This window comes from Monodelphis domestica, chromosome 2, assembly GCF_027887165.1.
Source record: "Monodelphis domestica isolate mMonDom1 chromosome 2, mMonDom1.pri, whole genome shotgun sequence".
NCBI classification, from domain to species: domain Eukaryota; kingdom Metazoa; phylum Chordata; class Mammalia; order Didelphimorphia; family Didelphidae; genus Monodelphis; species Monodelphis domestica.
Genome location: NC_077228.1, coordinates 78,050,629 through 79,052,929, shown reverse-complemented (window position 1 = coordinate 79,052,929; position 1,002,301 = coordinate 78,050,629). Strand labels below are relative to the sequence as shown.

General features: G+C 38.0%; 3 protein-coding genes, 1 long non-coding RNA gene and 1 other non-coding gene across 5 annotated transcripts; 1 reads left to right on the top strand and 4 right to left on the bottom strand.

Annotated features, from left to right (window-relative positions):
• Window positions 1-6: 6 nt before the first annotated feature.
• On the bottom strand, window positions 7-21,392 carry LOC103106606 (uncharacterized). The gene is made up of 3 exons (XR_001627721.2): window positions 21,234-21,392; window positions 8,259-8,352; window positions 7-169 (listed from the first exon to the last, which is right to left on the bottom strand). It is a non-coding gene; the product is annotated as an uncharacterized LOC103106606 (long non-coding RNA).
• A 122,228-nt stretch (window positions 21,393-143,620) lies between these two features.
• On the bottom strand, window positions 143,621-810,939 carry CACNA1E (calcium voltage-gated channel subunit alpha1 E). Its single transcript, XM_056815619.1, has 50 exons — window positions 810,459-810,939; window positions 681,897-682,377; window positions 573,739-574,005; window positions 537,860-537,965; window positions 536,612-536,751; window positions 437,122-437,225; window positions 435,357-435,509; window positions 434,041-434,222; window positions 366,948-367,051; window positions 286,759-286,874; window positions 277,559-277,612; window positions 276,717-276,806; window positions 272,217-272,426; window positions 271,002-271,114; window positions 266,660-266,772; window positions 266,168-266,299; window positions 265,123-265,195; window positions 261,492-261,609; window positions 259,970-260,037; window positions 253,158-253,255; window positions 248,916-248,972; window positions 246,711-247,334; window positions 241,876-242,186; window positions 240,448-240,607; window positions 239,724-239,853; window positions 233,886-233,945; window positions 232,373-232,479; window positions 216,851-216,862; window positions 213,526-213,622; window positions 209,468-209,628; window positions 207,997-208,134; window positions 206,693-206,894; window positions 205,220-205,384; window positions 204,526-204,636; window positions 197,228-197,311; window positions 193,919-194,044; window positions 191,326-191,391; window positions 182,900-182,991; window positions 181,845-182,010; window positions 177,479-177,606; window positions 171,728-171,824; window positions 169,086-169,191; window positions 167,155-167,262; window positions 165,986-166,086; window positions 165,404-165,510; window positions 161,943-162,051; window positions 158,980-159,108; window positions 157,613-157,793; window positions 155,186-155,376; window positions 143,621-153,351 (listed from the first exon to the last, which is right to left on the bottom strand). Exons 2-50 carry the CDS (start codon window positions 682,361-682,363, stop codon window positions 152,809-152,811), a joined length of 7,377 nt encoding a protein of 2,458 aa, XP_056671597.1. The 5' UTR covers window positions 682,364-682,377; window positions 810,459-810,939; the 3' UTR covers window positions 143,621-152,808.
• On the bottom strand, window positions 224,588-224,647 carry MIR7263 (microRNA mir-7263). The gene has a single exon (NR_127453.1). It is a non-coding gene; the product is annotated as a microRNA mir-7263 (primary transcript).
• LOC103106423 (phosphatidylinositol 4-kinase type 2-beta-like) lies at window positions 460,140-461,759 on the top strand. The gene has a single exon (XM_056815618.1). The coding sequence runs from the start codon at window positions 460,218-460,220 to the stop codon at window positions 461,679-461,681; it is 1,464 nt and encodes a 487-aa protein (XP_056671596.1). The 5' UTR covers window positions 460,140-460,217; the 3' UTR covers window positions 461,682-461,759.
• Window positions 810,940-828,407: 17,468 nt separating the features above from the next.
• Window positions 828,408-994,999, bottom strand: LOC130456892 (protein mab-21-like 3). Its single transcript, XM_056814612.1, has 2 exons — window positions 994,798-994,999; window positions 828,408-828,982 (listed from the first exon to the last, which is right to left on the bottom strand). The coding sequence occupies exons 1-2, from the start codon at window positions 994,997-994,999 to the stop codon at window positions 828,408-828,410; spliced, it is 777 nt and encodes a 258-aa protein (XP_056670590.1).
• Window positions 995,000-1,002,301: the final 7,302 nt, after the last annotated feature.

Here is a 1,002,301-nt window from a genome sequence, read left to right as displayed (position 1 = left end):
TTCTATGTTTATAATCCACTGTTGCCTATTCACATCTGCCATTAACTTTCTGTTGCCTTTTGCAAAATTCTTAGTTTCAGTTCTTTGGAGATGGATATCCTATGACTTCTGTCCATCAGATGCCATAGAATACAATCAGGATGTGTTGGTAAATGTTTAAGAATCAGATCTGCAAAAAAAAAAAAAGTATGACATGAATTTTTAAGTTCAACATGCATAATTAACACTTTCTACATTCACTTTTTAAAGTCTTGACAATCAAAACAGTAAATCAGGTCCTGATTTGTAGCATTTACCCTTTTCTGAGGTGTAAATATTCACACAGAACATTTAACAATTGGCTCACTAGAGCCGCTCCAACATGCCCCTGAAACAATAGCCAGGTAGCTATATATTTGCTATTTGCTATTTACTAATTGCTAAACTAATAGACTACAGCAGTACCACTCTTGTTCTCTATCTTTAGCATGTTTCATTGCTGTTTAATATGGTCTCTGTAGGTTGTCCTGCATTCTACTGTCTTGCTTATATAAGCTTCTCATTTATTTGAATATATCATATTGTTTCTCTTTATGCTAAAGTATATTCCATTGCATTAATATACCATAATTTGTTCAGCCAGCTTCCAATATATGGACACACAGTTAGTTTACAGTGATTTTTTTCTATAATAAATAGTTGTTGGTAAGAATATTTCTGCATAGAGAAGTATCTTTGCTTTAATGTTACTAATATTCTTGGTGTACAGAACTCATAGTGGGGAATAATTTGATCAAAGGATATGATCCTTTTTTGTAAATTTTATTTTCAAATCTCAGTTTACTCTCCTAAAAAGTGTAAATAATTCCCAGCAGTGATTATCTTGACCTAAAAAATCCTGCTTTATTGATGCCTTTTTAAAAATTTGACATTTCCTTTCTCAAGAATTTACCTCTATACCAATTATTCTTGTAATGATAGAGCATAGTTGAGTAAAACAAAACAACTCATTGGTTATATCTGACAATGTATGCTTCATGCTGTATAGCCAACCATCTCTCTGCAAAAAGGAGAAGAAAGCTATATTTCACCATAAGTCACCCTGAGGTCCCGATTTGTCACTACATTGCTCAGAGTTCTAATGTCTTTCAGCTTCTTTTCCTTTATGTGATTGTAGTTACTTTGTGCATTATTCCCTTGGGTCTGCTTATTTCTCTCTGCATTAAGAATTCTTCATAGTCAGCAATTTTTAGTGCCATATTTTCCCAATTACCTTTATATATAACACCACATTCTGTTCAGGCTATTAATGGGTTTTTTCCCCTCCCTTCCTCCCTCCCTCCCTCCCTCTCTCTCTCTCTTTCTACCTCCCTCCCTCCCTCCCTCCTTCCTTTCCTTCCTTCCTTTCCTTCCTTCCTTCCTTTCCTTCCTTCCTTCCTTCCTTCCTTCCTTCCTTCCCTTCTTCTTCCTTCCTTCCTTCCTTCCTTCCTTCCTTCCTTCCTTCCTTCCTTCCTTCCTTCCTTCCTCTCAGAAAATACTGCTGTGAATATTTTTATTTATAGATTTTTTTTACTTCTTTTGGGCACATTCTCAAAGTAGTATAGTTGAATCAAAAAAAAAACATGTACAGTTTACTGATTTTCCTTATATCCAAATTATTTTCTAGAATGGTGGGGCTAATTTATAGTTCCACCAACTAGACATTAGACTATCTAGTCTTTCAAAATGGCTCCTACATCAAAATTTTTGTCACCCATATCAAGTGCCCAGATTGGCTCACTGACTTGGACCCCTTCTTGACTTTTGATAAGTTCTCTTTTGCCATAAATAGATTTCAAGTAATGCTTTCCTCATGGTTATTTTTTTCCAGTCATCAATAGAATCCTCCTCCAGTGGCTCATTACAACATGGAGTTGACCCTACATTTTCAAAAGCTATACCAGTGAAACCCAAGCTCTGTCAGGTTCTCTTCAAACTGAAAAAGATTTTGTGCACAGATATAGGGGAGGTCCATATATCTGTTGTCTAAGAACCATTGTATCTCAGTGCAGAAAGATTCATTAGGGGAAGGCTGGTCACTAGGTAGTGAAGGGTTCTTTTTGATTTAAGGTTTGGTTTAAGGAGGTAGTGGGTTCTCCTCATTGAGGTGTTTAAATGAAGACTAGATGACCACTGGTCCTCAGGGATAGTGTAGACTGGGATAGTTGTAGTTCAGGCTTTGGCTGGATTGGATGGCCTTGGATGTTCCTTCAGTCTCAGTGTTTCTGCTATTCTGAGATTTTTACAGTATTTTGGATTAGCTATGTGGGTGTGTGGAATAGATGGAGACTATAACTTGCTAATTAAACTAACATAACATTTCTATTAGTACTTAATATGTGAGCTTTTAAAATAATGCTGCCAATTTTACACGTTTAGTTAATGGTTTTGTAATGACATTCTAAATAGTGTTTGCCTCATTTAAAATGGTTTGAAATTAATTTCCTGTTAAAGATCCAGGACTCCATGATCAGTCAGGCCCCCGACAAGATCTAAAAGTAGCAGAAAAGATGGTATCTTGATAGTTGCATAAATTAGCTCAACTTCTTATTAAAAACCAAGAAATCAAACTTTGCTGTAACTTGTAAGTGAAAGTACCCAATTCAAAACTTTATTTGACAAATGTTGATCATGTACCTACTATGTGTAATTACGCTGCTAGATACTATGGGAAATATAAAAGAATATATTACATGCTCCATCTCATTAGGGGTTTACAATCCAGTCAGCAGAATATACACACACATTATAAAATGTATCTATGTATATATATGAACATAAATGTGTATGCATGTATGTATGAGTATGCACACATATATTCACACTCATTCAAGGCTGTATCTATTAAGTGTGGTATGAAAGAAATAAAGTATGAAGAGTCAAAAGAGAGGAGGGCTCATTTCTGCCCCAAGATGACCATAGAAATTCTTCATGGAGGAGGTGAAATTTGAGCTTGGCCTTAAAGGATTAGGCAATATTCCGATGGACAAAGATGGAAGGAGGGACTGTCTAGAGAGAGGGGAAAAACAGTGTAATTATGACAAAGGAATAAAAGTGGGGAAATGTGACTAAGTAGTCCATTTAGACTAGAGAATGGGGTTTTCTTCTGTTTCTTCCTTCCCTGTTACTCCTCCAAATCCTTAAGGGGAACTCTAGTCTTTTAATTTCTCATGTTTTCTTAGGCAATCAATGCTTCTTTCATTTTCTCTGTAACAAAAATGTGCACTTTCATAATTATCCATTTCAATGAACTTTTTGTTAAGTGGCCTTACATTTCTCTGTCTTTGCCTTATTTTTCCATTTTGCAAAGAAAAAAAGTCCAATCCTGTATTGTCTAATTCATTTTCTTTGTTTCTTTTTTTCCTTTGTTCATTCCTTTGTTTCTTTCTTCGTTTCTGTTTGTTTCTTTTTCCTTCCTTCCTTCCTTCCTTCCTTCCTTCCTTCCTTCCTTCCTTCCTTCCTTCCTTCCTTCCTTCCTTCCTTCCTTTCTTCCTTCCTTCCTTCCTTCCTTCCTTCCTTCCTTCCTTCCTTCCTTCCTTCCTTCCTTCCTTCCTTCCTTCCTTCCTTTCTTCCTTCCTTTCTTCCTTCCTTTTCCCTTCCTTCCTCCCTCTCTCTCTCTCTCTCTTCTCTCTCTCTCTCTCTCTCTCTTCTCTCTCTCTCTCTTCTCTCTCTCTCTCTCTCTCTCTCTCTCTCTCTCTCTTTCTTTCTTTCTTTCCCCTTACCATTTGCCTTAGAATCAATATTATGTATTGGTTCCAAGGCAGAAGAGTGTTAAGGGCTAGGCAATGAAGGTTAAGTGTTTTGCCCATGATCACATAACTAGGAAGTGTCTGAGGTCAGATTCAAACCCAGGACCTCCCTTCTCTAGGCCTGGCTCAATCCACTGAGCTATCCAGCCATCCTCACTCTAACATATTTTCTGTGTGTCCTGTCCAGTACATCACCCAAATACCTCTACATCCCTTAACACCAACTATTTGTTAGATATTTCAAACCAAGATAAGTCAAATGATTTTATTATAAAATCATGTAGCAGGCATGGCTAAGATGAGGAATAGAGAGAGGAGAGCCTGTGAGTCAATAAACATTTATTAAGCACCTAATATATGCCAATCATTGTACTGTGATAGAGATATTAAAAAAAGGTGCTTTCAAGGGATTTACAATCTAAAGTTGGAGACGATATGCAAAAGCAACTATGTCCAAACAAGATGGATATAGACAGGATAGATAAATTGGAGATAATCCGTAGAAGGAAAGTACAAGCATTAAAAGGACTGGGAAAGTTGATCTGCAGAAGATGGGATTTTAGCTGTGACAAATATTAAGCCTGGGTCCAGAAAGAAATTTCTAGATGGGAGATCTTTCCCTGTATTTTGATTTTCTAGGAGGCTGCATTCTTATGATATAAGGTAACTATATTAGAAGGTATGGTCTAAAGCCAAAAGGAGGGCAAAGAGAAGGGAAAGGCTCCCTCAGTTGGGAATAAGGCTGGGAGGGAAGTGATATGGAAATGTTTTTGGCAGTTGAAAAGCAATAGTCAGAGCTCATTTCTGGGGGTGGTGCCAAGATGGCAAGTAATTTAGAGCAGCTCTGTGCCACCATGAGAAATCTCTCTGACCAAGATTAAAATATCTCCACAAAATGAATACAGAAGTTAAAGAACCAACATGCAGAGTGAAACAACTTTCAAAAAAATAAAAACACAAAAGGTAGACAAAACATCAGGGGCATGGGAGTGAGAGTAGAGTAGAGCCAGCAAGAATCTAGAAAGAAGGGAAAAGCAAGCCACACACCACATTCACTGACCAATGTTTGGGAACCTATGCCCAAGTCCTGATCCTGAAGTCCTATATCCAGATCCTGAAATCCTACCTGGGCAAATAGTGGTTCAAGCCAACCTATACACTTTGAAATTTCAAAGCTGTGGAAAAGTCTGAACCCCCCCTTCCTCAGTCTATGGAATTCTAGTCTGGGCTAGAGATAAGGACTTAATTCACACTTTGGTGTGTTTGATAAGTACTAAGTACTAAGACCCAAGTACTAAGTGCTGATCTTTTTGCCTAAAGTTCACACTGAGAGCTCTAAGACAGGGCAATCAAGAGTATGCCTGATTGGATCAAGTACATAGCCCCTGACCTGATCAAGATCAGAGTGATATTAAAAGCTTACACTTAAGCCTGAGACAAGTCTGTAAGCTATCAGCATCTCAAGGGTCAATTGAATCAGCAGGGAGGAGAGGGCTTTTAGAGCTCACAGCCCTCAGAACATTACATCATCCCTCAAGGCTACCTATAATTAGATAGGAAAAACAGAACAGAAAAAAACACCTAACTCTAAAGAATTTTTATGGAGACAAAGAGCAAGGTACAGACACAGAAGGGGACTGTGAAATCAAAGGAAACATATGCGAAGTCCACAAGAAAAATATGGATTGGACATAGATTCTGGAAGAACTCAAAAAAAGACTTCAAAAACCAATTAAGAGAGGCAGAGGAAATGTGAGAAAGAGAAATGAAAGTGAAGCAAGAAGAAATGGGCCAGTTAAAAAAGGGAATGAATCTGGAGCCTAAGGAAATGAGACAGAAATCCTGGGACACTGAAATGAGAATGGAGTGGAGGGGCTGCCCCCTAAAGATCATCTGGAGGATCCAAATTCAATTTATGAGCATCATAATTCAATAATAACAGCTAATGTTTACTTTGGCTCTTTAAGATTTGTGAACCACTATTGTAAATTTTAGATTTTCTCCATTTTGCTTAGTCTTAGAAATTCTAGCAACCAGGAATGTATACACCCCACTTAAGGATTAACTGTGAAGAGGATGGCCTATGACCAACATGTGCTAGCAAGTGACAAATAAGAAACAACTGACAGACCTCCTGGGCTGTCCTAAATCAAGCTTAAGCTACCATTGGTACATGTGAAATGCAGGAAGTGATGTAAAGAACAGTTTATATATTTTGCGTCACTTCCTCTCTCTGGCCTCTCTCATGGAGATGTAGCTCTTGCTCACAGAGATGTTGGTCTCTGTCAGCAGCATGGGGAGTGCTGGGCAGCATTTGGCGTGCTTGCAGTTCTTGTTGTGTTTTTGGCGTTTTATGGTTTTCTGGTGAAGTGACTGGGAGAAGTTCTTTGCGTGCTTGGTGAGTGGTTTAGGCTGATTCTTTTTTCCTTTACCTCCTAAAACACTTTCCTTCTAGGAGGCCCCTCATCTTGGAGGAGGCCTTGTGGCTGGAAATCAAACTAGATTGAGAAAGCCCCTTGGCCTAGGCCTCTGAACTCCTATCTGGCTTTCCAGAGCAGTCCAATTTAATTTTCTCTCTTCTTAATTTCTTCCCTCTATTGTAATTAAACCACCATAGAAATCCCAAACTGACTTGAGTATTTTATTTGGATTGAATTAATCCCTGGTGACCACTAGTACAATATAGTCAGTCAATAACTCCTAATTTTACCCCTTACACTATCCATATACTATCTCGTCTGATTCTGAAAAACTCTATAAAGTTGGTGCTTTTATTATCTCCATTTTATAGACAAAGAAAATGAGGTTGAAAGAGGTTAAATATCATGCAGCTACTAAGTATTTGAGACCAGTTTAAAGCCTAATTTTCTCTGACTCCAAACCCAGTGTCCTGTCCAGTATATCATCCAATACCTCTAAATCTCTATCACCAACTGTTTTTTAGATATTTCAGACTAGATGTGCCAAACATCTTAAACTCAACATGTCCAAAATTTTGTTCCTTTCCTCCCACCCCCCCCCTTTTTTTTATTAACTTACATATTTCTATCAAGGACGTTGCCATTTTTCCACAATCCCAAATTTATAACCTTGGAATTATCTTCAACTTCTTCTCCCTCTTCCAAAATACCCAATACATTGCCAAATCCTGTCATTTCCACCTTAACAAAATCTATCACATAAAACCCCTTTCTCATCACTCACGTGGATATCATCTTTCTACAGGCCCTCATCACCTATCACTGGAACTATTACCATAGTCTTCCAATTCATCTTCCTGCCTCTCGTCCTTATCTTTTCCAGTTCACTCTTCTACTCAGTAAACTCTAATGGCTCCCTATTGCTTTAGGTTAAAGCATAAAGTCTTCTCTTTCACATCTGAAACACTTCAGAAACTAGCTTCATCCTGCCTTTGTAGCTACTATATATTATTCCCTTTTGCATACTTTACCCTCCAATCATTATTAGTACCCCCATTTCTTTTCTCCTTCAAGCTCTGAATCAATTCTTTATATTTTCTTGTGATTCCAGGTCAGTAGGGTTCTGACCATGGTGGCTTCCAAACTAACTATAACTATAACTATAACTATAACTATAACTATAACTATAACTATAACTATAACTATAACTATAACTATAACTATAACTATATATATATATCATCTAGAATAGTCAGTCCCCATTGAAACATTTTCTTCTAAGGGGCAACTAGGTGACTAGAGTCAGGTCTGGAGACGGGAGGTCCTAAGTTCAAATCTGGCCTCAGAAACTACCTAACTGGGTGGTCCGGGCAAGTCATTTAATCCCCATTGCCTAGTCCTTAGCTCTTTTTGTCTTGGAACTGATACCTTGTATAGATTCTAAGACAGAAGGTAAGGGTTAAAAAAAAAACACCATCTTCCAACAGACATTCTCCACATATGTACTTTGCTACTACAAAGTAATGCTCAAATAGAAGCTACTATTCTTTATCTTACTATCTTTTTTAGAGATACAATTTTCTCCTTTTCCTATACCTATCTGGAAAGAAAATCTTATAATTTTTTCTTAGCTATATATACAGGGTGTTCTCTTTTATATAATTATCCCATTAATTGGTCTCCATTCTTTTTTTTTAAACTTATGTTTCAGAATCCGTAGCTTCAGTTCTGCCTTTCTCACCTCCCTGCCCCACCTCTTAGCCTCTTTCCCTTTTTGTCACTGTTATACCCTTTGTATTTTATGTCTCACTGCACTTCAATTAAATGCCAGCCCTGTTACCACCACAGAGGAAAAGGGCAAGGGGGCCACCATTGTTTTACCTTCTTTCTAAATGCTTCTTTATTTTTCTTCTTGCAGATGTTCTAAATGCCATCCAAACTTAATGCGACCCCCCCCCAAAGCTGTGTTTTTTCCCTTTAGTATATTATACTACAGAGGATTCATTTAATTTCTTCCCTAATCTATATTTCTAATGGCATAATAACATGCTACATCATCCCTGGGATCGACCTTAAGTTCTGGTAAATCTTGTTAGACAAATGGAGAGCTGGTAGGTGTCGTACATTAGTTATAAAGTCTGAAGTCACTTTTAGGACATCTTTCCCTGAAGAGAAAAATTCAAAGATGGAGAATATGTTAATAAAACACATTGGAGCTTCTTGAATGTGACTGTATGCTAATGTTATCCCATAATAAAACAAGGATGTTCCTCCTCTTTGCTAAAATTAATTTTTCCCAAATTATTTGTAGGCCTACTCTTCATGACCAGCAGTTTCCTATATCCATATATACCCTTTGTTTCTAGTCTAAGTCTGATATTCTCACTTTATAGATGAGGAAGCGGAGGCCCCCAAAATACAAATGATTTGCCCACGATTTTTATCTTCCCGTACATTTAGTTAAGAACTGAGGTGGTATGAATGTGATATGTATTCTCCAAACAAGTGGGCAAAACCAAAAGTATGGTAGAAAAATCCTCTGTGCAGGTTGAGTTTTTATCCACTAATGCTCAGTAACTGTCAGAATTGTCACCATCCTAAGCTTCTCTACAGAAAGAATACATTGTCATTCATGAGCTTTACAATTCTCCAATTCCATGTTCATTTGAAGAGCTGTGAACCACATCCTGCTTTGATGTCTTCCTATATTTTTTGTGTTGGTGCAAATCCTTATTACACTTCGAAAAAAAGGGAAAAAATCACTTTACCACATTGGGGATCAAGGCAGAGCCCTCCACTTGTTCTAGTAAAAATAGCCAAGAAGAACACTTAAATGTGATAGAGAAAATTAGACCCAGCAGCATGCATGTGGCTGGGTGGGGGTGTCTTCTGAATCATTCTCCCAAATTTAGCAATGTATTTTTTAAAAAATCAGCCTTGCAGATCTGTTTCCCAGATATTCTGTTATAGCTCTGTAGATCTCTTACATAATTCTGTGCCACAGGCTTGCTGAATAGATGGTGGAGAAGAGGACAACACTATCCACAGGGACCTACAGACCACAAAATGATTCTTCATTAAAAACAATCAGAGTCTCAAGAGAACCCAGGCAACTCAACATTTAATAGTGACACTAGCTGTGTGACCCTCGGCAAGTCGCTTAATCTTGTTTGCCTCAGTTTCCTCATCTGTCAATTGAACTGGAGAAGGAAATGGCAAACCACTCCAGTATCTTTGCCAAGAAAACCCTAAATGGAGTCATGAGGAGTCAGACATGACTCAAAAACAACTTAATAACAAAAACAGTTTATGTGTAAAACTCTGTGAAGTCTCCAGGGATTTAAGGACAAAAACGAAACAAATCTATCCTTAAGGATCTTACCTTCTTTGAGGGGTGTAATACCTTGTTTGCTGTAAATAAAGACAATTGAGAGGGGAGATAGTACTAACAAATTTGGAAAAGGGGATCTGGGAAGGCTTCATGGAGGCAATGGTATTTGGGCTGAACCTTGAGGATTCTGAGAGATGGAGGTAAAGAAGAAACATATTGTAAGCCTGGGGAATGACATGAACAATGCAGAGCTAGGAGATGGATTTCAAAAAGATTAGTTTGGCAGGAATGGAAAGTATGTGTGTAGAGGAGTACTATAAAATAAGACTGGAAGAGTAAAGTAGATCAGTTTTGGAGGGCATTGAATGCCAGGCTGAAGGGTTTGTGTTTCCATTTGCTTCTCTAGTCTTTAGATACCACTAAGCTCCAAATGTCTTTGAGCATTGCTAGACTCCCCTCTCCTTTCTTATGATTAAACTTGGAATTACTGGGTAGCCCAGTGGAGAAAGGCGTATGAAGGGTCAAGACAAGAAGGAATGTCCAATAATGCAACTTTTGACTTTTTTTCCTAGAGGTTAAAGCTTTATTAGAATTAAGAATACTGGAGGAAAAAACCCTATCTTATTTATCTTTGTATATCTTTAGAGCCCAGTACATAGCTTGGGGGCTTAACATGTGCCAATAAGTTTAGGTACTTAGTAAATATTTTTCTCCAAAGGGAGCCAGATGAAGAGTTGATTGAAAAACCATGTAAGAGCAGGAACTAGAGATAAATATCTGTAGCCTGTAGGTGAGATGATTTAAGTCATGACAATTATCTTTAAGTATTCCCCCCATGAACTTCTTTATTTTAAAAATAGTTTGAAGCCTTTCTATATCATCTGTCTCTTTACCCTCTCAGAGAAAAATATTTAATAATAAACAATTTAAGAAAAGAAAAAATGATCAAAAGTAGAGAACAAACTGAAAAAGTTCGACACTATATGTAATATCCCACTCTCATGGTCCTCCACCTTTGTATTTAAAAGACTATCAGAAAGAAGAGGGAATAGGCTTGTTTTCCTTCGGTTCTAGAGTTACAGAAGATTGAGAACAATTGGCTGAATCTGCAGAGAGGAAAATTTTGGCTCAATATATAGAAACAAACACTAGGGGATAGTCATTCAAGTTTCTAGACCCCATAAAGCTGTCCTACATTGCCACTAAATTTTCAGAAGAAAATAGAATAGCTAAACTATATTCTATGAGTATTTGTGTTTCACATGTATGTATGTGTGAGAGAAAGAGACAGAGAGAGACAGAGAAACAGAAAGTGACAAAGGCAGAAGCAGAGAGACAGACATCACACACAATAGAGAGCAAAAGCCATACAAATAATGAAACTTAAAACCATAGAGAATAGGATCTGTTATTTGTTTCGGTAGTAGAGAAGGAAGAATAAAAAATATCTGGTTTTAGGAAATGAAAGTTTTATCTGGAACATCTATGAACTTGTGCCTACAATTAAAATGTTCTTTTGCAAAGTTAGCAGGTATTATTTTCATCCATGGTCTTTAAAATCAGCAGCGAGATAGCTCCCAAGCTAACAGTAGGGTGAAAACTACACCCTGGGCACCAGCTGCTCATCTAGTGCGAGTGAGTCTTGGTGCCTGTTCAGAAAACTGCTAATTTGATAATTACCTGTCCAGAGTATTGACTGGTGACTTGGCAGTTCATTAAAGTCCAGTAGTTTTATTCCCAAGGTAGCTTGTTAATCTTCCTTTAATACCCCAATCTGCTTGCACTGCGAACAATTGGACTCGATGAGCCCCAAGACCTCTCCTATGCTAAGATTTCACAACTCTCTCCCCTCCTCTTCTTTTATCTGCTTGAGATCTTGCTTCATTGTGCCACTCCTTCACTGCCATTGCCTGTCATTTATATGTATGCCACTGACTGGTAATGTTTCCATCCTTTGACATTAAATTGCATGCACCAATGAAGTTTTTCAAGGATAAGGATTAAAAAAGGGAACTAAATAGCCAGTTACTATAGATGATCCCTCTGATTAATCATAGCCCTAAGACAGTGTCTGCTGTTCATTCTAGACTGCTCTCATATACACACATTTCCTGCCCCAGAACTTTCTAAGAGCCCAGAAAATTAGTGGTTTAGAATACTGTCTATTAAGTAGAGACTGGCTAAGGTATCTTCAATGGGTTTTTTATGGCAAGAGAAAGGGCTGAAGCTGATGGGGGAGGGGGCTATTCTTGTGACTGATTAAAGTATTGGACTTAGATCTGGCTTCTTCTCCAGACCCTTCTCCCTTTCTAAATGGAAAAAAGGTCTTTCCCTCTCCTGCTCCATGCAAAATTCAGAAGATAAGGAAGTATATCTTTTTTCTAAAAATCCATTAAAAAGTATATAACAATTAAACATTAAAAACCCCTTTAACAATCATAATTTGAGCCTGATGGTCATTCATTCATTCATTCATTCATTCAATCATTCATTCATTTGTTCAATTAGCAAACATTTGCTAGGTACAAGGCATTGTGGGAGATCCAAAGCCTAAAAAATATATATACCTTGCCCTGAAGGGACTTATATATTTCAGTTCTCTATATTCATTGATATAATTATATGATTTCTGTTAGTTTTGTTATTGATGTGGTCAATTATGCTGATAGTATATAACAATGTGGAAAATACCAATAATACAAATGATAACAATAAAAAATCCCCAATAAGAATATATCAACAATAAAAAATTCCCAATAAGAACATATCAAAGCAGAACATGGAAATAAAACAGATATTTTTGGTCCTTTAAAAAATGAATAGTAAAAAAATGAAAATGATTTGGAGTCTATTTAATGATCACTATTTGATTCTTATCTTTGCTCATGGCTACTAAGTTTAGAATGAAATCTATTAAAAAAGAAAACTAAAAAAATCCAATGTGCATGCTAGTAGCTCTATGAGATTGTGATAGAAAATATTCAATGTCTCAAAAAAGCCTCTTACCAAAGTAGTATTTATCCTTTATTTCTCATCTCCTATCTGCCATGGTATCTTCACAGAGCTCCAAACCTCCTGGGTGACTGAAAATCTCACATTTTCGGCAGAGAACAGCTATAGCTCTCAACTCTTCTCTATAACTGGAATTTGGTCAGTGTAGAAAATTTAATGGAAGTAGTTAAATGACCTTTTAAATGAGGTCAAACTAGTGTGTGCATTGGCTTAGTCTGTTTCCTAGCCTGATATAGCACCCCTCACTTGATAAAATGGAGGAAGGCTCAGAAGGTGTTATAGAAGATGATGCTTACATGTGATACAACATCTTCCTGCCTAGTCCTTTAGTTTGCTGAACATGAAACTTCAGTTTATAGCAGAGCCTGATGATTTTCCCCTGGGATGCATACAACAGACATCAAAGATTGAAACTGAGCACACAGTCACCCAAGCCCATATTCTGATCTCAGCTGTTCTGTAGCCAGCAGCTTATTGAAGATACAGGCTCAGGTTATGGCTACCAACAACCCAGGAGTCCAGCTTCCACATGTTGGCTGGGAGGGAGACTTAGCCCAATTACAGTAGTTCTCTCCCCTTTGGAACCGTAAAATTGCCCCATCTGAAGTATCTCCCAAGGACAAAGGACCAAGAGGAATTGCAGACCTAGAGAGATGTCTCATGATTTCTCAGCATCTCACAAATTTGTTTTCTCCTCTGATAAATTTGTCTGAACTTCTGGGAATCACTTTACTCTTTATAGAGAGAAATCCATTAGTCAAATATCTACCATGTAACAGTTTGACACTGTAGATAATATCACAGCAGTCTTGCCCTCAAGGAGTTTGCTATCAGGATATGACAACAATGTTATAGGACTATAACACAACGATAGAATACACGATTACTTTTTAGTTCTCTACAGCTGCTAGAATATTAAATGGAAATCACACCTGTGGTTTTAGAAAATGGAAGCAAATTTTAAAAAGGAGTCACTGAAGCTATTAGAGATAATAGTGTACTTTCTATTTCTAGCTCCATCTTCCTCCTTAGTTATGGCCACACATGGCATGAGGAATTTGGAAATAGGGGCATCTATTGCTCAGACTGTGTAAAACCCTATCATTTTCTTATTTCCTCTGTTCTGGGCTTATCATATGCCAGGCTAGTCACTGTGATTAATTACAGTAATGTACCATACCAACTAATTTGTACATGGTTCTAAATACATCTTTAATTTGTAACCAATTACTTTGAAGAAAGTCATTCTATCAAATCCCTTGGGACTTTTAGGACTACCTGTCTGCTTCTTGAAAGAGGCAGCCCAGTTCATTCTAAAATTATTTATTTCCCTTTAGCCAGTGAAAGACTGGAGAGAGTCTCCAAATATCATGTAGAGAAAGGATGAGAGGTTATCGAAACCCTCTTTTAATTAGCCAAGAACCACGTGTCCTGGACTTGTTGGCTCTGAAGCTGCTGCTTGCAAAAACATAAATTTCACTTTAGATATTCAACTCAACAAACATGTACTGAGTGCCTGTTACATGCCAGGATCTGGGCTAGGCATATGAGGGAGGAAATCTGAGATCAGACAGGGCAACCAGTATGGGCTGGTAGAAAGGGTCTAGTGTAGTGAGGGGATTCAAGTTTAACAAGAGCAACAAAAGTTACGACAATGGCAGCAATGATGATGACAATAATAAGTGTCATGAATAAAAAAAGAACTAGATTTGTAATCATTACGACCTGGACTGAGTCCTTCTGATATATTCCCTGTCTCTCTCTCTCCTCTCCTATCTGTCTCTGTCTGTCTCAGAGAGAGAGAGAGAGAGAGAAAGAGGGAGGGGGAGGGAGAGAGGGACGGAGAGAGGGGGGAAGAGAGAGAGAGAGAGAGAGAGAGAGAGAGAGAGAGAGAGAGAGAGAGAGAGAGAGAGAGAGAGAGAGAGAGAGAGAGAAGAAGAAGAAGGGAGAGAGGGAGAGAGAGAGAGAGAGAGGGAGGGTGTTGGGAGTAGTTTGGGAGGAGACAGAGATAAAGAAAAAGGCAAACAGGAACAGAAAGAATCACATAGGCACAGAGACAACCAGCCAGAGACATAGAGTCAGAGAAAAAAAAGAAATTATGATCAGACCCTAAAAAGATCAGTAGAGTGCATTGAAACAGGAGCAACTTCACGAAATCTCACTGATTTAACATTGGGCAATATGGAATGTGCTTTTCTTACCATGAACTTGGGAAGCTTAGGTGAAATTAGTGTCTCTTAAATATAATTGAAATAGGTGGCAGCTAGGTAGCTCAGTGGATTGAGAGATAGGCCCAGAGACAGGAGGCCCTGAGTTCAAATTTGACCTCATATACTTCCTAGCTATGTGGCCCTGGACAAGTCACTTGACCCCCATTGCCTAGCCCTTACCACTCTTTTTTTTTTTTTAATATTTTATTTGATCATTTCCAAGCATTATTCGTTAAAGACATAGATCATTTTCTTTTCCTCCCCCCCCCATCCCCCATAGCCGACGCGTAAGTCCACTGGGCATTAGATGTTTTCTTGATTTGAACCCATTGCTTTGTTGATAGTATTTGCATTAGAGTGTTCATTTAGAGTCTATCCTCTGTCATGTCCCCTCAACCTCTGTATTCAGGCAGTTGCTTTTTCTCGGTGTTTCCACTCCCATAGTTTATCCTTTGCTTATGAATGGTGTTTTTTTCTCCTGGATCCCTGCAAGTTGTTCAGGGACATTACACCGCCACTAATGGAGAAGTCCATTACGTTCGATGATACCACAGTGTGTTTGTCTCTGTGTACAATGTTCTCCTGGTTCTGCTCCTCTCGCTCTGCATCACTTCCTGGAGGTTGTTCCAGTCTCCATGGAACTTCTCCACTTTATTATTCCTTTTAGCACAATAGTATTCCATCACCAACATATACCACAGTTTGTTCAGCCATTCCCCAATTGATGGGCATCCCCTCATTTTCCAGTTTTGGGCCACCACAAAGAGCGCAGCTATGAATATTTTTGTACAAGTCTTTTTGTCCATTATCTCTTTGGGGGTACAGACCCAGCAGTGCTATGGCTGGGTCAAAGGGTAGATATTCTTTTAGCACCCTTTGGGCATAGTTCCAAATTGCCCTCCAGAATGGTTGGATCAGTTCACAGCTCCACCAGCAATGAATTAATGTCCCTATTTTGCCACATCCCCTCCAGCATTCATTACTTTCCTTTGCTGTTATGTTAGCCAATCTGCTAGGTGTGAGGTGATACCTCAGAGTTGTTTTGATTTGCATCTCTCTGATTATAAGAGATGTAGAACACTTCTTCATGTGCTTGTTAATAGTTTTGATTTCTTTATCTGAGAACTGCCTATCCATTTCCCTTGCCCATTTATCAATTGGAGAATGGCTTGATTTTTTGTACAATTGATTTAGCTCTTTATAAATATGAGTAATTAAACCTTTGTCAGAGGTTTCTATGAAGATTTTTTCCCAATTTGTTGTTTCCCTTCTGATTTTAGTTACATTGGTTTTGTTTGTACAAAAGCTTTTTAGTTTGATGTAGTCAAAATTATTTATTTTACATTTTGTGATTCTTTCTATATCTTGCTTGGTTTTAAAGCCTTTCCCCTCCCAAAGGTCTGACATGTATACTATTCTGTGTTTACCCAATTTACTTATGGTTTCCTTCTTTATGTTTAAGTCACTCACCCATTTTGAATTTATCTTGGTGTAGGGTGTGAGGTGTTGATCTATTCCTAGTCTCTCCCACACTGTCTTCCAATTTTCCCAGCAGTTTTTATCGAATAGTAGATTTTTGTCCCAAAAGCTGGGATCTTTGGGTTTATCGTATACTGTCTTGCTGAGGTCGCTTTCCCCCAGTCTATTCCACTGATCTTCCTTTCTGTTTCTTAGCCAGTACCAAATTGTTTTGATGACTGCTGCTTTGTAATATAGTTTTAGGTCAGGGACTGCAAGGCCCCCATCATATGTGTTTTTTTTCATTATTTCCCTGGATATCCTTGATCTTTTGTTCTTCCAAATGAACTTTGTTATGGTTTTTTCTAAATCAGTGAAGAAGTATTTTGGTAGTTCAATGGGTATGGCACTAAATAGATAAATAAGTTTGGGTAGGATGGTCATTTTTATTATATTGGCTGCCCTTACCACTCTTATGCCAATACACAGTATTGAAATATTGATTCTAAGATGGAAGGTAAGGGTTTAAAAAATTAAGGTAATCAGAATAATAATGTAAGAGGAGAGCCAGAAGAGGATAAAATAGATACTGAAAGGTCTTTTTGTCATTCTATGAAGCTGACCAAAAACATATTCTAGAAATGCAGGATTTCTTTCTTTTGTTCATTTGCTTAATGGAACAGTTGGTTTTCCAAGTGCTGAATTCCAGCTGTTTCACTTTAAGGGATGACTATGGAGCATAGGAGAAATTTTTCAAAGAATAAGTAAACTACTTGTGCATAACCTTTACTCTGAAGATTCATGGATCCTGTTAGATTATTGCTTGTGGGTTTTCCTCACTAGCTCTGGAGTATGTGAAACTAATAGGCCATTAACCTAAGGGAGCATCAAAGGAGGATGATAATTACAGGAAAACTAATAAAATTGTTAATGTCATCTTGGATTTGTGCAAGTTGAATTGGAAAGTTCATAGTGTTTCTTATCTATTACTACATAAAATATCATATTACATCAAAGCAGTTAATTCAGTTAAGTTTGATGAACATTTATTAAAAGCCTACAGCAGAACAATTCTTGTATTTATCTAGGCAGAAATGGGGAAATGGAGGCATATTGCAGTCAACTGATTTGCCTAACAATAGAAGGTCTGTGGCTAAGACAAAACAGTCACCCCCACCCTGCCCCCTTCCACTACTGAAGACTCTTTCTAATTAAATAAATCTGTCCTTTCTAATTTTTGCTTGTTTAATATTTTATAGAAAACATTCTCTACTGACCTATCTTCCAAGGTTGTTGTGAAGATAAAGTGAAATAATATTTGTAAAGCACTTAGCACAGTGCCTAATACAAAGTAAGTACTACAGAAATGATAGTCATTGGGTGCAGCTGGGTGGCTCAGTGGATTGAGAGCCAGGCCCAGAGATGAGAGGTCCTGGGTTCAAATATTACCCCAGACACTTTCTAGCTGTGTGGCTCTGGGCAAATAAATCACGTAACTCCCATTGTCTAGCCCTTACCACTCTTCTGCCTTGGAACCAATACAGGTATGGATTCTAAGATGGAAGGTAAAGGTTTTTTAAAAAAAGAAATGTTAGTAGTTATTATTAAATAGCACTTGTGTTTGCCTACCAATCGATTAAGGAAAATCTCTCCTGACAAAGAATTAGGGGAACACAGCAGATCCTCCTATGCCTCTTCCGTTGAGGAACTTGGGATTTTTTAGGTGATGATAAATAGAAACCAAATCCCTCTGAAAATTTTGCTTGAAAGAGAGAAGGAAAGGATATTTATTGACAACTAGAAAGTATTTGATATTTTGAGGAAATTCCTATCAAATATCTAATGAAAATTATATCTATAAATTAATAATGTAATTCTTAACAGTAACTTTAAAGATGCAAGATCCACAGTCATGTCTAATAGGGGGCAAAAATGAATTATGTGGGTTAGCTAGGTGGCTCAATGGAAAGAGAGTCAGACCTGGAGCAAGAGGTCCTGAGTTCAAGTTCAAACATTTCTTTTTTTGTTGTTGTTAATTTACTTTTTAATACCATACCAAACCATTCAAGCATTATTTTATAAAGCTAGAAAAATAATAAAATTCATTTAGAAGAACAAAAAGGTCTAAAGTACCAATGTAATAAATTGAAAAATGGCCAGAGTAATCTAATGTTTGATAAACCCAAAGATCCAAGCTTTGAGGGTAAGAACTCTCCATTTGACAGAAATTTCTGGGAAAACTGGCAGGATGGTTTCAGAAAATCCTGGATGGACTTACATTAACTGTTACAGTGTGACACCGTTAGAACCAGAACACTGAATATAATAATAGAAATATTGTAATGCTGATCAAGTGTGAAAGACTTAGCTACTCTGATCCAGACAATGATCTTAGACAATTCTAAAGGACCCATAATGAAAAATGCCACCCACCTTCAGCAAAGGAAGTGATGGACTAAATGCAGATTAAAGCAAACATTTTAAAAAAACTTTATTTTGTCTTCTTAAAATTTTGGGAGTCTATATTTTCCTTTGTAACACCACTACTATGGAAACATGTTTTGAATGACTTTATATATATCTCAGACATTTCTTAATTGTGTGACCATGGGCTAGTCACTTGACACCAGTTGCCTAGACTTTACCATTCTTCTGCCTTGGGATGAATACTTTGTTTCAATTCTAAGACAAAAAGTAAGGATTTAAAAAAATTAATTACTAATAGATAATCTAAATCCAGCCATCTAATCATCAGAGCACCAATTCATGTGTGGTTTATTAAAAGACCATTTGCATTGGTGAATGGATCTCAGATGGATAAAGGATACAAGGAATATGAAAACTTCCAGGGTTTTCTCAAGACCTATATAGTTCCAAATCCTCTGCCAGTCACCAAATACCAAAATAACATTTATGTGAGCAGTTTAGGAGGCTGGGACTGTTCTTGTTATTAAAATAAAAGCTCCACCCCTTGCATCATTAAAAAGTCTCACTTTATACTTTGCCTTGATGATTTGATAATGCTAATTGACTGAACCAATTGGACATTATTTTGTGAATTCATGATTGATATTTGGGGTGGCTTGGCATTGACTCATATTTGGGACCCTCACTAACCTGGAATATAGGTGATTATTATCTGGTGTGTGTGTGTGTGTAGGGGATGGCAAGGTGAGGAAGTCCTCTAATTAATAATTTTTCATAATTTGCCTAGGATTACATATTCATTGCTCATTGAGTTGGTTCTTCCACCTTGGGAGGTAGATATTATTACAGGATGGTCAGCCTGCAAGTTAAGTTACTTAAAATGATACTGAAAATAACATTGGAAGAAGCTACTCTTACCTTTGCCAGGGGCAAAAGGCAGTCAACTTCTTGCAAAAATTACAAAGGAAAAAATGTTTAAACTTTTATCATGCAAACTATGTGTTATAAGCGACTACTAAAATTCCTAACTTTTTGACATGCAAGCAAGAAGTATTTCATGAACCTATACTTAATAATATAAATATTCCTTCTATTTAGGAGACTCCCCAAATGAGAGTTGAACTTGCAGTTTCAGTATAATGAATGCAGAGGCTTGGTCCATTGCTTAACCTTACTCCAAATAGGCAGAAATGTAGTACCTTAAATGCTAAGTTGGATCATATTAGTCAAATATACTGATACACAATAAAAAGCCCACCCTGGATACCAATTCAATGAAATATTTGTTGCTGTTTAGTCATTTTCAGTCATGTCCAATTCTTCATGATTCCATTTGGGGTTTTCTTGGCACAGATACTTGAATGGTTTGCCATTTCCTTCTCCAGTTCATTTTACAGATGAGGAAACTGAGGCAAACAGGGAGTAACTAACTTAAGTGACTTGCCCGAGGTCACATAGCTAGTAAATATCTGGGGTCAGATTTGAACTCAAGAAGACGGGTCTTCCTGACTCCAGGACTGGCACCCTATCCATTGCTCCACCTAGGTGCCCTCGGTGAAATATTAGTAAACACCTACTATGTGCAATGCCTCTCTAATTGGAAGGCACAGAGAAGACTTCAGGGGGACATGACTGCTGTTTTAAAGTTTGGAGGGGTTGTCATATGGAAAAGGGACATAACTTGCCCTGTCTGATTCCCAAAGGCAGAACTAGGACCAATAGAGAGAAGATACAGGGAGTCAGATGTCAGTTCAAGATGAGAAGAGACTTGTTAAAAATTAGGGCTCTACAAAAAGGAATCGATTGCCTTAGGAAACAATGATTTCCCTGTCACTAAAGGTAGAAAGCTAGGACCAACAGGAAGAAACCACAAGGAGCCACATTTCAGTTCAAGTTAAGTGAAAACTTGCCAACAATCGCTGCTGAAGAAAAGAGGAATGATTGGCCTTAGAAGGAGATGCTTCAAATAGGTCTTCATGCAGAGGGTTGGATTATAACTCTTTGGAGAAATCAGATAGGAATCACTATTCAGGTGTGGGTTAAACTGGATGACCTCGGAGATTGTTGCCATCTCTGAAATGCTGTGATTCTGGAATGAGGAACTATGGGAATTCAGAGGACAGAAAGATTATTTCCAGTAACAGAAGTCAGAAGAGGTATCATTGAGAAGGTAATATTTGAACTTGACCTTGAAGCTCTAAAGGGAATAAAATTCAATTAAAATGGTTTGAATACAGGGTAGTACACTTTGGAAGGAGAGAAAAAAATCCTCAGGTCAATTTCTGTTGTGGTGAAAGGTACAACATTGCCAGTAATAGAGAAAAAAGAAAAAGAACAACCTGCTCACAGGTATTCTTCACAGCAGCAGCTAATTTCCTAACATCTCTGATGTGACCCCCTTTTCAATTAAAAACTTATTAACTTTGAATTGTCACCCAGAAACCACTTCCTAGGGCCATGTTAAAAACAGAACCTTTTAGAGAATCAATTAAAACAAAATAATTTTTCTCTTATATCTATATTGAATGGCACAATAGAAAGAAACCAACATGGGGAATCAAAAAACCTGAGTTCTGGTCTCAGTTCTGAAAATAATTTAATATTTTACCTTAAGTGAGTCACATAGAGCCTCTCTGCTTCCTGGTTTCTTTGAGAATAGGTTGAGGAGATTTCTAGAATGATTTCTAAGTTCTCTTCCAGCTCTGACATCATAACTCTGTGAGTTCTCTGCCAATTTGCAATCTCTCACATGAATAATATGAATTGCCATGTTCCTTCTTAATGCAATGTATAAAGTATAATAATACTGATAGCTAATATTTATAAAGCACTTAAAAGATTGGCAAAATACTTTACAAATATCATCTAATTTTATCCTCATGCCAGCCTTAGAAGGAAGAGTTATTATCTTTTTTTTATAGATGAGGAAACTGAGGCAGACAGAGGTAAAGCAACTTGCCCACTGTCTTAAGCAAGATCTTAATTCAGGCCTTCTTGACCTGAGGCCCAGTGCTCTATTGACCATGCCACTTAGCTACCTAATACTTGTATAACATTCATTATTCAGTAATATCTCTCATGGGAAAACATGGTCTAGGAGTGGCTATGTGACTAAGTGGATAGAAAACCAGGCCTGGAGATGGGAGGTCCTGGGTGCAAATCTGGCCTCAGACATTTCCTAGCTGTATGACTTTGGACAAGTCATTTGACCCTAATTGTCTATCTCTTCTACCTTGGAAATGATACTTAGTATTGACTCTAAGACAGAAGGTAAGGGCTTAAAAAAAAGAAAAGAAAAATATGAGCTAGATATTCTTGGAGTAACCTTATGGTATTAGCTGATTTTCAGAATCAGCAGGGAAAAAAGTAGGTTCAAGGGAAATTTTGAAGAGACAGTTTAAACCTTGGTGGCCATTGGATGTCACTGGCATTCTTCTTGAAGGAAACTTAAACTTGTTTTGGGATTCTAGGCCAAACTTGAGGAAGCCCATATTCCCTAGATACCTCTAGGAAAGGTGGACTCATTTTTATAAAATTGTAATAAAATCATCCCTGAGGGCAATATGAGGTCTAGTTTCTTGTCAGATTGATAACTTTTTTTTAATTAACTAAAACCTTAAAAATTATTAGGAAGCTAAAAGCTTCTGAAGCAATTAATGCTCTACAGAAGCTGTGTGGGTTGCCTCAAGAGGTAATGGATTCATTGGAGGTATTCACGCAGGCTGAATGACCACTTGTTGGAGAGGTTGTGAGAGGATGCTTGTTCTGTTCCTGCTGGGGCTAAATGGCCTGTGGGATCTTTTACAACTTCAAGAATCTCTTATTCTGTCAAGCCTTAATAAGAAATATTAACATTTTGATAGACCTTAAGTCTTGGAAAGTAATTTCTTTGTAATAATCCTATGAGATATTGTTAACTTTGCTAGTTTCATTTTATGGAAACTGAGGCACAGAGATTTGGCTTGCCCATGTCATTGTGGTATGTTTCAGTATTGTAGATTTGGAGTTGGTAGGTCTAGGTTTGAATTCTTACTCAGCCACTGACGTTCTTTGGACCTAAACAAATCACTTACCCTTTCTCAGCCTTTTTTTTAGATTCCTCATCTGTAAAATGGGAGAATTGGACTAGATAACTTTGAAAGTCCTTTCTAGCTCTAAATCTAAGTTGGTAACAATGATAATAATATGCTATAGTTTGCAAAATGCTATACATGTCATTTCATTTGATCCTCACAACAACCTTGTGATGTAGATGTTATTATTATCCCATTTTACAGCTGAGAAAGGTGAAACAAGTGACTAGCCCAGAGTCGCACAGCTAGTAATTGATTGAGGTTGGGTTTGGACTAAAATATTCCTGTTTCCAAGACCAACATTCTTACCAATTGTACCCACCTTGATGCCTAGCAAATGACATTAATGCATCTATCCTAGCTATGGTCCCAACCCTCATGGTCTTCCTCAGACCATGAAGCAACCCCACATGGCTTCATAGTCCAATCCCAGAAGCACAGTTGATTTCTGATCATTACTACTGAGATCTCAGCAGGAGCCTTTTCACTCATAGAATAAAAATAACTCTCCAAATGGGCAAGAATCTCATTAGCTGAGGTAACTTAGGAACTCAGAGAACTTCTGTTGGTCTCTCTTGAGCTAGGCAAAACAGATCCAGCACCACTCATGTCAGGTTTGTGCAGCTACCTTCACTCCTTGATCCCCAAATCTCTTCTGGTGCCCTCACCTAAGTTTCGTTTTTTCCCCTTTCAGGTTAGGTAAATGAGAGGGAGAAATTTCCCTCTACAAGACAAAAAGGAGCCTGACTTTGAGCCCCACTCCCTGGAAACCAAAGAGCAGACAGATAGCAGGGCTAGTCTCTTCTCTCCTACATCTTCAGAAGTCTTCATAATTATCCAAAGGCATATTATCTTTGAATTCCTAGCCCCCTTCCCACCTCAGTTGAATACATCCTCATCCACTTCCAGCTCAGAACCTAGTTCAAAGTCTTTACCAGAGACAGTACACCACTAAGAAAAGCATCAGCCACCAAGAGCTTCAGTTCACATTGGATACATTCCCATTTGCATTCATTACAGAAGTAAGTAAAAGCAGAGCTTGATTTTATTTTTCTCAGAGAAAGGACCACTAAGCTTTCTGGTCCTCCTCCAGCCTGAATGGTATTTAGCTGAATCAGATTCTATGGACAGTCAGATATTGTTATGTCCATTCCTAAGCAGAAACCTTACGACTCTCCTAGAGTTAAAATAATGGTGCTTCTTGGTGGCTAACAGGGAACTCACTCTCCTCATTCTTCTCTGTCCTGTCAAGCAGGGAATATTCAACTAGACCACTTTCCTTTTTCTAGAGGGAATTCAATTATTTTCTATAATTTTGTGTTTGTACGTGCATCTGTGTTTGTGAGAAAAACAGAGAGAAAGAGGAGAGGGAGGGCAAGCAAGCAAGAGAGAGAGAGAGAGGGAGGGAGAGGGTGGGGGGAGATATGTTTAGAAAGTGGATGGCATGCTATGTTGTTACCTCGCTGGGTTAATGTTTAAATTTTTTTTCTAAGACCTTTACCTTCCATCTTAGGATGAATACTGTGTATTGGTTCTAAGGCAAAAGAGTGGTAAAGGCTAGGCAATGGGGGTCAAGTGACTTGCCCAGGGTCACACAGCTAGGAAGTAGCTGAGACCAGATTTGAATCAAGGACCTCCTGTCTCTAGGTCTGGCTCTCAATCCACTGGAGTAATGTAAATATTCTTTGTTCTGAGGTATTGGGTTGTGGGTGGGTGGGTGGGGAAGCACATGGAGTTTTCCAATTCCTGGCTCAGAACACCTGGTACTTTGGTATCAAATCAAGAGATTAGTCTTCCTTTTTTGGTATCCTGTTTCTCATCGGGTATGGGTAGACCTTCATAAATTGAAAGGTGGTCAGAGTTGGCCTTGAGCATCTGTTACTCACTACTATTTTCCTTTACACCATCATCCAGGTGCTCAGTTCCTTAATTAATGCACTTATAGTTACTGTATACCACTCTGCAACATGCAATGTACTACTATATGTTTAGCTCCCTTCTAGCATGTTCTGCTTCTGTCCCTGCTCTACAGAGCTTTGTGGCCTTAGCTGCCAGAGCAAGTAGCTTGAGAAGTTGAGAGTAGGGCCTTTTGGAGGAGACAGAGCCATGAGGAAAAAGAGATTCCTGGATGGTAGTGCTGAGAAATGCAGCCAGCAGTAGTGCAGAGTGGCAGAGGTTTCTGAACAAGAGACAAGAAGTTACCAAACTGAACTGGGAATAGTAGGAGTCAAGCTGATCTGGTGGTAAGAACTATTTGGAAAGAAGATGGCAATGATGATTAGGTAGTAGCAGTAAGGAGCCAAGCTAATGGGAGTAGAGCACAAATTCCAGAGGGAAGGAAGTGGATAAATGAAACTGGGCAAGACCCTCAGGCCCTGATAGTAGCGTGCAAGTCAGGCTCTTGATTCAAAGGTGTTGCCAGTTTTGGGAAGTCCCTGCAACTTGGAGTGTGTGTGTGTGTGTGTGTGTGTGTGTGTGTGTGAGTGTGTGTGTGTGTGAATGCCACTCACCAAAGGGTGTACCATAGTTATTCACTTGCTAACCAGACCAAAATATATATTCCTCCTCTGTTCTTTTCATGCCTTTTAATAAAATCTGATCTATATTTTATGCTTTATTTTATTCACTTGATACTTGCAAGAGAGTTGAACTTTTCCCTAAGGGAATTAAATTCTGATGTTTCCAGGGATACTTCTGGATGAAGACAGCACAAGTCCTTGAATCATTATTTAGAAGCCATCAATATTGAACTTTGTCCCCATGAACTCAGAGCTTAGGACTGGGGATTACACTTTCTGCTTTTAGGAACACAACAAAATCAATTTGTCCAACCTTTATTTGCCTCTCCAGGGAGAATCTTCCAATTAGCTGGACCTTCTTTGTTCTGGATTCATTTATAGTGAATGTTAATATTGATGTGGTTCAGTCCCTTTAGTGATACATCATTTGGCATTGGACAGAAATCTCAAATTTAGAGTACTAATAGTTAAATTAATGTTTAAAGATGATCTAAAAACTGCATGGCTCAGTACACTCTGCTCCCTGTCTGCCATTTTGCCACCATCATTGCAGAAGCATAAGGAGGCCATACAAAATCAAGGATCATTTTGTATTATTCTTTTTCTCAAGAACTGCCATCAGCAAAGAATTCATTTCTTACTTCCTAGATTACTAGTGATAAACTAATCATCCTTAGCCCAGCTAGTTCTCTTAGGGTAGGAACAGTCTCTCCATCAGATCTAATTCAAGGTTTTTCTAGCTTGGAATTATCTGACAGAGTTTATGCTTTAATGGCAAAGTCTTTAAAAACTGGAGGTCACCTCAATGTCATGATGAGTGCTTTCATTTTCGGATTTGTATGGGGCCAGTTATGGTGGAGTTTGTATGAGTATAGTAGAAAGGAGTAAAGGATCACATATGGACAATCCCGCTACTACACTGGCATCCACTAAATATTAAGAGGTCTAAAAGAAGCCACCTAGAACATTAGGCTAATCCTCTCTACTGACCCACAGATTGTCATTGATAAGAATCACACATACAAGAAGACCCAGGTCTTAGGGCAGTAAAGAGAGTGTTGAATTTTGCATCAGATAACCTAAGACTGAGCCCTGGCTCTAGTCTTTATGACTTGAAGGGCTTTGGGCAATTTATTTTACCCCCATGGACCTGTTCCCTCATTTGTAAAATGGAGTTGAACTGGATAAGATTCCTTTGTGATATAGGTTAGTAATAATCAATAAATGTTCATTAATTCCTTACTATTGCCAGGAACTGTGCCAAGTATTGGATTTAGATCTCTGATGTGATTCAAAAATCAGGAGAATATGATCTCCCCTTTTGATGGGAGTATCACAGCAGTCAGATCACAGACTCATTGAATAGCCAGGTCATATAGATTTAGAATAGGAAGAGACATTCCAAGTCATTGAGTCCAACTTTACAGATTAGTAAACTGAGGCCAATAAATGTTAAATGACTCTCTTAGGATCACATGGTTAATGTCTGAGTTAGTATTCAAACCCAGATATTACTGATTGTAGGTTTGACACTCTTACCCCAATAATGCTTTGCATATCCTGGGGAAAGTAAGTCAGGAGTAGAAGTATTACTTTTATCTTCCTTCCAGGTGCCATTCAACTGGCATCAATCAGATGAGCATTATAGTGAGTGAAGGACTACAGACCATGGGCACAAATAAAAGTGTCAGGAAGGAGGTTGCTTCATGAGGTAAGGGGAGGATGGAAGACAGAGCAGATTGCTGACAGCAAAATAATCCATTCTTCTGACAGCTAAGTATCAGATCTTGACTTGGACCCAAATTTTATGATACAAAGTTAAGAATAACTCTAATATTTCCTCTAGATGACAGTCTTTCATACATTCAAATATGTTATTATAAAGGGTGAGTTAGATGGACCCTCTGTCTACCCTCATGTCTACCCTCATGGAGTTTGAAATTTAATATCAACTTCTGCTATCTACACAGAAGCAATAACCCCTCCCCAGGGTGATGCAGTGTGAAAAACATTAGATTTGGAGTAAAAAAGATGTGGTTGAAAATCTTGGCTCTGACACATATTAACTGTGTGACATAGGGCAAGTGACATTACATCTTTGATCTTTAGTTTCCTCATCTATAAAATAGACATAAAAATATTTGTACATTCTACCTCATAGTATTGTTGTTTTTTTAAAACCCTTACCTTCCGTCTTGGAGTCAATACTATGCATTGGCTCCAAGGCAGAAGAGTGGTAAGGACTAGGCAATGGGGGTCAAGTGACTTGCCCAGGGTCACACAGCTAGGAAGTGGCTGATTTTAGATTTGAACTCAGGACCCCCTGTCTCTAGGTCTGGCTCTCAATCCACTGAACCACCCAGCTGCCCCTGTCATAGTGTTTTGTGAAAAAGGCATTTTATAAAATTGAATGGGCTTTGGGGAAATAGTTTGCACACACTAGGTGTGTTTCATGATTTTAATTGTGCCTTAAAGAAATCAAGGCTTAGATAGAAAAAGTGACTTGTCTATGGAGTAAGTCCATGTCCATGAGACTCAAAATGGAGTTTAATTTCAAGGCCAGTGCTCTTTCCACTATACCCCAGAAGCACAGAAGAGATGGAAAGGACTTTTTAATATATCCTTATCATTTTATAGAGTGCCATAAGGTTGAGTATTAAATAAAGGATAGACATAGTTATAGGTATCCAATTCAAATATTTCTCTAATTAGATACAGCCTCCAAGTATCAAAATAAATAAAATCATCAGTTTTAACATGTTTTAATATGTTTACATATTGCTGTTTCTCAACTACATGCAAGGGATCTATTGTGGAATTATTAGTTTTTCCAGATTGGAAACACCATAGTTGAATGGAAAAAAAAAGGTTAACTTTGGGTTCAGGTAACTTGGGTTAGATCCTGGCTTTGCCACTTATTTTGTGGGACCTTGGCCAACTGACTTGATCTTACTGTAGAATGAATTTCTCATTAATTAAAATTAGAAGGTTAAAAGATGATCCCCAGAGTCCCTTCTACCTTTAAATTTGTGATCTTATTTCAATGGAGATGACTGGTCACCAAGGGCCCAGTCCTTAAAGCATGTGGAGTCTCCTTTGCTTGCTGCCAATAGATATGGAAGTTAGGAATCCTGCTTCTGGAAATGCATGATAGAAGGAGCCTTTTCCTCCTTTGATTCAGAGTACACACAAGTATTTTCTGATTATTCTCTTTTGCCCTACTGCATGGTAATGAAAAGCCTTTTGCATAACTGCTGAGATAGTAATGAGTATACATACAAAATGCTAGGAGAAATGATCCTTCATTCTTTCTTCTTTGAGAGCAAGTGAGGCAAGAACTGCTGGGAGCTTCTGGGTGAGGGAACTCTCTCTCACATCATCATGTAGCCAGGAACACCTCTAGTTCTTTGTCTTTGTGCTCATTCTTTCCTGATCTGAAGTGAATGAATATATGAGACCAAATAGCCTAGATTACAATATTCTGAGCTTCAGAATGTCAGAAGAGCCATCAGAGATCCAATTTCTGAAATCTCCAGCAGAGTCATCAGCAGGTAGCAGCAGTTGCTATTGGGTCACATCTGACCCCATTTGGAGTTTTCTTGGCAAAGATACTGGAGTGATATGCCATTTCAATCCGAGGAATGGCTTTCTTGACCTAGCATAGCAGTGAATGGACTTAGCTGCTTTGACACTGGGAGTGATTGTCTACCAAATATCCTACACCCAGAAATGAAATTTATGGAGAAATATTTGGTAGCAACCACTTTAATTTTGAGTCCATTGTTCCTACGCTTCAAGGTGATAGAGGAGAACCTGCTCCCATTCTAAGACTGCTGCACTTTGGCTCTTGCTATGCCTTCTCAGTATATTTCCTTATATAAAAGCTAATTGGCATTCATTGGCTAAACGATATTGGGGAGATATCAGCTGGTGACTGATATGGGGGGGAGCATACCAGATGGGGGCTCATAAATAATGGTACTAGAAAAGCACCACTTTCACAGTCACTTATAATTATCTCTAGGATCCTGAGGAGGGATTTTTCTTTGGGGATCCAATCTACCAGACTGAGTTGAAGTTGAAAGAGTGAGCCCAGAGACGATGCTACATGACAAAACATAACTCTTCCCCCTCTTCTATCAAGTGCACCTCTGGGTATGGCTCAGCTGATGGATGAGTCACGATCTTGCTGGTACGATAGCATGTCTCAGCTTCTGTATTGATTCACTTTTGGGCTAAGTCAAGGAGGTTGCTCTCAAGTAGGTAGCTCCTTATCAGACTTGGCTACTGGTGCTACTGACTTTAACTGTTGAGGGAACCTTTGATGGTTCTTCCAGCCTTTTGAGGTTCATAGAATCATAACCTGATCAATTCTAGCCCTGATATTCATTCACCTAAGATGAGGAAAGAAACACATAGAGACCAAAGGAATAATGGTGACCTGTGCTCATTGCCACATGGAGGACAAGTGAGGAGATAAGGCAGCCTGTGGCAGCTGCTATCTCTCTACCCAGAAGCTTAGAGAAATTCTTATTTCTTTTACCACAAGGGATGATGGAGAGAATTCATATTTTCAGACTTTTCTTTATGCAGTCAGTTCCAGCTCAGCAGTAAAGTAAAAAAAAAAACTTTTCATTGATATATAGTAAGTCAATGGGTACCATGTATTTTTTGAATTGGGAATAGAAAAGGATCTTCCATTATAAATTTCTTGAAACAGGTCACCAAAGCTTTATACTCTAAGGACAGGGCTTTCATTGTCCATTTCTCTAATTATTCTGGGCATCTAGGTGGTACAGTAGATAGAGCATAGAATCAGGAAGACCTGAGTTCAAATCTCCCTCAGATATGTACTCGCTGTGTGACCCTAGTCAAGTCACTTAACCCTGCTTGTCTAAGTTTTCTCATCTGTAAAATAAGCTGGAGAAGGAAATGTCAAACCACTCTAGTATCTTGCCAAGAAAACCTCAAATAGGATCACAAAGAGTTGGACAAAGCTGAAATATTTGAACAACAAAGCAGCTAATTCTCCTGGTCTAAAACTATTTCAAGCCTTAGAAATAGTATGTATCATAAAGAACTTGCTTAAATCCACATAAGTCAAATCACTTAACCCCGTTTGCCTCAATATCCTCATCTGTTAGCGAGCTAGAGAAGAAATGACAAAGCACTCTAGTCTCTTTACCAAGAAAACCTCAAATGGGGTCACAAAGATACAGATACGATTGAAATGACTGAACAACTAATTACACTGTGACTACAGCATCTACCCTTCTGAGTTCCTTGGCTCTTTCCATGACAGTTGAGTGAGATCATTTGTAAATGGAATATGAATTGGTTAGAAAGTTTTCAAAGCATTAGTCTTGACTGCTTCAGCAAAGGAGACCTCTGACACATTGCTTCCCCTCTGGATATAAGTCCTCTAGATAAAGAGCTTCTGTTATGTCCTAATAGCATTTCCAAGAAGTGCCAGTAATAGCAGGGATATTTCTTGCCTCTCTTGGCTCCCACTACCAGCTTTCCAGCAAAATCCCTCATGGTGTGACATGTCATTGATTCCTTATCCCTCACTTAGTACAGAGATTATGTTTTGTAGAGGGCTGTCCTGAGAAGCTTAGAGAACAGTAAGGAAAGAATGAAGGAACAAGTGACTATTCCAGTGGTGGCTGAGGAAGGGACATATAGAGAGGGAATCAACCAGCCAGAAATCTATTGTGATATGAAGATCACCAAGAATTCTTAACCATGCAGTTCTTCTCCCTCCTCTTCTCAGTCTCAATCTCTTGTGATTATCAAGGATTCCACTACTGTTTTTGTTCCAAGCCCTCCATTTCCCCCTTCCATGTATTTTCTCTCTCCCTAATTCTTCTCTGATAATGGTTGGTTTATGTGGGAGGGAGGAGGGAAGGGGACATGAGAAGTGAGGGAAACAGAGACCAGAGAGTAAGGATCAAGGTAATAGATACTGTGAGGAAAAAAGGTTCTAGGCAAACCCCCCTGACCCACCCTGGATTATCATCTCAGCCATGTTTCCAGTTTAAAAGGAGGTACCTCAAGAGAAAAAATAGGGTCAGGCAATCCCCTAGAAGTTACAGAGAATAGCAGCTAGGACACAGAGTACAAACAGGAAATGGAATGGGATGTTTTATAATGTAAGGCCATCATAAGTAACCTTTAGGAAGGCAACTATTTCTCTAGGTCTCAAAGAGTATTTGTTTAATGGTATACAATGTAGTGCAAAGAGCCATGGTATAGAAATCAGAAGACTGGTTATAATTCTAACTGTGCTATGAATTAACTGTGTGTTGCTGGACAAGTACCTCTACCTTTCTGAGTCTCAGCTTCTTCATATGAAGGATTTGGACTAGTTGATTTCAGGACTCCTTCCAGGGTTACTTTTCTGTGGTTCTGTGATTCTATCACCCCAAACTGAGACCTGAAGATAAGACCCAAGTTGTTTTTTCACAACTCCAATATCATTATAGATATGTAAGTGTCTGAAGGAATTGGAGACATCAGAAAAACTCTACTTTGTGCATTAAAATCTGGCCTCAGACACTTACTAGTCATGTGAACCTGGACAAGTCACTTAACTCTATTTGCCTCAGTTGCCTCATCTGTAAAATAGGTGGAGAAGGATATGGCAAACCAATATTTTTGCCAAGAAAACACCAATGGAGTCAAAAAGAATCAGACATGACTGAAAAACGATTTAACCAAGATTTATATAATTATAGATTCAGAACTAAAAGGCATCTTTCAAACAATCTTTTATTTTATAAATGAGGAAACTCAAGCTCAGGTAGTTTAAGTGACTTGTTCAATGTTCCAGAGGTACTAAGTATCACATCTGGGATTTGAGTCCATGATCTTCTACTCCAAACCAGTCCCATGTCTACTGACCCCCACACTCTTTTTTGGACCCCATGATTCTTGTTAGAAACTCACTACAGCTTCAAGAGGATCTACTCAGCTTGTTTAAACTGTACATGGTTTCTGTCTGTGAGGAAAGTGGTCAGACTGTTCATCTATAATGATTTGGCATTCAGACCCAACACCATCAAAGGGCATGGTTTCTACCATCCTTACCCATCCACATTTCTCAACAGTGGACAAGATGCTCACAGATTGCCTCTTCTTAGTAGTACCTTCTTATCTGAGGCCGTGTAGGTTTCAGCCTAGCAGGAAGCCAATCAATACAGGTCTGTTATGTGGGCAACTGTGAGCTTCCTCACAGCAGTGCCCAAGTTGCCCAGAGTGCTAATTGCTGCCTTTGCCCTAACACCACCGAAATCATTATTTCTAAGGATGTCCTTCCTTTGGGGTCCTCAAAGGCTTTGTAGTGTTGGCTCCTTCATAGTAGAGCTGCAGAAATGTTGTAGGGACCACCAAAAGGGCTCTATCAATGCCCACCAGGGGACTTTATCCAGGCAAGATTCCTCATTGAAGAACCCTACTTAATCCTGGGCTAAAACAAGCAGTCTTTGGCTTGCACTCTTTCTTGTTTCATTTAATGGCTAGAAGAGGTTCTTCCTCAGAGCAGGGAGAGATCTTAAAGAACTGGCAGACCCCTCCTCAAAGGAGGAAACTGAGACAGGAAGCAACTCCCTCAAGATTTTAGGGCTAAGACTTTAGCAAATCCTGCTTATAGGTTGCAGTGATCCAATTCCTCACCTAGAATCCTGGGAGCCTCCCCTCTCACCCACTGTGCCTTCCCAACACTTTCTGGACAGAGTAGTGAGCTAGAATTAATTAGGCTATGTCAGGCGGGGGTGAGTCATTGCAGCCCTAAGGTATTTTTGTCGGATTACAAATGGGAGCCATGGCAGAAGCACAGTCAGCCGCCTCCATCATCAGTTTATTTAAGATCAGTGGAGGGTGTGTGTTCATTGACCCTCTGTCTTACAGTCACACTAGGGCCAATCACGGGGGTGGGAAAGGGGGATGTATTTCCATTACTCACTGGGGTATAACCCACTGAATGGGTCCTTGGTCTTGTCGAAATTCAGGCTGAGTATGAATGCCAAATAAACAAATGAGCTAAAATAGCTGGTTTGTGTAGGATAGAAATAGAAGTACTCACTGACAAGAGAGAGGGTACCCCTGAAGGGAAAATCTTCAGAGGAATTAATCTGGGAATAGCTCCCCCTGCCCCACCCCACCTTCAATTGGCCAACAAAAAAATTTTAAAAAGGTTTTTTTTTTCCCCCCTGTATTAATTCATCCCTAACAGTCTTGATTCTTACCTTGATACTCACTATATGATGAAAAGAACGCTGGCTTTGAGATCAAAGGACTTGAGTTCACATTTACTATGAGTACAAGGACTAACTCGTGTTCAGATGCATCTTAACTCAAACCCTACAAGAGCCATTTGCTCATTATTATTTTTAATCCCACATATACTTAATTTTGTACACCGAGGCAGATTGGCATAGTTGATTTGAGACCCAGGCTGACAGTCAGGAAGACTGCTTTAGCCACATACTGGTGGGCAAGTCACAGTAAGTACTTCTGGGTAACTCACAGTTGCAGGGAAGGGGCCCATCAGTATCACCAGAAGGAAAGGAACCTCTAAAATCAGAGGTACAGTGTCTTCTTCCTCCCTCCTCACCAAAGTTCCCCACCACAAACAGAATGTAAGTGCTTGAAGAGACAATATAATTTATGTTTGACTTTGTAACTCCCTGGCCTAGCACAGTGCTAGGCACAGAGTAGGTGCTTAATAAATGCTCATTGATTGATTATTTCCTTATGCCTCTGAGCCCTACACCAAGTCTCAAGTACGAGCTAGCCTTAAGAACAGCCTAAGGACATGTGTGGAATGCCATAACACATAGATACCTTGAATAGATAGATCTCTAGAAAGAGTTGTTCCCTATGAGTTCCTAGAGCCTTATTGGAGAAGATTTGGCACACCTGGAGAGCCAGCCCTTGGGCAGCTGCTCTGTTCCTCCTCTTCCCAGCACCCGAGGATATTTTTTGCATGCCTTACCCCTCTGCCCAGTCCCCCAAAGCAAGCACTTCCTCCCTCTGCTCTCTCAGGGAATAAGGGGGGCTCACAGACAGCTTGAATTTGCCCTCTGGACACTCAGACTTGCTAAAGGTTCACCAACACTGCCCTAGAAGACCTGCCTCCTAATCTATTACACAAGAGGATCACGAGCAGGAGTCTGGAAAAGACTTTCCTCACAATGAACCAAGGTAGTGTGGATGAATCAAGGTAGGAAGTCAGAGACTAGGTCTGAGTAGAGTTCTTATAATCGAGGGTCATTGAAACCGGTGTTGAGTTTTCCATAGGATGTTCTGACATGGATCGGATTCTACTGTTATAAAGAGTGGGGCAGCTAGGTGGCTCAATGGATAGATAGCCAAGCCAGGCTTGGAGATGAGAGGTCCTGTGTTCAAATCTATCTTTAGACACTTCCTAGAGGTGTGACCCTGGGAAAGTTACTTCAACCCAATTACCTACCCTTACTGCACTTCTGCCTTGGAATAGATACTTAGCATTGATTCTAAAACAGAAGGTAAGGATGATGATGATAATAATAATAATAATAAATAATGGTAATAATAAAAGTTCACTAGGTAGCTTGAATTACTAATGAAAATTGCCATCATCATTGTCATCATCCCATCACTTGCCCTCCAGGGTAGATACAGAGCTAGAGTACAGAGTGATAGCTCACCAGAATAGCTTTGAAAGTCTAAAAAAGTTCCTTGGTGCCACTTTTGGAAGAATAGCTCCTGGCACCTGCCATCCTTCCTGTTCTGGCTGTTCAGATGAATATTAAAAAATAGTATCATACTTTTGTACAGTGACTGCTTTCTTTTACATTGTCACATCTATTCCTCACAAAAACTCATCGAGGGAGGAAATATGGGTGTTACTGTCCCCACTTTACAGATAGGAAAGCAGAATCCAGAAGAAATTTTGCTGTGGGTTCATAGATCTAGAGCTGACAGGGACTCAGAGGCCACCTAGTCCAAACGCTTCATTTTACAGCTGAGGAAACTGAGGTCCATGGAGATGCAGTGACTTGCCTAATAAGTATTAGAGGTAGGATTAAATGAACCCCACATAGCCATACAGTTTGTTAGTGGTAGAACCCAGTTGTAACAATATTTTGTTGAAAATATTTTTGAGAGTTTTCTAATTTAACATATACATATATACATACATATATGTATATGTACATATATATGTATACATACATATATATACATATGTATATGTACATATATATGTATACATACATATATATGTACATATATATATATATATAATTTCACCTTCATGGTAAAGCAAGATTCTTCTTATTTTTCAGTCTGGTAGGTGGTACTGAGAGGGGATAAGTGGGGCTAGTAAGGGCTCCAGTTAGAATCTGAACCGTTTTCTTTTGATTCCAGGTCCATTTGTCATTATACTAGCAATACAATTTTGGTAAATTACCTAATTTCTCTGACCCACAGTTTCATAATTTATAAAAGAGTCAAAGTCTTTTTGATCTGATTTTTTGGAGGGACCTGGCTGCCTTGGAATCTATTTCTGATTTCAATGTCATTATCATTTAGTATCATCAAGGTTAATTTTCATCCATTGCATCCCATACATGATCATAATAAAGAGTATAATTTTGCTCTAGTCTAGGTCTCTTGCTTATCTGTTACTGAAACTGAGGGACAAACAGATATGAACAATATGTGATGCAAAAACATAACTACCATGCTTATTTGCTTTTATCTAGACAGGCCACGAAGGCCATTTTCTTTTGGCAATGGAATGATCCAGGGGATAGAATGCTGGGCCAGAAGTCAGAAGGATCTGGGATTGCTTGGAGATGGTTAAGTCCTGGGTTCAAATCTCAGATACTTCCTAGTTGTATAAATCTGAGAAAGCCACTTAACTCCTATTGTCTAGCCCTTACCACTTTTCTGCCTTGGAACTGACATTTAGTATTGGTTCTAAGATGGAAAGTAAGGGTTTGAACCTGAGATAAAATATGACCTTAGGCACTAGATGTGGGACCCTGGGAAAATCACTTAACTGCTATGTGCCTCAGTTTCCTCAGATGTAAAAAGGAGTAATAACAGTTCCTATTTTGTAGAGTTAATGTGAAGATCAAATGAGATGATATAGTTGCTGTATACTTATTTACCCTTCCCTTCCTTTTGAAAATCTAAGAAGGAATAGAAGAATGGGTACAATCAACCCCCAACCTATAAAGGCACTGTTTTTTGCTGGAGCCTCTGTCTGATTCAGAGTTGAAAATTTACTGTGCATCTCTTCTCCTATAGGGATGCTGAAGATAGTCAATTTGAGATCTTGGGAAATTCCTCCATAGTTTAAGCCCCCGAAATTCCCTTTCCCATACATTACTCTCCTCCTCTATTGTACCCCAAAGCAGTACCATTTCAACTGACTTCATATGGAACAGAGGAAAGTCAGAGCAGGCAGAAGAATTTTGCCTCTAAAAATCTGTGAAGGTTCAGTTAGATCAAGGACACACACTCTCTGTTATATGAAGCCAGAAGGCTCAGAAGGGAATAACATCTTCTTTCACATTACCATTCATCAAGGAACCTGGGCTTCAAAGAGAACTCTCAGGGCTTGTGGTCCAAAGATACTCTTCCTAAGATTTACACACCAGCTCTGGGGCTCCATTTGGTGGCATCTGTTTCTGTTCCCAGTAGCTTGAAAATAAAGGGAGAGAGGAGAAGAGTACGGCAGGAAGCCTGGGGCCAGTTTGGGTGAGTATACTGCTTATCTCAAGAATCCCAGCCTTTAGAGCTTGTCCAGGAATTTGGAAGGCTCATAGAGAACTGACTTTTTGGCAGAGTCAGGCATATCTACTTCTGGCATTGGCCTAAAATAGCACCAGAAGCAGCAATACCTTCCCTGCCAGGCGAGTGGAACAGCACTCCTCTGACTCCCAGTCGGGCCTGGAACTTGAAGTGAAAGCAAATTTCTTAGAATTTGTCAGAGCCTTCACAAATGACTTGATTTCACAGGAACTTGAGAGGGGACAGGAAGGTTCCTGCAAGGCAACATCAGGGAAGGTAGGGCCAAATAATTTGGATCTTGTTAGAATCATAAATCTTATGGAAGGGACTTTGGAGAGTGTCTAGTCTAGGCCTCACATTTCCCACATGAGGAAACTAATGTCTGGGAAAGGTAGAAAGACTCAAGAAATAACCCCGGGTAGTAGAAAATTCCTGTTTCTGGAACCAAGAGACCTAAGATTAAATCCTATCTCTGACACATCACCTGTATCACTTTGGGAGGAGTGAATGGGTGTTCGGGGAGGACTTGTCCTTTTGGTGTGAGTTTGTCCACCCCTTTTCAGGGCTGCTCATTCATCTTTGGTGCCCACCGTTCACCCAATTGTCCTTGTAACCAAGGACTGGTAGCATGTACAGTGGCAACACCCTAATAAAATGCCTCAGTTGATGGATTAAACCAAGGCTGAGGGTAACCAATGGCCCACAAACCCATCAGTGAGTGGGAGGGATGTCTAACCCAAGGACTTGAAGACTTCCCCCAATGGAATGGGCAGAGGAGAACAATTTGTTCTAATGGCCATGAAGGCGGCTGAAGCAGGTGCGGTGGCATGACAGAGTGTGGTTAGACTTAGAAGACTCCAAGGTTATCCATTGCATCCAAGGACATCAACAGTCATCCTGATTTTTTTCTTGCTATTGGCCTGGAAGAGAGGGTGAGACTGATGAATCTGTGCATCTCTGACTCACTTAAATCACACAAAAGTCAAGATATCAACTCTCTGATGCCATTGGTCTTCTTCGGAAACAAAGGACAAACCATATTACCTTGGGAAAGTCACTCACTTCTTTGGGTCTCAACTTCCTCATTTATAAAATGGGGGGGGCAGCAGGGTAGCTCAGTGGATTGAGAGCCAGGCCTAGAGACAGGAGGTCCTAGGTTCAAATCTGGACTCAGATACTTCCCAGCTGTGTGACCCTGGGCAGGTCACTTGACCCCCATTGCCTAGCCTTTACCACTCTTTTGCCTTGGATCCAATACACAGTATTGACTCCAAGACAGAAGGTAAGGGTTTTAAAAAATAAAATAAAATAAAATAAAATAAAATAAAATAAAATAAAATAAAATAAAAGAGGGGGGTGGGACTAGAGTGGGAGTTCTTGTGTATGAACTTAAAAAAATTCCAATAGCTATATTTCAATATAATTGGTTTTCTTTGTAATCTCACTTGTTTTATTTTATTCATTTAAAAACATGATCCTGAGACTGAGTTCATGGGTTTTACAAGCCTGCCAAAGGGGCCTATCACTCCCATAATGTTAAGAATTGATGGTTTCAGGTCTCTTCTGGCTCTAAATTTATAAGCTCATGGAATGGACATCAGAGATCTACTATTGAGCCCGTCAAAGCAGAGATTCTACAGAGGTCTGACTTGGTAAGTTTCCTTCAAGACAGATTCAAGCTAATGATGGAGAATCACAAAATGTCCAAATGGGAAGAGACATTACTACTTCAGCCTATACCTAGAAATAACACCATGACACACCTGAGGAAGGCTGAGGAGGAACCCATGAGCTCCTGAAGACGCCCACCCCACCTTTGCCTTGCTCTAGTTTTTAAACAATTTTTTTTCTTACTTTAAGCATAAATCTGCCTCTTTGACATTTCCACTATTTATTTCCAGTTTTTCCTCTGGGGCCATGCCATTTGTAAACTAAGAGGTTTGGACTAGATCAGAAATTGTTAACCTGGAGTCCCAGGATATGTTTTTAATAGCTGAGTGATAATAGTTGGGGGCCCATTGCATAGGGTGCCAGACCTGAAATTGGGAAGACTCATCTTCCCAAGTTCAAATCTAGCCTCAGATACTTGCTAGCTGTGTGACCCTGGGCAAGTCACTTTTTACCCTCTTTGCCTCAATTTCCCTAATTGTAAAGTGAGACAGAGAAGGAAATGGCAAGCCATTCCAGTATCTCTGCCAAAACATCTCCAAATGGGTTTACAAAAAAGTTGGACATGAATGAAAAACAATTGAAGAACAAAAAACAATAGCTGAGTCCTCCTCCTAATTTCCCAGTTTCTGTTGAATATTTCACCATTCATCTAGTTTCTCAGGTTCACAACCTAGGAAACAATGATGACTCTTCCCTCTTGATCAGCCCTCATGTCTAATCAGTGGCCAAGTCAAAAGCTCCAAAGTTGTTTTCTCTAGACTCACAATACAACCACCTTTAGCCAGGGCTGGGTAACTTCTTATCTGGAGTACTGCAATAACATCTCCTTGCATCTAATTTCTCCTCCTCTCTAACCAGTCCTCCATATGGATGGCAAAGTGCTATTCCTAAAGCACAGCTTGTGAATAGAGTACCAGGCTTGGAGTCAGGATGACTCAACTTACTAAGTTCAAATTTGGCCTCAGACACTTGATAGTTATGTGACCCTGGACAAGTCACTTAATTTACCCTGTTTGCCTCATTTTCTTCATCTGTAAAATGAGCTAAAGAAGGAAATGGTAAACTGCTCCAGTATCTTTGCCAAGAAAACTCCAAGTGGGGGTCTCAAAGAGTCAGGCATGACTGAAAATGACTGAATCAACAAAAATTTTAAAAAACGTATTCAAAGGCTCCACAGTTGACTGAGAAGAGGTCCATTTAACCCCTCATATAATCTTGGTCTGAGGATTCAGGACATCTGTTTTCAGCATGAAGAGAGACTCTTCCTTCTTAGAAAGAGAAAGTTATGTTTAATTAAGAGCAGATCAACCTCACACACAGAGGTGTGAGTTCCAAACCCATTGCTAAGTTTGGATGTTTTAATTCTCAGGCTCAAATCAGTGATAATGGAAAACTCCAGGGATGAGTCAGAACACCTCAGCCTGTTAAAAGCCACTTAAAGACCTTGCCAAGAGGCATACTCCTTCAGGAAAGATCAACTCAACAGCACTTTTTCTGAGCAATAGTGATGCTGGAGAACTAACAGAGAAGTAAACAAAGAGAGTCTGGTCAGGAACAAGGGAGCATCACTCATGGGGCAATAAGATGAGGCTAGGAATACCTCAGCAGTAATTAATAACAATAAACACGAATTTACATAGAATTTTAAGGTTTGCAAAGTATTTTGTAGGTATTATCTCATTTTCATCCTCACATTTTATCCTCTTTTATGCATTTATTTAAAAATTCTTACCTTCCTTCTTAGAATCAGTACTGTGTATTGGTTCCAAGGTGGAAGTGGTAAGGGTAGGCAATGGGGGCTAAGTGACTTGCCCAGAGTCTCACAGCTAGGAAGTGACCAGATTTGAACCCAAGATCTTCTGGGTCCAGACTTGGCTCTCTATCCACTGAGTCATCTAGTTAACTCCTTCTCTTTATTTTTTTTAACCCTAGAAGATAGATGCTATTATTATCATCTTTATTTTATAAATGAGGAAACTGAGGCAGATGGAAGTGAAGACATCTAGCGTCACATACTTAGAGTCTGAGGGCTTCTTGAGTAAAGATTTGGAGTTTATCTACTGAGGTACTTAGCTGCCTCTTACACCCTGAAGTTCTGGCTTCTTCAGAAAAAAAAATAGGTGTTATTGGTAATAAAAGGCCCAGCCATTTCTCTAACTTTGTAGTTTTTTATCCTACTTACTCCCCAGGTATTTAATAATTTAGCCAAGGTTGATTAATTCCCATCCTTCCCAGAAGTCCAGTATTTGGCCGTTTTTGAGCCTTTGTTTATTATATTGTTTCCTATCCTCCAAATCTGCTCATCTTATTGAATTCTTAATCTTTTGTTGGGCCCAACTAAATTGCCATCTTATTATGTTATTCTTGAAAATGATCTTTCTGAACTTTCATGGCATTCTCTCTCAATATATAAAATCCTAGAAAAGCTACTTGAGGTTTGACCATTCTGTGGGTTAGCATATACACCAAAATCATAGCTGTGTGTCTCCCCAGGCTCCTATGTTTACTTTTTATCAGTCATTCAGATGACACATTAATTCAAAACAACAGACATTTAAATCAATAGCCTAGGGGGTAGCTAGATGGATTCAGTGGATTGAAAACCAGGCCTAGGGACTGGAGGTCCTGGGTTAAAATTGGACCTCAGACACTTCCTAACTGTGTTACTCTGGGCAAGTCACTTAAACCCCATTGCCCAGCCCTTACCACTCTTCTGCCTTAGAACCAATACAGAGTATTGACTCTAAGAAGGAAGGTAAGAGTTTTAACAAAATAAATAAATAGATTGATAGCCTAGGAAATAGAGAAAAATGAAAGCTCCTCTTGTTTAAACACATGCAGTATATTATCTTGCACTTTACCTACCATACCACACTTGTAACTATGGAACAGTCTTGGAGAACAGATATCATGAACCCATGCGGCCATTCTTCCATGTGTACAGAAGGAGCACATATGTGTGGTCAGAATGATGTTGACTCTTCAGAACCATCTGCAAGTCTCAAATCTCATAGCTAACATTTGGTGACTAGAAAATTTCTCCTTGACAAGGACAGGATAGCAGCTATTTAAACCACAACTGACACTATGAGTCACCTCATCTCTCTAAAGGCAACTAACAGAAGCTAGTCAGAGTGTCCTCGACAAAGAATAAATCTATTCTTTTTGGCTTTCTATGTCCAGTACAAATTAGAAGCCCATAGTTCCAGAAAACCATCTCACAGGGTTAGACAGTCTTCATAACTCCTGTGTAACTCTTTTGATATCCTCTTCTTTAACCTTTTGGTTCTGGGGGCTTTACTCCTGTATTCTCCTATCTATTCAATCCATGGTAGCTTATATGGAGGTTGGTGTTATGGAGCCCATATTACTTTCAGATCCTTCATTATTGGTAAGCAAATAAAAATATAAGCCATTGCTTTCTTCCATATTGATCCATGTCTGACTTTTTAATATTTATCTGTCAGTGACAACAACAAAACATTTTGTCTGATATTCTGGCCAGCCAAATATTTTTATTGTCTTCTTATATTTCTTTCTTGTTTTTCACATGGTACTTTCTACCTCTTATGTCTTTGTTCTGCATTATATTTTTAATAAAATGTTTTATATTGTATATGTATCATGCTTCCTTACTCCTAGATTAGGGAATTATCATGCCTTAGCTGTTTTTATATCTCTCCAAATTTAGCATGATGCTTTTTATACACTTTAAGTTTAAGGATTTGTTTTAATGAATCTAATATCAATGCAAGAAATCCCTTTACCAATTCAGATAACAACTCAGCTATGTCTTCTCATAATATACAGTTCTTCTCCATATCTTTCCATAGATCATAGAAAAGGTGTTTCTGATTTACTAGAGATCTTCCTCTGATTCTTTTAATATTTCTCAAAATTCAACAAAAGACTTAAGCCCTCCACATTTTTGCCCAAACATGCTTTACTTTCTTGAAATTTACCTTTTCTGGTCATCTATGTCCTTGATAATTTCTTTAACATTTCTTGTAGTCAAGCCATAACTGGTAATATGCTATAGGCAACTTAAAACCACATCTATAATCTATTTTCCCTTTTCCTTTTAAATCACCTATGATTGAGAGTCTTCTGAGATTCAATGTTCCCTGATTTGTAGTCATATGGCATCAGATTACTGGAAGCACTTCTCCATTTCTCAGACGATATCTAGTCTGATCTCTTCTTCTTATTCAATATCTATCTATCTATCTTTTGTGTTTAGGCAATGAGTTGCTTATTGCTATTGCCATAACTAATCAATATGTATTCTTTATCTACTCTTTTCCAGTGTGATCTCTTTTGAGTGTTTGTGAATGTCACTGACATGACTCTAAGGTGACTCAGAGTTTTATTTGGCTTTTAAGGCCCTTTTAAACTTAGCCCCTTCCTACCTTTCTATTTTTCTTATACCTTGATCCCCTTCACTTGCAATCCAGGGCCTCATTATTGCTCTGGCACAGGATATTCCATCTTCCAACTCCAGAACTTTCATTGGCTTTTCCCCATGCCTAAACTTTTCTCCCTCTGTTTCTACCTTCTGGTTTCCATCATGTCTTAGCTAAGTTCCCACCTTCTGTAAGAAGGGCTTTCCAATCCTCCTTAATGCTTATTCTATCCCTCTGAGATTACCTCTAATTGATCTTGTATATACATCATATATATGTATATTTGGCTATAGACATAAATATTTTTTTGTTATTTGTATGTTTTCTCCTCCAATAGATTGTGAGCTCCTTGAGGGCAGGGGCTGTTTTTGTCTTTCTTTATATTCTCAGTGCTGAGTAGTGTGTGACATATAGTACATATTTAATAAATTGCTTTCGATTTGACTTGACTCAATGCAATGAGCACAGTATTATCTGTGACAGGAATATCTATAAAAAACATCTTTGAATAGGGAATTTCTCTTCAACTTGGACTATCACAAGAATTAATATTTTCTGTAAATGGTGCTCAGGGAACAAATAAGCAAATAAGATGATCCGTAAGAGTCAACCTAGTTACATCTACTTCCTTCATCAATGAGGATTGCTAAATATATGGTCAGAGTCATGTAATTTCCAGATGGGAAAAATGAGACTCAGAAAATTTCAGTGATTTGTTCACGTATAGACTACTGGTTAGTGACAGAATTGAGGACTCACTCTAAAATGTGTTTAGTTGAAGGAATGATACTTTGTTCACCTTCAACTTTGTCCAAAGAGCAAGGCATCAATAACAGTAGATGTAGTTCTACTACATAAAAATTATTTTTATCCATTTAAATAATTTTAATATTAAATATTAATAATTTTATTACTATTTTAATTTAAGATATTTTAATCATTTTTATACACTCTGAATGGGATGTTATTCTCTTCCTTGGAAGTAAAAAATGCATAAGCAATAGCAAGACAGTCCCTAAACGACCATGGGTCCTAAGTGTTTTTAGAGAGATGGAATCTGATTTGAATGAATGGAGCATAAAAGAATTAATCAACAAATATTTATTAAATGCATACTATATGCTAGGCACTGGATTAAGTACTGGGGATGCAAACAAAACAACCCAACACAAAATAGTCCCTGGTCTCAACATTAAATTCTAATTAGAGAGAAGTCATGTAAATACAAAGACACATACAAGGTATATACAAATTAGGTGAAAGGTAGCATTAGAGAAGAAGAGTTGTTGACCAAAGGACAACATGAAGAGTGTGAGCTGTATGAAAATGGAAGGGAAGCAGCCTAAAGTTTGCTTGATGAAGGGAAGTAGTCAGCAGTTAAGTATGTACTGATAAAATATACCAAGTATTAGAAATAAAAAAAAAATTTTTTTTGAAGTGCCAGGAGGACATTGGTACATCATTCTTCCTTACCACTGCTTCCACTTTCCCAATTCCTTAAATGTCTCCAAGTCTGTATTTCCAGGGGCAATTGCTTTGATTTGTTATGCCCTAGGGATATTTCCATCCCAAGTATCTATATACCTTATGCTTCCTGATCTTTACCATCATTATCATCATATCCCCATAGTCATCATCATAGCTGATGATTACATAGAACCATGCCTCATGCTTATTACCACATTATCTCCTTTGATCCCTACAATCATCATGTGAGGGTATTACTCTAGGCATTAATATCCCATTACCTATATGAGGAAACTGAGCCCTATGGGTGTAAAGTGACTTCTCCAGTGCCATATAGCTGTTTGAAGACACAATATATGAAACAAGTTTCAAACCAAAGCCTTCTGTACTCCAAGTCCAAACCTCTGTCCACTATTTCCATACAGTCTCTCCTCCTCAATGCCATCACTGATATAGGCTCATTGATTCAGAGAGGGGAGGGATTTTGGAGGTCATATAGTCCAAACCCTTTATTTTATAGATAAAGAAACTGAGGGTGTTAACGGTAAAGTGATTTGACAAAGGTCACATGGGTAGTAAGTAGAAGATCCTGAATTTTAACTCCAAATCCTCAGACTCTACATTCAGAATTAAAATCTCTTCTAACTTTAAGCTATTGGGAACTAAGATTCCCAGAACTGGATCCTAGGTAAATGGATCTTTCTCAGTTACAAAAGACAAGTGTAGTGATGATCTTAAACAATGTGGAAAGAAAAAAGATGCTTCTAGTAATAAGCCAAAGTCTGGTCACTATAGCATTCATATTTGGGAAGAAACTAGGACAATGATTTAGACACGCATTTTATATTATACACACATATGCACATATTTTGTGCAGAGAACATGATGCCACAGTAATGGAGCCATCCTTCTAGGACAATGTGACAGGCTGGGTAGGCAAGGGGGAAATGACAGATGTCAAGTGATTGATTTCAGTGAAGTTTTGATTCTTTCTTATATGACATTTCCTTTGACTAAAAAGTTACAATGTACTAGGTATGAGCAAATAGTTCAACGGTCATATTCAGAGTGACTATAATTCTCTTGAAAGCAAGGGTTATTTTTTGGCTTTGTTTGTATGTCCAGTGCCTTGTATTTAGTATTGATTTAGTAAACACTTGTTCAATTGAATTGAGCTTTGGGTTAAAGGAGAGAGGTGGAATATTGAGATTCCAATTCCTTTTTTATTTTAAAGACAACAAATAATTTTGTATCTTGAATCTAATTTTATTTAAAATTACTTATCACCTACTCTGTGTCTCATAGTAGAGATAGTGTTTGATTTGGAACCAGTGTCAAAATTCCGGCCCAGGAATTTATTGTCTCTGTGATCTTGGACAAGTGATTTAATCTCACTGATTCTTATCTGTAAAAAGGGGAGACCCCTTCTAGCTTTAAATATATTGTCCTTTTGGGTAGGATCCTGTGCTAGCAATACAAAGTAAAAAAGAAACATTTTCTGCCTTCAAGGAGTTTGAATTCCCCTGGAGGAATGATGGAGATAGCCACCTGCCTGAAAGCAAAAGGCTAGAATAGATAATCTGAAAAGTCTATTTGATCACTGATTATAAATTTATAAACCTTATGACTAATGTTTTAGAGCTCAGTCTGCCCTCAAGAAACTTCCTTCTGGTTAAATATAAGGAGAGGAGTCTTACCATTAACATTTATAAGCCTTCTTTAAGGGACACATTACATGGTCTATAGCAGAGGTTGTTAAGCTTTTTATGTCATGGACCACTTTGGCAGTCTGGTGAAAGCTATAGCTCTCTCTTAGAATAATGTTTTTTAAGTGCATCAAAAAATATAATGATAAAATTCCAATTATGTGAAAATAATTATCCACACTACCCCCAGCCCAAGTTGATTGACTCTCAGGCTAAGAACTTCATTCTATAGTTTTGTGTCTTGAGATCTGCTTTCAACACTTCTCAGACTTCTGGAGGCAGTTGTATATGAGATAACACAAAGAGTACTATATTTAGAGTCAGAAAAGAGACATTATGTTACTGAGAGAAGAAATTTGGCTTTAGAATTAGAGGACCTAGGATCTTTTCTCTTTCCTTATTTCTTTGCCAATTACTTCCTAAGGGATTTTGGGAAAGGCATTTAATTTTTCTGCTCCTTGGTTTTCTCTATAGAATGGGGTGGCACTCTAGGTCTCTTCCAGTACTAGGTCTATAATCTAGGATAATACTGTTGGTTTGAATTCTGCTTTTGTCATCCATCAGCTATGTGAACTTGGGCAGTTTGTTCTCTCAGGGACTCAGTTTCCTCACCTTTAAAAAGAAGGAATTGGAATACATGATCCATAATGAGTTTCAATAATCCTCCCTTTCCCCAAATCCTTTTCCAAATCTTATCATCTGTGATGACTGGTTGCCTTTTTCCTCAGTACCTGTCAGACTTCTGTTGACAGACTGTTCTGTCCCTCCTTAAGTCTAATTAAGTTTCTTGGCCCAGACCCTGAATTCCTGGAGAAAGTCAATGAGAAATAGCACCAGGGACAGCTCCTGCCTCATCATGCTCTAAATCCAAATTGTATTTCTGGTCAGGGAAAAAAAAATGTATTTTTCTGCTTTTACAGGAGGACTCTCAACTATAGTGTTCCTGTTTTGATTTGCTAAATAAGTGGGGAGTGATTTTTGGTCATCTCTTCCTGTTTTCTGTCAAATCAAATCTAATAGATTTCATATTCAGCCTAGAAATTTGTGATTCCATATGACAAAAAAGGCTATCCCCTGTGGTCAGTGGGTAAGGAGTCTAGATAAAATGTAAGTTCTTCTGCTCAAGAAGAAAAATAGGATTGTGTAACAATCATCTGGAAGAAAAAAAAACTTACTGAAACAGCCCCAGGGGCATTTCCAGGCCATCAAACCCATTGCAGGTAACCCCAAAAGAGTAGACTGTGGCATCTTCATGACATTCTATAGTGCACTGTTCTTGGCACGCTAGGGCTTTGCAATAGGGCTGGGGAAAGGACCCTGAGAATTGTGCTGGCTGGTTTCCCTTGCAGGATGTTACAGAAGCCCAGCAGATGGCGATGCCGATTTGTAGCAGCAACCCCCTGCAAGACAGCCAACTTCTGTTGCGAGGCAGGTTATCCCAATTCATTGAGGTTTACTTCAGGGACTGAGAAGTGGAAGAGATTGATTGATTGCAGCACACATGGCAAAGCATCCCATAGCCCAGTGCCAGAAGTGGGAGTACAGTATCGATGGATGGATTACACCCCAGTGGATGATGCTACATGCTAGTTATTTTTGCTGGCCTGTGGTTCCCACAGACAATTATGCTGGTTTTGATACAGTGAAAAGATACAGCTCACATCTTCTTGCTACACTTCCTTGGCTATTACAATGCTCCCAAGAGGAACAATTGATTGAGATCAACCTCTTGGCCATTAATTACGTAAAAGCAATAGTGTTCATTTGGAAACAGATTTCAAACTGGTTTAGAGCTTTTACAGACAAACCACCTATACTTGGAAAACACAGGTAGTTGGCCTGCAGTGACCTCTTGGGTATTTATAACAGGAAATCTAAATGAACAAACTAAAGGGACATGGACTTGACAGTACAATAGAGAAATGATTCTGGGAAGCATTTACACCTTTTAGGGAAAGGCAGCATGACATCTACATGCTTGGTCCTCTGCAGAATTAAATTACTGTAACTCTTCCAGGAAAATGTTTGCAAAGGCAAGAAGCAGAGAAGTAGAAGGAGAGTTAAAAAGTCTGAGTTCAGAGACAGATCAGCTCATTCATGGACTGCCTGTATAACTTGGGGTCAGTTGCTTTTGCCTCAATGAGCCTGACTTGAAAAATTAGTCTTTATTTCATCTGTGAAATGCAGGGCGTAGACAAGATTGTCTCAAAGGTCCTTTGCCGTTCCAGCCCCTGCTGATTTTAAGCTATAGTCAAATTTTTGCTTGAATTTTTTTTCATATTTAGTAGTCCTCCCCCACCTTTCATTTGTCAATTGTACAAACCCTTATGAATTTCCTACTATAGGTCAAGCCTAGTGCTAGACACTAGGGATAAGGAAATAAGAATGAAATAGCAGCTAGATGGCCCAGTGGATAGAGCCCAGAGTGAGGAAGACCTGAGTTCAAATCATGCTTTGGATATTTATTAGCTTTGTGACCCTAGGCAAGTCATCTAATCTCTGTCTGTCTCGGTTTCCTCAAATGTAAAATGGGAATGATAATAGTTCTTACCTCCAAGAGATGTTATGGAGATAAAATTAGATAAAATTTTAAAGTGTTTATCACAATCTCTGGCACATAATATATGCTTTATAAATGTTTATTCCCTATCCACAAGAGCTTACATTTTTCATCCATATCCACATTCTATCTCTCCACCTCCTTAGTTTTCTTCTTAAGGCACAAACCCAGACTTTCTATAGCACAAAGAAAAGCTTTGTGAGTGGCAGCTTTTGTATTACATCAATGGATAATAATTATGATTAAAACTAACAAAAATTTGGAATGCAGTAAATAGGTTTTTGCCACATGCTATGTCTGTAGCAGAACTCTTCTGGGGGTTTTCTAGGGTGGTTTTATAACTCCAGGTGTGGCTGGTTCTTGTATTTAAAAAACAATCTATGTGATATATAGTCCTCAACTGCTCAGGTCAGACATGTATATAGTTATGTTTATTGGTAGAACAAGGTTGAAATCATTGCTAGCTAGCTAGATAATAGATAGTTAGGAAAGTAAGAAGATGAAGTATTTATTAGGTCCTCACTATGTGTGAAGCCCTGATAATGAAAATATAGACCTGGCCTCAGGGAGCTCATATTCTAATAGGAGAAAGAACACATAAAAGGAAACTGAAGGAGGCTGATAAAATGAGAGAAGTTAAAATCTGGTCTAGGGAGTCTTGGTCTGGATCTAGTTTGAAGAGAGAATAACAGCTGTGGAAGATGCTTTAGAGAAGAGTTCATTAACTGGAGGAAGTCATAAGGGGGAAGGTATTGCTAGCTAAGAAGGCAACTAGGGCAGAGACAGAGAGATGGTTCAGGGTGTCATATGTCTTTGCCCCTCTGAAGCTTGCACTGTGATTAAATCTTGAAAAGGGAATTTGTATTTGCCAGGCATAGGGCTAGCATATACATTGACTACACTGGGGAAAATTTTAGTTCAGAACCAAATTGCTCATCTACAAATATGACTCCTTTGGTTGGGGAATTTCAGTACTAAATAAGAAGTTCTAAAAATCCTTTCACATGACAACATTCAACAAAGATGAAATTGGACTGTACCTTCCCTGAATCCTGATGTTTGAAATCCATGGTCAGAGGTTTAGGAGCTCTAAGCCACAATTTTTTGATGTCTGCTAAAGCCTGATTGCCTCTAGTTTCAACACACATCTCATGTAGAGCTAGGAAGAAGAGAGGGGGAAATACGACTGTCTTTGTAGTCTTCTTTGTTGTGTGGTCATGATCATGATTAATTGCCATTTTCTTTACTGAATCCCAAACATAGCCAGTTGCCCTCCCATGCAAAACTTCTAAAAATTATTCTACCCTTTAAGGTCAACTGCTCTGGAATTTGGACTCCCGAAATTTTTAGAGATGAGATTGGACTTCCTAATACAATGCACTCCATGACCGATCCTTTTCAAAGTGTATTATAAGAGGACAAAAGGGAAATGAAAGAGTCCAGGAGCCTACTCAGAAAGTCATCTTTCCATTGCAAATATGATATCCACCCTCCTTTTAACAATTCTATTTTCACACTGGCCAACTTTCACAAAGAACTTACCAAGATTCTGGAAATGATCCGTCATTGATTCCCTAAATATCTTGAAGGGAGAGTGCCAAATGAAGTTAGATGGAGTGGGTTTTATGGGAATTATGAGCTGTATATAGAGGGTGAGGTTGTAGTGGGACATCCAGGTGGAGATGTTTAGTAGGTAATCAGAAATGAAGGCCTGGAGCTCAGGAGAGAGTTCAGGGCTAGAAAGATAGATATGAGAGTCTTTCATGTAGAAATTGTTAGCTGAAGTTGTAAGAATGAGTGAAAATATCAAAGGAAATATTATAGAGAAAAAAGAGGAGAGGGTTAAGGACAGAACCCTGGAGAGGAAAGAAGTCATCAAATGAGACAGAAGAGAAATCAGAGAAGTAATAATTGCCCACATTTATAGAGTGAATTAAAGTTTATGGAATGGTTATAAACAACCCCATCACATGGATAGCACAAATATTCAACCCATTGTATAGATGCAGGATCTGAGAAGTTAAGTGATTTGTCACAACCAGTTAGGCAGGAAGGAAACAAAGCATTTATTAAGCACTTATGATGTGCTGGGACCTTGCTAAATAATTTACAAATATCTCATTTGATACTCATAACAATCCTAGGATATATATGATAATATTATCTTTATCTTTAAGATAAGAAAACTGAGGTAGATAAAGGTTAGCTGACTTGTCCAGGATAATGTATCTCATAAGTGTCTAAGTCCAATTTTGAATTTGTCTTTTAACTTCTTGACCCAATATAATCTATTTATGCTTCTCCTAGGTGGTGATACAAAGGGCCAGAACATGAATCATGCTTTCTTGGCTCCAAATTCAGTCCTTTATTTATTACTATATTATGGTTTCTGAGACGTTGAACCAGAAAAATAAACTATCACAGAAACAAAAGAAAATCGAGAGAAGAGAGTGGTAAAGATTGTCCAATGTTATATACAAGTTAAAGGGATAAAGTATGAGAAAAGGCTATTAGATATGAGGTTATGGGTGGCCTTTGAGAAAAGAGTTTCAGTAATGTTCTAGGGACAGAAACCACAAAATATTGTAAAGAGTTGTGTAGTGAGTAGTGAATACATGAAATTAACTATGCCATTAAATACTTTTGAAGTTTAGTATGGAAAAGGAGGAGAGCTTAAGATAGTAATTTGAATGAGGAAATATCACAAAAAAGCATTTAAAAATAGAATGCTTGAAGGTAGAATAAAATGAGGAGAATGAGAGAGAGAGAAAGAGAGAGAGAAAGAGAGGGAAAGAGAGAGAGAGAGAGAGAGAGAGAGAGAGAGAGAGAGAGAGAGAGAGAGAGAGAGAGAGAGAGAGAGAGAGAGAGAGAGATACTAAACATACAAAAGAAAGGAATGAGGGATGATTCCTGGAAGAAGTGAAATTTGGCATAAAAACTAAAGGTTTAGCTTTGGCAAGAGGAAAATTTCTTTTGAGTAGCTATAGAGAAGGTTAAAAGGACCGTTGAACATAGGGGATTCTGAGAAGGGACAAAAAGGAGTTTAAGACTAAATAGCTTTGATCTCCAGAAAATAAGAGGTGGAGGTAATCTTTTGAGTAAGAGAGAACTGTGGATAAATTTGGAGGTGTGAGGAGATTAGAAGTGCTTTAAATGACTGCTATGAGATTTATAATCGGAAGAAATGAATTAAAATTCCACTTCTGTTACTTACCAACTGTGTAGCCTTGGGCAGGATATAATATCATTGAACTTCAGTTTTAAAATGAGGAGTTGGGCTCAGTGACATCTAAGGTTCCTTCTATTTTTAGTCTTATGATTTCCAAGCAGTGGAATCCTTCCTCGCTCTAGGTATAGTATCCACTATAATATGCTGCCTCTCATTAATATTCTTTTTTTAAAAAGCCCTTATCTTCTGTCTTAGAATCAATTCTAAGATTGAACTACCAAAAAACTATTTTGCTGAATTAGAGAAAATGATAACAAAGTTCATTTGGAAGAATAAAGGATTAAGGATATCCAGGGAAATAATGAAAAAAAAAATACAAAGGAAGGTGGCCTTGCAGTCCCAGATCTCAAACTATATTACAAAGCAGCGGTCATCAAAACAATTTGGTACTGGCTAAGAGACAGAAAGGAGGATCAGTGGAATAGACTTGGGGTAAATGACCTCAGCAAGACAGTCTTTGACAAACCCAAAGACCCCAGCTTTGGGGACAAAAATCCAGTATTTGATAAAAACTGATGGGAAAATTGGAAGACAGTGTGGGAGAAATTAGGTTTGGATCAACACCTCACACCCTACACCAAGATAAACTCAGAATGGGCGAATGACTTGAATATAAAGAAGGAAACTATAAGTAAATTAGGTTAACACAGAATAGTATACATGTCAGACTTTTGGGAAGGGAAAGATTTTAAAACCAAGCAAGACTTAGAAAGAGTCACAAAATGCAAAATAAATAATTTTGACTACATCAAATTAAAAATTTTTGTTCAAACAAAACCAATGTAACTAAAATTAGAAGGAAAACAACAAATTGGGAAACGATTTTCATAACAAAAACCTCTGACAAAGGTCTAATTACTCAAATCTATAAAGAGCTAAACCAGTTGTACAAAAAATCAAGCCATTCTCCAATTGAAAAATGGGCAAGGGACATGAATAGACAGTTTTCAGTTAAAGAAATCAAGACTATTAATAAGCACATGAAAAAGTGTTCTAGATCGCTTATAATCAGAGAGATGCAAATCAAAACAACTCTGAGGTATCACCTCACACCTAGCAGATTGGCTAACATAACAGCAAAAGAAAGTAATGAATGCTGGAGGGGATGTGGCAAAGTAGGGACATTAATGCATTGCTGGTGGAGTTGTGAATTGATCCAACCATTCTGGAGGGCAATTTGGAACTATGCCCAAAGGGTGATAAAAGACTGTCTGCCCTTTGATCCAGCCATAGCACTGCTGGTATAGGAATAGACTTGTACAAGAATATTCATAGCTGCGCTCTTTGTGGTGGCCAAAAATTGGAAAATGAGGGGATTCCCATCAATTGGAGAATGGCTGAACAAATTGTGGTATCTGTTGGTGATGGAATACTATTGTGCTCAAAGGAATAATAAAGTGGAGGAATTCCATGGTGACTAGAACGACCTCCAGGAAGTGATGCAGAGTGAGAGGAGCAGAACCAGGAGAACATTGTACACAGAGACTGACACATTGTGGTACAAGAGAACATAATGGACTTCTCCAGTAATGGCTTTACAATGTCCCTGAACAACCTGTAGCGATCTAAGAGAAAAAAAAAACAAAAACAAAGACTATCCTCAAGCAGAGGACAAACTGAGGGAGTTAAAACACCGAGGAAAAGCAACTGCCTGACTACAGAGGGTGAGGGGACATGATGAAGGAGAGCCCTAATGAGCGCCCAGACAAATTGCGCCTCGGCTAGGGAAGGGGTGGCGGGGGTTGGGGGGGGGGGAAGAAAAGAAAATGATCTGTTTCCAATGAACAATGTATGAAAATGACCAAATAAAATAATGTTTTAAAAACTAAAAAAAAAAAAGAATCAATTCTAAGTATTGATTTCAAGACAAAAATCTGGTAAAGGCTAGGTAAATGGGATTAAATTACTTTCTTAGGATCCCACAGCTAGTAAGTATCTGAGGCCAGATATGAACCTAGGACCAATATCTAGATTTTGGCTCTCTATACACTAAGCCACCTACTTGCACCCACTCTTGAAAGGCACTGAGGAGACATTGTCCTCTCCACTAGGGCTTATGAGCTAGAATAGTTGGGGAAGGCTAAGCCTCCACTGGAGAGCTTAGACTCTCCACTGTTTTCTTGAGGGAAAACTAAATTTTAGTTAATATAAGAAGTTAGAAAGAGTGCTTAAGAAGAATTTTAGGACATGGTGGGGCGATTTTTCACTCCTAAATGAAGGGGATATTTAAAAGTCACAGTGAAAAGGCAATAGAATTGTTGAAGATAAGGTAGAGTGTTCCTGGGGAGATGTTGACCAGAGAGGGATATACATGTGATTATGGCATCAAATAATAGAAGAAGATGGCCTGGTCTAGGGTGGTAATAGTGGATGGAATTTGTAGCACATGCTCTTGTGCAAATATCTACCCCCACCCACCCCCCACATTCAGTGTCAGATTGGACCTCTAAAGATCAGCTATATTTTTTTCTCTTAGGGTTCCAATGGTAGTTCTATGGTGTGAAAGAGTAAATTGAAGAAAACCTGCAAACAGAGGCAATGGATAGAGGTTTGCAGAGCTGTCCATCAAGGAGCATTCCAAAGGAGAATGTGACCAGGAGGAGGCAGTTGAGAGAAATACCCAAACTGCTAAAAACTCTCTTTCTTCTGGAACCTGAAGGAGGAAGGACTGAGAAGATCCTTTCCTTGTTGGTTCTCTCTACCTTATCAAGAAGTGACTCAAAGATCCTCAAACCTGTTAGCCCACATACCTCATCCAAGATTCTATAATTTTATTCCTCAATTTTGGATTATTTAAGATCAGGGAAACCCTAAACCCTCTCTCCTATCCAATTTTCCTCTTCCTTCCCCTTCCTTAAATAAACTCCTTGTTACAACAGCTTAAAGAGTGAATTATCTATTAGATATATCAGGCAACTTACTTAGAACTGAATCCCAATTTGTCACCAACTGAAGAGATTAACTGAAGTGGGAGGGAGAAGAGAAGAGGGAGAAAAAAGGAGGAGGGAGGCAGATCTGATTCTTCATTACCTCATTGGTCTGTAGGTTTGCCCAGCGCTCTTACAGTACCATAACACATCTAAATATACAACCACCTGATACAATGGAATTAGGGGGGGTATCATTTGTATTACTATTGCTTATGAGTTCCCACCAAAGTGTTTCCCCCAAATCAGTGAACTAGACATAATTAGATTTTATAAAATCATATTTACTAAGTGGTATAGTAAGAATACTTGGTATAAAAATTTCTCTAGAAGTCTGTGATAGGATTTGGAATGACAATGCCAGAATAAATGAAGGGACTCAACTGAGTTTTTACAAATTCCCTTCCAAAAACTAAAATAATGCCTCAATTTGAATTTCGGAATGGCAAAACCAGCAAAAGGATGTAGTGAACAATTTTCCAGTCCAAGACAACTTAGGTTGATAGGAAATGTCTGTCTCACCAGAGTTGTGGTTGGGCCTGGAATATAGTGCATCTCAGACCATATATCGTGGTGATACAGGAATAAGCCTTAGATATGGCTGCTTTAATGGTAGCAGCAGCTTCAGGAACTCTCAGCCCATAGACAATAGAGGGTATTGGACAATTGGTCAGAAGGAGATTACAGGGGACCTTTTGCTGGCTCTGAGTATGCTATTGTATTGTCCATATGTAATTCTGGGTCACAGTTCAGGATAAGGAAGAACAGTAACACACTAGTGCTTGCCACTACATGGAATCGGGGGTCCTGGTTAAAATTGTATGGTAGACAAAACTATTTGAAGAGAAGAATTTTCTTAAAAAGCAAAAAACTAAGTGGAAAAAGAGGTACAAAAACTCACTGAAGAAAACAATGTCTTAGAAATTCAAATTGGTCAATTAGAAGTTAATGATTCCATGAGATACCAAGAAACAATCAAACAAAATCAAAAGAATGAAAAAAATGGAAGATTTGAAATATCTCATTGGAAGCACAACTTTGAAAACAAATTGGAAAATAGATCCAGGGTGGAGAATTTAGGAATCATTGGTCTCCCTAAAAGCCATGATGAAAAAAAGAGCCTAGATATCATCTTTTAAGAAATTATCAAGGAGAATTTCCCTGTTATTCTTGAACCAGAAGGTAAAATAGAAATGGAGAAAATCTACCAAACACCTGCTTAAAAAGACCTCAAATAAAAACTCACAAGAATATTATAGCCAAGTTCCAGAACTCCATGGTCTAAGACAAAATATTGCAAGCAGCCAAAAAGAAACAAATCAAATACCAGCTAGCCATAGTCAAGATAAAAAAAAATTAGCAGTTTCTACATTAAAATATGATATTCTGGAAGGCAAAGGAGCTAGAATTACAACTAAGAATCACCCACAGAGTAAAATTGAATATAATTATTCCAGGGAAAATGGTAATTTAATGAAATAGAGGGCTTTCAAACATTCCTGATGAAAAGACCAGAGCTGAATTTAAAAATATTAATTCAAATACAAGACTTAAGAGAAGAATAAAAAAAGAAAACATGAAAAAATCATAAAGAATTAATATGGTTAAACGGTTTACATTTCTATGTGGGAAGATGATATTGTTATTCCTAAGAATTTTGTCATTAGTAGGGCAGTTAGAAGGAGTATATATGAACAGAGGGCAATGGGATGATGTAAAAATATTTTAAAAAAAGTGTTGAGAAAGAGGGATGCACTGGGGGAAAGGGAGAGGGGGGGATATAATGAGGTAATCCCACATAAAAGAAGTGTGGAAAGAAGAACTTTTGCAGTAGATGGGAAGATGAGGTGGTAGTGGGCATCACTTGAGCCTTATTAGAATTGGTTCAAAGAGGGAATAATGTGCTCACTCAGTTAGGTATAGAAATATATCTTTTCCTATGGGGAAGTTGGAGAGGAGGGCAATAAGAGAAAGTATTATGGTTGATAACAGGGAGGACAGTTTGAGGGAAGTGATGGTCAGAAACAGAACAGGCTTTTGAGGAGGGAGAAAGTAAAGGACAGAAAGAGGAAAGGGGGAAAATAGGATAGAGGGAAATACATGGTTAATAATAATAACAATGTGAATAGGATGAACTCATCAATAAAATGAAAGCATACCACAGTGTTATGTGACAATGTGTTTACAAAAATCACAATTGAAGCAGAGAAAAACACATAGAGTAAAGCTAAGGGATTAAAACAGAATTTACTTTGCTTCAGCTGAATTTAAAAAATACATGAGATAGCAATCCTGATCTTGGAAGAAGCAAAAGAAAAAATAGTTTAGATTTAAAAAGTAAACAGGGAAGCTATATTTTGATAAAAAGGTACCCCAGACAATGAAATAATATCAATACTAAATATATGTGCTCCAAATGGTATACCATACCAATACTTAAAGAAAAATTTAAATGAGTTACAGGAGAAGATAGAAAGTAAAACTTTACTAATGTGGTATCTCAACTTATTATCCTCAGAACTAAATAAATATAACAAAACAAACAAACAAGAAAGAGTTAAGCTGAAGAAAATTTTAGAAAAGTTATATATGTTAGATGTCTGTAAAAAATTAAATAAGTATAGAAAGGAAATACCTTTTCTCTCAGCAGTTCATGGAACCTACACAAAAATTTACCATATATTAGGGCATAAAAACTTCGCCACCAGATACAGAAATGCTGAAATACTAAATACATCTTTTTTATACTATAATGCAGTAAAAAAATACATTCAATAAAGGGCTGTGGAGACATAGATTAAAATTAACTAGAAACTAAATAATCTGATCTTAAATATCTAAAGAATCTAAAGAATGAGGGGTTCAAAGGACAAATTACAAAGTGGTAATCATCAAAGCAATCTGGTACTGGCTAAGAAATAGAGTTGTGGAGCAATGGAATAAATTAATTACACAATTCACATTATTAAATGAACATAATAATATAGTATTTTGTAAACACAAATATCTAAGCTTTTGAAACAAGAACTTACTACATAAAAAAATTCCTAGGAAAACTGAAAAGCAATTTGACAGAAACTAGATATAGATCATATCTCGCACCATATATCAAGATAAAGTCAAAACAGATCATTATTTGACGTAAAGAATGATATCATAAGCAAATCAGGGGAGTATAGAATATTTTACCTTCTAGATGTATGGACCAGGGAACAGTTTATGACCCAATAAGAGATAGAAAGGATCATAGTACGTAAAAGAGGACAATTTTGATTATATTAAATTAAAAAGGTTTTGCACAAACAAATCAATGTTGCCAAAATTAGAAGGAAAGCAAAAAAAATGGAAAGAAAATTTTACAGCAAGTTTTTCTGATAAAGGCCTCACTTCTCAAATAGTGAAGTGAAATATAGTGAATTGATCCAAATCTATAAGAATAAGTCACTCCCCAACTAGCAAATGATCAAAGGATGTGAAGAAGCAGTTTTCCAAAGAAGAAAAAAATCAAAGGTATTAATAGCCATACAAAAATGCTTTAAAATGACTATTGCTTAGAGAAATTCAAATTAATGTAACTCTTGAAGTAGCACCTTATACCTATCAGATTGGCTAATATGACAGGAAAAGGAAATGACAAATATTGGAGCATATGTGGGAAAATTGGGATACTAATGCACTTTTGGTAGAGTTGTGAACTGATACAATTATTCTGGGGAGCAATTTGGAAATAGGTCCAAAGAGCTATAAAACTGTGATCCCTTTGATCCAGCAATACTACTACTAGGTTCTTTATTCCAATAAAATCAGAAAAAAGGAAAAGAACTTACATCTACAAAAATATGTATTGCGGGGTTTTTTTTTGTGGTGGTAAATAACTGGAAATTGAGGGGATATCCATCAATTGGGGAATGACTGAACAAGTTGTGGCATGTTATTGTGATGGAATACCATTTTCCTATAAGAAATGATGAGGAGGATGCTTTCGGAAAAACTTAGGAAAACTTATATGAACTGATGTACAGTAAAGTAAGCAGAACCACAAGAACATTGTACACAATAACAGCAATACTGTACAATGATCGACTGTGAATTACTTATTCTCAGAAATACAATGATCCAAGACAATTCCAAAGGTCTCATGATGAAAAAGGAATGACATGGAAAAGATGTAACTTAGAGGTTAAGGTCAGCTAGGTGGAACAGTGGAGATAAATGCTGGCCCTGGAGTTAGGAGGACCTGAGTCTAAATCCAGCTTTAGGCACTCCTTACCATCTGTGTAACCCTGGGCAAGTCTCCTATTTTTCTCTGTTCCTCATCTGTAGAATCAGCTAGAAAAAGAAATGGCAAGCCACTTCAGGATCTCTTTCAAGAAAATGGGGTCACAAAGTTAGATATGACTGAAATGATTGAATAAAATCAACAACCTAGAGGCTACAGAGAGCTGATGTAGTGTCAAGTGTGAAAAATGAGCAGGCCAGTATGACAGGCTGGTCAAAGTGAATGGAGAGTGGTAATATGTAAGAAAATTAGAAAGGCATAAAGGAAGCTATCAGGTTGTAAAGAGCTTTAAATACAAAACAAGGTAGTTTATATTTGGCTCTAGAGGTTTCAGTGAGCCACTGGGGATTACTGAGTGGGATGTGACATAGTCAGACCTACACTTCAGGTAAATTAGTTTGGCAGTTGTGTGGAGGATAGGTTGGACTGGAATAAGACTTGAAGCAGGAAGGACAATTAGAAGGCTATTGCAGTAGTCCAGGATAGAGAATACGAGGTCCTGAAGTCAGTTGAGTAATTAAATTGGAAGTCAAACTGCAAGAGGGTTTAGCAGAGAATGAGAGAAGTGGATACTCCTTTCTGAAGGAAATCTGTGATGACTTTATAAGGTGAATAATTTCTTGGACTTAAAAAAACCCTACAGTTAATCTTTTGGTAAAGTGAATTATCTATGTATTTCTGTTAACCTTAATTTCTATTTAATATAAACATAGCTTTTCACATATTGATTTTGATTCAACTGAGTTTCCTCTGTCTATGTGTAATATAGGAGAAGAGAATGGGACAGAGAGGAGTGCCCAAATTAATGGAATAGGGAAAGGAATGGTAGCCAAAAAATAAATGTGTCTTTTTGTCTATGGGGTAGCATCTCTTTATGTCCTTGAGTCATTAATGACTAAGAGAGCTCTGTGACTTCTTTTACTTGAAATAGCTAAAGCTTCCTCTTCCTTAAATTCCTTAAGAAGAAGACTCATTAGCTAAGTTCTCATCTAGGAGTCTTCCTAAATGGTATTGCTATGCAAATCAAAGTAAATACAGATCTAAGGGGGTTTGAAGTGCTAGCAATTAGCAACCTCTTTTGTTGACTTGGCCCAAAGCAAAGAGGATAGGGACCATAAGAAAGGGAAGAAGAAAAAAGAAATCTTGTCACTTTCACAGTTACTGAATTTTGGTTTCAAATAAAGTAACTGAATGAATGTAACAATTATTTTTTAAGTTTATTCTAGGGAACTGTTAGTGGGCTAGCCATTAGGGATACAAAGACAAAAATGAAATGACCACTGGCCCTCAAGGGAGAGAGTAGGAAGGATGGAAATTTGTACTAAATCCTCCTGTAGGAAATGATGAAGGTTGGTATTAGTGTGAAGCAGCAAAAAGAAGTCGCTGCAGTAGTCCAGAGGAGTAGTTACAGCTAACACACTTAAGTAGACTAACAAGTCTCCCATGCCAACAGAGTTCTAGGTCCCTAAACTGGGTCAAAAATGGAGGCTTCCATCAGGAGTAAAGATGGAACATGAGTACTTCTTTCATTCAACAGAGATCTGGTTTCTTAGATTGTTTAGGAATAAAGATGCTGGGTACTTTATGATTCTTTTTTGTTTGTTTGTTTTACTCCTCTTTAATTTCCTCCCTTCAGAGTAATAGACCATATGCAAAAAGCTCAGAGAAGCATTGGAAACTGTCTCTTGGGAGATTTCCTTCTAATCTTTTCTTTAGAACTTCTTTAACCAGAACCTCACTGATGTCAGGGTTCTGGACCTGATTTATACAAGACTCCACCATTAGTTGAGCTGGGATATTTTAGGTCTGAGCTATAACCAGTGTGGACCAAAGGGGCTTTTTCCCACTGTGCCAGATGTGGAGGTCATACTTCCTCTTCTTGGTGACTTGCTGTTCTGTGTCTTGCCTTATTTATGGTGGACTTGTGTGAAATTTAGATTACTCCACCCTACTTAGTCTAACAAAATCAGGAATGTCTACACACATACTTAAGGATTAAGTATCTAGGAGGATGGCCTATGATAGACATGTGCTAGCAAATGACAAATCAGAAACAGCTGACAGACCCCTGGGCTGTCCTAAGTCAAGCTTAAGCTACCATTGGTACAGGTGAGATGCAGGAAAGTGATGTAAAACCATCTATATATTTCGTGTCACTTCCTCTCTTGGGCCTCTTTTGCGGCGGAGAGGTGGCTGGCGGTAGCTTGCTGAGCATCTTGGCATCTTGGCATGGCTTCAGCTATTGTCTGGTTTAGCGGTGAGTTTCCCTTGATATCATACTGGAGGAAGCCTAGTAACCTAGTTCAGGTGAGGCATCTTCTCTGAGCTCTCTCAGAGTTTAGGCTGATTTTTCCTCCTTTACTTTCCAAACACTATTCACTTAGAAGCCTCTAATCTTTGGGAACCTTGTGGCGAAGGACTTTGAACTCCCCCTGGCACAGGCCAGGCAGGTGAAATCCTATACACTTTCCCTTTCTCTTCTCCTTGATCTCTTCCCTCTATATTGATTAAACCACCATAGATTTCCAAACTGTCTTAGGTATTTTATTTGGGATATCCCCTGGTGACCAAAAATCAAACTTAGATTAGGTCACAACCCTAAATTATCCTTACACTTGGCAGTGCTGTGCAGCCATACTTGGTCTGTCACTACCAGTCTCTTGTCACTGTCCTATTCCTTTCCTGTGTTCTCTTTCTCATTTTCCCATACCAGGAGATGGAAGAAGAGTGCTTCTTTGTCTTTTAGGCTGATTGTCCTTGGTGTTGCAGGAAGGAAGAAAGAAAGGAAGGAAAGAAGGGAAGAATGAAAGAAAGGAAGAGAGGAAGAAAGGAAGAGAGGAAGGAGGGGAGAAGGTAAGGAAGAGAGGAAGGAAGGAAGAGAGGAAGGAAGGAAGGAAGGAAGGAAGGAAGGAAGGAAGGAAGGAAGGAAGGAAGAAAGAAGGAAGGAACACTATACTAAGTGTTCTAATTTGATACTCCCAACCCTGGGAGATATGCACTATTTCCCCCATGTTATAGTTAAGAAAACTGAGATAATAAGGGTTATGTGATTTGTCCAAGGTGACATAGCTCATAAGTGTCAGAAGTCAAATTTGTAATTAAGTCTTCCAACTCTAGGCCCAATGCTTTATCTCCCTATCCTCATCACCCCTACACCTACTCCCTCTAGCTGAGTCTACCTTAGGCACAGTTAGTCTTTCTTTGAAGTTTCATCTCTTTCCTTCTTGAATTCTCTCCTTGAACTGTACAATTATTAAGGCATATTATATGTATCAAATATTATGACCACCTTGTGGATCATTTCTGGGCACCTATGTTACCTTTATACATTATTCACAATTTTGTGGGGAATTTTGTCACTGTAGCCATTTGTCACATGCAACCTTTTAAGGTGCATTGAGAAAGGGTACTTGTTATGCCCAGCACATTGAAACTTTCAGACTAAATGCTCTTTAAAATATTTATTCAGGGGGCATCTGGGTAGCTCAGTGGATTGAGAGGCAGGCCTAGAGATGGGAGGTCCTAGGTTCAAATCTGGCCTCAGACATTTCCCAGCTGTGTGACCCTGGGCAATTCACTTAATCCCCATTTCCTAGCCCTTACCACTCTTCTGCCTTGGAGCCAACAAACAGTATTGACTCCAAGACAGAAGGTAAGGGTTTAAAAATACATATTTGGTCAGTCAATCAATTAATCATTCCAGGATTCTACCCCAACTCCACAACCCTGTTAGTGGTCTCTGGGTCCCTCAGTTATATTTCCTAGAGCATGTAGATTTTCTCACTTTATAAATGGCACTGAAGATTCCTACATTGTGTCTTTATGGACAGTAGAAGTGATGGATGGATCACCATGAGAGTGACTACACCCACTGTCATGAGACCTTGGTTCCCCAGACTAAACTGAATATCTACAAAGCACAGATCTTGCCTCAACTGCTATATTGACTAAAGCCCCAATTCTACCCCCAATTTAGAAACTTGCTGTGTGACCTTGAGAAAGTTGTATAATCTCTCTTTGCCTCAGTTTTCCAGGGTTCATCTATCACATGAGGGGATTAGACCAGATGGTCTCTCACATTTAATATGCTGTGTCGATACTAATGCCATCATTCTGCATTCATGGCATTAGCCACTGATAACTATTTTTATTTTTTAAATATTTTATTTTTTCCCAATTACATGTAAAAATAATTTAACATGTTTTTTGAAATTTTGAATTCCAGATTCCTTCCTTTCCTTGCTCCTCTCCCCCCTCCCAGAAAGAGCAAGCAATTTGACCTAGGACCATAGCTGGAAGAACTAGAACTAGAACTAGAACTAGAACTCACTCAGCTAGAGATATGCTGGTTGTAAGTCTTCATATCCTTTCCATTTTCTGAGACTTCATAGCACAAAGAATTAATAAGTATTTATTTCATTTTAATTTTTAGAAACCTTACTTTCTGATTTTAAATCAGTTCAGTGTATTGGTTCCAAGGCAGAAGAGTGGTAAGGGTTAGGTAATGAGGGCAAATGATTTGCCCAGGGCCACACAGCTAGGAAGTGTCTGAGGCAAGATTTGAACCCTGGAAGTCCTGTCCCTAGATCTGGCTCTCAATCCATTGAGCCACCAAGCTGCCCTCAATAATCATTTATTAAGCTTATGTCAAACACTGTGCTAGGCTCTGCTGACCAAAAGACAAAAACAAAAACTCCAGTTCCTCCCTTCAAGGGGCTTATGTTCTGAACCAATAAATGACCACAGCTCTCTGATACACACCATCTTCCATATCATTGTAATGGGCAAGGCACTCTTTGAAAATGCCATTGATTGGGGGAAGCTAGGTGGCTCAGTGGTTTGAGAGCCAGGCCTAAAAACAGGAGGTCCTGGGTTCAAATTTTGCCTCAGACACTACCTAGCTGTGTGACCCTGGGCAAGTCACTAAACTCCCATTGCCTAACTCTTACCACTCTTCTACCTTGGAACCAAATACACAGTATTGATTATAAAAGAGAAGGTAAGAGTTAAAAGAAAAAAAAACTAAATTAAATACCATTGATGAACAATTCTTTCATTTTGTTCCTAATATTTTTCATCTAAGCTTCTGTGACTTTGCTCTTGCAGGAATTCTTAGTCTATTGTCATGAATTTAAAAAAAAATCTGATAGCTGTATTTCAGCATACTTGATTTCCTTTGTGATTCTATAACTTTTTTTTGTTAGTTTAAGTGTTGGTTATTTAAAAAATGATTATTTTAAATTTTTATTTGTTTGTTACATTTAAAATTTTCAGATACTCACTTTTGTCCCTCCCTTCCTCTCCTTCCCTTGTTAGAGAAGGCATCATTTGACGAAATATATATGCATATATAAAACAATGTAATTCTATGAATTTTTAATATATTCAAATATTCTGAAAAGAGGTCTATAGGATTCATTAGAGTGCCAAAGGTCTGTATGAAACCAACAGAAGAGAGGTAAGGGCTACGCAATGGGGGGTTAAGTGACCTGCCCAGGGTCACATAGGTAGGTAATGTCTGAGGCTAGATTTGAACCTAGGACCTCTCATCTCTAGGCTTGGCTCTCAAACCACTGAGCCCCCCAGTCCCCCAACTGTCTGTGACATTTCCAGCATGTATCCCTAAGTTTCTTCCTGATGATCCATCCATTCCCTCAGGCACCAGAGAACCACTAAAGGCAAGTTTCTTTGGATCCACTCAAGGTGCAAAATCCAATGGTTATTTTATGTTCCCTGTTACTCTAGCTCCCTGGCTGCTATTTCCTTGGAATATCAGAGTATAGAGATAATGACTCCCAGAGCTCCCTGAGCTCTACTTGCAATATTCTACTAGTACCTGGAATAGGCTTGAGTTTGTTCTAGTCAATGCCAACACAGTTGGGATCTTCAAGAGCTCAGAATCAATACCGTCCACCCTCTTGCTGACACCCATAACTTCTCTAGGGAACTCCAAGTACATATTTTGAAAGTCATTTCTTTAGGGAAATTCAAGCTAACGCGGATGTAGTTCAAAAATGACACTCAGGTGGCCAAAAATATCCTGGGTTTCTTCTGTTTGAAAATTCTTTCCCTATTAGTCTGATGAATTGTGGTGTGTGCGTGTGTGTGTGTGTGTGTGTGTGTGTGTGTGTGTGTGTGTGTGTGTATTGGTTTGTTCAGATTTCATTTTGTTTTTCTCTTGGTAGAAGTTCGTATTCATGGGATTCTGGAGCTGTGGTTAGAAGAAACCATTTAGACTAACCCTCTTATTTTACAGAGGAGGAAACTGAAGTCCAAGGATGTCCAAGGCAAGATGACTACATAATAAGTATCAAAGGTAAGATTTGGAAATATATAGAAATGTTGATGATTTATATGGATTTATTTTGTATCCTACAACTTTGCTAAAGTTGTTGATTATTTCCACTAGCTTTTTGGGGGGATTTTTTAAGTGGACCATCATATCATCTGTAAAGAATGATAGCTTGGTCTCCTCATTGCTTATTTTAACACCTTTAGTTTCTTTTTCTCCTCTAATTGCTACTGCTAGTGTTTCTAGTACAACGTTAAATAATAGAGGGGATAATGGGCACGCTTGCTTCACTCCTTATCTCAAAGGTGAGATTTGAACTCAGGTCCTCTGGCTCCAGAGTCAACATACTTCTCACTGGGTCAGCCTATCTTCTATCATTTTTTTTTCTTTTTTCAGGTTGATTTGAGAGGAATGAATGAAAATTAAAATAACAACAAACAAACCAATTTATTAAGCACTTTATTATGTCCCAGGCCCTATGCTAAGCTCTGCTGGGAATTCATATGTCAGAGAACACAACAGTTTCAGCTCTCAAGGAACTTATATTTCAGTGGGGGAAAGACAAGACAGAAAGGAAAGTTGGAATGTGGGGGTGGAGGAAGACATGTGAAAGGATCCAAAGTACTGAAACTGAGAACTACATGAGAGAAATGAGCCATTGGTCAGGTATGACTGTAAAGTAATGAGACCAATTTTCACATGTGGCTGGCAGAAGTCTCATTACTCATTTATCACTTTCATACATACGTAGTTACCAGAACAATGAGGTAGTCTTAGGGGTAGCTGGTGAGGTGAAGTGAATAGACCATCAGGATAAGAGTCAGGCAGATTCATCTTCCTGAGCTCAAATCCAGCCTCAAACACTTACTAACTGTGTGACCCTGGGCCAGTCATTTAACCTGTTTGCTCAGTTTCCTCATCTGTCAAATGAACTGGAGAAGGAAATGGCAAACCATTCCAGTATCTTTGCCAAGAAAACCCCAAATGAGTTCACAAGAAAGTCAGATATGACTGAAAAATGACTAAAATAGGTAGGCTTGGGAATCAAAGACATAGAATAAACCCTGACTGTGACACATGCTAGCAGTGTGATCAAGGGCAAGTCCTTCCACTTCTGAATACTCAAAGTAATTTTCTAAAGCTACAGTTCAGCGACTTGCCAATCTGCCTCAATGAAGGGAGTTTCCACACTGGGAATTCTCTCCACTGATGAAATCATAGGCCTTGATAAAAGCAAAACAAAACGACCTCCCCTTCCAAGACAATAAAAGCCCTTTTTACTTGATGACAAGCATTGAATGAATGATGTGGAGAACAATAAATGCCAGAGGAAATGAGAGAAAGGAGAGATCACTGTGGGCTGCTGTTAGAACACACTTCAAGGAGAGGGCGAATTGTAAAGAATTGTTTAGATGTTGTTGGGCAGAAAGTAGGAGGGCATTCTATTCATCAGAGGTTGGAAGTAGGCAAACAATGGGAGGGAAGGCTTGTAGGTGGAAAGAAGTTTGGGGGAACAGTCGAAAAGAGAAACCTGCATGGTGTGGTGGACTCCTAAGGAATTGGGAAAGGAGGATCATGGTACAGAAGTTTAGAGAGGTTGGCTGGAGCTGGACCTTGGATGTGGGGTAGGGACCTTATTCTTTAGGAAGTGAGGAACCATTGAAGGCTTGGAGAGAGGTCTCTTCAAATTCAAATTTAGAACTCTGTGAATTAGGTATGTTATTGCTGGGTCCATTCAACTCACCACCACTCCTACCAATTCCTAAAAAATCTGCTCTTCCTCTCAGGAAAAGAATTCTTTTTTTTTTTTGTCTTGGGTATCCCATTCCATCTTCTGCATTCTCAATCCAGTATCCTTCTCCCTTGCTTCTACAACTGGAGCTTCCTTCTGCAGCTGTCCACCCCTTCATCTGGATATCTGAGCAGCTTCCCCCACTTCCTACTGGCTTGTTGTCTCTTCTCTTAATTCCTCATAATCATCTACTAAGAAGAGACAGGTGATAATTCCACTTGACCAAGCAGCAGAAAACCCAGGTGGCTAATGACTGACTCAGGGTCACACCACCAGTGAGTGACAGGTTTAGGTGTACAGTACTGAGAATTCCCTGAATCTGTCTTGGCTGAGGAGCTTCCAACTTTTCTGGATGCACACTATGTCTATGTAGGGAAGGGGGCAAGGAGAGGCTTTCCTGATGCTGTCAGCTTACAGTCTGAAGACTGTAGATTGATGTCCCTTATAATTTCAGGGGAATGAATGTGACTGATGTTACTATTCTTGTTCTCCCAACTAATCTGAGATAGAAAAACAGCAGCCCTTCCAACCGATGGTAATACTTGCTGGCAGGTTGCCATCTGGAATCCCTGTCATAAAATAACTTTTTTTCACCTTTTTTTGAGTTCTGAAGTGGGGGGGGGACCTCAAGAATTCATTGTTTAACTCTTTTCCCACTGATCCGCTCATTTCCCCAGCCTCCCAGAGAGATTTACAGGTTTGGCATCTCGCTTAACTGGCATTCCTGAGAGCATGCCTGGAACCCAAGAGTAAAAGCAGGGGGTGATGGGAGAATGGGGCAACAGATCATTTGCTTTGGCCCTATCTATAGTTTACAAAAAAAAAAAACCCCAAACTTAATGTTTTTAACTTGTTAGAGAAGGCAAGATTAGCCAGCACATTGAAGGCCACAATGGAACTTGTCTTCTTTTTCCTTTTTTAAACTCTTATGTTTTTTAGAATTGATAGTAAGCATCGGCTCCAAAGCAGCAGAGTGGTAAGGCCTGGGCAACTGAAGTTAAGTGACTTGCCTAGTCCACCTAGCTGCCCTAGAGCCTGTCTTCTTAAAGGCTTTTAGAGAATTAATCCTAAACTAGACTAGTCACAATGTAGCCCAATGGGAAGTGTATTTATTGGGGGAGGGAGGGAATAGGGGAGCAAGAGTTCCATAAAAGGACCCTTCAGAATATTACTTTTCTCTTGGTCAAGTGAGGCTTTGATTTGTTGACTTTTTATCAAGACTCTGAATATTCAGAGTTGTCCTAAGATCCTTGCCCTGCATGATATGATATCAGGGAAGACTTTCTATCTGCCAACAATTCTCTCCCAGGGACAGTTTGAAGTATTGCTTTAACCCTTTGGAAAAGGTACTAAATCTTATTAAAATATGAACACTCTTGGCATATATGTGTCTTTAATACTTTAAGATGCTATCAGTCATTTATGCCCATAGAATAAACCATGGATTTGAGAGCAGCTTCTGATTGAAGTGTGTGTAGGAGTCAAGTAGGTGGATAAAAGGGGGAGTGATACTGCAGATCATTGGGTAGCTGGGAGAAAGACAAGAAAGACAAAATGGCAAGTAGATATGAAAATATTCCCACTTTCCATCTGCAGCTCTGCCTAGTTTGAACTCCCTGAAACAAGGTACTCATCCCAGGACAAGTTGATCTTCTAAAAAGTCCGCAGTTTTCTGTCTAACTCAGCTTTGGATATATAATACCTTCCCAATTCCCTTGGTCCCACTCCCTTCTGATTGGAAGGCTGGAGGATGGAGCACTTATATCCTCCCAATGCTTTCTTTCAGAAAGGACAGGATCTGAACTTTGCAGCCCACTCATCTAGAGCAACACTTGGTTTGAGTTCCAGTGGGTATCCCTTAATGTTTCTTCCCCACCCTTTTCAAACTTCTTTTTGCTTATTATCTTCCCATCCTATTAGACTACAAATTCCTTGAGGGCAGAATTTTTTTTATCTCTGTTTCTTATTTGTGTCCTCAGGGTTTAGCAGTGTCTGGCAAATGGTGAGCACTTAATAAATATTTATTGAACTGAATTGAGTTGATTTGCAAAAATCAATTAAGAAAATGAATCTGACAATTGAAAAGCAAGCTGGATCAGGAGCCAGGAGATATGGCTTCAAATCCTGACTATCAATAACACTTTGCGATCTTGGATGATGATGACTACTACTAGTACAACAATAACAATTTCTACTACTACTATCATTACTACTACTACTATAACAACAACAACAACAACAACAACTACTACTACTACTACTACTACTACTACTACTACTACTACTACTACTACTACTACTGTTACTTCTACCACTACCACTACCATCACCACCACCTCAACTACTACTACTACTGCTGCTACTATTACTACTAATGGAAGAGAAGAGAATAAGCATTTAAGTAAGAGCTACTATCCACCAGGCACTCTTTTTTATAATTTTAAAAATTTAATTAATTGATCTATAATATTATTCTATGGTTCCATGATTCATATTCTTTTCCTCCCTTCCTCCCTCCCCAGTCCTGGAGCCAATGAGCAATTCCACTGGGTTTTATATGTGTCATTGTTCAGAACCTATTTCCATATCATTAATATTTGCAATAGAGTGATCATTTAGAGTCTACATCCTCAATCATGTACCCATTGAACCATGTGATCAATCATATATTTCTCCCACAGTTCTTTTTCTGGATGTGGATAGCATTCTTTCTCATAAGTCACCAGGCACTATTCTAAGTATGAGCTCATTTTATCCTCATAACAAACTTGTGAAGTAGATGCTATTATTACCACTATTTTATAGTTGAGACAACTGAGGCAAACAGAAGTTAAGTGACTGGTCCAGGATCACACAGATAGTAGAGATCTGTGCCTGGATTTGAACTCAGGTCTTTCTGACTCCAGATCCACTGTGTATATCCATTGTTCCACCTAGCTGCCTAATAATAATAATAAATGGCATTTATATTACCACATATAAATCATAAAATTTGCAAAGTTTTCTAAAATGAGCATTTGCAAATGCGATTTCATTTTATTCCCATAAGAATCCTGTAAGATAGATGCTATTAGAATCCTCATTTTAGAAACTGAGGCTGAGAAAATTTAACAGAATTTCCCTGGAACAAGCTACCTTTCCCTTCTTGTCATTAGTTTTTTTCATTTGTAAGGCAAAAGATTGGACAGTGGATCTACGAATTCACTTCCAGTTTGGGAATTTGACCAATCCTGATGCTCCAAATTCTTAAGCACCTCTCCCCCCACCTAAGACTTTGTATTTATCTATTATAATATTTTATTATCTGTGTCCATGCTGTATCCAGCACACTTCTCCCTCTGCAAAATAATCTCTTTGAGGTTAGAGCCCATTTGATTTTTGTCTTTGTATCTTTGTATCTTTGTCCTAACTTGTTATACCTTAGGCACTTAATGGTGCTTCTTAAATTAGATGGAATTCTGTGAGCTAGTCTTCTAGCTTCAACATTCTGTGATTCACTATACTTGCATTGATCCAGCACATGCTTCAGATCCTTAATACTAGTTAAATAATGATAGATCACTTCACTGAACACGTTCCCAACTGGCTATATATAACTCTCTACATTATATATCACAGCAGCTACGTGGGCTTCATAACTCAGGGTTTCTAATGAAGTCCTTTAAGAAGAGACCCTTAAGAGCTGATATTCTGATTCTTGCATGTGTCTATGTGTAAAGAACATTCTGTCCTGGACAGTGTTGGTAGCTGGGACCTCATCCTCTTGGCAGGTGGCAATGATAGAGCCCACGCTGCATGCAGTGATTCTGGGACCTGCAATCTGGCTCTTCCTGTAGTGTGTAGGTACTTCTCTTTTGTGGATTCTGATCTCTCCTTTGGGGATGATTGGGCTTAATTTGAACACATCCTCTCACCTAGTTAAATATGTATAACATTGTTAGCTTGGATAGTTATATTTTTTGAGCCTGATTAAATTTCTCACATTCATATATCCTCATTATAGCCAAATTGGTTTATTTGCAATTCCCTGGACACAGCATATTCCATCTCCTTCCTCCATGAATTTGTATAGACTAGTCTCATATCTTGTGTATGTTCCTTCCTTCTCTCTATCTCCTGAGACATCAAGCTTCCTTAAAGGTTCAGTTCAAGTACTACCTCCAAATGAAGCCTACCTTGATTGCCTCAGCTGCTAATTCCCTGCCTCCTAAATTATTCTGTATAGATTTTGCATTTCCTTGTACAGATTGTTTCTTCTAATAGAATGGGAGCTTCCAAAGAAAGGCATTATTTAGTTTTTCCTCTTTGAATTCCCAGCTCCTAGAAGAAAATAAAGCCTGGCTTCAATGAATGAGTGAATGAATGAATGAATGACTAGATGCCCTCTTACTTCCTTCTGTAATCTGCACAGGCACCTAAATATGAATATTATTGGTAAACATTTAAGTACCTTTGGCAGAAGAAGTGTGGCTTTTAGTGAATAGTGACACGATATCTTCATCCTGGAACTTTATAATATTTTTTGTACCAAGTGATTCAACTATTTCTGAATTATTTCGAATTCAAAGAATGGGAGATAAATGATAGGCTGAATACAACTCTGAGACAGAGGAATCTCATACAGTACCTGTTTCTATTTTAGCCTTAAAGAAGACTACAATTAGATGGAGATCTATCTTGTAGTATATAAGAAAGATTGTCAGATTTGGACCAACAAGATTCCAATTCTTGGCTCTATAATTTACTATCCATGTTATTTCGTGGGAAAGTTACTTAATGTCTCTGGGACTTTATTTCTTCAAAATTTAGAAAATTTGTATATTTGTACTACCTACATCAAGAGGCTGTCGGGAGGATCACATGATATAACATGTGAAATGGGCATTTGGTCAATGAAAGCCCAGGTCTTAGGGCTATGTTCACTCCATTTTACTTGATTCAATTCCTATGTGGATGTTGGGTGAGTCTGCTTCCTGGTACTCATGATAGAGGGCCTACTTATCTACTTCTGAACATGCACAGATATTTTCTATGACTTTTCCATTTACCCACTGTGTGGTGAAGAAGGGCCTTTTGATTGGCTGCTGATCTGGAACAGGATATGCATATGCATAAAGGTACTAATTGGTCAAATCAACATATATCTTGCTGGCAAATGTTCTAGTGAAGGTGATTAAATACTGCAAACTCCCAGGTGAGGAAAGAGGTCTTAAGCTTCTTTTATCATCTGGTACACCAGGAAGCCATGAACATATGGTCCTGCCATTGTTTTTGTCTCCACTGTTTCCATTCTGACCTCTCTTAGGTGAAATACTGGAGATAGCCATGAGCTCCAAAATGTCAGAAGAGTGAGCCAATGGAGGATTAGGATCTAGAATCCAGATCAGATGATTCCAGTCCTTGACCTTGACCTAATATGGTTTCGAGATGCTGACAACAAAGAGACCATATCCTGCAGCAAGGGATAAGTAAGGATCCTTTTATTAACTCTTCACAAATGCACCCCCAAACCTACTGCCCACTCTTTGCAGTTACCAAAATGGTAAAGAGTAGAATGTGCTCCTAATTGGGTGGTAATTTGTAAACATGTAACAAGAGGAAGCCATCTCCCCAAAGAGCCACTCTTAAAGCAAGATCAGAGAGCAGATTCAGAAAGAGTACAGACTAAGGGTGTGATATTCTTTATATGCCAGACAGGGTCCAAAGTGCTATTGAATACAAATGCATGCAGAAAGATAGTCCTTGACCTCAAGGAGTTTACTTCCTAATGGTGGGGGATAACACATAAAAAGGAAATGGAAAAGCAGTGGGTGGGAATGTTGAGGAGGGGCAGAGAGTAGATTCTCAGACAGTACTAACTGGGGTAGTGAAGTTCATCAAGTTCAAGACTCATGGAACAGAAAAACATGGAAATGAACACAAATCTGAGCTATTATCCCCCAACCAACAGGGTTTTAATGACAAAAAATATATATTATCTCCTGATTAATCTGAACTTTTAATGTCAGGTTTGGAGCTAAAAAACTGTACAGGTCTCTTGAGTGGAAGGAGAACTCAAAGGAATGTCAGAGTGTCACCTAAGTACCAACTCCAAGTCCACTTCTGTGCTAAGGACAGTCCAAAGAAGAGATGTCATTATGACTGTGTGGGATGATAGAGGGTGCTGGAAGGAAGGTTGGACTTCCTGGAGAGGGAAGAGAATTGCATCAATTATTTAGGATCCCTGCTACTTAGCTATGTTGTTTTTGCATTTTCTGTGAAGGTGAACCAATAAAAGTTGTTCTGTATTATATACCTATTGGTATCTTGTAGGCTAGTAAGGAGGACTCCCTTTATTCATTTCTTTGACTCAAGTCCTCACCAATAGATTTGTATTTACACAACCAATCCATTACATTAATGACACTTAACACAGCCATTTACTTAGTAAGGCAAAATAAATAAAAATATCACAGGAATATGTACATTTAAGTGAATAAATAATAAATATATCACAATGTACTCCTAAATGTGCCTATAGTCTACAACTAATGAACTCAGTATCAGTGGGAAAGAATGGAAGACAACACATAAAAGGAAGATGAAGAGGTAGAGATAATACAAAGATATCAGTTTCAGGGCCATGATTGAAAAAATTCCTGAGTCTAGCCTGGAAAGGAATGACATATAGCTAGCCTGGGTACTGTACTTAACGGAGGTTCTTGGAAGAGTCATTCAATCAGAGGGAAAGTCCTTAGGGATGGTTGCATTAAATGCCTTACATATAGGAAGCATTTAATAAAAGTTTGCTGAATTAAGCTGTGATAGAAACCAGAAGTCCTTATCGATTCATACTCTTATATTTCTTTAGAGCTGTGATCTCATTTATATGAGTACTCTAGTCAATGAAATTATAGAGATCACAAGTTGTCTTTGTCATGTCTTTTGCGACTTTTGACCATATCTTTCCATGGGCAATTTGTTCAACATGCTAGTAGTAGTATTCCAAGTCTGTCTGGCAAAAATAGCATTATACATACAGGCCTTTGTTTCAGGAAGAAGCTTGGAGTCATTAAAAGCATCATATAGTTTCCTAAATGCAATCCAATTCATTCTCATTCTCATGTTCAATTTGTTAAAAAAAAAATCCAGGTTCAGATGTTACTTTTATTACCTAATACTTATGTGATCTTGAGCTAGCACCAATTCTGGGTCTCAGTTTCCTCATCTGGAAAATGAGTGAGTTAGACTCTCTGACCATAAGGATACATTCCAAGTCTTCATTTATTATCCTACATATCATTCACATCTGCCCAACATATACATGCTAATAGACCAGTGCTTTGGGCTGTCCATTTACTTGTGTGTTCCAGTGGAAAGATTCCAGACTTGGAGTCAGAAGGTCCAAGTTAATTTCTGGCTCTATAATTTATCCCCTACCAAACTTAGGGCAAGTCACATCACTGTTTTTGACCTGAGTTGTTCATCTGTAACTCTGTGGTAGAAGAGGTTGGATTGGTATGCCTTTAAAATAATAAATCATAAATTCATGATACTATGCTGACATATGCCTTAATATGCCTTCACAATAGAAAGGCATTCACTTAGTTTTTCCTATTGTGGATACGTAGTATATATAATTCTTTTAATCTTTTAAAATAGAGATTTATTAGTAAGTCCTACAGTCAGGAAGCAAAATGGAAGTTGCCTCACCAAAAGTAACAAAAGATTAGGCTTATTTGTGTTCCACAGGAGAGCTGACTCAGTAACATGTGGCAGAAGACTGGGAGGAGGGGGCCAGAGGTGACATCTGATATACAAGTGTTGTGGGGTTCAGAGGCGAACCCCTGGGGTTTGGCAAGGGTTTAGTATAATTTTTTTGAATGATTATTGATCTCATTTGGGAGGCTCTGCAATGTTCCAGACCTTGATGTAATTGGCACACAGCCACCTGAAAAGAAGACCGTCTAGAGGACCCTATAATCTATCAGACTTTCTCTTCCATTTGGACTCTGTCATGGCCATTGTATATGAAATAGCAAAAATAACTTTGGAGAATATAAAGCCTCTTGTTCTGTGCTTAAACATATTCATAATGAGAGAGATCATTAAACAAAGTTAGCTTTGTTCTATATTTCAAGGACTCATATTATTTCAGTATATTCATAGGAGACATCTTATTGGGAGGCATTTGAGATGATGGTATGCTCTTTAGAATGCATCTTTTGAATAGTTCACAAACAATAAACACAGGAGGATCTTGTCTTTTCTTCCTCTTTCAGTCACTTGTATAACTGTAAAGAGGTGACCTAGACACATAGGGTTGTTGTTTGTTAGGGCTAGAAGGCATCTTACAGGTTATCTAGTTCAATTCTTTCATTTTACAGATGATGAAAGTAAAGCTAAGAGATAGACTTTTATTTTCCCAGTCACATTTAGTGCTAGGATGCTAAGCACATTTAGTGATTAGATCTTCTAATTCTGGGACCAATTTTTTTCCATTATGCTATTATGATCTTTTTTTCACCAAATTCAGGACTTTGTATTTACCTCTGTCAGATTTCATCCTGTTAATATTACTCCCAGAAATCCAGCCTTCTCCTGTCTTTCAAAATCTTGTTTCCAGCATTAATTATAATCTCTTAGCTTTTTTTAATCTGTTAAAAATAAGTGACCACAACTTTCATTTAGGGGGATTAGAACCCTTTGCAGATAGAAATGTCTTAATGTCTCCAAGAAATACTCTATTCAAAAAAGGCCCATGACTGGTTCACATGAAAGGAGATGAAGTAGCAGTACAGGAATCAAACTAGGCTGGGCAATCAGTTTAACAGTAGAGCTAGGAGCAGGATATAAGACTTTTGACTCTCAGAATAGGGCACAAACTTAATCATCAGAGTACTAAGCATGGCTCTTTAGCATCATCTTACTTAGTTTCCATAATAACCCTCAGGGATGTCCCAGAAAATACACAGTGAAAAATGATTTGAGACATGAAGATGAGATTCGACATAAGGTTCCTTCAGACTCCAAAATTCTATGATCCCTTGGTAATCCATATCTCTTTCCCACCTCCACAGGTGACAACAATATTCAGGATCTCTGAGTATAAAAAGAATAATTGGATGTGACTGATCAAGAGAGGTCACAATACAAAAGACCAGTTATTATTCCCCACAGAGAATCAAAAAAAAAAAACCCAGAAGATATGATTAAAAAAATCTTAGTCCTCTCTAAGATATTCTATTATCCAGAAGAAAATTACTTCGTTGGAAATTATTTACAGTAATAAGTAACATTTATTCCTTAATTCCCCTCTTGGCTCTGCTCCTGACTCTTCTGAATTTTTTCTATTTAGTCCAATATAGACCTCTTACCCTGGAAGATCCTTTTGTCCCTGTAGCCTTCTCATGCTAGAAGATCCCTTTACTCTTGTGTCCCCTCTCTCTGATTCATCAGTTATTAGAGAAGCGATCAAGTCAGCTGTGTTTACTCCTTCATTCCTCTCTGGGCCCTATACTTGATTCTCTAGATTTATTTCTCCATCCTCACTTCTACTTTTCCTGCTTCTCTTTATATATTGTCCTCCTCTATTAGCATGTAACTTTTTTGAGGGCAGAGACTGTCTTTATTTGATTCAATTTGTATTTCCCACTGCTTAGCACAATTCCTGGCACAAAGGAAGCTCTTAAAAAATGCTTGTTAAGGGGAAGAACAAATATGGCAGAGTAGAAGCTTATGACCCAGAGGAACTCTCCCAACATCCTGTAAGGGGTAAAAATTATGGTTGGACTGAATATTGAGAGTTAGTCTCCAGGGATTTAATTACTAAATCCCAATGAATTACTCAAGTCAGAATGGCTTTTTGGTAGTTTATTTACAAATAGAGAGAAGGAATTAAGGAAATGAGAGAGAGAGAGAGAGAGAGAAGAGAGAGAGAGAGAGAGAGAGAGAGAGAGAGAGAGAGAGAGAGAGAGAGAGAGAGAGAGAGAGAGAGAGAGAGAGAGGGAGAGAGAGAGAGAATTGCTCTGGACTGGTCTGAACCAGGAAGGAATTCAGAGGCCCCAGCAAAAGGGGGGGGGCAGGATTAAATTTAACATGGCTTCTAACCATAAGGCCTCCTCCAAGATGAGGGACCTCTCCAGAGGCTAGTGCCTCCAGAAAAGCCAAGGAAAGAGAGTCAGCCTTTTCATTCACCACATGAAAAAAACAAGTCCAAAGGGAAGCAGTCTGAGATTTCAAGTCCAAGTTCCTCCACCATCAAGTTCCAAGGCAAAGACCCCCTCACAGGAAGTGATCATGAAATTTAAAGGCAGTTCTTTGTGTCACTTCCTGTGCCTTATGTGTACCAATGGTGGCTTAAACTTGGCTTTGGTCTGCCCAGGGGGCAGTCAGTTATTTCTGATTTGTCACTTGCTAGCACACCTGGGTCATAGAATTTCCTCCCTCACACTTAATCCTTCATTGGGGATGTAGGCCTTCCTGGTGGCTAAAATTCTAAAGAATAAGTAGGGTGGAGTTAATCTCAATTTCACATTCCCCCTCCAAACAACTTTAAAATGGTGCCTCAAATAAAATTTTGGAGAGTCACAGCCAACAAAAGGGCAGAGGGAGACATTTTTCCAATCTAAAACAATTTAGGGAGTCTTCAGAGAGGTCTATAATACAAGAGTGGGAGTAGGCCCAAAGGGAGGTGGAAGCATAAGTGGTGGACCGTGGAAATGGTCACAATAGCAACAGCTTTGGGAGTTCTCAGCCCAGACACAGTAAGGAAGGTTGGATAATTGGTGCAAAAGAGATTCAGGGGGCCCTTTGCTGGCCCTGATTGGTGACTCTATTGACTGCAAGCAGTTCTATTGTTGGATAAAAAAGAGTACTTATCATAAGGGAGTAGGAGCTCTGGTCACAGTTCAAGATCAAGATGAGTGCTAGTACTTATGGCTAGAAGGTCACAGGGGCCCTTCTTGGTTAATGACTAGAGCTCAGATCAGGATAGCAGTGACCACATCTCTGTACATTACACCACCTTGGAAGCATCAAAATCTTGCAGATCCTCCAGAACTATCTCTAAAAACAGTAGACAAAAAAGCCCAAAATTTGGGACAGTGCCTCTATACCCTCAGGCAAATGGAGCCCAATTTTAACTTAATTCAAAGTTAATAAGTAGTCTGGAAAAAATGGGAAAACAATAACAACAAAAGAATTTGGCCATAAAATGCTATTAGAGTGGGAAGGAAGACCAAGACCCACATTCAGAAAAAAACAATGTAAAATTAAGTACAAAATAACCTAAAAGAAAAGTGCTAGTTGGACCCAAGGCCAGCATGAATTCTTGGAAGAGTTAAAGAAAGTAATGAGTATGAGGACAGGTAGGTGGATCAGTGGATTGAGAGCCAGGCCCAGAGACAGGAGGTCCTAAGTTCAAATCTAGCTGTGTGACCGTGGGCAAGTCACTTAACTTCCATTTTCGAGACCTTATCATTCTTTAGCTTTGGAATCAATACGCAGTATTGATTTTAAGATGGAAGGTATGGGTTTGTTTGTTTTTTTTAAAGTGATGAGTGTTAAAGGAAAAGTTGGAAAAGAAATGAGAGTAATGCAAAAAGAAATATGAAAAGAGAATTAACAACTTAGTAAAAGAAGCTCAAAAATGCTGAAAAAAAATAACATCTTAAAAGACAGATTTGGTTAAGGGAAGTTAGGTGGCACACTGCATAGAGTGTCAGGTCTGGAGTCAAAAAGACCTGGGTTCAAATCTGGCCTCAGATACTTCCTAGTTGTGTGGATAAATCACTTAATCCCATTTGCCTAGCCCTTGCCTGTCTTCTGTTTTGGAACTGACACTAAGACAGAAGGTAAGGGTTTAAAAAGATAAAAACAAAATAAAAATCAAATTGATCTAATGGCAAAAGAAGCATAAAAATTCACCGAGGAAAAGAACTGTTTTAAAAGCAAAAAAAAAAATGCTTGTTGATTTGTTTTGACTTGCCTCCCATGGTGATAAATTAGAAAGAACACAATATTTGGAGTAAGGAGATTTGGGTTCAAGTTTTTATTCTACTCTTTATTAACTGTGTGACCACTGGCAAGCTACTTAACCTCTTTGGCTTATTTCTTTATCTGTGAAATGTTGGCTATGCCATATAAGGATCATGCAAAGGAATTTTATATGTTCATCCTTTAGAAAAGAAGATGTGGGAAGATTGTCATACCATGCAAGTCATAGAATCAGATAGATAGTACAGTGGATAAGAACACTGAGCCTGGAGTTAGGAAGATCTGGGTTCAAATTTAGCCTCAGGCCATTAATTGTTATTGGATAATGTTACTTAACTTCTACATGCTTCAGTTTCCTCAACTGTAAAATAGGGATAATAATAGCATCTACCTTCTAGTGTTATTGTGAGCATTAAATGATACAATATTTGTAAATCACATAGGGAAATTCCTAGCATATAGTAGGTGCTATATAAATGCCAGCTATTATTATTACTAGAAACATAGATCTGGGGTTGAAAGAGGATCTTTACTTGTTCTGCCTCATCCCTAAGAACAGAACTAAGAACAATTGGTAGAAGTAGCAAAAAATGCGAATTTTACCTCAATTTAAGAGGAAAAAATGGACAAAGTCATCCCAAAGTAGAATGCACTATACCTCAAATAGTAGGACCCTTATTCCTGAGACGGTTAAGTAGAGCATAGATGATCATTTGTCAGAGATTTTGTATATGGGACAGTTTTGTTCAGTATAAGTCAGAATAGATGGGCTTTGAACCTTCTGACTGAGAGACTATAATATTGAAAGTATCTATGTCATGAGAGTCAGCTTGTCATAGTGGAGCAGAGGGTGAGCCTCCAAGTCAGGAAGCCTTGGGTTTGAGTCTCCCTGTTGATACCTATTGGCTATGTGACCTTGGACAAGTTTCTCAAGTTCTTAATTTCCCCATTCTCCACTTCAAGCTTCTAGCTAAGGATACAAATGGAAGAATAGTCACTGATTTGCATTAGTAGAAGGAGTTTCTTCACCAAGAGGTTTCTGCCCAGTCAGTTCCAGAGGGCTATATGAAATCTTCTCACCTCCTCCACCCTTACTCCCTCCAAAAAGGAAAATCTCAACTGTCTTCACAGGGATTTAAAGAAAGCAAATGTTCTGTCAACTTTGAAGCTTTACTTGAATGTAGTTTAAAAAACATTCATTAGTCATGATAGGAAATAGCATAATCCAGTGGAAAGTGTCCAATTTAGACTCAGAAGACTTGGATTCAAGTACCTACTTTGCTACTTACTTAGCTCCATTTTGTTGTTGTTCAGTTGTTTCAGTAGTGTCCAACTCTTTGCGAGCCCATTTGGGATTTTTTTTTTTGGCAAAGATACTAGAGTTGTTTGTTATTTCCATCCCCAGCTCATTTTACAGATGAGGAAACTGAGGAAAACAAGGTTAAGTCACTTTCCCAGGGTCACATGGCTAGTAAGTGTCGGTGACTAGATTTGAATTCAACAAGATGATTTTTCCGAATTCAGGTTTAGCACTCTATCCACTATACCACCTAGGTATTCTTGATTTAGTTCCATAACCTTGACTAACATTTCACCTCCATGAGCCTCAGTTTCTTCATTTGTAAAATAGGCATTATAATCCTTCTGGCATTAATTACCTCATGAGTTCCTATGAAGATCAGTTGAAATAATATTACAGAGGATTAAATTTAAAGGGGAAAGAACAAAATAAATATGAACTGTGAGTAATCCATTAAATACTTCACTTCATTTTATTTTATTTTTTAAAAATTCTTACTTTCCACCTTGGAATAAATACTATTTATTGTTTCTAAGGAGAAGTGTTGTAAGGGCTAGGCAATGGGGGTTAAGTGGCTTGCCCAGGGTTACACAGCTAGGCAGTATCTGAGACCAGATTTGAAACTAGGATCTTCCATCTCTAGGCCGGGCTCTCAATCCACTAAGTTACCCAGAGGCCCCCAATTCACCTCATTATAGAAGACTATGGCAGCCCAGGACACAGCAATGCCAGTGGCACAATTTTCACTTTCTCTTTTCCTTCCTTCCTTCCTTCCTTCCTTCCTTCCTTCCTTCCTTCCTTCCTTCCTTCCTTCCTTCCTTCCTTCCTTCTTTCCTTCCTTCCTTCCTTCCTTCCTTCCTTCCTTCCTTCCTTCCTTCCTTCCTTCCTTCCTTCCTTCCTTCCTTCCTTCCTTCCTTCCTTCCTTCCTTCCTTCCTTCCTTCCTTCCTTCCTTCCTTCCTTCCTTCCTTCCTTCCTTCCTTCCTTCCTCTCTTTCTTTCTTTTTTCCTTCCTTTCCTTTCTCTTTCTTTTATTTTTTTCAATTCTATGTAGAAACAATTTTTTAAAACTATTGTTTTCTGGTCTATTGCAATTCAAATTCTCACCCTCTCTCCTTTCCCTGCCCCTTCCCCAGATGGTAAACAATTTGATATAGGTTATCCCAGAGCTGTCATGCAATACAAGCTTCCATTTTTCTCATGTCATGAAAGAAGATATATCACAGATGTAAGAAAAAAAAAACTGACGGAACTAAGACAAAAAAATAGTATGGTAGATATGCTTTCATCTTCTGACAGTTCCTTTTATGGCTGTGGATAGCATTTTTCATCATGAATTCCTTGGGGTTGTCTTGGTCCTTTGCAGTTGTCATCATATAGCATTTCGGTTATTGTATACAACGTTCCCCTGGTTCTGTTTGCTTTACTTTGCATCAGTTTATACAAGTCTTTCCAAGTTTTTATAAAATCATCGTATTCATCATTTCTTATGTCACAATAATTTTTCATTATGACCATGTGCCAAAACAACTTGTTCGGCCATTCTCTGATTGATGGACATCCTTTAGTTTCTGATTTTTTTGTTTGCCACAAAGAGAATGGCTATAAACATTTTGTTCATAAAGGTCCTATCCCTTAATCTGCAATCTCTTTAGAATAAGGACCTAAGTGATATTGCTGGATTAAAGGGTATACATAGTTTTATGGCCCTTCAGGTATGGTTCTAAATTGCTCTCTAGAATGATTGTATCAGTTCACAACTCTACCAACAGTGTATCAGGGTTCCAATTTTCCTACCTCCCCTCTAGAATTTATCATTTTCCTTCTTTTTTTGTCACATTTAGCCAGTCTAATAGGTGTGAAATGGTACCTCGCAGTTGTACTTCTATAATATATAGTGATTTGGAGCATTTTTCCATATAACTATTGATATTTTTTTATTTCTTCATTTGGGAACTGCCCATTCATATCCTTTGACCATTTATCAATTAGGGAATTTACCCTGTATTCTAATAAATGATATAGCCTGACAATGGGTAGTAAGGATAGTGATAGAAATGGGACCCTCATACTCTGAAATCTTGCATTTCTTACCAGTAAGCATTGGTTAAACATCAACTGCAAAACCTATAGTTTCAGCATTAGTCAAGCATGAATTGCAGATTATTCAATTACCCACTCTGTGTACTAGATCCATAATATTCTATACTGGGCATCAGTTTTGTGCTTAATGTTTTATTAATTATTCATGTTGTTCATAGAAATATTAATTACCTATAGTGATCTTCCATTATACCACATCTTCCCCCTGCCTCCTTGTTCTCATTCTAGAAGGGCAGCAAGAAATGGGAAAACATGAAATGTGTGCTCTGGGGACTCTGGCATTCCAGAAGAATCTACCAATCTTGTGCAGGTTCCTTATTCTCTATGGCAACAAATCTCAAAATGTACCTCCACCTGAGTTTTGAATAGGAGATGCCAAGCCACCAGACCCCAGTAAATATGCCAATCCCAATCCACGGGGTGTGGAAGCTGCCACTCTATAGTGCAGCTATTACTTGATACTATCAGTTCCAAAAAGTCCACTTTACTAGCCCCTGGACTTGTCCATCAGCCCTAAGGCTACCTGATTAGTCCCCAGACTATTCTACCAGCTTTTAGGCTATTATACCACCAAAAACCCACTTTTTCTTCAAATAAAGTTCTTTTCTTACTTCTGGATTGAACAGAGCTTGAGTCTCCCATTTTTGGGGAGAGACCCTGCTACAAACTTGGGTGTGTTTCTCTCACATCATAAATTTGCCTCATGTTTCTCCCTTTTTAGTCCCTCCCTTTTTGTTCCCTCCCCCTCCCCCCTCTCTTTCCCTCCCTTTTTGTTCTCCCTCTCCCCCTCCCCCCCTTGGTTTTCCCTTCTCCTTACCCTTGTTGGGTAAGATAGAATTCAAGATCCCAATGGATCTGGATGTTTTTCCCTCTCAGAGTTGATTTCCCTGAGATTGAGGTTTAAGTAAACCCCCCCCCCCTCTTCCTCTCCTTCTTATAGGAGTTTTCTTCCCCTCCCCTTCCCCTGTGAATCTTTGTGTGAGAACCATTATTCTATTTGGTCTTTCTTTACCCCCTATTTATACATTACATTTTCCCCACATATTAGTATACATAGGTTGATATAAATGTAGTCCTTATAGAAGAGAGTTTGAGTAAAAGAAGATAACATTTTTCCCCTTTCCTTAATATTTACCTTTTCAGGTATTCCTTGCTCTTTGATTTTCGGTATCAAACTTTCCACAGAGCTCTGGTCTTTTCTTTGCAAAAAGTTGGAAGTCTTCTATTTTGTTGAATGCCCATACTTTCCCTTGGAAGTATATAGTCAGTTTTGCTGGGTAGCTGATTCTTGGTTGGAGACCCAGCTCTCTTGCCTTTCTGAAGATCATGTTCCATGCCTTACGATCATTCAGCGTAGAACTTGCAAGGTCTTGTGTGACCCTGATTGGCATTCCTTTATATCTAAATTGTCTTTTTCTGGCTTCCTGTAGGATTTTTTCTTTTGTTTGATAGCTTTGGAATTTGGCAATTACATTCCTGGGAGTTGTCTTTTGGGGGTTTAGTGTAGAAGGTGTTCTGTGAGCTCTGTCAGTGGATGTATTGCCCCCTTGTTCTAGAATCTCTGGGCAATTTTCTTTGATTATATCTTGTATCACCATGTCCAGTTTGGTGTTTATTTCTGGCTTTTCTGGGAGTCCAATTATTCTTAAATTTTCTCTTCTCCCCCTGTTTTCCAGATCTATCACCTTGTCGGTGAGATATTTTATGTTCTCTTCTAATTTCTTGGTGTTTTGGCTTTGCTTTATTAGTTCTTGCTTTAAAGCCTGGTTTTCTTTTACAGTTTGGTCAAACTGGTTTTGTAGATGCGTGAATTTCTTTTGCATCATTTCCCACTTTTCCTCCCAGAGGGCTTCCATCTTTTTGGTCCTTTCTGATTCAAATTCTTCATGGGTTTGTGGAGAGTTTCTATTTCCTTTGGAAGATTTTGGAGAATTTTCTTGTATATCTTCTTCTATCTGCTCTGTATTTTGTATTTTGGCTCCATAGAATGTGTCCAGAGTCGCCCCTTTCTTCTTATTTTTCTTGGTATTTTGGGGCTTCTGTGCTTCTGTGGAGTTTGTCATCTCTGAACGTGGAGGATTGGCTTTTCTTGTCTTTGTCTGGTGATCAGAGGCTTTAGTCCTGGGCAGATGTTGGTTCTATGAGCGTTCCCTGGGTTAAACTGAATATGCCTCACTGGAACTGGAATGGAAGGGTCGGACCACGAGGCCAGACTCTCCCCCTGGCTCGATTTCCGGAAGTTGCCTTCAGAATCCCTGGCCGTGAGGCTGTTTCGTCGGCCTGCGGGGGGATGGGCTGCCGCTTCCCCAAGCTCCGAGAGCACAGACTTTCACTGAGACTTGGATAGCAGGATCCAGCCTGTGAGGCTGTCTTGCCCGCCCTGAGGGTTGCTGTTGTTTTGACCAGCTCTCTGCAGCGGAGGCCCCAGGCAGTAACTTTCACCCGGACCAACCGGCTCTTTGCAGCGGAGGCCCCAGGCAGTAACTTTCACCCGGACTGGGACTTGGGTAGAAGACCCTGAGGGTTGTTGTTCCTCAGACCCTGCTCTCTGAGCCCGGCGCGGCTGCCGCTTCCGGGAGCCTTGGACTCTGCGCTCCTACCCCTGAGGTCCGAGGGATCTCGGGTTCTGGCTTTTAAGGGGAGCCGTACCTTTTGAACCGGGTCCAGGTCCAGGAGGAGGGTTCCCAGGGTCTGTGCTGTTGATCGTTTTGAATTTCGGCGCCTTAGGAGCTTCTAGTTTGAGATCGGTCGGGAAGGGTTTTCCGGAGATCTGAACTTCAGCTTTCTCTAAGCCGCCATCTTAACCGGAAGTCTCATGTTTCTCTATATATTTGAGAAAGGAGGTCTTTGTCAGAGACACTTGCCATAAATTCCCCCCTCCCCCCCCCACACTTATTTGTTTCCCTTCCTGCTTTGGTTGCATTGGTTTTGTTTGTATAAACCTTTTTAATTTACTGTAATCAAAATTATCCATTTTATTTCTTGTGATATTCTCTATGCCTTGTTTGGTCTTAAATTTTCCTTTCTCCAAAGGTCTGACAGGTAAACTATTCCATGTTCTCTTAACTTATTTAAGGTATCACCTTTATTTCAAGATCATGAATCCATTTTGATTTCATCTTGGTATGTGGTGTGAATGTTGGTCTATACCTAGTTTCTGCCATACTGTTTTCTAGTTTTCCAAGCAGTTTTTGTCAGATAGTGAGTTCTCCTCCCCAAAGCTTGGAAATAGGGGTTTATCAAATATTAGGTTTCTGTGGTCATTTATAACTGTGTTGTTTACATAATATATAGAGTCCACTACTCTATTTCTTAGCCAGTGCCAGATTGTTTTGATGATTATTACTTTATGTTACAGTTTGAGATCTGCTATGAGTAGGCCTCTTTATTTTTTCCATGAAATCATTTGATATTCTTGAACTTTTGTTCTTCCAGATGAATTTTGTTATTATTATTTTGGGGTTTTATGAAATAATTTTGGGGTAGTTGTATTGCTATGGCACTAAATCATAATTTTCAAAAAATATGTAAATATGTAAAAAAAGTAATAGCAAAAAATGCTTTTCAGTATTCCTTCATGTTTCTATCTAAGAAACTGCCTACTGTGCCTATTCTTTAGCCCAGCTCTGTTCCTCCCTCCTTGAATACCTTTTATCAATCCAGTTTTTCCTTTTTTTGCTCTTGTCTTATATTAACTTGCCTTATTCTTATTTGGGTGTGTCTCATTGCTTAAAAGACTACAATTTTCTGGAAAGAAGAGTTTTTGTCATTTTTTTAGCTTTGTATCTCCAGTTTTTAAGATAGTTTCCATGCTCATGGTATACACCCTTAGGAAATATTTGTCATGTAAAACTTAACTGAAATGGAATAGACTGAGCTAAAATGAATGAAATTAAACCTCTTGAAAAATCCCCTTTTTCTAAATTCCAAAGTATAATGACTAGTGGGATAATGGTGTTTCTGGGTGCTTTCAGTATGAAAAGAGATATTCAGAAGTTTAAATGAAGCAGCCTATCATGTTTGTTATAGGTGAATAAATCACTTAACCAGTCATCATTGAGTATTTACTAAGTTCCTATGGCTATTCTAGGAATGACTGGGGAGGGTTATAAAGAAAAATTTCCTCTTGGAGGTTTATTCCTAGATTTATAAACATTTATTAGTGAGGAAAGAGAAAGAGAGAAAAAAAAAACATTTCAGCCTTTCTAACTTTAGGTAAAAATCCAACTCATCATTGTAGCCAATGGCTTGCTGGAGATCAAGAGCTCAGATAAGGGGGTTCCAGGAGAGAGAGCCAGACCAGACAGAGTTATTTCAAGTCCAGGTTAGGGAAAAAAGGAGATCCTCAGCTTCCTCTGCTGACTAAAAGGAGATCCTCAGCTTCCTCTGCTGACTAAAGGGAGATCCTCAGCTTCCCCTGCTGACTTTTCAAACCTATGCTCCTCCCAGCCATTCTCCTTCCCCTTCTTGCCCCCCTGACATCTTTCTATAGGCCAATAGCTCTCAACGTCATATCTCCTTCCTCCCTTCATAGTGGCATTACACTGGGAGGTGTGGAAAGGAAACAAGACTGACTGTTTGTGGGGGAAGGGGCAACTGGGAGTGGCAGTTGGGTCTTGTGACTAGCACTTCCTTCCTGCGGAGTGGGACTTGCTTCTTTCCTGGTGTTGGAGGAGAGAGGAGTTTATTCAGCCCAGTCTGGAGTGGCATGCACTTCTTGGTTCAGCCCGAAGATACAGGCTTCTGAAGGTTAGAACTGTTCTTGTTTGCTTTCTGTCTACTGCTAAGATTCTGAATTAGACAAGGGAATGGGAGAACCCTCTGCCAACCTCTGGGGCCTGGCCTCAACTCTGAAGCTGAGGATAAAACTCCAATCCCAACTGGTTATTAAATTTTATATTATTTGAATTCGCAGTCAGATAAGTGGACTATCTTTTCTGGTCATAGAGGGAGCTGAACTTCAGTTCAGTCATTCAACGACAAACAGTCCTTATTGGACCCCTGCTGCTTCCTCTCAGCAGGGGGCATCTCTCTCCTTTGCCTCACCGAGCAATATTCCCTCTCTTCCCTCAACTCCTCCATACACCATACGAACCTCCCATTATCTCCCATTTTTCCAACCCCATTTCCTTTCTCAGTAAATATAACAGAGGCAGGCACACTTGCTGGGATGCCCAGAAAAGCCTCTGTGACTCCCATGTTGAATCTTTCCGAGATGGACTGAGTTGGAGGTCCCCCCAGATATTTTACTTTACACAGAAGGAAAAAATCCTTTAAGAGATTGTCCTTGCCCCTAAAATAGGTTTTGTGATGGAAGCACTTACAGAGAACAATCAATTATATATTCCAGAAATCTGTTGCATGGTTGACAAGTACAGACAAATCAAAGTGAGAGACAAGTGATTACTTAAGAATGGGAATTGGTGGGAGCAGCTGGGTGACTCAGTAGATTGGGAGTCAAGTCTATAGACTGGGAGGTCCTGGGTTCAGATTTGACATCTGACACTTTTTAGTTGTGTGACCCTGGGTAAGTCACTTAACCGCCATTGCCTAGCCTTTACCACTCTTCAGCCTTGGAACCAATACTCTATTGATTCTAAGATGGAAGATAAGGTTTGTTTGTTTGTTTTAAGAATTGGATTTGGATATGTGAACCAGAGATTTTGGACAGGGATTTGATAAGGGCTAAGAAAATATATATTTACTTAGAGGCTTGTGCCTTTCAGAGAATCTTTTAGAATTGGAAGAGACCTTATAGATCATCTGGACTAACCTGTAACTCAACCAGAATCCCCTCTTAATGAGATAGAATTAAGTGTGTAATTTTCAAAGTAAAGTACTCAATTTATACCTCCAAATTCTTAAGTCAAAGCATCCAGTTTACCTCCCCCCTCCCCCCACCGGCCCAGAAATAATACGTGCAAATAAGTTTGTTTTCAGCTTCAGGAATGTTTAATTATTTTAGGACTGGACTTTTTATCTCACTTCAAGGGTATCATCAGAGCTCAAGAAAATAAGGGACAGCCCAGCTACAGCTGCCTCCCTTATATCATATCTTGCCCTTGAGAAGTTAGGGTGATTCTCTTACCCCATCCTATGTGATGAGCTCATGTATCTTGCTATTTGGGGGATAGACTTGGAGCCTAGATTGTGAGTCCTGGTCTCCAGCAAGGTTGGGGACAGATAGAGGAGGGAGAAGGGTTCTCTCCTTAGGAACCTATATAACTCTGCATTTGTACCTAGAGGCAATTTGCAATTTGCTACTAGGGCATTTTGTCTTCCTCATGAGGAAAAGAAATAAACAACTGTTTTTCTTTATTCTCATTTTCTAACTCCAGGTTTTTGCATTCTTGTCCCTTTTTTATCTCACATACCTCTTCAACTGTGCCAACAAATGGTCATTCACTCTCTGCCCAATGACCTTCCTTGATGGGAAATTTGCTTTTATTTAAGGCAGCTCCTTCCACTTTTGCACAGCTTTAATTGCTAGAAAATGTGTTCTATTTATCCCAAATTTATCCTTCTTTGTAAGAGCTAATTATGGCTCTTCTTCCCTTAACTAGTGTAAAGCAAAGATTCCAAAGCGGAGGGCAAAGGACCCTCTAAATCACTTCAGCCAGAAAGCACTTGATAACTTTGCCAATTATAAGCCTTGGCAGTCAAAGAAAACTATTTTAAATGAAAAACAATTAAAAAAAACTAAACAGAAGATGGATATGATCCAGTGGCCTTAGGCTAGTCTCCAGAAGAGCAGACAAGGGGTTGGTGATTCTGGTCTTGTTCAAGACTGGGCAAGGAGCATCCAACTTTCAGAGAAAGCTTTTAAAGAAGGTGTTAGTTTTGGCAATGTTATTCTTTTTATTAATTAATTTATTAATTCAGGATATTTTTCCATGGTTACATGATTCATGTTTTTTCCCTTCCCTCTTCCGTCCCCACTCCTGGAGCTCATGAGCAATTCCACTGGGTTATACATGTATCATTGTTCAAAACTTATTTCTATATTATTAATATTTGCAATAGAGTGATCATTTAAAGTAAACATCCCCAATCATATACCCATCAAACTATGTGATCACTCCTATGTTCTTCTTCTGCATTTCTACTCCCACAGTTCTTTCTCTGGATGTGGATGGCGTTCTTTCTCATAAGTCACTCAGGATTGTCCTGGATCATTACATTGCTCCTAGTAAAGAAGTTCATTAATGGCAATGTTGTTCTAAAGGTCACCTAATTGCTCTCCCAAGTCTCTCCTTGCACTAGCCTATTTTCTACAGAGTTGCCAAAATTATTCTCCTCACTTTCCTCATGATTTAGGGGTAGCCAGGTGGTACAAGTGAAAAAAAGAGTTCGACTTGGAGTCAGGAAGACCTGAGTTCAAATGTGACTTCAGACACTAGCTATGTGACCCCTGGCAAGTCTCTTAACTTTGCTTGCCTCAATTTTCCCAAGTGTAAAAAGAAGATAAAAATAGCACCTATCTCCCAGGGTTGTTGAAAGGATAAAATGAGGTAATAATTGAAAAGTGCTTAGCACCGTGCCTGGCACATTATAAATGCTAGGTGTCATCATTAATAAACTCCTTTGCCTCTTTATTACTTCTAAAATAAAATATAAATTCCGCTGGAATTCAAAACCTTTCACAACTTGGTTTCAAACTCCCTTTCCAGATTTATTATGCATTGTTTCTTCATCTACTCTATAGTCTAGTCAGACTGGCTTCCTTATTGTTCTTTCAATCAGTAAGTATTTACTTAGAACCACCTATGTGTTAAACACTGAGCTAGGTACTAAGGATACAAGTACAAAGAATGATATATTTCCCACTCATAGGAAGTTTAAATTCCATTGTGTGAGAATACAAGTATGTGTATGCATATATATGTTAACATGTATATAATCACATAGATACACATAGATATATTTTATCTATACACATGTATGCATATATCCTGGAAGTTTACTTCAGTCCTAGAATTCACATCTTCTCAGTACCCTCTTTCCCTGGACCACTTCCACCTATGTGCAAACCTCTGGATTTCTTCATTATGGCCCTGTACAGGAGACTTTCATTCTTTCCCCAAACCAATCCCAACTCAATTTTCTGCCTTTTGTTGTAAGCTGTCTTATTCCACCATAACATATATATATATGTGTATGTATATAGGTATATATATAGGTATTCCTTGAGGGCATGGATAGTTTTTCCTTCTGCCTTTCTTTTATTTTCAGTGTTTGGTTCTGTGTCTGGCACATAGTCGGTGCTTAATAAATGTGTCTATATGTGTATTTTTATGTATTAAAATGTAAGGGTTAAAATTAATGGTTTGACTAAAATATTAATTCAAATAATAAAATTCAAAGTATTATTGCTCAAAGTCAAAGTGACCTTTAATAGCTATTTACAAAAGAGGTGGAAAGTATGAAAGTAGAGAAATACAAAAGGGTAGAGAAGACCTACTCAGCCAAGACTTGTTGACCTTCAACTGGAATTAAACTCTCTCCAGAAGACAGGAAGGGAAAGCCGCTATCCACTCACCCAAATTCCCTTCAAGAGGCAGGTCAAGATTATGAATCGAGCTGAAGGTGACTCCTGAGATGGACTTTCTTCCTTGAGCCAACCTTCTTCCTTAAGCTGTCTTCCTTCTTGAAATCCAACTCCTCCTTAAAGTCCACTTCCTTCTTGGAGTCAACTTCCCTAGCCCCAGAAATTCAGGGCCTTTTATAGATTCTCCTCATCCCTTCCCCCTTTCACAAGGGCCAATCACAGTTTCCAAATTGTCTAGCACTGCTCAGAGTAATGTCTGTGGGATTCACACCTCTCATCCTCTGAAGGTGTCAACTCTTATCAAAGACCTCTGAAGGTCAATTTCTCATCAAAAGGTTCACAGTTTCCTGACTGATTGAATTTCCAAGGGTGTGAATTCTCCAAGTGGTTTTCAAGCTCCTCCACCTAGTTCAAGCTTTTATTGCTTCAATAAAAAGGTGTGTTAACTCAAAATAGGCAAAGGGAATAAAAGATTCCCTTTCACAAGTGTGAACTCAAAATAGGCAAAGGGAACAAAGAATTCCCTTTTCACAGTATATATTATGTATATAAATATTATATGTATGTTTATGCACATGTGTATGTATATACACACATATGTGTATATATAATTAGAGTAAATGAATACAAAATTGTCTGGGAGGAAGAACATTAACTGTTGAGAGGGAATAAGAAGTTTTCATTCATAATATGGTGCTTGAGGAAAGGATAGAAAGCGCTCCAGATATATAAGACAGTCAATGTATTGAGATAGGAGATAGAGTAAGGCATGTTGTGGAAAGGAAACAAGACTGACAGTTGGTGGGGGAAGTGGCAACTGGGAGTGGCAGTTGGGTCTTGTAACTAGCACCTCCTTCCTGTCGGGCGGTAGTGGCTTCCTGGTGTTGGAGGAGGGGGGAGCTTGTTTAGCCCAGTCTGGTGTGGTGTTCCTCTTCTTGGTTCAGCCCAAAGATTCAGGTCCAATCACTTCTTAAGGTTAGAACTATTCTTGTTTGTTTTCTGTCTACTGCTAAGATGATGAATTAGACAAAGTGAGGACTGATATAGAGTAGACGGGAGTGGGAGAACCCTCTGCCAGTCTCTGGGGCCTGGCCTCAACTCTGAAGCTGAGGAAAAACTCCAATCCCAACTGGTTATTAAACTCATATTATTTGAATTCGCAGTTAGATAAGTGTACTATCTTTTCTGTGCATAGAGGGAGCTGAACATCAGTTCAGTCATTCAATGACAAACAGTCCTCATCAGACCCCTGCTACTTCGTCTCGGCAGGGGGCCTCTCCCTCCTTTGCCTCACCAAGCAATATTCCCCCTCTCACTTCAACTCCTCTATACCCTGCTATAAACCTCACATTATCCCCTGGTTTTTCATATCCTCCCCATCCTTTCCCAATAAATATAACAGTGTGAACAGCAAAGAGAAGGCCAGTTTGTTTAGTTTGACTATGGAAAGGAGAATCAATGTCCAAGGAGGCTGGAAAGAGAGAATGGAGATAGCATATGGAGGGTCTTAAAAGTTAAATAGAGGAGTGTATAGATCCAAGCTAATCCAGTAAAAACTTCTTGATTAAGTACCTTCTCTATTGCTAGGCTCTGAGTTCAATTCTGGAGAAACAATTAATTAAAAGAGTGTCCCTGTCTTCAGATTATAATCTAATGGGGGCAGAAAACATACAAAAGGTGTCTGAAAAGTAGGAAGCAGAGGGGGTCAGCAGTACATATCTTGTTCCATGGAACTGAAACCAGGCAGAGCAACAGAGCTGAGGGTCAAATTTCTGCCTTATAGAAAAGAAGACATTGGGAGGGGTTTGGTACTCTGTACTACCTCTCCCATTCCCTAACCCCCTCCAGCCTAGCTCCCCAATCAGAGGGGAGAGGAGGAAGAAAGATATGTTGTAAATCAATACTGGAGTTAGCAACATGGTGGGAGTTTAAAAATGATGAACTTCTCTTGGGAGAGGCATCTTCTCTATGTAACAGTGGAGGCAATAGGAAGCTGCTATAGTTCATTGAATAAGGGAGCCTCATAGTTGGAATTTGACTTAAGGAAAATTATTTTGGCAACACTGTAGACTAGATTGAAGTGGTAAAGAGACCTAACTGGGCAGTGAGACTAATTAGAAAGCTGTTAGAATAATCTAGAGATAATAGTAGTCTTTTTTTGAAACCCTTACATTCTGTCTTAGAATCAATACTGTGTACTGGTTCCAAGGCAGAAGAGTAGTAAGGGCTAGGCAATAAGGGTCAAGTGACTTGCCCATGGTCACACAGCTGGGAAGTATCTGAGGTCACATTTGAACCTAGGACTTCCCGTCTCTAGGCTTGGCTCTCAATTCACTGAGCTACCCAGCTGCCCCTGATAATAGTAGTCTTGAGGTGATGAGGACCTAAAGTGGTAGTCATATGAGTGGCAAGAAGAGTTCACATGTGAGATGTTGTGGAGATAAAAATAGCAAGATGTGGTGATTGGTTGGATAGATAAGATGAGAATGAGTGAAGAATTCAGGGAAATGCTAAGTTTATGAACCTGAGAGTCTGGAAGGATGGAAATACCTTTGACAAGCACAGCGATATTTGAAACAGAAAAGGATTTGGGAGGAAAGATTATGAATTCTGTTTTGTAGGTAGTGATTTTGAGATGTCTCCAAGACATCTACTTTGAATGTCTAATAGGCAACTGATGATGAGGAAATGAAGTTCAGGGAAGGGATGGATTAGATACACACAAAGGTATGTATATATGTTATGTGTATATATACATACATAACTACCTGGGAGTCATCTACTTAAGCAATAATGGCTAACGTCTTAATTGCTGATGAGCTTGCCAAGACAGTGTAGAGGTTTAAGAAAAAAGGGCCTAAAACAGAACCTTGGGGAACAGTCATAGGTGACAAGATATGTATGGATGATGAGTGAAGAAAGGAGACTTAGAGAAAGAAGTCATATAGGTTAAGAGGTAAATCAGGAGAGTAGTGACATGAAAATTCAATAGGAGAGAATTTCTAGGAGGAGATAGTGACTAACATGGCTGTGAATCTTGAAATTTCTCAGACTTGTAAACTTTCAAGGAGCAAAGAGAAAAAAAAAACTTACATGGGACTATTCCCCATTTTAAACAGTGAAGCTACTTAGATCTTAAATGTGAGAACTCTACTTAGATCAGAAATGGAAAGACCTCTACTCCACCCATACTTAAGACTGCTTTAGGGGAGAAAACTCCTTGCTAAACAATGAAAGTACTTAAACCCATACTTATAATGAGGCAAAAAGTTCTTTAAGCCATGCCTATTTTTAGAATTGATACAATGGGGTGCTAAGTACCTATTAAAGGTCAGGCAACTTGTAAACTTGCCAGGACAAAAAGGCGAAAAACTTACTAAAGGGATTAGTCGACTCAGCTGTGAATTCAGAATGGGCTGTCCTTTGGAAAATGTCTACTGTGATTGGTAGATGGAAGAACTTAGGGGAGGTGACCTAGTAGAAAACCCCCTATATAAGAAAAAGGAATCTCTTGAGAAAAGGATCTGTTGAGAAAAAGGCTCTAGAGAGACAGACTCTAAGGAGGGTCTCTTGAGAAAGAATCTCTTTTGAGGACAATCTCTTGGAGAGAGAGCACTTGAGGTCAATCTCTTGAAGGTGATCTCTTGAGAAGAAGTCCCTTGGGACTGACTCTGGCTGGAACTCCCTCTGGGGAGACTCTGTCTTGAACAGATCTTATGGTGAGTGATAACTGACTGACTGATCTTTTCTTTTAGGACTTAGGCCTGGGTTGGCCAGGGCTACCCTGGGTCGGTCTATCCTTTTCTCATTATTTTCTTTTTCTCTCTTTCTCTCTTTCTTTAATTCCTCATTGTATTATTAATTAAAATCTCTATAAAACCCAGTTGACTTGGGTATATTCATAATTGGAAATATTTCCTGGCGACCACCTTGTATTTGATTTAAAACAAAACACTGTGGTGAAAACATATTTTCTGCGGTCAAAATTTACTCACCCACTCTTATATCTATCACAATTTATATCTTCCACTATTTAACTCACTACAATTTATAACCTCAACCATTTTAACTCTTACAGTTTAAGGCATCCACTCTTTTAAATGCCACCGTTTATGGCAGACAACTATTTTAAATATAACACGGCCAAATGCAGAATATAGAATATATGGCTCAGGCATGGCACCACATGGCCAGAATATCTCTCATGTGGAAAAAGCTTAGATTATAGATTATAGATTAAAAGGATCTATATTAAAAGATCTATATTAAAAAAAGGATCTATATTAAAAGATATATATTAAAAGATCATAGATTAAAAGGAACTTAGAGGCCATCTAGTTAAAATTCCTTATTTTCCAACTGAGGAAAGTAAGGTACAGAAAATCTAGGCAACTTGTCCAAGATCATAGAAGGAGCAAGTGGAAAAGGCTAAAGTTTGATCCAGATTCCTCTGATTCCAAATACCACATCCTTTCCATCATATGGAGGAATAAGCATCATTGTGATGCTTTCTTAAGTTTCTGTCAAGGAATAAAGCAAGGAGATTTCTGCTAAAGAATCTTGGTATGCAGGCAAAACATGTGATAGTAGAATGGAAGAAAGCCAGTGCAGGCCCAAAGACTGGGCAATCTTTCAGTCTACAAAATAACCCCAGAAAATAGTTAAGACCTTGTAAAGATAATGCCACAAACAGCTATTTGTAAAGGTTAAAAATAATGGATGGACGATGATTATAAAAAATTATGTGGTCACCAATATTTATTATATCTTGAGTCAGAAATTTATTTACAAATATTTACAAATAGAGAGGAAACAATAAAGAAGAGAAATGTGAGGGGGATAGAGAAGTTATCTATCCGATCAACCTAAATGTTTTTCTCTGGGTCTGTTTAATCCAGGTAGAGATTAATTAGTTATCAACCAGGAAGACTAATAGTGAGTAATCACACAGCCTCCTCCAAGATGGAAGCTAGTCTCTCCAGAAGCTAGGAAAGGGGTCAGCCTTTTACTCACCTAACGAAGTAATCCAAGAGTCAGAGTCCAAGTAGAAGCCAAGTTCTGAGCCTACAATCCAAGCTAGTCTCCAGCAAAGCTCCCTCGAAGACTAGCTAAGACTATCTCCAGAAGACAATCTCTTCAGACTATCTTCTCAAAGACAATATGCTCTGAAGGAGATTGTGTGTGCATGTCTGTTTTACCTGAGTATCAACTTGATAGATTGTGGAGAGAGACTATTAAAAGAGTTAGCTTTGAAAGAAGCTAAAGAAATGTTTCTTATCTTTGCTGAAGAGGTGAAGAGATGGAAAAAAGAGATGAAAGATCTAATTTTCTGAGGAAGTTATTGGCTTTTTTCTTGTAAAGAAGATTTGAGACAAGGAATTTTTTCTTAATATTTGAGGAATACTGAATGGAGCAATTCTTGCCTGATAAATATAGAAGAATCAATTACTGATACTTCAAAGATTTGAGGTGTCTTTGGTGGTCACATTGGTTATAGTCAAAATATTGCATTATTAAGAGCTATATGCATAAATATATTTATTACAATTATTTGTTAATAAATTGTATATTTAGCAATTCTGGTTTTTTAAACTATAAATAATTAAGAGTAACTACTGACTTCCGGTTAAGATGGCGGCTTAGAGAAAGCTAAAGTTCAGATCTCCGGAAAGCCCTTCCCGACCGATCTCAAACTATAAGCTCCTAAGGCGCCAAAATTCAAAACGATCAACAGCACAGACCCTGGGAACCCTCCTCCTGGACCTGGACCCGGTTCAAAAGGTATGGCTCCCCTCAAAAGCCAGAACCCGAGATCACTCGGACCTCAGGGGTAGGAGCGCAGGGTCCAAGGCTCCTGGAAGCCGCAGCCCGGCCCGGCTCAGAGAGCAGGGTCCTCGGAACAACAACCCTCAGGGCCTTCTACCCAGTTCCAGTGAAAGTTACTGCCTGGGGCTTCCTCTGCAGAGAGCGGGTCGAAACAACAGCAACCCTCAGGGCGGGCAAGACAGCCTCACGGGCTGGATCCTGCTATCCAAGTCTCAGTGAAAGTCCTTGCCCTCGGAGCTTGGGGAAGCTGCAGCCCATCCCCCTGCAGGCTGACAAAACAGCCTCACGGCCAGCGATTTTGAAGGCAACTTCCGGAAAGCGAACCGGGGGGAGAGTGTGGCCTCGTGGTCCGACCCTTCCATTCCAGTTCCAGTGAGGCATATTCAGTTTAACCCAGGGAAAGCTCATAGAACCTACAATCTGCCCAGGACTAAAGCCTCTGATCACCAGACAGAGATAAGAAAAGCTAATCCTCCACATTCAGAGATGGCAAACTCCACAGAAGCACAGAAGCCCCAAAATACCAAGAAAAATAAGAAGAAAGGGGCGACTTTGGACACATTCTATGGAGCCAAAATACAAAATACAGAGCAGATAGAAGAAGATATACAAGAAAATGCTCCAAAATCTTCCAAAGGAAATAGAAACTCTCCACAAACCCATGAAGAATTTGAATCAGAAATGACCAAAAAGATGGAAGCCCTCTGGGAGGAAAAGTGGGAAATAATGCAAAAGAAATTCACGCATCTACAAAACCAGTTTGACCAAACTGTAAAAGAAAACCAGGCTTTAAAGCAAGAACTAATAAAGCAAAGCCAAAACACCAAGAAATTAGAAGAGAACATAAAATATCTCACCGACAAGGTGATAGATCTGGAAAATAGAGGGAGAAGAGAGAATTTAAGAATAATTGGACTCCCAGAAAAGCCAGAAATAAACACCAAACTGGACATGGTGATACAAGATATAATCAAAGAAAATTGCCCAGAGATTCTAGAACAAGGGGGCAATACAGCCACTGACAGAGCTCACAGAACACCTTCTACACTAAACCCCCAAAAGACAACTCCCAGGAATGTAATTGCCAAATTCCAAAGCTATCAAACAAAAGAAAAAATCCTACAGGAAGCCAGAAAAAGACAATTTAGATATAAAGGAATGCCAATCAGGGTCACACAAGACCTTGCAAGTTCTACTCTGAATGATCGTAAGGCATGGAACATGATCTTCAGAAAGGCAAGAGAGCTGGGTCTCCAACCAAGAATCAGCTACCCAGCAAAACTGACTATATACTTCCAAGGGAAAGTATGGGCATTCAACAAAATAGAAGACTTCCAACTTTTTGCAAAGAAAAGACCAGAGCTCTGTGGAAAGTTTGATACCGAAAATCAAAGAGCAAGGAATACCTGAAAAGGTAAATATTAAGGAAAGGGGAAAAATGTTATCTTCTTCTTTTACTCAAACTCTCTTCTATAAGGACTACATTTATATCAATCTATGTATACTAACATGTGGGGAAAATGTAATGTATAAATAGGGGGTAAAGAAAGACCAAATAGAATAATGGTTCTCACACAAAGATTCACATGGGAAGGGGAGGGGAAGAAAACTCCTATAAGAAGGAGAGGAAGGGGGGGGTTTACTTAAACCTCAATCTCAGGGAAATCAACTCTGAGAGGGAAAAACATCCAGATCCATTGGGATCTTGAATTCTATCTTACCCAACAAGGGTAAGGAGAAGGTAAAACCAAGGGGGGGAGGGGGAGAGGGAGAACAAAAAGGGAGGGAAAGAGAGGGGGTAGGGAGAGGGAACAAAAAGGGAGGGACTAAAAAGGGAAACTTCAAGGGAGGGGACAAGGGGGACTGATTCAAAGTAAATCACTGGACTAAATGGTAGAGCCGAAGAAGAAAAGGTTAGAATTAGGGAAGGCTATCAAAATGCCAGGGAATCCACAAATGACAATCATAACTTTGAACGTGAATGGGATGAACTCACCCATAAAACGTAGACGAATAGCAGAATGGATTAGAATCCAAAACCCTACCATATGTTGTCTTCAAGAAACACACATGAGGCGGGTTGACACCCACAAGGTCAGAATTAAAGGATGGAGTAAGACCTTCTGGGCCTCAACTGATAGAAAGAAGGCAGGAGTGGTAATCATGATATCTGATAAAGCCAATGCAAAAATAGACCTGATCAAAAGGGATAGGGAAGGTAATTATATTTTGTTAAAAGGGACTCTAGACAACGAGGAAATATCATTAATCAACATGTATGCACCAAATAATATAGCACCCAAATTTCTAATGGAGAAACTAGGAGAATTGAAGGAAGAAATAGACAATAAAACCATACTAGTGGGAGACTTAAACCAACCATTATCAAATTTAGATAAATCAAATCAAAAAATAAATAAGAAAGAGGTAAAAGAAGTGAATGAAATCTTAGAAAAATTAGAATTAATAGACATATGGAGAAAAATAAATAGGGATAAAAAGGAATACACCTTCTTCTCAGCACCACATGGCACATTCACAAAAATTGACCATACATTAGGTCACAGAAACATAGCACACAAATGCAAAAAAGCAGAAATAATGAATGCAGCCTTCTCAGATCACAAGGCAATAAAAATAATGATTAGTAATGGTACATGGAAAACCAAATCTAAAACCAATTGGAAATTAAACAATATGATACTCCAAAACCATTTAGTTAAAGAAGAAATCATAGAAACAATTAATAATTTCATCAAGGAAAATGACAATGGCGAAACATCCTTTCAAACCTTTTGGGATGCAGCCAAAGCGGTAATCAGAGGCAAATTCATATCCCTGAATGCTTATATTAACAAACAAGGGAGAGCAGAGATCAATCAATTGGAAATGCAATTGAAAAAACTCGAAAGCGATCAAATTAAAAACCCCCAGCAGAAAACCAAATTAGAAATCCTAAAAATTAAGGGAGAAATTAATAAAATCGAAAGTGATAGAACTATTGATTTAATAAATAAGACAAGAAGCTGGTACTTTGAAAAAACAAACAAAATAGACAAAGTACTGGTCAATCTAATTAAAAAAAGGAAGGAAGAAAAGCAAATTCACAGCATTAAAGATGAAAAGGGGGACAGCACCTCCAATGAGGAGGAAATTAAGGCAATCATTAGAAATTACTTTGCCCAATTATATGGCAATAAATACACCAATTTAGGTGATATGGATGAATATATACAAAAATACAAACTGCCTAGACTAACAGAAGAGGAAATAGAATTCTTAAATAATCCCATATCAGAAATTGAAATCCATCAAGCCATCAAAGAACTTCCTAAGAAAAAATCCCCAGGGCCTGATGGATTCACCTGTGAATTCTATCAAACATTCAGAGAACAGTAAATCCCAATACTATACAAACTATTTGACATAATAAGCAAAGAGGGAGTTCTACCAAACTCCTTTTACGACACAAACATGGTACTGATTCCAAAACCAGGCAGGTCAAAAACAGAGAAAGAAAACTATAGGCCAATCTCCCTAATGAATATAGATGCAAAAATCTTAAATAGGATACTAGCAAAAAGACTCCAGCAAGTGATCAGAAGGATCATTCACCATGATCAAGTAGGATTCATACCAGGGATGCAGGGCTGGTTCAACATTAGGAAAACCATCCACATAATTGACCACATCAACAAGCAAACTAGCAAGAACCACATGATTATCTCAATAGATGCAGAAAAAGCCTTAGATAAAATACAACACCCATTCCTATTAAAAACCCTAGAAAGCATAGGAATAGAAGGGTCATTCCTAAAAATAATAAACAGTATATATCTAAAACCAACAGCTAATATCATCTGCAATGGGGATAAACTAGATGCATTCCCAATAAGATCAGGAGTGAAACAAGGATGCCCATTATCACCTCTACTATTTGACATTGTACTAGAAACACTAGCAGTAGCAATTAGAGAAGATAAAGGAATTGAAGGCATCAAAATAGGCAAGGAGGAGACCAAGTTATCACTCTTTGCAGATGACATGATGGTCTACTTAAAGAATCCTAGAGATTCAACCAAAAAGCTAATTGAAATAATCAACAACTTTAGCAAAGTTGCAGGATACAAAATAAACCCACATAAATCATCAGCTTTTCTATATATCTCCAACACAGCTCAGCAGCAAGAACTAGAAAGAGAAATCCCATTCAAAATCACCTTAGACAAAATAAAATACCTAGGAATCTACCTCCCAAGACAAACACAGGAACTATATGAACACAACTACAAAACACTCGCCACACAACTAAAACTAGACTTGAACAAATGGAAAAACATTAACTGCTCATGGATAGGACGAGCCAATATAATAAAAATGACCATCCTACCCAAACTTATTTATCTATTTAGTGCCATACCCATTGAACTACCAAAATACTTCTTCACTGATTTAGAAAAAACCATAACAAAGTTCATTTGGAAGAACAAAAGATCAAGGATATCCAGGGAAATAATGAAAAAAAAACACATATGATGGGGGCCTTGCAGTCCCTGACCTAAAACTATATTACAAAGCAGCAGTCATCAAAACAATTCGGTACTGGCTAAGAAACAGAAAGGAAGATCAGTGGAATAGACTGGGGGAAAGCGACCTCAGCAAGACAGTATACGATAAACCCAAAGATCCCAGCTTTTGGGACAAAAATCCACTATTCGATAAAAACTGCTGGGAAAATTGGAAGACAGTGTGGGAGAGACTAGGAATAGATCAACACCTCACACCCTACACCAAGATAAACTCAGAATGGGCGAATGACTTGAATATAAAGAAGGAAACTATAAGTAAATTAGGTTAACACAGAATAGTATACATGTCAGACCTTTGGGAGGGGAAAGGCTTTAAAACCAAGCAAGATATAGAAAGAATCACAAAATGTAAAATAAATAATTTTGACTACATCAAACTAAAAAGCTTTTGTACAAACAAAACCAATATAACTAAAATCAGAAGGGAAACAACAAATTGGGAAAAAATCTTCATAGAAACCTCTGACAAAGGTTTAATTACTCATATTTATAATGAGCTAAATCAATTGTACAAAAAATCAAGCCATTCTCCAATTGATAAATGGGCAAGGGAAATGGATAGGCAGTTCTCAGATAAAGAAATCAGAACTATTAACAAGCACATGAAGAAGTGTTCTACATCTCTTATAATTAGAGAGATGCAAATCAAAACAACTCTGAGGTATCACCTCACACCTAGCAGATTGGCTAACATAACAGCAAAGGAAAGTAATGAATGCTGGAGGGGATGTGGCAAAGCAGGGACATTAATTCATTGCTGGTGGAGTTGTGAACTGATCCAACCATTCTGGAGGGCAATTTGGAACTATGCCCAAAGGGCGACAAAAGAATATCTACCCTTTGACCCAGCCATAGCACTGCTGGGTCTGTACCCCAAAGAGATAATGGACACAAAGACTTGTACAAAAATATTCATAGCTGCGCTCTTTGTGGTGGCCCAAAACTGGAAAACGAGGGGATGCCCATCAATTGGGGAATGGCTGAACAAACTGTGGTATATGTTGGTGATGGAGTACTATTGTGCTAAAAGGAATAATAAAGTGGAGAAGTTCCATGGAGACTGGAACAACCTCCAGGAAGTGATGCAGAGCGAGAGGAGCAGAACCAGGAGAACATTGTACACAGAGACTAATACACTGTGGTATAATCGAACATAATGGACTTCTCCATTAGTAGTGGTGTAATGTCCCTGAACAACTTGCAGGGAACCAGGAGAAAAAAACACCATTCATAAGCAAAGGATAAACTATGGGAGTGGAAACACCGAGAAAAAGCAACTGCCTGAATACAGCGGTTGAGGGGACATGACAGAGGATAGACTCTAAATGAACACTCTAATGCAAATACTATCAACAAAGCAATGGGTTCAAATCAAGAAAACATCTAATGCCCAGTGGACTTATGCGTCGGCTATGGGGGGTGGGGGGCGGAAAAGAAAATGATCTATGTCTTTAACGAATAATGCTTTGAAATGATCAAATAAAATATATTAAAAAAAAAAAGAGTAACTACTAAAGGGAAAAACAATGGTGAGGATTCAGTGTTAGTAGGAATGTACTCCCAATACCCAGTCATGCCTAGAATTCTAAGACTAGATGTAGCAGCAGTTCCTCTGAAGATCCAACCTCTTAGCATGAGAGCAAGTTTAGGGAGGTCCCTACACATTAAAATACTACCATTTGCTCAACTATTAAACAAACTCCTATTTTGTTTCGAAGTTTGTTTGCTACCATAAAAATGCTATTATGAATACTTTGGTATTTGAGACTTCTTTCTTTTTCTTTTTCTTTCTTGGAGGCATATACCCTTCAGTGAAATTGAATCAAAGGACATAGTTTAGTAGGGTTTTTTCCTTGCATAATTACAAATTGCTTCCCAGAACAATTGAACCAATTAATAACTTGACTAACAGTGTATAAATGTCTGTTTTCTCACAGCCACAATAATAAAAAATATTGATTATTTTTCATCTTTTTCTCATCTTTGCAACTTTAAGGGGTAGGAGGGAAAGCATCAATCATAGCCCTACCAATAACAATGAATCATCATCAATTATTTAAATTTAGGTTTTTTATGTACAAAGTGTTTTATAATTTTATTTATATTATATATTAATGTAAATCATATGTTACACAAATATATGATATATTAATAGAAAGTTACATTTTACATATTTATATAAGTTCTGCATGTATCCTGGTGAATGCATTCTCATATATATTACAATTCTATAATTTTGGGGGGCATAATTTATCTTTATGCTCTTTCCTCCTTTATTTGTTAATGGAATAAGGTGATAACTGTTTGGTTTTTTTGGGGTGTGTGAATTTGTTGTCTCTTAACTTATTGATTTTATTAATCATCTTAGTGATTTTTTATGGATTCTAAATAAATATTTATTTAAATTAAATTGAAATAAATTATAAATAAAATATCATGTCATGTGAAAATAGGTTTAGTTGTATTTCCCCTCTGCCAATGCTAATCCTATTACTTTCTTTACATTGCTTTATCATGATTGTGGTTAGCATTTATAGAGCTATATCAAATAATAGTGGCATGTGAAGGAGTACTTACTTTACCCCTTTCCTTACTGGGAAAGCTTCTAGTATTTCTATGTCACAAATAACAATAATGACATCTTTCAAAAAGTATAAGAAGAAGGACTTCTGGGTAAACATGGTGGCAGTCTAGACACAGGACTCTTCCTCTCTTCAGCACCTACCAATATAGACTACCTCAAAAGAACAAAAATCTGAAATTCATATGAACAAAGGGACTCTACAATAGGGTGCAACATTGAAGGTTCATGGGATCTGGGCATTTCCACACTATAAGGGGATAAAAAAGCTCCCACCAAAACACAAGCTGATCTAGCCTCCCCCACCCCACCTATGGAGCCAGAGTCAGAGCCAGCATGCACCAGAATCAGTGAGGGAGCAAGTGGCATCTCTAGAGTGAGTGAGGGGCACCTCTAGGTCCTTAGCAGCTGACTAAGACCACCAAAGACCTACCCGTCAGAGCAGCTAGACCTGAAACCCCAGCAGGCTGAAGAGTGCAGACCATGCGCACTCGTGGGAAGATAGCACAGAGAAGGGCAGCAAATAGCAGAAGCTGCAGAGATTCGAGAGCTTACCTCAGGCAAAATCCTCGCTCCTTAACTCCATACACAGAAAGCCTGTCCATCTCACTCAGATTTCTGACAAAAAGGGAAGGAAAAACCTTCACAGTGATGGCAAATAGTTCCTAGGAACAACAAACTCCCTCCACCAAGAAAAACAAGAAGGGGTTGACCCTGGAAAATTTTTATGAATGAAAAACTCAGGCTACAGAGGAAATAGAAGAGGAAATTCAAATAAATGCAGCAAAACCTTCCAAAAAATGGAAATTGTACACAAGCTACACAAGTGACAATCATAACTTTGAATGTGAATGGGATGTACTCACCCATAAAATGAAAACAAATAGATTGGATTAGAATCCAAAATCCTACCATATGTTGTCTACAAGAAACACACCTGAGGCGGGTAGACACTCACATGGTTAGAATTAAAGGTTGGAGCAGAACCTATTGAACCTCAACTGATAGAAAGAAGGCAGGAGTTGCAATCATATCTGACAAAGCCAAAGTAAAAATAGATCTGACTAAAAGGGATAGGGAAGGTAAATACATCCTGATAAAAGGGAGTATAGACAATGAGGAAATATCAGTAATAAACAGGTATGCACCAAATGGTATAGCATCCAAAGTTCTAAAGGAGAAACTAGTGGAAGTGAAGGAGGAAATAGATAGTAAAACTATAGTAGTGGGAGACCTGAACCTACCACTATCAAATTTAGATAAATCAAATAAAAAAATAAATAAGAAAGAGGTAAGAGATGTGAATGAAATCTTAGGAAAATTAGAGTTAGTGGACATGTGGAGAAAAATAAATAGGGACAAAAAGGAATACACTTTCTTTTCGGCAGCACATGGTACATTCACAAAAATTGACCATGTACTAGATCATAAAAACATGGCAAACAAATGCAGAAAAGCAGAAATAATAAATGTAAACTTTTCAGATAACACAATAAAAATAATAATTAGTAAGGGCACATGGAGAGCCATATCAAAAATTAATTGGAAATTAAATCATATGATTCTCCAAAATAGGTTAGTTAGAGAACAAATCATAGAAATAATTAATAATTTCATTGAAGAAAATGACAATGATGAGGCATCCTTTCAAAATCTATGGGATGCAGCTAAAGCAGTACTCAGGGGAAAATTTATATCCTTAAGTTCATATATTAACAAATTAGGGAGGGCAGAGTTCAATGAATTGGACATGCAAATCAAAAAACTTAAAAGTGAACAAATTAAAAATAACCAGAAAACTAAATTAGAGATCCTAAAAATTAAGGGAGAATTTAATAAAATCGAAAGTGAAAGAACTATTGAACTAATAAATAAGACTAGAAACTGATATTTTGAAAAAACCAAACAAAATAGACAAAGTACTGGTCAATCTAATATAAAAAAGGAAAGAAAAAAACAAATTAATAGTATCATAGATGAAATGGGAGACCTCACCTCCAATGAAGAGGAAATTAAGGCAATCATTAAAAACTATTTTGCCCAATTATATGGCAATAAATATGCCAATCTAGGTGATATGGTTGAATATTTTCAAAAATATAAATTGCCTAGATTAACCAAAGAAGAAATAGAATTCTTAAATAATCCCAAATCAGAAAAAGAAATTGAACAAACCATCAAAGAACTCCCTAAGAAAAAATCCCCAGGGCCTGATGGATTCACAAGTGAATTCTATCAAACATTCAAAGAACAGCTAATCCCAATACTATACAAACTATTTGATATAATAAACAAAGAGGGAGTTCTACCAAATTCCTTTTATGACACAAATATGGTACTGATGCCAAATCCAGGCAGGTAAAAAACAGAGAAAGAAAACTATAGACCAATCTCCTTAATGAACATAGATGCAAAAATCTTAAATAGGATACCAGCAAAAAGACTCCAGCAAGTCATCATGAGGGTTATTCACTATGATCAGGTGGGATTTATGCCAGGAATATAAGGATGGTTCAATATTAGGAAAACCATCCACATAATTGACCATATCAATAAGCAAATCAACAAAAATCACATGATTATCTCAATAGACGCAGAAAAAGTCTTTGACAAAATACAATACCCATTCCTATTGAAAACACTAGAAAGTATAAGAATAGAAGAGCCTTTCCTAAAAACAATAAACAGTATATATCTAAAACCATCAGCAAACATCATCTGCAATGGGGATAAACCAGAAGTCTTCCAAATAAGATCAGGAGTGAAGCAAGGATTCCCTTTATCACCTCTATTATTTAACATTGTACTGGAAATACTAGCAGTAGCAATAAGAGAAGAAAAAGAAATTGAAGGTATTAAAATTGGCAATGAGGAGACCAAGCTATCACTCTTAGCAGATGATATGATGGTATACTTAAAGAATCCTAGAGAATCCACTAAAAAGCTAGTGGAAATAATCAACAACTTTAGCAAAGTTGCAGGATACAAAATAAACTCACATAAGTCATCAGCATTTGTATATATCTCCAACACATCTAGTAGTCAGAATTAGGAAGAGAAATTCCATTTAAAATCACCCTAGACAATATAAAATACTTAGGAATCTATCTGCCAAGACAAACACAGGAACTATATGAACACAACTACAAAACACTTTCCACACAATTAAAAGTAGATCTAAACAATTGGAAAAACATTACCTGATCATGGGTAGGATGAGCTAACATAACATAACATAACTGTCCTACCAAAATTAATTTACTTATTTAGTGCCATACCCATCAAACTAACAAAAAACGTTTTTTACTGAATTAGAAAAAAAATCACAAAGTTCATTTGGAAGAACAAAAGATCAAGGATATCCAGGGAAATCATGAAAAAAAAAATGCGAAGGAAGGTGGCCTTGCAATTCCAGATCTCAAACTATACTATGAAGCATTGGTCATCGAACAATATGGTACTTGGCTAAGAGACAGAAAGGAGGATCAGTGGAATAGACTTGGGGTAAGTGACCTCATCAAGACAGTCTATGATTAGCCCAAAGATCCCAGCTTTTGGGACAAAAATCCATTGTATGATAAAAACTGCTGGGAAAATTGGAAGACACTATGGGAGAGATTAGGTTTGGATCAACATCTCACACCTTGCACCAAGATAAACTCAGAATGGGTGAATGATTTGAACATAAGGAAGGAAACTATAAGTAAATTAGGTGAACACAGAATAGTATACATGTCAGATCTTTGGGAAAGGAAAGACTTTAAAACCAAGCAAGAGCTAGAAAAAAAATCACAAAATGTAAAATAAATAATTTTGATTACATCAAATTAAAAAGTTTTTTGTACAAACAAAACCAATGTAACCAAAATTAGAAGGGAAGTAACAAATTGGGAAACGATTTTCATAACAAAAACTTCTGACAAAGGTTCAATTACTCAAATTTATAAAGAGCTAAATCAATTGTACAAAAAATCAAGCCATTTTGCAAGTGATAAATGGGCAAGGGACATGAATAGGCAGTTTTCAGTCAAGGAAATCAAAACTAATTAATAAACACATGAAAAAGTGTTCTAAATCTCTTATAATCAGAGAGATGCAAATCAATACAATTCGGAGGTATCACCTCACACCTAGCAGATTGACTAACATGACAGCAAAGGAAAGTAATGAATGCTGGAGGGAATGTGGCAAAGTAGGGACATTAATGCATTGCTGGTGGAGTTGTGAATTGATCCAACCATTTTGGAGAGTAATTTGGAACTATGCCCAAAGGGCGCTAAAAGACTGTTTGCCTTTGATCCAGCCATAGCATTGCTGGGTTTGTACCCCAAAGAGATAATAAGGAAAAAGACATGTACAAGAATATTCTTAGCTGTGCTCTTTGTGGTGGCAAAAATTGGAAAATGAGGGGATGCCCTTCAATTGGGGAATGGCTGAACAAATTGTGGTGTATGTTGGTGATAGAATAGTATTATGCTCAAAGATGTAATAAACTGGAGGAAATCCATGGGAACTCAAACAACCTCCAAGAAATGATGCAGAGAGAAAGGAGCAGAACCATGAGAACATTGTACACAGAGACTGACACACTGTGGTACAATCGAATGTAATAGACTTCTCCATTAGTGGAAGTGCAATGATCCAGAACAATTCTGAGGGATTTATGAGAAAGAACGCTATCCACATTCAGACGAAAAACTGTGGGAGTAAAAAACACCAAAGAAAAACAAATGTTTGATTACATGGGTTGAGGGGGATATGATTGGAGATGTAGACTCTAAATGAACATCCTGGCGCAAACATCAACAACATGGAGATAGGTTCTGGTCATGGTCACATGTAATACCCAGTGGAATTGTGTATCGGCTATGGGAGGGGGAAGGGAGGAAGGAATGGAGAATGATTTTTGTAACCAAGGAACAGTGTTTGAAATTGATCAAATTAAAAATAAAACAAAATAAAATAATAAAAAAAGTATAATAAGAGACATTAAATGATTTGTCCATGTCACATAGCTAGCTAGTAAATGTGAAGATGCAGGATTTGATGTCAAGTCTTCTTGACTCCAGATGCAATGCTCTTATTCACTAGACAGCTGGCTTATTAAAAATGTAACTAATTGGAGAGAAGCACATGATGTATGATCAAGGGTGAACAGTCAGTTAAGGACTGAAGGCTAATATATTAGGGAGGTGCAATTGAGAAAGTGGGTTTTTAGTCTGAATAAGACTTTATAAATAATTAATAACTGCCTTCTAACACATAGACATAATGCAAGTGCTAAAGCCCATTGTAATGACATTCTTTTCTTCTTGGTGGAGATCAGTTCTCCCATGCCTATGAGAGGGGGAAGGTAGAGTTAGTGAGAGTAAGAGAGAAGAGAGTCTTCAATTCTCTTTAAATTTTGAGTTGTTTTGGGCTCTGAAGTCATTCTGTCTCACTTCCATCTTTGAGAGAGAAAATGGATGACACCAAACGCACTTCAGGTTGCTGAAGGAAAAATTCTGGAAAGAAGTCAACATGAGAGAAGCTGGCAGTGTCCATGGTTTCTCTGTCTCGAGCTGGCTGTTCTAGTGACTTTAGAGAATTTCTCTTCTGGGGAGATCTAGGACTTTCTTATTTGTGCTGAATTATCTTGTTCCCACTGGGAGAGTTCCTTCACTGTATTGATCGATATGCACTCTTCTATGAATATACCCTCTCTGATTTCTGTTTTGCTGTTGATTTGGATGAATAGATTTCTTTTCTTTTTATTTTGTGTGTTCATTGTGGAACTGGTATTTGATGAAAAAGGGATAAGTCTTGGATAGAAAGCTTGGGACCCTCTTCCCCCAATAATGAACCAGTAATCAGAATTTAGAATGGCCCTGAAAATCACATTCTTTTGACTAACAACTTTTTAAGCGAACAGGTAGTTATAATTCTAGCCCATCTCTGAGAAGACCAGAATGGCAGACTTTGATTCCAAATTCCTACTTTCCCTCTTGTTAGGAATTAGAGTATCCTTTTGTAAAAATGGACTTGAATCTAGGACTTCAATCCCCAGAAGTCCTTGCTCCAGTTCCCCAGAATGCCCTCTAATCTCACTGAATTCTCAACTGGCAGAGAGCAAGATGGCATATTTAATCTGGTTGTGAATAGGCTCTGCCTTCTTTTTACTTCAGCTTCAGAGCACACGCTGCTCTCCACCTAGCAGGCAAGATGTGAGTGGTCGTGAATAGGCTCTCTGGCCTAGACACATGCTTTTCTTACTTGTGTTTTCTTTATATTTTAATCTTCAATAAACCTCTAAAAATAATACTCCTTGCAGAGAGAAACTAATTTCTTCCTGCCTCAGTTTCCCACTAAATTTTAATCTTAATAGTTTGGCGACCTAACGGAAAAAGGAAATACTCTCAATATTCTGATTCTTTTCTTTACTGATCTTTAGTTTGGCCTTTAATAGCTACTGCCTAGAATTTTTTTTTAAGCATGTTTCTCTGGCCGAGATTTTTTACCCTTGCAAAGCTGCTGCTCGTTCCAGCCATTAGATAGCTCGCTCCCAGCCCTGCCTGCCTGCTTGCTTGCTTGCTTGCCTGCCTGCCTACCTGCCTGTCGCTGCCATCTGCTTAGAATGGCCGCTTTTCCCTGCCTGCATGCATTCTTGTCTGCAGCCCCCACTCCAGACCTGTTTGCAAAGTGCAGCTCACCTGCCCACCCTGGATGCCCGCTCCGGCTCCTGGCCCTGCTTGCCTGCATTCCTGTTATTCCTGGCCTACGCAGGGGTGATCTCTCTAGTTCACCCAGTCCCTGTTCAACCCAGATCCTTGGAGGAAATCGCTCAGGACTCATTTCTACTAGCTGGTAACAAACAGGGGTATTGACCATGTGGGTGGATGGTAGGAGGGGAGAGAGAAAAGGGATAGGAGAAGAAACAGACTTTTCCAAACAGGAACTTAAAAGCAATGGGCTACTTAAAAGGATACCTTTTGACTGTTCTGATAATTTCATTGATTTCACCTGTGTGCCAGAAGAAAGATTCAGCTCAAACATTCAACTTTAACTTTGAAGGGGCAATTGGGTGACTCAGTGAACTGAGAGCCAGGCCTAAAGACAGGCAGCCCTAGGTTAAAATCTGGCCTCAGATACTCCCCAGCTGTGGGGCCCTGGATGGGTCCCTTAACCCCCATTGCCTAGCCCTTACCACTTTGCCTTCCGACAATAGACATTTAAATGGCTAAGAACCCAAGGAACTTAAGGACTAGAGGTCATATATTCTAAGGCATTTCATACTCCAATGGTTTATACAAATCTATGTGTTCTATTGCATTTTACTGTTTGCTTTGTTTAAGATATAACTTTGTGATTTTAAGTTCATATATTACTGGATTCAATATTATTCTGTTACATTAAATCATTGTAATGTACTGAGTTTTGACTACTGTTAAATTCTCTTGCTTTCCCCTATTGAACAAATATCATTGTAATTAAGCCCATATATGAAAAAAACAGCTTTACTATTTTTGACTTTGTAGATGGACTTCGTCAGAACTGGTTACAATTGCTATAACAACCTTTGGAAAATTTAATGAGCTACACATCTCAACTAATTTTAAGGGTTTTTTAAAATATGATTTTTGGAATTTTTTAAAAAAAATCTCTGGTTATTTTTGCCTGCCCCTACCACAAGGTAAGGCCCAAAGCTGATGTGAAATACAATTATAACACCAAACCTTCCTGCATTTCTAAATATGTGAATGGAAGTGGGGGAAGTAAATCTCAGGGCGTTTGTACCCCTAAAAAGCCTCCAAAAAAGGAGCACCTCTCATTTATACTTTTCAGCTCACTACTTCCACCAGAATGATATTTCTTGATTATGTTCTTAACCCAAGATGAGTTTTACTTTGTTTAAAAATATGTTTATTACCAAGGTTGAAAGATTTCCTATGTTTGTAAAAACTTGTGACAAATATCCATGCATTCATAGGTTTTTTTAAAAAATGCCATACAGCAACTTATGTGAAATATGATAGTGTGTTTGTTTGCTATTGTAATTAATTGGGCTATTGAGAATTTTGGGGATATTGATATCTACATATTTGTACTAATGTTACCTTGTTCAATTCATTTGCCTTCTACTCACAGTGGATCATTGCCAGACATGAAGAGGAAATGGATTTCATTTTTGGTGAGAAAGCCTTGCATGCTATATTTACTTAGCTGACACAGAGTGTCAATGATTATAAGCTACATTTTTGAATTTTTAAAGCTCTTTTATTATCATATTTTCTTGCATGTGCAATATACTATTTCAGTTTTTTTAATTTTCTCTCCTTTTTTATATTTGAAGCACGCCACCAGTATTACGATTTTCTTTAACTTTTTGATTTTTCAGTACTATAAGTTTAAGATACATTTGCTAATGCATGCCCTAAAAAGCTAGAGACTATAAAAATGATGCCACTAATTATTTTTAAAATTATGGGACTTTGCTTAATGATTCTGTCTGGACTTCCGGGTAATCATGGCTGCAATCTAGACGCCACACGCTTCCTCTCCCCGGCACCGAACGAAATAGACTACATCAAAGGAGCATAAAATCACCTTTGGAGGAACAGAAGGACTCCCCAGTACCCCACAGAGGCAAAGGTACGTGGGGCTTGAACATTTCCACACTAAAATAAGAAGGAAAAGCTTGCACAGAAAAGTGAACTGAGCCGCCCTTCCCCCACCCCACCTCCCCCACTAAACCAGAGTGAGCTACCTGAGCGCTCACCGGGACAGCGAGTGAGTGGGGAGCGTCTCTGTCTGGGGGGGCACTCCAGGGTCCTTGGGTTCTGGGGACTGCCAGGAAAAAACATCTCAGGGCGCTTTCACTGGAGAATCCAGTGGAACTGTACTTGGGGCGGGCTGCGCTGAACAACGCGGACCACGCGCTGATTATCTGGGCGGAGCTGAATACCTGGGCTCGGAGGCTGGGAAGAACTAGTCTGAGGCAACCTAAATTCACAGAAAAATCGCCCATATCACCCAGACCCCAGACCAAAAAGGAAAGGGGAATAAAACCACCAAAGGGATGGCTCACATGGCCCAAAATCAAGCCTCCAGGAAGAAAGGGAAAAAAGTGACTATTGAAAACTTTTATGGTGGAAGTACCCAAGGAAAAGAGGAGAATGAGGAGGAAATCCAAAAAAATTCAGAACACGCCTCCCAAAATGGAAACTATCAACAAGCTCTGGAAGATCTCAAACTGGAACTTATCCAAAAGATGGAAACCTGGAAAGAAAAATGGGAGAAAGAGATCAGCTGTCTGACAGATAAGAATGCTCAATTGGAAAAAGAACTCGAAGCATCCAATAGAAGGGCAGACGAGGCTGAAAAGCAAAACCAGTCCCTAATGACCAGAATTAAGCACCTCGAAAAAAGTGAGATGATAAAACAGCAAGAATCAATAAAGCAAACCCAAATAATTAATGAATTGGAAGAAAACATAAAATATCTCACTGAGAAGGTCACAGACCTGGAGAACAGAGGAAGACGAGAAAATCTCCGTATTATCGGTCTCCCAGAAAAACCAGAGGTAAACAACAAATTGGATATTATTCTACAGGAGATTATAAAAGAAAATTGCCCCCACGTTCTGGAGCAAGGGGGCAAAATAGAAATAGAAAGGATTCATAGAACACCTTCTATACTAAATCCCCAAAAGACAACGCCTAGGAATGTAATTGCCAAATTCAAGAGCTTCCAAGTAAAGGAGAAAATCCTACAAGAAGCCAAGAAGAAGAGCTTCAGATATAAGGGGGCTCCCATAAGGATCACACACGACTTAGCGGCTAACACACTAAGAGACCGCAAAGCATGGAACACGATATTTAGAAAGGCAAGAGAGCTGGGTCTCCAACCAAGAATCAACTACCCAGCAAAACTGACTATATACTTCCAGGGGAAAGTATGGGCATTTAACAAAATAGAAGATTTCCAAGCATTTGCTAAGAAAAGACCAGAGCTCTGTGGAAAGTTCGATATCCAAGCACAGAAAGCAAGAGAAACATGAAAAGGTAAATATGAAAGAAAGGGAAAAGGAGATAAATCTTATCTTTTTCTTTAAGTCAAACTCTCTTCTATAAGGACTACATTTACATCAAATTATATATATTAATATGTGGGGAAAATGTTTTGTGTAACTCTCATAAATTGTATCATCATAAGAGTAGTTAGAAGAAACATGCATAGGGAAAGATTGGGGCATTAAGAAGATTTGGGGAAAGTGGGGGCAAAGAAAGGAAAAGGGAGGGGGGAACCGCGATAATACTAAGATTAACTTCAAGAAATAGGGGGGGGGAATCAATAGAATAAACTTTCCCATATAAAGATACACATGGGAAGGGGAGGGGAAGAACTCTCATATGAGAAGGAGAGGAAGAGAGCGTGAAGTGGAATTACTTAAACCTTACTCTCAGTGAAATCAAATCTGAGAGGGAAGAACATCTAGATCCAGTGGGATCCTGAATTCTATCTTATCCATTAGGGCAAGAAAGAAAGGAAAATCAAGGAGGGGCAGGGGGGAGGGAGTACAAAAAGGGAGGGAAGGAGAGGGGGGAGGGGAAGGGAGCATAAAAAGGGAGGGGCTAGAAAGGGAAGCATCTCAAGGGAGGGGATTAGGGGGACTGACACTTTCTCACTGGTTCAAAAGAAGAAAGCTAAAGAAGAAAGGTCAGAACTAGGGGAAGATATCAAAATGCTAGCGAATCCACAAATAACAATCATAACTTTGAACGTGAATGGGATGAACTCACCCATAAAACGCAGACAAATAGCAGATTGGATTAGAACCCAAAACCCTACCATATGTTGTCTTCAAGAAACACATATGAGACGGGTTGACACTCACAAGGTTAGAATTAAAGGTTGGAGTAAGACCTTTTGGGCCTCAACCGATAGAAAGAAGGCAGGAGTTGCAATCATGATATCTGACAAAGCCAAAGTACAAATAGACCTGATCAAAAGGGATAGGGAAGGTAAATATATTCTGCTAAAAGGAAGTATAGACAATGAGGAAATATCACTAATCAACATGTATGCACCAAATGGTATAGCATCCAAATTTTTAATAGAGAAACTAGGAGAATTGAAGGAGGAAACAGACAGTAAAACCATATTAGTGGGAGACTTGAACCAACCACTATCAAATTTAGATAAATCAAACCAAAAAATAAATAAGAAAGAGGTAAGAGAGGTGAATGAAATCTTAGAAAAATTAGAATTAATAGACATATGGAGAAAAATAAATAGGGACAAAAAGGAATACACCTTCTTTTCAGCACCACATGGCACATTCACAAAAATAGATCATACACTAGGTAACTGAAACATGGCACTCAAATGCAGAAAAGCAGAAATATTAACTGCAGCCTTTTCTGATCACAAGGCAATTAAAATATTGATCGGCAAGGGTACATGGAGACCCAAATCTAAAATTAATTGGAAATTAAATAACATGATACTCCAAAATCGGATAGTTAGAGAAGAAATCATAGAAACAATTAACAATTTTGTTGAAGAAAATGACAACGGCGAAACATCCTTTCAAACCTTATGGGATGCAGCCAAGGCAGTACTTAGAGGAAAATTCATATCCCTGAGTGCATATATTAACAAATTAGGGAGGACAGAGACCAAGGAATTGGAAATGCAAATCAAAAAACTTGAGAATGAACAAATTAAAAACCCCCAGAAGAAAACCATACTAGAGATCCTAAAAATTAAGGGAGAAATTAATAAAATAGAAAGTGACAGAACTATTGAGCTAATAAACAAGACTAGAAGCTGGTACTTTGAAAAAACAGACAAAATGATTCTGTCTGATTCCAGGACAATATATACACATGAGGCATTTCACAGAGCCAAAGTAAAGCCAATCCAGGATGGATTGATGCACTTCTAGGCCAATACAAAAGTCTTGAACCTAGTGTGAAGACTCAAGGTTACCGTGTTTAACATTGTTAGACATAGGCTTTCCTTGTGTCCACACTCACTCTGAAAATACTCACAGACGAATATCCCCGAAACCTTGACTCCTATAATCTGGTCCCCATTTCTGCTTTTCATAGTGTGGTACTTTTCTGTAGTTCTGGCTACTGACTGGGTAAATGCATCATTGCTTCGATCATTTTGATTGGGCCCTGATTCAAGGACTATTTGGAATTTTTACACATAAGACTTTGATAGTCCATATTTTCATACAGAAATTTTTCTTTTTTATTTGGATTTTTCTGATGTCTTTTTAATTTCTCTTACCAATTGATTCATATACCTCATACCTCAGCCATGCATCCCTAAGTGATCCTGTATTTTTCAATAACCCTCTTAATGTGGGAATGTAAAAAATATTATTATTTAAATTACAAGTTTAAATTCCTTTTAGAAGAATTTTAGGTAAAGAGAGATGCTACCTCTCTGAATCCAGAAACTGAACTGTTGGAGAAGATACCATGAAGAAGCCTCCAGACCACAAGCTGCACAAAAATGAACGTTGGGTGTAGTTGATTGAACATTTATTTGTATGTATACTTTCATGCCAAAGGGGACTGCCCCCTAACTGGATTTTTGTCAATGAGTCTAGCAATTATTGGTTTTGTTTTGTTTTTTTCCCCTCTTGTCCTCAAATTGTTGTAATGTTTAAGCTGATTATGTTTTCATGATCCTTTTTGGGGAAACTTCTTTCCCCAATAACAATAAAATGGAGGAATGTAAAAATGGACTCGAATCCAGGACTTCAATCCCCAGAAGTCCTTGCTCCAGTTCCCCAGAATGGCCTCTAATCTCACTGAATTCTCAACTGGGCCAAGAGCGAGATGGGGTATTTAACCTGGTTGTGAATAAACTCTGCCTTCTTTTTACTTCCGCTTCGGAACACACGCTGATCTCCACCTAGCAGGCAAGATGTGAGTGGTCGTGAATAGGCTCTCTGGCCTAAACATGTGCTTTTCTTGCTTGTGTTTTCTTTATATTTTAATCTTCAATAAACTTCTAAAAATAATACTCCTTGCAGAGAGAAACTAATTTCTTCCTGCCTCAGTTTCCTGCTAAATTTTAATCTTTACACTTTGGAGAAGGGTAGGAGGAGAAAAAACTAGAGATGTCTCTCCTTTCCCTCTTTGAGCCACACAATCACACACTTATGTTGCATGTTGGAAGCATACATTTTGTCATTGAAATGGGGGTTATTCTTCTTCTTATAGGAACCTGAGTACAAAACTAGGAACAATTGGTAGAATTTGTAAGGAGGCAGATTTCAGTTTTATTTAAGATCAACCAATCACCAAGCTTTTATTAAATGCTTACTATGGGCCCAAAACTGTGTTAAGCAATGGGATTACAGGACAGTCCCTACCCTCAAGAAACTTGATATTCTGATGAGAAAAGATAGGGAATGGGGTAAGGTAGGCATTCAACTCTGGGGAATGTTAGACAAAGTCCTGTGGAGAAGAGTATACAGTGCATCCTATAGAGTAATGAAGACATCTTTGGCATAGGCCTTCTCTAATGGGGATTATAAATAGCTAGCATTTATATAGCACCTATTTTGTGAAAGGTGCTGTGATAATCACTTTAAAAATATTATCTTATTTGATCCTCACAATAATCCTGGGAGATGCTGTTATTATCCCCATTTTACAGTTGAGGAAACTGAGGCAAACAAAGGTTAAGTGGCTTTCTCTGGGTCTGAGGTCAAATCTTAACTCATGTCTTTTTGATTCCAGGCTCAGAGCTCTATCTACTGCACCAAATTGGAGATTCTGGAAGGAACTAGCCAATCAAAACCCAAGAGTGAAAGGGCAGAGAGTACTTTAATTGTGAGAAGTAATCCAATACTGTGGTGAACTTCCAAAGTAAAGAAATTTCTAAGACATAAGGGAGAAAGCCCTGTGGAGATGAGTCAGCAGTGAGGTCAGGAGAAAAATCTTCCATACAATTAGACTTACATCACAGTAGAATGAATCACCTGATTAGGAGAAAATGGATCACTACTAGACCATGATCTCATTTAGAGAATTTCTGCTCACATAGAAGTTGGACTAGATGGTCCATGAGGTTCCTTTAACTTCAAAGTTCCATGTTTTTATGATCTATTACACATCCGTTTCAATTACAGCATTTTCCTATGTATGTCAAAAAAAATGTTAGCAACCACTGTCCATTTAGACATTAGACTCTTTCTTTATACCAATAAGAAAATTCTCATGGCTACATTTTGCCCCTGGATTACATAGGAACCCAGACTAGGATAGCCCATCTGTTACTATGTGGTAGTGTGACTATTTTGGAGCAAATCTTTTTTTGGTGTGTGTTTGCCTATGGGGAGCCAAGATATGGCCTAATATTGACAGCTTGAGTGATGCCAGTACAATATCTCATTAGAAAACAACATATTTGTTGCCCTAACAAGACTGTTAGGAAACATCCCTTTCTTAAAGGATCAGACTAGAGGTAGACAGGCGTTCCTGAGATAGCCATCAGCCAAGAGATAGGAACATATCTTGGCTAAACACTTACTGATTCACTGACTATGGGAATTATGAGCAGAAGATTCTTCTGAACTATATTACACCCAAAACAGTTTGTATATATTTACATAAATTTTGCTTTAAAACACATATACATTGTGTTTATGCCCGTGGACATCTTTTCTTTGTATCTAGCACAATACACACAAGTAGATGCTTAACAAAGACTTGTGGAATGAATATAGACATATACCATATTTACTTCCATATCATCCAATCAACACATTTTCTAAATCAGAATACTCTTGGGGAGGAAAATGTTTATTTTCCTTGAAATCTTTTTTTCCTGGTAGATATCCTATAGATGTCAGAAGTAATAGCAAGGAATATAATAATAACAATGATAATGATTATAATAATGAAGATGATAGCTAGCATTTATATAGTATTTGAGGGTCCACAAAGCACTTTAAAATATGTTATAAAGATAGCAGAGTAACAGGGGGAAAAAAAAGGAAGTCTACTTCTAATTGTTCTCCATTTCCCCCCAAAACTACTAAATGGACCTAGAAAATGCAGACCAAATGCTAATCAGGAAATTTAAAAAATTTCCTGTGTATCATTTCTCCAACCCAGTTCATAGGAAGAAAAATTAAAAAAAATTAAGAACTTGAAAGGGAATTAACAACCTAACTCAGAAAGTACAAAACCATGTCCAAACAACAAACTCTCTGAAAATTATAATGACCAAATAAATGTTAAAAGCTTCATACAACAAAAATAAATATTAAAAGAAAGTCCAAAAGCTAAGAAAAATAGAAGAAAAAAGAAGAAAAATTAATGAAAATAAGAAGAAAATAACAGAAACAAGTCACCTGGTCACACATGATTTAGCAACCAACACTACAAAGGAGTGGAGATCTTGGAATACCATATTCCAGAAGGCAAAGGATATAAGCTTGCAAGCATGAATAATTTGCCCAGCAAAACAGTATATCTTACAAAAATAGACCTTTAATCAAAAAGAGGACTTCCAATTATTTCTGATTTAAAACAAAACAAGAATCCTGGGCTAAGTAGAAACTTTAAAATGCAAGCACCAGACTTAAAAGAAACATTAAAAAGATAAATGTGAAGAAACAATCACAAGGGACTTGGACAAGGGTAAACTGTTTACATTCTTTTTTTTAAACCCTTGCCTTTTGTCTTAGAATTGATTCTAAGGCCTAAAAGTGGTAAGGTGTAGGCAACTGGGATTAAGTAATTTACCCATGGTCACAGAGTTGAGTGTATGAGGCAAAATTTGAACCCAGGTCCTTATGACTTTGTCTGGCTTTCTATTCACAGAGCCACCTCACTGCTTTCATTTACATTCTTATATACAGAGATGATACATATATCTCCTTGTTAGGTGAGCCTCATCTTCATCAAGGATCATAAAGGGAGATATTAGAGAGAAGACCTTGAATTGGTTTTGTTATAATTTGATCTTAAAAGAAAACTATAAACAAAAGATGAGGGAAATACACTAGGGGAAAAGGGAAAGGAAGGTTAGAGAATATTATTTCATATAATTAGGTTTTGCAAGTTGAAATCTATTTTTAAAAAAGGGGGAAGGGATGAGAAGAAGTAGTCGACACTTTAACCTCATTCATCTAAACTGGTCACAGGAAGGAAGAACACACACATAGGACAGTGTAAAAGTACATTTCACTCAACAGGGAAATAGGAGAAAAATGGAGAGAAGGTAGATGTGAGAATTAGAGGGAGGGCAAAGGCGAGATAAATGCTTAAAGGTAAAATAAAACTTAAGAATGTACAAAAATATTTATAGCTGTCTTAGAGGTAGCAAAAGATTAGAAGCTGAGGAAGTGCATATTAATTGGGGAAAGGTTGAATAGACATTATACCTATACATAGAATGATGGGTCAAAAAAAGGTTTGTTTGGATTACGGAAATTTTAAGAACACAATTGGGTTATTTCTAGTAATTCTCTCTAAGCTGTAATAAGTGAGACTTATGTGAGGCAAAAAGGCAGAGTAATTCCAAGATTTGTCACATAAGGCAAAAAACTTTCAAAATCTCAACTTGAGGCTAGTGTAAGCCTGAAATCCAACTATGGCTATATAAGGTGCTCAGTGGAAAAGTCCTTGGAAAAGGTCAGGAGAGATGATCCCAGTCTAAAACAGATAGGATCTTCCTGATTTATGTAAGGCTGATGGTCCCTGAATAAAAGTTTTGAAATAAACCAGTAACAATTTCAGCTCCTAAACTGAAACCACAGAGACACGAAAACATCTTTTCTTTGCCTTCTAAGAACTTCTAAGAAGATTAAAAGTTCTAACTTCCATTTCCCAAACAAACAAGGTAGATTAATAATTAAAGGTTAGAATCTAGTGACCCCCACCAAGTGCTGGAAATAACATCTTAATTCTTAATCGTGCTAAATTTGAAATTTTCTGAATAGGACATCAGAATTCAATATATGCTGTGTGCATTGTTACTATCTATCCAGCTCCTTTTTGCAAACTGTGACATTCTGAGGTTTGCAACTCAAAAATCTCCTAGGTAGTTAAAAGCCATAAATCTAGCACTAAGCAAGCTATATGGTAAACCAAAAGTGAAAAGTTTGGTCACTATAGAAACAACTTGGAGCTCAACCCATCATTAATTAAAGTGATGTTACTGAAAATTTAACTTTTTAGTTAAATAGTTAGTGAATTAATTTAACCAGCAAAATTATTAACCCCTTTTCTCACTCAATAAAAAATTAGAGAATATGAATACATTAGGAAGACTTGCCAGATAATTTAAGCATTGTCAGTGAGTAGGGAAACTCAGAAAGGACTAGAAAAATAATTGGAAAGAAAAAATGGTTATTATTATCTGGAAAACCAACAAACAAAAAAACCTTGCACATGTTCCTTTAGCTATAACTTTTATGGATTTTCTAAACAATGCAATTAGATTACTGAGAGTGCACAAATCTGTTTATAATATGGCAATAATTTCCAACTGAGATCTTTTAGATATCACCAATACCAAAATCCCTATAGGTAGATAGAGACTGGATCATAAGAAAATCACCAATGACCACATTGTCTCTTCTCAGCAGGAAGCAGTCTGATGAGCCAAGAACATCAACCATATCCCCTCAGACTCATAGCTTTCTCTCCAAAAATTCAACTCGACAGTCCATTGTAGTATAAATAACTTAACCATTACCACACAAATTTTAGAACAAAAAAAGGGGAATAACAAACTATTGGTATATTGAAAGGAATATCACCCTACCCAAATCTATCAATCTTTAACAAAAATTATAAAATGAGGGTTGATATTTTACTTTTGGGTCGAGTTTTTGCTTTTATCTACAAGGGAAATGAACAAGCCTGGATACAGACCCAGCTCATCAAGCCAGAACAGCAGATACATGCAGCAGAGGACTCTTGGGAACAATGGAGTATGGAGAACACACATTCTTTAGACCCAAGCCATGAAACCCATGACTTGGGGACAAGCCAAAATAATAGTTTAAATGGATTCTCATTCAGCTACTTTGAAAAATCTAACCTATAATGTATAACTATTCCTGTCAGCATTTACAAGGTTTACAACATTATGAAACCATTAAGTTTTAATTTCTCCAGATGTTGCAATACAATTTAAAAACTTAATACCACATCCATCTGTCATTTTATCCTTAATAGTAAATGGTTTACTTACTCATTCCTTTTCTTTTCTTTTTAGTCAGCATCAATTGTTTCTACCACAGAGAGCAAAAATTGAACTCCAGCATTTATTTACTCCATCTTCTCATTGAAATTAAATAAAAAGGATGGAAATGTGGCAGGTTGAGACCCTCGGGTCCAAAGACCCCCAGCAAAGCTCAGGCCCATAGAGTAGAAAGTCCCTAGCCACATTTCCTCTTCTTTCTCTCCTGCATCTAGATTATGTTTGTGTTCTCTACCCCTAGAAACCCAGGCAAACTCTTGTGTATGTATTATGCAACTTAGGCAAATCCTTGTGTTGTATATACCTGTTGTATCAGGTAACCTATGGATACCCCCTGGTCCTCCAATCCCTGCATGAGATATACCTTAGAAAATCACATATATGGCATTGCATTGTGTTGCTAAGGTCTCTCTGTAAAACATTACTTGTTACCATGTAAACATTGCCCGTTACCATGTGTATGGAAAGTTTGGATAGAAACTCCAGCCTATATTTCTCTCTCTATAGATGAGGATATAACTTTCAATAAATTGCCTTGTTTGCAAATCCACAAGCCTGGCCCTCCTGATCCCAGCTGTGCTTTCTTTTGTTTTCCCCTCATTCTTCTTACAAGCCTTGGAGGACCCTACTGTTGTGGAGGCAGCTCCTGACAGTTATCCAATACAATCTCCTTATTTTACAGATAAGGAAATGGAGCTCCAGAGAAGTTTGTGATTTCTTCAAGGTCACACACACACATACACACACACACACACACACACACACACACACACACACACACACACACAGAAGTAGAGATGAGTTTTGAACTCATGCTTTCTGATTCCAAATACAATGCCATTTCCATTACAACATTCTGCCTCTCTCATATGTAACCTGTTTGCCCCTCATTACTTTCATCTCAGGCCAACCTGTAACTAATGAGCCTTTTTAAAGAAAATCTTCACAAGAGGTTATTTTCAGTTTTATTTAGCTTGCTATTGACTTCTTCATTTAGCTAGTTTATAAATGTTACTAGGACTGGGAATTGACTCAGAGTTGCCTTCTTTATCTTCTTATTCTCCATGGTATACTGAGATCTGAAATGGATCAATGGGTCTTTGTTAAAATAATCTCTTAGGCTCAAAGGAAAAGCTGATCAGTCACCAAGATGAAAGGACTTCAGGGAAAACCAGGATAGGTTTATTGCTTGAAGTTAATTCCTAATATATAGAGTTACAGAACTATAACTAACTTCTTTCTAGAAACCAGCCTCAGGGCAGGAAGCTTTTTAGTTAACTCAGATAGTATTATTATTAGGCAGATCAAAGGTAAGATTATTCTTCAACCTAACAAATTTTTCTGTATTCTGAAGGGGGCCAAAAGTACATTATTCTAAAAATTTGCTACCCTGTCCCGATTTCTCTTTTGAAAAGCTAATGGCTCACAAACTATATACTTAACCTCTTCCAGATACTTAATTATGGGACTCTGGGCAAGTTATATAAATTCTCCTAACTTCAAGATCCCCATCAATAAAATGGGCTATTATAATATAACCTTAATAATATAACCCTGTGTTTGGGAAGATAAAAGGAGTTAGCATAGGTAAAGTCCTTTGTTCATTGTTATTGACTGGGAGCTCCTTGTGAACATGGGCTTTTTGTTTTTCTTTGTATCCCTAGGTTTAGCACAGTGCATGGCACATAGCGAGCACTAAATAAATGTTTATTAAATATTATAATTTTCTTAAAACTTAATGGCCAACCTTCTTCGTGAACAGTCAGGTTGACAATTTTAGTATTAATTAGATCACTTATTATTTCCACAGAAGGATAGGTCTCAAAGTCCAGTGTTTTTCATGAGCTAAGGAATTTGAATCCTACATGAGCAAGTTTGCTGATAGTTATTTACTAGTAGAAATTCTGTGAAAGTCTGAATCTCTAACAGAGAAATCAGGGTTTTACTTTCAGATCTAGAGATCATGGATCTTGTTGCCCAGAACAAGACAGAAGAACCAGATGGCTCCTGAAACTTATACTAGAGATCCTATCTTCTAATCTACCTGAGTGTAAAAGGGTTATATGTTTAGATGATAAAGTCCTAGGAAACTATAATTTAGAAAGGATATAAGCACAATGAAATATAAACTCTTTGAGAGCAGCATCTATTTTTGTTATATTTTCAGTGACCAGCAATTTAGCCATAGTTACTGAATATATGTTTAATCATTAATTGAATTGGGAATGCCCAAAAGATGGAACTAGGATGATGAAGAACCTCAAGATATCCTTCAGTGAGGATTAGTTGAAGGAATTTAGAGTTATTTAAGGAATGAAGAGGGGTGAATAAGCATTTATATGGAATCTTCTATTTGCCAGGCACTGAGCTAAGTCCTTTATAAATATCTCATTTGATCCTCAAAACAACACTGCAAGGTAAGAGCTATTCTTATTCTCATTTTACCCTTGAGGAAACAGAGAGCTTAAGTGACTTTAGGTAGGACCACACATAAGATAAAATCTGAACTCAGAACTTCCTGACTCTAGGCCCAGTGCTCTATACAGTGCACCATAGTTACTTGCCTCTAATGTTTAGCCTAGAGGCGAGAAAAGAGAATGGTCATTATAGCTGTTATCAAATATTTGAAATCCCATTATGTGAAAGAAGAATTAGACCTTTTTGGGGGGAGTCCAGAGGCAGAACTGGGAGCCATAATTGGAAAATGTAGAAATTGGAAAAACTTTTTCATGATGAAGACCATTCCAAAAAGCAGAATCTGGTCATGGATGCTAATGATAATCATAATTAACACTAACAGAACCTTTAAGTTTTACAAGGTGTTCTCTTTGTCATCATGTAAGGGGGGGGGGATTACATGTATGTTTGCCCCTATAGAATGTCAGCTCTATGAGTGCAAGGATTGTTGGTCTTTTTTTTTTAATCTTTCTATCTTTCGCCCCTAGTCCAGTGCTTGGAAAAGAGTAAATCTTTAATTAATGTTTATTATTAAATTTAATTATAGCATCCTGGGAATAGGTATTACTCGTACTAACCCTATATTATAGAAGCAGCAATTGTGACTTCAGGGAAATGAATTGACTTGTCTTAATCAGAGTTACAAGGTGTCAGAGCTGAAAACCGTCCATTTTTCCTAATCCAGAGTTTAGAGCTCTTACTAACCTAAATAGCAAATCGATAGCATGAAAGAAGAGGACTTTCTTCACTCCAGTCCTGTTTCTTTTGCACTTAGTAAAGGAAGATTGGGAGCTACATGGTAGGTTGTGAGTAGTCTGGAAAATAATACCAATGAAGTATTGTACAAGAGAAGCCATGTAAAGAATGTCATATAACTGAAAAAAAAAAAGAGGTGGGCCAGCTCTGAAGCAAAAACAACTGATGATCTCTTCTTAGGTCATGTGCTCCATGGGCTTCCATAAATAACAATAATAATTAATAATAGCTAGCATTTCTTAGTACTTTAACATTTGCAAAACACTTTACAAATATCTCATTTGATCCTCACAATAACCCTGGCAGATAGTCTCTGTTATTACTTCTAATTTATAGATGAAGAAACTGAGGCAGAAGGAGGTTAAGTGACTTACCTACGGTCACATAGCTAGTAAATGTTTGAGACCAAATTGAAACTTGAGTCTTCCTGAATCAAATATTGCCCTCCATATCCTGCTCAACCTAGCCTGCCACAAAATGCTGAGATATATGGAAGAAGCCTCCAGACATGTTCAGTGGATCGCTTGTGGAAGGGAGGCATATGAATATGAGGCATATGAGGAATATGAGGCATAACGGATAAGAGCTGTAGAAGAATTGCACTTGGTATCATCGGAGCACTGAAAGCACAGACCATTGAGGTCTCATATCCACCAAAGCATAGAAATTACAGGTACAGGAGCTCTTTCTGATCCAGGGGCTTGGAGACTCAAGATGGAAACTTATGCCATTGATGCCAATCACTCTGGTTATCTCTGTGGGACAGATATGGTTAAGATCTTCATTTTGGTCACTCTTTTATAGTCATTGTTTTATAGGAGATAGCAGCAGGGGGGGGGGGCAGAAAATGGAAGCCTCCATTTAACAACATGAAGGACCCATAAGCATGACTCATCTTTATTGCAGTAAGCCCACAGGGAATCCAAACTCCCACTCCTAATTCCAGAGAGACATTTAACAAAGACTGACCCAATTAGAATAAAATTAAGTCTTAATTAGTATACTACTGATCAACTTGTTATAGATAAAAAGTCTTTCTTTTTTGACCCCCGGGGACCAGAATGTGATACTTCTTACTTTTATATCATGCCTTACATTTTGCATTTTCCTTTCTTTAAAACAAAACAACAATCCTAAAGGGAATTTAGGACAAGGTGACAGACCAATTTAACAATGCTAAAGTCTAGAGAGTATTTGATATGGTAGGATGAGCACTAACTGTGGAATCCAAGGACCTGTATTCAAATCTCACCTTTCATGCTTATTTTATGTGTGACTTTGGACAAGTCACTTAACTTTCCTGGGCCTCAGTTTTCTCATTCATAAAATAAGTGGTTTGAACTAGATGTCCTCTGATATCCCTTTCTGTGCTAAATTTGTTATCCTAGGAGTGGCCACAAACCAGATATTTTACCTAATGTTCTTTGCCACCTTATCAGTGAAGCAATGAATAAGACCCCACTCCTTGGATATATCTTGGACAAATTCCTTAATCTCTCCATCTGTAAAATTGTCATAAACTGCCTATATCATCTGGTTTTTGTGAGGATCAAATTAGTGAATGCATGTAAAGTGTTTTGTCAAAACAACAACAACAAAAAATGAAAAGCCAAAATAGGTATCCACCATCTCCTGTCTATTGTTGGGGAGAGAGGTGGCAGATAGAGAAGAGATTTTCCTGCACTGGTCACTCACCCTTTGATTTTCTACTTGGATGACCAGTGAATCTGCCAGCTTAGTGCCAGTCACTGCCACCTTAGTTCTTACACATCAGGCACCATATGGATAAGATTGCCCATTTCCACAAGCAGCTCATATCCCCCTTCCAGGCAAATGACTTTATTTTGATTCTTGACAGCAAAGGGTTGTTTTCAACTTAACTTGGGAACTGTGCTCGGTAAATAGTCCACCTGTGATGGCCCTCCATTCCCTCCCATCCCTGGTGAATATCCCATTATTTTAGAGCTTTGAAGGAGCTTATAAAGCAAGAGGAAAATGTTTGAGAGAGGAAAAAAGCAGAGTCTGAAGCACTGAGTCAGAGCAAGAACTAGATTTTTGTTGTTATTGAATCCTTTTCAGTTGTGTCTGACTCTTTGTGACCCCATTTTGAAGTTTTATTGACAAAGATACTAGAGTGGTTTTCTATTTCCTTTTCTAGCTTATTTTACAGATGAAGAAGCTGAGGCAAACAAGGTTAAGTGACTTGCCCAGGGTCACAGAGCTAGTATGTATGTGAGGCCAGATTTGGACTCGGGAAGATAATTCTTCCTGACTCCAGACCTGTCACTTTATCCTCTGGGTCACCTGAAATACTTTGGGTAGTTCAACTTAGTTAAACTGTCCCTAAAACTTGAAAACTCCAGCACCAGGACTCATTTGCAGACGATTTACTCATTAATTGATCTCTAGGATTTAGTGCTAGAAGGGATCATAGAAATTCCATTTCAAACCCCCATTTTACTGAAAAGAAAACATCCTGAGAAGAGAAGAGACTGGCCCAAGATCAGAAAGGTCAGAAATTGTTTGAAACCAGGTTGTTTACCTCCAGATACAAAGTCTTTTCCATTGTACTGTGCTGCCTTATTTCCAATGTGATTAATATTGGAGGTGCTATAAGATATAGGTTAGATTATACAGTTCTCTATTTAAAGTTGTAAGGGACCTTGAAAAGCATCTAGTCTAACATCCTTTTTAATATATTTTATTTAAGTTCCTGAGTTCTAGTCAAGGTACATGGTCAGAGAGATATCAAATATAGAAATGGCAGAATAGAGGGTCTCAGAATTCACCAGTTTGGTACTCTCTTGAACTTGGCATTGACAGAAGGATTTCATATCAGAAGATTTCATATCAGTCATTCTCAAACTTGGTTATATCTTTGTTCCTTGGCTATCACATATAGTTTTTATATCTTCCTTTGTTATTACAAAACTTTAGTATCATTCCACTGTTGGTACAAAACATCTGTTTCCTGATTAGGTTTCCCCTTTCTGGCACAATGAAATTCATAGCTGGTTGGTTCTATGAGTTATCTGTCTCTGGCATGTAACATTTAACTTGGCATTGGTCAAAATAGGTTAGCAAATTATTGTCAGTCTACACTAAGATTTTAGATCCATATTGGTAACCTTTGTATGTTTCAGTGAAAGAATTCTAGATTCTGGATATGATATTGGATCTTACAATTAGTTAATCTTCTGGCGAATGAAGAAGGCGAATAAATTGGTAATAAATGCAGTTGGTTTCTTATAACCATTACACTCTTCCTATAGAACAGTTCTCAAATTCTGGATGCTGGCGTCTGTATACAGGACAAATGACTTGCTTCAATTTGCATGGTTAAGAAATAAGGAATAGGAAGGGAAGGAAAGGGAAGAAGAATTTAGTAAGCATCTACTATGTGCCAGGCACTGTGCCAAGTACTTTACAAATAGTTAATTTGATAATATTTGGCACAAGCCAATACTGACACACTTGTGAGACAGTTGACCAATTCTTTGAAAGCTCACTCACAATTATTCATCCCATCTGTCTTGGCTTTGTAAGTTGAAAAGGAATAATTTGTCATTTTTACCCTCGTACTTATCAATATCTTCAATAATGAATAAACAAGTGAAGTCATTCAGTGGTTTAACAATGTCAGCATGGTTCTTTTTTAAAAATTTTATTTAATTAGATGATTTAAAATAATTTTCCATGGTTACAAAACTCATGTTCCTTACCTCCCTACCCCAACCCCCTCCCATATCTGTCAGCATGGTTCTTGACAAACTAATTTGAAGTATAACTGTCAAATCCTAGAAAAGTCATTCAACAAGCATTGATTAACTCTATATGTGTCAGACACTGTGTTAAATACTGGGGATACAAAGAAGGAGTGAAGCTAGTTGGTGCAATGGATAGAGTGCTGAGCCTAGAGTCAGAAAGACTCATCTTCCTGAGTTCAAATCTGACCTCAGACATTAGTTATGGGACCCTTGTCAAGTCACTTACTGTTTGCCTCAGTTTCCTCAATTATAAAATAAACTGGAGAAGGAAATGGCAAACCATTCCATTACTTTTGCCAAGAAAATCCCAAATGGGGTCACAAAGACATGGCTGAAGCTACTGAGTAAATAAAAAAAAAGACAGAAACTCTGCTTATCTTCTTGAGACTCTCATATCTCAGTGGGGGAAAATATATAAAAACAATCATAAGATGTATAATACATATATAGAGAGAATGAAAGATAATCTCAGGGGAAAGGCACTAGTAATAAGAAAATAGGAGGGAAGGAAAGGCCTCTTGTAGAAGAGATATGAGTTGAGTCTTTAAAGAGGCCATGGGAGGGAATAATAGAGAACAATGAGAAAGAGGGAGAAGAAGAAATGCTGTGAAGGCAGAAATGACAAAACTTGACAATAGATTGACTGAATGGACTAAATGAGAGCAAGGTGCTGAGAATGACCCTAAAGTTGTGGACTGGGGAGAATGGTAGTATCCTTAACAAAATATAGATTTGGGATCTGAGAGATAATGAAATATGCTTTAAAAATGTTGACTTTGAGATACAGGACATTTGATTAGTGGAAGTTCAAAAGCAGTTGGAGATAGAGGACTGGATATATAAATATGGAAATCATCTGCATAAAAATGACAACTGAATCATAGGAGCTGATGAAATCACCAACTGAGATAGTATAGAGAAGAGAAGAAGGTATAGGATAGACCTGTGTGGGACAACCACAGTTATGGGATATGAGCTGGGTGGGTAAAATCATCAGTGCCAGAACAAACCAGAACTAAACCCAATCCTAAACCCAAGCCCAAACCCAAACCAAAAATTTGGAATCAGTTAGGGTTTATTGAGTTCACCAGCAAGGGAGCCCTACCCACACTGGCAGAGACTGCTCAAATGAACAAAAGGACAAAGCTTATCTAGATTTTTATTTAGGCAGCAGGTGATTTGTGTATGGGGTGCCTCAGAATTGGACAGCGCCTGTTGCTGGGGTTTGCAGGGTAGGGATTAGGGAAAGTAGTATCCTTTGACTAAATAAGACCTATTGCTGGACCTGTTGACAGGAAAAACTTCAGATTTGCTATCTTTTATAATCCTACCCCAATTAATAGGAATGTTCTTATTGTTTCAGCAGTAAGGAAATTCAAAGAGAGGGTAGGGGCTACAATACAGCCAGGGGTAAAATAGAGGAGCTGCAGACAAAATGGAGTTCCTTTAGTTCCCTTGGCTACCCACAACTGGATAAAAATCAAGCAAAGGAAAGTGAGAAATAGGAGTTAGACACATAGGAAAAGAACCAGGAAAGAGCAATGCCTTGACAACCTAGAGAGATTATAAGGCAGAGCAAGTAAGGGGCAGAGTCAAAGGCTGTGCAGATATCAAGAAGGATGAAGATTGAGAAAAGATCATTAGATTCAGCAATTAGAGAGACTACTGGTAACTTTGGAGAGGACAGTTTCAGTTGAATAATTAAATTGGAAAGCATATTTAATAGGATTTCAAAGAGAATGAGAAGAAAACATGGAAGAAGCTAGAGTAAAAGTGCTTTCTCAAGGTGGTAAGGTGAGGTGAGGAAGAGAGAAATAGCTAGTGGGAACAGATGGATCAATTGAGAGATTTTTTTAAGGATGGAAGAGAAGTGAGTATTTTCATATGCAACAGGGAAGGAGACGGAGGAACTGAAGATTGGAGAGAAAATGGGGCTGCTGGAGGGGAAATCTTCTAGAGAAGTCAGGATGGAATGGGATCAAGGGTACATTAGATAGGCTGATCTTGGTTATAGAAAAGGCAACTTCACATGATTTAGGAAAGAAGTAAGAGATAATAGGGGAAAGTTTTTGATGGATGTGAAATGAGGATAAGGGAAGAAGGAGCTCTAAATAAATGACCTCAATTTTTTTTCCCCAGTCAAGTAAGAGGCAAGGGTAAAAAAAAAAATATATATATATATATATAATTTTTGTTGTCCTTAGCTTTCCTAACACAGTTCATGTAAGATGGTGCCATACATTTATATTTACCTTACATTATCTGTAACTACTTTCATCTTTTGTTCATGTCTTTTAAAAATCTAAGTCTGCAATCGAGTTCCCTATGCCTTCGAATCAGTCCTTTCAGACCACTAAACCTTTTCATTCTCATAGAAATTGTTTCTCTTTGTGTCCTCAGAATTTCATTCTCCAGTGCTTCTCATCTCTTTTAGGCTTCTTTCTCCTGTAGACCAAGGTCCATGAAATTCTATCTATCCTTTCTTTGAACTGTTAAGATCTGCTTTTCTCAAATAAAGGCTCCAAATCAGACCATTCCACCATTTCCTCTCCTTGTCTAACACAAATTCTAATATGAAGTGGTCTCTTTTACCCAAGATTCCCATTATTTCCAGCCTAGCAATCAATTCTTCTCTATTGGTAAGCATCAGATCCAGAAAAGAATATCCTTTTGTTTCTTCCTTTTCCTTTTTGAAGGACTAAATTATCATTTAATCAAGATAACAAATTATTCACTACTCTATTTCTGGCAGGTTTCAGAATATACCTAGATGATTGAAGTTCCCCATCAGTGGAACATAACATGATGCCATAGCAGATTTATCTTTTTTTCTAACTTAACTTAAAAAAAAATTACATGTAGAAACAATTTTCAATAAATGTTATCCAATATTTTGCCATTCAGAGTCTTTCCCTTCCTCCTCCCTCCAGGTGGTAAATAGTCTGATATATGCCAGTGCTTCATGCAATACATATTTCCATATTCCTCATGCCATGGAAGAAGCTACATATCACATATATAATAAAAATTCATGTAGGAAATAAAATTAAAGATAGAGTGTTTTGATGTACTATCAAACTCCAACAGTTCCTTCTTCAGCTGTGGATAGTATTTTTCATCATGAGTCCCTTGGGTTTATCTTAGAACTTTGTTTTGCTGATAATAGTATAGTCCTTCACAGTTGATCACCACACAATATTTCTGTTACTACACTGTTCTACTGGTTCTGCTCACTCTCCTTTGCATCTGTTTATATATATATATATATATATATATATATATATATATATATATATATATATATATATATATATATATATCTTTAAAGGTTTTTCTGGACTTATCCTATTCATCATTTCTTAAGGCATAATAGTATTATATTACAAACATATACCATAACTTATTCAGTCATTCCCCCAATTGATGTATATCTCTGTTTCCAGTTCTTTGCAACCACATAAAGAGCTGTTAAAAATATTTTTGTGCATAGACTTGTTATCTTTTTACCAAAATTCTCATCTATTTTTTTCTATCTAGGTAGTCTGAAGTATGCCATAGTATATAGTCTGATGACAATATACTTTTTATTTGGTCTCCATTGATTTTTTCTCAAATGCTCTCCATCATGTTTTCTACATTTTTTTTTTCACTTGAATAGCCATTGCCTTATTCAGGCTTTCATTATCTGTTGCTTAGATTATTATAATTTCTTCTTAATTGACATCCCTGCTTTAAGTCTCTCCCTACTCCAATCCTTCCTCTACACAGCTGGCATACTGACTTTCCCATAGTGCAAATCTGACCATAGCATCTCCTTACTCAATGAACTCTAGAGATTTCCAATTATCTCCAGGATCAAACAAAATATCCTTTACTATTTACAGCTTTTCACAACCTAGCTCTTTCTAATTTTTCCAGGTTTCTTAAAGATTATTCCTCTCTATCGGTCTTTGATCCTGTCATACTACAAGGTATAACTATTCCTCACATACGACGTTTCACCTCCTGTGTCTTTGCATTTGCCGTCCCCTACGCCTCAACTGTCCCCATCTTACCTCTGCCTCTTAGCATTTCTGGCTTCCTTTAAGACTCAGCTCAAGGATCCCCTTCTAAAGTAGGTTTTTCCTCTTTCGCCTTGCTGCTGTTGCCTTCCCCTTGAATAAACAAATTCTTTCTCTGATCTAACTAAAACGTTATTAAAAAAAAAAAATAACAGGAGCTCCAACTGCCTTAAATTTACTAAACCCGCTAAATCCTCAATCTTCTAGGATTCAAAGTTCCCTCCTTGGCGCAGGATTTGCACCGGGAAGTAGGGGGACCGCGGTCCTTTCCCTAGCACAGGATTGGTCCATTCAGGACCAATCTCACGTCGGGAAGTAGGGAGGCGGGACCCTTGGGGCACGTTGGGGGATGCAGTTCTCCTGGCTACAATATTTTATAACACACCCTATAAGATTAGCTTGTATCAACTTCATATGTATTTTGTACATACCTATTTATGCGCCTATTTCCTTCATTAAAATGTAATCTTGAGAGTTCTTTGTTGTTTTTTTTACTTCTATTTGCTTTTTAATTTGTATCACTATCAGCCCCTTATCTGAATATCTTTAAAGCCTATTAAATGCTTATTAATCAGTAAAATAACTCTGACTTAGAATATAACATTTTTCAAACACTACAGAGGAAGATGGCAAAATCACATGTAGTATCACCTCATAAAGAAGTGAGAATCAATGTTCCTGGAGACCAGTCTATAGAAAGCTTGACATAAAATCTATTTAAGCTTCACTGTCCCAAGAGCATTCAAAGACGAAACAAACTAGCTTTTTGGCATTCCTCCTTATCATTCTCCTTCCCACCCACTTATGTTAGTGCTCCCTCTCTGTCTCTGACTGTCTCTATCTCTGTCATGGCTCTCTGTCTTTTAAACTTACTTTTGTCCTAATAACAACTCTATGGCAAGGGCTAGACAAAGAATATTAAGCAGCTTGCCCAGGGTCACATAGCTAGGAAGTGTCTGAGGTCAGATTTGAACTCATGTTCTCCCAGTTCCAGTCCTGGCTCTCTATCCACTGAACCACTTAGATGCCCTTCACCCTCTTTTTAAATTTAGTCTGATTTTGTGTAGACTTTGTATTTACTTATTTCTGAATCTCTGGTATCTTGTAGAATATAAGCTCTTTGAAGGTGTAATGAAGGGATTTGGAGAAGGCATAGTGATGATGGAGAGAGAGAGGGAATGGTGTTGAGAGAGTGAAGAGATCCTTCTTCTCCACCCTTCCTTCTGGGGAGAGATAGCCAAATCCTATCTCTTTGAAAGGGAAGTATGTCTCCCCAGAGAATGTTTTCTGGGAGATGGAGGACAAGAAACTAGAGAGGGAATGTGAGAGGAAAGAACTCAATCTTACAAAGTCACTGTCTGTTTATATTTTTGTTGATGTATCCAAGATGGGGAGTGCAGTACTATTTCATAAAGTAAGCACTCAATCAGTGGTTGTTGAATTGAACATTTGTTGAATGGATCATTATTTTGAACCAATTTGTGTCTTGGTTTACCATCCCATAATTATTATTTATTCTACCAATTATGTTCATTGTATTGGATTCATGTGAGGTTTTCCATAACCTTTCTTCTCCCAAAGACTTCCTCACCTCTCTTGTCTTCCCTCCTCATGTCCCCATCCCCAGTAACATTCACATCCTCACCAAATCAAGATTTCAGCGTTGCACAGAAAGAGAAATAATGTTGCTGATGTGGCTAGGAAACATTCATGGCATGAAAGCAGAAAAAAGTGAAAATGGTTTATTGAATGTTTAGAATAAGGGAACAGATCATCTTGTCAGGGGGAGTCAGGTGGGAGGAGAATGGGGTTTAAGGGAGACTTTTCTGGCCTGCCCTACAGTAAGTGCTCAGGCCCACATATCAACAAAGCTGTTGGATGCCAGGGCCATCTGTTTCTTTTGCATTGGAGCAGCTGGGAATCATTCAGAATGGATATATTGCTTTCCATTGACAATAATCTAAGGAGGCACATCCATTTTACCACAGAAGTTTTGTAAGAGCTGCTATGATCCAATACCAGGGTCAACTGTGGGCTGCACCATTTTTCCATTAGTCAAAGTGATTCCTTTCTTTACACTCTACAATGACTATCTGACTTCTTGATCTTCCATCTCTCTGGTCCCTATATCTGGATCACTTCCCCTTCAACCTACAGACTCAGGCTTGCTTCAGTGGCTGGAACCAAACTGCATTTCCAGGCAGAGAAAATACAAAAGTTCCTCTGGTTTAGGAGTCTCAGCAGCCTCAAGCTTGTTCCTGGGACTCTTCTGACCTAGTACATTCCTCCAGTAACTGAAATTCTGTTCTTTCTTGCATCCAATACACCCTAATTCCAATAATAGGAATCCCATCTTAACCCCCATTTGTGACCCCCTCCCATGGCGCCTTGGTCACTGTATTAGTTTCTTTTGTCTTAAAGTCTTGTCTTATTTCCCCATTCTTCCTAGGAATAGGAGAGCCCAGCCTCTGAAACCTAGGATCTCTGAATCCTGACTATACTTCCCCTGGCTCTCTATCTATCTGGATTGGTAGTTTTGCTTCCCATTTGATTCTCCAATTGCTGTGTATGTGCTGAAGTGTTAGAATACCTACTTGCTGTTAGACCTACCTTACCCCATCGTCCTTACTTTGGCCTTTACTTCTTTTCTGATAACATGAATCCCAATGTTCTGTTTTGCTACAGTTGAATTAATTCCCACAATTGAATTAAATGCCCATTACCGGGGTGGGGGGGTGGGGGTAATTTATTTGTCCCTCTCCAGAGCTCCAAGATGAGAGCTGCCTGCCTCTCATCTGCTACTAAACTTTTCACACACCTATTTAGACTTAGAATTATATATCACTACTGCTACTATCACTACCTCTACTCTTACTACTGCTGCTGCTACCACCATTCCCACTATAACCATTACCTAACATTTAAATAATACTTTGTTTTGCAAAGCATTTTGTAACTATTATCTCACTTTATTCTCACAAACCTAGGAAGTAGGTGCTATTATTATCTCCATTTTATAGATGAGGAAACAGAAAGATAAAGAGGTTAAGTGCTACTCAGCTACTGAATGTCTAAGGCTTGATTTAAATTCAGGTCTTCTTGACCTGAATGGCCAGCATTATATCCATGGTGCCACCTAGAGTTCTCTTGTTTCCTTCAAAACCCTGTTCTTAGAACACCACTTTTGACATGAAGCCTGTCCTGGTTCTTCCTAGCTTTGCCCCACCCACAATATTTTAGTGCCCTCTCTCCAAAAATTTTACTTTGTGGTTTTTTTTGCATATACTATTCCATCTTCTGTGTTTATTTTTCAAAAACTCTACCAAGATCTGATCTTGATCAGAACTTATGGAAGTAACATTTTATTAAAGGTTATTTCCTTATTTAAAATTATTCTTTTTTTATGATGCTATTCTTCATAGTAGATCATTTTCCTTTGCCTTTTCATATATTATATTGTTTTCTTCCTTCTTTCCTTCCTCCCTTCCTCCCTTCCTTCCCCTCCTTCCTTCCTTCCTTCCTTCCTTCCTTCCTTCCTTCCTTCCTTCCTTCCTTCCTTCCTTCCTTCCTTCCTTCCTTCCTTCCTTCCTTCCTTCCTTTCTTTTTAATGGTTAGCTCTGATAGCTATTTCATATGTGATTCCCCAATCTTTCTTCACTTAGAGTATTTTTGTTCCTTTTGACCTAGAAACTCTGAAGATTTATCAAATTCTTGAGTATTTGGGGTTTTTCTCATGGTAACCTGTGGACTTTTTGATATATATTTTGCTATCTAGTCCTAATCAATACATCTGAGAAATTTTCTTTCATTATTTCTTGAAATCTTGAAATATGATATCTAGGGTTTTGTTCATTCATTTATTTATCTATCTATCTATCTATCTATCTATCTATCTATCTATCTATCTATTTATTTATTTTGCTTCATTGTGGTTTTCTAGGAAACCAATGATTTAAAAATTATTTTTCAATGCCCTGTTTCTCAGGTTACTTTTTTTTTATAGTAGATGCCTTATACATATTTCCAATTCTGTCTTTTTTAACTTTGCTTTAATATTTCTTGTTATTTCATTGAATTTTAAGCTCTGTTTCTCTTATCCTTTTCTAAAGATGTACATAGCTTTGTTAAAATGTTCCAAGTATCTGTTCTGTTTTTTAAAAAATCTCATACTTATATTCCTGGTGCTTACTGTAGTGCCTGGTATATAGTCAGTGCTTAATAACAGTCTTTTGACTTTCTTGATATGATTGTTCATTCTCCTTATGTGTGTCCCCCCCCCCCCCCCCGGAGAGTTCTAATTTCAGATTTCATCTCCTTCAATTCCTGATTAGGCCTTTCAATCACTTTTAGAGACCAATCCATTGTCTTTTTTGGGTTTCTATTTGTAGATATTGCATAATTATTTTTTGGAATTTTATCTTTTAACTGACAGTTTCTGTGTGTGTGTATGTGTGTACACACATAAATATTCACATATATGTATTTGTATGTACCATATATATGTGTATACATTTTTTATTAGTTTTCCTTTGCTGGCAATTTGCTCATTCTCTTTAATATATTTTTCCCCACCCTGTAGAGTTCTTAACTTCTAAACTTCTTGTTGTGGGTTGGAGGGCACTGATTCAATCACAGAAAAGGGATAATTCTGTTAAGGAAAGTTGATGCAATTGAATCCCCTTTGCTCTTACTCTCAGACTTCTTTCTGTTCTGTAAGTCTTCAAGCCACTGTCATGCAGAGTCTCTAGTGTGCAGACCTAGAATTGGGGCAGCAATGAGAGAGCATGCATTCAGAGCCTTCAGTCTTCAGTGGAAAGTCCTCAGCTCTCTTCTCACTTTTATTTGTGAATAATAGATATCTTCAAAATTTTGGTAGAGTTTGTTTCAGTTACCATCTTCTCCCAGCTCCTCTAAGTTATGAGTACTTTCTTTATCTTCAAATCACTTTATACTCATTTATTGGTAACATTTATACCCTTGAAATTAGGCACTGTTTTATTTTTATCTTGATATGTAGAGATGTTAGCTCAGTGAGTTTCATGTAGTAGGTAGGTAATTCGTAAATGCTTGTTAAATGCTCTCTGACTCTCTTTAGCCTCATCACATTCTTTCTTGTAGCAAAATTATTTATTCTCTATCTCATCTTTTCCCTCCAACCTCCATCTTAGACTGTAAGTTCCTTAAGGGTAGGATGGTGACATAGTCAGAACTGTACTTTTAAATCATATTAGTAATGAAAGGATATGGATGATTCAAGTAAAGAAAGACTTGAATCAGGAGGACTTATAGATAGGCTATTCATGCAATTAATTAGTCCCTTGCTAAATGGAGTAGGGCATGAGTGCCTAACATCTTTTTTACATTTTATTGTTGTTGTTTAGTCATTTTAGTTACCCCATTTGGGGATTTCTGGACAAAGAAATTAGAATGGTTTGCCATTTCCTTCTTCAGCTCATTTTCCAGATGAGGGAACAGAGGCAAACAGGGTTAAGTGACTTGCCCAGGGACATACATCTAGTAAATGTCTGAGGTCAGATCTGACCTCATGAAGATGAGTCTTCTTATCTCCAAGGCTCAGCCTCTATCTACTGCATCACCTAGCTGCCCTTAGATTGTTATCTATCAGGCACTATTCATTGGTGAGTTGGTGATTTTTTTTAACCAGAGGGCAAGAAGTGACCTATGTCTCTGTTGTTTCCTTTAAATTATGTCCTGTGAATAAATGAACAAACACATGAAAGCTAAAGTAGTTATTCAACATTTATTATGTGCCAACTATAATGTTAAGGTAATGGGTTACAAATACCAATGTAAAGCATCACCTGGTCTGGGTCTGAGAGGGATAGCTGAGGCAGAGAGGTGCTATTGCCATAGTCCAAGTGAGAGATCACAAGCAATCAATGCCAGTGGGAAGACACAAAAGGTGGGACAGGTGAAAATTTTAGAGGCAGGATTGACAGAACTTAGTTGGAAAGTGAAGGTTGGGGAAGAGGAGGAAGAATTAAAAGTGATTCTAAGCTTTGAGTCATAGGTGACTAAGGAGATTGTGATGGTATAAAGAGAACTAGAAAGTCAACAAATAGACAATTGCATTTGGAAAAGAAAGGTTTGTTGATGAAGATTGAATAAGTTTAGTCACAAGGGAAAGATGGAGGTCATATTTCCAGGGTGGGGAGGATGATGAGGAAGCAAAGGCCACACGTGTTGACTAAAATCATGAACTCATAGTAAGAAGGGGTCTTATAAGTCATCTAGACCAGACCCTTTTCCACTACATAAATTGTTTCAATAGGGTCCCTGACAAGCCGTTATCTAGTCTCCAATGGCTCCAGTAGACCTCCAGTGGCAGAGAATAATTCTCTCTCGAATCCATCTATTTCACGTTTGTACAGTTCCTGTTGTCAGAATGCAGAATTACAGAGCTGGATATTAGAGGTTATTGAGTCTAACTTGTCTCTGGCCAAGAATCTTTTAGAGAATCTGACTGGTTGTAACCTTCTACTCTTGATTATCTAGCTTCTGCACAAGAGCCTCCAGGATTGTTTGAACACAGGGTCCTTGTTGCGTCATTCTTCCTTTTTGCATCCTCATCACCTAGCAGGTACCTGGCACTTAGTAGGTACTTAATCAATATTTGTTGGTTGGTTTATCAATGGAACGCCACTTACCTTCCAAGGTAACCCATTCCATTTTGTGACAATTTTAATTGTTAGTATTTTTTTTTTCAATTGAGTCAAAATTTTCTTCTCTCCAACTTGTATCTGTTGCCTATAGCATCAGTCTCTGGGGCCAAGAATAACAAGTCTAATTCTATTTAACAAAATATTTGAGGACAGCTCTCCTGTTTCCCATACTAGTTTCATAATTTCTCTAGGTCAAACATCCCTTTCAACTTTCCTTCAACCAGTCTGATATCCCCTCCTCTGAGTTTGTCAAGTATCTTATCTGAAATTTAGTGTTCAGAACTGACCCCAGGAGGGCAAAGGGAGTGTGAAAGAGGACACAGCACAATGATCTTTTCTCTTCTGGAAGGGTTTTGTTGGAAGGGACCTTCAACATTATTTACTTAAATTCCAACATGAAACATGAATCTTATCTACAACTTTTTTGAAAATCCATTCTCTTCTTGAATACCAACCAGTAATAGGGAACTCATTTCTCCTTAAGATTCCCTATGTGGGGCAGCTAGGGGGCTCAGGATAATGAGAGTCAGGCTTAGAGATTGAAGCTGCTGGGTCCAAATCTGGCCTCAGACATTTCCTACTGTGTGACCATGGGCCAGTCATTTAACCTTATTTGGTTTACCTTTACTGTCCTTCATCTTGGGACCAATACTTAGTATTGATTCTAAGACAGAAAGTAAAGGTCTAAAAAAAAAAGATAGCTTATGACATTTTGGGGCTTCTTGCAATTTGCAGAAGCTTTTCTTTGTGTTAAGTTGAAATCTGTTTTCCTGTAACTTCCTTCTGTTGCTTTGATTTTTGCTCTCTATAAAGAGAACAAATCAAATCCCTCTTCAACATGTCAAGCCTTCAGAATTTATAGATAGCTATCATGATTTCATGATTTCCCAAGTCTTCTCATGACCCAAAATAATATTTATGATGATAATGATGTAGATGATGATAAGTATTTATATAAAAGTTTAAGATTTACAAAGCACTTTACAAATATTATCATATTTTATTATGACAACCATGGGAGGTTTGTGCTCTCACCCCCATTTTATAGATGAGGAAACCAAGGCAGAACAAGGTTAAATTATTTCCTCATTGGGGACAGCTGAGTGGCTCAGTGCATTGAGAGCCAGGCCTATATATGGGAAGTCCTAGGCTCAAATCTGGCCTCAGACACTACAAAGCTGTGTGACCCTGAGCAAGTGACTTAACCCCCATTGCCTACCTCTTATTATTCTTCTGCCTTCTAACCAATACATAGTATTGATTCTAAGATGGAAGGTAAGGGTTAAAAAACCCCACAACTAAAGCAATTGGATAGATATACAAGTTATTAAAGCCTAAAAGTTCCCTAAAACTTTTGGGGCACTAACTCTGTACTTTTTCTTGTCTTATGAGCTGAGAATTTCATTCTCTTTGCAGAGAGGGACTCTAATTCCTTTATAAGGTATTTAAGGAAGGGTATTTCCCCCCCTTGATTTGGGGCTTTCCCACTCTAACAACCCTAAACAAAGAAAATGTTGGATGGCCACAAAACCTTTTGGGATTTGTAGTTCTCTCCAGTTTGAGAAGAGAAAACTACCAAGAGATTGGCCTTTGGAGAGATGGGGGGTGACAGAGATTTTTCATTATGATGGGTTCTGAGGGGAACAAGGACGAAGAAAGGAGAGGTGATGGTCAGGAAGAGACTGGAGCAGCAGCTAATGTCAACCACATCTACAAATCCCTTCTGGGAAACCATGGGAGATGACCTCCATCTGAATATATTATCTGGGAGGTTCATGTGACTCTTTGGGTTTGTTTAGGGGTCCTCACTAGCCTAGGATCATGAGCTCAGAGAGAAACAAGGCAGTGGTGAGAGGAGTGGTGGGTAGGTGGATCTTGACCTATTCCAATCTTATTTCCATTTGTTTTTTCCCCAGATTTATTACATTAAAGAATACATTTCCTAAAGTGTTATTTCTCATCAATATCTAGTTAAAAACACCATTATTTTTGCAGGGATCTTTGCTTGAGGCATGAGGATACAGGGGCAGCTACACAGGAGAAGAGAACTTTCCCTGGTACAGAGCACAGAGCGGAACCTCCAGCCCATTGTTACAAAATGTTGTTCTCTAAGTGGGGGCATAAGCACAAGCCATTGCATTACTTATAAACATAAACCCTTATAAGTGCTGAATCAAGGTGAACTCAGGCATACATCTACCTCATAGATGGGGCTCAAGTTATGCTAGCTCATATGCTAAGGATTGTAAATAGGTAAGACATGTTTATAATGAACCAGGAGGACAAAATTAAGATTCTCGGATACCTTGCATAAGGGTAATGAGTTCCTGAGCCATCATAAAAACCTAGAGCTGTATCTGTGCTTCCCTCTTTCAATTGGCCTATGACTCACCATGGCAACAGTTACACTCTAGAAGAACAAGGAAACTTGCTCAATCCATCTATTTTCCACATGACCTCCATCAAAAATACAGAGGTTGGACACCTCATGGTGGGGTAAAATTGGGGGGAAATAATTTCCTGAATACTGTAGTTATCAGTCTTGGTGGAAATCAGTCCTTCCTTTTGTTGGTGGTTGGAAACCACTGTTACTAAGTTATTACAAATGAAGCTGTCAGACTGGTATAATATGGAGAGGTAGGAATAAAATTGAGGGCCATCCTTAAGCCTGGGAAGGAAGCACCCCACTGACTGTTAGCTTTTTTTTTCCTTTGTTATTGGAAATAAAATGGGCTAATGGATGTGGGAAGAGTGTAGGAATAAAAAAGAAGGAGGAATGAAGAAATCTACTGGAGAGGGGTGACTTTTTCTGAGTCATACCTTAGAATGTGCCAAATGTGTCTTGGACTTGGCAGTTAAGCCTTAGAATTGTCCCCATTCTTCCTTCTTTGGGATAAAGCAATGTCTATTTCAGCCAAATTATTATACTTCTAGTTATCAAGCCCTGCTCTCTGTGTCAGCAAATGGGTTCTTAATCTTGTAAATTCAAGTATCTGTTTCCTTTACTTTTCATTTTTGCTTCCTGTCCTCAGGGGTTTGAAAGAGATATGGTCTCTCCATTCAGTGATTTCACTTGAAAATAGCATTTTCTTGATCTTATTCTGGGGTCCAGGCCATCTAGAAATACCTTTCCTACTCCAAGGTAAAGAATGCTTTTATTAAGAGGAAAATCTCCAAATCTGGAAAATAAAGACATAATACTTTAAAGGAATGGGGAGATCATTGCCCACTATTGACTAGCTGCCAGTCCTTCTGACTAGCCAATAATGTAAAATAATCCATCTGAGCCTCACTTCCTAGAGGTTATATTAGGGGTTGGAAAGACTGGAATTTGACGTTGTGGTTGCTACAGCATTGCTATATGTGATTCATTACTTAAATTCCTAAATAGAAATACAAAGATAAGTGGGATCAAGCTAGTTAATTCTTTACAAGAAGATTTTATTTATTTATTCTTTTCTTTGACCAAAAAAAAACATTAAAGTTGTACATCATTTTTTAAATGGTTTTCTTTTTGGATCCAAACGAGCATTTATGTTACAATATATCCACCTTGTCAACATGCAGTGCTGAACTCCCACTTTAGAAGAGATGCACCGATACTCTGAGGGACCTATGTTGGCTCCCAGTAAAACACAGTTACTGGAACTGGTGTTGGATTAGAGTACCCCATAGAAGGATGCGGGTAAGAAAATATCTTGTGGGGTTTTGCTGTGGTATAGTTTTTCATGGAAGCTGCTTTTTAACAGCCGTATGTAGTACACCAACTTCCTTTAGTACTCTGTCTCTCCCCCTCATGCACTAAGAGTGAATCAAGGTGAACATGCCACAATCTTAGGTCCAGGACAGAGGTCATTGGCCTGGATGAATTGCAGACCATGTCTTTGAAAAGGGCTATCCCCTGAGGATAGAATTGGTGCCCTGTATCCAATGGGATTGTATCAAACTTGGACTTTTGGTTTACCTTCCAACATATATGCATATGCAGAATTTGATATCTGTCCCTGATAAAATCCTTTCCCTCCCCACCCCCTCCCCAAGTTCCACTGCCCCCTCCCTCCCCTTATAGCCTGTATCCTGCATGGAAGATCAGTGTAAGCTCTCCAGGATCACAGCTTCTCTACTGAAGGGTTGCTGAAGTTGATTGTCTTTTGGCTGAGTTTATAAAAGAACCCTTTTCTCCTATCTTGCTGATGTGGAAAAGCCATACAGCACTGCTCTTGGTCTTTAGGAATCCACTGTCTCAGTTTAAAGGGAAAGATCCTGGGGGAATACTATGCCCATATTAACTCAATTTAAGTCATGATCTGAGAGAAGAAGATTCAAACTCTATAGAAATATTTCCTGTTCCTACAATTTACCCCATGTTTTCCCTTAACCTTGCTTTTTTTTTTTAACTTGGTACTTGGCTTCATGGCCTTAGATTTCTTTATCGCTATGTCTTCTGTATACCTTGTACAAAAGATTTCTCCCTTCCCTCCTCCCTCCACACCCCCATTAATATTCATTACAGGGTTGCAAATCCTGGCCTTAGTGAGTGGACTTGGACTCTTCTCTAATACCACTAAGGGAGAGGTTGGTTCTTTCATGATTTCAGCACTTAGGTTAACTTTGTATAAATTTTGTCAGGTTCACAAATCACTAGTATATAAAAAGTGCTCTACGAAAGGTTCAACATTCAGGTTTTAAGTCTATTCCCCAGTAGGTAAACCTTAAAAGTCAATTATGTGGTTTTGCTAAATCTCTTAGTATCTGCTTAATGTTTTACCATTCCATATCAAGTATGGAGTCACAATAGCTAGCAAAGCTATTATATAATTTAACTGGCAATTAGTAACATTTAGCCCTCATTTCACATCATGTTTATTTTTTAAAATTAATTAATGGCACTTTGAACTTTGGAAGTGTGTTCCTCCTACTTATCCCTGTTTCTAGTCAGATCAGTTTGAACCTCACAAAGGTTTCTAGAAGACTTGTCTTGGTCTTGGTCCTAGGGACAAAGATGTAGGACAAATGTAGAACATCGTTGGTATCTTGGCTCTTTAGAAGTAGAACTTTAGAAAAAGAATCTAAGTCATCAAATGTTTAAATCTTTTCTTCCAGTCTCCTGGAAGGTTTCATTCTAAACCGAGCTGTAAACTTAGTGTCTGGAAAGAACACCCTGCCTTTAGTTGAGTCTGTAATCTAGATAGCAGTAAGGAAAATAAAATTCGTTTTGAATGCCAAACAAACTTGTAGGTCCAGCATCATCAGGCATAACATTAATTCTGATTTTCAAGGCCAACTGTAGCCAGGATAGGAGAAAAGTGGCCAGATCTAGATTCAAATGCCATTTATTATCTGGGCAAAGATGAGAAAATCATTTTGCTTCTCTCATTTAAAATTGTTTTTCTCACTTTTAAAATGAAGGGGTAGCACTAGATTAGAAAAATCTTGTGATCTAATCAAGAAAGCTCTCTTAACTCCTATGAGGCTCTCTCTAGAATGGAGACCTTTAGGTCAGGGTGACAAAGGTTAAAATGTGGATAACTGTCTGAGCTCTGACCTACCTAGGTATCTGGACATCTGAGGATGACAACCTAAGGCTTTTGAACTGATGAAATGATTTTGGTTCCTAAAGAGAAGTTGCCATTAAAAGGGAGAGAGAAAGAAAGAATAAGAAAGAGCAAGTATACCAGATTCTGGATGCAAATACCCACAAATCTAAAATCATATTTGCTTAAAAGGGTGAAATAAAAATAACACAAAATGAATAGGATCTTGGTGAGATAGGATGAGGAAATATAATTCAAAATTGATTTGTGGAGACTAAATGACAACAACAAGATTTCTTATAAGCATTTGCTTCACCCTTTGAAGTGCTAAGCATTATGTCTGACTAACAAGAGAGCTCTAAATTTGCCCATTAAAGGTATATCTTAGTAGAAGAATTTGGAATACCTACCAGGTAAGTAGCAATGATTTTTTTTCCCTGAATGGGTATTTTAGATTTAGCTAGACATCAATCACATTGTTGTTGATTTTTTAAAAAATTTGTTTTGAACAATACTACATTATAATCCTCGGTGGTAGTCTTAAAATTATCAACCAAAGGTCGCTGACTTATTCTCTTATTCTTTCTGTTCTGTCATGTTCTTCTGATGGGGTCTGAAGACTGTATTTCTATTTCTGGAAATCCAGGCTTGATTTTTAATTTTTTGAGAAGAGTGCCAAAGAGTGCATATGAGACTGTACCCAAAATTCTCGATTCAAGTATCATTATTCTTGAAATAAGGGTTCTAAATGAAAGTTGGCTCAAAACTATTTTGGAACATTTTCATGGCTGCTTTTAGCAGCCCTTTGTTACACTACTCACCTATCTGCTAAATAACCAATCACTTCATTTTTAATTCCCTGCTCAATCCAATTCTTACCAACCCCCTAAAGAAAACTCCAAGTTGTAATAATGTATTTACAAAAAGCATGGCTTATTGTCAGAAATCTTCTTGCATTAAAAGGCCAAGATGCTAATTCTTTTATTTACAGCATTGGATTGGGGTGAGAAGATGATGGAGGGGTCAGGGGCTTTCATCCCAACTTTTTATTTACCTACCTCCATCTACCCTAGATGTTTATGTCCACGGGAGACATCCCTTTGAAAGAGAAATGCCGACTCTCTTAGATATAGAAGTACCTACTACTCACTCACCAACAAATCAGTCAGCTATGGGAAATGGTGTCCTTCTAGCCCTACAGAGCAATCAGTCTATGATACTTAAAAGGCTTTGTTTGCCAAAGAATGTTTCACAGTGTGGCAGAGAATTCTGGAGTCCATTGGGGAATGATGCTGTGTATCTTTTTGCCTCATGATGAACTGTGAAGACTAAAGCTTGAAATGGTTCATAGGTGCTAAGAAGCAAGAGTTGATTTAAGGGAAAGAGAGGTCCTTCAGAACCTCAAAGAGATCCAATTCCATTTCCTACTAATGGACCCTGTGAAGTGCCCGCATCTATGCACCACTGTTATATGTGTTATAACATAAAGTATCAACTGAAGATATTTAGCCATCCAGCAGGCAGGAACTTAATTTCTATTGGCCAGCTGACAGAGACCATGACTGCTTTTGCTGGGTCCAATGGCAAACCTGGATGACGTGTTGTGTTCAATGTTAAAGCTAATTCATTGGGGATGGCCAGGGTATACTCACTCTGTCAAACAACAGCACCTGCTAAACTTTTATTTGTTTGTAATATGATAAGATTAATTCACAAAGCCCCTGAGTTTAGGTTTTTCTTTTGCTAGAATGGTCTTCAAAAATGTGTGCCTGTATATATGTATACACACACTTTTCTAGGGTTTTGCTTCATACATATTTTGTATTTTGATTCCTCATAGGATCTGGATTCTGCCTTTTTTACTTATGATAGGTTTAAGTAAGAACTTTCCTGCCCTGGTGGGATATATCATAGAGTATTTCAATAAATGAATTGGGAAAGACCAAATACTATAAATCTGGAAGAGAGCAAGTGAGGGTCAGATAGGAAGGGATACCCCCAAAAGGATACTTCAACAAATAGAAACTGTGCCTTACTAGGATTCTTTGAGTTACATTAGCACCTGTTTTGTGAGGATCTCAAAACACTTAACAGACAGACTGATAAATGACAACAGTATTAACAACTATCTTTTTATGTTTCTGCTTTAAGCCTCACAATATCTCTGTGAGGTAGGTAAATAGCATTCTGACCCCATTTTTCCCCTCCCCCCAACACATACACCCACTCCCACCATTCTTCTGGCAAGAGGTGGAATGGATTACATAATGCTATACACAGTGAATTCACAATTGAGCTGGGGAACAAATAGGAGAGTCCAAACTCCTAGTCCTCAACTCTTAATCACACAGGAAATGCTTTCTCCTGGATACCCATAGGCAGGACAGGCCTTAGAAAGAGTTTATAAAGCACAAGTGAGGGATATTTTTTGTTTTGTTTTTTAAAAAAAATTCAAATTTCCTTTAAAAAAGCTTAGTTGCTTTATACCAGATGGCACTTGATTTGGCAATATGACCCTGGTCCAATATTTAATTGATTTTTAATATATGTGTGTACATGTAGATATATACAAATGATTTATGCATGTATGGATACAAAGTCACTCTACCCTACACCTGTTTCAGATTATCTCACGGACTTTGTTGTCCGTGCCTAAAGATCATTGTGTTCCATTTATGTTTAGGAAATCCAACAAGTGAATTCGATGAGTAGGCTAAATATCGCTGCAGAGGCAATAGGGCATGCAACTAAGCTTATGCCTGGCGTATTTAACAATCTCAAGAGCTGAATCAATGTTAAGCTGCAAAATATTGACTGGGATGGTGAGAATAGAAGATAAGGGAGACTTATTCTCAACCCAAAGGCTGTGTTTGTGCCAAGGGAAGAGAAAGAATTGGCTTTGACCTTCCATATAATACACTAAGTTAGGAGAAGGCAGAATCCAGAGAAATACCAAGGGAACCATGTCAGGAAAATATTCTCTGCAACCTCTCTGCCACTGCATGAAGACATAGATCTAACTAGGATGGATTTCCTTTCCAGTCTGTCAAAAGTGTCAGCATCTGGTCACAACCTTTATGATGTGTTAATCTTTCACTGTGAAGAATAGGGCTTGGCCAAAATGATCTCAAAGGTTCCTTCTAGTTCCAAAATGCTATGATCCTATGATTGTATACAGACCCCCAAACTAATGCTTTAAGCATCTCATGGCAAGCCAGTGATGGTGCCCTTGAATGCATATTCCTCTTCTTTAGCATTGCATCTCTGCCCATTTTTGTTTTAATTTGTATCCTCAGCATGTAGCCAATTGTAAATGCTTACTAAATGCTTCTTGAATGGGATTACCATCTTCCATTTTGTTCTGGCCTATGCCAGTCCTCCCTCTCTGTTAGATCTCTAGCCCTATCTTCTCCTTCTATCTACTTACCAATCCAGCCAATGCCTCAGGACAATTACCCTTGCTCTCAGTGTCTTCCTCTTGGAAGAATTACATGACTACTAAGGGGTTACAACAGATGGGCTATGTGGCCTAGGCCATAATAGCAATAAATATTTCTAAAAGCACCAAAACTTATCTTCATAGGCCATCTTGGTTCAAGCTGGCTTTTCCCATTTTGGTTTTAAGTGAATTCTAACAGGTAAAATTGGTAAGGAAAATTTATAGTAATGTTAAAAGATCTGTAACCTCCAACCCTGGTGTCTTCTGATGTTCAGGATTTGTCTTTAAAATGTTAGTTATGGGTTGGTTTATTTACCTTCCAAAGAAATGAATAAGGACAGGATTTGGTACATAAAGCAATAGATATTTTGGGCAGATTGCTAGTTAGACAAAATATTTGAGTAAAAACCTTGATCGGCAGTGAGGAAGATAGAGTAGAAGGAGGATAATTTGTGTCTCATGACCTGATGAGACAGCCTAGGCTTCATTTTTAGTATAAAGGTCTTTTAATCAAGAGAAGCAGAGAAAAGGCAGTTAGGTCTTATTCTGGGGGATTATAAAATGGGTTGGCAGTTGGTCAGCAATAAAGCTTTCCATTTTTCACTCCTCGTACTATGATGCTACACTGTTTAGAATATGAACACTCTTAACTTCAAGGAGCTGTGGTGTCTAGGAAGGAGTCTTGGAATTTTAGACCTCTTAAAGTCACATTTGCAGCAAAATTCTAATTCAGGCCGTTGCTTTCCCAGTCTTGACTTTCCCCTATGGTCTAAATGGCTTAAGTTACCACTTCAGTTCTCTTCTTAAAACACCAAGCAGTCATGCTGCTGACTCAGAATTGCTGTCTTGCTCAAGTCTTTCCCTTGAAATAACCATTTAAGACAAAGAAGAAAATAGGGTTGTGCACACAGAGTAGACTTTTAGTAGTGCTTTGCCTGAAATGGTGCTTTACAACAGTGTCATTAAGAACAATGTGACACCCAGAGGACAGCCCTTATGTTATAAGCCTCCCTGTGTACATCGATGGTTTGTACATCAATGCTTACACTCTAAACTACCTTGGGAGGGGGTGTGTATGGTAGATGACGGGCTACAGGGAGGGAGGAGATGATGCTGCAGTAGCTGAGAAATGACCTTTCGGAAAAGTATTACCTCTTTTCCACTGACCTTCCATTCCATAGATTTTTAATTTGGTTTTGTGATGAGCCACACGGGACAGGATGGCTGGGGCTTGTGTACTCTGACATGCATGAATGTCTGTTAATATCTGCAAGGTTTGTGTAGAATGGTGCCTCCAAGCCACTGGGAGGTATTCTGTATGCAAAGCTAGTCCTAGTACATTTTCTTTTACATCCAGACTATAAAGTTAAAGGAAAAAAAAATCTCAGAAATGAGTCTAAGAAAAACTCTGTCATCCATTTGTTGACTAAGAGGGGTATTATACTTGGCCATTGGCAGAATCAACAATGGTTCCCCTCTGCTGAATTTTCATTTTTAAGGCTAATCCTGTGAAATGGAACAAGGGAAGTCTCTAATGGGTGCTGGGACAGGAATAAGGTCTTAGTAACAGGTTTATTTATTTATGTTCCTGATTCTGATCCTGGCTCTGGCATGTGGACCACTGGTACCTGATTGGGCTCATTTCTCAATGATCCCTTCTGCTCATAATAGAATTCTTCTGGCAATGCTGCTGTCTAAGGATGGAGGTAGCTGTATTAAGGGTGGGTCCAGATAAAGGCAATGCCTTTTTTTTTCTTATAAAGGGCAATCTGTATTCTTTGTATTAGGTTTTAGAGGAGCTCCCTGACCTGCCATTAAATCATCTCTTTGAATAATATCTTGAGGATACTGGATTTTGAGGATCATTGCTTTTCCCTTCTCTTCATTGCTTAGCTAAGGAAGGGGGCTTGGCTGCTTTCTATCTCTCTGTTAGACATCTGGGTTTAGGCAATTATTAGAGTCCCGTTGGAGAATTGGTGGATATAAGGAGTGACATTAAGCAGCTCTGGAGTCAGGTGGTGGAGGTAGGACAGGGCATTTTAAAATGCTTTGGAGTAAGTCCTTCATTTATATCTCTTTCTGATTTGCCAAAGTGCAAATAAAGCATTAAAGGAGGAGGACCTGGGGTTTATTGAGTGCAGAACCTTTCTGAGATGACAAAATGGACTGCCACTCTGCACTGTGTTAGGGGAGAGGGAAAGTAGGATCCTGGCAAAAGGAAATATTCTTTATTACATGATATTTTGTTCCAGTGTAGAAACTGCTTTCCTGTAAGCAGCATCCTAAGACTAAGCTGAGGTATATTAACTAATTACCTTAAATAGAATCCCGTAGGACTAGAGAAGCTGGTCCTTAATCACAAGAAGATCCAACCATCCAGCTGTAGTGTCTGCACATTGAGACCCTCACATATTGCCTCACTGATAAAGGAATGTTTTTATTTAACCCCAACTTCTTCATCTTTTGGAGAGCTCTAATATACATGATCCCTCTTAAGTATGATTCCCACCCCTTCAGGGGAAATGAAAGGGTGATCAGGACATTCTTAGTTGGTTTCACTAATAGAACATTTATAAGACCCAGGATCTTGGTCTTGTAGGAAGCCCAAATTGCTGCCTACTGGACTATTGACCTAAGAAGGGAAGAAGACCCTGGGTGTTCCTTAATTTATCACCAACACATGGATACATAGTACCTGTGTACAGTCATAGAACTGTGTGTGTCAGTATCTCTTGGTATATAAGAATGTCTGTATAGGTATGTGGGTCTTATCTGGTAGCACTTCTAGAGTCAGAAGAATTGGGTATAATTCCAATTTTTACCACTTACTATCTTTGTGACCTTGGGCAAGTCACTTAACCAATTTTTGAGTCTATGTTTTCTCATCTGTAACATGAGGGGGTTGGAGTAGATGACCTTTATGATCCCTTCTGGCTCTGAATCTATGATCCTCCATGATACAAACTGTGGGACTTTTATTATTCCTGCTCAGGACACCACATTCTCCCATGCCAGAGCACCATGGACCACTTCTCCCACTGGCCATCTCCTGCCTGTTTTTTTTCTCCTTCCCTGCCTCCCTTCCACACAGGTTATCTAGCACTCCTGACCTTGACATAAAACTCTTGTGTGGAGAGCAAGCCACAGGATAGCACAAGATGCTATTGAGATTGCCCTGGTGACACTGGTGATGACTGGAGAGCATGAGAGGGAGAGGAAGGGAGGCATTTGCTGTACTGTTGGCCATTTCCTATGGACCCCAGCTTCTAGCCAGGAGGTCTTGCTTCTCAGAGCAATACTGGCCTCCAGAAAGCCATTGCCTTTGCCAACTGGGATGAGGGGGAAGTAGAGTCATTATATCTATGTCCCATCTCCCTTGAAGATGACCATTCACACTCCCACATTTCTTTACCTCTCCCTTAGCAAGGAGGCAGAACCTTGGTTGTGCCCATCTTGCAAAGGGAAATCAAATCATTTTGTTGGGTTTCATTGTTTTTCTAGTTTCCTTTCCTTTCTCTTCTCTGGTTCTGCATAATGTCCTTTCTTCTTCCTCCTCCCCCCAGGCTTCACTGGCTTCTTGGGTCTATCCTTTTTCCCCCATATTGGAGAAGAGCATGCATCGGAGGGGGGGCATGGCCTCTAGCATTTGTCATCCTCTTCCGTGTCACTCAGAAGATCACTAACAGCCCCACACATCATCCCTGGCCCTGGTCCTCCACGCCTACGCCTCTGGTAGTGCCCATTGGGCATTTGCCAGCTGTGCCTCAGGGGAGGGGCTGAGCCAATGGTGTTGGAGCGGCCCAGGCTGGTAGCCACAGCAGCCTCAAAGGTGAGTGTTTCCTCCTCGCCACAGTCCGAGGCATGGGAGTCTTCATGCAAAGCCAGGTAGGGCTCTGAGATATAGCGCTGGGGAGTGGAGGGCTGACTCTGCTTTGCTTGTGGTGAGCTGGAAGACTCAGTCAGGCAGGCATCGTTGCTCTCAAGGCCCTTGGAGGGCAGTGGGGAACCAATTTCACTCCCATCATAGGGTGGAGAGATACTACCAGGATGTCGCATCAAGGAACTGTAGGAGAGGAGTGGCCGGGGTTTAGGGGGAACAGGTGGAAGCTGCCGACGACCTCGACGTGGGGTGCTGGTGTCAGAGATAGAAGGAATGGAGCTTTCACTAAGGGAGCCTGTACCCTGTAGAGCAGGAGAGAGCCACAGATTAAAGAAAGCTTGGAGTCATGCTCTCTTAGGATCATGTTCAGAGATCTTGTCTGCTCTTAGGGTGAACCACCTCAGTTTGAACTTTAGGGAATGGATGAGATCGAAACCATCTTACTAAAAACTAAACTCTTAACCCTAGTCTTATTCCAAGGATCTATCAGTGATACTAATTGAATATATTTGGTAGTAGACAAAGCTCAGCCAGGAGTCTATACTTTCCTTTTAATGATGATAAATTTCTTAAGATTATGCTATACTAGGAATGGTTGAAAAGCCTGAGGAAAAGACAATCTAGGGAGGACATGATAGCTGTTTTCAAGGATTTGAAGGGCTATACTATGGATTTGCTTTTCTTGGACCTCAAAGGCAGAATTAGGAGTGAGGAGAATTTGAAGAGTGATATATTGGGCTTGATGCAAGGAAAGCTTTCCTAAAGTCAGAACCATCATCACAGTGCTGTTTTGGGAAATAGTGGACTCCCTCTTAAGGCTGCTAGGTGGCACAGTGAATAGAGTGTTGACTCTAGAATCTGGAGGACTTGAGTTCAAATCTAAACTCAGATACTTATCAGCTGCATAATCTTGGGCAAATCACTTAATTCTATTTACCTCAGTTTTCTCATTTGTAAAATGAGCTGGAAAAGGAAATGGTAAACCAGTCCAGTATCTTTCCCAAGAAAGCCCCAAATAGGATCATGAAGAGTCATACATTACTGAAAATCAACTGAACAATAACAATAAATGGCTCCCCCTCACTTGAGTCTTAAAGTGAAGATTGGATGGCTGCTAGTTGGGGATGTTGTAGAGAGGATTCTTTGTCAGCTAATGGTTAGGCTAGGTGTCCCTTTCCAATTTTAAGTTTCTGGGATTCTGTGAGCAGTAAAGGTACCTTCTTGAATAAAAGATATCCTATTGGTTGAGACTTACATAGACACACTGAAGTCACATTGCTGGGACTCTGTCCCTATAAACTTTAATAGTAGTGTTGGGATTGCCTATATGCCATTTTATTCATGCTTTGGGGGTATTTTGCTTTTCTGTCAGGTATATTTAACTTTTAAATATACTAGTTTTGAGTGATCTATACCCATGAGTATAGAGTTGTGGTTTCCCACAAGAGTAGAAAGATATAAACCTCAATAGCCAAAATCAGTTCAACAAAGATGATTAAGTATTTATTAATAGTGTTCAGTCGTTTTAGTTGAGTCTGACCCCTTCTGACCCCTTGTAGGGAACTGGAGGGGTTTGCCATTTCCTTCTCCACCTTGTTTTATGGATGCTGAAACTGAGGTAAAAAGGGTTGAATGACTTGCCCAGGATCACATAGATGGAAAGTGTCTGAGGTCTGATTTGAACTCAGGTTCTCCTGACTCTAGGATCAATACGTTATCCATTGTGCCAACTAGCAGCCCTAAGGGGAAGTCTGCTATTTCCCAAAAATAGCACATTGATGATAGTTCTGACTTTAGGAAATCTTTCCTCGCATCAAACCCAATATCTCTCTGCAACATTTCCTTGTTCCCAATTCCACCCTTGAAGTGCACATTACAGTCCATTGAATCCTTGAAGACAGTTATTGTGTCCCCCCCTAAATTTTCTTTTCTTTAAGTTTTTTAATCATTCATAGAAACATCATTATCCTTGTCATCCTGTAATAGATGCTAAAACACAGCGACTAAGTACCTGACTCTAGGTTGGGCACTCTGTGTTGCCCGCCGCCATGTATTACTACATAGGCACCTCTCTAAAATGAACACAACCCTTCTGTCCTTCCTGCTGAAGGGTCATCTTAATATTTTCCTACTCACCTGTCTGTTGGGTGTCTGAGACCTGCCCTCACTGGGCGATCTAGACTGGTGCCGCTCGGGAGACTCCCAGTCCCCTTGGGCACCTCGTTCTTCAGAGTTGCAGCGGGACACGTCGGGAGACAGCAGGTGCTTACGTTCTTTTGATCGGCCACGTTCTCTGCCTCCTGAGCGATGGGTATCAGATTTGTGGCCTGTTTAAGAGGACAGATATAACTAGATATGAAGAAATTCATAACAAGAGAAGACAAACCCTAACGGGGTCTCTTAGGGGGATTTCAGTCCTTGTCAACATAGGATCTGTAACTGAGAGCAAAGAAGGACTAAGAAAGGAAATACCTTTGGGGGTAATCAGGAGAGTTTGAAAGTTTCCAACTTGTGATATTTCCACTTTCCAACATGCAATCTGTTCTTACTTCCCCCTTTTACACTAGCCATATTCTCCTAGGGTACAAGATGTGTTTTTTGTTTGCCAGAAATGCTATTCAGGAATTTTCAATGTCTTATGCAAACATACATCTTTTATGGGTAAGATGGTAACAGCAGCAGGAAGCAAGTTTCTTTGAACTAATTATGCTGGGTGACACAGTAGAAAAAGCCCTGAAGGGGGAATCTAGAAGCTAGGCTTCTAGTTCTAGCCCTGCCATTAACTAGTTGTGTGATTTGGGGTAAGGCACAATCTCTCAAATGAAGGGTTGGACTTGATTTCCAAAGTTCATGCCCAGTTCTTTCATTCTAGGGTTTCTATAACCAATAAACAGACAAATGGAGTCTTTGATAAGGTTCAGTAGCTTGGTGGTGCAGTGCCAAACTTGGAGTCAGGAAAACTCATCTTCCTGAGTTCAAATCTGACCTCAGACACTTACTAGTTGTGTGAACTTGGGCAAGTCACTTAACCCCATTGGCCTTGATTTTCTCATCTATAAAATGAGCCAGAGAAGGAAATGGCAGAGCACTCCAAGATCTTTGCCAAGAAAATCCCAAATGGGATCATGAAGCATCAGACAAGATTAAAAGGACTCAACAACAAAGATTTAAGAAATCTCCTTTTTTTTAAGGGAGAATCTTACTAAGGACATGGTTTTAATATCTGATCCTTCTGCTTCCTCTCTCTAATCTGTCCTTCAAACAGCTACCAAAATCATCTTTTTAATATAAGCAAGTCTGCTTGTGTTACTGTACTGTTTGAGAAGCTTAAAAAAATTCCTGATCATAAAGGTATCTAGATAGCTCAGTGGATATAGAGCCAGGCCAGGAGACTGAAAGTACTGGGTTTAAATCTAGCCTCAGGCACTTCCTAGCTGTGTGACCTTGGGTAAATCATTTAACTTCAATTGCTTAACCCTTATAGCTCTTCTGCCTTGGAACCAATTCTTAGTATCAATTCTGAGATGGAAGGTAAAGATTAAAAAAAAAATCCTGACTGCCATAAATCCATCCTCAGTCTGGTTCCAATTTACCTTTTCAGTCTTTTTTTTTTATATTCTTTCCTTTCATATACTCTACTTCCAACAAATTCATTTAACATTTATTAAGTACCTACTCTATGCAAAAATATTGTTTTAGGTGCTAGAAATTCAAAGACAAAATTGGAACAGTCCTTGATCTCAAGCAGCTCATATTTTCAACTGACCTTTGGGTATTCAGGAAGACTCTCTTCATGGCTGGAAATGATTTCCTTCTCATTTTCACCTGCTAAAATTCAGGGCCCTGGCTTCCTTTAAGTCTCCATTTCATGTCAGATCCCTCAAGAAGCTTCTCTGAAACTCTTTTCCCTCAGTTTTCCTAGAACACTATGCCCTTATCCTATTCTATCTTGTATGATACTTATCTAAGGAACTGTCATCATAGCCTTTAGATTTTAAATTCCTGAGACACTTATTAGCTGTGTGATCCTAGGCAAAATCCACTGCTTAGCACAGTGCACAACATATATTAGGTGCTTAATAAATGTTTACTCAAGGGAGCAATTTAAACTCTTTGGCCTTCGGCTTCCTTATCTGCAAAATGAAGAGATCAGATTAGATGGCCTCAAGTATTCTTCCAATTCTAGATTTGCAAGCCTATGCTCCTTTGGTCTGGACATTGGTCATTTTTCATTTTTGTATCTCCAGTATTTATTAACCCAGTCCCTTGCTCACAGGAGGCATCTAATAAATGTTAATTGATTTAAATTTCAGATCTATTTTAGAGGAGAAGTAATGAGAAGGAAAAAAAAATTTGGATTTTTTTTTCTTCCACCACTACCCACATTCCTGACACCATCATTTTGTCTTTGGTCATAGTTCTTAGTTTCTGAAAGAATTCAGTTCTAGTAACAATGGGCCCCAAACCAGAGCTGGTTCTCCAAGGAAGAGATTGATTGATGAATGAAATGGCTAAACATATTTTGGTTGGAGAATTGACCAGAGCCCAGAAAACATTCTTCACCTGAGTCAGCATTTAGACGGTGAGCTGACAGGCGCAAAGAAGAATGATAACTGCGTCGGCGGGACTTGTAGGTGTTTTCACTGCTTCGCTCCATTGAAAATTCCTCTAACCAAGAGGAGTTTGTGCGTTTGTCTCTGATAGTGGAAAAGGAACGTCTCATGGAACTTGGGTCGGTCACCACCTAAAAGCATGACCCCAAAGAGAGTACAAGGCTTGAATTAATTACTGGAGGGCAGTATGGGTAAGAGAAGAGAGAGAGAGAGAGAGAGAGAAAAATAAGCAAATAGATTCAAAGTTTGTAACCTCAGAAAGAGATTCCATTGAGACCTCTTCAGCTCACAACTGAGCTGAGTAAGCAGGAAGTTCCAGATGATATATTTGGGGCCAGTGGAACTAGTCCAGGAGCTACCTTGATGCTCAGGAAAATGAGAAGCTGAGTAAACTGAGGAAAAACTAAACAGAATACATAGGCACTATGCAGGCTTCCTACCTAATGATCCCCCAGAACAGCTAAACCGGGACACGGAACCTCATTTATGACACATGAGGACAAGAGTTTTTAAAAATCTGGTTCATGAGGCATAGCACAATTTTGAAGCATCCATTTTCCCTTTCTGAGAATCTGCCGTTCAGCCAGCTAAGTTCTTCACAGTAAGCAAGCCTATCATAAAAAGGAAATGAGGTCTATATCCTTCTGTTGGCCTGGTAAAACCACCTTCTCTATTCTGCCTCCTGAAATCATGGTTCTCTTCCTTGCAACAAATGTGAAAACAAATCCACCCTCCCTCAAAAAACAGAAAAAAAAAAACCAAGAACTCAAACAACAGCAGGAGAACACTTCTCATCTCTGTTTGTCAAAACTTGATGTAAGACAGACAGACAGAAGAAAAGAGCTGGTAGACAGACAAAGAGATGAGACGTGGCTGCACCCTTTTTAGGACAGACAATCTCAGTGCAGTTCGGTGTGTATGTGTGTCTATGTGTGTGTAGACTGAAGGTGGGAAAGAAAAAAAAAAGGATCCAAAAAAGAAGTGGGGAAAATTCCTAAAAAGCATTTTCCATTGCCTTGGTTTCATTTTGAGAATCTTTAACAAGTTTTAAACTGTTGATGGTCAATAGTTGATCAAGAAGATGGTTGGTCTTTCTCAGTGTAAGTTACTTTATTTGGCTAGATTGACACTGGAAACACAACCTCTGATAAACAGGCTCAAGTAAAGAAGACTCCCGGGAAGGATCTTGCTGATAGCAAGGAAGATAGATAGCAGCAGTTAATATCTCACCTGAAAAATGCCAAATGTCATTTCAAAGTCTACCGACTTATCAGCCTGTCTTGCTATTGCACAGGGTGAGTGGTGGTTGCATTTTACCTGGGGATCCATAGTCAGGCGTGGCATAGATGATGCCCTCCCAGATACTGCATGCTCCTGGGTGTCCGAAGGGAGGTAGCTGCCATGCTTAGAGGGCTGCACGATTTTTAACTCACTAACCTCTGGCTCCTGGAAATAAACACACAGCCAAGCTTGTGGGACTTGGTTCAATCCTATTGCGTCTCCCCTTTCGGCTGATGATTCTGCCTCTACCATACCAGGAATGGCTTTAAAGGAAGGAATCAATACATTTAAGAATTTCTCTGTGTGCGTGCATGTGTGCATGCAAAGTGGTTCAGTGGAATAAATTATCTGTGTTTATACTCCATTATAGTCCAACTCAAGAGCCTCATTATGGCAAAGAGGTAATCAATCATGCCTTCTTTTGGTAGATTATGTACAATATCTGATCATGTTCCACCAAAATGGAATGGTTTTTATAATGGTCCTGGCACCATATCATGTTTTCTCTACAAGGACCAGCTAAATTATATAGAAATTTATCACTAGAAGGTTGGCTATTAGTTGAAAAAGAAATATATCAGTGTCAACCCAGTAAGTCAAACATCAGCATTCTTTCAGTATGTAATGGTACCTGTCATTTTAAAAAAATATATACTTTTTAATAAGTATTTTAAATAATACTTGCAAGATATGTTAAAAGTTAATTATCTATTTGGCTGTGGTGTTTGGCTTTTTAAAGATTTAAATCTGAAGAATTCCCTTATCATTCAAAAGGTGACTAGATGCCACTATTTCTTAAATTCAATCAGAGACATAAATTATCTGATTATAGTGTTTCAATCCTGGTGAAAAGAAGGGGAAAAATTCTATAACTTCCATTTGTTTCTATCAGTGAGTGACACGGGATAGACTCAGAGATGTATACTGCTATTAACAGAGGATACCAGAGGACAGTGTATATTGTTTTATTCCCAGAAAAGGGATGTTTTTTCATTAGGAAGTGACATCCTATAAAACAGTGATGTATGGGAACAAGGTGTGCCAATTTGGATGGATCTCCTTCTATGTAGAACTGAAACCTCAAGGAAGAGGTTAACTTCAGAGAACTATTGATGCCCTCTGCTTTATTCAAGGTAGTCTCTGGGACCACTTGGGTGTATAGCCTCAGTTATTTGTGGGAAGGTTATTTTTAGTGGAATTTCAATGTGTATTCATAATAGGAATTTAGAGAGAGGTTGTTAGACATTTTTAAACAACACATACATCTGACTCCAAATATACAGTGATTCTACACCTGAGCTCTATAATGGGAGCAAAGGTGGTGCAGAGACACATGTATATGTACACATGTCATACATACATACACACATATGGATATTAGGGCCATGTCTCAGAAGGGGACATAAGTTGGAGGAGGGGGTAGGCTGTGAGGTGATAGGCTATGATGGGCAGATTGCACATTGGTGTTTGTGGGGCACAGGCTGACATCTGAATCTGAATCACAGACACCAGCACTAACAATGAAATGGACACAAATCCAAAGTCTCCTGCCACCATGGCTCAGCCCAAGGGAGCCAGCCAGCTGAAATGAGGTTGTAGAATAAAGGAAGTCATCCTGCGAAAGAAAGGACACATTACTGAATTATCATTAACAGATAATAGATACATTGCCAATAAGGCAGGTCAATTTGAGAGCTGTAGAATTTAACCTCAAAAAATATTTCCCAGGGTCTTGGTTCAAAGCTCTCAAGAGGGAAGGATAGGAAGAAGCTATGGAGGCTATTTTTCCTCCTTGAGCATCTTCAGTCACTTTGGAAGATGCAATTGACCAATCACTAAGAGTGATTGGCATGGCTACCTTGTTCTCCCCAACACAGTCATGGATCTTTCAGGATCTCATATAGCTGTCACAGGAAAAGAGTTGCCATCTGCCTGAGCCTTAAGGGACAAGATCAGATCTCTTCCATTTCTAAGGTATACAGTTCTATTAGGCATATATTCCACACACGTGCCTTATTAGGTATAACCTCCCCCTCCATCCTGACACAATCACTATGTGTCATCCATAAAGGCCAACCTTAAATGGCAGACAGGCCAGAAACTGAGGTGGGGTATGGAGGGAAGAAAGGAAATAGTCCAGTTAAAATGATCATAATTTAAGGATGAGTTGGAGCTCACCTGGAAAGACTTATTTATATAGAATCTTGCAAAGAGAATAGTTCTTATTCCTATAGACCAAAGTACCCTGCTGTTTATCCATGAAGGAATCTTTGCTCCCCTAGGCTGAGTGTGAATAAGAAGCCTCACCCTCCTTACCTTTGATCTCACTCCCCTAAATCTGAATAGCTCTAGTCCAATATTCAGTGCTATTCTTTTGGAATAATATTCTGGTTTACAAAAACTCATTCAGGTTCAAATTTCTCACTTAAGTCTGATCCAAATAATCAAGTGGCTTTAATCCCTGCAAAAGAGATTCTCAATGTACTTTATAGTGCAGAAAAAAATCACTGTTTGCACATTATACATTACTGAAAATGAGCAAAGAAATGCTTTGCTAATAGGATGCTGTCATAAGTTCTTACCTTTCTTTTAAGGAGCATTTAGTTATTGTAAGTTGCATCTTAATGCCACTTATTTTACAGTGACTTGCCTCAAGACCTCTATAACACGAGAAGTTTTATTTTTCTTAATTTTATTTCCATTGTTAAAGTCCAGTGGCCCAAATCAAGACAGCTTGAACTGAAGTAATGTACCATTTTGTGTCAGGGAAAGGGGTTCCAGGCTTTTAAGGCCTGGTGAGATGAGCATTTGGTCAGAGAATAGGCCAAAAATCCAGCTGGGATAAGATGGGGGTCGTCATAAGGGTAATGGGGAAATCTCAGTTGGATACCCCAAATGGTGCTTCCAACAGATCATAGTTCTGAAAACAAAATCTGAAAGTGAGAGTAGAAACTAGGAAACCATGAGTATTTTCAAGATAGTGCAAATCATTCATTCACCAGAGATTGCTGCTCTTGGAACTCCCCATGGTTTGGGTCCATGCAAGCCAACTGGAATATTTCCTGGGGGGAGAGTGGACTCATAGATGGGTACCCACTCCGACTGCTCCTGGAAAAAAAAAGCCACATTCAGAGCGAGAATGACAAAAATCTTTGTGCTGAAGCTCTGACAGTACCTGTTCCTGTGATGACTTCCCTTTAAGCAAAGGTTGCCTTGGGCATTGTGGGCACTTTGGTGTCTTGTAGGAGTCTTGGAGGGATGATGGGAAACACATTGAAAAGGAGAAAAGTCCTTTTTTCAACTTACATTTGGCACCAAGCAGTCTTCTGCTGGCAGCTAACATATCTGTGACAAATGACATCATTTATAACACCCAGCCATATGGGAGGCCAGTGTTAGATTGCAAACCAATTTCTATTCGGTTTTCACACTCAGCAGAAGAACTTCACTGTTTAAACACTGAACAGTTTGTTTAAATATTAAGCAATCATGGTCTTTATCATTATTTTTCAATTTCAGGAAGGGTGATATACAATTATTATTCTGTTAACATTCTTGACTCTGACTATATGACACAGAATAGGCAGCAGGAATCTCAGAGTTCAACTTATTGAGGTGAGGCACTTGACAGAGGTTTTTAGAAAGAGCAAGAAAAGGGAATAAGCCATGTGAACTGAATGAATGAATGAATGAATGAATGAATGAATGAATGAATGCCTTTAGTGGCTTTTGAATCAACAGCAAGAAGTCCCAAGTCCTGTAGTATTGTTGTTACTATTAGACCCATTGTTTGAAGTCTCATGTCACTCTTGATCAGTAAGGATAAATAATTATGAGCTACTTAGCAAAGATGATTGGATCCAGCCAACTTTCCACAAGCATATGTCTTTCATTGGCAGCTACTGCCACCACTTACTATTGTAGCCACCATTTCAACCTGTTCAGAAAATGGAAGCCAATTTCCATATCATATGAGGAGGTGGCAGTGGGATTATCTATCCACAAGAAGTAACAGTGGGACATAGGGCATCACAATTCTCATCTGCCACCATATGCACCAGAGAATTTAACTGCTTATTTTTGTACTTGTGATTTGCCTGAAGAAAATGTCAGATCATGGCCATCATCTGCCAAATAGCATTTTTAAAGATCCAGATAGGTCAACTATCAATGGAATCACAGGAAGAAAAGGACCAAATAAAAATCAATGACCTAATTTATCTCTCTGTCTCCAAAGTGGACATTGATCGGAATTGACCATAGATCCTAAATAAGAAAAAAAAAGTTATTTTTAAAGTCCAAGATCAACCTAAGCTAGAAGGAGTATCAGAGGTTAGAAGATGGCCTTGGAGATCATCTTATTCAACTTCCTCATTTTACAGATGAAGAAACTGCTAGATAGATGTTTAGGATATAATCTGATGATATATTCCTTATCTTCTTTCCAATATTACCAGGGAAGAGTTTGGATCAAAGGAAAGTAGAAGAAACCACCAGGGCCTCATCTGCCCTCTGGGAAAATATTATATCACTGAAGAATTATCATTTGGTAAGAGATCCCTTGGACATATTGTGCTGTGATACAACCTTATCTCTCTGAATCACTGGGACTTTGAATGAGCCAGCATCTGTAATTTTCCCTTGCTCTTAAACTCAAAAAGGAAATTATTGTCTATAGTGTGACATATTTTAAAATGCTTTTCCATGGAGTATAATATCTAAATATATGTAAGGTGATATAGAAAATTCTCCCCTTTATTCTCATGTCTATAGGACAAGTAAATCATTGGGAAATAGGCTGAAGAGACCCATCAGAGTGATGAGATAATTCCAGAATTCCAGACATTGGTAAATGTCCAAAACTGATTTTTCCATGAACTCTAGAGGAGAAGTGGTGCCCACATTGCTCTGATTACATGACTGCTTCTGCACTTAGGTAGGATAACCTGTTACCTTTTATACTTTAGCAGAAATTTTCATATAGTGATTTCATATAGTGATTATCAGAGTATAGATTAATGCTTTATTCTGTCTCCAATAATTGATTATGTGAGTTTATTTGTCATGGGGCTTTTTCTCTCTTTCCCTTTTAAAGGGGGAATTATCTTAGGAGACAGCAAAATCAAAACCAAAAACAATTGAGGAGTTGGGCCACATTAATGGAAGTGCAATGTTCCTAACAATGGCCGACTGCCAGGTGACTGCTATGATTGTCCTTTCTAGGATTGTCTTTGTCAAATTTTTCCGGGTTTATAAAATTTTGACTCTGAATCCTATTTCTTCTTCCCTCTCTTCTTTTCCCTTGTATTTATAAATATAATTATAAATAAATGTAAAAATTATATAATGAGTTATATGTTTGAGCTACAGTCCTCTTACAGGGCTCACTGGATTCGTTAAAGCTTGTCAATTACAGAACCTGAATTTCCTAGCTTGGTACTAGAGCCATAAAAAAGAACACTTTTATAATGCTGACTATGTGCCAGGCACTGTGCTAAGCACTTTACAATTTTTACCTCAGTTGATCCTTACAACCCTGAGAAGTAGGTGCTAGGATTATTGCCACTTTACAAATGAGGAAACTGAGTCAAACAAAGTTTAAGCAACTTGTCCAGAATTACACAAAACTGGCAAATCTTTGAGGTTAATTTGAATTTAGATTGTTCTGATTCCAAGTCTAGTCCTCTATCTAATGAGTCACTTTACTGTCCCATAGATTTCTACAGCTATTAAGAGGCCTTAAGGAACTTCTAGTCCAGTGATAGCAAACCTTTTAGAGACTGAGCACCTAAACTGCATCCTTACACCACATGTGAATCACCCTCTTACCCCAGACAGAGGAGGGAGGGAACACTCTCATTGGGCTTCTGGACAGAGGGCCAGGTGATGTTCTCAGGCATGGTGGAGAGAGGGAAGGGAGCAGCCCCTCTGGCACTCATACCATTGGCTTGCCAATATGGCGTCTAGATGAAAACTGTCCAGATAAAAAGTTTATTTTCTAAACTGAGCCCTAACAGGCTAAGTAATTGCTCAAGATTTCATATATAATTTGTGACAAAACTGGATAAAGATCTCAGGTATCCTGACTTCCAGGACTAATGCTTTTTCTACCTTGCTGCTTCACTGATTTTTTTTAATATGATGGTTATAATAAAAGTGTAGTCTTACACTACAAAAGTATTACAGAATGATGGTCAGGGCTCCAATTAGCAAATTAGGGTGCCAATTCTTTCCACTCCCAGGGAATTGGCAACAGTACTAAATCTACTCGGTAATTTCCTCTATCACACTAATAATCATTTGAAGAGCTTGAAGTTTGCTTTATAAGCCTATAGAAAAAGAATTCATTCTTCTCTGATTCTGTGTGACTTCTTTGGCATCTTTAATACAATAGATTCAGGGATCTTCACAATGGAATGAGTGGCAAAAAAATGAAATGTACCAGAGCTACTTTACTTACAGGCCTGAAAGGGTGTCCTGCTGGAGGTAAGGCAGGGCTTTGGCATTAGAAATGATCTCCTGAGGCAAAGATGAGGGTTCCATTCGCTGGAACATGGGAGCATTTTTCTGTGCAAAAAAAAGAAAAGGAATAAGAAAGAAACGCCTTTAAATTCTCTCTCGATCAAGTCTAGGGTATTTGGAAACTGTCCTAAGACAGAATTAAAAAAAAAAAAAGAGTATGCTCCCTCCTCCTCTTGATCTCTTTTTCATAACTCAATCACTCATGGATTAATCTAATTAATTAATCATTATGATCAAAGAAGTGGGATTCATTGTTACTGGTTTCATAGTACTGGGCATGTGGACATCCCTCATGCATCCTCTTTCTTTTGATTTTGCCTCTGCACTTTCCAATTTCTACTAATTTCCAGGGCTTTATGCCCTTGTGTTCCAGTGACTTAATCACTGTCATGTTCAGCTTCACACACCAGACAATTTTGTGTGGATTTACTTTGTGTTCCTATGGAGAAAGTTAAGTGACTTCTCCTCACCCTCCAGTCCTTGCCCTCTCCCTGTGCTCAGATGTCTCCATTTGACTCACCTGTTCTTCCAGCTGCTGCCTCTGCTTCTTTATTTTACTCTGCTTATAGTAGTCCATGATCATCATGGCTGCATATATTTTCCCAATGGTTAAGTCTGAGGCTGGAAGTAAAAAGGTGACTTGGGTATTAATAGCAAGAAAAATAACAGTGGGATAGTGGTAGGAAAGAAAAAAATTTCACAAGCCTCATAAATTGCTACACAGTGCTGGATTTCTGTAGAGTTCTACCCTATAAATGGGATCATGACACCTAATTTGTTATGAAAATGTTAACACTATCACAATGTTTATTTGATATACTTGTTACTAGAGTTGGACCTCCAGAACTACCATGGAGAAGTTGAAACCACTCAGCTTTTAAAGTCCTGCCCAAGGGCCATGCTATCTTGTTTGGTGGAAGCCCACTCTAACCAGTCTCCAACCCCAACCAGTCTTCAATCCTAGTCATCCTCTTAAAAACTTCTTGCTCTGGAATAGTAACCAAGTCAATGGTGCCATTGTTTCTGAAAAGGACTGGTCAACTGACTGTGCTATGCAACCAATATCCAATTCTATGACTTCTCAGATCAAAGCATTTCCTTTACTATCATTCCCCTACATGTGCCATTTCCCATTAAAATGGAAGCTCCTTGACCTCATGGACAGAAGAACCTAATAAATGCTATGCATTAATTTCCACATCAAAACTCCAAGATCTTTTTGTCAGTTATATGAGATTGCTGAAATAATGCTATGCTAATTCTGACATAGGACTCACTCCTGCCCCCCCCCCCATCTGCTTTATACAAATATGGAGCATAGTCTATAATTGGGGTTATTTTCTTCGTGCATATCTCTATATTAGTTTTCTTTCAAAGCATTGTTGTCTTATGAATGTGCCCAATATTTGCACTGATACATCTTCATATGTGTTAAATGATAAAAAGCTTTTATAAATAGGGAGTTTCCTCCTGTAATTTCATTTCTATCCATAGTTCCCTTCCTTAAGAAGGGGATGTTAACTTAATGGACTAAAAGAATAGAATATTTTTATTGCCTATTAAGTGAAAAAAATCTTCTCAATATGTTTATCTCCAACTAAAATAATAAGATTTTTTTCTTCCTTAAGAGTGCTTTGTTTGAATGACAGAAACACAATGAAAAGGGTACCCCAGGAGAAGATCCCACACCTTTTGGCATGGGTACAAGCAGATCCAGCATCTTCTGGGAAAGGTGAGGCCAGATAGCCAGGGTCTCCTTTTGTAGTTCTGAATCTAGCTGCTGCCTGTCTGCACCACCTACAATAAAACAAATGAACTATGAATAATAACAATATGAAGTGAAAATGAGGACTAACTCATGGCTAACCTGGGTGCTTCACTGGTATCTATGCAATGACAAGAAATAAAGAGTAAGGTCCCCAGCAGATGGTATAGACTACTTATAGAGAACATATGGGAAGGCAGAGACAAGAACTGTCCAGGATGAGAAGTCATAGATAGGTTGGAGGGTTTCCTCATAGATCCATTGATGCATTCCCATAAAATAGAATAGATATAGTCTAAGAAGTAATAAGGACTCCAGAGTGAGTAGATTAGGGTAGGAGCTGAAACATATGGCACTTTATATCATAAGAATAATTCTTGACATTGAGTGACACCAAATGCCAATATGGCAGAATAAATGTTTGATCTCATTTTTAATGATTCAGAGGCCTGAAAGATTTGGATCTTCTGTTGTCTTCTTAACTTCTCAATATACTGGGAAAGGAAAAAGAAGCAAAAGAGACAGGATAGATTCAAATTCCCCTGAAAAATATTAAGTCATCCCTTTTTACCTATAATCTCATTATGGGTACACTAGAAACTCATATGCTATTATTATCTCATATGATGTGGGTCCTTTTTAACAAAGTAGATTTGTATCTAGCAAAATCAGGAAGACTGAAAGTTCAAACCAAGATAAAAACCAGCATTCTTCTCAATCTCCAATATTTGAACATAGGGTGAAGGTATTTAGCACCACTCACATCATGTGTCTCTTGAACCAAGGCAAATTTATTCAAACCATATCTTCAGCATAGAACAAGAGATTTTATCTGTTCCTCAAAGATTGTATATATTCATCTTAGAACTCTAGCAACCATTGTTCTGGGGTTTAAGTGGCTAAACAAAGGCAAATAAGGGATGACAAGGGATCTAGAATAAGAAGAGATATTAGAGATGATCTTGTTCAACTGTTTTATTTTATATAACAAAGTGAGGTTCATAGAGCTGAATTGAGATGCCAAATATTTTTAAGGTAATAAATAGCAAAACCAAGTTCTCATCCTAGTTTCTTTAATTTTGCTTTCACCAGCATCCTTTCTAGTATCTTCATCATCCTGTTTGTTTATACCTTTGCATCACCAATATTCTTTTCAGTAGACTGTATTGTACCTCTTGTTTATATTCTCAAAGGACATCATTCCTAGTCTCCATCTCTATAGATGACATACAGCCTAGTTTAGGAATCCATTCCCATTTGCTTGAATAGCCTCTTAATTAGTTTGTCTTCCTCCAAGTATCTTTCCTTTCAATTCACTCTTCATATCCCTATCCAGTGAATATTCTATATACTGAATGATAAGGTCTAACAGATTATATGAAGGATTAAATTTCAGGAAAATATCCCTTTGTCTCAGATTCACAACTGATTCAATGACCTTCCATAGGATGAATCCTTTAAATGTATTTGTGCTTCAGTTTCAACATGGACAAAATGGAGATAATGATACCTACTACCAGTTAGTACTTCCAAAGCTTTCTGAAACTTTTGGAACAAAAGCACTAAATAAAATATTGATGTTATTAGAATCCCAGAATATTAGAACTTAGAGGAATCATACATTATGTAGTACATAAAGTTCATAAACATGAAATTTTGGAAAAAATGAAAAAGTGATTTGCCCAAACTAATACTGCTAGTTAGCTGGAAAGCCCCCATCAGATGATACCCAGCCCAGTACTGCCTGTTGTTATGATGATATCATCTTGGTGGAGAACATCATTAACTCTCATTCAGTGTTAGTCTGCATAAATAATACCGAAATTCTTCACTTCATTTCTCTTCTCTTCTTTACCTTTTGCAATCTTGATGTCCAGAGCTGTCCGAATTAGGGCCATTAATGTGGAAGTGAAGTGGACAGTCATGTCCTCTGCTACTGGCATGTTCATCAGTACCAATCTCTGTATAAAAGAGATAGGAAAAAGACAGCAGGCGAAAAAAATAGCGAAAGATACGTTGGTGAGGTGAGAGGAAGAGTACAGAGAAGGGTGGCACAGACAAAAAAGAAGGGCAAGGATTGCCCACCCCACCCCCTCCAAGCCTCTCTCTTCCCTTCCCTTACCTGCTCATATCCTGAGGGTTTTTTCCCCCTCCTCACTCTTCAGCAGGGAATGAAGCCACATCCCAAGGGAAGTTCCCTGGCAAGGGGGTTCCCTAGTCTTTCTGCAAGAATCCCTCAAAGTCCCAAGAATATCTGTTAGGGATGGGAATTCATTTCTGATGGGAGTGGCTGGGAGAGATTAGGATGGGAGGGAGGGGAGAGAGGAGCCAACTCAGTGAATTGACTCCATTTTCTATTTCCCAGCTTCCCACTTGCCCATACAAATACCCCTGAACTCTGTGGGGAGCAGGAAAGGGTGGGAGGGAGACTTTGTTTTGCTCATCTGTCTGGAATGATAAATCCTGGCGCCTCCTTTTTGAGTCTTTGAGATGAAATTTGCCAGCACATGATCATACATGCAGAAGTCCAACTTATTCAAAGGATGGGGTAGAATCAGAAGGAAGAATAGGGAGGAGGAGATGGAAGAAAGTTTGCAAACAGGGTCTAGGGAACAGGATAATAAGGATGGAGGAAGAGCTAGAGGCAGGGAGAGAGAGAGAGAAAGAGAAAGAAAGAGAAGGGTGACAAAGGCAGGAGTAGGAGTGGGAAGGCCTTGTTCCCTTTGCCCAAAGCAAGGGATCAAACTGAAATGGCCAAATCCACTTTCCAGAGAGTATCTTCTTTTTCATGTTCTCCTAGCTTTTCCACCAGAGCCCACACCCTCTGGTCCTTCATTTCTTCCTGCAACTCAGAGCATTATGCTGAGCACTCCATACTGAAACCCTGGGGCACCATGCTTTATGTGAAGAGGCTACCCATCATGAGATATGTGTGAATAGCCAGGGATTTGGGCTATAAGCAGGTGCCTAGATGGTTCCTGGAAGCAATATAGAACTTGAAAAATGAAATCTAGATCCTCAATTCTAGTTAGCTTATTGAAGGAGCTGTGGAACTTAGCTACTAAGATAAGGAATGAGGGCTTTGATAAAAGCACTAACAAAGCAGGGGAGGAAGGTGTGTGGTTCCAACAGTTCAACAGAACATCCAAACCCCAAATCACTCCATTAGCCATGGTGCTTTTTGCAGCACAGATCATATATCTTATTTTGACTTTAAAACTTGATAATTCTAGTGCACCTTCAGCATTCATAGCAAGGAAAACATAACCTTGGTGTGTTTCCAAGTTAATATAAAAGTTCCAACTTCTGAGCCAATATAATGTGATGTATTATGTAGGGTAGTAGAAAGAACCCCAAATATAAAGTCAGAAAGAATATCTGAGTTTAATCTCTGGTTCATGATTTCTGGTTCATATCATTAAAAGGCTTTTAGAAGATATTTGACCAAAAGCTCTTATTTAAAGATGAAGGGATTGAGACCAAGAAACATTAAATGATTTAGCACATAAGGAGAGGGAGAAGGACTGGTATTCAAAGTCAGGCCCCTCTGATTGCAAATTTAGCACTTTCTACTGAACTAAGAATGACTATAGAAAGTCATGTAATGTCTTTTCATCCTTAGCTTCTTCTACTCTAATGGTCTGAGAAATGCATATGTAGTGCTGCAAACTCCTCACTTTCTAAAAGGAAGTTAACTTCATGTGGTAGTAAAAAAACTCAGTGTCAAGGACCTAGGGCAGTCTGATGTTAAATCAATTCCAATTTACCTCAGCCGCCCATGAGGAATTTCATGATTCTTTTAGACATAATTTCATCTGTATGGAATGATATTTTAGGATGATAATGACCATTCACCTCATAAACTAGCCCTTTGAACTCTAGAAATTTATTCTTATAGGAAACACAGCATTTTCCCATCATTCCTTCCTTTCCAAGAAATTTGATAAGTTGCATTCTTGATGCTATGATGAAGCATAAGATACTTTCCTTTTGGGAAGGAGGAAGAAATAGTTTCTTCCCACTTCTTAGCAAAGAGGAGTGAAATATCTCCCTGACCTGTTTCAAGGAACTGACTTGTTTCCTTTGATAATTTAAGATAATCTCTCTTGCTTTCAGTTCTAAGGGATATATTGCTCTAGATTTTCATCTTGTCATTTTTTACTATCCCATTAGTCTTCTGGGTTCTTCTTGCTTGAAATGGTAATATGCCACATCCTCAATCTTGCCTCTCTAGCCATTCACTAAAAGGACATCTCACACACATGTATACACAGATATATGAAGAACTGTAAATAAAAGGTCCATACCCTTCCTGTAATGGCTAGAGAAATCATTTCTCCATGAGCCTTTCTATGTCTTCAGTCTTCTCATCTCTCTATCCTTTAGTTTCCACGTCCACCTCCCCATCCCAAGAGCCTCCCCATTTTCAGACCTCCCCACCACTGGGTCCCATTTCCTGTTCATCTCTATCCCAGAAGGAAGGAAGGGTTGATCTACCTTATACGCCACTTTGGAGGGACATCTCTTGCCGAGGCCTAGCGGTGGTGACATGAGAGTCAGCATTTCATACATCTCAGTGTAATGGATGCGGCCACTGCTCATGGAGGGGTGGGAAATTGAGATGGGGGATTGGAAGGGGTTGAGGGAAAGAAAAGGAAATGGGGAGAAGGATGCAGAGAGAGAGGAGAGGAAAAGAGGCATTCCCAGAGAGCAACAAACAAACAAAATAATAATACAGGAAACAAGAGAAGAAAAAGACAAAATAAAAAAAAATGGACAAACAGGAAAAGAACAGGAAACCTGTTAATCAAGGCAAATCATACACGTGAGTCCATCCTGGTGTGGATTTATATCACGCCCCACACAGACCCGGGAACAGCAGTGTGAGCCTTCTGTCCCCCATCCCCCCATCTTAGCAGGAATCGGCTTCTCTTCTTGTTTCAGCATCACTCCATGTCAGCCCGATCAACTCCCTCAAAAAGAACGTTGGGTTTTTTTGTTTGTTTGTTTGTTTTTTCACTTCCCAGGGCTGTGTGCGAGTGGTATAAACCGGATAGACGGTGCTCAAGCCATGGGTGATGAAGAATGTAGAAGCCAGGATTCCTCTGGGAATCGCTGGCCCCATTAAGATCAGGGACCTCCATGGTGTCCACCAGCCTGGATACCGGATATACCTTTGCCCCTTTATTCCATAGCCAGAACATCGTGTATCTCTCCCTCTATGGTGTCTATGCAACAGAAGAGAGCATCTTGCATAGAAGGTGGTGGGCTGTGGTTGCTTGTCAAAGGAGTTGGCCCAGTTGCTTCCACCTGGCTCGGTGTATGGAGTGCTTTTCCCCAGCATGCACCAGTGCAATGGCATGCTGGAGATGGAAGAAACAAAACCGGGAGGGGGGAGGAAGAGCATCTCACATGCCATGCTTCCCTCCCCAGCTCTCCCCCACATGCGATCGCAGGTTCCACCAGGTTGGAGTTTAAAGAGTCTCAGCAGAGGCAGCTGTTTGGCCTTCTGAGTGTGGGAATCACTGCGTCCCCATCCCATGACATCTCCTCCCCATCACCCAAGTCGGTGTCCTTCCTGGCTCCTTCCTCCTGCGTCCTTCTTCTGGCTGCCTCTACAAGTGCTGGGCTATGCCTCAGGGAGCCCCATCCCCTCCTTCCTGCAGCACTCTGGAGAACTTTCCTTACCAGGCAGGCGGAAGTGATTGGGTTATTGGGAACTGGTGAGGATGAGCAGGATTGCAAGGAGAAGGCCTCATACCCCAGCAATGCTCTCATTTTGGTCTCCCAGACAGTGACTCGGCAGACCAGACAGAATGCTCAGGCCCACATTCCCAGATCCCACAGCCATTTCACAACGTAATGTGTCAGGAATCTCAGGCAAGGAACCTCTTAAAGAACCATTTGGTAGAACCTTTAGCTAGAACAACGCCATCCGCTATGACCTTCTCAGATAAATTGAGCAATTAAAAAGGACATTCCAATCACCATTGTCACCACCATTTCTGCTTGGCTGAACTCTGGGGTCTATGTCCTTCCCTGACCACCTGCTTTCATTGTCCCTCACCGATAATCATTTAGGTTTATTTTATAACCCTGGTGATCCCAGTGAGGCATATCTAGTGTCGTAGATGGACTACTATATCTTAAGTAACGAGATTTTTGCCCACTTCTCCTTTAGAGGTCTCCTCAGGCCAAAAGGTTATGTGCTCAGTTATTCAGGGATTGCTAGGTAGAGTGAAAAAAAGTCATCTGGAATGGGCTTTAATTTTTGGCAGGATGCTAATCTGATGAACATAGGGGATTTGTCTGTGCCCTGTTCAGGAAATACAAATGTCCTGTGCTGAGATGTAGTGAATTCTATAAGCTATAGATGAGGGAAGAGTTCTTTTGGCCATATCTAACACTATGTGGAGCAGTGTTTGTATGTGGGAGAAAGAGGTAAGAGAAGAGATAGAAACATAGATAGAGACAGAGACAGAAAGAAAGAGGAGGGGGGAGAGAAAGACAGAGGGGAGAGACAGAGACAGACAGAGAGGGAGGGAGAGAGGGAGGAAGTAAGAGAAGGAGTGAGGGAGGGAGAGAGAGAATGAAAGAGAGAGAAGGAGGAAGAGAGAGAGAGATTGGGAGAAAGAGAGAAGTTTAAAATGTTTTCAGCATTTACCCCTTACTATTCTCCCCAAATATTCTCCTTGTGCCCCTCTTTCAAAGATAACAGCTGCTGGTTCTGGGAGGGTTTGGACCTCTTTAAACTCAAAGGAAAGCAACATGAGGGTCACTTGTGTGGCGCCGTGGTGGTGGAGCAGAGGAGGAGAAGAAGGGGTTAAATGTTGTGTCCCGTCACCGGGTCATGGCTAGGGACTGGGAGGCAAACCTTGCAGGCCACCCTGTAGGGGCAGTTCTCTCCCAGGCCCAGAGGAGGCGAGATCACCCGTACTAATTTGTACATATCCTTATACAGGATCCTGCCGCTGTAAAGAAAGCACAGGGGGGTTAATAGGACACTCAGAGAATGGAGGTGAGGCAATGATCATTTATTTATGAAGGAGATATATGATCAGCGCCCATTCCAGAATGTACCCCACAGGTCACTGTCTCCTCTCTTTGGACTCCAGAAGCCCTATGCCCTATAGAAATTATTCTAATCACCCTCAAAACATGAGTAGAACCACTTGCTTGTCAAACTAGAGGAATCTCAAACTCCTAGGCAGATCAAAACCCATCTAGTATCAACAAGAGTCATCCTACTGACCGAGGCATTGCAAAATACCAAACCTGGGCAGATGCATAAACTCAACTCTGATTTGTGACAGATCTCTAAGAACTTCAGCTCATTGTTAACAATTGCCTTTGACAGCTGCCAAGAACATATGTCAAGCTGATATGAAGATGGGATGCTCTTCTGTTTGTTTTTATTAGGCATCATTTTATATTCAGTTACTCAGATATGCTTGTCAAGGGCTGGATGCAGCCAGGAGAGAATCAGTATCTTTCTAAAGACTTATGGGAGACAAATTTCCCATTAGGTTAATTAGGAGGGAACACAACTGGCATGAAGCATCTTGTAGACAGACAGTCTTTGTTATCTGTGTGAAAGGTTTTTCCCCCTTATTTCTGATTGAACAATCTCCTCTCTGAATAAATATAAAGAGTTCCCTTACTTCATGCTTCACAAGCCATCTCAGTGGGAATAATGTTCAGATATTCATAAATTCTATTGTCTTTCAGATAGTCAACAAGAACACTCTAGAGTCCCAAGAAGATCTTGACCTTTCTTGGCTACCTTCACCTGGACCTACTAGAGAATCTTAGTTCCCTGTGGAAAGGACAGAACAATATACAAATTGTGTATTTTTAGTGGCTACAAATATCTGTCTTAATACCGGTCATGCCAACTGACAGCCAGAAAAACTTTCCAGTCTGGGTGGAATCCAATTTACATCAGAAGTTTTCTCTGGAAATTATAAACCCAATAAAACAGCTGTTATATAATGGGAAAAGGACAAGATCTGGAACCATAAACCCAGTCTTTCCATTTACTAGTTGTGTGATCTTGGGCAAATCCCTTCATCTCCCTATGGCTCAATTTCTTTATCTGAAAAATGGAAATAATAGTAATATCATATTTACATAATTTTTAAAAAATTTGTAGAACATTTTCCCAAATTGAACCTAAGGTAGGTTGTATTAAGTATTATTATCCCCACTTTACAGATAAGGAGACTGAGGCTGAAAGGTTTCACCCAATTGCCAAACAGTTAAGTATCAAAACCAAGAATTGAACCATTCTTTTTACTCTCTAACAAGTACTCCTACCACCACATCACACGGTCTCCATTCTACTACCTCCTTACCTCAAGGAGGATTAAATAAGAATGTAGAGAGCTTTGTAGGTCATAGAGCATTCTGGGGGTCACCTATTGTATGGTTTTAGCTTTTCCATATTCTCCAGGGATACTTGTCATTTTTCCTCATTCCACATTCAGAAAAGAATCTTGATGGTAGATTCTTCCTTTCAATTTTCTCTTCTTTTTCAGATGATTCCTCCTATCCTTTCAGACAGTTGCTTCAGAATTCACCTCAGCAGGATTTCTGTCTATGAAGTTTGGGGAAATAGTGTTTCCTTTGGGCTTAGATTTCCAAGATGACTTTGAGATTGTCTTCATTCTGACCAATTCCAGTTGCATCACTTCTCTACCATCTCTTCAGAATGAAGACTCTATGATGATAACAGGAATATTTAAAGTTATATCCTGGATTTTAGGATAGACATAGAGAGGTCCTTCTTCCTGATCTTTCCAAAAACACCTGCAGGTTCATCTCAATTTGTTTCCATGGTTTCTTCTTTTCCCGGTGGTTGGAGTGAGGAGGAAAGAACATTCAAACTGCATGTAGCCTTTGAATCCAAAGATGATTTTTAAAAAGAACCAGAGGATGAGATTTCCAAACCTGGAAGACAACTGGAACAAATTTGATATTTACATGGTCCTTCTTCATGTAAAGAATGGGGAAAGATTAAATTGTGGTACTGAGATCCTTTATCCTCTTCTCTCTAGCATGATAGGTGACATTCCCTTCTTTTCACTCCTTGAGCTTCCCTCCTTTCTTCCATTTTCTTTACTTTATAATCATGATGGGTTCACCATCCAATCAAGGAAAGACAACCTAAGGGACCGTTCCAGGTATGCTTCAGGCTTAATGAATGTCCTTAGTCCCTGAGAAAGTCATTCATCTATCATAGAGTAACCCCAGAGAGAAAGGAAGATTTCACCATTGTGATAGGCATGACATTAGAGGATTCTGTAGCCCAAATCATTAATGATTAGAATCTAAGGAGGAAGAATTCTGCTGAGTTGAAATAAACTCCAAAGGAGAGTCCTAGGTGGAAGCAACGTGGCCCTTTCCTATGATATATAGCAATGCTTTGTAGCACTACTAGTATCAAAGAACAGGGATCAAGATAGATAAAGATTTGGACAGTGACATCAAATGTAAACAACTGTAAGCTTAAAAACCCGTGAGAACACTATTATCATCCCTAACACTAAGGATAACAACACTGTCCTGTTGCATCCCATTCTGTAGTGTAAGACATTGGTCTACTGGCAATTAAAGGTTAAGGGAAAATATCCCTATGAAGGTTCTGCCAGGAGACAAAACAAAAAGCAGTTAGCTTTTGTCCCTGGGAAAGAGGAAGTAGTTGATGAGGGTAAATCCCTCAGATCCATTCTTATCAATTAATATTTCTGGGAATAACTAGAAAACAAATTTGCCTATTCTCTGCATAATTCATGAGTTATCTCAAAGCCAAAAGCTTTGGGAAGTTGTGGGGCAGGAGACAACTCCCTACAGCCCCTGATCATAGTAATCAGGTGTCTGATTCTTCTCGAAAGCTCATATCAGTATCTCGGATCATTCAGAACATGTTAACTAATGACTCATTGGAGGAGAGGAGGGAGGGAGAATGCTTGAGTCATTTGCTAGAAGGTTCAACTGACAAAGACCTGTCACAGAGGGAAAGAAGAGGCAAAGCAGAAACATTTTGAAACTGGCCTGATCTAGGTTTCCAAGGTAGCTGTTGACCTTCAGAAGTTCAAAATGAATGCCTTCTTTCCTCTTGTGACAGGCACACATTTGAGAAAAGCTTTAATTCCATCCTCTTTCCTGAGTATTTCTGGGCTGACCAAACAGTGGGCTCCAACCTGGGCCCCATTGGAAGCCAAGGAGGTAAAGGCAAGGTGTACGTACCACGCAGCTCGATCATACTCTGCCCAGACTCGGACAAATTCATCCAAATGATGAGGCCCAAGGATAGATGAGTCCCGTGTCAGGTACTCAAAGTTGTCCATGATAACAGCCACAAACAAATTAAGCATCTGGAGGGCAAGAAGGAAATAGGGAGTAAGAGAAGGGAGAAGAAAAAAGATGGAAAGACAAAAGGTCCAAATAATTCTCAATGCCATAATTTCCATTGCTAATATGTGGAATTTTAAGTGTCTTCATTATTTGTACCATGACTATCATCATATGGACATTATTATTTTCACATTTCATTGACACTTTGTTATTGAAAAAGGTTCTACAATCACATCTATTTAATTAATTGCCATAGTAGTGGAGGACAGAAAAACAGCAGCTGGGAGTGCATGAGGGGAGGTGAATGGCAAACCACACCAGTATCTTTGCCAAGAAAAACCCAAAATGGGGCCATAAAGAGTCAGACACAACAAAGTGACAACTGGAAGCTAGGCAAGCCAATCTAGCCAAAGTAACAAGCTACCTGGAGGGAGAGACAGAAGGCACCTGGTTTTCCTGGCCTTAAGTCCAACACCATCTATTGTATGACCCACCTTCACATCATTTCCAGTGGTAATATCATATATTCTCCTTATATATAACAATGTCAAGGTCTTTGGAGATGAGAACTTTCTTTTTCTGGGCTTCAGAAGCCATGGCTATTGAGAAGACAGGAGCTGCAGCACCTGAGGATGTTCTTATTTAGGCAAGTTTCCCCAGGATTGCCTTCCTTGATGAAGAGGCTAGACTAGAAGCAGGTCAGCTGAACTTTGGGGTGCTATTATTACTGGGATTTATGGGTATTGGGACTTATACTGTCTCCACTTGTGTAGGGCATAGAGGGGATAGTCAAAGTGGTAGCAATGGTCTGCCTGGAACATGGTGCCTTCAGCCCCCCCACCCCTCCGCCCTTCAGGTACCTTGTTACTTTGGTTCAGTTTGCTTGTCTAGTTTCCAGTTAAGGTCACCTTGTTGTATCTGAATCCATATGGCCCCAATTAGGGTTTTTCTTGGCAAAGATACTAGAGTGGTTTTCCATTTCCCTCTCCAGCTCAATATATAGATGAGGAAACTGAAGCAAATAAGGTGAAATGATTTGCCTAGAGTCAACTAGTTAATAAGTGTCTGGGGTTGGATTTGAACTCATGAAGATGAGTCTTCAAAATTCCAAGCCCAGAGCTCTATCAACTCCATCACTGAGCTGCCCCAAGATCACCACCTAAATTAAAGTTTTGTCTTTTTTTCCCTCATGCACAGATTTCTTTCATGGTCACTTTATTCCTGAAACCAAAAATAAAAACATGGAGTAATAACAGTTTTATATATAGTCAATTTTAAAAATGCTGCTAGTACTAACTCACAGTACAGGCTGCTTTAAGATTTACAAATATATTTCTTCTCAATTATCTTGTGAAGTAGGCATTACAAAATAGCCTCATTTTTGGAAATATTTTTAATATTCATCAAGTCGACAAACATGAGTAAATACAATCAGTAAATACAAACATATATTATTATCTTTGTTTTATAGAATAGGAAGTCAGGACTGAGAGAGATTAAGTAATCTGCATATCTCTTTAAATCTGGTAAATGTTGGAGCACAGAATTGAGATTTCCAGTCCTTTTTCTAGTATGTTTCCTTATAGCTTTAACAGAGATTTTGCAGTATTGCTCTGACAAAAAAAAAAAATCAAATCATCTTCATACTTTTTCCATTTTATTTTCTCCATATTTTCTCAGTGAAGTATAGAGTAGCAGGCATCCTGTCCTCCCCCTATTTCATAACTCCATGGAAAGAGCAAAATAACACAGGAAACCTCACCCAGCCTGGACACAGAAAGGATTGACAGATTGATAGCTCTTTCTCAAATCTGTGGGTGGTGGTACATGGCCGTTCTTAGTTGGTGGAGTGATTTGTCTGGTTAATTCCAATAATGACTGAGACTTTGGCATGCTAACTAGTTACGTGACCCCTGAATGGTCAGTTCCCCAACTTCTTACAGGGATAAGTGGTGTTCAGACACCAGAGATTAAGCAATAATAGGTCTGTGATGCCCTTAGATGTCCGGGGCTGCATGGGTGCTACACTAACTGGTTCAGCATTTGCCTACCCTACACCGGCAGGCATGGGTAACCCATTGAACCCCATTTGTGATGGGGATTGGGGACTGCAATTATTCCCCATGAACGAGGAATTCCCAGTAAGTGTGGGCCATAAGCTTGGGTTGATTAAGTCCCATCTGGGGTGCCAAATTGTAATAGTGAGGAGGATTTTGAAAAAGGAAGGAATCAATGTACAGCTGTTGGAATACTACATGACATTTCCTCCCTCTTTCTCTAAGCTGAGCTGTTATCAGTGGAGTCAGTTAGTCTAGAAAAAAGGGTAAGTTTGTTTCCTTTTCAGCCTCTTTCTTAACTGATGGATTTGAAGTTCCCCTCCTAACACATAGACTCTGATTCAAGTTTTAGTATAAATCAAGATATCTAATTTATTTGGGTATAAAGTTGTTGAAAGAATAAGGAAAGGGGCAGAGGGAAGAGGAAGTCCCTATGATTTCTTTCCTATATAGCTTTTGAGGTTTTGACCAAGGAAATCTTTCCAGGAATAAGCTCTGGGTTCCCCTAAGGGAAAAAGAGAGTCTTTATCCCAAAGATTGGCTCCAGTTGAGAACTGAGATCTTCTGTTCAAGCAAAGGATTTGGAGATTTATAGTTCTCCTACCCAGCTCCAAAGAATCCCAGATAAGAAGAACCTTGGATCTTTTCCTCCAACTGCTTTTGTGCCTGGATGGAATTCCATCCCATCCCCCTAGGTCTTGTGTGGTTCCATTTGCTCCTCTTCTGATGCATTTCTTCAAAGTTCAAATTTCCTTGTTTCTGGTCTCCCCTTGTTCACAATTACCAAACTTTCCATTTTATAATGGGCAAACTGGGTGATATGGTTAAAGTGACAGGCCTGAAGTCAAGAAAACTCAATTTCCTGAATTTATATCTGGCCTTTGACACTTACTAGCTGTATAGCCCTGGGCAAGTCATGTTACCCTGTTTGCTTCACTTTCTGCATCTGTAAAATGAGCTAGAGAAGGGTCAAAACAATAGTTTCAGGTTAGTGTGCTTTCTACTGTACTTTGTTTCCTCCATGTACACAATGTATAAAAAAGGTGGGATATTTTAGTTCTTGTGAGTTGTTGCTTTCTTTTTTTATTTTATTTTTTGAGGGGGTTTTACCTGTATTATCACGAAAAACATATTTCTTTATCATTCATTGTGAATAATCTTATAAAAATGAAACCCCAAATCATATACCCAAATAAGCAAGTGATAAATCATATGTTTTCATCTGCATTTCTATCCCAACAGTTCTTTCTCTGGATATGGATAGCATTCTTTTTTCATAAGTCCCTCAGGATTGTCCTAGAACATTGCATTGCTTAGTAGAAGCCTATTACATTTGATCATTCCACAATATTCCAGTTACTGTGTACGATGTTCTCCTGGTTCTGCTTATTTTGCTCTGCATCAGTTCACATAGGTCTTTCCAGCTTTTTCTGAAATCAACCTGTTCATCATTCCTTATAGCACCATAGTATTTCATCATTAATATACCATGATTTGTTCAGTCATTCCCCAATTGAGGGACATCCCTTTAGTTTCCAATTCTTTGCCATCACAGAAAGTGCAGTTTTATAAATATTTTTGTATAAATAGCACCTTTCTCATTAATTGCTTTCTTTTATCATCTGGGGCACTATCAATAATACAATGAATAAAGCTGAAGTTTATGATACACAAATAACATAGGGGTCAACCATCTTCCAAGACAGTCTTTTTTTTTTTTTCAAACAATCTTATTTCTGTAAAGCCAGTCCCATAAGCTGTCTTATCTTATTGACAAAATGGTCAGGATCATCCAATTGTTTAATTTTCTAGGATTCTTAAAATATTCTATTCTTGAAATAGTCTATCACTCAAAGAAACAAATGAGCACCTATTGCTTGGGATAACACTATATATAACATTTCTCACCAAACATTTTATGTTTTTTACTACATAAACTATTAACTTCCATTCACCAAGACGGCCCTTTATTCTGGATAACATAAACCACAGGAAAGCCATATCTGTTTATGTGTACCACTCTATAATTTCTTCAAGGTACCACCATCTTGGATTTAAAGAGCACCATTTTCCAAAGAAATCAACTCTTCAGAAGAGAGAGAACAAGTATTCTGAGACTTACTTACCAATTGAGACACCTGAAGGAGGAAGAGGAGAGGGTTGGGAATAACAACAGATTAAAAAGGATGAAAGATGCTCACCAAAAAGGAGCAGAAGAAGATGAAAGAAACAAAGTAAAAGTAGGCCAGATCAGTGCCACATCGTTCATTCTCATTCTGCCCTGAGGGTGCAGTGGTGTCCGGCTCACAGCCTTTCTCTCCCAGACATGATAACATAATTTCCTGCCACGCCTCACCTGTGGCACTCCTGGGATCAAAAGACATACTTGTTAACAATAATCAGTGCATCTTATCCCATTCCTTTTCCTCCTCACTGTCCCTTTCCCTCATACTTCCCAGATAGAGATCTCCATGCTTAGAATTCCTCTAGTGCTTTCCATAAGAAGAAAGTCAGGATTGGGGAAATCTATCTGGGACACTCACAGTAATCCTTATATTTTCCTTTTTGCCCTACCCCCTCCTAACTCTGCTTCTGTCTTTCTTTGGGTTATATCTATTTGGTATGGCTCCCCCTGACTGATGATAGGGTTTTGAAAGACCCCCCCCCTTCTATAGGTTGGACTCTGATCAGCAATCTGGCCATGCAAAGGTTCAGTAAATACACAGATCTGGATTTTGGAGTATTGGCTTCCCTTTAACTTTTCTTTCTCTCCTCAAGAGATGCTAGCACACCTTTATCCTTACTTTTAAGAAAAGACTACTGAATATTGTGTCCATACGTATATCCTTGACATTCTAAGACATTCCCAATCTTAAGAAGAAAGGTATATTTTAAATAAATTTTGCAAAAGGATTTCCTTTTTAAGAGAATATCTCAACTTGTGTTTCACATATGAAATATCTGAAAAATATGGTTATCATATTACTGAGCTTAAGTGGCTTGTTTGGCTGCTTACTAAAGCAGCTGCTCCCTTTCTCCCTCCCAATTTCCCCTGTATTGAAGGTGAGAGAAACTCTTCTCTTATTCTGAAATAGGACCTCTAAACAAAAGACAGGCCAACAGGAAGAAGCAAGGGTTAGGGAAAAATTAGAAGGGAACAAAAGAAAACAAAAGAAAGATGGAAGCATCAGACAGACTTGAATCTACCTACCTCCATCATGGATACCATTTATTAATAAGTGAATGGATCTGGTACCTGAAGAGCAGCATCAGGGACCCAAAAAAACTGCGGAAGTTGTTGTGTCGATTAATGTGACTCTCTTCATCTAATTTTATATTTCCAAAGACCTGAGGAATTCAAGACAGGGAAAGAAGTAACAGAAAACATTAAGAATCATTATAATTTGTGATATACCCAACAGATCAGCCTAGAAATTGCCACATGAAGAGAATGTGGGGGAGACCAACAATCCTCCTCTTATCTTCAGTCCTGGTGGGGAACATTCAGGTGTTTATATATAGCAATTAAACTTAATGGAGGCATGCTATATGTCTCATGTGAGTCCTTATTCTAGAATTTTTGGGAAACTTGACTGGTGAGGCATATCGGATATCTTTTCTGATTACTGCTATGCTTGGAGTGAGTTAAATCTTTGGGATCTAGGTAATTCTTGACCTATAGCCCTCATGAAAAATATATAGATATCAATATCTATATGTATCCATATCTATCTATCTATCTATCTATCTATCTATCTATCTATCTATCTATCCATCCATCCATCCATCCATCCATCTATCTATCTATCTATCTATCCATCCATCCATCTATCTATCTATCTATCTATCTATCTATCTATCTATCTATCTATCTATCTATCTATCTATCTATCTATCTATCTATCTGTATAGACTAAATAGCTGGCAGTCTTTGAGAAAGTCACTTAATTTAGCTGAGCCTCGATTTTCTCATCTGTACAATGTCCCCTCCTACACCAAATTCCCTAAGGGTTAAGCACTAGAGCTCAAAAGATAGAAAAAGATGACACATATAGGTAACTCTGGCAAAAAAGGGAAAACAATGGATTTTTTCTTATTCTTTGTATTTCACTCCATGTGGACCCAAATAATAATAAAATTGACCATTACCTATTTTATTATACATTACTACCTGCCTTTGTGGGGAGTTGTTGGAGTGTGAGAGAGACAAAAATAAAGAATGAGACAGATTTATAGACATAATTAATGTGAGAATTTGTTTCTCTTGGATAAGCCTAATTATTATAATTTATAATAAATCCTATGTATTCTGTTATGGTATGTATGTATGTATCTATCTATCTATCTATATGGTAACTAATAATACCCCTTAAAAATAAAATAAATTAGAAGCTTTTCCAGGGCATTTGAATTACAGGTTGTTAGCAATCTTTAATGTCAATGGAGACTTTCACTCTCCTCACTGATAATTCCATTTGTATTGTCCCAGCTCAACTGTAAAATTTCACTGGCAGATTTTGTTGTTGGGATGGGGATGATAAGGAAGGGCGACTATGACCACTCTGTAGAGATGGAGAATAGGAAAGTGATAGAAGAGAGGAAATAATCTGACATGTGGAACATGTGGCAAAGGGTTCTCACATACTAGGTTCAAAGGATCCCATGCTCTGATGTCAAACAGGGCAGTTCAATCTAGAGAGATAGAAGGCTCCCAAGAATAAAATTTTGGATACAATGAAAACCAATTCATAGGGGGAAGAAGAGTTGAGAAATGATGTAAAGCGACCATGTAACCACATAGAAAAGTCACCAAACATTTTAAGTTTAAAGGGCATGTAACAATAAATAAAAAACGTGTCATAATCATGTCAAAATAGTCAGGAGGGGTATAGCTTGCAATGAATTTAGGCCGGTGAGGAAAGCATGAGTAATGAAACCATAACTTTTGCATTTTATATTTTTAAGCTGTACGGGAGAAAAGAGAATCATTAAAGAGGGGATAGTGCTATAGCTAAGGTTGGGTGGCACAATGATGTACATTAGAGAGAAGACAGAGACATACAACTGACATTTTGCTTCTGTTTTATATGTGAAGGAGAATGATCTTTGAATTGAAAACAGAGCAAAAATGGTAAATAGCAAGTCAATTTCCCAAGACAAGTAAACAGATTGTTACAGTGTCAAACTGACCTTGACAAGTTCAAGTTATTTGACCCTGATAAAATTCTGTTCAGTCATTTTTCAGTTATGTCCAACTCTTTGTTACCCCATTTGGGGTTTTCTTGTAAAGGTATGGGAGTAGTTTGCTCTTTCTTTCTCCAGCTCATTTTATAGACAAGGAACTGAGTTAAAGGTTAAGTGACTTCTCCAGGGTCATACAGGTAGCAAGTGACTGAAGCCAGATTTGAGCTCACAAAGATGAGTCTTCCTGACTCCAGGTTTGGCACTCTATCCACTGTGCCACATAGCTGACCTCAATAAATTAGATGCTAAGGTACTAAGAGAACTGGTACATATGGGTACTGACCCCTGTCTTTGAAAAGATCATGGCAAACTAAAAGTGCCCTGTAGGTCTAGAGAGATATGTGACAGGGATGTTCAGAAAAATGGACAGATTCTGAAAACTGTGAGCCAGTAAGATTGATGTTGATTCATTCTACAACATATTACCAAAATGATGGTTATTGAACATTTAGGTTGAAAAAGAGCTGAACAGAGAGATCCAGCCTGACTTTAACAAGAATGGATCATATGATGTTAAAGTAATTTTTTTTTAAACACCATTACTAGTGTAATGGGTCAGAGGAATGATAGCAATATAATATGTAGATTCTTGGTGAAGAATATGAGAAAAGCTCTCCTACTTTCCCCATGGACAAATTGGAGAGAGATGGACTAAAAGCTAGTATAGATAGAGGGATTTGGAATTTACTAACTAACCGTATGAAGCTGCTGGGGGCTCATTGTAGTGCTGGGTCTAGAGTCAGGAAGAACTTGGTTCAAACCTAGCTCAGTGACTAGCTGTAGGACCCTGGGCAAGTCACTTAACCTCTGCCTTATTCCAAGGGAGAAGAAAATGGCATAGAATTGACATAATATGGTCCATGGGGGTGACGAAGAATTGAATGTGACTAAACAACTGAATTACACCAAAATGATGATGTAGACATTCAAGGCTCTATGCTAACTTGGTCAGCAGTATCTAGTGGATGGGCATCTGAATCTCAAGTAGATTATGAACTTTTTTAATATTCTGGTCTTTGACTTGGATAAAAGCATACATAGGATACTCATCAGACTGACAAATAATGCAATACTGAGAGGAGTAGCTTATTGACTAGATGACAGGGTCCAAATTCAAAAATATTTTGACAGGCTAGAACACTGAGTTCTCTCATACAGAGATTGTCAGGGGAGAAGTCAATATGTTTAGAAGTTGATGCTTAGGATAAGTAAGTACAACAGTGTCTCATTTTGAAAGGGGGCCTGTAGAAGCCCCTGGACTGTTTGATTTTTCCAAATTATATCTCCAGGTTCAACAAAGGTCCATGTCTGCACAGAAAGAAACTTTCTTGTTCTCTGCCTTAGTTTCCCACTTAATGAAGACCATTCTGTTGCCAATGTGACATACATTAAGTATGCTTTCAGTTTTTCTGAAGTCTGCTAAATGAAGCATGTTTTCACCCTAACACTTTTTAGAATGTGTAATTGAAGAACAATTTCTGCCCCCAGCTATTTTGCTCAAATGACTCCCACTGACAACTGCTTTAAGAATTTGTTCTGAACCTTATTTTGCAAAAAAAAAAAAAATCAAAACAAAACTACTACTTGGCCCACAAGGGGCTTGGAGGTGGTAAGCTAGACAATACTGGGGGAAGGAATAAGAATGGCTAACAAGGGAATAGAGGAAGGTGAGAATGGGGAAGGGGCATCAAAAGAGACAAACGGTAAACAAAAATTGAAATGCTCTGACCAAACTGCTAAATCTAATTAGCCAGGAGAGAGTATTGTCTATAATGTCACGGGCATATGTCTACGGCTTAGAATTTCTTATTCTGTTTCTTACTCCTTTGACTCACTATCATCTATGCTGTATTGACTCTCCTCCAATCCATCTTTGTAATTTTCTTTTCATATCTCCTCAAACCTAGATCACTGATTTCCACTTGGACTTTACCAAATGTCACATCCAGATGGTTAAAACATTGGACATGAATAAGCATACAATTTGCATGTGATTTTCTTAATAATACTTGTTTGTAGTTATACATTGACAAAAGTTACAAAGTGTTTTCTTCATAATAAACCTACGAGGTACTTAGTGCAAATGTTATTATTACCCCTTTACAAAAGAGAGAACAAAGGGTCATGGAGTGTTCAAGTTAGGACTTGAATTCAGGTTTTGAGTCTTCTGTATAGGACTTCTTTGTCCTATGCCAAGCTACTTTGGGCCTATTTCAGGTGATTTATAAAGAAAACATTAATTCTTACTATCATTAAGGCTCTTTTCCTAATTTTCTTTTCATTTATTGCTTCTGTCTGCATCTCATGTTTTTTGTTAACAAGATCAATATTCCAAAAGTTTGTGGAAGGAAAAAGAAACTTTGTTAATGGAAAGATGACAAAGAGATGGCAACAACCCTCAGAAATATTAGACAAAAGACTTCTAATCTCTGAGCATTTTTTTCTTGTAAAATTTCTCAAATTATAGTAATTACTTGTGAATTAATTTGTTTTAACTCTTGGTTTATATCTCTATCCCCTGTATTCCAGGTCAATTGTTTTTGACATCAGTAATTCACATATTCATCTAATATCTTTTGACTTGCTCCACTATTTTTGTTGTATCACTGAATAGTTCAGTGCTATTGCCTTTATTTTTCTCAGAATATTTAGTACTTTGCTAGATTTTCCAGTTTATGTGCTAGGTTATCTACTCAGCTCCTTATTTCTTCCTTTGATTCCTTTTTTTAGGCCTTTCACCTAGTCTTTGTGGCCATTTCATCTTTTTTTTTCTGAAGTTATTGCAAAATTATAATCATTTACTGGAGTTTTATCTTGGGATTCTTTTCTCCATATTATTTCTTGATTATATTAAGGCTTTCATTGGCTTGCTCATATCCTTAATTAGTATACTCTTCCTGTATTCCCACCCTGAATGCCTTTAATAGTCATGTTAGGTCCCTGAACTTTCCTTATTAGAGGTGGAGGAGTATGAGTAAATAATTGTTGAGAAGATTTGCCACCAGTAGTTGCTGTTGAAGACTCATTGTAATTGATTGCCCACTTTAGCACAGCAGTTACTGAAGTCACTTCTCCTAGTTAAGATTCCAAAATGAGAAGCCACAGGTCTTGGGATTAGGGCTTTAACCAAGGAATAGATAACTGTACTGGATCCTGATTTATCAGGTAAGAATCCCTGGACTTTTCATCAAAATTGAATTTTTTTTTAAATTCACTGCTTTCCAGAAGCATGTCTTAGTCCAGAATACTGGCATCCTTGAAGACTGCAACTTGCTATGATTTTTATTTCCCAAAGCATGTCTTTTTTCTCTCTTTAATTCGTATCATGAGGACTCTTTGTCTTTTTCATTCATATGGTTTCTATAGTGCCAGACTTGGGTGTCTAGGTGACAGAAAATGCTATCATATATAGGTCCAAGCAACCAAATTTTGTCATAGGTTGAGAGGTCAATGGTCAACTAAATACAAAGAAATACCAATGATGTCTTTCAAGTTCTGAGGAAAAGTCTCTATGGAGGATGAAATTGGTGTTATTGTCTGATAGAATCAAGTAGGATAGAGTAGAAAGGAGTTTGGAAAATGCAAGACCAAACATTCCATTTGTAACACCAAGGACCTGGGAATGGACAGGAAGAGAGAATAACTAAAAAAAAGCAGTAACAGTTGGTACTGGACTCCTGAGGAGACAGAAGCTGTGTCCTGCTTTCTGCTCTCAAGATACTGAGAGGGTAGCTGTTTTTGGTATTCCTTGGGTGGACCAAGGAAAAACCTTTCAGTTCCCTCTCTGTGGCTGTCTTGAGGTACCTGCCTGCTTCCTGCTGTTCACACTACAAAGAGAAACTGGATTTATTCTGGAGGTGCTGACATCTTTCTCTGGACCAAAGGAGGACTCTTATGAGAATCCCTCGGGTCCTGGATTGGCCTTCATTTACCAAATCCCTCTCTATTTTAACTATGCCTTTTAGTAGTCAGATTAAGTTAGATTAGAAATCTTAGTAAATTAATATCTGGGTGGGTAAAAGTAAGTTGGTCCCTCATCCCCTGTCATTCCCTTGCCTTTTTGTTAATAAAACTGTTTAATAACTGTGTGATCCCTTCCTTAAAACCTTTCCTTCCTCCAAATCCCCTTATTTCAATAGGAAGTATTAGAAATTGATCTGATAGTAATTAACATTTATAAAGGCTGAGGAAGGAAGAGAGAATGAAAGAGAAAAGAAGAGAGAGGGAAAAGAAAGGAAGAGAATAACACAAAACTTGAGAAAGGAAGGGAGGGAGGAAGAGAAAGAAACAAAGAGAAGGGAGGAAGGAAATGAAAAAAGGAAAGAAGAAAAACAAACAAAACATCTTTTATAATAGTTCTGAATTTTAGATAATATAGCATTTATTCACAGAAAGGACAAAAAATATACAAAAGCTTGCATCTTTTCATTCCAGCCAATAAGTCCTGATGTAATCAGTTCCATATTTAATAGTTTAAGAGAATTCTAATTCTATAATCAGAATAATATACTTGAAAAGGATCTTTGAGGTCATTTAGCCCAACCTCCCAAACAGTGGGAAACCCCTTTTCCAGTTTCCTTGACAGATGGCCATCCACATTCTTTTTAAATGCTCCTAATGAATGGGAGCTCACTACTGAGGCAGCCTATTCCGTTGTTGGACAGCTCTATTTGTTTGACTGAATTTTGGAAAACAAAACCACAGTGATCAGTTAGAGGGAGAAAGAGATTAAGGGGTACAGACACCATTCTCAGAGCTTTGGACAAGACTGAAGATTCCATAGGGCTGGCTTCTCCAGATGGATAGCATTATTGAGAAGACAGCTCTTGGTTCAACTTCAGCCAGACTGCTTGACTACAGGAGGTTGTTACTTGGCTGAGGTTCTCTTCTGGGTAATCAGTCACAATATCTCTAAGTCAGAGGGGTTTTGCTTCTAAGAGTCACCCCAATTGGAACAATTCTACTGCTCTTGTAATCTAACAAGCTGGGCCTAATCAGAGGTCATCTGGAGTCTAAGGGTCTAGACCACAAGATGTTCATCAACAGCAAAATCTCTAGTGCTAGAAAAAAAATTCATTTTGATCCCTTAATCAGCACTCCAGATACCAACTCATCTAAGTTAACATTTTGACTGAAGCAGTTTTCTATACTTGGAAATGAGAGGGTATGTGGAAATTTAAGGAATTGTCCAACATACCATAGTCCTGAATGTGAATTAACCAGGAATATGACATTTGTTTCTCCCCCAGAAATTTACTGACAGAAAACCAAAGTCCTAAATTGGGGAGGCTTTCATGGTGTAGTGAAATGCATGGTGGATTAAAGAATATATGCTCATATTCTATTCACTCATTTATGACCTGAGCAAGGTACTTTTCCATTCTGATTTCAGTGTTCTTGTATATAAAATGAGAGGGTTTGATTAGATGGCTTCTGAAATTCTACATCTCTGACCCTTTAAAGTCTACGAGGTTTAATTCACCTCAATATGACCTGACTATACTATCAGATTCAGCTTCAGTTTGTCCACACATTCTGAGTCCTTCATCAAACACAGAGAAGCACCTTAGCATCTCCTAATTGCTGTTATTGCTACAGCGTTGTTCTTGACCTCTTTGTCCCTTTCTTAAATATGGTCATATCCTCAGAAATCATTAGTGGTGATCTATTTACTCTAGGATAAAATTGGTGTTTGAAGACTTTTACAACCTACATCCCACCTACTTTTCCAATTTTATTTCATGTTACTCTCTCTCAAGTCTTTGCCATTTCAGTTGACTTGACAACTGTTTCTAGTGTGCATACCTTCTACTTTTGTGCCTTTGTAAAGATGGTTTCTTTTCACTTTTCCTACTCTTAGGATATGTCTTCTTTTATATAAAGGCTCAGTGCCTTTTATGCAATGCCTTTTCCATCTTCCTAGCTGTTCGTGTTCCCTCCTTGAAATTGCTTTGCATTATTTTGTTCACGCTTTTGGGTATATATTGTATCTAGGAGAATCTAAGCTCTTTGAAGGCAGAGCCTGTTCGATTTTTGCCTTAGTATCCCCAATGCTTGCACAGTACATTGTATTTAGTAATTATTTAATAAGAACTTGTCAAATTAAATTGATTATTTAGGAGTTTCTATGGGCTAAAAGAAAACACATTTTTGTCTTTCTGCTTTATCCCAGGTTAATGTTAAATTGATTTTGCACTAAGGAAAATGGCAAGTGTGGATGGATTATCCAAGTATGAAGTGTTGGGATATATAGCTTCTTGTGACTGGGCAGTGAAGTTGCATAATTAGGAAATTCCTAAAGATGATAGGCAACTGGGCACTTTCAGAGCATTCACAAGAACCAGGGCTCTTTGACTTTATTCACTAGCTGTTCCATTAAGGGGAGCAGCTCCCTATTGTCCTTCCCTGCACAAATGGCCCAAAGAAATGCTTTCTTACCTGCATCCCAATGATGGCATAAATGAAGAAAAGCATAGCAATCAACAGACAGACATAGGGGAGAGCCTGCAATAAAGAGAGAGATAAATCGTCATTAATTAATGAAGTGGTACTTTTCACCCTCATTCCTGAAGCAGCTGATCGTACCTTATTTTTTGCTGTCAAAGACTGACTTCATTGAAAAGTCAAAGACCCTGTTTTCCCTGAATCTTCTTGGGTGTGTGGCTTCATACGTGTTTTAAACCAGACCACCACATAGATGGAAAGGCTGTAAGTATGCTAATCTGCCCATAATTCTAATTGGCCACCTAATATGAAAGACCTCCATTGTCTATACTTCAATAAGCAATGAGTGACAATGAGAACTCATTGTGTACTGACATTTACACCCTATTTTCTATCTCCACACTCCAAGTATATACAAATCTTACTTCAATCATCTGACCTTGGCTATCAAATCCCTTCCCCACCCCCACCTATCTCCTGACCCAATCTTTCTCCAAAAAGTAACTTTTTGTGAGAATTGGAAGCAAAATCAAGCAGTGATTGTATGCATTTGCAATTCAGATTCCATAATGCTCTCTCATCCAACAACTTCAGGCCTGCACTGCTTTTGCACTATGTTCTGGTCTGACATTCCTTAAGATCATTTTTGTCTTTATTTCCAATCTATTTCCTAAAAAATATATTTACTATCAGCCACCATGAAGCCTTGTAATAAATTCCATGGCACAGGATTCTATGTGGTGCAAAACAATATTTCTTTCTTTTAAAAATAATATTTTATTTCCCCCAATTACATATAAAAACAATTTTTACATATTCATTTTTAAAAATTTTGAGCTCCAAATTCTCCCCCTCCCTCACACAATTCCTCCCTCTTTCTCTGTATTATTTTCAATTCACTGAGCTGCATCCAAGTTAAAGCCCTCATTCTTTCCTGGGATAATGAAATCCATTCTTAACTGGTCTCCCTGTCTATACTCAGTCTCTCTTCTTTTTTTTTTTAATTAAGAAACTTTGTTGTCTTGTCCTTGGACAATATAATTAAATATGTACACTTCCTCATGTAGGTGTAATAACTTCTAGAAAGACTTTGGCTGGACCCAAAGACCGTGTGAGCTGTAATTGTTCCTAGTTTTCTACATCTTCTTTATCTTTCTGGCTTGTTTTTGATTTTAAAAATTCTATTAAAGAATACATTTGGGAGCAACTAGGTGGCTCAGTGAATTGAGAATCAGGCTTAGAGAGAGGAGGTCCTGGGTTCAAATTTGACCTGGAATACTTACTAGTTAGGTAACCCTACCCAAGTCACTTAACCCATATTCCCTATCCCTTACTGCTTTTCTGCCTTGGAACCAAAAACACAGGATTGATTCTAAGATGGAAGGTAAGTTGTTTTTTCTAGATGCATTTGATATATTTAATATTATTTCTCACAAACCCTTTTGGTTGAGTATCTTTAAATTGATTGGTACCCCCTTGTTCAAGGCATGAAGACACAGGACAGCTTTGAGAACCACGAGAGAGAGAGTAACTTTTCTCAGTGCAAGGCAATAGCCTAGCATTATTGGGAAATTTTACTTTTTAGGGACGGAGACATGAACCATTCCATAACTCCTCTTCCAAATGCAGAATTACAATGGACATGGAGTCAAAGTTTTATAAATCTGTCCCAGAGACAGGAGACTAATAATGAACAAAAGTAATACAAGAAGAAGAGAAAGTGGCACGTGAAACCCCATATTTGTTATGTGCAGTTTGCACTTTTTAACAAATGAATATGACATTCAATAGGTTAATTTCAAAGTTATATTACTTGTGTGAATGTCCTTTTGTTCTTATCTGCTTTTTATCACCATCACTAATCTTGTTGCCTTGCCCAATTAACACTCACCAAAATAAAAAGAACAAAAACCTTCCTTATAACAGAAATGAATAGTCAAAGAAAACAAATCTAGATATTAGCCATGTAAAAAAAGTATATTCGAATTTCTCCACAAGTCCCTCACCTTTCTGTCAAGGAGAGGGTAATATGCTTCATGGTTGAGCTTTTGGAGTCACTACATTAATAAGAATCTTAAGTCTTTTTAAGTTGTTTTTCTTACAATGTCATAGTTACGGTAGAAATTTTTCTCCTTGTTCTCCTCAATCAATTTTGCATCAATTCATATAAATCTTTCATTTTTCTGACATCATCCTTGTCATTGTGCCTTTCAATGCAATAACATTCCATTTCATTCACATCATGATTTGTTCAGTCATTCACCAATTGTTTGACACTCTCATATTCTTGTTCCTTGCTATACGAAATTATATATTATATATGTGTGTGTGTACATATATATTATTTACATATAGATATTTTCCTTTTTTTTAATTGTTTAGATATAAGCATCATTGGGTCAATGGGAATGCAAAGGTTAGTAACATACTAACGTATTAGTATGCTTGTCATTCCATGATCTCTTGAACAATTGATATTTTGCTTTTTTTATCTCTCTTTGCCAAATGGCACCATTGTTTTTGGTCATGCTGCCTTGGTGGCATGGACCACTCTAATTTGAAGAGAGAGAAAGTCAGTGTTTCTTACCTTAAAGGACTGAACAAAAGTCCACAGCAAAATGCGGATGGTATATCCCTGTCGAAGGAGCTTGATGAGACGGGCAGCTCGGAAGAGCTTTAGAAAACTCATGTTGAAGCCACTGGTGTTCACCAGCTGATGGACAAAGATAAACACAATTAGTGATGTGGTGATCATTTAGAAATGACTAAATATCAGCATTTACAGTACTGGACTAATCCTAGAGTCAGATATCATTTCTATGTCTTCTTAATACCCCGCCTCTAGCTGCCACAGGGACAAAGTAGAATGACTCCAATCTTCCCCATGCCAGATCCCTATCTCTGACAACCAAGTAATTTAATCTCTCCAAGTCTCACTTTTATTATCTGTAAACAAAGAAAATAATACTCATTTTACTTACTATAGGAGGTTGGTGAGAGGTTTAAATGAGATAACATCTATCCAAAATGGTTCCTAAACTTGAAGTCATCGTGGAAATATTTATTAATTAATCATTACTCTTACTCTCAGTTTATATTTTATGAAGCTGAGGGAGAAATAGTTCTAGAACATCACTATCCTACTGTTGTTCTTTTTCTATTTCACAAATGGTGTACTATTGTGTAGGTGAATGAAATGATTGTTTTTTTTATAACTGAAGGAAGTGTTGGGATGTATATTCATCTTCTGTAGGCTCACTGAAAGCAAATATGGAACTTGAGTTGTTGTAAAACAAGGATCATAATTCAATCTCTTCCAACGTAGATCTAATTTCTTCTGTAGTATCTATATCTTGAAAGTTTTTTGTACCATATAGATAATAATGCTTATTCCATATGACATCTATTAAAACAATATTTTAAAATTTCTATTGGTCAGTGCTACTGTAGGAAGTTTTGCCTGAAAGTTCTCCAGTTTGAATATAGATTATTTGCTGATTTATGAGTTTTTATTTACATGGGATTTATTATGTTAGTTTATGAAGGATAATTAGCTTTTGTTATATAATTCTTGACACTTGATTGTATGTCTTAGGTATTTGAAATACACCAAATTTTAGTAGGTGATGCAGTGGATAAAATACTGGGCTGGGAATCAGGAAGATCTGGGTTCAAATCTGTTCTCTGATACCCTGAGTAAGTCACTTAGTCCCGTTTATCTCAGTTTCTTTATATTGTCAAGACTAAAATTCTATGGATATTGTATCTTAATTTGTATTTATTTATTAAATAATAAAAGTTGATCAGAGAAAGAAAAGGCACCAGCCACCTGAGGCTGGCTGTTCCCTTCACACACAGCCTCCCCCCTGGCTGTGGCAGCTTTTTAGCTGTTCTCAGGTGTTCTGGGGTACTCTCTTGGGCAGCCCTGAGTCTGACAGTGTGTACTAGGACTCCCCTATCCAGTACTAGCCTGCACTGGCACTTTCCTAGGTGCCTCCCCAGAGCCAGCTGCACAGCCACACTACAAGTGCACCACCATTCTCCTAGCCACTTCCTCTCAGAGTTTCCAAGGCAAAAGGGACCTATTTCCTTTGCCTAGTCCAATTTTATAGTACTTATTTCATCACTTTTCTAAGTTCCACTCACTTAGCAGACTTCATTTTCAGTCTGGATCGGAGAAGGGTCTTCCAGATGCTGGGGAACCATGAGAACTCTGGTGCCCACCTGACCCCCAGAGTAAGCACAAATTTCTGTCTTAAGAAATTCATTGCAGATAATTTGTTTATAATGCAATCAAAGGTTGGTGGTGAATTGAAACTTAATTTAATCAGAATGAACGATTTCAAACTTGATATGAAACTCTCCCTCTTCAAAATTTAAAGTCAATCTTAGGGTGCAAGTAAAAAGGGTGAAGACGAGTGTGAAATTCTCACAATATGTAAAATGTGCTGGAGAAGGAATGGCAAACTACTTTGGTATCTTTGCCAAGAAAACCCCAAAAAGGGTCATGAAGAGTCAGACATGCCTGAAAACAACTACAGGATAACAAAATTTTTGCAATCTGAAATAATATGCAATTTCTATCACTTTCTTCCATGATCAATATTGACCAATAATGGTCCTTAGGAATGATCTTTTGTTATCTCTGGTAGCAATGAGCTACTCTTGCATTGCCCTCATAAATCAGTTTCCTTTTTTTTTAATCTGTATGACCCCTTCATTTCATTGGTGCTTCTTATCATACATGTTATTTGTTGTGTTCATGTGGATGCTATCCACTCAGGGTCTTTTTATTTCATTCTTGATATTTGCCATTTCATAGGTTCTATTTGGGAGGTGACACATGTGGGCTATACTTGATAAGTTCAGTTGTGTGTCTTCTTTTTTTAAACTGGTACCTTCCATCTTGGAGTCAATATTGTGTATTGGTTCCAAGACAGAAGAGTGATAAAGGCTAGGCAATGGGGGTTAAGTGACTTTCCCAGGGTCACACATTCTCTATTTTTCCCTTGGCATATATTAAGAATTATATACATATTGAATATGAATGACATTTTGGTGTCATTAGAAGAAATCACCAAGAGAAGAAGCTTTTAAATAAAATTTTCAACAGAGTCACCCAATTTGATGTCATTTGTGTACATTATTATTACTTTAACAGAATGTTGTAGTGAAATAAACATACTTTGTATTACTCTCTAGTTGTCATCTCTTTAATTAAATTATATAGTTCTTGAGGTCATTGCCCATATAGCTTGCCTCCTTTGAGTCTTCTCCTAGGACTAAATAGTATGCTGGCCCCAGTGTAGGGGTTTTGTAAATACTTATATGATTTAGTGCTCTGTAACCTGCCATACTGCTTATACCACATCATGCTTCTGCTGATAGGAAGTGGCCTAACTCTCTCAGTGATATGAAGAAGTGACAACTCATAAAAGAGGACAATGGCACTCAAGTATGACTATAATAATAATAACAAACATTGGTTTAGTATTTTCTATGTGTTGGGCATTGTGCTCAGCACTTCACATCTTGCAAAAGGTCTTACATGTTCTTATTTGATCCTCAAAATAATCCTGGGAAGTTGGCATTATTATTATTCCTATCATATAGATGAGTAAACCCAGGTAACAGACATTAAGTGACTTTTCTAGATCTCCCAAGTAGTATCTGAAGATGAATTTGAACTCTGGTCTTTCTTTCTCCAGATTCAGTGCTCTATCCATTGTGCCACCTATCTGCCATATATATGCCCCCATCTGCCTTAAATATTAGGGGAGACCTAACCTATGGATTTTGGAAGTGGAGTCATCACGTTGTATGATCTAAATAAAAATAATGCCACCAAGTTTGATTAGATAAATGGGGGTACAAGATTTTCATTCAGGTTATTTACCTTGCTGTCTGTTAGGATAATTTCTGTGATGCTGCCGATGACTGTGATGAAATCAAAGATGTTCCAGGTGTCTCGGAAATAATTCTGCCAAATGACCAAGATGAGGAAATAGATCAACGAAGGGGGGGGAAAGACCTTTGGTTACCTTGCTTCATATTTACCATCTAGCAGTAATTAATGTCAACTGATAAACAAAGTCTCTCTAATTTTTACTTATATTTTATCATTTTTAACCCCAACCCGCTACTTCTCCTTTACTGGCAATAAAATTTGCCATCTTGGCAAGGAAGCTACTTTTTTTTTTTTTTTGGTGTTACAGAATGTTTTCTGTTGAGTTTATATCAGAAAGGGAATTGACGACATGACCATAATATCCAATGAAAAATCAGAATCTGAGTTGAAAGAAACTCCTTTGTAGTTCATCTAGTCTGATCTGAATCTAAATAGGAATCCCCTTTAGAAAAAAAATGTAATAAGTGATCATAGAGACTATTTATGTCTTGATTCTAAAGCATAAGAGCAGTAAGTCCAGGCAATGGGGGTTAAGTGACTTGCCCAGGGTCTAACAGCTAAGAAGTGTCTGAGGACAGATGTGAACCCAGGACATCCTGTCTCTAGGTCTGGCTCTCAATCCACTGAGCCAACCAGCTGTCCCCATAGATCCTCTTCTTAAAGATGTCCAATAATGAGAAGCACTACCTCTGGAAGCAGTCCATTTTGCTTTTAGAAAGCCCTTTGTTAACGTCTTCCTTATGTCAAATTGAAATTTAGTTTTCTGTATCTTCCGCTCATTCTTCCTATATGTGCTCTCTTAAGCAAAAATATATCTAATGCCTATTTTTTTTAACCCTTACCTTCCGTCTTGGAGTCAATACTGTGTATTGGCTCCAAGGCAGAAGAGTGGTAAGGGCTAGGCAATGGGGGTCAAGTGACTTGCCCAGGGTCACACAGCTGGGAAGTGTCTGAGGCCAGATTTGAACCTAGGACCTCCCATCTCTAGGTCTGGCTCTCAATCCACTGAGCTACCCAGCTGCCCCCTCTAATGCCTATTTTAACATGGTGAGGTTAACAGGACAGGTCCATTCCTTCCATGATGAGGTACCAAGTATAAATAGGGAAATAGGGGTTGATGAGGCTTAGAGCTTACGTAGGATTTTGTTTTTTATTAATTGAAAGATGATGCTGATGTCAGATCCTATATCAACTTCCACCAAGTCTCTCAGGTTTTTCTTCATTCAAAGGGATGCCCATTTATTTGGTTTTCAATTTTCAAGTAATCTAGCTTGTACTGTGAAACCTTGGAAAAATATATTCATATTTCTCCATTCTCTAGAGCAAGGGGACTCAACCTTTTCTTTCTTTCTTTCTTTCTTTCTTTCTTTCTTTCTTTCTTTCTTTCTTTCTTTCTTTCTTTCTTTCTTTCTTTCTTTCTTTCTTTCTTTCTTTCTTTCTTTCTTTCTTTCTTTTTCTTTCTTTCTTTCTTTTTCTTTCTTTCTCTCTCTCTCTCTTTCTCTCTTTCTTTCTCTCTTTCTTTCTTTCTTTCTTTCTTTCTTTCTTTCTTTCTTTCTTTCTTTCTTTCTTTCTTTCTTTCTTTCTTTCTTTCTTTCTTTCTTTCTTTCTTTCTTTCTTTCTTTCTTTCTTTCTTTCTTTCTTTCTTTCTTTCTTTCTTTCTTTCTTTCTTTCTTTCTTTCTTTCCAACATGAATTCCTTTGGTAATCTGGTGAACATGGGTCCCTTCTCAGAATCATGTTTTCAAATGTATAAAATAAAATCCATAGGATAGGAAAGAGAATAAAAGGTCATTAAAAATAAAGATGAGATTCCCCCTATCCCAGGTTCATGAGCTCTCTGAAATCTATCCATAGAACCCTTGGGTAAAAATAGCATTCAAATTGCTTTTTCGTGAATGCTTCTATATTTGCAATTTATTTATAAATTGTATCATATACTATTGAATCAATATTCATTATTCTCTATAAAATCCAAAAAAGATATTTAAAAAGTTAAGATAAATATATAATCAAATACTTTAAACAACTTTTATTTATTTAAAGTATAGAACTTTTGCTCTTACTAGAAATATTAATGATATTTCTAAAGAAAGTAATGTTATCAAATCTATTTCATTATTTTTATTATATTTTAATTTTCAGTTTCAAATCCTTTCTTTCCCTCAAACCTTTCACCCATAACCTTACACCATACACCTTATAAATAATTGAGAAGGCAAGCAATATGATCCCCATTATAAATGTGAAGTGATGTAAAACATTTTCATGTCATCCATGTTTATGCTTCATATTTTTTCTTAAAATCTTGGTATGACACTGGTACAGCAATTCAAAAGTAAGGTTCTCAGTTCAGTTTACTTTGATATCTAGTTTTAAAGATTATAATAGCTTAAAAAAATCACAAAAATAGAGCCGAATGGAAGAAGTATATAATTGGCTCCTCTTTGTAATTCATGATATTCTTTTTCAGTCCCATCTACCAATCATACAAAAGTTTTGGTTAAAATTCAAGTAGTGAATTTCTATTTTTCCTTATGTCAAACACTTGTTATTACAAACTAATCAGAAAATATTGCATTTCTACTTTGACAACAAAACTCAATTGGAAGATTTAAAAATAGATTAGAAAATTCTGTTTCCAAGTTTTTAAAGTATGCATAGAAAAGTTTTTATGAGGAACACAAGTATGGGCAACATAATTACATCTGTTTTGAAAATGCTCTCTCCACTAAAAAAAGTTTCCCTTAAAAAGCAGTTATCTTTTTTTTTTACTTATAATGAAAAAATAGGCAAATGTATAAAATGATATACTTAGTTTGCTTACACTGATTGATTATACACTAGAATGAATATTTGACTTAAAAATTCCTGTGTATGTTCTAGATGATAGGGCAAGCTTAAATATAATTATTATTTGATAATACAAATTATTCAGTTAGTTTGATCCATGTAATTACTCAAGTAGTAGGTGAATTTCAATGCTGAAAAAAAACATGCCCTACTATCAAAAAATGAAAGCTGTTGAGTGAGGTTTTTATTCACTAGATTCAAACTACTGTCTTTCATTTCTCTTCCAATTTCCAGTCAAACTACATTTTTCCTCCTTTTTTTGATAACGAGAATTTATTTTCCCTTCTCAAGCCACTCAGTTAAAAAGAGGAAAAGCAAAAGCCTTAGAAGATATATGAATAGTTGAACAAAACAAATTCCCAAAAATGTATGTCTCACTCTGTAACTTGCTATCTACCTGGTATGCTTCTATTTTCTTTTCTCTTGCTCACTTTCTAACCCATTGTAATTTGGTTTCTGCCATCATTACTAAACTGAAACAGCTTTCTCAGTGCTTAGCACAGAGTAAGTACCTAATAAATATTTCTGTCTTGCCAAGCACTTCTTAAATAATCAAATCTTTCCAGGGTTTATTCTTTTTTACTTTTCTGCGGCATTTGACACCTTCCATCACATTTCCTCACCTTTCTGGATGTTTATAACACTATTCTTTCTCTTGATTCCCCTTCTCTTCATCGGGCAATTCTTCTTCTCCTTTGCTGGATTCATGTCACAATCACTAATTGTCATTGTCTTCAGCCATTTTATCTTTCCTCTTCCTATTTTTTTAATTTAGTGACCTCATCAGGGTCCATGGATTTAATTATCACCATTCTGCAAATGACTCCCAGATTTATATACCTAACCTTAGACTCTCTCCTGAGGTTCACTGGCACATCTCCTAATCCCTACTATTTTGAGTTGGATGTCCTGTATCTATCTGAAACTCATCACATGGTGAGAAATTTCCCCAATGGAACCTGCACAGCTGCTAAGGGTACCCACATGGCAGTTATAGCTACCTCCAAGTTCAAACTTGGTGGAAAAGGTGGGAAGTTGGGAACAGTTTGGTAGCAGGAAATGAAGGAGGAATGGAGTGCTACATGGTGAAGTTGTGTTTGATAACACTCCTTATGATTGGCTATCATGCCAAAGGTGGGATTTATCCCATGGGAGGCTGCTTGGCAGTGCTGGTTCTGGAGGTTGAAGATTTGGTTTAGAATTCTGTCTCTGACACTTACACACAGTTATCTCTCCTCTGCAATCATTCTTCCCCACAGGTGCCAAAATGATTTTCCTACAGCACAAATATGACCTTTATCACTCACTTCCTTACATAATAATCTCTAATGACTCCCTGTTGACTCTAAGATCTTATATTAGCTCCTACATTTTCAGTCTTATTATACAATCCTCTCCTTCCCACCCTTGGCCACATTCAATAAAACTCATTTTCTTGGGTGGAGCCAAGAAGGTGGCATAATCCTCAGCAGCTCTGTGCCACCATGAGAATCCTCCCCAACCAAAACTAAAATATCACCACAAAATGAATACAGGAGTGAAATAACCAGCAAGGAGACAGAATGAAACAACTTTTAAGAAAAGAAAAATCCAAAAGGTAGGCAATGAACATCTGGGGCAATGGAGTGAGAGGAGAGCAGAGCCAGCAAGAAGCTGTAACAAAGAGGGAAGAGCAAACTCATTTTCTTGGTGCTCCTTACAATGATGTTCTAGCTTCCATCTTTTGTGTCTTTGATTGACTATCCATCATGACTGGAACACATGCCCATTTTACCTCTGTCTCTAAAAGCCCTTCATTTCCTTCAAAATTCTTCTCAGGATACATCTTGGATATGAAACCTTTCTTGATGACTCTAGCCCAGTCTGATTCCCAGAAGCTTGCATTCTCTCTATTTTTCATATGCTTATTTATGTACATGTTTTCACTATGATAGAAATGAGAGGGTTGAAGTGCCCCTTGTCTCTGTGTTCTTAGAACCTAGGACTATTTAGAACAAGGATTGACACAGATTAAACACATAATTAAGGCTTATCAATTGGCCAGGAAGTCTCAAATAGTAGGAAGACTTCAGCTGAGACCTGAATAGAGCTGTAGACTCCAGAAGGCAGAGGTGATGAGGGAAAGCATTTCAGGAATAGGAGGTGGCCTGTAGGAAGGCAAAGGAGGTGGGAAATGGAATATCATGCTTATGGCTGGTACATAATGAGTAAGAGGGAATGATGTGAAATCACTCGGGAAAGATAGGTTGAAGTCATGCAATAAAACATTTTAATTACAAAATTGGATCGTTTATATTTTATTCTAGAATTAATAGGGAACAACTGGAGTTTTAAGTTCTGGGACATTTTGTCTAACCTTCATCTTGGGCCTAAATGTTCCCATTTGGGATAGAGACGAGCACAGGAGCATAGATTTATTGTTGAAAGAGAAGTCATCCAGTCTAAATTGCTCATTTTACAGATGAGTAAATTGAGGCTTGGGCTAGAGTTGGCTCAAAGTCAAACAGGAGGTAAGTAACAGACCTGGGATGTGAATTAAGGTTCTCTGATGACAAACCCACAGAATCTTTTTATTGTACCTCACTAATCAGGAAAGAGTTTAATAACTATGCTAATAATTAGCTATGTGGCCTTGGGCAAATTATTTCACTGCTTGGGGCCTCTGTTTGCTCATTTGTAAAATGAGGGAGCTGAACTCCTAGAAATGACTGCTAAGGTTCCAGTTTATGAAGTTTATAAATATGGAAATGCTTCCAGATCTGGAATAAGAGACTTAGGGGATGGAGGCAACGATAGAGAGAAAAGGCAGGTTGGGGGGAGATCAAGGTCTAGAAGTATAGATTCAACATAATTCAGTAAGTAATTAAGGGCTAAAACTACAGATAATGTCATTACCATGTGTGTAATTATGATGAATTAGAAAACCTTCCTCATTGTGGTTCTGGGTTCTCTATCTCTTTCAGCTCAGCAGGGTTAATCTGAACTGTAAACATATCTTTGTTTTTGGCTTCTCCTGATCCCCTTTTTTATTTTCCTGGTTTCAAAACATTCACAGCATTATAAGGGAGTCCAATGAACAACATTACAACCAGCTGCGTGGGCAACACTCAATTCCCCACCCTAAATTATCAAATTAATGATTTTTAAACAAAGAACCATTTAGGAAACCCAAGGAAATCATGACAATCATTCTTCAAAACAATCACCAAAACACGGTCTGGAGCCAAGTTGGAGGTACTACCAGCCAAACACATATTCAGATAATGAATAAGACATACACACATGTAATTTGAAATTGTCGTTCACACCCCCCAAATAAGAGAGAAACAGCTGCCAAATGGGCTTATCTGCATCCTAATGATCTCTCTCCAATGTGCTGGTCTTGCTGTATGGTGCTTACAGGACACTGAAGCTAAAGCCTAAGCCTTCCTATAGCTTTGAAGAACAAGAGTTACAGAACTGCGTTTTTAAAAATTAAAATTAATAGTAGAAAAAGATGGAAAAGTAGAGTTGGTACGAAAAACATTTCACTTTCCTAACTTCCACCCTCTCCTACCCATGAGAAGCACTGTACATAACTCAAGGGGAAAGAGGAGACTTCCATCCTGGTGTCTTTGGTGACCAAGTTAAAATATTGATGGCCCTTGACTGCCTTATATATGAAACAAGAAGGCTAAATTAGAACTTTAGAAAACTTTAGAAAAAGAACTTTAATGTTCTTTTCAGCTCTGAAATATCATTATTATTTATCTTTTAAAGATGATCAGATGTGAAGTTCTTAAATAATAGCACAGTATTTTCTTCCAAGATTTTTAAAAATTTGGTTGAAAAGAATCTGCCAAAAATTTTACAATTTGAAAATGGAATTATAGATCTAATGCATAGATAAGAGGTCTAAATTCTGTTCATTTAATTCCCATTTCTCTCTGTCTCCTCCTTATAAGTCAATGGTTAAGAGAAAAGCAATGGGGACAGTTAAGTAGCTCAGTGAATAGAGAGCCAGATATAGAGATGGGAGGTCCTGGGTTCAAATATGGCTTCAGACACTTCCTAGCTATGTGACTTTGGGCAAGTCATTTAATTCCAACTGCCTAACCCTTACTGCTCTTCTGGCTTAGAATCAATACTTAATATTGGTTCTAAAGCAGAAGGTAAGAGAGATTTAAAAAAAGAGAGAAAAGCAGTGAAAATGATCAGTATGTACTGAAAATATGGCTGGTTGGAGAAGAGACTGAGGACTAGACTTTTTATGTCCTTACTATCTTAAGCCTTAATACTAACTAATGCATTTCAGTGCATTAAACAAGTCTATATTAAGGGATGCACAATTATAACTCTTTCTGAAATAGCACTAATACCAAAATCAAATGTCAGTGATCTCCCCAAGAAAACTTAAAAGCTAGACCTAATCTGGGACACAAAATCCTTAAGACATACCAAGAAGCCAAAAGCGATGATCTTCAAGATGCATTCCAGGGAGAACACAATGGTGAATGCAATGTTCAGATACTTTAGTGCCAGTTCGTAGGTACAGGGAGCAGAATAATACTGTAAGAAGTGAGAGAGGCAGGAAGGAGAAACAAGGGCAAGTGAGAATCAGGGCAATGTGGAGAGAATAATACCTATCAGTCAAGTCTGACTATGTCCCATCTCCAAGGTGGACACCTTTTAGCTTCTGTTGAAGAATAGGACAAAAGTTCCTCGACTAGGATACTCCATCTCCCCACACTGGGCATTTTTATCAAGTGTTTCCCATGCCTGGAATTCTCTACCACCACCTCTCCACCTTAAAGCTTCCTTAATTTCTTTCCAGTCTCAACTAAAATCCCATCTTCTAACAGAAGTCTCTTTTCCATCCCCCTTCAAGTTAGTCCCTTCCCAACAGTCTTGAGAAGCTTGTGTCCATTATTATACTGCCATCTATTTTCTTGAAGTTTGACTTAATGGATTCTAAAAGACCATTGGGTTGGGCATAAGAGGCATCCTATGGTAAGAAACTAATTAGAGGACAGTAACTTTGCACTAAGGAAGCACATTTTCCCAGTGTTTTAGATGATAAAAAATAATTTAAAGTGACTATGAAATCTGAGTCCTAGAGCTTCATTTCCTTTAGGTTCTATGGTCCTCTTACCTTCATCATGAGCACCACGGTGTTCAAGGCAATCATGGCCATGATGGTGTATTCGAAGGATGGGGATACCACAAAGTGCCAGACACGGTACTGAAAGGTATGACGGTTCTGGGGCATGTAGCGGGTCAGCGGTTTGGCACTGATGGCAAAGTCAATGCATGCCCTCTGGAGGAAAGCCAAGTCTATTAGTATGAACTTAAATTCCCTAAACTAGACTCTTAGATTTATTTTCATGATGTTAGAGTTGAGAACAATTTTAATAGTCAAGTATCTCTTCCAAATCATGGGGGTTAGGGGTACGGTATCCCTGCGATCTGGAAGAAAAAACTTTGGCCCTCCTGCATATAGATTTCTCTATAATCTATCTATCTATCTATCTATCTATCTATCTATCTATCTATCTATCTATCTATCTATCTAATTATCCTGTATTCTTCTTTGATCTTCACAATAATTCTGGGAGGAGAAGTCTGAATTTTTTCTTTTTCTTTTATGGGGTATTTACAGTACCTTATATGCATTTATGGATTACTAAACTTTTAAAGATAATTCTACATTTCCAGCCCTGGTGTGTTATCTGCTGACTTTCATGTTCTTTTCCAAAAACTTTAACTTTTTACTTATTGTAATTTTAATAAAAGAAATTGTATATAGTTACATCATAAAAAGATAAAACATGCTGAAATTATATAATACTATATGCATATTTTACACATTTCTGAGTTTCTAAACTTTTTCTGTACTGTCTGCTAGCCTGAATGTGTCATCTGCAAAAGCAAAAAAATTCCATTTAAGTTCTTTAGCCAAACTGCAATAATGTGAAATCATGATGGGGAAAGTTGAGATGTAGAAGGGATAGCTGCATTTGTGGAAAAAAGGAAAATCACTGGGAGCAATTTGACAGAACTGTAAGAAAGATGTCTGAATATGAAGGCATCTTACCTCTCTGTATAAAACTTGGTAAAGTACTTTCATATCACACATATGAAGTGCTTAGGTATTGAATAATTCATGAAACTAACATGGGTAAGCTATGCGACCCTGAGAAAGTAACATCTATGAACCTCAGTTTCCTCATCTGTAACATGGAGACTATAATACTACTTACCTTCCAGGATCATTGTAAGAATCAAAGATTAGATAGATAGATAGATAGATACATAGAAAAATATAGACATACTGATGTATATATGTATGTATATGTCTGTATAAAGTACCTTACCTTACATCATTGCATAATATCAAGTATTAACAGCAGTAGTATAATTATTTCCTGAACAATCCACACTATCTTTAAGCCTTTTAAACTCTTACAAAATGTGCACCATATCTACTGTTCCTACAATTACTACTATTATTATCTTCTGAATGCAATCTATCATGGGACCATGGACAGATGATTCAGCTTTTTGCCTCAACAATTTTGATTAGCAAATTCCTCCCAAGGTTTCCTCACCACCTGGCTTATGTTACCTCATTTTTTTCCAGGCTGCACTCCTCCATCATCTTGTCCCCTTGCTCCTGGAAGGTAATGATGATGAGGGCAACAAAGATGTTGACAAAGAAGAAGGGGAAGACTACGAAATATACCACGTAAAAAATGGACATTTCCATGCGGTTGCTACGGCTTGGGCCCCGGTCTTCCTCAGTCACATCCACAGAATGCTGTAAAACTCTAGGAGACACAGGGAATAGCAAGGAAAAGAATAAAAATAAAAATAAATGTTCTTTTAAGGCTTACAAAATGCTTTCCTCAGTAATCACCCTTTGCAAGTATTATTGGCCCCTTCTGTTAAATAAAGAAACTGAGGCATATAGAAAGATCCTATGGCTAGTAAATGGTGGAGTTAAGATCTGAAACCAAGTCTTCTGATTTCAGATGCACCACTTTTTTCCATTGGTTCCATGCTGCCCAGTCCAAATCACAGGTTGAATGATAGAAGTTTTGGCATGGAATTGGGTTCTATGATCCAAGAACATATCTCCTCTTCTCTGCTTTACTTCTTTAAATTTATGCATATTCCATCAGTTTCTGATGCCCATAAACAGGCTGGATCAATATAAATGGCAAATTGTTCTTAGCACCTTTTCCATCAATTCTAGAGCAAAAGTACAATGCTATTTTTTTTTAGCTCCATAGTTTAGGTATGTAAATAGAGTTGTCAAGATATTGGTGATTTCTTTGTAAATGAGCAGGATTTGTTGTCACCTGATTAACAAGAGTAGTTTGAGGGATGTCTACATGGTCAGTTATAGGTGTTGTTAACTGGAAATAAGGAAATAGGCATTACTCATAAAAATCAATGAGAGAGTAGGTTTCTCTGACTTCAATTTTTTTTTTTGTCCCTGTAATGTTGCTCTTATTTCCAGCCTTCAAGTCACCTTGGTCCATAGTTCTGATGCTATCAGGCAGAACCCCAGTCCAGAGTGGAGCTGTTTTGAGAAACTCAGTGGTCCTTATCCTTCTAAAAAGTGTCTATATATGTGTGTGTGAGAATATTCAAAAGTTCTTTGTTCTTTAAGTGCCTCTCAAACCCTACATTAATTGCCCACAGAATCCTTTCTCAAATACCTTTCTTAATTTATCATCCTCCTCTCAATTTTTGCCTGAAGGGATTAAGTGCTAACACTTTTCTGTCTACCTTGCTCAATAAGGACCACTTATTTTCACTTGAATAATGGCAGAGTCAATTTTGTTCAACTTGAATCATCTTTTCAAATCAACCACGTACTCTCACTCTGGGTTCATTAAGAGAGAGGCAAGTTCCATTACTTACTGTGGCCAGCCCTCCCCTGTGGACACAGTGAAAAGGGTCAACAGAGCCCAAATGATGTTGTCATAGTGGAACTCATGGCGTTTCCATTCCCGGCCCTTTACCTCCATCTTGTTTTTCTCATGATCTACATAGTTGCCTCTGCAAAATAGAGAAAAAGCAAAAGCAGGACCTCTTCATCATAGTTTACAATGTAGAGAGGAAAAATCTATAGTTTTTCTGGGCAAAGACATGCTGATGCTGGTGTGGGGAAGAGGGTGAGAAGAAACATAAATAGGCAATTTATAGAAAGACTTTCCTTTCTTGACATATTTCCACCCGTTTTCCCCCATAGCTATAGAAATAAGGGTAGATGGAAAAGTGGAAAAAAATCAGATGTATTATGGGAATTTGAGAGAGAAATAGGACAAAGGGTGAACCCAAGTACTCAAATGCATTTAGCTAGTTTGCAAAAGGTCTGGTGGAGAGGAGGATGAAACAATGGTTCTCTACCCTCATTTCCTTCTCTTGGAATCTCAACTTCCATTTTAGGCAAGGCTCAACTCAAGTGCCACCTTCTCCTTGAAGCATTTCTTTGTCTACTCAATTATTAATACTTTCTTCCAAATTAGTTTGTAATTACTCTGGGAATATTTTGTATTTAATTATCTGCATATAGAAAATTTTCTCCTAGTAGGAAGTAAGGTATTTATTTTTGATCTTTGTACAGCCAGAAGCTGGCACAATGCCTGCCACATGAAGGAGGTACTTAATAAATACTTAATGAATTAAATTCAATTGAAGTGAGCTAGTGACCAACCTTAAGTGTGAAAATAATTGATGCATTTCTGTCATCCTGACAAAAAAAAAAATGGACTACGTCCCTACTTATTTCCAAATAATCCAAAGTAGACTACTTTAGATAGCCTGATCTTATGTATTGATAGAAGTGACTTCTGAATGATAAGTTAGGATGATCATCCTAAGTTAAGACTATTCTATTGTTTGAATCATTAAGTGAGAATTTCTAAGCCTAACAAGAGGAGGGGAGAAAGAGAATGCAACCATGGACCTTGATTTGAGCTACTTATTTAGCTTGAAGAAGAAACAATCCTCTGTACACACACACCCCAGGACTTTTCCAGTGGGGAAAAATGGACTTTTATGCTGAATGCAATATCCACGGGTTTTTTAAATTATTGCTTTTTCTAAAAAAAAAAAAGAGCTTCCTTTTTTTTTTTTGGACTCTCATCTACCTGTACCTGAGCAATACAAAAAGAATTCGACTCATGTTTAGCTAGATAACTCTGCATAGTTGGGTTAATTTGAATCCTGTTGGGTGGGAATTATACATGTAGGTGACTATTGGAATTAAAGTTGCAGGTAATAACTAAATAACTAATCCCTTCAGGCATTGATTCCATCATCCCAGGACTCAAGTGGACATATTTTCTCAGTTTGAAGGTAGGCTTTCATACCCATCTAAAGCACTTACATGCATTCCTTTTCTGTATCTTTGGAGCTGTCTGTGCAATAAAAGAATTTCCCCTTAAAGAGTTGGACTGCAATGACAGCAAAGATGAACATGAAGAGCTTGTAGACAATGAGTATGTTGAATACATTCTTCAGGGAGGTCACTACACAGTCAAAGACAGCCTATGGAGAAGAACAAATGTCAGCTGGTAGATTTGAGAGGCACAGGACAATTCAGATTTGCACCAAAACCTGACTTTTTTTTTTCACATAACCACCAATAGCTATGGAAGGAGCTAATGTGCATTGTAAAGCCATTGGGATTTCATTTCCAGTTTTTAGTCTTCCAAAATCAACCCGAAGATTTGACTGGAGCCAAGGAAAAATAAACCCCTCATCACATAACTACAACTCAGAGTGACCCTTTGAGGAGAACTCCTTTTCCTAATCAAAAGGCACCAGAGGGGACAAAAGAAACCTTTGCTGGGCAGAAATGAAAAGACCACTTGTCAGGAAAAAGAGAAATATTCTCTTCCATGTGGAAAGTAGAGCAAAGCAATAAGATTAAAAGATATATAAGAGAGCCAAGAAGTTCAAAACTATTCCATCCATGCATGTTCCTTTGTGAAGGACTCCACAAAGCTGTCTTTTTTGGAGAATTCTATTTTGCTAAGAAGCACAGAAATCCAATTGTAGAATGCTGGAATTGAAAAAACCTCAGAAACCATGTAGGCCAATTCCTCTCATTTTTACAGATGGCAAAAATGAGGTCCAGAGTTGTGAAATGAACCTATAGCAAATATATCATTTTCAAGTTGAAAGATTGTTTTCTTCTGGTAGACTATTACTATAATCAGTTGTTTTCCTTCTTTCTCTCTTACCAACATCTATCTCCTGCTTCCTTCTCTGCTATCTACAAACATGTCCCGGTCTTGCCTCTCCTCAATAATAATAGTATTTTAAAGTTTATAAAGTGCTTTACATACTAAATTAATTCATTTTATACTCACAATGACCCTTTGAGGAAGGTGTTATTATTATTCCCACTTTATAGATGAGAAAATAGAGGCTAGGAGAGGTTAAGTGACTTAACCTAGAATTAACTAGCTAGTTTGAATACAAGGAAGGATTTGAACTTTGGTCTTCCTGACTCCAAATCCTTTCTATTCCTTGTAGCTACACTCCCTCCCCACAAATAACCTTGTATTAACTGTAAATATATTTTGTTTATACTTGTAAGTCTACATTTTTTTCATGAACTGTACTGTCCTATTTTTGTCTTTGATGTGCTTAAGAGAGACACATAATGAGTGTTTGACAAATTTTGCAATTGGTAAACCTTTTAGAGATTTCATATATAAACTGTACCTTCAAGTCACTTATGAACCCCTTTCATTAGCCCAGAAAGGGGAGTGAGGAAGAGCTCCCATTGATCTGCTGGACAGAGACAGGGCATGCAAAAAATGTCCTCAGGCTTGGTGAAGAGAGGGAAAGGAACAGCCCCCTCTGGCACACCAGGGCATGCATGCCACGTCTTTGCCAACATGGCTCTCCTTCAACCCTTTAAGCATGTAGGTGGAGAAACTCTGGCCCAAACCTCTATTGTGAACACTCATTGAATAACAAATGTTAGAGGTAAAAGATCATTTAGAGAAATTATAGTTCAATCTTTTCATTTTACAAATGAAGAAACTGAGGCCAGGAGAGACTTGTCCAGGGTCACAAAGATAATAGTGATATTCTTAGATTTGAACACTGAAAATGGTTTCTTTTTTAGCTTTTTGCCCGAGAGAGTAATAGCTGATCATCAATACTTCTTAGTTAAATATTATTTAGTATTAAAGTCATACTTTTCCTTAAATTGCTCAAAGCACATCATTCACAGTGTGTCAAAGATTCTTGAAATCCATTGGAGACCTGATTTCCCTTTTGTGTTCTCTGTACTGTGGTCAGAGCTAAAAATTACCCCCAGTGGATATCAATGGGCAGTCATGCTCTTAACTTCATTTGGGAAAGATAAAATAAACAGATTATGCAAACAAAAGCTTTTACTTCTCTCAAATGGTGAATTGGGGAGATTGGAACTAGAAACTTTCCCTCCAGAGACTCCTGTTTGAGTGCTCTTTCCATAAATTATGAACTATTACGTGGGAATTCATTGCATTTTAGGCCAATTTTAGGGATTTTTTTCTAGGTTTTTAGGTTTAGAGCACTGGTGAGTCTAACCCTGCGGTGACTTATATATCCTGTGGAGTTGTTTCTCCAGTGCTCTAGGTGAAGCATTGCTAGATTAATTAGCTCAACACTGTGGGGAATGGGAGTGACACTTGTAGACTCATACAATCATTAAAGCCACCTACATTATACTATAAGATCATACCAGAGAGAGAGGATATGACTCAATCTGGTTTGATGGTTTAGACCCCAGACCAAGATAAAAGGTGGCCTTCCTAAGTCACCTACACTACTCCTTCCTCATTCCTCTCAGAAGAGAATCTCTTCTTATTTCATTGAAAAAAAAAGACAATTTTTGTAAGCTCTCTCTTTTCTGTTTTCATACTTCAAATTCACTCAACTTGTCCTCCTTTCTTTCCTTCTTCAGAGGATAAAGTGGCCCTTTTTGCCAGTGTCATCCCTTCTACTTGCAGCTTATATCCTATGACTTCCTGTCTCCCCTAGGAACTTTCCTCCTTTATTATTCCCTCCTTCCTAAATTTCAAATTCTCTTTATCTTGCTTCTCCATTTGCAACTTTCCTATTGGTTACTAAGATGCCCAGATCTTCTGCATCCTTAACTTTCCTTTGACCTTACCCATCCATTATCATGTCTTTCTTTCACAGACAACCTCATATATATTCATCATATTTATTTTCTCACCTCCCATTTATTCCTTAATCCCTTGCTATCTGACTTCTCTTCCCACCTTTCACTTCCCAATCTTTCCTCTCGGTCAAGTCCCAAATGATCTCTTAATTGTCAAATTAAGTCATCTTTTCTCAGGTGGGTGAAGTTGGGAAAAAAGCCAACCTTCTTTTCACCATGTGACCTCTTGCCCAGAGTGCCAACAACTCTCTTCAATATCTCCCTTTTCTTCCACAGTTCAATTCTCTCTGCCCCATGTTTCCTCTAACTTCTTACACCTAGAATTTCAGAGTCTCGTCTCCTCCAATTCTGAGATATCTTCTCTCTCTTATCAAAAGTACTTAGGGCATGAATCAGTCTCACATACTGGCTTTGCTTGCTTTTAAGAGTAATACAGGTCCTGTTTATACTCAGTTCCTCAAACTATATGCAATTTATTGTCCTTTTTTAACTTAGATATTCTCCACCCCCTGTTATATTGAGTTTAGAAGAAGAAGGGTTTCTGCGAATTTGATGGTTAGGGTTTATCCCTTCCACTGAGGACACTGCTTCTCACTCCCAGGAAGTGAGATATAGACTCAATTTCCACTTGCTTTCTGGGTACCTACATTTAGTCGAAAACATAGGGCTAGAATTTTGTTACTCTGATGATGCCTTCACCTTCACAAATACTGATAGCATCTCCCTAAGCATGATAGGAGTCAGCAAGAGCATCAGAAACTTGACAAGTTTGACCTGGTTGGTCACTCAGCCTTGAAAAGATTCAGATAAAGCCCCACCTGAGGTTGTTGCAAGAAAAAGAAGAAATATCCTAGCTTATTGAGGCCAATGGATATCTTTCTTCTGGTAGGAAAATGTCCAAACAAAGCCCAGGCATTTCCCACTCCCTATTTTGAGGGTCCAGTCTTTGACTTATACCAGTAGTACAGGACTCATTAGTGAAATACCCATCAGATTTAATCACTCGTCACCTACCTAAGTAAGACAAATGATCTCACAGGATAAAAAAGTGTTGTCTCAAACTATAATCAGGAGGCAAAAGACCTCTTTCTAGATTTCTCAGACTGTGTTCCGTTAGCTTGGGTAGAGTAGAAAGATCTAGGGTGCCACATGAGAAAAGGGAGCTACCCAGTAAAATAGACACCAAAACAGGTCAGTGGCTCAGGAAATAAGGTGGTGATAGGGAACATGGAGATGGGAAACATGGGAAATTATACCTTAAGCTTGGGTAAGCGCTTGATGGTTTTCAGTGGCCTCAGAACTCGGAGCACACGCAGAGACTTAATAGTTTTAATATCCCGGCCTTTGTTGGTTCTGTGGCAAAAGCATCCAAAGCATATCATTAGTATGTAAAGGAACAGACACTAAAAATTACTTTATCCACGGACACACTGGAGTAAGGAGGAAAAGAAGAGAGATCCAGAGATGTAGGGAAAGCACAGAATCCAACGTCACATCCCTTCAAGGGACTTAGCCCTGGGCACTCTTCAACTAAAGGTTTGTCACCTCTGTAGAGCTCATTAGGGTGGGAAAGAATGAGGTGAGCAGGGGACAACAAGAGATATGACACTCTCGCTGCACTAGGCCATCTGTTCCAGAGTCAGCACCTCACGCAGACTTCCCAGCAGGTCCTTGGATCATGCCACCAATTAAATCTGTGTAGCTAAGTTTTCATGCAGAGACAGCTCTCAGTTCAGACACTGTTCTTACCAGTCTCACAGATCCAAATAGTTAAATTTGCACAGAGTCCTATTCACCTTTATCTTTATTCTACAACTAATACCCTTGCATATCCAACTCTAGGGAAATGATTTTGCTTCTACTGGAGGAAATAGAGTACCATTTCTTTTAATAAGCATAAAACTAATAAAGCAAACTGCATTTCTTTCCATTAGTTTTCCACAAAGGAAAAGCAAGCAGGATATTATCTTCAAACCACTATACACAAAGCAAGATATTTTTTAAAAAAGTAAAGCTCCATAGAAATTGGAATCTATTCTATGTTATCCATTTTCATCAGGTTGGGTCAAAAAGAAATTACAATAGGAGGCAGCTGGGTAGCTCAGTGGATTGAGAGCCAAGCCTAGAGATGGGAAGTCCTGGATTAAAATCTGGCCTCAGACACTTCCCAGCTCTGTGACCCTGGGCAAGTTATTTGATACCCATTGCCTAGCCCTTACCGTTCTTCTGCCCTGGAATAAATACCCAGTATTGATTCCAAGATGGAAGGTAAGAGTTTAAAAATAAAAGAAATTATAATCAACTACCTAGCTAGGGCCACCAAAAAAATAACAAAATATTAACTATTGTATGTAGTGCATAGTAAATAAAGTAATGAATACAATTCAAAGTTCTGCTTTCTTTGGCTACTAAAACTTAGAAGAGATCTAAAAAGGGAAGCCAGTTACAACCACTGGAAATATGACAGATCTTATTCCTCTTCCCTTTTCTATTCTTCTCCCTCCAAATAATTTAAAAAGACAAGCTTCCAGAAACTTGGTCAGGAAAATAAAATCTTTAAAATATTGCTATGAATAGTTGTACTCCTGGTTCTTTTCATGTTATTCAGTATCAGTTTATATGTCTTCCCATATTTCTCTAAATCATTCATTTCATCGTGTCATGTGGGAATTTGCTTTGCTTGACTATGCATATTCGTTACAAGGATTTTTTTCTTCTAAATCGGGGAAGGAGAAATTAAATGTTTGATTGAAAAAAGTAAAATAAAATGAAAGATTAAGAACAGAAATAAAATTCAAATACTTTCATTCAAGGTTTGAAGTGAAAGAAAGTTTGAGTAATCATGAGATGTTGATTTTAACAGGTGTTTCAACTCTAAGATTTGCTCAAGGGTTATAATCACTGTTTCATCAGATACTGCTATAGTTCCTATTTAATAAACTCCAGTGGTCTCCTATTACCTCCAGAATGAAATATAAAATTCTCTTCTTTCTAAAGTCCTTTATAACCTATACCTTTCCTGTCTTTTTAATCATTTTATAGTTTATTCCTTTTCTAAAATTCCAGTCATACTAGCCTTTTTTGCTATTTCTCATACAACATATTGTTTCAAATGTTCTTCAGTCATGGCTGACTCTTCATCATCCCATTTGGGTTGTTTTTTTTTTTTTTTGGCAGAGATCCTGGAGTGATTTGCCATTTCTTCTCTAGCTCATTTTACATATGAGGAAATTGAGGCAAACAGGATTAAGTGACTTTCCCAGGGTCATATAGTTAGTGTCTGAAGTCAGATATGAATTCAGGAAGATGACCTTCCTGACTCTGAGCCCAGCACTCATTGTGCCACCTGGATGCCTTCATACAGGGCATTATATCTCCCAAATCCCCATGTCTGGAATTCTCTACCTCCTTGCTTTCATCTCCCGAGTTCTTTCAGGACTCCGCTTAAACTTATTTTTGTTTTTCAAAAAAGCTTTTTCTATTACCCCAACCTCACTTACCACTGGTGCCTTCTCATCAGAATTACCACCCATTTACATTGTATATATCTTGTTTCATTGCATTTCTCCTCCCCCAACAGAGTGTGAGCTTCTTGAGGGAAGAGACTCTGTTTTTGCTTTTCTTCATATTCCTACTTGGTACGATTCTTGGTATATGGTATGTGCTTAATAAATGCCTATTGATTGCTAGCACAGAAAATAAGATTATGCAGAGCCCACTTGACATTTATAATTTGTATCCCAGGTCCTCAATATATTTCCAAAATAGCTTTCTCTTGGAAGATGTTGTTATACATATTAAAAACATACCACCACTACCAACAAAAATGGAGTCACTGGGGAGGCTCTAAGACGCTGTTCAGAAAAATGAAGATTGACTTGAATTTTAAAATTCAGATCCCCAGATGGCTGCCCAGTCTTCAGTTCTCAAACTTCTCCTCTTAGAGCCATACTAAGTTAAATCTCCAGTGCAGAGTTAATTTAGTGAAAAATAGATAGATACTCTGAAAATGGCAATATGCAATCCAATCCAATTTTTTGCTTCAGTACATTATTATTACTTAAGAGAAAAAAATTTTAAATGTCATCTCCTATAGGGATTCTTCTCTGACTCCCCTCCCATCATTAGTAATATCCCTTTCCCCTTAGACACCATTGAAGCTTTTGTTTGGTATCTCTCTAGTCCACTGAAGCTAGAGTATTTTATTTTATAGTTATTTGTACTTGTCTTCACCACCACCACCTCCATTAGACTGTGAGATCCACATAGGCTATGAGACTTTTTACATCTAAATTTTGGATATCCTTTGTTGCCTAGAATACATAGTAGGTATTTAATGAATGCTTGTTGAACCGAACTATTTATCATTTTCAACTTTCATGTAAAATAAAGATTCTGTGATTTCAATGGTAACCACAAAAATAAATAAAAGAAACGAACAAAATATTCAATTACGTCAACTCACCAACTTTTTTTCCCCACTTAAACCACTTCCAAATCTCACCCAACCTTATCTCTTCTTGCCTCCTCATTATTCCCCCATATGCCTTTACCCTAAGGAAAATCAAAGAAGATATTTACCCCAGAGCGTTCCTGTGGTGGATCCAGTTAGAAAGTAGCCCCGAAAAGAGTGGAGAGAAAAAAAGATAGGTAATTAGAGAAATCTAAGGAGAAAATAAAACAAGACAATAAGAGATAAAAATAACATGAAGCCCATGGGACCCCCCCTCCATTCTCCACAATATACCCCACCCTCACCCCCATGATCTCTGCCTCACAGCCTTGGCACTCTGGGAGTCAACACATTTTCTGAAAGGGGAAGAATTATCTCCATCTCATTTATACATTCCCAGTTCCCCAATGTAAATTTGGAAGCCATTTTGCCATTACTACTGTGCCTTTAGGTGGTTGCCTCTAGTCAGTAGTCACTATCCTAGACATTATGCGTTATTCCTTGATTAAGTGAAGGTACTTAAGACTTTACTGCAGCCTCTTTTTATAGAAGCCGTTCATCACAGCTCTCCAAGGCATAGATTTAAAACCATGCTAGATTGGGCCAGAAATGGACATGCTTAGGGAAAAATAAAAATCCCAAGCTGCTATGAGACAGGTATACCTGTGTAAGAATTTTAGAAATGCAAATGAGAAAAGAGAATTTGATTGCCTTTCTGGAAGCCTTTTCAGCGCATTTGTCATAATCATGGTAAGGCAAAGAGGGCATTTAACTAACCCAATTTTGGTACTGTTAAGTTATAACTTTTAATATAGAATTCATGAAGTCCCAGTAAGAGGATGAGACATATATATAAACACAAATATATATCCATGGCCGGATGGTTCTTATCATCTAAAAGACTTAGAACAAAGGTATCTGAGAAAGAATATACAAACAATAACGTGTTTTTTTTTTTTCTAAGAGCTTTATAAGCCAACTTTCTATTTCTCATGATGGGGAGTGGAAAGGGTGTAAAGAAGGTCATTTATGGCAATATGTGTCTGTGTGTTTTCTCTAAGGGCTATTCTCTTCTTCCCCACCATACTTTTTCAGCACAGAATGGAATGAAGATACCTAAATGAAGGGAGGTAGTCTGGGGTTTTGCCCCATGCTTAGCAATGTGGCCATAACCTGTATAAATCTACCCCTTCCAGTAGCCCCCAGGAGGATTCTTAAAACCTGGGATCTTATAGGGTCAAGAGAGAAAGAGCAAGCATTGCTTGCTTCTGCTCATAAGCTTGAAGAGACAGTCAACAAAGATCCTTTCAATGTCCTAACAAAACACTGTAATAGAAGAGAGGGAAAATTTCTTGAAAAGAGGATGTCTCTGGATGCATGGTACCCTCTGGTCCTCATTTTCTTAACTGTAACAGGAGTGATCAAGATCTGCTAGATTAGGAACTTCCAAAGGAGTTAGGCAGGTGCTTTGGTCTCTTTCTAGGGAATATGTGCTCTGGCTCCTTATTGAAAGACATGTATACCTTGATGGCATGATGTAGCAATTGGTCACCAATGTCTGGGGTTGTGTTGAAAATGATTGGCCATCAAAGTCAGGAGGAGCTGCCCATTCAGTGAACTTTATGGGGAACTGAGGAAAAAATCTTGTTCTCTTTTGAGATTATTCCAGAGCTTTTTCTCCCTTGAATTTCTAACAAGGGGGAGGGGAACTGAAAGAACCCCACCACTACACCCCAGCATCAGGACAGTAAGAACATGCGCTTGCTTATATGAGCTTGAATAGTCACCATCTTCTTTGTGTTTCTTCCTTGAAGACCAGCAATCTTGAGAAATGAAAGTACAGTCTTGAAATCTGGAACTCTTATAACTTTTAGGTTTTCTGAGTTAGTTACTAGGTACTCATTGGGAGGTGATTTTCACAACAAAGAAGAAGCACCCTCACCACAAGGATGCTGGAGTTGAAAGAAATAAGAAAACCTAAGCCATGCCCTGGAGATCTGGGCTTTCTGAGTGGCCAGACAGAACAAGTGTGAAAGGAAAGATAAATATAATTTCATCAGTGCCACAAAGATATCTTTGCCTTTTTGTAGAGTATAATGTGTCATCAATGATTCCTTTATGTTTCTGTATTTGTTAGAGTCTTTTGGGTTTTAAGCATTTTCTTTGGAAACAGATTCTTTATGTAATCCTTACATTGTACACTGAGTACTTTTTCTAGAAGGGAAGGAATTACCCACTTTTAGGAGAGCCCCTTAGAAGTGAGCCAAATTACTTTTTCTGGAAGGAAAGAAATTATCTTCTTTTGGGGGGCCCCCCTAGACCTGAGCCAAATATTTGTAAGTTTTATTACAGAGATTATTTTGGAGTTATCCTAGGTTAGAAGCTTGCTCTTCTTTCTACTATCCAATCCTGATTCCTGCATCTCGGAATTGGCATCATTCAGGGATGTGAAAAATGAGATGCTAAGTCCAGAGGTCACTCTTGTGCCTCTTTCAAAGAGACCACAGGTTGCAGGGCTTCCACTGAAAAGTGAAAGCTCTGAATAGTCCTAAAAGAAAGCACCTTCAACTTCATAGGCATAAGAATCACAACTGTTTTCTCTGCCAGCACTATTTGAAATGAGAAATGGACATTTGTACTACAGGGACAGTAAAACATCAACCATTTGGGCCATGCTTTTATGAAATTGGTAATAAAGATATAGGTCAAAAAGTTGATTTTGTGTTTTCTATCAGCACAAAGAGTTTACTGAGTAACTAATCTGATTAAATAGAGATTACAAGGGGGAATGTTACCTACTTGAGAGGACACATTTTAGTGGTATCTTTTTTCATTTAAACAATTAATGTGCTAGTTACAAAATATTCTAATACAGATATTTTAGAACTTGACTAGACAATGCTTTGTTAGGTTAAGAGTGATATATTTTAAATTAACAAACTATTTTTTAAGATATGTATTTACCAATTCATACTTAACTGTCATCCTAATTAGTAGTTTTGTTAATAAATGACCTTGATATTTACAAAAGAATTTACCTACATTATTTCATTAGATTGTCATAACAATTCTGGAAGACAGGTGTGCTATTATCTACATTTGATAAAGAAGGAACCAGCTTCATAGACTTCAGCTGAATTAACTGTGGTCACATAACTTCCATTTAACTCTTAGAGACAGGATTTGAACCTAGGTCTTCCTGATTCCAAGTATAGTCACCTTTCTACTATGTGATATTGCCTATCTTTTGGAAAAGTGACAGCAATTAAAAATAATCAAAAGCAGAAGAATAAATTTAGTGGACTATAGTACACTGCTTCCTTTTAAGTAAGACTTAACTGAGTAGCTTATTTTCTATTCATTAACCATCTACCTGACTGTTCTCTAAAAAGAGGGGTGTATAACTCATATCTTATCAGTAAAAAATGAGAAATTTTAAATTCTGTTGTCAAGTTGCCTCCAGATCTTTTATGTGTAATCACTTATCCTTTTCTGTAGTTCCTTTCCAGTTCCCAGGTTCCCTTCATCAAATGACTTTCAATTTGATTTCTCTTGTGATTTACCTCTGTTTCTCACTGGAGCAAGAGCAGCAAGTTCTCAAACTCCCCTGCCCTTAAAGTTTCTACATCAAACTGCTTCATCAAGGCCCTCTATTTTCCCCTGCTGAACTGCTCCCCAACCCTGTTTCCAAGTCATAAAACCACTGCCTGCTCCCTACATCCCTTTTCTCTTCCCATAATAGAGGAGTCTCAAAGAGTATCTGTGGGAACTGACCTTCTTTGATCATTCAAATGATGATCATGAAAATGATTCCTTCTTCCACCATATTTATGTAACAATTAGTTTGGATCACTCATTACTTACCTAATACTCCTTTACATTATAGATTTTTAAAATTTATATTATCTTTCCAGCTGGAAGAATGTAAACTCCTTGAAGGCAAAGACTGGCTTATACATCAATATATTCTTTGTAGCACTTAGAATTGAGCCTTACTCACAAGAGAAATTTATTAAATTAGATTTAGCCTCATAGGATCATCGATTAAAAAATAAAATCAAAATTAAAAGTTAAAAAGATGGTCTCAGAGGTCATATAGTCCAACCCTTCATTTTAGAGATGAGAAAATTGAGGCACAGAGAAGTTTGAGGACTCATTCACGATCTCAGTGAATCTTTAAGTGGAAGATTTGGGATTCAAACCCAAGCCACTAGACTTCGGCTTTGGTTTCTACTTCCCCACTTCTTTAGTGCCTACCATGTGCAGAGCACAGTAAATGAACTCATGACCAAAATTCAAGTTCCTTTGAAATTCTCCTTCTGAGACCAGAAACTCTTAAACTCTTTATTCTAGTACTTTTTGGTCCATTTCACATCATAAAATCATAGAACTAGAATTGGAAAGGACTTCAGAGTTCATCAAGTCCAACGCTGCATTTTATATATGATGAGACCAAGGCCAAAGAAATGTAAGTGATTTGCATAAGGACACATAGGTAGTAAATATCAGGATTGTGATATCAATCCAAATACTCTGGCTCCTGAATCAGTAGTTTTTCTACTGTTCGCATGAGTCAGTCTAGAAAACAAAGGCATAAGAATGAAGAACTATGTGCTTAAGCTCTCTTGACACTTCACATTTTGGACATAAATTTGGATGACCTCTACATAGCAGTCAAGGCAAGTCCTACCACACTGGTAATTTTCAGATGGTAAATCATTTAAATCTATATAATCATAGATATTTTAGAGCTAGAAGGAAGCTTAGAGACAATGTAACCTGATTTCTTCCTTTTGCAAATGAAGAAATTGAAGAATGGAGAGGTCAAGTAAACACAATTGCTAAGAGAGAGCTAAGGCTAGGTCCCCGTCTCCTCATTCAATCCATTGTTGTTGTTGCTTTTTCTTTTGCTCTCTTCCCTCCAAACCTTTTCTTTCATACTTCTCAGGAGGAAAAGATCCCAGAATACATATGTGCATAGTGGGATAAATCACAACATTTTGTGTTGGAGATAGGAAATAGGAAAGTTGTCAGTTGGGTCACTAGATGTAGGGAATGATTCTGCCTCTCATGTACAACCTTCTCCTGACCAATCTCCATGCAGATAATTCAGTGTAGACCAATTCTGGACAGTTCATCTCCTACGAATAGTCACCTAGTGAAAGTGTTCATTTTTTTAAAGCTTGTGTGGTTCAATTCACTGTCTTTAGAATTTCTTCCAGAAAATTGGTTGCCTTCTTTTCATCTCTGTTGAAATTTAGTCCCCAAATAGAGAGGCAACATAATTTGAACCCCCATGCTACTGAATGGATCTTGAGGAGAACCAATTATCTGTTATGTCCTCCTTTATAATCACATTTCCTTTACATCCACAGAATGAGTTTGAAAAAATATGATGAATCATAAAGCCCATAAAGAAGTCAGATTCTCCTTCACTGATTTTATTAGGGATCTAAATTAGGCAGGTTAAACATAAACAAATGGTCAAAAGATCAAAGAATATATGTGCCAGAGAAACAAAGTGATATGGTTAAGAAAGAGCTGAACTTAGAACCAAGCAGACCTGGATTCAATTTACATCTCTGAGACATCCTGGTTTGGTTGTATCTCTGAGATAACCCATTTTGGCCCTAAGCAAGGACACCAAACCTCTCTGTGTTCTAGGCAAGACTAGACTAGAAGCTACAAGTTTCAGGAAGGTGTTGACCTGCATTTGTAGTGGAATATTCCTCATCTAGGGGCTCTCCATATCAATGAAATCATAGATTTAGTCTTTGTTCTTTCATTCCCCTCCAGAATTCTGAGTCTCTTTGGTGGTGTTTCACTCTTCCTTGAGATTTATTTATTTGGTTAGACATGTCAACACTTCAGATTGTTTTTCTACTGTACTATGTAAGGCACTACAAAAAGGAGGAAAATGCTCCAGAGCTGGAATCCTTACAACAACAAGGTAAGGAAAATAATACAGGTATCCTCATTGTACTTATAAGAAGTCATGCATGCTAATGAGAAGTTGCAGTCAGGGTTCACATTTCAGTCTTTTAACTATATAGAACTATGGAATTCCAAGGTTAGAAGAGACATCCAAGGCCAACACATAGGAGAATAAGAATCCCTACATATGCATATATTTAGTAATTGATTTATTTCAGTCATTTCCAATACTTTGTGACCTTATATGGAATTTTTTTTTTTTTGGCAAAGATACTTAAGTGGTTTGCCATTTCTCCAGCCAATTTTATGGATAAGGGAAGTCAGATGAATAATTGTGTGTGTGTGTGTGTGTGTGTGTGTGTGTGCTCAGAAAAAGAAATATCTAGTCTCCCTTTTACTTTAAAGGTTTAAAAATCTCCAAGGAAGAGAAAACTATTATCTGCCAAGGGAGTTTTCCATATTTGATTAATTAATTTGTGCTTTCCCACTACACTACAAACTAAGCTCGTTTCCTCATTTGTAAGAAATAGTATTTTTAATACAGGGCTATAGAATTGAATTAGAATGGACCCTAGAAGTCATAAAAGCCAATTCATAAACCAAAGGAATCTTTATCTGACAGGTAGTCATCTAGCCTTTTTGAAGACATCAAGGAGGAGGAATCTACCACCTTTCAAGGTAGCCCCTTCTGCTTTTAGACAGCTTGAATTGTTAAGGTTTTCCTGAAATCAAATCTAAATTTGTGTTTTTGCAAATTCTACCTACTTGTTGCTCTCATTTCTGCCCTTTTGGGCTAAACATAAAAAGTTAATTCCTATTCTAGATAATAGTTCCTTATACAGTTGGAGGCACCTGTCATGTTTCCTCTAAGTCTGCTCTTCTCTGGCTAAACATTTCCAGTTGCTTTAATCATCTTATGATACAAACATAAGGTTCTTTGACGTCCTGGTTGTCTATCTCTAGATGGTCTTCTATGTATCACTAAATTTCTCAAAAGATTGTTCTGGGGAAAGAATTCAGTAAATTGTAGAGTATTATATTAATAAAATTATTTTAATAATATATTCCTTTAAAAAGCTTCCTCACAACCACAATCTCATATTCCATTTGACCCTCACAAAAGTCAGATTATCCCTATTTTATAGATGAGGAAATTGAGATTCACAGAGGTTAAGTGACTTGTCTATAGTCATAGGGATAGTAGGTGACAGGACCAAGAATATGATTTAGGTTTCATGACTTCTGGGCAAATGTTCTTTCTTTTAAGCTGTGCTACCTCTAATTACCAGAGCTATTGGTCTCTGTGTTTAAAAAGTGATGCTTAGTTCCAGGAGCCTCTCCTTCACCTGCTGGATTTGCTGAGTTCTGGATATGAAGAGGACAATTATTATTTTTTTAAGTTTATTGAACTCTAATGTAACCAGGGATCATTTTAATCCTCGAACAAAACAAAGTTTCTTATTACTTCCTGTAGGTTTATTCAGGAGGTTTCAGTGTGCTGACCTGATTTTTTTCGCTCCTTTTTGGTCTTGGCAATTGAAGAGATACACATAGATACTTTCAGATCCCCATCATATTCACATCTTTCTAGGAAGGTCATGTCATCAATTTTAATTCAGTCAATATGCCACCCAGCTGGAAACATTCTCTAATGCCAGGCTGTCCCTCTGTTCTCTTGTGGTAAACTGACTATTTAGAACAATCTGAGTTAGTGATTGCTCTGTAGGCCCCTTAGATTAGTCATTCACTTTCTTCATATTGAACTTTAACGCTCTAGATTTTGAACAGAATGTAGCGGGACTTTACTGTTCTTAATGGATTCAGGCTTGGATTCAGTGCTTTTACCACCATGGTCTGAACTGAGTTCCTGGTTTTCCCAATTAAAGAGATCTTCTTGCAACTATCTGGCTAGAGTGTTTGATAAGGGCATGACAAGGCATTCTGTAAAGTCCATGAGATAATTTTTTATGCATAGGCTTGAGGAATGCCTCTCTCATGAACCCCTCCAAGTGACTTCCATTCTATTTCCTTTTTCCTCAACACTGATCCTTCAATAATTTCACTTCCAAGGCAGTTGAGATGATGCAATAGGGTGTCCTGAGAGCTTACTCTCCTTTCTGTCTTCTCTCACCACAAAGTCAGTGGAAGACATTCACAAGGTGGCTCTAAAATGAAGCTGAAGTCTTGAAAAATATCATTTTTCTTCTTCCCTCACCCCTAGAAGTTTCCAATCCATTCTCAGCCAGCATCCTACAGCCTGAGTTAATGGGGTATTTCACCATTAATTCAATCTTAATTCTTCAGTCTCTTCAACAGTGCTGAAGAACTAGATGATATGTCTGGCTTTAGGGCAAATAGAGTGCTTTGCATGACACAGGACTTTATTCCTTCATTTTCCCCATGTGGTGAAACGAATTCATTCTTTAAAGTAGAGATTACTAGGAAAGTCATTGAGTGGGACAGTTTGAAACTTGCTACATGGAAATACCAAAGAACAGCTCTATTTAATGGTACTCTTAGCTATAGGGTACTTGGTAAGGGCTTATGCTAACACTTCAGTCACGAATACTCCCTTCTTTCACATGCCCACACCTGCATACTCAGACATCATGAAATAAAAGTGAGAAAGTCGCACACGTTACTCAACCTTTAAGATTCCTTTAGTGCTTATTTCTTTGTATCCTGTTGAATGCATTAAGAACTCTGATGAGCTACCATGACTCCTTAATGCATTCAATAGGTCTTATCAATTTCAGAGGCATGGACAGTGAAAACTGCCAGAAAAAATGGCATATTTCAATGAAAAGAATGAAATAAAAGCTCATGTGGGGATTCTAGTTTCTCCTGGCATCGAGAGACAGATTGACTCATGCCTTCCATTCTTGGCTGAGGATTGAATGATGAAAGGCCAAATGGAGTCCCGATCCAAAGATTTTCTTATGTGCTAGGGAACCCTACATTCCAATGGTAGGTGACAACGGGAATTTCTAGCACTGTCTGCGGGATGTCGCATGCTGCTACAGCTGATGTGCATACCGCGGCAAGATTTCAAAGGGGCTTTTCATGGCAAAGATTTCAAGATTTTTTTTTGGTTGACAAGCAGTTATATGCCTTCTGGCCTTTCTTTTATGCTGCCAGTCCATGACTATTCACCTTGAATTTACTTAGTCAATACCTACTGATGCTACCGGAGATGAAGAAGTCCAAAGCAATCAGCAAAAAGAGGCAAGTGGGCAATACCAAGACAAGGTTAAGAATTGGTTCGGACATACTGTGACTCAAAGTTTGTCATTCTAGTCCTTGCCCCACACTAATCTTTGAGATCTCATTTCTTTCCCTTCTGTTTGCACAAATGCATGTTTATTATTTATACAGTACCTTATCCACAGAAAGCCTTAGGACAACTGAGGTCTGAGGTCAGAAACAGTGTCATCTTTATTGCATGTGAGATCACAGGCTCATGAAATGCAATGACATCACAGTCAAGTGATTCACTCAACGTTCAGTAAATTATGAATGTGGCAGGTCAGGGTGTGTGGGGGGGTGATGGAATATTTCAGATGTGCAGATACCCAGATATACCAAGGCTGTAGCCATCACTTTCTTCCCACCTTATAAGCTAGAGAGTAGAATGGATGGCAATGGGATTCAAAGAAGGAAGAGAAAGCACTTTTATCACCTTGGCCTAAAATCATTTGACAATAGAAGTCATTCACTTTTAAAAAAGAAAAGAAGAGAAAACTTTTCAAGAACCAGTCATTAGACTTTTCTCTTAAAACCACAACAGAACAAAAGACCCAGCTAGGGACATTTATAGTCTCGGAACACTCTGTATCTCCATGAAGCTCAGGGGATGGCCATGCTGGTTAGGGCACCTAACGTGTGGGGAAATGGTGCCCAGGCAGGGCAAAATCTCTACCCACTCCAGGAAAGAGACATTAGCTCTGGTGGGAGGAGACACAAGTGTTCTTATAAATGCTTTATAATGTAAAAAGTGGACTGGGAAGAAACACAAATCTTGTAGCATGAGTAGACCTTCCACTTTCTGATCCCTCAACAAACCCACACTTAGAAAATATTGCCTTTTCCCCAACCCTGTCCCCAGCCATGGGGTTAATATAGTTCCATGTATAGGGAAATTAGCAAGTTTACATTATAAAGAGCTCTCTGTGATATAAGCAGTTAGAAATACAGAGAAAGGTTTCTCTACAACCACTACATTGAACATATATGTTTGTAGAAAACATACATGAAGACATGTGGGCCCCTTCTGATGTCAGCTTCTGAAATTTTCTGAATTGATGGATAGAGCAGCTCCCATTGAGAATTCAGCTGTAATTCAAACATTCCTGATGAGGAATAATGGCCTTTCTGGAAACTTTATGAGAGGCAGCCTTTTGGAAGACTGGTTAGAATGGATTATAGGTAGTTAGGGTAGCAGTGATGCTAAGTCTTCTGATGTTGTGCCTCTGCTCATATAAACACTATGAAGACTGATTCAAACAAAACTTACTAAGCTACAGCCTTCCCAGGAGTATGAGAAGGACAAAGTTTGATATTAGAAGGATATTTCTAGGATGGAGACAGACTTATGAACAAGGCTATCAGAATGATAAATGCAATCAGGAGAGTAATGGGACTGCCTTGAGTTAGAATACAGGAAAGGGGAGTTGTATCCCTAGAGAGAGACACATTTGAAAAACTATCCAAAAAATTTCCAGCTGGCCCAAACCTCTTATATTCAGTCCCTGAAAAGGGATGCAAATTCAATGATTTTCTTTAACATTTTTTTCTTTCTTTCTTAACACAGAGGTAGAAATGGCCCCTCAACCAAGATTCCAAGAGAGCTGAATTCTCTGGTGCTCTTAATGAGGCAAATAAAGAAGGAGGTAGAAGATGAAGGGAAGGAAGAGGAGAAAGGAGAGGAGAGCACAGCATAAATTCAAAGCACCAGAGCATGAGTATGAGCAAGAAAAGTAAGCAATTTGTGTGGAAGAGAGAGAGTTACCTGGGCACTATTGATGGAGAAAGAGGGAAGAGGAAAGAGCAGTATGAAGCAGTTCAATGAGCAGGTGAAAGGGAGAAAGGAACAAGGGAGCTTGATAGTGTGGGTTGGTAGTGAAAAGGAAGGGGTGGATAGAAGAGAATGGGCAAGTATCATTCATATCTCAATGAAAGAAAGAGAAGGACGAATGTTCAGAAGGTGGCACACTAAAGGCAAGTGATGGATTATAACTCATAATCCATCAAGTGAGCTTGAGCCCCGGACCCTAGTGGATCCCTGTGGCCCCCTGCACTGTACCTGAACTGAGGACCAATAGAGAGGACTTCAGGCTCCAGGGCTGTTATTCCCTCCCCTGCCACCAACTCTAAAGCCATCACCGCCATGTTTCAAAGGGCACAAAGAAAGAACAAGACACATAACAAACCTACAGCATATTGTGGGCTCTGGTATCAGCTCTCCTGAGAAGAGACAGTGTGATATGAACACTGGTCATGCAGAGGATTCCCTTTGAAACTGACCCTCCTACCCCACAGTTCCCTTTGACCCACTCTAGGTTGATACTTCTCAATTTACAAATAGGGCATATTATATTTCCAAGCAGTAGAAAAAATTCACACTGTCAAATATGAGAGATAAGACTATGTTAATGCTAAGTGACTTGCTTAGAACTGCATACTTTATGTGTCAATATAGACTTTTTTCTTTATCTGGACTCCATGTAATAATGTAAAATTGCTCTTAAAGGTAGGCATAGGCTTCTTTAATTTTTTGTCCATTTTTATGTTTGTTAAATTGAATTTCCCTGTGTCCCCTATTTCTTTACAGACTGACAAAATATTCTGCCAAGCCAGAATCTGAGAGAATAGTATGTACCAATGAATAATATAAGCAAATGATTTGCATGTTTGATGGAGACAGGGTGTGGGAGGTCCTACTCCTATGTCTCATTCTACAAGTACATGAATAGGCTTTAATTCAGAATTATAGCAGAAGGATATTAAAAAACAATCTTTAAGACAGAGGTTCTTAACCTCTTTTGTGTAATATACTTTTCAGCTATCTGGTGAAGCCTATGGTCCTTTTTTAGAATAATGTTTTAAAATGCACAAAATACCCAAGATTACAAAGGAAAACAATCACATTGATATAGTTATTAAACAAGCAAACAAGTTCAGGATAAGGACCCCAGTTAAGGACTATTGCTTCAAGGGAATATACATCTTTTATAAAAAAAAAAAGAAAAGGTTAGTAGCACCAGAAGGCAGATATTGTACTTCTTCAGGGGAAAAGTAAAAGGAACTAAAAGAGACTTAGTGTACAGTATCGGTATTGGATTTTGGATTCAGAAGACCTTGGTGTAAGACCCAGTTCTGTCATTAAGTACCTGGATAACCTTGATCAAGTAATTTCTTCTCACTGGGTTCTCTTGGGATTCAATGAGAGGCTTGGACAATATGACATCAAAGGTCATTTCCAACTCTAACTAGCTACAATTCCAAGTCTTATGCCAGAGATTACCATGCTACAAGGAAGAGCACAGATGTTTAAAGAAAAAAATGGCACTTTAGTGGAACCTTAGGAAAAACTCATCTTCATGTTGCCGGAGAATTTATGTGGGGGTGACAATTAATTTGGAATTACTTTGGCAGTTTCCTCATGGAAATATTGGAAAAATTAAATTATTGTAAGCTGACATTAACATCTGCCTTTAGTAGGTTTGAGGGGATGCTCTGGATCTTGAGTTACATTTCTAAAATTCTAGATATTCATTTTCCCTTCAGTTAGGCTTGTTAGTCTTAGACTTTCTCTACCAAAGAGAAACATGTGTGTGTTTACTGTCAAAAAAACACTGTACTGTACAAAAACACTGAATGGAGAGGGGCAGCTAGGTGGCTAAGTATATAGAAAGCCAGGTCTAGAGATGGGAGATGCTGGATTCAAATCTAGCCTTAGACACTTCTAGCTGTGTGACCTCTAGACAAGTTACTCAACTCCCATTGCCTGTCCCTTACTGCTCTTCTGACTTCACCAATAGTATCAATTTTTAAGACAGAAGGTTAAGGTTTAAAAAAAATACTCGATGGAGAGACAGATTTGTGCTGAAGTGTGGGCTATGCGTGGGCAGCTTTGTGGTACAGTAGATAGAATGCCAAGCTTGGAGTCAGGAAGATTTATTTTCCTGAGTTCAAATCTGGTCTCAGCTACTAGCTATGTGGCTCTGCACAATTCATTCAACCCTATTTGCCTCAGTTTCTTGATCTGTTAAATGAGCTGGAGAAGGATGTGGCAGACTACTCCAGTATCTTTCCCAAGAAAACTACAAATGTATTCACAAAGAGTTAGACATGACTCAAAAACAACTAAACTGTGGTCTCTGATACTTATTGGCTTCGAATTCATGCCTTCTGACTTTAGGTCCAATGCTTTTTTTAGTGAACCACAGCACTTGTATTATGTTTTTCTTCCTATCCTGGACTCATTTTAGAAATATTTTAAAGAACTCCTTTGTCTTGAGGTTCCTAAACTAGTAATTAAATGGCTTTTCCCTTTGACTAGTAAACCATGAGGTGGTGATGGGAAAAGGGTAGTTGAGAAGTGAAATGTGGATATGTGATTTAAAAATATGGAACTTGGGGTAGGGGAATGTTGTTGTTGAATGGTAGATAATAAAGGGAGAAACACAAACATTGTCTGGAATTGACCATGACGGTAAACACCAATAAGCAGACAGGTTCTTTGTTTCCTAGTTCTGAAAATCATCCTCCAAATGACAATGGAGGCAGAGTCTAGATAGCACCTAAGGCTACCTCAGCCTGACATCACGACAATCCCATGATGGTTCTGAGATTCAGAACTATCATCTATAGACTGGTTAGGTAGGTAGTACAAATATTATTACCTCCATTTTATAGATGGTGGTTCTGAGTCTCAGGATGACACAATGACAAAAGTAGTGGAGTTGAGGCTCAGAGCCACCATATATAGACTGGTTCTAAGCTGGAAGTGAGGCATCTGCTTCATTAATAGAGATTTCTAAGGCTAAATGAGGGATAGAAGAGATCATCAGCATGAACTTCAGAGGCAGAAAGTTGAATGGAAGAATCAATCTTTCTGTCACCTTGAGGAAGGAAAACCTAAGGAACTATCATCAAGAAATCTAAGTTAGAATGAACTTTCTAGTAAAATCTTCACTCTGACAATATAATATCTTCCCATAATGCCCCCATCAGGTAACGGTTAATGAGCTACTGGTTGACACTCCCTAGTGAAAGGGAGTTTATAGGGTGCTGAGGAAGTATATTCTACTTTGTGATGCCTCTAATTATTTTAAAGCTTTCATATATTCATAGAATTCAAAGATGAAAGAGCCCTTATGTCCAACTCTCTCATTTTATGGACATTATCTCATACTGAGGCCAAAATTTTTCTTTCTTCTATTTCACATGATAACTCATCAAATATCCAAAGACAACTATCATGTTCCTCCCTCCTTTCATGAAGGAAGATTATGGAATTCTTGCAATGCTCCACTAGGAAAGCTCTATCTTGATAGTGTCCTACCTACAGTGTGATATCTATGACTAAAGATGATATTCCAAATGTGATTTAATTGGAGCAGATTACTGAGGGACTATCACCTTTTTAGTCCTGGACACTGTGCTTCCATCACAGACTATAGCCAAAACAGTGATCCTAAGTGTCATCTACGCTTTCTACTTGGTGGTCATCTCTGGACATAGAAGTAGAGAGGAGTCATCAACATCCCTGGTTCCCAGCTAAAGGCTGGTATTTTATAGGATCATAGAGTGATAGTTGGAAGGGATTTTAGAGGTCATCCAGTCCAATGCTCATTTTAGAAGTGAACAAACTGAAGGCTAGGAAGGTCAAAACTTGCACAAAATTATAAATGTAGTATAAAGCCAGGAATTGATCACAGGTCTTCTGACTCCAAATCCACCCTCACTCCTAACTAGTTTCAAATAGGGAGAGTTCAGTGTTAGAACTCTGTATCAATGGGTTAAAGAAATCATTCTTTACTAAAACTGAACAGTTTTGGGGGGAAACTACTTTAGTACTTTGATTAACGATGTTCAGTCCTTCATAATCCTACTCCACTTCCCTAAATTAATTGCCAAGGTAAGTTGCAGAACCCCTTCTTTTCAAGATTAAAAAAAAACCCAATACCATTTCTCATTTTGTGACTGAGAGTAGGTAACTGAATCTGGGAACTGTCTAAGATCCCTTCCACTGAGAATCATAACCTTATAGAGTTGAATGGGACCTCAACGGAGAAATTTAGTCTTGAAGAGAAATCTTTCTCTAATACTCAAAACAAATTATCTAGTTTTTGATTGAAGGTTTCCTTTAGTAAAGCCAAACCAATTATCTCAGTCCATTTCACTTCTGGATAACTCAACTTTCTTTACATCTAGCTTAAATTCGTCTCTTCATGTATCATCTATCATCCCTTCAAATTCTTACAACTTCTACTTCTAAGGATTATTGGGTTTAAAAGGACCATGAAAGGTTTTCAAGTCTTCTAGAAATTGTGCAAAGGCTCATTCAGGAGCAGAGTAATAAGGTGACATACAAGAGTCATTTTATGAACAGAGCCTTTCTTGGGTTGAGGCCAGAAGGTTCTTCATCTCAGTTCATCTTTCCCCAGACAGGAAGGCAGGAAACAGACTCTAAAAAGGAGAGAGCTACTTACGCCAAAGCAAAGGCCACTAGTGCCCCGACTACCACCACAAAGTCCAGGATATTCCACAGGTCCCTGAAGTAGGATCCATCCTGCAGAATCAAGCCCTGGTCTATCATCTGCAAGGGAAGATTGTGAAAGTCATTGAATAAATTCAAGCTCATCCTGAAGCAAATAAAGGAAAAGGGGTGATACTGGTGAGTCTTGAGCTATTGGTTCATGTACTCAATACATGTAGAATCTCCTCTGGTTTATTTCAGTGACTAGCAGGAGATCTGTGAGCATATTGAAGACAAGGAAAGAAAATAACAGAATAGGAAGGGATTATAAACTTGAGTCTAGATTGGCCTAGAAAGAGAAAATAACCAGAATCTTTCCTTGTTCCTCAATTTATTAATGTCCTGAGAGCTACTGATTCCTAGACTTGGAAAAACCTGGACAGTCAGCAGCCTAGATATTAAGTAACATGGGAGCAAGTTGGGGGGGGGGGAGAAATATATGCAGTGATAAAAACTCCCTCTGATCTGCCCCGCCTCCAAACCCTTAGTGGAGGGATGACTTAGGGAGACAATGATAATTGTCTTTTGCTACCTTTTCCCTCTTTTTGTAGCCCCATTGCTTAGTGTCCTGCCTGGCACATAGTAGGTACTTACTAAATAAATATTGACTGATTGATTGAGAGTTGGGATTGAATAAAGATTTGGGTAAAATAGATTTTGTTCATTTTGTTATTTTTTTTTGGACTAGACCTGCAAGACTTCTTTCTAGCACCAATACCTATGATTTAATGTTTAGGGTAGAAAAGACTATGTATCTACCTAAGCTCGATGCACAAGTCTTGCCAAAAGAGGCTACCTGCCTTACAGATTTTAGACTTGGCTCCATATAGAGTGCAGGTAAATAAGGAGGTACTCTACTTGTCCATGACGCAACTAATGAGAACCCTTTAAATGACTGCCTAGAATCTTTTTCAGTCATTTGTTTTCTATCTTTCCCTGTGAAATGACACTAATATTCAGGCCAAAGATGACTTCTTGGTACATGCCACAGACTCCAGGCATTGCCAAGGGAAAAAGATACTCATTCTTATTTTGCTGTTGTTGTTGGGATTTTTTTGCCTATAAACTTTATAACTACATCATCTCACATAAATTACTCTGCTATTTTTGATTACTTATAAGAAAATAAAATTTTATTGCCCTTCATTTCCTCTTTAGAAGTCCCCCCAGGCCCTTTCTTCTATCTTTTTGGAAAGAATGAATGAGCAAAAAGAATTCACTTCTATGTCAAGAAGGTTCTCTGGAATTCCACACAATGTTTCTTATATCTAGAAGGAACAGACTGTTGCTAGAGATTATGAGTATCACTATGTCAGTTCCTTCAATGGCCAGCATAACTGGGGAGGGTTCAGCATTAGAAGAACAAACATGGGGCATAAGATCAAGCCTAGAACTTGACTTTCTGCTTTACCCACCCACCAGCACCTAATCCCTAGGAATCTTCTTCTTTCTTTCAAGATTCTTACCTTTATGACCATCTCAAAGGTGAACACACCAGTGAAAACATAGTCAAAATATCTTAGGACCTGCAAAAAAATTAAAATTTAACAGCAGGGATGAAGTTTGACCACCAACATTAAAAGGTTCACCATACCTATTAACACATTCCCACATGCACACCCACACGCATTTTCAAACACTGCCCCATGCAACAATGGTTCAGAACTATTGTCTTACAGAAAAAAAGATTCCAAATAAAATGTCACAATCTTCTCTGGGTCATGCAAACCTATGTCTTGTTCTTGGTTATAATTATCCTCTCTCCTTATCCAGAATTTCAGAATTGGAAGTGACCTCAGAAACCATTTAATCCTATCCATAACTCAGCAGGAATGTTCTTTGCCACATGTCTGACAAGTGACCATTCAACATTTACTTGAAGACCTCCAAGGAGGGAAAACCCATTATACCTCCCTAGTCAGCCTCTTCCATTTATAGATAGCTATAATGGTCAAAAGATTTCTCTTTCATTAAGCTTAAATTTGCCTCCTTGAAACTGAAACACTTGTTCCTAGTTCTGCCCTTGGAGGCCAAGTAGAACAAATCTAATTCCTTTAAAAATACCATGACCACTATTATTTTAGGAACTTCAATGTAAAGCCCTTTATACACTTCAAATATGATAGCCTTTTAAATACTTGAATACAATTATCATATGTCAAGTCTTTTCTTCTAGCCAAAACATTTCTGGGTTCTTCAACTGATCTTCATCTGTCATGAACTTACAACCCTTTATCATCTTGATTGCCCTCTTCTGAAGGCAGTATCCAGAGATAAATCTAATACCCTAAATGTGGTCTGATCAAAGCAGTGCACATCAGAGCTATCACCTCTCTAATCCTGGGCATGATGCTCCTCTTAATGTAGCCTAAGGCTGAGAGCCTTCCCTTTTATTGGCTCCTTTATCACACTTTTGATTCATATTGGGATTTAGCCTGCTAAAACTCTCCTGTATTTTCCAGATTGATCTATATCTCTCATTTTGTATTTGTGAAACTGATTTTTTTGGACCTAAGTGTAAGACTTTACATTTATCTCTGTCAAATATAGTATTTTTAGTTTTTATTTTTAATTCAGTTTCTCCTTCATTTCCCCACACCACAGAAGGAATCATCTAACAAAATATATAGATTATGTATTTCATGTTACCACCTCTTAGTTCATTCTCTAGAGATGAACATTCATAAATTATTCTTCAGATATTAAGTCTATAGTTGTATATACTGTTCTCTTGGTTCTATTTGTTTCACTCTTCATTTTCTTATATAGTTCTTTCCAATTTAAAAAAAAATAATTTGCTCACCATTTCTTATGGTAAAATAGTATTCCATTACATCCATATATACCACAATTTGTTTAGCCATTCCCCAACTGATGGACATCCCCTTGATTTCCAGCTCTTTGTCATCACAAAGAGAACTGACATAAATATTTTGGAACACTCAGGTTCTTTTCCTTTTCCTTTAGGAAATAGAGCTGACAGTGGCATTTCTGGGTCTAAGGGCATACACAGTTTTATAACTTTCTGGGTATAATTACAAATTGCTATTTAAAATGGTTGGATCAGTTCACAGCTCCACCAATATACCATCTTTACCTTATGTCTTAGAATCAATACTAAGTACTAGCTACAAGGCAGAAGAATGGCAAGGATTAGGCAATTGGAGTTAAGGGACATGTCCAGGTCACACAGCTAAGAAGTGTCTTCTATCTCTAGGCCTGGCTCTCCATCCCCTGAACTTCTTAGCGGCCCCCAATTATAGATTTGGCACAATGCTCTATCTAGCCTGACAAGATCTTTTTTGGATCCTGAATGTAATGGGTTAACTATCCCTCCTGGATTGATGTCATCTGCAAATTTAATAAGTATATTATCTATTTCTTTATCCAAGGCATTAATAAAAATGTTACATAGCACAGGTCCAAGAATGGATTAGTAGGACACTTCATTGGAAATACATCCTGTTGACATTGAATCATTAATCATTTTTTAGGTAAAAATCACAAAAATGAGTTCAACCTAACCATACTGAGTCCATCTCTCTTTTCCAAAAGAGTAGCAAAGACATTTTTTTCAAATGCATTGTTTAAATCTGTGTAAACTATAACATCCTCCTTCTCTACCTAATAATACTATTATTAAAGGAAATTGAATTAGATTGGAAGGATAAATTTTTGATGAAGTAATGATGCATCTTTGTGACCACCACTTCTTTTTCTAAATGTTGTCATTCATTTTCAGATGTGTTTGATTCTTCATGATCCCATTTGGAATTTTCTTGGCAAAGATACTGGAATAGTTTGCCATGTCCTTCTCCATTCATTTTACAGATGAAAAACTGAGGCAAATAGGATTAAGTTTTTTGCCCAAGGTGACACAGCTAATAAGTGTATGAGGCCAGATCTGAACTCGTGAAGACGGATCTTCTTGACTCCCAGCCCAGCACTCCATCTATTTCCCACCTACCTGCCCTGAATGTTCATTTACCGTTTCTTTAATAATATATTCTACGATTCTATATTTCTGACTTTTTTCTATTTATAAACCCTTTTGATAATCTGATGAAGCCTATGGACTCTTCATAATGTTACCTGTTTAATAAGAAATAAAATGAAATTAAATACATAGGGCTACAAAGGAAAGCAATTACATTGGAATATAATCGAATTATATTTATATATTTAAAATTTATGGAACTTTGGTTAAGAAACCCTGTTCTAGAATTTTCCTAGGAATCCAGGTCAAGCCTAGTATCATATAATTTGCAAACATTGTTCTCTACTTGAACAATGTGTGATCTGCAATACAACTTCAGTACTTCTGCTCTTCTGACGATCTGTCACAGGTTATTATTATTGGCTCTTCAATCATAGGTGTTATTTTTTTTAGTACTCTGTCATCTTCCTCTGTGACTTGAATTTATTGAAGATAGTCAGGTGATCTGTGACTCAAAACAAAACTTTCCTTTTTGTTGCTTTTGGCATTCATTTCCAGGTTCAACAGATTCTGGGTGCAGCATTCCTGACATTTTTGTTCTATAACTATGTCGACATGAAGCAGATTACCTCTATTAGCTGTCCGTGCTTCCATCTTTTGTACATATCTTTTCAAAAGTTAGGTTAGTCAAGGAGTACTCAGTGTATCAACATTGATTTCTTTTGAAAGTTTCCTCCTTTTCTCCTCACTGAAATTGTTTCACTTTCTATCTTCGGAATGTCATTTTAAGGACTCTTTATCCTCTTTTAAGCTATCATGCAGTATAGAATTTCTTTCATTTCTCTTCAGGCTTCAAAGTCTGTTCTTCCAATATCTAGGATGTATATAAGATATGTCCAAGTTTCCTTCTTTCTTTGCCAGATAATTCTAAACTTCAGTGGTTATTTCTTCCCAAGAATTGCATTATTTCTATTCTAAGCAACCAGTTTCTCCTTGTTGGCAAAAAAATTAGATTCAGAAATTTCCCTTTAACCCTTAAAATTTTGAAGCATAAAGTTATAATTAAGGCAAGTTTAAAAATGCTAATATAAAATTTTTTAATACAAAGGGTTTTTTTTTAAATCAATGACTTCTTTAGGGTATTTGCTTAATAAAGAATATCTGGGGCAAAGAAAAGGCAGGGAAATTTTAGTCAATTCATTTGCTTAATTCAACATTGCCTTCCAAAATGGTCATACTGATTCACAGTTTTTTCAATGCACTAGTGTGCTTATCTTTGAAGAGTGCCTTTCCCATCTTGGGTCAATATTGTCAGTTTTCTCAGTATATTATAACAATTTTTTTATTTTCATTTCTCTTGGTATTAATGATTTAAGAAACTTTTTCAAGTGTTATTAATAGTTTGCAATTTCATTCAACCTCTTCCCTTCTTAATTTAGATGCATTAATTTTGTTTATGTAGAAGCTTTTCAGTTTCATGGATTTGAAAGGATCTATTTTAAATTTGGTAGTTGCCTTTATATGTTCTTTGGTTAAGAATATATCTACCCACAGTTATGAAAGGAATATGAGCTATTTCTCTTTTAATTTTTTAAATTGTATGATCTTGATTATTTAGGTTATCTGTCCATTTTGAAATGTGGTCTATGGCATAAAATGTTGATCTAAGACTAATTTCTCCCAGACAGATTTCCAATTTTCTCAGCAGTTTTTTTCAACTAAAGAGTTCATTCTCAAGTATGTATTTTCTGTTTTATCAAACACTAAGTTATTGAGTTCTGTTCCTTTTAAAATAAATTATCATTTCAGGGCCATAGTCCAATTGTAGATCTCATTAAGTCTCTACCAATAAACCTGCCTCCTTACGTTAGAATATATGTAGTTCATCTTGCTCAATACTCTTACTTTGTGTACTTATGAATATATATCCTGCTTTTATTATTGGTTACTTTCTTGTACTTTGTGTCTTGTGAATTTCTGGTTGCCTTTACTATTTTCTTCCTATAGTACAGCTATCCTCTGTTGTATCTAACTTTGGTGCATGTGTTTGGAGAAGTTTCCTCCTTTTTTTCTTTAAAAAAACCTCTGTGATTAAATCTGACATACTCTAACCAAATACATTCTTAGCAGCCCTCTCAAGGATCTACTCTGCATATACCAGAAAACTAGCATTCCCGTATTTTACTCTGTGATCAAAAAACTTAATTTCTCTTCTCCCATATCATTTTTAAAAGCAGTCCCTTCACTTCCAGTATCTGCCTTGGTCTTCCAGGGGTCTTGATTTAGAACAGAAGTGGTGACCAAAGCACTGCCTTTGTCTTCAATTTTTTTGTTCAACACTAATATCTAATAATGCTTTCTTAACTTCTTTCAGAAACATGTTTGCCACCATGAATCACTGTAAGAGGCAGTAGATATCGACTTTGATAAGTGTAGGACAGTTAACTGTCTGTCATAGTCTAGATACATTCCCTGGGAAGACAGTAGATCTTTCTACTGTTGTTATATCAACACACACACACACAGACACACACACACACACACACACATATATTAATGGCTCTCAGCAGAGAGTAACCAATCACCACTACTAGTTTCTCCATCCTCTGACCCTTACTAGATGGCTCTCCCTTGACAGAACCTTCAAACCTACATCAACCTTCTTTGAGAATGAGCAGTTACTTTCTGCTCAGAGTAGACATACCTGTCTTTTAGCTTCGAATATTCAGTTTAATTTCTTCCTCCCTTTTCCCTCATTGTGACAATTTTTAACTTTCCAACCTCCTCAAACATTTGGCCACAAGTCATTTTTTCCCTGTAGTCTTTTTCTTCATCACTTGCATATTGAAGTCCATTTCTTTTAAAGAACATTTTACTCTCCAAGATTTTGACTTCTTGGGCATGAAATGACTCACCATTTCCCCTTTTCCATTCCTGTGTAGCTAAAGTTCCAGGAGTCTATATCATTTTTAACCCCTGATCTGTTTTTTCTACACACAGATTTGGGGACATAACCATGCATTTCTATGCTGGATTTATGTCTTGCCTCACTGATAATCACTTGCTTCCTCCAAGCACCTGAAAATTCTTTATGAGAAACCCTAAGCCCTAGTGTTCTGCACACCCAGCTGTGATTAATGGCTATGACAAAAGCTCGGGATAGAAGCAGATCTCCATGCCTTATTCCCACTGATTAATCTCCTAAATTAGAAAGCCTTTTTCCCTCTAACTATCCCCCAAGGATTCTGGAAATGGGTATGGGAATGGGGAGGAAGGAAAAGGGAGAGAGGAAAGAAGAAAGGAGTGAGCATTAAGGGCGAATGCCCAGGTCAGGGAGAGGGTTGGCAAGCAGTTCATATTCACCCACTTTGTTCCTCTCAGAGTTGGTTAGGACAGGATCCTCTGCAGCCAAGGCAATGCTGCTGGCTGCAATAACCAAAAGGATGCACATCTCAAAGTAGCGAAGATTCACAATGTAGTGGCATGCCCTTCGGATCCTGTGGGACAATGAAATTATCAATGAACTGGCACCTCACTCTAGCCCTCCCCTGAGGTTCCCCAGACTCTAGGCTCCTTCTTCAGGCTGGATTTTTGCCAGCAAAAAGCACAAGGGAGCACAATTTAATTTCCCAGGCACCACCCTCAATTTAATGCCCCAGTAGGGAGAGGTAATCAGATTGGTTAGAGGCTACAGTACACAAGCCAAGACACAAATTATATGTAAGAGAGTCTGGGCTTTTTTTAATATCTGAAACCAATGAGAGTAAGCTCAAAGCATCTAGATGTGCTGACCCTCACTTATTCTTGATATTCAGCCTTCAATGCCTTCTTCATTCTTTCCTGTCCCTAGGCACTACTTAAGCTGGTCCTTGGTTTGGATATTCTTTAATTCTATATTCTACAAATCAACTAATAGGCAATGCATCATTTTCTCATTGTATCAGAAGGCTGCAGATGAAGGATCACACTCTATTTGGAAAGTCTGGAAAAGTCTAAATCTTCCCCTCTCCTCAAATTCTCCCTCCCCACACTATTTCCATGGAGCAGTTCTTGAGCACAATAAAGAAGGAAAGCAAAGCAGGGTGTCTTACGGATTAGTGGTGCTGAAGATGAACATGGAGCTATGGGGCACCATTGCTTTGCCTGTGCTTGAGCTCTTTTCCTTCTTTCTCTTCTTCTCAATTTCTTCTCCATCCTCTTTAATCTCTGCCTCTTTCAGGGGGCTGGCTTCTCCATCTGTCTTGTTACTAACTGTAAGAGAAACCAACAGGGACATTTGCAAACTATGCTACCTACAAAGACAATACTGGGACTTTGGAGAAGCTCTTTGGCATTTGGGCAAAAGCAGGGGAGGGAAATGGTTATCCTTCATAAGCCACTGAACAAGAATCAGGCTGAGATGGCAAATACTGAAAGTCTTATTCTATCTACCTCATGCTTTGTCACTTGTCATCGGTAACCTGTACCACACCGAAGAATTGTAGGAAACAAGTAGCTTGCTAAGTAAAATAGCCAACAAGAGGTTAATGGGATTGGTGTCTGATCACCTATGTTATAGACAATGCTGCAATTGACTCGTTATAAAATAAGCTATTTAATCCTGTCAAATGGGTGTTAAGAATTATCAAAAGAGGTTTGTGATAACGTGGCCTGACATATATCCTCATCTCCTCAAAGTCCTACCCACCTAGCAAGGTATTAAGAATCAAGTTCTAATTTCCTTAAGCAGTATAACATAGTAAGATCAGCATTGGACTAGGAGTCAAGAAATCTGGATTGGATTTCCAGACCTGTGGCTAACTAAATTTGTACTCTTGTATAATGTCTTGGGTCCTAGGTTCCCTTATGTGTAAAATGAGAGGGTTGATCGAGATCATTTCTTAGGTCCATTCCAACTCTATATTTCTTTTTTCTAGTCTGTCATGGTCATATCAGCCTCCTAATCTGGAGGATTTGGAAGAGTGAATAAGAGATTGCAAGACTATATCGGGACTCTATGAGGTTTCCAAGGATGGTTATTTAAATCTAATTATAGAAATAGATTTCCTATATGCTTCATATTTCTAAGGAAAGGTCTTTAGAACTCACTTTCACTTTTAATTTTATAGATGAAGAACTTGAGGGATAAAGAGTTTTAAGATGCTGTCCAAAAATAGACCTTAATGGCAGCATTGGGACTCTAGAGTCTTCTGGCCTCCATTACAGTGTATCATCTACCATATTTGGTGGATATGATTTAGTAAAAAAAAAAATGAACTGAATTGATAGGAAACCTAGGTTTAGGGACTGGCAGCCTTTGCTTACCTATGCAACCTTGGTGAAACTAGCTCATCTCTCTGACTTCATTTTCTGATTAGTCTAAATGAGGAATTTGGAGTAGAGGATCTTTAAGGGTCCATTGCTTTCATTCCTACCATCCTCCCCCTCCCAGGGCTTAGATGACCAGGAAAAAAGAGCAACTAGGTGAAATAGTAAAGGGGGAAGGAGAATGCCCTCATGGGGAAGGAGAATGCCCTCACTGTGCACCACAGTGGAGTCCACCAAGGTGCCAACTTCAGGAATGGCGACGGTGACGCTGGTGCTCTCAGTGCCCTTCTCCACATTAGCTGTTATGGAGGAAAGGTCAGGCTCGCTTCGACTAATGGCCCGGCCCATATCCAGCTGCACATCATCCAGCAAGGCTTGTTCACTGGTACCCTCCTGCTCCTGCTCAGTGAGGGCGGTATCCTTTCCTGTTTCTAAGTCTGGAGGAGAGAGGACCAGAGGGGCCCTTATTTCATCAGCAACTGTTGACAATCCGCAGCCTCCAGGAACCATAAGGCTATTGGTTCTGAGGGGAAAAAAAGAAATTAAAGAATGAAAAAGAGCAAAAGGTGTGATTTCACTTCTGGAATCAGGGAATTGTCAGAAGAATCACAGAATCTCAATTTGACCATCTAGTCCAACCATGCCTAAATAGGAATCCCCTCTACATCTCAGACAATTGGTCATCCACTAGCTTCAAGGAACCCCATTCATTTTTAGGACAGTTTAGGTGGTACAACATTCTTCCTTATGATAAGTGCCATTTTCTGCTACTTCCATCCAATATCTCTGGTTCTTCTTTCTGAAGTTAAGCCCAATAAATTTAATCCTTCTAATAGGGTAGACTTTCAGGCATTTGGGCAGAGGTAAGTGAGGGAAATCTTCTAAAGGACTATTCTTGAAACATGGAAATACATCAATCAAAATGGCTCATCACAATCATTCTCTTCTTTATGCTTAATATTCACATTTTCTTCAGCCAATTTTTATATACTGTGACCTTCAATCCTCTCATCGTTCTGATCTCTCTCCTCTAGACATGTCTGGATTTGTTAATGTCCTTAAAACTCAGGCCTCTGAATGGAATCTGATACTCCAAATGTGGTCTGACCAGTATAGAATCCAGTGGAAACATCACACACATTTTCTGAGGTACTCTGACTCTCTTTCCTATTTTCTGTGGACATGATGATGATTCTAATAGAGTATACAGACTGTCTACCTGCCAGACCTCTTTTTCACCATAAGACTACCCCTCTTCCTTTTTTGAGTTTGAGCAAAAATAGTTTATGTATAATTTATGATTGCTATCACTGGATGTAATTTAGGACTATAGGATCAAAGATTGGAAGGAGGTTGGACTTCATCTGTCTAATCCCCTCATTGAACAGATAAAGAAAAGGAAGTTTAGTGAAATTAAGTGACTTGCACAAGGTCACACAGATGGGAGATAGAAGAACCAAGATTCACAATGATGAGAACACAAAGCTGTTTTAAGTATTTACATCGTTCTTAATTCATTCTAAAATTATGTGACATTTGTTTGAATCCCCCATCAATGGATTTATAAGACTGTGAGCTGGTTGCAGGGAGGAGGTAGTAGAAGAAGCTGACATTTGAGAAGAAAGCAAATATAGATTTAAAAAAAGAAGAGAATCATAGACTGTGAGGAAAAACATTTGCTAAAGGGGTTTGGTTGGATAAAAAGTCAGATAAGAACTGGAAGATTTTGGTTAGATGGCAATCCTCACTCCTTCATTTTCCATACAAAGGTCACTTCAGCTACTTATGAGGCTGAGGCATTGAAATAGTGCACATTCATTCTCTGATTCAGTTCTCTATACGACTTAGCTATGAGCTCCCCATCTCTGCTTTGGGGATACCATAGGAGATTTGAGTACTGTTGTTTGGGTCAAGCAATCCTGGGCTAAGTTCCTAGCTCCCCCTATTCCTAGCCATGTGACTTTGAGCAAGTCTTTTAACTCCCTGAATCCAATTTTCTTTATCTGTAAAATGAGAGGGGAAAAAAATCTATTAATACATATAATGCACGTATAAAATACTGATAATACAAGACCTTGTCCACGAAGGCAGCATGGAATTTGAACACAGAATGCTGAATTAGGGTTCTCTTCCTGGTTCTGTTAACAATTTACTTTTGTATCTTAGACATTCCCCCCAGTCATAATAAGTTAAATCACATATATGTCAATTTTAGGTTTGTGAAGTACTTTAAAAATATTATCTCCTCCTATCTTCATAACAACCCTGAGAGAGAGGGGTTATTACTATCACTATTTTACAGATGAAGAAACTGAGACAGATAGCTGTTAAGTGATTTGCCTGGGGCCAGATAGCTGCTAAGTATACTAATTAGAATTTGAACTCCTATCTTCCTAAATTCAAATCCAACCTACAAAGGCAGGATGTGGACCCAAAGGGAAATATAGCATTTTCAGTTTTTGTTGTTTGATTGTTTGATTTCATTGGTGAATCAGGGAATTGAGTACTCAGTTCACAGCCTTCTTTTTCATCTCAACCCTAACCATTAAGTAGAGGCCTTCAATATATATACTATTGTTCCCCAAATACTATTCACTTCTCAGTTAATCAATTCTCATCACCTTCTTCTTCACTTGATCTCATCTTCACCCTGTGGAAGTATTCCACTCCGACAATCAAAAAGTCTGACATTCTTCTCTCTCCAGAATTTTCCATCATTCCATACCTACCTGTGCCTCACTCTTCCTAATCCCATTTTCCATCTTCATAGTGACCACCAGTCTCTCCTATCTGATCTTCTAGGCTATCATTCTTGCTCTGAATTCATTTTCCTCTTTTCCAAATCCTGACCCTTGTCAACCAATTCAACTTGAGACTGTCCCTACTCCTACATCTCTTCCTCTCCTGTCCTTTTTATTCACAGCTTGACAAACTCCAAGCATGAATTACTCCCACCACTACCCTCTTCTTCTACACTGGAACAATGGCACAGTACAGAAGGAAGTTATACAATCTTGTAGGCAGGGTCCACTACAGATTTGTGTTATTCAACCTCAACTGACCCTTGTTTCTTTATGGCAGTCTTTTTACTATTCCCTAAATGACTATCACACTACCCACAGAGGATGTTTAAACAATTCCCTTCTCTCCTCAAGCCTCCCACACCTCCCTTTCCTTTTTCAGCAGATGACTTCATCTAATACTTTGCTGAGAAAAAGAAGATATTTGCTATCATCTTCTTCTTCTCTTTTACTCTGTATCTCAAAACAACTTCACATCATCTCTTATTCTTTCTTGTCTTACTCCAGTTTCTGATAAAGAGGTAACCTTTGTTATCATCCCTATTTTTTATCTCATTCTTTCCCATCTCCTCCAGCAGTTTATCCCTGTAAAAATCTCCCACTTGAATCTTCCATCTCTCCCTATCTACTGGTTCTTTACATGTTGCCTCAAAACATTTCCATGTTTCTTATATCTTTAAAAAACCTCTAACTTGGCCCTAGCATACCCTAAGGCCTCGTTGATGAAGTCATGGCAGGCATGTAGAGCTGGCACTTGGGTAGCTGCTCAGTTCTCCTCTCCCCAGAATTTGAGGATGTTTTTTTGCATGCCCCATCTCACTGTCCAGCCATCCAAAGCAAGTACTTCCTCTCTCAAATCTTTCTGGTAACTGGGGGTTTGGGGCATATTAAGACATCTTGAATTTGCCCTCTGGGCACTCTAACTGGGAAAAGGTTTGCCAACCCTGCCTTAAAACTATCATTCATTCTATATCTTTCCCTCCTTTCATAGCCAAACTCTTAGAAAAATCTGTCTTTATTTCTACTCATTTTTCAGACTCTGGAAATCTAGCTTACCACCTTGTCATTCAATTGAAATTCCTTGCTCCAAAATTACATTTAATTGCTAAATAGAATGACTTTTTCTCCATCCTCATTCCTCTTGACCTCTCTGTAGTTTTTAACACTGGCTACTCCTTTTACCCTCTCCTTACTTCTTCTCAGTTTGCTTTACTAGGTCATCATCCATGTAGGTATACCTCAAAATTCTCTCTTGAGCCATCTTCTCTGATACATCCTTTCTCTCAGTGAGCTCATCAGCTACCATGAGGTCATTTCTATGCAAATCAGTACATGCAGACCTATATATCCAGCCCTAGTTTCTCTTGAAACTCTAATCCTCTATCACCAACTAGATATTCCTAACTATGTTCTATCCATCTTGAAAACTCACCTTGTCCAAAATAGAGGTCATTAGCTCTTCCTCCCAACTCATTCCACCTTAACTTTCCTATTTCTGTAAAAAGCATGATGGTTCTACTAATTAATGAGGTTTCTGGGCTAAGTCAGTAGGGGAGTTCTTTGCTCTCTCCCCCAACTTCCCCCCCCCCAACTGTACATTGTCAAGTCTACCTTCCCAACAGTTCTCATAGAGGTCCTTTTCTCTCCAGTCCCACAACAATCATCCTAGCTCAGTTCTTCATGAGCTCATTGTAAGAGCTGTAATCACTTCCTCTCCCATACTGATGCCTTGGCACAAGCTATCCTTCACTTATAGAATGCACTCCCTCTCCTTGGTTTCTAGTTGCCTTCAGTGCTCAGTTTCTACCCCCACCCCTTGGTTAGTAGAGCCCTTTAGGTTGCTTGGTATTTATATGTAAAACTCTTGATGATTGGACCTTTTTTTGCCTTTGAATCCTCAGCCTCTAGCATTTATTAGATACTTAACCAATGCTGGAGGCAGAGATTCATGTCTCCTTAGAACTAGGGATAGCAGGCTCTGGGAAACAGCACTAAGAAAGCATCAGAGTTGTCTTCAAAGTGCTTTTCCTTCTCTTATCTCATTTTATTCCCACAACAACTTGGTGATGAAGAAAGGAAGGAAGAAGGCATTTTATCCTTATTTTGTGAGTGGGGGATTTAGATTACAGAAGGGTTTAGTGACTGCTTCATGTCACATGGTAAGTCAGGAATGGAACAAAGGTGAAAACGAGGCCATCTTGGTCAGTCAATGAGAATTGGTCATTCCCAGAATTATTTCAGCTTACCTCTTTAACTCCTTGCTTCTCTCTTCTTCATGACTAGAAGCCTCCTTCCCATCCTGACTCCCTTTAGAGTCCCTGTTCTTCTCGCCCTCAGCTGTTGTTCCTTCTTCCAGACCTCTGTCCTGGCTCCCAGACCTGCTTCCAGCAGCTGTGGCTGATTCCTTGAACTCAGTCCTGACTCGCCGGTGCCGACTGCGGCGCTGACTCTGTCGGTGTCGAGCCCGCTCTTCAAAGCCCACCACTGGCTCTCCAGCTCCCGATTCCTGCTCTGCTGGGTCACAGTTTCCATGGCATGGCTTCGACAGCCATTGCTGCTCCCTCTTGGATCTGGACAGGGGACTCTTCGGGTCTTCCGATTGTTCACCCTTATGCAAGTCCCCATGATTTCCATGTTCCTCCTCAAACTTCTCCAATCCCAAACCCTCCAAAGGCTTTGGCCTCCTGTAGAGACTAGGATGCGCATTGAGGGGATTGAGAGGGCTGAGGGGATTGAGGGGGTTGAGGGGATTCATGGGAGGGGGCTCTTCCTTGTTGATGCCCTCCTGGCTGGACATCTGCATATGTCTCCTCAGCTGACTGGTCCGCTGTTCCCACACGGACATGTGGTGACGTCTCCTCCTCTCCCTCCTGACAAAGGAGAACAAGCCAGAGGGACCGATTAGGACTTAGAGGACGTAGGGCAGGGCAGACAGCAAGCATGGGACCCTGAGTCAGCCCTCAAAGGGCAGGTACAGGGTGGGGTGCGGGGTGACTGACAAATGTGAGAGAGTCCAGCACCTGTAAACGTGAAGCACATTAAGACATGAGCCCATGGAGCATGAAACCTGTGTGTGTGTGTGTGTGTGTGTGTGTGTGTGTGTGCGTGTGTGTAAATGTTGGATGCTTCCACATTCAGCCCATGGAGCATTAAACCTGTGTGTGTGTGTGTGTGTGTAAACGTTGGATGCTTCCACATTCAGCCAATGGAGCATTAAACCTCTGTGTGTGTAAGTGTGTGTGTGTGTGTGTGTGTGTGTAAACGTTGGATGCTTCCACATTCAGCCCATGGAGCATTAAACCTGTGTGTGTGTAAGTGTGTGTGTGTGTGTGTGTGTGTGTGTGTGTGTGTGTGTGTGTGAATAAATGTTGGATGCTTCCACATTCACGCTCCAGAGACAGGTTTTCAGCCTGATATCTACTGGGTAGTCACAAAGGAGTGAGACTGGGAAGCTATGGTGGGTGGTAGGGAGTCCCGGGATAGAGCCACAGTCCTCGGAGCCTAGGAATTCCTCCTGCCTGCCGTCTGTCATCTTCCTTGCATCGGCTCCTGGTCACTCCCTTCTTTCTCTTCTCTCCCCCACTCGCTGTTTTTATCCCCATTTCTCATGCATTTCAGTCACACCCCGTCCAATCCAGCCTCGGATGCCAGTCCAAAGCCATCGCTTCCTCCCTTCTCCCCTGCCCCTTCCCCTGGCGCTGCTTCAGGATTACTAATGCAGACGCGGGAAGGAAGGACAAGCACGTTAGAGGGCGTAAAGACGTGGCCATCGGGGTCTGCTAGAGCGTGTCCCGGGAGAGGATGCGTCCCTGTCCGGCTGTCAGGAGGAGGGCTGGGGTGTCGCCCGATGCAGAGGACGGTCGTCTCGAGAGCCGGCCGCTAGTCTGCTGGGGTCCATCAGTGCCTACTGCTGTGAAATGGACTACATGTGGGCACTGGAGCGGGGGCAGGGGCTTCTAGAGGCACTTCAGTGGTCAAAGAGCACACGCACAAGAACACATACGGAAGAACACAGGAGAGGCTCGCACAGGCACACGTATGGCCGCATACACCTGGCCCCCCATGCACAGAAACAGCACATGGACCCATACATACATACATACAGGCGGCGATGATCACCCCTACTCACACACATCTGTATCCATACCAACATAGGGAGCACACGCAAATGCATATCCCGAGGAGGCGGAGACCCACCTCCATGTATGTACCAACACAGGCTCACTCATAAGCCGAAAGGAATGGAGAACAACACACGAGCCTCTATGCCTTCGATGCACACACTGAAAGGTACGCAGCGGTGCACACGCACACACAACACCGAGGCACAACACATTCCCGCCGGTGCACACATACACGTTGATTCACTTTGTCCATGGCAAGGACAAAGGTGACAATGTCCCTGGGACCACACATAACCACTCACAACACACAAACATGTACACACATACAGGTGGCTGCTGCGTGGCTCCCACATCGACATGTGGTGTCTCCTCCTTCTGTCTCTTCTGGGAAAGAAAAATGGACAGGTTCAGTTCACCCTGGCTTTAAAACCCCAACAGAGACCAACATATTTCCAAAGAGGGGGACAGACTCCTCCTCATGTACACACATACTTTAGATGCTTACTTTGGGCCCTCAGCAGTACCCCGATTCTCCCACCTCCCCAGTTCCTCAAAGGGTAAACTTTAGATCCTAGACCTATCTGCAAATACATGGTTCCTCTTATAATATACATGCACAGGCAAAAGGCATATAGCATTCTATCCACATTTGGATTCAGATGCTGAAAAGTCATGCCATACTGGCACGATTCCTTCCACTCAAATGCATATGCATGGAAACTCTTTTTGGATACCTCATCACCTTTATAAATATTTTCATAGTCACATCTGGGGAAACAAAGCATATTTATACATCTAGATCCCCCCAAAACATGTCATTCTCAATTCATACTCTGTTGCAATCTCTCGAAGCACTCAGTTGAACAATTCAGGTGTAGCCATGCACATGACATAGGAATAAGGAAAGGTAAGGGCTCTCCTACAAATGGACCCTGAACAGCTCCTCGGCTTGGCTGGCCAGAGCATGGTGCTGATGGGGCCATTGGCATTGGGACTGATCAATCCAAATTGGATCCTTCTGGGGGCAGTTAACCTTTCAGAGTCATACATTGCATTACCACCTCTTACCCTGGTAAGCACAATTCATTATGTCACAAACAGGAAAAAAAAAATTCAGAGAACATCTCCTACTGATGGGTCAGTAGCATCATATTCCCGGAAAAAGGATTGCTCATTATAATCCTTCTCAAAGAGTGCCATTGTAAAATTATTATTGTAGTATATTCCGGGGTGTGATAGTTGGGCATTTAGAGGGGTTTGTGGATGTCATTCCCTTCCTAGAAGCCCTGTCACCCAACAGTAAAGAATGTTCTGAGAAAACATCATGCTCTATCTCTCCTTCAAGAATGCAGAAAGAGAAAGAGAGAAAAAAGAGAGAGAGATGGAGAGAGACAGAAGGAGAGAGAGTGAAGGCAAGACAGAAATAGAGAGGAGAGAATGAAAGAGAGAGAGAGAAGGAGAGAGACAGAAGAAGAGAGAGCAAGAGCGAGACAGAAATAGAAAGAGGAGAGAATGAGACAGAGAGAGATGGAGAGAGACAGAAGAAGAGAGAGCAAGACAGAAATAGAGAGAGAAGGAGAGAATGAAAGAGAGAGAGAGAGAGGGAGACGGAGAGAGACAAAAGGAGAGAGAACGAGAGTGAGATAGAAAGAGAGGAGAGAATGAGAGAGACAGAGTGAGGGAGAGAGGAGAGGAGAGAAGAGAGACACAGAGAGAGAGACAGAGAGAGAGACAGAGAGAGAGACAGAGAGAGAGAGAAACGGTTTGAAGAGATAGAAATAAACGGAGTTTTGAAAGTTCCAGAGAGTACAAAGTACAGGTTTCTGCACAACTGAGAACTCAAATTCGAATTTATCTGCAAACAACATGCATGTCTTCCTAATTTACAAACTAATTACTATGAGCATGTTTACATATCAAAATGAATGAGTAGTTTCTCACCCTCACAAGCAAAGAAGATAGTAACAAGGTATGACTAGAAAAAGATGTACTATTTGTTGGATAGAAATAAAAACATAACTTGAAGTCAGCCAGCATGCATATTCACTCAGAAAAGCACTAGTCCATCCATCTATTTGCAAATTTTCAGAAATCCTAGAGCCCAGGCACACAAAGATATGTGTGTAAGAATAAAGATACATGTAAGCAGATTCACACTCACTCCAAGAGAATGACCAGGCAAGGAGCACATACAACCTTAGAATCAAATACAAACACATGTATATTCACACACTTCTCCATTTCCACATCCATTTGTCCTCATATACTTTCACATCAAGGATGCTCAAACTCTGTCTATGGAACTTCAGAGAAACATCCACATACTCTCCACACCATTAACACATTAACTGCACTAATGCATAAGCTTGTTTAAACCAACAAACAACCCTATGAAATAGGCAGGAGAGTGATTATCATCCCCACTGAGGCCCAGAGATGACTCATGATTTGCCCAGTCATAGAGGTGACAAAGCTGGGATATGACCACAGGCTGCCTGAAGACAGAGCCAACTCTCTTTCCACTGTACCACATCATGGCCCTGTGAGTCTATAATCCTGAAGGAACATAGAAAGGTAGATGTAAAACCAAGGGAAATCAATTTTCTGGACTAAGTCCAGGGTTTCTTCAATTGTTCCATCCCTATATGCACCCAATGTACCATGAGGTACACACCAACCTATGTATATCTAAACAGTATACTCAAAGAGCAGATATGTTTTAATTTATATGAGGAACAGCCACTGATGCACACAGCACAAATATCACAATAAAAGGTCAAGGACCTTTTCAACTATCAGTCTCATCAAAGCCTTCATCCTTATCACCCATTCCCTAATACAACTCTGTCCAGCTCACATTTGTCTGTTATCATCTTCCCTCTGTGTTTTTAATGGCAACTACCAAAATGGAATGTCATTCAGTCATTCTGTCTGACTACATTCTGCAAACCCAAGTCTCTGTAGATCAAGATTGAGATAAGTTCTTTCCCTTGGCATAAAGAGAAGACTTCAGATGGGGAAAGTCCTCTTCCTTAAGGCTGAGAGACTCATGACAAAGAACCAATCACCCACACCTCTGTTTCTCTCTCTCTCTCTCTCTCTCTCTCTCTCTCTCTCTCTCTCTCTCTCTCTCTCTCTCTCTCTCTCTCTCTCTCTCTCTCTCTCTCTCACCTTCCATATTGGAACCAATACTATGCATTGGTTCCAAGGCAGAAGAGTGGTAAGGGCTAGGCAATGGGGGTTAAGTGATTTGCCCAGGGTCATACAGCTGGGAAGTGTCTGAGGTCAGATTTGAGCACAGGACCTCCCATCTCTAGGCCTGGGTCTCAATCCACTGAGCTACCCAGCTGCCCCTGGCCCATTCTCTTAATGAACTAAATTCCAAATAATAGTCTTGCCTTCATCCATTAGCTGAATGCTTCTCACTTGGTAAAGACAAATGGATGAGTGGATGGGGATGAAGATATGATGACTGTTTTGACTTGGGAGCAGGTCCTAAGGACTATTGGTCTGAATGACAGAAGTAAATTTCTTAGCTCTGCCAAAAATTCCTGTTTTGGAAAGAGTCCCAGTTCTTGTCTCTTGGATGCTAGAGTTTATCACATACTCTCTCTCTCTCTCTCTCTCTCTCTCTCTCTCTCTCTCTCTCTCTCTCTCTCACTCTCTCTCTCTCACTCTCTCTCTCTCTCTCACTCTCTCTCTCTCTCTCTCTCTCTCTCTCTCTCTCTCTCTCTCTCTCTCTCTCTCTCTCTCTCCCTCCCTCTCTCTCTCTCTCTCTCTCTCTCTCTCTCTCTCTCTCTCTCTCTCTCTCTCTCTCTCTCTCTGTTTGGGGCTTCTCTGCTGTTCTGGTCTCCTAAGCTCTTTTCCCAGAAATTTCAGTGAGAGAGAGCACAAGGATATTGTTGTCCCCCTTCTGATGAAAATATCTCTGAGAATCCTTTTCACTTATAGAGAACTGGTAAGATCCTTCCCCATCTTCAGTGATAAGCTTACTTATCACTGAGAGTCTGTAAGGAACCCTAGATTCAGAAGACAATGGGGGAATAAGAACTTTTTAAACTAGGGAAGGTGTCCTCATATAGACCCTTAAGAACACCACAACCACCCCTACTAAGCATAAGTTATCAGTATTATTTCTGCTTTGGTCTAGCATCACCTCACAGGGATCTGCCCAGAAATCACTAAAGCTCTATTTAACAAGGTTCCCATGTGATTTCCCTCTCTCAGGCTATAAGCTTCAGGTTATGCTTCTCTAGGCAAAGGGAGGGGGGAGGTCTAGTGTTTGGCAAGAGCTCCCACCAACTCCCTTGGTCACAGACCCCTTTCCCATTGTTCTTCACATAGATCTTGATGTACAATCCACAGTACAGCTAGCATTGTGGTAGGAACTGCAATTCCACAATCAGTTATGGGCTCCCTCTCCTTCTCCACCACATTTCCCTCCCATTCTGGAGACTCAGTCATCTGGCCCCTGGGACCATTGTCAACTGAAGTCCCTGGCTGATACCTAGGAGCCCTGAAGTCATGGAGGGGAGCCACCAGTCAATGAGGCAATGATAGTCCACTTACTCAATAGAAGGCATGTTAGGTGCAGACATTGGGCTGACTTCCTTGGCTTTTTGTAATGCATGCTTCTGATTGAAGGCTTCTTCTTCCTCCTGCTCATCCTACACAGAAAAACAAAGTTTTCCTTGGCCATGGAACACAAAGCAAGGTATTTCTTTCCTGGAGAACTGCCTCATCTTGCCAGCTTCCAGAAGGGACTTTGTTGCCCATTGGAAGTATATAAGCAACAGAAAAGGGAGAAGCAGTGGGCAAGGCATTCAAATTCTAGGATGATGAGCTAAAAGAAAAGTCCTCAATGATCCTGTAGGCCATCACCCTCATTTTGCACAAAAGGAAACTGAGGCATAAAATTGTTAAATGGCTTGCCAAAGTCAATGCTGAAAAATGATGGAACTTTTGACTCTAAGTCCATCATTCTTTCCACCATACTGCTTCAAAAGTTTAGATTTGCTCTGAAACAGATTGTCAAGAACCAGAGAGTGAAGTATCCATCTCACTTGAAGGATGAGTGAGAACCCACAGGTCATAAAGACAGTAAAGAGCAGAGCAGGGCCTGGAAGACCAGTAGAGATCATTTTACTCAATTCCTTTATTAAAAAAAATAAAATATTTTATCTATGCACTTTGCTTTTAAATGTCAATCACTTCCCAACAAACTACTAAGAGTAACATTGTTCACAAAAAAAATTAAGCAAAACTACCCAATATAGTTATTATAACTGACAGGGATATAATATGTGAAGATTAGACTTGACATTTCTTAGCAGAGAAGGAAATATTTTTAATATTTGTTATCTCAAATCAACATTGATCACTATATTTGGTCTAAATTCTGTTAACTTTTGGCATTGTCTTCATTCAAATTATTGTAATCATCATTTGTACAGCTTTCTTGATTCTGTCTACTTGACTCTTAATCAATTTGTATAGATCTCATATTTCTCTGAATTACTTATATTAATCATGTAATAGTATATCATTATGTTTATAAACTACAATTTATTCACCCATTCTCCAATTAAAGGAAACGATTTTGTTCACAAGTTTTTTTTTTTTTTTGCTATTACAAAAAAAAAAAAGCAATTCTACTTATATTTTGGTCTACATGGACCTTTCTTACTCCTTTCTTTGATTTCTTTGGGGAATATAATGTGCCCAATAGTTAGATAAGTGAGTCAAAGTATATGAATCATTTAGTAATTTTTCACACATAATTTCAAACTTGTTTTCAAAATGTTTAGATTAGAACAGTTCACACCTTTAAAATTATATTAGTAAAACTGTCTTCCTATAGTCTTTCCAACATTTATAATTTCTGTCCTTCACAATCTTTGTCAATTTTATTAGTCTAATATATCTCAGAATTATTTCAATTTGCATTTCATTTGAAAAAAACATTTTCCTGTGTTTGTTGATAATTTATATTTCTTATATTGAAAATTATTCCTTCTCCAGCAACACATCTATTAGAGATTAGCTCTTCCTTTTATATGTTTGCATTATGTTTGCTAATCTTATATGCTTTTTGTTAATTCTCTATAGATTTTGAATGTCAGAATTTTATTAGATTCTTGATGTTAATACTTAGTTTTCATCTCTTGCTCCCTTATCCTCACTTCATTGGCTTTGAGTAATTTAAATTTCATATAAATATGATTATTTACTCTTTCTTTTAAAATCTCCTCTATCTACTGTCTGGTTTTAAGTTCTATCCCTAATAATAAGTATGAGAGGTACAACTTTCCATTTTTTCCTAATTTTTTAGAGGTGTGAGCTTTATATTTATATCATTGCTACAAATGTATCTTCATATATAGTATATGCTGCTTTAAACTGTCTTTCTGCCAAATTGCTCTTCTGCTTTTCTAGGAGTTATTATCACATATAAAGTAATCACTTATGTAATTTGTATTCATGTTTCTATCAAACATCCAACTGCTATTTTCATGTTGCTTCCAGATTTTGCTTGTCAGATAGCCTATTTTTCCTATTTATTAACCAAATATTTTTCATAATTACTGCTTCATAATACAAATTGAGATCTGGTAAGAAATACTAGGCATCCTTCATTCACACTTTCATTATTTTATTTAAATTCTTCATCTATTGTCCCTCCAAAATAGCTGTATTATTATTTTGTATAATACTATAAAATAATTCCTTGGTAGAGTGATTGATATGGCACTAAATGTGCTGATTAACTTGGGTTGCAATATATTGATGTGAACAAGAGTACTGAATAGATTTCCAATCATGTAGGTCTTTTTATATTTTTATAAAGTGTTTTGTGTTGGCATTTACATAAGTCTTGTTTGGGTTGTCAGTTTACTCTCAAATGCTTGAAGTATTTCATTGTTGTTTTAATTGAAATTTGTCTTTTTATTATAATTTCTTCCTGGCTTTTGTTAAAAACATAGAAAGATGCTAAAGATATTTCTGGATTCATTTTATATTCTGTTATTTTTTTGAAGCTATTAGTTTTTTTCACTGATTATTTAGGGACCTTATTTTCCTTTAAGCTAGGACACATCTCCATCCACTCTACTCTTTATTTGTCATTTAAGTCAAATGATTACATTATCTGCAGATAGGAATAATTTTGTTCCTTCTTTGCTAATCTTTCTTTCCTCTTAATACTATATCAAAAGAATAGAGAAAGGTGGGGTGGATTACCTCTTTTGCTAATAGGAAGAAATCCAGCATTTCTACATTGAAACTAATGCTAGTTTTGGGTTACAGATATATGCTTTGATCATATTAAAGAAGGGACCTTTTATGCCTATGCTTATGGCTTTTAAAGTAAAAGAGTGGTGTATTTTGTAAAATTTTTTTTTGTATTTTCTCAGTTTATTGTGATTTCATCTCTATCCTCTTGGAATTTTTTCTTCTTCAATCAATTGAGCTAATGTTTTATGAGTTTTGTTAGTCTCTTTTAAAACCCAACTCTGTTTTATAATTTTAAAAACATTTTCCATTTTATGTATATATGTACATATATTTAATAATTATTGATCTGGTGCTTTAAGAACAATGTAGTTTCCCTACTTAGTTCTCTTTACAATAGGGATTTCTACTGTTGTCTTATTAGAAATCATGTTTGTAGCTCCTGCTTTTTCTGACTCATAATAAATTTTGTTCCAAATCTTGTTTTCACCCTGTATCTGTAGGAGAGTTCAAAGACATAAATCCAAATACCAGTTCTTCTATTTACTACCTGTAGGACCTTACACAAATCACTTTATTTCTCTGGATCTCATTTTTAAAATGGGGGAGTTGGATCACATAAACTCATATTCTTTTGTGCTCAAAATATGTAATAAATTTTAAATGTTTCTAGCATATACTAAGTTGTTGAGATTTTTAAAAATTCCATTGTTATCTTTCATTTTGTTGTCAAATTTAACCCAGTCAAATTCAGTTATTGATTCTTAAGTTTTTGTTTTTCAATGTTTTGCATGATTTTACCTGTAAAATCTATTTCAGTTTGCTTACTGTTTCAGGGAGAGGGTAGGGTAGGGAAAGAACAAGGAAGGGAGAGAATTCAGAACTCAACACTTTAAGAAACAAATGTTAAAAATTGCTTTTACCTGTAATGTGGAGAGAAATAAAATATTATTTAAAGGATATTAACTTTTGCTTTCTTCCATTAAATTTCTGCAATTTCTCTTTTAAAAAAATAGGACTAAGTTCCCACTCTCTTCTTTGCTTTCAATAATCTGAAACCATTATCTTCCTAAAGATGGTCTTCCTGATTATCTCATTGACTTACTCAAACCCAAATGTCTTTAACCTACTTTCAATTTTATTTTTCCATCTTTCCTTTTCCAAGAAGTTTTCCCTTACAATCCCAGAAGAGTTCAGAATAGAATTCTTAATATCTCCCCATACTATCATCCAGTCTCCTAGTTTGAATAATACTCATGTGAATGGGTCACTTTCTCTGGAGAAATGTTAATTTAATCTTTTCCCTTTTCAGTAAATTTTGGGATCAAATCTCTTATTCTGACCTTTTGTGCCTACACACTTTTTAAAAAATTCTAATCACTTTTATTCAAGACTTATTCCTTCCTCCTATTAATGTGGTGGCAGATCTCCCTCACAATTACCTTCCATCACTCTTTATTTTGAGGCTCCTTCTTCTGAGAAGCCTAGTTTTCATAAATATTAATATGTAATGCTGACAGTGTAACAAGGTGGAATTGATCAATCAATCAATGAGTATTTGTCATTTGCTTATCCTGTGCTACTCTCTATTCCAGGAACAAGATACAAAGACAAAAATGAAAGTAATCTTGTCTTCAAGGAGAAAGGGGGAAAAAAAAAACATGTCCACACATAATAAGGAGCTCCATATTTGGATTCAGGGGACTCTAGCCACATATAAGAACCTTCACTTATCACCTACACAATCTAGGGTTAACTCCATCAACCTTCCAGACTCACGTACCCCACCCCATTCCACTTGTTGTGGGGTATGGGTTTTTTCCATGGCCTGGATTTTCCTCCCTTTGGGTTAAAACATGTTTTCAAGAAGTCCATCCCCTCGTTAAAGCAGAATATCCCCTGAGATACCCACTCTTTCCTTCAACACATCCTTTTAAAATGTGTTCTGAGGCTATCCCTCTATTTCCATTCCATGGAAACAACTTGATTCCTACCATCACCAGCACATTTGTATTTCACCTCTCTTTGTTCTCTCCTTGCTTTCCCAATGCCCTTCAGACGGGGTAAGAGATGGAAACGACCAGAATGTCATTTCATTTCTTGCAGGTCAGACAGGAATAAATCTCTGCATCCCTGTTATAGATCCCTTTGGATGATGCATCTCTGGACATCATACCCACTAAAATGTCAATTCACAAAGGGTAAATATGAAATTTATGCTAAGAAAAATTAATTCATTCATATGCCTGTATGGTATTTGGTTTCTTGACCAAGTCAATATTTTTAGGTTTCTTTTGGCTATGGTATTTGTGCAAAGCTTTTGATAAAGGATTCCATGCTGTTCTTGTGGAGAAAATATAGAAATGTTAGATTAAATGATAGTACAATTAGATGAATTAAAAACTTATTTGATGGTCAGACTCAAAGAACAGTTCTTAAAGGGTCAGTGTCAGTGTGGCAAAAGGTCTCCAGTGGAACGTCACCGGAATCTTTCTATGGCCCCGTGCTATGAACAGTTTAATCCATAATGTGGATAAAAGGCTCACTCACTGAATTTGCAGAGAACACAAAGCTGAATGGGACAGCTAACATAATGGGTGACAAATACAGGATCCAAAAGGATTCTGAGAAGCCAGAATGTTGGGGTAAATCTAATAGGATGAAAATCAAATTCAATAGTGAGAAATATAAAGTTTTACACTTGGATAAAAAATAACTTCAGCAGCACAAGATGGGAGAGATATGGTCACACAACAGATGTTTTGAAAAAAAGATCTAGAGGATATAGTTATCTGCAAGCTTAATATAAGCAAGTAGAGTTATATAAAGGCCAAAGAAGCTAGTATTCTTGTCTTAAGAGGTAAAGCTTTTGGGAATAGGGAGGTGGGAGTCCTACAATATGTCCATTATCAAACCTCATTTGGAGTATTGTGTTTAGTTCTGGGTAAAACAGGTTATGAGTAGCATTGATAAGCTAGGAAGTGTCTAGAGGGAAACAAATGGTCTTTAGTTCAAGTTATATGAGGAAAAAATGGGGAAGGGCAGCCCGGTGACACATATACAGATATGGATAGAGAGCCAAGCCTGGGGATGGGAAATCCCTCTTCAAATCTGGTTTCCAGAAACTTACTAGTTGTGTGACCCTGGACAAGTCACCTCACCCCAATTGCCTATCTTTTATCTCTCTTCTGCCTTGGAAGTAATGCTTAGTTTCAATTCTAAGACAAAAGGTAAAGTTTTAAAGAAAGAAATGGGCAAATCTAGTCCAGGTTATATGACCTCTGAATTTTATTTCAGTTCTTATTGTTGATTCTGTGAATGGGAAACTGGGTATTTTCCCCTGTGAAAGAAAGCAAAGAAATCAAAATGAGCTAAAACCCCATATTGTAGCAGAATACGAATGAAGGCAGATATGTGATTGGGCAAGCCAGAGGGAATGGACTGGCATGGAACTGCATGACCGCAAACCAAAAGCTAGAGAAGCTGGTAAGACTGCAGGAACCTAATCCACAGCACCCATCTAACCCTGGTTACATCGAACACTGAACAACCAAAACCTCAGCTCTGCTTTATATATTTGGTCGTTTCATTCTCCATTTCTCTTCTGACTGGTGTGAGGGTTGGATAAGGGAAAAAAAGTTTAGTCTTTTCGCCATCATAGCCTTTCCCCTTAAATGCTCATTTATATCCCAGTACTTTTGGAAATTGTTGGCAAAAGGTGTAGCTATTTACTGTGATTTCCATCCAACTCTAACAAATGGTTTAGGATTGAGAGAGGAGAAGCCAACTCAAAGTAGAGAAGAAGTTTTCCTCAGCTCAGATTGATGTGATGAATGAATCAACTGGAGAGGATTTCTGCAATAATTCCCTATATTCTCCATATTTCTCTATAATTCTATATATTCTCTATATAATTCACTATAATAATAATAGTAAATCTCCAACATATCCATACCCTACGCTTCTTTGAATCAGGACAGAAAGAAACTCACAACAGGGAGAAGTAGAAGTTGGTGTGCTGGGTCAGGCAACCACCTTGTACATTGTACTTAACCAATACCCTCCTGGCTACCATAGGATCACAAGCTCTAGACTGTTGGTACAGTTGGCACTGTGGGACAGTAGAGTCCTTGAAGACAGACAATCCTTACCTTTGTCAGCTCCTGAGCATTGGCCAAATTGTCAACAGCGATGGCCAAAAACACATTCAGTAGGGTGTCTGGAAGATGTTAAGGATGAATAACTTTTTTAAGAGGAGAATTTGATGGGGCTGAGATGAAACTTCCCTAGGCTTTCTAAATTAGGAAAGTAGCAGGATTACCGAGAGTCCAATACCAGACTTTAACAGGAGGCTGGCTAATTGCTTCCTCCAAATAACTTTCTCTTCAATTCTCAGCCATCATAAAGAACTATGACACCAGAGGGAATGGGGAGGATGCCAAGACTCTCTTCTATGGCAAAAAAAAATCATCATCTTCATCTCCATTTTTTTTAAACCCTTACCTTCCGTCTTGGAGTCAATACTGTGTATTGGCTCCAAGGCAGAAGAGTGGTAAGGGCTAGGCAATGGGGGTCAAGTGACTTGCCCAGGGTCACACAGCTGGGAAGTGTCTGAGGCCAGATTTGAACCCAGGACCTCCCGTCTCTAGGCCTGGCTCTCAATCCACTGAGCCACCCAGCTGCCCCCTTCATCTCCATTTTTAAAGGTTAGCCATTGCAGCAGAAATAACAACAACATGAAGCTCACCCCACCCAGACAATTCAAGAGATACTGAGATTGCTATGGACTCATCACAAGATCAGATTCAGAATGATAACCATAGAAAATGAGTGGATAAGTATAATGGGACATCCCATCTTTATTTTAAAGATGGGAAATAAGTAATATCACCCTGAATTGGTGATGCTAGAGTAATATGAAATAGATAACCACCAGTAAAGGAGTTCAAACAGCCTCCTCAGTAACTAAAACATTTCATTGCTGATCAACTTTAACCACTGTTAAGGATAGCTTCTTTTTTCTTTTCTGTTCTCAACCAGTCAGCATCTCTCCCAGCCCCCCCAAAAAACCCCATCAAGTTTTTTAAAAGCTACTATCTAGCACTTGAGCAGTAGATAGAGTACTGGGCTTGGAATTAGGAAAATTCATCTTAGTGAGTTCAAATCTGGTCTTTGACACTAGCTGTGTGACCCTGGGCAAGTCATTTAACCCTGATTGTCTTCATTTCCTTATCTAGGAAATAAGCCAGAGAAGGAAATATCAAACCATTCCACTATCTTTGCCAAGAAAACTCCAAATGAGATCATAAAGATCTAGACAGGATTGAAATGACTGAATAATAAGAGATTAGTCACAGTGACTACTATGGAATAGGTAATGCATTTTTGGTGAACTAAATTTCTGAATACTAAGTGACAATATTTCTAAAATGCTTGGTATGATGTTTGGCAGAGAGTAGGTGTTACATAAAAATGCTTATTCTTTTATTTTCCCTTTTTGAATAGATTCCTCTTGAATTCCATGCTCAGCCCAGTTCTGGGCATAGAGAAGATTGCAATAAAAACAGATTATGACTTGAGTAGATAGTAGTAAAGTCTTCATATCACCTCTACAAGTTCTTACTCATCACAGTGCAAACTAGTAAAATGCCTCAAACTCAGAAGAAAGGATACAGTTTCCAAAAAGAGTGAGTACGATGAAGTAGATAGCGGACCACATACCAGAGCTAACTCCACCCTGGGAGCGGATCCCATTGTACATGACTTCATTCCAGTCCTCACCTGTCAAAATCTGTGCAAAGCCAAGTGTCAAGGTTAAACACATAGGGTGGCTGATGGGAAAGATCCAATGAAAACAACTAAGACAAACTTTGACATCCACTATCCTTTCATTTAGTCTCCTTCTAAAGCAGGGTTCTTAACTTGGAGTTTAGGAACCCATGGATAGACTTCAGGGTCAATTGTAAACTTGGATGAGAAAAGAAATTACATCTATATTTTCATGAATCTCTAACTGAAATCAAGCATTTCTTTCAATTATGAATGTAGGCAACATAGTACAATAGGATCAGTATTACCCATGAGTAGAAATCACAAATATTTTAATATCACATTATAGTTGTTTTAGATATGTGAAAATATTATTTATTTATCATTATTTTAAAATGACTACAGTTATTAGAATGGCCACTAGATATATTGCCATATCATAAATTTGTTTTTTAAATATTTTGATAATTATTTCAACAGGTGATAATTGTGTGGTACAGTGGATAGAGAGCTAGATTTTGGTTGGGAAGACTTGAGTTCAAATTTAGTGTTAGATACTTATTAGCTGTGTGACCCTGGTCAAGTCACTTAATCTCTCTCTGTCTCAGTTTTCTCATCAAACCAACTGGCACACAGAAAAGTCAGGACAGCCTGGCTGAAGCAGCAGAGGGAGAGACAAAAGGCAGTATGCGCCAGGATAGTCAAACCACCACTATGACCTTGACTACTATCCTTATACCTTTCCAATCCTGATGGGGACAGCCCTGAACCAATGGGCACTGGAAATACTAACATTAAATGATGAATTTGAAGAATAGACATTAATATCTACTTTGCAATTGTACCCTAAAGACAATGGGACTCTTTAATCTAAATTGTAGCTGAAACCTTCCAAAGGTGTTGAATCTCATTTTTGAATGTGAGCTCTTTGAGACCAGGGGTTGTCTTGCTTTTCTATTTGTATCACCAGTGCTCAGCACAGTGCTTTGCATGCAATAAGGTTTGATAAATTTATCCATTTGTTCATCTGTAAAAGAGGGATCATGGCAACAACTATTCCCCCAAAACTGTCGAAATGATCAAATGAGATAATATATGTTATTATGTAAAAAACAACTAAAAATTTTCATATTTAAAGCAATATAATTTCTTTGTAATGCTATGATTTTTATTTTATGCATTTAAAAACCTTATTCTAAGAAAGTCCATATGCTCTACCAAACTGCCAAAGGGATGTGAACAAGACTGAGGATTCATCCATCCTTGATGGGGCTATTGGGGAGGATGAGGCAGGAGGACTACTTCAGCTCAGGAATAAGCTGCAGTAGGCTAAACTAAATGGGAGTCCACACTATGTCTGACATTACTATGGGAGCAGGGGACTACAAACTTGCCTAAGGAGAGACAAAACAGCCTAGATGAGAAATAGAACAAACCAACGATCTTCTGCCTATCAGAAATGAAATCATGTTCTTTACTGGTCACTTTCAAGCCTGGACTATATAGGGAGAATTAGATTAAAAAAATAACTTATCTAAAAGAGGGTCACCAGTATGATAAGGACTTTTGAAGCCTATATCACATAAAATTGATTAAAGGAATTATGGGTGTTTACTTGGTAAAGAGAAGGGAGCAGTAGACATGATAGCTGAATTCAAGAAACTATTTCAAGAAAGAGAAATTAGACTTGATCAATTTGGCTCCAAGGGGCAGAACTAGGAGCAATGGATGAAAGCTGTGAAGAGACAAATTTAGCCTTAATGTCAGGAAAATATTTCTATAGATTAGAATTCTCCATAGCTGGAATGGGTGGCCTCTGGAGATAGTAAGTTATCCATCATTAGAAGTCTTTAAGTAGAGGCTACATAATTATTTGTTAGATACATTGTAGAGGGGATTCTTTTTCAGCTGTGGGGTAGACCAGATGGACATTAAGGTCCCTTCCAAGGGTAAGATTCTATTGCTCTACAATAGGGTTCCATTTGCACATTAATCCTTCACACAGATTGATTACCCCTTCCCCCATCCTCAAAATTCTCCTTTGTCATGACAGAGACTAGAAGGCTCAAATATAGAGCAGTTGTCTGAAAACAGAGACTAATACTAAGCCCCAGATATCCTTACTTTCCCAACTTTACCATGGTGTTCTAAAAATCCCACACTTAAATATATAGAGTTGATTATTATTCTAATTTTTCTCATGAATGAAGTTGATAAACCTGTAGATCCTGAGGCAGTTTTTTCTAAGAAAAAAATGTACTTGGCTAAATCTCAAGAGATCTCGATGTTAGTCTTGTCACCATGACTGGTCAACTATAATACTAGTGTTTATTGTTATTTTAAGATATTCAACTCTTCATGACCCTATTTGGGGCTTTCTTGGTAAAGATCCTGGAGTAGTTCACCATTTACTTCTTCAGTTCATTTTAGAGATGAGGAAACTGAGGCAAACAGGGCTAAGTGACTTACTCAGAGTCACATAACTAGTGAGTGCTGAGGTCAGATTTGAACTCAGGAAGATAAATCTTCCTGACTCCAGACCTGGCACTTCATCCAATGTCCCATCTAGCTGCCCCTTGGGCAAATTACTTAATATAGTGGTACTTTAGTTTTCCTATTGGTGAAATTGTGATAAAATGTGTCCTTTCCATTGTGGATGAGGATATCTGTGGAACTGAGAAGACTTGAGTTAACCTCCCCTCTTCCACACCACCAACCAGAAATGTTATGAGCCAAGAAGCAATGACATTAATATTGAATTCAAGTTAACTTTGCGCCTGGGTAGATTGATCTAGGATCTAGCTATGGAACCTTTGGGTAAAGAGGATATAAAAATAATTTTAGGATTTTGACAGAAAGGTCTCAAAATGCCAGGGAACTTTCTTGCCAACCACTATTAATATCCTCACTGGAGACTTTTACCTTCTTAGAATGCCTTTTTTTTTTTCTATCTTAGGGATTGCTTTGACCTAAGAAGATGTTGGATGTTTTATAATGATTTATCTGAGCCCTTGGAATGATACATTGGACTATAACTAAGACACCTTCATACCTCACAGTAAAACTGAGAAGATAAAAGTGGTAACTCATAAGAAGTGGATTCCAGAGCTGGAAAGCACTTTAAGGATCGTGTATCCTAATTTTCTTATTTTACAGATGAGGAAACTGAGAATCAAAGAGTCAATGCAATTTCTTTCAAGGTTTTATAGATAGTGACAAAGCTAAGGCTGAAACTAAGAACTCCCGAGTCCTAGTCCAGCATCCTTTCCACCATACCACAAATCCCTGGGGGAAAAGTTTGGTTGAAATTTAAAATATGTTTATAATGATTATGACTAGCTAAGGAAGTATGGTCAATGCCCTCCCTAAAAGAGGAAGCCAGTGTTTTGAAAAAGGAATGCAGCCTTTCTGAAGGTTTAAAAGAAATGTAATTCCTTAAGAGTATGATTCAAGAGAACCTTGTTTTTATTCCCTCTTCCTCCCCCCACCTTGATTCAAACTGCTTATTTTCTGTAGTCTTCCCTTGGTTTCATACCTGGAATACTGTCATAATGGCTGCAGGGAAGGTGTCAAAGTTTGCTGAAGGAGTTCCATCATTAAAATTAAATCTGAAAAGAGAAATCAGGGAAGCAGAATGACATGAAACCTCTTGAACCAAGCCAAACCTCATTATTTATATTCAAAGTTCTACCCTCTTCCCCATTTCCTATGTCTTCTTCAATATGTTCCTTCTTTCTACTTTCTAAATATTCTGTCATTTTTTTCCTATCAAGACCTAATGATAATCTATTTTCAGCTGAATTGCAAAGATGGCACTACTGCCTCTTATCATTATAAGCATTTACAATGTTTCCAGCAGTGATAATGACTTTGTACTGATCCATCAATACTTTCTCATCTGGTATCCTATAATTTAATAGATTTGTGATATGGACAAGGTGAGAGTAAATGGGGAGTAAAGTAGGAATAAATCCTTTGGTTATAATAAGACCATAAGACATTCCTCCCTCTCCACATATGGCTATCTATCTATCTATCTATCTATCTATCTATCTATCTATCTATCTATCTATCTATCCATCTATCTATCCATCTATCTATATCTATATCTATATGGATATATGTGTATGCATAAGAGGTTCATGTATATATAGACATATATAAACATACCTATATATATGCATACATATATTTCTGTATATTATGTTACATTATATTACATTATATTTTACTATCAGCTGAAGTCACAGGTTATAGATCCATTGGAATTTTGTCTCAGACACTATACTGTGTGACTCTAGGCAAGTCCCTTATCCACTTTTTTCCTTAGTTTTCTTATAGGTAAAATGGGGATAATAATAGTACTTATCTCCCAGGATTATGAGAATAAAGCTATATTCAAACAAACGCAAATAATGTATAGTACATGTAAAATATGTGATAACAAAGTAAAGTGCTTTGTGAACTTTAAAGCACTGTATAAAATTAATTATTATAATAATTATTATCAATATGTAAAGGGATAATTGTGACATAGAATTGTGAGATTCTTTTTATCTAGGAAGCTTGTAGGAGCTTACCTGCCTCCAAAGAGCTGCATTCCCAACAGAGCAAAGACGACAATGAAAAGGAAGAGAAGGAAGAGTAAGCTGATAATGGATTTCATGGAGCTCATCAGTGAGACCACTAAATTCCGTAGGGATGCCCAGTACCTGAAAGATAACAGACAACATTACTACCCACAACACTCTACCCTTCCCCCAATCATAGACTGGAGTTTGTGAAATGAACTAGACTTTGCAAACTTTTCCATAGTGGAGAAAAGAACAAAATTTAGGCACTCTTGGGAACTCTGACTAGGGATTTGGCCTGGGAATTTTCTCCAATCTTTTGTGAGGTCATTCTTTTCCCCGATTCTTTTGTGATGCCATTCATCCCTAACTGAGTCTCCGAAGGGCTGGAAATTTGTCAAATTAGTATACACAGAGAAACACAAACAATATGAATCAGCAGGAAGGAATAAGGAATTCCAATGTCAAAGGCAGGTAAGTTTCAAAATTCTGGCCACTTACTTAGTAACCTTAAATATTCTTAGAAGTCGAAGAGCCCTCAAGACACTGATTCCGAAAGAGGTGCCAGGTCTAAAGATGGCCCAAACCACTTCAAAGATACTTCCCACAGTGACCTGATAGGAAAAGAAAAACAAAAATAAAACTTCACTGAGAGAAGTAGGGAGGAGGATGCAGTGAATACAGGTATCCAGAGGAAGCTACAGATGCCTCAACATTCGTAAGGGAAGCAATACATTCTAGCATTACCACATCGCTAGAACTGGACAGATTTATCCTATTTGTAAAGATCATATAGGGGAAAAACAAAAAAGAAATTTTAAGCACTTTTATTAGGAAATCAGTTGTGACATCAAACTCTCTTTTCTGCTGGAAAAGTCTTCCTAACACCTATCTTTTATGCCTGCAGTATAAAATTAATTTCCTCTTGACTAATGTAAAAATGAAGATTTTGAACCCTAGACTTCAATCCCCAGAAGTCCTCGGTATTTCCCAGAATTTCCTATAATCTCACCTGAGTCCCTACGTTGGCAAGATCACAATTGGTATTTAACTGGCAGTAATGCCTCCTACGCGCTCTTCTCTTCTCTTCCATTGCAATGATGTAGCAAGTATAGTGGTAAGCTAAGCGCGGGGATTTTGAATGGGCTAATCAGCCATGGGCACGTGGTTTTTATTTTGTATCCTTGATTTCTATAATCCTTAATAAACCTCATAAAATATAATATTTTTATTAGTAGAAATATAATTTAATTTTTCCAGTTAATGGCAACCACTGGTTGACTAGAACTTCTCATTTTTTTTAAGATAACTTAGATAATATTTTTTAAGCCACATTTCTCCTGCCAAGGCTTTTCACCCACCCTCACAAGCAAAGCTGCTTCTCTTGATTCAGCTCGCTCCTGCTGCTCCTGCCTCCAGCAATCCATTCGACCTTCTTGACCCAGATTGCTCACCTGGTCCCAGCCCAGCCTGGCCCCGGCCTCAGGGTAGCTGGAAAAATTAAGGGCCGAGATTGAGATGATATTTAACCTGATTGGAAGGCCCTTTTGGTCTCTTTTGGACTTCCGTGTTGGAGCAGATGCGTCTCTTCCATGATGTGAGATTATCTTGTCTAGGCCTCTCTTGCCTAGGCATGTGTTTTCTTATCCTGTATTTTCTTTAATCCTTAATATTTAATAAACCTCATAAAAATATAATACTCCTTGCAGAGAGAAACTAATTTCTACCTGCCTCAGTCTCCCCTAAATTTTAATCTTTACAATGTGGAGACTCAGGTGAGATTATAGGGAATTCTGGGAAATAGCAAGGATTTCTGGGGAATGAAGTCTAGGGTTCAAAATCTCCATTTGTACATTAGTTAGTAAAAAAAAAAAAAATATATATATATATATATATATATATATATATATAGCGACTGACCTATCACCTCCTTTATCTCCTCAGCTTTCTCTTCTCTAGATTAAATGATCCTATTTCTTTTCTTCAAAAAGCTCATTTACACCAGGCAAGGTGATACATGCTTTTAATCATGATTGAGACTTGGATTTCTGGAACTCAGGAATTCCAAGTTGCAATGGGCTATCCCAATCTGATGTTTAGTGCTAAGTTTAATGATAATGGGGTGAAAGAAAAGCAGAGAACAGTCCTTGCCTCTGTTTCCATTCTAGTGATGGAGACAAGAGATAAGTAACTGGATACGTGCAAGATATAGACAAAGTAGATGGAAACTAATCTTAGAGAAGGAGGCACTAGCAGCTAGTAGGATCAGGAAAGATTTTCTGAAGAAAGTGGGATTTAAGTTTTGTATGTAAGGAAGCTAGAGAAGCTAAGAGGCAGAGATTGGGGCAGGACATTCTAAGCATGGGAGACAGACAATGCAAAGGCATAAAAGAGGATTATCATTTCCGAAAAATAGTCCATTGGCCAGTGTAAATGGATCACAGAATATGTAGAGTTGAGTAAAGTGTATGAAGGCTGGAAAGATAGAAAGGTGTCACGTTAGGAAGAGCTTTATATTCTAAACAGAGTAGTTTCTATTTCATCCTGGAAGTAACAGAGAATCTTGGGAGTTCTTTGAGCAGGGTTAGAACTTCATTTAGAATAATTACTCAGGTGTTTGAGTGGAAAACATATTAGAATGAGGAGAAACTCAAGGCAGTAATATCAGGAGCCTGTGTGAGAGGAGTGAGGAAAAGGTATGGGAAAACCATTGAGAAGGTAGAAATGACAATATTTGTCAACTTGTTGGATATTTGGGCTAAGTGAAACTAAGGAACTGAGGTTTATACCAAGGTTGTGGGCCTGAGTGACCAAGAGCATGGCTGTGTGTGCAATATTAATCAGGAAGCTCAAAAGAGGGGAATGTTTAAGTGAAAAGATGATGTTTTGAATGTTAAGCTTGAGATGCTTAAGGGACATTTGATATGTCCAAGGGGTAGTTAGTGATGTAGGACATGGACTTAGGAGAGAGACGGATAGACAAATAGATAGATGTGTTTATATTTTTTGGTATACAATCATTTTTAATCCTGTGTGACTCTGTGTAACCCCATTTGGGGTGTTTTGGGCAAAGAACCTGCAGTGGTTTGCCATATCCTTTTCCAGTTTATTTTATAGGTGAAGAAACTGAGGCAAACAGAGCTAAATCACTTGCCCAAGATCATATACCTAGTAAATGTTGTGACAGAGGCTGTCACTAAAGAAAGTTGCCAGGCTGAAGAGTGTGTGGAATTGATCACTTCAACAGGGGAGGGGTCCGAGGAGTTTGGAATCCTGAGGAGGAGAAGATTCGGGCTGGAGGGGAGAGCAGTGAGGCTCTCAGTTGGGAGAGGTGGATAAAGACTTTCTCTTGAGGGTTACCTACTTTTCCTGCTGGTGACTGGAAATCTTTCCCCCCACCACATTCCAATTGAAGGGACTTTCTGAAGAGAAACCTGAGCAGACTTTACCTCATCTCCTGTTACCCAGGGGTGCATCACCCTGACTTTCTCTCAGGGGGCTCAGGCTGCCAAAGCCCAGGTTCCCCTGAAACTCGAGGAGGGAGGAAAAGGGTTTTAGATAGAGACAGGGATCCCCCTTTCCCCACTTCCCTTTCCCATCTTTCTTATTTTGGCCCTGTTCATAGAAATGTTTCATCGGGCAATTTCTTACTATGTGTCCTTGATGAGAACACAAAAAGCAAGCCCTGAAAATCTAGAAAGGAAAGAGTGTTCAGGAGGAAAATGTTATGAACAGTTTCAAATGATGCAAAGATGTAAAAAAAGATAAGAATTGAGAAAAAGGTTATTAGTTTTGGGAATTAAGAGAACATTGATAACTTTGGAAAGGGCAGTGATACCACACTACCAAATATCTATTGTATGTTTTGAACTAGATGTCCTAGAGACATCTCAAACTCAGCATATCCAAAGTAGAACTCATTATCTTTTCTCCAAAATGCATTCCTCTTCCAAAACTTTCCTATTTCTGTAGAAGCTACATCACTCTTCCAGTCTTCTTGGATTATGAGTTCCACATTATCCTCAACTCCTTACTTTCTCTCACCATTCTCATCCTGCCAATATCCAAAAAAAAAAATTGCTAATTCTTGTTTTTTCTACCTCTTCATTTCCCACATCCAATTTCCCTCTACTCACATAGACTATCCTGATTTCAGGCTCTTATCACCTGTCACCCACTCAGACCATAGCAAAAGCTTTTCTGCCTCAAATCTCTTCCCATTCCAGTCTATCATCCACACTGTTGTCAAAGTGATTTTCCTTAAGTGCTGATCTATTCATGCCATTCCCCTATTCATAAAACTCCAAAGGCTCCCTATTGCCCTAATAACATGCCAGAAAAAATGATAGAGATTTAATAAATACTTATTGATTGATTGACTGAATAATTGCTTAAAATTAAAAGTTAACAGAGGATACTTCCTCTATCCTTTTCCCTCAGCCAATGACTTCATAGTATCTTGTGGCCTCCATCTATAATAGTCAATATCATTGAGTTTCTCTTTTCCCCAATGGACAGCTCCTAAGGTCCCTCTCCTCATTCTATTTATAAACTGAATTTGCCCCAGAAGCTAATTTGGTAAATTTTGTATCCTTTTACTCAAGCATAAAAACACTATTCATGGTTCCCTCTACAATATTTCACTCTCTTCTCACTCCTAGTTCCAAAATTTAATGGTTAATGGTTCAAAAAAAATAGTTGGTCTATCAGTTCTAATTCAAGCCCCCATTAGCAATTAACTGTTAATTCTCATTTCATGAATTCAGTTGTACATGCTCCACTCCACTCATCCATGATACTAACATTTATGCAAAAAAAAAAGAGATGTTTCAAAGGCACTTACCCCAAAATCAAAGCAATTGAAGGAGGAATGAAAATAAAGGCGTGGCCCCATGCCATACATCTTCAGGGCCATTTCTAAGAGGAAGAGTCCCAAAAACAAAAACTCTGCATAGTCTGAAATTATTAAAATAAGTGTCATTACGCACACAGGTAATATCTCGTCCTTTATCCACAAATTTAAATATTGCTTCAATGGCCACAAATTAGCAATATTCCCACCCAATAAATGAATCTTCAACACAAATAGGACTTATCTTAGGTTCCTGCCAAACCAGTGGCTCTATTTGTGTCTGAGGAATTTTTGGTAAGAGTTGAGCTCGAGGGACAATGAATAACTTAGTTTTCTCTTATCCAACAAGTAGATTGATCATTAGACTCTTAACTTTTAGAACAGAAGTAGGGAAGGTTGTCTAGCAGTTTGGCCTAAAGAAGTTATTCTAATACTTATCACTGCATTCAGACTGACCTTAGTAATAGGTTTCATAAGTAGTCGCCTATATTATAATGTAGGAGTATAATGTATAATGTGTACTATTTGAGGATGCATCTTTTCCCTCACATATTTCCCCTGCTACTTTTTGGTGTCTACTACTTCCAGCATTAGTATAATATTAAGATGATTCCTGTGATGAAGTACATACATGGGCATCATACAGTGATGGCAGAGATTCTAGGTGCTTCAAAGGCTATGCAAGTAGAATACAACCTCTACTAGTCCCTACCAAGCTGTTAAAGATTCAACTGTGAACCCTTAAATCCACAGAAATTTATGTCTGTTGCTAAAGAGTAAGTTAATTATGGAAATGTTCATCATCAAAGAGTTGATAATCAAGTGATAAATTTTGTGTCATTGAGTTGTCTGCCTAGGCATGGAAAGATCTTGATTTGAATCATGGATGAAATCACAGATATTTGGAATATTGAGTTGTTCAAGAAAGGCACTCTGCTATTTGGAAGAGGCAGCATCAATTAGCAAACACAAATGAAGTAGTTTTGCTGATTAATTGATAGACAGAGTTGGCAACATTCGGGATAAAGCTGTGCCCCTTACAGACAACATCATAAGGGTAAATATCTTCTCCAGTCCCACAATGCTCTTTGGTGTCACTGATAGAGAGAGAATTCTGGACTGAGTAGATTTTGGTCCATATTGAGTTCTTATGTTAATACATCCCAAAGCTCAGTACTGTGCAGAATTCAGACATGTTAAACTTACAGAGGAGGTGAGTGAGCCACAGAGGCTGGTCATGATGGACAATAGCCACACATGCAGTGTTGAGAGCCACGACACTCAAGACCATCCAGTAAAAAACCTGGGATTTGACCATATGACGAATGGAAATTCGCAGAAGTCGCTCCTTGTGCCGGAAATAGGAGGCTCCATCTACTTTAGTACTTTTTATACTGGCACGAGCAAGAGGAGTGCCTGAAAGATGAATAAATGAGAATAAAAGAGTCAGAATTGAGAAGAATGATGACTGACATTTATATGTCATTTAAGTCTGTAACATATATTAAGAGCATTAGCTCCTTTGAACCTTATAACAATAAGGTTATTGATCTAGAAACTGAGATGCAGTGACCTGCCCACAGATCTACTAAGTTTCAGAGTGAGGACTGAAGTCAGTCTTCCTGACTCTAATCTAGTACTCTCTACCTATTATGCCATAATGTCTCTAAGAGGAAGAAAAAATGATGATGTAAGAAGATGGTTAACTTGGGGCTCCTCTATTGCCTGAGAACTGAAATGGAAACATCAATTAGTTTTGAGAAAGTAAGAACATTGTGGATATCATCTAAGATTACTAGCTGGCAAATCATGTAACCTAGTTTGCCTCAGTTTCCTCATCTGTAAAATGAGCTGGAGAAGGAAATGGCAAACCATTCCATTATCTCTGCTAATACAAACCACTCCAGTATCTCTGCAAATAAACCTCAAATGGGCTCATGAAGAGTCAGGTGTGACTAAAGAATGACTGATATGAAGATAGTAATACCTGGATTATCTACATCACAAGCTTGTTATGATTCTCAAATAAATCTCTTTCCTCACTGTTTAATCCAAGATTATTTCCTCAGTCTTCATTCTCTCTTGATCTCTTTGAAGCATTTAACATGGTTGACAATCTCTTGTTGAGAGGTGTTCTCGCCTCTAACTCCAAGTCCCTGAACATTTCTCTCCTTTCCATGGGCCATTCTCTTCTACTTTTTGATTGCTCCATGGTTTTCTTTGCTGACTTTTCTTCCTCTTCTTTTAAAGAATTACCTTGAAGTAATGCATTCTCCAAATCTCTGCCCTTAGCTTCTCCTTCCTATATATATTCTCAGCAATTCTCACCATTCCTATAACTTTGAGTTTTCTTTTTGGCTTAAAAGGGATGAGGGGTAGCCACTCAATAATGTCACTTCTATGGGCATCCAGAAACACTCTGTGGGAGGCTGAAAGCCTCTAAGCAAGACTTCCAAAATCTCTCCTTCTTTTTTGAGGGAAGGGAGGGGATTCTAGTTCTAAATTTACAACTACATGTCTCCACTCAGATGAAACTTCATATTCAAGCTGAAAAGGAATCATCATATTCCCCATACAACCTTCTTTTCACTTTCATATTTAGGTTAATGGCACCATTCACAGAATCTTGAAATTAGAAGGGACCTCAGAGCCCAAAGGGTTCTTTTTTTGTTTTCAAATTTTACATCTTTATTCATCTGTTAAACCCAACATGATTTCATGGAACATGAGGGAAAACTCTAACATTTTCTAATTATGTGTAGAATCGGGCAGATGGCTTTTGTAAGACCTTCATTCTCTGCATTTGAAAAAAGATAATTTTCATTTAGAATTCTGGGCCTTCTTTTTTCTGTTCTCTATAATCCACATTAACTGAGTAGCTTGTACTGATCAGTGAGATTCAGTTTGTTCCAAGGCTCTAGATTATTCTATCTGTCCCAACTGACATCAAGATTAAAGATTGACAGATGCAAGACATATAAAGCTGCTCCACTAACTCCTAGCTCCAATAAACACAAATAGGGGATCAAGTTTTGAGGTTTTGTGATTTAGTTGAATATCTGGCAGATCCTGTCCCTCAGAGTTCAGGGACTCAACAGCTTCACTGGTTCACTTCTAGCTTGGCACAGCACCCAGCATCACCAGAGAAGCAAAGGAGAAAAAGGGGCATGGTCCCAGAAAGACGATGCTTCATCTAAGGACCAAATGTATAGTCTCTAAAATAAATCTCTTTTATAATAGTTCCAAGAGGTACTTATCCAGCTTTTGCTTTAATGACAGGAGGAACGTAAGAGGACAACTAATGCAAACACTCTTTTTACAGATGGAGGAACTGAGACTCAGAGGGATTCAGTGATTTGCCAAAGGCCACAGAGATACCAGTTGGCAGAGTCAGGATTTGAGACCAGATTTTTCTGACTCCAGATCCAGAGCTATTTTAAATATTTCATGCTTCTTCCTTGCTTGAAGAATTCTAGAAAAATGAAACTTATTACCTCTTATTGTAGCCTGTTCCATTTTAAGACAGCTCTTTGTTAGTCAAGTTTCTTTGCACTATGCCTAAATATTCCTCTACGATCACTAGCTAATTCCTAGCTCTGCCCTGTGGAGTCAAACAGAATTAGTTAAACCTTTCTTTCACATAATACAATTAACCTTAAATAATTCCCTGTCCCTGGAGTTCTTCAAATAGAGCCTGTATTATTATTTACATTTATATTCTGGGCTGAGCTTGGCTCAGGCAAGTCCCCTAGTAGTCTAGGTTTGATACTAGAACAAAATAAGGCACTCTTAGGTCCTTAATAATTAACCCCAACACCAACAAAAAGATTTACTCAGACAACTTGGGAGAAAGATATTCAACAAGGACAGGCACTGGGAACCCTTGGAGTTGATTCAGCCAAATGAAATTCCCTTGCAGAAGTTACCCATTGTGATCCACCAACCATGGAACTCATTATGGCTGCTTTTTTTTGTACCCACAAAATGAAGTATTGTCTAAAGTCAGCCAATCAAGTCCCAAGGAAGCTCTCCAAACCTTTTAAGAAAAAAACAAACAAACTAAACTAACTTGTAGGGGAGGAGAGGTCAGGGTATTGTTCCTACCACAAATGTAATGTATTATCAAAGGGATTCCTGTTTGTTAATAATATTTGATGATCTATAAAGCCCACTCTAACTCTGAGAGATGTTAATTTGATGATTCTTCTTATCAGCCATGCTTGAAATCATCTATGACTCCTTCATCAACACTCTCGCTATAAACCAGTCAGGCACATTTTTATCCAGTGTCCTGTTGATTTAGCTTTTTGACTTTCTAATGCATTTAGATTATGTTAGTGAGTACATCTCCTCTCCCACTGGTTGCAAGTAATTTGAAGCCAAGAACCAAGACTTCCCATTTCATTATTCTCTCCAGTGTTTTTCACAATGTAACTACCAAAAAATGATGAACAAATGAATGGATGGCTAGATAAAGGGATGGATAGATGAATGGATAAGTACTTATCATGGTTCCCATTATATATTAGCTACCTAATAAATGTTTATTGATGATTGATAAATGAATATATGCTTCCCCTCTATCTTCTAATGCCCAATGGTTTTCTCTCTGCCTGTCTCTCTCATCTATGGAGTAATAGCTTTTCCTAATTTAATGAGGTAGAAAAACTTGTCCATCAGACAGATTTTCTAGTATGAACTGGGAAAGAACTCCAGGAAAATCAGTTAGAACAGTTTTAATATTATCTCATAGTGTTACTTTACTGTTATTGTTGTTGTTCAGCCATGTTCAAATCTTCAAGATCCCATGTTGGACTTTCTTAGCAAAGATACTGCTTTATGTGTTTTGTCATTTCCTTTACCATCTCACTTTACAGATGAAGAAACTGAGGTCAACGGTATTAAGTGACTTGCCCAGAGTCACACAGCTACTAAATGTCTAAAGCTGAATTATTTGAACTCAGATCTTCCTAACTCCAGGCCTGGTGCTCTATTCACTGTGCCACCTTGCTACCCCACTTGGTTGTTTTCTCTGGCCAAAAAAAATTGACTTCAGGACCTCATCAACCTAGAGTGAACATCGTTTTAGGATCTTCTTGTAGAACGTTCTCCATAGCATGGCTTTTGTAAACATATCAATATGGGAGAGCACATACCTTTAAAGGAGAATATATGTTAGGGTCTAATTTGTAGGTAGAATTCAGACTGCATTATTAATCCTGATATATTTCTCTAGGGCAGGTAGGTGGTACAGTGAATAGAGTGCCTGGCCTGGAGTTAGGATGACCTATGTTTAAATTCAGCCTCAAATACTTACTGGCTTTGTGACCCTGGGAAAGTGTCACTTAACCTTATTTGCCTCAGATTCCTCATCTGTAAAATAAGCTGCTGAAGGAAATGGTAAACACTCCAATATCTTTGGCAAGAAAACCCTAAATGGAGTCATGAAAAGTCAGACATGCCCGAAAAATTACCAGATAACAACAGAAATTCTATTTCTCAATGATGGTGTCCTGTACACATTTTTATTATCTTTAAATCATTTTCACTTAGTAGATACAAAAAACCCTATAGTGTTCCCCACCTGATCCCTACATGGTTTGGTTTCCCTTTAAAGGCTTTTCTCTCAATGCTTCTCTCAAAGATAAGATCTTTCTTTTCACTGAATTTAGGGAGGATAATAAAGCACAATGTGATTCAACTCACCCACAGAGGAGATGTCAACACAGTGTTCATCACTTGAGTCACGAGTCATGGCTTCAGTGCGACTCCTTTTAATGGTTGCCCTTCGGAGCACTACATTCAAAGGAGAAAGAAATCTATGAAATGACCATGTAGTATAGTCAAAGTACCCTGTCCAAATTCAGAGCATTGTATCATCAAACAATCTCTAATTGACATGTTCAGTTCTTTCTATCCTTATGCTTAGTTCTCTCTAACATGAGATTTTGTCAGTTTCCATTCCTATGGTAGGCTATCATCCACCATCTTTCTTGAAGCAACTATGAGTATAAGGCAAGGGTTTCAGAATTAGAATCTCTACAGCAAAAAGGAATCCTGTATTCCTTGTCCAGCACTCTAGAATCTCACTTCTATAAAGTTTAATTTATATAAAACTAGCACAGCAGTATCACCAATCTATGCATTCATCTTCAGGATTTCATGATCAATACCATTCACTCCATCTGAAATGATTAAAAGCCAAGTCATGCTGTTAAAAGACAGCTTCAACCTATGCGGTATCACCATGGCCTGTGCATTTTGCATGCTCATTGCATAGTCTGGGCTTTAATCCTAGTACTTCTGATACATCATGCCCTCTAGAATACAACATCTCTTGGCTTCAATTTTCAATATTTTATGTGGCATTCAGATTTTCCTATGAATTGATTCCCTTTATTCTAGAGTACCAGTAACTGTATGACAGATGAACTTTCTGAAGTCCTAGGATATATCTTTCTTTCTTTGGTTCCTTCTTTTCTTTATAATCAAGAGAATATGCCATGGAAGGGAATAAATGCAATGAGCCAATTTGAGCATTTCCTTACCTTCCAAAGCTGATGTTCCAGAATTTTTGTTTTCTTCAGCCAGCATCACTTCCTCTATGTGAAAACAAATGGTTTAGCAAATTATCTCTAAATACAGTCATTTTGCAAAATGAAAACCCCTTAGGGACATCTTCTCAATAGAGAAAGAGAACAATGAACTCCATAGACAGTCATCAAAAAGGAAGAGAGAGAGTAAAAAAGAAAATGGGCCTAAAAGGTGAAAGTAGGAAAAGAAAATAAAATAGTTATAAATGGGGATATGCTAAGAAAACAAAATTATGTACATGGTGTCTCCTTCAAGGTGTATATAAACAAAGAAAGAATTAATCTTAATAAAAATGAAAAACTTCCCCACAATTTAATTTCTAAATTTCCTATATTTTCTACTTTTTTGAAATTAACTGTTTGTCAGGTATTTGCTTCCCTAACTCAACAAGTCCCTTGATCCACATATATAGTTATAATTTTCTCACATGTTTCTAGGTACTACTATGTTCTGTGTTTCCAGGCATCATTCCATTCTTTCCATAGCTTTCCCACATCTCTTTGGAGAGAGAGAATGAGACATTGATCCCAGGGGTTAGCTGAGGCATCCCATAGGGAAGAGGAGGGCTCAAACCTCCTCCAAGTTTTTCCAAAATAGTGACCATCTCCCCACCAGACAAACACAATTAACAGGGAAGTCTGGAATTTAGAATTAAGTTTAACAAATAATATACATGGGGAATTTTGATCCAAAGATTTAACCCCTTGGTGTCCCCTAAGAATAATCCTGGACATCATGGTGTATCTACCCTTGATCTACTTGAAAATATTTAAATGGAATTCATTTACATTCAATTTAAATAGTCATTCAAATTATATCTGAAAAAAATCACTAGGTCTTTCCACTATTCTCTTCATCTATCATACTGTATCTTTCCTTTATTTCTCAGCCAGATTCTTAGAGGGGAAAAACGCTATCTACAGCTATTATCTCCATTTCTTTTCTTCTCATCACTTCTCAACCTTTTACAATCTGGCTCCTGGTCTCTCTCATCACTGAGATGAAACCATCTTATTAATGATCAAAGCTGATGGCTTTTGATATCTCTGTCTCATTTGGCATTATTCACCTGATCTTTCTTGGACCTCTTCCTATCTATTGGACCCTTTCTCCCTGTTTTAATGTTCATCCATATCATGCCCCTAACTGTGAGTAGATCCTGGGACCTTTATCCCAGGTCCTCTCCTTGTAACTTCTTTCTCTTGATGATCTCATTAGCTTCCGTGGGTTTAATTAGCATCTCTATTTCAACTGGCTCTTAGATCTAATTATCAAGCCTTAGTGTCTCCCCTGACCTTGCATTGACTCTTTAACTACCTTTTGAACATTACACACTGGATGCTCTGTAGATATCTCAAATTCAACATGTCCCAAACTGAAATTATTAACTTATCTCAAACCCCAACCCTCTTCTGAAATACTCTATTTCTGTCAAGCACACCTAAAACTTCCATGTACAAATTTACAACCTCAATTTCATCCATGACTTCTATGGCACTCACTCATCCTTTGTATTGACTTAATCACCACATTTTGTCACCTCTAAAACATTTCCCAGGTTCATCCTCTTCTTCCCACCAATACAACCACTGCCTCATTTAAGTGCTCATTATCTCTCACCCTGACTACTGCAATAGTTTCCTAACTGGTCTCCCTGCCTTAATTCTCTTCCCACTCTAATACATCCTCCACACAGCTGCCAAAGTGATTATTCACAGACCTCAGGTCTATGTCCCCCTCCCCCTTACTCAATAAACTTCAATGGCTCCCTGTAATCACTAGATTAAAATGCAAACTCTTCTCCTGAGCACTTAGAGTCCCTCACAACCTGATTCCAAATTTCCTTTCTAGCTTCCTTACATGTTATTCTACTTTATATACAATGCTGTCCAGGCAAGGTAGATTTCTTGCTGTTTCCCACCATTGCCTTCCTGACTCCATGCTTTTTGTACTCCCTCCTCACTTCTATCTCTCAAGATTCATAATTTACTCTATGGCAGCTCCAGTGCTACCTTCTACACAACGCCTTTGTGATTCTCCTCCGAGTGGCTAATGCCTCCCTCCACATAGGTCTTTTATTTGTTTTGTATGAATCTGTATGTATACACATTGTCTCTTACAAGGAGAGTGCAAGCTCTTCAGGGCAGATATGGCTTCACTCTTGTCTTTGTATTGTAAACCTCAAAATTTCTCAGACTTATGAATGTTAGAGGTTTCCTCCATTGGGGAATCTTCTACTTAAAAAAATTCCCTAGCAGATGGTGAGAACTCTACTTGAGTGTGGGGGCTCCTAACTATGGGAGTGTCCCTGCTCCACCCTACTTAAGACTGCTTTAGGACAGAAACGGCTTGCTAAACAATGAAAAGTACTTTGATCCATGCTTATGGAAGGGACAGGAAGTTCTTTGAGTCATGACTGTTTTAGAATTGATACAATGGGATACTAAGTACCTATAAAGGTGGGGCAACTTGTAAACTACTTAAACCTAAAAGGGTGATAACTTATTCAGAGGTTTTTTCTTAATGAAATTTGTCGACACAGCAGCATTTTTTTCTGACTTACTAAAGAGATTAAAACTACTCAGCTGTGAATTCAAAATGGGCGGTCCTTTAGAAACATCTACAGTGATTGGTAGATATAAGGACTTAGGGGAGGTGATATAGGAGATTTTGCCCTTAAAAAAAAGAGCTCAGAGAAGAGCTGGAGCAGATTCTGAGGGAACTCATTTTGAGAAGACTCATTCTGAGATTCTCGATTTCTGACTCTCATTCTGAAGGAGAGTTCCTTGAGGAGCTCCTCTGAGGGACTCTGTCCCTCTGGGGTAGGAGCTCTGGAGGCTCTTGAGAGAGGCCCTTTGAAGCAATCTCTGGCTGGAAGACTCTTTGAGGAAGGACGCTGGCCTGGTGTCACTAAAATCCTTGTTTAGTCAGACCTTGTGGTGAGTGTTAAAAAACTGACTGATTTCTCTCTTAAGGCTCAGGTTTAGGCCATATTGGCTTGAGGCCCTTCATACTTATTCCTTTCTTACTCTCTCTCTCTCTTTCTTTGATTACTCATTGTATTGTTAATTAAAATCTCTATAAAACCCAATTGACTTGGGTATTTGAATAATTGGGAATATTTCCCTGGCGACCACCTTATATTTGATTTTAAAACCCAAGACACTGTAGTGAAACATATTTCTGTGGTCAAATTTACTCACCCTCTCTTATATCTATCACAATTTATATCTTCCACTATTTTAATCACTACAGTTTAAGACCTCAACCATTTTAAATCTCACAGTATCTCTAATGATTAGGATAACATATGACAAAACACAATAAATTCTTCTCTCTATTCCTCATGTATGACTTCCATCTCTTGTGCTTTGTGTCTTTTTTCCCTGGCCATGGAATATGTTGCTCCCTCACCACTGGCTCAAAGAATCCTTCTCATCCTCGAAAGTGGAGCTCACAAATGACATAGTTCAAGAACCCTTTTCTGATGCAACTCCAATGGCTGTCATGTCTTCCTTCTCTAACCACCTTGGATTTAACCATAAGGTATTGGCTTTGTTATCATTATATGTACAAATACACAGAGAGAGAGAGTATAAATGCATATATCTATATACCTACTGTCTACACCAATAAAATGTAACCTTCTTTAAAGTAGGGTCTTTTTCTTTACTCTTTTATATATTCCTCAGTGACTAGTACAAAGTCCCTAGTACCTAGAACAAAACCAAGAATATAGTTGACATTTAATAAATGCTCTTGAATATACTGATTAAGAATGATTATTTTCAGAGGAAGAACTGTGGGAGTAGAAACACAGAAGAAAAACAATTACTTGATCACATGGGTGGATGGAGATATGATTGGGAATGTAGACTCTAAGAGATCACCCTAGTACAATTATCAATAATATGGAAATAGGTCTTGATCAATGATACATGTAAAACCCAGTGTAATTTCACATTGGCTGGGATGGGGGAGTAGAGGGGAGGGAAAGAACATGAATCGTGTAACTATGGAAAAATATTCTTAATTAATTAAGTAAAATTTCTTAATTAAAAAAGAAATGAGGGAAAAAAGAATGATGATTGACTAATTGATAGTCTTGCTATGAAAGATGTCAACAGAAATCTGGTGAGTTCCCAAATCTAGGGGGATACTATGATTATAGATCTAGAAGTTGGAAGAGACCTAAAAGGTCATTTTTATCTAGCCCCCTCATTTAATGGATGAAGAAACGTAGGCTCAGTAATGCCATTGAATGACTTGCCTAAGGTCATATAAGTAATAAGCATCAGAAGTGGGATTTGAATTCATAATCTCTACTCCAGAGCCCTGGCTCTTTCTTACTTTACTCACTGACTAGCTAGTGGTACAGTTCTGACCTATGCTCATCCCAGAGGTCATGGTGCTAGAAAACATATTAATCTAGCATTTGCAACTGCCAGAAATATATATTAAAGAACTTACTAAATAGATTAGTTAAAACATTGATAAACTGTAGAAATATGAAAGAAAATCACAACTATATTTCCATCCTGCTTATATGCATGTATATTCTATATTATCCAGGAAGCAAAACGTGTTATGGCTTTGATGCTTACACAAAGTACGCCTTTTATACTTAGTCATAAGATTGATAGGCTTTCTTTTAAAAAGTAGACCCTCTAGTTAAACTCTTAAGTCAACTCAAAGGTCAAGAATGAGTGGTAGGATATCCATTTAAGAGAGATTTTAGAGTCAGATAATATATTTAGAGAACATGCTACTGTTATTACATTATGGTACTTTAAATATTTTTTGCAAGCCAATTCATTGTACTGTTTTCTGAAATTCTCTTTACAGTACTCAGTAAATAGGTGAAAGCTATGTGGAGGAGGGGGGAGGCTTTGAGGCAAATAGACAAGCATATATGCTAGTTGTCCATTATCTCAGAATTGTGCTCAAGTGTTCTATGTCTAAGGAAAATCCTCTCCAGTTTAAACTGCCAAGTATTCCTTTTCTGTTCATTTTCAACCATGTATAAATTTCCAGGGAAATGCAACCCATATGTCTCTGATTCACTTATGTTCACTCATGATGGGAAGGGTGAGAAAGAGTAGTTTGATATCAGCTTTGTGTTTTTCTTAGAAAGAGGAGAAAGTCAGCTTTTGCCAACCAGAAGGAGACTTGAACCATCAAGCAGTAAGAGCCAGAGAAAAGCATGCTACTTTGATTTATTCATCCTAGGGCCATTATGGAATTGAGGGTTGTGATTCTAACCTTAGTCCTCTCCTTGAACTCAATACCTGTGACCTGTGTGTTTGTCAGATGGGATCCAAACAGAAGGGAATCAAGACACTTGGAGCATGTAAAGCAACTGTCTGGCTTTACAGGGAAACAGACTCAATCTTAGCAAAGGACCAGTCTTCCATTTGAGAAATATGTAAGGAGATTCATTTTTACATCCCACCCTCATAATAGTAGATGAAGGGAAAAGGATGGAATGAAAGTACAGCCAATTTTCAATTCCTCATACTAATGGAACTAGAGATGAGATACAGGTGATTTCAAATAGGAGATAATATTAAAGTAATTTATGCCTGGCTTTAGAATGAAATATTCAATCATTCATGTACTGATGCATATAAAAATATACTCAATGCTGAAAGGTGGCATGAGATAGTAGATAGAGGATTGGAATCAGAGTCAGAGTTCATATCTGCCTCTGACACTCTATGACTATAGATGAGACATTTCACATCACTGAGGCTCAGTTTTCTCAACTTAGAAATGATATTTCTTTCTGTGTTCATTAGATATACATGATACTCGTCTTACAGAGTTGTCATGAAGTTCATCCAAGATCATGATGATAAAATGCTTTGGATGCTTAAAGTATGATAACCTTAGTATTATTGTTATAATTATTAAATATCGCCCTTAATCCAAATCCTTCCATGGCTTAGCTTAATGGAATTCTAGAGACTCAAAGTTAGAAGAAACTTAAGAATCCATTTAATCTAGTTTATACCTGAAAAATAAACCTGGCTACTTCCTCAACAGGCAACCATCCAATCTCTGATTGAAGACTTCTAATAAGGGTGCCCCTACTTCCTGTCTGGCCCATTGGACTTCTGTATAGTTGTAATCAATATTAAGTTTTTCTTTCTATCAATCATAAATCTGTCCCTCTGTAACATCCATTATTCCTTGTTCTGCCCTCTTTATTTGGTTGTTTAGTCATCTGACTTATCATGACCCCTTTCTGTGCTTTTCTTGGCAAAGATACTGGAGTGGTTTGCCAGCTCCTTCTCCAGCTCATTTTACAGATGAGGAGACTGAAGCAGGCAGGTGCCTAAAATCACATAGCTAGTGTCTGAGGCCAAATTTGAACTCAGGTCTTCCTGACTCCAGGTCTAGTGCTCTACCCACTACCCACCTAGCTGTCCTTATTGCTTTAGAAGTGTGGCAGTCCTGTGTTCTGTTCTGTATGGACAAGCAAAACAAGGCTCTTCTGGGACCTAGCTGGTTGCAAGGAAGGGAAGAGGCTATAAGATCTTTACTACTTTCAGCCTTTACTACTTGGCTTAAATATCCTTTTCCTCAATAGACTCAAAAAGCCAAACATCAACAAATACTCATTTGAAACTGCTTGCTCTAATGTCACCCATGACATCTGATCATTAACTGAAAAGCCTATTCTAAAAATTCTCTTCTTCATTGACTAGTAAATAGCATTTTATTTATTTATTTTTAGTGTAGTTTAGTTTATTATCTCCATATTATTCACTCTTATAAGTGAACCATACCATAAAACCAAAACCCCAAAACATATACCCAAATAAACAAGTGAGAAATCAAATGTTTTCATCTGCATTCCTACTCCAATAGTTCTTTCTCTAGCTGTGGATAGCATTCTTTTTCATAAGTCCCTCAGAATTGTCCTGAATCCTTTTATTGCTGTTAGTAGCAAAGTTTATCACACTTGATTGTTCCACAATATTGCAGTTACTGTGTATTATGTTCTCTTGGTTCTGCTTATTTCACTCTGCATCAGTTCATGGAGATCCTTCCAGCTTTTACTGAAATCATCCTGCTCATCATTACTTATAGCACAATAGTATTTCATCGCCATCATATACCACAATAGCATTTTAAATAATTGACTTGTCCCTTCTTCCAGAATTCGCTCCCTTGATTGTCTTCACTATCACCCAACACTGTTCCTCCTCTTTCTTTTTCTCATCTGGGGACCTAAATGTTATTATTCTCCCAGGTTTTATGCTTGATTATCTTTTCTCACTACACCCTCATCTTTAGTGATTTCACCCATTCCTTCAGCTTTACTTCCTCATCTCTAGCTAAATAACTTCCAAATCTAAATATCTGGACCCATCTTTTCACTTGTGTTTCAAAACTACATTTTTAGTTATTAATTTAACTGATAGGTAAGCAAAATCTTCCAGCTTTGGTTATGTGGTCCCCCTGTTTAAAAACCTTTAGCAGCTTCCCATCACCTACAAAATAAGGACCAAACTCCTTTGTCTTTCTTTCTAGCTGCTAGACCTCTCTGCTACCTCCTTCAGGAAGCCTTTTATAATATTCTCAGCCAGAAACAAATCCCCTTTACTCAATACTCTAATAGGATTTAATTTGGACCTCTCTTACCCTTCTTTCTGCCTTAGGTTATAGTTATTTGCACCAATCTTCCCTATTAAGTATAAGCTTCTTGAAGGCAAGGATTGTCTTATTCATCTTTGTGTGCTAAACAGAACTAAATATAGTGATTTTCAAATAGTTGGAAATAAACAAATGTCTAATGACTGAAAATAAGTTACTGAGGGAAAACAACAAGTCTGTATTACCTCTGTTCTCTAGGAGCAGAGAAGTTGATACTTGGTTGTCATGAAGAAACCTAACATTTGCTCAGGAAGATGACAACCCAAAGTTGAAAATCAAAGGGGTATAAAGTTTATACTGACATAAATAAAAATGGCTCTACTCATAAAGTTCAGTGTCATTTCAGTCAGACATTGGTAGCTTAGTGTTAATACAGACATGCTGATGCACAACCACTTTCCCAAACCTGGACAATTTTTCTGCTACTAGACCACTCACTAAGCAGAGCAAAACATGGATAAAATTTCTATAGTGTCTTCTTGAAAACCCCACTCCTGGCAATGTGGAACTATGCCCAAAGGGCTATAAAACTGTACATACTCATTGATCTGATAATATCACTACTGTGTCTGTATCCCAAAGAAATAATTTAAAAAGGGAAAGGACTACTTATACAAAAACATTTGTGGCAGCCCTTTTTGTGGTGTTAAAGAATTAGAAATTGGGGGAATGTCCATCCATTGGGAAATGGCTGATCAGATTGTGACACATGTTGGTGATGGAAACTATTGTGCTATAAGAAATGATAAGCAGGATGGTTTCAGACAAAAAGCTGGAAAGATCTGCAGGAACTGGTGCAGAGTGAAATAAGCAGAATTAGGTGAACATTGAACACAATACCAGCAATAGTGTATGATGATTATCTGTGAAAACTTGGCTACTCCCAGCAATGGAATGATCTGGGACAATCCTGAAAGACTTATGACAGGGAATGCTATCTACCTCCAGAGAAAGAACTGTTGGAGTCATCTTTCACATCAGTGCTGGCGTTCTGGCTATGTATGATTATGCTCTTACAACAATGACCAATATGGAAGTGTATTTTGCATGACAATAAAAATAAAATAAAAATCTCACTTCTATCCACTCACTTAGCTTCTGGGTCTCCGCCAGAACTAAGTTTCTTATTCCCTGGGAAGTTTGATGTAGCAAATATGGAGATAGAGCCATCAACTTGATCGGATAGGAGCCATAATGGTACCAGGGAGTCTGAAGACACAATATCCAGTATTTTATAACTTCCTGCAGTTTAAGAATGTGTTGACTTTGTAAAATAAAACAGCATGGGTCTCTCTGATATGACTATGACCCATCAAATGCTGAACTCCTTTTATGTAATTATTTATATCCCCTTAGACTATGAGCTCTTTGAGGGCAGGGAATTTATTACTCTTCCTTTCTCTTTAGAGTGTAATGCTATAATCTATGAATAGCAAGGAAGCAAAAATGATTTGGTAAAACATCCAAATTTCTGCTTCTTGTTGGTTCTTACCTGCTTTATCTATCCAGGCTCGATACCCATTCAATTCCCGTTCAATTTGTTGCTGTCTCCGCAGTTTCATAAAGGCTCTACGGTTCTCCACTCTCTCTCTTTCTTTGGCAAATTCCCTGTTAACAAGGAAGTAAAGATAGGTTTTTACTGATGTTTATAGTCCAGGGAAGATTATTCCTGAGAGGAATGGTTGAAGTAGTGGAGGGAGGAAGAAAATGCTAAGCAGATACATTAGAACAAGTCTTTCGCCCATCTGAAATGCTTTCTTCTCCTCTTCCCAAACCCCTCCACCTTAAAATATGCAAACTCAATTCCACTAAGGTTACACTCAACTGAAAGGTGAATGTAATCTTCCTGACATACAACTTTGGTCATGTCATTCCCCTGTTTAAAAACATCCACTACAACTACTTGATTAATCCCATTTCACTTTGGTCACTCATTCCTCTTTTGTCCTCTGAGCACTAATATATTCTATTTACACTCCAGCAATCAGCACTTTCTTATTTGGGGTGTGTGTGTGTGTGTGTGTGTGTGTGTGTGTGTGAATTCAATGCATGGAACACAATACTTAATAAATATTTGTAGAACAATAATTTTTCTTGTTTACAGACTGTATTTTCCTAGATAGATTTTTAGCTCTTTTAAGGCAAGCACTACATCTTTGTACAGTTAAAAAATCTCTATAGACAATGGACATTCAAAATGTACTGGCTTGGGGACATGACAGGAAGAAAAGGTATAGAACTGACCAACCAACAAAGGATGAATCACATTCTATCCTGTCCCAAATATCCCAAATGTATGGAGGAGTGAGAGAAAGTGAAGAATTCAAGTATGTCACCAAATGGGTCATCTAGCCCAAGTTTATTCATCTTCTTACCCTCTATATATTTCCCTTAGTCCCTTCCCACCAAGGGATATGCTTAAGGATATGCTTAAGGGCATGAAGGTGAGGCTAAATTATTTAGAAGAAATTTGCTCCATTGCAGCTTGACTTAATATTGGAAGGAGTCTACTAAAGGTACAGGAAAGGGGGAAGAGTAAAGAAGAAGGTGGGAATGAGCAGTGATATGTTGCCAAATATTTAACAACTGTCTCTCCAGAGCAGGAAAAAATGTATCCATGATGCACTTTTGAGTTAAAATTTCATTATTAACATCTTCTCTATCATTTTATTGAGCCTACATAATCAATAAAATCATTAATCTAGTCCTGATTTGTAGCATTTACTAATTTCCAAGGTGTTAATGATATTACTTAACAATGACTGATTGGTAGGAGGACCTGAATTCAAATTTTACTTCAAACACTTCCTAACGGTGTGATCTGGGGCAAGTCACTTAACCTCATTTGCCTAACCCTTGTCCTTTTGTCTTAGAGTTGTTAATAAAAGAGAAAGTAAGAGCAAAACAAAACACAAAATCTATGGTTGGTTGGTTTTAGCTGATGTCAACAAACTTAAAGGAAATAATGGATATGGTGATAGAATGGGAATGTGATAGAGATATGAAAAAGATAAGAGATTCTTCAGGAAAAAGGAAAAGTCAACCTTCCCATAAGATAATAGAGACCAAGATAGAGGTATAGGTGTGAAGGGAAGCCATGACAAGATGCAAGCTATAGAAAATCTTTTTTTCCCACTTTATGGATCTTACAATTACATAATTGACACACTGGTATAACAAGGAATATAGTGACAAATACCTAAGGTGATCCCAAAATACACTATAAGCCAGGTGGCCTTGGGACTGTATCCATCCCACTGGACCATCACTGCATAGCTCCAAAGAGAAATATCTAAAAATATTTGTTTCTACATATAACCCTTAGCCACTGCTGTAAGAATTTCTTTTTTGATTCCATTAAATCTCTCAGCCAGGTCTCTCCAAGGCATTTTACACAAAGAAGAGATAATTAATGATGGGGGTTAGATTTTTTTCTCTAAAAAACGTCTCAATTTTTTAATGCATTCCTAATAAGAAATTGTTTCTCCCAGTGCAAAATGGTTCCCTTCTTTGCAACTTGGTCTTATGAAGTTGCTTTAGACACAGAGGCTAAGTCACCTGCTCAGGTCAGACAGCTAGTATATATTGGAAGCAGGATTTGAAGGAAGATCATTCCTGACTCTGAGGTCAAATGTTTCCTCCTCAACATATTGCCTCTATGATAAAGATTTATTACATTTGAGCTAGTGGAGTCCTTGACACTAGAAGTCTTGAACCTCCTTATATTCACCTTACACAATGATGAGCCCAGAGACCAGAGAGGAAAAGAGACAAGAACTATTTCTTCATCAACTGGGAAATGGCTGAACAAGTTGTGGTATATGATTGTGATGGAATACTATTGTGTTGGGTTCAGAAAAATCTGAGAAGTGATATGAATTGATAAAAAGTAAAGTGAGCAGAAGATGACAACAGTGTATACAGTAACAGAAATATCATACATTGATCAGATGTGAATTTGATTTATCTACTATGATTAAACAATGATCTAAGGCAATTCCAAAGGTCTCATGATGAAAAATGCTATGCACCTTCAGACAGGGAACTAATGGAATCTAAGTGAAAATTAAAACATGCTTTTCCCCACTTTTTTTATTTTTTGAAACCCTTAGCTTCTGCCTTAGAATTGATAACTAGGTATTAGTTCCAAAGCAGAAAAGTGGTAAGGGCTAGGCAATTGGGGTCAAGTGACTTCCCCAGGGTCGTACAGCTAGGAAGTTTATGAGGTCAAATTTGAACTCTAGACCTTCCATCTCCAGGTTTGGTTCTCCATCTACTGAGCCATCTAGCTGCCCCACTTTCTTTCACTTTCTTTACTTTTTCTCATTGTCTTTGAATGTTTTCTTTTGTAACATGGTTAATATGGAAATACATTTTGCATCCATATCACATTGTATACCTTCTCAAGCAGTAAAGGAGGGGTTAGAGGGAGGGAGAGAATTTGGAACTCAAAAATTTAAAAAGTGAATGTTAAAATTATTTAATGTAATTAGGAAATATTTAATGAAAGAAAAATATATTAAAAAAAGAAATGGGACATATACTTAATAAACAAACTCACTACTCAGCAATAAAAACTAGCCAAAAGCAAAAGAAAAGAGTGCAGCATGATGGGATGAAAACAGAAATGGGTGGTTTGAAGTTTAAAAAAATAAAGACTAAAAACATCCTCCTGGTTCTGCCATTTTAACTATATGTGCCGCCTAAGACAAGTCAATTTATCTCTTTTGGCCTCAGATTCCTCATATGTAAAATGAGGAGATTGATTTAGAGATATTTCAATCCAATCAATCATCAACCAATATGCATTTATTTAAAAGTTTCTATATTCCAGATACTGAGATAAATCCTGAGATTACAATGGCAAAAACCCAACAGCCCCTATTCTTTTTTTAACCTTGATTTTTTTTTTGCTGTTACATTTTAAGTTCCAAGATATTGCCCTCCCTTCCTTCCTTCCTTCTCATCCTACACTAGAGAAGGTCTAAATAAAACAGGGAGAGAGGGTATGAGTGGTTTGGGGATCAGAAAAGGCTTCTAAAGAAGATAAAAGGTAATGTTTGAGTTGTGCCTTGAAGGAAGAGAAGGATATTAGGAGGCAGAGATGAGGAGCGAGCACATGTGGCATGGGAGACAGATAAGAGAAAGGCACGCCACGTGTGAAGAACAGAGAGGTGGCCAGTTTGGTTAGATTTTGGAACACAGAAAAAAAAATAATACAACACAGCTGGACAGATAGGTTGGGGAAACATTGTAAAAGTTTTAAAATAGAAACAAAAGCATGTATACATGATCCTAGGTCTCACAAGGAGCCAGTGTCATTTACTGAGGAGGGGAGTAATGTGACAAGATTGGCATTTAATGAAATCATTTTGGTAGACTTAGAGAATGGATTAGAGAGGGGAAAGTATTGATAGAGTCTGAATTGGGCTGGTGGCTATGTATGTAAAGGGAAGGGTTGGATGTTTAAAGAGAAAAAAATGGCAAGATTTGGCAACTGAATGGATATGGGGGGTGAGGAGGAGAAGATAATACTGAGGATATGAATCTGGAATAATAGAAGAATGGAGACCCCCTTACAACAAAGAAGTTTGGGAAAGACAATAAATTCTGCTTGGGGAATATTGTGTTTTAGAGGTCTCAGAGGCATCTAATTTAAAAGACCAATTGGTAGTTGTTATAGAACTAAATTTCATGAGAGCCTTGAGCTGGATCTATAGATTTGTCAGTTATTTATATAGAATGGGAAGCTAAATTCAGGGGATCTCATGGAGGGGAGAGACAGACAGACAGACAGACAGACAGACAGAGACAGAGAGACAGAGACAGAGACAGAGACAGAGACAGAAGGGCGAAGAAGAGGAGGAGAGAACTTGGGAATTCTGTGATTAGGGAACATGATAGGGAGGTCAGACATGAAGGAAAAGACTAAATAAGAAGAGTAGTCTTATGAAAACCCAGAGAGAAGAGAAAATTCAGGAGGGGGTAGTTAACATTGTTAAATTCAGTAGAAAGATCAAGAAAGGTAAGGACTGAGAAAAGACCATCATATTTGGCAATTAAGATCATGGAAGAGAGCAGTTTCTGTTGAGTAGTAAAGTGAAAAACAATGATATGCCAAGTAGGCAGAATGGGAAGGATATATATTATGAACCCTGTTATATTCCCATCAAACATTTTCTTGAGCTACCCACCACATCTCATAATAAGGACTTGTCCTATGACATGGATATGAGAGACTAGATTAGATCACCAATCCTGAACCACAGCTGTGGCTGCCCTTTTGGGGTTGCCAGCTTGAAGCAGAGGAGGGATCTGACACCTAATTAGGGTTCTTTAACTTTTGTTTCCTAATATATTAACTTTGTTAACATGTACAAAGAACTAGAGGAATGTGGCTATTATCTGTTGTAGATTTCTCTTTCTCAGATGTATCAATATTGCCCAATCTGAGGGTTCCACATTATCATGAAGAACAGGAACATCATGGGCCCAGGCAAAAGTAAGGATAAGCTATAAAAAGATAAGTTTCTCCTAATTTGGGCAATCAGATAGTGCAATGGATAGAGCACAGACCCTGGGGTCAGGAAGGTATATCTTCATGAGTTCATATCTGACCTCAAACACGTACTAGCTGTGTGACCCTGGGCAAGTCCCTTTACCCTGTTTTTTTCAATTCCTATTTGATAAAAATGTGCTGGAGAAGGAAATAGCAAGCCATTGTAGTGTCTTTCCCAAGAAAACCTGAAGTGGGATCACAGAGGACTGAAAATTTCAAGTTGACAATGATATCAACAGTTTCCCCTAATTTGGGCTCTTTACATTGAATTAGTAAAGAGAATATAAGATTAATTTAATAGGTATAAGCAGAGAATTCTACTTTGTGGTTTATAAAACTAATTGTTCAAGTTACAGCTGTGGGAAGAACAAGTCATAATTCTAATCTTGCCAGACAACAAGGAGACCACTTGTCCAGAGTTCATTGCACAGTGGTGTGGAGGAGAGGAAGGAAAGAGCTGCTGGAAAGCAAAGAAGGAACCAGTTTGAATTAGTGATGAACACCCTTGCAAATCTAATCCCATGAGCCCTTGTGAGGTCCCAAATCTCACAGGTAAAATATGAGGAAGCAGGTATTAGAAGCATCAGGTCTAAGTCCAAGCATTTTTTTAAATCCTTACTTTCCATCTTGGAATTAAAACTAAGTATTGGTTCCAAGACAGAAGAGTAATAAGGGCTAGGCTATGTGGGTTAAGTGACTTGCCCAGGACCACCTAACTAGAAAGTATCTGAAGTCAAATTTGAACCCAGGACCTCTAGACTCTAAGTCTGGATCTCTATCTACTGAGCCATCTAACTGCCCCCCCCCAGCTTTTCCTTAACAAAGACTGCCAAGAAGGGCTTACAACTCAAAGAAACCCTAATAGAAGAGCCCACAAAAATATGTGGACATGCAAAAATATCTTTCCATCTTTTCTGTAGCAAACATGAGGAAAAGTAAATTGAAGGATACCACTTGTACCTGGAAAGCTTAACTAGATTTTCTTTGGCAGAACAAGGTGATGATGATGGCTGCTTCCATCTGAAGAGTATACAGACAATCTGCACCAGTCTGATAAGAAACTGGGAGGTGAGGCTAATCTTTCCTTCCCCAAAAGAACTAAGAATCAAGTGAACTAGGAAGGAATGGCTCAGAACATATACAGAAATGGATGACATCCTGGATGGCAACAAAGCAACTACATTCACTACTGGCCTATATGCAGGGCTCTTGGAGCATTTTCCCCCCTATATGGAACCTCTTTTCTTGAGGAGCATCAAGAAATGTAGTGATGCATGTAAAACCCCGTGGAACTGCTAATTGGCTTAGGGAGGGGGGTGGGAGGAGGGGAGGGAAAGAACATGAATCATGTAACCATGGAAAAATATTCTAAATTAATTAATTAAATAAACTTTAAAAATGCAGTGATGCTGATTTCTGACAACCAGGTGTGTAAGGAGATCAATGTTCTGCCCCCCCCCCCCCAATAAATGCTAAGTCTTACAATTGTTTGAAAGTGATATGGCAAAATTCAAAGTCAACATCTAATACTGGTGGCAGGAAGAGTTAGGGAAGTTTAAGTACCTGGGAGAGTACTTAGACAATGAGGAGAGCGCCTAAGAGGAGTAAAAAGAAGCTGAAGAGGATGATTAATGACTGGAAAACAAGCAGCCCTTAGAGCATTCAAAGAAAGGCACAGGGTTTCTCTCTCCAGGCAAGACCATTCAGTACTTGCCTCCACTCTGTCAGGGAAAGGGTTAAGTATTTTTGCAAGTCTCTGGGAAGGGAGAGAGTTACAGAATCTATAAAAGTCTATTTGCATATGGAATACAACGTTTTGAGTGGGTGTACTTAGGCTCTCACTGTGGGCACCAGGAAGAACTTTTCTGTTTCCTGAAAGGGCTGATGGGGACTCCGAACTTCTACCCACTTTATTCTGCTTTTCAGTCCATGCTTCAAGCCCTGGGACTAGAGAACTGGAGGGAATAGGAGAGAGAATAAATGCTTGGGGGAAGATCTTGAGCTATAGGATATGTCTTCTCTTCAAGTCCTCTCCCTGCCTCGCCTGCCTCCAAACAGCTATGTTTAAAAAATATTGAAGTTGGGATTGTGGAAGAAAACTACCTCCAAAAAAAGCAATCCCTGGTACTACTGGGGTGAAATTGCCATAGGGAGGACGATCTTGGGGTTGGAGAAATGGGGAGACACTTGGGATTCTAAGAGAAGCTACAGAGTAAAAAGACCAGGGTGGTCTTTCAGTGTATTCAGACATTTGTCCTAAATGCCAATAATATAAATAAGGATCATTCAGACTGAACCATGAACACATAAGGTAGAGATAAGTATTAAGACTAATGCTTAGGAAAGAAGAGTTTGATATACAAGTCCTAAACAGTAAGCTCTGGGAGGGAGAAGCAGGGATCATACCTTAATCTTTAGTCCCTACAATAATAACTCATTTACTTATTTACAGAGCAAAAAAGAAGACAAGAAATCACAGAGAACGAATGGCTGAGAGTCAACAATGATATAGCAACTGGAAGAGCTAATGCAACCTTAGACTTCATTAAGAAAGGCAAGATTATCTAGAACAAGATAGATGATTGTTTAGTGATTAGCACATTTTCTGGCACACAGTAGGCACTTAATAAATGCTGATTGATTGATAATTCCAATGTATCTTGTCCTGGTAGATTCACTTTTGGAAAAGAAAGACATTAATAGAATGAAATACATTCATTCTATCTATTCTAATGAAATACATTCAGAGGAGAATAACCAGGATGGTGATAGGATTGAAGACCATGGGAGACCTGGAAAAAGCTGGAAGAATGGCAATTTTTAGTCTGAAGAAGAAAAGACTTGGGACATGATAAGGTTATTTTAAATGAAATTTCTTCTTCTTGGTCTTCTTCCTAGTTGATGGTGGCATATAGGAATCTGATTATTTATGTATAATTATTTTATATGCTATAACTTTACTGATTTTATTAATTTGTTTAATGAACTTTTCCCTTTATTCTTTAGGATTTCCTAAGCAAATAATCATATCTGAAAAAGTGATCATTTTGTTCCCTTTTTCCCTGTTCTCTTTCCACCCTTGGGATTTCCCTTAGGGCTCATTTGGTTTCTTTTTCTGATATTGTGTTACTGAAATAGTCTGTTTCTTATATCAATCTGAGTATTTTATATTTTTGTAAGTATTCTCTCACTTCCTAAGTTATCAGTTTTGGAGGCATATACCTGTCCAAAGTATTATTATTCCTTTATTTCCTATTCCTTTGAAATGAGTTTTCCTTTTTAAACTTTTTACATAATTTTAGTTTTTTCTTCCTTTTAAAAAAATCAGATTAGTTATTTATATATTATAATAGCTTTTTAAAATGAACAACTAGTTTTATTTATTAATTCAGTGGTCTAAATGATATAGTTAGTAGTTCTGCTTTTCCACATTTTTAGAAAAGTCTTTATTGCCTAATAAATGGTTTTTTTTTCAAGTTCCCTGCATAAATCTGTATATAAATTCCTTTTGATTCTCATTCAGTAATCACCAGAGTATTATCATCTCTAATTTTTCTAAGTTATATTCAGGTCCTTAATTTTTTTTTACTTTCTGATTATATTAATCTAGATATAAAAGTGGTACAGTTAGATTCCCCCACTATTAAAGTTCTAATACCTATTTCTTCTTCCAATTCAATTTTTCTCTTTAAATATTTTGATGCAATTCCAGTAGATACTATAAAGATTAAATTTAACTCTTCCCTGATTGTGAAAATGAAATTAATTAACTCTCCCCTGATTGTGAAGATTAAATGAACTCCCCTGCTCATTTTTACATTTAATTACCAAAAGTGTAAATAGCCCATTCACACTTAAGTGGGGGAGGTCTGTGACCTATGTGTGCAATAGTGAGTGATGATTCAGAATCAAAATGACTGCCCCCTGGGCAGTCCTAAGCAAAGCTTCAACTGTAATTGGTACACATAAAAATGGAGGAAGGCACAGTAAGTGATGCAAAAGAAAGTGTCTTTAAAAGGGAGTGACAACTTCCTGTGGGAAATTTGACTTCTGGAGTTCTGAGTTCAAGTTGGAGGCTGGTGTAGAATCTGCTGACTGGACCTGAGACCTTTCCTGTCCTTAAATCTCTCCCTTTGGACTGACATGTGGTGAGTGAAAAAGCTGACTCCTTTCCTGGATTTTCTGAAAAGACTCACCTCAAGAGAGACCTACCTCTTGAGAGAGGCTCCCTGCATCCCCAGGTCCTTGGCTCAAAAGCTGAGGCCTCTCCAGCTAGGGACTAAACTCCCCTGCCTGGCTTGAGCCAGGGGTCAGAGCAAAATATTTAGAGCTTAGGCTAGATATCTTACCCTATACTCTCTCTGATTTCCTACTTCACTCTTTCTATATTTTTAAAATAAATTGTAAATAAAATCTCTTTGGAATTTCATAAAATTCCTGCTGACCCTATTCTTAAATAACCTTTCATAAAAACCCTTTCCCCCCTTACAATATATATATTATCTATGTTGCCTTATAAGTATAATGTGAATTCCCTGATATTTTTATCACAACTATATTTACTATAGCCTTGTCTGAAATCATAATTTTTTTCTGCTTTTTTGAGTTCAGCTAAAGCATAATATATTAAGTTCTAGTCCCTCATTTTAACTCAATGTGAATTTAGATTTCAAGAGTTTTTCTTGTACACAACATATTGTTGGATTATATTTTCTAATCCATTCTGCTATCCTTTTTTGTTTTATGAATTTATACAATTCACATTCATGGATATGAGTGTCAAACATACTTCTGTCTACCCTATCTTCTTGTATTTTTTCCTTCTTTTTCTCTCTCCACTTTTTTTACAAGAGAAGGAAGTGAAAAAAAGGGAGATTGGCTGACACTTCTGATCTATAAATGAAATGGCATGTTTCCTCACTGTTGTAGTACTTCTCTTTCGATTACTCCTGATCTCAGGTTTTAACTCTTTCTCCTGTCCTTTTAATTTCTTTTTCATTTTCCTTTCCAACTTCTGAGTCTATTTTGTTTATGATTATTCCTTTACCTTCCCTCCCTTGTCCCTGTCCCTGCTCTTTCCATTTTGAGTTTAATGTATTTCTATACTGAAAAATCTATGTGTGGGTGTGTGTAATTTGCTTAAATTTCCTGTATTTAGTTCAGATGAAAATGAAGTTTAGAGAAGAAAATTTTGGTGTAGACTAGGGGATCCTAAATTTTTGTGCCATGGACTCTCTTTGATGGTCTGGTGAAGTCTATGAACCCTGATTGTTATTATTTCCTTTATTCAAAAATGGAAGGAAATATTAAATTTCAAATGAGAGATTAATGAAATGAAAGGAGTAATGTCTTCCCCATCCAATGGCTTTCCTCAATTCTATTCATAAACCTTTGGGGTCTATTGACCCCAGGTTATGAATCTTTGAATTAAGTTATAATAAGGATTAGGGATGGAACCAAAGACCAGTAGATTTGAATTCTCTTCTATTCTTTGTGTAAATTCCTAATTCCTGATTTCTAGAAGTCCTTTCTTAAGTGCCATACATAGATAGCATTCTTCTCTGCTTTATCCCTTAGGTGGCTATCTTTCCACTTGTATTTGTCCTCACTGTATTTCTCTCTGCACTTACTTGGATGTGTTGTTTTCTGGAGATCCAGTGTCTCTGATAACGTGGTCATTTGGGAGAGAGAATGAGGAAAGAAGGAGAAAAAGAAGCTCTCTTCACTCCCTATTCTATTCTACAAGTGTTTCCTTCTCAGTGGCTTGACTCCAACTTTTAAACTAGAATCCTCGGACCTGGACATTTTTTTTTTTACTCCTAGAGAGCAAACCCTTGACTCTTGAGGATGACCAAGTCTCCAGTCTTGACCTACCTTGTTACTTGTGGATATCTGCCTTAGCAATAGACTATTGATCGTCTCCTCCTATAGATATCATTGCTGCACTTGGGCTCTAGTCCTTATTGAACTTGGTATATACTTTCCCTCACAGACTCGCTTATTATAAATAAATCTCAAAACCTGAGGCTCCTCCTAACCGCTACCCAAGCTAGACCCACAACTCCATATGTTGTGAGACTGGAGCCAGTACCATAGAAGATTTTCTGCTTCCCAAACTCCTGGACACAGGGCATGCTTAAATAGGGCAGATAGGAATTTGGGTACTGGATATGCACATTCCTGAATATGGGCAAGGCAAAGCCTCTTAGGATTTGTTTCCACTCCTAGAGGGTGGGGGAAGAGGAAAAAGAGAGGATAACATTGTATATTAGGAAGATATATTAGGGGCAGTTAGGTGGTTCTGTGGATAGAGAGCCAGGCCTGAAGATAGGAGGTCTTGGGTTCAAATCTTGCCTCAGACAATTGTTTGACTCTAGGTAAGTCATTTAACCCCAATTGTTTAGCCCTTACTGGTCTTCTGCTTTGGAACTCATAGTATCAATTCTAAGACAGAAGGTAAAGGTTTAAAAAAAATAAAAATTTAATTTAGAATTTTATTTTAATAAAAATTTAAAAGATATAAAAATAATACAAAATTTAAAAATAAAGATATTAAAAAATAAGTTATATTCATGTAAGAAAACCAAGAACCCAGAGGAAGAGAAAACCATCTGAGTGAAAATACAAGGAGAAACAGGTGATTCTGTCATCAATGTATAAATATAAGCCACCTGGATGGAAAAAAGGGCTCAATCTGTCAACAAACATCTCTTCAGGGCCTTATGTCATAGACACCATGATAGCTCCTGGGCAAACAAAGAAAAAAAAAGAAATGTGACAATTTATACCCTCAAAATGTTTCTCTGCAAGGAGACAGGTTTTAATAGTTAAATTATTAATTTAGTTATGAATAGTTAAATCTGATTTAAAGAGAGGCAAGTCTGAAGATGGGAGGTCCTGAGTTCAAATTTGACCTCAGACACTTCCCAGCTGTGTAACCCTGGGCAAGTCACTTCACCTCAATTGCCGAGCCATTATCTCCACCTTGGAAGAGAAATACAGATACTAAGACCAAAGGGGAGGGCTTTAAAAATACATTTTAATTTAATTAAGACTTTTGTAAAACCCTGTATAGACATAATAAATATAAGGTAATTTTTGGAGAAAGACAGCAGCTGATAGCAGGAAAAGCATCCTGTACAATGTACTTCTTGACAAGTTCTGAAGAAAACTAGGAATTCTGAAAGTCAGAGATGAGGAGCAGATGCGTTCCATGAATGGGCTTCCCCACAAAGGCACAGAAATGGGAGGCAGTGTCAGGTAGGAGGAACTTTAAGAAAATCCCACTGCGTAGTATGAGGTTAGGATGGCTAAAGAGATTAGGACCGGATACAGAGGCCAGGGAATGATCAGTGTAGAGATGATAGCGGAACCTCATTCAATAAGAAGAAGCAGCTGCAGAAAATGAATGGAGCAAAGTTTAAACTGAAAAAAAAAACACTCTGAAGTGATGAAAATTGGAAAGCATTGAAACTCAATTTTCAAGACATTTTGAAGAAGGGGAAAGAAGAGAGTAAAGAGTGAAAAAAAAAGGGTCCCCCCCAACCATTTTTTTAAACGCTCTTATGTTCTGACAATCAATTCTGAAAGAATAGAAAACCTTCCCCATTTGGGAAAAGAATTTTTGGTAGCCATTTCAATTCTATGTATTTGAAAAGATCCCACCATATTCTACTGCCTTCCTTTAGGTGGAGTTTTTTTTTTTAATCCTTTGCCTTCTGTCTTAGAATCAATACTGTCTTTTGGAGTAGTAAGGGCAAGTAAATTGGGATTAAGTGACTTGCCCAGGGTCACACAGCTGGGAAGTATATCAGACTAGAATTGAACCTTCCTCTCCAATTGATTGAACAGGTCCTCTCTAATCATTTTTGATTGTATTTACTATGAAAAAGGAAAATAAAGCCAATAAGATGACTTCACCAACTGCTGACCTGGATGACTATTTTCTTATCTACATAAAGTTTTTATGAGACTGATCTGCCCAGAATTGCACCCAGGCAATTACTGATAAAAATATTAAAAAAAATAAAATGGCTTGTACATATTTTTAGAGTATATAATCACACAGATAACTATTATAGATGACATAGAAAATAACAAAAATGCAGTGGTTTTTGTTGCTTGCTGATTATAAGAATGCATTTAACTAAGTAAAGGAAAATGCAGCCTTTTGAAAGAATGTCCTCCAACAAGAAGACTCTTCCAAATATCTAATGCTCATACGTGATTCCTTGATAGATACAGTCATAAAGAACTTTACTCAATAAATCTGATCATCAATAACAAACAAGGCATAAAATGAGAGGCAAAAATCTTGCTGGAGATTTTCCACAGTATTATGTAGACTATCTTGCAGTGAGTATAAGTGGAATTGGGATTCCCCAGAGATGGAAGTCCTGCAGATATTGCTGTTTGCAAAGCATAAGGATCAGAGATTTAGAGTTGGAAGGGACCTAAGAGGCCATCTGCTCCAGCCCTTTCATTTTAAAATGGAAAAAGATGAGATTCAGCTAGATTGCATGATTTATTTACTCAAGGTCATGCAGTGGGCCAAGTTGGGATATGAACTAGCTTCTTTGACACCCCAGCCAGTGATGGTTCTATTCTCTGATGCCAGCTCCCACATGAAATTATATTAATTATATCAAGTTCCTCACCACCACCATCAAAAAGAAAGAAAGGAGGGAAGGAAGGAAGGAAAGAAGAAAAGAAGGAAGGAAAGAAAGAAGGAAGAAAGGAAGGAAGGAAGAAAGGAAGGAAGGAAGGAGGGAGGGAGGGAGGAGAAGAAAGATGAAAATACCTAATGCCCAGATTATCACATGCAATTGGATAGGTAGCCTATTAAATTAATTCATTAATATTAATACATTAGAATCTTGGATAGCACTGCAAGTGCCAGCAAGTACAAGCATAATATGATAGGCTCAAAATTTAATAGGAGTAAGAGAGTAGGATGGATTCTGTTGTAGGGAAAGGGGCATAACAGTTCTTTTCATTTCCCTCCTTGCTCAGTTCATGCCTTTCTGGATTTCAAAACTATGTCCTTCAAGCAGGATGCCTTCATTTCCTTTCTTATCCCCTCTTTTTCTGCTCACTTTGGTGTATGATCTTCCCCTATTAAAATGTAACTTTCTTGAGGATAGGGATTGTTCTTTCTTTCTTTCTTTTTGGCTCCTATTTCCCCCCAAATGTCCCCGGAATGAAAACACATCTGGTTAATAGAATATCCTCTTGCTGCTAAATGTTTGTATATCATAGAATAGTGCAATTTCCAAATAATCAAAATTAGAGGTGACCCAAAGGGCAAGTAGACTGATGCATATTATTGTCAATGATGATAAAGCCACAAATATACCATGAACAGACTGAATAAGTGTGATATAAAGGATATATAATCTGAGTAATGTAAAAGAAAATAACTTGCTCATGTAGTGAGAGCAAATGTTAAGATGAAGATGTAAAAGACCTAGGGAGAAGGGAAAGAAAGGAGAAATTGGTAATAAGCATTTATTAAGCACTTAACAAATATCTCATTTGATCTTCATGCCAACCCTGGGAGGTAGGCGCTATTGTTGTCCCCATTCTACAGTTCAGGAAATTGAGACAGACAGAGGTTAAATGACTTGCCCAGTGTGACACAACTAGTCTTTATCTAAAGTTATATTTGAACTCAGGTCTTCCTGTCTTCAGACCCAGAACTCCATCCACTCTGCCACCTTGCTACCTCTATCACATTAAGTGGGCAATTAATCCAACCATCATGGTATTTATTGACTTACTAGCCACCAAGTACTATGCCAGGCACTAGGAATATAAGGGGAAAAAAGAAACAATCTATCCTCTTAAGAAGCTTATACACTAAGGGGGAGACAAGTGCATATAAAATGTATCTACAGTTTAAATATTAATTTAATAAACACAAATAGATACAAAGGAGCTAAATATAATGTAGTTTTAGTAGGACAACACTAGAGGAAGATTTATGGGAAAACATGGTGAAGAATTGTCCAGAATGAGGTGGTATGAACTGGTTCAGGTCTTTTCCCACCCCAACTCCAGGACAGGGAGGTTTCTTTAAAATTTTTTTGTTTCATGGACCCCTTTGACAAACCAAATACCTCAGGATAATATTTTAAAATTTATAAAATCAAAACATAGGATTATAAGGGAAACCGATTATTTTCAAATAAATTATATTCTCATCCAAGTTCTTAGAACCCTTGAAATTTATCCAAAGGTTCTTCCAGGGATCAAAGCTCCCAGATTAAAAATCCTTACCCTAGGGGGCAGCTAGGTGGCTCAGTGGGTAGAACTAGGATGGAGATGGGGGGGGGGTGTTCTGAGTTAAAAAATGGCCCCAGACAATTCCCAGCTGTGTGACCCTGGGTAAATCACTTAACACCCCCCCCCCCATTGCCAAATCCTTACCACTCTTCTGCCTTGGAACCAATACACTATATTGATTCTAAGATGGAAGGTAAAAATGAAAACAAACAAAGAAAAACCCAAACAAATCCTTAATCTAAGTGAAGGCAGTAGGACATGGTGGGATCTTTTCAAATCATAGAATTGAAATGGCTACAAAAAGTCCTTTTCACAGATTGGGAAGGTTTTCCGCACCTCTCTACAAATTATCACACAAATGTGTGGGACGCTTGCTGACACCTATTTTCGACAACATGTTTCTCAGGTCCCTAAGCACCAGGAAAGGCATCACTGAAGCTGTGTGTCAGCAAAATGCAAAGCTCAGCTAACTCCTCCTGAGATGATAGGGTAGCCCAGAGAGTATCTCAGGGAAAGAGGAGATTCATATATCCCTTTGGGTTTCAGTTCTCCAAGGGAGACCAATAGTGAGCCTCACACATCACAGAAGTATGACAGCCACTTTTATGAATGGCTCAGGCATTTTTCCATGAATGAAACCTGCAGAGGCTTAATTTACATTCCAATGCAGTAAATGTCTGGACTTTGGAACTGATTCTGCTATCCAGGTGGGTTAAGTACCTTCATCTCTCCAGAATAAATAAGTCATAAAGGAAAAGAATTTTTCATAGGATTCTCTCCTTGGAAGCTCCTAATTCTCAACAGCTCAAAAAAAAAAAAACCAACAAATTGTGCTTTTGTAATTATATCATTGTTCAGCTTGAGGGGTGTGGAGTCGGATGGAGACTAGACTCGAGGTGAATTCAAAGCCCCCAGTAATGCAAAAACCTACATTTAAAGAATGAGTAGATGTCTTACACATGAACTAATTGGAAGCCTGGGAATTCAGAGGTGAAGGCAAGTATCTATCCTGTTCACTCAGAGAATTATAGAATTGGCCTTCCAAAGGACCTTAAAGATCACTTCATGCAATATCCCCCTCGCCCAATATTCAGAGGTTCAGGGATGCTTGCCTGTGGGCAAACTCCCCTAATGAGTGGAGATACCAAAGTTAATAGTGATGGAGAAATAGAAATGATTTACTCTGGACCCTCAGATCCAACAGTATGACCTTTTATAAAAGTTACATGACGAGCGAGAGAATTGTGAGGCCCCAGAAGAGGTTCCCTTAGTCATCCTTCTCCTGTCTCTCTGGTGCACTGCTTCTACCCCAACCCCTACACGTCCACTCCTTTTACCACCTAAAAATTCTAGTTTCTTTGGGCTTGGAGCTAATTTGCCCTTGTGCTAAAGAGAAAATACACCAGGATGTGGCTTTCCCTTGTTTTAGACTCTCACTTGTAGGACCATTTGCTTTTTCCTATAGAGATAGCAATGAGAAGGCTGTTTTTTATTTTTAAAAATTCAATGTGGGGGCATCTGGGTAGCTCAGTGGATTGAGAACCAGGCCTAGAGACTGGAGGTCCTAGGTTCAAATCTGGCCTCAGCCACTTCCTAGCTGTGTGACCCTGAGCAAGTCACTTGACCCCCATTGCCTAGCCCTTACCACTCTTCTGCCTTGGAGCCAATACACAGTATTGACTCCAAGACAGAAGGTAAGGGTTTAAAAAAAATTCAATGTGTTTTCCTACTGCTTTGTGTTTGCTGCTGCTGTTTTTTAACCTTTACATGAATTATTTAATTATTTGTATTTTGCACCACCTATATCTTATGGCAATTTATACTAGGGGCAAAGGAGCTATTGTCAACTCTTCTTACTTAACTCTCTTCAACTTAAAATTGTTCCTTAGTGAGCACCCTCCAACCCCTACCATGTACCTCCCTGCTATGTTTAGAGTAGCTTTGGTCCCCACTAATAAAGAGGAGTAATTCTTTTGGTTATCCACCTCAAGAGATAACATTGTTGTTGCTATTTAGTCATTTCAGTTCTGTCTGGCTCTTCATGATACCATTTGGAGTTTTCTTGGCAAAGGAACTGGAAAGGGTTTGCCATTTCCTTCTCCTGATCATTTTACAGATGAGGAAACTGAGGCAATATGGGTCACATAGCTAGTAAGTGTCTGAAGGCCATATTTGAAATCATGAAGATGAGTCTTCCTGATTCCAAGCCCAGTGTTCTATACACTGCTCCACCCATAATTCTTTGCAAGAGGCATGTTATATTTTTAATTTATGTTTTGTTTTGTTTTTTTTTTATTTGTTATTATTTTTATTGTATTATTGTAATTGTAATAATTGTATATTTGTATAATTGTATATAAATGTATATAAATGTATAATTGTAATTGTAATAATAATTATTGTAATTATTTGTTATCAGAATTTATTTATTTGAACCATTAAATTATCTTAACTTGCTTCAACTGTGCTGAGAGGGGAAAACCAGTCCTTGAAAGACATTTGTGACAGGCAATCCATGAAACAATTAATTAACAGTCCAATTACTAAAAGCTAGCTTGAGCTGCATAAATCATAAACATATGTAGGCACTATTCCAATGTGCCGAATATTTTACATTTATTTTATGCAATTGCAGAGGTGGCAAAGTATAGACCTATACTGCTATAGATTATCTAGATTTAGAAATCAAAGGAAAATTCTGTCATTGCACTAATATTTTACCAGGCTCTTATGAGGAACAAATGAGATAATGACTCCAAAGTGTTTTTATGTGCCACAAACTGTAAAGTACAACATTAATAGAAGCTATCATCATCACCATCCTCATTATCATTATCTTTTGTATGAGTTGTCCCCCCCAAAATGAACTGCCTGGTGGCCAGAAGCCAGTTCTGTTACATAGCCTTAGGCTCTTGTCTTTGCCATGAAATCCCAGGGATGCAATGCACAAGGGAGAGCATCCCTGGGTCCCATATTTTCTACAGCAAGAATACCTCCTGAAGGGCTGGTCATCCTGCCTGCCACATCTGTTGACTCTTGCTCTGAACCACACACATGCTGATGAGCTTCTCTGCTCTGTTTAGACTCGGGGGCTCTCCTTGCTGTCATGGTAACTGAGTCAGACACAAAGCCCTCCAGGATGGGTCGGGTTATGTGATTCAAAGATTTGTTCTGTTCACCCAGGAACACGCTCTCTCTCTTTCTCTCTCTCTTTCTCTCTCTCTCTCTCTCTCTCTCTCTCTCTCTCTCTCTCTCTCTCTCTCTCTCTCTCTCTCTCTCTCTCTCTCTCTCTCTCTCTCTCTCTCTCTCCCTCCCTCCCTCTCATAATAACAGTAACACAAACATGTTTACAGTGGAATACAGTGACATACAAAGAGAAGTCAACAGGTTACCAGGCATACAGATGGTCAAATAGATTCCCTATTGCCATTATTTTTCAAGGGTTCATAATTCCAGAGACTGATTCATAATTTTGAGCAATTTTATTTCTTTTGGTAGACACAGGAGGTGACTGCTTTGCAGTCAAAAGGTTCTGGGTTAGACATCAGGTAGAACTCTTCACTCTTATAGGAATATCAAAATGTGTAATTCAGGGATAAAGAAAAAAAGTTTCTTTTCTTAAGAGTTTTCTTTTTTTAAAATAAAGAAGGCTCTATCTTGCACAGTGTGAGTTGATGCTCCCAGAAGGTGGAATAAAGGGAGGAGATGACTTGTCGAGATTACTATCTTGACCAAAGATAACCCATGAAACAATCAGCATACCAGTGACTAAAAGCTAGCTTAAAGATGGATAAATCCTAAACACATTTAGGCATTATTTCAACTTTCTAAACATTTTCATTTATACAAGAAAATCACAAAACAGCAAAGTATAAATATATATAGCCTATGATATCCTATATGTAGTATAATATCCTATACTTAGTATATAATATATGGTATGTATATTATAGGACATATAGGGTATATGCTATATGCTAGCTAGGTGGTGCAATGGGAGGAGAAGCAGGACTGAAGTGAGGAAGATTCATCTTTACAGACACAAATCTGGGCTCAGATATTTATTATCTGTGTGACCTTTAGCAATTCATTTAACCTTGTTGGTCTCAGTTTCTTCATCTGTAAAATGAGCCATAGAAGGAAATGGTAAATCACTCAAGTATCTCTGTCAAGAAATGACCCAAATGGGGGCACAAAGAGTCAGACATGACTGGAAACTACTGAACAACAGTCTAGTATATAGTAATATAAAATATTTCTAGTGAGAAATGAATGATATTAAATAATTATTAATAAAAAACATAAAATAAATTAAAAATAAAGCTTTAATGTTTATAAAGCACTTAACAAATAATATCTCATATTATCCTCATTACAATCCTAGCAGATAGATGCTGTTATTATCCCTATTTTACGGATGAAGAAACTAAGCATGCAGATGTTAAGTGATTTGCCAAAGCCATACATCTGTGTCTGAGATTGGATTTGAACTCAGGTTTTTCTGATTCCAAGTTCAGTACTCTATCTACTGAACCACTTGGTTGTCCCTATCTTGGACAAAGTAGCTTATAAAAACAGTCAGTGAAGGAAAAGAGAAAAGGGAAGTAGTGAGTAGGAGATGTTCTTGCCAATAATTCTCTTGTTCCTTCAATTCAAAGACTTTTAAGAAGACATGCTATATGTTGGTCATAGATTCACATATTCTAGTTATAAGATTTGTACTATTGGTTCCCCAGGCAGTGCTCTCTCCTTCTCTCCTAAATGACCTTCCTTCATTGTGGTTATTGTCATGCCTCTATCATTAAGGTGGAGGGACACAGACATTGTTCTTTTGCATTTACTTGCCTTTTCTTCTTCAACTCTCAAGGACTTTGGACTATTTTAATGAATGACTAGTAATAATGCACAAATCCTCCATAAGTAGCTGGGTGATAACTCATCTGTTCAGCAACACTAATGGCAATGCTGTAGCATTTTTCCTGTCTACTCTCTCAGGTCTGTAGTGTTATTATGACAAATACTTCAATGATGTGGGATTATTTTTTTTGGCAGGTCACTAGTAGAGTGCTATATTTTTTCCTTCTCTATTCTGATGTTATTGTTGTAGGGATAGTGGCAGATAGGATATAGGGATAGGGGAATCTGCCAAAGGAATAATAATAGTAATAACATGTTTATACCTTTAGGCTATATAACATATTTTAAATACATTTTGCATTATCTCCTCACAATAATTGTGGAATATTAAAACATTATTATAATTTTACAGATTAGGAAGCTGAGTATTAGAAAAATAAAGTGATATATCCATAATTACATGACCATTAAGTATCAGAGATGAGATTTGGATTCATTTCTATCCTAGTACTAAGACTAGGACTATTTCTTCTATAGGTAATTCCTTTGGAAAGAGATCAAGAATTTACCCTCAGAATAAGTTAAATAGATATTTCCAGTTCCAGAGCCAAGATGGTGGAGTAGAAGCAGGGAAACTCTAAACCACCATGAGAATCCCTTCCAAAAAATCTTAAAATAACACTATAAATTGAATATAGGCATGAAAGAACCAACAAGGAGAGAGAATGAAGCAACTTTCAAGAAGAGAAAATCCTGAAAAGTAGGCAGAGATTATATCTGGGGCTCTGGGGTACGAGGGGAGCTACAGCCAGCAGGAGACTACAGTAAAGAGTAAGGAGCAAGGCAGAAACAAACTGTGTCCCCTCCTCCCCCAACATCTATTGTGCCAGGTTTTAAACCTGAGCCCAAGCCAACATCCAGATCCTGAGACCCTTCCTGAGTCAATAGCAGTCCAACACAAAGCATATCTCATAAAGTTCTGAGCAAACTTTCAGTGAGGTCCAGAATTCCAAGCCAGGTTAGTCTGTGCTATGAAACCCAGAGCTGGACCAGGTGTCCTAGTCTGGGCCTGTGGTGAGGACATAGATCCTAGTTGGTGGACCTGAAACTGGATCCCCTGATCCTCTTGCAAAAAAGCTCAAGGTCGAGATCTAGGGCAGGGCAGTCTGCTGTGCACTGTGTATCTAACCTGATCAAGCCCAGAGCAAGACCAAAAACATACATCCAAGCCTGAGGCTAGAATTTTAGCCATCAGCAGTGGAAGGTGTTTCTTAGAGCTCCCAGTCCACAGGCTACCACACCATCTTGGAAGAACTGAAACTTGCAGAAACCCAGAAATAAGGCTAAGGAGAGGATCAAGAAAGGACTGAAGTTTAAGAGGGCCCTCTAGTTTCCCAGAGAACAGAGCCTACCTTTAAAAAAGGTTGGAAAATGAGTAAACATAAAAAACCACCCCCAACTATAGAGAATTTTTGTGGCAACAAAAAGCAAGTCATAGATACAGAAGGCGACAGTGAAACCAAATCAAACACATGCAAAGTCCAAAAGAAAAATATTAATTTGCACAGATTCTGGAAGAGCTCAGAAAGGATTTCAAAAATCAATTAAGAGAGGCAGAGGAAAAATAGGGAAGAGAAATTAAAGCAATGCAAGAAGAAATGGTCCAAATTAAAAAAAAAAAGAGGTTCAAAAGCTGACAAGAAAAGTATTCCTTATAAATTAGAATTGAGCAGCTATAACTCTAATGACTTTGTGAGAGATCAAGAAATGATAAAACAAAATCAAAAGAATGAGAAAATAGAAGAAAATGTGAAATATTTCATTGAAAAAAACAACAGATCTGGAAAATAGATCCAAGAGAGACAATTTAAGAATTATTGGATTACCTGAAAGCCATGATTTAAAAAAAAGCCTAGACATCATAATACAAGAAATTATCTGCCCAGATATTCTTGAACAAATAAATAAAATAGAAATTGAAGAATCCACGATCATTACTAAAAAGAAATCCTCAAATGACAACTTCTAGAATATAATAGCTAAATTCAAGAACCCCCGAAACCAGAAGAAAATACTGAAAACAGTCAAAAAGAAACAATCCAAATACCATGGAGCTACAATAAGCATCCATAAGACTTAGCAACTTTCACATCAGGATCAGGAAGGCTTAAAAGATCTAGGTTTACAACCCAGAGTCACCTATCCAGTAAAACTGAATATATTCCTTCAGGGGAAAATGGTCATTCAATAAGATAGAAGATTTCCAAGCATTCCTGAGGAAAAGACCAGGTCTAAACAGGAAATTTGAAGTCCTAACACTAGACTACAGGGAAATCTAATAAGGAAAACGAGAAAGGGAAATTTAAAGGACTCAGTAAGTTCAAACTGTATGTATTCCTATGTGAAAAGAGGATATTTGTAATTCTTTAAAATTCTTATTAGTAGTAGAGCAGTTAGAAGGAGTATATTTAGACAAAGAATGGGGAAATAAACTGATTAGGACAATATGATAAAGAAAAAAAAATCAAGGGATGAAAAAGAGGATTGCACTGAGAGTAAAAGGAAGGGAGAGATGGAATGAGGTAAATTGTATAACATAAAGAGGCATGAAAAACAATTATAGTGGAGGAGAGGATGAGGGTGGTGACAGGCAATGCTTAAACTTTACTCTCATCATAAAACTGGCACAGAGAGGGAATAACAGCCATACTTATTGGGTTAATAGAATCCTATCTTACCCCATAGAGAACTATGAGGGGAAGAAGATAAGGGATTGGGGTGTCAATAGGAGAGAGGGGAAAGTGGTGGGGTGATAAAAAGCATAACATTGGTGAGGAGGAACAGAGTAAAATGAAAAAAAGCATGATCAAAAAGGGAAAATAAGATGGGAGGGGAATACAGAGTTGGTAATCATAACTGTGAATGTGAGTGGAATGAATTCACCCATAAAATGGAAGTGGATAGCAGAGTGAATTAAAAGCTAGAATTCTACTATATGTTATTTATAAGAAACACATGTGAGGCAAGGTGACACACACAGAGTAAAAGCAAAGGGCTGGAGCTAAAGCAAAATAGATCTTATTAAAAGAGATGGGGAAGGAAATTACATCTTGCTAAAGAGTATTATAAACAATGAGGTAATATCAATACTAAACATATATGTGCCAAATGGCATAGCCTCTGTATTTGTACAGGAAAAATTTAATGAACTTCAGGAAAAAATAGACAGTAAAACTACACTAGTGGGGGACTTCAACTTCCCCCTTTCAGATCTAGATAAATCAATCAAAATGAGCAAGAAAGAAGTAAAGGAAGTGAATTAAATCTTAGAAAAGTTAGAGCTAATAGATCTCTGCAGAGAATTGAATGGCATTAGAAAGGACTATACCTTCTTTTCAGCATGGCTAAATACATGGTTCCTACATAAAAATTGACCATGTATTAGAGCATATAAACTTCACAATCAAATACAGAAAAGAAGAAATATTAAATTTATCCTTTTCAGACCATAATACAATAAAATTATAATCAATAAAACTCCATGGAAAGATGAATGAAAAATTAATAGATAATATAATCTAGTGCTAAAAAAAGGTGGGTCAAAGAACAAATTATAGAAACAGTAATTTTAGTAATGAGAATGACAATGAGGAGACAAGACATCAAAATTTATGTGAAACAGCCAAACCAGTACCTAGTGGAAATTTTATATCTCTAAACACTTACATCAATAAAATAGAGAAAAGACAGATCAATGAATTGAGCATGCAACTAAAAAAACTGGAAAAAGAAAAAAATTTAAAAATCCTCATTTAAAGACTAAGTTGGAAATCCTAACACTAGGAGTTGTTTTTATGAAAAAATGAAGAAAACAGGCAGAACATTGGTTAATTTGAATTTAAAAAGGGAAGAAACAAATCAAATAATCAATATCAAAAAAGAAAAGTTTGACCTCACCACTAATGAAGAGGAAATTAAAGCCATCATTAGGAGCTATTTTGTCCAATTATATGCTAATAAATCTAGCAATCTAAGTGAAATGAATGAAAATTTACAGAAACACAAATTGCCCAGATTAGCAAAAGAGGAAATAGAATCCTTAAATAATCTCATGTCAGAAAAAGACATTGAATAAGTCATCAATGAACTTCCTAAGAAAAAACCCCTAGGGCCAGATGGATTCGCAAGGGAATTCTATCAAACATTTAAAGAACAATTAATCCCATTACTACAAAAACTATTTGGGAAAATAGGCAGAGAAGGAATCCTTCCAAATTCTTTTTATGAAATTAATATGGCACTCTTACCTAAGTCAGAAGGAACAAAAACAGAGAAAGGAAATTATAAGCCAATTTTATTAATGAATATTAATGTGAAAATTTTAAATAAGATACTAGCAAGGAGAATACAGCAAAGTATGACAAAAATCATTCACTATGACCAGGTGGGATTTACCAGGAATGCAGGGCTATTTGGAAAACTATCAGAATAATTGACTGTATCAATAATCAAACTAACAGAAATCACATAATTATCTCAATAGATGCAGAAAAAAAGCCTTCAACAAAATACAACAACCACTCCTATTAAAAACATTAGAAAGCAAAGGAATACATCAGTCATTCCTTAAAATAATAAGTAGTATATACCTAAAACCTTCAGCATGTATCATTGGGAATGGGGATAAGATAGAAGCTTTCCCAATAAGCTCAGGGCAAAGCAAGAATGCCCATTATCACCACTATTATTTAATTAGCAATACAATAAGCTTTAACAATAAGGAAAGAAATTGAAGGAATTAAAGTAGGCAGTGATGAAATTAAACTTTTACTCTTCACAGATGATATTGTGGTATACTTAGAGAACCTGAGAGAGTAAACTAAAAAACTAGATGAAATAATAATGTTAGTAAAGTTGCAGGATACAAAATGAATTCATATAAATCATCAGCATTTCTATATATTAACAATAAAGTCCAGCAGCAAGAGTTAGAAAGAGAAATTCCATTTAAAATTACTCTAAATAATATAAAATACCTCAGAATCTACTTGCCAAGGCAAACATAGGAATTCTATGAACACAGTTACAAAATAGTTTTCACACAAAGTCAGATCTAAACAATAGGAAAAATATTCACTGCTCATGGATAGGCTGAGATAATATAATAAAAATGACAATTCTACCCAAGTTAATTTATTTATTCAGTGCCATACCAATCAACTACCAAAGAATTATTTTATAGAACTAGAATGAATGATAACAAAATTCATCTGGAAAAAAAAAGGCCAAGAATGTCAAGGGAACTAATGAAAAAAAAATTGTGAAGGAAGGTGGCCCAGTAGTACTAAATTTCAAACTATACTAAAAAGCAGAAATTATCAAAATAATCAGGTACTGGCTAAGGAATGGAAGGGTGGATCAATGGAGCAGATTAGATATACAATATACAGAGGTAAATGACTGTAGCAACCTAGTTTTGATAAACCCAAAGATTCCAGTTTTTGGAATAAGAACTCACTAACAAAAACTGATGGGAAAATTGGAAAACAGTATGGCAGAGGCTAAGTATAGACCAATATTTCACATCCTATACTAAGATAAGGTCAAAATAGATATATTATTTAGATATAAAGAGTGATAATATAACTTAATAGTTTGCCTGGCAGATCTTTGGAGAATAGAAGAATTTATGTCCAAATAGGAGATAGAAAGTTTTCTAAGATGTAAAATGAATTTTGTACAAAGAAAATTAGTCTAACCAAGATTAGAAGGGAAACAACAAATTGAGGGAAACAAATTTATAACATGTCTCTGATAAAGGTCTAATTTCTCAAATTTGTAAAAAAAAAAAAAAACTACATCAAATTTATAAGAATACAAGTCATTCCCAAATTGACAAATGGTCAAAGGATATAAACAAGCAATTTTCAGATGAAGAAATCAAGGCCACCAATAATCATATGAAAAAATGTTCTAAACACTCTTGAATAGATAAATACAAATTAAAACAACACCAAGGTACCACCTCATAGCTATCAGATTGGCCAATATGGCAGTAAAAGAAAGTAAAGGAAAGTGGTAAATGTTGGAGGGGATGTGGCAAAATTGGGACACTAATGCATTGTTGGTGGAGTTGTTAACTGATCCAACCATTCTGAAGGGCAATTTGGAACCATACCCAAAGGGCTATAAAACTGTATACCCTTTGATCCAGTAATGCCACTGCTGGATCTGCATCACAAAGAGATAATTAAAAAGAAGAAAGGACCTCCTTGTACAAAAATATTTACAGCTGCAATTTTGGCGGTGGCAAAGAATTGAAAATTGAGGGGATGTCCATCAATTGGGGAATGGTTGAACAAATTGTGGTATATGTCGGTAATGGAATACTATTGTGTTATAAGAAATGATAAATAATATGATTTCAGAAAAAAACTGGAAAGATCTGTAGCAATTGACGCAGAATGAAATAAGCAGAACTGGAAGAACATTATACACAATAACAACAATATTGGACAATGATTATCTGTGAAAACTTAGCTACTCTCTGCAATGCTCTGATCTGGGACAATCCTGAAAGATTTAGGACAGGGAATGCTCTTCACCTCCAGAGAAAGAACTTATGAAATTGTCTTTCACATTGGTTTATCTGGTTTTATTTTGGGGTTTTGGTTTTGTATGACTTTTTTCTTACAATGACCAATATGGAAGTGTGTTTTGCATGACAATAAAAAAGAAAAAAATAGGTTAAATAAAGTCATAGTATTGTCAGATTTGGAAAAGGGTGAAAAAAAATCTAAACCCCTCATTTTACCATAACTCATTGATCATATGAAGAAACTGAGGTCCATGTAATTTGACTTGATGCTTATTTATAATGAAATTACAGGGCCAGACTAGCTTCTCCAACAACTCCAGCATTTTCCTAGTTTTCCCTCTACTCTGTCTCTTCTCCCAGCTGGTTTGTGCTTAGGAAATTTTAACTTCTTTTAATTAGAAGGTATTATCTGCCAAGGGATGGTGGGTGGGGAGGACCTCACAAGAGATCACAAAGTACAATATAATTTATTGTTTGATTAGCCACAAATTCATATGATCTCCATTGGAGTCCCTTCCATTAGCATACATATTCAAGAGTCACCTATAAAACAAAAGCACTGCGGCCAGAACTTAGCTCTTGTATATTTTCTGAAACAAAAACCCTTGAAGTGAATTTGATATAAATATTTGACCCCTCATTTTGGAGACAGGAAAAATAAAGGATAAGTCAGAGTAAGTTACCAAAGATCTAAAATCTTATAAGGTGGAATCCGGATTTCTTTTTTCTATTTATTTACTAGCCTATCTCACAATTGAATAAAATTATTCTATCTTTTTATTTATATTGTCTCAAAACTCTTAGTGCAGTATTAGACTATTAAAAGTTTAAAAACTATCAAAACTAAAAACTGCAATGAAGCTTTGGGGATATCCTATATACATACATGTATACATAAATGTGCATGTGTATTAGGATTCAGTCAAAATACTTGTTTGCTCAAAGTCCAAGGTGTACAAAAAATAAGCCATAGGGAGATACATACATTTCATATTATTTCCTTCACTCTCACCCATCCTCAATAGCATTCCTAATTACAGTATGAAAAAAAAAATCATGACAGAGAACAAATGGTCGTGTTCTTTTTAGAGGCTCATTTCTTTCCTTTCTGAGATCCCAGAAGCAATCAGCCCCCTCTCCCAAATGATTCAAATGAGCCTAAAGAATGGGTGAGTCTGTGTTCAAGTGAATGATTGAGAATTTATTAGTCAAGTTGAACCATTACATACTTAGCATTGCGTGGGCAATTTTTTTTTTTTGTAAAAAGCTTTTAATGTTCCCAGAATCCTTTGCTCCACCGCCCCACAGGATTCAAACATTGAAAATTCCTCCCAGGAAAGTGAAATCTCCTGTGGTTCTACATCAACCAACTCTTCCCCCTCTTGCATCAGACATCAGGCTAAAATAAATCCTTCCTAACTTCTTAAGCTTGACAAAAAGTAAAGAGGAAATGATTTCAAAAAAGAGCTAGAAGAGAATTAAAAAATGGAGAAATGTGGCTGAGAATGAGAGGGTAAGGGGAGAGCTAGGTGGGCTCAGTGGATTGAGAGTTAGACTTGGGTACCCTAAGCAAGTCTTTAACTGGCATTGCCTAGCCATTGCCATTCTTCTGCCTTGGAACTAATACAGAGTATTAATTACAAGATGGAAAGTAAAGGGTTTAAAAGACAGACAGACAGAGAGAGAGAGAGAGAGAAGAGAATAAGAGTAAGTAATGAGTTGGTAACTCTAAGGCCAGTAAGCAATATGGGTTAATTACCTGCAAGGAAAATCATAAGCCAGAAACATTGAAGACCTTTTAAGATCATAACTGAGGATTATTATATATTATATCATGAGAGTTTTTTAATGTACTATTTTGGCCTTATCCTGTTAGATTCCTTGATGAGATACTCTAATTTTTCATTTGCCTCTTCATAGTCTCAGCAACATTTAAGAAAGCACCAACACTTTGCTTTAGAAGTTACCATGACATCTTAGGATTTGTGAATTTCAAAGAAGGTAATAATAGAGGTAGCTATATACATGGATCCAAGGACTTAGGAGGATGGATTTTTAAAAGTTCTGAGAAATAAAAGGAATGATACATGGTATGAGACTTTAAAAGGGGAAATGGTTAAGGAATCAAAGTCTTTCAAAATGAAATTCTGAAGGCAAATGATTCTGATGGGAAAGAAATGGAGATAACATCTAAAAAAATCAATGTGGCTACATTGGGAATTCTCTGATGAGCTGGAATCTTATAGAGATAATATACCAGAATGTATATATTTTTAAGGACAAATTCAAAAGAACAATGTGAATCATAAGTATAATGTCAGGAAAGTTGAAGTCAAGAATGTGCTATGACTTGCAAAAATATTAGATTTAACAACAACCATCCTTTAAGTTATATTTGAAGCAAGAAGAAATTGGAAAGGATAGGCTTTATGCTTTGGGCAAAGTACTGGTACAATGTCCATAGGTTATAAAGAGAATGAAGAAATATTTAAGTATAAATTTTGCTTCATTCCTTTTTAAAAAGAGAATGATCTTCAGATTGGAAAGGGTAAAATGAATATGGTAAAATGAATAAGAGGAGATGTAAGAAGACAAGAAAAGAGTATTCTCTTTAAATGAGTTCAAAACACCTGGCTCAGCTGAATTGTAGTCCAAGCTACAAATGGTTTCTACTCTGCTTTAAAAATAGATTTTTATTAATATCTTTTGCTTTTTTTATAACACTAAAATTTTCCACAGTATCTCTTCCTTTTCCTCCTCCCAGAGAGATATCATGTATAAGAAATAATCTTTTTTAAATTTAAAAAATCAGGAAAGCTAATTTCAAAGTACCTTAGAAAAGTCTGAAAATATGTGCTATGTACCACACCTATGAACTTCCTACCCAAAAAGGTGATGGTTCCTTCTTATAGCTCTTCTTTGGAGATTATTCTTCCTAAATCTGAAGCACTGACTTTTGATTGTTTTGAGATGATTCCAATTGCATTGTATTGTTTAGTCATTGTGTGTATTATTTCCTTGATTGTGCATACTTTGAATGTAAATCTTTCCATGCTTCTTTGCATATTTTATATTCATCATTTCTAATGCTTTAGTAATATTCCATTACATGCTTGTACTACAGTTTGTTTAGTCATTCCCCAATCAATGAGCATGAACTTTCCTTCCAATCTTTTAATATCACACAAAAATTCTGGACTACTGTTCATGATCTTTACGAGATCATGGCAAATGGGAAAGGTGCTAGAATACTAGCGATGGGTAAATGTTGTTCTAATTTTCATAAAGGGAAAAGAAAGTGGTTTCTAGAGGTGAAAGACAAGTAAGTTTGATAACTATCCCCAGCAAATTTCTGGAATGGGTTGTTAAATAGATGGCTTTTTAGCACTTGGACATGTAAGCTATGTGGAACTCCTCTATTTGATCATACACTCCTTGAAGACAGGAATTATCTTTGGTCTATCTTTGAATCCTTAGTCCTTAGCACATTACCTGGTACATTAATAAATTAACTTATTAATAAATACTTACTGACTGATTGATGTAGAACCAGTAGGGACATGGTTTTCACTATAGTAAGTGGTTACAAAGTAATCATTTCTTTTCTGACTAGAGCTACTAAACTGATATATGATGGGTTATGATATAAATAGTATGCCTAAAGGTAATGGTTGTTGGTGGGTTTGCAGAAGACTCTTCTTTAGTGGTATCTGGCAATTACTAGAGGTAAAAAGCATCATGGTGTAATGGAAAGAAAGGTCAATTTGGAGTCAGTGGACCTAGGTTAAAATTCCAGCTTTGCCATTCTGGGTCTCAGTTTACTTAGCTATAAAATAAAATTGCTGGCAAAAATAGCCTCTAAAGTCCTACCCAGCTCTAAATCTATGACCTCTAGAGAATTTGGTCACTTAAAATTCCTTAAACAACATCTAACACTAGTCTAACTACTATGACAGTTGGATTACAATATCATATGAAGAAGTTGGCAATTATTTTTCATTACATAAAGAGATTCTCATATTCAACAGTGTTAAGAATTATTGACCCTAATGAATTCATAGTCAAGTATTGCCTTCTACTCACTCACCCTTTCCCTAGGTATTAAAAACCATTCATTTGGGGGTAGCTAAGTGACTCAGTAGATAGACAGCCAAGCCTGAAGATGAGAGGTCCTGGGTTCAGACACTTCCTAGCTATTCCCTTAGTGCTTTCTGCTTTGGAACTGATTCTTAGTGTTGATTATAAGACAGAACATAAAGGTTTTAATATGAAAAAAAAGAAAGAAAATAATTGGGAATGGAGAAGCATATTCATAAACAGTGAATAGTTTGACCTCCAAAGAAAACAACTTTATTAGTCCCTGAATCATTCCACTTGTTTTGGGTTCCTTTTCCTGTAATCTGCCCACCCTGTGCTGGGCACTAGCTCAACTTTTCTGATTCTGGTTTTCTTTTAGTCATCTCTAACAATCAGGGGCCTCTACATAACTCTCTTCTCAGTTCCAGTCTTATACACATCAGCTCTGACTTTTTCTCAGTTAAATCTCAGTGAACTGAATACTTTAATATATGTTTGTTGGCTAAATCACTGAATTTGACTCCTTCAAAGTTTGGAGTCCCACAAAACTCTTCAGAACTCTCCCATGGTGGGTCCACCCTGTGCCTGAAATAGAGTAATAATAGATTGTGAACTAGAAGAGACCTAATTGTCTTCTATTATTCCTATTTTACAGATGAGAAAACTGAGGCTAAGAGAGGATAAGTGATGTACTTATGATGACATAGCCATTCCCAGACACACAAGAGTAATTTGATGTAGTAGTAATGGTACTCTAGAGTAATGTGCTTTATATGAAATCTTTTAAATACTAGACCAGTAGCAAAACTGGATTATTGTATTGAAATGACTACTGAGGGAGCAGCCCATTCATGCAACTTGAAGTATTTATGGATACCAGAAATTTAAACATTCCCCATGTGAAGATTAAATTGTAATCCCCTGATTGTAAAAATGAAGGTATTTAGCTCTTCCTTGATTGTAAAGATAAAATTGTAATCCCCCATCTATTTTTAGATTTTATGGTCACCATGGTGAATGAAAGACTGACTTAGTTTCCTGGCCCAAATATATTTGGAGTCCAACCAGAAATAAATTTAATAGCCATCACTTGCATATTTTTTTCTCAAATGCAGAAGCTTCCATTAAGTACCTACTGCAAGGCTCCAGGGATTCAAACACAAATAGTATCTACCCTCCAGAAGCTTATATGTATTAAGATCCAACATATTCATAGAAGACTAAATATAAGTTAGTTTGAAGACATTAAAATAGACAGAGAAAAAAAACATAAAGAAGGAGAGAGAGAAGAGTGAGGAATAAAAAGAGAGATAGTGGAAGAGAGAGTGAGTGAATGAGAGAGAGGCAAACAGACAGACAGACAGAGACAGAGACTAACTACTAGAGAAATCAGACTAGGAAAATCTTCTTTAAAAAAAAAAAAGATATGGCATCTAAATTAAGCCTTGAGCAAAGATAAAGATATTGGCAAGTGGAGATGAGGATAAAGTACCTTCTAACCATGGAGGATGGCTTGTATAAATACATTGTGGAAGAAAATGGAATCTTGGTTTAGCTAACAGCAAGTAGATTAGTTTAGCTGGAATACAGAGTACATAAGCGGAAGGGATACTTTAGAAGGCTAGAGAGGTAAATGTAGCAAGATTGTAGAGGGCATTAAATGCTAAACCTAGGAGTTTTTTTCTATCTTTGAATCAATGGAGAGCCACTGAAGTTATATGAACAAAAGAATGACAGTCTTTCTCCCTCCCCTTCTACTCTTTTTCTTCCTCCTTTTTTCTCTTTCTCTCTTTTCCCCCCACTCCTGCCTGTACATTAGACAAAGGCACTCACGAAGCTTAATGATGGCTCTTACTGCTAAGAAGTTGTTACCTCCTCTGTAAGGAGCCTAGCTCATTCTATTTGGTGAAATTAAGTAGTAGGGTCTTAGTGGGTCAATTGGCCCCTTTCCTATCGTTTAGTCTATTTCTTTGCCTCATTCACTGCTTTTATGATTAAGTACTTAGATGCTATAAAAGGTAAGGAGCTCAAACCACACCTGTAACATTTGCCTCCCTTCCTCCTTTCCCTACAAAAATGGGATTTCCACTAACAATTATAACCAGAAACAATTAAATAGCCTTACTCTATTCTAAGTAACCATTCTCTACTAAAAAGAAATGGGCAGCTTTCAGTAATCTCTTACCTGAGTCCCATGGAGAGGCCAGAGATGAAGTTAAAGTACTACCTTGCTATACACTACAATTATTTCCATAACAGCAGATATATTTTGCTCTAATACTGTACATACACGTGTGCTTACACCACCCACAATCACACATCCACCGAGCATACTCAAAGCACCTGTCTGCTGGCTGACAGGCTCCTGAAAAACTACACTGCTATGACTTTTGCAGAGGCTTACACACTCCCACCTTCATTGTAATGCCTTCTACTTTGAAAGGATAAGTGAAGTCCCTGCTTGGGAAGGAATACCTGAGTAGAACTGAACTGAATAAGTACAAATAGATGTGAACTAGAAGCAGAGATGGTACCATATTGTTTTTACCTCCCCAGTGGAGTTGTTTTGATTTCATGTTTACATAGAATCTGAAAAGTCAATGAACCATGCATGAGCCATAAGGACTTGTATTTAGCTCTGTGAAAGAAAGACAAAACAAAGAAAAAACCCAGTAAATGGGAAACAAATTATACTTTGCTTTAAAAACATTTCTATTTCAAATACCCATTTAAGATTTTCCCAAAGAACTTTTCTAGGGTCGAAGCAGCAAAGATGACCCAGACTTTCCCCCAATATCCAGCACAGTTTTCTCACATGAGTAGGCTATAGGTAGTATTTTCCATCCCTCTCAATCAACAACTATTTATTAAGTTCCTAATAAGTGTCATATACTGTGCTCAGTGATGAGGATACACTTACAAAGAATGAAATTACTCCCACTAGAAATTAACAGGAGACATAAGAACATGCAAAATCTATGCATCATAAAGTTAATACATAATTTAAATATATGGTTAACATTTAATATATGTTTAAATGTATATATTGACATATACACAAAGTAGTTCATTACAAGATATTATTAGAGGAAGGACACTAGCAGTTGAGAGTATTTCACTACACACACAAAAAATGGGATATTCATTTCCTTTGAATCCACATAAACAACTATCTTCCCCAAATTCTCAGCTTCTGCTAAGACAGTTAATATAGGCAAGGGAGCCTAGCATGCCTGCCAAACCAATCATATGGATTCTTCTCTTGGGTTCTTAGACATTTGGAGTCAGTTCAATGTTGCCTCTCTCTCTCTCTCTCTCTCTCTCTCTCTCTCTCTCTCTCTCTCTCTCTCTCTCTCTCTCTCTCTCTCTCTTTATTGATAACTATCTTATATAACTATCTCCCCTCTCACACACACACACACACACTAACAGAACTATCTCTTGTGACAAAGAATAGTTAAGTAAAATATATCAATATATTGGTCAAGTCTGAAATTACATGCCTCATTCTGCCCTATAATCTACCACTTCTGCTTAATCACTGAACTGATTAAACTTTTTTTAAATTTAAAAAATTTTTTAAATAGTTTTCCTTTAGTCACTTTTGGTCACTGATTAAATCGTTCTCCTGGTTCTGCTTACTTCACTCTACTTCAGTTCATACTAAGTTTCTCTAAAGTCTCCATATTCACCATTTCTTATAACACAAAAACATTCCATTATCTCCATATCCTCCAGCTTCAGTTATCATGACATTACCCTCCACCAGGGGAATGTGGATCTTGTTCTAAATACTCTAAAACAACAGAAGGAAATCCCAGATCCTAGACTATGTGAAAGGAACATTACAGTTCAGGTCAGAACACAGGAAAATCCCAATAAAAGACAGAGGGCTGGCAGGAAAATGCCATCTGTTCTCCTAACCACTAAGGCAATACCATAGTGCAGCCATTTTTGCATGCCCTATTCCTGTCTGTGCTTTGGAAGACAGATGGCATGTTCCTTCTTCTCCCTTCTCTGAGAAACCTCCCAATCCCTCCCCCCACCACAATTTCTCCTATGATGAAAAAGGAATTTTATCGATTTACTCCATGGCTTCAGTGATCACACTTCTGCCAGTCACAGTTCTCTTTCCAAGCAGAAGACTCCAGACATTTCCAAAGGATTAATCACCACAAATTAGGATAGTGAATCATTAAGGTATGGAAGAGGAGAATTAAAGGTATACCTCTTCATCCTTCATTCTGCTTGGCTAATTCAGCCAAGATGAACATATGAGAGGGGTTCTCCACATGAGAATTCTATAGGCATCTCAAAAGTGACTGTCCTCTTTAACATACTCTATCCATAACTAATTGCTAACTCAAAACTTATATCCTTTGGTGATAAGCCAGCCAAATGATTCATACATATTTGTTTGAGGTTGATCATGGGAGTTTCCTAATCAATTTAATGAGATTATAGACTTTGGAATTTACTGATTGTATTTTTCCTTTGGAGGCAAAGGGTATGCCCCTTATGTCTTCTCTTCTTATAATCACTTCTCAGTGATTATAAATGAAAAGCATTGGCTTGAATACTTGTAGGACCACCTCCACTTTGCTGGTCTAGAAAAGAGATAGTTTTAAACCCCTCTAGGTGACTTTGTAAATAGAATGCTGAATTCTGAGTCAGGAAAAGTTTAGTTCAAATCTTATCTTAGGTATTTACTAGCTTTGTGATCCCAAACAAATCATTTGACATTTCTCAGCCTACTATGGGAATAATAATAGCATTTGATAGAATTCTTGTAGAGATCAAATGAAATAACATATGTAAAGCGTTTTGAAGACCTTAAAGTGCTATAGAAATGTTAGCTATTATTTTGCCTTTTGTCAAAGCGAGGAACAGAATAAGTATTGGTAATTTTGAGATAGAAGAGGAGAGGGTGGTATAGGAACTGTTCATGATTGCCTTGAAACAAGACACCTGGAAATCATGTACTCAACAACATGGCAGCCATGCAAAGGAAAACTATGGGACCAAATGTCCCAAGAGGTGACAGCGACTGGAGAAATGGTATTGGAGCAAGAATACCTTAATTCAGGACTGGAGAGATGATGAAAAAGTATGAATGTTTTAAACTAAAGGGCAGTCATGAAGCAGGAATCCACCTGGTTTGAGAGGTGAGTGTCTCTGAAACCAAGCTTCTGGATGGATAAGTATTGAGAGACTGTCTTAGTATCCCAAGAAGATATGTGTGTGTGCACACATACATATTTGTACATATAGGATTCTATCAAGGAGAAGATGTATATACAGATATACATGTATGTGTAACAATTAAGTGGTTTGGCAACCCCCACAATGTAACTAACCAACTATTGTCCCATTCATATGGGACATGTAGAATTCCATTCACTTGCTAGGTTGACTTACTCATTCCAATACCCTCTCACACTTGCAAGTCTAGGTTTCTTGGAATAGATCACCATTATAAGGTGATGCTCAAATTCTCTCACAGTCTTAGGGGTAACTGGTAAGACGAAATACACTCGCCCTACTCAAAAGGCTCTTAAGTCCTCACCAATATTTTTCAATTTCTATCATCAGTCACTCACAATTTAGATAATAAAAAATCATCATTTATTTAGCAAGAAAATAAATGAAATGACATCATAGATATGTATATATTAATGCAAATGCATAGATAATAAAATATATCAAAATCTATATGTAAAAATCTAGGTCATCCTCTTCCACTAGCCAACTCAGTATCTGTGGAAAAACAGCGGAGAAACACAGTGAGCCACATGAAAGAGGAAAATCCATGTGTTGAGGTACTTCATGCCTCCGGACCGCAAATTCTGATGTCATTAGTTCATGTAGGAACATATGAAACACTTGAAATTGTTTCTCCTTTAATTGATGATCTAAATACTCTCCTCTTCTATGCCTGCAGTTATAGGATCTTTCAACTTTTAATTACTTTTAAAAAAGTATTTAAGTACTTAAAAAACAAACAAACAAACCTTAACTTCCATCTTAGAATCCCTACTATGTATCAGTTCCAAGGCAGAAGAGTGGTAAAGGCTAGACAATAAAGGTTAAGTGACTTTCCCAGGGTCTAGGAAATGTCTAGGTTCTGATTTGAACCTAGAACCTGTCACCTCCAAGCCTGGCTCTCAATCTACAGAGTCACCTAGCTGCCCCTGAATGTGTTATTTCTTAATAGGAATAGTAGTTCCCTTTGAGCCAAAGAACTGCAATACTTTCTCTTGGCTATACAGATCATTAAGGCAAATATTCACTAACCGGAATATTGCACTGGCCAGTCAGTACAGTTATTGTTTTTCGGTTGTTTCAGACATGTCCTACTCTTTGTGACCCATTTGGGGTTTTCTTGGATTTCCTTCAGCTCATTTTATAGATTGGGAAAATTGAGTTAAACAGTGTTAAATGACTTGCCCAGGGTAACACAACTAGGAAGTATATGAGGCCAGATTTGAACTCAGGAAGATGAGTCTTTCCTAACTCCAGATTCTGCTCTCTACCCAGTGAGCCACCTAGCTGCCCTAATTGGAACAGAGCCCATAATGAACAGTTCAGGTTGACTCTCTGGACCACATAAACCAGTTTAGCCAGCTCTTCATATACAGCAAGGAAGCAGTGGCACCCATATTTCCCCTTTCTGCTTTTCTTCCTTCTCAAAGAGGAGTTGTTGAATGCCTAAAATACTGTATTTTACTTCTGCAAAGCTTTACCAGTAGATGGTGATGAAGAACAATAGTAGAAATGACAGCAATCTCCATCCAATCAGGAATAAGAAGTCAAAGTCTTGCCAGCTGATTGTTTTTGTGGTCAAATCTATTCAAAAAGCTCAGACTTTTAAAAAAAGTTAGATAAATTCATTTTGATATAATTTTTAAAGTCATATGTATTTATTTTGTGTATTTAAAGACATTATTCTGAGAAGTCTGAACACCTTAGGCTTCATAAGATTGTAAGGAGTCCATTGTACAAAAAAAGACAAGACTCCTGACTGTTAAGTGACTTACTTTTCACTTATAAGGAACAGATCCCCAAATTTTCTATGTGGAAATAATAGTCCATTTTCAATAAAGCAGCTGTCTTCAAAGACTTATGTGATTTCTCTCTGTCTCTGTCTCTCTTAGTTTTATCCTCCATAATTGTAAAATAGTTATATAGCAATGAATGGAGGGATCATAATGCCTTGCAGCAATTAAGTCCTCAACGAGAGCCTATATTACATTTTTTGTCCTTGCCCTGATTTTCTTCATGCTCAGTTTCTTCCTAATTTTTAATGAAATTCTTTCTCCGTCCCTCTAAATCATCAAAATGTTCACAGAAAAATAAGAAATCATTGTACAAATTTTCAAGGTTAATTTAGTCTTTAGATTTATGCCATAGTTTATTGTTCTTCCTCAAATGATTAAAATACCATTAGAAAGTTATTTTCTACATATATTTTAACAGTTTTTATTAACACAATGTTCTTTTTATACTCTTTTTCATCTATAACAGTGGCAATAGTACACATCTATTACAGATTGATATCATTTTTGCTTTATGCAAAAATACTTTTTCTGTCCCTTTTAGCACTTAACTTTTCCACACAAAGAGAGGAATTTTAAAGGGATGGAACATTACATATGAATGCGTTTATATGAAAAGAGATAAATACACACAGGTATATACATATTTGTAACTAGCCCAGAAATAAAGGGGCTTTGTGTTTGGGGGATGCTATTCTTCTTCCCCAAGGTGATCACTGTTCTGCCTAACCTTGCACTATCCATCTCTCTTTATAGTCATATGTCATCATGGCAACTCCACTGTTGGCACAATGATGGCATCTCCATCATGGCAACTCCACTGGCATTTCCAAGTGGCTTTGCTGTGGTACCCCTTTCCTTAGGTCTGTCCCTCTCTTCCCATGCAACAACATACACCTATTAATGTCAGATATTGGGAAGACTTATGGTTTAAGACTTCCACTGTGGAAATTCCCTCCATGCAGACAATCTATTTCTCTAGTCTTAGAATTGCCTAAAGCACTGAGAGATTGTGCCTGTCCATCATTACAGATGAAGGTGGGGAGAAAGAAGAGGGCAGAGAGAAATTGAAGTAAAGAATTTGAGGCATTGAAAAAGAACAGTTATTTTACGCCATGATAGTCGAAGAAGTACATTGTCCTTTTGATAGGAAGATGGCAGAATTGATGCCTAGTCAGTAGGGGAATTACCTTTAGGAAATTGCAAATCTCCTTTAATAATTCCAAGCTTCCTATGAAAAAAAAATTAATGTTTTAATACCAACATTTTTTACTGATGTTTCTATATATGGTAAGAGATGGAATCCAACAGTAGCTGAAGAATCAAAAATTAGTATAGACAAGCAGAGGACAAAGGAGAGGCATATGGTGAATATAAGCAAACTATGACTTGTAACCAATGAACTTTGAAGAGCATGAGCAAAAGATATCAAGGAAATGTAGGAAAAAAGGACAGTAAAGGATAGAAAAATAAGATGGGCAGATTATGTACTAAGAAATACCAATTGGATAGATCAAAGATCCATTTTTGGTATTTATTTCTTCACAAAAATCTCAATGAAGTAAATAATATAAGTATTCTCCCCATGAGGAAAAAAAAAAGGAAATGAATGCCCTTTAAGACTAGGTGACTTGCCCAGGATTATAGTGAGTATCAGAGGCAGGATTTAAGCCTAAATCTCCTGACTTCAAGTCCAGTGCTCTACCCAATATATAATGATATTTCTCAGTACGTTGCCCAGTCCTGTGAACAACAGCATCTTGCATTTGCAACATGGCTGTCCTGGGTTAGGGGTTCAAACTGTCTCTAAGACAGAAGATTATTATAAGAGTAAAAGAGATAAATAATGTGAAAATAGGAATTAAAATATTATTATCAGGATCATTTCCAGATTTTTCCTTCCCTCTGTGATGCTAAATGGTTAATCAGAGAGAATTGGATCCATGACTTATCTATACAGGCAAAGGAACTTATAACCCTTGAAACCAAGATCAGAGAAAAATGATTCTGTTGGCAATAATACTAAGCCAAAAAGGCTGATAAACACCTTGTTTCAAAGGCTTGAAAGCCGCAACTTGAACCAACTAGTTAATTTTCCAGGCTATGAATTTTTTTTTAAGTATTTGATTTTTCAGAGAATAAGCATAATCCTGTCTGCAAGCCATCAGGCTCCTCAGAGCATGTGAGTGTATCTAACATTAACAGGGTTATGAAGCTTTTTATTCTGGAATCCTGTCTTTGCATGAAACAAGCAAAAAAAAAAAAGACCTTTCTGATCTAGGTTCCTCATTCAGAGAAATCATTCCCAAGCGCCAGGGCATGGGGAGGTTAGAAAGGCTGATTCAGGTTCACAAATGAAGAGTTTATATAGACCATACATGGAATTAGGAGAATGTACAGTTTTTGCAGAAGTTTTTTTGGCCCAGAAAGCTTTCAATTAAAGACCTTAAAGTGAGAACACTCTTGTTGCTACTGCTGTTTCAGGTATAACAGTTGTGTCTGACTCTTTTTAATCCTATTTGGGGTTTTCTTTTTTTTTTTAATTGATTAAGAAAAATTTTTCCATGGTTACATGATTCCTGTTCTTTCTCTCCCATCCCGTAGCTAACGCACAATTCCACTGGGTTTTACACGTGTCATTAATCAAGACCTATTTCCATATTATTGATATTTGCACTAGGGTGATCGTTTAGAATCTACATCCCCATTTGGGGTTTTCTTGGCAAATATAAAGGAGTGGTTTGCCATTTTCTTCTCCAGCTCATTTTATAAATGAGGAAATTGAGGTAAATAAGCTTAAAAGACTTGGCTAGGTTCACATAGCTTGTAAGTGTCTCAAGTCAGATTTGAACTCAGAAAGATGATTTTGTTCCAGGACTAATGCTCTATCCACTGTGCCATCTAAAGAACACCCCTGAAGAACTCTAATTGTTAAGGAATGTTTTCTCTCATCGAGCTAAAATTCACCTCGCTGCAGCTTTCTATTCATGTTTCAAATTTTGCCCTCTATGACTAAGAATAAATATAATTCTTCTTTCACATGGCAGCATATACTTTTGTCACTAGAGTACTTGGTACTCTGCCTCATTTGGATAATGTTCTGTTGGTTTATGACTTCTATACAGCTCATGCTTATCTCCCAGGAAGCTGAACCCTCACCTGGAAAATGACTTGGGACTTGATAACTCAACCCCTAAGTAGCTACTGGGATTTGAAGAAAGAGCCTCTTATCATTGCTTTGGTAAAGCAGATATGATTGTTTCCCAGGTACCATGTTTTTTTGTTTGTTTTTTTTTTTGGAGGGTCATTTGGTAGAGAGTTCAGAGACAAAAAGCTATTGCTGCTTCTCCTCTTCTTCCTCCTCCTCCTCTTATAACTTTTACCTTCAATCATAGAATAAATACAAATATATCAGGTGGTAAGGGCTAGGCAATAGGCATAAATAGGGGTTAAGTGACTTGCCCAGGGTCACAAAGTTGAGAAATGTCTGAGGCCACATTTGAACTGGGATTCACACCTGGTTTTTTCTCCACTGAGCCACCTTACTGCCCCAGCCTACATAAGCTTCTTGAGAGGAAAAGATTGTTTTATTTTTGTTTCTGTATCTCTAGCACAGTGCTGGCATATAGCAGGCACTTAGTAAATGTTTGCTGACTAACTGATGATCTCAGAGGTATCTTTAAACTCTGAGATTCCATGAGTCATTGATTTAAAGACCATTCTTCATTTTTATTCTATTCAAAGAGCCACACTAGGTGTTAGAGGAAGGGAATAGAGAGCACAAGGTGTCAAGGACAAGCTCTGAGGGGGAGAAAGGAAAGGTGAACAATAGATTCTGCGACAGCCATGTCTAAGCTTAGATTTCTGCATGAACAGCTATCCCTTACTCAGTAAAATCAATTCTTCCATTATCTTCCTAAACACTCCTTTCAAGATTCATTCACATTCTTCTGGCCAAACCCCACAATAATCTTCCACTGTCAACCAAAAAAAAAGGGGGGGAAATGCTTGCATGCCTTTTAATACCCTCCATTATTTGGCCACACAATTAGCTTGGCTATAGCCAAACTTATTTTTCACTCTTCCCCAATGCCTATTTCAGACTCCTTACCAACTTCTAGTATATTCCATGCACATCCTTTCTCTGTTGTTGAGACATTTCAGACACGTCTGACTCTTCATGACCCCATTTGGGGTTTCCTGGGCACAGACCCTGGAGTGGTTTGTCATTTCCTTCTCCAGGCTATTTACAGATGAGGAAACTGAGGCAAACAGGATTAACTGGCTTGTAGGATCACACAGTAATTATTTGAGGTTGTAATTGAACTCATGAAAATGAGTCTTCCTAACTCTGGACCTGGCACTCTATCCACTGCACCGCCTAGCTGCCCTCCTTCCTCCGCACCATTATGCATTTATGTTTTCTCTGCTAGGTGTGTCCCCATCCTCTCCTCTCCTTATTGAAGTCCTTCCTATTCATTCTTCAGAACCCAACTCAAACCTTACTTTCTTCAGGAAACCTCAGGAAGAATATTGTGTCTTTTGTCAAAGGTATTCACTGGGTCAGTTGTGTCTGCTTTATTGCTTTTCTTTATTACAAAAAAGTGATCAAAGGACTAGAGTAAGAGCATTCCCTGAATATGACTGATAGAAAAGGAAAAGGCTTCAATAAAACTTTTCTTAAAAATTTAGTAGGTTGGGGAAAGTGGAAAGGGCAAAAGGACTGGGAGAAGAATAATTTATTAAGCACCTACTATGTGTGAGGCAATTTTACAAATTTAGTAATTGAATTAAATTAAATTAATTTAATGATTTAGTAATCATTTTGAATTTTACAGCAATCCTGTGAGATAGGTGCTATTATTATCTCTATTTAATAGATGTGGAGAATTAGGAAGACTGAAGTTGAGTGACTTGTCTAGGATTATACAGTTAATAAATATCCTGGGCTGGATTTGAACCCAGATAGTTCTGACTCCAAGGCCAGTGCTTTGTCCATTGTTCCACATAGATGATTAGAAATCACAAGATATGTTCCAGCTTGTCCAGCTGTGAGAGACCAGACAAGTGAGTTGACCTCAATTGATCTCAGTTTTCACATCTACAAAATGGGGGTGTTAAATACAATTATTTATTAGAATTGATGTATACATGGTAATACTTCTAAACTCTAAAGACCTGTTCAAATGTAAGGTATGAATTATTATTATTGAAATATTATTAATAGCAAGAAGATAACAATTGTTAATTGCAGCTGTTAGTTTGGGACAGCAAAGATACAATTTTCTAATTATCCTTTTTGTGATTACCAATTATAATTTATAATGGCAATTATTATTAGAGATTATTATAATACTGATTAAATTAGTGGTTTTCATATTGCTGTTCCAAACTCCCAAAGAAGTAGCTTATGCAACTAGTGGCTGATAGTCTCATCAGGTGCCATTAACTCAACAAACGCTGCTTTGTTTGGCAAATGCAGATTATTGTCAGATATTACATCACTTCCCATGGTAGGGAGGTATTATATCAACTGCTAAAGTTTGGTCACTGCACAGAGTAGGGAGAGTCAAGCATCTCCTAGTTCCAACAGCAGAGCAAAGTTGGCAACTTTATGGTCCTATGATCTTGAATAGAAATGACCTTTAAGATCATCAAGTCCAATTGCCTCCTCTGACAGAGAGAGATGTGAAGAGAGTTGCTGCACAGGCAGCAGAACCAGGATTCAAACCCAGATCCTTTGGCACAAAATTGTAGTGCTCTCTCATTCTACCAGGTTGCTGCTATAAGTAACAAGATGTTATGTAGGCAAAGTACCCCTGTGAGATGTTCCTTAACATACATATATAATTCATGAATTAGTTCAGAATTTTGTTTTTGAACCTTAATGAAGGGAGGAATACTTATACAACCTATATAATCCATGGTGATCCAAAGAAAATGAGGAGGGTTTGATTTTTCATGGTACTTTTAATAAAAGGGTAAGTGGTTCTGGGATTATTTAGATGTGATTTTATCTAAAAGCAGGAAGAAGGGAGGCAGAGTCAAGATGACAGCTTAGAGGCAGCAAAAGTTCCGACCTCCATGAACCCTTCCTCACCAATCAAAAACACAATGCTTCGAGGTGACTGAAAGCCAAATCTAACAACAGGACAGAGCTAGGGAACCCTCCTCCTGGACCCAACTTAAAAGGCACACCCCCCAAAATGTCTGAACTCTAAAACATGCAGGTTTAAGGGGAAGGAAGAAGGAAGGTCCCAAGATAACTCCCCCACCTACAGTGCTGAGCCTCCAGTGGTGGCTGGAATTTCTGGGCAGGCAAGAAACACACATGAGGAAGGTAGACACACATAGGGTGAAGGTAAGTGGATGGAGCAAAATCTATTGGGCATCAACTGAGAAAAAGAAGGCAGGAGTCACAATCATGATATTTGACAAAGTCAAAGTAAAAAGAGATCTGACCAAAAGAGATAGGAAAACCATCCACATAATTGACCATATTAACAAACAAACCAACAAAAATCATATGATTACCTCAATAGATTCAGAAAAAGCCTTTGATAAAATAAAACACTCATTCCTTTTGAAAACACTAGAAAGTATAGGAATAGAAGGGCCTTTCCTAAAAATAATAAACAGTATATATCTGAAACCATCAGCTAATATCATCTGCAATGGGGATAAACTAGAAGCCTTCTCAATAAGATCAGGAGTGAAACAAGGATGCCCATTATCACCTCTATTATTTAACATTGTACTAGAAACACTGGCAGTAGCAATTAGAGAGGAAAAAGAAATTGAAGATTTTAAAATAGGCAATGAGGAGACCAAGCTATCACTTTTTTGCAGATGATATTATGGTCTACTTAAAGAATCCTATAGAATCAACTAAAAAGCTAGTCGAAATAATCAACAACTTTAGCAAAGTTGCAGGATACAAAATAAACCCAAATAAGTTATCAGCATTTCTATATATTTCCAACACATCTCAGAAGCAATAATTAAAAAGAGAAATTCCATTTAAAATCACTCTAGACAATAGACAATACTTAGGAATCTATCTGCCGAGACAAACACAGGAACTATATAAATACAACTACAAAACACTCTCCACATAATTAAAACTAGACCTGTTATACAAATGAAAAAACATTAATTGCTCATGGGTAGGACGAGTTAGCACAATAAAAATGAAAATCCTACCCAAGCTAATTTACTTATTTAGTGCCATACCCATCGAAATAACAAAAAACTTTTTTTTACTGCATTAGGAAAAACCATAACAAATTTCATTTGAAAGAACAAAAGATCAAGGATATCCAGAGAAATAATGAAAAAAAAAATGGAGGAAGGTGGCTTTGCAGTACCAGATATCAAACTATACTATAAAGCAGTGGTCATCAAAACAATATAGTACTAGCTAAGAGATAGAGGATCAGTGGAATAGACTTGGAGTAAGTGACCTCAGCAAAACAGTCTATGGTAATCCCAAAGATCCTAGATTTTGGGACAAAAATCCACTATTTGATAAAAACTGCTAGGAAAATTGGAAGACAGTATGGGGAGGCTGGGTTTATATCAACATCTCACACACTATACCAAGATAAACTCAGAATGGGTGAATAACTTGAATATAAAGAAGGAAACAATAAGTATATTAGGTGAACATAGAATAGTATACATGTCAGATCTCTGGGAAAGGAAAGATTTTAAGACCAAGTAAGTGTTAGAAAAATCACAAAATGTAAAATAAATAATTTTGATTACATTAATTTAAAACATTTTTGAACAAAACCAATGCAACCAAAATTAGAAGGGAAGCAACAAATTGGGAAACAATCTTCATAACAAAAACCTCTGACAAAGGTCTAATTACTCAAATTTATAAAGAGCTAAATCAATTGTACCAAAAATCAAGCCATTCCTCGATAAATGGGCAAGCGACATGAATAGGCAATTTTCAGATAAAGAAATCAGAACTATTAATAAGCACATGAAAAAGTGTTCTAAATCTCTTATAATCAGAGAGATGCAAATCAAAATAATTCTGAGGTACCACCTCACATGTAGCAGATTGGCTAACATGACAGAAAAGGAAAGTAATGAATGTTGGAGGGGATGTGGCAAAGTTGGCACATTAATTCATTGCTGGTGGAGTTGTGAATTGATCCAACCATTCTGGAGGGCAATTTGGAACTATGTCCAAAGGGAGCTAAAAGACTTTCTGCCCTTTGATCCAGACATAGCACTGCTGGGTTTGTACCCCAAAGAGATAATAAGGAAAAAGACTTGTACAAGAATATTCATAGCCATGCTGTTTGTGGCGGCAAAAAATTGGAAAATGAGGGGATGCCCTCCAATTGGGGAATGGCTGAACACATTGTGGTATATGGTGGTGATGGAATACTATTGTGTTCAAAGGAATAATGAACTGGAGGAATTCCATGGGAACTGGAATGATCTCCAGGAATTGATTGTAAACCTTAAAATTTCTTAGACGTATGAATGTTGGAAATTTCACCATTGGGAAATTTCATACTTGGAAAAAATTTCCTACTGATAGTAAGAACTCTATTGGAATGTGAAACCCCTTGGCATGGGAGGATCCTTCTCCTCCCTACTTAAGACTACTTTAGGACAGAAACCTTTTGCTAAACAATGGAAAGGGCTTTGACCTATGCTTAAGCATAGAACAGGAAATTCTTTGAGTCATGATTGATTTTAGAATTGATACAGTAGAGATACTTGGAATGACAGAACCAGGTCTTGGAACTTACAATCTCCACCCTACTCAGTCTAACAGGATTTAGGAAGGGCTGCAGCATAGATCAAGATTTAATTATTTGAGAATATGACCTACAACAGACATGTGCAAAGGAAACAGACCTCTGGGCAGTCCTGGGTTAAGCTAGAGCCACCATTGGCACAGGGGAGACATCAACAGTGATTGGTAGATGTGAGAACTGAGGGGAGGGGACTTAGATGGTTTCCTTAAAGATAGCGGGGTCTAAGGGAGAAGGGGCAGGTTTTGCTCTGAGCGAGGTGGCTCTGAAGGAGGACTGAGGAGGTTGCTCTGTGGGAGGACCAGGAGAGAAGGCTGGCTCTGAAGGAGGAGAATTCTCTGGAAACATTTCTTGAAAGGAGGCTCTCTTGAAGGTGGAGCCTGAGGTTGGCATGAGAAACCTTACCTAGAGAGATCTTGGGTGAGTGATAAAACCAGCTGACTGATTTATTCATTCTTATTCCTTTCTTACTTTCTCTCTTTTTCTATTGATTAATCAGTATATTATAAATTAAATTTCTCTATAAAACCCAGTTGGCTTGGGCATATTCATAAATTGGGAATATATTCCCTGGCGACCATCTTATATTTATATAAAACCAAGACACAGTAGAAAACATATTTCAGTGGTCATAATTGATATATATATTTCCCTTGCTCCCAAACATTTTAATTATCACATGATGCAGAGTGAGAGGAGCAGAACCAGGAGAACATTATACACAGAGACTGATACACTGTGGTACAATTGAATGTAATGGACTTCTCCATTTGTGGCAATGCAGTTATCCTGAACAACTTGGATGGATTTATGAAAAAGAACACTATCCACATTCAGAGGAAAAAATGTGGGAGTAGAAACACCAAAGAAAAACAACTGCTTGATTACATGGGTCAAGGGGAATCTGACTGGGGATGTAGACTTTAAATGATCATCCTAGAGAATACATCAACAACATGGAAATAGGTTTTGATCAAGGACACATATAAAACCCAGTGGAATTGTGAATCGGCTATGGGAAGGGGTGGGGGAGGGGAGGGAAAGAATATGATTCTTGTAACCAAGGAATAATGTTCAAAATTGACTAATTAAATAAAAATTAAAAAAAATAATAAAGGCAGGAAGGACTAAAAGACTCCTTTGGACCCTTTTTGAGTCACACATCCTTGTGATTCTAAGCCCTCCTTCCATTTATTTAATACTCCAGACAATTCAGGAACACATCTCTGCATGGAAGCCTGTGGGCACAAGGAAGTGTGGTACCTAACTATGTGGAAAGTGGAGACTTCGGTCTTGTGGAGAGTGGAGACATAATGTAAACTATCATACAAGTGGCATTAAATCTGAGGTAAAATTGGGTTATGGGAGAAAGTAGGTTTTAGTAGCTGGGGGGAAAAAATACCGGAACAAGACGACAGCTTGGTTTTCCGAACCTTCCTCACCATGCTATGTTTCAAACACAAGATAATAGTTCTCCTTTGACTTCTTTGTTGGAATCCCTTAGTTGTATATTATCCCTACCTCACAAGCCTAGAAAAGCATTGAATCTCTAAATCAAAGTCCCACAGTCTCTGCCAAAGCCAACCGGGAACAACAACTACCCACATCCACAACTCCAGGAAAATCACAGGAATCAGCAACAGCCTCCTTCACTCTGGGGTTTTTACATCATGATGACTGCATTATAATTTTTATTATTTTAATTCTCTGTTTATAGTGTTTCCCCCATTTCTGTATTCAAAATGGGTTCAGAGACCACTTTCAGAGCTCATTAAGTTGTCATGGCAACTAGAATTTTCAAAGTTTATTTCCCCTCTATTTCTCCTTTCTACGAACCCTTCCTGTACATGGGTGCATACGTTTCACACAAAGCTGTCACCACAAAAAATAAATTAAATGTTGAAGTCAACAAGACAAACCCCACTAACTGAATTTGGTTTCCAACTCCCTTTATGCATTTAACTTTCATTCCCACCAGAAGCCCCTGTCATGCCTCAGTAACCCCTCTTGGCCACATTTTCCTCTAAATGGCCTCCCTCTTCAAAGAATCTCCCTGAATTGGAAGTAAAACCCTAGATATAGTGCATAAGCTACAACTTCCATTTCTTTGTAAAAGTCTTTTCTCCTTCTCCTCCCTCCAGAAATGCAGGCATATCCCTGCCCACTTCTATCACTAATCATGAAATGCTTTGTCTTATTCATCATTTGTTATGCCTTGAAAATTGCATAAAAATGGAAATGAACAAAGTGGGAAAAAAATCTTCAAGATTCTTCAGAAACCTTTGGAAATGGTTTGAAAATATTCTCTGGAGACCAAGAGAACTACAGAAGCCCAAGCTAAGAGAAAGAAGATATTAAGACAAAGAAATGTTTCCAAATTGATCATTTAATTATAACATTAATCTTTGCTTTCAAAGGCTGGGAGGAGAGAGAGGGTGGAGGAGAAACACTTAATGGGGAGCAGAGAGCTACCGCCTTTATGTCAGGGGAAAAAGAAAAAAAAAAACAAGAGGAAGAAAGAACTGCATATGGGTCCTGGTGTTAATAATTGGGCTACCTTCATCATTTCACACAACCATGTGGGAGAAGCCTTTGTGCTCTGCAACATGAAGGGAATATTTGCAGACATGAAAGTTCCTCATATTCACAATATTAGCCGAACCAAGCGCTTGTTCCTGCTTTTCAACAATGAAATACAACCAGCATGAATTTGGAGACTCAGGACCTAGAATTCTCAGAATCACCAATCAGCTGGAAATATCACTTAATTCCCAATTGTGCCATGGTCCCTGTTATCTGGCACTCCTCAGTCTTCCTGCTCCATTGCTCTCTAGTAAGGTGCATAGGTGAAGAGACAACTGATGGAAGCCTTGTGGCATCAAAGCAAAGAAAAATCTAATTGAATGTTAGGCTGCAATAGTAGAAATGTAGAATCTAAAACAAGGGAGTTACAGGATCAATTCTGGTCTGACTTTATTAGGAAGTGCCCTGGTAATCATCTTCATTAAAGGGCAACCGGGATGGTGAAAGGACTCAAAATCCTAAGAGAATAACATGAAAGAAATGGGGCTTTAAACCCAGAGAGGATGTCTTAGTGGGAAGATGTTATTCCTATTATAGTATTTGAAGGGCTGCCACAGAAAAGGGATTAACATGATTTTATTTGGCTAACGAAACCAGAGAGAGAAGAAATGGATAAAAGTTACAAAGAGATATATTTCAGGTTTTTATAGGTAACAAACTTCCTAACAAGAAGAGTTGTCCCAAAGTGTAATGGACTTCCTCGGGGGCTCAGTTGTTGTTATTTAGTTGTTTTCAGAGTTGTACAACTTTGTATGATTCCTTTCAGGTTTTTCTTGGGAAAAATACTGGAGTTGTTTGCCATTTCCTTTTGCAGCTCATTTTAGAGATGAAGAAACTGAGGCAAACAGGGTTTAATGACTTGCCTAGAGTCATACAGCTGGTAAAGTGTCTTTGGTCAGATTTGAACTCACGAAGATGACTTGTTGACTTCAGAGCTAATACTCTATCCACTGCACCACTTAGCTTCCTTTGTCTCAAGGGAACACTTACCAGTAATTTCTATCACTGGAAGTAGATGGAGTTTGGATAAACTCTTGTTAGGGATATTATAGCAGAAATTCTGACTCAGATAACCCCAGATGTTTCTTCCAAATGTAAGGGTTTGAGTGACACTCTGATAAAACTTGGAACAAGCAAGGTCCAGAACAGTAGAATGCTAGATCCAGTCATGTAGAGGGGAATATCAGACAAGCATAGAAAAAACTGAGAAATTATCTAAAGAGGAGATTTAGGGGCTTATAAGAGTTATAAAACAAGCAGCTCTCCCTGGCTTCCATATTTTAATTTATTAACCTAGACAACTTCAGTCTTAACATTCAAGATCTTCCATAATCTAATTATAAACTATCTCTCCAGCCTCATTTCAGTTCAATTTAAACATTTCAGTTTCTATTATGTATGAGTCCAGGAAATCAGAGATGAAAAAAGAGCACTTGCCTTCAAAAAGCTTACAGTTTACTGGAGGGATACAAAATGTACAGAAACAAATAAATATAAAATATTTTCAGGAGAGAAATAACAATAATCTGAAGGATAAGAAAGAGCTTAGAATAGGAAGTGGCATGTGCACTGAGCTTTGGAATAAGCTAAAGACTAACGTGAAGGATAGACTAGAACTCTTCTAATTGGCTATAGGAGGCAGAACAATGGGTGGGGGGAAAAAAGGGGGACAGATAGAGGCCCGTTGTCAAGAAAAGCTTCCTGACAATTAGTTATCCAAAAGTAGAATGGTTTGCCTTGGCAGGTAGTGAGTTCCCCATCTTCAAATATCTTCAAGTAAGACAAGATGACCAATTGGTGGATAGGTTAGATTCAATGACCTCTGAAATCCTACCCAATTTTCAAATCCCACAAATCTGTTTTGCGATAAAATCATAATTATTCATGTATGTATTTCAAAGAAATTCCTAGTAGAAAGGAGAAATGCACTCATAGTTGAAGCCAAGACCATTCTCTGAGAGAGTGTCTTTATGATATGAGATCCTCCCTCTGAGATCTACTGTGGAAGCTACTTCTATTGTTGAATTGTTTTAGTCATGTTTGACTCTTTGACCTCATTTGGGGTTTTCTTGGCAAAGAAATTGGAGTGGTTTGCCATTTCCCTCTCTAGATCATTTTATAGAAAGAGGACACTGAGGCAAACAAAGTCAAGTGACTTATCTAGGGTCACATAGCTAACATGTGTCCAAGGGTGTATTTGAACTCAAGAAGATGGATCTTCCTGATTCCATTCACCAAGCCACTTAGCTGCCTTATTAGCTACTGCTAGGACCAGAATATCCAGATTTCCATCAGGTTCCTTGGCATTGTGAGGCATGAAAAAAAAATCCCTTTTAATTCTGAAACCAAATATTTATTAGGTTAATTAAGGCAATAAGTGAGACTAAGTGAAAAATAATATAAGTTTAAATGATTTAAAGTACAGTAATACTTAGCAAAAACCCTGGTCTGACCCTATGATTTTATGCCAGAAAAGACAAACCTCCATCTGAAATGGAGTATCAAGCCTATAGCTGGTCACCTCATATTTCTCAGCAAAGAACAAAGAATGATTGTATATAGATCCTAATAGGTCCTTGTATAATAGTTATTATTTTAATATTATTTTATTTATTTTAATTAGGGAAAGCTAAACTTAATACTATTCACCTAAATTTCATTTGAGAGATAATGAGACCAGCCAGGTGATTAGAGGAATGCCCATCCAATATAGAAGCAGAGAATCAATTCTTTACAAGTAATATCCACCATTAAAGGGTGGAGAACTGGAAGAGGTCTTAGAGATCATCTGATCCAAATCAGGGAGCTAGATGGCACAGTGGATAAAGTGCCTGGCCTGGAGTCAAGAAGATTCATCTTCCCAAGTTCAAATCTGGCCTCAAATACCTACTAGCTATCTGATCCTGGGCTTTATCCTGTTTTCCTCAGTTTCTTCATCTGTAAAATGAACTGGAGAAGGAAATGGCAAACCCCTCTAGTATCCTTGCCAAGGAAACCCCAAATGGGATCACAGAGTCAGACATGACTTAAAATGACTTAACAACAACAAAATCCAAATATTGAATTTTACTAGTGAGGAAGCTAGAGTCCAAAGGAGTCAAGTTCCTACCCCAAAGTATCCAAGTAGTACATGGCATACAGGATTTGAACCCAGATCTTAGGGTCCAAATCCAATGCACTTCCTCTTATAATATATATATATATATATATATATACATATCAAAGAGAGATTACAGTTTATTTTTCTCTGTTATCTCCCACTGCAATTAATGTAGCATCTCATACAAAGGAGGTGTCAATTGATATGTGTGGAATGAACAAATGAAAATGCTGAGAAGAGGGGATTTCAGCATGTGGATTTGCCAGTAGGGTATCCAAAGTTTCAATAAGGTTAATTTAGGGTAGGTAATGGCTGTTGTTCTAATAAGCCATGATTCACCCCCAGAGACTTGCCCATAAATGTCCTCAATCCCAAATCATTTCCTTGGTTCACTGGCAAATGGCAGCAGTATCTGGATTCACAGGATATATTAAGATTCATCTCTCCAACAGAAAAGAATATTTCAATGTTTTTGCTATATGAAGAATATTTTGGGACAATAATGATAATTAACTGTTGAGAACGCAGTGATGCACTTGACACCAAGGGAAAAATAAAGAACTTTTAATCCAAATAGAACTCCAAAAGAATATGAACACGACAGTTAGAAATACTGAGCACCCACCGTACCAGTGGGTTATACAAACTGTGATTATCAGCCAGAGAAATTGAAAGGTATTATTTCAGCCACCTCAGAGTGCATGTGCCTAAGTGCACAGAAAACATCACTAATTATAGGGGCGTGACTATGGGTTGTAAGTTCAGAATGAAGTAAGATTCTGAGAATATTACAAATTTCAGTGCAGTAAAGACAATTACTATAGGGTTCAACAAAACACCAAAAGAAAGAAATTCAAGAAAAGAGATATGTTTCTAACCTAGATGAGCATATATATTTGAATATGAAGACTACAAGAATGGGATGTAGGGGAGAGTGGTGGAGGATTAGCAAATTAGAAATCTCATTGAAAAGTACCTTACTACAACAGAGATTTCCTTATTCTCAAGGTTATGTCTCCCATAACCACCAGTCTCTCTTCTCTGATAATGCCAAAAGTAATTACACATATTTATCTTCATATGCCAGCATTATAGCAGGGTTTCCCCACTATAAATTCTCTTTGTTCACCATACCATTGCCTGCATTTTCCCACCTCCTTATAGTTGCTTTTATTATTGTATATCTGAAATATCTCAATTCCCCCACCTCTCTTCCTGTCAAAATCGCATCTATCATATAAACTCTAGTTGAAATACTACCACCTACGTGAGTCCTTCCCTAATTCCCCCCAGTTGGTATTTTTTTTCCTATTTGGTACCATGAGATGTTCATTTTCGTATAGCTATGCTCTTTTGACCTGGACTCCATCACAGCTCCTGAAAACCTAATCATCTGGAAATTCATCATCCTATAAGATTTCATCAATCTTGATACTAGCATCTTATCAGCTCCCTCTCTTCCTATTATTGGAGGGCTGGACAGCTAGAGAACCTCCTGATATGAGTGTTACTAAAACCTAAGACATTAATTCTTTATACACTCTCTCCTTTGAGAATCTTTCATCCACATAACTTTACCTATCATGTTTATACTCATGATTTTGAAATCTGGATCTCCAGTCCTGACCTCTGTTTTAAAATTCAGGACAGCATTTTCAGCTACTTATAAGACATCTTTACATAGATATTCTGCTCATAATCCAAATTTATTATCTGAAATTAATATCATTTTCACAAAAACTGCAATACCACCTAACTTACACTATTTTTTTTTTTGTATTCAAGTGTAAAACTTTAAATTTATCCATACTGAATTTCTAGATCTGGTCTAGCCTGACAATATGACTTTTTGAATTCTGTTTTTGTCCTCCAGAGTATTTTCACTATATCGATGTTATTATTGTTATAATAATACTTTTCCTTATGTTTCTTTTGAACAAAGTATAACCAACATATATCCAGAGCCAAGTTCCAGGCATGGGCTTCATCCTGCCAATTTTTGGAGACCTATCAGTTCAGATTTGCCTCCTTGCATTAGTATTTTATCATGAATTCATTAGATCACAAGTTCTTGTTTGGTGCCTAAACTTTGGCCAATTATATATAGCCATTTGAGGACATGGATTTCACTCCTGTCATCTTTAACTTTCTGGGTAACTATTCTTCTTCTTTCTACCTTGTAATGATGTCTTACTTGTAGAGAGAGGAGGGGAAAAGATATATAATATATATATGTATATATATAATATCACATCACTATATATATGTATACATATAGAAGCAGACTTCTCCTTCTCCCATCCTTTTAGTAGAAAGACCTTTGACTGAATATGTAATAAATCTGGGGAATTATCATATTTTAAAAAGTTAATTAAGAATATTTTTCCACGGTTACATGATTCATGTTCTTTCCCTCCCCTTTTCCCTCCCCCTTTCCTGAGCTGACAAGCAATTTCACTGGGTTATACATGTGTCATTGTTCAAAACCTATTTCCATATTATTCATACTTGCAATAGAGTGATCATTCAAAGTCAAAACCCCATCATATCCTTATCGAACCATGTGATCAATCATATGTTTTCCTTCTGCATTTCTACTCCCACAGTTCTCTCTGGATATAGATAGAGTTCTTTCTCATAAGTTCTTCTGGTTTGTCCTAGATCATTGCTTTGATGTTAGTAAAGAAGCCCATTACATTCAATTGTGCCACAGTGTATCAGACTCTGTGTATATTGTTCTGGTTCTGCTCCTTTCACTCTGCATCAATTTCTGGAGGTTGTTCCAGTTCCTCCACTTAATTATTCCTTTGAGCACAATAGAATTCCATCACCAACATACATTCCCCAATTGAGGGACAACCCCTTATTTTCCAATTTTTTTGCCACCACAAGGAGTGTGGCTGTAAGTATTTTTGTACAAGTTTTTTTTTCCCCTATTGTCTCTTTGGGGTACAAACCCAATAGTGGTATTGCTGTATCAAAGGGCAGACAGGGAAGTTATAGTCTTATTAACTTTTCTTAGGTTTATTTTACCTCTAGCCAGGAATGCCATGCTTCTATTTTTAAACAATGGTCCAAAAGTCCAAATTCCATTACATCCTTTGTATCACAAGTGGAATAATTTTTCTTAATCAAATATCTGATCACATTATTCCTCTGTTCTAAATTCTTCAGGAGATTCCTAATACTTTTGAACTAAAATTTAATTCCCCCCCCCGAACATTGAAAATATTCTATGGTCTTTCCAAACATATTTCATGTTTGCATCTCCATGTACTCTATGCCCTAGATAAATGGCACAGCTAAATGCCCCCAGAATGCTGCCTTTTGTCTTTACCTTTTAAATTCCTACTTATTTGTGAAATCCCAACTCAAATATTACCTTTTTCATCACACTTTACCCTGATTACTAATAGAGTAATGACTCTCCCTTTCCACTCTTTCCTCAAACCTCACAGAATAACTTATTTTTAGAGCTCTAGTGAACTGATCACACAATACTGCATATTATAGCTATCTCTGTGTGTTGGTGTATTATCTCTCCCTACTAGAATGTATTCTTCTTGAAGGCAGGAACTACATTTAACTTTTCCTTCTGACTATTCAGCACCTTGCACAGCTCTTTTTACACATGTGCTTAATAAATCCTTGATCTATTGGGTAGAGATTGAGGACATGGTGAGGAGCTTGAGTGGATTAGGACAAGTGGTTAATTTTAGGAAATGAGTGAACCAAATTGATTCAGAACGCTCTACACTCACATGCTTCAACAAGATTGTACTAATTAATGCTTTAAAAATGACAATCAAGGAAGGTGTAAAAAACAAGGTCAGTTAAGATATGAAAGATTAAACGATTAAAACTGTTTTTGCAAACAAAGATGTATGACCAACTATGAATGCTAATAAAGAATTCTAAGATGGAGAATGTAGGTTTCTAATGTTTGGTTGACTCCTCTGTGAAAAGGGCACATAATGAGATCCCAAATGGTAGGCTTTTAAATTTTCCCTTAAAAGGAATGGCATCTTTTCAAAATAGCAAAGAAGCAAGTTCTAAATTTTAAATAGCCTTAATTTGTTCATACTGCATTATTGTTTTTATATCTGAAGAGGAAAAAAGATTTTCATGATATAAAGAAGATCTTTCCCTATAGTAACTGAAGGAAAATTTCCCAGTAGACTTTACTCTTAATGCTCACTTTATCATCATTATTATCATCATCATCCTCATTACCATCAAGCTCTTATTAAGTGTTGGTATGCTCCAGGCACTGAGGATACAAAAAGACAGAAAAATTATGAAAGTTACTATTCTGAGATCCCATAAGACTATAGTTAACACATATATTATGTGAAGTATGTGCTGCCCATGTTACATATATAATGGCATAGGAGGCATAGACAGGCAACACTGAAAACCCAGGATGTACACAGTGTGATGTCAAGCTCAATTGGCTTTACAACTCTGCAAACACTCCCTTGCCCTAAGAGCATGAACTGGTCTCTCCTTAGGGATACAAATCCCAGGTTCAGGAGTGAGTCAGAGAATGCTTATCCAAACAAAAAAGAAACAACTCATTTGACATCACATTATATTGTTTTGTTTGGACTTGCTATGAATTTGTTCTTTAATGATTCCGAGAGTCAGACAATATTGATGTCACAATAAAAATGGGCTCCATTCAATAAATGCATCCTTTCCTTCCTTGTATGGAGACGTGCTTAGTTACTAGTTTAGATTCCCTTCTGTCTTTCTTCCTATTATTGCATCCCTAGTGTTTAGCACGGTGCCTGGCACTTAGAAGACACTTAATAAATGTTTATTAGTTTAGATTGGACTGGTTGTTATAATAGGATACAGGCTATGTAAGTACATATAGTTTGTCTTAGGAAAGAATAGCTAAATACATAGCAGGGAAGAGTCAAAATAAGTCTCAGGCTATCTCAACTATTTTTAATTTAATTTTTTCCAGATTACAGATCAATACAATTTTTATAATCACTTTCTGAAATTGTCCTCAACTTTTGGTCTGGAAAATATTATCACTGGAGAGAAAATACAGACAGAAATCCAACAAGACTGGAGTTCAAATCTTGCCTCTAACACATATTTACTGTGAGGCTCTAGAAAAGTTATACTTAATTTCTCATTTTCCCAAGCAACTTTCTAATATTTTAAGTTATAGAAAGTAAGCATCAATGTAAGCCAGTGGAAGGAGTTTTGTCACCAATAGTTATCTATATGAATAAAATCATAGACCTCATTCAAAATAAAATCTAGAAAGTGGGGTTCCCAGCTTGACAGAGGGCTGCTTCACAAGCCATCTACACTGTAAGAGCCATAATTATAATTAGGATGAACTCAACTCATAACTGGAAAGTTGGGGAAGTTTGTTCTTGGTATTTTTCTGTGGCACTCAAAAACATAGCAAGAAATTCTTTTACTTAGAGCAAAAACAATTGATGGCAGGGAGGGACAGAGGTTCAGGACACCACTGCACTCCTAGTCCAAATATGGGCAGAGTTCAATAGATATTAAAGGGAATGTTGTTGGTTGTCCTTCATTTCAAAGAGAACTAGTGACAGCAAAGGGCCATGTCTTGATTTGAGCGTGAATTGCATTTAAGTGAGGCACAGTGGCACAGTTTTCAGCCTTATTTTCTTTTCATCAAAGTCCAGTGGCAAGGCAAAATTTAGGATGATAGCCTGGGATGCAGTGGATAACTCTGGTGTCCTTAGAATTTGACCAAGCTCTGACAGAGGAGTGCCATAGCCACAGGAGCCAGCGATGGTGGCTAGAGCTAATAAAAACAAAGAGTTAAATAGCTATATTACAGATCTAGGAATAGGATCATACCATGTGGTAGAGGCAGGCAGAGGATTGCCCAGTGCCACGATGGTAGTACCTGGATTTTCAGGAAAGGAACAGCTCACAATATCAATACCTTGAAGCAAAGCTCTGGCTGCTCTACTAAATTATCGCTCTGAAAGCTTCCTTTCATACCTTGCCCTCTGCCCCTCAAAATCCTGATCTTGGGGAAAGAGTTAACAAAGTCAATCACGCCCATGCCAAGAACCTGAGATCTCCGACTTGTGAAAATTCCCTCAATCAAGCAGAGTACATCCCATCTATAACTTGGAGCATTCCCTAAGGCACCGACAAATTAAATCACTTGCCCATGATCACTCCTCTAGCAAGTGTCTGAGGCAAGACTTAAATTTAGCTCTTTTAACTCTAAAACTAACACTCTAACAATATCCTGCCTTTCTAAGCTATTCTATACAAAGAGCTAAGAGACTTATATGCCTTAATATTGTCACAAGGTATTATAAAAGAGCCCTGTACCAGGAGCCAGGATACCTGGGCTCTAATATTGCTTAGGTCACTAGCTTAGCTGTAGGACTTTGGTCAAGCCATTTCTCTTTCCTGAGCCCCAATTTCCTCATCAGAGAATCTAAGCTGAGAGCCAATCCCGCTCCTTTCAACTCTAAAAATCGTCCTGTTTGCGGGAACCAAAGCTACAGAAATCCTTGATTCAGGAGGAGCATGTCACACTGTATCATATAGAGAAGCCTCAGGGGAGGGCCAGAAGGGAACCTCTTAGAACCCCTGAAGCCATCTCAAACCTGATCCTCTTAGATAGAACGGAGCTCTGCTTGCAAAGCTGAACCTTCTACTCCAGCCATGAATGCACAACAAGAATGATCATGGAAGCATTTAAAACCTGGGAGAAATAAAAGAATACCCCATAGTTGTGGCTCCATGGATGGCAGATATGCATCCCTGCTCCCTTTATGCCTCAACCACTCTGTTTTAGCAGCACGCAGGGTCATGATGCCCTCTGGTGGGAAAAAGAGAGACCATCTGAAGTCTTCCAGAGAGTCAGGACAAGGGTAGCTGCTTTAATACACATCCTTTCTCAGGAAAAGGCAGATGGGTAGGAGTCCTCCTCTCCTACACATAGAACCAGCCAGTCTTAAGCAGGGCAGAGTAGGCTGTTGTCTTTGTAGTGTGATTTGGGGGGCACCAAAAGGCCCCCTTGCCCAAAAATATCTCCCCATCTGCCTTGCCACCTGCCTAAAATTCCAGCCATCAGTCACTCTGTAGGTTTAAGGCTTTCAAAGACCCTTTGAAAAACAGATGTAGGAGGCAGCATCGTACAAGGAAGAATATTAGATTTGGTGTCCAAAGTACTGAGTTCAAATTCTGATTCTGCTATTTACTGCTGTGCCCTTGGAAAAGTCTTTTCAATTGTCTAAACTTCAGCTCCCCAGCCTTTCATTTGATTAGATGGAATGGATGTTATTTAAAGTTCCCCTGTCCAATCCTAAATCTACAGTCCCATAATCTGATAGACTAGGAAGTCTTCAGTCTCCTGAATTCCTTTAAGTTTCTTTCCATTTTAATTCCTACTCACAGAATCATAGAATTTTCAAACTGGGAGGGACTTTAGTCACATAATTAAACCTATAACTGGAAAAAAAAATCCCTACTATAACCTGTTTGGCACGTGGTCATCTAACTTCTACTTTAAGACCACCAAAGAAGGGGAGCCAGGACCTCCCTAAACAGGACATTCTCTTTCATACAGCTCTAATCACTTAGCAAATTCTTGCTGATATCAAACCTCAATTTGCCTCTCTTCAGTTTTCACCCATTACTCCTGGTTTTGCCCTCCAGAGCCAAACAGAGCCAAGCTGGTCCTTTACCCAGATAGCCCTTAAAGTTAGCTATGACAGCCTCCTTGAATCTTGTCTCTCTCTAGGTTAACAATCCCTTGTTGCTTCAATTGTTCCTATTTAGTGCAATTGGATGAGATTTTGTTTATTTTTATTGAGAACTTAACAAATATCAAATAAGTATTTCCATATACAATGAAGAACACAAAAAGGTTTGCCCCCTCTTTGTTGGCTTCTTTCTGGCTTTCTTCCCATTCTATTATGACCTGAACACAAAGCTATGAATCTCCTTAGGCTTTGGCTTGCTTTTACCTCTAAGTATGTAGTAAGGACTCTTCCTTGTCTGTTTCCTTCTGGCTTTCTTCCCAATCTATTACAACATGGACTTAAGACCCTTCCCCATCCACTTTGTCCTTCTCTGGACACTCTCCAGCTTATCAGTGCTCTTTTTAAGTCCCCGAATATAGAACTGAAGATAAGATACCAGCTCCACCTTTATCACTGTTTCTCAACAAAGTCTTTGAACACCTTCCTATTGCTTTGAACCAAGAACAATGTGAAGCCAGAGGAAATTGTGCTCTTAGTATCATTTGACTCTACCCTGCTAGGAGGCTGGTTAAAGCAATGAAGTAACCCCAGAAAAGTGCTGACTGCAGATTTCTCCTGTGTTCTTGTGTTAAGAGATCAGTGGCTTTCATTGTGTGGCCACTGCAGAAGTGTCAGACCAAAGATCGCCCAAGTGCACTCAGACCAGCTTTTCCTGAACCACAGAATTATATAAGCACACTCTCCCCAAACCTCTGACCCTTCTTGCTTCAGGATAGAGGTAGAATACATTCAGTGTTCATCTTTACCCTCTAATCTAAGGAGGGAAGAAGAATAACTTTAAAAGTCATGTGCAATGTTACAATTGCTACTTTTGTTCAGTTGTTTCAGTTGTGTCTGACTCTTCTCGACCCCATTTGGGGATTTTCTTGGCAGAGATACTGGAGTGGTTGGCCATTTCCTTCTCCAGCTCATTTTACAGATGAGGAAACTAAGGCAAAGAGATTTACGTGACTTGCCTAGGGTCCCACAGCTAGTAAGTGTCTGAGACTAGATTTGAACTCAGGAAGATGAGTCTTTTCCTAACTCCAGCCCAGCACTCTATCAACTATACCTTCTTATAAACTCTCAAAGATAATGGGGCCATGTTTTATTTACTTATTTGTATCTCATACAAGAATGGGGAGAAGGAGCACAGTGGAGAACTGACCTTGGAGTCAGAAAGACTTGAGTTCAAGTTTTGTCATTGCTACATACTAGCTCATCTATTTTGGGAAAGGCACTTTCACTCCAAAGTTCTGTGCAATCTTTGAAGGCTCTAAATTAAAAAGTTTATTGAAGAAAAGTGTCTTTGCAGCAGACAGTTCTTACACCACTGAAACAACAAATCTGGACCTATTCCCCACTCTAAAAAAAATCTCCCACCATACTTAATATCCCCATAGTAGAGAACTTAATGCTTATTATGTACTCAATAGACATTTGATAAATAAATAATTGAATTTAAAACAATGATCTTGAGGTTGGCATCAAAGGATAGTATGATGGCCAAAAGAGAAAAGATGGTCAAACATGGCAAGCAAAGAATGATAGGGAGGTGAAAATGAGTGAGATTCATTCCTGAGAAATCTAAATATAAACTCTTTTAACTTACTGTATATGTTTATTAAGCTTTTACCAAGGAACTTCTCCCTCCCACAGTCCTCCAGGGTTTCTTATCTGGTCCATGGGCAGCCACCCTACATGTCCATGGAAGGCTAAAGGTCACAGGGCCATCATCCCAGCATAATTCTGTGCTTCTCTCTGTTCCTCAAGACCTAGGACAACAGAGTAACACTGGACACAAGTCACTACCTGCCCACTCTCTAGACCCAATTCAAGTGAAATTTCTTTAATTCTCCTCAAGGAGATGGGGAATTAAGAGGAGAAACCATTCATCATTCTCTGCTTTGCTCCTGCCACTCCTAGGCATGCTTAGCAACTCTTTTCTGAATTGGGCTGCCCGTGCTTCTGGCTGTCTGGAGAAGGTAAAGTGGACCAGGGAACATCTGAATGCAGACCACTGAATGAGTCTTGCTGAAAGCAGGAATCTAAAGGGGGAAATGCCATTCTTTGCAGATTACCTTGCAATATGCACTTATGAGTACACAGGTCAAATTTACACTCGTGTCCTCAAGGTCAGGATACTGCTGCCTTCTATGAGTATCCTTTGTGATACTGTGAGACCTTTGATCTTATGTCTGTCACTCATAGCATATGTGACTGTGGGCAAACTATCTCATTTCTCTTGGCTTCATTTCCCACATGGGTAAAATAAGGGAGTGGGACTATATAACCTCTCAAGGACTTTACAAACTCTGGATTTTCTCTAAGGTCTTGAAAAAAAAAGGCAGAGTGGCCCAGAGAAACCAGCACAGGACAGGAAGTCAAAAGACTTCAATTTTACTAAAGATGTGACCTTACAAAAGAAGAACGCTGGCTTTGAAATCACAGGTCTTGAGATCAAAGCTCAGCTCTGTTATCCACATGGCCTTGGACAGGTCACTTGTTTTTTCCAGGCTCAATTTCTTTGCCTGTAAAATGAGGAATTCTATGATGGTCTTGTGGAAAGTTAACTTCTTTGAGCCTCATTTCCTGAAGGCAACAAGCAGAGGGGATAGAGAGCCAGCCTCAGCATGGGAAAGCCATGGATTCAAGTCCTAATAGGCTGACTGAGGGACTCTGAACAAGTCACATTTCTCAGTGCCTGTAGGCAGCCCTCTAAGATGATTACTTGAAAAGCAGTTGCTGGTTTATATTGGTAGAATTTTCTAACCAGAAGGTTCCTCATGCCAATGAAATTACAGGTTCCTTTAAAAAAAAAAGAATAATTATGTGGAAATTTGTTATTACATGTAATAGATAAAAATAAAATATCTTCATAAAATAAAAAGTACAAAAAGAAGCTTTATCTAACAGCAATAAAAATTAATAATAATAGCAAAATATGCCTTTATCTACTTGAGTGTTGTAGATTTCAAATGAGGAACTGTATGTGATAGTATTTTTTTTTAAACCCTTACCTTCCGTCTTGGAGTCAATACTGTGTATTGGCTCCAAGGCAGAAGACTGGTAAGGGCTAGGCAATGGGGGTCAAGTGACTTGCCCAGGGTCACACAACTGGGAAGTGTCTGAGGCCAGATTTGAACCTAGGACCTCCCATCTCTAGGCCTAGCTCTCAATCCACTGAGCTACCCAGCTGCCCCCTATGCGATAATATTTTGCCTAGTACGATGTACTAGAAAAGCACCCTGGTATATATATAGGAGCACCATTGCCTTATTTTCCTCATTCCTTTCCCAGGTTCCTAATGCATTCCTTTTAGAGCTCTTCTGGAGCAGGAGGAGGCACTGCTGTGTGGCTCAGGGTCATCATTGTTTGTGTGATTCTCCTATTCTGAAGCCCCTGACAATACTTTGGGACATGCTTATGCAGCAGTGGTCTGTTTCCATGGAGACAGGAAGCTCTGCTTCTCTTCAAACCCAAGCTAATGGTTTTCATCAAAATCCCATTTCCTTTGAGACAAGTAAAAAGGTTACAATGCTGTTCTGCACACTTCCTTTGCAAATACAGTACACTCCACCCAACAAACGCACATGCCCGACAATCTCACCATGTTCCTTACAGCATCATATGCAGGTTCCCCCTTACAAACATTTTCACACTCTTTTATCTTCTATAAGCACCAACATTTATCTTAGCCTGCTCCCTTTTCTACCTCTCTTCATTATATTTCCTCACCACCAATCAATTCCCAGTTGGAAGAGACCTTGGGGATAATCTAGTCTAGCTCATGTCTCAAGAGGAATCTTCTTGATATCTCCAAAACGTGCTCATCTATCTATTTTATTCAAGTATCTGCTTGAAGATTGACAATAAAGAGCACACCAATTTCAAGGCAGCACGTCTTCTACTTTGAGACTGCATTTTAAGGGAGTTCTTGCTTACAGCTAGTCTAAATCCATCTCTGCAACTTCTGCCTATCAATTCTAGTTCTTCCAGGGAAAGCCTCATTCCTATTTTATTATGATGACCCTCCAAACCTAAGAAAATACTTACTGGGCTCCAAACAACTGTTCTCTTTTCTAGGAACTTTAACTGTCCATCACTTGGCAGAGATCGAGTCCCTTTACTACCTTGGCCATCCTCTTTAGAATCTACTTCAGTTTGCTAATGTCCTCCCTAAAAAACTCTGGACATATCCTAGCTTGGTCCATTGGTCACTAGCCCACAGTGAGAAGGAACATCCAGAGCTAGTTCATCAGTTGCTTCTCAATAAAAATTCTAATGGGTTCCTGCAAATGAAGTGGGGCAAATTGTATTTATATTTTGAAGGGTAGGGCAGGGTGCTGGGGATTAGGAAACTGTATTAATCTCAGTGTAATGTTCTGTGGTGCACTCTCTCCAGGATGACGGAAATGGCTAATAACACAGGCAAAGAGGTGGCCACTAGTAACATGGAAATTTGGGAATTTGTGAGCAATGTCAAGACTCAGGAAGGTATCAGTGACCCTTACCAATTGCCTGGGGATGGAAATGGGCCAATAAATTAAAGTTCAGGAAGCTAAGTGCTGGACAGAATCCAAGCAGTACAGAAGGTCCTAGAGAAAAGCTCCATTCTCTCTCAGGGAGAACTAGGTGAAAAAGGACATTGTGTATAATGGCTTCAGGGCTCTGAGGTTCAGGACTAAACCCCTACAAAGGTTCAGAGCTACTTTAAAAAGGAGCTTGGATTCACTAAGGCTTAGGATCAGCCAGTAGCCAAATGAATCTGATCAGTACTTTTCTGAACTGAGATTCATTGTTTACTGTGTATCACTAATGAATTAGGTTTTTCCTTGGGTCTAAGGCCCTAAGGATGGTGATAACACTTGAATATTCAGGGAGTTAAAAAACAAGATTTTATAGTACAGTGAGAGAATTTGGAAGAGGATAACAGTGAAGTATAGAAGGCAGTAAAGGAGTGAAGATCAGATCACTGAGCTTCACAGTGATGAAGGTATGTGACCTGTGAGTGAGGGTCCAGAATAGGAGAAAATCAGCTGGAGAAAGGTTTATGGATGAGATATTCAAATCTGTGGGCACCAGACATCCACACTATAGCAGCATCTGAAGTCCCATTAAGGCCTGTGTCCTTACAAATATTAACCACAGAGAGAAAACTGTCTCACATCCACTATCTGGCTCAGACCAGAGAGAAAACAGGCTTTAAATCCCAGTGTTTGCATCGGGACAACCCTTCTATAGGGACAGAAGACTGGGAATAAGTTTAGATGATAAAATTTAGATGCAGCTTTCAGATAGATCTGAATCAGGAGTTCATCACCATTTACCTTCCCCATGTCTAGTTTGGCTGTCAGTCAATAAGCATTAATTAAGTGCTTGTCATATGATAGGTAGGCAGTTAGATGATGCAGTGAAAAAAGTGCTAAACCTGAATTTAAATCCAGCCTCAGATACTTACTAACTGTTGACCCTGGCCATTTTATTTGCTTCAGTTTCCTCATTTGTAAAATGAGCTAGAAAAGGAAATGGAAAACCCCTGTAGTATCTTTGCCAAGAAAACTCCAAATGGGGTCACAAAGAGATGGAAGGGCTGAGAAACTTAACAACAAAATCTGATAGGCATGGTGCTCAGTGTTAGGCATACGAAGAAATGAGAAACAGTTCCTAACTTCAAGGAGCTAACAATGTAATAGTGGAGATAAAATTTAAGTCACCAGGTACCTCTAAGATATATTTAAAAAGTCACAGTCATGGAGTTGGGGGAAAGAGTGTTGGGTGTGAAGGATAGCAAGGAAGTCAGTGTGCTTGGATCATAGACTTTATGAAGGTGAATAAAATGTAAGAAGACTGGAAAGATAGGTAGGGGTTAGGTTATGATGAATTTTAAATGTCAAACAAATAGCTTTAAAGGTAAGATGAAGCCACTGGAACAGGAAGGTGGGGGGGGGGAGAGAAGAGGTGACATGGTCAGATCTACATTTTAGAAAAATAAACATTTTGGCAGCTAAATGGGAGATGGAATGGATTGGAATGGGAGAATCGAGTCCAGGAGGACAATTAGAAAGCTATTGTGAGAATACAGGTGAGAAGTGATAAGGGCCTGAACTATGGTGGTGCCTGTGCTATGAAAGAGGAGGAAACATAAGGAAAGATGCTGTGAAGGAAGAAATGACAACATTTAACAACTGATGCAGTGGGTGGGGGGTGAGAATGACAAATCAAGGATAACACTGTGGTTGGCCACCTGGCAGACTGGGAGGAAGGTGGTTCCCTTGGCAGCAATAGGCAAATTCAGAAGAAGGAATGCTTTAGGAGGAAAGGTAATGAGTTCTGCTTTGAACATGTTGAATTTGAGATGCTTTTGAAGCATTCAAATTGAGATGCCCAAAAAGCAGTTGATGATACAGTTGTTTACACCAGCTATTCCTAACTGCTGCTGCTGTTGACTCCCCCAGGAAGGCTAAGGAGGCATCTGTTCCTCTAGAATCCTGTTACCTTCCTCCCCTAACAAGAGCCATTTCCAATTGAAAGCAAGGAAAGGGGATTCACAATTAGCTCAAGACAATTTCTCTTGTAGATCAAAAGAGAGGTGAGGGCTGGATAAATAGATTTGAAAATCATCTGCATAGAATTAACAATTGAACTCATGGGAGTTTATGAAATTACCAAGTCAGATAGAGTAGAGTGAGAGAAGAGAGTCCAGGACACTGTTGGGTGACTTCCGCTGTTAGTGGTTACAACATGGTTACAACAACCAGCAAAGGAAACTGAGAAGAAGCACTTAGATAGGAGAATATCTAGGGAAGAGCAAGGTCAAGAAAATCTAAATAAGAGCATCATCCATTAGCACTTACAATTAAGATATAGCTCCCAATACTATAGTTGCTATAACCATAGGTTCAACTACCCTATAACTTCCTAGCCTCAATTGCTCTCTATCTACACTCATGTTGCTGTCTTAACACATACACACACATATATGTATATATGATGCTTCCTGCTACATATATAGGTTGCTCTGATCAATAATTTTATTGGTCAGTCATATTAGTCATGTCTACTTCTTCATGACCCGACTTGGGAATTTTCTTGGCAAAGATACTGGAGTAGTTTGCCATTTTCTTCTCCATCTTAGTTTATAAGTGAGGAAACTGAGGCAAACAAGGTTAAGTGACTTGCCCAGTGTCTGAAACCAGATTTGAATTCAGGAAGATGAGTCTTCCTGACCCCATGCCCAGCACTCTATCCATGGGGCCATATGACTGCCCCTGATCAATAATATACTAGCATCATTCCCACTAAATTACTCCCTAAGTACTGCAGTAGAAGTGTTAAGGTAATAAGCTAGCAACTCCATTCAACTATTCCCTATAGAGACAGTCCATTGGGAGGATCCCAGGAGAATCTCTCACATGCTATATCAGGTACCATCTGTATCCTCTTCTGCCTGTATACTCTATAGAACCCAATTCTCCCTCCTGTTTTCACACAGAGCTACTTCAGATCAGGTTCTGTCAATGTCCCTCCCCCTATACTTTACCACCACCACCAAATCCTATCTGGCCCCTGAATGAAACTATCTCCAAAATAAGCTATGCGTCAGCAAGAAAAAGAGAAGAAGAAAAACAACAGAGAAAGCATAAAACAAGAGGAAGAAATATTCTAATCCTGGTCTGCAGGGTCCCTAGTGCAAACACTCTTCTAAATGTCAGAATTTGTTCACACCAGCTATTCCCCACTTCTGCTGCTGTTGATTCTTCCAGAAAGGCTCAAGAGACATCTGTTCCTCTGGAATCCTGTTACCTCCATCCCCTAACATAAGTCTCTTACAACTGAAATCAAGCAAAGGGGGAGTTAACAGCTGGCTCAGGACAATTTCTGTTCAATTCAATAACCATCATTGATAAATTATTAATTATTATGAAGTGCTGGATTCTAGGGATACAAAGGCAAAAATGAACAAGTCTTACTCTCAAGAAGCTTCAGTTTTACTGGGGCATACTACATATGAAGTTAAATGAATTCAAAATAATTTGAAAAGAGAGAAAACACAAACAATTGTAGGTATTGGGAAGGCTTCTCTCAAGAGGAGATATTTGAACTGTCTTGAAAGGGAGCAGTGAGTTCATTCCAAGAGCTAGGCAGTACAGTGGATAGAGCACTAGGCTTGGAATCAGAAAGACTTGTTCTCATAAGTTTAAATCCTGCCTACTAGTTTTGTGACCCTGGGCAAGTCATTTAACCCTCTTTGCCTCAGTTTCCTCATCTCAAAAATGAGCTGGAGAAGGAAATGGCAAACCACTCCAGTGTCTTTGCCAAGAAATCCTCAATTAGGGTCACAAAGAGTCAGACATAACAAATGATTCTCCAACAACAGTATTCTAAGGGAAGGGGGATAGGAAAGGGTGCTATCCTGTACAAAGGAACAGAGTTAGAGATGGAAAGCATGCCAAGTTCAAAGAAAAGCTAAAAGACTAGTTTGGCTAGAACATAAAGAGGAGAAAGAAGAAATAAGTCTGGAAAGGTAGAAGGAAGCTGGAGTTGAAAGGACTTTGAATGCCAAAGAGGACTTTGATTATTATCCTCAAGGCAATAGGGAAGGAGTCCAAGAAAAATCTGAGGGCAAGATATCAACATGGTTAGACCTCTACTTTTTAGAAAGATTAATTTGGAAGCTGTGTGAAGAAAGGATTGGCAAGGCTTATAGGGTAATATGTTTTGTGCTAGAAGATATCTTAGAGAAAATCTAGTCCAACACCTTCAACTTACAGATAAGGAAAATAAGGTCCAAAGAAGTAATATGATTTGTCCAAGGCCACAAAGATAGCAAGTAGAAAAACTGGGATTCAAACTCAGGGATAAATCTTCAAATCCAACACATTTTTCCTAACATATGATGCTGCTCTCAAAAAGAAAGGATGACTCCAAAATTGTGATGATCTTTTAATGTTTCAGTAAGATGTAGGTTTAAGAGGGTAACTAATGAGTTCCACTTTAAATGTGTCAAGTTTGAGATACCTTTGGTACACTCAGAAATAGCCAGGTGTCAATTGTTGATATGGGACATATCAACTCAGGAAAGAAAATTAGGACTGAATAAATTGACTTGGGAGTCATCTATCTAGGTAGAAGTGATCATTAAACTCATCTGAGCTAATGAAATCATTGAGAGAGAATGTAAAGATGAAAATAAGGTCCAGCATGGGGCTTTGTGGGCTACCCCACAGGCGATAGGATATGGATGATGATGTAGCAAAGGAGACTAAGGAGAAAAAAAAATAGACTGAACAGAGAAATACCATGAGAAGATACTTTTACAACTGAGGGAGGGAATGAGACTCCAGAAGCAAGGAATGCTAAATTGAGTCAAAAACTGCAAGAAAGTCAAGACAGATCCTAAAAATGCTGAGTAAAAAAGTCTTTAGATTTAATGATTTAAAAATCATTGTTAACCTTGAAGATCAGACTTAGTTTTAATTGATAAATACAGTCCAAAGTCAGATTGCCCAAGACTGAAAAGTGAGTGAGAGTTGAAAAACTGGAAGAGACTGTGGATAACCCTTTCTAGGTGTTTAGCTCTGAAAAGAAGCAAGATGAATCAAGCAGAGTGATTTTTTAATAATAGGGGAAACTCAAGCAGGTTTGTAGGCAGCAAGTGAGGAGCAGGTAGAGGAGAAATTGAAAATGACAGAAAAAGTGGGGGTGATCCAAGGAATAAGCTCATGGAAGGAGGCAGGGACGGGATCTAAGGCATAGGGAGAAGGGTTAACCTTGTCAATGACAAAAAAAAACAAAACAAAACCCACCTCTTCATCAAAGATTAGAGCAAAGAAGATGGTAGGTAACTTTGAGAAGATTTCATGTGTAGCAGAGGTGAAAAGAGGGTGCTAAGGAGGGATAGCCTCTTTTTTTCTTATTTAAGATTTTCTTATTAATGAGTGAGGGATATTCTGCTGAAAGGGAGGGGATGTTAGAGGCTACCTAAGGTGAGAAGATTTTTAGAGCAATCAGTGAAAAGAGGGTGACATCAACTCAAACACTGAAAAGTTAAAAAAAATCTATAAGGGTCTGATCAAAATGAGATTGTATAAAATGTTGTATGACCTCTGTCGGCACAGTTGTGTGACTTTCTCCAGTATATTCAGCAGCAATTGACAAGAAAGGCAAATGAGGATGACACATGATTGGTAGTTTGGCAAGGCACAAGCAGTGATAAGAGGAGGGAGCTAGGGATTCCAGGGGAGAGGACAGAGACAAGTTAAAACTAGTTAACTAAAAGGATTGAATTTCAAAGGCAGCAAAGTCTAACTAAAGCAGTGGTGAGGGACTGGGAAAGGTGGTTGGGGAAGAGAGACCAAAGGTGGAGTTAAAGATAAATAACTGATTGAATGGGAAAGTGGGAGGATAGGATTTTGTAATCAAGGAAAGGAATTTCAAAGTTCTGGATCATGGAGACAGAATAGGTATGACTAATGTTAAGATCCAGAGAATGAGCAGAGAAAATCATCAAAAATATTTTCAAATATGTGGTTAATATAATGAGCAATGGGTTTATGGACTTACAGCTTGGCTTTGGCACTATGTATAGGCAAGTCATTTAACCTCTCTAAACCTCAGTTTCCCAATCTCTAAAATGGGGATAGTCATACTCATCTGGTTCACAAGGTTGTAATGCAAGACACTGTACCACTTAAAGCAGAATATAAATGCAAGCTTTGATCATTAGGACACCCTTATACATCAATGCCCTGCCTCATTTTGAACTTTGTTAATTAAGACAGGTTAAAGTCTCATATTTGAGATTGATCGCATATTTTTTTATTTGTTAGGACATAATTTCTATCTGCTATGTCTACTATTCCTTGCCCCTGAATCTATATTAAATTCTCCAAACTAAACACCAGACTCTTTATTCAAACCACCTGAGAAAGTAAATGTGAATATGGAACATTTGATAGTTGCAAAGACTAAAGACTTTTGTGGGGTGATGGAAGGAAAGGAGAGAAGTGAAGGGTTCTACAAATTCGGACTCTCCTGAATTTATTTTACTTCCTCAAACATTTAGCAAGAACTTTGAGTGTGCAGAGTATTGTATGAAAGGCATGGGATTTTCTTTTTTTCCTTTTTAAGTCCCTGCCTTCATGCAGCTTCCTGTCTGGAAGGAGATAAGACCTAAACACAGACAAATATGATAAATAAGTGCTTTGTTATAAGAAATGACAAAGATAAATCTAGAATGATACATAAAGATTAATCTAGAATGGTATATAAAGTAATGATGACTGAGGGTACATGTGAAGAGGAGAAAGTAAGACATTCCTGGGCACAGAGAAAAAGAGTATTAGAAAAGGCACAGATACCACAGGAGTGTCCCATGGCCAGAGCATGGTACAGGTTGGTAAAAGTGTCTATTGAATGTGAAATAAAGGCTGAGAAAAATGAGATGATCTCAATTTGTGAAAGGCCTTGATTGCCACCCAAAGGTTTTGAACTTTACTTGAAACCAGAGGGAATCACTGTGAATTTTAGGATGGAGAAATGGCATGACCATATTGGTGAGTCAGACAGAATATCCTGCCAAGAATATGAAACAGATTGAAGGATGGTGGGGGTGGAGGCTATTGCAGTAATGCAGGTGGGTGGTAATAAGGACCTGTACTAGTACTAGTGTCAGCGAGAGTAGAGAATCCAGATAGATGCAAGAGAGGTCCTGGAGATGGGATTGATGGACTTAGTAAGTGATTGAATCTGAGAGGTAAAGGAGAGATTTATCAAGAACAAACTTAGGATTTTGCATGTAGGAGAACAACATGGCAGGTAATACCATAAACAGAAGTGGTCAAGTTAGAAAAAGGTGGTGGGAGGTGGAGATAATATATTACGTTGAGTTTGCAATCCCATTATGGAATATCCAGTTGGAGATGTTTTATAGGAAGTAGAATTGTGGGACTAGGATTCAGAGGAGAGATGAAGCCTGGAGATCTAGATTTAAGAACCATGTACATAGAAGAAACAGAGAATAAGATGGAGAGAGAGATAAGGGACCTCAGATAGACCCTTGGGGAATGCATACATTACAGGGTTGGGACAAAGTCTTAAAGGGAAACAAATGCAAATTCGTAGCAGTCATTGGAGAGAGAAGTGAATGGTGAGCTTTCCATTTAAGATTTAAGGTCATCTGCCTCAGATAAACATAATTCAGTAAATAAATATATGGCTTTCAAGTGGCTGCTGGCTTCACATAGGTGGTGCTTGAATTAGGTCTTGAAGGAAACTAGGGATTCCCAGAAACAGAGACAAAGAATGCATTCAGGAAAATCAGTTTGACAGCTGGGTGAAGTCTGGATTAGAAAAGGGAAAGGTTTGAGGCAGAAAAACCAGCTGGAAGGCTCCTAAAATAACACAGAAAAAAAGAAGGTGAGGGGTAGGGGAGGAAACCTGAAAGGTCTCCTGAAGAAAGTGGGAATTGAGCTGAGTCTTAAAGACTTCAAGAATATGAGAAAATAAGAAGCAGAGACAAGGAAGAACATTCCAGGCATAGAATAATGGTGGATCTAGGACTCAGAGGAAAGATGAGGGATGGAGATGAATATATAGATCCATTTATGTGGGGAACAGTTAGATAATTACATAGATAGATAGATACAAACATACATACATAGTTGTTCAATGTCAAACTCTTCATGACCCTGTGGACCATACTGTTCATGGGGTTTTCTTGGCAAAGATATTGACAAAATGGTCTGCCGTTCAAAGAACTGGAAACTAAAGGCATGTCCCCCAATTGGGGAATGGCTTAACAAACTGTGGTATATAATGGTGAAGGAATACTATTGTGTTATAAGGAATGATGAACAGGATGATTTCAGAAAGAGCTGGAAAGACCTACATGAACTCATGCAGAGTGAAATACGCAGAACTAGGAAACATTATACACTATTAACTGAAATACTGTGGAATGATCAAATGTGATAGACTTTGCTACCAATAGCAATACATTGATCCAGGACAATTCTGAGGGTCTTAATAAAAAGGATGCTATCTACCTTTAGAGAAAGAACTGTTGGAGTAGGAATGCAGATGAAAATATATGATTTATCACTTGTTTACTTGGGTATGATTTGGGGTTTTGGTTTTATAACACAAAAATGAATAATATGGAAATAAGTTTTGCATGATAATATATATATATATGTATATATATATATATAACCTAGATTGTCAATTCTGGGATAGGGGAGGGAAGAAGGAAGAGAGACAATATGAATCATATAATTTTGGAAAACTTATTTGGAATTTTAAAATAAAATAAATATAAAACATTAAAAAATAAATAAACAAATACAAAAAATGGTTTGCCATTTCCTCCTCCAGAGAGCTAGATTTATGTTTGTGTGACTGTATTTGTGGATAATACCTCACAGGATTGGTGTGAGAATCCAATGGCTTAATATTTATAAAAAAAGTTATCTAAATCTTAAAGTGCTATATAAGCAAGGGTGATTTTTATTAATTAATACTTTTTAGTCACTATAAAGTGATCACTTCTATTATTTACAGTGTTATTTGGTGCTAACCATGTCATGTCCAATACCTCCTGGCATGACAAAAGGAAATCATTTATAAAAAATTTGTGAGGTTTCTGGATAGTCTACATGCCTTTAACCTCTGTCATTTCCTCCTCCTGAAACATGTTTTCTGATGTATTTTTTCACTATCATCTGCTAAGCTCCCCTTTGCATAGAAGTCAGTGAAGACTAATGTATATGTTGATTTAATTTGGAGGACCTTGAACCAAGTTCTTCATAGGATTTTTCTGTCTCTTCTTCCTCTGCAATATCTATTGACTGATAAGGGTAAAGTGTGTTCATGGTGGCATTTGACAAATACTGTTATTTGTCATTGGGTACAATGAGATGATTAGATTGGATTGGATAAGATGAGATAAAAAATATCCTAGGAAATGTTTTTTGATGTCTTTGGCTAATGTCAATCTTGCTTACTCTTCTATTTGATCTTAAAAACCCTGTAAACCATCTTCCCACACAAGGGTTACTGCTGCCTTCAAAATGGAGTCTATGCCATTCAAGGTTCTCCAGAATCCAACCCCACTCAACTTTATTTCCCTTAACTCCATCATATAAACCTTCTGCTTTAATAACAGAATCACAATTGGTATGTCTCAGAGGCTATCTAATTATACCTATACCTGAACAAGAATCCCCTCTATGACATAGCTAAAAAGCACTTATTTGTGTTTATTTAAAGACCTTAAGTGAGGGAAAATTTATTAACACCTAATGCTGTTTATAACACCTTTTTTAAACCTTTACTTTCTCTCTTAGAAGCTATTCTATGTATTGGTTCCAAGGCAGAAGAGGGGGTTAAGTGACTTGCCCAAGGTCACACAGCTAGGAAGTGCCTGAGGCCAGATTTAAATCTAGGACCTCCTGTGTATGGGCTACCAAGCTGCTCCTGCCCATTACTCTTTTCCACTGCTCTCAAACTATTGCATCTTTGCAATTTCTGCCTTTTCTTCTTAGTTCTTTCCTTTGGCTACAAGTCAGATTTCTCTTCTGCATGAAAACCTTTCAGATACCTGAAGACAACAGTTGTATTCCCAAAAACCTTCTCTCCCTTGGGGCTAAATATACTAGGGTCTTATAGCTGAGTTTTATATGGCATGATCTTCATCAATCTGGCCACCCTCTTATAAGCACTCCTCATTTTATCAATTTCCTGTCTAGGCATCCAAAACTGGCCACAATATTCCAGATATGGTTTAGTTAGGGAAAATTACGGTGGGATCATTACTTCTTAGTCCTGGAAACTTTATAATGCAATCTAATTTTATGCTAGCTTTCTTGACTTCCATGTCCCATGACACACAGAACCATAGATTGAAAGTTAGTTAGAAAGAACCTTAGAGACCTTCTAGTTTGTCCCTTTCATTTTACAGATGGGAAAACCTAGGCTCAGAGAAATCAAATGACTTGTCCAAAGTCACAAAGGTAAGGTTTGAACTCAAGCCTTCTTTTTAAAAATTGTTTAATTAATTAAGAACATTTTTCCATGGTTATATGATTCATGTTCTTTCCTTTCCCTCCTTCCACCCCCCTCCCATTGCCAATGTGCAATTCCATTGGATTTTACATGTGTCATTGATTAAGACCTATTTATATATTATTAATATTTGCACTAGGGTGATGCCAAAGCAGAACTCATGTATATATGTAACATGTATATATACATGTATCATATGTAATGATTGTACAGTAAACATGCATGTACATAATGTAAATTTTAGAGCACTAACATACTAACATAGGGTAGGAATCAACTAATGATCTTAACGTAACTTAGATCAGGGAAAGAGAATAGTCAGGGTCAAAAAGGGAAGTTCAATGCTTAGAGAGCCAGTGACAGGGAAAGAACAGAGCACATAATATAGGCCCCAATATAGGCTTAAAATATTAAAGAATTTGTAATAGCTAGAGAAGTTAAGGAAACATAAGATAACAGGGAGTTATAAAAATGTTACCATAGTTCAGAGCTCATTAAGATATGGTTGCCCAGTAGCTTCAAATCAATATCGTTGCATATTGTTCTGGGACACTGTTAGTCCAAAATGTGTTATTCAATTGTATCAACCTCGTGTAACAAAACCACACTTACCCCAGATACTTTCCCAGAACCTTATCTTAGTACAGGCTTAGGTAGCTAAGGCAAGATAAGAGTAAGATATAGTTGAGGGAAAAGAGATTTTTTTCTTTTTTGGGGGGGTTGGGGGGATAGAAAAATAGATAGTGAAAACTAGGGTTAAGAACCAAAATATTGAGTTACTTGTTAAACCCTTGTCTGGTTAACAATGCACAAGACAAAAAGGGAGATTTGTAATGTAAGAAAGAGAGATCCAGGGGGTTGCAGTGAGAAGCCAGGCTGAAGGAGAGATCAGCTGAAGAGCAGTGGAAGAGGGGCAGAGAGAGAAGCCTGGGAGTTCTAAAGGGCTTAGAACTCTGAAGCCAAAGGTCAATGGTCTTCCAGCCTGGGAGGTGAAGGAGGAAGGTGGTTTTCCTGAAACCTGAGAAAGAGCCCATCTGTTTGGGACCTGCCATTCCTTCTGGGACCCAAAAACACGTCTACTAACACTCTTCAAGAACAGCTATGGGAATTCTCAAGGGGGTTTTGGATTTGGACTCACTTTGGCCATAGCCATCCAGATCTCTCCCTTAGATTTCTCCTCTTCCTGACCTGTTCCTGGACTCCTGAATTAAAAGTGAGTTAACTGAGGAATAGGGATCAACAAGCATCTGGCTGGAAGAGGGTTCAAGGCTTGAACCCTGAGAACTTGGGGGGGGGGAAGTCTACCAGACAGGACAAGTGTTAGGGCTTCCTGCTTCCCTACTTTCCTTGCCTGACACCCTTACCTCTCCTTCCCTACATGAACCCAAATAAGTTGTTTACTACTTTAGAATTAGGTCTGGCTGGTTTCTGATACTAGGAAAGAAGGCAGAAGATTTAAGGAGAATCACATCTCTCCCCTAAAAGGGAAGGTTAGCTCAAGATCCTAGTGATCCAAACTGCATAACCTAAGGAACAATATCTTTCCTTGACAGTGGAGTGACCCCAGGTTTCTAAAGGGAAGTGACAGTGAGTGTCCCTAGGGAGATCAGAGGCAGAAGAATCCATCCTGTCTCTCAACAATAGTTGGAACCAAAGGGGAGGCAGTGGGTCATCTTACCAAAGCTAATCTCGCCAGTTCTTGTCTTCCATCTCCCAGAACTATCCTCTGAGGAGACATTCCCTCTGTCAGGGGGACAAGACTTGGCTACCTCTCTCCCAGAAAAAGAGAGGGGAAAAAAGAATCTTCTCTCCCCATTTCCCTCTCCCCTTCCATTTCCCCTGTTTTCCTCCCAATCCTTCTATTATTGAGGAGAAGAATCTTTTCACTCATTCTCCCCATTTCCCTCTCCCCTTCCATTTCCCCTGTTTTCCTCCCAATCCTTCTATTATTGAGAAGAATCTCTTCACTCATTCTCCCCATTTCCCTCTCTCCTTTCATTCCCCTTGCTCCCCTCTCAATTCTTCTATTACAGTGATCATTTAGTCTACATCCCCCATCATATTCCCATCAAACCATGTGAGCAAGCAATTATTTTTCTTCTGTGTTTCTACTCTCACAGTTCTTTATCTGGATGTGGATAGTATTGAACTCAAGCCTTCTGACTAAAGTAAAAAAAATCTTCTCAAGTGAATCATAATGCCATAATTTCATTGATTGCCAAAGTAAAAAATAAAGAATTCCAAGACACTGGGCAGACCATTTAAGATCACAGATCATTTAAATATTCTAACATATTGTTGACTCATATTAGGCTTAAATGCCATTAAAATCTCTAGAACTCCCTCAGAGAGCTGTTAATCCCTCCCCTATCTGAATATGGGAATTTCTTGAAGTTGGTGAAAAATGCTATTTGTTCCTCCTTAATTCCATTTTATTCAATTTAGCCTCACATTTTAGACTGCCCAGCTTTTAAAAAATTCCTACTCCAGCATTTAGTGCCTCTTACCTATGTATTGCTCATAGATTTGGAAAGTATATAAGTTATATCATTTATCCAAGCCATGGATGACATTGTTAAGAGCACATGGTCAAGGAAAGTTTCCTTTGGATAATCCATGAGAGATCTCCTTCCAAATGGATACAATTGTACATTTGATCTGGCTCTTCATCCAATTTTGAATACAACTAACTGTGCTATCATGTAGTCCATATTTCCATTTTATCCACAATAATTGCAGGAGAAATTTTGTCTAATAGTCTAACAAAATCTAAGGAACCATGTCTAAAGCATTTCTTTCCACTATTCAGTTAAACCTGTCAAAACAACAACAAAAAAGGAATCTTATTAGTTTGACCTTGCTGACTCTTTGGGATCACTGTTTCTATTGGCAAATGTTCAGTAGCCAGCCCTTGAATAACATGTCCTAGAAATCTACCAAGTACCAAAGTCAAGTTCACTGACCTATGGTTTATAGATTCAACTCTTTTCCCCACTTTTTTTTTTGAAAATCAGGAACTATTTTCTAGTGCTTCCCTAGTCCTATGGTACCTTTCTTATTTTCTATGATCTTTAAAAAATCATTGATGATGGCTCAGCAATCATAAGTGTCAGTTCCTTCAGTGCCCTGGGCTATCGTTTATCTAGGCCAGATGACTTGAACTAATCACAGGAAGGTAAATTTCCACAGTTTTCTTAGATATTACATGAGAATGTTTTATTAAAGGGACAACTAGTAAATATCTAGGAAAGGAAGCTGCTACAAGACCATGCCACACTTTTGTATTCATCCTCCATTGCCTGCCCTTTATTCTATCCTTTGTACAAATAATTTTCAAACCTGATTTGATGGATGAGTTCCTTATGAAGCCAGTTTCTTTAGACACCTCCCTCTCATTAAATGAATTTCTCTTTATGTCTTTAAAATCTTATTCTTGAGAGTTTTCTATCCCTCGAGGAATGACTTGCCCTGTAGAATTTTAGGTAATGTCATCCTTCTTATTCTTTCTATTAACCTTTAAGATCTGCTGTCCTAAAAATCATACATGCATATCAGGCTATGCCTGTCTTTTCCCCCCTTTCTCCATCACAAACTCTAAGATGGAATAGTGTCTTTCCATCAGGTTCCCATCATTTCTACCCCTGCAAATCAGATGGTTCATTCATGTTGATGACAAATAATTCGAAAAGAGAAGTTCCTGTTTGGTCAGTTCTGGTACCTTTTGACATATAAAATTATCATTAAGAAAATTGTAAAAATTATTAGCATCTCTGATGTTCTTAAGGTCAAGTTAATCACTTTGCTATTAAATACATACCGTGTTAATTCCTGTCTCTGCCTCTTTATTCATTTTGCACCTTTGTGCTATTTTCCCTTTCTGAAATGCCTGTGACCTTCCTTCAGAAAGCAGCATTGTAGAGTAGAAAGATCCCTGGAGTCAAAGAAGAGAGTTTGAATCCTGTCTCCATTACTTATGACTTTGGGCAATTCATTTAACCTCCCCTGGCCTCAGCTTCATCCTCAGTAAAATGAATGAATTTGACAAAACAGTCTCTGAGGTCCTGTACAGACGTTTTGTTGCTGTTGTTCAGTTGTTGTTCAATCATGTTTCTCTCTTCATGACCCAATTTGGTGTTTTCTTAGTAAAGATCCTGGAATGGTGGAATGGTTTGTCATTTCCTTTTCCAGCTCATATTACAGTTGAGGAAACTGAGGAAAATAGGATTAAGTGACTTGCCCAGGGTCATGCAGCTAGTAAATATCTGAGGCTAAATTTGAACTCAGGAAGATGAGTTTTCCTAACTTCAGGCTACCACTATATCCACTGAGTCACCCAGCTGCCATGCCTAGATCTAGATATATAATATCCTCTATGATCTTTGATCCTGCCTCAAACCAATCTTTCCTTCATGAAGCCTCCCTCCATGAAGACTCTTCTCAAAGATTTCTCCTGAAACTAAGCTTGCATCATGCTTCTTATCTGTACCACACACTTTTTACCCTTAATTACTTACTATGTTGTTCTCTAACTTTTCAGTTTGTGTCTTATCTCCCTTTCAAGTTTATAAGCTTCTCAAGGATCAACACCAAGTCTAAATTTTCTCTTGTATTCCCCAAGAAGCAGCAGAGTCGGAGACATAGTCTGGGCATTGAATAAAGGCTGACTAATTCAAGTTGCCCCAATCACACACCTCAGCATTCATTTCCACATCTCAGCTGAGGCTTTGAGAAACAATCTGGCATTATTAGTCAATGGAGACCTTTGTTTAGATCCTGTGTCAATATCCCTATACTAGAATCCCTAGGTAGGGAAGCCTAGAGGAGTTTCTTACCATGAGGAAGCTTTGGGATATCTGCATTCCCAGACCAAAACATCTAAGCCTTACAATGAGAAAAAGAAGCAGGTTTGAACTGAGTAACACATCTGAGAGTGACCAGAAGAACTCTGCTTACCCAGAAAGCACTCCCAGGACAAGGTTGAGAACAAAGAAGGATCCGATGATGATGAGGGGGATGAAGTACAGCCAATTCCAGGTGGCTCCTAAGGCATCATTGGTCTGAAAGATAGAAAAATAGGCACACTGTCATTCCAGTGGTATCCCAGAGGGAAAGTGGGGTAGGGTGAAAAGAGCCTTGAACCTGGAGCCAAAAGATCTAGAAATGACTCCTAGCTTAACTCCAATTGCACAACCTTGAAAAATCGACAGAATCTCTTTGAGACGTTTTTATCTGTCAAATGGGAATAATATTCTTTTATATTATTCTTTTGTAAACTGGTAAATGTGACATCATTTTTCCCCCAGTATAATCAGATCTCTGGAAGCTTAATAAATATAGCTACATCCTATTATTATGTGCCTCTCTTGACTTTGGATTTGGATTTCTGAGGTCAAGTCACATTCTCACAGGAGGGCCAAAGGGTGAGTGAACACATCCTAATTAGTTTTAATTATGGTGTATAAGCTACCTCTTCTTCTCTGCCTCAGCACATGTGAGTCTGCCATTATACACTCCCCACAAGCAGGAATAAAGACTCTGATCCCTATCATCAATCACCCAAAAGACAAACTATAGAAGGATCCATAATTTCACCAGTGTGTAGAACTCCTTCCATCAATGGCTCTCAACCTCTCTATGACTTATCGAGATCTTATGTACACACACACACACACACACACACACACACACACACATATACAAGAATGTATATATATACATATATATACACACACATGTGTGTGTATATAGCATATATAAAGTATTTTCACAAAACCTTTAAGCATAATATGAAAGCTAATGATTTTGTTGTCATCATTGTTGTTGCTGTTATATTATCTGAGGCCCAAAATTTATAAGGTCATATACAGGGATAGAATTTGGATTTGTATCCAGATATCTCTGAAGCCAGTATTATCTTTACTAATCATGTTATTTCTAAGAGACAAATAGCAGGAAGTAAATTTAGGTTTAAACAATTTTCTCCTTGCCTTCTGCTTACATAGAATAAACTAAAAAATAAATGTGAATTCTGACAATGATGCAGGTAGGTCAAGAAAAATATATTTTCCTCATCTCCTATCTTTTTCCAGAGCAGTTTCTTTGGGGGTACATATTATATCATATCTATTCAAAGAGACGGTTGGGCAAAGAGTCGGGATAAGAATTCAGAGCTCTTGACTGCCAATCCAATACTCTTTCATTAAACTGCTTCTGATGTCAATGATAGATTGGGTTTTTTTTTTCTTTTCCAGCAAAGGGATTTACGTTCATTTTTGTTCACTATATCTCTTCTTTTAGCTTAAAAAAATCCCTTACTTTCTGTCTTAGGATCAAGACAGTGTATCTTTTCCCACACAGAAGAGTAGTAAGGGCTAGGAAAATGAGGGTTTACCCAGGGTCACACAGCTAGGAAGTACCTGCAGCTGGATTTGAACCCAGAACCTCCCCTCTATAAGCCTAGTTATTTCTCCATTGAGCCACCCAAATGTCTCCTCCTTGGCTTTTAAAGCTTTTTCTTAGTCCCTTTTGAACTTTCCAGTCTTCTTACACTTTACTTCTTTCCACCTACTCAACAATCCAATGACATTGACCTTCTCAAAATATGACTCTCCATCTCTCAACTCCAAGTGTTTTCATTGTCTTCCCCCCAAGTCTAGAATTCTCCCTTTCTCGTCTCTGCCTTCTTTGTAGCTTTCCTGACTTCCTTAAAGCCTGAATTAATGCCCTACCTTTTTCAAGAAGCCTTTTCCACATTCCCTCAATGCTAATGCTTTTTCTCTGATATTACTTCTAATTTGAGAGACAGACAGACAGACAGACAGACAGAGAGATCATAGTTGTTTGCATGTTGTCTCTCCATTAGAATGGAAGCTCCTTGAGAGAGGAGAATTAAATTTTTTTCTTTTTTTGCTTATCTTTGTAACCCTGGTTCTTCTTTTTTAGTTGGTCTCTTTAGAATTAAAAATAGGAAATCATAAATTAAAAATCATCTAGTCTAACTCATTCATGTTACAGACGAGGAAATTGAGCCCCCAAAAGATAGTCACCCAGATCACAAATAGCAGAATGAGGATTTGAACTCCAAATTTGGGCCTTCCATTCTCCCATATTCTCCCCTCCCTTTCATTCCACAATTTCTCTCCAAATCATATTTTCTGTAATGAGAGACAGAGTATGGCGGGAGTAAAAAAAAAAAAAACAACTAGAAATCAGTATGTCTGGGTTCTAGTATATAATTGTATGAACTTTAAACCTAGCAAACTTGGTCTGAAACACCTTGAATGTTCAGAGTATCATGCTGGGTGATCTAAGTTACTTTTCTCCACCTCAAATTCTTCTCTGTAAAAAATGTCTGCAGGGCTAACATGTTATGATCTATGAAGTCTATCATCCAAGGCTTCAACTAGCCATTCATCACCTTTTGAAGCTGCAGAAATTTCTCATAATAATTTTAGAGACAACCTTTCTCTTCACACCTATCCCCAACCCTGTATCTTTGTTCTTTCTCTAACATAGCTTAGGAATGTGATTTTGAGGTAGTTTCAGGGAGAAAATGCCTTTCTACTAAGCAGTTTGAGCATAGCCCAAGACCTTCCTATTGAACAAATATAGCCTATACCTTTGGCCCTATTGGAATAGAATAATTTTAAACCAGAGTAGAAGGGACTTAGGTCAGGCATCAAAAAAAATTATTCCAACTGCCAGTATTTACAGGCAGGCGATGTGGTTGGGTAACATGTTGTATTTGGAGTCCATTAGTCAATAAATATTTACTAAATAACAACTATGTGTCAGGCACTGTGCTAAGTGCTGGGGATACAAAAAGAAGCAAAATACAATCTTTCCCTTTAAAGAGCTTACAATCTGGGGAAGACCCAGATTTACATCCCATTTCTGAACCTTAATAACTATGACCACCAGACAACTTCTATGAACCTCAGTTTCCTCATTTATACTTATCTTTTAGGGTAGCAATAACAATTAGACAAAATAACACAAAATACTTGCAAATCTTAAACGACTATGTAAACACCAATTATTACTACTAACAAACTATGGAGAAGACATTTAGGGCTTTTCTCAGAAGAATTTTAATAAAGGTGTGAAGTTGTTCTTCTGGAAGAGTTGAGGGGGCAGCCCTACTGGAAGACTGCAAGATGAATTAAATGATCTAGGAACAGCCTTGTTTATGTACAATCCTGTGCAGGAAGGGCAAGATGTCTGGTTAGTTCCAATGATTGATTGACTACTGCTTTTTGGAGCAAATTTATTCCTCTAGGAATACTGCCCAGACCCACTTTTCTCTTTTCCTCAAGGACAAGGACCCTTTCTTACACCTCTGTTTAGGTAAGACCCACTCTGAGTGGCACCTCTCACAACACTGGATGACCACACTGACTGATTGGCATTACTGAATGACAACAATGACGATGATGGGGATGAACTGCTGCAAGTGAGTGGTAGCTACAGCCACTGCCCTGGGGAATGATTAAATATGATTGACAGCTTAAAAGGTTTTTCTGGAGAAAACTGTTTGACATCCTTCCTAGATTATTCACAAACCTTTTAATAGAATTGCTGCCCCCTCTCAGCCTTTCCCCTCCCCATACTTTCTCCTAGAACCTTCCTTTACCAGGGAGTCTCCCCCCACCTAATTCAGTGGTTGATGAATCAGTCACAAAGGGTCAGTGGGATAGAGGGACAAGTCCAGGCAATGGTGGGCAGGCAATGGACACCAGTCTTTCTTTCCCCTAGGATAGAAAGCATTTTTTTTTTCTTTCTTACTTTCTCTCCAGGGCTAATTAAGCCTTCAATCTGCATCTGATTCATCATTATTAAAAATCTTAAAATTGTCCAGTGTAGGAGAGACGACTGTTGAAGTGTCTTTTGAGAGAGGGAAAAAATAACATTTTTTAAAAGTCATCAACAACTCTGGAGGCAGCAACTGCCTTAGCACTAAGCAGGAGGGGAGAAACGTGAAAAGCAAACGGTGAAAGTTAAAACCCTGAGTTGTGACTATTGTCTCTCTCATGGTGTGCATGTGTCTGTCTCATAGCGGGAGGTAGAAGAGAGAAGAGTGTGAGTGTGTGAGTGTGTGTGTGTGTTTCTTTCATTCTCTATCCACTCACTCCTTCCTCCCACCCCCCAACAAGTGACAGGCTCTATTCTCACAAGCTGCTTTCATGGATTATTATTATAGGTTTTCATCCACTCTTGCTTCAGAGACACCAGGAAGCCATTGCAAACTACTCTAAACAAGATCCACTCCAGGGAAAAAAAAAATGCCCACATTACCCAGAATCCTTTGTTGAGTTCAGGACACACCCATTTATCTGACTCTTCTATTCATCCCTCCCCAGGTTATCAGGATTAGGCAAAAAAACAGGAAGGAAACTTCAGTAAAACCTTAATCTGAGAGGATTCTCAGAGGTCCTCCCTGGCAAAAGAAAGCTTAACCTAAAGAAGAGTGCCCTTCCTAGGATCAGCTACTAGACCTGAATGCTGGCTAATGGCGATGGGCTTCAGGCTTCCCTCTTCCTCCAGTTCTCACCTCCCTTTCTCACCTGCAGACTTGAATCTCCTGGGAGTGACACACACACCCGTGCACACACTATATGGGGATGATGACAGACGGTGAAAAAGGTCCGGGGGTGGCAGTACACCTGCGCAGGGAAAACGCTCAGTGGGTACCAGCACCCAGGCAGGGAGAATGTTTTCCTTTGGGAACCTGCCCAGTTGGGGGTGGCAGACCCACCCCCTCCCTGAGTAAACAGGAGCACATGGCAATTATCACATTAGTCTTCAGGAGGAGTGGGGGAAGAAGAGATGATGGGTAGGACAAATGAAGTGGAGATGAGAAACTAGTTGGAGAGAAGAAAAGAAATGGATTTTTTACTTCACTCTTCCCTGACCCTCTCCTAATCTTAGTCTTATCCTAAAATTCCTAAACCCTCTTAGTCTGTAAACTGCAGAGAAACTAAGGTTTCTAATATAAAAATCATTGCAAAAAGCATATTCTTCAAGCACCTTGATGAATGCCTTAGACTAACTCCTCCAAACAGAAGCTTTCCTTGTTTAGGGATTGGGCTAGTGGGGGGGGGGGGCAAGAAGAAGATGATGATGACCACTGATATTTATGTAGCCCTTTACAACTTAGAAAAGAACACTACAGGGGCAAAGAAGTCATTTCTGCTGAGTTTTACACCAGTCATGTGAAACAGGTACCACACATTTTAGTTTCCCTATTTTACTGTCAGTCAACAAACATCTATTAAATATTCACTATGTACCAGGCACTGTGCTAAACCCTGGTGACACAAAAAGAAGCAGACAATAGTGCCTGCTCTCAAGCTGCTCACAGGCTAATTGGGGAAAGCACCACGCAAACAACTGCATACAGGATTAGTTAGGAGCTGTCTCAGAGGGAAGATTAAGATGGAAGACTCAAAACTTTAGTGGAGCTGTAAAGAAATCAAGTAAGCCAGGGAAATGAGGAGGGGGAAATAAGAAGGAAAAGGACTCCAGGTATAAGAAACCACCAGTGAAAATGTTGGGAGATGTTCAAGGAGCAAGGCGGTCAATGTGTCACTGGACCCAAGAGAACATGGGGGAAAATAAGATGGCACAGGAATGGAAAGATGGATGGGAAAGGACAGGTGAGGGGGCACGCAGAGGGTTTTATGTTTGATCTTAAAGGCAATAGAGAGTCACTGGAGTTTACTGAATGGGAACAAAGGGGTTAGACGTATTTTTAAAGATTAGAAAACTGAGGTTGAAAGAATAAAATGACTCATCCAGATCACACAGCTACTATCAGAAAAGGCATTTGAGCCTAGGTCTTCCTGACTTCAACTCTGGCTATATCATTATAACACATTAACTATCACAACTGTGTCCCAGGATGACACAGTTGTCTATTTCAAGATTCTGTCTATTTCAAGATTCTTTGATTCCGGTTCTTTGGTCAAACTCTCCTCTAGAAAACCAAAGCTGGAGATAAAGGATCCAAAGATATAGAACCAAGAGTAGCCATCCTAAAGGTTAGGTGGTACAGTGAATAGAAATAGCATCAGGGGAGAGTTGGGAAGACTCATGTTCCTGAGTTCAAATCTGGCCTCAGTGTGACCCTGGGCAAGACTCTTAACCTTGTTTACCTCCGCTCCTCATCTGTAAAATGAGCTGGAGAAAGAAATGGAAAAACCATTTCTGTATCTTTGCTAAGAAAACTCCAAATGGGGTCATGAAGAAACAGACGTGACTAAACAATGAAAGCCATTCTAAGGAGAGAATAAGATATTTTTGTAAACTGAAAGCTAGAATCCCACAAAGAAACCAGGGGACACTGTACACCCCAGTTTTCCTGGAAGAACTGTCCAAAAGTCTTGGTGAAATATGCCTCACGTAGCCAAAAGAACTGCTGGTCCCATGATCATTCTCAGGAAAAGAAAAATCAGTGGAGAGTAAGAATGATCAGTATAGAAAAAAGGGAAACCCTAAGGAAATTTTTAGGATGGTTCAAGCACATTTTTATTTCTCCTTTATTATGTGATTTGACCAATCTACTTCAAGAAACTTCTTTCTAAATTATACTGAACCAAATAATGCATCATAGATGTTTTACAAACTTTGAGCTGATTTAAAGATAGAATGAGACAATACTTCACCAATGTGAGATATTGTACTATTAATATTCATGTTTGAATAACTCTCTGATGATGCCGTTACAATGATATAGTCATCTAATGCCTAGCTGAAGATAGGACTAATTCCTGATCTGGGAAGAAGTCAAGATAAAACCACTAGGATACTCTAATAGTCCTATAGGAATATAACAACTTAAAGACAGTGATCTCTAAAAAAAAAAAAAAAACTTTTTCCTTTTAACTGTATGAGATGACCCACATGCTCCCTAAACTGTTCTACAAGCATTCAACTATGCAGACATAAGAGTCGATAGATTCTGATCAGTATCTCTCTGCCTCCTCTTCATCTCCTCTTAAATTGTGTTTGCTTCTATGGTCAAGATTAGATTACCTTCACAAAACAGCCAAACTACTAGGCTACTAGAATAATGTTTCTACAGAGTATATATCATCATTCTAGGAGCTGATGATAAAGATAATGATAGAGGATTATATTTTTACAAAATTTTAGTATTTACAAAGCCTTTCACATTCATTATCTCAATTGATTCTGACAACAACACTTTAAGTAAATTGTTATCATTGAGTTGTTTTAGTTGTGTCCAACTCTTCATGACCCCATTTGGAGTTTTCTTTGCAAAGAGAGTGGAGTGATTTGCCATTTTTCTTATCCAACTCATTTTATAGATGAGGAAACTGAGGCAAACAGGGTTAAGTGACTTGTCCAGGATCATAGTTAGTAAATGCCTGAGACCATATTTGAACTAAGAAAGATGAATCTTCCTGATTTCAGACCAGCATTCTAATCACTGTGCCATGCAGTTGCCCTTTGAGGTAAATACTATAAGTACTATCATCCCCATTTTTAAAACCCTTACCTTCTGTCTTGGAATCAATATTGTGTATTGGTTCCAAGTCAGAAGAGTGGTAAGGGCAAGGCAATGAGAGTCAAGTGACTTGCCCAGGGTCACACAGCTGGGAAGTGACTGAGGCCAGAATTGAAACTAGCACCTCCCATCTCTAGGCCAAGCTCTCAGTCCACTGAGACACCCAACTGTCCCCTAGCATGCCAGGTTTTATGCATATTTTAATTGATCAGTAACTCTCTTTAATGCCAGGAATTCTCAAGCAAAAAGACATGTTTTCTTATCTTGAGGTAGAGGCAATCAGCAAAATTGAGTTGCCTTTTAAAGCAAAAAGAAGTAACAACAAAAGCCAAAGGAGAATGTTCCTGGATCTGCCAGTAGGTCAAAAAGGTAGCTGAAGCCCTTGCCCACAGAGTAGAACAAAGGAGAAGATGGCTATTCAAAGGAGCAAAGGATAGGAAAGACAATGGTGAAAGGTGTATAACACTGAACTATCTGCTGCTCTGCACCATGATGTTTAAACCTGTTCATCCCTGAAGACAAAGCATATTATTACATTTTACATCTTTAGACATCTTTAATAAACACACTAAGTCTCAGGGTTAGGAGAAAGAGCAAACAGGCTCTAGAGATGGCATCTGGCTTAGCTAGGGGTCTTCAAACAAGTAATTAAAACTCCCTACGCAATCATATCCTATCATGCATCAAAGGGTAGATTATTTAAGGGTACTCCCCACCCCCTCCCACCTGGATACCATAGTGATCAAGCTCCAGAGGCAGAGGGAACAGCAGTGCCCCAGGCAGAAGGAAAAAGGATTTTGGTATTGGCAATAGGGAGCACTCCCTGAGTATAGACAACCATATTAGCAAAACAATCCACACACCTAAGAGAATCCACACATTGTCCTCCCTGGGATGGAGAAGAGTTTGTTTTTGTTGTTGTTGTTGTTGTTGTTTTGTTTTTAAAGCAAGGGGAGAGTGATCAGAAGAAAGAAATCTCAAAAGGCTGGAAAACTGAAAGAGAATCTGGTGCTAATGAGCCTCAGGTCATGGGGTCCATCTTTTTGCAGAATTGTTAGTCACTAGGAGTTCACTTCATGGAGGAACCATTATTTACTATGCATTTTACAAAACAAAACTTCCTAAACTCAAGTGCCCTATGTATAACTATTTCTTCTGTTGTTTTTCTATTCAGGCTTATCTGAAGCATTTGGTGAACATAGCTGGAAGAGAACATGCAAGCCAGGTCATAGACCCAAAACAGTGAATAGAGGCAAGAAGAGAACCCCAACTTGGAATCAAGAGAGAGCTGGGAGGGTATATATACACAAGTCCTCACAAAGTTATGAAAAGTCTTTAAAATCTCACAATAGACATTGCCCCATTATTTGGATTTAATGTCAATTCCCTGAGAGTATGAATTATTTCTTTTATTTAATTGTGCCCCTAGCCTAATACCTCTTAGGGGAATAGGGCCTGAACCTGGGATTTCTTAGTAAGGAGAATTCCCTAATGAAGAAACTAGTAGGTGTGAAATTTAGATTACTCCATCCTACTTAGATCTTACTTTATGGAGAAGATGAAATTGTAATCTCCTGATTGAACAATGAAGGTACTTAGTTCTTACTTTATAGTGAAGCTAGAACTTTAAGCTAAGTCTATTTTAAGATCTTCATACAAAAAGGTGTTAAGTAACTATAAAGGGTAAATTAATCACAAAAAGGTTAAGTAACTGACAAAAAGGTGAACTTAACAAAGAAGTGTTAAGTAACTCAAAAGATATAATCTAATCAAAGAAGATGAGAACTAAAGAAAGGGCAGTCCTGGAGAAAAGCCTCTGATGTGATTGGTAGATGTGAAAATTTAGAGGAGGGGACACAAGAGTAAAAGGTCTATATATTTTGCATCACTTTCTCTCTCTGGGACCTTTGGGGATGGAGAGGTAGCTGGTGGCAGCGTGCTGGGTCTTTCGGCATCTTGGCGTGGCTATAGCTATTGTCCAGTTAGGAGGTAAGTTTCTGGCTGAGTTTTTTCCTCCTTTACTCTCCAAGCTTTATTTTCTTAGAAGCCTCTAATCTCCTTCAGAGACCTAGTGGCAGAAATCTTGAACTCCCCCTGGCACAGGCTAGGCAGGAGAAATCCTATACCCTCTTCCCTTTTTCTCTTTAAAATCCTTCCCTCTATATTAATTAAAATTACCACAAATTTCCAGACTGACCAGTATTTTATTTGGGATTTTTCCCTGGCAACCAATTAACTTAGATTTTAAGTCACAACCCTAAAATTATCCATACATAGGTCAGTCAGTCATTTAATATTTATTAAGTATCTACTACATGCGAGGCACTATGCTAAGTGGTAGATATATAAAAAAGAATCAAGAGAGCCCTTGAGGAGATCATAGCCTAATGGGGGGGGGGGGAAGAGAGACAATATACAAATAAGCATGTATAAACAATAAGCAATAATCAATCAAAGGAAAACTCTAGAATTAAAAAAGACAGGGAAAGAGTGCCTGGTACCTTATTTACAATTTATAGTCTTAGAGATTTGACAAGAACATTGAGAGCTTAAATGACTTATTCAAAGTCATGCAACCAGGTTCTCCTGGTTTCAAGATTAGCCCTCAGTTCACTACAACTCACTTCCTCTTTGACATTGAATAAATGCCTATTGATCGATCAACTGATATTTGCTGTTAATTAGAACACAAATGGTGCTAGATAGTTTTATAATTTCATTTTTTAGTTTTTGTCTTAGGAGAGGACAAGTCTTAACCAAACCTCTTTGCTCTTATTTTTAGTCCTGGGTCTCCTGCCACCTTAAGTAAAGACATCACCTTATCTTCTTGGTTATAGCCAAAGGTAATTCCAACTATAAATCCCCATTGGCTGGTAGAGACAGAGACTAGTTTAGAATACTGAAAAATGATACCCAAGTAGTCTTACTAATAGTTCACACTTACAGAGGGCTTGAAGTTAATAAATTACTTGAACTACTCAATGAGGTAGATTTTGCAATTATTGTCTCCATTTTACAAATAAAGGTCCAAAGATTAAATGACTTGTCCAAGCAACAGAAGTAAGATCTGAACCCAAGTCTCTGCCAACTTTAAGTCCAGCCTTCTTTCCACTATACTATGCTACTTCCTACATTTATTGCTTTCCAAGAGGTGGGAACCATTAGTGGCCACTGTCATCCCTCCTCCATTGTTCTTTGGTATACAGTGATGATATGATACATCTTGTTAGAAAGTGGATATGAAAGCCCATGGAGCCTGCACTTCAGAGCTCAATGTAGGCAAATCCATCCCAGGGCCAAGTCAGTAAGGGTTACTAAAGGATATACCAGAAGAACATTTTTAGAACTAATGATGCTTTCACCATTAACACTGCCCCATGGCTACTAAGACCATTGCTATAGTGAGACTAGAGTGAAAGTGAGAAAAGGAAATTTAAAATGAGGAACTTATGGAATGGAGATAATATTTTAACTTACAAATTAAGAGACCTGGTCAGCTCATAAAGGCAGATGAATATCCCCACGACATTTTTTAACCTTTTATCTTTCATCTTAGAATCAATACTGTGTTTTAGTTTCCAAAGCAGAAGAGCCATACTGGCTAGGCAATGGGGGTTAAGTGACTTGCTCAGGGTTACACAGCTAGGAAGTGGCTGCGGCTAAATTTGAACCCAAGACCTCCTGTGTCTAGGCCAATGAGTCACCTAGCTCCCCTATACCCATGACTTTCCAAACTGTGTTGAGGGATGGGGATAGAGCATAAAAACCACCAGGTTTTAACTCTTTGTACCACTTTACCTTTTTAATTCAGATGAACTACCCTCAGGGGGCTGTCTGTCAGGGAATTGCCTTTGAAGAATTTCTATGTCCCTAGGTAATCAACAATAAACAATAATCTTGCTGTGCCAGGCATTGAATAAGGTGCCAGAAATACAATGACAAAAATTAAACAGTCCTTTCCATCAGATTGGATTCTACTGGAGTAGACAATGCTTTATGTGTGTTCTTATCTAGGTAGAGGGTTTTTTGGTTTTTGGTTTTTGGTTGTTTTTTTGTTTTTTATTTTTTAACCCTTATCTTCTGTCTTAGCATAAGTTTTAAGACAGAAGAACATCAAGGGCTAGGCAATGGAGTGTTAAGTGACTTGCCCAACATCACACAGCTGGAAAGTATCTAAAGTCAAATTTGAATCCAGGTTCTCCTGACTCCAGGTCTGGCACTGTATCCAATGAGCTACCTAGATGCCCCATGGGTAGAGGTCCTAGGAACATCACTGAAGGTGTGTGGGTGTGTGTTTCTGAATGGAGGATCGTGGTGAAAAGGAGTTTTGAGGGAGAGGGAGACAGAGACAGAGACAGAGAGAGAAAGAGAGAGACAGAGACACACACACACACAGAATTGAGATTTATATGGATTTCTTAAGGAGTTAATTAAATACCTTGATATTTTCTCCTCTCCAAGTAAGCAGTTAGTGACTGATTACTGGAGGTTTATCTGGGATTATCTCAATAAACCCTGCTTTAGTGGCTGTAGCTTTCTCCTATCCTGCCACAAAGGACCTCATCTTCTAATTCCCTCAGGAAGTAAAAAAAAAGCTCCACCACCCTAATCTCTAGTGAACTCAAGAAAAGATTAAATGGGAAGTAAGTGGGACTCTACTTTTCCCTTCAATTCTTTTGGAAAGATTAAACCCTCTCTATTATATAGTTGGAGCAGGAAGACAAAGGGACAGAAAATATCAGTATGCAAGAATTTGCACACACCTACTTTTACTCCTGCCATTTTTTTTATCATCCGTTCAACAGTTAACTCCCTAAGATGAGCAAATATGGGCTGAATCCAGAAATGCAGGTAGACCTGGATTGAGAGACCATGAAAGCTCTTTGTCTCCTGTTGCTCTATTTTGAAAAAAAAATGTTGGTAGAATAAAAGTTCACTAAGGGAAACTACTGTTTCATTTTTGCCTTTTAATGTCCAGTACCTACCTCGGTGCAATACTAGCACCAGTATATAGTAGAGGAAGGGAAAAGAACAAGCATTTACTAGGGACCTATTATGTCTTAGGTGTCTTGCTAAGCCCTTTACAGATTTTGTCTGGTTTGATTCTTAGTAGAAGTCAATAGATGCCTGAACACATTTTTGCACTGAATCTTTGGATGAGAATCTTTTCTGATTTAGAATGGACCTCAGAAGCAATCTAGTCCAACCCATACCTGGGGGAAAAATTCCTCAGACACAGTACTTGAAGATAAGCTTTATCTGGAAAAGGTTCTTAAAAACTATATCTCAGGTGGCTCAGTAGATAGAGAGCCTGACCTGGACATGGGGTGTCCTGGGTTCAAATATGGTTTCAGACACTTCTTAGCTATGTGTCTCTGGGGCAAGTCAATTAAACCATAATTGCCTAGCCCTTACCATTCTTCTAACTTGGAACCAATACTTGGTATAGATTTTAAGACAAAAAGGTAAAGATTTAAAAAAGAGACTATCACTGTATCTCATGAACATCTCAGTGACAAATAAAGTGACAAAATTATTATTGAGTCAAAGTACTTTGCCAGGACTATCAAGGATACAAATCGGTGATTGACCCATTTCTTCTCCCAAAAAACTTACATTTATTTTATGACTTTGACAAAATCATACATACATAGAAAACTGATAGTATAAACGCCATGTGTTATATATAAATGATACATAAATGATAGAAACCACTAGCTAGGGCTATGGAACATGGGATTTCAGAAAGTGGTACCCTTGGACTGGGGTGGCCTAAGAAGGTCTCATGAAAAGGATCACTCTCCCTGGGTCCTGAACAATTAGCAGTCTCCCTGGTGTGCTCATATCCTTAAGCAACTAGCCTTCATTCCCTGGAGGTCCCCTGCCCAAATCTAGACATATTAGCATCCTGCCAGACCTATGTAATCACATAATTATCTAGGTATCATGCACCTGGCTGGCAGCTGTGCTGCGATGGGCACTGATCCCATGAAATCTCCTACATTTTGCAGCATCAGGACAAAGCTTGTTCTTAGATAGTAGGCCTCCAAGGAGTCCCAGGACTCAGCAATATGGCAGCCAACACATTTGGACAGTCCTTTGCCCTTCCCCCCTCCACTGTTCAAGGGCAACAGAACTGGGTCCTCCTGGAAAATAAGGTTTAACTCCTATATCTAGTGCTAAGGAGGAATGACATCAGACCTAAAGAAGAAATGACTTGGTAGGCAAAAACAAATTTCAATAAAAACAGGAAGTACTACCCACAATCCTGGTACTATAAATAGGAAAGCTACTGTTGTCCCAGGTCACCAGATGCATCATCACTGTGACCTGGTTAAAATTGGAAATGAGTTTAAATAATTTATATGAAGGTTGTAGGCTAACAGACTGATCTTAAAAAAAAAAAATCTCTACCATAAGTGGAAAAATGTGGGGTGTCAGAGGAAGATCAGTAGAAGTCTTTAATTGAAGAATAAGAAGTTGTATGAGAGAATTAGAGGGTTTGGGAATTATAAAGTCAAAGAATTTAGAGAAAGAAAGAAGAGAGTGGAGGAAAGAAATTGATTTTAGGAAAAGGTGTAGAAATTGGATCTAAAAGAATTTTGGCATCTTCTAAATAGGACTAAAGAAAAATATCCACATGTCTTAGCACCACATGAAACCTTAACAAAAATTGACCATATATAGAGGCATTGCAAAGAAATGTTTGGGATTTTCTTGGTAAAGATACCATTTCCTTTTCAGGCTCATTTTAAAGATAAGGAAATGGAGGCAAATAGGTTTAAGTGACTTTCCCAGGGTCACACAGCTAATGAATATCTGAGGCAGGATTTGATCTCAAGACTTTGAGACCCTAAGTCCACCTATTCACTGAACCACCTAGATGCTCTAGCTGCAAATAAATTTAAAAAGACAAAAGTACTACACAGACAATAAAGTGATAAAATAATCATCAATTTAGGGAGCACAAACAAAAGGCAGATCCAAATGGATACTTAACAATGAAATCTTTAATAATGAATTGGTCAAAGAAAAAAATCATAGAAACAATAATTACATGATAGAAAACCATAATGATGAAACAACATATCAAAATTTCTGGGATACAGCTAAAGAAGGTCTCACAGGGAAAATCAAATCTGTATAAATATTCACTAACAAACTAGAAACAACAAGAGTGATGACCTGACTAGGCATTCTTAAAAACCCAAAAGCCAATAAGTAAGTAATTCTTCTAAAAGGACAAAAGAAGAGATATTAAGAAATTAGAGGAGGAAAAAATAAGCTAGAAACAAAAGGGGAACAAAGCTAAAGATATGGTCAATAAAACTAAAACTGATTATTTGAAAGAACTAGTAAAATTGATAAGTCTTTAGCCAATCTGATTAAAACAAAAGCAGAAAACAAAATAATAAAATAGTAAATGAATTAGATGAAATAACAATAAAATCAGAAGAAATAAAAAAGAATTAACAGAATCCTCTCTCTCTCTCTCTCTCTCTCTCTCTCTCTCTCTCTCTCTCTCTGTCTCTCTCTCTGTCTCTCTCTCTCTCTCTCTCTCTCTCTCTCTCTCTCTCTATATATATATATATATATATATATATATATAGTTATATACTAACAAATGTAAGAACACAAAAGAAATAAAATACTTTCAAAAATATAAAATACCCAAACTTAGAGAAGAGCAAATTGATATCATAAACACTATCTCATCATATTATTTTACTTGCTATAAAGGAACTACAAAGGGTGGGGGGAAACAACCTCATCCTGATGGATTCACAGGAGAATTCTATTGAACTTTTGTTGAAGCACCAATACTGCATGAAATATTCTCAAAAATCAGGAAGGAAAGCACCAAACCAAATTTCCTTTATGGGGCAAATATAGTCCTAATACCTAAACCATGGAAGGGTAAAACATAGAACAATGACAGAGAAATATCAAGAATGAATACTGATTTTAAAACTTTAAATAACATCCTGTCAAAATATAGTGGTTAGTTAAGAATTCATTAATTATGATCAAGTTGTATTTTTATTAGGGGTGGCAAGGATGGTTCAACATTAGGAAAACAATCAACATAATCATTATTAAACAAAAATATCCCAAATCATATGATTATCTCAATTGAATCTAGTAAAAATAATATTTTAGAAAGTTTAGCATTCATTTATGCTGAAAATTCTAATAAATATAGGCCTAGAGGGAATCTTTTTTTTAATTTGATAAAATGTTACTATCTAAAACAAAAACAAGTATGATATACAATAAGGATATTCTATAATCTTTTCCCATAAATATGACTTAAATAAGAGTGCCCACTTTCCACATTATTATTTCATATAGTTTTGGACATGTTATTAATTGTGACAAGAGATAGAATTAAGTGTAAGGATAGGTAAGGAGGATATAAAACAATTCCCATTGGCTGATGATATGATGGTTTACTTAGAAAATCTTTGGGGATCAGCAAAGATACTCATTAAGACAATAATTTTAGCAAAATTTCAGGCTACCAAATAAATCCTCAAAAAACAACACTATTTTTATATCAGAATAATAAAATCCAAAAGTCAATAATAAAAAGGGAAATCCTATTCCAAATAACTACAAAATGCATAAGATGTATGAGGATTCACCTATCAAAGAACTCAAATATTTGCATAGATTCAATTACAAAATGCAAAGAAATAAAGAATCATTTATATAGCAAGAGGAATATTTAGTGTTCATGGCTAGGTCATGCAAATATAATAAAAATTACAATATTACCAAAGTTAATAAGCAGTTTTAATACTGTGCTTATCAATTATCAAAGGGATACTCAAAAGAATTCATTAAATAATAACAAAATGCATTTGGAAAAATAAAAGAGTAAGAATATTCAGGGAAATTATGAAAAGAGGTAAGGGAGAGGGGAGAATACCACTTTCAGGCCTTATACTGTATTATATGAACTGTATTATAAAGCAGTAGTCATCAAAACTACCTCGTATTTTTTTTTTTTTAGAGGGGTAGGAACACCTAGGAGACACAATGGATGGAGAGCCACTTGGAGTCTTGGAGTCAATAGGATATAACCTCAGGCACTTTCTAGTTATGTGAACCTGAGTAAGTCACTTAACCCCATTTCCCTAGCCCTTACCCTTCTGTCTTAGAGTTGTTACAAAGATGAAATGTAAGGGTTCTAAAAAATAATAAAGAAGTAGATCAATGGAACAGAATAAACAAGGAAGATATGAAAATAATGAAAAAACAAATGCATTTTGAATAAATTGAAAAATATGAATTATGAAGGAATTTCCTACTTCACAAAAAAACAAACCTACCAGGAAAACTATAAAGCAAACTGATAGAAATTAGGCTTAGACCAAGACCTTACATAAATGTATATTAACATTACTTAATATTAAAGATCATTATATAAAAAATGAGAATGAAAGCAAAAGCTATATCTCTCATAGCCAAAAGTAAGAAATGTCTTCTCAACCAAACAAGAGAGACAATTATGGGAAATGAAATTGATAACTTTGATCACATGCAACTGAAACAGGATTTAATAAACCTACAATAAGAAGAAAAGTAGTCAAATAGAATTCAAATTGAATCATATTTCTCCAATAGTAGTAGTAGTGATAGTCTCTCAGTGACCGAGAATGACAATCCAATAAAGGTTTGGTATCTAATAAATAATTAACTCATACTTCATACACAAAAATTTCACTCAACTAAATAAGCAATCAAAGGATATGAACAAATAATTCTCAAAATAAGAATTACAATTTATTAAGTCACATGAAGAAATGTTCCAAATTACTAATAAGAAGAAAAACTACAAATCAAAACAACTCTGAGCTTTCACTTCACATGCTATAAATAAAGAATGCCAAAGGATGGGCATATTTAATGTTAAAGGGGTTGTGGAAAGAGAGACACACTAGTGCATTGTTGGTAGAGCTGTGAATCAGTATAACCATTTTGGAAAACAATGCAAATAAGTTGTCTAGAATGTGTATAAACTTTTACCCAGAGATTGCATTACTAGACATAAATCCCAAAATGACCTTTGACAAGAACATATAAACCAAAATATAATTATATAAACCAAAATATAAACATATAAACCAAAAAATGATAAGAACATATAAACCAGTAGCACTTTTTACAATAGTAACATTGGAAACTTATAAAAGCATTTTTTTTTGTGATAGTAACAATGGAAACAATGTAGATCTCTTGTATTAGAGAATTGTGGTACATCACGTAATGGAATATTTTATGCTATGAGCAATGACGAATATGATCATTAAAGGGAAGCATTAGAAAGATCTATATGAACCAATGCAGAGTGAAGTAAGCAATCAAGAAAGAGATGTACACAATGACCACAATAATGAAAATGGAAAGAACAACTACAAAATAATTCAAAGCAACTGCAAAAAATTAGAAAAATAAGTATGATTCCAAAGAAAAGATATGATAAGAAGTCCATTGTATATTATACTGATTTTCTGACTTTTTCCAATTTATTGGTTATTTTTACTGATTTTTTTCTCTTTTTTTTCTTGTGTTTTGATCTTTTAAAAAAGCATTATTTATTTTATGCAAGAGCAAGGAAGAGAGATAGTAAGGGAAATTATGATGATGTTAAAAAAATCAATAAAAATGATTTTTAAAAGAATATATTTGTCTGACATCTTCCAAATCTAATAAAAAGATCTTTAAGCTGAAAAAGCAGGAAAAGGGAGATCTGCCCATGTAAATCCATCAAACTACATAGAAAGTAGCACAGTGTAGGAAGAACAGCAGTAGACAAAATTTGAAATTCTCATGCAAAAAAAAAATCCAATAAAGGAGTCAACAACAAAACCCACAGATTCTTTACAAAAATGCACAAAGCAGAGATAACAAGCAAAGTGAGCTAGCTACAGAAGCTAACAAAAGCCATATTTTTCTTCCCTTATGAATAATGCTAACTTTGGTGGAGTGTTATCAGTCTATTTTGGAATTTCTGATGAGAGAATAAGAAATATCAAGTATACTCTGACATGAACTCGAGATTTTAGGAGAATATTTTAAAGTGGTCAAAGAAAGAATATAGATTCCCATGATCTAAAATCTATAAGAGAATTCAGTCCAGATAGGGTGGAAATGAGTGTGCTTGAGTTGGCTTTATAAAGATTTGACCAAATCCTAAATTTTCAGTATGCAAATGCTACAAAATGTTTGTTGATTGCCTAGAAAAAAAGTGATTGAGAAAATGTTACCAATGAAGTTTAAATCAAAACATGTGTACTGCATACATTTGTTTTTGGAGAGCTAGTTGTTAAACATTTGCTGGACACTTGTGGGTGGAAAACTCTCAAGAATAAAATTCTGAAAACATAAAGGCAACAATTTAAATAGGGGCAGGGGGTGGCAAGAGGGAAGTTCTCTAAAGAAAACATTTTGAACATACAGAGAATTCATCAGCTAAATTAGAGGACATATACAAAATATGGACTCCAGAGCAAGTAATAGAATATCTATTTTTTAAAAGTGAGAGTCATATTTTTCTATTGTGTAAAGGCACACCGTTTTGTTGTTTTGGATTTGGTCTTTTTAGTTCCATTGGGAAAAGAAGAGATGATAATAATGGATAATAGGCAGGGTGGGCAACTGCTTTACTCTTAATTTTTATATATTTTTAGAACCTTTACCTTCTGTAAGTATACATTCTAAGAAGAGTGGGAAGGGCTAGGCAATGGGGGTTAAATGAGTTGCCCAGAGTCACAAAGCTAGGAAGTATCTGGAGTCAGACTTGAACCTAGGTCCTCCTGACTCCAGTCTTAGCACTCTGTCCACTGTGCCATCTAGATGACTCTTTACTCTTAATTTAAAAGATAGGAAAAACTGTGTCTAGATGGCAGTTTGTCTGAAAAATGTCTGGAAATATAAGTGAGCTACAAGCTCAGTGTGAGTTGAGTGTGACATTGTAGTCCAAAAAGGAAATGGAAGCTTGGGCTCCATAAAAGAAAGGCATATATTCATGACTAGGAGGTCTCCAGTCCTCTGCTCTGACTAATCCACATCTGGACAGTTGTGTTCTTTTCTATATTTGAGGAAGGACTTTGATGAAGTAAAGAGTGTATTGAAGACCCAGGTTAGGCAGGTAAGTATGTAAGATCATGCTATTTGAGAAACTGAGGTTTAATCAAGCGATAGAGAAGGAAACGTGATAGCTTTCGTCTGTGTTTTAAGAGCTGTCCCCTGCAGGAGATGTTGAATGTGTTCTGGTTCATCTCAGAAGGCAAAATGCCCAACAATGAGTGAACATTATGGCAAAGTTACCTTTACAGTCACACCTTTCAGCTAGAGGTAAGAAAAATGTCCTCACAATCTTTTTCAAGTGGAATAGAAAGCCACGGGCATTAGTGAGCTCTTCAAGTAAAGGCTGGTTAACCACATTTCAGATGTGTTACAAAGAGAAATTCTTGGTCAGGTATTGATTGTATCGTATAGCCAATAAGGTTCATCTCCCACATTGAGAGATGTTTGTGTGTGTGTGAGAGACAGAGGCAGGCAGACAGACAGACAGACAGACAGAAGACTTATTAAGCACTTACTCTGTGCCGGATGTACAAACAAAAATATTCTATACACCTGACCCTCAAACAGGTTATACTCTAATGGGAAAAGACACAACAGGAAACTGGAAGAGAAAGGGGAGGCTTCCATGCATGGAAAAATGGCTGGAGACTAGAGATGTCCTGAAGTGCTGAGGAGGTCCAGTTTTCTGCTAAAAAGAGAATAGAGATCATGGCCACAAGGGATGTTTGCGATATTCAAACTATATGATACTGGAGTAGTATATTTGAAAGTGCTGCTTTCTCCCCAAGATTGTGAGCTAACTAGTTGAAACAGAAATGCTTCAGATGGTATGTAAGCAGGTATAGGTTAATCATTCAAGCCAGGAATCTAGTAATATCATCACTTATTATGTTGGTATATCGGTATCCTAGGTGACACAACTTTGCTGCCATGGTGGATGTACCCACAGAATTCCATGAAGTTATGTTTACTTCCATCCTTAACACAACCCTGGAGTGAAAACTCCTAAGAAAATGGCCCTTATGTCTCAAGATTGGAGTTTGTTTGTTTTTAATACTATCTACTTAATCTGTATGGTAGGAGATTACTTGGAGGTTCTTCACCCTCTGAGGAAAAAGAGAATTGGTTCTGGACTGCTGTTCTGGAATTGTTTTTGATCAATAAAGAACTGGTGGAAAAAATAGAAATAATGAGAACCTTGAGAGTAGGATAAATAAGGAGGGGAATTCTGGGGAAAAGTCCAAGATGACTTTAGGACAACAGATTTCAGAGTTCAGAAGGATATTTAGGAGGACACCATGCAAAAGGGAAGGAAATTGAGTAAAAAAAAATTGAAGACTATAAAGGACCAAATTCTAGGAACAGAAAAACTTTCCATTCTGATAAGGAGGGGGGGAGAACTAGTAATGTAGGTGAATAAGAATCTCATCAACTAACTCAATATTTTAAAAGGACATATAAAAAGGAGACAGAGTCAATCAATCAGCAAACATTTACTAAGCTCTTGTTGCATTAGTCATTGCATTAGGTGCAGGGTACAAAGACAAAAATGAAATAATACATGCTCTTAAGAAGTTTGGAACCTATCAAGGGAAACAATATGTAAGTACAAAGTAGATAAAAGATAAATGCAAAGTAATTTGTGAGGAGCAGTAGGAGGAGACATCACATAGAAGGTAGTACCTGAGCTAACCCTTGAAGATTTTAAGGGATTCTAAGAGATAGAGATGAGGAGGTAGAGTGGATTCCAGGCACAGAGCCAGAGACAGAATGTGATATTTGAGAAATATTTAGGGAGGGATGATGATCTAAAAAAGGAGACTAAAAACAAGTGGTCAGGCAGATAAGAGGAGACAATAAAGAGGGAGCAGTGCCACAAAAACTCAGAAAAATGGGAAAGAGTGAGTGGTCTAGAGTGATCAATGCTATAGAGAGATTTCAAAAGATGAGGATTGAAAAGGAACAAGTGGATCTACTAATTAAGAGATCCCTGGTAATTTTGAAATGAGATGTTTCAGTTAAATGATAAGGTTGGAAACTAGATTTTAAAAGGTTGAGTAATGAATAAAAAAAGGGGAAATAGAGGCAAAAAGTATAAGCAGCCCTTTTTAGTAGTTTGCCTATACCCAAGAAGAGAGAAATACAGTAAGGTAAGGGTTAGGAACTTAGAATGAATAAAAAGAGTAGTCTTTTTCTAAATACAGCATCAAGAAAACTGAAGCCTGAGTTTGTAAGTACAAATGTTTGAGAGAAATTTTTGACAATAACACAGAGTTTTCAAAGACTATGCTGTGCACAAGAAGAAGATGGAGGAAGGGATAGGAACCCTTCTTGGTTTGGAGGGGAATGACCTCATGTGGAAGGTAGCACTTGAGTTCAACCTTGAAGAAATCTAAAGATTCTAAAAGGAAAAGTTGGGGAGAAAGTACATTCCATGTAGAGAACTCAGACTGGAAAAGGGCATAGAGATAGGCTGTGGAATATTCTGTAAGGAAGAGCAAGTGATAAGTAATTACTCAATAGGTGTTTATTAAATTTTTACTGTACTGATGTGCCCAGTTGCTCATGTCCTTTCCTGCCTCAATTCTAAGGAAGTTGTTTTAGATTTATTTTTACATATTATGCATTCATTTATGTGTGTGGCAACTCCACTCAAAAGAATGTGAGGTCCTTGAGGTCATTTTTGTCTTGGTATCCTCTGGAACAGCTAGTCAGTGCAGTAGATAGAATGCTAGGTGTAGTCAGGAAGACTCCTTCAAATCTGGTCTAAGATGTGTACTGTACTAGCTGTGTGACCCTGGTCAAGTACCTTAATCTTGTTTACTTCAGTTTCCTCATCTGTTGGTTTTTGTCTTTCATTTTTGATGAAGATCAATGATATAATGGAGAGATAACTTCACTCATCATGAACTGATGAATTCAATCATGAATTGGATTTAAGTGAATAGAGCTGCACAAAGTCATCAGCCAGACATCAACAGATGGCTACGGAGTTATCAAAATCAATTGGCAAGACAAAAGCTAAAGCTAAGATGACTGGTGACAGACTGGGATGCAGTGGATGAGTTTGGCACTTTTGATATCTGACCAATCTTTCAAAGATTCCTCAGTGCCTGCTTTAGCCACTTACATGTCTATGAGAACAAATTATTTTCATCTGCCCATTCTTCTGGAAGTCTTCATGTACTTGGGCTACACTTTAACTCACCAGTGAATTTTTGGCCCAACAATTACCCTCACCTTGGTTTAGTCCATCTGCCAAGATGGTTTACCAAGGTGTGGCCACCACACATGCTACAGTTTCTTGGAGCTATAGGTGAGAGTTGAGGCCCCAGATGGCCACCAAAAGTGCAGAGCTGTCCTGAAATAAGCTCAGCAATCCCTGACCCTAGAAGTGTTAGTCTTCCTTATCTGTAAAATGAGCAAGAGAAAGAAATGGCAAAACTCCAGGATCTTTGCTAAGAAAACCCAAATGGGGCCACAAAGAGTTGGACAGACTGAACCACAACAAAGTGTAAACTTCACTCCTATTCGCCACCCATCAGCCCATTCAAATACTTACAGACTTAAGAGGAAGCAAAGGAACAAAAATTTGGCATGCCATTTTGGAAATTTCCCTGGGATGATGTCAGTGGGATGAACGGAAGTGTTGCCAAACACATTTTAGAAAAAGTTCCCTCTCTCAACTTAAGTAGCTCATAATAAACACTCTAATTTATTCCATTCCTCTTTGTATCACCATACCCCAAGACCAGTTGGAGATTCTCTCTTCTCCACCACTGGCTAAAATCACCACTAATTGGGTTTCACCTCAGTTGGAGTTAGGGGAGTGACTACCACCCCAGGACCATTATGATATCAGATTAGATTTTACAAAGGATTATTTACTTCAATGGCTGGAATTTCTGGCAACCAATAAGTATCCCAGTTACAGTACCTGATCTAAAAATTAAATTAATCAGGTTCTGAATTAGTTTCATAAGGAAACATAAATTACCTTCATGGCAGGAGGGCTAGTTGAAAAGCTTGGATGGGCTTCATGCCACCTATGAAAATCTCTTTTCTAAGCAGCAACTCCCTTATCCCACCAAGGGTAGCTTGCCAGGGGCCACTTAGAAATTTATCAACGAAGGTAGATAGACAAAACTGTGTGATCTCAATCAGGCGATTTAAATTTTATAGGATCTCATTTTCCCACTTATAAATGAAGGCATGTATAAATTTCTAGGATAGTTAGATAGTGCTAATGCAATTGATAACTACTCATTTGACCTTAGACAAATCACTTCAAGTCTCTGGGCCTTAGATTCCTTATCTGTGAGATTCAATTTCATTCAAGAAGCATATTAAGTATTTTCTAACTAAATGGCACAGTGGACGGAGTGCAGGGTCTGGAATTAGGAACATTCATCTTTGTGTGTTCCAGTCTAGCCTCAGATATTTAATAGCTGTGTGACCCTAGGCAAGTCACTTAACTCTCTTTCAATTTCTTCATCTGTAAAATGAGCTGGACAAGGAAATGACAAAACATTCCAATATTTTTGCCAAGAAAATCCTAAATGGGGTCACAAAGAGTCAGGCACAACTGAACAACAACGAAACTGCAAGCTACAATGCTAGGCACTGAGAATGAAAAGAAAATTAAAATAGCTTCTGCCTTCAAGAAGCTTATATACAACTAGGGGTTTAAAAGAGATTACAACAGTTGATCTTGGCAATCATTTCTAGGTCTTCAATGTAAAGAACACTGGATTTGGAGCCAGAGGACATGAGTTCAAATTCTCTCTTTGCCACTTAATATGTTACTGGCTTGGGCAAACTCATTTAGCCTTTGGAAGCCTCAGATCCTTTGTCTGGAAATGAAGAACTGAGACTAGATGACCCATTCTAGCTTAAATGTATAATCCTCAGACTCTATGCCTCTATTATACAGTGATGCTCAATTATAAATATGCATTCACAATAACAATAATAAACATAAGAGCTACGGGAAAATGTGTCAAGTGTTTCCTTTAGATGAATAGACTAAATGTTAAGCCTGAACCATGGTCTGCAGTTCAGTGACACAGAACAGCCCAATCAGCTGCAGTTTCAGGTAGATTTGTATATTTCTCCCCAAAGATCCATCCACTCTTAACCTTGCCAACTCTGAAAACATTTGCTGAGCTTGCAAGCAAAAGTGACAGTTCCCTGGAAATTGAGAAGGGGACAGGGTCCCTTGAGTCAACATTTCCCAAATTCTTTCTATTCACGAGTCCTTTTCCAATACATTCCTTGACGCTGCCCTTCCAGAGCACTGGCTCCCCAGAAGTGAATGTCTAAGAAGAAATTGTAGAAAATCTGCAATGCTCAACCCTAGCAATGTGATACCCCAGGGTGCTTCCTGTCTTTTCAAATAGTACCATGAACCTGTTAAAAAAATGTATCAATATTCAATTCATGAGAGGGAGATAGGGAAGGAGTGAGAGACGGTGATATATATATATTGCCCATACTTCCTTTCCAGTTTTCTTACTCCAAAGAGAGAGAGAGAGAGAGAGAGAGAGAGAGAGAGAGAGAGAGAGAGAGAGAGAGAGAGAGAGAGAGAAAGAGAGAGAGAGAGAGAGAGAGAGAGAGAGAGAGAGAGGAGCACTTTGGGTTGTTCAAAAATAATAGCAATAACAATAACATTTATGTAGCCCTTCAAAGTTGTTAATCAATAAATAAGAATGAGTTAAGTGCTTATTATGTGCCAATCACTAGGCTAAGTACTAGAACTAGAAAGGAAAACTAAAACCCACAACCTTTATCCTCAAGAAACTATATGCCCACAACTATGTGTATACAAAATATAGTCATTCGTTCAAGAAGCATTTATTAAGCATCTACTATGTGCCAGGGCACTGGACTTAGAAAAAGGAATATCTGAGTTCAAATCTGGTCTCAGACACCTAATAGTTGTGTGATTCTGGATACGTCACTACACACTGTTTGCCTCAGTTTTCTCAGCTGTAAAAGTAGGGACACACTGGAGAAGGAAATGGCAAACCACTCCAGTATCCTTGCCAAGAAAACTTCACAGAAAAATAATGTGCCAGGTGCTATGCTAAGCTCTCAAAATAGGAAGAAAGGCAAAAACTAAATCCTGTTCTCAAGGAGTTTACAGTCCAGTTGGGGTTAGGAAAGAGAAAATAAGCAAATTACCATATACAAGCAAAATATATACAGGATAAATTGAAAATAATCTCAGATTCCTTCCACTGAAGTTAAGAAGGTCTGGGAAAGGAATTTTAACTGAGACTTGAAAGAATACAAGGAAGTCAAGAAGTAGAGATGAGAGGAGAGAGTTCAAGTATGAGAGACAAATGAAAATACCTAGAGTGGGGAGGTAAAGTATCTCATGGAAGGAACATCAAGGAGTACAGTGTCACTACATTTCAGAGTATGTGTGTGGGGAGGGGGTACATAAGGAGTAAGAAAACTGGAAAGGTAGTAAGGGATGAAGGCATGGAAGGCTTTAAAAGCTATGCAGTAATGGGGTGGTAATATCAGGGAAAAGGAGCAGCTAGGTGGAGCATTAAATAGAACCCTGGACTTGGAATTGGCAAGACTCATCTTCCTGAGTTCAAATCTAGCTTTGGATACTTACTATATGTGTGACTATGAACAATGAGCTGGAGAAGGAAATGGCAAACCACTCTAGTATCTTTGCCAAGAAAAAAAACCCAAATGGGGGTCACAAAAAGTCAGACATGACTGAAACAACTGAACAACAATCAGAGTATTAGTAGTGGGGGAGCGTGGAAAGTCCTCTTGCAAAAAGTAAGATTTAAGTTGATTTCTGAAGGAATCCATGAAAAAGAGGTGAGGAAGGAAAACATTCTAAGCATGGGTGACATCTAGTGAAAATGTATGGAATAAGAAAAGGGGTGTCTCTTGGAAGGAATAGTAAGAAGTCCAGTGCTGATGACTTGTGGAATAAATAGAGGGCAGACAAAGCAGAAAGAGGTGAGGTTGTTAAGGATTTCAGAAGCTAGAGAGAGGATCTTATTTTGATCCTGGAGGTAGTAGAGAAATAACCTGGTCAAATCTATACTTTAGGAAGATTACCTTGATAACTGAGTGAAAGATGGACCAGAGTAGGGAGAGATGGGATAGGAAGACCAACTAGAAGACTCTTGTAATCATAGATCTACTCTACTACTTTGGGTCAATCACTTCAATAGGTCTCTGAGCCTCAGTTTTCTAATTTATATGACTCAGTTAAAATTAAAAGAGCATTTTAAGAATCTTCTCCATGTAAACTCTGTATTGGGCACTAGGAATACAAACATAATGTGAAGGAAACGTCCCTGTCTTCAAGAAACTTTCACTCTACTAAAAGCATACAAAGGATTGAGGCTATATGATCTGAGCAATCTCTTGTCAGTCAGTCAATAAATACTTTTGAAACTCCAGTTAAGTGCCAGGCACTACACTAAGCACTGTGGATACAAAAAGAGGTCAAAGATAGTCTTGCACTAGAGAAACTCACAATATAATGGGGGATACAACAAGCAAACAAATAAATATATTCAAACAAGCTATATGTAGGATAAATAGGAAACAAACATAGAGAAAGCACTAGAATTAAGAAGCAATAGAAAAGGTTTCCTACTGAAGATGAGTATTTAGATGGAACTTAAAGGAAGCAAGGAAAGGCAGTAAACAGAGACAAGGAGGAAGGACACCACTGGCATGGGGAAGCATTTAGGGAAAGTGGCTAGAGCCAAGAGATGGAATTTCTTGTTTGTGGAACAGTTAGGAGTTCAGCAAAATACATTGGCAGGGAACAAAGCGTAAAAAGACTGGAAAGGTGGGAGATGGATACAGTGTGAATGGGGTTAAACATCAAACAAGGGATTTTGTTTTGATCCTGGAGGTTATTGGGCATCACTGAAATTTACAGAGTAGGGAAGAGATGTGGTCAGGAAATGTGCTTTAGGAAAATCACTCTGGTGGCTGAATGGAGTAGAGAATGGACTAGAGTGGGGTAGGCAGATCCTATGATACTCAAAACAAAACAGTTTTGCATCAGGAAAAGGAAGTGTTATTCAGGACTTCAAGGTTCTACAGTTGTGAATCTTTCAGGGCAAAGGTTCAGGAGAAGAGCTGGGAGTTTCGTTGCTATGTAGCTCCAAGTCTTTTTTCTTCCCACACTGAAAATAAACTCTGACAGCCTTGGGGCTCACCTAGCTAAATGTGGACAAAGCAGCAGTCACCAGAGTAACATAAAAAGCACTAATGGCACCTCCAATGGAGTCATTGTGCAAATCCCACATCACTCAGTTATTGTCACAACGTTTTGCCCCTTAAAATACCCAAAGTCATTTGGGCTTTTTTGAAATGGAGAGAGGTGTGGGAGGATATCTTCCCCTGGAAGAAAGCTAAGAAGGAGGAACCTATCAGGCTTGTTGGGAAAGAATGTTATATTATTGAGCTGTGGCACTTACATTGAGCCTTACCAGATAATTTCTTTTGGGGAAAATAAATTGGTTGAGGATGGGGGTGGCTAGAACAAACAGAAATGGAAAAGGACTGGATATGGATTTAACAATGAATGGCATCTGCTTTGGAGATTATTTAACACAACCACTTCATTCTACAAAGGAGAAAACTGAAGCTCCAAGATACTAAAGACTTGTCAAAGTGGAATAGGTTAATATATGCCAAAGCCAAGAATAGTACCCAGATCCTCAGACTACAAATCTACTGAGATTTCTGCTATACAAGATCTTTGAGAAGAGGCAAATAGACTCAAAAGAACTAAGAAAAATGATTTCCTGATGCTCTATTTTCCCCAAAATATTCTGAGCATTGTTCAAATTCTGAATTTTTCTGTCTCTGTCTCCTCCTACCACCAACCATCATAGATTAATAAATAAGGGTATAGTATATAATTTAAGAAGCACCAGGGGGTATGTGGGTGGGAGGAAGCTTTCCCTAAGAACATCAAAGTCCCCTAAAGGCTAAAGAACACCAAAACACTTGAGATTGCCCCAAACTCTCCATTATCTAGATATCCATAAGAACTAGAGTACAGATAATTTTAAAAATTTAAAGGCTATTATATAATACATTTGGAAGGAGAAATAAATCACAGAATGGTAAAATCACTGATTCACAGTATAATAGAATTAGAATGGACATCACTGACCATTAGTCCCAAACCTAGATGCAATAACTGGAAAAAATGTCCTTTATGACACATTGACCTTTACATGGAGACTTTTCATGAGGGGGTACCTACTATCTATGGAGTCAACCCATTCAATTTTTATAAACTGTTGTCCCTCCCCCACCCTCTACTTTTAGCTTAGATTGACTTCTTTGCCACTTTCTCCCACTGCTTCTAGCTCTAATTTCTAGGGTCCAGAAGAAATCTAATTCTTCTTCCATGAGGTAAAGCTAAAAGAAATTTTGAATGATCATATATTTCAATCTCATGATCTTATGGATGAGGAAAATCAAATTCAGGGAAGTTAGTTAATTTTCTCAAGGTCACATAGCTTGTACAGAGAAGAGGTGAAACTAGAATTCAAGTCTATTGACTCAGTTCACTGCTTTCTTGTACTACAGTATAGTTCTTCTACCTGTACAGCGTCATAAGTTCTAAAATGTTTAAATTCCAGAGTTATAACTTTGTTCAGAGTTTAACACGTACAAGGGAGTTACTTCACACCATAGATACTATGCGTCCTTCTCTGGGCTCTCATTTTGAGAAAGCATAGTATTGGGGCAAATAGGTCGCCAAGAGGCAGGAGGTCCTGGGTTCAAATATAGCCCCAGATAGATACTTTTTAGCTGTGTGACACCAGGTCAAATCACAACCCCAATTGCCTAGCCCTTATGGCTCTTCTGTCTTGGAACCAATACTTAGTATCATTTCTAACAGAAGATAAGGATTTGTATTTTTTATGAAAGAGAGAATAGTGTTTGTTTTCCCCTTGGAACGACTGAAATTCTAAACATGATATGAATTTAACTTGACATGTTTTCTTCATGGCTCAGTGTGTAAATAAATTTTGCTACTCCTACCGTTATGAGATGATAATAAATATACTGGATGTATCAATCATAGAGGTGTCTTGGCAATTCTGTTTTATTTCAGTGATTATTTAGGATAGTCTGAATTCTCTGAGCACCCCATCTACCCTCTCACACATCCTAATGACTGGGGAATGCAATCTAGAATTGCCCTCAGTTGCCAATCACTCACTCAATGAAGCAACTAGCATTTAAGTATTTACAAAGTGCCAGTCTACATACTGTATAAAGGGAGCTGATCAAGGGACTTTCTGATCAATTTCATGAATTCCCCAATCAACTTGATGAGATTACAAGTTCAAAACCTTTTTTTGGAGACTTCAGAGGGCTAGCTGCCAATGACGCATGTGGATTTTTCTACAGACACTTTGGTGAGAACTCCTGATTGGGTTCCAATGATTGAACCTTCCTCCAAGATGACTGACTGCCTGGAACTCAGGAAGACAGACTCTTCAAAGGAGTACACCCTCTCCAGGATTTATAAAAGTGAACTGGCAGATAAGCTTGGTCTATTTGGATTTTCTTCTCACTTTTCCCATGTTCAGGAAACAAACCAGAGTGAAAGCAGAGAGGTCCTGGGCACAAGGGTTGAAGACATCGAGAAATCTATATACAGACAAGGTCTTTCTTCCCAGGAAATGGAAATATCTGTCTTGGTGCAAATATGGGAGTTATGGGAGTTACATATGTTTACAAGGGGAGAGACCCTAAGACATGACTCTCAACCAAAGAGATGGCAGCAACCAGAGCAATGGCAGTTTTCCTTCAGAATTACATGGCAAAAGTAGTCGTGTGTACTAACATGGCCCTAAAGTGTAATTTGCAGATAGTGTTTGTGAACTGCAAACTCCTGTGAAGAAGACGAAGGATTTTAAATTCCCTGAGTAGCATAAGGCTAGACTCTACTCTTCTAACAAAAGAAGGGAATTTTCTAGATGGCACCAACTCTGAGAATTTCCTTTTAGTCTTCTTAAGTTCTAGAGTTTCCACATTTAAGAGTCCAGGGATCATATCTGCTACTGAGAGATTTCTTATAAAAGAACATTCCTTGGAGAAAAACAGTCCACATTGTTTCTGAGCAGTCTTCTACTTGGAGAGGAAAGCCAGTGAGTTATTCAGACTGCCCAAGCCATATGTGAAGGGTATGGCTTCTTCAACAGTCTAAGTGTGTTTGACTTCTGAGAGGAATTCAAATGGCTGGTTGGGACCACAAGTCTTATAGGGGAGAAGACCATATTGGATCTTGAGGGAAGGTTTCAGATCCACCGGAATTGCCCTAATGAAAATCCCCACTTCAATTCCATTCCAAGGGGACTTTGAGATCAATTTAAATTCATAGGAATAGAGCTAGGAGGGACTTCAAAGGCTAATTTAAGTCCCTCGTTTTAGGTGAGGAAACAAAGGCCAAGGAAGATGCTTATTTCCAAGGTCACACAGATGGTAGGCAACAGAAGAAGGACTAATAAATTGGTCCTCTAATTCAAAAGTCAGCCTTGTTTCCACTACTCCCTGCTAGAGCCAACTGATGGACTAGCTGAGTATTATATTCTCTTTGTTTATGAGTTCCTATGAGTCTTTCCAGTCTTCTCCATTTTCTATGGAGTAAAATAAAAGCTGACCTATCCCATATTCATTGCCACCCTTTATGACCTTTAAGGAAACTTATCAATGAGCCTAACATAAAACTATATTCAGAGATTTTTCCTTTAGTAAAAGCTTCTATGTCAGAATCAACACTAAGTATTAGTTCAAGACATAAGAGCATTAAGGACTAGGCAGTTGGAATTAAGTGACTTGCCCAGGATCACACAGCTAGAAAGTATCTGATGTTAGAATTGAACCCAGAACCTCCTGTCTCCAGATCTGGATCTCTAACCACAGTGCCACCTAACTGCCCCAATAATGGTGCTCCAAAGAAGCCTGCTGAGTTTATCTATTCTCAGGCTGGAATGTGTGTCAGAAGTCCCCATTCACACCCCAAAATGGTCCCCTGGACTGGTGTGTATCATTGCAAATGAGATCAGATTTTCAAATGCATGTTGATTTACTAGCATGGGAGGGCTGTTTTCAAGATCTTTACTCCTGTAAGCATGGAAAATGAAATTTTACTTTGGCCTCTTTTCCCTTTTCTGTCTTATAATTCATAGGAAAGATACTTGACACTTTTTTATTTCAGAAGTGAAAAAATATGGATATTATCATTAATAGCACATACTTATGAATATTAACATTGATAACAGCACACATTTATATGATACATTAGAGTGTAACTTTCACTAAAGTTCTACTCTAACGTTTCTTTGTAGTGTGGAAATGCTCCTGGATCCTCTGAGGCTACGACACAGAATCCAAACTCTACAGGTTTGATGATAGATGAACCAACCGAGCCAAGTTCAGAGTTCTAGCAGAACATTAGCTACCAAGTGCTTTTTATTGGTTTGGTTGTTTGCACTTTTTTGCCACAGCAACTCAAGATGACTATCTGCCAATGGACATAGTGGGTTATGAACCTTTTCATTAAAAAAGTAACCACAGAATGAAATACATGTAGGTATTATAATAGACAATGTTAGAAGGAAAATATGAGGTCAAATCTAGCCTTGCTTACTACCTGTATGATCTTGGGCAAGTCACTTAATCTCTTTCAGCAAATTTATTCACTTGTAAAATAAGGATAAAAATAGGACCTCCTTCCCAGAGTTATTAGAGGCTGCTGATGGAACAATAAATAGGACATTGAACTGGGAATCAGGAAGACTCCTTTTTGTGAGTTCAAATCTGGTCTAAGACACTTCCTAACTGTGTGACTATGGGCAAGTCACGTAACCCTGTTTGCCTCAGGTGCTCATCTGTAAAATGATCTGGAAAAGGAAATGGCAAACCACTCTAGTATATATTTGCTAGGAAAACCTCCAATAAAGTTACAAAGAGTCAGACCAACTGAAAAATTACAACCCAGGATTATTGTGAAGATCAAATGAGATATTTATGAAGCACTAAGCAAACTTAAAGTGCTATATAAATATTAGTTATCATCATTATCATTATGGAGCACTGAAGTATTTTATACCTTACAAAATACTTTATTTACAATAACCATGAGAAATAGGTCATATTAATATTAATAATTCTATATAACAGGTGAGAAAACTGAGCTTCAGATTTGCTTTATCCAGGGTCAAACTGCTAGGAAGTGATAGATTCAGGACCCAAACCTCGATTTTCTGATTCTAAGTTCAATGTTCCATCTATAACACCAGGCTGAGAGAAATCCCCAAAAGTGCAGATCTCAGCACTTTAGGGATCAAATCAAGACTAGAATATAGAAGAACTGAGACCTTTCTCCCAATGTATTTACCAATCCCATCCCCACCAAATCAATGTTCCAGCCCCTGAGCAAAGGTATTTTCTGTAGGAGATATTTAACCTTGGATTTCTCAAGATGCAAAAAGAAGAGCAAGGGGAACAAAAGACTCTGTGTAAAGAAGGATGAGATGACCTTCTTAGATTAAGTTAGATAAGATTAGATTAGATAAAATTACCTTATTAATCATCCTTCTCCCTCACCTTCAGAAGTCCACCAGGTCCCATTTGAGGTCTGGAGAGTTGAAATGGTTCAAGATCATACTGGCACTAAATAGCAGGGGGCATATTTGACCCTGGTTCCTATGTCTGTTAAAGATCCTATAAGATTTTGCATTAAAATTCACTATCCTACCAGCAAGGAAAAACAAAACAAAACAAAACAAAACAAAAGCTTTCTTCCCCAGCACTATATTCAGAGCTATTTCAGAGCTCTTATCTGTTTTTACTACCTCAGATCATTCTCCTGGCTCTTCTGAATGACTTCTGTCCTCTGACCATTTTCTTTGTTATTTTTCTGGATTATGATCACATAGGACATCCCACCCCTAGTCCATGCTTCCCATTCTAGCACCCCTAGACACTTATAACTCTTTAAAATCTCTCTGGAAATTCCTTCCCTGAGGCCTTGGTTCTATTTTTCTACCACTCATAAAGAGGCCAATAACAACTTTCTCCTCAGACCTCGCATAGCACTTTATTTTGTATCTTTCTCATGTACTTGCCTCAAGAAATTGTGTAGTATTTGTAATTATTTGATTTTATGCTATAATATTTAGAGCTAGGAGAAAAGTTAAGAGAGGAACTTGTTCTTCCAAAAGGATTTAAACTCTGTAGCAGTAGAGATCTTATTTTATATGAACATTATCTCTTCTCCAGAGCCTAGCACTTAATAAATATTTGCTGAAGGAATGGATGGATGGATGGATGGATGGATGGATGGATGGATAGATGGATGAATAAATGGATGAATGGATGGACCATGCCTCTGGAAGGAAAAAAAAAGCTTTTATACAAGATAAAGAGAAAGAAAGGTAAGCAAAGGAAAAGAGAATGAGGAAAGAAACAAGACCCATTGCTATTCTTTCTAACTAGTTGTCCTCATCCCCTGTAATGATTTTTATTATCTCCCTCCTTTATTTCAAGTGTAAATCCAAGGGATACTTCCAGCATCTCCCTTTGTTTCCTATACTGCACCAGATGCTCTGTGTATGCTCTATAAATTTTAAATAATAACTGGAGAGAGAATAAAAGAATGGCAGATGATGAAGAAGCAGCAGGAGGGACCTCTGGGCAGAGAATACATTCAGGTTTCAGGTGAAAAGTCAAGAAAAGAAAAGTCTATTCCTCGAACCACTCAAAATCATTACTGCACTCAATAGAACCTTCATCCCCTCCATCCCCTTACCCTACTCATTCTGGGTGTCTCTGTTTGCCTCTATACAGATGTCAATTTAATCTGTTTCAGTGCATGGGCCAGACTCGGTCAATCAATTATTAAGCTATCTCATTTCTTCAAGACACAAACACTATCTTCCTAGAAAAGTAGTTGGAGAAAACAATTAGGTCTCCCAACTTGGGAAAGATGTAAAGTTGAGAGTAGAATTAGCAGAACACCCATAGGAAGGTGCTTGTTGTCACATAATGTAGCAAGAATCTAAGAGAAGAACTTTGGCTTATGAATATACTAGAGTCCAAGTAAAGGGTATTAACCAAAGCAATCCTAACCCAGAGAGACAGAAACACCTGACCTGAGGAATGTTTTGTTCTAGGTCTTACTTTACTAATATGATCTTGACTTTTCTGTACTTCCTTTTTAGCATCACCCAAGAAAAAAAGGATGAATCAGGCACGTACCTATTCCCCCCCACCTCTTTAGTCATCAAGTCACGTCCACTGTTTTTGCACAATACATCTCTCTTTATCTCTATATTTTTCCATTCTCATTTAGTGCCAGTAACTTAGTTCAGACCCTCATCAATTTCTACCTATATGACCTCTGATATGGTCTACTTGATTTCTCCTCCAGTTCATCCTGCATATCCCTACCAAACCAATCCCATTATACCTTTATGCGTATGCCATATCCTTACTCCAAAACCTTCAATAGATCCCCGTGGATTGCAAGATGAAATGAAAAATCCTTAGTTTCCAGTTCAAAGCTATCCTTACTTGGGTCTACAATCTGCTTTTTTGTTCTTATTTCTGATAACTCCTCTACAGCAAATCATCTTTAGACTGTTTTATTCACTCTCTGCCAAACATTTCCTTGCCTCTGAACTTCTGCTCATCCCATTTTCCCTTCATAGGGGAGGGTAGAATCAAGATGGCGGCTTAAAGGCAGCGAAAGTTCAGACCTCTGAAAACCCTTCCTCACAGATTAAAAACCAAATGCCCTTAGGGGACTGAAAACCAAATCTAACAACAGGACAGAACTAAGGAACCCTCCTGCTGGACTCAACTTAAAAGGTATGCCCCCCCCAAAAGCCTGAATTCAAGAACACTTGGGTTTAAGGGGAAGGAAGAAGGAAGGTCCCAGGACCCCTCCCCCATCTACAACACTGAGCCTCCAGCAGTGGCTGGAATCTCTGGGTGGACAAGGGCACTAGTCTGGAGGAAGTACCTTGTGGTCAAAGCTGTGCCAGACTCAGGGCCTCAATCACAGGCTGCAGGGGGGCACCTGGAGGAGAACCTCAAAAAGGGCAGCCCAATCTCAGCTGAGACACTCCATATTCCATACCCTTCCCAAGGTTTTGGCCTCAGGGCACATCCAGCTCTGTAAGTTCATCTCCACAGGGCTTAATCCTATTAAGCCTCAGAGGGTAAGGAAGCTCAAGTTCCAACACCCCTTCACCTTAGACTGAACCCTGCTAAGCTCCAAGAGTGAAGATTGACAGAAAAGCCTAAAAACCCACAGATCCAGCACACAATGAGAGGAGCAAGACTACAGGCAACTATAGGGAGAATATAAGGGGGCAAATATGAGCAAATAACAGAAAAAGAAAAAAGAGATTACAATTGACAGCTTCTATCTAGGCAATAAACAAAGAGCAAATGAAAGAGAGGAGGATCAAGGAACACTAAGCAAAAATACAGACACTCCAGTGAATTGAACACAGGCTTTGGAAGAACACAAAATACAATTTAAAACATAATTAAGAGAGACTGAAGACAACTGGGAAAAGAACTTAAAAAGGAAGATGTCATCTGGAAACAGAAAATAGTGCCTTGAAAGCCTTAATTAATCAGCTTGAAAATGAGGCAAAGGAGATGAAAGATGACCTACAAAGAAAATCAGACCAGAAGGAGAAGGATGACCAAAAATCCAGGGATGAAATTCAGTCTTTAAAATCCAGAATACAACAATTAGAAGCAAGTGACTTCACAAGGCAGCAGGAAACTACAAAACAAAATCAAAAGAATGAAAAAATTGAGGAAAATATGAAATATCTTATTCAAAAAACAGAAGATTTAGAAAATCATTCCAGGTGAGACAACTTAAGAATCATTGGTCTATCAGAAGACCATGACAAAAGAAAAAGCCTGGACATAATTCTACAGGAAATTATCAAAGAAAATTTCTCCAACATTCTAGAACAAGAGGGAAAATTAGAGATTGAAAGAATCCACAGATCACCTCCTGTACTTAATCCCCAATTGACAACACCCAGGAATGTTATAGCCAAATTCAGGAATTACCAGACCAAGGAGAAAATATTACAAGCTGCTAAGAAAAAGGCATTCAGATACCATGGAACTACAGCGAGGATAACACAGGATCTGGCCACATCTACAGTGAATGACCGAAAGGCATGGAATATATTCTGGAAAGCAAGGGAACTAGGCCTACAACCAAGAATCAACTACCCAGAAAAACTGACTATATTCTTACAGGGAAAAGTATTTCATTTAATAAAATAGAAGAATCCCAAGCATTTGTAAAGAAAAGACCAGACCTGAACAGAAAATTTGAAGCCCAAACATAGAACTCAAGAGAATCATCAAAAGGTAATTATGAAAGGGGGAAAAAACAAAAACAAAAAATAAACAAAAAAAACTTTTTAAGGGAACCAATAAGTTAAAATAATATGTATCCCTACAAGAAAAGAAGATATTTGTAACTCTTAAAATTGTTATTATCACCTAGGTAGCTAGAAGAATTTTACTTAGAGGGAACAGTGACAAAGTGTATAAGATGAAATGCCAAGACATCAATATTTTTTAAATATATGTATGTATAAATATATATAACTAGAATTTTTTTAAAAAGAGGTTAATACTAAGAGAAATGGGAAAAGAAATAAAATGGGGTAAATTTATGTCACAAAGAAGCACATGGCAGGAGGAGGGAGAACATCAATATACTGGAAGAGTAAAGAGTCTGGAGATAGGTAATACTCAAGTTTTGCATGCACTGAAATTGACTTGAAGAGGGAAGAACAATCATATATATTGGGGCAGAGGATTGATGTGCACCCTATAGGGAAGTAGAAGGGTAACAAATGGACCAGTAGGGAGGGAAGCAATAGAAGGAAGGGAAAAGGTGGGAGGGGTAGTTTTAAAAGATTGTAAAGCAAATAAGAGGAGACTAAGAAGGGTGGGAGGGTAGAAGGGGAAGTAAAATAAGGGTGGGAACTAGGGGGACTGATTAAAAACAAAACACTGGTGTAGAAGGAAATAGTGAAAGAGGAAAGAGCAGGACTAGGAGTGGAAATCAAAATGCTGGGAAATACACAGCTAGTAATCATAACTGAATGTGAATGAAATGAACTCACCCATAAAATTCAAGTGAATAGCAGAGGGAATTAGAAACCAAAACCCTACCATATGCTACCTACAAGAAACACACAAGAGGAAGGTAGGCACACATAGGGTAAAAGTAAGAGGATGGAGCCAAATCTATTGTGCATCAATGGAGAAAAAGAAGGCAGGAGTCGCAATCATGATATCTGACAAAGCCAAAGTAAAAATAGATTTAGTCAAAAGAGATAGGGAAGGTAATTACATCCTGATAAAAGGCGGTATAGACAATGATGAAATATCAGTACTCAACATGTATGCATCAAATGACACAGCATCCAAATTTCTAAAGGAGAAACTAGGGGAACTCAAGGATGAAATAGATAAAAAAAACTATACTAGTGGGAGACCTGAACCTTCCTCTATCAGAACTAGATAAATCAAACCAAAAAATAAATAAGAAAGAGGTAAGAGAATTGAATAAAATCTTAGAAAAATTAGAGGTAGTAGATATGTGGAGAAAAATAAATAGGGACAAAAAAGAATACACCTTCTTTTCAGCAGCACATGGTACATTCACAAAGATTGACTATGTATTAGTGCATAAAAACATTGCAAACAGGTTCAAAAGAGCAGAAATAATAAATGCAACCTTCTCAGATCACAATGGAATGAAAATAATAATTAGTAAGGATACATGGAGAGGCAAATCAAAAATTAATTAGAAATTAAACAATATGATTCTCCAGAATTGGTTAAAGAACAAATCATAGAAACAATAACTTCATTGAAGAAAATAACAATGATGAGACATCCTTTCAAAATCTATGGGATGCAGCCAGAGCAGTATTCAGGAGGAAATTTATATCTTGAATTCATATATTAACAAATTAGGGAGAGCAGGGGTCAATTAATTGGGCTTGCAAATTTAAAAAAACTAGAAAGTGAACAAATTAAAAATCCTCAGATGAAGACTAAATTAGAGATCCTAAAAATCAAAGGAGAAATTAATAAAATTGAAAGTCAAAGAACTATTGATTTATTAAACAAGACTAGAAGCTAGCACTTTGAAAAAAAAAAACAAATAAAATAAACAAAGTACTGGTCAATCTAATTAAAAAAAGGAAAGAAGAAAACCAAATTGACAGTATTCAAGATGAAAAGGGAGACTTCACCTCTAATGAAGAGGAAATTAAGGCAATCAATAAAAACTATTATGCCCAACTATATGGCAACAAATATGCCAATCTAGGTGATATGGATGAATATTCACAAAAATATAAATTGCCTAGATTAACAAAAGAAGAAATAGAATACCTAAATAACCCCATATCAGAAAAATAAATTGAACAAGTCATCAAAAACTCCCTAAGAAAAAATCGTCAGCACCAGATGGATTCACAAATGAATTCTATCAAACATTCAAAGAACAACTAATTCTAATATAATACAAACTATTTGACATAATAAGCAAAGAAGGAGTTCTACCAAATTCTTTTTATGATACAAATATGGTACTGATTCCAAAGCCAGGCAGATCAAAAACAGAGAAAGAAACCTTTTTCCCTTCATAATACCTTTCCCACTCATTTTATCTCATCTAAATTCCTTCAAGTGTCAATTAAAATCCCACTTCCTCCATGAAGCCTTACAAGTTCCTCTGGTCCACAGTAATCTCTCCTTCCAACGAATTCCTATAATATCTATTTTCTAACCACTTTTTGTGGGACTCATCATATTCTTTGTTTGAGAACCTCCTCAGAAGCTTAATTTTGGTAGTGAGGTGAACCTGGATTTTTGAAGACTGGCAGATTCCAAAAATCATATTTTTAAATCCATAAAATAAAATTCATAGAGATATAAAGAAGACCAATCATGCTAAAATATAGTTTTAAAACTAATTAATATTAAATAAATTAATGGGCCCAAGGTTAAGAACCTCTGAACTACATTGCCTTCTTTGAGGACCAACCTAGCCAAATATCAAGTCTCATCACAAGTAGTATGGCTACCTGGTGCATAAATTCTGTAACAACAACAATAATAATCTTAACATTTACATTGCTTATTATATACCAGATACTGTGCTAAACACTTCATAATCATTAGATTACTTGAACCTTATATTGTGATAAGGGCTTTTATTATTCAATTATTTCAGTCATGACTTCAAGGGATTTTCTTAGCAAAGATACAGGCATGGTTTGGCATTTCCTCTTTCCATATCACTTTATAAATGAGGAAACTAAGGCAGAGTTAAGTGACTTGCCCAGGATCAAACAGTTAGAAAGTGATGGAGGCATATTTATACTTAGGAAGATGAATCTTCTTGACTGCAGGACTGATGCTCTATCTACTGTACCACCCAGATGCCCAGGTGCTATTATTATTATCCCTATTATACAGATGAGAAAACTGAAGTACACAGAGGTTAAATTACTTACCTTGGATCACATGGCTAGTAAATAACTAAGAACAAATTTGAACTCAAATATTCTAGACTCCAAGCCCAGCATGCTATCCATGGGACCACTTGGCTGCTTGTGTCACATCGTCTTCATGACAACATGAAAACCAAGAAAAAAATATTAAATGTTCCTCTTCTACTTCAATAGTGATAGCAGCAGTTAAAGAAAAGAGGTCAGCAATTTCTAAGAATCCTATACTTTTCAGGTTGTCTATTAATATGAATTTAAGTGTAGTTTGTTTAAATGTGAGATATTCAATGATAAAGTAGATATACTACTGGAGAAATGTAATCATATCTGTACTGACATTCTTACTATAAATGAAATCAGAAGGAAAAAAGGAAGGATAGAGTTAAGTGGAAGGGTGAACATTGTCTCCTCCTTGGAGAATGAATAAAGGAATTGACAGAGTTGGTTTTATTCTTTGGCCAAAGGCAACAGGAAATATCATTTCATGGGAATACTGCTCATCATGTATTAGAGTACACAAAATGAGCTTTTGAGTTGGATTTTTTCCCCCTTAATATCCCCATAAAAAAGACTGCATCTTATGTACCAATATTCATCACAGAATAAAAGAGAAAAACAAGGATAGGGACTAAACCTGTGATTTTATTAGAATTGGAAACTTCTAGATGAAGAAACTCCTTCCAGCAGTACAAGTTGACACTTTCTTTGCAACTTAAAGTCTTAGAGAGTTGACTAGAACATTGATAGTGTTTTGACTCTGGATGATTTGCTCAGGGTCACATACCCAGTAAATCATCATGGGCAGGACTTGAACTCAGGTTTTTAAGGTTTCAAGGCTTCAACTCTTTCCATTATGCCAAATAAATCCTACAAAGAAATCAGTAGTGCTCTCCAAATTAAATTTTCATACTTATTCATAAAGTGGCTTCAATACAAATATAGGAAACTGATTAAATTTTTGGAAAACGTGGCTTAAGAATGAGACGCAAATGAAGCCAAAAGATTATATATTACAAAGCATCCTCACAATTTATCATGCAAACTTTCTTCAAGAAGAGTGTCAAGAGGCACTGGATGTGACGAGCACAAAATAGCATCCCAGAAATGAAATTGCAGGTAAAGATAGACTCCATGTGGAAATCATTTCTGAGTCAGCTGTCTCTGTATAGTTTTATATGATTGATTTATTAGACAAAAGACAAAATCACTGAGTGCCAAATTAAAAGAAAGACTAAATACAAAGAAACAATATGGTATGTGGTTAAGGCAACCCTAGCCTGAGCTATTAAAATGAACTATTAATACTGAAAAATGGGAAATAGATAAAAGAGCAGGCATCAACATAGACTCTCACCATTTCCTGAGGATGTTTAACTGATCTCCTTGGCAAGCAGAGAAATATGGCTGGTTTAGAATACAAGGGTAAGGGCAACACTGGTTTAGAATACAAACACATTTGTTCAGTCTCATAGAGAAGGACTACTATGAATAGTTTCATCTCATAAAACAACAGAAGCCGTAAAGGGGGAAATGGATTTGAGGATTGAGTTGAAAGACCAAATTAAGCCAGATTATTCAAAAACATTTTTAAGGTTGAAGCTAGAAGGAGGGCAACACAGAGATTTTTTTTTTTTGTAAAAGGAAAATAGTTGTCAATATTATTATGACAAATGATTCTCTCCATTAGTGAAAATGGAGCCACCAGCTTTAGACTTTTAATATCAGAGCCTCTGATGTGCTACATGAGAAAAGAAAAATGGCACAAGAGAAAAAATAAGAATAGTAACTGGACTAGACATGAAGGAGGTCTGTGTAGGAATATACATAATTTTTAAGGGCATTGAAGGATTCTTATGATATCTGAATCAAGGAAGTACATCAAAGCCTTAGGAAAAAATCATGAATGTTATTACTACCAAAAAATCCATCAATAACCACCATCCTATATACTGAATTTCCCACAATTTCTACAGTATCTCTGTGAGGAAAATCTGCACACATTTTGAGGGCATCCTTGATGAAAGTATAGAAAGGAAACAGGCAGGTTTTTGAAAATAAACTACAATATGAAATATCTTTAGAGTCATAAAATGACTGAAAGGTATTGAGAAAAGAAAATCTCAGTGTCCTTACTTTGTTAACTATAAAAGTATTTGATTCAGTGGGGCAAAATGCCACTTTTAAATTAATATGTGATTGATTTTTTAAATATTCACATGACAATCATTTCTAAAATTTATTGCCCCTCCAAACACCTGAGTCTTCCCTTATAACAAGAAGTAGTTAAACAAAACCAATTAACATGGTGACCATATCAGAAAGTGAGTACATTGTTGTGCACTCATCATCCTCTTTAGGTAAGGAAGAGAAAATGAAATGGCATTTTAAAAGGTTCTCCTCCAGCAAGATGACTCCTAGTACTTGTCAAAAATCATGCAAAGTTCCCTGAAGGATGATTTTCCAATACTACCTGTGTGAGCGTGGACAAATCATGTAATCTGCCTAGTCTTCCATGATATCCTTTGTAAATTGAGGAGGTAGGACTTCCTTTCAGCTTTAAATCTATGATCTTGGATCCTGTGTTGATCTTCTGATAAGTATCAACAGAGGCATAAAATGAGAAGACATTTGCCAAAAGGCAATTGCCATTGTCATGTATTATGTCCAGTATAAATTCAAAATGAAAGAAGAATTTCCTGAACAAGATAAAATCCTCCAGGTGTTCCTACTTGCCAATGAAAATGTACCAATTACATTGAGCCCCTGAACACTTCAAACCCCCTAAATAAGTCTCATAATCACTCAAGAGTTCTTTGTAACTACCACAAGAAAAAAGTCAGAATGCTCAATTTTTCAGAGTATGATATCTAGTTGGTAAAATGGGCTTATCAATGAGTTGATCCATCAGTACACAGATCTTAGACCAAGCAAGTGAGCTGAGCCCAGGACTAAAAAGAAAAAAATAGAATGCATCTCATATTTGAGAAAGTGTGCAGCGTTTTTAATGATCACAAGTTCCTCCCTAAAATGAAGACCCATCTTTTAAATTCCATTATTCTTCCACTGATGATATATGTTTAAGAAGCATAGGAAACCAACAGTATCCAAAGAACTAAGGTTACAGGTTACCTAAAGAACAACGTAAAAGGGGTATGACCAAGAGTTAGCATATAAACTTGTCAATAGTCATTTATTAAAGCCCTGTACCTAGAGTCTGGCATTGCTAAGAACTGAGAATTCAAATATGAGTAAAAAGAAGAATAGTTCCTGGCTTCAAAGAAATTCTATTTTAATGCAGGAATATAACATTACCCCCCCCCCAAAAAAAAGAAAGCTGAAAAGCAAGAGGAGAGTTGGAAGAAAGGTACCTGTGGGGGACATAGTGAAGAAAGTCTGGGGAATCAGAAAGGGAAGTTGGAGAAGAAGACATAGCTGATATGGACACTTTCCTTAAAATGGAGGTCCTGATAAAAGGGGGTTGCAGGGGCCGAATGATGAAGGGTGAGAAGGCTAAGGGAAAGCTGAACTCTATGGGTATGAAGACTGTTGTGGAATGATGAGAAAGGTAGAGTCAGGAGTGGGACCTAGGGAGGAAAGAAGAATCACTAATGATGAATATGCCTAGGAGAAGTGGCTTAAATGATGTTATCAAAGAAACATGACAGGACAGGGAAATAGTGGGCCAACTGAAAAATGGAGAATGAGGGACAAGAGAATAATGATGGATAGTTCATGTGCTAATGACACATAATAGATCATCCATCTCTCTTGACACGTGAACTCAAACAAGACATCCTTCCACCCCCCAGAAGACTGGGTGAATACTCCATGGAGGATTTACAGGATACCATGGATGAGAAGTACACAAGAGGGAAGGCATGGGTGGTTATGATCTGAATTATCCAAGAAAGCATCCACAATGGAAAAGTTACAGATACCTAAAAGTATTAGAGTAATAATGGTTATCCTTTTGTGCATATTTATCTTGACTCCTCAACTTAACAATAAACTTTTAAGGAAAAAAATCTAGGTCTGACACTTTTTAATATTCTCTGTAGTACCTATAGCATTGCTTTACAAGTAGAAGATATTTGATATGTATTTTGATTAATTTCTGTATTCACCAAAATTAATATAGGTGGGAAATCTCATCCTCAAAGGTATGCCATTGTTTCAAACCAAAACCTTAAAAAAAACCCTAACTCTCAAGCTAGAAAAAAATCTACCTGAAATTGACCCCTACCTACCTACTATATTCTTTCTTTTACTGTTTTCCTTTCTCAGCTCCTATCCTTTGCCCACTGGGCTTTTTTTCTCTACTGCTGTGGCTACAACAATGGAGTCAGCATGCTGTCTCTCCCATTCTGGACAACGACGACAGCAGGCATTGCTCTCAGGGCTTCTGGGAGCTGACAGAAATAGCTGCATAGGTAATAAGATTTGTGCTTGCTCCAGAGCTGCTAAGAGCTCTGGGTGTTGATTAAATTTTCATACCTCCATGACAGTTTTTTTTTCCTTCTCTCTCCTCCATTTTTTCTGTTTCTTTTTTTCTTTTTGTTGTTTTGCTTTTTTAAATACAAAGAAAAAACCAGACACATGCAGAATGGGTTTTCTTTTTCCTTGATATTCTGGCTTGAGGTTTGAGTGCTAACTTCAGGGCATTGCTCTGGCTCAGACTGACAAACAAGAGCATCTGCAAAATGAAGATTGTATGTACACATAGCCTCCCATTCCTGATACTGCTTTCTGTTCTTCACTTCTTAGCCCTCCTTAATATTTCTCTTTTCTCAAGACTTCCTCTCCTGTCTTTCCCTTTTTTCTCAAGTTATGTCTCCTTCTTATCTTTTCAAATGTCTTCTCCTCTCACCCATTCCTTCTTTTTTCTACCTCTTCTGCCATATTCTCCTTCCCAACCAATGTTAAATTTGCTTGCCTGAGCACACACACATACAGTTTCCTTTCTAGCATCTTTTCTTTGCTCTTCTTCTGCAGTTTCTCTCTGTTTCTACATAATACCTCATTTTCATTACTAGATAATAGTATATCAGAATGGCTTGGCACTCTGAAAGTCCAGAAAGAATTATCCATTCCTCCTTCCTTGATCAAAATTACAAATATGACTCTTCCATCTTGCCAACATTGCCAGAATTTTAGGGTCCAGGTATTCACCTTGTTCTAATTGGATGTAGAAAATGATGGAATGCTGCATTTTTCTCCCTTCATAAAATCATGGCTTGTAGTAATAGAAGGGCCATCACTTACCTGTGAGCCAGGGCCTCTCTGGTCCTCAATCTTAAACTGAGAAGACTGATTCAGCCAGTCTCCTCTTCCCTCTCCATCTGGATAGGATTGCATCAATCTGAAGTTAAAGTTCAGCAAGGTATATAGATCTATATAATATAGACCATAGGGCTCACCTCATTCCCATAGAAATAAACAAATATTTGCTTCAATCAATTTGTTATAAATTACCATTATTGTAATGAGACCATGTTACAATGGAAAAGCCTAACTCTGACCACTATTGAGAGCTACTTAGATTCTGATCCTACCACAACAAAGTCCCAGGTTGGTGATCCTCATGATCCTTATCGCCCAAACCAAAGTATCACCAATTGCAACTTCTTCTTTCCTTCTGCTCCCAGCAAATTCTGATCTAGCCTCTCTTCCCCTTTCATTGAAAGCATGATTCTGATTCCACCAGAAGAAAGAATGTAATTCATATATAAAGTAGTAAACTCAGATATTTGATAAAAAAATAAAAAAAAAAACAGATGATCCCCAATAGAATATAATCTCCTAGAGATCAGGGATAGTGTCAGTTTATACACACATATACACAGATACATATAGGCATATACATAGATAAATGTGTATATATAGATAGATGTGTATATGTATATACAGAGATCTTTATATGTGCATAGATATAGTTATATAGATAAGTGTATATACACATAGATATGCATTAGATACATTTTATATATGTATTAGATATATAAGATATGTATTATATAGATAGATGATAGACAGACAGAGACAGACAGACACAGATACACAGATAGGCAAGCAGGCAGGCAGACAGACAGACAGATTTAGATAGATAGATAGACAGGCAGACAGACAGACAGATAGATAGATAGATAGATAGATAGACAGACAGACAGAGACAGATACACAGATAGGCAAGCAGGCAGGCAGACAGACAGACAGATTTAGATAGACATACAGACAGACAGACAGACAGATAGATAGATAGATAGATAGATAGATAGATAGACAGACAGACAGACAGAGACAGACAGACAAACTAGATAGACAGACAAACAGAGACAGACAGGCAGACAGACACATAGATACACAGATAGAGAGGCAAGCAGGCAGACAGACTAGATAGATAGACAGACACAGAGAGACAGAGATAGACAGATACATAGATACACAAAGACACAGATGAGCATTTTGCATAGTATAAGTGCTGAATAATTGTTGGTTGATACAAATTGCTAAGAAGGAGCCCAGAATTTCTCAGACTTTTACTAAATGTTTGCTGAATTTGAAATTTTGGTATGATAGTTCCTTTAAAAATATTTTGTAAGGATATCCTTTGTTTTTACCTCACTTTTATTTCTGAATATCTCACTTTTCCTTTCCCTTGCCTTGCTTTGCTTTGTCTTCTTTTCTCTTTTACTCCACTCTTCTCCCCTCCCCAGATAGGTTACATCCCTTATAACAAAGAAGAAAAATACAAGGAAAAATGAAACAGCAAAACTAACCAGCACTTCATTAGTATAAATGCTCTTTAATGTTGAAGGTGGGCTTTTTCCTCTTTTACCACTTATACAATACGCACTCAAAGGGAGGATACCAGTCTCTGAAAGCCTCAGTCACAATTAGAAGTTAGAAGGACAGAACAGGGAAGACATGGCATCACAGACTCCGAAATAACCTCAGAGATGCTCTTGTTCCAACCAGCCTGAAAAGGAATGTCTCCTGTAGCATCCAGAAGTCATCCAAGCCTCAGCTTAACAAGAGAGTTACTATCTCTGCAGGTAACCCAATCTACTACTGAACAATTTCACATGTAGAGTAGGAATGTCTGCCCACTCAGTGAAAATCAGCAGCTCCACATTCCACATGGAAAAAATAAGATTTGTATCTGGGGGCAAGAAGAAAAATATTCTCTATCCTGGGGAGGGAGGAGAATTGGAAAATGGGACATTTGAACACCATGCTTCCTTCGAAGGGAATAAGACTGTTCTTCTCAAAGCTAGATAGATGGTACCAGTCATAATATTTCTGGTGTTTCTATGCACAGAATAATAGAATCTCCGAGTTCTGAGGACTCTTTCTTTCCAATCTCCTTTTGAGTAACTATCTTTCCTATAACATCTTGAGTCTTTTATCATGTGTTTTTTACCTAAAGCTATTGGACAGGGAGTTCCAATTCTGAATTTCTCTAAGCCCCTTACATAGCTAAGTAGTTCACTGGATAGAGCACTGGACCCTGAGTCCAGAAGACTCATCTTGATTTCAAATCCAGCCTTAGACATTTACTACTTGTGTAATCCTGGGTAAGTCACTTAGCCCTGTCTACCTCAGTTTCCTCATATATAAAATGATGTGGAGAAGGAAATGACAAACCACTCCAGTATCTTTGCCAAGAAAACCCCAAGTGGGGTCAGAAAGAGTCAGATACAACTCAAAAAAGACACAATAACAAAAATATTTCTTGTAAGCAGGAATGATTTCATTTTTATCTTTGTGTCCTCAACTTAGCCCAGTGCCTTGCTCTAAGCTGCCATGATAAATGTGTGCCGAATTGAATTAAATTAAGAAAGTTTTCCCTTGTTTGGAGCCAAATTCTCCCTCTGAAACTTCCATCCATTGTGTCTAATTCTGCCCTCTGGGGCCAAGCAAACAAGTATAATCCTTTCCCCACATGACAGCCTTTCAAATACTTGAAGACAGCTATCATGCCCTTCCTCTGTTATTTCTTCTCCAGGCTAAACATCTCCAATTCCTTCGATCAATCCTCATATGGCATGGTCTCTCCTTCTGTCACCTACTTACCACATCACAGTATTTCAGAGTTGGACAGGAAAACAGAAGCCAACTCATATCTTGAACAAGGATTCCCTTGACAACATCTCAAGTAGTCATTCTGATTTTGCTTCAAGACCACCAGTAAAGGGGAAGATAATTTCTCTTGAATCAGTCAATTCTCCTTTTGGATAGCAATGATTACTCGGACATTCTTCCTGATAGCAAGCCTACATTTGCTTTTTTGCCTCTTTGACCTATTATTCCTGGTTTTGCTCTCTGGGACCAACAAGAATAAGCCTAATCCCTCTTTCATATGAATTCTTTCCTCAGGATCTTCTCCACTTTGTCAGCATCCTTTCTAAAATGGGGCAGCCAAAACCACCTTAGTAATATAGCCATGGTCTGATTAGCAGAAAGTATAGTGAGATTCTGACCTCCTTGATTCTGAAGATATTAAGACACCTTTGACTATAACTACCAAATCTTTTTTTTTTAACATTATTTTATTTGCTCATTTTCAGACATTATTCATTGGAAACAAAGATCAACTATCCAACTCTTAACCAGCTCTGGGAAAAGCAACAGAAAGGATTCAGAACCAACACAAATCACCAAGTCTCACTTTAACCTCTTGCTTCAGTCTCCATCCACCCCCACATGTTTTACCTGAGCTGGTAACAAACACCTGCAAATTGGACTGACTTGAACCCTATCTCTTATTTTCCTTGCCTACTGTTAAAGACAGGCAGTCATGTGCTAGAACTGGAAAAAAATAAGTGCCTGCCTGGTTAATCAATGCACCAGAGATTTAGTCCCTTAATAATCAGGACTTCTTCCATGTTGTAGATTAACAGTACATAAATCTTAGAATCATCCACTTTTTTAAATGCTGCAGGACAAAACCAGAATCGCCTCATAGGAAAATTATTCCTTGTAATTTTTCTTTATAAGGTTTCAGAATTATGTTATGATTAACACAGCTAGCCAGGTAGAGTGAAAAAACAAAATGCTGCTTTTTTCCCCTCTCTCATTACCATCTATGTCTGTATGCCTCACGGTAGACCTTGAATGAATTATGCCAGTTTCCACACACATTACCTCTCACAGGGACATTCACCAAATAAGCTGAAAACAGTTGAACACAGAGCAAATTTGCTTTTCTCTCACTGCTCTGTCCCTATAATTAACTGGACTTCTTTCTTTTCCTCTGCAAGGTCAAGCTTTTGCAACTTACCCATCTAACTTGGAATTACACCCAATAAGAAGACCACTTTGCATTGCTTTGGTTCTCATACATTTTCCTTCCTCATTTCAAAATTATCTGACTCTGATTCATTAAGAATAATCCTGTTAATCATTATAATCATGAATGTACATTTATAAAGCACTTTAGTTGTGCAAAATATTTAAATAAATCATTTTATTATTTAGCTATTATTTAGTACCTCCTGCATATCTATCTATCCATCTATATATATATGTATATATATATATATACATATATATCTATATCATACCTGGATCAAATCCACCATTACCGTAGGCTCATGGCTCTGGAATTCTGACCTCAGCCTACTCATCTCCAAGCCAGACACCCTTGTGAATAATTTAAAAACTTAATGTAGTGTTATCAATCCTGTAGGCACTTAATAATTGCCTATTATTCTTATTCACTGGGCCCCAGTGGGCCCCTTAATATATTCATCTTACCCTAAATCTGGGATTGCTTGGTTGGCTTATAATGCTAGAGAGACCTAGATTAATTGTATAACACAGAATTAGTTGCTCTATAGTTTGAAAGGGACCTTAAAGGCCATCTAGTCCAACTCATACTTGGATATAAATGCCTTCTACAAAATAGTGACTATGTGGTCCAAGTAGCTTTTGTTTGAAGACCTCTAATGAAGGGAAACCCATGATATCACAAAGCAGTCTATTCCCCTTCTGTTAGCTACTGCCTATGTGACATTGGGCAAATCACCAAATTTCTTATTATTCAACTGTTTTAGCCATATTTAACTTTTCCTGACCCTATTTGGGATTTGCTTGGCAGAAATACTGAGTGGTTTGCCATGCCTATTCCAGGTTATTTTACCAATGAAGAAACTGAGGCAAACAAGGTTAAGTGACTTGCCCATAGTCATACAAATAGGAACTATTTATGACCAGACTTGAATTCACAAAAATGATTCTTTCTGATGCCTCACATGGCACTCTATCCACTGTACCACTTATCTGCCTTAATACTGGGCTTTAATTTACTCATCTGTAAAATGAGAGGTTTGAAGTAGATATTCTCTAAAGTCCCTTCCAGCTCTAAATCTATGGTCCTATGATTCTGAATACTTAAGCTAATGACATAGCAGATAACTCATACAGATAATAAATAGGGAATGACTCTTTCTCTCAGAAAAAAATAGATAACTGAATACAGAAAACAAAAGGACAAAGAGGTGTCAGGCATCAGAGGAAAATAAGGTCAACTATAGAGGGAAAAAAGGAGCTTCAAGTTCAAAGGACTTGGAAGAAAATGGCAAATTGAAATAAAATGCAAGTTTCATGGGGAAAAGGGGATAGGCAAGAAGATCAAGCAAAGACTGACATTGGGAAATTGGGAAGACTTGTGCAGATCTAGCAAGAACTATCTCCAAAGATATAACTTGTGATTTTCATTCTCATAAACATTTTGTGCCCATATCTTACCTCATTTCCTCTAGTAGCTTCTGTTACTCTCAAGAAATTAGCCTGAGTGTCTGTTGCTGTCCTGACTATTTACAAGCATGGTAGACAAAGGAGCACAGGGCCACCATGTTCCTGGGAATAGGACTCTAAGAATACCCAAACTTGCGTGCTACTAGATTACCCTGACGAGCCATCACTAGAAAAGCTCTTGTGACTAGGAGTCAGCAGTGGAGATTTCTGTGCTCAAGTCTTTAAAGGGCTATCCTATGGAAAAGGGATTACACTTGCTCTGTTTAACCTCAGAAGGCAGAAACAGGTTCAATGAGTCTAAGAGCAAATTTAGCCTTAAAGCCAAGGTGGGGAAATCTTCCCAATAATTGTTGTGGTTATTGTTCGGTCATGTCTAACTCTTCATGACTCCATCTTGGCAAAGATACTGGAGTGGTTTGCCATTCTCTTCTCATTCATTTTACAGATAAGGAAACTGAGGCAAACAGGTTTAAGTGACTTGCCCAGGGGCACACAGTCAGTAAATATCTGAGGCCAGATTTGAATTTAGGAAGCTGAGGCTTCCTAACTCTAGGCGCAATGCTCTATCCACTGTTCTATCTAACTCCCCCAATTAGAGCTCTAGAAAAGTGGAAACGATTACCCTGGCAAGTGAGTTTCCCCTTACTGTAAGTCTTCTAGCAAAGATTAGAGTAGGCAATGACTTGTTGAATCTATTAGAGTTTGGAGTAGATGGACATTGAAGTACCTTCCAACTTAAAAATCCTGTAATTCAGAGGGCAGCCAGGTGGCTCAGTGAATTGAAAGCCAAATCTGGAGATGGGAAGTCCTCAGACACTTCTTAGCTTTGAGACCTGGGGCAAATCATTTAACCTTTATTGCCTAGCCCTTACTGCTCTTCTGCCTTGGAAGAACAGTATTGATTCTAAAACAGAAAGTGTTTTAAAAGAAAATCTGGCATTCTATAAAAATATCTCTCAGCATTCAGATTCCAACACCCCCTTTAGTATATAAACTTGTACCTTCTGTAAATCATCTTTGTTCTGTTCTCATTTCTGGCTTTTAAGGCTTGCTTACCCAATCCATATTCTAGAACAAGAACATGAGTTGGAATTTCTAAGAGGATCTTACAAGCAAATAAGAAGTATCATTATACACTTCTGAGTGCACATATTCAGATTTCTTATAGATTAAGCTCACAGTGAATTCCAAGTTTTAAGGGACTTAGAATTGGTTGTGGAGAGAAGAGGTGGGAAGACATAGACAAAAAATGGTTAGTGCATTCCCAGCACCTGCAAATAGACCTAGAAGCAGGGGGCATGCTGGAGTCAATTTGTACTAGTCTGAGAAAGTCAATTATTAAATTTTCAGTGTGAGCATTTATATCTTGGGAATCATCAAACACTACAAAACAAGGCTTGTGTTTTTTATCTAAACTTAATAAAGTGATGGAGAAAATGTAACTAATGCAAATTCAACCTAAAAGTGTGCTATGGGCACATTATTAATTTTTTTTCCTGGAAAACCAGTGGTGAAATATTTACCAATGCATCCATGTGTAGAAGGGATCATGGGAGAGTAAGGGCAAGGGAAATTTGACAGTGACTCAGAAGACATTTCTGCTTTCAACAGCTGACTCTCCAAACCAGAACATGTTTGAAGTTTTTCACATATTCAAGAAACAAGCAGGTACTATTCTTTGCTTGACTAGAGAAGCATCTTCTAGTGAATAATAATAATATATACATATTGTTATATGAAATATGTATTTTACATATGTATATGTATATGAAAGAAAATTGCAGAGCAAATTTCTTGAGGGGCATTTATATGTGTATACATTTTAAGCATGTTATTTATATATATATACATATATATATGTAGTTATTCATCCTTCATCTTTTTGAATGCCAACAAAATCACAGGGAATGTTCTGACTTTGTCTATGATTGGGATTTAAGTGAGGCAGAGTTGCACAATATCATCAGCCTCATTCTTTCTTCCAGAGTCATCAAAGTCTGGTGGCAAGACAAAAGTCAAGATGATTAATGATGACCCAGAATGCAATGGATGACCCTGACATCTTTGATGTCTGACCAAGCTCTAAGTACTCCACATCACTTGCTTCAGCCATCTTCATGACTATTGGAACAAATTGTTCTCATCCACCCATTCCCCTGAAGGAAACCTTCACATGCTTGGGGTAGACATCATCTAACTCACTGGTGCATCTGAAGCCTGTCAGTTAACCTCAATCTACTTTGATCCATGGGTTGAGATGGTTTTTCCAGGATGTAGTCACTCTGCATGATACTTTTATATGTGTGTGTGTGTTTGTATGTAATATATATACAATATACATATATGTGTATGTGTATATTTATATATATGATACATAATATTTATATATCCACATATTTATTTGTTTCTTAATAGGAAAAATAGATATCAGCTGGTGAATTTTCAGTAGGATAACCAGGCCTTTGGGTACAAACTATCCTAGGAGAAGTCAGGCATTAGGGTTAAGAGGCTAGCTTTGGACTTTTCCTCTACTCTTCTCTAAGCTACTTTTGCCCAGGAAAAGAATCAAGGGAATAGAGGGTGAAACAAAAAGAAAAAGAAAAAGGCAGCTCTGATATTCACAGAGGAAGAGTGGGAGAAGCTTCCCTCCTAAGGGGTGGGGAGTGTGGGGGCGAGATTGTAGAGTGAAGAGAGAAGGAAAAGCATTGTAGCACAGTGAAAAGAGCTCTGCATCGAGTGTCAGAGGTTCTGGGTCCACATCTCGGCTCCACTACTTACTACCTGGTTAGCTTCAGGCAAGACATGACCTCAGTTTCTTCATCTGTAAAATAAGGGCATTGGACTGGGCAATGACAAAGGTCCTTTCTGGCCTAAGATCAGAGGGACTCTGCAATATCTATCAACAAGAGAGATTTAACCAATTTATGCTGTCAAAGTACCTTCTCAAGGGTAAGATAAAAAAATGATAAAAAACGATCACTTTCACTGAAAAAGGGGTGGAGGCTCAAGCTAAAGACAAGAAGGGCACAAGGATATTCCTCAGGAGACAATGTGGTCAGAAGCAAAGGTCACTGAAACGCTGGGTGAGCCTCCTGTAATAAGGGTTTTGTTTTCACAGAAGACCAGGATTTTTCATATACTTCCAAATTAGAAAAAGAGATTTAGCTAAGCCAAGAAAAAAAGTTGTGAGGGGTTCTGAATACAAAGCAGGTCTCTGAGTTCAGGAGACAAGGGTTCAAGTCCAAATACTAATACAAACTGGCTTTGTGTCCCTAAGCAAGTCAATTAAACAGCTCTAGGCAATTCTGGAAGACTCTAAGTTATAAAGAAGGTGATAGATATCCTCTATTGGTAAAGGGAGTTTCTTCTAGGACTTCCCTGCATCAATGAATATCAAGTCTAAGTCCTAGTCTATCCTGAGAGAGAAATCAGAGATAGGGTAGACTGAGTAAAGCCCCAGAAAAAGTCCTTTTCTCTTGGCTAGGGGTGAGATTTGGCAGGGCAGAGCAGAGCAAGGCTAAGCAGCCACTCTCAGGGGACCCTCTCCCCTCTACTTTCCTACCCTGGTTCTTCTGGCAGTCCCCCACCCCCATTTCTGACTCTTCTCAAATACCTCCCTTCTCATCCCTTCCTTGTTTTTTTTTTAAGCTGCCCAAGCCCCTGCCTTCCATCCTGCCTTGGAAGAATGCTCTCCCTCAAGACATATGGGCTGCTGACTCATTCTCCCAGCTTATACTAAAGCTTAAAACTTTTAATTCCCTCATTATTATCTTTTCTCTCTCTTTTTAATTTGTTCCATCTTGTTTCAGTTTATGAATTATGCACGGTACTTCTGGTACTCAAGAAAGACCCTTTATCAAATCTGCACCTAAAGAGAATTCGTGAGTCATTTGGACCAAAATGACGCCAACCAAATCTATTCAAGTCTGCAGAGGGGACTGACCTATTGCTCCTGGCTCCCTCTCTCTCTGTCTCTGACGGGCCCCTTTTTCTGCCCTTCTTACACACCCTCGACTTTGGGGATACAGTGCCTAAATGGTGATGGCCACGGGACTCCCAAGAAGGAAGGCGGATTTCAGTGGGGTATGACTCCCTGGACCCCCAAACTCTATTGCTGGAGGTGGACAGGACAAGAGTGGCTGACAGACTGAGCCAGGCAGCTGCCCGGGGCTTTAAACCAGTTTACTATTCTAGGGCATGACCAGCTTTCCCATTTCTAACAAGGTCTTAGAATCCCACCCAGTCTCTTGAAGGTTTCTTCCGCAGACTGGACTATTCCCTAGAAGCCTCAGCCTTCCGCCAATGCTTCACAATGGAAGCTGGGTGAGGGAGAGAAGGAGTGTTCTGTTTTCTTTTGTCCCTTCTCTGAATCTTCCTAATCTGATCTCCCGTTAGCTCTTCCTCCTCACCACCCACTTCCAAGCCTGCTTAAAGGCACCCCAAATCCTGTTTAAATAACCTAGTTTGCAGTTTATTTTGCTCAAAATGGAAGTCGTAAGACAAATGCAATAAATAACTCGGGTATAAAAGAAAGGCACGCGCTCTGCCACACAGATGCACACACACCAAGCCTAAACACCGGTAATTATTCTCGGCGGTAACCTTTCCCAGGCAGGGAGGGCCCGTATTTACAGCTGTTTACAGTAGTATAGGCTGGCAAGCATTGGGAAGGGTGGGGGAGTGCGGGGGGGGGGGGGTTGTTTCGGGACCGAAACGGGGCTGGCTCCTGGGGGAACAAACAGCCAGAGAACGGAGTTCAGGGCATGTTCCCCAAGGAGGAAACTGAAGACTCTAGTGAGTCCCGGGGGATCTGGAGCCCCCGAGGTCCCCCCTCTTCCAAGAGCACGATCTCCCCGCTAACCTGCCTTGGCCCGTGGGTGTCTTGCTCACTGTTTCTTTTTATCTAGGTCACGTGACAGCACTCCCGGAGGGGTTGTGTCATACCCATCTAATGCAATTAGCCAACCAAGATGAACCTGTCATTAGGGGAGGGGGAGGGAGGGAGAAGGGCTGCCTGGGAATATGGAAAGGAAAGGACAAGTGGGAGGGAGGGAAAAGCTGATGACAGAAATTATGGGTCTGATTAGCTAACCACCAACTCTGCCTATGTTTGGTGGACAGATACTGCCAGAAACTAAGAATCTGTGTTGGGGAACAGAAAGCAAGGACTGGAAGAAAGGGTGACTGGGCTTCTCTCTGTATACTCATGTTCACATGTACTTCCCTGCCCTCCCCACCATAACTCCTAGGCCCCCTCCAAATAGTCTGATGTAGCTTACCTGGATTGATTAATAAAGGAGAAGCACATGCCACTGTATTTATCAGTGGGAGAAACTCCCCTCTAGCAGATCCCCCAATCATACAGTGGCAGGTGGGGAGGGAGAGTCTCCTCTAGGATGAGATCGAGTCTCTTGAGAGAATGCTTCAAGCTCCCCAATCTACTTTATATTCTGTTCAGCCTAGAAACTTGCCTTCTTTTTTCCAAACCACTGAGTTGCTATTCAAATCCTTCTTTACAGAAGAAAAAGAGGATATTGAGAAAGGGCAAAGGTTTGTTAGGTCTTAACCACAAGTGCTGAGAAAATAAGCCCTAATTGATGCTTTATTCCCCAGCACTCTTAAGAACCTCTCAGACAGTTGTATTTCCATTTTCACACAACTAACTACACTTAAAATGATTTATATAGAAGCACAGAATGTCAGGGCTAGAAGAGACCATCTAAGGAATCTTATTTAAAAGATTAGTCAAGAGACCAGAGAGATGAAGGGCTTTACACAGTCAGTTGTTAGCAGATATGGGACTAGAACCCAAGGCTCTTTCTAAGCTGGTCAGTTTCATAAAAACCTATTCTTAGTAAAGGTTGGCCATATCTTAATCAACCTATTCAATAGGCCTATACTAAGTGTCCTCTATATGCAAAGCACCATGCCAGCAATAGCAAAACAAAACAAAGTAAGAAATGGTCAATGTCCCAAAGGAAGTTATATTCCACTGGGGTGGAGAAATATACCCTAGGATTGAGGAGAGGGAGAGTACTAATTAGGAAGATTCAGGATCATTCTGTCTTCCAGTAGAATGTAAACTCTTTAAGGATTTTTGCTGTTATTGAGTTGTTTTAGTCATGTCCTACTCTTTGCAACACCATTTGGGTTTTTTGTTGGCAAAGATACTGAAGTGGTTTGTCACTTCCTTCTCCAGATCATTTTATAGATGAGGAACTAAGGTAAACAGGGTTAAGTAACTTGGCCAGGGTCACACAGCTAGTAAGTGTCTGAAACTGGATTTGAACTCATGAAGATGAGTCTTCCTGATCCCAAACCTAGCTGTCCCTCCTTGAGGATAAGGATTATCTAACATTGGTATTTATACCTTCAGCACCTCGAACAGTGCCCAACATTTAGGCAAGTAGGCACTTAAGTGAATGATTCCCATAGACGGGTGGCACATGAGTTGAACCTTGAAGAAAGCTATGAATTCTAAAAGGTAGAGCCAAAGGTGAGGAGGAACTATGTTCTAGGTACTGGGGAATGAAAAAATAACATGATAGCAGGAGATGGAATGCATGAATCAGGGAATGGCAAGAGGACAAGTTTATCAGGAATAAGAATGAATGAATAGAAATGTAAGTGAGATAAACCTGGAAAGGCAGGAGAAAGCTACTTTGTGAAGGACTTAAAATACAAAGCTACATATTGTGTGTATTATCCTAGAGGCAAAGGGTAGCCCTGAAGATTCTTGAGCAATAAGTAGAGAACCAGGTTGAGACTTACACTTTAGAGAGGTGATTTTGGCACCTCAATAAAAATTTTGACCCAGATTTAAAGAGATGATTTGAGATTGAACCAGAAAGAAATTAAAGAGAAACACAGTTTTCATGTGGAAGTAAAAATAAGGGTAAATTAGGAAGTAAAACTGGATGTATGAAACCCATCATGATAAAACAACTAGAGACTGGATCTAAAGTTAGGAAAACCTGAATTTAAATACACCCTCAGACACTAGCTTTGTAACCTGGACAAGCCATGAAATTTCTGCCTCGGTTTCTCCAACTGTAAAATAAGGTTAATAATAGCCCCTAATTCACGGAATTGTGAGGATCAAAGGAGATAATAGCTATAAAGTGCCTAGCACAAAGTAGGTGCTTAATAAATGCTTATTCCTTTCTTTTTTCCTCTCATAATTATCTACCTGCTCATAGATTTGGCCCTGAGATTTCCACATGTGACACAATGGTTTCTTTAGGTCTCTACATGATTGATTGGGAAGGAACAACATGGAGCTGAGTGTACTGCCAGAAATATACAGGGAAAAACCATTATCCCTGGGACACAGTCTCTAGAGATGCAGTTTAGATGATCACATCATGAAGATACCCAAAGATACAGAAAATGACCGGGGAACCTTCAATTCTGAGGCTATCCTTATCAAGTTTCACTTAGGAGGGGTTATACTATTTTTCTTCCTCATTCTTCATCAAAAGCCTAGACACCTTTCAAATGTGCCTAGGGTATGTATCCCTTTAAGGAAGTATACCAAATAGAGACAAATCCTTAATCTCCTACCAATGGTCAATAAACACTCAAAGAAAATATTGTTCTTCAAATAAAGAGTTATAATTGTTTACAGTTAATTAGTTCCATCCCATCCCACCCCCTCCAAAAATATAGCATTAGGCAAAATAACAACATGAGGGGCAGTGATTTCACAGGAACAATGTTACAAATGGGGCAATAAGTACACAAATGCTAACACACAGGGGAGTGAATACTCAAGTGCTAGGAACTTCCACCCACCATCTGATTTATTTTTCTAGCAACTGGTTAAAACAGTGCTACAGCAGGGCTCAGTGGATATCATGGAGAATTTTGGTTCTAACACATTCCTGACCTTAGTGCAAAGCAACATTAGTTGAGCCAATATTTTTTCCTTCTGTCTGTCAAAACTGGGAAGACCAGGGCACTGGGTTGGAAAGAGGGTAGAAAACTTCAGCTGCTGATTAACAGTGGTGACACACAATTTTCAAGTGATTAGCAATGTCCTAATCCTTAGCAGAGAGCCTACTCTTCTGAAAGGATGACAACAGCATCTCACATTTATGTAAATGTTTCAAGCTTTATATTAACACTTCCTGCCTAAAAATCCAAGGAGGACAAGTAGTATTTTCCCTGGGGCAGCTAGATGTTACAATGAATAGAGCGCTGGTCCTAGACTCAGGAAGACTCAATCTTCCTGAGTTCAAATCTGGCCTCAGACACTTGTGAACCTGGGTAAGTCACTTAACCCTGCCTCAGTTTTCTCATCTGTAAAATAAGCTAGAGGAGGAAATGCCAAACCACACCAGTATCTTTGCCAAGAAAACCCCAAACTGAACAATGTTATTATCCTTACTTTACAGGTAAAATAAAATTTAAAGATCCAATTGATTTATCCAAGGTCATAGAAATAATAAATGTAGGACCCAGAGTTCAAACCCTAGTCTGCTTCGCTTTTCACCTAAAATCTAAGTCAAGTGTTTTTCCCATTATATCACATTGCCTCCAACAACTTATGTGCTAATAATCCAGGCTGGTGTGGAATCTGATTCCTCTGGCTGGTGAATAGAAAACCATGATGAAATAAATCACCAATATTTAACAAACACAAACTATATGCAAGAGGACATGGAAGATGTTGGCAATATAGAGCTTAAGAAGACTCCCATCCCTACCCAGAAAGACTTTACTTTCCACCTGGATAGAGAAGACACAGGCCTAAACTGTAGCCAAACATCTAATGCCACATAGGGTAAGTGCCCAAGAAGTGAGCAAGGCAATAAATTCAGAGGAAGGAGAGTTTCCTATGGTTTGGGGCAGGCAGAGAAGGTTTCAAAGCAGAGCTTGATCTTGGCGTTGGGTCGACCAGTCTCAGAAAAGGATACAGAATAGGGGGAAGGAGGGAGGATGATGTAAACAAAGATAAAGAGGCAAGAATGAGCAGGGTTTAACTCTATGGACAGTGAGTAAGCCAGACTACCTGTGGCAGAGGATTAAGGTTGGGCAGCAATAACAGAAATCCGATAGGTAGCTTGGTAGATAGGTTAAATAGCTTTCTCTGTCAGTTTTCTGTCTAAGATCAGGATTCTTCCTTCTCTTCCCCAAACCCACTACAATGGCATCATTAGATTCAGAGCTAAAAGGGATCCCAGAGGCCATCAAGTACAAGTCTTCATTTTTCCTATGGTTAGTTGTGTTGTTAATGGTTAATAATTATTTAACAAAAAATTTAACAAACACTTGTTCATCATGAACATCAGGAAAAACAGAGGCTCTTGGCATCTGTAGGTATGGTTAGAGCACAGGAATTTTGGTGAATTTCTAGAGGCTATCAGAGAACCCCATTAACCTTCATCTTGGCCTTGTTTTTGGAGGTGGAAGGGTGGAGGAACCTGGTTTTTTTCAAGGTTTTTTATAAAATGGATTTTAAATTCCCTTTCCCTATAATTATCAAAAATTCAAATAATGTAAAAAAGAAGTAAAGTTCTTCCTAGAAAACCTAGTATATTAGGCTTCAGAATGCTTTCTTGATGTACAAAATCTCTTTGTAGAGGCAATAATTACATTGTATATCAGTAAATATTAATTATTAAAGTAAAAAAAGAAGGTGACTGAAGGTGATTGGCTGAAATTTAGGCTAGGACATGGATACCAAGGGGCAGCTAGGTGGCACAATGGGTAGAGTGACAAGACTGGAATCAAGAAGATTCAATCTTCCTGTGTCAGATCAGATCTTACCACAGACACATTGTCACAAGCCATTTAACCCTGTTTGCCTTAGTTTCCTCATCTGTTAAATGAGCTGGAGAAGGAAATGACAAATCATTCCAGTATCTCTGCCAAAAAAAACCAAAAAAAAACTCAAATGGGGTTATGAAGAGTCATATACAACTGATATGATGGAACAACAAAAATGGAGACCAAAGCACATACCTAAGAATGCTGCAATGCATACTGGAGAAATTCCCCAAATAACTAGAGGCAATACCTCTCAATTTATAAAGTATTCTGAAAACATCACTTCCTCCAAAACCCTTTCCCTGAACCCTAGTTGTGGCATTAGGACACTAAACCAGGGTTAGTCCAAGAGAAGGCACACCATGCCTGCCTAGAGCCCAAGTCCTCCTATCTCCATCTTCCCTTCAGTTCCATGGTCTGTGATTCAGTTGGCATCATTCAGTTTGCCTGAAAGATCATAGCCTAAGGCAGCATGGCTTAAGGCACCTCTGGCAGAATTTGGCAAAAGGCAGAAAATGAAATTGAACATTAGGGTAGATAAACAAAGCAAAGGTAAGGAAATCCAAAGTGAGCTAAGTGGTGGACAAAAGGTCTGGAAACTGGTCCAGTATGACTGAATTACAATTCAGGTGCCAGATCAACAGGTGAACCCAACTCACTTGGATTAATTTTCAAACCTGGCATTTCTGAGAGATTATGGAGAGACCTGAAAAAGATCCTTACATGAAAGGGTTGGGGTGGAGGAGAGGAGAGGAACATTGGTCCTTCTGTCAGTCCCTTATCCTAAGAGTTGTATCAGGAAGACCTTCAATGAAGAACTCAAGCCAAGGTTTCCAACCCAGCAGGGAAGAGAACTGAAGGAAGGTATTATTTAAAGAGAGGGCAAGTAATTAACTTGGCAAACCGACTGCCAAAGGCAGCAGTAAAAACCAAAAGCAAATGTGTTTAAAAAAAGAGTTGGGCAGACATTGGAAGAAAAACAAGATTATAGAGTACAAGTGCTACAAAGGAAGGTGGGTGGCCTGGATGAGTTTGTATCCTGAAATGTTCCTAAGTCCAACATCCTAAATGGAATCATAGTTTGACTAATGGTCAATCATGTACCTGGAGAAAGGGGAGGAGTAGCCATGGAGTTAGGGGATACATGAGACACAAAGTACCTCACATCATCATATTGTTTGTTGCTCACTATATTTATATATGCTTGCATAGACGAGATCACATTTCCCAGAGGTCTAAATCATAAGATTTAGAGCTGGAAGGAGCCTCAGAGATCATCTAGTCAAACAGACTCCAGAGTTGGGATGCTGAGCATAGGGTCAATAAATTTGTTTTTACAATATTTTGATAACTATATTTCAACATAGTAGGTTTCCTTTGTAATCCTATGCACTTTATTTTATGTATTTAAAAATATTCTAAAGGATCAATCAACAGGCTTTGACCAGACTGCTAGAACAATCCATGGCAAAAACTCCAATCTTGCTCTAGAGTAAGAGGACATGGGTTCAATTCCTCTACACTCGGTCATGCTTACTGACTGTGTGAACTTGAGCACCTAGTTTTAACTTCAACATTCCTCAACTTCCTTCATTTCCTAAAAAAAACACTGATACAGCCCAAGGAGATTAAAACAAGATTCAGAATCAGTCAGATGATGGTTCAAAATGCTACCTCAAATATTAAACGTGTGGCTCTAGACAATTTACTTAATCTCTTTTTCCTCAGCTTCCACAACTCTAGAAAGAAGTCTTTGTCATCATGACTCCACAGTCCTTTTTATTTTTATGTCTATCTCTTCTCTTTATCTCTTCTAATTGGGGAAAAGGTATGGCAGGACTGAATGTAACAGTCTTAGGAGCCTCTGAAATGTGTCTATCTTAGCATCCATCTTACCTATATCTCCAAGAAAAAACCTCAACTCCTCTAATATTTAAGCCTCAAGGATGAACCAACCTGGTTCGTAAAGTCTAAGAGCTAAGAGAGAATTAAGAAGGACCCCAGAAAGGACTGACAGCTTCAAGAGAAGCACAGAAATCTAGGGAGAAAGGGAAGAACAATTCTGCATCTCTCTTCTAAGGGCTTCAAACCTCTCCCCAAGGTCTCTGAGGTATCCAAAAAGAAAAGGGAGAAGAGAAGAATATAATGTTCCAAAGGCTTGAACACTAATTCTAGTCAAAGTGGGGACCAGCTTGCTACCATCAAAGCTCCAGTAAGAAGGGGCAATATGGAGATACCTATTTATTTGTCCTGCTGTCTCTTCTAGTTCCAGATCATAGGACCACAGAGTTTTAACAGTGAGAAGTATTTCGGTAACCATCTAGTAAAATCAATTCATATAAAAGAATTATTGCCTCATCAGTGAATATATAGCCTCCACTTGAAAATCAAATATGATAATATTTGTAAAGTCCTTAGCACAGTGTCTAGCACATAGTAGATGCTATATAAATTCTTACTATTATTATTATTAAAAATCTCCCATGAGGAACAGGAAATAGAATCTACTATTTCCTGAGGAAGTCTATTTCATTTTTGGACAGCTCTAATTGGGCAGCTAGGTGACTGTGGACATATTGCTGGGTCTGGAATCAGGAAGATTCATCTATATGAGTTCAAATCTGGCCTCAGACATTTACTAGTTGTGTGGCTCAGTTAAGTCACTTAACATTATATCTCAGTTTCTTCATCTGTCAAATGGACTGGAGAAGGAAATAGCAAACCGCTTTAGAATCTTTATATCACAGACAATCAGACACAATTGAACATCAAAAATTGCTAAGTGTTTTCTTAGAAAAAGCTTAAGTATGTTGCAAATTCCATCTACTATTCCTGGTTCTGCCTACTGGAGCCAAATAGAACACATCTAATCTTTCTTCTACATTAGAGCCTTTAAGGACCTGAACATAACTAACACATTCCTCCTGAGTCTTCTCTTCTCCAAGATAGATATCCTTAGTTTCTTCAATTGGTCCTCATACATCATAGACCCAAGGGCTTTCATCATATTGGTTCTACTCCTCAGTATATTCCTGTCTTAATCAGTGCCCTAAATTGTATCACCTAGAACTGAACACAGTATTTGAGAGTTAGTCTGAGCAACACAGAACACCTCTTCATTCCTGGAAGCTATATCTGCCTTGATATGGGTCAAATTTACATTAGCCCAGATATCAACTATGATGGAGCAGGAATGTGAAAGGGGTCAGAGATTTCTGTCTCCCTATCAGCCCACTCTATCACTGCCACTGAAGAGAAGTAAGAAGGCATCCATAGACAGACAGATAATGGAAGAAGTTAAGTCAGGGAGAGTGGAGCTTGGGGATTCTCAAAAGGAAGGGTAATACCTCAGAAGCATCCCCAGAACTACCTGGGATAAATCTTGAAGGCTCTATAGCATCAAAAGATACTACTAACGTCCCAAAAGTAATACTTTCTGTCTGTCAAGCTGACCATCTAACACATTTATCACATTATTTGGATGGACCTTTATTCTCAGAGCATGATAAACCACACCAACCACCAAAGGTCCTGTACTTTAATTCTCAGAAGCATGTGGTCAATAGGGCTTGTTGAAGCATCACTGACCTATAACAATACAAATCTTCACCCTTGTCTTCCTGTCCTCCCTCCTCACAAAACCTCCTCATACGTCTGCATAGTTTTCTTGGATGTACCAAGGAAGACATTCACTTGGTATTCCTTTACCCATCTTTCAAAAATGTTTGCTTTTGTGGGGATCTGTGGCTCCTCCCAGAAGGTCAATATGTTCAGACTTAAGCATCAATGACAAAGCAGGTATCATTATCAACAGTATTTATTCATTAGCTATTTCACATAGGACATTAGGGATACACATTTGGCCAAAACAGTTCCTGCCTTCAAGTGGTCTCCAGTTCCTGCCTTCAAGTAGTCTCCACTTTAGGCTTAACATCTTTGGACTTGGCTTTCCTTATGTGGAAAATGAGGAGGCTGGATTAAAATGATTGTTACAAGCCCTTTCAGCTCTTAATCTATGATCCAATTACTTTAATGAGTATAAGTAATGGCAAAGTGGTGAGAGACTCCATCTTGGAAATAGGAAGAAAGTGGCTAGAGTGCCATCCCAGCACATGTTTGCTATTTGATCCTGAATAAGTCAATTAACTTCTAAGACCATAATAACTGTCTAAGATTTTAAATTGCGGAGCTGATATTTAACTAAGATGATAGAGGGGAGTTTTGTTTACCTTGAGTTCCCAATGAAATCGAAGTTTCATTTCAAAATTTTTTAGTTGGGACCAGTTGTGTGCTGATAAATGTTTAACAACTGACCCTCAAAATAAGCATTGAAGACACACTTTCAGATTAATCCGCATTAATAACATTTTCCTATCACTTTATTAAATCTGAACTATCAACAAAACAATAAATTGGACCCCCTGATTTGAAGTGTTGGCTTATTTCCAATATGGAAATCTTTGCACTGAAAATTTAACAATCAGCTCTTGAGAGCTGGTTCAAGCTGTTTTTAATACACCCCTGGCCTCACCTGAGAGGCAGGTATACACAGGCTACCACCTTGACCCCAACTGCAGAAAGCCTCCAAAACACTGTTAAGAGCAGAAAACCAGGCTGGAGCTTTTTCCTTCTTATAAATTTATATATTAAATCCCAAAGGGGCAACAAGCAGCCCGAAGGCATATGTGTAAATGAGGTATGTAATAAATGCAAATGGACTTTTGCCTTACCTAGCTACTGGGTTATGGTCATTTTTAGCTATAGCAGGCCAGAGATTTCCCCCCTCGGGTAACTTCCTGCCCTGATTCCCAGAGAGCTCATCCCTAAACAGCCTGGTCAATTCAACCCAACTCCAAGGCCAGCTGTGCATAGATCAGACCAGGCACCATTTTAGCCATTCAAGGCTATTCCTAAGAGTCTAGCATTTGATGATACAATTAAAATCATAGAATCTGAATGGAAAGAGACCTTTAAAAGTCATCTAGTGTAACCTCCTATCTTCTTCAGGGACCCTTTTACAACTTCCATTACGTGACCTTAGATTAGAGGCATCCTCTAATGCCCCATTTATTTAGATATCTTAACTCCCCAATTGTACTGGAAACTCCTTACTGGCAGATGCTCTCATGGTTCCTTTCTATCACTAAGAGAGCTTGAGAGCATCTGCCAGTAAGGAGTAGGCAAAGGACTTAAAATCTTAATAGAGAACTCCATGTATAAGAATTCCTTCTATAAAAGCAAATTGCAACCTAAAACAGTACCAAAAAAATCACAGGGTAGCAGATTTAGAACTGAAAGGACTTTAGAAACCATCCTATTGAACTCACTCATTTTATAGTTGAGGAAATGGACATATAGGAGTACAAATAAATGCTAATTATCATAATTAGTATTGCTATTGTTATTGCAATAATATTTTTATTCAAAGATATTTTTGTTTTCCCAATTACATATAATAACCATTTTAAATATACATTTTCTAAAATTATAAGATCCAAACTGTCTCCATCCCTCCCTTCCCTTCCCTCCCCTCTTTCAGAATTGGCAAGCAATTTGATCTGGATTATATATGTATTATCATATAGGCAATAATATTATATGCTGGTAATCAATGACAAAGGTAGCATTTGAACTCTGGTCCTTATATTCTAAATCCAGTGGGAATTTTTCTCCAGTATTATACTACCAGAGTTATATAGCCCTGAGTCACTCATCTGGTAAGTGTCAGAGATGGCAATTTATCCTGAAATCTTCCTGATTCCAAGTCTAGAACTCTAATCATGCCATATTGTCTCTTTATGCTTTTCTGCTGAGTATTTTCATTGAGCAGGGAGTCCCCAACTACAATCATTCCAGCAAAATGGAGGAACACCAGGAGCACCTGCCATCTGCCCTGACATTGAATCCCAATAACCATTTGGGCTCATCCTGTACCCAGCAGCAAAATTGTTCTATGCATTATCTCCCTCGGTTAAAATATGAGCACTCCAAGAACAGAGACTATCTGCATTTTATATTTGTAGTCTCAGGACTTAACACAATGCTCAGTATACAGTAAGAACTTAATAAATGCTTTTTCCATTCTACTCCTTAATATAAGATCTTTTGTCCGGTAAGCTATTAAAGAACAGTGTGCTCCTACCCACCTACAGACCAGAGGTAGAGGGATTTGGACAGCTACTCAGCCTCTATTGATACATGCTTCTTCATATTGCCCCTACCTATCTCCAGTAGCCTCATTCCCAACTCTATCCCATCCTCTTCAGATTTAAAGCCATTCACTTACATTGTACAGCACGGTGGTCCATCCTTCCATGGTTATACACTGGAAGACGGTCAGCACAGCAAAGAGAATGTTGTCAAACTGAGTGATCCCATCATTAGGACCAATCCAGTCTCTGCACTCATAACCCTCTGGGCAGCCCTGTACCCCACATGGATGAGGAGGGTCAAACCCCTCTAGCACACCTGCAGACACATAGAGAGAGAAGAAACCAGAGGGAAGTTAGCACAAGCCGAAAAGTGAACCCAGAAAAAAATGGTGACGGTAAAGTCTCTAGTGAAAAAAGAGGTCGATCTTTCTTTGTTTTTTTTTTCCTCCCTAACCCACTGCAAGCCCTTTCTTCTTTCTTATCTCTCTGTATCATTAGTGAGATGATCATACCTTCCTGGAATTTACCTTCTTTCCAGAAAGCCTGCCCTCCCTCAGATTCCTTTAACTATTTGTAAAATGCCATCTCTAATTATTGGCTCCTAAGCTTTGTGGGAATTTCTTCCCTCAGAAGAAGACTGCTTTAGAATGATTAATTATCTTCCTTGTGACTTTTAGGTAGTCCTTATAGACAATGTGATGTGCTGGGGAAAGAAAGGACTAGTCTGGGAATCAACAGACCTGGGTTTAATTTCAGGTTCTGAGACTAAAGCTCAAGAGAGGTAGGTGAAATAGTGAATAAAGTGCTAGGACTAGAATCAGGAAGACCCAAGTTTGAATCCTGCTTAACCTCCACCTGCCTCAGTTTCCTCATCTATAAAACAGGCATAATACTAGCACCTCCTTCTTTGGGTTTTTTGCGAGGATCAAATGAGATTATATTTGAAAGGCTCTTTCAACATAAGTACAAGCTGTATCAGTGCTATTATTATCTTTTTAGTCATGAGATTTAAACAGATCATTTAACCACATTGAGCTGTGGTTTCATCATTTGTAAAATGTAGATATTACTGCTTTAAATGTTTACCTCAAAGGGTTGTTTAGAGAAAAGCTCTTTATAAGCCTTAAAACATAAGAGAAATGTGAGTTACTTTTGTCCTTTTGTTCATGAAAGTGGTGGATACCACGCTTATGGATGAATCATAAATTTCTTTGAGCTAGAAGGGACTTTGAAATCATCTAGTCCATCACCTTTCTATAATAGATGAGGTAACTCGAGCCCAAACCAAGGAAATGCAGTTAGTTACTTACAAATGGTATTTCTCTTTGACTAGTCATTTCCCCATATTTGAATGCATACAAGTGGAATGAATGGGGAACATCCTCAGACCACAGGTAGCTGGAACTCAGACAGATGGGGAAATCCCATAAACGCCACCTCTTGACCCTACCTGAATTGTTCATAAAGCAGGCTCTGTGTAGTTTCCCACTATAAAACTCCAGGCCAATGATGGCGAACATCAGGATGGCAAAGAACAGAAGAAGGCCAATCTGGAGCAGAGGCACCATTGCCTTCATGATGGACTTCAGCACTATTTGCAAACCTGGAAGAAAGAAGATGGCATGCTTGTACTTATTCACTTGTACCTTGGCTACATTCCAAGTAAAGGGACTCAATTCACCATACCCCAAAGCTGAATCTGATCCCTTTACTACCATTCCCTGTTAACATAAACCTGCTGCAATTCAGTTGAATTCAACAAGAATTATTAAGTACTTATATCCTTCCAATCTAGCCCCTGAGTTCCTACTGTTGATAAACCACTAGAATGTACTCCAAGCACAAAGAAAATAGAGCATTAAGCCTTAACGACAAATTAAATAAATGTTGCTCTTTTAAAAGTTTGGTTTGCAGAAACTATAGTCATATTTATTTCAGGAAGACTTGTCTAACAAAACTGGTGACTGGCTGCAAAAGTGGCTAAGAAGGAGAGTAGGCGGTACTGGTCAGTGTCATGGAGAATGCACAGCTGATTTTGCAGAGAGATGAAAATATTTGCTAGGCAATTATGCAAAAGAGTGACAAAAATGTCCATACCCTTTGACCCAGAAATTCTACTGCTAGGTATATATTTCAGGGAGATAAATAAAAAAAAACTTTTATGTTAGTTCTTTTTATAGTACCAAGGAACTGGAAACAAAGGAGAAATTCATCAATTGGGGCATGGCTAAATAAATTGCATAGTATAAATATAATGGAATATTATTGGGCTATGAGAATGACAAGGAGCATGAAGACAGAGAATATTAGAAAGACTTACATGAACTGATAGCAACATGAGGTAAAACAGAGCCAAGAAAATAATATGCATTAGGACTATAGCAGGTTAAATAAAAAGAACTACAAATATCAAAATTCAATGTTATAAAACTAGAAAGCAAACATGGTCCCAAAGAAGAGCTATGAGATAACACTTCTCAGTTTTCCTTTGCAGAGGTTAGGTTCCACAAGTATGGAACTCTATATAGTAATAGATTGTTTGTTTGTTTGTTTAGGGTTTTTTTTTTAATACACTTATGGGTTTGCTGATTCTTTTTCTTTTCTTTGTCTTAAAAAATTCTTTGTTAAAAGGGATGGCTCTCTGGGAAATGTAAGGAAGAGAAGTACAAGGTGAACTATAGGTGCTACGATGATGGAAAATATTGATTAAAATATATATGTATATATATTTTAAAAGAACAGAAAATGTTTGCCAGAACCTAGATATTGGTCCTCCTATTTCTTAGGAGGACACACTGATATGTATTTTTTGTATTTGAAGAGAAAGATCCCTGCATATACAGGGTCCTTTGGAAAGCATTGCAAAAGGAATATGTTTTAAGAAATCATTTTGATGTTAACATTAGGACAAAAAATCATGATCCTTTCATATGTCTTCTTGTGACATAGAGCAATTTAGGTCTTAACCAGACTTTTTAGATGTAATTTGGGGTAGGGAGGGATTCAAATATCTGTAGCCTGATAAAAAATGTAATAATAGCACTTCAAATCCCTACCTTTTGTTTACATTAATCATTGTTCTTACTTATAGCCCAGTTGCATTCAAGACTAGCCAGATTTCTTTCAGACCTATATCCTATACTAAATAGGGTGACATACAATTCATGAACCCACTTCACCCAATTTGTCAGGGGGGAAAAAAGACAAGCACTCACTGGGAATGCCTGAAACAAGTTTCAATGGCCTCAGTACTCGCACAGCCCGAAGGGTTCTCAGGTCCACATGGGTATTGAAGTGGGTACCAGCTGTGGCCAGGATGCTGCAGTCAAGAAAGAAAAAAAAAAAACCGTTATCAGTCAGGTCATTATCTCTTTGCATTATGAATGGGGGAAGCCAGCCTGAGATTAGACCAGTCTAAAAGTATTCCACCCTCATACCAGCTGTAAGTGGTTGCACCTAAGCTTTAGTGAATCACCAACAATTCTATGTGGATCTAAAATTAGCCAGCTGTGTTTCAATTTGCAGAGAAGGGAAAGAAAGCAAGGTTATTGGGATTACATTGAAACCACAGGATTATAATTCCCAGGCATGAACAAGACTGGCCATCTGGTATACTTGATCAGACTTCCCACTCTGTCATTCATCCTGGTCCAGCCTCCATGTCTTTCTCTCATACCAAATTATTTGCATGGAATATTCCTTATCACCTGAAATGGAAAGATTCCCACATCAATCATTCAAAGTACTCCTAAGGCTCCCATCTCCTTCAGGAAGCTTTTCTGAGCTTTCTGGGATAACCACAAGAGTGATACAATGCCTTTGGACTTAAAATTTTCATTACACAAAATCCTTGCCCTGATGTTTACACCATTTGTTAAAGTCCTGCTTGTATGTCTGGGTTTTTAAATCATTTTATAAAGTCAATGTACAAATTTGACAATATCACACCATCTGCTTCTGCTTTCATTTTCCCATCTTTAACAACATTTCTTCCCATTTATCACTTGCAATGATATCTCCACCCAACAACATACAAACTATTAACAATTTTACTTGGTGGAATGTTCAAATATTGTAGTTAATTTTATTTGGAAGTCAACAAAATTCACCTTTTATTTTCCAGAATCACATAAGTATGTAAGACATTTGGAACAGCAAAGAGGTGTATATAATCATGATATCCAGAGAATTGGTCTAAGAATTAGAAGGCAGATTTCAGTGTTAGCTTGCATACTTATTAGCTATGACCTACGGGAAATTATTTAACTCCTTTTATCCAGAAATGGAGATACCTTCCCTTCATAGCTCACAGAGCTTTGGTAAATATCAGAGAATCAGAATGTGAAAACTAGGAGGATGCTCAGATATCATTTTCTTTAATCCTTTTTTTTTATGATTGGGTATCAGAGAGGACAGAGGCAACTTGGTAGTGCATTGGATAGAGTGCTGGACCTGGAGTTGGGAACATTTGCCTTTGTGAGTTCAAATCTCACTTCAGACATTTACTAGCTACATGATCCTAGGCAAGTCACTTAACCCTGTTTGCCTCAGTTTCCTTATCTGTAAAATGAGCTGGAAAAAAAAAAACCATGGCAAACCACTTCAGTATCTTTGCCAGGAAAACTCCAAATGGTGTCATGAAATCAAAAAAGTTGGACATGACTGAATTGACTGAACAACAAAAATCAGAGAGGACCAGTGATGTGGTTGGGGTTAAACAGTTGAAGAATGACCAAAAGAAAACAGAACCTAGGTTTACTGACTCTTACAAAGTTATCCCACTACTTCCTACACAGAGTACTATATCTGAAGAAAATTTATAAACTATAAAATGCTCTATAAATGTCAGATATGATTAATACATGTTGACAAATATGCCAATGTTATAGTATTTTTCCAGCCAAATTTTTTTAATCCATTCTCTTGGTCTTATTTTCCTTCTCCCAATTTCATCTAATTCTCTAAGAATACAAGAAAGCTTCAAGTATCCAGAATTCTTGGGAATGGGTCTCCTGGATAGATGAATTTCTCAGTTAATTAAAAATTTTCCTCTTCAACTATCATCATTCTTTAAAGTTTAATCACTTTTCTGAAACTCTATCTGAAGTAGATATTACATATTTCCCTGCCTTATTAAGCAACATAAAATCAATATGATTTATCCTTTTCCTGATAACAGAGTCATATTTATAACCACAAACTATCATACTATTTTTAGTGGTGTCCTCAGGGATTAGTAAAATGTATAGGGAGAGGGGAGCTTCAAAATGAAACAGCCCCAAACTACTATGACTTTTGATTTCTGATGTCTGTTTTCTTTGTAATTTTTTTCTCTTCACATAGTTTCAGGTGGTTGAATGTTATTTCAAAGTGCTTTTAGTATAAAATGTGCCTTCTTGTATAATACGTCTTCTCTCTCCTAATTTTACCCTTGTGATTTCTTTGGCCTTGGACATGAAATAGCATTACTTGTTAGAACCATTGGTAAAGCAAAAGGGTATGGAATCTGAATATGGACCTGCTGGGTCCATTTAGGAATAAAGTATGTAGGCTTAAGCTGTGAACTGTATGTCACCGATTTTAATACTCAAAGGTCTTGTCTATATCCTTTCTATTTTACAGTCACACTCTGAATACGTGTGCTTGCTTAATAACTGATTTTTGAATTGATAAAGAACTTTTGCATATGGTTTTATTATTGCTATGTGGCCCAACATTTTCCATTTGTGTTTTTCTTTAGCCCAATTCCTCATTGATAAAGAGTTGTTTTACTTGGTCTTTATTTTTGTTGCTTTTCTTCCATACTGATTTCCATGAAAACCCTCTCTTCTTCCTTCATACTCTTTCTACTTTCTTTTACCTCTTACCCATTTCTTAACTTTTCTAGCCCTAGACCATAAGGTTTGATCCCCAGACTAAGGACCCCCTGAGCCAATAATGAAGGTAATTGAACCATTTTTTCCACTCTATTTTGGGTCAGCCCAATCTTATAAAGAAGTTTAGGATTGATCTTATATGTAGTCAGATGAATTATGTGATTTGACTTAAGAGATGCCAAGAAAGGCTTCTTCCTCCATCTCCTACTGGAAATATACACATAATTTACTCCTTTGGTTTAAGATACTGAAGGCTCCTGTTAAAATGAATGCATTATCTAAGAAGTGTAATAAATTAACCCATTATCATCCATTAACAGCATAAATGTTAGTTGAGCAATGAAACCACAAAAAAGAAAAATAAGTTTTGATTTAAACAGGAGATGGTGGGGGGGGGGATTACAGTAACTCAAAAGATGGGGTATCCTGGCTTCAAATCTGTCTTCAGATCATTCCTAGCTGTATGATGCTGGGCAAGTCACTTAAGCCCCATTGCCTAACCCTTACCAGTCTTCTGCCTTGGAACTAATGCACAGTATCAATTCTAAAATGGAAGGTTAGGATTTAAAAAAAAGGAGATGAAAATGTCAAATTATAGGATATGTACTGGCTTTAATGAGTGTTATTGTGTGATGGTGGGGGGAAGGGAAGTCTCAGAAAGTTGAAGTTTGGTGGAACACACCAAAAGAGGAAAGATTCTAGCCAAACCACACTACTCTCTCCATCCTTCAAATACATTCATCTTTCTTGCCTTTGAGACTGAGTAAGCTATTTATTCCCTCTATCTTTATCTCATCTTGACTCCTCCAATCCTACCCACCCTTCATGAGCTCAGAAGGATTTCACTCTTTTGAAAGCTTTCCAGAGATTCCCCCTTCCCTACAACAGAAATGATCACTCTGCTTGTGAATATTTTAGCCTTTTTTTACTTTTCCTATCCCATGATTACATCCCATCTTTGATCACAGTGATTTGACTGTTCATCTTCTCTCCCCCATAAGAGAATAATCTGGATGAGAGCAGATTCAGGGTCTTCTTCTTTGTTTTCTCAATACCTAGAAGAGTGCTTTTCCTAGATGGGGTACATCATAAATGTTGAGTAAATGAATGAAATTGGAAGGGCATGAAATGGAAACTGGAGGGGAATGAATGGCCACTAGCAATAAGCATAGCCTATTTCACAATTTTGCTTTAGGTCAGTCCTGAATAAGCTTATCAGTTCAGTTCCAGCCTCTCTCAGGCTTTGATAGATTACATTAGGATTACTTCTCTCAGCTTAATTAGAAGCAGATCATTTCAGAGCCACAGAGTATGAGGTGGGTGTTGGAGGGGGAGCATCTGGAGCAAATCACTATGTAATCAGAAGAGATAAAGCTAAAACCCAGTTTTCCTGATCCTCAAACTAAAATTGTTTCCACTACATGGTGTTGTCTGAACCATGCAGATGCTCTCCTTATCCAGTATCCCATTTGAACATGAATCCATGTCAGCAAGATGGCTCACCAAGGTTAGAATATCAGTCCATGGACACAGAATGGAGCCAAGTTAATTGACCCACATGGGAAGTGAAGGGAGGTTGAACCTGGGACTTTGACCTCATTAATCCTATGTTCTGACCACCTGAAGTAGCTAGCTGATGATGCTAATCTGCATGGCAAACACCATTCTCAAACTTAATGCTAATTATTTCACCACTCAATACTTAACAAACGTTTAATGAGCATGTAGCATATACAATTCACTGTGCTAATAATGAACAAACCAAAAAAAGTTTTAAACTTTATTCTACATCCTCAAAGAGTTTATAGTCTGCTAGTGGGAAAACAATATGTACTAAACTATGATAAAAATTAGAATGCGATAAAGGCAAAGGAGAGATCCAAGAAAAGTCTTAGGAGAGTCCAAAGAAAGTTCACTTTCAGCTGGGGAAATTGTAGGATCCTAAGGAAAGCTTCATGGAGAAAATGGCACCTAAATGGGCTGTTGAATGAACAGAAGTCCTTCAAATGGCTGCAGTGAAGAAGGCATGAGGAATTGCCCAGCATAAAAGAGCAGATGCTGCAGGAAACATTAAGGAATGGCAACTAATCCAGTTTGGTTGAAAGACAGAATGAATAAATGGAAGAAATGTGAAATAAAGTTAAAATGGAAATGTTAAATTAGGGCCAAGGTTGGTGAGATTCCTAAAAGAGTTAGTTTATATCCCATATCCCTCCTTAATTCTGGGAATCAGGGTCACTATTTTCTTGTGATATTGATTTTCCCTAATAATCTTTCAGTGCTGCTCAACTATTTTTAAAGTTTCCCCATTCCACCACTATCCCACCTCTACTTTCTTGCTGATTTAGATATTTCTTACTTCTGATCAAAACTCTTCTCTCAATTTCTCATTTGGGTTATCCTTTTATCAGCCAGCTGTAGACTTTCTTAAATACTCCACTTATGAAGCTTTCATGATGATCCTATATTCTCCCCACCTGAAAGTAAACTATCTTTCCCCCTATTCTGTGTTCCTACTCTTCTACTTCTTGTCTTACTTCAAGGATCAGCTCAGATACCTTTCCACCAAAAAACCTTCCTTGTCTTCCATAGGTGTTAATCCTCTCTTTTTCAACAATTATCCACTATTTACTTATCTGCATCCATATTACATCTCCCCAGTACAGGAGATTTTAATCTTTTGGGGGGTCATGGGGCTAATTTGACCATTTGCTGGACCCATAGGTGTTAATATTAAAAATCTTTGCCCCAGAAGAATACAAGCTCAGTGTAAGTCGGAATTGTTTTAATTCCAGGATTTTATACATAATAGATATAAATAATCTTTCCCTTTAATTTAATTGATGAAAACAAGACAAGGGGAAAAAATCTTTCTAACGTGTGGAATGTACCAGGGCAGTCTCAATTGGTCTTTCCCCAAGTTCCCTATATTCTTTTTTGGAAAGGAGTAACTTGCCAAGTTTTCTGACACTATTTCAGAACCTTGGGCAAGTCAGATGACTTCTTTGAGGTTCAATTTCTTCATCTATATAATGGGGATAATATTTGTGCAACGTGCATCACCACCTTACTGTGAAGAAAGCACTTTATAAATTACAAAGGTATATAAGTGATAATAGCAATGGTGATGATTATTCCACAATTCTAGGTATTAGATAGATGGTACTTTCCAAAGTCAGAAAGAATAATAGCATCATAAATTTAGAGCTGGAAAAGGGAAGGAGCAAACAAAGTTCTTTTTTGTACAAATGTGGTAGGGGGAGGGGTGGAGAAAATGATGGAGGAAGACAGAGGGGCTGAAGTGAGCCATGAAACACCAGGCTGTGTAGTAGGAAAAAAGAAAGGAGAGGGAGAAGAGAAAATAGAGAGCGACCTCAGGGATAGGTGGAGTAATCCAGAAACCAAAGAAAATTGGGTCATTGTTCCACTAATTCATCTAATTACAGAGTTATAGGCCAGAGATTGCTCTTTGCTCTGCCTCTCTTGTGCTGAACAATTAGGAAACATTTCTTTTCTCTCTTATTCCCTTGCCCCTATATGTACAGTAGGTGCACATCTGCCCCCCTCAGAAACCAGAGTTCTGTTTCCTAGGATACCCAGACAGGAGAAACTATTTCACATCATAAGGGGAAAAATGGGTTGTTGTAAATGAAAATTTCCTATTTCTCTCCAAATTGACCAAGGTAGATTTCAGGAAGTGAAAGATAAAGACAGAGACAGAGAGACACACACAGAGAGATGGAGAGAGAGGAAGGAAGGAAGGAAGGAAGGAAGGAAGGAAGGAAGGAAGGAAGGAAGGAAGGAAGGAAGGAAGGAAGGAAGGAAGGAAGGAAGGAAGGAAGGAAGGAAGGAAGGAAGGAAGGAAGGAGGGAGGGAGGGAGGGAGGGAGGGAGGGAACGAAGGAGGGAGGGAGGGAGGGAGGGAGGGAAGGAAGGAAGGAAGGAAGGAAGGAAGGAAGGAAGGAAGGAGGGAAGGAAGGAGGGAAGGAGGGAGGGAAGGAAGGAGGGAAGGAAGGAAGGAAAGAAGAAGCAAGGGAGGTCCCAAACATATAAATTGTGTCCATAATCCAAGGACCAGACTAACTTATGCCACAACATTTGGCTGAATCTAACAATAGAAACAGCTGCAACCAGCACAAAGTCTCTATCAAGTTGGTGGCCTGATGAGTGGGACACTCTTGCCATCCTTTCAACCTTTTAAGAGGCTTCCATATAGCTTCCTCACTATAGCTAAGAGTAGAAAGATTCAGCACTAGAAATAACAATAAAAGATTCATTTTAGATGGATTGTTTTTGTTTAGTCATTTTCAGTCATGTCAGACTCTCCATGACCCCATTTTGGATTTTCTTGGCAGAGATACTGAAGTGGTTTGCCATTTCCTTCTCCAGATCACTTTACAGATGAGGAAACTGAGGCAAACAGGATTAAGTGACTTGTCCAGGCTCTATCCTCTGTGGCACTTAGCTGCTCTTTAGGTTGATTACTAACATTAATCAAAATGATTATTTTTTTTTTTTTTGCCATACCAACTCATACATACTATCTACTAAAATACAAAGGACTTGCCATGGGGCTGGTGAATTGAAATTATTGATCCATGAAGTACTGAAAAAAGCATTATATAGACTGAAAGTATCAAACACAAGACCCAGGCTGCATTGTAGCCCAAACATTCCCCAGTAGACTGGAAGCAGATTAAAATGTTATAGGGAAAATAATTAACACAAATAAATAAAACATTGGAAATGTTGGTATGTGGTCTTCTAAGTCAATTTGTGACTGGGAGTTAGTGATCCATTTCTTTTTGTGTTTGATACTAAAATTTGAGAGAATTCAGCCTGATTTTTGTTAGTGAATAGAGACTTGTCAGTTTCTTCCCTCTAAGTTAACATAGTTAAAATGTCATTATTCCACACTTTCTCTGCTGAATACTATGGTGAAAAGCTACTTAAAGCACTGACCCAAGGTAGTGAAAGGGCAGGTCCACGTGAAAGCAATTCCCAGTTAGCTGATCCATCAGTCTGAATCTTTGGAGGTACAATAGTCCCTCCAATTTTCTCAAAGCACCAGATTTCAGGGGCATTTAACAAACCCAACAAACCATGAGAACTTCTCTGCTATTGGCCAATGATTGGTTTCTGGATTCCATAAATTACTTGTTTGTCCTTGCCATCTACAAAGCCATGTGGAGCTACTCATTAGCATTTGTTGGAAAAATCTAATTAGCACAAGAAAAAGGTGCTAGGGTGTTTAACTAGCCCAGACTATTGAGAAGGACTGTGTATTGGGGTGGAAGGGAGTGGAAGGAGAGAGGGACAAAATTAAACTTGAATTAGCACCATCTTTGTGGAAGTTGTAATTCTTATGGGAATTCAAGACCCCGAGTCATATTGACATTTGCATGAAATACTATTTATACAAGGAAATCACAGGATTTTCAGATGAAAAAGAGAGATGATCTAGTCTAAGTCCCATTATTTTACCAGCAAGAAAACTGAGGCATAGGAGAATAAAAATTATTTTCCTAGGGTTACACAGAGCAGTGCAATAACTCAAGTCTTCTGACACCAAACCCACTTTCCTTTCCACTCTATCATGCTGAAGTTATCGGTATTTAGACAGGAACCATATATTTTATCTAAACTTTATTTCTCCCCAGCACAGTGCTCTGTACAATATACATACCAGAAATAATATCTCTTTGTTCATTGAATGAAAGGTACAACTAGGTATAGCAATAGACAGATCACTTGACATGGAGTTAGGAAGACCCGAGTTAAAATCCCATCTCAGCCATTTATCAGCTGTGTGTTCTTGGATGAGTCACTACATTGTGGACTGCCTCAGTTCCCTCCAGCAAGAATAGTAGAACCTACCTCCTGGGAGTTTTGTGAGGATAAGATGAAGTAATATTTTAGTGTTTTTCACATCTTAAAGTGCCACCAAAAAGCTAATATTAGTATATCACTTCAAGTATTATCATTTTTATGGGTAGTTAGTTAGCACTGAATTAATTTAGACTGTCTCTCTTTCATCTCTTGTATCCAATTTGTTATCAAGTTCTTCCTTCAAAACATCTGGACTGATTTGCTTAGTGGATTAATCTCCATTCTCAATGACACCACGAAAACACATTGCTATCACTAGGTGGTTGCATATGCTGTTCTCATCCTCCTCTTTGCCTCACCAAATTTTACCCAGCCTTCAAGACCCATCTAAACTCTCATTGACCCTACAAAGCTCTTGAGTCCACATTGGACTCTCCTTTCTCTTCAAGCTTTTCCTAAAAAGCATGATTTACCATTTAATTACAGCTCAGGCTAATATTACTCTCCAATTATTTTATATACATCAGAAATGTTTCTTCTCTGAATTACATGCTCCTTGAGGCCAGGAAGGGCACATGCACATCTTTGTATGCCCAACAGCACTGAGCACAGCAAACTGCCCGAAGGAGGCAGTCAAGAAACACTCCTTGGTTGTTACTGCTGAGCAAAGAGATTTCTGGGCACTTCCTTGGTGGGTGGTTGGCAGCAGGGATCAAAAGACCTAGGGCATGGGCATCCGTCGACAATGACAACAGCTTGTTCACTCAATTAAGTTTCTAATTGGGAGCCCCAAACAGGGTGGGTTAGGCACACGTGTGAGTAATTATGATCTATCAAAAAAGGCTGTCCTGTTAGAATGCTTTGCTCTCCATTCCCTTCAAATCAAATTACTGAGGGTGAGATTTGATTTGGAAATCAATTTGGAAAGACTCTTTGTTTCATTTTTTAAATGTTCCTTTGTATTAAACTGTTTACAGTCATAAAGACATAAATAACAGAGACAACCAGAAAAAATCAATTGGGAGCAAAATATCTATGGGGAAGGCGGGGGAGATTGGGAAAGAGAACAAGAGGAGACATTTGAAAAGAATATCATCATCACAGAAGCTACCCCATAAGAGGAAGAGCTGAATGCAAATGTATATCTATATATAATACTTGGGCTATACATTATTTACAGAGAAGTCATGAAATGCAAAAGCTATTGCTGTCTCTGTTGCCTGTATTTCATATGTGATAGTTCAGACTTTGAAAGAGTCCCCTGCCCTTGCCCCTGCCCCTTTCCCATAGTATCCCTCTTGACAAAAGACCTGACCAAGTTCTTAGGAGGCCTGACTTCTGGCATGAGGTTTGACACCAACTATTTATGTTTATTTTGGGAAAATAATTTATTTGTTTATTTTTAAAACCCTTACCTTCCGTCTTGGAGTCAATACTGTGTATTGGCTCCAAGGCAAAAGAGTGGTAAGGATTAGGCAATGGGGGTCAAGTGACTTGCCCAGGGTCACACAGCTAGGAAGTGTCTGAGGTCAGATTTTTACCCAGGACCTCCCGCCTCTAGGTCTAGCTCTCAATCCACTGAACTACCCATTTGACCCCTGGGAAAATTATTTAACCTCTCTAGTCTCTGATTACTTCAGCTATGAAATGAGGGGTTTGTACTCTGATCTCTTGGTACAGTGACTTAAAATGAAGAAAAGGGGAAAAAGAGATCAGAAAATATATCAGAGGTCTCTGAGTTCCAGACCAAGTGAGAGATGAAGATTTAATTCATATATTCATAGTTTCTTCCCTTCTGGATTCTATGAGGCATTGAAAGCTATAGTTTTAATGGTCTATTTCATGTATTTAACAACAATCACAGCACATGGCTGGAGAAAGGACAGGGCTGAAGAAGAGGCTCTCTCCTCTGACTCAAAGAATTTGAGTTTGAACCCTGGATTTCTTCTTTTACCTATTATTTATGTTATCCCAGGCAAGTCATTCCAACTCTGTGAGCTTCTTTCCTATAAGACAAACCTAGTGGATGGATATGGCTCTAGAGACTGTGGGATGCTTCCCTTGTCTGTCAACATCATCTGACATGTCTGCTTGGATGGATATGAGTGGGAATGGGCTTGAGACTCCTAGAGGAGATGGAGTAAATGCAACCCAGGAGCTCAAAGGATCCTGCAGTTCTCAAGAGGACATGATGGACCAAAGTGAATTACTTTTTATAGCTAATTGTGTCTGCCTGGTGTTTCTAGTAATGCTAAAACAGGCTTGCTTTGCTAGATTTTGATATGCTTTTCCAGGAACCTTAGACATATTTTTCTCATAGCAGCATTTTCTCCTGACTTCCAGGCTGGCTATCCCCAAGTGAGGAGACTTGGAGATAAGTTAAAAAATCAGACCTCAACATTGCCATGGATCAGTAGGCTAAAAAAATATTGTTTTGGGATATTATGTTGTATTTTTTCCATTTTTGTTCAAATACATTCCAAATAAAACAGTGCTATACTGGAATACCTGGATGAGCTCAGTGGTTCAAAAGAAAAAAAGCATTAGTTTTGGAGTCAGAGGACCTGGCTTCAAATCCTGACTCTAACACTTATTACCTTAAACACAAGAATAATCTTTTATCTTCTTTGTATCCCCAGTTCTTAGCACAGTGCCTGGCACACAATAGGTGCTTCAGAAATGTTTATCAATTAATTGATTATCTGTAATTTTAGACAAGATACTTAACCTTTTTTGGGCCTCAGTTTCCTCATCTGTAAAATTGGGAAATGGGTAGGGGTACTGGATTTCTTCTGACATACATTTTGGCACTAGAGCTATGATCCTCTAACTTTACATGCTTAAAAACCATGTGTACGGAGATGTGTACAGAGAAGGAGAATATTCTCTATGATCAGAAATCAAGCATTTAATAATGGGTGAGCAACAAGGTATTAAGCTAGAGAAGGAGAATACCAATGTATTAAAGTACATATGAGTTTTAAAGACCATCCTTGTATAGTTCCAATCTTCATCTTCAGTTCCTTTCTGCTGGAGAGCACTCACAGCCCTTGTTACTGTCATTAATTCCCATAGCAACCATGGACTCAGTTGTAGTAGAAAAGGGATGGAGGGGAGAGAGGTCATCTCTCCATTTTCAAGGAGACCCATGACCAAACAATCTCAGAGAGACAAGAGGACAGATGAGTAGGAAGACAATGACCCCTGGAGACATCAGTTCTAGACTGAGTGTCAAGCCTTGATGATGCTTAGCAGGAGGTAAAGGGCTAATGGCAAGCGGTAGCCAGGTCTAAACAGATGTTCTTCCTGAAATCTGCATGGTCTGTTGGACATAAGGTGGAAAGTAAGTGGGAGAGCAAGCCAAGGAGTCAGAAACACCAAATCCTAAAAATGGAAACAATACCAGGTTGGTTAGATAAGGGGTATACTGGAAAAAGAAAAAAGTCTGGAGAAGGTAGGGTGGTGAGATGGAAGCAAGGATGGAAATGCTAAAAGTACAAAGAAGCAAGGAATGCATAGAGCTTAGTATAAAACAAGTGGATAAATTATAAGGTATTCCAGTCTGCAATTTCTTTTTCAAAGAGAGTTTAAGTATGGTGGTCACAAGAGAATTCAGAGACTCACCACCATTTCCTTTCACAAAACACCTCCTTGGAGCCCAAAGATTTGAACTAATGGAGTACTCATGATAGAATGCTTGTGATCCAGGACCAAGCCAAGATTTACTTTGACCATCATAGGCACCAAGCTAGATAATGACTGCCTTTCCATGAGCTTTTGATTTGGCTAACAGGAGCAAATGTGGACTCACATGTTTTCTGAGATTTCTGAAGTACTCAGAGTGAGTCAGTTGGAAAACAACAACAACAACAACAACACTGGCTCTGTAGTCAGAGGAGTCAGATTTGGGTTCAAATCATGGCGTTGGAGCTTTCTGCCTATGGAATATATTCTCTGTGTCACAGTCGTCCTTTGGCTTCCATTCTGTAAAATTCAATGTTGGGACTACATGAATGTTCCTTCTACCTCTAAACCTGTATGATCCTAAAACTGAAGTGGGATAGTTTGTGGCAATGTAGATAGATGCACAGTAAAAAGTGAGGGGTCATAGCCAAGAGACATCAGGCCCAGGAGATAGAAAGAGTTCTGGAAAAAAAGTAAATTCAAGGGAAGAGACTGGAGCCAAAATATGAGTTGGATTAAATGAGGCAGTTTGCTAAGAGAAGACAAAGTCAGGGAGTTTAAGCAAATAAATGTGAGTGGTCAAGATCTAGGAAGGACTCTCAGGGACCATCTAGTCTAACCATCTCATTTTATAGATGATGAAACTGAGGTCCATAAAGGTCAAATGACTTGCCAAGATCACAGGTGGGTTATCAGAAGTAAGATTTGACCCAGGTCCTCAGATCGTAAAGCCACTAATCTTTCTACTATACCATACAGCCCACAATTAAAAGCCTTAAAAAATCCATTGGAAAAAAATAAAAGCTCTGGTGTGATAGAAACAAGCTATCATGATGAAGGGTGAGTCCTTTCTTTTTTTAGTCTAAATTTATTTGCTTATTTGTTACATTAAATATCTCAATCCCCTTCCTTCACTAGAGAAGGCATCATTTGGCCAAAAATAAATACACACACACATGCCTTGATACATACATAAAATTATGCTGTGCATGTTGTTTTTTTTATTTATCAGTTCTTTTTCTGGAGGTAGACATTCACAGTTGTTTTTCAAAAAATACTTCTGTTGCCGTATATAATGTTCTTTTGGTACAGCTCATTTCTGAGCCCTCTTTTTTCTTTTTTTTAAATTAACTTAATTTTTTTCAATTGCACATAGAAAAATGTATTGACAATTGTTTTCTGACATTTTACAATACAGATTTTCTCCTTTCCCTCTTTACTCCCTCCCCCACTCCTCAAGGTAGTGAATAGTCAGATATAGGTGATACCGATGCTTTCAAGAAATATATATTTCGATATTCCCCATACCATGACTGAAGACATATCACATATACAATTAAAAAAAGTTCATGAAGTATTTGTGGAGAGGGCAGCTGGGTGACTCAGTGGGTTGAGAGTCAGGCTTAGAGATCCCGGGTTCAAATCTGTCCTCAGATACTTTCTAGCTGTGTGGCCCCCCCCCCCTCCCCCCCCCCCGGGCAAGTCACTTAGCCCCAATTACTTAGCCAGAATTATTCTTCTGCCTCAGAACCAATTCACAGCACTAATTTTAAAAATTAAAGGGTTTAAAAAACTTATGAAGTAAATAAAGGGAAAGATGGCATGCTTTAATCTGCAATCAGAATCCAACAGTTCCTTCTTTGGCTGTGGATTGTGTTTTTATATCAAATCCCTTGAGGTTATCTTGGAACTTTGTTCTGCTGATAATAGTTTAGTCCTTCACAGCTGATCACCATACAATATTTGTTACTGTTTACTCTATTCTCCTGGTTCTCCTCATTTCCCTTTGTATCAGTTCATATGCATATTTCCAGATAATTCTGAACTCATCCTGTTCATCATTTCTTAGGATGCAATAGAGTTCCATTACAACCATCCATCACAGGTTCTTCACCCATTCCCCAATCGATAGGCACTGCATCAGTTTTCAATTCTTTGCTACTACAAAAAGAGCTGCTAAAAATGTTTTTTGAAAAGTAGATCCTTTTCCACTATCTCTTATCTCTTTGGGATAAACATACAGTATTGCCAAATCAAAGGGTACACATAGTTTTATGGCCCTTTGCTGAGCCCTCTTTTTTTCTAAGGCAAAGAAACCATTACTACTCTTGCATTTTGAAGGAAGCACTAAAAAGAACTTGAAAATCTGACAATGAACATTGTCTAACATCTTAGTACACGTTTACCAGCCTCTTCTCCCCCCTCCCCCTCCCACACACCTCCTCTTTAGCTAGAATAGTACTCCATCCTTTGTTGCATACTCATTTGGAATTCTTTAGGATTGCTATACCTGAGTCAGTCTAACAAAATGGTCATTTTCTTCAAACAAAATATCTCCAATAGATTTTGGCAGACTTGTGCCTGAATTTGTTTTCAAAGTATTAACCCAAAAAGAAATTTCTCTAGAACTGAATGAGGACAAATATGCCAGCACATAAAGTGGGCTTTTGGCTTTTTAAAACCATTTTACAATGGGAATAAATCCCCAAATCCTATCAATGACCCACTTGTCTCCTTCCTTTCCTTCTTCTCTCACTTCATGTTTTTCTTCCATTTCTTTCTCCCAGAAGAGTTAGTAGTAAACACACTCAAGTTTAAGAGAGCTAGTACTGGACTATAAATGAGGAGACTGACTCAGTTCTATCCCACCATCATTTGGCATTCATAATGTGACCACTGGTCAAATCATTGGTCTTCTTCAAATTTCAGTGTCTTCACTTGCTCAGATGAAAATATTATTCTTCCCATCACACTTCCAAAGTATTTGTGTATTATAGAATTTAGGGCAGATGCATTTGAGCTCCAAGTAAACTGGGTTTTAAAAAAAATCAATGTCATGTCACTAGAACAAAGAATAATTTTGTAATAATAATGGTATTTCAATTGATCACAGTTTTCTGAACAAAAACAAAAATCAGAAGAACCAAAAAACAATTGTCAGTTACATTTGCCATATTTCATTTCTGACCAGACTCTTGGTACCAAGAAAGCTAGGAAAACAAGGTTTATTTAACTAGAAAGGCACTTGTGAGAACAAGATCTCTGATCCCTTTGTGAATTAGAATTTCTCCCAATATCACTCTGTAAGTACATTGTATGCTTTGTCCAGGGATTCTCCATCACCTTTAGCAATGAACTCTGTAACAGAGACATAAATCAAAGGACTGAGGATGATAAAAGGATGAAAACGGAACAATCAGCATCACCATCTGTGGTGCCCCCATTATTAATGTAAATTCTGACATTCAAGCTTCAAAGGCTCAGCTGGAAAAGAGAATTATGTTCCCCATGATTGAAAACTGTGTCATGTTCACTCTTTGACAGCTATGAAGGGCTGACATAGAAGACAGATGTTTGACAGGTGGTTAAAAAGTCACATGCACTCAACAAAATCTAAGGCCACCACCCAAGGATTCAAGGATGCTCAGTGTATGCAGCTGTCAAATTGTCTCAATCAAAGAAAATGTGAAGGAGCAAAGGCAGATAAAGAACAAAAAAACATCTGTAGCTCCTCAGTTGAGATAGGGTCTCATAAGCTGATCATTCTTTTCCTCTCTTCAACCTATCCCATTAGGAAATTAGACTTCAGGAGCCTCCTATAATACTCAACAGTGAGCTAGTGATTAAATTCTGGCAACTTGCTTCTGGTTAAGGGAAGCTGGTTATCATCATATAAAATTCTATTGAGTTTTGTTCACAAGATAATGCAACCCAGGGAAAAACCAACACACTTCTTAGAGATCCCAGTTCCTAGTGTCTAATATGGTGAGTTTGCATTTCTCTGAAGCCACCATCTCTGGTCTGAGTAGTGGTGTCTTAATAATGTATTCCTGGGAGAGAATGGATCTCTATTGATCCTTTATCCCAGCTGTTTCTTACACATGCTGCCTGGACTCTAGCTATTATCCTCCCTCTCTTCATCATCTAACCCCCAGAATTTTGTGCTTTGTCCCTGGGACAATCTTGTGCTCTTTTGACTTATCTCATCCAGAAGTATGTCTCGTCATCCCTACCATGGCTATTTCCAAAACATGCCAATTTATGCATCATTCAATAACCCCTTTTTTACTTCTGATTTACGAGTTATACTTGTATTTCCAGTACGAAGCACAATGTCTACCACATCAAAAGCACTTAATCAGTATGTTATCATTCATTCATTCATTCATTCATTCATTCATTCATTCATTCTATGTCTATGTAGCAGTAAAGAGTTAAAGAAGTTGCCTGAGTTAGTTTGATGAATAGGATTTGCTTTCACCCATAAGAACTAACCTTAGACTAAGACAAGTAAGTTCCCATCTGAGTATAGCTCTAAATTATAACTACTTCTACAATCCAATCATAGCAGATGAAGAGAAGGGACAGTATTCTCACCCTCAAGATTGAGTAAAAATGATCAGTAGCTATAAAAATATGGTCAAAAGATAGAAACACATTAGGAAGATATTTGATAAGTGCTTGGCAGGACAAACATCAAAATGTTCTAGTATGTGGCTTAATGGTGCCCTGTGATTGCAACATTATAAGAATCTTACCCAAACTATGCTTCTGAGAGCTGGCAAGGAGTGAGAATTGCTCAAGGGGGAAATCCCACATTATAAGAACCAGCTAACACAAATACATGAGCTTTAAGTTGTTTTTTTCTAGTAGTGGTGAGGGATTTGCATTCATACACCCACATATTCTCTCAGTTGGTCCCTCTCCTGACCAAGATATGTGCTTATGAGAATGCTATCCAAGGATAGAAACAATTTATGGCTGTAGAACAGAGCAAAGCTAATTGGCCCATATGGAACCCAAGTTCATAATGCTAGTAGCATCATTAGGATCATTAACTAAGCAAGTAACCAAAGGCACCAGGTAAATCATATATTAAAAAATATCCATAATCAATGTTCATATCACTCACTTTAACTCTCTAAGTGCTATGGACCAGAAAGTAAAGCAAAGTCGGTTGACATAATTGATGTGGCAACGTCTTGACATGGCAATATCCCAATGACAGACATCAAAGATAGCCACATTATCCCAGAATCCCAGAACCTTGAAATTGGAAGAGAAATCAGGAGTAATTTGGTACCTGCTCAGCAATTCCTTCTACAACACCCCTGATGAACTGGTTATCCAATCTTCACTTAAAGACTTCTAGGGAAGGAGAACCCCACTATCTCCTGAGGGAATCCATTCCTTTCATTGTCAGGGTCATGACTGTAACATTGTCATGAAGTAATACATCAACTAGAGACCTCTTGGTGAATTTGCTTAATCCCCAACGTGCTGAAAGAGGGCCTGGTTGTTTCAATTCCCAAAAAGCTTGATCAAATTTATCTGCTATTCCAGATAAATCTAATCACAGATTCATTTAAGTATCAGAGGCTGAAGGGACTTGGAAGACATCTAGTCCAGTTGAAGCCCAGAGAAATTAAGAAATGTTCACAATCATACAACTAGAAGGTGGCAGAGCCTCCGAGACATTGAATATTAGCAAGTATGGCAACTGACTGAATATTATCTAATTTGATCCTCACCACAACCCTTGGAGGTAAGGGTGATTACTATTCCCATTTTACAGTGGAGGAATCTGAGACAGACAGAGCTAAAGTGACCTGCCCAGCATCACTGGATCTGAACTTAGTCTTTCTGATTCCAGACCTAGCATTCCTTCCATCTATTATGCCATTTAACTGCCACAAGGGAATTTTTCTAGACACAAGGAAAGATGTTTGGTCATAGATATGGAGAAGGTAGAAAAACCAAGAATGAACTCTTTCATACAAATGATTAATTCATGCCATTTCATTCGTTCATCCATTTAACCAGTCATATACACATAAATAACAAATATTAGCCAGTCCTTCCTAGTTCTGATTCCAAAGCTATAAAGGTGAGTTTAAAATGCCAGGTATATTGTCTATCATCTATGATGGAAAGAATATTTTTTAAAAGTACTGAATGGATAATCTCCTATGTACACACATAAGGCCAACCTGCAATTATGCTGTTCGATTAAGTAGCAACAATAAATTGTTATCAAACATTGAAAGTCTGAATAGTTCCATGATGAATTGGAGCTATTCGTTAGAGAAAACAGAATGCTTTTCACCTTTGGGAGTCATTAAACCAAAATCCCGTCTAATACTTCTGAGTCATATCTCACCCCATGCCACCTATTTGGGGCACAATGAAGTGCAAGTAATTTTAATAATTAAAAAGAATTAGAGCCTCTCTGCAGGAACAGCTTAATTGTTATCCAAATCTAGTTGATAGAGATACTCAAGCACAAACAAAGCCCTTGGATTTAAGTATATTTTCATTGGGAATAAATAAAATGTTGAGTTGTTGGAGGAAAAAAGATTGTCATCACAACAGTATAACTAAAATATTTTAGGTTATGCTGAGAATGGAATTGAAAAGAACACTTTTCTGTTCCTAAGGAACAATGGAGAGTTTGTGTCTTTAAATGGAATCCAAGGATGAGGGGTCGTTAACATCTTTAGAAAATGAGAACATCCAGGTTCTGGCTTTCCTTCTGTTACAGTGTGCTTTCCCTTCAGCCTCTACATGTATTTTCAATTCTGTGCTCAACTACCTTCCAACACAGGAATACAACTGCTTGTATAATCTTGATATTTTCCTATCAGGTAGAGTTGTACCTTTCAAGTGAGAACACAGCTTTGAGAGGGGCACACACAGACATCAGATGAGAGTGAAAAGGGAAACCATTTTGGATCAACCAGTTCAACAATGATGATGATAATGATGAGAACATTTATAAAGTACTTTAAGATTTACAAAAATCCTTGTTTTCCTTCACAATAACCCTTGCAGGTCCATGCTATTTCTGTTTTATAGATGAGAATTCTAAGGCTGACAAGGGCTAAGTGACTTGCCCAGGAATATATGGCAAATAAATGACTAAGATTGAATTTGAACTCAAGTCTTCCTGACTCCAGGATCCTCTCTCTATCCACTGTCAGTTGACTGGAGGGGTTGGGTGACAGATATCACAACCAATTGCCATTGACATCAAACTATGCCAACCAAACACATTTTTACGAGGTCATACAACATAATGGAAACCAGACGATGAGCAAGTAAATACTGTGTGAAAAAAAAAAATTACAAACCAGAGTCTCTCTTTTTAAACTTTTCACCAGGTCTTTATTTTTGTATTATATGCTACACAGTGTTGAAACCTAAAGAAATATATTTTTTCTCTTCAAATCAATGTGTGTATATATATATATATATATATATATATATAATTTAAGTCTATACACAAGGTCTGTCTTGCCTTGTGTCCAGCTTAGAATTACCCAGCTGTAGCTTATAAATACCAAAGGGCCTTTAAGAACATTTGGGATTTGTGGATGTGTGGAGAGATGAGATAAACCAGATTTGTTGAAAAGTCATAGAGAAAAATAAACAATATTATAAAAAGGGAAAATCAGCTCATGTTCCTGAGCTGGTAAGTCAGGGCTGCTTTCTGGATGGAAGGTAAGGAACCTGCCTGGGACACAATGTGTTTCTTTCACTCTTATCTTCCCTAGTGATCTGTAGTAGGAAGATACCTTAGATGGGGATAAATAAGCATCTAATAACAACAAACTCCAGCCACAGTTCCTTGGTCAAAACTGGTCTCAGAGTCTGTGATTCTTCTTTTGATAGGGAAAAGGTTATAACAGCTGAGATCTGACATGGACAGTTGTGAGGCAGAAGCTCCCAGATGTGCAGGTATGTCTTCCTTGACCCTCAAAATAATGATCCACTTCTACCCTGACATTGTTCAGAGAGAGGTTTTGTAGACTCTAGGTATAGTGTGGACTGTTGGCCCTGCTTGGCAGGAAGAAAGGTTTAGGGCCCCCCAGATATCTATCCTAAGCCACCAGAAGCTACCTTTGCGATGGGATGGGGAGTAGAGGGAAGCTCTTTGTCCATTGCTAAAGGGTCAGAGTCTGACCAGTCAGAGACTCCTCATTTGATCATCTTGGGTGAATGGCCTCTTTCTGTTGGTTCTCTACCTCTTGACTTGGTTAGAGATGGGAATGGCAGATATTGATGAACCAAGTCTGGAGCAAAAGCTTCAGGTTTAGACTCAAAATAGGATCCAATAATGTCCCTGTGGGATTTTGAGTACACAAAGCTAAGACACAGAAGAAGCTAGATCAGTATGAAAGGTCTGGGCTGAAAACATACACCACTTTCTGCTTCTAGAGGATCCTGCCTGAATGACTGGCCTGCCTCAGAGAGTCCATGATTTTTCTGGAATGCAAATATACTCACTGTAGTAATCCCCACCAATCCCAGGAAGAGGAGGGGGTTCTAAGGAAAACATCAGCCAAAGGTGTGGCACGTGGTCCATCCACCTATCTCTATGTGCCTGTCTCTCCTTCCTGCACCTACTCCAGGCCTAGGGCCAGATTGTGGGTTCCATCAGTGGAAAAGCCTTGGGGGATGTTATTAGAGATATTGGTCTATAACAAATCAAGCAAGGATCTAGTGAAAAAATTCCCAAGTCCAGATAGACTCAGACATATGCTTACTGACAGCTTGATGTAATTCAGTTAATTCCATCTAATCCCATCTCCCAAATACCCCTATAACAGGAGGAGCATTGGTAGGTAAGGACAAAGTGGTGACTCTGGCACAAGAGAGAAGCTGATGGCTTTCAAAGGTAGGAGACAAGGCCATGGCCTATGGCCACAGTCCCCTTATGCAGATAACACAGGAAAGAAAGGGAGAAGCAAGAGGTGACTTGGGGTGTCCATGCAGCCAGAGGAGCAGAAGCACCTCTAGTGCAATCTATAGAGCTCTCTCCTGGGTTGGGTATTCTTTCAAAGTATTCACATGGGTCACACCAAAGGGATTCTCTAGTTCTTGTGACACAGCAGCATATGGGGGAATTTGCCAGGCACTCTGGCTTGCCAACAGTGCTGACCCAGAGAAAAAGTGCATGGTGAAAGGCGTCTCATGAATCCTCTGAATTCTTTCATAAATAGAATACTACAATGCTACAAAGTTGAGAAGATGGTCAGCTACAGAAAGAGCTTCTATGGTGGGCAAAGACTTTTTAGAATCAGCATAAATCATCTTTCAAAGGGTTGCTTGGGGAGAGACATTCTTAGGTCTCCAGTTTGTTGAGACAAACCTTGGCACATGTTTCTGCTTGCAAAGGGCAAAATCAGTGCAGGTCCTGAAAGCAAGTGGGATAAAGATGCCAAGAAGGTCCACAAAGTACTACTTGCATCTAAAGACATGAAGTTTTGGGGGAGTAAGGCAAACATGATGATCACCATCTGAACTGGAAAAACTAGAGAGCTGGCATAACTGATGATTTGGTGACTGATTCAGGTCAGAAATAGCATTACACCCCCCATCCCCAGGTCCTTGTGTGTCTTTTCTAGAAGTGTTAGCAAAAAACTTAAGACCCTAAGTTTTTGCTTATGGGTCATCTACATGCCAACCTCAGATTGAGAAGTTCTGAAAATTGCTCCAAGCTGGCTGCATAATAAGTTGCTTTGGTTACCTTCAATAATAGGTCAATATGTCTGCACCCTTCCTAAGACCACTTCCTTACCTTCCATGTCTTGCCCTTCCAGTCTCCCACACTCCAACTCATTCAGAGGTTGTAGATTTAGGTTTGGAGACCAGGGCATTAACAAAGAAATCTGCCAAGAAACCAGTGATAGGTTTGGGGCAGAGAAAGAAGCTAGCACAAGGCTACCTTTGGATGTGCAGAAATAATATCAGAAATTTAAAAATCAAGAAGGGCTAAGATCTTGCTGAAGAAAGTGTCAGCCAAGTGAGACAAGCCAACAGAATCCCCTCTCTGGTTTGCGGAGCATAATAAAGGTCAAACAAAGAAGGAAGACAGAATCACTCTCTTCATTAGGTAGAGTAGCATGAGAATGGCTGGAAACCAAAGAAAAGTCTGACAAAATCAATTTGTAGTCTATGTTTCCCTAGGTCTTATGTGTATCCAGTAGACTTTGATCAGTAGCCCAAGGGCCACACAAATCCACTAAACCACTGGGCTCATAGTCAGATGATGTTTGGAGAGGATCCAAGATGGAGGATATTTTGGTCACAAGGAGTTTCAAAGACTAAGATGCTGCTCTACATGGACTCTTCTGAAATACTGTCATTCTTCAGGTCAAAGATACCAATGAAAAAAAGTTTCCCTCTTAATTTGAAGAAAGATAACTTTGTGAATGATGTAGGTCTTGCTGTAGTAGAATGAATGTTCCAGTCCTGCCTTCTGGTAACTGGGCAGTCACACCCAACCTTCCAAATTTAGATTATATAAGAGCATGTAGTTCTTCAGTTTATAAAAGAGCAGAAAATTTTAAGATGGCTTCCTATTGTTTATAGCTGTCAGTTTAACAGCTTCTAAGATAGTGCCTGTCTGAAGAACCTTGGAATATGGAGAAGGAAGCAGCCAAATGGCCAATGAAACTACTCCTTTTGGGATGTAAGAGGGCAAGACACAAGGATTCTCCTTGGCCTTCCTGGGGCATGATAACAGGGCCCTCGTTGCCTAAAAGGGCATGATGTACAGAACTATGCTCATAGTCTTATGTAAGAATTCACAGTATGGCCATTGTGCAAAGGCTCCCACCGAACTAAGTGGGAGAAGGCATAGTTGTAAGAGCGTTTCTTCTGACCAACCAAACAGAAGATAGATTTGCTCTGCTTGAGTTATTTATTGTCCATCCCCTGCTCTTGAATAATCTTGAAGAAAAATAAAAATGGCTTTGCTAACACAGCAAACAAGGTTCAAGAGCGCAGGTCCCACTGACTTTATGAGGACACAAAGAGAGGGAGTCCACTCCACAGCGCGTCGTTCTGCTCAGATCGGAGCAGTTCCCTCTAGTGAGTGCCGTAAACTGCTTGGCCCTGAGGCTCACGGAAGAGGTGGCCATGGAGGAGGCGGCCATGGAGGAGGCTGAGGAGTTGGGGCCGGAGGGAGCCACCGGGAGATTGGACAAGGAACAGGAATCGCTGTTGCCGAAAGCCTGCTGGGTCTCCCAGGGCAGTGCCGTGAGGGTCTTCCAGGGACCGGAGGGAGAAGACAACAGCGGAGGTGGAGAACCTCCAGGGGACGAAGAGCCAGTGTCTGACACGGTCAAGCCGGAAGAGTTGGTCAGGCTCCAGCCAGTGGTCAGGGAAGAAGATTCCAGCATCAGCCAGCGCTACCTCTCTTCTTTAAGCGGAGGTAGCACAGAGTGGAGCTCAAGCACCGAGGATTCCGAATTTTCTCATCTAATACAGAGAGCTCTACGAGCAATCGACGGTGGCGTTCTCCCAGAAAGAATCCCTCAGGGTTCAAGTGGAAGTTATTTTGTCAAGAGTCTCGAAGGGAAAATTATTGGTGTCTTTAAGCCAAAATCTGAAGAGCCTTATAGTCATCTAAATCCCAAATGGCCCAAACAGTTTCAAAAGCTCTGCTGCCCTTGCTGTTTTGGCAGAGGTTGCCTTGTTCCTAATCAGGGATACCTCTCTGAAGCTGGTGCCTATCTTGTAGATAAAAAACTCCGTCTGGGAATTGTACCTAAAACAAAGGTGGTCTACCTGGTGAGTGCAACATTTAACTACAGTACAATAGACCGTGCAAAATTCAGAGGCAAAAAATATGCTCTAGAAAAAATCCCAAGAGTGGGCAAAAAATTCCATCGAATCAAACTGCCTCCCAAGGTGGGCTCCTTTCAGATGTTTGTTGAAGGTTATAAGCAAGCTGATTATTGGCTCAGGAAATTTGAAGCTGATCCTTTACCTGAGAATATTAGAAAACAGCTTCAGTCACAGTTTGAGAGATTAGTTGCCTTGGATTACATCATTAGAAATACTGATAGGGGAAATGATAATTGGTTAGTCTGCTACGCAGACCAGAGTTCTGAGAGTAAAATTTCCTTTCAGGAAACAGAGTCAGTTTCTAGTCAAGAACCTCTTATTAAAATTGCTGCAATTGATAATGGTCTAGCATTTCCTTTTAAACATCCTGATGAATGGAGAGCATATCCTTTTCATTGGGCCTGGCTCCCTCAAGCAAAAGTTCCTTTTTCTGAAGAAACTAAATCATTAATTCTCCCACGTGTCTCTGATATGAATTTCGTCCAAGATTTATGTGAAGATCTTTATGAACTTTTTAAGATTGATAAAAGATTTGACAAGACCATTTTTGAAAAGCAGATGTCTGTAATGAGAGGCCAAATTTTAAACCTTACTCAAGCATTAAAAGATGGAAAGAGTCCTCTTCAGCTAGTACAAATGCTGTGTATGGTTGTAGAAAAAAGGAAGTCTGGAAATCAAAGCCGGTTTCTCCGTCTGAACAATTCATTCACACAGACTGTCCATTTCAGGAAGCCTTTCTTTTCTTCCTGGTAGTTGATATAAGATGAAGAACACTAAACTCTCTTGCCTTTAATTAGTAATGTTAAGTAAAATATTTTGCAATAATAGAAATCTTTTGTTAACCGCTCCAAATGCCAAAATCTCAAATAACTTAAATCTTTAAAAAGGTTGAATTTTGAACATAATCAAAAGTTTACAGTTTTTATGTCCAAAAATTGTGGGTTCTACATCAGAATAAGCAAGTAACTTATTGTTTATATTATATTTTATGGGGAAAATGTACTTTATTGTGTTGATACTACTTTAAAAGAAAATCTTAATTTACATATGCTAAAATGGCTGTATTCACTTTGGAATTCAATATAGAAAATTATAGGTTTGTTGTTCATTTTGACAATGAGAACTTAAGTGTGTGAAATTACTCTTTATATTGCCCTTGCAAATGAAGGGAATGTCCTTATTAAATTTCTTCAGATTCCAAATTGCCTTAAGTTTAAAACTTACCTGTCTGGGTTCAAATACAATAGTTAATAGAAAAATAAAATTAGAACATTTAGATTTACTTTTAAAAAAACAGTAAATAGAATTAGAACATTTAGATTGTTTAAAAAAAAAACAGTTGCTATTTCTAAAACTTGAAAAATGTACCTGAAAATGCCCAGTCTACTTTATATCAGAGACCACAAAAAAAAGAGTTAAGCTTTTGTTCTTTTGTTTGTTTTCTTTAAAATTATTTTTGGAGAATTCTACATGTAACTGTTTGCTTTCTCTAACATCAAAGAAAGAAGACTTGGTATAATAAAGGAGCAAAATTTTTTAAAAAGGTTGGCTGATTCTAAGGAATGACTGAAAAAGCATTTATTGTTTACCAGACAGAAAGCATTGAGCAGAAAAATAGAAACAGCACCTTGATCAAGGAGCTCCTGTTCTAATGAGGCAGCGACATAGGAGGTGTCTCAGGTGCAAGTTAGATGAAAAGTCCTTAAGGTGTAATGGCAAAGCAACTGGTAATGTTTCTCCTTTAATATCATTTCCACAGTATACATACTTGTTTTTAATGTTGAACCAATTGACAATTCCAAGGACTTTGTTGATGAGAGCTTTCTTTTCTAAGGGTTTGACCCACTTGGCATAATCTGCCACATGTCTCTCTCTTGAGGTTGAATCTGCTTACTCAGTAGGTAGCAGATAGTTGGTGGCTGATGGCAACTACAAGTACCTTTGCCACAAAAGTTGCCAGGGTCATGGGGTAGGGGGCTGGATGAGATGCAAGGCCATTAAGCATCCAGTCACATTTTTAAGAGTCATCCTGGAGCAAGAAAGTTAGGGTTGCTTGGGAGACATGTTACCTTCTGAAGTCAACTTCCCAGAAGCAGTTGGCATATTCTTCCACAAAAAAAAATGTCTTTTGGGCATCATGGGCAGGGAAAGAACAGTGAACTAAATACAACAGAACAGTGTGGCAATTCTTAGTTTTGTTGCCCAATTGAATCTCAAATCCATTGACCATAATACACTTCATCTGACCTTCATAAGACCTAGGTATAAAACAATGTGACAATGTGGATAGAGTATAGAACTTGGAATCATGGAGACCTAGATTATAATTAAACTTCTGTGAGCTTCAGGCAACCTGCTGAAGGCTTATGTATTAAGTTATAGATGAATTTTGATCTATCCCAGGGGAGGCAATTTTCAATCAGATTTTTGATGTATTCATATAAAAAATTCCTTCTAATAAGGATGCACACTTACTACTCTTTAAGAGGAAAAACCCTAAGATGTTTAGAGTTCACCTAGTTTAATTTCCCAACCTTTGCAGGAATCCTCTCTACAATATCTTTGGCATATTGTTATTACTCTTTCGTATAAACACTTCCAGTGACAGAAACATCATTCCTTCATAAATCCAACCAATCCATTTGGGGACATGCCTAATCATTTGAGAGCTTGTCCACATGTTTAGGTGAAATCTACCTCCTTATAACATCTACCCACTAAATTACTGCTTGAAATTTTTCCTTCTGAAATAAGCACACTCCCACTTTCCTCTTAAAGCCCTTATAAGGAGCTATTTTGAAACAATTTACATTAAATGTGTAAGTGATTTAAGTACACCAAATTTGGTTCATCTAGTAGAAAGGTAGCAAACCACTCCCTTTTGGGGGAGAAGTTCACTTATTCTTCCAAGATATTCTATAACTTGTAGGACAAAGTAATTAATAAGCAATTAAGTAATGCGGGGCTAGGTGGTATAGTGGATAGAACACCAGACTTAGAGTCAAGAGAATTCATCTTCATGAATTCAACTCCAGTCTTATATAGTTATTAGTTGTGTGACCCCGGGAAAGTAATTTAATCCTATTTGCTATAGTTTCCTCATCTGTAAAATTAACTAGAGGCGGAAATGGTAAGTTGCTCTAGTATCTAGGCCAAGATAATCCCAAATAGGATCATGAAGAGTTAAATGTGACTGAAATGAATGAACAACAAAAATTAACAATTTGAGGGACTACTATAGATGAGACTGGAACCTTTGGGGGCACAAAAACAATACCAGAAGGCTTCTCTGAACTAATTGCTACAAGATATGCAAAGATGTGTAAGGCAGTATCACCTCCTCCAAGATGATCCTATTCTAGTTAAGAAGGGAAGACACAAAATCAAAACAATAATTCACATTTATGTGGTACTTGAGAGTTTATAAAGCATTTGCCTTGTGACAATTCTGTAAAGTAGATAATAGAAGCATTATTATCTCCATTTAACAGATAAGGAAACAGAGTCTAGAAATGATATATCTTATTCTTTTCACTGCACTACATAAAAATCAGGCACAACCTCTTAAATGAGGTCTTTTGAGATTTTTCCCCTCCACAAACCATATTCTTGAAATTTTTCTTTAATACTTTGCATTTATTTATCTGTGAATTCATTTTATCCCCAGTAGAATGTTAGTTACTTAAAGGTAGTGTTGCTTTCTTTTCTGCATCTTCAGTGTCCAGGCACATAGAATATATTCAATACAGTTTGTTAAATATGAATATAAAATAATAGCAAAAATAGTACTGGCTAATATTAATATAGTGCCTTGTTTATAAAGTTCTTTTTTCTCTTATGCAAAATCCTTTACCTATATCATCTCATTTGATTAGTTGAAGAACCTAAGCTTATTTAGTTTGTGTAAGAGGAGACTAAAGGGGAAACCTGATAAATCTTCAAGTATTTAAAGGACTGTCTTATTATATATATATATATAATATATGTATATATATATACATATATATGGAGAGAGAGAAAGAAGGAAGGAAGGAAGGAAGGAAGGAAGGAAGGAAGGAAGGAAGGAAGGAAGGAAGGAAGGAAGGAAGGAAGGAAGGAAGGAAGGAAGGAAGGAAGGAAGGAAGGAAGGAAGGAAGGAAGGAAGGAAGGAAGGAAGGAAGGAAGGAAGGAAGGAAGGAAGGAAGGAAGGACTCTCCTATGCCACGTCCACTGTTGTCAGAAGAAGCCCTATTGGAGACAGAGAAGGATTGGGCATTGTGGAAGACAATAATCTTGAGCCTTGAGGACAAGACAGTGCTGGCACTGGTCTGAAATCTTTTAGAGAGGTGAGAGAAGGAAATGAGAAAGTTTCACTCAATTTCTCTTATTTGAGCAAGGACATTGTCCCTCCTGTTTCTGAGAGGTATGATGTAGTCCTCTGTTCTCACAACATGTGATGATGGTTCCATGCCAGCTGATCTCACCTTCTCTGACAGATTAAAGCAAGGAAGGGGGAAAGAGTACTAAAAATTCTGTGTGAATTGTGAGAAGGACTGTGAACTAGCAAATTATCTCTTCATTCTCCTTCCAAATTCATTTTACACCTCTCAGCTAAAGGAATGTACACTGTAAACATCTTGTCCTTTACACTGGTAATTATATGTACAAGTAGCTGGAAGATGGAAGGTTTTATAGTAAGTTAGGTCTCCCTAACTGTGCCTCACCCCATAACTGTCCATCAGCAAGATCAGTCTGGTCCTGTGGCACTGAGTATATAACTAATCTTCCTCCATGTATTTGTCACCCACTCAGTAGAAGAACTAGGTTGGTTTGATGATAAAGTTCCTTTCTGTCTCCAGATATGGAAAGTTTCATTCTAAGTTCCTGTTTAGCTTATGGGTATTTATCCAAAGACCTTCTTTGTTCTTCCCCCATAGTATGGTCCATTAGTTTACAGTAAATACTTGCTCAGAGTACAATGAAAATAAGCTGATTTTCATCTGGAGACAAAAACTCATCACAAAATGAAAGACAACCAATAAACAAGCTCTCAGAGTGATAACAGAGATGGAAACAGAGAAGACAAACTAATTCATTCCAATGAGGCAGCAAATTCTGTTTAGGCATGCCATTCCTTTAGTGGATAAGTAAGCCAAGCAAGGCTCCAACTGTCCTTGATAATATTTAGTCTTGGGTCATAGTACCCTTGCCTTAAAATCTCTACTGGACTGCCCCAAGGCTCCCAAATTCCCAGGCTTCTCTCCTATGATCCTTCAGTCCTTCATTTCAGCAAATTAAAAACTATAATTCTCATCATTTCTTTTACTGATAAAGGGACTACAATGAGAGAACAGACATTCATCAACAAGTATTTCTCAAAATGGAGGTCTAGATCGCAGGAAGTGGTCTGGACAAATACATCTACAAAGCTCTAAACAGAGTAATGGTAGTGGTGAACTGCTGATTAAGTGAAGAGGGTTAACCAATTTTCATCTCTTTCCCCCGCCCCCTCTCTCCATGCTTTCTCCCTTTCTTTCTCTACCACTATGCTTTAAAGTACACTATGATGTGGAAAAGAGCCTGGACTTCTGTGATTCTGAAAGAGTATGTGACATAGTGAGGAAAACGTGGGTTGACTTGGTTGGTTGATTATTAATAGGAATAATTTAGTGAGAAGAGCAAGGGTAGTATGGTGAATTAAACATGCATTGGAATAAGGAAGAGTTGGTTCAAATCCTTCCTTAGACACATATTGGCTCTGTTACCATGAGCAAGTTTCAGTACCCTCAAAATCTCTGATTGCAAATTGAAAAAGAGTTGCCAATTAGCATTGGTAGAGGCTTATTTTTTATTTGTCTGTTTTTATTTAAGAATGAGTTTTCCACTGAGGTACCACCTCATACCTAGCAGACTGGACAATATGGTAGCAAAGGAAAATGATAAATGCTGGAGGGCATGTGACAAAAAATTGGAAAATGAGGAGATGCCCTTCAATTGGGGGGATGACTGAACAAATGGTGGTATCTGTTGGTGATGGAATACTATTGTGCTGAAAGGAATAATGAACTGGAGGAATTCCATGTGAACTGGAACAACCTCCAGGAATTGATGCAGAGTGAGAGGAGTAGAACCAGGAAAACATACACAGAGCTGGACACATTATGGTACAACTGAATGTAATCTACTTTTCTACCAGCAGCAATGCAATGAACCAGAAAAATCCAGAGGTACTTGTGAGAAAGAACACTATCCACATCCAGAGAAAGAACTGTGGAACCAGAAACGCATTAGAAAAATATATACTCGATGACATAGGGTGATAGGGATGTGATTAGGGTTTTGATATTAGAGTATCGTTCTACTATAAAAATGAATAACATAGAAATAGGTTTTGAACAATGATACGTGTATAACCCAGTGGAACTGCTTGTTAGCTTTGGGAGGGAGGAGAGCATGGGGAGGGTTATGAATCATGTAACCATTGAAAATATTCTAAATAAAAATTAAAAAAGAAAAGAAAAGGCTTCATTTGGCATGTCTGGAACCAAAGGGTAGGACAGGGAATGGGACACTTAATGGTCTTTGATATTATTACCCTATTTTTTTTTTAACTCTGTTCAAAGCCAAGCTGGGGAGCCAACCAAATCATTCCATTCTGCTACTAGTGGCCACAGCTTAGTTATGCCTGTGGGGATATTACTGTTTTGAAGTAGACTAGAAAGGATAGAACAAATATCATTAAAAAATCACTGAGGCAAGAGATAGAAGAGAACATTTTAAAAGAGCATCTGTTATTTAGTCATTTGAAGTAATGTCCAACTCTTCATGACCCTTTTTGAGGGATTTTTCTTAGCAAAGATACTAAAGTGGCTTAACGTTTCTTTCTCTGACTCTTTTTACAGATGAGAAAACTGATGCAAATAGAATTAAGTGACTTACCCAAATTCACACAGCTAGTAAGTGTCTGAAGCCAAATTTGAACTTAGGATTTCCTGACTCTGGGTCTGCTACTCTACCCTCTATACCACCTAATTACCCAAGAGAACATCTAGCCACTTTAAATAAGATTAAAAAATCCAAATCTAGAAAAATGGCAAGTCAAGGCTTTAAAAGCTTTGCTGCTAATATATGAGAAATCACAAGGAACAGAAAATTTCCTAGAAGAGTAGAAATAGTTAAGTATCCCCCATTTTAAAAAGTACAGAGAGAATTGTTCCAAAATATTTCCAATAACTATAATATTTACACCCAGAAAATTCTATAGGATATCATTGAACAGAAGATTTGTGTATATTTAGAGGAGAAAAAAGAGGTGATCACTAGGAATTAAAATGGTTTCACATTGAGTAATTTAGGCTAAATTACTTTCCTACTCCAGTAGTTACTAAACTAGTAGGTTTCACAAGAATGCTTTAGATATGTTGTATTGATTTCTTCTTTAATTTAATATTTTCCCAATTATATGTAATAATATTTTACATACATTATAATATCAAAGGTGTCTCACTTTCCCTCCCCACAATGGTAAGTAATTTAGTCTGGATTATACATGTATGATCTTGTAAAACATATTTCCATATTGGTCATATCGTGAGAAAATAGAATAAAATTCCAGAAAGAAACACAAATAAAGTGAAAAATAGTATGATTCAATGCGTATTAAGACATCATCAGTTTGTTGTTGTTGTTTTTTTACTGGAGTTGAATAGCATTCTTTGTTATAAATTCTTCAGACTTAACTTAAATCACTGTATAGTACTGAATAGCAAAGCCTTTCACAATGTTCTGGCTCTGCTCTCTCCACTCTGCATCCATCAGTACATATAGGTCTTTTCAGGTTTTTCTGAAATCATCCCGTTCCTCATTTTTTTACAGAGCATCACAATCATATACCATAATTTGTTCAGCCATTTCCCAAATGCAAGGCATCTTCTCAATTATCAATTCTATGTCACCACAAAGAGAGCTGCTATAAATATTTTTGTACAAATAGGCTATTCCCTCCCCCTTTTTTAAAATATATCCTTGAGGTATAGACTTAGTAGTGTGGTATTACTGAATCAAAGGGCATGCATTTTTATAGCCCTTTGGGCATAGTTCCAAATTGTCCTCAGGAATGTTTGGATCAATTCACAACTCCACTAACAATGCATTAACATCCTATTTCTGCCTTATCCCCTTGAACATTTAGCATTTTCCTTTACTGTTATATTAACTAATTTAATAGTTATGAGGTGGTACCTCAGAGTTGTTATAATTTGCATTCCTCTAATCAATAGTGATTTAAAACATGTTTTTTATACGACTAGAAAGTTTTGACTTCTTCATCTGAAAACGTCCTAGTCATATCTTTTGACCATTTTTGAACTGGGGAATGTCTTGTATTCTTATAAATTTGACTCCATTTTATATATATTTGAGAAATGAGGCATTTATCAGAAAAAAATATGCTCTAAAATTTTTTCCCAATTCATTTCTCTTTTAATCTTTGTTACACTGGTCTTGTTTGGTACAATGTACAAAGGTACAAAACCTTTTTAAATTTAACATCATCAAAATGAATCATTACCCATGATTTGTATGTATTCTACTCCATCTTATTTTTGCCTTTTGTTTCTTCCTTCTCTCTCTCCTTTCACTCTGTATTCACAAGTATTTTGCTACTAACCACTGCCTCCCCCAAAATACCCTCCTCCTTCCTATTAGCCTCCCCACATCTTATTCCCCTTCTATATAAAATAAGATAGATTTCTATATCTAAGTACAGATATTATTCCCTCTCTAAACTAATTCTGATGAAAGTAAGGTTTAAGCATTGCCCATCATCACTTTCATTCTCTCCTCAGTTTCAATAACTTTCTCAAGCCTTTTTGGGTAAGATAATTTACCCTAATCAACCTCACTACCTTCCCTTTTCTTAGTAAAATTATCTTTTTCACCCCTTAATTTTTTTGTGGGGGAGATCATGCCATCATATTCAACTTATTCCTCTACCCTCTACCTATGAATACTCCAAAGCACACTAATAATGATAAAATTCTGAAGAGTTGCAACTATCATCTTCCCATACAGCAATGTAAACTTTGATTTTATTGAATTTTTTAAGTTTTCTCTTTTCTGTTAACCTTTTTGTACTTTTCTTCAGTACTATATTTGAATCACAAATTTTCTTTAAGGTCTGACCTTTTCATCAGAGCTTAGAAATCCTCTCTTTCATTAAATAACCATCCTCCACCCCTTCCCTCTAGAATATATTCAGTTTTATTTAGTAGGTGATTCTTGGTTGTAAACCTAGTTCCTTTGCCTTCTGGAATAATACATTCCAAGCCCTCCAATCCTTTAATGTAGAAACTGCTATAATCCTGTGTAATACTGAATATGGTTCCATGATGTTTTAATTGTTTCTTTCTGGATTGCAATATCTTCTGCTTGGTCTGGGAGCTCTGGAACCTGGCTATAATATTCATCGGGGATTTCTTTCAGGAGATGATTGGTGAATTCTTTCAATTTTTATTTTATCCTCTTTTCAAGAAGATTGGGGTAGTTTTCTTTGATAATTTCTTGTAATATGATGTCTAACCTTTTTTCTTTATCATGACTTTCAGGTAGTTCAATAATTTTTAAATTCTCTTTTCTAGATCTATTTTCCATATCCATTTTTCCCAATGAGATAATTCATATTTTATTTTGTCGTTCTTTTGGATTGATTTTATTGTTTCTTGATGTTTCATAAAGCCATTAGGTTCCACTTGTCTAATTCTAATTTTTAAGGAATTATTTTCTTAAGTGAGCTTCTGAATTTCCTTTTCCATTTGAGAAATTCTACTTTTTAAAAGGTTGATTTATTTATTTTTTATTTCTGCACCTCTTTTTCCATTTGACCAGTTCTGCTTTTTAAATAATTCTTTTCATTGGATCTTTGTACTTTTTTTTTTTGCTATTTGGTCAATACTGCATTTAAGTTATTTTCTTCTTTCATTCCTTTTCCCTATTTTTCTTTGCCTCTCTATTTGATTTTTGAAATCCCTTTTTTGAGCTATTCCAGAATCTGAGACCAAATCTCATTTTTATTTGAAGTTTTGTGTGTTGATGCTTTGATCTCATTGTTCCCTTCTGCTTGTGCTTTGTTCTTCCTTGTCACCAAAATAACTTTCTATGGTTAGGTTTTCTTTTTTCATGTTTGCTCATTTTCCTAGCCATTTTCTTGGCTTTTATTTTCATCTTTAAAATATTTATTCCCAGGGTAGAGAGAGATACTGTCTTGAATTTCAATATTTTCTTGCTGCTACCTTCAACTCTGGTTCTGGGTGTCTTTAAGTTTCTTTAAAAAATACTTTGACTTCCATTTAATTTTTAATTTGAAAAATTTTATTTAATTAATTAACTTAGAATATTTTCCATGGTTTCAAGATTCATGTTCTTTCCCTCCCCTCCTCTACCCCCCTCCCATAGTCAACAATAAATTCCACTGAGTTTTACATATGTCATTGATCAAGACCTATTTCCATATTATTTATATTTGTACTAGGGTGATTGTTTAGAGTCTATATCCTCAATTATATCCCCATTGACCCATGTGATCAAGCAGTTGTTTTTCTTCTGTTTCTACTCCCACAGTTCTTCCTCTGAATGTGTATAATGTTCTTTCTCATAAGTACCTCAGAATTGTCCAGGCTCATTGCATTGTTGCTAGTAGAGAAGTCTATTACATTTGATTGTACCACAATGTATCAGTCTCTGTGTATAATGTTCTCCTGGTTCTGCTCCTTTCACTCTGTATCAGTTCCTAAAGGTCATTCCAGTTCACATGGAATTCTTCCAGTTCATTATTCCTTTTAGCACAATAGTATTTCATCACCAACAGATACTACAATTAGTTCAGCCATTCCCCAATTGAAGGGCATCCCCTCATTTTCCATTTTTTTTTTGCCACCACAAAGAGAGAAGCTAGAACTGTTTTTGTACAAGTTTTTTTCCTTATGATGTCTTTGGGGTATAAACCCAGCAGTGATATGGCTGGATCAAAGGGCAGGCAGTCTTTTTAGCACTTTTAGAATGGTTGGATCAATTCACAACTCTATCAGTAATGCATTGACTTCCATTTTAGAATAAATTCTGTATACTGGTTCCAAAGCTGAAGAGTGTAAGAGGTAGGCAATAGGGCTTAAGTGATTTGCCCAAGCTTACACAGCTAGGAAGTGTCTGAAACAATATCAAAACCCAGGACCTCCTGTCTCTGGGTTTGGATTTCAATCCACTGAGCCATCTACCTACCCCCTAACTGAAAGTTTCAATTCTTCCAAGGTAGTATGATATCCTGGCCTGTCTCTAGAAGCCACCTCCCACTGCTGATTCAATCTTCCATGGTCCCTACTGTTTATTTGCATAGGCAGGTCCACTATCAGGGCTCAGAGCCCCACCTTAGGCTAGCACCAGCCAGGTATATTAGGAGTCTGCACAAGGGCTCAGAACTTCAAGGGGTGGGGCTGGGAGTAGAGATGGGGGTGCTCTGCTGTTGCCTTAGGCAGGGTCTTATATTTCTATGGGAAAGAGAGGAATAAGCATTTATATAATACCTGATATATATCAGGCACTGTGCTAAGCTTTTTACATATATTTTTCATTTGGTTCTCACCATTAACCCTACAAGATACATGATAGTATTATCCTCACTTTATAATTGAGAAACCTGAAGCAGATAAGTAGGTGAGTGACTTGCCTAGGGTTACCTACGAAGTGTCTTGAAACTGTATTGTACTCAGACTTTTCTGAAACTGAATCCACTGCACTATTAGCTGGTTAAACTCCCAAACCTAAAGGATGTTGATTAATAAATTAATGTCAGCCTGGAAGGTGCTCTCCAATGGCATACTTCAAAAAGCCTCTACCTTGAGTCCTATCATAATTCAATTTTTTTTTATTGATGATTTGGAAGAAAATACATCTTTTCTATATTTAAATAGAACATGAAGCTAGGTGGGTCAGCTAGTTTACTAAATTATAGATTTAGGAATCAGATAGGACAAAACCAATAAAATGAAATTTTTTATAGTTCTTCATTCACATTTTTAAAAATAAATTATCTAGTTGTAGAATGAGGGTGTCCTACTTTAAAAGAAGTCCATGTGAGAAATACAGGCAAAGTTTAGGTTACTTTGAATTCCTTATTAGCCAACAATAATCTTATATAGTTGCCTAAAACAAGTAATTCAATCTTAAACTGCATTCAGTGGCATTTGAACTGTAGCCAAGTGGCACAGTGGACAGAGCACTAGTCTTGGAATCAGAGAAGACTCATCTATCTTCATGAGTTCAAATCTGACCTCAAATACTTACGGGCTATGGAACCCTTGGCAAGTCACTTAACTCTGCTTGCCTCGATTCTTCATCTGTCAAATGAGCTGGAGAAGGAGATGGCAAACCACTCCAGTACCTTTGCCAAGAAAACCCCAAGTGGGGTCACAAAGAGTCAGACATGAAGCAATCACCACCCCCGGACTCCAGTGCAGGCATTCTATCTGCTGTGCCACCTCATTCTAAGCTTTCCCTTTCCCTTTGACAATAGCTTCTCTGCATTCATTCCCTCATTCCCTCTCACTCTTTTCCTTGACTAGAGCATTGGGAAGCTGGGTAATCCTCAGAAGGCTGATTGCAAAAGCTTAGTGTCTTTTTGATGCATGCTTAATGACAAAGGATCTGGGCTACTGATCCTGCCTTCCTGCAAACACCTTTGAAGCAGAAGACCCTCCAAAATGCTAAATGCAATTGATGGAGAGGATAAAGAACTAGGGATCCTCGCACCAGGGAATCCTCATAACCACACACCCAGCCAAACACTACACTATCCCCCACCCCCTCACCCTAATTGCCATAGCAACCACCAGGGCTGACTCTCTTTGGTAAGGGAAGATAGAGTCAGCCCAAGAGAGGGGTAGACTGGGTTTCCCCCACACTTCTGCTGGAAGTGGATCCTGGGGGAGGGAGAAGATAAAAGCAGGAGCTTATCTTAGACTTCAGCAACCAGAAGCCCTACAGGCTGACATGGACCACAGTCCATCATCCATGGCTTGACCTTGACAGCCTCTCATCGTTGGGAGGATTTCATTGTTTTGGGATGTGCTATTGCTTAGCAACCTAATGTCTCACCCCTCCAAGGATCCAGAAAACAGGCACAGTATTAAGAACTCCAGTGTTTGGCTCTAATACAACATGTGCATGCCATAATAATGTTTTCTATTTATGTAAAGCTGGCCTTCCAGAGAGTCCTAACCAATATTAAGACACTAAATTCTCACTTCGATCCTTCTGTCCCCCTCCGAAAGCCAGCTAGGAGTGAGCATTGCCCATTATGTAATAGATGAAAGGTCTAAAAGTCTAGAGTTAAATCCAACCTTAGAAGGGAAAGCCAAAGAACAGAGAGAAAGTACAAAGACAAGGTCTACACAGGTAGAAAGGGGCATAGATAGAGTTTGAATCCAGGTCTTCTGATTCCAAGTCCAGAAATCATGTCATGATATACTTATTATTTTCATTTGACATAAAGGATTTATATAAATTTTCCTATCAGCAGCTCTGCTTGGTTTTTACTCCACAGAAAAATCATGCCTCACTCAGGATAAGACGATCACTTGAAATCTCATCACCAAACTCATAGTTTTTGACACTCAGCACCTTGTCAACTCAATTTATTGTCTCTCCCCACTAACTGGGGAACTGGAGGGTGGAACAATAAACTCTACCTAAAGCTCTCCCTTTTATAGGACTCAGAACTTTTCAGGCAACTCTCCATGTTCAGTATCTATGCTCGATTTCTATTACATAGAACATTCTAAGCCCTGGTGGCTTCTTCTGACTACATCTTGCCTCATCTCTTACTTTCAGTTTTCTTTTGGGTCTTCTCTTCCCTTTTTAGATTATAAGCCCCCTGAGGGAAGACTGCCCCCCCCAATTTATATCTTTGGTGTTTAACAGTACTGGCATATATATTGTTACTTGGGAGGGCATGCCCTGATTCGTTTTACTGATTTTTTCTCTTTTTCTTATTTTAAAAAGATTCTTCTTAAAAGGTTTGGCTCTCGAGGAAAGGGTAAGGAGTTAGATAGGGGGGAAACTGAAGCAATATTTATATTAAAATGTTCTTTAGTTTACTAAAACTTGAATTTTGGAATTTTCAGGAACATCTCATGCACACAACCTGATTTGGTTTTGCTACTAACTTATTCTGTGAACCTGGGCTTCACTTTATCTCCCCTGTAGTTCATCTATAGGATAAGGGAGTAAAATGGTCTCTAAGATTTTGTTCCAACTTTAAACCCTTTTAAAAGAAAATACATCTATGAGTCTTTCACTAATTATATTCTGGATAATCTGGATAATCTGATTCTGTAAAACTAGGTTGTCAGTTTGGGAAAGCACATAGGATCCAATGTCCTTTGAGCATTGATGCCTTTAAAGCAAGGAAGGTTTGTTTTCCTTTATGAAGAAAAAATCCGTGTTTCTCATACATGACAATCAATTTCTTGTGTTTGTGTCTTTCTTCATACCTGGGATGCCTCCTTCCATACCTTCACTTCTGAGCAGCCCTAACTTCCTTCAAAGTTCATTCACCTTGGGTGCAACTGGGTGGCTCAGTGGATGGAGAGCCAGGCCCAGAGACAGGAGGTCCATGGTTCAAATTCAGCCCCAGACACTTCCTAGCTGTGTGACCCTGAGCAAGTCACTTAATCCCCATTGTCTAGCCCTTACCGCTCTTCTGCCTTGGAGCCAATAATACACAGTATTGATTTTAAGACAGATGGTATGGGTTTAAAAAAAATTCATTCACTTCACATCCTTCCTGATGCTCTCAGCTTTTAGTGCCTTCCAAATCCCCTAACATTTATTGTGAATGAACATATAAACTGAGCCTAGCCAGTGGATCTCCAAACTCTGAGCCTGCTGAGGAAATTGAGTGTAGCGTAGAAAAGTAGTTCTTCAGTCTTTTTTCAGTTATGTTCCATTCTTCATGACACCATTTGGGGTTTTCTTGGCAAAAATACTGGAGTGGTTTGCTATTTTCAAGCTCATTTTACAGATGAGGGAACTGAGGCAAGTCTTTGACCACATGTCTTCCTACCCCTAGTCCAGGCACCTAATCCACTCATCACTTAACTTACAATAGTGGGGGGAAAGTTGCACTCAAAGAAGACCTGTGTTCAAGTCCTGCCTCTGACTGATGCTTTTCTCAAGGCAAATCATTTAACTTCTCAGGACTTAGACAATTCTAAGACTCAACATTGTTGATTTTCATTTGTAGAAGTCTCCTCTCCTGGAAGTTCCCTTTATTAAAGAAATCATTGGTCTAGTCCTTACTCTATATACATTTTTACAGGTATAAGCTATTTCCTCCAGTAGATTGTAAACCCCTAGAGGAAACTTTCATTTTTATGTTTGTAACTGTAGCCCCTAGCACAGTACTTGACACATATTAGGTTCTCAACAAATGTTTGATTGGTTGATTAATCAATTAGTTGGTATTAAAGGACATGGGAAAGGAATATTTTTTTTCTTTTTTCTTTGCTCTTCTGGTTCAACTCTTCCAACTTACAAACCCTCACTCTGATAAGAGGTAGAGATCAGGCAATAGCAGCTATTAAAAAAACCTGTGAGTATTGGCTAGAGTAATTGGGAGCTGAGATGAAGCAAAACAGTTTGTCAATTTAAGTGTGGCCTCCTGAGAGGTAAAGTGATGTATTAATCAGTGAAAGCAATCATATTCTAGAAAATCTATGTGAAGGGCAAAGAGTCAACTAGATGGCTCAGTGGATGGATTGATGGGTCTGAAGTCAAGAAGAAGGTAAGACTTGAACATAGGTCTTTTTTGAGTTTAGCCTTTTCCCCACTATGGTCAGTTAAGTGGCCTAGGCTTAGAAAGACATGAGGCTAAATCATCCCTGAGTTCAGATCTGACCTCAGTTACTTACTAAGTTGGGTGACCTTGGACAAAACCCTTAAACCAGTTTGCCTCAGTTTCCTCATCTGTAAAATAAGTTGGAGAAGGAAATGGCAAACCACTCCAGTATCTTTACCAAGAAAATTCCAAATGAAGTCATGAAGAGTTAAATACAAATGAAATGACTGAAAAACAAAAAGGGATAAGAAAAGGAACTAGCCAGCCACCACTAGCACAAAATGTGCTGAATCTCTCCTCTTCAGTTTGCTATGTTTCTCCAGCACCAGTTCTGACTATGAGCAGATTCTCTCTTAATTCTTCTGTCCCTAGCCCCAAAGCCCCATTTCCTGACAGACCCACAAACAGTGAAATCCAATTGTGAGGTCAAGGGGCTAAACGAGTCTGAAATCTGCACCTCATTGAAGAGAGCTACCCTCCTGGGGCCATTCACCTATTCATTTCTGAAGACATGACTTAAATCTTCTCCTATCTATTTGTTCCTTCAGCTTTCCCCAGAGGTGGCTCTTGCCTGCCTGACTTCATTGAGACAAAATCACTTGCCACTGTCCCTTTGCTCTGCAGTCTGTCTTTCTTTCTTTCTTTCTCCTTCAGCCCTCAATATTCCTTCTATGCTATAACGCATAACATTTTCCTCCTGTCTCATCAAGTTCTCAATTACAGATAACTCATAGAATTAGAGCTCAAAGAGCCTTAGTGGCCATCTAACCCAACCCTCTCATTTTACTGATGAGGTATATGAGACCCAGAGAAGTTAAATGCTTGTCAGATAACATCCAGCTACTAGATATCTGAGGCAGGACTTGAAGACAGATTTGTTTTCCAGGCTCCAGATCCAGCACTACCCCAAATGCCAATTTTAGATGACTGCAGAGACATGGCCTCTGTGAACTTTTCTCTATTCACTGAAATTACCCAGCATTGTTGCTTATTCTCTCTTCTCCTTTCCTCTGATCACAGAAGAAATGGCAAGTTGTCCTTACTCCCTTATTCCATGCTAACGCCTGTCCCTCTACATGTACCCTTAATCTGATTCTCTTTTGACTCCTCTGAGCCCTAACTTTTGTTTTAGTCATATCCAATTCTTCATGACCCCATTTGGGATTTTCTTGGCAAAGGTAGTTGGCTTCTCCATATTTCTTCACCAGCCCACTAGTCCTTACCATCCAATTAAACATCTTTTTAATTACCACCATACTTTCCTCTCCTAGGAAAAGTGACTTGCCTTTCCCTTCTCTCACTTGTAAACCTTAAAATTTCTCAGACTTATGAATATTAGGGGTTTCCCCCATTGGGGAATCTTCTACTTAAAAAAATTCCCTAGCAGATGTAAGAACTCTACTTGAGTGTGGGGGCTCCTAACTATGGGAGTGTCCCTGCTCCACCCTACTTAAGACTGCTTTAGGACAGAAAACAGCTTGCTAAATAAACAATGAAATTACTTTGATCCATGCTTATGGAAGGGACAGGAAGTTCTTTGAGTCATGACTGTTTTATAATTGATACAATGGGATACTAAGTACCTATAAAGGTGGGGCAACTTGTAAACTACTTAAACCTAAAAGGGTGATAACTTATTCAGAGGTTTTTTCTTAATGAAATTTGTTGACACAGCAGCATTTTTTTCTGACTTACTAAAGAGATTAAAACTCAGCTGTGAATTCAAAATGGGCGGTCCTTTAGAAACATTTACAGTGATTGGTAGATGTAAGGACTTAGGGGAGGTGACAGAGGAAATTTTGCCCTTAAAAATAAGAACTTGGATCTCATTCAGGGTTCTAGATTTCTGACTCTCATTCTGAAGGAGAGCTCCTTGAGGAGCTCCTCTGAGGGGCTCTGTCCCTCTGGGGTAGGAGCTCTGGAGGCTCTTGAGAGAGGCCCTTTGAAACAATCTCTGGCTGGAAGACTCTTTGAGGAAGGAAGCTGGCCTGGTGTCACTAGTATCCTTGTTTAGTCAGACCTTGTGGTGAGTGTTAAAAAACTGACTGATTTCTCTTTTAAGACTCAGGTCTAGGCCATATTGGCTTGAGGCCCTTCATACTTATTCCTTTCTTACTCTCTCTTTCTTGGATTACTCATTGTATTGTTAATTAAAATCTCTATAAAACCCAATTGACTTGGGTATTTGAATAATTGGGAATATTTCCCTGGTGACCACCTTATATTTGATTTTAAAACCCAAGACACTGTAGTGAAACATATTTCTGTGGTCAAATTTCCTCACCCTCTCATATCTATCACAATTTATCTTTTCCACTATTTTAATCACTACAGTTTAAGACCTCAACCATTTTAAATCTCACACACTCATTTTACAAATGAGGAAACTAAGGCAAACAGTGTTAAATGACTTGCCCAGGGTCACACAGCTAGTAAGCATCTGAGGCCAGATTTGAACTCCAAGTCTTCCTGACTCCATACCCAGAGCTCTATCCACTGTGACACCTAGCCACCATATTTTTTCACATACATCTACAATTTCTCCTTCTCCACAAGCTGCATCCCTATGTCCACAAACATATTTGAAATTTTTCAAACTCTTTACAAATGTTACCTCTTTATGTATTTTCATTGTTAAGCTTTGGCTGGTATGGATGAAAGGGCATTGAATTTGGAGCTGGAAGACTCTGGGTTTACTTCCTGACTCTACCACTAGTATGTGGCAAATCACTGAGCCTCAGTTTCATCCTTGGTAAAATGAGTGGATTGCATGAGATAATCTCCAGTTTTTTAAGTGGTTTTAAAAAAAAATAACGTTTTCTCTACCTGCTGTTTTTTTTTACATATTTACAACTGGTTCTCTCCTCAATCAGGATGGGCTCTGTCTGTCTTGAAACTGCTATCTCTGGCTTGACCAATATCTTTATAATCATCTAATCCCATGGCCTTTTTAAAAACTCCTTTCCTTTTTTTACTTCTCTGCTGTATTTGGCACTGTTGACTAGTCCCTTTTGGATAATCTATACTACTTCTGCATCAGAGATCCCACAGTCTCCTGATTCTTCTTTCTCTTTACCCATTCATCCTCTATTTTATTTGCTGTCTCTTCATCCTCTTTCTAACCCTTAAAGTTTTTATTTTTTCCCTGAAAGATTTTTCTTCTTCCCTCTTTGTTTTCTTTGACTAATAAATCCATTTAAATTATAATGTTTCCTATGCAAAAACCTCTCGTTATTTCTTCCCTACACCTTAGTCTTTTGTAGTTGAGTTATTTTTCAGTCATGTCTGACTCTTCATTTAGACTTTTCTTGGCAAAGATACGGGAATAACTTGACATTTCCTCCTCTAGTTTATTTTACAGTTTAGGAAACTGAAGAAAATGAGATTAGGTGACTTACCCAGGGTCAGCTAATAAGTGTCTGAGATCAAATATGAACTCAGTAAGATGTCTTTCTAACTTCAGATTTAGCACTTTATCCACTGCACCACCTCAATTAAACAGCCTCCCAATTTCCATCATACCTTGCTCTTCTAGAAAAACATTTCTGATGAAAAGAATGAACAAAAATCTCCTCAAACTAGAATTTATTTAACCTTTCTTTCAATGATTGGACCATATGTACTTTTTTTGTCTTATTGAGTTGTTTAAAAAGAACTAGGTTTCTGGATATAATGTAGCTCTTGAACAGACAGACATGGGATTTCTAGAGGCTGCCATTACATATTAAACCAGTGATGTTGACAAAATACTCCTACCATAGAAAAATAACCTCACATAAAAGCTGATCCTGCCAGAGTCGACCAAAGATAAGAGTTGAGTTGTCTATCAAGATATGCTTGGAGTAGGGGCAACTAGATGGCTCAGATGGCTCAGTGGATTGAGAACCAGGACTGGAGATGAGGGGTCTTAGGTTAAAATTTGACTTTAGATATTTCCTACTTCTGTGACCCTGGAAAAGTCACTTAACCCCATTGCCTAGCCTTTACCACTCTTCTGCCTTAGAATCAATATTAATTCCAAGATAAAAGATGAGTTAAAAAAAAGATTGACTTGGGGTCAACTTTTCAATGCTAGGTCTGCTGTGTCAATACCTTAGTCTTAAAGACACAAGCTATACTTTCCCTGTGTCTATAAATCTAACTCTAAGGGAAGGAAGAGGGGGCTAGTTTACAAATCGCAATATTGGGCAAAGCTTAAAAAGCACCCTTAGCCAATTATCCACTCTTCAATCAGACTTTTCTGCATTAGGCTCAGCACCTACAGGGGTACCACCTAATTTCAGTCAACTCAATATTTATTTAGTGCCTTCTATGTGCAAGACAAAGTGCTTGACGATGAGAACCCAAAGATAAAAATGAAAATGTCTTTATCTTATACTGAGGAGTTATAATATGTTTGTAGATGAAACTAGACCTGCTGCATTCCATTCCCACCTCTGCTAGTGGTTACCTATGTCAATTTGGTGAAGTCATTTAAATTCTTTGTATCTCAGCTTCTATGTCTATAAAATGAAGAGGATTGGTGTAGGGGACCTCTAGGGTGCATTTTGATTATAGTTTTTATGTTCCTACAAGACTCCCATCCGTAACTTTTCAACTGAGATACAGAAACCTATCTTTGACCTCCTCTAGAACATATCTGGGATGGATTTCTCACTAGATAGATAGATTAGATAGATAGATGGATGGATAGATAGATAGATAGATAGATAGATAGATAGATAGATAGATAGATAGATAGATAAATCAAAAGATGGGTAGTTGAGTAGATGGATGGACGGATGGGTAGATAGATAGATGGATGGATGGATGGATGGTTGGATAGATAGATAGATAGATAGATAGATAGATAGATAGATAGATAGATAGATAGAAGGATGGATGGATAGATAGAAGGATGGATGGATAGATAGAAGGATGGATGGATAGATCGATAGATGGGTAGTTGAGTGGATGGATGAATGGATGTGTAGACAGATAGATATCTCCTTATGTAGTTCTTTTAGATAGATAGATAGATATCTCTTTATGTAGTCCTTTGGGCTAACCCTAAATTTTCCCTTATACTGGAGGGTTGGGGACCAAGGAGTTGGTTGCTACAATAGGTTTCTAAAGGTTAACCCTGTCTAGTGGTTACTCCTACTACCATAATTGATTGACCACATAGATGCTGCAATGGGGCAAATAGGTGCAATTATCTCTTAGCAAAGACTTTTACTGAAATGTAAATTAGTAATTACCAAACATTTTCCCATTAAATTTGGGTCATACTTTCCCACAAATACTCATAGAATCCATGGAAAGAGTGGACACAACCATAGAGTTGTGAGAAATTCATACAGGATAAATGTATGGCAAAAAGGAACTCACAACTCCTGGTACCATAGGGTCTTGTAATCCTCCTTATATGCAAGGTGTTCAGCTAGGTTCCCAGGGTCTGCTCCTCTTCATCATTGACTCTTTTCTCTTCTACCAAGAGTCCTGACCCTTGAACCTGCTTCTTGCCTTTTTTATATCTGCCTTCCAGGAGTATGTCTCTGCTCCCTACTCTCTCCAACCCATTTAGTAGTTCCCTTCCAAAATTACATAGATAGTAGAAAGGGGAAAAAAAGAGAAATTCTTTCCCTTCTTGACCCCCAGAGAAATGTTCTACAGATGGCTCCTGCCTGTCAATCTCTGCAAACTACAGTCCCTAGGGTTTTAGTTATTTAAAGTTCTGTCAAAAAAGGGTCTAAATTTTTCTCTTCCAGTAATTTTGCTTTCTTTAATTCCATCAGAAAAAGATTTTCACACATCCTAAAGAGGGTAGGGCTAGGCATCTTTACAGTTAGTTTAATGCCTAATTAACACCTTGTGATTACATTCTGGGCTTTAGTGGGGAGGGGAAAAGAGAAGGGAATAGTTGGTCAAAGATCAGCACATATGTGTGTATGTACATATACATATATGAACAACTTTTCCTACCAAAACTTCCATTCTTGAATGGGTCCTCCTTATGACCAACTTGGGACACTAATAATATTCCAGTTTCTCCCCACCATGAACCATCCTTTATTGAGATGTCAGAATAAGCTCCCAGATGCATAAATCAGTTTGTTTTTGCTAAAGAATATTGACTGGCTGTCTCGTGAATCTTCACTGCTTGCTAAGTAACATGCAAACTTATTTGCCTGGAATTCAATTCCCTCCATAATGCTGTCTGTCACCTTTTCTCATCCTACTCCCCTGAAATAATTAAAGCCCCTGCGTGTCACCACACTCCATACTTTTCCAACCCTATGCCTTTGCTCAGAACTAGGCTTAGAAAATCCTTCCTTCCACTTAGACTAAAAATAGCTAATAATAATTGCTAATATCTATATGCCACTTTAAGGTTTGCAAAGAGCTTTATATATTTTATGTCATTTGTCCTTACAAAAAGCCTATGAGGTAGGTGCTATTATTAGCCTGATCACACAGGTGCTAAAACTTTTGCATTCCCACCTTTCTGCTAAAGCCCAAGTCATAGGACTTTAGAGTCCAAAGAGTGCAGTCCCATCATTTTACAGATGAGGAAACTGATCCTTAGAGAGGTTAGGTGATTTGTACATTGGAGGCAGAATTTGAACACGTCTTCCTACTATTCAACCTACTGCTATGCCACATAATTTACTATAGCAGGAAGTTAGGTGGCACGTTACATAGATCACTGAGCCTGGTGTCCAGAAATTTCAAATATGGCCTGAAACATTACTAGCTTGAGCCCACAGACAAGACACTTAATCTCTCTTTACCTCAGTTTTCTCAATTGTAAAGTGGGGATAATAATAGACGCTACCTTCCTTCTAGGGGTTTTGTGAGGATCAAATGAGATGATATCAGTAAAACACTTAGCACAATGTCCAGCACATAGTAGGCACTTAATCAATATTCATTTTTCTTTTCTCAAATTCAATTATATCTTCTATGAAGCCACTCTTGACATCACCTATAAATAAGTCTCCATCCTTTTCCCTCATTTGCACTCCTCATGTATTATTGTGTAGTCTAGTTAAGTATTTCTGCCTCATTCTTTTATGAAACTTGTAATCCCTCATGAGCACAGAGACTCTATTTTAGCTAAACTAACACTTGGTGAATTAACGGTAACGTGTGCTACACACACACTCAGAATTTTCAGATGTGCAAAGTGCTCTACATATGCAATATCATTTGCTCCTCAAAACAACCCTGAGAAACAGGCAGGTTCTATTATTATCATCCCAGTTTTACAGATGGGAAAACTGAGATTATGAGACGTTTCCAAAGTTATATACCTAACAGATATCTGAGACAAAATTTGTACCCAGGTTCAAATGAGCATCTATCTCTCCAATCTCTTTACCTCTGTATAATTATATAGGTAGGTCGAATTGATACATATAAAGAAAGATGGAAAAATAGATGGATAGATGGACAGAAAGAGAAATAGAGACAGAGGGGGGGAAGAAAGAGAGGGAGAGAGAGAGAGAGGGAGAGGGAGAGGGAGAGAGAGAGGGAGAGAGAGAGAGGGAGAGGGAGAGAGAGAGAGGGGGAGAGAGAGAGAGAGAGAGAGAGAGAGAGAGAGAGAGAGAGAGAGAGAGAGAGAGAGAGAGAGAGAGAAACATATACTTCAAATCAAGAATTCTATCAACTAAGCCAGGCTGACAAAATTTAATTATGAATTTTGAACCTGTTTTTTCACCTTTTTACCAGGAAAGCAAAGCAAATTGTGAAATGTCATCTCTAAAAGGAAGAAGATCCTCTCTATAAGGGAAAATCACAGATAAAATTGAGAGCATTCAAGGACATATTTGACTTCTGAGTGTATCAGAGACAAACATTCAGACCTTCAGAGACTCCCTACTAGTCTGGGACCAGTACCAGAACTCTCTCATTTTGGCCCTCTCCCTTCCAGCCTCCCAGATGAGACCTAGAAACTGCAACCAGGTATGGGCATAAAAAATTGCAATTACAATTTTTTATGCCCATACCTGGAGCTCCTTTAGCCAAAATAAACAAATGAAGCCATGCCCATCTGCTGATTGATCTCTAGCCATGCAAAACCCTCAGGTACTCTGAGCACAGACAGTCAGCCCTAGAAGGGAAGACCACTTTATCTCTGAGTCATCACGCTTCTTTGTCTCCATTTCTGCCCCTGCTCAGTCTCTGTTATCTTTCTGCAATGGCTTCATTTGTAGGCAGCCTCTCCTTCATTGCTGCCAGGCTACTTGGCTCTTTCCGAACTTGCCAAGACCAGGCTATCTGCCCTTTAAGGTGACAGTTATCTAAAGTGATAAAAATCACTGTACTAAAGAACTTATGGGTAAGGCTATAGGAACTGTCCATTCAATGTGCAGGTTACACATGAAACATAAGGGTCTTTTATAAGAAACCAACGGAAGTGATCAATAATCAATCATAGAAGCAGCTAGATATCAATCACAGTGAGTAGAGTGCTAAACTTGGAGTGAGGAAGACTTGAGTTCAAATCTTGCCTCAGATAATCAATAAAGCAATAAGCATTTATTTAGTGCCTACTATGTTCCAGGAACTATACTAAGTGGTGGAGATACAAAAAGAAACAAAGAACAGTACCTGCCCTCAAGGATCTTACAGTCTAATGGGGAGACAATATACAGACAAATATGTACAAAGTAAGCAATATATAGGACAAAAAGAAATAATTAACAGAAAAGGCCCTAAAATTAAAAGGGGTTGGTGAAAATGCCTATTAATTGTGCAATTCAAGACAAGACATGTTGTCTCTCTGACTTGTTTTCCTCATTCCCTGAAATGCAGATAATAATTATGTTTACCTCAAGGTAAATTGTGAGTATTAAATAATATTTTAGGAGACAAAAGTTAAATTGCTATAGAAATGATATTGGCTATTATTATTAATTTTTCTACTGTATTGTATGAACTTTTATGTATATATATTATTTTTAAATGAAAACATAAGCAAGTGTGAATGAAAATTATATGAAAGCTCTTTTGGATATATTGTTAATTCATATATCTGACTCTTTATGACCCCATTTGGGGCCTTCTAAGCAGAGTTACTGGAGTGGTTTACCATTTTCTTTTCCATCTCATTTTACTGATAAGCAAATCAAAACAAGCAAGGTTAAGTGACTTGTCCAGGGTCACTGAGCTAATAAATATCTGAGACTGGCTTTGAACTTGAGTCTTTCTGACTCGAGACCTAGTACTTTATTGCACCACCTCTTGACATGGATGGATGGATGGATGGATGGATGGATGGATAGATGTTTAGATGGATGGATGGATGGATGGATAGATGTTTAGATAGATAGACATGGATATATATTTATATGTACATGTCTTTACATAGATAATATTTATAGAAAACATATACATATGATATATAGATATATTAGCCATTCCAATAGCTACATACTACTTAAATACTTTTTTCCCTTTAAAAAACTGATGGTAAAGGCCAGAGGCTCAATATACTCTAACCAATATTGTGTCTCAAGCAACAGGGCAGCTTGGCACTTCAGTGGATGGAGTGCTTGACCTGGAGTCAGGGAGATTCAGCTTTCCAAGTTCAAATATGGCCTCAGACACTGACTAGATATGTGACTCTGGGTAAGTTATTTAACCCTGCTTGCCTCAGTTTCCTTATCTGAAATATGAGCTGGAAAAGAGAATGCCAAACTACTTCAGTATCTTTTCTAAGAAAACTTCAGAGGGTCAGGAAGAGTCATGTGCATGACTGAAACCACTCAACAATACTGACAATATTGTTGTCAGCTCAAAGTTACTTGTGAACAATCACAATTGGATTATATAACTTGAGGAACTTTCAGAATATTTGGGGGAGGAATGCAAAGGACAAATTATTTTGGGTTCAAAGTCCGTCTGGAGAGATGATGAGGTTTCCTGTCATCTGAGTTGGAGCTGAAGCAATGGACTGAAGACTAGGGCTCAGAGTGCTCTTTACCAATGGTGCAATGCTTATTGCCTGGAATGGTTCTTTCCCTTGGCTCTCTTGGTAGTAGAGAGGTTTTCTGTGATATCATCACTACCATTAAAAAAAGCCATTGGATAGCCTCCCAGTGGGACACACTTAAATCATATAACTGAGCTTGCTTTATTTTCCCTCCTGAACTTCTTGGCCTCAAGTGGCTCAGTGGCTATTTCTTGTAATTAGCTATTTGTGAATAATTGACAGCTGACAATAGTATTATTAGCAATAATATCTTTGATACTAATATTCATATCTAAAAATAGAGGAAGAAAAAACCATTGGGAAAACGGGCAGAGTTGCAGAACTCAGGACTTGAGCATGTCTGAATTTCAAAGGCAGGAACCCAAGAACTAGCCAACCAATAAGCAATATTGTTTTAGGCTTACTAAATTCCTGAGATCTTGCTAAGAATTATAGGATCCAAAATATGGGATTCTTCACAGCCTGTAATGATGATAAACCTAGAACAAAGATATATACTAAGCTATTATAGCATCATAAGATTTGGAGCTGCAGAAATCTTAGATTTCATCTGGTCTAGATCTTCTTAACCAAGGGTCTATGAACCCTTAAAGGATCATTTTATAGATTTTAAAGATTCAGTGAACTTTTGTGAGCAAAAAAATAGATCTTCATTTTCACTGACTACTATTTCCTTCAATTATTTAAAACATCTTTCTGAGAAGGGATCCATAGACTTCACCAGACTGCTGCTAGATTTCATAACACAAACAAGGTTAAGAAACCCTGATATAGTTTAAATTCTAAAATTAAATTCTAAATTTGAATTGGGTAATTCTAAATTTAAATTCTAAGTTTGCCCACAGGAAAACTAAATTTCCTATTGAGGAACTGAGTTCCTGAGTTAGCTAAGAAGGCAGCATTGGTATGAGGAACATAATTCTTCAGACAAGTTTCAGCTAAAATCCTGCCTTCTACAGGAAGTTTATTTTGAATGTTCTGATGACTATCTTCCATTTATCCCACATAAATCTTATTTGGACAAAGTTGATTTCCATGTTGGCACCCCTGTTAGATTGTAAGCTCCTTGAGAGCAGGGACTGCCCTTGCCATTTTTCACATCCTCAGGACTTACACAATGTCTGGCACATAAGTAGGGGCTTAATAAATGTTTTCTCATTGACTGATTGATGAGGCATCAAATTGTGCAATTCTAACAATTGGAGAATGGGACAAGATGTGTTAAGTGCAAAAAGAATCAACATAAATATATAGCTCTTTTTGTTAGAGAATGTTTGGAGATGGATTCTGGTGAGACCTTACTTTTCCTCATATCAAATAAACAAATATTTATTGATATTTTCTATGTGCCACAAATTGTGCTAAACCCTGGAAATACAGAGAAAGGTGAAAGAATACTGACCTCCAGAGGCTCTTATGGAGTTCTGGAGACAAGATGCAAACAACTCTGTACACACAAGAGATTTACAAAATAAATTAGAGATAATTAACAGAAGGAAGATGTTGGAGGATTCTGTATTAAGGAAGGTTGGGAAAGGAATCCAGGGATGTCAGGAGTTGGGCAAGGAAGGCGTGAAGACCGGGTTTAGCTATCCCCTGATTATAACAATGAAGATACTTAGCTCTGCCTTTGTTGTGAAGATAAAATTGTAATCTCCTGATTGTAACAATGAAGGTACTTAACTCTTCCTTTATAGTGAAGCTAGAATTGTAATCTACAATCTATTTTTAGATTTTAATCCACAAAAGGTGATAACTCAGGATTTGAAGTACATCTACCCATTGTAACCACAAAAAGGTGTTAAGTAACTATATAAGTAACCAAACCAAGGAAGGTGTAAACTAAAGAGTGGGCAGACCTGGAGAAAAGCATATCAGTGACTGATAGACATGAAATTTAGGGGAGGTGACTCAAGAGAAAAAAGATTCTTTAAAAAGAAGACAAAAGGCCAGAAGAAGATGTTCGATTTGAGTTTCCAGTTGGAGAAGGATCTCTGACTCAGAGTTGGACTCGGAGGAGAGACTGGAAGACAGACACGCAGACTTCTTTCCATTTAGACTGTCACCGTTGGTGAGTGAAAGGCTGACTTAGTGACCCTGCTTTTCTCTTCCCCTGGGCTGGGGCTTAGAAATTCTAACTGATATCAGAAGCCAGAGTTCTCGTTCCTTCCGCGCTCTCTGGCTCTCTCTCTCTCTCTCTCTCTCTCTCTCTCTCTCTCTCTCTCTCTCTCTCTCTCTCTCTCTCTCTCTCTCTCTCTCTCTCTCTCTCTCTCTCTCTCTCTCTCTCTCTCTCTCTCTCTCTCCTTAATATCTCCCTTCTATTGTAAATATTGTAAATAAACTACCATAAATTTCATTTATTTTAGTAATTCATTTTGGGATTTAGAAATTGAATCCCTGGTGACTACCTAATAATATATTTCAGACTCAACCACAAAAAAAAAAATTAACATAAAGGAGAGTATTTCAGGCAGGGAGGACAGTCACTGAAATGGCACAGAATCTAGAAATGAAGTGTCTTGTATAAGGAACAGCAAGGATGCCAGAGTCACCAATATGTAGGATGAAAAGAATTGCAAGGGACAAGAGAGGATATTCCAGTCTAGGGATAACATTTAAGCAAATATTTGTAAACAGGAATGAGCACTGTGTTGGAACAGTAGAAAGTGAGTGAAAGAGGAGACTCAAATAGTAAAGGAGACAATCCTGCCTAGAGTATCCCTGATGTCATCACCTTACACCATCTTGAAGATAACTAGAGCAGCCTGAAGCCTTTAAAGCTTTATTCCATATTTATGTGCAGACTTTGATGGAGGCACTCATCACACAAGTGAAACATCTTTTTGAGCATAACCCTTCAATAGCTCACAACCCATGTCCCTTCCTCACCTTCAAATCTTTTTTTAATGTAAATTAAAGGAAGGAAGGAAGGGAGGGAGGGAGGGAGGAAGGAAGGAAGGGAGGGAGGGAGGAAGGAAGGAAGGGAGGGAGGGAGGAAGGAAGGAAGGGAGGGAGGGAGGAAGGAAGGAAGGGAGGGAGGGAGAAGCCTGAAACACAACAAAGGGATGATGGGAAAAATAGACAGAAAAGTATGAAGCTAGGGTAACTGGGAAATAATCAGGTGACCCCTCTAATAAATGTGAGGGAGTGACAAAGCCATGGGCTGGACTGGACTGCTACTGTTGCCTTAGTGACTCCTGGTTTCCTTTATGGATTCCCTCATCTATTCTCACATTATCCCTGTGAAGCAAATGGTGGACACAGGGCATTACCCACACTCAGCAGCCCCTGTCGGTGAGGACTAAGGAAGTCAAGTGTCTGATAAGTGTCCTGACTCCCAATCCTGTTATACTACTAAATGTTTTTCCCCCCCTCAGGGATATAACAAGTTAATGAGCTTGCTACCAGGTTTGCCACTATCCTATAACCTGCCTATTTGACATCAGTGCTCATCTAAACCCAAGTCTGAGAAGAGCCTTGCCGAACAGTCTGGAGCCAACGCTCTGGATCCCATACTTCCACCCTTTACAAGAAGCAAAGGCTTCTTTCTCAGCATAGATTCCAGGAGAAGCATTTTACATTTTGAACCTTTCACATCAACTCCTCCTTTCCCAAAGATAGCCATTCATCCAAAGCTCAGACTGCCATTGCTTCACTCATCTCTGCCTAAAGCATCCCAGTGTGTCAGCAAGAATACTGAATTTTGAGACCAAAGGTCTGTTTTCAAATCCCAGCTGTGGTTTTCTACCTATATGGTCTTGAGGAAATCATTTTACTTTTTTAACTCTTAATTTCTTTATCTGTAAAATAACAGGGAAAGATATGTGCCATGGGTGTGGAAACAGGACTGTGTGGTCCTGAAGATTCTTTTCTTTCCTCCTCTTGGTTCTATGCCATGAAGTTATCCCAGAGAGGTGCTTTGTCACTATAGACACTCATTAATAACAACAGTATATCATAGGATATGGACATTTGAAAAGAGAATGCATGCCTAGAGAACTGCAAAGGGGAAATACTCAATAAAAGGAATAAGTACATAAATTACAGTTGGGGTTTTACCTTCGTGCCCATCTCCCTGTCTCTTTCTGCCTTTCTCTGCCATTCTTTATTGGTGTCTCTGTCTCCCTGCCTCTATCTCTGTCTCTATACATATATACATGATACACACATATATGTGCATACAGATATCCCTTCCATATCATGGAGGTTAGGAGATCCAGCGCTCCTGGGAACTGAAAAATCTGCCTAAAATTTGTTGGTCGTCCCTTCATACCGGAGAAGGTCTGAGTTTTTTCTTTCTCTTTTATGAGGTGTTGATGGTACCTTATGTGCATTAATGAGCTACTAAACTTTTAAAGACATCTCTACATTGCTAACTTTTGTGCATTGTCTGTTGGCTTTTGTGTTTTTTTCACAAACTGTAACTCTTTATTTATTTTAACTTAAAAAAAGTTGTGCATATTTGTGATATTAAAGGATAAAATATGTTGGTATTACACAAAACTATACATATAATCTGTACATTTTTGAGTTTCTAAACTTTTTTCTGTGCCTTCTACTGGCCTTCGTGAGTCATCTGCAGCTTCTACAAAACTCCCCCCAAATTCTCATTTAATTTCTTATGCCAGCCTGCAACATATCAAAACTGTGATGCTGAAAATTGCAATAGAGAAGGGATATGTATGTGTCAGGATGTGTGTATACACATCTAGCTGAGGCTAGAACCAAAAGCAAGGACCATAGAATTCTCCTCAGACAGGAACATAGCCTTCTAAGAAAGGTCTCAACAATTCTACTCTTCTGTTTTGTTCTGTTCTCTTGGCTAGGTTTTACAACACTTTCATGAGGCTGAGTCTGGGGACCCAACATAACACTAGAGATATGATCTTGATCCTTGGAAAGAGCCATCACACCCCCATACCCATAATTACCTCTGGCCAAAGAAGCTGTGACTTTCTAAAGATTTTTATCCTTTGGGGGTTAAATATTTAACCCTGTTAAAATGCAAATATCTCTGGAAAGGTTAAGCCTCTATTCTAGTTGATTTCTAGGTATACAAGAAAACTCTCAAAGCAGTTGATGAAAGGATGACAGAAGAATGGTAGATCTAGACCTGAAAAGGATCAGAAGCTAAGTCGAACCCCATCATTTACAGACCTAAAAGTATAAGAGGAAAGAGAAAGGTTGGACATGATTGCATGAGCTGGTGAGACTCTATAGTGTAAAAGGGCATTTTAATGCTTGATCTAGGGCCAACGAGGATTTAGAAAGCTTTGGAAGGTTGGCCCTTGTGAGTTGTTAGGCCAGTTTCAGTGAAAAAGGGAAGAACAAAAATCTGCAGTAATCTATCAGTCCCTACTAGAATGAACCAGCTTGTTTATCGAGGTGGTGGTTTTCCTGTCTTTAAGTTTATTGTCCCAAACAAGAGAATAATTGTCCCACTTCATGCCAAACTATCTGACCACTGAAGTCCACACTGGCATTTGTTAGGCTTCACCATAAGACCAACTGGAGAGATTTCAAATAACAATAACTTGGGATGTTTCAGATTTCCCTCCCCACTCTGACTAAATATCAAGGTGCTATGTATGGCCAACTCTGGATGCGCAAGATCTTTGCATCCTGCTGATAGTTCAAAGTTTGCAATGAAGTCCTAGGATCCCCAGGTAACTTTCAGTGGAGACAGACTGCCAACCAAACAGTGAACAACTCTCAGAACTGACAGTAGAGGGATATAAACTTAGCCTGTAATACTGTGTCCTCTTCTAGTTAATGATGCAGAGACATACCTAATTCCCCCAACCACAACATTGCTCATTTATGGAGCTATTTGAAACAAGATGTACTAGGAAACCAGCATGGCTTTTCTTCTTAATGCCTTTCTAGTGGAGCATCTAAAAGATACCCAAATATTGGTCAATAGGGATTAATTTAAGTATGACCATTTTCACTAGTTTACATAATGCTGTGATATTTGGTCATGGGGGAAGGGAAATTGACACATCTCAAGTTATTGACAGTTGAAACCTCTCAAGTGGGACTTAATGATGAAGCTTAGCAAGTGCCAATTTTGACTTGCTATAATATAAAATATCTAAAAGACTGGTTTGGGGGTAAAAATAGAAACTTACTGATTGATCTAGCATTTAAATAGGTTAGTGATCTTCTTGATCATTAAAAACATGGAAATTCCTTCACACAAGTCTGTAAATACAATTTGGGAGTTCATTATTCAGTCCTTCCATAGGACATCCCAAGACATCTATAATTGGCAAATAATTAATGAAGCAGTGATCTAATAAGACTCCCAACTCTTCTCTATCCCCAAAGCAAATGGTGAGTAGTCACCTAACTAGCCAAAAGAATATCATTTATTAATCAGATTTTATGGGGGAAACATTCCTTGGAGCTCCTAAGAACAAAGGAAATGTATAAGTCATCAGACTGTTTGGAGCTTCTCTAACCCAGGACTCTGGGATAGAAATAATACAGTCTATTAAAAAGGAATTGTCATAGATTTTAGTGGTCAGATAGCTCGGGCACAAGATGAGACAATTGCCCTCTTGTGTAGTACAATATAAAAACTACTAAAGACAAGGAAACTACTTAATAAATAAAGGAGTTCAATAAAGCAGAGACTGCTAAATTACTGCAGAAGATTCATTCTTCACTTTTGTCCTGAAGCTGGTATGATTTAACTCACAAAGGTCAATCTTCTAAAACGTTCTGGATCAAAGAGCATCAAGCAGCTTTTGAGAAGATGAGACAGCATTTACTCAAAGGATAGTGAGGAAGGTCTAGTCTTTTCTTCATGAAAACATACGAAATCCCTTTAGATAACCTTTTTTATAGCCAATATTGTTATTGCCTTCTTTTGTGCTTACCATCTTGGATCTATTTCTCCAAATGTTACTTTTCTATCTTCTTCAAATCAGTGCCAATATTCTCTGTATCAAGGCTTCGAATTTACCAAAGACATCTTAGCCTCCATTTTTGTATTCTTGAGATCAGTTTCTGCTTTTTTCCCCCAAATCCATCTGCAAATCTCTATAGGTATGTTTCCAGAACTTTTTTTCTGCTTCTATCTTATGATTAGTCAAATGAACCTGACTTCTTTCTTTGTGAAAGAGTGGAGTATCCTCACAATACTCCTTCAATTTTTTTTCTTAATTTAAGAATTTCAACCATTGTTATAAGTCTATTCCCTATTCAGGTATTCAACTGAAATAATATATAGAGTACTTTGCAAACTTAAATCACTATATAAACGTTAGCAATCAGTTATTACTATATAGCAAAATTAGGCAAAATTGGTATTGTTCCAAAAGGAACCTCTGAACCATATGTTTCTTATAATTTTTCAAAGGTTGAGAAAAAATTGGAATTAGTTTTCTTTTGAAAACTATTTTCAATTTTCCAGATTCATTTTCCTGACTGTAGTTTCTGAGCCCATTTAAGGACCTCTGTTACCAAATATAATATATCTCTTTATAATCTTTATGGATTATAAAGCAAATTTACAGTACACATAATTAGGAGATAACTGTTGTCTTTTAGGTCCCCAGTTTTGTTAACAGCAGCAATGGATCTCTATCAATGGTAGCATCTACATGACTTGGAATCTAGATACATCTTGAGGGAGACATTTAAAAGCTATGCCAGTATTTTCTTTACCAACTCAAGCTTCTTACTAGCATTTCATAACTAGTTTTTAAGAAATGTGAATCCTTGATATCCTTCAAAGCAGTTTATTCAAAAGAATTAAGCAAGCTACATTTTAATGGGAGCTTTTAAGTTCATATAACTGTATCTCTCTATTATACTGTCTAAACATGCTTCCTAACGTTCATTCAAAGATGTACAACTTACAGAGAACAGCCTCAAAGAGTCAAATATCTCACAATATCCCTGGTGGTATTTTCGCTTTTTTGTGCTGCTTTCTGCTAGGCATTGCCACTTTGGGACATGGACTGGGGCTTTTCATTAGCTAATTAGCACTTCTTCAAAATAGGTTGTTCTTGTCTAATTTGGAGGATAAGCACAAATTACTTTTGTCTATTATTTCAGCTGCTTTGCTACAACTAAACTGGAAACCATAACCATTCCTCTATTTCCTTTTTGGTCACTGATCCAAAAAAGAAACTATGGTCTAGATGTATCTGTACTTCTCTTTCCTGGTCATACTTCTCTTTCCTGGAAATTTGTCCAAACTGGTGTAGACATGCAGAAGCTTCTTACTTAATAAAGTGTTTTGACCCTTTTAGTTCTTTTTGAAAGAGGACAGGCAACTCAGTTACCTAAAAAGTTCATGAAGAATAACATCGAATAATAGAAAACTGACCTTAGTCAGGAAGCTCTGTGTTCAAGTTCACTCACACACACACACACACACACACACACACACACATGTTTTATGTTAACACCTCATTGTTTCAGGAACTCTCTAAGACTAATTTCAGAGATGATGACAGTCTTCATTGGTAAAAGAAATTCCCAAATTCATTATAGTTTTGAAATCTCATGACAGTTACATATAGGGAGACATTTTCTGACATACCCTCCCCAATAAAATACATATAAAACTTTACAAAGTTAATTGAACAGACATAATATTGCTTTCAGATATGGAGGGGAACACCAAGGTTTTTTTCATTTAACATAGAAGCCTGAGAAAGAAAGGCAGAGTCAGAGACAAACAGTGAGAACAAAGAGAGAGAGAGAGAGAGAGAGAGAGAGAGAGAGAGAGAGAGAGAGAGAGAGAAAGAAAGAGAGAGAGAGAGTAATGAGAAATAGAATGAGACATATTTTCAGACATGATCAGTATGTTAATTTGTTTTGCTTGACTACAGCTAAGTCCTAATAAGTGTGAATTGGGAATTCCTCTAATTTGAAAGAATCTGCTACCATATTTTATATAAATAACATATGTAAATAAATGTATAATATATGCATATATGATATATTTAATTGTATATAATAATATATAAATAAATGTGTATATTCAAATATATACTTCTACTTCATGGGATTTATTGATTCCCAAGGATCTGGACCTGGCCATAGATAGGTAGATAGGTAGATAGATAGATAGATAGATAGATAGATAGATAGATAGATAGATAGATATTTGTTATGAGGGGGAAAGTTGGTACATGGAAGAAAGAAAGAAGAAAGAAAGAAAGAAAGAAAGAAAGAAAGAAAGAAAGAAAGAAAGAAAGAAAGAAAGAAAGAAAGAAAGAAAGAAAGAAAGAAAGAAAGAAAGAAAGAAAGAAAGAAAGAAAGAAAGAAAGAAAGAAAGAAAGAAAGAAAGAAAGAAAGAGGGGGAGGGAGAAAGAAAGAGGGGGAGGGAGAAAGGGGGAGGGAGAAAGAGAGAGAGAGAAAGAGAGAGAGAGAGAAGAGAGAGAAAGAAAAAAGAAAGAAAGAAAGAAAGAGAGAGAGAGAGAGAGAGAGAGAGAGAGAGAGAGAGAGAAAGAGAGAAAGAGAGAAAGAGGGAGGGGGGAGGGAGAAAGAGAGAAAGAGAGAGAGAGAAAGAAGAAAGAAAGAAAGAAAGAAAGAAAGAAAGAAAGAAAGAAAGAAAGAAAGAAAGAAAGAAAGAAAGAAAGAAAGAAAGAAAGAAAGAAAGAAAGAAAGAAAGAAAGAAAGAAAGAAAGAAAGAAAGAAAGAAAGAGGGAGAGAGGGAGAGAGAAAGAAGAAAGAAAGAAAGAGAGAAAGAGAGAAAGAGGAAGAAAGAAAGAAAGAGAGGAAGAAAGAAAGAAAGAGAGGAAGAAAGAGAAGAAGAGAGAGGCAGGGAGAAAAAGGACAATAAAACATTCTTAAATGAATAGAAAAGAGCAGAGGGGAGCTCAGAAAGGACCACAAATAAAAAGGGAAGAATGAATACTAATCTGTTAAATGTAATATATACCTAAAATAATAAGCTGTGCCTAATAGGTTATATTTTCATACAGTTTTTTTCTTTGATTTTCAGCTTGAAATGTTCACTGGTGTTTATGTTCAGAATAGAAATTAAAATTTTAAAATCAAGTCAATTAAACAAACAAAAAAGACCAAATCATTTATACTCAAATAGATCTAAGATCTCATCCATTTGGATGTTTTCCCTTCTCCAGTGATATGGATCACAATTCATCCATGGCTATTCCTATGTGAATCTTATTGATGTCCTCCCATAAATTTGCTATACAGAGTCCACATAAGGTACAGGAAATATTGGGGGAACTATAGGCATTATCATTGAAAGAATTAACCAGAATTTTCATTTTCCATCCTTGCTTCCAGGGATCTTTCATTCATCTAAACTCTGGAAGTGCCTACTGCTTCTACCACTAACCTGGTCCTTAGCACAGTCCATTTATTTGTATATATGTATAAGTTTATACACATATATCACATTCTCCAAATTAGATTATATCCCATTATATCCCTAGGACCTGACAAAAATACCATGTACCTGGTAGGTAATCAATAAATACATGTATTCAATTTAATGTAAAATCAATATGATTGATTTTGTATAGAATTTTAAATTACTTGAGTCTCACAACCACCCTGTAAGATAGGTACTAAAGTAATCACAGCTCTCTCTGATGGGAAAGGATACTGAGGCATAGAGATATTAAATGATTTCATGCTCTTATCTGACAGAGGAATAAATTGAACCAAAGCCTCCCTAATTTCAAGTCTAACATTCTATCTATTTTCTCACAGAACATTTCTCCCCAGTGATGTGACTAGGAAGCCTAGACTAGAAAACCTAGGTTGTCCCCATTCCTAGACTACTATACTATATCAAATTAATACACTAGGTCAAATGTTTCTACCTCATTGGACAAAAAAATTCCTTTTACAAGAGGACTGGGGCATAGGATAGACTTTCTACTCTGGGGAAAAGGAAAGAAGATTTTATCAAGAGTTGCAATTCATCAGTAATACAATGCTTTCCCATAGAGCACTCATGACCTCATTCTCTGTGGCAGAGTTTCTATTAACTAAGAGGAAAACATATTGGTTAGTTCATGAAATTTTTATTCAACCAAAGAACAGCTTTATGGGGAATCAGACATTATAGGGCACTTGGGATTAACTCTTACACCAAAAATCTCATAGATATAATTATTGATAGAATTGGGACTAATACTGAAAGAATACTTGGAATCCTAACCTTTCTCCCATTGAAATGAGGCTGAATTAATGTGGCATGTCTTTACTTTGGTTTTGAGAACATTCTTAAACAATTTATCTGCTTTCCCAGAATGTTCTCTTCCTCTATTAAATTCAATTCCATACAAATATTTAATAGATGACTATGAAGAACCTGCTGCTCTTGTGAGACATGTAAAGTTTAGATAAGACTTATCTGCTGATCTAAATCTTCCTCCTCCTTTGAGGGAGGGAGGAAGAGAAGGAGTGAAATGGAATGGAGTGAAGTAGTGTGGGACCTTACTTTGAGACTAAATCTGCCTTTCGGCAATGTCCATCCATTGCTCTTATTCTCTGGGGCCAAAAATAAAAAAGAGGCTTAATTCTCATTCTACAGCTATTGAAATACTTGAAGGCAGGTCTCATGTCACTCCTACATCTTCTCTTCCCAAATCTAAACATTCTCTCTTTCTATGATCAGTCCTAGAATGGCATGGTCTTCTGGCTCAAACCCACTTTCCAACCTGATAACACATGACTTTTTCTCATTAACTCAACATTGCAGACAAACAAACATACCTTGCACGTACCATATTCTATCTCTTCTTTTGGTTACTTTTATTTTCTTCTCTTGCCTAGTCTCCTTCAATGCCCAGTTCAAATGCTGCCTTCTATGAGGGGATTTCACTGAATCCATCCCCTTTCCTTAATCAGCTCTCTACTTTTATATATATATATATTTGGTTATCAATATATTAGTTCCCCACCCCACCCCACCCCACCCCACCGCAGTAGAATCTAGACTTGTTGAGGGAAAGAATTGTTTTATTTTTCTTTGTATTCCCAGTGTCTACCTCAATGCTTAGCCCATGTTAGGCATTTATCAAACTGAATTGACTTGCATAGTCAACAGTTCTTTCCCCATCTTGGTCACCTTCTCCATCATTCAATGCCCTCCCTAAAAATGTAGTTCCCAGAATTGAAAATATTCTCAAAATATGTATAACTAAGACAAAGTATAGTGAGACCATCATCTTCCATCTGGAAATCATGTGACAGCCAAAGATCACATTGGCTTTTTTTTTTTTTTTTGGCTTCTGTGTGACTTTGTTGACTCATGTTCCTTTTGTAGTCCATTGGAACTCCTAGATCTTTTCCATAAAATTGTTGCCTTGCCATACCATCTTATATTTACAGAGTTGATATTTAACCTAAATACAACACAAACAGTTATTCTTAGGATAAACAGTCAGTAGTCTATGAGTATTTAGTAATTGCTTATTATGTGCCAGACATTGTGCTTAAGTGCTGGGATTTAAAAGTACATGTCGAAAGAAAGACAGCCCCTTCAAGGAACTTATGCTCTAATCAGGGAAGATAACACATAAAGGAAGCTGAAGGAGTAGGGGGAAACAAAGTTACCCAGGACAGAGACATGGTAAGAAAAATCTGTAGTGGAGACTGGAGAAGAATGAGACTAGGATGATCTGCTTATCTTCCTTAAGGAGGTCTTGGGGTCAGCCACCCAATTAGAGGAAAAGGTCACAGGGGTGGAAAGTGCTTCCAATTTGTGAATTCTAGAGCTAAAGTAAGCTTTATTCTTCTTATATATTTTCATCTATTAGATTTTTATCTTTTATTTTAACCTGTCATTTTTTTAAAAAAATTCTATGTCAATTCTAAGATCTATGTTTGCTATCCCTCTCTCAAATAGCTTTGAATCATTCTCATATTTAAAAAGCATGACATCTAAACATTCATCCACATCACTGATTTTAAAAAGCTTGAATAACACCAGACAATGGGCAAGTCCTAAGATGTTCCATTAGAGAGCTCCTTCAAAACTGATATAGATCTATGTATTAAACACTATTGTTTGGGTTCAGTCATTCAACCATTTTTAAATTCACAAAATACAGATCATAGCTTTCCATCTTGCCTGCAAACTGGACTGATCATCTGATCCCCCACACCATTTTACATCTTCCTGACGTCCTTATTTTAGTCAGTTGGTTCTACCATCTTCCCCTGTCACCCAGGCTTGAAATCTAAGCATCATTTCTATTTCCTCCCTGTCTCTCATGCCTTATATACAAGCAGCTGTTACCTTCTCTGCTTTCTGCTTCTGAGATCTCTCTCCATTCTGTCTCTTTCCGTTTCGACTTGCTATTAGCCTATTAGTCCTAGTTCAGAGACTCATTACCTCTCACTTAGACCATTAAAGTAGGTTTCTAACTAGTATTCTGTCTCCCATTTAACCCCCTTCATTCTATCCTATCCATGCAAGACTCCTCTGTGTAAAATACAGCTCAAATCATAATCCCTCCTGTCCAAAAAAGCTTTAGTGCTTGCCTATTAGGCAGCAATTTGGTAGGAAAAGAACTCAATTCGGAGTCAAGAGATCTAGGTTCAAATCCTGACTACTACCACCAGCACAGGTTAGGGATAGGATTAGTATAGGAAATTCCAATGTGAGGAGTTCTACAGTGCAGGCTACACCTTCTGTGCAATTTCTAGTCTTAAAGAATTGCAAGAAAATTGAGAGATTAAATGACTTGGCCACTGTCGCCCAACCAGTATACACTAGAGTCCAGGCTTGACTCCAGGGTCTTCCTGACTTCAAGGATAAATGTCCACAGCACCATACTGCCTGTGTGACTGTGAACAAATCCTCTTTACTTGTCTGCATTCCCATTCCTCCATCTGTAAGATAAAGAGAATATACTAAATTATTTTTCCAGAGTCTTCTAACTCTAAATTCTATGCTTCTGTTATCTACAAAATAAGCATTGCCTGGCATTCTAGGCCCTCATATATGTTTGTCTTTGTTCCAATACACCTTTATGGCTTTATCTCCAATGATTCCCTTTCATGTAACCCTACATTCTAGCCAACAAACTTCTTACTGTTTCTTAAATATGCCTCATTCTGTCCTGCCTCTCTCACTTGGTTTACATTGTTCCCCACCTGGAATATCCTCTATTCTTTCTTCTTCCTTCCCTCCATTTCTGCCTAGCTCTTTTCTACCCCTATCAAAGGCCAAACTGCCATCTCTTTCACAGATCCTGCTCTGATTTCCATAGACAGAAGTGATCTCTCCCATAGCATCTCTGATTGCTCTTTCACATAGTATATTCTTCTATAGCTATATAGCTATATATATATATATATAATATATATATATATATATATATATATATATATATATATAGCTATACAGCAAAGTGGCTTGAGCTCTAGACTTAGAGACAGGGAGATGAGTTCAAATGCTGTTTGGGACATTTTCCTGCCAATGTTGCTCTGAGAAAATTATTTAACCTCTTCTCAATCTCAACCTGTTTATGTTCAAAACAAGGGTAATTATAGCACTTACCTCACAGGGTTCTTTTGAGGAGTAAATGAAATAATATTGTGAAGCACTTCAGAAACCTTGACATACTTTATAAATGTTGGCTATTATTATTATTAATATGATGATCATGTATATTATCATTAAGTTAACCTCTGCTTCAGACTGAGCAAAGACTAAACCCTAAGGGGTAAACCCTTTAGTGGAGCACAAAACAAACTCATGGCCACCATCTCCTCTTTGATGGTCTTACCAGTTCTTTGTAATATTTCTTGACTTTCCACTTCTTTATCAAGACTGTGTAAGTCAATACAGTGAAACAGATATCCAAGCACCCAGAAGATTATAATCTCTTGATCCCTTAATCCTCACTCAGCTATCTTCCTGTGCTATGATTATAGAGGAAGAGAGAGGATGGACAACTCTTGGAAGTCATCTTTCATTAAAGATTGACATTGACAAATCAATCCACCAACAAACTCAGATATATAAGGGCAACCTTTGGTATTTGAAGATTTTTATATCTATCATCCTGTAACTATGTTATAATAATCTATCAGGCAAAGTCAGGTTAATTGACACTGAAGAGTTCTAGACATATTACCTCTAGAAGATTCTTCCAAAACAGTTGAAAAACAGAACCAACAACATTTGTATCCTTTTTACCTACATAATTCCAGATAATGGTTGCCCCCAAAATGACTGTACCAGGAAGCCAGACTACATTGCTTGACTATTGAACTTTTGATTTCTGATGATATTCATTCATTCGTTTGTTGGTTTCATTGACAAATATTTGCTGGTTGTCTACAAGACACAAGATTTTCAAGACATAGCAAGAGTGGAAGATATAGACCCTATCTTCATGTAGAAAAGGAGCAGCAAAAGAAATAAAAATAGGAGGGAGAGAATAAGCAGAAGGAAGTGAAGTTGGAGGAAGAAAAGGAGGAAAAAGAAGAGGAAGAAGAAATATCCAAGCATCTATCTAAAGTACACTAAAGTTTACAAAGGGCTTTAAGTATGTTTTCTCAATTGATTCTTATAACAACCCTTAGAAATATGTTTTTATTATCTTCATTTTAACAGATAGAGAAACTGAGGCTGAGAAGGGCTATATGGCTTATATAGTTAGTTGGGCATTTGTGGCAGGATTCAAACTTGGTTCTTCCTGACTCTTAATCAGGTGCTCTGTTTTACCACACTTTCTCACTACGAAGTAACATACACTGGAAAGAAGCAGAAAGGAAAGGGGAAGCTTCTCTCCTGTGGGGTCTTTAACACTCAGATATACACCTACCTTGGTGAATTGGCTGAGACATTCCTGCTGGGAGACAAGGACAGTTAACCTCACCAAAGCAACAGAAACAAGTGCCCACCCAGTTTATTTAGTAGGCTTCCTCTTACCAAACTGATCTTTGACACCAGAGATCCTTGATGGGAATATAAAAAAAAAGCAAAGCCTCCTCTCTCCAGAGTAAGGGAATACTAACCTTTATTTGAGTCTTCTCCCACACCCACCCACTCCTGAATCAGTGAGATGTCACAAACCTTTCTTAGGAGGTGATGCTGTCACATATACACACACACATCCTGTTGCCCTGGCATGTGGCACATGAATCATTCACAAAGCCCCCATATTAATTATTCATCCAAACCAAAGACCAAACACTTTGCTAATTGTCCAGGAGAAAAGAAAAAAAAAAGAGGAGGAGACAGGGGAAGAGAAAGGAAGAGGCGCCATGCAGGCAAATGGTAGCATTAGTTTTTTGCTGATTTCAAAATGAGATCAAAAGAAAGAAAATAACCTCCTCTAAGCCTTAATACAAATGAGAGGATAATTAATATGTCTTCAGGCTCTTCCTGCTGCAAGGAAAAAAATTCCTGCTTTTCCTATGGGTCTGCCCAACAGATATTTACCAGTCTTTATGGAAGGGTTTCCTCTCATTCTCCATTCTTCTACTCCCTTTTATCCCTCCTCAATTCTCATGCTCTCACTAGGATTAAAACTTGGCTAAATCCTGGTATTTCACTAATGTCCTTCAGTTGTTCTCTTGTGTCTGACTCTTTGTGACTTAACTTGAAGTTTTATTGGCAAAGATACTGGAGTCATTTTCCATTTCTTTCTCCAGTTCATTTTAGAGATGAGAAAACTGAGGCAAATGGGATTAAGTGATTTGCACAGGGTCACATAGCTACTGTCTGAGACTGGATTTGAACTCAACTCTTCCTGACTCCAAGCCCAGGACTCTATCTACTGTGCCCCCCTAACTGCCCACTGACCTATAGACCAGAACTCAAAAAAAAACAAACATCCCAGGCTAAGTCTAGACTCACCAAAAGTTGTAAGGTTTAAATGGATAGATGTGAACTTTATAGTCCAATGATTCTTGCCCCACTCCTTCCTTCTCTCCATGGGGAAATGCTACCCAGAACATTGTTTCACATTCATTCTTCTAATTACTATCTATTAAATATCTCTTATGTGCCTAGCATCACTCTAGGGAGTAACAGAAGAGATGGAGAGAAATACAAAAGGCACAGGCACCACATCCAGTGAGTTTACAATACAATCAAGACCAGACAAAAGACATTATCGTATGGTCGGAAAAGCACTGAAGCTGGAATTAGGAGTCCTAGGTTCCAGTCCTTATATACTTTTTTCACTTTTGGCAAGTTATTTAGCCTCAGTTCCTTCATCTGAAAATTGGGGTAATAATATTCTTATTCCCTACTGCACAGGACCTTTGTGAGACAAAGGTTCTATGAACCTTAAAGTGCTAACTAAATATGTCAGTATTATTATAATCATGTAATTAGTCCAAACAATCATAAAGACTGAAGAAATACAAAATAAGGGAATGGGAAGGGGCATCTGGGTAGATCAGTAGATTAAGAGCCAGACCCAGAGTTGGGAAGTCCTGGGTTCAAATCTGGTCTTAGACACTTCTTGGCTGTGTGATTCTGGGCAAATCACATAACCCCCATTGCCTAGACCTTTTCGCTCTTCTACCTTGGAACCAATACACAGTATTGATTCTAAAGTGGAAGGTAAATGTTTAAGAAAAAATATGAGACAGAAAATAATGAAGTGAGTTTTGAGCTTCATCTTAATGGAAGTAACAGGATTGAGGGAGAAAAGATAGGAGAACATTCAAGGCAGGGAGGATAGCATGAGCAAATGAAGACAAATAAAAGTAAGATTTGGGGGAAGAAAGAGCATAGATATTGTTCTTACTAAATAAATACTTGTTGGGAGTAATAGAATTCAAGTTGAAAAGATGTGGTGGGATGTCTAGTTGGTAGAAGACCTGGAATGGAACACCAAAGAATTTAGATTGGACCACTTAAGCAAGAGTAATCTACCATAGGTTCATGAACAGAGAAGGGAGAAGTGAAAATGATTTCTAAGAAACACTCTTTTGGAGTTGTATCTAGGAATGACTAGAACCATAAGGAACTAGAGATTGGGAAGCCACCTAAGATACGACTACTACTAATAACCCAAATCAGAATAATTATAATAAAAGCTAACATTTATATAGCATTTACTATGTGCCAAGAATAACAGTCCTAATTTAGAATCTATGAATTTTTTGTTAAAATGTTAGGTAATTGTCTTTCAACATAATTGGCTTCCTTTGTAATCCTATGTATTTGATTTTATACATTTAAAACCATTATACAAAGAATATCAACAATAATTATTTGGGGTAGGAAGGGAATTGTAGTAAGAAGGAAAACCATGAGCAATATCAGGGAATGGAAGTAGAGGAGGTAATTGAAGATCCAAGAGGGAAAGGGTAGACAGGAGAATTTGGCCTTCCTTCTTAAGATTCACTTTTAAAGAGTCCATCCAAAATACATGTGATACCAACCATGACTAGTGATTTGAGGAAATTGACTCGCAAGAGATTGGAATTATTATCCTGGAAAGGAAAGGAACCTACTGGTTAGGATGGTCAGGATATGAGGGTGAGGGGAGAGTGGAGAGAAAGAAGGAGGCCACTGGGGCTGTTTAAGTAGATAAAGGACAAATCTGGCTCTGTGGCATTTTATATAAATTGGATATGTTCTCTCCAAAGGAAGGAAAAGGCTTTATTTTTAAGTCTTTTAACCAAATCACTGATAAAAAGGGAAACCGCTCAGGGAACACAAAGATGGCACACTAGTGTCCAAGAGTTCTCCATAGGATAAGCCAGGGATAATGTATATGGGTGCAGGAGGGGAATGTGGTGTGACTTACAACAGGTCATCATGCCAAGATCAGGATCCACAGATAGGTACACACATGCATGGATCAGAAGCCAACAAATCTGTTCCCACCCCCAAGAATTGTAAGATTTCTCTGCTCCCTTCTCATCTCTGCTACTTCTCAAGCTGAGCAGCTCCTGAGAATTTCATCAGACTAATGGATTTATTTTTCTTCAATTCCACAGCTGAATATAGATGGCCACATAAAGTTTCATGATGACTTTTTGTACTGAGGAGGAAGAAGATGAGAAGGGAAGCTAAGAAAAAGTGGGGGGCAGAAAGAAGACTCCAGAAGGCAAGAAGAGAGCATGTGGAAGACATTAATACTACAGACCTTTCCCAGTAAAGCCTTCCCACTCCTCAATAGAACACAACCATGGAAATATCCAGGTGTACTGATGGCTAGCCTGGTCTGAGCAGTCATTCTGCCAAATGACAAATATTATTGAGTGCCTACTGTGTGACCAGCAATAATAATGTAGTAGATTCTGTGCACAAAAAGTAGGGAGAGAGGAGGAATAGAATGGACAAATGAGATATAGTCCTGCTCACAAAGTATTTTTAATCTAGGGAATATAGGATCTAGTGTAGGTTGACCTCTTAGAGATCATCTAGTAAAACCTGTATTTTATAGAGGTGGAAATTTGGGTTGATAGAAGGTGAATCACTATCCAAGCACAAATACTTTTTTAAGTAGAAGAATTATGATGACAAAACGTATAAATATAAAAGCAGATGAAAAATAATGGAAAAATGCATAAATGCCAAACATTTTCTATATCTCCATCTATATCTATATCTGGGGGCAGCTAAGTGGGACAGTGGATAAAATGCAAGCCTTGGAGTCAGGAATCATGAGAATTCAAAGGTGACCTCAAATATTTACTAGCGGTGTAACTCTGGGCAAGTCACTTAACCTTGCTTGCCTCAGTTTCCTTATATGTAAAATGAACTAGAGAAAGAAAGTCCAGATCACTCCAGTATCTTTGTCAAGAAAATGCCAAATGAGGTGAAAGATGAGGGTTTGACCACTCAAAAAGGTTAGTAAAAGCAGAAGTCTGTTGTCTCTGTTTCTCTCAGGCTCAGAGAGCAAGATGGCTACCCTCAGTCCTGGAGCTCTCACTTCATTCTCTCAGAGGTCATGAAGAGTTGAATATGGAAAGAAAGAAAGAAAGAAAGAAAGAAAGAAAGAAAGAAAGAAAGAAAGAAAGAAAGAAAGAAAGAAAGAAAGAAAGAAAGAAAGAAAGAAAGAAAGAAAGAAAGAAAGAAAGAAAGAAAGAAAGAAAGAAAGAAAGAAAGAAAGAAAGAAAGAAAGAAAGAAAGAAAGAAAGAAAGAAAGAAAGAAAGAAAGAAAGAAAGAAAGAAAGAAAGAAAGAAAGAAAGAGAAAGAGAGAGAGAGAGAGAGAGAGAGAGAGAGAGAGAGAGAGAGAGAGAGGAAGGGAGGGAGGGAGGGAGGGAGGGAGGGAGGGAGGGAGGAAGGAAGAGTGAGGGAGGGAAGGAAGGAAGGGCAAAACATTGGTTTTGCTTTATCTCTTATTGCCCTCTTATCTCTAACTAGTGTAGTTTCCTCTTAGAAAGTAAAATTTTGTATGCACCTGTAGTTAGAAGATTTAGAGGTACAAGATGATTATGTTAAGTGATCAATTGGGAAAACTAGTCTCCCAATAATTATCAGGGGGGATTGTGAATTTTAGATTTACTCCACCCTGCTTAGTCTTTAGTATTTTAGCAAATAGGAATGTATACACCCCCACTTAAGGATTAAGTGTGGGGGAGGAAGGTCTATGACCTGCATGTGCTAGCAAGTAACAAATCAGAAACAACTGACTGACCTGGGCTGTCCAAAGTCAAGTTTAAGCCACCATTGGTACATGTGAGACACAGGAAGTGATGCAAAGAACTGCCTTTATATTTTGTGTCACTTCCTGTGAGAGGGACCTTGGCAGTGGAAGTTGATTTGAAGGAGCTTGAGCCTCAGATCTCAGACTGCTTTCCTTAGATGACCACGTGGTGAGTGATAAGGCTGACTCTCCTTTCCTTGGCTCTTTTCTGGAGGCAACAGCCTCTGGGAAGGCCCCTTGGCTGAGGCCTCTGAACTCCCCCTGGCTCAGACCAGGCCAGAACAGATCTTCTTCCCTTTTCCTTCTCTCTCCCTCATTCTTAATTTCTTTCTTCTATTGTAAATAAACCACCATAAAATTCCATTCTGACTTGAGTATTTCATTGGAATTTAGAATTCAAATCCCTGGTGACCAACTAAAAATATATTCAGTCTCAACCCTAAAATTTACCCTTAACAGAAGGAAGAAAGGAAAGAAGGAAGGAGAAAAGGAGGGAGGGAGAGTGAATGAGGGAGGAAGGGAGGGAGGGAGAGAAATGGAGAGAGGGAGGGAGGGAGAGACGAAGGAAGGAAGGAAGGAAGGAAGGAAGGAAGGAAGGAAGGAAGGAAGGAAGGAAGGAAGGAAGGAAGGAAGGAAGGAAGGAAGGAAGGAAGGAAGGAAGGAAGGAAGGGAGGGAGGGAGGGAGGGAGGGAGGGAGGGAGGGAGGGAGGGAGGGAGGAAGATATAAATATATTTAGCTCCTAAGGAGTATCAGTTAGGAGAGTGAGCTGTGGTTTTTCTCGGGAGCATTTTTAGAGGTTTTGAATCCACACTAACAGAAGAGGAAAGACTAGGTCTGATGAGGGGGAAAGGAGTTCATTTGAGTGGGGTAATGTCATGAGTATCATGTGTAAATAGTTTAATGTCTCTGTATTAGGGGAAGTTGATACAGTTAGGAACCAAGTCAAGTCCCTAATGCTTAGTCCAGGTGAAAATATAAATTTAATAGTCAACCAAGAAGATGGCAGGGATCTGGTACTATATACTCCATGTATCAATTAATTATTTATTAAGTGCCTACTATGTGCCAGGCAGTTTGCTAAGTATATAAGCACAAAGAATAAAATAATTTCTACTTGCAATGAGTTTATATTCAAATGGCCAAAACATATATATGCATATATAAAGCATAAATATGAAGTTAATATATGCATGTATACAAAGTAATTAAATACAAGGCTATTGGGGGACATTTGTAGTTGAAGGGATCAAGGAATTCTTCATGCAAAAGATGATTCCTGAGCTACACGTTAAAAAAAGAGAGGGATTCCCTAAGTTAGAGGTGAGCAAGAAGTACATTCCAAGCATAGGAGAGAGGCACTAGGAAAGCAGAGAGTTTTGAGATGGACAGCCAAAGAGAATGCTATTTTGGATGGGTTGCAAAATGCGGAAGAGGAGATGAGGATGAAAATCGTACTCAGTTAAAAAAAAAAAGAATTACAAGAATATTTCTCATAGCTGGCATAATGCACAGAATCTCAGAGATGGAAGGGTCCATCAGTGACACATCCATAGCCACCCCAAGTTCTTTGCCTGTATAGGAATCTTCTGTCAAACTGACGGCTTATTGAAGACCTTCAGTGGAAAGGAACTCACTCCCTTCTGAGGCAGCACATTCTACTTTTAGAAAGCTCTAAAAGTTAGCAAGATTTTCCTTATACCAAGTAGAAATCGGTTTCATATAACTTTCACTCATTGTTCCTAGTTTTATCTTTTGGGAGATTCTAGTGGACTGAAATTTGAGTGGCTATTAATTCTAATCCCAGCTCTCTGCCAGTCTGCTTTGCTATTGCAAGTAATGCATAAGCTTTCTCTTTGTCTCTTCAGGAAACTAGGAGCTAACAGCAACCTACCTTATAGGAATGTCGTGTTAGATCTGATTAAAATTATTGTTACTACTATTGTTGCTACACAAACGCACACACACGTGTGCATGTGCCTGGGTGTGTGTCTCATTCTACCTCCTAACTCTAATACCTGTTTGCAAAGACTGCATGTTTCATCAGCAGTTTTCTGTAATCATAAATGGTCACTGAGTTCGTTTGGCTTTCAAAGTTTGCTTTTATAGTGTTGTTATTATATCAATTATTCTCCTGGTTCTGCTCATTTCCTTCATTATCAGTTTATAAAAGTTCACTAGACAAGGCAGTTTAATCATTAAAGCTCCTCTTGGAGCTCAGTTTCCTTAAAAATGCCACATTTGGACTAGATGTTCTTTAAGGTCCCTGACAGCTCTGACATAATTATATCATTATAATACTGGCAATAACAACACATTTTTCTATAGCACTTTGGGGGAAGCATTTTACAAACATGATCTCATCTGTTCCATATAACAACCTTGTGAGGTAGGTAATACAAGCTCTCTCCATCTGTAAAAGATGAGGAAATTGAAGTTCAGTTAAATGACTTGCCTGTACCAAAATCAGGTCTTCTGACTCCAAATAGTTCTCCAAAGGCCTCCATGGAAAATATGCATTTGTTGTCAAACTCATCATGGTTTTCTCCTTTCCTCATTCCATTTAGGGCATGAGTCTAGGAAAGCCTCTTGCCAAATCATGAGGAAGTAAAAATCTTTAGCCCATATATAGTTGGAAAATCTTGAACCCCAGGGACTACGTTCCCCAGAATTCTTTTTCATCTTCCAGTATCCCTTTCTCTGGGTCCTCACGTTTGCACTGTTATGTTATTGTTTATAATTCTCTGTGGCTCTTCTCTCTCTCTTCCTTATGGAGACCAACGCTTGAGATAGTTAGCTCCCTTTTAACTCTAGTTTTTATTTTTATAAATCTAATAAATATAATACTTGGGTTATTGTATATTAATTTTAATTCTCACACCCATCAGCCACTAAATAAGGCCTGACTGATATTAACAGGGGGTGACATACGGTTGGGAGAGAAGAGCCAATTGGGAAGAGACCAACACTGACATTTTAAAAATAAGTTAACTACCAAGTTGTTTTATTTCCTTTTATGAAGGAACTCCCACAAGGAAACAACAACAATAACAAAAAAGAAATATTCCTCTTTTCTATTACTCCTGGCAAAGATTAGATAAATGGCTCCTAGAGAGTAAAATGGATGGGAAAGGGGGGAAATCCAGTAAAAGTGGGGTTGGTCAGAGCAAGTAATTAGGAACATAAACACTTGTTTTATTCATTTTTGTCTTCTTATACTGGTTGTGATTTCCAGCTTATAGGAAATCAGTCCTTGGATAAAAGAGAGTTCTCTCTTTCTCTTTCACCGTATGGACCCCATTGACCATGTTATTGGAGAAATTGGACCACTAAGAGACAATTATTAGCCTGGGTAAGAGTAGAGAGACTTATACCAAGAATAAAGTCTCGCAAGAAATGGAGAAGTTACATTTCTTTTCCTTCATTTCCTGACTGGAAGAAGTCCAAGTCTCAAGTTTGATGTCCTGAGGGAGTTCAAGTCGAATGTTCTCCAACAGTGACTGCCTTGACTTCCACCTGGCCACGGAGATTGTAAACACATGGCGGCCTTTTGTAGTTATTCTTTCCCAATCTTAGATGAATGAGCATCCTAAGGTAGATATGTCCAGTTAGCAACCTTTTTAGTTTGGGAGATCCAGAGGTGCCATGAGTGGTCTCTTCAGTAATGGGAATCAGTAACAGTCTACTGGACTTGATAGCAGTGGCCATTGGAGTCAGAAAGTGATAGAGCAGTAACTCCAAGACAGCTTTATCCAGGAAGCAAATCTGAGACCACTGCATCTCCTGAAGAGACTGGAAGGGCAGAGGCTGAGGGGTCTGATCCAGTAACAGCCCATCCAGTAGAGAAGCCAATAGCAGAAACCCTACCCAATGAAGCAACTACATTAACATCACCAACACCATGTCTCACAACTAAAAGATACCCCTTTGCTACATGTCTCTACATACCTGTCTTGCTATCATTGTTTTTTTTAACCCTTGTCTTCCATCTTAGAATCAATATTGTGTATTGGTTCCAGAGCAGAAGAGTGGTAAGGGATAGGCAATTCAAGTGAAGTGACTTACCCAGGATCACACAGCTAGACTTGAACCCAAGACTCCCAGTCTCTAGGTCTAGCTCTCCATTGACCAAGATGCCTATCTGCCCCCTACTATTATATTTTCATTTTGATGCTACTCATTCCTGGGACTTTTTCTGTGCAAGAGGATAGTGTGCCCCCAGACTTTGGAAGGGATATTTTGCACATAATATAATTATTATTCCCTCTTAACAAAAACCTCCTTTCTAAAAGTTAATTGAGTCTATCTGACTGATGTTAATGAAAATAACACCAATCAGGGCTTGTGAAGAGTCATTTTAGAAATCCAGTGGCCTCTGGAATTGTCCCTAAAACCCTGAAGAAGAGTAATTGTCAACAACCCTCAGAGGACCCAATTCATCAGTACAAGAGAAAATTAAGGAAGTAAGCACAGATTCCATTAGGTTTGCTTCTAAGGAATTTTGGTATCTGCCATAGATGTAAGGGAAACATTTCTGCAAAACAACTAATTTCCCTCACAGCCAAATGCATCACAGTGAATGGCAGACCAAGCTTCTGTCTTCCTCTCCCAAAGCTGAATTGATGGAAAGAAATCATCTTTGGGATTTATCTGGCACAAGAGTACCAAATCCCCTGTCTTGCCATGAAACAGGGGCATTCAAGATTACCAATTATTGCCCAGGCTTGCCAGTGCTCCATTGGATTCCAAGCACATAACCCTGCCTGGGTTAAGTCAGGACCTAGAAGTAATTACTTTAGAAGAAGGCTGTTTTGCCCCTGTGGCTTATAGCAACTTTGGGGATTTGTGAAACTGCAGACCCTATTCATATACCCCTATAAAAACAATCATCTCAGAACCCATAGGTGCAAAAATATTTGTGGTAGCTTTTTTTGTTATAGAAAAGAATTGGAAATTCAGGGGATAGTCATCAGTTGGGGAATAGCTGAATGAGCTGTGGCATATGATTGTGATGGAATAGTATTTTGCCATAGTATTAGGGGCATTGTGAACTGGTACAACCATTCTAGAGAACAGTTTGGAACTATACTCAAAGGGCTATAAAGCTGTGCCTACTCTTTGATCCAACAATACTACTACTAGGTTGTGTCCCAAAGAAACCCAAGAAAAAAGAAAGAAGATGACATATATAAAAATATTTAAGTGACTCTTTTTGCAGCAACAAAGAATTGGAAATCAAGAGTATGCCCATCAATTGGGGAATGACTATATATAATTGTGATAGAAAACTATTGTGGCATAAAAAATGATGAACAAGGTGCTTTCAAAAAAACCTGGAAACTTACATTAATTGATGCAATGTGAAATGAGTAGAACCAGGAGTAACAGCAATATTGCACAATGATCAATTGTAAGTGAATTAGCCAGAGGAAGAACTGGTGAAGTGTGAAGTTTTCCCTTTGTTGTCTTTGTGCTTTTTTAAACATACATATGTGTCTTCTTTCACAACATGATCGATATGAAAATAACTTTTGCATGACTGCACATGTATAGCTTAGATTAACTTGCTTGTTGTCTTGGAAAAGGTGAGAAATTGGAATTCAAATTTTTGGAAAACAATGTTAAAATTGTTTTGTGTATAACTTGGGAAAAACCACATATTATATTTAAAAAGTCAGCCTAAAGATGCTGCCTACCCACATTCTGCCTTGTACTGAACACTGTCCTCTGGGAAATTACAGACTGTTCTCTGTGATCCTGGTCCAGTTCAGGAATATCGTTATCGTGGTCTTTGAGGGAGTCCATGCAGTGTCTGAAAAGTTTTACTCACAACTCCAGGCAAGTCATAGAGTGAATGTGATGAAGAGGAATGGGGGGAAAGCATTGTCTAGGAAAAGAGAACTAACTATATTGGGACTTGGGAAACCAAATCACTTAACCTCTCTGGACCTCAGTCTCCTCATCTATAAAATGTAATGGGTGGATTTGTTGATTTCTAAGTCTCTTCTAGCTCTAAGACTGCAATTCTATGAATCTCAAGTGATTTCAGAGGTCAGGGACACTTTAGAGCTTAATGTTTCAACATGCCCTTTCTCCCTTAGGCTGAGACTAAATACGGATTTATGCCAAAAAATGAAACATTTGGGGGAAGGGAATTTTTTTTCCATCTTTTCAAGGGGCAGAGGACTGGGAAGAAAGTCTTGCTTCCTAGACACAGTGAAATAAATAAGATCTTTCTGATCAAGAGGAGAAATAAAACAAATCTGGCCAATGGATAATTACTTGGGGGAAATGTGACTGGTTAGCTCCATCTTGACATATGAACCACAAGAATAGCAGGTTCTCTCATGTAGTAATGAGAGCTTTGGATTTGGAATGAGGAGACCTGACTTCTCATCCTGGTTCTGGATCAATTAACCATGTGACTCTGGGCAGCTCAACCTCTCAATCTCTGAGTTGTTGTTCAGCTATTTCAGTCATGTCTGACCCTTTATGTTCCCATTTGGGGTTTTCTTGGCAAAGACACTAGAGTGATTTGCCAATTCCTTCTCCAACATATTTTATAGACGAGGAAGCTGAGGCAAACAGGGCTAGGTGATTTGTCCAGGGTCACTCAGCTAGTGAGTGTCTGAGGCCATATTTAAACTCAAGTCTTCTTGACTCCAGGTTCAGTGCTCTATCCACTCAGTGACATGGCTGCCTAAATTATTAATGTTCCCTGAAAAGCAATAAAGGTGGTCCCAGGACTTTATTGGCTCCATCCCCCATTTATATAGCTTCCTAATTCCTTAAGAGCATAAAAAGTTCACCTATGTGGAATTGGAGGTTGTCTAACTTGGTGAATGTCTGAAGACTTTATAGTGCTCTAATGATCATATTTTTATATAGAGATGGGGGGGGTAAGTCCATAGAACCTAATTGTCGCGGTATACTTGTTGCAAAGCAAATTTCCTTTTGTTAACTGTTCAATGACTAACAAGTGTCTCATTTCATCCTAAAATTGAACCTGAACTAATAATGTTGATATCAAGTCTATCGCTAATAGAGAGACTTATATACATTTTAAAATATTAAAAATATTTAATATCTTTCAAAAAGCATAATTTTCCCTCAAAGAACTTAAAATCTGTTGTTTAGTAATCTTCAGTAGTGTGCAACTCTTTATGACCCCTTTTGTGGGTTTTCTAGGCAAAGACAACTAGAGTGGGTTGCCATTTCCTACTCCAGTTCATTTTGCTGGATAAAAGAAATTGAGAAAAACAGGGTAAAGTGACTGGTCCAGGGTCATACAGATAGAGACTAAAGTCATATTTGAAACTCAGATCTTCCTGACTTCAGGACTGGAGCTCTACCCACTTTATTACCTAACTGTCCATTTACAATCTAGTTGAAAAAAATACATCAATGTTGACTAACATGAGATAATCGTGAAGCAATTTCTTAAATATAAAACTATATAATGATTGACTATATAAATCCTTTGGGATATTGTGGAGTAAATAATGCAGTACTCTGAGTCAATCTGTGAAGACTCCCTAGGGGTGATGAATTTTGAATCCAGATTTGAAGATGACAATTACTAAAAAAGGAAATGGATTCTATTCAAACTTGGGAGAATTAACTCAATTAAATGAAACATAAGACCCTGGGTAAGCCACTTCAGATAGATCATTGCACAGACAAAAAACACCAAACAAATGCTACAAGTTCCAGAATCTGATGAATATCCTAGCTTTAGATTTACTATCCTTTGATTCTTCAATTCTTTCTGGCTCTGTTCTTAAGGAAATTTAATCCCTTGACCCTTTCTCCATTCAGAATCACAGAATTTTTGAGAGAGAGAAGAGACTTTTGAGATCATCTAATTCAACCCTTACCTGAAACATTAACTTCTTCTATGAAAAGAGATCATTCAATTTCTGCCTGAAATCTTCCAGTAATGGGGAACTCACTACAATAAGACATCATTATTCTATGTTTATACCATTTTAATAGTACAAAGAATGCAGTCTGAACTCCTCTTCCTTTCCACTTCCCTGATTTTCAGCTCTCTTTTTATATGGTGTCTTCCAACATTAGAAAGCAACCCTTTGAGAGCAGGGATTGTCTTCCTTTTTGCTTATATTTGTATTTCCAGCTGTTGGCATAGTAGCTGGCACAGAGTAAGTGCTTAATACATAATTGTTGGTTGGACTTGACTTATTTGTAACCTCAGCATTTAGCAGACTGATTTACACATAGTAAGCATGTGCTTAACTTTTTCCATCTGACCAGGGCATCTATTCATTCATTCTGCCCAGATTACCCCAAAAATTACTCCCCCAAAAAAGAGCCCAACTCAATCTTGTTTTCTCACTTCAGAAAGTCTTTACAAAGACCCTCTTCTGGTACCCCATAGCAAGAAAGTAACCATAGACTCCTGAATGGAGCCCAAACTTGGCCATATCTGATCAATCTGAAAAGATTTCAGGTATAGTCCAAGGATTATCCTAAATTTAAAGAGACTCATTAGCAGAAGGTTGGACACAGGGTGATTATTTTTTTTCAGTCACAGCAACTAATGAAGTCAATCTATTAATATGGAATGATCATTTCCTCTCTTCATGGAAGGAAAAGCCATATTGAACCAATCATAAATAATTGGAATAAGAAATGGAGGTAACAAGGGTATAAGTAGTACCTTCTCAATGAGAATCAATACCAGGTATCATTTCCAAGACTGAAGAGTGGTAAGGGCTAGGCATTTGGGGTTAAGTGACTTTCCCAGGGTCATACAACTAGAAAGTAGCTGAGACCATATTTGAACCCAGGACCTCCCATCTCCAGACCTGATTCTCTATCCGTTGAGTCACCTAGCTATCCCAGCATAAGCATTTATTAACACTGTTTGGGCATTTCCTATGTGCCAAGCACTGTATTAAGTACTTACAAATGCTCATTTGATCCTTACAACAACCCTATGATGAGACTCTATTATTATCCCCATTTTGCATCTGGAAAAACTGAGGCAGACCAGTTAAGTGACTTGCCCAGTGTCATATAGCAAACAAGACTGGATTTAAGCTGACTCCATGCCTACTTCTCTAACCACTGCTACATCCAGCTGTTCCCCACATCAGCGCTGGCTACTATGGGACTAATCTTCAACCATGTCATTCTATTGTGGATTCTGGAAGAAAAGAGAAGATATAACTATGCAGCTTTTCTGCATTCCCTTTACTAACTTTAAAATAGGAGTGATATAGCCCATGCACATTCCTAAGGGTTGGGGATGGGAGGTATAATCTGTGCATTCTTTGGAATATAGCCCTGTGCAAATATGAACTGTTATATTTGTCATGACTATTCAGTAGAGTTCGGATGGAATCCAAAATCACCCCCATGTTTTGTCATGGGCTTGGGGAACAGAGAAAGGAGAAACATCCTATAAACAAGCATGTGGGTTGGCTTGATCTTTTGACTATTGTTCGATTAAAAAATCATAATAATCATATAGTAATGTTCTCAGCAAACCATTTTGAAAAATGTATTCTCTGCTGAGCTACATAAAAGAAAAAAGCCCCCTACTTCCACACACAAATGCACAAGTGCATGTCTCCCCACAAAGCCAAGCCATTATCTAGACCAGTAGGAGATACTAAGATTGTGATCTTGGAAGGCTGCGTCCATGTCTGTGTTCAGCACAAGGTCTCCTAACCCTTTGGCACTCAAAGAAGGATAAATAATAAGGTCTGTGTGTTGAGTATTGGCACAGCTCCAGTGGATTGAACAAAATGATGGTTGAGGACTAATACTAAAGATGAGGAGAGGAAGGAAAAGAAGAGCCTTAATTTGGGTCTGTATTCTCCTAAGACTTATTATTATTTTTTAATCAATGCCAACTTTTTGTGACCCTATTTTCTTGGCAAAGGTACCAGAGTGGTTTGCCTTTTCCTTCTCCAGCTCATTTTATAGATAGGGAAATTGAGGCAAACAGGGTTAAGTGACTTGCACATAGCTAGTAAGTGTCTGAGACCAGATTTGAACTCAGAAAGAGAAGTCTTCTTGATTCCAGCCCTGGCACTCTATCCATTGTTCCACTTTAGCAGCTCTCTTAAGACTAAGTATGTACAGATTTCACCAGAGAACTCATTTTTAAACTCAACAAGTCCAAAACAGGCATCATTCTGTTTCCTCCCAGAACCCACCCCTTTTCTATACTCTTCTACTTTTATTGAAGGAACCAGAATTTTTAGGTGATACCTCTGGTTTAGAAACATAGCAAATTCCTTGATTTCTCAACCCCTTACACATATTTAATTGGGTGCCCAGTCTTGTAGCTTCTACTCTCACTTTACCTTTAATACTGATCTCTTCTTTCCCCCAGTCATCTCCACAGTCCAGACCCTCATCATCTCTTGCCTAGATTATTGCAATGGCGTCCTAACTGGTTTTGGTGCCTTTAGATCTCTCCCCACTTTAATCCATTTTCTATACAGCTGCCAAAATGATTTTCCTGGAGTGCAGATATAACAATTTCACTCCCCTACTCAATAAACTATAGTGATTCCCTATCACCTCTAGGATTAGATACAATTTCTTCTATTTGGTGTTTAAAGCCTCTCCCAATCTGGCTCCAATCTAGCCTTGAAGGCTCACTGGACATTATCTCCCCCATAATACTTCAGGATTAAATTGAACAGTCTGTCCCTTTGTTTTTCACACAGAGGACCATATCTCCCTACTTAATGCTTTTGCACATTGTCTCCAAGCCTGGAATGCACTCCCTCTGCATCTATATCATAGAACTCCTTCTTTCAAGACGCAGCTCAAGCAAACTCTTCTATAGGAACCCTTTTCTGGTCCCCTCAATTGCTAATGCAGAAGAAGCTAGGTGGCACAGTGGATATAATGTTGGACCTGGGAGCAGAAAGATTTGAGTTCAAATCCTGCCTCAGACACATATTAGCTCTGTGACTCTAAGGAAGTAATTTAAGCTCTCTGTACCTCAATTTCCCTATCTGTTAAATGAGAATAATCATAGGACCTACAACTATATCCTTCTTGGAGAAGATGATCACTGCAAGGAGACCACCATGAATAAAAGAATCCACCACTCTATATTGACCAGGAGACTATGAGGTTGTTGAGTTACTCAGATAGCGTAGATATGAGGTGAACATTAATTATATGTTTAGTAATCCCATGAATTTCCTAGGAATCTTTGCCCCATGAAAGATAATAATAAAGGAATGAGTTATTGTGTCACATTTTAAGTGTTTATTGATGTGTATTTATGAGTCTTTTCCCTTTTAAGCATTTATTTTGTGGTAGAGGATATGTATGTATATATATATATATATATATATATATATATATATATAGTTATCTCTTTTAGGGGAAATCTTGGAAATGAGGCATATATAAGCTTTAGGAGTCAATGAAGTCAGTCGGTCTCTAGAATCCAGAGCTGCAGTACCTTTTCTGAGAAGGGACTCCCTTGACCATGGGTCATACTGAATTACTGATAATGACAAAAATCCTAAGTGAAAGTTATTTATTCAATAAACACAGACCAAGCATCTCCTTTGTACAAAGCATTGCCAAAGAGTTTTCTGTATCTATGATAAGTTTGCAGCTTGATCATCTGAACACAAATGAATGAATGCATAAATGAAAAAAACCATTTCTTAAGTTCCAAATATTGTGCTAAATACTAGGGATACAAATAGAAAAAAAGAAAGCACCTCCTCTCAAGTAGCTAATTCTTTAGTTGAGAGAAGACAATACATGTAAGAGATTTAAGTCACTGGGGAAGCGATAAGACCTAGAAGTCTTAAGGTCATGAGTGTGCAGAAAATGTATGCATCAGCAGGTCAAGGGACAAGGCCCCGGGATCTAGAGAATAGAGCACACTTTTTCAAGATGGCAAGTGACCCCAAAGACCCAAAAGACTTTAGAATTCAGTGGTGGAGCAGATGGTAAGACCCAATAGTCCTTCATCTTACTAGAAGGTTGGTAGTTGGTGATTTCCACCTCATCCAAGCAGTATAAGCAGCCAAGTCATTCTTCTTACCACAATGGCTATTCTAGATGAGACCTTTGGGGTGAATGGAGGAAGAGCAAAGAAGAAAAGTGCAGCCCCATTGGCAACAATTCCAAACTGGCCACTCCATTGGGTCTAGCTGGCCCAATGGTCAGGGGAGCATGGGAGAAAGAAGGAAATGGAAAAAAAATGATCCTGCTAGGGGCTCTTTCTACCCAGCTACCTCACAGGATCAGACAAAGTGGAGGCAGAGTCTCAATATATGAAATCTATACTTAGAATATCTTGGACTTAGTTCTTCCTTGCTTTGCCCCTTAAGCTATCACACTATCCTTTCTGCTCCTTTGACCCTCCTCTCACTCTTACCCCAGCCTTCTTCAGTGCAATCATTTTTCATTCATCACATTTGCTGTTTTCTAGCTTTAGGAAGATGTACATTGTAGTGGGGTAACATTTTCACATTTCACACTGACACATTTATACTTAACTTTAGAGTATATTTATAGCACAGACACAAATATATATGTATGTGTGCGTGTGAATTCTACTTAAATGAGAAGAAAGTTCTCTATCACTAGAAGAATAGAAATTTAAGTCAGTCTCATTATGCCTAATTCTATCTTGGTAATCCTATAGGATGCCCATATTATGTCTGAAATACACCATAAAAATTTATGATATTGCCCTTTCCCACATTCCCTCATTCACCTCTTTTGTGAGATTCTCAAAGCCTCTATTTTGATGATTCCATGTTGGCTACCAAATATTGTCTAAACTTTTTAGCCTGGTGTTCAAGGCTCTCTCCAAATGGACTTTAGTTTTATCTCCCATTACCCCTACTTCATCCATCAGACAAACTGAACTACTTGCTGTGCCCACTCAACGTTCCATGTTTGCTCAGTGTTTCCTCTTGCTGGAAAACTGTATTCTATGTATTTCCCTTTTGAAATCCTAAATCAGTTCCCTCCTCCCCCACATACCTTTTCCTGATCGCCCAAGCCACAAGTTATATTACTATCCTAATTGATCTCAGTTTTATGTACTTATCATTTTCATAGAATCAGAGATCCTCAGAATTAAAAGCAATCTCAGAAACTGTCTCGTTGAATTCACACCTAAACACGAATTCCCACTTTGACATACATGACAAGTATTCATTTAACCTTGGTTTTAAAACTTCTAGTGAGAGATGATTATAGTGTAGGGAATAGACTCTTGGCTATGGAGCAGGAAAGTTTAAGTCCTGTCTTGGACATTTTAGCTCAGTGTGACCCTAGGCAAGTCGCTTGACTCCTTGCGTCTCATTTTCCCCATTTATAAAATGAGGAGGTTGAACTCCATAATCTCTCAGAACTCTTTCAACAACAAATCTACAATCCTATTATCTTTTGAACCTGAAGTAATCTATACAACTTTTGGATAATTCTAATTGTTGGGCAGCTAGGTGGTGAAGTGGATATAGCACTGGGTTTAGAACCATGAAGACTCCTCTTCATGAGTTCAAATCTAGCTTCAGATATTTACTAGTTGTGTGACCCTTGGCAATTCACTTAACCCTGTTTGCCTTAGTTCCTCGTCTGTAAAATGAACTAGAGAAGAAAAAGGTAAACCACTCCAGTACCCTTTGCCAAGAAAACCCAAACTGGGTCACAAAACAACTGAACAATTGTCAAGTCTGAATTTGTCTTTCTGAGACTTCTGCATATTGCTTCTAGTTTTACTCCTGTCCCTAACCAAGCAAGAGAGAGGATGAGGATGAGGATGAGGGATGAGGAGGATGAGGATCACAGCTAGCAATTATATAGTGTTGCAAGATCTGTGAAGTGCTTTACAAATATTAGCTCATATCACCCTCACAATAACCTTGAGAAGAAGGTGCTCTTTTCATACTCACTTTAAAGATGAGGAAACTAAGGCACAGAGATATTTAGGGACTTTCCTAGAGTCACACAGCTAATATCTGAGGCTTAATTTAACTCGGGATTGTCTGACTCCAAGTCCAACATCCTATCCATTTTCATCTATCTGTTTTGTTGAATTCTTCTTCCAAATGTCTCCTGTATATATTTATCATATCTCCACCAAAGTTTTCTCTTCTCCAAGGTAAATATCATCAATAAGCCTTCATATGACATGATCTTGAGCCCACTAATCATTGAAATCATCCCTCTCTTCATATTCTATTTTTCAATAATATTATTTACATAGGTCCTCACTCTAATTTGTCATCATAGCATACTGATAACTGGGCTTTCAAAGGCTACAATACAAAATTTGGAAGGTACTGTCAAACTGGAAAGAGATGGCATATGGATCCAGTAGAATACTGTGTGTATATCAACCCCTCCTAGGAAAATAAGAAAAAGCATAATACCATATAATCAGAGTTGGAAGGGACTTCAAGGGACATCTGTTCCAATCCATACATAAAGCATGAATCCCTTCATGAATTAGTTCCCAAATCTTGTTGATTCTACCTCCACAAGCTCTCTCCCACTCACCTTCCTCTTCATATTCTCACTGCCACCACCCTTACTTAAGGACATCATTACACATCTCCTAGAATACTGCAGAAGGACTTCTGCCTGGTCTTTCCGCCTCCACTTTCACCCAATGTCTATCCATCCTACATACCGCCATCAGAATCATTTTCCTATTGAACAGCTCTGAGGAAGCTACTCCCTGAGCCACAAACTTAGTATTTTCTCATTTCCTATAGAATTACTAGCTCATTGGCTAAGTTTTTAAAGACCTCCTCAATCTAGCTACCACCTGCCTTTCCAACTTTATCACATACTTCTCCCTTCATGTACTAGACAATCATGCCAAACTGGACTAATCGCTGTTTCTGGAATCTGTCTTATTCTTCCCTTCCTCTGGGCATTTGGGCATTCCATTCCTTGGGCCTACAAGTGCCTACCCTTTAATTCTCTGTCTCTTGAGATCCTGCCCTTCTTTGAATTGCCCTATCTATATTCAGGCAGACTTATTCTTTTTGCCAGTCTTCCTATCCCCAGTCCTTAACACAGTGCCTGGCACATAATTAGTGCTTAATAAATGTTTGTTGACATGACTTCCACACCAGAAGGTTAGCCACTGGGTGATAAACATTTTTGGCCCTAGCAACTCATGAAGCCATTTATGAAGGTTCAATTAATCATGGATAGAATCATAGATTACAGATCCTTGAAGTATCTTATCTTTCCTATCAGACTGTAAGCTCTTGGGAAGCAGGAATTGAATCTTATCTTTGTATCTTACCTTTATATTTCTCCTAGTACCTAATATAATGCCTTAACACATGATAATTCAACTCAATACAAAAAATATAAATTAAATGGGCAAAGGAATGTAAAATAATTTAGACATTATATTGGGCAATTAGGTGGCATGGTAGTTAGAGTTTATGTTGCTCCTGAAGTCAAGAAGACCCAACTTCAACTACACTTGCTACACTTGCTAACTGTGTGTCCTTAGGCAAGTCATTGAACTTCCATATCAGTTTTCTCAATGATAAAATTGGGATAATAATAGCACCCATCTCAATGGGTGTTTTAAGCTAGCTAGGATGGAAGAGGGGAAAAGGAGGAGGAAGAAAGAGAAAAAGAAGTATGAGGAGAAGGCAGTGAAAGAGGAGGAGAAGAAATATACCTATAATATGAAATAATTCAGGGTAAGTGTATGAGAAAAGTATAATAATTTAATAAATGTGTGGTGAATGAATGAATGAATGATTTAAAATGGAAACATGTCTGGAAGGTATATATATATATATATATAGGGGAATGTGATTTAGGACACTGAGCACAGATACATCACCTAAATATCTGTCATGATACTCTTGATTGGATACAACCACACACAAAAATCCACACCAAAAATGGAACCAGGCTCTCATCAATTCAGAAACATTTATCAAGCAACCACTACATAAAAGGAACCCTGATAGACAGTGAGGGAGACAAAAATGAAACATAGTCCCTCTCCTCGAACACAAGCAACTTCAGCACATGTGGTTTTTTCCAACCTTCTCAAATTATAGTTAACTCTCCTTATCCTAACTTGGTCCCAACCCACTCTCTGATTAATCAATTGGGGCAGCAAGGCAAAAGTCTCTCAAAGGAAAAAAAAAAACCCTAATCCTGTCATTTTAGAGTAAAGGTAAAGAGAATGTATGCCTGAGATTGGATTCTCTCCCTACATGTGAATAACTCAGGTATAAGAGACATCCAATAGCTACCTCCAACTTTTCTCTTTTATGTCCAATAAAGCAATAGAATTAAAAGTCATTTTATTTAGCATTACCATTAAAACATGGAGCACCCACCAATACATGTACATTCACTTATTTATAAATTACATTCACATATTATTGTATTTAAATTATGTATATCATAAAACATAAAATGGAAATTGTAAAAGTCAAGTGAAATGTTAGTACTATTTGATCCTACTGTAATTAGTGGGCCTCTAAGGTTTTATTAAGTAGGAGAGAGTCAGGATCAAAACTATTCTCTAGGAAAATCCATTTAGCAACTTGTAGAGGATGAACTGCAGTGAAGAGAGAACTGAGGCAAGAGCTCCATTAGGAGGCTACTGCAGTAGTCCACATGGTAGGTGATCAAGACCTGAATAAGGGTTGTAGCAACAGAAGCGGAGAGAAAGGAATGGATTGGAGAAATGTAGTGAGCATAGCCATGACAAGACTTAGTAACTCATGGGTATGGGAGATGAAGGAGGAATGTTGCACCAAGGTTCCAAACCCAGGTGATTAGACAGATGGTGTTGTCCTCAACAGAAGTCTCAAAGTGAAGTCTGAAAGAAAGTGTGGGCTTTGTGGGAAAGATAACGTATTGAGATCGAGGGTACATATTGGAATAAAACAAGACATTCAATCTCCTGATGTGGAGCATTTTCGTGTCCCCCATGAATGCTCTACTTCCTCATCTCCCTCCCCTACCTTCCCTCTTGGCTTCCTTCAAATTCCAGCTAAAATCTCACCTTTTCTAGGCTGACTTTCCCAGTCCATTGAATCCTTGTACCTTCCCTCTGTTGATTATTTGCTTACCTGTTGTCTCCCCCCCTGCATTATAAATACCTCAAGAGCAGGGACTGTCTTTTACCTTTCTTTGCATCTTCAGGCCTTAGCACAGTGCCTGGAATCTAACAAATGCCTCGTCAGTGTTAACTGACTGAATGACTATCCTCGTGTGCTCAGCCTGTGCAACTCTTCCTGTTCCATGGAAAAGAACAGGGCTGAAGAGGGGTGGGTCAGCTTCTAGGAGTACCTACCACAGGCAGGGAAAAACAGTTTGATTGTATGTTTGCTGGTTTAGGTATCTTGCCCATAGTTGGGCTTGTAAGCACCTCGAGGGGCCAATTTTGGGGCCAGAGAAAGGGGATTAAGAACTTGACAACCACAAGAGGCCAGTGGCAGAAGAGGAAGCAGGGAACTTATTGGACAACTAGGGATGAAGAGAATATTGAGTGACTGTCGAAACGTGAGTACATCCACTGAAATACATCCAGGAACAACCCAGTAATAAATACACACCAGTAACATAGAAGAGCTCAAAGACACTTGACTGGAGAAGAGCAGAGCTCTGAACTTCAGAATTAAAATGCTAGCATTCCCAGTCCACTTCTCCTGGTTCAGCTCCATGGCCACCTCTCTGGATGGCACTGAGTCATTGCTATTGCTTCATTAAGCCTCAGTCTCCCTAGCTGCAGAATGGGGAACCTTCCTGCTTCCTGCCTTTGTCCTTCCCTCCTCCTAGGGTGGGCGATGAGTAATGTCTGTAGAATCTTTCTGGGCTCTGCTGGCATGAAAATGTGATATAAATACAAAGTGTTATTATAATATCACCACGAGATATTTAAATAGGGCTGGGGCCCCGAGGGCTGCATTACCACCTCCCCCACATTCCCAACGTCAGGGAAGCTGTGCTCTGGGAGGTAACTGGTGTGCTTTCCTCGATCTTTTGCTGCCCGGGGAACTCATGCATTAGGGTGGCCTCCTTACAGAAAATCCTCTAAAAATACCTATCAAAATATATTTAGCACTAGATATTGTCCTCCTACCAACAGTCTTTAAACTGATACAGAGTGTATGTGCCACTGATGAGAAACTAAGTGATATGCAGTGACAGCTCCCAGCTCTTCTGGAAGCTTTTCTCTCCCATTTTCTCTCCTCCCCTTATTTTATCTCCTTTCCTCCTCTTCTCTTTCTAGACTCTCTTTTCTCTTCCCCCTTCCTTTCCTTCTCTCCTCTCTTTCATTCTTCTTTCTTCCCATTTTCTTTCCTTTCTCTCTCTCCATTTTTCTGCCCCTCTTCCTTCCCTCCTGCCCTCTTCCTTTCTTCTTTCCCTCTTCTCTTTTCTCCTTTTCCCATCTCTCCTTTCTGTTCCCTCCTCCCATCTCTCCCTTTCCTCCTTCTTGCCTCTCCTTCCCTTCCCTTTTCTTCTCTCCTCTTTCCCCTTTCTCTTTCCTCTTTTACTCTTATCTTTTTCTCTCCATTTCTCTTCTCTTTATCTCTAAACCTCTCATCTCCCTTCTTCTTTTTTCTCATTCTACCTTTCACCATCTCTCTTTCTCTTACATTCTCTCTTCTTTTGTTCTCTCACACTTTTACCAAATTGAAACTTGGAAGAGAAGGAAGATATTCTTCTATATTCTCCTTTTTCTCCCCACCTACACAATTTTGGTCACAAAATCAGACCCCAAATACTCATGATTAGCCCTTATTCTCTCACAAACAAAATGGTAAGAAAGAAGAATATCATTGTTTAAGGTACCAGCCTTGGGAGAGAAATTCTTGGGAAAGGAATTCTTCAAGAACTTTTGAGCTCAGATATACTCATTTATTATCTATTCAATTAATTATCCACTAAAATGTAGTACAAATATTTCAACTTGTAGCAGAATGATATACAATAATTTTTTATCAATAGGAACTCAGAAATTGTTCTGAGATACATTAGAAAGAATCTATTGAAAATTAAAATATTGAAAATTGAAATGTACTATAAGAGGAGGGTAGAGTTCCTTTTTCCTTCCCTCTATTAATGCCAGTTTGCCTGGCAAGTTAATAGGCAATAAACCAACCAGTGGCAGTTTTTAATTTGATTCCTATTATACTATTATCAGGTTGACTGATAGATTGAAAGCTTAGCCATCCAATGAAAGGGTATGCAAGAACATGATTCACAATAAGAAACAACTCCAGGCAATCGTCTAAGGAGGTAAAGTAGCCATTACTATGCTAGAAACACCAAAGCAATAACAGGCATTATCAAATCTTGAGACTGTAGTTTAATGCCTCCCTTGGCAACTGAAAAGCAACTGAGAGATGAACCTCCCAACTGGGTCTAATGCCTTCTTCAATGGTACAGTAGCCATATATATTCCATTGTAGTTATAGATCCACTTTCTGATCTAAAGTTAGTGCCTTCAATCAAAAGTTATGGACTTCTCTACTAGCAGTAATGCAATGATCTAGGACAATCCAGAAAGAATGATATCCACATCCAGAGAAAGAACTGAGGGAGTAGAAACACAGAGGAAAAACATGGTTGATCACATGGTTCAATGGGTATATGATTGGGGATTGTAACTTTGAATGATCACTCTATTGCAAATATTAGTAATATGGAAATAGGTTTTGAACAACGATGCATGTAAAACCCAGTATAATTGCTCATCAGCTCAGGGAAGGGGGAGGGAAAAAAGAAGGGAAAGAATATGAACCATGAAACCATGGAAAATATTCTAAATAAATAAATTAATTTTAAAAAGAGTTAAATAAAAAATAGAATGCTTCAATTTGCAAAAAATAAAAGTAAAGCTAGTGCCTTAATTGTGTGTCTGTATATTTGAAGTGGGTTTGAAATCATCAATATCTTCAAATGAAAATAAAACTGAATGAGTGGTGGGAGGAGTGGCAGGAGAGGGCAGAGCATTATGCCTTATATTAATTTTCATTTGCTCTGAGAATAGAGAATGGGAAGGGACAAACTGGGGAGGTAGAGCAACACCCACAATCTCAGAGAGTTTGCAGGGCAAATTCCAGGTATAGTACATCTTTCTCTCTACCCTTATTATGTCACTTCTTGGACAACTGGCTTCTTAGCTCTTCCTTTCTGGTCTGGAAAAAAAAAACTAGGAAGCTAGTTAAGACTTAAGAGAAATGCCAGTGGGTTAGTTTGAACAGGGGTCACACTTCTTCCAAAGAAACTTGCCTATGATATGTGCATGCAGTGAGTGACTAGAAGCACTGGCTTCCCTATCTAGCTTAGCCAGACCAGGGTAAAAAGGAGGTTTCAGATATTCCAAGGTTTATTTCTTAGGTCCAGACTGACAGCAGCCTCCTTTGGTTTCTCTTCTTTGTAGACTCATATCAGTAATCAGGATTGAGCTATGAGGTTTCTATTGGGTCTAGACAGGGAAAGAACAAGTAAACAGAAGGAAATGGTGTCCTGCTCCTAACTTCCTTTTCTTACCAAGTGTTTGGGATAATATCCCTGAATGCTCATTGTCCTGTGTATTTGTTCTCCTATCACAAAAATTTTGCCTTCGTACTTGATGGATTAATTTTCCCTGGTGTGGGTAATACTTTATAATCCTTTCATGCTTTCTGATCTGTGTGATTTTTCTCTTTCTTTCCATGATTAGATAATCCACTTAATCTTCTCCTGGTCTTCCTTTAGGATAGAGAGGAACTGAACATTATTATTTTTTTTTTGACATAAGGAACTGCAGGTCAGACAACTCCCTTTGCCAATGTCAACTGCCACCCTTCTGCAATGTATAGCCTTAAAGAGACCATTGTCCCAGAGATTTGCCTAGAACCCTGAGAAGGCAAGTAACTTGACCAGGGTCATAAAGTAAGTTTATATCAGAGGCAAGACTTGTACCTAAGTATTCCTGATTTTGATGAGGCTGGCTCTTTATCCATTGCACCATGTTGTCTCTGGTCCTAATTTAAATATTTTAATATCTCAGAGGTACTAAAGTACCATTTGGCCAATCCATCAATCACCTCCCAATTCTTGCTACGTGACTGGACCACTCTTTTCTCTAGTCAATCTAAGTTCTTAGTAATGTATTTTATGCCACATCTTTCACACAAGTGATTGTTGGCAATCTGTTGCAGCTTACTTACACCCACCATACATCTTTCCACTAACCTCTGGTTTGCTTACAATTTTGATTTTTCAGATACTGTGGTATTTTATGATTCATAGCCACATAGCATCACCAGGAAAGTATTGGTGTTAAAAAAATGGACCTTTGTGATACTGAGTATTTTAGATAAAGAAAGCAGTTCATAGTTTCCTAAAGGTGAACCAGCCTAATATTCTCTTAAAGTATTCTGCAACAAGCTGAATGTCAATATGCAGGATCCATCTAAGGTATAGATACTATTGGACAAATTTAAAGATTGTCCAGGCGTGTCACAGTCAAGGAAATATCCATCTTTCATCTCCTTTGTTCTTTCAATGTGGAAAGTTAGACTAATCTTTTTCTCATTTCTACAGATTTCATAAAGGAGTGTTAATTGTATTAAAGGACATAATACAATAATCACATCACTTACATAATAAGAATATTTGAACAATTTCCTTCTCTTTGGGCTCTTTGTTGGGCATTTTCCATGACAATGACAAACATACTAAATAGGCATCTGTCTCTCTTGTTTTTAACATATAACTTGATGTTGCTACTGAACTGATCCTTAAATAAAGTTGTCTCTATAGTTGCAAATGTCTTTTTTATACAATCTTTATGAGTGGGAGGTACACTGTATAAAAGGACCTTCAAAAATCGATTCTCCTCTATTGAATCAAATGCTTTTTTAAAAAAAATCAATAAACAGACCTAATAGGATCTTGCATTCTTTGGTATTTTTCCAGTCAGTTGTATAACTGATTGTAAAGATGTAAAGGCCTGCTAGAGAAAATCATCTCTGAAAGCATGGTTTTTGCCTCCTCATATCTTCCTCAAGCACACCTACAACCCTTACGTAGACCATTCTCATAAAGATTTTATAAAGATAAGCATTTAATGTGGAACCAAGAACATTTGAATTCATATTCAGCCTCAGACACTTACTATTTGTGTGACCCCGATCAAGTTATTCAATCTCTGTCTACTTCAGTTTCCTCATCTGTAAAATGGAGATGATAAAAGAATCTATGTCCTAGGATTATTGTAAGGGTCAAATGAGATATTTACAAAATGATTTTCAAGCCTTAAAATGATAGATAAATACTAGCTATTATTTTTACTAGTTGTTATTAATGTATTTTTCCTTGAGAAGAATTATCTTTTCTTTCCATTCTTTTCAATTTTTCCCTTGAGATATCTTGAAAATTGATTTCTCAGTGCTTTTAAAATAGTGTATCCTCTAATGTAAACTGTTTCTGTATATCTTTAGTCTTGTCTGGTCACCTTTACTTGTTACTTGAACTGTCATTTCTGTTTTGTTACATAGTCCATCAAAATACTTTGCTGATAATTCAAATGTTGATTCCACTATTATAATGAATGAAAATAGATCACTATAGAATGCCTATAGATCTGCTCCAATTTATCTCTGTTTGTTGGGCTCCCCCCCAATTTAATCTACAAAGGCTCTGAAATGATTTGTTACACTAAGCTCTGAAAACTTATTTTCTGCTCAATTGCCTTACAGTCCTTTGTGAAATGATACTGCTCATAGACTTCTATTATTTCCATGGTAATGTTACAATTAAAATGTAATATTAACATTGAAGTTAAACAAATCAAAGGAATGGAGCCAGTGTCTTTACTTTTATACATTTTCAATTTTTCAGTCCACAGCTTGTTTAAATAGGTCATGCTTAATTGTAAGCAATGTCATCTTCTCATAGTTATCCTTTCTCCTAATTTGATATTTATTTTACCCTTTGCTCTAACTAGTTGGTGCTCTGCCTATGCCCAAGGAGCTCATTCTGAAACAACTGCTTCTTCTATAACAGGTTATTTCCTATCTCCTAAGATTCAGTGTCATTTTAATGATGACGTGCCATGCCAAGACCCTTTCACCTTTCTTCTTAAAGTATCCCTATTGTATAGCTGTATGAGGGCTCAAAATGGTCTACAAGTCTTTGGATTCTTTCAGTTTTAGATCATGGCCCATATCCTCCAACATTGTATGTGTCATCCTCTTCCATTTTTCTTTCCAATTTTGCACTGAGATCACAGAGCATCAAGATGGACATGAATTAATTTCTCTAGTCCTTCATTTTCTATGTTGGTTGCAGTTAGTTTCATAATGTTCCATGTTCATCATATACACTAAAAAGTAAGATGACCAAGCATGTCATAAAATAGTGTTTCTTGTTACCTTTGATATACAATAATTCAGTTCCACAAGTTACTTCATTCACTGAGCAAGACATCTCTATCCTTCCATTTCACTGAAACTTTTCTGTGATTTTTTTATTTCATCTACCATGGCCATATCAATATAGATACAGCTCAAGTCCTATAGTAGTGTGTCAATTCAATGGGCATTTGGGCAAAGATAATACATTCAATATCAACTTTAAATTAATCTTTGTAGATGGACTAAAATTTGTGTGATTCTTAATACTCTCTGCCCATTTTCTGACACTCTGCTACCATCACTTCAGAAGAAGGAAGAACATAGGACTAAGGCCATTGAAGAAAACAATATCCATTTCATGGGTTTGCCATGGCATTTAAAAAATCATTACTTAATATGGAAATAGGTCTTGATCAATGCAGTGGAATTGAGCATTGACTACCAGAAGGGGGTTGAAGGAGGGAAGGGAAAGAACATAAATCATGTAACCATGAAAAGATCAATTAAATAAAAATTTAAAATAAATAAATAAAACAATACAATAAAAAAATTCATTACCTGTCAGCCAATCTTAATTAGGCACTCTTCTATATTTGGCTGAAGCAGCTAGTGGTTTGGTAGATAGAGTCCTGGGCTTGGAGCCAGGAAGATATCAGTTTGAAACTGGACTCAGATACTTACTAGCTGTGTGACCCTGGGCAAGTTACTTAATGGCTGTTTGCCTTAATCCACTGGAAAAATAAATGGTGAACCATTAGAGTATCTTTGCCAAGAAAATGACATATAGGGTCATGAAGAGTCAGATGTGACTCAATGACTAAACAATAATTCTTAGATAGTTTGACTCTTAGGCAGAAGAATCACTAGGCTTTTACTTAAATTTCATCTTCGGAGAATTGACCAGGGCTTGAATTCCTCTGGCATAGAATTCAAGAAACCAGAGTCTTCCCAAAAAACAATGACATTTTGGAGGAAGAACTTTATGGAGAATAATCTTCGCTTTTGGTCAATATGTTACAATGATTTACAACAACCAATCTGAAAATTATAACAGGGCAAAACAAATTTTCTGTGTCACCTATGCCTGGTCAGAAAGGTCAGTAACAAAGAATGGGAAGTTTCTAGGTAGCTGTCCTTTATACTAACTAAGCCAAGATGTCTGCCACCTCTGGGTACCTCTCTCCTTCTCTTTCCCTTTCTGTCACACAGTGAGCAGTGAGTTGTGCCACCTCAGCCCCTTGGGCAGTGTGCCGTGTTCCAGCACCTGTCATGCCTCCTGTTCACAGGAGGAAAATGTCAAGTGACACCTGGAGACCAGGTGGGACAGAACAGCTGTCAACAAGGACAGCCACAATGTACATCAGGGGGAAACAGAAAGACAGTACCAGAGAAATACTCCCTTACCCAGAACTCACTGGTGTTTTCATGTGACAGAGGCCCTCAGAACTCACCCCAAGATCCCAAGAGCCATGAAATTTTCTTCTTTTGGTAAAGAGGAGAGCGGACTAACATTTAGGAAGATGAGAATATTACAGAATTATATTGTAGAGTGCTTTAAGTTAACAAATTGCTTTCACATTATGTCATATTTATACATTTACCTATGCTTTTTTAGATGGAGAAACTCAGAAAGCTCAGAAAATTCATTTGACTTATTCAATCATATTAATATGATGTCAAAGTACCAGTAGTGAGCCAATCCAAGTTTTTCCAATTCTAAATTGTTTATCCTTTATACCACACCATGCTTCAGGGAAAAGAAGGAGGAGGATTAGAGGGGGGAATAGCCAGATCCCAATGATCTTTACAGGGAACTTAAACAGTACAAGCTCCTCTCAACAGCTTCTATAGATATCATCAAAGTTTACAGCCCCTCCAACCCCCCCCAAAAGATTTACAGCCAACGTGAAGAATAGAACCACCAGTAGATTCATCAAAGTTCCCAGAACCTTTCCTGGCTAACACATACTGATATCTGTACAAATATGTATGTAATGTAGGAATCCCAACAAAACTCTACAATCATAGAATTATACGCAGTCTTAGAGGTGATCCAGTCTAACCTCTCACTCACTGAGAAATCCCTTCTAGATAGATCCTGATAAATGCCATTCAGCTTCTGCTTGAATACCTTCAGTGAAAGGAAATTTACTACCTTCTCGGCTGGACAGCACTACCAGAAAGCATTTCCTGACTATTGAGGCAAAATCCACCTCTGTATACCTTGAACTCATTCATTATAGATGGGCCCCCTGAGAAACACATGGTGTTTTTTTTAATACACAGATTTATAGCAAGAAGGTATCTTATAGCTAAGGTCATTGAGAGTCCAAACTTTTTTTCTTTTTGAGACTGTTTCCCAGTCTTTCCTAAACTGGAAGTATGGCAGCCTCTTACAGCCTAATCCCAATTCTTTTTTTTTTTTAACTCTTATTTTCTATCTTATAATTGATACTGTCTCCGTTTCAAAGCAAAAGAGTAGTAAGTGCCGGGCAGTTGGGGTTAAGTGATTTGCCCAGGATCACACAGCTAGGAAGTGTCTGAGGGCAGATTTGAACCCAGAACCTTCTTTTTCCAAGTCTGGCTCTCTACCTACTGCACCAGCTAGGTAATCTCCACCCACCCCCCATTTCCCCCCAACCCCTTACCAACAATTCTTTTTGGCATGGAAATTTAAGCATGCTGTTTTTCCAACATGAGCCATTTCATCCCTCCTTCTGTACATGACTGAGATATTTTCTTTCTCTACTTTGCCATCTTGGTGTATTGGTGTTAGACTTAGTATAGATATAGATTGGCTTTAACACTGCTATAGCTAAGAATCATGTACTCAAGCAATCCTCTAGGTTCAGCCTTCTGCCTACAGGCACATGCAAGCACTCCCAACCCCTTATTTTGCAGATAATGAATTAAAGGTCTAAAGATCTCCACCACCCCAAAAAATCTTATAGTTAATTATTCTGTTTTATTTACACTTAATCACTTTATATTCGTTCTGTATATACTTATTTATGTACTTGTCTCCCCCATCAGAATGGAAACTCCTTGAGAATACCAATCATTTCAGTCTTTGTACTTGAAAACATAAAACTTAGATCAATGCCTGACACATCGTAGGCACTTAATAAAGGTCTTATTGATTGGTTCAACAAATTGTTGAAGTTCACATGGCTTCTATGGAGCAGCACTAGAATTTTTATTCAATTTTTAAAGATCTTTTTCTTCTCTTTTAGAATTAATAGTAGGTGTTGGTTCCAAGGCAAGTAAAGAGTAGGCATTTGGGATTAAGTGACTTGCCCAGGGTCACACAGCTAGGAAGTGTCTGAGGCCAGATTTAAGTCCAGGACCTCCAAGCCTGGCTCTCAAGTCACTGAGGCACCCAATTGCCCCCCCCCATAACCCTAGAATTTAAAGCAGAATCCCTGACTCCAAATTCAACATTCTTTTCATTGTACCATAATAATCCTCATGTCAGGAGAGTGATTATGCCTTCCCTAAGAAGTCATTTAGTCTTGCTTGCCTCAGTTTCCTCATCTATAAAAAGAGCTGGAGAAGAAAGTGGCCAATCATTCCAGTATTTTTTCCAAGAAAATCCCAAATGGGGTCATGAAGAGTTGGAAATAACTGAATAAAAAGTCTTCTCTTCTTAGAGCTATCATATCCATGCCTTTCAATTGATACTTATATGACATGGTTATATATCATCCTAATCCTAAACATCATCATCATAACTAGTGTTTATATATATATATATATATATATATATATATATATATATATATATATATATATATATATATATCACTTACAGGTTTGCTAAGCACTTTACAAAAATCTCATTTTATACCAATGCAGTAAGTGCTATTGTTATTCCCTTTTTTACAGAAGAAGAAACTGAGTTAGGCAGAGATTAGTTGACAAGCTCAGGGTCACACAACTAGTAAGTGCTGACATTGGATTTGATCTCAGGTCTTCCTGATTCCAGGTCTACATCTACAAGCACAGTACTTTTCTTACTATTTTGACATACTGACTTGCCCATAGGATTTCCATATATATTTGTTATCTCATCAGAGTCTTGATTAGGACAATATATAGATTTAAAAATTTTAATAAACATTAAAAAATTTGCCCAAGTATAAAACACTTGATAAGACATCTTCCAGAAATAGCATTTTAATCAGCATTTTTTAATTTAACAGAAATTCAAATGTAATAGACTCGTGTTTTTAAAAACCTATAATAAGAATCATTGCCCCCACTAATTTAAATGTTTCTAAATTGGTTGAATGAATCTAATTTTATAAAGTGAATTATGCCATATTATTGAATATCAGTTTCCATTCTCACATTTTCATATCATGAAACCTTTCACTTTTTTATTTTGTTCAAATGAATTCTATATTCCTTGAGGAAAAATGAATTTCAAAGCTATATGTTAAAATCATCACAGTGCAGGATCATTTTACCAAGCCCACTCTTGGATTTTACTTATCTCCACTTTCTAGGTCATTTCCTTTAGAGACAATATTATTCTATTTCCAGTCACCTTGCCCTTGTCTACTGGGCTAGATGATTTAATAAATCCCATTCCAGCTTTTTTTTATATTGCCATCTCCTCATTCTTTGCTGCAGATGGCTGGTTCTGTATTTTTCTGCTTTGGACTCTTATATCCTTTCCCTAGGGGCAGCTGGGTGGCAGAGTGATAGAGTGCCAGACCTAGAGTCAGGGAGACTCATTTTCTGACTTCAAATTGTGCCTTAGACACTTACTAGCTATTTGACTTGGTAAGTGACTTAACCCTGTTGCCTCAGTTCCTCATCTGTAAAATGAGCTGGAGAAGAAAACAGCAAACTGCTCCACTATCTTTGCTAAGACAGCACAAAATTGGGTCATGAAGAGTTGGAAACAACTGAAATGACTCAATAACAGCCACAATCCTTTCCTCCCTCTCCAAGTATCAGTCACCTTCAAGAGGTTTATCAAGATGAAAGGAAGGTCCAGGGTGTCCACTCATCTCTATTATCTGATTACAGACCAACTCTCTATATTGATATAGGCTCAGTCACCAGGAAGGACCATTGTCTTTTTTGGAGAGCAGATGAATTCTTCTGCAAGACAGTCAGGACCACCACTTTCAAAGGATCCTCCATCCATATCCCTGCACACATTCAGCTGCATTTCCCCCAAATGCTATGCCTCTGAGAGCAAAGCAATCTACTTCTGAAGAGGTGGGGGATGCCAAGGGAAATTATCCTCTTCCTCATAAAGGAGAGTCTGTTGAATCTAGTTTGGGAGAGCAGACAGGCCCATACCAAAAATATCTTCACTTTTTCCAAGACCCTAGAATAAACACAATATGCATGCTCCTCCATGATCCCCTTGAAAACTCATTGCCCACAGTCTGGGTTTCAGAAGCAGAAAAGACTTCAGCAGCCATCTAGTTCAATGTTCACCTGAAAAGAACTCCAACTACCATCCATGTGACAAATAATCCAGGCACTAGTTGAAAATTTCCCATGAGGGTGAGGGAGGAGACGCACTATCACTTGAAACAACCTATCTTGAGGTAGTACTAAGTGTTGGTTTGTTTGTTTTTAAAAGGGGGGAAATTTTTTTGCCCCTTCCATCAAGCTAAATTGGCTGATTTGCAATTTCCATCCACTGTTTCTAGTTTTGTCTTATGGTAACAAACAGATCATATCTCATTGGAATAAGTCACCACCCATTCAGGCAGAATAGTGGATCATTTCTCCTCCAGCCTCATGTGAGCTTCAAACCTGGGTAGTCTTTCTCCCACTCTCATTCCTACTATTTTCATAATCTTTTCATGTTCCCATTAGTCCATAGAAAGGAAATAAAGGAAGGAAGAAAAAACTTACCCACTGAGGACCACAATGAAGTCCATGACATTCCAACCATTGCGAAGATATGAGCCCTTATGGAAGATAAACCCCAGGGCCACAATTTTAATCCCAGCTTCAAAGCAAAAAATCCCAATGAAATATGGTTCAGTCTTCTCCTACAGGGTAAAAAAAAAAAAAACATATATAGCAGTAATTGAAAGGGACCGCTTAACCAATGGCCTGGATGAAAGCAAACCCTGTCTATTTTCTTTGTTTCTATACTAGTGATGGTATTTCCAAGGAGACCACAGAAAAGCCCACTGATGGCATCCACATAGAAGATTTTGAGAGTCATTTGTGTATATAGGTTGGAAGATAGGACACACTAGGGAAAGAAGAGAGTCCTCTATCCATCAGATTCTTTGTGACTCCAAAAGGGAGGCACCCAGTAACTAGTTTCAGCAACTCACATTCTAGCAATATGCTAGATACATAAATAGATATGAGTAAGACACATTGAAGCTCTGCCTGGCAATGTATCAATGGGTTATACAGGGCTGATCAGGAACCTACTTGTAGCGAGGTTTTACCCCAAGTTAGCATTTGCTTTTCTACTGTTCTGTACATCAAGAGCTGTTGGCTTGTCCAGGGAGTGGGATTAAAAGGAGAGTGTGCCCATGGATCTCATTATATAACTAAGACACTTTTTTCTCACATTCTTAGATGCCTTCCAACAACTTGTTTTCTTAAAAAAAATAGAGACATCTACCACTCTGTCCAGGAGCTAAATAACTTTAGACGAATGTAGATTTATGTATTTCTTATGTTACTATTATAAAAATTAGCACATTTATATCTTAATAGGGGGTATAATCTTACTCCTCCTAACACCATCCCACTTCTCTTCTTCTTGACCTCCCCTTTCTTTTTGACCTACTTCAAAGGTCCCCCAGAGAAATTCAAAGCAAGAAAATCTTCATAGTTTTCCCATCATTTGCTTGTCTCTGGCTATTCACAGACAATGTAAATTGCTGGTTTTAAATATTAGACAATAAATCACCTCAATAGCCTTCTGGGGTCAAAAATAAAAAGATACATATTTCTTTTTACTGGTGACTCCCATTGGGGTTATCAAAGACTTTTCTCTTACCAGAAAAATAAAAAAACTGAAGGGGATGGGGGACAGGAAAGAATAGAAATAGAGGAAAGGAGGAAATACAGAGCAGGCATGGGAAGGGAAGGAGAAAGGGGAGAACAAAAGATGAAAGACAGAAAAACACTTACCAATCTTCTAGACATCGGAGTCTTGTCATCCTCTGGGAGATGTTGCTCCAAGGCCAAGACGATGCAGTTGGCAATGATTGTAGCCAGAATCATATACTCAAATGGCGTGGAGAAAAGATAGTTAAGGTCCAAAGTCACCATGGGGAGGGAAGCAACTTCTAAGTCAATCTTGCAGATTCATGCACAGACTTCATCAGCTTCTCAATATACATATATATATTACATACACATATGTATACACATGTATATATGTACACACATGTACATATAGGATATTCTAAAAGTCTTAGTGTACTTTTAAGCTATTAAAGTTTAAAATTACACCCAGACTTTTGGGATACTCTTTTCTGGCACATATATGTGTGTGTATTTATACAGAGGGTCCCCAAAGTATATACATATGTTAATAGGGTATCCCAAAAGTATATCGCTTACATATGTGTATATGCACACAAATATATATATATATATATACACATATGTATGCATACATGGGCTGTCCTCAAAATACATGCACATAGCAATGCATCTATAAACATACATGTATCATGTGTGTACACACAGGATATTCCAAAAGTTTGCATTCCATTTTCATCTTAATAACTTAAAACTCACTAAGGGTAGTTTACATGCATATATACACCCATACATATCTATGCACACATATAAATGTGTATGTGTGTACATATACATACACATATATATGTATAAATAATTATGTGTAGATATATATATATATAATCATACATTCAAAGCTAATGCAGTCTCAGAAGTCATCAAGTTCTTCTTTCACAAATAAGGAAATTAATGCCCTGAAACAAGTTTAAGAGACTTCCTCATGATCACATAGGATGTAAGTAGCAGAGTCAATATTTGAACCCAGGTCCTCTGTTGCCCAGTTTCAAACTCTTTCTACTGTACTATCAGCCTCAGATGCTCCTTGGAAAGAAAGCATAATCAGCACAATTCTGAACCCACAGCAAGTTCCCAGTAAATACTGGTTGACTTGCTGGGACTACAAATGAGAGTGAAGGTAAGTGAAGAAAGAGGTAGGACTGACCAGGGCATCTTGGTCTTAGCAGTCTTCAGTTGCTAAACAATGCAAAGATGATGTAACAGGCATATACATCCGGGGCTTTTAAAAAAGTCTGTTCCATTGCCACCTCTTGTTATCTTACTGAAAATTCCCTCCTTCTGTCAGATCCCGCCCCACCCAGAAAAGGAAAGGACTCAGAATTCAGGACACAAGCAAAAAAATCAACCCACTTGAGCTCCCTTCCATCATCGTATCTAATTTTTTTTAATTTACACAGTAATGAAGCAGATGAATTTTTTCTTTCCCTATTACACCTGCTGCTATTGAGTTGCTACCCCTGACCCCAAATTATATGAGAAGAGGAATAGAGCTGCCTTCTGAATTACTCAGGAAACAAATCACTCAGCTAATCCCTGGACAAGGGGATCAGTGCCTCCACAAATTAACAAACTATAAATGAATGGATGGTGTAGTTAAACTTTATTGTACTCCACATCTCCCCCCCCCCCTTAAAGGTGGAGACAGGTGAGGGGGCTCCCTGTGTCTCTTCTGAAAAACAAGGTTATGACTCAGGTGCCAACAATCTGATTCCTGCAGAATATTTTTGCTAAGAGCTCAGGGGGAGGCAGTAGGGGGCATATTAAACAGAGAAAAAGAGGGAAGCACATGCTCCTTGAGCCAAGTCATTTTGTACATTTGATTTTCTAATGGAACCATTGTTATGACAAACAGGAGCCAGTAGTTACCATTGGTCATGCAGAACAGCCCTGAGTGCTGGTTTGACTCTGAAATCCAGGAGAAAAAAAAAAAAGAAGTCACAGTTGCTGACTAGACAAAAGAGAAAGAAGAAAGGGTTGGTTTTTAAATTCCGGGATACTAAGGGCTTCCTTATTCAGGTTCCTTGGAGTTTACCTCAAGCTTCGTTAGTTCTTCCCAACATTTTGAATCTAGTTGAAATCAACTTAAAATGTGCACAAAGGGGGCCTTGAAAGAGAAAAGGAATCATAAAAAGGCAGCTTAGGGGAGAGAGGGAGAGAGTCTAACCCCACTGACTTGGTGTTATATGGACATGTGCATATATGGATATCTGGGGTTAATCCTAACAATTTAAACTAAAATGGTTATTGCTATTGTTGTTTTAAATCAACAACTAGCAACTATCTTCTTCTGTCCCACTGGCCCTTTTCCCAGGAACTAGTGGAGATTCCTACAATGTACAAGATCCAAATGATCCCCAAAGACATCCAATCCATATTTCTGCTTCAGTGCTCTACTGGACTTAAATCCTTCCATATAGATGGGAACCTGTTTCTAACCTCTAGGGAACATTTGTCTCACAGTATTCAGTCACTCCTTCCTTTTCTCTAAGTGAGTATCCTGTCATGGATGGAAAAGAATAGCTAGGAACGATGGGGGGAGTCACATCACCATTAATAATTCTGACCTCTCCCACATGTCTGGTATCCCATGGCTTATTTCCTTCCATCTAGCTCTCCTAGAGATCAGAGTTGACTTTACACCATATTGGTTCCAATTCAAAATCCTGACCTAATGAAAAAATTGCCAGTAATCCTTTAGAATATCCATGTTGGTGGAGCCTTCTGGAGAAGACCGAGGCTGAGACACACTGTCAGTATTGTCCATAAGACTCCCCAATAAAATTGAAGCCAGGCTGCTACATAAGCTAGGTTGGCCTTGATCTGAATCAGAAACCAAGGGCTGACAAACAAATTTGATTATATGAAGTTCTAATGTCCTAGAGCAGGTCAATGTTGGTATGGCAGAGTGCCTTGCAAATAGTTGATACTTAATAAATGTCTGTTTATGTGCAGACCTTTTGATCTGTTAAAATTGAGTCTATATCCCCAAAAGATAAAAAAGGAATTAAAAAGGGGGGAAAGGACCTACTTGTACAAAAATATTTATAATAGCTCTTTTTGTAGTAGCAAAGAATTGGAAATTAAGGGGACGTCCATCCACTGGGGAATGACATGTTGGTGATGGAATACTATTGTGCTAAAAGAAATAATAAGCAAGATGATTTCAGAAAAAGCTAGAAATATCTACTTGAACTGATGCAGAACTCAGAGAATACTGGGCACAGTAACAGCAATATTAGACAATGATTATCTGTGAAAACTTGGCAACTCTCAGCAATGCAATGATTGGGACACTCCTGAAAGACTTATTATGATGGGGAATGCTATCCACCTCCAGGGGAAGAACTATTGAAGTGAGATTGGTGCAGATCAAAGCAGACTATCTTTCACATTAGTGAATTTATGGTTTTATTTTTGGGTTTTGGCTATGTGTGAGGGTGCTCTTACAACAATGAAATTTGGAAATGTGTTTTCAACAATATGGAAGTGTGTTTTGAATGACCATAAAATAAATTTAAAATTAAAGAAATAAATGTCTTCAATTGAATTGAAATAACACTGGACATTGAGTCAGAAGCCCTAAATTGAAGTCCCAGTTCTGCCACTCGTTCGCTGTGTAACCCAGAACAAGCCATTTCATTGTTCTAAGCTTCATTGTTCCTCATCTCTGAAATAAAGGGAATGGATGATCTCCAAAGTCCCTATAGATACCAGTTCTATTATTTTGGGCGGAGGAGAAAGGAGTGATCATTATATATCATTCGATGTTTGAAAGAACATTAAGAGTACCCAAAGGAGGGAAGGAAGTTGGAAGCCAATATTCAGGAACAGTGGCATCCTTTAGAGGGATAAGGGAGGAAGAAGGATGACTATTGCCATTGGCCTACCCACTGATCCCTGGACTCAGACTTTCAGCTACAAGCAACTTGAGGGCCTTAAAATATGAACTGAAGGGGGCAGCTGGGTAGCTCAGTGGATTGAGAGCCAGGCCTAGAGATGTGGAGGTCCTAGGTTCAAATATGACCTCAGATACTTGCTAGCTGTGTGATCCTGGGCAAGTCACTTAACCCCCATTGCCTAGTCCTTACTGCTCTGATGCCTTGGAACCAATATTGATTCTAAGATGAAAGGTAAGGGTTTAAAAAAAATTAAATGAGTCACTTGGGCTAAATTTATTCTTTTCCCCTTTTCTTCCCTTTCTCTCCCCCTGTACTTCTCTCTCCTTTCTTCCTTCTCTGGTCAATTTCTTCCCATGCCTTATCCCTAGAAACTAGCCAGAAGACCCAGACAAAAGTGTCTATAAATGTGTCAGACCAGTCTGATAGCCTCAGAAGATCCACATTTTGCCATAAGGGCTGAGGTAGTAGGATGGATAAGTTTCCACTTTGTCAGTCAAACCCAAACCCTCCCTGGCTCTCCCAGGCCTCATAATGTACTAATATCCTATGTGGTTGGGGTCAGGTTTTCGTTTCCCCTTTGCAAATCCACAAGTAATTATTACAGGTTCAAAAGTGAATGTCTCCCTGGTGCTGATGCTGCAGGCAAGGCAGATCCCTAGGCAGCAGATTTATTTGCTTAAATGGTAATTGCCTGGCAGCCTTGTTGGATCTGGATCCCTTGCCAGCTTCTGGCTCTGGTTACTTCTTGCCATAGCTCCCAGACTGCTTCACCAGCATCTTGTTCCTGCTCCCTGACTGCTCCCTGACTTTCCCAGCCAAACAATTATGGCAGAGTGTTCCCTGCTCATATCTTTAAACTTGATTAGTCTAGAATGTTAAAAACCCAGGTGAATGTCCCAAAGGAGGATTAGAGACTAGTTTACCTGGACTGGGCCCATGGAGGCTCAGAAAACTGATCCTGGTACCTCAGGTGCTCAAGCATCAGACTCTATGAGTGGACCAGGTGCCTGGGGGACAGGAGCAGCCAATTCTCTGGTCTGTGTACTGCTGTCTACAGTCTACAGACCAGTAGGTTCTAGATATAATTTCAATGAGGATCTTGAAATAGCCTCACCATCTGATTTCTTCCAATTGGTCCCTTTGACTTAAAGTTTTCATCCCTGATAAAATGCACATCCCTCCTGGCACAAAGACCACTGTAAACCATGACTATTATCATCCCTATCCCTGATTGAAAAGTCAGTGTATTGGTCTTGAAAGGAGAGAGGAAGGGCACTCAAACAGAACGTACAGAGAAAAGAAAGGAGCAAAATAAAATAGGCTGCTGGGATTAGAGCAAGAGCAGAAGAAAAAAATCACAATTTTGCATTCAGTAAGACCCAGTTCCTTACTGATTTTCTTCTACTCCTTTTCCCTAGAAGTGCATCCTCAATCCATCAGCACATATTTACTAATTATCTACTATGGGTCAGTCATTATGGTAGGCACTGAGGATACAAAGACAAAGACAAAGAAATAATTTCTACCCTCACAGAGCTTATATACTACCAGGAGTCGTAAGGAACAAAATGGGGGGCATCACCTCCACAAGGCAAACCCCAGGGACATCTCAGCATCAATCCTGAACACGACAAAGGATTCTAGAAGAGCAGGGATTCGTTTAGGGCCTCTATCCCTATTCCTCTGCCAGCAAAAACTACATACCCTCCTTCTCACCTTACAGATGCCCAGTGGAAACATTTGCTGGTCAAGGAAGCAACAGAAAGGAATCCTAGTCTGTAGTCCATCTTCTTTCTGAATAATGAACAAAATGTATCTTATATGTCCAAATGAGACAATACCCAAAGGGCTAGGAGATGTTCCAAGTTGGAAAGACTATGGGCCAGTTACAATTTAAACAGATGGAAATCCATAGAGAGAATACCTGTTTCCCTTGTCTCCCTCGATCCTTGCTAGGTGCCTAATTATATAAACTTTCCTGGCAGTCACCCCAAATGCCCCTTTACTCCTATCTCCTTCTGAGACTGGTAATGAGGACCTGTGTGGCTCAGACTCTCCCCTTCCCGTCTAGTGAATTCAAGAGAATCATTAGGGAAATGATAAAAATAGGATCACTTATTGATTTATCTCTTTTACCCAATGCTCTTTCCCTTGAATAGTTGACTTGTTTCCTTGGCAACACAGATAATTTGAGCCCATACACCTGCCATTGTTCATTTCTTATTCGAAGAACAGAGCCCACAGAAGGGGAGAAGGTCCATCTACAATACACCTGGTTGTCATAAGGGTCCTGGGTGGCTCCCCTGGTTCTCCCCAGTAACTATACCTGACCAGCAAAGCTCTCTCCCATTACAGTCTCTCAGGTGAGAGGGTCTCATGAATGGGAACCAAGAGGGATTTAGCCAGATCTTAAAGCCACTACAACAGGTGACCAGATGAGAAAGAAATCAATCTTCAGAGCTCCAATGGTGCCATGGGACCACTTCTCTGTTCTTGGTTCTTGTCCCAGAGCCAAATCACACCATAGCACTAAGGCATCTAAACTCCCCTACAGAAATTAGGGGCTCCAGGATAGGTTAAGACAGATATAAGAAACATTCAGCCCTTGCTCCACTATTAGTCTAATATCTACAGAGTTTTATGGGCTAGTACCAGTCATCAATCACCTAGGCCCTGCCTACGTGCTCGAAAGGACTTGAAAGTTAAGCTAGGAATCTCCTAGTCCCATTTTTGTAAATTTTGCCATTGATTTAGAACAATCTCCCTTTGCTCATCTGGAATGACTTCTACCCTTCCTTAGTATTTCCTCTTGTCTGCCGGGACACCCTTGTAACTAACACCTTAAGGTGTTATATCTCCTTTGTAGGTTTCCATCCTTTCTACTCATTCACCTATAAGTACACACAGATTGCTTCTGGGAACAGCTTACAAACTTAGAGTGAGTTAAGAACCTGGGGATGCTCTGTGGTTCCAAGCCAATCCTCCACACTGCCCTCAACAGATATTTTAAATAACAATGATAAAGTGATGACAATAATATGTCCATACTTTTGTATTATAATCAGAAGTATCTTCAGCAACTAGAATACTCCTAAAAATTCTGAATACAATATACTCACTGGGGTATTTTAATGAGAAAGATACCAAGATTTTATTTTTTTTTATATTATTCTACGAGGCTCTACAGCTTCAAAGAATTTTACATGATCACATTTGAGCCTCATAAAAATTCTGAGTGGTAAAAATTATTATTTTTCTCCTCTGTTTTTAGTAACAGATGAGGCAGCTAGTTGTCTTATTGGATGAAAAGTTGGACTTGAATTCATAAAGAACTGAATTCAAATCCTGCCTATGACACTTATTTGCAGTAGGATCCTTGGTAAATCACTCTACATATATTGATTTCAGTTTTCCTCAAGTGCAAAAAAGGGATAACAAAAACATCTACTTCACTGGACCAAATCAGATAATATATGTAAAGGGTTTTGTGAACCTAAAACGCCAGCCATTAGCATTAATAGTATTAAGAAACTTAGTCTCAGATGGTTGTTGTCAGGGTCACAGAGTTAGAAGGAACGTTAGAGGCATAAAATTCCAAACCATGCTTTAACAAGAATCTCCTTTACAGCATTCCCAGGTCGTTATCAAGTCACTACCTGACTGGCCCTAATAATGATGAGGAACTCGTTATTGAATGAGGCAGCCCCATTCCTAGTCATTAATAGGTTTTCCTTATGCAGAGTGAAATGTGAAATTCCCATCTATTATCCCTAATTTTTACCTTTAGGAACTGTAAGAAAAATACTCTCCTTACAGATAATTTACCAGGAGGAAAGGGGGAAAGGTGTGGATGGGCACCTCAAGATTTAGGGTACTTGAGGTTACAGAGAACCTTCTCCCCTAAAAAACCCTTACTCCCTTCAGGGTCCCCTCACCCTCATAAAGACTATCTGACTGTGTTTAACTCGAGATGAATTTCATAACAAGTTCAATCTGGGAAGGACAGACTGAACAAGAAGAAACAACCTTCCACATATCAGCACTTCAGATACTTGAGGATAAACACCTTGCCCTTCAGTCAGTCAACAAACCTTTATTAAGCACCTTCTATGTGCCAGGTAGTGGGGCAGCTAGGTGGCACAGTGGACAGAGTGCTAGGTCTGGAGTTGGGAAGACCTGAGTTCAAACTCAGTTTCAGATACTTACTAACTGAATGATCTTGGGCAAGTCACTTAACCCCATTTGCCTCTGTTTCCTCATCTGCAAAATGAGCTGGAGGAGGAAATGGAAAACCACTCCACTATCTCTACCAAGAAAACTCCAAATGGAATCATGAAGTTGGACATAACAGAAATGACTGAAAAGGGATGTACCAGACCCTGGAGATATGAAGAAATGCAAAGGACCCTCCCTGTTCTCAAGAAGCTCAGTCTAATTGGGGGGAAAACAAGCCAACGACCACATATAAATAAGATGTAGTAAGTAGAAGTTGGAGATAATCAGTAGTTAGAAAATAATTACACATTAAGAAAGGTTGGAAAGGGTTTCTTGAAGAAGGTAAAATTTAGTTTGCTTTTATTCTATAAAATAAGGGAATTTGGAAATCCAGGCAGTGAAGACAAGGGAGAGGCATGCAGGCATGGAGAGGACAGTCACTGAAAATGGATGGAGTCAAGAAATGAAGTGTTTGTATGAGAAACAACAAGGAGGTCAATGGAATTGGATCACAGAGTACCTGGGGAAAGGAGGAGAGAGAAGATGAATATTTAAAAAGATTACAAAGTTAAGAGGGGTTATGAAGGGCTTTGATTCTGGACATCTAAGAGAATCACTTGAGCTGGTAAAACAAGACACTGGATGCCACAGTCAAAACTACCATTTATTTTTATTTATTTTTTTAAACCCTTACCTTCCATCTTGGAATTAATACTGTGTATCAGTTCCAAGGCAGAAGAATGGTAAGGACTAGGCAATGGGTGTCAAATGACTTGCCCAGGATCACACAGCTAGGAAGTGTCTGAGGCCAGATTTGAACCCAGGATTTCCCATCTCTGGGCCTGGATCTCAATCCACTGAGCTACCTAGCTGCCCCCCAGAACTACCCTTTAGAAGGATCAGTTGACAGCTGATTAGAGGAAGGGGGAGAATGGGGAGAGACGAGGCAGGCAGCTCCACCAGGAGCTAGTGCAAGAATTCAGGTATGAGTTGATGAAGGTCTATAGAAGGGAGGTGGCAGTGTCAGAAGAGAGAAGGGGATGTATGTGATATTTGTTATTAAAGTAGAATCTCTGGGATATGGCAACAAATTAAATATAGGATTAGTAAGCAAGAATGAAGAATTGAGGATGACTTAAGTGACCTCTGCTACCTCTATTCTCTTCCATAGACTAAATATCACCATATCTTTTAACTAATGCCTGCCCTCCAGTCCTCTCCGCACATCCTGGCTGTTGTTACTCAGTTATTTCAGTTGTGTCCAACTCTTCTTCAGTTCATTCGAGGTTTTCTTGACAGAGATATTGAAGTGGTTTGCTATTTTCTTCTTTGGTTCATTTTACAGATAAGGAGCCCAAGATAAAGAAGGTAAACTAATTTAATTGCCCAGGGTCACACAGATTCTAAGTGTCTGAGGCCAGATTTGGACTCAGGAAGATGAGTCTTCCTGACTCTAGCTCCAGAGCTCTATCTACTTCACCACCTGCTGCCACCACATCCTGGTTAAATTCCAGTCCATCATTTTTATTCCATAAATGTAGTAATTAGAACTGAATACAACAGCATGCCAAATGTGGTCAATTCAGGGAAGAGTATAATAGGAACTCCCTAGCCCTGAACATTCTGCTTGCGTTTAGAGATACAGCCTTAAAACTCCAATTTCTTTGGTTGACAAATCATACCAATGACTCATTTTAAGCTCATGACTTATTGAAATACGCAGACCTTTTTAATACACACTACCATATAGCCATACCTGTATCAATGAAGATAATTTTTATCTTCAATATATACACAAATGTTAAGTATTCTTACTATCATAATTATTGTTATCATGATAATTAAAAAAGGCTCCAGTTGCTGATTCCTTAGATTCTGAAGACTGTGTCTGGAAAGGACCAAGGTTTGGGATAGCCAAGTGGCTGACTATGACTCTAGAGACTATCAATGAAGACATCCTAATATGGGCTATTTTTTAAAAGCTGGTTGTAATGGTGCATGCTATAACATCTTCTACTATGAGAGGTTGATGCTAATGGAATTCTTGAGTTTAGAAGTCCTGAGCTTGAGGAAGCCTAAAACCAATCATGAATCATGTGTCTATACCAAATCCAATACCAATATGGCGAGCCCCTAAAAGTATAGGTTATGAGTTTGCCTAAGAAAGAGTGGGCTGGCCCAAACTGGAAAAAGAGAGCAAGTTAAAGCTCCCATGCCAGTCAAAAATGAGGATTGAGGCTATGAGTGACCACTGCATTTCCAGTCAAGGTGAAATAGGAAGAAATAGTCTCAAAAAAGAAAAGATGGTACCAAGTAAAAAAATCAGTCATTTGACTCAAAACTTATTGGGGAAAAAAGAGAATAAGGGAAAAAAACATATTCAAACACCAAGCCCAAGAGGAGGATTTATGGTCCTGATGGCACTGATGTAATCTCCCCTATGTGATCAGAAGGGATATTAATCACACCTAAGGCCAGGACTGAGGACAGCAAAAGCCTGAGCCTAAACAGAACCCAGGCACCAGCTTCTACAGCCCCATGATGGAAAAGCAGTGAGATCATTGTGATGAGATCATGTTCCCCTTCTCTTTTGAGCCAATGTCAGAAGATATAACTGGTCTGGAGAGCAAAGGAGATCTAGAGGATAACAACAGGGTCTAAAACCCAGACAGGGTCATGCCCACCACTTCAATGGGACATCTTGATGCTGATCCAAGTATCTGAGGACAAGGAGGTTATATTTGTTTCTTCATATTCTTCCCACATTGACTATCAGTCATTATAGAGCCTCCTTACTTTCAGATTCCAAACAAGCTGAGCCTCATTTATCCATCCTATCTCAGAACTGAAATGGAAATTTTGTTCCATAGTGCATTTCTAACAAGCTTCCAGGCAGTTTTGGAAGTAGCTATCTCACACCTGGAAGAGACTCTACACTTTGCTTCCAATCCCTTGGCTTCCCAAAATTATGCAGTGAAGAGGTACTGGGAGGTAGATAAAGGAAAAAGAAAGGTTCTCAGATGGACCTTCTTGGAAATCTCCAGAAGATATTGCTACTTCTTGCTTCCTTTGAGTGGGCTCATTTTCACAGACTAAGGCTGAACAGGTAAAGAAAAGTCATTTATCATGGGAAAATTGTTCCATTTGTGTGTACGTGCCCCTACACGTACCCTGAGACCTCCTCTTCTTTCCCTACTAGTACTGACCTGGCAACTTGAGTCTGTCAAGAGAACTAAGAGAAGGGAATCAATAGAATATATATTCCCCCTTTTTTGATGTCTCAGACAATTACATCAGAATTCTTTTCTGAAGCCAGATGTAAATTTCCTAAAGTTCCAGGTTCTCTTTTTATTGAGGTCAGTTGTGCTGTCTCCTTAACTCCAATCTCCCTCTAGGTCACTGCTTTCAAACTCTCTACTTCAATATTTAATAAATATTTGTTGAATTGCATCAATGCAATAAAGGGGAGGAAGAAAAAGAGGGGGAGTGCTAGAATCATAAAATTGTCTACAGTGTGTTAACTCCGGAAGCACTATCTCCCCTGGCACCTCTATATACACACACATACACACAATCACACACAGAGTACCAATTCATAGATCTGATTGGCATATTTGAAAATAAACACAATTTATCAGGAAGAATATACTATTAATAAGCAGAAAAAAAATGCTATGGAAGGCTGTGCAACCTTCATATGCTCCTGCTTCCTTATCTAGGCAGACTTCTTGCAATCTTTCTCACCATACAACCTCTTCTTAATTTTTTTTCAGATTCAAAACCTCTTTTCTTTTTTTAAAACAAAACAAAACAAAAAAACCCTACATCATGTGATTCTCCTGCTTAACATCAGTTTTTTAACTTTGGTTTCCATGGTAGTGGGATGCAACCTGCCATCACCATGACGACAACTGCCTCTGTTCAAATTCACCATCTGACAGGCAGCTCTGTCTCTCCCCCCCCCCCCTCCCTTTCCCTCCCTCCCTCATGGAGCTGCCATTACACCTACTCGCAGAAAAAAAAAATTAAACCTAATGAATGAAAGACAAAGACCTATGCTGAGAACAGAACAAAGAGGCATCTAACACCCAGCAAGGCATTCCACCAGCTGGCACAATTCTATTTCTACCTCATGGAGGTCAATGGACTCAGTTACTTAAATGAAAAGGCCTCCAGCATTACTCTTTCAGTGTCAGCTGTGGAACCCACATAAAACTTTTCATTGTGCCTATATTGAATAACTCCCACCCGGATCTCCCCTAGGTGACATTGCTGGGAAGAATTCTTGTTGGCACGGCTGTTGCTATTTCCCGATGTCTGGGTCAGTTTCAGAACCTCCTGATTCCCAAGTTCTATTCTCTAAGAAACAAAGCTGATAACAAGGGGGTGTGGGAGCAAAAAATTAGACAGAATGACTTTCTCTCCTGTTGCTTGGGCACCTTTCAATTACATTCAGTTGGATAAGTCTTAACAAATGCACTTGTTATGTGTCTGACTCAATTCTGGACTTAAAAAGCTGTCACAATTTTGGTGATGGGGAGACACATGATTGAGTGCTACAGAGAAGAAAAGGAGAACATCAAAAGTCTCTGGAAGAAAACAAAACAGTAGAGGGAAAATTACCTGTTTCAGAAACCAGATTGATTTGTGTTTTCAATGACACTTTGGAGAATTTGAATACATCAAGAGATTTCTTCTGGCAAACTACATTTAGGTAGTTACTATAGTAGGTACCAGCCATGGCCAAAGACAAACGCCATTTTGAAAGTTTATGTAGTGCCAGTCCCTATTCTCACATCAAGCACAGTGCCTTGCCCATAGTAGGAGCTCAGTATACTGCCACTAAGTAAAATTCAGTTGGATGAGTGGGGAGCTCTTAACTTTTTTATTTAAAAATATTCCTCAAAAGAGTTCAGAGATCATACCTAGGCATAAATTTGCTTAAGTTGGAAGTATTTGCCGAGACATCCTGACATTCAGAGCTGCCTACTGTATCTGGGAGCCATGTCATATGAGAAATGGTTAAGGGATTGGGTATACTTGGCCTAAAAGGAGAAGATTTAGGGGCACATTTGGAGTACTGTCTTGTGGAAGAGGAGTCTCAATTTACTCCTCAGTATGACTACATTTCAAATAGTGTTCAATGTTGAAAGACTAATACAGAAAAATATTTTCCATTATTATACATGTAAAATCTATATCAGGTGGTTTACCTTCTCAGGGAGGGAGGGAGGAGAAAATATTTGGCTTCAATTTTGGGTTAAAAATTGTTTTTATATGTGATTGAGGAAAAATAAATATATTTAAATAAATATAAATAAAATACATTTAAAATATACTTTTATTTTTTAAAAGAAAAAGAATAAGTTGGAGAATATCCAGAAGAGGACAACTAGAATGGGGAAAGGCTTTGAGTTCACAGGACCTAAAGAATACTTGAAGGAGCTAGAGAAGGAAAGAAAGACTTGGTTTTGAAGGGACTGGGAATATTTAGCCTGAAGAAATGAAGATTTAGACATTGTGTTCAAGGACATGAAAGAAGAATTTGATTTATTTTATTTGATCCCAGAGGTTGATACCAAGAGTAATGGGTAGAAGTTCCAAAGATTTTCCTTGATGTCAGAAAAAAAAAACTGCCTAACAGTTAGAGCTGTCCAAAATTAAAATGGGAAAACTCAGAAGGAAATCTTGCCTTTCTCCTTGGAGGTCGTCAAGCAGAGATTGGATACCTAAGGGATTTGGATTGGATTACATTGCTGCTGAGGCTCCTCTCTGCTCTAAAATTCTGTGCCTGTGTGATTATCATCTATGGTTCTAAAAGTAGAATGAAGGCCAGGGAGTAAGTAGCAAAGGGAAAAGAGAACAAGATGAGTCTACTGTACCAAAGACCTAAATTCTGGTCCTGAACACTACTGTCTAAGAAACCTTGGTCAGGTCATTTAACCCCTTTTCAGACTCAGTTTGTCACACCTTCTGTAAAAGAAGTATATTTTATTACGTTATGTCTTTCCCTCTCTGAAATTCTATAATTTTATTTAAAGATAGTCAGGCTTTGACTCAGTGTAGTGTAGTGATGAACTTTCTAGAGAATTAGAGTAGCCTAGAAATGCAATGGAATGACAGCCTAAAACAAAGATAATAAGTACCTAATGAATACATCAAAGACCGGATCAACCATCTATCTATCAGGAAGGTTTTATAGAGAATTTCACATGTATAAGAGGATTATATTAGATCCTCTAAGGGATGGAGATCCCTTCCAGTTCTAAAGTTGCATGGGATGCAGGACTCAGTGATTTACCAAGATTCTGCAATGCTGTACTTGTCCAGAGGCCCATGTTGGCCTAGTTGAGTTGTTTATTAAATAGTGATTAAGAGGCTGAAGCTGGGATTCCATCTCCACTTGTGTCAGGTTCATTTTGTTCCAAAGCCACATATTCTACTCTCTTAATTCTAGTATCATCTTAGTCTTCTTAGAGTGTTAGCACTTGAAGGAGATGTAGAGGCCACCTAGACCAACCCCTTTCATTTAGTAGATGAATAAACTAATGCTTAGAGGTACCAGGAAATGCACTTATGATCCCATAGTCAGTCAACAACATTACTTAAACCCTTGATTCAGTGCTACCTCTACCATACCATTCTGTGTTTCTCATGACTGTATACATGGAAGAGGTAAGGACTGGGGGTCTTGGTGGAAGAGGTTCTGACCTCACCAGCTTGCTTCATTTTGGTTCCTCTTGTAGGAATACTAGGGATTCCTTCCATAACAACATAGCATTTCTTCTGGAGAAGAGAGCTGTGGAATTAATCACTAGGGACAGCCAAATGTGAATAGTTCTTAAACTGCACTGAAAACCAAGAATTAATAGCACCGTTTTCTTTAGCCTAGTTCCCTGGACAACTCAGATCCCAGATAATTCAATGTATCCTAGAAGGAAACTGAAAGAAATGATCTAATACTCAAGATAAAGGATGTTCATAGGAGCCAAAAAAAAAATTAGGTGCAAATCACTCTTATCCCTCTGAGCCAAAAAGAGGGAAAAGATAGCAAAAGCAACAGTCTTCTCAAATTTTTAGAAATAATCATCAAGAACTTGCTGTGCTATTAAGAATTTGATGGTCCAATCAATGAAGAACCCTTACATCATGTTCCTTCATTGGTCAGCTTGAGATCTGGATTACAAGATAAGAGCATCTTAAAAATAAAAGCATTGATTTTATTGTTGTTTCTGAAGCAGCATCTCTCTTCTGCAAGGTCTGACTGGCTTTATGAGATTTAGGACACATTGGACAATCTGAAGAATCATCTTGAATGACAATTGAGTAGCATCGTTATCCTGCTGGCTGTAGATATTCACTTTTGGCAAAGTCACAGCCCTGGACTTTCTTGGGGTCTCATGCATGACACCACTTCCCTTATTTTCAGGTCTTTGCTCTAGCTTTAGAATCCACTACATCCCCACCTCCACTTCATAGAGTTCCTGATTTCATTCAACATTCACCTCTAGTGCTACATTCAGGATGGAATTTTTTCTTGATTCTCCCAAAAATGTATGCTTCAACACCTCCCACCAATCACATTGCATTGATTTTGTACAGACATAAAATAACAACAGCTAGCATTTTCATAAAGCACCTGAAGTTTTGCATAGTGCTTTATATGAGTTATCTCCTTTGATCCTCAGAACAAACCTTTGAGATGGGTGCTATTATTATCTCCATTTTACAAATGGGGAAACTGAGGCTGAGAGAAGTTAAATAATTTGTTGAGAATCACAAAGAAGGAAACATTGGAGGTAAGATTTGAACTCTGTCTTCCTGACTCCAAGTCTAACACTCTAGTCACTATGTTGTCTAGATGCCTCATGTATGTATAATATATATTTATGAGTATATATATAATATATGTATATATGTCTTTATATGTATATCTATATAAATCTATATGTGTATGTATATAACTAATTTTTTGTCTCCATCTCCAATAAAACAGAAGCACTTGAGAGTAAGGACTATTGGTTTTATTTGTTTTGTTTTCATATCCCCCAGAGCTGGCATATTTTAGGGGTCTAATTAGTGTTTTTTGATGACATGACTGAGTTCATACTCAATCTCTGGGACTTCTTGACCCCTATGTTTTCTGCTGCATATTAATTGTATGATCTTAGACAAGTCCCTCTACCTCTCTAATCATATTTTCCTAGTCTTCTACTTCTAGTGTATATATCCTTATGATCCCTATGACCATTTGATTTCTTCCCATTCCATTTAAGAGATCACCTTCGTTTAACTGAAATCTTGTTAGCTGGCTACACACTCCTTCAGCTGCCATTTTCTGCTACTTGGCATTCTAATCTTTCTCTTCACCCTTTCTCTCTAATGGATTCTCTACATTTGGCTATAACCTGTCTCAAGGCATGCTAACAGCCCTGATTAATTGGATAATGAAAAGGAGAGGAGACTAGAGAAAGTAATGAAATAAAAAAGGAGAGGAGGATGGAGATCGATGAAGAGGAAAGTAGGAGTATAAAGGGGGAAAGGAAGTGGAAGATAAAAGAGAAGCAGTGCTTTGTTTCCTACTCCCCTCCCCTTTTTTCCTTAAAAAGTTAACTGGTGAAAGATTGGTGCAGATGTCAAAAATAAACCCATTTGGGACCATGAAGTCAAAACTAAGGCTTAAGTATGGCAGTATGCATCAATTCAGCCATGCATTTTTTGTTACCTTGATCTTGTTACAAATTGCCCCTCTCACCCACCCTGTTCCTTTAAAGGTTGAACATTCCAAAACACTGTTCATTTTGAATTTGAATTCAGGGATGCATCATACATCATCCATTTAAAGTTTGTTAGGTTTCAGTTTTACCCATAATTGTGTGATTAATCATTATAAGTCAGAATATAATCCATTTTACTCATTTCCTTTGGATCCTATGATTAAGTTGATTGAAAACAAGTGGGGGGGGGAGAAAGTGGCACAAATTTTAAAAGTCTAGAGGGTAAAAAAAAAGCAGCATTTCTGTATCATTGTTGGACTTTAGAAGAATAACAACAAAACTCAAAATATATAAATGACCAGCTGATTGTGGAAAATAAAAAGCTTATTTGCAAAACACTTACAAATGGCCTAGAGCACTTAGACTTGAAAGTATGACTCTATCAAAAACATGAATTTCTAAACAATTCTTATTTTGGTGAAAATATAAAGGAGCAAATTGCCCCCACCCCAAGAAAATTATAATCATAAAAAGGTTTTCACATAAGACCTTCAAAAAAAGTAACAATTGCTGCTCAAGAAAACATGCTCAGAAGTATTAGAAATAGAAAAAAAGAAACTATAGCAAGAATTTTTATGGTGCCTCTCCTCTCCTTAAAAAAAAAAACAAAACTCAATAAATTTTAAGTTGGTTTCCAAGATCTTGTTGCTATTGACATAAAGAAAATGCACCATTCTGCAAACAAGCATACTTATACTGATACACACATAGAAAAGGAAAGGGGAAAGAGAAGCATTTCTTTTCATTCAGGTACCAGAAATTACATTTTTAGTTGGATGGGGAGGTGGTATTATTTAGCAAGCCGTTTTCGTTAAGAAAAGGCTTGTTAAAAGTTCATTTTTCTCTTTATCTGGTACCCTTCAGCCCTCTCCTCTTTTATTTTCCTATGAATGATTATAACTTGAAAGGCACTGATTCCTAACCTAGTAGGCATCTGCCTCCATGATTTGACTTCCTTACTTCTCTAGTATGTGAGTAGAGCTTGAAGAGGGCACTTTGGTCCTGAAACAAAACAAAGTAAAGCCATCTGGTTGAACTTATGGCTAAACAAGAATGTTCTCTACAGGAAACCTGGGATGTGTTCATTCAAACTTTGCCTAGAGGCCTCCAGTAAGAAGAAAAGCACTACCTCCCAAGACAGCCTATTCCCCATTTGTGATGATAGTATTATCCTGTTTGTGACACCTTTAAAAGCCAATTTGAGTAATTACTTGAGGAGAGAGAGAAAGAGAGAGAGACAGAGAGACAGACAGACAGACAGAGACAGAGAGGGAGAGAGAAAGGGAGAGGGGGGAAGAGGAAGAGGGAGAGGGAGAAAGATATTCTTTCCTAAAAAAAAAATTCTTCAATTTCTTTTGCCCTTAAAAACAAATAGATCTCATAAAACACAGAACTGGCATCACAATCAGCCTTTCCTGAAAGATAGCATCTTTAGAAGTATTCTTTACCAAGGAAAGAAGCTAAGCTAGAGATGAAGTATCCCTGAGAATATGACTTGCATGGTACTTCCTAATCCCCAAATAAACCATAACAGTAGGTAGAAATAGGAGCAATGGGTAGATGTTGCAGAAAAACAAGTTTAGTTTAGATTAAAGGAAATTGTCCTAACAATTAGAGCTATCCACAAATGGAATGAGATGCCTTAGGGAGTAGAAGGCTTGCCATCTCTATAGCTCTTTGAACAGAGGCTAGATGATCCTTTTTAGGCAAATTGTAGAAGATATTCTTGCTCAAGGAATAGATTGTCCAAGGGGATAACTGAGGTGCCTCCCTACACTGAAATTACATCATTGTATGATTCTGTGACCCCAAGAAATGTCAAGAAAGCTATTTTAAGATTAATCCTGCATGACACTGGATTAGTACTATTGACATTGCCAAAATTCCTTGACCCATTGACTTGGAAAAGCCATCACCTACTAGTGTCCCCATCATAGCCCCACCACAAAAACCCATACTTTCTAGTGTTCCTTAGAGCCCCAGGTTATGAGAATGCAAGCATCTTCCACAGCCATATGGCCTCAGAGTTCTTTCACAAATACAAACTCCCACAAAACCTACCCAAAAAGGTACCAAAAAAGGAGATAATTCCCCTTCATTTTTTAGATCCACTCTGAATTTTTTTTCAGTCTGCTGCCCAGTTTTCTATAAAGAAAGGGTACATATTATTTTTCCATTACTTTATAATTATGCAGGGATATCAAGAGTAGGTTTTCCTAGTCCCACATTTTTCCCTTGGGAAGGTCCCTAATACTCAAAAAGTAGGCAAGGAAAATTAACATAATCTGTAAAATTTTCCCAGAAAAATAAGCCTATCCCAACCTTTCCACTATTGTCAAAAGTAAAGAATTTCCCACACCTCAAAGGATTTGACTCTGATTTAATTCCATAAAGGATGAAGTAGGCAATATCTAATTACCAAAGGAACCCAATAGAAGAGAGAATGGATAGATAGATTACTGAAGCCCCAGGAAAGGGAAACTTGCCCAGAGTCCAATCTGGGATTCTACGAGAAATCCTACCATATGCCATCCATCACGCCAAGTTGAAATTTTTGGCTATTCATTTATGCAAACCAAAACATAATCTAGTGGGGCCATTTCAGGTTTTCGTGATTTTCTACCTCTGATCTTTCTCTCTCTCTTTTTTTTTAACTTGGTTCCAAGGCAGAAGAGCAGTAAGGGCTAGCCAATGGGAGTTAAGTGACTTGCCCAGGGTCACACAACTAGGATGTATTGGAGGTCAGATTTGAACTCTGGATTCTCCATCTTTGGGTCTGGCTCTCAATCTACTGAGCCATCTAGTGGTCCCACTCTGATCTTTCTTGATAAAGAGTTGGCATGAGCGTGTCTATTATTCTCTACCCTAAAGATACAACCCTTTCTTTTTTGTAGCATGTAAATAAAACAAAATGTGGCCACAACAATAGTATTGGTATAAAATCTAGAATGAAAATAAACTATGAGGAAGGAATAGGTTATAGATATTTCTATGTGTTGATGGCTGATAAATAGTAATCAACTGCTAACATTTAGATAGTGCTTTTAAGGTTTGCAAAGGCCTTTACAAATATTATCTCATTTAATCCTCATAACAACTCTGGGAAGTAAATGCTATTTTTATCCACATTTTACAGATGAGGAAACTGAGGTAGACAGAGGTTAAGTGATATAACATGTCCTCGATCAAACCAAAAGCACCCCATCAGAAATATATTAATAATAATAATTTTGAATAGAGCTCAAGAGTTTCCAAAATATTTAATCTATTTAATTTGGTCCTCGGAACTCTAAAAAGCAAGCTAGGAAAGGATTTATATACCCATCTTCCGGATAAAGAAGCTAAAATTTGGGAAAGCCAAGTACCAAAGTCACTTGGCAAGTGAACAATAGAACTGGGGCTAAATATTAGGTTGATGATTCACTTAACTTAAGAAAGGACTTCCAAGGACATCATATCCAAGTCTTTCATTTTACAGAGAAGACAATGGAGACTCAGTAAGATTAAGTGACTTACAGACATTAAATATAAGAGGCAGGATTTGAACTCAAGTCATCTGATTCCAGAGTTAGTGATTATGCACTATAATATATTCTCTCCTCTTCTGAGTCCTAGTGTAGGAAGTCTGCACTTATATATGAGATCAAATCTTTGGGGACAGAGCATGTTGGCAACATATAGCTTTCGCTTGTCCATAATTAATAGAATCAAATTATTATGTTTCTGAAAATCTGATCAAGAATAGATTTTTGTGGGAAACAAAATGGCATACTCTAGTTTAAAGTGAGTATTTGAATCAAGGGAATATCTCTTGATTTCAGCAAAGGAACTTATAAGTCTCTCATGATATCATACAGTTAAGGTGGATGAAACATAGGCTGGATTGTGGCATAATTAGGTAAGATTCATAGTATAATGAATAACATGCTGAGAGAATATTTGTTAATGGGTCAATGCCAATGTAGAAGAAGTTTCTGGTAGGGTGCCTCAAAGGTCTGTCCCTGTCCCTATCCTTTTAAACATTTTTATTAGTAATTTGAAAGAAGACATAAAAAGTACAGTGCTTCATATTTAATAAGGGCTTAATTTTTTCATTCATTAACAAAAGACAAACTTATTAAATTTACTTTACTGGAAATATAAAACTGAAAGAGATAACTAACAAGTTAAATATTAAAATCAATATTCAAAAACATCTTGGTAAGCTTTAATGAAAGACCAAAACTAGAAAGATAAAATTTAACAGGGTTTAGAAGATTCCTTGAGGACAAAAACCCTTCTCTACTCAATACAGAATTTGGAGGAAAAGATGACTAGATAGCAGTTCATAAGAAACAAAACTGAGGATTTTAGTTGACCATAAATTTAATATGAATTAAAACTTCAATGTGTCTGCAAAATAAACTAATGAAATCTTAAACTGGGTCAATAAAATTACAATATGCTAATCATAGGAAATAAATTCCTTCTGTTTTCCATGATAATAAGCTAGTATTCAGGGTATCTTGCGTATTTCTAGAAACCATATTTTAAGAGGGATAGGAGTCAGTTATAAGGGTGAGCTTATGAGAGCCCATAATAAAGGGAAAATGGTTGAAGAAATTGGGAATGTTGAAAAAGAATAATTAGAGGTGTGAAGATTGGATTTAACTCTCCCCTGATTGTAACAATGAAGGTACTTAGCTCTTCACAATCATGTTTTACTTTGTTTAGAAATATATTTGCCAAGGTTGAAAGATTTGCTACCTCTTTAAAAATTGGGACAAATATCCATCAGTTCATAGGGTTTTTTTTTTGGTCATACAGCAACTTATATGAAATATGATAGTGGGTTTGTTTGCTATTGTAATTAATTGGGCTATTATGAATTTTGGGGACTTTGGTACTCCTTTGAATGTGCATTATCTACTGTATAATTCTTTTATTCTGAAAATTTTTTGTACTCACCCAGGGTTAAGTTAAAAAGGAAATGGATCTCATTTTTTTGGTGAGAATATTTTTCTTAATTTTTTTTAATTTTGAAGTAATATAAGTTTAAAATACATTTGCTATAATGTCAATGCAAACCCCAAAAGCTTTAGACTATAAAAATAATGCCATTGATTGTTTTAAAAAATGATGGGACTTTGCTTAATGATTCTGTCTGATTCTAGGACAAGAGAATACAAAAAGAGCCATTGCACAGTGCCAAATAAGCGTGCCAATGGAGCACAAGGTCAAAGAGACCAACCAATCCCGATGGAATTGATGAAAATTTTGAGCCAAGACAAGAGGACTTGAACTTGTTTGGGGTTTGACGTGGTGACTGTTTAACATGTGTTAAAGGCAGGTCTTCCTTGTCCCACATTCTACCAAGTATTTTGCTCCTACCTGGCTCCTATAATCTAGTCCATTCTCTGTCTCTCGTGGTGTGGCAAACTTTCTATAGTCCTGGCCACTGACTGGGTAAATGCATAATTGCTTAAACTACTTTAATTGGACCCTGATTCAAAGACCTATTATAGGTTTATTTTTCCTTCACTTAGAATTTTTACACATAAGACTTTGATAGTCTATATTTCATTGAGAAATTATCTTTTTTAATTTGGATTTTTTTGATGTTTTGATTTCTCTGCCAATTGATTAATATACCTCATAAGTCAGCCATGTATCCCTAAGTGATCCCTGTGCTTTTCAACACCCTCTTCAGTAGGGAATATATAATTATTCTAAATTGCAAAGTTTAAATTCTTTTTGAGAGTAATTTTAGGTTAAGAAACATGCTACCTCTCCAAATCCAGAAAGTGAACTGTTTGGAGAAGGCACCATGAAGATGCCTCCACAGACCACAAGCTGCACCAGAAGATTCAGAGTGAACTTTGGGATGTGGTGGTTTGAACTGTGTGGGGTTGAATAAATTTGTTTTGTATATACTCTTATGCTGAAGGAGATTGCCCCCTATCTGGTTTTTTGTTAATGCGCCTAGCAATCATTGGTTTGTTCTCTTTTCCTCTTATCTTCAAATTATTGTAATTTCAAAGTTGGTTATGTTTACAAGATCCATTGGAGAGACTAGTCTTCCATAGATCTCAGGGGGAATGTATAAATGAAAATGTTACCCTAAAAAAATAAAAGAACTATATTTCCCTAGAGATCACTGACTTCCTGTCCTTATGTACTTCCTGTCACAGGGGATATTAGGCAAGGACATGAAGGGTTCCAGCTCTCTTTAAAAGCTGTCCAGAGCTAGGTGGTGGTAAGGCAGGTGTTTGAACTGGCTGATAAGCCATGGGCACATGCTCTTTATTTTGTATCTTCTTTATTCCTTGATTTCTAATCATTAATAAATCTCTTAAAATATAATATTTTTATTATTGAGATTTAAATTTAACTTTTACATAGAGAATATAAGATCCCATAGAAAAAGGAATAAGTATATCTCTGTTATTCTCATGAGCAGAATTAAATGGAAATAATATGTAATTATTGCTTGTCTCAATATAGGGAGAAAAAATTTAGAGCTATTCAATATGGAATAGGTTGTTTTGATATGTAATGAACTCCCTATCACTGGAAGTATCCAAGCAAAGATTGGGTAGCCATATGTCAGGAATATTGCATTGGGTAGAAATTTGGATTAAATTATTTCAATGATACCTTCCAACTCTAAGATTCTACAAATGACTACCAATTTTAGAACAGACTTTCAAGAACCCAGAGACTGTTAATCCAGATCATAGAAGCAGATGGTAGAACTCCCAGGATCCTGATGTCAAGGAAAGAAGAGAATGGAAAAGAGAGGCAAGATATATGTCCAGCCTATTGACTGGAAAACAAAGAATCATGCTAAGGGGTGTAACCTCCAAAAACCAATTCCTCCTGAATTACTCATCCAAAATTCCCTTGAGAACCCAAGTGCCTTTGTTTCCAGTGCTGCCTTAATAGAAAGTCCTGTGCCCAGGATAGACATAATACAAGCTTATCATTGGTTAACCCTATATAGTAAACCTCAACTTTGATCCGATGACGTATGAAAAATTAGTCTTTGTTTTAATCACTACCCAATGATTTAGCAATTATTCCAAGCTTCCACTTCAGTCCTAAGAAATACCAACAAATCAGGAGGAGCTACATAAGATGCTATAGTAAACTCCTGTAATATGGCAGCACTATGGCATGGAATTAATCCAGTATTCTACTGAATAAAGCTACCTTCTTTATCACGTACAGAAGATCAGTTGTCCAAGAATTAGAATACAATAGCATACCTAGCACTTGAACTACCATGAACAGAATTAAAATCTTTCACCAGCAATTCAGGAGGCCCTTGAAGATTTTGCAGTGCCTCAGGATAATTGATATAAATCTCTTTTATTATACAGTAGACAATCTGAGATGTCAATTCAAATAGACTTCTGGATACTAGAATGTGGCTAAGAGTGAATCCATTCTATTTTTCACAGTGGGGTAAATCTATAATTTGCAGCACTCAAGTGCCCTTAAATAACCTAGAGGCAGTGCCAACACTAAGCAATATTATAAAGTTGGAGAAGTCTATCTTTGGTGTCCTCCTCCTTCCCTTTTGATCACTACTTTCTCTATCCCAGTGACCCAATATTCCTATACTGGTCAATCTCCAGACTAGTCAGATACCTTTTCCCTACTGCAATATTTCACCCAGAACTGTTCTTCCCAGAAAGTGATTTCTTTGTAGATTGATCTCCCCCTCCTCACAAACAAATGGGAAAAGTTCTGTGTCCCATTCCCACACAACCGACTGTGCTCTCAGTTGAAAGACTGAATTAGATTTGATAAACTAACTCATTAGAAGGTGTTTGAAAATAGCTCAGTATGATGAGAAAGAACACAGTAGTTTAGGGGCAAGGAAGACATAGGTTTAAATCCTGGCTTTGGTACCTATTACTTTGGTGATCCTAATCAAAGTCAGTTTTCTCTAAATCTTGTTTTTCGCATCTTTAAAATAGGGATAATGTAATGGGTGGAATATCAACACGCACACACACACAATCACATACACATTTTAATTTACAAATCTCTGTATCATGAAGCATAAACCTTTTTGATTGAATCAGTGAGTGAGAAGGGATAATTGGCTATCAAAAAAAATAACTACTCAGTGAGCTTTAAACAGCAGAGGGATTTCAACAGTTCCTTGGTCCAGAGAGGTGTAGTTCAGTGGCAGATTTCAATTGAGAATTCCAGTTTAAACCACTCCCCTAAGAAGGAAGTTGCTCTTGGAGAGGAGGAGACCATTTCTCCATCTTCCCCCTGCCTTCCACTGATCATTGCATTGAAGGAAAAGGACCAATGGAGTGCCACACATCCAACTACCGGGAGAGAGAAACACGGTAATACAGTTAGATACAGGAACATAACCCCTTGAAAAAGGAAGGAGTATCATGGAGTGTATCATCTCATCATGGAGAGAATGCTGCCTATTGACTAAAAAAAACAACCACTCATCCTTGGAGCCTAGCAGAGAATAAAACCGTATGAAAATTCCACAAAAGGAGACAAGATATCGCAGTACTAGAACTAACAACATAAACTTTTGTAACCTGGATGCTTGAATATCTTTGTGCATTAATTTTGAGTCTACTCTTCACAAAGACCTTATGTGTGCTGGGGGAACATGTGCATCTGATTTGGGGGGAGGAATGTTTTGTACCATCTGTTTTTCTTTTAGCATCTCAGTAAATGCCCTTTTCTAAAAGTTAATTTAGGCTATTGGATAATAATTGATAGGAAACAGAAGAGCTCATAAGCAAAAATATTAGAAACCCAGACCCCCAAGCTTGTTCTTAGAAATCCGAGAAGAGGAATAGTTAGCTGACCCTCACCTGCCAATGTTAGTGCAGTTTGGGGATGTGAACCCCAGAATAATTGCTTTTTTGCTGTTATTCGTCATTTTTCAGTCATATCGGACTTCTATCACCCTAATCAAGGCTTTCTTGCAAAGATGCTGGAGTAGATTGCCATTTCCTTCTCCAGCTCATTTCATAGATGAGGAAACTGAGGCAAACAGGAGTAAATGATTTGCCTAGGGTCACACAGTTTGAACCCATTTTGAACTCGGGAAGATGAGTCTTCCTGACTCCAAGCCCAACACTCTATCTACTGCACTACCCTGGAACAGCTGTTAACTTGCATTATCCAAACCTCAAGGTGGCTAAGAGGAAAGTTTTGTAAACCTTAAATCATGATATAAATATATATGCATGTACATATGTATAGACATATGTTTATATGTGTGTGTGAGTTATATCACTAGCCGGTTATGTCAGTGAAACAAACCTAGGTTTAGCTGGTTCAACCCAAGCTGCAGAATGTACGGATGCTAAGACTTCATTGATCCAAAGACCCAATATCGTCCCAACCACTTTTATGCTATGGCACAACGATAATTCATGTCTCCTGATTGCCTGACCCTTGTTCCTCATTCATTATTAGACAATTCAGGGAATACTCTCATTTCAGTTTCTTGCCTCACTAATGATAAGGCAACCTCCAAATGAGCTCTTTGTCTAAAAATGTCCCAAAGATTTGATCCCTGCCTGGCTTAGGGGGGGCTCTAACTGGGGAGCACAGCCCTCTCTGTGTCCCAAAATTGAAAGTCTGATGGAAGCTACATATCTATGCTGCTCCCCACTGGCACCTGTCCTCCTCCCATAACTGCCATCCCTGTGACAGTGGCACTGTCACTCTCTGAAACAGCTCTCTCCTGCCATACTACATCAGTTTACAAAGCATTTTACATAGATTGTATCATTTGATCTTTATATCAAATTGGTGACATAGGTACAACAGATATCATTTTCCCCTGCCCCCACCCATTTTACAGCTGAGGAAAGTGAGACTTTAAAAAGTTAGGGGATTTGTCTATGGTCCCAGAACTAGTGGAGTGCTAGAGGTAGGATTTGAATCCAAGTCTCTTCTGAATCCAAGGCCAGGGCATGTTTTCCCCTCTCTACTGAACTACCTTTATTGTTACTTTTCCATTCTGACAAGGGAATCCTGAAGAGAATACCTTACTTTATAAAGCAAATCTTCTAACGAAATAGCACCCATAATCAAGTAGATGTTCTCAGTTAGGCAGTCTTTGCCTTCTGCTTGTCTGATGCTGATGCTAAACAGACTGCAACACTGTTTGAGGAGAGAATTTGCCATTCATTTGAAGCATCAACTTACTTATTAAAAACAAACTTCAATACTGAAAGGGCTCAGCCCACCCAAAAAAAGAAATAGGAAAAGTAGAAGAACATACAATCACACTAAGCTGAAAATGACCAGGTAATTAATGGACAGTTGTTGAAAATTCATTTCATACTTTTCAGTTCTGATAAGCCTTGACCAGACCTACTAGGCAAAGGTGTGGAGATTAGAGGAGAGTCAAGAGGCTATTTTTAAAAATCACACATGACTTAAAGACTTTTTGTGATCTGAAAGGGACTTAGTTTTAATTTCAAAGTCTTTTTTTTAAGGGGAACAAGAATAGGTCACTAAGAGAAACCAGGGTACCTGAATATAATCCTGAAACACATACAGTACAAAAAAACATTTACTTTTCTCACCAGACCATTCAAAACCCTCCTTTTGTTTTCTTTTAAGCTACTCAATGTCCTCCAACCATCCTCTCTCCAGTCTGGTTTCTGACCTCATCATTCAATTGAAGCACCATTTCCAAAGTTATCAATGATCTTTTAATTTCCAGATCTGATAGTCTTTTCTCTATCTGCATTCTTTTTCACCCCTTTGCAGTCTGATTCTATTGATCACCTTTTCCTCCTAGATACTGTATTCTCTCTTAGTGTTTTGGCACTGCTTTCCTCCAGATTCTTCTCTTACCTGTCTGACCATTCTTTTTCAGTTTCCTTTGCTGTCTCTTCATTCATGTCCCCTCACTAACCAAGAATGACCACAAAGCCTCTGTCTTAGACTTTCTTTTCTTTTCACTTTATACTATCTCACGTGGCAATATCATTAGCTCTCACAAATTATCATCTTTATGCAAATAATTCCCAGATCTTAAACCCAGCCCTAGTCTAGCCCTTGAGCTCCAGTTCTACAATACTAATTGTCTTAGGGCCATCTTAAATTGGATGTTCCATAAACATCTCAAACTCAACATTTCCAGATAAAAAATTCATTGTCCTTCTCCCAAGACCTTTCCCTCTTTTGAATGTCCCTGCTATTTTTGAGAGCAGCATTATCCTCTCAGTCTCTCAGACCCTCAACCTCAGTGTCATCCTCAATTCTTTACTCTAATTCACTGACCAAATCCAATCCCTTGATGAATCTTGTTTCTACCTCCACAATTCTCCTCTTCATCCCTTTCTCTTCACTCACACCATAACCCTAGTTCAGATCCTTTTCATTTTTCTCCTAAACTATTACAATAGCCTTTTAACTGGTCTTCCTATCCCAAGTCTTTTTCCTGTTCTAATCCATCCTTCAGCCAGCTACTAAAGTGATTTATTCTTGAAAGTAGGTCTGATTATGTCACTCTCCTACCCAGGCATGTGACATAGTTAGATAATAAGTAATTCGAAGAGCTCCCTATTATCTCCTGGATTTGATATACAGTATTACATATGACATTTAAAGCTCATAAAAAATCTGGATCCTTCTTACTTTTCTAATCTTCTTATACTTTACCCCTAGTGTCCTCTCTCAATCTCCCTACTATATACTCTATGAACCAGATACAATGATCTAGTTTCAGGTCCTCCAACAGGACACTCTCCACTTTCCATTTCTATGCCTTTGCATTGCTTAGTCTTCCATGCCTGGAATGCTCTGCCTCCTTTCTTTCTTTCTTTTTTTTTTAAATTGTTTCCAGGGCTTCCTTCAAAACTCAGCTCAAGGGCCAAATTCCTTCAGGGGAATTTACAGGTCTTTCCCTTCTCAGGTTACCTCCCATCTATTTGGTATATATATTGTGCATGCCTAGTTGTTACATTCCTTCTTAGAATGTCTGCCTCTTTGGCAGACTGAGATTTTGGCTTCCTTTTTATCCCTAGAGTTTAATATAATGCCTGATAAATAGTAAGCATCTAAAACTGCTTGTTGACTGAATAACTAACTGTCTGATTCCTTAATGTGTTCTAAGGAGGAGAAAAATAAGAATAGATTAAGTTCAAAGATGGTAAGGACAATCTCTGGTGTTATGGACCCAGACCAAATAAATGTGCAACTTTCCATCAGAATAGCATGAAAATGATATAGATCAATGAACAAAAAAGTCATCAGGCTCAGGGATCTTCCAAATTCTCCAAATAATCCTATGTGAAAAGACAAGGAGAACCTCAAGATATGAAATAATATGAAGACACAGAAGTTATATGTGACCTCAGCTCAAAGTAGAAATCGCTAAAGTCAGGCTCTACTTCTAAATCAAGGGAGTTCTTAATCTTTTTAGGGGTCATGAACTCTTTTGGTGCTCTAGTGTACCCTACAGACCCCTCCTCAGAATAACAGTTTTTTAAATTCACAAACTATATTGTATAACAAAGGAAACTAAATTATATTAAGATATAATTATCAAAATATTTTTAAACAAGTTCAAGGACCATAGTCTTAGAAATGCCTACCTAAATACTATCATCCTATAATGCCATGAATCTCATCTAAAATAGGCAAGGTAACACTCTGAAGGCCACTCACTCATTCTGGAATTTGACAAAGACTAGCTCTAATACAACTTACTCTAATATACTAAAGAACAAATGATTCTTAGTTCCATTTGAGAAGGAAATGAACTCTAGGCTTTGTCCACCTGAGCATCATCCAAGTGACCCAGAAAGGATTTTTTGGATCCAGCATTTCTTCCTGAAATTTCTTACTATGCATACATGTGCATGTATAGACACACATACACACTGAGAGTCCAAGAAGTCAGAATCTCAAATCCTAGGTATTTCACACTTTGTAAAGTCATTCAGTGCTACCTTCCATAATCTACCACCTCCAACAGAGACCTTTTTTAGCTGCTCCTTACTTTCCAGAGGCAATGATAAGAGAACTTGGCAGGGTGCCTAGATGTAACTAGAAGATAAGCCAAAGATGAAGGGAGCAAGAAATTAAACAAACATGATTCTATCACTTACACAGCAAAAATAACCTGGAACTTTGAATTTGGCGGTAGAAATCCAAGCATCCTAGGCGAGAAGAGACCAAGAAACCTGGTGCTGTACTCTCTGTCCTTAATTAAGAATGATGTCAGAAGCATCATTGGTAAACCCACACATAATTCTGCTCTGTAAAGGATTATAATGCTTGGGAAGATAAGGGGCTCTGGCAAAGGCCCTGTTATTCTGCCCCTTTGAAAGGAATTGCTTTAGAATTCATGTAATGGAGGAATAGATTGAGTAAGCTGTTTCTCATAACAATTAAAATGAGACTATTCCCCACCCACCCACCCACAATTGATTAATCTGTGAAGTAAAACAAGAATTTTGGAAGAGGAAGAAACTGTAATAGATCTCTTCTTTGCCTCATCTGTCAGCAACTCATCAGCCTGGGGACTTGGGGTCTCAGATACTCAAGCACATAAATATCCTTAAGCTATTTATACCTGTTGGCTAGTGGCTGGGCTTATTTAATATTTATTGAACACCTACAATGTGACGATGGGTACTGGGGAAGAAGCAATCTTTAGGAGAAAGGTAGCACTAAAAAGCTTGCTAAAAGCAGTGGTCAAAAGCCCCCTATATGCAATGCTTTGGGATAAAGAATCCATTTCTGAAATTGACCCTTTTGGGCAGAAACCCTCAGCTCTAACCAAGGAGAAGACAAGGAGCAGTGCTCTTCTGAAAATCCTAGGAATACCCAAATGTATGATGAATTATTCACAAAGGCAGACCCGAAAATGAAAGAGAAGGAGAAATATAAAAAGATGAAAAGAAGAGTGTGGAGGACTAGGAGGGTAGAGGGAGCAAGAAAGAGAGATTCAGAGTCTCTCCTTGAATAAAAGGGCATTAATTAAAGAATGGTTTGGACTGCCTCTTTCATGTCTTTCATTGTGGTCAGACAGAAAAAAAAGATAGGATCAATGGAATAGAATCCTATCAGTCAGATGCCATCTCTCTGGCTTAAGTGAATTGCAGCTCTCCAGGCAGTCATGCAAATGAAATAAATACAGACTAGCTGGGCAAGGACTACTGATCTACTGATCAAATCTGTAGAGTCAAAGGGGCTTGCAAGAGTCCTGAATTTTTTTTAAAGCAAATTTTGAATTGGATCTTATTTTAACTGTAAATTAGGATTGTTGAAAGAAACCAGATGTTCCTTTAACAACAACAACAACAAAAAAAAAATCCTACATTTTATACAGAAGTAACCCAAAAAAGCACACATAATTTTAGACAATTCTAGTGATTCTGAAAGTCTGGATCTTTTGGAAGTTCTAGTCTCATTATTCTCCTCTTCATTTAAGTTTCAGCATACATTGTGCCTACTTACAGGGGGAAGCAAGCAGAGAAAAGTAAAGAAATAACGACATGTAATCCAACAGGCAAAAGTATTACTTTGGAGTTATTTTTATCTCCTTCCTAAATCATTTAAATTCTGTCAAACTCTTTCGCTCTAACCCATCTTCCAGTTTTCTGTGTATTATTCCAATTGCAACCAGTACCCATAGCAAAACACTGTTTAATTCCCTGGAGTGAATACTACCCACACCTTATGTTAAGTGAAGAGTCTGATTGCCAGTTCATAGAGAGCCCCAGGAGCCCAAGAAAGCTGAGATATTAGCCCAGTTATTTGAAGTCTTCATCCTGATTGAAATCACAATCTCTGATCATTATCTGTATCATTGGACAGATATTCCATGAAAATACCAAGAATTTGTCCATTATCTCTTACAATAGGTGGTTATAAAATCCCTTCCTTATCAAGACCTAGTAGCATTCTGACCTTCCTTCTCATGTTATATATGATCAATATGTAAGATCTCATATCCCATAGGCAACTTAAGCAGGAAAGAAGACTCTTCCAGGTTAAGAAATGGGACAACTAGGGACAGCTTGATAGCTCAGTGGATTGAGAGTTAGGCTTAGAGACAGGGGGTCCTGTGTTCAAATCTTAGTTCAAATCTTAGTTAGGTACTATTATTATCCCCATTTTCTATACATCAAAACATATACTTCTCTTAGATGAATTCTCCTAAGCATATGGGGAAAATTCCAATAAAGCTAAGTCATTTGGCAGTTTCCATACATGATAGAGCATTCCTTACTTCTGCTTTAGGGAAGTATTGGGCGGAAAGTGAATCTGAAGCCACAGGCCATCACAAAAATGTTCTATTCCTCTCAGGTCAATTGCCATATCCTGTACACAAACTCTAACCAACCACTTGAAGAGTCAAAGCTAGAAGACAGTAAATGTCACAGTGGAAGCAAGATGATTTTTAATATAGCAAATTCTGATGGGGCTGGGGGAGATTCTTTATTGAATTGGAACTTAAGGTCCCAAACAGAATTAATATTTTCAAAGGGACATAGGATCCCTGTGGATGACACAGTCATGAAGAAAATCTTTCCCTATACAACCATAACTTTCAAGAAAAAGAAAACATATTCAGTGTTGAGTTATTGTCCTGGCTCCATCTGATACATCAATTTTGTTGTTCCTTTAAGCTCCTTTCCTCCTGAAAACAAGACCTTTCAGTTCAAATACAAAGCCACCTTAAAGTTGGAAGTCTCTGCAGAGCACAGATAAAATTTTATTCTTTTATGTGAATAGACCTTAAAGGCCAAATTGAAAGGATCTGAAACATATCTCCTAAGCAATGTTAAGGCATTACACACAATCACTCACAAGCCACTTAATCTTTCAATAACTATATTTTTTCAGAAGAGGTGAAAGATTTAAGCTTCAAAGGGGGAGAAAGGGAATGGACCTCCCACAAATAACAATCATTCTCAACCATGTCCTATAGGCATCAATAATGAAGTTAACTTTAATATCTATACCAAAACACAGTCTTGATCTCTTTTCTTTTGAGAAAAAAAAATTAATTTCAAAGAGTAGAATTTCTATAGGATTTTAGCTTAAGTCAAAACCCCTTTCTTTCATACATACTAATGATTATATGAAAAGCAATTAGGAAATGAGAACTTTGGGGATATTGGAAATCTGAGTGGATTAGATGAATGAGAATGGGATGTGAGTAGAAGAATAGGAGAATGAGGAAGATTTTATAGCACATGGATTATCAACTAAAACTGAAAGTTGCCAAATTTCTATCACATACAGAGAATAATAATGATAAGGATAATATCCAAAAAAACTGTATTTATATGCAGTAGAAACAAAACAATAACATTTATAGATTCTTTTAAGGTGTGTACAAAATGCTGCTTTACATACATAACTTCATTTCTATAATGCATTTGTCACCTAAAATGTGAAGTCAGGAGAAAAAGTAAACATGGTGTATTTTAACCTTCTCAACTTGGAAACTCTATATACCATCTCAGAGATGATCTGAACACTGGGAAAACAGCACAGCTAGAGTATAACAGAAACTGCCAGGAGGTCCACATCATTATCAGAGATTCAAAAGACCATTTAGTTGGGGATCATGCGCCCTATCACCACCCCTGCCACTGAACAGGACAAGATGCTGAAGTCAATTTAATCCCTTGCCTACGTGATACCTTTCTCAGGAGTGTATTTTGGCCAGGTAAAAGGCAGCTTTACATGGAATAGATAGTGTGATTATTTGCCAATGACTTTTGAAAAAGTCTTGCCCTTAAATAGAAAGAAGAGGCATGGCTGGATCAAACTTGTGGTCTTTGAAATGTCCTTTATTTAGCAAAGTCTAGAGATGCAAAGATGCAGCAGCCCAAAGTACAGGAGGTGTGGAAATATGTGACCAGATTGGTGAGAAGTACCAGACTCACTGCACTGTGCCTTTAAGGGGCACAGCTTGGAGTTTCAGTGGCGCTGTCCAAGGTACCAGCTATGACTGCGGGCATGCTTACCACATGGTGGCTGGGTGTCTTTGTCTATTGAGTGAAAATGAGAAGGAGCCTATCGGAGTAAACACATGGTAAGAAAAGAAGTACAGACAGCAAGGCAAGTTCTTGTGATCTGTGAACATTTTAGATAACAGTAAAGGTGAAGAATGTATCAGCTCTGGTCTTTGGGATGTCTGTGCTGGTTAAATAGGGAGGGGCTAGCTGCATAATAGGAAGGCTTCACCAACAGAGCCCAACACAAAGACAGCTGAATATGGTGTTTAAAAAAAAGGAGGGAGGAGGGGGTGGGGAAGGGGAAATGTTGAGGATTCTCAGGGTGCTGAGCCTCTACTGGGGGACAGGCAGGTTAAACTTAAATACGATATTCCCCAAACATATTCCCCAAACCCCACCCCGGGGTTGGGGGGGGGGGGTGGAGTTTGTGTGTGTGTGTGTGAGTGAGTGTGTGTCCCTGCTAATGCTCTCCCGCTTGGGGGAGTGGGGTAGGGCGGGTAGAGAGAAGCCCAGACAGGGTTGGTAGTGGGTGGGTTTGAGCAGAAGGAAGAATATCTGTTTAGAGATGCTCCTCTTTAATGAGGGGTGCTGTCAAGAAGTGCCACACACCAGCTAATAGCAGCCCTGCTGGAGTGTGGAGAGAAGAGGAATCAGAAAAAAGGAGGGAGGCAAGGAGGGGAGTGGGGAGGTGTGGGAAGAAAGGCAAAGAGAAAGGAAAAGAGAGACCCAGGAGCTGGTGGAGATTCGGAAACCCCAGAGAAATCTGCCTCGTGTCTGGCAGATACCAGGGCCTCAATGCAACCAACAGCTGTCCTAGTGATGCACACCTGCCAGGGAACGGGAAGAGGGTGGGGTGAAGGGGGAGGCAGACCGAAGGAGGGGCTTCGCTGCAGACTAGTACCTCGAGGTGCACAACCTCGCCAGTAAACCTCACCCAGGCATGCAAGTCTAGTGTTTGGTTCCAAGCCTACTCCCCGTTTTACACCAAACCACTCCTTTGCTTTCTATTTACAGGGCCTTCTGTGCCCTAAAACCCCAACAGGACACTCTAATTCTTGAGGACGATTAAGACAATAAGGTGGCTAATCATCTGCAAGCATTTGGTGCATTTGACTAAACCTGCAAAACCTCTTCCCTTTGCCTGACGTTGCTGCTGCTGCCTCCGCCCCCGCCCTCCCCCCCCCCCCCCTTTATGGCATGTAGTGCATTTGGAGCACTAGAAAATTGATAACACACCTGTTTTCCTAACTGCTCAACACAAGTCCGCCCAAAATATCTCTAAGGGCCCGTTAAGAAGCTGAACTGTGTCAAATAGTTAAGGGGGGGAGGGGAGAAGGGACTCAAAAACTTGAACTAGGAAAGAGAAGGGAGACTGGGCTTCTCCTAATGAAGCAGTTGGAACTTCCAACTTCCAGGTGCTTTGGGGCGGTGGCCTTGGAGATGCCCATCACCTTCTCAGGGGGACACTCCTTTTAATTGTCGATCTGAAAGTCTCCGCACATTGTTGGGATCCCATTGAGAGAAGGGGCTTTCTTTCTTTCTTAATTTTGTTTCCTCCTTGATTTCTATCAGTGAGATTTGGGGACTTAGAACCTGACAGATCCAATCATCCATGGCCCTCTTTTCGAAATAGGCAGAGGCAGCACTGGCATCTTCCAAACTCATTTCAGGGAGGGCAGGTGGAGCAGTGGGGAGAGAAGCGAACTGATCTCTATCTAAGAGTGAGATTCTCAGCCACAAAACCTGCAAAGAGTGAACCGCAGATAGGGAATGGGAGTGGGAGGGTGTGAAAATCAGACAAAGCCTGAAAAACTTGGCACACACATCAGGTTCCTAGTCCATGAGTTCCTTGCCTATCCACATTTGGGGGTGGGGGTGCAGAAACCAAAAGTCTTACCTTGAAAAACACTAGTGCACACGCTGGTCTCTACCACATCAAAATAGATCCTTAAACACACCGAAGTGACGGGTGCACTTTAGGAAAGGTGCACATTGGAACCAGAATGGGGAAGAAATCCCATTCATGAGTATTTTTTTTCCTCACGAGGGGAAATGAAAAGAGGGAGAGGAAGGGTAGGGTGCGGGAGAAAGGATATGGCCAATCGATGAGCTTCTTGGCATATTTCCTGACAATGTTATCTTCTCCGAAGATAAACAGGGATCTGTTGACGGTGAAACAGTTCTGCCTGACCGGAATGGGGTTGTATAAAGCCATAGTCCTGGCCCTCTGGGCTTTGGATTGCTTGTAGGCGGCCGATGCCCCGGCGGACTGCACTGGTGTTCCTTGCCGGTTCCTGCTCTGGTCCGAGTCTCCTTCTCCCGATCCTGGCCTGCCAACCACAGCCTCCCCAAAGCGAGCCATCCTGGAAGTTTAAACAAACAGAACACACACAAAGGTGATCCGAGCCGAACACCCTACACCTTGAGACAAGCAAAGACAGATAGACAGAGGCAGGGAGAAACAGGCACCGGAATGGAGAGGCAGCAACAGCAGTCACTGAAAGCTGGAGGCAGCAGCTGGCGGTAGCACCACCACTCTGGACTGTTCAGTCTAAAGGCGACCACTGTGAAGCTCCATCCCTCAGGAAGAAGAGGGAAGGAGGGAGAAAAGGAAAGGGGCTCAGATCCTAGAGGCAATGGGTTTTCCTTCAAAGATTCAGGGCATATTGGGAGCCCGGTGGGATGCAGCTGTGGTGGCTTGCCCTTCAAACATCTCTCTTCTGGAGACCCCACACACACCCCAGTTCAGAGAGCCCAGTCCGTAGGTAACAATTTGGTGGTTGACTGGTTAGGGAAAGAAGAATGAAAAATTAAAAAAAAAAAACTTTGAAAAGGATGCTGAACTGAAAACGATGAATTTTTTTCAAGCTTTGTCCCTAAATCCCACAGGGAGAGCCTTGAGTCTTTAAATCTGCCAGTACAGACGCAAACCAGGGGAAGAATGAGAGGGAAGAGGGAAATGAATAAATCAAGATTCCTTTTTGCTTTCACCACCAAGTCCTCCTAGGACCCCCCCCCAAAAAAAAAACTGCTCCTTCGAGGGGGGAAATCACTTCCCCTTAGTCCGCCAGACTAAAAAGTTAACCCTGGAGAAAGCAAAGGTGGTCCCCAAGTCCTTGCAGGCACCCAGCTCAATGCCACCGATCAGCAGGCAGCCCAAACGCTTGTCTGCACCTCCTCTGGGGGCGAGGACTCCAGCGAGGAAACAGGTTGCTGCGTTCAGGCTGGCTTCAGCCCGACGCGGGAGGGGTCCAAAGACTGAACTTCCTCCCAAACGACTCAATCTTCCCCTGCAACCTAAACATCCTCTCTCAAGGGAGAGGAGGAGGAGACAGGAAAGGGGAGAGGGAAAAGGAGAGGGTGTAAGGAGGCTGGGAGAGCAAGAGGAGGGGGAGAGCCAAGAGAAGGGAAGAGCAAGAAGAGGGGGGAGAGCTTCAGCAGTGAACCACTCACAAGAAGACCTGGAGAGAATGAGGATGGGGGTAGGAGGACGTGGGGAGGAGTGGGCGGGGTATAATCAGGAAGAATCTCGGGCAACAATGGTTGTGCAGGTTGGGGGGGGGGGACGTTCTGTGGATTTTTTTTTTCTTTCGCTAAAGCAAAACGGCAGCATGCAGTCTTTGTAGCCTTTCCTAGGTTAGAATCTCCCTAAAGGAAGACGACTTTTCAAGGAAGAGAACCCTCACAGCTGGTAGTACTGTGGTGACTGTCAGCTGCTGGGGCTGGGGTTGGGGGCGCACATGCGCGTGTCTCCCTTTCCCAAATGATTTCAAGGAGCCAGCGCAGAAGCCCCGAGCCAGACTCATGGGGACCTTCCGGACATGTAGACCCATATCTCTCCATACTTTCCTCCCCAGACTTGGGTTCATGGCTTCAGACCTCCCTGCCTTTCCTCTCTTTGCTGAGCCTCAGTGGGAAACCCCAGAGTATCTCCTCCCCGCAAAGCTAGTCTAATGAAGGCTTGAGTTTCTCAAAGGAGTCTCCCTTAATGGAGGACTACATGTGAGGTGTTCTCTTAGGGAAGAAACAAATTGGAGGAGGAAGGACCTCTTGGGACTCCATCCTCTGAGATTTTTGAGACAGTTTCTGATGGAAAGTTCTGCCCCTCCAACTCAGGAGGCTCTGGTTTAGCTTCCAGGCTACAGGCCCGCCCCCACGGGAAATAGTTTCTAATCATCTATTGGGTACCCCTGCATGGTTCTTGGTCTCCAAACTTCGTCTGCTCTAAGCTTATCTGGGCGCTTGATGAGGTTCTTTGGGGAAATGATCATTTCTATATTTTTACATCTTGGAAGAGTGTTTCCAGCCCTAGACCTTTCAATCCTCCCTATATCAGCTCTGCTGCCTTTTTCAGCGTCTCTACCTTAGGAGAGGAAATAAAATAGAACAGGTTACCAGAAGGCAGAAGTAAAGTAGAAAAAAGGATGGTATCTCCTCACCCACGCTTGAGAACTGTTGTTATCTCTAGCCCACTTTCCACCCAATAAGGCAGGTACTCCAGGTTGGAATTCTCTACTCGCCCATACTGGCCCATGCACATCGTTCCTAGGGAATGCCAAAACTCTGAAAGGTGAAGGAAGCCCCACAAGAACAGCCTAGGTATTAGGCAGTAATGCACTGATAAAAGTTAGGGTAAGGCAGGGTAACAGAAAAGGAATGCCCTGGCCTAGATACTTTCTCTTCCGGCTTCTTGGAGCTCTCCTGTGTCACCTCTTCTGTGGACAGCTGTCAGCACCCAGTAGCTGCCCTCTTCCATCTGCTCTCCACTTCAAGAAGACTTTTCATCTCTGCTTCTTCCGGCTTTGACCCAGGTTGCCACTTCCTTCTCTAAATCACCAAAACATTTATTATAGCAGGAGGGCTGTAAAATGAGGATATCAGACTAAAATATAGCTATGGTTCTGTATCTAAATCCTAATGGGAAGGGAGACCAAAAAGATCATAACACACCAACATGCCTTTGAAATTGTGTATCTCTGTGTTGTATGTGTATAAAGTGTGTATATGAAGAAATATTGGGAAGTGGGTATGTGAGCAGATTATTCCTCCATGGAATAGTGTATTTGTGTATATGGATATGTATGTGCATATATACATATGTGTGTATATATACATACATTTATATGCACTTTGTTTTTTATCATGCACACATGTGTCTATGGCTATTGCAAAAGACTTAGAAATCTGCAATCTCATCTCAACATCCCCATTGATGATAGACATCTTGGACAAAAAAAAAAAAAATTAAACCCTTACCTCCTGTCTTGGAATCAATATTATTTATTGGTTCCAGAGAAGAAGAGTGGTAAGGGCTAGGCAATGGGGGTCAAATGACTTGCCCAGGGTCACACAGCTGGGAAGTGTCTGAGGTCAAATTTGAACCTGGCTCTCAATCCACTGAGCCACCTAGTTTCCCCCAGGCATAAAATTTTTGACCTCATGATTAAGTGAAATTCATTTCAGACCAGGTTGCTGTACAAAGACAACTTTAATTAGTCTTTTCTTTCACCTCCCTCTCCCCCTTCCTGCTTTACAGAGGAAAGTTCTGTTCTTCTACCAAGGCAAGAGCAAGCACAAAGAGATGCAGTCTGGTGCTTGTTGAGGCCCTACCAACATACAGCCTGCTTAATAGAATGCCATATAGCCAATCTATCATTGTGATAATTTAAATCACATCAATTATGAAATCAGAAAGACCAGGGTTCAAATTCTGACTCAGTGACTGTGTGACACTGGACAAATCACTTACCCTATTTGGGACTCATTTTTTTCAGTTGTAAAATAAGGGGGGGTAGATTGGACTAAATAGATTAATGCCTGTTTTCATCTCTAAATCTATAAGGCATATAGATTTGGAAGATTTTTTAGAAGCTCTTGAGTCATTTCCCCTGTACTCCAAAAGAGACACACTCCAGGAAGGTAATAAATTATCATCTTAAATATGCCCCACTGAGTGAATTCTGACAATTCTCTGGATAGAATATTTAACAGTCCCAACTCTCAGGAAATGTTTCCTTATATCTATACTAAGTCCCATATGCCATAATTTTGCAATTGATCTTGTGTCTTTTCCTCATTAGAGAAGTATATGATCATTCTCTATTTAATTTCAAATACTTCAACTTTATTTTCATACTCATGTCTTCTTCCTAAATAATTCAAAATCTGTCCATCAATAAATCAAATACTTGTCAGTCAAGTCATAGAATCATAAATTTAGAGCTGGACAGGGCCTTGGAATATATCTAGTCAAATGAGCAAATGAGTAAACTAAGGTTAAGAGAAGGTAAAATCTCCTGCTCAAGATCACACAGGCAATACATGTCTTCTGGATTTCCAATCAAATCTTTCCCTTTGCACCACAAAACACTCCTTCAGCCAAATATTAAGTTCCTACTATCTGTAGAGCTTGTTTTTAGATGCCTTGACCTTTTTGGTGCATGAAGGAAGAAAGACTCCTTGAAAGGAGGTATCCTTTCAATATTATCCAAAGCAAGAATGCAAGATTAGGTCCCTCTCATCCCTCTCCAGCACAAAGAATATAAGTAAATCTGATGTTTTTATCATACCAATGGCCTCTTTGAAACCACAGGAGGGATTGGGAATAGAATCTCAGAAAGACACAAGTCAACATTTTATAAGTCAAGGGGCAATCTGGGATAAACTGGTTTATAAACAAGTTGGATAAGGATAACCCTGTGAAGAAGGAAGGAGGTGTGGGTGCTTCTGGTTGGGGGAGGAGACACAGGCTTCTTCCTAGAGTGTGTGACAGCCCTAGCTGGCTGAAGTTCAAATGCAGAAAGGAATGAAACAAGTAGTGCACTGTGAAGTCTCCAGCTTGACTATGAGAAGGAATTGGGGCTAAAAGAAGGCATTACTAAATTCACTGCCTCTCATATTCCTTCCCACCTCCCCAGTGATATTACAGGTCTTTAAATAATTCTGCCATATCAGAAATAATCATTATGATGATGCTGGCTAGTGTTTACATAGTGCTTGAAGGATTGCAAGGCATGTTACAAATATTTTCTTATTCTCACAACTACCTTGGGAGGTAGGCACTATTATTATTCCCATTTTATGGATGAGGAAAATGAGGCAAACAGAAGTTAAATGATTTGTTCTGGGTCACACAGTTAGAAAATATCTGATGCCAGAATTTAACTCGGATCTTCCTGACTCCAGGTTTAGCACTCTGACCTAGTATCCTGCCTTCACAATCTCCAAAGTAAGAAGAGTTCACTTTTTGAAGCAGAATATATTTCTGGTTACTCTGAATATTCCATGCCTCACTCCCTTCATCTATACCCCAATACTTCAAAGATCCAAGCTGCAATTGCCATAGGTTCTCCTTGTCCCCACACTAAATAATACCTCTCCATATCTTAGTAGATTGTTTAATAAAGGAGTTCTTAATATCTGTTATGGACTCAGGACTCCTTTGATAGTCTTAGAATCATGTTTTTAAATATGCTAAGGAAATGTAAATTTTAGAATATGCAATTATTTTCCCATCCACATTCATGAGCCTTTTGAAATCTACCAAAAAAAATTTTTTTGAAGGAAGGAAACAAATATTTATTGAATACCTAAAATGAGCCAGTTTCTATGCTAGGCATTTTAAAAATTATTTTTTTTCATTTGATCCTCATAACAACACATTTAGATACTATTATTAGCCTCATTTTATAGTTAAGGAACTGGGAAAGAATTTAACTAATTTTGCCGAGGTCATGGATAACTCTAAGCCACAAGGAGGCATCACAGAAAACCTTCAGTAGAAGATCCTTAAGTTTTCAAATTGTATTCACAAACAATATCTCATATGAGCCTCACAAAAAATCCTTCCAAACAGATGCTAATTATATTATCCTCATTTTATATCCTCATTATGTGTGTGTGTTCATTTTTTATTATATTATTTGAGTTTTCAAGAAGTTAAATGACTTGCCCAGGATAATGTAATCTAGGGTAGGAGCTGAACTCAGGTCACATGACTGATAAGGCTCAAGTCTTCTGACTCCTAATTCAGTTTTATTCTTTTTTTCCCCCAAGAAACCAAGTTGCTCCTCAAGACAACAATAATACAACCTAGCCTTGAAAGTTGCCAGAAAACATATCCTACAATCACTCTGGTCCAATGAAAATTCTTTGTTACTGGACCCATCACCATCATCAAGTGATATCTTCTAAGCTCTCAGTATTATGGGATAAACTGTCACATCAACAAAGGAGAATTAAAAACTGCCCTGGAAAGGAAGGCAGAGGTTTTGTGAGTGGACACACAAGCAGAGATACAAGATTCTTTACAGAAAATGAACTTCATTCCAGTTGGCTAAAGTTCTGATGAAAAAAGATCAGTCCTGATTGATATACACAAATTATATACTGGGAAGGTGGGGGGGGGAGGGGAAGCGGAAGAGGGGGTGCTGATATCCTCTTAAAAAACGGAACCTAAACTAGTTTGGAAGATTGGAGGGGTCCCATCCTACAGGGAAGGAGGCTGCGGGATACCTTGATAATTCTTTCTGGTATTTCTGCAAACTCTAGTCTTTCTAGTTTTTGTTTTTGTTTTTTCATCTCAAATCATCCACAAATGGAAATACGGTGTGGGGAGAGGTAGTGCTACTTCCTGGCTCTGATTCCAACTTGAAATTCCCATTCTTCCCAACTAAGTAAAATGAAAGGACTGGACTAGATGTCTGCAAAAACCTCTTCCAGCTCGTATATTCTTTGAAAGGAAGAGGTTTATTTGACGTATGTTTTCCCACCTTGGCTATGGTTTCTTTTTCTTTGAGAGAGAGAGAGAGGGGTGCCGTTGAGCTGGATTAGATTTATGGCTTCTCTGTTGTCAGAGCACCATCTACTGGTAATTTGTTGCATCTTTATAAAGAACGTCTGGCTAGTGGCCAGTGGACTTGGCACCTTACTTCAGAAAAGTCCCATCCCTATTCAGACAGGATTACCTTATTCTGCCCTCCTCCGTGAGCCGCTAGCAGTGGAGGCACCCATACTCTTTCCCACCCTGTACCCCGCCAAAGTAGAAGCTCTTTCAGAGCACCTGATGAGACCCGCTAAAGCTGATACCACAGAAACAAAGTAGACATAAGAGACCACATAGCCATCCTCTAGCAAGAACACTCAATTTCCTCAACTCAGCACCCTCCAAGTAATTTCTGAGATAAGTGTCATGTGTGCTCATGTCCACAGGGGGTTAGTGAGGTGACATAAAAGCTGAACAACAGTTCTCAAGTGTGGAAGAATAGAGATGTGGAAGGGAAAGGGACATTGGAAGTCATTTAATGCACCTCTTCCAGGTTGCTAAGGAAACTGAAATCTAGAAATATTAGGTGACTTGCCCAGGGTCACACAGGAGAAATGGGTAGACTGAGGAACTCTACCTCCTTCCCATGCTTAGCATAGCACCCAGCACACAAAAGGTACCTAATAATTGCTCATCAATTAGACTATAATTTAAAAAAAAATCAGAACATCACTTTCGTTTGTCCTCTCCTTTAGAAATCTGTCTCTGAGCTCCACAAGGCTATGGAGTGCCTGGCTAAAGGTATCACATCCAATTGAATATACATCTTACTCCTTTGCTGTATCCCTACACATCATTTCTATGAGCTTCTCCAGTTGTTCTATTTTGCTTTCTTATAAAGCCTATAAATCCCCTTTGTTCTATTTATCCCTTTGTGTTTTTTCAAGAAAAAGACTTTTATACAAAGGAAAGGAATAGAAAATAGAAAAGCACCTATGTATATTGGTAATTTTTTAAATACTTGTGAATTTGGAAATATTTGTTATTTTACCAATGTTCTGCCTCCTTCTACCGAAGTAGATTGTAGTCCCTTGGCAGTCTTGTGTGTGATGATCTTAGTTTTTGTCACCCCAAATTCAATCAACTCCTAAACAATCTTTCAGCACTGAACCTCATTGACTTCTGTGAACTTATCTGGTCTCCCACCCTTTCTAAGTTTGCTAGAATTTGCATTCAACAGCTTTCAAGAAGCCAGGATCAAAGCTTAGATATGGAGGAAAAAATGAGAAAAGGTACCTTTCTCTTTTTGTTGGAAAAGTGGAAGAGTATGGGTGGGGAATAATGGGCATGCTTTTGGACAAAATTGATGTATCAGTTGTTTTTACTCCCTTGTGTTTTTTAAGCTTTTTTTTTATAAGGGAAGAATCACTGTTTAGAGGAAAGGAAAGGAGTGTATTTGGAAATAAATGTAATATAAAAACAAATGACATCAATAAGGAAAACAACAACAAGAAACAAGGGTTGGACTCTGTCCACTGTAGGACATCAGAATTTGTTTCTTTCTTGCAAAAAGGTATGTTGAACTTGTGAATTTTAACTGTGATGACTAACCCTAGGGAAGAAGGAAAAGGAAAGGAAAAAAAGAAAGAAACCTATTATTTCAGCTATATCAGTGATAAATTATCAGAGTCCATGGCACCACACACACACACACACACACACACACACACACAGTGCTTATTTTAGAGGGAGTTCTTAAATTTTGAAAATGGATTCTTGAGAGAAAGGATACCAAAAATATTCATAGCAGCATTTCAGCTGTATCAAAAAACTATAAATGAAAGAGATACCTATCAGCTAAACAAAATTGTGGCAGATAAATAAAATGGAGCATCACTGCATCATAAGAATCAATAAACATAAAAAATTCAGAGAAACATGAGAGGACCCAATGATTCAGTGCAAAATGAAATGAACAGAACCAGAAAAACAATGTATATGTGTATATATATATATATGTGCTATAACAATGTAAATAGAAGGTTTTATTTGAAAAACTAAATGATGTATAATTTAATGACCATATTTGACCCCAAAGTAGAATTGAGAAAATGTGCCTTCTTTGCGAAGGTGGTAAGATGTATATATAAAAAGCTTACATACTATCAGACACTGTATATGTATTATTGGGTAATACTGAATTGCTTTATTTTCCCTCCATTTTTCTTCATTTTAAGGGTAGCTTGATCAAGAAGATAGGGGGAGGGATATCTTAATAAAAGAAAGTGATAAAAATGTACAATATATCAGTATTTTTTTTTCCAAAAAGGAAGTGGGTTCCTGAGAAGAGGAGCTGCCACTCTAAAACATAGTCAGGGAATGACGTCAGGGCATTTAGAGAACATGGCCACATGATCCAGATAGAAAAAGCAAGAGAAATAAAGTAAGCAAATGAAGGTGATTGCCCACATCTCCAAAGGGATATTACATAGAATTGTAGAGCTTGCCTATGGAACTCCATGGCAACCAATGGCTGATCTCACAACTCTGCTCAAAAAAATTTCCAATGGCTCCTGATTGACTATTGGGTAAAAGTAAAACTCTGTGGCCTCTATCCAACATCTATTGCAATCTAACACAATGTGACTTTTCCAGCTTCATCTTCTATTTTTTTCTGAGCACATTCTCTGCAGTCTTTGCAGCTAAGCTGGACTACTCTTTGGTGCATCAACACACCCTGTGTTGTTCTACCACTTATTCATTCACATTCCCCACTCTCTTTGCCCATTTTAATTCATCCCTAAAAGCTCAATTCAAATGCCATGTCCTTTTAAAGCCTTACCTAATCTCCACTACCTATAATATGGAACCTATCAATTATCAGAGGAGAGATCATTCCATGTGAGCATAAAGGTTGAAGAATCTGAAGGTGCTTCATCTAGAAAACGGAAAAGTAAGGTTGGGTAGTCATGAGAGCTATCTTCATGTATTCAGAAGATTAGAATAGTTTTGCTTGCCCCAGAGGGTCCAAATTATATAGCATTTGTTCTGGGAGTTTTCAGTGAGTTTCAGACTCAATGTGAGTCAGCAGTGTGACATGACTGTCAAAAAGCTAAGGAGATTTGGGACTGCATGGAAAGGGGCAAAGCTCCAAGGGATAACGAGGTATTCGTCTCCATAAACTTAGCTCATATCAGACCTCTGCTGGGGTATTGTGTTCAATTCTGGAGTCCACAGTTTAAAAGGGATGATGATTGGGGCAGGGGAGAGGAAATGTTTAAAGGACAGCAATCAGGATGGAGAAGAGTCTTGAATGTATGTTATATGAGGATCAACTGAAGGAATTAAGGATGTCTAACCTGGAGAAGAAAAGATTCAAGGGGAATATGTTCGTTATCTTGGAGTTCTTTAAGGGCTAGCACATAGAGAAGAGAATAGACATGTTCTATTTAGACCCAAAAGACAGTATTAAGATTACAATTTAGACTAGATTTCAGAAAAAAAAAATTTTCCTCAACAATTTAAGTTGTCCAAAAGTGGAATGAGCCACCCAGAGAAGTAGTTACTAGTGCTCATTGGAGAGCTTCAAGCAGAGGTTTGGTGATCATTTTTAGAGTATGTGACAGTAAGGAGTCCTTGCATGTATGATTTTGGAGGAGATGCCCATTGGGGTCCCTTTTAACTCTGAAATTATGTGATTTGGTCAAGAACTGTGGCCTACATATTTATTTTAAAATTTCTTGCAGAGTCTAACACAGTTTTCTGTATGTAGTAGAACTTTGATAAATGTTTGTTCAATGTATTAAATTAAAGCTACATTTTTTCAGGGCATAATATTAAAAAGTGATGTAGTTTTTAACATGGGTTGGTCAGAACATATTTGAAACATCTTCAATTACAGACTTCATTTTAGGGAGGACATTAACAAATTGATGTGAATCTCAGGATGGTAAAAGAACTATAGATCATGTCAATATTGATCATTTTAAGAAACTAAGAATATTTAGCTTGTCAGTTGAAAGACTTGGGACAAATATGATAGTAATATTCAAATATTGGAATGGATATTACATATAACAGGGTTTAAACTTTTTCTACTTGCTTCCAGAGAATAGAATGAGAAGTGATGAGTGGAAATTTCATAGAAACAGAGTTAGGACTCAATTTAAGGCAAAACTTCTTAAAATTAAAGCTGTCTTGAAGTGGAATCACAATTTTGTTTCTCAACTATAATTCCTTCATAGTTATACTATTTCTTACTAGATGCTTACAATATTTCTTTTTTAACATTGCATCTCTGAATTTTGGTTATGACAGCCCAGTGATTTTTCCTTTTGCAGTTTTTTCAGGAGATATACAATAGACTCTTTGATCTTCACTTTGCCCTCTGATTCTAAAAAAATTGATGTTTTTGCTTGAGGTTTCTTGAAATATTATGTTTCTTAAAATATGTTTTTCTTTAATCATGGTTTTCAGAGAGTCCAGTGATTGTTGGATTATCTCTCCTTGACCTGTTTACCAGGCTAATTGTTTTGTTTTTATATCACATATCTTATATTTTCTTCTATATTTTTTAATCCTTTGATTTTGATCTAGTATTTCTCACTCTTTTACCAAGTCAGGATATCTTGAGAAATAGAAAGTTTCACTCCATATCACTACCCTAACTGGTGATTTTCAGTTTGTTTCAGGATGACCACTTGTCAGAGATGATGTAGAGGGAATTTCAATTCAGGAATGGATTGGACTATAAACCTATAATTCCTTCCAACTTTGAGATTATAGGGTATCTTCCTTTTATGTGGAGAGAGGATGTCTCATCACATGATAATTTCCTATTCCACTCCTACCATCATGACAAAACATAGAAGGATTTCTGGGATAAGAAATTTCTATCATTTCAGTGTACCTGGAATTAGAAGCTCAAGGTAGCAATATTATGGAGGTATTTATGGTCTGGGCCACTAATGCTTAGAAGTAGGACAAACTTAAAATATAAATGGTATAGAAGTAGGAACAACCTTGTCAGAAGGAAGAATAGATAATTATCTTAATAGAGTAGTTTTAAGAATGTAAAAAGGGGCTGAAGTATAATGAAATGCTGCTCCCTTCTAGTTCACTGACACATAAAAATATACAATTAATTATCCATTCCTTAGGCTCTCCATTTCAATGTAAGTATCCTCTGAGACTACTAAAAGACTTATTCATTTATGCCTCTATGAAAGGTAAGTAGGGAAAGCACTGGACCCTGGGTGGGGAGGTCACTAATTAAGTAAGTCCAGAGAGAAGATATTGAGACCTCACAAAATGAAAAATTGTTGCAACTTCATAATTTCTTAACTTAGGAGATGTTGCTGTGTGAGCAGATTTGGTGGTAGTTTTTAATTTGGTTAGGAAACCCTTCTATCCTAGTACTCAAAAAACTATAGTGAATAGCCTTTACCCTCAAAAACAAAAATAAAGACCTAGGTTTAGCTGGGTTGTTTAGAATTTTTAAAAAATTCTGAACTTAAAACACCTATTTTTAAAAAATATCATTTAAATTCACATAATAGAACACAAAAAAGAAGATTCTATATGAAACCATGAATTTTCATTTCCTTTCCAAAGAAAATGTAATTGAACATATTACTTATAAATCTGGCCGACATGTCTGTTTCCTTCTGAACTTCCTTCCGTTCTCTTCTATCCATTTTTAAAAAATGATACAAGATTCTACTTTTTATCACTATTTTAATTACTCTAACACTAAACCACACCCTTTCATAAAAAATAAGAAAAAGAAAAAAAAAACACTTGTAACATATAAGCAGTCAATAAAAATGAACACATTCAGTGTCCTTGTCTAAAAATGTATGTCTCTACACCTTGTATTCATCACCTCCCTGTCAAGAGTTGGAGAACATGATTCATCACAGATCCACTGCAAATATAACATTGATCGTTCTGCTGATCAGAGTTGTCTTTCAAAATGTGTTTAATTTACCATAGTCCTGAGTAAATTGTTCTCCTGATTGTATTCACTTCACTCTGCATCTGTCTATTTTAAACTAGAGTTCTCTGAAATTGCCTCATCATTTATGATGCAATATTATGTTACATTTATATATATATCACAATTTATTCAGTCATTCCCCAGATCATTATTTGTGACTATTCCCTTTCCAATATAAAAAAGCTAAAAGATACTGTTTCTTAATATTATCCACTTGTTTTTTCATTGAGTTTTACATTTTTCTACATGTGTATATTCATATTTAACCATCCTTTGCCTGTTTTAGATAAGAATGAGGTTCATCTTATGATTTCTCATCCGATCACTTCATCCATATTTGTATAATCTACTTTATATGCAATCTAATTATAACATATTAAGTTTCATATCCTTCTTCCTTTTACACTAGTAAGTTTCTTTTTACCTTCCCTTCTCTTCACCTTTTTTCAAATCCTAGAACAGAACCAATTCCCTGGACCTGCATTTAACTCCATCAATAGTTTTTGAAGATATTAAGTTCTAAAGGGGCATTCTTTTTATTCTCCCCCTATTAGAGTATTATCATTGCAGTATCTTTTAGCTTTTTGCAATTGCTCAAATACCTTTCTAGGTTTTCTTGGGCAATATTGTATTTGTATTGTAAATGTAGTATTCATCTCTGGTCTTCTCAAGAGAAATGCCTGAAAGTTCTTTATTCCATTAAAGATCCATTTTTTCCCTTTGTGTGATTATATCCAGTTTGCAAAGCAAATCATTCTTCATATGGTATCCCAAGATTACCTCTGGTTTTAAGTAGAAGCTGCCAGCTATTCTGTGGTTCCACCATACTTGGTTGATTTTTTCTTGATTCTTGCAATAGTTCTTCTTTGACATGGAAGCTCTAGATTTTGGGAATGATATTACTGGGACTTTTCCTTTTTAGTTCCTCTTAGGAGATGTTCAGTGGAGTGTTTGATATTCACTTTGCTCTCTGATCCTAATGGATATGAATGTTTTCATCTATAATTTCCTGAAATATGGTGCCTAGGCTTTTGCTTAATCATGGTATTCAGTGTCCATTGATTGTTAAATTATCTCTCCTTGACCTATTTTTAGACTAATTATTTTTATATTTTTTCAGTCTTTTGATTTTATTCTATTATTTCTCACCTTTTCATCATCATTGATTTCTGGTTAGTCTATTACAGTTTTTAGAGGTTCCATTTCTTGAGTAAGGTTTACCATTTTCTCTTTTATGCTACTTATTCTCCTTCTAATTCTTTTCTAAGTATTTTTATTACATCTGGAAAATTCATTTTTCCCTTTAAACATTTGTTTGAGGTTGTCATGGAGTTATTTATTTTTTTAAAGATTTCTATAATTGCCATAATTTTTATACTAGTTAGTGCTTTCTTTGATTTACTCATCTCTCTAGCTTTTGTTCCTGAATGGGGGCTTTGTGCCAGATCCAAGTTCTATCCACTGCTACAGTTCTGAATGTGGCAGTCAACCCTACTTAATCTTGACCTGGGTTCTCTGACTCCCTGCACTGACCTTCTTGAGTTAGGTCCTTTGTTTCTTTGAGGTTCAGAGTGCTAAATCTTTTAAAAAATATTTTTTTGGTATCTCAAGAGAGGTTCCTCAAACTCTCTGAAACTCAGGTGTCCTGATCTGAGTTTCTACTAAGCTTTACTGGTCACCTAGAGCTTCCAAAATCTCCATCATGGGTCTTCTGACTACCCTCAAATTTTCTCATAAGAGCCTTCCACTCTTCTTATTTCCAAATACAGAGCTTCTAGGATATCTCTTATCCATCTCACGTCACACTGGGAAGGTACCCTGAGTTGACACTAGATTTACTAATGGGCCTCCTGCCCTATTGCTCACCAGTTTCTGGTTGACTTTTTGTGCAGTTCCTCAGTAGAAAAATTCACTAATTATAGTTTCTCATTGGATTCCTTGACAACTGTTCAGTTTTCTGTAAACTTTCAGAGTTTAGTTAGGGAGAATGCATTTCAATAGAACCCCATATATTTAGTTTTTAGTCAAACTGTCAAGTAGCAATGACTTCCTCATTTGGTATGTATGAATTTGAGTATTTTGAACCCAGGAAAGACTTCACAATTTTTCTTATTGATCTTTATCTTACTAGATTTGATTCAGCATACCAATCCGTCAAGATAATGTTTCATATTTATATAATGCTTTGGGGCTTATTTTCTCTCAGTAGTCCTCTGAGTTAATTTGTGCAAGTATTAATCTCATTTAACAGATAAGGTAACTCAGATTCAAAGACTCAGAGAGCAGCTTGACCACAGTCAAATAACTAGTAAGTTTCATAAATGAAGCTCAATCTACTGACTCTAAGTCAGAAAGCTTTTGCTACTACCTGGGAAGGTAGAGAAATGGAAACATAGGAAAGGAAGTAGAACTACTCAGGGAAACATATACATTCATCTTTCTTAAATGGTTTCTTGACTCAGCCTTTATTACCCTAACTATCTATAACAACTAATATGAACTTTATATTCAAATATGCCATTGCTTTTCATGGGTTGAGCGTAGAGGTAACCACACCACAAATGATAATTCTTCATTTGATTAATCCATCTTTGCTTGAATCAGTTAGATAGATGATTCCCAACAAGTTCCTAGCCTCCCAATTAGGTATTTGTGGCTTCTATGATTTTCAATCTATTGGTTATGAAATCCATTTATTGTTCATCATCCTTGCTATGTGACTCATATCCTATTTTTTCCATGGTACAGTGGAGTGGAATGATTACTAAACTTTGAGTCAAAAGAACTGAGTTTGAGACCTAGCTCCATTACTTACTAGATGATCATGGACAAATTACTTAGTCACTGAATTCAAGTTTCTTTATTTGTAAAATCAAGTTGGTGTGAATATACATCTTCATTTATTCAACAAGCTTTTATTAACTTCCCATTATTTGAAAGGCATAATGCCAGACTTAGGGGATATTGTGGTTGTTTATCCTTCATTTTTGAAGAGGACCAACAACATCACAGGGTGGTGTCTTGACTTGTGTGTTAATTGGATTTAAGTGAAGCAAAGTTGCATAAAATTGTCCATTAAAGCAACATAGCAAATGATCTCCGTCCTCCAAAATCTTTTATCTTGCTCATGAGATTATAACATAGAGTACGTAATATAGATGTACATATGATATCAAACAAACATAGAAGAACAAATCAAATAATTTGAGGAAAGATAGAGAACTAACAACTAGGGGAATCAGGAAGGGTCCCTTGGAGGAGAGTTGCAACTTGAAGAAAGATTTATAAAACACAGAGGTAAGAAAGGCATGTATTCTGGGCAGAGGGAACAGTTTGTGCATAGAGATAGGAAAAGTAATCCTAAATTCCATCCACTAATCTCACCACCATCATCATGGCTATTATGAAGCATGTTTTAGGCAAATTGTAAAGTTCTAACTATATATGAACTATGATGATGATGACAATGATGAAGAGTTTGTTTTTATTTTGACACCCAGACCTCCGTGAGAGTTTCTTATTCAACATCAGCAGCCTATAGGAAATTTTTGTACATCATTCTTTTCATTGTGCAATTGGTAAGCTCAAGTTTCTGATCTTTGATGTGACTGGTAGCATTCTGTCTATTGTATAGGTCATGGCAGGAAGCTCTATAAAATTAAACATTTCTGTTCTGATCTTCATGGATACTGGATCACCTACCAAATTTACATGAATGTGACTGGAATAAGAAGAAAGAAGTTTTCATTTTCTGATCCATTTTCCATCCATGTTGTTATTTCTTCTGGTACAGTTGGTGATGGTAATGGTAGTGGTGATAGTAGTAACAAATGCATTTTTATAAAATTAGAGGTTTGCAAAGTACTTTACAAATATTATAATATTTTATCCTCAAAACAACCTTGGGAGTTAGGTGCTATTGCTATCATTATTTTACAGAAAAGGAAAATTCAGCAAATAGAAGTTAAGTGACTTGCCTAGAGTCATACTACTAAGAAATATTCTTAAGCATTGTTGGAAATTATTCTTTTTGTCTTTCTCAAGCTTCCACAGATTTAATATAATAAGTTGGGTTTTTTTTAACTTTGCTTAATGAATGTTTAACTGGATTTCTATGAGCTATGGAACTTTCATTGTGACATTATAATGATAGTATTAAATTCAACGAGTTTCTTATTAAATACCTGTTATGGGGCAGCTATGTAACACAGTAGATAGACCATCAGACCTAGAGTTGGGAGGTCCTAAGTCCAAATATGCCCTCAGACACTTCATAGCTGCCTGATCCTAGGTAAGTCATTTAACTCCAATTGTCTAGACCTTGCCACTCTTCTACTCTATTGTCTTAGAACTGATACTAAGGCAGAAAGCAAAGGTTATCTTTTTTAAGCACCTTTTATGTGCCCCAGAATGAGAATGAAAAGATCAAAAGTCTGTTCCTTTAAAGAGTTCACATTTTACAGAAGGCAACAGTGTATGAAAACAAATTTAAAAAGTAATAGAAATAATAATCACTTAAAAATCTCTACAAAGTAAATGCTAAATAGTTTGTTTGGATGGTAGGACTATGGGATACCAATGGAAATGATCTTCTTGAAGGGATTGGCATTTGAGTCAAGACTTGATAGCAAGGAGATTTCAAGTCAAGTCACTAGGGAGAGGATTTTATGCATGAGAGACAGCCTTCACAAAGGCATGGAGGTAGGAGATGGAATATTATATATAGGGAGCAGCAAAATAGATTAATTTGAGTAGAATATAGAATGGGTATTGAAAAGTCAGTCCAGAAGGCAGCTTGCATCCAGATCATATAAAGCTTTGAATGGCAAATGGGGGAGGGGGGGGACTTATATTTTATCCTTGAGGCAATAGAAAACTACTGAAGCTTTTTGTCATCACAGAAGTGACATAGTCAGACTAACATATTAAGAATATCAATTAGGGCTCAAATTGATTATGGGAAATCATTTAATACCATCTCTTCATTTAACTCATAAGGAAACTGAACTCATAAAGCTTAAGTGACATCTAAAAGGTAACACTGAGAAAAAAATAGAAGGAGCTAATAATAATAATTGTATCCAATAAGTCAATCAAATAAACATTTATTAAGCACCTACTGTGTTCCAGGCACTGTGCTTAGCACAGAGGATACAATAAATAAAAAGAAGGCACCTCAAAACAGAAGATTTAGAAAATCATTACAGGAGAGACAACTTAAGAATCATTGGTCTACCAGAAGACTATAACAAAAGAAAAAGCCTGGTCATGATACTACAGGAAATTATCCAAGAAAACTGCCTGATATTCTAGAACAAGAGGGAAAAGTGGTGATTGAAAGAATTCCCAGATCACATCCTGTACTTAATCCCCAACTGACAACACCCAGGAATGTTATAGCCAAATTCAAGAACTATCAGACCAAGGAAAAAATATTACAAGCTGCTAAGAAGTCATTCAGATATCATGGAACCTCAGTGAGGATAACACAGGATCTGGCTGCATCTACACTGAAGGACAGAAATGCATGGAATATGATATTCCAGAAAGCAAGGGAACTAGGTCTACAACCAAGAATCAATTACCCAGCAAAATTGACAATATTCTTACAGGGGAAACTATGCTCATTTAACAAAATAGAAGAATTCCAAGCATTTGTAAAGAAAAGACCAGACTTGAACAGAAAATTTGATGTCCAAGCACAGAACTCAAGAGAATCATCAAAAGGTAATTAAAGAGGGGGGAAAAGAAAAAGAAAACAAAAAAAAGCCTTTTTTTAAGAGACCCAATAAGTTAAAATGATATGTATCCCTTTAAGAAAAGAGGTCATTGGTAACTCTTAAAAACTGTTATTATTACCTGGGCAGCTAGAAGAGTTACACTTAGAGGGAACAGTGACAAATGGTATAGGATGAAATTCCAAGACATAAATATGTATATAGGTATATGTATACATAAATACATATACATTTGTGTGTATATATATATATATATATATATATACATACAACTAGAGCTAAATAAAGAGGTTAATACTAAGAGAAATGGGAAAAGAAACAAAATGGAGTAAATGTAAATGTCATAAGGAAGTGCATGGTGGGAGGGGGAGAACATCAATACACTGGATGGAGATAGGAAATACTCAACTCTTACGTGCATTGAAATTGACTCAAAGAGGAAAGAATACAAAAACATTGGGGCAGAGAATTGATTTGCTCCCTATAGGGAAGTAGAAGGGTAATAAATGGACTGATGGGGAGGGAAGAGTACAAGGGAGGGAGAGGGTGGGGGATAGTATAAAAAGACTGTAAAGAAAATAAGAGGGGAATAAGAATGAGGGTCGAAAGGGTGGGAATTAGGGGGACTGATTAAAAACAAAACATTGGTGTAGAAGGAAATAGTGAAAGAAAAAAAGGCAGGACTAGGAGTGGAAATCAAAATACACAGCTGGGAAATACACAGCTGGTAATCATAACTCTGAATGTGAATGGAATGAATTCACCCATAAAATGCAAGCAAATAGCAGAGTGGATTAGAAACCAAAACCCTACCATATGCTGTCAACAAGAAACACACATAAGGAAGGTAGACACCCATAGGGTAAAAGTAAGAAGAGGGAGCCAAACCTATTGGGCATCAACTGATAAAAAGAAGGCTGGAGTCACAATCATGGTATCTGACAAAGCCAAAGTTAACATAGATCTAGTAAAAAGAGATAGGGAAGGTAATTTACTCATTTAGTGTCATACCCATTAAACCACCAAATGTTTTTTTTTTACTGAATTAGAAAAAAAAAACCATAACAAAATTCATTTGGAAGAACAAAAGATCAAGGATATCCAGGGAAATCACGAAAAAAAAAAATGCAAAGGAAGGAGGACTTGCAATCCCAAATCTCAAACTATACTATAAAGCAGTGGTTATCAAAACAATTTGGTACTGGCTAAGAGACAGAAAGGAGGATCAATGGAATAGACTTGGGGTAAGTGATCTCAGCAAGACAGTCTATGATAAGCCCCAAAACCCCAGCTTTGGGGACCAAAATCCTCTATTTGATAAAAAACTGCTGGGAAAATTGGAAGATAGTATGGAAGAGATTAGGTTTGGATCAACATCTCACACCCTATACCAAAATAAACTCAGAATGGGTTACTGACTTGAATATAAAGAAGGAAACTATAAGCAAATTAGGTGAATACAGAATAGTATACATGTCACATCTCTGGGAAAGGAAAGACTTTAAAACCAAGCAAGAGCTAGAAAAAAATCACAAAATATAAAATCAATAATTTTGATTACATCAAATTAAAAAAGTTTTGTACAAACAAAACCAATGCAACCAAAATTAGAAGGGAAGCAACAAATTGGGAAGCAATCTTCATTACAAAAACATCTGACAAAGGTCTAATTATGCAAATTTATAAAGAGTTAAACCAATTATACAAAAATCAAGCAATTCTCCAATTGATAATGGCCAAGGGACATGAATAGGCAATTTTCAGTTAAAGAAATCAAAACTATTAATAAGCACATGAAAAAGTGTTCTATATCTCTTATAATCAGAGAGATGCAAATCAAAACAACTCTGAGGTATCACCTCACACCCAGCAGATTGGCTAACATGACAGCAACAGAAAGTAATGAATGCTTGAGAGGATGTGGCAAAGCCGGGACATTAATGCATTGCTGGTGGAGTTGTGAATTAATCCAACCATTCTGGAGGGCAATTAGGAACTATGCCCAAAGGCACTAAAAGACTGTCTGCTCTTTGATCCAGCCATAGCACTCCTGGGTTTGTACCCCAAAGAGATAATAAGGAAAAAGACTTGTACAAGAATATTCATAGCTGCGCTCTTTATGGTGGCAAAAAAAAATTGGAAAATGAGGGGATGTCCTTCAATTGGGGAACGGCTGAACAAATTATGGTATATGTTGGTGATGGAATACTATTGTGCTCAAAGGAATAATAAAATGGAGGAATTCCATGGGAACTGGAATGATCTCCAGGAATTGATGCAGAGCAAAAGGAGCAGAACCAGGAGAACATTGTACACAGAGACTGATACACTGTGGTACAATTGAATGTAATGGACTTCTCCATTAGTGGCAATGCAGTGATCCTGAACAACTTGGAGGGATCTACAAGAAAAAAAAAAAACTATCCACATTCAGAGGAAAACTGTGGGAGTAGAAACACAGAAGAAAAACAACTGCTTGAATACATGGGTTGGGGGTATATGGTTGGGGATGTAGACTCTAAATGAACTTCCTAATGCAAACACCAAAAACATGGAAATGGGTTTTGATCAAGGAAACGTATAATACCCAGTGAAATTGCACTTCAGCTACAGAGAGGGTGGGGAGAGGGGAGGGAGGGAAATAATATGATTCCTGTAACCAAGGAATAATGCTCTAAATTGACTAAATAAATTAATTTACATTCTGAAAAAAAGAATATTGATTGGTCCACATCATATTTCATGTTTCAGAATGATGCCTCTCAATTTAATAACTTCTTTGAAGGTCAATAACAAATGCAGCACTTTACTACATAAAATAAATCTGAATGTAAATTTGAAATCCTCAATAATGAAGTAAACAGCTCTCTGTTTGGCATCCTTTCAAAGATTATGGGATAGAAATATCAGAATATTGATTCAGCTACCACTTGTCCGTATCTCTCCCTTTTCTCTCCTATGTTCTTTTTCTTAAAGTAAGCAACTGTTTATACCCAACTAGTTACAAAACAAATCAGAGTAAATAAGGGATCCCCATATGACTAGGACTAGACACTCATTTTGCAAACTATGCCTGTCTAGGTGCAAATGAGGGAGAGGTCATTTGATGATTCATTGATTGCTGGCTTCTGCTCCTCTCTACTCTTCAGTTGACTACATTCTCTAAATTCATTAGTGACTTTTAAATTTCTTTTCTTAGGGACAGCTGGGTGGATCAGTGGATTGAGAGCCAGGCCTAGAGACCTGGGTTCAAATCTGGCCTCAGACACTTCCCAGCTGTGTGACCCTGGGCAAGGCACTTGACCCCCATTGCCTAGCCCTTACCTCTCTTCTGCCTTGGAACCAATACACAGTATTGACTCCAAGACGGAAGGTAAGGGTTTAAAAAAAATTCTTTTCCTTATTTAAAAAAAAATAAAATTATTTTCTTTTTCTTGACTCTTTGCCTTTTCTGCAACATGTAACATAGTAACTACTGCCATCCTCTTAAAATTTTTTCTTTGATTCCCTTGACGGTATATTTTAGCCTCCCCCTACTTCTCTAATATCTACTCCTTAGCTCTTTTTCCTCTCCTCACGCTTTTGGGTTTCCTCATGGTATCAATAGGCAGCCTTCTGATTCTCTCTTTATGAATTTTTAACTAAACAACTCTTCCACTCACACAATTTTAATTATTCTTCATGTCACCTCTTCAAAAAAGGATTTCCAAATCTATAGCTACAGGCTTGACCTTTCTTGTAAAACTCATTGATACAGCTTAGGTAACACTTCTGATATGGGATCTTTCTTGACCTTTTCATCCCCTCCCTAACTGTTATATTTCTCTTCATATTGAAATTTCTTCAAATAAGTAAGAGGTAGTACCACAGCCAAATTACTTAACTCTTTCAGTTTATTTACAGTTTCATCACTGTAGATGGTACACACCTTTCTTATCCTGTGTTATTCTTATCTATAATGTAATCATAGTCTTATATGTGACATTATTTCATATACTAGCAGCTAGGTGGCCCAGTGGATAGAGTATAGGACCTGAAGTTAAGAAGATTCATCTTCATAAGTTCAAATCTCCCCTCAGATACTAGCTACATGACCTTTAGCAAGTCACTTAACTTCTGTTTGCCTCAGTTTCTTCATCTGTAAAATGAGCTGGAGAAGGAAATGGCAAACCACTCCAGAATCTTTGCCAAGAAAACCCCAAATGGGGTCACAAAGAGTTGGACAAGACTGAACAACAAAAAAAATTCCATGATTAATATCTATCCAAGGGACTGAAGATCTTCATCTAGAATTTCTAAAATTCTTTGGGATCTAGTGTAGGATAATACAGTGGGGAAAGGACTGGAAATGGGAAGGGAATATTTTTTCACATGCTTATTGATAGTTTTTGATTTCTTCATCTGAGAACTGCCTATTTATATCTCTTGGCCATTTGTTGATTGGGAAATGGATTGATTTTTTGTAAATTTGACTTTGTTCCTTATATATTTGGGAAATTAAACCTTTGTCAGAGAGTTTTGTTATAAAATTTTTATATTTACATTTATAAAATGCTTTCCTTCTAATTTTAGTTGCATTGGTTTTGTTTGTACAAAACCTTTTTACTTTGATGTAATCAGAATCATTCATTTTATATTTCATAATGTTCTCTATTTCTTGCTTGATCTTAAAGTCCTTCTTTTCCTACAAATCTGACAGATATACTATTCTATGTTCACCAGATTTATTTATGATTTCATTCTTTATATTTAAGTCATTTACCCATTTTGAATTTATCTTGGTATAGGATGTAAGATATTGATCTAGACCTGATTTTCTCCATATTGTTTTCCAATTTTCCAACCATTTTTTGTCAAATAGTGAGTTCTTGTCCTAAAAGCTGGGATCTTTGGGTTCATCAAACACTAGCTTGCTGAAGTCATTCACCCCTAGTCTATTCCATTGATCCACCCTTCTGTCTCTTAGCCAGTACCATATAGGTTTGTGATGTGACAAGGAAATCACTTTAAAAGACTGATATATTAATTTAAGGTCGCCAAGGAATTCAGCTATGTAATTCCTTAATGAAAACTCAAGTCAGCAGTCAACCTTTTATGGAGTTTTTAATTACAAACGGGAGGAAGAAAGGTATGAGAGAGAGAGAGAAAGAAAGAAAGAGAGAGAGAGAGAGAAGGGAATAGGGCTTAAATACCCCCTCTGTTTAGGCTGGGCCAAAAGGCCCAAGCCCTTAGATAGCTGAGGCAAAGAAAAGAGATCAGTCCCTATCACTCACGTGACCAAAATGGAGAAACAGTCTCAGGGGCCTCCACCTCCAGCTTCCTTCAGAGCAAGCTTCTCAGAGCACAACCTCTCAGAGCAAAACCTCTCCAATCCCCCTCGTCCTCAGACCCCGCTATCTTTAAGGAAACCATCTAAGTTCCCTCCCCTCAGTTCTCACATCTACCAATCACTGTCCATGTCTTCCCTGTGCCAATGGTGGCTCTAGTTTAACCCAGGACCGCCCAGAGGTCTACCCCCTTTGCACATGTCTGTTGAAGGTCATATTCTCAAATAATTAAATCTTGATCCTTTGCTGCAGGCCTTCCTAAATCCTGTTACTCTAAGTAGGGTAGAAATTGTATTTTCCAAGACCTGGTTCTGTCATTCCAAGTATCTCTATTGTATCAATTCTAAAATCAATCACGACTCAAAGAACTTCCTGTTCTATGCTTAAGCATAGGTCAAAGCCCTTTCCATTGTTCAACAAAAGGATTCTGTCCTAAAGTAGTCTTAAGTAGGGAGGAGAATGACCCTCCCATGCCAATGGGGTTCAAGGTCAAGATGATGACTCAAGCTGAAGGTGTCTCCTGAGACCGACTTTTTTTCTTGAAGCTGACTTACTTTCTTGGAGTCAATTTCCCTAGACCCATCAATTCAGGACCTCTTATAGTGGCTTCTTGTCCCTTCCCCCTTTTCACAAGGGCAAATCACAGCTTCCAAATTGCAGTGTTTGTAGGAACCACTTCTCACCTTCTGGAGAGGTGAATACTCATCAAAAGGGTTCAGAGATTCCTGTCTGATTGAGGTATCAATTCTCATTTCCTGGCTGATTGAGTTAAAAGGATGGAGAGCTCCTCCACCTAGTGCTAAGTAGGGTGTTCAAGCTTTCGTTGATTCAATTCAAAAGTAGACAAAGGAGAGTTAATCCTGTCTTCATAATCTAGAGAGGTATTAAGTTCAGGTACTTAAGTTATTATTAACCAAAGTGTTAACTCCAACTAGGCAAAGAGAATAAAAGATTCCCTTTTCACAAGTGTAAACTCAGAATAGACAGAGAACCAAGAATTTCCTTTCACATTGGAAAGGCTTCTAACTTATCCCCATTGTAGATGATACTTGCTGATGTTTTTAAATATATACTGTTTATTATTTTGAGGAAGGGTCCTTCTGTTTCTATATAGAAACAGAAGGACCCTTCCTCAAAAGTTTTCAATAGGAATGGGTGTTGTATTTTGTCAGAGGCTTTTTCTACATCTATTGAGATAATCATATGATTTCTCTGTTGGTTTAATTATTGATATGATCAATTATGTGGATGATTTTCCTAATAATATTAAACCATCCTTGCATTCCTAATATAAATTCCACCTGGTCATAGTGACTAATCTTTGTGATAACATGCTATAGTCTTTTTGCTAGTATTTTATTTAAGATGTTTGCAACTATGTTCATTAAGGAGATTGGTCTGTAGTTTTCTTTCTCTGTTTTTGGTCTGCCTGGATTTAGAATCAGTACCATATTTGTGTCATAAAAGGAATTTGGTAAAACTCCTTTTCTTATTTTGCCAAATAGTTTGCATAGTATTGGGATTAGTTGTTCTTTAAATGTTTCATAGAATTCTCTTGTGAATTAATCTGGTCCTGGGGATTTTTTAGTAGGGAATTCCTTAATGACTTGTTCAATTTCTTTTTCTGAGATGGGATTTTTAAATTCTTAATTTCCTCTTCTGTTTATCTAAGCAATTCATATTTTTGTAAATATTCTTCCATTTCACCTAGATTGTAATTTATTGCCATATAATTGGTCAAAATAGTTCTTAATAATTACCTTAATTTCCTCTTTATTAGAGATGAGGTTGCAATTTTCATATTTGATACTGTTAATTTGATTCTCTTATTTCTTTTTTTAAATTAGATTAATCAGTACTTTATCTGTTTTATTTGTTTTTTTTCAAAGTACCAGCTCCAAGTCATATTTATTAGTTCAATGGTTCTTTTACTCTCAATTTTATTAATTTCTCCTTTAATTTTTAGGATTTCCAATTTAGTTTTATCTGGGGATTTTTAATTTGATCTTTTTCTAATTTTTTAAAGTTGCAAGCCCAATTCATTGATTTCATCCCTCTCTATTTTGTTGATATAGGCACTCAGAGATATACATTTTCCTCTGAGTACTGCTTTGAATATATCCCATAGATTTTGATATGATGTCTCCTCATTGTCATTCTCTTTAATGAAGTCCATAATTATTTCTGTGATTTTCTTTTTTGACCCACCAGTTTTGAAGAATTGGGTTATTTAGTTTCTAATTAATTTTAAATTTGCCTTTCCATGGACCCTTGTTAATTATAATTTTATCACATTATGATTTGAAAAACTTGCATTTGTTATATCTGCTTTTCTCCATTTTTTTGCAATATTTCTATACCATAGTACATGGTCAATCTTTGTATATGTACCATAAGCTGCTGAGAAGATGGTACATTCCTTTTTATCCCTATTCAGTTTTCATCAGTTATCTATTAACTCTAATTTTTGTAGTATTTCATTTACTTCCCTTACTTCTTTCTTATTTAATTTTTCAGTTCGAATTATCTAGTTCTGAAAGGGGAAGGTTGAGATCCCTACTAATATGGTCTTACTATCTATTTCCTCCTTAAGCTCCTTTAATTTATCCTTTAGAAATCTAGATGCTATACCATTTGGTGCATAAATGTTTAGTAATGGTATTACTTAATTGTTTATAGTATCTTTTAGCAAAATGTAATTTTCTTCCTTATCTCTTTTAATCAGATCAATTTATACTTTTTCGTTGTCTGGTAACATGATTGCTACTTGTACTTTTTTTACTTTAGATAAGTCATCAAAAAAAAATCTGCTCCACTCTTTTACCTTTAATCTGTGTGTCATCCTGCCTCAAATGTACTTCTTGTAAATAATATATAATAGGATTCTGGTTTTTAACCCATTCTGCTATTGGCTTCCATTTTATGAGTGAATTCATCTCATTCACATTCAGCATTATGATTACTGTGTATTGTCCTCCATCATATTATTCCTTTTAGATTCTGCTCTATTCCCTTTCCCTCTGTTCCTCTTCACCAATATTTTGCTTTTTGTCACCCCCCTACTTCACTCTCTCTCCAATTACTTCCCTCTTCCCTTGTCTTATTCCCCTTCTGCATCTCTTTTGGGTAAGATAGAATTCTATACCCCATTGAGTATATTTGTTCTTCCCTCTCTGAGTCAGTTATGATGAGAGTAAAGTTTAAACATTTCCTGTCACCACCCTTCTCTTCCTGTCTCTATAATGATTTTCTTTATTATATTATTTACCTCATTCTGTCTCTCCCTTCCCTTTTCTCTTAGTGCAACCCTCTCTTTCAACCCTTGATTGTTTTTTTAACATATTCATATGCATACATAGCATTCCATATCATTACATTTACATACACATCATATCATCATATATCATCATATACATCATTCCATAATTAGCTTACTTCTCCACCCTCTTTCTGAGTAAATTCCTTTTATTTTCTCTACTACTAAGAATAATTTTTGAGAATTACAGAAACTCTCTTTCCATGTAGATATATAAACATTTTTACAATAATGGGTCCCTTAAATTTTCTCTTTCTTATTTACCTCTTTTGGGCTTCTCTTATGTCTTATGTTTGGACTTCAAAGTTTTTGTTTAGGTCTGTCTTATTCCTCAGGAATGCTTGGAAATATTCTATTTTATTGAATGTCTATTTTTTTTTCCTCTGAAAGAATATACTCAGTTTTCCTGAATAGGTGACTCTGGGTAGTAAACCCAAATCTTTTGCCTTCCTGAATATCATATTCCATGCCTTTCAAACCTTTAATGTAGAACTCACTAGGTCCTATGTGATCCTGATTGTAGCTCCATGGTATTTGAATGGCTTATTTCTGGCTGTTTGAAGAATTTTCTCCTTGGCTTGGTGGCTTTTGAATTTAGCTATTACATTCCTGGAAGTTGTCATTTGCAGATTTCTTCTGGAGGTGATCTGTGAATTCTTTCAATTTCAATTTTATTTTCTTATTTGAAGATCTATGGGCAGTTAACCTTGATAATTTCTTGTAATATGATGTTCATAGTTTTGTTTTGTTTTGTTTTGTTTTTGATCATGGCTTTCAGGTAGCCCAATAATTCTGAAATTGTCTCTCTTGAATCTATTTTCTAGGTCAGTTTTTTTTAATATTTCATGTTTTCCTCTTTTTTTCATTCCTTTGATTCTGCTTTATTTTTTCTTGATTTCTCACGAAATCATTAGTTTCTAGATGGTCAATTCTGATTTTTAAAGCGTGATTTTCCTCTCTCAGTTTTTGGTTCTCCTTTTTCAGTTGGAACATTTCTTCTTGCATTGCTTTCATTTCTCCTTGCATTATTTTCCTTTCTCCTTGCATTATTTTCCTTTCTTCTTGCATGAATTTTATTTCTCTTCTCCACTTTTTCTCTACCACTCTTAATTGGTTTTTGAAGTCTTTATTGAGCTCTTTCAGAATCTGTTCCCAATCCATATTTTTGGTTTGGACTTTGCATGTGTTCCCTTTCCTTTTGTCATCCCCCTTCTGTTCTATACCTTGCTCTTTGTCTCCATAAAAATTCTTTAGAGTTAGATGCTTTTTTTGTTTGTTCATTTTTCATATTTAAATATAGATAGGCTCTGTTTTCTGGGAAGTTGGGGTACCCTCTTAAACTTCAACCCTTCCTTGATACTATTTTTAACTTATTTTCTGGGTTTTTACCAGTTTCAATTCTTGGAGGCTGATGTGATGATCTGAGGGCTGAGAGCTCTGAAAGTCCCCTCCCCATGCTCATTCAATTGACCCTTGAGTGATTTATGGCTGAGGGATTTACCTCTGGTTTGGGCATAAGCTTTTGATCTCACTCTGAACTTGATCAGGTCAGGGACAGATCAAATTCTAGCCCCAGACTTAGGGTCAATTTTTGGTCTAACTGTATACTTGATCTAATCAGGCACACCCTTGATTACCTTGCCCTGAATCTTCACCCTTAATTTTGGGCAAAAATATCTGTCCCCCCCTTTTAACTTTGTCTTTACCCCAAAGTGTGAACTATATCCTTATTCTAAGCTGAGACTGGGATTCCTGGCTTTGCTCTGGGTCCACACACAGATCAGCACACTTCAGCCCAGACTGCTCTGGGCTGTGACTCTGGACTTCTCTACAGTTTTGAAATTTCAAGGGGTGGGGTTGACTTGTACCACTATTTTCCCACAAAGGATCTCAGGATCTGAATGTTGACTTGGGCTTAGGTTCCAAACCTGTGACAGCAGATGTGGGGTTTGAGAAGTGGGGGTGGGGTGGTTTGCTCTCGACTTGCTCTTCCCTCATTGCTACAGTGTCTCTTGCTGGCTCTACTCCCCTCTCACCCCAGTGCCACAGATATCTGCCTATCTTTTGGGATTTCCTTTTCTTGAAAGTTATTTCACTCTCTCCAATTTGGTTCTTTCACTCCTGTATTCGTTTTGTGGTGATATTTTAATCTTAGTCAGAAAGGATTCTCATCGTGACACAGAGAAGCTCTGGTTCACTTTGCCATCTTAGCTCCACTCCTGGAAAAAACTAGTCTAAAGATTTTTGAATATTTGTCACTATATTCAAACTTCTTTTTAAATGTTTGTATTTCACTTTTATTGTGTTGTCTGATGTAATTTTAAAAGTATGTTTTTCTGGGACTTCCGGTTAAGATGGCGGCTTAGAGAAAGCTGAAGCTCAGATCTCCGGAAAACCCTTCCCGACCGATCTCAAACTAGAAGCTCCTAAGGCGCCGAAATTCAAAACGATCAACAGCACAGACCCTGGGAACCCTCCTCCTGGACCTGGACCCGGTTCAAAAGGTACGGCTCCCCTTAAAAGCCAGAACCCGAGATCCCTCGGACCTCAGGGGTAGGAGCGCAGAGTCCAAGGCTCCCGGAAGCGGCAGCCGCGCCGGGCTCAGAGAGCAGGGTCTGAGGAACAACAACCCTCAGGGTCTTCTACCCAAGTCCCAGTCCGGGTGAAAGTTACTGCCTGGGGCTTCCGCTGCAGAGAGCCGGTTGGTCCGGGTGAAAGTTACTGCCTGGGGCCTCCGCTGCAAAGAGCTGGTCGGTCCGGGTGAAAGTTACTGCCTGGGGCTTCCGCTGCAGAGAGCTGGTCAAAACAACAGCAACCCTCAGGGCGGGCAAGACAGCCTCACGGGCTGGATCCTGCTATCCAAGTCTCAGTGAAAGTCTGTGCTCTCAGAGCTTGGGGAAGCGGCAGCCCATCCCCCCGCAGGCCGACGAAACTGCCTCACGGCCAGGGATTCTGAAGGCAACTTCCGGAAATCGAGCCAGGGGGAGAGTGTGGCCTTGTGGTCCGACCCTTCCATTCCAGTTCCAGTGAGGCATATTCAGTTTAACCCAGGGAACGCTCATAGAACCAACATCAGCCCAGGACTAAAGCCTCTGATCACCAGACAAAGACAAGAAAAGCCAATCCTCCACATTCAGAGATGACAAACTCCACAGAAGCACAGAAGCCCCAGAATACCAAGAAAAATAAGAAGAAAGGGGCGACTCTGGACACATTCTATGGAGCCAAAATACAAAATACAGAGCAGATAGAAGAAGATATACAAGAAAATTCTCCAAAATCTTCCAAAGGAAATAGAAACTCTCCACAAACACATGAAGAATTTGAATCAGAAAGGACCAAAAAGATGGAAGCCCTCTGGGAGGAAAAGTGGGAAATGATGCAAAAGAAATTCACGCATCTACAAAACCAGTTTGACCAAACTGTAAAAGAAAACCAGGCTTTAAAGCAAGAACTAATAAAGCAAAGCCAAAACACCAAGAAATTAGAAGAGAACATAAAATATCTCACCGACAAGGTGATAGATCTGGAAAACAGGGGGAGAAGAGAAAATTTAAGAATAATTGGACTCCCAGAAAAGCCAGAAATAAACACCAAACTGGACATGGTGATACAAGATATAATCAAAGAAAATTGCCCAGAGATTCTAGAACAAGGGGGCAATACAGCCACTGACAGAGCTCACAGAACACCTTCTACACTAAACCCCCAAAAGACAACTCCCAGGAATGTAATTGCCAAATTCCAAAGCTATCAAACAAAAGAAAAAATCCTACAGGAAGCCAGAAAAAGACAATTTAGATATAAAGGAATGCCAATCAGGGTCACACAAGACCTTGCAAGTTCTACGCTGAATGATCGTAAGGCATGGAACATGATCTTCAGAAAGGCAAGAGAGCTGGGTCTCCAACCAAGAATCAGCTACCCAGCAAAACTGACTATATACTTCCAAGGGAAAGTATGGGCATTCAACAAAATAGAAGACTTCCAACTTTTTGCAAAGAAAAGACCAGAGCTCTGTGGAAAGTTTGATACCGAAAATCAAAGAGCAAGGAATACCTGAAAAGGTAAATATTAAGGAAAGGGGAAAAATGTTATCTTCTTTTACTCAAACTCTCTTCTATAAGGACTACATTTATATCAACCTATGTATACTAATATGTGGGGGAAATGTAATGTATAAATAGGGGGTAAAGAAAGACCAAATAGAATAATGGTTCTCACACAAAGATTCACAGGGGAAGGGGAGGGGAAGAAAACTCCTATAAGAAGGAGAGGAAGAGAGGGGGGGGGTTACTTAAACCTCAATCTCAGGGAAATCAACTCTGAGAGGGAAAAACATCCAGATCCATTGGGATCTTGAATTCTATCTTACCCAACAAGGGTAAGGAGAAGGGAAAACCAAGGGGGGGAGGGGGAGAGGGAGAACAAAAAGGGAGGGAAAGAGAGGGGGGAGGGGGAGGGAACAAAAAGGGAGGGACTAAAAAGGGAAACATCAAGGGAGGGGACAAGGGGGACTGATTCAAAGTAAATCACTGGACTAAAAGGTAGAGCCGAAGAAGAAAAGGTTAGAATTAGGGAAGGCAATCAAAATGCCAGGGAGTCCACAAATGACAATCATAACTTTGAACGTGAATGGGATGAACTCACCCATAAAACGTAGACGAATAGCTGAATGGATTAGAATCCAAAACCCTACCATATGTTGTCTTCACGAAACACATATGAGGCGGGTTGACACCCACAAGGTCAGAATTAAAGGATGGAGTAAGACCTTCTGGGCCTCAACTGATAGAAAGAAGGCAGGAGTGGTAATCATGATATCTGATAAAGCCAATGCAAAAATAGACCTGATCAAAAGGGATAGGGAAGGTAATTATATTTTGTTAAAAGGGACCCTAGACAATGAAGAAATATCATTAATCAACATGTATGCACCAAATAATATAGCACCCAAATTTCTAATGGAGAAACTAGGAGAAGTGAAGGAAGAAATAGACAATAAAACCATACTAGTGGGAGACCTAAACCAACCATTATCAAATTTAGATAAATCAAATCAAAAAATAAATAAGAAAGAGGTAAAAGAAGTGAATGAAATCTTAGAAAAATTAGAATTAATAGACATATGGAGAAAAATAAATAGGGATAAAAAGGAATACACCTTCTTCTCAGCACCACATGGCACATTCACAAAAATTGACCATACATTAGGTCACAGAAACATAGCACACAAATGCAAAAAAGCAGAAATAATGAATGCAGCCTTCTCAGATCACAAGGCAATAAAAATAATGATTAGTAATGGTACATGGAAAACCAAATCTAAAACCAATTGGAAATTAAACAATATGATACTCCAAAACCGTTTAGCTAAAGAAGAAATCATAGAAACAATTAATAATTTCATCAAGGAAAATGACAATGGCGAAACATCCTTTCAAACCTTTTGGGATGCAGCCAAAGCGGTAATCAGAGGCAAATTCATATCCCTGAAAGCTCATATTAACAAACAAGGGAGAGCAGATATCAATCAATTGGAAATGCAATTGAAAAAACTCGAAAGCGATCAAATTAAAAACCCCCAGCAGAAAACCAAATTAGAAATCCTAAAAATTAAGGGAGAAATTAATAAAATCGAAAGTGATAGAACTATTGATTTAATAAATAAGACAAGAAGCTGGTACTTTGAAAAAACAAACAAAATAGACAAAGTACTGGTCAATCTAATTAAAAAAAGGAAGGAAGAAAAGCAAATTCACAGCATTAAAGATGAAAAGGGGGACAGCACCTCCAATGAGGAGGAAATTAAGGCAATCATTAGAAATTACTTTGCCCAATTATATGGCAATAAATACACCAATTTAGGAGAAATGGATGAATATATACAAAAATACAAACTGCCTAGACTAACAGAAGAGGAAATAGAATTCTTAAATAATCCCATATCAGAAATTGAAATCCATCAAGCCATAAAAGAACTTCCTAAGAAAAAATCCCCAGGGCCTGATGGATTCACCTGTGAATTCTATCAAACATTCAGAGAACAGTTAACCCCAATACTATACAAACTATTTGACATAATAAGCAACGAGGGAGTTCTACCAAACTCCTTTTACGACACAAACATGGTACTGATTCCAAAACCAGGCAGGTCAAAAACAGAGAAAGAAAACTATAGGCCAATCTCCCTAATGAATATAGACGCAAAAATCTTAAATAGGATACTAGCAAAAAGACTCCAGCAAGTGATCAGAAGGATCATTCACCATGATCAAGTAGGATTCATACCAGGGATGCAGGGCTGGTTCAACATTAGGAAAACCATCCACATAATTGACCACATCAACAAGCAAACTAGCAAGAACCACATGATTATCTCAATAGATGCAGAAAAAGCCTTTGATAAAATACAACACCCATTCCTATTAAAAACACTAGAAAGCATAGGAATAGAAGGGTCATTCCTAAAAATAATAAACAGTATATATCTAAAACCAACAGCTAATATCATCTGCAATGGGGATAAACTAGATGCATTCCCAATAAGATCAGGAGTGAAACAAGGATGCCCATTATCACCTCTACTATTTGACATTGTACTAGAAACACTAGCAGTAGCAATTAGAGAAGATAAAGAAATTGAAGGCATCAGAATAGGCAAGGAGGAGACCAAGTTATCACTCTTTGCGGATGACATGATGGTCTACTTAAAGAATCCTAGAGATTCAACCAAAAAGCTAATTGAAATAATCAACAACTTTAGCAAAGTTGCAGGATACAAAATAAACCCACATAAATCATCAGCTTTTCTATATATCTCCAACACAGCTCAGCAGCAAGAACTAGAAAGAGAAATCCCATTCAAAATCACCTTAGACAAAATAAAATACCTAGGAATCTATCTCCCAAGACAAACACAGGAACTATATGAACACAACTACAAAACACTCGCCACACAACTAAAACTAGACTTGAACAATTGGAAAAACATTAACTGCTCATGGATAGGACGAGCCAATATAATAAAAATGACCATCCTACCCAAACTTATTTATCTATTTAGTGCCATACCCATTGAACTACCAAAATACTTCTTCACTGATTTAGAAAAAACCATAACAAAGTTCATTTGGAAGAACAAAAGATCAAGGATATCCAGGGAAATAATGAAAAAAAACACATATGATGGGGGCCTTGCAGTCCCAGACCTCAAACTATATTACAAAGCAGCAGTCATCAAAACAATTTGGTACTGGCTAAGAAACAGAAAGGAAGATCAGTGGAATAGACTGGGGGAAAACGACCTCAGCAAGACAGTATACGATAAACCCAAAGATCCCAGCTTTTGGGACAAAAATCCACTATTCGATAAAAACTGCTGGGAAAATTGGAAGACAGTGTGGGAGAGACTAGGAATAGATCAACACCTCACACCCTACACCAAGATAAATTCAAAATGGGTGAGTGACTTAAACATAAAGAAGGAAACCATAAGTAAATTGGGTAAACACAGAATAGTATACATGTCAGACCTTTGGGAGGGGAAAGGCTTTAAAACCAAGCAAGATATAGAAAGAATCACAAAATGTAAAATAAATAATTTTGACTACATCAAACTAAAAAGCTTTTGTACAAACAAAACCAATATAACTAAAATCAGAAGGGAAACAACAAATTGGGAAAAAATCTTCATAGAAACCTCTGACAAAGGTTTAATTACTCATATTTATAATGAGCTAAATCAATTGTACAAAAAATCAAGCCATTCTCCAATTGATAAATGGGCAAGGGAAATGGATAGGCAATTCTCAGATAAAGAAATCAAAACTATTAACAAGCACATGAAGAAGTGTTCTACATCTCTTATAATCAGAGAGATGCAAATCAAAACAACTCTGAGGTATCACCTCACACCTAGCAGATTGGCTAACATAACAGCAAAGGAAAGTAATGAATGCTGGAGGGGATGTGGCAAAGTAGGGACATTGATTCATTGCTGGTGGAGTTGTGAACTGATCCAACCATTCTGGAGGGCAATTTGGAACTATGCCCAAAGGGCGACAAAAGAATATCTACCCTTTGACCCAGCCATAGCACTGCTGGGTCTGTACCCCAAAGAGATAATGGACACAAAGACTTGTACAAAAATATTCATAGCTGCACTCTTTGTGGTGGCCCAAAACTGGAAAACGAGGGGATGCCCATCAATTGGGGAATGGCTGAACAAACTGTGGTATATGTTGGTGATGGAATACTATTGTGCTCAAAGGAATAATAAAGTGGAGAAGTTCCATGGAGACTGGAACAACCTCCAGGAAGTGATGCAGAGCGAGAGGAGCAGAACCAGGAGAACATTGTACACAGAGACTAATACACTGTGGTATAATCGAACGTAATGGACTTCTCCATTAGGGGCGGTGTAATGTCCCTGAACAACTTTCAGGGATCCAGGAGAAAAAAAAAACACCATTCATAAGCAAAGGATAAACTATGGGAGTGGAAACACCGAGAAAAAGCAACTGCCTGAATACAGAGGTTGAGGGGACATGACAGAGGATAGACTTTAAATGAACACTCTAATGCAAATACTATCAACAAAGCAATGGGTTCAAATCAAGAAAACATCTAATGCCCAGTGGACTTACGCGTCGGCTATGGGGGGTGGGGGGGAGGAAAAGAAAATGATCTATGTGTTTAACGAATAATGCTTGGAAATGATCAAATAAAATATATTTTTAAAAAAAAAGTATGTTTTTCTGTTAATTAACTTTGGATTTGAGGGACTTCTTTTGAATTATATTGTATGCTGCAATATTATAAATTCATCTGAACTATTGCTATTAGCTTGATAATAGCTCCACCATACTCCTGTTACTCCTTTTATTTCAAACATACTCTAGAACACTAGAAATGGAAACTGCAGAGATATTATATATGAATCTGATCACCTGAGGATTTAGGTGAAAAGTTAGTGCAGTTTCTTCATAGGGTAGAACTCATTCCATTAGTGGGAAAACCTGGTAGTGCAGTCAAACCTTGAAGTTCAAAACTTCAACATTGATTCCATTTTGAATTGAGACATTAGGAATTGTTGCCTTAGCCCATTTTCTGAAAGTCTCCTTGGAATTTATTCAAACAGCTGAACTAGGAACTCTTGTACTTCTTACAGACAATTCTTTGAGAATTCTTGGATTCTTAAATGGACTTGGATGTCTTTAGATTTGTCATTTCTTTCCAAGTAACTGATTAAAGATTGCTTTTACTTCAGGTTTTCATCTGTCCACTAGCTACATGCCAACTACTGCTGCTACCCTATATTGAAACCTGTGGTTCCTGTCTCTTTTATGGAGGGATCTCCACTACTTCCTTTTTCTTGCATGCTGGTCTAAAAAATGAAGTTTAATGAGTGACTGATCCCTGATAGCTACCTTGCTTATTTTGTGTAGATGTTAGAAATCATATTAAGTGTGTCCTAAAAAAATGATATTTGAACCTATTGTAAGACTTTGCTACTTGAGGCAGAATATTAAGAATTAATAGGAATATTGAGAAAATTATTATAAAATGCCCCTGGCATTTCCCTTATTACTACTCATATGTGTTCTTGCCATACATGTCAATCTTATAACCCAACAGGCTTTTAGTAAAATTACATTTGGTGACCACTCTTCCAATTAATAACAACTATATCAAAAACCTCCACTGGACTGGAGGTACTCAGCCATCCTGGAAAAAACCATTCCAGGTAATATTGACAACTCCAAGTTCCAGTAAGGTAGAGAAAGACTCCTGGACTCATTGTTCTCATATTAAGACTGCTCAAGCTTCAAAGGGGAGCAAGATGAAGAAGAGGCTTTGTAAGCTCCCTGAACTCTGTCTCCTCAGTCTCTTAGCTCTAAATTAAGCTATGTCCTTTCCAAAGAAGAGTATAATAAATATTATCCTCTTTGCCACTATGCCAGGACAATGGGCTCTCTTTTGTGTGCCCACATCCAGGTCTCATTATGGGAGCCTGGAGAATAGTAATTGCTCTTGCCCTTGCACCACTTGTTATGTATCAGGCTTTACCTGTAATGAATCAGATACTGGTTTGGTTAAATATAATACCTATTATACCTGAATAACCATCTAGAAAATAGGACAGCTTTATGAAGCTACTACTAAGGATGCTCTTTTCTGTGGACAACTCTCAAGAAAAAATATTTCCACCACTTCAGATCAACAACTATCAACCCAGCAACATCCATCACCAGTTGTCTCTGATACTTCTAAATACCAGCATCTCTAATGACTTCTGACTCTTTCCTTTCCTCTTCTTCAATTATCATCTGTGCACAATAGGAAGTGAATGCCCCTTCCTGTCTATGTGTTACCTAGAGAAGAATGCCCTCTGTGCATTTAGATTATAATGGCCCACTCCCAGATTTATGTAAGGGGTGAATGTAAGAAGGGAAAGTTAATTAAAAACTGCCCCTCATTTTTATTAGCTTAAGAATCCCTTTTATTTGACACCTTGTAAACATGTGATTTTTAGTAAAACTATACTCCCAGACAAGAGTCTGCATATGTAACCAGATAAGAATGGTACCCCAGCCTGAGTTATAATTTCAAATATGTGTATTGTTAGAGTAATTTTAAGTAGTTGTGTTACCATACTAATCATAAGTGAGTTGTGTTAATCCTAGGTTGTCAATCTATTTTATGATGTACTTTATATCCAACTAATTCCTATGTTTCTATAGTTCCTATAAGAGGCTACAGGGACCAGAAGGTTACCCAAAGATCATGGAGGACAGGAGCCCTTATATGGTGGATCCTTGAAGACCAAGGGCCCTCAGAGAGCTCATAGGGATTGGGGTATACTTTGTCAGACCTGTAAAGAAGTCCAGGTCAAAAGTGTTCTGATCTGTCCATACGCCACTATTACTCACATCAAGAGTGATCCCTGTAAGTCCCCCACTCTGTTCTTTTGCCTTTAGAAACCTGTCAGTGTTGATGGCTGGGGTTTTGAACTCAGAGGAAGCCTGTAAACCTCTGCTTTCTCTGTCATAGTAAAGCTAGATCTTTACCCAGAAGGGTCTACTAGTGCCTTATTTTTACACAGGGAACACTGAAGCTCCCTATTATGCTATTTTTCCATTCATTCTCTATTAAAATAGTCATTTATGAGTTCTTTAATTCTTAGCTTTCTGCTGGAGAGGGGACAAAGAAAACATATAAAAAAATTACATTTGAGCCTCAGCTCTGTTAACACTGAACAAATCACTCCCTGATACATAGATTTAATCTTTTTTTTTAACCCTTACCTTCTGTCTTAGAATCAGTCCTGTGTAAGGGCTAGACAATGGGGTTCAAGTGACTTGCCCAGGGTGACACAGCTAATGCCAGGCTTGAACCCAAGTCCTCCTGTCACTGAGCTTGGCTCTCAAATCAATGAGCTGCTAAGGTTCCCCTGCAAAGATTTATTCTTAAAGCTGGAAGGGATCGTTGAGATCATCTAGTTCAACTCATACCTAAAATATGAATTATTTCTGTAACATCTCTCAATATGGCCATCCAGCCTTTTGTTGGATGGCTTCCCATGTTGGAAAACTCGCTTCCTCCTGAGGCAAATGACTTTAACACTGAAGGGTATGTGGTGGAGGTCAGGATGGGGCAATCAGAAGAAAGAGAGCAGTAGGTGACCATTGGGATCATCTGTATTATTCCTTGCTGCTTTAGGCTCAGAAAATTCCACCATTCAGGAACATTGATCCTGAAAATCAGATATGGCTATAAAGGAGGATGGAGGGGTAGGTGGGAGGTGAGTGGGTGGGGAACGACTTTCAATGCATATGCCATGGAAGGATCTAGCGAACCAAAATCCTCCTGCTTCTTGACTTGTTTTCTTGCCGCACTCCAGCAGGTAAAACACCCACAAGCTCATAAAGCTCTGGGCTGTAGAACGCACAGGAGTCTATAATGTTCAGGTTATTTTTAAACTTCCAGGCTACTCTTCCTCCCCATGAACAGCAGGCCTGCCATTTAGAACGGTGTTTAACCCACACCCCACCTGCTTTGAAACTTCAATGTTTTTTAAAGACAATACTTCACATTCGCACACATACACATCAAAAAATGTTGGAAATGAAGGCAGCCAACAGCCTCCTGGTCCATTGGTGGGAGATATTTTCAAATTGAGATAAAAGCATTATTAGGAGCTAGATGTAACCTACTAAATCTTTAAAGGGTGAAGTCAAGTAGTCCCAAGAGTTCATTAAATTAGAAAATAAGAAAAGGCAAATAGGGCTATACTCCAGAGTAAGAAATTTAGAGGGGGGATGTCCTTGTGTTTTAGGCACCTCCCCTCACGCCCTTAGAATTTTATCTTCCTCCAGCTGCTTAGGAAACTTATGGCCATCTAAGACATGGTTTCTTAATTTCCCCTTGCCCCATCCCCTAATACACAGACTTGGCATAGGACCTGGAACATAGTAGGTGCTTAACAAAGGTTTATCAACTGATTATACAATCCGTGTGTGTGTGTGTGTGTGTGTGTGTGTGTGTGTGTGTGTGTGTGTGTGTGTGTAACCAAAGATTTCAGAGCTCCTTGGTCAGAGGAGAAAAGAGAATTGAGATGGCTTGAGGATGTTGAGGTTTTATAATTATTTTAAATGGTTTAAATAAAAAAAAATAAAATTAAGTGCCATTGACAGGAAAGGAAAGAAATCTTGGGGGGGGGTAAATATAAGCTATATGGCAAAGAGAGAAAGGGATTAAATCTGGAAATGAATAAAAGTCTAAATAAGTTATAAAAATGACCTCTAGGTAAAAAAAGATCAGACCTAGTCCTTGACAACTATAGAGGTGATCTCATATGGAAACCTCAGTGCCATAAGTAACTTAACATAGTAAGGAGGTGTGTAAAAGGAACCTGGTGAACTCTCTCTTCATGACCACATTTAGAGCAAAAAGATTATAAGGTGGAAATTTATAAAATGGGCTTCACATATCTACCCAACTCTCAATCATCAGGGAAACTAAATAAAATCATTGAATCACAGAATCTCAGACTTGCAAAAAACACAATCACAGTATCTTAGGGTACTTCGTATCTCTAGACTCTGCATCGTCCAGCTCCAAGTGCAATGTTCTTTTCATTACAGCATTTGAAAATTTTGAGAAATTTTGAGGTCAACAAGAGAGGAGTTGATGTTTTCAGTAAAGTGAAAAGTGAAATCACTGGCTGTGAGGGCCATTCTCCAGAGCTGAGAAGTACCTTTCTCTTTGGCTTCTTTGTTTTAGATGTAAGAGTATACGCCATTTAACACCTCAGCAGAATTTAAGGTCAGAAGAGGCAAAGACGGGGACAACAAACTGTAAGGGCGAGGTCCCTTGTAGTTGTCGATGAAACTTTCTACAACTTAGAAGGGAGTGTAAGCCTCTGAGTATCTCAACTGGATATGAAGAGGCCAATAGAGACAACCAGACTACGAGTGAAGACATGCCCAACCTAATCCCCAACCCTGTAACAGGGGAGGTGCCAGTTCAATGGCTGAAAGACCTGCCCAGTCTCACCTGTCTAGAAAAGATACCATGACCTACAAGAAGCAAGCACAACTGAGCCATCCATCCAGTTGAGAGGCTGTGTTCTGGGAGAAACCAGCCCTACCTACTAGGAGAATGTCTTTTCCATGACTGACACTGAAACTCTACTACATGGTGACCTTTGTGAAGACTCAGTAGAAGAAGAAAGACTATTAAGGCCATTCCATTCTAGAACCGGAAAGTTTCCTTGACCTTGTGTGCCTCATATATTCGTCCCTACCATTCTTCAAGTTTGTATCTTCCTGGGTTTTTTTTTTTCAGGGGGGATGCTTTGTAACCATTGTTCTTATGAAATAGTTTGAGTACATTCTTTTTTTAAATTAATTTTTAGTCTATTAATTAATTTGTTAATTAATTAATTAAAAATTAAAATTTAGTCTAATGACTGTTAATGGGAAACATTCCACGGTGGGGCTAATGAACTATAGTGTTAGGAGTCAATCCGAACCACAGATTTATCCCTAGAGCACAAGGTGGAGTTGCTGCTGTAGGAGCCCAATTTATCAGTTCAAGTTCAAGTTGGAAGAGCAAACCCAGGAGGAGTATGGCATGACAAATGACAAGGAAAATGAGTCACAAAGAAGGGAAATGAATTTAATTGGGTCACACATAGAGTAAATGGCAAGGTCAAGATTCATTTCCAAGTGTCCTGACACCAAGTTCAGTGTTGTTTTATAAGTCAATTAGTCAATCCAGAGTTTAGGAAGGCATTCCATGAGCTTATTTATTTAGAGCCAGAAGGACTAGATCATCTAGTCCCATAACCCCTTATTTAGAGTTAAGAAATCTGAGACCAAACAGACAGAAATAAATGTCTGGGACAGAACTTAAACTTGGGTCTTTTTTACTTCAAATCCAGAACGCTTTCCACTGTGCAATGCTTCCTCCAGAACTCAAGCCCTCAATCAGATACCTTATTCATTAGGTCACACAGCATCTTATAATATCCTCTCTACAACATCCCTGATCACATAGATACTTAAAGTCTACAGAGGGTCACCAAATCTCATTTAGATGAATAATTTCTCCTTTCTATGTGTCTTAATCTTTCCTTAGATTATAAATTCTTTAGAGGCTGAGATGCCGTCTTCTCTAGTCCTTTGCAAACCCCAGTATTCTAAGCCCTTACCAACAGCTACAAATGAAACATAACAGTGAACTTTTCTCCCACAACAAATCTTTTACCAAAGCTGCTAATAAGAAACAGAGATGACTCATGTGTATTCCTCCTCTCCCTTTTCTTACTCATTCACTGAGGTGCTAAGAACAGCAAAATGCTTAAAAAATACACAACAGTAGGAAAAGAGAGGAGATTAAAGGATACCAGCTGACCCACAAATTGGATAATCTATTGAACTAACCATATTATCTAAGTGTATTTCAAGGGATTTTTAAAAAAATAGAATGAAGAGTCATGAATTTTGTTTATTAAAGAGGGTTGGCATGAACACAAATTCAGAATCACAGACTCAGATGTAATTAGCTGTATGTCCTATTCTATTCCATTGAACCCATAGAAAACTCTGGCCTCAGTAACTTCCCAAGGTCCCTTGCCTATGACTGTATGCAGCAAACTAAACCCTTCTGACATTCCCATTTTCTTATTTCTCTGTTCTCACTTGTAAGCTATCAGGCATTATTATTATCTAAAGTCAAAAAACTATGCTGAGTGGTTCTACTACAAATTAATTCTACCTAACCTTACCTGAACCCTCAATGCAGAAATTTTTTACTTACTATATCAAATTCCTCAAAAGAGCTATTCCAAACCATTCATCAACTCTTCAATCCCCCAGGCCCACTCCCTTCTTATTTGACCAGAAGAATGAAGTGAATTTCCTCAACTTCCCTTTTACCCATTTCAAATTCTATCTGATTGTCCTCTGCTATAACTAAAAGAGCACTTGTCTTGGCTGTGAGTTTGGAAAAAAAACAGAGGTGAAAATATTTGATTACCTGTCTTTGAATCCTGGCTCTGCCACTTAGTAGTTATGTGACCTTAGACAAGTCATTTCATTTTAATCCTCCATTTCATAATCTATAAATGAGACCACTGGGTTTTAAGATCTTTTCCAGCTCTAACATTCCCTTCCTCCTCCCTTCCTGTCCAAGAGAAATAACATCTTCCTTAGACTAACTCTTCTAACCATGTTGTTAATCCCATTCTTTCCTCCCTCTTCTGAAACCTTCCCTATTAATTATATATTCTACAGTATCTTTAATCTCTTCCTACTCACTACCTTTGCTCTGCTTATAAATATGCTCAGGTCTCTTATATTGTTTTGTGCCTTAACTTAGATTTCTTTATTTTTGCTGTCATACTTCCAGAAAAAATTTTGACTGACTATTCTTCCTATGTTCATTCATTACTTAATCTCTAATAATCTAGTTTCCACCCACACTATGCCTCTGAAATAACTTTCTTGAATACCACTAATGGCCTCCACACTCACAGATCTATCAACCTCCCCCCTCCCCTGCTGCTTTTATCCTGATCCTAATTCAATTTCTCTGAAATATTTGGTAGCTTTCAAAAACTCTGTTTCCTCATAATTCTCTCTTTTCTTTGGTTTCTGGGCCATAATGCTACCATGGTTCTTCCCCTATATCTCTAACTTTTATTTCTTTCTCTTCTTTCTTCTACCTAAATATGAATGCTCTCCAAGGTTTTGTCCTTGGGATGATTCCCTCATCTCCATACTCTTTCCCACAGTGATCTAGTCTTCTCCTACACCTTCAATTTAAGTATTTCAAAACCTCAAGGATTACAATTAATCTACAACCTAATAAATGATCTTTGAGAGTTTGTGGTTGAAATATTTTTCAACTTGGGTCTAACCTATTTATGAATTTTTCCAAACGTGCATATGTTTATATATGTTATCAAATAAATATATTCAAAGCAATTTTCAAATGATAAAGCATGGCATAAATGCTGGATATTACCATTATTATTAAAAATTTAGTTATTATTGGATTCATCCATCATGCTTAAAAATTCATCATGGCACCCACACTTAAAGTATTTCTTGTTTGACAGGCTTTGCCAAAGCCCTATGGGTAGTTTTTGACAACCCATGATGACTTCTATACCACAGGGAAACCTTTGATAGCATCAACTCTTACACTCATTTGGATGACTTCCAAATCTATATTTCAAATCCCAATCTCTCTCCCAATTTCTAGTCCCATATTTTCAACTTCTTACTATACATGTCCTCCTAATTTCTAAAATCAACACATTTTAAAAGGGAAAGAAAAAGGGGAGATATCTGTATACTATCTTTTCCTGCATATCTCTTTTCATTTTGTCTCTTCTACCCTGATAGTGATATTGGTCAAATAAAGCAATTCAAAGCAGATAAGCAACTTAGACACAGATTTAAAGTATATGAATATGAGATTTTAAGCTCAACTAATCCAATTTTGTAATTTGACAAGTTAAGAATTAGATACTCAAAGACCTAACCAAAATGTTACCCAACTAATTCACAACAAAGCAAACTAGATCCCAGATCTTCTAGTTCCAAGATCAATAGTTTTTCTACTGTACCACACAGCCTCCCATGTTAACTGGGGCCAATATGAGTTTGTAGCCAACTGAGGTCTCTTTACCTAATTCCCTTTGAAGGCTACACAATTCCAATCTCTGGCCCATACCATCAAATGTATCTTTGACTACTAAAAAGATGTGGAAGGCATAGGTTAGAGGAAGAGTGATTCTAGGAATTATTCCATGTTTAAAACATGAAACTAGGGGGTGGAGTCAAGATGGCAACTTAGTAGCAGTGAAAACCCAAACCACTCTGACAATCCTTCCAAACCAGTCTTTAAAAAGTTCCTCCAAATGACAAGAGCCAAAAATCAACAGCAAGACAGGGCAACAGGTTTCCAAGAGCTCCTAGTGAGGGTTTATGAAGTATCACTTATTCAAAATAAAGACTTTCAGACTGTACGTGGTAATATATTTGAGGCAGCTGGGAGCAAGAGTCAAAGGGTTCTTCACTCAGACACTTCTCCATTCTCTAAGGGTTCTCATGACCCTTTCCACTCATACATCAACTTCTCAGCTCCAGTAGAAGTTTGTGGTTGTTCCCTGGGGCGTTCATCTCTTGCCTTATTTTTCTAAAAGGATCCCGTGCTTAAAAATTATTGCGTGCTGTGTTGTTATAATGACCATCCTTGAATTCAGAGAAAAAATAAGAAATTTTGTACACATACAAACACACACACTACTTTCTGTGCCGAAGTCAAGTATTATTGATATAAAAACATGCTCTAAAACTAAGTCATTGCATTGCTTGATTTTGTTGAATTACTTTTCTTTTTCCCTCATATTCCCTTTTAATACATTGTTATGTAGGATGGCTAAAAATGGGTAAGGGAAGGGGAAGAAATATTTTCCAAAATGAAGATGAAGTAATACGAGATATAAAAATGTTATAGAAATTTAAGTTACTTGAGTCTTTTGGTCACATAACTCCAATCAAGCTCTACAATGTAACTAAGATGGAATCTGGGTTTACATGAGACAGCCTATTACCAGACTTTTTCTCTGCCACCTCTGGACTTGTTGGTCGACTTAGAAAGTGTTGTTGATGTTTTTAAAGTGTGTTCCCAAATGATAACACACTGAGGAAAGGAAGTCACAAGAGTTAATTTATAAAGAAGAAAGGAACAGCTGCCTGATGTAATATATTGTCTATCTATAAAGTAGGTGGAATAATACATGTCCCAATCTATCTCACTAGGGCGTTGAGTGGGTGATATAATAGACTGGGTTTTCCTTACATTCCTTGAAAGAAAGATACTAGATTCCGAGTATAGTGATAATTGTGTAACCTATGACCTCATACCCCAAGTTCTTGGCTGAAATGAACTGGTTTCAGTCTTTGGAATGGTTCCAAAAATCATAACTCTTCAGCTTGATAGCTCAAATGTAATTCAATTTTATTTCTCCACACATGTGGGTGATAAAAGGTCCCTAATTCCTATGCAAGCACTATGGAAAATAGTATCTACTATTGTCCAAGATAACCTCTATTTTGGGTACAGGTAGGTGGCTGAGTAGATGAGAACCAAGCCTAAAAATGGGAAGTCCTGGGTTCAAATCTGGCCTCAGACACTTCCTATCTGTGTGACCCCAGGAAAGTCACTTAACCACCATTGCCTCTTCCATCTTGGAACCAATACATAATATTGAATCTAAAACAGGAGATGTTTTATTTTTTTTAATAACTTCTATTTCACTCCAAAGACAAAATGAAGAAAATACCAAGGATGTGTAATAGCCCATAAAGGGGAGTCTCATTTTCCTCCCATATCCTAGAGTTCCCTAGATTTGTAGCACCACCCTGTGGTTTAGCATCCCCATAGAAGGAAAATAAACATGGGGTTGCTGGAGAAGTAAACCCTCATCATTCCACTGAGTCCCTTCACCTCAGGGTTGCAAATAAAGCCTCTAATCATGTGGCACTAGTTCAAGGGCTTGGACTCTTTCTCTAAGGGAAATAAAACTGGGGGGTGCAAAAAAAGACAACTTTCTTGCCATTAGATCTACACAAAGTATCTCATAGTACTAGAAAAGGGCAAAGTCTAGATCTTTTGTTCTTTGGTTAATCCTCTCTTCTTCAACAGTATAGAGTTGTCTAAACCTTTTCCTTGCTTGCTCTATAGGCCTGGGTCCCTAAATTCTCTAGGAACTCAATTGTTATTTAGGAAATTCCCCTCCTTCCCATCATCCAAGAGGCCAAAGATCAACAGTTACCACCACTCAGGTGCGTGGTCTCCTTTTACTAAACTACACAGCTGCAAGCATTCATAACTATGATATTCTTCTGCCCTGCTTCTCCATGGCCAGGTCCAAGAACTTGTAGGTCCTTAAATCTCAATATTTCACCACTGCTCCTGAGCACTGTTATGTCTTGGGTATAGAGGCTGGCATCTTTGGGTCTGTTAGAGGGGGATAACGGGAAGTAGGAAAAGAGGAAGATCAACTGTTCCCTGGTAGAGTGATTCCAAGGTTCTCCTCAGAAGCTTTCAGAACTTTGGTCTCTGACATGTTCTCTCTCTCTAGATCTACGTGCATATACCCACACACAGAGCCTATCCAATGAAGATCCCCCCCTTTTATATATAGTCCAGCACAGATGGATGACTTTGACTTACAATAACTAAGTCAATTAATTTACCCTCAATTAGTGACATTTAAAGGTATATCCAAATCCCAAAGAAGATGTTCCTGGACAAACCAAAGTAGATTTTTCTTAAAAGAAAGATACAATCAAAGTCTCACAATCTGAACTCCTCAAGCTGATCAGCAATCTCCCCTGATTAACTCCATTCATTTATAACATTGTAGTGTATGGCCCTGATGGAACATCTTGCCTGCCTCGGTTTCTTTGGTACAAGATGTCAGGTTGTGTGATAAGATAGAAAGAATATTAAACATGGAGTCAGAAAACCTCGATTTGGCCCACAGCTATTTGAGCATGAGAAAGTCACTAAACATCCTTGAATCCCAATTTATTAATCTGTAAAATGGGGATAATGGCACAGCATTAATTACTATGGGCATCACACAAGATTCTTGGGAAATTGCTTTACATGTTGCAAAGTGCTCATAAATGTAATGTCAGTCAACAAATATTTATTACATATTTACTGTGTACCAGGACCTGTGTTAATATATTTCATACTAATAGCAATAATCACCTTCAATTCACCTCTGACAAAATTCTCCCATCATCTAAACTGAAGTCCTTCCTTTCATGTCGGTTACAGCTTATTTTTCAACTATGTTTCAGAGGCAAAGAAAGAGCCTAGGCCACATCATCACTGTCAAAGTAAACTTTTTTTCTTGTTATTCATTGAGTTCCACTATATTATCAGTTCTGTTGTTTACTTTCTGTATAATCTAAGTCATTTAACCTCTTTGGACTTCCATTTTCTTAATTGTTAAATAATTGGGATTGGATTAAATTACTTCTAAAATCCCTGCCAGCTCTAAATACATGAACAGGTAACTATATTCCCTGGTTGTCTCTAGTTCCTTCCTAAAAACTCAACTTTCTGTCCCAGCTTTTCCTCATATCCCAACTTTAAGTAGACAGACAATGCCATGTCACAACATCGTTTCTGTAATAGAGAACAGTAAAGAAAGATGATAGCATTGCTCTGTCCAGCTCAACAGCAAGAAAGCACCTTATGGTTTGGCGGGAAGAGTGGGGGAGGTTCTAGGATATTGTAGAAGGTGCATGGGTGAGGAGAGCATTCCAGTATAAGGAGAATCTAAGAAGCACTGGGATGGCCTTCACCTGCCTCTCTCTGAGACAACCATATATAGCTATGAAAATGACTGATGGAAAATTTGACAAAAGCCATTACACAAAAGATGAATTTTCAGTTTAAAAAGTAGGATCAGGCTTTCCAGTATGCTTCACTGAATGATGGGGAAAAGGTAAATGAGATGGGGAAGTGGGTAAAGGATGGGGCATCTAACACACTAGAAGAAAGCCCATACAGAAAGAGAGATGGACCAATATTACTAATAATGACAATCTTACCCAAACTAATTTACTTATTTAGTGCCATACTCATTAAACTACCAAGAAACTTTTTTTTTATTGAATTAGAAAAAACTGTAACAAAGTTCCTTTGGAAGAACAAAAAATCAAGAATATGAAGGGAAATATTGAAAAAAATGTGAAGGAAGGTGGCCTAGCACTACCAAACCTCAAACTATACTATAAAGCAGTTGTCATCAAAACAATATGGTGCTGGCTAAGAGATTGAAAGGAGGATCAGTAGAATAGACTTGGGGTAAGTGACCTCAATAAGACAATCTATGATAAACCCAAAGATCCCAGCTTTTGGTACAAAAATCCATTATTTGACAAAAACTGCTGGGAAACTTGGAAAACAGTATGGGAGAGATTATGTTTAGATTAACATCTCACACCCTACACCAAGATAAACTCAGAATGGGGGAATGACTTGAATATAAAGAATGAAGCTATAAGTAAATTAGGTGAACACAAAATAGTATAATTGTCACATCTTTGGGAAAGAAAAGATTTTAAGACCAAGCAAAGTTAGAAAAAATTACAAAATGTAAAACAAATAATTTTGATTACATTAAATCAAAAAGATTTTGTACAAACAAAACCAATGCAACTAAAATTAGAGGGAAAGCAACAAATTGGGGAAAATATTCATAACAAAAACCTCTGACAAAGGTCTAATTACTCAAATTTATAAAGAGCTAAACCAATTGTACAAAAAATCAAGCCATTCCCCAATTGATAAATGGGCAAGGGACATGAATAGGCAATTTACAGTTAAAGAAATCAAAACCATCAATAAACACATGAAAAAACATTCTAAATATCTTGTAATCAGAAAAATGCAAATCAAAACAACTCTCAGGTACCACCTCACACCTAGCAGATTGGCTAACATGACAGCAAAGGAAAGTAATAAACGTTGGAAGGGATGTGGCAAAATTGGGACATTAATGCATTTCTGGTGGAGTTGTGAATTGATCCAACCATTTTGGAAGGCAAAGCCCAAAGGACGCTAAAAGACTATCTGCCCTTTGATCCAGACATAGCACTGCTGGGTTTGTACCCCAAAGAGATAATAAGGAAAAAGACTTGTACGAGAATATTCATAGCCATGCTCTTTGTGGTGGCAAAAAAAAAATTGGAAAATGAGGGAATGCCCTTTGATTGGGGAATTGGCTGAACAAATTGTGGTGTCTGTTGGTGATAGAATACTATTGTGCTCAAAGAAACAATGAACTGGAGGAATTCCATGTGAACTAGAACGACCTCCAGGAATTGATGCAGAACGAAAGGAGCAGAACCAGGATAACATTGTACACAGAGACTGATACACTGTGACACAATCGAACATAATGGACTTCTCTACTAGCAGCAATGTAATGATCTAGGCCATTTCTGAAGGACTTATGAGAAAAAGCACTATCCATATTCAGAGGAAAATCTTTGGGAGTAGATCCACAGAAGAAAAACAACTGCTTGATCACATGTGTCAATGGGGATATGATTGGGGTTATAAACCCTAAATGATCACCCTAGTGCAAATATCAATATGGAAATAGGTCTTGACTAAAGATACATGTAAAACCCAGTGGAATTGTGCATCAGATATGGGAGGGGTTTAGGGGGAGGGAAGGGAAAGAACATGATTTTTGTAATCCTGGAAAAATGCTCTAAATTAATCAATTAAATAAAATTTTAAAATAAACAAAAGTGAATTTTTTCCACTTCTTTAAGACTCTTCTTCCCATTCTTTGTTTTGAGGCCATATGGAGCAGTGAAAAAAAAATCACAGGATTTAGAGTCAGAGGACTGGTGTTCAAATCCTGACTGCCTATATAACAATGAGCAAATCATTTACTTCTCTAGAATTCAGTTGCCTTACATTTATAATGAGGGTGGTAGCATAGATAAGGTTTAAAGTCCTTCCTGATGTAAATCAATTATAAATTACCTTGTACTTGCCCTTGTCTCTTAGCACCCATCATCGTATCCCTCCTTTCCAGAAAAATGTAACAGGACCTCTGGAAAATCACCCCATCTTTTTTCCCCTACTCATTCCAAACCATCACAAACATGTGAATTTCTTTCCCATCATCAAAACCAGAAATCTTTTTAGCTTATTACATTTGATTTCTTTTAAATGAGCAGCTGAACCCTCTGAGACAGAATAAGCAAAAAGGTTGAACCCACACAAAGCATAACTGGACATTTAGCAGGAAGGGAAGGGAAGAAGCATTTATATAGCACCTACTATGGGCCAGGCATTGTTCTAAGTATTTTAAAAATATCTTATTTGATTCTCACAACAACCCTGTAAGATGGGTACTGACATCAGCTCCATTTTACAGTTGAGGAAACAAATACACAGAGGTTAAGTGGCTTGCCCAGGATCACACAGCTAGTGAATATCTAAGGTTGCACTTGAATTCAGATCTTCCTTACTTCAGTCCAGTGCTCAATCCAGTGTTCCACATAGATATCTCCTTTACTCAAGAAAATAGGTTAGGAATTTGTACTTTTTGCATGTTTCCAGGTGAAAAGGGAGCAGTAGCAGACTTCTGCTTCCAAAAATATTGCCTAGCAGCTTGATGTCCTATGAATGCACCTGACCTACTTTGGAGAGGTTGCCTAAATTGAATTAATAGTATTTCTCAGTCTACACAGAACAGTTTACATCAAATCTTCTTCCACATGGCTCTGACTAAAACTGTATGGTACCCAAGCCAGAAGCACATATACCTCATCCTCCATCTCCAAACTCACTTTGCCTCCATTGATATATTATTCCATCATTCTTTATGTATCCCACAGCTGATATGTCTCTCTATGATATCTACAGAGAACCAACCTCACATTATTTCCCTTTATGAGAGAAAATTAAACAGCCATTCCTACTTTCCCCCACCATCCTCCTTGAATTTAAAATGCATTACAGTTGGAGATCAAAAGTTGCCCCATTTACATTCTCTAGAAAGGACAGATGAAAATGAAAAAGTTTCCTCCCCCCCAGATGTCACATGCCACATTTCAATGGTAAATTTTGCAGATAAATATTATTTCCCATTGGAATTTGAGAGGAAGGTGTGTGTGAAAGAGACTGGTAGAGACAGAGACATGGAAAGGAGAGGATAAGAGAGGAGAGGAGAGGGGAGGAGAGGGAGAGACAGAGTCAGAGTCAGAGTCAGAGACAGAGACAGAGACAGAGACAGAGACAGAGACAGAGACAGAGAGAATAAGGGTATGAACTTCTAATGCTTAGCAACTTCCTGACAACATGGGATGCTGGCTGGCTAAAGAAATCATGGGCTTCATTTCCTGACACATAACTCAAGTAGATTCCCTATACTTGACCAGAAGCAGAGTTGGAGAGCTGGGAATAAAATACCAGGAGTAATAAGGGTACTAAAGGGAAAAAATTATGCTCCCATTTCCCTCATCTTTTCCTGACCAGCAGCTCATACTTCATTAAAGAAGGGGCTTGTTTTCCAAGCATAGAGCAAGTAGGAGAGAAATGACATAAGAAAAACCAGAAGTGCATTTGTGATACCTTTGGGTCATCCAGATCATATTATGTTCCTCCCCTTCTTGTTTCCTTCTCCTCACTATGAACTACCACCTTTCCCCCACTTTTTTATATCACCTACATACAAACAGAACTTCAATTAGACTACTAATTAGACTACTAATCTCCAGGCTCCTCCTTCTTCTACCTGGCAGCCAAACTAATCTCTCAAAGTACAAGTCTCATCATTTCTTTCCCCTGGTCAAGGGCCTTCGGGGGCTCCTTAGTGCTGCTATGATAAATTGCAAGCTCCTTGGGTTGGCATTGAAATCATTTCATAAGTTCACTCACTTATTTTACATTCTTCCCTTTCACTAACTATATATTCCAGCCATACTTTCTTGTTTGCTGTTTCCTGAATCCAGCATTCTTTCTCCTACCTTGATGACCTTACACAAGTACACACTCTCTTCCTTTACTTTTGGGTTGAGTATTTTCAGTTGTTTCTGACTACTGGGGTTTCCTTGGTAAAGATACTGATGTGATTTGCCATTTCCTTTTCTAGCTCATTTTACAAGTGAGGAAACTGAGGCAAACAATATTAAATGATTTGTCCAGAGTCACACAGATATTAAGTGTTTGAGGTCAGATTTGAACTGAGGAAAATGAACCTTCCTGACTCTAGCCCTGAGACTCTAACCACTGTACCACCTAATTTCCCCCATTCTCTCTCTTACTACAATCTATTAGGACTTCTAGTCAAGGTTCACTTGTGTGTCACCTCCTAAAAGAGATCTTTCTTCATCTCCCTAGCTGTTCATCCTCTCTCTCTCCTCTCAAAATCATTATGTGTATGTTTTCTGTTTGCATCAATAAATAAAGTCAATAAGCACTTAATAGATGCTAAGCACCATACTAAGCCTTGATAAAAGGCTGAAAAGAAATACAAAACTACTTGCCAAACCCTAAAGCTTACATTCTAATGAGAGAACTCACATATATGTGTATTTATTACATATGCATATATAAATATGTATCCTAGATAGATATAAATACATATGTTATATACACATGCACACGCACATGTGTGTATATGTATATATATGTGTGTGTGCATATATGTATGTGTGTGTGTCTGTGTGTGTGTATATATATATGATCAGTTCTTTTACCTTTCCATTGTATTGGTCTTCTGCTCTTCTCCCCACCTCCCCCCATATGCTTCTTTATGCAATATATATTTGCCCCATTTTATCTCTTTTCCCATTTCTCTTAGTATTATCCTCTTTTTTAACCCTAGTTTTTTGTATTTTTGGACATATCCTATACAGTTTGTCACTGTACCCTCTAAGTATATTTCTTCTAGCTATCCTGATAATAATAACAATTTTTAAGAGCTACCAACATCACCTTTTTTATAGGAATACAAATCATTTAAACTTATTGGATCCCTTAAAATTTTTTGGTTTTATCTTTCTTAATTATCTTTTGGTGATTCTCTTGAGTTCTATATTTGAACATCAGATTTTCTGTTTAAATCATATATTTTCTTTAGGAATGCTTAGAAGTCTTTTATTTTATTAAATGATTATACTTTCCCCTACAAGGGGAATTTTTTTTTTTGGTAGTTGATTCTTGGTTGTAGACCCATTTCCCTTGCTTTCCAGAATATCACACTGTATGCCTTCTGGTCCTTCAGGGTGGATGAAGACAGATCCTGTGTTATCATAACTGTGGTTCCATAATATTTGAATGGTTTCTTCTTAGCAGTTTGTCTTATCTTTTCCTTGGTCTGATAGTTCTTGAATTTGGCTATAAAATTCCTGGACATTGTCAGTTGGGAAGGTGATCTGTGGATTCTTTTAATCTCCACTTTTCCCTCTTATTCAAGAGTGTTGGGGCAATTTTCTTGAATAATTTCCTGAAGAATGATGTCCAGTGTTTTTCTTTTATTGTGATTTTCCAGTAGTCCAGCAAATTCAAAATTGTCTCTTCTGGAACTATTTTCAACCGCTGTTGTTTTATCAATGAGGTATTTCATATTTTCCTCATTTTTTTCATTCTTTTGATTTTGTTTATATTCTTGCTGCCTTATGAAGTCATTTGCTTCTAGTTGTTGGATTCTAATTTTTAAAGAATCAATTTCATCCCTGGCTTTTTGATCATCCTTCTCCTTCTGGTCTATTTTTCTTTGTAGGTCATCTTTTGCTTTCTTTGCCTTGTTTTCAAGCTAGTCAATTCTGACTTTCAAGACACTCTTCTTGTTTTAGTTCATGTGCCTGTGTTTCCAGATGACTTATCTTGCTTAAGTTCTTTTTCCAATTGTCTTCAGCCTCTCTTAATTGTTTTTTTAATTGTTTTTTTAGTTCTTCCAAAGTCTGTGTCCAATTTGATGGAATTTCTGCATTTTTTCTTGATGTTCCTTGGTCCTCCTCTGTTCCATTTGCTCTTTATTTATTACCTGAATGGAAGCTATTGATTGTAATTTTTTCTTTTTAGTCTTTTGCTCATATTTTTCCTTCTTTACCCCCTGTCATTGGTTGTAATCTTGCTCCTCTGAGTATTTGCTGGATCTGTGGGTTTGGGCTATTATGTCCTGAAGGGACTTCTTCTCTGCCCTGCTGATTGACTAGATTAGGCTGCTGGGGTATTAATGGACCCTGAGGTCAAATATTGCCCAGCTGGCAGCAGAAGCTGAAGATGTCAGTAAAGGTGTGGAGGCAGAAGGTTATTGTGCTTCCTGCTCTGTTATCAAGGTACTCTGTAGTGGTTGCAGCCTTTGCCCTAGAATCCAAGTCAGCAGGATTCTTACAATGGCTCTCAGCCCAGTCAGTGGAGGAAGGGTATTGGAGATTGAGCTTCCCTGCTCTCTGAAAGCTTCTTATCTGCCCTATTGATAGACTAGATTAAGCCCCTACAAAGCTGATCTGTGGAACTGGATGTGCCCTGAGGTCAAAACCTTGAGAAGCAGAGGCACAAGATGGAGAGTAGTGGCTGTGACTAGGCTGCCCTCCCCTCCACGCCTTTCCAACAGCTGTCAACTCCAGCTGCCTCCCTGCTACCTGTGGTTAGAGCCCAGAGCCTGGCACAGCTGTGGAAGCAAGGTATTTCCTCTGGGCTGGAGCCCTCACCCCTAGATTCTAGGGACCACTGGAGACTCAGCACAGCAGGTGGAGGAAGGGTCCTGGGGCCTTACTTCTTCCTTTTCCTTAAACCCAAGAATTCAGCCATCTCTGCATACATTTTAAGTTGAATCAAGCAGGAAGGCCCCCTGGTTCTGTCTTGTTTTTAGATTTGGTTTTCTGTCCCCTCAAAACATTTTGTTTTTTATTGGTATGGAATGATTTTCACCGAGGTCTGGACTTTTGCTGCTTCTAAACTCAGACTTAAATTTCAATGGAAAAAAAATCATCTGGCTCCCCTCTTCCATATTTTTCCCTTGCTTTCACTTTTTCAATAGTACATCTATTCTTATTCCTGGTTTCAGCTTATCTAAAACAAAATTTGTCTTCTCCCCTCAAATGGCTACCCTTCTAGTTTCTTAATCTCTTTCATTCTATCCATCATTCATTCTAGTCATTCATTCATCTAGTTCTTCCATCAGCCACACAGGCTGAGAACTTAGACTAATCTTTCATTACTTCAATCACTTTATCCTCATCCCCAAATTCCAACACCATATGGTATATACCATCAATTCTACATTTATAACTTCTCTCACATGGATTTCTAGGTGAAGTCTTTGAGTAATATCAATCACATTCTCTAGACTTTGCCCCCATGATTCATCTGTCTTCTCAAACTAGAAGTTTTCTTGGTCTGTTTGGCATCCTTTTTTCATTGGTGAGTTCCTTCTGGAATCTCCATTTTGAGCAAGGGCCCTAGCCTGTCAACCTCCATTTCTGTCTCATCTTTGCTTCTCACTCTCTGGACTTCTTTATTTGGTTCCTTTCAATTCTGTCTTCATTGGAATGTAAGCTCCTTATGGGCAAGGATTTACTTTCATTTTGCTGGTATTTATTTTCAATACTTAGCAGAATGCCTAGCTCAAGCTAATGCTTAATAAATGCTCATTAATTTAAGTTGAAAACTTAGACTTAGACTCAGGAAGTTAGGAGAAGTTACCTCCCCTTCTCCCTTGCAGATGTGAGGAGTCCATATAGGTATATGGAACACTGAACATAATGTCAAACTTTTTCAATATGTTCAATGAAGTTGCTGAAATAGTTTTACCTCTTTTTAATTCTTTGTCATAAGGTCTGGCTCCTTAAAAGGACATATACATTGAGAAATGTAGGTGGAGTAAAAACAAAAAATAGCTTTTTAAAAATAAGGGCATTTCAAGGGATGCTGGCAAATACTTGTAATTTCTGCTACCAAGCAGGAAAGATTGGAAGAACACTTAAGCCCAGTAATTCTGAGATACCATAAGAAAACTCAGATGTCCATGAGAAATCTGGACATAATGAATATCTATAATGTGTTCCTGGAAGCCTAAGGAAGGGAGTTCTAGCCTAAATCCTAAATGGAGCAGGTCACAACTCTTGTGCCAATTAGCAATGGGAATGGATCAGTGAATGGCCACTTCAATTCTGAGCCTGGGAAAGATAGAAAGACCCAGTATAGAAAAACAAGAGAGGAGGGGTTTAACTAGATGGCCTCTAATGTCTTTTCCACTTCTATGTTCTATGATCCTATCACAGAGCTTGATAGAGGAGAAAAGTTATCAATCTCCTACAGCTCCAGTGAGACACTTAAATAAAGGTTAGCCAGAGCTATCACATAGAGATCATACAGATCACAGATCAAATCTTATAAAGGATCTTAGGGATCATCTAGTCCAACCACCTTGTCTTATAGATGAGAAAAATGACACCAAGAGAGGCTGAGTGACTTAGTCATACAGGTCATTAAGATGATGTGGATTCCCAAGTAATCATCTTGTATTTGCCCCTAACTTTAGACTCTCCCATGAAGATGAATGCTGAGAAATACTTTTGGAAATTAGTGGAGCAGAAAGTTGGAGTTGAGTTCTAAGGATTTCTTAAAGGCTAGAGATATACAGAAAATGTTTCTTAGTGTAACATGAAATTCGTGAGAATGCATAAAATACTCAGCCTGCTCCCAAATTTGTATCAAGCACAAATATTCTATTACTTAGTCTGGTCCTCTGGTCCAACCACCATATGAAGAAAAAGGGCCTTTTTCATTTTTTAAAAAATTAATCATGGGGCTGGAACAGTGGTGCATTCAAAAAGTACTAACAAGCCAAAACAAGTTTTTTGGTTTGTCTCTTTGAAGTCGTCAACAAGCATAATTAAGCACCTACTGTATGCCAAGCACCATGCTAAGCCAAGAGAGAAAAAGAGAGACACAGGGAGAGAGAAATGGAAGGGGGGGGAGGGAAAGAGATGGAAAGAAGAGAAAGAAAGGGAGAAAAGGAAGGGAGGGAGGGAAGTCAAAAGAAACTAGTCCCTACCCTCCAGTAGTTCACAATCTATTATGGATCTGGGTCTGGCTAAAATTTGAGCAAGGAAAAAGAGCTAGAATGAGATTCTAGATCAGGGAGGACCTCCAATTCTGCCTCTCCCAGAATATATGATATTGCTATGGCTTCTCTCACTCTCTTTGTTGTGTATATCCTTTCTTTCTTTTAGAAAAAGAAGACTTGTGAGATCAAGAGAAGAAGTTCAAGAACTAGGATTTGCTGGAAGTCAGACATTGAAGTGGCAGCCTCTACTATTAGTGAGAGAATGAATACAATATTCCAAAAGGCAAAAGAGAGAGACTTACAACCAAAAATAGCTTTCCTTACAAAGTCAAGTATCATCCTATGGGGAGAAATGGACCTCTAATAGAATAAAGGATTTTCAAGCATTTCTGACAAAAAGACCAGAAAACTAAATAGGACCTTTGAAATACAATTTCAACAGTCCAGAGAAACCCAGAAAAAAATGAATGTATTCACAAAACTGAATGTAGCTTCAAAAAAAAGAGGGTTAATACTCTAATAGGTCTAAGAAACAAGTATACCAACAGAATCTTTATAGCTTCATAAAAGGAGTTAAACTAAGAAAAATGAAAGACCTGAGGGGTAGGTTGGTTCTGTTTTAAGGGTTTAAAGAGGAGAAGAAAGAAGGGGGGGGGGAGGTACAAAAAGAATGTATTGGTTTAGAAAGGAAGGAGTAGAATTTACTGTTTCTCATAATTGGACTATATGAGAAAAAGATACAAATATGGAGGAAAGTATGGGGGGTATAGGCATCACTCACTTTTATCTGAAATGGGCAAAGAATATTTAACACACTCATACATTCACAAACAAATGTGGAAAAACATAAAACTAAACCAGGCAAATAGTTGGGATGGGCAAGGGTGGTATTTAGGAGGGTGGGTGATACTGGAAAAGATAGGCATAAGCAAAACAATTTAAACAACTTTCTAATCCTCAAGGAATGAATAAAAAGTGGGGAGGGGAGAGAAAAGCAAACATTTAGGAGCTAAGTAGGTGCCTTAGATCTCCTCTTAGATAACTGGAAAATGGCTGAAAAAAAAATCAAGGTAATGGAATGTTATTGTGGAGTAAACAATGAAGCATCAGACAATTTCAGAGAATCTTGGGCAGTGTGAACTGATGCAGAGTGAAGTGAGTGGTACCAGAACAATAGAACAACAACCCAAATAACCTTGAAAGTATTGACTAATGCAATGGAAAACCGTGTCTCCAGAAGATCTACCATAAAGCATGCTACCCACCTTTTGCCAGAGAACTGAGGAATGCAAGGCGCAAAGATATACTTTTTTTTAAGTGGCCACTGTATGCATTTTTTTTGCTTCACCAAGGACAAAATGAAGGTGTAAGAAAATGGTATTAGAGAAAAGAAGATCCCAATCTTCAGGTATACCTCTAGGACTCTAATTGGAGAAGGAACTTGCCTCATCAGTAAGAGGAGTTTGAATGAGCATACTCAGAGCTTATAGGATACAATTATTTTATTGCCTGAAAAGAAATGATGGTTATCTATACCTTATCGGCTTCCCTCTTGTATTTTCTTTATCCAACCTACTACAACTGTTTTAAATGGAAAGACATAATCTTTGCAGGGGTGAGATGCTATAAGCATGGGACACTGCATGTATATCAGCTGACTCATGGTATTTGCTAAATTATTTTTTTTTATTTTTATTCTGTTTTGTTCTGTTCTTTCTTGTAAGAGATGATACTCTGGGGAAGAACCAAGTAGAATAATGGATTTCCTCTTTTAGATGACACCCCTTCAAATATCAGAAGACACTCATTATATCTGTCTTCTGTTCTCTTGGCTAAACATCCTCAGTTCTTTCAACTAACCAAATGACAGAAGCTCAAGAATCTTCCTTATCCTGGATGCCCATTTCAAGATACTTTTCACTTTTGCATTGTCCTCCTTAAAATGTGGCCTTTTAGAATAGAAAATGACACAGTAGAAATGATCTATCCAGGACAAAGGAGAGAGGGATTATCATCTTTCTAGTAGGAGAAAGTAGGAGGGCAGCTAGGTGGCACAATGAAGAGTGCCAAGTCTCCCTGGGCAAGTCACTTCACCCCATTTGTTTCAGTTTCCTCATCTGTAAAATGAATTGGAGAAGGAAATACTCTGGGATCTTTGCCAAGAAAATCCCAAACAGGGTCACAACCAAAATAGACACAACTGAACAACAAGTAGGAGATGTTGCGTCACTCTTAAATTAGCCTAAGATTATATTTGTTGTTTTAACTGTCTAGCATATCACACTGCATACTCGTGCTGAATATACAACCTATGGGTTTTATTGCTATCTTTGCCCTTAGATTTTTTTCCTGCTAATTCTTCCTGCATTAGAGTTATTCTCTATGATACCAAAATTGAGAGATATAATGGGACAGTTTTCTCCTTCCCTTATCCTTTTCAGACTAAATCTCTATTGTATTAGATTTTCAAGACTACAAACTGATTTTCAACAGCTCTTTTTAGGTATCCTTAATCCCTGGTCAATAACCTCATTTCCATAATTTAATCTGTGATCCATCAATCCAAAACCCATTCTTGGACACCATCTTCTTAACTAGCCAATCACTTCTCATTCCTCTACAGTGAAACATGATAAAGTGGAAAAGATTCTAGATTTTTAATCAGAAAACTTGGGTTTAAATTCATGCATCCTCTCTGTGAGACTTTGGAAAAGTCATTGAAGCTCACCTGACCTCAGTTTCTAATCTGTAAAATGAGAGTATTTGACTAGATGACATCTTCAGGCCCTTTGGTAGCTCTAAATCTATGGCTATATAGCTGTACATTTTATATTCCACTTCCATAAAGATGAGACAACTGATTTAAAAAAACAAGTAGATATCAGGAATTCATTTTTAAAGGAAATTCTATTATATACCCAGGGATCAATAACAATGTGTGCTTTAGAAGGAAGGCAAGAGGGTAAATGTTGACACTTCATAGGCTGTCTACAGTTCCAAGAATTTAGTCTGCTCAGATTTCAGAAAATCCAAGCAAGTTCCAGTATCAAAAATGAAAGAAACAGCCCACAGGGAGTAATGAAGCAAAGGAAGCCAAACCAATTGTAGCTGGGAATAGGAAGGAGGAATTAAGATAAAAAATGTACAATTCATTGGCTGACCCCCATGCCTGGAATGCTCTCCCTCTTCATTTCCATATCCTGATTACCCTGGCTTCCTTCAAGTTTCAGCTAAAATTCCATTTTCCATGAGAAGCCTTTCATATTCTCTTTGAATTCTAGTGCTTTCCCTCCGTGGGTTATCTCCATTTTACTCTGTAAGCAGCTAGTTTGTATGTAGCTGTTGGAATGCTTCCTCTCCAATCAGACTGTGAGATCCTTGAGAACAGAGTCTGTCTTTAGCCTTTCTCTGTATCCCCAACACATCATAGAGTGCCTGGCACATAGGAGGCACTTAATAACTTATTAACAGGAAGCAGAACAGTAGATATAGCTATCCACCAATGATAGATTTAAACAGAATCTCCTTCCAGGGGAGGCTATCATCTAGAGCCCTGAGCCTAGAGTCAGGAAGACCGCCTGCCTTAGTTTCCTCAGTTGTAAAATAAGGACTAATAATAATAGCACCTACATCACAGGACTGAGACAGCTAGGTGGGATAGAGTGCCAGGGGACTGGAGTCATGAAGACTCATCTTCATGGGCTCAAATCTACCCTCAGATACTTATCAGCTGGGTGATCCCGGGCAAGTCACCTAATCCTGATTGCCTCGGTTTCCTCATCTGTAAAATTCCCTGGAGAAGGAAATGGCAAACAAGTCCAGGAAATCCCAGATGGGGTCACAAAGAGTCAGACATTACTGAAATGACTGAACAGACACAAAGAGAGACATGATGTTTTCCACTCTTCTTTCCAGTCACCTGTACATAAAAATGTAAACTCTATGAGGGCAGGGATTGCGTACCTTTTTCTTTGTATCCCCAGCACTTACTACAATGCTTGGCACATAGTATATGCCTCACAAATGCCTATTGATTGACCAGTTGCAACCAGAAAAAAAGACAGTCATTCATTTTTCACTGCACCTACTTTTGTATGGAGAGGCTGGACTGAGCCAGGGGAGATCAGGATGAGGAAGGAAGCTATAAATTCCTCAGCAGCCAAGGGCCCTGAAAAGAAGTTAACAACTTGCAGTCCTGGGATGTCAGAGTCTGCATTGATCAAAAAGCAAGACGACAGATTCATGGTGCCAGCCTGTCAGAACTGTGCCAAAAAAAGAGAAGGGGGAAAAGCAGGAAGCAAGCAAAGAGCTGATTTCATTATTAAAGAATGTGTAAGAATATAGATATGTATATATACATACATATATATATATATATATATGCATGAAGAGAGAGAGGGAGGGAGGGAAGGAAGGCAGAGAGAGACAGAGAGACACATACACAGAGAGAGAATAGAAATAAATTTAGTCTCCCTTACACTACTGTTGCCAAGCTGGAATGGGAGTGAGAAGTGAGCTTTAACTGTGACTATCAAGAAGCCTCCTAATTGTCATGCGATGGGGCATCTCAAGTGTAGCTTCCCCAATCAAATTGGCCAGCTAACCAGATTCATGCATATGGAATCTACAGTGAAATAAAATTTGTGGAGTGACCAGTTGAAGGGGGAGGGATACTTGGGGGCTCCCAGGTATAATATTTTTCATAGCTGCATTTAATGAGATATTCCTCTTTAATGCCAGCCTTCCCTCTCCTCTACTAATTTCTAGAAGGCAGATTTCTGTAGACTTGGTACATCCCTGATTAAACAGCCAGGACTCAACTCCCAGAATTTTATACTTACAAACTAACAGCTATTCTAATAGAGGAGATAATACACGTATGCATAATCTAGATAAAATGGATAAAAGTTGATTATGGGAGGGAGGGGACTGGTGAGAGCTGTAGAAGATCTAGAAAGATCGTGTAGACAAAAAGGGAGTGAGTTCAAGGCATGATGGACAAACACAGCCAAGAAATGGAAACGTGAAAAAGAGTATTATGTGTTCAACAATGCATATGGATTATAGCATGAGGGAGGGAGTTCTCTGGCCTCCTTGGTATTGAAGCTGTAGGTTATAGTTTCCAGGAGAAATTTTGACATTTTAAAACATGCAACTTGGGCAGAAAACATGATAGTGGTAGAGGCAGTTGTTTTGGAGTAAAAAAAACAAAAAACCTAGGTCTAAAACCAGACACTGACTGTGTGACCCTGAACAGGTCACTTAATTTCTACCTGCCTTAGGTTATATATAAAATGAGTGAGTAGAACTCAATGGCCTTTAAGGTCCTTCCTAGCTAAAATCTCTAAGTTTCTATAAGATTATTGCCTTTATAAAGTATTGAATTTGTATTTTAAGCATAATTTAATGGAAAGGTATGCTAATTTTTGTCATAGTGGACCACATCCTGTGAAGTCTTAAATGTTTGGATCACAAGACTATATAACTCAGGCGCCATTATCTACCTGGTTACAATTACCTGAATTATTATAAAAATAGAATATAAGAAGAAATGGAATGGTTTGGGGAATGTCAGCCTTGGTATGCCAAATAAAAAAAGTTGGCTACACCTTTAAGAATAAAGATTTATTATATAAATATATTTATATGCTTATTATTAAATATATACATATTTATTATATTTATAGATTTATAATATAAATGTTTATATAGTTATTATATAGATTATATATTGCTATATAAATATATTTGTATAGTTATATTGATTATATATTTGCTGTATATATAGTTATTGTTTATATATTAGTTATATAAATATATTTATATAGTTATTATATAGATTATATATTTGTTATAGGAATATATAGATATATTTGCCACAGATATATGCATATGCTTGATATATAAATATGTTTCTATATTCAAATATTTAGTATGTAAATATATGTATAATTTGTTTTATAAATATATGGCTTTATTAATGTAGCCAAGATTAATCAAATCCATAAACATATAAATATATGTGTAAAGGCTTATTTAAGACCCATAAAAAATGAACTCAATTCAGTAAGCATTTATTAAATACTGACTGTATACAATAAATCTTCTGTGCTAGATGCATAATAAATATACATCAACACATACATAGCCTCAAGCAAACCTGCTCCTTCCATTAACAAAGTATAATCCAAAGAAATGGAATAACCATGGATACTGGTTGCTGGTGTCTGAAACATAGGACAAATGCCCTGTAAATTCAGCCAAAGAAAGAGCATTGATCTTGGAGTGAGAAAACATTGTTTTGAACCTCAGCTCTGCCATCTACTAAATGTGTGATCTTGGGCATTTCACTTCTCTAGGCTTCTGGAAAATGTGGAGGTTGGCCAAGATTTGATCTTACCAGGTTCCCATGAATGGGAGTTGATGATTCTAAGAACAAAAGAACAAACATTGATAAGATTTAGAATTGGACAGGACTTTAGATAGAGATCAATCCCCTCAACTAGTTCAATGACCTACCATACACCAACATTTAGGTCTTCTAATACAGAAGATGAAAGAAAGCATGACAGTGAATACTGAACCAGAAAGGCTTGGGATGGTGAGTGTTCAAGTCTTGCCTCTGACACATGTATGTGTCATGTATGACTAAAAAAGTCTCTTAATGGTATTATAGGCTACCCACTAAGAGGATGAGCATACCTCTTGGAATATGCATCTAGGTGATGCAATAAATAAAATGCTGGTATTAAAGTCAGGAAGATCTGAAATTAAATTCTGTCTCAGATCCACTAGCTGACCCTGACCAAATTATTTATCCTCTCCATGCCTTATCCTCCATTCCTCATCCATAAAATGAGGATAATAATAAAAATGCTATAAAAATGCTAGCTATAATAAATTAGAGATACTTGTTCATCTCTATTAGTGGAGAGATGTTCTGATTACCAATGAAAAGGCAGGTTCAAGAGGCAACCAACTCCACTCCCTCCTCCCCCCAAAATAATAATAATGAATGGTGATACAAAGATAAAGCGAAGATAAAGCCCCCTTAAGGGCTTTCCATTATAGTGGGGATATAAAATATTTGGATGCACATAAATAATTAGAAAGTACATACAAAGCAATTTCAAAAAGGAGAAAATGCTTAACAATGGGGGTTACTAGAATTGGCCTCCTAAGAGCTCTGCTTTAAAAGAAGATAGTGATTCCAAGAAGCAAAGAGAGGAAGGACCATATTTCATAATTTGTTGTTATTCAGTCATTTCAGTCATATCCAACTCTTCATGACCCCATTTGGGGTTTTCTTAACAAAGATACTGAATTGGTTTGCCATTTCTTTCTCCAACTCATTTTACAGATGAGGAAACTGAGGCAAACCAGATTAAGTGACTTGCTCAAGTAAGTGTCTGATATCAAATTTGAATCCAGGTCTTTCCGACTCCAGACCAACCTCCCTATCCACTTAGCCACCTCTCTGTCCAATATTTCATAATGTACAGAAGCAAAGTAGAATATGACATCTATGGAGAATGGCTAAGAGGTAAATTTAACTGAATGGACAGTGTGTGACGAGAAGAAATATAAAACAAGATTGGAAAGATAGATAAAAATCTAAATCATGGAGAGGTTCAAATGCTGAAATTAAAATTTTGTATTTTATAAAGGAGGCAATAATGAGCTATTGAAGATATTTGAGTTAGGGTATGAGGAGGGCAAATCTGTGTTTAGGATATACCAAGTGGGTATCCTTGTGAGGGATGAATTGGAGAAGTTGCAATTGTGTCTGACTGGGATGCAAGTTCTACCCTGTTACTTGGGACAAGATATCTTACTCTTGTGACATAATACTGAATCGGGAAGGAGAAGAGGATCATTGTTGGGCAAATGGGTCTGTTTTCAGAACATGTGAATAATACAAGAAGAGGAGTAACTGGGACAAAGCAGAAAGAACATTTGGACCAAGACCAATGAGCTTTCAGTACTGAATCCTTCCTGCTCTTGAGATCCTGAGGGGCCAAGAGGCTGTAAACATTAATATGGTCTTTGATCATCTTATTAAAAGCCTTTGAATCTTCAGGTAGTACATTAGCCACGTGAATGCCAGAACAAGGAGGAGCTGAGGACAATAACTCTTAGCTGCATGGGCTTGGGGGAGCTGGAAGCCTCCGTAATGAAACAGCGGTCTCCTGGATTAATTAGATCATTTGTAATGGCTTTATCCATTAAGCCCACTGTACACTGACGTGCTCAGAATGCAAGTGGGCAAGTCTGATGCTATGGCAAGGATTACATTCTATCTATCCTCCATTCCCCAGCAACACGATGGATGGGAAGCTCCCTGCCTTTCCCTGTTGTGACATCACAAATTCCAAGAGGCTTCAGACAAGCCCAGATAATCAATAAGCTCCAGCCCATCTCTATAATGGCCTCAGAAGTCCCTCCGCCTAGCACCCACAGCAATAAGAATCAACGGTAGTCTAGCCCCATAAATCTTGACAACTTTTCAAATCCAGCTTTTCTTTTCATTCCCTCATCACCACTCCCCTGAACTATTACAATAGCTTCCTAACTGACTTTTCCACCTCCAGGCTTTCCCTGACTCCAATCCATCCTACATGCTGCTGTCAAATTAATTTTTCTACAAAGCACAAAGCTGATTATGTCATTCCTCTACTCAAAAATCTCCAATTGCTCCCTGTCACCTACTGAATAAAACCTAAAGTTCAAAGTTTTTAGAATAGCATGCAAAAGGGACAGCTAGGTAGCTTACAGATGAGAGATAGGAGGTCCTGGGTTCCAATCTGGTTTCAGAGATTTCCTAGATTTGTGATCCTAGGCAAGTCACTTAATCCCAGTTGCTTAGCCCTTAACATTTAATCTGCCTTGGAACCAATACATAATATTAATTCTAAGACAGAAGATAAACGTTTTAAAAAATGGCATTCAAGGCTCTTAGACTTCTGGGCCCAGGCTATCTTGCAATGACTTGTCACTCCTCTCCTTGCTAGACTATCCCTAAATTTTCCTCTTACCTTGCCTTTGCTCACGCTATCTCCTTCCATGTGGAATATTTCTGCCTATAGGCTCTGTTGTTCATTCAGTCTTCTCTGACTCTTCCTGACAATGTTTGGGGTTTTCTTGGCAAAGATACTGGAGTGGTTTGCCATTTCCTTCTCATTTATAGATAAGGAACTGAGGCAAACCGGGTTAAGTGACTTCCCAGCATCACAGAAGTGTCTGAGGCCAAATTTGAACTCAGGAAGGTGAGTCTCCCAGATTCCCAGTCCAGTACACTATCCACTATGCCACCTAGCTGCCCTGCCTATGAATCTGCTTATCCAAATTCTACCAGCTTGCCAAGATTCAGCTGAAATGATCCCTGATCTCACTCCAGCCCAGATAGAAGCAGTCTTTACCTTCTGGTCTAAAAAAGCATCTTTATTCCTCTCATCATTTTCTGGCTTTCCTATTAGAGTTCGAAGGCAGCTCTCCAGCATTGTAGCTAGAGAGCACTGGACTCAGAGTCAAAAAGACTTGTGTTCAAAGCTTGCCTGAGACACTTTCTCCTGTCTGCTTCTGTTTCCTTACCTGTAAAATGGGAATATTAAAAACATCTACAGGAAAACTAGGTTGTACAGTGCACTCGTCTAGGATTCATGAAGCCTCATCTTCCTGAGTTCAAATCAGACCTCAGACACTTACTAGAATTATGACTCTGGAAAAGTCACTTTACCCTGTTTGCCTCAGTTTTCTCCTCTGTAAAATGAGCTGGAGAAGGAAATGGCAAATTACTCCAATATCTTTGCAAAGAAAACCCCAAATGGGGTCTCAAAGAGTCTGACATGATGGAAGCAATTTAACAACATCTACCTTTCAGTGTTTGTTGTGAGGATAAAAGTGAGATGACATTTGTAAGGCATTTGCAAATCTTAAAGCGTTAAATAGGGTGTTCCAAAAGTCTCAGTGCTTTTAAAGCTTCAAATCACATTCAGACTTGTGGACTCCCTGAATACATGCTAGCTATTATTATACATTATCATCATCATCATCATTACTTGTGTGTGTGTATATTTCCCCACAATTAGATTATAAATTCCACTAAGGTGATGACTGGGTCTCATTTGTCTTTATGTATCCTCCCCCATTACACTTTACACAGTGACTTGGATGTTTAAAAGATATTTTCCTACTGATTGGAGAGGGGTCAGCTCAGGAACTCTCCTGGATGGGTGATCTTTTCACATCACAGACAAGATCTTAGCTTGTTTGAAGTAGCTTTAGGGTTGACTCAAGGATCATTTGGTGGCAAAAATTTAAAAAAGGAAATAAATGAATTCTAGCTTTTTCCTTCCCCCTAACCATGACTCAACTGTCTTCTCATCTAGAATAGACCTTCAGAGCTTTGACCTTCTTCTTCCATTGGTGAGTTCCTCCCAGGGCCTCCATTTTGGGGGTGGCTCTGACTAGCCAAGTTTTCTTTCCCTGCTAGCTGTATTCTAATTCCACAGAATTGGCCACTTTGCCTCTAGGAAGGTACCTCCTCCCTCCTCCCACTCCTTTTGGGGTCTTTTTTATGTATTGTTCTCGCCTCTTTGGAAATGTAAGTTTCTTTGGGGGCAGATACTTGAATCAGTAGTTAGATAGCAGATCTAGAGATTGGTAGTCCTGGATTCAAATATGTCCTCAGATATTTCATAGCTGTGTGGCCCTGAGCAAGACACTTGACTTCTAATTCCTAGTCCTTACTCCTCTTCTGCCTCAGAACTAAAACACAGTATTGATTCTAGGACAGAAGAAAAGGGGAAGAAAGAGGAGGAAGAGGAGGAAGAGAAAGAAGTAGAAGAAAGGAAGGAAGGAAGGAAGGAAGGAAGGAAGGAAGGAAGGAAGGAAGGAAGGAAGGAAGGAAGGAAGGAAGGAAGGAAGGAAGGAAGGAAGGAAGGAAGGAAGGAAGGAAGGAAGGAAGGAAGGAAGGAAGGAAGGAAGGAAGGAAGGAAGGAAGGAAGGAAGGAAGGAAGAAAGAAAGAAAGAAAGAAAGAAAGAAAGAAAGAAAGAAAGAAAGAAAGAAAGAAAGAAAGAAAGAAAGAAAGAAAGAAAGAAAGAAAGAAAGAAAGAAGTAGTAATGTAATAATGTAAGCTTCTTGACAGCAAGGACTCTTTTTTTCCCCCTTTTATTTGTATTCCTCCCATATAGTTAGTAGTTAATCATTGTCTTCCTTCACATAGACCAACATTCCCTTGCTAGAGAGGCAGCTAGGTAAATCAGTGAATGGATAAAGAAGCCTATAGTGAGAAAGACACAATTTCATATCCAGCCTCAGATACTTACTAGCTTTTGCCTCAGTTTCTTCAGTTGTAAACATGAACCTATCTCCCTGGGTTGTTGTAAGGATAAAATGAGAAAATATTTATGACGCTTAACATGGTACCTGGCACATAGTTAAATTTTCAGTATATGTTTGCTCCCTTCCCTGGCTGTATCCAAGGTATAAAATATAGCAATAAGAGATAGCATGTGTCAGTGGATAAAACATTTGGCTTTGAATTTAGGAAAACTTGGGTCCAAATCTTGTTATTATTACTTGTGTCTGACTCTTCCTGACCTTGTTTGGGGTTTTCTTGGCAAAGATATTGCAGTGATTTGCCATTTCCTTTTCCAGATGAAAAAAAATGGAGGCAATCAAAGTTTTAAGTGACATGCCCAGGGTTATATAACTAGTAAATGACTGAGGTTAGATTTGAACTCAGAAAGATGAGTCTTCCTGACTCAGGCCTGGCTCTCTATCCACAGTGCCACCTAGCTTTTAAAATGCTAGTTACTGGGGCAGCTAGGTGATTCAGTGGATTGAGAGGCAGGAAGTCCTAGATTCAAATCTGGCCTCAAACACTTCCTAGCTGTGTGATCTTGGGCAAGTCACTTAACCTCCATTGCTCAGTCCTTACTGCTCTTCTGCCTTAGAACCAATATACAGTATTGATTCTAAGATGGAAAGTAAGGGTTTAAAAATAAAAATAAATGCTAGTTATTTATATTAGATTATATAACAACACAAAGAACTATATCTTCTAGCTTCCCCAAGTTCAAATCTAGCCTGTCATTTACTGCTGCATGACTCTAATGAGTAAATTATTTAAGCTCTCTGAGACTCAGTTTCCTCATCTATAAAATGGTGATAACAAAACTTGTGGTGGTTGCCTCACACAATTGTTGTGAGGATTAAAGCAGACAAGATATGTAAAATGTTTTGCAATTCCTAAATTGCAAATTCCTATAAAATGTGAGCAATTATCATTAGTGAGGTTTGTTGATTATAAGAGCAAAGTCAGCTCTCATGTGGGTAGGTCCAGTGGGCGTTTTTATGGGCCTGGCAATGCTCTGAAACCATCCAGAAAGCTGTGCTCAGTGATGGCCCACTGAGCTTTCCCTCTTCTGAAACTCACTGCTATTTACTGCTTAAGCAACAAAATTTGCAAGCTTTGGTTTTCCTTGAGCTAATTCCTATTTCTTTGTCTTGCTTATCTCTCCAAATATTTTGCACATTTCTTGAGGGTGAAGCCCAGGTCTTCTAAGAGAACACTGAAGTTGAAGCCAAGAGACCTCAACTCCAGTTTCAGGCTCAAACACCCGGCAGCTGTGTGATCCTAAACAGATGACTTAATTTATGGCTGTCAGTTGTCCCACTTTTATGGTAATGGAATTGGTTTTTTTTAAATGATCATTAAAAGGCAACATTGTCTAGTGAAAGGAACACCATATGGGGAGTCACAAAGCTCCCCTACTTGGGAACATAGATCAGAATAGCAGAAAGTCAGAATTGAAAGAAGTATTATAGTATAACCCACCTCTTAGACAGATGAGGAAAACTGAGGACTTGAGAAGTAAAGGGCCATGTTGAAGCCCACAGAGTGGATGGATGCAGTAACAGAACCGGGAAGAGAACCCAGGTATCCTTTTTCCTAGTTCAACATCATTTCCATTTTACTGTAGTGCTAGGAGGAGGAACAGGAAGAAGAGAAATGGTAGTGGCAGTGGTAGTTGTTGTGGTTCATCCTTTGTTTTCAAAGAGGACCAATGACATTGTGGGGGACATCTTGACTTGTCCATGAATTGGATTTAAGTGAGAAAGACCTGATTTCAAATTTGGCCTCATATTCTCACTAGCTGTGTGATCCTGGGCAAGTCATTTATCTCTGTTTCCTCATCTGTCAAATGAGCTGGAGAAGGAAATGGCAAGCCACTCCAGTATCTTTGCCGAGAAAACCCCCAATGAGCACTTGGGTTTCTCAGTGGTTAGAGCTCCCGACCTAGAGTCAGGAGGAGCTAAATTCACACACATACACACACACTATTTCATAGAAATGTATGAAATAGAATAAAGTGTCTCATGTGGACCCAGTCTCTGTTTTTCAGGTTCTTTGTACCTCACTTTGTAGATGATCTTGCCCATTGTTTATCTTCCACTCATATTTTTCTTGCCTGCTCTTTGGTCATCTCATGGCTTTTCTGCCAAAAGGAAAGGATTAAGGGAAAAGCAAAATCACTCTGACTGACTTTGAACTAGTTAGACTATGGCCCATAATTTTTCCTGAAAATCATTCCCATTGTGGGTTTAAATATATCAAACCAAGTCCATAATCTATGGAGTGACATAATTTTTATTAGAGGGATTCCTTTTTAACACTCCTTAAAACACACCTCACTGAAACCAACTATGTCAACTCACATATTTCTATATTACTTTGAAATTTACAAAGAGCTTTCCTAGGTTTTCAGAAGTCAAAGCAATGAATAATCAGATAAAAATGCTCTAAATACTAGTAATTAGAGAAATGCACATTAAAATGACTACAGTATCACCTCACACACATCAGATTTACTAAACTAATAGAAAATGAAAATGACAAATGCTGGAGGAACTGTGGGAAAATAAGTACACTAATACACTTTTGGTGGAATTGTGCACTGATCCAATCATTCTAGAGAACAATTTGAAACTATGCTCAAAAGGCTATAAAATTATGAATATCTTTTGAACTAACAATACCTCTTCTAGGTCTGTATGCCAAAGAGATCAAAGAAAAAGGAAAACAGCACAAATACACAAACATATTTATTGCAATTCTTTTTGTGGTTGCAAAGATTTGGAAACTTGAATGATATCTATTAGTTGGAATATGCCTGGACAATTTAGCATATATGATTGTGATAGAGTGACAGTGAGTTTCAGGAAAAACATGAGAAGATTGATATGAATTGATGCAAAGTGAAATGAGCAGAACCAGGAGAACAATAATCACAGTAACCATGATATTGGATCAATAATCACTGTCAAAGATTTGTAATAATTCAATAACCCATAACAGATTCAAAGGACTTGGGATGAAAAGTACTATACATCTCTGGAGAGAGAATTGATTAACTCTGAGTAGATTGAAGCAATTTTTTCTTTTATTTTTCTTATTTACATTTTTTACAACATAGCTAGATAATGTAGAAATATGTTTTGCATGACTTCATATGTATAATGGTATTTTATTTCTTGCCTTCTTGATGAGTAGGGCAAAAATGAAAGGAGGGAAAGAATTTGGAATTGAAAAATAAAAATTCACAAAACAAAAAATATCCTGTCTTCCTTATAACAATCCTGAGATTTAGGTAGTACAAACATTATTATCTATATTTTGTAGATGGAGAAACTGAGGTTCAAAGAAGTTTAGGAACATGTCCATAGTCCATAGTTAGTATCAGAAGAATGAAGGATTTCAATTCATATCTCTTGCTTCCATTCCATCACATTATCTTTCTAATGCAAAGAACTTTCCCAAGTAATATTTTATTTGGGTCTTCTGTGAAGTAGGTACCTAAGTAATTATCCCCATTTTACAGATAAGGAAATTGAGGCTTAATAGGTTATGTGATTTTTCTCCGACTCAGATAGGCAGGCATGTAAGACTACAGGCATTCCTTAAGTGCTTACTACATGCCACAACCTCCTAAGCACTGGGGATAAAATAGAAATAAACAGAAAGACAGTTCAGCCCTGAAGAAGGGAGAAAAGAGGGGCAAAAGGAGGAAGTTAGAGATGAAGCTACCTTATTGAAAGCATAGTATCACAGTACAGAAAATCAGAAGTGTATCGGGTAGGGAAATGAAGGTTAGTTGACCTGGGTCCTCCCCCAAAATGAAGGACTTAGATGGAACTCACAAAGGAGAAAAGAGAACCCCATGGAAAGGATGTTCTCGGGTGAGGAGACCCCTAGGCTCTGAGGCAGATTCTATAGTAAGACTGTAGTTGCCACATGATGTGGAAGTCCAGAAAGTCAGAAGCTATAGCTGGGCAAGAAATGAAAGCTGGATGACCCAAGTCGCTTTCCAAACTAGATTTGCTGGGAGGAACTTACCAAGCCACTGCTGAGCACAATAACAATGGCAGCAACAAAAGAGGTTAACTAGAGAATATAATGTATCTTCCTGATCTGAAGACAGTGCCAGATAGTTGTTGTTTAATTATTTCAGTCAAGTCCAGCTCTTCATGATCCCATTCAGGTTTTCTCAGCAAAGATATTGTAATGGTTTGCCATGTCCTTCTCCAGCTCATTTTACAGATGAGAAAATTGAGGCAAACAGGGTTAAATGACTTGCCCAGGTTCACCCAGCTTATAAGCATCTGAGTCCAGATTTGAAGTCAGGAAGATGAATTTTTTTGACTTCAGGCTCAGGTTTGACATTCTATCCATTGCACCACCTCTTTCAGTGATGGCAAATCTTTTAGAGACTAAGTGCCCAAACTACAACCCCAAACCTACTTATTTATCATAAAGTTCCCATAAAGTAATTTAACCTGAATACCAAGGTTTTAATTTAGAAAAAGTAACCAAGCCATACATTAGCATCTTTAGACTTAAAAGATAAACACAATAACATAACTTTCAATGATACAAACAAGTTTTTATTGAAAGGTGAAAGTTTGCATTTGGTATGCTTTTGAACAATTAATGTGATTTTTGCTTTTGTATGCATGCTGATAATTTGTCTAACCGTGGCTCATACTTTGTAAATTTGTGAGCAACACATAAATCACTCAGGTCATCTGTTAGTCTGTTTCTGGTGTCAGATTTGATATAATTCAAAGATGAAAACAGCTGCTCAAAAGTATAAGATAATCCAAACAAAGCAAGGAAAGCAATCCCAAGTGCTTTCATTGTCTTAAAATTATTTGGCAGAGAATTCCACCCTTTAAGGATTTCATTTTTAGAACTAACTATGCTGTCCTTTGTCATCCCTTCTATCTTCTCAAATGTTTCATGCAAGTCATAGAACTTATTTTTCCAGATAGAACTTTCTTGAAATTCCAATAGCTCCATTTCCAGATTTCCCAAATCTAACTAGTGTAAGCAGGAAAGATCAAGCTCTTCAAATTTAGCTTTATCAAGAGAAGTAAGAAAACACAGGGTTGTCTCCATCTTACAGAACTGTAAAAATTGGTTACTAAAATTCACTTTTGCAACTGCTAGAATGCTAGAAAATTCCTTGTAGATTTCCCAATGGCTCGTACAACTGTCTGCAAATATTGTAGAATTTTATAAATGAATGTTTAGATTTGGAAAATATTTCAGCTACCCACTTTCAAGGTCTCTTTCAAAAACCTGTAGTTTTCTCTCAGATGTTTTGATATCACAAAAACATCCTTTCTGCTGTTCTCCCTACACCTTGTAGTTGTTTGTTCAGTACTTTCAAGTGTAGTGTACAATCTAAAAAAAAAATAAGGTTGGTAAGCCAGGCCATATCATTGAGCTGTGGATATTCCTGCCCTTTTTCATTCATAAACAGCCTAATTTCATGCAAGCAGGCTACAAATCTCTCCTGGATTCATCCTCTTCTCAGCCATGGGACATTATTGCATGTAAGTAAAACAGTTATATTGTGCCTGAACCTCCTCAAGAATTGCTTGAAACTGTCAAAAATTCAGAGCACGAGCCATGATGTAATTCACCATTTTTGTGACATCTTTGAGAACATCATCAAATTTTTACTGCTTTCCTTGGCACAAAGAGCTTCTTGATGTGTAATACAATAGAACCGAATGACTTTTTGTTTTATTTCTTTAAAAAAAATTGTATGAAACCAGAAGTTGTCCCCACCATAGACGGTGTCCCATCAATAGTAATTGAAACCATTTTTTCTAGGCTTATGTCTTGTGACCAAAAAATTCCTACATCACAGCATCCCTCGTGTTCTTCCAGGCAAAGATACCAGATATACCAGCTCTTCTCTCGTGGTGTCACCACCAACAGCATAACGCAAAATTATTGCTAGCCTTTCATGATTATTTATGTGGGTGCTTTCATCCAAGCACATGGAGAAACAGACTGCCTTTTGTAAGTCTTTGGTGAGTTGCTTACTAACATCACTTGCCATGTGCTGGACTTGATCTTTAATAGTATTTCTGCTAAGTGGCATCTCAGAGATGCATTGAATGATTTTATCCTTGTTTGGGAAATCATGAAAAAGAGAATCACTCCCAGACAACATGGCCATTTTGATAGTATCTATCAGAGAGGGGCTTACCATGTTTTGCTATGCACAGTGAAATGTGAAAACTGGCACCTGTCAGACGATTTGTTCTAGAGAGATAGCTGCAAAAATTCAGATCCTGGGAATATTTCCTCAATTTCTGTTTAAGAAACTCTTTTCTTTCAGTTTCACTAAGTTTGGCAACACTTTTGTGGTTGGTGTCCAAGTGCTGTCTGACATTGGATGTGCCACACACAACACTTTCATTACCCAGAATACATAACACTTTCCCACCGTGGTCAATCACTCCAAATGATTCTGTCCAGGACTCCTGGAATGATCTTCCACTCTCTGCTTTTGCTTTTTTGGCTGTATGCATTTTTAGGTGTTCAAGACTTGGAGTCTACAAAAAAATCTGTCCCTATACCAAGAATAGCTAACACAATTAGTTAACACTAAAAAAAAAATGGATATTCCCTGAACCAGAAATCTACATCAGTGATTCTCAGCTGGGGCTCCTTTTGGATTGGCTGGCCACCGGAGCAAGGGGGCAGTGTTCCACTGAACACCAGCTTTTGACCTGCTCTGAAAAAGGCATCCAAGTGTATTTCCTACTTTTGATTCCCCTCCACTGAACATGCATGGGATCTACTTCTTGGGGAATTTGCATAAGATGAAAGGTGAAGGTGTAGCACACATTTCCCAAATGCAGGAGGCACACGTCATCCATAGAAGCTCTCATTTTCCCATGAGCAGAAGCCCAGGTTGGTTCCTATGGATGGCAGCCAATAAAATGTTCCCCCTTATGATCCCAGCATAATGAGTGCCATGTCGGACCTGTTCTCTCCTAGCCTCACACACCAACCTATCCCAGCATCCTGAAAAGGACTCAGGTCGTGTGATGTCAGGGAAACGCTGCAACCTGTTGCTATGCAATGACAATCTTTCATGTGCTGGACAACAGAACAGATGTCAATATATGGGTGTCATTGATGCGATGGACAGCAATCACTCTCTAGGATAGGACCCATCCATAACCGGACGCCAGGTTAATGACCTGCTGGGGAGGTGAGTGACCCTCTTTTACTGAGCAGGGGGATAGTCACTGGTCCCCCACACCCTAGCAGTGTCTTTTCTGGTGGCCAACTGCTGAAATTCTGTTGCTTCTTTCTACATTGTGAGCCCCTAAGGGACAGAGAACATCTAGAACAGTGAAATATAAATACTGTCAATAATAGTAATACTGTGCAAGATTGCATTTATTTTTTTATGAAGCCAGCAGAATCCTAGTGGGATGGCTGCATCATGCTGTATTTCATGAACTCTCACAGTAATGAGGAATTCTGCATGCACTTCTTTTCCAACAGGATTAGAGAAGCAAATCTTTAAGATCATATAAAAATTCATTTTGTGTGACATTCATCCAGGTAAGTGATGTAGTAGTAGGGGAGCAGCCTGGCTGAGCCTTCCTCTCGCTTTCTAGATAGGAATTCTGTGAACTCTGTGCTACGGCAACAGGTGCACTGGGTCTTTGGTATGCATGCCCACAGAGAGGTCTCTGTGTGCCTCAGGGACGTGTGCCTTAGGTTCACTATCAAGGGTCTATCTAGTCTTGTGTTATTTGATTTTCTTTTCCTTTGTATTTGAATTTCGTTCTCAAGATCTCTTGCAGCACCTATGTTCCCAAACTGAATTGTTTAAGTTAACCATTACATGTTCTGGAATGTGCAATCTTGGGACTTTTTCTGGAGAGGGATTGAATTTTTTCAGTTGATATTTCATTTTCCACCTTCCAAAATTCTGAGCCATTTTCTTCTATTGTTTCCATTATGGTAGTGTTCAGGCTTTTTGCCCTGCCATGTTCTTCTGGGAGACGGATGGTCCTTAGAGAATGGAAGAAATGGAAAACAGTCTTGAAAGGAAGTTTGGAGGATAGGGTAAGGAACACAAGTGATGCCACTACAATCTCATCCAAGTGCCTACCTTCTTTCCACAGAACCCAGTTCTCTGTTACTTTCCTCTGCTGAAAGAGGAAACAAGAAATACCATAACACAGCCAGGTGTTTCAGTAGCAATAGCAATGGAATTGGAGTCAGGAAGGATCTGAGTTCAAATTCAGTCTCAAACATTTCCTAGCTATATGATCCTGGAGTAGTCATTAAACTCCCTGGGTCTCAGTTTCCATATCTCTAAAAGAAGGGGTTGGATTGGATACCCTAAGAGTTTCTCCAGTTCTAAATCTGTTTCTATGTCAGTAAGTTGGGTAAACCAAGTGTTTCCCTGATTTCCTTCAATAGCTTCATTTTCCAACCCCTTTTGTCTCCAGGCAATCCAAGAAGTGGCAACTAGTCATTTCCATTGTACTAAGTAGCCTCCAGCCCTCAGTGGCACTGGGCTAAGAGATGCAATCTGGTCTAGTGAAATGATTACCAGGCTTAGGGAGAGGAACTCATCTCAGATCTGTTAATAAAAAATTATAAGAATTTTTAAAAAACATGTAATTCACTAACTGTATGAAGACAGCCAAGTCACTTATCTTCAAGTCAGTTTTCTCATCTCTAAAATACGGATGAGAATCATTGCTCTATTTACACCACAGAGTCCTCTTGAAGATAGCTCTTTCTGAATCTATTAGAAACAATTTGAACTCAGATCATTCCTGTTCCCAAGTCCATCAATAAATCTACTATGATGAAGTGATACAAAGTGAAGTGAGCAGAGTTAGGAAAACATCATACACAGTAAAAACAATAATGAATGATGATGAAACTATGAAGGATTAAACTATTATAAGCAAAGCAAGTTCCCAAGATGTCCCAAGGGACTCATGATGAAAGATGCTATTCCCAGCCACAGAAGGAATTGTTGGCATCTGATTGCAGATCAAAGCATATCACCTTCCACTTTATTTCCTTCATGAGTGTTTTGTTGTATTGTGATAAGTGTCTTCTGTCATGACATAAGCCATATGGAATTCTGTATTGCATGAAAGCACTCCTATAACCTATATCACACTATTTACCACCATGGAGAATGGGCAGGGGGTGGCAGTAAGGGAGGGAGGGGGGAAATCCAAACCCTAAAATGTCAGGAAAACAATTGTCAAAAATTGTTTCTATAAGTAGCTAAAAACAAATTAAATTTGAAGATTTTAAATGTACGATGACAATTGACAATGCAAATGACAATTATTATAAGCAATGCAAGGAAGAATCCAAGATAATTCCAAGGGATTCATAACAAAAATGGCCATCCACTGCTGGAGAGGGAATGGAAGGAGTCTGAATGCAGATGGAAGAATGCAGTTCTTCACTTTATTTCCTCCATTAATTTTCTTCTCTAATATAAGTGATGTGTGTCTTCTTTCACAATGAGACGAACATATAAGTATGTATTGTACAACATATGTATGACCTATATCTTATTACCTACAGTTTGGGAGAAGGAGAAGGGGTGGGAGGGAGAGAACATGGGTCACAAAAAGTCAGAAAATTATTATTGGAAATGGTACCAACACAGAACTGTAAAAGAAAAATTTAACTTATGAAAAGAACATATATATATATATGTTCTTTTATATATGTATCTACATATGCTCCTTTTATAAGTTTATATAGAAACACACACTATGGAAGTAGATGCTACTATATAAATGCTTTCCATATCACTTATGGAAGTAAGTGCTAAGCAAAAGGAAGATATTATTCAGAAAGCACAAAGTTCTGCTGCCAGACCAAACACATTCAGAGCAACTCCCAGACCTCTGGTCTCATTCAAATTTGCCAAAACTCATAATATTTCTTTCAGGCTCTGCTGACTCAATTCCAAAACCAACACAGGGTGCAAGGATACACATTGATTTACACGACCGTACTATGGTCTGTCTGGCTCCTGAATTTCCTAGCTATAGGATCCTGGCTATGCCCCTTTAATGTTTACAGCCTTAGTTTCCTCATCTTTAAGATGGGGAAAATAATACTGGAAGTATCTACATCACAAGAGAGATGCTTTGGCAAGGGAAAGAGTGGAAGCTGTGGAGGAGGTGGAAAATGTTTCAAAGTTTATGTAACTGGATAACTTAAAATGCCATATAAGTGGAAGTTATTTCTCTTGCATAAATGTGAGCTCTTATTATTATAATTTGGCAGAAAATCAATCAATAAGCATTTATGCCAGGTATTATGCTAGGCACTTTGCACTGGGCATTAAGCTAGAGGCTGGGAAACCTAATTATACTTCTGTGAAGTTCCTACCTTTCCAGTCTTCTCATATATTAAATGCCCTCCAGGCACTCTATAATCCAGCTTCATTAGCCTACTTGCAATTTCTCAAACATGTCATCTCATCTCCAGCCACTACACATTTGCACTGGCTGTCCCCCTCCCCGCCTACATTACCCTCCCTCTTTATTACCTCCTCTCAGCTTCCCTGGCTTCCTTCAAGCCTCCATTCAAATCCTACCTTCTGTAGGAGGTCTTTCCAGGGTGTTCAACTGCTAGTTTCTTCTCTTTTCAGAGTTCCTCCATATACTCTGTGTATACCTTGAAAGTAGCTCATTATTTCCCTGTTGCTTCACCTATTAAAATGAATGCTTCTTGAAGACAGGGATATTGTTTGTATTTCTTGGATTGCTGTCCCTATCTCAGTGTCTGGTACCTAGGAAGCATTTAAATGCTCACCCATCTCCTTTTAGGCAAGTTTCTTGCCATTTCTCATACTTGAGTTGGACCTGACTGAATCTTTTATCCCCTGCGCCTTTGCACAGGTTGCCCCTCTTTACCTGGTCTTCATTCCTTTTTTATTTCTACTCTTAAAATCTGTAACATCTTTCAAGACTCAGCTGAAAGGTCTTCTCTCCCATGAGATCTTTCCTGATCCCCTCCAGGGATGATACCTACCCAGGAGACTCCCATGATATCTTCTTTCATATGCAATCAGTTCAGATTTCATATAGACATTTTGTTTCTCCCCAACTAAAACCAGTTCCTTGAAGATTGTTGTTATTGTTTAATTAGTAGGTCATGTCCAGCTCTTCATGACCCCATTTGTAGTTTTCTTGACAAAGATACTGGAGTTGTTGGCCATTTCTTTAGTCATCTCATTTTACAGATAAGGAAACTGAGATAGCTGAGGATTAAGTGACTTGTCCAGGGCCACACATATGGTAAGTGTTTCAGTCTAGATTTCAGTTCAGAAAGATGAATTTTCCTGTCTCCAGACTTGGAACTCTATCTACTCTGCCACGGAGGGACTCTTTATTGGACTTCCTTCTACCTCCAGAGGCTAATACTGTGAACTTTAGATTATTCCACCCTACGTAGTCTAACAAAAACAGGAATGTCTACACCCCCACTTAAGGATTAAGTATTTAGGAGGATAGCCTATGACAGACATGTGCTAGCAAATGACAAGTCAGAAACAACTGACAGACCCCTGGGCTATTCTAAGTCAAGCTTAAGCTACCATTGGTACAGGTGAGATGCAGGAAAGTGATGTAAAACCATCTATATATTTCACATCACTTCCTCTCTCCAGCCTCTTTGGCGGTGGAGAGGTGGCTGGTGGCAGCATGCTGAGAGTTTTGGCATCTTGGTGTGGTGGCAGCTATTGTCCGGGTTAGTGGTGAGTTTTCCTTGATACCATACTGGAAGAAGCTTAGTAACCTAGTTCAGGTGAGGAGTCTTCTCTGAGCTTTCTCAGAGTTTAGGCTGATTCTTTCCTCCTTTACCTTCCAAACACTACCCTCTTAGAAAAAGCCTCTAATCTTCAAAGACCTCATAGAGGAGGACTTTGAACTCCCCCTGGCAAAGGCCAGATGGGAGAAATCCTATATTTTTCCCTCTCTCTTCTCCTTAATTCTTTCCCTCTATATTAATTAAACCATCATAAATTTCCAAGCTGACTTAGGTATTTTATTTGGGATATTCCCCGGCGACCAAAATTAATTTAGATTAGGTCACAACCCTAAAATTATCCTTACAATACACATATTTTATACCCAGGGCTTTGTACACAGAAGGTGCTTAATAAATGATTACTGAATGAATGAATGAATGAATGAATGAATGAATGAATGAATAAGTAAGTGAATGCCCAGATCAAATTTAGTAAGAGGAGAGAATTATGCCACATCAATCATATCTAGTCATCTCAAACCTAACTCAACCCCTTCCCCTCTCCCTACCACTAAATGTCTTAGTCAATACAGGTAAATTCTGGAGTTTTGTTTCTTTGACTTACTGAATCTGGTATGTGTTCTTTTCCTCTCCATAATCCTACTATAATTCATAAAAATGGCGCCATATTAACACATGGTACTTTTGTAAGGAAGGTGACCTAGAACCATGGGATAGTGGAAAAAACCCTGGAGGTTAAATCAGAAGACTGGAGTTTGAATCCAAGCTTTGCTATGACTTACCACTCATATAACCTTAAACAAGTCATTTCATCTTCCTAGACCTCTGTTTCCTCATCTTTAAAAGGAAATGTCTGATTAGATGACATCTAAGATCTCTTCCATCTATAAATCCTGAATTTTCTTTTTTTTTTCTTTTTTTTTAAAACCCTTACCTTCCATCTTGGAGTCAATACTGTGTATTGGCTCCAAGGCAGAAGAGTGGTAAGGGTTAGGCAATGGGGGTTAAGTGACTTGCCCAGGGTCACACAGCTGGGAAGTGTCTGAGGCCAAATTTGAACCTAGGACCTCCCATCTCTAGGCCTGAATTTTCTTTTTAAGAATTTCATAACTCCTTTTTAGAATTATCAGTGCTCTGGGCTGTCTAGAAAAAGAGTTGTGAATTACTGATTCAATATCTTAATAGCAATAATAATAACTGAAATTCAGAAGCTTTTTAAGTATTATGTTTGTGGGTTTTTTTTTTTTACATTATCTCATTTCACTGAATTTCAAAGTTGGAAAGAGACCTCAAGAACCATTTATTCTTATTCATTTGGTCCTTGTAAAAAAAAAACCTCTATGAGGAAACTTTTATAGATGTTTTATCATAAAATTTTATCATCAAAATTATTGTTGTGATTATTATCATTATTATTCTTGTCATTCCTGTTTTGCAAATGAGGAAAGTGAGGCTAAGAAAGATCAGGTGACTTGTCCCTGAACACATGGCTAATAACTGTGAAAGGTAGGGTTCAAAGCCAACTGTCTTCAAAAATGAAGTAAAGAAAGTTTTTTCCCAATTAAGAGCTGTTTACACTCTCTCCCTCTACTTCCCCTCCTTTCACTTATTTCTCAACCCTTTGAAATTTAGCTTCCAAATTCATTACTCACCAAAAACCACTCTGCCCAAAGTTACCCAGACAATTTTTTAAGCTCTGCAGAGCACCCTATTTTTTCCGAATTGCATGTGAGTTTATTATATTACAACTTTTAATATTCCCTTAATTTGCCACATTTGACAGTCTTTCTCAATTCTCATCTTCCTTGGCCTATTTGCTGCCTTTGTATTGCTGACTCCCCTCTCCTCCTGGATGCTGCATGGCACTGCTCTCTCCTGGTTCTTCTCCTACATATCAGACCACTTTACCTTCTCCTTTTCTGACTCATCCTTCTTATACCTCCTAACTATGGATGTTCCTCAAGGTTCCATCCTAGGCCACCTTTTCTTTTCCCTCTATATTCTCCTGGTAACCTCAACATCTCCCATGAGTTTAACTAGAATCTTTACCCAGATGATTTACAAATATATGTCTATGTCCATGTTTAGGTCTGTGTACCTATATGTACATGGGTATATATTCCCACATACATGCCTGACTCTCTATATAGATATAAAAGATATAGATAGATATATAGTATGTGTACATATGTACATGTATTCATATATGTGTGTGTATATTAGTTGTTTGACCCTGGGAAAGTCATTTAACCTTTGCCTACCTCAGTTTCTTCAACTGTAAAATGGGAAATCAAATAGCATCTACTTCAGAGGGTTGTCGAAAGGATCAAATAAAGTATTTGGCATATTGTAAGCCTTTAATAAATCCTTGTTCCCTTTCCCCTCAGCCTCAGTACAATATCAATTTTCTTCTGGACTTTTCATGCTGGACCCTCAGGAGACCTCTTTTTTTTTAACCCTTACCTTCCATATTAGAATTAATTCTACATATTGGTTCCAAGGCAGAAATCCAAATAAGAGTTAAGCAATTGGGGTTAAGCAACTTGCCCAGGGCCATACAACTAGGAAACATCTGAGTCTAGATTTGAACCCAGGACCTCTGATCTCTAGGTCTGGCTCTCAATCCACTGAGCCACCTAGCTGCCCCTTGGAGACCTCTTATATTCAGTATGTTCCAAACAAAATTCCTATTTTCCTACTTAACTAGTTCCTCTTTCAGACTTCACTTATCTGTCAAAGACCCTGTCATCCTGCCACTCTCCCAGATTTGTAACCTCAGCATTATTCTCAGTTCTTCACCCCATTTATCCAGGCATTTGTCCAATGTTTCTGTTTCTAACTCCATGCTATCTCTAACACCTGAACCCTTCTCTCTACTTAGAACCGAACCTTAGCTCAAGCCTTCATCACTTCTCATCTGCATCAATGCAGTAACCTTTCCTTTAGTCCCCCCGACTCAAGTCTCCTCCCCACTCCAGTCCTTCCCACATACTGCTGACAAAGTCCTTTTTCTTAAGCACAGAAGGGACCATATCATTCCCTTACTCAATTAACCCCATTAGTTCCCTATTAATTCAAGGATCAAATTGGAACTCCTTTGGTTAGCTTTTAAAGCCCTACAAGACCTGACCCCAATCTATCTTTCCAAGCACACTGGTCCTCACTCCCCCTTCCACACTCTAATCCAAACAAATCGACCCTCTTACTGTTCCTCATGCACAGAATTGCACTTTCTATCTCCATGCCTTTGTTGGTCCTGGCCATCCAACATGGCTGTTATGGCCTCCCTCCTTATTGCTTACCTCGTAGAGTTCTCCTCTTCTTCTACCTATCATCATCTTCTAAGGAAAGCTTTTCCTAATCATTTCACCTGCTAACAGCCCCCCTCCCAAACCACAAACTACATTGTTTATCTATTCCGTATACATTCAGATCGATTCACTTTATATTTATACATCTATATATGTACATGCATACATATCTGAATAATGTTCCTATTTATATATGCATTCATGTGTGCAAATGGTTATATATAGGCTACATACTTTTCTATATAACCCTGGGTAGTCACTAACCCTTAGCTGCCTCTATTTCCTCAAATGTGAAATTTAGATGAAATTCACATGTATTGATTATCTTCCCCATTGGAATGTAAGCTCACTTCAAGTAGGGATTGTTTCATTCCTTCCACTTGTAACCTCAGAACACAGCACAATCTCTGGCATATATCAATCACTGAATTGTTCATGGATGGATGGATGAATGGATAGATGAGTGGATGGATGAATGGATGGATGAATGGATGGATGGATGGATACATTAGTGTCCCTTAGCCAGTTCTGGTTGGGCCAGGTGGATTTTATTACCAGATCCTTCATGCTTTGACATCAAAGGGAAGATTTTTCAGGCTGTCTTCCCTAAGTTCTCCTAATACAAAAGGGCACATTTGATTTCTACAAGAAACTCTATTGAAGTAGGCTGAATTTTAATAGTTCCTAGAGCATAGGTTGTTCTGCTTACATAAGCATAAGCATGTTCTGCTTACAACTGAAAAAAATGAGAAGGATCATTGGAGTAATCAGTAATGGGACTCAGAGAATGATGGGGGAAATCATAGTTTAGAATGTTTTGCCCTGGAGGTGCTTGGGACCATGGATGGAGCTAGAATGAGCAAGGCAGCAGATTCCCCCAAGGAATCAAGATTAATTTAAGCTCCATTCATACCATTTCTTAGGTCAGGAATGTCTTTGTATTCAACATGAACATGAAATGAGATGGGATGTTAGAATTGAACTTAGCTTCTCTGGAAACCCTGATTCTCCTCTAAAGCACAAGACATTAGAACAAATAAACAATGAGGCTTACTTGCCATTATGGGTCCCAGCAGCAGCTTAGATGTAGCATCTAGCTACTTCCTCCCACTGCTGTGAACTTGGGACTTCCAAGACATTCCTGACAATTCTTTCTTGTATTGCCCACAGCATAGACATAGGCTAAGGTATAATGGTTGCATCAATTGGGCTCTGGAATCCTGCAGCAGGGCCTCTTTATCTCCATGACTGAAGTGGTATGTTCTGGGAGAAATGGCCCATTAACTGCCAAAGGCATAAATGTGGCTAGGGAGAGCACCTCATCCACACTCATATTTATTCATTGAGCCTCTATCTTATCCAAATAGATACGGTGGTTAAATTGTCCAACTATGCAGAAGTGGTGTTCTGTTTGAAAGGCCATGTGGTGTGGTGGGCAAGATTTTGGAATCAGAGGAGCTGAGCATCCTGATTCTACAATATAAGGACATCAAGTCTCTAGGTCTCAGTTTCCTCCTTTGTAAAATAAGAGGACCAAACTAAATGAACTCCAAAATACTTTTTCAGGGCTAAAAAGAACAATGTATAACCCCACAGAGAACTTTAAGTAAAAGGTAACTTTAACATTGGAGACTATTTCCCAAAGAAAACACCCACACAGGCACAGCCTGAGATGGTCCTCCTCTCCATCAGCCCACGCTCAACTAATGGATGTAAAAACACTTGAAAAGTCGAATGCCACTGTAAGGTGTTATTATTCGTTCTTCGTTATTATTACTATTGTTATATACAAGGAAGATATCATATTCCTTTCACCAGCAGGCTGGCCGGTCACCTTTTAGAACAGATGACTGTCTGTTCTTTAGAGAAGAAATCCACACAACATTTATTCCATAACAAAATGTGCTGCCTCCTTGTGGAGATGAAAATTCACAAGAAACCCATTTATAGCAATGATGTACTGTTTGGGTGCAAAGGTGGGACGGCTAACCACCAGAAGCAATGCCCATGCTGGGCACTCTCTTCCCAGTCATGGGCATGGACTTATCCCTGTGCCAAGGCTTTAGCTCCTTCAGAGTCCTCAGCAAAGAGCCATGCCTATGAGAAGTGGTATAACATTAATCATAAGGATATGGAAGCTGCCGTGCCCAGTCATCTGGAAATGGATGACTGAATGGATAGACTTCAGGACTTAGAATCAGGAGGTTCTGGGTCTGAAGCTCACTTCAGATCATGGGTATACACTATCTTGCCTAAAGTGACTCAGCTACGAAATGGGGCTTAAAAAACACCAGCATCGCAGAGCTGTTGTGAGAATCAAATGAAATAGAATGTAAAGCATTTTACAAAGTTTAAAGGGTTATGTAAGCATCTCTTGCTGTATTCATGCTTGTTACAGCAATGAAGCTGGAAGGAAGAAAGGACAGTTTATCTCTCATTATTTGGGACAAAGAAAAGGCTACCATCACTGCTACCCAAAATCTATTTCCTTTCCTCTGTAACCCAACAACTACAACCACAAGCCCTAGTTATAAAAGCATCACAAGCCTTATTTACAAGCACACTAAATTTAGTTTTACTTCAATCTCAAATAATGAAACTCCCAGAAAAAAAAAATGTCCCAAATGACCTGTCTCCTTTACTTGAGACTTTTGGGTTTCCAAATTCGCCACAGCAAAATGGAACCCAAAGTAATCAGGAGGGGAAAGCTAGGTGGATCAGTGGATTGAGAGCCAGGTCTAGAGAAGGGAAGTTCTGGGTTCAATTTCAACCTCAGATACTTCCCAACTGCCTGACCTCTGGGCAAGTCACTTAACCCTTACTGCTCTTCTGCCTTGGACCGATATACAGTATTGATTCTAAGACAGAAGTTAAGGGTTTAAAAAAATAATCAGGAATCAACTTTTTGTTCCTCAAGGGGCAGAAGGATCTAAGATTTAGGGAGCACCTTGGGCTTCCTACTCTAAATAATCTGGAAAGATCAGGATTTTTGAGAGTGAGTCCCTGAAGAAGTCAGACCCACCCATCTGGACAAGGAGTTCTGTAGTCACAGTCCAAGATTCATAGAATTTCAGTGCTGGAAGAGACCTTAGACATCTAGTCCAATGCTATCTAAAGCAAGAAGCAGCTAATTCCGCAATGTGCTTGACAATTTAATGATCATCTAATCTCTGCTTGTAGACCTTCGGGGATGGGGAACTCATTTCCTTACTTTATGAGGCAATCCATTCCACTTTGAAACAGCCCTAATTGCCAAGCATTTTTTCCCCTTACATTGAGCAGAAAGTGGCTCCTTTGAAACTTCTATCAATTCCTTTCAATTTAACAAATATTTGTTAAATGCCTGATGTGTGTAAAGAACTGTGTTTGGTTCTGGAGAGACAAAACAAAACAATCTTTGAAAGACAAGATGACAGATCATGTACACATATACATACTATGAGTTGAGAAAGTAATGGAAAAAATTCAAACAAATAAAAATTCTAATAACACGGAATCAGTCAAGGCTTCTTGTAAGAGGCAGCATCTAAGCTATCCTTTAGTCAGTGAACAGTTACTTCTTTGTTGTTCAGTTTTTTTAGTCCTACCTGACTCTTCATGACTCCATCAGGAGTTTTCTTGGCAGAGATATTGGAGTGGTTTTGCCATTTCCTTCTCCAGTTCATTTTACAGAAGAGAAGACAGAGGACAACAAGGTTAAGGCATTTGCCCAGGGTCACACAGTTAATAAGTGTCTGAGGCCAGATTTAAACTCAAAATAATGTCTTTCTGACTCCAGCCCTGGCATTCTATCTACTGTGCCACCTAGCTGCCCATTACTTTCTTACTATATGCCAGATACTGTGCTAAGCCCTGAGGATGCTTCTATCTATATGGCCGTGGGCAAATTATTATACCTCCCTAGAACTCAGTTTTCCCATCTGTAACATGAGAAGTTTGTCTCTAATTTTTCTTCTACCTCTAAATCTTTTGACTCTGCCTTTGACTAATGAGCTTACAGTTTATTTGGGGGGAATATAACATGTGCAGCTGACTTTCTCTAGCACACCCCACAGCAGCTGTTCCAAACTCTCTCTTCTTTCTGTGTGCTTCCCACACCACCTCCTCTTGCTCTTGACTCATACTTAGCTGAGAAGATAGAGGCCATTCACAAAAATCTCCCCATGAAAAAAAATCTCCCTTTTCCCCTTTATTCTACATCTCAAAAGGCCTTGTATTACCCTCCATCTCTTTTCCTTTACTCTTTGCCCTGATGAAGAGGTGGCTCTTTTCCTTTCTAATGACAGTCGTTCTCTTTGTACCCCTATATCTTCCTTCCTCTCTCACTAATCTTCCATCTTTCCCTATTTACTAGCTCCTTTCCTTTTATTTATTTATTAATTTGTTTTTAACATTTTTGAAAAAATCATTTTGAATTCTAAATTTTCTATCTACTGTTCATCCTTTCTCTACACATTGAGAAGGCAAGCAACATGATATTTATGAAAGCCAAGCAAATCCTATTTCCCTATTAGTTGTATGGAAAAAACAATAAAAAGCTAAAATGTAAAAAATGGGAAAAATTATTCTTTAATCTGCACTGAGAGTTCACCAGTTCTCTCTTCTTTCTGAAGGTGGACAGCAGTTTTCATCCTGCACTCTTTAGAATTGTTTTAGGTCATTGTATTGATCAGAACTTAAATCTACATGTGATCCTTGTTACAATATTGCAATTACTGTGTACAATGTTCTTACTTCACTTTGCATCAATTCATTGAACACTTCCCAGGTATTTCTGAAACCATCTTACTAACCATTCCTTATAGCATTGTAATGTTCCTTCACACTCATATACCACAACTTGTTTAGCCATTCCCCAACTGATGCCTCCTTGTGGAGATGAAAATTCACAAGAAACCCATTTATAGCAATGATGTACTGTTTGGGTGCAAAGGTGGGATGGCTAACCACCAGAAGCAATGCCCATGCTGGGCACTCTCTTCCCAGTCATGGGCATGGACTTATCCCTGTGCCAAGGCTTTAGCTCCTTCAGAGTCACCAAAAATGTAAACATCCCACTTAATCATTGAATGGGAGAGGTCTGTGACCCACCTGTGCAATAGTGGGTAACAAATCAAAATCAAACTGACTGCCCTCTGGGCAGCCTAAGCAAAGCTTCAACTGTGGTAGAGGTAAAATTAGGGGAAGGCACAGGAAGTGACAGAAAAGAAAGTGTCTTTAAAGGGAGTTACAACTTCCTGAGTGAGTTCAACTTGGACTTCATCTTCTTCTGGAGTTCCAAGTTCGAGCTGGAGGCTAGTGAAGAATCTGCTGACTGGACCTGAGACCCTGCACCTCGTGAGACTGTCCTTGAATCTCTCCCTTTGGACTGACACATGGCGAGTGAAAAGGAGTGTGACTCCTTTCCTGGATTTTCTGAAGAGGCTCACTTCAGAAGAGGCCTATCCTCTTGAGAGAGGCTCCCTGCATCCCCAGATCTTTGTCTCAAAAACCAAGATCTCTCTGACTAAGGACCAAACTCCCCTGCCTGGGTTGAGCCAGGGGTTGGAACAAAATACTTAGAGCTTAGGCTAGATATCTTACCCTTCCTTTCTCTAATTTCATACTTCACTCTTTCTATATTTTGTAAGTAAATTGGAAATAAATCTCTTTGGAATTAATTAAATTTCTGGTGACCCTAATTTTAAATAATCAAGTCCAACTTTTTTATAAAAAACCCCTTTCTCCCCCTTATAGCTGCTTACATCACAAGACTAGGGAGGAAAGTAAAGCTTAGTGTCAATATGAAGTGTCTATTACTTCATCCCAGAAGCACTGGAGAGCATGGGAGTAGCAAAGTCAGATCTCTGCATTGGGAAAACTGCCAGCCTTATGAAAGAGGCATGGGAGAGGATGCCTGCAGTCAGGGAGACCCATGAGGTATAGGTTACAGTTGTGAAAGCTGATGAGAGTTTGAACTAGATTTATGGTCATGTGAGCAGAGAGGAAGAAACTGAGGCAAGGGCGGTTGTGCAGGTAAAAATCAATAGGATTTGACAATTGACTAGATACAAGGAGTGAAGGAAAGGGAAGAGTTAAAGCTGATGCTGGGGCTTTAACCCTGGGTAACTGGGAGAGTTGCAGTTGGAGTATACTACAGCCAATTCTTTGTACTAGTTATAAGAGCCTATTGTTAAATTTTCAGTGTAAGTATCTGCACTCCAGAAATCAACTACACTACAAACCAGGGCTTAATTTATTGTTTTTTTTTTATTATTTGGACTTAAGTAGGTGATTGAGAAAATGTTACAAACACAGATTAACCTTAAAAGTGCCCCCCAATTGGACAGCTTGGTGGCTCCTTGGATAGAGAGCTAGGTCTAGAGATGGAAGGTCCTGGGTTCAAATGTGACCCCAGACACTTCCTAGCTGTGAGACCCTGTGCAAGTCACCTAACCCCATTGCCTAGCCCTTACCACTCTTCTGCCTTGAAACCAATACACAGTATTGATTCTAAGATGGAAGATAAGGATTTTTTTTAAGTGTATCCTAAGTACTTTTTTGTTTTGGAGAAACTCTTGTTAAACATTTGCCAGCACATTCCTGAATAGGTATGCTATCAACAGAAGCTGGCAAGAAAATCAAGCTTAGGAAAAAAGACAAAGAGTTCATTTGAGGGGTTCATGAGACATACAAATGGAGACATGGGAATGGAGCTCAGAGGAGATATTGGGACTTTAGACAGGGAGTCCCAACTGTCTCAGCATGGTTTAAAGCACTGGCCCTTCCTGTGTACAGATTTGGGAACCATCTGCATAGAAGTGACATGGAAGGAGACAAAGATCACTTAGGGAGAGAGCAAAGACAGACAGACAAGTAAAAAAGAACATATGGCAAAGCTTTTGGTGTCATATATTAGTAGGGGGAGGGGAGAGGATTAATGAGCAAAAGAAACTAAAAAAAGGTAGGAGGAAAGCTATGGAGAAAATAGTGTTAAGGGAGAAAAGAATATATAGGAAGAAAGGACCAAAGAGGTCAAAAAGAATGAGAAGGGAGAAAAGGCTATTGAATTTGACAATCAAGAATAGAAATTTGGAAGCCAGAATGCAGAAGGTCACACTGTGAGTGGGCAGTAAGGAACTAGAGGCAATGAATGTAGAATATTCTTCCTAGGAGGTTAGCAATCACCTTCCCCCATGCAGTTAAACATGTTTTTGTTGTTGTTGTTGTTCAGTTGTTTTCAGTCCTATCTGACTCTTCATGATTCTACCTGGGGTTTTCTTGGCAAAACTACTAGAATGGTTTACCATTTTCTTTTTTAGTTCAATATCAGTGAGAAAACTGAGGCAAAAGGGGTTAAGTGACTTGGCCATGGTCATATGGCTAGTAAGTGTGTGAGGTCAGATTCAAATACAGGAAGAAAAATCTTTCTGACTTCCTGACTCTGTACCACTTAGCCGCTCAGAGTTAATCACATAGTAGGTGCTCAATCAAGGTTGGTTTAACTGAATTTAAATATCACACATTGAATCTCATGTTCATTTGGTGTATCTCCCTGAGAAGTCAGAATTAAAATGTTCCTGAATTTGTTGTTGGAAAGAAAAATAAAGCATTCTCTCTTGTTTCTCTAGGGTTTAACTAACATCTTTTTGCACCATTCAAAAAAAAAAACAAAACAAACATAAACAGCATTATTTCCTTCTAATTGTTTGGTTGGCCAGTAGCCAGGCTCCAGTCATTCTTGTTCTGTAACAGAAGCTCAGAAGCTGCTCAAAATTCAGATAACTTGTACTAGACAAAATTTGATCTTTCTCCTCGCACCATTGCTCGCTCCATCCTGGCAGATGCTGAATGGCAGATACCAGCAACCCTAGCCCCAACTGTCCTCCCATGGAGGACAATGACCATAATGCCCAAAGTTCCCAGGCAAGGAAACTCCATGTCGAACCCTACAATTCCAAGGACTTCTAGGCACAATCAAGTCACTCCAGAAGGGACAATTGTGGCTCAGCCCTCCAGCCTCCATATTCTTTTGTACTGACCCCTCCTTCTGAAGCCATTCCTGAATCAAATTCAACCTCAACTGTATCCTCAAAACACATTCTTATAGTTGCCCCTGTCCTTCTCCTCCTACTCACTCAGCATCCAACCTGACCTACCGACCACACATACTGGCATTCATGAAAATTCCAGCACTTGCTCTCCCCCTTTCAACTGTCTCTTCCCAGGAAACCTGGGAGATGAAGAAGAGATTATCTGGCAGCAAGAGCAGCACCTACACGTGTCTCTCTTTCCCATTAGCCTCATGGGTCACAAGGCTTCTGGCAGTAATAATTTCTGTGTTATCCTTAGTCCACTAAAGACCAAAGGAACGCATAAAGCTGAAACTGGGCAAAATTCTAAAATAGATGGCGTTAATCTTCAAAGGTCTTTTCTCTCCTTTCCTTGCCTCCCATTCCTGGATTCCAGGGACCTGAATCTGTCTACTTCAACCTCCACCCCCAGCCCCCCAGGAACAAAATAATTCATACTAAAAGGGCTTAATATGTTTCCCATAATTCAAGATTTTTACAATTTGAAATATAAGATTTTTTGGTTTGTTTCGGTTGTTTTTTGCATTTTAACAGACACTACCAGGAGAGGGCAGTGCTTAACTTCAAGGTATGAATGAATAAGTAATCTTCCTGGTCATATAGAAGCTCTCTAGAAATAAATACCTAGGTAAATTCTCCAATTTGGGACATTTTCAGAACAGTCTGGAGGCTAACAATAATCACCAGAGCCTAGGGGACATGGAAATATAGTTTTAAACTATTTCAGTATAATTGTTTTCCTTTATAATCCTATGTATTTTATTTTGTGCACTAAAAACAATATTTTGAGGAGCCCATAGACGTCACCAGGCAGTCAAAGGGGCCCATGAAATTTAGGCAGCTTAAGAACCCTGGTTACACCAAAGCCTCAAGAAAAAAGAAGGGGAATCCTTTTCTTATATACCATTATACTACTCTTAGAGCCCTTATCACCCCACACACTTCTACATCCTTCCATCTCCATAGGCAGCATCTCAGGATCCTTTTAAGAAACTTCTTAACACAGCCCATCTCTGACAAGCCCTCCTCTCCAAGGAAGGATCCAAGTTTCTTCCCCCTGTGCCCGGATGCCACAAGCTGAGCCCGAAGGATTCCAAAAGGATGGCTCTGGCCCGAGATGAAGCCTAAGCTGTGAGGGTGCTAATTAGAGGCTTAGTGAGGGGTTGAACACACTGGCTGACAATTAATGGCTCCTGTCCTCTGTGTCCTGCTGGTCTATTATTAATTCATCGGGCATCCCTGATGGGGCCAAAGAGATAACAGAGCTGCAAAAGTTCACATTTCAATTTGTGGCTGTTTGAGGGGTCCCAGAGACTGCATGCCTATGAAGGAGAAGTGAAGGGGAGGATGCTTTCTTCGATGAGCTTTCTTATGCAGCATGATTGACCCGCAGCAAGGCATCTCACACTCCAGAGCCCAGTTTTCTCAGCTGTAAAAAGAGGGTTGGACCAGATGGCCATTAAGGTCCTTCCTTGCTCCAAGACTTCCAATCCTGTGATGGATAATGGCATAGGGAGTGGAGAGTGTGGAGGAGAGAGAAGAAGGGATGGTGACAAGATTAGGGCGGTGTGTTATGAGGAAAGTAAGATGGAGTCTGAGAAAGTTGACACCATACTCCCTCCATCCCTGTTCTAGATGCTGAGGAAAATATCAATAATAATGGTGTTTAATTATTTACAATGAACTTTATATACACTACATCATTTGAGCCTTACAACAACCCCTCAAGGTAAGTATTTTAGATATGCTTACCTCTATTTTACAGATGAAGAAACTGAGTCTTGGAAACATTGTATGGTTTGCCCAAGGAAGAGGAGGATTTAAAGCCATTTCTGTCCTTACTCACTCCACCACACCCACACTGAATCTCATTGATGATAATAATGATGATATCACTTTTTCTAAATTCATTTATTCCTAATGTCAGAATATTCTTCTCTGTATAAGTAGTCGGTGCTTATTATGTGATCTCAAGTTTCATATGTTCCAGGAAAGGCTCAAAGTCCCCAGTGCATAGTAACAAGCCAGAGGAGGTACAGTTTTCTAAATTTGCCCACGGACAAATGCTTTCTCAGCTCTGCTTTAGGCAGTTTAGAAATAGACCAGGGAAATATTTCCAGGTGAGGAAAAGGAAGGGAAATAAACAGAACAGAAAGGGTTTTCCTTCCTCTCTACTCCAATCTACCTACCTACTTGCCCACTGCTTTGCTCTTCTGGGGAAACATGAGAAAGAGTGATAAAAGGTCAAGAAAAAGAGAGGGAAACAAGAGATGAAAAGGAGAAGAGAGGGAGGAGAGAAGATAAAGTAGGTAAAGGCAAAGGAGTGGAACACAATGGAACAGAAAGCATATTCTCAGAGAAGGAACTAAAATTAAAGCCTATGGGAATGAAAATACTATATTCAAAGTCAGGAGACCCAGATTCCAATCCTGGCTCTGCTACTGACTACCCATATGATCTTTGGGAAGTAATTTCATTTCCTTGGACTTCAGTTTTCCCATTTGTAAAAAAATAAAGGTTTGGACTGCATCATTTCTAAGGTCTTTGCCAGCTTTATTCCTATAAATTTTAAGAAAAATCAAAGTAGAACTTCTACTTTTTAAGTGCTTGGTATTCCTTCTCTTTTGGCCTTGGTAACAAACTGTATATTTGTCTTCCAGAGACCAAACTAGATTAATGATGACTTTAAGCTCATCAAAAGAAGTTTGGCCACCAAATGATGATATTTTTGGTCATGGATGTTCCATGGATGGTCATGGATGGATGGTCAAGATGATGTTAAGCAGGGAAACCACCATCTTTGTCAGTAGACAGAATGCCCTCATTAGTAAAAATGATGGATCATTAAGTTCTGTACCTGGAGCCAGAAGAGAACTGAGTTCAAATCCTATTGGAGGTACTTAGCTATGTGGCCTTGGACAAATCACTTGACCTGTCTGTTTCAGTTTCCTTTTATGTAAAATGAGGATTTAAATAGTACTTACATGACACAGTTGTTGTGAAACCCATATGAGACAGTATAAGAAAAGTAGTTTGCAAACTTCAAAGGACTATATAAATGCTCACTACTATTCAAAATAGCAAATGCTGCTTGTCCTCAAATACACTATCTGGTTCAGGCAGAAGAAAGGGACTTGCCCTAGGTCTCTTCCATATTCATATTTTGGAGTACCTTGATATAGAAGACACCCCGACCAGAAATCAGTATGCCATTGTGGAGAGAACATTAAATGGACCTGACTTCAAATCATGTGAACTCTGACTCAGTTGCTTGATCTTGAGCAAGCTACTTCAATTTTTGTGACTCAGTTTCTTCATATGTGATAGCAGAGTATAGGCTAGATAATCTTAAAGGTCTCTTTAACATCTTAAAGGTCCTGCTTTAACATCTCTGCTTTTTGCCACAGGACTGCCATTTTCCAAGATTTCCTAGTCTGATCACCTTGGCTTGCACTGCTGAGATATCGCCACTCGATGGCACCACAAAACAGGACAAAAACATGATGACTTGGAAAAAGAAGAGTGGCAAGCCAAGGGAGTTGGCGAGGGGCCCCTATCTTTGCTTCCTCCTAGCTCTCCAGCTCTGGTGAGTCAGCTGAGCACAAGGATGATCTTTGGATCTCACCACATTCCTGAAGAGAGTACATTCCTCTCCTGGAGATAACTCATTCATTGTGGAGGAGAATAGAGTCAGGCTGGTCTGGGTAGATGGACCATATACCCGGAACCTGGGGACAGAACTTGGAAGTAAGGGAAAATGGCAGTCAAGGTGTCAGCTCCTCACACTCAGCTTCAAATGGGGTGAGGAAGTAAGAGTCCTACTGGGACCTGATAGACAAAGCTCCTAGCACAATTAACATTAACAGAGCACTTTGAGGTAGACAAAGAATTTCCCCACAATAATTCAGTGCAATAGGTTGTACAAACTTTATTGTTCATCCCATTTCACAGATGAGGAAACTAAGGCTCAGAGAGGGAAGCAACTTCCTCTGGATCACACAGTTAAGAAGTACAGAACCCAGAATTCAAACCCAAAGCTCTGATTAAAAAAAAAAAAGCTTTCTTTGCATTATAGCATGCTGCTTTTGTCTTTTGCTGCTCTCCTTGTATTTTAACCCAGGTGAAGAATAACTCTGAAAATGGAAGTGCTTGAGCCCCAGCTTGCAAGCTCTAGCACTCTGGGAAGGCTGAGGTATTTTGAATTTGTCACAAATGCTCTGAGAATTCCAACAAAACAGAAGAAATATCATGGGGCATGAGATGAGGACAAAAGTCTGTAGCAGACTTCAAGAGGTCAGCACTACCTGGAATATGGCTGTGTTTACAAATTCTGAGCTCTCTGATAACCTCTGATTAAATTTCAGCTATATTTGGAGGTGGGGAGAAGAGGGGAAAAGGAAGAAAGAGGCGTGGAGGAAGCCATAACTGTCAAGGTACTATTTCTTAAGTCTAGCCCCATTAAAGTTTTTGTTTTGTCACAGAAGAAAACAGATGATTTACCATTTGTTTATATGGGCATATGATTGGGGGGTTGGGTTTTAAAAGACTGCTCTATTACAAAAATGAATAATTATGGAAATAGGTGATAACACATGTATAACCCAGTGGAATTGCTTGTCAGCTACGGGACGGGGGAAGGGAAATAGGGAGGGAGAGAAAATGAATCCTGTAACCATGGAAAAATATGGAAAAATAAATAAAAATAAAGTATTTGTTTTGTTCTTATAACAGACCAGTCTGTAAGAGCTGAAAAGAATCCGAGTTTGATTTCTGGTTCTTCCATTTATTAGCTGGATAACCATTTCTATCTCTGGGTCTCCATTTTCTTTATCTGTTTCATGAGTAGGAATTGGCCCCTTCCAGTTCTGATCTGTGTCAAAACTTCCCAAAGCATCCATTCTGATCACCAGAATGACATCACATCCTGGAGAAAGTCAAAGATATTTTGATTTCTGCCCAGCAGGCTCAGGTTCTGCCCAGAGTTCCTTGACAACACTTGATAGCCTTTTAAATTGGATAATTGGAGATGCCCAAGTCTGATTCCAATTTCTTAATTTTTTACTGACTACGACTCCCTATTTTCAAGTATTTTTACCTTTCCAGACTCTCCAAAGCCAGTCTTTGTGGTATGGCAAGCTAATGAGTGCCCTTTACCAACAGGTGGCAGCATCAGGAACTCCTTTTCTACTTTGGTCAGATCTTCCTAAGCTTGGGATGATGGGGACTACTGAAGGAAATGGAGATCTCACTCTACTTGGAAACCTTATTTCATATGTGCATGATTGTGGGAGAACGAGTCTGAGGTGGGAGAGCAAATGCTGGTCCTCACCCAAAGAACTGCAGCACAGACCAGTTCATCTGAAGGCATGAAAGTGTTTATTCAAGAAAGACAAAAGATGGTGGAATGGCCCCTGTAATGATGAAATGGCTTCAGTCAAGATGGAATTGCAGCCATTGCCAGGGGTTTTAGATTGCTAGATTTACTGAGGGGCTGGAAATTCTCTGCCTTTCCCCAGAATGTTCCTCCCCTGGGTGTGCCAGGGACATTCCAAGGAGAAGGGAAGGAGAAGAGACTTGAAAAGAAGAAAGGGGGCATGTGTGGGGCTCGGGAGAGTTTCCCTAATCATAAAGATCTTCCCTTAATTGCAAAGATCTCCACCGGACATATATGATGTTCCCTCCTATGTCCTGTTTAACATCATCTGTTTGGACCTTCATGGTTGCTTGGGTGTCCTTTCTCAGCCTTGCAAGCTCTTATCAACTTGAAGAAAGTCATAACATCATCTATCAACCTTCAAGTTAGGTCCAGTGCTCCCCCCTCCCTTTATTTAGGCTTAGAATGTCAGGCAAGACCTTATCAATTGAGAGTAGGACACAGGAAAGTCACAAGGTAGGAGTTTTTATTCTATTGACAATATATGCCAACTAGTTAAAAGCTATGATCTCAAAGCACCATTTAACTTGGACTCCACTGCTGCCGACCCCCATCAGCACATTTCCTAGGGGGATCCTAGACATTTACTCATTTAATAAATATTTATTAAAGATTCGCAATATGCAAAGAGAAGCAGCATAGCTCAGGAGAAAGAGAATTGGTCTGAGACAGTTCTTAGTTCAAGTCCCACCTCTGCCACATATACTGGGCAAGTCACAAACTCAGTGCTCTCAAGAACCTCCCTAAGATTATAAATTTCAAGAACATGCTGATCTACTTTTGTAAAAGAAGCTCCTAACTAATACAGTACCATCCTTGCCCCCTTAAAAGTTACAGTCAAGTAAGGGAATAAAGCATAATACACAGATGTCCCCAAAGTCTTGCTGTGGTTGTGTCTCTAAAGCTAATAAAGTTTAAAATTGCACTAAGATTTTGGGACCATATATATATATATATATATATATATATATATATATATATATATATATATATTCACTATTATACAATCGATTAAATAGAGACAAAATAAAACAGAATGTGAGATGCAAGAAAGAAGGTGTTTCTAATAAGAGAATCCCGAAAGATTCTTGTTGCTCTATCAAACAAAGATACTGACTTCTGGAGTCTCTCTTAACTCTGCTCACATCTTTGATCTGATTATCCTTTACCAAGTCCTTGCTCAGCTCTTTTGGTGAGAAACAGGGCAAGTGGGCTCCCAACCATCATTACCCATCCCACCTCCCACCTGATCATGGGTCCATGAAGGGGAGAGACAGAATATCTGGCAAGGGGTGCTTGTTATCACCCCCTGATTTCTCCAGGTTACCAAGTAGGATAAGACCCATTCTGACTCTGCATTAAGGTTCTTGCTCTGAAACAGGGTCCTCATTTTTAGAGGCAGATGCAGGACAAGAAAAAACTCAGACTCAGAAGAAGCTAGGTTCAAATTCTAGCTATCTCTGTCATTATCTCACTAACTCTAAGCTGGCTCACTTACTGTACAACTTTGGTGTGGGTCACCTACTTTCTCTAAGGCTCAATTTCTTGATTTGTAAAATGGCTCTATCTTCCCTCACAGAAGTATCCTGATGATCAAATGAAGTAATAAATGCAACAAGTGCTTTGTAAACTGAAGCTTTTGTTTGAATATTCTATTCTAATATAGAATCTAGAAATCTAGAATATTCTAACTGGGCTGTAGAAAGTTCTTTCTATAGAAAAGACTACTTTTTCCCTTCAGGCATCCACTATTAGTCTAGAATTGGGGTGAGGGAAATTGACTGGCCCATGCCAGGAAAGCAAAAGCTAAGAAAGCATTTGCTTTTGTCAGAGGTGAGGACATGACCAATGACAGTGATGGCAAATCTTTTAAAGACCAAGTGCCCAAACTGCAACCCTCACGCCACATATGATGAGCCCCATGCCTTACCCCAAACAGGGGAGGGAGGAAGCACTCCCTTTGGGCTGCTAGACAGAAGGGTAAGAAATGGGAGAAATGTCCTCAGGCACCCATGGAGAGCAGGAGAGGAGCAACTCCCTTCAGCACACATGCCATAAGTTTGCCAACACAAACCTATGAGAATTCTCACAGAAGATCAAACTCATCAACTCTTTCTTGCTCTGTTAGTCCTAGTCTTAGTCGCCTGAGGCTCTGAGAGGTTAACTAACTTCTAAAAATCATATAGTCAAGTGTATATATGATATAGATATATCATATAGTCAAAGGCAGTTCTTCCAGATTCTGAGGATGGCTTTATTTACTGCACAAAGCTGCAAAGAAAGTACAAAAATAACTACATAAATGCTTGTATATAACACTTTAAACTTCTTATAGTATCTCTCACATCTATTATTTAATTTCATCTTCACTACAACGCTGTGAGATATTTGTCTTTTTAACCTTAGTGCCTAGAACAGGGCTATAACTAGTGTGAAGCAACTGGGACTTTACCAAAGCATCGAAATTTATAGAGCCGATCCCAAGATGCCCTTCCCATGTTAGGCAACTGAAACAAAGATGAATTCCTCTCCACCCAGTCCCACCTTCAGCCAAAGAAACCTTATCCTAGGGCAAACTTCTTCTCCTGGTGACCTTCTTCATCATCACTACAGAAGAAGTAGACAATCTTCAGTTTCCCAAGACTTCCCCTTTTAGTGAGCACATCCCATTCTTTGCCTCTCTTTCCAACCACTTCCAACTCATTTCAGGAATATGTATGTCCATTTATTGCCTTGGCTTCACAAGTCTAAGTTGGTACTTAAGTAATAATTTCCTAAAGTGACTTAAATATTCATTCCTAAATAATAAATAAAATTAAATGTAATGCCCACCTCTTAGGTTTCCTTGGCTTCTTTCAAGTCTCATATAAATTTTACCTTCTGTGAGAAGTCTTTTCAGGTCCCCCTTAATGCTAGTGTCTTTCCTCTGTTGATTATCTCCAATTTATCTTATATACAGCTTGTTCATTCAGAGCTGTTTGCATATTGGTTCTCCTGCCATTCTCCTGGAAAGCAGAGGCTGTTTTTGCCTTTCTCTGAATTCCTAGCATTTTGCATAGTGCCTGGTATATAGTAGGTGACTAATTAATGTTTGTTGACTGACTGTTGGAAGATAGTTAGACAAACAATGCCTTTTAAGGAATCTGAAAATGGAATTTCAAGTACTATTGCAGGTCCTTATGGAAGGCTACCTCTCCCTTGATCTCCCTGAAGAGCCCCTCTAAGCTGACTACTGAGCTACACACAGAAATTCCAAGCTGGAAGAGACTTCAGGAAGCATCAATTCTCACTAATATCTGGGCAGCAATCCCCTCTAGTAATAATAACTCCTGTTTCTACAATATGTTCAGTTTTACCAAGGACTTACCTCATCACAACCTTTATGAGGCAGAAGGGCAAGTATCGTGACCTCCATTTGTCATATCATAGGATGGTGGATTTTGCTCTGGAAAGGAATTTAAGGATGATCCGTCCAACTCTATCTTTTTACATATGAGGAAAATGAAGCCCAAAGAGGTTAAGTGACTTGGCTAAAGTCATATAAGTCATATGCAGCAAGCCCTTCTGCTTCTCCCCATAATATATTTGCAACATCTAATAAAGTATGAGAATGTCCTAACTGGGAACTATGGTACCAAAGTAAATTTTCTTATGTGATTCTAGCCATTTCCCATGTCTGAAGGGTGGCCATGGCCAAACAATGACCTCATATTTAAGAAGTCTGCTCTTATTTTCTCTGTTTCTCTCAACCACCAAAATCTGAGGTAACCATTCAACAGGATTACAAGGGTAATGTTGGACTTCTCCCAAATTATTTTCTATTCTTCTTCGTGCATCACCCAAGTCCTCAACTGTGTGCCAATGCCGGCTTTTTCTTAAAAGCTGGCAACATGGGGTGGGGGGGGTGCTGAAAGCATGGCTGGGTTGTCAGATTGTGTGGGTGTTGGGCGGGAGAAAATGAGAGAAGAGGGGAGGGAAAGGTTGGCAAGGCTGGCGGACAAACCCTCCCTGAATTTCATACTGGAGAGCATTAGAGCTGAATGTCACCAGGAGAGGACGAACTGTTCTCTCTTCTAGCACCACAAAGACTCACTTTCCTAAAGAGAAGCACTCTTTAAAAAGAGGAAAGTGGAATGTGAGGTTGCCATCAGCTGTTAGAGGGAGGATCAGGGAAAGTCTGGAGAAGGAAAGAGACAGAAGGCAGGAGAACTTCCCTTCACATTGGAGAGCTAGAAGGGATTTTAGAGATCACTGAAACAAACAATCTCATTTTGCAAGTGAGGAAACTGAGGCCCAAGAAGTTTAAGTGACTCCTATAATTAGTACATGACATGGCTGGGATTCCTGTTCTTTCTCCTGAAGGACACCATCTCTAGATGCCACAAGTGGATGGTCATGTGGATCCCCTAAAGAAGATAAGGAAAAGAGAATGCTCCATGGCACGCCAATGATGCTTCATTTTTATCCTCCACTTGCAGACATGTTTTTCTCCCCTTCCCCACCCAACCACAAGTGACTTCCTTCCCAAAATTATTCTGTATGTATTTTGCACATATTTATATGGATTCACAGATTCCCTGATAGAAGCTTCCAGGGAAACTCCTTAAGAGAAGGATCAATTTTCTGTTTGGCTTTGTATCCCCAAGACCTAGCTCAGTGTTTAAATAAAAGGTTGGTGATGACTGATTGACCAAAGGTGCCTTATACAGTAAGTGACCTAAGAGTCCCCATGGCTTTACCACATAGCTAGCTATCTTAGGGAATAAATATGGTCAAGAAAATGCACAGATCCATCATAAGGAAAATTTGGCTTCTGTCATTCTGGCATTCTCACTCTGTTGAGAACAGTCCACCCTGCTCCCCTTTTCCAACTACTTGGGGTAAATCTACCAAACCACTTCATTTCACTTTGCACCCACGGAGTGGTCTGGTGATCAGGCTCACCTGGTGCCCTTAAAGAACCCCTACCAGTGCCCTGTGTGACTTCTGAGGGCTCTGAAGCTCCCCTTTCACAGATGCCTATCTCCTTTACCCTGGGAATGATGTGAGGAATGACAGAGTAGCTCTGGGTCCCAAGGGTGGCTTAGTGAAGGAAGCAAACTAAAGAATGGCCTTTGTTCTGTTGCTTTCTAAAATCTATATCTATGGCTGGCTGAGAAGTGTTAACCCTTTCACTTCTGCATAAACTAGATTTTAGCTTTCTGGACATCGTATAATAGAAAGAGCTGAGAAATATTCTTCCACTTCAACATAAGCTGAATTTTAACTTCCTGACCATAGTATAATAGAAAGACAATTTCATTTCAAGTCAAAAGCCCTGGGTTCAAATCTCAGCTCTTTTTCTTAATCCTTGTATGACTTCCGGTAATTAAATCAATCCCTGGGACTCTCCCTTTCTTCTTCTATAAAACCAAGGAGATTAGACCTGAAATTCTCACATATCCTTTTAGCTCCAAGTCTATAGTCACTGTCACTTCCAAAGAATCAAGCTTTCCATTAGACCTGCCATATTGGGCTCACAAACCTTTCCCTTCTTTCTCAGAGCTGGCCTGTGGGGGCCAAACCCACACTCTTTCTTCTTTGCTCAGAACAACTATAACTCCCTCTACCCTCTCCAGGTGTTACCTCCTCCTGCAGGCTACATGCCAATGTCACCTGACTTCATTTTTAATCATCTGGTAGACTTAGTTTCATGATGAAACAAATCGCCTTCTTAAGATGGAAACTGATTCCATAGTGATCAATCAGTTATTGTTTCCATGTTCTTTTGACTGAATGCAGACACTTACAGGAGAGTGAAATGTCTCTTTTTCTAATTTCAGAGAATGATATCTATTTGCTCTCATCTTCCCAACTTGGAAAGTCCTCAATCTTCCCCCCAATTAGAAATCAGATGACCTAATTTTATATCCTGGTAAATTTTCTTTTAATTAATTGGCCTCATTTGGGCAATTGTTTTTAAGGCACATCTTCCCATCTCCCTTCCCCTTCCTTAGCACCAAGCTAAGCACTGATGCTCTGGTTAGTAGAGTCTTAGGCTGAGTACTCTGAAGGTTCAAACAGTGATAATCGATCATCAAAGCTAGCACTGAAATAGTACTTTAATGTTTGTAAAGCCCTTCAGTTAGGTTAGCTCAGTGATTCTCACAACAGCTCTAAAAAGTAAAGAGTATTATCCTCATTTTACAGGAAAGGAAACAGAGACAGGCAGAGGTTAAGTGACTTGCCCAGGGTCACAAAGGTGTTGTGACGGGTAAAAGATGAAATGATTGAGGAAATAAAGGTTTAAGTGTCTGAGCATATCAATTCCTTAAGAAATGCATGCCAAACAAACAAATAAGGACAAGACCTCCTCAGCTTTGGGTTAAACCTTGAATATAAGGGAAGACAGAATTTTGTGCCTTACAATTTCCCGAATAAGGCCAATTAATTAAAAGAAAATCATTTACCAGGATATAAAATTAGGTCATCTGATTTCTAATTGGGGAGAAGATTGTAGACTTTCCAAGTTGGGAAGATGAGAGCAAATAGATATCATTCTCTGAAATTAGAAAAAGAGACATTTCACTCTCCCGTAAGTGTCTGCATTCAGTCAAAAGAACATGGAAACAATAACTGATTGATCACTATGGAGCCAGTTTTCAGATAACTCATATAAGTTGCATAAGAGGCACAACTGTAAAAAAAAAAAAACACAAAACAAAACAAACAAACAAACAAAAACAACAACTACTGGGTTTCCAGTCAACATAACCTAGGTCTTAGGTAAGGGTCTCTAAGCAACAGATAGAGATGGTCCAGCTTCCCAGATACATAGATCTTGGTCAAACAATGAAATAAGGTTCTCTCACCATTCCCACAATTGAATAAAGTTTCCTCACAAGACAGAAGTTGGACTAGACACATAATTGAATAGAGAGGGAACTGGCTAGTTCCAGAACTGAGTCACAAGATGGAGTCCGCATGGTTCACCCAATTTCCATTACCATTTGCTGTTCTTATCTTCTCAATTTCCTCAGTAACCAAACCAGATTTGAAGTCAGGTCTTCCTCACTCTAGGCATAGCACTACATTTACTGTATCACCTAACTCTTCATACATCCAGGGCACAGTGCCAAGTGCTGGGTGCCACACAGAGACTTGGCTTAAGACCCTATAATTGGGATGTCATGGAAAAGTAACTAGATTCAGGGGCAAGGGTGGAAGTTGGGTTTAATCCTGGTTCTGCCATATCATACTTTTCTGACTTTGGATGAGTCTCTTCCCCTCTCTATCCCTGAGTTTCTTCATCTGTAAATGAAGAGGTTGGACTTAATGGCTTCCAGTATTCTTTCCATCTCTAAATATACATCCTATGATCTAGGTAAGGGATAGAGCAAGGACACAAGGGGGGGGGGAGAAGATCCAGACTTATAATTTCATCAATGTGGGGAATATCTGGTATGGAAATTTCTTCCGCCAAAATAAACTGATAATGCATTTGTTTCTTAGAGTTTGAAGGAGTTGCCTGGCATATCAAGAAAAAGTAAAGGATTTCCCAGTCGCAGAGTCAATATGAACTAGAGGCAGGAATTGAAACTAGGTCTTCCTGACTCAAGGGCCAGCCCTGCAACTACTCTATCCCAGCTATTTCTCTGAAGTAATTAAGTGCCAAGATTATAATATAAGCTAAAGGGTAAGGAGACAACTCTTATCTAATATTACTTTATATTTTTCCCAATATTGTGATGTATGTATGTGATTGTATTTGATTCTTACATCCTAGTAATAAATAATAACTGATATTTACTTGGCCTTTTGAGTTTTGCAAAGTACTTTATTATGTCATTCTCCTTCTTCTCCCCAGGGCTCCTACCATCATACCTTCATTTTTCCCTTTCAACCCCTATACTAGGTAGGTGATATAAAATATTATTATCATTTCCATTTTACAGATGAGAAAATTGAGGCATAGAGAGTCTAAGGGTTTTCTCTATGGTCACCCAGCTAGTAAATGCCAGAAGTTCATTCTTCCTTGGGCAGCTTGGTGGTAGAGTGTATAGAGTGCTGGGACCAGAGTCAAAGAAGACTTGTCTTCCTAAATTTTAATCTGGCCTCAGACACTTTTTACCTGTGTGACTGTGGGTGAGTCACTTAATTCTGTTTTACTTAGTTTCCTTATTAGTAAAATGAGCTGGAAAAGTAAATGGTGAACCACTCTAGTATCTTTGCCAAAAAAAAATAGTCATTAAAAGTTGGACATGACTGAAAAATGATTGAATAAAGAGTCTTCCTTAACTCTAATTCCAGTGGTCTTTCCACCATACTCCCCAACCTTCTAGATTTGGAGTTAGATGGCTAGGATTCACCCCAATGTCCTACTTATGCTGTCCCTGTGACCTTGGACAAGTCATCTAATCTTGAAGGCCTTCCACTTCCACATCAATAAAATGAGGGACTGGACTCATCAATTTCCTTGCAACTCTTAATTCAATTATCTCTTTAAGGCAGGCCAGGTAGCATTATTATCTCCACCTTACAAATAAACAAGGAGACATAGAAATGTTTAGACTTGCCTTACCTCAAATATCCATTCGTCTGCCTCCAGTCAGAATTATCTTATGGTATAACATATCTAATTTGTGTAAAAATGTCACTCTTCCCATCATCTAAAATTATTCAAATAATATAATTTCAAGTGCTAGAAGAAGCCTTAAAATTCATTTTGCCCAGCAACAGACAAGTCATACCATCTAGGTGCTGGACAAAATCCACTCCCTGCATCTCAGTTTCTTTTTCTACAAAGTAAGGAGCTTAGACCACATGAGATCCAAGGGCCTAGACACTTCTAAGTCCTATAATTTTTTTTGTTTTATTTTATAGACAATAAAGTTGAGCTCAGAGGTTTATATTGAAGTCTTGGCCAGAAAGTGGCCCAGCCAACTGGTTGACCAAGTCTTTCTAGTGTTCTTTCCAGTATGCTCACAAGGCTTTCTCTAGGGCCTATGTGCTCTTGATATTTAACAATTTACCATCTAAGACTCTAGACCAGCCATCCCTAATTCTTTGGATTATTTGACTGTGCCTCAGCACCTCCTGAGTCTCCTTCTTCTCCCATTGGTGGGTTCTTCCCAGGAGTTGAAATTTGGAGAAGAGCCCAAGATCAACCATCTCTGATTTTCCCCATTTAACCAACATGCTCCCAGTCAGGTACCACTCCCTCACCCTTTTTTAGATCCCTCTTCAGTATTATCTTCCCCCATTAAAATTTTAGCTCCTTGAAAGAAGAGATTATGTTGATAAATACTTTTTGACTATGGCATATGGTACGTGTGGACAAGGAATATGCAAAGATACATGGTAAATAGAAATACAAATGCATCAAGACAAAAATGTCTATATTACATAGAGAGGGGTAGCATGATATAATGACTAGATTTGGTCTCAGAGTCAAGAAGACTAGTTTTTTGAGTCCAGTTTGAAAAAGGTACTTAACTCTGTGATCCCCATCTAACTCTTAAAGACTTTTTTTAAACCCTTACCTTCCATCTTGGAGTCAATACTGTGTATTGGCTCCAAGGCAGAAGAGTGGTAAGGGCTAGGCAATGGGGGTCAAGTGACTTGCCCAGGGTCACACAGCTGGGAAGTGTCTGAAACCAGATTTTAACCTAGGAGCTCCTATCTCTAGGCTTGGCTCTCAATCCACTGAGCCACCCCAATGCCCCCTCTTAAAGACTTTAGTTGGAGAGGGGGAGGGCTAATTTGCCTGGGTAGACTAAGTTCCTCATTCCTAGTTCAAATTTCTTAGAGGGAAAAAAAAATCACAGGTCTGATCAAATCTGTATTAAACTAGGACAGCTGGGAGAAAATTCCAGGCCCGAAATCTCCTTTCATTTCTAGCTTCTGCTCTTGGAAGTGGTTGCTTAGACCCTAAATAATTATGTATCTAGTTACAATCTGTTAAAAAAAAAAAGCCATTTATGGTATATAAATGGTGCATATGAGGAATTCAGAGAAGCCTGGGAAGTCATGTGAGATGATGCAAAGTGAAGTAGGACCAAAGAAATCACAGATTAAATTACTTCAGCAATGTCAATTAAAACAATAACAAAATAATTAAAAATGGATGTTGTAAATTATTGTTACTAAGCTTGGTTCCAAAGAAGAGGTATGAGAGGGTACCTCCTATTCTCCCACTCTCAGCCCCCTCTGTTTGCAGAAGTAGGGGACTTTGAATGCATGTAATGTTAGAATTTTAAAAAATATAGTGGTTAGTTTTGCTGAATTGTTTTTTGTTTTCCTTTTTTTATTCCTTGCTATAATGGATAGCTAGATGGGAAGAAATTAGAGATGTGAAGAATAGAAAGGTATATTAGGAAATTTAGATGATGTATTAACAAGAGCTTGATAAAAATTTATTTAAAAAAAAACTAAAGTTATGTAAATCTTCCTCTGTAAATCTTGACTAAGATCAAGGTCAGAAGAACCTACCATCTCTGGCAATAGACAGACACCTTTCTTGGACAGTTTTGACTTTGAATTAAAAAAGAGATGCTCCAAAGTTTTATTCATTTTCCCCAAGGATGGTGTTAGAAAAAATGGGTATGTTTAACAGCAATTCTTAACAGAAAGATGAGATAATTTCTGTTTTGATTGATTCCTCCATGAATTTACCCAGCTCTTTTCTTCAAAGTAGCTTCAAGCATGTCACACAGCTCTTTTATCCTTGGAGAAGCTTCCTCAAGTAGATATGGGGGCAGACCTGATTGCTCCCATTTTACAGGTTAGCAAAGTGGGACCCAGAAAAGTCAAATGACTCATCAAAAGTTACATGAAGCATCAATAGAAGCATAATAAAAGAAACTTTCTGTTCTCTACCCCAAAGACATGCAACACGTACACCACAACCACATGAGACCCAAGGGCAATTCTCCACCTTTTCCATGGGACCCATATAATTTCCCCCTCCTCTGCCCTCTCAGGAAGGTCCTACCTACCTCCCCAGCCTGTACTTACTCCCATTCTTTCCTCCGGGCCTGAGGTGTACTCTGCATCTTGTGGGCTTCATGGGCCTTGATGATGTCTCTCTGTTCAATGAGCCCTCCCCGCCTCCGCTTCATAACCTCTGGACTCACAGGGAGGAATGGGCTCAAACTGGCATCCAGAGCACCACTGCCTTCCCATCCAGAGCCCTCACCCTCCTGCATGGGGAAGAAGACAGAAGAGGCATCGAAGCATAGGGCACGTGGGGATCCTGGTAGGGCCCCTGTCTCCTCCAGGGCCTCGGGATCCAGGAGAGCAGAAGTCTGGGTGGCCATCATGCCTGGGCCATGCTGGCGCCATGTCTCTTCTTCAGGCAGGGCTAGGATGTGTCGGTGGGTGGAAACACCAAGCTCAGGGCTTTCCCCGGTGGCCAAGGCCGGGATGAGCTCCTGGGACTTGTAGGCTGGGCACGGGCTGAGTCCATGCATATCTGGCACCATCACAGCACATCGCTCTAGAAGAAAAGGAGGAGAAGGGACAGATGGGGAAAAAAGTCAATGACAAATCCTTTTCCATTGAGGGGTCATCTTTGCTCAGTGTCACTCCACAATAAAATCACCAGGCAAAAAAGAACTCTCAGCCCTTTCTATACCATGCTTCCTCTACTAGGATCATAATCTTTACCTTCTCACCACTGGTGATCTGGATTCTGCCTCAGAATCTTTCAACTCTTATAGGTTAGACTTTGCCTTAACTTGCATGGAACCACAACTTCAAGTCACTTCCCTTACTATTTCATGGCATTTTTCAGCTCCCATTTTTCTTTTCTTCTAATCTCACTTAGCATGGAAGTTCCACCAGGGCAAAGACTTTCTTAATTGCTTGTATTTGTATACCCAGGCTTTGCATAGTGCCTAGCACACAGAAATTTTAATAAATACTAAATCTATCCATCCATTCACATTCCATACCTATCTAATCTATCCATCCATCCATTCATCAATCTTTCTATTCATACATCTATCTACCTACCTACCTATTCTATCCATCTATCCATCCATCCATCTATCTTTCTATCCATCTGTCTACCTCTACCTAATCTATCCATCTATCCAGCCAGCCAGCCATCTAACTTTCTATCCATACATCTACCTACCTACCTAACCTATCCATCTAAATGGTTTATACCCGATTCCTAGAGTCATACAGACAAGACAGTGTTCAACACCCTTGACCATCACCTACAAGTAAATGTTTGTTCTAGTTCATCTCTAAGCCAACACAGTGGCTGGCATAAAGTAAGTGCTTAAATGCTCATTTCTTTCCATTACCTCTGGGATGTAAGATGCTTCCTCTTCCTTCTGTAATCCTTTCTAGCATTCCATTCCCTTCATTTCCAGGGAGTTCTGCTTCCTCTATAACTTAAATGCCTTCTACTTCACTAGTATCTACTCTCTACCCCAGAACAAGCCCAAGAGTTGTACCAGTCCTTGGTAGAGAAGTTTCATCCTTAGATTCCTCCTCCCCTAAAACAGTCCTTGTCTTTAAAGCACTTATAGTCTATAAGGAAAAACAACTCATGCTATATATACATATGTATAGATGTACAAATATAAGGTATACATGCATGTATACATTATATATCTATATAAAATATATACAAGATAAATACAAAGCAGTTTGGGGGGCTGTAGAAACTAGAAGGCTTAGAAAAGACTTAATGGCGGTGCTTGATCTGAGTCTTGAAACAGGAAGGAAGGAAGGAAGGAAGAAAGGAAGGAAGGAAGGAAGGAAGGAAGGAAGGAAGGAAGGAAGGAACGAACGAAGGAACGAAGGAACGAAGGAATGAAGGAACGAAGGAACGAAGGAACGAAGGAACGAAGGAACGAAGGAACGAAGGAAGGAAGGATTTATTAAGTCTCTACTATATTCTAGGAACTAAATGCTAATTTGTAAAGCTAAATGCTTTACAAATATTATCTTGTTTGATCCTCATGGCAATCCTAGAATATGGGGCTATTATTAACCCCATTTTAAAGATGAGGAAACTAAGGCAAAATGAAGTTAAATGACTTTCCCAGGATCACACAGCTAGTAAATGTCTGAGAACAGATTTGAACTCATGTCTTCTTGACTTTAGAACCAACACTTTGTCCACCTCTTAGCACAAGGAAGTCTAAAAAATATTCCAGTTTTCTGGATTCTTGTCCATGGTTATTTCCTTTCTACCATACTGCTTCCAAATCAACAGTGCCTAGCACTATTCATATTTCTAAAGGTTTCTTAGCATGCTAAAAACAAAGAATGTTTTTCCCTCTCACCCTTAGTGTGTGGAGATGAATGCAAAAAGTGTGATGGAAATTTTGTCCCTGTTAGTATGACCTCTCTGGGCCTTGGTTCTCTCATAAGTAAAGATCAGACAGGTTAGACTAGATGAACTCTAAGGTCCTTTCCATTTCTAAACTCTTTGTTTACTTATGACAAGTTCTATCCTGCCTGAACAATCTTATCCTCAGTTTCTACCCAGAAACTGAGACCTGGGAAAAGCTATTTTTTTTTCTCAGAGATCTTCCCTGGAAAAATTACTAGCATCTCCTCTCACCCATGTCCTCTAGTTTCCAAAGTTGTATCCATTAATGTTTTTGCCAGCCTCCTCTCCTCGTGATCATTAAGGAAAGGTGTCAAATCAAAAAAAAGAAATAGAAATGTTGTTCTGCTCTTGAGTGCTACAAAACCCAATGTTAATGGTGAAGGGAGTCTGACTTGCCAGGAGAAGAGCTTGAAGGAGAGTCTTTTAGAAGCTCCAGTCCTCCCTTTCTCTCATTTGCCCTCATCCACCCATATTCTTGGTACAATTCAGCATCCCTGGGGCTCTCATTAATGCAGAGCTCCTGTTCCTTGTGATAAGAGTTATAAATTTAGTAGCTAGGACTTAGACTGAGGGTGGAGGGAGAGATTAGGGGAGAACAGAAGGGGCAGAGTTTGAGAATCATGGGAGAAGAGAGCCATGGAGCAAATGAATTTCAAGTTTTCCCAAAGAAGGCTGCGTGGGACCCTTGTAGGAATGATTCATGCTTACCATGTCATTCTGTCTCAACTTTGCTTGATGGATTTTAAAATTATCTTTCATTTCTGTAATGTTTAAATGTCTCTCCCTTCACACACACACACACACACACACACACACACACACACACACACACACACACACACACACAAACTTCCCAGTCTGTTCAGTCTCTCTTCAAGGGCTTTCTCGATTTCTGCCTTCTCAGAGGTCTTGTCCCTCTCCAAGAAGATCTCTAGGATCTGACCTCTCCTGGGTTTGACTGCCATAAGAACCCATCTCCTTTCTATTTCTACTAGTGCCATTGATCCAACTTCAGAACCCCCACCCTCTTCATAGATTTCTCCTTCCAAGATGCTTTTCTGATTTTGGTAGTATCTTTGCCAAAATGCTACAGCAGTAATATATACCACAGAATTCTAGCTTCAACAGAATCAATTTTAAAAATATCAAAACATGAAATTATCTCATCTTTCCTTTAAGCATTACAGTTAAGCAACCCCACTATTATTGATATAAATGTCCATCAAGAGAATCCGTTCTTTGTTGCTGCTATTGTCTGTGAGACTGGCCAATCCTCACTATTGACCATGTTTCATCCTCCTGCAGATAATCAGGCAAACACTCAGAATGAGAAAGGTAAACTCTTCCTAAGAGTAGATGAGGCAGGATCGAATTCATGAAGTGAACAAGCAGCAACCAAAAACCATGTTGGAATGATATTATGGAATGGTCATGAAATGTTAAAATACAGGGTATTGGGACAAGTAAGGAAATTCGTTGAGAGGAGCAGAGATTTAAGTTAGGATATTAATAATGAATGAATCAGTAAACAAAATGTAAAGAATTCCAGAGAACTGATGCTTGGTCTGGCTCAACTTACTTCTTCAAATGCTTATTAGTCAATCAATAAATACTTGTTAAGAGCTAGATACTATGTGCAAGCACAGACATACAATAAGAGGCAAGAGGTAGTCCCTACCCTCAAGGAGCTCATAATCTAAAAGATACAACAAGCAAACATAGGCACAATCAAGCTATATAAATAATTAATAATTAAGAGAGGACAGACACTAGAAGTTAGAGGGTGTAAGAAAGGCTTCCAGGAGAAGATAAAATTTTAGTTAGGACTTGAAAGAAGCCAGAGAAGCCACGAGGTAGTGATGAAGAGGAGAAGCATTCTACGAAGGAGGACAATCAGAGAAAATGCCTGAAGCAGAAAGATGGAATGTTTTGTTTGGGGAATATCCAGGAAGTCAGCATCACTGGATTGAAGAGTATGTGGCAGAGAAAAAAGTGTAAGAAGATCTGAAGTGGGAGAGGTTAGAAAGGGCTTAAGAACACCAAAGAAAGGATATTATGTTCAACCCTGTAGGCAATACTGAATAGGAGAGTGACATGGTCAAACCTGCATTTTAGGAAAATCACTTAGTTACTGAATGGAGGATGAATTACATTGGGAAAAAAAGACTTGAACTCACCATCAGGATATTGCAATAGTCCAGGCTTAAGTTGATGAGGGTCTATATCATGGTGTTGGCAGTACCAAAGGAGAGAAAGAGGTGCCTTTTTATGGTCACTGTCATTTTTTCCACACTCCTTGCCCATTCCAATCCTTCCTAACTGATGTGTAAATGATCAGAGTACTACTGACCAACTTGATTCAGCAATGCCTATCAAGCTATAAAAAGATTATACCTTGGGGGCAGCTGGGTGGCTCAGTGGATTGAGAGCCAGGCCTAGAGAAGGGAGGTCCTGGGTTCAAATCTGGCCTCAGATACTTCCCAGCTGTGTGACCCTGGGCAAGTCACTTGACCCCCATTGCCTAGCCCTTACCACTCTTTTGCCTTGTAGCCAATACACAGTATTGACTCCAAGATGGAAGGTAAGGGTTTAAAAAAATTATACTTTACTTTCCATTCCAAGCAACACCAAGAAAAGGGACATAATTTCTTCTCCTTATCCTTTCCCTGATCTTTCCTCCCTTATATCCACCCTTGCCCCACCCCATGTTCTGATTTGAGTGATCCCCACTTAACCCAGGGCATGAAGTGCCCTTATTTTCCCCAGCATCAAGTTGGAACAGAATTAAACAAGCTGTCTTTTGGCATCCCCCTCAGGAACAGAACCTATAATTCAGAGCAATCAGTTCCAGGGTGTTGAGCAAGCATACATTCACACTTCAGAAGGGGATGGGACACAAGAAAGGACTTCTATGACCACACCAGTGTCTAACACAGGAGAAGCCATGTAAAGAGATGATGAAGTCTTGAAGAAGGTAGACAATTATTGAGCAGCTCTAGAGATGGATAAGATGCACATCCATGATGTGTTCCAACTCTATGGTTCTATCATAGTCCATTCATTCTGGGCTTAGGGAATTGACAGAGCCTGTGGTGAAAAAATAAAACCAATCAAGGAGTAGCACAGAATGAACAGAAGAAATGCAAGCCAAGAAACTTCCTAAAAACCATATTGGGGCATCACCCTCAATATCCCAGGTGCTTTAAAAGGAATGGTAATAGAAAAAAACCCTTGCTTTTAGACAAAGAACTATAGAATAATAGACAGAAAAATATAGAATAATTGCAGTGAACTCCAAGAGTCTTGTGCTTGGTCCATACTTCATACTGTATTTTAATTTAAAATCCAGGAATTTTTTATTTTTTGTTTAAGATTGTTTTACATAAAATCCAAGATTTTGATTTTGTTTGAGAAAAAGATCTTTAGGAAAGAAGCTTGAAACTCCTAAATCCAGAGAATGAATTGTTGCAGAAAGATACCAGAAAATTCACACTTCATCAAGAAGATCAAGAATGAACTTTGGATATGGTTGATTGAACTGAACTTTGATTGAACATTTATTGTAATTGTACATATTTATGCCAAAAGGGACTGCCCCTAATCTGGCTTTCTGTCAATGCACCCAGCAAAACATTGGTTTTGCTTTCTTTCTTTTCTATTTCCTCCCTCACTACTCTATTTTCCTCTTAGAAAATTGAATATTGTGTATATCCATAGTTAGAAGTGCATTTAGGATTACAAATTGATTATGTTAAATGATCAATGGGGAGACTAGTCTCCCCATGATCATCAGGGGGGATTGTGAATATTGAAATTTCTCAGACTTGTGAATATTAAAAAATTCCCCATTGGGGAATTCTCCATTGGGACAATTCCCTATTGGGAACATTCCCCATTTGGACAGTGAGAACTCTACTTACTCCACCCATACTTAAGCCTGCTTTAGGGGAGAAAACTCCTTGCTGAACAATGAAAAATACTTACACCCATACTTAAGCCATGCCTATTTATAGAATTAATAAAAAGGGATGCTAAGTACCTATAAAAGTCAGGCAACTTGTAAACTTCCATAGGACAAAGAGGTGAGAAACTTACTCAGAAATTCTAGCCTACTCAGGTGTGGATTACTAAAAGGATTAGTCTACTCAGGTGTGAATTCAGAATGGGCTGTCCTTTGGAAAACATCTACTATGATTGGTAGATGGAAGAACTTAGGGGAGGTGACATAGGAGAAAACCCCCTATATAAGAAAAGGACAGGCTGTTGAAAAGACACACAGGCTCTTGACAAAGAGTCTCTAAGGAGGTTGTTGAGAGAAGGACAATCTCTAAGGAGGTCTCTCAAGGGAGGCTGACTCTGGCTGGAACTCCCTCTGGGGAGACTCTGTCCCCCTGAATCCTCTCGTGAACAGATCTTGTGGTGAGTGATAAAAGACTGACTGATCTCCCTCTCTTAAGACTCAGGTCTAGCCCATGTTGGCTTAAGGCCCTTCATACTTATTCCTTTCTTACTCTTTCTCTCTTTCTTTAATTCCTCATTGTATTATTAATTAAATTCTCTATAAAACCCAGTTGACTTGGGTATATTCATAATTGGGAATATTTCCCTGGCGACCACCTTATATTTGATTTAAAACAAGACACTGTAGTGAAAACATATTTTCGGCATTCACAATTTACTCACCCACTCTTATATCTACTACAATTTAGGCCTTCCACTATTTTACTCACTACAGTTTACAACCTCAACCATTTTAATTATTACAGTTTATGGCATCCTTCCACTCCTTTAAATGCCACAATACCTAATTCATCTCTGTATTCTCACTACCAAATCTCATGGGTTTTAAATTCTAGATTCTAATGGGGACCTGAAAAGAGGTTTTCCCATGAGGTCCACTTCATTAGTCCACTCACACAGAAGCATTCTTGTTAAATATCTGGGAGTAAGAGTATTCTCCCCAGCATCCAAACTCTGTAGAATACAAAAGCTTGGGCCATAGTGATGCTTGTGTCTACCTTCAAAAAGCAAAGATGGTTTTTATTTCATCCCCCTCCTTTTGCTATATGACTCTTCTTTTTAAGAGGGACCCCAACTGGCTCAGATTGGATATTCTCATACCCAAGCATTTACCTCCCCCTCTCACTTTCTTACCCTCTCACTTTCAAGTCCTTATTTCTTAATATTTCCTGCCTGAGTTTTTTTTTTTGTTTCTTCCCAATCAAAAATCAGGAACCATAACCACTCCTTTTGTTCCTCTGAGCTTCTAGGATTCCTTCCAGGTAGCCCCCTGAGTCTGTAATAATCAACCAACTCCTTAACAGCCTAGCAATCTCACTCTACCCAGCCTTTAAAATTCCTCCTTTAACATCTATGCCTCAAAAACAGCAGGATTCTGACAAGGCACCTAGCCCAGAGCCTCTACAGTTATGACTAACAAAGAATGAAGGACTTTTAGGCTTGGACCCACAGGCTGAGTGAGTCGGCCAGGATCCAGTTCCTCATGCTGTTGCTGCTTTGGGGTACAATATAGATAGTGCTATTTACCAGATTTTCACCATCAATATTTCACCTAGCTTCCCAAGATTCCCCAGTACTCCTATAGAAAGGAGATTGCAAACCACCACCACCCTGTTCACGGTTTCCAATCTACCAAATTAACATAAAATATTCTTTGCTTTTTAAAAGATTCACCCCAGCACATTAGAAGAGAAATGGGGGGGAGTGGGGGAGAGAGACAATACTAAGTGACTTTTACCCAGTCTTGTTCTATTAGCTCAATTCTAGCTCATGCCACAGATCTGGCTAGCCAGACTGCTACATTTCCACTCCCTGGTATCTGCTTCTTCAGTCTTCCATTATAGGAGTAGGGGTCTAGAAACATGGAAGACAGCTATCTCCAAAAGTTCTTTTAATCCAACCCTTCCACAGAATCTCTCATTGGATCATGGACCTGAAAATCTGCTGAAATCCCTCTTGTCTACCTTTTTCATTCTTTTAAGACAAATCCTTCCATATCTGAGCCCCCAAAGCTATCTGTCCATCCCAGGTTCCAAGTACCCTTCCTTTCTTCTGAGGTCTCCACATTCCAATTCAGCAGTGAGGTGGCATAGAAGGTGCTTCTTGAGCATTCACTTCTTGAGTGAATGGCATCACTTTGACACCTGTAAGAAAAATGGATTGAAGAGTCTAGAGACAGAAGAGAAACTAATTAAGCCAATATTACAACAGTCCAGGCAAAAGGTCATGAGGGACAGACTAGGGTGGTTGTGGTATAAGTGGAGAGAAAGGGGTAGATGCAAGAATTGTTTTGGAAGAAGCAACAAGACAAGGCAACTGTTTAGATATATGGAGTAAAGGAAATGAGGAATCAAAGCTGAATCTAAAGTTGCAAATCTAGTATATGGGTGATAGGAATTGGGTCCTTAACAGAAAGAAGGAAGTTATAAAAATGTGTGGGTGTCAGTGGGAACTGATCAGACCCATTTCAGTTCTGTCAAGTAAAATTCCAATGGAACCTCCAGGTGAAATTTCCATCAGGAAGCTGATGATGCAGGAGTAGAGCTCAAGAGAAAGATGAAACTGGATATATAGTTTTGGAAATTATTTGCATTTCAATGATAACTAATTCCTTTGGAACTAATTAAGAGAGTATAAAAAGAATAGAGGGTTTAGGATCAGTTCTGGCATATATACATCCATAACTCCATCTGTACTTGTGGATCTAGTAAAGAAGATTTAGAACTAAGAGGAGAAATAGAAGAGAGGTGAGACACAAAAATTCAGGAGGGAAGAATATGATAGAGAAGGTGGTAGCCTGTTCGGTGGTTAAAAGGATGACTAACTGAGTAAAGGCCATTGGATTTAGCAGTTCAAGAGATCAATAGTGATCAAGGAAAGAAAAATTTTGGTGGAACTGATTTGTTCGGCAAATATAGAAGTCAGTTTTGATTGCAAGGAATTGAGAAGTAAGAAAGGGAAAGGGGATGCAAATAGTGCAGAGAACTTTTCCTAGACGTTTGGGTATGAAAGGAAGATTTCTAATATCTTTAGGAAATAATAAAATCAAGTGAATGGTTTGAAGTATATATAGAGATCTACACATATAAGCAGGAGGTGAGGAGAAGATAAAAAGTAAAAATTAGGAATAGAAAGAGGATGAGGAAAGGGGTAAACTCCAAGAGGAGATAAGAGAAAAAAGAATCAGAGGCACAAATAAAAAGGTCAGAAAAGAGCTAACTTTTTCTCTGAGTCTAAAGCAAAGGAAGAAGGATTGTGGAATGCCCCTGAAAGGTCTGAAGGGTTAATGTGGGAGGAAGAAGGAATTCATAAGAAATGTCTTCAATATTTTAAATAAAGTATGAGATTAGATCCTTTGCTGAGATGGAGAGTATGAGGGTGGCTTGAGTAAAGACAAGAGGGTTTGAAACTTTGTGGAGTGTAATAAAGAGTCAGTTGTGGAAAAGCAAAACAATTGGTGAGTAGCCTTGGGGATTCAGTTGGAATTAAACAACATTAAGTTGTAGTGCATCCATTGAGCAGGGCTATGTGCCTTCCTATAATGCTATTAGACAAAGCAAATAAACCTCAGCAGAGAAGGCAGATGATGGGGCTAATCCAGGTTGAGGTTTGTGTAACAACAGGAAAAGAGGTTGAGAAATTTGACTAGAGAACAGAGTACAGCTGAACTAGTTAACTAAAGGATCAAAAAAGGGAGTTGGCAATAAACTAACAAATAAAGCACATGGTAGGGGGCAGAAGAAGAAAGAAGAACAAGTTCTCAAGAACCTGAACTGTTCTCCATTCAGGTTAGGTTGATATTCAATGAGTTCTAATCATTTTGATTAATTCTACAATCAGATATAGGCTCCTTTATTTAGCTTTTAAAACCCTTTACAGCCTAGCTCCTTTGCAACTCATTCATGGGTACTCTGTCCCCTCACCACTAGCTCTTAATTTCCCTGGCTTCCTTCAAGATTCAGATCGAATCCCACCTTGTACAGGGGGTCTTTCCCTGTTCCAATCTTCCCCCACTGTTAATCCCTTCCTTTCTCAGAATATTTTCTGTCTTCTCTGTATAGATACATAAACCCAATTATTTGCATATTGTCTATTCCATTAGAATGCGAGGGGAGAAAGGAGGGGAAGAACATGAATCATGTAACCATGGAAAAATATTCTAAATTAATTATAAATTTTCAATTTAAAAAAAGGATGTGAGCCCCTTGAGGGCAGGGACAGCATTTTTGCCTGCCATTGTATCTCTAGTCCTTAGCATAGTGTCTGGCTTATGAGAAACATTAAATAAATTCTTTTTGATTGTCTATAGCAAAATTGTTTGCATAATTGAGAATAAATAATTTAGGAAAGTGATGGACTTAGAAAGAAGGACAATGCGGACTGACTAGAGATGGCAGAGAATATGAATAATATATTTTCAGGGGATGAGATTTGGGAAGAGATAGAAAGATGAGAGGTTGTGATAAAAATAATTTCCAAGTTCTGAATTGTGAAGGTGAAAGTTTTGTTGGCAATGATGATGGGTATGACCATCTGTGTGTGTGTGTGTGCCTGAGAGGGTTTGAAAGTGGAAGTCATGAAGGATGAAGAGACTGATGAATTGAAAGGACAGGACATTTGAGGAGCATGTACTCTATTGAAATCTTCTCTCCAAGGACAAGGGTTGGTTGGAGTGGAGAGGAAGACTGCAAGCCAGAGATTAAATTCACTGAGAAAGAAGGATTGAGTAAATAAATCACGACCTTATTGTGTAAAAAGCACTATGATGAGTTATAGGAAGACAAAAAGAAAAAGTAAAACACTCCCTACTTTCAAGGGACTCATTCTAATGGGGGAGACAATATGTATGGAAGGTTTGGATTATGTCAAAAGGATAAGTCCCGAGATCCTTAGAATGCAGGAGCAAAACAGATGGTAATGCCTTTTATTTCACGTCATTTCCACTGATGAAATATCAATTTCTGATAATGAAGCATTTGACATTTCCAAGGACTGAGGTAACAAAATCTTTCATTAATGGTTCTTAACAGATGTGACTATAGAACCTGCAGGAACAATCGCCAGGCTCCATCCCAACAAAGGTTGCTTCCCAGAATGATAACTGCATGCTCTGGGCTAAAATCATTGCTATTCCGAAAGCTCTTGGATTCAGGATCCCAGATCATCTCTTTCAGAAGCTGAGTGGAAATAGAAGAGATGGTGGTGATGATGGTGGTAGTGGCCGTTTGATTTACTTAACTCATGCTTTAAGGGTGTGGAACTTTGTGGAGTGAAATAGATTGTGGAAGAACAAAACAATTGGTGAGTAGCAGTGGGGACTCAGTTGGAATTAGACAACATTAAGCTGTAGTACACCCAGTGAGCATGGTTGTGTGCCTTCCTATAATGCTGTAAGCAAAACAAATAAGTCAATCATGATGCCTCCTGTCTCTCCTTTAGGGTGCCCTGCTGTTTCAGCTAAGCTAACATGCCTATTCTTTGAATAAGAAAGAAGGAAAAATACCCTGTTAACTGCTTGAAGTGAATAAGCTTTCAATAAGTTCTTACTAGATGCCAGTCAGAAGCAACTAGGTGGCTTAGTGAAGAGAGTACTGGGTCTGAAGTCAGGAAGACCTGAGTTCAAGTTCACCCTAAGACACTCACTAGCTGGGCAAGTGAACCTGAGCAAGTCACTAAATCTCTGTCTTAATCAACTGGAAAAGCAAACCATTGCAGTATCTTTGTCAAGAAAATCCCATGATGGGTCAGAGTCAAATACGAGAGAACAATAATATGCCAGGCACTGAGTTACTCAATGGAGATTCAAAGAAAGGAAAAATACAGTTCCTGGCCTCAAGGAGTTCACATTCTAACCTGGAAGACAACTCATAAATAATTGAATCTACAAAATTTGTATAGTGAAAATGGAAAATAATCTCAGAGGAAAGGCACTGGCACCTAGAGGGACAGGAAAGGTTTCTGCAGAAGGTATGATAAGAACTGATTCTTGAAGGAAGCCACAGGGTTTCCAGAACTCAAATAGGTAGATATAGTTGGATGTAATACACCTCAAAAAAGAAGAGGTGGCTGAGTGATGGTGGCCATGGGAGCACTCTGGAAGGGACAGAATGGAACAAGAAGTATGCTTTCTCTTCTACCTGGCTTAGTTTATCAGTTGAGGCAGGAAGGCAAGCATGCCCAGGATTAGAGAGAGGGTGACTAGACACACAGCATCTATTGAGGGGTAGAGGATTTCCATGATTGCAAAAAGGTGAGAGGAATGTGGGAAAAATAAGTTTAATATCAAGGACAATTTGTTGACATTGGTACAAAGATACCATAGGACACAATGAAAGTGAGAGAGATGCAGAAGAGTAGAGTTGGGACAAATGGGGAAAGGGGATCAAGGAGTGGGAACAGGTGAAGAAAAATTTCTCCTAAGTAGCCTTCAATTCTGAATCATAGGTATTCAGATAGAAGAAAGAGAAGAGAGAATTTTCTAGCTACGGGACCATAGATTGTCACTCTCTTCCTAGTGGCCGCGATACTCATACTCTATCTTGGATGCTAAATTCATTATCATCTCTGGGAGGGGGCAAAGGAAGGGCACAGACTCTGGTCCTAGGCCAGCCTTTATAGCCAAGGCAGTAATGGAGGTCATTCCAGGTGTCTGGATGGTGAGAAGCATTTTGATTATGAAAAGCTTCCAAGGATATAGAAGGCTGAATTAGGATTGATATAATCACTTCACCCCTGCCCTTCCTCAATTAGTAAGGACAGCTGTGCTGGCCAACTAGAATGTTGATTTGGGTAATCACCCTATGAGGCAGACAGCAAGAGTCATTATCCCCAGGAAGAAAAGAGGAAATCTGATGTGGGCTCATATCCTTTAGAGGTCATCAAGATCAGCCACTCATTTTGCATATAAGGAAACTGAGGCTCAGAGAAAATACTTGTACAAGGTCACACAGTTCAAAATTATCAAACCTAGAATTTGAACCCAAGTCCTCTCACTATGAAGCTTGAGAGATTTCACCATATCCCATATTCCTCACAGGTAGACTTAGACTTATAACAAACACAAGAGAAAAAATAAACAGATTATCAGCTTTATCTGCTGTGACTTTCTGACCCCCAAGGGCAGCCCACATCCTTAAAAAGGTTGGAAAATTGGGGGTTATGCCAATGATTTCTGTTACAAGTTTTTCTTTGGTGAATGCCCAAAAAGGTATAAGTATCCCAAAGGTAATGCCAACTAGACATAGAAGATATAAAGATTAGACAGTCTCTGCCCTCAAGGACAACAATGTTGGACTGGGTTCTAATCCTATCTTGTCCACTTACTAGAAATCACACACACACACACACACACATACACACACACACACACACACACACACACACACACACATATATATATGTATATATATGCATATATACATACATATGTACTTCCAGTGGGTACCCTGACACAAACATTGCCATTGACCCTTCCCCTCCTGGGTCTAATCCTCTCCTGGAATTTCCAATGGACCTCCCATAATTCTGTGATGTGTGCATGTTTTGGTTTTATCCTTAACAATAAGCTGGTAGCAACCATGAATCGAAGACTGATTAATGTGTAAAATAAACCAGCAGGTGAAGTTTCCCTTCAGATATCAGCAGTTTATCATCGGGCTAGGAGTCAGCAGCCTAGACTGAAATTGCCATCCACTGATGGAATCTGTGTGACCTTGAACAAATCATTTAACTCCTCTTCAGATCCATTTTTCTCAGCTATAAGATGGAAAGGTTAGACTAGAAAATCAGAAATGTCCCTTCCAATTCTAATATCCTATAATTTCTAAAGATATGTTCAGTTCTTATTGAGTGTTTTATTTACACTGGGCATTTGCAAATCCAGAAGGCAACTCTTGGAATTAACTAGTTTTTAAATTTTTACTGCAATATAGGATATCCACATATTCAATTCAACTATTCAATGATCATTTATAATCTACTTTGTGCCTGGCACTATGCTAGGCTGACAAGACAATGAAACAGTTCCAGCCCTGGAGTAGCTTACATTTTCCTGGAGAACTACTTCTTCTCTCCACCATTTAATACCAACCTGGATCCAGGTGAGCACCTAGAGGTTTAGTGAATAGAATACTAGCCCTGGGGTCAGGAAGATCTGAATTCAAATCCTGTCTCAGGATTGTGGGCAGTTCACTTAACCTATCAGCCTCAGTTTTCTATCTATAAAACAGGGATGATTATAATAGCACCTACCTCCAACAGTTATTGTGAGGATAAAAAGATATAATACATGAAAAGTGCTTTGTAGATCTTAAAGTAATATATAAATTCTTGCTATTATTATTGATTTTTTCACTGAGAAAAGGAGATTAAAAAATCTTTTGAAATTGTGCCTTTTTTGAGAACAACTTTATAATATATCAAAGCATCTTGGTCCTTTGTAAAGAAGCAATGGTTAATAGAGGCAGCTAGGTGGTTCAGGGGATAGAGAACCAGGCCTGAAGATCTGGAGGTCCTAGGTTCAAATCTGGTCTCAGACACATCCCAGCTGTTTGACTAAGCACTCCACAGTACCTATTTCAATTGCCTTCATGGTCATTGGAACAAATTTTTCTTCTCTACCCATTCCAAGGGATGGAGTCTTCAAATACTTTTGGTAGCTATCCCCCCTAACTCAACAATGGGTTTGAGACTTGTCAGTTATCCTCAACCTGGTTTCCGCTGAGACAATTTTGCCAGAGAGTGGCCTCTATGCATCCCACAATGTCTTGGAGCTACAAGTGAGAGTTGGGTGAAAGGTGGATGCCAAAAGTGAATGAGCAACCCTAAAAAAGCTCAGTAAGACCTCATACCAGAAATGCTGGTCCTGCCTGAATACCCCATACACTCCAGGTGCCTACTAATGCTATTTCAATGATCAAGCAATCTCTCCCTCCTTTGTACATCTACCACTTTCCAGTTTTGTCTCTCTAATTTGATTATAATTTCTTTGAGAGTATGAATGTATGCCTTGTATGCCTTAGTGTGCTCACAATGTCATAGTTTAATGCTTTAGGTAGTGCCTTATTTGATTTAATTCTAAGAATTTGATAAATGTTTGCTGATTGATTGATTGGTTGATTAAAATTTACCAGAAAGTTTTTTCATGCAAATAAACCCATGGCAGTGCTCTAATCATTGCTTGCACACTAGAAGAGAAATAATGTTAGCTCTCTTGATCTTGTTGGGTTGCTTGTTATTGTGCAGAAATGCCAAGGGACCCCATAATAGAATATAGTGATTTTTCCCCTTTAACTTCCTTTCTGTTTTGTTCCTTTTCAGGTCCGATAATTGTAGGTTGCAATGATTTCTAGGGCATTTTTCAGCAATAACAGACTATCAAAAGAAGGTTTACCATGTTGATCTTTTGTTTGTTTACTGAGCTCTAACATAAAAAAAACATGGATGTCAGGAGCAGAACAAATGATAAGATCTTAAGAAGCCCTGGGTTAAATAACTGATCCCCATTAAATCTTTGGTGAAGATAACCCCCTCTCATTTAATTAGCTGAGCATTTTCTTTTTAATGAATTAATTTTTAAATATTTTATTAGTATTTTTTATTTTTCAGTTCAATGTAGAAACAATTTTTAACAATTTTCTGACATTTTAGGATTCTCCTTCTCTTTCCCCTACTCCCTAATGAGGTAAATAGTCCAATTGAAATTATACCAGTACTTTCACACAATATGTTTTTCTATATTGCTCATGTCATGATAGAAGACACATATCATACAAACAATAAAAATCTCCTGAAGGAAATAACGTGGAAGATGCCATGCTTTCATCTGTACTCTAACAGCATTCTTGAGACCCTTTTGGCTATATTGCAATGGGTAAAGTTAGGGGGAGGGAAATAAATACTAAATAAATTAAAGATTTGGTCCCTCTCCTAGAAGAAAATAAAGCCTAAGGTAAAAACATGCACTAATGGAATGACAAATAATCCCAAAGCAACCTACTAAGAAGTGAAGAACACCAAAGCAGTGGACTTGAAAGTGGGAAGCAAGAACTAAGAAATACATGTGATCAACCAGTTGGAGGGTAGGAAGATGAGTTCCAACTCATCCTCCCAGAAGCAGTCAATCATAAGACTTATCTCTATCACAGTTATCTGTGCCCTCCGCCCCTAATATCTCATATTTCAAATCTTTTCCATAGAACTCCCAACCACTAGCTCCCCACAAACCCTCTTCCAAGCTAGTCATAGGACCTCTTAGAAGTTATAACCTAACAGTTTCACCACCCATTTCAGTAGTGGAGGCAAGAGTCAATAGGAAAAATCCCTTTCCATCATCTAGAACATCTAATAACTGTGGCAGACCCCCATGTAAGGCAGACCAAGGCTCAGTAGGAAGAGCCCTTCCTCCCCTCCTTTTTGTGTTAGGTAAGTGAGTCCCACAGGCTAATCTGGCATGGATTGGGGATTGACTAATTTCAGATCTCCTGGTTTTACCTTTCTATACAAACCCATCATCTTCCAAACTTCCTTAGTACCATTGAGGGTACAATCAATTGCCAAATATTGTTATTTTTAGCTCCACATGACTTGAGTATTTCCCATTCTCCTTGCTCATATATATAGCCACAATCCTAATCTAGTCCCTAATGATTTTCTTAGCCTTCCCTTCTGTCTTAGAATCAATACTCAGTATTTGTTCCAAGGCAGAAGAGCAGTAAGGGCTCTAGGCAATGGGGGTTAAGTGACTTGCCCAGAGTCACACAGTTGGGAAGTGTCTGAGGCCAGAGTGACCCAAGGACCTCCCACCTCTAGACCTGGCTCTCTATCCATTGAGCTACCTAGTTGCCCCTGTAATCAATCTTTACCTACACTATTGAAAAAGCCTCCTAATTGATTTCCCTATCTCAACTTCTTTCCTCTCTAATCTATACCCAAAGAGCTGCCAAAGTATTTTTTCAAATGTAAAGGTCTGACCATATCATTCCCCTATGGCAACCACCAAGGGCTTCCTATTGAGTCTAGGATAAAATTTCACTTCGTAATTATCTTATTTTTTAAATCTCCATTATTGTATGTTCTATGATATAATTATTAGTATGATGGCATATATAAATAATTCTAAAATAAATGAATTTATACATATTGGGGGTGATTGTTCAAAAGCCTTGAAATGATAGGGATATGAGTAAAAAAAGTTGGAAGTAGAAGGGGTTAGTGCTAAAAGTAAAGCAGATAGGGATTGACTAATTCAAATCAAGGATTTTAGTGGTAGCCCAGGTCAATCAATCAATTAATATGCATTTATTAAGAACCTACTACATACAAAACACTGTGTTGGGGCCTCAAGATTCAAAGACAGAAAGGAAAGTCAAGGTCCTCAAAGACCTTACATGGGGAAGGGAGTAATAGAATATAATATGCGCACAGATAAGTCAATAAAAGAGCATTAAAAAATCTAAAGAAGAGAATGTTACCAACTTGGAGAATCATGAAAGTAGATATCTGGGTCTTGAAAAAAATGCTACTGGTTTACAAAAGGCAGAAGTGAAGAGAAATGGGGATGAACCTGTTTGTACAAAAATATTTATAGCTGCACTTTTGTGGTGGAAAAATTTGGAAACTGAAGGGATGTCCCTCAATTGGAAAATGGCTGAACAAATTGTGATATATGATGGTGATGGAATACTATTGTTTTACAAGGAATGATGAACTGTTTGATTTCTATAAGAACTAGAAAGATCTACATGAACTGATGCAGAGTGAAATGAGGAGAACCAGGAAAACATTATACATAGTAAATGAAATATTGTGGGATGATCAAATGCAAGAGACTTTGCTACTAACAGTGATACAATGATCCAGGACAATTCTGAGGGACTTATTAAAAAATGCAATCCACATCTAGAGGAAGAACTGTTGGAGTAGAAATGTAGATGAAAACATGATTTATCACTTGTTTATTTGGGTACATGACTTGGAGTTTTGGTATTAAAAGCTTACTATATTACAAAAATGAGCAATATAGAAATGGGTTTTGAATGGTAATACAAATAAATACAAATACAAAAATGATAATACAAATAAAACCCAGGGGAATTGCTTGTCATCTATGGAAAAGGGGAGGGAAGAAGGGAGAGAGAGACAACATGAATCATGTAACTTTGGGAAACTTATGTAGATTTGTTACTGGGATAAAATAAAGAAAAAAATTTTAAGTGAGGAGAAAGAGAATTGTGTGCTGCTGGATAGCCTGGGCAAAGACTTAGAGGTGAGAGATGGAAGGGTCATATATTAGAAACAGATCACAGGTTTGACTTGAATGAAGAATGAGTGAAAGAGACTGGAGGAAACTTCCCAGAAATCCAAAATAAAAAATACTAATTCATTTGGAGGTACAAAAGAGCTAGAATATCAAGAGAAATACTAAGGGGAAATGTAGTAATGAATAGCTCTTCAAGACAGTAAAGTATGTTATAAAGCAACTGTCATCAAAATCACTTGTTATCGGTTTTAAAAAATCAGGAAGCATATCAGTGAAACAGATAAGACAAGGGAGAATCAAAATAATGGAACTTAATAACCCAGTCAGTGTTTGACAAACCCCAAAACATAAATTACTTAGGAAAGAACTTCCTATTTAATAAGAACTGCTGGGCAAACTGGAGATCAGTCTGACAGAAATTAGAATTAGACCATATTCCACATTCTGTGATAAATTCAAAATGTGTCCACAACCTGAATAATAAAAATTATAACATTAAAAATTAGTACAAAAACAGATCATATACCTCTCATAGCTGTGAGTGGGAGATGTATTCTTAACTAAACAAGGGATAGAGACAATTACTAAAGATAAAATAGATAACTTTGATTACATGAAATCATAAGGCTTCCGCCCAAACAAAATCAAAGTATCTAGGCAAGTGGTCTAATGGGTAAAAATCTTGTACAGTATGGAATTTCTCAAATAAGAGTTTGATATCCAATAGAAATAGATAATAGAAATATAAGACCAAAAACCATCCCCAATACATAAGTGGTCAAAAGATATAAACAATTCTCAAGAGAACTGCAAACCATTAACAACCACATTTAAGAATATTCTGAATGTCAGGAATGCAAATCAAAATAACCTTGTGGTTTCTCTCCACACTCAACCAATTGGCAAGGATGACAAAAGATGGGAAAAGTCAGTCTTCAAGGGTTTGAGGGAAGACAGACACAGTGATGCATTTTAGGTGAAGCTGAGAATGAGTACAACCTTGTTGGAAAACAACTTGGAATTTTGCAAATAATTACACTAAAATATCCCAGAGATTTTATTACTAGTAACATACTCCCACCAAAATCAGTGATTAAAAAGTGATTAAAAACTCACTGATTAAAAGCCTTCATATACATCAAAATATTTATAGCAGTAATTTTTGTGGTATTAAAGAACTGAAAACAAAATAGATGTCCATTGGACAGAGAATGGCTAAACATTATATTCATTTAGTACATAAATGAAATGGAATATTACTGTGCTGTAAGAAATGACAAACATGATGAATTCAAAAAAACATGTAAAGACAAATAAAGCAAAGTGAAGTGAACTAAGGAAAGAAAACATTGAATCATCAAGTGACTACTAGGGACAGTGAATAGAGTGCTGAGTCTGGAATCAGGAAAACTCATCTTTGTGAGTTCAAATATGACCTCGGATACTTACTAGCTGTGTGACCCTGGGCAATTCACTTAACCCTGCTTGCCTCGGTTTCCTCATCTGTAAAATAAGCTGAAGAAGGGAACAGCAAACCTCTCTAGTATCTTTGCCAAGAATCCTTGAATGAATCAGACACAACTGAAAAAAAATGACTAAACAATTACTTAAAAGCACTGTGCTAAGGATTGGAGACAATACAATGACAACAATAGAAATGGAAAGAAAAATAATCACAAAATAATGAAAATGAATATTACAAATTAGAAAGAATAAGCATGACCCCAAAGAAGAAATATGAGAAGATACCTCCTTGTTCTCTTTCTTCATGAAGTTGGCAGATCACAGGATATGAAATATTCTATATGTTTTTTCAGATGTTTTTATGTATTACTTGGGTTTACTGTGGGGGCAGGAGTCCTCGTCTTCATCTTTTTTTTTCCTTTAAAAAGGGACTTTATTATATGGGATAGCTCTCTGGAAAGATGGAGAAAGGACTTGAAAGAAATTCGGTAATGTAAAAACAAAATATATGAATAAAATTTTCTTTTTAAGAAAGGAAATAACTAGAGATGTAGGTGGGAGATATATTATGAAAGATCTTAGCCCACATGACAGACCACAGCAATAAACAAATCCTTAGCTCCTTTCTTCCTCTCTGCTGTTATCCTGGAAATGTTTTTAGCTCATTTATCACAGCATACTAGTCTGGTAGTTTCCTATCACATTATTGTATTATTCTATAATATATTGCTGATTATATAATAGCTATCATGCAACTGATGGGATATTATATAATTAATAATAATAATACTCATATCATTATTCTGATGAAGTCTTTATTTAAGCAGGTAGAACCACTAAGATCAATTTCCACTGATCTGGCCTTCATGACATTACATAATGACCACACAAAAGCTCTCATAAGACAGGACCACAAGTAAATAGAGCAAAAAGCATCAGAGGATTTATGACGGGTTTTAAAAGAGCTAGCAAAATACCAGGTTCTCTGACATCTTCCGTTCTTATTAAAGGACATTAGTCACATTTATTGGCCCTCACCTGCTAGCATATTTGTTCATGTGTTGGCCATTGGATATATTCTTAGCTTAGAGTTTGAACTTGGACTAAGATTTAATTCTGGTGGGGCAGCTGGGTGACCCAGTGGATACAGAGCCAGCCTTGGAGATAGGAGGTTCTAGGATCAAATCAGATATCAGACACTTCCTAGATATATGCCCCTGGGCAAATCACTTAACTCCAATTGCCTATCTTTTCTGCTTTTGGAAATAATATTTAGTATCAATTCAAAAGTTTTTCTGCTTTAGAAATAATATTTAGTATCAATTAAAAAATAGAAGTATGGGTTTAAAAATATTGATTTATGGGTCAGAAATCCTGAAAGAGATTATTCAATTTCAAAATACTTTTGTAATCTATCAATTAAAAATAGTTCTTAAACTCCTACCATGTGCCAGGCACTATTCCAGATGCTGAGGAAATATAAAGACAAAAATGGAATGGTCTGCCCTCAAGGAACTTGTGTTCTACCAGAAGAGATAACATGTATATAAGATATATGCAAGATAAATGGATTAGGGGCAGGAAGCATGAATAACTGGGAAGATCAGGGTGGGTCCAGTGTAGAAGGCTGTACTTGAGCCAAGTTTTGAGGGATACTAGGTATTCTATGATCTTAGGGTAAGGAGGGAATATATTACCAGACATGGCAGACAGTCTGGAAAGGTATAGAAATGGAAATGGAAGATAGAGTCTTGTGTGTAAAGAAGACCAAGCATGGACAATGAGGGCATTTAACCAAATTAAAGACAAAAGAGGAAGCCTAGAAGAATTGAGAGAGAGGAGACAAAAGGGGAAACCAGGTGTCAGACTGTAGCAATCTGTGGCAAGCAGTCCTGCATCAAGAAAATTGGCCTCCATCAGCTAAATGGGGAAGGTATCTGACCTGGTATGAGGAGAAGACAAAAGGGAAATTGAATAATTGTCAGTAAGTGTATAAAGGATTATTATACAGAGACAGACAATCCTCTGTTTTCCATCTCCCCTGAGTACAAAACAAAAACTGTAGTATGACAGAATTAGGTTAAATGAAAAGAAGAATTCTCTAGCAATAATAGTCACATTGTACCTTTATATAGCACTTTACAATTTTCAAAGCATTTTCATTTACATTGTTTCATGTGATCCTAACAGTGCCCTTATGAAGTCAGCAGGAAAGCTATTATCCTTATACTCCATAAGTGAGGGAATCGGGATTTAGCAAAGCTAAGTGGCTTCCCCAGTGTCCCACAGCTAGTAAGGGGTGGGACTATGAATAGAAGCCAGATCTTAAACTCTGGAATGGGTAATTGTTGAATTATCACATGGAGTCTCCTACCTGGGTTGTTCTACAAGGCAGAGTTTATCTTTCTTGGAAGGGCATATAATTCTTGAAGGTGGTAAGTGGACTAAATTTCCTTCCCCAAATCTTAGAACCTTAGAGTTGGATAGGACCTTGAGCCCAACCAATACCCAAAAAAACATTTCTAGCAAAAAGAAAATAATAACAACAAAAGGTCATGTACTTGCTCCTTGAAGATCTCTAGTGACAGAGACTTCACTTCACTTCCAGAAGCAGCTTAGTCCAATTTTGGTTAGTCCTAATTGTTAGGAGGGCAGCTAGGTGGTGAAGTGGATAAAATGTCAGATCTGCAGTCAGGAAAACTCCTCCTGAGTTCAAATCCAGCCTTAAGTACTTACTGGCTATAGAACATGGTCAAGTCACTTAACCCTGCTTGCCTCAGTTTCCTCATAAGTAAAATATCTGGAGAAGGAAATGGCAAACCACTCCAGTATCTTTGCCAAGAAACCCCCAAATGGGGTCACAAAGAGTCAGGCACATTTGAAAATGACTCAACAATTGTTAGGATGCTTTTTCATTACATTAATCCTAAACTGGCCTCTTTGTAACTTCCATCTATTGCTCCTTGTTCTGCTATATAGGATTAAGAAAAATAAGAGAAATCCATCTTTTACATGATAACACATCAAATACTAGAAGACAGTTATGCTTATCCTGAACCCTCTCTTCTATAGAACAAGAACTATAATTTCCTTCTAGTAATCTTATGGCAAGAATATAAGATCCTTCACCATCCTTGTTGCCCTCCTCTAGACACTCAAGCTTGTCAAATTCCTTCATAAAGTCTGTGGCAGCCCTCCCCATTTCTCTTCCATACAAGAATCTCTGCCATTTATTGGAGGCAGTTCAACGTTGCAGAAGACAAAGATTGCTTTCCCACACTGTGCTATATCCCCACCCAGCCCATATATTTTGAGAATTCTGCTGGGTTTTAGGAGGCAGAGTCAAGATGGTGGCCTAGAAGGAGCAGAAGTTCAGACCTTTGAATACCCTTCCTTACCAATCACAAACTGAATGCTCCCAGGGGACTGAAAATCAAACCTAACAGCAAGACAGAGCCAAGGAACCCTCCTGCTGGACTTAATTCAAAAGGTACTCCCCCTGAAAAGCTGGAATCCAAGAACACTCGGGTTTAAGGGGAAGACAGAAGGAAGGTCCTAAGACCAATCCCCCCTCCCACCCAGAGCGCTGAGACTCCAGTGGCAGCGGGAACTTCTGGGTGGGCAAAGGTTCTGGTCTGGAGGGTGTACCTTGCAGGCAAGACTGTGCCAAGTTCAGAGCATCCAACACAAACAGTGGGGAAGGAGCTAGAGAGGGAGCATAGACCTGGCAGCCTGGCCAGAGCTGTGAAGATCCTCGTATTTGCTCTAGCCTTCCAGGAGATTTTGGACTCAGAGCACACCCAGCCCAACTAAGCTGAACTTAATCCCATCAAAAGCCTCCAGAACTCAGGGAAGCCCAGGCTCCACACCCATCCTCATTGACTGCTGGACTTTAATCCAATCAAAGGCCTCCAGAGGACAAGGAAGCTCAAACCCCCAAAAATCCTCCCCCAAAGTCTACACCAAGAGATCTTCTGATAAAGCTCCAAGAGGGGAGACTGACAGAGCAAGAGCACAGACAAATATGGGGAGTAAAGAAGGGGTGAATTTGAGCAAACAACAGAAAAAGAAGAAACTACAATAGACAGCTTCTACTCAGCAAATGGAACAGAGGGGGAGAGATCAGCAAACAATAAATCAGAAACCCTAGCGAATTGGATACAGGCTGTGGAAGAACTCAAAACACAATTAAGAGAGGCTGAAGACAATTGGGAAAAAAATTTAAAAATTAAGATAAGTCATCTGGAAACAGAGGCACTTAAACCAAAATGAGAAAATTGTGTCTTGAAAGCCAAAATCAATCAGCTGGAAAATGAGGCAAAGGAGATGAAAGATGAGGCAAAGAAGATGAAAGATGAGACAAAGGAGATTAAAGACAAGGTAAAGAGGATGAAAGATGACCTTCAAAGAAAATCAGACCAGAAGGAAAAGGATGACCAAAAAGCCAGGGATGAAATCCAGTCTTTAAGAACCAGAATACAACAACTAGAATTAAGTGACCTCACAAGGCAGCAGGACACTATAAAACAAAATCAAAAGAATGAAAAAATTGAGGAAAATATGAAGCATCTCATTCACAAAACAGATGATTTAGAAAATCATTTGAGAAGAGATAATTTAAGAATATTTGATCTACCAGAAGACCATGACAAAAGAAAAAACCTGGACATAATGCTATAGGAAATTGTTCAGGAAAACTGCCCCAATATCCTAGAACAAGAGGGAAAAGTGAAGATTGAAAGAAGCCACAGATCACCTCTTGTATTTAATCCCCAACTTACAACACCCAGAAATATTATAGCCAAATTCAAGAACTATCAGACCAAAGAAAAGATATTACAAGCTTCCAAGGAGAAGTCATTCAGATACCATGGAACCACAGTGAGGATAATGCAGGATATGGCTGCATCCAACACTGAAGGACCAAAAGGCATGGAATATGATATTCTGGAAAGCAAGGGAACTAGTTCTACAACCAAGAATCAATTACCCAGCAAAACTGACTATACTCTTACAGGGGAAAGTATGGTCATTCAACAAAATAGAAGAATTCCAAGAATTCGTAAAGAAAAGACCAGACCTGAACAGAAAATTTGGTGTCCAAGCACAGAACTCAAGAGAATCATCAAAGGTAATTTAAAAAGAGGGGGAAAAGAAAAACAAAACAAAACCACAAAAAAAAATTTTAAGAGACTCAATAAGTTAAAATGATATGTATCCCTATAAGAAAAGAGGTCATTGGTAACTCTTAAAAACTGTTGCTATCACCTGGGCAGCTAGAAGAATTACACTTAGAGGGAACAGGGACAAACTGTATAGGCTGAAAGGACAAGACATAAATAGGTATATAGATATATGCATACATAAATACATATACATGTGTGTATGTATACATATATGTATATAACCAGAGCTAAAAAAAGAGGTTAATACTAAAAGAAATGGGAAAAGAAACAAATGGGGGTAAATTTATATGTCACAAAGAAGCTCATGGCGGGAGGGCAGAGAACATCAATACACTGGAAGGGTAAAGAGGTTGGAGATAGGAAATACTCAACTCTAACATGCTTTGAAACTGACCCAAAGAGGGAAGAAAACAATCCAATCCCTTGGGGCAGAGAATAGATTTGAGCCCTATAGGGGAGTAGAAGGGTAACAAACAGACTGGTGGGGAGGGAAGTAATACAAAGGAGGGATAGGGTGGGGGGCAATTTTAGAAAGACTACAGGGAAAATAAGGGGGGAATAAGAAGGGAGGGGTAGAAAGGGAAGTAAAATAAGGGTGAGAACTAGGGGGACTGTTTATAAATAAACATTAGCATAGAAGGATACAGTGAAAGAAGAAAAGGCAGAATCAGGAGTAGAAATCAAAATGCTGGGATATACACAGCTAGTAATCATAACTCTGAATGTGAATGGAATGAACTCACCCATAAAACACAAGCAAAGAGCAGAGTGGATTAGAATCCAAAACCATACCATATGCTGTTTATAAGAAACACACATGAGGAAGATAGATACACATAGGGTGAAAGTAAGAGGGTGGAGGCAAATCTACTGGGCATCAACTGATAAAAAGAAGGCAGGAGTCACAATCATGATATCTGACAAAGCCAAAGTAAAAATGAATCTAGTTAAAAGAAAAATAGGTAAGGTAATTACATCCTGATAAAAGGTAGTATAGACAATGAGGAAATATCTGTACCCAACATGTATGCACTAAATGGCATAGCAGCCAAATTTCTAAAGGAGAAACTAGAGGAGCTCAAGTATGAAATAGACAGAAAAACTATACTAGTGGGAACCTGAACCTTCCTCTATCTGAACTAGATAAATCAAACCAAAAAATAAATAAGAAAGAGGTAAGAGAAGTGAATGAAAGCTTAGAAGAATTAGAGTTAGTAGACATGTGGAGAAAAATAAATAGGGACAAAAAGGAATATACCTTCTTTTCAGCAGTACATGGTACATTCACAAAAATTGACCATGTATTAGGGCATAAAAACATTGCAAACAAATGCAAAAGGGAAGAAATAATAAATGCAACCTTCTCAGATCATAATGCAATAAAAATAATAATTAGTAAGTGTACATGGAGAGGTAAATAAAAATTTAATTGGATACTAAACAATATGATTCTCCAAAACTGTTAAAGAACAAAACGTAGAAACAATTAATAACTTCATTGAAGAAAATGAGAATGATGAGACATCCTTTCAAAACCTATGGGATGCAGCCAAAGTAGTACTCAGGGACAAATTTATATCCTTGAGTTCATATATTAACAAATTAAGAAGGGCAGAGGTCAATGAATTGGGCATACAAATTAAAAAAACTAGAAAGCGAACAAATTAAAAATCCTCAGATGAAGACTAAATTAGAGATCCTAAAAATCAAAGGAGAAATTAATAAAATTGAAAGTCAAAGAACTATTGATTTAATAAATAAGACTAGAAGCTGATACTTTGAAAAAAAAACAAATAAAATAGACAAAGGACTAGTCAGTGTAATTAAAAAAAGGAAAGAAAAAAACCAAATTGACAGTATCCAAGATGAAAAGGGAGATTTCACCTCTATTGAAGAGGAAATTAAGGCAATCAATAAAAACTACTATGCCCAATTATATGGCAACAAATATGGTAATCTAGGTGAAATGGATGAATACTTACAAAAATATAAATTGCCTAGACTAACAGATGAAGAAATAAGTTACCTAAACAACCCCATATCAGAAAAAGAAATTGAAGAAGCCATCAAAGAACTCCCTAAGAAAAAATCCCCAGGTCCAGATGGATTCACAAATGAATTCTATCAAACATTCAAAGAACAACAAATCCCAATATTATACAAACTATTTGACATAATAAGCCAAGAAGGAGTTCTACCAAATTCATTTTACAACACAAACATGATGCTGATCCCAAAGTCAGGCAGGTCAAAAACAGAGAAAGAAAACTATAGACCAATCTCCCTGATGAATATAGATGCAAAAATCTTAAATAGGATACTAGCAAAAAGACTCCAGCAAGTCATCACAAGGGTTATTCACTATGACCAGGTAGGATTCATACCAGGAATGCAAGGATGGTTCAACATTAGGAAAACTATCCACATAATTGACCATATTAACAAGCAAACTGACAAAAATCACATGATTCTCTCAATAGATGCAGAAAAAGCCTTTGATAAAATACAACACCCATTCCTATTAAAAATACTAGAAAGTATAGGAATAGAAGGGCCTTTCCTAAAAATAATAAACAGTATATATCTGAAACCATCAGCAAACATCATCTGCAATAGGGATAAACTAGAAGCCTTCCCAATAAAATCAGTAGTGAAACAAGGATGCCCATTATCACCCCTATTATTTAACATTGTACTAGAAATATTAATAGTAGCAATTAGAGAAGCAAAAGGAATTAAAGGTATTAAAATTGGCAATGAGGGGACCAAGCTATCACTCTTTATGGATGATATGATGGTATACTTAAGGAATCCTAGAGAATCAACCAAAAAGCTAGTCGAAATAATCAACAACTTTAGCAAAGTTGCAGGATACAAAATAAACCCACATAAGTCATAAGCATTTCTATAGTTCTCCAATCCATCTCAGCAGCAAGAATTAGAAAGAGAAATTCCATTTAAAATCACCCTAGACAATATAAAATACTTAGGAATCTATCTGCCAAAACAAACACAGGGACTATATGAACACAACTACAAAACACTCTCCACACAATTAAAACTAGATCTAAACAATTGGAAAAACATTGATTGCTCATGGGTAGGATGAGCTAATATAATAAAAATGACAATACTACCCAAATTAATTTACTTATTTAGTTCCATAGCCTTTGAACTACCAAAAAACTTCTTTACAGAATTAGAAAAAAACATAGCAAAGTTCACTTGGAAGAACAAAAGATCAAGGATATCAAGGGAAATCATGAAAAAAAATGCAAAGGAAGGAGGACTTGAAGTCCCAGATCTCAAACTATACTATAAAGCAGTGGTTATCAAAACAATTTGGTACTGGCTAAGAGACAGAAAGGAGGATCAGTGGAATAGACTTGGGGTAAATGACTTCAGTAGGACAGTCTATGATAAACCCTAAGATCCCAGTTTTGGGGAACAAAACCCACTTTTTGATAAAAACTGATGGTAAAATTGGAAGACAGTATGGGAGAGATTAGGTTTGGATCAACATCTCACATCCTACACCAAGATAAACTCAGAATGGGTGAATGACTTGAATATAAAGAAGGAAACTATAAGCAAATTAGGCAAACACAGAATAGTATAATTGTCAGATCTTTGAGAAAGGACAAGCAAGAGCTAGAAAAAATCACAAAATGTAAAATCAATAATTTTGATTACATCAAATTAAAAAGGTTTTGTACAAACAAAACCAATGTAACTAAAATCAGAAGGGAAGCAACAAATTGGGAAACAATCTTCATTACAAAAACGTCTGACAAAGGTCTAATTACTCAAATTTACAAAGAGCTAAACCAGTTGTACAAAAAATCAAGCCATTCTCCAATTGAAAAATGGGCAAGGGACATGAATAGGCAATTTTCAATTAAAGAAATCCAAACTATTAATAAGCACATGAAAAGTGCTCTAAATGTCTTATAATCAGAGAAATGCAAATCAAAACAACTCTGAGGTATCACCTCACACCTAGCAGATTGGCTAACATGACAGCAAAGGAAAGTAATGAATGTTGGAGGGGATGTGGCAAAGTCAGGACATTAATGCATTGCTGGTGGAGTTGTGAATTGATCCAACCATTCTGGAGGGCAATTTGGAACTATGTCCAAAGGGCGATAAAAGACTGTCTGCCCTTTGATCCAGACATAGCACTCCTGGATTTGTACCCCAAAGAGATTATAAGGAAAAAGATATGTACAAAAATATTCGTAGCTGTGCTCTTTGTGGTGGCAAAAAAATTGGAAAATGAAGGGATGCCCTTCAATTGTGGAATGGCTGAATAAATTGTGGTGTATGTTGGTGATGGAATACTATTATGCTCAAAGGAATAATAAAGTGGAAGAATTCCATGGGGACTGGAACAACCTCCAGGAATTGATGCAGAGTGAGAGAAGCAGAACTAGGAAAACATTGTACACAGAAACTGATACACTGTGGCACAATCAAATGTAATGGACTTCTCCATTAGTGGCAATGCAATGACCCTGAACAACGCAGAGGAACCTACGAGAAAAACCACTATCCACATCCAGAGGAAACACTGTGGGAGTAAAAACACCAAAGAAAACAACTGCTTGAATAGATGGGTTGAAGACATATTGTTGGGAATGTAGACTCTAAATGAACATCCTAGTGGAAACAACAACATGGAAATGGATTCTGATCAAGGACACATGTAATATCCAATGAAATTGCGTGTTGGCTGCGAGAAGAGTGGGTGGAGGGGAAGGAGGGAAATAATGTGATTATTGTAAGCAAGGAATAATGTTCTAAATTGACTAAATAAACTTATTCAAATGGAAGAAATATTTTGAGAATTCTCTTCAAATTCATAACTATGCAACTTGCCTTGATTCAACTTAAGAAATGGTGATTTAGAACTAAATGTCATGGCAGATCTAGTCACCATTAGACTATGGTTTGACTGAGAGCACATCATCAAATGAATGCCCTGTTGAGATCTAGGGTCAAAACTCTATTTCTGAACCTCACCTCCTATCCTGAAAGATAAATTGGATGGTGACTTAAAAAAAAAAGAACCCATATCCTACACCCAACAAATAAATCCAAACACTCTTCTTTGCTTATCTGAAGCAAATCCATGGTACAATGGATAGAAGACTTGCCCTGAAGTCAGGAAGATGTGTCAATCCAGCCTTAGACACTTACTAGCTGTGAAACCAAGAGCAAATCATTTAACTTTAATCTTCCTCAGTTTCCTTATCCATAAAATGGGGATCGTAATAGAACCTACCTTCTAGGGCAGTGTGATAATATTTGTAAAGTACTTAACATAGCCCTTGATACATAGTAGGTTATTAAAAAAAACACTTTACTTTCTGTCTCAGAATCTATACTAAATACTGGTTCCAAGGCAGAAGAGCAACAAAGTCTAGGCAATTGTGGTTAAGTGATTTGCCTAAGGTCACATAGCTAGGAAGTGTCTGATGATAGATATGAAACATAGTAAGTTCTTAATAAATGCTTCTTCCCTTACTATTTGACATTGATCTTCATCAAACAGAAAGCCCAAAAAAAGAAAGGCAAAATAAGTGCCTGTAATTCAGAGGTAAAAGATTAACAGGGAAACTAAGAGCAATTTATAACAATTAACATCTATGCAATACCAAGTTTAATGTACTTTTTTTGGATAGCAATGGTTCTAGACATCCAAAGGCCTCCACAAAGTTAATGAAATACAGGGCTCTTCACCTCCAAGATGAAAAAGGAAAAAAAAAGAGGACAAGATGTATTAGATGTTCTCGTGTCTTATTTTGTAACCCATGATAAACAGGTTAAAATTTTGTAGAAGTTCCTGGAACAAACAGATCTTGATTCACAAAGCAACAATAGAGACCGAATTTGTCAAATGTAACTGGGTAAGCTAGCTCAGGATAAAGTCTATGAAGCAACTATGACCCAAGCATGAAGCTACATGGTGTCCTCCAAGTGATGCTCACAAGAACTCACCTAACAATATCCCAACAAAAGGATCTAATTACTCTGAGATGCACAGGTTTGTTTATCGAAACAAAAGAGTCTACACTATTGATTGAAGATTTGGTTATCGCACCAATAATTATAGAAAGGCTGTTCTTAGAGATATTAAACTTACAGATCCATGCAGGTTTTTGCCAGGACATAATTGGAATTGTCTGGCATATCATCTCACCATAGGTTACAAAAATTTAGCACCTACTGGTTACCTTGAAAGGTACAATGGTGTAACGATAATAATACAACAGAGCTTGCTATCCTTTATTAATGAAACAATGACAATCCCCATATGATGAAAACAAACTCCCATATATCCTTGAGAATTCAACAAATAATCTGACAGTTGAAATCAGGATATTATTATAGATAGAACTGTTGCCCACAAATGCCTAGAAACAACAATACTCCCTTAAAATTAAGGGATAATGTTTTCAATAAACATTGTCAACTGAAGTTGACAAGCATCTATTAAGCACTTACTATATACTAGGTACTGTGATAGGTGCTGAGGATACAACGAAAATCAAATACAATCAAATCCTATTCTCAAGGAACTCAGAATCTAATGAAGGAGATAATATGTAAATAATTGTATAAATAACATACTGCCATATTGGATATTACCAATAACTAAATTATGGGATATGTCAGATTGAAGCATACTATTTTCACTTCATTTTTTTTGTTTTTATTGTTTTATATGTCTTCTGCCACAACATAACCAATGTCTTCCATGATCACACATGTATAGCCTAGATCAAGTTTCTTGACATATCAAGAAAGGGGAAGGGAAGGAGAGAAAGAATTTGGAAGTCAACATTTTAGAAAACAAATGTTTAAAATGTTTATTTCATGTAATTGGGAAATATTATATTTTAAATGAATTTTTTAAATTATGGGGCATAATATAGGACCTGGCATAAACTTAAAACCATGTGACAATAGGGCAAGTTACATGTCATCTTGATTATATCATCTACTACTAGATATGCTCAGCCAACCACTAGAAGATGTTTCATTCTATATTTTGATAACTTAGAAAAGCAATCATTTTATCTATTTGTTGGAAGAGAATTTCTCTCTCCATTATGTCATTTTTTTAATATCATCTCCCCGTGACCTGGAGGTCAAAGACCACTGAATAAATTCAGGTATAGATAAGCCCTCAGAGAAAGGAAGTTAAAGAACCAAGGAACCAATAAGACTGGAAAATGATTCCACAGGCACTGCCCCTCTGGGCAGCCCAGGCAAATTAAGAAACCATTGTTGGTTCCTTAGATGCGACATGTGGGAGCTAGTGAGTGGAGAAAACAGCTTATAAGGGGAGACCAAGGAGCCTGGAAGGGTCTCCTGGCTGGATTATGGAGGCTGGAGAGACCCCTTGTTGGTGTTTAGCTTCAATCCATCATGGCAGCCAATAGATTAGTAAGCTAAGTACCCCTCTACCTCTTTCCTACCTTTTCCTCTCTTTACTACTACTACTCTAATTTAATAAAGTTATTAAGCTACTAGCAGCCTCATAATTTTAATTATTACATATCTGTGCAATAGTTCATGGAATATTTCGTATAAAAGGATTTTATGGGCATATCCTCAGACCACTTATTTCTGAATCCCAACCAAAAAGAAGAAAAGGAGAAAACAAAAATTGTATCATTTATAATAAATTATTATAAATTATGTATTAGATATAAAATTATACATATTTTATAAATTATCTATTTATATTCAGTTATCATAAATAACTATTAAATGGTGTTTTAAAATTTGCTAACTGTTTTATAATCATTATCCAATTTTAGTCTCACCAAAACCCTGTGAGATAAAAGTTACATATTATCCCTATTTTAAAGATGAGAAAATCAAAGAACAAAAAGATTAAGCATTGTGCTTATGGTGATTTATTTCCTGGAATGAGTCTTTACTTACAAGTGAAGGACAGAGGCAGACATGACACCAGTCTCTCTAAAAATGGAACAAATGGGTTGTGGATGTAGACTCTAAATGAACATCCTAATGCAAAAACCAACAACATGGAAATAGGTTTTGATCAAGGACACATGAGTCAAAAAACCTTAGTTTAAATTCCATCTCTGAAGTTCACTGACTGGGATGCCAGGCAAGTTATTTGATATCTCTAAGCTCAGTTTCACATCTGTAAAATCAAACGGTTATAGTTGAACTATTTCATGGAACTTTTGTAAGAAATGAGCTTTATTAGCCTTTAAAAATGAAGAAATATGAATTGTTTTATTTTTTATTTAATTTTAATTTTTTTCCAGATTACATGTCAATACAATTTTCAATAATTGATTTTTGACATTTTGTGATCCAAATTCTCTCCCACCCCTCTACATTTCCCAAGTGAGCAAGTAATATGGGCACACAATACAGATTTCCATCTGTGTCATATTGTAAAAGAAGACACATATCACTTACACTAGAGAAAAATTTATGAAGGAAATAAAATGAAAACCTGTCTGCTTCGATTTGCATTTAGAATCTGTCAGTTCCTTCTTTAGCAATGGATAGCTCTTTTGTCATGAGTCTCTTGGAGTTATCCTGGATCCTTGCATTGCTCACAATAGTTAGGTCATTCACACCTAATCATCATATTTTATTACTGTTATTGTTTACAATGTTCTCCCAGTTAAGGTAAGTGCACCATGCATCATTTCTTATAAGTCTTTATAGGGTTTTTTTAATTGTCTTGTTCATCATTTCTTATGACTCAACAATATTCCATTTCAATCATATACCACAAATTGTTCAGCCATTACCCTATCACAAGACATCTCTTCAATTTCCAGTTCTTTGCCACCATGAAAGAGCTGCTACAAATATTTTTGTACAAATAGGTCTTTTACCCCTATCTTGGTCTCTTTGGGATATAGATTTAGTAGAGGTATTGTGGGATCAAAGAGTATGCACAATTTTATGCCCCTTTGGGTACTATTCCAAATTTCTCTTCGGAACAGTTGGGATCATTTTATTCTTGTTCTACAAACTCAGGAGAAAATTATGATTCTAGAGGAAAAAATAAAGGGATTAAGAAAATATAAACAAAGAACCACTTGGCCCATATAGATGGTTTTATGAAAATAGACATTCTGATTTTTATAATGACAATGATACTAGTGACGATGATGATAGTGATAGTGGAAGATTAAATAGATTATTTTGTATTTGTGGCTGCCATTTAATTGATGCTCAATAAATGCTAATTTATTAATTGTACTATATAAAAATAATGTATATGTACTATCATATGTGATCCCTACAATAATCTTGTCAGACAGTAGGTTCAAGTCATCCTCATTTTACAAATGGGGAAACTAAAGCCAAAAACGGTCAGATAATTTACCTAAGGTCACACTGTTGACAAGAGACAACTCCTACCTTTCTGACTCCAGATCAAAGATCTCTCCACTATTACAAAATTGTCTTTTGGGCAAGACTCTGAAATGACTAGAAATGTTGATGTTTCCAAATAAAATTTTCATTAAAACTTTGTATCTTTTGTAAATTGCAAGTTAAACTGATTTCTCAAAGCACTGGCTACTCAGCCAGATGTCAAATTGAATAGAATTCTCCACTTGGAGACAGGAAGACCCATATTCAAATCCTGTCTCAGATTTTTACTAGTTGTTTTATTGTTGTTGTTGGGTTGAGTTTTTTTTTTTAAACCCTTACCTTCCATCTTAGAATCAATACTGTGTTTTCGAATCTAGGATCTCCTATCTCTAGGCCTGGCTCTCAATCCACTAGGCCACCTAGCTGCCCACCCCACCCCACCCCCATTTATTAGTTGTTTGACCTTGAGCAAGTAACTTTGACCTCAGCCTCAGTTTCCTCATCTATCAATAATAGTATAATAATAGGGATAATCATAGCATCTACCTTACAGTTATTGTGAGGATCAAATGAGGCAACATATAAAGCATCTGTAAGTCTTTTTGAGCTAGATAAATGCTAGGAATTACTTTTACTACTCCTACTATTATTATTATTATACCCATGGAAAGAAGGCAAATGTCTCTCTTTTTCTTTATTGCTCTACTATCTTTTATATTTTCATCAAACAGAATAACTGTTCTGTGTTCTTTTTACATTTAGCCCCTCCTCCTCTGAAGGCACAGCCTCACAATAACATTCACATTAGTTCTAATCACTACCACTGAGAGTCCCCTCTAACTTCCATCTTCCTCCCCGCCATTGGTCCAACTTCAGCTTAACAAGACCCTATTCTTTTTCAGGTAACTTGGTGGAGAAGGGCAGTCAGTCACCATTGGACATAAGATCCAGGTTTAATCACAGTAATTGAGCCACCTCTTCCCCTTATACAAGCATTGCCCAGGATCTGTTCATAAATGTTTTGTTGGACCTGGGGCAACTTCATTCGATGCAAGTCCTCTAAGTCGACTTTGAACAAAGTCTGGTGTCCAGTGAAATAGGCATGTCAGATGTCAGGGCCTTCTAGCTTCTGGAAGCTTCCTGGGGTAGAAAGCATAATAAAAAAAAAAAAAGCTGCACTCTAGAGGAGAAGAAGGAGGAGGAGGAGAGATTGCTTGGCTTAGCAGAGAGCCAGCTTGATAAGGCAGTATTAGTACATTAGTGTCAGGCAAGCTAATTTGTTTGTTCCTGTTATAGGGGCATCTGTCAGTGTAGAGATGGAGTCAGCTGCCTGCTCGGGCACTGTTGCCTAGGAGAGAGTCCTAAGTCTCCAGGGTTACCTTTCAACCCTGCCAATGGGCTTTAAGAGGACAACTAGAGTACCTTAAGGTAGAGCCTACAAGGACAAAGAGGGGAAGGCTTGACCCAATAAGGGATATAGTGCAGATAGGGAGGAGATATTACCCAGAATAGCCCAAGTTGGGGCCCCTGAACTGGATCCTAATGGCTGAACAGCCCGGGGGAGAAACTGGCTTCAGGAGCTGTCCCTCAGCACTCGCAGCTGCAACCCATTCAAAATCCCTTCAGAAGAATGAGTTAGCTGAGTGAATCCCTATAATGTATCAGGAACAAAGTATGGCACACAGTTCAATCCCATTCTGGCTGAGAATGAGGAGTTAGTGCACCCTGCTCTTGCTCTTCTTCAGGCTCAGGGATCCAATCCCTCCCCTAAAGTTTAGCTAGTGACAGTGACAACACAGCTATCTCTTTCCTCCCTCCTTCTTCCCCATCCAACACACTGGAACAAGGGACTTAGAACCTTGGTGTCCTTTTTTTTTTAAGGAACCTTGACACTCCATTTAGTATATGTTGGTACAAGACATGTCTAAAACATGGAGGCTTACAAAAATCATCCATGTCTGCTAAGAAGTCTCATGCCTTAACCCCTTCTTGCCATCCTTCACCAGAACAGACCACCAAGCCTTGCCAAAGAGCAGAGCTTTAGAGCTCACTAATGTAGTATCTGCCTGATGAATGCTATGCTACTTGTCAGAAAAGATGAGCATATTATAACAATTAGACACTACCTACACAACTAAGGGCTCAGGCACTGCCACATAGAACACCCCATTCATGCTCACAGATTGCATTATTTCCAGCATGTTTCTGGAACACCAAACAAATGCAGTCAAATGGACTGATAATTAGCTTCTGGGTTGAGGTGCAAATAGAAACAACACAGGATAGGAACAAGATAGGAAAGAGAGCCAAGTAAAAAACCCCCACTCTGTCATTAACTCACTATGCGACCTTGGACAAATTAATTCTTTCCTCTGGCTTTTCGTTTTCTCACCCACAACACGAGGAGGTTAAAGTAGATACAACCCAAAAGTAATCTACTATGTGCAAGGGTTCTAGGTGCTGAACATATTAGAAGAAAAGGATAAACAGCTCTCACCCTCAAAGAATTTACTTGCTAAGGCAAAGGGGAGAGAACTGGGGTATAAGATACAAATGACCTCTAAGGTCCTTACCAGCTCTGTGGCTCTGTGACTAATTATTTAGTAGATTTATAGGTTCCACTTTTATCTTCCTGTAAAACCAATCTTAGATTTTTTCATTTGGAATCATTATTTTTTAAATAAAATTTCAAAATACTCAACATCAAAGACTAATAATAAAGCAAAGTTTTTATAGTAGGCTCCCTGGTTCGGTCTTCAAGCCCTTTCTTTCCCTCTGCTCATGTTAATGAGGGTTGCCTTTTCTTTCTCTAACAGCTTCAGAGACAGGTTATAATCATTCTTTTCCTGTGTCAGTCTTGGGGCTGCCCCTATCTCTTTCATTACCAGCTCATCAATCACTAATCACATACAGCCTTGCCTCTGTTCTCATTTTTATTCACTATTTTAAACTCAACTCCTTGATCTCTAGGATTCCTTAGTTTGGCATTCCATAAATATTTATCATCTACTATGTGTCAGCTTTGTGCTAAATACAAAGAGGTAATAGTTATGGTTCTGACACTTGCTAGTTGGGTGACACTGGTCAAGTTCCCTCACTTTTCTAATTCTCAGTGTTTAAAGTCCAGAAATCTAGCAGGTTCCTAAGGCAGGATTCAATCTCAGATCTTCCTGACTCCAAGGACACTCTGTCCACTATACCACAGTGCCTCAGACATTTCAATAGCCAAGCAATCATTGATATGGATCTTCCTTCCAATATACTGTAACCCAACCTACATTCTATGCATTCTGTGCTGCTTTTGTTTGTGTCCTCCTATAAGTTCACCAGAGTTGATCCATTCAGTATTCTGGGGTCCTTTCTCAATTAGCCTTGATGTTGTGAGGGTTATCAGTGAGCATATGGGCAGTCTATTGGCTATCCCTCACTCTTCTCATGTACCCAGTTCATCTTCATTTTTGATTGGACATTATAATGTGACACCTTTCTATCTTTACAGTCTTCTTTTACCTTCCACCTACCAAGTAGTGGGGTTAGTTAGTATCTGGTCTAGTAACAAGAGCCTCCTTGCTGGCATTCAAACTAGACATCATGTCTCCTGATTCAGGCATCTTCTCTGATCATCCCCTACACCTGAAATGCCCTGCTTCCTCGTCTCCATCTCCTAGTTTTCTTCTGGTTCCAACTAAAATTCCATTTTCTACTGGAAACTTTTCCCAATCCCACCTTAATGCTTGTGCCTTTACACGGTCCATCCTCCCCAAAGTATCCTGCATATATGCTTTGTTTGTTTGTACGTGGTTATTTGCATGTTGAATTCCTCATTAGATTGTGAACTCCTAGAGAGCAGAGACTGTCTTTTAGCTTTCTTTAGCAACCCAACCCCACACAATACCTGGTGCATAGCAGCATTCAGTAAACACTTATTGACTGACTGACTGACTGACTGAATTTCTCTGATTATATCCTTTAGTTCTTCTTTGAAGGCCCTTATTCATTATGTGCTACAGCCTGCTCACATCCACATTGCACCTTTCTTCTACTCTCTGAGTAATACTCATTTTCAGCTCTTCTAAGACCTTCAGACTTCTATTCCATGAATCACAGCCAAAAAGTCAACTGGCCACAGGACCATAAAGCTAATCATAAGGTCATAAAATTCGAGTAGGACATTGGTTATGAGTTCATACAGTTATGACAGAAAAGGGCCTCAGAGGCCATCTACTCCAAATACCTAAATTTACCCATGAAGAAACTGAGGCCCAGTGAGTATCAGTAATTGCCCCAAGGTCATAGAGTTTGGAAGAAGTAAAGTCTGGGTTAGAGTTAGAACTAAAGTTCAAACCAACATCTTCTAATGCCAAACCCATTGCCTGAATCCACTATACCCCACCACCTCCTTGCTAATAGCTATAGAATCTAAAGAGTTAAACTTGAAATGACCTTACCAGTTTCAACTTTTTCTTTAGGCGCCAATGGTCACATTATGCAGAAGTACTTTCTCTCAAACAATAGAAGCAAAGACTGTATGAATTGAAGAAATGGGACTACTTGGTTGCTGTAGACCAACTTAAAAATATCAGACAGATACCAACAGGGAGTAAGAGAGGGAGCCAGCATCAGATAACAGGAATATGGAAGAAGCAGGGAGTGGGTTTGAAACAACCATAGAATAAGCTTCAGATCATAGATTTAGAGCTGGAAGGGATATTAGAGGTCATCTAGCCCTTCCTCCTCATTTACCAGATGAGAGATGAGGACCAATTAGATTTAAACACTTGACCAATATCACAAAAACAACAAGCATTATCAGTATGCAAGCATCATAGTTCTGGTACCAAATAAAATAGAGAAACTCAACACCTACATACACAGAAATTCATATGGTACATGTAAGGACTGTGCCAATATAGACTAATAAATTACGTGGAAAGGAAATACACCTTGTGAGTTCAGTGATATAGAAAACTCCTGGATAAGAAAAGGTTCACACCTTTTTTTACAATTTTTCATCTTACGGTTAATTAACTTGTCCAAGGTTGCATTCAGGTACTCTTCAATTCAGTGACACTGATCTGTTTCCTGAACAAGACATTCCTTCTCCTGTCTCTGAGTGTTTTCTATTCTATATGCCTGAAACCTTGTCCTTTCTCAGTTATACTTTCTGGCTTATATCAAATCTCACCTAATACCTTATCTTCTTCAAGAAGCCTTTCTTAGTCCTGAAAAATCTTAGTGTCTTCCAAGACAACCTGCAGTTTACACTGTGTATATATTGTTTTATATAGTTGTTTGCATGTTGACTCAAAAATCTCTTTGAGAAAGGGGGTTGGACAATGATCCAGGACTTGAGAAAGGGGGTTGGACAATGGTCCAGGACAATTGTGATGGACTTATGACAAAGAATGCTCTCCACCTCCAGAAAAAGAACTGTTGAAGTCAAAATGCAGATGAAAGCATATGATTTTTCAAATGTTTATTTGGAGTTTTGCTTAGGAGTTTTGGTTTTACATGATTATTTGCTTATAAGAATGAACAATATGAAAATATGTTTTGCATGAAAAATACATGTATAACCCAGACTGAATTGATTACCAATTCTTGGAGGAGGGAGGAAATAGAAGAGAGACAATTTGGATCATATAACTTTGGAAAACTTATGTAGAAATGTATTACTAGTAAAGAAATTAATTAATTCATCAATTAAATTTTTTAAAAAGAGAGAAGAGATTGGGTTTTTGGTGGAGAAGGTGGTTGTGGTAGTGATTTGATTTGGTTTGTGGAGAGTGTTTTTTAGGAGTTTTTTTTAACTTTCTTTGAATTCCAATACTTAACCCAGTGCCTGGTAAATAGTGGGCACTTAATAGATATGAACTGACTTGATATGACATATGTCAGAGGCAGAACCTTAACTCCCTGGTTCTGAGACCAACTCTCATCTATTATACTACCAGATTTCCTGAACTATAATGACAGTAAAATCCTCCAGAGGTGGAACATACAGCACTGCCACCTGACTGATTTTTAGAAAAAGTCAATGAAGGAGTAAAGATTTTGGGTGCCATGGAAATGGGAGGAAAGAGGAATTTGTCACTGAATATGAAGCCCTATATTCTAAGTAAAAATTGGAATTTGAACTATGTTGTCCAGAAAAGTCATTCTCTATTACTGCTGGTGAAAGCTATGTGAGTACATATATAAGAGTGTTGGATATAGTAAGAAGAAATGGATCCAAGCCTTTACTATGCTATTTTCTATCTATCTGACTTGGGGCAAATATTTTAGCTATCTAGACCTAAGTGGCTTCATCTGTAAATTATGGGGGTTAAAATAAATTATCTCCAAGTTCATTTCCCCTCCAACTCTATGGTACTATGATCCTATTTAAATAAAGCCAAGTTTCCTCTCCATTACACCCAACCTCAGAAGGCCATTACAAAGGAAATGATGGGGAGCAGCCCTGATGTGCCAGGTAATAGGTTACCACTCCTAGGCAACACATTCTATTAACAGTAACTTCTTAGAGATAGGTTTTAACCTTACAGAGTGGCTTTAATGATGGGGATTCCAGATCCAAGGCAGATCAATAATTGAGATATTGGGGGGGCAGGATTTTGTGTTGTCCTTTGAGTCCCATAATACTCTAACTGGGCTTAGAGCCAGCTCTAAAGACCCACAATTTGGGTGGAATTCCTACTTGGTGCTAAGAAATTTGATAGTCACAGTTTTGCTTTGCCAATTTTCCTCAAAACCCAAGGGATCTCTGTGAGTCATCTCCTCCTGGTTCCTTCTTCCTCCCTGGGGAGGAGAAGCAGGAGTTAACATCAGCAAAGGCAGATGCCTTAAGCTTCCCCATGATTTCCTGGAAGCATGGGCTTTAGGAGTCCAACTGAGACCCTAATAACAACTTCAGCAGGAGAGGTTGTTGGCAGACACCCAGAACCCTGGTGGATAGCAATGAACTGAAGCAAAATCCAAGTGCCAAGGTGTAGGAGTTTCTTCTCTCCATTTAAGTATTCTCCCTGTACTTTTCACCTTGCCCCTAGTTGGTGTAAAGACTATGTTGACTCAGCCCTCTGGTCCATCCCACCTTCAACTCCTTTAGTAATCATAGGAAGCCAGGTTGTTTGCTCCCCAAACTTCTGCCCTTGCCCCAAGAGAGCTCTGTTTGTTTTTAACCAGTCAAAAACCAAAAAGTTTTATTCTAGAGGCCCCCAAACAAGTGAGTAGGTCTAAGATTTCTAAGGTAGAAGAAACCACTGTTAACAGGAAGACACAAGGAATGAAGGGGCTTGGAATAGTTGTACTAGAGTAGTAAGAAATGATTTCATAGAGGAAACGTGCTTCGAAAAATAGGTAGAATTTAAATAGGTAAAAGGAAGGGGAGACAGGATCCTAGTCCTTGGTAACAACAGTAACAAAAGCACAAAGGGAGGATAGATGGCTAAGAATTTAACAAATCCTGAGATAGACAGGATATACATGTTTATTATATGCCAGACTCTGTGCTAAGTGCTGAAAACATAAGAAAGCAAAATTGTCTTTACCCTCAAGCAGCATACATTAGAAGGGGTTGGAAGGAGTCAGAGAATTCTATAAACATTACAATGTAGTGTAGAAATGGTATCCAAGAAATGAGGGAGAAGCTTAGTTCTTAGCAAGGTAAAGTCTCCTATCAAAGTCCAGAGTGCTTCCAGGGACAGAATACAAGGTTCCTGTGGGGTGAAGGTGAAGGTGATAGCCAAAGTGGAGCTGGCATGGTTTGGAGCTGTGGCTGAAAATGAAAATGGTATGGGATATCGGGAGGCAGCAAGGTTGTACAAGGAGATTGGTCTGAAAAAAAGGAAAAATGAGTGTTGAAAAGTAGTGGAATATTGTAACTGTCAACTCAAATCTGAAGTCACCAACCAAGTTCCATGTTCTCTAGTGCATAGCACATCCTTTCTGCTCAGGCTTGTGGTGCTACCCAAATTTTACAATGGTATCAATTATGATCATCCCAGGTAAATGTGTATGTGAAACACTGTCCAATAGCTGCTCTTCCTTTACAATTTCCCCTCCAATTTCTGTTTTCTGTTCATGTGCATATTAGTCTTAGAATATGGCCTGCCATTCAATGGCATTCACTTTAAGAATCTTCCTAATGAAATTAAATGGTGAGAGCACTAGATATAAAACTTGCTCTAGGACCTGTAGTCCTGGCTCTATGACTGGCCCATTCTGTGATTTGGGGCAAGTGTTTATAACCTTTCTGGGCTTTCCCATCCTCTTAAGAGATAATGGCAGCTAAGTCTAGCTACTCCTGGGTACATTTGTAGACAACAATGAGAGCAGGAACATGGTGAAGAGGGAGTATTTATAAAGAATAATGAAAATTTATATGCTCTGATCTAGTCATTCACCATCAGTAGAACTGTGCTCCATTTGGGGCACCATGTATTAGAAAGGTCATTGATAAGCTAGATGTCATCCAGTGGAACAACTAGATGATACATTGGATAGAGTCTAGACTCAGAAAGACTCATCTTCCTGAATTTAAATCTGTCCTCAAACACAAAGGGTTGTGACGTGAAGGAAAGTTTTAATTTGTACTGTTTTGGCCCCAGAGGACAGAACTAGGAGCAATGGGTAAAAGTCATAGGAAGACAAATTTAGACCTATATAAAAGTGGAGTCGGCTGCCTTGGGCCCTCATTAAAGGATTACAAGCAAAGGCTGGATGATTCCTTGTAATGCAGATTTCCTTTATAGATGGACATTGAAGTCCCTTCCAACTCTGAAATTTTGTGATTAGATAATATCTAAGCATATGAAGGTCGAATATGAGGTCCCTCTACTTCTAACTCTAAACCATTCAAAATTGTCTTTACCAAAATCAACTTTTTGCATGACTCCAACCTCTTCTCAAGCCCCACTTTGGGTCCTTTAAATAGTATCTCATTTATTTTGATTAATCTGAAACTTCTTGTCCCGATATGAAGTATCACTCAGCTCTCCCCTATATCCTTTCTCCTGTTCCCTATGGCTTCACTAAGCCCCTTAGAGCCATTCAAATGCAACATAGAGTCTGAGAACCATCAAATATCAAGATCCCAGAGCTGAAAGGGACCTTAGAGGCTATCTAATAAAAAATCCCCTCCATTACATGAATTCTTTTTCTAAGCACTCTGTAAAGTGGTCATGTAACCTGCACTTGAATGTATTCAGTAATAAAGATCTCACAATCTCTAAAGACAGTCACATTCCATTTATGAATAGCTCTAATTATAAGGAAGTTCTTTCTCATGGTGAGCTAATATCTGCCTCCCTATAACTTCTACCCATTAGTCCTAATTCTCTCCTCTGGGGCTGAGCAGAATAGTCTTCTGGTATAGGATTCAACTATTTGAACACAGTTTCCATGCCCCTCTGAAGTCTTCTGTTTTTCTCGGCTAAATGAACATCTCCAGGTCTTCTTACCATCCCTATGTGACATGACAAATCACCTATCATTCTATTTATCATATTCTGGGTATTCCCTCCCCAATTTGTCATTTTTTAAATTTGCTAACCAGAATTTGGCGTAATACTTTGGGTATGCTTTTATCAGGAACAGCACAATTGCCTCTCTTCTTCTGGTCTCTTGACTTTTCTATAAAAGCTGGTATAGGTCTGAAGCTTTTTCACCAACATGTATCACAATTGTGGTGACAAAGAATTAGAAATTAAGGAGATGTCCATCAACTGGGGAATAGTTGAACAAATTGTGATACATGTTGGTGATGGAATACTATTGTGCTACAAAAAATGATAAAGCAGGATGATTTCAGGAAAAAAAAAGCTGTAAAGATCCACATGAACTGATGCAAAGTGAAATAAGCAGAACTGGGAGAAACACAGTAACAGCAATATTGCCTGATGATCAACTGTGAAAGGCTTAGCTACTCTCACCAACACAATGATCTGGGACAATTCTGATTTATGACAAAGAATGCTATCAACCGCCAGAGAAAGAACTGTTGGAATCAGATGCAGATCAAAGCAAACTATCTTTCACATTAGCTTATTTACAACTTTGTTTTGGGATTTTTATTTTCTCTAAGTATTCTCTTACAACAATGACCAATATGGAAGTATATTTTGCATGATGATACATGTAAAACCCAGTTGAATCGCTTACCATTTGTGAGAGGAGGGAGGGAAAAGGAAACAATTTGGATCTTATGATTTCTGAAAACATATACTGAAATTTGTTACATGTAGTTGGAAAAACAAAATATCTTTGAAAAAATGCTGGGAATCTGAAGAAAAGCCAAAAAAAAAGCTTCAAATTGCTTTAACATTTGAAGTAGCCATTGCTGTGCATTGCTTACATTCCCTTTTTGTCCTTAAAGACATTCAGACTTTCCTGAACACCCACAATATATTAATTTACCATGTTAAACATTAGGGAGAAAAAATCTAAAATTCAAATCAGGTATACTCAGTGCCATGTAAAAAGCATTGGATTTAGAGTCAGATCTCTATCTGTTACTACATGCATGGCTTTGGATAAGTCACTTAATCTCTCTGGGCCTCAGCTTCCTCATCTGTTAAATGAGAGAGTTAGATTAGATAGCCTGTAAGATTCCTTCAATCCCTAAATCTATGAACCTATACCCCCAGAAGCATTCATTAGGCACTTGCCACGTGCAAAACATTGTGCTAAGAACTGAATTTACAAATGTAAAACTCAAACAATCCCTTCCCAGAAGGAATTTAGATTTTATTTTTGGTTCCTGACCTTGAGGGACTTACAATGTAACTGGGAAGTCAAGTCATCAAAATGAAAGTCAAAATAGCAATAGCACAAGCCAGTTCTACCTACAGAGACCATTCCCATATTCATTTGGATGTTGTTCCTGATTCTTTTCCCCCAACAAGCCCCAACTCCACAAAAATCAATACTCTTACTTCTTTCTAATATCTTTACCAATCTCCCAAGCAGACCTCTTTGAGCCCTTGGGTCCTTGACAATGTGAAGGTTGTGAGATGAGCTAGATAAAGAAGAGATTACCCAAAAGGAAGTCAAGAACTTGCACTATGATTTCCTGATCTATTGTCAATTTAGAGGAGCAAAGGAAAGTGCTAATGTTGGAATCAGAAGGCCAAGGTTGGAATCCAAGATTTAGCACTTAGAGTCTTATGACCATGGGCAAGTCATTTACCTTCTCTAAGACTCTGTGCTACCTAAGAAAGATGTAATCTTAAAAGGTAGTTATGGAAAAAATGCTTTCTAAACTTTGAAGAGGTATATCTGCTAACCAATAATCCTTTATGAGGTATCTATTATGTTCCAGGCATTGTGATAAGTGGTAGGGATACAGAGAAATAAATGAAACAGTACCAGCTTTGTACAAACAAACCAATGCAACCAAAATTAGAAGGAAAGCAACAACCTGGGAGAACATTTTTTATAACAAAACTCTCTGACAAAGGTTTCATTTCCCAAATACATAAGGAACTAAGTCAAATTTACAAAAAAATCAAGCCATTCTCCAATCAGCAAATGATCAAGGGACATGAAGAGGCAGTTTTCACATGATGAAATCAAAACTATCAATAAGCACATGAAAAAGTGTTCTAAATCCCTCCTGATTAGAGAAATACAAATTAAAACAATGCTGAGGTACTACCTCATACATAGCACACTGGCCAATATGAGAACAAAGGAAAGTGATAAATGTTGGAGGGGATGTGGCAAAATTGGGACACTAATACACTGTTGAGGGAGTTTTGAATTGGTCCAACCATTCTTAAGGGCAATTTGGAACTATGCACAAGGGGCTTTAAAAGAAAGCCTACCCTTTGACTCAGCCACACTCCTGTTGGGTTTGTACCCAAAAGAGATCATAAGGAAAAAGACTTGTACAAAAATATTTATAGCCATGCTCTTTGTGGTGGCAAAAAAAAAATTGGAAAATGAGGGGATTCCCACTGACTGAGGAATGGCTGAACAAATTGTGGTATCTGTTGGTGATGGAATACTATTGTGCTCAAAGGAATAATAAACTGGAGGAATTCCATGGGAACTCGAATGAACTCCAGGAATTGATGCAGAGTGAAAGGAGCAGAACCAGGAAAACATTAAACACAGAGACTGATACATGTTGGTACAATCAAATTTAACAGACTTTTCTACTAGCAGCAATGGCAGTGGCCCACGACAATCCAGAGGAACTTATGAGAAAGAACACTATCCACATCCAGAGAAAGAACTGTGGGAATAGAAACACAAAAGAGAAATATATGATCAATCATGTAGTTTAATGTGGATATGATTAGGGTTTTAATGTTAAAAGATCACTCTAATGCAGATATGAATAATATGGAAATGGGTTTCGAACAATGATACATGTATAACCCAGGGGAACTGCTTGTCAGCTCTGGGAGGAGGAAGGAAAGGGGGGAGGGGGGCAAGGGGGAATCATGAATCATGTAACCATGGGAAAATTTTCTAAATCAAAAAAAAGAAAAAATAAATTTTTAAACATTTAAAAAAAGAAACAGTACCAGCCCTTAAGAGGAAGGACTGTTTGGAGGAAACAACATGGACACATATTATTACATACAAAATAAATGCATAATACATTGAGGGGGAAAGTGACAGACAGCTGAGAGGATTAGGAAAGACCTCATATGGAAGGTGGCATTTGAGCTGAGCTTTAAAGAACCCTAGGGATTCCAAGAGGCAGAAGTGAGAAAAGAGTGTTAGCAGGCATGGGGAGAGCCTTTTTAGAGGTGCAGACAGAGGGATGGAGTATCACATGTAAAGAGCAGCAAGAAGGCTGTATATGAAGGGGAGTAATATATAGGTTTGAGTCAGGTTGTAAAGGACTTCAATCCCAAATTAACTCAGGCAAGTCAGTAAATCTTTAAGTACCTATTATGTACCAGACACTATAATGGACATGGAAGATTCAAAGAAAGGAGGAAACAGTCCCTGACCTAGAGAAGCTCACAGTCTAATTGGGAGACAGCATGAAAACAATTGTGTACAAGCAAGCTAGACACTGGATAAATAGAATATAATAAATGAAAGAAGAAACTAGCATTAAAGGAGATCAGGAAAAGCTTGTTAGGGATGCTATTATAGCTGGGACTTGGAGGAAGCCAGGAGAGCCTGCATTCTAGGAATAGAAATTACTGTGAAGTTTGTATTTGTCCCTAGAAGTTAATAGGGATCCTCTGAAGTTTTTTGAACAAGGGAGTGACACAGTCAGACCTGTCAGAAATGTTTTTTTGGAAAATCACTTTGTCAATTGGGTGGGAGATCAGTTGGAGAGGAGAGAAATTTTATCATAAGGCTTTATGGATGAGGTGGCACAGTGGATAGAGCACTCAGCCTAGAATCAGGAAGACCCATCTTTGTGAGTTCAAATCGAGCTTTAGAGACCTAGCTATGTGTGACTTTGGAGAAGACACTAAACCCTGTTTGCTTAAGTTCTTTATCTGTAAAATGAGATGGAGAAGGAAATAGCAAGCCACTCCAGTATCTTTGCCAAGAAAACCCCATAAAGAGTTGAACATGACTGAAAAATGACTCAACAGCATCAACAATGAATAGAAATGGTAGCTTTGTGAATTGAGAGAAAGAAACATGGGGATGAATGCAAGAGATATTATGGAGTAGGAAATAACAAAACTTAATAGCTTAACTCCATAAGTAGAATGGAAAAAGAGGGGGTAGAGTTAAAAATGACACCAATATTGAATACCTCGGCAACTGGAAAGTTGGTAGAAAAGAAAGGGCAATGCCAATGGATCTTTCAAAAGAAGAAATGACAGGGTTTGGTGATAATATGAGAAGAGAGCTTAGAAGGAAAAGACTTAAAGACAGTTCAAAGATTTCTAGCCTAGAAGTCAAGAAGATGTTGGGGCCTCACAAAAATGGTATAAACAGGAAGCAAAAGCATCTGAATTACCAAGAGATGATTCTGTAATTCTGGTGCATGACCATCACCCTCCCATAGAAAACATAGACAAATGATACAGAAGATTGCAAAGCTTCCATAATTTGTCCCCATTTTACCCCATGCTGGTGGTTCACACAGAAAGGCTGTCACACTCTTCAAATGTTTCAGAGAAGAAGAATGGTCAGAACGAATAAAGCTTTTATTACAATTAGCATTCCTGAGTTGAAACATGATTTCATAAGATGCTGCCTTCTTCACAATGCAGTGGAAAAACTGAGTTAATTCACATCTTGCTTTCCAACACTATATTAAATTATTTTTTCTACTTCATATTTGCCCTTGAGGAGCTCAAATAAATTTATAAATTTCTCATGACACCTTAAGAAGGGTAGAATGTAATATTTATAGATGAAAAGAGAAACTTATTAAGAGTATAAGACCTTTAACTTGCATGAAGTAAATGTAAAATATAATCCCATCTCCTAGCACTAGATGTGTAGGAGTTTAGCCTTTTAGAAAAGAAAATTGAAGTTAACTAATTTTACTATCCCCAAACTCTTCTGTTGTATCCCAGAGCTGCTGTAACTTCCAGCCTTTAGGTCAGGTGTAGGTAGTAGGGAACCACAAAAAGGAACCACCCATTTCACCAAGCTGAGATTTGACTAAAGGATTTTATCTCTTCTATAGAAAGTTCTTCTAGTGCCATATTTTGAGCTGTGTGATCCTGTTTCAAAGTCCTCTTCTAAAGGAAGCAATAGAAACTGTTACTGACTCTTTCATTGCGCAGAAGTCATGAATTATGGCAGTAACTATCGTTCTATAAGGTAAATCTCCTATGATATCCTTGTGGACAAAATGAGGAAAAGTTGACTAGGTGATAACAGAGTTTAGTGTATTTAAAACTGGCTGAAATGACCAAACTAAAAAAATGGTCCATGGAGAGAGATCTCTAGGGGCTGCCCCTTGAATTTGTCTTATGCTATTCAACATTTTGGATATGACTTCAATGATCCATCTCTTACTAATTGTGTAACCTTGTATAGGTCACTAAACCTCCAGTTTTTCTATCTGTAAAATGAGATGATTTTACTAGATGATTTCTAAGTCTATGATCTTAAGATGAAATTCAACAGGAACAAATGTAAAGTTCTATATTTAGTTTCAAATAAAATGTGCAAGTATTAGATAGGAAAAGAGTAGCTCTAAAATGACTCAAATGAATATTCTGTGGACATTTTATTCAACTATATGCTTTATGTAAGTCAACGGTATGACATAACCAGAAAAAAAGTTACTGCTAGCAGCTGTAGTGCAAGGCAACATCTACTTTCATGGTTTTATCTCTAATAGGTATCTGTTCTTTATCTTTAATCATTCCTTCTCCTCTAAGCATGGAATCCTCCAACTACAATTCTGTATCATCCCTCATAGCTGAACTCTTCTGTATTTGGAACATTCCAAACAAAATATTTCTCATTACCAAGATGATCTGTGTCTCCCTACTTGCAATTTCAAGAACGGGAAACCAAGCAGATCCACCTGAGTAAAATCTCTCTATTTCCTATAAAAACCCCTAAGCAGCTCTGACTTAAGAAATTCCTTGACCCAGGAACCAGTGTGAACCCCTCCAAAGGTGCCCAGACTCTGGAATTGCCTAAGGTGCCAGAAGTTTTAGAATATGTTTTACTTCCTCTTTCGACCATACTATAAAGGCTGTCATACTCAAAGTCAGTAGGGAAATCCCTAGATGTGTTTCTTTTCCCTTGACTCTTTCCAATTCTAATTCAGAGATATTAGTCCTCATGATGAGATGGTTAAGGGATTACCCTAGTTCAGTGATGGTGAGTGAACATTTTAGAGGGGCATGTGATGTCCTTAGGCACACATGGAGAGGGGAAGAGAAGCAACCCATCCCCATGTCCCTCTGGCTTTCCAGTAATTAATTCTGGCAAACTCTGTGCTATGGTAATGGTGGGCATGCCCACAGATAGAGATCTGAGTGCCTTCTCTGGCACTTGTGCCATAGGTTCATCACCACAACCCTAATTAGTAGGTGTCAGGCTTAGCCCTATTGGGGGATGGTTGATAGACATAATAGTGCCATTAAGGTTTTGAAGCTATCAAATGGGAAAATGATTAACTGTTTTTTACTTGACTTCTGAGGACAGAACTAGGAGCAAATGGTAGAGAATACAATGTGTCATATTTAGGGTTAAACTAAGGAAAATATCCTAACCATTATGGTTGTTCTGTTGTTCCTGATTCTTTGTGACCCTATTTGGGGTTACCCTAGTACCCTTGCCTTTTTGTTCCTGATTTCCTCTATCCCATCTCTTGAGTGACTCCAATCAGGACTCATGACTTTACCTTTGAAGGCCTTTCTTTAAAAGTTCTCCTGCTCTTGCCATGAGATAACAGATTATAGTGGATAGGAGTGCTACATTCAGAGTTAGGAAAACTTAGTTAAAATTCCAGATCTGACATAAAATGGCAATATGAGTATGGAGAAATTATTTAATCTCCCAGAGACCCAGGAAAACTCTTTAAGACTATAAGTTACAGTTCTATACAATTCTATATTGATAAAGTGAATCCTCACAGGAAGTCCCTAATATCAAGGAAATCACTTGTTCAGGACAGAAAAAAAATTACCTTCATCACTAATTGGCTTGTTACACTCTACCCTGATCAAACCATATTTGAATAATAATGGTCATTTCCAAAAGCCACATTTTAGGAAAGACACTGACAAAAAAGAATACTCCCAGAAGATGGTGATGAGGATGGTGAGCAGAATAGAGACCATGCCAACATGAAGATCAGATGAAGTACATGAGAATTGTTTAGATTTGACAAGGAAAGATTTCTAAAAACATAATAGTACCATTAAGGTATCTGGAACTATCAAGTGTTGGAAGAATTAGCTGTGTTCTGCTGGCTCCTCTAGGGAATTAACCTCTTGCTAAACAATCTACGATAATCATTTGGGACAACTGTCCTGGAGACTCTCCCTTTGGTTAGATTGCCTGTTCCAAAATTCTATGTATAAATCTATGAAATTCAGTTCATTGTATCTATCTTATTCCAGGGAGTTAGGAAATCCCTTTCAGTTCCTCTGTAGTACTACCATTCTATAGAGCCTGATACAACACTGTATTCTCAGTAACATGGGCATTTGAGAAGATATAGTGCAAGGGTAATAAAAAATACATAATAATTTGCATTTACTATAGGTAGGTCTGAGACTCGTCAAGGTCATCCCTTCCTTATCTATTTAGAGAGAACTACACTGGCACAGAGACAAATTGATAGAAGAACAAATTCTCAGAGGCTTATACTCCAGCAGACCAGGACTAAATCTCGATATTCTTGAGTCCAAGGCAGAAAGATTTTCTTTATTATGCTTCCCCAACAACCCCCACAACATTACTAATATGGTCCTTGGTGATCTTGCAAATTTACAAAATCTTAGAATCTACTGGCAAGACCTTAGAGATCTAAGGTTAATGGCCTTCCATTATTTAAACATTTGAAAAACATTACAAGGAGTAGGGGAAGAGGGAGGAAAGAAGGAAGAAAAGGAAGAAGGGGAAAAGGGGAGAGAGAGGGAGAGAGAAAGGAAAGAGAAGAGAGTTGGAGGATGGGCATGGAATAGGAGAAGGGAGAGGAGAGGACAAAGTAGAGAGAAGCAGGAGTAAAAAGAAAAAAGAGAAGAAAATAGAATGGAGGAGAAAAAGAAGGAGGAAAAGGTAGGTGGTGAGGTGGAGAAAGATGGAGAGGAAATTATATTCTTGAAGTTCTAAGGATAGAGATAAAAATCTCCAGAAATGGGATACATTTCCATGTTCTCACTGAGGAGGAAGAGGAAAAGAATATTGGCAAAGGTACAGGCAAAGTTAAGAAGTTAGGAAAGTGCTAGTACGTGCAGACAATATTCTACCATTGCCCCCAGAATTCCACCCACCTTTTCCTCATCAAAGTTTATGAGTTTCCTGGGTTATTTTCTCCACTGTGGAAACAGATATTTGATTTTGTAATGAGAACAAGACTCTGATTGTATAATGAAAGACAAGGAGAAAATATGTTTACAGGAATATAACAACCCGATTAGTTAGAAATCACAAGAATGAAACCTGGGTTTTCTTCATTTATGGACTAGATCTGAGATTTCATTGATGTAGGCAACTCCCAGGTGAGGAAATTCTCTCTACCAGTGTAGGTTGACACCAATTTAGAGAGTTGATTAGAGCAATGGTGTCAAACTCAAATAGTAAAGACCCCCTAAGTCATACACAAGATACCTGCAGGCAGCATCCTGACTTGGAAAAAACTATAGTTAATATTATCTATTATTATCTATATTATAATGTTAATGATATTGATATTATCTGTGTTTTATTGTATTTTTTGTTTATTTTGTTAAGTAGTTCTAAGTTACCTGTTAATCAAGTTCAGGTTGCACTCGGGAGTTTTGCAGGTGGCTTTAATACCTTTGATCTAGAGCACTGACAGGGTTAATCCCAACTTGCCCAAGGTTATACAGCCTTTAAGTGTCAGTCAGAACTGGAACCCATGTCTCCATGCTCTGTTGGGCACTAACTCTATCCACTACATTGTTTCCACTATTCTTCATTTATGCAATAAATTTATGCCCTCTAGTTTCATTTGGACAGGTCATGATGCTGGACAGAATTGTGCCATCATTCATCTCTTGACACTTCCCTGACATCATCCTTACAAATCTCCTCAAGATCACAAACTCCTCTTTCATTCATTTTATATCTTGAAAATTATCTACTTCCTACTTGGCTAAGAAAATTATCATAAAGGGGCTCCATCAAGAAAGTCCTACTAATCAATTTGATAAACTCCTCTAATCAATTTGTTCAGATTACAGGGTGTGAAACTGATTAGCTGTATCTTAGAGGCATCTCTCAATGTGGTACAGATATACTTATAACTGTTGCCTTGCCAATATGACACAAAGAATTCAAGATGTCAAAGGTACTGAGACTTAGAAAGATGGATTTTCATCATGAAGGGCAGCCCTAACATCTACTTAATAAAAAAGAGGCAAATACAACAACTGTCTACATATTTGTCTTGATCTGTTTCTGTGTGTGTGTCTCTCTCTGTCTCTATTGGTCTGTATCTCTATCTCTGTCTCTGTCTCTCTCTCCTTCTCTCTCAAAGAACAGTATAGAAGAATTGGGGGATAAGGAAGCAGGAAGAATGAATCATGTATCTGTGCACAGTTTTTTCTCCACATCCCCCAGGAGTAATTGATACTGACTTTAACAGAAGTATATGATAGAAGCTTGCATGAGATCCTAAAGGAGAGATTCATAGTGAATTTTCCCAGCTCGATAAATGATAGCACTGAGACTCCACAAAGTTATATGTCAGAAATTGATATGTATGTACCTACCCAGTCTGAAAGGGTAATTCATGGACAAGATTCATGTATTTCACCCCACTCCTGTGAGAGGGGTGTAAATTTTTAAATTCCCTAAACATTATAATGCTAGATTCTGGTCCTATAGCATAAGAAAGGATATTCCTCATGGATAATCCCAAATTCATGAGTTTCCAGAGTCGAGTTCAGAAATTCTGACTGTCAATCAAAATGTTTGTCATCCCTCCCAGCTTTGTGTCATCTACAAATGTGATAAGCACATATCAATTCCTTTATCCAAGTTATCAATTAAAATGTTAAGGAGGAAGATGATAAATACCAGAGGTGTTATGAGGAAATCGGTACATTATTGCATTGTCAGTTGAGCTATGAACTAGTTCAGCCATTCTGGAAAGCAATTTGGAAGTAACCCGAAAAGCTATTAAACTGTGCATACATTTTGACCCAGAATTACCACTACTAGGTCTATACCTCAAAGGCATAAAAGACAAAGGAAAAAGGCCTATATGTACAAAAATATTTAAAGCAACGCCTTTTGCAGTATAAGAGAATCAGAAACTAAGGGGAATGACCATCAATTGGGAAATGGCTGAACAAGTTATGGCATATGAGTGTAATGGAATACTACTTTATTAATAAGTCTGATGAGATAACAGGATTTGAAACTTTGACCATATATCAAAGGCATCTTCCAATCTAGTAACACAGGCATGCTCATTGTTGCCTTGCCAATAGGACACAATGAATTCAAGATGATTGGGGGACTGTGACTCAAGAAGGTAGACTCTAGTCATCAAGGGTAGCCCCAACACTCCTACTCTTTAAAAATGAAAAAAAAATGCCTATCAGCTATATTTATAACTATAAGAAATGTTAAAAAGGGATAGCTTTAGAGAAACTTGGAAAGATTTCTATGAACTAATGAAAACTGAAGTGAGCAGAACCAGAACAATTCTACAATAACAACAGTAAGGTAAAGACAAATAACTTTGAAAAACTCAAGAACTCTGATCAACACAGTGACCAAAAACAATTCCATAGGACTCATGATGAAACATGCTATTTACCTCCGGAAAGAGATGTGATAGACCTAGAGTGCAGTTTACAACTTTTTTTAACACATGGCCAGTGCAAGAATTTGTTTTACTTGACCATAAATGTTTGGTTTGGTTTTTCTTTCTCAGGGGAGATGAAGGGGATGAGAGGGAAAGAAGACATGTCTTTACATGAAAAAAAAAAATTCTAAATTAAGTTTAAATAAAATAATATAAAAATCAGTCTAGGGTCAAGAACAGATTTCTTAAATACTGCCCTGAGACCCATCTTCCAAGCTGACATCTGACCTGTTAACTTTTTATTGAGTGCTCAATTGTTAGTGCTCTGTCCTACCTCAAATAATCTTGTGGTCTTATATATAGTTACTTGTGTGCATATTTGATCACTCCAATAGAATAGAAGCTCATCTAGGGCAGAATCTTATCCTTGCATTGTTGGAATATAAGACAATAACTTATGCATATATAATGCAGGAAGAATTTGGGATTTCACCATCATAAGGAATTCTATCAATGCAAATACTTTCTGATTGCAATTCAAAAGGTCAATCTCAGGGAGCTAATTGAAGTTGTTAGATGTTAGGTGACTTGCTCATCCAAAGCCACACGACCCCTTTATAATCACAGCCAGTATATGGCAGAGGTGGAGAAATTTGAACCAGGTACATCTAATTCCAAGTCTAGCACTTTGTCCTCTACACCATTTTTTCTCTCATCCACATATTTTTCCCATAGCATCCAATCAATTGTTAAATCCTATTGATTTTCAATTCACATTCTTTCTAGGAAGGCCTCATCCTTTCTATTCCCATGGATATCATGCTAGTTTAGCCCTCTACTCATATGTCATTTCCTATTCCTTGAAAGAATCTTCCACATCCATTTTATCAATGGAAATCCTATTCATATTTCAGGACCCAAGTCAAATACTACTCACTCTCTGATAACTTCACTGATCACTCCAGCCAGAAATGATCTTTAAATTCACATCAATAAACAATTAAGTCCCTACCATGTGCAAGGCACTACTGTAGTAGGTGAGAGTAAGGGTGAAGAAAGGAAGTATTTGGGGGAAGATGAGGGAAAACCCACATGATCTTTGCCCTCAAGTAATTTCCATTATCCTGGCAGTAGATAATATGTAGATGGACAATTCATGTCACTAAAGGTCTCTCAGCCTCAACTTCCAAATGTATAAAATGAGGCTCATATCTATATCTAGTTCAAAGTTGCTATAGAAATTATTATTTCAACTAATATTTATTTGGCATCTACTGTAAGCAGGATCCTGATAGACTCTTTTTTTTTCTCTTTCATAAATTCCTGGAGGTGAGATAATTCAGGTGTTCAATTGTGAAAGTGCTCTGCAAAGATGCAAATCACTGCCCAATTCTAGGGAGCAGAAACCAAGTCTTAAACAATGCCCTATCTCCCAATAAGGTCTTGTGCTTAGTATGCACCCAAATAATTGTTTAAGCCATTCATTATTCCATGTAACCAGATGAAGTTCTTTTGGAAGTCAAGACCTTTGTTAGCTTCCTGGAGAAAAACCAGGTCCCTTATAATGCAAATAGCAGGAAGTGCTGATCTCTCACAAAGTCACATTATCCCAGGCAGCCTCAGGGGGTACTGAAGTTGTTGGGGCCCAGAAGCCCTGCTCCCAGTTTCTGTGCTCATGAACTTGTCTAATTAACTCATCTTGCTTGAATCTGATGTGCCAAACACAAGTAGAACACCCCGACCAAATATAGACTCAGCCATCAACCTCTGGAAATAGAAACTGGAAGGCAGTAGACCATAGAGAACACTGAGAAAGGAGCTGCCTTACAGTCAGCATTATGGCAAAGGGGCACAAGACAAGCCTCTCTCAGCACTCATAAAGACTGGGAAAGTCTTTGGGGTCAAGGAAAATGGGTCAGAAACAGCCCAACCATAAGAGGGGGCCCCTTGTTGGCCTCAGTCAAAGATTATACTAGAAAAATGAATGTGGAGAAGAAAACCTATCCAAGGTGCATACAGCTCATTAATTTGTGAACTCCTCAAGGGCAGGAAGCATCTCAAGGTAGGCACCTAATAAATGCTTCTTGATTGACTGACTACTGTATGCATTCTGGTAGAGTCTGTCAGATTATCACTGTCAGTCATAAAGGAAAGGCACATCAGCCTAGTTGGAGAGATTGTAAGCTATTATATAATAGCCTTATATAAATTGTCTATGTACCTGAACTCCAAGAACAATAAGGGTTTAATAAATGTTCAATTGAATTGAATCCCTGGATCTCCTCCAGTGTCTATCAGTTTTCTGCACCTAGTAGGTGCTTTATTAGTTTGCTCAAGTACATTGTATTTTTATCCCTTTCCTAAAGCCTGATACAATAACCTGCATAACAGGACCACCATGTTAGAAGCAGAAGCAAGAGTAGACTTATTCTGTGTGGTTCCATAGAGAAAGAATAAGACCAAAAGTTGACATTCCAGGGAAACCAATTTGGGTTCAAGAAAAGCTACTCAACCATGAGAACTGATCTGAATTGGAATGGTTTGCTTTGTGAGTCTGATGATATTCAAGCAAAAACAGTATATAAAATTAATCTTACAAGGGCTGGATGCCACTCAAGGTCTCTTCAGCAAAAGATTTTCTAACTTTAAAGAGTCTATGATTCTAAAGGCAACTCAGTAGCATGGAGGCTAGAGCTCCAGGCTTGGAGTCAGGAGGTCCTGGGTTCAAATTTGACTTCACACTCTTCTTAGCTATGTGACCCCAGGCAAGTCACTTAAACCCAATTGCTTAGCCTCTAACACTCTTCTGACTTAGAATTAATACTCATACAGAAGTTAAGGAGTCTTTTTTTAAGTCTATGATTCTAAATTTTAGGCTGTAGTGTAGGACATTGGGAGCATAGTAATGAAGGATCAGAGAATCCTCACAAAGGGTCCTTAGAAGTAATTTAATTTGTCCCCTTTTATTTTACAGATGAGACAGTTGATGCCCAGAAAGGGAAAGTAATTTGACCAAGTTCACACAGCTCTGGGATATTCTCACTATGTGAACTTGGTCACTTCACCAAGTGGTTCCCAAAAAAACTCTAAGATTATATAAATTGCAGAGAAGGTGTCAAGTTTCTATTGGTAAAAAGAAATTCCTCATCTAGGAGTTCCCTATATTGATAAAATTCATAGATCCAGTCTCAATTCCTATCCTTCTTGACAAGTTACTTAATTTCTTGTTTTCAATCCATATTACTATATTTTGCTCAGAATTTGAAGAAGTGGAAATTTCCAAGCAAGGAATAGCTTAGTGATAGCTCATACTGAAATGTTGACATCCACCTACTGAATGGCACTTTCCCAGATAAATTTAATTAAGTCAAGAATGTCCCAACTTGAACTAGTTTCAGTCAATTATGAATACAAAGGAGTGTGCTTAGGTCTAAGGCATGGTGTACCTCAGTTCCAGTAGACTGCTTCATTTAACATGGAGTGGTCCCTAGTTGAAAAAGCCTCATTTCTTTATTTCTTTCCTTACTAAATTGCTAAAGAGCAATCCTAGCATGAATAAGAAGAAAACAAGCTTTTGTCCTTCTTTAGGCAGTTAATCCTGCATATCATCCAAGGGCCACTTGGATTCCAACCACTTTCTTCCTTCCAACTTCTATATAGGGCTTTTATTATATCCTAAGAAGCCCAAACTCTGGTCCTGACTTTGGACCATACTCTGTTGATGCTGCCCTCTCTACATTATCCAAGTCTTCTCTGTAGACATTCCAGTCTAGGAAAGATTCAAAGGAGAAAACCAGTATATACACATTTTACAATGGAGCTTTCTGCTAAAGATCAATAAGAGAGTCCAAATGGTATCTGTTATGCAACAGAACTTGTTTCTATCTCATTCAAACTGGCTTTCTCATTGCAGTCTAATTTTAATTTTCAGATACTTTCATTATTTCTAAATTAGGTATATCTCATACCTTTTTGTTATCTTTTGAGTGATAAAAGTCTAAGAGAGGTTTTCTATGGAAATGTCGTTCCTTTGGTTATAAATATCTGCTCTCTGGTTTTTCTGGAATATCTATGGTGCATTGACTTTCAAAAAAAGTGTTTCATCCAGCAAGCTAACATAGGTATTGCTGAATTGTAATCCTAAAAACAAGGCTGGTTTTCTGTAAAGCAGAATAGATTCTAAGAAAATCATTCTGCTTCTGGGACCTGGCTAAAAAGAAAGTTGTTCTTTGCATGTGGAAATGAAATACAATGCTCATGGAGAGTGAACAGTGTTTCTCACATTCCCTAGAGACCAATATGTTATTTGGTTCAACTCATGATTCAATTCAATTGAGCAAGCTAGATGAACAGAGACCAGGATTGGGAAGGAGACAGAGATCAGTCATACCAGTCAAAGAAACCAACATTTATTAAGTACCTCTTCTGTGCCAGGAACTATATTAGGTTCTGGTGATTAAAAAAAATGAAATTGTTCCTGCCCTCAAGGAGTTTATATTCTATCAGGAGAGACAAAATGATGTGCATATATGCTACAGGTATACATTAAATAAATATAAGGAAATTTGGGGGTAGAGACCCTGACAACTGAGGAGGTCTTCAGCTGAGAAAAGCTTCAATGGAAAAAAACTGGAACTGTTTAGCATAGATACGAGAAGATTTAAAAGGAGACATGGCAGCTGTCTTCAGGTATCTGACAGGCTATCAAATGGAATACAATTAGGCCTTGTTGTGGGCTGGAAAATTCTTGGTTTTCTGGTCTAGTATTTCTTGAATAGTCTCTCTCTGCTCTAGCCATAGCTCTCTCTCCTCCCTAGGGCTTCCTCCTTTCTCTGGACTCTGACAGGAAGTTTCCATGCTAGAAAGGTCCATTTTACATGCAACATCGGTGACTGGCACCTCTCTGACTGTGACTTCAAAGATAAGAAACCAATCAGATCCCCCAAGTAAGGGCAATATCCTGCTTTTCCCCAAAAACAACTGGCTCTCTTTAGCATCTTGGAGCTGCCCCGATACATGGAGTGAAGACAGACTTAGGAGTCCCACTCATTGAACTAATACGATAATGTGTCAAGCCCAGGAAGCAACATGTCATAGACCATTATGAACTCATACCTCCCACTTTAGACTAAAGACCATCAAGCCCATGGAAACAACCCTAGTTGTATCACATCCCTGCCCACACCCAGTCCCCATCTTGCTTTGGAAATGCCTGCTCCGCAGTATTTTGATGATTAATATTGCACTATCTCCCTTGCTTAGTTGGTCACCTCCCCAATAAAATAGTCTACTCCTTTCAACATTGACTCACATGATACTTTTTTAACTTCCAGTTAAGTTGCCCCAATGGGCCACTAGAGACTTGCTCTATTTAACTTCAGAGGGCAAAACTGGGAAAATAAAAGACAGACATTTAAATTTGGTGTGAGAAAATGTTCCTAATATTTAGGGCTATTCAGAAGTAGAATGGGCTAATTCAGAACATAACAGATTCCTCGGGAAATAACTATGGAGGGAATTCTTGTCTGGGATAATGTAGAGGGATTTTCTAGTCAGGTCTAGCTCAGACTAGTTGTCCTCTGAGATCCCTTCCAACATTCAAGTCCTCTGAACATTTACTGAGTAGCTACTTATATAAAGATACTAAACCTGCTTTCTTTTTTTTTAAACCTTATCTTCCATCTTAGAATTAATACTATGCATTGATTCCAAGGCAGAAGACCAGAAAGAGCTAGGCAATAGGGGGTGACTTGCCCGGAATCACACAACTAGGAGAAGTCCCTCCCTAGGAAGGGTCTGAGGGCAGATTTGAACCCAGGACTTCCCATCTCCATGGAGTCACCTGGCTGCCCTACCCTAACCCCCAAGACCTGCTTTCAAGTGACTTCCAATCTAAGGATCTAGAAGAGAGACAAGTACACAAATACCTATAAAAACATACGAGCAAAAGTGAATTATCTTTTTATTTTATATCACCTTCATTTCCAAATATATAATTCCCCTACCCAGAGAGTCATATTTCAATGTGTGATTGAAATATATGAAAGATGGCTCTCTGAGCAAGGGAGTTATATATTTGGAAATAGAAAAAGAATGAAATGAAGGAATGAGAAAGGAGGAAAAATCAGTTCAGGAAAACCAATCAACAATTTTACCAAGTCTGATAGTATGTGCAATATTCCATACCCACAGTCCCCCATTTCTGCTACATTGGTGTCCTCTCTGGGGCAAATCATTCTAATCATACAGAATTTTATTTCAGAATTTTGATGTTGTTGCTATTGCTGCTATTATTCTTTCTCATTGGTGTTATTGCTATTCTTTACATAATGCAATCATTTGTAAATTATTTGCTTGGTTCTACTTACTTCCTTTTTTGTCTGTTCAGATAAATCTTCTCAGAAAATAATCACTTTCCCCTTTCCATAAAAGCAGCTAGGTGCAGTAAATGGAGTGTTGGCCCTGAAGTCAGGAAGGACTAATCTGAAATCCTCCCTCAGACATTTACTAGCTGTGTGACCATGGGCAAGTCACTTAACTTCTTTCTGCTTCAGTTTCCTTATCTGAAAAATAGGGATCAATAATGGTGCCTATGTGACAGAGACACCTATCTCCCAGGGTTTTTGTAAGGATCAAATGAGATATTTGTGAATATAGTGTCTAACACACTGTAGGTGCTTAATAATGATTCTTTCCTTCCTTCTGTTTAACTTTTACTTAGTGAAAGGGGTGAACAGACAATTTTTGACAATCCAGATATAAAAGCTGATCTCTTTTACTTAACTTGGGTCAAGATTTTCATTCATTTTTTCCCATATTTGGCAAATCCTGTAGCCCTGGGAGGGATAACACCTTTAGCTTTATCAGTGAACACCTTAGCAAGGAAATGAACTTTCCAGCAGTGAGAATCAATTCACCCAGCCACTTGAGGGAAGAAAAGCAGGTATGGCATAATGGCTATGACCAGAGAGAAGCAGAGAGCCAAGAAGAAGAGGAATGGGATGTAAAGACAGAATAGATAGTGCCAAAGTCAAATAACCTCCTTCACATCATTAAATATGTGAAATAATCAAAGTATCTAGAAATCTAAATTGGATAGAAATGAGAAAAATTCGTTTGCAGAAGAAAAGGAAAATTAATTTGTAAAAGAAAAGGGGGAAAAGGCAGCTGTACTCTAGTGGGAAAAAATGCTAGCCTTTTTCTGGAAATATATCTCATATCCGCTATTTGCTTCCTGTGTGGCCATGGTCAAGTGGCTATTTCTCTCCAAGCTTTAGTTTTCTCATCAGTAACAACAGTGGCTTGGACTAGAGAATCTCCAATATCTATTCTATCTCTATATTTTATCATTTCTGCTCTTGAGTGCCTCACATAACGCAAGGCCATTGATTCCTTTTCTTCCCTTCTTATTTTGGGGATGAGGGGACAGGAGAGACAATTTGTGATTTCATCAGGAGAGGGAATTTCCAATAAGGAACCCTCTCCTTCTCTGCTAAGGAAGATCAGCCCCTCCACTTTGATTTATAGTTGCCTAGGGCACTGAGGGATTAAACAACATGACCAAGGCTACACAAATGGTACAGGTCAGGCAGAAGTAAGATTTGACTCAACCTTCCTGATTTGGAGTCCAACTCTGTATCTATCCCTCATGCCATATTGCTTCTCATTCCTTTGAAATTCACACTGAGATGTTCCCTGACTAACCAGGCTAGAACTTCATGTCTGTGTTGGGCCTGCTTGAATTCCAAGGGTCAGTTTTGAGCTAGCCTTATGGTGGTCCTGACTGGAGACTGGCAGAGTTCCCTCTACTGGTGCAGAATCCCCTGTGGCTGGCATGCCAAACATTCCCCCAAATGGGCACAACTTACTGCAAGAAGTGCAACAAAGACCAGTCTTACAAAGTGACTGTATACATGAAGGGGTCATAGGGAAATGATGCAGAGAAACCATGCTCTATTATCAAAGCCAATTTCAGGAAGGGAAAAGCCAAGGCCATAAAGAAGAATGCACTGAGGCGTGAATGTGTTGAATACAATTGTAGATCTAGGAAGATGCTGGTCATTGAGAGATGTGAGCATTTTGAACTGGGAGAAGATGAGAAGAAAAGGATCTAAGTTTTATCTATTTATTGGTTTGTTTTCCTTATGGAACAATTAAAATTCTCAAAGTACAACAAAAAAAAGAAGTTGTCAAATGAGAAAAACTTCTCTTCTCAGACATTGGAAATCTTCACCAATGGTTTGTTCTCCCAATCACCCAAGGAGGAAGCTCTGTGTCCCCATCCCACTTTCTTCTAATGGAGAAAAACATCATCAGAGAGGTAAGGCCAATTGATCAAGATCACAGAGCAAGTATGCATAGAGTCATGGGTGAACATTATGGTATATTAATGTAATGAAATAACATTGTGCCATAAGAAATAACACATTGGACTATAGAATCTTGGAGAGTTTTATTGAGATAATGTGGAAGGAAGGGAGTTAAACCAAGAGAACAATGTATACAATAACAAAATTACAATAAAAATTAAAAAATGCTTAGAAAATCTGATAAATAAAAAAATAACCAATATTCTAGAGGCCTGAGGATGAAGCCAGCTACTCACCTCTTGACAGAGAAGTAATGAATGAAAATTATGACTTACATTTTCAGATATGGGCAATTTAGAGATGTGTTTTACTTTATTATGAGGGTTTTGTTTGTCATTTTATCAACACAAAGGGAGCAGGAATGTTAGGGAGGGATAGGCAAAGGTTTGTCAAGGGAAAAAAAAGATTATTCAACATTTTTTAATGCACAGAAAAGAACAGAAGGAAGGATAGAAGGAAATCCTAAAAGGCCAAACAGCTTTGAAAGTTACATGTGGAATTTCTTAAATGTATATTTAAAAGGAAAAGCATAGTGGAAATTCAGTTTCATCCACAATTCTCTTTTCCTGTGCTAGCTTGTATGTGCAACTATGCATTTTCTTTGGTGTTTGTTTTCACAATAAAAATAAAATAAAATAAAATCTGTTTGTATTGTATTATTCTCCTCTCTCCTCCCATTGCTATTGGTCTCCCAAATTGAAGATCATGATGCTAAAGACAAAAAAAATTTACTCACAATTTTATAGGATTTATAACTAAAAAGAACCTCAGAGATCATCTAGTCCAACCCCTTGCCATTTATGCAGAAACTAAGTTTCGGAATATTGGTTTACCCAAGGTCAAATAAAAATAGCAGACGTGGGGCTTGAAAACCAGGTCCTCTAACTACAAATTCAGTGCTTTTTCCAATTCCCATCTTGCCTTGACATTTGAATGTGCCACAGGTCAAATCAGTAGATAATCATTTATCAAATATCTATCATTTTCTCAGCACTGTACTAACAATACTAACAAATTGCCAACATTGTCCTCATGACTTTATAATCCAGTTGGAGTAAATCATACTCTTCAGAACATAACATAGAGCAGAGTAGAACATAAGCTGTGTGTCTCTCTGTCATCAGAACCAAAGGTACCAGAGTTAGAGGAGTAAGGGTGATAAAATTGCAACCCAGTTATTCGAAACCTGAGTGTTCTCCTTGATGCTTCACTCTCACTCAACCCAAATAGCCAGTGGCCAAATTTTGTAATTTCTATTTCAATAATATCTCACACATTGGTCACTTTCCTTCCCTGAATAAAGCCACCCTCCTACTGTAGCCCTTATCATCTCTCACCCAGACTCCTGCAACAGCTTTCTCTATGTAGCTACCAAAGCAGTTTTCCCTAATGACCATGTTCGTCCCCCACTCTACAAAATCCCAGGGCTCCCAGTTAGGATCAAACATAAACACTATTTTTGGTATTTAAAGCCCTTCACAACCTGGCCCAAAATTTATCTTTCCAGACTTATGACACATTACTCCCCTTCTCATACATCAACCAAACTTGTCTTACATATGATCGTCTATCTCCCAAATATAAGCCCCCATGTATAAAATGTACTCCTTCCTTACCTCTCCCTCTTGGGATCCCTACTTTCTTTCATGACTCAATTTAATCATCACTATTTTTCTAGTGCTGTCTCTTCCCCTCCCCTCTGCTAGTGCCTTTGTCCCAGTGTCATTAGTTTATTTATTTTGTATATACCTCTGTATCTGTTTTCTCCCCCAATACAATGTAAAATCTTTGAGGGAAAGAATTATTTAATTTTTTCTCTGTATAATAAATAATAATAATAATATTTATAAAGCCCTTGAAGGTACACACAATTATTTATATGCCTCATCTCAATTGATTCTTACAACAACCCTGGAAAGTTGGTGATGTTACTTTTCCTGTTTTACAAATAAGGAAAATGAGGCTGGCACAGGTTAAGTGATTTGCCCAAGGGTGCGACCTTACTTAATATCTGAACCAAATTTGAACTCAAGTCTTCCTGAATCCAAATCAAGACCAGTTCTTTGTCCTTACACTGGGCAATCTAGCAGTCTTTTTGTTGGGTAGGAGTGGGAGAAGGGGTTGGACAGGCAAGGGTGTTGCTACCTAGGGGTAACAACCAATAATCCCAAGTTCTTGTCACAAGTCCTGGTTTCTTCAAAGCATGTGAACAGGTGGACGTGGTGGTGGACAGGCAAGGTGGAATGATTTAAGTATTCAACTGAAGGGTGCCTAGACACTGATAGGTAGCACTATAGTGCATAGAGCACTGGGCATGGAGTCAGGAAGATAAGTTCAAATTTATTCTCAGATGCTTCCTAGCTGTGTGTCTCTGGGCAAGTGACTTAGCATCCATCTGCCTCAGTTTCCTCAACTGCAAGATAGGAATCATAACACCTCACAGAGCTGTTGTAAGGATTAAATAAGGTAATATTTGTGAAGAACTTAGCACAGTGCCTGGCACATAGCAGACAAGTTATAAATGTTTATTTTTCTCCTTCCTAGTAGGTAGAACAAATCCAGCAAAAGGGTGGGGGGAGGGCGGGAATCCTCGTCTTCTTGCCTGGCATAGCTTTCTTTCCTGAATTCAAGTTAGGGCAGAAGTAGAGGCAGAGGTGGCCATTTCCTCTACCTCTCCTAGCCCCAAGGAAAAAGCTAATCTTCTGTATCCCATCTATACTTTCTCTTCATTCACTGGTTAATTCATTCTATTAAGATTTCTCAAGAACTACCTCGTACAAGGCATATCATGTCTGAAACTGAAATCATCTCCTCAACCATCACCCCTAACAGTATGGCCCTCCCTCTCCCACCATTCAAAGCAATAAGTGAATTTTTGCAGTGAAGATAAGTACTAAAAACTGCTCTTGAGTTAAATGACACAAAGCAGGACTAATTGTTTTGAGGGACAGTGGGAGAGAAGGGCACCATCCCTGGCAGTAAAACAAACCTGCCAGGTCTCTAGCTTAAGACCAGTGATAAGGAAGGCACTCACATCAGTTAACTTTCTATTTTAATCAATCCTGCTTTCTAGTAGCTAAGTTTTGTTGTTTCTATGCTGTTTAAGGTATACAAGTATAGCCAGGGCCCTCTAAGTACAGTGAAGGTTAAGGCTAAGTGCTTAGTCCCCAGGTCATGAGCCCCAGGTTGATTTCTCTCACTCTTACCTTTTCCAGGAAGCCAGATTACTGTGTATTGCCATTGCTGGAAACAGTGTGGATAAAGCTGAAATGGTTCCCCATATGGTCTTGGTGGGAAGAGACGATTCACAGATATCCTTTCCCCTTCATCAGGGTATATGAGACAGAAATGCTACCTCAGAGTCAAAGGACCTACACTTGAATCTGAGATCAGTTATTTATTACCTTTGTGACTTGGGGCAAGTTACTTCCCCCTCTCTGTGGATCAGTTTCTTCATCCATAAAATGAGAGGAAAAGATTAAATGACCTTGAAAGTCCTTTCTAATTTTACATTTTATAATCCTATGATCCCTGTGTTGTATAAAGATACTTATTTCCAGGATGGCTCATAGGCAATCCTGCCAGGGATTAGGAAAATCAATAAGATTCCTTCTGGAGACCCATTTGATGGTATAGTAGAAAGAATGTTGACTCTAGAATCAAGAGATCTAAATTCAATCACACATTAACATTTATTAACCATGTGACTATGGGCAAGCCACTTAAACTCTCTGAGACTAAGTTTCCTCATCTATGAAACTAGACGGTCACTGAAGTCCCTTCCAACCTTGCATCTATAGTCATATAATCTTTCTTAATATGGATGACAGGTGCTAGATTGGTTGACAACAGGTCTTAGTTGCTTCTATTATCCTTATCTATCATCCTAGGTCCCTGTTTCCTTAAGATTAAGGGCTGAGGAGGCTACCTGCTCTGAGACTATATTATTGCCCATAATACTCCCCTAGTCTACAGATAATCCAGCCCCAATCAGAGTAGCCTATTTGAATGATCAGATATAAGTACCCAAAGAATGTTAAACATAAAATCCTAGAAGCTACAATTTATCCTAAGAGGGCCATATGTAATAGGTAATTATAGTCAGTGAATAAATATTTGGTGAATTGAGTTATCCAAATATATACAAACCAATAGAAGTCTCATACTCCCTGATTGATAGATCTCCCAGCCGTATCCCCTACATGATCTTGGGCAAGGCATTGAGTCTCTAGGATATATTTTCTTCATTTGTAAAGTGAGTTGGATTTGATGACCTCAAAGTGCCTTCTAGTTCTAAATCTATGAATCTAAGTGAACTTCTAGCCTCAGTCTCTTGAATCTAATTTGGGTTTGGGATCCCAACATAAATCTGGAAAAAATCTGTTCAACAAACCTTATTAAAATGGAATTCAAAGACTTCCCATTGGCATTTGTTGAGTGGAGAGATGTTACTCTTCCATTTCTCTTCTCATGTCTATTCTTGCTGTTACCACATTCATCCAAAGCCTTGATACTTCTCTTCTGAACTGTTGTAATATCTTCCTAACTTGCTTTAATGCTGCCCCTTTTCCAATAAATCTTTCAACCTGCTGTTCCAGGAAACTTCCTAAAGCCCTACTCCAATTTCATCTTTCCTATACTTAGCCCCTTGAAGTGGCTCTTCCTTATCTACCAAATAAAGTATAAACTATTTACCCTGGCATTCATTGCCCTCCACAAGTCAAATTTATCCTATCTTTGTAGCCTTATCTCACACTAGGATATCTAAACCAAACATGTGAAACCTTCCCTTCACAGAATGAGAGAATAAGAATGATTTATTCAAACAGCCATAAAAGAGGCTGAAGCAGGCACTGTGGAGTGCTTAGAGCTTGGTCAGACCTTGAAGACACCAAAGTTATCCACTGCATCAAGAGTCATCATCAGTCATCCTGATTTTTATCTTCCCACTGGACTTCTATAACTCTGGAAGAGAATGAGGCTGATGACTTTGCGCAAACTCTGCCTGATTTAAATCTAATTTATTTTCAAATCAAGACATCTCCCCATGAGGTCATTGGTCCTCTTCAAAAATGATGGATGAGCAACAATCTCCCACTGCTCTCCTTCATGTACTTTGCATTTCAGACAATGGAATTCACTCCCTCCCTTGTCTTTCTCAACACAAAATTATAGATTTTCCCATTTGGAAGGAACTTCAGAGACCAATCAAGTATAACCCATACCACAAAGGAATTTTACTATAATGTGTCTGAACAGTGGTCTTCAGTCCCTTCTTGGAGATCATCAATGAGATGGGTCAGGACCTACCACATTCTATTCTGAGATAGCCCATTCCATTTGTTGTGTTGTTCTACTTGTTGGAAAGTTTTTCCTGGCCTTGAGCCTAAAACCACCTCTAAAAGTTCCTTCCTGGCCCTTATATTGCTCTGCTCTTGCCAGATATGGCAAGTCTAATCTTTCTTCAATATGACAATTCTTTAAACCCTTGAAAATGGTTATATCATTTCTGAGTCTTCTCTTCGATAGGCTAAATATCCCCAGTTCCTTTAACTGATTCTCATGTGGCACGGACTCAAGGCCATTCCCCCTCCTGGTTGCTTTCTTCTGACTTTTCTATATTTCTATAATTTATCAGTTTCCTTAAGCTGTTGTTCCCAGAGCCAAGCAAAATATTCCAGTTGTAATCTGACCAAAACAGAGTACAAAAGGATTATCATCCCCATATCCCCTTTCTCTGTACCTTTGCTCACTCTGTCCTCCATGCCTGGAATCTATCTATCCCCTGCCTAAGTCCACTCTGAAATTCCTACCTTCCTTCAAGATCTAACTCAGGTGCCATCTCCTCCATGAATCCTTCCATGATCCAAACACTGGAAAGCAATTTCTCCCTCCTTGAATTTCTCAAGGCCCTTTGTTTGAACTATTCACTTTACTTTAACTCAATTTAATAGCAAACTATCACATGAAAACACTGAGCTAGGCTCTGGAGATACAAATACCCTTGTGCTCCTTTGTATCATAGGCATTTTTATACATTTTCTATCCTAATTAGACCATAAGCTCCACAAGGACAAGGTCAGTATTTTATTTCATCTTTGTACCCCTAGCACCTAGCATAGTACACATAATAGAAGCTTAATAAATGTATTTTAATTCAATTAATGTGACATTTTGGATAAGAAGGCATGCCATTTAGAGTTCTAAAATATTCCTGTCATCTCCAACACAAGGAATATATTCAAAATTTAAGAGAAAAATAAACTGAGGCCACCCTGAAGAGAAAGATGTGGGTGGGACCCAAAGGAATGCCTTGCAAAGGGTCAATAAGTACTCAGAGTTCTTTGCCAGTGCCACAAGCAGTGCAAGATTCTCTGAAGGATGGAGGAAAGGAAATGTTAAGAGGAAAGAAATGTCACAAGTGGGAAATATAATTGGCATATGCATTTTACTGGGGAAGCTAAGGGATAGAGAGACATATGTAGGAAAGTGTTATGAGGACATTATGCACCATGTCGGGTATATTTCTGAGGGAGGACATCTTACAGAAATCTGTCTTATATTGATGGGAAGTGATAGTTCATTATGAATAAATCATGTTTAATGCACTGTTCTGATTTAATGAGTCGTCCCCACTCATCGTTAGACCACATCTAAAAAGAATATTGAGAAAATCTGAGGGCAGTGACAGATCTAGAGTGGCTGTCCCTTGCCTCTGTCTCCAGGTGAGTCTATATTCAAGTCATTCCAGAAAGAAAACTATCTGAACTTTTGTAGAAGGTCTCCAAAGGTGAACATGCCATGAAGTTCCTTCATTTGAGCTGTTTTGTGTTATCACAGTAGCAAGTCTTTTTCCAGACCTAAGATTAAGTTTAACCTTAATCCTTCTGGGTGTAATCTAAATTCTGCCCTGCTTTGGTGGATACTATCCACTGAAGAGGCAGCTTGTGAGACAATGTTACTTCACAGAGAGAAAGAAAAATCATTGCTATGCCCCATTGTTACTTCCTCCAGCTAAAAACAGAGCTGTCTGTCTAATGTGGATCCTCATGTTTCAAACATTCTAAATATGGAGGTTGTAGTGGAGGGGTGGCATAGGGAGGGGAAGGTACATGATTTCTCATGGCAAGTCCCCTCGGAATACCAAAGGATCCCAAAGGACTCATAGAATTTAGGGGCCATCTTGTCCAAATGCATCAATTTACAGATAAAGAAATTGAGGCCCAGAGAGGTTAAGGAATGGGCTGAAGTTCCCCCAAGAGATCTATCAAAGCCAGTACTCTAAGTCCAAGATCAGCATTCTTTCTACTTCCTCTCAAGTCAGGCAAGGATTTGAGCGAATATCCTCTAACACCAAAGTTAGAGTTTATCCTACTACACCATGATGTCTTTTATTAGTTTTCCATTCTTCCCTTCAGGAAGTTGTTGTGGGTTGTGAAGACCAAATTTCCTCTCCCACTCCCCAATTATGATATATGTTGGAAAAGAGAGAGATCTTTGTAGGGAATAACAATTACTGTTGTTGCAAGATTATAACATGAATATGGACTTTGTGAATATAGGTCATGCTTGGGTTCCAGCTCAACACAGCTTCCAAGGCCCCTTGCTGCCAATGCTAAAGAGCTCATGATGCTTGGTTGGTCTCTCTACACATGGTTCCTTTTCCTGGATCTAAGTACCACCACAAGCCTCCCAGTCTGGATGGAGCTGATAGAAACAGAAGGGTGCCTATGAAGGAGCATATCAACTGCATAACTAAGCCTAGTGTGTATATTCTACTTGTTCATATTAATCTGAGCCCCTTTTTGGCCCCCCAAAACAACTTTTTGATTTTAAAGCAAAAAAAAAAACATCTTAGGTTTGAAGTTCTGGACTGTATCCCCCTGAGACTAAGGGTGGAGTCCCCCTTCCCTTTGTCTGCCATACTAAGAAACACTGTACCCGCATTGTGCAGCCATCTAAACATGGTATGGTTATTCTTGGCATCCAGAAGATCCACCTCTTGTCTGGACTGAGGTCTGAGTCTGCCAGTCAAAGAGGCTTGGGAAAGCAGGGCAGGGGGTACAGGGAGCAGCTCACTTCACTTGGAACCATGCACTAAAGAGCACATACAGTTTGACTCAGGGCTGGCTCAGTCTACTCACAGAGGAGGTGGCTAAAAGAGCCAGTCAGTCATGCCTGACTCATGCTGCTCTCTTTCTTTTTTGACCTTCTTTTTGCTATTTAATAAATAATTATAAAATTAAGATAATATCTACAAAGAATTTTAATCATAGTATAATGTATATTTTTAAAACCCTTACCTTCTTTCTTAGAATCAATGTCGTGTATTGATTCCAAGACAGAAGAGCAGAAAGAGCTAAGGAACATAGGTTAAGTGATTTGCCCAGGATAGCACGGCTAGGAAGTGTCAGAGGTCAGATTTGAAGCTAGGACCTTCCATCCTGGTTCTCAATCCACTGAGCCACCTAGCTACTCCCACCATACTGTAATGTTTCTCAAGTCCCCAAGACCCCTTCATGGAAGTACAAGATCAAAATTAATTCAATAATTCAAACTATACAAATAAATATAATAATGGAAATAGAAAAACTCTCAGCTGAAATATTAATTATAATGACCAAACTGAGCAAAAAATATGAGAATGCAACCTTTGCCCTTATTTCTAAAGATGGAAGGGTCCCACTCTGGGCATAGCGCATTGTGTATAGTATTAAACTTAGTTGATGGTTGTTTAGTTTTAATAAAGGAGGCTTTTTACCTCTTTCTTTTTATATTCCTTATTATAAAGAATGGCTTTTTATTTGTGTAAAAAGTGTTTCATAATTATGTTCATATAGCTTCTGAGTTTGTTTTGGCAGGTACGCTCCCAGGCATATTATTCTATCTGTGGTTATTTTAAATGGAGTATCTCTACCTTTTCTTGCAGAGTTTTGTTAGTAATATATCAAAATGCTGCTGATTTATGTGGGTTCATTTTATATCCTACTACTTTACTAAAATTGATAGTCTGAACTAACATTTCAGTTAAATCTCTAGGATTCACATGTATATCATCACATCATCTGCAAAAGAGATTGTTATACTATTTCTTTGCCCATTCTGATTCCTTCAGTTTCTTTTTCTTCTCATTGCTATTATTAGCATTTCTAATACTATACTAAATAATATTGGTGATAATAGGCATCCTGGTTTCACTCCTGATCTTTTGGGGAAGGCTCCTAGCTTACTCCATTACAAATCATTCTTGCTAATGATTTTAGGTAAATGTTTTATATAATTTTATGAAAAATTCCATTTATACCTATGCTTTACAGTGTTTTAAGAGGAATAAATGTTGTGTTTTATCAAAGGTTTTTTCTGTACCTATTGATAATATCATATTATTTTATTACTTTTTTTATTAAAATGATCAATTATGTTGATAGTTTTCTTTATATTAAGCCAGCTCTTCATCCTTGGTATAATTCTGTGTAGTCACATTGTATAATCTTTGTGATATGTAGTCTACCAGTTAGTATTTTATATATGTATTTATTTAAATACCTATATGGTAGATATGTAATTGACTAGCTAGTATTTAGCTAGTATTTAATTTAGAGTTTTGGCATTCATATTCATTAATGAAATTGTTATATAATTTTCTTTCTCTGCTTTTGCTCTTTCTGGTTTAGGTATCAGTATCCTATTTGTTTCATAAAAAGGATTTGGTAAAACTTCTTTGCCTCTTTTTTCAAATAATTTATTTGATCTAAATGATTGGAGAACCATTAATTGTTCATGGGTAGTCAGAGTCAAAATTATTTAAATGACTACCTAATTTACTTATCCAATGCTATCCCATTTAAATTTTCAAAAAAAAATGTGTGAGATAGAAAAATTAATAACAAAATTCACTTAGTAGCTTATGAATCAACAAGAGATGGAGACACTATGAAACATACAATGGATAATTTTGAGTACATTAAACTGAAAAGGTTTTGTATAAATAAAATAAATGTTGCCAAAAGTAGGAAGAAAGCAGAAAATTTGGGGAAATTTTTCATAGACACTCAGAGATCTCATATCAAAAGTATAGAGAGAGTTTTGTTGAATTTATAGGAATAAGAGTCATCCCCCCAATTGATAAATTGGGAAAGGATATAAACAGACAGTTTATAGATAAAGAAATCAAAGCCTTATGTAAGTAGATTAAAAATGCTCTAAATCACTACCAATTAGGGAAATACAACCAAAATAATTTTGAGGTAACATCTCACACCCATCAGACTAGCTAAAGTGGCAAATATTAGAGGGGATATGGGAAAGTGGGGACACTAATACACTGTTGGTGGAACTATTAACTGATCTAACCATTTTGGAGAGCAATTTAGAATTATACTCACTCAGTATAAAACTGTATGTGTCTACTGCTGGGTTTATTTACCAAGGATATCAGGTAAAAGAAAAAGAACCTATATTTGCCAAAATATTTATAGCAGCTCTCTTTGTGATGGCAAAGAACTGGAAATTGGAGGAATTTCCATAAATTTAGGAATGACTAAACAAATTATGGTATATGACTCTAATGGAATACTACTGTACCATAAGAAAAGATGAGTCAATTAATTTTTTAAACTTGAAAAAGAACTACATGAAATTATGAAGACTGAAATGAGTAGAACCAAGAGATATATACAGCTAAAGACTGAATATTTGAAGAATCAATTGTAAATGTTTACATCTAGAGAAAGAACTAAGAAATGGAAACACAAAAAGACATAATCTATATATTTTGCCAAATGTTACCTTCTCAGGTATGGGGAGGGGAGAGATGGTTTGAATAAATAAATAAATAAATATTTTAAAGGATAGTTCTGTATGAGAGGTAGGGAAAGATGTGTTGATAAACAAAGATGATATTAAAATAAAAGAGTTATATTTTTTAAAGAGGCAACAGTAAATATAAGCCCATTTTTTGGGACTTTGCCTTTTTCTACCTGTATTAAACTGTAGGGAACTCATTTTACCTCATTTGGTCTAGTTTCTACAAATATAAAAAGAGGAAATTAAGGTAAATAATCTCAAAAGTCATTGTAGGTCTAGATCCTATGATAAACCCCATACTATTTCATTGGAATCTTTTTGTTGCTGAAATAATACATATATTCTCTTCCAGAAAAAAAAAAACTGGATGTAGTGAAACAGAGGATCTATGTTAATTTGGAGAAAGTTGGTGGGTATTGAATCTAAGGGAAGCCCAATGGTATAAATAGAAGGAGAAGCTGGACTGAAAGGAGGGGAAGAGAGTGTGCACTGGAGGGTAAATCATTCTGCTAAGCCTGGTGATTTCTGTCAAAGCCAAGTCCTCCAATTCTAGTACAAGTCAAAGAACAAAGTAATCAGTGGGAAGCAGGGAAAAGGAGAAAGGAGGAGGCAACAGTGCGTGGAAAAGGAGAAAACCTCTGAAAGGAACAGTTGCCCTTCCTTTAGCCAAGGAGAAAGACACCTAAAAGAATATAACTCCAATTACTGGTCAAGGAATCTGATATCTAGCAGTTTACCCAAACATAATTTCATGCTATTCTCTAGCTGTGTCTATGCTGCACCAGTTATATTTAGCACTGATTTGAATGGTTGAACGATGCTCTAAAGTGAAAACATTGCTCAAAGAATTCCTTCCAAATGTACCAATGGGATAAAGAAGAATCAGTTGACCTGGACTGCCTCCCAGACAACAGGTTGAGCTCAGTTACCTGCCTCATTCCAAACCTGGTAGGACATGACAATTTCAATTGGTAATAGACTTGGTCCCAGTGGTTCCAAATTAAAGAAAAAGAAAACACTTTGGAAAGAGCACTCACTAGTTCTGGATTCAAAGGTTCTGAGTTCAAATTCAGTCCTCAATAGTACCTGTGCAACTTTGAATAAGTCACTTAACTTCCCAGGACCTCAGTCTCCTCATATTTAAAATGAAGAGGTTAGTCTAGATGGCCTCTGAAGTCCCTCCCAGTTCTATATCTATGATATTTAGAGATGCTTACACAAATTCTTTGGAAGGAGTCCAGTTGGGGTCAATATACTCTAGCTACCACAAAATCATTTATTTAGAATTAATCATCATCCTAGACACCATCAAGTCCAATTCCACCCCCTATTTTAAAGATGAGGAAACTAAGACTGAGAGATTAAGTGACTTTTGCCCAGGGGACACATGGCTAGTATTTGAGATTTGAACCCTAATCTTCCTGTAACCAAATCCTTTGTTCTCACTACACCACAATCCTCTACTAGTTGCTATCCACGGTGCAGATTCAATTGATTGGTGGCATGATCACTCAGGCCAGAGATCCATTAAGAAAAGATTATGCTTCGTAGATGAACAAAATTGACTTCAGGGTGATAATGAGACCTCAATCAAGTTTTCAATCAATAACATTCACTTAATGCCTACTGTAAATAGAGCCCTGCTTTAGATGCCATGGGGCTGACATAGGAGAAACAAGGCCGTTTGGTGCTAATACTCTTTAATATTTAGGAAGAAAACATGCTAGTGGGCAAAACAGTGACAGAACAAGGGGTAAATTGGAGGGAAGGAATCCCGTATCTCTGATCACGAGTGCCTCATGCCACATATTTAGCCATCTAATTCCCTAATATTTTAGGACTCAATCAGATGATGTCAGTCAATAAAATATAAACATTTATTAAGTGACATTTATTAATGCATATGGCACTCAGTAAGCATTGGGGTTACAAATATGAAAAAGAAACTGTCCCTGCTCTCAATGAACTTGCAATCTAATGATAGAAGACAACACACCAAGAAAGTCAAATCTTGGGGGTAGGAGGAGGAGGTAAATAATGGTAAAGGCTTTACTGGCTCAGGATATGATGAGTCCAGTCCAAAGGAGTGCAGCTATGCTCAAGAATCTGGAGCACTCAGAGGATCCCAGAAGATTTTTGGTAAATTTGAAGAAGACTGGCAACTCTGTTCATGAGTCACAGAGATCTCGTGATTCTCACTTGCAACAGAGAGCTAGACTACAGTTATCAGCGCTGAGATCACTGAGATCATAGTGTTAGACACTACATGTGGAAGGCTCTGAACCTTGTTCCTTGAGATAATCATTAAAGTTTTCAATAACTCACCTGAGTACAAAATCTCATTTTTTCTTGTAGATTTCTCTCCACCTCCTATAAGACCTCAATAAAGTTTCCAATCAATAACTTTCACTGAATGCCTACTGTAAATATAGCATGGTATTAGATGTCAAGGAGCTGACTTTGGGGAAATAAAAGTTGTTTACTATTAATACTTTTCAATATTTGGAAAGAAAACATGCTGGTGGGCAAAGCATCCTTCAAGCTGCTCCCAGATATCATAGGCTCTCTAATACCCATTGAATAAAGTACAATCTCCTTAGACTAACATCCCAGACCTTTTACAGTCTGGTAGTACTCTCCTTCCAGCATTATCTCACAACATTCCACTCTATGCACTCTATCCTCCAACTCATACTAGGTCACTCACCATTTTCTGTCCACATCCATTAGATTTATAGCTCAGTGCTTTTATTCCAGGCACTCTGTATTTCTGGGATGCCCTTCCCATTTCTCCTCACTATCTATTGAAATTATATACATTTAGAAAATGATGAAGGGGATGATTTCTGAGAAATGTGGGAAGACTAGTATGAACTGATACAAAGTGAAGTGAGCAAAACCAGAGAGTTTTACACAGTGACAACAACAATTTTGTAAAGAAAAATAACTTTGAAAGACTTGAGAATTCTGATCAATAAAATGATCAACTTTAATTCCAGAGGACTCCAGAAAAACAAGCTATCTACCTCTAGAAAGAGAGCTGATGGATACACCCTGCAAATTGAGACATACGTTTGGTTTGGGGCAGGGAAGAATTTAAGGGAACAAGGATGTAGCTAATGCTGAAATCATTTTTACCCAACAATACATGCTTGTAATTGGATTTGTTTGTTTTTCTTGCTCCCTCAATGGAGTTGAGGGTAGGTATGAAGGAGGGAATCTGGAACTGAAAAATAGAGTACATTTTTTCAAAGAAATCATATACATACTTTAACATAATACTCAAAAACTGCTTCCTCCATAGTCTTCTTTAACCCTTTCATCCGTAACAATCTCTCTCAATTCTTGTCTCAATTAGCAATTGGTATTTTGATTTTGAGTTTATACCACCCACTGAAGTACCCCTTTTTCTCACACTTAAAGAAGCAGCACTAGATCTAATGCACGCTGTAGATCAGCATGTACTCAAAAACCATAACCCAAAAGCCCCCACCAATGTGTTTACTGTTCTTTCAGTCAGCCAGAGAACACATTTGTGCAATACAATTTAATTCAATGATCATTTATTAAGGACCTACAATCTACTTTACCAGGTGCTAGGGAATAGAAAGACAGAAAGTGAGTCTCTGTCCTCAAAGATTTTACATTCTACTGAGGGAATAAACACAAAATGTGTATGAGGTAAATACCAAATGATTTCGGTGGGAAACAGAGCATTAAAAAGTGAAGAAATCAGTTAAGCTTCATGTAGGAACATGTTAGTAGTAACAGTTAAAACCTTGAAGGGAATAAGGGATTCTACACAGTGAGGTGAGAAAGGAAACCATTCTAAGCATGAGGCACACTTCTAAAAAGGCATGGAGATAACAGATAAAATACCAGTTCCAGAGAACAACAAGTAGGATAGTGTGACTGAAATAATGTAAAATCAGTCAATGCCAGAGATAAATTGGAGATAATATGGTGCAGGAGAAAGACTACTGAATTGGGAGTTTCTTGGCCTTAGTTCAAATTCCAGCTTTCTTTATCATTCTTCTTGAACTTATCTGCTGCATTTGATACTGTTGACCTCTCCTCCACTGTCCTTTCTGGGTTTTCATGATACAAATTTCTTCTGGTTCTCCTCCTATGTGTCTGACTGTTTCTTTATCTCCTTTGAAGGATCATTATTCATACTGGACTCACCAGTGAGTTTGCTCCAGAGTTCCCTTCTCTTTTGTTCTCTTCTCTTCCCTTCTATTTCTTTTATCTCTTTTCTCTCCATGGCTCTCTTCTGCTCTTTTCTTTTCCATTCCTCCCTTCCCCCCTTCTCTTTCTCCTTTATTTTCTCCTCCCTCTCTCTGTAACTTCATAAACTCCTGCAGTTTAACTATCATCTCCATGCCAATAACTCACAGCTCTATATATTCAGCCCCAGTCTCTTCTGAGCTTTAGTCTTGCATTATGGATTACCTATTGGATAATTAAATTTGGTGTCCTGGACACATTTCAAATTCAACATATTGGAAACAACTCATTGTCTTTCTCTCCAAAGCCTCCTTCAAACAGATTTCCCTATTTCCGCCAGATAACAATATCCTTTCAGTCTCCCAGTTCTAACAGTAGCATTATCCTACATGCCTCACGTTCCCTCACCCTACATATTCAGTTTCCAAATCTTGCCATTTCTCCCTCTACAATATCTCTCACATCTGATCCCTTCTTTCCACTTGAATATCTATCATCTTACCATATCAATTATTGCAACAACCAACTTACTGGTCCCCCTACCTTAATATTCTTATTATTACAGTCCATCCTACAAACTGACAACAAAGGGATTTTTCTTAAGTATAGATGTGACTATGGGAATCCCCTACTCAATTAAGTCCAGTAAGCTTCCTATAACCTCTGGATAAAACATGAAATCCTTTGGTTGGCTTTTAAACCCTTTACGAAATAGCCCTAACTTATCTATCCTGGTATATTACTCCCTGTTTCACACTCTGTGATTCAGTCAACCTGGCCTCTCTGTTCCTTAGATATGGCACTCCATTTCCCATTTCTGTTACTTTGTATTGGCCATTGCCCATTCCTAGAATGCAATCCCTCTTCCTCTCTGCCTCATAGAATCCCTCCCTTCTTTCATGATGTAGCTCAATAATCCCTTCCACATAAAGTCCTACTTGTGCCCCCCCATCAACTCCTAGTCTCTTCCAAACAAAATTATTTTGTATTTAATTACCTTTATTTGTATTTATTATTTTACTTGTTCTGAATATGCTGCTTACTGGTACTTGTCTTCCCCATTAAGATGCCAACTCCTTGGGGATGGAATTGTTTCTTTCATTGTCTTTGTATTACTAGTACCTGACACAGTAAATACTTAATGAATTCTTGTTGATTGTTTTATTCAAATGAATATATCCATTAGTTGTTTGGTTATATAACTCAGGAGAGACTGGGGCTAGTTACATAGGTTTAGGAGTCATATATGTAGAAAAGGCAATCAAATCTAGGGGACCTGATGAGATCACTAAGAGGTCAATTATAGAATGAGAAGAGAAGGTCCAGAACAGATTCTCGAGATGTAACTACAAATAGAGAATAGGATAAGGATGATAGTCCTGAAAAGTAGCGGTCAAACAGGTAGAAGAACCAGGAGATCAATATTATGGAAATTCATGGAGTAAATCATACCCAAGAAGAGGGATGATCAGGACCACCTCCTGACATCTCAACTCATGTCTGCTAAGATGCAGGGACCAGAAAACCTCTCCCTGGTAAATGCATGTTAACATCATGCCTTATACATAGATGATCCTATAAATTACCATACTCAGCTAAAAGAAGAGTAGGTTTCTAGCACTAAATTGAAATCCAGTGACAACTCATTATATTACCAAATAGTCCTCCTCATTTTTGGAGCACTCTTACTCTAACCTATGCCTTGCATACCCCTTTAGACATTTAGGTATCAGCTTATTAGGTTTGGGTCAGCAATTATTAAAAGCAAGACCATTGTCCCAGATTAGTGCTCCAGGATAGAGGTATCAAACTTTGGCCAGTAAAACTCTCTAACTCAACCAGAATTCTCTACCTTCACAAGGGAAAAGATAGGAAGCACAAGGAGGATTAGTAGGGGGAGATGCACTGGATAGACTGCTGGATCTGCTGTCAGGAAGACTCATCTTTCTGAGTTCAAATCTTGCCTCAGACTCTTGCTTAGTGTGTGACCCTGAGCAAGTTAATTAACCCTTTTGGCCCCAGTTTCCTTATCTGTAAAATGAGCTGGAGAAGATAAATGGCAAATGACTCCAATACCTTCCCCAAGAAAACCGTGAACAAGGTTATGAAGAGTTGGTCATGGCTGAAATGACTGAACAACTGGATGAATAAAGTGAGGATGAGAGGGACAGTGAGATCATCTGAAAAGAGAAATGAGTCAGGATTGAGGGTAGTAGAGGCTAATGGCGGCTTAAAGGTTTGTTTGGAGTCAGTGAATGGGTCAACCAATCAATTACATCGGTCTCCTTGTCCGTATTTTTTCAGGTCACACTGAAATGAACAAGTGGAGCCACCAATCATTTTGATGGCTCTTCATCTGACAACTACTTCTATCAATTGAGCCATTAACTTTTGTTCAAGTAATCACTTGCAGATGCAAATGAGAGCTCATATTTAAGGAAATTTTTAAAAATCTCTTCATAAAATGAAAAAGTATCTTGTAATATGCATTATTATCACCACTGTCCCTACTTTATCTGCTCTGATAAATGTAGCATTTCTTATATTTTGTCAAAGTAGGGCACATCTACTACAGATAGCATGAAAGAGTGAATATGAACCATGAGCTGAGAGTCAAGAAGACCTAGGTTCAAATCTTTCCTCAAATGCTTATTACCATGGACAAATCATTAACCTCTCCTAGTGCCAATTTTTTCATCTGTAAAAATGAGAATAATAATAGGGCTATCGTGAAGATCAAATGAGATAATGTATAAAGTGCTTACTTTAAAATACAATATAAATGTTAGATATCATTATTGTATGAGAATATACTTCTTTACTGTCAGTAAAGTAGTAGTAAAGTAAAGTAAAGTAGTAGAGAAAATATTAATGAAGGTTAAACCTTAAATTATGCCATATATATTCCTTCCAAAGAACTTCCAGGTTAGATATGAGGAGATGAGGTTTTGAGATCTCAGAACTCAGATGAGGAATAAAAGGAACTCTGTGAACTTTTCTCTGAGAGACAGTATGATCCCAAGATAGTAACCCTAATTAGGGTCTACTAGAGTCTACTTTTAAATATCTATTCTTTAACTTATTGGTTTTTGAGTGGTTCCCTGTCACTAAGTATATTCCCTTTTTCACTTATCCTGTCAAATTTCTACCAATCCTTTCAATGCCATTTTCCTATCAGTTAAAAGCATCCTGGTGCTACAGACACACTCTGACCTCAGTGGGCCTGAGTTCTAGTTTCTTTCTGTGCCTGTAGAATTACTGTCCATTCTTTAAAGCAGGGTGTGGACACTTTGGCAGGTTAATGAAGCTTTCTCAGAATCATGTTTTCAAGTGCATAAAATTAGTTCATAGATTTATAAAGGAAATGAATTACATTGAAATACAATTATTAAAATATGAAGAAAAAAAAACATTCACAGAACCTCCCTAATCCACAAATGTTAAAAACCCTACATCTAAATCAAATTGCTGCCTCATCAAGAAAGTTTCTCCCAGGAGATAGAACTGGCAAGGTACAATACCCCAAGTATCAACTTTGGTAGGTGATTTCCCTCTTTATTTGGCCCTGGTATGTCTCTATACAAGATTTCCAAGGAGATTCGCTCCACTTTCAAAGGTCCAATTTCCATCGGGGCAAATGATGGCAATCTTCATTTCCTCTCTTCTCTATCCTCCACATACATGGGTGTGCTGAAAAAATGTTTAACAACCATCTCTTTAGGGGAATACACATGATAGACTTTAAAGTTTAACCTTCATTAACAGTTTCTCCACTGCTTTCTTAAATTTAGACAATAAAGCAAACAAGGCAAGCCCTTATTTGAAGCATTTGCTAAATCCTGGGATATAAAGGCTCTGGCTGAAAATTCAACAGTGGGTTCTTGAGAACCAGTTTGACTCCAGCACCCCCATCAACATACTGTCTGTACACCAATCCCAGGATAAAGGGAGGAGTTGTAAAGGCAACATCCTAAACTCCAGTGCATTCTAGCTCTACCCCCATATTATCCCAAAGTAAACTCAGTCCTAATCTTGCCCCATCCTATCCTCCATTGCCTTCCTTCCCAATATGTATTGTAGAACCTCCCAAATTGTTAACAAATCCCTGCATCCAGTTTTAGACCTTCCTTTTGCCTTCATCATTCAGCAATCCTGATAGGAATAGTGCTCCTTGAAGAAAGCTCATTCTATTATGTCCATATCCTAGCTGCTATCAGCTAGGAACCTCCAGATCATTCTACCTCTTCCCTAGTAACATTAACTGCTGGCTCACAATCATCCTCACCCTACACCTTCATCTTCAAATCCTTTGACCCCTCACTTCTTCAATTTCCTAAAATCCCATAACTCAGTATCTAATCCACCTTCAAACTTCTACAGGAATAATCATGCCTCAACTAAGTTTGCTCCAGTTGCAAGAATTCCTAGTTACTGCTCTTTTTCTTCTCCCTTGAAAAGGAATTTCTTTGGGCAAGTCACTTAACCCCATTTACCTAGCTCTTGCTACTCTTTTGCCTTGGAACCAATGTGTAGTATAGATTCTAAGACAGAAGGTAAGAGTAACTTTAAAAATAATTTCCTCACATAGTTTTTTAGCTTCCAATTAACTTTTATAAAAGTTTTATTGTTGCCTTTTGGTTTTACATTACAGTTATTTCCAGATATACAACCTCCACTTACCAATGAAGTTCTTATAACAAAGAAAAAGAATTAACATAATTACCATGGTTGCAAGTGGATGCAGCACTGTATACCAACACTCTACCACCTGTACAAGGGGAAAAAACTGGTATGTTTTCATATCTTTTCCTTGAGGACTACTGTTCAGCTGATTTTTGGTGTCATTGTATATATTGTTTTCCTTGTTCCGTTTATTTCATTCTACATTCAATTCATATTTCTTTGAATTCCTCATATTTGTCATTCCTTACAGCACAATACTCCCTTATATTAATATACCATAACTTGTTCAGTCATCCTCTGATCAAAAGGTACCCTGATTTGTATCCAATTTTGTGATCACAAAAACTGTCAGTATAATTATTTTAACAGACAGAAGACCTTTTTTGTTGTCGTTGACTTCATTGGCCAGTTGCTCAACCTTAGGATCAAAAGGCATGAAAAATTTAGTCATTTGTCAGGTTAGTCAATTTTAGTCTTATAATTCCAAATTGTTTTCCAGCAGAGTTGGAACAATACACAGCTCCACCAAGAGAAAATTACATTAAGAGTACCTATCTTCCCATAGCCATACCAACATTGCTTATGCTTATCCTTTGTTTCTTTACCAATTTGCTAGAAGTGAAGTAAAATCTTAAATTTGTTTACATTTGCTTTATTATTTCTGATATAGAACAATCTTTCACATATTTTTGATGAGTAGCAATTCTTTTGAAAACCATTCATATCCTTTAACCAGTTATCTATTGGAGAATCCAATAAAATTTTCAGGTAATATTTTATACAATAGCTATCTGGATTTTTGCTTAATCCTCTTACTAAGTTGTAAGTACCCTCAATATCCTCTGCTCCTCTAATTGGAGGAGGAATGGATGAAGATAAGAACTCTTCCCAAAGCTTCCATTTAAAGAGAACCCTCCAGTCATGGATCTCTTTATTTCCTACCAGCTTGTACTCCTTGAACTGGTTTCCATCAAGTCTTTGTATTAAAGTAACATTTCTCTCTTCTTCCTTGCTGTTTTGTTTCCTTTTATGCATTGCCTTCCCCTATTTAGACTGTAAACTCCTTAAAGGCATGAATTGTCTTCCTTTTTCATTTTTGTATCCCCATTGCTTAGCACTGTGCCTAGAATATAGTGGGTATTTATGACTGCTTATTAATTGATTTTAAGTAAGTTCTATGAAGACAGGCACTATATCCTAGCTAAACTTCATGTCCTGCCCACCTCAATGTGATAAATTAATAATAATAACAAGGATGGGTTTATATATCAAAATGACTTATCTAATATTTCATTTGGATTTTCCAACAACTCTGTGAGATTGGTACTCTTTTTTATCCTCATTTTATAAATGAGGAAACTGAGATTAAGTGACTTGCTCATGATTACACTGCCAGTAAAATGTCATCCAGTAAAGGTCTGAGATGGGATTTTAACTTAGATCTTTGAACTCTGGTCCAACATTAAGGAAGGGAAAAAAACTTAGGGTATATGAATGTAATAGAATACTATTGTGTTGCAAGAAGTGATGATGGCAACTCTAAAGAAACCCGAAAACACCTATGTGAACTGATGCAAAGCAAAGTGGGCAGAATCAGGAAGACAATTTATGTCATAACAGCAATGATGCAAAAGTGAATAATTTTGAAAGAAAAAACTCTGACCAGCACAATGATCAACTATAATTCCAGAGGACTACTGAATGTGATTCAATTCCTAACAGAAGGATAATGGATATATGGAATGGGACATATCTTTCTGGAGTCAGCAAATATGGAGATTTGTTTTGTTTAACTATGCATTCTATTACCACAAACCACAGTTTGCTTTTTAGGGTAGGTATCTCTGATTTTATGCATATAATACATTCATAATCTAATAATAATAATGAGGATGATGATGATAACTAGTATTTTAGAGTACTTTAAGGTTTGCAAAGCACTTTCCATAACTCACCTCATTTAATGAGGTGAAATTCTTATCCCATGCTGATCAGAAGTTCTCTGTAATATATAATCTTTGGTAGTTGCCTGGGGTACTGAGGCTATATAATTTCCTTAGTGTCACACTTGAAGGCAGAACTTGAACCCAGGTCTTTCTGATTTTAGGATTAGCATTCTGTCCACACTATTCAGTACTACCACTCTAATCAATTTGAAGTTGTTTAAAAAAGCCATTTCTTCTCCAATCTGATTCTTTTCCCAACATCTCTCGCAATAATGTTGAAGTAATTAAGTAGCAGAAGGGAGAGATGTTGACAGAGGCCAATGAACTTAATTATACAGATTTATACTTGTTTAACCCCAGAAATAAGAAGGAAAAATTCAATATTTCTGGGAAGACTGTCTGGATTGGAGACCTTAGTATCTTTTGACAGGTCTGGGAAATAAAGAACTCTTCTCTTATTTACTTAATCTTGTCTGATGTCATTTTTGCTAGGTCCATAAATTATTAACATCCCACAAAAAAAATTAGAGCAAAGCTTTAAAGGATTCAAAAAGGGCTCCTGCTAGTATACCACCAGATGGTGCTGGGGTCTGTTCCTCCCCACGACTCAAGGATCTTCAAATTCACTCCTGTTCTTTTAGAATAAATAGAGAAATTATAAGTTTAGAACTGGAATGGCCTCAGAGACCAACTAGTCTAAACCCTAGTCCTTTTATATATGAGGAAACTGTGATCCAAGAAAGAAAAGTGTCTTGCCCAAGGTCACACAGATAGTGTTAAAGGTGGGATATGAACTAGAATTTCCTGATTTAACAATCAGTTCCTGTTACTCTTTGCCTACCTCTCTGTGCAACAGAAAGATTCAAGGAGTTTTGCCTTCCTTAAACCCCACTGTCTCTTTGCTGCAGGCCAAATCTTCAGAGGAGCACAGAACCCTAGAATCTCAAAGTTGGATAAAACATCACGGTTGCTCTATTCTAATCAATGTCTGAATAGGAATTCCTCTAGCCTGATTGGCAAGTCTCTGTTTAAACATCTCCAGTGATGTGAAGCTCATCCTTTTAGCTTCTTCTGCATTTGTAAATTTTAAATAAATATAAATATAAAGTTCTTTGTAAATACTGAAATCATTATATAAACATGCTTTATTATTTGCTTATGTCATGTCATACACATTCAGAATGAAAGGTTATCATTGTTGTTGTTCGTTCTTTATTTTCAAAGAGAATCAGTGACATCATGGATGATGTCTTGACTTGAATGTGAATTAGATTTAAGTGAGGCAGAGCTGTGCAAAGTTGGCAGCCTCACTCTTTCTTCCAGAATCATCAAAGTCCAGTGGCAAGACGAAAGTCAAGGTGACTGGTGATGGCCTGGGATGCAGTGGATGACGTTGGCTTCTTTGATGTCCAGTCTAAGCCCTAAGTGCTCCACGGTGCCTGCTTCAGCAACTGCTATGGCCATTGGAACTAATTGTTCCCATCTGCCCATTCAAATGTAAGACCAAAAGTAGGATAGAAACTCCCTGAAAGTGGTGATCCTGTCTTTTTTTTTTTATCCCCAGCACTTGTTATATAGCCTTGCATAGTTGGCATTTAATATGTGCTTACTGAATTTAATCATTTAGCACTTAGAAGCTTACAAAGTATTTTTTCCATCATGATATTGTCCAAACCATAGAGAATTGAGCTTCCTTCTCAAATTAATGCAACACCCAACTCCATATAGCACCATAGAACTCACTGATGTCTCTATCAGCCAATATTCTCTCTCTCTCTCTCTCTCTCTCTCTCTCTCTCTCTCTCTCTCTCTCTCTCTCTCTCTCTCTCTCTCTCTCTCTCTCTCACACACACACACATACACACACATTACCCTTAGAGAAAACCATGATGTGTGTAAGTTTACATACTTTACATACTTGAAGCTGGAGTGTTGAGTGCAATTATACTCCAAGAGACATTAAGAACTAATAACAATGGCTAATATTTACACATAGCACTTTAAAGAATGCTCAAGTTTTTTGCTTATATAAAGTGGTCACCACTTTCTCAGAGGAAATCTACTCCAGTAGAAAAGAGATCCCTCATCAATAGTGAGGATTTTCAGAGTAGGGATAGGACTAAAGCCATGATTTCCGGAGTACCAGGAGCTCTCGGGTGAGAAACTCCTCTCAATGCAAGGTGGCACCTTCTCTTTAACTATCCTGGGCTGAGAGGTTAAATGATTTGTCCAGTATCACGCAGCCAGTATATTACAAAGACACAAAACTTGAATCTAGGTCTTTCCTGCTCTAAGAGCAACTCGTTCATTATCCACTATACCATACTGCATCTCTAGAGATCTCCAAGGTTGCTGAGGCAAAAGATGCCTGGAGGAACCTAGGTGGGGTTGTATATAGAGCAATGAGCCTGGAGATAAGAAAATCTGAATGTAAATCCAGCCTCAGATACATATTAGCTGTTTGACCCTGGGAAAGTATGTTACTTAACTTGCTGTCTGCCACTGTATCCTCAACTCTAAAATGGTCATAATAATAGCACCTACCTCCCTAGGTTGTTGTGAGTGGGGATTAAATGAGATAATAATTGCAAAGCATTTAGCACAGTATCTGACATGTAGTAGGTGCTTAATAAATGCTTATCCCTCCCAACTCTACCGCTCCCCTTAGTCTTCCACTTGCAGAGCATGTTCAATAAGCTCTATGATCCTTCAAAAGAGTTTGATGTGTCACACAGGAAAAAGCTAAATGGCTAACAGTGTCTATTGTCCAGACAGGATACATGTGGCTGGAGATACAGGCTCTAGAACTAGCCCATCAGTACATCTGCCAAGCATAAACACTGGACAACGAGGAAGGGAGGAAGGGAACGGGTGAGCCTGCCTGTAGACAATGCAACATTCTTTTCATGTCCCCATTGTCTCTCTGTCCAGGCCATCTTTCATATGACCGCTCTTGCAGAAATGTTAGCAAGACATAGAATGTCATAGTCTGAAATTCAGGATCACCCATTAGAGGGGGAAATGGCATATGTCAGTCAACTGGAACATATTAGTAATAAGCGATTCTGCAGAAAACGTTATGAAAAAAATGTCATCAGAAATGTTTGATTGAAAACCATTACAGACTAGTCATGTTAGTCAATGGGAAACCTCAATGATCTTTATGACATCAGGAGAACACGAAGGAGTGCCCCAGCATTTTGGATAGACCTCTGTGGTAAAATAAGGGGGGAGAATGTGGAAAGTCACCTGGATCAGGCTGGAAAGGATGAGTTGGAATCTGCATAATTCAAAAACAATTCCCATATTGATGAGACAACAGATTCATTGGATATTAGAGTAAACCTCCCCACAATAATCCTTTAAGGAAATCACTGCAAGCGTTAACATTTATTATATTATTATATTATATTAATTATATTTATTTTCATATGAAGAGAATTTAATTTTAATTTAATTTAACTTTTTAATTTAATCAAAGAGATTAAATATTCTGCACATTGACACACAGCTAGTCAATGTTAGATTTGAAGCCAGGCATCTCCCAATTCCAAGAACAACACTCTTAGCACTATAGCCACAATGCCTCAGCATAAAAATGTGTTGGTTTAATAAGAATTTGTGCAAATTATTGGATGTTGTATCACATTTATAGTGAATTTACAAGGAAACTAGGACTGGGCCCCCAGACCTAGTTTCCTTGTAAATTCACTAGAGAGTCAGGCCTAGAGACGGGAGGGCCTAGGTTCAAATCTGGCCTCAAACACTCCCTAGCTGTGTGACCCTGGGCAAGTCACTTAACCCCCATTGCCTAGCCTTTACCTCTCTTCTACCTTAGTACCAATACACAGTATTGATTCTAATACAGAAGCGAAGGCTTTTAAAAAAAGAAACTAGGAGTAGTTTGAGCATTTAGAGATTAATATAAGGGAATCTATCTGCAGAGACACGCTATTGGGTTGGGTCATGGTTCTAACTTAAATATAGCTACTTAGGTATTCTTGTTGTCCCCTACAAACCAATCTTGTTTTTAAATAATGTTTATTGACTATCTCTATGGGGTTTTTTTAAAGCTCCACCCCCCAGGAAGACTCTCACCTCTCTTTTCCACTTAGCCAAATCCTACCCATCCTACCCATCCTTTAGAATACAGTTCAAGTTCAACCTTGCTGATATAGCTTCCATTCTCAAAGTCATAGAATTAGAAAGAAGCTTATTCTTTAATTTTCTCTATATTTTATAATATCATCAAATATAAATATGATTGTAATATCATCAAACTTATTTGCTTGGATTTTTCCTATGGCAAAGAACTTTATTATTCCCACTGCAAGCTATTTTACCTTTTGACTGCTCCAATTTAAAATGTTTCTATAAATTGATCCAACATCTACTTACCAAAAATTACTACCCATTGTACCTTGTTTTGTCTTAGAGCTCTAAACAAATTAATATTGATCTTTGAGATTCTTCTCTTCTTTCTTAAATTGTTGTACTTGTAGCTGGAGGGGGTACCACTTGGTCCCATTTACTTACGGGGACTCATACTGGATTTATTATTGGATAGGGGGTTGAATAAGACTGTTATACAATCTATTATTGCTATCGAATCACAGTCTAGAAAGAGAAAAAAGGAAAAGGAAAATATTCAGGATATACTTGTGAGGTTTTCTGTTGAACCCCTTGCAGGGCAGGGCAGTTGATTTAAAATATTCTTATTCTCTTGATTGCCAATGTGTTTTTCAACTATTCGTTATTTGCTGCAGAAGTGGCATTGCTGAATTGTTACTGCATTTTGATTACGTGAGTACTAAGCTAAATAGTCCCCATGCCTTTGCAGCTTGGGGAAATCTGAGACACAGGGACTCAATCCACATCAAGAACAATTGTTTTGGGGAGTCCCTATTGATTGTGATGGTGTTGTATAGACTTTATACCATGCTTTGGGGGAATATAAAGTACTAGCTAATGTATACAGGAATGAAGGAGAAGTGGTAGCTATATTATGTAAATTGCACAAAACAGTGGCAAGTCCCCGCATCCCTGAAGAGACAGCTTTTGATAGAGTTGCTTGGGAACTAGTTATTAACCCCCATATTGGAGACCAGGATATGAAAAGAAAGTTTAAATCCCTCAAGTGGAAGGATTAACTAAAGATGATGTTAGAAGCCTGCTTTGGGGGTAGAGCCACCCCCAGGCTCTTGTGCTCAGTGAAAATACAGTGCTCCACAGTCAACAAGCTGTTGTCTCCAGCCTTCTCACCAACCAATGACCCTGTAGCAAGAGATAGCCCTAGGACTGCCAGAACTGTTACAAGGGAACCCAATAAAACCCATTACTTTTTTCACAGGATAATCCTCATCCCTCAGGAGAGGAACCTTTGAGTTCTAGTTGGGACATGCTAAAGAAACAATGCAGGAATAATAGGAGTTTGATGAGGAGAAAGGAAGCTAAAAGAAAAGTAAAGGAGCATCCAGGTGGGGCAAGGAACAGAGAAGCAGCCTGGATTCAAGAAGACCTGAGTTCAAATTCAACCTCAGGCAATAGCTGTGTGACCTTGGGCAAGTCACGTAACCCTATTTTCCTCAATTTCCTCATCTATAAAATGAGATGGATAAGGAAATGGAAAGCCATTCCAATATCTTTGCCAAGAAATCCCCAAATGAGATCACAAAAAGTCTGAAACAACTGAAAACAACAAAGTAAAGCTTCAGTGGATTTACGCAATTTACTCTTTTATCTCCTCTGCTCCCTAATTGTTTGTAGCAGGATCTAGGTGATGGGATAGACAATGTCTAAGATGTCTGTGTCTGTGTCTTATTCCTTAATATCCTTTAAAATGAGGGAGAAAAGGCATCTGACATGCCAACTTTGAAAAGACTGTTGCAAAAAAAAATTGTAGACTGAGGAATAGTAGCCATGAAGCAGATAGATAACTGCCTCAGTGAATGGAGAATATATGTGTGTGTATATACACAAATATGTATACATATATATGTATATATATACACCCACATATACATATATTTTAACAATTTATTGTATTTATTATTGAATGAACTTTGCAACTTACACATATACTTGATGAGGAAATTAAAGGCAAGCTTAGTGGATAGGAAAACAGGGCCAAAATTAACAAAATAGACCTTTCCAGATTCCAAGACATTTCTTTAGGAATAGACTATTTGACCTAAAAAGAGACCAACTCATATCTCAATAAAGAAGTCTGATCAAGTTTTAAGTAGACCTCTCATTTCTAGTGGCAGACTTTCTTCAGCCTTGGTCCCAAGTCTTGCTTTGTTGGGGGTCAAGTAAAAGTCTCTGTATTAAAGCTAATATTAAAGTACTAAATCTGCAGAACTTCTGGCAAATGCGCATCAAGTAATATTTCAGAACGAAATTAATACAGACATCATTCGGCAGAAATGCTTGTTTCTGAGTCATAGCAGAAGATTTTTCCAGAACTATATTTTTTATCAGATTACTGTAAATTTTGTGGAGACTTTAGCCATCATTCCTCAATAGTTTCACTCATAGGTACATAGTTTTAAAGGATCAGAAGGAAAAAGGTCAAAAGTAACAATCTGATATGAAAATCCTACTCTATTTTGCCCTACTAAAATCACATCTGGAATATTATGTTCCATTCTACAAGGGCAGTGATGAACTGCAAACTATCAAGAGGACAGCAACCAAGATGATCAGAAGTCTCGAGTTCATGTCATAAAATGATGAGTTGGAAGAACCTAGGAGTTGTAGGCTAGAGAAGAACAGTCTCATGGGAAACATGATAGCTATCTTCAAATGTTTGAAGAATCATTATTTGCAAGAGAGATAAAATTTGTTTTGTTTGACTGCAGGAGACAAAATAAGTAGCAATATTTAGAAGCTGCCAAGAAGAAAATTTAGGCTCAATGCATGAGAAATCTTTTGAATGATTAAAATTATCTGGAAGGGAAATAAGCTATCTCAGGAGGGGGTTCCCCCTCATTAGAAATCTTGCTAAAGTTCTTTTTCAACCCTGAAATACTGTGATTCTGTGACCCTCTGGCGCTAGTTGGAGATGGTTAGATTATTGGGATGAGAAATATCAATCATACTTCAAGGATTTGGTCAACTGCCTCCCATAAGTATCAGTATTAATTTTTGCAAAGCTAAGCAAGTCCTTTGGGTTATTTTAGTGCCAATATAGATGGCTTGGAAGTAATGTTATATCAGGAAAGCATTAGCCACCAGAAGACTACTACTGCACTTACCAGTAAAGGACTCAGTGAGGGAAAGATATAAGACCCTAACCTCAACTCGCAGTTCTCAAGTTTAAAGGGGGTTGAGACTTATAAGCTCAGTGCCTTTGAATCTGGAATTCAATACTAAGCACAAACATACAACAATCTTCTAATATATTTCAACAAACACTACTGGATGTTAGCTAACTATGAATTCAGCATGAATTATTTCCCAGGGAAAACCAATATAGATGCAGATGCCCTATTTCATAGATAGCAAAACCATGGTGATACTCATAGAAAGGATGAAGGTGATGTAGAGTGTTAGAAAGGAAAAAAAATAATTTTAGCTAAAGGTATCAGGAAAATTTCATAGGAGAGGTGATAGTGTTGGTCATTGAAAAGAGGACTGGCTTTAAAGCAGAGGGCCTGGCTTCAGATCCAAGCTCTGCTACTTACTAACTGTATGACATTGGAAAAGTCACTTAACCTCAGTGAGCCTGAGTTTCTTCATTTATAAAATGAAGGGTTTAGTTCCTTGCTATCATTAAATCTATGACCCATCAATGTATACAAGTTTTGTTGTTTTTAATCAATTCTCTGGTGGTCCTTTCCCTAGATGACCAGCAGCAAGAGCAACTAGACAGTGGAGATTTATGAGAAGTCATACGTATGGAGCTCTTGAGGACTCAAGTTTCACTCCACAGAGTTCACCCTGCTGTTGAGAGGATGGCAGAAATGAGAACTATTCAGGAGAATATGGTACAAGACCATAATTGGTCCAACACATGGCATGAGAAAACAAGTGATGCTACCGTGGACCTCCTGCTCTATTGTAATGAAAGCACCACATGGCGATTTTGAACACTTGGGCCAGGAAAAAAACTCAGGAACTTATATAAAATAGATTCTTTTGGCCCATGATGGCAGCAGATGTATGTAGGAAGTGTGAGACCTGTGTTGAGTGTGTTCCGAGGAAAGCTCTACTGAATAGTATTGCTTATCTGGAGAGTTGTAAATACCAAAAAGATTTTGGAGATTGGATATATAGATTTAGATTTTTTATCTTTAGAAGACTATAGAATGAATATTAGCATCATCCTGATGATGACAAGACTTTCTATAGGTATTATTTGGGTGTGGTTTGTGTGCTACATGAATTCCTTTCAAGAATCCATTCTAACCAATATTGAAGATTTGAGAGCAAGCCAATCGACCGAGTTAGCTTCAGCATGAACCAAGAAATTTAGAAGTGCATTTTATTCCAAAAAGGAGATCCACAGGCAGAGAATACTATTTAAATGGTTGGAGAACCTGGGAGAAGGTTTAATGAAATCAAACTATGGCATTTGGGGTTCTCTAAAGAATGATGCCACTGGCTTCATTCATCTCACACCTCATGATGCGAAGGCAAGAATCACTGGGTAGTGTTTTGGAGTATCAGAAGATGGAGAAGATTTAAAGGCTTACAGCAAAGGTGTCTTCTGCATGAGAGATTGTCTGAAGGAGGTGGGGGTCAACTCAAAAAAACTCCGATTGCCTTGCTGGAAAGCCAGTACTTTCAAGATAGCTGCTGCATCTGAGATGAAAAGGGTAATGACTAAGCAGAGCCAGTTTTCTTCTGTTGCTTCCTAACATGCTTCTATGAATGAACTGGTGTCCTGGTGTCTCTAATAACCCTCCATAAGTGAACTGATATGTCTCCTGATAAGTTAGACTTAACTAGTAGTTGACTAGCACTCCTGCGAGACATTCAGAAGTGGCAGCCATTTGAAAACAGGAACTAAGAACCTTTAGAACTTGATCTACTCCTTTCTATTATTTCCTTTCTATACTGTTTATTAAGTGCTTTTGGAACTGAATTCATTAATCATTTAGTTTGGTCTGGTCCATAGTCAGTGGGTAGGGGCTTGGAGCTGTAAATTTGAATCAGTGATGACATAAACATTATTATAACTTTGGAAGCAGCTGAGAGGAAGGTCATGGGGGTCAGCAGGGATTGAAGGTTGGGGAAACTACAACCCCATGCTACCCAATTGTATTTAAAGCATACAATTATCATCAGAGGTTTTTAACTTGGGGTCCATAAACTTTATTTTCAAAATAAAGACAGATAAAAAAGGAGGAAGAGGAGGAAGAAGAAGGAGAGAGAGAGAATTCAGAACTCAAAAAAAAATTTTAGGTGTTAAAAATTGTTTTTACATGTAACTGAAAAATTAAAATATTTTAAAATGTAATTAGAAAAAATAAAATATTGAATGCTAAAAATTAAATATAGACATATAACATCTTCAGTATAATTGGTATACTTTATAATCTATTTTATTTTATATATTTAAAAACATTATTCTGAGGAGATCATAGGCTTCACCAGACTGCCAAAGGGGTCCATGACAGAAAGTTAAGACACTGAGTCCTCTAATTGTCTGTATCACAGAATTCAGCACTTTACTACCTACCCTTTTACTTACTGTGTTTCTTGGATGTATGTCTTTTCTCTTCTCGAGGTCTCTTCCTCGAGCTTCTCGAGGAAAGATAGTGTATTTTAAAAACCCTGGGTGCCTTTCAAATCCTGAACCCATTAAACCATATTAAATAAATATCCATTGATTCATTCATTCATTCTTGTGCTTTTTTCAATCATGGGTAGATAGAAATGCAACACTTCCCAAGGAGTCATCTCATGACCTCCCTCAGAAACAGGACTGGATCTGGAAGATGCTAAAACTCTGAGCTACCTTGATTGTTGTATGGGGAGAGGAACTAGAGAGGAGAATGAATCAAAAATCATGAGTGTCTGTCAGTGGACACTTCCTCCTACCCCCAACCACTTTCAGTTACAGGAGGCTTCAAGCCCTTGGGGAATAGCTGCCCAGACTCAGCTGCTGCTCTCCCTTCCTTGACAGAAGTCATCATTTCTGTCCTCAGCTAGGGCTCAGGGGTTTTCAGCATGGCAGATGACAGGATCAAGAGAAGAAGAATATCACAGACATGAGTTTCCCAAAATTAAAATGGAGAATGTGGCCTTGGGGAAAGATTCCTGGATAATTAAAGCATTAATTCAGACTGGATTGGTTGAAAGCAATATGTTTCCAAAAGCTTGGCTAAATTCCCTCAATGAATATTGTTAGTTCTGAGAAAGTCCCTCAGCACAAGGAAGTACATGAGGAGTCCACTTTTTCTCCTGACCTTTCTATCCACCACCCCTTATCCCCTTTACTCACACACATTTGGACAGTCTAATTGTAAAGGGGTATGGAAAAAGCAACTATGCAGTGTCCAAAATGTACCAGACATCATGCTAATAGGTGCTATTATTATCCTCATTTTACTGAGGATAATTGAGATAGGCAGAGGTTAAGTGACTTGCCCAGGGTCACACAGCTAGTAAAAGTCTAAGGCTAGATTTGAACTCAAGTCTTTCTGACTCTAGGCCCTGGGCTCTATCCACTTCACCACCTCACTATCCTCAGAGCCCAAAATCTAGTCATTACTTTCTTCAAAATATTTCTCAATTTCTTCCCTTCCTCTCCAGTTCCAGTGCCATCAGGCCAGTCCTTCATAAACTTCAAGCAAGATGCATTCTACTAACTATGGGACCTCGGAACTTGGCCAAATCATTCATTTCCATCGCTTTTCTTCATAGACTTCTAATATTCTAGGTTCCATGATTACTAGAATAGTCTCCTTGCTGGCCTTCCTGACTCTAGTGTTCTCCCTCTACAATCCTTCCTATATACACCCACCAGATTTATCTCTCTAAGACACTGCTTTCAACATGCAGCATTCCTGCTCAAAAACATTCAATGGCTCCTCACAAATTCTATCTCCTTTACCTAGCTTTCAAGGTCTTTCATAATGATACCCCCCACCCAATTTAGCCAACCTTACAATTTGTTGTCTTCCTCCCCACTATCCCAGTCTTTAGTACTCTCTTCCTCTACAAATTATTTTTCCACTATAATCTCAAGGGACAGGGAATCCCAAAACAGAGCAACCTCTCCTCTTGTACTTGGTGTATATCATAAGGTGATAGATTCAGAGAGGGATTAACCCTAACCCTTGTTTTACAAATGAGGAAATTAAGACAGAAGGGTTAAGGGACTTCTCCCAGGACATATGGCTAATAAGGGTTTGAAGTGGGATTTGAACCAGGCATTCTTGACTCCAAGTAAGTATCCTATCCAACACACCATGTTGTGTGTGTGTGTCTATACACACATACTTATACATATGTGCCTGTAATATACACATAGGTACATGTATACGTGTGTGTGTACAGCAGCTAGGTGGCTCAGTGGGTAAAGTGCTAGGCATAGAGTCAGGAAAACCCAAGTTCAAATCTGTCCTCAGACATTTACTAGTTATTCAACCTGAGGGGAGTCACTTAATCTGTTTACCTCAGTTCCTCATCTGTAAAAAAAGGAAGTGGGGAAGGAAATGGAAAACCATTCTAGTACCTTTGCCAAGAAAACCCCAAATGGGGTCACAAAGAGTCAGACATGATTAAAAACAACTGAACAACAAAGTGGATAGATAGATAGATAGATAGATAGATAGATAGATAGATAGATAGATAGATAGATAGATAGATAATGGATGGATAGATATAGATGGATGGATGGATAGATGAAGACATGTACGTGTGTATCTATGTATTATATACATATAACTGTGTATAGACTACACACACACACACACACACACACACACACACACATCCTTTAAAATAGAATGGAAATTTTTCTCAAAGAAATGATACATTCCATTCTTCTCTTGTATTCCAAGCACCTAGCACAGTGTAGTAAGGGATTTGTAGCAGAGCATAACAAGACAGGCTGACAGCATGGGATGCTAAAAACCAAGATTCCACAGAGCAAGGACTGGGTCAACATTCTAAACGCTGGGTAGCTGAGAGACAATTGGGAACTGAAAGTACCTCTCTGGAAGAAGAAAGAGAAGGTGTGGAGGTGTCTCTCTCTGAAAAAAAACAACAACTTTGGAACTGCCAGAGAATTGGACCATCTTCAAGGAGTGGTTGAGTGAGTGATTAACCCACACTGGTGAACAGTGTGTGTGAGTTAATTTTCATTCCCCTTTGAATCCTGTGAAGGACTCTTCATCCTGAGGCTGTTTGACCCAAAGAGGGACTCAGGTGTCATGAAAATCTTGGACTCTGTTGACTTTACAAATCCTTATTTATCTTTAATTACTCCTTTAATTAGTTAGGTTAAAATAATTTAGAAAGTTTAAGGTTTTAATATCTTGGTGGGGTTAGAAGTAAGTTATTCCCTGATTCCCTTCCTTGCTCCCTTTAGTTAAACTTTTATTTTACCTTTATATATAGTTTGAACCCTCCCTTTAACCCTCCCCATAACAAGAGTAGCTACAAAGTTTAATGTTTGCTAAGTTTAATTGAATATTTATCCACTTCTTTTCCAAGTTAGTTTGTTCACTTCTCCCCTTCTTTTCTCATTTCCCTCCCCTATGTGTGCAATGAACTGTCTTTGTTATGTTGGTCCTTCCTTCCCTGCTGCGAATCTGATATATCCTTCAAAACCTAAATCAAGGTTCCATCCCTCACTGATCTCTCCTCCTCCTGAATTTCACTAGCACTTATCATCTATGCCACACAATTTAGCACAAAATGACATTGTTCTATATCTTCCATGCTACTTTCCATGAGTTAGTCACATCTCTTCAACCAATTTATAAATTCCTTGAGTGCAGTCTGCTTTGGGTTTCTTCTGTAGCCTTCATTATGTTAAGTGCAGAGTGTCTGCTACATGAGTATTTGTTGTTGCTGAGTAGGAGTCTTCATCTAGGTTTTACCAAGGCCTACACAGTTTGGACAAGTACCACAGTATCTTGGTGCCTTTATTTTTCCCACTTGGAGAATCAAGTCAGTAAGAATTTATTAATTTTCTATTTACTATTAAAGTTCCAAGCATTGTGCTAAGTATTGGACAAAGAAAGATGGAAACAGTAATGTTATTCCTGATCCCTGCATCCCAGAGCTCCCTCTAGACATAGAAGACACATGGTCTTATAGGAAGAGATGATGCCTTGTTGTAGGAATTCCTGTCCCCTGAGAAATAATGTCAAAAATAGAATAAAATAAAACAATTACAAGGTCATTCCCCTCTAAAGGTAAAATATGATATTTATTTAAATGGATAAAGTGATATTTATGATGTAAAGATGATGGTAAAGATGAACATTGATACATGGATGTAGAGAGAGTTTTTATTAAACACTTACTGGGAGACAGGAGAAACAGCTGGAACAATGGGGCTAGCCAAGCAGGTGCCTTATTTTACATAATTAGGCTCTGCAGTTCCTGCCTTTGCCAGATTCTCAGAAATATAACAATCACTGCTCAATTACATCTGGCTTGTGAGCAGCCTAGAAAAGGCACTATGAATTACTGAAGTAAATTAATAAAAGATGGAATTACCATCAAGCAAATTGTATTCCTCCCTCAAAACCTGCTCTGCAGACCACATCACACTGCAGACCAGACACTAAAGTCTTACATATTCACTGGCAACCCTGTTAAGGATACTCTTGGGCCAGCTCTCGATGTGCATGTCCAAATGACTCATATGGGACTGGCAAACCCTTTCATCCCAAGTCCCAGTGGACAGGGAATGAAACTAGGAAATTCAATGATCATCTCTTCAGGATAACCCTGGACCATATGTAGCCCTCAGGGCTAGCCAAGTTGAAAGGAAGAGGGTTGAGACTATTCTGGGATACCTGGTCTAGAACCCAGTTTTCATGCACATCAAGAATAAATGCTTATTTCAGGAACGACATTGTCTGAACTAGAGAAAATGTAGTTTCACCTTCATTTTTGAGGAAGACCAATGATGACATGGGTGATGTCTTGACTTGGGCATGAATTGTGTTTAAGTGAGATGAAGGTGTGCAAAGTCTTCAGTCTCCCTCTCTCTCCAGGGGCAAGACAAAAGTCAGGATGTCTGGTGATTCCCTGGAATTCAGTAGACAACCTTGCATCTTTGATATCTGATGAAGTTCTAAGTATTCCACAATATCCTGTTTCAGCTGCCTTCATGGCCATTGAAATAAATTGTTCTCATCTTCCTGCTCCACTAGGGAAATCCTCACATTCTTGAGTAATCATCCCCCTAACTCACCAATGGGTTTCAGGTCAGCCAGTTACTCTTAACTTGGATTAGCCTGCCTGCTGATCCAGTTTTGTTACCAGAGTGTGCTGCTGTGCATGCTATGGCTTTTTGGAGTCACAGATGAGAGTGGGGTAAAAGGTAAGCAACAAAGGAGGATGAACAGTCCTGAAAAGGGCTCAGTAATCTCTTACATGAGAGTTGCTAGTCCTCCCTGAACAGCCTATATGCCCCAAAGAAAATATAACCCAGCTTTCTACCCTTCCAATTAGCAATCACAGTAGTTTAGGGTTGAAATAAGTCTCAAAAAAAGGTCATCTTTCTCATCATTTGCCTCTACAAATTATTTCCCATTAATTCCCTCTGGCCCACTGATATCTCATATTCCTTGAAGACCTACAGAGAACTTCAAATGAAAATTAGGCATATTTGTTACAAAGGTTTTGAATTGGACTTTTTTCTTCCCTGATGGTGGAAGTAGGGGAAGAGGTGGAAAGGAGAGGGGATATTTCTTGTTAATTTTTTAAAATCTCTAAGACAGCCTTTGGCTGGCTTAGGGTCTGGACACCAAGGTACTATTTTCCAGTTCAGCTTGGGCCCTGAGACTCCATTGCTTCACCTGCCTGTCTCCTCCATGGCCCCAGCTATAAAGTGAGCAAGACTCTTCTGGACTGGCACCATGGGAAGAACTATGCAGCCTGAATAATTAATACCTGTAAGAATGCCTTTTAGTCCTTCAGTTGAAGAGTGAGAAATATTAGTATTATGTGATAAGAAGGGGAAATGTTTACAGCTACCACTGACTAGAAATATGACACACCACAATTGCCCACAAAAGGCTTTTGTGGTGGAGTCATCGCCCACCAAGCAGGATTCACTCACTCGAGCAGCCAGCTCCATGACCTGGAAGTCATAGGGAGAGCTGACACATTGTTTTCAGATTCTTTCCTTCAGATAGTGACACCATGATTCCCTCTGGATGACTAAATTGTACAAAACGAGTAGAGGACAGGGCCATGAAAGAACAAGTTAAGAAGGGGGTGCAATGGTGACAGATAGATGATTGTCTCATCTGATAATGGCCAACATAGAATCATCAGATGAGGGTAGAAGTAAGGAGAGAGGCATCAAGGGAGATAATATCCAGCTGTTTGAGTCAAGTTAAGTGTTGTGTAAGGAAGTCTTTCAATATAAAGATATTATATTGTATGTTGGTTTCAGGATGAAAAAGCCAATTAGATATAGATTGAGAGTGACAGTATCATTAAAGACAGAAAAATAAAAGAAGGAAAATGGGAAGGTTTCCATTCTACTCTTCTTGACCTTCAGTTCCTTTTCTCCAACTATCCGATTGTTGGACATCTTCACCCAGATGTCACTTAACATCCCAAAGGCAAATTTGAGAAGTGACCCCTCTTCCAGATTCCTATTTCTGTCCCTCCTTTGGTACCAAGATATTCAAGGAATCATTCTAGGCTCTTCATTCTCCTTCACAACACCTGCGCTCATAGGCACTAAGTTGCCAGATCTTGTTGATTCTATCTCAACTGCATCTTTTCTATCTAGTCACCATCCCTTTGCTTACCTAACTACCACCATGGCTCCTCACAGCCTAGACTTCTGTAATAGCTTCCTGATTGATCTCCCTGTTTTTAGTCTCTCTTCTCTCCAATCTGTTCTCCACACAGTCGCCAAAGATAATTTTGACTTAAATTCCAAGCAAAGGAGTTTATTTCTTATTCTATAGGCAATAGTCTGACCATGTGTGCTCCCCACACCCTCTGTTTTAAAACCTGTGGCAGCCCCCCTTAGCCAATAGATTAAGAAGCAAACTTCTTTGCCTGGAATTTAAGACACTCTGCAATCTGTCTCACAACTAACTTTGTAGTTTTATTTCATCTACTCCCTTTCATATATGTATATACGTATATATATATATGTATATATATATGTATGTATATATTCTGTGTCCTAGCCAAATTAAATTAACTGCAGTGTTGAATTTGTGGAGAGGTTAATTTAATTTGGCTAGGACACTGAGTATGTATATGAAAGGGACTCATCCTCTGATCAAGGATGGGGGAAACACTCAGTCCTCACACTTGCTTCCCTTTGATTACATGTACAAGTGTCTGGATCCTCAAAGTGTTCTTAAAGCTTGATTGCCTTTTGGCCAAAGTCCCTCCTTTGATATACATAAGCCCAAAGAGATGTCTAATTCAACTATTCCTAATACATTCCCTATATGTTATGTTCTTGCTTCATTTAATAGTTCAAAAGCACATCACTCCTCACAGATTAAAGACTTATTGGGTAGGGTGTATGCGTGTGTGTGTGTGTGTGTGTGTGTGTGTGTGTGTGTACACTTCTAATCAGATCTAGTAGCAATATCCCAGGAGAAGTAGTAACCCATCTACAACCTAGATTCTCAAAAGAAAGGCAACAGTAAGCAGTGTGATCTTTTTGGAGTAGAGAGAAGTAAAACACATACAGATATTTGTATATGCATTTACATACATGTAGTCTAAAATTAAAAACAAAATAAGCCCTGCCCTAAGGAGGTCACATTTTATATAGAGCATAGAACAGATATATAAGCATAAACCTAGTGTCAAAAAGGTATCCCACACCCCTCAATTCTAGTTAATATAATTAACAAGATGCTCTATATCCTGGTAACTTTCATAAGTAAAAAACTGTCTTTTTTAGTTATAAAACATTTAACCTGGACCAAATAAAGCTGGACTGAGCTTGTTTTCTCATCTTTAGTTAGTGCTCCATCATTTAAATGTGAATTTGTGAATTATGTCTTTCAGTGTATTAAGCCTGTTGTGTTTAGGAACAAATATTTTCCTACTTAGCTGTGTGACCCTGAGAAAGTCACTTAACTCCCATTGCTTAGCCCATATCATTCATCTACCTTGGAACCAATACATAGTATTGATTCTAAGATGGAAGACAAGGGTTAAAAAAAGAACACATGTTCTTCAATGAAATATGCAAAAAGTTGTAATAGCTCTTAAGGAGTAACATGTGTTGCAGGAGAGGCCCAACTTGGGCCAGTTCCCTGGTAGTATTTTTTCGATGCTAGGACAGAATGAAATATTTGAGAAACATTCAGCAGTTAACAAAAGATTTACTTAGCCATATCATGGGAAGGCTAGTCAGTGGAGTGACACTTCCCCCTCCTTTGCACCTCTCCTGAGAGGCTGCCTGCCAATCAAGCATTGGAACCCATCTGAAGCTTCTCCTGGTTCTTTGCACTCAAGCAACCAAGTAGCCACATGAACAGCCTGAGCCTTAGTCCTTGGAGACAATTAAATCTCAAGGACAGTTTCAACAACTCTTAAGGAAAAACTAATCAATGTTGGAGGGGTTGTGAGAAGGTAGATACACTAGGAAATTGCAGAGAGGGCAACAACTCGGTATAACAATTTTGCAAAGCAATTTGAGGTTATGCAAATAAAGTAACCCAGAAATTCCATTTCTAGAATCATATCCTAAGGAGGTCTTTGATAAAAATGAAGAACCAAAATGTACCAGAATATTGATAGCTGCAATATTTGGGGTTCTTTTGTTGTTGTTCAGTCACTTCAGTTGTATATAACTCTTTATGATCCCATTTGCCATTTTCTTGTCAAAGAGGACTAGAGTGGGTTGCCATTTCCATCTCCAGTTCATTTTACAGATAAAGAAACTGAGGCAAACAGAGTTAAGTGACCTGCCCAGGCCCACAGAGTTAGTGTCTGAGATGAGATTTGAACTCAAGTCTTCCTGATTCCAGGAATCTTTCTATTGTGCCACCCAGCTGCCTTATTTGTTGCTCATACAAATACTATAATGAGATATATCTGCTTAGGAGGTAGGCATTTAGTCACTCTTTTTTGATGGTATTGTTTTTATTGCACTGAGATTTGTGTTCTTTTTTTAAAAATATGCTACAGTGTTGTATAGATTATTAATGATGTGCTTGGAATAGTGTGTGTTGACTGCCTGTATGCTGCAACAGAGAAAATGCTAGGTGAGTACACAGACCTGGGAGTCCATTTCACTCTGTCATTTAAATGGTGATCTGTGCTTATGTTCTTTGTCAATTTATGTTGTGCATATATATATATATATATATATATATATATATATACATACATACACATATATATTTAGGGGGGGTATGTGTAGCCCTAAGAAATTTCCTGGACTGAAAATACTTGATTAAGTGAGAGGAGGAAAAATCTAGGGAAATATGATTTTTTCACTGGCCAAAATGTTGAAACAAAGCTGGATGTTATACTCTTGACAGATATACATAATAAATAAATAAATACACACCATCCTAGAAGAATGAAGGTCAGATTGCTTTCAAGAGGCCCTGAAAAGAGGAAGCCTAGACACTGGTAGCATGAAACCACCATGAATGGGGAAACTTCAATATCCCCAACACTAGCTAGCAGGACCTAAGTGGTGAATGAGTCAATTCACCTGCCTTACATACATTCCTGAGCCCATGGAGAGAATGTACCAATCCAGACCTGTTTTACCAGAAGAGTCGATAGGAATAAGCAAAGGAAAATATAAAATGGCTAATTGGCATCCTTTCAAACTGTTCAATGTCCTATTAAAGCTTAACTATCGTCCTCCCAGGAGACTGTAATAATACTAAGTTACTCTATCTTCTTTATAAGTTGTTCTGTTTGTGTTTTTCTTCTGCTTTTCTGTGAGGGAATAAACTACCTGATCTATACCTAATTCATGTTTATACCTTATATGGTATCTCTTACTTTTCCCTCTGGGAAACTCCTTGGACTTTGGAACCATGACTTTACAAAGCATGGGTCTTGAGATGCCAGAATGAGGACCTGTTTTGGAGTCAAGGAGTGTGAAAATGGGAAGCCTGAGCCTCTTAATTACAAGTCAGATTTCTCCATGACTAAACATGGTCAACAAATGATAGTGGCTGGGTATATAACATGAAGGAGTAAAGTACTTCAGCCCCTTTGGGCCCAGATGTGGGAGTGCCAAGCTAGATGAGGCAATTGGCACATTTCAAAATACCATAAAAACAACAATATTGTCAAGATAAAGAACTTTGAAAGACCTAGAAATGGGTCAATATGATGACCACAATTCCAGAGGACTCGGGATGAAACATGCTACCAACCCTCCTGATAGAGGGGATGGATGCAGAGTACAGACAGATTGAGACTTTTTGGACACGGCCAATGTGAGAGGTTGTTTTGCTTGACTATACATGTTTATAACAGATTTTGGGTTTGTTTGTTTGTTTTTTTGCTTTCTCAATGAGGGTTGGAAAAGATGGGAGGATGAAAAATGCAGGGTTTTTATTTAATTCTAAAAAGTTGTATGCAGAAGAAAAACATAGGATTGATCACATGGGTCAGTGGGGATATGATTGAGGATGTTGACTAAATGATCACTCCATTGCATATATTAATAATGTGGAAATAGGTTTTGAACAATGATACATGTAAGCCCAGTGGAATTGCTCTTTGGCTACAGGAGGGGAAAGGGAGGAAAGAGGGGAGGGAAAGAACATGAGTCATGTAACCATGGGAAAATATTCTAAATTAAATAAATAAATGATTTTTTAAAAGAGAAGAAAAGCATAAAAAATAAAAATAAAAAGTTTTAAAACAAAGCATTTATAAACATCAATTATAATTCATCAAATAGATATCCAGGGGCTTAGGCTGGTAAGAATTCTGCTCTGCTACTACCTTTTTCAGGTGAGTATCAGGAGAGCATACTAGGAAACTCTGAAGCCTTACAAGCTATATTCCTCTGTGGGCTGCACTCTGGACTTCCCCTACCATGCCCTAGAAACTTCATTATCCTGAAGCTCCATCCAGACTCAGAATTCACACGTTGGAAGTACCCTTTGTTTCTCTAGTGTCTCCTTCTGATTGAGTACTCCTCCCAGTGACTCCTCCATTTAAGGAGGGGGCCAGGCCAGCCATAGTCCATTCCCTCACAGACTATACAGCAGACTTTCTCTACAGGACTCCTGTGTCAGTGGAAAACCTTAGTTCTCCCAATCCCCTTTTTACTTTCTTTCTAATGTCGAATTCCATTAAAATGTAAGTTCCTTGAGAACAGAGATTGTCTTTCTTTCTGTTTATATTTCTACTTCCAGGTCTAAGCACAGTGCCTACCATATAATAAGGAGTTAATAAATGCTTTCTGACAGAGCCCTGGCCAGGCCTCTCCAGTCTCCAAAGGAGGGATAGCTCAGAAAAGCAGCTAGAAGAAAGCCTTTGCTAACAGACTTGAGACATAAAATCACTCTCATGCCTTCTTGCACCATCACTAAGGCAAAGCAGATGAAGACAATGTCCACCCTTCTCCCCTTCCACATTCATCTCTCAAATGACATATTCTCATTTTATGACTTGGAGAATTTGGAAGTGAAGAGAATCATATAAGACAACTCCCTCATTTGTCAAGCAAGGAAAACACAGCCCAGAAGGGTGACCTGTCTTGCCCAGAGTATACAGAGAGAGAGAGAGAGAGAGAGAGAGAGAGAGAGAGAGAGAGAGAGAGAGAGAGAGAGAGAGAGAGAGAGAGTGAATAATCACTCAAAAGAGTCATCCACATAGGAAAAACAAAGTGGACAAAATCTTTCAAAATCTAGACTCTAGACTAGGAAATGCAATTAGACAATTTAGAAAGATCATCCATATAAGTATATGTGCATATATGTATATATAAATATATATATATATGTAAGTATATATGGCCTGATCACACTCATCATGTGTTTTTCGAATGGTGCTCTGTTTTAATTCATCAAAGAAAATAAGGTTCTATGACTCGTAGTCATGCAACAACATTGAAAAATATTGGTACAAAACAGATGGGACTTCATTTCAAGGGAAAATGTGAGATTATTAAGGCTGTTTTGATATATACTAGAGGTAATCTGTGCACTTTCCTTTTCCTTTTTAACCCTGGCCCCAATTACCCATCTATAGTGTCTGATCAAGCTACACACTTTATGTGTGTATATGTATAACATGTATGCATGTAGACATATATTAACTGAAATGAAGTTTCATTTGCTTTATATCAATATTCTATGTTGCATAATTGCAAGTCATCAAACCTTATTATCTCTGAAGAATTAAAACAGAATATCATTCAAAAAGCACATGATGAGTGTGATCAAGCCCTAAAAGAATAACGTATTATGAATTTAAAAGCCCTACATAGTAAAAGATGTCATCGTGGAAAAATGTAATTGAGAAAGAAGAGAGGTTGGTCCCATGACAAGCATATGGGTTAATTGGGCAGCATGTTTAGTCATTATGCTGCCACTGGTATCCATGTAATTTCAAGAGAAATCAAGATGAGCCCCCAATATGTTGGGCATACTTTCTAGGGTGAACCTAGGGGAGGATGGGGACAAATATCAAATAGGCATGGATGGGTTTCAATCTTCATCCCTGGAGGAAACATCCCCATTGAGGGAATCCTAGATTCATTTGAGTGATAGAATATGTAATCATCAGGCCAAAAGGAGAAGGCAGAGATCTTGATAGAAATAAAAGCTATATAGCAGTTAGGGAAATCAGTCAGGCAGTCACACAAAGTAGGAATTGTTGAACCCACCTAAATAGCATGAGCCACAGCTGCCCAGGTGGTGCCAAGGAAAGTAAAGTCTTTACTGGATGAAGTATATTGAGGAGAGATGAGTGTATACTGATCTCACCTCCTGGAAGCAAAGGAAGATGGAAGAAGGGGTGGCAGATTGTCACTCTGCCGAAGCATATCTGGGAATGACAAACTCTAGCACGACTGCTGCCTCAGTAAACATCCGAGGGGGTGTGTGGGAGACTGTGCCAGTCCTTGTTCTCTGTCATTGGTCATGCATGTTGCAAATCTTTAAGAAGCAGTATTCCTTCATCAGTCAAAGAGCAATTAACTTGAAGTGGCTATAGGTGGTGAGAGAGGGGAGGTGCTTATGAACTGTTTTTCCCAATCGAGAATAGGATTCTCCAAGCCAAAGCATAGGAAGAAAAAAGAGTACTAGAGCCAAATGCTTAGTGGGACTTAGGATTCCTTCTTTCTATTGGCCTGAGAGAATCACAAATTTAGAGCTGAAGGAATCTTAGAAATCAGCTACTCGAACTTCCTTAAAATTTAGTTAGAAGAAACTAAAGGAATTTTGCCAGGGTTCAGATAGATAGAAAGTGGTGGGATAAGGATTCAAGTCCAGATCCTCTGACTCCAAATCTAGCTCTTTCCACTGTATCATCACAGCCTTAAAATGTGCTATGGATGATGAGCAGTTGGCTACTTTCTAAAATCTAGAAAACTGTTTAGAAGGAATGCTATTCAATTCCCATTATAGTTCAGCATCTACACAAGACTTGGTGACCAGAAGGTCAGCTCTTAAATGTATCCATTTGTTAGGAAATCTCAGTGGACCCATTGGGTAAACAAAGTTCCTCTTTTTCCTCTAGGAAAAAAATCTCTACCCTCTCCCTGCTCCAAAGCAAGTTCCTGAGGCCAGAAGAAGAAAAAATTCTTTATAAGAACTATTATACCAAGTAACTGGTTAGAATTACATCTTCCACTTCTGAGTGCAGAAAGAAAAAAATCTCTTTACAAGAGCTATTATACAAAGTGACTGATTAGAATCCCAACCTCTCCTTCTCTGGGAAGTGCTAAGAAGCCATGAAGTGGCCACAGATTGAGAGGAGGATGGAGAAAGAAGATAACTGAGGCAACTATGGTTTCCATTAAAACTGAAAGAATACATTTAGAGAGAAAGCATGGTGGAGACAAAAGAACTGGGTTCAAATCCTTTCTCAGCTAGTCAATCAACTAACATTTATGAAGCACCTACTATGGACTGGGTACTATGCTAAGCCTTGGGGATAAAAACAAAAACATTTTTTAAAACATTTTTTTCAAACAGTTGTTGCTCTCAAGGAACTGACTGACAATCTAATAGAGGGGGACAAAATGCAAATGAATATGTACAAATGAGATAGAGAGAGGATAGTTTGGAAATAATCAACAGAGGGAAGGCATTAGAATTAAGGGGGAGGGGAATACTTCCTCTAGGAGGTGAGTCTTTGGCTGAGACTTGAAAGAAGCCAGGGAGGCCAGAGGGTAGAGATGAGTAGGGAGAGAATTCCAGACATAAGGGAAAGACAGTGAACATGTCCCAAGTTGGGAGGTAGGAGTGGTTTATGTGAGAAACAGCAAGAAGACCACTGTTACTGGATGTCAGAAGATGGGGGTAGGGGGGAGTAAGATGAATAAGAAGACTGGAAGGTTAAGGAGTCAGCTTTTAACAGACTTTAAAAGCCAGAGGATTTTATATTTGATCTTAGAGGTGATAAGGAGCTACCAGAATTTAGTGAATGGGGTGGCAGGATCTTACAAAAATTACATCACCTCTCTAGACCTCAGCTTTTTCATCTATAAAACAAGAGCATTATGGGAGGGAGGGGAGGTCACTTGCTAAACTCTAAGCCTAGGAAGTGGGGAACAAAAATATCCTGAAACTTTTAGGTAGGTGGAGTCCCAAGAGGGCAAGGATCTGAGAGCCTTAACTGAGTCACCCCCAGGCAGGGACAGAAGGCCATCCCCTTGTCTTCACCTCAAGACCCACTTCTCATAATGTAATCAAGCTTTCTCTCAGGAAGGATTCAGGTGGCAAGAGATCCTCACTATAAGCTAAGACAGGTTCAAAGATAAAGAAAAGGGACCTGAGTTTGAGTGCTGATTCTGGTAATTACCAGTTGTCTCCTATGTGTTTCTTCTGCTATAAAATGAAAATGGTCAAACTTTCCTTACTGATGTCATTGGGTTGGTGTCAAATCAAGAAGAATTTATCAAATGTTTTCTCCATATCAGGCACTGTGTTAAATGCTAGGAATATAAAATAAGCAATGAAATATAATCTTTCAGGAAGTGGGGCAGGGAAACAAGGAAGGGACTAAAACATAGCCAGGAGAGAAGGAAAAGTGACCATGCCAGGACTCTACCTCAAAATGGCAACTCCAAAAGGAATTCACCAATCAGAGAAGAGGGCTGCAGGGGCAGAGGGAGATTATTATTCCCAATTATCCACTCATTGAGGGAAGAGATTCAAAAAACAACAGTCACTGATAATGCAAAATTTAATTGTAGGTCTGGCATTGAGAAAGGCCTGAGGAACAGGGATAAAAGGTCTAGCTGGGAAACGAGGAAGAGTGCCAACTTCAGCAGAATGCTGCCAGCCCTACCTCAGTGTTCCATGTAAATACAATCCTGACTGAGGTCATGGTTACCCATCTGTCAGGCATGTGACCCAAAATTCAAAGTTCAGCATGTCATCATCCCAACACTAGTGAGAGGAGTCTACGTAACATAGAAAGATGCAAGAGAGCAAATCCAAAATAGTCTTTGAATATTAAGTGCAATGACAGGAAGGGAAAGTTAACTCTTCATCTGGTATAGGAAACAGTCTTGGGCTAACAAATTTAAGAAGTACTGAAATTCATGGAGGGGGTACAAAGACCTGAAAGGAAAATGAATAAGCACTTATACGGTGCCATCTCCAGGCTAGGAATTATGCTGAACACTTTTGCAAACATTGTCCTATTTGATTCTCATAACAAACATGCAAGATAGATTGTGTTGTCATCCTTGTTTTACAGTCGAGGAAACTGAGGCAAACAGAAGTTCAGTGAGATGCCCAGTTCATCTGATGTCATATTTGAACTCAGGTCTTCCTGACTAGGATCTGACAGGGAATACTGTTAATGCTGGTTCTTAGTCCAAGAAGAATCATCTCAATCATCTGTAACCTGTCTATCTAGTCCCTCCCAGTCAGGGAGATTTTATATGTTCCTGATATGTTCCTGTTCTCGTTCTCTATCTCTCTGTCTCTCTGTCTCTCTGTCTCTCTGTCTCTGTCTCTCTCTGTCTCTGTCTCTGTCTCTCTCTCTCTCTCTCTCTCTCTCTCTCTCTCTCTCTCTCTCTCTCTCTCTCTCTCTGTCTCTCCTCTCTCTCCTCTCTCTCTCTGTCTCTGTCTCTCTCACTCTCTCCCTCCTCTCTACCTCTTGTCCTATCACTCTATCTCTCCCTCTCTCTCACCTCTCTTTCCCCTCTCTCCCTCTATTTCTTTCTTCTCTCTTTTGGTCACTCTGTCTCAGTCTCTTTTTTCTCTCTTTCATTCACTCTCTTGCTCCAATTCTCTCTCTTTCCTCTCTCTTATTTCAAAGAAGAGCAATGATAGCAATCATTTGGAATAGGAAGAGTTAGCATCCAATAAAGGGAAAAGAGAAGATCACCTCCTGGGGTTCCTTCCATGCTAGAATCTTGATCTTAAGCAGAAACCTCAACTCCAGGGCAGGAGATAAAAAAAAGAAGAATCATAGGATCAAAGCAAAAAGGAGTTTAATACCCCATCTAATACCCTTGTTTTACAAATGAGGAAATAGGCCCAGAGAGGGAGTGTGAATTTTTTGAAGTCACAGAGCATCTGCGGTATAATATACACAGACCAGGTAATTTGGCTCCAGATCCAAGGCTCTTTTTCCACAACAAAAGGCTTGAGGATTTTTCCAAATAAGATAATGGGTTCATATATTTAGAACTGAAAGACATTAGAGATAATTTTGTCCAATCCCTTCATCTTACAGGTGAATAAACTGAAACACAAAGATTTACCAAGATGATTAATCTCTAGTCAATGGGAAATGTTCAGGTCCACCCTACACTTGATTTCTTTTTTTTTTAAACCCTTACCTTCCATTTTAGAATCAATACTGTATATTGGTTCCAAGACAGAAGAGTGGTAAGGGCTAGGCAATGGGGGTTAAGTGACTTGCCCAGGGTCATACAGCTGGGAAGCATCTGAGGCCAGATTTGAACCTTGAACCTCCCATCTCCAGGCCTGGCTCTCCATCCACTGAGCTACCCAGCTGCCCCTCTACACTTGATATTTAAAGAAAAGAGGGGATTTTGGAATGTCTGGTTCACTCCCTCATGCAAATTCTCCACTCTGGAAGACTTTGTCTGATGCCTCATTAAAGCCCAAAGTAGAAGGAAGAGCAGAAGACCAACCACTATTTCATTACTTTCAATATTCTCAGCATTCATTTGGACTTCCACAGGCCAGAAGCTTGACCTGTAACACATTGATCTATATGGCACCATATCCATTCCAGACATTGCACTAAACCCTTGTACAAATAGTATCTTATCTGATCTTTATAAAAACCCTGCAAAGGCAGGTGCTGTTATTATTATTCCCACTTTACATTTGAGGAAAATGAGTCAGATAGAGATTAAGTGACTTGCCCAGGATTACAGAGCTAGTGAGCATAACATATTTGGGTAGTAGGGAGTTTTGCCCACTATTGACTACCACAAATGAGATACTATTCTGAGTGTGCTTGACTGATCTTAAAACACTTAATCTTAAATGCTATGAACATCATTCATGTCAGAGAAGAGACTGCTCCAACCTGACCCAAAGACTCATGCATTCCCATAGCTTCACCCCAGGAGCAATCCCAGACTCTTACCGAGATTCTGCTCTGCCCAGTGCTGGCCTCCGAGTAGGATCCAGGCTACTAACTTTGCTCTTGTTCTACAGGGGCACAGTGCCAGTCATGAAGGCTGAAGGTTGCTCTTGGGATGCCTCTGTCTAATCCACTGCACAAGCCTCATTTCTCCTGCTGACAGGCCTCTTAGCCTCTGCTCCCTGGTCAGTAGGGCTCACTCCTCCAGCAAATGGCATGTTTTGACATTTCTGAGGTACCGGGACTTCAATGACACATTTCAGCCATAAAGAAGGAAAGGGGGAAGGCAGGGATGGGTGAAGCTTGAAGGAAAAGCTAGCAAGGGTAGTGGAAAAGGAGTCAGAAGGGATGGGCAGAAGCCCTAGGAAGCGAGGAACACAGTTACTGACAGTAGGGGAGACCACCCTCACCCAAGAGAGGATTTTCTACTAAATGAGTTGAAGGGATCTCACTCATTCCTCCCTGGTACTCCTGGTGCCCAGTGTTGTAAAATGTGCTCATAACAGAATTGTCTTTGGATGTGGAGTAACTGGATTGGGACCTCCGGGATGGTTTCCTTCCTTCAAGAAGCTCATTGCTGGGGGCAACTGGGTGACTCAGTAGATAGAGACTGAGGCCTGGAGTAGGGAGGACCTGGGTTTAAAACTGGTCTCAGATACTTCCTAACTGTGTGATCCTGGGCAAGTTATTTGATCAAAATTGCCTAGCTTTTACCATTCTTCTGACTTAGAATTAATATCAATTTCAGGAGAGAAATTAAGGCTTAAAAAAAGAAACTCATAGTTCTGAGAAAAGAGAAACAGCACCTCTGCCTTTCCCCTCCTGGGAGTCAAAACCTTTTCTCAGCAGAGAAAATAACCAGGGTGTTACTGGAATTCTTTTGCACCCTCCTTTCTCTCTCTCATTCCCAATGGATCTATTTGCTTTCCTCCCTCAAAGCTTGAAGAGGATTCATTCCCTCTGAATATTATACCACCAGCCTGAGTTCAAAATTAGAGAGGGGCAGGGCAGAGGGAGGGAGAAGAGTCCAAAGCCCCAAGTCCCAGTCCTGTTATACCTTTAGAGGAAGAGGTCATGGAGCAGCACAGCTTACCGGCTTTCACCAAAACACAAAGTCTTCCCAAAAGCTAGGAATACATTTTCGTCATATCTTGCCACCATCTCCCTTCTCTGTATATCTCTGTCTATCTCCCTTGATGGAACACACTCACTCCTCCCTTTCACCTTGTAGAATCCCTCATTTCCTTCAAGGTTCAGGGCAGGCACCACTTTTACAAGAAATCCTTCCTAATCCTGACAGCTGCTGGTCACCTCCTTACCCTCAACCCCTCCTTCACCAATCTCAAATTATCTGGCATCTATTTGTTTATGTCCCTTCTGCTTAGATGGCAAACTCTTTGAAGGCACAGACTGTGTCACTTTTGTCTTTGTATCCCCAGTGCTTAACACATGGAGTAAGAAATGAGTTTTGATTGATACCACTAGCATATTAAGTCTCAGATTAGCCTTCTTCTTGGCCTCCCCAGCATCAAGGTCTAAGAAATTAATAAAATGAAAACCAATCAACCAATAAACATGTAAGCAGCTACTGTGTGCCAGGCACTGTGCCAAGTGCTAGGGATACAAAAGAAGTGAGAAACAGTCTCTGGCCTCAAGGAGCTCAATCAAATGGAAAAAGGAGAGGCAGATTTTTCCAAAGGGCCATGGTTCTCCTTCAGGGGTGTGCAAACATGACCAAAGGAGAAAGATGGAAAAGGTACAAGAAATGCAAGGGCAAACCTTCCATCATTACAGGAGCATAGGAAAATGAGGAGAGAATCAGCTGCAGTAAGGCCTCCCCCAAATGACTGCCAGCACATGGCCCCAAATAGTTACCAAATATTGCCCCAATCAGTTGCCAGGATTAGCAGATTAGGAAACAGGAATGAGGCGGGAGGAATATAATGAAACAAAACCCCAAACAAGAAACTAGACCAGACCCAGAGCCCATCTAGGGAGGTTAGTCTGATCAATTCGATTCAATAATTACTGAGCATTTGTTATAGGCAACATATGTGGTAGGTTCTGTCCATAGCAAGACAAAAATAAAATGGCCCCTGCCTTCAGGAAGTTTACATCTATTGGGGCATCCCAACATGCCCACAAATTACTCTTTTTTTCTGCTTATCTAGGGGTGCCATAGTGCAGAAAGCACTGGTCCTGGAGTTATGGAGTTCCTGAGTTCAAATCTGACCCCAGACAATACTTCCTATCTTGTGTGACCTTGGATAAATCATTTGCCCTCTGTCTACCTCAATTTCCTGATCTGCAAAATGGGAATAAAAATAGCATCTATCTTATTGTGAGGATCAAATGAGATAATATTTGTAAAGTTCTTAGCACAGTGCTTGGCACATTGTAGATGCTTAATAAATGCTTATTCCCTCCCCTCCCCTTCCCTTCTCTTTAATTCTTTGCCCTTCTAAAATGGAGAGACACAATCCTTTCTGTTTTTGGCTCCTATTGCCACCAGGTCTAACCTAACTCAGCTCAGAATCTTCCTTCTTTTCACCCCACAGAATTGAGAGCTGAAAGGTATCCTGGGAGCTCTAACTCAACCCCTTTATTTTATAAAGGAAAAAATAAAGACATAGAAAGGAAAACAACTTGCTCAAGGTCACATAGACAGAAGGCAAAAGTGCCAGATAGTGAACCTAGAGCCTCCTACTCTAATCTTCTCCTCTTTACATTTGCTACAGACTATTTTAGATTTTGAAGGTCTTTAGTAACACATAATAGGAAAAAAAAAGTTAAAATAAAAACACTTGCAGGATGAAGAACCATTGAGCTAGAGAGAAAATGAATTAATACCTCTACTTTGGCCTAGCACCAGCCCAAGAAACTCTGCCATTAATTACTTAGCCTAGTGGCCATGTCATCCTTCCTTGGGGGAAAACCCAAGGTGCCATCTCCCTGGAAGTCCCTAGAGTTAACACTTATTTCTTTTGGACATTTACAGATTATACCTTCCTTGGCTACACCCACTCAGCACCAGAGTCACTCATCATCCACCTAAATGGACTTCTGCATAGACCATACTCTCATCCCCTAACAAATATTCCCAAGTTTAAATACATATAAGTATATGATAATAACCACATAGAATTCCTACCCAATAAGGGAAATGAGGTTTCTTTATTAGGACAAAGGGGATACTTTTGTTACTCTGTTTCTCCTGGTAAGTCTCTACCCCCCCACCCCCCATCCTCAGTTAATAGGCTTTTTTGCTAGATGGTGGGGGGGGGAGGGATTGATTGGGATATTGCCTCAAACACCAATCCCCTTGACACTCTTGGAGATTTTTATCTTGTTTTCTTTCTGAGCAGTAAGAATATCAGCATCTCTCCCCCACCAAATGAGTGTCCAGAACAAGTCCCAGGGACTGGCACTGCCCCCTGAGTCCTTATTTCTATTCCTTCCCCCAGGCAATTGTGACAGCAACAGAATTCCCTTGAGCTAGAGGTAGCCAGGCAAATTGCAATGTCTGACTACTGGCAGATATCTTCTAGTCATCTCCAAGAAGGTGACAGTACAGATTGCCTTTCCTTCCCCCTCTAAATATATATAGAGACAGACAGAGAGAGAGAGAGATAGACGGAGACAGACAGAGACAGAGAGGGACAGAGAAAGAGGAAATCATCTAAGACTCAAGAGCCCACATGCCTTACTGCCCCAGTCCTGGCTGCTCAGACACTGTGCTCGGTGCTCAGGGTGACCTCAGAGCTTCAGGGGAGGGAACTTACTTTAGCCTATCCTTTTAAGCCTAGTAATGCTTACAGATGACAATCTGTGCCCTGGAAACAAGGTGTATAGACATCACTACCAAGGGATGGAGGATCTTGGTTTTGCAAGAAGGTTCTAAGCCTGGGTAGTCTCTCAAATCCCATTCCCCTCACTAGAGGATGAAGGGACTGACTCACAATCAATGAGAGTCAAAACCATCAAGTAGGTAAATATTACTATTATTAAGGCTCCCTGGTTCCACTTTTAGAGTCCTGCCTACATAATATGATGCCTTCTGGTTCTTCCTTCCCATCTTCTTCCAACTTCCCACAAAAATCTATTTTAAAGAAATGAAAACTAATTCATACTATTGTGTAAATAACTGATAATAGCTTAATGTGTTGTCCATTCCAGAGTTATTTGCATTTTCAGTGAAGAACAAAGCCTTAACCAAAGAAATATAGCATGAAATATGGCACTTTAAGAATTAGCAACATTAGAGGAGCTATTCTCACATTGGGAAGCCTGCAAATCACCTCATTTTTTGAAGCTAATAATAATATTAATCCACCTTTATATAATATTTGAAAGTTTGCTAAGGATCTTACAAGGTATCATCACATTGGAGCTTTACAAAATAAAATGCACCATTTTACAGATGGAAAATCTAAGGGTCAGAGATGTTACCAACTTAATTTCACTGAATTACCCATGACCATATGTGTCAAGGGCAGGATTTGAATCTGAGTTCCCTGTCTATCGATTCATCTCCTTTACCAAAACTACTACTACCACCACCACCACCACCACCCCAAGCACCTCTGCTTGTGTCTAAGGCCAACTCTAAGACCTTTAAACTATGGAAGAAGGATGGAGACCATGCAATTAAGGGTAGCTTCAGAGTCCTAAGTTTTACAGGGGGGTTGGGGAGTGGGGAGGTGGGCAGCAGGCAAGAGCTGGACTCACTCTTCTCTCTTTCCTTCCTTTGGCTGTCATCCAAGTCATCTGTAAGGCTGAGGACTTTATGATTCATACTCCTGGAGTTGAAAAGCCTGTGTGACTCACCATCCTCCATGCATCAGGTGGGCTGCCCTGACTCAATCATTCTGGGGAGGTGGGAACTGCCAAGTCACAATAACTATAAAGGGGAAAGTCTCATCAGAGCTGAATGGATCAAGGGCTTCCTTGTGCCCACTCTGAGCCATAATCCCAGGGCAGAGGGGAGATGGGAGTGGGGTCATCACAGTTTAGAAGACAATAAATTGTGAAGCAAGTAGGAAAGATCTTCCTCTGAGGTAATCCATTCCTTACCTTCTGTCTTTAGTGATAAGGGAAAGAATTTTGCTCCCCAAATGCCATCTCCTCCAGAAAGTCTTCTCTGGTTTACACACATGCACACATGTCAGTAATCACCATCTCCTTTTGACTTCACACTCTCTAATGCATTTAATATACAATATTGTGTGTTTTAGCTTCCATTACTAGTGCCCTCATTAAGTTGTTTATCCCATGAAAGCAGAGACCAAGTTTTATCCCAGCTTTATCTTTCTCTCAGTACTCTGTAAACAGGGAGGCATTTAATAAGTGTGTCAAGTATTAATTCATGCTTTAACACAGGAAAACTGATTTCTGCTATACCTATGACATTCATTCATTGGGAGGTCAAAAGTACAGAGGTTAATGGGAAATTAGACTCATTCAACAAATATTCAATTTAGCAAATAATTCTTAAACAGCAGTACAGTAACTAGTTTCCATCTGGATCAGGTATCACAAACAGCACTCAGGGAAAACAGCAAAAAACTTAACTTTAATTGAAGTAATAAGGATTGAAAAGGAATGAATACTAATGAACCACTTGGCAGCTGCCTATTTTGACTAATTCTTCTTTGACAACTAGATTAAAAAGTCTGTTGTTTCTATGTTGCTGAAGGACAGCAAGTGTTTTCAGCACCCTCTTCATTCAGAACCTTGGGACAAAGTCCTGGATGCCCTAGCCTTGTTTCAGTTTGTTATACATCCACCTTTTCTATGTTCTCACTGTTTATTCTCTTCCACAAATCCTTGACAATCCACCAGCACTGACCTACTTTCTCTTCCTATACACTATTCACAATTCTGTCCCTTTGCCCAAACTGTCTCCTGTGACTGAAATGCTCTGCCCACTTACTGTCACCTCTTCCATCCTCTGGCTTCCTTAAAGACACAGTTCAAAGCCTACCTTCTATAGATCTTTGGACCATCCCACTGACCCTGAGCAAGTCACTTAACCATGTTTGCCTCAGCTTCTTCATCTGTAAAATTAGCTGGAGAAGGAAATATCAAACAACTCCAGGATCTTTGCCAAGAAAACATCAAATAGGGTCACAAGGAGTTGGACACAACTGAAAAATGACTGAACAGCAAAGTGACTTAACAAATGGTAATTTAATTAAATTAGACAGTCAAGAAACTTGTTTTCTGGGTTCCCCTTTTCCTACCTCCATCCCATGCATGGTGTAACCTGTAAATTCTCTGGAATGTCTCTTCCTAGACTCTCTCTGAGGCCAACTATTTATAAGACACTCAGAAACACTACTATCACCATAATACAAAAAATAATAATACCAACTTGTACTTAAAAACACTTTCAGATATATCCCCTCATTTTATGTTCCCCAAGACCTAAGAATAGCCTTGTTTTTACAGAAGGGGAAATTCCAGCATAAAGATAGGATTCTGAAAACTAAAAAGCAGAGGAATATAGTGGAAAGAACATGCCATTTGGAATCTGAGAACCTAGATTCAAACCCCAGTTTTGCTACATAATACTTGTGACATCTTAGGCAAACTGCTTCATACTTCAGTTTCTCCCTGTGTAAAATGGGGGCATTAAGATAAGTCAGGGATTTCTGATCTTCTTCTGTCAGTCAATAAGCATTTATTAAGTGCTATGTCATGGTTACTATACTAAGCCCTGGGGATACACAGAAAAGCAAAAAGGATATCCTTGCCCTCAAGGAGCACACAGTTTAATGAGAAAGACAACATGGAAGTGACTATGTATGAACAAGCTATAGACAGAATCCATGATAGTCAATGAAAGAGAATTAGTAATTAATTAGAATTAAGAAGAATTAGGAAGCATATTGGACCTCTTTGCAAGTCTGATATAATATATTAATTATTTTATATTAGTTATATTTACATTATTTATTTTTATTTTAGCATATATAAATATATTTCTGTTTATTTACATAATTATTTAATTTCTATATTATATATTTGTATATTTTAATGCACAAAATAATGATTACAGAGACTAATTAAAATATAATAATCAAAATATTTTAATCATGGATTCAAATTTAAAAACCCTGAACTAAGATCCCTTTTAGCTTTAAATCCCTTGATATGAAACATCAGGTATCTTTTGCCTTGATACATTCTGAAACCAAATAATCTTCATCTACATATACAGTAATGTCAACATCAAGAGGCAAGAGGGAAGAAGGGAGGGAGACCACATGAATCATATAATTTGGAAAACTTTTGTGTAAATTCATTATTAAAATAAAATCAAGATAAAACTAAAAAATAAATAAATATGCAGCAATTTTTGGTGTGTTTTCCTTATAACAATCCAGGGAAGGAGGAAGATCAAGGGGCATCAAGCCATTCTATAGGGGGAAACAAGGTCTTAAAGATGAGAAATAATTTGCCTGCAGTCACACATGTAGGAAATTGTGTTGCTAAGACTTGAAACCAGACTCCAAGTACAGCCCACTAGAATAGAAGAAAAAAAGAACCAAACTATCAGTCAGCAAATATTTATTAAGTATCTATTCTGTGCCAGACTCTGTGCTAAGCTCTGGAAATACTAAAAGGCAAAAGACAGTCCCTGTTCCTACCTTCAAGGAGCTCATAATCTAATGGAAGAGTTCACTGTCTTCCTGCCTTGCTAATCTGAGCCACCACTACCACCAAACAAGTCTCCAAAGACCACATACTCTGTGAACAAGCTCAATAGAAGCCTGAACCCGACTGTGAGGTCAGCAGATGGATTCCCCTGAAATCAGCACTGCAGAGTGGACAGCACCCAGAAATGAGAATTAAGATCTGATTTCAGTTGTATCCTTTGATATTTTCTCTTTCAACAGAGCCAAATCTCTTAGCCTCAATTTCCTCAGTTACAAATTGAGAAACATAATATAGGCAAGTACTTACCCCGCAGTTATAAGAATCAGATAAGATGATGAACCTTTTGCTTCTTTTTGTATCGCCTGAACTTAGTGTGGTACATAGTAGTTGTTTTTGTTGTTGTTCAGTCATTTCAGCTATCTAACTCTTCTTGATGCCATTTGGGGTTTTGTTTGCAAAAGTAAGTGCTTAATAAATGTCTATTGGCTGACTGACCAAAGTTTTTTTGCAATCAATAATTGACTAACAAAATGACAGTTATTAATAGTAATGATATCAGTGGTGATGGTGTGGTCATTGGGAATTTCAACATTCTAAGCTTGTATTTTCAACCATTCTAGAGTATAAGATGCAAAGAAAATAAAAAAGCAGATTTGAATCCTTGTTCACCTATCATACTTTTTCTCTTTACCAAAAAGAGGGAGGAAAAAATTGTTTTTCCCTATTGAGGGCAATTGACATGCAGAAAAAAAGAAAAAAACAAGGACCACATACTTCAAGTAACAAGTAACTCCATTATTTTAGAGCAAAAATATAAAATTTTCCATTCAGCAATTTATTATATTAAGAGGGAACACAAAAATCTATTCAATGAGTGTTATATAAAATTATATTATATAAATTATATGTAATATATAAAATTATATAAAATACTATATATAAAATACATGTTTGTATATGCACATGCATATATATACATTGTGTGTATAGAGATAGAGATAGAGATAGAGATAGAGATAGAGATAGAGATAGAGATAGGGATAGGGATAGAGATAGGGATATATTCAGCAACATTCAATTTAGCAAACATCTATTAAATACCTGCTACATCTACTGCCCTGGATCAAGAGTTAAAGAAAGGCACAAAACAAAATAAGTCCCTGTCCCTGACTACAAGGAGATTCCAGTCTACCAGGTTAAAGCTATTTATGATGACAGACTCCCTTTCCCCCCACAGAGATTTCCATAAATGTCCTTTGGAAATAAAAAGAGCTTCTGACATATTTGTATGTGTTACACTTCTAATTTATTAACTATTAAAAGAGAAAGAGGGAGGAAGAGAGAATGAAATAGAATGGAAGGAGACAGAGATCAGATCACAGAGAAACATTTTTGTACTTCAGGCCGGTAAAGGATTATTGCTTCCACTTTTAGAGGTAAGCCAGCTTCAGTCTAAACAAGTTGAGGGGACTTATATAAAGATTACCTAGTGGAGAAGTGAGGAAGAGAGCCTGGGTCTCCTGTCTCCTTGTATCTTGACCTTTCTGCTAGAGCAATGATAAAGAAAACTAAAGAAGCCAGATCACCAAAGACAAGTGCATAGTGGGAGAGATATATTGATGGAGAAAAGGGCACCAGACAGATACAAATATAAAGAGCCACCTCACCCATTTAGAAAGAGGCATACATTTACAGATGTTACAGGAAGAACTGTCTCACAATCCATTAGTAATGATAGCTAGCCATGATATAAAGCTTTAAAGTTTGCAGAGCACTTCATATTTGATCCTCACAATGCAGTGAGGTAAGTGTTATTATCTCCATCATACAGATAAGGAAACTGGGTAACAAAGTCGATAATATTTGCCCCAAGTCATATCAAATTTGAATTCAAGTCCTACCTGATTCCAAATCCAAGTCCCTCTCCAGTATGCCATTCAACTGCCTAGTCTTTGTTGCTGTTATTGTCATTTTAGTTCTCTTTGAGACCTCATTTGAGGTTTTCTTGACAAAGATACTGGAATAGTTTGCCATTTCCTTCTCTAGCTCATTTTACAGATAAGCATTATAGGGTTTAGTGATTTGTCCAGGGTCACACAGCTAGTAAATGTCTGAGGCTGGATTTCAACTCAAAAAGATGAGTCTTCCTGACTCCGGGTCCAGCATTTTATCTACTGTACCACTTTGCTATCCATTAGGTCTTTGCAATTATAAGGGCTTTTTAAAGCCATGGAGTGTTTTTGCAACTAGAGGAATATCTCCATTAACAGTTGTTCTCATAATACAACTTCTTTCCAAAAACTTAATACTAATGGTAAAACTAATATGGGAGGCATGGTACACCCATTCTTGAACCCCAGCTGGAACTATGAGTAGGCAAACTAGATAGACACATTGTGCATAACAAGCATTATATAGCAACTCCCAGATGATGTTTACAATGAGGACAAAAATAACATACATTACAAGCTTTCAGTGATAGAGTTATGCTGTCCATCACTGCATTTTCAGAGGACATCATTTAACTTTCAGCATAACCAATCACTTTATTATAGTTCTAGAACCCGGATAGTAGTATTTGTCTCATGATTATGTTTGATAATGTTCCTCCCCTACCAGACTGGAAGTTCCTCCAGGACAGAGATCATTATTTCTGATTCCTTTTGTCTTTCCCCACCCAAAGAAAGAGGCAATCAGCATAGGAGATGATTGATAGATATTAGTAGAACTAATTCTTGGTCACTTAACAGGAGAATAAAGTCCCCCAAACCAGGCAGAAGGAAAGAGTATTCTGTATCCTGATCTCCAGAGATCAGGACCATTCCTGACCTGAGGTCAGTCCATAGGAGACAGAAAGGAAGATGTTAATAGGTACTGCTGCTAATGAGGCTCTTTTGCCTTCAACTAGATGCTTTTGATACCTTCTAGGTAGGATGTTTCCTCCAACTCCCTGAAATTCATTTCTTCATCATTAATGAGCTTCTATCATCAGTGGTCACCGTCAGTGAGTCCTTACCCCTGGGGAATGAAGAACTTCTCAGGAAGACTCGTTGAGGTGTGCAAAGCAGGCAGTACAGAGTTATTCAGAGACTCTCTCATCAAGGTGCACCCACCCCCTTTACCTTCTAGTCATGCCATTCTTGGTCTGGATGACTATACTGCTACAGTACAATTAAAGATGGGAAGAAGGCACTGTAGGTGCAGAGGGAAGAGCTCTGAAATTTCCTGCTAAACTTAGCGTTATGGAACCTGAACACAAATCCTAGTGCTTCTGTTTACTAGCAGTATTATCCAAGTCTCTAGTAGCTCGTGGTCTTGGTTTTTCATCTACAAAATGAGGAAGCTGGACCAGATAGTCTCTGCAATTTCAGATCTTGGATCTGATGGTCTTTACTACATAGGGAGGAAATAGGTATTTGGGGGAAATGATACAGGAAAAGCAGTGTGATATAATGGAAAGGGCATTGCCTTTGGAACAGAAAAACCTGAGTCTAGCCTCAATTATGCTACTTGGTAAACTGGTTAATCTCTGCATCTCAGTTTTCCTTATCTATAAAATGGGGATAATCAGGCTCCACCTTATTGTAAAAATAAAATTATGCAATATAGATGAAAACACTTTGTGAACTATAACACACTATATAAATGTAAACTATAATTATTATTGTGGAAAGCTTTCTTTTCCTTCTGATATCCACATTTTCCCTACAGCCTTTTTAGGGCTAGATGGTGTCTTGGAGATCATCTGTTCCAAATCCTCATTTAACAGATAAGAAAAATATTTAAGAAAATTGAAAAGATGTACTTATAATCACACAATTTGATAGCAGAGTTACATCTTTGGATTCTCACATCAGGGTTTAGCACTACCCCTACAGCCACCTCTGAACATTGCCCCACAAATACTCTGCTTTGGTTTTTATCTCTAACCAGAGGCAGCTGTGGTTCAATGGATAGCATCCTGAATCTGAGGTAAGGAAGATCTGATTTCAATTATGGTCTCAGATATTTAGTAGCTATGTGCCCCCAAGAAAGTCTCTTAATTTCTGTCTGCCACAGTTTCCTCAACTTTAAAATGGGGGTAATGCTATGGGGATTAAATGAAATTTTCTTAAATGCTTAGCAGTGCCTGGCACATGAAAGGTACTCAATAAATGTTTGTTATCAATCCAGACACCTCTGCTCTTTCACTTCTGACATAAACACATGAACAAAATAACTCACTTGCTGTTTTCCAATCATTGCTGAGAGAAGGTATGTGAAATCTGAGTACGATACTAATCATATTTGCTGTTGGGAGGGATAGGAAAAAGTGGCTAGAAGGAATGGACTTACTTGAAGAAAAAATTATCTTTATGGGGTCTTATGCCTATAGATCTAGAACTGGATGGACCCTCAATTCCAAATCCTTAATTTTAAAAATAAAGAAATTGAGGTCCATTGAGATTAGGTGACTTGCCCAATGTCACATAAGTAGTAAACATTAAAGACAGAACTTGATCCGAAGCTCCCTAACTCCAAAGACATAAGCTTTCTAACCTTTGATATCCCACACCTCGCTATTCAAGTGAGATGATCCCCCTGACTCAAAGTTGGCTTTAACTTCTAAGGTGGGTCCAAAGAATCCAGGATAAACAGTTCCACCTTCTCTGTAGCATCCTGGGCCTTACACCAAACTATGGAAGACCCTGTGGTGTCAGCATACAATCCGGCTGGCTTCTAATGGTCTAGACTACAAGCTGGGCAAACCAAGGAGCAAGATAGGATCTTTTATCAGGTAAGGAATTATGGTTCATGAAAGCCCACATTCACCATTTTATCATTTTGAATAAGACTTCCAGAATCAGAATAGAGGTAGTATCAGATAGACTCAAAGGACTCAAAAGTCCAACCTCTCCATTTTACAAATAAGAAAACTGAAACCTCTCTTAGCCTCAATCTCTTCATCTACTAAACAGGGATAACCTTGCTTATGATACCCATCTCAGTAGGTTATGTTAAGGTTCGGAGGGGATGACTTATTTCTAATCACCTCTTCAGAGAGATGTGATGGATATTTTCAAACATAGCCAATGTGGGAATTTGTTTTGTTAGACTATGTATATAATCAAAGGTTTTGTTTCTTCTTTCTTTTTTATTGGGAGGTGGGGTAGGAGAAATTGAGTTTTGTTCATTTTTAAATTAACATTTTTAAAAGACAGTCTATTTAACATTTCTTGCAAAGTCTAAAAAGATCTATGAATGTCACTGTTGTTTTTTTTTTCAATTAAGGAGTTGAAACTAGTATTCAAGACTCAAGAGAAGTGTTTAGGAAGGACTAAACTAGAACAGCATCCCACAGCTGCTCCAGGGAGCAGGGAATAGGTGATAGGGCAAAAACTTCACTTCCATTGGGATCAAGAACTATTATACTCCCCCAAAGTCCTGACCCCTGTAGCAGCCACTTGGGTTTTGTTTCATCTTAATTTGCTATCTAAGCCCTAACCAATTGACAATTATCAATGTCAAAGGGCAAAGCCCCAGAGGCCCTTGGTTGACATTGGGCTCACCCACCAATGAATGGAACTGTGACTCACCCTATTCTACTAGGAAGCCTATATTCACATGGATGGAAAAGGCAGTGCATTTCCTTGGAATGAGATTTATATTTTTACCTTAATATGTCTTTCTCTAGAAGTAAATTGGATTTACATTCTATCTCTGTCTCTTTTTCTCTCTTCTTTACTCCTTTCTTTTCACTCACCCTCTTTCTCTTCCTTCTTCTCTTTCCCCCTTTCAGTGAGATGGTGAGGTATGTGACTCAGGAGTGCTCCAGAAACTGGTCCAATCAGTCAGCATTGTGGCAAGGGAAGCCCATTATATATTATGCTACCATAGACATGCCATTATAAAAAAGGGCTTTTTCCCCAGAAGAGAGTTGCTTGCTTCCAAAAACAAGGCATGAATAGGGTTGGGAATAATTCCATGTAACTCTCCCTCCATTTTCCCCTACACAAAAATACTCTCAGTTCCAGGGTCAGGAATTTTGATTTTTGAGGAGAGGGAATTCTGGATGTGAAGGAGGATATGTTCATATAAAAATAAAATGTAAAAGACTTTTAGTTGGAGTCTTTCAACAGGGGCCTAGGAATATGTAAGCATTCAAGATCTAAGTCAAAGATATCTAAGTCAGAAAGGGAAGCCAGTTTTGAATCAATGAATCATTCAAGAAAAGAGTATCCAGGGGGCCGCTGGGTAGCTCAGTGTATTGAGAGCCAGACCTAGAGACAAGAGGTCCTGGGTTCAAATCTGGCCTTAGACACTTCCCAGCTATGTGACCCTGGGCAAGTCACTTGACCCCCATTGCCTAGCCCTTACCACTCTTCTGCCTTGGAACCAATACACAGTATTGATTCCAAGATGGAAGGTAAGGATTAAAAAAAGAAAAAAGAAAGAAAGAAATGAGTAACAAGATACAAGAAATGCCTCCTTGTCCACAGCAAACTATGCTGGGAGAGGGAAGATGTAGAAACAAAATAGTAGTTAAGAAGAGATAGTGGTCATACTGGGTAAGATCATATAAATTGATTTTATCAGGGTGAAGAGAGAAGCAACACAGCATAGTGGAAAGAGACCTCACTTTTGAGCCAGAAAGAACTGGATTCAAATTCTGCTTCTGCTCCATAAAAACTATGTATCCTGAGAGAAATCACTTTACCTCTTCGTGTCCCATGATGACCCTCTAAGACTATAAGTTGCAGAGAAGGTACTAACTTATTTTGATTAAAAAGAATTTCCTCCTCTGAGAGTTTCCTACATCAGTTAAATCTCAGGTCCAGGTTATTACAAAGAATGGAATGAATTAGGAAGCTAGTAGCAGAGACCATGTGTCCAGAGCTCAGGGGAATTTTGCTAAGTTAGCCTTACTGAGATATATCCAAACTTAACATTCAAAAATAGCCTCTTCCCATCCTGATTACACAAACAAGATATCAGAGTTATAAAATCAGAGTTGAGCAACATTATTTGTCCCACAAATTGTCTAGATCTCTGGACATATGAACAGCTGCTATCTGCTAGTAAGTGGAAAGAACAGCCTAACCAGAAGAATAATGGGAGCATAAACCAGAGGACCAGAGGACAGACTCAGATAGAGAGCAAAGGCTATCCTTTCCTCTCAGTCCTCCTCATCCTCCAGATGATTTTGACACAACTCTGACCAGGCAGCAGCTGTCTAACCCTACCCTACAGGCTTCTGGAAGTGGAGATAGGAAGGAGGGAAGACAGAGAAGGAGACTGGTTTTCATGTTTTCCATCAATAATTCCCTTCTATGTTTCCTAACACTTAACCAATAAGTTTCCCCTTGTGGGTAACCCAACTCCCTTCCAATGTCATTTAAACTTATTTTCCTCTCATTCTGTTCTTAGTGGAAATGAAAAAGTTGTTTTCTCTTTAAGTATAAGAAATTGCCTCCCCTTTGAGAAAAGATAGCCCTTAGGTCATATACACACTTATCTTATTATCTCCTCTTTTTTTAATCTTCCTGGCTCCTTCAGTATTTCCTCTTGGACCAGAAGAGCAAAGGTCAATATACCAACATGGAGTTAAGTCGGAAGGGGGAATTCTGGGAATCAAGCCCACATTGCACTCTTTAGGTCTCCAGGTTACTTTCATCCATTCAGCTAAAACCTACCTACCTTATATGGACAGAGAAATGGATTCAACAAATAAGAAAGGTTTCCTTACAAGCCATTTGACCAAAGTAAAACACAAGGACCCACTAGAAGCTTTATTTCCAGAAGGCTCTTTAAAGGACTTTCCTATGTTCCCCAAAACATGGGATACAAAGCAGGAGAGTCGGGTGTTTAAAAAGAAAGAGAATTTGATATTCTGTTGATATGAATGGAAGAACTGCCACCCTCACCTAGACAACACTGATGCCCCTTAAATAATAAAGTCACATCCACCAATAAGCCTGGCTGGCTCAGGATACCATTTCTACCTACTCCACTTAGCCCCTTCTCCCATTCTTAGCTTCCTTTGGCTTGCCATCCCACTGAAGGCCATCCTGTCTCTCATGCCAAAGGTTCAGTATCTTTTGTCTCCATCCACTCTCAAAAGCAGAAAATTTATCTTAAAAAAATATATGGTCACAAAAGGCACAAAAGGCTGACTTACTAGAAACTCTAGCCAAAACACACCCTCCTAAAGGGGTGGGGGAAGGGGAGTTCCTCAGTGCCACGGGACCTCTCCTAAAATCAAGTTCCCCACAAACTTCCAAATACTCTTCTTGGATTTTCAGGGGAGCTGAGAAGGGAAGACAGATGACTTGAAACAGAAAGGAAGACAGACAGCGATGTAGAGAGACTTGAGAAAGGCACATGCCATCCGGCACCTGTTCAACTCCACTTCCCCAGTGCAGTCTCCCTCTCAATATGGTTTATGGAAAAGCAGAAACATTAACAAGATCACCGAGCACTCTGACAAGGTACTGGTACGCACACACACACACACACACACACACACACGCATTCATGCATACACACACACACACATGAGCCTCCTCTTCAAAATGCCAAACAGCCTTGGGAAAATTTCCACATAGATGAAATTGCTACGGAAGTTACAAAGGAAATAAACATACTCGTAAAAAAAGGGATCCTCGGAAAGGAAGGGCTGGTGGGGAGTTTAAGGGAGGGTTTTAGGAAACTAGGAGCTTTCAGAGCTCAAAGATCTCTCCATTCCCAACAGGTAGCACTCCAGAGTCTAAGCATTCTCCGGAAAGGATTCCTTTCCTTAGACGGGCAGAAAAGCATTGCCCCACGGCGGGGCAAAGGCAGGGGAATAGACCTCCTCTGGGCAAAGCTACTGAGCAATGCCACACCACCATCTCCGCTAGAGCAAGTAGAACAGTGGCTTACCTTGAATTAATGCAGGGTCCCGCACTCAGTTGAATGAGGGTGTGCTATTATTCCATAGACATTATTTAAAAAGAGAAAGAAAAAGCGAGCAACATGGAGGAGGGGGAGCAGAGAGAGAGAGGAAGTAAATGGGGGAGGGAGGGAGGAAAGGGGAGGCAGATCTAGGAGGGGGGACGAAAGGTAAAGAGAACGGAAGAAGTGGGAAAGGAGGTGGAGGAGGAGGAAAAGGAGAGAAACCGAGAAAGTAAAATAAATAGAGAGAAGGGAGACAGTTAAAAATCTGTCTCCTACCCACACAGTGGAAAAGAATTTCTGACAATCAGGAGAACTCACTCATACCAGAGGGGGCAGCCAGGGGAATAACAAAGGAAAAGAGGAGCTAAATCCAAACCGAAAAAGAACTGTCCAGGCATATAAAATAAAACAAGGGAGAGGCAAAGGAAGGGAGAGAGTGAGTGAGGGTGGGGAGAGAGCCTACTCATGTGCGATGTGCGCAGGCACACATACACATGTGTGTGTGTTGGGGGGGGGGTAAGGAGCAGGAGGAGGGCAGCTGGGAAGCTTGCTCTCTTGGGTATAATTAGTGTAGTAAACAGTCGAGTGTCTAGAAATTTAAGTCAGGGTTTCTGTAAAAAGTTCAGTGACCTAAAACTTCATCTGGCAATCCTGTCCAAATTAGCCAGATTTCAGGCACACAGCCATCCAAACACCCTTACCCAACTGTTTATCTCCAACCTCACTTTTCTCTTCAATGGGCACAAGCCAAGAAATAAGGGACATAAATCTGAAGGGGAGAGGGAAGGAAAACGGGGATTTAATGGAAAGCCTATAGAGAGCATCACTGGGATGAGCATGTCTTAAGGAAAAGCAAGAGAGTGCTGCTTAAGGAATCCACCATGTAAGCAGGGCATTCAAGGCTCTGGAAATATCTCCTAAGTATTCTGGTTGGGTCCATTACTCTCCCACACTCTACAGAGTAAAGTGGCTGAAGACTCCTACCTTTCATACACTGTCCTAGCCTACCACCTTTCTCTTGGGGTAGATAAAGAGATAAAGGAAACAAATCAGAGCATCCCCAGCCCCAGAAGCTCCCAGACCAAAATTCCTCTGGGCCAACTGCAAAGCTGCTTGCCCCTACCACAAAAGATCCTCTCTCAAGGATGAGGGAGCCTAGAAAATTAATTCCCTTCAAATCCATCTATCAGCTGCTTTTCAGGTAAGTTCCACTTTCTTTTCTCCTCATTTCAGATACCTTTTCTAAGCACCCCTCATCTAACTCTGTTCAAATCTTACTCCTTAAGCATCCTTCAACCTACCCTGATCCCTGGGAATGGAAATGAAAAGAGCTTCCTCCTTTTCTTTACTAAGCCAGGACATCAACGCTTAGTGAAATGATGACCTCTCAGACGTAAGGTAGGGTTGCATTTCTTGAAGTAATTGCTTCAGTCTGATGGTTGGAGAAGGGGCAACATCTTTTAAGATTGCCAAATTCTTGGAAGACTTCTAATAGAACTAGTTCTCTTTATTAAGAACTTTGCCCTTTCAAGTCTGGGAATGCCAGCAAACATCATGGGAGACCCTTAAACCCAGGAAGAAGGTGGGGATAAGATCAAAAGCTCAGTCAATCAAAAAGCATTCATTAATTCCCTGTGTGCCAGTGAAGTAATTAGTGAGACTTATCTTTGACCACTCAAAATAGAAGCACACGAGGAGGTAGTATGATAGGGTAGAAAAAGCAATAGATTTAGAGTGAGTTCAAACCTCACTCTGACACTATGTCCCCTTAAAGCAAAGTCACAACCTCTCTGGTCCTCTGTTTCTTCTGTAAAATGAGGGATTTGGACTAAATGACTTCTAAAGTCAGCAGCAATGAGTCAACAAACATTTGTTAAATGCCTACTACACACTTAGCAATGAGGGGGAAAAGACAAAAATAGTCTCTGCCCTCAAAGAGTTCACAATTTAACGGAGTTAGTGCATGTAAAAAGCTATGTAAAAACAAGACCAATATCACATAAATTGGTGATAACAACAGAGGAAAGTGGACTTTGAGGGCTTCTTGCAGAGAAGGTCGGATTTTTGTTAAGGCTTGAAGGAAGCAAGAAAGTCAGGAGATAAGGAGGGTTCAAATTCCAGGCATCAGGAATAACCAATGAAAATGCACAGAATTGTGAGGTGGAGCTTCCTGGGTAAAGAGCAGGAAGGAGACCAATCACTGACCCCTAGAGCTAATGGAAAGGAATAAGGTGGATGAAGACTATAAAGGTTAGGAAAGGTTCTGGACCCCAAACAGGTCATTTTATATTTGATCCTGGATGTAATGAGGAGTCACTGGAGCCTACTGTCTCTTCTAACTTAAAATCCAAGAACCCATGATTTCATGATCTATGCAAAAGATCCCAAGGAACTAGATAACATCAATTACGTGACAGGCTAGAGTTCTTCCTTTGGAGAAAGAAAATTGTTTCTTCCTTTCCCACTTCTACAGGAGTAGACTCGGGACTCTGGAAGAGTAGAAAAGAAAAATATCATAAATTCAAAGTCAGAACCAACCCCAGTCCCACCAAATTCTCTGCTTCCATCAGGAATAAGTACATTTTTACAGAATTAAAAAATGCTAGGGCTGCCAAGTTAGCAAAAACATGAAATTTTATGGAGAACTGAATGAGTTGTCCAAGGTCACTTAGCAGGTAAATGTGTAAGTGACAAGGCTAGACTGAAGCCCAGATCTTCTGTCTGCTTTTTTCACTAAATGGTTTTCTGTGGAGGTGATAAAGATCTACTTCTGCTAAAAATCTACTCCATCTTCCTTCTTCTTAATGAGGAAAGTGTCTCAAGAGTGACATGAGGGTTCTGGTCCCTCAAAGACATTGATGCATATACCTACTTCCTCTAGCCTGGAGACAATCTTTTCTATTCCAACACAACATTATACAGCATGGTAGCACAGGAAAGAAAATGAACATGGGGGAAGCTCAGGTGATGGCTACTTGACCAGTACTTTGCCAAGATCAGAAATGAATTATTTTGCCCAGGTCATCCAAAAGGACCCCTTCTTCCAGGACTGAGTTCACTGGCAGAAGCCCTTTGATTCTAATGTTCTCATTCTTTGTAATAGTTAGGTAACATAGTAGATAGAATGCTAGACTTGGAATGACAAAGATCTGAGTCCAAATCCTGCCTCAGACACTCATGAGCACTGTGACCCTGGATATGTCTCTTAATATTTCTCAGCCTTGGTGTCATCATTTGAAAAATGTGGATATTAATAACACTGCCCTCACAGGATTGTTGTGAGAATCAAATAAGATACAAAGTGCTATATAACTGCTAGCTATTATTAATTATTATTATTGTTGTTGTTGTTGTTTGGGAAGAAAAAAAGTTTAAAAATCTGGGACACCAGAAGGCTAGTTTGTTTTTTTTTTTTCCTGGCTGGGAATCTCCCAAAAGAACATCCATTCTCCCCCCATCCTTCTTACTGAAACAAACAGCATCATGTCCACAAACAGTATTCTCTCCCTTCCCTGCCCATTCATCCTTTTAGAGCAAGACCATATGAGCCAACTGAATGGCCTTTTGGTGAATGTGAGGAGAAGAGGGAAGGCTAGTTGAGAAGGCCAAGGGACCACTACCCACATGCACACGCAAGCTCTGCCCTTTTAGACACACCTGCCATTTGATTTCCTGCCATACTGGCTGCAAATACCAACTAATTAGACCAACATGGAGCCTTTCCAAAGAGAACAACAAAAATATTGGTTTTGGTCCTTATCCCACTCTCATGAGCTATGGCTGCTGTCCAGTTCCTTTTTCTTCAGGCAAGAATTTGGAGGAAAGCAAGTCAGGATGCCATGAGTTCACTTCATCACATAAAGCCATCCTGCTCCACTCCACCATCACCACCACCAAACATAGGTGACTTTTCTGTCCCTTGTCCTTTTTTATATCCAGCTGTTGAAAGAAGGGCATTCAGATCAATGCTAGTTCCCACATACTTCACCCCAAATCCTGGTACTCCCTCCCTTCTTTCTTTGTATAGAGCCAGATCAGCTAGGAAGTACTTGGTCCCAACCAAGCCCTCAAACTTCAACAGCTAAAAGTGACTTCTGAACCAGGGCTGTGGCTTTGAAAAAAAGTCCCTCCTTTAATAATTCAGCTGGCATGGATTCCATTTAGTAGCCATGGCAACCAGTTCCCTGCCATCCAGTTGTAGGCAGGATATGGTTAGAAGGGGAAAGAGGGAGGGGGTGAGGAAAAAGGTGAAAGAGAAAAGAGAAAAAGAAAATAAAAAATTAGCCAAGCTCAGACTTCATTTAAACTGTTTCTGCTTTTACTCTGCACTGCCAGGCTTGCCAGTATGACAGTAGGATGTATATTATGCATTTATGCACACCTCCTTTTCTTTCTCCCTTTCTTTTTTCTCTCCCTCTTTTACTATTCTTTTTATGATTTTTTATTTTTTATTCTCTTTCCTCTTTGTTCTTATTCCCCCTCTTCTTTTCTTTCCTTCTTTCTTTCTCCCTGCCTCCCACCATGCCACTCTACTACTAATATCCTTAGCATTCTCACCTATTCTGAGCCAAAAGGCCATTCTTTTTTAAACCTGGTTTATTTGCACTTTTCTCCTCAATGACCTGGGAGATTACCATACTCAGTAGGGCCCACAGAATCCACACATTCATTTTATTCAATTGCAAAGACACCCCTGTCTTACCATAGACATACTTGGAGAAAAAGAGGAAAAAGATTGAAGAAAAGAGAACTACAAAAAGTACAAGTTAGTTTCCCTTAGAATCCCTAGGATAGTATTGGTGAATCTTTTAGAGATTGCAAGCCCAAACTGCACCTTCAAGTTGTCTGTGAGCTCCACCACATTACCCCCAGACAGCGGAGGGAGGAAATGCTCACACTGGGCTACTGGGCAGAGAGGAGGGGCATGTGAAAAATGTCCACAGGCACTGTGGAGAGGGGGAATGAGCAGCCCCCTCCAGATGCTATGGTACACATGTCACGTCTTCACCAACAAGGACCTAGGATCTTAGAGAGTAGAGGTGAAAGGGGAGAGAATGCCTTTTGCCAGGGGATCTCTGTTTATTTTCAATTCACAAAGCTTAGTTTTGGTTTGGGGGGTCTCAAAATGGCCCTGCAAAACTGAAGATCAGATCTGACCAAACAGCAAAGGGATTAGGGGCCAAAACACTACATACATGTGGGATGTTCAACTCATGTGGCTACTTGCTGACCACCCCAGATAAATACTCTGACAACTCTGATTGTGCAAAGCACATTCAAGGAAGGAGGGAGGGAGGGAGGGAAGGAGAGAGAGAGAGAGAGAGAGAGAGAGAGAGAGAGAGAGAGAGAGAGAGAGAGAGAGAGAGAGAGAGAGAGAGAGAGAGAGAGAGAGAGAGAGAGAGAGAGAGAGAGAGAGAGAGAGAGCTGGAAAGGACTTCAAACAAAAAAAAGTCCTCCATTGCCATGTCAATTCCCTCAGGGATGGCAGGGCTTTAAGTGATGACTTGATACTGAAATATCTATCAGTATTTGTCAATCTTTCAACCTCAATCCTTCCTGCTCACAGGAGGACAGCCAGAGAGAAGAACAGATGGAAGGGTGGATGGTGCAGTTTGAAAGCACATAAGCAGCCCGGCTGAGCTGTTGGGGAAAAAAATTTTTTTTTGGACACTGTTTCAGGCTCTTATTGAAAAGGCTTGGTGTACTTTTTGCTATTGGGAGAGGTGCTATTTTATAAGAGAAGAGGAAAAAGCACCTTAAATCCAGAGAAAAATACTGATATATCCCATCAATCAAAACACTATCCTTTTAAGAAGGCTCAGTCATAAATCTGAATGAAATGAGCAAGAATTTAGTAGACAACCATTTCATCTCACTGCGCCCAAATGAATTCTGTTTTCATTCCAACATCACACACAATGGGGAGGGGGAAAGCATATATTCACATACATACATGCATATTCTCAGCACATCTCTATTTAAGGCATCTCCCAAGACAAGGCCAACTTGTGAGCAGAGAGGTCTTCATTCATAAACTACAGTACCAACTCCACAACACACCCACACTCCACACATACCACTCCTACCACCCTTCCCTCTAATTAGTCCCAAAGTCCAGATGGAGCAGCCTTGCACCTCAAAGATTTGCCAAGTGACATGAAAGCTTTTCATTATCAGACCCCTCACTGGATTAAATGGCTCTCTCTGAAGACTTCTAAGAAGATCTCCCCCAAAGTTCTCCTGTTTACCACGTCAGGCTGTTAGCCAAGTTATGAATTTCCATCACAGGAAGGACTAGATCTCAAAGTAACAATAGCAATAAGGAAGAAGCAGCAGAGGGTAGCATATAACCTAAAAATAATATATACAAGGAGCTGAAAAACTGACCCAAGGGCCAAATCTGGCCCTCTGTTTGTTTAGAGCTATGAGCTAAGAATGGAACCTGTAGATTTGGCCATGGGGCGATATGGTTTATCAACTCCTGATCTATACCATAAGTTGTTTGAGGGGAAGGACTTATTTTATTTTTCTTTGTATTTATTGTGACATCTTTTACAGTGACTGGCACATAGTAGGTATTTAATAAATGTTGAACATACCAGTGAAATAAATTGTTTTGTAAAAAATCAACAACATATAATCTGACATTTTGCTTAGTTTAAACTATCACTATGGTGGTAGATATGGGTCAAGACTAAGTCACTTATTTAATCAAGAAATCAACAAAGATAATTGGCAAAATCTTTGAAGCTCCTATGTGTCAGACACTGTACATCCTGATGCTAAGGTCACAAATACAAAAAAAAAAAATTAAACACTAAAACAATCCTGTTCTCAAGGTTCTTGTGTGCTATTGGAAAGGACAACAAGTATACATTTGAATATATACAGAATAAATACAAATAAAACAATAATTGAATAGAAGTAAAAGGCAATTGCCATAGTAGATGGAAGGCCAGCCTTAGTATAGAGAATAAGATTTAGGTCTTATCTTTGATACCTTCTGGCTATGTGACCTTAGGCAAATCCTTTATTCTCTCTATGACTCTAAGTAACTCTCTGAGATTACAAGTTACAGGTGAATTATTGATTTTTATCAATGGAAAGAGTTTTCACAAGGGTAGTCTTCCTAGTCTTCCCAACACAGATAAAATTACATCTGTACCAACAATATGTTAACTCTTTGATGAATCTGTGATCTCATTAACTTGGGTACTTTCTCCAAGGATACAGATCACAACTCATCTACAAGTTCCAATCTTAGGCAATCTTTAACCATTTCCTCCTATTAAATCCTACCAGGAAAGTCTTTTTAATGTTGAAAGGACTTTCCTCTGCCTCTCTTCCCATTGCATAGATACCAGTGGAGGACAAGGATTCTCTTCCATGGTTAATTCAATTCATCATCAGGATGCTTCCTTTTCCAACCAAGTAACTCCAATGAGATCTGTTATGTTGCTTCCTCTGCACAATTCTTTATTGGTAACAAAAGTAATGATGACAACTCATTTTAGTAGTGTTTCACAGTTCATGAAGCACTTTACTTAAAATCATTTTGTAATCTGGGAAATGTAAATTCCCCTTTTGAAGGGGGGGGTGCAAAGGCTTGTGATTTCATGAGTATAAAGAGCCCCCAGATGAGGAACTCCCTGTACCAGTTGAGAGTGACACCTCCTCTGTGCTCAGTCATATAGACAGTATGGGAAAGAGATGAAACTTGAACCAAGGACTTCCTGACTCCAAGTCCAGCTCTTGATCTACGATGTTCAAGATGCTCCTCAGCATAAATATTATCTCCAGTTTATGGATGAGAAACTGACTTCACTAAAGTCAAATAGCTAATTAAGCCCCAATCAATCAGCAAGCATTTATTAACTAACTACTATATAACAGACACTGTACCAGGTGCTGGGAATACAAAAATTAAAGACCATTCCAACCCTCAAGGAGTGAATGAGAGAGACGATGGGTGACGTATATATGGAAATAAGCATATCCTCAAAGTTGGAGAAATTAAGGAAGGCCAAGTTTAGAAGCTGGTACCTGATCTGTATCATAGAGTAAATGGAGAATTCCAAAAAACAGAGGTAAATAGGAAGCATGGACTAGGCATAGGGAACAAATAGCCAATGCAAAGACATAAAGATGAGAGAAGGAATGTCAAGTATGAGAAATAGCCAAGGAGGCAGTTGGACTGGACTGTAGAGATATATGGGAAGAGTAGTTGGTGTGTACAAAGGCTGAAAAGATAGGTTAGGGTCAATGTGTGAAGAGTTTAAAATGGCTGAAACAGAACTAAAACCCAGGTGTTCAGATTCCCACTGCAGTGTTCTTTCCTGGTGAAGTACTGAGTCTAACAAGCAAAAAAGTCAACTCACAAAATTCTTTTATGTTACAAGAGGGAAGAAAACCCTACCTTGACGCCTATATCACTCTACCTCATCCCCCACCACCAAGAGAAAAAGGAAAACCTCCACTCCCATATTACACTAACCAGCTATCAATGCAGCACCCAAATATTAGGACAAGCCTACGCTCATTCACCATCCCAGAGAACAGAAGTGGAAAGCAGAAGGCAAAAAGCACTGGCACACACCCATACTTATTACATTTGACACATCCATACACAAACTGTTGATACAGCCCACAAATACACCCCACATACAAAGTAAGTGGAAACCCAGCCCATGCACAAGTGTGCACACATGCACGTATGCACACACATACACACACATACACCAGAGCCTCTGGACAAGTCTGTTTCAGTTTTTCTATTGGTCTGCATACGAACATGTGTCTGTGTATTCTATGTGTGTGTTTTACCCAGAGACTGGTGATGCTTTGGATTATGATGTTTCCATGGTTACCCTCCATGGAGGGATCTGGGGTAATTGAACTCTTGGGGTTCCCCATTCAACAGATGCTGCCTGTTCAAGCCTGCTCAGCATTCCCTCTTTCTACATTTTGCCACAGATCATTTCCTATAATTTCTAGGTTCCAGACAAGTCCATGAGAATAAATTCTTCCCTTTTCTGAGATACTCTGTAATCATTATGAAAAAAAGGGAATTGAAAATTCCAGACTCCAATATCTGAAGCACCTTGCAAAGCTTCAGGCTAGTTCCTGGAGGGAGCCAGCCAAGATCCGATATTCTTAACTTCTTCCCACTCCACACCACCCTTGGCCCCATGCAAAAAGGCATTCATAATGGAATAGAAGAAAATCTCCACTCCCATTAATTCACCTAAAGAACCTAAGGGAACTGACCAGGCAGTACTTTGGGGCCTAAAGTCACAGGAATAGTGCTCAAAGACTATATTCCCTCCACACTACAGTCTTAATTCTAACAATAGAAATAATAGTAACTTGTTATTCTCTGCACACAGCACATAATCAAATTGTATCCTCACAACAAGCCTGTGTAGCAAGTGGGGCAAGTAGTATTAACCTCATCTTATGGAGGAAGAAAGTAAAACTTGAAAAAGAATCAGTGACCTGTCAATACAATATGTATTTACTAAGCACCTACTATGTGTCAAACTATGAGCTAGGGATACAAGACAAAAATAAAATCGTCTTTGCCTACAAGAAATTTGTATTCTATAGAATGAAATGTAATGGAATAAAAATGCATTTAAATTCTTAAACATTGTTCTAAGCCTTGGGAATACAAAGAACATACCATGATAGTCCCTTCTCTCAAGGAGTTCACATTCTATTTGGGAGAAGAAAAGAAGTATTCATTAAATACCCACTATGTGCCAGGCATTGTGCTAAGCACTCTATAAAAAATTCTCATTTGATCCTCAAAACATTTTTATTATTATCCTCATTTTATGAGAAAAGGGAAGTAAGTAGTCAGAAGTTAAGTGACTTGCCTAGGGTCACACAGCTAAGAAATGTCTGAGAACCGATTTGAACTCAAGATTTCCTGACTCCTGGTCCAATCCTCTATCCACCAAGATAACTAGCTGCCTCTAAAGGATGCAGAGCCCAAAGAAAGATTCAGTTTCAGAGTAGATGACAGTCCAGGAGTCTTTAGGGTGGTAATGCCCTGTGGTCAGAAGGGTAAGTGGTAAGATCTAGTATACATTTCTCTGTATATACCATCCTGACAATTAACTACAGTAAGGCTAGAAGGGTGGTTGAGGAGTGAAGGAGTATGAGGGAGAAAGGCAGCAACTTTGTGCAATAACCTTAGAGAAATCTTTTTCACTGGGGTCCCCTTCTCTGTCTAGTCTCCTCAGGGTAGTAGGGAATACCTGGGGGCCAGCTGAAAGATACTAGAACACCATTTACCAATAATTGTGGGGGTGAAGGGAGAGCAGAGGCAGAAATGATGAAGGGATTTCCTGGACTTCTCAAGAATAACATGGGAAGGATTTTTGGTCAGATTTTCAAGATTAGGTAAAGAATGGATGGAGTCTGTGGTCACTTCTCAATCTGAAGTTCAATGATCCTATTACTCTAGGATAAACACAAAGAAGAGGCAGGAAGAAAAATGCTAAAAGAAATGGTTTAAAGTGTTGAAGGAGAAAGAGCTTCATTCATCCTGGAAATAAGAAAACTACAAGACTACTGAATAATGTTGTTGAAGGCATCAGTTTGGTGACCATCATTCTCCTTTCTCCCAAGGATCAAATAATATGAAAAATTAACATGAAGTTCAAGAATTTCTTATAGTAAGGAATCAATTATCAGAGGAAGTAATGTCTTTTTCTTAATATTTTTTAAAATTGTATCTTAACCCACCATAGAAGGAACAGACGGAGTCCAAACACAGAACATACCATTCTTCATTTTATTTTCTCAGTGAATTTTTCTCGAGTGTAGGCAATGTCTCTTGTTTCACAACATGATGTGCTGGGAAATTTATATTATATGATAATATATTTACAACCTATATAACATTACCTTCCTTCTTGGGGAAGGAAGAGTAAAGGAAGGGAAAGAATAAGATACAGATTTTTGGACATAGCTAATGTGACAATTTGTTTCTCTTAGGCATATTTATTATAATTCATTTTATATTTATAACAAATTATCTGTAGTTTATTATTTATCTTATATATATAATGTATGTGTAACATATCTATGCTATTTAAAAATTGTATCTTAATCTTCTAGGATGGTTTTAGGTTGGGAGTTTTTTTGGAGGAAAAGGGAAGGGGAGAGGCTGAATCTATTATTTCATTAACATAGAGAGATCCCTATGGATAAGGCTCTTTTACTGGTGCAGGTCAGCACCTCCTCTCCCATTCTGGTCTTAGAAAGTTGTCCAGGGGCCAGGGGGTCCCCACACCTACTCATTATGAGTGAGCTGGGCTTGGTCCAGTCAAATTAATTTTCTTGCTGTTGCTCACAAAAACATTCTACTTTTCATTTCTGTGCCATTGTATAGGCCTGTGGTGACAAATCTATGGCACACATGTCAGAGAGGGTACATAGAGCCCTCTCTTTGGGCACATGTGCTGTTACCTGCCAGAGTTCATTATTGGAAAGGTAGAAGGACTCTGAGTTGAGCTGCTCCTTTCCCCCTCTCCACCGCACCTGAGGACATTTTTTCACCAATCGTTCCTCTGCAATAAGGTCGAGAGAGGCAGCACTTGGTCTTTAAGAGGAGCAAGACACATGGACTCTAAAATATTTGCCATCACTATTATAGACTGTCTTCCAAGTCTGGAATACAGTCCCTCCTCACTACTCTCCCTTAGAAGTCTTAGTTTCCTTCAAACTCAGCCAACAGGCCATTCTCAGCACAAATCCTTTCCTGATTCTCACTCCTCCTCCCAACCAAGCTTCTAGTGCCCCCCAAATTATCCAATATTTATTTTATGTATATTTATATTTGTACTTGTTATTTCCTCCAAAAAATGGAAGCTTCATGTGGGCAAGAAATATTCTATTTTTGTCTCTATATCCTCAGGGCCTGGTGAAGAATAAGCACTTTAAAATGCTTGTCATCTAACTAACAATAAGAAGCAGATCCTACATGTAAATACAAGTCCAAGTTCAAGTATAATGTTTTATCTACTATATTTCTGTACAGGACTTGAGGGATGGTCCTGATTGAAATTAGGGAAGTCAATTAGTCAGCAAGCATTTATGAAGCATTTTCTATGTGCTAAGTTTTGGGTATACAAATACTAACAAAGAGATATAGTCCCTGGCAGACTAAAGAGGGAAGAGAACACATAAAAGGGGAAATGAAAAGCTGGAGTGGGGAGGGAAGAGTCCAGATAGTCAAGATTAGCACTGAGAGAGGAATGAAGGATGGCTGGCCTCAACTAAAAATGGAAGGCCCAAGAGGAGCTCACCAATGAAGAAGAGGGATGAAGGGCTGGAGGGAATAGATGTAATCAAACTCAATTCAACAAACATTAAGTGCCTAATATATTCAGAACATGATATAGTGTAGGTTTGATTATTACCCTACTACATTTAAGACAAAGCTGACAACTTCAATCCTTAAAATCACTACATGTTTTTCAGTTGAGCTGGGGAAAAAAGGAATATTGAAAATTCCCTGAGTCTATGCCATATTAACTGAAAGACTCCCCTCCTACATTCCCCCATCCCATTCTACCAACCCCAACCTCACATGCCTACCTGATATCTTCCATTTCCACAACCTTGAGTATCTATCCCATGGAAATACATCAAATAGGACAGACCCTTGAAGGAAACTCTCCCCCCAGGTGTCTCCATTCATCAGACAGACACTTCATTTCCAAGGACAACTGGTTTGATTCATTCTCCATTCTGTTCATGTTGAGACTTGAGAGCAAGGGGGGGCGGGGATGGGGGAGTTAGTCTAATGAAAGCATAATTGAACAAACAGGAATTCATTTCCATTGACTGGGTATAGAAGCTGTCCTCCTCCAGGTCTCTGGAAGCCACACGCAGTGTGTTCAGCAGTGTCTGCCTGAGTCCTGTGGAAAACTTAAGACTATCTCTGTCAGATGTTAGGGCCAATCTGATACCTGCCAGTTATAGGATTATAGATCCTAAACTGGAGATTCAGAGCTGGGAAAGATCATGAAGAATGTATAACTCATCTGTCTTATTTTTAAGAGGAAGAAAATTATATCCTAAGAGGTGAAAATTTACTCAAGTCATCCAGGAATCAACTGACAAGAATTTTATTCAGTAGCTGCTATGTGCTAGGCATTGTGTTGGACATAGAAAGCAATTGGAAGAGCCAAAATTCAAATTCAGATATTCTGATGCTAAACTCACTGCCCTGTCCACTATACCATACTTCTGTTGCCCTGACATTATGAGAAATTCATTTAACTGTCCTTTCTCCCTCAGTTCTCCCCCTCTAACTCTAATTGATGTGTGCCATAATTATTTCTTTGTCTGTACTTTCAGAATCAAGAAATGAAGTAGGGTACTACTACCAAGGGTGAGTCCCTCTCTAAGAGGACATACAGATTTCCCAACAGGTCTACATTTGTCTGAAAAACTGAGCTGAGGGAACCCAAGGGGCCGGAAAGAAGGACATAGTTCTGAGTGCCAACTCTTCAGGGAAGATAGAAAAAGGAAGGTTTATCTGAGTCCAGTTAAAACCACAAGTTGATTAGACCAAAGAGTGAGACAGTTTTGGAAGGATTCGTTATCTTCCTGTCTACCACCAGGCAAGTTGTCTTTCAAGCTTAAAGCTCTGAGTGAAGCTTCAATTAATTAAATCGAATGATGAGGGCCTCTACCCATCCTTTGTAAGCCCATGAAATGCTACTATGTTGAAATTTGACAGCTACTCTGATGTACTCTCCTTTGTGAAGAATGGGGCAATAAGAGTGTGAATAAGAGCATGGAAAAAGACTTCTTCAGTCATCACCATGAGTCACAAATGCCACTGGCTGATGCCCCTTTTAGATGCACTGGCTGTCCACATGTCACAGCACAATGTCAATGAATTTTCTTTAGAAGACAGAGAAATATAGAAATGTGAAAAATAAACCTAATTCTCGACCTCCTAGAGACATAGTTCCTAAACCATTCTTTGGCTTATCATATGCAACTTCCACCACACACACTCATTTAACAACCATCTCCTCCTCAACCAGGATCATGCACATTAGGAGAAGAACACTAGGGAGAGGTGGGATGTTGGGGTGGAGTGGTAGGAATGAGGGAATGAGCATGCCTACCTTGATGGAAATGGCATAGGATGCAGCAAGGACTTTCTAGAGATGGAAAAGGAGAGACAAAGAGAACAAAATAGCTTTTTGGAACTTATGAACCTATTTCTAGCCATTTTCTCAGAGATTAGATCCCATTATGAAATGATAGGGTAATAGGCATGATCTAGCCCTTAGGGTCAGAATAATTACATTTCCCTCTCAGTGGTCTCAGGTACCCTTAAAAGGTTGATTATATATCTGTTCTCTGTCATTAGTTTGAGCCCCTACCAGTTGTGATCTCTCCACTTGTTAGGCAGCAGTAACTGGCACCCTAGTTCTATTTAACCACTTAATATCAACTGGCTTTTATAAAAGGATGTTTACTACAAAGATATAGCAAGAACAAACATACAAACATTTCAGAGGTATAATCTTCTCATAACACCCCAGTCTTTTGGGTCTTAGAGGGGAAAGAATTTGGTTCATGACTTAGAACAGTTCCTACATAGTATTGGTCCCATCAAGTTCATGTCCAGCTTGGGGCAAAATTGCAAAATGAATCCTTCTCCTGGGATGGAGTTGCAATAATTGATCCTTGCTTCCTACTCCTCGAAGCCTCAATAAGCACTGATTGTAACACACAGCCTGGATCTCCACTTTTGTATGCCTATAATACATGTTCCTGATTTAGATGGGGAAGTCCCAGCCCTAGCACATAGAAAATACAAATAAAAAGGCTAAGGGGACTCTCTTTTGGGGGATACTATCTGACCTCCAAGGCTTTTCCACTTATAATATAGCTTACCAAATGCTTTGAGTGAGGCAGTCACCTTGCTTCCCAAAATGTGAATGCTGCAGCAAGGCAGAAAAAAGCTGATTCAGGTCTTTTGAAGAGGTCAACAGTTTTGGATACACAGCCAGTAGAGAAGAGGCTCTTCCCAACAATGTGGGTTAGCCAACTGGAACAAGTTATAAAATGTCTATATGTAATCTTTCCAAGGTATAGTCTTGGTGTATCATCATAGCTATCCCAAAAATAGGCTCCTGGCTTTTCCCCATAGTCTGAGACATCGGAGGTGGTCTTGTGTTAGATAATTAAAAACTAAGGAAAAAATCTGAGTCATACGATTTATTAGCAAAAAAGGCACAATAAATGGATCAATGAACTCCTCCGTCAGTCCAAAGACCCTGAATAGAGAACAAGACAAAATTTTACATATTAAAAATAATTAATCAAATAAGAACAATTAATTAACATGATACAAAATTAGGTAATTCAATTTTAATTGGAGGACAGATTAAGGGTTTTCTAGTTGGGAGATGAGAAAAATGAATTTGGGGTCTAGTTGGAAGGGAGAGGATTAGATTTTGAAGGTTGTTTCTTTCCCAGAATTGAGAAATGCTGATCAACTGCATCCACTTGCATTTATGAAACAATAAATGGTTTCTCTCATCTAGTTTTCCTGGATAATTTTCAGAAAAATAAGATGGAGAATAATACAAGTGACAGCCCAAGATGGAGTCAGTGTTCTTGAGATTCAGGAAAGGGAATGAAGAATACAAAGATGAAGTATCATATGTAAGCCATATTGGCTATACCAAAAAAAATGAATAGGAATGATGTATGATAAGGCTGGAAAGGTACTTTGGAGCTAATAATAATAGTTAATATTTATATAGCATTTACTATGTGCTAAGCACTTTACAATTATCATTTCATTTGATGCTCACAACAAATTGGGAGGTAGGTGATATTATCACTCCCTGTTTATAGTTGAAAAAACTGAGGAAAATGGAAGTTAAGCAATTTGTCCAGTGTCACACAGCTACTAAGTATCTGTGATTAGCTTTGAAAACAGGTCTTCCTGACTCCAGACCCAGTGCTCTATTCACTGTGCCACCTAGCTGCTAGATTGTAATATGTAATCTATAACATCAAGAGGCTGGAGATATGGCCAGAACAGAGCATCCAGGGATAGGAAGAAGGTATAACCTGGGTGAAGGATCAGCAATTGATCTACTTGAGTGAAGGACTCCAAACAATACTTAAAGAATTTGACTCTAAGCACATAAACTGGGTATCCTAAAACTATTGGGCTGACTTGCCTATAGATCAAGATGGGTCTGGACTACTGGATTAGGAAAACTATAGCACTCAACCCCTGGAAGAGTTGTTTTAATAAAGGTGTATTTTATTGTCATGGCCTCTGTGACTATGACTAAAGAAATACATACAGGTATGCCATGTGAGGAACTCTATTATGTCATGCTTCTGTGTGACTGAATTCCATTGGAACATAGGAAAGGTAAGAAGGCAGGTTTGTTTCCAGTGGATGACAACATCAGATATAATCCTATAAATTAATAAACCCATAAACATCAAAACTGTCACTAAGCTCAGATGATGGGAGCTGCTACCTACCAAATGAGGTAGGACTAAGTGATAAACATTCCAACTTCTCTACAATCCATAGAGTCTGGAGTTTCCCATTTCCCCCAGAGTTTTCTCTGGTGTTAGTCAAAACTTTACCACCCTAGTCATCCACCCCATATGTAATTTGTCTGTAGCTATTTACTTGAACTCATCTAGGACAGCTAAGTATTCTGTTATTATATCCTGCTTAGCATAGGTTTCAACCTTCTGTTGAAGGTTACATTTTTTCCCTGTCCTTTCCAATCCAAAGATCATTCTTCTTGGCATAAAAATAAAAATAATTGAATAGTTCTGACTTTTCTCTGTCATGTAATATAATCATCCCATGTATCCCAATATACCCATACAACTATCCTTTCCATGATACTCCTCTTATGCACAAAACAAACAAGAAAACACTTTTGTTGCCCTTAGCATTCCTTGAAAGCCTCAACTCATTGTCCAATTTAGAGTTCCTGACAAGACTGGGCTTTGCTTTTGTATTCTTGCTCCATTACTTACCTTTGCTTTCACTTATATCATTTGTTCATGTCTTCTTAAAATATCATTTGACCATTGAGTTTTCTATGCCTCTAGAATGCACTTTTTTATAATTTCCCATTTTATTTTTATTGAGATTATTTTTCTTTGTGTTGTCAGGATTTTCTTCTTGAGAGTTTCTTGTTTCACCATGGATTACTTCTCCTACATAATAATTTTAGGCCATTTAATTCTACCTATCCTTCTTCTAAAGGAAGGGACTCAGATGAAACAGAGATTAGGAAAGTACTGAGAATAGCTAGTGAAATATTAACACAGGTAGCTATTAGACCTATTCTTTTCATCGATGATATAGGTAAACTCTTCATCCTAGGTGCAGAAGTCTGCTTCTAATAACACTTTGGGCTGTTCAAGGGTCTTTCTACTGAAAGGGCATCAGTAGCTTCACAACATCCTGGAGAAGTAAGCATGGATAGAAGTAGGAATGGACAAATAAATGGCATGTCTCTAGTCAGTGAAATGGAAATACATCATATGGCCATGATTCAAGTCTACAAGCTCCATTCTCCTCTCTCTATTAGGCAGTGACAAGTCTGAGTAGGGGCAAATAAACACAGAATCATTTAAAAGTTCACAATCTTTGGCTTGTCCAGGCTCAGTTCCCAAGTGAGGTAGTTTAGAAATGAAATATTTGATCCAAACCAGGTAAGGCAAATGGGTGGGACATTGTAGGATCCAGTTTTAAACGCTCTTGGTTTATGTTTCTTCTGATGTCAGGACTGCAGCAAAATGGTCAGAGTCCTAACATCCACTTGAGTGAATCTCAAAGGAGAAGTCAGGCAAGGTCAAGAGGAACTGACCCCTGGAAGCCTTGGAGACCCTTCCTAGCACTCAGGTCCAGCAGAGTCCTGGATTCTCTAGAAAAAGGGTCAGCTTTTGGGCTATGGCATCCAAGTCATTTATGCTGACATACTGAAACATGTTGTTTCCATCAACAAAATAGTGTCTCAAGAAGTGCTGGGACACACACTTGTGCAGCTTACGGACCAGGCACAGAAAGGATACTGTGAAATTTTTCCAGTCTTTGGCATGTGGGTACTTCTTACAAGTCCAAAACAGAACCATCTTAAGATGCTGAGATGTGATGATAGGTCTGTTTCCGGGACACCAAACATCCTCTTTCATCTGCCTCAGGACCTGGAAACATGTCTTTCGGCAACCACCATCCTCATCTATCCCCTCCATCACCATATACTCAGCTTGAGAGAAGTTCAATTGCCAGTGGAAACTGGAGCAAGCCATCAGGCTAAACCCAATTGACTTAACACATTCTGCTTTCTCCTGAGAAGGCCACTGCTTCAAACATGGAGACCACCAAGCCTTGTCACACCATTGGTTGAAGATCTCAACCACAGGAACCAATTCTACTTCTACCTGACATACTGATGTCTTTATCTCTAGTCGAACTGTGGAACCATAAGAGTCTAGTAGGTTGGCTTTTCCTTATTCTGAAGATAAAAGTGTCCTTTAGTTTCTTCCATAGGAAGAAAAAGCTTCCTTTAGCTTCTTCCATAGGAAGAAAAATAATTATATCAATGTCCTGCAAATATATGAGAGATCAATGCGATGAGTGGGTGTGGGAACTGGCTGCTATTACTCATGCCCATTCCCTCTGATGTGATGTGTAGATCATGTCAATTCTTATTCATGAACTGCATGCACAGATACCATCTCCTGTCTTATGGAGACCACTGCTCAGAGCTGATTTAGAAGACATGGTACAAGGCAAAGAGCATTAACTAAATTCAAAAGCTTGGAGATCAAATCACATGTGGGATCTTGGGAAACTCATCTAAACTCCATGAACTTCAATGCCTGCCTCTGTAAATTGAGTAGTTTGGATAGATGAGCTCTCATTCCTTTCCAGATCTTGACCTATAATTCTATGATTTCACGTGCTAGTCAATTGTAAATGTTTCTTGATGCTTGGCTAAAGGCCAAAGAGCAGCTCTGATTTTAAATATCATTAAAATCAGCAGGAAACCAAGTATCCTAAGACTACAGTGATTGTGCAGGAATTCCAAAATTTTGAGTCAAAAGCAATGACATCCAGTCCCTTCTCCAATCATGGATTCCATCTCCATATCTCCAATGAATCATTGAATATCTTCTTAAAAACTCTAAATTCAAAGGAACTCATTACTTCTGAAGTAACCCATTCCAGTTTTGAACATCACTAACCATGAGGAAGTTTATTCTCTACCTTAATTGAAACCGATCTCCTTGTAATATCCAAACAATGCTTACAGTTCATTTTTGCAACTGGCTCCATGTGGCTGGGAAGTTGGATCACCTCTACCTGCTGAGAGGCCCTTTGCTAAGGACTAAGGTTATGCTGACCCAATGAGATCCAAAGATTGATGCAAGGGGTTTTCTCACAATTACGCATGTCAAGCAACCCATATGTCTTATCTGAAAGTTGACCCCATATTGGCCAATCAGGTGACTTCTTCTATATTCCTTTGATTGTTAACAGAAATGAGGGTGGAGTGGGATATCTCTTTTTCTGATTCCAGGGAATTGTACCTATTTGCTCTCCCTACCTTCCCAAGTTGGTATATGGGGTGCTCAGGGAAGTGTAGTATCTCTGGTATGGAGGGCTTGTCATGCCCTCCTAGGGCAGCTCTCCAGCCTCTGACCCTCACCTGACACCCAGCTCTCAGTTGTGGCTCCCAGTAGCTGCTAGCATGCGGCAGCGGCCACACCCCGGGCAATGGCTTCAACAGGCAGGCTAAACCTTATGAGGGTAGCCTTTGGGTCATCGACCCCTGGTGAACTAGGGCTTTGCTCACCCAGCATGTGAAGACTGCTTCGGCCAAACAGATGGAAGAAACCAACAAGAAGGTTCAACGGCTGAGAAGGAGATGCAGCAAAGCACTATGGAGTGCTTAGGGCATGTTGGAGGACAAAAGACAACACGGCCATCCAATGCAGCTGAGGAAGTCTTCAGGTGTAATGACCTTTCATGCCACTGGACCCAGGCTTCCAATGCCAAGAGAGTGGAACTGTCTCTGTGCATCGACTTTTCCACTTAAATCTCTTTCACGCACAAGTGTCTTTGTGCACACTCATCTATCATAGATGAAAATGCACAAAGACAATCGTCATCCTCGGTTACCAAGAGACTACGACTACTATCCTTCTTCTGGACTCCTTTAAAACTATTCTACAATAATCTAGACTATCGAATGTTTCTCTCTTCCATCATAAGTTATAAGATGGAATAAGCAGTTCCCCTCAAGGTTTCCCACCATTTTCAATATAGCAAACAAATCTTCTTGGGTGAATAGCTCATCCTCTACTAGATCCTTCAACTCATTTTAAGGATGAAATTATTATTACCCAAAAAATAATGTTATCATTACCAAAAAAAAAATAATGTTATCAATTGAACCATTTCAGAATAAAGAAGGCAACAGAATAGGTTCATATAAAAGAAGTCTTTCATAACTTCTATATTATTTCTCCAGAATTCTTCATCTTTTTCCTCTTTCTGTCCAAGTTATCTGTAGTATACTTTGATGACAATATCACATTTGATTTTGCCTCAGTCGACTTTTATCCAAAAACTTACCATATTTTACCACCACTTTTCTATTCCTCAGTTTCTTCACAAGTTCATCTTATAAATATAGAACATTATTCTTCCTTCCTTATTTCTATTACATATTTTTAATAAAGTATAACCTCTTTGGTTGTATTCTGGTCCTGACTCCCATCCCACCAAGTCTTTGTGTGAGACTGTGAGTTTTATCGAGGTTCCTTTCTTGGATTTTCCCTCCTGTGAAATGCTGAACTGTTCTTCTTTGTTTCAGCTACTCTCTGGGGTAGTGTTTGGTAGGTATACATAGGCAGATTTCTTCCTCCCCTCTATTTTCCATTTAAAGCTCTTATGATTAAATTCCCATGGTTCCACATTGGCATATGTTTTACTCTGCTCATGTTATATACACTCATCACTGGTCAGAATCTCATTATTCTATTGTAACAAGCACTCTTTTAGGGTTATTTTTCCCAATTTCAACTAAGTAGATTGAGTCCCCAATGGGTAGCTAACTACTTTTCCCTTAAGGTAACCCTGAGGAGTGGGAAGTTCTATGACTGTTGTCTCAGTATGATTCCTATTAACAATTATTCAGCCAGACAATTAGCTATTAGAAAATGGTATTTACTAAGGTGGTATAGTAAGAACAGGTGGCATAAAACATTTCTCCTCAAAAGCCTGAAATACATTCTCCCATAAGTACACACAGAGTCCAGGGGAAGAATGGGCTTAATCTTAGAGTATAATGAAAATGATGCACATAGAGCACATGTGGCCAAGTGGTCAATTCAGAATTCCTGAATTTGGGAAGCTATTTTCTCCTTTTGTGGAATTCTTATTAAGTTCCCCTTAGGAACTATATAGCTCTCTTCCAGGCTCTAAGGGCCAGTGCCCTTATAGAATCCTGAGGTACCTGTTCTTAAGGGTTCAGTCTATCTCTCATCTTCTAATTAAATATATTTGTCAATGGGTCAAATTTCTACACTGGCATGTTCAAAGGCAGGAAGAGGGTGCTTAACATTACCTCTGGACTCATTCCCCCTGGAAATTGCCGAAGCTCAACTACTTAGTTATTGAACTGAAAGTTTCCAAAATGACTTGCCATGTTAGACATTGCTCTACAGGTTTTGAACTGGTTCTCTTCAACCAATAACAATATGTTTTATGTGTAGCATCATCTGCTTTCATCCAATTATAAAAGTACTTCATTTCCCCAAAATTGATTAAGGACTTGTTCTTAGCTCATTTATATCATTGATTGCTTCTATGGAGAAATTGGAGCTTTTTGTGCCAGGAATCCAAGTTCTATTCTTAAACATCCATTTAACCACTTATTTACCTAGAAATCTGTCTTCTTCTTCTGAAGTTCTTACTTTCAATCATTTGCAATAATTAAAATTTGACTTATTACCCTAAAATATTTAGTTTCTTGTCTAGGAGTTCATATTCCCTAGAAATGATTTCTGGAATCCTCCTATTTTCATTCATACCTACATAAAGCACAAGAACTTAGTAGTGGGGATTCAGTCTGACAACTTGTAGGAGGGAGATTCTCCATCAAATATTGTATATATGGACCAGGAATTTGACAAAGTTGCCCATTGTTACTACTAGGTCAATAATTAGCTACCTCAATAAAGCTACTAAAGGGAAACTAAGTGATTCAGTGGATAGAGAGCCAAACCTGGAGACCTGGAGGTCCTAGGTTCAAATATGACCTCAGATCCTTCCTAAGTGTATGATCTGGGTGAGTCACTTAATTCCTAGTGCCTAGCCATTACTGCTCTTCTGTCTTGGAAACAATTTACAGAACTGATTCTAAGATGGAAGGTAAGGGTTTGTTGTTTTTGTTGTTTCTAATAGAGCTACCAAAACCCTTCTTCCTTTGATCCTCAATAATTTGGCCACAAAATTCCTTTTCCGTATTCCAGTCAATTTGGTCCACTTGCTGTCCTTTTTGCATTCCTTAACTTTTGCTTATGCTGTTCCTCTACCTGGAATGCTCTCTTCTCTCCCCTTTATTTTGATCCTACCCATCATTAAGGACTCAATCTGAATGAATCCTTCTAAAATCATTCTAGCTTCTAATGATTTCTCCCTCCTCTAAACTTAGCTCCATGCCAAGCATTTGTCTCAAGGCAGTACATAACTAAATGCCATTTAATTTGCTGTTGTTTTCCATAGTTTTCTAATTGTTTCCATTGGAGGGGGAGGGTCTCCCTGTGATTTCCCTTATGGCAGAGCCCATAGCTCATTTTTTGTATCTATCTCATCCCTAGACAAGCACAAGGAAGAGGACAGAGTAGCAACAGGGAATATGTAATGAAATTACATACTATTTTTAAAAATATAATAAGCATGTTTTAGTCTTAATACAAAGTAACTCTCACCTTATTTCCTATTCAATTTAATATAATCCAACAAGCATCTACTAAGCAATGACTATATACAAGGGTACTATGCTACATATAGGGAATACAAAGACAAAAATGAATTATTCCCTGCTTTCTAGGCGCTTAGATTCCACTGCTTCTCTTAGAGACGGAAGCTTTAAAAATCTTAAGAAATAAAATAATACCATAAGACAATAGTATAAGAGATATCACAAGACTTTAAGGGTAAGCACCAAATAAGTACTCTGGAAGAATTTCAAAAGAGAGAATATAGGGGACTAACCACAATGTGAAATGGGAGAGAATGGGCATGGATTTTAGGCAATTTATCCCCACTACCATGAAAAAAAAAACAGTTGAGAGCATTATGCCCTACTGGATCATGAAACAAAAATACGAACTCAGAATGATAGAATAATCACAAATAACAATGAAGTTTAAATATCTGCTTTTTCCAAATTCCCCATATAGGAAGTTTCTGAGGTTCAAGGAGTCATCAAGGAGAAGAGGCAAATTGATGACTATTGTGTGTCGATTATGCCGTGCTTATTCAGAGTTGTGTTCTGGCTTTATCAATGTTCAAATTTAATTTCAATTAAAGTACTGGCATTGAGCCCCAGGGTTTAACATTGTTGAATTCCTAAGCTGTCTTAATAGCTCTGTCACTTCCTCATATTCTTGTTTTGGCTTGCAGCCTCCCATTATGATATCTACAGGTCTAGAAGCTCATTATTCACTTATTTATATTGTGCTTTCAGTTCCCAAATCACAACTTGTAAACTTAAAGCCCTACACTGTTTAAAAAGCTCTGTCACCTTCTTAAGTATTCTCATCCTGATTTAAAAGTCCAGGGCTATGAAATCCAAACATTCAGTTTCATGATTTGCTACTGAAAACTTAGATTCCTGAGCCAACAACATTGATAAATTTTCAATTCTAGACCAATAATTTTTGGGTGCTAATGCTGTTTTGTTAGCATTTTTGCAATCCAGCCATGTGGACTTCAGCTCCTTCTCCATGCCATTTTGACTAAGATATTCCCATGAGTTTAAAAGGAAGGTAAATGGCTTCTAGGTCAGGGACCAATAAGATTAAGGATTGAACCAAAGATCTGCTGGAGATAGTTCTAAGCAATGCTGAGATTTTTAAATATTCTATGTACTCATTTATGCCCCAGAAATTGGAAGTCACTAAAGGTTAGGGGTTGATTTATTATTTAATTGGTTCCTATACTAAGGAAAGTGTTAATAAAGAAGATTAAACTTAAAGGTGTATGTGCATACTTTTTAGAATCTGGTAATTTTATATTTTCCTTTCTTTGCTCTATAAACATTGCTTGAGTTCAACAGAAGTGCAATAGAAGATAGAAGACCCAGGGAATGAAATCATCACTGCACTAGAAGCCTAATGACTCTATAGATTAATAACAAAAATAGCAACAATAATAATTGACATCTATATAGCACTTTAAGGTTTGCAAAGTACTTTATATCTATTATCATTTGAGCCTTCAAAGATATTTCCTAGACTAGACACTTTCTCTGATTTTCCCAACTCCTCAAACCTCTCCAAAATAAGAATTCTACATGAGATGAAACAATTTTATCTATCTCCATAGACCAAGAAACCAAGAGCCCTAAGAATGTTACAACTCAATAAACTAATGGAGAAGGCTAACCCCTAACCTTTCACATGGTTACCTCATAACCCTTCCCTGATGGCTATGACCCTCTGACAGCGCTGCACAAACTAACCCACAGGTTTGCAATAGAACACAACTCTTCCTTCTCCTCCCCTGTGTCATGGAAAACTGCTGGGAGCTGTCAGGTCACAGTGTCTTGACAAGGTCACTCGTGGATGCCAAGAGGTCACAAAGTGGCTCTTTGGCAGGATGGAATTGCCCACTTAGCCCCCTCTGCATGACTTCTCTCATCAGCATCCCTTACTAATGGAATTTATATGATTGTTGTCCTCTCCCTAGTCTCAGAAAAAGCAATATAAGAGCAAAATGCTTGCACACTATTTCCCCAAAATATTTTTAGACTCACAAAACCAAGCCCAAAAGATTATTATGGGTTACCTTTTGCTTAGGTACATAATTCCCAGCAAAAGCTGTACCCACAAGCCAAGCCCAGAATATCCCCTACTCTCCCTTTACAGAAAGTCATTCTCTTAAAGCCAGTACATAAATCATTCATAAGGAAAGACTTGTACAGGTACACCAAGCTCCACCATGCCTCAGTGACTTGATTGTACCAACCAAAACTCCCCTTGAGAAACTCCCTAATAAACCCTGAAAAATGATCAGGCTAATATTAAATCTGAATTGTGTTCTCATTACCTCTCTGATCTCTGAACCTCACTGCTATAATTTTTGAATTGTCTCTAGAATTTGATTGATTATCTATTTTTATTAAAGGTAATAAGTGATTTTCCTTGATTGTCTGTAAGTTCAAAGCTCCTCACAGGTTAATGAGAAAATTAAGCCACCTGTGATGAAATCATTTATCTTATGTAGAACTTTTGTGTTTCCTGTCAAAATAAATAGTTACCATACAAATATATAGAATGATCTCAGAATGTTAATCAAACAATTTGTTAAAATTTAAAGTATCATTTATCTAATTATCTTTACTCGAACATGAAACTTATCTGTGAGTAAAAAAAATAGGTATAAAAATAAAGGCCAAACCTGGGCATGGTGAAGCAGCCACTCCATGCAGAGCATGCCCCAGACAGAAACATATACACAGAGCTGCCTTCAATCTCTTACTTCGCCTATCCGCTCCACCAACAGAGGACCCCTGGAGCCACAAGTGGGGCTAGACCCAGGCCTGTGGAAGAAAACCAAAAGGTAGAAGCTTGGTTTGGCTAGGATGTAAACACAGTAGCAATCTGTGTGGCAACACTGATAAGTCAGAGAAATAAAGAACAAAGGGAATTGGGGCAAGTAGCCTGCATGGATAAAGTCCTTCACCAGGATTTTAGGGATGGGAATTGGTGTCCAACTAGGACTAGGTTCTGTTATCCTAGAAGTCACATAAAGCAAAGATTAAGGGTGGTGAAACATAAATTACCCAGTATGGAAGGAGAGTAGACTGGTTTTCAGATCCAGCCTCCAAAAAAAACCCCAATCCAAGGAGAAGGAACCAGAATATAAATGACAGGAGAATATGAGGGGCGGGGGGGGGGGGAAGACTAAAATTACTAAAGCTATTAGAAGGGAGAAAACTAAGTTAAAGACCTTAAGCACAAACAGATAAACCAATAAGGATAAACCAATATTAATGACAGAAGGGAATAGGAGCAGTAGATCAGACGAATACAGATATCTATGAATGATATCATAAGACCATAAGGCAAAGGTAAAAAAAATACTAAATGAGACAGAGGAGCCTATAGGTAATCAAGAGAGCATAGATATGCTCAGGATGCAGCAAGATATTCCTGAGCTGCTTAACAGAGAAAGTCAATTTGTGAAAGTATACTTTATGACCTAAACAACTAACTAAGCAGTCTATAGAACAAAACATTTGAATGAATAGTGACAAATCTCACTAAAAGAGAGAGAGAGAGAGAGAGAGAGAGAGAGAGAGAGAGAGAGAGAGAGAGAGAGAGAGAGAGAGAGAGAGAGAGAGAGAGAGAGAACAACTCTTTGGGAATGCAAATACAAAGGAGTAAAAGATAATCTTGAAAAAAAATTTAATAAATTATCACCATACAAGCAAAACACTGCTCTAAAAGACAACGTGCACAGCAATAACTTGAGGATTTTAGGTATCCCAGAAGAATATGACAAATATAAAAACATAATATTACAAGAATTTGTAAAAGAAAACTATCCAGGTCTCTTAGAACCAGGGGGCAAAGTGATAATAGAATGCATTGGTCATATAACTCCAAAATTAAAACTCCCAGAATGATTAGAGCAAAAATCTAGAGTTTCTAGGTCAAAGAAAGAACATTATGAGCAGCCAGAAAGAATTAAAGTACCGACTTCCGGTTAAGATGGCGGCTTAGAGAAAGCTGAAGTTCAGATCTCCGGAAAACCCTTCCCGACCGATCTCAAACTAGAAGCTCCTAAGGCGCCGAAATTCAAAACGATCAACAGCACAGACCCTGGGAACCCTCCTCCTGGACCTGGACCCGGTTCAAAAGGTACGGCTCCCCTTAAAAGCCAGAACCCGAGATCCCTCGGACCTCAGGGGTAGGAGCGCAGAGTCCAAGGCTCCCGGAAGCGGCAGCCGCGCCGGGCTCAGAGAGCAGGGTCTGAGGAACAACAACCCTCAGGGTCTTCTACCCAAGTCCCAGTCCAGGTGAAAGTTACTGCCTGGGGCCTCCGCTGCAGAGAGCTGGTCAAAACAACAGCAACCCTCAGGGCGGGCAAGACAGCCTCACGGGCTGGATCCTGCTATCCAAGTCTCAGTGAAAGTCTGTGCTCTCGGAGCTTGGGGAAGCGGCAGCCCATCCCCCCGCAGGCCGACGAAACAGCCTCACGGCCAGGGATTCTGAAGGCAACTTCTGGAAATCGAGCCAGGGGGAGAGTGTGGCCTCGTGGTCCAACCCTTCCATTCCAGTTCCAGTGAGGCATATTCAGTTTAACCCAGGGAACGCTCATAGAACCAACATCTGCCCAGGACTAAAGCCTCTGATCACCAGACAAAGACAAGAAAAGCCAATCCTCCACGTTCAGAGATGACAAACTCCACAGAAGCACAGAAGCCCCAAAATACCAAGAAAAATAAGAAGAAAGGGGCAACTCTGGACACATTCTATGGAGCCAAAATACAAAATACAGAGCAGATAGAAGAAGATATACAAGAAAATTCTCCAAAATCCTCCAAAGGAAATAGAAACTCTCCACAAACCCATGAAGAATTTGAATCAGAAAGGACCAAAAAGATGGAAGCCCTCTGGGAGGAAAAGTGGGAAATGATGCAAAAGAAATTCACGCATCTACAAAACCAGTTTGACCAAACTGTAAAAGAAAACCAGGCTTTAAAGCAAGAACTAATAAAGCAAAGCCAAAACACCAAGAAATTAGAAGAGAACATAAAATATCTCACCGACAAGGTGATAGATCTGGAAAACAGGGGGAGAAGAGAAAATTTAAGAATAATTGGACTCCCAGAAAAGCCAGAAATAAACACCAAACTGGACATGGTGATACAAGATATAATCAAAGAAAATTGCCCAGAGATTCTAGAACAAGGGGGCAATACATCCACTGACAGAGCTCACAGAACACCTTCTACACTAAACCCCCAAAAGACAACTCCCAGGAATGTAATTGCCAAATTCCAAAGCTATCAAACAAAAGAAAAAATCCTACAGGAAGCCAGAAAAAGACAATTTAGATATAAAGGAATGCCAATCAGGGTCACCCAAGACCTTGCAAGTTCTACTCTGAATGATCGTAAGGCATGGAACATGATCTTCAGAAAGGCAAGAGAGCTGGGTCTCCAACCAAGAATCAGCTACCCAGCAAAACTGACTATATACTTCCAAGGGAAAGTATGGGCATTCAACAAAATAGAAGACTTCCAACTTTTTGCAAAGAAAAGACCAGAGCTCTGTGGAAAGTTTGATACCGAAAATCAAAGAGCAAGGAATACCTGAAAAGGTAAATATTAAGGAAAGGGGAAAAATGTTATCTTCTTTTACTCAAACTCTCTTCTATAAGGACTACATTTATATCAACCTATGTATACTAATATGTGGGGAAAATGTAATGTATAAATAGGGGGTAAAGAAAGACCAAATAGAATAATGGTTCTCACACAAAGATTCACAGGGGAAGGGGAGGGGAAGAAAACTCCTATAAGAAGGAGAGGAAGAGAGGGGGGGGGGGGTTTACTTAAACCTCAATCTCAGGGAAATCAACTCTGAGAGGGAAAAACATCCAGATCCATTGGGATCTTGAATTCTATCTTACCCAACAAGGGTAAGGAGAAGGGAAAACCAAGGGGGGGAGGGGGAGAGGGAGAACAAAAAGGGAGGGAAAGAGAGGGGGGAGGGGGAGGGAACAAAAGGGAGGGACTAAAAAGGGAAACATCAAGGGAGGGGACAAGGGGGACTGATTCAAAGTAAATCACTGGACTAAAAGGTAGAGCCGAAGAAGAAAAGGTTAGAATTAGGGAAGGCAATCAAAATGCCAGGGAGTCCACAAATGACAATCATAACTTTGAACGTGAATGGGATGAACTCACCCATAAAACGTAGACGAATAGCAGAATGGATTAGAATCCAAAACCCTACCATATGTTGTCTTCAAGAAACACACATGAGGCGGGTTGACACCCACAAGGTCAGAATTAAAGAATGGAGTAAGACCTTCTGGGCCTCAACTGATAGAAAGAAGGCAGGAGTGGTAATCATGATATCTGATAAAGCCAATGCAAAAATAGACCTGATCAAAAGGGATAGGGAAGGTAATTATATTTTGTTAAAAGGGACTCTAGACAATGAGGAAATATCATTAATCAACATGTATGCACCAAATAATATAGCACCCAAATTTCTAATGGAGAAACTAGGAGAATTGAAGGAAGAAATAGACAATAAAACCATACTAGTGGGAGACTTAAACCAACCATTATCAAATTTAGATAAATCAAATCAAAAAATAAATAAGAAAGAGGTAAAAGAAGTGAATGAAATCTTAGAAAAATTAGAATTAATAGACATATGGAGAAAAATAAATAGGGATAAAAAGGAATACACCTTCTTCTCAGCACCACATGGCACATTCACAAAAATTGACCATACATTAGGTCACAGAAACATAGCACACAAATGCAAAAAAGCAGAAATAATGAATGCAGCCTTCTCAGGTCACAAGGCAATAAAAATAATGATTAGTAATGGTACATGGAAAACCAAATCTAAAACCAATTGGAAATTAAACAATATGATACTCCAAAACCGTTTAGCTAAAGAAGAAATCATAGAAACAATTAATAATTTCATCAAGGAAAATGACAATGGCGAAACATCCTTTCAAACCTTTTGGGATGCAGCCAAAGCGGTAATCAGAGGCAAATTCATATCCCTGAAAGCTCATATTAACAAACAAGGGAGAGCAGAGATCAATCAATTGGAAATGCAATTGAAAAAACTCGAAAGCGATCAAATTAAAAACCCCCAGCAGAAAACCAAATTAGAAATCCTAAAAATTAAGGGAGAAATTAATAAAATCGAAAGTGATAGAACTATTGATTTAATAAATAAGACAAGAAGCTGGTACTTTGAAAAAACAAACAAAATAGACAAAGTACTGGTCAATCTAATTAAAAAAAGGAAGGAAGAAAAGCAAATTCACAGCATTAAAGATGAAAAGGGGGACAGCACCTCCAATGAGGAGGAAATTAAGGCAATCATTAGAAATTACTTTGCCCAATTATATGGCAATAAATACACCAATTTAGGAGAAATGGATGAATATATACAAAAATACAAACTGCCTAGACTAACAGAAGAGGAAATAGAATTCTTAAATAATCCCATATCAGAAATTGAAATCCATCAAGCCATCAAAGAACTTCCTAAGAAAAAATCCCCAGGGCCTGATGGATTCACCTGTGAATTCTATCAAACATTCAGAGAACAGTTAACCCCAATACTATACAAACTATTTGACATAATAAGCAAAGAGGGAGTTCTACCAAACTCCTTTTACGACACAAACATGGTACTGATTCCAAAACCAGGCAGGTCAAAAACAGAGAAAGAAAACTATAGACCAATCTCCCTAATGAATATAGATGCAAAAATTTTAAATAGGATACTAGCAAAAAGACTCCAGCAAGTGATCAGAAAGATCATTCACCATGATCAAGTAGGATTCATACCAGGGATGCAGGGCTGGTTCAACATTAGGAAAACCATCCACATAATTGACCACATCAACAAGCAAACTAGCAAGAACCACATGATTATCTCAATAGATGCAGAAAAAGCCTTTGATAAAATACAACACCCATTCCTATTAAAAACACTAGAAAGCATAGGAATAGAAGGGTCATTCCTAAAAATAATAAACAGTATATATCTAAAACCAACAGCTAATATCATCTGCAATGGGGATAAACTAGATGCATTCCCAATAAGATCAGGAGTGAAACAAGGATGCCCATTATCACCTCTACTATTTGACATTGTACTAGAAACACTAGCAGTAGCAATTAGAGAAGATAAAGAAATTGAAGGTATCAGAATAGGCAAGGAGGAGACCAAGTTATCACTCTTTGCGGATGACATGATGGTCTACTTAAAGAATCCTAGAGATTCAACCAAAAAGCTAATTGAAATAATCAACAACTTTAGCAAAGTTGCAGGATACAAAATAAACCCACATAAATCATCAGCTTTTCTATATATCTCCAACACAGCTCAGCAGCAAGAACTAGAAAGAGAAATCCCATTCAAAATCACCTTAGACAAAATAAAATACCTAGGAATCTATCTCCCAAGACAAACACAGGAACTATATGAACACAACTACAAAACACTCGCCACACAACTAAAACTAGACTTGAACAATTGGAAAAACATTAACTGCTCATGGATAGGTCGAGCCAATATAATAAAAATGACCATCCTACCCAAACTTATTTATCTATTTAGTGCCATACCCATTGAACTACCAAAATACTTCTTCACTGATTTAGAAAAAACCATAACAAAGTTCATTTGGAAGAACAAAAGATCAAGGATATCCAGGGAAATAATGAAAAAAAACACATATGATGGGGGCCTTGCAGTCCCAGACCTCAAACTATATTACAAAGCAGCAGTCATCAAAACAATTTGGTACTGGCTAAGAAACAGAAAGGAAGATCAGTGGAATAGACTGGGGGAAAACGACCTCAGCAAGACAGTATACGATAAACCCAAAGATCCCAGCTTTTGGGACAAAAATCCACTATTCGATAAAAACTGCTGGGAAAATTGGAAGACAGTGTGGGAGAGACTAGGAATAGATCAACACCTCACACCCTACACCAAGATAAATTCAAAATGGGTGAGTGACTTAAACATAAAGAAGGAAACCATAAGTAAATTGGGTAAACACAGAATAGTATACATGTCAGACCTTTGGGAGGGGAAAGGCTTTAAAACCAAGCAAGATATAGAAAGAATCACAAAATGTAAAATAAATAATTTTGACTACATCAAACTAAAAAGCTTTTGTACAAACAAAACCAATATAACTAAAATCAGAAGGAAAACAACAAATTGGGAAAAAATCTTCATAGAAACCTCTGACAAAGGTTTAATTACTCATATTTATAATGAGCTAAATCAATTGTACAAAAAATCAAGCCATTCTCCAATTGATAAATGGGCAAGGGAAATGGATAGGCAGTTCTCAGATAAAGAAATCAAAACTATTAACAAGCACATGAAGAAGTGTTCTACATCTCTTATAATCAGAGAGATGCAAATCAAAACAACTCTGAGGTATCACCTCACACCTAGCAGATTGGCTAACATAACAGCAAAGGAAAGTAATGAATGCTGGAGGGGATGTGGCAAAGTAGGGACATTAATTCATTGCTGGTGGAGCTGTGAACTGATCCAACCATTCTGGAGGGCAATTTGGAACTATGCCCAAAGGGCGACAAAAGAATATCTACCCTTTGACCCAGCCATAGCACTGCTGGGTCTGTACCCCAAAGAGATAATGGACACAAAGACTTGTACAAAAATATTCATAGCTGCGCTCTTTGTGGTGGCCCAAAACTGGAAAACGAGGGGATGCCCATCAATTGGGGAATGGCTGAACAAACTGTGGTATATGTTGGTGATGGAATACTATTGTGCTCAAAGGAATAATAAAGTGGAGAAGTTCCATGGAGACTGGAACAACCTCCAGGAAGTGATGCAGAGCGAGAGGAGCAGAACCAGGAGAACATTGTACACAGAGACTAATACACTGTGGTATAATCGAACGTAATGGACTTCTCCATTAGGGGCGGTGTAATGTCCCTGAACAACTTTCAGGGATCCAGGAGAAAAAAAAACACCATTCATAAGCAAAGGATAAACTATGGGAGTGGAAACACGGAGAAAAAGCAACTGCCTGAATACAGAGGTTGAGGGGACATGACAGAGGATAGACTTTAAATGAACACTCTAATGCAAATACTATCAACAAAGCAATGGGTTCAAATCAAGAAAACATCTAATGCCCAGTGGACTTACGCGTCGGCTATGGGGGGTGGGGGGGAGGAAAAGAAAATGATCTATGTCTTTAACGAATAATGCTTGGAAATGATCAAATAAAATATATTTAAAAAAAAAAAGAAGACAAAAAAAAAGAATTAAAGTACCAAAGAGTCAGTCAAAATCAGACATGATTTAACAGCCACATCTATAAAGAAGCAGAGAGCCTAAGATATGATATTCCGGAGGGCAAGAAAATTAAATTTACAAGAAGAATAATTTACCCATAAAAACTAATTATAATCCTATAAGGATTAGGGTTGGATGAAACCTTTGATGAAATAGAAGTATTTTAATATTTATGTTTTTAATAGCTGCATAGGAACTTTGAATTACAAACACAGAAGTCACAAGAATTTTTAAAATAAACATAAGTGAACAATCATAAGAAAATAAACAAGTTTAAATTTATATTCTAATATGGGTATTTAATATGTTTGTCCCCCTCAAAGCTCTATCAACATCAGAGATCAAGTCAAAGCAAGTTAACACAGTTTGTGTCAGCCACAATGCAAAGCCCTGAGAATACAAATACAGGTAGAAAGAAAGATGGTCTCTTCCCTCAAGGAGTTTACATACTTATGAAGTAAGAAAAAGGGAATGGGGAAGAGAAGTTTGGGAAATGATGCCAGAACAATACAGCCTAGAAAGGAATAAAGATATGGTTAACCTGGACCTCCTCCTTAAAATGGAGATTCTGTTAAGTCAGATGTACAAGAATATGTCATTCCACAACTGACAAATGGTCAAAGGATATGAACAAGCAATTTTCAGATGAAGACAACAAAGTTATCAATAATGTTATCAAAAATAATCAATCATATGAAAAAATTAGAATGTGAGGGCTTTGAGAGCATGGACTGACTTCCTTTTTTATATGTATTTCTTGCTTTTAGCATAGCGTTTTATACATAGGAAACACTGAACTCTTTTTTTCATTTCAGTCATCAAAGGCCAATAATACCTATGAAGTCCAACTTATCTGCTTAGATAATATCTCTAATTTATCTTGTTTGTTATTCATGCTTTATTTATGCATAGACATCTGAAGCTCCTTCTCTTTTCAGACATATTATGTTCAAGAATTATGAGTCATGGGAGAGTTAGGTAGCACAGAAGATAGAGCTTATGCCCAGAGTTGGGGGAAATCTGGATTCAAATCTGACCTCAGACACTTCCTAGTTGTGTGACCCTGGGCAAGTCACTTGACCCCAATTGTTTAGCCCTTACCAATCTTCTCCTTGATTCTAAAACAGAAGATAAAGGTTTAAAAAAAAAGAATTATTGGTGGCACTTATTATTTCTTTCTTCAAGGGAGGGACCTATTTTAGCTACTCATGTGGAGACAAGGATAGCCATCCATACCAACTGATGATCAATAACCACCTACAGGGAAAGTCAAGCCAACCCAACTGAATTTGTAAGGCATCTGACTTTGCCACTAAAGCCTAAGGACCAGGAGACCTTTCTCCCTGAACATTGCCAACGTGTTTCAGCTGCCTTCTCACTCTGTTGTAACTTCCCTCAGAATCTGAGATCTCCTCACCCTGAAGCATCCCTCTTTTCTGGTCCCATTGTTCTACTGGGGAGTTATTTTCAGTTCTTCTATGTTGAGGGAGGGCTTAGACCCATTATCCTTCCTTCATTTTCCTCCTCACTTCTGCTTCTTTTTTTTTAAAAAGTATATATGTTTATTAAAATGGACCATTGTAAGGCTTAAGAGTCAGCCTAAGGAAAATAAAAACAAAATGGACAAAACTTTACATATGGCTAATGGGATCCATTGGCAAGAATAAATATTAATTGTGAAGATCCTGATCTGTCTTCCTCCAAATCTGCCATCTATGTTTTATAGTTGGAATTTATTTATATAAAAATAATAGGAATCCAAGAACCACCAAAAGATGCTCACCAAAATGCAAGCATCTATAAATAATATTGCACTTTGCCTGCTGGCAAGAGAGAAGATAATTAGGCTAAGGTGCCTAAGAAGAACAGCATCAGTATGCTCCAGCTTCACCACCATGTTCCCCCATCTCACGACACTGCTTTTTATGTGTAGTTTCACCATTACATTGGGAGAAGTTCCTTGTGGGTAGGACTTTTTTCTTTTTTAATATTAATATGCCCAGCTCTTGGCAGAGTGCTTGGCTTGTATTCTGATTGCCTAACTGCCTTTCCATCTGATTTGCTCCTGAAAACTTCTAAATATGTTATATGAGTTCCTTAAGATCAGAGGCTGTCTTTTTTCCATTTGTATTTCCCATTCTTAGCACAATGCCCTGTACATAGTAAGTACTTAATTAATGCCTCACATTCATTTATTCATTGTTTTAAAATCATTTTTCCTCACCATTCCTAAGATGATCCCCTTCTGACTTCTTTCCTCAACAAAGTTTAACAGTGCCGCAATAGCTCTGCTTGCTGCAAGATATTACTGACAGTAGGTGAAGTACAGAATTCACAAAAAGCTTAGAATCCAGTCCTTTTGCCAACCTTCAGACAACAGTGAGGAATTAGAAAACTCAGTTCCTCTTCTAAAGGAGGTATTTTTATTTTCTAAAATCCAATCCAACACTGAATTAAAACTCCTGGGATATTCTGTATCACAATAGGAAAGTCCACTGGACTGGGAGCAATGAAACTAGGTTTCAAGTTCTGGACATAATGCCTTGTGGATGACCTTGGTTAAGTCAGTTAAGCTTTAGAAGGATCCCCCCAACCTCACTAGTGCTATAAAGCTAAAAAAATCTATATAAAGACTACTCCCTATACTGTTTGGGTTCTTTAATTTCTTCCTTGTTGTCTGTTGCAACAGATCATAGAATTCAAAGAGTATGAAAAGTAATATAAGAAGCAAATTGTAAGAAAATAGTAAAAATAGAACTCTAATTTGGGTGTTGTGTTTTTGTAGTATTGTCATAAAGATCTTTTCTGTGGTTTTGTTGTTCAGTCATTTTTCAGATGTGTCCAACTCTTCGAGTCACCATTTGGGGTATTCTTGGCAAATATACTGGGGTGGTTTGCCATTCCTTCTCCAGGTCATTTTATAGATGATGAAACTGAAGCTAACAGGTTAAAAAACATGCCCAGGATCATACAACTAGTAAGTGTCTAAGGCTAGATTTGAACTCAGAAAGATGAATCTTCCTTTTTTAACTCTTATTTTCTCTACAACAGAAGAGCAAGGGCTAAGCAAATGGGGTTAAATGACTTGCTCAGGAAAGGTTTGAGGCCAAATTTTAATCCATCTCCTCCTGATTCTAGACTTGATGCTCTATCCACTGTGCCACCTAGCTGCCAGGCCCACTGTTCCACATAGCTGCCAAAAACATCTACCATATTCTAAACTGCTAATTTAGTTGTCATGTGATATCTAGGTTTCATGACCTCAGAGGTCATATAGACTGATCTGTTCCTGAACAGAAACCCCTCTTAATATCACTGACAAGTGGTCATCCAACCACTCCTTGAAGACTTCTACTTCCTAAGTCAACTCATTCTACTTTGGAACAGTTCTATGTCCTCTACCAAATGACAACCCTTCAAATACTTTAGATTAGTTCTTATATGTCTACCCAAGATCTAAGGTTCTTCCTAACTCTTTCATTCCACTCTGGGTTCACTCTTGACTCCCTGGATTTCTTTCTTCTCCATGGCCAGCAGCCTTCTCATTTTGAAAGATTGCTCTGTCCCTGTGACCCCTTCCTCTGATTGATCAATTCTTTCTGGAACCTCCATTTTAAGGAAAGTGTCCTGGTAAACCATGTTCACTCTTTCCTTCTTTTCTGAATTCTACTCCTGATTCTTTGAAGACTTCCTCCATCATGTCCCTGCTTGGGAACCTCCTGCCCCCTCCTTTTCCACTTCCTTCTATGTCTCTGTTGCCCAATTACAACATAAGCTCTTTGAGGGCAGGAACTGACTTTCTTTTCACTTGTATTTGTATTCCCAGAACCGCCTGGTACAAGGGAAGTATTTAATAAATGCTTCTTAACCTGTTGACTTCCTAATTTTAGATATGGTATGATACAGGGAAAGTACATAGAAATACATAATCTGGATGCTACCCTTCTATTAATATAGCCCAAGATCACACTTGCTATTTTGGCTACCATAGCACAGTGTTGACTCATATTGAGCTTACAGACTCCTGGATCTTTTTCCCATGAAATATTAACTAGACACACTTCCTGTGTCTTGAACTTATATGATTGATTTCTTTGAACCCAGGGGTAATGTTTTGGGGATATTTTTGTAACTTTTAATTCTATTTAATTTATTCTATTTAATTTAATCTTATTGGATTTAAACCAGTTTTCTAAACAATTAAAATATTTTTGGATTCTGATTTGGCTAACATATTGGATGTCTCACATACCCAATCAATCAATCAACAACTTATTATCTTTTTTTAAGTGTTTTAAATTTTCTTTCCAGATCATGTTGGTATAATTTTCAATAAACATTTTCTGACATTTTTGATCCATATTCTTTTTCTCCCTCTTACCTCTTCCCCTTCCCCAAGATGGCAGGTAATATGATATATGTCAGACATGTGTTATAATACAACACTTATTTCTGTGTTCATTATGTTTTGAATGAAGACATATATTACTTACACAAGAGAAAATTTCATGGAGGAAATAAAGTGGAGAATGGCATGCTTCAATCTGTATTCAGACTTCTTCAGTTCCATCTATAGCAGTGGATAGCCTTTTCATCATAAGTCCCTTAGAGTTGTCCTGTATCCATTGTTCACAGTTCAGCATCATAGTTTATTACTATTGTTATTACTATACAGTATTCTCTGGTTCTGCTCACTTCATTTTGCATCATTTCACATAAGTCTTTTCAGGGTTTTTTGTGATCATCTTTTTTGTCATTTCAATCAACACTAATTATTGGGCACATAAAATGCGCCAGGCACTAGATTGGGAAATGGAGCTACAAAGACAAAAGTGAGCTAGCCTCCACCAGTTAATATTCTATTGGAGAAGACAGCATTTGAATAAATAAGTATATCCAAAAATGTATACTTTAGAAGAAATAAAAGGTAAACTAGGAAGAAGGTATTAGTAGCTGGGGAGTTCAGGAAAGACTTCATGTAGAGCATGGTTTGAGGCTAGTTTTAAAGGGAAAAAGCAACTCTAAAAAGCAGAGGTGGGATGGGAGTAGATTCTAGGTAGGCATGGAGGAGCCAGTACATGGATACAGAGATGGAGGATGTAGTACCATTCATAAGTAATAACAAAAAGGCTGTGCAGTGTATTGGAAGGGGAAATTTGAAGTCAATAAACAACAAGGATTGGTTTATTTATTAAGGATTGATTAAGCACTACAAATAAAAATACAAATTGAAAGAAAGACATTGCCTGCCCTCAAGGAGCCTACATATACCAATGGGGAAAGATAATACATAAAATAAAGTTGAAATGTGGTGGGTTATGGTGGAGAAAGGATGGAGAATCAGGAGTAAAACCCAAAAAGGAATGAAGTTATGGCTAACATGAACACTTTCCTTAAAATGTAAATATTTAATACAAATTTGTTCATAATCCATTTGCATCAAACCTAACTTTAAACAAAACCTTTCTGTTGCCTCTAGCATTCATTATCAGATCACATCAGTAATGGGCCCTCCAGTTCTTGGCATTACATTTCATTTGACACATAAGCAAAATGGAGCGTGTCCAAAGGAAGTTGATAAGAACTATTGAGGACATACTATGTCCTATGTAGAGAATTTGAAAGCTATGGAAATGTTCATTCTGGAGAAGAATAGACTTAGGAGGGACATGATTACTTTCTTCACATAGTTAAAGAATTGTGATGTGGAAGAGAAGTTAGACTTTGTTTATCTTGGCACTGGATAATAGATATAGGACCAATAAGTATTAGTTAGAAGAGAATTCACTCATTGCAGATCAAAGCGTACAGTTTTTTTTTTCAATTTATCTCCTTTATGAATTGTCTTCTTGTATAAGCAATATGTTGTCTTCTTTTATGTGACAAACATGGAAATATGCATTGCATTATAGCACATGTATAACCTATGTCATGTTACCTGACATCTTGGGAAGGGAGAAGGAGGGAGAGAACAGAGATTGAAAAATGCCAGAGAATAATTTCTAAAAATTGCATCAATATGTTGAAAAAAGTAAAGAATTTTTAAAAAAGAAAGAGTATTCACCTCAAAGCTTCCTAATAGTAATAGTCAATGTGATGTCTTAGGAAAGAATGAGTTCTTCTTTATGGGAAGTCTTTAGGTCAAGGCTTTATAACTTCCTGTTGAGGAAGTTGCAGCTGAAATTTGGATTGGATGACCTCAAAAACTCTACCCAACACTTGAGATTCTGTGGCTCTATAAAGAGATCAAGAGGAAAGGTGAAAAATGAGGAGATGAATGAAAGAAGGTAGCATACTTCCTTGCAACAGTACACTTGGGGGAATATTCTACAAATTCCATTCGTTTTACATAAATCTGCCTTAATTTTGGGAACTAGCTTACAAGTTACTTGCTTATTAAATTCTGTGGGTGGCTGCTCAGCAATCAGAAGCAGGTGTTTATGTCTGTATGGTTCTGGTAAATTTAGAAATGCATGTTCAGTGGTTTCATTATTCTCTATTTCAGACCAAGCAGGTTCCTTTCCTCTAGGGGGACAGAACCAGATATAAGGAAATTCTAGGTCCGGTGACATCTCATTATAGGCTTCAGTGAAACATATCCAGTGCTTCCTAGGAACATCTTCATTAAAGGAATTGCTCTTGCAAGTCAATGAGCAGACACCACTCACTCAGAGCCCCAGTGGGACCAAAAGCCTTGCCTTGATGTCAGAATTATTTCCATGTACAAGAATCATTTCGAGGCAAAACACGCAGTTACCACTTAAGCACATTCACATGTGGAAGAAAGCTGATTGGGATACTATTTCCATCCTTTCCGCTTTGGGGCTGTCTGCTGCTTTGTCCAAACACATGTGGGATATAGAATAAAATGTTAGATTTGGAATCAGGAATACCTGAGTTCAGACTTACTAGGTATATCACCCTGGACAAGTAGTTTAACCTCTCAGCCTGAATTCCTCATCTGTTTTGTTTGTTTGTTTTAAATCCTTATCTTCCATCTTAGAATTAATACTGTGTATTTTTTCAAGGCAGAAGAGTGGTAAGGGCTAAGCAATGGAGGGTAAATTATTTGCCCAGAGTCACACAGCTAGGATATGTCCAAAACCATATTTAAACCCAGTACCTCCTGACTATCCACCGAGCCACCTAGCTACCTCCATCATCTATTTTTTTAAGTGTAGGGGAAGGATAGGTAGACTAGATATCCTGTAATGATAAATCTATGTTCTATGACCCAATCCTAATTTATCTCAATTATTTCAACAAATTTATTAAGCCACTTTCTATATGCCAGGTACTGTGCTTGGTGCTAGGGATAGATACCAAGACATACCATCAAGGAGGTGACATTCTATTGAAAGGATATATATATATATATATATGTATATATATACATATATATACACACATATATGATATATAAAGTAATGAAAAGTTGTTTCAAGAAGGGGAGAAATGTACTAAAAACCAGGAAGGAGGGACAGTTCTGGAAAGACAGATGGCACCTGAGCTGTGTTTGGAAGGAAGCTACACTTTCAACAAGATCAAAGTAAAGAGGCATTTCATATAAACAAGAGGAGAATGTCTGTCCCAAAGCCCAGAGGTTGGAGATGGAATGAATGTCTTATAGAGGACACAACCAGGAGGCCAGTTGACCATAAAGAAGAGTGTTGGAAGGAGACTGATATTAAATAAATCTGGCAACAAATTTTTTTCATCTAGATAGAAGTCAGATATTGGAAGGCTTTAAATACAAAATTTTGTATTTTGTATTTTATCCTAGCTGTGATGAAGAGAAATAAAGGATTATCTTCCCTTTTTCTGGACACCATCATATTCCTAAATAAGATATTCATGTTTCCCTACCCCTTTAAATAATCAGTCAGTCAGTCAAGCATTTGTAAGCATTGACTATGTGCTGGGCAAAATGCTGAACACTGGAGAAATCAAAGAAAAGTAAAAGGTAGTCCCTGCTCTCAAGAAGCTCATAGACTAATGGGGAAAATGATAAGCAAACAACTATGGACAAATAAGATATATATAGGGTGAATTAAAGATAATCAATAGATAGAAGACATTAGACTAAGGAAGCCCAGGAAAGGCTTCTTCTAGGTGAAATGTTAGCAGGGACTTGAAGGAAGCCATGTGCAAAATGAAAGATTTCATTATCATTTGGCTACACTGAGTATCCCTTCTGAAGGCATCTATATTTATTCCCATTGCCTCGTCATTCAATCATTCAAGAAATATTTATTAAGTGTTCACTCTGTATAGAGGACTCTATTAGGGCTCTGGGAAAGACATGAAATTTAAATCAGAAACAATCCTGGTTCAAAGCACTCTCATCTGGTCCCTCCAGTTGAGCCCAGGCAGATCTACTTTTTGACTCCAGTACCCCAAACTATTAAAACAATTTCCTTAATTCCTCTTCCCCTTGTGTTGCTCCCCTGCCTGATAATGGCTTCCTCCCTCCTCACAGACTCTCCCAGACCTCTATTACTCTTCACCCTGATTATTTGTCACTGATTTCCTCCAGAATATCCCTCACCATGAGCTCATTTCTATCAGCATCACTATGCATTTCCATGTATACAAAGCTGTAGTTCTCTCTGTAGCTACAGTTCTCAATTGTACTTTCCTTGGATGCATTCATTGTGTTTTTTCAATATACTTTTTTTATTTTTTCAATATACTATTCCTTTCTTTCCTTATTATTTAAAGCCAGTTCAACAGGCCTTTATGAATGACCTATTATTGATCATTTTATAACACTTTAAGATTCACAAAGCACTCTATGTTCCCACTACGCTAACAGGCACAATGAGGAAAAAATGCCAGCATAAAAGACAGAAACATGTCCTCATAATCTAATCCAACTCAAACACACATATATAGAAACACAATTGAGTGATAGGGCACAGGACATAATAATAACAGACGATTAATGTCAGAGTTACTCTTGGGTGTGTGGTAGAGAGAGATTGTGATTATAAGCAGTCAGATCTTAGTTCAATGAAAGGAAGCATGGTGTCAGAGAATAAAGGACTAGTCTTGGAGCCAGAAAAAACAGGGTTCAAGCCCTCTCCTCAACAATCATAGAAGCTGTATAAATATAGGCAAGTCACTTAACCCCTCAGCTTTTAGAATAGTTGCTGATCTGCATCAGGAAAGGCTGTTTCCACATCAATAGACTTCCCAATGTCAATGAAATTCTGAGTATGAGTCCCAACTATGGAAGTCCTTCCTAAAGCTTTGACTTATCCCCAAATGGGATGGACTACTTTGTGAAGCAGGGCATTTTTGTTGCTAGATGTGTTCAAAATAGTGTCTATATACTAATTGACAAAGATGATGACAAAGAGATTGCTACATTGAATGGGAACTTGGACTGGATGAACTCTAAAATCCCTTCCAACTCCATGGAACTTCCAACTTCCAACTTCCAATTATATGATTCTTAGTGAGAATTTAAGGAGAACCTCTTAAGCTAATAGAGAAGCATAGGATTAATGAAGAAGTAGTTTGAGGTTGAGTAGGTTGAGTTTACTAGAAACTCAGTGCTAGAAAGGACCTCAGAGACTATATTGTCAAAAATATACATGATTGAGAATTTCCTCTATAATAACCCCAACAGGGATAGCTGAACAAATTGTGGTATATGATGGTGATGAAATACTATTGATCTATAAGGAATAATGAACAGGATGATTTCAGAAAGAGCTTGGAAAGACCTACATGAACTGAGGTAGAGTAAAATAAACAGAACCAGGAGATCATTATACACAGTAACTGCAATATCATGGAATGATCCAATGTGATAGGCTTTGCTACTAACAGCAATATGATGATCCAAGATGATTCTCAGGATTTATGACAAAGAACGCTATCCACCTCCAGAGAAAGCACTTTTGGAGCAGAAATACAGATGAAAACATATAATTTATCATTTGTTTACCTGGATATATGATTTGGGGTTTGGGTCCTATAAGATTATTTGCTTACAAAAATGAATAATATGGAAATATGTTTTGCATGATAATACATGGATTACATGGATTGAATTGCTTGTCAGCTGTTGGAGAGGGAAGGGAAGAAGGGAGGGAGACAATTTGGATCATATAACTTCAGAAAACTTATGTGGAAATTTGTTAATAAAGTAAAAAAATAAATATAATAACCCCAATAATTAGCCAGTCAGCTTTTGATTGAAGATCTCTAATTATGGGAAGCTTACTAAGTCCTAAAACTCCTCCTTTTGGGCAATTAATTCAAAATGGTCCATTACTCTGAACTGGCCATCTAGAGCTTACCCATTGAATCATAGTACCTATGATGAAAAAACTCTGATGCTATACAGAATGGATACAATGAGCCCTGAAGTCCACTCTCATGGACTGAAATATAAGGTGCTGCATTTCAGAGACCTCAGGAAAATTTAGAGGACAGTGATGTAGTCTGACTACTTGGCATAAGAAAGATGTCATAGGTCAATGTGCCATAGGCCAGACAGAAAAAGGGCTGAGAACAAGGTACAAGAAAATTGTTATCAAGTCTCTTGTTTTCTATACCTTCCTCGTTGACCTTCCTTGTGTGTAACCACTTCATCAGGCCTCTATTTCTCTGTGTTATTCAAACAAGAATCAGAAATTCCTAAGTGGGCAATGATATTGGAGAGCCTAGATTTCCCCTGACAAAAAAAAAGAAAGCATGCACAGTGGATCTTCTAAAACACATACATTTGCTATACTTATTATACTTTGCTATAATTACACTTCACTCCATTAAATTATAAGTTCTTTGAGGATAGTAACTGTTTTGTCTTTTTTATCTTCAGCACTTAACACAGTGCTTGATACATAGAAGACATTTAATAAATGTTTATTAAATGAATAAGTAAATTTAACAACATTCAAGTGGCAAGTAGTGTGGTAGCAAGGGGTCTCAGGAGTTGTCCTACTCCTCTTCAAGTGTAGTCACTCTCTAGAGCCCTACCCCTGATTGGGCTAGACACATCTCAATTGAAACATAGACTATCAGCAGGCATGGAATTGAACTCTAGAGTGACGTGCACAGTGAAGATGGCTTCATCTTTTTATACCATAAAGCAAAGCACTTCTTCACAAGAATAACCTAGAGTGTTTATCAATCAGTTTCCTAAAAGGCATTTGCCATCAAAGATCCTGGCAGAAGAAATCGATCTGTGCAGTTTATAGAATGGAAGTCCTGACTATGTTACATAACCATTCACATCAAACCAATCAATATTCCCCATCCTGCCTTCTGCTATTATGATCCATCTTCCTAGGCTAAGTCCACTCCTTTCATACTATAACCCAAATAAAATGAAACCCAAATTTCAAAGGCTAAAAAGGGGGTAAAATAAGTCTCCAATTTTAAAACCAATGAGATCACATTTTAGCTTTAAAAGTTGTTAAAGAATTGGGTCATGTATTACTTATTCAGGGGATTTATATATCTCCTTTCCTAAAAAGAAAAAAATGCTCAGGGCATTACATTGAGAACTTCTAATCAATGGACATCTCCCCCAAGGCTTCAGGGCTTTACAACCTAGGGCCTTAATAGATGGAAACACCTTCAGGCAGAATACAGCACTCCTTCCTCTAAAATGCAGCCACTTCTTGGCCAGACTAAAGGCACCAAGAGGAAAAATACAGAACAGACTTGAGTCTACCTAACCTCAGGACCATGAAATTTAAACATTTGAAATAACCTTGGATATCATCTTATCCAATACCTTAAGGTCCAGAGATGGGAAACAACTTGCCCAGTGCTAGAAAACTACTAAGATAGATACTATAACTCATTTCCTTAATTCTCACCCTAGTGCTCTTTCCCATATACTAATCTACTTCTCTTAGGTACAACATGAAAAAAATTATTCTGGGCTCCTCAGGGTTTCCTATCCAAAGGGAAGAGAAGAGGAAGGCATTCCTTCCTATCTTCTCTCTCATTTGTATCAGAACCACAGCCAAAAGACCCAAATACCACTGAGGTTACAGCCATGTCTACTGTCACTAGAATTACCTGCTCCTCTCTGTCTACCACATTTATGGGAAGTGAGAAAAGGATGTTTTCCAGCAAAGAAAAATTGAATCTTTTTAAATGAAAGAAGCAACTGGAATCAGCACTATCACAAAGGACAGCGGCAAAGCCCTGGAACCCAGGATCATAGATAATCTCCTTTGTACTATTGAAGGACAAATGGAGCTGAATTTAGCAGATGATCAGAGAGTGAAGGATCACAGATCTAAGGCTAGATGAGACTTCAGTGGCCACCAGTCCAACTCCCTCATTTAAAGATAAGGAAACTGCAGTCAGGGGAAGTTAAGTGAATTTCTCAGTTTCACAGGTAGCAAGAAATCAGAGAAAGAATTTGAGGATTGTCCAACTTCAGAGTGTTTTTTACTGTTCCTGACCATATAGGGAATTGCAATAGAATGTCTGGTATTGTTGAGACTTGGGGTAGTTTAAGGAATAACACAGCACAGTGGCAACAGGACTAGAAATGGAATAGCCTGTAACCTGGGATTTAAACCCAAACTTCTTGTGACAGTTAGCAGCTCGGAGACCAGAGACAAGTAACTAATATCTCTAACTCTCAGGTTTTTCTCATCTCAATTAGAGATGGCAATATCTATAGTATCTCTTTCACAGGATTGTTGTGAGAATTAAGTGTAAAACAGACCTCTTATTGCCATAGTTATTATTATTTGGTTTCTTGTGAAGAGACATTCAGAATCAAGTGAGGCTTTAACAAGCACATAGTTACATTGTTAGGATCCACAGAAGCCTTTCCCTTGGGTATACTAACCCTTGGCAAGGAACCAAATGAGTCATAGATATGTGAACATGTTTTCCTCTCCCATGAGAGTCTCCCATACTTGGGCTATGCTTGATATCTCCCCAATGACTAGAAATCAACCTTACAGGATAATCAAATCTATGATGATGAATCCTTCCTGAAGAATCTTCCTCTGCAGCTCTGATGCAGAGAATCTGCTGCATCAAGATTGAGTGTTGCTGAGAGACCTAGACATAATTCATAGTCTGATTCTATTCAATATTTTTATCAGTTACTTTGATGAATGCATAACTGGCATACTGACTACCCAAATGATACAAATGTTTAAGAGATAATTATCATATTTGGTAACAAGCTGAAACAATGGAACAAATATAGTAAGATTCAATTAAATTCAACAAATATTTATTAAACATCTACTCTGTGCCAAGAATGGTGCTATGTTCTGAGAGTATAAAAAGAGAAACAAAGTAGTCCTTGCATAAGGAGGGCTTCCATTCTATTGGGGTAAAAGCAATATGTACACAGATAAGTGAATATAAAATATATGCAAAATAATTGCTAAGTAATTTAGAGGGAAGACAACAATTGTTATGATCAGTGAAGCTTCATATAGGTGAAATTCATTTGGTTTGGGTTTTGAATAGAGCTAGGGATTTCAGGATGAGTGTAGCCTAACCTTACATTAGAAGCAATATGGTATGGGGGAAAAAGAGCTGTCCTTGAACTCTGAAAAAAAAAAAGGTTCAAGTCTTGCCTCTAATGTGTACTAAGTCAGTAAGTCACTTAAACTCACAATTCTAAACAAGTATGGTTAAACTCAAACAAAAATGAATATGTGCTTCATATTGACTTAGAAAAATCACAATTTCACATTATCTATGTTCTACTGTATTTTATTTTGTTTGTTAAACATTTCTCAATTACTTTTTAAATTTTTTCTAGATTACAATTCAATACAGATTTTCATATTCATTTTCTTGCATTTTTCAGTCCACATTCTCTCCCTCCCCTCCTAAATCCCCCAAAACAGATAATACGATATTGGTTATACATATAGTATCATATAATACATATTTCCATGTTTTTCATGTTGTGAAATAAGACACATTGCATTCACAAGAGAAAAATTCATGGAGGAAATAAAATGAAGAATGATACATTTCAATCTGCTTTCAGACTCTGAAGTGGTTTATTTCCTTCTTAAGCTCATTTCACAGCTGAGAAAAGAGAGACAAATAGGATTAAATGACTTGTCCAAGGTCACATAGTTATTGAGGCCAGATTTGAATCCAAGAAAATGAGTCTGTCTCCAGGCCCAACCCTCTATCCACTGTGCCAACCAGCTGTCCTGTCCTCATCTAGGAGTTCTCTATGTTAATGAAACCACAGGTTCCATCCTTAACCCTTAGCTCAATACAGTTCAAGAATCATCTTTTAATCACCTACTATGTGCCTCCAATACTTTGGGTTAAAAAAAGCAAAAGCACAAGTATAATATGGAGAATATGTGGCATAAAAGCAATTCACTCAAAAAAAAAGTTGAATGGACAGTAAGCCCTACATGAGTTAACATTGTGAGATGGTAGTCAAAAATTCTAATGGCACCTTTTTGAGTCTGGAGTCATTATTCACTGGCTTTGGTAACTACTACCAAGGAAATTCTCTCTGCCAACATGCTACAGTAGCTACACAATTTATAGTCTTCTGGAAATGATGAGAGGTTAAGTGACTTGGGCACAGTCACACAGCCAGCAAGTATCAAAAGCACAATTCAAAGTCACATCTCCCTGACTCCAAGCCTAAATCATTTTCTATTGCCTCGAAGTAAATTAAGGCTGTATTAATGGCAAACTGAGCAAAACAAAGGAGATAGTGCTACGGTGTTCTGCACTGGTCATACCATTCCTGGAATATTCTGCCCAATTCTGGACACTACATATTTCGAAACATCATCAACCAGCTAAAGCAGGTATAGAAAAGAGAAAACTTGACAATAAAGGATAATAAGGGAATCTGATGTCATAGATCCAGCTACTGATTGAAGGAGGTAGTGGGGATTAGCATGGGAAGAGTATTTGTAAATTGAAGAGGCTGTTGTATATAAGGGTCGTATCGATGCAGCTTGGGTTCAGAAGACAGAACTAATTACAATGAGTAGAAATTAAAAAGGAGCTAAATTTTAGCTCAATATAAGAATTTCATAATTGTTAGAGCAAGAGCAGATAGCAGATAAAACACTAGACCAGGTCTAGTCAGGAAGATTCATCTCCATGCATTCAAATTTGGTCTTAGACATCTCCGAGCTATATGACCTTGGGTAAGTCACTTAACCCTGTTTGCCCCATTTTCTTCATCTGTCAAATGAGCCAGAGAAGGAAATGGCAAATCATGCCAGGAGGTTGACCAATAAAACCACAAATGGGGTCATGTCTATCATGACTGAAACAACTGAACAACAAAAAGAAATGACCCAAAGCAGAATGGGAAACCTTGTAGGGAAGAAGTAGTGGGATCCCCATAAATGGAAGGAACTATTCAAGGAAGCCATGAATGATTATTAGAAGTATTTTAGAAAGTATTCATAATTTCAAATGACAGTTGGGTTAGATTAGTGCTAATGATCTTTTCAACCCTCAAATTTTCTAATTCTCTAAACACATTTTCCACCTAGATAAAATGAGAAGGATGTCTGCCCTGGGTTAGCATATAAAACTATGAAGCCAATGCAGGCTGATTAGGAATGGCCTGATTAGAGGATAGAGGCAGGGATGATCTCAAGTCAACTAAGTAGATTGGGGAGTGCTGCTTATTAAATTTTCATCATGAGCATTCAAACTCCAGAAATCACAAATGCTATAAATCAGGGCTTACTTTATTGTTTTTATTTTCAAAACATAATAAAGTGAAGGTGAAGTTACTAATAACATAGATTAAAAGCTTAAAAGTATGTCAGACTTACATTTTTTGTTCAGAAATCTGGTCGTTAAACATTTACCAGCATATTCCCTGGGCAGAAATCATAAGAGTACAAATAGTAAGACAAAAAAAATAATTTGTTGGATATAACTAAAGATAATTGGGCAACTGAGATTAACGAGCTGAAATTAAAACAGAAAAAAATGGAGTTTGAGTATCAGGAAAATACCACCTGGCAGAGATTCCTGAATGGAACCATAAATCTATCAGAGAACAGACAAAATGCTGGAAGATTTATTGCAGAGAAATCCTTTGTTGGCAGGGAAATGAACTAAAAGATCTTATTCTCCAATTTTTATGATGATTACATACTATATATACATATATATGTTTAAACACTCCTACAGACAGGCAAAACCCACCCTTAAAGCCTGTTCTACCCTTTTTTTTAATTAATACCCAAACCAATTAAAGCATGATGTGCTTCTATCACCTGCCAAATTTCATTATTTTTTTAAACAGTTGCCATGTTTGAGATCTATTAATTTACCCACATACAGCCTTTAAAAGGTGGTTTCCTTGGTTTCTTCAAGTTTTAACCCTCAACCAGGTGGTAGAAAATAAATTTGTTAGCCCAAGATTTCAAGCATCTTGAAAGGTTTTTTTGGCTCCTGGTGAAATTGTTCAAACTTGTGTATCTCATTCCCATCCTTGAAGCCTTAGTCTCATTTGGACTCAGAAAGAGGAAACCTTAGTGTGCCTGACCCGGAAGCAGGTCTTTATTATCTGGGATGGCTATGGCCTGGAATAAAGAGAAGAAAAGATTGAATGGTGCATGCAGTGGCAGTGGAGGAAGATAAGATAGAGCCTGATCTTCCCAAAATATCCTTGAACCAATTCAAAGCTGCTGAGTAAGGAAGCATAACATTCATGACCAGGAAGACGATAGCATTGTTGCATTCTACCCAGGTAAAACCACATTTTGAGTGTCTGACCATGGGCTTAAACTTAACTTCTGCCTGCCTCACTTTCTTCATCTGTAAAATGGGGATAACAAAAATACTTATCCTCCAGGGTTACATTTTGAAAAACTTAAGGCACTATATAAATGTTAGGTATTAGTATATCAGCTGAAGAAACTGAAGGCATTTGCTATGGATAAAAAGACATGCTGACTACCATTGATTGTTTGAATGGCTGGCAAATGAGGGGTTCAATCAGTCTTAAGTATTTATTAAGTACTTACCATGTACCAGGCACTATGCTAAATCACTGGGGATAAAACAAGGAAAAAAGAAAAACAGTCCTTACCCTCAAGGAGCTGACACTCTAATGGGGAAGACAAAAGGCAAAAGGAGACTAGAGAAATTATTGAACATAAAGGCAAGTTGAAAAGAAGTCTCATAGAGGAGCCAGGTGAGAGATGAGATGTTCTGAGCTGAAATGCTTCCTTAAATGGAAGTTTTAGAGTTCATGGTTCTACTTTCCAATCAGAAGGACAAGGAGTGGTGATGAGATAAAGGATCAAGGCTGATGGGATCTTCCAAGATCATGAGGTTTTTCCAATAATGAGCTTCCCAGGACATGTTGAGAAAAGTCAGAGAAGTTCCAAAGTAGAATAATCAAATGAAAAAAATTAGTAGCAATGGGTAGAAGTTGCCAAAAATCAAATGTAGATTTGACTTAAGAATAAACTTCCTAATAATTAGAGATGTCCCCACATAGGGATACTTTGGGGTATCATGGGTTTCCCTCTTACTCGAAGTCTTTGAGCAGGGAGTGCATCACCACTTGTTGGGGATGTTATAGTAAGTATTCTCATTCAGAGACAGGTTGGACTAGATGACCTCTGAGACCCTTTTCATCTCTGAGATTCATTATTGTTGTCAGCTTCCACCCATAGGCATTTCCTTGTCCTGGAAGAAATTCAATTTGAGAGTTTTCAGAGTCAAAGAGATTCTCCTCGTCCTCCCAGGTTTCATCCCTGTTAGACCTGTTGGCTATATACTACTGGATATATTAGAACAAACTCCTCATTCCTAGTATTCTGGTTTAATCCAAGGGTGGCATGAGATATCCACATTGACTCAAAGGGGTCTATACTCAAGACATCCCAAAGAAATGCCCTTGGCTCAGGTTACTGATAGGGTTGTCCTAATAGCTCTACTTGATTATATTAATTATCCCAGAGTTTCTGCACATAACTACAACCTCTCTCCTAGACTCCTAGGAGTCTAGAGTGCAAGTATCAAAGTATACATAAAATTTCCTTCATGAATTTTCAGTATAAAATTTCTTCATGATCACACTGGGTAGCATCCAGAAAGAAAAGCTGGTGTTTATCCCCCAATATCAAGAAGAAATGTTTTGATGAATTGAAAGCCCTTTAAGACTCAAGAATGCTACTACGTATGGAGTCCCTTATAATCTAAATAAATTATCAGCCCTTGCTCTCTTTCCACAATGTTAGAAAAGGTACACCTTCCTGGCTCTTCTCTTCCTGCTCCCCTAAACTCCATGGAAGGCACTTTAATTGTCATCTTAATCTTGCCTGTTTCCTTTTGGGCCTTGCCTGACTGCCTGAAATCTAAATAAAATTGTTAACAAAATATAATAATTTGCATAGCATTTATGTGTATGAATAGCTCCATGCTGGATGTTAATAAGAGTTCATCCAAAAGACTTGGTTCTTCTCCTGAGAGAACAATACCATTCTGTTTCCATAAAAGACAATCAGCAGGAAATTTTAGTATCAATATAAAAAGCCCCCGCCTTCATAAACAATGACAATTGGGATCTCCAAGAGTAAAATATTCCTTCAACTGTGAAGGTAGAATCTGTGAACTCAGTCATATATGGAAAAGAGAGGGGGTGGGGGAGAGGAAGCTTTAGAATGAGGAAAGGAAAAAAAGAGATGAGGAAAATGAGAGTTCCTGATTAATAAGTGGAAATACTAGGATGGAAACTCAGTTTTTCTTACTCTAAGGTCAGTGTCTTTCCTTTTTATCATCCTGCTTATGTGGGTACAAGCAGAGTCTGCCAAGGCCTGGAATTATGGAGAGTTTAAAAAAACTCTCCATCCAGTAACAAAGAGTTACTAACTCTGGAGTCAATACAAGGATATTGAAAGATGGCTGTTCTTGGAGTAGATGGGAAAGAATCCTGGATAAGTATGATGGCTCTTAGAAGTGGTTGGAAAAATAACAGTAACAGTCTAGGGTGTAGCTTAGTAAGAAAGGATCTTAGGGTGGGCAGAAAGAAAATCTTAGATGGGTGATGAAAAATGAGTTCTAAGGGACTCAGGCTGAGTGTCTAGAAATGGGTGAGACTTGGAATAGGGAGAGGACTCATGATTTTAGAATGGAACTGATTTTTAGGAGAGTTCAAGGCTCTGGATAAATGTGAAGGTAGAACCTTGAACTGAAGAATAAGGGAAGCTTTGGGTCATTGGGAAAAGAGGAGTTGTGATATAAGCTCACAAAGTAAATGTGGGAAACTATCCCCAGATGAATGGGAAAGTGGATGGTTCTCAGTGTAAATGAGAAATGTCAATATGAAAATGAACAATCATAGAATCATTAGAATTTCATCTTTCTTTTTAAATTCATCAGAGAAAGTCTACAACACTCCACCTCTTGTTTATGGTACTACAGGCACTGACATTTCCCATGTAATTCCCAGGGTTACAACTAAGAACCAATTGGAAAGAAGAAATTTTGAAGACTCATTTGAAATGAGATGAAGCAGAACCCAGATTTTACTTCCCTAAACACATCAGAAGTATGGCTCTACCAGAATTCATACTCAAAACCACAGGGTCCTTTGGAATTGTCTTGGATTATTGTCTTGATCAAACTAATAGTCTTTTATAGTTTATCATCATTACAATTTTGCTATTACTGTATACAATATTCTCCTAGTTTTGTTCATTTCACTTTGCGTCAGTTCATGTAAGTCTTCCTAAGTTTTTCTGAAATCATCCTGATTATCATTTCTTATAACACAATAGTATTCAACCACAATTATATTCTATTTAAGTCAATCCCCAAATGATGTTTCCCTTTAATTTCCAGTTCTTTTCCACCACAAAAAGAGCTGCTACAGAGGCAGCTACATGGCTCAGTGAACAGAATGCCAGGCCTGGAAATGAGAGGTCCTGGGATCAAATCTGGTCTTAGACACTTCCTAGCTATGTGACTCTGAGCAAGTCTCTTAACTCCAATTGCCCAGCTCTTAGCCTAATTTTGCCTTGCAACCAATACTTAGTTTAGATTCTAGATGGAAGGTAAGGATTATTTTTTTAAAGAGCTGGTATAAATATTTTTGTACAAAAAAAGAGGTGGTATCTCAGAGTTGTTTTAATTTGCATTTCTCTAAACAGAAGTGATTTAGTCCCTTTTTTGTGTGGCTATTAATAGTTTTTATTTCTTCTATGGAAAACTGCCTATTCCTATCCTCTGACCATTTGTCAATGGCAGAATAGCCATTATTTTTCATAAATTTGGATCAGTTTCCCATATTTTTGAGAAATTAGACTTTTATCAGAGAAACTTACTATAAAACTTTTTCCAGTTTTCAGTTTTTCTTCTAATCTTAGTTGTATTCATTTGGTTTGTGTAAAAACTTTCAGTTTCATTTAATCAACATTGTATTACTCTCTGTAATCCTCTCTATACCTCACTTTGTTATTAACTCTTCCTTTCTCCATAGATCTGACAGGTACATTTTTCCAAATTTCCCTAATTTACTAATGAAATGGCTCAGGTTAACCTTATTGAATCCCTTATTATTTCATTTTTATATTTCTCTTTTTATGCTCCCCTTGAGTTATGTATTTAGAAGCCAAATTTTCTGGTCTTTTCATCAGGAATGATTAAAAATAGTCTATTTCATCAAATATCCATTTTTTCTGGTAAAGGACTATATGTAGTATTGTTGGGTAGGTTATTCTTAATTATAGTGCCAAATCTTTTGCCTTCTGTGATATCATATTCTAAGCCTTCCACTCCAATATTATAGATACTAAATATTATGTGATTCTGACTATATAGTTCCATGGTATTTGAACAGTTTTTTTTATGGTGGCCTGAAGTATTTTCTCTGACCTGGGAGCTCTGAATTTTAGGAATAATATTTCTGAAATTTTAGCTTGATAATTTCTGGAAATATGATGTCAATGGTTTTCTTTGATGATGACTTTCTGGAAGTCTAATGATTATTAAGTTAATTCTTCATCTCTTTTTCAGGCCAGTAACCTTTCGGAGAAATTTTACATTTTCTTCTATTTTGTTGTTCTTTTAACTTGGTTTTGTTGTTTCTTGGTGTCTCATAGAGTCATTAGCTTTTACTTGCCATTTCCTAATTTTTTAGACAATTATTTTCTTCAGTGACCTTTTGTATTTCTTTGTCCATTTGACACATTCTATTTTTTAAGATGTTATTTGCCTTAGTATTTTTTGTCTCTTTTTACAAAGCTGTTGTCTTTTTATGATTTTCTTCCTTTGTTCTCATTTCTTTACCTATTTTTTCCTCTACCACTATGATTTTGAATAAAATTTTTAGTTCTTCCAGGAATACTTTTTGATATTATGTCCAATCAAATTTATTTTCTTAGACACTTTGCTTGTACCTGTTTTGACTTGATTGTCTTCTAAGATTGTGTCTTAATCTTCACTGTCACCACAGCAGTCTTTTATCTTCCAGTTCTCTTTTATTGTTCACTTACTTTCCCACACTATTTCTTGATTTTGAACTTTATGTTAAATTTGGGCTCTGTTCTCAGGATGGGATGGGGAAAGGAGACTATCTTTAATTTCAAACTTTTCTCATTGCTATTTTCAGAGCTAGTATAAGGAGTCTGGAAGTTTTTAGTGCTTCTAAGATGATGTGATCTGAGGATAAAGAAGTATAGTCACTGTTCTGCCTGTACTCTGGTCCTTACCCAGGAAGGACCGCTGATCCCTAGGATTATAATTGATACTGCTCCTCAAGATCTCTGCTCCCTTTAGATAGGAAAAGTTATTATTCCTCAGAGTCCTTGATCCAGTGGGGCCAGAAGTGATACTATTTCTCAGGGTCCCTGATTCTTTGTAACTAAAAATAATATCAATCCTCAGGGATCTTTCTCCCTCCTGACCAAAACATTTCCTCTTCACCCTTGAACTGTGGCCTAGAAATGGGTATATTCAATGAAGTCACCAAGCAAATTCTAGTTCAGCATCCAATGATAGTAAAATAATCTCCTGTAATCTCTTTCTGACCTTCAGGTCCTCTTATTATCTCTGGTTTGAGAGATCCTAAAGCTTCTGCTACTTCTGTTGATATCACATAATCCCACCACTAATATTTCATCCACATGGGCTCTGGACCAGCTTCTACTCCTGTGCCACAAATCTTTCTTTCTCACTACCTGTGTTGTCTTGGGCTAGAAAAATGTCTTATGCTAACCTTTTGTTTACTGCCACTCCAGAATTCATTTTGAGGCATTATTTTAAAGTTGTAACAGGAGAATGTTGGGAGAGGTTAACTAAGAGCTTTTTTCACTCTGCCATCTTATCTCCACTCCCAGGATAAGGTTGATTATTTTTAACATGAGTGTATGACATTGATCCCAATTGAATTAATCCTATCAAGTTTAGTCCATTGCTATTTTCATCTTCTCTTTGTCATCTAATATATTAACTATCCTTTCTAGCTTTGTGTCATCTGAAAACATCCATGCCATTTATAATTTTGGCATCAACAAATATGTTAAATATCACCAGTCTAAGCATAGATCCCTGAGGCATTGCAATCAACACTTCCTACCAAGTTAACACTGAACCATTAGACTCTTTAAATTTAATCATTCAATTCATACATATCATTGAACTCTAAATCCTTTAACTCTATGACATTTATGGTTCACAAGTCTTTTAGAGAAGGAGAAAGAGGAGAAAGAGATGGAGAAGGAGAAGGAGGAAGAGGAGAAAGAGGAGGAGGAGGAGAAGAAAAAGGAGAGAAGATGAGTTTTATTATTGACTTTTTACAGATAAAGAACCCAAAGTTAATGCTAAGAAAGATGAGGTAACTTACCTACAGTCACTCAACTTAATATTCTATCTGCTTTACCAAACTGCTTCCTAAAATATTAGCTGTTCAATAAATATCAACTGACTGATCCACAAGGAGAGAAAGGTACCCAGCTACTTTAGAAAAATAATAACTCACATTTATGTTAACATTTTGGGAAAAGCTTTTTTCACAGCCACTCTGTGAAACAGGTAGTAAAAGGTGAACAAGTCACAACTTCTATTTGTCTCAGTTTTCTCATCTGTAAAATAGAGATAATAATAGTACCTACCTCCAAAGGGTGTTATGAGAATCAAATAAGATAATAATTATAAAGCACTTAGCATGATTGCATGTTTATTATATGCTGGTACAACTTTTAGCTCCTGACACATAGTAAACAGTATATTACCCATAAGTATAATACTTCTCCAACTCTCATTTGTATTGGTGGATTTGATCACTAAAGTTGCCTGCTACATCTCCTCTCAGGGTTCTAGGAACAACCCAGAATGCAGGAGAAGTTCTCTAGTGCTATTCTACATAAGCCTTATTCTTGCTTGCTCCCCACTTATTATCAGTCAAAATTAATTAGCTTTTAGAAATGATAGTTACTAAGCAGGTATTGCAAGAACAGTTGTTACAAAATCATCCCTTCAAACTGAGGGCACATTATCCTTTGAATGCATGAGATTCCTGGGGAAAGTGGGCTCAGACTTAAAGAGTGCATATGGCTAATGGATGAATTCATACTTCCTGGTTATTGGAATTCCATTTTTCTCTTTGTGGAGTTTTACATGAAGTTAATAATCCATACATATAATTCTCGACTAGACACTAAGAATCAATGCCTTATATGTTCCTTAAACTTCTTGTTAGCTAACTTGTCTTTAGTATGACTCCCACCATGAGATACAGAAGCTGCCATCAGCTAATGATGCTCTAGGGATCCTGCAACCAACTCTCTGTCTCTGCTGGGATTTCTGATGGCCATGATATAATTCCTGAATTCATTTGCTTGCCTGGTAAGGGTGGACCTGAAGAAAGAGTTTCTCTCTGATCCCTCTTCAAGTAATTTCTTGTTTAGAAGCTTCCTTGGCTGAACTTTTAGAGTTCCAAACTGAGTTGCTTTGCCATTCAGAAACCCAGAGGTATGTTTGATTCTTTTAACCAATCAAAAGTTATTTCCTATGTGATTTCATGTGAATTTAACCAGTCATCAAGGCACTCCATTTCTCCCAAATTGATTATGAATTTATCCACGTGTAGTTTCCACCTTTGATTGATTCATTCATTCCAGAAGCTGGGGACTTCTGTCTTTACATTAATTGGAATGGGAGGGAGGCATCAAAAGCCCTTTATATAATAAGTATTGTTATCCCCACTTTATAGGCAAGGAAATTGAAGATCTGAGAGGTTATATGACTTCCACATGATTAGAATTTGTAAATATCTGAGGAAGGATTTTAATCCAGATTTTGTTGATTCTAAGGCCAGAATTCACTATACAACACTATGCTGCCTTTGCTAAAAGAGAAACATTAAGAAGTTCCCAAATTAAGATAGAGTACCTTCTTTTCTGAGCAATGAGATTTTGACTGGTTAATTCATTAACTAATACTTGCTAAAAATCTAATATGTATTAAGCATTAAGAGGAGATATAAAGTAGTAAAGAAAGTCCCTATTCCCAAGATACTTTTAGTCTAGTTGTTGACAGATGTCATATCCAAAGCCACATTTTAATATACGGACCAATGTTTTGTCAGTATAGGTACTTCCTCTTCATGAACATTTCTGATTTTGAAACCTTAGTAACTGATTTTTATGTTAAATCAGTTTTCTGGTGGTGAATTTTTATTTAAGCATAGCTAGCTGGTTTGGAAACAACATATATAGTTTGTCACTGAGATCACACTTGTAGTTTTTAAAGCTTAGAATGGTCTGCCAGCTCTTGAATGAGAGAAGCATATCCTTCCAGAACCCAGAGATGTCTCTATGCCCCAAAGATGTATTACCCAATTCTGTGATTAATGTGGGCACAAATACTACCAGAAGGAACTGAGAAAGAATTTTCAAATATCAAGTCATGGCAGAGAAAGTGAAGACCTGTGGGATATAAATGATGTCTTCTTCACCATTATTTACACAAGAAATAGATTAAGGTAAGAAAGATGGACTTGCAAACAACTGGTTAAAGATAGTAGTATTGAACTACCAATTTGAATTTCTGGACAAAATCAAAATATAGGAATAATAAAATTCTAGCCAGTTATTCTAGCCAGAATAACCTAACAAAGAAGAGTAAGAATATGTATGCCTAGAGTCTTTAAATTTTAATCAAAAGGACTTCACACTGAAAAGGAAGAAAGAGGGAAACTGCTGACATATTCATGCAGCAAGATAACATAGGTCCTAGCTACAGTATAAAAAGAATATCAGTAAAGATACCCAGAATTTTACAGTAGACAAAATCGAATCAAACAACCAAGAGATAAAATGAGGCAATAACAAAATCTGTGCCCTGAAATGCCTACACACAAATATAACAATTCTATCCTAAATGGAAATGGACTAAAATCAATAGTTCTTCCAGAACTATAAGAGGCAGATAGGTAGTGCAGTGGATAGAACACTTGGCCTAGAGTCAAGAAGACTTGAGTTTCAATGTGGTCTCATATACTATCTGTATGACCTTACGTAAGTCATTTAACCTGTTTGTCTCAGTTTCTTGAACTGTAAAATAGGAATAACAGCAGCATTTATCTCAAGCATAAATAAATGCTATAAAATAAATTCTAGGGAAATGTCAATGCTGTGCTCCAAGAAACGATACAGAAAAAGTTCCAAAATATCAGAAATAGACTGCAATGTTCAGATTAAGAGAATCAAAAGAACACTTACAAAATGAATCCCATGTTTAAAATTGCCAAGAAACAGTGTCAAATTTCAAAACTACATCAAAGAACAAATATTACTAGAAATAAAGGAAAAATTCTTTCAAATTTCAAAATAAACTATCAGAATAGCATGGAATTATTTGATAGCTACAAAAAAATAAAAAAAAATTAGAATGTGAAATTCCAAAGAGGAAAAGATATAAGCTGAGTTCCAAAAATAACACCATGCAAAACTGAAACTAAACATTAAAACAATCTAGACTTTGAGTAACAGGAAAATATTTTCATTATACCTTTGAAATAACTGAGGTCAGTCGTGTATTCAATTTGCAAACTGACCAAACAGCCAAAAGTTGAATATTTTCAGAGAGGAATAAAAATTGAAGAAATCAAATGTTTGTTTCCACATAGTTAGGGTGTCAGGAACAAGAATACATTTTCTTCAAATCATTTTCTGTGTTAACTCTGAGTAGGCAAAGAGATCATCTGTGAGCTAAAGACTCTAAAGAGTAAAGTACAAAACAGGAGAAATCAGGAGAATAACATATGGAAGAAGTGAATATATCCTTTGAAAGAAAAATTACTCCTTTCCTAGCAAATCGGTACTATTTGGGATGAGATTCTACAAAGCAATGACTGTTAGATAAAGCAGAGGAGAGGATAAAACAATGACCCAAGTAATATCTGGTCAGGACCTATGAAGAAAGATTGATGAAAGACTTCCAATTCACCCTCTCTGCTTCTAACATAGTGGGAGAACAGGGATAGTAGATTGTGGAGTAGAACCACAGAAGGGAAAATGGAAGTTGGGTATGGCAGAGGTAGACCAACTGGGAAGTACCTTGAACTTAACCCCTCAGAGACAGCAGGAAGTAAGTCAAGAGTCTTACCAAAGAACTCTGCTGAGGGGTAGAATGGACACTTGAGTGATCAGATTCTACTCAGCAGGTTTTCCAACTTTGTGCTAGCTCCCACTGGAATTTCACATCTGGAAAGTTGGGTCGGAAAAAGTAAAAGGGTGATTAAAAAGGGTGTGGTATGAAAAGATATGAACAATGAAAAAGAATAAAGTCAGACCTGAAGTACAGTAATGATATACTTTCCACTGCATCTGACTACCTCTGTAGAAAATTGGTATTTCTAAGAATCACTTCTAGAGAATCCTATAAGGGATACAGAATAAGAATGAGGATGGAAGGAAATAAGCAATCTTAGAAATGTGTATTACAAGTTAATATTACAAGATGAAGTGGAAGGATGAGGGCAGGAAGTATAAACACATTCTGAACTTAGAAAGTGAAGAGTTAAACAAAAAAAAAGAGAATAATGAAGCAACCTCAATGAATTTGGGACAGGGAAGAGTAATAGAGGAGAATTAGAGGGGATAAGACCAGTTTTAGACTTATATGAGCAAAACAAATGACAGAGGCTAGATGCTGCCAAGAGGAGACAAATATGTGTATTTGAATATACATTCACATTTTTAATAAAAGTAGTTCATAGAAGAGAATATATATATAGATAACAGTTCTAAAACTCTAAATGGATTAAAACCAATAAGACAAATGCTAAAGAAATAGGTACAAAAACAAGCCCCAAAATTTCTTGCATTCAAAAATATTCAAAACATAAAAACAGAATGAAAATAAGATGATATGAAGAAACTCTGTTTCAAGTGACTCTAAAAAAAGTAGGAATTGGGATTGTGACTTCAGCTTGGACAAAAATAAAAGTTGACAACATCCAGAGTAACAAACAAGGAAATTACATTAAAAATGAAAGCAAAGTAACAGAATTAAATATATGCAACATAGTACACATGGACTCAAGTTTTTAAAGTAAAAGACAATGAGCTGCAAGAAAACATCAAGAATAACATGAAATGTATCAGAAGAGTTTATTATGCCTTTCAGGGATAGATAAATCCTACAGAAATATAAACAAAAAGAAAACTATAGAGAAGGAATAATTTCTGGGTAAATTAGATTTGACTGACCCATGAAAACTTCTGAATGAGAATACACATTTCTCAGCATCCTGTATTGCCTTTGCAAAATAAAATCCTATACCAGAGTATAAATTAATCACAAATATAAAAAGAAAATATGAGAAACATATCCTTTGTAGGTCATAACATAATAAAATTGATAATAAAGAAAATATGAGCAAAAGACATAGATCCAAATGAAGACTTAATGATATCCTGAACTGTAGAATAAAATAACAAATCATAGAAGTAATATATATTTTTGTAAAAGATTATTACTATGAAATAATATACCAAAAATGTTTGTTACATAGCTAAATATCTTACATTACATATCTTTTACATATCTTCAGATGAATATATATATATAAATATGGACACCTATATATAGAAATAGTACATATAAATATCTGAATGCATACTAACAAGAAAGGAAGGATTCATACACTGGGTATTGAGGATAGAAGAAGGGAATAAGCATTTGTATAGCACACATTATGTCCCATTTTATATCATCTTAGAAATATCTCATTTGATCCTTATAACCCTGCAAAGAAGGTGCTGTTATTATCCTCCTTTTAACAGTTGGGGAAACTGGGGCAGGCAGCAGTTGAGTGATTTGCCCAAGGTCACACAGAAAGTTAGTGTCTGAAGCTGGAGTAGAACTCAGATTTTCCTGGCTTCAAGCCCAGTGCTTTATTCACTGCACCATCTACCTGTATCAACCATTTAGCAACCCTAAAACTAGTGAAATTAAGAAATTCTTAAAATTGAAGGAGAAAGAAATAAAAAATTTTCAAATTTAAATGATATATCTTTATCATCTGATCTGCTGTTGAACCTTCCAGACTATCAACCTCCAAAAACCATGTCTTATGGGAATTAATTAAAAATTTTGGAACTCTTGCTCTGGGCCAGAGATATTTGGATTGGTGACTGAGTAAATACAAACTCATAAAACCTACTGTATCTAGCTAGTCCCAGTCCAGACAAGACCATGCTTTACACATCATCCAGCTGTTTACCCTGGACAACATCTTACCATCTGCCCAACCATCACAAGACACCAGACTCATCCCTATCATCTTTCTCCTCTTTTATTAGAGCCATGATCAAATCAATTCTGCCATTGTTTCAAGGAAAAATATGTCATAGTCTCCTCTATAGCTGCATTTACTATCCCTGTGATTTCCCTAAACTAAAGCATCCTTCCCTAGCTACCACTTCTTCATGTGTTGTCCCTCTCTATATGAAAAGTAACTCCTTAAAGACAGGAGTTGTCTCACTGGCATATTTGTATTCCCAGTATTTAGCACAATGACTAGCACATAGTAATTCACAATAAGTGGAAACTAACAAAATTAATAAACATTAGCCAATTAAGTGAGGGAAAAAAAGAAAAAATCAAGCTGCCTTCCCCCAAAAAAGTATAAGATTAGTTCTCTCCCTCTCTCTCTCTCTCTCTCTCTCTCTCTCTCTCTCTCTCTCTCTCATACACACACACACACAATCTCCAGAAAGCAAATCAAAAGAATTATTAGAAATCTCTATGTGCAGTAATGGATCAGAAAAACCAATAATTTAAAAGGTTTATTTCAAAATTTTAAAAATCCAAAGAAATAAAAAAGATATCTTATGCAACCTAATCTTAGAAAAATAAAGCAGACTATTAAAATTTCCAAAGGGAAAAACCTATACCACATGTATTCAGAAGTTAATTCTATCATTTAAAAAGTATTTAATACATATGCTACAAAAGTTATTCTAAAAAATATAGACAGAAAATATACTATAAAACTCTTCTTAAGAGACAACGTGATTCTGATGCCCAAACAAGGAAGAAGCAAAGTACAGCTAAAACTATTTAACTAAACTAACAATATTGATGCAAAATTTCTAAATAAAATCTTCATGATGAGACTAAAATAAATATCCAGAAAATATTTCACTGCAACCAAGTTGGACTCATACCAAAAATTAAAAGATGGCTCAACATTAGGAAAACAATTAACATAATTAAACATAAAAATAGCAAAGGTAGAAAAAACCATATGACATTTTCAATCGTTGCAAAAAAAGATCAGCTTCAACAAAATACATTCATTGATGTTTAAAACACAAAAGAGCATATATGTAGCTGAGGTATTGTATAATATGGTCAAAACCATATATTTAACAAAAGTGTCTGCATTATTTGCAGTGGAGAACTCTCTCCCAATACAAAAAGCATTAAAGTGAAGATGTCCTGTGTCCCTTTTATTATTTAACAAGATTATAGAAATAGCCCTATAACAATATATGAGATGACTCTATAACCATCAGACAAGGGAAAAAAGTATAACATTGGAAAATTCAAGACACAATTGTCCCATTTGGAAAATTATGTGACAGTGTACTCTGAAAACCCTAGAAAAACTTCAGAAATTAATGAAGATTATTAACCGTTATAGTAATGTTATAGAAGATAAAATAAATATATAAAATCATTATTTCCATAAAATATTAATAAAATACAGGAAGAAGTGATAAGATAAATCCCATTAAAAACAAAGACAAAATATACATAGGAGACATAACCAATACACGCAAAACACTTTCATAAATACAATTAGAAAACACTCGACAGAAACAAAGGGTAACTATTCATTGTTCAATGTAGGACTCTGCTAATATAACAAAAATGACAACATGAATTTAATTAACAAATTTAATTAGATATTTATCAGATTGCTTAGGGAATACATTTTAGGATGAGACAAAAATAACAAAACTCATTTGGAAGGACAAAAGATTCACAATTTTAAGGGAAATAATGCCAAATGTATAAAAAATACCTAGTATTACTAGATTTAAAATTATGTTGGAAAAGAAGGACCCATTAAAATTATTTGTCCCTTTCTAGATTCGTTTATTGATTTCTTGATTAACAAGAAATAGAAACAAGTTAAATAGTCAGCCTAGTGTTTAATAAATTCAGGAATATGAATTACTGGAAAAAAGATTCCTTTTTGATAAGAACTGCTGAGAAAATTGAAAAGTAATTTGGCAGAAATTAGGATTTAGATCAACATATTACACCACAAAATATAATAAGCTTTAAAATTACTATAAAAGGTCACACCACTTTAAATAGAAAGAAATGGCACAATGACAAGAGAAAATTCTTAAACAAAGGATAACAAAGATCATAAAAGATAAAAGAAAGATAAAGAAGATACAGGAATAAACTCAATTAGGGAAGAATCAGAAGTTAAGTAGTAAAATAGGGAAAACAATTGCATCAAATATCACTGAGAATGGTCTAATTTGCAAAATAAAAGGGAATTAGTGCAAATATATAACACTAAGAGCCATTCTCCAACAGAGAATTTATCCAAAGATGTAAAGTTATAAAAAAATTGCAAACTATAAATGACCACATTACAATGTGTTTTGAATAACTAATAATAGTAGAAATGCATATTCATAACTGTGGGGTATCTTTTCACTTCCTGCTAATTGGAAAAGATGAAAAAAATAGGGACATTTAATGCTGGATGAGACTATGATAAGAGAGGCAGACAAACGTACTGTTGGTGGGGCTGTGATCCTTAAAAATTCTAGATTTAACTTTAGAGTTTTTTCAATAAAAGTAACCAAATTGTCAATATCCTTTATCCCAAAAATCTCACTATTGGAAATATTTCCCAAGGAAGACAAAGAAAGAAACACAGTTTCCATCTATGACAAGATATCCATGATAGCAGTCTTTGTAGCAGCAAAGTACTAGAACCAAGTCAGGTGCTTATGGGATGGAGAATGGCTGAAAAAAAATGGTGTTATATAAATGGTAAATATAATTTTACAGTAAGAATTTTTTCTAGGTATAGCTGACTTGGGTATATGATTACAGATGAGGCAAGAGGGATAAAATTAGAAATGAAAGTAATATAAGAATTATTCAAAATATCAAAATAAATTAAGATTACAAGTAATTCTGAGAAATAAAGATTTATAGGAATTAATGCAAAACAAATTGTTGTTGTTCAGTTGTTTTCAGTCATGAAAACTCTTTGTGATCCCATTGAGGTTTTCTTGGCAGACTCTGGAGTGGTTTGCCATTTCCTTCTCCAGCTCATTTGACAGATGAAGAATTGAGGCAAATAAAGTCAAGTGACTTTCCCAGAATCACACAGTTAATAAATGTCTGAGGTCAGATTTGAACTCGGGGATTTTTAACTAAAGGCCCAATGTTCTAGCTAAGACACCACCTAAGCAGAACCAAAGGAACAATTTACAGAATGACTACTACAATGTACATGAAAAAAAATGTAAAGGAAGTTCACTAAAAGACATTGTAACCCTAAATGGAAAAAATTAAAAAAAAAACAATGAAAGCCATGGAGAATAAACAGATAGCAAAATAACCACTCTTCAAAGCAGAGGCGTATAGGACTACTAGCCTAGAATATTATATATGATGTCAAAAAATATTTCCTTCTCTGACATTTTTCTTTGTCTCAAGGAAATATTTAAGGGGGAAGAGTGTAAAGGCAGAATGCATCAATAAAATGTTTTTAAATGAAGATGCCAATAAGGGGAATTCCTATTCCAGATCTATTCTTTACCAATTAAGATTAACTGTTTGTTGGAGGCATCAACCACTCTATATTAGAATTCATGATAGGGGAGGAAATTCAGGCAGTCTGGTATATACCCTATATTTGAGGAAAGAAGAATTCAAAAAAGAATGTGTAATATCCTATGGCCTAAAACTCTAGCCAGGAAACCATGCTAGTACTGATGGGAAATTTTCAAGAATGAAATCCTGAAAACACAATAAGAAATACTCCAATGAGGAAAGTAGAATGCTTTGAAACATGGCCAGCTTGGACTCACAGGAAACTAAATAAAGACACTTGGATTTCTGGCTTTTTAAAAAAAATGTATAGATGCTAAAAGGAAGGACAGATAAAGGAGAATGAATATGAAAATCCCATATTGGAAATAATGAAAAGAGCACTAAAACTCAAAATAAGCTGACTCCAGAAAGGAATGCTAAGGATAACAAAAAGGGGTGTTTACTATTAGAGAAATAAGGAGTGTCACAGATGGTATAGGAATAATTCTTAATGAGATTGGTATGATATTAATGGATGGTTGGCAGAGAAGCCAGAGTTAGGCAAACTTTATTCTGCTTCAATTTTTTGGTCAAGAAAAATAATCTTTGGACTATGGAGATCAAAATAAAGTGGCAAACAGAGTTGGAACCTAAGATAAAAAGAAATACTCAATCTAACTGCCTGTTCAATAAGATCAAGTCACCAGAAACAAATAAACTATATCCTCAGATGCTGACTGAACTGTAGATGTCCTTGCTGAGTCACTCGTCAACCACCTCTGAAAGAACATGGAGAATTGAAGAGATATCATAGGTTTAGAGAATAACAAGTGTTTTCCTAATTTTCAAAATGAAGGAAAACTTAGTCTTCAAAACTATAGACTTGTATAATTCATGTTTATTCTTTTTTTAAAAACCCTTACCCTTCCATCTTAGAATCAATACTATGTATTTTTTAATGCAGAGAGTGGTAAGGGGTAGGCAATGGGGATTAAGTGACTTGCCCAGGGTCACACAGCTAGGAAGTGTCTGAGGCCAGATTTGAACCTAGGACCTCCTGTCTCTAGGACTGGCTTTCAATCCTCTGAGTCACCTAGCTTTACCCTATTTTTATTCTTAACAAGATTCTAGAATTATAATCAAAAGGTAATCAAATATGGAAATGGGCCAAATATCACAAGGAATCCATATGGTTTCATCAAGGCTTTTGATGATGGAAATCCATTTCCTTTTTAACAAAATGACTATGTTGCTGGATGAGGAAAATATCATTTTATGGTTTTTAGTAAAAAACCTGAAAAATCCTAAAATGTCATTTTTCTTAGAAAAGATGAGTTTGTCAGTAGTTCAGTTGTGTATATTTGTAACTCATTGAATGGTATAACCCAAGCGAATAGTCAATAATGGTTCAATATCAAACTGGAATGTGGCCTTTAGTGGAAGGAACCAGGAATCTGTACCCTGCCTTGTGCTGTTTAGCATTCTTCTCAGTGACTTGGGCAAAGGCTTAGATTACATATTTGTCAAAATTGCAATGACACAAAACTGAGAGGAATAGATAACATTCTGGATGACAGTCAGCCTCCCTTTTGGCAAGCTCAATCAATATAAGATGAAATTGAATAGATGTAAATGTAAAAAGTCTTGCACTTAGTTCAAAAAAATCATCTTCACAAGTACATGGTAGAGACATGGTTAGACAGCAGTTGGTATGAAAAGCATCTAGAGGTTTTATCAGATTGCAAGCTCAATAAGAGTCAGCAGTTATCCTATGATAGGATGGCCAAGAATACTAAAACTAATTTCTTTAGCAATATTAAGACTGCATTGCAAGGGACAGAATATCTAAAATGGTGGAACTGATAGTTCAACGACATTCTACCCTGACCACACCATTAAACAGGTTATTATATTCTATCCTGGAATCTATATTTGAGAGAGAATCTCGATAAGTCCTCATCTTAATCATAAAGTTAATCAATGTTATACTCTAGTGATCTTCTATTGGAAGTTATCTGAAGACTTGTCAGGATCATAATAAATGAGGATTCTTATTCAGGTAAGGGTTTGCCTAGATGACCTCTGAGGTCCAACTCTGAGGCTCTATGATCTCTTCATTTAAGGTTACAATGAAGCTAGTAAGACTACCAAGTTTTCTGCATGGGCAAAGTACTACTAACACTTGCCAGGAATAACAGAAGGTACTTCTCCTATTTGCCATTTTCCCCCTGATGATGACTGAATTTCTTAGACTAATATATTGATTCATCAGAGGTGCTGTTTTCACCTTCTACAAAGTCTCCTGGGGGCCAATCTCAGCCAGATTTGATATTATGCTCAGTACAAGTACTATGTTTTACCAGTGGCTCCAATAGCTAAATAGTACTGTGGTGTCTCCAGTCATACACATACTTTTCAGGCTTCACCCCTTGGATCAATGAATGACATGTGAAATCATCTTCCCCTCAGGACAAGCCAAACCTGTAGAAATTTTATTTCAATAGATAAATTCTCCATCTACTAATTCCTCATACAGTAGTCCACCATTTAAGAAACAATGGGAGAAAGAAGTTGATCAGTCTTTTCCTTCCTGGCAGAGCCCATAAAATTTTGTTCAAATAATATATTACAGGCAGAGCCCATAAAATACAGGCAGAGCCCATAAAATTTTGTACAAATAATATATTACGTTCTCTGTGAAGGAAATAACTAATGTTAGATGTGTTATAGTAGAAATCTTCCAATAAGTAAAGTCCCCAACAAGAGATTCCAAGATACATGAACAAAAACTACCCTTAAAGGAGAGAAAAGAGTTTCAGAGTAGCTCTGCATCACTTTAACACACTTGATTTTTCAATCTGGTCTATCTCCTCATTTTCTACAGATGCATCAGAGAGGAATTGTACTGTTCCTGCCAGCCTTTCTCTTCTTTAAATTTTTATTATCTGCAGGGTCTTGTTAAGGGATTTGCAAATAAGTATATATTTTGCAAATAAATAGACTTGGTGCTGTCCATGGTGATGATCAAACCATCCAAGAAGTTTCCATAGCCAGACAACTTGCCAATTAAGAAAATAATTTAAAGATCGAGGAGGAAAGAGGTATTAGACACTGTGTGAAGCAGAAGCAATGTCAATATAAGGAATCCCAAAAAAAGGTGAAGAGGTGAGTTTTGTAAGAGGTAAGTTCCAGGATTTATAAGCATTTGGTGCCAGACAAAAAAATAAGAGTTTGACTTAGCAAAGAAATCCTAGAAACAATGAATACAAAAAAACTAGATTTGAAAAAGACCTCAGAAGAAGCAATAAATGCCCTGAATAAGAATCCTCCCTGCCACGTATATTATTGCTATACTGTGATTTAACAGGAAAAAACCCTTTGATGAAGACATCTGGTGTAAAGATAATTTTAGGGTTGTGACTTAAAATTTAGATTTAATTGGTCTCTGGGGAAAATCCCAAATAAAATACCCAAATCAGTCTGTAAATTTATGGTAATTTAATTAATATAGAGGGAAGGAATTTAAGAAGAAGGAGGGAAGAGGATATAGGATTTCTCCTGCTTGGCCTGTGCCAGGGGGAGTTTTAAAATCTCCTCTGAAGAAGATTAAAGGCTTCTACAAAGATAAAGTTCGAAAGTAAAGGAGGAAAACTCAGCCAGAAACTCACCATGGAACCAGACAATAGCTTGTAGCCACGCTAAGATGCCGAAAGGCCCGTCACGCGGATATCAGTCAACTCTCCACCACAAAAGGTAACAGAGAGAGGAAGTGAGCCAATATATAGACCTTTCTCCCTTGTGTACCCTCCTCTAAATGCCCATTCTTTAGTTTTCATCTTCTTTGATTAGATTATATCTTTTGAGCTACTTCACACTTCTTTGTTAAGTTCACCTTTTGTTAGTTACTTGACCTTTTGTGATTAATTTAACCTTTATAGTTACTTAACACCTTTTTGTATTAAGATCTAAAAATAGACTTAGCTTAAAGTTCTAGCTTCACTATAAGGTGAGAGCTAAGTATCTTCATTGTTCAATCAGGAGTTTACAACTTTATCTTCCTATAAAGTAAGATTTAAGTGGGGTGGAGTAATTTAAAGTTCACACTGGTGAGGTGGAATCTACTGCCTTCTCAGGTAGCTCATTAAATTACTAAACAATTATAAATATTATGAAGTGTTTTTCTTAGATTAAGACAAAATTTACTTCATTACAATTTCACTCATTGTACTTATTTTTTCCTGAGAGTCAAACATGTACAATGGAAAGAGCACTGAATTCAGAATCAGTTCAAACTCCAACTACTACATATGCTGCTTCTTTATCCAGTCATCCAACAATTACTAAGCATCTACAATGTGGAAAGTGCTTTGGGCACAAGAACAAAAAAGTAAATAGAGTATGACCCTAATTTTGTCCTAATGAGCACCATATGATATAGCAGACAGTGCTGGATTTGGAATCAAGAAGATCTAGGTTTGAATCCTACCTCATCAACTTATGTGTGCCATTTAACAAGGTACCTAAACTTTAAAGGCCTCGTGTGTGAAATAAAATAATTGTACTCAATAACTTCTAATGTCTGTTTCAGTTCTAAGTCTATGTTCCATGATCCTATGACCTATATTCAAAATTCATCTCACCATTAATAAATATTACTATCTATATGACCTTGGTCATATATCAGTTTCTTTCTCTCCAAAATCAAGTATTGAAATAAATGGCCTCTGAAGTCTCTTCCAGCTCAAAATCTATGATCTTGGAACCCTTTGATAGCTGTTCAAATCCCAAGACTTTTTTATCCCCTTACAACATATCAGCAAGATATGTTGCAGAGAAGATTCTTGTTCAGGTAGTTATTGGACTTTATAGCTTCTGAGGTCTTTTTCCAAATCTGTTTTTCTAGTACTAATTACAGATTATAAATATCCCTTTTAACATTTTACTCTTTGATCTCAGTTGTCTGTTATTTCAACTCTCTGTGCTTGATTCCTCACCAATAAAATGAAATACTTAGATTCCATGACTTCTAAGATTCCTTCATATTCTGAACATAGTATTCTAAATGTCATTTTTGTAACTTTTATGCAATGGCTGTTTTTTTCACTCTTAAGCTGTGTTGACAGGTTCACTACATGTGACCTCTCATTTATAGAACATTTTCTACCAAATGATAAGGTATAGACATAAGAGACTGGTCATTTTTCTAGCCTTTAGAGATTTAGTCTCCTCCAACCCAGAAAAATAAAAAGCATAATCTTTGATGACTTCAAGGCACTGAATCCAGATAAACTACATCCTATGGTAATGAAAGTGTTGGCAGATATAATTATTGGCCTAAGGCACTTTCAGTGATCTTTTGAAAACATGGGAAATGATACAGGTCCTAGAAGACTTGATAAGGGAAAATATTGCACCAATTTTTTTAAAGGAAAAGACAAGCATCTCCAAACTATCCATCTGTGAGGCTTCAATTCCAGGAAGAAAAAAATTCTAGAATGTGTTAGTGAATCTGTGTAAAAGGAAATAATGATCATAAAAAGCCAACATAGCTTTTTCAAGAGCCTGTGCCTTTTTTATAGGGTTACTAGACTGATAGAATCAGGAAGATGCTGTAGATATCTTTTAGAAGTTAATCTTTTTGTGAATGACATGTAAAAGATAGGGATGGCATACATAAAATCTGCAAGTGAAACAAAAAGAAGAGGGAATAACCATTTATAGGGCATCTATAATGTGCCAGGCACTATGCTAAACACTTGTACAAATATTATCTTACTTGATCTTCACAACCGCCCTGAAAATTGGATGCTGATATTATTCCCACTTTATAGTTGAGGGAAGTTGAGGTTTGGGTTCAGTAATTTGCTCAGGGTCACACAACTATAAAGCATCTGAGGCTGGATTTGAATTTAGGTTCTTCCTGATTCCAGGCCCATCATTCTATGCCATTATACCATCTAACTACTTAAAGGGAGGAGGTTAAAGTTGAGGGGAACAAATCTAGGAAGAATAGCTAACTCTTGGATTATAAAATCCAGATCCAAAAAGATCTTAGCAGACTAGAATGTAGGGCCAAGACTCATAAAAGATGAAATGTAATAAAGATAAAAATATGAAGTCACATTCAAATCCAAAACAAAACCTTTACAAGCACAAGATACTAAAGATATGGTTGGATAACAGATCATCCAAATGGGGATACAGAAGTTTTAATGAGTTAAAAAATGAGCCAACAATGTGATGTGGCAGCCAAGAAAAAAAGGTCATTTCCAATTTAGTCTACATTAAGAGAGGCATAGCATCCAGGAATAGGAATGTGGTCATTCCTAAATACTCTGATCTAATCATACCATATCTAGAGTATTATGTTCATTTCTGAAGCTCTCATTTTAAGAAAAATATTGATAAGTTGGTAGCATCCAGAAAGGAATAACCAGGGGTGTTGAAGAGCTTTGAGATCATGACATGTGAGGATCAGTTGAATGAACTAGAAATATTTAGCTGGAAGAAGCAAAGGCCCAGGGAGAAATTATAAGTATCTTTAAGCATTTTGAGTGGATATCCCATTAAAGGGAGACCATATTTCTTCTGATTGGATCTATAGAACAGAACTATGAGTAAGAAAGACAGATTTGGACCTAATATAAGAGAAAAATTGCTAACAATTGGAGTTTTACAATCAGAAAAAAAGGGGAATGAGCTAACTCTGGAGCTAGTGGATTTCCTCTCTCTGAAGACTTTAAAGGCTGGATAATAACTTGTCATGTATGCTGGAGACAGAAATCTTGTTCAGATATGGTTGTACTAGATGACCTCCAGAGTCCTCTCCAACTTGGAACTGTCAATAAATATTAAGCACTTACTTTGTACCAAACACTGTGCTAAGTGCTGGAAACACAAATACAAGTAAAATTAAAGACAAAAATAAAGCCCTCAACAAACTTACCTTCTAATTAAGGAAGACAGCACATAGAGAAAATTCAAAAGCAAGAGAAAGAAGGTATACAAGAGGAAGCATAGTGGGGAAAGAAGTCCAGAGAACCAGGAGCAGAGAAAAAAGTGAAAGAGTGAACATGACTGACTTCAGCACTTTCTAAAGGTCGAGATTCCAAGAGGACCTGAGCAATAAAAATAAAGGGCCACAAGAACAAAGAGACTTTCCAGAATGAGAAGGCCAAAGTGGTGGAGACATTTTCCAAGATGAAAAGGTTGCTAAGAAATGAGATACAGCATGACTAATATGGAAATGGATTCTGCATGATTTCACATGTATAATTGCTATCATATTGCTTGCTTTCTCAATGGATAGAGGAAGAACTTAAAGGGAGAGAATTAGGAATTCAAAAAATATTTAATGAAACTTTTTTTAATTTTAATTTTTAATTTCATTGTTCCTTGGTTACAAAAAATCATTTTCTTTTAAAACTTTTTAAAACAATAGATTTATTAAAGAAAGAAATATAAAGAATCAGAAGTGTCATCTGAAAGGAAAAATAGTCACATTCTTTCTTATATCCTCATATTCTATGACTTCAATTTCATTGATACCAAAGAATGTTTTCTGTTCTGACTCATCAGCACATAGCAGAAAGCATTTGATAACTATCTAGTCATTGACTGATTGATACTAATTGCATCAAATGTCTTCAGGCAATGGATACATTTTTATGAAACATTTACTCCCCCTCAAAAATGCTACATTTATGCTATCTATACTAGTTCTCCTGATTAAATAAATTCCTTTTTGGTTATTCTACCTCTATTTCCATTAAACTGAAGGTTTACTAACAAACCTAATGAATTGTCTTCCCTAAGGAAAAAGCTACAGAGTACAACAGATAGAATGCTGGACCTGGAGTCATGAAGTCCTGAGCTCAAACCAGACCTCAATTATTAGCTGTCACCCTGGACAAGTCATTTAATATCAATTTGCCTCAGTTCACTCAACTGCAAAATGGGGCTAATAATAGCACCTATTTCCCAGGGTTGTTGTGAAGATCCTGAAATATAACAGGTACCATATAAATGCTATTATTACGACTATTTTTAAAATTTGTTTGTTACATTTAAATACCCAGTTAACTTTCTCCCTACCTTCTTCACTCCCTCCTCCCATTAGAAAAGGCACTGTTTGACAAAAATAATTATATATATATAAATATGTGTATATATATATGTCTTTCCTATTTCTGTTTATCAGTTCTTTCTCTGGAGGTGGATATACACAAGTCTTTCTTCAAAAAAAGATTTCTGTTGCTATATATTATGTTCTCTTGGTTCTGCTTATTTCACTTTTCATGATTTCACATAGGAATTTCCATGTTTTTTAATTAATTAATCTTTATTTATAAAATTATAAATAATTAATAAATTAATTAATCTGTTCATTATTTCTTACTGGTCAGTTGTATCCCATTACAATCATATGCCACAATTCATTTAGCCAGTTCCCAATTGATGGGCATCCCTTTGATGTCTAATTCTTTGACACCACAAAAGAGAGCTTCTATAAAGATTTTAGAACATATAGTTTCTTTTCCATTTTCCTTGATCATCTTAGGAAATAGTCACATTACTGGTATACACAGTTCTATAACTCTTTGAGCATAATTTAGATCACTCTTCAAAATGGTTGGATCAGTTCACAGTTCCATCATCGGTTTACTAGTATTCTCATTTTTCCACATTCCTCTCCAACATTTGACATTTTGCCCTTTTACCATTTTAGTCAATCTTATAATAATTATAACATTATTATTATTATTATTATGTAATCCCTTCCTCTGAGTTTTTATCAGCTCAGCAAACACTGACAGGAGTCAGTGGCAGATTGGCAGTAATATGGTGCCTGAAATGGCATAAAAGTTGTCCCAGGTGATTTAATATGACACCAAGCATCCTGGGCGCACTAAAACCATGAATTATCCTACTTAGTTATTCCCTCTTTCCTATCCTCAGTGTAAGAAAAGAATGTTATTCACCTATCTAGAATACTGGAGTACACCTAGAGGAGAAAAAAATTTTAAGTGGCCATTAAACATGTTTACTTCACAAATCTCAAGTGATACAGGAAAAGCCAAGAACAACATCAGAGAATTCTGCCACAACCCATGATCTAGGTCCCAGAGCAGCCTGCCATAGGAGAAAAGTTATTAGATTTAGAGGCAAAAATATCAGGGTTTAGATCCCTCCTCTAATAACAGCTGTGTCCACAGTGGACATACAAGTCACAAAACATCTCTGAGCTTTAGTTTCCTCATCCACAAAATGTATGTGGTCATACCCTGTAGTGCTTACCCTATAAGGTTTTTAAAAGGCTGAAATGAAAACATGAGTATTAAGTGTCTTCAAACCTTAAAGCTTTATATCCCTCTCAGTTTTTGTTTTTATGCCCTCTTCTGTAGAGTAACACATTTCTGCCCTTTTTCAATCATACCTGACTCTTTGTGACCTTATTTTGGATTTTCTTGACAAAGATACTGATGTGGTTTACCATTTCTTTCTCCAACTCATTTGACAGGTGAGGAATATGAGGCAAATAGGATTAAGTGATTTGCATAGGGTCACACAGCTTATAAGTGTCCAAGGTCAGATTTGAACTCAGAAAGATAAGTCTTCTTGACCAGGCCTGGCAGTCCATCTACTCCATCCCCTACCTGCTGCCATTTGTAGAGGTACAATTCAGGTAATCCAAATGTTCTTTAAGCTCATTCTGTCTCATTCGGTGACTCAAACATTGGGAAAAAACTATGAATTTCTAGGAAATTGGTGTGTCAGCACACTGTAGTAGAGATTAACCCTGAGACTTAGAGTTGTAAGACTTGGTTCCCATTTCTGGCATTTATTATCTATGTGATTTCATTTAGATCATTTGCCTTCTCTAAACTAACTTCCTCATCCATAAAAATTGGCATAATAATTCTTATTCTACCTATCTTATAAACTTTGAAGCTTTATATAAATATTATGTCGAGTTTGTTTGGGTTTTTGTTTTGGTTGTTTATTTTTTTGCTGGAATATAAAAGGTGAGCCTGAGCTTACTTAGAGGGCTTTGGGCTTTAGCCTTTAAAGGACTTTTGGCTTTAGTCTTTAGAGGGATTTGGGGCTTTTGGTTTGGGCTGTTAGGTTTTTTTCTTTCTTGAACTTTTCTGGGAAGTGGTTGGTCTTCATTGACAGACCTAATTGGGGTTGGATTAAACACTGATTGGGTTGGTTTTATTGGCTGGATTAGGTTAGAACTTTGTGGGGTGGTTGTTATTAGCAGAAGTTATAGGCAGTTATATAGGTAGATATAGGCAGTTTTAGGTATTAATTAGAGGTATTTATAGGATAACTAGTATAGACATTAGGAAATTTTCTTTCTCTTCCTCTTTCCTATATTCACATTACTATATTCTTTTCTATCTCTATTTTAATATTGTAAGCTGCTCCTTTGTTTTTGTCAAACCCTTATTTTAACCCTTACACAAGAGAGGGCTCAAGGAGGAGGCAGTGTTTGTACTGATTTCTGAAGGCTGACAAAATAAGGGCTTTAGCCAGCAGCAACTTATACAAAGAGTATTAGAAAGTATTAATGAGGCAATTAGTACCTTTACCCTCAAGAGCAGCAGGAACACTCTCAAAAGCCTCAGGTAGTCTATGGGAAGTAGAATAAAAGCTTTCCTCTAATAAAAAGGAAAACAAATGTTTATCTAAATCTAGATTAGGATACTCAAAGTTGTACTTAAACTTTGATTTCTTTTACTTTTCATGTTTGTTTATCCTGTTTCAGATAAGCATAAGTTTATCTTAGTAGATACAAATGCTAAGTTTTAAAAAATACATTTTTAAATTGAAAAGTCTATTTGTAGATTTTTCTTCAATTATGACCCACTCTCTGTGACCCCATTCAAAGTTTTCTTGACAAAAATGCTTAAGTAGTTTTCCATTTCCTTCTCCAAGTCATTTTACAGATGAGGAAACTGAGTCAATATTAAGTGATTTGCCCAGGGTCACGTAGCGAATAAGTTTCTGAGACAAGATTTCAAGTAAGGAAGGATGTGTCTTCCTGACTCCAGATCAGGGACTCTGTCTACTGGGCTACCTAGTCACCCATTTCTGGTTATATGTTATACCATTGTTCCTTCCAGTTTCCTGTCCCTTGCAATAACTCCAGCAACTGGGCTGCTCTAAACAGTATCTTCTTCTCCAACTGGTAAGTACCCTGAGTTCATTCAAGCCAGACAGATCTGTAAACTTAATGGCCTTCTACCTCTTCTCCATTCATCTGTATCTGTAACACCCTTTGAAACCAGTTTCAGGAAGTGATACACAGACTAAATGAAAAACAACTCCTACCCTCAAGGAGCTTACATTCTTTTCCCCCCTTTTTAATTTAGAATATTTTCCCATAGTTACATGATTCATGACACACACACCCCCGCTTTTTCCTCCCTCCTCTCAAAGCTGACATGCAGTTCCACTGGGTTATACATGTAATATTGTTCAAAATCTATTTCCATGTTATCCATATTTGCAGTAGAGTGATCTTTTAGCATCAAAACCCCAATCATATCCCTATTGAACTAAATGATCAGTCATATGTTTTTCTTCTGCATTTCTGTTTGCACAGTTTTCTCTGGATATGGATAGCGTTCTTTCTCATAAAGTTCCTCTGGATTGTCCTGGGTCATTGCACTGCTGCTAGTAGAAAAGTCCATTACATTGGATTGTACCACAGTGTGTCAGTCTCTGTATACAATGTTCTCCTGGATCTGCTCCTTTCACTCTGCATCACTTCCTGGAGGTCATTCCAGTTCCCATGGAATTCCTCCAGTTCATTATTCCTTTGAGCACAATAATATTCCATCACCAACATATACCACAATTTGTTCAGCCATTCCCCATTTGGAGGACATCCCCTCGTTTTCCCATTTTTTGCCACCACAAAGGGTGGCTATAGCTATTTTTGTACAAGTCTTTTTCTTTATAATCTCTTTGAGGTACACACCCAGCAGTGCTATGGCTGGATCAAAAGGGCAGACAGTCATTTAAAGCCCTTTGCACATAGTTCCAAATTGCCCTCCAGAATGATTGGACCAATTCACAATTCTACCAGCAATGCATTAGTGTCCCAATTTTGAAGGGGCTTACATTCTAAAGAGAAGCATGTATTTGATATATTTCAAATAGGCTCTGATGTCAGGCATCCAAAACTATGGTGGGGTCTACTGGATGATTCTAATATTGGCTTTTGCATGACTGATTTCATTTGTTTGCTTCATACAAAATTCTCTCCTGCTTCCCTTTGTTCCCACTTCCTTCATTCTTTCCCCAAGCCTCAGTCATACTCCTTAGTCAGTCGAGAATTACACAAATACTCCAGTTTGACTGGCATCTTATCTTCATTTTTAAAGGATGGTAATGCTTAGTTTAAATATGTTTTCTGCTCCCCGGTGGAGGGGGGGGGGAGTGTGGCATTATTCTATCACCTACCTCTAAGGACACTAAAAACACTGGCCATTCCCTTTAGAGAGAGAGGATAACATGTAAAATGGAGCAGGAAAAATGGCATTGTGGAGTCAGAGGGAAAGGGCTAAACTCAGAGTCAGGAAGAATGAGGTTCAAACCCCACTGACACTTACTGATTTGTATGGTGTTGATCAAATCCCTTGAGGCCCCCTTGAGTATCTTCCTCATCTGTGAAATGGAGATAATAGCTAAAGTACCAGACTCAGAGTTATAAGAATCAAAGAAAATAATATATGCAAAATTCTTTGCAAATCTTAAAGTCTAACATAAATGTCAGCTATTATTATCTATCTAAGGATAATTCTTATATGCTGCATCCCACAGACTAGTCATCTGGCACATGGATTCACAAGGAGACCCTAACTAGGATAATAGATTTATAGCTGGTAGGGGCCTCTAGTCCAACTCCCTCACTTTGAAGATAAGGAAACTTGCCCAAAATTGCACAAGCAATCAAGAGATTTGAACCCAGTTTCTCTGATCCCAAAGTCTATGCCTTTTCTATTGTATCACCTTCCTATGTGCCCTTGTTATTCCTACAATCAGAGGAAAACCCTAGGATCCTGACTGAGGAGATGATTTGTAACAAAGGATTAAAGTGGTAGTAGGACCTGTAGCCCTCAGGAAATAAGCTAAGAACAGCAATCCAATGTCATCTGAGTAGAAGACAGTATTCTCCTAGGAGCCTTCTTTGGCCACCACACCATCCCAACCACTGGAAAATGGTTAAGTTAATGTCTTCCAACCCTGTTTTTTATCTCAGTACTCTCTCCTCATGCACGATGGCTTTCGCTTCCTTAAGGACTCCCAAGGAATAATGTGTACCCACCAATGAAGCTTCTTCCCCCTCCAGAGCTCAGGAGCCAGTCCCCTTCCTGAGAAAGAAAGGAATTTCTTGCATGGTTATTAGAGAGGGGGAATTAAGAATTGCTACATGGAGACCATCAGGAGATTTTATTTTGAGAATAAGTTTGTGTTGGGAGCTGTAGAAGCTGTTTGCTTGTTAGTATGCATATATTCTCAAGTGTTTTCCAAGTTATTATGATATTTATGTTTGTATCTGTATCCTAAGTTATTATCATATTTGAGTTTTCATTAGTATTCTGAATTATCATCTTATTTGCATGCTCATCTGTATTCCTGCTTTTTTAAATTTGTATTGCTAGTTAGTGTGTTCCCCCAGGCAACTAAAGATATAGTTTAACCACCTATAGGTGTAGAAGGGTGCAAAGGTAAAGAATTCTGCACCATTGACTGGAACAATCCCTTCTTCCTGCCCCGAAGTCAGGGAGACAACTCCAGGGCAGGCCATGATGGGATCCCACAGACCCTTGCACTAATATCCAGCCAATGACCCCAATCCACAAGTCAATGAAGAAATATATCTGGCAGGGACAGCTAAGTAACTCCATACATAGAGAGCCAGGCTCAGAGACCAGAGGTTCTGGTTTCAAATCTGGCCTCATACAGTTCCTAGCTGTATGACCCTAGACAAATCACTTAATCCCCATTGCTTAGATCTTCAGCCTTGGAACAAACACACATTATTGATTCTAATAAGGAGGCAAGAATTTTTTAAAAAGGAGTGTACCTGGCCCCAACATAGATTCTGATGAAAATGCCCTGGGAAAAGGTACTCAAGCTGGCCTCCCATCCCCAAGATATTTCCTCTCCCCTGTAATCCTCTTACCTAGAAACTAGGAATATCAGGGGTCCATTTATTTTTCTCATTAGGAGGCTGATGAGATAGAAATAGGGGGAAATAGAGAGAAAGAGGAGAGAGGAAGGGAAAGGGAGAGAGGTGAAAGAAAAAAGAGGGAGAATAGAGAGAGGGAGGGAGAAAATGGAAATGGAGACAATCCAAAGGTCTTCTGCCAATACTCATTGGATAGTTAGTCTTTCAGACATGAAAAGAAACAATCATGGGAGTTAGATCTGAAACAGTGGGCAAATCTTCCTAAGCCATTTCCCTTCTCACTTCTGTCCTCCCTCCCCTCTATTTAATTTCCCCCACTCTCACTCTCTTGATTGCATAAAGGGAAACTCAGCAGATAAAACCAGTCTCAAAAGAAATAAGACCCCGCTTCCTGAATAAAAGACTCAAAATTGACTAGGTTTACATACCAGGAAACTCTTGAATAGTCTCATAAGAGACACTTCCATGCAGCCTGAAGAGGAATAGAGATGGGCTGGGGACAGGGGATGGTGAAGGAAAGGAAAACTGAAACTTTTAGCCTCAGTGATCCTGAATAGTGGAATGAATGCAATATTTGGAGTCAGAAGATCGGAATTTCAAATATCAAATGTGATCTTGGACAGAGGGACAGCTAGATTCTGGGCCTGGAATCAGGACTTGAGTTCAAATCCAGCGTCAGGCACTTAACAGCTATATGATCCTAGACAATTCACTTAACCTCATTTTGACTCAGTTTTCTCAACTCTAAAACAGGGATAATAGCACTTACCTCCCAAGGTTGTGAGGATCAAATAATTTAATACTTATAAAAATGCTTAGCACAGAGTAGGTACAATATAAATGCTAGCTTAAGTCACTTCCCTCCCCTAACTCTCTATTTTCTTAACTTGTAAAATTAGTCAGATTGATTGATCTCTAAAGCCCCATCCAGTTCTTGAATTCTATGATTTTCTATAGGGACTCAGTCCTATCTTCAAGATGACTGTCCATATTTCTTCACAAGTCCTCTTTTTCACTCCAGTGCATCCCTGATCAGTAATCCCATAAATTCCTCCAAAGAACTGGGAGGAGCTCCACCAAAAAAGAGACAACCACCAAGAAAACAGAATATGGGATGAGACACATCAAAGCAAGGGTAAACCCAGCCTCCTCCCTCTACTGCAAGGATTTTTAGCCTCAGGTCCACAAATAGTGGAAAGGGGAGAGAATTAATGGACTTCAGGAAATCCATAAACTTGGATGGGGTTAGGGAAGGCAAATTACTTCTTTATTTTCACTAATTTCTCACTGAAATTTTAGCATTGTCTTCCATTGTTGACTCTGAGAAGAGGTCCAGTGGCTTCCCTAGACTGCCAGAGAGGTCCTCAACAGAACAAGGTAAAGAAGCATTCCTCCCCAATCTACTCTCCTTCCTAAGTGCGCAAGGTGTGTAACAGAATGCCAGGCAGTAGAGATTGGTTCTGTTTGTCTCTCTTCCCTACTTCCTTTTCTCCCTCCCTCCCTCCCTCCCCTTCAGTATCATGACCCTCACTTCAAAAGCAGGCAGACAGTGGTTAGAGCAGAATGAAAGTTGGTTCCACATCCTGGAAGCCAAATTTCAAGTCCCCCAGCAGCTCCAAGGACTGAAGCTCCAGAGAGCCAGATGCTCCTGATGCTTGAACACTAGTTCCATAAAGTTCAGATATTCACTCAGATTTTTCTCTTTAGCCATTATAGGCCTCCCATTTTTCACCTGGACTTCTGAATGGCACTCCCCATTAGGCAAGAGTGGGAAGAAATCAGCAATAGACCTTTGAGGGGAAAGTTGCCAGGAAAGGAAAGGGAGGAGAGAAAAAAAAACATACAGTTATTCCAAATAAGAAGAAATGAAAAGAAATAAGGTAGATAGAACAGCATTGAAATTTGATTCTGAGGTCCCAAGTTTGAATTCTGGCTCTGCCTTTACTACTTCTCTGATCTTGGTCTTATTACCTAATCTCTCTAGATCTGTATAAATGATAAGGTTAAATGAGATTTCCTCTAGGGTCCTTTCTAGATCTAAATCTATGAATCCACAGTTTCTCAACTGTGAATTCTAGGGTGAATTCTAGCCCTCCATTCCCAGAAAGGATACAGAATATGTAAGGATTTCCAAAGTTAATCATTTTCATCCCTACTTAATCCTTCCTAGCTTGGAGAGGATGGAAATGGAGGGTATGGAGGGGAGTAGACACAAGTCTTTCCTGGAGTCTGTGGGATTCAGCTGGATTACCTCTAATAGTTCCTCTCAACTATGAAATTCTTTGACTTTATGACATCCTACACCATCCCTATCCTCCTCCCCAAGAAATCTCCACCTTTTAAACTATATTCCATCTCTACTCCAAACTAGGAAAAATTCCTGCTGAGATAAAACTCTTGGTAGTACATCAATTGCACCATCTCTTTCTCTACATACTTTTGCTCCTCATCCTTCCCTGCTACTTCCACTCCTCCTGCCCTAATCCAAGTAACAGTGGAGGCTTGGCCTGAAATTCCCAGAAATCTCCTTGTCTGCGTCAGTCATCTCATGTGGGTGCAAAGGAGGGGACTATCTTTGAGAATCTGTGATAACTGGGAAGAACCATCACCCTTTCTGAAGAGAACCTATGGCTATTCTCAAGATGCCTGATAGTTTTCCCAATATTAGGACCCTCACTCATGCCCTGCCCATTCCCAATCCCTACCCTCCACCATGTTGTCAATTCAATATTTTTTTAACATTAACACAAGAACCACCAAGTGGACGGGGGCGGGGAAGTCAAATAGTTACTATATTTATACAGTGAATGGTTTGAGGTGATAATAAAGGCAGATGTTGCCATAGCAACTAATGTTCTAAGAGCCCATACACATCTTTTTCCCTTTGTGCAAAGAGCACTGAATTGTACCTAACATCTTTCCCAATGGTATGTGCTGAGCAGGGCAGACTGACTCTAGTTCTCAGCTACAGTGTCCATAGCAAGACTGCCCACACATGTGCTGCACTTACCCAACCAACCCACTGGACAGAGATCCCTCAGTCTCCAATCAGGCTGAAGCCTGACATTCAACCTGAACTGAAAAACTATTTTTTCCTTCTAAGACTTTAGCACTCTCCTTTTATTCCCCTTCTTAATCATGCTGCCTCTCAATTATGGCAACTCATTAATGAGAGTCTTAAGTATTTACCAAGCACCTACCTAACTGCCATCAAGTGTCATTTTTAATATAACAGTCCTTGAAAGGCAAGAGAAAGGGGAAAGGATGGCAGCTCAGCATGAAGCTAAAGTAGGATTTTATCTTCCTGTACCTGATTTCCTCCTTTTATCAATCCTTTACCAATCTACCCACTCCTGTGCATTCTAATCTCCATTCACCCACTTCCATGGCTTTCCCCACTTATTAAACCCTTCTCCCAGGAAAGAATTAACAAAGGGGCATGGTAAAATAAAATAAAAAGCTGAGCTGGAAGCCAGGATACTGGATTCTATCCCTGGTTCTTCCCCTGAGTAGGTAGGGGAATTCCACAAGGTACTTCCCCTTGCTGGGACCCAAACTGCACATCTGGAAAATGAAGAGATTGAACCAGATAATCCCCAAGATCCCTCCCAGGGCTAAAAATTTTATAATTCACAAACACTGAAGTGTAAATAATTGATTATGTCTTACTTCTTTCAGTTATTTGCATTTCCACAGGGGATAGGAAGCCTTAAGTCAAAGGAATAAAGGTCTAATTATAGAGATCTAGGCATCAGAAACAAAGTGAAGGGAATTTAGTGGGGAAAGAAGAGACAGAGAAAGATTTGTGATATTGCAATCAATATACTTAAAACATTGAGACACTAGAAAGTATAGAGAAGAGGGCTGTCAGGATGGTAAGGGGTCTTCTGTCCAAGGTTTCTTGAAGGTACTAAGAAAATTTAGCCTAGAGAAGACTGAAAAGAACTAGAGAGAGGAAAGGGAGTGGATGATAGACAATTGTGTTTCCACGTTCAGATATGGGACTCTAACCCATTGAACTAAAGTAGAAGCAATGGTTAGAAGCACCTGCCAGGTAGATTTCAGCTCTACAATTGAACTCTTTCAAGATAGAATGGTCCACTTCAAGCGGTATGTGTTCCCTCTTGCTAGAGGTCTTCAAAGAACAACTAGGTAGCAACTCATCAGAGATAGAGGGAATTCTCAATCAGGTGTCAGCATGGAATTTAAAAACCCCAAACTTGTAGCCTAGTAAGATATGATGAACCCCAAGTTTTAGGACTAGCTTATAAGCTGGGGACCCCAAAGCTTGCCCTTGCTCCATGTTCCTGTAAGAATCCACCCTGAAGGTAATCTCAGGATAGCAGTTTCAGACTGAATAATGGACCCTAAGTAAATGACAATCCCCTTCAGGTGGGGCCAACCCCAAGCCAAGTGACTATTTAGCACAGTAGGAAGTGTTTCAGTCTCGTAAGCTGAAAGTCCTGAGTTTCATCCCCAAAAGGGGAATGTGATACAATCTGAAAGCTATGTAGTACAATGGACAGAGTCCTGGACCTGGAGTCAAGAACTCCTTTGTTTCTGGGTTCAAATCTAGTCTCAGATACTTACTAGGCTACAAGTTTTGGGTTTCTAGATTCCATGTTGACATAGGTTAGGATAAAATAAGATGGAATTCTTTCCATTTATATGATTCTGTGATTTATCTCAACAGAACTGTTGTTGTTTGTCTTTTGCTTTTGAAGAGGAATGATGGCATTATGGGGTGATGTCTTGGTTTGTTCATGAATTGGATTTAAATGAAACAGAATTTCACAAAATCATCAGCCTCACTCTCTTGCCAAATCATCAAAGTCCAATGGCAAGACAAAAGTCAGTATGCTTGGTGATGGCTGGGGAAATGGAGGGAGTGGACAACTTTGCAATCTTCAATGTCTGACCAAGCTCTAGAGCCTTCATGGCACCTGCTTCAGTGCCTTAATAGCTATTAGAACAATTGTTCTCATCCACCCATTCCTTCAAATACAGACATCCTCCTACTATCCTGTCATTTACCTTCAATCTGGTTTCTGTTGAGACAACTTTAGCTGAACATGGCTTCTGAGCATGATACAATTTCTTGGAGGCATGAGTGAGAGTCTAATAGGTAGATAACAAAGGTGAATGAGCAAGCTCTAAAAAGGGTTCATCAAGCCCTCAATCTAAAGGTCCTTAACACCCCCACATCAAACTGGGGTCTCCTCGACAGCTATAACAAAGGCAAAGAAACTGAGACCGCCAAGTGATACAGTGGTTTGAATGTAGCCCTTGGGATGAGGAAGAACTAAACTTAAATCCTACCTCAGAGATCTACTGTGTGCCCTGGGGCAAATTATTTAACCTCTCTCAGACTCAGTTTTTTCATCAGTAAAATGGGATTAATAACAGCACCTTCTTCACGGGGTTGTTGTGAGGATCAAATGAGATGCTATTTGCAAAGCACTTTGTAAAATGCAGTATAAATGTTAATTATCATGTTGGCCTTGGACAACCAAAGCCAAGAACCTTAGAAAAATATATAAAATATGGATCTATTCATCTAAGTATTCCCTATTATTAGACTAAAGAGGTTCAATTGTATATTCTTGCTTAGATACAAAATTAGTTGGTGCTGCTGCCCCTGAACAATGAGGAAATCTACTTGACATGGAATAAGTGAAGTAACACCACCCACCTACCTCCCATAATAATAGCTGGCATTTGTTTAGAGCTTTACTGTTTGCAAAGTATTTTATATACCTTATCTCCTTTCCACCCTAACAACAGAACTGTAATATAGGTAGAAAAGACTATTATTACTTCAATTTTACAAATGAGAAACCTCCCTGAGGTTCAGGAAGATTACTTGTCCAAGGTCACATGGTTAGGAGGTGGTAGCATCTGAACTTTACCTCAGATCTCCTGACTTCCAGAGGCAACCACTTTTATTATCCTCTCTTCCACTGGGTGGTTTGGAGTGGATAGTGTTGATACTACTGCAGTACTCTAGCAAGCATACCATGTTGTCTCCTATCTATCCATTAGGACCCAAGTAGACCCATTTTCCTACAACAGTAAAAGTGGGGTCATAAGCAACTGTAGATAATAGATAATCTCTACATTACTAGAAACATTTATTAAGCATTCATGAGCAGGATACTGTACCACATACTAGGGAAAAAAATACAAAAGATAGTCCCTGATCTCATGGTGCTTAACAGTCTAAAAGGAGGATAGTATAGGAGAAAAGGATGAGACCTATGCTTCATTGGTGTAGAGAGCTCCTGGTGAGGAATTTATTCTGTCTAGTAAGTCGGGTCAACCACTTCTCTACAAATTATAGTGGTTTTTTAATGCATTGCTTTATTTTACTAGTATTTATTATCCCTCCCATTGCCCTTCAACTGAAAAATAAAGTGAAATATAGGAAATAAATAATAGAATATTATTGATATGTGTTTAAAAGAAAAGAAAAAAGGATAAAACCCTTAACAAATCTGCATGGTCCAGCAAACCAAATTTCTACCTTGGCTATACCAAAAAAATATGTTTCGTTCAACATTTTAAGTCCATCACCTCTTTGGCAAGAATGGTATGCTTCATTTTCATCCTCTAGACTCATCATTTATCCTTTTTTCAGTTATAGTAGAAGCAATTTTTTAAACCCTTACCTTCCGTCTTGGAGTCAATACTGTGTATTGGCTCCAAGGCAGAAGAGTGGTAAGGGCTAGGCAATGGGGGTCAAGTGACTTGCCCAGGGTCACACAGCTGGGAAGTGTCTGAGGCCAGATTTGAACCCAGGACCTCCCGTCTCTAGGGCTAGCTCTCAATCCACTGAGCTACCCAGCTGCCCCCTAGAAGCAATTTTTGATTATTGTTTTCTGACATTTTAGGATTCAGATTTTCTCCCTCCCTCCCTTCTCTACCTTCCCAAAATGGTGAATAGTCTGATGTAGGTTATACCAGCATTTTCATTCATTACATATTTCCATATTACTCATGCCATGACAGAAGATACTAACATACAATAAAAAACTCATGGTGGAAATATAGTGGAAGAGGTTATTCTTTGACCTGCAATCGGATACCAACAATTCTTTTTTTGGCTGAGGATAGCATTCTTCATTATGGGTCCCTCATGGGTATCTTGGGAACTTGCCTTGCTTAATGGTTTAGTCCTTCATAGTTGATCTTTATAATATCTCTTTGTTGTATGCATTGTTCTCCTGGTTCTACTTACTTTACTTTGCATCAGTTTATATAAGCTTTTCCAGGTTTTTTTTAAAATTCATACTGTTCATCATTTCTTATGGCACCCATTAATGGCATTCTATTACAACCATGTACCACAACTTGTTCATCCATTCCCCAAGTGATGGACATTACCTCAGTTTCCAATTCTTTGCCACTATAAAAAGAGCTAATAAAAATATTTTTGTACAGCTAAGTCCTTTTCCCTTATCTCTGATCTTTTTGAAATATGGACCCAGTAGTGGTATTGCTGGGTCAAAGAGTATGGAAGTTTTATGGACTTTTGAGGGTGGTTCCATATTGTTCTCCAGAATAGTTGTATCAATTCATAGTTCTACCAACAATGTATTTGTGTCCCAGTTTCATGATTTATCATTGTATTGATCAGAGTTCTGAAATCTTCATAAGCTTTTCCTCCTTAGAATGTTATATAAATTATTTTCCTAGTTTTACTCACTTCCTTTTTCATCAATTCAGAGATATCTCAGTTTCTTCAAAAACTGTCTATTTGCAACATAGCAAATTTGTTAGGGAATAGCAATATTCTATTCAATCATATACCATAATTTGTTTGGTACCTGGCTGAATTTTTTAAATCCTACAGGATTCTCTTCATTTTTAGTTTGGGAATATTATGAAAAGAGATGATAGTATTTGTACATGTGAATCCTCTCTTCTTTTTCTTAAATATCTTTAGAGGTGGTATAGCTAGATTAATAGAGTCACATAGTTTAGGAACTTTGAGGGAATGATTGCAAAATAATTTTTAGAATAGCTATACTAATTCACAGCTCCACCAACAATTCATGAATATGTCTGTTTTTCCATAACCCTTCCAACATTTGTTCTCTTCTTTTGTCATCTTTGCCAGTCTTGATAGGTATGATGTGGAACCTCAGAATTGATTTACTTTCCATTCTCTGATTATTAGTTATTTGGAGCATTTTATATAGTTATTGACATGTTGGATTTCTTCCCAAGAAAATTGTTTGTTTAGAGTCAGAATTAAGTGATCTACTTGCCTAGGATTGCACAGAGAGTGGGTTAGAAATCATACTTAAATCCAAATATGCCAAAAAATAAATAAATAAATAAATAAATAAATAAATAAAAACAAAAAAATTTTAAAAAAAAGAATATTCTGATAACTTAAAAAAAGGCCACTGTTATATTTCGGTTACTCCCCAACTAATAAAGGATGAAGTGATAGGCCAAGAAAAAATAAAATAAAATAAATCCAAATATGCCTTGATTCATGATCACCTCTCAATGAAGTACACCACACTTCCTTGGTCACACAAGTATTCTACAGCCTAATCAATCTAACTTATTTGCTGATCACCACACATGACATTCTGTGCCTCACTTCCATGATTTTGAATAAGCTGACTCTCACGCCTACGAGGCTATCTCATCTAACCTTTCCCTTTTGGCATCTCTAGCTCCCTTCAGGCTCAGCCCAAATATCCTCTCATAGCAAGTCTTTCTTGAACCTCTAGTTGTTAGTGTTGGTTAAATCTCCCCTCTTTCGAATTTGTTTTGTTTTTATTTTCTATATATGTTATGTTTACTTATCTGAAAAGTGTTGCTTTTCTCCTTTATCTTTATGTCCCTGGCACCTACCTTTAACCATGGTAACACCTAGCATGCTACCACGCCCTGGCATATGGTAGGCATGAGATAAATATTTGTTGAATTATGTATATATAAGAAAGACTACTCTGTCATCAGTGTGATGATGGGGAGTATGGAAGCAGGAAGACCTGTTAGGAAGCTCAATTCCTTGAAAAAGCCATTAATAATCAATGCCTCCAATTTATCTCTTCTTATCCTTACAGTCTGACCTTGTCATTCCCCTAAAATATCTCCAAAGTTATCAATTATCTCTTTTTTAAAAAATCTGTATCTTTCATCTTAGAATCAATACTGCATATTGGTTCCAAAGCAGAAGAGCAGTGAGGGCTAGCAATGGGAGTTAAGTGACTTGCCCAGATTCACACAGCCAATCATCTCTTATTTGCCAAATCCAATGATCTTTTCTCAATCTCAATCTTCCCTCTCCTTGACCACTCTGCTTCACAATGTTGATCACCCTCTACTACTTGATACTCTACTCCTTTTCTCTAGGTTATCAGGACACTTCTTTTTCCTGATTCTCCTCTTACTTCTCTGACCAATCCTTTTCAGACTCCTTTGCTGGAACCTCACCTAAATCTAACTGTAACTAACATCTAACCTCTAACTGTCGGTGTCCCATAGGGTTCTCTGTCTTAGGCCCTCTTCTCTTCTTTCTCTATACTACTTCACTTGGTGATCTCATCTATTCCTATGGATTTAATTACTACCATGTTGATTATTCTTGGATCTACTTATCTTGCCCCAGCCTCTCTTTTGATCTTCAATTTAATATCTCCAATTGCCTTTTGGCCATCTGAAGCCAGATGTTCTATAGACATCTTCTTCAAACATGTTGAAAACAGAACTCATTATCTTTCTCCCTAAACCTTATCTCTACTCTAATTTCTCTATTATTGTCAACGGCAACACCATCCTCCTAGTCCCTCAGGCTCACAATCTAGGTATCATCCTCAACTCTATCCCCTCAACTCCAGTGGCTCCCTATCCCTTGCAGGTTCAAATACAACATGCTCTATTTAGCATTCAAAGCTCTTCTCAATCTACCCTATCACCACTACTACCTTTCCAGTCTTCTTACACTTTACTCCCCAACACATACTCTTCAATGCAGTGATTCTGGTGCTACCTGGATCCCTTACTTCCAGTTATACCAAACACACAAATCAAATTGGTCAATATATTAGGTATATACTATACTCAATGTGCTTTGGGCAGGCAAAGAATTATAAAATTAACACAGACTCATCAAAATGAAAAATTAAATATAATTATAATAATACAAGGGGTATCGTGTGGCAGCCAAAGAGGGCCAAGTTTATCTGTGCTATAAGAAGACAGAGAAAGGAGAGATCATTGTGGTCCAGAATGACATGGGAGGAAAACAAAATCAAGAAGGATCCCTCTTGAAAAACTGAAATTCCAAGGAAGATGATAAGTTATACATAACACTTTATGGTTAAAAACCTTTCCATATAATCAGTTCATATGATCCTCACAACAACATTTGAATTAGGTATTGCATGTATTGTTATCCCATTTTGCAGATAAGGAAACTTATATTCAGAATGATTGAATAAGTTTCCTAAAGCCCCACAGCTAGAACCCAGGTCTCCTAACTGAGCTGAACTGAGGGTATGTACAGAGGAGGGGAGTGACACTCATGCCAGGAGGGCAAGGTTCCATTCCAAAGTTGACCTTGAACATCAAGAGTCTTCAAAGCCTTTACAGAGTTCTGGACTGGAAAAGACTTTGTCTTCATATCACAGCTTCCTCCTAGAGCCCTCTAGGTACTTTTCAAATATTCTTACATTGATGAATCCAGAGCCCATGAGAAGGAGGGTAGACAATGAAGCACTCTCCAGGAGCAATGGAAGCTCAGAGAGGGCCAAGTCCCTTCCCCAGGTCACCCAAAAAGACTAGAAGCTAGAGATCAATGATGTCCCATTCCAAAGAACCCACTTCACTCGACCATGCAGCTGAAACTAGAGATGTCAGTAATCTGTATTAATGACGAGGAAAAAACCTCAATAGATTACTGAACTTGGCCAATTAAGAAATAAACAAACACATGAAAACAAGCCAAGATACTGCCTAACCAATGTACTTTGCTCATTTAATTTGACATGACTTGTTTAGTTTTAATTAGCACAATGCTTCATAGTATATTAGTAGGAGTCCTGGAAAATACGTTATGAAAATTATAAAGCCTTGGCAACAAGACCCTGTTCCAGCTCTCTGCCATTAAGTTGAGGCTGAAAAGGGAGAGGAGGCTGCAAGGAACTTCATGAAAATTATCATGTTTGGAAATTAGTGCCCTGAGAATGAGCTAGGTGATGCAGAATTTGGAAAGCTTTCCTTGGGAGCTCAGCCAAAATCTGAAACAGACAGTGCACTTGCATGCAAGGTGCAGCTTATTCCTAGCCAGGGGTGCTGTTGGGGGTACAACTCCAACCTTTGATGGACCCAACAAAATAGTGACTAAGTGGTATCCTTCATAAGTCAACTTAGTAGAGACAGGGAAAAGGTTAAAGGTAAAAGGTCACCTAGGAAGGAACCAAGCATTCACAACTTCATTAAAAGCCTCTGAATCATACTTTGAAAGGAACCTATGTATTACACACAGTTCAACTATTTACTACCTCTGAGAGATGATAGAATGCCAGAAACTGGCATGAGCCTTAAAGACCAACCATCTAGGCCAAGCTTCTCCATTTTACAGATGGGAAAACTGAAGCCCAGAGACGTAATATCTTGCCTAGCACATGAGTAGAAAAGAACTTACAGCAATTATCTATTGTACAAGTAGAATATAAGAGAGCTGGGATTTGAACCTGGGAGCCCCTGATTTCAAATCTCCAGCCCTCATTTCATTACACCACATGTGAAATTAGGTATATTAAATAAGGAAGTCTCTGTGCTTTGTTTTCCTGATTAGAACAAAAGAAGGACCTGGACCTGATCTCTAAATTCCCAATAATCTGTAAATTATATGCACATATAATCAATCCTATTTATCAATTCATGGTAATACAATTCAACCAGAATAGCTCCCCCTGATTCAAAGTCCCTGGTTGGTGCTAACTTTGTTTCATTCAATGAAAAGTTAAAGCTATTATAATTCTTCCTCAGCTGGTCCATTGGATTGAGACTTGGAACTCTGGAACATCCATTCGCTTTCTGTCTCTTCCTACTGTAGCTCCCATTAAGGTGATGTTTGCCACACTGCACCAGGACTCTCTCTGTCCAAAGCTTCTCTTTAGAATCTAAAAATCATAAGATGCCCCAATGGAAAGTAACCTTAGAGATCATCTAATTCAGCCCTTTCATTTTACAAATGAAAGAACTGTGACCAGAAAGGAGAGATGATCTACCCTACATCACAAAATGACTTTAATACTACAGACTGGACTCAGGGCTTCCTGTGGTCTTAAACAGGGGTTCCCTGTTTCAGACTCAGTTCTCTCAAAACAACTAAATAGGAAAAGTTCTGGCATGAGGGTTTCTACTCAAATTGAGTTTCATTCACAGAAATGTGTTAAATCTCATGTATTTGCATTTTAAAACCTTTGAATCTTTAATTTTGAAAGAAATGCCCCCCATTAAAGAGATATAAGGCAAACAGAAGTAGGAGTAGGAGGGGACCCTTTCTTTGCCTCTAAAGTCACACTCTGACCTAAGGCTGTACTTTCAGACACTGTGGAGTGGGGAGGAGGAGGAGGCAAAGTCAAAAGGAAACAGTCAGATGCTTGTGCTGGCCTCCCACCTTTCTTCTTTCATTCCCCTGCTCTCTCTCTCTTGCCACTTTCTCTACTCTCAAGACTTCCAAATGGTGGGTACCCAATTCCATTTTCTCTGGTCTCTCCCTATTTTGTCCCACTTCTTCTATGATAAGATCTGACGTACCCCAGTGATAGTACTGTCAGCACTTCCCCCTATCAATCCACCATCACTCCATTCCACTAAATTCCTACTGCTTCAAAAAATGTCCGGAGTATCCACCATGGGAATGAAAAGCAAGACGAAATGGGGAAGAAATTCATGTACTGCTGAGGTGGAAGAGAAGAGGTGCATGGGAGACCATGTAAAATATAGAATGGGCAGCATGTCTGATTTACAATCAGGAAATTCTACAATTGGATATCACTTCTGCTATGTCCTAGATGAGAGGTCAAGGGCATGTCATTTACATTTCTGAGCCTCTGTTTCCCCACCTGAAACTGGACCTAAAAATGCCTCTGGTAGGAGGTAATGGAATTAAAGTTCTTTTGGGAACTTTAAAAGGTCAGCAATGATAATAAGAAAGAAGTGGGAGGATGGGAGCAACTGAACAGAGTGCAGGATGTCTCCTTTATGGGCTGCAGAGTGAAGGAATAGAGGAACTATAGGAGGAAAGAAAAGAACCCTAATTTAAGGGAAATAAGATGCAAGACCTTTGTCTTTTAAAAAGTGTGTGTGTGTGTGTGTGTGTGTGTGTGTGTGTGTGTGTGTGTGTAACAGTAATGACAGCACAAAGTTTCCAGAAAAAATATCCATGTAGTTAGGCTATGTCAAAGTAATTACTAATTGCAGTCATTTACATGAAGTGCTTACCATTTATGCCTAAGTATCACACATCATAATAAGGATTATGGAGTACATTAAATATGTCAGATTAACTTGGTTGCAAGTTTCATCAATTATAACAGTAAACTCCAGGCAGGCATGATCAATCTAAAGTTACTTAATCATGTCTTCCATCACACCTAAAGAAAGACAAAACAGGGTCAGGCTCTTATTACTTGCTGCCTATTACTTTAGCAAAATAATGTAGGAGGAACTGGAAAAATTCTTCCTAACTCAGGGAAAGGAAAGGCTCCTCCTGGACAGCATCCATGGGAAGGGAAAGCACTTCCAGCCATACAATTGTATATAAACGGAGATTTTGAGTCTTTGAACTTCATCCCCAGAAGTTCCTTAGTATTTCCCAAAATTCCATTTTCCTGAGTCCCCACATTTTGCATGATTGTATTTAAATGGCTGAAACTCTCTCTCTCTCTGTCTCTCTCTCCGCTGCGACCAGGCTGAAGTCACACAGTTCTTTTGTTTTAGTTATTATTAATAAAACTTTATAAAATATAATGTTTAGTTGTTTATTATTAATTTTAAAACCCACATTTTGGCTTACCATGAAGGGATTATGAATTCTCAAAAATTTTTGAGCCGATAGTCTTATAGTAAAGATAGTAAGTTTGCCCGTTCACTGCCCAGCACGAGCATCCGGTGGCGGGATGTGCCTGCACTCCCGACCCGCCCTGTGGCCTGCTGTGCCTGCTGTTTCTCCTGTCCATCTGCTTGGCCAACATTCCTCACCGCTCTCCATCCAGCTTGGAGCCTCCTCTTGGGGAGACCAGACCCTCCACAAGAGCCTGCCAATCCCAGCCATTTTTTTCCATACAGGGTGACATATAAAAATCTTTCTGCCCTAATCCCTTTCCACATTCCATGTGTGTATTTTTTTTAAACCCTTACCTTCTGTCTTGGAGTCAATACTGTGTATTGGCTCCAAGGCAGAAAGAGTGGTAAGGGCTAGGCAATAGGGGTCAATGACTTGCCCAGGGTCACACAACTGGGAAGTGTCTGAGGCCAGATTTGAACCTAGGACCTCCTGTCTCTAGGCCTGGCTCTCAATCCACTGAGCTACCCAGCTACCCAGCTGCCCCCCTCCATGTGTGTGTTTCTAACCTGCCCTAGCCATTTTTCAGCATAGAAAAAAAAAAGAACCCTATTCAGCATCTTTTAGGAAAAATGCTATTGCAAAGCATACTTGAAACTCTGAAACAACAGTTTGAGTTGGTAGAACAAAAAAGTGCAGTTTGGATCTGCTTAATTCTTATCCTGGGACTTTTTATTTTCATTAGAGATTTCCCACTTTATTTCCTTCTCCTCAAGAATATGCTACAAGCTAGCATGCTTAAGCTGCAAACCAACCTGAAACATTTTGACAAAGTTCTAAAAGTCCCAACTGCTCTCAACATGCACAGTAGAGATTCTGCCCTGTGCTTCTATGAGGAAATTCAGAGCTCTGACAAAAGAAATCTAAATGGATAATACTGGGGGAGGGGAAGGAAACTTTAAAAGAGATCTGGAAGTTTCTTGCTAACTATTTTGAGTTTATTCTCCTCCTATAATAGTGAATAAGTCTATTGGGATTGGTGAAAAGGATTTTGGCTGCACTGCCTGCCTGCACCTTTCTTTATATTATTGTATTTACTGATTGTTTTAAGGTTTAAAGTTTTTATCTGTATTAATCTAGTTGATACCTTTCTGTAATACTGAGTCATTTTAAGCTACTATGTTTTGCCTATATTGATCTTTAATTTGTACCTTTACCTCTGCTGAAGAACAAAATATCACTGTATAAACCCATAAACATCTTGCCTAAAACCCTTGTCACTAGTTCCATTGAAGATCACATGTTGCCTTTGTTAATTGTCACGTAGATGATGATGGATGGATTTCAACAAAACTGGTTAAATTGTATGCAACCTTTAGAGAATTTAATAAGCTAAGAATTTAAATGGTGATTCTAAGGGGGCTTCAGAAATAATTTTAGTAACTAGTATTTTCTGAATGGATGATTTATGTATATATATGTATATTTTATAAAGAATGTTGTATTAAAGGTAGAGAAACAAATAAATGTTCCTACAAAGGTGTTTCTATGAATCAGGAAGCCTAAGATAAAGAGCTCCTGCAAAACTCTTCATTTTAATTACTTCCAGCAGAACAATCTAGATTTCTTGATGATGTTCCCAAATAAGTTTAACTTTGTTTTAAAATGTTTGCCAAAGTTGAAAGATTTGTGACATCTATAAAAATTGTGACAAATATCCATCAGTTCATAAGGTTTTTATGTAATATAGCAACTTATGTGAAATATGATGGTGGATTTGTTTGCTATTGTAATTAATTGGGCTATTGTGAATTTTGGGGACTTTGGTACTTTTTGAATGTTCATTATCTACTGTGTTACTGTTTTATTCTGAAAATCATTTTGTACTCACACATGGCTGACAAAATGTGTCACTGATTTTAAGCTATATATTTTTTATTTTTAAAACTTTTTTAAAAAACCTTTGATATTTTTATTGCATTACAATATAGTATCTGAGTTTTATTTTTTCTCTCCTTTTTGTATTTGAAGCACATGTCAACAGTACTGAGAAAATTTTTCTTTAATTTTTTTTTACTTTACAGTAATATAAGTTTTAAATACATTTGTTCTAATATTAATGCATGCCCCAAAAGCTTTAGACTATAAAAATGATGACATTGGCTGTTTAAAAGAATTGTGGGACTTTGCTTCATGCGTCTGTCTGATTCCAGAAGGGAATATACAAAAGAGCCACTGTACAGTGCCAAAGAAGCACAAAGCTAAACTGCATAGTGCCAATCAAGCACAAGATCAAAGAGACCAACCAATCCTGATGGGATTGATGAAAATTTTGAGCCAAGACAAGAGGGCTTGAACTTGCTTGGGGTTTGAGGTTGTGGCTGTTTAACATGTGTTAAAGGCAGGTCTTCCCTGTCCCACATTCTACCAAGTATTTCAAATTTGGCTCCTACCTGACTCCTATAATCTAGTCCCTTTTCTGTCTTTCATGGTGTGGCAAACTTTCTATTGTCCTGGTTACTGATTGGGTAGTGCATAATTGCTTAAATCATCTAAATTGGGCCCTGATTCAAAGACCTGTTATAGATTTGTTTTTTCTTTACTTAGATTTTTTTAAACATAAGACGTTTGCATTTTGTATTTCATACACAAGCTATTTTTCTCTTCTATTTGGATTTTTCATGTTTTTTATTTTCTTTTGCAAATTGGTTCATATACCTCAAAACTCAGCTATGCATCCCTGGGTGATCCCTATATTTGTTATTATTCACCTCAGGAGGGCCAAGTTATTATTGCGAACTTTGATTTAAATTTGAGCAATTTTATGATAAGAAACTTCCTACCTCCCAGACTCCAGAATGCCCCATGAAGATAGATGCCTGCAGAGACCACATGCTGCACCAGAAGATCCAGAGTGAACTTTGGGATGTGAATTGAACTATGGTGGGTTAAAATGACTTTGTTTTGAATGTATACTCTTATGCCAAAGGGGACTGCTCCCAAATTGGCTTTTTGTCAACCTAGTAATCATTGGTTTTGTTCTCTTTTCCTTTTATCCTCAATTTATTACAATTTTTAAGTTGATTATATTTCCATTATCCTTTTGGGGAAACTGGTTTCCCAATAGGATCACAGGGGGTATATGTATAAATGGAGATTTTGAGCCTTTGGACTTCATCCCCCAGAAGTCCCTTAGTATTTCCCAAAATTCCATTTTCCTGAATCCCCACATTTTGTGTGATTGTATTTAAGTGGCTAAAACTCCTCTCCTCCTCTTTTCTCTCTCTCTCTCTCTCTCTCTCTCTCTCTCTCTCTCTCTCTGAACTGCAACCAGGCTGAAGTTGGGCAGTTTTTTTTTAATTTTAGTTATTATTAATAGAACTTTATAAAATATAATATTTAGTTATTGGTTATTAATTTTAAAACCCACAATTGCCATGACTCAAACCAATATTGAAAATTTAGGAGCACTTAGAAGTTACATGGGGTAGTGGGAAAATTCTTATGGGAAACCAGAGGTCTTTAGGACTGAAGTACAAATGAATGCTTCAGAGTTAGGCAACCTGATCTAGAGGCTGCATTTTGAACTATATATACCACAGTCCCCCATAAAAAGAACATTGGATTTTTCTTTCTTTATGTACCCACAACAGAAAGCTAGGGAGAAAGGGACAGATTCAAAATAAAGTACAGTACGATCTAGTTTTACATAACCAACACATTCCAAGATCCTTGGCATAAGTCGAAAATAGCACATAATGGTGCCCATTATTTCATAAGTATTTATTATATAAACATACCTGAGCACTTTATGACTTTTCTTAGACTTAACAAAGAGCTACCAGCACCACTACTTATATTTTGTAAACTTACTTTTTTACCTTTTTAAAATATTTTACATCTTGTTTTATGTCCTTTTTTACATTTATGAATACATATTCATTCCACCTGCCCTGCCCAATAAGTTATCCTTTATCAAAAAGATTAGAGAATAAAGAGAACACAATCAATTTGGTAAAACCAACCAATACATAAACTATGTATGATAGTATCTCATACTGACAGTCTCTCATTTCTGCAAAGAAAGGAGGAGAGTGCATCTTCTCAGCTCTTAAACAAGCCTTTAAAATTTCATACCTTGAGATTTCCAGGTAAGCAGCATGGAGGCAGATTAGATATGACTCGCTTCCCCTCCTCAGACCCAACGATACAGACAACCTCAAAAGACCCCCAAAAAACCATCCTCATAAGAACAGAGGAACTCCACAGTAGTGTCCAGCACTGAAGGTACATGGGATCTGGGCATCTCCACAATATAACAGAACAAAAAAGCTCCCACCCAAACCTGAGCTGACCTACCCTCCCCCACCACACCTACAAAGCCAGAGTTAAAGTCACCTCACACTAGAATCAACAAGTGAGGGAGGGGCACCCCAGGACTGAGCAATGGGTAGCCCCAGTTCTAGGGAGCTAACTAAGACCACCAAGGACCTACCCCTGTGAGCAGTAACACCCAAAACTCTGGCAGGCGGGCAAGGGGAGCTCAGATCTCGGGTGCTCAGAACCAGCGCATCACAATCAACGAGTGCGTGAAGGGCACCCCTGAAGTGAGCAAGTGGAACCTACAGGTCTTGGGAGTTAACTAAGACCACCAAGGACTTACCCCTGAGAGCAGTAACACCTGAAATGCTGGCAGGCAGGGGAGGGCAGACCCTGGGCTTCCCTAGAAGACAGCACAGCTGCAGACAGTCGAGAATTGGCCCGAGGCAAAGCCTTGATCATTATTAGACCCATACACAGAGAGCCAGCCCTCCTCACTCAGATTTCTGACTGGAAAGGGGAGAAAAAAACCATAGAGATGGCAAACATGCCCAGGAACAGCATCCCAATACCAAGAAAAGCAAAAAGGGGTTGACTTTGGATACTTTTTATGGAGGAAAAATACAGAATACAGAGGAAATACTAGAAGAGGAAACCCAAATAAATGCTCCAAACCCTTCCAAGAGAAATGGAAATTGTCCACAAGCTCTTGAAGAATTTAAATTGGAGGTTATCAAAAAGATGGAAGCCTTCTGGCAGGAAAAATAGGAAATAATGCAAAGGGATTTCAACAATCTGAGGGACAAAAACACCCAATTAGAGAAACAACTGGAAGCCTCAAAAAGCAGGGCAGACCAAACCAAAAAGGAAAACCAGTCTTTAAAGGTCAGAATCATGCAAATGGAAGACAATGATCTTGCAAAAGAGCAAGAATTAATAAAGCAAAGCCAAAAGACTAAGAAATTAGAAGATAACATAAAATATCTCACTGATAAGGTGACAGACCTGGAAAACAGAGGAAGGAGAGACAATCTGAGAATCATTGGTCTACCTGAAAAGCCAGAAATAAACAAAAATCTTGATATCATAATACAAGATATCATCCAAGAATACTGCCCTGAAGTTCTAGAACAAGGGGACAAAATAGGCATTGAAAGAGTTCATAGAACAACCTCTACACTAAATCCCCAAAAGACAACTCCCATGAATGTAATTGCCAAATTCCAAAGCTTTCAAGCAAAAGAAAAAATCCTACAAGAAGCTAAAAAGAGACAATTTAGATATAAAGGAATGCCAGTCAGGATCACACAAGACCTGTCAGTGGCCACACTGAACAACTGCAAGGCCTGGAACGCGATATTCAGAAAGGCAAGAGAACTGGGTCTTCAACCAAGAATCACCTATCCATCAAAACTGACTATATACTTCCAGGGGAATGTATGGGCATTCAACAAAATAGATTTCCAAGTATTTATAAAATCCCATACCTTCGTTTCATTTTTTTATTCTTTCCATTCATTTTTCTGCAGTTGTATATATTATTTCACAGTTTTCCATACTTTGTTCTGTATTCATATTCTTCTAGTCTTCTTTAAATTCTCCCTATTACTTCTTTTTTTAACTCTTACCTTCCTGCTTAGAATCAAAATCTGCATATATTGCTTTCAAAGAAAAAAAGATCAGTAATGACTAAGTAATTGGGGTTGTGATTTACACAGGATCACACAGCTAGGAAGTATCTGAGACCATATTTGAACCCAAGACCTCAAGTCCCTGGGTCTGGTTCTCAATCCACTGAGCCACCTCACACCTCCATTTTTACATTATTTCTTACAACACAATAATGTTCCATTACACTAACACAATACAATTTTTATCCATTCCTCAATAAATGGGCATCTACTCTACAGGTACCATTTTTTTCTACTACCAAAAATGCTGGCTAACATGCTTTAAACTTCTAAAAAGTAAAACAAAGCTTTCCTCTTTAAGGGAATTGTGAACACACTGCTAAGATGTCTTGACAAGGCATAAACCATTCACAAAAGCATTACTGGTTCTCTCTTCTGTATAATGACAAGGTACTCACACTCACCACACACAGAGACCTAGACAATTCTTGGCCAGTTCACTCCTCATTCCTTGGGAAACTATTTCTGATGTAGTTAGTCCTAAACTGATAAAATTCCTTTTCTCCAAATTCTGTGTGCAATGTATGCTGGGGCAGGACTTTGGACAGTATGACAGAAATTAATTGGTCCCCAAATTGTGTGGAGATAAATTATATGGGCTGAGGTCAAGAAATTCATTGACAAGTAAGGGCTCATGATTCAAAATTAGCTTCTTGTGACTGGCAGTTGCATGAGAGTCATAGACCCATTGGTGACAAAGAGACAACAGGATTATACAGATGGATAGTTTTTCTCTATCCTCATGATCATCATTACAGTTCCAAAAGATATCCTACCTTATATGGCATTTAGGTAAAAAACTTTGGTTCATAACTTTAAAACAAACAAAATATCTTTTTTGAAAACAAAATCTCTCACCTTCATATATACATGTTACTTACTGAGAAGTTTACAGTACATTTTTTCCCTTAAGAACTCTGTGAGGCAATCACTATGAGCATAATTATTCTCATTTTCCAAAAGAGAAAACTGAAGTTCAAACAAGATAAGTAAGCTGGGATTGAAACCCAATTCTCTCCTCACTCCAAATCTTATACTCTTTTCATTATTCAAGAGTCCTCAAATTTCTTAGGGAGCAACAATTTCTCATTTAACTCTTTTCCTTCCTTTCCTCCTCCTCCTCTTCTTCCCTTCCTCCCTGCATTTCTTCTTTACTCCCTTTTTTCTTCCTTTTTCCCCTCCCTCTATTTCTTAATTCTCCTCTCCCTTTATTTTTTCTTTTTCTCTTCCTTCCCTCCACAAATATTTGCTGTGTTTTTTTAAAAAAAAGTATTAATAGAAATTATTTCCAGGTGTCTCAACTCTTACCTGCCCTCCCCTCACCAAAGACAGCATCATCTGGCAAACAAATATGTATTTATAGATTAAGTATTTCATGTTTCCATTTTTCAGTTAATTCTCTAGACATGAACATTCACAAGTTATTCTTCAAATATTAAATCCATTCCATAGTAGTAAATAATATTCTTACAACCCAATAGTATTCCATCATAATCATATGCCACAATCTGTTTAGCCATTCCTCAACTGATAAACATCCACTAGATTTCCATTTCTTTCCCACCATAAACAGAGCCACTATAAATATTTCAGAACATATAGGTTCTTTTCCTTTTTTTCTGATCTTCCTAACAGACCCAGCAAATGTATTGCTGGGTTTTATACAGTTTTATAACTCTCTGGGTACAATCCCAAGTTGCTCTCCAAAATTATTGGATCAGTTCACAGTTCCCTGATAGTGTATTAAGGTCTTTATTTTTCCCAAATACCTTCCAACATTTATCATTTTGCCTTTTTGTCATTTTGGTCAATCTGATGGGTGTGAGATGATACCTCAGAATACTTTTAGTTTGCATTTCTCTAATCAATAGTGATTCAGAGCATTTTTTCATATACCTACATATATGACTTTAATTTTTTCATCTGAAAAATGTCCATTTATATCTTTTGTCCATTTATCAATTGGAGGATGGTTTTTATTCTTATAAACTTAATGAAGTTCTCTATATATTTTAGATATGAGAGACTATGTTATCCAAGAGACTATGAAAATTTTCCCCATTTTTTTTACTTGCCTTCTAATATTGGCTACATTTGTTTTATTTGTACTAGGGGAATTATTAATAACTAAATAGAATTAATAAAACAAAGAAAAGCATGGCTCTAACTCTGATACAACTTGTTAAAGAGAGAACTCCAGACAAAGCAGAGGTTAGTTTGGGGCACAAAACAATGTAATGACTCATACTTCTCAGAGTGAGAATGAACATGATTCAATGAACTGCTGCAAAGCTTCATGCAAGTATAGGAATAAATGGGCCCTTCTTCAAAATAATAAATATTACATATCTAAAACCATCAACAAGAATCATCTGCAATGAGGACAAGTTAGAATCCTTCCCAATAAGATCAGGAGTGAAGCAAGGATGCCCATTATCACCTTTATTATTTAACATTGTACTAGAAAAACTAGCAGTAGCAATTAGAGAAGAAAAAGAAATTGAAGGTATTAAAATGGGCAATGAGGAGACCAAGCTATCACTCTTTGAAGATGATATGATGGTCTTCTTAAAGAATGCTAGAGAATCAACTAAAAAGCTAGTGGAAGTAATCCTCAAATTTAGCAAAGTTGCAGGATACAAAAATAAACCCACATAAATCATCAGCATTTCTATATATTTCTAACACAACTCAGCAGCAAGAGTTATAAAGAGAAATTCCATTTAAGATGACCCTAGACAATATAAGATATTTAGGAATCTATCTGCTGAGACAAACATGGGAATTATATGAACACAACTACAAAACACTTTCCACACAATTAAAACTAGATCTAAACAATTGGAAAAACATTAATTGCTCATGGGTAGGATGAGCTAACATAATAAAAATGACAATCCTACCCAAATTAATTTCTTTATTCAGTGCCTACCTATCAAAATACCAAAAAGAAACTTTTTTACTGAATTAGAGAAAATTATAACAAGTTCATTTGGAAAAAAACAAAAGATCAAGAATATCAAGGGAAATAATGAAAAAAATGTGAAGGATAGGGGCCTAGTAGTACTAGATCTTAAACTGTACTATAAAGCAGTGGTCATCAAAACAATATGGTACTGACTAAGAGACTAAGAGAAGGGAGGATCAATGGAATAGACTTGGAGTAAATGACCTCAGCAAGATAGTATAGGATAAACCCAAAGATCACAGATTTTGGGACAAGAACCCACTGTTTGACAAAAACTGATGGGAAAATAGTATGGGAGAGATTAGATCAACATCTCACACCCTATACCAAGATAAATTCTGAATGAGTAATTGACTTCAATATAAAGAAGGAAATTATAAATAAATTAGATGAACATAGAATAATATATACCTGTCAGATCTAGGTGAAGAAAAAAAAAGAATTTAAGACCAAACTAGAAGTAGAGAATATCACAAAATTAAAATGAATAATTTTGATTACATTAAATTAAAAGGTTTTTGTACAAACAAAACCAATGCATCCAAAATCAGAATGGAAGCAACAAATGGGGGGGGGGGAACTTTATAACAAAAACTACTGACAAAAGTCTAAGTTCTCAAATATATAAGGAACTAAATTAATTGTACAAAAATGCAAGCCATTTCCCAACTGATAAATGGGTAAGTGATATGAATAGGCAGTTTTCAGATAAAGAAATCAAAACTATCAATAAGCATATGAAAAAGTGTTCTGAATTCTCTTATAATTAGAGAAATGCAAATCAAACCAGTTCTGAAGTACCACCGCACAGCTAGAAAACTGGTAACAGCAAAGGGAAGTAATAAATATTGGAGAGAATGTGGCAAAATTGGGACACTATTGCACTCCTGGTAGAGTTGTGAATTGATCCAACCATTTTGGAAGGCAATTTGGAACTATGCCCAGAGGGCTTTAAAAAACTGCCCTTGATGCAGCCATACCACTGCTGGGTTTATACCCCAAAGAGATAATAAGGAAAAAACTTGTACAAAAATATTTAGTCACACCCTTTGTGGTGACAAAAAAATTGGAAAATGAGGGGAAGCCCTTCAATTGGGGAATGACTGAACAAATTGTGGTATCTGTTAGTGATGGAATGCTATTATGCTCAAAGGAATAATGAACTGGAGGAATTCCATGTGAACTGGAAAGACCTCCAGGAATTGATGCAGAGTGAAAGGAGCAGAACCAGGAGAACATTGTACAGAGACTGATAGATACACTGTGGCACAATTGAATGTAATGGAATTCTCTACTGGCAGCAATGAAATGATCCAGGACAATTCTGAGAGAGTTATGAGAAAGAATGCTATCTACATCCAGAGAAATAACTATGGGAGTAGAAATACAGAAGAAGAAAAAAACATTTACTTGATCACATGGTTCAATGGGGATATGATTGGGGACATAGACTCTAAATTATCACTCTATTGCAAATATTAATAATATGTAAATAAGTCTTGATCAATGATACATGTAAAATCCAGTTGAATTGCTCATTGGCTATGGGAGGTGAGGAGGGAAGAGGGGAGGGAAAGAATACAAATCTTGTACCATGGGAAAATATTCTAAATTAAATAAATAAATTTTTAAAATTTAAATTTAACAAAAAAATTTTAAGACTTCATGCAACTTGGGAAAATGGCACAGATTCAACGTGTAATTATGTATTTTTCTGCCTTTATTTTTTCTATTGCCACTTGCATATATCTGAATTCATATGTGTTGGGTTCACATAAAGTGAGGTCCGACTTTATAGAGACAGAATAAACAAGACAATGGGATGATGCTAAATGGATTAAAGAAAGTCAAAAGGCAAGGATATCACTTGGAAAGCTGGGATAACAGAAAGATGATGGCATTCTCAAAAGAAATAGCAAAGTTTAGAAAAGAAATAAATGGAAAAGAAGGCAACAAGTTCCATTTTAGATATTTTGTATTTGAGATAATTATTGGATGTCCAGTTAGATATTTCATTTATTAATAAGCATTTATATATTTATTATCTACAATTCATTGGTAATTTGAGACTGGGGATTATCTGAGATAGGGCTAGATAGGTAGATCTAGGAATCATCTACATAAATTGTTGAACCCATTAGAATTTATGAGATTAGCAAAATAAAGGGGATAAAAACAAAAAAGGAGGGGTTGCAGGACAGAGCCTCACCAGGCACAATTTTGAGTGATTACCCCAGAAAGGAAATCAAAGAATAGACACATACAATAACTAATGCATAATACCATTAAAATCCAATAAAGAAAGAATATGGAATTGAGAGAAGGAAAAGCCATCATCTGAGTAGTGATGATAGGTACTTCAGTCCTAGTTTTTCTCAGAGACCAGTTCTGGAGCCCTCCTTGCCAGGCAATGTACTGTCCCATAATATAAAATACCTGGGAATCTAATTGCCAAGACAAACACAGTAATTATATAAACATAATTACAAAAAAATTTTCACACATGTAATGTCAGACATAAACAATTGGGAAAATACTTATTGCTTAAGGATAAGCTGAGCTAATATGATAAAAATTACAATTCTACCTAAATTAATTCATTTATTCCATGTAATACCTATCAAACTACCCAAAAATTATTTTATAGAACTAGAAAAAATAATAACAAAATTCATCTGGAAGAACAAAAGGTAAAGAATATCAATGGAATTTATGGGGAAAAAATGTCAAGGAAAGTGACCTAACAGAACCAGATCTCAAACCATATTATAAAGCAATAATCATCAAAATAATCTGGTAATGGCTAAGAAACAGAACAGTGAATCAGTGGAAGAGATTAAATATACAATATACAGGGGTAAATGACCTTAGCAAACTGGTGTTTAATTAACCCAAAGACCCCAGCTTTTAGGATTAGAATTCATTATTTAACAAAAATTGCTGGGAAAATTGGAAAATAATAAGGCAGAAACAAGGTATAGAACACTCTATAGCAAGATACGGACAAAGTGGGTATATGATTTAGATATAAAGAGGGACACCATAAATAAATTAGGGAACATAGAATAGTTTACCTGGCAGATCTATGGAGGAGGGTAGAATTTATGGCCAAACAAGAGATAAAGAGCAATATAAGATGTAAAATGAATCATTTTGATTACATTAAGTTAAAAAGCTTTTGTAAAAACAAAAACAATGTAACCAAGATTAGAGGGGAAACAACAAACTGAGAAAAAAATTTGTAAAAAAATTCTCTGACAAAGGTCTAATTTCTTAAATCTATAGAGAACTAAGAATTTATACAAGCCATTTCCCAACTGAAAAATGGTCAAAGGATATGAACATGCAATTTTCAGATGAAGAAACCAAAGCTATCAATAATCATATGAAAATGTTCTAAATCACTCTTGATCAGAGAAATAAAAGTTAAAACAATTCTGAGGTATCACTTCACACCTTATCACATTGGCCAATATGACAGTAAATGAAAATGATAAATCCTGGAGAGGTAATGTGGCAAAATTGGGACACTAATGCATTGTTGGTGGAGTTGTGAACTGATCCAACCATTCTGGAGGATAATTTGGAATTGTGCCCAAAGGGCTATAAAACTGTGTATGCCCTTTGATCCTGTAACACTACTAGTAGTCTGTATACCAAAGAGATCATTAAAAAGGGAAGCAGGGAACAACCTACTTGTACAAAAATATTTATAGCACCTTTTTGTGGTGGCAAAGAATTGGAAATTGAGGGAATGCCCATCAATTGGAGAATGGCTGAACAAATTATGGTATATATTGGTGATGAAATAATGTTGTGCTATAAGAAATGATAAGCAGGATGGTTTCAGCAATAGCTGGAAAGTTTACATAAACTGATGCAAAGTGAAATAAGCAGAATAAGAACATTGTATATAGTAACAGCAATATTGTACAATGATCAGCTGTGAAAAACTTGCTCTCAGCAATACAGTGATGCAGGAAAATTCTGAAGGGCTCATGACAAAGCTATCCACCTCCAGAGAAAGAACAGTTGGAGTCAATACAAATCAAAGAATGCTATCTTTCACATTACTTTACTTACAGTTTCATTTGGGGGTTTGGTCATTATATGAGTATCCTCTTCCATCAATAACCAATATGGAAGTATGTTTTTCATGATAATACATGAATAGATCAGAAAAAAAATTATTTACCATCTCTGAGAGGAGGGAAAGAAGAAAGGGAAACAGTTTGGATCTTATAATTTAGGAAAATCTATATTGAAAATTATTATTACATGTAACTGGGAAAATAAAATATCTCTGAATAAAAATGGAATTATAAAAATAAATAATAATAAATAAATTTTAATCTTTAAAAGAAATGTACTATCCCAGAAACTATTACCACATATACAGAAAGAGTACACCTACAATCACAATGTCACAGCCACGTCACTAACAAATACAAGGTGGGAAAGGGCTGCCATTGACACTAAGGCTCCTAGGAGTATGTCCATTGATTCTTCCCTCATCCTTGCCACCACCCTATATAATTGGTATCCAAGTTTTGTTGATTCTACCTCTGTATCTCTCAAAACTGTTCCTTTTTCTCCCCACAGGTTCACTATCTTTTTACAGTCCAGTTCTCTCCTATATTTCCAGACTGATTTTGTATTACTCCTCACAAACTTTATAATCCATCCAAATTGACTTATTAGATTTTTCTCTCATTTTTTCAACTCCAAATTCCATCTCCCATCTCTGCTTTGAACATTCTAGCCCTCATGTCTTAAATATACTCATTCTTCACGTCTACCTTTTTTAATCCCCATTTTCCTTTAGGGTTCATATAAAGTGCTATTGCCTACCTTCAACCATTCCCAAATACTGGTCTCTCTCCTCTCAAATTATCTTGAATGTACTTACCTTTGTATGTGTTGTATTTCCTCCCATAGAATACAAGTTCCTTGAGGACAAGATTTCTTTTTTTTAACTTCCTCTCTTCTTTTCTTTCTTCCTCTCCCATGTAGCATAGTGCCTTGATCATAAGTGCTTAAGAAAAGTCTGCTGAATTTAATTATACCTGGTTATTCCTCTACCTCTAATTAGAATATGTTTCTTCCCACTAAAAACAGTACCTGCAGTCTCTCATTTACCAGCATCTGTGAACAGTGTTCCTCCAAGCTAAAAATCTGTTCACGTGCACCTTCTGCTTTCCACATAAAGCCAACCTTACTATGGCTGACCCACACCTATCCACTTTGTCCCACCACTCCAACCATCTGCCTAAGCTATGGGGCACTTTCCACTTCATCTGTTTTCCAACCACATATTTTATTTTTCTAGATTTCCATTACTTTAAGATTTTGTGGATCCCTCTAGGCTTCTCAATGAGGAATTGGTGGGTGGGGGGAATGAGAGATTAGCCAAAGACCTAACTGCAGTCATTTTGCTTCCTAACAGACTAGGTAAAGTGACAACATGAGAACTGCCATGCTTACAAATATCTTCCCCACACCTTCCACCAATTAGGGATTCAAATTGCTTAACAAACTCCTCTTCTACAATTCAAACACCTGCTGTGAGGATTAAGTTTCATTTACATCTTAATGTGAATTGCTTTCATCTAATACCTAACTAAAAGACACTTTTCACTAGGATGAAGGAAAAACTAAACATTTTGGAGGGTGTATTTGGTACTTTGGACCACTGGAGGACAATATCAGGGCACTAGGCATCCAGGAACAAGACAGATGGCACCAAAAGGCAGACAAGTTAGAAGTTCCCAAAGGACAATGACAGGAAACAAAGACAAGCATTGCCTAGCCTGCAATTTTCCCTGGTGTCTTGATAGCTTTGGGATTTAAAATACCAGGTGCTGGAATTAGTCTGAAAGGATGCATTCCTCAGCTTTCCCAACTCGGCTGTATCCTCTTGGGAAGAGAAAGGGGGAAAGGGATCAGGAGAAAATGCTGCCATGCCCCACGCTTCTTTTTATTGCTAAGCACATCTTATTTCCCTCAAGAAATTTGAAAGATCTCCCTTTTCTGGGACTTGTAGAATATCCCAGAAAGGTTCTCAAAGATTGCTGTAATTTAACTAATGTAATAAAGGTTTGGATTAGAAAAGAACAAGTATGGGGTTTTACCATGAAGGGCAGACCAGAGTGCATAGCATTGTGGTGGAGGACTTTGGCTAGGCTGACGACAGCATATAGGAGGCAAAAGTGAGGCATTAAGATGGCAATAGAAAATAGAAATAGAAGTAAATGAAGAGAACATCAAAGACAAACAACCTCCATTTTGCTTGAAGATACTTCTGTCCTTTTTTCTTCACCCAAAACCTAAGCCAGTTTTCTTTTAACTACCAAATGTGTTTAATCATTTAGTCATGTCCGACTCTTCATGATCCCATTTGGAGCTTTTCTTGGCAAAGATATTGGAGTAGTTTGCCAGTTCCTTTTCCAGTTCATTTTACAGATGAGGAAACTGGGGTAAGCAGGGTCAGGTAACTTGTCCAGGGTCACATAGCTAGTAAGTCTCTGAAGTTGAACTTGAACTCAGAAAGATGAGATTTCCTTCCTTCAGATCCACACTGCATCCATTGTACCACTTACCTTCCCAGTTTGCCTACTAGGAGGTACACTTTTTCTCTATACCACCAGGAATTTCAGCAAATCAATTTGGGGGAAAATATTTTTGGCTGAGATTCCTTCCTTCCTTTAACAATGTTCCCCTCTGGTACTGATGAATGAGGTATACAAAGCCAGATCTAGAAAAGAGGAAGGAAATTAAAAAAATCTTAGAATTCCATATGGCATGGCCATCATACCCCCAAAACTCAGGGAAACTGTAAGCAGGGAAATTCCTTTGCTCCCTTCTGTCCTTGTGACTCCTAACCCAATAACATCTGATAATTTCTTTAAGACCCTGAGAGAATTATCATCACTTCTTCTGGTAGATACTACTTCACCCTCTAAGAATCTTTTTCACTATTACTCAATAGAGGAATCATGGTTTAACAGTTGAAGAGAAACACGGCCTCCAAGAATAAAGAGGTGACAGCAGCCCTTTTACTCTGACCTGATCGAACCACACTTGGAATATTGTACTCATTTATAGCAAACACATTTTAGAAAGGATATAAATTCATGAGCTGGAGAATTTCCAAAGGATGTAAAAGGCCCTTGAATCAGTTAGTCAATAAGCATTTAGTAAGTTCCTAGTATACACCAGGAACAGCGCTGAGTGCTAGGAATACAAAGAAGGGTAAAAGACAGTGCTTACCCCCAAGAAGCTCACAATCTAATGGAGAAGACAATACATAAAAGGAAGCTAAAAAGCAGGATGATAGGGAAAGAAGTAGGAAGAGGAAAATTAGGTCCTGCAGCTGGAAAATGATGCTATGGCTACTTGAGCTCCACTCAACAAATGGAGTGGGTGGTAGGAGCTCTCCAATGTTCATTCTCCACCCGTTCCAATCAGAGGCAGAGAGGGACCCCAAAAGTAGGGGACACTGGAGAAGTGTGACTTTCAGAGGTGATATGATCTTCCAGAAAGATGAATTTCTAGTGACAGTGCTAAAATCCAGGAGAGCAGCCAGGTGGGAAATGAATAATAATAACCAGCATTCATATAGTGCTTTAAAATTTATAAAGGATTTTATAAATATATCATTTCATTCTCATAATAACCCAGGGATATTATTATTATTCCCACTTTATAGTTGAAGAAACTGAGGTAAGCATAGGTTCAGTGCCATGCCAAGGATCATATATCTAGTATATAAGGCTGAATGTGAACTCAGATTTTCCAGTTCCCAGGCCCGGTGTTCTATCTACTGTGCCACCTATCTGTAGGCACGTGCCATATGAAGTCAATGCATAGGATTATAGATTTGAAGTTGGAAGAGACCTTGGGAATCACTGAGTCCAACCCTCTCATTTTATAGATTGAAAGAACTGGGTATGTTTAGTCTACAAAAAAAAAATGGAGAGAACATGATAGCTGTCTTCCAGTATTTGAAAAGTTATCACATGGGAAAGAGATTAGATTTGCTCTGTTTGAAGCAGCAAAGAAGCAAATTTGGCCTTATATATGGGAAAACTTCCTAAAAAGTAAAGCTATGTAAATGGGAAATGACCTGTTTTAGGTGGGAATGGATTTCCCCTTCATTGGTTATTCAGGAATGTGGAATGACAACTCCAAGAGACTCTTGTGGCAAGAATGTTCAATTTTCAGTGTCAGCATTTATACCTTGGAAATCAGTAAAGCTGCAAATCAAAGCTTGATTTTCTTTTATTGATTGTATATTTAAACATTAACAACCGCCTGAAAATCCTCAGCCAAAAACTATTTGGATATGATTAGGCCGATTGTAGAAACAACTCCTTTGTGAAATTAGGGTTAGATTCAAAAGCTGTTGAGGTTCCTCCAAACTCGGAAAAAAATGTTGTGATTCTGGAATTATCTTACAGATAAACAAAAATGTTAATAGGGTGATTAAAATATTTGAAGTGACTGGGGTCAGATTGAAATCAATCTGGAAGGGCTAAATTCTGAGCCAAATAGTGAAAAGAAGCCCTGGTATAGTAGAGTGATGTCAAAAATAACAAGAAAGATTTGGAGGAAAGAGAAAGAAAAAGTACAGGGGTTAGAGTTAGTAGCCCCAGGTTAAAATGTCAACTCTGGCAATGCTCAATGGAAAAGAGATTGAATCTGTAAATTCATCGATATAGAGATGTTCTTAGAGAAGTAAATTCCCACTACCCATGCATATTGGCACCTTCTCTATAATTTATAGTCTTCTTTGCTTGGACCACTGAAAGGTTACATGACTTGCCCAGGTCTTCTGGTCATCAAGGCTTTCTTGATAACCACCATATCAAGCTGCCTCTACATTGCACAAATTGAAAAATAACTTACTCTCTTTGAGCCTTAGTTTCCCCATTTTAAAATAAGGACAATAATGCCTACACTAATTCAAAAAATTTAACTGCCTCCTGGACACTTTCACTTTTCTCCCACAACACCATCATCTTAAATGAAAGAGTAAAACAACTAATCTTTCCTCTAAAACCATAGTCCTGCTCCAGACTTCTTCATTTCTATTAATTATGCCATCACCTTGCTTGGGAAATTTGAAATCATTCTCATTCTACTCTTTTCCCATAGACCAAACCAGTCACCAAGGCATGTGTATTCTTGCTTTATGATGTCTCTCATATCCATTGTCTTCTTTGCAGTTCCATGACTACCACTTGAGTGTGATCCCTTATATCATCAGCCTTGATCAATGTAAATTTTTTAAACCCTTACCTTCCATCTTAGAATCAATATTAAGTATCAGTTCCAAGGCAGAAAAGGGATAAAGGCTAAGCAGTTGGTGTTAAGTCATTTGCCCAGAGTGTAAAAGGGAATTCTTTGTTCTCTTTGAGTTTACACTTGTAAAAGGAAATCCTTTATTCCCTTTATCTTTTTTGAGTTAACAATAACTTAAGTACCCCTACTTAGTACCTCCCTAGATTGTGAAGACAGGATTAACTCTCCTTTGTCTACTTTTGAATTGAATCAACAAAAGCTTGAACACCCTACTTAGCACTATGTGGAGGAGCTCTCCACTCTTTCAACTCAATCAGCCAGGAAATGAGAATTCACACCTCAGTCAGCCAGGAATCTGTGAAATCTTTTTATGAGTATTCACCTCTCCAGAAGGTGAAAAGTTGTTCCCACAAAGACTGCACCCCTGGGCAGTGCTGGACAATTTGGAAGCTATGATTGGCCTTGTAAAAAGGGGAAGGGAAAAGAAACCACTATAAAAGGCTGAATTTCTGGGGCTAGGGAAGTCAACTCCAAGAAGGAAGTTGGCTTCAAGAAAGAGTTGGACTTCAAGAAGGAAGTCAGTTTCAAGAACAAAATTGACTCAAGGAAGAAAGTAGGCCTCAGGAGTCATCTTCAGCTCATGTCATCATCTTGACCTGCCTCTTTGAGGGAACTTGGATGAGTGGATAGCTGGCTTTCCCTTCCTTTCTTCTGGAGAGAGTTTAATTCCAGTTGAAGGTCAAGTCCTAGATGAGTCAAGCAACGGAGTAATATTTAATTAGATAAGCTAAAGTCTTCTCTACCCTTTTGTAGTTCTCTGCTTTTACTCTTTCCACCTCTTGTAAATAAATGCTATTAAAGTCATTTCAACTTTGAAGCAATAATACTTTGAATTGGTGACTACCATATTACTTATAATTTTCATATCGTTTAGTCAAACCATTAAAATTTAATTCTTATAAGAGTCACACAACTAGAAAGTATCTGAGGCCAGATTTGAAGCCAGAACCTCCCATCTCCAGGCCTGGTTCTCTATCCACAGAGTTACCTAGTTGCCCCTATTGCAGCAGCCTTAACATCTTCCCCTACCAATCTGTCCTTCATAGATATGATAGTCCAAAAAATTTGAGATGCTGATGGGCTTCTCTATTAACTATTCCTCTCTTACCTGAAATACAAACTCCTCTGTTTGGCATTAAAGTCCATCACATCCTGGATCCAAACTATCTTTCCATTATTCAAAACCATGACTTCTATCCTTTTCAGTCATCCACCAAAACAGCAGGGCCCACCTGGTAGCTGCCTTTCTTTTCCTTACCACAAACAGCAATCCAGAGCTCCAAAGATCATGTCTCCTAAACCCCACAGGAATTGATTTGCTCATCCTTGGAATGCCATCATGGATCCGAACTGTCCAAACTAATGAAAGATTGAGGGAAAACTCCCCTCAAAACACTATATTTAGCTGGTCTCAGACAGTGTTTCACATCCTACTAGTGATCCACCAGAACATACCTATGCAGGCAGTTTGCAATTGTACCCCACTTCTCCTTCTTCCATCTCTTTCTCTTAGAATGATAATTCAATCAATATTGCCATTGTTACTGTGAATGGAATGAAACTATTATCTTATGATTCCATTCATAATCCAATGACTGGCTAGACCACAACTTACTTCCCTGGTCACCAATCTCCTATATATTTTTTAATTAGAATGGAAGCTCCTTGAAAATGTTATATTTGTATCTCCAGCATAGTACCAGGCAAGCACCAGATGCTTAATAAATATTTGTGGATTAACTGATTCTCTGAGATTTGTAAGGCTCACTTGTGGCCGATTGCCTCTTCTTTGTACACTGGGCATGCTTACTCTCTCTACCTAAGAGGTGCTCTTCTTCTACTTTCCTAGAAAACTTCCATCCCCCATGCACATACTTCTTATTTGATTTAGCTGGGCCTCCCATGCTAACACTTAGCAGAGAAATCTCTTAGATTTGTCATAAAATCAATAACATTTATCTCCTTATTGAGCTGCTTGATATAAAGGTGATCATGATCTGTCCTGTACCCAAAAGAAGGAAAGATCTCTTGGAGGAATTGGATGTGGTAAGACCAAAGGTAAGCCTTCTAAAGGAGCATAGTTGATGCCTACCTATTCTTTCTCCTGCCATGATTCAAAGACAAGCTTACTGAAGATTCTGACTATCATCCTGGTTGCATTCTTCCTTCCTTGTCCCAAATCCCTGAGTATCTCATTTCAGGACCATACGCCTCCTTTTATTTGTGATAACACAAGCCATAATAAAGACCTATTGCTTAATGTAGTCTGACTGATTCTTTGATTAAATCTCCTCTAAGTCTCATTACAGGGTAAGTAGGTGGCACAATGGATATAGTGCAAAGCCTGGAGTCAGAAAGACTCAATTTCCTGAATTCAAATCTAACCTCAAACACTTACTAACTCTATGACCTTGGGCAAGTCACTTTACCTTGTTGATCTCAATTTCCTCATCTGAAAAGTGAGCTTGAGAAGGAAGGAGCAAACCACTCCAGTATTTTTGCCAAGAAAACTCCAAATGGGATCATGAAGAGTTGGACATGACTAAACAAGGCTCGTTACTTCTAATTGACTGAGACAATACCATTTCTATATTAATCCTCCAAGAAAACCTGTTTTGCACACATTACTTCTATGCTCAAGTATCTCTTAAGACTCTCCTTGGCCTAAAGAATAAATTCATTTCTTGAGTTGCCCATCAAAGAACTTGCATGTCTGACCCCAACCCATTTCCCCAGCTTTAGTTTTTTACTATTCTCCTACACAATACTTTTGCTTCAATCAAGTATCAGTTTGGCTATCTGTTGAATGTTTATTCAGACAGTTAACAAGAATTTATCATAATAACACTTGCTATATTTCAGAGAGCTATATACAAAGCATTGGAGATGCAATGAAATAGAAAAACATGACCTCTGATCTCAAGAAGTTGACAACTCCCAGTGTTAATAGGAGAAATCATGCAAGTAATTGTGTATTATAAGACATCATTATTGTTGTTCAGTCGTTTCACTCATGTCCAATTCTTTGGGACCCTATATGGAATTTTCTTGGCAAAGACATTGGAGTGATTTGCCATTCCCTTTTCTACTTCATTTTACAGATGAGAAAACTGAGGCAAACAGAGTTACAGTGACTTGTCCAGAGTCACACCACTAGTAAACATATGAGGTTAAATTTAAATACATAAAGATGAATCTGCCTGACTGTGTATCCACTGTGCCACCTAGTTTCCCATTATTATATTTACATTATTATTATTATAAGATATATATACAAGGCAAATGGAGGGCCATCTTAAAAAGGAATAGACTAATTGGAGTTGGGAGGGTGGAAAGAAGCCTTCCTGCAAAAGGGGAAATTGTTCAGAGTCTTAAAAGAAGGCAGGATTTTTAGGACAAAGAAGTGAAGAGGGAGAGCATTCTAGACATGGAAGGATAGCCAGTGCAATGCATGAAGTGTGAAGGTCAGTAGGAAGGCCAGCGCAGATGGATAGAACCATGGACAGAGGAGAGGGAAGTAAAAGACTGAAAAGACAGAAAAGGAGGAGGTTATGAAGCATCTTAAATATCTGAGAATTCTCTGTGAATCTACTCACATAACACACCCTCTCTATAATCCTTCCCCCTGGCTAACTCATACCCTTCCCCCAAGGCTCAGCTTGAGTCCCAAGACTCCAGCTCCTGTAGCATTTATCATCAGTACCACTCACTTGGCACCTGGTAATGCTACCTTATTTTGTTCCCTATCTTTTTATACACATGAATTACAGATGCGTGGAACAAGGAATGTTATAGATAGAAGCAGTCTTAGAGAATCATGGCTGACATTTATAGAGTACTTTAAAATCACAAAGAACCATCTTCTTAACTCTGTGAGATCCAGGTATTATGCTAATTTTAAAGTTGAAGAAACTGAGGCATTGAGGGGAAAAATGACTTATTAAAGTGTTAAAGCCTGAATTCAAATCTTGCTCTCCTGATTCCAAGTCCAGAGTTGTTTTACTGCACTGTGCTCCCATCCTTCTGGTCTAACCACTTCATCTTGGGTCCCAAGAAAACCATAAGTTCCTAGAAGCAACTAAGTAGTGCAAATGGATAGAGTCAGGAAGAACTGAGTTCAAATCAAACTTCAGACACTCCATGAAAATCATTTAATTTCTATCTGTCTCAGTTGCCTTAACTGTAAAATAGGGACAATAATAGCACCTACCTCCCAGGGTTACTGTGAGGACCAAATGAGATAGCATTTGTAAAGTTCTTAGAACATAGTTGATTCTTAGTTTAGCTTATTTCCTGCCCTCTTTCCTTGAAAATAGACTGTATCTTATAGTTGTCCTCATAGGATTCAGAGCTGAAAAAGACCTTAGAAATCAATATCTCTGAAAAAAAAAAGTGGAGTTAAGAGAAATTAAACTCTTTGCACTCAGTGCCTGGCACAAGGCATGACATTATTAATGTGTGATAATTGTGAAATTACTTTCATTACCAATGAGCAGGGGAGATGGTCCAACCTGACCTTGCCTAGTTGTCAACTTTGGTGAGTCACTGAGAAGGAATAAGGTGAGAGGGAGTGGGAGGAATTACCCTGAAACCCAAATTACAGTTAAAAAACCAAAGCATATTCTAGTCAAAGAATTATTCAAGCTCACAAAATTCTAACTACATGGATATTATTGTTGACTTTATTATCCTACTCTGCAGGGAAAGAAATGGACAAAGTAGGATAAAAGACTACAGTTGATCATAGCCAGTAAGTTTCATTTTCTTTTTTAAAAAATCCTTACCTTCCTTCTTAGAACCAGTACTGGTTATTGGTTCCAAGGTAGAAGAGTGGTAAAAAATGGGGATTAAGTGACTTGCCCAGGGTCACACAGCTGGGAAGTGACTGAGTTCATATTTGAATCCAGGACCTCCCATCTCTGGGTCTGATTCTCAATCCACTGAGACACCCAGTTGCCCCCAGCTTCATTTTCTAAAACATCTACAACAGACAATGTGGTAAGGTGAGTAGAGAGTAGAGAGAGTTCATGGGATAAGGAAGATCTGGATTCAGATCCTGCCTGTGATAATCACTTGCTGTGTGCCAATGGGTATGTCACTTAGCTTCTCAGAACCTCAGTTTCTCATCTGTAAAATAGCGGAAATAAGCCCCACAATGATACTCCAACAAGGTAGCATGTCAAAGGTTTTGTAAACTTCAGACTGCACTATGTTTGACTCCCATTCCCAATCTGAACTCCTTTAGCACTCAGTGCCAAGTAGTACGTGGCACCCACCAATGCTACCTCAGATTGTTCCCTATCCTTTTATTTTATATAAATTATAAACTCATGGAACACGGAATTTTATAGATTAAAACAGTGTTAGAGATAATGATAACCAACATTCATACAGGGCCTTAAGGTTAACAAAGACTTTTCTTTACAACTCTATGAGGAGTTAATTCCATAAAGAAACCAAATTAGATGTTTGTTTCAAAGTTGCCACATTTTAAAAGTCACTCCAATTATATTCCTCACATCGATTTTACAAAAGTTTTTTTAAACCTTGGGAATCACAAGGATTACAAGATGAATGTAAAACTGATTGAGGGTGTGGCAATGTTATAAAACATATAATAACAGTTTCAATTAAAACATTAAAGTGCTTCCTGCCTTACACTTGATGATCACAAGTTCAATAACATAACCTGAAAATTTACTTGAAACTAATCATTTAACATCCCAATAAGAAGATTTCACTGCACTTGGAACTCACAGCATGCTCTATAATAATGTTTTGCTGCACAGAAAAAAATTGCCTGTTACAAGGTCTAACCAAGGATAAGAAAGGAAAAATTGATAGCCTAGTTCCAAAGACATAGTACAAAGGGCTTAAAATTTAATATAGTCTGCCAAAAGTCACAGATCAGATTCACCCATTAAGTAGAATAAGTCTGAGAGTTGCATTTTCCTCTAAAATCCCCTCTCACCAACTGACTCATGCCCCATCAAAAAAATAAATAAATAAATAATCCTTGTCTGATGCTTGTAGTCACTGATTCACAAAGTTGTCTGAGAATCTAAGGCTTAATGAGACAATAAAAACTTATAAGGAGAAGCTAGGTGACTTAGTGGATAGAGAACCAGGACTGGAGGTAGGAGGTCCTGGGTTCAAATTCGGTTTTTTGGCCCTTGATGAGCTATTTGACCCCAGTTGCCTAGCTTTTACCATTCTTCTGCCTTAGAACTGACACAGTATCAATTCTAAGACAGAAAATAAGGGCTTAAAAAATTTATGAAGTACTTTCTTCAAAACACTATACTAAGCACTAGGTATACAAACCGAAAAAGGCAAGAGTCCCCACTCTCAAGAAGTTTTAATGAGAGAGATTTTATTTAAATACATGTTACATTTATATGTAAAATTCTAGCTGCAAGTTAGAAGGAAAATTTGCATAGTCTTTAAGGTACAACAGCAAAGATATTAATATGTCATCTTTAAGTCATTTTCATTGGTGAAATCCTATCAGTTTCTGATGTGGAACCAAGGACTTTAGTGGCAAGAATTTTATTTTCTGAGTCTTCAGTAATTGTGAATGTAGCACCTGAAGGAATTGTTGTCAGTATGTATCTCCACAGGGATTTGTTCCCAGGATAATGGCCAAAGGCACTGAACTAAAAGCATAGCTATTTCTAAGATTCTTGGGCTTAGGTTCTTGAGATGACCCCATCAGGGTCTGAGGGTAGATAGCAGCCAAGTAGTGGCAGTGGTTTGATTTGCTAGGTGTATACTACATCCTGTGTTTCTTTTCTTTCTATCTATCTTTCTTTCTTCTTTTCTTCTTCTTCTTCTTCCTCCTTCTCCTCCTCCTCTTCCTCTTCTTCCCCTTCCTCTTTGTCTTCCCCTTCCTCTTCTTCTTCTCCTCTTCCTTCTCCTCCACCTTTTCCTCCTCCACCTCCTTCCCTTCCTTCTCCTTTTCTTGTCTCCTCTCACTTCTTCCTTTCTTCTTCTCCCTCACTTCCTCCTTTTCTTCTCTTTATATTCTTTTTATTTTCTTCTTTTTTCCTCTCTCTTTGTCTCTCTCCCCTCTCTGACTCCCTCTTCCTTCCCTTCCTCTTCTCTCTTTCTTACTGTTTCAGCTAGGCTGGATTATCTGTCCTGTTGTTGGTAGTTGATTGGCAGTTGAAGGATACAAATGGCTCCTTCTCCACAGGAGTTGCCTCACCAGATAATGACTGAAACAGCAATCCTGGAAGCAAGAATCGTATTTTGGGAGTTGTTGCTACTCCTGTGGCCCCTGTGCCTATTTTAGAGTTGGAAAGGACCTCAGACTCCATCAACTTCAACCCATATTTAAACAAGAATTCTTTATACAACATCTCTAAATTGGAAAACTATGTGGTATAGTAGATAAGATATGAGTTCAAATTTGACCTGAGACGCTTGCTAACTGTGATACTGAGCAAATCACCTAACCTCTGTTTGCCTCAGTTTCCTCATCTATAAAAAGGGAATTATATTAATATCTACCTTTCAGAGTTGCTGGGAGGAATAAATGAGATAATAATTGTAACATACTTAGTACAGTGCTTGTCTCAAAATAGCCACTTTTAAAATATTTATTGATCAATCAACTAACCTTCACTCCAAAACTTCAAAAAGTGAGGAGCAACCCATAGCTTCCTGTGGCAACCTGTTTCCCTTTATAATAGCTCTAATTCTTAGATAAACCTTCTTTCCACAGAACCTGAAATCTTCATTTTTACTCTTGTCTTTGGGGGTCAAGCAAAATAAATCTAATTCTTCTTCCTCCAACTACTAAAATAGTTATCATGCCCTCCCACCAAGCCTTCTCATCTTAAAGACCCTTTAGTTCCTTCAACTGATCATCATAAGGCATTTCATCTAGTTCCCTCACCATTCTAGTTGTCATCCTCTGGATTCTCTCCAAATTATTAATATCCTTCCTATAATATAATAGTCAGAATTGAGTACAAAACTCCTGAAATAGTCTGGACAGAGAGAGAGGAACTATCACCTCTTTCATTCGGAATGTCATGATTTTTTTAATACTTCCTCAGATGGATTAGCTTTCTTAACCACCATAATGTACTATTGACAAATATGAAGCTACCAGTTTACTCATAAACTAACTCTTTTCTATGGGATCCATTGTTGATGTATATCTTATTCTTCTGAAGATGCATTTCAGAACCTAACTGTAAGATTCTACATTGATTTCCATTAAATTTCATCTTTTAGGTTTGATGCAACATTCTAGCTTTTGTTTATATTCAAATATTTTGGGAAGTGGCCCAGTATTTTTTATTTAAGGGTTACTTTTCCCATTATTTAATTTCCTTCATATACAGGCTTAAAATAAACCAGATAGGGAGCATTGGGATTGCTCAGTGGATTGAGAGCCAGGCCTAGAGATGGGAGGTCCTAGGTTCAAATCTGGCCTCAGACACTTTCTAGCTGTGCAACCCTGGGCAAGTTATTTAATCCCATTGCCAAGTCCTTACCACTCTTCTTCCTTGGAACTAATACACAGTGTTGATTCTAAGATGGAAGCTAAGGTTTTAAAAATAAATAAATAATCCAGATAGTCCATTTATATAGTTTTATTTGTGTTTCTTTGTCAGTCTATTCTCTACCATATAGAATGAACAAATGCTGGTATTCTTTTAACCTGATAATCTTCAGAGGATTTGGAAATTGAATATGTTCACCTGAGCCCATGAAGCACTCCCAATTGGAAAAGGGCCCTCAAACTCAGCTCCTAAAATATTCCAGCATTTCATTTGGCTTAGCTTTAAGTTTTGAAGATCTGCATGACTGGAGTCAACTCAGGAGTCTGCATTTGCCAATACTGACAAACTTTAAAGTCTTTGGAATTATAGCTCTTGGTACTCTAAGGCATTCCCAATATCTCTCCTTCTCAAAAGATTCTGTCCCTCCTATGATGCCCACTGGAGTGCTAAGGACCACTGAGTTCCACTTGATACTGGGCCATTACATAATGACCCCAAAGGACTCTTTGGTTTAATTGGTTTAGGTAGAACTATTTCTTCCTAGTTCTCTTGCTGAGTGGAAATGATGAGACACAGCATGGCATCTGCTTCTCTCAGGTGATTCAATGTGAAGTAAGAACTTATATACACTGCATGATAAAATAATAACATTTCCTCATTCAGGAAATAAATTCTGCAACTTGAAATCAGATCATTAGGCTTAACAAAGCCATCATGGAGTGGAAGGAACAGTACCAGAGATTCTTTCTGACCCATCTATTCCAAACTTGACACCTTAGGGGAGATAATTGGCTTTTCCACTGGAGTCCTTGAGCTTGATCATAAAACAGAAAAAGACTTCAGGAGATAGGAATTAACTCTCTCCTTATCTCTGGCACCTCCCAAATGAAGGCTCTCTTGATCCCCCCCAGTTGCCAGTGCCCTGTCCTTGGAAATTAAATTGTATTTATATTATGTTTACATATCTATGTATATGTTGTACTTACTCAAATGAACATAAGATCCTTAAGATAGGAGGTACTGTTTTACTTGTTTTTATCTGCCCAAAACCTAGCACCATGCTTGGCCCAGAGTAGGTACTTCATAAATGCCTGTCAAAAGAATACATTAATAAATGAATAGAAAAGAATCATCTCTGCCTCCCTGGTTCATCCTCACTCTCCACTCCCCACTATACTCTGCACAAAATAACCTTATTATGGGCTCCAGAATGACTACTGACTTCAAAATTTTTCTACATGATATTGGAAACAGCCAAGAAAATTGAGTAAACAATCATTAATTACGTATTCACTATGTACCAGGCATAATGGACAGTGTGCAAAGCCTAGAGTCAGGAAGATTCATCTTCCTGAGTTCAAATCTGCTCTCAAACAGTTACTAGGTATGTGATCTTGGGCAATTCATTTAACCCTGTCTATCTCTGTTGCTTCATCTACAAAATGAGCTGGAGAAGGAAATAACAAACAACTCTAGAATCTCTGCCAAGAAGACCCCAAATGAGATCACAAAGGATTGGGCAAAACTGAAAATGACTGAATAACAAAAATCAAGTGCCAGGCATTACTTAAAGTAGTGGGAACACAAATACAACAAAAAATGTAGTCACGGACTTCACGTTCTAACAGGGGAAGACAAAATATAAAAGGAAAATGAAAACCTGGTGATGGGGAGATAGTAAAGAGAGAAGTCCAGAGAATGCAAGAAGAGCCCAGAGAAGAATGAAGGGGTTACCATCATTGACTTGGTCACTTTCCTTAAAATGGAGATTCCTGAAGGAAGTGACTAGTCAGATGAAGGAAACACAGAGGCATAGTGACCTCTCATGTTGAAAAGACTGTTGGTCTTCCCATGGTGGAAAAAAGTCTTGGGGTTAAGAATTGAGCCCAGATAAGAATAGTGTCCAGAAGGGTAAGTGGTCTTGCTACCATTCTCCCAATATTCTCCATGGCTATCCTCAAATCACATTTTAAAAGTGTTATACACCTTAGTTATGCTCAGAAACATTATACTCATACACAAGAAAGAAAAGGGCATGCCCCTGACAATGTCACGTAGCAAAAGAACATTGGACTTTGGGTCAGAACATGCATATTTAAGTTACTCTATTACTTACCAACTATATGATATTGAGCAATTCGCTGAACCTTTCTTAACCTCTGGCATTTCATCTGTAAAGTAGAGATAATAGTTATAATAGCTACCATGTTCCCAATAGAATACTTATCAGGAAAATTTTTTTAAATTCTTATAATGGACTATATAAATGAAGATACTGGAATGAATACTAATTTTACAGATGAAATGGAGATGGTAATAGCAAAACAATCCAGGAACTTCTGGGCTAAGAAGGTCAAAGAATAGAAGCAATGGTCTTCTCCTTATAACCAACCAATATAAAGCACCTCAAAAGGACAAAATTCAAAATCAGACAAGTGAAGGGGCTGCACTGTAGGGTGAAGCCTTGAAGGTAGGCAGGGTTGGGGCATTTCTATGCTGTAAAGTGGTAAAATTACATCTACCAAAGCCCAAGCACCCCTCAACAACTCCACCTAAAGCACCAGAGTCAGAACAAGCAAGAGGAAATCTCTAGATTCTTGAGGGACTAACTGAGGGCACCACAGACTTACCCCTGAGGGGAGTCAGACTTGGAACCTGAGACTAAGGAACATGGGGGGTGGGCACAAAGATAGGGAAGAGAAGGGCTGCCCACAGCAGACATGGTGGAGACTGAAAAATAGCCTCAGGGAAAAAACTGCTCTGTAGCTCTGCTGACCATCCTCAGACTTCTGGCAGGGAAGGGGGTGGGGGGGGGGGAACTAACATAGTAATGACCAACAACACCTAAGAACTACAATCTACAACTACCAAAAAAGAAAAAGCCTTTGACCTTGGATAACTTCTATGGAGAAAAAGAGCAGACCACAGAGGCAACAGCAGAGAGAAACAAACAAGCAAACACATCCAAACTTTCCCCCAAAAATGGAAATTGGTCACAAGCTCTCAAGGAATTCAAATTTTCAAGTAAGAAAGATAGAAGAAATGACCAAAAAATGAAAAATAGTTCAAAGAGAAAATAACAGTTTAAAAGACAGACTCTCCCACTTGGAAAAAAGAAGCCCAAAAATCAAATTAAATGATAAGCAAATTAGAGACAAGAATTGACCTGCTGTAAGCCATGAAAAGCAGGATAGACCAAACACAAAAGGAAAATCAAAAAATCATAGCTTAAAATCAGTCTTTAAAATCTAGAATTGGGCAAGTAGAAGCTAATGATCTCAAAAGACAGCAAGAATTAATAAAAACAAAGTCAAAAGAATGACAAAATAGAAGGAAACATGAAATATCTTAATGAGAAGATTACTGACCTGGAAAACAGATCTAGGAGAGACAATTTAAGAATCATTGGTCTACTGGAAAACGGGGGGGGGGGGGGGGGTAACAGAGGCCTTGACATCATACTAAAAGAAATTATCCAAGAAAACTTCCCTGATATTCTTGAACGAGAGGGCAAAATAGATGTTGAAAGAGTCCATAGATCAGACTCTACATTAAATCCTCAAAAGACAATCCCCAGGAATGTAATTGCCAAATTCAAGAGCTTCAAAGCTAAGGAGAAAAATATTGTAAGAAGCCAAATTAGACAATTCAGATATCAAGGAGCACCAATCAGGATTAGACAGGATATGGCAGTCTCCACACTACAGGACCATAAGACATGGAATATGATATTCAGAAAGGCAAGAGAATTGGGTAACCAAGGATCTCCTACCTATATACTTCCAAGGGAAAGTATGGACATTTTAAAAAATAGAGGATTTCCAAGTATTCCTAAAGAAAAGACCAGAACTAAATAGAAATGTTGTTGTCCAAATCCAAAATTCAAGAGAAACATGAAAAGGTAAAAAAAGAAAAAAGAAAGGAGAAAACAAATTCTTTTTAAGGGCTCTAGAAAGGTGAAATTGTTTATATTCCTATATGGAAAATGATATTTGTAGTCTCAAAAACTGTCTTCATTATCATAGTAGATAGAAGAATTATTCAAAGGCAGAAATTGGGGTATTAAGTGGTTTAAGATGATATATTTTTTAAATTGGGGGTGTAAATAGAATATGACACCAAGAGAAACTCGAAGGAAGAAGAAAAATAGGATAATTTATACCACATAAAGAGGTACATGGGAGGGAGAGCGGAAGAATACTATTATAAGAAGGAGAAAAAGAATGGTAATTGGTAATACTTAAATCTTACTCTCAGTGGAATCAATTCTGAGAGGAAAGAGCAGCTAGAATTATTGGTATATAGAATTCTATATTACCCTACAGGGAAGTTTAGAGGGGAAAAACAAGGGGGCAAGAGGGACAGGGAGTATCAAAAAGTAGGGAAAGGGAGGGGGAGGAAATTTAATAGACCTTAAAGAAAAATAAGAGGAGAATAAGAAGGGAGGGAATGGGAAGGAAAGTAAAATAAGGGTGGGGAATAGGGGGACTGAGTAAAAGCATAACACTGATGTAGAAGGAAATACTGAAATAAGAAAGGGCAGGACTAAAAGGGATTAAAAAAGGAAACCAAATTGATGGCAATCATAACTCTGAATGTGAAAGGGAAGAACTCACCCATAAAAAGGAAGCAAATAGCAGAGTGGATTATAAACCAAAATCCTATCATATGTTGTCTATAAGAAATACATATGAGGCAGGTAAATACACATACCATAAAAGTAAGAAGCTAGAGCAAAATTCATTAGACATTAACTCACAAAAAGAAAGCAGGAATCACAATCATGATATCTAACAAAGCCAAAAGAGATAGGGAAAACAATTACATCCTGATAAAAAGCAGTATAGACAATGAAGAAATAGCAATATTTAACATGTATGTACCAATTGTTATAGCATCAAGATTTTTAAAGAAGAAACTTTTGGAGTTTAAGGAGGAAATAAATAGTAAAACTATACTAGTGAGGGACCTGAACATTCTTCTATCAGATCTAGATAAATCAAACCAAAAAATAAATAAGAAAGAGGTAAGAGATGTGAATGAAATCTTAGAATAATTAGTTAATTGATATATGGTAAAAAATAAATAGGAATAAATAGCAGCACATGGTACATTCACAAAGATTGACCATGTACTAGGGCATAAAAATGTGGCACACAAATTTTTAAAAAAGCAGAAATAATAAATGCAACCTTATCAGATCATAATGCAACAAAAATGATAATTAGTAAGGGTACGTGGACAGGCAAACCAAAAGTTAATTGGAAATTAAATAATATGATTCTCCAAAATTTGGTTGGTTAAAGAACAAACCATTGAAAGAATTAATAATTTCATTGAAGACAATAACAATGAGGAGACATCATATCAAAATCTATGGGACAGAGCCAGAGCAGTACTCAGGGTAAAATGTATCTCCCTGAGTGTATATATCAACAAATCAGAGAGGGAAGAGGTCAATGAATTGGGCATGTAAATTAAAAAACTAGAAAGAGAACATATTAAAAATCCTCAGATAAAAACTAAATTGGAAATCCTAAAAATCAAAGGAGAAATTAATAAAATTGTAAGTAAAAAAACTATTTAATTAATAAATAAGACTAGGAGCCTATAATTTGAAGGAAAAAAACACAAATAAAATAGATAAAATACTGGTTAATCTAATTTTTAAAAGGAAAGAAAAAATCAAATTAACAGTATCAAAGATGAAAAGGGTGACCTCGCCTCCAACGAAGAGGAAATTAAGGTAATTATTAAGAACTATTTTGCTCAATTATATGGCAATAAATATGGCAATCCAGATATGGATGAATACTTACAAAAATATAAATTACCTAGATTAACAGAAGAGGCAATAGAATACTTAAATAATCCCACATCAGAAAAATAAATTAAACAAGCCATCAAAGAACTCCCTAAAAAAACACCAGGGCCAGATGTATTCACAAATGAATTCTATCAAACATTTAAAGAATGACTAATCTCAATACTCTACAAACTATTTGACAAAATAATCAAACAGGAAGTTTTACCAAATTCCTTTTGTGACATATATATGGTACTTATTCCAAAACCAGGCAAACCAAAAACAGAGAGAGAAAATTATAGACCAATCTTCTTAATGAACAGAGATGCAAAAATCTTAAACAGAATACTAGCAAAAAGACTAGAGCAAGTGATCACAAGGATTATCCACTATAATCAGGTGGGATTTATACCAAGAATGCAAGAATGGTTTAATATTAGGAAAATCATCCACATAATCGACCATATCAACAACCAAAACAATAGAAATTACATGCTTATCTCACTAGATTCAGAAAAAAACCCTTGTCAAAATACAACACCCATTCCTATTGAAAACACCGGAAAGTATAGGAATAAATGGGCCCTTCCTCAAAAAATAAAGAGTATATATCTAAAACCATCAGCAGGAATCATCTTCAATGGAGACAAGTTAAAAGTCTTCTCAATAAGATCAGGAGTGAAGCAAGGATGCCCATTATCACCTCTATTATTTAACATTGTACTAGAAATGCCATGAGGAGTAATTAGAAATGAAAAACAAATTGAAGGGGTTAAAATAGGCAATGAGGAGACTAAACTATCACTCTTTGCAGATGATATGATGGTCTACTTAAAGAATCCTAGAGAATCAACTAAGAAGCTAGTGGAAATAATCAACAACTTTAGCAAAGTTGCAGATTACAAAATAAACCCACATAAGTCATCAGCATTTCTATATATTTCCAACACAGCTCAGCAGCAAAAACTAGAAAGAGAAATCCCATTCAAAATCACCTTAGATAAAATAAAATACTTAGGAATCTATCTCTCAAAACAAACACAGGAACTATATAAACACAACTACAAAACACTCTCCACACAACTAAAACTAAACTTGAATAATTGGAAAAACATTAATTGCTCATAGGTAGGATGAGCTAACATAATAAAAATGACAATCCTACCCAGATTAATTTATTTATTCAGTGCCATGCCTATCAAACTACCAAAAAGAAACTTTTTTACTGAATTAGGAAAAAGTATAATAAAGTTCATTTGGAAGAACAAAAGATCAAGAATATCAAGGAAATTAATGAAAAAAATGTGAAGGATGGGGGCCTAATAGTACTAGATCTTAAACTGTACTATGAAGCAGTGGTTATCAAAACAATATGGTACTGGCTAAGTGACAGAAGGGAGGATCAATGGAATAGACTTGGAGTAAATGACCTCAGCAAGATAGTATATGATAAACCCAAAGATCTCAGCTTTGGGTACAAAAACATAGAATAAGATACCTGTCAGATCTGTGGGAAAGAAATAAGCTAGAAATAGAGAATATCACAAAATGTAAAATGAATAATTCTGACTATATTAAATTAAAAATGTTTTGTACAAACAAAACCAATTCATCCAAAATTAGAATGAAAGCAACAAACTGGGGAAAACCTTTATAACAAAAACCTCTGACAAAAGTCTAATTTCTCAAATATTTAAGGAACTAAAACAATTGTACAAAAAAATCAAGCCATCCCCCAGTTGACAAATGGGCAAGGGACATCTATAGGCAGTTTTCAGATAAAGAAATCAAAACTATTAGTGAACACATCAAAAAGTGTTCTAAATCTCTTGTAATTAGAGAAATGCAAATCAAACAACTCTGAGGTACCACCTCACACCTAGCAGACTGGCTAATATGACCGCAATGGAAAGTAATAAATGTTGGAGAGAATGTGGCAAAGTTGAGACATTAATGCACTGCTGGTGGAGTTGTGAATTGATCCAACCATTCTGGAAGGCAATTTGGAATTATGCCCAAAGGACGCTAAAAGACTGCCTGCCCTTTGAACCAGCCATACCACTTCTGGGTTTATACCCCAAAGAGATCATAGGAAAAGACTTGTATAAAAATATTTATAGCCTTGCTCTTTGTCATGGCAAAATAATTGGAAAATGAGAAGATGTCCTTCGATTGGGGAATGGCTGAACAAATTGTGGTACATGTTGGTGATGGAATACTATTGTGCTCAAAGGAATAATAAACTGGAGGAATTCCATGTGAACTGGAACAACCTCCAGGAAGTGATGCAGAGTGAAAGGAGCAAAGCCAGGAGAACATTGTACACAGAGACTGATACAATGCGGCACAACTGAATGTAAAGGACTTCTCTACTAGCAGCAATGCAATGATCCAGTACACTTCTGAAACACTTATGATAAAGAGCACTATCCACATCAAGAGATAGAACTGTGGGAGTAGAAACACAGAAGAAAAAGCATTTCCTTGATCATATGCTTCAATGGGGATATGATTGGGGACATAGACTCTAAATGATCACTCTATTGTAAATATTAATAATATGGAAATAGGTCTTGATCAATGATACATGTAAAACCCATTTGAATTGCTCATTGGCTATGGGAGGTGGGAAGGGAAGAGGGGAGGGAAAGAATACGAATCATGTAACTATGGGAAAATATTCTAAATTATTTCATTAAATAAATAAATTTTTTAAATTAAAAAAAGATCCAGTATCTTTCCAAAGAAAACCCCAAATGGGGTCATGAAGCATCGAACACAACTGAAATGATTGAACAATAATGGATTATATAAATGCAATCCAATATTATCATGTCCTCCATGAATTTATGATTAAGCATCATCTAAAGTGAAAAGTAGAGAAGAAGAGAACACTACTTGTTCCTATGAATTATTTCCAGTCAGAATGGGTAGTATATTGTCTGGTATGCTAGCATATCCCTCTGGCCTTCCTAAGGACTGTTGAAAGAATGCTCCCCCAGAGTATGCTGGCACACTAATCTATGCTTCTACCACCAAAATCCTTCAATGATGCTTCATGGTGGCATAGAGGTGACTTTGAGTTTTAAAAAGCTAGTCCAGAAAAGCAGAAGCTCTGAAAAGTCCTGTAAGACTTTGCATGCAAGACTTGATTACACGTATGTCACCTAAGAACCAATCTAGCTAAATTCAGAGAGCTGTATCACCAAGTCAGAAGAGGATTGGTGAATTTTTCAGATTACAGTAGGCCTTACCAATCATTCAGGAGCTTGTCCTGTAGGTGTCAGGGCACCATGCCACCATGGAGGATCTTGAACATAAAGCTGGCATGACAATGGTTTTATGGTTTGGGGGTAGGGAAGAGAGAAATAGTTACTGCAAAGACAACATTGGCACCTGCCAAGAACACCTGTTAGATCTGTTCTTATTTAAGACACTGTTTTCAAGCTGCAGAAGAGTAAGTGGTGGAAAACCAAACAAGGTGGGTGAAATTTTCCAGGTTTATAAAGAATAGCATCTGCTGCAAACACAACAACAACTGCAATAGATCAGTGACCAGAAGGTAGCCAGAAAGAATTTGTCATCCTGCAGTCTCCATCATGGAAGGCCTCTTCTGCTCCTCCTAAGGATAGCTACAATAATAGCATTGGGATAGTGCTGGCATGTTTGCAAAACATTCAACACATACTACCTTATTTGATCTTTACCACAACCCCATAAGATACCACAATGCCATAATGAGCTATCATTCCTATTTTACACATAGGAGAAATGATATTGAAAGAGTTTAAGTAACTTTCCCAAGGTCATGTAGCTATACAGTGTCTGAGGCTAGATTTGAACACAGGTCTTTCTGACTCCAAGTCTAGTACTCTGCCCATTGAACCACTTACCTCCCTTCAATTAATTTGTCATTGCTGTAAGGAAGACACTGCAACAGGGCCCTTGGAATATGATGTTTTCAACTGTAGAGTGCCATACTGAAAAGCAGTCCCCTTTCTTCATCCAACCTGTCCTAGTCAGCTGAGAAGAGATTCTATTTGTGTAACTATCCTGCAGAACAAGATCAAAAGACAGAGAAGAAATTGCCTATGAATACCTATTTCATGACTTATCTTTTAGAAAGGAAAAATATCCATAGTTTCGGGCATATATATGGGTGATCTTGTCTAAGACCATGTGCCAACAAGTTGCCTTCCTGATCAAAAGCATTCAATGGCTCCCCATTACCTGTAAGATCATCTAATATTATTAGCTTGGCATTTAAGGCATTCCACAATCTGACTCCTAACTAACCTCTCCAGATTTATCCTTTATTACTTCACTAATTAAACCTTCTGCTCCAGCTGATGGTCTACTTACAAACTCTCTCTCTGTGTCTGTCTCTGTCTCTTTGTCTTTGTCTCTGTCTCTCTGTATCTGTCTGTGTCTGTCTGTCTGTCTGTCTGTCTCTCTCTCATACACACACACACACACACACACACACACACACACACACACACACACACATACAAAACACTGTGTATACACATACATCCCTTCCCACCCCTGGGACTTGGATCACATTATTCCTCCAACCTGAAATAGCCCTGCATACACAATTCTTACTCATCCATCAAGGGTCAGCTCAAGTCTATAACTCCTCTAGGAAGTCTTTCCCAGAGGAACAACCCAAAACCAGAAGGATATCTTTCATCTTATATTTGCTAGGAGCTCATTTTAATTTCAGATCAAAGGACTTCAGCTAAAAGGTGCCTTGGAGATCATCTAATCCATTGTTTTATTGTTGAGAAGTCTGAAGCCCAGGAAGATTGTCAATGACCCAGGTTCACCTCCCATCTTTTAGGCAAACTAGAATCCTTGAGGTCAGTTCTGTTTTATTTCCTGCAACACTGACCATAGCACTGGATAAATATTCATAAAATGATTTCTTGATATATGTCTCAGAAAAGGAGAGGAAAGAGAATATTAAATTTCTTCAAAGTAACAACATTAAATTTATGGCTTAAAAGACCTTCCCTGATTAACAGCCTCCTTTAGGCAATAGCTTATCTGCTGGGTCCTGACCCCACAAAAGAACCCCCACCACCAAACCCCCTAAGCATATTTACAAGGGCACTTTGTCTAGAATTTTTGGTGCTAATACTGATAAGGAAGTCTAATGTTGATTTGAAATGTCAGACTGAGAACAACTTTTGCTTTGTATTCCCTCAGCAACCTTGAGCAAATCACTTAACCACTCTGGGTTTTAGCATGATCAGTTGTAAAATGAAGGTCAGTCTATATTTCTAAGGTCCCTTCCAATTCTAAAAATCCGTGGTATGGTGAACTATATCTGATGACCCTTAATGGTTTATGAAGCTCTATGATAGGTGCCAGCTCTGTATTTCCTTTCTGATCCCTATAGCAACCTGAAGCACAGTCCCTCAGCTCTAAGCATCCAATCTAGACAATTATTAGGAAAAGCAAAAATGGTATCTTGAGTGTCAGGAAAGCTGATTGTTTTCGCACTGGCTTCCCAGAGCCTCAGAACTATCTCTCTTTTCTTCCAGACCTTATACACACAAGGTATAATCTTGATTCTTCAAGCACAAATCTAATTACTATACTTCCTACAAGAAGGGAATATCAAGGAAATGAGTCAAATGGGACACCCTGATGCAGCAAAAATATTGATGAGCATAAGAAGCCATTAAATCCATCTTCTTCTCAACAAAAAAGGGAAAGCAACATGCCTCTCCTATCAAACACACACATGTGCACACACTTTTCTATCAGAAATTAGAATTTCTTAGCCAGCTCCAGGAAAACAGATATATTAAAGTTATTAAGATGGCATATTACATGGGGTGGCACCAAAGATCAAGGGCCATATTTTTCAGCACATTGGACAGAGTCCAATGGGAGACTTTTCAGCCTATAAAGATGGTATGACATCAGTGGACTTGGCTTCTGTCCATCCCAGTGATCTAAACTAAGGCCAGTGTGATGTTGCAGAGCTCTTGGGTGACCCTGGAAAGAATCACACTTGAGCACTTGGATTGGCTTTGAATGCCAAGTTGAGACCCTTTCTGAAAGTTGAAGAAGTCACCCTATATACATCCACATTGGGTAGATGTGAAAATTAAAGTCTGAGGGGGTCTTGGCCAGGGTCTATGTAAGGGCAGGCCCTAGGCAAGAACCTCTGCACTACCTCCTCAAACATAGTCTTAGGATATCTCTCACCAAAAATAAAAAGTCTTAGTTACAGACAGAAAAGGCAGGGATGAGCCAGAAGTGCCATATACAACGTGGTTACTTAGCAAGTATTTGCAAACTGGGTATGATTTCATTTAAGCAGGACACCCCTAGGAAATGAGGGGATTGTTCTGATGCAATTACTGACTGCATGCCAAGAGGCAGCCCAGCCTTCGCCAGGTAGCACCATTTCCTGTTCTCTGGGTCCCATCCAGCTCCCAACACTTTCATGTGTCCCGAAAGGCTCATTCTCCCACTACCTAGGCTAGCTTAGCCCATTCAATTGCATTTTTAATTTCTTAGCTTCCTGGCTGCCCCCCTATCCTGGGTTGTTCCATTTGTGCATTGGACCCTTTGATGTTTTCGGGAATTTGTCATCAGAGCACTGTGTCTCTTGGCTTGATTCTTTTGGTCTGTCCCAGCAGGCTGACTTCACACACCCACATTAAAGGTCACCTTTTGGGCCCTATTATAGCTGAGCAGCTGGAAAAAAGCCTCTAGAGCTGATTTCCTTTTCTCTAGGCACTAGATCATTCTTTTTATCCCCTTATCCCCCACCTCCAACTCCCAGATGAGACTTCAGACTGAAATTGCTCCCCAGAGCTTCAGACAATGGTATCTTGGTTTTTTTTTTTTTAATCAGCCCAGAATGATCTCACTAAGCGATCTCTGCTCCCCTCTAGAGAACCAAAAAAATTGAACCTATTCAACCATGATCACTGAATGCTACCTGGTAACACTTAGTGCCCAAAGGATAAGGCAGAGCTTTCAGGGTATCCAGAAGACCCCCACATCTCCCCATAGAACCAGCCATTGTTTTCCCCACGAACCCAATGTCCTAGAAGTCTGAAGTCACAAAAATCTGAGCATACCAAAAGACTATAACAAAGTTTCAGGAAATTGATTGTTAAAGAGAGTTAGTGCATCATAATGAAAAAACCCTGCAAAACTATGTCAAAGCCTACCTCTATGCCAAATAAGCTTTGGCTCTTTAGGAAGTCACTTCTTCTGGGCCTCAGTTTCCTCATATGTAAGATGAGGGACTTTGAAAGAAAGGATATCTGGTATATCTTTTAAGTCTAAATCTGTGAACCCATGAAATAAGCTGTAGTGGTGAAGTTTTAAATTAACTAAAAAGGAACATCTTATTTCCAATTTATCTTCCACGTAGCTTGTTTGTACCTAGTTGATTACATGTTGTGTCCTCCACTAGACTATGAGCTCCTCAAGGGTAGGAACTGGTTTTTGCTTTTCTTTGTATTGCCAGCACTAACAAAATTCCTGGTACATTTTATCGTTTAGTCGTTTTCAGTTGCCTCTAACTCTTGGAACCTCGTTTAGGGTTTTCTCAGCAAAGATGCTAGAGTGGTTTTCTATTTCCTTCTCCAGATCGTTTAAAGATGAGGAAACTAAGGCAAACAGGGTTGAATGACTTGCTCGTCACAAAGCTAGTAAGTGTCTCAGGCCAAATTTGAACTCATCTTCCTGACTCCAGACCTGGCATTCTATCTACCGCAACACCTAGTATGTGCTTAATAAATGCTTACTATTGTCTTCTTGATTTTAGCTGCTAGGACTAATAAAAGTGTTTTCTCTACCTCACATTCCCCACCCCAAAACCCAATGCACATACACACACACACACACACACACACACACACACACACACTGGAAAAGAAAACTCTTGTCACAAGTATTCAAGTATTCAATAGTCAAGGAAAACAAATCCTCGTGTTCCAGGATGTTTTCGATACAGTTTTACATGGGTTCATGTGTTCATCATGTAATACAATCTCCCCATGCTATAGATAAAGGAACAGAGGCCAAGAAAATTAAGTAACTAGCCCAAAGACTTAGAGGTGTTGTGACAGGTCCAAGAACCAGATGCAGGTCCGCAAACACCAAAATCATGGCACTTTCACCAGTTTTACCAAATGCATGAATCTGATTCTACTTTGAGGAAGTCATTTGACTTCTCAGTTTTTCGCATCTGTAAAATGGCAATGACATTGATCTGCCTCTTCAGGATTTTGTGTGATATAGATGAATTATAGCCTTGATTTAAAAAAATACAAAAAAAGGTAGACTTCTAAAAACAATCCTGAAATGGACAGAGAATACAAAATTCTGTTTTCTTCCTTTATTACAAAAAAAAAAAACATAAATATTTGACTTGATATATCCTTAAAGTATCTCTTCCAACAAAATGAAAATATATATTTGTTAAAAATCACTCTCTTATGGGGTCAGCTGGGTAGCTGAGTGGATTGAGAGTCAGGCCTAGAGACAGGAGGTCCTTCAAATCTGGCCTTAGACACTTCCCAGCTGTATGACCCTGGGCAAGTCAATTAATCCCTATTGCCTAGCCCTTACCACTCTTCTGCCTTAGAACCAATACATGGTATTGAATCCAAGACAGAAGGTAAGGGTTAAAAAAACCATTCAGTTATGTTTAAATTATTCCCTTGTTAAGTACAATCACAGAAATAATAATATTCAAGGACTCTTTGATTACTGAAACATATCCATGCACATATAAAACAAAGAAATGTATGTTCATCAAAAGCTCATCACTATCATGAAGAATGATCTGTTTGGAATCCGAATAGAAGAAGAACTACACTTTTGGGTTCATCACTTTCAATAATCCCAAATTGCCATCTTGGGGCAATTTGGGGCTACTATGGGTCACAGTGGACAGACTGGCCTGAAGTCAGGAAAACTCATCTTCCTGAATTCAAATCCAGCCTTAGATACTTATTAGCTGTGTGACTTTGGACAAGTCATTTCACCCTGCTGCCTCAAATACCCATCTGTAAAATGAACTGGAGAAGCAAATGAAAAACCACTCTTGTATCTTTGCCAAGAAAACTCCAAATGGGGTCTAACATGACTAATTTGACCAAAGGACAACGATGACAACACAAAGAAAGCAATGTGGAATGGTAGAATGTATACAGGATCTTCCTTCAGGGGATATGAGTTCAAAACCTCAGCTTTGCTACTCACTACGTACATGAATTTTCTTCTCTTGTCTATGAAATCAGAGTCCGACTTGTTACTTTTATGGTCCCTTCCTGCTCTTTATTTATGATTTTTTGTCCCATCTTTTTAACTCAAATATTCTATTAGCAATGTTACATATTTGTGAATCTATGAATATCACGACATTCAGGAAATCAAAGTTACAGATGGCCCATTGGGCTAGGGTGAGAACCATGACAAGTTCAAAGAGATGCCATATTTCCAATGACCTATGCCCAATAAGTGACGTTAAGTGACCTAATTGAGGAAATAGATGACTAGAAAATGAAGTGCACTGGTCATGTGGTAAAAGTGAGGGATAGAAGAAAGATAGCTAGACCTAGTGCTCCATCATTACCTATGAAATGGAAACAGACCTAAGAGAAGACCCCAAGTGGCCCCTCTATGGAGGATATATAGAAAAGCATGAATAAAATTTATGGACAATTTGAAGGTGGAGATAGGCCATGATCTACAGTAAAGAAAAGACATGTTGATGAGATCCATTGGAATACTGAAATAATGAAGCTAAAAGGCAGATGTAGAAGCACTTCCAAATATAGGATATTATTTTTATTCAAATTACATCAACAAATTTATGGAACACCTACTATATTTGAAGAGCTGTACTACTTGCTCAGGACACAAAGAAATAAGAAGCACATTCTCTGAATTCCATGACCCTACAATCTAATTAGAGAAATAAAGGATCACAACTGAATGATTCAAATATTTTCAAAATTTAGTTATTCAACTATTTTCAATAAACAATTGAAAAGTTAAATAATAATTCAATATTAATTAACAGCACAAGAAAACAATAGAAAAGATATCACAAGGAAGCACATGATTCATTACAGAATGAGTAATACAGACAATTGCTATGGGAATGCAAAGGAGGAAAAGAAATATTTTAGGCTGAGGTGGTGAGGAAACATTTTATGAAAGAGATGGGATTTGGCTTGACTTGAAGAATAGACAGAATTTGGATGTGTGGAAGGGGGAAAGAGAAGACTTTAAGGTGAATTAAAGAGTGGGATCAAAAGTACCAAGGCAGGAAAGCAAAGATATGACCAGAGTGGGTCAGTTTGATGAAAGGGGAGGGCAAGATGCAGGGAAAGAGTGAGACATAAGGCAGTTTGAAGCTAGATTACAGAGGCCCTGGACTGCCAAGCAAAAGAGATGGACTTTATTCAATGGGTAATAGAGAAGAGTTTTGAGTAGGGAAGTGACTGGATTATAGAGGCTCTGAAGGTGATGAGTCTGTCAGCAGCACCCAGGATGGATTGGAGGTGGGGGACTCATGAGGAGGCTGTGACAGGCTTGAGGTAATAAGATTCTGAACTAGACTGGTGTCAGTGGGAGTGGAAAAGGGAGAGACAGACATAAAACATTCTGAAGGATGAATTGACAAGACCTAATCTAGCTAGGGAGAGAAAACATTAAAAATGTTATTATGATTATTTCAAGGTTCTTTCTATCTCCTTAGGTCAGGGCAATGCTTGTGACACTCTCTGCCCAGGTCCAGTTAATTCACCTCTCACTCAAAGGAAAAATGACTGTGCTTTCCTATCTATACCACACTGTTTCCATGATTCCTCTGCACCCAGTTGCCTCCCTAGTCATCCATGGTAGGTTACTCAATGGAGTCTACTCTCCCGCACCTACAGTCCATTTATCCAAGTCCCCATCTCAGTATTCTTTATCCTTCTCTCATCTCTTGAAGATCTTATCCTTCCAACTCCCTCGGGTATCCTGTGACCATATACTAGCCCTAGCTTTCCAGAGCTGAGAGAGAGAGACAGAGAGAAAGAGACAGACAGACAAACAGAGAGAAAGAGAGAGAGAGAGAGAGAGAGAGAGAGAGAGAGAGAGAGAGAGAGCCCTAGAAGACTTGCTCTCTTCCTATTAGTGCTTCACCACCCACCATTTTTCCAGGCTCCAAAATGAAGGTCTTCTCTTCCTCCTTTTTCCAAGCTTCCATTCCCTTCTTGTTGCCATATTTTCTCCTTCCTTCAATTGTGAGCTCCTTGAATGCAGGGCATTTTTCTCTGTCTTTGTATCCCCAGAACTTATAATGTCTAATACATAACAGACAATAAATGTTTGTTAATTTGACTTGTTGCTTTGCTAAGAAGTGGGAACAAGTGAATGTTCCTTCCTTCTTCTCCTTTGACATTCTCATCCTGAAACATCTATCCCCTCTTTGCATTGGCAAGTTATTTCTGGAACTTCTGTTTAGGGCAACAGTCCAGACCAACTATCCTTCATTCCTCCCTTGCCTGTGCTTCTGACTTTCCAGACTTTGACACTATTTCCCAGAGTACTTCTTTTTCTTCCTACTTAACATTTTAACTCAGTTTCACATGTCTTCCCCCATTAATGTGAGCTCTTTAAAGATAAGGAGTGGCTTTCTTTTTGCTTGTATTTATAACCACAGTGCTTAGCAGACTCTCACATAGTAAGCACTTAAATGTTTGTTGGTTTCTTCCTGTGGTATTTATATTTTAGCAATACCCATAGACTAATGTCCATCTTGCTCTCAGAACCATACCCCAATACCATAGGACATAAACCTTAAAAGATTTATGACTGGGAATGCTATCCAGCTCCAGAGAAAAACTATTGGAGTGGGATAGATGCAGAGCAAAGCATACTATCTTTCATATCATTGATTCACTTTTTCATTTTGAGGGTTTGGTTATGTATGAGTGTGATCTTACAACAATGAACAATATGGAAAAATGTTTTGCATAATAATAAAAAATTGAATAAAAAAGAAAGAAGTCCAGGTCCCATTCCATGAGCCATAGATTCACAGAAACTTATTATTCTTGGAGACCTTAGTGATTATCTAGGATCAAAGGATTTAGAATAGAAAGGGACTTAAGAGCTAAACTAGGAAAACAAAGAGTAGAGAAAGGAAGTGACTTGCCTCCAGTTGAGGGAATGGTTGGATGGTTGGAAAAAATATCATGTGATGAGAGTAAGGGATAGAAGAAAGATAGGTGGGTGTAGCAATCCATTAGTACTTACAAATAACAAGTAGGAGAACTCAGTTTTGAACCCAGGTCTCCTGTTTTAATATCCATTATATCTGTACCACATCATCTCTTATAGTCCAGCTTATTCATTTTACCTAAGAGGAAACTGAAGTTCAGAAATTAGTATGACATCTCTGAACCATAACCAAATAGCAAGCCAGTCATGGAAAAACAAATTGAATATACTCTTGATCATCGACACATCCCCAAACCTACATGCTAATGTTGAAATTCAGCCTCTTGGGTCATTGGACAACATCCTTTAGCTGTAGGACTGATTCACATAGTAAATAAGCTTGAATCCTGTAGATCTAGAACCATGACAAATCTACACACACACATTAAAAACTCACATTCATCCAGAGAGTTTTGTTGTTGCTTTTTCTTTTTTTTCACCCAGAGTTATTAAAAGATAATATGGATGGAAGGAGGGTATTAGGACTGTTTCACAAAAACCAAGGGGATGGATTGAGACACTGCTCCTAAGAGACTACTCTCACCTTCTTTTGAAGCACCTGGGTGACCATAAAGCTATTTAAAGCTGAGCATCAGAAATTAGTAGTAGTAATTAATAGAGGAGGAAAATGAATCAAAGAGGCCTTTTAAAAAAAAAACCTTATTTCCAAACCAAAGGTTCCATTTTCAGTAGCACAGCCTGGCATTGCCAGACTCCTAAAGAGGGAGTTCTTTCCCAAAGAAAATTTTATAAAAATACATCAATATCCCTGCAAGATTGGACCTAGAGAAGATGGCCATTGGGAGAAGGCCTCCCCAGACCCAGCCTTCTGTGCCCATCTGAGGTAAGATTGTACAGCATTCTTAGCTCTTTGCAAACTGAAGCCTGGCCACATGCCCAAAGAAGACCTGCATCCAGAGTCAAGGCCTTAGCAAAGCTCATGTAGACACAAATCCTGCCTATGGCAGGCTCCCAGTCATCTCAGGCACTGCCAGCTCTGTGAGGCAGGGGCAATGAAAGCACACCTCTACCTTCACCACTGCTGCCCCATATCCAAGAGGGACCAGTCTTTGCCCACCCTCAGATGCCCCACCACACCTGGAAGGGAGCCAACACAGAAGACCAGGAGGACCTCTGTCTTGTGAGGGCTGCCCCATTCAGGGCACCAAGATCCCATAGAAACTGAAACTGAAAGACACAGACAGACCAACACAAAGTGAGATAAAAAAGTCTGCACGTAGTCTACCAGGCATAGGTCAGATTGAGGGGATGATACCTGGAACCCAAGAATCTAACAAGAAATTTCCGACTCATTAGGTCATCAAGAAAATACTACCAGCACCTCAAAAGCTTTTTCAGTAGGTACCAGATATCCAATCACTGGAAGTCTTTAAACAAAAAGTGAATGACTACTTGGTCAAGGATATCGTAGTTAGAATCCTTGCATTGGATAGGAGTTGGATTTGATGACTTCTGAAATCCCTTTGAAATACTAAAATTCTAAATCTGTGATTCTGCTTAATGTGAATAATAATTTTGGGGAGGGGGAAGGAAGGAATAAAAGCAAGAAATTAATTCAACCAAATGTTATATTCATTTCCAAAAATGGAAATATGTGGAATCCTAATTAACAGTTTCAGAAAGCCTGGAAGTATCAGAGAATCACAGAATTTCAGAGTCGGGTGGGCACTCTGAGGTCATATAATCCAAATAGTATCTGAACAAGAAAGAGTCCATTCTACAACATTCCCAACAAGTGATCAGATAATCCCTACCCAAAGACCCCTCCAGTAAGAGAGAACATCTGAAAATGCCTAAGGCCATTCCACTGCCTATTCTACTTTGGAATAGCTCTAATTTTTAGAAATGTTTTCCTTGTATTAAATTTAATTTCCTTATATTAAACTTAAATCTTTCTGTTTATAATTTCCATTCTTTACCCCTACTTCTGTCCTCTGGGACTGAGGAGAAAAAATCCAACCCCCCCTCTTTTTTTTTTATAAACTCTTACCTTCTATCTTAGGATCAATATTTAATTGGTTCCAAGGCAGAAGAGGCACCTTCCTCCCAGGGCTGTTGTGAGAATCAAATAAGATAATTCTGTAAAGTGTTGAGCTCAGAGCCTAACATATTCATTTCGCTACACAATGGGATTAAGTAATTTGCTCAGGGTCACATAGCTAGGAAGTGTCTGAAGTCATATTTGAACACAGGATATCCCCATCTCTACACCTGGCTCTTTGTCTACTGAGCCACCTTGCTGCGCCTATCCCTCTTTTCTATGACAGCCCTTCCAATACTTAAAAACAGCTATCACATCCTCCACATCTTCACTTTTCCTGTCTAAACACCCCTAGTTCTTTCACCCAGAGATCATGTATATAGCAGGATCTGGAGGCCTTTTACCATCCAGATCATCCTCCTCTGTATAGTCTCCAATTGGCAAATGTCTTTTGTAAGAGATGGTACATAGAACGTACTCTGACCAAAGTAGAGCACAGTAGAACTAGTGTTGTTGTTCGTTAGTTTTCATTCATGTCCAATACTTTATAACCCCATTTGGAGTTTTCTTGGCAAAGATACTGTAGTGGCTTGCCATTTTCTTGTCCAGTTTATTTTGCAAATGAGGAAACTGAAGCAAATGGGTTTAAGTGACTTGTCCAGGGTCACATCAATGGTGTTTGGGGTGAGATTTGAATTTAAGTCTTCCTAATTTGAGGGTCAACACTGTACCAACTAATTGCCCTTTTTGGACAAGATACTAATCATAAAGCAGCCTAGAACAGAATGTATTTGGTAGAGTTGGTTTGATGTTTTGGGGGTTGTTTTTTTTTCTTCTATATTATAGTGTTGACTCGTATTGACCCTCTAGCTCACTAACAACCTAAATATTTTTCACACAATTTTCTATCTATCCTTCCCCAGCTATACTTGTACAATAGGTTAGTTTTTTCTTCTTTTTAATCTGAGATTAAGATTTTACATTTATCCCTATTAAATTTCATCTTCGTAAATCCATCCCAAGTTTCCACCGTCATTTCATTTTGTAAATTTATTATCTGTTTCTATTTCAGTGAGAAAGGTATTAGAGCTAGAGTAAGGGAAACCTGAGTTCAGATCCAGCCTCAGACACTCATTAGCAATGTGACCCTGGGCAAATCACTTAACTTTTGTTTGCATCAATCTTCTCACCTATAAATTCATGGTGATTGTGGCACCTTCCTCCCAAGGCTGTTGTGAGAATCAAATTAGATAATATCTGTAAAGTGTTGAGCTCAGAGCCTGACATATAAATCAGGTATTTAATAAATGTTTATTCCCTTTCTCATTCCTTCATTGAATCCATGGAAGGCTGGGTAGCTCTCCTGTAGTTAGTGAGCTACCTCGTTCCACCAGTTGTGACTTGGGAATACTCTAGAAAAGTGGGATCAAATATCTCTAGAAAGTAAATCCTTGACCCTTGTTCTCCTTGTGACCTAATAGAAATCTGACTCCTTTTGAACAAAACTATAATCTTTACTAAACACAATAATGTCCAAAAATTAGCAAGTTTCTCATGTAAATTTACTACCACCACATCTATTACTATTACATCAGGAAGAAGTGAGAAGGATAAAGGAGATGTACAGATGTAATCTGGTGGTTTTCTGAGCACTACCAAGGTGCTATATGCTCTGAGTTCAAGTTCATTACTAATTTGCTGACCAAACAAGAAAGCCAGAAAAATCTAAGAATGAAATACAGGGGGTGAAATGGTATGCTTCTATAGGAAATCACCCATGGAAAATAATCCATCCCCATCCTGACAAAAATCCTGACAAATTTGTTTCAGCCAGTGTTTCACAAATGCATTGACCAAAGGACTAATAAGGGGTATTTGAATTCTGCTAAATTCAAGTCCCCCATGAACAAAAACCACTCCTGACAAGTCTAGGAATTGAAGATTGGAATAACATTTTTGTTGCAAGATTTTTAGTTTCTTTTTATCCACTTCTATGGTCAATGGTTACAATAAGATATTTGCATCTATAGTTCCCCCAGATTTGGTGATTTGACCTTAGCAGAGATTGGGGAAAAGTCCAGCAAGCCTTGACTTCTTTCTGGGAAATGGTCTTCTCTGCCTTCTATCAGCACTATTTTTTAAAAGAAGGAACCAAAGCATGGAGTTAAAAACCTCTGCAGGATAAGCAGAAGATGGCACATCATGCAGAAGGCACTGCAGAAGCCCAAGCAGACAAGCTTGACAGAGGGGGTTTTCTCTCTGATAGAATTACCAAAATTAGTGGCTGAAGGGAATGGAACAGATGTTATAGATTTCAATTTTGCTAGGGAATTTGGCATGCTATCTCAAGGAACTGAATCTGCAAAATTCATCTGCACCATCCTGGGTACAAATAGCATTATGTTGAACAAAAAAATTGGCTACAAGACCACCAGGAAGGGGGGGGGCAATGTTTAAAGCCAAACTATCCCATAGTGGAGGCTAATTACACAAAGGTAGTTAAGATTAATCTTATTTACAGCCTTCTTAGCTGGAGAAGCAGTAAACAACACTTCATGGGAACTGGTGGTTAGTAAAAATAGTATTATTAATACCATATGTTTTATGTTGCTTTTTGTTTTTCAAAATTCTTTTACATATATTGTTTCATTTTGGCCTCATCCTGTACATCAAATGCAGCATGTATTATTCTCATTTTGAAAACAAGAAAATGGGGGTACAGGGAGACTAGATGGCTTGTCAAAAGTCATAGTGTTCCATCCCAACCCATAAGAATGAGACTTTACTTCTAAAGTCAAAGATTAAAACCAGAAAGAGCACTAAAAGCCAGGATCCCACAAAATGCTATTTATAAGAAACACATTTAAAGCAAGGAGAGGCACACAGAGCAAAGGTAAAGGACTGGAACAGAATCTACTATACTTAAGCCAAAGTTAATGTTTGGTGAGCATGTATCTCCCTATTTTTTCCCATGCTTAGTATTAGTAATCAGAAGTCCATCAAAGTTATTTCTGTTATTATAGTTTTCAAGTAATTTTAGTGCTTTTAATATATACATGGGATATGTTTTCTTAAAGAAGAGTCTTTGAGATTTCATTTTGTTCTACTGAATCAGATGTTTTTAAGATAATCTTTTTTAAAAATAGTTAGAATCAAAAGCGTTCTTTAGGGTTTCCTAAGCAGTATACATTTGTTATCTAGTTAAAAAGCAATAATTCATCTAAAATCTTATATTCTCTATAATTCTTAATCAATTGACTAATTTTCAGAATTTGGTCTGATATAGAAAAATATTTGCAAAAATCTGCCTGTTCCCTTATGAAAATTTCATCAAAGATGTCTTTCAATCTGTGTATAGATCATTCTCATTTAAAATTTTGTCAAAATAAGAAATTAAGCATATGGATCGGTAGTTATTAAAATTCTCTCAGTATCTTTTTTTTAATCTGAGGGGTTTTTTAAACACCTTTGGTATATGTACTGAAACCTACCCATGCCAATCAAATGCCTTTCCATTACTCTGGGGTTTTTTAAGAAACCTTGAAAACAAGGCAGCCTACAGCATACCCAGACAGTACAAGCCAACAATAAGCCTTCAGGAAGACTGAATCAGAAGAAATTTCCAGAGCTTTCAACCCATAAGCAGGAAGAGTAAGGCACAAACTCAGAAGAAGATAGTGAGATCAAAGTAGCTACAAGTGAAGCCTCAAAGAAAAAAAATGAACATTGGTCTCAGGCCAGAAAGAGTTTTAAAAGGATTTTTAAAACCAAATAAAAGAAGTAAAGGAAAAATAAGGGAAAGAAATTAAAAAGTCAATTAGCTTGGTGAAGGAGCCCCCCCAAAAAAAAAACAGATGAAAAATTCACCTTAGAAAGCAAAATAAGCCAAATGGAAAAAAAGAGTCCAAAAAACCTTCTGAAGAAAATAGTTTCTTAAAAAAACAGAATTTCCCAAATGGAAAAAGAGATACAAAAATCTACTGAGGAAAAGAACTCATTAAAAAGCAGAATAGACCACATGGAAAAGGAAGCACAAAAGTTCACTGAGGTAAATAATTTCTTAAAAATTTGAATGGGGAAAGAGGAAGCTTAATGATTCCATGAGACATCAAGAAACAATAAAAATAAAATCAAAAGTGAATAAAACACCAAACCTGGAAGTGGGAAGTCCCAAGTTCAAATCTAGCCTCAGATATTTTCTAGCTTTAAGACTCTGAGCAAATCACTTAATACCCATTGCCTAGCCCTTACTACTCTTCTGCCTTGGAACTAATACTTAGTATCAATTCTAAGACAGAAGTTAAGGAGTTTTTTTAATTAATTGGAAATTAAATAATGTAATCCTAAAAATGGGTGGGTTAAAGAAACAATAAATAATTTCACTAGAGAGAATAACAACAGTGAGGGGGGAAGTATCAATATTTATAGGATGCAGCCAAAGCAATACCCAGGGGAAAGTTTCTACCTATAAATACTTATGTCAGTAAAATAGAGGAAAAGACCATTGGTTAATTTAAAAAAAAAAAAGAAAGAATAAAATTAAATTACCAGTATCAAAAATGAAATGGGAAATTCATCACCAATGAAGAGGAAATTAAAGCAATTAGGAGCTATTTTGCCCAATATGTGCCAATAAACCTGACAATCTAAGTGCGATGGAAAAAAATAGAGAGCACAAGAATGAATGGAGCTTTTCTTAAAATAAGTAGCACTTATCTAAAACTATGAGCAAGCATTATTTGTAATGTGGATGAGCTAAAGGCCTTACCTATAAGACTGGGGGTAAAGCAAGAATGCCAGTATAATTCAATATTGTACTAGTAATACTAACTATAGCAATAAGAAATAAAAAAGAAATTGAAGGAATTTGAATAGGCAATTAGGGGAAAAAACTGTCACTCTTTATAGATAATACTCTGAAAATCCTAGAGAAATAATTAGCAATGTTGCAGGAGACAAAATAAACCCATATAAATCAGCAGCATTTTATATATTACTGAGACCAGTAGCAAGAGATAATCTTAATAAGATTAATGAGATAAGGCATGTCAATGTCCTCTCCATGATCTGCTTACCAATTTTTAGATCAGTTTTTAGATCATTTAGATTAGTTGGAATGACTAATTATTGGTATAGTAATCATTTCCCTATCAGCCGTCTATCTACAATCAGTACAACAAATTGTTAAAGCAAAGATTAATATTAATACAAAATCAGAAGATCAGTTGAGAAATAAAATGTGGTATGCAATAAAAATAACTCTCTCCTGATCTATTTCAGGTTGGAGTTCTAAGTGAATATCACACCAGTAGTTCAACATTTTCTACCTATTAAAATACAATGAATTTCCTTTGTCATCATGTTGTTTTTTTCTTGTCATGTTCAGATTCTCCCTAATACTGTTCTTAGAGAAACTATTCATGATATATAAGGAGTCTCTTGTGAAGTCACCAGTCCTTTGGTCTCTGTCTCTTTTCCTACTCCCAAACAATGTTTTCTAAACTTTTCCCCACCATACTCTTCATGCCCATTTTTATGTTGAGTTTTGTTCAGTGCTACTCAAAGGTAGAATTATCTGCCTCAAAATGTAGTGTGATACCCCTCTTTGGGGCTCTTCTAGCAGATGCCTACTGATGTCTGTTTCAACTCTCAAATTCTGTGAATTTGTGATTCCTGTGCTGATTATTAAATTATTTGTTGACTTAATTTGGAGTATATTTTCTAGTTCCTTGTAAAATTTCTCCACCTCCTCATCTTTTGGAATAGATGTTGACTCACATGAAATAATTGTTATCATGGTAGCTTTTGTGGTAAATACATATAAAGAGAGCACGGCAATGCAAGATAATCAAATTACCCATAAAATGATGTTTCTTCTTGCCTCTGGATACACAATAAACCTAACTCTGCCAACTCCTTTATTCACCTCTCAAAGAAAAAACAGTGAATCATCCTTACATTTAACTGAAACTTCCTTTTATGCTTCTGGTTTCATTTCTAGCAAGACTGTCATGATTGATAAGATTCATTTCCTCTAGTAGTACATCCACTCAGTCATTGACAAGGATCTCACAGTTAGAATGCCAACTAGCCTCCTGCTGATGAGCTCTTCTGTACTTATCTGGGCTGGTCTTTAGAAAGCAGACATGGTCTGTTGGAAGCTTTTCCACCATGGGAGAACATGCTAGAGTTGAAATTCCACTGATAATAGCCTTTAAGAACACCGGGGCACCACTAAAACAGCATAAGGCATCAGAGTGGGATTTTGTGGTTGGGGGGTAAGGAATGCCTATTGTGATGGCATGCAAAGAACGTTCAAATCTAATAATGACAAAAGGTACTTAGATGGTTCTCTGAGGTTTACCAAAAAAAAAAAAAAAAACACTATTCAGCCATTATCAGTTGAGGTACACAGTGAATGACCTTATGAGGCCAATATTACAGATCTTATTTTCTGAATGAGGAAACCAAAACCTAGAGAAGTTTGGTGGCTTTTACATAGTCACATAGCTTGCTTCAGAGGTGAGATTTGAATTCAGGTTTTCCCGATAATTTTATCTACTTTCTCAGAGAGGCAAGGACCAGTAAGGGTTGAATGTATGGTTTTCTATGGAAAGTGTGTTAAATTCTTTTCAAGACAAGGGAATAACTTTTAGAAACCCCTCTATGATAATGAATAACATCCTGATGACAAAACTTCTCTCCAAATTAAGAATTTTAATGACTTTTATCAGATAGCTAGGAATGGACTTATTGCAAACTTGACCAGGATGCTTTCTGTAAGAGCACTCCCCAGTGGTTCATAGTCACTATCTCTTCCCACATTTCTAGAAATCAAGCAAGCAAGAAAAATTATTTATTAAGTACCTGCTGTGTTCCTATGCTGAGCAGTAGGGTTGTTGTTGTTCATTCATTTAAGTCATGTCCAACTCTTTGTGACCCCATGTGGGGTTTTCTTGGCAAATAGAATAGTTTTACATTTCCTTCTCCAGTTCATTTTATGCATGAGGAAATTGAGACAAACAGGGATAAGTAACTTACCCAGATTCACAAAGCTAGTATGTATCTAAGGCTAGATCTGAACCCAAGTCTTCCTGACTCAAGCCCATGAATGTTCCATCCATTTTGCCACTTTGTTCCCAAGCACTAAGGACATCTGTAGAAAGAATGAAACAATCCCAATTCAGAAAGAATTTATATTCTAATAGGGGAGACAACAAAAATATACAAAAATGCAGAAAGCAAAAAATATAAAGGAAATAAATACAAATGTATTCAAAGTCATTAAATTCAAGACAATTTGGGAATGAGACATTAGTAGCTGGGGATCAAGAAAGGCTTCATGAAGAAGGCAATGCTGGAGTTACTTCTTAAAGAAACAGAGAGCCTCGATAAGGCAGAAATGGAGAGGATCATTAATGCTTTGCAGATGGGATATCTTAGCCTCGGAGGGATTAAATAATTTGCCCAGGGACACATGACCTACCAAGAGTGGAAATAAAGACATCGTTGAAGCAAGGGAAGTGGATTTGGAGAACATGCAAATGAATATAATTCCATCCAGGTGTGACTGGTAGAGGCAGCAGAGCTCTTCAGCTAAGGATCCTGGAGGATAGAATCAACCATGTACTACATAGAATAAAAATACATGCACCCACAGAACATTTGAATGTGGAGAATTGGGAGAACTCTTTATCACACTCAATACATTGGTACTAAACTGTCTGATCCTGAGGTTCCATCTCTTGGTAGCAATGTGACGTAGGTATTGTTGTCCCCATTTTATAGATGAACAAACTGACTTGCTCAGACTCATACAGCTAGTAAGTCTATCAAGCCACATATTAATTCAGGTATTCCTCTAAGACTTTGTTTTGATTCCAGGTTTTTACATAACTTCCATCTCAGAAAGACATTTGTGACATCTGCCATTTTAGTTCCAGGAGCCCAAATTTTGGTTTGGACAAGTCTTCCCCAGACACAACCAAGAACTTCCTGGAGAAGGCATTTCCTTACAATCGCCCAACTAGGAAGGCTTCAACTAATGATATGAAATCCTGCTCAACCACAGCCAAGGCAAAAGGTGGGAGAATTAGATTGGGTGGGGCAAGGAGGGTATATACATACAAAGGGTAAACATGGTTATTTGTTGGAATTAATTAATGAAGATCAAATTGCAAAGATAGTAAGGAGCCCACCGAACACAAAGTCCTTACACTCCAATTTTTTTTAAATCATCTCTTCATAATTTGTACATGATACTGGCAAAAATACCATCATGGAACAAAAAGGTATAGCTGTGCTAAGTTCATACCCCAAAGTATCTGTGCCAATTGAGACAAGTTTGTCTATGATACCACAGCTCTGCCAAGACACACAAGGAGAGGGCTCAACGGAGAGAATAGATCTAAACTGAACATAAAAGAATCACAGGATGTCAAATCAACATATATTTATAAAGCAGTTAGTTATATGTCAGGCACTGTACTAAGGACTGAGGACACAAATATAAGCAATAAGAAAGATGATCCCTGCCCTCAACAAACTTAAATTCTACAAGAGGAGGAGAAAGGAGATACTCATTCAAAGGTGAAATCCAGAGAACTTCTCTTCCTTCAAAATCAAACTATCATAGATGCAGATTTGGGACTTGGGTAGCATCAAATGCATTTTCTAAATGAGGAAACTGAAAACTAGAGAGCTTAAATGTCTTGCCCAAAAGCACATGGATAGTAAGTGGTAAGATTGTGATTTGAACCCAGAACTCAGATTTTAAAATCTAGCACCCTTTCCACTATCCCACACAACTGTTCCATGTGAACTCAATGCCTCTATTTCAGCCAAGATCACTCCAATGAGACTGGCACTTTTTAAAGAATATTATCCTAGTTAACAGTACAGTCTCCTTGGGGACCAAACACCTCAGAAAGGGTGAGCAGGGGCTGGCTAAAGACATTCACACCTCTCCAGATGCTTTTGGTTCCAGACAAGCTTGCCTGTCTGGCTGGGTTCACAGGAAGAAGTGATACTAGTCCAATACCCACCAAGGAAATCACTCAAATATGGAAAGTGAGGACAGGCATATAGTTGGGTGGGGGGAGGAATGGGTAGAACATGGAGATAAGGAAGAATGTGTTAAAAGCATAAATTGTTTAGGAAGTTATGTAAAAGCCCTCAAATGGTAGCATCTGTCATTTTTCAGTACCCGATATTTCCTAACAGGATGTGGAATAAGCCGACCAGACTGCACTCCATTAGTGTGCAATAAGACTTAAAGAGCAGAACCATCTTTGTGACTGTACCCTTGTTCTATGTCCTATACACTTATGCCTACATGGGTCCATTTTTAGAAGCTCATAAACTCTTGGAAAACCAAAAACAAGCCTAGGTAGTTCTCACTGGACAGCAAAAAACACCATAGACAGCATACTTATTGTTGATGATGATGATGATGATGAAGCCAATAATAATTTCCATTCCAATAATTTCCATTCAACAAATATTAAACAGTATATGGAACAAACTGGGGGGATAGAAAGTTTAACATGTGTATAATTCAAAGGTAGGTAGAATAAGGAAAGTTAAAGCAGGTAGTGTTGGGAAAAGAATAAAACAAGAATACCAAGGTAAACAACTCCTTTCTGAGTTTTGAAATTTTGAAATGAAAAGTGAGCTAAACTTCCTGAAACTTCTGCCAAGGGATTCCAATTTTGAAATGTTCATACATATAACCAAAACATATCAGTACCTAATATATAGAGTATTCTGTGTGATGTCAACTTAACAAAGAAAGGGACAAAGATAAATAAGGAATGGTGACTGACTTCAAAGATCTTACCATGTAGGGTTTGCTCTTGTTTCAAAGTATGGCAACCTTGAGCTTCTATCTTCATTAATCATGTAGGAATTTTAGAATTTAGGTTTTATACTAAATATGATAATTCTATAGTAATATTATGGTCACTGATTTAAAGATATTTGAACTTAAGTCAAAATTACTTTTAGTAGCTTTATTTACAAAGAGGTAGAATGAGTGAAAGTGGGAAAATGTAAGAAAAAGGTAGAGAATTATCTAACCTATCACCCTAAATGCTGCTCCAGTGTGAGGCTCAGCCCCAGCAGAGCTTCACCACAACCCCTGTCCCCATGTGGATTTTCTGGTAATCCTCAGCCAGAAGTCTGGTAGTATCTTCAGCAAAGGTTCTACCAACGCAGCCTCCTCCAGGAAAGGAAGACCTCTCCAGAACCAATCTCTCCAGAAGCCAGGAAAGGGAGGCCAGCTACTCACCAGCAAGCCAATGCAGGATCCAGGATCCAGGGATAAAGTTTCCTCCTTCAGTCCAGCTCACTATCTTGGAGTTCCCGAAGCTGACCTCCAAAGAAGCAGTCTCAAGGAGAAGATCCAAGCCCAAGATCCAAGCCAAAGGTCCCCTGGACAGGAAGTTCAAGACTTTTTATAGTCCTTTTTCCATGTCACTTCCTGTCCCTTCCTCCACTTTATGGGAATCAATTACAGTCTTTCAATTTGCCTAGCACTGTCCAAGGGGTAGTCAGTGGCCTCTGGAGTTGTCACCCACTCTGGCAAGTGACTTGTGACCTCTCCTACTTAGTGACTGGTAAAGGGACTTTAAGTTCTTGATTGATTAATTTAAAAGTTGCTGATTGATAAACAAAGAAAGTTTGATTCACTCTTCACAATCCTCAATATTGTTAAGAGAAAAGCATTGGAGAAATTGTTTCAATGAAGAAGAAATAGCAGCATTATCTTTGTTTTGGCTCAGAATGCCTGATTTGTAGAGGAGCTGTAGTTCTTTATCTCTTTTTCCACTTGGAAGTTGACTTTGGAAGGGAAAAGAGGATATGGAATGTGAACAGCTGGTGTGGAGGAACAGGATTTGGTTTTCTGGACCATTGCTTAAGATTCTGTGATGATGAACTGTTGGCAGGGCTTCTGGTTATGAGGACCAGAAATAGTGTATTTCTCACCTGATCAAGAAGACATTAAAGTGAATATCGAAGGAGAGAAGGGGAAAGTACCCATATAAAGCTATACATTAAGATATTCTGGAGCTGAAAGGAACTTGTAAAATGTAGTTGAGCAATTTGTATTTGAAGAGGAATCCCTGAAATAATATCCCTAAGAAGTAGTCATCCAACCTCTCCCATTGAACTTCCAGTAATGGGTAAATTCATTGCCTACCAAAGTAGCCAATTGCATTTTTGGATAGTTCCAAATGTTAAGAAGCTCTTCCTTTAGTTAAACCCAAACAAGACCTTCTGCAAATTCCAGCCAAGAACAGCCAAACAAAAAAAGGTTAATCCTCCTTTCACCTGAAAACCCTCCAAATAACTCTTAAAAACAAACAATCCTTTAAATAAGCCCTTAAAGCAGCTAATATTCCCCTAAGTCTCTTCTTCCCTGAGGTGAATTTGTTATTGAACTAGTCTTCAGTTCTGTCTGACTCTTCTTGGAAGGATACTGGAATGATTTGCCATTTCCTTCTTCAGCTCATTTTACAGATGAGAAACTGAGGCAAACAGTATGATGTGACTTGCCCAGAGTCACATAGCTTATAAGTGTTTGATTTGAACTTGCAAAGATGAGTTTTCCTGACTCCAGCCTGGCACTCTATCCACTATGACATCTTTCTTTGAAATAAGCAGCCTGCATTCCTTAAACAAATCTATATAGGGCATAATTTCAAGTCTCCTTTGCTATCCTAATCCTCCTCCCCAGAAAAGCTACAGCCTGTCAATAAGTTTCCTATAATATGACACCCAAAATGAAATATACTATTTCAAATGTGGTCTGACCAGGCAGAGTGTGATAGAAGTAATCATCCACAATCCCTTCATTTTACAGTTGAGGAAACTGAGCCTCAATTATTTGCCCAAGGTCAAAAAGATGGAAAATAGTAGATCTAGTATTTAAACTTAGATCCTCTGTCAAGAGAAATGGAGTTTTTACTACCTTCCTATTGGGAAAGACAGTATACTTCCAAGAATGTGGCCTAATGTCACACTAGCTTATTTTGGCTGCTATGTCCTAATTTTGAAATGCTATCTTGGCAATTTAATATTAATCTCCAATTTTTTTCATAAAACCTACTATTTGGCCACCCTAATCCCATCTCAAATTTGTAGAGTTGTCTCTTTAAATCTAAATGTAGGATTTTCCATTTATCCTTATTAAATTTTATCTTCTTATTTTTAGCCCATCTTTCCAGCCTATTGAGATCTCTTTGGTTCCTGATTCTGTCAACCAACTTTTTACCTAGTCTTTCCATCTTGGTATAATCTATAAATTTGATAAGCATGTCATCTTTGCCTTCATTCAATTTATTAATTCAATTTAAAAAAATATTTTTAAAAGAAAACCTTTACCTTCTGTCTTGGAATCAATACTGATTCCAAGGCAGAAGAATGGTAAGATCTAGGCAATGGGGGTCAAGTGACTTGCCCAGGGTCACACAACTGGGAAGTGTCTGAGGCCAGATTTGAACCTAGGACTTCCCGTCTCTAGGCCTGCCTCTCAATCCACTGAGCTGCCCAGCTGACACCTCTTCATTCAATTTATTGGCAAACATGTTGAACAAAATAAAGTTAAAGATGAATCACTAGAGATCCATTTTAAAGTTGACAATCGTTCGTTCATTTCCACTCTTTTATTCTGGCTATTCGACCAGCTTCCAATAAAAAGTGCACTATCATTCAATCACAAGCCTTCATTTTGTCTATCAGGTAGTTTGCCAAATGCCTTACTAAAATCATGTATGTTAGCTTTGTTCCTTTGGTGAAGAAACTCTATTTAAAAAAGAAAATGAGATTTGTCTGGAATGACCTGTTCTTAAAGAGTTCCATTCAAGAAGAAAAACAGTCCAAGTCATGCCCAAATCAAATGAGAAGATAAAACTTATGAACTAAAATACTATGTCCCAATATGTGGAATATAAATCTTAATGTGAGCTTGAAATTTTAACAAAATGTTTCTCCCAGATTTCATTTATCAGGATTCAAGATTAAAATACATTGATAGATGGGTATATCTTGGTCAAAAGAAACAATTTGAAGGAAGCCAAGGAGAAATAAGGGGAAAGAGAATTCCAAGCACAAGGGATAGCCAGTAAAAATGTATAATTGAAGGAGAGAGAAACAGAAGTCTTATATCACAGACTATAGGTTGGGTTTTTGAGTCCTATAATATAGACCAAAAAATCAGCTCAAGGGAAAGAATAATGATTTTTTGACACAGAATACAGAACAGTCACAGAGTCATGGCAAAGTAGCAACGAGAAATTTCAGCTAGCTAGAAATCTGCTGAAAGCATCATTCAACTGTGAGAAAAACATTTTTACAAATTCTTGATATACTTTACTGACAATTTTATCTCTCAGAAGGTATGAGAATAAGAGTAATTGATTCTCTGTGTCCAGATCTCTCCACCAGCATAGTCTATATATTCTTAGAAATAACACTTCTGCTTATAAAAGGCCTGATGATGATGAAACATATGGCATGTAAATTGGACACTGCCATTACTTGAACCTAATGTGCTTAATTTCTCAGATTGGACCTTAATTTTCCATTGTCTTGACTTCTCTGATTGGACAGCCTGACCCAACTAACTTCTAAAATAACTTGACTCATGCATTATAGATTTCCAATGTCAAATTTGGATTTGGCATCCCACACCCTTGACTTCTTTCCCCCTCCTTACCCAAGGCAGAGTTCTCCAAATAGCAAGATCCTCTAGAAGATCACTTAAGTAGCCTTGTTGCATCTCTGTCTCCACACTCTGGACTTAATTCTCACCAAGAAAGTAATATTGGCTGACAAAGTAAAAGAGATAGGAAGAAACATGTTTCCTAGACTTTAGAAAATCATATTTCAAGAAGTTCAAAGGAATAATAACTCAAAGTAAGTAATGGTAAAAAGGAAAGTGGCTGAAGAGGGAGATGAAATTCTGATGAAAATTATTCTGACAAGGAAGAAAATGAAGCAGCATCTTTCAAAAATGATGTGACTGCATAAGATATTCTCAGGGTAAATTTGTATTCAAAAAACTCACATGAGAGATGTAAGAGGATACAATTGTAGCTCAAGGGAACCTTGGAGATCATTCAGGCCAATTAAACAATGTGAATACAAAGGTGTGGCATTACTCTATAAGGATATATCCTGTTTGATAGGATTGTAGTAGCTAGGTGGCTCAGTAGAGAGAACCAAGCCAGGATATGGGAGGTCCTGGGTTCAGAGCAGACATTTCTAAGTTGTGTGATCCTGGGCAAGTCACTTAACCCCAAATGTCTAGCCCTTACTGCTCTTCTGCCTTAGAACTGATATGAAATATTAATTCCAAGTCAAAAGATAAGGGTATAAAAAAGAATAGTGCTAAGAATAAATTGTTATTTCTCATTTAAAAGTCACTCTCCATACAAAAGAGGGAGCTTCCCACAAATCTAGAAGACATCAAAGGCATTTTAAAGATCCATTTGATATAAGAGATAAAATGATGTCATAAATGATTTCAGTATCTTTGCCAAGAAAACCCTAAAAGGGGTCATGAAGAGTCCGACATGACTGAACAACAATGATGATTATAAATGAATCATAAAATTGGAAAGTTGAAGGAACCTCAGAAATCATATAATCCAACCCCTCTCCAAAGTGTAAATCTTGTCTATGACATACATCCCTGTTAAGTATTTGTGAGATCTCCATTCGGAGATGCCCATAACAGGAACTATTTACTACTACTCACTACTGCCTAGAGGCTGCTTATTCCACTTAAGGACAAGTCACTTTGATAGGAAATATCTCCTTATTTTGAACCAAAACCTGACTTCCCATCATTTTCAGACTTTGGTCATAATTCTCATGACCAGGGCCAAACATAAAAAATCTGATCCCTCTTACGCATAACAACCCTTCAAATACTTGAAAATAGCTCCCATATTTATCATAAATCTTTTCTGCTAAAGGCAAACAAATCCAATTCCTTCAACCAACACTTATTTGACAAGTTGCCTTCCTCTGCACATCCTCCAGCTTCTCTAAGTCTTCCTTTAAAGTGTGGTATTCAGATATGAACCCAATAAAACAGATGTAGTCCAAGTACAACAGAATTTGAAATGATTTGGATGAGCCAAATTGAATTTACTAAGAACAATTCACTCCAAATGTCATTTCTTTTTCTCACAGGATTACTAGACTGGTAGATCAAGGGAGTACTATAGATAAGTGGTTCTCAATCTGTTTGTTCTCAGGATCCCTTTATATCATTAAAAATATTGAGGACTCCCTGGGAAAGTATGTTTATATAGGTTATATGGAATGATATTTATCATAATTAGAAATTAAAATATTTTGGTATTATTATGAAAACATATAATTAACCTCATTACAAAAAAAAGTTTTTAATTTGAGGACCACCTAAAAGGGTTTCATGACCATCTTGGAGTCTGAAAACCACACTTTGAAAACCAATGCTCTTGAAATAACATTTCTCCATGTCACTCTATTATTCTCATGACTTCCTCATGACAGTATTGATAAACATGGACTAGAGTCCTCTTGGATGAATTCAAAAGCTGTTGAGAAAACATACCTACCGAATCAAATCTGAATAAAAGTCTCCAGTAGCATGCACAAGACTCAGTCCTTGATTTTATCCTGATCAATATTTTTATCAATGGTTTTGTTAACTACTTTTGAGTGATGTTGGAGAAGGAATTACTACTTCAGATAGGGATTAGACTAAATCAACTACAAGGTTTATTTCAAATCTAATAGTATATGACCAAAAGTACAGAAAGTTTACTTCTCAAATATATAGATGTCACAAAATTAGGAGGGACAGCTACCTCCTTTGCTAGAATTTGGATCCAAAATATCTCAATAGATGAAATGGTTGGATGATAAATCCCAATAAGATAAAATTTATTGAAAATAAATGAACAGTAATGTTCTAAGATTTTTTTTAATTACCTCCATCAGAGCAAGGTAGAGTCAAGATGGAAGCATAGAGGCAGCAAAAGTTCAGACTTCTGAAAACCCTTCCTTACCGATTACAAACTAAATGCTCCTAGGGGACTGAAAATCAAACCTAACAATAAGTCAGAGCCAAGGAACCCTCCTGCAGGACTCAACTTAAAAGGTATGCCCCCCAAAAGCATGAATTTGAAAACACTCAGGTTTAAGGGGAAGGAAGAAGGAAGGTCCCAGGCACCCACCCACCCACACCTAAAGTGCTAAGCCTCCAGAGCAGCTGGAACCTCTGAGTGGGCAAGGGTGTTGGTCTGGAGAGAGTACTTCACAGGCAAAGCTGTGCCAGGTTCAGAGTATCAAACACAGGTAGTGGGGAAGCAGTTGGAGAAGAAACACAGAATGCAAGCAGCCTAGTTGTAGCAGTGCAGACACTCCATATTGCTCCCCCCTCCAGTGGTTTTGGCCTCAGGGCACATCCAGCTCAACCCAGCTGGATTTAATCCAATAAAAACCTTCACAGGGCAGGGAAGATCAAGCTCCAACACCCCTCCCCCACAGACTGTGCTGAGACATTTGCTGACTAAGCTCCAAGGGTGAAGGCTGACAGAAAAGCCCACAGATCCAACAAAAAAAAAAATTAGAGGAGCAAGAGCACCAGCAACTGCAGGGAATAAAGAAGTGGTAAATATGAGCAAACAACAGAAAAAGAAAAAAATTACAATCAACAGCTTCTATACAAGCAATGAACAAAGAGAAAATGGAACAGAGGATGAGGGAACCTCAAGCAAAAAAAAAAAGAGAGAGAGAGAAACCCCAGCAAACTGGATACAGGTTTTGGAAGAATTCAAAATACAATTCAAAACACAATTAAGAGAGTCTGAAGACAATGTAAAAAAGCAAGATAAATCATCTGGAAACAGAAAACAGTGTCTTGAAAGCCAAAATTAATCAGCTTGAAAATGAGACAAAGGAGATGAAAAATGAGGCAAAGAAGATGAAAGATAACCTCTAAAGAAAATCATACCAGAAGAAGAAGGATGACCAAAAAGCCAGGGATGAAATTCAGTCTTTAAGAACCAGAATACAACAATTAGAAGCAAGCAACTTCACAAGGCAGCAGGACACTATAAAAGCAAAATCAAAAGAATGAAAAAATTGAGGAAAATATGAAACACCTCATTCACGAAACAGAAGATTTAGAAAATCATTCCAGGAGAGACAACTTAAGAATCATTGGTCTACCAGATGACCATGACAAAACAAAAAGCCTGGACATTATATTACAAGAAATTATCCAAGAAAACTGCCCCAAGAGGGAAAAGTAGAGATTGAAAGAATCCACAGATAACCTCCTGCACTCAGTCCCCAACTGACAACACCCAGGAATGTTATAGCCAAATTTAAGAGCTATCAGAGCAAGGAAAAAAATATTACAAGCTGGTAAGAAGTGATTCAGATGCCATGGAACCACAGTGAGGATAACATAGGATCTGGATACATCTACACTGAAGGACCAAAAGGCATGGAATATGATATTCCAGAAAGCAAGGGAACTAAGTCTACAACCAAGAATCAACTACCCAGCAAAACTGACTATATTCTTACAGGGGAAAGTATAGTCATTTAACAAAATAGAAGAATTCCAAGCATTTGTAAAGAAAAGACCAGACCTGAACAGAAAATTTGATACCCAAGCACAGAACTCAAGAGAATCATCAAAAGGTAATTAAGAAAGAGGAAAAAATGAAAAACAAAACAAAAACAAAAACTTTTTTTAAAGATTCCCAATAAGTTAAAATGATATGTATCCCTATAAGAAAAGAGGTCATTGGTAACTCTTAAAAATTGTTATTATCACCTGGGCAGCTAGAAGAATTACACTTAGTAGTAACAGTGACAAACTGTATAGGATGAAATGCCAAGACATAAATATGTATGTAGATATATGTATGCATAAATATATGTGTGTGTGTGTATATATAATATATATATACAACTAGACTAAAAAGGAGATTAATATTAAAAGAAATGGGAAAAGAAACAAAAGGGGGTTAGTTTATATGTCACAAAGAAGCTCATGGCAGGAGGAGGGAGAACATCAATACACTGGAAGGGTAAAGAGGTTGGAGAAGGCAATACTCAACTCTTAGGTGCATTGAAATTGACTCAAAGAGGGAAGTACAATCAAATACATTGGGGCAGAGAATTAATTTGCGCCCTATAGGGAAGTAGAAGGGTAACAAATGGATTGATGGGGAGGGAAACAGTACAAGGGAGGGAGAGGGTGGGGGTGTAGTTTAAAAAGACTGTAAAAAAATAAGAGGGTAATAAGAAGGGAGGGGGTAGAAAGGGAAGTAAAATAAGGGTGGGAATTAGGGGCACTGATTAAAAGCAAAACATTGGTATAGAAGGAAATAGTGAAAAAAGAAAAGGCAGGACTAGGAGTAGAAATCAAAATGCTGGGAAATACACAGCTGGTAATCATAACTCTGACTGTGAATGGAATGGACTCACCCATAAAACACAAGCAAATAGCATAGTGGATTAGAAACCAAAATTCTGCTATATTTGCTTACAAGAAACACACATGAGGAAGGAAGGCACACATAGGGTAAAAGTAAGAGGATGGAGCCATATCTATTGGGCATCAACTGATAAAAAGAAGGCAGGAGTCACAATCATGATATCTGACAAAGCCAAAGCAAAAATAGATCTCATTAAAAGAGATAGGGAAGGTAATTACATTCTGATAAAAGGCAGTATAGACAGTACTCAACATGTATGCACCAAATAGCAAACCATCCAAATTTCTAAAGGAGAAACTAGTGGAGCTCAAAGATGAAATAGATAGAAAAACTATGCTAGTGTGAGACCTGAACCTTCCTCTATCCAAACTAGATAAATCAAACCAAAAAATAAATAAGAAAGAGGTAAGAGAAGTAAATGAAATCTTGGAAAAGTTAGAGTTAGTAGATATGTGGAGAAAAATAAATAGGGACAAAAAGGAATTCACCTTATTTTCAGCAGCACATGGTATATTCACAAAGATTGACCATGTACTAGGGCATAAAAACATTGCAAACAAGTGCAAAAGAGCAGAAATAATAAATGCAACTTTCTCAGATCACAAGGCAATGAAAATAATAATTAGTAAGGGTACATGGAGAGGCAACTCAAAAATTAATTGGAAATTAAACAATATGATTCTCTAGACTCAGTTAAAGAACAAATCATAGAAACAATTAATAATTTCATTGAAGAAAATGGCAATGATGACACATCTTTTCAAAATCTATGGGATGCAGTCAAAGCAGTACTCAGGGGGAAATTTATATCCTTGAGTTCATATATGAACAAATTAAGAAGGATAGAGGTCAATGAATTGGGCATGCACATTAAAAACTAGAAAGTGAACAAATTAAAAACCCTCATACAAAGACTAAATTAGAGATCCTAAAAATCAAAGGAGAAATTAATAAAATTGAATGTCAAAGAACTATTGATTTAATAAATAAGACTAGAAGCTGGTACTTTGAAAAAACAAATAAAATAGACAAAGTACTGGTCAATCTGATTAAAAGAAGGAAAGAAGAAGACCAAATTGGCAGTATCTAATATGAAAAGGGAGACCTCACCTCTAATGAAGAAGAAATTAAGGCAATCATTAAAAACTATTATGCCCAATTATATGGCAATAAATATGGCAATCTAGGTGATATGGATGAATACTTACAAAAATATAAATTGCCTAGACTAACAGAGGAAGAAATAGACTATTTACACAACCCCATATCAGAAAAAGAAATTGAACAAGTCATCAAAAAACTTCCTAAAAAAATATCCCCAGGTCCAGATGGATTCACAAATGAATTCTATCAAACATTCAAAGAACAATTAATCCCAATATTATACAAACTATTTGACAGGATAAGCAAAGAAGGAGTTCTACCAAATTCCTTTTATGACACAAACATGGTTCTGATCCCAAAGCCAGGCAGGTCAAAAACAGAGAAAGAAAACTACAGACCAATATCCTTAATGAATATAGATGCAAAAATCTTAAATAGGATACTAGCAAAAAGACTCCAGCAAGTGATCATGAGGGTTATTCACTATGACCAGGATTCATACCAGGAATGCAAGGATGGTTCAATATTGGGAAAACCATCCACATAATTGACCATATTAACAAGCAAACCAACAAAAATCACATGATTATCTCAATAGAGGCAGAAAAAGCCTTTGACAAAATACGGCACTCGTTCCTATTGAAAACACTAGAAAGCATAGGAATAGAAGGGCATTTCCTAAAAATAAAAAACAGTATCTATCTAAAACCATCAGCAAACATCATCTGCAATGGGGATAAACTAGAAGCCTTCCCAATAAGATCAGGAGTGAAATAAGGATGCCCATCATCACCTCAATTATTTAACATTGTACTAGAAACACTAGCTGTAGTGATTAGAGAAAAAAAAGAAATTGAAATTATTGAAATAGGCAATAAGGAGACCAAGCTGTCACTCTTTGCAGATGATATGATGGCCTGCTTAAAGAATCCTAGAGAATCAACCAAAAAGCTAGTCAAAATAATCAAAAACTTTAGCAAAGTTGCAGGATACAAAATAAATCCACATAAGTCATCAGCATTTCTATATATATCCAATACATCTCAGCAACAAGAATTAGAAAGAGAAATTCCATTTAAAATCACCATACACAATATAAAATACTTAAGAATCTATCTGCTGAGACAAACACAGGAACTATATGAACACAACTACAAAACACTCCCCCACACAATTAAAATTAGATCTAAACAATTGGAAAAACATCGATCGCTCATGGGTAGGATAAGCTAACATAATAAAAATGACAATACTACCCATACTTATTTATTTATTTAGTGCCATAGTCATCGAACTTCCAAAAAACTTTTTACTGAGTTAGAAAAAAATATATAACAAAGTTCATTTGGAAGAACAAAATATCAAGGATATCCAGGGAAATCATGAAAAAAAATGTGAAGGAAGGAGGCCTTGCAGTCCCGGATCTCAAACTATACTATAAAGCAGTGGTCATCAAAACAATTTGGTACTGACTAAGAGAGAGAAAGGAGGATCAGTGGAATAGATTTGTGGTAAATGACCTCAGCAAGACAGTCTATGATAAGCCCAAAGACCCCAGATTTGGGGACCAAAATCCACTATTTGATAAAAAAAACTGCTGGGAAAATTGGAAGACAATATGGGAAAGATTAGGTTTGGATCAACATCTTACACCCTACACCAAGATAAACTCAGAATGGGTGAATGATCTTAATATAAAAAAGGAAACTATAAGCAGATTAGGTGAACACAGAATAGTATACATGTCAGATCTTTGGGAAAGGAAAGACTTGAAAACCAAGAAAGACCTAGAAAAAAATCACAAAATGTAAAATCAATAATTTTGATTACATCAAATTTAAAAGTTTTTGTACAAACAAAACCAATGCAACCAAAATTAGATGGGAAGAAACAAATTAGGAAATAATCTTCATAACAAAAACCTCTGACAAAGGTCTAATTACTCAAATTTATGAAGAGCTAAATCAATTGTACCAAAAATCAAGCCATTCTCCAATTGATAATGGGCAAGGGACATGAATAGGCAATTTTCAGTTAAAGAAATCAAAACTATTAATAAGCACATGAAAAAAGTGTTCTAAATCTCTTATAATCAGAGAAATGCAAATCAAAACAACTCTGAGGTATTACCTCACACCTAGCAGATTGGCTAACATGACAGCAAAGGAAAGTAATGAATGCTGGAGGGGATGTGGCAAAGTTGGGACATTAATGCATTGCTGGTGGAGTTGTGAATTGATCTAACCATTCTGGAGGGCAATTTGGAACTAAGTCCAAAGGGCACTAAAAGACTGTCTGCCCTTTGATCCAGCCATAGCACTGCTGGGTTTGTACCCTCAAAAAGATAATAAGGAAAAAGACTTGTTCAAGAATATTCATAGCTGCGTTCTTTGTGGCACAAAAAATTGGAAAACGAGGAGATGCCCTTCAATTGGGGAATGGCTGAACAAATAGTGGTATATGTTGGTGATGGAATACTGTTGTGCTCAAAGGAATGGCTGAACAAATAGTGGTATATGTTGGTGATGGAATACTGTTGTGCTCAAAGGAATAACAAACTGGAGGAATTCCATGGGAACTGGAATAACCTCCAGGAATTGATACAAAGCAAAAGGAGCAGAACCAGGAAAACATTGTACACAGAGACTGACACTGTGATACAATCGAATGCCATTAGTGGCAATGCAGTGATCCTGAACAACTTGGAGGGATCTATGAGAAAGAACACTATGCACATTCAAAGGAAAAACTGTGGGAGTAGAAACACAGAAGAAAAACAACTGCTTGATTACATGGGTCAAGGAGACATGACTGGGGATGTCTCTAAATGAACATCCTAATGCAAACACCAACAACGTGGAACTAAGTTTTGATCAAGGATACATGTAATACCCAGTAAAATTGTCCATCAGCTATGGGAAGGGGAGGGGGAGGGGAGGCAGGGAAATAATATGATTCTTGTAACCAAGGAATAATGTTCTAAATTGACTCAATAGATAAATAAATGAATAAATAAGTAAATAAATGCATGAATGAATAATTAATTAATTAATTGAAGAAAATAAATTAGCTCCATCAGTACACAATGACCTGATTTAACAGCAACTTATTTTAAAAAGACAGAGATTTTAGTTAACTACAGATTCAACGTACATCAACAGCATGACCTGAATACCAAAAAATCGAATGTAATCTTGAGCTGGTTTAATAGAAATGTGCTGTCTTGGGGGTGAGGAGGGAAGGCAATAATTTCCATTTTTTTTTGCATTGATCAATTTGTATCTAGATAATTGTGTCAAGATCTGGAGACCACACTTTGACAAGATGGATTTATACAGAAAGAAGATAAAACAGTTAAGTGTCTCAAAATTATGTGATTCAAAAGATATTCAGAATAGTTAATCTAGAGAAAAAAGACTTAAGTAGATATGATAGCTGTCTTCAGATATATGAAACTATCAGCGAGAATCAAAATTAGAGCTATTCTGTATCAATCCTGAGGACAGAACTGGGACTAATGACTAAAAGCTAAAAAAAAAAAGTGATACATTTCAGTTTAATATAATTCAATTTGGTTCATTTTAATTTTTATGATATTCATTTATGAATGTTTATCTCCCACTTACAATTACTTAAATGGAACTTTGATTTCATCAGTATATTAGCTCCCGCCAATTAAAGGTATGCCACCTTATCCACTCTGGTCCATCTTGTGTATTTCTTATCCATGACATCTGAAAAGCATGCCAGAGAAATCCACCCAGTCAATGTATTGAGAGTCTCCTTCATTTACTCCTGGCAATCGGAGTGTAGCAGTGGAGAACTCTGGTCATCTGCTTTTCTTTCTTCATTCTCCCCAACTAACCAATCCAGCTTCTCTTCCTATCATACAGCTCAATGATGGCATCCTTAATTCCTGTTCTTCAGAATGGTTGTAGGAATGCACAGAGTTGGGGCACAGAATGCCCCACATACATTCCCTCTTTTCAGATTCCTTTTGTTTTCTTCCCCCATTAGATTGTAAGCTCTTCGAGAATAAGACGTGATTTCTTTTTCACATTTGTACCCTCAGCACTTAGCACCATGCCTGGCACATAGAGTGAGCTTAACAAATGTTTATTGACTGATTGAAGTTATTTCATGAATTGTCTCTGCTTTGAATTATGTGCTCTCACTGACCAGAAAGAAAAGAAAACATCAATGGGGACACTTGAGCTGTAGTTTTGAGGATATAACAGAGTACTATACATTTTGGGGTGAGAGGAGGGTAGCCCAAGTGCTATATAAAGAAATGCTTTCTAAAAATATCTGTCCAACAATGAAATTCACTTCCTTTGGGGGCAGCCCACTCCCAACACTAGAAGCTAGATGACCACCCACTGGGATGCTATCCAGGGGATTTGGGCATTCGAAGGAAGGGTGGTCTAAATGATTTCTAATGGCATCTTCCAATGCTAAGATTCTATGCTTCCTGCTTGCCGGGAACACTCAGACAGCCCATACTGCTGGACATTGCAGCTATTAAAGATGATAAATAGAGACATGCCCAAGAGGAAAGTGGTTCAGCTGTTAAAACGTGAATAGTATTCAATATCATGTTTGAATATTAAGCACAGAGACCCTGTGGCATCAGCACCCTGTATTTGCATAAGTAAATGACAGCTCATTAAGAACTCATTCATATCACTGAAGTCACTTAAGTAAACCAACCTACTCTTGCTGCAAGCTATGGAAATGTTAGTGGTCTGTGTCCATATCCCTGAAACAGTATCATCATTGGAGGGGAGAGATGCTCATGGAAAGAGCATCCCACACTGAGTTAGAGGTGTTGTTGTAGCTAAAGAAACAGGAACCTGGCCCACTCCCAACCAATAGATCTTTTCTCTGAGAACCTGAGTGCCAATGCCCTAGGGTCTCCCTGTGCACAGCCCTATTCTTCTTAGGACATAACCTAATCAATCCACAAGCACCAATGTGTCCAACGCTGCACTGATTATGAGGGAAGATAAGAAGGGAATCTCCTCTTTTGGTGAGTGAGAGGACTCAGTTTCACAATACGCCAACCTACTGACATCAAATTCTAGTGACCCCAAGAATACAATTGACTATCCTTTAACTTCCAGTACTAGGAAAGCTTTGGGCAGTGATATGGTACAATATGGTACAATAGAGTGCTGACCCTGAAGTCAGGAGGATTCATTTTCCCGAGTCCAAATCCAACTTCAGACACTTCCTTGCTATATGACCCTGGACAAGTCACCTCACCCTATTGTCCTCAATTTCTCCATATGTAAAATGAGCTGGAGAAGGAAATTGTAAGCCACTGCAATATCTTTGCCAAGAAAACCCTAAACAGGGTCATGAAGTAGGACACAACTGAAACAACTGAACATCCTTAACAACTAGAAGAGTTTAGCCTACTGTTACTTCACTTTTTGCCTATGTGTGTAATTACACCCAGTGAAATAATGAGGAAATAGAAATTTTCTCCTTTCTTTTCTTGCTCCCACCCCTTCCTTTACTGATATCACTGGTTAAAATTCAACAAATATTTCCTAAGTGCCTACCATGTGCAAAGCATCATTCTAGTTGTCCTGAGAGAGACCAAGTTTAGTTATCACTCTTGTCTTTATGGAACCTACAGTTTTATGGGGAGATACTCTATATTCAGATAACTATTCGAGCAAATCATACATGATAATAATAGCTAACATTTATGGCACTTCAAGCCTTGCAAGGTGCCTTGCATATATTATCTCATTTAGTTGACACAAGCCTGTGGTGTAGTTACTATTGTTATCTCCATCTTAACATAAGTGAAAATGGAGGCAGGCAGAGATTGTGACTTGCCCAGGATCACACATCTAATAAATCTCTGAAGCAATATTTGAAGTCTGGTTTTCCTTAAAAATAATAGTTAACATTTTTATAGTTTCTGCTGTGCCAGACACTGTGCTAAGTACCTTACAAATCTTAAATCTCATTTGATCCTCACAACAATTATTGGAGACAGGAGCTATGATCCCTACTTTATAGATAAGTATACAGATAAATGGAAGTTAAGTGACTTTCCTAGGGTCACACTAAGTTTCTGAGACTGGAACCTGACTCCAGGTTCAGCATTCTATCCACTGTAGTACTCTTCACAAAGTAAGTGCTTTATAAATAAATATTTGTAGGATTCAACTAAATTGAATTGGATTAGATTAATTAGGGGGCTTCAAGCTTTGGTGGGCTGGAAGAACCCACCTTAAATGCTCTCCACTCCTCCTTTGCCCAACCCCCTACCCCGGCGCCTCGTGTCAACTCAGAAGCATTCTATCTTAACAAAGCAGACCCCAGGGACAAAAGAAAGGCTCTTGCTGACCACCTTTCTAACACTATTCTTTAGCCATTGTGAAGTTGTTGGGTGACTTGTTTGTTTCCAGGGCACCCAGTCACCTCAGAATGAAGGATAAATCTCCAAGTCTAAATATGACCTGAAGCACAAAGGATGGCTTCCTGACAGATCACCCTACACCTTCCCAAGATCAGCAAGTTTTCACCTAATAAAATGTCTGCATTGCTACCCTTCCCAACTCGAAATTTCCCAGTTTCAACATGGCCACAAAGGCGGTCATCAATTCTGATTAAATTCTTGCCTACCTCCTTCTAGTGCCAGAGCCCAACTAAGGAGCATTAGCTAGATCCCACCACTGAACAATTTCTGTCTGTGCTGAGACTCTCAGTTGAGACTTCCCAAAACAGAATAGAGTGCCAATTGTAGGGGTATTTTTAGCCTGAATTCTTTTGGAAAGACATCTTATGAAATCATACTCCCTGTCAGCACACCCCAGCATCCCATGTCACTGTTGGCAGGGGGTGTTGCCTTGGAAACTTTGCAGTATAAATTTGTTGCTTTGGGGGACACCTAACACACCTTTGACTATAATGCAAAGACAGCATGGGGTCTGAAAGTCAGTCAATAAGCATTTATTAAGCAAGCATTTACTATGTGCCAGGCACCAAGCTGGCACAGTGGAAGAAGGGATGAATTTGAAAGAGGACCTGGGTTCAAATCCTAACTCCATCTTTTTCTAGGTAATTCTTAAGATCCTTCCAGTTTTTAAATTAGGAAACCATGAATTATTTCCTGGGCTTTAGCAATAAGAAAATGTGGGAAGTGGGGAAACAAATGCAAACCAATGAAACAATTCGCTCCTTCCACTTTCTCTCTCCAAAAGTATATAAATATCCCCTCTGTGGCTCCTGCTTTTCAATCGAATAGAGAGCTATTTATTTTGTAATTAACAAAAGATAAAAATTGAGAGAGGGAAGAGGTCAATTTTTGCTTAGTGGCTCAGAATTCATAGCGGTGGCACCTGTTCCTTAATTATAAATTTCATTTTAATAAATTAAAAAGCATTTGTTAAGTGTTTACTGCAGACAAAGAACTGTGCCAAGCACCAGAGTTAGGAATACAAGAGGTAAGTAAGGCAGTCCCCCACCCTGAAGGACCCACATTCAAATGGGGGAGCCAACCCATGAGATCTCTGCTAACAAGTTAGATGGAAAGGTCCAGCGATCGTTAGGGTGCAGAATCAAAGCAGATGGTAATGCATCTTCTATAATGTCATTTCCATTTATAAAACCACATCCATTTCTGCTTTAGAATCATTTGATGATGGCAAGGTCTTTTGTGGTGAGAACTTTCTTTCCTGGGCTTTCAGGATGTAAATAAATAATCCAATAAGAATTGGCCCGAATTCACCTGTTCTTTGACCTAAATTACTCAATGTCTTTCAGCAACAATGAGTTTAGAATATTCAGACGGAGCTTCTGACTTTGGAGTGAAAGGGCTTCAGGATCCACATACCCCTTAAAATAAAATTTCAGTTGGGAAATTTGGGCAAATAGTAAAAAAGTGAAATGGGTACTAGCTCTCATATGACACTTAACTATTTGATCAGCAGAAGTAATGAAACATCCATGCAAATAGATCAATTCTATAGTTGTGGTTTTAACATTGATTACTTGAGATATGGGAAATGCTAAATTTATTTATTGATAAAGGAAACTGAAAAATGACAAAGACGAGAGAGAGGAGGGCAAAAGAAGGAAAAGAAAGAGGAGAAGAAAGGAAAGGAGGAGAAAAAGAGAGAAGATGAATTAGGTGAGAGGAAAAAAAGATTTACAGCAAAATGTATACTTCTTGATGGAAGAGACATATTTTTTACTTTGTATTCCTCAATACCTAGCACATCATCTGGCAAATATTAAATAATAAATGTTTTCTAAATTGAAATAAATTGGTTACATGAAAGAGAATTATAAAAGTGACTAGGAAAGTAAGGGAAAAGAAAGTTCTCACCACAAAAGACCTTGCTATCATCAAATACAAATAAATAATACAATAAATCAAGAAAGAAGGAAAGCTTGACTTTCCAAAATTAATTGACTAAATAGTCTGTATACCAGCAAAATGCTTTGTATACAGTAGGCAGTTAACAAAATTTTATTTGTCTAACTTATTTTTGACACTACTGGTACTTTTAAAGCATAAAGATGGAATCGTTGCTAAAAGTGGTTATCACTGATTCTTCCCACAGTTACACTTTAAAACCCACAGGATTCCGGGAAAGTAAAAAACGTATAAAAGAGTAATTTTATTTGTACGTAGTAAAGTGATTGACATAAGGTTACCACTTTTAAAATTATCATTCTAACACTTTATTCATAAAATATGCTTTGTTCCTCACACCTTCTTAAGCAAAGAATCATTCATCTTTAGCTGAATAAGAGGGAATATATACAGACGACAGAGAAAGGGGGCTAAAAGAAACTTTCAACATTCACCTTGATGTGTCTGTTACTGAATCTGGGATTCTGGGGAAGCTCAGAATCTTTTGATTTTGGTAATAGTAGTCTAGCTTGCCTTTGCGGATTTAACCTAGGAAACAAACAAACTAACTCTCTCTCTGTCTCTCCCTGCCTCTGTTTCTCTGTCCCTCTATCTCTGTCTCTGACACTCTTCCTCCCCCTCTCTCTCTCTCTCTCTTTCTCTCTCTCTCTTTCTCTCTCTCTCTTTCTCTCTCTCTCTCTCTCTCTCTCTCTCTCTCTCTCTCTCTCTCTCTCTCTCTCTCTCTGTCTCTCTCTCTCTCTCTCCCCCCCTCCTTCTCTCTCTCTCCCTCTCCTTCACTCTGTCTCTCTCTTTCCCACACACATACACATGTGAAATTTTAACTCTTACAGTTTATGGCTTCCACTCTTTTAAATGCCACACACACACACACACACACACACACACACACACACACACACACAAAATTCGCATACACAGATTTCATCTTGAAAAATCAAAGCCAAATAAGAGTTAATATATGCATTCATTATTTTGAGAAAGTTTTAGCTCAAACTACATGTGTCAAACTAACAGAAGATTTAAATTGTCATGCTTTCCTAACCATTAAACATGCACACACAGAGAACATACAAAATGGCTTTGCCTTTTCAAAGTCCTGTTGAAGTTTGGAGTAGCTGAAATGTTCCTGCCTCAACAGCCCCCCCTATTGGAGAGGTTATAGCAACTCCCAGAAATGGCCAAAAAAAAAGAGCTCCAAGACCAAAAAATGAACTAGAAATCAGATGGGGAAACTAGAACTATTGAGAAAGCCCAGTTCATTTGCTTTATAGTCCCATTGAGGCAAACAGGAGTTTAGTGGCTTGCCCAAGGCTCTACATCTTAGGTCAGATTTGAACTTTGGTTTCCTAACTCCAAACTAATACTCTATTTACTGAACCTCCAGCTTCCTATAAAAATATTTGAATTGGGGAAGCTAGATGACTCAATGGATTGAGAGCCAGGCCTAGAGATGGGAGGTCCTAGCTTCAAATATGACCTCAGACACTTCCTAGCTATATGACCCTGGGCAAGTCATTTAACCCCCATTGCCTAGCCCTTACTGCTCTTTTGCCTTGACAGAAAGTAAGGGTTTAAAATACATATTTGAATGATTTCTGTACAGGAAGTATAGACTGGTGGATCTGGAAGAGACTTTTGGTATAATCTATCCATGCCCCTCATTCTTTAGACAAAGAAGTTGCTACTTAAAGATGGAAAGTGACCTACCCAAGCTCACACAGTGAAAAAAAAATCAGAACTCATGCCAACTGGCCCCCAGTCCCATACTCTATTCCATTTCATGCTCCTCGATGATCTATTTCTTTCCCACTTTACAACATAAAATCATCCCCAGTTCAGGATAAGAGGGCCTCCATGGAAAACTGAGCTATCAGAAATGCTGTTTTGCTATATACACTGGCCAGGAAGACTTACCCCACTCAAGGGAGAATGGTGTATTTTTAAAGAAGTCCTACTTGATCTCCACAGAAATACAGTGTAGTCACACTACCCCATGTATACCACCTAGAATGTCAGTGGTCTGCAACCTACTAGCTATCCTATTAAGAAACTAGACTAGAGAAAAATATTAGACAATTGACAGAATTACAAAGTTGAAAGAGGCAGTTTAGTCCAACCAAAAGCAAGTAGGAATTACATCTAAAACATCCCTAAGTGGCTCTGGCTTCTACATTAAGAACACCAATAAAAAGGAGTTCACTCAGCATCTCATTACACTGAGTAGCTCTGATTGTTGGGAACTTTTTCCTTATAGTGAGCAAAAATATGCTTCTTTACAACTTACATTCATTGCTCTTATTTGTGCCCCCTAGGGTTAAACCAATCAGTAAGTTAATAAATATTTATTAAGTGCCTACTATGTGCCAAACACTAGGTTAAGTACTAGGACATTGCTCTCACCCCTCCATCTGTTCTTCTTGTGGTTTAGTTATTCAGTCATGTCTAACTCTTCATGATCCCACAGATGATTGCACACTGGACCCTTCTATCTTCCACTATCCCTCAAAGTCTGCCCAAGTTCGTGTTTGTCGTTCTATGATATTATTTATCCATCTCATCCTCTGCTGTCCCCTTTTCCTTTTGCCTTCAATTTTTCCCAATATCAGGATCTTTTCCTATGAGGTCCTGTCTTCTCATTATGTGGCCAGAGCATTTAAGCTTCAGTTTCAGTATTTGACCTTCTAGAGTACAGTCAAAGTTAATTTCTTGCAGTATTTTTTAATTTGATCATCTTCCTATTCAAGGGACTCTCAAAAGTCTTCTCCAGCACCACAATTCAAAAGCATCAATTGAGCAGGGCTCAGCTTTCCTTATAATCCAACTCTCAGAGCCATGCACTGCTACTGGAAAAACCATAGCTTTGACTATAATGATCTTTGTCAGAAATGTGATGTCTCTGCTTTTTAGTGTGCTGTCCAGAATTGCCCTAAGTTTCCTTCAAAGGTACAAGCATCTTCTAAGTCCAGGGCTGCATTGGCCATCTGCAGTGATCTTTGAGCCCAAGAATATAAAATTTGACACCGCTTCCATTTCTTCTCCTTCTATTTGCCAGGAAGTAATGGGATCAGTTGCCAGGACCTTTTTTTAAAATATTGAGCTTTTACACTCTCCTCCTTCACCCTTATCCAGAGGCTTCTTAATTCTTTCAAATAGTTGATAATAACTCATAACTTGCTTCCAGTTGCCTCCTCCTTTAAAGATGCTGAAACATCTCTAGGTGATTTTTTTCTGTCCTCACATGGTAAAACTAAGACAAATGCTTCACGTAGAGGTCTGGTTCATTCCCTTGAACAGCAACCAAGCCCTAATCCTGATTCTTGAAGAGCTCCATCATAATTTTCCTCCCAAACTCTCCAAGTCAAAGCACCCAGAATCAACCCTAGGTACTTGTACAAAGATACATGTTCCAATAAACTTCAATTGACCCTGGAAAAGCCAACATCAAAAGTTGTCTCTCTGACACTTCCAATATGACCTCTCCAGGCCTCAGTTTTGCCATGTGTAAAATAAGAGAGTGGTGCTCTAAATCTATGATCTAGTGATATCAAAGAACTTTTCTTCTAAGGAACAAAAAGATGGATGAAATTAATATTCCCGAAGTGCTATTTTCATCATGTTTCTCCATTGTTTAGTCATCTTGAATGTCTCCTCATTGCTTGCAAGATAAACTTCAAATTATCAAGCTCAACATTCAGTTCCCTTAGTTATCTGAATTAATCAATTCCTTCAACTTAATTTACTACTCTTTCCTCAAGGATACCACTTTTCCAAAGAGGCTGGCTCCCCTGAGATAATTTTCTCACCCACCTCCTCTTTTCAGCTTGCTTATATTTTCTTTACTTGTTAGAGTATAAGCTTCTTGTGGGCAGGGATTATCTTCTTTTTCTGCTTGTATTTATAATCAGCACTTAGCGCTGTATCTGGCACATAATAAGCATTCAATAAGTACCTGTGATTCAAAAAGCCTAAGTGATGTAGCATAGGAATTCTTAACATAGAGTCCATGCAGAGATGTGCTGGAGTCAACTGGCACTTGCTCCTAAGAATTGTTAGTTTTTGGTGGAAGCATTTACACCTTGGAAATTGATAAGCCCTACAAATCAGGGTTTGATTTATTGTTTCCTTGACTACCTAGGCTGACGGAATAATGGGGAAATAAAGGGGAAAATGCTAATGATGCAAATTAAACTTAAAAGTGTGAACCCCTGGATTCACATACCCCTAATAAGATCTGTGGATAGATTTCATGGGCTTAGGGAACTTGGATGGGAAAAAATATACATATATATATATATATTCACTAACCTCTTACTAAAAGTTAGCTTTACTTTAAACTTGTATGTTTAAAAGCATGATTCCAAGAAAGGGTCTTTGGCTTCGCAAGACTGCTAAAGGGGTCCATCAAACATACACACACATCAAAGAATCCTTGCTCTAAACCAACCTCCTCATTTTACAGAGGAAATAAACTGAGGCACAGAAAAATGAATACAATTTGTGGTAATCCAAAAGAATCTCTGATCTGAAGGACCTCTTGGAAAGCTATACACCTCATGTTTGCTCGTATACTCTTTAGCACTTTCAGTCTGCCTCTTTTCTGAAACCTCACTGCTAAAAACTCATACTTCATGCTATACTCAATTGAGTCTCAATAGCTAATCTCTACCAAGGCTATTAAAAATAGCTTATTTTGTAGTTTCTTTTTTTTTCCTAAGTAGAATTCCCAGGATGATTTTCCAACAACAGTTATAAGAGTTTTTTAAAAGAACTTTTTCTACTGTAAATCAAATAAGTGTTTCAATTAAGGGAGTCTGTGAGGCAACAATAGAGAGCAATTCGAAAGGCATTTCAATCTCTAAGGTCTATTCTAGTTTTACTGGCTGGGTGCAACTGTCTGGGGTGTGAAATCCCAAGAGAGCCAAATAACTTCCCAAGCTATGAACTTATACATTCACTCACACCTAAGTCACAGAGAATAGTTCAACACAACTATAGCAGGGTGTGTAGTTCAGCAAAGATATCAGTCTAAAGCCTATGTCATTATCAAAGGACATTGGCAACTCTATAGAAAAACAAGCAAGAAGATCAAAAGCACAGAATTCCAAACAACAATGCTATCTAATATGAGTCAGTTACCCTGGCAATGAGAGTTCCTCAAGCCATGAGAGTGCCTTGACCATGTATATCCCACATGTATTTGGATACAGAGTGATAGCTTTGGTTCAAGAAACTGTTGATATTTAGTGAATATGTGACCCTGAAAAAGTAATTTCATCTCTTAATTCCTCTAAGAAAATCTCTAATACTATAAGTTGCAGAAAAGCTATTGGTTTGCTTTGGTAAAGGGAGTTTTCCCTAAATCAATGAAATTATAGGTCTGGAGATTACATACACACACACACACACACACACACACACACACACATTCCCATCCCAGCACCTAAAAGGCTACTTTAAACAGTTGACCTTTAAAAAAAACTATATTGGGGGTGTAGCAACTAGGTGTAGAACTAGACTTATGGACTGGAGGTCTCTGGACCAATACATAGTATTGGTTCTAAGATGGAAGGTAAGGAGTTTTTAAAAACTAGAAAAGAATAGAATTATATTGGGTTAAATTGATTTGAAGATACATGTTTTAAATGATTTAAAGATATGTCAGAAGAGACACACCTTTGATTTTAAGAAGCATTTAAAAGAAAGCATGGATATAGAACCTTCTGGCTTCAGTTACCAGTGGGGGAAGAGGTAAGGATGAGAGGCAGCTCAACAGACTGATAGAATGCAGTGGGCAGTGCCAGGCAAAGTGCTACTGGAAGCAGCTGAACTCTTTCACAGCCAAAACGTCAGTGAAGAAAGAGAGAGGGGTAGGGTAAAAGAAACAGAGTCTTATGGAGGGAACTGTGTCCAACCAGAAAAAGCAAAGGATATTTTCCAGATTAATTTTCTAGCTGGCTAGCTATACCAGGATATGGGCTGGCATGGAGGAGGTGCTGGGGAAGAATGATTTCCTGTGTTAGAGGGATGATATTGGACCCTAGCAGTTTATTTTCCAGTTTATGGGCATGATTTTTAGGTTTTGTGTGGTGATATCATTTCTTGGCTCTTCCCCCATGAAGCACCAGGAACCTTAGAGAGGGACAGAAAGCCTGGGGGAAAACTGGAGGAACAGTGTCCAAAGATTTTCCTAGAGTAGTGACTCATTCAGCAATAAACTGGTACTATTGAGGCCAGCTTGGCACTAGAGAGGACAAAAGCCTCTTGGAAATTCTATTAGCTTATTAGTATTATTATAAAGAACCATAATCCTTTGGACGCCAGCCACCACTCAGACAATAGTAAACCAGGCCATCACTGGTTGTTCTTTTGTGTAGCCAGTAACATGCCTACCTGTCTAACAGATGGAGAAAATAATCATGGCCAGAAGATGCTATGACTCATTTAACTGTCATTATAAGAAGAACAACAACAACAACAATAATAATAACTTACATTTATATAGTACATCAGAAGTTTTCAAAATGCTTTCTTCACAACCCCACAAGATAAATAGTGCAAGCAATATTATGCCCATTGTTTAGTAGAAACAGGTTCATATAGATTAAATGATTTGCCTCTGGTTACATCCTAAGAGTCTATACCTCTCAAATTAAAGAACTCTGATTAGAACCCACAAAATCAGAGAGTCATCCATGAGAATAGGCAGGTCAAAAGTGTTTATGCAGATATCAGGCAGGATCAGAAGCATGCAAAGAGATTGGGCCAGATATGTCTGGTTGTTTTGGCAAAGAGACTCAAGGAACATTACTATTGGCTCATCTTCCCCCAAGACTGGCAGCCCTTCACAATCTCTTCTTCCCTTCACAGTCTCTTCTCCCCTTTCTCCAGCATCAGTCTATGAGCAAAAAGGAAGTCTGCTCCAAAGAAATGAACATTATCACCAATCATTCTTGTAAGATAGCTTTATTCCTTTGGATTTGAAATGCTTTTGGGGTATTCTAAGGAACTCTATTAAAAGACAAAATTCCTGAGAGGAAGCATGTCTTGAATTCACTGAATTCTAGAACTGAAATGTGTGGCCCTAGGCAAGTCAATTTCTCTCTCAATGCCTCTAAGAAACTAGAGACTGCATAAGTTGCAGAACAGCTGCTGATCTGCTTTAGTGGAGGAAATTTTCTCACTGAGAGTTCCCTAAACCAATGAAATCAGAGATCTAGAGATCCTTTCAAACTCTTAAAATGGTCCTTAAAACTAAGAGACATTAAGGTCTCTATCCAATTCACCAATACTATCCTCATTATTCACAGGTGATGGAGAACCTACCATTTCCTGAAGAGGAAATGCCATTTGGAGATAGCTTTCATTGTTAAAGAAGCTTTTGCAGCTTAGGTTAGAAAATCTAATCTCTCTGAAACTTACCCCCATTGCATCTACTTCTACCCTCTGTACCAGAATGATCCCTCCTCTACATGACAGCCCTTCAAATATTGGAAGGTAGGTATAATGTCTTCAGACAGTTAGGTGATGCAGTGGATAAAGCACTGGACTTAGAATCAGGAAGACTTGTGTTCATAAATTCAACTCCATCCTCAGACACTTACTAGCTATGTGACCCTGGGCAAGCCACTTGACCCAGTTTGTCTCTGTTTCCTCATCTGCAAAATGAGCTGGAACAGGAAATGGCAAACTGTTCCAGTATCTTTGCCAAGAAAACCCCAAATGCGATAAAAAAAAAAGTTGTACATGACTAAATAACAAAATCAAAAATCATATCACATCCTCACCAGGAATACTTCTCTATGCTGAATATTCTTTTGTTCCTTTGGCTATATCTCCCCAATGCCATGATCTCATCATACAGGTCAGCTGCCTCTGACCACAGTCCAAATTTATAGCATCTCATATCCACATATAGTAGAGCTTTAAGTTTTATAAAATGATTTCCTCATAGCAACCCAAAATGAGTCCCCCAGAAAGAAACACAGCCCCCTTTGTTCTGACAAAAGCAAGGAACAGAAAAGTTAGACTTTCCCTTCTCCTGCTGTAAACCCTGAGCTTCTATTTAATGGTTCCTGAGCTCATGTCAGCATAGTGATGTAGCAACCAAATCTGTTGGTCCATAGAGATTTGCCAGTTCACTAATACATCTAAGTCTTTTTTCACCTGTTCAGATGTCTAACCCAGTCTCCTCTAGCCTGAATTCATAAAACTGATCTGTTTTAACCACCCCTCAGCAAAGTTTGAAGTATAAGCGAAATCAATGGAATCTTTTCACTGTCAGCTCAATCTTGCTGAGATCATTTTGGATCCAACTTTGTCATCCAGGTCATTGGCTGCTCTTCTTTCCAGGTTCCTGTTACCCACCATTTTGATAAGCAAACCAACATTTTTTTCAGTTAAGAAATGAATAAAAAGTGGAACAGATCAGAGCAAAGGGCAAGCTCCTGGGACACTCCATTAGAGAATTCATTAATCAGTTCTCTTTAGCCTGGGACTACACTATCATACATCGCACATTATTCCATCTTACCCACTAGGTAACTATAAGAGACATCAAATGTCTCACTGAGATCAAGGGATAATGATGATAACATGAGAACATGATATGGTCCATGTAATTCATATCATCCAATTTGCTCCTAGATTTATACCAAGGATATCTTCACAAGCTTATATCCTAATGCTTTTATTCAACTACAAAAGGCAGTTGTTTTACCCAATGGTATATGAGTCCATAGGACAAATGATTTTTTTTAAATAGTAGCAAGTTATCCACTAGTACCAGGACCATTTCTATCTAAACCGCATGAAAAAAAGATTAATAATAATAATAATAATAAACAGCTTATATCTCTATGGTACTTCAAAATTTACAAAGCATTTCACATATATCATATATACACAGTATCTCAGAAGTTTTAGTGCAGTTTTAACTTATTATTACTTAAAATTTCCCCAACCTATTATAGCTTAAAACTTCACTAAGACTTTTGAGACACCCTGTCTACTGTGTCTAAAGTGTTGCCCTCTCATAAAAACAATTAACAGTCTCACTTTGATTTATTTTCCAGTTCAGTTGTTTTTCCACTTAGATAGTTCACATTTTCTTCTCTTTTTATTCTTTTGATTTTGTTTGTTCTCTCTTGGAATCATTAGGTTCTCATTTTTAAGGAATTGTTTTCTTTAGTGAGCTTGTGTATCTCTTTTTGTTCAGTTCTACTTTTTAAGACGTTATTTTCACCCAAAGAGTCCAGCTTTGGGGACAAAAATCCACTATTTGAAAAAAACTGCTGGGAAAATTGGAAAATGGTGTGGGAGAAATTAGGTTTAGATCAATATCTCACACCCTACATCAAGATAAATACAGAATGGGTGAATGACTTGAATATAAAGAAGGAAACTATAAGTAAATTAGGTGAACATAGGATAGTTTACCTGTAAGATCTATGGGAAAGGAAAGATTTTTAGGACCAAGCAAGAGTTAGAAAATATTACAAAACACAAAATAAATAATTTTGATTACATTAAATTAAAAAGGTTTTGTACAGACAAAACCAATGCAATCAAAATTAGAAGGGAAGAAACAAATTGGGGGAAACTCTTTATAAAAAAAGTCTCTGACAAAGGTCTAATTACTCAAAGATATAAGGAGCTAAATCAATTGTACAAAAAAGCAAGCCATTCCCCAATTGATAAATAGGCAAGAAACATGAATAGGCAATTTTCAGATAAAGAAATAAAAATTATCAATAAGCACATAAAAATTGTTCTAAATCTCTTATAATTAGAGAAATGCTAATCAAAACAACTCTGAGATACCACCTCATACCTAGCAGATTGGATAACATGACACCAAAGAAAAGTAATAAATGTTGGAGGGGAAGTGGCAAAATTGGGACATTAATGCACTGTTGGTGGAGTTGTGAATTAATCCAAACATTCTGGATGGCAATTTGGAACTTTGCCCAAAGGGCTTTAAATGACTGTCTGCCTTTTTATCCAGCCATACTGCTGCTGGGATTATACCCCAAAGATATCATAGGAAAAAATATGTGTATAAAAATATTTATAGCCATGCTCTTTGTGGTGCAAAAAACTGGAAAATGAGGAGATGCCTTTCAATTGGGAAATGGCTGAATAAATCGTGTTATCTGTTGGTGATGAAATACTATTGTGCTGAAAGGAATAATGAACTGGAGGAATTTCACGTGAACTGGAAGAACCTCCAGGAAGTGATGCAGAGTGAAAGGAGAAGAACCAGGAGAACCTTATACACAGAGACAGATACACTGTGACACAATCGAATGTAATGGTCTTCTCTACTAGCAGCAATGCAATGATCCAAAACATGTCTGAGGGACTTATGAGAAAGAACGCTATCCACATCCAGAGAAAGAACTGTGGGAGTAGACACACAGAAGAAAAACATTTCCTTCATCACATGATTCTATGGGAATATGATTGGAAATGTAGGTTGTAAATGATCACCCCAGTGCAATATTAATAATATGGAAATAAGTCCCAAACAATGACACATGTAAAACCCAGTGGAATTGCTCGTTGGCTATGGGAGGAGGTGGGAGGAGGGAAGTGAAAGAACATGAATCATGTAACCATGGAAAAAATATCCTAAATTAATTAAATAAAATTTTTCAAATAAAAAAAATCTTTTCATCAGTGAAATTTTATACCTCTTTTACCATTTGACCAATTCTGTGTTTTTTTAAAGCTTTGTTTTATTTAGTATTTTTGTGCCTCTTTTACCAACCTACTAATTGTCTTTATTGTTTTCTTCCCTTACTCTCATTTCTTTACTCAATTTTTCCTCTACCACAATTTTACTTGGTTCCCTATACATTTGAGAAATGACGCCTTTAAAAGAGAATTTGCTGTAAAAGTTCTTTCTCCATTTCTTATGTTCCTTCTGTTTTTGGTTCCATTAATTTTGGTAATGAAAATTATCTATTAAGCTTCCTGTGATCCCCTCTATCTTTTGTTTGATCCAAAACTCTTCCTTTATCCATAGATATGACAGGTAAATTTTTTCATGCTCCTCTAATTTACTTATGATATTACTTTAAAAGTAATGTCTTGAATTTATTATATGCTTATTTCAGCATCTCTTCTAATATTGTTTTCCCCCCATTAGAATTTAATGTCCTTGAAGGCAGGAACCATATTGCATACTTGTATTTGTATTCTCATAATTTAGCAGCTGGAACATAGTTAGTGCTTAATAAATGTTCATCTATATGATTAAAAATTCAAGCAAGTTGTATGTAATAGAGTTGCAGATTCATATTCCATCATCTTTCTGTATATATCAATGTTCATTTTAATTTATATTTATTAAGTTCATAATAAAGAAACATAGGCATAAAAAATGAAAAATATTCTTATCATCGACCTAACCCACTCCAAATATATCCATTTCATTTAACATAAATCAAATGGATGGGATGTGTCCACTAAAGATAATATTTTCACAGGGACTGCCAGATCTGAGACAGGGATAATTCCAGTTGGCTTACTGCCAACACAGCTTAGATTTGATCATCTTGTGGACATGACATCAGACAAGATTAGGCATGTGGAAAGTTGACACAGAAGTAGAGTCCTTATAATAGACCCCTCAATGCAGCAGGAACAGGACACAGACAATTAGCTCAGCAAAAGATTTCCATACTGTGGAAACTTAACATTAGCCTGTACCCTTTTTGGCACCCCAAGCAACCTTTGGATTTTAAAGCAAAAATTCTAACTTCTGAACCTCTGAACCCTATACCTCTGAAGCAATAGGTGGAGTCCTCCCTCCATGCTGCAAGTTACTGTACTGGTGACCATTCTAAGGATCACATGGTGACTCCTGGTGTCCAGAAGACCCACCTCTTGTCTGGACTGAGGTCAGAGTCCTCCATATCAGAGGGACTTGGGAAAGGGATGTCACAAGGAGCATAAATTGGAGTATGGAAAGAAAGTGAGTTCTTGCCTCAGAATCACTAAGAGAGAAGATGGCCAAGAGATTGCTAGTGTGTCCGTAGTTTGGCTGCACAGCTGGATCAGGGGGAGGTGGCTAGGAGAGTGCCAGTGTGGGTGGCCTGGCTTAGGACTGGCTGAGAGAGCAACAGCATGCCCAAAGTCTAGCTCAGAGCTGGCATAACCAGTTCAGGGAGGAGGCTGCCAAGGAACAACTGGCCACATGTGCCTGGTGCCATTTCTTTCTCTGGTCTACTTTTTTTAATTTAGTAAATAATTATAAATTAAAATAGAATCTCCAGAGAATTTTGATTGTAACAGTATCAAGATGAGAGAGCACTACAGAATCTGACAATTATCATGGTCATGGCTACATGGGCAAACAGGATATCAGGATCACTAAGTCTCGGGTCCAGAGAACTCTGCTCCAGAGTTTGGCTTCCGCCACAATCTGTCCTAAAAAATGTAACATTGGAAAAATTTGGGCATTGTTGCCAATAAGATGAAAAACTAGATATTTCCTCTGATCCTCATTCCTTTCAGGAACTGATATTTGTAAGAATGAGACACAATAGAAAAGGGGAGGGGCCTACTGGGCAAGCTCTATAAGAAAATAACATATAAATTGTTTGAAAGAGGGAACTCAAAAGAAGTGCCTTAGAAGATTTAATTCCATAAAGAATGCAGAGATTAACGACTATAAGAGCCAAGAATCAAAAAATAAAAATCTACAGTCGTCAAAATGAAAGGTAGATTTTAAAGAGGACAAAGAAAAGAAATACTTTACTGAAGAAAAAAAAAGACCCAGAAGATTCAATTATATAAAACTAACAAGGGGAGGATAGAAAGAGGATTTTGCTTCACTGCTTAACTGAGAGGGAAAAGAGAAATAATTAAATAACTAGATAAAAGGAAGAAAGAAAAGAAAACTAATTAGTCAAGCAAAACTTTAGAACTGGGGTAGGAGGTAACAAACAGAACAGGAGGTTTGAGAGTAAGAAGTGAGCCAGTGGCAATAGGACACCTTGAAACAGATTAAATGAAAATAACCAGTGATAAAGTATTGTGTTTACAGAGGAAGATGGGGAAATCCCAATTTGAGAAACAAACCAATATTAGAGAAATTGGAGGAAAATATAAACCTAACCTATAATACTTAAAATTTGAATGAATTAAAAAACAATAAAATTTTAAAGAGTGACCTGTTGGATAAAACAAAATTAAATCCCACAATCTGTTATATATAAGAAATACAACTTTAAAACTATGAAACAATATCAAATAAAAATAGTGTCTGGCACAAAATTTACCATCCATCAGGTCAATCCAAAAAAGCAGGAACTATAATCATGCTATCAAATATTTACAACATAAGAGATAAACATGTAAATTACATTATGCTATAGGGAACCAAAATCACAAACCATTATTAAGGCTAAAATTATGCACTCCAGATGCAGTAGCATCAACATTTACAAAAAAAATAAAAAATAAAAAAATAACTGAACTCTACAAGAAGCCATAGACAATACATGATAGTGGCAAGTGATTTAATGACCTCTCAGATTTGAACAAGTCAAACAGAAAGATAAACAAAAGGGAAATGAATAATGTTTGGAAATGATCAAATAAAAAAAATAAAAATAAAAAAGGGAAAATAAAAATTAAAGAAATTGTTGGAAAAAACCCAGCTCCAACAAGTGTTTTTTTTTTCTTTAAAAAATTTCTAGATTCTCTGTTCTTTCAATCATTCTTGTTTTTATTGATTTCTTCCTACACAGTAGCCTACTCTTAGCCAAACAAAATAAATCAATACATTAACCATGTTTGAAAACATATGCCTCATTCTTCACCTCCAGTCTCTGTGAAAAGGCAAGAAGAATGCTTCATGATTAGGCTTCTGAAGTTGTGATTGGTTGTGGTATTGACCAAAGTTCTATTGTCAGTGTTGTTTTCATTAAATTACAGTGCTCATCATGAAAATTGGTCTCATGGTTCTGCTTATTTCACTCTGCATCAGCTCATCTAAGCCTTCCCAAGCTTTTCTCAATTTGTCATTTCTCATGGGCAATATCATGCTATTATATTCATAGATCACAATTTGTTCAGCCATTGCCAACTACTTGGACACCCACTGTTTCCAGTTCTTTGTTTCTATAAAATGTGCTCTATACATGTTTTTGTCATACCTTTATCTCTGTCTTTAACCTCTTTGAGACATGTGCCAAGTAATGATAGTGCAGGATTGAAGAGTATATATGTGTGGTTGATTTGAGGGGAATGATGCCAAAGGTTTTTCTCTTCAAACATCCCAGAAGCTAGCACCCAGAGGGCACCTCCCAAGAGTGACAAGTCTAGAAACAACAGCAGCAAAAGGTTTTGTGGGTCAGCCTCACTGACTTATCCCCATCTCTGTCCTTCATCGTTCAAGCTTAGGGCATCTGATGTCCCATCTGAAATCCAACCCACCTAAGTGCTACTGACAACAAAACCATCCAGAAGGGAATCCCTGTGAAAACCCTTCCTCCATTCCCAACACACAAATAATAGTAAGCAAGAGGTGGAAGGGGAAGAAGAACTCCTGAGCTCATGGCAACCCTTCCAAGAGCCTTAAATTCCCAAGTGTGCCAATAGTAGGTACAGTGGATAAAGAACAGTGTCTGGAGTCTGGAAGACTAGAGGTCAAAGCCAGTCTTAGGCACTTGCAATCTGTGTGATCTTGGACAAATCACTTCTCTGCTGCATGCTTTAGTTTCTTTAACTGCAAACCAGCAATGATATTAATAGCACCTTCCCACCACCGCCACCAGCCCAGGGTTGTTTTAAGAAAAAATGAGGTAATATTTATAAAGCTCTTCTCGCAGTACCTGGTGCAAAATAGGTGCTATATAAATGTTAGCTCTTGTTATTCCTAAATAGATGATCTCGTATCCCTATGCCTCAGCAAGCTTTTTCTCCCACTACTAGAGACTGGAGTTTCATATCCAAACACAAGGAGGACCCACACAAAGGAGCTATCCCTAGGAAGAAAAGAGTTTCTTTTTTAAATCCAAAGTACCCTGTGATATCATCAAAGCCTAAAACACCCTCTCGCCATCCTTCAAGCCTTTCTTCCCCACTACCCTCCCATTCTTTCTAAGGGATACTGAGGCATGATTTTTACAGTCTACTCTACAGCTTCCCCTCAAAACAATCAGGCACTTCCAAAGGAGACCATTCCTCCACTCCCATCTTTCTCCCCATCCTCTTTCCTTCTCTCCTTCTTCTTTACCTTCCCCTTCTTCTGCCTCTCATTTTTCTCCTTCAAGTCTCTCCCAGGCCCTTCAATTAGCATCCATCCCTCCAGGCAGGCTCTGAGCCTTAGGAAAAATAAAAGAAGAAAAAGAAGTGTTTACTGAATTGAATAGGCAGACCAAGTCTGAGTGTTTAGGATTCTTGACAGTGGAGGGAACTGGGAGGATATTCAGATGATGGGCTCAAGCACCACCTTGTGGCATGACTTCGCAATCTTCCCCCGGCTGTAAGAGAGGTGTGAGAAATGGGATGTTTGCTAGAATCCATCTGTTGTTCCCAGAAGCCTGGCAGGGAATCCTAGAGGTGGTGACGGCTGCCACATGACTCTGGGAGAGAAGGACTAGCCTTTCTCCCCACATCATGGAGCGCTCCATCCCCACACCCCGGATAATCATGTTACCAAGAAAGCTCCACGTCCACAGGAGAAGCATGAAGGCAAAGGAAAGACTCTGAATTCAGTCTGAAGGCAAGCAATTCATAGCATAGCAAATTGTTTAGATATAAGAACTTCAGTGTCATCTATCCCAGCACCCTTATTTTATAGAAAAGAAAACTAAAATCCAGAGTCATTAAATGAATTGGTCACAGCTAGGTGGCACAGTCAGAACAAGCCTGGTGTCAAGAAGATCTGAATTCAAATCCAACCTCATATATTTACTAGTTACTTGACCTTGGGCAGATCATGTAGCCTTTGTCTGCCTCAGTTTCCTCAATTGTAAAATGATCTAGAGAAGAAAATGGCAAACCATTCCAGTATCTTTGCCAAGAAAATCCCAAATGAGGTCACTGAGTCAGATATGACTGAACTAACAAAACAACAAAAAGCATTTGGTTAACAAAAATATTTGAAAAGAGGAAGCCATCCAATGGGATGGCTTCCCTTTTCTTTTCTCTCCCTAGCAACAGCCTCCATAGTAGGCTCTATGCCCTCAGGATCCACACCCAACTAACTTTGTATTATAAAATTGATTTGAGTATATCACACGCTGCTTACCTAAGACATGTGTCACATAGCTTGCCCCAGGTCACTGCCAATCAATGACTTTTTGAGACAATGTGTACAATGGAAAAAAATTACAGGCTTACAAATAAGAGGACCTCTTGTTTCTGGGTTCAAATCCTGACTATGTGACCCTAAATAAATCATTTGATTTCTCCAGGTCTCAGTTTTTTCATCTGAATAATAAAGGAATTGGACTAGTTAGCTTCTGAGGTCCCTTTCAGCTCTAAGTGTGGGTTCGAGCATTGCTAATCACTGCTGTGGAACCTTGTACCCAGCTAAGCCTGCTCCTGTCTCAAGGCCAAGGGTGGGATGTCTGCTCCACGTCTACCTTCCCAGGGACAATCCCCAATCAGTCCCATCAAATCCCATTCCAAGGCCTTTTTTTGCCATTTCCAGGTCAATTATGCCAAGAGAAGGTCTAGGAGATCCACCACCACCCCTTTCCATAGCAGAGTACAGGTGGTCAAACTAGGATGCAGAAATTCAGTATCTTTATATAATGGTTGTCCCAGGGATAATTTCTACTAGAGGGCGTTATTCAGTGTCCCTCTCCTTCTGATGAAGTGGGGAGAAAAAGAGGACTAAATAACCTTAATTCTAGAACCAGCTAGACTCCAGAGCCCACTGATGGGGAACCAACATGACTCTCTTCATCTCTGGTATCTTAGATTGCTCATCTGTAAAACATGAATCAGATCACCTGCCCAACTTAATTCACACATCAATTGTGAGGATAAAACGGCATCCTAGGCACAAACATGCTTTAGAAAACTACAAAGCACTATGCAAAGGGGACTTTGTGACTTCAAAATTTCTCATCTGGCACATTAATAACAATGAAGAGGGGACTCTGAAATATTGTTGTTTAATCAGAACATTAATCATGGCAGGAGCAACGTATGTTCACATAGAAGTCAGGATCCTGAAGTCCTTTTCAAGTAGCTCCCCACTGGTAAATTGCTTAGCATAGTGCCTGACATTGTAGGTGCTTGATAAATGTTCATTCCCTCTATCCTTCTCCCTGACATAACCAATAAGTAGCAAGGCTAAGATGTGAGACCAATTCTTTTAGATCAAGATCCAATGACCTCTCCACCTTCCATAAATAAGAAACTCTTAGGAAGGGAAAGATGGGGCTATGGATATAGTTTCTAGACATGAGAATGTGTTTATCAGAAAAATTAGATATGATGAAATTTCTTCAGACTTTAATTGTTCCTCACACATATTACTTCAATTCCCACCTATGTGTGTTTGGACCATCTATCTCCCAGGCATGGAATGAATCCCATCCTTATCACTCTCTTAGAATATTTATGTAGTCTCCTTCAACACTCAGTTTAGGTGCTAACTTTTATATGAAGCCTTTACCAATTCTCCCAGTCTCTGGTGCCTTTTTGTCCCTACCTTATTCCATAATTTTGGATTTATTTCATATATACTTAAATGTACTTGGGCAAATAGGTGGTGAAGGGGATAGGGCCTGGACTGGAGTCAGAAGGACTTGGCTTTCTGAGTTCAAATCTGGCCTCAGATATGTACCAGCTGAGTGACTCTGGGCAAATCATTTAATCCTGTTTGCCTCCATTTCCTCATCTGTTAAATAAGCTGGAGAAGGAAATGGCAAACCACTCCAGTAACTCTGCCAAGAAAACCTCAAATGGGGTCACAAAGAGTCAGATGCAACTGAAACAACTGAACAACAATAACCACCACAAATATGTGTATGTCTCCACTTATGGGTTTAAGTCATACATTTGCATTCATCTTCAGACACTTCTCTATCTTCCATCTCATGTATGTCTAAAAGAAATCCAAGTAGGTTAAAAAAAAGAAAGAAAAAAGAAAAAATCCAGAGGGGAATAAAAATGAGGAGGCAGTTGTGCCATACTGAATTTAATAGTCTCTTCCAAAAATTAAAATTTTATACAACAAGTTCATAGTTTTACATTCTTTTCTGATTTTTGCAAACTAAAATATTAATTTTGTTTTTAGTAATAAACAATAAGATTTTTAAAATCTAAAAAAATATGTATGTGTGTATATGATGTTTCCCACAAAGGAAGGCAAGCTATTTGAAGGCAGGGACTGTTATTATTTCTCTATGTAGCTCCAACACTTAGCCTAGAACCCAGCGCATAATAGGAGCTTAATACATACTTGTTGGTAGATCCATACTGCATAGTATCTAAAGCATAGCTTATTCCCTAGAAATGCATAGGAGTAGATGAAAGGCAAAAGCATTCAAGGAACTTGCCCAGTAAGGGTCACCTTGAAAGTGTAAAGATTGAAACATGGACCAGTTTGATGTTGCACAAATCTCATGTGTACATAGTTGTTGGTAAGTTGCCTGTTCTATTAGATGTTGGCTCTTTAAGGGCAGTATTTTCGCCTTTCTTTGCACCTCTAGAACTCAGTACTCTACCTGACACTTAAGTGCTTAAACAGTAAAGATTTAATTTCTGTTGTTATTGCTCAGTTGTTTTTCAGACATGGCTGACACTACTTGAGTTGATTCCTGAGTAGACTCTAGTCGAGAAGACTCTTCATGATCTCTTTTTTTTTTGGGGGGGGGGGGTGAAATACCTTGACAAAGATAATGGAGTGATTTGCCATTTCCTTATCCTTCCCTCTCACTGTTGAGCTCATTTTACAGATGAGGAAACTGAGGCCAATAGGGTTACACTCCTTGTCCAAGATCACACAGCTACTAAGTGTCTGAGGTCAGATTTGAACTTAGGAAGATGAGTCTTTCTGACTCCATGTACCTTACTCTTTGCACTATGGTGCCACTTAGCTACCCCCAATGCTTGACAAATGCTGTTTATTGTTCTTGTCTTGGAGATAAGCGTCCTTAGTGGTCACCAGTCTCACCTGATGAGAAAATCTCTTTTTTTTTTTAAACAGATAGTTATCCAATATCTGCTTAAACATATCCAAAGACAATAAAGAACTTCATTATCTGAGGGGGGTGTAAATCTTTTTGCTTTTTTGAACAATTCTATTTGTTAGAAAATTACCAAAACTTGCTTCCCTACAATTTCCAACCAATGAACAATCAACCAATTAACAAATATTTATTATTCACTTACTACATGCCAAGAACTGTGCTAAATGCTAGAAATGAAATGAAAAAACAAAAACGGTATCTGCTGTCAAGAAACTTTCATTCTAATGGGAGATATGCCATGTATATAAATAGTTCTATATGAAATTAGAATAGACAGAAGATAATGTTAGAGAGAAAAGCACTAGCAGTTAGAAGAGTTTGAGAATGATCTCCACATAAGGTGTTTTGGGGAGAGAGCCTTTAAGAATAGGAATTGGTTTTGCTTATTTACATTTGTATCCCCAGAAGTGCCTCAGTGGATAGAGCACTGGATATGGAGTCAGGAAGACTCATCTTCCTGAATTCAAATCCAGCCTCTGATATTTACTAGCTGTGTGATTAGGTTAAGTGTAAGTCACTTAACCTGTTTGCCTTAATCCGCTGGAGAAGAAAATAGCAAACCACTCCAATGTCTTCGTCAAGAAAGCCCCATGGAAAATATGGTCCGATGTGTCACAAGGAGTCAGATACAAATGAACACCAATATATTCCTTGCACTTAACATAATCTTGGCACATAAATATTTTGTCTTTGTTTTTTAATTTAAATTAATTTATTTAGTCAATTTATAACATTATTCCTTGGTTATAAGAATCATATTATTTCCCTCCCCACCCTTCCCATAGTTGACATGCAATTTCACTGAATATTACATGTGTCCTTAATCAGAACCTATTTCCATTTTGGTGGTGGTTGCATTAGGATGTTCATTTAGAGTCTACCTCCCCAGCCATATTCCCTCAAACCATGTAATCAAGCAGTTGTTTTTCTTCGGTGTTTTTGCTCCCACAGTTTTTCCTCTAAATGTGGATTGTGTCCTTTCTCGTAGATCCCTCCAAGTTTCTCAGAATCACTGCATTGCCACTGGAGAAGTCCATTACATTTGATTGTACCACAGTGTATCAGTCTCTGTGTACAGTGTTCTCCTGGTTCTGTTCCTTTCACTGCATCAATTCCTGGAGGTTGTTCCAGTCCCCATGGAATTTCTCCAGTTTATTATTCCTTTGAGCACAATAATGTTCCATCACCAACATATAACACAATTTGTTCAGCCATTCCCCAATTGAAGGGCATCCCCTCATTTTATTTTCCAGTTTTTGGGCACATAAGTTTTTTTTGTTTTTTTTCTTTTAAACATTATTTTATTTGGTCATTTTCAAACATTATTCATTGGAAACAAAGATCGTTTTCTTCCCCCCCCCACCACCACCACCACCCCTCCCAGCACATAAGTTTTTAACGAATGATTTTTATGAATAATATGGAAATTGATATTAAGTTATATAACCCAGTGGAATTGCTTATCTACTCTGGGAATGGGGAAGAAAGGGGGGAGAAAATGAATCATGGAAACATGGAAAAATACTTAAAAATAAAATTTTAAATGATTTTTATTCATTTGTTCCATTAGCCCAGTGGCTTACTTCTATATTGTGTTAGATCAATAGTTTCATCAGTGCATGTCCTTCTTCCACCAGTACTTGATCAAAATGCATTATTGAAGGGCAGCTAAGTGGCTCAGTGAAATGAGAACCAGGCCTGGAGATAGGAAGTCCTGGATTCAAATCCAGCCTCAGATATTTCCTACCTGTGCAATCCGACTCATGTCACTTAAACCCAATTGCCTAGTCCCTACCTCTCTTCTGCCTTGGAAATCAATACCACGTATTGATCCTAAAATGTAAGGTAAAGTTTTTTTCTTACTTTTAAATGCATTGTTGAATTGAATGCTTGCTGAATCAAAGCAAATTGAAGACTACATTTTCTCAACTTGGTCAATTAATTATGTAATCCGTTTCAATATCTTTCTGTAAATCCTTAGTAGAGGATCCCCCCAACTCTAGAGAACTTTCACTCCACAGTCATCACTCTGCCTTCCCTCAAGGAGCAGTGGGGTGGTGCTTTGGACTTGGGGAATGAGAAAGGAAGAGGTAGAGAGCATTAGCAGAAAATCATCATCAGAGTCAGAATGAAAGGCATACAAGATGGTGGCATGGTTCCTGATTGCTGGCCTGCTTGCTGATTCCATTCACATTGCTCTGTGATGGGTTAGCAGAAGCCTAATTGAGGATTGGGGTCCCCACCAGTAAACACACAGCCAAGCTAGGGAAACACCAGATCCTCCATTCCATGATCCCATAGAAGGAGCCAAAACCTTGACTCCTAAAAGACATATGAATCAAATATGCTATGGGATTGGATTGTGGCACTCCTTTGCCCACTTAAAGGAGGTCTCTAACTGTATATGCATCTAAATTCCTGGATCCTACATCTTGGGAGACTTCCATGGTTTAGGAGAGTAGCAGACTTGCATTCATCCAACAGATATTTTGTTGCTTCTTATTATGCATTTTCTCTAAATTACCATGTATTTATTTGTTAATCCTATGCTAAAGAGTTAAAACACTGTATGCCAAAATTCTAGTGTGTGTAACTGTTTCTGTGAAAGCCAGCAAAGCTACATATTATATATTATAGCAAAGTCACATGACAAGTACCCATGTAAAAGGGGGCAGGATGAGCCAGTGAGTTAATTAATTAGCTGTAAGCTAATTTTGGTTGAGTAGATGTGCAAATCCACCCATTACCACCACATAGAGACAGCCAGAGCTGAAAGAAGGCTAGAAAGTCACTAATATTCTGATAATCTAACTAGGTATTTTTCACTGGCTGTTCCCTATGCCTGAAATTCTCTTCCTCCTCATCTCCACCTCCTGGCTTCCCTGGCTTCCTACAAGTCCCTTTTAAAATCCCACCTTCCACAAAAAACCTTTCCTGATCCCTTGGAATTCTAGAACCTTCTCTCTGCTGATTATTTCCAATTCATCCTGTCTTTATCTTGTGTGTACATAATTATTTGCATGTTGTCTCCAACTATTCTGTGAGCTCATTGAGAGCAAGGATTGTGTTTACTTTTCTTTTTATCCCCAGCATTTAGCACAGTAACTGGAATGTAGTGGGTGCTTAATAAATTTATTTGGACTGACTGGCTGAATCAGAGGGAGCAAAACATTTGCTCAGCACTTCCCCACCAGTGGGGCATGCCCAACCCACTGAGTTGAGCACGGGATTCCCTAAGTAGTAGCCATCAATATCATTATCAATATCACCTACTTTAAATTCCAATAAAAGACTATAGCAGCATTGGTGGATAAGTTTGTGTGCCCAGACTGTAACTTCAAGCTGCCTGTGAGCCCCCTGAATTACCTCAGAGAGTGGAGGGAGGAAGTGCTTGCGTTGGGCTGACAGACAAAGAGGTGGAAAATACAAAAAAGTGTCCTTGGGTGCTGGGAAGAAGGGGAACAGAACAGCTCCCCCCCCATGCCAGCTGGGCACTTGGGCCAGTGTGCCACCAATGCTGGACTATAGGAATTAAAGCTGGAAAGGACCTTAGACATCATGTAATCCAGTCTCTCCTTTACCAATGAAGAGACCCATAGAAGTGGTCATTAGCCCCAATTCATGCTGCTGTTGTTCATCCTTCTTTTTTGAAGACCATTGATATCCAGATGCATAAATTCTTGACTTGCATGAATTAGATTTAAGTGAGACAGAGTTACACAAAACATCTGGCTCACTTTCTCT

What these genes read in the sequence shown, in the direction of transcription:
- LOC103106423 (XM_056815618.1), top strand. Translation starts at nt 460,218, where the DNA reads ATGGAGGAGGCGGCCATGGAGGAGGCTGAGGAGTTGGGGCCGGAGGGA.
- CACNA1E (XM_056815619.1), bottom strand. Translation starts at nt 682,363, where the DNA reads ATGGTGCCAGATATGCATGGACTCAGCCCGTGCCCAGCCTACAAGTCC. An exon ending in CCTAACATGCCTTCTATTGA is followed by an intron (nt 248,973 to 253,157) that starts GTAAGTGGACTA and finishes TTTCTTTCCCAG; the next exon opens with AAGAGACAGAAGGAGGAGAC. An exon ending in GGACTCCACTGTGGTGCACA is followed by an intron (nt 240,608 to 241,875) that starts GTGAGGGCATTC and finishes TTTCTCTTACAG; the next exon opens with TTAGTAACAAGACAGATGGA.
- LOC130456892 (XM_056814612.1), bottom strand. Translation starts at nt 994,999, where the DNA reads ATGATTATCCGGGGTGTGGGGATGGAGCGCTCCATGATGTGGGGAGAA. An exon ending in TTGCGAAGTCATGCCACAAG is followed by an intron (nt 828,983 to 994,797) that starts GTGGTGCTTGAG and finishes ATGGTTCCACAG; the next exon opens with TTCGACTAGAGATAAAGACA.